At 55.2% G+C, this 980,442-nt stretch overlaps 369 protein-coding genes, 5 non-coding genes and 2 pseudogenes across 376 annotated transcripts; 193 read left to right on the top strand and 183 right to left on the bottom strand.

Annotated features, from left to right (window-relative positions):
* Positions 1–24: 24 nt before the first annotated feature.
* BKA78DRAFT_348142 (uncharacterized protein) lies at positions 25–1,188 on the bottom strand (the record flags this gene model as incomplete). Its single annotated transcript, XM_066890585.1, has 2 exons — positions 25–898; positions 945–1,188. Coding segments are annotated over 2 exons (1,118 nt in total), but the record flags the coding sequence as incomplete, so codon positions are not given.
* Positions 1,189–1,704: 516 nt separating this feature from the next.
* On the bottom strand, positions 1,705–5,081 carry BKA78DRAFT_348143 (E1-E2 ATPase-domain-containing protein; the record flags this gene model as incomplete). The annotated part of the gene is made up of 2 exons (XM_066890586.1): positions 1,705–4,616; positions 4,673–5,081. 2 exons carry the CDS (start codon positions 5,079–5,081, stop codon positions 1,705–1,707), a joined length of 3,321 nt encoding a protein of 1,106 aa, XP_066748633.1.
* Positions 5,082–6,831: 1,750 nt separating this feature from the next.
* On the bottom strand, positions 6,832–8,103 carry BKA78DRAFT_348144 (putative Sin3 binding protein-domain-containing protein; the record flags this gene model as incomplete). The annotated part of the gene is made up of 1 exon (XM_066890587.1): positions 6,832–8,103. The coding sequence occupies one exon, from the start codon at positions 8,101–8,103 to the stop codon at positions 6,832–6,834; it is 1,272 nt and encodes a 423-aa protein (XP_066748634.1).
* A 475-nt stretch (positions 8,104–8,578) lies between these two features.
* On the bottom strand, positions 8,579–11,427 carry BKA78DRAFT_300853 (DNA topoisomerase). Its single transcript, XM_066887307.1, has 4 exons — positions 11,110–11,427; positions 9,327–11,066; positions 9,111–9,236; positions 8,579–9,006 (listed from the first exon to the last, which is right to left on the bottom strand). The coding sequence occupies exons 1-4, from the start codon at positions 11,401–11,403 to the stop codon at positions 8,959–8,961; spliced, it is 2,208 nt and encodes a 735-aa protein (XP_066748635.1). The 5' UTR covers positions 11,404–11,427; the 3' UTR covers positions 8,579–8,958.
* Positions 11,411–13,029, top strand: BKA78DRAFT_300857 (uncharacterized protein). Its single transcript, XM_066887308.1, has 4 exons — positions 11,411–11,811; positions 11,859–11,999; positions 12,044–12,194; positions 12,244–13,029. The coding sequence occupies exons 1-4, from the start codon at positions 11,431–11,433 to the stop codon at positions 12,642–12,644; spliced, it is 1,074 nt and encodes a 357-aa protein (XP_066748636.1). The 5' UTR covers positions 11,411–11,430; the 3' UTR covers positions 12,645–13,029.
* Positions 13,030–15,950: 2,921 nt separating this feature from the next.
* On the bottom strand, positions 15,951–17,308 carry BKA78DRAFT_300860 (uncharacterized protein). Its single transcript, XM_066887309.1, has 4 exons — positions 17,252–17,308; positions 17,089–17,205; positions 16,537–17,043; positions 15,951–16,488 (listed from the first exon to the last, which is right to left on the bottom strand). Exons 1-4 carry the CDS (start codon positions 17,279–17,281, stop codon positions 16,324–16,326), a joined length of 819 nt encoding a protein of 272 aa, XP_066748637.1. The 5' UTR covers positions 17,282–17,308; the 3' UTR covers positions 15,951–16,323.
* Positions 17,309–19,290: 1,982 nt separating this feature from the next.
* BKA78DRAFT_83 (uncharacterized protein) lies at positions 19,291–20,108 on the top strand. The gene has a single exon (XM_066893820.1). It carries the CDS (start codon positions 19,397–19,399, stop codon positions 20,063–20,065), a length of 669 nt encoding a protein of 222 aa, XP_066748638.1. The 5' UTR covers positions 19,291–19,396; the 3' UTR covers positions 20,066–20,108.
* Positions 20,109–20,654: 546 nt separating this feature from the next.
* On the bottom strand, positions 20,655–20,752 carry BKA78DRAFT_t37. The gene has a single exon. It is a non-coding gene; the product is annotated as a tRNA-Glu (tRNA).
* Positions 20,753–20,754: 2 nt separating this feature from the next.
* BKA78DRAFT_300863 (amino acid permease/ SLC12A domain-containing protein) lies at positions 20,755–23,469 on the bottom strand. The gene is made up of 5 exons (XM_066887310.1): positions 22,789–23,469; positions 22,484–22,686; positions 21,429–22,399; positions 21,248–21,359; positions 20,755–21,191 (listed from the first exon to the last, which is right to left on the bottom strand). The coding sequence occupies exons 1-5, from the start codon at positions 23,005–23,007 to the stop codon at positions 21,014–21,016; spliced, it is 1,683 nt and encodes a 560-aa protein (XP_066748639.1). The 5' UTR covers positions 23,008–23,469; the 3' UTR covers positions 20,755–21,013.
* Positions 23,470–23,588: 119 nt separating this feature from the next.
* BKA78DRAFT_120 (NMT1/THI5 like-domain-containing protein) lies at positions 23,589–25,080 on the bottom strand. The gene is made up of 3 exons (XM_066882412.1): positions 24,847–25,080; positions 24,699–24,801; positions 23,589–24,653 (listed from the first exon to the last, which is right to left on the bottom strand). Exons 1-3 carry the CDS (start codon positions 24,879–24,881, stop codon positions 23,748–23,750), a joined length of 1,044 nt encoding a protein of 347 aa, XP_066748640.1. The 5' UTR covers positions 24,882–25,080; the 3' UTR covers positions 23,589–23,747.
* A 149-nt stretch (positions 25,081–25,229) lies between these two features.
* On the bottom strand, positions 25,230–26,096 carry BKA78DRAFT_107 (uncharacterized protein). The gene has a single exon (XM_066882186.1). It carries the CDS (start codon positions 25,957–25,959, stop codon positions 25,498–25,500), a length of 462 nt encoding a protein of 153 aa, XP_066748641.1. The 5' UTR covers positions 25,960–26,096; the 3' UTR covers positions 25,230–25,497.
* BKA78DRAFT_139 (concanavalin A-like lectin/glucanase domain-containing protein) lies at positions 26,097–27,689 on the bottom strand. Its single transcript, XM_066882724.1, has 3 exons — positions 27,333–27,689; positions 27,007–27,284; positions 26,097–26,956 (listed from the first exon to the last, which is right to left on the bottom strand). The coding sequence occupies exons 1-3, from the start codon at positions 27,433–27,435 to the stop codon at positions 26,306–26,308; spliced, it is 1,032 nt and encodes a 343-aa protein (XP_066748642.1). The 5' UTR covers positions 27,436–27,689; the 3' UTR covers positions 26,097–26,305.
* Positions 27,690–28,089: 400 nt separating this feature from the next.
* On the top strand, positions 28,090–28,479 carry BKA78DRAFT_290728 (uncharacterized protein; the record flags this gene model as incomplete). Its single annotated transcript, XM_066885788.1, has 1 exon — positions 28,090–28,479. One exon carries the CDS (start codon positions 28,090–28,092, stop codon positions 28,477–28,479), a length of 390 nt encoding a protein of 129 aa, XP_066748643.1.
* A 992-nt stretch (positions 28,480–29,471) lies between these two features.
* Positions 29,472–30,412, top strand: BKA78DRAFT_151 (uncharacterized protein). The gene has a single exon (XM_066882938.1). The coding sequence runs from the start codon at positions 29,651–29,653 to the stop codon at positions 30,215–30,217; it is 567 nt and encodes a 188-aa protein (XP_066748644.1). The 5' UTR covers positions 29,472–29,650; the 3' UTR covers positions 30,218–30,412.
* A 1,077-nt stretch (positions 30,413–31,489) lies between these two features.
* Positions 31,490–33,038, bottom strand: BKA78DRAFT_245189 (uncharacterized protein; the record flags this gene model as incomplete). The annotated part of the gene is made up of 2 exons (XM_066884101.1): positions 31,490–31,945; positions 32,001–33,038. The coding sequence occupies 2 exons, from the start codon at positions 33,036–33,038 to the stop codon at positions 31,490–31,492; spliced, it is 1,494 nt and encodes a 497-aa protein (XP_066748645.1).
* A 2,226-nt stretch (positions 33,039–35,264) lies between these two features.
* Positions 35,265–36,839, top strand: BKA78DRAFT_358004 (protease; the record flags this gene model as incomplete). Its single annotated transcript, XM_066892338.1, has 3 exons — positions 35,265–35,522; positions 35,571–36,302; positions 36,390–36,839. 3 exons carry the CDS (start codon positions 35,265–35,267, stop codon positions 36,585–36,587), a joined length of 1,188 nt encoding a protein of 395 aa, XP_066748646.1. The 3' UTR covers positions 36,588–36,839.
* A 56-nt stretch (positions 36,840–36,895) lies between these two features.
* On the bottom strand, positions 36,896–41,377 carry BKA78DRAFT_300874 (uncharacterized protein). The gene is made up of 5 exons (XM_066887311.1): positions 41,172–41,377; positions 40,723–41,119; positions 40,410–40,655; positions 40,160–40,358; positions 36,896–39,900 (listed from the first exon to the last, which is right to left on the bottom strand). Exons 1-5 carry the CDS (start codon positions 41,300–41,302, stop codon positions 37,313–37,315), a joined length of 3,561 nt encoding a protein of 1,186 aa, XP_066748647.1. The 5' UTR covers positions 41,303–41,377; the 3' UTR covers positions 36,896–37,312.
* A 1,926-nt stretch (positions 41,378–43,303) lies between these two features.
* Positions 43,304–43,870, top strand: BKA78DRAFT_290732 (uncharacterized protein; the record flags this gene model as incomplete). The annotated part of the gene is made up of 1 exon (XM_066885789.1): positions 43,304–43,870. The coding sequence occupies one exon, from the start codon at positions 43,304–43,306 to the stop codon at positions 43,868–43,870; it is 567 nt and encodes a 188-aa protein (XP_066748648.1).
* A 253-nt stretch (positions 43,871–44,123) lies between these two features.
* On the bottom strand, positions 44,124–44,865 carry BKA78DRAFT_358011 (uncharacterized protein; the record flags this gene model as incomplete). The annotated part of the gene is made up of 1 exon (XM_066892339.1): positions 44,124–44,865. A coding segment is annotated over one exon (489 nt), but the record flags the coding sequence as incomplete, so codon positions are not given.
* Positions 44,866–45,355: 490 nt separating this feature from the next.
* BKA78DRAFT_348157 (uncharacterized protein) lies at positions 45,356–45,889 on the top strand (the record flags this gene model as incomplete). The annotated part of the gene is made up of 1 exon (XM_066890588.1): positions 45,356–45,889. The coding sequence occupies one exon, from the start codon at positions 45,356–45,358 to the stop codon at positions 45,887–45,889; it is 534 nt and encodes a 177-aa protein (XP_066748650.1).
* Positions 45,513–46,374, top strand: BKA78DRAFT_300879 (uncharacterized protein). Its single transcript, XM_066887312.1, has one exon. It carries the CDS (start codon positions 45,984–45,986, stop codon positions 46,230–46,232), a length of 249 nt encoding a protein of 82 aa, XP_066748651.1. The 5' UTR covers positions 45,513–45,983; the 3' UTR covers positions 46,233–46,374.
* A 74-nt stretch (positions 46,375–46,448) lies between these two features.
* Positions 46,449–47,122, top strand: BKA78DRAFT_375568 (uncharacterized protein; the record flags this gene model as incomplete). Its single annotated transcript, XM_066892805.1, has 2 exons — positions 46,449–46,556; positions 46,619–47,122. The coding sequence occupies 2 exons, from the start codon at positions 46,449–46,451 to the stop codon at positions 46,958–46,960; spliced, it is 450 nt and encodes a 149-aa protein (XP_066748652.1). The 3' UTR covers positions 46,961–47,122.
* Positions 47,123–48,077, bottom strand: BKA78DRAFT_300881 (uncharacterized protein). Its single transcript, XM_066887313.1, has 2 exons — positions 47,781–48,077; positions 47,123–47,690 (listed from the first exon to the last, which is right to left on the bottom strand). The coding sequence occupies exons 1-2, from the start codon at positions 47,995–47,997 to the stop codon at positions 47,536–47,538; spliced, it is 372 nt and encodes a 123-aa protein (XP_066748653.1). The 5' UTR covers positions 47,998–48,077; the 3' UTR covers positions 47,123–47,535.
* Positions 48,078–48,329: 252 nt separating this feature from the next.
* On the top strand, positions 48,330–49,115 carry BKA78DRAFT_234738 (uncharacterized protein; the record flags this gene model as incomplete). The annotated part of the gene is made up of 2 exons (XM_066883831.1): positions 48,330–48,440; positions 48,492–49,115. Coding segments are annotated over 2 exons (735 nt in total), but the record flags the coding sequence as incomplete, so codon positions are not given.
* An 816-nt stretch (positions 49,116–49,931) lies between these two features.
* Positions 49,932–52,862, top strand: BKA78DRAFT_300884 (uncharacterized protein). The gene has a single exon (XM_066887314.1). The coding sequence runs from the start codon at positions 50,299–50,301 to the stop codon at positions 52,417–52,419; it is 2,121 nt and encodes a 706-aa protein (XP_066748655.1). The 5' UTR covers positions 49,932–50,298; the 3' UTR covers positions 52,420–52,862.
* Positions 52,863–53,540: 678 nt separating this feature from the next.
* BKA78DRAFT_334345 (amino acid permease/ SLC12A domain-containing protein) lies at positions 53,541–55,839 on the bottom strand (the record flags this gene model as incomplete). The annotated part of the gene is made up of 7 exons (XM_066890191.1): positions 53,541–54,337; positions 54,444–54,702; positions 54,769–54,856; positions 54,996–55,176; positions 55,243–55,287; positions 55,398–55,549; positions 55,614–55,839. The coding sequence occupies 7 exons, from the start codon at positions 55,837–55,839 to the stop codon at positions 53,624–53,626; spliced, it is 1,665 nt and encodes a 554-aa protein (XP_066748656.1). The 3' UTR covers positions 53,541–53,623.
* A 934-nt stretch (positions 55,840–56,773) lies between these two features.
* BKA78DRAFT_245533 (uncharacterized protein) lies at positions 56,774–57,280 on the bottom strand (the record flags this gene model as incomplete). The annotated part of the gene is made up of 1 exon (XM_066884130.1): positions 56,774–57,280. One exon carries the CDS (start codon positions 57,278–57,280, stop codon positions 56,774–56,776), a length of 507 nt encoding a protein of 168 aa, XP_066748657.1.
* Positions 57,281–57,864: 584 nt separating this feature from the next.
* BKA78DRAFT_259 (uncharacterized protein) lies at positions 57,865–59,254 on the top strand. Its single transcript, XM_066885329.1, has one exon. It carries the CDS (start codon positions 58,117–58,119, stop codon positions 59,167–59,169), a length of 1,053 nt encoding a protein of 350 aa, XP_066748658.1. The 5' UTR covers positions 57,865–58,116; the 3' UTR covers positions 59,170–59,254.
* Positions 59,255–59,717: 463 nt separating this feature from the next.
* Positions 59,718–60,473, bottom strand: BKA78DRAFT_290742 (uncharacterized protein; the record flags this gene model as incomplete). The annotated part of the gene is made up of 3 exons (XM_066885790.1): positions 59,718–60,088; positions 60,154–60,318; positions 60,380–60,473. The coding sequence occupies 3 exons, from the start codon at positions 60,471–60,473 to the stop codon at positions 59,718–59,720; spliced, it is 630 nt and encodes a 209-aa protein (XP_066748659.1).
* A 232-nt stretch (positions 60,474–60,705) lies between these two features.
* On the top strand, positions 60,706–63,234 carry BKA78DRAFT_300897 (uncharacterized protein). The gene has a single exon (XM_066887315.1). The coding sequence runs from the start codon at positions 61,129–61,131 to the stop codon at positions 62,764–62,766; it is 1,638 nt and encodes a 545-aa protein (XP_066748660.1). The 5' UTR covers positions 60,706–61,128; the 3' UTR covers positions 62,767–63,234.
* A 2,885-nt stretch (positions 63,235–66,119) lies between these two features.
* BKA78DRAFT_358039 (SNF2 family DNA-dependent ATPase domain-containing protein) lies at positions 66,120–72,424 on the bottom strand. The gene is made up of 4 exons (XM_066892340.1): positions 72,174–72,424; positions 72,065–72,082; positions 66,583–72,012; positions 66,120–66,517 (listed from the first exon to the last, which is right to left on the bottom strand). The coding sequence occupies exons 1-4, from the start codon at positions 72,182–72,184 to the stop codon at positions 66,184–66,186; spliced, it is 5,793 nt and encodes a 1,930-aa protein (XP_066748661.1). The 5' UTR covers positions 72,185–72,424; the 3' UTR covers positions 66,120–66,183.
* A 618-nt stretch (positions 72,425–73,042) lies between these two features.
* BKA78DRAFT_328975 (AMP dependent synthetase and ligase) lies at positions 73,043–78,235 on the bottom strand (the record flags this gene model as incomplete). The annotated part of the gene is made up of 9 exons (XM_066889631.1): positions 73,043–73,359; positions 73,605–74,234; positions 74,285–74,731; positions 74,844–75,039; positions 75,913–75,916; positions 77,401–77,526; positions 77,589–77,847; positions 77,915–77,968; positions 78,079–78,235. The coding sequence occupies 9 exons, from the start codon at positions 78,233–78,235 to the stop codon at positions 73,043–73,045; spliced, it is 2,190 nt and encodes a 729-aa protein (XP_066748662.1).
* A 1,422-nt stretch (positions 78,236–79,657) lies between these two features.
* BKA78DRAFT_400 (uncharacterized protein) lies at positions 79,658–80,396 on the top strand. The gene has a single exon (XM_066893120.1). It carries the CDS (start codon positions 79,710–79,712, stop codon positions 80,325–80,327), a length of 618 nt encoding a protein of 205 aa, XP_066748663.1. The 5' UTR covers positions 79,658–79,709; the 3' UTR covers positions 80,328–80,396.
* Positions 80,087–84,426, top strand: BKA78DRAFT_300917 (fungal-specific transcription factor domain-containing protein). Its single transcript, XM_066887316.1, has 6 exons — positions 80,087–80,742; positions 80,795–81,590; positions 81,645–81,714; positions 81,762–82,309; positions 82,355–82,736; positions 82,781–84,426. Exons 1-6 carry the CDS (start codon positions 80,469–80,471, stop codon positions 83,951–83,953), a joined length of 3,243 nt encoding a protein of 1,080 aa, XP_066748664.1. The 5' UTR covers positions 80,087–80,468; the 3' UTR covers positions 83,954–84,426.
* A 1,981-nt stretch (positions 84,427–86,407) lies between these two features.
* Positions 86,408–88,330, bottom strand: BKA78DRAFT_339423 (uncharacterized protein). The gene is made up of 6 exons (XM_066890281.1): positions 88,136–88,330; positions 88,011–88,029; positions 87,776–87,937; positions 87,590–87,670; positions 87,456–87,543; positions 86,408–87,405 (listed from the first exon to the last, which is right to left on the bottom strand). Exons 1-6 carry the CDS (start codon positions 88,157–88,159, stop codon positions 86,820–86,822), a joined length of 960 nt encoding a protein of 319 aa, XP_066748665.1. The 5' UTR covers positions 88,160–88,330; the 3' UTR covers positions 86,408–86,819.
* A 187-nt stretch (positions 88,331–88,517) lies between these two features.
* On the bottom strand, positions 88,518–90,231 carry BKA78DRAFT_300931 (uncharacterized protein). Its single transcript, XM_066887317.1, has 3 exons — positions 89,892–90,231; positions 89,285–89,845; positions 88,518–89,208 (listed from the first exon to the last, which is right to left on the bottom strand). The coding sequence occupies exons 1-3, from the start codon at positions 90,163–90,165 to the stop codon at positions 88,856–88,858; spliced, it is 1,188 nt and encodes a 395-aa protein (XP_066748666.1). The 5' UTR covers positions 90,166–90,231; the 3' UTR covers positions 88,518–88,855.
* BKA78DRAFT_452 (uncharacterized protein) lies at positions 90,175–90,940 on the bottom strand. The gene has a single exon (XM_066893213.1). The coding sequence runs from the start codon at positions 90,805–90,807 to the stop codon at positions 90,220–90,222; it is 588 nt and encodes a 195-aa protein (XP_066748667.1). The 5' UTR covers positions 90,808–90,940; the 3' UTR covers positions 90,175–90,219.
* Positions 90,941–92,629: 1,689 nt separating this feature from the next.
* On the top strand, positions 92,630–94,658 carry BKA78DRAFT_245311 (uncharacterized protein; the record flags this gene model as incomplete). Its single annotated transcript, XM_066884117.1, has 6 exons — positions 92,630–93,686; positions 93,732–93,958; positions 94,003–94,189; positions 94,236–94,290; positions 94,338–94,380; positions 94,425–94,658. Coding segments are annotated over 6 exons (1,803 nt in total), but the record flags the coding sequence as incomplete, so codon positions are not given.
* Positions 94,659–98,020: 3,362 nt separating this feature from the next.
* On the bottom strand, positions 98,021–100,643 carry BKA78DRAFT_300943 (uncharacterized protein). The gene has a single exon (XM_066887318.1). It carries the CDS (start codon positions 100,332–100,334, stop codon positions 98,028–98,030), a length of 2,307 nt encoding a protein of 768 aa, XP_066748669.1. The 5' UTR covers positions 100,335–100,643; the 3' UTR covers positions 98,021–98,027.
* A 218-nt stretch (positions 100,644–100,861) lies between these two features.
* Positions 100,862–101,584, top strand: BKA78DRAFT_348175 (uncharacterized protein; the record flags this gene model as incomplete). The annotated part of the gene is made up of 1 exon (XM_066890589.1): positions 100,862–101,584. The coding sequence occupies one exon, from the start codon at positions 100,862–100,864 to the stop codon at positions 101,582–101,584; it is 723 nt and encodes a 240-aa protein (XP_066748670.1).
* A 128-nt stretch (positions 101,585–101,712) lies between these two features.
* On the bottom strand, positions 101,713–102,810 carry BKA78DRAFT_243772 (Metallo-dependent phosphatase-like protein; the record flags this gene model as incomplete). Its single annotated transcript, XM_066883975.1, has 2 exons — positions 101,713–102,563; positions 102,624–102,810. The coding sequence occupies 2 exons, from the start codon at positions 102,808–102,810 to the stop codon at positions 101,713–101,715; spliced, it is 1,038 nt and encodes a 345-aa protein (XP_066748671.1).
* A 102-nt stretch (positions 102,811–102,912) lies between these two features.
* On the top strand, positions 102,913–105,277 carry BKA78DRAFT_358084 (mandelate racemase/muconate lactonizing enzyme family protein). The gene is made up of 4 exons (XM_066892341.1): positions 102,913–103,458; positions 103,569–104,093; positions 104,378–104,470; positions 104,717–105,277. The coding sequence occupies exons 1-4, from the start codon at positions 103,245–103,247 to the stop codon at positions 105,052–105,054; spliced, it is 1,170 nt and encodes a 389-aa protein (XP_066748672.1). The 5' UTR covers positions 102,913–103,244; the 3' UTR covers positions 105,055–105,277.
* On the top strand, positions 105,278–106,184 carry BKA78DRAFT_601 (uncharacterized protein). The gene has a single exon (XM_066893441.1). It carries the CDS (start codon positions 105,408–105,410, stop codon positions 105,969–105,971), a length of 564 nt encoding a protein of 187 aa, XP_066748673.1. The 5' UTR covers positions 105,278–105,407; the 3' UTR covers positions 105,972–106,184.
* Positions 106,185–107,111: 927 nt separating this feature from the next.
* Positions 107,112–107,999, top strand: BKA78DRAFT_290757 (uncharacterized protein; the record flags this gene model as incomplete). The annotated part of the gene is made up of 2 exons (XM_066885791.1): positions 107,112–107,455; positions 107,525–107,999. 2 exons carry the CDS (start codon positions 107,112–107,114, stop codon positions 107,997–107,999), a joined length of 819 nt encoding a protein of 272 aa, XP_066748674.1.
* A 699-nt stretch (positions 108,000–108,698) lies between these two features.
* BKA78DRAFT_290758 (uncharacterized protein) lies at positions 108,699–109,513 on the top strand (the record flags this gene model as incomplete). Its single annotated transcript, XM_066885792.1, has 3 exons — positions 108,699–108,704; positions 108,764–109,113; positions 109,180–109,513. The coding sequence occupies 3 exons, from the start codon at positions 108,699–108,701 to the stop codon at positions 109,511–109,513; spliced, it is 690 nt and encodes a 229-aa protein (XP_066748675.1).
* A 538-nt stretch (positions 109,514–110,051) lies between these two features.
* On the bottom strand, positions 110,052–110,978 carry BKA78DRAFT_358086 (uncharacterized protein; the record flags this gene model as incomplete). The annotated part of the gene is made up of 1 exon (XM_066892342.1): positions 110,052–110,978. Exon 1 carries the CDS (start codon positions 110,577–110,579, stop codon positions 110,052–110,054), a length of 528 nt encoding a protein of 175 aa, XP_066748676.1. The 5' UTR covers positions 110,580–110,978.
* Positions 110,660–111,285, bottom strand: BKA78DRAFT_618 (uncharacterized protein). Its single transcript, XM_066893482.1, has 2 exons — positions 111,256–111,285; positions 110,660–111,018 (listed from the first exon to the last, which is right to left on the bottom strand). The coding sequence occupies exon 2, from the start codon at positions 110,950–110,952 to the stop codon at positions 110,740–110,742; it is 213 nt and encodes a 70-aa protein (XP_066748677.1). The 5' UTR covers positions 110,953–111,018; positions 111,256–111,285; the 3' UTR covers positions 110,660–110,739.
* Positions 111,286–111,494: 209 nt separating this feature from the next.
* Positions 111,495–114,872, bottom strand: BKA78DRAFT_339431 (uncharacterized protein). Its single transcript, XM_066890282.1, has 2 exons — positions 113,362–114,872; positions 111,495–113,314 (listed from the first exon to the last, which is right to left on the bottom strand). The coding sequence occupies exons 1-2, from the start codon at positions 114,774–114,776 to the stop codon at positions 111,514–111,516; spliced, it is 3,216 nt and encodes a 1,071-aa protein (XP_066748678.1). The 5' UTR covers positions 114,777–114,872; the 3' UTR covers positions 111,495–111,513.
* Positions 114,873–116,007: 1,135 nt separating this feature from the next.
* Positions 116,008–116,633, bottom strand: BKA78DRAFT_348182 (fungal ATP synthase protein 8-domain-containing protein; the record flags this gene model as incomplete). Its single annotated transcript, XM_066890590.1, has 2 exons — positions 116,008–116,172; positions 116,469–116,633. 2 exons carry the CDS (start codon positions 116,631–116,633, stop codon positions 116,008–116,010), a joined length of 330 nt encoding a protein of 109 aa, XP_066748679.1.
* Positions 116,634–117,064: 431 nt separating this feature from the next.
* BKA78DRAFT_275466 (fungal-specific transcription factor domain-containing protein) lies at positions 117,065–121,013 on the bottom strand. The gene is made up of 6 exons (XM_066885558.1): positions 120,420–121,013; positions 120,242–120,369; positions 119,746–120,179; positions 118,465–119,701; positions 117,939–118,410; positions 117,065–117,893 (listed from the first exon to the last, which is right to left on the bottom strand). Exons 1-6 carry the CDS (start codon positions 120,618–120,620, stop codon positions 117,426–117,428), a joined length of 2,940 nt encoding a protein of 979 aa, XP_066748680.1. The 5' UTR covers positions 120,621–121,013; the 3' UTR covers positions 117,065–117,425.
* A 314-nt stretch (positions 121,014–121,327) lies between these two features.
* Positions 121,328–123,242, top strand: BKA78DRAFT_647 (alpha/beta hydrolase-like protein). The gene is made up of 4 exons (XM_066893520.1): positions 121,328–121,486; positions 121,563–121,752; positions 121,980–122,347; positions 122,409–123,242. Coding segments are annotated over exons 1-4 (1,083 nt in total). The 5' UTR covers positions 121,328–121,484; the 3' UTR covers positions 122,932–123,242.
* A 4,487-nt stretch (positions 123,243–127,729) lies between these two features.
* On the top strand, positions 127,730–128,323 carry BKA78DRAFT_300970 (uncharacterized protein). Its single transcript, XM_066887319.1, has one exon. The coding sequence runs from the start codon at positions 127,815–127,817 to the stop codon at positions 128,016–128,018; it is 204 nt and encodes a 67-aa protein (XP_066748682.1). The 5' UTR covers positions 127,730–127,814; the 3' UTR covers positions 128,019–128,323.
* Positions 128,324–128,748: 425 nt separating this feature from the next.
* Positions 128,749–129,710, top strand: BKA78DRAFT_339436 (uncharacterized protein; the record flags this gene model as incomplete). The annotated part of the gene is made up of 2 exons (XM_066890283.1): positions 128,749–129,604; positions 129,657–129,710. The coding sequence occupies exons 1-2, from the start codon at positions 128,879–128,881 to the stop codon at positions 129,708–129,710; spliced, it is 780 nt and encodes a 259-aa protein (XP_066748683.1). The 5' UTR covers positions 128,749–128,878.
* Positions 129,711–130,137: 427 nt separating this feature from the next.
* Positions 130,138–132,445, bottom strand: BKA78DRAFT_300971 (uncharacterized protein). Its single transcript, XM_066887320.1, has 2 exons — positions 132,226–132,445; positions 130,138–132,124 (listed from the first exon to the last, which is right to left on the bottom strand). Exons 1-2 carry the CDS (start codon positions 132,257–132,259, stop codon positions 130,464–130,466), a joined length of 1,695 nt encoding a protein of 564 aa, XP_066748684.1. The 5' UTR covers positions 132,260–132,445; the 3' UTR covers positions 130,138–130,463.
* A 384-nt stretch (positions 132,446–132,829) lies between these two features.
* On the bottom strand, positions 132,830–133,879 carry BKA78DRAFT_348187 (survival protein sure-like phosphatase/nucleotidase; the record flags this gene model as incomplete). The annotated part of the gene is made up of 2 exons (XM_066890591.1): positions 132,830–133,524; positions 133,576–133,879. The coding sequence occupies 2 exons, from the start codon at positions 133,877–133,879 to the stop codon at positions 132,830–132,832; spliced, it is 999 nt and encodes a 332-aa protein (XP_066748685.1).
* Positions 133,880–135,641: 1,762 nt separating this feature from the next.
* Positions 135,642–136,766, bottom strand: BKA78DRAFT_290768 (uncharacterized protein; the record flags this gene model as incomplete). Its single annotated transcript, XM_066885793.1, has 1 exon — positions 135,642–136,766. The coding sequence occupies one exon, from the start codon at positions 136,764–136,766 to the stop codon at positions 135,642–135,644; it is 1,125 nt and encodes a 374-aa protein (XP_066748686.1).
* A 1,044-nt stretch (positions 136,767–137,810) lies between these two features.
* On the bottom strand, positions 137,811–139,412 carry BKA78DRAFT_245429 (MFS transporter; the record flags this gene model as incomplete). The annotated part of the gene is made up of 3 exons (XM_066884125.1): positions 137,811–138,388; positions 138,437–139,250; positions 139,302–139,412. 3 exons carry the CDS (start codon positions 139,410–139,412, stop codon positions 137,811–137,813), a joined length of 1,503 nt encoding a protein of 500 aa, XP_066748687.1.
* A 728-nt stretch (positions 139,413–140,140) lies between these two features.
* BKA78DRAFT_290770 (beta-ketoacyl synthase domain-containing protein) lies at positions 140,141–148,378 on the bottom strand (the record flags this gene model as incomplete). The annotated part of the gene is made up of 8 exons (XM_066885794.1): positions 140,141–140,947; positions 141,000–143,446; positions 143,764–146,960; positions 147,010–147,196; positions 147,247–147,595; positions 147,648–147,802; positions 147,857–148,113; positions 148,164–148,378. 8 exons carry the CDS (start codon positions 148,376–148,378, stop codon positions 140,141–140,143), a joined length of 7,614 nt encoding a protein of 2,537 aa, XP_066748688.1.
* A 1,711-nt stretch (positions 148,379–150,089) lies between these two features.
* BKA78DRAFT_358160 (FAD binding domain-containing protein) lies at positions 150,090–151,722 on the top strand (the record flags this gene model as incomplete). The annotated part of the gene is made up of 4 exons (XM_066892343.1): positions 150,090–150,248; positions 150,305–150,964; positions 151,013–151,410; positions 151,461–151,722. The coding sequence occupies 4 exons, from the start codon at positions 150,090–150,092 to the stop codon at positions 151,720–151,722; spliced, it is 1,479 nt and encodes a 492-aa protein (XP_066748689.1).
* Positions 151,723–152,968: 1,246 nt separating this feature from the next.
* BKA78DRAFT_348190 (cytochrome P450 71A23) lies at positions 152,969–156,744 on the top strand (the record flags this gene model as incomplete). The annotated part of the gene is made up of 5 exons (XM_066890592.1): positions 152,969–153,043; positions 153,104–153,614; positions 153,664–154,423; positions 154,479–154,611; positions 155,206–156,744. The coding sequence occupies 5 exons, from the start codon at positions 152,969–152,971 to the stop codon at positions 156,742–156,744; spliced, it is 3,018 nt and encodes a 1,005-aa protein (XP_066748690.1).
* Positions 156,745–157,905: 1,161 nt separating this feature from the next.
* BKA78DRAFT_334358 (putative Ku family DNA helicase) lies at positions 157,906–160,782 on the bottom strand. Its single transcript, XM_066890192.1, has 5 exons — positions 160,420–160,782; positions 160,313–160,367; positions 158,866–160,264; positions 158,135–158,819; positions 157,906–158,074 (listed from the first exon to the last, which is right to left on the bottom strand). The coding sequence occupies exons 1-5, from the start codon at positions 160,546–160,548 to the stop codon at positions 158,057–158,059; spliced, it is 2,286 nt and encodes a 761-aa protein (XP_066748691.1). The 5' UTR covers positions 160,549–160,782; the 3' UTR covers positions 157,906–158,056.
* Positions 160,783–161,038: 256 nt separating this feature from the next.
* BKA78DRAFT_300978 (uncharacterized protein) lies at positions 161,039–161,956 on the top strand. Its single transcript, XM_066887321.1, has 2 exons — positions 161,039–161,302; positions 161,476–161,956. Exons 1-2 carry the CDS (start codon positions 161,253–161,255, stop codon positions 161,945–161,947), a joined length of 522 nt encoding a protein of 173 aa, XP_066748692.1. The 5' UTR covers positions 161,039–161,252; the 3' UTR covers positions 161,948–161,956.
* On the bottom strand, positions 161,936–164,912 carry BKA78DRAFT_300980 (uncharacterized protein). Its single transcript, XM_066887322.1, has 2 exons — positions 164,187–164,912; positions 161,936–164,131 (listed from the first exon to the last, which is right to left on the bottom strand). Exons 1-2 carry the CDS (start codon positions 164,552–164,554, stop codon positions 162,109–162,111), a joined length of 2,391 nt encoding a protein of 796 aa, XP_066748693.1. The 5' UTR covers positions 164,555–164,912; the 3' UTR covers positions 161,936–162,108.
* Positions 164,913–166,118: 1,206 nt separating this feature from the next.
* Positions 166,119–167,049, top strand: BKA78DRAFT_358172 (uncharacterized protein; the record flags this gene model as incomplete). Its single annotated transcript, XM_066892344.1, has 1 exon — positions 166,119–167,049. One exon carries the CDS (start codon positions 166,119–166,121, stop codon positions 166,752–166,754), a length of 636 nt encoding a protein of 211 aa, XP_066748694.1. The 3' UTR covers positions 166,755–167,049.
* A 42-nt stretch (positions 167,050–167,091) lies between these two features.
* Positions 167,092–168,984, top strand: BKA78DRAFT_755 (uncharacterized protein). The gene is made up of 2 exons (XM_066893692.1): positions 167,092–168,617; positions 168,728–168,984. Exon 1 carries the CDS (start codon positions 167,309–167,311, stop codon positions 168,614–168,616), a length of 1,308 nt encoding a protein of 435 aa, XP_066748695.1. The 5' UTR covers positions 167,092–167,308; the 3' UTR covers position 168,617; positions 168,728–168,984.
* A 2,602-nt stretch (positions 168,985–171,586) lies between these two features.
* On the top strand, positions 171,587–174,052 carry BKA78DRAFT_244940 (peptidase family M41-domain-containing protein; the record flags this gene model as incomplete). The annotated part of the gene is made up of 2 exons (XM_066884080.1): positions 171,587–173,207; positions 173,259–174,052. 2 exons carry the CDS (start codon positions 171,587–171,589, stop codon positions 174,050–174,052), a joined length of 2,415 nt encoding a protein of 804 aa, XP_066748696.1.
* Positions 174,053–181,500: 7,448 nt separating this feature from the next.
* Positions 181,501–183,909, top strand: BKA78DRAFT_328992 (catalase-like domain-containing protein; the record flags this gene model as incomplete). Its single annotated transcript, XM_066889632.1, has 5 exons — positions 181,501–181,821; positions 181,868–182,096; positions 182,145–182,560; positions 182,613–182,776; positions 182,871–183,909. The coding sequence occupies 5 exons, from the start codon at positions 181,501–181,503 to the stop codon at positions 183,907–183,909; spliced, it is 2,169 nt and encodes a 722-aa protein (XP_066748697.1).
* Positions 183,910–188,071: 4,162 nt separating this feature from the next.
* Positions 188,072–188,186, bottom strand: BKA78DRAFT_t36. Its single transcript has one exon. It is a non-coding gene; the product is annotated as a tRNA-Gly (tRNA).
* Positions 188,187–188,703: 517 nt separating this feature from the next.
* Positions 188,704–190,185, top strand: BKA78DRAFT_290781 (uncharacterized protein; the record flags this gene model as incomplete). The annotated part of the gene is made up of 1 exon (XM_066885795.1): positions 188,704–190,185. The coding sequence occupies one exon, from the start codon at positions 188,704–188,706 to the stop codon at positions 190,183–190,185; it is 1,482 nt and encodes a 493-aa protein (XP_066748698.1).
* Positions 190,186–192,651: 2,466 nt separating this feature from the next.
* Positions 192,652–193,405, top strand: BKA78DRAFT_801 (uncharacterized protein). The gene has a single exon (XM_066893769.1). It carries the CDS (start codon positions 192,710–192,712, stop codon positions 193,214–193,216), a length of 507 nt encoding a protein of 168 aa, XP_066748699.1. The 5' UTR covers positions 192,652–192,709; the 3' UTR covers positions 193,217–193,405.
* A 450-nt stretch (positions 193,406–193,855) lies between these two features.
* On the top strand, positions 193,856–195,004 carry BKA78DRAFT_301000 (uncharacterized protein). The gene has a single exon (XM_066887323.1). It carries the CDS (start codon positions 194,024–194,026, stop codon positions 194,681–194,683), a length of 660 nt encoding a protein of 219 aa, XP_066748700.1. The 5' UTR covers positions 193,856–194,023; the 3' UTR covers positions 194,684–195,004.
* Positions 195,005–195,687: 683 nt separating this feature from the next.
* Positions 195,688–197,504, top strand: BKA78DRAFT_260036 (pyridoxal phosphate-dependent transferase). Its single transcript, XM_066885412.1, has 2 exons — positions 195,688–196,159; positions 196,209–197,504. Exons 1-2 carry the CDS (start codon positions 195,954–195,956, stop codon positions 197,302–197,304), a joined length of 1,302 nt encoding a protein of 433 aa, XP_066748701.1. The 5' UTR covers positions 195,688–195,953; the 3' UTR covers positions 197,305–197,504.
* A 345-nt stretch (positions 197,505–197,849) lies between these two features.
* On the top strand, positions 197,850–199,115 carry BKA78DRAFT_348200 (uncharacterized protein; the record flags this gene model as incomplete). The annotated part of the gene is made up of 3 exons (XM_066890594.1): positions 197,850–198,266; positions 198,317–198,505; positions 198,555–199,115. The coding sequence occupies 3 exons, from the start codon at positions 197,850–197,852 to the stop codon at positions 199,113–199,115; spliced, it is 1,167 nt and encodes a 388-aa protein (XP_066748702.1).
* A 1,520-nt stretch (positions 199,116–200,635) lies between these two features.
* Positions 200,636–201,441, bottom strand: BKA78DRAFT_301005 (uncharacterized protein). The gene is made up of 2 exons (XM_066887324.1): positions 201,085–201,441; positions 200,636–201,002 (listed from the first exon to the last, which is right to left on the bottom strand). The coding sequence occupies exons 1-2, from the start codon at positions 201,127–201,129 to the stop codon at positions 200,703–200,705; spliced, it is 345 nt and encodes a 114-aa protein (XP_066748703.1). The 5' UTR covers positions 201,130–201,441; the 3' UTR covers positions 200,636–200,702.
* Positions 201,442–202,165: 724 nt separating this feature from the next.
* BKA78DRAFT_290786 (uncharacterized protein) lies at positions 202,166–203,012 on the bottom strand (the record flags this gene model as incomplete). Its single annotated transcript, XM_066885796.1, has 2 exons — positions 202,166–202,908; positions 202,934–203,012. 2 exons carry the CDS (start codon positions 203,010–203,012, stop codon positions 202,166–202,168), a joined length of 822 nt encoding a protein of 273 aa, XP_066748704.1.
* Positions 203,013–203,969: 957 nt separating this feature from the next.
* BKA78DRAFT_829 (uncharacterized protein) lies at positions 203,970–204,726 on the bottom strand. Its single transcript, XM_066893814.1, has one exon. The coding sequence runs from the start codon at positions 204,544–204,546 to the stop codon at positions 204,127–204,129; it is 420 nt and encodes a 139-aa protein (XP_066748705.1). The 5' UTR covers positions 204,547–204,726; the 3' UTR covers positions 203,970–204,126.
* BKA78DRAFT_821 (uncharacterized protein) lies at positions 204,689–206,894 on the top strand. The gene is made up of 2 exons (XM_066893800.1): positions 204,689–204,699; positions 204,756–206,894. Exon 2 carries the CDS (start codon positions 204,887–204,889, stop codon positions 206,759–206,761), a length of 1,875 nt encoding a protein of 624 aa, XP_066748706.1. The 5' UTR covers positions 204,689–204,699; positions 204,756–204,886; the 3' UTR covers positions 206,762–206,894.
* Positions 206,895–207,906: 1,012 nt separating this feature from the next.
* Positions 207,907–208,726, bottom strand: BKA78DRAFT_301009 (uncharacterized protein). The gene has a single exon (XM_066887325.1). The coding sequence runs from the start codon at positions 208,545–208,547 to the stop codon at positions 207,954–207,956; it is 594 nt and encodes a 197-aa protein (XP_066748707.1). The 5' UTR covers positions 208,548–208,726; the 3' UTR covers positions 207,907–207,953.
* Positions 208,727–208,737: 11 nt separating this feature from the next.
* Positions 208,738–210,537, top strand: BKA78DRAFT_260039 (MFS general substrate transporter). Its single transcript, XM_066885413.1, has 2 exons — positions 208,738–209,132; positions 209,289–210,537. Exons 1-2 carry the CDS (start codon positions 208,856–208,858, stop codon positions 210,332–210,334), a joined length of 1,323 nt encoding a protein of 440 aa, XP_066748708.1. The 5' UTR covers positions 208,738–208,855; the 3' UTR covers positions 210,335–210,537.
* Positions 210,538–213,304: 2,767 nt separating this feature from the next.
* On the bottom strand, positions 213,305–215,782 carry BKA78DRAFT_301013 (uncharacterized protein). The gene is made up of 4 exons (XM_066887326.1): positions 215,388–215,782; positions 215,156–215,328; positions 213,805–215,106; positions 213,305–213,756 (listed from the first exon to the last, which is right to left on the bottom strand). The coding sequence occupies exons 1-4, from the start codon at positions 215,729–215,731 to the stop codon at positions 213,689–213,691; spliced, it is 1,887 nt and encodes a 628-aa protein (XP_066748709.1). The 5' UTR covers positions 215,732–215,782; the 3' UTR covers positions 213,305–213,688.
* A 360-nt stretch (positions 215,783–216,142) lies between these two features.
* On the bottom strand, positions 216,143–216,973 carry BKA78DRAFT_290790 (kinase-like domain-containing protein; the record flags this gene model as incomplete). The annotated part of the gene is made up of 1 exon (XM_066885797.1): positions 216,143–216,973. The coding sequence occupies one exon, from the start codon at positions 216,971–216,973 to the stop codon at positions 216,143–216,145; it is 831 nt and encodes a 276-aa protein (XP_066748710.1).
* Positions 216,974–217,592: 619 nt separating this feature from the next.
* BKA78DRAFT_275494 (pisatin demethylase) lies at positions 217,593–219,471 on the bottom strand (the record flags this gene model as incomplete). The annotated part of the gene is made up of 3 exons (XM_066885559.1): positions 217,593–217,889; positions 217,936–219,102; positions 219,166–219,471. The coding sequence occupies 3 exons, from the start codon at positions 219,469–219,471 to the stop codon at positions 217,779–217,781; spliced, it is 1,584 nt and encodes a 527-aa protein (XP_066748711.1). The 3' UTR covers positions 217,593–217,778.
* Positions 219,472–222,760: 3,289 nt separating this feature from the next.
* Positions 222,761–222,843, top strand: BKA78DRAFT_t1 (annotated as a pseudogene). Its single transcript has one exon. The product of its transcript is annotated as a tRNA-OTHER (tRNA).
* Positions 222,844–228,902: 6,059 nt separating this feature from the next.
* On the bottom strand, positions 228,903–229,190 carry BKA78DRAFT_348206 (uncharacterized protein; the record flags this gene model as incomplete). Its single annotated transcript, XM_066890595.1, has 2 exons — positions 228,903–229,046; positions 229,101–229,190. 2 exons carry the CDS (start codon positions 229,188–229,190, stop codon positions 228,903–228,905), a joined length of 234 nt encoding a protein of 77 aa, XP_066748712.1.
* Positions 229,191–229,248: 58 nt separating this feature from the next.
* On the bottom strand, positions 229,249–230,376 carry BKA78DRAFT_1144 (uncharacterized protein). Its single transcript, XM_066882323.1, has one exon. The coding sequence runs from the start codon at positions 230,022–230,024 to the stop codon at positions 229,398–229,400; it is 627 nt and encodes a 208-aa protein (XP_066748713.1). The 5' UTR covers positions 230,025–230,376; the 3' UTR covers positions 229,249–229,397.
* Positions 230,377–233,070: 2,694 nt separating this feature from the next.
* BKA78DRAFT_244541 (uncharacterized protein) lies at positions 233,071–234,120 on the top strand (the record flags this gene model as incomplete). Its single annotated transcript, XM_066884041.1, has 1 exon — positions 233,071–234,120. The coding sequence occupies one exon, from the start codon at positions 233,071–233,073 to the stop codon at positions 234,118–234,120; it is 1,050 nt and encodes a 349-aa protein (XP_066748714.1).
* A 1,480-nt stretch (positions 234,121–235,600) lies between these two features.
* BKA78DRAFT_244816 (vacuolar import and degradation protein-domain-containing protein) lies at positions 235,601–237,595 on the top strand (the record flags this gene model as incomplete). Its single annotated transcript, XM_066884067.1, has 3 exons — positions 235,601–236,176; positions 236,267–236,399; positions 236,487–237,595. The coding sequence occupies 3 exons, from the start codon at positions 235,601–235,603 to the stop codon at positions 237,593–237,595; spliced, it is 1,818 nt and encodes a 605-aa protein (XP_066748715.1).
* Positions 237,596–239,821: 2,226 nt separating this feature from the next.
* BKA78DRAFT_t35 lies at positions 239,822–239,923 on the bottom strand. Its single transcript has one exon. It is a non-coding gene; the product is annotated as a tRNA-Lys (tRNA).
* A 182-nt stretch (positions 239,924–240,105) lies between these two features.
* On the bottom strand, positions 240,106–240,596 carry BKA78DRAFT_244911 (RNA polymerase-like protein II mediator complex subunit 10; the record flags this gene model as incomplete). Its single annotated transcript, XM_066884076.1, has 2 exons — positions 240,106–240,397; positions 240,451–240,596. 2 exons carry the CDS (start codon positions 240,594–240,596, stop codon positions 240,106–240,108), a joined length of 438 nt encoding a protein of 145 aa, XP_066748716.1.
* A 469-nt stretch (positions 240,597–241,065) lies between these two features.
* On the top strand, positions 241,066–244,158 carry BKA78DRAFT_230144 (PXA domain-containing protein; the record flags this gene model as incomplete). The annotated part of the gene is made up of 4 exons (XM_066883759.1): positions 241,066–241,486; positions 241,541–242,402; positions 243,654–243,857; positions 243,981–244,158. Coding segments are annotated over 4 exons (1,665 nt in total), but the record flags the coding sequence as incomplete, so codon positions are not given.
* Positions 244,159–249,207: 5,049 nt separating this feature from the next.
* On the bottom strand, positions 249,208–251,063 carry BKA78DRAFT_998 (uncharacterized protein). The gene is made up of 3 exons (XM_066894108.1): positions 250,806–251,063; positions 250,674–250,756; positions 249,208–250,583 (listed from the first exon to the last, which is right to left on the bottom strand). The coding sequence occupies exons 1-3, from the start codon at positions 250,823–250,825 to the stop codon at positions 249,601–249,603; spliced, it is 1,086 nt and encodes a 361-aa protein (XP_066748718.1). The 5' UTR covers positions 250,826–251,063; the 3' UTR covers positions 249,208–249,600.
* Positions 251,064–252,523: 1,460 nt separating this feature from the next.
* Positions 252,524–254,504, bottom strand: BKA78DRAFT_1327 (GTP binding protein). The gene is made up of 9 exons (XM_066882627.1): positions 254,059–254,504; positions 253,928–254,002; positions 253,838–253,874; positions 253,719–253,789; positions 253,646–253,668; positions 253,282–253,596; positions 252,869–253,225; positions 252,692–252,812; positions 252,524–252,635 (listed from the first exon to the last, which is right to left on the bottom strand). The coding sequence occupies exons 1-9, from the start codon at positions 254,099–254,101 to the stop codon at positions 252,616–252,618; spliced, it is 1,062 nt and encodes a 353-aa protein (XP_066748719.1). The 5' UTR covers positions 254,102–254,504; the 3' UTR covers positions 252,524–252,615.
* Positions 254,505–254,894: 390 nt separating this feature from the next.
* BKA78DRAFT_245358 (cysteine dioxygenase) lies at positions 254,895–255,665 on the top strand (the record flags this gene model as incomplete). Its single annotated transcript, XM_066884120.1, has 4 exons — positions 254,895–255,106; positions 255,169–255,213; positions 255,272–255,495; positions 255,550–255,665. The coding sequence occupies 4 exons, from the start codon at positions 254,895–254,897 to the stop codon at positions 255,663–255,665; spliced, it is 597 nt and encodes a 198-aa protein (XP_066748720.1).
* Positions 255,666–258,525: 2,860 nt separating this feature from the next.
* BKA78DRAFT_244398 (uncharacterized protein) lies at positions 258,526–260,437 on the top strand (the record flags this gene model as incomplete). The annotated part of the gene is made up of 2 exons (XM_066884024.1): positions 258,526–260,306; positions 260,383–260,437. 2 exons carry the CDS (start codon positions 258,526–258,528, stop codon positions 260,435–260,437), a joined length of 1,836 nt encoding a protein of 611 aa, XP_066748721.1.
* Positions 260,438–261,386: 949 nt separating this feature from the next.
* On the bottom strand, positions 261,387–263,849 carry BKA78DRAFT_290801 (uncharacterized protein; the record flags this gene model as incomplete). The annotated part of the gene is made up of 2 exons (XM_066885798.1): positions 261,387–262,970; positions 263,040–263,849. The coding sequence occupies 2 exons, from the start codon at positions 263,847–263,849 to the stop codon at positions 261,387–261,389; spliced, it is 2,394 nt and encodes a 797-aa protein (XP_066748722.1).
* Positions 263,850–265,741: 1,892 nt separating this feature from the next.
* BKA78DRAFT_2249 (uncharacterized protein) lies at positions 265,742–269,006 on the bottom strand. Its single transcript, XM_066883677.1, has one exon. It carries the CDS (start codon positions 268,846–268,848, stop codon positions 265,849–265,851), a length of 3,000 nt encoding a protein of 999 aa, XP_066748723.1. The 5' UTR covers positions 268,849–269,006; the 3' UTR covers positions 265,742–265,848.
* Positions 269,007–269,667: 661 nt separating this feature from the next.
* On the top strand, positions 269,668–270,695 carry BKA78DRAFT_245154 (3-oxo-5-alpha-steroid 4-dehydrogenase; the record flags this gene model as incomplete). The annotated part of the gene is made up of 2 exons (XM_066884100.1): positions 269,668–269,763; positions 269,814–270,695. 2 exons carry the CDS (start codon positions 269,668–269,670, stop codon positions 270,693–270,695), a joined length of 978 nt encoding a protein of 325 aa, XP_066748724.1.
* Positions 270,669–271,561, top strand: BKA78DRAFT_2302 (uncharacterized protein). The gene has a single exon (XM_066883761.1). It carries the CDS (start codon positions 270,902–270,904, stop codon positions 271,358–271,360), a length of 459 nt encoding a protein of 152 aa, XP_066748725.1. The 5' UTR covers positions 270,669–270,901; the 3' UTR covers positions 271,361–271,561.
* Positions 271,369–274,058, top strand: BKA78DRAFT_329004 (nucleotide-diphospho-sugar transferase; the record flags this gene model as incomplete). The annotated part of the gene is made up of 8 exons (XM_066889633.1): positions 271,369–271,401; positions 271,457–271,484; positions 271,559–271,665; positions 271,715–272,305; positions 272,415–272,617; positions 272,663–273,359; positions 273,653–273,856; positions 273,981–274,058. The coding sequence occupies 8 exons, from the start codon at positions 271,369–271,371 to the stop codon at positions 274,056–274,058; spliced, it is 1,941 nt and encodes a 646-aa protein (XP_066748726.1).
* Positions 274,059–274,633: 575 nt separating this feature from the next.
* BKA78DRAFT_375622 (Alpha/Beta hydrolase protein) lies at positions 274,634–277,265 on the top strand. Its single transcript, XM_066892807.1, has 3 exons — positions 274,634–275,187; positions 275,267–275,727; positions 275,781–277,265. The coding sequence occupies exons 1-3, from the start codon at positions 275,043–275,045 to the stop codon at positions 277,068–277,070; spliced, it is 1,896 nt and encodes a 631-aa protein (XP_066748727.1). The 5' UTR covers positions 274,634–275,042; the 3' UTR covers positions 277,071–277,265.
* Positions 277,266–279,218: 1,953 nt separating this feature from the next.
* On the bottom strand, positions 279,219–279,998 carry BKA78DRAFT_2425 (uncharacterized protein). The gene is made up of 2 exons (XM_066883933.1): positions 279,461–279,998; positions 279,219–279,345 (listed from the first exon to the last, which is right to left on the bottom strand). The coding sequence occupies exons 1-2, from the start codon at positions 279,850–279,852 to the stop codon at positions 279,318–279,320; spliced, it is 420 nt and encodes a 139-aa protein (XP_066748728.1). The 5' UTR covers positions 279,853–279,998; the 3' UTR covers positions 279,219–279,317.
* Positions 279,999–280,769, bottom strand: BKA78DRAFT_2424 (uncharacterized protein). The gene has a single exon (XM_066883930.1). It carries the CDS (start codon positions 280,706–280,708, stop codon positions 280,124–280,126), a length of 585 nt encoding a protein of 194 aa, XP_066748729.1. The 5' UTR covers positions 280,709–280,769; the 3' UTR covers positions 279,999–280,123.
* A 922-nt stretch (positions 280,770–281,691) lies between these two features.
* On the top strand, positions 281,692–283,740 carry BKA78DRAFT_301102 (mitochondrial ADP/ATP carrier BAC82547-penicillium chrysogenum). The gene is made up of 6 exons (XM_066887327.1): positions 281,692–281,884; positions 281,946–281,963; positions 282,147–282,168; positions 282,284–282,360; positions 282,440–283,063; positions 283,115–283,740. The coding sequence occupies exons 1-6, from the start codon at positions 281,849–281,851 to the stop codon at positions 283,286–283,288; spliced, it is 951 nt and encodes a 316-aa protein (XP_066748730.1). The 5' UTR covers positions 281,692–281,848; the 3' UTR covers positions 283,289–283,740.
* Positions 283,741–283,759: 19 nt separating this feature from the next.
* BKA78DRAFT_301106 (uncharacterized protein) lies at positions 283,760–284,655 on the bottom strand. The gene has a single exon (XM_066887328.1). It carries the CDS (start codon positions 284,468–284,470, stop codon positions 284,249–284,251), a length of 222 nt encoding a protein of 73 aa, XP_066748731.1. The 5' UTR covers positions 284,471–284,655; the 3' UTR covers positions 283,760–284,248.
* A 2,666-nt stretch (positions 284,656–287,321) lies between these two features.
* BKA78DRAFT_2508 (uncharacterized protein) lies at positions 287,322–287,885 on the bottom strand. The gene has a single exon (XM_066884604.1). It carries the CDS (start codon positions 287,712–287,714, stop codon positions 287,406–287,408), a length of 309 nt encoding a protein of 102 aa, XP_066748732.1. The 5' UTR covers positions 287,715–287,885; the 3' UTR covers positions 287,322–287,405.
* Positions 287,886–292,332: 4,447 nt separating this feature from the next.
* BKA78DRAFT_2525 (uncharacterized protein) lies at positions 292,333–294,203 on the top strand. Its single transcript, XM_066884743.1, has 2 exons — positions 292,333–292,549; positions 292,659–294,203. The coding sequence occupies exons 1-2, from the start codon at positions 292,436–292,438 to the stop codon at positions 294,180–294,182; spliced, it is 1,638 nt and encodes a 545-aa protein (XP_066748733.1). The 5' UTR covers positions 292,333–292,435; the 3' UTR covers positions 294,183–294,203.
* A 687-nt stretch (positions 294,204–294,890) lies between these two features.
* BKA78DRAFT_2539 (40S ribosomal protein eS12) lies at positions 294,891–295,842 on the top strand. Its single transcript, XM_066884854.1, has 3 exons — positions 294,891–295,092; positions 295,215–295,527; positions 295,591–295,842. Exons 1-3 carry the CDS (start codon positions 295,090–295,092, stop codon positions 295,713–295,715), a joined length of 441 nt encoding a protein of 146 aa, XP_066748734.1. The 5' UTR covers positions 294,891–295,089; the 3' UTR covers positions 295,716–295,842.
* A 1-nt stretch (position 295,843) lies between these two features.
* On the top strand, positions 295,844–296,897 carry BKA78DRAFT_358275 (uncharacterized protein; the record flags this gene model as incomplete). Its single annotated transcript, XM_066892345.1, has 1 exon — positions 295,844–296,897. A coding segment is annotated over one exon (792 nt), but the record flags the coding sequence as incomplete, so codon positions are not given.
* A 774-nt stretch (positions 296,898–297,671) lies between these two features.
* Positions 297,672–298,934, bottom strand: BKA78DRAFT_2564 (uncharacterized protein). The gene is made up of 2 exons (XM_066885083.1): positions 298,699–298,934; positions 297,672–298,537 (listed from the first exon to the last, which is right to left on the bottom strand). Exons 1-2 carry the CDS (start codon positions 298,768–298,770, stop codon positions 297,719–297,721), a joined length of 891 nt encoding a protein of 296 aa, XP_066748736.1. The 5' UTR covers positions 298,771–298,934; the 3' UTR covers positions 297,672–297,718.
* Positions 298,935–299,925: 991 nt separating this feature from the next.
* On the bottom strand, positions 299,926–301,913 carry BKA78DRAFT_245085 (uncharacterized protein; the record flags this gene model as incomplete). Its single annotated transcript, XM_066884093.1, has 3 exons — positions 299,926–301,283; positions 301,333–301,636; positions 301,683–301,913. The coding sequence occupies 3 exons, from the start codon at positions 301,911–301,913 to the stop codon at positions 299,926–299,928; spliced, it is 1,893 nt and encodes a 630-aa protein (XP_066748737.1).
* A 982-nt stretch (positions 301,914–302,895) lies between these two features.
* Positions 302,896–303,710, top strand: BKA78DRAFT_301121 (uncharacterized protein). Its single transcript, XM_066887329.1, has one exon. The coding sequence runs from the start codon at positions 302,913–302,915 to the stop codon at positions 303,150–303,152; it is 240 nt and encodes a 79-aa protein (XP_066748738.1). The 5' UTR covers positions 302,896–302,912; the 3' UTR covers positions 303,153–303,710.
* A 3,239-nt stretch (positions 303,711–306,949) lies between these two features.
* On the top strand, positions 306,950–307,974 carry BKA78DRAFT_301124 (uncharacterized protein). The gene has a single exon (XM_066887330.1). The coding sequence runs from the start codon at positions 307,370–307,372 to the stop codon at positions 307,625–307,627; it is 258 nt and encodes an 85-aa protein (XP_066748739.1). The 5' UTR covers positions 306,950–307,369; the 3' UTR covers positions 307,628–307,974.
* A 3,329-nt stretch (positions 307,975–311,303) lies between these two features.
* On the top strand, positions 311,304–311,877 carry BKA78DRAFT_2672 (uncharacterized protein). The gene has a single exon (XM_066885478.1). The coding sequence runs from the start codon at positions 311,483–311,485 to the stop codon at positions 311,825–311,827; it is 345 nt and encodes a 114-aa protein (XP_066748740.1). The 5' UTR covers positions 311,304–311,482; the 3' UTR covers positions 311,828–311,877.
* Positions 311,878–313,450: 1,573 nt separating this feature from the next.
* BKA78DRAFT_245366 (uncharacterized protein) lies at positions 313,451–315,466 on the bottom strand (the record flags this gene model as incomplete). The annotated part of the gene is made up of 3 exons (XM_066884121.1): positions 313,451–314,593; positions 314,630–314,886; positions 314,935–315,466. The coding sequence occupies 3 exons, from the start codon at positions 315,464–315,466 to the stop codon at positions 313,451–313,453; spliced, it is 1,932 nt and encodes a 643-aa protein (XP_066748741.1).
* Positions 315,467–315,918: 452 nt separating this feature from the next.
* On the bottom strand, positions 315,919–316,982 carry BKA78DRAFT_339477 (uncharacterized protein; the record flags this gene model as incomplete). Its single annotated transcript, XM_066890284.1, has 2 exons — positions 315,919–316,736; positions 316,786–316,982. The coding sequence occupies 2 exons, from the start codon at positions 316,980–316,982 to the stop codon at positions 316,397–316,399; spliced, it is 537 nt and encodes a 178-aa protein (XP_066748742.1). The 3' UTR covers positions 315,919–316,396.
* A 1,792-nt stretch (positions 316,983–318,774) lies between these two features.
* Positions 318,775–322,275, top strand: BKA78DRAFT_245197 (uncharacterized protein; the record flags this gene model as incomplete). The annotated part of the gene is made up of 4 exons (XM_066884103.1): positions 318,775–319,222; positions 319,273–320,810; positions 320,863–321,101; positions 321,156–322,275. 4 exons carry the CDS (start codon positions 318,775–318,777, stop codon positions 322,273–322,275), a joined length of 3,345 nt encoding a protein of 1,114 aa, XP_066748743.1.
* A 1,631-nt stretch (positions 322,276–323,906) lies between these two features.
* BKA78DRAFT_348228 (uncharacterized protein) lies at positions 323,907–325,504 on the bottom strand (the record flags this gene model as incomplete). Its single annotated transcript, XM_066890596.1, has 3 exons — positions 323,907–324,222; positions 324,286–325,358; positions 325,421–325,504. 3 exons carry the CDS (start codon positions 325,502–325,504, stop codon positions 323,907–323,909), a joined length of 1,473 nt encoding a protein of 490 aa, XP_066748744.1.
* Positions 325,505–326,862: 1,358 nt separating this feature from the next.
* Positions 326,863–327,666, bottom strand: BKA78DRAFT_2742 (uncharacterized protein). Its single transcript, XM_066885550.1, has one exon. It carries the CDS (start codon positions 327,533–327,535, stop codon positions 327,017–327,019), a length of 519 nt encoding a protein of 172 aa, XP_066748745.1. The 5' UTR covers positions 327,536–327,666; the 3' UTR covers positions 326,863–327,016.
* A 651-nt stretch (positions 327,667–328,317) lies between these two features.
* BKA78DRAFT_290817 (uncharacterized protein) lies at positions 328,318–329,369 on the bottom strand (the record flags this gene model as incomplete). The annotated part of the gene is made up of 2 exons (XM_066885799.1): positions 328,318–328,901; positions 328,943–329,369. The coding sequence occupies 2 exons, from the start codon at positions 329,367–329,369 to the stop codon at positions 328,318–328,320; spliced, it is 1,011 nt and encodes a 336-aa protein (XP_066748746.1).
* A 1,901-nt stretch (positions 329,370–331,270) lies between these two features.
* On the top strand, positions 331,271–332,042 carry BKA78DRAFT_348230 (uncharacterized protein; the record flags this gene model as incomplete). The annotated part of the gene is made up of 2 exons (XM_066890597.1): positions 331,271–331,336; positions 331,560–332,042. The coding sequence occupies 2 exons, from the start codon at positions 331,271–331,273 to the stop codon at positions 332,040–332,042; spliced, it is 549 nt and encodes a 182-aa protein (XP_066748747.1).
* Positions 332,043–332,272: 230 nt separating this feature from the next.
* BKA78DRAFT_301151 (uncharacterized protein) lies at positions 332,273–333,219 on the bottom strand. The gene is made up of 4 exons (XM_066887331.1): positions 332,847–333,219; positions 332,776–332,793; positions 332,484–332,710; positions 332,273–332,433 (listed from the first exon to the last, which is right to left on the bottom strand). Exons 1-3 carry the CDS (start codon positions 333,060–333,062, stop codon positions 332,570–332,572), a joined length of 375 nt encoding a protein of 124 aa, XP_066748748.1. The 5' UTR covers positions 333,063–333,219; the 3' UTR covers positions 332,273–332,433; positions 332,484–332,569.
* Positions 332,703–334,394, bottom strand: BKA78DRAFT_3028 (uncharacterized protein). Its single transcript, XM_066887482.1, has 2 exons — positions 333,349–334,394; positions 332,703–333,301 (listed from the first exon to the last, which is right to left on the bottom strand). The coding sequence occupies exons 1-2, from the start codon at positions 334,284–334,286 to the stop codon at positions 333,190–333,192; spliced, it is 1,050 nt and encodes a 349-aa protein (XP_066748749.1). The 5' UTR covers positions 334,287–334,394; the 3' UTR covers positions 332,703–333,189.
* A 3,047-nt stretch (positions 334,395–337,441) lies between these two features.
* Positions 337,442–338,537, top strand: BKA78DRAFT_348232 (uncharacterized protein; the record flags this gene model as incomplete). The annotated part of the gene is made up of 2 exons (XM_066890598.1): positions 337,442–338,449; positions 338,511–338,537. 2 exons carry the CDS (start codon positions 337,442–337,444, stop codon positions 338,535–338,537), a joined length of 1,035 nt encoding a protein of 344 aa, XP_066748750.1.
* Positions 338,538–338,910: 373 nt separating this feature from the next.
* BKA78DRAFT_290821 (uncharacterized protein) lies at positions 338,911–339,462 on the bottom strand (the record flags this gene model as incomplete). The annotated part of the gene is made up of 1 exon (XM_066885800.1): positions 338,911–339,462. One exon carries the CDS (start codon positions 339,460–339,462, stop codon positions 338,911–338,913), a length of 552 nt encoding a protein of 183 aa, XP_066748751.1.
* Positions 339,463–339,688: 226 nt separating this feature from the next.
* Positions 339,689–340,798, top strand: BKA78DRAFT_3174 (uncharacterized protein). Its single transcript, XM_066888706.1, has one exon. It carries the CDS (start codon positions 339,915–339,917, stop codon positions 340,536–340,538), a length of 624 nt encoding a protein of 207 aa, XP_066748752.1. The 5' UTR covers positions 339,689–339,914; the 3' UTR covers positions 340,539–340,798.
* A 2,806-nt stretch (positions 340,799–343,604) lies between these two features.
* On the bottom strand, positions 343,605–344,636 carry BKA78DRAFT_290822 (uncharacterized protein; the record flags this gene model as incomplete). Its single annotated transcript, XM_066885801.1, has 1 exon — positions 343,605–344,636. The coding sequence occupies one exon, from the start codon at positions 344,634–344,636 to the stop codon at positions 343,605–343,607; it is 1,032 nt and encodes a 343-aa protein (XP_066748753.1).
* A 729-nt stretch (positions 344,637–345,365) lies between these two features.
* BKA78DRAFT_3188 (uncharacterized protein) lies at positions 345,366–346,215 on the bottom strand. The gene has a single exon (XM_066888810.1). The coding sequence runs from the start codon at positions 346,000–346,002 to the stop codon at positions 345,397–345,399; it is 606 nt and encodes a 201-aa protein (XP_066748754.1). The 5' UTR covers positions 346,003–346,215; the 3' UTR covers positions 345,366–345,396.
* Positions 346,216–347,056, top strand: BKA78DRAFT_3189 (uncharacterized protein). Its single transcript, XM_066888816.1, has one exon. It carries the CDS (start codon positions 346,429–346,431, stop codon positions 346,939–346,941), a length of 513 nt encoding a protein of 170 aa, XP_066748755.1. The 5' UTR covers positions 346,216–346,428; the 3' UTR covers positions 346,942–347,056.
* A 114-nt stretch (positions 347,057–347,170) lies between these two features.
* On the top strand, positions 347,171–348,598 carry BKA78DRAFT_290824 (uncharacterized protein; the record flags this gene model as incomplete). Its single annotated transcript, XM_066885802.1, has 1 exon — positions 347,171–348,598. One exon carries the CDS (start codon positions 347,171–347,173, stop codon positions 348,596–348,598), a length of 1,428 nt encoding a protein of 475 aa, XP_066748756.1.
* Positions 348,599–349,206: 608 nt separating this feature from the next.
* BKA78DRAFT_339488 (uncharacterized protein) lies at positions 349,207–353,503 on the top strand. The gene is made up of 11 exons (XM_066890285.1): positions 349,207–349,841; positions 349,895–350,108; positions 350,150–350,266; positions 350,323–350,403; positions 350,450–350,545; positions 350,592–350,765; positions 350,817–350,841; positions 350,898–351,527; positions 351,588–351,809; positions 351,876–351,947; positions 352,006–353,503. The coding sequence occupies exons 1-11, from the start codon at positions 349,437–349,439 to the stop codon at positions 353,348–353,350; spliced, it is 3,381 nt and encodes a 1,126-aa protein (XP_066748757.1). The 5' UTR covers positions 349,207–349,436; the 3' UTR covers positions 353,351–353,503.
* Positions 353,504–354,711, bottom strand: BKA78DRAFT_301184 (WSC domain-containing protein). Its single transcript, XM_066887332.1, has one exon. It carries the CDS (start codon positions 354,565–354,567, stop codon positions 353,518–353,520), a length of 1,050 nt encoding a protein of 349 aa, XP_066748758.1. The 5' UTR covers positions 354,568–354,711; the 3' UTR covers positions 353,504–353,517.
* Positions 354,712–358,600: 3,889 nt separating this feature from the next.
* On the top strand, positions 358,601–361,022 carry BKA78DRAFT_301187 (uncharacterized protein). The gene is made up of 3 exons (XM_066887333.1): positions 358,601–359,178; positions 359,270–360,163; positions 360,226–361,022. Exons 1-3 carry the CDS (start codon positions 358,763–358,765, stop codon positions 360,989–360,991), a joined length of 2,076 nt encoding a protein of 691 aa, XP_066748759.1. The 5' UTR covers positions 358,601–358,762; the 3' UTR covers positions 360,992–361,022.
* A 961-nt stretch (positions 361,023–361,983) lies between these two features.
* Positions 361,984–362,847, bottom strand: BKA78DRAFT_290828 (uncharacterized protein; the record flags this gene model as incomplete). The annotated part of the gene is made up of 1 exon (XM_066885803.1): positions 361,984–362,847. The coding sequence occupies one exon, from the start codon at positions 362,845–362,847 to the stop codon at positions 361,984–361,986; it is 864 nt and encodes a 287-aa protein (XP_066748760.1).
* Positions 362,848–363,555: 708 nt separating this feature from the next.
* On the bottom strand, positions 363,556–364,189 carry BKA78DRAFT_348239 (uncharacterized protein; the record flags this gene model as incomplete). Its single annotated transcript, XM_066890599.1, has 2 exons — positions 363,556–363,854; positions 363,967–364,189. 2 exons carry the CDS (start codon positions 364,187–364,189, stop codon positions 363,556–363,558), a joined length of 522 nt encoding a protein of 173 aa, XP_066748761.1.
* Positions 364,190–365,714: 1,525 nt separating this feature from the next.
* BKA78DRAFT_348240 (uncharacterized protein) lies at positions 365,715–368,649 on the bottom strand (the record flags this gene model as incomplete). Its single annotated transcript, XM_066890600.1, has 2 exons — positions 365,715–367,466; positions 367,699–368,649. 2 exons carry the CDS (start codon positions 368,647–368,649, stop codon positions 365,715–365,717), a joined length of 2,703 nt encoding a protein of 900 aa, XP_066748762.1.
* A 1,332-nt stretch (positions 368,650–369,981) lies between these two features.
* BKA78DRAFT_301193 (putative transcriptional regulator Cwf13/SkiP) lies at positions 369,982–372,003 on the top strand. Its single transcript, XM_066887334.1, has 2 exons — positions 369,982–371,567; positions 371,624–372,003. Exons 1-2 carry the CDS (start codon positions 370,005–370,007, stop codon positions 371,786–371,788), a joined length of 1,728 nt encoding a protein of 575 aa, XP_066748763.1. The 5' UTR covers positions 369,982–370,004; the 3' UTR covers positions 371,789–372,003.
* A 16-nt stretch (positions 372,004–372,019) lies between these two features.
* On the top strand, positions 372,020–372,908 carry BKA78DRAFT_3347 (uncharacterized protein). Its single transcript, XM_066890203.1, has 2 exons — positions 372,020–372,535; positions 372,613–372,908. Exons 1-2 carry the CDS (start codon positions 372,141–372,143, stop codon positions 372,722–372,724), a joined length of 507 nt encoding a protein of 168 aa, XP_066748764.1. The 5' UTR covers positions 372,020–372,140; the 3' UTR covers positions 372,725–372,908.
* Position 372,909: 1 nt separating this feature from the next.
* BKA78DRAFT_3355 (uncharacterized protein) lies at positions 372,910–374,825 on the top strand. Its single transcript, XM_066890221.1, has 4 exons — positions 372,910–373,187; positions 373,270–373,538; positions 373,593–374,615; positions 374,702–374,825. Exons 1-4 carry the CDS (start codon positions 373,033–373,035, stop codon positions 374,716–374,718), a joined length of 1,464 nt encoding a protein of 487 aa, XP_066748765.1. The 5' UTR covers positions 372,910–373,032; the 3' UTR covers positions 374,719–374,825.
* Positions 374,626–375,529, top strand: BKA78DRAFT_3351 (uncharacterized protein). The gene has a single exon (XM_066890210.1). It carries the CDS (start codon positions 374,786–374,788, stop codon positions 375,323–375,325), a length of 540 nt encoding a protein of 179 aa, XP_066748766.1. The 5' UTR covers positions 374,626–374,785; the 3' UTR covers positions 375,326–375,529.
* A 253-nt stretch (positions 375,530–375,782) lies between these two features.
* BKA78DRAFT_290833 (uncharacterized protein) lies at positions 375,783–376,559 on the bottom strand (the record flags this gene model as incomplete). Its single annotated transcript, XM_066885804.1, has 1 exon — positions 375,783–376,559. The coding sequence occupies one exon, from the start codon at positions 376,557–376,559 to the stop codon at positions 375,783–375,785; it is 777 nt and encodes a 258-aa protein (XP_066748767.1).
* A 178-nt stretch (positions 376,560–376,737) lies between these two features.
* BKA78DRAFT_301198 (uncharacterized protein) lies at positions 376,738–377,416 on the bottom strand. The gene has a single exon (XM_066887335.1). The coding sequence runs from the start codon at positions 377,349–377,351 to the stop codon at positions 376,857–376,859; it is 495 nt and encodes a 164-aa protein (XP_066748768.1). The 5' UTR covers positions 377,352–377,416; the 3' UTR covers positions 376,738–376,856.
* Positions 377,417–377,972: 556 nt separating this feature from the next.
* Positions 377,973–379,018, top strand: BKA78DRAFT_301199 (ankyrin repeat-containing domain protein). Its single transcript, XM_066887336.1, has one exon. The coding sequence runs from the start codon at positions 378,121–378,123 to the stop codon at positions 378,754–378,756; it is 636 nt and encodes a 211-aa protein (XP_066748769.1). The 5' UTR covers positions 377,973–378,120; the 3' UTR covers positions 378,757–379,018.
* Positions 379,019–379,176: 158 nt separating this feature from the next.
* BKA78DRAFT_348245 (hTAFII28-like protein conserved region-domain-containing protein) lies at positions 379,177–380,720 on the top strand (the record flags this gene model as incomplete). Its single annotated transcript, XM_066890601.1, has 3 exons — positions 379,177–379,592; positions 379,644–379,731; positions 379,782–380,720. The coding sequence occupies 3 exons, from the start codon at positions 379,177–379,179 to the stop codon at positions 380,718–380,720; spliced, it is 1,443 nt and encodes a 480-aa protein (XP_066748770.1).
* Positions 380,721–381,374: 654 nt separating this feature from the next.
* On the bottom strand, positions 381,375–382,783 carry BKA78DRAFT_244629 (60S ribosomal protein uL4; the record flags this gene model as incomplete). The annotated part of the gene is made up of 4 exons (XM_066884046.1): positions 381,375–382,137; positions 382,199–382,349; positions 382,516–382,610; positions 382,674–382,783. The coding sequence occupies 4 exons, from the start codon at positions 382,781–382,783 to the stop codon at positions 381,375–381,377; spliced, it is 1,119 nt and encodes a 372-aa protein (XP_066748771.1).
* A 1,414-nt stretch (positions 382,784–384,197) lies between these two features.
* BKA78DRAFT_301209 (uncharacterized protein) lies at positions 384,198–384,930 on the bottom strand. The gene has a single exon (XM_066887337.1). The coding sequence runs from the start codon at positions 384,368–384,370 to the stop codon at positions 384,203–384,205; it is 168 nt and encodes a 55-aa protein (XP_066748772.1). The 5' UTR covers positions 384,371–384,930; the 3' UTR covers positions 384,198–384,202.
* Positions 384,931–385,579: 649 nt separating this feature from the next.
* BKA78DRAFT_3394 (dual specificity phosphatase) lies at positions 385,580–388,736 on the top strand. Its single transcript, XM_066890280.1, has 4 exons — positions 385,580–385,701; positions 385,942–386,666; positions 386,736–388,341; positions 388,436–388,736. Exons 2-4 carry the CDS (start codon positions 386,061–386,063, stop codon positions 388,546–388,548), a joined length of 2,325 nt encoding a protein of 774 aa, XP_066748773.1. The 5' UTR covers positions 385,580–385,701; positions 385,942–386,060; the 3' UTR covers positions 388,549–388,736.
* A 1,740-nt stretch (positions 388,737–390,476) lies between these two features.
* BKA78DRAFT_301212 (uncharacterized protein) lies at positions 390,477–390,994 on the top strand. The gene has a single exon (XM_066887338.1). It carries the CDS (start codon positions 390,534–390,536, stop codon positions 390,942–390,944), a length of 411 nt encoding a protein of 136 aa, XP_066748774.1. The 5' UTR covers positions 390,477–390,533; the 3' UTR covers positions 390,945–390,994.
* Positions 390,995–392,777: 1,783 nt separating this feature from the next.
* BKA78DRAFT_290839 (uncharacterized protein) lies at positions 392,778–393,230 on the top strand (the record flags this gene model as incomplete). The annotated part of the gene is made up of 2 exons (XM_066885805.1): positions 392,778–392,900; positions 392,925–393,230. The coding sequence occupies 2 exons, from the start codon at positions 392,778–392,780 to the stop codon at positions 393,228–393,230; spliced, it is 429 nt and encodes a 142-aa protein (XP_066748775.1).
* Positions 393,231–394,473: 1,243 nt separating this feature from the next.
* On the top strand, positions 394,474–396,166 carry BKA78DRAFT_358329 (uncharacterized protein; the record flags this gene model as incomplete). The annotated part of the gene is made up of 2 exons (XM_066892346.1): positions 394,474–394,582; positions 394,616–396,166. The coding sequence occupies 2 exons, from the start codon at positions 394,474–394,476 to the stop codon at positions 395,731–395,733; spliced, it is 1,227 nt and encodes a 408-aa protein (XP_066748776.1). The 3' UTR covers positions 395,734–396,166.
* Positions 396,167–396,211: 45 nt separating this feature from the next.
* Positions 396,212–397,377, bottom strand: BKA78DRAFT_290841 (uncharacterized protein; the record flags this gene model as incomplete). Its single annotated transcript, XM_066885806.1, has 2 exons — positions 396,212–397,216; positions 397,315–397,377. 2 exons carry the CDS (start codon positions 397,375–397,377, stop codon positions 396,212–396,214), a joined length of 1,068 nt encoding a protein of 355 aa, XP_066748777.1.
* Positions 397,378–398,020: 643 nt separating this feature from the next.
* Positions 398,021–399,025, bottom strand: BKA78DRAFT_3445 (uncharacterized protein). Its single transcript, XM_066890455.1, has one exon. The coding sequence runs from the start codon at positions 398,792–398,794 to the stop codon at positions 398,222–398,224; it is 573 nt and encodes a 190-aa protein (XP_066748778.1). The 5' UTR covers positions 398,795–399,025; the 3' UTR covers positions 398,021–398,221.
* A 159-nt stretch (positions 399,026–399,184) lies between these two features.
* BKA78DRAFT_290842 (uncharacterized protein) lies at positions 399,185–399,521 on the bottom strand (the record flags this gene model as incomplete). The annotated part of the gene is made up of 2 exons (XM_066885807.1): positions 399,185–399,274; positions 399,300–399,521. 2 exons carry the CDS (start codon positions 399,519–399,521, stop codon positions 399,185–399,187), a joined length of 312 nt encoding a protein of 103 aa, XP_066748779.1.
* Positions 399,522–400,501: 980 nt separating this feature from the next.
* BKA78DRAFT_348251 (uncharacterized protein) lies at positions 400,502–402,167 on the top strand (the record flags this gene model as incomplete). The annotated part of the gene is made up of 5 exons (XM_066890602.1): positions 400,502–400,639; positions 400,690–400,824; positions 400,875–401,497; positions 401,565–401,750; positions 401,828–402,167. 5 exons carry the CDS (start codon positions 400,502–400,504, stop codon positions 402,165–402,167), a joined length of 1,422 nt encoding a protein of 473 aa, XP_066748780.1.
* Positions 402,168–403,235: 1,068 nt separating this feature from the next.
* Positions 403,236–403,688, top strand: BKA78DRAFT_348252 (uncharacterized protein; the record flags this gene model as incomplete). The annotated part of the gene is made up of 2 exons (XM_066890603.1): positions 403,236–403,331; positions 403,386–403,688. The coding sequence occupies 2 exons, from the start codon at positions 403,236–403,238 to the stop codon at positions 403,686–403,688; spliced, it is 399 nt and encodes a 132-aa protein (XP_066748781.1).
* A 705-nt stretch (positions 403,689–404,393) lies between these two features.
* On the top strand, positions 404,394–404,950 carry BKA78DRAFT_3465 (uncharacterized protein). Its single transcript, XM_066890527.1, has one exon. It carries the CDS (start codon positions 404,453–404,455, stop codon positions 404,810–404,812), a length of 360 nt encoding a protein of 119 aa, XP_066748782.1. The 5' UTR covers positions 404,394–404,452; the 3' UTR covers positions 404,813–404,950.
* Positions 404,935–406,922, top strand: BKA78DRAFT_358361 (uncharacterized protein). Its single transcript, XM_066892347.1, has 2 exons — positions 404,935–405,420; positions 405,482–406,922. The coding sequence occupies exons 1-2, from the start codon at positions 405,328–405,330 to the stop codon at positions 406,772–406,774; spliced, it is 1,386 nt and encodes a 461-aa protein (XP_066748783.1). The 5' UTR covers positions 404,935–405,327; the 3' UTR covers positions 406,775–406,922.
* Positions 406,923–407,232: 310 nt separating this feature from the next.
* Positions 407,233–408,847, top strand: BKA78DRAFT_3482 (uncharacterized protein). The gene has a single exon (XM_066890593.1). The coding sequence runs from the start codon at positions 407,335–407,337 to the stop codon at positions 408,784–408,786; it is 1,452 nt and encodes a 483-aa protein (XP_066748784.1). The 5' UTR covers positions 407,233–407,334; the 3' UTR covers positions 408,787–408,847.
* A 302-nt stretch (positions 408,848–409,149) lies between these two features.
* BKA78DRAFT_290847 (uncharacterized protein) lies at positions 409,150–410,276 on the bottom strand (the record flags this gene model as incomplete). Its single annotated transcript, XM_066885808.1, has 3 exons — positions 409,150–409,166; positions 409,330–409,805; positions 409,867–410,276. 3 exons carry the CDS (start codon positions 410,274–410,276, stop codon positions 409,150–409,152), a joined length of 903 nt encoding a protein of 300 aa, XP_066748785.1.
* A 933-nt stretch (positions 410,277–411,209) lies between these two features.
* Positions 411,210–411,941, top strand: BKA78DRAFT_348255 (kinase-like domain-containing protein; the record flags this gene model as incomplete). The annotated part of the gene is made up of 1 exon (XM_066890604.1): positions 411,210–411,941. One exon carries the CDS (start codon positions 411,210–411,212, stop codon positions 411,939–411,941), a length of 732 nt encoding a protein of 243 aa, XP_066748786.1.
* A 1,111-nt stretch (positions 411,942–413,052) lies between these two features.
* Positions 413,053–414,645, top strand: BKA78DRAFT_3495 (ABC transporter). Its single transcript, XM_066890818.1, has 2 exons — positions 413,053–413,452; positions 413,502–414,645. Exons 1-2 carry the CDS (start codon positions 413,180–413,182, stop codon positions 414,312–414,314), a joined length of 1,086 nt encoding a protein of 361 aa, XP_066748787.1. The 5' UTR covers positions 413,053–413,179; the 3' UTR covers positions 414,315–414,645.
* A 307-nt stretch (positions 414,646–414,952) lies between these two features.
* Positions 414,953–416,103, top strand: BKA78DRAFT_348258 (uncharacterized protein; the record flags this gene model as incomplete). The annotated part of the gene is made up of 2 exons (XM_066890605.1): positions 414,953–416,038; positions 416,089–416,103. The coding sequence occupies 2 exons, from the start codon at positions 414,953–414,955 to the stop codon at positions 416,101–416,103; spliced, it is 1,101 nt and encodes a 366-aa protein (XP_066748788.1).
* Positions 416,104–417,331: 1,228 nt separating this feature from the next.
* BKA78DRAFT_348259 (uncharacterized protein) lies at positions 417,332–418,759 on the top strand (the record flags this gene model as incomplete). Its single annotated transcript, XM_066890606.1, has 1 exon — positions 417,332–418,759. One exon carries the CDS (start codon positions 417,332–417,334, stop codon positions 418,757–418,759), a length of 1,428 nt encoding a protein of 475 aa, XP_066748789.1.
* Positions 418,760–419,037: 278 nt separating this feature from the next.
* BKA78DRAFT_290852 (uncharacterized protein) lies at positions 419,038–420,513 on the bottom strand (the record flags this gene model as incomplete). Its single annotated transcript, XM_066885809.1, has 1 exon — positions 419,038–420,513. The coding sequence occupies one exon, from the start codon at positions 420,511–420,513 to the stop codon at positions 419,038–419,040; it is 1,476 nt and encodes a 491-aa protein (XP_066748790.1).
* Positions 420,514–420,966: 453 nt separating this feature from the next.
* BKA78DRAFT_339514 (uncharacterized protein) lies at positions 420,967–423,414 on the bottom strand. Its single transcript, XM_066890286.1, has one exon. The coding sequence runs from the start codon at positions 423,067–423,069 to the stop codon at positions 421,342–421,344; it is 1,728 nt and encodes a 575-aa protein (XP_066748791.1). The 5' UTR covers positions 423,070–423,414; the 3' UTR covers positions 420,967–421,341.
* Positions 423,415–424,145: 731 nt separating this feature from the next.
* On the bottom strand, positions 424,146–426,141 carry BKA78DRAFT_3509 (uncharacterized protein). The gene is made up of 2 exons (XM_066891064.1): positions 425,911–426,141; positions 424,146–425,863 (listed from the first exon to the last, which is right to left on the bottom strand). Exon 2 carries the CDS (start codon positions 425,829–425,831, stop codon positions 424,242–424,244), a length of 1,590 nt encoding a protein of 529 aa, XP_066748792.1. The 5' UTR covers positions 425,832–425,863; positions 425,911–426,141; the 3' UTR covers positions 424,146–424,241.
* A 458-nt stretch (positions 426,142–426,599) lies between these two features.
* BKA78DRAFT_244336 (DnaJ domain-containing protein) lies at positions 426,600–426,904 on the bottom strand (the record flags this gene model as incomplete). The annotated part of the gene is made up of 2 exons (XM_066884021.1): positions 426,600–426,741; positions 426,825–426,904. The coding sequence occupies 2 exons, from the start codon at positions 426,902–426,904 to the stop codon at positions 426,600–426,602; spliced, it is 222 nt and encodes a 73-aa protein (XP_066748793.1).
* A 380-nt stretch (positions 426,905–427,284) lies between these two features.
* BKA78DRAFT_301239 (ribosomal protein L24e-domain-containing protein) lies at positions 427,285–428,521 on the top strand. The gene is made up of 5 exons (XM_066887339.1): positions 427,285–427,458; positions 427,508–427,541; positions 427,593–427,614; positions 427,667–427,757; positions 427,821–428,521. Exons 1-5 carry the CDS (start codon positions 427,419–427,421, stop codon positions 428,240–428,242), a joined length of 609 nt encoding a protein of 202 aa, XP_066748794.1. The 5' UTR covers positions 427,285–427,418; the 3' UTR covers positions 428,243–428,521.
* Positions 428,522–431,404, bottom strand: BKA78DRAFT_301242 (phosphoprotein phosphatase A). Its single transcript, XM_066887340.1, has 9 exons — positions 431,054–431,404; positions 430,886–430,991; positions 430,671–430,822; positions 430,126–430,620; positions 429,962–430,076; positions 429,764–429,908; positions 429,609–429,709; positions 429,223–429,560; positions 428,522–429,175 (listed from the first exon to the last, which is right to left on the bottom strand). The coding sequence occupies exons 1-9, from the start codon at positions 431,114–431,116 to the stop codon at positions 428,837–428,839; spliced, it is 1,854 nt and encodes a 617-aa protein (XP_066748795.1). The 5' UTR covers positions 431,117–431,404; the 3' UTR covers positions 428,522–428,836.
* A 45-nt stretch (positions 431,405–431,449) lies between these two features.
* Positions 431,450–434,004, top strand: BKA78DRAFT_301243 (beta subunit of phenylalanyl-tRNA synthetase). Its single transcript, XM_066887341.1, has 6 exons — positions 431,450–431,753; positions 431,881–431,921; positions 431,977–431,996; positions 432,047–432,253; positions 432,304–433,615; positions 433,715–434,004. The coding sequence occupies exons 1-6, from the start codon at positions 431,701–431,703 to the stop codon at positions 433,894–433,896; spliced, it is 1,815 nt and encodes a 604-aa protein (XP_066748796.1). The 5' UTR covers positions 431,450–431,700; the 3' UTR covers positions 433,897–434,004.
* Positions 434,005–434,670: 666 nt separating this feature from the next.
* Positions 434,671–438,164, bottom strand: BKA78DRAFT_301245 (uncharacterized protein). The gene has a single exon (XM_066887342.1). The coding sequence runs from the start codon at positions 437,815–437,817 to the stop codon at positions 435,112–435,114; it is 2,706 nt and encodes a 901-aa protein (XP_066748797.1). The 5' UTR covers positions 437,818–438,164; the 3' UTR covers positions 434,671–435,111.
* On the bottom strand, positions 438,164–439,540 carry BKA78DRAFT_301247 (MAGE family-domain-containing protein). The gene is made up of 3 exons (XM_066887343.1): positions 439,473–439,540; positions 439,085–439,421; positions 438,164–439,037 (listed from the first exon to the last, which is right to left on the bottom strand). The coding sequence occupies exons 1-3, from the start codon at positions 439,506–439,508 to the stop codon at positions 438,451–438,453; spliced, it is 960 nt and encodes a 319-aa protein (XP_066748798.1). The 5' UTR covers positions 439,509–439,540; the 3' UTR covers positions 438,164–438,450.
* Positions 439,541–439,655: 115 nt separating this feature from the next.
* On the top strand, positions 439,656–441,449 carry BKA78DRAFT_301249 (chalcone-flavanone isomerase-domain-containing protein). The gene has a single exon (XM_066887344.1). The coding sequence runs from the start codon at positions 439,735–439,737 to the stop codon at positions 441,007–441,009; it is 1,275 nt and encodes a 424-aa protein (XP_066748799.1). The 5' UTR covers positions 439,656–439,734; the 3' UTR covers positions 441,010–441,449.
* Positions 441,450–444,228: 2,779 nt separating this feature from the next.
* BKA78DRAFT_3656 (uncharacterized protein) lies at positions 444,229–445,015 on the bottom strand. Its single transcript, XM_066892551.1, has 2 exons — positions 444,679–445,015; positions 444,229–444,623 (listed from the first exon to the last, which is right to left on the bottom strand). Exons 1-2 carry the CDS (start codon positions 444,865–444,867, stop codon positions 444,282–444,284), a joined length of 531 nt encoding a protein of 176 aa, XP_066748800.1. The 5' UTR covers positions 444,868–445,015; the 3' UTR covers positions 444,229–444,281.
* Positions 445,016–448,807: 3,792 nt separating this feature from the next.
* Positions 448,808–449,866, bottom strand: BKA78DRAFT_290863 (40S ribosomal protein uS3; the record flags this gene model as incomplete). The annotated part of the gene is made up of 4 exons (XM_066885810.1): positions 448,808–449,140; positions 449,191–449,609; positions 449,764–449,789; positions 449,841–449,866. 4 exons carry the CDS (start codon positions 449,864–449,866, stop codon positions 448,808–448,810), a joined length of 804 nt encoding a protein of 267 aa, XP_066748801.1.
* A 633-nt stretch (positions 449,867–450,499) lies between these two features.
* On the top strand, positions 450,500–452,889 carry BKA78DRAFT_290864 (protein phosphatase; the record flags this gene model as incomplete). The annotated part of the gene is made up of 3 exons (XM_066885811.1): positions 450,500–450,526; positions 450,581–451,081; positions 451,129–452,889. 3 exons carry the CDS (start codon positions 450,500–450,502, stop codon positions 452,887–452,889), a joined length of 2,289 nt encoding a protein of 762 aa, XP_066748802.1.
* Positions 452,890–453,175: 286 nt separating this feature from the next.
* On the top strand, positions 453,176–455,292 carry BKA78DRAFT_3732 (glycoside hydrolase superfamily). The gene is made up of 2 exons (XM_066892758.1): positions 453,176–454,706; positions 454,764–455,292. The coding sequence occupies exons 1-2, from the start codon at positions 453,462–453,464 to the stop codon at positions 455,190–455,192; spliced, it is 1,674 nt and encodes a 557-aa protein (XP_066748803.1). The 5' UTR covers positions 453,176–453,461; the 3' UTR covers positions 455,193–455,292.
* Positions 455,293–459,379: 4,087 nt separating this feature from the next.
* On the bottom strand, positions 459,380–459,814 carry BKA78DRAFT_348274 (uncharacterized protein; the record flags this gene model as incomplete). The annotated part of the gene is made up of 1 exon (XM_066890607.1): positions 459,380–459,814. The coding sequence occupies one exon, from the start codon at positions 459,812–459,814 to the stop codon at positions 459,380–459,382; it is 435 nt and encodes a 144-aa protein (XP_066748804.1).
* Positions 459,815–461,641: 1,827 nt separating this feature from the next.
* On the top strand, positions 461,642–462,925 carry BKA78DRAFT_232561 (WD40-repeat-containing domain protein; the record flags this gene model as incomplete). Its single annotated transcript, XM_066883800.1, has 1 exon — positions 461,642–462,925. A coding segment is annotated over one exon (1,284 nt), but the record flags the coding sequence as incomplete, so codon positions are not given.
* Positions 462,926–464,444: 1,519 nt separating this feature from the next.
* Positions 464,445–465,400, bottom strand: BKA78DRAFT_290868 (uncharacterized protein; the record flags this gene model as incomplete). Its single annotated transcript, XM_066885812.1, has 2 exons — positions 464,445–464,637; positions 464,760–465,400. The coding sequence occupies 2 exons, from the start codon at positions 465,398–465,400 to the stop codon at positions 464,445–464,447; spliced, it is 834 nt and encodes a 277-aa protein (XP_066748806.1).
* Positions 465,401–466,096: 696 nt separating this feature from the next.
* Positions 466,097–467,787, top strand: BKA78DRAFT_348277 (C-x8-C-x5-C-x3-H type zinc finger protein; the record flags this gene model as incomplete). The annotated part of the gene is made up of 5 exons (XM_066890608.1): positions 466,097–466,189; positions 466,268–466,757; positions 466,815–466,902; positions 466,951–467,668; positions 467,731–467,787. 5 exons carry the CDS (start codon positions 466,097–466,099, stop codon positions 467,785–467,787), a joined length of 1,446 nt encoding a protein of 481 aa, XP_066748807.1.
* A 1,516-nt stretch (positions 467,788–469,303) lies between these two features.
* Positions 469,304–471,483, top strand: BKA78DRAFT_358367 (cytochrome P450). Its single transcript, XM_066892348.1, has 3 exons — positions 469,304–469,533; positions 469,621–470,855; positions 471,164–471,483. Exons 1-3 carry the CDS (start codon positions 469,339–469,341, stop codon positions 471,369–471,371), a joined length of 1,638 nt encoding a protein of 545 aa, XP_066748808.1. The 5' UTR covers positions 469,304–469,338; the 3' UTR covers positions 471,372–471,483.
* A 1,655-nt stretch (positions 471,484–473,138) lies between these two features.
* On the top strand, positions 473,139–473,688 carry BKA78DRAFT_348279 (uncharacterized protein; the record flags this gene model as incomplete). The annotated part of the gene is made up of 2 exons (XM_066890609.1): positions 473,139–473,279; positions 473,461–473,688. The coding sequence occupies 2 exons, from the start codon at positions 473,139–473,141 to the stop codon at positions 473,686–473,688; spliced, it is 369 nt and encodes a 122-aa protein (XP_066748809.1).
* Positions 473,689–474,190: 502 nt separating this feature from the next.
* On the bottom strand, positions 474,191–475,043 carry BKA78DRAFT_329026 (40S ribosomal protein eS7; the record flags this gene model as incomplete). Its single annotated transcript, XM_066889634.1, has 4 exons — positions 474,191–474,557; positions 474,610–474,692; positions 474,833–474,947; positions 475,003–475,043. The coding sequence occupies 4 exons, from the start codon at positions 475,041–475,043 to the stop codon at positions 474,191–474,193; spliced, it is 606 nt and encodes a 201-aa protein (XP_066748810.1).
* Positions 475,044–475,953: 910 nt separating this feature from the next.
* Positions 475,954–476,511, bottom strand: BKA78DRAFT_3891 (uncharacterized protein). Its single transcript, XM_066893104.1, has one exon. The coding sequence runs from the start codon at positions 476,389–476,391 to the stop codon at positions 475,990–475,992; it is 402 nt and encodes a 133-aa protein (XP_066748811.1). The 5' UTR covers positions 476,392–476,511; the 3' UTR covers positions 475,954–475,989.
* A 120-nt stretch (positions 476,512–476,631) lies between these two features.
* On the bottom strand, positions 476,632–478,538 carry BKA78DRAFT_245001 (uncharacterized protein; the record flags this gene model as incomplete). The annotated part of the gene is made up of 3 exons (XM_066884086.1): positions 476,632–477,000; positions 477,050–477,742; positions 477,792–478,538. The coding sequence occupies 3 exons, from the start codon at positions 478,536–478,538 to the stop codon at positions 476,632–476,634; spliced, it is 1,809 nt and encodes a 602-aa protein (XP_066748812.1).
* A 1,741-nt stretch (positions 478,539–480,279) lies between these two features.
* On the top strand, positions 480,280–483,591 carry BKA78DRAFT_329028 (uncharacterized protein; the record flags this gene model as incomplete). Its single annotated transcript, XM_066889635.1, has 4 exons — positions 480,280–480,598; positions 480,654–481,205; positions 481,253–481,350; positions 481,396–483,591. 4 exons carry the CDS (start codon positions 480,280–480,282, stop codon positions 483,589–483,591), a joined length of 3,165 nt encoding a protein of 1,054 aa, XP_066748813.1.
* An 861-nt stretch (positions 483,592–484,452) lies between these two features.
* BKA78DRAFT_245315 (methyltransferase domain-containing protein) lies at positions 484,453–485,250 on the top strand (the record flags this gene model as incomplete). Its single annotated transcript, XM_066884119.1, has 1 exon — positions 484,453–485,250. One exon carries the CDS (start codon positions 484,453–484,455, stop codon positions 485,248–485,250), a length of 798 nt encoding a protein of 265 aa, XP_066748814.1.
* A 12-nt stretch (positions 485,251–485,262) lies between these two features.
* BKA78DRAFT_244755 (putative methyltransferase-domain-containing protein) lies at positions 485,263–486,470 on the bottom strand (the record flags this gene model as incomplete). Its single annotated transcript, XM_066884062.1, has 4 exons — positions 485,263–485,754; positions 485,878–485,924; positions 485,993–486,062; positions 486,204–486,470. The coding sequence occupies 4 exons, from the start codon at positions 486,468–486,470 to the stop codon at positions 485,263–485,265; spliced, it is 876 nt and encodes a 291-aa protein (XP_066748815.1).
* Positions 486,471–486,549: 79 nt separating this feature from the next.
* Positions 486,550–487,536, bottom strand: BKA78DRAFT_301289 (uncharacterized protein). Its single transcript, XM_066887345.1, has 3 exons — positions 487,316–487,536; positions 487,114–487,258; positions 486,550–487,046 (listed from the first exon to the last, which is right to left on the bottom strand). Exons 1-3 carry the CDS (start codon positions 487,447–487,449, stop codon positions 486,750–486,752), a joined length of 576 nt encoding a protein of 191 aa, XP_066748816.1. The 5' UTR covers positions 487,450–487,536; the 3' UTR covers positions 486,550–486,749.
* Positions 487,537–488,782, bottom strand: BKA78DRAFT_301292 (S-adenosyl-L-methionine-dependent methyltransferase). The gene is made up of 2 exons (XM_066887346.1): positions 488,544–488,782; positions 487,537–488,489 (listed from the first exon to the last, which is right to left on the bottom strand). The coding sequence occupies exons 1-2, from the start codon at positions 488,772–488,774 to the stop codon at positions 487,638–487,640; spliced, it is 1,083 nt and encodes a 360-aa protein (XP_066748817.1). The 5' UTR covers positions 488,775–488,782; the 3' UTR covers positions 487,537–487,637.
* Positions 488,783–488,929: 147 nt separating this feature from the next.
* On the top strand, positions 488,930–491,179 carry BKA78DRAFT_260154 (dynactin subunit 4; the record flags this gene model as incomplete). The annotated part of the gene is made up of 4 exons (XM_066885415.1): positions 488,930–489,206; positions 489,259–489,292; positions 489,344–490,745; positions 490,827–491,179. The coding sequence occupies 4 exons, from the start codon at positions 488,930–488,932 to the stop codon at positions 490,956–490,958; spliced, it is 1,845 nt and encodes a 614-aa protein (XP_066748818.1). The 3' UTR covers positions 490,959–491,179.
* A 2,584-nt stretch (positions 491,180–493,763) lies between these two features.
* On the bottom strand, positions 493,764–495,539 carry BKA78DRAFT_334399 (26S protease regulatory subunit 4; the record flags this gene model as incomplete). The annotated part of the gene is made up of 5 exons (XM_066890194.1): positions 495,370–495,539; positions 495,248–495,313; positions 494,371–495,183; positions 494,062–494,317; positions 493,764–494,014 (listed from the first exon to the last, which is right to left on the bottom strand). The coding sequence occupies exons 1-5, from the start codon at positions 495,370–495,372 to the stop codon at positions 493,764–493,766; spliced, it is 1,389 nt and encodes a 462-aa protein (XP_066748819.1). The 5' UTR covers positions 495,373–495,539.
* Positions 495,540–495,946: 407 nt separating this feature from the next.
* On the top strand, positions 495,947–497,205 carry BKA78DRAFT_4007 (ubiquitin-conjugating enzyme/RWD-like protein). The gene is made up of 3 exons (XM_066893124.1): positions 495,947–496,401; positions 496,477–496,781; positions 496,830–497,205. Exons 1-3 carry the CDS (start codon positions 496,144–496,146, stop codon positions 497,002–497,004), a joined length of 738 nt encoding a protein of 245 aa, XP_066748820.1. The 5' UTR covers positions 495,947–496,143; the 3' UTR covers positions 497,005–497,205.
* A 3,445-nt stretch (positions 497,206–500,650) lies between these two features.
* Positions 500,651–501,652, top strand: BKA78DRAFT_301299 (uncharacterized protein). The gene has a single exon (XM_066887347.1). It carries the CDS (start codon positions 500,662–500,664, stop codon positions 501,334–501,336), a length of 675 nt encoding a protein of 224 aa, XP_066748821.1. The 5' UTR covers positions 500,651–500,661; the 3' UTR covers positions 501,337–501,652.
* Positions 501,653–507,563: 5,911 nt separating this feature from the next.
* BKA78DRAFT_243931 (S-adenosyl-L-methionine-dependent methyltransferase) lies at positions 507,564–509,273 on the top strand (the record flags this gene model as incomplete). Its single annotated transcript, XM_066883985.1, has 3 exons — positions 507,564–508,367; positions 508,482–508,927; positions 509,153–509,273. The coding sequence occupies 3 exons, from the start codon at positions 507,564–507,566 to the stop codon at positions 509,271–509,273; spliced, it is 1,371 nt and encodes a 456-aa protein (XP_066748822.1).
* Positions 509,274–510,154: 881 nt separating this feature from the next.
* BKA78DRAFT_301303 (uncharacterized protein) lies at positions 510,155–510,798 on the top strand. Its single transcript, XM_066887348.1, has one exon. The coding sequence runs from the start codon at positions 510,299–510,301 to the stop codon at positions 510,617–510,619; it is 321 nt and encodes a 106-aa protein (XP_066748823.1). The 5' UTR covers positions 510,155–510,298; the 3' UTR covers positions 510,620–510,798.
* Positions 510,799–510,815: 17 nt separating this feature from the next.
* On the bottom strand, positions 510,816–512,645 carry BKA78DRAFT_4053 (uncharacterized protein). The gene is made up of 4 exons (XM_066893138.1): positions 512,194–512,645; positions 512,020–512,130; positions 511,795–511,964; positions 510,816–511,694 (listed from the first exon to the last, which is right to left on the bottom strand). Exons 1-4 carry the CDS (start codon positions 512,338–512,340, stop codon positions 511,013–511,015), a joined length of 1,110 nt encoding a protein of 369 aa, XP_066748824.1. The 5' UTR covers positions 512,341–512,645; the 3' UTR covers positions 510,816–511,012.
* A 298-nt stretch (positions 512,646–512,943) lies between these two features.
* On the bottom strand, positions 512,944–513,552 carry BKA78DRAFT_243657 (tetratricopeptide repeat domain-containing protein; the record flags this gene model as incomplete). The annotated part of the gene is made up of 1 exon (XM_066883968.1): positions 512,944–513,552. The coding sequence occupies one exon, from the start codon at positions 513,550–513,552 to the stop codon at positions 512,944–512,946; it is 609 nt and encodes a 202-aa protein (XP_066748825.1).
* A 527-nt stretch (positions 513,553–514,079) lies between these two features.
* Positions 514,080–515,492, top strand: BKA78DRAFT_245110 (meiotically up-regulated gene 113-domain-containing protein; the record flags this gene model as incomplete). Its single annotated transcript, XM_066884096.1, has 2 exons — positions 514,080–514,697; positions 514,797–515,492. The coding sequence occupies 2 exons, from the start codon at positions 514,080–514,082 to the stop codon at positions 515,490–515,492; spliced, it is 1,314 nt and encodes a 437-aa protein (XP_066748826.1).
* A 648-nt stretch (positions 515,493–516,140) lies between these two features.
* BKA78DRAFT_4048 (uncharacterized protein) lies at positions 516,141–517,888 on the top strand. Its single transcript, XM_066893136.1, has 2 exons — positions 516,141–516,352; positions 516,402–517,888. The coding sequence occupies exons 1-2, from the start codon at positions 516,310–516,312 to the stop codon at positions 517,739–517,741; spliced, it is 1,383 nt and encodes a 460-aa protein (XP_066748827.1). The 5' UTR covers positions 516,141–516,309; the 3' UTR covers positions 517,742–517,888.
* A 454-nt stretch (positions 517,889–518,342) lies between these two features.
* Positions 518,343–520,021, top strand: BKA78DRAFT_244528 (cytochrome P450; the record flags this gene model as incomplete). The annotated part of the gene is made up of 4 exons (XM_066884039.1): positions 518,343–518,549; positions 518,618–518,621; positions 518,723–519,141; positions 519,203–520,021. The coding sequence occupies 4 exons, from the start codon at positions 518,343–518,345 to the stop codon at positions 520,019–520,021; spliced, it is 1,449 nt and encodes a 482-aa protein (XP_066748828.1).
* A 664-nt stretch (positions 520,022–520,685) lies between these two features.
* BKA78DRAFT_339547 (ferric reductase NAD binding domain-containing protein) lies at positions 520,686–522,941 on the top strand. The gene is made up of 2 exons (XM_066890288.1): positions 520,686–521,631; positions 521,689–522,941. The coding sequence occupies exons 1-2, from the start codon at positions 520,900–520,902 to the stop codon at positions 522,832–522,834; spliced, it is 1,878 nt and encodes a 625-aa protein (XP_066748829.1). The 5' UTR covers positions 520,686–520,899; the 3' UTR covers positions 522,835–522,941.
* A 246-nt stretch (positions 522,942–523,187) lies between these two features.
* BKA78DRAFT_t2 lies at positions 523,188–523,282 on the top strand (annotated as a pseudogene). Its single transcript has one exon. The product of its transcript is annotated as a tRNA-OTHER (tRNA).
* A 251-nt stretch (positions 523,283–523,533) lies between these two features.
* BKA78DRAFT_375699 (uncharacterized protein) lies at positions 523,534–524,086 on the bottom strand (the record flags this gene model as incomplete). Its single annotated transcript, XM_066892808.1, has 3 exons — positions 523,534–523,700; positions 523,762–523,774; positions 523,833–524,086. 3 exons carry the CDS (start codon positions 524,084–524,086, stop codon positions 523,671–523,673), a joined length of 297 nt encoding a protein of 98 aa, XP_066748830.1. The 3' UTR covers positions 523,534–523,670.
* Positions 524,087–524,935: 849 nt separating this feature from the next.
* On the bottom strand, positions 524,936–525,409 carry BKA78DRAFT_358388 (uncharacterized protein; the record flags this gene model as incomplete). The annotated part of the gene is made up of 1 exon (XM_066892349.1): positions 524,936–525,409. One exon carries the CDS (start codon positions 525,407–525,409, stop codon positions 524,936–524,938), a length of 474 nt encoding a protein of 157 aa, XP_066748831.1.
* Positions 525,410–526,131: 722 nt separating this feature from the next.
* Positions 526,132–526,654, top strand: BKA78DRAFT_301311 (uncharacterized protein). Its single transcript, XM_066887349.1, has 2 exons — positions 526,132–526,331; positions 526,406–526,654. Exons 1-2 carry the CDS (start codon positions 526,208–526,210, stop codon positions 526,549–526,551), a joined length of 270 nt encoding a protein of 89 aa, XP_066748832.1. The 5' UTR covers positions 526,132–526,207; the 3' UTR covers positions 526,552–526,654.
* A 2,476-nt stretch (positions 526,655–529,130) lies between these two features.
* Positions 529,131–529,508, top strand: BKA78DRAFT_348302 (uncharacterized protein; the record flags this gene model as incomplete). The annotated part of the gene is made up of 1 exon (XM_066890610.1): positions 529,131–529,508. The coding sequence occupies one exon, from the start codon at positions 529,131–529,133 to the stop codon at positions 529,506–529,508; it is 378 nt and encodes a 125-aa protein (XP_066748833.1).
* Positions 529,509–530,392: 884 nt separating this feature from the next.
* BKA78DRAFT_348303 (uncharacterized protein) lies at positions 530,393–531,110 on the top strand (the record flags this gene model as incomplete). The annotated part of the gene is made up of 2 exons (XM_066890611.1): positions 530,393–530,961; positions 531,017–531,110. The coding sequence occupies 2 exons, from the start codon at positions 530,393–530,395 to the stop codon at positions 531,108–531,110; spliced, it is 663 nt and encodes a 220-aa protein (XP_066748834.1).
* A 477-nt stretch (positions 531,111–531,587) lies between these two features.
* BKA78DRAFT_329037 (rab-GTPase-TBC domain-containing protein) lies at positions 531,588–534,221 on the top strand (the record flags this gene model as incomplete). Its single annotated transcript, XM_066889636.1, has 6 exons — positions 531,588–531,610; positions 531,667–531,784; positions 531,892–532,050; positions 532,137–532,639; positions 532,685–532,827; positions 532,873–534,221. 6 exons carry the CDS (start codon positions 531,588–531,590, stop codon positions 534,219–534,221), a joined length of 2,295 nt encoding a protein of 764 aa, XP_066748835.1.
* A 1,127-nt stretch (positions 534,222–535,348) lies between these two features.
* On the bottom strand, positions 535,349–535,815 carry BKA78DRAFT_301318 (uncharacterized protein). The gene has a single exon (XM_066887350.1). The coding sequence runs from the start codon at positions 535,788–535,790 to the stop codon at positions 535,497–535,499; it is 294 nt and encodes a 97-aa protein (XP_066748836.1). The 5' UTR covers positions 535,791–535,815; the 3' UTR covers positions 535,349–535,496.
* A 2,563-nt stretch (positions 535,816–538,378) lies between these two features.
* BKA78DRAFT_329038 (KRI1-like family C-terminal-domain-containing protein) lies at positions 538,379–540,341 on the bottom strand (the record flags this gene model as incomplete). Its single annotated transcript, XM_066889637.1, has 2 exons — positions 538,379–540,126; positions 540,176–540,341. The coding sequence occupies 2 exons, from the start codon at positions 540,339–540,341 to the stop codon at positions 538,379–538,381; spliced, it is 1,914 nt and encodes a 637-aa protein (XP_066748837.1).
* Positions 540,342–540,748: 407 nt separating this feature from the next.
* On the top strand, positions 540,749–545,196 carry BKA78DRAFT_334404 (uncharacterized protein; the record flags this gene model as incomplete). The annotated part of the gene is made up of 4 exons (XM_066890195.1): positions 540,749–540,910; positions 540,966–542,799; positions 542,821–544,635; positions 544,735–545,196. The coding sequence occupies exons 1-4, from the start codon at positions 540,843–540,845 to the stop codon at positions 545,194–545,196; spliced, it is 4,179 nt and encodes a 1,392-aa protein (XP_066748838.1). The 5' UTR covers positions 540,749–540,842.
* A 522-nt stretch (positions 545,197–545,718) lies between these two features.
* BKA78DRAFT_4162 (uncharacterized protein) lies at positions 545,719–547,289 on the bottom strand. Its single transcript, XM_066893154.1, has 2 exons — positions 547,199–547,289; positions 545,719–547,147 (listed from the first exon to the last, which is right to left on the bottom strand). Exon 2 carries the CDS (start codon positions 547,136–547,138, stop codon positions 545,849–545,851), a length of 1,290 nt encoding a protein of 429 aa, XP_066748839.1. The 5' UTR covers positions 547,139–547,147; positions 547,199–547,289; the 3' UTR covers positions 545,719–545,848.
* A 1,063-nt stretch (positions 547,290–548,352) lies between these two features.
* BKA78DRAFT_226510 (mitochondrial 37S ribosomal protein uS10m) lies at positions 548,353–548,775 on the bottom strand (the record flags this gene model as incomplete). Its single annotated transcript, XM_066883687.1, has 1 exon — positions 548,353–548,775. A coding segment is annotated over one exon (423 nt), but the record flags the coding sequence as incomplete, so codon positions are not given.
* A 670-nt stretch (positions 548,776–549,445) lies between these two features.
* BKA78DRAFT_245302 (nucleoside phosphorylase domain-containing protein) lies at positions 549,446–550,775 on the top strand (the record flags this gene model as incomplete). The annotated part of the gene is made up of 6 exons (XM_066884116.1): positions 549,446–549,653; positions 549,781–549,942; positions 550,021–550,085; positions 550,138–550,340; positions 550,404–550,683; positions 550,734–550,775. 6 exons carry the CDS (start codon positions 549,446–549,448, stop codon positions 550,773–550,775), a joined length of 960 nt encoding a protein of 319 aa, XP_066748841.1.
* BKA78DRAFT_4359 (Fcf2 pre-rRNA processing-domain-containing protein) lies at positions 550,717–552,205 on the bottom strand. Its single transcript, XM_066893182.1, has 2 exons — positions 551,648–552,205; positions 550,717–551,445 (listed from the first exon to the last, which is right to left on the bottom strand). Exons 1-2 carry the CDS (start codon positions 551,990–551,992, stop codon positions 551,071–551,073), a joined length of 720 nt encoding a protein of 239 aa, XP_066748842.1. The 5' UTR covers positions 551,993–552,205; the 3' UTR covers positions 550,717–551,070.
* An 882-nt stretch (positions 552,206–553,087) lies between these two features.
* Positions 553,088–554,704, top strand: BKA78DRAFT_4298 (histone-fold-containing protein). The gene is made up of 5 exons (XM_066893169.1): positions 553,088–553,449; positions 553,550–553,563; positions 553,616–553,672; positions 553,723–554,358; positions 554,410–554,704. The coding sequence occupies exons 1-5, from the start codon at positions 553,329–553,331 to the stop codon at positions 554,539–554,541; spliced, it is 960 nt and encodes a 319-aa protein (XP_066748843.1). The 5' UTR covers positions 553,088–553,328; the 3' UTR covers positions 554,542–554,704.
* A 1,366-nt stretch (positions 554,705–556,070) lies between these two features.
* On the top strand, positions 556,071–557,383 carry BKA78DRAFT_290902 (malate dehydrogenase; the record flags this gene model as incomplete). Its single annotated transcript, XM_066885813.1, has 7 exons — positions 556,071–556,083; positions 556,141–556,172; positions 556,227–556,337; positions 556,393–556,480; positions 556,537–556,914; positions 556,962–557,191; positions 557,243–557,383. 7 exons carry the CDS (start codon positions 556,071–556,073, stop codon positions 557,381–557,383), a joined length of 993 nt encoding a protein of 330 aa, XP_066748844.1.
* A 1,159-nt stretch (positions 557,384–558,542) lies between these two features.
* Positions 558,543–559,318, bottom strand: BKA78DRAFT_4413 (uncharacterized protein). Its single transcript, XM_066893192.1, has one exon. The coding sequence runs from the start codon at positions 559,092–559,094 to the stop codon at positions 558,636–558,638; it is 459 nt and encodes a 152-aa protein (XP_066748845.1). The 5' UTR covers positions 559,095–559,318; the 3' UTR covers positions 558,543–558,635.
* BKA78DRAFT_231789 (transport protein particle component) lies at positions 559,197–559,918 on the bottom strand (the record flags this gene model as incomplete). The annotated part of the gene is made up of 3 exons (XM_066883785.1): positions 559,197–559,324; positions 559,414–559,613; positions 559,857–559,918. Coding segments are annotated over 3 exons (390 nt in total), but the record flags the coding sequence as incomplete, so codon positions are not given.
* Positions 559,919–560,729: 811 nt separating this feature from the next.
* BKA78DRAFT_301358 (uncharacterized protein) lies at positions 560,730–563,049 on the bottom strand. The gene is made up of 2 exons (XM_066887351.1): positions 561,284–563,049; positions 560,730–561,232 (listed from the first exon to the last, which is right to left on the bottom strand). The coding sequence occupies exons 1-2, from the start codon at positions 562,853–562,855 to the stop codon at positions 561,020–561,022; spliced, it is 1,785 nt and encodes a 594-aa protein (XP_066748847.1). The 5' UTR covers positions 562,856–563,049; the 3' UTR covers positions 560,730–561,019.
* Positions 563,050–563,589: 540 nt separating this feature from the next.
* On the bottom strand, positions 563,590–565,209 carry BKA78DRAFT_245201 (putative cytochrome P450 pisatin demethylase; the record flags this gene model as incomplete). Its single annotated transcript, XM_066884105.1, has 2 exons — positions 563,590–564,840; positions 564,892–565,209. 2 exons carry the CDS (start codon positions 565,207–565,209, stop codon positions 563,590–563,592), a joined length of 1,569 nt encoding a protein of 522 aa, XP_066748848.1.
* Positions 565,210–565,616: 407 nt separating this feature from the next.
* On the bottom strand, positions 565,617–566,543 carry BKA78DRAFT_348315 (uncharacterized protein; the record flags this gene model as incomplete). The annotated part of the gene is made up of 2 exons (XM_066890612.1): positions 565,617–566,353; positions 566,405–566,543. The coding sequence occupies 2 exons, from the start codon at positions 566,541–566,543 to the stop codon at positions 565,617–565,619; spliced, it is 876 nt and encodes a 291-aa protein (XP_066748849.1).
* Positions 566,544–566,712: 169 nt separating this feature from the next.
* BKA78DRAFT_301362 (uncharacterized protein) lies at positions 566,713–567,919 on the bottom strand. The gene is made up of 3 exons (XM_066887352.1): positions 567,390–567,919; positions 567,224–567,319; positions 566,713–567,168 (listed from the first exon to the last, which is right to left on the bottom strand). The coding sequence occupies exons 1-3, from the start codon at positions 567,518–567,520 to the stop codon at positions 567,045–567,047; spliced, it is 351 nt and encodes a 116-aa protein (XP_066748850.1). The 5' UTR covers positions 567,521–567,919; the 3' UTR covers positions 566,713–567,044.
* A 710-nt stretch (positions 567,920–568,629) lies between these two features.
* On the bottom strand, positions 568,630–569,929 carry BKA78DRAFT_243971 (uncharacterized protein; the record flags this gene model as incomplete). Its single annotated transcript, XM_066883990.1, has 2 exons — positions 568,630–569,237; positions 569,296–569,929. 2 exons carry the CDS (start codon positions 569,927–569,929, stop codon positions 568,630–568,632), a joined length of 1,242 nt encoding a protein of 413 aa, XP_066748851.1.
* A 246-nt stretch (positions 569,930–570,175) lies between these two features.
* BKA78DRAFT_301367 (uncharacterized protein) lies at positions 570,176–570,915 on the top strand. The gene has a single exon (XM_066887353.1). The coding sequence runs from the start codon at positions 570,421–570,423 to the stop codon at positions 570,625–570,627; it is 207 nt and encodes a 68-aa protein (XP_066748852.1). The 5' UTR covers positions 570,176–570,420; the 3' UTR covers positions 570,628–570,915.
* Positions 570,916–571,386: 471 nt separating this feature from the next.
* BKA78DRAFT_275654 (P-loop containing nucleoside triphosphate hydrolase protein) lies at positions 571,387–575,507 on the top strand (the record flags this gene model as incomplete). The annotated part of the gene is made up of 3 exons (XM_066885560.1): positions 571,387–573,659; positions 573,707–574,891; positions 574,947–575,507. The coding sequence occupies 3 exons, from the start codon at positions 571,387–571,389 to the stop codon at positions 575,302–575,304; spliced, it is 3,816 nt and encodes a 1,271-aa protein (XP_066748853.1). The 3' UTR covers positions 575,305–575,507.
* A 1,903-nt stretch (positions 575,508–577,410) lies between these two features.
* Positions 577,411–581,278, bottom strand: BKA78DRAFT_4473 (uncharacterized protein). The gene has a single exon (XM_066893202.1). It carries the CDS (start codon positions 580,907–580,909, stop codon positions 577,418–577,420), a length of 3,492 nt encoding a protein of 1,163 aa, XP_066748854.1. The 5' UTR covers positions 580,910–581,278; the 3' UTR covers positions 577,411–577,417.
* A 1,459-nt stretch (positions 581,279–582,737) lies between these two features.
* Positions 582,738–584,544, top strand: BKA78DRAFT_244402 (anion exchange family protein; the record flags this gene model as incomplete). Its single annotated transcript, XM_066884026.1, has 4 exons — positions 582,738–582,855; positions 582,905–582,992; positions 583,041–583,534; positions 583,580–584,544. The coding sequence occupies 4 exons, from the start codon at positions 582,738–582,740 to the stop codon at positions 584,542–584,544; spliced, it is 1,665 nt and encodes a 554-aa protein (XP_066748855.1).
* Positions 584,545–585,045: 501 nt separating this feature from the next.
* Positions 585,046–586,664, bottom strand: BKA78DRAFT_4505 (Alpha/Beta hydrolase protein). The gene is made up of 4 exons (XM_066893210.1): positions 586,439–586,664; positions 586,258–586,384; positions 586,057–586,202; positions 585,046–585,996 (listed from the first exon to the last, which is right to left on the bottom strand). Exons 1-4 carry the CDS (start codon positions 586,518–586,520, stop codon positions 585,236–585,238), a joined length of 1,116 nt encoding a protein of 371 aa, XP_066748856.1. The 5' UTR covers positions 586,521–586,664; the 3' UTR covers positions 585,046–585,235.
* Positions 586,665–587,393: 729 nt separating this feature from the next.
* On the bottom strand, positions 587,394–588,747 carry BKA78DRAFT_301378 (uncharacterized protein). The gene is made up of 4 exons (XM_066887354.1): positions 588,363–588,747; positions 588,253–588,300; positions 588,107–588,229; positions 587,394–588,058 (listed from the first exon to the last, which is right to left on the bottom strand). Exons 1-4 carry the CDS (start codon positions 588,735–588,737, stop codon positions 587,837–587,839), a joined length of 768 nt encoding a protein of 255 aa, XP_066748857.1. The 5' UTR covers positions 588,738–588,747; the 3' UTR covers positions 587,394–587,836.
* Positions 588,748–590,383: 1,636 nt separating this feature from the next.
* Positions 590,384–592,899, top strand: BKA78DRAFT_4531 (uncharacterized protein). The gene is made up of 2 exons (XM_066893214.1): positions 590,384–590,611; positions 590,678–592,899. The coding sequence occupies exon 2, from the start codon at positions 590,692–590,694 to the stop codon at positions 592,786–592,788; it is 2,097 nt and encodes a 698-aa protein (XP_066748858.1). The 5' UTR covers positions 590,384–590,611; positions 590,678–590,691; the 3' UTR covers positions 592,789–592,899.
* Positions 592,900–593,501: 602 nt separating this feature from the next.
* On the bottom strand, positions 593,502–595,088 carry BKA78DRAFT_243732 (ATP-dependent RNA helicase DBP8; the record flags this gene model as incomplete). The annotated part of the gene is made up of 2 exons (XM_066883971.1): positions 593,502–594,558; positions 594,607–595,088. 2 exons carry the CDS (start codon positions 595,086–595,088, stop codon positions 593,502–593,504), a joined length of 1,539 nt encoding a protein of 512 aa, XP_066748859.1.
* Positions 595,089–596,776: 1,688 nt separating this feature from the next.
* On the top strand, positions 596,777–598,443 carry BKA78DRAFT_329050 (kinase-like domain-containing protein; the record flags this gene model as incomplete). Its single annotated transcript, XM_066889638.1, has 3 exons — positions 596,777–597,463; positions 597,510–598,255; positions 598,314–598,443. The coding sequence occupies 3 exons, from the start codon at positions 596,777–596,779 to the stop codon at positions 598,441–598,443; spliced, it is 1,563 nt and encodes a 520-aa protein (XP_066748860.1).
* A 1,414-nt stretch (positions 598,444–599,857) lies between these two features.
* On the top strand, positions 599,858–601,097 carry BKA78DRAFT_375723 (uncharacterized protein; the record flags this gene model as incomplete). The annotated part of the gene is made up of 2 exons (XM_066892810.1): positions 599,858–600,050; positions 600,104–601,097. 2 exons carry the CDS (start codon positions 599,858–599,860, stop codon positions 600,853–600,855), a joined length of 945 nt encoding a protein of 314 aa, XP_066748861.1. The 3' UTR covers positions 600,856–601,097.
* A 5,859-nt stretch (positions 601,098–606,956) lies between these two features.
* BKA78DRAFT_290918 (fungal-specific transcription factor domain-containing protein) lies at positions 606,957–609,590 on the top strand (the record flags this gene model as incomplete). Its single annotated transcript, XM_066885814.1, has 3 exons — positions 606,957–607,430; positions 607,509–608,018; positions 608,073–609,590. The coding sequence occupies 3 exons, from the start codon at positions 606,957–606,959 to the stop codon at positions 609,588–609,590; spliced, it is 2,502 nt and encodes an 833-aa protein (XP_066748862.1).
* An 896-nt stretch (positions 609,591–610,486) lies between these two features.
* Positions 610,487–611,202, top strand: BKA78DRAFT_4614 (uncharacterized protein). Its single transcript, XM_066893224.1, has one exon. The coding sequence runs from the start codon at positions 610,692–610,694 to the stop codon at positions 611,169–611,171; it is 480 nt and encodes a 159-aa protein (XP_066748863.1). The 5' UTR covers positions 610,487–610,691; the 3' UTR covers positions 611,172–611,202.
* A 482-nt stretch (positions 611,203–611,684) lies between these two features.
* On the bottom strand, positions 611,685–614,483 carry BKA78DRAFT_290919 (DNA II binding protein 1; the record flags this gene model as incomplete). The annotated part of the gene is made up of 6 exons (XM_066885815.1): positions 611,685–611,780; positions 611,833–612,984; positions 613,032–613,496; positions 613,543–614,242; positions 614,295–614,418; positions 614,474–614,483. The coding sequence occupies 6 exons, from the start codon at positions 614,481–614,483 to the stop codon at positions 611,685–611,687; spliced, it is 2,547 nt and encodes an 848-aa protein (XP_066748864.1).
* A 717-nt stretch (positions 614,484–615,200) lies between these two features.
* Positions 615,201–617,082, top strand: BKA78DRAFT_290920 (MBOAT, membrane-bound O-acyltransferase family-domain-containing protein; the record flags this gene model as incomplete). Its single annotated transcript, XM_066885816.1, has 3 exons — positions 615,201–615,343; positions 615,406–615,858; positions 615,906–617,082. 3 exons carry the CDS (start codon positions 615,201–615,203, stop codon positions 617,080–617,082), a joined length of 1,773 nt encoding a protein of 590 aa, XP_066748865.1.
* A 2,276-nt stretch (positions 617,083–619,358) lies between these two features.
* BKA78DRAFT_244013 (major facilitator superfamily domain-containing protein) lies at positions 619,359–621,197 on the bottom strand (the record flags this gene model as incomplete). The annotated part of the gene is made up of 2 exons (XM_066883995.1): positions 619,359–620,755; positions 620,813–621,197. The coding sequence occupies 2 exons, from the start codon at positions 621,195–621,197 to the stop codon at positions 619,359–619,361; spliced, it is 1,782 nt and encodes a 593-aa protein (XP_066748866.1).
* A 767-nt stretch (positions 621,198–621,964) lies between these two features.
* Positions 621,965–624,001, top strand: BKA78DRAFT_4645 (uncharacterized protein). Its single transcript, XM_066893230.1, has 2 exons — positions 621,965–622,655; positions 622,770–624,001. Exons 1-2 carry the CDS (start codon positions 622,091–622,093, stop codon positions 623,900–623,902), a joined length of 1,698 nt encoding a protein of 565 aa, XP_066748867.1. The 5' UTR covers positions 621,965–622,090; the 3' UTR covers positions 623,903–624,001.
* Positions 624,002–624,872: 871 nt separating this feature from the next.
* Positions 624,873–626,853, bottom strand: BKA78DRAFT_244720 (fungal-specific transcription factor domain-containing protein; the record flags this gene model as incomplete). Its single annotated transcript, XM_066884056.1, has 2 exons — positions 624,873–626,218; positions 626,265–626,853. 2 exons carry the CDS (start codon positions 626,851–626,853, stop codon positions 624,873–624,875), a joined length of 1,935 nt encoding a protein of 644 aa, XP_066748868.1.
* Positions 626,854–628,402: 1,549 nt separating this feature from the next.
* Positions 628,403–630,167, top strand: BKA78DRAFT_245267 (alpha-methylacyl-CoA racemase; the record flags this gene model as incomplete). The annotated part of the gene is made up of 3 exons (XM_066884110.1): positions 628,403–628,742; positions 628,789–629,087; positions 629,139–630,167. The coding sequence occupies 3 exons, from the start codon at positions 628,403–628,405 to the stop codon at positions 630,165–630,167; spliced, it is 1,668 nt and encodes a 555-aa protein (XP_066748869.1).
* A 420-nt stretch (positions 630,168–630,587) lies between these two features.
* BKA78DRAFT_290925 (Sec39 domain-containing protein) lies at positions 630,588–633,526 on the top strand (the record flags this gene model as incomplete). The annotated part of the gene is made up of 2 exons (XM_066885817.1): positions 630,588–633,411; positions 633,474–633,526. 2 exons carry the CDS (start codon positions 630,588–630,590, stop codon positions 633,524–633,526), a joined length of 2,877 nt encoding a protein of 958 aa, XP_066748870.1.
* A 396-nt stretch (positions 633,527–633,922) lies between these two features.
* BKA78DRAFT_4672 (uncharacterized protein) lies at positions 633,923–635,713 on the top strand. The gene is made up of 2 exons (XM_066893236.1): positions 633,923–634,204; positions 634,258–635,713. Exon 2 carries the CDS (start codon positions 634,371–634,373, stop codon positions 635,526–635,528), a length of 1,158 nt encoding a protein of 385 aa, XP_066748871.1. The 5' UTR covers positions 633,923–634,204; positions 634,258–634,370; the 3' UTR covers positions 635,529–635,713.
* Positions 635,714–636,818: 1,105 nt separating this feature from the next.
* Positions 636,819–637,310, top strand: BKA78DRAFT_348335 (uncharacterized protein; the record flags this gene model as incomplete). Its single annotated transcript, XM_066890613.1, has 1 exon — positions 636,819–637,310. One exon carries the CDS (start codon positions 636,819–636,821, stop codon positions 637,308–637,310), a length of 492 nt encoding a protein of 163 aa, XP_066748872.1.
* A 1,040-nt stretch (positions 637,311–638,350) lies between these two features.
* Positions 638,351–639,334, top strand: BKA78DRAFT_4683 (uncharacterized protein). Its single transcript, XM_066893240.1, has 2 exons — positions 638,351–638,385; positions 638,439–639,334. The coding sequence occupies exon 2, from the start codon at positions 638,597–638,599 to the stop codon at positions 639,257–639,259; it is 663 nt and encodes a 220-aa protein (XP_066748873.1). The 5' UTR covers positions 638,351–638,385; positions 638,439–638,596; the 3' UTR covers positions 639,260–639,334.
* Positions 639,335–640,438: 1,104 nt separating this feature from the next.
* On the top strand, positions 640,439–641,056 carry BKA78DRAFT_358452 (uncharacterized protein; the record flags this gene model as incomplete). The annotated part of the gene is made up of 1 exon (XM_066892350.1): positions 640,439–641,056. The coding sequence occupies one exon, from the start codon at positions 640,439–640,441 to the stop codon at positions 641,054–641,056; it is 618 nt and encodes a 205-aa protein (XP_066748874.1).
* Positions 641,057–641,798: 742 nt separating this feature from the next.
* BKA78DRAFT_375732 (uncharacterized protein) lies at positions 641,799–642,954 on the top strand. The gene is made up of 3 exons (XM_066892811.1): positions 641,799–642,187; positions 642,575–642,798; positions 642,871–642,954. Exons 1-3 carry the CDS (start codon positions 642,004–642,006, stop codon positions 642,898–642,900), a joined length of 438 nt encoding a protein of 145 aa, XP_066748875.1. The 5' UTR covers positions 641,799–642,003; the 3' UTR covers positions 642,901–642,954.
* Positions 642,955–643,246: 292 nt separating this feature from the next.
* BKA78DRAFT_290931 (uncharacterized protein) lies at positions 643,247–644,437 on the top strand (the record flags this gene model as incomplete). Its single annotated transcript, XM_066885818.1, has 1 exon — positions 643,247–644,437. The coding sequence occupies one exon, from the start codon at positions 643,247–643,249 to the stop codon at positions 644,435–644,437; it is 1,191 nt and encodes a 396-aa protein (XP_066748876.1).
* Positions 644,438–646,115: 1,678 nt separating this feature from the next.
* Positions 646,116–647,670, bottom strand: BKA78DRAFT_290932 (uncharacterized protein; the record flags this gene model as incomplete). Its single annotated transcript, XM_066885819.1, has 3 exons — positions 646,116–647,011; positions 647,245–647,279; positions 647,324–647,670. The coding sequence occupies 3 exons, from the start codon at positions 647,668–647,670 to the stop codon at positions 646,116–646,118; spliced, it is 1,278 nt and encodes a 425-aa protein (XP_066748877.1).
* A 541-nt stretch (positions 647,671–648,211) lies between these two features.
* Positions 648,212–649,591, bottom strand: BKA78DRAFT_339584 (uncharacterized protein; the record flags this gene model as incomplete). The annotated part of the gene is made up of 4 exons (XM_066890289.1): positions 648,212–648,534; positions 648,585–648,626; positions 648,688–649,332; positions 649,384–649,591. 4 exons carry the CDS (start codon positions 649,589–649,591, stop codon positions 648,212–648,214), a joined length of 1,218 nt encoding a protein of 405 aa, XP_066748878.1.
* Positions 649,592–653,772: 4,181 nt separating this feature from the next.
* Positions 653,773–656,725, top strand: BKA78DRAFT_290934 (beta-glucosidase; the record flags this gene model as incomplete). Its single annotated transcript, XM_066885820.1, has 5 exons — positions 653,773–653,829; positions 653,992–654,167; positions 654,219–654,316; positions 654,366–654,759; positions 654,808–656,725. 5 exons carry the CDS (start codon positions 653,773–653,775, stop codon positions 656,723–656,725), a joined length of 2,643 nt encoding a protein of 880 aa, XP_066748879.1.
* Positions 656,726–659,453: 2,728 nt separating this feature from the next.
* On the top strand, positions 659,454–662,033 carry BKA78DRAFT_348343 (fork head domain-containing protein; the record flags this gene model as incomplete). Its single annotated transcript, XM_066890614.1, has 3 exons — positions 659,454–659,576; positions 659,636–661,905; positions 661,964–662,033. The coding sequence occupies 3 exons, from the start codon at positions 659,454–659,456 to the stop codon at positions 662,031–662,033; spliced, it is 2,463 nt and encodes an 820-aa protein (XP_066748880.1).
* Positions 662,034–663,268: 1,235 nt separating this feature from the next.
* Positions 663,269–667,041, top strand: BKA78DRAFT_290936 (uncharacterized protein; the record flags this gene model as incomplete). The annotated part of the gene is made up of 2 exons (XM_066885821.1): positions 663,269–663,489; positions 663,639–667,041. The coding sequence occupies 2 exons, from the start codon at positions 663,269–663,271 to the stop codon at positions 667,039–667,041; spliced, it is 3,624 nt and encodes a 1,207-aa protein (XP_066748881.1).
* Positions 667,042–668,538: 1,497 nt separating this feature from the next.
* On the bottom strand, positions 668,539–670,013 carry BKA78DRAFT_301424 (glutathione S-transferase). The gene is made up of 3 exons (XM_066887355.1): positions 669,457–670,013; positions 669,113–669,392; positions 668,539–669,054 (listed from the first exon to the last, which is right to left on the bottom strand). Exons 1-3 carry the CDS (start codon positions 669,540–669,542, stop codon positions 668,659–668,661), a joined length of 762 nt encoding a protein of 253 aa, XP_066748882.1. The 5' UTR covers positions 669,543–670,013; the 3' UTR covers positions 668,539–668,658.
* A 65-nt stretch (positions 670,014–670,078) lies between these two features.
* Positions 670,079–671,094, top strand: BKA78DRAFT_4775 (uncharacterized protein). The gene has a single exon (XM_066893252.1). The coding sequence runs from the start codon at positions 670,218–670,220 to the stop codon at positions 671,046–671,048; it is 831 nt and encodes a 276-aa protein (XP_066748883.1). The 5' UTR covers positions 670,079–670,217; the 3' UTR covers positions 671,049–671,094.
* A 3,092-nt stretch (positions 671,095–674,186) lies between these two features.
* BKA78DRAFT_4786 (major facilitator superfamily domain-containing protein) lies at positions 674,187–676,951 on the top strand. Its single transcript, XM_066893257.1, has 6 exons — positions 674,187–674,666; positions 674,716–674,949; positions 675,006–675,816; positions 675,868–676,013; positions 676,081–676,246; positions 676,364–676,951. The coding sequence occupies exons 1-6, from the start codon at positions 674,445–674,447 to the stop codon at positions 676,594–676,596; spliced, it is 1,812 nt and encodes a 603-aa protein (XP_066748884.1). The 5' UTR covers positions 674,187–674,444; the 3' UTR covers positions 676,597–676,951.
* Positions 676,952–677,048: 97 nt separating this feature from the next.
* On the bottom strand, positions 677,049–677,822 carry BKA78DRAFT_290940 (uncharacterized protein; the record flags this gene model as incomplete). Its single annotated transcript, XM_066885822.1, has 1 exon — positions 677,049–677,822. One exon carries the CDS (start codon positions 677,820–677,822, stop codon positions 677,049–677,051), a length of 774 nt encoding a protein of 257 aa, XP_066748885.1.
* A 1,955-nt stretch (positions 677,823–679,777) lies between these two features.
* On the top strand, positions 679,778–681,863 carry BKA78DRAFT_245070 (PX-associated-domain-containing protein; the record flags this gene model as incomplete). The annotated part of the gene is made up of 4 exons (XM_066884089.1): positions 679,778–680,358; positions 680,415–680,660; positions 680,711–680,871; positions 680,923–681,863. 4 exons carry the CDS (start codon positions 679,778–679,780, stop codon positions 681,861–681,863), a joined length of 1,929 nt encoding a protein of 642 aa, XP_066748886.1.
* Positions 681,864–681,901: 38 nt separating this feature from the next.
* BKA78DRAFT_358465 (uncharacterized protein) lies at positions 681,902–683,878 on the bottom strand. Its single transcript, XM_066892351.1, has 4 exons — positions 683,449–683,878; positions 682,990–683,394; positions 682,649–682,938; positions 681,902–682,586 (listed from the first exon to the last, which is right to left on the bottom strand). Exons 1-4 carry the CDS (start codon positions 683,797–683,799, stop codon positions 681,941–681,943), a joined length of 1,692 nt encoding a protein of 563 aa, XP_066748887.1. The 5' UTR covers positions 683,800–683,878; the 3' UTR covers positions 681,902–681,940.
* Positions 683,879–684,604: 726 nt separating this feature from the next.
* Positions 684,605–685,408, bottom strand: BKA78DRAFT_244256 (uncharacterized protein; the record flags this gene model as incomplete). Its single annotated transcript, XM_066884015.1, has 1 exon — positions 684,605–685,408. The coding sequence occupies one exon, from the start codon at positions 685,406–685,408 to the stop codon at positions 684,605–684,607; it is 804 nt and encodes a 267-aa protein (XP_066748888.1).
* Positions 685,409–685,779: 371 nt separating this feature from the next.
* BKA78DRAFT_301434 (uncharacterized protein) lies at positions 685,780–686,551 on the top strand. The gene has a single exon (XM_066887356.1). It carries the CDS (start codon positions 685,815–685,817, stop codon positions 686,196–686,198), a length of 384 nt encoding a protein of 127 aa, XP_066748889.1. The 5' UTR covers positions 685,780–685,814; the 3' UTR covers positions 686,199–686,551.
* Positions 686,312–688,148, top strand: BKA78DRAFT_348352 (putative MFS allantoate transporter; the record flags this gene model as incomplete). The annotated part of the gene is made up of 2 exons (XM_066890615.1): positions 686,312–686,830; positions 687,039–688,148. 2 exons carry the CDS (start codon positions 686,312–686,314, stop codon positions 688,146–688,148), a joined length of 1,629 nt encoding a protein of 542 aa, XP_066748890.1.
* Positions 688,149–688,266: 118 nt separating this feature from the next.
* BKA78DRAFT_301437 (uncharacterized protein) lies at positions 688,267–690,454 on the bottom strand. The gene is made up of 2 exons (XM_066887357.1): positions 690,193–690,454; positions 688,267–690,129 (listed from the first exon to the last, which is right to left on the bottom strand). The coding sequence occupies exon 2, from the start codon at positions 690,061–690,063 to the stop codon at positions 688,396–688,398; it is 1,668 nt and encodes a 555-aa protein (XP_066748891.1). The 5' UTR covers positions 690,064–690,129; positions 690,193–690,454; the 3' UTR covers positions 688,267–688,395.
* A 336-nt stretch (positions 690,455–690,790) lies between these two features.
* On the top strand, positions 690,791–691,324 carry BKA78DRAFT_348354 (tRNA-splicing endonuclease subunit Sen15; the record flags this gene model as incomplete). The annotated part of the gene is made up of 1 exon (XM_066890616.1): positions 690,791–691,324. One exon carries the CDS (start codon positions 690,791–690,793, stop codon positions 691,322–691,324), a length of 534 nt encoding a protein of 177 aa, XP_066748892.1.
* Positions 691,325–693,456: 2,132 nt separating this feature from the next.
* On the bottom strand, positions 693,457–695,582 carry BKA78DRAFT_329065 (uncharacterized protein; the record flags this gene model as incomplete). The annotated part of the gene is made up of 4 exons (XM_066889639.1): positions 693,457–694,392; positions 694,777–694,838; positions 694,917–695,337; positions 695,388–695,582. 4 exons carry the CDS (start codon positions 695,580–695,582, stop codon positions 693,457–693,459), a joined length of 1,614 nt encoding a protein of 537 aa, XP_066748893.1.
* Positions 695,583–695,653: 71 nt separating this feature from the next.
* On the bottom strand, positions 695,654–696,182 carry BKA78DRAFT_4896 (uncharacterized protein). The gene has a single exon (XM_066893264.1). It carries the CDS (start codon positions 696,092–696,094, stop codon positions 695,699–695,701), a length of 396 nt encoding a protein of 131 aa, XP_066748894.1. The 5' UTR covers positions 696,095–696,182; the 3' UTR covers positions 695,654–695,698.
* BKA78DRAFT_4895 (uncharacterized protein) lies at positions 696,183–697,002 on the bottom strand. Its single transcript, XM_066893263.1, has one exon. The coding sequence runs from the start codon at positions 696,892–696,894 to the stop codon at positions 696,271–696,273; it is 624 nt and encodes a 207-aa protein (XP_066748895.1). The 5' UTR covers positions 696,895–697,002; the 3' UTR covers positions 696,183–696,270.
* Positions 697,003–697,006: 4 nt separating this feature from the next.
* BKA78DRAFT_290948 (uncharacterized protein) lies at positions 697,007–698,468 on the top strand (the record flags this gene model as incomplete). The annotated part of the gene is made up of 6 exons (XM_066885823.1): positions 697,007–697,441; positions 697,495–697,561; positions 697,612–697,698; positions 697,749–697,952; positions 698,012–698,322; positions 698,421–698,468. 6 exons carry the CDS (start codon positions 697,007–697,009, stop codon positions 698,466–698,468), a joined length of 1,152 nt encoding a protein of 383 aa, XP_066748896.1.
* A 1,183-nt stretch (positions 698,469–699,651) lies between these two features.
* BKA78DRAFT_348357 (uncharacterized protein) lies at positions 699,652–702,247 on the bottom strand (the record flags this gene model as incomplete). Its single annotated transcript, XM_066890617.1, has 2 exons — positions 699,652–699,795; positions 699,914–702,247. The coding sequence occupies 2 exons, from the start codon at positions 702,245–702,247 to the stop codon at positions 699,652–699,654; spliced, it is 2,478 nt and encodes an 825-aa protein (XP_066748897.1).
* Positions 702,248–703,488: 1,241 nt separating this feature from the next.
* On the top strand, positions 703,489–705,803 carry BKA78DRAFT_348358 (uncharacterized protein; the record flags this gene model as incomplete). The annotated part of the gene is made up of 3 exons (XM_066890618.1): positions 703,489–703,937; positions 703,992–704,464; positions 704,512–705,803. The coding sequence occupies 3 exons, from the start codon at positions 703,489–703,491 to the stop codon at positions 705,801–705,803; spliced, it is 2,214 nt and encodes a 737-aa protein (XP_066748898.1).
* A 598-nt stretch (positions 705,804–706,401) lies between these two features.
* On the bottom strand, positions 706,402–707,647 carry BKA78DRAFT_260259 (dihydrodipicolinate synthase). The gene is made up of 2 exons (XM_066885416.1): positions 707,069–707,647; positions 706,402–706,994 (listed from the first exon to the last, which is right to left on the bottom strand). The coding sequence occupies exons 1-2, from the start codon at positions 707,543–707,545 to the stop codon at positions 706,467–706,469; spliced, it is 1,005 nt and encodes a 334-aa protein (XP_066748899.1). The 5' UTR covers positions 707,546–707,647; the 3' UTR covers positions 706,402–706,466.
* Positions 707,648–707,908: 261 nt separating this feature from the next.
* On the bottom strand, positions 707,909–709,040 carry BKA78DRAFT_334433 (D-isomer specific 2-hydroxyacid dehydrogenase; the record flags this gene model as incomplete). Its single annotated transcript, XM_066890196.1, has 2 exons — positions 707,909–708,827; positions 708,895–709,040. 2 exons carry the CDS (start codon positions 709,038–709,040, stop codon positions 707,909–707,911), a joined length of 1,065 nt encoding a protein of 354 aa, XP_066748900.1.
* A 288-nt stretch (positions 709,041–709,328) lies between these two features.
* Positions 709,329–710,616, bottom strand: BKA78DRAFT_301455 (uncharacterized protein). The gene is made up of 3 exons (XM_066887358.1): positions 710,450–710,616; positions 709,925–710,392; positions 709,329–709,835 (listed from the first exon to the last, which is right to left on the bottom strand). The coding sequence occupies exons 2-3, from the start codon at positions 710,000–710,002 to the stop codon at positions 709,539–709,541; spliced, it is 375 nt and encodes a 124-aa protein (XP_066748901.1). The 5' UTR covers positions 710,003–710,392; positions 710,450–710,616; the 3' UTR covers positions 709,329–709,538.
* Positions 710,617–710,704: 88 nt separating this feature from the next.
* On the bottom strand, positions 710,705–711,376 carry BKA78DRAFT_358493 (uncharacterized protein; the record flags this gene model as incomplete). The annotated part of the gene is made up of 1 exon (XM_066892352.1): positions 710,705–711,376. The coding sequence occupies one exon, from the start codon at positions 711,374–711,376 to the stop codon at positions 710,705–710,707; it is 672 nt and encodes a 223-aa protein (XP_066748902.1).
* Positions 711,377–713,999: 2,623 nt separating this feature from the next.
* BKA78DRAFT_375753 (serine hydrolase FSH) lies at positions 714,000–715,317 on the bottom strand (the record flags this gene model as incomplete). The annotated part of the gene is made up of 5 exons (XM_066892812.1): positions 714,000–714,514; positions 714,574–714,688; positions 714,745–715,150; positions 715,203–715,221; positions 715,273–715,317. The coding sequence occupies 5 exons, from the start codon at positions 715,315–715,317 to the stop codon at positions 714,296–714,298; spliced, it is 804 nt and encodes a 267-aa protein (XP_066748903.1). The 3' UTR covers positions 714,000–714,295.
* A 705-nt stretch (positions 715,318–716,022) lies between these two features.
* Positions 716,023–723,491, top strand: BKA78DRAFT_358507 (polyketide synthase). The gene is made up of 6 exons (XM_066892353.1): positions 716,023–717,133; positions 717,184–717,370; positions 717,425–720,319; positions 720,434–722,101; positions 722,148–722,465; positions 722,512–723,491. The coding sequence occupies exons 1-6, from the start codon at positions 716,448–716,450 to the stop codon at positions 723,343–723,345; spliced, it is 6,588 nt and encodes a 2,195-aa protein (XP_066748904.1). The 5' UTR covers positions 716,023–716,447; the 3' UTR covers positions 723,346–723,491.
* A 3,895-nt stretch (positions 723,492–727,386) lies between these two features.
* BKA78DRAFT_244092 (WD40-repeat-containing domain protein) lies at positions 727,387–730,438 on the bottom strand (the record flags this gene model as incomplete). The annotated part of the gene is made up of 2 exons (XM_066884002.1): positions 727,387–729,758; positions 729,883–730,438. 2 exons carry the CDS (start codon positions 730,436–730,438, stop codon positions 727,387–727,389), a joined length of 2,928 nt encoding a protein of 975 aa, XP_066748905.1.
* A 390-nt stretch (positions 730,439–730,828) lies between these two features.
* Positions 730,829–731,752, top strand: BKA78DRAFT_348365 (uncharacterized protein; the record flags this gene model as incomplete). Its single annotated transcript, XM_066890619.1, has 2 exons — positions 730,829–731,177; positions 731,226–731,752. 2 exons carry the CDS (start codon positions 730,829–730,831, stop codon positions 731,750–731,752), a joined length of 876 nt encoding a protein of 291 aa, XP_066748906.1.
* Positions 731,753–732,310: 558 nt separating this feature from the next.
* Positions 732,311–733,821, bottom strand: BKA78DRAFT_348366 (uncharacterized protein; the record flags this gene model as incomplete). Its single annotated transcript, XM_066890620.1, has 5 exons — positions 732,311–732,520; positions 732,583–732,944; positions 733,000–733,064; positions 733,118–733,485; positions 733,537–733,821. 5 exons carry the CDS (start codon positions 733,819–733,821, stop codon positions 732,311–732,313), a joined length of 1,290 nt encoding a protein of 429 aa, XP_066748907.1.
* A 2,342-nt stretch (positions 733,822–736,163) lies between these two features.
* On the bottom strand, positions 736,164–737,079 carry BKA78DRAFT_329073 (phosphotransferase KptA/Tpt1; the record flags this gene model as incomplete). Its single annotated transcript, XM_066889640.1, has 2 exons — positions 736,164–736,814; positions 736,912–737,079. 2 exons carry the CDS (start codon positions 737,077–737,079, stop codon positions 736,164–736,166), a joined length of 819 nt encoding a protein of 272 aa, XP_066748908.1.
* Positions 737,080–737,778: 699 nt separating this feature from the next.
* On the bottom strand, positions 737,779–740,122 carry BKA78DRAFT_339607 (cytochrome P450; the record flags this gene model as incomplete). The annotated part of the gene is made up of 11 exons (XM_066890290.1): positions 737,779–737,872; positions 737,928–738,166; positions 738,215–738,595; positions 738,656–738,734; positions 738,786–738,929; positions 738,979–739,112; positions 739,159–739,205; positions 739,230–739,412; positions 739,463–739,524; positions 739,576–739,695; positions 739,799–740,122. The coding sequence occupies 11 exons, from the start codon at positions 740,120–740,122 to the stop codon at positions 737,858–737,860; spliced, it is 1,728 nt and encodes a 575-aa protein (XP_066748909.1). The 3' UTR covers positions 737,779–737,857.
* A 1,208-nt stretch (positions 740,123–741,330) lies between these two features.
* Positions 741,331–742,065, top strand: BKA78DRAFT_244347 (uncharacterized protein; the record flags this gene model as incomplete). Its single annotated transcript, XM_066884022.1, has 1 exon — positions 741,331–742,065. The coding sequence occupies one exon, from the start codon at positions 741,331–741,333 to the stop codon at positions 742,063–742,065; it is 735 nt and encodes a 244-aa protein (XP_066748910.1).
* Positions 742,066–744,430: 2,365 nt separating this feature from the next.
* Positions 744,431–748,562, top strand: BKA78DRAFT_301474 (fungal-specific transcription factor domain-containing protein). The gene has a single exon (XM_066887359.1). It carries the CDS (start codon positions 744,810–744,812, stop codon positions 748,155–748,157), a length of 3,348 nt encoding a protein of 1,115 aa, XP_066748911.1. The 5' UTR covers positions 744,431–744,809; the 3' UTR covers positions 748,158–748,562.
* Positions 748,563–749,299: 737 nt separating this feature from the next.
* On the top strand, positions 749,300–750,512 carry BKA78DRAFT_301476 (uncharacterized protein). Its single transcript, XM_066887360.1, has one exon. The coding sequence runs from the start codon at positions 749,715–749,717 to the stop codon at positions 750,204–750,206; it is 492 nt and encodes a 163-aa protein (XP_066748912.1). The 5' UTR covers positions 749,300–749,714; the 3' UTR covers positions 750,207–750,512.
* Positions 750,513–751,257: 745 nt separating this feature from the next.
* Positions 751,258–751,758, bottom strand: BKA78DRAFT_301477 (uncharacterized protein). Its single transcript, XM_066887361.1, has one exon. It carries the CDS (start codon positions 751,564–751,566, stop codon positions 751,408–751,410), a length of 159 nt encoding a protein of 52 aa, XP_066748913.1. The 5' UTR covers positions 751,567–751,758; the 3' UTR covers positions 751,258–751,407.
* A 6,309-nt stretch (positions 751,759–758,067) lies between these two features.
* Positions 758,068–759,606, top strand: BKA78DRAFT_244094 (uncharacterized protein; the record flags this gene model as incomplete). The annotated part of the gene is made up of 4 exons (XM_066884003.1): positions 758,068–758,401; positions 758,448–758,688; positions 758,890–759,133; positions 759,181–759,606. Coding segments are annotated over 4 exons (1,245 nt in total), but the record flags the coding sequence as incomplete, so codon positions are not given.
* A 324-nt stretch (positions 759,607–759,930) lies between these two features.
* On the top strand, positions 759,931–761,490 carry BKA78DRAFT_301488 (calponin homology domain-containing protein). The gene is made up of 6 exons (XM_066887362.1): positions 759,931–760,080; positions 760,167–760,238; positions 760,345–760,379; positions 760,437–760,514; positions 760,572–761,044; positions 761,095–761,490. The coding sequence occupies exons 1-6, from the start codon at positions 760,067–760,069 to the stop codon at positions 761,152–761,154; spliced, it is 732 nt and encodes a 243-aa protein (XP_066748915.1). The 5' UTR covers positions 759,931–760,066; the 3' UTR covers positions 761,155–761,490.
* Positions 761,491–763,351, top strand: BKA78DRAFT_301492 (uncharacterized protein). The gene has a single exon (XM_066887363.1). It carries the CDS (start codon positions 761,712–761,714, stop codon positions 762,891–762,893), a length of 1,182 nt encoding a protein of 393 aa, XP_066748916.1. The 5' UTR covers positions 761,491–761,711; the 3' UTR covers positions 762,894–763,351.
* Positions 763,352–764,278: 927 nt separating this feature from the next.
* BKA78DRAFT_244130 (uncharacterized protein) lies at positions 764,279–766,978 on the bottom strand (the record flags this gene model as incomplete). The annotated part of the gene is made up of 5 exons (XM_066884004.1): positions 764,279–764,935; positions 764,988–766,115; positions 766,165–766,579; positions 766,635–766,735; positions 766,799–766,978. The coding sequence occupies 5 exons, from the start codon at positions 766,976–766,978 to the stop codon at positions 764,279–764,281; spliced, it is 2,481 nt and encodes an 826-aa protein (XP_066748917.1).
* Positions 766,979–768,129: 1,151 nt separating this feature from the next.
* BKA78DRAFT_5133 (uncharacterized protein) lies at positions 768,130–769,051 on the top strand. Its single transcript, XM_066893301.1, has one exon. The coding sequence runs from the start codon at positions 768,479–768,481 to the stop codon at positions 769,013–769,015; it is 537 nt and encodes a 178-aa protein (XP_066748918.1). The 5' UTR covers positions 768,130–768,478; the 3' UTR covers positions 769,016–769,051.
* Positions 769,052–771,435: 2,384 nt separating this feature from the next.
* On the bottom strand, positions 771,436–771,954 carry BKA78DRAFT_290967 (uncharacterized protein; the record flags this gene model as incomplete). The annotated part of the gene is made up of 1 exon (XM_066885824.1): positions 771,436–771,954. The coding sequence occupies one exon, from the start codon at positions 771,952–771,954 to the stop codon at positions 771,436–771,438; it is 519 nt and encodes a 172-aa protein (XP_066748919.1).
* A 1,318-nt stretch (positions 771,955–773,272) lies between these two features.
* Positions 773,273–775,747, bottom strand: BKA78DRAFT_5163 (Pal1 cell morphology protein-domain-containing protein). Its single transcript, XM_066893306.1, has 5 exons — positions 775,399–775,747; positions 775,009–775,316; positions 774,760–774,808; positions 774,308–774,706; positions 773,273–774,247 (listed from the first exon to the last, which is right to left on the bottom strand). Exons 1-5 carry the CDS (start codon positions 775,415–775,417, stop codon positions 773,379–773,381), a joined length of 1,644 nt encoding a protein of 547 aa, XP_066748920.1. The 5' UTR covers positions 775,418–775,747; the 3' UTR covers positions 773,273–773,378.
* Positions 775,748–776,278: 531 nt separating this feature from the next.
* Positions 776,279–776,788, top strand: BKA78DRAFT_348375 (mediator complex, subunit Med31; the record flags this gene model as incomplete). Its single annotated transcript, XM_066890621.1, has 3 exons — positions 776,279–776,347; positions 776,401–776,534; positions 776,665–776,788. 3 exons carry the CDS (start codon positions 776,279–776,281, stop codon positions 776,786–776,788), a joined length of 327 nt encoding a protein of 108 aa, XP_066748921.1.
* A 2,905-nt stretch (positions 776,789–779,693) lies between these two features.
* BKA78DRAFT_290970 (uncharacterized protein) lies at positions 779,694–780,758 on the bottom strand (the record flags this gene model as incomplete). The annotated part of the gene is made up of 1 exon (XM_066885825.1): positions 779,694–780,758. One exon carries the CDS (start codon positions 780,756–780,758, stop codon positions 779,694–779,696), a length of 1,065 nt encoding a protein of 354 aa, XP_066748922.1.
* A 967-nt stretch (positions 780,759–781,725) lies between these two features.
* BKA78DRAFT_348377 (uncharacterized protein) lies at positions 781,726–782,418 on the bottom strand (the record flags this gene model as incomplete). Its single annotated transcript, XM_066890622.1, has 4 exons — positions 781,726–781,758; positions 781,811–781,899; positions 782,079–782,306; positions 782,409–782,418. The coding sequence occupies 4 exons, from the start codon at positions 782,416–782,418 to the stop codon at positions 781,726–781,728; spliced, it is 360 nt and encodes a 119-aa protein (XP_066748923.1).
* A 449-nt stretch (positions 782,419–782,867) lies between these two features.
* BKA78DRAFT_290972 (ankyrin repeat protein-like protein) lies at positions 782,868–783,502 on the top strand (the record flags this gene model as incomplete). The annotated part of the gene is made up of 2 exons (XM_066885826.1): positions 782,868–783,069; positions 783,159–783,502. 2 exons carry the CDS (start codon positions 782,868–782,870, stop codon positions 783,500–783,502), a joined length of 546 nt encoding a protein of 181 aa, XP_066748924.1.
* Positions 783,503–784,006: 504 nt separating this feature from the next.
* On the bottom strand, positions 784,007–784,428 carry BKA78DRAFT_348379 (splicing factor 3B subunit 10-domain-containing protein; the record flags this gene model as incomplete). Its single annotated transcript, XM_066890623.1, has 2 exons — positions 784,007–784,258; positions 784,360–784,428. The coding sequence occupies 2 exons, from the start codon at positions 784,426–784,428 to the stop codon at positions 784,007–784,009; spliced, it is 321 nt and encodes a 106-aa protein (XP_066748925.1).
* A 240-nt stretch (positions 784,429–784,668) lies between these two features.
* Positions 784,669–785,307, top strand: BKA78DRAFT_348380 (uncharacterized protein; the record flags this gene model as incomplete). The annotated part of the gene is made up of 1 exon (XM_066890624.1): positions 784,669–785,307. One exon carries the CDS (start codon positions 784,669–784,671, stop codon positions 785,305–785,307), a length of 639 nt encoding a protein of 212 aa, XP_066748926.1.
* Positions 785,308–785,420: 113 nt separating this feature from the next.
* Positions 785,421–787,492, top strand: BKA78DRAFT_5239 (uncharacterized protein). Its single transcript, XM_066893315.1, has 3 exons — positions 785,421–785,839; positions 786,147–786,807; positions 786,855–787,492. The coding sequence occupies exons 1-3, from the start codon at positions 785,534–785,536 to the stop codon at positions 787,313–787,315; spliced, it is 1,428 nt and encodes a 475-aa protein (XP_066748927.1). The 5' UTR covers positions 785,421–785,533; the 3' UTR covers positions 787,316–787,492.
* On the bottom strand, positions 787,479–788,096 carry BKA78DRAFT_290974 (uncharacterized protein; the record flags this gene model as incomplete). The annotated part of the gene is made up of 3 exons (XM_066885827.1): positions 787,479–787,658; positions 787,784–787,923; positions 788,069–788,096. 3 exons carry the CDS (start codon positions 788,094–788,096, stop codon positions 787,479–787,481), a joined length of 348 nt encoding a protein of 115 aa, XP_066748928.1.
* Positions 788,097–788,913: 817 nt separating this feature from the next.
* BKA78DRAFT_290975 (catechol 1,2-dioxygenase 1) lies at positions 788,914–789,921 on the top strand (the record flags this gene model as incomplete). The annotated part of the gene is made up of 2 exons (XM_066885828.1): positions 788,914–789,126; positions 789,178–789,921. 2 exons carry the CDS (start codon positions 788,914–788,916, stop codon positions 789,919–789,921), a joined length of 957 nt encoding a protein of 318 aa, XP_066748929.1.
* An 821-nt stretch (positions 789,922–790,742) lies between these two features.
* On the top strand, positions 790,743–792,978 carry BKA78DRAFT_244251 (thiamine diphosphate-binding protein; the record flags this gene model as incomplete). The annotated part of the gene is made up of 8 exons (XM_066884013.1): positions 790,743–790,780; positions 790,853–790,950; positions 790,999–791,094; positions 791,143–791,288; positions 791,346–791,426; positions 791,474–792,258; positions 792,304–792,584; positions 792,710–792,978. The coding sequence occupies 8 exons, from the start codon at positions 790,743–790,745 to the stop codon at positions 792,976–792,978; spliced, it is 1,794 nt and encodes a 597-aa protein (XP_066748930.1).
* A 1,198-nt stretch (positions 792,979–794,176) lies between these two features.
* BKA78DRAFT_301525 (glycoside hydrolase) lies at positions 794,177–796,099 on the top strand. The gene is made up of 4 exons (XM_066887364.1): positions 794,177–794,550; positions 794,597–794,813; positions 794,860–795,284; positions 795,331–796,099. Exons 1-4 carry the CDS (start codon positions 794,330–794,332, stop codon positions 796,070–796,072), a joined length of 1,605 nt encoding a protein of 534 aa, XP_066748931.1. The 5' UTR covers positions 794,177–794,329; the 3' UTR covers positions 796,073–796,099.
* Positions 796,100–798,379: 2,280 nt separating this feature from the next.
* BKA78DRAFT_290978 (uncharacterized protein) lies at positions 798,380–801,050 on the top strand (the record flags this gene model as incomplete). The annotated part of the gene is made up of 3 exons (XM_066885829.1): positions 798,380–798,754; positions 798,799–799,239; positions 799,284–801,050. The coding sequence occupies 3 exons, from the start codon at positions 798,380–798,382 to the stop codon at positions 801,048–801,050; spliced, it is 2,583 nt and encodes an 860-aa protein (XP_066748932.1).
* Positions 801,051–801,609: 559 nt separating this feature from the next.
* BKA78DRAFT_348387 (uncharacterized protein) lies at positions 801,610–802,238 on the top strand (the record flags this gene model as incomplete). The annotated part of the gene is made up of 2 exons (XM_066890625.1): positions 801,610–801,889; positions 801,940–802,238. The coding sequence occupies 2 exons, from the start codon at positions 801,610–801,612 to the stop codon at positions 802,236–802,238; spliced, it is 579 nt and encodes a 192-aa protein (XP_066748933.1).
* A 527-nt stretch (positions 802,239–802,765) lies between these two features.
* Positions 802,766–803,837, top strand: BKA78DRAFT_348388 (uncharacterized protein; the record flags this gene model as incomplete). Its single annotated transcript, XM_066890626.1, has 2 exons — positions 802,766–802,815; positions 802,862–803,837. The coding sequence occupies 2 exons, from the start codon at positions 802,766–802,768 to the stop codon at positions 803,835–803,837; spliced, it is 1,026 nt and encodes a 341-aa protein (XP_066748934.1).
* A 66-nt stretch (positions 803,838–803,903) lies between these two features.
* On the bottom strand, positions 803,904–804,725 carry BKA78DRAFT_301529 (putative glutaredoxin Grx1). The gene is made up of 3 exons (XM_066887365.1): positions 804,488–804,725; positions 804,343–804,441; positions 803,904–804,289 (listed from the first exon to the last, which is right to left on the bottom strand). Exons 1-3 carry the CDS (start codon positions 804,537–804,539, stop codon positions 804,132–804,134), a joined length of 309 nt encoding a protein of 102 aa, XP_066748935.1. The 5' UTR covers positions 804,540–804,725; the 3' UTR covers positions 803,904–804,131.
* A 328-nt stretch (positions 804,726–805,053) lies between these two features.
* On the top strand, positions 805,054–807,216 carry BKA78DRAFT_228994 (LMBR1-like membrane protein-domain-containing protein; the record flags this gene model as incomplete). The annotated part of the gene is made up of 3 exons (XM_066883740.1): positions 805,054–805,349; positions 805,395–806,878; positions 806,969–807,216. Coding segments are annotated over 3 exons (2,028 nt in total), but the record flags the coding sequence as incomplete, so codon positions are not given.
* A 1,300-nt stretch (positions 807,217–808,516) lies between these two features.
* BKA78DRAFT_375780 (uncharacterized protein) lies at positions 808,517–810,276 on the top strand (the record flags this gene model as incomplete). The annotated part of the gene is made up of 2 exons (XM_066892813.1): positions 808,517–809,399; positions 809,456–810,276. 2 exons carry the CDS (start codon positions 808,517–808,519, stop codon positions 809,887–809,889), a joined length of 1,317 nt encoding a protein of 438 aa, XP_066748937.1. The 3' UTR covers positions 809,890–810,276.
* Positions 809,702–812,155, bottom strand: BKA78DRAFT_339630 (uncharacterized protein). Its single transcript, XM_066890291.1, has 3 exons — positions 811,637–812,155; positions 811,269–811,396; positions 809,702–811,217 (listed from the first exon to the last, which is right to left on the bottom strand). The coding sequence occupies exons 1-3, from the start codon at positions 811,686–811,688 to the stop codon at positions 810,171–810,173; spliced, it is 1,227 nt and encodes a 408-aa protein (XP_066748938.1). The 5' UTR covers positions 811,689–812,155; the 3' UTR covers positions 809,702–810,170.
* Positions 812,156–812,298: 143 nt separating this feature from the next.
* Positions 812,299–813,098, top strand: BKA78DRAFT_358550 (uncharacterized protein; the record flags this gene model as incomplete). The annotated part of the gene is made up of 1 exon (XM_066892354.1): positions 812,299–813,098. A coding segment is annotated over one exon (654 nt), but the record flags the coding sequence as incomplete, so codon positions are not given.
* Positions 813,099–813,372: 274 nt separating this feature from the next.
* Positions 813,373–814,846, bottom strand: BKA78DRAFT_301534 (ras family-domain-containing protein). Its single transcript, XM_066887366.1, has 3 exons — positions 814,535–814,846; positions 814,398–814,461; positions 813,373–814,351 (listed from the first exon to the last, which is right to left on the bottom strand). Exons 1-3 carry the CDS (start codon positions 814,616–814,618, stop codon positions 813,705–813,707), a joined length of 795 nt encoding a protein of 264 aa, XP_066748940.1. The 5' UTR covers positions 814,619–814,846; the 3' UTR covers positions 813,373–813,704.
* A 1,465-nt stretch (positions 814,847–816,311) lies between these two features.
* On the top strand, positions 816,312–817,718 carry BKA78DRAFT_348395 (uncharacterized protein; the record flags this gene model as incomplete). Its single annotated transcript, XM_066890627.1, has 3 exons — positions 816,312–816,326; positions 816,384–816,895; positions 816,992–817,718. The coding sequence occupies 3 exons, from the start codon at positions 816,312–816,314 to the stop codon at positions 817,716–817,718; spliced, it is 1,254 nt and encodes a 417-aa protein (XP_066748941.1).
* Positions 817,719–819,516: 1,798 nt separating this feature from the next.
* Positions 819,517–819,959, bottom strand: BKA78DRAFT_301541 (uncharacterized protein). Its single transcript, XM_066887367.1, has one exon. It carries the CDS (start codon positions 819,788–819,790, stop codon positions 819,572–819,574), a length of 219 nt encoding a protein of 72 aa, XP_066748942.1. The 5' UTR covers positions 819,791–819,959; the 3' UTR covers positions 819,517–819,571.
* Positions 819,960–825,813: 5,854 nt separating this feature from the next.
* Positions 825,814–826,839, bottom strand: BKA78DRAFT_243630 (inositol phospholipid synthesis and fat-storage-inducing TM-domain-containing protein; the record flags this gene model as incomplete). The annotated part of the gene is made up of 1 exon (XM_066883964.1): positions 825,814–826,839. One exon carries the CDS (start codon positions 826,837–826,839, stop codon positions 825,814–825,816), a length of 1,026 nt encoding a protein of 341 aa, XP_066748943.1.
* Positions 826,840–831,891: 5,052 nt separating this feature from the next.
* Positions 831,892–833,369, top strand: BKA78DRAFT_245540 (actin-related protein 2/3 complex subunit 5; the record flags this gene model as incomplete). The annotated part of the gene is made up of 4 exons (XM_066884132.1): positions 831,892–832,116; positions 832,398–832,525; positions 832,635–832,782; positions 833,307–833,369. 4 exons carry the CDS (start codon positions 831,892–831,894, stop codon positions 833,367–833,369), a joined length of 564 nt encoding a protein of 187 aa, XP_066748944.1.
* Positions 833,370–837,197: 3,828 nt separating this feature from the next.
* On the top strand, positions 837,198–838,879 carry BKA78DRAFT_260326 (uncharacterized protein). The gene is made up of 3 exons (XM_066885418.1): positions 837,198–837,608; positions 837,720–838,140; positions 838,196–838,879. The coding sequence occupies exons 1-3, from the start codon at positions 837,437–837,439 to the stop codon at positions 838,497–838,499; spliced, it is 897 nt and encodes a 298-aa protein (XP_066748945.1). The 5' UTR covers positions 837,198–837,436; the 3' UTR covers positions 838,500–838,879.
* A 1,018-nt stretch (positions 838,880–839,897) lies between these two features.
* Positions 839,898–840,436, top strand: BKA78DRAFT_339637 (uncharacterized protein; the record flags this gene model as incomplete). The annotated part of the gene is made up of 2 exons (XM_066890292.1): positions 839,898–839,974; positions 840,007–840,436. The coding sequence occupies 2 exons, from the start codon at positions 839,898–839,900 to the stop codon at positions 840,434–840,436; spliced, it is 507 nt and encodes a 168-aa protein (XP_066748946.1).
* A 1,185-nt stretch (positions 840,437–841,621) lies between these two features.
* On the bottom strand, positions 841,622–842,734 carry BKA78DRAFT_339638 (uncharacterized protein). The gene has a single exon (XM_066890293.1). The coding sequence runs from the start codon at positions 842,635–842,637 to the stop codon at positions 841,948–841,950; it is 690 nt and encodes a 229-aa protein (XP_066748947.1). The 5' UTR covers positions 842,638–842,734; the 3' UTR covers positions 841,622–841,947.
* A 914-nt stretch (positions 842,735–843,648) lies between these two features.
* Positions 843,649–843,730, top strand: BKA78DRAFT_t3. Its single transcript has one exon. It is a non-coding gene; the product is annotated as a tRNA-Cys (tRNA).
* Positions 843,731–845,420: 1,690 nt separating this feature from the next.
* BKA78DRAFT_358564 (uncharacterized protein) lies at positions 845,421–846,779 on the bottom strand (the record flags this gene model as incomplete). Its single annotated transcript, XM_066892355.1, has 1 exon — positions 845,421–846,779. One exon carries the CDS (start codon positions 846,777–846,779, stop codon positions 845,526–845,528), a length of 1,254 nt encoding a protein of 417 aa, XP_066748948.1. The 3' UTR covers positions 845,421–845,525.
* Positions 846,780–848,223: 1,444 nt separating this feature from the next.
* BKA78DRAFT_348400 (translation elongation factor EF-1 alpha) lies at positions 848,224–850,141 on the bottom strand (the record flags this gene model as incomplete). Its single annotated transcript, XM_066890628.1, has 7 exons — positions 848,224–848,264; positions 848,319–848,343; positions 848,436–848,450; positions 848,509–849,669; positions 849,871–849,926; positions 849,983–850,056; positions 850,137–850,141. 7 exons carry the CDS (start codon positions 850,139–850,141, stop codon positions 848,224–848,226), a joined length of 1,377 nt encoding a protein of 458 aa, XP_066748949.1.
* An 804-nt stretch (positions 850,142–850,945) lies between these two features.
* Positions 850,946–854,592, bottom strand: BKA78DRAFT_301572 (mitochondrial inner-membrane-bound regulator-domain-containing protein). Its single transcript, XM_066887368.1, has 3 exons — positions 853,466–854,592; positions 853,122–853,420; positions 850,946–853,074 (listed from the first exon to the last, which is right to left on the bottom strand). Exons 1-3 carry the CDS (start codon positions 854,439–854,441, stop codon positions 851,413–851,415), a joined length of 2,937 nt encoding a protein of 978 aa, XP_066748950.1. The 5' UTR covers positions 854,442–854,592; the 3' UTR covers positions 850,946–851,412.
* Positions 854,593–854,611: 19 nt separating this feature from the next.
* BKA78DRAFT_301578 (N-terminal C2 in EEIG1 and EHBP1 proteins-domain-containing protein) lies at positions 854,612–856,167 on the bottom strand. The gene is made up of 5 exons (XM_066887369.1): positions 855,905–856,167; positions 855,830–855,853; positions 855,350–855,777; positions 855,221–855,303; positions 854,612–855,171 (listed from the first exon to the last, which is right to left on the bottom strand). The coding sequence occupies exons 1-5, from the start codon at positions 855,977–855,979 to the stop codon at positions 854,684–854,686; spliced, it is 1,098 nt and encodes a 365-aa protein (XP_066748951.1). The 5' UTR covers positions 855,980–856,167; the 3' UTR covers positions 854,612–854,683.
* Positions 856,168–856,317: 150 nt separating this feature from the next.
* BKA78DRAFT_290997 (adenosine-deaminase domain-containing protein) lies at positions 856,318–857,803 on the top strand (the record flags this gene model as incomplete). Its single annotated transcript, XM_066885830.1, has 3 exons — positions 856,318–856,444; positions 856,560–857,012; positions 857,067–857,803. The coding sequence occupies 3 exons, from the start codon at positions 856,318–856,320 to the stop codon at positions 857,801–857,803; spliced, it is 1,317 nt and encodes a 438-aa protein (XP_066748952.1).
* A 532-nt stretch (positions 857,804–858,335) lies between these two features.
* BKA78DRAFT_243945 (uncharacterized protein) lies at positions 858,336–859,208 on the top strand (the record flags this gene model as incomplete). The annotated part of the gene is made up of 3 exons (XM_066883988.1): positions 858,336–858,676; positions 858,731–858,866; positions 858,933–859,208. 3 exons carry the CDS (start codon positions 858,336–858,338, stop codon positions 859,206–859,208), a joined length of 753 nt encoding a protein of 250 aa, XP_066748953.1.
* A 91-nt stretch (positions 859,209–859,299) lies between these two features.
* On the bottom strand, positions 859,300–860,159 carry BKA78DRAFT_5747 (uncharacterized protein). The gene has a single exon (XM_066893402.1). It carries the CDS (start codon positions 859,928–859,930, stop codon positions 859,391–859,393), a length of 540 nt encoding a protein of 179 aa, XP_066748954.1. The 5' UTR covers positions 859,931–860,159; the 3' UTR covers positions 859,300–859,390.
* A 1,400-nt stretch (positions 860,160–861,559) lies between these two features.
* BKA78DRAFT_5856 (uncharacterized protein) lies at positions 861,560–862,286 on the top strand. The gene has a single exon (XM_066893420.1). The coding sequence runs from the start codon at positions 861,777–861,779 to the stop codon at positions 862,251–862,253; it is 477 nt and encodes a 158-aa protein (XP_066748955.1). The 5' UTR covers positions 861,560–861,776; the 3' UTR covers positions 862,254–862,286.
* A 424-nt stretch (positions 862,287–862,710) lies between these two features.
* On the bottom strand, positions 862,711–863,644 carry BKA78DRAFT_5854 (uncharacterized protein). The gene has a single exon (XM_066893419.1). The coding sequence runs from the start codon at positions 863,399–863,401 to the stop codon at positions 862,820–862,822; it is 582 nt and encodes a 193-aa protein (XP_066748956.1). The 5' UTR covers positions 863,402–863,644; the 3' UTR covers positions 862,711–862,819.
* Positions 863,645–864,144: 500 nt separating this feature from the next.
* Positions 864,145–865,901, top strand: BKA78DRAFT_244434 (ferric reductase like transmembrane component-domain-containing protein; the record flags this gene model as incomplete). Its single annotated transcript, XM_066884030.1, has 2 exons — positions 864,145–864,733; positions 864,781–865,901. The coding sequence occupies 2 exons, from the start codon at positions 864,145–864,147 to the stop codon at positions 865,899–865,901; spliced, it is 1,710 nt and encodes a 569-aa protein (XP_066748957.1).
* A 1,871-nt stretch (positions 865,902–867,772) lies between these two features.
* BKA78DRAFT_5881 (uncharacterized protein) lies at positions 867,773–869,632 on the bottom strand. The gene has a single exon (XM_066893424.1). It carries the CDS (start codon positions 869,418–869,420, stop codon positions 867,882–867,884), a length of 1,539 nt encoding a protein of 512 aa, XP_066748958.1. The 5' UTR covers positions 869,421–869,632; the 3' UTR covers positions 867,773–867,881.
* Positions 869,633–873,509: 3,877 nt separating this feature from the next.
* BKA78DRAFT_301595 (uncharacterized protein) lies at positions 873,510–875,364 on the top strand. Its single transcript, XM_066887370.1, has one exon. It carries the CDS (start codon positions 873,594–873,596, stop codon positions 875,076–875,078), a length of 1,485 nt encoding a protein of 494 aa, XP_066748959.1. The 5' UTR covers positions 873,510–873,593; the 3' UTR covers positions 875,079–875,364.
* A 65-nt stretch (positions 875,365–875,429) lies between these two features.
* Positions 875,430–876,711, bottom strand: BKA78DRAFT_301596 (uncharacterized protein). The gene has a single exon (XM_066887371.1). It carries the CDS (start codon positions 876,496–876,498, stop codon positions 875,896–875,898), a length of 603 nt encoding a protein of 200 aa, XP_066748960.1. The 5' UTR covers positions 876,499–876,711; the 3' UTR covers positions 875,430–875,895.
* A 2,398-nt stretch (positions 876,712–879,109) lies between these two features.
* Positions 879,110–880,278, bottom strand: BKA78DRAFT_244961 (uncharacterized protein; the record flags this gene model as incomplete). The annotated part of the gene is made up of 2 exons (XM_066884082.1): positions 879,110–879,804; positions 879,885–880,278. The coding sequence occupies 2 exons, from the start codon at positions 880,276–880,278 to the stop codon at positions 879,110–879,112; spliced, it is 1,089 nt and encodes a 362-aa protein (XP_066748961.1).
* Positions 880,279–880,814: 536 nt separating this feature from the next.
* Positions 880,815–882,739, bottom strand: BKA78DRAFT_301601 (alcohol dehydrogenase). Its single transcript, XM_066887372.1, has 3 exons — positions 882,046–882,739; positions 881,412–881,973; positions 880,815–881,364 (listed from the first exon to the last, which is right to left on the bottom strand). Exons 1-3 carry the CDS (start codon positions 882,330–882,332, stop codon positions 881,140–881,142), a joined length of 1,074 nt encoding a protein of 357 aa, XP_066748962.1. The 5' UTR covers positions 882,333–882,739; the 3' UTR covers positions 880,815–881,139.
* Positions 882,740–882,794: 55 nt separating this feature from the next.
* BKA78DRAFT_301603 (uncharacterized protein) lies at positions 882,795–883,689 on the top strand. Its single transcript, XM_066887373.1, has one exon. It carries the CDS (start codon positions 882,862–882,864, stop codon positions 883,330–883,332), a length of 471 nt encoding a protein of 156 aa, XP_066748963.1. The 5' UTR covers positions 882,795–882,861; the 3' UTR covers positions 883,333–883,689.
* BKA78DRAFT_5932 (uncharacterized protein) lies at positions 883,624–884,643 on the bottom strand. Its single transcript, XM_066893431.1, has one exon. It carries the CDS (start codon positions 884,419–884,421, stop codon positions 883,726–883,728), a length of 696 nt encoding a protein of 231 aa, XP_066748964.1. The 5' UTR covers positions 884,422–884,643; the 3' UTR covers positions 883,624–883,725.
* Positions 884,486–884,886, bottom strand: BKA78DRAFT_291005 (yippee zinc-binding protein-like protein Moh1; the record flags this gene model as incomplete). Its single annotated transcript, XM_066885831.1, has 2 exons — positions 884,486–884,719; positions 884,788–884,886. 2 exons carry the CDS (start codon positions 884,884–884,886, stop codon positions 884,486–884,488), a joined length of 333 nt encoding a protein of 110 aa, XP_066748965.1.
* A 1,980-nt stretch (positions 884,887–886,866) lies between these two features.
* On the top strand, positions 886,867–889,157 carry BKA78DRAFT_244732 (uncharacterized protein; the record flags this gene model as incomplete). Its single annotated transcript, XM_066884059.1, has 4 exons — positions 886,867–887,422; positions 887,596–888,356; positions 888,406–888,800; positions 888,890–889,157. The coding sequence occupies 4 exons, from the start codon at positions 886,867–886,869 to the stop codon at positions 889,155–889,157; spliced, it is 1,980 nt and encodes a 659-aa protein (XP_066748966.1).
* A 1,080-nt stretch (positions 889,158–890,237) lies between these two features.
* BKA78DRAFT_245021 (UAA transporter) lies at positions 890,238–891,600 on the top strand (the record flags this gene model as incomplete). Its single annotated transcript, XM_066884087.1, has 3 exons — positions 890,238–890,428; positions 890,489–891,279; positions 891,347–891,600. 3 exons carry the CDS (start codon positions 890,238–890,240, stop codon positions 891,598–891,600), a joined length of 1,236 nt encoding a protein of 411 aa, XP_066748967.1.
* Positions 891,601–897,200: 5,600 nt separating this feature from the next.
* Positions 897,201–898,083, bottom strand: BKA78DRAFT_6067 (uncharacterized protein). Its single transcript, XM_066893452.1, has one exon. The coding sequence runs from the start codon at positions 897,749–897,751 to the stop codon at positions 897,284–897,286; it is 468 nt and encodes a 155-aa protein (XP_066748968.1). The 5' UTR covers positions 897,752–898,083; the 3' UTR covers positions 897,201–897,283.
* A 322-nt stretch (positions 898,084–898,405) lies between these two features.
* BKA78DRAFT_348412 (uncharacterized protein) lies at positions 898,406–901,375 on the top strand (the record flags this gene model as incomplete). Its single annotated transcript, XM_066890629.1, has 4 exons — positions 898,406–898,428; positions 898,487–898,860; positions 898,909–900,101; positions 901,343–901,375. 4 exons carry the CDS (start codon positions 898,406–898,408, stop codon positions 901,373–901,375), a joined length of 1,623 nt encoding a protein of 540 aa, XP_066748969.1.
* On the top strand, positions 901,201–902,197 carry BKA78DRAFT_6049 (uncharacterized protein). The gene has a single exon (XM_066893449.1). It carries the CDS (start codon positions 901,486–901,488, stop codon positions 902,110–902,112), a length of 627 nt encoding a protein of 208 aa, XP_066748970.1. The 5' UTR covers positions 901,201–901,485; the 3' UTR covers positions 902,113–902,197.
* Positions 902,198–902,835: 638 nt separating this feature from the next.
* On the bottom strand, positions 902,836–903,866 carry BKA78DRAFT_348413 (uncharacterized protein; the record flags this gene model as incomplete). The annotated part of the gene is made up of 2 exons (XM_066890630.1): positions 902,836–903,554; positions 903,611–903,866. 2 exons carry the CDS (start codon positions 903,864–903,866, stop codon positions 902,836–902,838), a joined length of 975 nt encoding a protein of 324 aa, XP_066748971.1.
* Positions 903,867–904,390: 524 nt separating this feature from the next.
* BKA78DRAFT_348414 (putative eukaryotic translation initiation factor 3 subunit CLU1/TIF31) lies at positions 904,391–908,482 on the bottom strand (the record flags this gene model as incomplete). The annotated part of the gene is made up of 5 exons (XM_066890631.1): positions 904,391–905,347; positions 905,398–908,091; positions 908,143–908,198; positions 908,250–908,354; positions 908,452–908,482. The coding sequence occupies 5 exons, from the start codon at positions 908,480–908,482 to the stop codon at positions 904,391–904,393; spliced, it is 3,843 nt and encodes a 1,280-aa protein (XP_066748972.1).
* A 505-nt stretch (positions 908,483–908,987) lies between these two features.
* On the top strand, positions 908,988–911,510 carry BKA78DRAFT_301629 (uncharacterized protein). The gene is made up of 2 exons (XM_066887374.1): positions 908,988–909,662; positions 909,859–911,510. The coding sequence occupies exons 1-2, from the start codon at positions 909,337–909,339 to the stop codon at positions 911,261–911,263; spliced, it is 1,731 nt and encodes a 576-aa protein (XP_066748973.1). The 5' UTR covers positions 908,988–909,336; the 3' UTR covers positions 911,264–911,510.
* A 37-nt stretch (positions 911,511–911,547) lies between these two features.
* On the top strand, positions 911,548–915,140 carry BKA78DRAFT_6108 (uncharacterized protein). The gene is made up of 3 exons (XM_066893459.1): positions 911,548–911,633; positions 911,695–914,258; positions 914,505–915,140. The coding sequence occupies exons 2-3, from the start codon at positions 911,709–911,711 to the stop codon at positions 914,781–914,783; spliced, it is 2,829 nt and encodes a 942-aa protein (XP_066748974.1). The 5' UTR covers positions 911,548–911,633; positions 911,695–911,708; the 3' UTR covers positions 914,784–915,140.
* A 588-nt stretch (positions 915,141–915,728) lies between these two features.
* On the top strand, positions 915,729–917,546 carry BKA78DRAFT_291013 (uncharacterized protein; the record flags this gene model as incomplete). The annotated part of the gene is made up of 1 exon (XM_066885832.1): positions 915,729–917,546. One exon carries the CDS (start codon positions 915,729–915,731, stop codon positions 917,544–917,546), a length of 1,818 nt encoding a protein of 605 aa, XP_066748975.1.
* A 176-nt stretch (positions 917,547–917,722) lies between these two features.
* On the top strand, positions 917,723–918,611 carry BKA78DRAFT_6124 (uncharacterized protein). The gene has a single exon (XM_066893464.1). It carries the CDS (start codon positions 917,898–917,900, stop codon positions 918,363–918,365), a length of 468 nt encoding a protein of 155 aa, XP_066748976.1. The 5' UTR covers positions 917,723–917,897; the 3' UTR covers positions 918,366–918,611.
* A 245-nt stretch (positions 918,612–918,856) lies between these two features.
* On the top strand, positions 918,857–922,545 carry BKA78DRAFT_243932 (uncharacterized protein; the record flags this gene model as incomplete). Its single annotated transcript, XM_066883986.1, has 4 exons — positions 918,857–919,074; positions 919,169–921,498; positions 921,544–922,191; positions 922,244–922,545. The coding sequence occupies 4 exons, from the start codon at positions 918,857–918,859 to the stop codon at positions 922,543–922,545; spliced, it is 3,498 nt and encodes a 1,165-aa protein (XP_066748977.1).
* Positions 922,546–926,344: 3,799 nt separating this feature from the next.
* On the bottom strand, positions 926,345–927,286 carry BKA78DRAFT_358599 (uncharacterized protein; the record flags this gene model as incomplete). Its single annotated transcript, XM_066892356.1, has 1 exon — positions 926,345–927,286. One exon carries the CDS (start codon positions 927,284–927,286, stop codon positions 926,345–926,347), a length of 942 nt encoding a protein of 313 aa, XP_066748978.1.
* An 895-nt stretch (positions 927,287–928,181) lies between these two features.
* Positions 928,182–929,812, bottom strand: BKA78DRAFT_6157 (uncharacterized protein). The gene has a single exon (XM_066893474.1). The coding sequence runs from the start codon at positions 929,719–929,721 to the stop codon at positions 928,360–928,362; it is 1,362 nt and encodes a 453-aa protein (XP_066748979.1). The 5' UTR covers positions 929,722–929,812; the 3' UTR covers positions 928,182–928,359.
* Positions 929,813–930,007: 195 nt separating this feature from the next.
* Positions 930,008–931,305, bottom strand: BKA78DRAFT_301640 (uncharacterized protein). Its single transcript, XM_066887375.1, has 2 exons — positions 931,018–931,305; positions 930,008–930,963 (listed from the first exon to the last, which is right to left on the bottom strand). Exons 1-2 carry the CDS (start codon positions 931,186–931,188, stop codon positions 930,181–930,183), a joined length of 954 nt encoding a protein of 317 aa, XP_066748980.1. The 5' UTR covers positions 931,189–931,305; the 3' UTR covers positions 930,008–930,180.
* A 164-nt stretch (positions 931,306–931,469) lies between these two features.
* On the top strand, positions 931,470–933,296 carry BKA78DRAFT_348420 (PIG-X; the record flags this gene model as incomplete). The annotated part of the gene is made up of 5 exons (XM_066890632.1): positions 931,470–931,622; positions 931,678–931,817; positions 931,866–931,929; positions 931,982–932,375; positions 932,428–933,296. The coding sequence occupies 5 exons, from the start codon at positions 931,470–931,472 to the stop codon at positions 933,294–933,296; spliced, it is 1,620 nt and encodes a 539-aa protein (XP_066748981.1).
* Positions 933,297–933,924: 628 nt separating this feature from the next.
* Positions 933,925–935,748, bottom strand: BKA78DRAFT_348421 (uncharacterized protein; the record flags this gene model as incomplete). Its single annotated transcript, XM_066890633.1, has 3 exons — positions 933,925–934,048; positions 934,102–934,827; positions 934,889–935,748. The coding sequence occupies 3 exons, from the start codon at positions 935,746–935,748 to the stop codon at positions 933,925–933,927; spliced, it is 1,710 nt and encodes a 569-aa protein (XP_066748982.1).
* A 400-nt stretch (positions 935,749–936,148) lies between these two features.
* BKA78DRAFT_329104 (uncharacterized protein) lies at positions 936,149–937,662 on the top strand (the record flags this gene model as incomplete). The annotated part of the gene is made up of 2 exons (XM_066889641.1): positions 936,149–936,329; positions 936,596–937,662. 2 exons carry the CDS (start codon positions 936,149–936,151, stop codon positions 937,660–937,662), a joined length of 1,248 nt encoding a protein of 415 aa, XP_066748983.1.
* Positions 937,663–937,979: 317 nt separating this feature from the next.
* On the bottom strand, positions 937,980–938,954 carry BKA78DRAFT_243741 (phytanoyl-CoA dioxygenase; the record flags this gene model as incomplete). Its single annotated transcript, XM_066883972.1, has 1 exon — positions 937,980–938,954. The coding sequence occupies one exon, from the start codon at positions 938,952–938,954 to the stop codon at positions 937,980–937,982; it is 975 nt and encodes a 324-aa protein (XP_066748984.1).
* A 182-nt stretch (positions 938,955–939,136) lies between these two features.
* BKA78DRAFT_6190 (uncharacterized protein) lies at positions 939,137–940,626 on the bottom strand. The gene is made up of 4 exons (XM_066893484.1): positions 940,451–940,626; positions 940,285–940,393; positions 939,840–940,221; positions 939,137–939,783 (listed from the first exon to the last, which is right to left on the bottom strand). The coding sequence occupies exons 1-4, from the start codon at positions 940,506–940,508 to the stop codon at positions 939,319–939,321; spliced, it is 1,014 nt and encodes a 337-aa protein (XP_066748985.1). The 5' UTR covers positions 940,509–940,626; the 3' UTR covers positions 939,137–939,318.
* A 1,403-nt stretch (positions 940,627–942,029) lies between these two features.
* On the bottom strand, positions 942,030–943,387 carry BKA78DRAFT_358604 (uncharacterized protein). The gene has a single exon (XM_066892357.1). The coding sequence runs from the start codon at positions 943,055–943,057 to the stop codon at positions 942,227–942,229; it is 831 nt and encodes a 276-aa protein (XP_066748986.1). The 5' UTR covers positions 943,058–943,387; the 3' UTR covers positions 942,030–942,226.
* Positions 943,388–943,973: 586 nt separating this feature from the next.
* Positions 943,974–946,006, bottom strand: BKA78DRAFT_348425 (PINIT domain-containing protein; the record flags this gene model as incomplete). Its single annotated transcript, XM_066890634.1, has 7 exons — positions 943,974–944,610; positions 944,660–944,885; positions 944,938–945,043; positions 945,125–945,447; positions 945,505–945,576; positions 945,626–945,847; positions 945,916–946,006. The coding sequence occupies 7 exons, from the start codon at positions 946,004–946,006 to the stop codon at positions 943,974–943,976; spliced, it is 1,677 nt and encodes a 558-aa protein (XP_066748987.1).
* Positions 946,007–946,625: 619 nt separating this feature from the next.
* On the top strand, positions 946,626–947,623 carry BKA78DRAFT_6311 (uncharacterized protein). The gene is made up of 3 exons (XM_066893497.1): positions 946,626–946,866; positions 946,924–946,965; positions 947,162–947,623. The coding sequence occupies exons 1-3, from the start codon at positions 946,698–946,700 to the stop codon at positions 947,326–947,328; spliced, it is 378 nt and encodes a 125-aa protein (XP_066748988.1). The 5' UTR covers positions 946,626–946,697; the 3' UTR covers positions 947,329–947,623.
* An 82-nt stretch (positions 947,624–947,705) lies between these two features.
* Positions 947,706–948,734, bottom strand: BKA78DRAFT_348427 (uncharacterized protein; the record flags this gene model as incomplete). Its single annotated transcript, XM_066890635.1, has 1 exon — positions 947,706–948,734. One exon carries the CDS (start codon positions 948,732–948,734, stop codon positions 947,706–947,708), a length of 1,029 nt encoding a protein of 342 aa, XP_066748989.1.
* Positions 948,735–950,934: 2,200 nt separating this feature from the next.
* Positions 950,935–953,268, bottom strand: BKA78DRAFT_348428 (wd-repeat protein; the record flags this gene model as incomplete). Its single annotated transcript, XM_066890636.1, has 8 exons — positions 950,935–950,962; positions 951,021–951,096; positions 951,145–951,277; positions 951,328–951,798; positions 951,846–952,405; positions 952,583–952,899; positions 952,948–953,029; positions 953,145–953,268. 8 exons carry the CDS (start codon positions 953,266–953,268, stop codon positions 950,935–950,937), a joined length of 1,791 nt encoding a protein of 596 aa, XP_066748990.1.
* Positions 953,269–954,499: 1,231 nt separating this feature from the next.
* On the top strand, positions 954,500–956,802 carry BKA78DRAFT_348429 (putative trehalose synthase (Ccg-9); the record flags this gene model as incomplete). Its single annotated transcript, XM_066890637.1, has 2 exons — positions 954,500–954,691; positions 954,739–956,802. 2 exons carry the CDS (start codon positions 954,500–954,502, stop codon positions 956,800–956,802), a joined length of 2,256 nt encoding a protein of 751 aa, XP_066748991.1.
* A 788-nt stretch (positions 956,803–957,590) lies between these two features.
* On the bottom strand, positions 957,591–957,676 carry BKA78DRAFT_t34. The gene has a single exon. It is a non-coding gene; the product is annotated as a tRNA-Gly (tRNA).
* A 295-nt stretch (positions 957,677–957,971) lies between these two features.
* Positions 957,972–959,106, top strand: BKA78DRAFT_243773 (uncharacterized protein; the record flags this gene model as incomplete). Its single annotated transcript, XM_066883976.1, has 4 exons — positions 957,972–958,012; positions 958,071–958,364; positions 958,414–958,490; positions 958,541–959,106. The coding sequence occupies 4 exons, from the start codon at positions 957,972–957,974 to the stop codon at positions 959,104–959,106; spliced, it is 978 nt and encodes a 325-aa protein (XP_066748992.1).
* Positions 959,107–959,199: 93 nt separating this feature from the next.
* Positions 959,200–960,118, bottom strand: BKA78DRAFT_6355 (uncharacterized protein). The gene is made up of 2 exons (XM_066893505.1): positions 959,605–960,118; positions 959,200–959,507 (listed from the first exon to the last, which is right to left on the bottom strand). The coding sequence occupies exons 1-2, from the start codon at positions 959,900–959,902 to the stop codon at positions 959,293–959,295; spliced, it is 513 nt and encodes a 170-aa protein (XP_066748993.1). The 5' UTR covers positions 959,903–960,118; the 3' UTR covers positions 959,200–959,292.
* Positions 960,119–960,518: 400 nt separating this feature from the next.
* On the top strand, positions 960,519–962,159 carry BKA78DRAFT_348432 (RAI1 like PD-XK nuclease-domain-containing protein; the record flags this gene model as incomplete). The annotated part of the gene is made up of 6 exons (XM_066890638.1): positions 960,519–960,896; positions 960,950–961,009; positions 961,082–961,089; positions 961,160–961,239; positions 961,346–961,519; positions 961,573–962,159. The coding sequence occupies 6 exons, from the start codon at positions 960,519–960,521 to the stop codon at positions 962,157–962,159; spliced, it is 1,287 nt and encodes a 428-aa protein (XP_066748994.1).
* Positions 962,160–963,163: 1,004 nt separating this feature from the next.
* On the top strand, positions 963,164–965,900 carry BKA78DRAFT_339673 (uncharacterized protein). Its single transcript, XM_066890294.1, has 4 exons — positions 963,164–963,602; positions 963,662–965,025; positions 965,089–965,312; positions 965,364–965,900. Exons 1-4 carry the CDS (start codon positions 963,175–963,177, stop codon positions 965,622–965,624), a joined length of 2,277 nt encoding a protein of 758 aa, XP_066748995.1. The 5' UTR covers positions 963,164–963,174; the 3' UTR covers positions 965,625–965,900.
* Positions 965,901–966,035: 135 nt separating this feature from the next.
* On the top strand, positions 966,036–968,718 carry BKA78DRAFT_291033 (uncharacterized protein; the record flags this gene model as incomplete). The annotated part of the gene is given in 5 exon segments (XM_066885833.1): positions 966,036–966,463; positions 966,522–967,981; positions 968,037–968,263; positions 968,316–968,599; positions 968,619–968,718. The coding sequence occupies 5 exon segments, from the start codon at positions 966,036–966,038 to the stop codon at positions 968,716–968,718; spliced, it is 2,499 nt and encodes an 832-aa protein (XP_066748996.1).
* BKA78DRAFT_6383 (uncharacterized protein) lies at positions 968,608–969,287 on the top strand. Its single transcript, XM_066893509.1, has one exon. It carries the CDS (start codon positions 968,879–968,881, stop codon positions 969,239–969,241), a length of 363 nt encoding a protein of 120 aa, XP_066748997.1. The 5' UTR covers positions 968,608–968,878; the 3' UTR covers positions 969,242–969,287.
* A 4,678-nt stretch (positions 969,288–973,965) lies between these two features.
* BKA78DRAFT_6386 (uncharacterized protein) lies at positions 973,966–974,863 on the bottom strand. The gene is made up of 2 exons (XM_066893510.1): positions 974,713–974,863; positions 973,966–974,651 (listed from the first exon to the last, which is right to left on the bottom strand). The coding sequence occupies exons 1-2, from the start codon at positions 974,736–974,738 to the stop codon at positions 974,042–974,044; spliced, it is 636 nt and encodes a 211-aa protein (XP_066748998.1). The 5' UTR covers positions 974,739–974,863; the 3' UTR covers positions 973,966–974,041.
* A 611-nt stretch (positions 974,864–975,474) lies between these two features.
* Positions 975,475–977,897, top strand: BKA78DRAFT_301678 (STE like transcription factor-domain-containing protein). Its single transcript, XM_066887376.1, has 4 exons — positions 975,475–975,961; positions 976,018–976,117; positions 976,178–977,812; positions 977,875–977,897. Exons 1-3 carry the CDS (start codon positions 975,823–975,825, stop codon positions 977,670–977,672), a joined length of 1,734 nt encoding a protein of 577 aa, XP_066748999.1. The 5' UTR covers positions 975,475–975,822; the 3' UTR covers positions 977,673–977,812; positions 977,875–977,897.
* Positions 977,808–978,690, top strand: BKA78DRAFT_6419 (uncharacterized protein). The gene has a single exon (XM_066893512.1). The coding sequence runs from the start codon at positions 977,943–977,945 to the stop codon at positions 978,501–978,503; it is 561 nt and encodes a 186-aa protein (XP_066749000.1). The 5' UTR covers positions 977,808–977,942; the 3' UTR covers positions 978,504–978,690.
* Positions 978,691–980,442: the final 1,752 nt, after the last annotated feature.

Raw genomic sequence — 980,442 nt, forward strand, 5'->3', positions numbered from 1 at the left:
GAGGGGCCTTCGTAGTCGAGGGACTTGATTTGCCTGTCCGTCTCCATGCTGCCGTACAGAGAAACGGTGCTGTTGGAAAAGGTAACTGGAAGCGCCATGATGCTGGGCTGCAAAAGACAGACCCGCGTGTGCTGCTGGGGCGTGCCAGTCTCATTGCTCTTGAAGTACGAAGTGACGTTGAGACCGCCATTGTACCCCGTGTATAGAGACATAATGTCGTCGTCACCCCAAATCTCGACGTCGGTTGAGAAGAGCGTGTAGCTCCCGCCGGCCTTCAAATTCCCGCCCAGTGCCTCTTCCACTTCCGACGTGCAATTTGCGTGAAATCCAAAACTGTTCAAGGTAGCGTTGCACAAGTCGCCGCAGTAGCTGTGCTCCAGAATCATAGTTCTGCGACTGCTGTACTTGCGCATGATGGCGGAGAACCCGCGCGTCAAAGCCGAGGTTTGCGACATTGCTGCGCGAGAATAAGTCGTTTGGCCTGTGTATCCTTCCGGGAGTCTCTGGGCCAGTTTGAGGTGCATGGTGCCGTTTGTAGGGAATATAACGTTGTTGTCGATGCCAGCAGCGGCTTGATTGACTGGAGATCGTGCGCTCGAGCATATCCAGGCGATGAAAGCGAGGCCGTTGAGCAGGCCGAATCCGCGAAAGACGCCCTCGAAAGCTCCAAAGATGGACTGTCCGGCGTTCCAGTGGTAGTGCAGTCCGGCAATGGTCGATCCTTTGAGAAGCTTGCGCCAGTAGGACAAGGTCAGGCCTTGGGCGAATGCAAAAGAGAGGAGCATGTTCATCACGATTGCGAGGATGGACAAGTAGGTGTTTGGCGAGTGTCCCCAGCCCCAGGTTCCCGATATCTCTCCGTCGCTGCTCAGCAAGACAGCAACCACTCCGGCGGCAGCTGCAACTGTTAGCCTCGACAACATTTTCCGGGCGAGCCGACCTACCACCAAGATACGCTATTATGGCGGCGAAGCCCACAAAGGGAAACCTTGCCCAGAACCCCGGAATCCAGTATGGACTCGTCTTGAAACCATTCGCTTCGTCAACCGAGCGCGTCGTGTGCTCCGGCATTTGATCTTTCTTCATCCCGGGCGATAGCAAGTCCTCCTGCGAGACATTCGTCAGAGCTGGCGAGTACGGCGGCAATTCCAAAGCTTCCGGGGGCTCGTCTTCCCGTCTCTGCGTCATGGCGATTGGTGGAATCGGACAAGTCGAGTTCAAAGCCAAGAGATGTTGCACTTTTGAACGTCTCTACAACTCCGCATTTCAGGAGCTTTTGCTGGTCAGTGCACACGAGAAAATCAACTCGATCGTCGGTGGCCATCTCATCTGGGCGGTAGAAAAAGTGCTTGATTGGGATCAGCTCGTATAGCACGGACCAACGAGCAAGATCTCCATGAGCAAACTCGTGTTTGCCAGCTATAGATGGATCGTGCTATAGCAGCCTTACCGCGACTTTCGGGCGGCCCGACAGATCGACGTGTTTGGTGTTGTGAAATAGGTTGCTTGGCCTGCCAAATCACGTCCTCGTCCTCCGCCGGCCGGAGCCGCCGCAGCGTACAGAACCAGATCTGGAAAAAGAGAAGCGAGCGTCTTCCATCGACCGACCGACCGACTTACTGGGAACAAAATGAACGTGTCTTCCATCGCGACAGACCGACTTCTTCAAACAAGGAAAAAGAGCGACTTCTATTCAACACACCGTCACGTCCACCTCTTCGTAAACTTCATGTGCACCGCAATCGCAATGACCGGCAACACGCTCACGACCTCGCCCAAGCCCGCAAACTGCGGCGGAATACGCACGCCGTTCGGAAAAGCGCCCGCAGCCAGTAGAATGGCAAAGACATTGTAGACGAAGCTCCAGACAAAGTTGGCGCAAATGCGGCGGAAGGCGCTCTGCGAGATGCGCAAGAGGACGAGCAATCCGGAGAGCGAGTCAGCCGTCAGGACAGCGTCGGCGGCCGCCGCTGCGACGTCTGTGCCGCCGCTCATGTGCACGCCGATGGTGGCTTGAGCGAGGGCGACGCTGTCGTTTGTGCCGTCGCCAACAAATAGGACGGTCGCGGTTAGGTCGGCGAGGAGGTGTTGGATGTAGGATTGCTTGTCGGCTGGAGAGGCGCGGGAGCGGACGTTGGTGGGCGGAATACTGAGAGCGGATGCGACGGAACGGACGGCGAGGTCATCATCACCGCTGACGATGGACACATCGATGGCCGAGTCTTGCAGGTTGGTGATGATGTCTTTTGCTTCCGGGCGGAGCGTGTCTGCGAGGCCGAATGCTGCGTGCAGAACATTGTTGACAGTGAAGCAAAAGACGGTCAGGCCTTGCGACAGGAGAGACTTGACTTCTGGCACTGCTTCCACGTTGAGCCAACGACAGTTGCCTGCGCGCAAGACCTTGCCGTCGATGAATGCTTCAACTCCTTTCCCAGATACAGATTGCACATCATCGACAGTTGTTGCCACAATTCCCTTTTCCTCGAAGTGAGTTGCAATGGCCATCGAAACAGGATGTTTGCTGCCACGGACAAGCCCAAAGAGCATGCTGACTGAAGGGTCCTCGAGAATGACCTCCCGCGCAACGCTGAGCTTGCCTTGCGTCAAAGTGCCCGTCTTGTCAAAAACCACATGCGAGGCCTTTCGGGCGACTTCGAGCGTTTCTGCGCTTTTCGCCACCACGCCATTTTCCGCAGCGATGCCACTGGCCATGACGATAACCATTGGCACGGCCAGACCAATGGCACACGGGCAGGATACAATCAGTGTGGCAATGGCGTAGGTGATTGCCTGCACCGCAGCATCAGACGCGCCCATTCCATCACGCCCGATTCCTACGCCAATCCACACGACAAACACGAGAGCGGTAATGGCAACAATTACCGGGACGAACCAGCTTGCCACCTTGTCCGCCAGGTCCTGAATCTTTGGCTTTGACATTTTCGCCTCGTCGACCATTGCCGCAATCTTTGCAACGGTGTTCGATCCCGGCAAGCGCGTGACTCTTGCGAGCAAGACGCCAGATCCGTTGATTGAGCCTGCAATGAGGGAGTCGCCCGAGGTTTTCGTCACCGGATTTGCTTCTCCAGTGATCATGGACTCGTCGACTTCTGAGTTACCGGAGACGACGGTGCCGTCGGTCGGAACGCGAGTCTCGGGGAGCACTTTGAAAACATCGCCAAGCTGGAGCAGGCGCGTGTCGATTTCCTCGTCCGCGGGAGAGAGCAGGGCGGTGGATGCCTGCAAGGAACGAACAGAGACACTCTCCACAGCCTTTTGCCGTGCAAGCGCGCTGAGAAAGCGGCCTACCATGATGAGGGTGACGAGAAGGGTCCCGGTCTCAAAGAATTCACCTGTAGAGAGAGGCTTTCCAGCGACAAGGTAAGCAAAGGCGACGACAGAAAATACGTAGGCCGCTGTCGTGCTGAGAACAATGAGGAGGTCCATCTCAATGACGCGGGAGAAGACAAGACTGCGGACAGCGCTCGAGTAGAAACGGCCAGCAACGGCGACTTGGATGATGGAAGCAAGAGCCAAAGAAGCACTGCCGTACGCAACTTCAAGTTCTGGGAGTGGAGCCCAGGCCATGACCAGGACTGGGATGGTGAGTAGCGCGGAGAGCGCAGTTTTGAGGCCTGTGGTCCAGACATGCTTGCGACCAGAGGAGATTGAGGGAGGAGGGCGGAGCGGCGCCAATTGAAGAGGAGCACCGAACGAATTGACCAGTTTGCGCGCGCCCAGAATCTTTGGATCATACTGCAGCGCGACTGTTTCCCCGTCCACGACTGACACGCTGACAACTCCCGGGGGCATGTCTGTCTCCGCAAAGGCTTTGGCGTTGCCCGGGGCAAGAACTTCTATCGTCTCAAGATCTTCGCCGTCGTTGGCGACCTTGTCGAAATTGAAGCCAGTCTCTTTCTCCAGACGAGCCTGAGCTTGTTCGGCCGACAAGACACTCAAGTCCAAGTCAAACTCGGCTCTTGAGAGGAGCAAGCTGGTCTGAGGGCGAGTGACTCCGGGAAAGGCGCTGAGAGATCGCATGAGCTTCGTCTCGCAGCCCGTACAGGTCATACCGTGGACAGTGAAGACGACGTGCTCATTCTGGTCATTCGTGAGTCTGCGCTCGAGGTCAATGTCGTGTTTGACCGATGAGTGAGCACCATGCTTCGTAGCGTAGCAATCGTCTCCTGAGGAAGCGGACTCTTCTCCTTTGGAATTCGAATTCCCACCACAGCAGCCCTTCTGGCAACCCGGCCTCTTCTTGATGATCGGGGGCTTGGAGCAACACGCAGCTCGACACGACGCCTTCGCACCACTGCCACCGGTCTTGCAGCCAGAACCGATGGCCTCAACTCCAGTTGCATGGCCATAAGACTCAGGTGACGCAGCGCGAGGAGAACGGCGCCTCCGCCTCAGCGTTGCGCTCTTGGTGCAACAAGACTCGAGATTCCGCGCCAGCAGAGCGCGGCAGATGCAGCCCAGGGCCTCGAGAGATTCGCTGTACTTTGAGCGCGTCTTGCGCTTGTGAAAGTCGCAGGCCGAAGAAACGGTTCTGCCGGAGAGGGAGCAATCATCTTCGTCGCATTTACGGAGCGCGAGTTCGTCGAGGCAGCGTTCTAGCAGTCAAAGATGAGCAATCAGATGGCGACAGGGCAGGATGGGAGGTACGCACCGTCGCAGCACTTGGTCTTTTTCGCTTTGCCTTTGCCCTTGTCGCTGGAACTGCACGCAGCACGCTCGCACGTCTTCTCTGGTGAAATGGAGCTGTTTTCCTTGCTCCGAGGCGCAACTGGCGATTTGTTGCTTCCAGAATTGCACGCACTGGCGCAGCCTCCGGTTGCGGAATGTTCGAGTTGGCGAGGGGCATCAGGACCCGAGCAGCAGTCGTCGCCTGCATTCACGGCAGAGGAAGACAGCTTCTTTCCAGCACAGCAGGCATCAGCACAGCCTGTAGTCGCAGGTGGCTCAACTTCGCGAGGTGGGCCAGTACGCGGGATACACGCGTTGCCTTTATCGCGTATGGAGGACGTGGGCTGCTCCGTGGTGCAGCAGGCATCACCTTTCTCCTTATCGAAGGCCATCGGCTTCTCTGCAGCGCAGCAGGGCTTTCGACAGGTTTCTTTCCCGCTGTCAGCGTCGAGACATCCAGGCGAGGTTTGGCAACAGCCGCGCGGAACAAAGTCGTCGTCGGAACCGTTCCGCGATGGATCTTTGACCTTTGTGTTTCTGCAACAATCGCGCTGCCCATCTCTCTCGTCCTCATCTCCAGCTCTTTCTCCTACGACCCACTCCTCTTCTCTTCCTCCAGCCATTTTCATCCCAACGAGGCCGTCGCAGTCCTGCGCGACGGTAGTGCCAGAGCTCGAGTTGGAGCCACAACCATCAGTCCCAGCTCTTCCATCTCCATGCCCATCGCCAGGCTGTGCTGAAGGGGAACAGCAACCGGACATGATGGTGGTGTTTTCGCGCGGCTTCCAACCGTCTTTTCTGTTTGCTCGAATCGAGAAGAAGCAAGGAAAGCAAAGCAAAGCAACCACCGCAGAGCTCGTGGGTTCCGTCAATAAGCGGGCGGTCACGATCAGTCGAGAAAGAAAGATGCGCACCAAACGAAAACTTGTCCTTGCCGAGCAGAGGGAAGACTGAAGAAAAAGAAGAGAGAAGATGGCGGTCTGGATCTGCAGAGATTTTAGGTAGTTGGTAGTTGGTAGTTGACTCGACGTGACACAGCTAGCCCGGCTGGGGGACTGCGGCTGATAGCTCGGCTATTTACTGTGAACAGCATGCATTATGCGGCCGAAAAGAGGCAAGCGTAGCACGCGTAGGGGTTTATCGTTTGGCGTCTTAGCTACATGTAGGTAGTACTTGTGCGAGTACATAGGCAGAGAAGTGCGAGTCGTGGCATCTACGTACACACGGGCAGTTCAAGATTCAAAGATTTTCCTGAATAGTGTGTTGAAAAGCGCTTTTGCTCTTGCTGCCTCATTGGCAGCGACGCCTGCTTGATCATTTCGTAGGTATGCAGTAGTCGCGAGTACACTAGACTCTGCGCGCTTCCTTCATGGCTCGATTCCAATCCACCTATACTGCTTTCCACCTGAATCTGATGGAACTATCGCTTCTCCCAATTAAACAACAACAGGCCCAACAAGGCCAATACTGCTTCCAGCTCAATTCAGTACCGGCAGTTTCAATGTATGCCGCCAAATTACCTGCTCGCAACCGCCAACCGCCAACCACCAAACAAACACTATTCATCATCCACCTCATCCTCGTCGCCATCATCTCATCCCATCATCATCATTCAAAAAATAGAAAAACCAAAGACATACTCGACGTGAGTTGAGTTGAGTAGTTAGCGCTGCCCAAAAAATGTCGCAGAGAGAAATCTATGTCGGATCGGGGCGGTCGTCAATGTGCCCGAGGGAAAAAGGTCAAAATGGCCAAAAGTATGGATGAGAAGGGCGTTAAAAAGGCGCGGTGGTGATGCGCCAAGGTGCGAGCGTGGGCCAAATGTTGTTCTTGTTGTTCAGCGCAACAACTAGCGCTGTTCGCGGTATCAAAATGTGTAAGAGTCGTGGGAGTAGAGATTTTAGGTCGAAGTACGTCGTACACTCGCGCAAGGGAGGGAAGAGTCGCGAGTTGAGTCGGATGCGTGAAGAGGGTTGAAATGTTGCGCGTAATCGTGTCGTGAGATGAGTTTTGGAGTATGTTTTTGCGCAACAGGTGTGACGGAGATGCTGATGGTATGACGCGCTGTCGTGGTGGGACAAGGCGTCGGGTGTCCGTCCGATTTGAAATTCGTAAATCGAAGAAGCCGCATGCCAGGGACGCCTACATGGAGCCCATTCTCAGCAGTGCTTCGGCTGCCTCCCTCTCCTGCAGGCTCTCTGGGAGACCCGCCATGCCGGTCCATCCCTTGTGTGCGGTTGGGCGCTCTTGATAGCTCATCGACACCCCGCCTCGCGACGCTGGACGTGCCTGCGCATGGCCAAAACTCCTCGATACCGGGCTGGGCTTTGCTCTCGCCGTCGTGGCTTTTGACAACTGGTTGTAATCGCGCACAACGCCGCCGTTGCCGAGACCACCTCCATATCCGCGATAGCTGCCCTGCCGCAGCATCTCGGCGCCCATGCCGGCCCAATCTTCCTCGTCTGTGGCGTCATCCTCATCGTCCAATTCCAGGTCGTCGTCCATGGCTTCGGGAGCAGGCGGTGAGTCATATCCATCGTCTTCTCCGTCCAGCGACATCTTATCGGCCTCGTGCTCGGCCATGTGCATGTCGACGTCATAATCAGAGGGATCCCGGCCGCTGAGGGCGGAGCTTGCGGCCCAGCTCCCAGAATACAAATCCTCTCGGCGCTGAGAGGGGAAGCGCCGGGCCGCTCGATCGGCGACGCGTGGGATTTGGAGACCACCAGCTCCAGCGCTGGACATGGCGTAGCTCTCCGGGACGCTCGCGGGCGGCGAAAAGGCAGCCAGGGCGTGATGTGCAGCAGAGCCAGCGACCGGGATGCCGTTCGGCGCCGACGCCGCTCCCGCACCCGCAACGCGGTCCGTCCTCGGTTGACCCACGATATAAGCATCCCAGCGGCCCCATCCCACCTTCTCAAAAGCCGTCTCCCCGTCCGGAATCGAGGCGGCGGCGGTGCGGCTCTCGAGCGCAGCAACGACCAGGCGGCGCGCCTTGGCCTGCGGAATGCGCGAGAATCCCGGAACCGTCTGCGCCAAATTCATGAGAATGTGCTTGATGGCGACGGGGCCGTTGTTGAGGACAATGTCGGCGAGGTGGTGCCTGGCGAGCATGGCCGGAGTGATGGTGGCCTCGGCTTCGAGGCCCGACAGCGCGGCGCTGGAGAGAGGGGCGGGATGCTGGCCCGCGTCGAGCAGCTCGACGTCGGAATCGACGTGGACATTGTGGAGGTTGTGAGTAAGGGAGGCGTGTGGCTTGCGCTGCGGACCAAAGGTCGGGGAGATGGAGTTGGGCGGGGTGGGCAGCATGGCGGAGCGGTGGTTTCCAGCAGACGTGTCGTGGGTCTTTGGAATTTCCACGGAAGCGGAGAGGTTGGAGAGGAGGGAGACGGGCTTGGAAGGGGCGGTGGCCATGTTGGAAGTTGGGCGAGTGGTGGTTTCTATATTCAAAGTGCGAGTACGAGTCAGCGAGTGCGATAGGAGATGCGAGAGTTGTGGAGCGTCCTAGGGGCAACCAACAGGACAGGCAAGCTTCTAGAGGGGACAGGTGGAGTTCTGGAGGGTACGCGACGGGGCGGGAGGGCGTCTGGACTGCTGGTACTGGGTCGAGGAACGGCGGCCGGAAGCGGAAGCGCGTAGTCGGCGTGTGCTGATATAAGAGCGGGCTGCTGACAACCTGGTGGGCTAGACAGCGGCGCGGGCGGACTGGGCGAGACGAGGCTGGACGGCTGGGTGGAACAGTGTTTGTTGTTGACTTGGTTTGGTGTTGTTGCAGAAGCGGAGGTGGTAGAGTGGTGGTAGGTATAAGGGTAGGGTAGGGTAGTAGGCGTAGGGTACGGTCGCGCATCAGGCTAATGGTTGACAAAGGAGCAACCACTGCGGCGGCTTTGGACCCTCATTGGTCGATAAACATACGGAGCATATACATTGGGATATGGGCTGCCTTCCAACATTTGCGACACGCCAGACCATGACTCTTGCTTCCTCTATACAAACCGGTCAGATTGTTATTATTGTTGTGGTTGGGCTCCGGCTCCAGCATCGTCACGCGCAGGGCGCAAGAGGGGAGGTTCCCTGTTGGTCGCAGCACTCGCAGTCGTCCACTCGTCCTCGACCTCGTACAACTACAGCACATCGCCGACGACGGACGGCAACCAACGGCATTCCTTCTCCACAACTTCTACCAACACTACTCGTGCCCTCGAGGCCCTCCGCCCCCGCCGTCTCGGCATCCCACCTCTGCCCGCACCTCTCTCCACGTGCATGTCCTCAAGTCCGCCGCTGGACGGGCTCGTTGAGGACATACTTGCGCATCGCCTGCAGCATCCCCAGTGTTAGCCCCTCATGCTCGTGCCCGAATGCTTCCGTCTGCCACTCTGCGCTACACGTGCCCGTCTGCGCGCTTCCCGAGCGACACTTACATTCTTGAGCAGCCCGAGATTGGCCGTCGTGCGTGCAAAGACGTTGCGATATTGGTGGATGCTCGCCTGCACCACGTCGTTTTTCGTCATCGTCCCGGCGCATATCGCGCGCATTTGCTCCTCCATCTGCTCCCCTGGTCGTCAGTGATCCACGCACAACACGCCCGTGGGGCCACCCGAAATTCCAAAATTCAAAAAAATAAAAAAATCACGCACCTGCTTCCGCAAAAATGGCTTGCTGAGGCTCGTCTCAAACCCAAACTCGTCGTATCCCATGACCAGAGCAACTCCCAGCGTCGACGGAATCAGCTCTTCGTTGCCGCCTCCACCGCCTCCTCGTGAGCTGGCAGCAGCGCCCCCTCTGCCACGCCCTCTTCCTCTACCACCCCTGCCGCCTCGTCCCCCTGGCTCCTCACCGCTACCCCGTCCGCCTCCACCTCCTCGACTCCGAGTCATGACGTAGGAGCGAGCTTTGATCTTTGCGATGTGCTCCGCCATGGTCGCGTCAGTGCCGATTCCGTTGGCATCCATCAATGCAATGAGCTCTGGCTCCGTGAGATACCCAGGAGGCGACGTTTGGCCTTCTCCCATCAGCGCCTCGGCTGGCTCGAATTGCTCTCCCACGTCAAAATGCGGTAGCTGTTGGCTGCTCTCCCACTTGTCGTACGGATACACGTCGAGATAGTTGCGCTCCAACACCCGCAGCCCGTGCGCGTTGAACGTCTCGCTGCCGTAGAGAATGTCAATGTCCGTCGCCTCGCCCTTGGCGTCGAGCGAGCAGCATGCGAGGAACCGTCTCACAACAAACTCGTAGACTCGTCTCTCATTGTCGTTTTGGAGCGCCTGTCTCGTCGTGTAGTTGACGGGATGGATTGGCGGATGGGCATGGTCGTTGTTTCTGCCGCTTCGTGGCTGGCTGAAACCTCCATTCATGAGGTGCTGCGCAAAGGCACCCCAGGCTTGATCCGGCTGCTGTTTCTCAATGATTCTTCGGAGGTCGATGTCCTTGTCAAATTGATCCGTCTCGGTACGCGGGTAGCTAATCCATCCCCTTTGGTAAAGAGCCTCGGCGGCCGTCATGACGGCCTGACTGTCCATGCGAAGGAAACGGCTACCCATCTTTTGCAGCTCGACGGTCGTGAGGGGCAAGGGCTTCCACTTGCTGGTCGGCTTCTTTTGCATCTTGGTCACCTTGGCGTACCTCGCGGCCAGGCACCGCTCGTAAATGATTGTGACGGCCATGCGGTCAAACAGGTGGACCCGTTTCCAGTTGAAGTTGACCTTGACGCCGTCTTTGACGTGGGCCACCTTGATGTTCCAGAATGTCTCGGGCACAAAGTTCCTGACGCGGAAATATCTCTCGACGACGAATCCCAGCGTGGGAAACTGGCATGAGCCGTAGCTGATGATTTCTTTGTCGCCGTGGACGCGCTCAATGACAGGTCGCAGCTGCAGCGTCTGCAAGCGTGTAAAGGCGGCGCCGATGCGAAGGTCCAGCTCAATGCGCGCCTCGACGGCTTGCGCCTGTCTCTCGTCAAGGTCGACAGGACGGCGCGCGGCCATGAGAACATGCGCCCTTTCAATATTGCTGAACCTTGCCCTCTTGACTTCAATCCTGGGGTTGCTCTTGAATGCTTCGACACGAATCTCGGTGCCAATGTGTTCTCCCTCGCGATCGCAGTCAGTCCAAATGTACAGGGCCCTGGCGCCTCTCGCTTGAAGCTCGATGTTTTTGGCAATGTGCTTCTTGTCTGGATAGACTTGCTGGGTCACGGAGGTGTCGAAGAGGGTCGCAGGATCGCAGCTAGTCCAGTACTTTGTATTTGGCTGGTCGAAGTCCAAGTGCTTCAAGTGTCCGACGACCGAGGTCATGACGACGTTGCAGTGGCCCCATCTGGGACCGAAATCGTAGGTGAATTCATAGTTGTAGGTGTATTGGCAGTTTGGCGCTCTGTTCTGGGCAAGTCAGTGGCAGTCATTCAACCTTGGGCAAACGTACGGAGCGCATTTGACCGCCAGAGAGGTGCTCGGCGACGGCCTTTGCTATGGACGGCTTCTCCGCCACGCAGAGGATTCGCGGCATTTTGGGGGGTGATCCATGGGCGGTGGCGAGTCGTTTTTGCAGAGCAGACGCGGAGCGCAGAAGAGGGAGACGCGTCGAAAGCATCGACGGCGGATGCTGCGTTTGTCGAATCGCCGCCAGTCCTGTCGCGTCGCCGATCTGGACCGCGGCCCGGCGCCCTGGGACCCTGGCGTCGATCATCCTTCTTTGCGCCGCTGTGACGTGATCCATCTCCAAACTCCATCAACACCATCCACCATGCCTCTCGTCGCCGCCAACATGGCGCTGCCCGCCCTCACCTCTCTCAATGACTGCGCCGACTTTTCCAAGACCGTCGCGCCCTTCTGGCCGCAATTGGCGGCCCTTCCGCAGCAGATTGTCGACAACATCACAGACCTCGACGCGCTCAAGGCCATCTACCTGTCCACCAACCCTCTGGTGACGGGCTTCGCTCTCTCCCTCGCCCTCGCTCCAATCTTTCTCACCCTCTCCGAGATCAACCGCAACTACTCCCAGGTCGACCGCATGTGGAGCTTGCTTCCTACAATTCACGTTGCCAACTTTACAATCTGGGCGCATCTTTCTAGCTCCCCGACGCAGCTGATTGACAATGTCTTTGCATTCAGCTGTCTCTGGAGTGTACGTCACGACAGTCTCCTGCTCGGTCTCTCCGCTCACGGCTGCAGATTCGTTTGACCTTCAATTACTGGCGCAGAGGCGGGTACAGCATTGGCTCCGAGGACTACCGCTGGGAAGTAATCAAAAGCCATGTACACCCCGTCATCTTCTTCCTCTTCAACGTCACATTCATCTCGACTATTCAGAGTGTAAGCATGTCTTTGTCCCCACGTATTCCTAGCTGACTTCCCAGATCCTGCTCTTCCTCATTGCAACACCTGCCTACGTCCTTCTTCTCAGCTCCCACGTCACTGGCCAAGGCATGACCATGCCCGACCTGATCTTTTCGCGCGTCCTCATTGCTCTAGTTGTCGTCGAATGGTTCGCAGACCAGCAGCAGTGGAGTAAGTCTTCCGCCACACGATCTCGTCCAGACTGACATCAACTCCGCAGACTACCAAAACGCCAAACACACGTACCTCCGAACCGGCACCATGCCTCCCAACAGCCCGTACACTCGCGCAGACTTCGACCGCGGCTTCAACACGCACGGCCTCTGGTCCATCAGCCGGCACCCCAACTTCCTCGCCGAGCAGGCCATCTGGGTCATTCTGTACCAATGGGGTTGTTTTCACACACAGACGATATACAATTGGTCGGGCCTCGGCGCTCTATCGTACTTGATGCTGTTCCAGGGCAGCACGTGGCTGACGGAGTTGCTGACGGCGGGCAAGTACGATGAGTACGCCGTATACCAGGAGCAGGTCGGCCGCTTTTTCCCAAGCGTGACGGTGCTGTGGAAGGGTGGGTACACGCCGCCGACGAAGGAGGCGAAGACCAAGAAGGAGAATTAGACGGGCATGGGGATGGCGGTGCAAGAGTTGGGATACGCATAGAGGGTTTGTTTACCGGGGCAGACATCCGGCCGAACGCGTCCAGTATTTCCTCTTCGATCCTGGCTCCCCCCTCTCATCCTTTTTGGGGCATTCTCCCTTCCTCCCGCCCCTCATCAATCCTCCAATACCACATTTCTGCGGCCTCTTCGGTCATCACGTCGCGCTCTTTTGCATCAGCATTAGAAGACACGGTAGACGGCGCTTGTGTGCATAGCGTAGCGACTTGTGCCCCTCACACGCATTCAACATTCAACATTAACCACATGGCTTTTGGCTAGAGTTGACCTAGACAAAGAAGCAGATGAAAGCTCTTGTACAGAACAATACATATATCGATACCTCAAACTCCGATGCGCTCCCACTTCACCTGTCCAGCCACTGTTTTGTGTTCGTTCTCCTCTCGGATTTGCGCGTCATCCTCGAAGGCAAGCAGGGCTTCTTTTGACGCTCCCCGTCGCTGTCACCGTTACCGCTGCACGATTCTAGCTGACGCCATGACATGATGCCGCAGTGCAGCATTTTGCACCGCTGAATCTCAAAGGTAGGTAAGTGTCGCGCGTGTAAAATGCCGAGACAAAAACGGTTTGGCTGCCCGGAGGCGGAGCCAAAGGAAACCAGTATTGGAAACGGGTGGCAATACTGCCCTGCCAAGTCAGCGCGTCCGCCGACCTTTTTGCACGAGCGCAGAGCAAGCGCTTGTTGACTGCGACCAGGGCAAAGATTGAGGTCTTTTTATACTATCAACCGGCCTCCTGCAACGCAACAGCCGCGGCCAGCTGCGCTGCTGCCTGCTCTGCCTGTCGCACATGACTACTTCCTTGGTGGCTAAGCTGCTGAGCAGGGCAGCGCAGTTTGCCGCCCATCAGGCAACATGTCACGCGTCGTATGGCGCTTTGACCGCCGGGCTGGAGTATTTAGGGGAGAGGGGAGGGGGCAGTTCGCTCATCGACAGTTCGCGCTCACTCCTCAACTGACCGGGTGATGGTGTGTGCTGTGGAAGGGCCCACTGGGCTTCCTTGCGCAATTTTTCCAGGAATTTACTGCTGGTTTTGTCGTTCTGTTGCCCACGAGGTTGATCGACCCGACCGACCGGCCTGTCAGTCTGCCTGGCTGGTCGTCCTCCGCCCGGAGCAACGGTTTCATCAGTGAGTTGAGACATTTAATGCCGCTGCGATCGAGTGATGGAGATTCCTTTGCTGGGTCAACGATGTGAAGAGGACATCGATGGCATTTCCTTTCTAGAGCCAGGATCCAGAAGATCGAAGGCGGCGCGCCAGCGACACCACAAAGCCGACGAAAGAAGTGCCCCTTTCCACTTTCCATTTCAGCTCGCAAATAAGGTTTCCGTCGACAATTAGAGTGAGGAACTCAGCTCTGTTGGCGATTGGGAGTTTGAGAGAGAGTGTTTGTGAGAGCGGCGGACTTTATACTTTGTATTGGTCGGTAGGTGCGAGGTGTGCGCGGGACTGCTATAGCAGGCCATGAGACAGCGGCCGACGCGGGCGAGGCGATTGTTACCGAGGGAGAGTCTTAGAGAGTGTGCCTGGTGGCATCCAAAGGCTTTTGACAGATCGATCCTGTCGGGCTGTTGTTCAATGTTGTGGAGTAATGGAGCGCTACGCAGTCTTTTGGCACTGTTTGAGAGGAGGGTGGGTGGTGCAGGCGAGCGGACGGTGGGGCGAGCACAACGAGAGAAAAAAGTGCAAGCGGTAGTAGATGCTATGTGCAAAGCCAGGAAGAGTGTAGATGTTTCTCTGTCTGCTTTTGCAGTCAAAGCGCGTTGATGGCAGTAGAACTTGGAGCGGGCATAGGAAGAAGCAGGGGGCTTTTATACGCGAGTATTGGACTCAGTGGCCTGGTTGGTGAATCACGAGCTGACTACGAAAAAGCAGTCACAGGACCTTCACTCTCATGGCTGCTGTGCCGCAAAAGTCCTTGGGTCCTGACAGCGATTGGTGTTCTGCATTGTTCCGTGGTGCTGTGCCGCACTTGGATCGCGTCCCGTTTGCTTTGCTGAGATGGTTTTGGAAGGCTGGGAGGGGGCGGTGAGATTGACGAGCGAGGAGCGGAACAAAGTCAATTTTGGCTCCGTGTCTAGAAGGCAGAAAGTGAACCATGCATGATCGAAGGTTTCGAAATCTTGAACCTCTGTCGGCGATGGCGACTGAGAAAGAGACTGGGGCAGGGGTGCTTTTATACCTGACTAGTAGACGATACTGATGCCTACAGGTAACAGGTCACGAGAACGCGAGCGAGCGTCCTGCGTGTCGTGTTGGCGTTTGGGCTGATCGAGCCAGGCAAGTCGTCGACAGGCGGTCGGTGGGCAAGTGCTCCATCGACACGCATTGTTGCTGGATGATGAAGCGCAGCTTTGACTCTTCGATGGAGTCACAAAATGCAATCGCATGCCACTTTGACTTCCAAAGATGGGAACACTCTCGCAGGTTGACTGTTGATCCAACAGGAGCAAAAAAGAAGTGAAGTCCTGAGTAGGGAATTCCCAAGGCCAGGCAAGTACTCAAAATCTTGGGGGTCCATCTTGAAATCAAACACCAGAGGTTGACGCCCTAAGGAAAAGAGGGAGTGGCTGGCGAATAGCGAGACTTTTATACCCACCGCTTGGTGGAACGTCAGCTGAGAAGTCATGCGAAGAAAGAGCGTCAGGGGTTTGGCGGCAAGAACTTCTCGCTCGAGATCTTTGATCCAAAGTCTTCGACGGACATGTCGGCCGTTCAGCGTTGTCACTGAACAAAGATTTGTTTCTCCGTTGGTCGATAATGCTGCGCGTTCTTGTGGTAGTCTGATTCTTGCAATGACAGAACTCTAGCAAGTGTAGATGGTAAAAAGAGCAAGATCCAAGCAACGGAGGCGCCAAAAAGTGTAGGACTCATAGGTGCGGCGACGCCAGAGAGTTATCTCTTGCAACATCTTCAGGCAAATTGAATCTGCAGACGAACAGTGCCTTGGAGGGAAGGAAAAGGGGATGTGCGAAGCAGCGCATTTATACCCATCCTTTGGGCGCCGGTCGAAAGAAGTGTCACGCGTCCGCTTACAGAGTAGCTTCTCGCGCTACTAGGGGAGCCTGATCGTCTCTTCATTGTTACAATGTAGTGCTGCTTGCGAATTTAAGATGCTTAGGTGCGGCACGGCTGCGAAGTCAGGAGCTTGACGACCGACTAAGAGGTGGTAAAGCCCGAGTCAATCCTCCGGACAGAAAAACAAGACAGAGGTCAAAGACACATGCGACGCACCGGGCGGTCAAGCCAACAAATGCAAGTAGTTGTGCATCACGCGTTTCCCACGGCGGATGCCGCTGAAGAGAGTCGCTCAAACCAATGCCGTGAATTTCTGGCGATGTAATGCCAGTCGAAAATCCCAACCCCAGATCTGAATAGTGAAAATACCCCAAGCAATCGCATCTCTCCTTTCTCTGACCGATTTACCGAACTGTCCAAAATGTGCCAATCTCAACCTTGCCGCAGACCAAAAAGTCGCTCAAAAAATAGTCTCCAAGTATTCACGCGATCCCAACTGCAAGAGCTTCCACCAGTGTGGATTCAATGCAACTCTTCAAATCCATCGTCGCGTCTCCCTCTGCTTCTTGAAATCTCACTTCCCGCTCGCATGGGAAACCAGATCACGCAGGGTTGAAAAGTCTGCCCCAGCCAGACTTCTCGGCAACTGGGGTGACGACTGGGGCAGTGACTGGGGCAGCGACCAAAACACCGGCTTTCTCAGCAAGCTGCACGACGAACTCCAAGCAGAATAGGCCGATGAGGTCGATACCAGCTCTCAGAAGAACCTGTGAATGTTAAAAAAAGCAAATTGGAGGGTTCAGAGAACGACATACATTGATGAACCAAGTGAACCAAGTTTGCGTAAGGAGGCTCTTGGCGGATTCCAATTGCTCCTTCAACTTAGCGATCTCATTTTCTTTGCAGGCGATGGTGCTATCGAACATGGCGGTGCTGGTGCCGTGAGATCTCCTGAGACTATCGATGTATTCCCAATGCTTGTTCGCGAGCTCACGCTCTTTCTTCTCATGCTCGCAGACTGTCTTGTCAAAGACTCGTTCTTTCTCGGCCAAAATTGACTTGAGGCCTTTGATCTCGGTGTTCTTTTGCTTGAGCAGTGCGTCCGGCTCAGCGATCTTGATTTCCGACTGCGCGACGCGTCGGTTGAGCTCAGAAATGCCGGGGGCTTGATCTTCGAGACTAGTGGATGCGGCGTTCTTCTGACGAACGGCTTTCTGGAGTCGGCTGATTTCTTTTTCATGGTCGACGCGGCTCTTGGCAAGAACGTCCTCAAATGCTTTGATCATAGCATCCCTCGACGCGATTTCCACGGAATCGAAGATCTGTCATCTTTAGAACAGCGCAAATCAAGTGTACATCGTACCTACCGGGTATCTGAAAAGGACAGCGAAGGCGTAGATCATCGTTCCAAGAAACACGACGAAACGGACGGCGAGGAGAGTGAGGCCATCAAACGGGAGGCGGAGGTCGCAGATGAACGCGCACTGAAAAACAGTTAGAGAATGAAGCAAAGCTGCGAAGAGGACTTACCGCGAGAGAGGCAAGGAAGAAGAAGACCATGCGGTGCAAATCGAACGACGTGATGACTCTGGAGATGGGATTGACGTAGATTGATAGTGTCGTAGTCCAAGATAAGTAGCTCACGCTGCGCGCGGCGAGCGACATGATGACTTCAGAGACGGGAGATATTCAGAACTGCAATCTCGTAGTTGAAGATGGGAGGAGGTGGTGGTTTGGTCAGGTGGAAAGGAAACGGAGGAAGACGAAGGTGGAAAGGTGGTAGGTGGACGACGAGCGAAATTAGTCGCGGTTCACTTTCAATTCACAGCATATCCACTTGCGCGGTCCCCTTCGCGCGCCGCTGACAAAGAATCTGGAGGGGAAATTCTGTGAGCCATTTCGACTGCATGATCTGGCAGTCACTCCGCCATAGTATCACGCATTTGTTTCTTTCTTTAGTTTGTACATCTGACCAAGCCACTGTGGAAATGCTCGACGACTGGCCCACTCACCAAGACTTCTTGCTTCAGTTTAGTAAGTGAGAATGCGGGAGGAGGCCATGTGTGCATAGATTTTTTTCATCATCTAATGCTGATGTCCCGTGCGATGTGACGATGATTGTTGCCATCAATCCTATCTTGTGCTTCTGGAAGAAAGAGAGCCCAACAAAAGTGGGCTACTCATCTGCTCCAAAATAAAGGATTGTTGCTTCGGCGTCGCCATGATCTGGTCCGGGAGGAATGGCAGCCACTGGGCTTTTATACCCGAATCCAGCCACTATTCGGTAAGGAGGTCACGCGTCAGGCTCTTCCTAGTCACGCGTCGGGCTTTTGTGTCGCTGGTTCTGGACTTACTGGTATAAAAGCGCCAGTGACTGACGGCTACTTCTCCTGTACTCCAACAAGCCACCAGGATTCCTTGACAAGGCGTCCAATTTGTTCAAGGTTGCAAACTGTGTGGTCTCTTTTGTGCACCAGACTTACTTGTGTCTGTTTTCGAAAGCTGGAATTCAAAAACTGGTCAGGACTCCTGTGTTTTGCGTCAAAGCAGGAAGTCACCAGTCTTCAACGAAGCATGATGCTGTTGATTGTCAATCCTCCCCAAAGAGCAGGGATTGAAAGCGACTGACCGAGAATCTCGAAGCCGGGCGGGCAAAAGAGAGTAAAGAAACGGCCCGGCGACACTTGCTTGCAAGTCTCTTGCGGGCCCCACCAGCAAAGAAACGGCCATTTTTCCAATGAGGAAACAGACTGGAGGCAGGAAACAGTGACGTTTTATACCTGCCCGTCAGCTTTCCACGTGCTAAAGATTGACCGTCGGGGCAAGGATATGTCGTAGAAGCAGGCTGTCAGTCACGCTGAAGAAGAGCGCCACGTGCGAGGGCACATTCCCAGAAGTACGCTTGGACTCCGGTATAAGAGCGCAGTCTCCTCCGCCTTTTCCTTAGCTGCAAAGGGATTGAGATGCTTCGCAGATGCGAAAGACTCCACGCGCCAGATGCTGTTACTGTTTGGTTGGTCCTCTGGGAGTTATCGAACATACTTTGTTGCGTGGGCTTTGGTTGGAATATTCCTTCCGCAGGAGCTTGGGGTGATTTTCCATTGAGCGCTGTCCTCAAATAATGAAGCATCATCGCTATGAGTCCTTGATGATGTACAACGAAGTCCCGGGTCGTTTTGTGAGCGAAGAGGGAGTTGCAGCGACAGAGGAACGAAAGTGCGTTCTGCAAAACAGCGCAGAACAAAGTCTTGTATTTTTTCTTTTCTGGCAGTTGGGCGTCTCACAAAGGAGTGTGTCTCGAAGAGATTGCAAGACTCCATCGGCGCGGACTGTTCTGATGGAAAAAGGAGAGGTGAGCATGGAAGCGGAGGCCTTTTATACCCAGCGGTATGCCTTCAAGCGGCTGCAGATCACGAGCAGCAGCCTGGTTCCAGTCACACGAGCCCAAGACTCTGCGGTGTGAGTGGTCTTGCTCGCATGTATAAAAGCCTGGCGACTTTCTGACTTCCTGTCTCGCTACCTTGCTGTGAAATGCAATTTTCTCTTGTCTTAAGGACCACAATTCAACAAAGAAAAGTACTGTTTGCCTTTGTGGGTCTCCCAGACAAGTGTTGAGCGCGTTGATCTTTCAGGAGGTCTTCGAGAACTGGTCTCCCTCATTGTTGTCGGCATGTCATGATGACGAAGCGCTGTCGCGTTGTATTCGTGGTGACGCTGAGCTCCATGTTGCCGTCACATCTCCTCTTGCCTGCTTTCGCGTCGCTCCTGCGAGAAGAAGGAGGGGAAATCCACAATGCCGGGCCAGCCACGGGGCAAGACAGAGTGAACAGGGTGTGCATTTTGCTAAGGACGCCAGCAAGTGCGCGTGTAGGACTTCAGGCTCCCATCGACGGCGGTCGGTCCATGGAGAAAGGAGAGTCTATGGTAGAAGTGGTGGGAGTTTTATACCCGCCAGCCTGGCATCCGCTAGCAGTCAGCATTCAACGAATCAACACACCTGATGACTTACTTCCAGACGCCTTCCACGTGTCCCAACCTCCTCTCGTTGCGTCCATCACAGCTATAAAATCCTCCTGTCCTTGCTCTTACAACCCCGTACTGTCCACCACTGCTAGCTCCAAGGCATGCAGAGAAGACCCGTCCGAAACACGCAGACGTGACCCACCTACAGCCAGTTATCATCACTTGTTTCTCTGCTGGACGCGGCTGCAATGCACGCACTCCGCCCAGCGACACCCAAAGTCCAAGTCAAATTCAAAGACCTCCTTGACGCGCCGACGCGCACAGCCGCCGCGACACAGCAGCGCGCCGCAGCACCATCTGCCAACGCAGCTCATCACATAGCTGATGCCTCTCGTGGAGTCCAATAGTCGATACCGGTCGAAGAATGAGTCCAAGCCGTTGGCGCAAAGGCCTCGATGCTTTGATATGCGAGATAGCTGCGCAAAGGAAGAGTCTGCCCAGCCCAGGTAGTGTGTTGCGTACTGCTGGAGTTGCGCATAGAAGCTGTCGCCACCACCGCCGCTGTTGCCCATGATGGTGTCTTGCAAAGATGATCGCGTGCTAGATTTTCGATGCATCCATCCTCCTCCTCTTCTTCTTCCTCGTCTTCCTCCTCTTTATCCAAACCACCGCTCACCAGCGCATCCCAAAGCAGCAACACAGCGGCCCTCTTCTCTTTGCTCCATCGCCAGGCGACAGGCTAGCAGCCAGCACTCCCCTCCAGCGTTCTCTGCTCAGTTCTCACAGCGAGCAAAAAGAACAGAAAACGGCCGTCCCACGGTCCGTCCATCCACATGCGTCCGAGCGCCTCGGCGTCCGTCAGTGCTCACCAAAAAGTCGGGCCTCCTCCCAGCCCCACCACACACACATCCCCTCCCCCCACCCACCCACCAAAAAACTGTGCGCAAAACAAGAGCGCAAAAGCAAAAGATTCCGTCGCCGGGAATTGAACCCGGGCCTTGCCGGCGCCTTGAAGCGAGTGGGACTCTCTTTGAGAGCGGCAAATCCTAGCCACTAGACCACAACGGATGCGATTATGTAAGGGGAATTGAGAAGAAGAGTTTTAACGAGAAGGTAGAAGGAGTGTAGAGAGAGTGGACCATTATGATGGTCTCTGATGGGGCATAGGAGCAGCATCAGGGACAGGAGAAGCGCGCTTGAGAGAGACAAGGACTTGATGTGCAGCGGGCGCAAGAGACTAAGCAAGAGGGGGCGAGATGATTGTCGCGCTTGACGTGATCTATCACCCGCACGAAACGACCAAAAATTATTGCAGACTACATGTATTCATCAGTCCCACAGCACATTGACCCACTTCTTCCACCCTTCTCTCTCCGGCTCCGGGGCTTCGGGCGAGCGCTCCATGGCGTCGAGCGCCTCGCGGAGCGGGATGTCGGCGAGGGTGACCATTCTGGTCTTCTTGAAGAACTTCCAGGCGAGGAAGGCGACGAGGACGAGGGGGATGTCGCTAGGTGGAGGTTAGTTGTTGGGTTAGGGTGGAAGGAAGGGGTGGCTGGGGCGCACAGATAGGAGGAGACGAAGCTGCTGCTCGACCAGTTGCCAGTCGTGAAGACGGCGAAGCCGGCGGTGAAGAGGATGACGACGCAGAAGAAGAGGGCGACGGGGGTGGAGTAGACTGAAAGGACAGATTAGCGGATTGCGGCGTGAATTTGTTTACGCAAGTGAAAACGGAGGAAAGGCGTACCCGTCCAGCCGTTGTGCCACGGCAGCCGCTCCAGCGGCAGGTCTTGCTTCTTCATGGCCATCATCAGACGCTGATGGTTGAGCAGAATGGTGATCCAGCTGATGAGCACGCCAGCCGCCACCAGGTCGACGAACCAGTAGAAGACGGTCAGCGCGCCGCTGGACAGGCTCATGAAGGCAAGGAACATAAAGGCCGTCTGAATCAGTACGCAGACGTACGGGATACCCCAAGACGTGGTGCGCAGCAGGACGCGAGGCGCCTGGCCCTTGAGCGCAAGACTGTAGAGCACACGCGTGCCGGCGAGCAGCGCCTGGTTGGACGAGGACCAAGCCGAAGTGATGAGGATGGCGTTGACGACCGAGGGAATGGCCTTGATACCGGCGGCGCTCGCGGCAATGACAAACGGACTTTGCGCTGCGGTTCCGGACTCGTCGTTGAGGCGCGGGTCGTCGCTGGCGACCAGCATGCCGACAATGAGCACGGCCAGGATGTAAAAGAGCGAGACGCGCGCAAAGACGCGTTTGCAGGCGTTGGGGATGGCACGGCGGGGATTCCGCGTCTCGGCCGCGGCCATGGCGACGCTCTCGACACCGGCAAAGGAGAAGACGGCGTTGGTCATGACGGCCCAGTATCCGAGAAACTGGCCCCAACGGCCGGCAGCAATGTACTCGACAAAGGGGCCGGGCGTCTTCCAGTAGCGGAAGCCGATGCGCGGGTGGCCCGGGATGCCGCCCAGGTTGATGACGAGACCCAGGATGATGAGAAAGATGATGAGCAGGATCTTGAGAATGGCAAAGAAGAATTCGACTTCGCCGTAGATGCGGATGAGCGAGATGCCAACGACAAACGTAACCACAATGGTCAGGACGATCCAGACGGAGGCATTGATGTCGGTCCAGTATTCGAACAGGACGCAAATGGCGGATATTTCCGAAGGGACAGAGAGCCAGTTGCCGTAGACAATGTTGTATCTGCTCCAGTCAGTTCTCACCCAGAGCGACTCGTCAAATCCATGGCACAAGTGCTCTCTCTTCGACTTGCCGAATCAAACTCACCCAATGGCAAAGCCTAGCGCCGGATCAACCAGGAATTCGGCATGCCGGACAAAGGAGCCAGTGACGGGAAGCAGCGCCGTGACTTCTCCCAGCGCAAACTGAACCGCGCAAACAATCAAGCCAATGGTCGCATAACCAAGCAGAGCGCCGAGCGGACCACCCGTTTGGATCGAGCTTCCAAGACCCAGGAAGAGGCCGGTGCCCTGGAGAAGAATTAGATTGAACAGGCAAGATGGGCCAGCGAGTTGGTAGAGTGAGGGAGAATGGTGGAAGGTGGATGAAAGATGCCGCAAACCAAGACTTACAATGGCACCAGCCAGCGCAATCAAGCTGACATGGCGTTGGTGCAGACCTCTCGAAAGATCTCGCTCCTCATACAAGGTGACAAAGTCGCCCTGGTGATCATCGTCCACGACGCCATGGCCGCCCGCGCGACGAGGTTGCTCGAGATCCGGCGAGTCGTCCCGCGACACTTCGAGCCCGTACCCGTGCTTGGTGCCGGCGCCATTGCTGGGCGACGCCATCACACGCAGCTTGGGAGGGGGGTGGGTAAATGGGCGGCGTGGGAGGAGAGATGGTGGAACCTAGGCCGCGGAGAGGTCACGATGATGGTGATGCGCGCGGCGAGATGGTGATGCAGTCTGGTTCATCGATCCATGGGAGGTTGGTATTTTGACGGATGGTAGTACTGCAAGAGTACGTATGCACAAGAAAAAAATCGCGTGCTCGTCGGCGGAGTGAGCCAATCGAGGCGTGGGTTGGCTGAAAGTAGACAGGCGAGGCGCGATAACAGGACGAGTCAGGACATTGATGTCCGTCGTGCGGCCTTGTAGCTATCGGCGCGATTGGGTCGCAAGAGGTTGGGAGCATGCCATTGCGTTGATTTGACCAAGTCTTTTGAATCTGTTGAAATGTTGTTGATACTTGGACACCGGCGACGATGGATGACTTTGACAGCGGCTGTTGGGTGATGGCGCAAGACGAGTCCAAAATGTTGTCGCGCGAGTCGAGCGGGCGGACAGGGCGCGAGCGATAAGCGGTTCGGCCTCCAACGGCGCCAAAACAGGCGGGTCTACCCGACGCTCCGCTCCACTGCATCACGCAAGGCTGAAAAGCCGAGGAACGAGGAATTTCTTTCATTCAATCATTTCTCTACCCTCAAGCTGAAGCAGAGCGCTACAACAAAAACACACAAACGAACGTGGTCATGAGGCATCCAACAACCTCGGCAGCTCTGCCAGCAGCATCCATCAACGACTCCTCCTCAACCCTGAACCGCCGTGCCTTTGACAGCCTCGCCCAGCCTGTGGAAACCGCCCTTGGCCGCCACGTCCTTTTGCAGCTGCGCCATCTTCCGCTGGTCGCCCATGGGGTCCGACGACTCGCCGCTGAGCTGCCAGTCGAGGTAGTTGTTGGTGTAGTTGGGCGCAAAGTCGGGGCTCAGCACGCCCAGCCGCTTGCCGTAGCGCGTCACCTTCTCCCAGTCGCGCTTGACGTTCTTGAGGTCCTTGGAGAAATAGGCGAAGCTGCGCTCGAAGATCTTGTGGTTGAGCGGCGACTTCATGGCGGGCTTGAAGTCGGCGTACTCGGCCCACGCCTTGTCGGGCTCGGCGAGGACGTAGTCGGTCGCGCGCTTACAGGCCCGCATGAAGGCGCGCACCTTGTCCGGGTTCGCCTCGACAAAGGCGTCGTTGCCAATGTACAGGATGGAGCAGAAGCAGCAGCAGCCCAGCTCGGCGAGCTCGTCGATGCGGAGCATTTGCACGTCGTCGGCGGGGCGGCCCTGCGTGGCGAGCCAGTCGGCCAGCTCGACCATTTGGACGTTTTCAAGCCCGATGCCCGCGTCAATGGTGCCGTCGATGATGGCCTTGGTCACATTCATCCCGCACCGCACGGCCGTGTAGTCCGACGGCGACATGCCATAGTGCGCCGTCAGCTCATCGATCTGGATCTTGCCAAACTCGCCCACGTAGCCGATGCGCTTGCCCTTGAGTGTGCGAAAGTCGGTCGTGATGCCGCTGGACTTGAGGTAGACGACGCCGGTGAAGGGCTCGTCGAGGAGCGAGCCGAGCGACTGGACGGGGAAGCCGCGTGCTTTGGCGGCCAGGGTGTGGATCATGGCTTTGAAGCCCAAGTCGACTTTGCCGGTGCCAATGATTTCGGTCACATCCTGAAAGGTCAGCTCGCATCTTCCACTGCGGTTTGATGAACTAACGCTGGGGTCGTTGGGCTCGAGAAGAGCCACCTTGAGGCCTTCATCCTTGAAGTAGCCCTTGGCCTGCGCCAGGTACAAAGGGGCATGGTAGGGGGTCGCGTGCCTAGAAACTGTCAGCCAATTCCACCTGATCGGCCAACCAACCTACCAGTTGGTGAGGAAGGTGATCTTGTCAGTCGACATGATTGCGGACGATCAAGATGGAAAATCTGCCTTGGTCAATACATCGACTCGGCGAGGTAAAGGGGTCAAAGAAGCATGTCCTTTCGCTGGCATTATCCAGGCTCAAGTTCGACCGGTATTTTCTCAGAACAACTTGCCTGCTGCAGCTGGAGCTTCAATGCCTCGTTGACGTGAAGACACCAGGCTGCGGCAAGCAAGTCGAACACCCGGCATGCATTCTTTTGCAAAGTTACCTTGACCGACGAATAATGTCATTGCGAGAGGCGCCATTGCTCCTTGCTGTACATCGTACCGGCAAGTAGATTTGGAGCTCGTAAAGATTCAGAGTGGACGAAATTGATGGAGCAGGAGATGGAGAAGAGAAATCAATCGGACAGCACGACTGTAAATATAGGCCAGGGCGAGAGGGGTAATAGCGGGGTAGCTCCCAACAGATCCAACTTAGCAACGCCGGTGACGAACTTTAAACCCGCGTCGATGTTTCCTCGGTGCCATTCTGTGGTGTTGATTGGCGACGATAGTCTCCTTCCAAGACACGATACCCAAACAAGTCCATCGAACAAGGAACGCTGATCGAATGCCGCGCTGCGCGAATTTCCTGCGAATGCCTCAGGCATTATTTGCGCATCCATCTGCATGTGCGGCTGGCGGGATGGTGAGGTCGATTTAAGCTCGCCGCCAAGGTGTTTTGGCCCCAGGAACGCGCTGCGCTGATAGGCCGCAGGGCTTTGACGTACACCATCTGTTTTGTTGGCCCCGGAGTGGTTGTGAGATGCAACATCAAGCAGAATGGTGTTGACTCCGAGCATCGGCAGGTCGAGTCAAGCTTCTGGAGTAAAGTGGAACACGCTGGACAAATGAGCAGTATGACGAAAGAAATTGCGGAGCACGCAAGACCAAAAGCGACCAGCAGTACATGCAGACGGATGAGAACCACGAGACAGAAAGACGGTGAGGAGTTGTTGGATGCATTTTGCACAGGTGCATTATTAGATTGGGGTTGCAGTGACGTCAAGCAACCGTTCAAGCAGGGCGAGAGGATATCAAAAAAACAAAAAATGCTATGAAAACAGGTCATCAAGAAGCTCTTCCAACTCGTGTCAACTCTAAACGCCGTGAGTATGTGCAGGAGTCGGAATTTGAGGTACGTGAAAAAACAAAGCAGTAGTCCGTCGTCTTCGTCTGACAGCAGTCACGCGCCCAAGTCGTGCTGCCCGAGGAGTGAGTGTGGTTCGAGGACCAAAATGTACAAGAAGTGGGGGTTGGTGGTGACGAATCAAACTTGATCTCCCCAAGTTGATTGACTTTTTGTATTAAGGACGGGCCTTGCGACAACGCTGGCAAGGGTCGCGATGTTGGTGTTCCCTCAGCGGACCTCGTCAGTCGTCGGTCGCTTAATGACGGGATGGTGCCAGGTGGGTCGCTTAGAGCAGGGCAAAGCCAAGGGCGAAGCCGATAAGGCTGATGGAGCCAGTCAGGATCCAAGCACGGTCCATGGACGCAGACGCCGCCGAGTCGCCGCCGGCGCTGCTCTGGGCAAAGCTGCCGCTGCTGCTGCTGCTCGAGCCGGTGTTGGCGGTGCCGGCGGCGCTGGCAGAGGCAGACGCAAGGTAGGCCGTCGAGTTGTCGGCGACAGTCGTGTTGAGGACCTTGATGCTTTCCATGGAGCCCGTCGTGTCGGTCCAGTTGTAGTTCATGCCGGGGTTGTAGTTGATGACCTTGACGTTCTTGACGTACATGATGAAAGGCGCACTGTCAAAGTCGGTGTAGCCACCGGCCCACTGGACGGTCCAGTAGTTTTGCTTCTTGGTGCCGGCGGACCAGACACCCAGAGAAACTCGCGATGGAGTTTGGGGGAAGTTCTTACCACCCAGAGCATCCGAGTAGTTGAGAGTGCGCACGTCCTCGCCGTCGATCGACCAAGTGATGGCCTCCGGAGTCCAGTTGATACCGTACTTGTGGAAAGTGTCGCAAGGGGTGTCGACATCGACGTAGGTGGCACGGTCGTAGCTGGTGGTGTTGCCCTTGCCAAAGTAGTTGGTCTCGACAGAAGTGTTGTTGCCACCCAACCATTCCTAAGACAAGAATGTCAGACATTGTTGGCCATGAGGCGAGGTAGACTTACCCAGTCAATCTCGTCCAGATCATCCGACTCCAAGACGATGGAACTGACGATGCCGGTTCCGTTGGCGGCACGCATTTCGACTTCGACGTAGCCAAAGAAGAAGTAAAAGTCGGTCATGAGAGTGGGCGCTTGGTTCTCATTCTCAATGACAAAGGCGGCACCATTCTCATCGTAGCTCAGCGTCGTGCCAATTGCACCACTCCAACTGCTGTTGTCTCCAGTGGTGAAGTCGATGTAGTAGGTCGAGTTGGACAGGCCAGAATCCACAGGGCACGTGGCTGGGTAAAGTCAGCACAAGTCTGATGGGCGCACAGTTGGCAACGTACTGTTCTCAGTCGGGTTGCAGTCAGTGGTCAGCTGGGCCGAAGCGAATGGAACCAGAGCAGTAAGGAGGGCCGTAGCGGCGCCGGCAATGTGTTGTTGACGCATATTGACAAAGAGTGAGGAGTCTTGGGCTCAGGGTCTCGGGAAATGATGACTTGACGAAAGGGAGGCGGCCGTAAAATGAAAGTTCCAGGCAGTTAAGGAGCGAGCTGGAACGCTGACGACAACGACTGGCAAAGGTTGCACAAAAGGAAGAGTGCGCAACACTTGAAATGAGGCGGAGCGAGGAAGAGTTGGCAGAGGGCGTCTCTCACGCAGAGCTCGCTCCTCGTTGGCGCGGGCGGGGGATGTTCAAGTATTGTCTCAGGTCAGAGCAAATTGGCCAGCAACCCATTTGCAAGGCAAGAATCGACCGGCCCTTTTCCACACGTGTAGATCTATCAGCCACATGAAGAGGGCAGTTCGTCGCGCTTCTGTCGACGACGCTGGGCACCACGGTTGGCCGGCAGCACGGGGCGGTGTCTACGTGGGACCGTGATAACGGAGCAAATGTCGGGAGACGTCCGATCAACATTCTTTGTTCGTTTTCCAGTGGGGCTTACGCGGCCTGTGCATGTATTCGAAGCCAGCCAGCGACTCTTGCCATCGTCAAGTCGTCCAGTGGCAAGCGGTGCTGAGGGCCGTCGTGGGCTGCTCCGTCGTCTCTTTCCCACAACCTGACCATCACGCGCTCCTCGCCTTTTTCAACACACAGACTCCATGTCTCCGCATCGTCAAGTCGTCTGCGCCGCCCCTCGCGCTTCCCTGCTCGCCACAGACGCACGACCAGGAACCACATGCAGGGAAGACATGTGTGAAGAGCAGCCAAGGCCGATAAGGCGGTTGCAATGCCGGGAGGCGCACCGCGCAAGGCGCGCCAAGCAATGTTCCTGCGGCTCTCCGGGGAAAACAAAAGCTCGTGACGTCGCTGCGGTGGGAGGCACAACGTGGGAGCTGTTGTTTGTCGATGACAAGAGGCATGGCGGTCAAGGGATGATGGAGGTCTCCAGATCCGCTGGCTCCAAGCGAAGTGCCTGTGCAAGGCCGCGGGACTCGGGGACGTTGTTCCCGGAGCCTGGTCCGATGTTTAGCCCCGACAAGACAAGGTAAAATCCGAAGCAAACACTTTCACAGCGGCGTGCCGTTTTCCAGCAGCGGTTGACGACCTGCTCGATTCATCGATATCACGACGACGTCGGGCCAAGAGCGTTGTCTGGCGAAAAAAGGGTGAGGCTGCGGGCCGAAAACGGCAAGCTAAGCGAACAGACCCTTGGGCTTGGGTTCCCCCTGAGAATCCCGCACCTCATCTTCTCCACGTCCTGTCCGCCCTCCACCGCACGCCTAAAGGCCGTCTCCAGCTTCCACCTGACGCCTGACCGACGCTCTCCGACGAGCTAAAGTCAACGTCACAACGACACCACTACCTGACTGCTCTTTTCCTCTTCTCGTTCGCAATTACCGGACCACCGGACCTCCATCTCGTCCAGTTGCCCACAGCCCCGCTGCCCAAGTGTTGCGGTCCTGTGCGGCGGTATATTGACGGTCAATCCTCATCTGGTCTTTGCATCGACTGCCGAGCACTGCTGCATCCCGACTGCCTTTGCCATGAAAATCAGGGGCAGCACCCAAACAGGTACCGACACTCATCGATTGCTGGTTCCAGCAGCCGTGGTGTTGTTTTCCAGCGCCTGCATTCAAAGCCCATGTCAACGTCAAGGCGCATCCATGGCCGACCATCATGTTACGTCAGAAGTCCCCGTCCATGTCCACGCTCTCTTAGCCGGACCCTCGCCAGTAGACGCCCGCCGCGGACGGAACGCACAGGCAAAGACAGGTAGGTGGGAACAACAGATACGAGCCGAGTGCCAGCGCCGCTTGGCCACTGGGAAATACGACAACGTCCTCGACGGCCCCCTTGGCATGGGGCCGATTGTTCCCTTATCTGCTCGCTGGAGAGGACTTTAGAAAATTTCAATCTCTCGGCGTCACAAGCAGAATGGCTGGGGGCTCAAAAGATGAAATGGGCAAACCGGCGCCTTTTCTGACAAGAGTCCTGTTCGCGCGCGCACCGAGCATTAGCCGTTGATTCAACGGTGCCAGTGCCCGGGGCCCTCGAGGTGGCGCGTTAATCAACACAGGGCTTAGACCTCCCGTGTGCAAACACGAGGGCCCCAGCCGGTGCTCAGCCGCGGGTCAGCGACTGCCGACCAGCGTATCAAAAGCCAGGTTTCCGGAAGTATAGTCCGTAGGTTGTGATTGCTGGACGGCAGGCTATTGACGGATGCTATTAAAAGCCGGAAAAGATGGCGGAGCCGTGCCAGGAAGACGAACGAGCTGCTGGGGTATTTCGTCCATCCGCCCTCACACTTTGCGCAATATCTCGTTTGTGGTGGAGAATGATGCGGTCAGTGGCGACGCGGACAACACATCTTGTGTGTTTGAAAGTCCTCTTTGCCTTCCCTCTCATTTTTTTGTCATCATTCCGCCGTTTGCTTCCCGTGGACAATTCCACCATTCCAAGAGAAACCCACCCGCGTTGGTCCAGAGAGCACTCCGAGTTCCAAGAAGAGAAGAGGCTGGTCAATTTCACATTCCAACAGCATCCCTCCCCTTCCCTCCCACTTTCCTTTGCTCAAATTCAAGCCACCTGTCGCAGCCAGAAACACGACGAAACCTCCACGCAAACACGCGCCTTTCCCCCTCCCTCTCTCCCCTCCTTGCTTGCTTGACCTGCCGCCCGCCCGCCCTCTGCGCAAAACACGACACGGTCCTGATCCAGAGTCGCAACAACGCCGACCGGCCGCCCCTCTTCCCGCAAGTCAAGCAGGGTAGGAACGTCGGCAGGTAGTCGAGCCAACGGCGAGCCCATCCTCTCCTGGCAGAACCCTGATCCCAAACAGGGTTGACCGGGCGGGACGGAGCGGGCCGCCCGCCGTCTGGGGCAGGGAGTAGCTAAGCAAAAGAAGCGAAACGCAGCAGACGGGTCGACCGCGCTGCGCTGCGCTGTGCTGTGCGGCTGGCTGGCTGGCTGCAGACGAGATCACCCGGAGATAAGGGGACAGCAAGCAGCGCATGCATGTAGACATGCAAGCACGTTGAGCTGGGCATAGACTCAGGCCATTGGGACTGAGGACAAGACAAGGAAGGCAAACAGAGACCCGAGGACGGACGGACGACGCCTCCCAACCGTCGACCAACAAGACGGCACAGCGCGGGGCCGGCCGCAAGGGTAGGTTCCTAAGTACCAGGTGTGGTAGGTACATAGGTATTGTGCCGCGCGGCCGGTGCCACGGTGAGGAGGGGGAGGCGCTGGTACACTGACGGGCGAGATACCAGGTCTCCCAGACACAGATATTTGTGCGTGCTATTAGGTATGGTAGGTTTGTATTGTGCTTTCGAGCTGTGCTGCTTGTGCCTGTGGCACCAGGTAGGTAGGTAGGTACTGCACGGGAAGACAAAGACGGCGTGAGACAGGGCGCACGGGATGGAATGGGTGGAATGGATGGAGCTCGTCGTCGTCGTCATGCATGCCAGCCACGGCCAGCGCAAGATTTCATCCTGGAGCATCCTGTACATGGTGGCATCCCTGATTCAATGCGCCCGAATGATCCCACTGTTCAGTGTCCTCGTTTGCGCGGGAAAGCAGTGTCGCAGATGCAAAGGTAGGCTTTCTTTGTAATCCTCTCCATCCGCGGACAGCCACTTCACGCCCTTCCCACTCAAAGACCTTCTGTCTCTCTTCTCCTCTCTGCTCTGCCTATGTTGTAGGCAAGAAAACCAAAAAGACTCGGCATATGCCGCGCTTCTAAAACACCTGATGTGTCCTGCCGCCGTGTACGATGCATACCCCAACGCCAACCAACCACGCCGCAAGGCGCAACGCAAAACACCCAAGAGAAACTTGAACCCCACAAACACCGCCAATGCCGCGTAATTGAAACACAGGGCGCACCCGCTCGGCGCCAAATGGGAAAGATGAGAAACGCGCGCGCTCCATGGGCGCAGCGACTGACTGGCACGGCTGACCTCAGCTTATAGCTGAGAAGAGCGCGCAGCTAGCTAGCTAGCTTCGACGACGAGTAAGATGATGTGGCGAAATCGCTGCCACCAAAGTTCACGACTACCGCGTCTCGGTGCCGGCAGCGCCGACGCCTGGTACGACGCCAGCAGCAGTGCTGGAGCCTCTGCCCTGCTCGTCGACGGCGCGGCCCTTCTCGCCGACCCACGCAAGGCCCGCGCAGCCGTCGCCGTCGCGCTCGACCTGGCGGATGAAGGCGTTGACGCGCTGGACGACCCAGCCGCTGACCGAGTCCTTGCCCATGTTGGCCGGGTCGCGCTCGGAGCCGGGCCCGCCCAGGCGGATGACGGCGCCCGTCTGGCAGCGGCCCGGCGAGAAGAGGTACTGGATGCACTCGGGGCGGGATGCGCAGGCCTCGCGGCAGCCCTGCACGTCGTACCTGCGCGGCGTCTCTTCGAAGTCGGTTGACAGGTTGTCCCAGTCGAGCTTCTCGGCGTTGATTTGCGGCGCCACCACGTTGGCGAAGACGTCGCGGTGGCGGAGAATTGGTGGGTTGTCCTGTATCGGTTGTTAGTGGGGGAGGACATGTGGTGGTTGGAAAGTTGATACGTACCCCCTGGCGCAGCCAGCTCTGCTCAAAGTCCCACATGGCCTTGGTCCAGTCGGCGGGCATGTGGTGGTAGGAGACGACGCCGTAGCACCAGTGGCTGGAGGTGTAGTCGAGCGAGTAGGGCGTCTCGCCCTGGAGGACGGGGAAGGCGGGCGTCAGCTCAACGCCAATCATGTCCATGAGGGAGGCGACGACCAAGTCGCCGGCGAGGTCTCCCGAGGTGAGCTTGTCCCAGAGGCCGCGATTCTCGTCGCGCTTGGCCATGGCGGCCTCCATGGCGGCCCTGTTGATGAGGACGCCCGAGCCCGAGTGGCCAAAGAGGCGGTCCATCATCCAGTTCTGGCCGCCGACGTAAAAAGGCTTGTCCGGGTCGAAGACGCGCACCCAGCGGACGAGGTTGCTCCACACGACGTACGAGTCGGCCTCCATAAAGTAGAACCATTTTTGCGTGGGCGCTTGGCGCAGCGCCTTTTCCATCATGGGGATGAACTTCCACTTGTCGAGGTTCCACGCGCTGTAGCTGGCGCTGTCGCCCAGCTCGGCAAAGTCGCGGCCATTGCGGCGCAGCTCGTGCAGCTGCTGGTAAAAGGCAAAGTTGACGTTGGAGCGCTTGATTTCGTCGGAGTACTCATCCAGGGCGTCTTGGATCTGGTAGCCGTCAATCTCCTCGGCCAGATCCGAGAAGATGGCAAAGTGGGGAATGCAGCGGAGCGTCGTCTCGAGGTGGATTGGGACCTTCTGGCGGGCCTCTGTGGCGCCTGTCTTGAGCACGACGAAGATGTCGTCGGCGCCCTCGAGGCCCTTGCAGGGCAAATCGCCGTCAGGAGGCGGCCGTGGGACCTGAGAACCCGAGGGGACGTCGATGTGAGGGGGATGGGCAAAGTCTTGGTCCAGTCGCACAGTTTCGGGTACGAATTGCTCCGAGCTGAAGGCATTTCGCCGTGCCAGTCCGAGATGCTGCCAGGTGACGAAGAGAACCAGGATGGTGGCGGCGGTGACGAGGTAGACGGATATCCGAGGGCGCGAGGCGGAGCGTACCATTTTCTATAGGAAAGAACGGAAAAAAATGACGACGGGGGTATAAATAAAAAAGGAAATAGGAATACAGTTCAAGGAAAGGTTAGCACCGGATGAGAAGTCGCTCGAGCCGGCGGCAGGGTGGAGCGACAGAGTGTCTAGCAGACAGCCGCCGGAAGCAGGAGCGCAGACAGTGGGATGGTGGTTGACGGCCGTTCGAGGAGAGCGGAGGCGTCAGGTCGAAGATGGGGAGCAGCGGCCATGTTATTATGAGGCGGAGGAGGAGCCGATCAGCAGGTGAGAATAGGACGAAACGAGCGTTTTGGGAGCATCATCATTCGCGGACTGCGGCGGAAGCTCGCGCTGGTAGAGTGGCACTGGCTAGTTAGCTCGTGAAAAAGGGAAGAGTGTGGGTGCCGTGTGCGCAGCGCTTTTCTTGCTCGAGCAGGGGTTGTGGAATGCTGTCCACGTCCACGACGCCCGTCTCGGCAGCGGGCCCGCGACACTGGCACATCATCAATTCCCTTGCAAAGCATCAACGACCTGCTGTTCTTCTTCTTCTCATTTCGTGGCTTCTGCGACTCGGATGGCGTCAAACGGTGTCGCAGGAACGCAAACGGCGGCACCAGCCCAGAGCCAATGGGGCAAGACGTGGTATTCTGCATCATCATCTGCGGGCGGGCAGGGCAGTCTGCACGTCCCTTGCGGCGGCGAATTGCCATGACAGTTGCACCGCCGTGACGTCAGTCGGCAAGACGCGAGCAAAGGCGATCAAACAACACGGTCGTCGTCGTGTCGTCGTTGTTCATGTCGAAAGGGGGAGACTTGCGAGACCCTTTTTTGCTGCAATTTGGCCGCTATGCCCGCTTGGGCAATCCAGGGACACTTTGACACCTCGCCGTTCCACTTGCAAGCCTCTCCACCGGAATTCGGGGTAAGGCGCCCCCCTTCAGCCCACCGGGTAGGTGTCGCGCGACCTTTGGTGTTGTCGTTGTTGGCTGCGAGGGACGCAATGTGCTTGCACATGAAACGGACGGGAACTGAGAGAAGCGGGGTAAAACATTCTGATGTGATCGTCTCTTGCGCGTTCAATTTGGTCGGTGACATGACCCGGCGCGCGGTTGACGTGCGGTGGCTTTGGCTTGTAAAGGGGACTGATCGCTGGCTCCAATAAAATCCAACAAGTCGAAAGATAGACATGGAGGACGGGAGGCAGGAGACGCCGATGACATGGAAGTGTTTGTTTTCTCGGCCGCTTCCGACGCTTCATGCGACATCCATGCGACATGCGACACCCGCGCCTAGTTTCTCCGTCCCGCAACCTTATCCGCAACATCATGCAAAACCCCACGATGCTCCCGACTTGACCAGTGCTTTTCTTTCACTGCCAAATAGCGCTGGCCCGCTGGCTTTCTTCCAACCGCCCTTCCGTGGTCTTGGAGGCTGGGATTGCCGTCTACGGTGCTACAGCGGCTGGGCCCGATCGATCCGCTCTCTGTGCACTTCCTTGCGCCAAACAGTCCTGCCAGCCTGTGTTGTAACCCCAAGGAAGATTCTTGGGAATTCTCAGGCTGTCATGGCTGGAGAATATGCCAGCCTCTCCCGGTAGAGATGCCATCAAAGAGCTTGGGATCCACGTGTCGGTTGAGACAGCTGCCTGCGGGATGAAGGCAGACTTTTCGCGTACTCAGTTGCTTTTCCCAATGCAGAGGAAATAAGCATCGCCAAAAATCCTCCGCCCTCTTTGAGCGAATACCCGTCGCACTGCACGACATTTGCGCACTGCGGCGTGGCCAAAGGTCGTTAGCCTGGACAAAAACAGGCCGACGCCAAAACCTTTCCGCTGCGAGGCTTCTTGCCGCCGTTTCTTTTGAGGACGTTTTCCAGTCGGAAAATGGCCGACAGCGCAGATTTCTTTATCCTCGTTGCCACCGTCACTTTCTTTTAATTGACGCAATAACTCCATCGGCCGGTGGCGTCCACTCACCACCACCGCGACTATGTGGAGCATTCGACGGCCTGTTATCTCGCCCAGAAAACGACATGATATGGCGCTCATTGCCTGCTAGGAGAGCCACTGTTCGACAACGACGCTGCCGTCTGCTCACGCGTGGAGATGTTTCTGAACCCCAGCAAGATGGGACCGTCTGCCAAAATGCGCGACTCTGGTGGCGATATAAAAGCAGATTTTCGTGCGTCTGACTCGGACAGATGCGAAGCTCCGAGTCCTTATTTGAATCCATCTCAGCGATGCGTTGGATTTTCTTTGCTTCCCTTCTTTCCGTGGTAGCCCCTGCTCCGCTGCTTTCGCCCGCCCCCAATGCTACGGTGCTTCCGGACAGATACATTGTCAGGCTGATTCAGAACACCACGGAGCCAGTGTTGCGGATAGCTTCGGGCACCACAGATGGCCAAGACATCCACCACGTCTACGACGTAGGGTCGTTCCAGGGCTTTGCGGCGACACTCTCGCAGTCGGCCCTCTCGGATCTTCAAGACAACGACGCAGTATCTCGCCCCGAAACCCTGTCGTCTCACCGCTGAACCGAAATCCAGATCTCATCCATCGAGCCCGACACCATTGTCTCCACGGCTCTCTTCGCCGTGCAAAACCCCTCGGCCTGGAACCTCGCGCGCATCTCGCACCACAACCGGAGCAGCAACGGCGGCGCGCAAAAGTACATCTACGACAGCAGCGGCGGCGCCTGCACCTGCGCCTACATCATCGACACGGGCATCTACACGGCGCACAGCGAGTTCGGCGGGCGGGCATACGCCATCGCCAACTTCTCGCCCGAGAACAACACCAACGACAACAACGGCCACGGGACGCACGTGGCAGGCACGGTGGGAGCCGCCACCTACGGCGTAGCCAAGAACGTGACGCTGCTGGGCGTCAAGGTGCTCGGCGCTTCAGGGACGGGCGCAGCGTCGGACGTCGTGGCCGGCATCGCGTTTGCGGCCAACGACTTCGCAGCCTTCAACCGCAGCAGCCAGTGCGGCAAGGGCGGCGTTGCGAACCTCAGCATCAGCGGGCCGCTGACGCCGGCGCTCAACGACGCGGTGCGCGCGGCGGTCGAAAAGGGCCTCTTCATGGCCGTCGCCGCGGGGAACAACGGGCAGAATGCGTCGAACTACAGCGCCGGCAGCGTGGCGCAGGCGTGCACAGTCGGCGCGACCGACGTCGACGACTCGCGGGCCGCGTTCAGCAACTGGGGGGCAAGCGTGGATGTTTGGGCGCCGGGCGTGAGCATTCTGTCGACGTGGAATACGGGGCCGACGGCGACGGTGAGTGACGATTTTGAAAGCTTTCTGCCATGTTTGGCTGCAGCCATGCTTGGGCTTTTTCGACGCTTTCGCTGACGTTCACTGCAGAACACTCTCGACGGCACGTCCATGGCCGCGCCGCATGTCGCAGGCCTCGCGGCCTATTTGACGGCGCTGGAGGGCGAGAGGTCGCCGGCCGATCTCTGCAATCGCATCCAGCAGATTGCGACCAAGGGGCTGGTCACGAACATTGACAATACGGGGAGCGCCAATTATCTGGCGTACAACGACAACGAAGTGTGTTGAGAAGAAGGTAACGATGTTGACCTTGTCACGGAAAAGGAGAGACTGGGCTGATAATGATGTAGAGGCTGGAAAATGTTGCTTCTCGGCCAGAACTGCCGTTCCTGGAGGTCTGTATTCGGTGAAAAGTTGATACTTTGATAGGATCGAGATTCGTCGTGTATCTTACTTTGCTGGATGAAAATTCGAACCTCTTCACACACGCTACGCTGCTAGCACCCTTCCCACCTCAATCCAGCCCTCCGCGGTTTGCTAATCACACAGGCACAGGCGACAAGAAATTCAACCCACCTAAAGCAGGTCATGTAGGTTGTTATTCTGCTATGGAGGACGCGTGCCAAAAGACGCGCCTAACTACTACCCATGACGTCACAGGTGACTGCGCCGGAGCACCCCAGACCTCCACCTTCATCACCACCCTCGAGTGAAAGCCGGCCACATTGCGCACGGAATGCCCGGTCCATCTTCGATATCGTGAGCTGCGTTCAGAGGGTGTTCAGAGATGGATGTCGGAGACGCCCTGTCCAGTCTGAAAATCCAACTTCGCACGTCTGGAAAGGCCGTCTGTGCTACAAATCTGCGGCTTCAAAGATTGACAACGATTCAACAGGCGAAAAAGTTTCCATTTGTATGACAAGTCCATTCCGACCAAAATTCTCGAAAAATCGGGGCTAGCATTCTGTTAATCCTGCAACATCTTGTCCGGGCGCCCACCAAACGCCAAGCAATTACGATGCCAGTGAGGAAGCAGCAGTGTAAAACGATTGCACAGACTCCTGCCCGGTCGAACTGCCACATCCTACAGAGCTTTTTGCGCTGTCCCGAAAAGCCAGTGGAACAGAAGTGAAAGCTCCGTACATACTGTCCGCCCACTCATTTACAAACCAATTGCGTTCCTCAAGAAGTACTGCGAGCAGATGATTCCGTCTTTCCGTACATCCGTCATCGACCGCGACGTTTGTGCTGTTGAAAGCTGTGGAAGGCGTCGACTGTCCAGACCGCCACCTCTTACGAAGCGGTAGCGACAAATCCTCATCGTCTTCTCCTTCCGGCGTCATCTCCCGCTTGCGAATTTGCGAGGACGGGTCAAGTTGGACCGCCTTCTCTCCAATCAGTTTCCATGCCTTGCTCTCACTCCCAAAAACTCTTTCGATCACTTCAAGAGCCGAAAACCGTTTCCCATCTTGAAGAATTCTCTTCATTCCTCTTGTCGGTTGCTGCTGGTAGCAGTAAAGAGCCCAGATGGGCTGTGCGCCTTCCCAGTCTCTTGAGAGCATAGGATGCATCTCGATCGTTGCACGTGGGTCCGCTCCGTGCTCAATGAGTTGCACCACAAAGTCGTGCAGTATGTTGAGTATAGTTTTGGTGCAACGCGGAGGTTCCAGCTGACGCTGAGTCTGCTTCGACTGTAACGGTCGCATGTGGACCAGATAGAAGAACATCAAAAGAACCAGACAGTTCTCCCAGGCAGAATGGCCCCGATGTTTTTGGTTCCAATCCTTGCGCAAGTTGGCTTTGCTCCACACTTCTTCGATGTCGGCATAACCCGTCCGAACGACCACAAGAAGCTCAAAGACAATCTCGATCAATGAGTGCCACCGATAATTGTATCCGGACAAGTCCATGTTGTAATTCTCGAAAATGTCGCACGATTCAAGACAGAGTATGGCGAAATCCCTGAAGAGCTGTCCTCTTGGAATTTGATGGTAGGCCTGAGCATAGGTCGCACAGGAAATACCGAATGCCCATGCAGTAAGACGTCGCTTTCCAGCAACCCATATCAGTTGGCTCGCAAAGCTTCCTCTCATACTGCCCCCGATAAATCTTGCCCCCGCGCGAAGTGTTTCAAAAACCCAGTCTTGACGCTTCGAAAGATCATGAGATCTAGATGCAAGGTAGCGCGGGTTTTGCAGTTGCAGAAGAATACTTTCTACTGCATATCTATTGGCCAGTCGCTTGATCTTGTCGAGGTCAACCGCGTTTCTCTGCGAGAACCGAATGCTCGAAAAATAGTCGACTATGCTATGGTGAGCAACATCAACTTGTTCGCCATTGATGTCGATGAAATGTCCGCAGCATTTTCTTAGACGTGCCACCGTTTTGATTTTCCAATTCTGCACTGTTGCCTTGGAAAACTCATGCGATGTACCGTCGTTGTTGTTATAACATCCATCGATCCGAAGAATCAACCAGGCGTACAAACCGAAAGCCATGTAGTCGAGCTTGTTCCGGCATGGAAGGTCTGTCTGGAGCATGTAGATGTATAAGAGGCCTTCCTCTCGACACTCTTCTTTTATTCCGCTCCACATTTGATCGAAAAGATTCTCCATTTTGCCGTCCGTTTCTTCGACGCTTTCCACGAGCTCCATCAATTTGATTTTGTCGAAAATTTGGTCTCGAATACGACGGACGATGAGCTGCACCCACAAAAAGACGCCGGAAGATCTTTCGGCAATTAATTCACGGAGCACTTCTCGTGGCGACAAGTCTCTTCCAAAGCTCCGGCGGCACAATTTGAAGTCTTCCTCGGTAGCTAAGGTGGACTCCCAACGGCGCTCGTTGATCGTGTCAAAGCCGTGGTCGATGTACGCAATGATGTCTTGTTCAGTCAGATCTTGGAGTCGAAGAGTCTGTGCGAAGTCAAATCTGTCGCGAAACTCCTCATATGGTCGGCTTGAGACGCAGAGTTTCAGTCTTGAGGTCTTTTGTGCAAAACTGCAGATGAAGTCTGCAATTTCCAACTGGTCGTTTTGCTGGGAATTCCCGGTTTCCGTTGACTGATTCGCGTTTTCGGCTGTCACGTACTCGTCCAGGCCATCAATGCAGAGGAAAATCCGAACCTTGCTGGGAATCTCATTCATGCATTCGGTGAAAGCACGTCGAAGCTTTCCTGCAGTCCAGGTTCCGGGTACTCTTTCCCAGCGTTGCAAGATTGCGAAGACTTCCGGCACTTGTTGAAGGAGTTGGTAGAGAAGAGACCTCAGTAGGCCCTCGAGAGACTTTTGCAGATTCTGACCTCGTTTGTAGAAGAAGAACGAAGCCGTAGCGTATGCCTCTCCGTTTGACCAAATGTCAAGGTACGTGCGAAGGGCCGGATGTTCAAACAGGAACTTCATCAATGTCGACTTCCCTGACCCTGCTTTCCCCGAAATCCAAAACAGCGTTGCATCGCTGCGAAGGAAGTCTACCAATTCGCAGCGCTGCCCTTGATCAGGGTCCATGAGCCATTGGAAGGTTCCAGATTGAGCTTCGGGCATGTTACAGCCGCGTTCGAAAAGCTCTGGAGCGTCAAGAGTTGACAGTAATTCATCTCGAACTGTGAAACATCCAAGTCAGATTTTGATACTAATTTGATGCTTGCTTCCAACGGTCAAGCGAGGGTGCGAATCAAGTGAGAAGGAAGAAAACAAATTCCACATTTAGCTACTTCGACTCAATCTAAATCAAAGGAATGGGAGCCCAGAGAAATGATCTTCAGTCAAGACGATTGGCTCCCCTGCTCGAGAGTGAGGTCGTCTCGTACTGACGGACAAATGAAGGACTATCAGAGGGAGGGCCTTCAAGCAACAACCTACGTCTTTGGAATTCAGCCGCTTCGTCAGTGCTCCGTCGCTTTCTTGACTTGACCACCTGACTGACAAGTTTTTTGATGCACCTTGCCACAGCTCTGTAGTTGGGGTCTTCTGCGTTGTTGAATTTGCACATGCCGACGTGATTTGCTTTGATTGCTACGCACTCGGCGTCATTCATCCTCGACGACATTTCGGAGACGATCTTTTTGATGTGTCAGCTCATTGCTCTTGACGTTCATCAGGGGAGACTGACCTGTCCGACGTCGATACCTCCAACAGTGGTAGACCACGTCTCATAGCAGCAGTACTTTTCGATAGGCTTCGATCTCGTGGCGACAGTGTCGAAGTTCTCAGAGAGATCTTTCAGTTGTACTGCGTCCGGCGACAAGACGTCTAGCAAGTTGTTGTTTGGACTTCTTTGCGCAATTTCCAAGGTACGCTCGAGGTACTTTGCCCATGCCGTGAGGTCGCTACCATGGTGCGGCGTTCCTATGAAGACCTGCGGTATCGAATGATTGAACCAATTAGAAACTAAACTTCCTAGAAAGTCACAGCCTGATACTCACGAAGCCAACTGTTTGATCGAAAATGTTCCGCTCCGGCTTTTCGGGATTTCGCTGATGCGCTTGGCAGATCGTGCTTTTGATGACGAGCCCACCCAAGCTGTGGCCGACGAATACAATTGGTCGTTCACAGTTCTCGCCTCCCAGGTGCTCGCGATGCTCTACCAGCTCCTGCATGAGTGATCTGGCATATCCGTAGACTCTGCCGTTGCTGGAACCGCCCCTCCATCTCACAAGGTTGGCATCATAACCGAAGCTGAGGACTCGGATTCTGGAGTTTTGATTTGCCAGAGTCTGCGGTAGCAAGTCTCGTGGCCAGCAGCAATTTTTAACTGGCCGGGAATCGCTTTCTGTCCAGGTTTTAATGCGATGACCTCCGAGACCGTGGACGAAACAAATACTGCGGAAAAACGTTAGTCTTCAGCTTCCGCGATCTGAGGGGTTTTATTTACTCTACAACAGCGTCAAGGCCATCATCATGCAGAATTGTGATGCCTTCATTCTCATCGTCGATAATCTGTTGTTCAAGGTCTGGCTCTGGGTTTCCTTTTTGTTGTCCGCGTCCCCATGGCAATGACCACATTTTAGAGATACTTTCGAGGAGACGGCTTAAGATGGAACCAAGAAAGAGAGATGCGTTGATAAATCTGAATGTGCTGCACCATTGTCGCTTTAAGCTGAGTTTGAGAAGCGCTGGACTGCCACTTCCTGGTAGACGACGCGCTGCGCCTTCTGGCATGCGCCAGCTCATGCAGATTTGATTCAAAACTCGATTGGACAATCTGACTGCTAGGCAGATTCCTTCAAATTCAGCCGGAATACCTTCGACCAGGATACTGCTGCGCTGGAATTGGGCGTCTCGAATCTGATTCAACAGTCAAGATGCACTGGTTGAAGACGGCCGGGGCGATTTCGCAGACCGCGCGTTTGGCAGTGCATCAAGCCACATAATGCATTGCCGCCTGTATGCGGCTACCCTGTCACTAAGACTGCCCAGTAACTTGTCCTACAATCACTTCTGGAGACAGAATGACGGAATCAAAGTGAGAGAGGGAAGCCAATAACCAGTGAGTCGATTGGAGCATGATCAATGTTGAGACTTGAGCTCATCCGGCCGAGAGGCTGTGAACTTGCAGGTAAGACAGACCAGCGAATTCTATTGCCAACTCTTCCTTGTCAAGCAAGTCATTCCGGTCTCGTGGCCAACCCGGGGCTCTACTGCCACACCGGCCATGCAGCTTTGACGTCAAATTGACAAGTTGCCGAAGCCAGCAACACCGTCAGATGAAAAGCAGCGAACACGTATTTTGCGGCGTAGTGAAATGCGTTCTCATTTGGATGGTAGCCGGGATCTGGCGCTCGCATGGCAGACATGGGTTGAGTAGTAAAGCTTCAGGAATCACGAGATTCAGCGAACAGCACCGGGACGCAACCGTGAGTGGCGTCCTGATGGGAAAATGATTGGAAGAGTAATGCGTACCTTGAATACACCGACGCCACACCGTTGACACTTTGTCGCTTAGCTGCAGGACAGCCTTATTCGTTACGCTCAATGGTGCAGATAAGCGCCTGCAGCCTGCTTTTCTTCTGGGATCTGTGCCGCAATCTATTCCATGTTTCCTGCGAAAGGTAGGCTGCAAATCCCAAACAGACACAATTCCAGCCCCCCAGCGCCTGGAGTGTCCAGTATCATTCGTGTCGCAATTTTCCTGTGAAAGAGGAAGAGTTTGAGGCTGATTTCGACTGGTGCTTTTGCAGGGGTCTTTCCGCTAGGAGTATCATGGTCTTTGAGTCTCTTCTTGGGGAGTGAGGATGCCGCCAGGAGCAGCAGACAGAGTCGGGGAGTCTCTTATGCCTCATTATGATGTGCAATTGGTTCAGTAAGGGCTATCGACAGCCTTGTGGAGCCATGAATTTTAGGCATCCAATCGGTTCTCTGCACAAAGAAGCAGTCAGTTAGAGAACACTTCAAGAAAAAGGGTAAGTCAAGCATTCGGAATTCTCCTTGAGCATTAACATACTAAAGGACAAAGCGGGCAGAAAGGGGATCTTAGTCAATGTGACTTCAGCACAACTGATCACAGTCGATTTGAGGTGATAGAGGCCCAGAGTCTCAGTGTTGAACAAGATGGTGCACTCCGACTAACATTGTCATAAATTTGCTTGGTGAACAGATAGAGGTAGAGCTCTCGTTCGCCGACTAAGCATCGCCGAGAGATTTGGGGCTGTTGTGATGGTGTTGACATCGCCCGTGCAACTGTGATCACTTTCACCTCGAAAACAACCTTGACCGTTTGTGTGCGACATTTGGTTTCCTTTCATCGAAGATCAGCCGAAAGCAAAAGGAGAGACGTTTGGCAAGTCCAGGAAAGCAAACGAGAGGCATGGACGCGCAACTACAAAGGCGGTCGTCGCGCCGCAGCCTGGGGCCGCCAACCACCGCCACTTCGCCAGATCTCGCAAACAGTCCACCTCTTGTCCAATACCACAGCGCGCCCGCGTATCAGGCAAGTTCTGTCGCAAGTCCCCACCAAACGTGAGAAACAAAAACACTCACCTGCTGACATTGTTTCCGCCGCAGACCATGGACAATCCCGATCAGCCTCCGAACCGCACCATCCGCGCCTCTCTCCACGCGCTCAAAAGCCGCTTCAAGACAACACACGGCATGGTCAGCGAGACGCGGGCAAAGTTCGCCAAAATCGAGCGCGGTCTCTCCCAGCTGCAGGGACTGCGGCGCAAGCGCGAAGTGGCCGTCAACCTAGAGCGGTCGCACATGGAGCAGACGACAGCCGAGCTCAAGGCGCTTTCCATCTACGCGCAAGAAGCGGCCGACGGCATTTCGAAGAAGGAGGAGGACAAGCGGCGGAGAGAGCCGCGGACGCCGCCCGGCAAAATGACGCCGACGTACGGTTGGGTGGAGCCGGGCCAACGCGTGGGCAGGGCCATGGCGCAGCAACAGCCTCCGAAAGCAAAGGGCCGCGACCGCAAGCCAGATTCGAAGAGAGATTCCGGCGTTGAGATTTTCTACGATGCCAGGCAGGAGCGCGTCGCTTCGCCCGTCAAGCGGAAGAAACGCGGAAGTGCTGGCTCGGATGACAACGGTTTTGTTTCGGCTCGCCAGTCTTTGGAGGATCCGTTTATCGAGTAGCACTTGCGTCGCGGTGGACAAGAGGCGGTGGGAGAGTGTTTTCAGCAAAGTCGCGTCAGGCTGGAGGAGTCGGCTTGGACAACGGAACACTGCTCCGCATTGAGAGGCGTCCCGACGACCGGCGGTTTTAGAGCTGGGAGGAATTTTATCTTTTTGGCGTCATTGGAGTGCGTCAGTATCGTGGGAAATGTGTGCTGTTCAGTCTCAGCCAAGTCTATTCCAACCTTTCACATTGTTCTCACTTCACAATCCTTTGTAAAGACAAGGGACTTACCTTTAGTGTGAAGACCTCCGAGTAAAACACCATCACTCCAGCAGTGGCAGATCGATGCAGTACATTCCGAACCAAATCAAATCAACCCAAGCGCGCTCGATACAAGCCAACGGAATACACGCACTTCTTCCAAACGATTGAATCACTCATCATCTGCCGCCTTGTATACTCATCCTTTATCCAATCATACCTTCTCTTGCAATATATACCAATCTTCAACGCAAGTATCCCGTCAGTCAGGCGGCTCTGAAAGCCTCAACTCACATACCAGCAGACCATGAACCACACAACGAGCCCCGTCAACGTGCCAAGCGCCGCCACCTCCGTCCCCGACATCACCACGGCCTACGAAGACATTGCAGGCCTCGAAGAACGCATGGCCGAGATGCAAGGCGCGTTGCGCGCCAAGATTTGCGCCCTGAAGGCCCAGCTGGCCCGGCTCGAAAGGGACCATGACAACCTGGACGCCATGGGACGACAAGCTGTGGCGCTGCTCCAAGACGAAGCGTTGATCAAGAAGATGATGGCCTCGAAGGGCAAGAAGATGAGCCAACTGGCCGAATTCATTCAAAAGTCGGAGGCCATGCTCCAGAAGTTGTCCATGGAAGCTGGCGGCGACGACATGGCGAAGCAGAAGCGGGAGGAGGAGCAGGAGGAGCGGGAGTGGAGCGACGGCGGATCGTTTGTTGCGCAGACAGAACTCTCCGATCCATTCATCTGATAGGGAAAGGCATTGTAGGTTTGACGGGGAACCAGGCAAGGCGAACAGGCACGGGGAGTCTCGGCGATGCAGAACCGTGGTAGCGACGAGCATAAAGGGCTCATCAGTGAGTCAGGGATGCGCGAATACAAGTTCTGACTACAACTCAACCATGGCATTGAACACTGTTCCCGTTGAATTGAACATTGTTCCCGTTGAATTGCTGTTCAGAATTAGCGCCTACCGTGTTTTGGAAAAGAAGAGAACATACCTGAAGATTGGACTTTGGACTGGCGTATCGGTACAAATAGGGAGGCGGCGACCGCTATGTTCACGCGACAGCGCTTCCCTCTACACGTCACTCAGGACATTGCCATCAGCCTCTCTTACTGTTCTTTTGAAAAGCGGCTACCTCTTTCAGAATCTCTTTCATCGCACCCCACACCATATCTTTTCATCGAGCAAATTCTCCTCCAAACAAGTCTCCAGTTTACTTCCGGTCCCCCACACCATGGAAACACCGACCTCCACGACCCCTCCCACCCCTCGCTTGCGGGAGAAGAAGCGAAGCAAGCTGCCGCCCGTCAGCGTGTTCAACAGGCTCTTCTTCCAGGTAGCCGGGCTAGCAAACCGCATCGCCGCGCAGCGCAGCAGCATGCGTACCAAGACGGAGGCGCTGGAGGCGCAAATCCGCGACCTGCAGGCGCAGCTCGAACGGCTGCGCAAGGCCGACGACGGCCTCGACAACCTGGCGCGCACCACGGCCGGCGTTCTGCAGGTCGATCATCGCCTCCAGACAGCGACTGCGGATAAGGGCGCCGGCGTCCTGGCCGAGTTTCTCTTCGTCGCTGAGAAGGCGATGGAGCGCGTTGTAAGCGGGGTGGATGATGTGGGCAACGGCGGCGCGTTTGTCCTGAAAAGGGGGGAGGAAGACGCTGGCTCCGTCTCTGACCTCATTGATCTGGAGTCCCGGAAGGACGAGGATGAAGAGAGCGACGATGGGTCCATCATCGTCCCGGTCGAGCCCGAGGACCCTTTTGTCTGAGGCAGCGCGACGTCAATGTTGCGGGAAAAAGTGATTTTCAAGCCCGCCAGCGAAAAGCGACAGCCAGAAGACCGCTTCGGATGAGACCGCCTTTATGAGCTCCGGCACACTAAGCCCCGATTCAAACTCCAAGCCGGCCACCTTTGTCGAACCTACCTTACCCGCCAGACCCATCATCAAGCCTGTCAATTTTGGCGCCAGCGGCGGCAAGTCCATCACGCCGACGAGCTATTCAAGAACAGCACCGCCCCATCCAAGAACCCGCGCATGTCCCATAGTTGACGGAAGCGTAGAATGGATCCAACCTGCGAGCATTTCGGGTACGATGATTACAAGTACTTGACTGAGTGGAAAAGAAGCAGACCAAGAAAGCGAGCGCAAACGACAGCAAGAATCAGCGACAAGGAGAGTAAAACCGCCCTTGATGCTGGAGAGTTCCGGAAGATGACGAGTCCCACGGATGCGCTCTCTCCACGACCAGATCAGCAGGCTTCAGGCGGAGCTCGAAAGCTTGCAAAAGGTTGAAGCCTGCCTTCGAGATGTCACGGCCAAAGCCAACATGCCGCTTCGCAAAGACTGCGTGGAGAGGATACTTGCCAAGGAGAGCGGCAAACTCTCTCAGCTGTTGGAGCTCATGCACCTCGCTGAGAGGACGGCTGAAAGCCTGGTCCAGGGACTGCAAGTTGTGGCTGTCGAGGACGCTCTTGAGGACTTGGATATGGCCTCCAGGCGGACTGTGTCAAGAAACTGACAACGGAGAAGAGAGGCAAGCTCGCGACGCTCTCCGCGTTCATGCATCGCGCGGAAACGACGGTTGCGCGCCTGGCGAAGGGCTTGGAGGAGATTGTGGTTGAGGAGACCACCACCACCACCGGACAGGCCACCACGGACACCAACCTCATCGACTGCGACACCGCCGCTGATGCCGTCGCTTACCAGGCCACTGTCAAGCACGCCGGTGCTGGTCACGAGCCTGCTGAAGGCTCCACTTTCAACATCGCCGGCAATAGCGATGCCACGAGCGGCACAACTGACGCGGAGCCGCTGATAACCTTCGACGATGACGACTGAAATGAAGGAATGAAAATCAAGCAAAGAATCGAGCCAACAGCGGTGTTTTTCAAAAAATAAAAGTATGCAGTTAGTAATAGGATGTAGAAATTGCCCAAGCAAGGGCAAAATGGACAGTTGATGTGGATGGAAGTCTTCAGACCGCGGGAAGCTAGTTCGGCTCGATCATAGCAGGACATGAGGGTTAGAGTAATTGAGAGGCTTTGGAACGAGAAGAGTGTGGCTTGCTTGTTTGGACGGAGAAGGGATGAAATGGAGATGGACGTCGAACGCAGGCCGGGACGGCTGAGGCAAAATAAGAGGGAATGGTGACTTGACTTGCCAACGGGCAATGCATGTGACAAGACCAGCAACGAGAAAAGACAACAGACTAGTGCAAAAGAAAACCATGAATCAACCATTCAAACCAACCGTACCAAACTCCGGTTTCGATTCGAGTAAAGAAGCCGAAGTTCTGCTAGCAAGCGCCATGCCATGTCCAATTTCGAAAATGCCGTGCAGCAGGGTATCCATATGAAGCAATTCATTCGTAGCAGGACGGCAATGTTCCGTCGCATGACCCGCCGGCTCCTCGCTCACTTCCTGCCCTCAACCATGACGATGTGGTAGCCCTCGCTCGTCTTGACCTCGGCGTACTTTGGATTGCCGGTCGAGCTGGGCTCGAGATCGTAGGCGACCTTTTCGAAGTCGGGAAGCAAGCTGCCGCGCGTTTTCCAGCCGAGCGAGCCACCTGCGAAAAGGCACGTTGGTCAGAGAGAAAGAAGGCTTGGTGGGGATGGATCGAGAGGAAGATGGGTATGGAAGAAATGTGGGTATGTACCTTGCCTCGCCTTATCCTCCGACATCTCCCTCGCCACCTCGTCGAACTTGGCGCCGTTGCGCAGCTTCTCCAGCGCCTCCTCCTTCTTGCTGTGCTTCTCGCACAGAATGTGCCGCACGTTGATACTGGTTGCGGGTTTGAGCTTGCCGCTGCCTTTGTCGCCGCCTCCGCCGCTCTTGTCGCCGCCTTTGCCGGCCTGTTTGCCTTTGGGCGCCATGGTGTCGCGGTGCTTTGAAGTGGGAGAGGGTGGCGGGAATTGCTAGAGGCGAGAATTGTTGTTGGTTGACGAACCTAGCTGCCCGGCGGGGTTGACGTCGTCGGGTGTGCCGGCAGGGTGGTCATAGCTTCGAGCTCAACACCATTTCCCGGCGGCTTCACCACGCGAAGCTTTTCATCGTTGCTTGATTGTGCTTCTTTCTTTGCGATATGCATCCACGTTTGGCTTGGCCTCCCTCACCCTGCTCTGACATTCCTTCAGTCAGATAGCCAGCCACCCGACTACAAACAACTCTGACTCTCTCAATCCCAAGTCTCATCAACATGGCCGACAACTTCAGCCGCGAGCGCCTGGAAGCGGCGCGCATCCCAGACCTGCCGGACGCCATGTACTACATTGCCGACTTCATCAGCGCGTACGAAGAAGAGCAGATCCTCGCAAAAGTAACCAACGCGCAATCCACGCGACCAACACAGCTAACAAGCAACCAACAGCTCCCACCCAAGCGGTGGACGACGCTCTCGCACCGCCGCCTCCAGGCACACCCGTCGACGCTGACGGCCTCTAACACGCTGCTGGCCGCGCCGCTCCCAACCTACCTGACCAGCAGCCCGGCGCCGCTGGCCGCGCGCTTCGAGCAGCTCGGCATCTTTGCGCTCACGCCGCACCAGGCGCCGAACCACTGCCTGGTCAACGAGTACCGCTGCGGCGAGGGCATCATGGCGCACGAAGACGGCGCAGCGTACGCGCCCGTTGTCGCGACCGTCAGCTTGGGCGGCACGGTGGTGTTGGAGGTGACGCCGAAGCGGCGGGAGGACGGCGAAGGGGACGGCGAAAAGCAGGTGCTCGATGGGCCGGCGCAGCAACAGCAGACGCGGCGGATCGTGTGCGCGCCGCGCTCGCTGCTAGTGACGGTACGCTCGGCATACACGACCACCTTGCACGGGATACCAGACGTGGAGGTGGACGAGGATCTGGGGCCGGCGACGGTCGCGAATTGGGAGCTGCTAGGGGAAGAAGCGCGGACGAAATATGAGGAGGCTGGTGGGCGCAACGAGCGAGGCACGCGGGTTAGTTTGACGTTTCGGGACGTGCTCAAAGTGGCTAAGGCGGGCGGACTGGGCAAGATTTTGGGCGGAGGAGGCAAGAGGTTGGTGTAGGTGAGGTGGGTTGGTGTTGAGGCAGTGCTCTCGCTGCGGACCACTGAGAGGAGAGTTTGCAGTGTTTGATTGCCCTGGCATGCCATGGTATTTTCCATTTCGTTTTGCCTTTCCAGGCTGCCTGGTTGGTAGCATGGCAGGCGTCGGCATAAAAACACAGTCGGCGTGATTCGTCGACAAGTCTTTGTTCAGGGTCTTGTCTACAAGAATAGCGACATTTGGGACGAGGTTCCCAGCGCAGCTGACGGGTAGGCTACGCTGAAACAGATAACCGTATGCGTGAACAAGATGCAGGGCAGCAGATAGAGTTTTTGATTGCGGTCATGACTAAGGCATGGGGTGGTTGGCAGGCCAGCAGCGTGCAAGTGATGCAAATGTGAGTACAAGGACAAGGACGAGTCTTTTGATAAGGCTTGCGCAACGTGAGGAATGCACCAACGGATATTGCCGATTTTTAAGAAGTTGGGACTTGGGAAATGCAGAGAAAAGGGACCCTGCATGGCGGCTCGAAGAGCCAACCAACGAAACCCAAAGCGGCACGGATAGAGGCGCCATGGCGGGTGGGCGGCGCGAGCCTTTGAGCGTTCGTTAGGAACAAAGTGGTGTGGTCGCAGGAGCAGCGTGACGCCAACTCATGATCCGGGGACGTTGGATTTGGGGGCACGTGGCCGTGAGAGAGCCGGGCTCGTTGATATGCGATAGCCATGCGGATTGCGGATAGCGATAAGGGCTTGGACGAAGAGGTCGAAATGGTCATGAGAATAAAATATTATTCCTCTCTCTCTCTCACTCTCATTCCTGACGTGCCCGCTGTCTCACACAAACTACTAACGCAGAGGGCAGCTGCACTTGTGCCTTAGGCTGACGACTGAACAAACCCACCCACTGCCTTACCTACTACACCTCTCCCCGCTCCGCCCTCCACGTCCTTCACACTTCATCCCCGACTTCTCCTCTCCAAGCCTCTTTGCCGCTGATTCATGCCTCTGCGGCTCCATCTTCATCCTCCGCCACACTCCTTTACCTCTCTTGTCCCACCAGGCTGCCCTCTTCTCCCGAACGTCTCTCGCTTCACTACCCGCCTGCCGCTTGCAGCTCCTCAAACCACACCACCCGTCATACGCACGTCAGCTAGCCGCCAATGGACCCGCCCACGTCCATCGACGCCGTCGTCCAAACCGCTGGCGAAATCGCTCCACAGCCCCCCGCAAACTCCTCGACCGATGCCATTCCCATCGACCGCCCCAAGCTAAAGAGCCGTCACAGGATCCTACAAGGCTTGCAGCGCATGGGCTCGTCGCCCTCTCTCGCGAGAATGGGAAGAACACCTTCGTCTGGATATCGCGGCGGAAAAGCATCCATGTCCTGCGTCTCGTTATCCTCCGCCGGCTCCTATGGCCACTCGTATGGCAGCTCGTGGTCCTCTGAGCTGTCCAACGGCTACTCGACTGCACCCACCTCTGCCTCGAGCACCCCCGGTCCCGATGCCCAGGCCTTTGACAAGGTCCGCATACGATTCGTCGATGCTCCAAACAGTCCTTCATCAGTACCTCTGCCCTCTGAATTTCGGCCGACCTCGCGGGCGGGCGCCTTGCCGGGCGTCGACGAGGATTATTTTTCCAGGCCAGCCAAGCAGACCAAAGCCCCCTCTCGGCGCCCCAACTTCAACTTTTGGGCCGACATGCCCCAGGAGCTGCGCATTGAGATTCTCAGCTACCTCAAGCCAAAGGAAATCGTCCGCGTCTCGTCCGTCTCCAAGAAATGGCTCGAAATGTGCTTTGACGGCCAGCTATGGGCCCTGCTGGACACTTCTGAATTTTATCGAGACATTCCCGCCGACGCGCTCGTAAACATCATTACCACTGCCGGGCCGTTTGTCCGCGACCTCAACCTCCGCGGCTGCGTACAATTACGAGACCGATGGACGCAAAAGGGCTTGTCGGAAGCATGCCGCAACCTGGAGAATTTCTCGCTCGAGGGCTGTCGCATTGATCGCAGTTCTATCCATTGCTTTTTGCTGCAAAACAACCGTCTTGTGCATATCAATCTTTCCGGCCTGGCTGGCGCCACCAATGCGGCCATGAAGATTGTCGCCTCGCACTGTCCAAAACTCGAGCACCTCAATGTGTCTTGGTGTAACAATATTGATACGCGGGGACTGAGAAAGGTCGTCGAGGGGTGTCCGAATCTAAAGGATCTTCGCGCCGGCGAGGTGCGCGGCTGGGATGATGTCGAGTTTATGAATGAGCTGTTTACGAGAAATACGCTAGAGCGGCTGATTCTCATGAATTGCGACAGCATCAACGACGACTCGCTGAGCGTTCTCGTCGAAGGCATAGACAGCGAGGTGGACGTCTTGACCGGCCGCGCCATGGTGCCTCCCCGCAAACTCAAACATCTCGACCTCACGCGGTGCCGTGGCCTGACGGACGCTGGAATCAAGAAGCTGGCCTACAACGTTCCATACCTCGAAGGTCTCCAACTATCCAAATGCGCCGTACTCACCGACACACCGCTGCAAGCGCTGCTCCCGACCCTCCCCAACCTCACTCATCTCGACCTAGAAGAGCTCGACGAGCTCAGCAACGTTACCCTCCAAACCCTCTCCACCTCCCCTTGCAAGACGCACCTCTCGCACCTCAGCATATCATACTGCGAGCGCCTCGGCGACGCCGGCATGCTCCCCGTCCTCAAGTCGTGCACCAAGCTTGAGACCCTCGACATGGACAACACGCGCATCTCGGACCTGGTGCTGGCCGAAGCGGCCTCGATGATGCGCGCGCGCAACCGCGTCGCGCGGCCGCTGAGCGGCTCGGAGCGTCCCACCGTCGGCCTGCGCATCGTGGCGTATGACTGCGCCAACGTGACGTGGACGGGCGTGCGCGAGGTGCTCTCGCGCAACGCGGAAATCACGACGCCCTCCTCATCCTCCTCCTCATCACCATGTCCCGCCTTTCCCCGCGAAATCATCCAGCTCAAGTGTTTCTACAACTGGCAGCCCACCGTCGAGGAACACACGAAGCGCGTGCTGCGCGGCGAGTTTGCATCGGCGGCGCGGCTCGAGCGCAAGTGGGCCGACTGGATGATGATGAACGAGGAGGCGGGCGTGGGCGGCGCGGGGAACCGCCGCCGGAGACGCCGCGCAAGAGAGGCCCAGGCCCTCCATGCGGACGAGGAGGAGGGCGGCGGCTTGCTGGTCGGCATGGGACAGGGCCGTAGGCGGAGGGCCAGGAGCGGTCCCGGTGGCTGCGTCGTTATGTGATGGAGACAGCGGACGTGGTGGGGGTGGGTTATGGTTTCTTGTGAATAGATGGATGGATGCGGGTGTTTGGATTGGGTTTGGGTTCTGGCTGGTTGCACTGCTTTCTTTTACATTGGATGTGTAGCACCGCACTGGGCTGGATTGGATTGGATTGGTGGATTCAACAAGACGCGCCGAGCGGCTGGCTGGCTGACCGACTGACTACTGAGCGAACTACTTGATGGGCATTTCACTTGCGATTTGGGGCGAACTAAACTCACTGACGTCACGCCGGATACATACATGTATGTACGGATGGGGCTTTGAAACTTTTAAGCATTGGAACGGAAATGGCAATGGGTATGGGGATGGGGATGATGCTGGAGGGTAGGGGGGCAGGACAGGATAGGGCAACGCAATGCGGAATTGACATTTTTCCTTGAGTTTTTTTTTTTTTTTTCGGGTTTATGTGATTGTGGAGGTGATTGGGGGGTGGGGTGGGGCGTGGGCTAGTACTAGAGCACTCTGCAACGGCAGTGAGATGAAGCAATAGCAATGTCTCTTGGCTTGCGTCATCTCGTCTCGTGTCGTCCCATCGCGTAGGTATGCTTGTTGGCCGCGAATAGGACAAGGTGGAGCGGTAGACATGTGGGCTTTGTACAGTGTTCCTAGTAGTCAGTAGTAAGTAGTAGGTACTTGGGTCGCTTTATCGAGCGAGCGCTGATGAGTTGGCGGTATATATGTATATATGTATGTAGTGTGGTGTGGTGTGGCGTGGTGGTGGAGTTGCTTGGGGCTTAGAGGAGGGATAGGGAGGGGAGGGGAGGGGTTAGGTAGGTAGGTAGGTAGGTAGGGGTAGGGAGAGAGGTTCAAGGCAGGTAGATAAATTGACATTTCTGCCTGCACTGACTGACTGTTCCCCGGACTCTGCCGGTTAACTGAAGAGACGTCAATGTCCGGACGTGGGGACAAAGGCTCGCTCGCGCCCAACCAATCGCCAAGCAAACGACCGCTACATATATGTAGCCGGCGTCGACTGACTGACTGACTGCCTTGGACGCTAGGTACAGTACATGGCTACCTAGCGCGCGACAGACAACATTTCACACGCACGGCCAAGGCTGGCTCCAAGATCTAAACAGCAAGCATATATTTTTTGATAGATGGCTTCGTAACACACATTGTAGAACCTAAAGAACAAGACAGAGAGACCCCACCCACACGGCTACAACTCGCCGCCGAAGAACTTGACGACGCCCTTGGCCGCCTTGACGGCGGGATTCTTCTTCTCGCCCAACCCGCGCTCATCGGCTTCGCCATCCTCGGCCGCCGCATCGACATAAAACCTGCGGTCCTTGTCCAGGTCCACCGTCTTGAGGTCGACGAGCAGCGGGCCGCGATAGTAGAAGATCTTGGCGCCCAGGTACAGGACAATAACGAGGACGATGCTGACGTAGTTTGCGAAAAAGGTCTTGACGCTGGGGGACTCGCCGAGCGGCCAGACGGACAGGTAGAACTCGACGCAGATGAGGACGACGCACCAGATGAAGCCCCACCACGCGGCGTAGGGGAACACCCAGCTGCGCCAGGGGAGCATGTCGGGCGTGCGGCCCTGCAGCGCCCACGCGCGCCGCATCCGGATGTGCGACAGGCAGATGGTGCCCCACCCGAAGAGCGTGAAGAGCGAGGTTAGGTTGCTGAACCACGTGAAGACGTTGGCGCCGTTTTCCGACACGTTGAGGTAGGCGAGGGCGCCGCCGAGGAGGAGGGTGATGGTGAGCCCGGCCCATGGACGCCCGGTTTTGTCGGCGCGCGTGAAGATTTTGGGCGCCATGTTGAGCTGGGCGAGGCCGACCGTTGTGCGCGAGCCGCCGTAGCCGGAGATGGAGCCTGTCGAGACGACCGAGATGAAGATGACGGCGTTCATGATGTGCGCGAGCTGTGGGAGGGGACGTCAGTCAGGGGTCACTAACGGAACCAGGGGGTGGGTGGGGTCGTCATGCTCTCCCTCCCCCCTGAACACAACAAACAAAAACATGTCTTACCGGCTCCAGCCCCGCATCCCTATACGCAATGACAAACGGACTGGCATTGGTGCCGCTGCCGCCAAACAGATCCGGGTTATAGGGAGAAACGGTAATCGTAATCATGAGCGAGCCCAAGAGGTAAAACAGGGCCAGGCGCACCCAAATCGAGCTGACGGCGCGCGGCACCGCGCGGCGCGGGTTGCGCATCTCCGAGGCCACGAGGCCGCTGTTTTCGCCGCCCGACATGGCGAAGATGCACGTGGGCATGACCGAGAGCCTAGACAGTGGGGTGGGCGAGTTAGTTCGAGGGACAGACAGGGGTAAGAGAGGGAAGACTACTAACCAGCCTTTGAAGCCGTTGGTGAAGGGTTCCGCGTTCCAGTAGCGGAAGCCGACTGCGTCGTGGTTGGGAGCGCCGCCGGCCGAGATGACTGCGCAGAGGACGCGGGTTAGCTGGCCGAGATTGTCTTTATTGGCGAGTATGCGTCCAAAGGAGAGAGCAGGCGAGCGCTCATGTGTGCCCCAGACCGTCATGGCCTCTCTTTCTTTCCTTGAGCAGGCGGTACGTACCAATCATGGAGATGATGACGACAAAAATCCAGCCAAACTTGATCGAACTGGCGACGACCTCGACCTCGCCAAAGACGGTGACGGCGCCGACGTTGATGGCCACAATGACAGCCCAGAAGATGGTGATCCACGCCGCCGTCGGCACCTTGGTCGTCCAGAAGCTCAGGACCGTGTGCGCAGCCTGGCAAGAAAAGCCCGTCAGTCCAATGGCGAAAAAAAAAACACCCCCTGAGTATCATTCACATACCGCGAGTTCGTTGGCAATCGTGATGACGTAGGAGAACCAATAGCTCTGCGCAGATTGTTAGATCCGTAGCTGACGGGCTGGATGGCTGACGACGGCCCGGGCAGGCTGACGGGATGGCGTCAGGAGCTCGAGACGACGACGACAACTGAACGTACCCAACCAAGCGCAAACGCGGCGGCCGGGCAGATGAACTTGGACGTCCACTGCACGTAGGCCGAGGGCAGCGGATACATGATGGCCATTTCACCAATGGAATGCGAGACGGACCAAATCATGGAGCCGGCCAGGATGTAGCCGATGAATATGCCTGGTCATTGCACAACAATATGAGCTCACTTGTATGCATTCAAAATATTTTGGTCAGGACTTGCCGGCAGGACCGCCGTTGCTCAGACTGGTGCCGCTGCCCAGCCAGAGACCCATGCCAATCGACGAGCCCAGCGCGATCATGGTCAAGTGCCGCGTGCTGAGCAGGCGCTGCAGCTCCGATTCGGCGCCATGGTCGTGGTCGGCCGACGACACTTCGCCCTCGGCAATGGACCCGCGCTTCTCTTCAGGATAGTATTTTTCGGGGGGAGAGACACTCGTGGCTGCCATGGTGATGGCGTGTGAGTGGGAGGGGGAGGAGAGGAGGAGGAGGGTGGTTGTGGGCAAAATGTAGGGGTCCAGTCGAAGCTTTTATCTATGCTTGCTTCACTGATATCGCAACAGGTCGGAAGAGGGCGCCGCAACGCCGCACTTGAGCGGATTGATCCTGTTTGGGCGGGAGCAGAGAGCCAAGCAAAGAAAATACCTGAGCGTGACAGAAGGAAGCGAAGAGGCTGACGACGGGCGATATGAGATGGAGGGCGGGGGGGGGGGGGGCGAATAATGGCAATCCAGTGACTGATGAAGCTGATGTTTTGATGGCAGCGTAGTGGTCCTACTCGCGGCTGAGACCCCAATGGGGACGGGGTAACGCGGAGTGGCACTCGTTTCTGCGCGTACGCAACCAGATAAGAGAAGATGAGGGGACGACTGATAAACCAAACGAGAGGCGACACGATGAAACGAGACACAGCAATTGACCGGCCGACGTTGGGCGCGAGAGGGGTGCTAGATGACATGACCAGACCATGCAAATAAACGGCACCTTCCAATTCGACTTAGCTGCCAACTCTGTTGACGCGCATTTCTCTGCGCAGACGGCTCAATGGGGTGGTTGTAGTGCGGTGCGGCTCACGTGTGGGGTAGCGGAAATGTACCTAGGCAAAAGACGTAAACCGTTGATAGGGCATGTCCGGCCGCTTCAATTGTCCGACATCCCATCTGGACAGAGTCGCCGCAGACCGTCTTCCAGAACAACGGACTGGCTGCGTGTCATGGCATACATGTATACGGCGAGGCTTCGATCCTTTGAATCGCAGGGGCACAAGCTGTCTTATCTCGCTGCGGAAGACTGCTATCAGGAACCCAAGTCAGATCTGCGGCGCGGACGGGGCGCATACCTATACGGTCATTGGCGATATCTACACCCCTCCATCTTCGTTCGTTACTGGTCCTTGAGATACTTTTGGACCGTCTCGACAATGATCTGGTGGTCCTGGTGCTGCGCCAATCCGCTCACCACAATCACTCCCACAATGCCCTCGACGCCCTTGACCCGCACGGGGAATCCGCCGCCGTGAATTGCGTACTGGCCGGCCCCTTCTCCCAGCATGTATTTGGCGGCAAACTTGGCCTCGTCGCCGCCCAGTTTGTTGTGCATGTACCAGCTGCTGAAGCCCCAGCGCAGCACCGTCGCGCGCTTGCGAGCCACCCACGTGTCGTTGTCCGCCTGCGTGCCGGACCGGGTGACGCTGTGGAAGAGGAGCTGGTTGGCGTTGGCCAGCGAGATGTTGATGACTGCCGGCTCGGGGAAGTCGAGCAGCCGCGTGCGTAGCGCGTTGCCCAGCTCCCAGGCCGTGTTTGCGGTAAAGGTTGGGAAGAGGAGCGATTGCTCAATTGATGCAATCTCCTTGAGGTCGCGCGGAGGGTCGGCAAGGGGTTGGACGGACATGGTGACGAGAGAATATCGAGTTGGAGAGGTGAGGAATGTGTGCTTTGGATGGAGCTTGTTGTTTGTTATGACAGCTCCCCGCCGTCCGATGTCGCTCCGTGGCCTCTTGGTGCCTTTCGCTTCGGCCTTCCCCAGTCCACACACTTCACCTCTTTCTCGCATCTGGAGCAGAACAGCGGGGCCCCATCTCTGTGCGTCACCTCAAAGCTGTCACTGGCGCGCGGGGCACCGAACGGCCGACCGACGACGGGAGAGGAGTTTCTCTGATGGAGCAGACGACATGGCATCAAATCCGTCCTTCGAGATGCACGACATGGCCGAGATGGCTTCATCAAGCCATTTACCGCGTCTGACAGCGGACAAATTGCTCGATGAAGGGGGAGTGGTAACACAATGATTTCTTTTTACATTGCCAATTCAGCCATCAGCCACACTTGATAGCAACGTCTACTTCTACTGTCAATTGTGCGACTCCATGTCTCGCTCTTTGGCTGGCTGTGCCGCATCTTCTCGTCTTGTTCATCAGTCCCCACATGGCCTCCTCAGCTGGGGAACGAGTGGATCCAAAAATGTCGCCCCTGGACTCGGCAGCAGTCTTTTCTTCTCGTTCGACGACAGCTTCTGCGAACCAGTGTCACCACATCCAAAACTCGGCCGAGCAATCCTTCAGCTGCTGAAAACATCTTTCGCTGGACCAAACTCGAACCAAGGCATTCCGAACAAGAAAGGTGTGTTTTGCGGTGTATCACGTCCTCCCAGCTCGCTGTTCCAAAACTAATAGCACGCAGACCACCACCAGCAAGACACGTCTGAATCAACTGCCGCTATAGCCAAAGATGGCCTCAAATCCTGTCCGCGGAGTCCACCTTGTAGGCAGCGTGTGCCTCCCATCAGCCGAAGAAGTTTTCCGCCAGGTGACGACGCATTTGCCGAACTGCCTGCGTCGAATCCCAGATGGCGAGACTCAGCACCGGCAAGCCTTCACCTTTTTCCAGCAGGGTGCTTTCAGCGCCGCGCCCGAGGTGCTCAAAAAGTACGACGCATCATTCAACGTGGCCCCCAGCGAGCCCGTCAGCGCGGAGCAGCTGGCCGCTGTCGTCGAAAAGCTGCGCGGCGAGGACGTCATGCAAACCAGCTACGACGTGCACGCCAAAGACTCGTATGCTACGTTTTGCAAGTTGCGTGACGAGGGTGTCATCCCGCCAGGCGTCCGATTCCAAGTCTCGCTGCCATGCCCGGTCGACGTGGTGGTGCTGGTCGCCGAGTCGTACCAGGCGGCGGTGGAGCCGCTGTATGAAGCAGCGCTGCTGCGCGCGCTCAAGGCGATTGAGGCCAGCATCCCCGCCCATGACCTGGCCATCCAGTGGGACGTGGCCTCGCCGTTTGCCATGATGGAGGGCGTCGTATGGCCGCACTTTACACCCTACGTCGCCAACGCCAACCAGCACATCAAGGACATGGCCGTCCGGCTCGGCAACGCCGTCAGCCCCGGCGTCGAGCTCGGCTTCCACTTCTGCTACGGCGATATTGGCCACCGGCACTTCGTCGAGCCCAAAGATCTGGGGCGAATCGTCGACGTCGCGGCCGACATCTTCGCGCGCATCGACCGCCCCATCAACTGGATCCATGTGTCGGCCCCCAAGGACAGAACCGACGAGGCCTACTTTGCGCCGCTGCAGCGTCTGCCTCTGCGCGCTACCGAGCTCTACCTGGGCGTTGTCCAGCCGCGCGACGAAGAGGGCACGCGGCGCCGCATCGCCGCGGCGGCAAAGGTGCTTCAGAATCGCGGTTTTGGCGTCGCTACCGAGTGCGGCATGGGCCGCACGCCGCCCGAGGACTTTGTGCCGACTATGGAGGTGGCGGCGGCTGTGGCGGCGCCGATTTCTTAGGAACAGGTCCTTGGACTAGATGTATGAGTGTTCTTTACCCTGCGAGTGCGCGCCGAAATTACTGGATACGTGGTGGATTTTTCGTCGTTTTTTTGCGAGCATTCATACGGAGACTTGCCCCTGGTGCCCGTATTGATTCCATTTTAGGAGAGGATGGCGTTTTTGGCTCCTCAATCGAGTTCCCATGGCCGATGTTTCCTTACGCAATGCTCCCTCGCGCGTCTAGTAGGACTCACATGACGCTCCCAGCGATCAACCACACGGCACAAATGTCGACACGGGCGTAATGTACACTCGGGAAACGGGAAACTTGGGACTATCGTAACATTGGGGCTGTATCTCTTTTCTGCAATCATTCAACTCTGGTATGCACCACTACTAGCACCACTCCAAACCCTGAGCAGGCCTCGACAAAATCATACAACTTACCATGTGCACGTCTGCCACGCGCCACGCCCAATTCCTCTCCCAAACCAACCCAACCCAACACAGCAGCCGCGCCCACAACCCGTATCCACATCAGCCAGCTCCCGCCCCCCGCCCGCTACCTACGACCTGTACCTCACGACATCGACCCTGCCCATAGTCGCCCAGGCGCCAACCAGCGCCGCGACAACGCTGCAGCCGGCGCGTCCCAGATTCAGCGTGGCCCACCAATCGACGAGGGCGTGGACGGTGTCGGCGCGCTTGGCATCGAGCGGGGCGTCGAGTTCTGCTGCGGCGGCGGCATCCTCCTCGCGGCCCACGTCGACGGTGCTCGCGGTGATGGAGGCACTGGCACTAGGACTGGCGTGGTCGGCCTCGGCCAGCAGACGCACCTCGGCGTGCCGCAGGGCGATGAAGGTGAAGGGGAGTTGGGCGGGGAGAAGCAGGACGGCGGCGGCGGTGTACAGGCGGAAGGGGAGCGTGTCGGTTGGTTCTGTTTGGCTAATGTAAGATGCAAATGACAGTGGAGGGAGCGTGAGGAGAGAGAGGATACAGTACCTCGAGACGCCAGCCAGGCAAAGAGGGCGGTCGAGGCGGCAATCAGCGGCGTGCCGACTTGGTGGGCGATGCGGTAGGCGGAGCGCCATTGGCGGGCGAGGAGGGCCGGGCTGGGGGCGCAGAGGAGCGCTGGAGTGACCAGGTAGGAGGTTGATGCCGTGTGGCCTGGCAGAGAGAGAGCTGTTAGAAAAGACTTGATCGCGTGAGGTGGAGAGAGGTAACCTACCGGCGAGGAATGCGGTGACGGTGACGCCGACTGCTTGGGCAAGCCGCACAGTGGTCGGGACGGGTTCGAGTAGAGCAACTGGCGGCGCCGGCATGATGGACGTGTGTGGTGGAGTTTGTACTGTACAGTGGAGGCTCAGGCTGGGGGACGGGTTAAAGAGGAGCCAAGGGAGGTGGTGTCATGGCCAAGTTCCCCGCATCCAGCCGGAAATGCAGGTCCAACTCCAGGGCGTTGAGCTCCATCCCTGCGCGCTTTCCGCTGCCAACCAAGTCATGGTTTAACTATCTCATGTGGTCTTTGTATCGTGACACGCTCGGGGTTGCTTGTGGCCTGTGGTAATCCTGCCGACGACGAACCCTGGCTCCCGTGCGGGTAGGGCTGTACACGTGACCCGTGGCTTGTTTACTTCTTGCGTCACGGACCCGTCTCGTCCCTCTCCGGCCAACTCCACTCCTCCTCCTTCGCCAACGCCATCCCCGCCCACCGCGCAATCCCATCATCAGCTTCAGCTCCGGCGTCCGGTCTTTTCCCCTTCCTTCACTTCTCTGTATCTGGACTTTCATTGATTGCTTCCCTTTGGCGCCTCTCCACCATGGTTGCGACGCGTCGACAGTCCTCGAGGCTGGCCAACACCCCCCGGGTATGTTTGCAATCGCTGGCGCCACACCCGTCGACTGACGATATTGTAGCGCGGAAAAACCTCCACACCCGCCGACACCGCCTCTCCGGCCCCGGCCACTACTCCCAAGATGCCTGCCCTCGACGAAAGCCCGGATCCAGCGCCCGTCAGGCCCGTTTCTACCCCCAAATCCTCTCATGTCCCTCCCACTGAAGCTCGCACTCCGGCCAACAAGAGCCCCATTGCACCCAGCCGCCACGAGATGCACCCACAATTCCACCACCACACCACGGCCAAGCCATTGGATGAAGCCCGCTGGCTCGGCTTCATGAACATGGGCCCGCAGACGGAGCCGCCGCCAAAGGGACTGAGCAAGATTCCCATCACCCAAGCAACCCCTACCAAGTCCAAGGAACTGGCCAACAGGACCTTTTCACCTCCCGACTTCAAATTCACCTTTCGCCACCAAGAACTCGAGCTCAGCCCGCAGGCCAAGAGGATGATGGAGGAGACTCGAAAGGACGCCGCGAGGATTCGCGCTCAGATGGCGGCCAACCCGGAGCAGTACGGCTTGCAGACCACCGAGGACCTTCAGCGCAAGATTGCCAAGCCCAAGCCCAAGTCCACTCGATTCAGCGAGGCTCACTCCAAGGCCTTTGCAAAGATGGACTCGATTGCGAACCATCCTTCCGCATTCCGCGCTGACCCCAACCGCTTCAAGCCAAACGCTGCGGGCTCGCTGAAGCGCTCTCCGTCCAAGGCTGAGCTTGACAAGGCTGAGAAGGATGCTCCCAAGATGTCGCGCTCGAGGAGCAATGCGTCCCTTCACAATTCGGACGGAAAGGAATCTGCAGGTCCAGCCAAGCGCGTCAAGAGGAGCAAGGATGATGACGCCTCGACCGCTCGACCTGCTTCCAAGGATGGCAGCGAGAGTGCCGTTGCCCCTCGTACTGGCATTCCACGCCTGAACCACCTCTCCACGCCGACCAAGGCCTCTTTGGCTCGCTCCCAGAGCGTCAAGACGCTGAAGACTACCCTCATCCCAGACGTCTCCAAATCCCCATCCGTCCAGCACCCCACGACTCCATCCAAGGCCAAGTCGGCCGTCCTCGAGGGCATCCGCAAGGTCGGTCAGACTGTCTCGCGTCTACCCACCGTCAAGTCGATCCTCCGCACCCCCGCTCGCCAGTATTCGGACGACCCGGCCAAGATTGCTGCAGGCACGCACCGTCCCCAGCCATCTGTCGACAAGAAGCTTCCTGCTGTCCCGGCCACGGAGCCCGTCCAGAAGCGCGTCAACTTTAGCGACAGCACGCTTGCCAGGACCGAGGAGTCCAAGGTAGCTACTCCTACGGCGGTCAACTCGGGCCAAGTCACCTATCCCGACCTCTCTCACACATCGCCTCTCCGCAGGGCCACTGGTGACTTTACCTTTCGCGCCGAAAAGACGCTCAAATTTGGACCGTCGAAGCCCACGATTCGCCACGTACGTCCCAGCGACGCTAGTGCTGCTGCTGCTGGCGACTCGTCCACCACGTCGACCGACGATCAGGCCGCGAAGAAGCGCAAGGTCGTTGGCGCTGGCAAGTTGGCCGAGAGCGACAAGGAGAATGAAGAAGATGAGGCGCGTCCCGCAAAGAGGACCAAGCCAAACACTCCAGCTGCCAAAAGCACAAACAACAAGACCCCCAACCGCAGCAGCATTGCGCGCGCAGGCCTCAGCCGGACCAGGCTCAATCTCCTGGCCACACCCAAGCGCCGTGGTTGAGCGCAGCCGCGGACGGGAGGGCTGCCGAATCAAGTGCAAGCGGTGGCACGCCACAAGCAGGTTTTGGTCGGGCTCGGCTTGGACACCCCGGACGGCGAGCTGACTGACGTTTTGATGTTTGACAGTGCTGACCCTCTGCTGGGCACGGGGCCAGTCGTCATCCATGATTTCTCACGTCGCAACGACGCGAATGACTTTTTTCCTTTTGCATCCTGTGTCATGATTACGGCGTCTGCCTGGTTTCTACACAATGATTGGGGGAGCGGCAATGGTGCATGGCGAATGGGAAGCTACCTAATGGGTTGGATTTCTGGCGGCGGGGCGTTGCTGGCTAGTGGAATGATGATGCCTGATCAGGCTGGGTTGTGTTTTCTTCTGATGCGGCATGGCTGGACAGATTGTGCAAAGGCTCAAGAGGGTAGAAATGAAAAATGCGTATAATGCGAGGAATTTGCGTGCATGTCTGTTGACACTTGACAGTCCCTAGGCGGTGGGCGGGCACGGCCCGAAAAATAATGTAGGTAGGTGGCGTCTCGCCGCCTCGCAGCCTTGCTTGATTCTCACCTTACCACCAACCAACGACGACCCGAAGCCCTACATCGATCCATTCATCCCATCCGCCAGCAGCTTCTTTGTCCCGTCTCTCTCAACCCTCCCTCGACCCATCACACGGCCTCCCGCCCCGCTAGCAACCGTGGCGTCGTCAGTCTTGTCCTTTTTAGCTCACGCTATCAACCCATCGGAGCCGCATCCCGGCCTCGCGACTACCGGTACACCTCTTGAGGGTCGCCCACCGCTTGCGCTGCTGAGGTCCAAGGTCGACGACCTCCTCACGCGCTTCAACATCACCGCTCCACCCCAGCTCTCGTACATACTCCCGCCGACGGGACCGACGGGCTTGCCCACGACGTCGACGCCTCTGGACGAATTCGTCACTGCCGTCGCCGCAAGATATTCGCACGACCCCGCCACTTTTGTGGCCGTCTTCCTCGCCACCCTCTTTGCCGGCGCCCTCATCGGCGCATTCAGCTTCCGCAGAATGTCGTCGTGGAGCAACCGCTTCGGCGCGTGGAGCGGGCGCTTCAGCCCGTTTGGCCGCGGCGACAGCGCCAACAAGGAGGTCTCGGACGCCGACTTTAGCTACATCACCAACGAGGACTTGGTCGCCAGCCAGAAGAACCTGGGCGCGGCGCCCAACAGCAACTCGTCGTCGACCGACGACCTGGAGGGCACTGCAGCAACCCGCACTCGCAGCCGCACAAACAACCATGCACACGCCGGCCCTGCTGGCCGCGACAACGCCAACGGCGACACGGACGTCATTGTCTTCAAGCACAAGCGCGTCAGCTACCCGATCCACTTCCCGCGCGGCGCCATTGACGCCGACTCGCTGAGCATCTTCGGCATGCGCGAGGCGGCGGCGCGCAAGATGAGCATCGACGACGCCCGGCGCATCAAGCTGTTCTACAAGGGCCGCCAGCTCGAGGACGACCGCCCGGCCGCCGCATACGGGCTGCGATCAGACCTGGAGAGCGAAATCATGTGTGTGGTCGGCGAAAAGGCATCGTCGTCTTCTGGCCGCAGGACGGAGAATGCGCGCTCGTCAAACAGCTACAGCGATGATGAGGCCTCGTCGGACGACGAAGACTCGTATCGCTCATCGACGCCCGGCGGCGGCGATGGCGCCGCCCCGTCGAGCAGCAAGAGCAAGAAGAAGCGCAACCGCCGCGGCGGCCGCAAGACTAACAAGCAGGGCGCGCGCGCAACGTCCGACGCGCCTCCCACGTCCGCACCGCAGCAGCCGTCGAGCTACGTGCGCGGCGCCGCCGGCTCAGAGTACCTCGGCGTGCCCCCATCCACCGCGCTCCCCCCACGGCCCACATCCTCGTCCTCCTTGAACCGGCCCTCCGCCTCGCCGCACCGGCCCACCGGAAACACGGCCATGGACAAGCTGGAAACGCTCTCGTCCAAGTACCGCACCGAGCTGGAGCCGCTGTGCAACGCCTTCATCGCCGCGCCGCCGGCCGACCGCGCAAAGCGCGATTTCGAGTACAAGAAGCTCACCGAGACGGTCCTGGCGCAGGTCCTGCTGAAGCTGGATGCGGTGGATACGAGTGGTGATGAGGAGGCGAGGGCGCGCAGGAAGGAGTTGGTGAGGGAGTGTAATGCCATGTTGACGAGGTTGGATGGGGTGGGCAAGGCTTGAGTTGTGAAGTGGAAGGGGAGTGGAGGGGGAGGGGAGTGTTCTTGAGGTTTTGATGTTTGGGGAGGAGAGGAGGGAGCGGCATGATAAGCGATGCGTTATGGCCGGTTACATGGTTGAGTTGAGTCGAGCATGGATGGCATTACAGAGCACGGTGGCAAGGCATGTCTGTAGGAGTAAGTAAGTGAGCGAGTGAGCAAAGGAAAGGCGAATAGGGAAGGAAAAGAAAAGGCAAACAGACAAGGCGAAGGCGAAGGAAAAGAAACTACCTCAATCAAGCCTTTAGAGCTAGCCAGCCAGCAGTCCAGTGCAGTCGAATCAAGTTAAGAAGACGAGTCGAATCAAGTCAAGAAGACGACGAGTTGAGTTGAGTCGAGTCAAGAAGACGAGTTGAGTCGAGGCAGATCAATAGACACGATACCTACCTCTCTACATCCCTACCCACCTATGTATGCATATGCATCCACTCTATTTCATCTTGAGCAACTCAGGTGCTTGCTATGCTTGGTTGCTCACTTACTTCCTCCACTCTTGCATCATCGTCCTCGTCCTCGTCCTAGGCCATGATGGGAGGGAAAGAAGGGGAAGAATGGGGCAAGGTAGGTAGGGGAGGGGTGGGTGGAAGAGGATGTAGGGAGAAGGGTATGTTGAGGTTGAAGGATAGAGGGGGCTAAGGGGACGGGAAAGGGGAAGGGAGATAGATCTGTAGATTGGAATTTAGGAGGGCTTAGCTGTGCCTGACCTTGCCATCTCATCTGATCTATAGCATGGCAGTCACATCTTCACTCAATCACTCATCCCACCCACAGCTAATAACCAAAAGTCTCTGTCCTTCCTTCATGGGTATGTAGGTACTTGATGCTTTTTCTCTCTTTACTTCACTGCTCACTGCTCACCACTCCCTCACTTCCTCCCTAATCATACAGTACAATGCCGTCTCTGTCTTTTAATCTCGTCTCGTCTCTTCTCATCTCTTTGCTCTTACTTGCTTACTTGCTTGCTTGCTACCGGTTCTGCTTCTTCTGCGTCCTTTTGTTCGAGTCTCCCACTCGTCATGGTTGCGGCTGTTGTTCGTCTCAGATGTGAGGCTGACTGATGCCACTGAATCCACTGCACTTTCTGCTCAACCAGGCGCCAACAAGCCAGCCAACGATCAGGACAAATAAGTCTTCATCTCCCCCTTCCATCCCACCTCTCTCTACACTACCCCCACACTACCCCTTCATCGTCGCCAAAAAGCTATCCAAATCAAACTCCTCCTGATACTGGCGCTCATCCCACAGCTCGCCCAGCTCATCCAGGAAGCCCTTCTTGCCCTTCTCGCGCACCTCGCCAGTGGCATCAACCGCATCTTCTTCACTAATGTCATTGCCTGCGGCACCGCCGCCAGTCTTATTAGCGGAGGGCGGCGGGGGCAGCTGCGGGTTGTCGGCGCCGTCGGACGAGAGCGAGAATAGGTCTAGGATTTGGTCGGTTTCCATGGTGCCGAGGCCCGCGTTTTGCTGGTTCACGACCGTGCTGGCCACGTCGATTTTGAAGCGTTGGAGGCTGTGGGGGGTGGAGGGTTAGTTTGGTTGTTGCAAGGAAGGGGGGAGGGGAAAGGGCAAGCTTACTTCAAAATTTTCTCCTCCAGCGTTCCGCGCGTAACGATGCGATAAACATTAACGACCTTCTTCTGGCCAATGCGATGGGCGCGATCCATGGCCTGCATATCCTTCTGGGGGTTCCAGTCGTGCTCGACGAAAATGACCGTGTCGGCGCCCGTCAGATTGAGCCCCAAGCCGCCCACGCTCGTCGTCAGCAGCAGCACGTCGTAGCTGGGGTCGCTGTTGAACTTGTTGACGATTTCCTGCCGCCGGCTGGCCTCGACGCTGCCGTCCAGCCGCATGAATTGGACCGACGGCAGCATCTTGCGCAGCACCGTCTCTTGCACCATGTCGAGCATTTCCTTCATCTGGCAAAAGACGAGGGCGCGGTGCGGGCTGACGGCCTCCGAGGCGGCGGGCACGTCGCCGCCGCCCGCCGCGTCCGACGGCTGCGTGCCGATGCCGCAGTCGAGCAGCAGGTCGCGCAGGGCCGTGAGCTTGGGCGCGTGCGTCGCGTCGCGCAGCGACGAGTTGGTCTTTGCCAGGTGGGCCTGGATGTCGTGATACTGCTTGTGCTCGGGCTTCATGACGAGGGCCGGGCTGTTGCACAGCTTGCGCATGTACTGCAGGGCCTGGAAAATGTGCTGCTTGCTCTCCTTGTCGTCGGCCGACGCCTTTTCGGCCAGCGTCTTGGCCTCCTTGCGCGTAAAGTCGTCAAACAGCTTGCGCTGCAGCTCCGACAGGTCGCAGTAGTAGTTTTGCAGAATCTTGGGCGGCAGGTCGTCGAGCACCTCTTCCTTGAGCCGGCGCAGCAAGAACGGCAGGACTTGCTTGTGCAGCGCTTCAATCGCGAGCGCGCCCGCCTCTTGCTCTTTCGACGACGACTTTGAAAATCGCGACGCTGCAATCGGCTTGGCGAATCGGTCTTGAAACACCTTTTCTGACCCCAGGAAGCCGGGCATGAGAAAGTCAAACAGCGACCACAGCTCCAAGACGTTGTTCTGGATAGGGGTGCCGGTGAGGATGAGGCGGTGGTTGGAGTGAAGACGCTTGACGGCCATTGTTGTCTTGGTCTTGCTGTTCTTGATGAGATGGCCTTCGTCAAGCACGCAATAGTTCCAATTGTAACCGAGCAGGACCTCAATGTCGTTGCGGCAAATGTCGTACGAGGTAATGACCACGTCGGCGGCGGCCAGCTGTCCACGCACGCGCGCACGCTCGGCCGGCGGACCAACATAGGCGATGGGGTTGAGGAAGGGGGCGTAGGAGCGGATTTCTTGCTGCCAGTGGCCAGATAGCGTGGGCGGGCAAACAATGAGAGAAGGAAGGCGGCGCACATCGGGAGAAGCCGTCTTTTCGTATTCTTGGGCGCGGTTGTGGTGATCACTCGCGACGATGCAAATGGTCTGCAGCGTCTTGCCCAGACCCATGTCGTCGCAGAGAATGCCGTGGAGGTGGTAGCGGTTGAGAAAGGCGAGCCAGTTGACACCTTCTTGCTGGTACGAACGAAGCTCGGCCTTGATGGCAACGGGGATTTCAAAAGGCTCGACCTTTTTGGCGTCGAGCATTTGCGCAATGAACTGGCGCTCACGATCTCTGCCGCGGAGAAGCTCTTCCGAGAGGCCAGGTGGATCTGGTATGCCTGCTTCGAGGGGAACCAGCTTGACCAAGGTAGCAAATGTAGTGGTGGCGATGAGACGGACGTCATTATCCGAGTCGCTCATGCGACCCAGGACGGGGACGATGAGGAAGATGACATAGGGTAGAATGCCATCCTCCATGACGTGTATTAGGTGGTAGATGCACTCAATGGCACCTTGGCGGCAGTGAACGTCGACGGGGTTGCTAATGGCCGGCATGACCTTTTCGACCAGCATCGTGATGCCTTGGACCGTCATGACGCTGCAAATGGTGGCAAAACATTTTGCTGCCGCGTAGCGCAGGACGGAAAGTCTTGATGACAATGCTCTGGCAATGCTGGGCAGCAATTGGAGAACAAACGTGTGGAGGCTGGGATGGAATTTCCCTACTAGGGCTCGCAGCGTCGAGAGGCCATCGACGACCTCTTGACCAAACGTGTTGTCTGGGTCCTTGATGCCAGCCGGAAGCTCATCGCCGGCAAAGGCCTGCTGAATCGGCTCCTCGATCAGAGTGCGAAGGATGGGTATCTTTTCAAAGAGCTCGCTGCCAAAGTTGAGCACCATTTGCTCCAGCGCCTCTTTTGCGCCACGCCTAGTGATGCGCGCAGCCTTGGCTTCTCTCTCAAACTTTGCGACGTCGGGGTGGTCCCGAACATCCTCCTCCTTCTTGAGCGACAGAATGCCGACCTCGACATTGGCGTTGGGGTGGAACTCTGGCGTTTCCGCAGTCTCCATGCAGCAAAACTTGACCAAGTTGCCGACGACCTTTTCGACAACCACACGCTTGCCTTGGGTCGCAACGTGCTCGACTAGAATTGCAACAGCGGCCGCAGAACGTCGTTGGAGATCCAAATTCTCCTCGTTCTTGACCGAGTCCATGAGCCCCTTGATGGTCAACGCCGGTTTCTTGGGGATTTCGCGGAACGCGACGACCGCCCCTGCAGCGGCCGCCTTGATGCGAACGTCCCTCTCTTGCTTGACAGTCTTTGCTTCGTCAATGGCGGCTTGCACGTCCGTTTGCGCGGCAAGAAGTGGTTGGAGCGCTGCGACACGGCTGGCCGGAGTGAGTGCCTTTCTAAGCTTCTCAAACTCGGGACCGACAATCTTTTCGCCATCCGCAATGCCAAAAGCAAATTGGCTTGCATCCGGCTCGCCTTGAACGACCACGGCCAGGTTTGGCAGTTTTGATGGAGAAATGTGACCCAAGTCGCGGAACGAGTTGAGCATGGACTGGCATTGAGCGCGCACAATTGTCAGATAGCTGGTCAGATCGCCATAGCAGGTGGGCCTGTCGTCTTCGACCATGGTGCGCAAGACCTTGACAAAGTCCTTGGCCAAGTCGTCGCGTTCGCCCTTGGAGGCTCTGGCAAACTCTTCCGCAATCATGCACGTCGTGAGCTGCGTGGAAGAGTAAGGAGACTGTAATTGGGGCATCAGGCGGGGCGCAAACACGCCTTGACGAGAGTCTTTTGGCCATGATGCCATGGCTCTGCCCAGGGCCTGGGCGGCGAGAATCTTGGAGCGGATGATGGTCTCGACCCCAACAAGGTCGACATCGCCCTCCATCATGGGAGCGTCAATATTATGGGTCGAGGGGGGTGGGGGCTCCTTTTCTTTTTGCTTTTCCACCTTTCGGCGCTTCTTGGTCGCTGGCTCGGCGGGTGCAGCCGCTGGAGACACTCGCTTCGTGGCGTGTGCCGTCGGCGCATACGACTGTCCCGAAGGCCTGATGAAAAGAGTAGTATCCATGGGAATGGGGTGGCGAGAAACACCGACAGGATGCACAGTCAGTGCGACGAGCGGGTCCATGTGTGGCTGGAACTCGGCGGCAAAGACTTCGGGACCTTGAGCGCAGAGAGCCTCCAACAAACGATCCCAAACCTGCAAAGACAGCTTCAAAACTCCCTCGTTGCGTTCTACGAGTAGATTTTGATAGACCAGTCGGAGAGCCTTGCCATTGACCCATCCCTTGGTGCCATCGCCCTCGATGTCGAGAAAAGTGAGCAGCGCGCGGAGAACTGCGGACCGCACACTGGTAATGGTGTGGCGGAGAAAGGGAAAGAGGCGAGGGACGAGCTGCGTAAACGACTGCTCCGGGTCTTTGGCAGCATTCAGCTTCATGGCGTCCAGGACTTCGTTGAAGCTGCATAGCTTGGCCAGCAGATCCATTACTGAACCGGTACTTGCGCTGAGGTCGTCGCTGAGGTTAGACAGGCAATCCCACACGATTCCAATGAGGTTGTTCAAGGCGGCGGGTCTGAGGTTTACAAACTCCTTTGCCACGGGGATCAAGGTGGCGGCGCTGACTGCGCGCACGTCGTCGTCAAAGTCGCCGAGGCCACGCATGACGGCATTGAGGACTCCGTCCATCAGGGAAGAGTCTTTGAGCAGCAGGTCGTTCCGCACGGCGACGAGATACCTCATTCCAATCATGCCGCCGTGGCATGCCTGCCAGACGCGCTTCTCGTTGAACTCATCTTGCATCACCAAGCGGTAGAGCACCGTGTAGACGGCCCGAACAAGTTCTGGTGAAAGGAATTGTAGTACTGCACCGAGGGTCTGACCAGCAGTCTCTCGGATGGGTGCAACGACATTATCTGATATGTAGTCGCCGAACCGGTCTAGCATAAAGACGCAGCATATGCGACATGACATGTCATTCAGCCACCTTTGATTCTGCAGGTCGTTGAGCGCTCTGCTCTTGCCGCGTCGACGGCCAGCACCCGCACCGTGCACGCGGACGACTTCTCGCAGCCCCATGGCAGCGCCGTGCCTGATTTCCCAGTTGGGATCGAAGAGATCCACAGTCAGGATTTCGCATAGCCGTTCATACGGCCATTCTACCCCCTCCTCTTCGGTCTCGGACTGGATGACGGGCTTGTCGGGCATGTTCGATCCCTTAAACTCGGACACGACCTTGCTGTCGTCATCGCCGCCTTGACGCTCCAACGAAAAGTAGTCGGGCACGTTGCTGTCGCCATCCTCGCTCTTAACTTCGGTTTTGACAGCAACCGGTTCGGCCGGCGTCTCGTTGTGGTCGTGGCTGGGCCTGCGATTGGCAATGTCAATAATGCGGACCTTGCTGGCCTGTCCCTTGAGATGCTGCTTGTTTTTGCGCTTCAGGGCATTGAGCTGGCGTTTGCTGAGAGTCTGGCCGTTTTCGTCCACGGGGGTTTGGGGAACGTGCTCATTGGGAGACGTCGCCGACTGCGGGGGAGACGACACGCTGTTGTTGCGCGGAACCTTGGTGTCGAGTTTCTGCGCGCCTGGCGTCGGCGGGGGCATACTTGCTCTGGAGGCAGCGGGTGCAATGTCTTCGTGGGTAACCAGGTCCTCTTCGAAATAGTCGCCTCCAATTCCCAGACGCGCCTTGAGACTCCTCTTTTGGTAAGCCAGACGTTCGGCGGGGTCCATGGCGGCGAGCTTGAAATCGTACTCCTTGCCGGCACTACCCAGCAGGTGCTTGCCATTTTTCAGAATCATGGCAATGTCGAGCGTGTCGAGGCAAAGCTGGTCCTCGGACAGGGGAGGCAAGTCGATGGGTTCCTCTTTTTTGACTGCGCCATTTGAATGGCCGTTGGATTCCGACTTAATGAGCTGCTCCTCTTCTTCGTTTGGGTCAAATTTGGGAGCATTTTCGACGATGCCGCCAATGGCCTTGGCAGCGGCGGTTCGCGTGTCCCATGACTTGGAGCGCAGGTAGGGGATGACGCGGGTGAGAAGGTTGAAGAGTTCTTCGGGGTGGGATTTTTGAATGTCTGCAAGTTGCTGGGCAGCGGTGTTGCGGATGAGCTGGGTGCTCCCGGTCTCGAGGAGACTGAAGAATTAATTGGTGTTGTGGTGTGGTGTTGAGGGAGTGAAAGACTTACGTGACTAAGCGGTCCAAGCTGGAAAAATACAAGAGTCAGCTTTGCGATCGACGGATGGGGGCCCTGCCAGCGATCAAGGGGCGGGTGTGATTGGCTGGCAGCAACTTACCGCGACGCCATGTCAAAAAAAAGTCGTGACCACGGCGATCAATTTCAGGATGCGACGAGCGGACGCGTAGGGTTGGCAGCGGGGGTTGCTATCATCACAGGCGCATGCTCACAACAGTCGCAGTCGCAGTCGCAGTCGCGCATCAATCAGGTCGAGGCCGGGCGCAGGCGTGTCGGGGCGGGTTGTTGACTTTTTTGATGTCGTTAGGTTGGCGGGCAAACGGACGGGGGCGGCGGATTGGTGATGGGGGCGTTGGTCACATTGGCGCTTGACGTGCGCGCGGTGCAGTCTTATACGTCTCGATTCACGCCCGCAGGTGGCAGCCGTTCCGGGCGGAGGCTAGCCACACCGCCTGCCTCAACAGGACTAGCCGCCGCGCAAAACATGACGGGGCCTTTTTGCCCTGAACTTGAAGTCTTCAATCATCTCTACAGCCTCACCTTCTCTGCCTCGACAGTCGTCCTCCTTTTGTTCTCTCCTCTGTTCAACCAATTATCCAAAATCCTTTGCGCTCCCTCTCTACGCTACCAACTACCTACTCCGACCGTAACCATACCTAACCTACCCCCGACCACATATCCTTCCTGCGCACCGCGTCGCGTCTCAGATGGCCGTACTCGAGTTCCAAAATCAAGTCCTTCCATCTTTTCTACATACACATCAAAAACACATTGCGCCCACATCCAGCGCCATCCGCCATCTTCTACCCATCCATCGCCCAGCCCGCCGCGCTCCCCCGCGCACATGACAGCTGGCCTCTCCTCCAGCCTGCTCAGCCTCCTCCCTGTCCTCTCGCTGATCACCAGGTCCCCGGTCCGCCTTGCCCATCTGCATCTCGCATCATCATCGTCGTCGCGTCGTCCGTCACTTCATTTGACCGTCGTCCTGTCTGCGCCTTTGGCCCACTCCCGCAAGACATTCTTCTTGACCTTGCCCGTCGACGTCTTGGGCAGCTCCTTGACCACCTCGACCTCGCGCGGCACCATGAACTTGCTAATCGCGCTCTGGTTCTTGGCCCACTCGATGACTTGGTCCCCGCCCAACGCCCTGCCGCCCTTGACCGTGATGAACGCCTTTGGCCTCTCGCCCCAGTGCGAGTCGGCCAACGCCACCACGCCCGCCTCCAGCACCTCGGGGTGTGTCACGAGCATGCTCTCCAAGGCAACAGACGAAATGTTTTCGCCGCCTGGCCAACCGTTAGCCACCGCACTCTCGTCGACCAAAAACGTGTCGCGTTTGTCGTGGCCGCTCCGCGACCGAGGTGGGAAATTTTCAAAAAATAAAAACGGCAGCCGTCCGCATGCCCCACATTGGAAAGATGATCATCCTCGGACCCCAGCAGGTCCGGAATCACCCGCGTCGGACAGGTCAGTGGCCGTCCGCCGACCTCGAATGACGTCCACCAGTCAAAGAGAATTCAACTCTACTTACCGCTTATGATGATGTCCTTTGCCCGATCAAGGATTTGTATTGCGCCATCCGGGTTCCACACGGCCAGGTCGCCAGAATGCAGCACCCCGCCCGCATACAGCTTTCGCGTGGCTTCTGGATCCTTGTAGTAGCCCTTGGCGCATATGTTTCCCGCAAACACAATCTCGCCAATTTCGATGCCGTCCTTTGCGACGTCGACCAGCACTCCCTCTGGCTGGTCCGTCTTGATGACTCGCACCGGCAGACTCGTCACGAAGCCGTGTCCCTGCCGCGCCATCTTTGCGTACTTTTCCTTGGCCGGCAGTTGTTCCCACTCGGGCATGTGGTATCCAACCGTCACTGGACCATACGTCTCGGTCATGCCATATACGTGGACGGGATGCAGGTTCAGTGCCGTCATGGTCTCGAACAAATGTGCGGTAGGTGGACTCGCGGCAACCGTGACGCGGACGGGATGCTCCAAGCGCTGCGCTCCCTCGGCGGCGCATAGCAGTGTGTTGACGGTAGGTGCGGCGTTGAAATGAGTAATCTTTTCCTCCTTCAACAGCTTCCAAATCTCGGGATAGTCAATCTTGCGCAAGCAGTAATGCGTGCCGCGGACCGACGTTACCGCCCAGGGAAAGGTCCAACCTAAGTAAGTCCTCAGTATCCTCGCTCACGTTTGCCAGGAGATGACGCACCTGTCGCGTGGAACATGGGCAGCGTCCACAAATAACGACATCGATCCTGGTGGCAGTTCAAACCGCTCTCAATGACATTGGCCAACACGGCCAAATACACGCCTCGACTCGTGTACTCGACGCCCTTGGGCCTCGCCGTTGTCCCGCTCGTGTACGCCAACGCAATCACATCGTTCTCGGAGCGCGCTTGCGTCTGCAGTCCGCTCCATCCCCTCCCGCCGGTTTCGCGGTCGTGCAATAGACCCTCGAGCACCGCGTCGTCGTATGGCCCGCTGAGCTCGCCTTCGGTGGCATCGGTGTCGGTATCGACTAGGATTGTGACGGCGGGGCGATCGGCGCGGAACGTGTCGAGCAGAGGCACGAATTCGGCGTCGGCGATGATGAGGTCCACGTCGGCATGCGCGAAGATGTATGCAATGTCCGACGGCTTGAGGCGGTAGTTTACGGCTGCATGGCAGGCAAAGTCGTCAGCATTGAGCTCACTCTGAATCTCCCGCTCGCCGCTCAGACTGGCGTCCTCTTTTCCTGTGCCGACTTGCTCCAATTGTCCTGTACGTACCCACGTTGATGCCTCCGGCGGCTCCTATTCCAAACGTCGCCTCCAGAAACGCGGGCGTATTGGGCGCCAGTATCCCTACGCGCTTGTACTGGTGTTTGATCAAAAAGTAGGCGAGGCCGCGCGCGCGGTCCGCCACTTCGGCATACGAGCGCCACAGCAGGCGGCCGTTGGCCGTCGTGTGGTGCACGGCGAGGGCCTGGCGGAACCAAAGTCAGCAAGTCAACCCAACATGCACGAGAGAGTGTCCGCGCAGCTTCCGTGTGTGAACGCTCCCACAAATCCCCCATCCCAGACCACTGGCCCACCCGTCCGCCAACGCGAAGAGAAAGACGCGGAACGAATGGACGACGTACCCCTGGCTCAATGGCCGCAGCCCGCGGCAACCACGCCGTCGGACTGAGAGCGTGGTAGTTGAATCTGTGCCGAAACTCGCGCGGCCCCGCCTCATCGCCACCACTGCCTCCACTGCCAGCAGCTTTGTTCTTGCCTGCAGCGTACCGGCGCACGCGCTCAATCTGAATGATGGCGTCGCTCGCCACGTCGTAGTAGTCGTCGTCATTGATGAATTCGGACTGGTTGTTTGTGGAGGAGGTGCTGGGAGAGGTGCTGGTGCTGCCGGGCGTGGTGGCGTGCAGGAATTGCGCGGCGAGGGTGCGCAGCCGCGATGTTGCGGTTGCGAGGAGTGTGTGGTGGTCTTCGTCGTGGGGTGAGGGCGAGGAGGAGGAGCTGTGCGAAGCGGCTGGTGTTGGCGGTGGTGGTGGAGCACCAGCGGGTTTGGCGACTTTGACGTCCCCGCTGCCGCTGCCAGAGTCTGCTGGTGCCATCTTGGTTGCCGACGGGAGCGGCTGTTGCTGTCTGAGGCGATGGGTATGTGTACACGTGCGGTCGTTGCAGCTAGGAGCGTCGTGTAGGCAATCCAAAAGACGAGACAGTCGCGACGCAACAAACCAGTAACTAGATGTAGACAGTTGGAGAAATAAAAGGCCAAAAAGTCAGGTAGGTTGAAGGACAAGGACGGGCGAGCGGCGCTCCAGAAAGCGGTGGCCGGTACAGTTCGGATAATGTGAACCAAGCTGTTGGTAGCTGTAGCTGTAGCTGTAGCGTAATTCGCAGCAGCTGTGTGGCTACTACATGTACTGTTGCTGCAATCGATGGGGGTAATGACGCCTGCAGGTCCCGCCGAGCTGTGGATTCGCTGTGGGTGTTGCGCCAGTCCTCGGTTGAAGCGGAGTCCAGCAAGGTCAAGATCCTGTCGACGCAACAAGGCAAGACCCTCAAACCCTAGGTCAACCCGAACTCCTCAAGCTCTTCTCCTGTTCTGTTCTCCTGTTCTCTCCTAGGCAGGTACAGTAAGTAGGTCGGCGTGGGCGTGGGCGTTGGCAGCAAGCAAAGACAGCAAGCAAAGGCGGGGAAAACAAAGTGTGGAGCAAGCCGTGGAGTGTGCATGTGGAGCCGCCAAGGCACATGTAGTTAGCTCACCATGGCGGTGGTGGGACGACAACGCCAGCAAAAAAGAAACTTTGGCCTCCCAAGCGAGCGAGCGAGTCGTGCAACCAGCGGAACGGATGGGATGGGATTTTTTGCTAGTAGGTGGGATTTTGGGCGTGGGTTGACTGATTTTGCGGTGGTTGTTGTGAGAGCAGAGGGGAGTGGGCAGTGTATCGTCTGTTGTCTGTCTGTCTGTCTTCTGGGAACGTGCGAACTGCGAACCGACATCCGCCGTCTACATGCACTGTGTAAGGTAGGTCTGACATTGACACTGAGCACCTCAAGATCTCCTCTGCTGCATCCGATGCGATGGAAATGGGCATTTGAAGCGTGCAATCGGGTCAATGGCATCCAATGTTGGAAATCACAGACGCCAGGAGTGGTAGCTGAATGTAAGGTAGCTTGCTCCCTCCAACCATGGAACCGTTCGCTGGCCTGACGTGACGAACGAAGCTCGAAAGGCGGCGTGGAGCTAGAGTGTGGGGAAGCGAGTGCCCGGTTGTCGATCTCGCCCGAGTCAGAGGCGCACTTGGAATTGGCTGCCAACGTCAAGGTGTTGTGTTTCATCACTTGCAAGTCCTGTGGTGCCTTGGCTGTGTTGTTAATCTGTGGTCAATGTCTCTCAGAATCCAACAACGTCCTCGCCCCAGTCTTCAAAATTCAAAAACGTCGTGGTGCCCGGGTCTTGTTAGATGGAAATTCCTCCCAGCACACAAGACCCGGGCGCTTGCGCTCATGCTTTCAGGAGTTTCCATTTGCAACCTCTACTACAGCCCGTAGAAGCAAAAAAAGGGTATGAGAAGCCATCTGGATTTGTATGTCCGTACGAGCGCCTCCCAGTTGATCGTAGGAATTTTTTGTCATCGAACCGCCGGCAAATTCAGAATGTCTGGAAAGAAAGCGGGGGAGGGGGAAACCCTTTTCTCATGACCGTCTCTCCCCGTTTTCCATCTTCCATCATGCAACACGCGCCGCGCCGACCAACCGTGCCCCACTACCCATGCAGGAGTTGATACCAGTGCCACCGTTGTTGGCCCAACCATTCGTCATCGCAGCTTAGTAGCCGAACTCGGCGAGCTGAGCCTTGACCTTGTCGTCGACCTTTGCGGTCTTCGTCGCCTCCGACAGCTGCTTCCTGAGAGCCTTCTTGCGCTCGTAGTAGGCGGCGCTCTTGACCTTCCTCCTCTCCTCGAGCCTGTAGAGTCACGATCCGTCAGTACAAATCCACTCCATTGTTTCCTCGTCGAGTGTACGAACCTGGCAACGACATCCTGGTACTTCCAGCCAAACTCGTGGCCCAGGCGGCCGACGGTGCAGTACTTGCGGCCGGGCTTGAGGCGGAGGACGCGGAGGGCCTGGGGAACGACCATGCGCTTGACGTGGTCGTAGGGAGGGGGAACACCGTCAAAGGTCTTGAGGCGCTCCATGGCAGCGGCGCCGCGGGCGGTCTTGTGAGGGATCATGCCCCGGACGGTGCGCCAGAACATCTTGGAGGGAGCGCGGAAGTGGAAGGGGCCTGGCAGTTTTTTCCATCAGTATTCGCATTCGAGGCGTCCGGACGTTCGAAAGGTGCTGGTACTAACCACCGCGGGTGGGGTTGTAGCGGGTCTGCTTGCGCAGGAAGGCCGAGTACTTCACTGTTGTTGTTGATTCGCGTCAGCTCCGAGTCCTCATAATTCGCCCATTGTTCAGTCCGTCTCCGACTCTCGGTATCGTCGCGCTTTTCGATTCGGTTCGGGGCACGTACACTTCGCGCGGAAGAACTCTCCGGAGATGTTCAGAGCCTCGCAGCGGACGACAACGACCTTCTGGCCGTTGAGCAGCTGCTTGGCCACGATGGAGGCCAGGCGGCCAAGGAGGTGACCCTTGCCGTCGATGACGATGACTGGCTCGAAGGTCGACATCCTGCTCAGTTTGCTGTCGGGTGGTGGTGGGTTAGTTGGATGTCGTTGTCGTTGCGTCTCGCCGCAGTGGGATATTTTCGACCAGAGGCCTTGCGAGTGGGAAGCCGCGGAGCCGGTTGGGAAAACGTTGTTCCGCCCGGCACGTGTCACTGAGCCCGCCCGCCGACCATCAATCAACAACCATCGCACCTCGCCTACATCAGAGTCATCGCTATTGACTGTTTGAAATTTTCCTGTCTTCCATGTCTTCTTACATTCATCAATTTGCAGCAGTCTGCCCCTGTCTCGATGGCTGACGGTGGACAGAGCTTGCTGCAGATGCCCTTTTTGCAGTCGGCTTCGAACTGCGCCCACTCCACCACTTCAAAAATGGCTCTTCAATTTCTCTGCGGCTCAACTGTTCAATGGCATTTCAGTCTCGGTTGATTTTTCTACCATGTCCTATTCCTGGCTCTGCACTCAACGACCCCTTTTCACGGCTTGAATGGAGCCTTAGCTTTGCCCTGCCACAACGCAGCAGGTCAATCACCAAAAATTGACGCATTCCCCTGGACGTTTCCGATCAACGTCGGAAAAGCAGTGCTCTCGACCAGGCTGTGAGATGAGATGAAGGTCGACGTGGTGGTTCTTGAGCAGTCTTGCTGCCACATTCGTCACATCACCGTCACTACTGCAGTGCCCCTGACTCAAAGACGGCGTACGCGTAAAATGTCTGGATCCAGTGTCCGTCCACATTCCACACGCTCCAAATTCCTCGGGGTGTTCCGATGCACAGTTGAGGTGCACGAGTCTCATCAGTACCTAGGTGTTTGACGTGGTCGGCGGATCGACAAGACGAGTCAATGTTTCTCAACAACCTCTTTGTATTAGACAAGTCTTCGGCGACCTGGACTGCGACTCTAGCTGCTTGTGACCTCATGTCAGCGGGACCATGGACGGCGTCTCAGGCTGACGTGAAGCTTGGTCGACCATCAGGGTGCAGCGGAGACGACTCCTGAAACCGGACGTGTTGACAGCGGACGGGAAGAGCCATAGGGGAGCGAATTCTCAGTGCAGTCGCCGTTGATGTCCAAGTTGGAGCGTATGACCCACCTTGGGGGCGTGTCTGGATCTGGGATTTATGATTTTGGCTAGCGATGGGATCGGCGGCCTAGTCAGGACGATCCGTGGCTAGCAAAGACGACGTCGAGATGGACCAAGGGCAACCAATCACGGCGACGACGCAGCGAGGAGCTAAGCAGTGCGTGGAAGAGGCATTTTCTGCTCTTTGGGACGGCGACGCGTGCGCTCGCACCAATTGCCGTTTCCATTTGCACAAGCGAGCGAGCGGGCGGGCTGACGTCTCCTGTCAAGCTCCACTGTTCCGAGGCGGAGCGTCAATGACTGTCCACTTGCAGTTTACAAGCACGCGCAGCAGGAGTAGTCGTGCATTATTCCCGGCGACGTTGCACGGCCGGGGCCACAGGCATGCTGGATGCGAAATTCCTTCTCGAAAACACGAGACGGGACCAGACAAGCGCCAGCAGGACCACTGACCAAACTGGGCCTAATATTGGGGACTAGTCGAGTCGAGTCGGGAGGAGTACGCACCTACAAGCGCTGGACGAAACGGCCGCGTCCGGGCCGCCCAAACCATCTCTCGAATCTTCATGGCCGTCATTGTCGACCCCAGAACCCGAGTCTGCGGTGCGGGGACGGGCAGCGCGAACAGTTTGTGGGCGTAGGCGAAGGCCAAGCTTTTTCCCTCTGCGTAGTGCCTGACTCGACGGCGAATCCCATGGGCGCAAGTAAGCGGATCTGCCACCGACCGTCAACCACCGCTCTCGGCTCGACACAGCCCTACCCACCAGGCGGGGCCCTTCTGACAAGAAGAACCTCTTCTCTCCTCCTCGCTCGCTACAGTCACACACTCGCGCCCTCTTCCGCTCCCTCCGCCAAACATTGCGACTCGTGTACATCAAAAACTACACCTCATCTCAACCTTTCGGCGATAGCCTTAAGCCCGTCCTCTCTTGCATCACCGCCACCTGCGCCTGTCCTGGCCGCCCCGTCTCCACACGACTCCGCTGACATGCTGCCTCGCCTGCAATAAATCGCTCTCCTCATCCTCGACTGCCTCTTTCAGACTTTCCCACACCCACACCGCTCCGCCCAATTCGGTATTCTTCCTTCTGGCCCATACGTCAGCTCTGACTCCTGTCACCACCACCACCGCAAATCCTTGTCCGCCTCAATGGACACCGACACAATGCCCAACGACGACAATACCGCAGCCCATGACCCGGCTGCTCCGTTGACCACTTCGGCCAACCCAGACAGTGAAACGGAATTCCACGATTCGGCGCCGCACTCGCCAACCGAAACCGGCCCTGAAAATACCGCACCGCGACCCGCTGTTCCCATGCAAAAGAGGCGGAGGGTAACGAGGGCTTGTGACGAGTGCAGAAGAAAAAAGATCAAGTGCGACGGAAAGCAGCCGTGCACCCATTGCACAGTCTACAGCTACGGTTGGTCTCGCGTGCTCGTTCGCCATGACGCGCCTTGTGCTGACAAAGTCAGAATGTACGTACGACCAACCTTCGAACCGCAGACGCAACGCCGCGCCTCAGTACGTCGAGGCCCTGGAGAATCGCCTCAAGCGCGCAGAAGCGCTGCTCGCCGCCATTTTGCCCAATGTCAATCTCGATGACCCGGCCATTGTCGCCGGATTGCAAGAAGGCATACTGCCTCAAACGCAGCAGGGCACACCTTATACTCCTTCCGAGAATGCCGCCAGCATGGACGCCGCGCAAACGACTCCCAAGGCCAACAACCTGAACCCTCAGGCCCAGCAAAGAGAAGAAGGGCAGCTGGAATCCATGGTGCGGGCTACCGGGCAGCTGGACCTGGACGAGCATGGCTACTGGGACTACCACGGCCATTCCTCCGGTCTGAGTTTTGTGAGAAAAATGAGGGAAAAGTTTGATTTCATGGGCTCTGGCGAGAGCGAGTCTTCTCCGTTTCCTGCTACCCGGCCCATCTCGTACGTTTTCGAGTCTCCCAAGAGCGCGCAAGACTCTCCGTCCCAGTTCGAGACCACCTCCTTGCCAGGGGGCGCGGAGCTGCCACCAAAAGACAAGGCGATCAAGCTCTGCGACGCTGCCATTAATGACGCCAGCTCACTGCTGCGGATTGTTCATCTTCCCACCTTTTGGAGAAATCTAGACCAAATGTACGACAAGTCGCCGGACGATTATGGCTCCCAAGAGCACAGTTTCCTACCGCTATTGTACACTGTACTGGCCCTCGGCTCTCTATTTTGCAGGCCCACGGATGAGATTGATCAGGTTGGTTACGAAAATGCGATAAACGATGGGTGAGTTTAAATTTTTTTTTTTTTCCCAAAGAGGCTTGCGCTAACGAGTCATAGTGTGCAGTATTTCAAAGCCGCTCGAGGCATCCTGGACATTGCCATGTGCCGCGACCTCAATGGGCTCCAGGTAGGTCGGCCGAGTTTCGGTTTCCTTATTTTCTGACCACATTCTAGGCCGTCATCTTCATGATTCTGTTCCTCCAATCGTCGGCCAAACTGTCGACATGCTATGCGTACATAGGCGTAGCACTTCGTTCTGCCCTGCGCATGGGTCTGCATCGTTCCATGAATGACCGATTCAATCCAATCGAGACGGAGATGCGCAAGCGGAGCTTTTGGGTGATTCGCAAAATGGACGTCTACGTCGGAGCGCTCCTCGGACTGCCCCATACTTTAAACTTTGAGGAAGTGGATCAAGATCTCCCCGAAGAGCTAGACGACGAGTACATTACCGAAACGGAGTACTTGCGCCCACCACCTAATACGGTGTCGCTGATTACGGCTTGTAATGCGCACTGTACCCTGATTGATATTCTGTCCAAGGTCGTGCGCGTCGTGTACCCGATCAAGACAAAGACACAAGACAAGCACGGCGTTCAAATTACCTCTTACACCGTGTCGTATGCCGACATTCGAGAGATTGAAAAAGATCTCCAAAGCTGGATGGAGAACCTGCCATCTGGATTGAAGCCTGGTGGAGAAGCGACTCATATGATTACTCGGTAGGCAAGTTGTCCATTTATCAGGTCCCGACTGACCCCTTTTAGCGTCCGTCAGCTTCTCCGCATGGCATATGCCCACACGCAAATGATGCTCTACAGACCCTTTCTCCACTACGTTTCCAAGTCGCCAAACTGCAGCTCACTCGATAAACGGGCCTATGCCTGTGCTTCGGCTTGCATCAGTGTTTCGAGAAACATTATCCACATTACCATGGAGATGAAGAAGCGCGACATGCTCAACGGGGCCTACTGGTTCACAATGTACACGACCTTTTTCGCCATCATGACGCTCATCTACTTTGCCTTGGAGAATCCCGAGTCACCCACCAGCCGCGAAGTCCTCAAAGAAGCTTACGAGGGAAAGGAGGTCTTGGAAAGCCTTGCCAAGCGCAGCATGGCCGCTGATCGTTGTACAAGAACGCTCAAGGTTTGTAGACGCCGCGCGTATGCCCAACTCGCTAACAAAGACAGGCCGTTTTCAACCAACTTCCCGAGCGAGTCGCCAGAAGCCATGAAAACGTCTTGGCAGTTGCGTCGCGCAAGCGGAGAGCACAATCGCCGCAGCGCGATCCAGTGGTAAAGTCCGAATACCATCTCGCCGAGCCCGAGCTGCAGAATGGTCCCCGGCGGGCACAAACCTTTCCAAGGAATGCCTCTCCTGCCAATGACGAGTCGAAGCAAGCTCACCGCGCGTCCTTTCCTCCTCACTTTGACATGCAGAACGCGCAATCCTCGCCTGCACAAGCTCACTTTAGCGTCGTCCCTGAGATTGGTCCGTTTGGCTACCAGCAAAACGTGCCTGCAACCACATCCTCGAATGGATACTACAGCGGACTGCAGACCAACCTCACTCCAAGCCCAGTCTTTAGCCAGGCACCACAGCCGCAGCAACAGTACAGCACCTTTAGCCCCGTCCAAAACAACTTCATCGACCGCATCAACGGCCTCAACCCGCCGATTCCCGATCTTTCCGCCATGATGTTCCCGTCCAACGACCCGCTGGCGTACCCCAACCAGCCCATGACGACGTACGAAAACAATGGATTCAGCAACATCATCAACCGCAACGACGCCTCGAGCAACAACGGCTCCAGCGCCTCGCACTCCTTCCTGGACAACTTTGCGCCTGGATCGCAGCAGCAGCAGCAGCAGCGCGGCAGCGGCCACGGCACGCCCGTGTCGTCGACGTCGACCAGCCAAGGAGCAAACAGCGCAAACAAGTTCAACGCGCTCCCGCAGCAGCCCACGCCCCACCACGACCCCTCGCACGGCGCCACGGTCGACCTCGAAATGTTCAACGCCACGCCGTTCATGTTTGCGCAGCCGCCGCCGCAGATGCAAACAAACGGCGCCGCATCGGCTGACATGTTTGGCGGTATCTTGCCGTCATCATCGTCGTCGTCGTCGGGCGCGCCTAATTCGACCGCCGCTGCCATGCGCCAACAGCAGCAAGCCCACCAGCAAGCCCAGCAACAACAGGCGCAACAGCAACAGCACCTCATGGGCGGCGCCTCGGCCGGCCTGGACGACCTCTTCAGCAGCGACGAGTGGGCCGGCATGTTTGCCGACCAGGGGAGCAGCGGCGTCGGCGTACTCGGGCAGGGCATGGGTATGGGCATGGGGTTGGGGCTGGGGTTCAGATGAGCGCGGAGCCTCCAGTCGAGTGTGCTGACTACCATCGGTCGGTCGGTACTCGCGAGGCCTGGCGAGTGGGCTCGTCATCGTAGTCGTGGTTGGAGTGGATAGAGCCTCAGCATGCAAGGGAGTGAGTGTTGCTGACTGACTGGCTGACTGACTAGGTGGACTGGGCTTCTTCGGACCGCGCGGTGCGTTGCGTTGCGTTGTGATACCCCCGCACTTCTTTTCTTCTATTCTTTCTTCTCCCCTTTCTCTTCCTTCCCTTCCCCCTTTAGCAGTACAAGCTTCACTTCACGTCTTCTCTTCTCTTTCCTCCCCTATTTTCTCTCGCAAACGTCTTTCTCATCGCGTGCTGCGGCCGGCGTACGGTTAGCAACTCACGGTTCCACGGACACTGGCTTCGGATCGGATCGGGTTGGGCTAGGCTGAAATGGAGTAAAGGCGTTTTGTTTTTGTTTTTGTTTTTTTTTTTTTTTTTTTCGTGCGCTGCGGTAGGTGGAGCAAAGGCGTTTTTTTGGTGGTTGTGCTGTCCCCCGTGTTTTTTTCGACTTTGTGCGTATACGGACGGGTTTACCTTTCTTGCTTTACTCTCCAGCCGGAGTGACGAGGTGGTGGACGCATCATGGATGGATAGAGCGAGGGGGCGAGAGGGCGAGGACGAAAACCTGGAAGGGGGTTGGTTTCACAGGGGGTTCGCAGGGGCGGTAGAGAGGTAGGTAGTCGTGGGGTGGTTTCGTTGTAGAAGAGAGATCAGACGTCCATGTCTTGTACAACAAATGCAATACGTACGTACGCTTCAAGATCAATCCTGCTTCCATCACCACCTTTTCCTTCCCGCGTCATCATACAAGAAAAACAAAAAGAGCAACAGCAGAAAAAACAACAACGACCCATCCATCCATCCAGTACGACAAACGGTCAATAAACACAAAAGTCAAACCCAACAAGACCGCCAGCCAGCCAGCCCTCAAATCATATTATCACAAACCATGGTCTCTAATCACCTAACTACAAGTAGGATAAGGAGGAGCCTAAGAATCTAAGTCCTACCGTTCTAGTAGTATAAGGAAGTACATAGTTAATAAAGAACTAATCTACGGCTTTTTTTTCGCTGCTGCTATGTCTTAAGTCTTTACAAAAAAAAAAAAAAAATACGTAAATATACATGTATATGTATTGTATAAGGGAGCACCTCCAATCTACTATTTTATTCTGAGTTTTAAATTTACTGACCTCCCTGCCCTTCCCTTTTCCCTGTTCTACCCTTCTTTATTTTAAAGGAGTTTATAGGTGCAAGGTGCGTGCTTATATATCCTTAGTCTTTTCTGCCTCTACTTTTTCTTGTTTGTAATTCACTTTACCCATTATATCTTTAAGGCTTTTGTTTTTTTTGGGGTAACAGGCTAGTTGTAGACTGTAGTTGATAGATGGGACTAAAAGCCCTATCATACAATTTACCACTACTACTACTCAATAGAGAAAAAAGATTATCTGTACTCTCCCCGACGCGTACTTAAGCCCCTCCCCTCCTCTCCCTTTTCTTTTCTTTTCCTCCACCGCGCAAATGTGTAGATGATACCAAAACAAAGAAAGGAAAAGCAGAAGAGAACGCAACAGACATCTTCCAAGAGTGCTGCGTGCCGCCACACGCATGTGTGGGTTGGGGGGGGGGGGGTCATTTTCTTGTTTCTGCACGGTGGTCGCTACTGCTGCCGCTGCTGCTGCTGTGGATGTATGACATGGAGGCAGTGGAGGTGTTGTAAGGGCCGGGCTGGCTGGCGCCTCACACGCCGGCCAGCTTACAGGAGTTAGAGTTGGAGCTAGTGTGATGGTTGTCGCTAGGTTTGCATGAGAGGGAGGGTGGCAGGCAGAATGAGTAAAAGAGGGAGAGAGGCTGGCAGGGAGACGAGTAGACGACCGGAGCGGCAGGCGGCCGCTTGCTTTGATCACATCCCATCCCAACCCAGTCCCGTCCGTCCGACGGCCACATAACATATGAGGAGGCGGGAGCAGAGAGACAGGAGCTGGGCAAGTGCGTGCGTGCGTACGGTCGGTCGAGCGAGCGAGCGAGTACAGTTACAGTGAGTAAGTAGTACATCGATGCAGCAAGCACGCAGTAGTCTGCCTCACTTGGGCGATGACGGAAGACAAGATTCAGCGACGGCGGACAAGGTTGCGGAGATTGAAGAATGCTTGCCTACGTACCAACGTACCTACGTACCTACGCACAGAACCTTGGCTACGCAGCAGGTAGCCCGCAACAGCCAGCCAGCCAGTGAGCGCTGCCGGGCCACACTGTCAAAACAGGAACGACGCATTCGATTCGCTTGCGCGGCGGGGGTTGGAAATGACAAAGCAGTTAATGGTACGGGTGGAAAAGCACAGATGGAAGCAAACGCTCGACACCGTGAAGCCGACGACGACAAGCAGGCGGTGGAGTGGATGGGTGATTAAGGGGGTAGGGCAGGGTCGGGAGGGAAAAGGCGCAGAAATGATGCAGAAAGACCACCCACAATCTCTTCTTGCTCAGTTTGCTCGATTCGGATGGGAAGCAGGTGTCAATCAATCAAAGGGAAGGGGGGAAAAGCATTTTGTTTCAACATCTCGTTCATTCTCACTGTGGATGGGGAGGCGCAGAAGGAAAAGAAGAAGAAAAAAAGGAGACTGCTCCCAGTTCAGCTTGCTGTCTGCTGTTCCACTTTCAATCACACATTGGTTCCCTAGTTATCGTTTTTTTGGTTTCGCCCCTTGCTGTCCGTCCGTCCAGTCCAGTCCGTCCGCCTTCCTGGCCAACTTTTTGGATGCTTGCCGCTCCTTCAAGTCGAGTGGTGTTGGACGTGCGATGGGGTGGGTGGGTCATGGCTGGCTGCGTTTATGCGCCCAGGCTGGGGAAAGCGCTGGCGTCGTTGATGTTGACGTTGCCAGCAGCAGCGCCGCGAGGACCGCCACGGGGGCCGCCACGACCTCCACGGCCGCGACCCTCGCCACGGAAGTTGCCCTCGCCGCGGGGACCACCACGGCCGCCACGGCCGCCGCCACGGCCACCGCGGAAGCCGCCAGAGCGCTCCTCACCGCGGCCGTAAATGTCGCCGAGGTCGATCTGGTTCTTGTCCTTTGTCCTGCGCTCGCGCGTCTTGTCCTTGGACTCGCCGGCAAAGTAGTCCTCGACCTTGCGCTCGACGGGCTTGCCCTCGGGGAACTTCTTGCCCGCGCCCTCGTTGGGCTTGCGGATCGCGACGCCGGCGTTCAGCTGGGCCTTCTTCTCGACGAGGTCGGCAAGGTATTCGTCGTAGCTCTTGACCTTGTCCTCAAGCTTGGCCTCGGCGGCGCCGTTGGCCTCGGCGTCGACGTCGGCAGCCTCCTCCTCCTTGGCAATGTTCTCGCCGGCAACCTCGTCGGCAAGCTCCTTGGTGCCGTCGTCGCCGCCCCAGCCCTTCTCGGCCTGCTTGGGGTGGTCACTGGGGATTGTTAGCGACGTTGTGGAGGTGAGAGAGAGTGCGGCTCTTACGCGATGCCAGACTTGGAGTGGCGGTCGTCACGGGGAGCGCGGGGTCCACGGCCACCGCGACCACCACGGCCACGGCCGCCCTCGTGGCCTGCTACAGTCAGTAATGCGTCAAGTAGTTGTCGAGAAAGACGTACGGGGGTGACGGTCCTGGCGGACGCCATCGTCGGCGGGCTTGCTGCGGTTGCTGTCCCTACCAGCATTGCGGTCGCGGAAAGCTGTTCAACATTAGCGGAATGCATCTCGCCGACCCGGACGCGAACGATTGATGTTGTTGAGAGGTGGACCCAACACTCGCAGCGTCGCCAGAGTTGTTCACGTACCGCCCTCGTTGCCGCCAACCTCCTTGCGGGCGTTGCCAGCACCGGTGCGGGGCTCCTTGGTGGGCTCGGGGCCAGAGCGCTTGCCGGAGCGAGGGAGCGTCTTCTCGATGGCCTTGGTGGGAGGCTCAGGTTCCCTGTCGGAATCCTGCTCCGGGTCGTTGCCTGTGAGTGAGCGTAAGATGGCGTGTCCGCAGCGTTGAGCGAAAAGCTTTCGCAGGGAGCGAGGTGGAGGTACCCAGGAGCTCGTAGACGTTCTGCAGGCCATTGCGCGTCAGCAGGTGCACATTGAGACGAGACGAGAGGAAATGGACGCCAAGCCGTCGGGCGGCTTTGTGCTGGAGTCTGCGGTGATGGACTGACCTTGCTAGCGATCGAGCCGGACATTTTGATGGATGAAAGCGCCTTTCGCGCTTGTCCTTCTAGGTGCGCACTCGCTCTCGACCGGGGGGTGAACAAACGAGAGTAGATCCTGGATTAAGAGGACCTGAGCTCTCGATGCGAATGGCGCGCTGGGGTGCGGGTAGAGGTGTGTTGCGCGGTCGTCAAGGGAGGACGGTGAGAGGTTGTCGTCGAGGCGGGCGTTGTGACGAAATATCTCATTGTGGTTATGCCAAGCCTGGCCATGTAAGCGAGCGCGGAGCGGAACAAGACAACTTCAACCCAACATCGTCGTCCACTCACAGCCCAAGCACACCACGCGTGGACGTCGTATTACTCGCTGCACAAATTTATTTTATTCTTCACTTCACATTGCAGTTGCATTTTTGATTTTGTCGCCTCCCCCGCCAGGCGCCCGTGGGCCCCAGCAACTTTGGCGAATAATGATTTTTTTTTGTCTCATTGGACAAAGCTACCAAAAACGGCACAAGGCCGGGCGTCGCAGTCTCACTATTGTAGACTGCTGCGACATGTATGCCGCAAACCAGTGCAAAAGAGGTTGTACTACTGGTTTAGCTTGTCCTTTCCGCCTTTCCCTTTTTCCTGCTTTTCTTCCAGTCCTTTCTGCTTTTGCCCTTTCCTGCCCGTCAACGCCCGCTGAAAAGATGTGAAAAAAATGCCCGGCCGCCGCTTGAGCCGTCCTCAACCCGTCTGATAGGAGAATTGGGTGGGAAAGTGCATGCTGGCCGAAAGACCAAACGGATCGGCGTCCAGCATTGGGTCGTACGGGTCGAAGCCTTGGTTCATGTTGCCAGACATGGCGTAGCCGCTGTGCGCGTCTGCGGGTTGCAAAGCGGCGGGTGACGTGTATTGGTCCTGGCCCGGCGTGTACTGCTGTGGCACAATCTGGCCGGAGCCTTGGGCCTGGAGTTGCGGCGTCGATTGCGAGCGCATGTGCTGCGGTGGGAACGGCTGTGGATATGCTGATGTGCCGGCCGAATGCTCGCTCGGGTCTCGGTCGTCGATCATGTCGGGTTGCGCGTCGTATTCCTGCTCTGTACTCACGGAGTCACTCTAGGATGAACAGAGTCCTATGCCTAAGCATACGGGGGAGAAAAGGGGTCAACTTGCCGAGCTGATCCATGTGGCTTTGGAATGGCGATGGGTAGTAGGCCGACGGGCCGTTGTTGCTACCCGCCATGGCGTTGGCTCCTGCCGGTGCGTTGACTGGAGAAGCGTTGGACATGCCGTTGGAGGCATTGAACTGCGTGTTGATCGAGGGCCGTGGCGGCGGGAGGGGGTTGTACTGCTGGCGGGGCGGCTGCGGTCTAAGCTGCTGTTGTTGTTGTGGTTGTTGTTGCTGTTGCTGCGCTTGGGGTTGAGACACGGGGCCCACGTTGGGCGACACCGAGGGCATAAAGTTGGGCGACTTTGTTGCCGTGGTGGACGGAGAGGACATGTGGGAAGCAGGAGTAGGCTGGGACTGCGGGGAATGGTTTTGGACAGCGGCATCAACGTCGACTTTTTGGGGCATGGCTGCAAATGAGCGCCGCGCCTGATGGTGCCTATTCATTATGGCCCTTTGCATTGGCGGCGGCTGCTGCACTGCAGATCCTGCTGGAGGAGGCATGCGGGTAGGTCCCAAGTGCGGGCTGCCCGTCTTTGCGCGGAGCTCAGCCTGGACATCAATGCCTGGGGAGGGTCAGATATATTGCTAGAGGTTGCTGGGGGAGCCTACCTTTCTCCAGCAGGATGCGCTCGAGCAGAGAGTTTTTATATCTCAACATAAGACATTCATCAGCGGCGCTACGATGGTTCTGCTGCAGGGTCTGCAGGGTCTCCTCGTGATGCTTGATGGTACTCTCCAACTGCTTGATGTACTCGGTGCGACGCTCGCGGAAGGCGGCCTGGGCCTGCCGGTTCCGCTGCTTGCGCTCTTCCGAGGTGGCATAGATCTTTCGACGCTTAGTGGTTAGCGGGGGTTGTGGGCACGGCATAGGGGGGCGAAGCATGTTTGCAAGAATGATAGTGTATGTGTGTCTAGCACTGTGGTAGTGGAGAGGAGCTCACAGGCTTGCGGCCGCCCTTCCGTTTTTGCTGCTGCTGGGGCGGGTGATCCTGAGCGGTATAAGATTCCGGGTCAGGCTCGGGAGAGGTCGCGATTGAGCTAGTTGATCCATCCTTGGAGGGCTCGTCGGGCTTGCCAGTATCTTTGGCGTGTGGATGGTGGGCTTGGAGGTCGTTATCGCCCATGGCGGGGGTACCTCTCGGGGCCCTGCTAACCTAACGTCTGACGCGAGGGACGTGTTTCGGGCGATCCGGGGCGCGGGCGGGTAGTCGCAGCGCGCGCGATAGGGACGCTGATAGTGTTGATAATGGGAATAATAGGATGGTGGACAAAGTTGGCGTGAGGTAAGACGTTGGGTAATGGAAACGGGGCCTCTGAGAAGCAGTCGGAGACGGGGGGGATTTGAATTTCGAGCTGCGGCCAGGGCGCCGTGCCGGGCCGCGATCGGAGCTCCCAAAGTTGGTGCAGCTGGGAGAATTTTTTTTCTTCTCGTCCAGGTTCTGTTTTGGCGATGCCGAGGGGGCCGTACCGTTGACGAACAAGTTGTCACGATGGTTGCTGGGTGCTGGCGAGGGCGCAGAGGCATGCTGTTCTGCTCTATACTAGCCCCCTCTCCTCTTCAACCACTCCACCACCACTTCCACATTCTCCTCCTCGTGCTGCCTCTCCCCGTTTCCCTCTACCAGCCTAAAACACCCCGGCTTGCACCAGCCGCTAGCTGCGGAGACGCTGCACCGCCATACCAGATAAACTTTTGCTACCGCCGCCAGGGATTCCATCGACCCTGCTTATACTGACAACAGCTCTTCTTCAGCAGCTCTTCAATTCTTCTCACTGCTATGACGGGGCGAATTAACGTGGCTGCTTCCCCGCATGTTGGGCCGGTCGTGGTAAGGCGCGTCTGGCCGGAAGCCGTTTCTCCTCGGAGCCGCTCCTCGCGAATGTCCCGTCAGCCCTGCGCTTCTTAGTCATCATCCACCGCCACCACTCCCTCTCAGCCAACCACCAACTCATCAACTCGTCTTTAGCTCTCCGACTGCGCTCTCTTGCTTCAATCGAACCAACTCCTCCGTCTTCCTTGTCCATGGCTTTCTCCGTCTGTGACGCCGTGACGCCTCACGCCAGCCGACAACGCCGCCTCCGCCTCCGCCTTGCCAGCCACGACACGTCGTGCCAGTCCGGGTCGCATGTCCGGTCACCTGTTCTCGCTCCCGCCTCCCTTCCATCGTGACTTTGGTTCCGAACCATTTTCCCAACCACTCGTCCCTCCGATTTTCCCGGTCTCGTCAATAAAATGGACCGTGACCTCGAATGACCTGATCACGCTGCCATCTTCACCTCGAGAACCATCCTGCGCGCCCCGTCAACTTCCGGTAGACCCAATGCGCCAAGTACCACTCTCGGTTCCATCACCTCAAAGCCGTGTTGCTCGGCCAGCCTTCCCGAGCGGGTTGCCTCATTAAACAGCTGCCCCCTCAAAGTGGCAAGATCGCATACAGCCACCTCGTCAGTCGCAGAATCCCAATTTTGGCCGCCTGAAATAATCACGATACCGCTTTGATGACTGTGGTAGGTGCCAGTTTGTTTCTGGATCTTTTGTCTCCATTTGAAAATTTCGAGTCAATTTCCTTGCAAGTCAAAAGTGCAGCATGCCAAAGATTGATGATGGGCAAATCGCATCCAGAATTGAAGAAACGAAAAGAGATGGAGCAATGCGCAAACAGAATGGACATCAGTACAGACAGCAATAAACTACGACCAGTTGACGGCTCCATGGCACGATTTTCAGTGATTGTGATGGCTAGCAACAGTGCAACTACGCAGCCGGAACCAGCTCCTGGATTTACCAATTTTGAACGTCTCGAGGTTTGTGTTGTGGAAGGCACACTCGTCCACTCTGTATTTCCCTCGCAACCATCGGAAGGCTCAACCAGCAGGAACGACGCGCCAGACCATGTTGACGGCTAGATGCACCCCAGATCGATCTCCACATCACCTATTCGACCTGCAGCTGTTGGTTCAACTTGCGCGCCACGACTATGATGCATAGCTTTTGAGCACGTGCCATGCATCCAGTACACTTTCTCATCCAATGCCGAAGACCTCTGAACACCACGTTCCACTGCGACTGAATCCTCTCATTCCTCCGATAAACTACGAGGCTCCTGTTCCACCGCCGCATACTCCTAAGGCTCATGGTATGTTTGATCCGGCGCCGGGACGAAACGAGTTGACAAGAGGAAGAATACGAACAGACACCACCCGATAAACGCCCTCTTCCATCGAGACCCTCGCTTGAAAACTTGCCCCGATCCGCGGTTAATGCAGGTACCAAAGGCACGTCCGCCAAGGAACCGTCGAAGCAGCCAAGCCACTTGAGACCGATGAATCAAGCTCCTCCTTGGTCCATGTCGGGAGTAACGCCATGGTCGACGGGAGCGCGTCCGCTGTCTGATATCCGCGAAATCACGGAGCCGAGTTTGGCAGAGTTGACCCACTCCAAACCTCTGCCTGATACCCCAAAGTCCGTCACCACCGAGCTGCGCCGCAAGTGCTCGTTGTCGCGCAAAGGCTCCCTCTTGTCCAGAAAAGGCTCTCTTACTAGGAAAACATCGCTCAAATCCGCACCTTCCCCAGCCGACAGCTACCACGAACGGCGAGGTCGCCATTCAACCCCTGTCAGGACTCCGGTTAGCGATCATTCCAGCATATACAGCATTCCCATTGGAAGCGTGCCTCCCAGGTCATCGTCGCGTAATCGCGGGAGACGTGCAGTATCCTTACCCCGCGTGTCGTCACTGGGACCCCCGCCTGCTCCACCGCGCGGCTTGGGCTTCACCATCCCTAATCGAGGGCAGTCACGGTCGCCGGTTCGCGAGTACGCCTCGCGCTACGATCCTGTATCTTCGGATGTGGTGCAGACGGTTCCCCCAAGAACCTTTGGTAGAGTGTCATCGGGTGAAGTTCTCGAGTTTCCAACACACCGGCATCCTCGAGTGGCAGTTGAGCTTCAAATCGGCGCCCCCTTGTTCGTCGGCGGAGGGAGTCTTGAAGGCAACGTCAAGATTACCGTCGAAGATGTTGATAGGACGCGGCACAAAAGGGCTCTCTACATTTCCCGCATATCCATTGACCTCCTCGGGGCCGAAGAAATGTGCATTGGCAAAAGAGACATCTTTCTCAACCTCGCAACCGAGCTCATTGATCCCGACAACCCGCCGCCTCTGAACATGGTCGAATCCCAAAAGCCATGTTCACCAACGGACCCATTTTGGCTCATGAAGCCGTCCGTCACTACAATGCCATTCAGCCTGAGCATGCCGCTAGATGTTGGGCCGCCGCCTTTTCAGTCAAAACTCGCCCAGATCAGATACGTGCTGTGTGCAACGCTTCTCATACGAGACAAGGGGACCCAGTACCTTGTTCGATCATCGCAAGACGTATCGGTCTTGTCCGTCTATGATCGTAGGTGCTCTCGCCTGGAAAAAGACCAAACTAACATTGTGGCAGCGGAAAAGGCGTTAATGTCGTTGCCCAGCCCCCTGACTGCGTCGGACGAGTACACCAAACCACGAGGCTCGGCCCTCGAGATTGTCCGAGTCACGGCTGGACTTCATCGCCAGGTCTGGGTCAGCGGAACCACCATCTTTGTCGACGTGCACATTGTCAACAATACTCGGAAGAGAATCAAGAAGCTCGAGTTGAATTTGGAACGAGACATTCTCTGCTACAACCACGTAGGTTTACAGTCCTTTTGGGGGAAACATGCTTACCGGCTCAGACGGCAGCATCAACCAGAGAAAAGTCGGCAAGCCAGGCTCGCATCTTTGACAATAACGAGCGGACCATGCTCAACAAGACGACCATCAAGCCTGGAACTCATGGCTGGTCTGGCGTGGCACCTCACTCCACAGACATGCGGACATGCGGCTTGGAGCTTCCTCGCGGACATGCAACCGTCAAGTGTGGTAAGTAGGATGATGCCAACGCTGAAGGAATACTCACATGTGACAGGAAAATTCTTCGAAGTGCGATACTTTCTCAACATTGCTGTGAGCGGCACGCATTCGTAGGACGCCTTGACTGGTATGGTGGCAGAGTGCTGACGCGTGTCAGCAAACTTGTCACTGTACAGCTTCCAATCGTCTTGATCCACATGGTAGGTAGACTCTGGCTGCCAAAAAGTCACAACTGACATGTCAGAACTCGCTCGACGTCGTCCCAAACTCGGTAGCCCAAGTGGCCGCTGCGATCGAAGAGAAGCGCATCGGGGATCGAGGTCGTCGTCCTTCGAGCAGAGAACCATCGCGTCGCCCATCCATATCCGTCCCTGGCCGTGCTTTTGCTGCTCCGCGCATGCAGAGCTTGGACCGGATGCGCAGAGAAGTCGACGACTTGCAAGAAATCGAGCAAATTCTCCAACACTCGCCCCGCAAATACAAGATTGGGGTGCAGACACATCCAGACGGTGGCAAAGAGCGTGTCATTCGACGAGTGCAGTCCGCCGCTGGGGGCATCTCGCAGCAGCCCAGCACTCGTGTCAATGGCCACAAACCCAAGCCAGACAACAACAGTCTCAACAGCTCGCTGGGCTTGGGATATGGATACGGCCATGGCTACAGCGTCTACTCCAATCCGACGGCGTACGCCAACGAGTACACGGCACTGATTCACGGCGGTACCGCGGCCATGGTCAGCAGTGAAAACGACCTTCCTTCTCAACGCTACAACCAACCACACTTCCCGCCTGCCTCTTCCACCGCAACCCTCCCCAACCCACAGACGAATCCCGCGGCCTTTGTCACGCCGCCAAATCCCGCCAACCCGCGCGCCGGCACACGCAACCCGCGCATCGTGCTGGAGCAGTCGGAGAGCCTGGAGAGCATGCGCCAACGCCTCCGCCACGTCAAGTCGAACGAGACGACGCGCAGCCAGCAGAGCCAGGGCGGCGCAGGCGATCCATCAAACCCGCATCCGCGCATCGGACTGGGCTTGCAGCGGTCGTTGAGCCACGGCGGCCACTCGCGCTCTGGCTCCTCGGGCTCCTATGCAGGCGGCGGCGGCGGCAGCGAGTGCGGCAACGAAGCTGCCAAGGGGCAGCATCACAGCAGCAGCTCCGAGCAGGAATCGACGCATCGTCCAACGGTACCGCCCCTCGGCCTCGCCGTCAACGCGCAGGGCGGCATCTCGCACTTTCCGCTGGCCGGCTTCCGCAGCGCAGAGCTGAGCCATGGGCGTGCGTCTAGCGGGTCTGGGAGCGCTGGAAATGGACACCATCATCATCATCGCGGCCATGCGCGCAGCCGCTCGCGCAACGGTAGCGCCGGCAGCAACGGCAACTCGGCTGCTGGGTTGAATGCGAGCGCAAGCCGCGAGACGCTGTGTGGTGCCTCGGGTGGTTTGGGCCTGCGCGATGCCACGAATGCCAATGTCGCTTCTTCTCACGCCCCGCCGCTTCTCGCTCCTCCGAGGGCTCATCACGGTCATGGCCACGGCCACGGTCACAGCCGTGGCTTGTCATCTTCGTCGTCGACGGGCCAGGCACAGGGCCAGGGACTGGATGGCAGCGCTGGTGATCATCTCCCGCTGCCTCCTCCTCCTCCGCCGCCGCCCTCTTCGGCTCCTTACCAAGCATCGACAAGCGAAAGCAGCAGCGGTGGCGGTGCTGGTGCTGCTGCGCCCTCAGCGTCTGGCTTCCTCCACGGCCACCACGGCCACAGCCTCCAGACGCCCTCATTCTTCAAATCGCGTCCGCCGTTTAAGGCTGGTGGCGAGCGCGGCGAACGCCCGCTGTGGCGGTTTCCCACGCCCTCATTGTCTTCTTCGCACCATCACCATAACCACCACCAACAATACAACCACAACCCTAACCCCCCGCCCTCCTCCAACCCTCCTACTCACCACCAACCCTCGCACACGCACAGCCACACGCACAGCGCCACACCAACGGGCAAGTCCGTCTCGGGAAGTGGCTGGCGCGCTCTCCCCGAACGCGGCATCGATTGGCTGCTGGGCGATCGCGAGGAGAGGGAGAGAGAGCGCGAGAAGGAGAGGCGCCGCAAGGAGGATAGGGAGAGGTTGAGGGCGTTGGGGAGTGGTGGGGGACAAGGGGGACAGGGCGGAGGGGGAGGAGGAGGGGGGAGGCTTGGTGGGTGGATTTGAGGGTGGAGTTTGGACAGTGGTTGGGCTTGGAAGCCTCGCAGTTGGCGTGCAGGCGGGCGATTGGATTCTTTGAGTTCGGGGTCACTTTGGAAGGGGCTTTTGAATTGTTGGTAGGGGGGAAGGGGTTTCTCTAAGGGGCTTTTGTTTTTTTTTTTCACGACGACACGACACACGACACGACGCACGAAGAACGGAACGATGTTGATGATGAGGGGGAGGAGGAAGTAGGAGGAAGTAGGAGGTGGAGGGTAGATATATTTAGCGAGCTATGACGATCGACTGACGGCCTCACGAGGGAGAAACCAGAGTGAAGTGTATGTACATAGTACAGTGACAGAGTCGCCGCATCATCATCATCGTCATTTCATCCTCCACGACCGCTGCTGTCTCCCTCTCTCTCCCTTCCCTTCCTCTCCATCCTTCGTAGAGAACACGTGAACAGTCAACAGACAGCCCAGCGCCCATAAAGACACAATACATAGAGACTCTAGACTCGGAAATCCCACACACCCCTCCTCCCTCTTCCTTCCGTCCTCCTTCTCATCCACTCATCCACACACATATCTATCTCCCCTTTCCTTCTCCCCTTGATCCTCTCCCTCGTTCCTCATCTCCAACACAACACATACATCAACACGAACGACCATGTATCCCGTCTGCTTGCTTGCTCACTCACTCTTTCGGCACAAATGGACTCAACACCTACCTACGTAGGGCAGGCAGGCATGCAGGCAGGCAGGGTGGGTTCAAACGTAGGTGTCTGTCTACAACACACGCACGCACGCTCTACGACGCTCGCTGCATTTGCGTCCTTGTTTCTTCGTCTCGTCTCGTCTCGTCTCGTCTCGTCTCGTCTCGTCTCGTCTCGTCTCGTCTCGTCTCGGCTCGTCTCGGCTCGTCTCGTCCATTCACCCGTGCGTGCGTGCCAATCTTCCATTGCATTGCATTGCGTGGCCTACCTAGGTACGGTACGGTACGAGGTTCCGTCTGCTCGACGGGTTGTTGCGTCACCGGACACTGACTGCACGTCCTGATTTACTACTGCCCGCTCGCGGTTGCTACTCGCTGCTTTTCGAGGGAAGGGATATACTAACTATGTAGAAGAATGGGGAGGGAGAGGAAAGAGGCGGTCCACTTTTTCTTTTTCTTTTTTTTCTTTTCTCTCTCTGTCTTGTTGCAGCGTGTCCAAGGCGGCTTCCGCACGTCCGGGGCGGCGTCCTTTCTCTGTCTCTTGACTCTTTCTTACCCCATCTTCTGATAGGAGGGAGGGGATAGGCAGACAGACTATTGAGGCCTGCCTATGTAGACAAACAAACGGGATTGCGGCCTGATTAGAGGGACGGGAGCAATCAATGGTAAAGAAGTACACGGTTGCACGGTCAGATAGACGGATAATGTATGCGTGCATGCATGCCATTGATTCATTCCTCTAGATGCGCCGACTGTAAGTCTGTAACCACCTTGCCGCTCCCTTACTACTGCTTACACAGCTATCCTATCCTACTTCCCTTTCCCTTCTCAAATCATAATCTCATGATGCATTTTCATTTTCCCATTTCCATCGTCAAGTCATGTGTGTGTGTGATGAAGTAAGCTTCCTTCCAACTCTCCCCTTGCCCCCCCCCCACCCCCTTCCTCCCTCCTCTAAATAACCGTCGTCCGTTTAACCAGCGGCGGCCTTGAAAGCTTGACATGCGGGAACGGATACGAATCCCTCTCCCTCTCCCTATCTCTGTATCCCGCCGCCCCAGCCCCACCCATCATCCTGTCTCTCGCACTCGTCTCTCGCGCGCTGCTGCCATACACATCGCGACTCACGCTCGGATGCGTAATCGGGGACGGCTGGGGAATCTTGTTGCGCGCCTGTTGTTGCTGTTGCTGTTTGGTAGAAGAGGAACTGAAGCCGCTGCGCAGCCGCGGGCCCCAGATGACGTCTTCGTACGTGTAGCCGCCGGCGGTGCCGTCGGGGCGGGCAGCACCAGCACCAGCACCGCCAGCACCGCCAGAAGAGGCGTCAGGAGCGGCGGCGGCAGGGCGGCCTGCGTGCTTGGGTATTGACGGGGGAGGAGGCGAGGTTTCCCAGAGTGAGCCGCGGCGGTGATGTTGCTGCGGGCGTTGGGGCTCGGCGGATTCGTTGGTGTGGTGGTGGTGAGAAGAGTGCGAGTGGTACAGCGGCGGCGGCTGATGAGAGACGGTGACCGGTGAGGCGGCGCGCCTGGCTGTCGATGATGATGCCGCTGCTGCTGTTGGCTCCGGGTACTCCCGCTCCGGCGAGTGCGTCATGGGCATCGGCCCGGACGACATGTGCCTGGACGAGACGGTGGGGCGGCCGCGACGCTGCTGCTCTCGATTCTCCTCATACGTGCTGCGGTGGTTGCCACCGTGGGTGGCCGCACGGCGGGTAGCGCGCGTGCTCGCCGCTGTGGGTCCCCCGCGATCTTCCTCCCTCGACGACCGCTGCATCCGTTCCTGGCTGCTGCTGTTTCGACGTCGGGGGCCGTGGGCGGCTTCTTCGCCCGGCTCGACCACCACCGTGTGGTACCCTATGCTGTCGCCGAGGGGCACGCCGCCATCTTCCGAGTAGTGGTACTTGTGATGGCGGTGCTCGCTGCGTTCTGGAGGCGTAGGAGTCGACGGCGCGCTGGGCGACGAGTAGCCCGAGTCCATGTTGTGCGCGTCGCGGGGTTTGGACGAGTTGGCGGCCGGTCTTTCGTAGGCATAGTCTGTCGACTTTGTTGGAAGCGTCTCTGAGCGGCGGACTGGCCGCGGTGCGTCTCTGCGGTCATACGAGTCCATTGTCGCCGACCGCTCGAGGTTGATTTTGGGAGAATACTTGGACGGCATCGTGTCTGCCTTTTCAAGAGGCGGCCGGCGGCGATGGGGGTCCTCCGGACTCGAGCGTCTCTCGTAGATTTCTGGCATCTTTTCACGGCGGCCAGAGCCGTGACGCATGCTGGCCAAGATCCTGGGATCCTTTTGCGACTTTTCAGACGAGCGGCGCGAGACGCTGGGGCGGACCTTTTCGTAGCTCCTCTTGGACGGGCGGGCGTCGTCCGACGACGAGGTGCCACCGCGCGGCGTGGTGCGCGAGCTGCGAATGTACTCCATGGCCTCTTCGACCTTGGGCGTCACGTACGGGTCGTCTCTGCGCATCTTTGAGGAGCGGCGTCCGCTGTCTCGGTGGCGCTCATCTCGGTGGCGTTCCGCCTCAGCCGCACGACGCTGCGCCTCTGCCTCTCTCTTGTACTCGTCGTCCTCGCGGCGTCGTTCCTCCTCTTCGTAGCTGCGCCACCTCCTGCGGTCGTCGAAGCGATCAGAGTCGTCTGCCTCCTCATTGACGCGAGAGAACTTGTCCTCGGTCCCCCTCTTCTTCTCCTGCGAACGCGCCTTGGAATCCCGGGTCCTGTCGTACTTGGTGGAGCTGGAGCCAAAGCTAAAGACGCGGATCCGCTCGCGTTCGCGGCGGCGTTCGGGCGACGGGCCGCGCGTGTAGCTAAACGAGACCTTTGTGGTGCGTCTCCGCGACCTGGCGTCGTCGTAGATGCGCTCGTCCGAGTCGTAGGCTGCTCGCGTCTTGGGCTCGGGCTTGGTGGACTTTGTTTCTCGAGCAGAGTAGGCACCGCGCGGGGTGCGGACGTCGTAAGCGGCAGCGCGTGGCGAGTCTTTTGGCGGTTCAGAAGAGCGCATGCCGCGCTCCAGGGCCTCTCTTCGCAGCTCGGCGAGACGGACTTGGGCATTGTAGCGTTCGCGTCTGTCGTCGTCGGCGAGAATCTCGTAGGCCTGCTGTATGCGGTGGAATTCGTCGGCCTTGATCGCCTTCTCGGCATCGGGAAACTTGTCGGGATGGCTCTTGAGGGCGAGCTTGCGGTAGGCGGTTTTGATTGCGGCCCCGGTGGCGTTCTTGTCGACTCCGAGGGCGGCATAGGGATCCGGCGGTAATGGGGATCCCATGGCGGTGATGTGGTTAGAATTGGAAGGCGAGGGAAGTGTGCATGTGCAATGCAGCGGTGGGCGAGTGGCTGGGGGTGGTGCGAAAGGAAAAAGGTTGGTGAGGTGGTGAGGTTGGACTAGCGTGAGAGTATGTAAGAGACGGGAGTGGACCAAGCGAAAAAGGTTGAGGTCTCCTCGGATTGCTTGGGGACCCCGGCTCAGGGCTGACGATGGTGGAGAGATGGACCGCGTGCCCTGTCGTGGGTCCACAAGAGGGCAGCGAGTGGGAGGCACAGGAGAGAGGCGGAGCTGAGGAATGGACTTGCTCTCACCTCCACTTGTCATGGCATGGCTGGTGTGACGGTGACGACCCGAATATCCCTCAACCATCCTGATTCGACATGGGCGCGTTCCGTTCCGCTCAGCCCGCCTGCCAACCCTTATCCATGCATACACCCAGACTCTTTGTATAACACTACAATATTGATCACTTGATGCTCAGTTGGAATCTAGACAATGTAAACACCTTCCTCGACATACAAATAAATATGGCCCCCGCCGTCGCTGTTTCGCTGCCTCAAGACGGCCCTCAGGGCACCTACCAGTGCCATGTCGACTGCGCATCCGCCCTCTTCTCCATCACCTGGTCCGGTACAACCACCTGCCCCGACATCTCAGCCTTTCCCGAGAGCCGCGACATCAAATATCAAGTCTCGCCCATCCACCAGACTCCCGAAATGGCGCTCCTTTGGCAAGACTCGACACCCGTCACCTACGGTGCTTTTGCTCACATCAGGCGTTGCAACAACCAACAATTTCCCATGCTCAAGCTGGCCCACCACGCCAACGACGTCGCCCTCGCCGTCATCCAACACGAGTACCGCGTGCTCTGCGACATGCAACAGGTAGATCCCGCCCTGCCAATTCCCCACACGTCGCCATGGCCCATTTGCGATCGTGGAGTCGTTGTCGGCTACCGCATGCAAGAGTTGCATAGGCTGCCCTTCCAGTTGACCAGGTTTCCGCGCCTGCTCGCCCAGGTCGAGCGCGCTGTTGAGCGCCTGCACGACGCCGGCTTTGCCCACGGCGACCTGTCTCCCAGCAACGTCATGCAAGACGGCCACGGTCGCGTCGTATTGATTGACTTTGGCCACGGCGGCCGCCTGGGCGAGGCAGTGCCTCCGTGCATCCCCTATTGGGTCTACCCGAGCGACAACATCACAAACAACCCCGATGTAGCGCGATTGAAGCGGATTCGCCATGGTTGGTGAGATGGATTCTTTTGCAGGGCGTGGGCGACGTGTGCTGTATTGATTGCCCCAGCGCTTCATTTATCCATCCCCTCCGTGACGATGCTTACTGCTCCTGGCCAGCCCTGCGCGCTGCATTGTAAGGGCCGTCATACCGCATCATTGGCCCCGGGCAGATCAATGTCGACGACAATCGGCTTGTTGAAGCGCTTCGGTCCGCGTCCGTAGCTCTGTGCCATGATGGCAGCGTTGATGACGCAGGTTTCTCTCCTGCCCAGTCGCGACATGACAGCATGGTTGCTTTGCTCAGCCGTCGCATTCCCATTTTGATCAAGTGCATGCTGCGGCGCCGTGAGACGCTTTTGCGAAAAGACGTTTGCATGATCGCCGGCTGCTGATGGCGACGACACGCTGCTCGACACGACAGTCGGTGCAAAGTCGTAGTCGATTGGGTTGCCGCCCCTCGTAGTCAAGTCGACCAACGACTGTTTGCCGTTTCCCGCCCCCGGGTCCGTCCAGACAAGGGTGCGCTGCTCCAATGGATACTCGTCAAGCTTCCAGTGCACCCGCTCGGCGCCTCTGCCCTCGTGCCTGTGCCCGCAAACGTGCATGCAAGGACGGATGCGCCAGAGAGCCTCCCGGAGGGCCTTGCAGCCATCGGCGTGACCTGTCGCGTTGGTATCGCAGTGATGGTGCGGAGGAGCGTGCGTCACCAGCACGTCCGTATCGAGTGGTATGTCGTCCCAGAGAGTGGCGGCCGCCTCGCGCGCGTACTGAAAGGCCCATGTCGCGCCGCAGTAGGGCGAGTAGGGGCTGGCAAAGACGGAGAATTTGGCGCCGGAGCGTAGACGAATGGTTCGCGATTCGTGGGCCAGGTAGGTGATGGATGGGGCGGATCGAAGCAGGGCGACGCACGCGCGAGAGTCCTGGAGCTGCTGGTTGTGGAAGTGTGCGCCGTGCGAGGCGTAAAAGGCCTCGTCCAGTGTGACGTCGTGATTGCCTGCAGCCGCATGAGGCATCCCAGTTAGCACGCTTGCAGGTACATGGCTTGATGACGGACCCGCGACCACAATCTTGACCTCAAACGGTGCCTTTTCGAGCCAATTGACCGTCTTGACCAGCTCCGAGTGACTGCCCGTGTTGGTGAGGTCGCCGGCGTGGATCAGGACATCGCCGGCGGGCAGCTTGGGCGTCTGGTTGTGTGTGTCTGATATCAGAACAAAACGCGTTCGCCGTGGACGAGACATGGTTGAGAAAAGGTTTGGTTAGGCCATGGAGTGGTCATGGTCATGGAGAGAGCAAACGCCCACTGCTGGCCAGAGCAGCCCCGCCATCCACTGCTTGTTTCCCCGCGCCGGACTAACAACGTCAAGCCATCAGCACCTCGTCAAAACTTCACTTTGTAGCTACATTGACTCGTCTCGGAAAAGCAATAGACGACGCTGCAATTGTCACCGGAAATCCAACTCGCGGCCCACCTGTCGACCCACTGACCACAATGGAATCCAGTTTGCGGGGCTCCACGCACAACGCCCACAAACTGCGGGGAATCCGCAAAAAAGGACGGATATCTCGTCAGCAGTGACAGACGGAAAACAGACCCATCTCCGACGTCGGCCGCCAGTGACAGTACTTGGACGCCCACCACTGCCCTTTTTTCTGATACACATCCACCTCCATCATGGCACCCATCAAGACGATTGAGCACTTTCGCGTGGCCCCGCGCTGGCTGTTTGTCAAGGTCACCGACGACGCGGGCAACCATGGGTGGGGCGAGGCGACGCTCGAGGGCCACGTCGAGGCCGTCGAGGGCACGCTCAACGAGTTTGCAAAGCGCCTGATTGGCTTCGACGCAGACGACATTGAGCACGCATGGCAGTACATATGGCGGCTGGGTACGTTGATCCCCTCTGAATTAGTCCAATGTGGTAGCACACTTGGACGCCGCCGCCAATCCTCCCGCCCCAGCCATGCATACAAAACTCATCAGCTGACAGCCGCCCAGGCTTCTACCGCGGCGGGCCCGTCTTCATGTCGGCGCTGGCCGGCATCGACATTGCGCTCTGGGACCTCAAGGGCCGGCGCACGAGACTGCCCATCCACCAGCTGCTGGGGGGCATGGTGCGCAACAAGGTGGCCGTGTACGCATGGATTGGCGGGAACCGGCCCAACGACGTCGAGAGCGCGGCGCTGGCCCGCAAGGCCCAAGGTTTCAAGGCCGTCAAGATGAACGCCACCGAGGACATGGGCTGGCTGGACTCGCCGGCGGCCCTAGACGCGGCCGTCGAGCGCCTGCGCGTCGTCCGCAGCGTGGGAATGGACGCCGCCATGGACTTCCACGGCCGCCTGCACAAGCCCATGGCCAAGCAGCTGGCCAGCCGGCTCGAGCCCCTCGGGCCCCTCTTCATCGAGGAGCCACTGCTCTCCGAGCATCCCGAGGGCATCAAGCAGATTGCGGAGCTCACCACGTGCCCCGTTGCGCTTGGTGAGCGCCTGTATAGTCGCTGGGATGTCAAGCGTTATCTGCAAGGTATGTGTGCGTGCGACTGGTTCGGCGGGAGGGAAGGGAAGCCTGTGCCGTCCCGTCTCCCGGCCGTCCATCCGCTCTCCCCCAACTGGGTTTGCTGCCGTCCGTCCCCGGCTTCGTTTCCGCGTGGGCGAGAAGCAGGGACTGCAGACCGCAGGTTGTGGGCTCAACGTCTCAGGCCGGGGCGTGGCAGTAACCCCACAACCAATCAATCCACCAGCAAAAAGAAAAAGGGAAAGAAAAGTTTAAGTGTTCAGACTAACTGACGGCGTGCAATCATTTGACAGACGCGTCAGTCGACATCCTGCAGCCCGACGTCGCGCACTGCGGCGGGATATCAGAAATCCGCAAAATCGCCGCCATGGCCGAGGCGTATGATGGTGAGTACCTAGTACCAAGTAGCCAACAGTCACTACCCCCTGATCTTTGCCGCTATCCCCTGGTCTCTCTCCTGCTTTATATCCCCTGGTCTCTGGTCTTGCCCTCCATCATCTTCCTCGTTGTCCTCCCCCTTTCCCTCCCTTGTCGTTCTTGGCTTTTGTTTTTTTCCCCTACCCCTTCCCCTTTCTCCCCTTCCTCCCAAACCCTCCCGTCCCCACCACGCACTAACCCCCCACGCCCCCTAGTCGGCATCGCCCCGCACTGCCCCCTCGGTCCCATCGCGCTCGCCGCATGCCTGCAAATCGGGCTCTGTACGCCAAACCACGTAATCCAAGAAATGTCACAGGGCATCCACTACAACACGGAGAGCGGCGACGGCAGCATCGATATCCACACCTACGTTGAGGATGCGAGCGTTTTTGCGGTCAGGGATGGTTTCGTGGACGGTTTGAGGGGGAGCGGCTTGGGCATTGAGGTTGATGAGGAAAGGGTGAGGGAGGAGGATAGGAAGGCCAAGGAGGGGGGTGTCACGTGGGGGAGTGGCGAGTTTTGGGGGGAGGATGGGGGACTGAGGGAGTGGTAGGGGCGTGATGAGGGAATGGATGGGCGGGTGTTGGATGAGCGCTCGCACTTGTAGATGTGACGCGCGTGGTATCGTGCAATACAACAAACACATTGATTCTACGTCGTTGCTCACAGAAATCAGGGCATACTACCTATACGCCGGCATATCTTCCCACAAACTTGGCATCAGAGTTGCGAGTTGTCTAGTCGATACGTGACTGCGCTTTAGGCAAGCAGAATCGAACAACCGCCGAGCTAGCTTTGTTCGTTCGATGTTCGCAAGCAGCCAGCTTCTTTGGACAAACAAAAGTATGGAAGCGAGTGCCCCGAAGAGTAAAGCCGTAGGTAGGGAAACGACGCTTGGGCTTTGCAATGGGCGGGGCATATAAGTACCGCGGACTTGGACTCCTGTCTGTACATCATTGGCATCTTGCTCCACGCACACATCGACTCCTCACACTTCAAAGTTTTTTGAGGCGCTCGCACAAGCTTCCAGCCACCTGTTTGTCGCCCGCTTTGATCTTCGCCAAACAATCCGATGTCATCTCGCGGCACCCGCAGCTCTCTCTACGATCTCCAGCTCGTCGCAGCAAGCGTGTGCGTCTGCTGGCTCGTCAATTCGATCAACGGAGCTCAGAGTCGCATCCAAGCCCAATCCGTCTCAATACCAGACCATTGTCGCCGAGAAGACACATCTCGAGGGCCTGGTCGCGCAGCTCGAGGCCACGAGCGTGCAGAGCGTCGACATCTTGCGTGACCAAGACAACGCGGCGAAGATGCTGCTGGAGGGCGAGTTGGTGGCGTTTACGAAAGACGGGTTGGAGCTTGTTGCGGAGGTCGACCAGCAGCTGGCAAAGACGCGTCGGTAGATGTGGAGGATGGTGGAGCTTTGCGTGTGGATGGGGGTGGATGGCCGGTATGTATGTGCGTGCTTGATGTCTTTGTCTGCAGGAAAGGCGCAGGAGGACTGACTTGACTTCAGTTGCGTGCGTCAAGGAGCAGCTTTTGCGGACTGAACTAGACTTGACGGTGGCGGAAATAGTGGCAGCTGAAAGACTTTTGATCGTCGTTTTGCCTGAGCTTCTCAGTCATATTGGTTTTTTCTTATGTATACTTTTCAGTTGTTTAGAGGCAGTGGAAGGGCCACTCTGCTGGTGATACAAGCAAGTGCTTGCCTTGTTTCGTCGTTACCGCGCGCTGCCATAGAAGTGAAAGGGAATATGAAGGCGTTGTGAAAGCGCTGTGAATCCGGTTGTATAAAAGTTTTTGGGCCTGGGAGTTGAATCTCCACCGAACACGAACATCCATCACTCCCGACCACCCAAAATCTCCATCAAACCTCCACCATTCAAGAACCCTTCTCACAAAAAACCGTAAGTTCATCTTGCTATTCATGGCTTTCCTGGTGGGCATGGCTCAATTTCTGACTCTTTTGGCCGCGTTCAGATCACATCCACAACCACCATGTCCACCAACACCACCCGTCCAACCGAGGCGCAGCTCGCCGCCGCATACGCCGAGGTGGTTGATGCCGAGGAGCACCTGTCGGACACGCAGAAGCGTATCAAGGCCCGTCTGAACGAGCTGAAGGCGGAAATGGCGTTTCTGGAGCGCGCCAAGGTCGAAGTCGACCAGAAGGCCCAGCTGTCCGTCAGCCTCCTGCGCAATGAGGACAAACTTGTGGCCATGATGGCCGAGAAGGCTGGCCCGGAGAAGGAGGGCACGGCATTCCAGGCTTTTCGGGAAGAAGTCGACGACCTTGTCGACAACGTTACGGAAGCGCTGGATAAGCGCGAGGTGTGAGGTATGTGCATTTCTCTGGAGAATACGTGCATCGGTGCATCGGGACTTACAAGATTCTAGAAGCTTTCCATAGCGCAGGACGTCGGCTGGATTGAGTGGAGTCGTGGTCGGCAATGAGAGGAGGCATGAGACACCCAGGAACGGCAGAAATATTATAGACAATTAAATTTCCATGGGGCATGCACAAATCGTCTTTTTGTATAAATATATCGTTGAAGCTGCCACTGACGTGACAAGACTTTCTCCATCATTCTGATCCCCTTCGCTACCAACATGTCCGCTCCCGCCAACACCGCTCGTGTTTCCATGACCGACGCCGAGATCGCATCGGCCTGTTCTGAGGTTGCTACCCTGGAGGAGAAGCTGGTCGAGGCCCATGGCAATATCAAGCGCCGCCTCAACGAGCTTGAGGCCGAGCTCTCCTTTCTGCTCCGTCGCGCCGCTGAGGTGGAGAAGCAGACGGTCAAGTCGGTGGAGCTGCTGCGCAGCGAGGAAGCCCTCATCAACATGATGACGAAGAAGGAGGATGAGGAGGAGGAAAGCAAGTTTGACGCGTTCAAGGAATCGGCCGAGGAGTTGATGGAGAATGTGGATGAAGCTCCTCAGAGCCACGGCAGGTAGGATGGCGTTATCCATCAAAAAGCCCAACACTGACACGGTGTCCCAGACCAACATGAACATTGCAGGCGCGCACACGGGCATTGCCGAAACCTAGACGTGCTCCGCCGAGCTATAGACGGCCTTTCTGAAGCCTTCATCGTTCAATTGTCTGGAACCCTTCCACATGACTGTTTCGACAACGTCAGCACGTATATAAACCTCCTCCAAGGTCACCCATTTACCACACACATCTCCTTCCTCAGGGTGTTCGCTTCGCCAAATGGATATGGCCGTCCAGATGCGCCCGATCCATCAAGAATGCAGCTTCTCCAGACCTTTCTAACGGCGTTTTCGGTTGCCCGACGTGCCACAGTTATCAAGCCCCCACCTATGAAGGGTTTCCACGCAGACTTTGGAGTTGATTCTCAGACTGTATTCATTGCTAGTGAGCTCGTCGAAAAGTTCCACTGCTGCGGTGGATCGGAAGACACAATCGATAAGGAAAACACAGGCAGAGGGCGACGATGGCAAGGCTACCAACAAGTTCAAAATTTTGGTTGAAGTGGAAGGCGCCGGCGCTTGTGATGCTAAGGGTGTGGATGATGTTTACTTTGAGAACACATCCAAGGAGTAATGTGGCCGGGCGGAGGTTAGACAGTTTGGGTTCAACTTTGATACACAGGCAGGGAGAAATGAAAGAGCGATGCTGAGTTCTGAAGTCTGTGCAGTTTTCTTGTGCCTGTGATGTAGCGCAGACTTGAGATATGGGAGTGCGTGGACCGGGCTTTGCTTTTGTGGAAATGTGATGGGGTTCAAGTTGGCCGACTACGAATTCTTTCAGGGGTAGGCGGAAGCTCGCCGGCCACTTCAAAATTGCAGCCCGTAAGCTTTGTGCATCAATGCCAAATTGGGCCACATCTGCACTCAATGCATCTATTCGTATTGTCCAAACTCCTCTGCTTCTTGGCTTGAATCACCTAGTTTTGTGGTGTATTTGCTTTGGTCGGTCGTCCGCAAGCCCACCTTTGCGGCCTTTTGAGCTTACATGTGTCATGACTTGCGCATATTAAACGCGAATGTCAAAATGGCTGAAAGAGGGGGAAGTGTTTCAACGCTCGCAATAGGGCGATGGCTTCCTGGCTGAAGAAGTCTCTCCACCGTACAGGGGCTGTTCACAGTCCTTTTTTGATTGACGTCAATCTTCGACGGAAGAATGGTCACACACAGCGAAGAAAACGAACGACGGAATTGGAACCGAACATGGCTGTATGTAGAACCTTGTAGACGCGGCCAGCTTTGTCGAACCTTCGCCGTAACCTCAATAGTCACCACCTCCGTGTCTCGAAATACAAGTATGTCATGAGGATACCCCTCCGAGGCTGATTACCGATACTCAGGAAAAGACGTCCGCAGCACAGAACAAGATCATGAGCATCACCACAGAGGACCTCGCAGCCGCCTACACCGAAGTCATTCTGCTTGACAACGCCCTCTTGGAAACACTGAATGATATCAACCGCAGATGGAAGGGGACACAGCATCCGTATTACCCTTATTACAGCTGCGTGGTTCGGCGTGCCAGGCAGCAGTCTTGCGAGTTGCTGTGCGACGAGACAAAGATTGTGAGGTTGTTGGGCGAGTCGGATGACGATGCAGAGCCATCGGTGTTCGACAGGTACCTTGGGTCGATGCAGAGTCTCATAAAACACGTGTGAGCGCAGATTTCGCCGTCGTAGGCTAGGTTTGCGCTGCGGGCGCAGCAGGCCATCGGCGCGCTGCTTGTTGCGTCCCTGGAGTTCGATGTTGCCGGGTGTGGCGAAGGCACCTTGGAGGACGAGGCATGGAAGCTCCTGGCGAGCCACAGGGCAATCAATGCCACAAGGAAGAACCACGATGAGCCGCTGGAAGACGTGCAAAGGAAGTCAGAAAAGCTGGGCAAGCTGGGCGAAGAAGATGAGACGGAGCGCTCCAGGACCGAAGCTGAATGGACCCAGGAAGAGGAGGCAGAGCGCACAGTGACCCAAACCGCCAAATGGGAGGACAGCTTCTTCAACAGTTTCAAACGTCGTGAGTAGATCCGTTACTTCCTAAAAGAGATGCGCTGTCTTACTGGTCAAAAAAGTCTGGAGAGGTTGCGCATTGGCTGCTACACAAGGTTGGAAGCGGTAAGAGCCGGGAGCAATTAGTCGCTTTGCCGTGTTCGCGCTGGAAATCAACTCCATGGATTGGGCGCGGCCGAAGGATGAGAAGGCGCTGCTCAAGACGGGCCGACGACGCACTGCCAAAGAGCTGTCGCAACCTTCAGTATGTCTGTATGTTGTTTTGTCGCGTGGTCAATACCACATTCGATGGAAGCGTGGTGCGGGTCCATTCGGGTCCGCGTCGCTCCAGTAATCTGCATACAAACTGACCTTTATAATTCTCGAATTCCGCAGCACTTTCACGGCAGCTGAGTAGTAAATCCCAACTGGTCTAGAGGTTGGTTGATTTGACTACCTTCGGGTTAAGGTTCGGACATATGTTCGAATCCCACAGCTGTCACTTTTTGCTCTTTTGCTGTTTCGCACCTTTTTGCCGAGGAGGTGGTCATATTAGCACCTGAGGATCTTGCAATTACTCGGAAAGCACCGCAAGTCTCAATCCGGCAAGCGCACCGAAGTGAAAATCTGCCTCAAGTGTTTGTTGCTCGGCGCAACCTCCTGACATCCTCCACCCAACAGGAACCTCCACCTCACACCACCCTCTTTTCACACCACGATCCACATCAAATCCATTCGTCTTGGAACCATCCACCAACGTCCAACCTTCATATTCGACCTGCTCCAAGGGATCCTCCAAAGCGACCCTTCTGCGGGCACTGCCTACTGTTGTCTTGCCCATCTTGCCCTCCGTCGAAAAAATCTTGCAAGGTAAGTCTTTTTGGATGCAAAACCACAGACAAGCAGCATGCTGACGTTTTGGAACAGTTGAAGACACAGACACCCACCCCACAACGGTCGCCGCCATCCTCGCGATCCCATCGGTGCACTGCCACATCGCAGACACAGAAGCATAACTCCAGCTGCGCGTTGGCTTTGTAGATGAACAGAGGGCATGGCATTCCTTGTCAAAAAGAAGCAATATCTCGAGCACCTCCGTCATTTCTTTGTTGAGACCTATGCTGGATGACCACCATGCCGATCAGAACGCTTGACGAATGGGTAAGCGATGGGGATTCGGGGGTACTGAGTCTGAGGGGGAGGTTTTCTCGTTGGCGGCCATCGCAAAGACATTTTGGCGATATGACGGCGGCGGCGGGCGGTCATGGACACCCGCGGCGTGAAGGCGCGCTGGTCGTCGCACATGTCTTTAGGTGAGGCCGGCTCCTCCGCTCCTGAAAAATGCTGCCAAGGCGCAGGCAGGCAGCAGTGAGACTCGAGGCATCGTGAAGACGAGGAAGAAGAAGAACGACGGCTAGTAGGAGGGCACCGGAATTGTTGGATGGGATATACCTGCTCCAACCGCAGTGCATCATGATGAGCCCATGTTGGGAGTATGTACGTAGCTTGGGTGTTTTCTTTTGGCAAAAAGATACATGTACCTAGGTAGGTAGTCGATTCAGTCAATGATTCATTCCATCCCATTTGAGTTCCAGATATTCCAAATCCGATATTACCGCTACCGCTACCGCTACGCTGCGCTACCTACGGCTACTACTGAAAAAAGCAAAATGCCTACATGCCAGGACAAGCAAAACTTGCAAAAACTTTCGAAAAGACAGACTCAATAAACAAGAACTAAGAGTAAAAGGAGAAACGTACATGTACAGCATACATACATACACAAGGCGTCAGGGGGGTTTCCCGCGTCAGTTTGTTTGGTCGTTCGTTTTCATTGGTTAGTCCATCCCATCATCCCATCCCATCATCCCATCCCATCGTTAGTTGTTAGTCGTGCGTCGAAAAATGGTGGAGGGGGGGTGCGACTCGTGCTTCCTTTTCCTCCTCTTCTTCCCCTTTCCCCCCAAAATCCAATCTCCCTCCGTCCCTTCTTCCCCTTCGGCCCTCACCACAAACATCCCCCTGACCCCCCTAACTCAAACAACCCACCGCTTACTCCCCTCGACGAGCCCATCCGCGAGCTTACTCACCACGGCCCAGGTGGGCGCCATGGCGCGCACCTCGTCGAGGGCGGGAATGGTGCCGGGGACGTTGGCGTCGCTCCAGATGCAGACGGCGCGGCCGTCGAGACCCTTGCTTACTGTTGTGCGCTTCAGGAGGAGCTCGCCTGTGTGCGATGAGGATGACTCCGAAGAGGAAGAGGAGGAAGAGGAGGTGTCCTGCGGCCACCGATGCCTTCCACTCCTCCCGCGCCCCGGACAGCGGCGGCCCTTGCACTTCTCGCCGTCTTCCTGCCCCTCACCCTCACCATCGCCATCATCGTCTTCGCCCTTCCCGTCCCACCTGACGCGCACCTCCCACTCGCGGTCCCACTCGCGGCTCCACAGGCGCGCCTCGCGCGTGCCGCCGGCGCCCGGATCGACGTGGTCGAAGCGGCCGCTGGTGCTGGCGCCGGCCACCTCGAGCGCGGCGACGGGCCCGCTGTCGAAGAAGAGGCGGCAGCTGCGCGTGTTGCGGCCGGCGACGCGGAGGATGGCCGACGGGTCGGTGGAGGAGGGGCGCGAGGCGTTGATGTGCACCCAGGTGCTGAGGAACTTGAGGTCGTTGGAGGGAGAGGTAGAGATGTCGGTCTTGTTGGTGTCGCGCGGCACCACGGCCGGCATCAGGCCTGACCACGCGCACTTGACCAGGCCGGCGCGGTTCGCGGCGTCTGGCGGCCCGCACTGCACCGCTTGGCCCGCCGTGCTGGGCAGCTGCTGGACGACCTGCTGGACGAAGCCGTCGACGCCGGTGAGGGACACTTCGTTGCGGCCGGAGTCGAGATCGACGCGCTGGATAAAGTAGACCTTGAGGCGGTTGTTGGGGCTGAAGGGAAAGGCGAGGAGATTGTACAGCAGCGTGGCGACGAAGACGGCGAAGAGAAAGGCAGGGACGTGCGCGGTGAAGCGGTGCATAAAGGGGATCACGGGCAGCAAAAGGAAGGTGGAGAAGACGGCAATCATGAGGTACACGAGCAGGGCGGATGACCCGTCGGCCAGCGTCTGGTGCAAGGCCGATGTTTGGAGGAGGCCGAGTTGGCCAACGAGGATGATGTTGATGGGTCCGAGGATGAGCAGCTGGAGCAGCCACGTCCAGCGCGGCAGGTACCCGCTCCACGACTGCTCGCGCAGGAATGCGGGTGCTGGGATGCCTGCATTAGAGTGGCCGCCGTTGCCCATGCGGCTTGTAGGGATGGACAAGGCTGAGCGGGCGTCAATCGAGGCACGGCGCGAGCCATGACGACTCCCGTAGCCGCGCGAAAAGGTGGTCTGCCGGTCACCGCGCAGCAGAGAGGTGGCTTCAGTAGCCTCGTCGTCCCCACTGTTCCGCCGGTCCTCGCGGGCCTTGTGTTGAGGAGGGTGGTCCGTCACTGCCGTGGCAGCGGTCAGGGGTCTGCTAGACGACGGCGTGTGCGCCCGGCGATGATCTCCACCTTGGCCGGCGCTCTCATATCCATAGTCGGAAATCATTTGGACATGAGTCTTCTTCTTCGGAAGGATGAAAAGTTCAACGTAGGATATGAGGAGAGCAATGGAGATGGCGAAGCTGTAGATGAGGATGAAATAGACTCCGGCAATATCGTACTTGTTGGTGGCGACCGTTGCGGCCACGAGGAGAATGTAGAACAGAATGTACATCCAGAGAATGCCATAGGCGCGGGTGAGAGCACTGGGACGCATGGCCGCGCCTCCACGGAGGAAGAACCAGGCGACGCAAAACCATGCGGTCAACATCATGCTGGCCTAGTTAGCAAACAGTCCGGTACAAAGACAATTTATACGTACCTCCAAACAGCATACTGACTAGAGTATACCACGGCAGGGTTTATCTTGGTCACCAAATAGGCCAAGCCAACAACAGCAGCAGTTGCAACAACAAAAGCAACCGGGAAGCGAAAGAATCCTCGCCATCCATACAAGGGATACGCCTCGTCGTCGTCCGACGAGTGAAGGTACTTTTTCCTCGCAAAGAGATACCACTTGTCACTCCTGACCAAAGCAGCAGTGACACCAATCATGACAATGGGGCCGACAACCAGCAGCGCCACGGACAGCGCAAAAAGGGTATGCAGCTGGAACACGGCAAAAGCGCTGCCAAAGAGGTCAAACCAGACGCCGCTGCTGCCGTCGCCAGTGCCGTCCGGGCCGCCCTCAAACTCGTCGCCTGTGTACGAAGTCAGGCCCTTCATCGTCTCCAGGGCTCCGGAAAGCATGTGCCACACCGAGTCGAGGGACGTGTCTCGGGCGCCATCCTCGACCGTGTGGTACTTTGCTCGCGGCTCCATAAACGCAACGTCGAGACCACGCAGGCCCATGTCTTCAGTAAAGATGGAATAGTCCGTGCCGCTCCTGATGACGCCCCGTTTGAAGCCGTCGGCGCTGACGACGGAGCCAAACGGGTGTTTGCCCTTTTGGTAGAAGCGCGTGACTTCGGTGTCGGTGCTGCGGAAGAGGGTCGCCCTGCCGCCCGCACCGGCACCTTCGAGGTTGAGAAAGGTGTGCGGAAAGTAGGAGAGGGGGTGCTCAGTAAAGGCCTTTGCGCCATTGAGCCAGTCCTCCTCGCCGTTGTTGAGGAGGGCAACTATGCCCCGTTTTGGCTGATTTCCGGGCGTGGTAAAGTAGGAAATCAGCTGCAGAATGGAAATGACGCCGACACCGTCGTCCGTGGCACCAAAGCCGGTCGAGACGCTGTCGTAGTGGGCATTCACCAAGACGCCGCCGGTGCTCGAATCCTCGACGTTGCCGGGAATGTCTTCTGAGCCGCGGATGTAGACCATGAGGTTGGTTCCCTCGAAATAAATACTGGTACTGCGGCTGGAAAACGTGACATTGGAGACTAGGTCATTATACAACACGACGGGCGCCTCGTCTGCAGCGGAGGCGTTGTTGTCGTCGTCCTGAGTGGAAAAGGAAACATTGTTGCGTTTGAGGATTTGGTCGATGCGAGTCAGCAGCCAATTGCGCACCTGGTCGTTGCGGCGCGAGTTGTACGGATGGAAGCCATTGGACAGGTACTGCAAGTCGCGCCAGGACTCGGTCAAGTTGATGCCGGCGACGGGAGCCTCTTGCGACGGGGCAGACGGCACAACGTGATGGACGTAGAGCAGGCCGGCGACGATGGCAATGTAGATGACCGAGGACCAGAAGATCACAGGGAGCGGAGTGAAGGCCAAGGGATTTCCGAGGCGGAGACGCGCCATGGAGAGCTGCAAGACCCCGAGCTCGTTGCAGGACGAGGGGAGACGACGCGAGACTTTTCTGGAAGCAAAGGCGAGGGATGCAATGCAGGAGAAGAGCGGCGTGGTTGACGTCTGTTGGTTTGGCAGATGTCAAATGGAGCGCGGGCCTCTCGCGGGGCTCCCTGGGACGGGAACCTAACCTGACCTTCCTGACCTCTACCACCCACCCACGCCAAGCAGAACCCATCGAACTCGTTTATCCCCGACTCTGTACCCACTCGTCCACCATAGCCTCACTTAATCTTCGTATATCACCAAAGCCATGCTGCATCCGTCACCGCTGCTTCGCAGCAACGAATCGCAAGACGTCATTGCTCAGTCCACACCACAACACGTCAACAAGAACCCGGACGGCGATCCGCTCGTTACCGTCTCTTCTGTCCATGCATGCAAGCACTTTGAAGAGCCAAAATCGATTGATAGGTAGCTGTGGCGGCAAAAAGTCACGCTGACTGTGTAGCTTAGGTTCTTATCGTTCAGTTATCTTGCACATGTGTAGGTCGGAACTTTTCATTCCTCGTTTCTTGCCAATCCAATGAAGAGATGCCACCAGCGTCTACATGGCTCAGAACACGGTCTCCACGCGCGTCTGGAATTTTCTAGTCCGATTTTTGTCGTCTTCTCTGTCTGTGAGATGTAACGCGCGAGAGGGAGCGCTTCTAAGGTCTTGTTGCCTCCCTCTGGCAGAAATCTGAAGCAAGTTTGAAAACTAGATTAGAGAGTACCTTTCGCACATGCATAGGTCAAGGACTCGGTCCCGTTGTTCGAAAGACAGGGCAATAGTCCATTCGTCCCGCGTTAGCAACATGAAAGAAAAACCTGCGGCAGACAGGCAGGCAGCCCTCTTCCCGCAGCGACTTTGCTTGTGATGGAGATTGATTGGACTTGGGAATTGGTAGGTTGACACAGACAGACAGGATGGACGACAGACGCCCCTCGAAGCAGAGAGCCAGACACAGACCTCTTGAAAGATAGCAATTGCAATGGCTGATGCAATTATCTACACGCCAGGCGCGCCACCGATATGCCTCGAGCAAGTTGGGCCCAAACGTCCCCTCCCCTCGCCTCCAATCTAGCCACGCCATGATCTTTCAGTCCCCCCGTCTCCTCTCAATCCCCCTCAATCCGCCTGAATCCTTTCAATTCGCGAATCATACTCGGTGCTCGATTCGATTCGATTCAATTCGGGCATTTAGAGCTTGCTGATGAAGAGGCGGGCGCACATGCGGCGCACGTTCTGGGGCAGCAGGTACTTGGAGAAGACGTAGATGAGCGAGGGCAGGATGATGAAGCCGAACGTCGCCTCGTTGACCCAGTAGAAGGGGACGAGCTGCGGCATGCCCATGTAGAGGACCGTCTGTTTGAACCGCGAGAAAAACGTTGCGTTAGTGAGTGATTCGATGGGTGGTTTGGGGTATTTGGGGTTGGGTAGAGGGCGACGCGTCAAGGACAGCGGAAGATTGTAGGAAGTAGGTAGTAGGCGGTGGGAGAGGGAGAGGGAGAGAGGTAGAGCCCGCCCGTCTGCCAGCCAGCAAGCCAGCCAGCCAGCAATCAATTCCGCAACCGGAGCACCTCTTTCTCCCATCTTCCCTCTTCCTTCAACCACCCTCTCCCTCCCTGCATCCCCACCCTCAAAACAAAAAATCCTCATACCTGAGCCTTCTCAGCGACGCTGCGCTCAACGACGGGCTGCTGCTGCATGTTGGGGGTGAAGGGCGCAACGCGAAGGCCGGTGCGGGCAGACGCCGGGGCAGCAGCGGCGAAAGCCTGGCGCTGGACGGCGCGGGTGAGGGGGCGGAAGAAGCGCGAGGCAGACATTGTGTCGGTAGGTATGAAGCTCTGCTAATAAGCTACGTGTCAGCGACGGTTGCGTCCAGCGGAGGTTCGTAGACAAATGTAGGTGGTGGTGGTGGTGATGGAGCGAGCTTCGGCTTTGAGATGGGCGGGGGTTGTAGCGGCAGGTCAAGGGAGCGCGGATTGAGATGTGGTGTTTGGGCCGGCCGATGCAAACGGAGACGAGGAGAGGACGTACGATTGAGCAGAATTGGCGTGAGGCGGCGGGTTTGCGTTGATGGGTAGGTCTCGGTCCCGAGGGCGTTGGAGTTCGATGTCGAAGTGCTGCTTCGGAGCCAGGAATTCGGTCACGTGGGGCGCTAGTCCGAAAGGGTAACAACCCTCTTCTCTACGAACGAACCAATGGTCAATCACAGCGCGAAGCTTTCATTGCATGTTTACTTTTAGTTGATGATCTGAGTTGAATGTTGTCAGATTTCTATAGTACAATACATGGTATTACCTAGACTGGCCGAGCGAAGAGACGAGAGCAGCTGTTTTTGCTATACTACTGTACATTGTAAATACCGAGCAAGGAAATGGTCATGATTCAGAAGCAGAGCATGCATCCATCGCAAAAGCAACATGTTATCCGTGGACGGCAGTTGTGTAGGTAGTCAAGTGCCAGGGACGCCAGCAAAATACCGCAACCGCAAGCGAAAAAAAAAGCAACGCCCTCCGCATCTACCATGATACCCCTCCGCTATAGGCATAGCAGACCATAACTCTATTTTTTTGTGCGCGACCTACCCCTCACAGAAAAGGATCTTTTCGGTGCTAGCCTTCGCTATGCCCTCTCCCGTGATGTTGATGGAGATGGTGACCGTTGTGGTTTGGCTGCGGACTTCGCCCATGTCCATGTGCGGGGGCATCCGGCATCAGGCCTTCGTTCAACACGCCGTTCATTCCAATGCCAGCCATGGCCGCGTCTTCGAAGCCACCAGTGTAGCCCGTCACGTCGGCCCAATCCCACTCTAGCGTCATGGGCATCTGCCAGAGATCTTGAGGGACGAATGGCTGCTGGAAGGAGCCCATATCGAGACCCGGAGCACCCAAGCCCATGGCGCTTTGAAGTGGACTTGGACCGGGGCCAAGCACGGGTTGGCTTGGAGGAAAGGGAGAATTACTCGAGTGGGGAGGAGCGGTAGAGCCGGGATGGTGGGGATATTGCGGGTTGGAAAAGTCGGGGAGCCATGAGCCTTGCTGGAGGGAGCTGTGGGTCATGGAGGGAGAGAAGCCAAAGTTCTAAGGCGGATCAGTAGAATTCCAGAGACGACGGGGTAAACTTACCGTATCCGAAAAGTTGGGGGTCAGGGAGTGCTGGTACGCTCTGTTTTGCTCGGCTGAGGAGTTGGGGGATATTTGCATCCGATCAGCGCCATCCGCCGTATCAGGTCGTGGATTTTGTTTGCGTTGCCCATTTGGAGTCTGTTGCTGTTGCTGGCGTTCTGGGTGAGGGCTGTTGCTTCGGCGCTCTCCGTTGGTGGCGCCGTTTTCCTCTTCTTGCAGTCTCTTTTTTCTTCGCGACGTCGACTCCTTGTCTGCTTTTTCCAGGACAACCCGGGCTATCCGCTCGAATTCAGAGCAGATGCTCAACATTCTATGTGTGCTGCCGTTGCCTTCGTCCGTTACGAGAGCAGAGAGAAATCCGACGACGAGGTTCATGAGCTTGAGGTCGGATCGCGCGCGAGTATCTTGAGGATTTTGGAGGATATTGGCGAATAGCGTGACCAAGGAAGATACCGGGTAGTAGATTATCAACCTATTGGGCTGTCAACAATGATCAGAAACCTGCTTCGTTCCAAGACTTTCTTACCATACACAAGCAAAGTCACCCTGAGGGATGTATTTGACCAGATTGATGGAAGCTCTTGCAGCCTGGACACACAGAGCTGCAGATGAAAAAACTCTCGGATTGAGTGGCCTTGCGTTCAACCCTTGGATGGCGAAATTGGATAATCGGCTGGTCCAGTAGCCGTGATGGACCGACATGCGATGGATGGTTGTGAGGCAGTTGTAGTACGCAAAATGTAGCACAACAATATGGATGATCAGGGGCGTGTGGACAGCTTTGATCTCGTGTTCAGGTCTAAAGTCGATGGGTATTCCGTCTTTCCATTCCTCAAGCTCCCTGTCCAGCTCGCCAATTGTGTTGAGTAGCTCTCCGTCGGACTGTTTTGAAGCCTTTACCGAGTAGAGCTGTTTGTACACTTTGCTCTCAATGACGGCAAAAGTGCACATTAAGCGGAAGAGGTTGACCTTGCCCACACCATCAGCAAGAGGAATGTTGCCCACATTGTCGGGAGGATCGTCGCTTGGTAGTTCCACGTTCATGTCGTCATCATCCTGTATCGGCGGGCGTCCAGAACGAAGGCAAATGTCTCTGTCGAGCATGTAGGCGATCCAGAAGACGCGCTTCCGCTGCTCAATCTCTGACGGGTTCAGGTTGAAATTTGAGCCCCTTTTGTGAAGACCGATGCTGTGCGCCAACCTGAGGGCAGCTGCGACGAGGAAAAAGGACGGTTGAGGATTTGGAGTGCCCTGCAGGAACAAAGCCATGCCCAGGAGTGCTTGGACACTCAGGAGGTCCGTATTTCGAATCGTCAATTCCGTCTGCACCGCCAGCGCATTCTTCAGGTAGCCCCAAGCCTTGTTGTCCTCCTCTTGCGGAACAAGATTACTCATTACACGGAGTCTATGGGCAATGGCAAGAGCAACATTCAGACTTGCCCACCACCCAGATCCCTCATAAGGATCGCTCGAGTAGTGCTTGTCGACCAGGTGCATAAAGGTTGGCTCGTGGAACAGGGGGAACATGCAGTTGAAATTGGCAAAAAAGTCCTTGAGAAGGGAGAAGGCTTCGTCTTTTGGAGGAAGGGCTTTGAACACCCGGCGGGTAAAAATGTCCCTGAAGATCTCGGGCCTCCAATGCATCCACTTGTTGTCATCCATGGTCGCGTTTGATATCATGTCTTGGAAAGATGTGTCTCCGGTTTTTTCGTTGACCCATTGAATTCCTTTGGGAGAGAAGATGGAAAATCCAGAAGACGACCCTAGACTGTCAGCAAAATCCATGCGCCTGTTGAGCGCAACGTACCAATATATCTCGTCTCGCCGCAATTGTTGGTGACGAGCGAACACATCATGTCTGATAATGACTCGACCTCTTCCTCGGGTTTTTGGCCTTGGGCTTGTGCTTGCGATCGCGGTCGTGTCTGCTGTTCCTGGGTCTTTTCCGGCCTGGATGGCGGTACTGGTGATGTCACGACGCTCTTGGGGCTCGGTAGGTCGGGACCCTGTTGCGGGGTGCCTCTTTGCGAAGGAGTGCCGTCGCGCGCTTGAGATCCACCATCGTACGAGGTTCGAGATGAGCCGGCACCATTTCTGCTTTCCGCCCTCTTGTCTGCCAGTCTCTTTTCCAGAGTGCCCAGATCGGTACGCCCGTCGTCGTCTTCGGATAGTAGGCCCGACAGTCTGAGAAGACTTTCCATGCGACCCAAGCGATTCTCAAGACCTTCAATGTATTTTGCGCTGCAGCACCGTCAGCCAACGCGCATCGACAGGGCGTTTACAAGCACGAATCGCGAGCCTACCCCTTGGGAGGATTGCGCTTCTTTTCCACCTGAGTAAAGATGCACTCGGTCTTGTAATTTTGACAATGCGAGCAGGCGGGCATCTTGCCGTCGCACTTGATCTTCTTCTTCCTGCACATGTCGCAAGCCTGCGGCAACGCGATTAGTCGAGAGGCCCCAAAGATTGCGCGCAGCTTACCCTCGCTATGCGCCGGCGCTTCTGCTCGCCTTGACCCTCTCCGTCGTCGCCTTGGGCCATTCCCATGGCATCGTCAAACAGAGGACCTGCGAGGTGGGGCTGTACGGGCGAGCCATCTTGGTTGTAGTTTCCAAAGATCTGCGGTGGCTGATTCACAAGCGGCGGAGGCTGCGGAAGATAACCGTGGGGCGAGTTGTCCATGGCGGTTTGCGATGACGGTGAGAGCGACGGAGAATTGAATGTTGCCTTGGTCGAATGAAGCGGAGAGTCCGAGTGTCTCGAGTAGTCCGTAAGACAACAGATTAGGAAAAGGTCGGGATGCTGGCGCGTGACAGCGTGGGTTGAACGCGGGGGTGGAGGTGGCAGTCGGACCCTCGCGAGTCGCGCGAGTGACGTATTCCTGGGACGGGTGAGACGGGAGGCTCAATGGTGTGCGACGAGCGGTGGGAGGTGTGGCGGCAGGGGGACGGTCCGGGGGGCATTGCACGGGGGACGAAGGGATAGAGAGAGAGTCGAGAGGAGGAGAGAAGGAAATGGGGGAGTCAGTGGCGGAGCAGCAGCAGCTGAAGGAGCGAGCAGCAGCACAGAAATGTGTGGCTTCCGGCAGCTAAGGCGAGGGTAGCAGGACACAGGAGCAGGCACCGCCGCACGACTGGACGAGACGGGACCAAGGACCAAGGACGGACGGGATGCGCGATTGGTCAGCAGCAGACGGCCATAACCTGGTCAGAAATCGTACTGGATACGTAAAATCGACTCGAAAAAAGGTGAAAAGAAGAGTTTCTGAATTCTTCAATCCTCATCATCTTCCCGCTTGCTCCCGCAATGACACAGATCGTACAGAGGCACCGTTGGCGGTGTCGAAAGAAAGACAGTCCCAAGTCCAAGTCCACGGAACGACCAAGCCCCGACGTCCGGCTGCTGCCTCAGGACAACGACAGCTCACTCCAGTCCTAATCGCCGACCTTTCGTCCGTCTCCCCCATCTCCCTGCCGTTCTCCTGCACGTCACCAGCGCTACCCGTTGGTTCTGGAGTTTGGACTACCAGTTGACACGAACACCATCATGTATGCTTTCTCCCCATTCTGCCGCCAGGGTCAAGCTGCCCGCGGCACTGGTCGGCAAAAGGCTAACTGCGCATAGGTCAACCGGAACCCAGCCCTCTCCTCCGCGCCCCCTCGCCGCATCTGAAATACAAAACCACCCAGAATACAACCACATCACTTGGAACCTCAAGCCCACGCAAAAGGGCAAGGTGGCTGTGGCTGCCACTCGTGGCGGCACCTTTAACATTGCATACGAGCTGCACGGCCATGGCCCAAGACACATTGTTGTAAGTCTTGCTATACTGCGCCTCATGATCGACCTTCAGCTTCACTCTCATCATTGCTCATCGTGCATCGTCTGCGACTCGCTCCCTTCTCTGCGAATCAACAACAGTCGCACCGTGCGCCCAGACAAGCTTTTGCCCACAACCCTATTTTCCCCGCGACTGATGACACACGTCACCGCCCTCGAATCCTAGTCGGTTTGCAATGCTGACAGTCAACACCATGGCAGTGGATCATGGGCTTGGGCGGCCTCAAGTCGGCATGGCAGCGCCAGACCAAGGACTTTGCCCACACCCAGGCAGACAAGTTTTCGTCCCTCATCATCGACAACCGCGGCATTGGCGAGTCGGATCGTCCCGTCATGAGGTACTCGACGTCTGAAATGGCCAAAGATGTGCTCGAGGTCGTCGACTACCTCAAGTGGACTGGCAAGCGGGAGCTGCACGTCGTGGGCGTCAGCATGGGCGGCATGATAGCCCAAGAGCTCGCCTACATGGTCCCCGACCGCGTCTGTTCCCTGTCGCTCGTCTCGACCGCCTCGCAAATCTTCCGCACAAAGGGCATCCTCGAGAACTTTATGAACAGGTTCAACATGCTGTGAGTGGCTCCCCCGCTGCAGCTCGTCCGCCCGCAGTCGGAGAATATTAACCCTCCTCAGCATGCCCCGCTCGCTTGATGGTCAAATCGCCTACGTGAAGCGCAACCTGTACACCGATGCCTGGCTTGCCGCCCCCGACTCGACCGAACCCGTTGTCCAATCTTTCCCGACCAACGGTGACCGCTTCGCCGCGGGCGAAATCAAGAAGCGCACCGATCCACCCCCCTTCAACGTCGTCGGCTTCACGGCGCAAATGGTCGCCTGCGGCTGGCACCACAAGAGTGCGGCGCAGCTGTGGGAGCTGGCCGAGCGCGTCGGCCACGACCGCATCTTGGTGCTGCACGGCACCGAGGACCGCATGATTCCATTTGAGCATTTCGGCGTGCTCGTGGACGGGCTGGAGGGCGTGCCCGAGGACAAGAGCAAGAGCGACGACAAGGAGGCGCACAGGAAGAAGAGGGTTGAGGCGCGCGTGCTAGAGGGCCAGGGCCACGTCTTGCCGATTGAGATGCGCAAAGAGTTCAACGCGTGGATAGAAGCCAACATTGAAAAAGGCATCGAGCTGAACCGCGCCGCGGAGTAGACAAGGTAGGTCAGCAAACAGGTAAGAATTTGTCACGAGTTTTAGAGGGCACTGCTGTTGGACGACACGAAAGAGTAATGACTGCAAAGACGCACACGATTATTGTACAAGGCTTTGTTTCTCCAGCGGGCGCAATGAATGGGTTTCAAGACAAGAGAATTTCGGAGTTCATTGGCACCTACAATTCCGCACGGCGTACGGTTTACATGGACATACAGAGACGATGGCAGAATACATCAAAAATCCCTTTGCAAAGCAGCAGCAGCAACATCAGCATCATGACCACCGCGCGCTCATGATTGTCACCACCTAATCCTGAGAACCGTCCAAACTAGACAAAGTACGCTCTCTCTAAACATGCCCCACCAATCAGCGCTGTCCCGCAAAGCCTACCCGAACAAGCTCAAGTACCGCTATCGCAATCGCTATCGCACTCGAAAGGCCATTGGTATAATCCAGAAGCTAACTACCGCAAAACACTAAAACTCCATGTAACCCTAAACTGGTAACTCGAGGCTGTTTAGCGCGGGAGCCAATCTAGTTCTGGTTGCAGGTAGGTTGTGTTCCCCGCCTTCGGTAGTTTGTTGTTGTGAGTGGTGGTGGTGGGACGGCACCTCCCGCGATGGCGGGCGCAAGTGTTGACGAGTGGTTTCTATTGGGGGGAGAGGGGGGAGGGGGGGAGCGTCGGGTTACCTGCCTGCTTGCCTCACCAACTTGTCCGTTTGCCTGCTTGGCCTTGCGAGGTAAGCAAAACGGCACCTACTACAACAGCCCACACGTGTACACACATACTGTACGCACGCAACCAACTGTACCTATCGCAGAAATCTGCTTTACTCCCCGATCCCTCTACCAACCTGGGTTTCACATACAAGGAAGCGGGGCGGGCTCGAGTGCGGTGGTGCATACTAAACAAGCCCTGCTGGACCGAGGTGCGGACGGGAATTCGGCGTCGGCGGTCGGGGTCGGGGTCGGGAATTCGGCTGGACGGACGGAGGACGGAGGACGGACGGAGTGTGTAGGTAGGCCGACGCATGGTGGTGATGGTGGGGTGAGATGCATACATAGACAGGCAGGAGGGGGCGGCATTGAGACTTTCAATTGGCATGAGACTTGGGGGCATAACAGTGGCCAGGCTGATTGACGGAGCAAGGAGAGCAGTCAGCTAAGTCAAAGTTCGATAGCTCGAGGTGTTTGGTGTGCTAACAGGAGAAAGCCTCTACAGTAGAGACAACCAGGGAGAGAGAAACAGAACAGATGGTGTGGTGAGATTGAAATTAGATTTGCAAAGGCCATTTTTTTCTCTCTCTGGCTAATCCACAATAGCAGCAACGGCCGCGGCAACACCGTTTCTTGATTCTTTTGGTTCGTCTGTCACGGTCGTCTTGTCTCGACAACCGGATGAGCAGACCAGCCAGAGCGACGGGAGTCGAACGGGCATGCGGACGAAGCCGCACGGAAACAAAAATCAAGTCGAGCGAGACAAGACAGTGCAGCCCCTGGATATTTCTACCTGTGTGACACACCCCCCATCTCTTCCATCCTATAACCCACCGATCTCTGCCTCGCCCAACTCCTACCCACTACAGGCGATGATGGTATACCTTTGTCTCCTTTCACCAATCGACGCAGCTATCAAACTGAGCAATGCTTCATCCTTCTGCCCATCAATCTGTATGAACAAACAGGTCGGTCTTACTATATCTATTGGGCAGACGTGCAGAAATGCCGTCATCACCTGAATACTAACGAGCTGCGGGACGGGCCGACACTAATCTGCTCTACAGTATGCATAAGACCGGTGTGTGGGTAGGTTCGCACTTTACTTGCGCCGCGCCTTGCTGCGCCGCGCCTTGCCTCGTGCGAGAGGCGCGTTGATGCCGAGACCGAGTTTGATAAACAGGCAGATGGGCAGGCAGACGTCATGGTGAGCTGCTCGGTCAATCTGCCGTGGCTTGACTTCAAGCTTGCATATGGATGCTCGATTCAGAATAGGGATTGATTACATGTAGACAGCAGCCCTCTACATCATTTCCATCGCCTACACACCTCACGCCACACTGACTGACAGCCCAGGCACGCAGCTGACGCGTCTTCCTACCTCATTCTTTCCATGCCTTTCTCTTGCCCATCTCTCATCATTGTCCCAAACCCCAGCTCCGGCCAGACATGCATCATCCGGCTATGACCGGTTGCCGCCGGAAGACGCAGGCCGGCACGACGCGTGTGGCCCGCTAGGCTAAGGTAGATCGACGCGGCGGGAGCGGGACGCGGCTTCTCCATTGTTTGCGCGGAGGCGGTGTCGAGAAGGGGATGTGGCGGTGATGCTGACTGCGTGGATGAGAGAGGTGATGGGTAGGGGTGAGGGTAGGTGGAGGGGTAGGGGAGCGGTGGTTGTGGAGCTCTGCGATAGGCGGCTCTACGTTTGCCTCAGAAAGACAGTTTGTCAAGGTAGCTGGCCGAGTGTTGGCGGTATGTGTCGTGATGTCGTTGTGGGTTTGGGGTTTGTGGTAGTAGCTGGTTCTTCGCAGGCTTCGGAGACAGACACTTCGACGTAAGAGGATGGTCGGCTGTGTGGTGCGTTCAGTCTTCTTTGCATTTGGCACTTCAGCTTTTGGTCTTTCTGGATTGAAGATTGGTTTTGTTGTGGCAGAGTGGTACGACTGGCGAGGCTGCGTCCTGTCTGTTGTTCGCGCGCCTTCCATTTCAGCTTTTACTTGCCACCAATTCACGCGGTCAACTTTGCAGCCGCTGCGATTGGAAGAGGAGATTAAAGCGCCAGTACCAAAAAAGATGGCCAAGTCCTGAAGTTTGTCTGAGGTCTCGAGTTTCGCGTGGCAGGAGCAGGTGCCTTCCTTCCCTTCTCGGGCAGTTGCGCCTTCCAGACGTCTTCTGTCCGCAGAACAAACACAACCCAGACTCAACCTTCTGGAGATGACTCGCTCACTCGCCCTCGTCTCTTTCACCGCACTGCATTCTACAAGCTTGAATCAACTCGACCGACATCTTCGAATCGTCTGCGCTCACTCGCACTCTGAGCGCATCCCGTCGTCAAGGCTGCCGGCGCGCGCGTCACTCATTTCGACCGAACACCAACTTTTGCGACGCGCTCTCATGGTTTGACTTTGAAAGAACGTACGCCAAACTATGATGCGCGTCTGCGCCCTGGCGACCCTCCGAAAAGCGGGACCTAATGGACGAAACTTGGTCTTCTCTGATTTCGAACTCTTGTTCCTTCCGGACTCGGATCACTTCTCACTTCCTGTGGACGTCGCGGGAGCGTATGTGGCCTTCCTTCTCTACGAATTTTGAAGGAAATGTTGTACTAATTTGCGACTGTGTGTGTAGCCCCAGAGATATCGCGCGTCGCCGCAGAACTGTTGAGGCAGTCATCGACTCGACTTTTCGCCCAGTGCCGATGTCGACGCTGGCGCTGTTCGGAATCTCACGTCGGTAAGAGAAACGCCTACACAATAGCGAGTGTTCCCAAGCGCGTGGCGCGCTGGCTTTCATGTCGACATTGGCTAGACGAATAGTGAAGTGTCCACGCCAGGGTTGGACAGAGGTGCATGAATGCTCCCTGTGCCCATCCAACTCTACGCTCAAACGACTAAGTCCCCCAGTGGCAAGATGCATGAATGCTCCCTGTATGCGCACATTTCGACATGGCCGTTTGAAAAGTCACCGACGCTCAAAGACGACAAGGAATGATGACAATCAAAGTTCTGACCACTTCGAGCCCTGGTCCAACAACGAGCAGTATCTAAGTGACGAGTCTCTCGACGATGACGACGATCAGGAAACCGAGGCGGACTTCACCTTGGATGAAGACCTCGACGAGAATGAGGAGGACTCGTCGCCATCAACTCCTTCAGTCCTTCGGTCGTTTCGCTACATCGACATTGGCGGCGAAGCGCTCCAGTCACTCAATTCGATCTTCCGTCACAAGTCTCGCCAGGAATTCCGAGCTATCATGATCGAGTGTTTGTCCAATTGCTGCGACAAGGCCCCGGAGTACTATGGTAAAGAGCCGAAAGCGATTGTCATGGGCATCCATGCGTACTTGGCTTTTCTCAGAAGACAAGACCTAGTGGAAGACTGCGTGGACTCGATTATTCGTGCCGTACCAAGGTCAACGCAAGCCCTTCTAGGAACGCAGTGGCACGCAGAACAACTCAAGGGCCTGGAAGGAATCCACCAGAGTGACGGCGCTGGGATCTACCTCGATTACGTCCATACAGATGGCTCGCTTTACCCCGAACATTGCGCATATGCTGGAAGTACGAACAAGTTCAGCAGGCGACTCGGACAATACGAGAAAAGTGCGCGCACTGGTGTACCTGCGGAGAGGGGTTATCACAACCAGGTCCTCGCCTCACCAGGAGCAAAAGGCCACCTCCGGGCTCTTGCGCGCTGGAGTCTCGACTACCGGCCATGTCGACTTGACAGGGATGCTTGAATGCTCCTTGTACCTATCCTTCCACACGATTAGATCCCCGAGTTTCTAGGTCACAAGACGCTTGAATGCTCCCTGTGTGTCTGCATCTTGACTTGGTCGCTTCACAACAACAAACCACTTGCTCGCTCTCTCATCGCAGCTGGCAGAAAAGAATGCGATTCACATATGTTGGATCGAAGGCTCGCGAAGATAAAGGCGGAGAAGGAGGTCGAGCACTGCGGTGATTGCAATGAGCAGCTAAGCGATGCCGACAGGAGATTGGCCAAAGGGCACAACGCAGCTGGACGCATTATTTGTCCTTCCTGCGCTGACGCTAAGAGACTAAGAGAAGGTAATTGTCTCCCAGCAGGTACCCGGTGTTTCGACAACAACGAGCACATCCTTACCGATCAAGAGCGGCTCTACACAAACCGTGTCAAGGAAGATGGAAAAGTTGTTGGTTACCGCTGTAAAAAATGCAACACCAAGTCTCGACACAAAAAGGCCGAGCCGAAGATTGAAGACGGAACAACATGCCTTGCTTGCAACAAGCGCCTCAACAAGTCCGACCGCACTCATCCGCGCCCCGCCAAAGACGACGCGGGTAAGACCATTGGCTACCGCTGCACTCCATGTGCCAAAGATCTAAACGCCCTGCCTGAAGGAACGACTTGTGCTCTCTGTCCGGGCCAGGCTGCGCTCAACAAGGTCGCAAGACGTCGGCGTTGCCCCCTCAAGGACGCACAAGGCAACGTCATCGGCCACCTTTGCAAGAAACACGAGGCCAAGCAGAAAATGCTGCCCGAAGGAACGACGTGTGGGAAGTGCGGTGAGGCTTTGGGTGAATCGGCGAGGAAGGGTCGCTGGAGGAACCCAGCAGATAAGTCAACGTGGCTCTGTTACCAATGCCACATGGACAAGAAGGGAAAGAAGCAGAAGGAACAGAATGAGGACGACCTATTCCTTCTGAACTCGGACCACTCCCTGATAGGAGCGTACGTGCTTAACTACTCCAAAAGATAGGGAAAACTTGCACTAACACGTCTTTCTCCACGCAGTCCCTTGAACATCGCGCGCCGCCGCATAAAAGTTGGGGCAGATCATAAACGCGGTGTCAACTCCATTGGTCGACAGGGGCGCATGAAGGGTCCTTGTGCCCATCCTATTCTACGCTCAAACGACTAAGTCTCCCGGTGGCAAGGCGCTTGAATGCTCCCTGAATGCATGCTGGTGCCGGCGTTTACGTCGACTACGCCGAAACAGAGCTCACTGTATCCGGACTATTGCGTCTATATGGACAGTGCAGTGCAAACAAGTTCAGCAGACGTCATCGGAGCCAGTCTACGACAACCAAGTTCTCGCCTCGCCAGGAGCAAAGGGCCACCTTCGCACTCTTGCGCGCTGGACTCTTGACGAGATCCCCAACCGTGTGGTGTTGGTCATCGCAGAGGGCCTCTTTATGATGGTCCTTCAGAGCATCACCGATCCTGGAACTCGCCGTGCGACACCATGTACAGCATGTTCTTTGAATGTCTCCCCTCGCGCCTCGGCATGCCCAAAGTCCATGGCCTCAACCACGCCTGGTGTCTGAACCAAGGCTTCGGGAACAATGAAGCATTCCGGAAGAGTCCCTGCGACAACTGTCGCCAGCCCGTTGGACGCCACGTTTGCTGGTCACCACTGGACCCTATCAAGGCATGGTGCACGAGGTGCAAAGGCCACTGGGACCGCCACCGTGAGCCACGCTCAGCAGAGAGAGTCGCCCGGTCAGTCGCGTTGGACACGCTCGAAGAATTCAGCTACTGCCCCCAAGGATGCGGCCGCCAGATGATGCGCGCCAAGGACGGGGTCCCAATTCCCCAAGATCTGCTCGACCAAGGAGTACGCACAGTCGCTTGGTATCCGCCCCTGCAGTCACTCGTCTGTAAGCCATGCTTCAACAAGCTCTACAAGCTTGACAAGAATGAAGCGGACCGGTCCAAAACCAAGCATTGCGCGTGCGGAAATGAGATTTCGAAGGCATCAATGTTCAGTGGCTTGATCACCTGCGGGCAATGCGTCTTTAAACGCCGACTTGAAAAGCTGGAGAGCGAGACTGACGATGAAACCTGCGCCCTTTGCCCTCTCAAACTTTCCCGTTCTGAGCGTGTGTACGCTCGCGGCCGCACCCCCGAGGGTGGCAAAATCTGTGGTCAGTGTGCAGCCAACAAGCGACTCAAAGAGGCCGAGGGCAAGGTCGTCGAGTGTATCCAGTGTGGCAAGCCGCTAACTCGCTCCCTCATCGCAGCTGGGAGAAAAGTTTGCGATGTCCATATACTTGACAAACGACTGGCGAAAATGAAAGCGGAGAAGGAGTTTGAGCTGTGTGGTGACTGCGACGAACACTCGAGCGATGCTGCAGTGGGTCGCAAAAGGATTGGCGACTCCGGGACGGAATGCCCGAATGCTCCCTGCAGTCGTACTTTTAGGCTTAGTCATTTAGAGATTTGACCTCATCTTATCCCCCAATTCCCAAAAGCTGAAGCTGTGTGTACAGGGAGTGATCAAACGCCCTCCTCCCCAAAGACTTGGACATTTGAGCTCGAAAGTGGATAGCGACGAGGAGAAATCAAGCACCCCGCACCGCCTTGGAGTTGTCTATTTCTTTTCGCGACCCTTATTGTGATGCTGATCAGAGGGTGGCCAAAGGTCACAACAAGGCCGATGAGATCTGAACGAAGGCGGAGAAGGAGGGTGAGCTGTGTGGCGACTGCAGTGAGCAGCTAAGTGCCTTGATATGTAGACTCGTTGCTTTATTCCAGCTATCCAGGGAGCATTCGTCATCGCCGGAGCGTCAATAAATGACTACCGAGTCTCTTGAAGCGAAAACAGGGAGTGATGGTCCGCAAGAAGCATGACTGTCTGAAGAAGCTTAGCTGACTTGCCTTTAGATCGCTGAAGTTGTCAACTTTTTCGACTTCGATTGAACTTGCCGGGTGCCATGAGAAGTCTGACATGAACCTTCATTCAAGAAAGGAGTAAAGCAAACAACCGCCGAACGGACTATCTTCTGATGCAAGAGAATCTTCTACAAGCCTCTGCGGGCACCATTTGACTACGGCCTACTATTCCGCTTCTCCGTCCACTCATCAACCAACCCCCTGTAATCAGCCACACCGTACGGCACGATGATATCCCGCCACCAGCTACCTTTACGCCTGGTTTCCAGGCCCAAATCGCGCAACAGCATGTCGACGTATGGGATGGCGTCAAACACGAAATCCGGCACCCACGCGCCGTACCCGCATGGATACCTCCAGCGGCCGAACTGCGAGTGCAGCAGCGCGCTCCACGTGGCGGCTGCGGCGTCGTGCGGGTTGCGCGTGAGCGCTCCGTCGAAGTAGGCGCTGATCCAGAGCGCCTGCGTCTGCGCCATCAGCGCGGTCGACGTCGTCATGGTCATGCCCGCGAATGCGAGGGTGCGTTTGGAGCAGGTTTGCGAGGGCGGCGCGATGAGCCGGTAGAGGCGGTATGGGTGGCTGGTGTCGTTGCGCTCGGGGCCCTGTGGGACGCTTGGTTGGTTTGCCAGACTGGGGAACTGGGAAAGGATTGTGGCATTGGCTTTGGCGACGTCCGGCGAGGCGAGCTTGGTCGAGTGAGGCAGGCCTAGGGACGCAGCCGTGGCGCTGCCCTCTGGCAGGAATGAGATGGGCGGGCTCTTCTTCCAACCGGTCGCGCAGAGAAGCGCGTCGGCAGGAAGTGTTTGCCCGTCGGAGAGGTGGACGGTCTTGTGTGAGAGGTGTGTGATGGAGGCAATGTGCACGCGGATCTGCCTGCTGCGGACGTGCGCGAAGAAGTCGGTCGGGTAGTTGAGGATGCTGAGGCTGCTGGCCGACCAGAACGCGCTGTGCCAGGGCTTCAGCTTGGCCGTCTCGGCGTGCGCGTCGTACGCATTGAGCTGCTTGACGTCGTTTGCGAGAATCGTCCAGAAGCCTGATACGATTTTTCGTCCTAGCCATGTACGATGTAAGAGGCGTCTGATGAAGCCGTACCCGTCTTCGTCGCCCCAGATACAAGGAGAGAACCATGTCAAGAGGCGCGTGACGAGGAGGCTCTCGAGCCATCTCTTGAGCGGCGTCACGTATGGGGGAGCCATCCAAATGGGGCCGCGGCCATTCTCGCGGATGATGAGGTCGACGAAGATGCCAGCTTCTGCGAAAGCGTAGGCCGCGTCCCATGCACTCTTTGCGCCACCCACGACAACGACGCTGCGGGATGTGAGTAGCGTGTCGTCTCGTTGGCGGAAATCTTTGGCGTGAAAGATGGGCGCCGCAAAAGACTCATGCCCTTCAAACTGCGGCATCGACGCCTCGGAAGTGACTCCAGTTGCCAGTATCAATCTCTTGGTGCGAATGTTCCATTTGCCGTAATCAGAGACGGCACTCAAAATCCAAGCACCAGACTCATCCTGCTCTGCGGTTTCGACTTTAGTTTCCAGACGGATCCGTCCATGGATGAAGCGCTCGGCATAGTCGAACAGGTAGCGTTGGAGCACGAAGCCTGGCATGTGTTCCCCCTTTTTGATGCCATACACGCGCTCTTCCATGGGGAAGTCGCTGAACTCGTACGTGCCGAGCATGTTGTTGCTTTTCAGACCGGGATAAAGACGTTCTTTGCACCATACGCCGCCGATGGACGAGGCCGAATCGATCACAACCACATTTTCAGATGGGTGGAGCTGGATGTACGTCTTTGCGGCTGCGAGACCGTGCCAACCTGAAAGTGTCAGTGAGAAGTGTGGCAAGCTGTACAAGAGATCCTCGGATGTTGGGAGTGGAAAGTTCATTGCACTCTGCAAAGAAAGATTGGATTCTTACCGGCTCCAATGACGACCAAGTCAAGCTCCTCCATATTCGCTCGCAGTCTCGAAGTCCGTCCTTACGCAAATGAAGGCGGGGGCGAAAAGACGATAACGTAGCACGCGGTCAAAACACTGTCGCGTCGCACAACTTATAGTCAAGGTAACAGACCCGCTGGCTCAAAGCCCACCGGACATTTTCCCCGAAAGAAACCACTTCCTCCGATAATGGAGACGCGATTGATCGACTAGTGTGGGGGCCAAAGAGCCTGGGGAAAGATGGGCCTGTGCGCGACACTCGAGAAGGGCCCGGAAACTTTTCGCCATGGGCTTTCGATTGATTCTTGTGCTTGGTGACGGCACAGGGAGAGGAAGCTGTGCGAGCGGCGTGGGCGGAGCGGCTGGGTCTTTGTTTGCTGATAGAAACAGTTTGATCAGGAGAAAAAAGGGTCAAAACGCCAAAACCCGTTGGGATCAGCAATAAGTCCCCCCAAAGTCGAATTTCACGCCTACTTCCATTCCCAAAATCTCAAAGCACAGCCAACCGACGTCCAAAACTCCTTCCATTCACTTTGATACGGGTAACAGGACAAAGTCCCCTCCAGTGCCTTGAGAACCTCTGGCTATTCTTTCAACTTCGCAACGCCCTTACTTTTCGCGTCCATGGGTGAGATGCTCACGTAGCAGGTGTCGAACGTCTGTCTCCTGACGACGACGCATTCGGCCGGTAATTTCTTGCTCCTGCAAATCGGAATGTCTTTTTGGGGCAAAATTCCTGAGAGCATTGGCGCAGTGAGGACATATTTGAAGTTGAGATGGCTGCAATGCCTCTTGTCGATGCGCGGAAAGTTGACATTGAGAAGAACATTTGGGGGCAAATAAGGTTTGCCGTTTGCGAGGATACGATTCGTCAAGTTCAGGGCCATTGAGGCGTAGATTTCTTGAGAGGGGTCAGACTCGCGGTTCCATGCTCGTCTCTTATGGTTCCAGCCGGCAAACGCGATGCTGGGGATCCCGAGCTTCTTCGCAGCGTAGACGGCAGCCCCGGTGGTTCCCGAGTGGCGATGCTCAAAGGCTCTGTTCGCGCCAACGGCGGGACCGACGAGCACCATGTCGATACCCCCAACGGAGCCGTTCCCCTGGAACCTGGGCCAGATTTCTTCTACGCCGTACTTGACGCCAGTCGCTGGCTCAGCGTTGACCCAGTTAAGACGAGGATCTGTCGCGTTGAATCCGGTTTTCTTCCCCTTCTCCCCAGGACAGCTTTTATACTGGCACTCCGTGGATTCCAATTTGCGCGGAGGACGCGCACGATCCTCTGCGATTGTCAGTATATCAGCTATTACATAGGAATCCTAGATGACCATACTAGTGCTGGGATTGTGGAAAGGCGGCGAAGATATAATGACGTCGTGCCCATAATCTGCCAGCCATTCGTAGAAGACCCTGATTCGTTTCTCGGCCCAGCCTTCCTCGTTTGTCAACAGCAGATTGGCCTTTCCAGGCTGCAGTGTGCTGTTTGTGATGCCATGATTCAGGCCGTGGTTTATGGGATCGAAACACGCAAGATGGGTACATGGATGGTTGGAGGCATCGGGTTCTGTAGGGATTGCTGCGGCCGCGAGATTCGCCGCAAGGAGTCCGAGAATGGCGAGGAAATAGATGAAATTCATCTTGCCGGTATTGGGTGTTGCAGACCGAGACCTTGGGCTCGCAGGGCTAATTATATATGCGGAGGGAAATGATGAGTTGGAGAGCCGGTTCGCGATGAGAAGTCCATGTTGGGGATATCAGGCCTTTAGACGATGAACCATGGCACACTGGGCAACGAAAGGAATTATAACCAGACAGGGCGTCGTCGTAAGTCATACTACGCAAGCCCTTGATAACTCCTTGTAACCATCCTTTTTGGCGAGTAGATCTTCTCCATCTTCTGCGTGCTAGGAGCTCGAATTCTCCCCAGCTTCCTGAAGCCTCCCATAGCGACACGGAAGTTCCAGTTTGATAATTTCTTTCGTCGCCCGCTGTGATGGTGTGGTATTGCTTTCCGGTCCAGCTCTTCTTTCCTCCGTTGTGTTGGGCGTATTCGCTACCAAAGATGAGCATACAAGGGAAGGCCGTATCAAGGGAGGCCGTTGTATGTTGGAGGAAAGCACCGCCACACTTTGAGGAGCACTGTTGACCAAGATTGAGAACTCCCCGTCAAATGAGCTGGTTGGCTGAGGCAGACCAACGAGACTGGGGCGCCAAAATTGCCATTGTTGGGACGGAGACCGCGGTCATCAGGAGCAGCGACCCGGCAGGGATCGAAAGAGTGAGAACTCTAATGAGCGGAGGATCGTTTGCCGAAGCGTGTGAACGTGAACAATAGAGCCTACGCGTCGCGCGTGTTTGTTGTTTGATGTCGTCTGGAGACGAGCAAGAGGAGGCGTGGTGTTGGTGGGGCGTGAAAAGTCCTTGCCGCATCCACGCGTTCAGCGCGCCTCGGCTTTCGCGTGGCAGGAAACAGCAAACACCACACACATACCACAAGAACGCGCTCGAATCGATAGCAGCCTCTCGTACTTCCTCAGTCATGGCTAGAAAGCCAAAAAAAAACACCATTCGCTTCTCTTTCAACTCATTGTTGTTGCAAATCATCGCACACCACTTCTCCCCTCCTGCTCTGGTTGGCTTCCGGCGCCCGTGATATCCCATCTTGCAGTTGAAGCAAAAGAACTTTGCCTTATGGCTCAGTTTCTCTATAGAACTTTTTCTGTCGATTCGTCCGACTCATATCCGCATTTGCCGCGTCCTTCTTACACTTTCGGCAGCGGTACCCGATACCGCACATCTCAAAGTTGAGGCACTCGCCTGCTCCCCAGGACTCTGCCAAAGGACATGGTCACGCTCTAGCTTTACCTACGTAGGACAGTCGAATGCCACTATCCGCACGTCTTACGTGATGGATACTTTCTGGGAGGTCCTCTTGTGTGTGCCACGACTTTGGCATCATGTCTCGCTACATGTACGAGTAGTGGACTTGGGGATTTACGCAATTTCATGGGGGTGAGTGGTGCATCTTCCAACGGCGGCACAGCAGTACATTGGGATAATTACTTGACGACGAGGCTTTTTTTTTTTTTTTTTTTTTCGACGTCGACCGATTGAAAGCGGTATTGGCCACGCCTCTCGTACCGCCAAAATGAATGCCTATGTCCTCTGGCCGCGGGGCGCTTGAATGCTCCCCATATACACGCACGCACTTGACTTGGTTGATTGCAATGCTCCTTTCTTCAGCCATTGGGCCAGTGCTAGCTAACTGAAGAACCTAATCGACCTCTCGATTTCCAGTCGACCTGTCGATGAGGGTCCATTCACGCCCCAAATTTCCGCCCGGGACCTCCTGAGCATGGCCTCCTTTTGATATCCTTCTTGCCCAGCCTTTTCTCAGCGTCAAAGACCAATTCCACGCTCTCCTCTGGCGTCATGACTCGGTCGTGCTTTCGGACGTCCAGCTGCTTCCGGCCCCAGGACGCGCTCTATCAAACCGAGTAGCGGATCAGCCAGGTCCAGGGTCTGCTTGACAGCGGAATTGAAAGCTTCCTTGACGTCTTTCTTGACTTCGCTGACGTCGGTGCCCTGAACGCTGGACACTGCAAGCAAAACACACCGCAGCATAGGCATGAGAAGCAATTGGCCGGAGATGCTGTCAACCTTCTTCGTGTACTGCTCAAACTTGCGGACCGCCTGTCTGAGACTGTGTTTGACAAAGTTGGTCCTCAGCGCCTCGTAGTCGGGGTCGCGCAGGTCGGGGCTCGCCTTGATCGCCTCCAACACGAGCTGATGCCACTCGATTATGCACATGGGCAAGAACCGGACCTGCATGATGGACGCGATGAATGGGATCGTGAGTATCGCGAGCAGCGCATCTGCGTCGTAGAAATCGAAGGTGCTGCCGACCAGTATCTTGCGGAAGGCTTTCCTCATGGAATGATTGCCGATGAGGGAAGCTGCGAATTCCACGAGCACTGCGTCGAAATCATGAGCCTGGGCCACAATCTCCTCGACGAAGTGCGGGAGGATGCATGACAAGTCGCCGTCGGCTGGGTGAGGTGGGTTGTTGTAGTTCCCGTACGCCATGAAGGCAACCTCGTCAAGGGCCGTCTTCACTGCTCCGTCAAGGTCCTCGCCGGCTTTCTTGCGCAAATCCAGCACGCGGGTGGCCTCTTCAACGACGTGAATGAGCATGTGGCTCGGGAACTCCAGCTTTCGGTCGACGAGCTGCCGTTTGATCAGCGACAGGTCGTCCGGGGTGAGTATGCTAGCGTCAGGGAAGCGCGCCGCCCAGTCGAGACTGAATTGGGCAGAGTCGGAGGCCGTCCAGCCCTGTTTCTTCACGTTGGCGAACTTGTAGAAGACTTTATGGTCTGGCACATGAATGTCGAGGGCCTGTTCAAAGGATCTGATGCCAATGTCGAGGTACTTGTCGTTGAAACTGTCGACGAATTCTTCCGCGGCTGAGAGCAACTGGTTGGCCAGGACATGCTCTTTCGAGAAGGGCACCATTGCGTTTGACATGGTCGAGTCGGTATTTGGCGGCGTGATCTGCGAAGTTGGATTAATTTCTGCTAACGAGTGACTCTTATTGACTCGAATCCTCACCTCGACGAAACTGGAAGGCATCGTTTGTTGAGAGTGGATCTGCTGATGAAGTGTCGCCCGAAGCGATGACAGGCTGAATCGCCTCCCAGAGGTATGCGACAGGAGCTCAGGGTGAATGGAGACTGGACGTGTAGAAATGAAGGTCGAGAGGAAGAGGGTTGGAGAAGGAGGTGGATGATGTCGGGGCTTGGTGCGTTGAATATCGCGGAAGAGTTCTGCGTTTCGAGGACCGCGGAAAGCCTGGGCGACTGAGGACTGCCGAGCTATCGACAGCCTCAAGGTAGGATGAGCCCGTGAAGACTTTGAGCTGCTCGAAAATGGCCAAACAAGCAAGACTCAAGATGAAGAGGATTGGCGAGGCGGACAGGTGGTGTTGGAGGTGGGTGCGTTGAGGATTGTGGAAAAGTCTTGTTCGGGCTGCACTCAGAGGAAAGGTGACCGGATGCTGTGGGATTGCTGAGGTAGACCAGCAGTAGCTTGCGACTGATTTGCGGAGGGTGAAGGCTAACCTGAACAGTGATAATATTCACTTTCGCAATGTGGACCTCAACCTCCCTTCTGCTGAACATAGTCATGCACGCCATTACCATTGATGTGGGGTGCCACCTTGACGACAGCCACATCGTGACCCTTAAGGCCATTTCTGGCTAGGTAGGTGGCAGCATCCTCTAGGACGACGTAGACGTTCAACCTACCACAGTGAAATTCTCTCCTGGGGCCATCATGAGCTCACTCAGTAAGAGTCAAGGGAGTCTTGCTATTCTCCAGCTCCCAAATTTGAGCAGTTTCTAGCCCATCAAAACAGAGACGCCCATCCATGAGGAGTGACGATTACATGTAGTCATGACGACTCCCTGAACGCGCCAAGTGTTAAAATAGAAAATACTCCTACTCGCTGCGCATTCACCAACCCTTTGCGCTTGTATGATGTAGCACGAAAACCCTCGACAAAGGTGTAGACTACTTTTTCGCCACGTATTGACTCCTTGCGCGCAGAGAAGCGCCCCATTTCCAGAGCATAAACGCGCCAGGATAACCAACCACCACCCCGACGCCTGAAAGTATCGTGTTTCCCCAACCGAACCCCAAATTCCTGTACATACTCGGCGCAAAAAGAGGGATTGCGAAGCCGCAAAGACCCCGGAGCACTGTCGCTGCAGCCAACGCACTGGCAGCGTAAACAGTGTACGCGTCAATCAGATACTGCTGCACACACATGAAGGTGACGAACGTGCTTGCGCTAAAAATGGCGGCTCCGATATTTGGTACAATCCAATGCACATTTTTCTCTGCGCTCCAGCCGTAGATCAGAAGGCCGACGGGAAGCATGGTTGCGGCGAGGAAGAGCAAAGGCAGACGAAACTCCGGACGAGACTGGTTGTTTGGTGAACGAGCGATGAGGCGCTTGAAGATGCGGTCGCCCAGCCGAGGAGATACTTGCGACATGATGATGACACCGATTCCGCTCGACATGTAATTCAGGGAGGCGATGGAGGGAGACTCCCCATACACGCCCTCCCAGACCATCGGAAACGTTGCTGGAAGACGTCAGCGTTGATATTCCCCCTTAAAAGGTTCAAGCTTACCAGAGACCAAAAAGGCCAGCCCGTAAACGTACCCGATGTACAGACTCATAACCTGGACAATCGGCTGCGTACCGAGCAGCAAGAATGGCCGCTGCATGTTGACATTAAGCAGACGCTTCCAATCCTTGCTCCCATCAAACTCGGTCCTCAGCTCTCCATTTCCCGTCTCTTTGATCAAGTGGTCTCGTTTTCTCTGCAGAAGTACCGGCGGATACGTCTCGCGTAGACACAACAGCCCGCATACTTGCACCAAGACGTCCAATATCGAGATGATCCAAAAGCACCATTTCCACGACACGTACTCGACAAGGAAGCCGCCTGCTACGGGTCCAACGATTGGTCCGAGAAGCGGTGCGATGCTGTAGACGGCAAGAGCCTTGCCACGCTCAAGTGGCGTGAACATGTCGCTCAGAATACCGCCGCCTATGGATTGTGCGGCACAACCTCCCATGCCGGCCAAAAAGCGAAACGCCAGCATCTGACCGCTGTTTTGCGCAAAGCCGCATGCAGTGTTGAAAACGAAGAAGAATGCATTGCTGCACTGCAGAACCGCCAAACGGCCATACAGCTCGCTCAACGGACTCGTCAACAGCGGGCCAACGGAAAAGGCCAGCATGTAGATGGAAAGAATCATGACGCCGACCGTATTCGAAGTGTGCAAATCTGCGGCAATAGATTCTAGAGCCGGCGCCGCGATGGCAGAAGACAGGGGACCGACAAAATTGAAAAGCGATAGCAAAACGCAGGCGATCCATTTACGGTTTTTGCTCCAGTTTTTGGGATTTGAGGGGTCCGTGGCGCTAGCCCAGGTTACCTGCTGCCGAATGAGTCTATAGTAAAGTGTACAGGAGAGGCATTTCCGCACCAGATTTGGGTCCGTCTCTTCTTTTGGTGGATTCAACTCCTTTTGCTCCTGTTCTGTCCCTGGTTGTATGCGGTCCTCTGAATTCTTATCTATTGATGCGCGCTCCGTCATTTCGATTTCGTCGCTCGAGGACGGCGCAGCTGAGATTGCCGCCTTTTCGACATCTTCGGGCGATGAAGGGCGCGTCATTTCCCCTGATTTGGCAGACCGTTCTGCGGACCGGGTCGAGCGTCGCTGGACAGCCTGTTGTCGAAATCTTGAGAATCGGACGGATCAAGCTGGATTAGGAAAAGACGCCGCAACGCCAGTGGACTAGATGTAAATTTCGAAATTTTGTGGGTCTGAGAAGCAGAGGAAAGACACGAGGAGGTGTCGAGGGACTCCACTGCTCTAATATACGCACCATTCGGTCCGGCCCGTCCGCCAGGACGCCCAAAGGAGAGCACTTGGACCGTTCGTGAGAAGCCATTGGGTCAAATCTTGCTAAAATGGCCAATAGAAGCTGTTGTGGACTTCTGGCCGCGCACTGCCGCGGAACGATTTTCGACGCCGCGGTGATCTGGGATTGTCTGGCCGATCCGCAATTGATACTCAGTAGTACGAGTTTTTGATTACCGTTTCTGGACGAATAGAGACCAAGGAGTTGTCAAAAGCTGACTGCAAGTCCTTTTGGAAATTTGAAGCGTAATAATGGCTCGAAGCGTAAGAAGCAACTTTATATCGAAACTCTGCGCTATGCTCTACAAATGACAAAACAAGAAAGACCAAAAACAATTCTGACGCCGAATATGCCCTTTCAACGCCGCTTCAAGATGCAAAACAATTTACAGAATCAAGGCTCATTTCACCTCCTCCAACAGCTTGCTCTTACCGGCCAAATCAGCGGCAAGCTGCATCAGTGGAATGTTGGCCATGATCTCGAACACACTGACCTCAACCTGCATCTCCTTTGAGATCCAGTTGCGCACCTCAACGGCCACAAGACTGTCAACACCGTACGCGCTCATGGGCTTGTTGGCGTCAATGTCGCTCGCCGGAACCATCATGAGCTTGGCAAGGCGCTCGACCATGGCCGCGGTAATCACATCCACCGCCGCAGTCATGTCTGAGCACCGCGACAGCTCATCGCGGAGAGAAATGGTCGAGCCAGAACCAGCGCCAGATCCTTGGGCGCGGTTCAGCAGCGCCGCGAACCTGCCATCCTGAATCCAGTACCAAGACTCGGAGTACTCGTTGAATGGCAGACCGCACATGACCTGGGCAGGGTGCGCTTCGGAGCCCTCCATGGCCGTCGCCATCAGACCGTGGAGATCCGAGTTGTGCATGACCTTCAGACCCATGCTCTTGACGTGGTCGACGTACTCGTCGTGCTCGGCGACGAAACCGACGCTGAGCAGGTAGCCGATGTCGATGGTCATGGCGCGGAGACCCTGCGAGCGGCGGTAGCTGGCGAAGTAATCCTGGAAGATGTTTCCGGCTCCGTAGTTGCCCTGGCCGCGGTGGCCCATCGTTCCGGCAAGCGAGCTGAGCATGACGAAGAAGTCGAGGTCCTTGGGGAGCATGTCGTGGAGGTTCCAGGTTCCGTGGACCTTGGGACCGACAGTGATGCGGAGATCGTCGGCGGTCATCTTGTCAAACAAAGTATCCTGCCATCTTGTCAGTGCCTAGCGCTTCGAATGCTCCTTGTCTGTGACTTACCTTGAGAACCATGGCACCAGTTACGCAGCCCTTGACAGGGGGCAGATGCTTGATCTGGTCCAAAACTGCCTGGAGCGACTGCCTGTTTCCAACGTCGCAGTTGAAAGCAAGGGCATTCGTCTTGTAAGTCTTGCGCAAGTTTTCGATGAAGGCAATGTTGTCTTCACCGCTAGCGGCAGACCTCGACAGGAAGACGAGGTTTCCGGCGCCCTTCTCGGCAAGCCAACGGCCAATCTCACGGCAGATACCACCAAGACCACCGGCCAGGATGTACGTGGCGTCAGAGGAGACGCCGACCTTGGGAGTGCGAGGAACGGCGGGAACAACGTCGTTGTCGTCGACGCGGACAACCACCTTGCCCATGTGCTTTCCGGTCTGCATGTAGCGGAAAGCCTTCTCAACTTCAGCAAACGTGAAGAGCTGAACGGGAGAGACAGGTCTCAGAGCACCGTTCTGAATTAGCTTGGCAACGTCATTCCACAAAGCGACAGCCCTGGGAGTAGGGTTGTTCTCGAAATCGAGAAGATTGACACCAATGTAGCTCTTGTTGTCAAGGAACGGCTTCATGTCGAGACCGGTGTTGGCGAACAGATCCGCCTTGCCGATCTCCAGGAAGCGACCAAATTTGGCCAAGCAGTGCCACGACATGCGGAGAGCCTCTCCAGCCAGAGAGTTGAGGACGACGTCGACTCCCTGGTTGTTCGTGGCTCTCATGACACCCTTGGCGAAGCTGGTGTCGCGGCTGCTGAAGATGTGATCCTCGGGAATGCCGTACTGCTTCATGATGAGCTCCTTCTTTTCGGCAGGGCCGACAGTTGCGAAAATTTCCGCACCAATGTGCTGTGCGAGGATGATTGCAGCCTGTCCAACACCACCGGCAGCAGCGTGGATCAAAACCTTCTCGCCCTTGACAAGCCCACCGGCGGTGACAAGAGCATAGTAGGCGGTCAAGAAGATCAGAGGCATCGAGGCAGCGTCCTCGAAGCTCATACCCTCAGGCATGCGGATTGCACCTTGGCTGGGGAAGCGGACAAAGGTGGCGAAGGTGTCGCAAGAAGCCGTCATGACGCGGTCGCCAGGCTTGAGGTTGGTCACAGCGGAGCCGACACGGGTCACGATACCACTGACATCGACACCGAGCTTGTTCTCGTTGAGGTTGCCCAAAGCAACCAGGACGTCCTTGAAGTTGAGACCGACAGCCTTGACCTCGATCTCGATCCAGTCCTGGGGCATGGGCTTGTGATAGGTCTCGTCCTCCTCCCAGCGGAAGGTGTCGAGCAGACCAGGGGTCTTGATGGTCAGTTTGAGAGGCCTACCGCAGCCAATGAACGAGACAAGCTCTGGCTCGCCCTTCGACTCGTACTTGCGGAGCGAAGCATCGACCTTGGGAGTCTTTTCGACGCGAGGCACAAAGATTGAAGTGCCGCGTGCGGCGTATTCGCCGTCCGGGCTCTCGCCACGGCTGTGGTCCAGAGCGAGTGCAAGAATTGCAGCAGCAGATGCCTCTGGGTTGATTGCGTCGGGCGTGTCGATGTCGAGGTTTGCAAGGATAACAGCGTTCTCGTTACGGATAGCGCGAGAAAGACCAACCATGAGGGCCTTGTGAGGCTGAGGAGTCTCCATGGCGGCACCGCCGGTAATCCAGCAGGTGCCAGCGGAGTTGAGAATGACTTGGCGGAACCTCTCCCAGCCCTCGTTGGTAATGTTGGCCAAAAGGGGCTGCTCCCACTCGGCAAGAGAAATGCAGTACTTGCCCTCAACATCGGCCTCAGCAAACGCACCCCACTGGAGGACAGTCGAAGCAAGTCCGCGAGACTGCAATGTCTTCTGGATTGTCTCAGCAAGAGCGTTGGACGCGGCCGTTCCGGTGCTGATTATGGCAAATTCGGACGCGGGCTTCGACTGGGAGACCACCGGCTTGGTCGAGACAAGGAGCGAGACAGGCTCCTTGGACGTTTCGCAATCTCCCCTTACGTTGACATCGACACCACTGAAGTTTGCCTTCTTGAGGGCGACGTCCCATTCCTCTGAATCGAGCAATGGACCGCCCTTTCGAGGGGGGTTGTCGTCTTCTCCGAGCCACCATCCAGGAAGAGGACCCATGACGAAGCCACAGAAGATGCGCTTGATGGTGACTTCGGAGAGGACGAGCTTACCGCCAGGCTTGAGAAGGCTCCGGCAGTGGGCCAATGTCTCTTGGATTGACTTGGTCGCGTGGAGGACGTTGGCGCAAACAATCAGGTCGAAACTCTCAGGCTGGAATCCTTGCTCCAGAGGATCGTTCTCGATGTTGCAGGTGCCGAATTCCATGATGGATGCGTCTTTCGAGAAACGTTCCGAGGCCTTGGCCAAGAAACCGGGGGAGATGTCAGTGAAGAAGTAGCGGGTGGCTTTGGAAGAACCATCCTCATTCCTCAACCGTTCGAGCACATGGTACGTGGTACCACCTGTATAAATTGTCAGCATTGGTTCCAGTTGCATAGTGGGTTGCAAAAGAAATCGACAAGTCTGGGGCAGGCGGGGTGTTCGAATGCTCCCTGTAGTTCCGTTCTCCAACTTGGTCGTTCGGCGGGTTGAACTCATGTGCCCAAATTTGGAAGTCAAGACAGATGTGCACAGAGAGTGATCATACACCCTGCTCCCCAAAGACTTGGACATTTGAGCTCTTGAAAGGATGGTTGCAGGGAGCATTCGAGTGTGCCACCCTGGAGTTGCCATTTCTTTTGTGACCCACTGTGGTTGCATCGTAGAATGGGTAACATACCTGTGCCAGCACCAATTTCCATGATGCTGAGGCCGGGGTGCTTGTCGGCAAGCAACCCAACATACTCAGCAACGTTGGAGTTGAAACTGGTTCCAAAAGCGCCGCGGTAGAAAGTGTACAGCAAATCTCCCTCCAACATGAGTTGCAGGGGCTCTACGTCGCGGCTGAAGATCCTGGGGAAGCCTTGGCCTATTCTATCGACCATTTGAAGAGTGATATCACCACTGTCGGAAGTGACAATACGCTTCCTGGCGGCATCCAGCTCAGCCTCGACCTGCTCGGGGTCGTTGGAGAGAGGCGGAAAGTCCTTGATGCGGTCGTGCATCCACTCGACGAAGAGCTTCCAGAAGCCATCTTGGGGGACATACTTCTTGCCCTTGCCCTCGAACCACTCAAGACACTGGTAAATGTAAACCAGGCAGACGTACTCGAGCTTGTCGAGGACGGAGTCATCGTCTTGGTTCGGAATCGTCCTCTTGTAGACGAGCTCCTTGATTTGAGCCGAGGACAGGAGATCCACGTCTGGATGCCAGACTTGGTCGAAGCACTGAGCTCTGGTCTCCTTTGCCGACTGGTTCTCGCTTGCACCGACGGAAGCAAGTCCAAGACCCTCCATGATGATCTGTGGAGCGGCAAGATCTTCGGTCGAAATCGCAATGGAAGACATCCAGGTGGTGTAGCTCGTCTTTTGAGCACTGGAGAAGCCGTGGAGCTTGGTGCCAGGAGTTGTCGGGATCTCGGCAGAGACAAAGATGCGGTCAAAGGAGAAGGGGACGACTGCCTCGTTCAGGGACTGCTCAGCGCCGCTGATCGACGGGAAGAGCAAGTGGAGAACAGAGTCCAAAGTGGCCGGGTGGATGACGCAGGGGTACTCGAAGCCTTCAGGCATGACTGACTTGGTGTCCGGAACAGTGATGACACCGTAGCTGGCGCTGTCACCTGCCCAAAGCTCCGACATGTTGCGGAAAGTCTTTCCGTAGTGCATGCCAATGGTCTCGACGGTGTCGTAGAGGAAGCTCCTGGCAGGAGTGGGGCATTTTTCCCTGGCCTCCAAGAAGGACTCCTTGTACCGCTCGTTCTCAAGTGTCATCTCACGCTGCATAGCAGGAGACATCGAAGACTTGTAGGTGACCGAAATGAGACCTCTGGCGTGGACCGTCCACTGGTTGCTGTCCTTGGACCAAGATGAGACAGTGAACTCGTTCAGAGTGGCCGAAGGCGCAGCCTTGGTGCCGGTTCTCCGCGGGTGGAAGTTGACCATGACCTCAACTCCCTTCTCGTCGTCAGGAACACGCAGCGCGTTGGTGATGGCAACGTCGCGCAATTCGTACCCGTGGATCTCTTCGTTGGGGTCTGCGATTTGACGAGCGCCTTCAATAGCCATGACGACCATACCTGCGCCAGGGTAGAGAATGTCGCCTTGGACCTTGTGTTCACGGATCCAGGGGTTCTCACCGCACCTCAGGAAATTTCTCCAAGTTGGCTCGGTGCAGCCTGGGACGGGGTATCCAATCAAGTCCATGCGGGGCTTTTCGCGCAGACGGTATCCGCGGCTGATGTGCGATTCTTCCCAGAAAGTCAAAGAATGATTCCATGCGTAAGGAGGAAGATCAACGAGCATGGAGACGTCGGAGGGCGTTTCGTTGATGGCGCTCAAGTCAACAGCACATCCCTTCGTCCAGAGCTCACCCATGGCTTGAAGCGCGGTCTGGACTCCGTCATACTTTCTCCTCAACATCGTGGTGTACGACAAGTCGCTAAAACGATCCTCTGTCCTGAAAATATCCAGGAGGTAAGACCTCAGGGCGGAGTGCGGACCGACTTCGACGAAGGCGCTCGCGAAAGCCGTACGGTCATGCGACTTCTTCGTCTCCTTTGAGTAGTGGAGCAAAGAACGGACGGCTGTGGTGAAGTTGACAGGAGAAACCAGGTTGTCGACCCAGTACGAAGCGCTGAGCTCCTCGGGTGCGATGAGCTCTCCGGTAACCGACGAAAACATGGCAATGGTGTCCTTGCAGCAGGGAGTCCCAAGGTTTTGAAGGGCATAGAGGTAAGCATCTTTGAAGACCGCCATGTGAGGCGAGTGATAGGCGACCTCGACCTGCAGCTTGGTACAGTTGATGTTTTCAGCCTTCAGGGACTCGTAAAGCTCATCCACTGCAGGCTCATCACCGGAAATGGTGCAAGCCTTGGGACTGTTGTGGCAAGCAACAACAGCCTTGCCGCGAGTAAGCTGTTCAAGACGAGCCTTCATGGAGTCTCCGCCAGCGCTGACAGCCATCATGGCACCCTTGAGGTATTTCTGGCCAACAGAGCCAGCGAATTGACCCCTGAGCCAAGCAATCTTGACAGCGGCCTCCTTTGAAATTGCACCAGCGCAGTAGGCAGCGGCGATCTCTCCACTCGAGTGGCCAACGACTGCGACTGGACGGATGTTCCAGCTCCTCAGCAGATCGACAAGAGCAACCTGGAGGGCGGTGCAAGCGGGCTGGCTGAACTCGGCGAGGTGGAGCCGGCTAACGCTCTCGGGACGGTTGAGCTCCTCGATCAAGTTCCATGGACATCCCAAAGCGTAGAGAATGCTCTGAGACGACAACAGGCTGTCAGAAAACGCTTTGAAAACGGTGAGACCCTTGCCCATGGTAAACCACTGGGCACCCTGGCCAGTAAAAGCGAACGCCATTCTGGGGCTATTCGAGTCGGATGAACGGGTGGCAGCTGGAATGCTCTCGAGATTGCTGATCAAGGAACCGACATCCGTTGCCACAGCAAAAGACTTGTACGGAAGGGAGGTTCGCTTCTTAGCCAGAGTGTAGGCCAGGTTGTCTAGGAACCTGGCATCGTGACCAAGCTGCTTAATTTCGAGGTATTCACTGAGACGCTTCACCATTCTCTTGACGCCGTCTTGGTCATTGGAGGACAAGGGAAAGAGCTTCGGCATCTTCTGCTGAACATGGCCATTCATGCTATTACCATTGACCTGGGGTGCGGCCTTGACAGCAGAGGCATGGCGGCCCGAAAGACCATTTCTGGCCAGATAAGAGGCAGCATCTTCAAGCACAACGTGCGTGTTGGCGCCACCAAAGCCAAAAGAGTTAATGCTAGCTCTCCTTGGACCATCATGGGGCCATTCGGTGAGAGTCAGGGGGATCTTGACGTTCTCAGGAAGTTCGATCTGGGAGTTCAATTTCTCAAACCTGGTGACAAAATTAGTTGGATTCCCCACTATTTGACGCGAGTACATACCAGAGATTCTGAGGAATCAGTCCTCGCTCAACAACCAGAGCGGCTTTGATCACTCCCGCAACACCTGCTGCACCCTCAAGGTGACCGATGTTGGTCTTGACTGAACCAACATACAGGTCATTCTTCCGGTTTTTACCAATAGTGCTGAGGATAGCCTTGGCTTCCAGAGGGTCACCGGCTTGCGTACCTGCAGGGCGTCAATTCTTGAAGTCCGTCTTGAGTCATTGGGTGACCTACCAGTGCCGTGGGCTTCGACGTAACCCGTCTCCGTGGGATCAACACCGGCTTGTTGGTATGCAGTTCGGATGAGTTCTCGTTGCGCCTCGCTATTTGGCAGGGAAATTCCGGGTGTGCGTCCGTCTTCGTTTGCTGCCGAAGCAAGAACCACCGCACGAATTGTGTCACCATCCCTCAGGGCGGCGTCAAGAGGCTTCAAGATGGTGATGCCGAAGCCCTCGCCTCTAGAGAAGCCATTGGCCTTGTGGTCCCACATCTGAGACTTTCCGTCAGGGGAAAGAATCTTTGCGGCACCCAAAAGGATACTCATGTCCGGGCCAAACATGAGGTTTGCACCTCCGACCACGCTCTACAGGATCATTAGCACTTGGTTCAGCTGCACGAATGCTCCCTGTACGTACCATCTCCGCCTCCCCAGTCCGGATGCTCTGACAAGCAAGATGGAATGCCATCAAACTCGAGCTGCAAGCAGTGTCGATCGTCATAGAAGGACCACGCAGATTGTAGAACCAAGCCAATCTGTTCGATGCCAGCGAGGAGGACATGCCCGTAGCATCTTGATGAAGTTAGCTGATCACTTCCTGTCGTCCATAACAGTCATAGAACTCACGATAAATTGAGGGACCATCGTTATCCCGAGAGTGAAGGCCACTGAAGTCAGAGGTGAAGGTTCCGATGTAAGTGGACGTGCGTGTTCCAGCGACGTCCTGCAAGCTCATGCCAGCATTCTCGAAACCCTCGTAGGTAGCTTCAAGCAGCATGCGATGTGTGGGATCCATGGCCTTGGCCTCCTTGGGCGTAATGGAAAAGAAGGGTGCATCAAAAGCCTTGAAGTCTTGGTTCAAAAAGTGTGCATGCCTGGAAGTTCTATGTCAACAAGGATTGTCACACCAAATAGTGCCTCAAGATGGACTCACCGAGGCTGGATGCTTCCCAGTCTGTCGGGGCTAGGGTGGTAGAAGCCATCAACATTGTAGCGGTCCTTGGGAATCTCAGTTCTGGCTGAGCGACCGTTCAGCAACATCTGCCAGAAACGTTCCGGGTCAGAGCCTTCCCCTGGCGCTCTGAGCGCGATGCCGACGATGGCGATCGGCTGGGAAGTGGAAGTTTGGGAGGAGATAGGGGCATGCATGGTGAATGGGTCTGGTAGGGGGTATCAGAGGTAAGTTGATTCCTGAAAAGAAGCAGTAGGATGCGTACATGGGACTTTAATACTCCCTGTGGTTGATAATTGAAGAGCTGCATGTGGAAAGCCCAGGCAAAGCCGCAGGAGGAGCTATGACAAGCCACAAACGTTGCCGCTCATTGCTCGAAGCGAAGTCCGTCCCTGGCCTGACGGTTGGAATCGTGACGCTGTCCAATTGCACAAGAACGAGACCCACGCGTGTTTGAGCATTGGGATGGTACGAATCAGCCAGCGGAGTAGCTCGCGAGTCGCAGCGTAGCAGAAGTGTCCGTTAGGCAGAATGGCGGCATGGTGCACCCTCCGACGCAAAGGGACTGATCAACTGCCGCTCGCAAAGGCAACCTGGGGAGGAATAGTGGGCTGTTCCATTCAGGCCAGCGGATGTAGAGAGGTCAGAGCGTAGTGTGTGCCTGAACTGCTGAAATGGGAAAGTAACTGGTGTGGGCCCATACGAATGCTCCCCGGAGACACTGATAGATTGACCTGTAGCAGCCTCGAAGCGGACCAGAGCTATGCGTGTGGACATTGACTCGGAGTACTCCATCGACACTCTGCTATCGCCGACCATCATTTGCTGGTGAGTTTCGGACGAAAGACAGCCCGATATCCGTGTCTGACGGTACCATGGGAGACTTTCCAGGTAATCTTCATAGATATTGAAGCCCCTAGGGTCTGCAAAAATGTGCTGAATTGTTGTCCAAAAACAACCATGCAGGTGAAGTGAAAGCCGCTTCGGACGTCTCCCGTAGTAGGCTGACATCACTTGCCGACTTTCACTGTTGGGTAGCTCCGGAAAACACTGGCAAAGAATGCACGTCGCACTCTAGCCATCATGATTCGTAGAAATTCAATCTTGGCACTCTGATTTTCCACGAAAAAGGACTGCCTTATTGAATCAGTTACGGGAGGAATGATCAACCATGGTCCTGACGGTGTGATCTCCGTCATCCTTGAAGCGCAAGATCGAATATCGCGTGGGACGTGTTCCACTGTGGAGAGACCCTGACTATCATCTTTGTTAATGTCTGCAATACCAATATTGTCTTTGATGTCTTCTATCTGAAGTTGGTCGTACGCTTAAACTTCAGCCCTGTGATATCATCAGACTTTTTGAAGCATATGCTTATGGATAAGATTACCTGCAGTAGACAATTTTAGTTTCCAGGTCGTTGGAATCGTACCCAAAGCTAACGCGGTGGCTTTTCGGAAGTTGTTGTAGTGTCGTCTTCCGTCTCGAGCAACCCGGATGAAGCACCAACCGGGAAGGCCCGACTAAGCTTCGCTTACCACCCACGTCACGGCCTCCGCGTCTTCGGTGTGTTTCGAAGCGACCAATGAGATTGCTGCGTTGGAGCACATTGTCTCTTGTCGACAAAAGGGGCAATCGTGTCCTCGGCGTTGCGATATTCAGGAACACCAACGAGGGGGAAATGCCAAGTCAAGGCACACGAGGCCTGGACTCTTGTTGAACACCACGAGGCTTGGTGCACGATGTGCCGGGTGGATATAGCTCCTTGTGTGATTGACAGGCGGGGAGCTCACCTTCGGATGGTCCGACGATGGAGAAGTCCAGGTAAAGGAATCGGCATTGCTCGACCTCACGGGACAGAGTCCACCTTGGAAATTCTCGTCGCAAGAAATTGATACGAACAGAGCCATGGGCAGTGTTACACCCCAATTGTCGGAGCTGGAGGCGCAGAAAGAAGAGCTCCAGTCCAAGCTGGGCCCGAAGCTCTCTCCAAAGGCAGCAATTGCTTTCCCGTCGTCAGACGAGTATGAGAGCTCGAATTTGCGCTTCACGGAGTATGAACGACCGGTGAGCATGAAGAGCTTGAAAGAGACTCGCCTGAGCCTTGGACTGACTCTGAACAGACGTACTTCGCTGCGGTCAAGCCGACGTGCGAGCAAGATATCGTCGAGACTGTTCGATTCGCAAGATCGAGGAGTATCGGCTTCTCTGTTCGCTCGGGACATCACTGCGTGACGACGACCATGAGGAGGCTCCAAAACGGCATTCTCATCGACATGCGATCAATCAATCACATGACTTTCGACGCAGACAAGCAACAAGCGACAGTGGGAGGAGGCGTGATCACAGACGACTTTGCGAAATTCCTTCAAGGAGTCGGCATGGAAGTGACGGTTGGCTCTTGCCCAACGACTGGTGTTATTGGAGTAGCGTTTGGTGCCGGTCTTGGGCGACTACAAGGCAAGTACGGCTACCTCAATGACAACATGGTGTCGTGCAGGTTGGTCCTTGCAGACGGCTCAGTCGTCGTCGCTTCGAAGGAGTCACATCCCGATCTCTTCTGGGCCATTCGTGGCGCTGGTCACAATTTTGCGATTGCGCTGGAAGCCACATTCAAGGTGTACCCACAGGAAAGTGGTGGGCTGCATCATTCGTGGGACCTGGAGTACAAGTTGGACCAATGCGAGGCGGTATTTGAGACGCTGAACCAAGTCCACGAAATCATGCCGCCGGAACTGTCCATTTTTGTGCTTTGGAGGAGAGAAAGTGCTGGCGGACACAAGGTAGGGTGCTTCCAGATTTGTTATCGCAGTTGAGCTCACAGGATGCAGCACTTGATCCTCATCAACCTCGTTTGGTCCGCCCAACCTGACGCCGCCGCTCCATGGGTCCAGAGATTTGAAGCCTTGAATCCGGTACTGAACAGTGGAAAGGTCAGTTGCACTTGGGCCGACCTTCCGTGGGAAACATACGGAGGCCAAAACAAAGCACTGTCTCGGCCCGAGGTGTGGAAGTTTGCTCCAAACAAGATGATGGGAGCAGTGAGTGTGAAGAGTTTCGACTTGAAAACAACGCGGGCTTTCTTTGAGAGTGTCAAGGAGATGAATGAGAAGTGGGCGGGCAAAGGATGGTTTGGCGCCATGTTTGAGTGTCTGGCACAACATCGGACAAGGGAGTTTCCAGACGACTCCAGCGCCTTCCCTTGGCGTTGGGGCTCAAATCATTTCCTGTAAGCTTTCATGCACGCGATCAAGCGACAGTGAAGAGCTGACGAAACAGGATGATGACGGCGACTCCAGTCGACATGCAAGATCGCGAAGCCTTCGAGACCCACCTCGACAAATGGAAGAAGACATTTATCGAAGTTTCCGGGTACGGCCGGCTGCAGCAGTATGTCAACTACGGCAACACCACGTCGACGATGCGAGATCCGCCCGAAGCACTATACGGATATGAGCCATGGAGGTTGGAGAAGCTCCAAGCCTTGAAGAGGCTCTACGATCCGGACAACGTCTTTTGCTGGTACCAGCCGCTCATGTGAGGGTGAATAGTAGGCGGACGCAAAGGGAATGTCAGCTCCAAAGCAGGGTGGGGATGCTCGAATGCTCCTTGTCGTCATGAAAGTTCGAGCTCAAATGTCCAAGTCTTTGGGTGCGCAGGCACTTGAGCACTCCCTAGGCCTACAAATCTGAACTTGGTGAAGAATAATTCTCATGCGCCGAGCCACACGACATCGGCGAAAAATCTGGACTTGGCGCTTCATGTTGTTGCATGGTCCACTGTGATAAGAAGCAATAAAGCTCTTAGCAGTTGAATGGATGGAATTGAGAACGGGGAGTTGTCGTGCACGCGGTAGACAGGCTCGGCGCTTTGCCAATGTAGAATTTGATTACATACACCCAACGAGCAAGCTGTCGCCCATTCTCTCGAGTCTCGACAAAGCAGCTGCCACGCGAGCTTCCATCCAAACCGTCCACGAGCGCGACTGATTGGCTATGACGCGCGAAATTCGTCTCGCGCTCGCGCCCAGGATCCCTGAACCCCGCGAAAAGGGCCGTAGACCCTGTGTCATTCAATCGGCAGCATCCGAGAATAAGCTTCGGAGGACGACCACCGCGCGACCCTGGCAGCTTCCAAAAGGGGACACAGGCGGTTGCTTGACCGGGCCGGCGTGCGCTGGCGCCAGGCCGCCTGAGGCAAGAGGCTGAACCTCAGACCAGGCGTGTGGGTCTCAGATCGACTCAGCACCACGTTGTTGCTCCTGCCGCGGGGTGCTAGCCGAGGAACCGTTTGGTTGGTTGGTTGATGCGGCTATTGCGAGTCCGTATGCTGCGCGCAAGACTTACTCGCATGTCCCTCGTCGTCAGGCCACTTGCTGCGACCAGGTCTGAATGGAGCGAGTCGTATCTTGCTCTCAATCGCCAGCCAGCCGGTCAATGAGAACCTGGATATTGGAAAACGTGGACGAGATCGCATTCCCATAGGTCGACGGACTAGTCAGGCACAAGGAGCTATGGCGATGGACTATCAGGGTCGTGCGGACTCGCCGTGGGACAGCTCCCCTCCCTTTACGGCCGTCAGGGCGCCTAGGTCCGAGGATGCCGTGCGTGGTGTAGTGAGATTGTCCTAGAGACGAAGAGGTGGGCTCGGGGGTTTGCATGAGGCCGAATTGACTTTTGGGTCAGGAGGAGGCCTCTCATAAAGCGGGAGAAGCTGCTTACCTACTGCAATTTTGCCCGGCCGTTGCCTCCATCTGTTGCTGGGAAGATATACCGTAGCCAGGCAAGATGGCTGATGTTGACTTCAAAACCATCCTGTCCAATTGGACAATCGGAAAGGCAGTACTGGCAACATTTGCCCTGGTGAGAGGACTAAATCTGGCCGAATTTGATGTGCTTGGAAGCTGACAACTCCTCGTGCAGCTCGCCCTCTATGTTGTCGGATCCGTCATCTACAACATCTACCTCCACCCTCTTCGAAAATACCCAGGCCCCAAGCTGTGGGCGATATCAAGAATACCATGGAATTGGGTAAACCTGCACGGGCGACTGGCGTGGCGATTGCGGGAGCTGCATCAGCAATATGGGCCGGTCGTACGTATCGCGCCGGACGAGCTGAGCTACACGACGAGCACCGCTTGGAAAAAGATTTATGGGCAGCGGACGCCTGAGTTCAGCAAAGCTCTTGACGGCCGCGGCTTGGCGCCCCCTTCAATCAATGGAATAAAGGGCATTGTGACAGAAGATCAAAACCGCCATTCAAGACTGCGGCGTGCCATTGCGCCGGCGTTTTCAGAGCGTGCGTTGAGGGACCAGGAGGGCTATCTGCAGTCGCACTCGACGAATCTGGTCCAACAGCTCAAGAAGAGGTGCTACGAGGGCCCTCAAGATGTGGTCAAGTGGTTCAGCCTGACGACTTTTGACGTAATTTCCGGTAAGATCCTCTGGGAACTGTCGATTCGAGCAACACTAACGAAGTTCAGATCTCGCATTCGGCCAGCCTGCTGGCTGTCTCGACAACGCCAACCAGCCCTGGCTTCAGGTAATTGGAACACGAGCTAAGTCGATTGTGTGGTTCCAATTTGCCATATACTATGGCTTCTTCGACTTCATGAACTGGCTGGCCCCCAAGTACACTGTACAGGCCCGGCAAAAGCACATCGAGCTCACATCGGCCAAGGTAAATCAACGGCTTGCCAAGAAGAACCCGGGCAAGGACTTCATGTCCTACATTGTTGAGAACAAGACGGAGCAGCTGTCGAACCTGGAGCTAGTCATCATGGCGAGTAGCTTCATTGTGGCGGGCAGCGGTACGGGCGCCAGTGGTCTCTCCGCTACGGCCAACTTCCTTCTTCGCAACCCAGAAAAGATGCAGAAGCTGGTCGAAGAGGTACGAGGTGCTTTCGCTTCTGACGAAGAAATCACCATGCAGTCGACGAGCACCCTCAAATACCTGACGGCTTGTATCGACGAGAGCATGCGTCTCTACCCTCCTGCACCTTCAACTTTGCCCCGATTTGTGCCTCAGGGAGGCGACGAGATCGACGGTAAGTGGGTCCCGGCGGGCACTGCCGTCGGCGTCCACCAGTTCAGTGTGGGACACATGCCGTGGAACTTTAACAGGGCGTCCGAGTTCATTCCAGAGCGATGGCTGGAGCTGCCGCCTGGATCCGAGTTTGCGAACGATGATCGGGCGGCGACGCAGCCGTTCTCTTACGGCCCGAGAAATTGTATCGGAAAGAGGTGAGTTCGATTCCACATCTTTTGCGCACAATGTGCCCATCGCTAATTCATGCAGTTTGGCGTATGCTGAGATGCGCATGATTCTGGCAAAGCTGATTCTCAACTTTGACATGGAACTCGCGTATCCAAACGAGCCATGGTGGGAGAAACAAGGGACCTATATCGTGTGGGAAAAGTTGCCACTGATGGTAAATTTCCGTCCGCGACAGTGATGCCAATAGGGCAAGATATTCCTCAGCTGTGAAAGCGAGGCTTAGTAGCAAAGTCGTGCAACATAGCTACTTATTCCCCGTGTATTTTCGGGTTGAAGTGTTTGAATGCTCCCTGGAAATGTCATGAGGACTTCGTCACATTCTAAATTGACATGCGCAAGGTGCTTGAATGCTCCCTGTACGGACGCTCTACGATATAGACGTTTCAGCCTCTCGTGCATGCTCCGACATTTGGTACCAAGCCTCGGAGTACAAGTTGCTCTTTACTTGAATTTTCTTCCGCAATTCGAGTCCGGAACAGTAGATGGCTAGAGAAGTACGCCTGAGTGCGGAGGACGACAAAGAACGAACGACAAGGCCTCATAAACTTGGCCCAAATCCTCGTATGGACCAAGTCTTGAGTCAGCTCGGGCCGAAAGATAGGCCAATGTCAAACCAGGAAAAGGGCACGCTGCCAAAGAGGCGCTCGAGACAGTGCGCCGTCGTTCGCGTATAATAAAGTATGGCGCCAGGGGCCAGCAGAACCACCCCCAAATTCGCAAAATACCACTAACGATGCTCTCGAGCAAGGTCCAGACTCTAGTGCCACTGGCACTTCTGGCACTGCTGGTCGTCAACCTCATCGACCGGATAGTGCGCAGACTTCGCATCCACCGCAAAGCCAAAGCGCTCGGCTGCGGCCCCGTACCCGTCGAACCCACCAAATGGCCACTGGGAATCGACATGGTGCTCGCAGGGCTGCGCGCCGACCGCGAGCAGCGGACGCCGGATTTCGTCGTCGCCCGCTTCAACGCCATGGGTCCGCGCTACACGTGGCGCATCCGCATCTTGGGCACCGAGAACCTCATCACGGCGGAGCCAAAGAACGTGCAGGCGGTGCTGGCGACGCAGTTCAACGACTTCATCATGGGCGCGGCGCGGCGGACGAATTTGAAGCGTGTCCTCGGCCGCAGTATCTTTGCTGTCGATGGCCAGGCGTGGCATGCGGCGCGCGAGGTCGTGAGGCCCATCTTCTCGCGAGAAAACGTGTCTGATCTGGCGTTGCTGGAGCAGCACTTTCGCCTCATGTTGCAATGCATGCCCGTTGGTGGCGATGGTTGGACGGGCCCTGTCAATCTCGCCGCTCTGTTCCCCAGCTTGACCATCGACTCGTCGACCGAACTGTTCCTGGGAAAGAGCACGCACTCGCTGCTCAGCAAACTCCGCGGACGCGAAGAGGACAACAACTTCCACGCGGCGTTTGAGCGCGTGCAGCAGCTTCTGGGAATTCGCATGCGTCTGAGGAGCTTTTACTGGCTGTATGGAAACAAAGAGCTCGAGCGTTGCCTCAAAACTTTGCACAAGTTTGTCGACAAGGCCATGGCTGAGGCCGCAGCAGAGCGTGAAAAAGGACACAACAAAAAGTACGACTTTCTCAACACCTTGGTCTCGCGCTGTTCAGACCGCGCCGAGGTCCGCGAGCATGTCCTGGGATTGCTCGCCGCCGGCCGCGACACGACCGCGTCGCTCATGAGCTGGTCGTTTTACTGCCTAATCCGGAATCCGCGCGTATTCGAGAAGCTCCGCAGCGTTGTGATTGAAACCTTTGGGCCGTATCGGGAAGAACAGAACGAGATTACGTTCGAAAAGCTGAAAGGTTGCTCGTATCTCCAACACGTCATGAACGAGACGTTGCGACTGCATTCGATCGTCCCATTCAACAGCCGTTGTGCTGTCCGCGATACGAATCTTCCAACAGGTGGCGGTCCTGATGGCACAGATCCTGTCTTCGTACCGGCCGGAACTGAAGTAAACTTTTCGACGCACGTGTTGCACCGGCGACATGACCTGTGGGGCGAGGATGCTAACGAGTTTGTGCCTGAGCGGTGGGAGAAGAGGAGGCCCGGCTGGAATTACGCTCCGTTCAACGGCGGCCCGAGGATTTGCATTGGACAACAATTCGCTCTCACCGAAGCGGGCTACGTGATTGTGAGGATGCTGCAAAAGTTCGAGGCGATCGAGGGAATAGACGTTGATCCGAGTCGAGACTACCACAACTTTACAATTGTGTGTGCTCCTGGCCCGAGAAAAGAGGGAGTGAAGGCGCGGTTGAAGGTAGCAGGAGCTTGATGGCTTCGAAGAATATCAGCTGAATTCCCATGTTTGAATTGGTTATTTTTTCGAGAACTTCAAGTGTTCTCCATGTCCATCCTCAGAGCTCCGAAATACGCGCGTCCCATAATACCTCCACGTTCCTCTGACATTGCACGCAAATCAACATTGTCAAGCGTCCGGAAACTTGACCCATCCCGGTTGCTGATCAAGTTGAGTGCGTGCGTGTGTACGGGGAGCATTCAAGCGCCCCGCGGCCAGAGGACACAGGCATTCATTTTGAAGATACGAAAAGCGTGGCCAATAGAGCTTTCAATCGGTCGACGTCGAGAAAAACCTCGTCCTCAAGTAATTATCCCAATGTACTGCTGTGCCGCCATTGGAAGATGCACCACTCACCTCCATGAAATTGCGTAAATCCCCAAATCCACTACTCCCGCTCCTTCCCGCCCCTTGACCCTACCTACCCCTCTCGCCTACGCCCCGAGTTGCCATTGCCATTGCCATTGCCAAGCAACCCACCCTCACAAGCGCTGCATCTGCCCTGTCGACTGTCGAGCCTGTGGCCTGTGCTCCCCTCTCCGCGTGCAGCGTTGCACAACGTCACTTTAATATGTCCCTTACCTCCGCAGACACAGCAGCAGCAGCAGTAGCACAGCGACGTCCACCGCAGCTCCAAAAGGGCCGACGAGGCAGGCCAACCTACGCAACTCTAGCCGGGCGGGTGGGCCCTGTGCCGCCAAAACCCAACCAAGCAAGCACCAAGCCAGCAGCAGCAGCAGCAGCAGCGCACCGACCAAATGCGTAACTACGGCGTATGTATCCAACAGCCAACAGCCAACAGGCAGGCGCCGACAACGGGCGACAGGCAGCGGTGGCACAAGGGGCTGCACAAACGGCAGGGAAGAGATTGAGGAAATTTTTATTGCAGCGCAGGAATCAGGAAGGGTTGGGTACATAGGTTGGTGTGACGGGGACCCAACACGACGGGTATTACCTCGTGGACGGAGTTATTGCCAATCAAAGAGGCGGTAACCAGGCTGCGGGAGGCGTTGCAGGCAGGCGGGAGATTGCTTGCAAGCGCAGTTGCGGTCGCCGTGTGCACGCTGTGGAAGGAGAGGTGGTTGAAGTGTGCGATGTGTGGTGGATGGGGATAGGACGGGGCGGGTGCACATGGTGGGATACATAGGTGGCAGGCTGGCAGCATCGGTGGAAGGCAAAAGACAGAACGCAAGAAGGGTATTGCTTTGATTTTTGGGCCATGCAAGGGCCGGCGGGTGAGCTGGCCGCCCTGTGCAGTGCAACGCATGGCAATTCCATGGCAGCTCGATCATCTCGACGACATGAACTGTGCGTGGACGGTCAGTGAAATCATTTCACGCAGAGCAGATGGGAAGGCAAAACTTACCGCCTTTGCCTCGTCCTCGGTGACATCGCTCACTTCGCTCACGCGCTTGTCGATCAAGCCTAACCGATTCGCCTTGGCCAGATACCACATCTCTCTTCGGTTCATTCCGAGTTCTTCATTCGTGATGCGCTCCTTCAACCCCCTCAAAAAGTCGTTGAAGATGCGCGGCTCTTCCAGCTCCACCATCTCCTCCTTGAATACCCGTATCGCCTCCACTGCCCTTCCGTAGCCGCTGCATCCCATCGAGTCTTTGATGTAAGCGTGAATGACTTGAGCTAGTTGGTCTGTTATGCCCTTGATGGCGGCAGGGTCGTCCACCGCCATCAAGGCCTGCTTGAATTCCGGAATGGCGTTTTCGGGGGTAATTTTGACGCGCTTGAGTCGAGTGCCGCCGAGCAAGGCTTCGACGTTGAGTCCAGAGAGGGGCTTTTCGAATTCGCGCGTGCGCTTACGGCCCTTTTGCTTGGGTGGCACACGCTTGACGTCTGCTGCCTTGATGAGCGTGTCGAGCTTGGCTGCCGCTGGCTTGAGGACGTGTTCGGGAGGCTGCATGTAGCGGGTGAGAATTTCTGGGGGAGGAGGTAGTTCGTCCATTGGACGGACGGCACGCCAGCGGATCGCTTGTTGTATACGGTGGAGGACGGGAGAGTAAATGTCTTCGAACTGAGCATATTCGGCGGGGTTTCTGGCAGAGTTAGAAAGTCTTGGTGATGACTGGGAAGAATAAATACCCTTCTTCGTCTCTTCCAGCTTGTGACAGATCCATGCTATCCACATAGTCGCTCATAGCCTCCATGAGGTCTTCATTGGGGAGGTTGCGATGCTTTTCAATCGTCTTTCCCGATATCGTGACAACGCGGTCTAAAGGCGGGAAGCGGTAACCACGCATGTCCTCTGCAAATGGGAGCTCGCAATCAATAAGACACTCGTAATCCGCGTGAATCTCAGGCGCCAGCAGAAGTATGACGGGCGGTTTCATGTCCTTGGGTACAAACCGCGCAATAGCAAACGTGTCGAGTTCGTACAAGGCGTGAACGAAGGACGAAAGCGCCATGCTGGCCTTGTCGTTTGCCTTTTGAGCAACGATGATGTTGGTACGGGACATTTGCATGTAGCGATCAAACTTATCCGCCGGAACGAAGCCGATGAGGTCGAGGCAGGCCTCTGTCACGAGTTCTACAATGTCCATTTCGGACTCGCTGATTGGAACGGCTGTCCTTCCGTAGTTGTAGCCTTTCGAGAGGTCTTGTTGATCCACATCACGCTTTCCACCTGGCGCGCCTTCTTCATCGACATGATAGGTCGTGGCTGATTTGACTGCAGCGAGGCTGTCTGGATCTGTCTGCTGTGGCCAGCTACGACTTTCGACAGGAGCGGCGGAGGAAGGCTGGGCGCGAGAAGCCCCGGCATGAGAAGATTCCGCATGAGAAGTTCCAGCTCGTGAAGACTCGGCATTAAACGGCCCGGCCTGAAAAGACTGGGCTTGAGAAGACTGAGCCTGGGAAGACTCGCCCGGAGCAAGGTCTGACCTATGAACATACGAACTCGCAGTCGGCGGCCTCGCCACCATAATCCTAGGATATCGCTCGACGGGAATCTCCATGGCATTCTCGCCAGTTCCCAACGCCAATGGACCTCTGTACGAAGGAACAGGTTTGACAGGCTTGACGCGTGGGATATCCAGCTCATCAATCGCCTGCGCCATGGTGCCAAACATGCCGCCGCAGTCCTCGGCAAACTGGCGGAGAATCTCTTCATTCGTGGCCTTGTCGGGGTCTTTGTCTTCTTCCTTGACGCCGTAATCTGGATCGTCAAAATCGACGCCAAGCACGACGAGGTCGACGTTGTCGTCCTTGAGCTTTTGCGTAATGTGACCCAGGTCGTCCGGATCCAGGCTCCCGCGGCCGTTGGTGATGAGTACAATGCGGCGGATGTACTTGAGCTGGCGGCAGTGCTTGGATATCATCTCCATGGCGACAACGAGCGCAGAAATGGCATCGCCCTTGTTGGTGTTGCTGGGCCGAATCTTGTCGCGCAGCTCGCGCACCTCGGGCATGAGGATCTGGCCGAGCGGCTGCAGGGTGGAGATGTGCTCGTAGCCCTCTTCATTGTCCAGAAGGTGCACGGTTTCTAGATCTCGTCAACTTCGTGGTCCGCACTAGTCCAAGGGCAACCGACCGTCAGTCCTGAGGCCAACGACGCCAATATGCAGCGTCTTGCGCGCCGTCGAAACCTGGATTTCTCTCATCAGAAAGCATTCCACGTGATGATATCTTTGCACTCACCGTCGTCGTAATCTTATCCCAGACATATCGCATACACCAGTCCAGATCCGACTCTTCTCTTCCCCCACGCGCCTCGCCCATGGACTTGGCGACATCGACAATGTAAACGATAGCTTCCTTGTCCGCCATCTTGACGCACTAGCGCTGGAGAAACTGAAGAAACAAATCAGGGCGAGAGCAAGGCCGGCGCGTCGCGCATTTTTGTTGGTTTGTGTCCAGTTCAAAGAGGACCTTGTTGCCTGCGCTTGTCAAGGCAGCAACGCGTTTGTGGTTGACAGGAACGCCGCCAGTCGGTCGACGTGCTGCGTCGAGCAGATGCGTCAGCGCAGAGTCAGGGAGGCGCGCTATCACGTGAATCATGACTCGCTCGGATAGCTCTCATCCAGCTTCCGAGTGCCCAAGCTTCATGTCCCGGGTTCTTTCTCCAGACTGGGGACGAAAGATGGGAAGCAGTTCAACTCGAATCACCACAAGACTGATGTCACGAAATGAGCATCAGCAACGCCAAAGCTTACCCGCGCTTCGAGCCCTCCGCCACTGAGCAGTCCCGGACGGGAAGAGGCGCGGGACAAGGTGCATCACCACTCAGCGCCCACGCATTAGAGCATTTATCCCTGCATCCCGCGCCACTAGTAGAGCATGTACATTGACGACATCATCACCTCGCCTTGTCCCACCTGCCTCACTTCTATTTCTTCACATCACCTCTGCAGTCTCAATTGCCGCATCTGAGCCTCATCTCACCCGCAGATCACCGAGACACGACACCCACAACAGCCTATTTTTGAGAAAGACGTGAGAGCGACGGACAAGCTGCTGCGCCAACTTTCGTCATGTCGTCGTTTGCGAGCCTCCGCGACCCCGCGCCTTACCACCTTCTCGCGTCAGTCCATCATCCATCTCCCTCTATTCCATCTCTGCCTTGACACCACACCACACCACCACCATCACGACTCTCTGCATCTGTGCCTCTTCACTGCCACCACCACCACCATCGTCATCCCGATCACCACCACACCTTCCCGTCCCCACGTCCAACACTAACCCACACCACAGCTACGGCACCCTCCTGGGCAGCACAATCTTCCAAAGCTTCATCGGCGGCGTCGTGGCCTTCCGCGTCCTCCCCCGGCCGCAATTCGCCTCCCTGCAAACGAAAATCTTCCCCGTCTACTTCAGTCTGCAAACGGTCCTGCCCATTGCGCTCTACCTCACCGCACCCCCCTCCTCCCCCCTCACCTCGTCCCCCGTCGGCGGCTCCACAGCGACAGCGCTCATTGCAGCCATGGGCGTGGCCGGGCTGGCGAACTTGGTCGTCGTGGGCCCGGCCACGACGAGCGTCATGAAGGAGCGCAAACACCAGGAGACGCGCGATGGCAAGAAGAGCTACGATGCGGGGCCGCATAGCGCCGAGATGCAGGCGTTGAACCGCAAGTTTGCCGTCATGCATGGGGTTAGTTCGGCGATGAACTTGGTCGTGTTGGGGGCTGCTGTTGCGTATGCGTTTTTGATCGGGGCGAGATTTTGATGTCGTGGCTTAGGGGGGGATGGGGATGGGGATGGGGAGAGATGAGGGAGTGTGGAGGTGGGAAATTGGGTTTTGGGTATTGAGGTATCTAAGTTTTGACGATCTATGGATGTGTCTGTTCAGTTGTGCGTGTGCTATGCCATGGCTTTCTCCCCAGGTATTTACAACACCTGCCCCACCTCAGCCGCATTTTTCGCCCAACGCTCTCCCACGTCCTCGTTGACCCAACGCTCCACCGTCGCCGCCACCTCGCCGACCAACATGGCGTACGTATCTCCGACAAAGAAGAGGCCACAGTGAGCGCCAACCTCGTCAACGTCGCGCATGAAGACGCGGATCCAAGTAGGATCGGACGCGTGGTTGGAGGGGAGCATGCAGAACTTGCGGTCTTTGGCTGGTTTGGGGGGTTTGAGGTTTGCTGAGGAGGTGGATGGTTGAGGGGAGGAGAGGTGGTGGGTGGAGGATGGTGTGCGTGAGTGGTGCGTGTGTTGCGAGGAGGGGACAGGGGAGGGTGAGCGAGAGGGAGACGCCGAGGGATGATGAGCAGATGGAGGGGGCGAATGGGCGGGGAGATGCTGTTGCTCGACAGACGGGATGACATCGTCCTTCTCCTGAGCTTCATGCTTTTCGTCCTCGTCCTGGCGTTCGTCCGCTTCTTGCCCAGGCTCCTGCTGCTGTGACTCTTCATGTTCATCTTCAGGGGGCAACCCCAGCATGCGTCGTTGGACGCGCAGCCGCTCCGCCTCGGCAGCCTTCATGCGCTGACCTTCTGCCTCCACGCGTTGCCGCTCTTGCTCTAATCGCAGTTCCTCGCCCGTCTTTTGCGTTTCTTCGGGCTTTTTCTCTCCACTGCCAACTTCCTCTGCCCCTACGGTCACATCCGATGTGCTCTTGGTCTGCTTGAGTTTAAGCTTTTCCTCCTTTGCTCGTTCTTTAGCACGTCTTTCCTCTTCTTTTCTCGCCTCCTTTTCCGCTTTCAGTGCCTGCTTCTCTTGCTCCTTGACTGCATTGTTGTGCTGCTTTACAGCCTGCTTGTACGCCTTGACAGCGTCATGGTGTGCCTTTTCAGCCGCTTTGCGCGCTTTTGCGTCAGTCTCTGCTGACAAGTCTGGCGTCACAGGCCGATCCGGCAGCGGAGGTACGTCTGGAAACTTGATTTCCGGGGCGACTGAGGGCGAAGAGGGCGTTGCAGGTGTAATCTCTGTTTGCGGAGGGATGCTGTCTGCTTCTGATAGGGGTCGCGGCGACATTTGCTGCATGTCACCAGAGCAGCGCGGAGACGCCGACTCGGAACGAGAATGATATGGTGTCAGATATTCCACGGTATCCCTTGCCATATCCTCCTGTCCTGGAGGAGAGTTCAGTGATGGATCCAGACTGCTACGCAAGGACCCAGAGTCCTGGTAACTCGAAGTCAAGCTGAGCTGTGACATGCCAGCACTGACGTCAGTCATCTGATCCATGCTCCTATTTGGTGAGGCATCGCCAGATTTGACTGGCTTTGGGCGTCCCGTGCTGGCGGTGTAAAAGTTGATGAACCTAACACGCGGGACAGGCAGTGATGGGCGGCCTTGAATTGCTGCCTGTCTTTTGGTCCCGTCCTCTTCTTCAAGCGCTCTTATCCGCTTGTACCTTCTCTTCAGTTCGTTGTAGTCAGCCATGGCACCCCCAAATTCGAGATGGGACTTGACAAGCTGCTTCGACGCCGTGACCAGGCTGTCAGAGTGTTTGTTGACAAAGTGCCAAGCGTTACTCCACCCCTTGCGGACGGGAAGGATGACATCGTTCTGGAAAGAGGGGTTATAGTTTGGGTCAGACGGGTTGGTGGAGAACAGGGTGTTGATCCGAGGAGGCGGTGACGCGACACCGCTGCCATCACCCGTTTGGAAGGACTGAAGCGTAGTAGTACTGGTTGCTTGCGAGGATTGGCTCGCCACGCTAGACTCGGGTTGACGTTCAGGTGACTTTTCGGGGGCGGGCCGAAAGATACTGGATAGACCGCTCTTGATAACCCCGGGGTGCATTCCGAGGAACGGGGTATCGAAGCTAATGGTCCCGAGGATACGATGCCGCAACGGCTGGGGACTCGCGCCAGGAAGAAGCACGACATCAGCAGTCAAGAGACCTCCCATCGAGTGCCCCAGTAGAATCACGTCGGTGTCGGGGCCAAGATGAGGTTGAAGCCTGTAGTGTCAACGGCCAGCCCACGTGGCTACCAATCAGAGGGGCCAAAAATTACCATTTTGAGAATTCCTCGGTAGCGTATTCGAGCCGGCGTCTCGAACGGTATCTAGGGTATATCTTGGTGTGAACGGCGTGCGTTTCGCTCAAGGTCAGGGTGACGACATTATGCAAGTGGGCAGGGAAACTTTGGAAGCTCGTTTCGTCGCCCATGAAGCCATGGACGAAAACCAGTAGGAGGGTGCGGCGCGGGTCATGGTGGGCGGGTGAGTCTTCGGGAAGTAGAGACTGGGTCGAAGACGAGCGCGGGTCGTGAAAACCACCAGAGGCGCCACGGCCGTACGACGCGTCTGGTTCAGAGGGCGTCAAGTGTACTGTATCGGAGCGGGAGCGGGAGTGGCGGGGCGGAAGAGGCGGTGGACTCATGGCGGCTCGTACAGTACGTACAGGACAAAGTGAGAATGACGGCGCGGCTACAGGCGCAGGATGGACAAGATAGCCTTCACGAGCATCAGATCATCGGGTTTCTCGTATTCGATCTGGGGGCTTTGCTGGAGGCTGAGTTATGCAGACAGAGACGTGGAGGGGAAGCGGCGGCGGGCCTTGAGAGGTCCCCTCCACCACAGGTTCTCATGTGAAAATCATGGTGCCAACGAGGCGGTGATCAGCGATGGGATGTTGCAAGCTGTCAATCGTGTACGGGGCGGCGGTGTTGCGGGGTAACCGATGACGACACACGCAGCGCAGCGGGACTGTTGTTGAACACGTGAGGGGAGAGATGCAGGTCGAGGAGGCGGAGGAGAGGAGAGGGCAGCGAGAAATGATGAGAGGGCATCGAGACGTCGAAAGAGGAACAATAGTTAGTCCGACGCTCTAACCGAAACCGGAAGAGCCACAGAAATGAATCGGCTAATCTTGTTTGTGGCTTCTGGCGCGCATGATTGGCCACAGACGGACGGTAATCGTTTTGGGCAGGTGTCGGCCGGCTGTTTGCTGGTCGGCCCGACGCTTCTGGACGGACGCGTGGGAGCCAGGGAGAAACACGCCAACGGTGTGGGATATTTTTAGCCTCTTCATTCCGTAGCCTGCGTCGCCATTGTGCCCATAGTCCTTCTGGCGAGCCCTGCAACATTTCAATGACGATGGCACAAGCCTCTGTTGTCGTCAGTCGAGTACAAGTCATCTCGTTGCTCTGTCCTACGACGACTCCAAGTACGACGACTTGGTATCACGGCCATCAGGCACGCCAAGCTAGCCAGCTTGTTGATGATTCTGGGCCCTCCCGCCGCAAGCGAACCGGCTCGTACCTGTGCAGGTATCGCTTACAGCTGGCGTTACGAGCCTATACAGCAGCGCTACATTGGTAACCTGCAGCAACATGCAAAGTTGAATGAATTGGTCTCGACGCCATGCGGCCAGGACCCAAGGGACTCGATCACGGCGCCCGACAAGGCTGGAATGATGGAGTAAAGTCCCTGGTGCTGACCTGACGTGACGGACCGTGTTAAGACGATAGATGTTGACATCGGGACGCTTACCGTGTCAATACTAGGAGCGTGACGCTTGCAGACGACAATTGACGGACGTTGACTGTTTTCGAATTGAAACCGAGAACGAATTGGATGATTTGGAAGGCCTGGCGAATCGGTCGATGGTGGGCTCTGTAACAGATGGTTGTCGACGGGCAACCTGCAGCACGTCGACCGGGAGGGCAGCAGCCAGAGTAGTTCGTGGCACACGACCCAGAAGGACGAAAGAAACGGGCAAGAAACCTGGACCTGGAGATGGATGCAGAGACAAGACAACCCACGTGTCGGGCCTGGCAACGAACGACACGACTAGTAGAGCAGCAGCAGAGTGTGCAAAGCATAATTCTATCTTTGGGCTGCGTCGTTGGCATATCAGTAGTGCGAGGCGGGTGCAGAGGACGGAGCAAGAGAATTGGCAAGCGTGGGGTCGCGTGGGCGCATGGTGACAGGAGGGGACAACAATGTATTCAGGTACTCTCCAAAAAGTGAAAGCTGTTGTTTGGCCTCAATTGCTTCTCAAGGAAATAGTCAATAATATTCCACCTGTTTGCAACCACAACCTCCTACATCTCGTGCCCGCCAAGCCAAGGGCGCTGAAAATAGTACCTGACCGGGCTGGCCAGCACAAGCACAAGCACGTTGGTGCGGTTAATATCCTGTGCAGGGATGCCGCTCTGCTTGGACCAGGGCCACACATCGGCAAGCCGCCTGCAGCCAGCGAGCGCGACAAGCCAGACCACAGCAAAGCCAGCCAGCAGCCAGCAGCACGCCAGCCAGCCAGCCTGACCGGCCTGGTCGACCAACTCCACGCCTCTTTCTACATCCCCCTCCCCGTCGCTTCGACTGTCGCTCGTTTTCTCTCTCCTCTCCTCTCCGCTCGCTCGTTTTCCTCTCCCTCCCCATCGCGAGGGTCCTCGACCTCGACCCAGCCCGGCGCCCGCTCGCTCTCCCTACTCCATCTCCTCCTCCTCCTCCTCTCCCTCCGCCAGCCCCCGACCGAGCTTCGTCTGAGACACCGCCCGCCAATCGCTCGCTCAGGTCAAACACGGCACCCGTCGAGCCACCTCAGTCCACTTTTATCCGTCGCACAGCGTTGAGTCGCGTCCAGCAATCAAACTGCCCCGGCGCCTGAGCGACTGAGCGACCCGTCCACCCTTTGGCAACGCCGTTCCAAGCCCGTACCCTCGCCGCACACCATCTCCTCGCCTCCCTCTGGTACATATGAGCAGGCAGATGCAGCAGCGTTGAGGTAGTCTAAAAGGCGCGTCCTGCCGATCCTCCGCCGCCGCCCACGTTGCGGCCATCCTCAGGGTCCATCCAATACTGGTAGCTGACCGACCCTCAGGACCAGAGTGCTGCCAGTCACTTCACGACCGGCGTCCATTCGTTTCCCCAATTTTCAGCGCCTGCACTCCGCGTACATAGGATCCTCCTCCTCCTCCGCCCACCATTTCCTTCTCCTGGCCTTCCGCGAAGACGTCCGCTCCTTCAAGTCCACCCATTAATACGCTCACTATACCGCGCTGGCCACGAGTTCCGCCACGGCCGCCTGGATAGCGATCCGTGGTCCATCTGCGACAAATTTCTGCGTCTTTTGCGACCCGAACAAGACTCGACCTCGTTTTGAGACCAACGCGCCCCAACGCCAACCATGGAGAGCCCCGCGAAACGGAGGCGGGTGTGGCGAAATCAGGGCCGCCTGCGTGCGGATGACGTCGACAGAGGCTTTGGAAAGCTGCAAGTCGCCAAGGAGACTGTCCTGCACAGCACTCCTGTGCCCACGGCAGGCCCCACGGTCTATGAGCCATTGCTGCTTCGAGAGAAGCGCGGCGACCCCAGGAGGCTTGGGCTGCGGCACAAGTTGGTTCACCGGCAAGAGATGGACGCTGAAGAGGCAAAGGGAGTCTCTGTAGTTACTGTCGTTCGCCAAATTGATCAGGCTGGCAACACTGTTGGCATCAGGACCATGAGCTCCATGGCTGCTCCTAAGAGCTCTGATGAAATACTACCTCCCTCGACTCCAACCCCGACGACCTCTTCTTCAACTTCATGCACGTCGACATCGTTGACGACTGTGGCCGAGACCGTTCCCGCGACGCCGTCTTCAACTTCTTCGTCGACGTCGTCCTCGCTACCGCCAACCACTTCCTCTTCGCCGCCGTATACGTACTCTTCCAAACCTACGACACCGTCCACTACGTCGTCGTCGACAATTGCCGGGGTACCCACGGTGCCGACGTTTCCCACTTCTCCTGGCGTTCCAACCGTTCCGTCTTACCCGTTCAACACGCCCTCGATTCCTGGAACTTCGAGTCTGAGTGTTTCGGTTTCAGCACAGGGAAGTGTTAGTCTTGGGACACAGTCTTCAAGTCTAGGCCCTCAACCGACGCCGACCTCATTGTCTTCAATCACCACCTCGCGCCCCGCCGTGTCTTTCTCCACGCCGCAAACTCGAAGCTTTCCTCCGACATCTAGCAGTACCTTGATTCCGGGAACCTACTCCTCGAGAACCAGAACGCCTCAATATTCCTCCCAGCCATTCAGCAGATCCTCTTCATCTGCATCGCCCCCAGCCGCAACATCAACTCCTGGTCCCTCCACTCCCAATGCCAGCTCACGAACGACGCCGTCTACCCGCAGTTCTATGCCCTCGAACACGATTCCGACTACCCCGAATGCCATCTCGACTCCTTCAGGCGCTTTTCCGACTACTCCAAACGTCATATCCACGCCTGTTAGCGCTTCTTCGTCCTTGACAGCCGTGCCTTTCATCTCAAACTCCTACTCGAGCTCTTCAAGTCTCGAAACAGCTTCTCCGAGTGCCATTTCAACGTCCACGCTTGAAATGCTGACTTCATCAACGGCAATTTCGACGACATCTCCATTTGCGGCATCTACTACCAGTGGATCAGTCTCGAGTTGTATGTTTGGGACTATTGTTTCAAAAATGTATTTTTGAGGTGACTAACTTTTCCAATAGTTCCGGTGTCATCCAGCGCGCCAGGATTCACCAGCTCAGGCACGTCAGCTCAATCCGTCATGGCTGATTCGATCACGAGTTCCTCCATAGTTGAAACGACTACGAGCCCGACTTCCGAATCATCCCTTACGTCAACCAGTTCCAACTCACTTTCGTCTACTACATCTTCCATCTCTTCCTCAGAAACTTTGACCTCTTCGGAAACCTCGACATCCTCTTCCACCTCCACCACGGAATCTTCATCTTCGACACTTTCCTCAACTACAGAATCGTCATTCTCATCTACAATTACCTCGGAGCCTACTTCCACCGGTGGAACCTTTGTCGCCGGTGGCGGCGGAGCAACGACCGCTGGAGGAAACTCAACCAGCGGTGCAGACAACGATGGAAACAACGACTCAGGCGCGACCACGCCGCAAATCATTGGCGGCGTCATTGGCGGCCTTTGTGGACTCGCTGTCCTCCTGATTATTGCATTGATCGTTCTCCGGTGGTACAAGCAAAGACAAAAGAGGACGCAGCAACTGGGCGCTGCACGCGATAATCCGGAGAATCCATTCGCTGATCCTACGGCTCCAACGGACGGTGGCAGCGGTGGTCAAGGCATGGCACAACGGAGTGGCCCCTTCGCTGTGGGCGGACTTCTTAGCAGGTTGTCTGGAAACCGTCAGATTGAGCCTCCGCCTCCTCCGGGAGAACGCGGGTTCCAGCGCATATCTGGACGCAAACTCCCCTCTGCTTTCAGCCCAGGAATGACCTCGGACGACCCATTTGGCGACGACAATGCCAGTGTCACCTCCTTCCCTGGAGCCGCGCGCGAAACTGAAAATCTTCACGGCGGATATGGAACGCCTCCAATGTCTCCCTCAGCCGCCGCAGTCCTAGCCGGTGCGGGAGCAGGTCCATCGACGCCGGGATTTCCTCCTGACAGGCCAGCCACTCCTGGAACGCCTGTGGAGACGCTGAGACCCAGTCCTGCACGGACTCCAGTTGTGCATCAAAGCCCCAGACACCCTTCAATGTTCACAGGCCCCGGCGAGGTTTTTGAACCACCAATTCGACCAGGGAGCCGCGGTACATTGGGGCGCAGTCTCGGGTCGCACGATGGATCACGAGGATCGAAATTTACGGAAGATGTGTGACGACCAACTGCAACATACGGCCTTTTTTTATCTCACGCGGTGGATTGCCTCGTCTATTTTGCAGGCTGTGTAGCCCGTGGTCAGTGCAAAGGGGCTTGCCTTTTTGGATAAGACTTGATACCCTTCTCCTTGGTCCACTGCTCGAGTACCAACCACCAAATCACCTTTCCAAATTCTCTTCACTACCAACAATCAGCGCGGCCTAATGTTGATATCGATCCTCCCGTTCCTGGTCGAATAATAATTTCTTGCCACGCGTCCTCCAGGTTACAAGTTTCACTTGGGCTAGGAGCTTACGCCACTGTCAATATTCCAGCGCAGGTACGCGCTTTGTCTCATTCCCCCTTAATCTTCTGTGTACATGATTTTTCAACTTCCCTTTTCGCAGCGTTGCGGGTATGCAAGCAAGCCTTTGGCAGCGCACAACATTAGAAACGTCTGTCGTGGCTTCTTGCAGTCTGTAAATACACTTCCCTGCTGCGACCTACATTTTCACCCCTCTGCCGATTCAGGCCTGGCGAGGAGTCTGTCCATATTGAACAACCTCTTTCTCATTTGTCGATTTGTTATTCTGCCGGGTTGGGAATCGTCAAGCTTTAGGATCATTACAGTGGGAAAAAAAGTCCTTTTGCAATGACGACAGGAAAATCTGGCCGAGGACGACCAACAGAGGTTCTTCGTAAGCCTTGCAATCTCCTCCATTGGTACATTTCAAGATTTTCCAGCCAGCTCTCTGGTCTTTCATCTTCCTTCTCAATCGCAAGCTTTTCAAGCTGCTGTAATAGGCTCAGGTCCCTTTGCTTACTTTTCTACCCCGTTCTGCTCGCTCGGTTTGATATCCCCCACTGGCAAAGCACGGATTTTAGTCGTGTCATTTGTGCTGTTTGTAGATAGTGAATGGAAACGGAAGGTGGCGCCGTGTTCTGACGCACATGGACTTTTGTTTTTGACCATGGTGCTTATGGTGGATGCCATCAGCTTGACGCTTACCATGCGTGAGGAGTGACATCATTTGTTTGGAGGTTAAGCTGGTCTACGAATTCGATAGCTGCTGCCTTGGTGGCGTCGCCGTGACCTGTGCATCGCGGAGTAGAGGCTCAATTTGGACTGTGCGTCTAGGCTTGGAGAATCTGGACTTCTTGACTCCAGCACAGACTGGTCTGCAATTTAGTCAGCGGACGTACGCATCGGAGTTAGCGATCGGGGGATCCCACTTACCGCCTTCGGCGTGGAACAACCTCCCCTTCCGACATGGCCCCAGAAAGTCATCGCGTCACTGAGAAGGCGACGGCCAACACGCGCATCCTACCATCTCGCCTCAGTCCTTCATTGTCGACCCTCTTTGGATGGTGAATCGCCCAGGCCATCCTTGAACCTCCCCAATCTCTCCGTCCGACTTGCGCCGCCAATTCCCTGGAACATGACGACTTTGGCACTGCGGTCAGGCCATCTTGCGCGGTTATCGAGAAGCAACGTCAACCTAGCATCGCGCATCTCGCTACGAACCCTTATTCCAAGCTCTCCTGTACCGCGGGTAGCCTACGCCCACCAGCGGACGCAAAGATACGCTACACAAAAGCCGAAACCCCCGAACGACCCCAAGGACTCTCGGAATAGTGGCGACAATGCAAGACAGCAGGATGGCAAGGTAGCCGGCAATGGCCAGGGTGGTGGAAAGCCGCCCAATTTCAACCAGAATCCGACGCCGGGTGAGACACCTGGTGAAGAGAACAGGAGCGACTTTGTCAAGCTCACGCCGTCCGACGTGGAGCGGCTCCAAACACTCACAGAGATTGCTCCGAGGTTTATGAGGAAGGATCTCGAGAATCTCTTAGAACAGGGTAAAAAGCATGGCATACACAAGGATGTCGCCAAAGTTGTACTGGCTTCGAAGAGACCGTCGCTCAGCGAGATTACAAAGTTCATATCCGCTTATACATCAACGGAACACCAAAGGCAGTTGGCACAAGATAAACTGAAGAAGGAGGAGGAGCAAAGAGCGCAGCAAGGTGGCGAGAAGGATGGACAAGCCGACCAGCGCCAACCGCAGGAAAGCTCCCCCAACTCGAATCAACCGAAGGAGGACCAATCAGAACAGAGCCAGGCAAAAAAGGACGGACAACAACCAAACCAGGAAGAACCGCAACAGAAGACGGGCGATGAGCCTGGACCTGATGGCAAGCAGCGCGGCCAGGGCGGGAAGAAAAACCAAAAAGACTTTCAAGGAGCGGCAAGTCTGGATGTCGGAACGACAATAACGTCGTTGTTCCTGACCTATCTGTTTTTCCGGCTACTCTCCCCAGGTGAGCCCTCGCAGGAAATTTCATTCCAAGAATTCTCCAGTGCGTTTTTGGAAAAGGGCCTCGTGGAGAAGATTGTCGTCATGGGTCACTCCAAGGCAAAGGTATATCTCAAGAGGGATGCCGTCCAATCTATGTATCCCGAGTCCCCCGCCGTAAACCCCAACTTCCACTACTACTTCACCATCGGCTCTGTCGACGTCTTTGAGCGAAAGCTCGAGGACGTCCAAGATCGTCTGGGCATACCTACCGCGGAGCGCATCCCGGTTTCCTACAATGATGAGGTTCCCTGGTTTGCCACCGTCATGACCTTTGGACCCACCATGCTCTTCGTTGGTGCGCTGCTATATCTGGGTAGGAGAGCAGGAGGCGGCGGTGGTGGATCCGGTGGAGTCTTTGGCATGGGCCGGAGTCGCGCCAAGAGATTCAACCACGAGACGGACATCAAAGTCAAGTTTGCCGATGTGGCGGGCATGGACGAGGCAAAGCAAGAAATCATGGAGTTCGTTAGCTTCCTCAAGAACCCCGGTGTGTACCAACGGTTAGGTGCCAAGATTCCTCGTGGTGCCATTCTGTCTGGTCCACCTGGTACCGGTAAGACTTTGCTCGCCAAGGCTACGGCAGGAGAGTCGGCTGTTCCCTTCTTCAGCGTCAGCGGCTCCGAATTCATCGAGATGTTTGTGGGTGTGGGTCCTTCGCGTGTTCGTGACTTGTTCGCGACGGCAAGAAAGAACACGCCCTGCATCATCTTCATCGACGAAATCGACGCCATTGGAAAGTCGCGTGCGAAGCAGAGCATTGGTGGCGGCGACAGTGAGCGCGAGAGCACTCTGAACCAGATCCTTACCGAGATGGACGGCTTCAACACCTCGGAGCAAGTCGTCGTTCTTGCGGGCACCAACCGACCGGACGTGCTGGACAAGGCGCTTATGCGGCCGGGAAGATTCGACAGACATATTGCCATTGACGCACCAACCATGGAGGGACGGAAGCAGATCTTTGCTGTGCACTTGAAGAGAATCGCGACGAGGGAAGACATTGAATTCTTGACTGGTCGTCTGGCTGCCCTCACCCCTGGATTCGCCGGTGCCGATATTGCCAACTGTGTCAACGAAGCTGCTCTCATCGGTAAGTCAAAATGATTCTTTTCGAAGATAGCAGATTGCTAACTAGCCGCAGCCGCCCGTTACTCCGCAGACTCGGTAGAGATGAAGCACTTCGAGCAAGCTATTGACCGTGTCATCGGTGGTCTCGAGAAGAAGTCCATGGTCCTCTCCCCCAACGACAAGAAGACCGTCGCCTACCACGAAGCCGGCCACGCCATTTGCGGCTGGTACTTCAAGCACGCCGACCCTCTCCTCAAGGTCAGCATCATCCCGCGTGGCAGCGGCGCTCTCGGATACGCACAGTACCTCCCCTCGAGCGACACGTACCTGATGACGGAGAACCAACTCATCGACCGCATGGCCATGGCACTGGGCGGCCGCGTCTCGGAAGAACTCCACTTCGAAACGGTGACATCGGGCGCCTCAGACGACTTCCGCAAGGTGACGGCCATGGCCTCGGCCATGGTGACCAAATGGGGCATGTCGTCCAAGATCGGCTACCTGCACTTCGAAGACGACCCGCAGTCGCAGCTGCACAAGCCCTTCTCCGAGGAGACGGCCAAGAACATCGACCTCGAGGTGCGCCGCATCGTCGACGACGCCTACAAGCAGTGCCGCGACCTGCTCGAGGCGCGCAAGAAGGAGATTGGCTTGGTTGCTGAGGAGTTGCTCCGCAAGGAGATGCTGACCCGTGATGACCTTGAGCGCCTCCTGGGCAAGCGCCCCTTTGAGGATCCTAAGGACTTTACCAAGTACTTTGGTGCCGAGCATAGCTTGCCCGGCGAGGATGGCAATCCCCCCACGAGCTTGGGCAAGGAGGATGGTGGCGCCCCGCCTGTCCCGCCTACCCAGCCTCCGGCGATATAGATGCGCGCGTGGTGTGGATGGTTTCGAAGACACGAGTGGACCGGCTGTGGCTGCAAAAAGCAAACGAGAGCGGAATGGAGCGAAGCGAAGCGAAGCATGTAGGTAGACTTCTTCTATTGTTGTCGTTGAGCATTTGGGATGGATTGATGGGCCGAAAAAAAGAAGTTTTACTGCGCCGTGCAGAGTGCTGCGCAGAGCTGCGGCGAGCCAGCCAATCAACCTGGCAGCGCGTCGTGACGGAATGAGTGAGCCAGCGTCTGGCATTCCTGCCAAATGGAAGGCCGCCCGCGCAGGAAGGACGGGTAAAGAGGCACAGATGCGCAACAGTCGTGGTATGATGGTTGTGCTGTGCCCCACCACCATACAGGATATCGCTCTCTCCTTCTCTTCAACACATACACACACAACACACACATTTTCCTTTTCCTTGTTAGGCGTAGAAAGTTAGGGCTGGCTGGCTGGCTGGCGCGCGTTGTTCTTCTCCGCTGCTGCTACTGCTGCTGCTGCTGCTGCTGTCTGTTATATATCAATCTCATCTCCCCACCCTTTTGTACCATAATCCGTCCCTCTCTCTGCCGCTTTTGCTGTCGATGCGTGGTTTTGTTGCATGTAATTATTGTCTATTGTCATTTTTTGTCAGCTCTCTAGAAATGCAGGAGTGATCTCGTTGCTGTTAACAGGCTGCTGTCTGTCGCTGTCTCTGGGAGACGCTGGTTCGTCCAGGGTCTAGTCTACACCCCTCTTCTGTGCATACATGCTCTCCTGCCCAAAACGGCAAAGGCGACTCAACGACCTTCAAACGTCTGTCGAAGAGCGGTTGGGCTTACGGTCGACACTTCAAAAGCTGTTCTGCTCGGGATTGAATGTGTTAAGCGATTCTTCCTCCGCAGCCCATATCCTGCCCGAATAGGCTCGAGCTAAGTCAGGGACTGTCAAACGTCTGCCGAAGTGCGATTGGGCTTACGGTCGGCACATTAAAGACTTCACTGCTTCGGGGTGGAGCTGTTCAGTGAGCTTTGACGGTTCAAGATTCTTGTGCGTTCTCCCTCCGCAGTCTGTCCAATACCTAGTTAGGTTAGAGGCGAATAGAGGACCTCGAAACGTCTGTGGGATGTCTGGATAGATTGGCGGTCCGGACTTCAAATTCTTCGTGGCTGAGACTCGCAAACAGACTTGCTTTGAGCAGCAAAGGCACATGCGTCCGCATTGGGTAGTTCTGAAGTAAAGTGCTATGTTCAAACGTCTATACGATGTGCGGTTGAGCTTACCGTCGACACTTCCGACATCTCTAACTAGGACTTGCGGGCTAAAGTCGACTGGACGCACTTTGAGCAGCGGACGGGGGCCCGTCCGTATCGAGCAACTCTGAAGAAGTTCGAGCGTCTACACAATGTGCGGTTGGGCTTGCGGTCGACGCTTGCAACACCTCATGAGTAAAGCGGATGGACCTTGGACCAGCATATTAGAGGCCCTCCGAATCGGGTAATTCTGAAGATCTTCGACCGTCTAGGCAATGTGCGGTTGGGTTTACGATCCGGACTCCGAACAGCAAAGGAGGATCAGTCTGGATGGGGTTAGTGCGGTCGAATTTATGGACCAGACTTCGACCAGAGCAACGACGTTTGGATGTGTTGGATGTGCTGGCGATTGAGCTGAGCTCAGATGTCCCACTGCTAATTCAAGCGCAATCGACCAGTCGATTAAAATCGAGCTGTCGATGAGGCTCTATATCCTACGCTGTTTGCGGGCCCTTGTCCGCTGGAGCTGCCAAGTGGCTTACGGTCAACACTTCAAAATGACCGATATGGCAGCGGAGTATTGGAAGTAACGTCAATTGATCCAGTACCGTGCAGGCTGGCTCCCCGGGCAGTTGTGAGAGTCTCGTGAGTGCTTCTACAGAGAATCATGATCTCGTCCAATTAAGCTGATCAGTCGCTCCACGCTGGGTGACGCATTGGTATTTGGGGTAATGGTGAGTTCTGTCGCTGGTTGTGTGTGACATGTCAACTACGCTTGGTGTCCATTTCAGCCGCAAGCGCCAAACGACCGAGGGGCATGAACATAGGGAGCATTCGAGCACCTCGGCCTGGTGTTGATTTTTATCGAAGGGGTCGAGTTGCCAAACGACCAAGTCCGAAGAGCATGACTACAGGGAGTATTCAAGCACTGCGCATGGCATTGAAAGTGTTCGTTCCCTGGAAGTAAGTACGTTTTTCGACAGAGAATTGCTGCTAAGATCCACTGCTGTCGTACTTGACCTACTGCTTCGAAGAACCGCTTTCACAGATGCATTCGATCAGGCATTGCGCCACACCAAGCATCGGCAGTTCACATCGCTCTCGCTCCGCCATCATCAAGCGCTCAAAATGCCGTCTTCACAACCGGGCATCAGCACCTGCTTGCTTACCACGCGCTTGGTCACCGCCAACATCCTAAAGTGGCGCCACCAATCTTCAAGTACCTGCGACAGTCAACGGCACCATAAGTAATCAGGCGACGAAATGGCCCGACTAACACACCTAACCGACGCGTCGATCCAACGCCCCAAAAAGCTTGGCTTGGAAGTTGGAAATATAGTCGCGATTAAGGTTTTGAGGCGGCCGGCAGCCTCAAACCCTCAAACACGTGTGCCCGCTTTTCGTTCCCTTGCTCTTGAGACGCGCGGATTCATTGTACCGTGTTGGCGATCGCGATGGTGCGTGGTAAGATGAGCGTTGTTGGATTGGGTTGGAGGTTGAGGGGTAGTCCAAGTACCTACAGTAGTAGCATGTGATGACTGAAGCTTGGAGGATGGGGGAGAGTGATGGCGAGCGATGTGCGGCTTTGTCATGCGGCTTTGCGCTTTGGTCTCCAGCTCTCGTGTAGCAAGATGAGACCGTTGACCAATGACTTGCGCTGCAAATAAACACGGTGCGAGTCGGGCCAATTGAAGCGACCATTTTGCTTACAGCATGCTGGAGTGACGAGTAAGTAGGTGCTAGATCGCGCAGTGGAAGATCCCTACCGTGCGTGGCTGGTTAGCTGTGGGGTGAATAGCGCACGGCTCTACTACTTTGTACGGAGTGTGAAGACGCAGTCTGTTGTTCGTTATAGGAGACGACCAGCAGACGCAGCCAAGCCAACCTGCAGGGTCCCCGTCCACGCTCGCGGTAAATGAAGATGCCCGTTTGCGCATCTGCCTCCGTTGTCACACGGAGGCGAGGGTTGTGAAATTGCTTTGCTTGCTTACCGCCAATTGACAAGTCATCGCAGCGTCGTGGGGTCGGGAATCCGCCCGGCTGCTGGCTGGCGGTTGGGTGCGTCCGTCTGCCCGCGGACGGCCAAAACTTTTTGTTGGCGAATTGCTTCTCCTCGTCAAGCCAAAACAACAACCTTTTTGCTTGTCCGCTTGCAAATCACCGAAAGCCGCGTCGCCCAGCCACAATGGCTCTCCGCGTCGCCGAACGCGCGCCCATCCGTCGACGGCTTCGGTTCAGGCGCCCCCGACAAAACGTCTGAGAGTTCTGAAAGCAGCCAGTCCAAGAGTCGCGACGAGCGACGCGCGCCCGCCGGGTCAGATGGCCTGCTTCGGCTACTTGGCGCCGGAGCGGACAGGGTTGCGGCGGCCTGCGTCGAGCCAAGATCATGTCCGTCCTGGGGTGCCGCTGTCCGCTGCGCTGCGCTGCGTTGCGCGGCCGCGGATGGCGACCAAAAAATTCTTGGATTTGGCCAAGTGCATACGGACGCCTGTGGCGCTGTGTCTGACGTTGAACGTCGTCCTTCTTCGGAACTCCGGGTACCTGGCCTGATCTCTGCTTGGTACAGTTGCTCCTTGGTTGTCCCTGACTCTTTGGTCCGGCGACCACACGACTCTCGTCACCGGAGAAGCGCGTTGCCCTGCACCGCCCCGCCATATTTGAGTTCGGGCTCGTGTGCGCGAGTTGCCTGCGTGGCCGTGAAGTGCATGGAGAGCCAAAAAGATTTTGCTGGGCGCCATCAGCTGTAGCAGAGAAGCAGGCAGGTTGTTGCAATATTGCCTGACATGTGCCCAAGGCTAGAGGTCCAGAAACGCAAGCTTTGGTCATCTCTCCCGCCGTGGTGTGCGAATGTTGTGCTTAAGGCGGCCGGCTGGGACAAGGACATGGCGTGTCGAAGAGTCAATCCGCATCCCCGTATTTCCCGTTTGGGCTAGACGCGCTGTAGCTCCTCTAAGCTTATACAAAGCTGAGCAGTCTCTGCGAGAGCTTGTGTCGACCGACTGGCGAGCAGCAACAGCGGAGGTGCAGCGGCTTCGGGAGCAGTGAGCCCGGCTAAATCCCATAGCGGTCCCGTTCCCCGGTTTGTTGTCCATATAAGTTCTCTGATTGGTTGCGCAACTTAAGCTCTTGATGAAGTACCAGCGCTGACAACGAGAAAGGTTCGTGATGCGGAGAGGGGCCGCGGTTCTGGAGCGCAAACTTCGTCCCTGTGAAGCCTCAGTGTCAGCTGTTCTGTCTTTTCCATTGGTAAGAGAATGATTCACCAGGCTTTGCGGCGTCAGATTGACTTCTCCAGCACGCGTCTGCGGAAAGGCGCAGTGCAACTCGGATTCGCATTGGCCTTGGAAGTCCAGCCAAGGGAGGCGGAACAAGCACGTCGCTGGCTGCAAGAGGGCGGAGAAGCTCCTCTTGCTCTTGCTTCGCTAGGAGAGATGTGCGACAAGCAGGTGAGGACTGAGGATAAGCATATTGCTTGGCCTTTGTGCGCCCGGGTTCAGACGTCATCCCGCCCTCAAGGTTTGAAACAACTTTCCGCTTGCTTCATTGCCAATTCGTTCGACTCCTTGGCCCCGAACTTCATCTCTGTCCTGCCTCCAGTATCCGAGATGTTTGGCAAAGCCGTGATGACTGGACTGTTGGTTTTCGTTTTCTCGACTGCCGCGCGTTGCTCGGGTGGTTCGGCTGGAGGACTTGGACTTCTCTCGGCATAGCGTTGCGGTGGGCTACAGTGGAGCGCCTCGGACTCAGGGGTGACCGGCCAAGAAAGAGATGGAAAGACGCAGGAGGGCAGCGAAGCAACTGTGCGGGACTCGAGTGAGTAAAAGACACCTCTCAATTGACGGCTTGTGGAGCGGTGTAAAGCTCTCAAAGTGATCAGCCTGGAAACCTTGGGTTCTCTTCGATTCGGATGACATTGCCCGTCAGATAACGACATCATTTCTCATGCAGTCTAGAGCGGCATGTTTTCTTCTTGGACCACAAAACGGCCAGGTCCCGAAAGAGTGGTGGGTAGCCACGTATCGTACGCATCACGAATATCCGAGCCCCGGGGCCATTGCGCCATGGCGCCAGTAAGACGGTATGAGCTTGAAAATTTGGACTCAAAGAAGGGTCTTCCATCAGTGGCAACGCCGGATCCAGGATATTGGGACGGCACGATGGAAGGCAACCATTGGGTTCGGCTGTGGCGTGCATCCGCATGCACCCTCTGGAAGAATGGAAGATGTCAATGGCTTAGCTGAGAGACGAATTCTAGAAGCACGAAAACAGCAGGCTGATCGATCAATAGATCTGACGAACGTGGTCTGAAGAGTGGGTGTCCACGAAAACACGTCCGGGAATGCGAGCAAAAAGAGGAGCTTGGTCCGATGCCGCTCAAAGACTTTGTCCTTGCCAGCATTGATAGGTAGATGCACCCTGATGGCGGCCAGGACTAGCCAAGGCTTAGCTCGCCAGTAAATGCTCTCGGCGTGAAACGTGCGGTATCAGATTGTGGACTCTGTGACTGGGCTGGTTGTGGCATTGTGGCAGAGCCGCAAGGCACACAACCCAAGACTGATTTTCAACGGCTCGAGACAGAAAATGGTCGTCACCACGTAGATATCCTTCCGCAAAAGGAAGCGCGCAACAGTCGGCAGCGCAAAAACGTTTCAGAGACGAGTGGCGTCCATTGTATGCGATGCAGCAGTCGTTTCGATGGCGAAGGCAGCAAATTGCGATCGATGAAAAATAATGGTTGTTCTGGACCTTTGGAGTATCATAAGCAGCAAGCGAAGGTGTTGTAAGGAATGGATGGGTTGTACAAGAAAACAGACCAACCAAATCCCGTGACTGGTAACCGAGCGGGACTTTTGCCAGCGATTAGCCGCTACTACTAACTGGACGTCGGACCTCGACTCCACATCTCCCTCTCGCCCACAAAACCGTGCCCGAACAGCACAGACATCCATCAACGTCATCCCGATGGATACTCGACGCCCTCCCGGCCTTGACCCCCTTCTCCAGCCCGCCCATCGAGCGTTTCCCTGCCATCAACTGCACCACATGTCGAGTTGTCGTCGCCGCTCCGGCTTCTTGCTGGCCCCGTCGCGGTATTGCCTGCCTTGAAGCCTCGGGGGCCGTCTCCACAACTCCAGTCACTTCTAGCTTATTATTCAGCCCAAGTTCTGGCTCGCCCGACTTGCTAAGCACCCAAAATTGCATCTCACACCAACGTTGTCCGTCAGTTGTTGATCACCTGCACGCGGCGTGGCCCAAGTCGCCGCTTGCCCTTTGTGGACAGCTCCCGAAAGCTCGCTACTTGGCTCTACGTTTCCCTGTCTGCGCCACATCTTGGCGGTCTGCACGCCGAATCTCTAGGAATTGCCCTCCACGGAACTCTACATGTCGGTATGCGTAAACCAGGTCGCTAGCACACCACACGGTCCTGGTCCGTCTTCACGCACCATGGCTTTGATTCTGCAACCCGGCTGGCTCGCTTCATCATGCGTGCTTTGTTTGTCCGTGGCTGCTCCTTCCAATATCTATCCATTCTTTCGTCGTGATCAACCTGGTTGTAGTTGATGCTGCATGCAGCTGCCACTCACTGCCTTTTCTGCCGGCAGACGGTAGGCCTTTCCCGAAACCTTTGTTGTTGAACAGGTGGCTGTTCCTTGTCCCCCGGCGCCGGACGACTCTGGCAAGTCAGCGTCTTTGGATTTGCAAAATGTTTGCCGTCAGCTGCGGCGAAATGCCGTCGCTGGGCATCGGGGAAATACCCTGCCCTGCAGGCTGCATGGGTCCGTTTCTCAAGGGCGAGGATCAGCCCAGGGTTCCACGGCCTCCGTCCGTTGGGGCTTGACTCTCCGTCCCTTCTGCCTCTGTGTGCCTTCCCAATTACCATATGGCGCGTGCTGAGAATCGCATGGTTGCATGTCTGCGTGGCCACCCCATGTCAGAGTGGCACTTGCGATTCACTGTTGCACAACCCCGCCGATCCACTTTCCATCACCTCAGCTATAGGCTCAAGAGCTGGTCCGCCCGTTATGGCCTGAGACTCGCTGCGCTCCCGAAGCCAAGAATACTGGGTTGCCTGCTCAATCACGTCGACGGACATTGTAAGCCGCTGGTCCAGGCTCGTGCCTGTTTTCCCCCACGCGAGTATAAAGCCCCTTGGTCGCCCTGTGTTTTCTTTTCCTAGTTCAGCGGTGTTGACGTTCCAACCTCCAAATCATGCTTCTCACAACCTTTGGACTTGCTGCCGCCTTTGTGGGCTCGGCCTCGGCAGCCTGCCCTTTCATGGGCGAAGAGCTCGAAGCTCGCGATGTCAATGTTCCCGAGGGTCACCCTGATCTTGCCCGTCGCGACTACGACCCCCCTGCAGGGACTGACGATTTTCTGGCCCAGTACGAGGTCAACAACACTGGAGAATGGTTGACGACTGATGTCGGTGGTCCAATTTCTGATCAAAACTCTCTGAGTGTTGGCGACCGGGGCCCTACTCTTCTCGAGGACTTTATTTTCCGTCAAAAGATTCAGCACTTTGACCACGAGGTATGACAGATCCAAGTTTTGCTAGTTCTTAGCTAACGACTTGAAGCGTGTTCCTGAGCGTGCTGTCCACGCTCGTGGATTTGGAGCTCACGGTGTCTTCAAGTCCTACGGCAATTGGAATAACCTTACTGGTGCCTCTTTCCTTGCCGAGGAGGGCAAGGAGACGCCCGTCTTTGTCCGTTTCTCAACTGTTGCAGGCAGCAGAGGTTCGGCTGACACAGCCCGCGATGTCCACGGATTTGCCGTGAGACTGTACACAGACGAGGGCAACTTTGGTAAGCTCCAAATTTATCATTGGGCAGCCAGTATCTGACTGTTTTCAGATATTGTTGGAAACAACATTCCAGTATTCTTCATCCAGGATGCCATCCTTTTCCCCGATCTCATCCACGCTGTCAAGCCTCAGCCCCACAATGAGATTCCGCAGGCTGCCACTGCTCACGACACTGCCTGGGACTTTTTCAGTCAGCAGCCGAGCAGTCTGCACACGCTTTTCTGGGCCATGGCCCAACATGGCATTGTCCGATCCCTCCGCCACACTGATGGTTTTGGCATCCACACCTTCCGTATGGTCAAGGATGACGGCAGCTCTAAGCTTGTCAAGTTCCACTGGAAGTCCCTCCAGGGCAAGGCTGGTCTTACCTGGGAGGAGGCTCAGGCCGTGGCCGGAAAAAATGCCGACTACCACCGCCAGGACTTGTACGAGGCTATTGAGGCTGGACGTTACCCCGAGTGGGAGGTAAGCTTTCCCAGAAGTCCATGTGTTAGGTGGCTTGCTGACTGTTTTCTAGTTCGGTGTCCAAATAATGGAAGAAGGTGATGAACTCAAGTATGGGTTCGATTTATTGGACCCAACCAAGATTGTGCCAGAGGAATACGTCCCTGTCACTCCTCTAGGCAAGATGACGCTTAATAAAAACCCGTTAAACTACTTCGCAGAGACCGAGCAAAGCATGTCAGTTCTTTTCGTCCAAAAAAAATTGAAGAAAGAAACTTTTTCAATTTTTCCCCCTTTTTTTTTTTTTTTTTTTTTGCTAACTGAAGCACAGGTTCCAACCAGGCCACATGGTTCGCGGGTTTGACTTCACCGATGACCCACTGCTCCAGGGCCGTATCTACTCTTACCTCGACACCCAGCTCAATCGCCACGGAGGTCCCAACTTTGAGCAGCTTCCAATCAACCAGGCGCGCCGCAAGTTCCACAACAACAACCGCGACGGTGCTGCGCAAATGTTTATTCCTGTCAACACTGCCGCATACAGCCCCAACACTGTTGGTGGTGGCTGGCCGAAGCAGGCGAACAAGACTCAGGGCCGTGGCTTTTTCACGTCCAACCGGAGGTACTCTGGCACGCTCACGCGATCCGTTTCTGACACCTTTGCCGACGTCTGGAGCCAGCCTCGTCTCTTCTGGAACTCGCTCAACAAGGTTGAGAAGCAGTTCCTGATCAACGCTATTCGCTTTGAGACCAGCAAACTCACCTCGGACGTCGTCAAGTCGAATGTTCTTATCCAGCTCAACAGGGTCTCGCACGACATTGCTCAGCGTGTGGCCAAGGCCATTGGGATGACTGCCCCTGACCCGGACCCGACCTACTACCACGACAACACCACTCAGTCCGTCCGCCCCTTCAGCGACAAGCTTCCCAAGCTCGACGGTCTCAAGGTCGGCATCCTGTCGTCCGTCAGTGCCGCCAACGCGTCGTCCATCAGCTCGGTCAAGTCTGCACTCAGCGCCAAGGAGGTTGACGTCAAGGTCGTGGCTGAGAGCCTTGCCGACGGCATTGACCAGACTTACGCGGCCTCTGATGCCACCGACTTTGATGCAGTCATCGTCGCTTCTGGCGCTCAAGACCTCTTCTCGAGCAACTCTAGCAGCACTCTGTACCCTGCTGGTCGCCCAGGTCAGATTCTTCTTGAAGCTTACCGCTATGGCAAGACTGTTGGCTCCTTTGGCGCCGCTGGTTCGGCCCTCTCCGCTGTCGGCATCCCAAGCGGTGACGGCGTCTACCGCGATGCGACTGCAGACAACATCATCTCCGGCCTGGAGACCTTCAAGTGGCTGTCCCGCTTCCCTACCGACGACTAGATCAGTTAGTCTGTTGTAGTGTATTTTTTCCATCTCTACCACAATGCCCACCCATTGTCTAGACCGGTCTTTTCTTTGTCACTAGGAGTGGCTTAAAGGACACGGGACAAGGTCACAGGGTTCTTCTTGTACATAGTTTCTCGACGAGCATCTCCGCTGGCCACAAGCGCAAGACTGCTGAAGAGGATTTTCCTTGACGACTGATACCAGATCGCTCAGGCGAACGGCTTAATGAATAATCCACAACGAATCAAAAGATACAAGTGCCTTGTGCCTATTCTTCCGTCTCCCACCGCAGCGTCGTGCTACTGAAACTAGGTTCACAGTGCAGGCCCTCCTTCCTAATCCGGTAAGCATAGTCGCCAATAAGAACGACCTCCTCTGCGACCGCAACTGCAACCGCACCGCAGCTTCCTTGTCCCTGTCACCGCCCCACAGTCATCCAGCCAGCCGGTCGGGCTGACCACTGCAGCGCTGGGCTCACGCTCGTCGTTGGTGCAACTTTGCAAGTGCTTAGCAGAGACTGACACTTGCGCGCGCACATATGGAGGATACACCCTTGCCGCCGCGACGACTGATCGGCATAAACAACTGCGCTCATCCATGGCGGGCCACCCAACAGGTCGGCCAGCTGCTGCAACCACAAATTTCTCTATCCAATGTCGAACAGACCTGCTCACGCCCCAAGAATAGCCGCGCTTGCCCAACCGTTGTATGCCCTCCTACACACCTGTCGCAAACATTTCTGCTCCTGCGCACGCGTCGGCTTTTGATGATGGATCAGAAGTGAGGCTCAGCATTCACCGACCGTCCCACTCGACCGCCTCCACGCATCGACGCCTTTTTGGAGAGCCAGTGAAGAAGCTCCCGCGCCAACTAGTCCCACGGTACGTCAGTCATAGCAGTCAGCAGCTGGGGCACAGAAAGACTGCGCCCTCGCCCTACCACTTTATCCACCGCGGTTCCTTGGGTAGTTCACTTCCATACTTTTAGTCAACACTACCGCTGGATCTCCGCTATTGAGACTACGTATCTGTTTGGGAAGTGAATGACCGAGTTTTGTTGTGTCTATCCGGCTTGCGCCAATTTTGGCGCTTACGGTTGACGCTCTGACTTTGTTGCACTGTACATGAGACATTCCAACAACCTCACAAGATCACCACCTTATCGCAATGACCTCGAGGACAAGCTGAACTCAACCTTTCATCTCTTCGCGGCCTTGCACCTCTCTCCTCCTCCCATTACCTTCATCCTGCCCAGCAAAAATAAACACAACCGCAGCCCATCTCAAAGCAGAGAAGCGCAGCGACGTGACACGCCCTTGTCTTACCATTTCAGTCGCGCAAGTCCTTTTGTCTCGCCCTATCCTGCGCTTGCTTCCCTGCCTGTCTCATCCTTACGCCACAGTGCGGGAGGGCGACGGGGGTGCAAGGGAACAGGGATTGGTGGTCGGCGGGTGCGGCGGGGAAGGCGCGGGGATGCGGGGAGTTCGGATTGTCGGGTTGGGTGGTGTTGCACAGGCAAGAAAGCGTCAGCAGGAACATGGGCAAGGAATGCGAGTGGGCGTGGTTGGATTTCTAATTGAAGAGATTGTGAGGTGTGAGGTGTTGTTGTTGCGGTGGCGGGCACATTAACGGAGCGCGGTATTGCGGAGACTAGAGATGACGCCGTTAGTACTACCTGTGGCACCGGGGAGCTGGGGATGCGGTGCTCTGTTCCTGGAACAGCAAGTGACTAGTCCCGGTTGTATTGTACCTGGAATGGTCGAGGGGAGCGACTACTTGGAGACTGCAGTTCGCTGAGAGGCAAATCTTTTGTATAGTCGGTTTCCTCTTCGCTATATCTTCTAAACCTTAGTTGGCTGGCAAATAGAACCCAATGTCCGCGCATGTCAAACTTTGCCTTTCGGCGGGGAACCTCTCACATTGCGCCTTCATCATCCACTTTCATCATCCAACATTTCCAAATTTATCTCTGTCGTGCTGCGTGGATTCCTGCTTTGATGGCCTGCAGACATTGAGGTGAGGTAAGCGCAACCCGCACCACATCACCTGCCAGGGGCAGCGGGGCAGGTGGCTGCTCGTCACTCGTCACACCGTACCACGAGCGATCCGCCGTGACACCGAGCCGTTTTCAGGCTTGTGGCTGGTGTTTTGTGGTCGTACGAGGCTAGTTCAAGGCACGGTACGACTGTAACTCTTCACTGTTTCTGCATTGAGTGCTTTGTACAGATTGGGCGCAGACGCGGGAGGGAATGCAGTCGTGGCGTCAGCATGTTTGCGCGCATTGCGCATTTTGTACCTGCGCCTGCGCGGTTTGCGAGCCGCGTCGGAGCGAGGCGAGCAGGTGGTTGAGGATCGCACGAATTGGCGGCGTGAGCGTGCATTTGCGGTGTTTCCTGCAATGCGTGCGGATGTCGGTGTCGCGTAGCGTTGTGGACGAAGGATGCTGCGTTTCATGCGCGTCTTTGGATCTGCGCGATGGTGATGGAGGCAGGTTTGATTGCATGTGGACCTGGAGAAACTCATGCTGCGGTGTAGGCATGATTTGCGTCAGTTCAAGGGATAGGAAGAGAGGTGAGGGAAGGATTTTGGGACGTTGTTGCACTCAGTCATCCGTGGAGTCTATCTGTCTAAGTCTAGTATGGTGGATGTCAGGAGTTGTTAAGCTCTCTAGTTATGGAATGATCCATGGAAAATAGTGGAATCGCTCATTATTCTAAGACCAATACGGTGAGTTCCAGGAGTTATCGAGCTCGTCAATCCTGACTTGAGCAGATTCACGACACTTGCCACACCTTTGACATTCTCAGACGGTTTTCACGCTCTTCATTCCTCAATGGTATTAAACACCATCTTCTTGCGTTATGGTTTCCGCGGCTGGTCTGGGTATCGAATCGACTGCGACACTTGCGAAAGAAAAACAAACCAAACAGTCATAGGAAAGCTCAAGAGGCCCCGAAAGTAGCAACGGAAGAGGAACTCTCAACACAGCCCACAGTAAGAGAGCTTTCCATGGTCTTGCCCACGCCATGGACTTGGAAATCTGCCCCTGGGCAAGAGAAGGTTGAGAAATGGAGGGGAAGTCCACCAATTTATACCAGTTCAAGTCTGAGCAATGACCGCGGTCACATGAGGACGACATCATCGACTGCGAGCAGGGGCCACATGGCGCCGCACGCCGTTATCATGTGTCGGCGGGCTATGATGTCGCCGTCACAAGCAAGAGAGAAGCATGTGGAAGTCTCGGGGGGTATCTGCAGATATAAAAGGTGTCCGCCAACCCAAGGAGCCTTTGTCAAGTCCAGAACCTTCTGTCAAGTCAGGGAGCATTCATGGATGCAAACCACTTGTGACAGATTTCCAGAACAAAATGACTTTTGTGTCCTCTGTTGGACCTGCTCTACTCGCACTGCATTCTACAACGCTGTCGGAACTGCGAACTAAGAGCCTTGCTCCTCTCGTGGCAGTTCCCACCAGCGTTGAGAAACAATGACAAACGCTATAAACATTATGAGAGCCTTTCATACCTGGATGCGGATACAGTTACGGGTGGCAGATTTCAGGCGGGGGCGCGTAGGGACAAAGTCTCAGCGTCGCTGGCAGGAGTATTCGCCTCCCTTTGCAGACCAAAAAGAGGTGTATGGATGGGAATTTTGCGCTTGGTCGTCGTCTGTTTAAATGCCCCGCTACGTGGTCGCAGTCCACTGTTGTGTGTTGTGTTCCAGTCGCCCTGTCAAATGCGCCCCCTGAAACAACTCACCCCCTGACCCCCTAGAACTTTGCCAAGTGATGCATTCCGCGTTTTACCAAGGGAACTACGACAGAAAATTCTCTTTTGCATTGGTCAAATGTCGACAGCGCTTGCCCCACCGAAAAATGCCGAAAAGTCGCTTTGCGACGGCGCGAGCAACCCACTGCGACAACAATCATCACTTCACAACAACCTTCGGTCGCAATGACTTACAACGTTTTTCTGGTGTTCTCCGTCATCTTCAGAGTCTGTAGAAGGCTTGGCATAGATGTCCAAGCTTAATATCGGCCACAACCCCCAAAATTGCACCGTGGAGCCCAAAAACTTGACCCTCGGCCCCAAAACACCAACCACACTCCCTGAGGACTGTAGATCATCAAAACAAATGGCCAGAAAGGCCAAAAGAAACTGCGTCGGCCGGGAATCGAACCCGGGGCTGATCGAGACTGGGATTTTGAGCTTCTTGGTATTGAAACTGCGGATCCTGATGGCAACGATCAATTTTACCACTAAACCACCAACGCTGTTCTAGTGACTTGATATGTTAAGGCTCAGACCTAAACATAATATATATTTAATATTGTACTAGTTCAAGCAAAATGTTCAAAAAATTGTGGAAAGCTTCAGCTTCCGCGGATTTTGAAGTTCCTAGTCTCAAAATTCAAACGAAAGACTAGTTTTAGCATCTCGCTTAGGCAAATTTGCTGTGCGAAAAGCGGGGTTGGTGGCTTTCAATTGCCTGAATATCCTCGGACTCCGAACTATTTCAGGACATCAAAAAATTGAAAAAATTCCGATATCAAGAGACCTCTCTCTAGCACTGGCTCAGAACCAATTCTTCTTCAACCGGCACATCAATTATAGGTCAATTGCAACGTCCGACTCATCATTACCAGAATGCTCACGATTGGTCCAAATGGCGGGGTGCGGCACAGCAGCGCTGCAATAGATAGACGCTGATGAAGGCGCGACGTTTGGACCGCATGCAACCCACGCTCTCCTGCAGACAAAAAACCAATCAATTCACAGGCTCATTGAATTATGGAGAGCTCATCAACAGCAGCATCATGGCTCTCATATGCCGTCACAGCAGTCGGGCTGGGTTCGCTCATCTCGCAAGCAAGCGTCATCAACGACAAGATGGATCCATTCCACGAAACACGCACCGTCCAGCATCTGGGCATCTGGTTCACGCGCCAGCCGCAGTTCCCATTCTGGAAAGTTGCAAAGCCGCCGCCGACCGGACCCGAGATCAACGCAAAGCTCAGTGATGGATTCTGTGGTCTTAATAATGTATATCTATCGAGGGTGCCTGTGGCACAGCCAGCCGGCGATGCTGGATGGGCTACGTTTCTTGCTGTCATTCATCAAGAGCCATTGGGTGTCAATTCGCCTTCCAACAGTAATGCTGAGCTTGAAAAGGGTTTGCTACCAAGAGACATTGAACGCGAGTTGACGTCTCGCGGCTGGGAGTCTCTCCCGACTGCGCCGCTTGTCCGCCACAGAAAGTCGGCATGCACTACAATCAGCCGGACGACTCTCCTGACGCTCCTCTCCCTGACCAATGCTCGTCCAGTCTTTCGCCATAGCGATGCAGCAGGCCATCGCGCTGCGTATGCATCCTACACTGGACAGTGGTACATTGATTGGCCACTTGGGTCGCCGGCAACGGTCCACTTTGCTGCCCACGACTCCCATTCTGCCGCGACAGATGTCTATCCACCTTCGTTCGAACGTAGGGTGGACAAGTGCGTCCAGATGATGGCTGGAGTAATCGCGACATCCGACTTCAAAGTCGCGTTCCCGGGGCGCAAACCACCGGGTCGATACGTCCTCAAACACATCCCAAAGGGGTTCCCAGGAGCACATGGGAGCCGACACCTCTACAACATGATGGGCGGAAAAGTCTACGAGATCGACTTTCTGCTTGCGCAGAGGCTTGGAGACCACGACGCGGAGCCACTGGGAGCAATCAAGCTCAACCTTCCCAGCACCTTGGACGGAGTGGCCGTCGAAATGTTTGTCCCCGCTCATGAGAAAGCAATCTTGACCCAAGCAATGGATTGCCTGCCATGGTCACCGCTTTCCTGGAGTATTCATCGGGGCCTTCGGGACATCCTCATGGCATTTAGCAGAATTCGCATGGACGGATTGCGCCAGCAGTTGGCATCCACGCTTCGCCACGCAGTGTTGGATGACCCTTTCGCGCTTGATGCAATGGGATGGGAGCCAACGTTTGTTCGGCAACACATGGGGGAGATGGCTGCTGGAGCGGTCGTCGCAGGTAGCGGAAACTCGGGTGATCTGGTCCGGGTCGTCACTGATGTTGCTCTGTCGCTGTGTGCCAGCAGCAGTCCCAACGACTTTGACGAAACGACTTTCTGGAGGTCATCCGCCGAGGAATCCCAAGGCCTTGACCAGCAAGCCATCATTGCGCTCACCAAATGCTTCACGGTGGAGTGGAGCATTGACTTTGACTACCAGATGTACCACGACCTCCCCCTTAAACTGTACTTTGCCTAGCCATCTCAAGTTTCGGAGCAGGAGGAGGCTTTGTTCATCGCATGTTCGCTCAATGTCGATTTGGACTAGTTCGTTCAATGGTGAAAGCGACCCGTTCGCGTTTCGGAAGTCGTATTCTCGCACTCCAAGCCTAGAATGTTCTCATCAGCACAGCCGTGACGGACACCGTTTGTTTCAAAGAATCCAAGAGGGCTTCCCGTGCGAACCGCAGAGACAAGTTTGACCATCAACCGCCATCAGTGGTGCGGTTCTCTCCCGATTTACCACCCGCAATAAGCGAAACAAAACGGAACGTTTGCATTGCTTCAAAACAGCAAAATCCAGAGCGAGCGGTGCGGGTGAACGGCTGCTGAATGTGCCTTGGTACCTCGTTGCGAAACGACCAACGAAGAGCCAGTTTCTTGGGATCAGCGATTCAACTGCTCATGCGCGGCTCGCCTCGCTCGCACCCCCGGCAGGCCGACAAGCCGTTGATGGCGCGCTCTTTTCAAGAATCTCGGCATCATGGGCTAGAAAACGTCCGTAGACCCTCGCTTTCTCGCACAGGGCTTCCATGATTCCCGAGGAACTCTTCCATCGCGGGTGGGAGGGATTGCTAGGCGGAAACAGGGCGACGGCGCGTCATAGTGGCAGGGCACAGATGAGGCTATCGTGGGTGTCCAGAACATTGGAGCCTGATGACCAAGTCGACCGGTGCGATAGAGAAGTCCGCGGTTTGGTTGGCATGACGGTTCGTTGTAGCTCGCGGCTCCGAAGTTCCTTAGGTCCGTCCTGAGGGTGTGATAGAATCGAATAGAGCCGGATGAGAGAGCATGCGTCCGTACGCGGGCGAGGAGGCCTAGGAGGCGAACAGGCGGTGGTGTGGAGAGCAGACAGAATCGCAAGCTGTCATAGGCATTTCCAAAGAACGACAAACACGAGTCAGGATACAAACTGGTCGAAGCGGGCATGACTCACAGCGTCGCCCATGAACTCGACTTGACACCCCGGTTGTCGTGCCTGAACAACACACCCTCTCATCTCATCATCACGCAAATTTCTGCTCTCATGAGTCTTTGGGAGCTCCAGAGCGCCTGTAAACCGTTCAAGTGACACTTATGCGCAGTCACGGAGCTCTGGGTCACTTCAGAACCAATGATATCGCCAAAGTCGTTCGCCGCATGTTCCGCGTCGTCTGGACTAACCTCTCTCCACCCCAAATATGAGCCTGCTTGCATATCCTGAACCGACGGCAGCTCCCTAGGTGTTGCATTCAACAGCCGGCTGACAAACAAAGGGGTTTCCGTTCCGCAATGTCGAAACAGCCCGGCAGTCGCCAGCGACCAACCACCTAATCAGTCCGAAAGACTCTCGGGATCGAAAGATCGCGGAGCGGGGCGTTGTACTCCTGTACTGGCTTGACCTTACAGTTGCTGCTGACTTTGAGGCACTCTCTACTGGTCAGCATTATGCGAGCTCCGTCTCCTCCGCGGCTCTGCATGTCCACGCTCCCTCGACTTTGCGCCTGCCTTGCGAACGAAGTGCCTAGCGCTCCCGACTCCAGCTTTTGGACCCCAGATCGGACGGACTAGGATTATGGTCCATTTTCTTGTCATCCAAGGTCTGTCGAAGCGCCCAATCGGGAAACTCCTGAACCAGGGGATATCAAATCTTGCCCTACGGGGCTGAGTTAATCCTTCGAAGACCATGAGGAGCTTTGACGAGCACAATTCGTCTTTTTGGCCGTGGATAACCACAGCCAAGCAGCCTCCTCCCTGACTTGTCCAATGGGCGATGATGTCCAGAAATTTGTCGGCCGCAACCTGGCAAGGCATTCAGTCGAATTGCAACATGAAATTCGGCAAATCAGCAAGTCGACGCATCAACTCGAAGCAAGAACTTCAAGAAAAGAAGAAACCGTCTCTGCTCAAACACCTGTCACAATGGCTCAGAAGCGAGATGAAGTTGACACCGGCGAGAAAAAGAATGCATATGCAAAGATCAAAATCCATGTGAAGGCACTTGAGATGCATCAGGTAGGAAGACACGACGTCTTTCCATTGGTCCAAGTTTTCCAGGAATTGTTCTGCAATGTTTATGCACCCGCTGCTCTGTCATGGCATTGTGTGTGGCTTTGGGGAGAATGAGGCGCTATCTGGTTTCGAAAAGAGAAAGGTCATGGCACGTGCCAAATCCGATGTGTACGCCTAGCGTATTCCAAATGCGCACAAGACTTACACGCGCGTACGAGTTCCTTGGCTCATGCGAGAGCCTCAGCAGCACTGGCGATTTGTCATATGGTGTGCTCGGCAAACGGAGTGGAAGATTGGGAGACGAGAGAAGTCTTTCAGTATGAACAGCAACATCGTGAGCTTTGAATGAGCTTCACCAGTCAATGGAAAACAGTAACGGCAAGCCGAACATTTCACTTACCGCTAAGGCATAAGTGGCAAAGTTGATTTGTCAATTCAGACATTACAGGTGACGGAGCCCTTTCTTTATGCGTTGGGGCGTTATTGGTTTCACCTTTGAGAATTTACGCTAGATGTCCATCTCCCGCCCTTTCACTGCACCCGTCCAGGAAATCCAGGAAAACGACTGCTCCATTTGGCCCTGGAAATTCGTCCGAATGAGTCGGCGGTCTCGAGGCCCCTCGTTGACTTTGAACATTGAAGACTTCGAAGGAACAGCTTCTTGTCGGCGAGTCTTTCCAGCATCGCCTGATGAAACCCCAGTCATGATGGCCGCAACTGACCGACCTTTCCAAGCAAAGTTGGCTCCATGTTTACTTTGTCTGGCAGTTCACGCCGACCATCCGGTCAAGCCGGGAATGCAAATGTTCCTTGGAATTTTCCATGGCCAACTTCATGAGACACTAGCCGCCCTGCACGCCCGGGGGTTTCAATGTCAGTTGTCACAGGATTTACAGCCGGACCGTCAGTTCTCCGCCCGCCTCGATCACGGCTGCATAGTGCAATACCCCCTGTGGAGCTCAGAATTATGGAATCTGGAAGCAAAAGAGAAATCCGCATGGGGAGCCTGGTCCCTCTAGACCGGCAAGTGGCCTCGCTGCCTAGGTGCAGCCCTTTTACAAAGTAAGGCGATGCCCACCGTCCGGTCGAGGTTCTCTTGCTTTCCGAAGGATCCAAGATCACCGCTGCCTGCCGAATTTTACCGCGGCATCCAAGCCAGCCGTTTGTTTGGCTGTTTTCCCGGAGCCTAGCCCCCCTTTCTGGATGACGTCAAGGGGATCAATTGTTTGGATTCTCCGCTCTCGTCCGCAAGTGATCCGCCGGCATGTCGGCCTCGAAAAGATGGGGAGGCGGTCCTATAAGTATGGCTTCAATTCGCCGTTGAAAGTTTCGTTTCTCATCAGCTCCACAGGCAAACTCAAGTCCGCACATCCTCTGCACCTTTCAGATCGAAGGCCTCCAGAACCTGATCCCCCTCCACCCTCTCCCCGCGTTCAACGGCTCCACTTGCAAACTCTCCACCTCGAACAATTACGCCTGGAACGGCAGCTCCTCCAAGAACTTTTTCTCCGCGAACTCTACCTCCAGCAGCTGTATCTGCAGCAGCTCTACCTTCGGCAGCAGCTCCAGCTCCAACAAGAGCTGTGCCGCGAACACATCTACCTCAAGCAAGGAAAATCGGCCTCGTCACCGGATCCAATCAAACTTGCGCGGCTCCTCAACAACCATGGGTCGAGTGTTTCGAATCTTGACCATCTCGGCGGCTCTGGCTGCGGCCAGCCCCTTGCCGGCCTTGCCAGGAAGTCCCTCCTCCCCGCAGGCCAAGGGCGAGGCAAGCCCTCCCTCCGTTGTTGACAAGGCCAAGGGCTTCATGGACGACTTGATGGATGGCATCAAGGTCAGCCATGGCAAGGGCGTCGCTGTCGCTGACGGCGAAAACCCGATTGCGGTTGATGTTCCAAAGGGCGTTCCCGTTGGCGTGGATGTCGGCAAGGGAGTTGGTGTTTCTGTCGGTGGCGTTGGGGTTGATGTCTCCAAGGGTGGAGTGGATGTGGACGTCCCCGGCAAAAAGGGCCACGGAGTTGGCGTTGATGTTGGCAAGGGCGGTGTGGGAGTCGACGTGGGCAACAAGAAAGTCGTCCAGGAAGATCAACCTTCAAACACGAACCGAATCCAGGCCAGAGACGACGACCATCACGACGATGACTGGCGGGGCGGCCGTGGCTGGCGGGGAAATCGCAACGGCGGATTCCGCGCTGACCGTGCCCGAGGTGGTCGAGGCTGGGGAGACCGAGGCGGATGGGGAAACCGTGGTGGCCGCTGGGGCGATGATGGATTCCGCCGCAACCGTGGCGGACGAGGACGCGGCTGGAACCGAATTGCTTCTGTCGACGAAGCCGACTTTACTTCTCCTCTCAACTCGACTGGAAACTCGCTCAACCAACCTTCTACGAGCAGGGGCTCCTCTGGCTTTACTGGCAACCGCAACCCATCGCTCCCGTCGAGCTCATTTGGTCCCGTGGGCGAGTCTGAGGACTCGAACTTGAACCATTCCGACTCGAACAATGCCAGCCCAATCACTTTTGCTCCGGACACGAACAACACGCCCAACCCAACCGGCGAGTCCACCACTCCAGTCATTGCTCCCACGCCTTTCAACCAGTCCAGCTCCAGCGACCAGTCAGGCTCAAACGACCAGCCCGCCTCAAACGATCAGCCCAGCTCCAATGACCAGTCCAACGAATCAAACGGCAGCCTGATCATCGACAATGGCGAAGACAGCGACCACCAGGACTCCAACACCAACGACAACGACAACAAAGTCAAGCGCGACGTGATCCGCTGCAACGGCGACGACGACGACAACCGCCTGTCATGCTTCTGCGACGACAACGGCAGCAGCAACCGCCGCTGGCGCACCAGCCGCAACGGCAACCGCGTCATCCTGGACCGCAACGACCTGAACCGCCGCGATGTGGAGAGCTCCGAGGCCAAGAGCACCGAAGAAGTGAACGCGCTGAGCCGCCGCCACTGGGGCCACCACGGCGGCGACAACTGGGGCATTGCCAACGTGGGTGTAGACGTCGACATTGACCACGACGACTGGGACGACGACTGGAGGCCACGCAGGCGCGGCGGCAATGGCGGCGTCGGCGTCGGTGTGAGCCCCGGCGGTGGTGTTGCGGTTGGTGTCGGAGGTGGCGATGACTGGTGAGCAAGAAGTCGATGCATCCACACTTGATTCCGCACATCTTGGTTCCCCTTTCCTTCTAATGTCCTCTTCTTCTCTCTTCGGTCTCATCTGCGTGTTCGAGGACGGCTAAATCTGGTTCCATTCTCTGAGCATATATTCTTTTGCCCATACTAATACTTGAGAGTCGTTTTGGTTGTTGCGCACTTTTGGATACCGCTCTTAGCATTGTTTGGTTTTCAGCTTGATTGACAGTCTTGGTTCTTGGATTTGCTCTCACAGGCTTGTATCATCCTTCTTGTAACATAAGACATACCGACACCGAGACTGAATATAATAACAGAAGCTTTCAAATGATTTGTTCGTCATGGTGATTGTGAACATGCAAAGGAGCTCGACTACATCTGTATTGGGAAAGGTCATGGAAAGGAATATCAAACCTACTCGAGAAAGTTGCTTGGATTCGGAACTGATGGACAGCATGCCGCTTGATCATCGGGAACATCGACATTTACCGAATAAGTCGACAGACAGCTGCGGTGACACTACTTACCTCATGCTCTGTCCATACAATTCATCGAATCCCAAGACAACACCTTAATATCTCCAACTTTACTTCTCAAACGATGGATTCTAAATCCCAAGCCGCAGCAGCGCTGGAAGCGGCGCAAGCTCGCTTCATGGCGCGCAACCCCAACTCGAAGCGAATCCACGACGATGCAGTACAAAGCCTCCCCGGCGGCAACACGCGCTCGGTACTGCATACGGCGCCTTTCCCGGTCGTCATGAAGAGTGGAAAAGGATGTCACGTGGTGGATGAGGACGGTCACGAGTAAGCGCACTTCCCCTCCATTCAACACCAACTCACGTCCTTGAGTTAGATATGTCGACCTGGTGGGCGAGTTCACAGCCGGTCTATACGGGCACTCGCAGCCCGTCATCACCTCGACGCTTCAAAAGACGATTGCGGACGTCGGGCTCAGCCTGGGCGCGTGCACAAAGCAGGAGGTCGAGTACGCGAAGCTGCTGTGTCAGCGCTTCGGCCTCCAGCGCGTGCGATTCTGCAATTCGGGGACCGAGGCGAATCTGCATGCGCTGGCGGCGGCGCGCGCCTTCACGGGCAGGCGCAAGGTGGTGGTTTTTGAGGGCGGCTATCATGGAGCTGTGCTATCCTTTGGCCACGGTGTTGCGGCCAACAATGTGGACAAGGCCGATTGGGTCGTTGCGCGATACAACGACATCGAGTCGGCGCGGAAAGCTGTTGAGGAGACGCCCGACGTCGCGGCCGTGCTGCTCGAGGGCATGCAAGGAGCTGGGGGGTGCATTCCGGCGAGCCGCGACTTTCTGCTGGCTGTTCAAAGAGCGGCGGCCAAAGTTGGAGCGCTCTTCATCATTGACGAGGTCATGACGTCGCGTCTTTCGCCTGGTGGGCTGCAGAGCATGATGGGTCTATCTCCAGATCTGACGACGCTGGGCAAGTACCTGGGGGGATGTCTGGCTTTTGGCGCGTTTGGCGGCAGACAGGATGTCATGAGCGTCTACGATCCGCGAGAAGCTGGCGCGTTGGCGCATTCGGGGACGTTTAATAACAACACGTTGGCCATGCATGCTGGGTTTGCGGGGCTCTCGCGCGTTTATACGCCCGAGGCGAGCACGGCGTTGACACAAATTGGTGTCGAATTGCTCGCGCGACTGCGCTCTGTGACGCAGGGCACCAAGGCGACGTTTACGGGGGTGGGCTCGGTCATGTCGCTACATGTCACTGATTCTGGCATCCGCGACTTGACCCGCGCCGATGTGGAGGAACGAGAGGACATCAAAGATTTGTTCTGGTTTGAGATGCTAGAAAGCGGTTTCTGGATTACCCGGAGAGGCATGCTGGCCTTGATACTGGACACGCCGCAGGAAGAGCTGGATAGATTTGTTGACACGGTCTCGGCGTTTGTGGAGCGGTATCGCGAGCTGCTGACAGTGTGATAAAGTGTCGAGGAAAGGGAGCCCCTTGGATCCGGTGTTTGGCAGCGGAATGGAGGATGGATGACGGACGGCTCGTGTGGTGGCGCAATTTCGTGAAACATAAACAAACAGATTACCGGATATGGAAGTTGACGTGCGGAGAGCAGAGGAGATGTCGAAGATTCTGGAGAATCGTGGGATGGCAGAGATCAAGAAGACTGTCGAGTGTTTTGTTGTCGCGACAGATTGAGCGCGACAGTGGGTCTTGCACGTTCTCCGTCGCGTACATGGGTAGCGCGACCTTGTGCTTCGCTCGTGCCGGCAGCGTGGCGCCCGGGCCAAGCTACATGTAGGAGCTGGACCGCAACCTCCACTCGCGACTCCACGCCGCAACAATATCAACATCGCGTCGACGCCCTCTGCCCGCCGACCTCTTTATTTTTGCATATTCCTCATCGCCAGCCACTGTCGGCATCCGATCTCCTCCACTAGCATTCTACCAACCGTCCGGTCAGCCAATTGGTCTGCATCTCGTCGCCCACTTCGCCCAAACGCGTCCCTGCATCATGTCGACTCCCACCACAAATAGAAGGGTCCTATTAGACTCCGGCAAGCCTGAAAGGCACGCCACCACGCCCTCTAAGACGCCCGGCCGCCGCGTGCTCGGGGAGCTTGCTACCAACGCGAAAGTCTCGCCCCAGAAACCCGCCATCACGTCCATCAAGCCCCAGGCGCCGCCTAGCCCCAGTCCGCGAAAGCAGAGCCGCGCCCTTCCCTTACCCAAGAATGAAAACGCGTCCAGCGAAGCTTTGCGTCAGGAGCGCATGACGGCGAGAAAGAGGTCCATCCACGAGGTCGAAGACGCTGTTGTGCGCGAAGACGCGCCTGGGTTCCCCGCGAAGCGTGTCGCAGGACGCGCCGACTTGTCCAAGTCGTCGAGACCTCCGATACATGTGCGACCTGACACTACTGCTACCGCTCCCGTATGCGCCGCTTTCTACTTGGTATGGCGTTATGCTAACGGCGTTTGCAGACAATGCCCACCATCAACCTCCACCGCGCATCTTCAGTGGAGGGGTCGCCCGAGCCCGCACCTCAAAACACCCAAGAGACCACGGGCACCATTGCATCTTTTTCGTCATTGATTGACTATACCGCTGCTGCTTCTCCCAAATTCCACACATCGTCGCCACCAGAACCCGCAGGGACGCGGGTCAAAACAGTACGCGCCTCCACACCACGATGCGATTCAACATGCTAATATCCAACAGCAAGCCGAGACGCTTCGCCTTCGGTTACAAGCCGCGCTCTACAAGGTCAAGACGGACCAAATCTTCATTCCCCTCGACGACCTCGACATCCCTCCAAAATACCAGCGCAAACCTGCAGAGACAAACGCCGTCGCGTCGCCATCAGGCCAGCAAACCCCGCCGCACTCGCAAGCCGAGTACACCACCGCAACAACAACAACAACAGAGAACCTCGACGCCAGCTCTGCCGCTCTCAAACTCCTCCCCGCCCCGCTGCTCCGCCCTACAGCCTACTCTACCCGCTTCATCGAGTCGCCCACACTCCCCTCTTCTCCTCCCGCCACCGGCCCCAACCATGATGACACAACGCCTCGCGCCCTGTCGGCGCAGCGCGACACAGATCCCACCACGCCGACCGCAGCGCGCCGTGCTTCTGTGCCGGCGCAGTTGAGCAGTCCGCCCGGAAGCGGCAGCACAGATGGTGACGAGGTGAGACGGGCGGCGACTGAGGGCGAGCTGACGAGCAGCGTGCGCAAGGGGCGCGCGGCGAGCGGCTTGCTCGAGTTGATGCGTTCGGCGTGAGCCAACCAACTACTCTGCCTTGATCAGAGCTTTCAGTGTCGGAAGGCGTTTTTGGCGCGTCGTGTTCATGACGGACGGTTTGCGGATTGATGTGTTGGGGGGTTTCGGTCGAGCATTCATCGGACGGACGGACGGACGGACGGGATACAAAAAGAGCGGCGTTAGGTGGGTGCACGGGGTGGAGGCATGGTTATTGGTCTCATGTCTTGTGCATGTGTTTGGCAATCTTTCATCTTCGGTATCTCCATTTCCTTTATTTACATCTCGCCGTCTTTCTCTTCTTGTGGGTTGATTCACATGTGCTGTCAGTTGGTGGGAGGTCGAGATTGATGGATCGTGCAACTCCTCACCATCTTCTCGTACCAGCTTTGCTTCGCTCACTTTACACATGGCCGCAATCTGAGCCTCGTCCTTCGCAAAGCGTGCGTGGACTTGATTATCTAGAAAAAGCTGAGGAGTCGCGCGGCCTGCCACTTTGACCTCCCAACTGCTTCGACTTAAAGGTAGGCAGGCGCTCAAGTCTCACAGTGTCCATCTTCTGATTGTCGGCATCTCCATCTCCATCTGTCACTTCATCTCGTCTTCTGTCCCCTGCGTTGTGTGGTTCGATACACTTTGCAATTGGAGTTGGTGCAGGTCAGTTGTGACTCCTTTCCACCTTGTAGTGTCTTGCAAGACATCTACGCGTTTGAATTCGCGCTTCTCGATCGAAGCGTTGGTGCAGACTACTATGGGTGGTAAGGAGTGCATGATGGGGTTGCCCTCCAATCAATTCATCCTTCGAAAGTACAAAATGCCCAAGTCTTGCAGTTGAATGGGCAAGATGGTTGGACACCTATGGGCATACCTGTTCAACAGCATTCTCAAATGGAAATAATCTCATCTCCTGTATCTTCTCTCTTCCCGCAGAACATGACTGCCATAATCTCACGCCTTTCCTCTTCTTTCTCCATACACGCACGTATCGCCCTGCTATACGCCTCGCCACTTATCCCTTCTTCTCTCAACCCAGCCTGCCAGCCAGCCAATGCTGAATCACACTCCCTACAGTACCCATCTGCCATCAATCATCTGACCTGCCCACTTAACCCCCCCTCCACCACTGCCGGCAAACACAGCCTCCTCCTCCTCCCCTCGTCGGCACGTGGCAAGTGAGTACCTGGCGAGTGGCGACGAACAAGTGCCTAGGCACTCGAGTGGCGACCACGCGGTACATGCTGAAGAGCTACCTACTGTACTGTACCAGGGCAACACCCGTCATCTGATGTTGAGCATGTCGAGCCGACATCGGTTTAGTTCATCTCGTTAGGAGGGAGCTAGGGCAAGCCTGCGCCTCCACATGTCTCTCCCTCTTCAAACGTTCGCCATTCTTCGTTTTGCCGAGTCACTATTCAAAGAGAAGGGAAGGGAAGGAACATTTCAGGACCTCGACGCGCGTTCCGTTCGGTCGTCGGCTGCCCGTGTCGCATCCATCCACCTGCAACTACCCTACGCGAGCGGCGAGAGACGGGACGCTGTCCACTGTCGTCGGCTCAAGTGAATTCCATTGCGAGAACGGACACGAGCGTCATGTCAGTGTCGTGTCATTCATGGCCTGCAGGGTCTGGGAGAGGTGAAACGAAACAAGGAAGAGATATTGTTGGAAGGCGCGTAGGCAGGCGGCACGGGACGACGGACGGGGGGACGGGTGGATTCGTGTTTGCGGAGATGGAGGGTAATAAGTACTGTAGAGTAGGGGGTTTCGTGCTGGCTGGCTGGCTGACTGGCTGCACTGCCTTCTTGCGGTGGACCTTGCGGCGGACCTACGCTTCTTCCAGCCATCTCATATTCAGACTTCCCTTCAGTGCGGAACGTTTGAGCAGGGTAGGGTGGGCTGAGTAAGTTGGTGTACGTATCAATCACCACCTGCGCAAAAGGAGGAATTCTACACTTGAAAGAAAGCAAGCAACTGACTGCATCCACCACAAAGAGAACAGTCGAGTCGCGACAGCAGGGAAGATTCGAAGTAGGTCATGCGCAACGCTGCCGTACTCGTACGTGTCTACACCGCGGACGCTAGCATCGTACCTGCATTTCGCATCCAAACCCCTGTCAGCCAGCACCGACGGAGAGGTCGCGGCGCCCACGTGCACCAGCTGACCACGAGCGGGCGGTGATGATGGGGCGGGACGGAGAGCCCCGTGACAAGCTTGACCAAGGTACGACAAGGGGAGGAGAGCCAAGGTTGTTGCGCTTCTCCCTTGCCGTGCGCAAAGGGTTGGGGAGGCTGGATGTGAGACGAGGTACTTAGGTAGACGAGATGAAACGAAACACAACAGTGTTGGACAGTGCTGCGTGAGGCGTGAGGCAGAGGAGAGCGGAGGTGGAAAGATAGTTGGGCGGGGCGGTATCGGAGAATGGGCATTTGGCGGGAAGAATGGAAGAATGGTGGCGATAGACAGGGAGGAAGAGAGGACGGATGTGATTGGTTGAGTAGTAGGAAGAGGATGGTCAGGTACAAAAGGGTAGGTGACAAGGATGTAGAGTCAAGAGATGGGACGGTAACTCCAGTCGCCTGTTCTGGTGGAATGTTGCAAGGTTTGAAGATGCCGTGATGCCTGGGAAGTTTTCGAAGTGAGAAGTGATGGACGGCGTTTTGGAACCAGACTGCCAGAGACTGGTGGTTCTCTCATCCTACATTGAAAGCAGTCATAAAGCAGTCAGCGGCCTCTCTCACCTATGTAGAAACCACCGCCTCACTTCCCTGCTGTTCCCTTACACGAGGATGAAATCCCTAGCTGAAGACTCCAATGTGAGGAGCATGACAGCTGCCTTTAGCCCCGTTGCAAAGTCATACCCTTTTATTCACTCAAGGTGATCCACCAGATGGGGCTATTGCGGCTGTTTTCCAGAACGAAGTCAAGTATTAAGACGCAGAGTTTGAAAGAATGATTCGCAGTCCTGGTCCTACCTTTTAGGGCTGTCGACCAACCACGGTAAGCAGATGACAATGCAAATTCATCTGCAGTGACAAACCGCCGCGACGAAGATCGCACTGGACGAGGCACCCGCTAACCTTCGGGCGTATCGCCTTGCCCAGACTCACCCTCCAGCCTTCCAGAGGTTCGAGAAAGCGAGAAGCGCACACAACTTACGCGGGACGGGCGGGTGTTCCTAGATGCCAAGAGCAGTCGAGCAGGGTAAGTCGACCAGCAGTTGACCGGGATCCAGGACGGCGGGAGGTCGTCGGCGGACGGGACAGGCGCGTGCTCAATTTGCGGCGGCTTCCATACTCTCGAGTAACCAGTCGCTGGTCTTCCAGGCTGCCGGGGCCGTCTGGGATTGGACAGCGATGTGAAAGTGCAGACTGGGACAGCGGGAGTGGGAAGATTGCCGTGAGGATGGATTGAGGTCGAGGATGAGGAAGGTCGTGTGGTTGGTTGATGCGCATGAGCTTGTGGTTTGGTTGGCGAGCTTGTGGACGCGAGGATGCCTATTCTAGCGCAGATGGGGTTGTGGAATCCCAGTGCTGGGTGTAGGGGAAGAGAGATGGTTTTTCTCTTTTCCTCGCGTCGAGTAGATCGCGTCGAGGCAAACTGATTGTTTAGTTTGTCGTTGTCATGTTGAGTTCGCTTGCTCGCAGGAGTTGACGCCGACTGTCTTTCTGCGAACCTTCGATGCCGCTTCTGCGTGAGTCGAGCAGAGAATCCTGACTTGCCGGCAGAGTTCTGCACCGTCGAACTGGAAGATTGCGATGTTTCGTCGTGGGCGGAAGGTTGAGAATTTACTGGCTGAAGATGGACGGCAGAGAGGACTGAGGTCGTCGTGCATGTGAGCACCTTGATGGAGGCGGGCGGGCAGGCAGACGAGCAACAGCAGCTCGCAGCCTCCCGCTGTCGTCTTCGCGTCGTGAATCATCGTCATCATCTCTTTTCCCCGTTCCCCGTTTTCCTCGACTCCAAATCTCCCAAGCTCATCCTTGTCCCCCACACTCGCTCGCCGTCTCCCCGCCCTGTCACAGTCGTCCGCCCCCGCCCGCTGTTCGGTCCGCCCGCCCAGGTTATTCCCACGCGTGCCACTCCACTCGCTGTTTGCCCACAGACCCCGCGTTTTCATAGCCCAGTTTGATCCGTAAGCCGGGGCGTTGTCGCCGTTGTCTCTCCGCGAGTTCCGAGAGATCCCCAGGGAGTGAAGTGGGCAGTGGGGAGTTCGCTGGCCTCGTTGGCCAAGACGCACACCACCAACCCTTGACCCGACGCGCCGGCGCCCGTGACTAAAACCTTCACCTCATCTTGCCGCCGCGCGAAGTGCTGGGCGCGTGCACACCTCTGCGCTTACATAAATGACGGTCGTCAGGGATGGAGGGTTTTGGATCGAGAAAAAATGCGGCTGGCTGGCTGGCTGGCTGGCGGTTGTGCTACTATTTCGAGCGCAACGGCAGGACAGACAGCAGGGCACGCGAGATGGAGGGGACACAAGATTTGCAGCGTCTGGGCGGGCGCAACTTCAAACGTCTACGCCCGCGCCTATGTGGTAACTTTTACGTGATGGGCGACGGCGGTTGTGGCTGCAGCGCACGACTTGTTGTCCGCCGTCGGCCAGCTGTGCAAGTGTTGCTCCGGAGATGGAAATTCATATCCAACTCACCTCTCACCAAAGCACAGTGGCAAAGGGAAACAGTCAAAACAGAAAAATGGTGCAGGGATACGACGAGGTGAGGGTTTTGGGTTTGCAAGTCACCAGGTTTGGGAATGGCGAGGCCGCCAGCCAAGAGGACGTGTACCTGTCGACGCGAGGTGGTGAAGAGACAGTGGTTGGTCAGGTGCGTCGCCTTTGTTGATGTCGTCGTCGTGGTCGCGACCGTCCTTGGGGTTTCATCTTGACGACAGGGTCGCCGTTTGGTCGAGACAGACGAATGCTCTTCTCTGGTGCCTGACTGCATATGGGAGGCTTGCGTTGAGCAACAACCGACTTGACTCGAAAAGGCTGCGGTTTCAGGAGTACGCGAGAGAAGATGATTTATCGGACCACATCATCTCTGGGGCTTTGCTTTTGCGCATTGCTTTTGGGTGTGGTCGGCAGTTGTGGTGCTGATTGTGTGGTGGAGATACCCCGTGCGGAGCGGGCCGTGAGGTGTGGAGAGGATGTGAGGAGGTGGTATTGGTGCTAGCCAAGTTCCCCCACGCGTGCCCAACGATCCAGGAACCGTCGCCACGTCTGGCAGTTTGCAGGGGATCCGCGGCAGCACAAGATGAGCGAACCGCGCAGCCGTGGGGGATGCTGCTCCATGACGATAAGCAGCCGAATCAAGTGGCCCTCGGGCACCACATGGACACAGGCAATCCCACGCCTGATATCCCCGACCCACGTCCTTATCTTCACAAACACCTGTCCCTGCAACACTCTCTCCCAATACCCTGTCTAAGACTTTGTTTGTGTCCCTCCCTTCCATTTCCCATATTTTCTCGCCTCTGCCGCCACCAACCCGCCCGGGATATTCATCCAAGCAACGACATTCTTTTACGCCGCAGTGTTGGGCTTTTGTGAGTCGCGTGTGAATTCTCGTGTACAACAGATATCTGCCATCTTATCTAGCTTTCACTAGGTATGTACATGATACCACGCTTACGGAAGTCGATTTGGCTAACTTGAATGGCCCAGAAAACTTTCCACAATTACACGCACTCCATGAGCAGCGTCAACACTTCTCGTTCTGCTCGATAGCAACTCTCAAATGTCCTTGATTCCTTCCGAGGAACACTCCGAAAGGATCCGCATCGACCGTTTCGCCCATGTTCCCTAACAACCTCACTCAACGGTTGGTTCACCTCCAGTGCAACCCTCCGCACAAGCCCGAAGCAGAGTTGCCTCGAGGCGAATGCCGTCATGTCGAGCGGAGCGGCGGCTACGACACTGCATGGAGCCGCGGCCAGCGCTGCATCTGCCAGGGCTTCTCGCTGGACAAGCAACAAGTCGTGGGGACTAGCTGCGAGTGCGGGCACCCGGCATGGACCCACGTTCAGCAGCCCATGGGTGTTGTGACGTACGAAGAACACGAGGCCCTGGCCGACGAGGTGCGCCGGTTCAAGGATGATTTCTACAACAATTATCAGAATCTGCAAAATGAACTGGCGCGAACTCAGCAGGAACTGGTGGAACAGCGAGCAGTCAACAACGACCGAGAGCGGGTGTTCAAGTTGCTAGAAGCACGGATGTACCAAAACATGAAAGACTTGAAGATTATTCTGGACGACAAGATGGACGGCATAATAGATCAACAGCATGCCTTTCAGCGGAAACTGATTGACGTCGAGGATGCCACCATGGAGCACGACGTCAGGCTGGAAAAGTTGTTCCGCACAGTAGATCGTACCTCGCGAGAGATCACTCCCACTGCGGCGAATGGATCAGACGACCAACCCATGGACACTGTGGACGAGTACCCGGAGAAGCCTGACCATTCATGGTCCATCAAGGTGATCATGGTGCCACGCAAGAGTCAGTTGTACGCCTACGATGTCGACAGCACGGCGTACAAGAGATTACAGTCTCGAAATCTTGTCAAGGAGTTGACCTTTACTGGACGCGACAGCATATCTTTCCACACCGTCATTGAGAAGCACTTTGGCGAAGTTCTCCGCCGGCGGCCTTGGGTGCCGCTGATAGGATACCGCATGCCACACGATCTTTTTGGACGCATTGCCCTCAAGCAACTCCCGCTTGACCACACCTACGGACAGCTCTGGGACTACTTTTTCCTGGACCATCACTGCATTGTGCACGACAAGATGCAAGGCGACATTCTGCACATTGCTCTCCGCGATACCGAGCTCAGCTGGTCCGAGATCAAGTCCCTCCCCTGCGTCTATGGCTTCCATGAGTCGTCATGGGCCTACGACACGGAGCTCGACGGGCCCCTCAAATTCCTTCAACCGCCAACTCCCGTGCGCGCTCCGTCATCTGCAAGCGCCAAATCCGAAGTCAGCGACTTTGTGTACGACTACTCTCCCAGCCCTCCGCCCTACACCTCTCAACGCAACACCATGGATCCGGACGCCATCACACCGGTGCCACTCGAAAATGGATTCCAAAGTCCCCTTGACGTTCTGGCCCAAGCATCGGCGTCGCTCTCGCCATCAACAACGGGGTCAGGGACGGGATCCTTTCCGCTCTCGCTCGGCCTAACCAAGCAACAGTCGCACACGCAGTCGCTGCGCAGCCTGGCGGCCTCCTCTGACTCGACCGACGACGTCGACAGTGAGCACTCGCACCGCAACAAGATCCGCAAGCTGCGGCCCAAGCTGTCGGAGCCGTTCATGAGCAGCCACCACCACGCCTCAGACGTGCAGGACGGCGGTGCCCAGAATCACTCGCACCCCAATCTTCACATGGGCAACGGTCATGCTCAAGGGCAAATGCAGAGTCATCACAGCAAGGGTCGCTCCAATGGCACACACAGCAGTAGCAGCAGTGGCAGCGCCAGCGCCAGCAGCAGTTCGGCGAATAGCAACGGGTCGAGCTCGACAGCGCCGCCACAGGCCCCGACGCAGGTCTACTACTCCGGCCGCAGCAAGCGCAAGATGCCGGTGCGCGAGAAGCAGAAGGAGCCGCTGCAGTTCAAGCTGCCGAGCTTGCTGCATCATCGGAATAGGGAAGAGACGGCATGATGGGCGATCAGATGAAAAGAAGACTTTTGGTGTTGAGGAGACAGTGGTGTTGCAGGCTTGGCCATCGCTTTCTTGGTGTTTTTGTCCCGGTGTCTTTTGCGTATTCTCTCCACTTTCCATTCCATTTCCACATTTCTCAAACCTCATATCAGTGTGTTGTGTTGCTTGCGTGCGGTGCATAGGCGTCATTGCGTTGGTCCTTTCCTCCCTCCTACCTTTCGGCGCCTCCAAATGTCTAGTCCTGTTCTATATCCAAATAGCTTAGTTTAGCCATTCCCCATCGCACTCCATTCCCCCATGTCGTATTCCACAGAGATCTTTGAAAGTTTACGGTTCCGGTTGAATGTCTGCTTGTGTCCCATCCCATTCCACATCGTTGGTCGACAGTATTGCCGTACGTAGATAGATTGGTGTCTACTGGACGTAGTGTCTAAGAATCTCGCAAGACTAGTAGGACAAGAATCAAGAAAAGACCTATATTCCTTCGCAAAACCCACCTTTCCACTTCATCCTCATGCGCGTGCATCATACCACCTCGTCCAATCTCAAGAACAGCTCGGCCAAGAAGTCATCGCATGTGGCAACCCGCAGCGCCGCCCGCCGCCTTACGAGCCGCCAAGCTGTCGCACCAAAGCATCAACGGATAGGTACGTACTCTTATACATGTTTTCATGTACTGCAGTACATGTGCAAAGTACGTACTGATAAGGCTGACTCGATGCGATTGCGTACCAGTGGGTCCGCGCCTTGGCGGGGTATGGGCTGGGGCATGGACCTCGATATGGAGATGGGCAGTGTCTGGCGAAGTGGGAAAGAAGGCCCGGTTATGTGAGCTTAAATCTGGTGATGCGTGCGATGGTGGATAGTGAGGCGGTTATCTGATTGATTGATTAGGTGATTGGGGAGTGGGTCATGGCGATGGGATTTTGGAAGACGCGTAGCTAACAGAGGGGTCCAATTGATGGATTGTCTGAAAGAAACAATCGATAACAGCGATGGAAATTGTCGACTTTGTCTGTTGCCAGAAGAGATGCGTTGAAAGAGCAAAGAAGCAAGCAAGCAAGCAGCAAGCGAGGAGGCCACTCCGCGGCGCCGCTTCCCCAGCCGTCGTCGCCCCCGCGTTCGTTTGGCCCACCACACGCTCACAACAACACCCCACCATCGCCTTTGGAGCATCAGGGCACAGCTTCCATCACCAACAACGAGCTTCCACTGCGAAACGATCGTTCTCTGATTGAGGACACTCGCCAGATTTATTTCCGACTGGCGTTGCAGCCGCGCAAAGGCAACACAACGCACCAAAATCCGCGGATATGCATCTCGAGATTGTGCCTATCGGCGGCGCCCACGACCGGCTCGGTCGCGCAAGGGAGCGCGCCGATAAGCCTGATTGAAGTGCGCGCGGGCGGGCGTAACCTAGGATTTCGAGTCCCTCTGATATGATAGGGCTGAAAAGGCAATTACAGACTACCAAAATTTTTCGCCTTTCCTTTTGCTTCGAATGGATGTAGGTATATTGGCGGCGAGGCGCGCCGCCTGGCAGTCTGTCTCTTCCGTGGAATTCTCGTGGCTGCTGTCGATTTTTTGTGTCAAGCTCCCAGCGGTTGAATTGGTGCGCTGAAGAAAGAGCTGGAGTGGGCGCCATTGGTTGGATATCTCTCCGCTGGCTGGCTGCATTGCTCGTGGTGTGTGGTATCGACAAGCTACCTCCTACCCGACGTGAAGCTGCAGACAGGCGACGGCGATAAGTAGCCAACTGAGGTCGTATCACATACGTGCATCCCATCTTCTCTCTTTTTCCACTTGCCAGTCAATCAACCTTTGAGGCTCCTCTTTTCCTCATCCTCTCTCCTCTCTCTCCAATCCGTCCACCCCTCGCCTCACCCCACCATGGCAGTCGAAGAAGACGTCGCAACCAAACACTCGGGCGACCTCAAAGTCACCACCTCGTCGCCCTCGTCCCTCAAAGATGACGCCCCGGGGACAATCGAAGCCGGCACCGCCAGCGGCGCGACCGTCTCCCCCGAGCACTTTGCGCACGAAGCGGCGCTCGTCCTCAAGTTCGACCTGCGCATCCTGCCCGTGCTGGCCTTCATGTACCTCTGCAACTCGCTCGACAAGGGCAACCTTGGCAACGCAAAGACGGACCACATGGAAGACGACCTCAACTTCAAGGATAACCAGTACAACATTATTCTGAGCGTCTTTTTTGTGCCCTACGTCATCTTTGCTGCCCCCATTGCCTTTTTGGGAAAGAAGTATGGCCCCAGTGTTGTGCTGCCGATTCTCATGGCCAGCTTTGGCTCGTTTACGCTGTTGAGCGCCGCGGTGCATAATTTTGGTGGCATGATGGCTGTACGCTGGTTTTTGGGTAAGTCGATATGGGGTGGGGAAGAGATGCCAATTCTGAGACTGGGGCTCAAGTTGGGGCAAAGAGCATTCAAATCTCTTGGAGCTGAATCGGAATTGACATTTCTTCAACTGCCCCTGAAGTCATTCTGGGACAAATTTTGCTGACAAAAACCAGGCATGTCCGAATCCGCCTTCTTCCCACTCGTCATCTACTACCTTACGACATTCTACCGCCGCGGCGAACTAGCGCGTCGCCTCTCCCTCTTCTATGCCGCCTCCAACATCGCCAACGCCTTCTCCGGCCTCCTCGCCTTCGGCGTCTTCCAAATCGACTCGTCCCTCCCTGGCTGGCGCTACCTCTTCTTGATCGAAGGCGCCGCCACGCTCCTCTTCTCCGTCTTCGCCTTCTTCTACCTGCCGCGCTCCGCCGCCGAAGCCAAGTTCCTGAGCGACGACGAGCGCCGCATCGCGTTTGCACGTATCCAGCAGGACAGCTCGTCGGTCGTCAACGAAGAGTTCAACCTGCGCGACGCGCTCAAGATCTTCTCCTACGTCAGCACATACGCCTTCCTGGCCATCGAAGTGTGCCTCGGCGTGCCGCTGCAATCCGTCAACCAGTTCCTGCCGCAGATCGTGTCGCGCCTGGGCTACTCAACCGTAAAGACCAACCTGTACACGGTGGCGCCCAACATTGTCGGCGCCGTGGTGCTGCTCATCCTGGCCTTCGCGAGCGACTACAGCCGCATCCGCTTCCCGTTCATCGCGCTGGGCTTCTTGCTCACGTTCCTGGGCTTCATTGTCTACGCAACCATCGACAACGTGCAGGCCGACATCCGCGTCGCCTACTTTGCCTGCTTCATGATGACGTGGGGCACCGCTGCACCCTCCGTCCTCCTCTCCACCTGGTACAACAACAACGTCGCCCACGAGGGCCGCCGCGTCACGCTGACCGCCGTCGGCGTGCCGCTTGCTAACCTCATGGGCGTTGTCTCGTCCAACATTTTCCGCAATCAGGACGCCCCCAAGTATATGCCGGCGCTCGTCACGACGGCTGCGTTTGGCGCTGCGGGCGTCGTGGCGACGCTGTTGCTGGGCGCGTATATGATGGTGGATAATGCGAGGAGGGACCGCAGGCAGGGGTTGAAGAGGAAGGCGAGGGAGGTTAGTACGGAGATTTTGAGGGAGGGCCCCGCGAGTGAGCATTTTAGGTGGTTTTTGTAGGGTGTGAGACAGGTGAGGAAGGGGAAAGGGGGGAAATCTGAAAATAGAGAGGGAGCGTTTTCTTTGAGATACCAAAATGTTGATGTTGTTTTTCTCTGTTGTTTGATAGAGCTTTCCATCAAAAAGTCTTGCTGTTGCTTTTCTTTCTTATTTCATGGCGTCCTCTAACTCGCGCCTCTTCTGTCTGTGGCTCTGCCTCGATCCCTCCCTCTCTACACCCAAAGTCGAGGATGTGGTTGAGAAAGGACAAACAACACAGACACGCCAGTGAATTCGTGATATCCGTTGTGGCCACAGTGCACCAGACGTGGGCGAATTTGGCCCTTGGAGCGCCCACCATAAGACCTAATGCAGACCGGAAAAGCCGCCATCCGCCGTCGCTTTTATACTCCTCCTGAACGCTCTGGCCACCCGCCTCCTGACGTCAAACGTCATGCTCCAAGTTCAAGCACCATTGAGTCACTTGCTACGTTCTGCTTTGCATGTGTCAGTTGAACCGGTGGCTTGTGAAAACGATGCTGCCTGAGGTCGAGGTTTTGCCACAGGATCTGCCTATATAAAGCCACCGCTCGACGGGCCATGGCTCCTTTCTTTCGACAGCAGGCCTGCGCGACAGGGCAAGATCGCTACGACGGAATGTGCTCTCATACTTGTCCCTCTGCTGTTCTTCTCCACGGCGTGGTTCACTTGGTCTTGGTTGCTCTGCCTCTCTCCAACTTACCATATGCTTCACTTTCCTGTTTGCTGCCAAGGGAGTACTCGTTGGCCTTTGCAATTTTTCCAGTGGTTGTCGCACTTGGATGATGTTGGGATACGGCGTTGCGGGATGATGCTGTAGAGTCGACTGCATTTGGAAATTGATTGAAGCGAAGTGACCGCGTCCATTCAGCTACCCCTGAGTCTCCTTGGTGACACAATTCGGGTCTGAGGGGCCACGCCTCCACACGTTGAGCAGTCACATGTGGTTCAACTCGCGAAGGTATCTCGCACGTGCAGCAAGGACGCGAGTATAAAAGACCATGACTTTCGACCGTCAGTCGCTCTTACTGACACCAGGACACTGCACCCGTTCGAAGCGCCAAAGCTCAGTTGGCAAGCTTGCACTCGCTTTTGTTCTGAGTGATGGCGTGTTTGACTGGCTGTCATGACATTGCAATTCTGGTCCACTGCTTTGGGGTCCTTGCGTTTGCGCAAGTCTTCATGTCTTCCCTATCCTCACTCTCTAAAACCCCAAGCCTGTTGGTGTTGGCCATCATTTATAGACGTTGCTCTAACACATCATCGCAGAACAATGGTCCGCAGCTTGCCGCTACGACAGACGCTTGAATGGATTGGAAAATCTGACTATGGACCTCAGAGGAAAGGAACCAGTCAAAATATCCGGGAGCCAGTGTGTCTCCAGGTCCCCTTGTCCAAGGCCGCCGTGTTGCAATAGTTGAACTGGGTGTGAAAGTGCTGCACCTTTATACCCCTGAAAGTGCCTGCTCGCACGTGGCCAGTCCGGTGGCAGATGACGTCGCGCTCAGCTGCCTGATTCTCTTGCCACTAAGACAGGGGACAGAGTGTGGGTATAAAAGCTCGTGGACGGCAGCGAGCTGGTATGGATCCGACAGCATCGCGTCTTCCTCATTCTTGGACTCGACGACGTGTACACTCTGTTTCGCAACTTGGTAATGACACCGGCGCTCACTACTCTTGGTCCTGTCACCACACACAGAACCAGTTCACTGGCCGTGTCCGGTTAAGAGTGCTTGTTCCGAATTTCCTCCAAGACTGAGCAACCAATCCTTACTGAATCCTCATGTATTGCATCATCAGCCAGTGATACTGAAGGCTTTCCTCAACCGTAAACGTCGTGCGGTGTTCTTTCCAGATAGCGCTCATCGCAAAGCAAGACTCGGACTCCCGAGGAAGCCAGTGGCTGGATATGTGAGGCGCGAAAACAGTTTCCGACGCTCGCGGTGGATCTCCACGAAGCCAAGTGCATTATGTCTTCATAGCTGAGCTATAACCGAAGAGAAGGGGGCCTTGGAGGATCTATTTCGAGCTTGGGCGGAGGGCTCAGTTTTATACCTGTGGCAGTTGAGCACTGACCGCACACGTGGGCGTTTTTGGACTAAGGACTGCTTGAAGAAGTCATGAGACACGAGCACAAGATCTGTGGATCAGAACGAGATTGAATTTAGGCTCCTGATTCGAACACAAGTATCACAGCTTCTCGATCCAAACTTTTGATTCTGCCGGAACCGTGGAAAGTGCTCTGGGAGGAGCTCATGGTCTTGGGTTGCTTACTATTGTCAATTTTTCATGCTGCTGGGGCGCTTCATTGTGAGACTAGGTTGCGCAGGTTTTGTTTCTACCCACTGATTCACAGAACACTACTGAGACCAAGCGCACGGAGACACAACCAAAGAAACAGTAAACTTTGAACGGCAGTTAAGCAGGGCCTCCAACCCACGAGCAGTGCCTGGGTTTCCTTTTCTTGAAGGCCTTCAAATGGCACTTTGCTGGACAGAGTTGTGAAGGCCCTTAGAAGCTGGTGTTTTTATAGCTTTGCCGCGATACTCTAGCGTGCGCTGTCATGTGAGCTGGCTGATCACGAACACTGTGACTTGGTTCCTGATCACGAGGAATCAAAACTCCAAATGCTCCTTATTTACTCGCTCATTCTTCTCGCGAGTAGCGCAGCTGCTTAGTTCAAGTCAGGACTCTGTCGGACATGCCTCAGTCGTTTTCGTGGGTAAAACATCGTCTCTTCTCGATCAACGGCATCATTTGATAATGTTGTTTATGCGCATCATTTCTTAGCAGCGCTGCGCAAATGACTCTGCGATGCTTATCGAATCGCGCATCCGAGAAGAATGCGTGAACAAATAACCCAGAGAGAAATATTCGGCCGGCACTCAAGCCAACAAGCAGTAACTGGATGACTGAGTCGAAATCTTCATTTCAGACAGAAGGCATCTTGCTTGGAGAGGAGTAGAGGCCAGAAAACACTGCTTCTTTTATAGCACTGTGGGGACCTTCGCATCACATGGGCTTGGATCGTTCGCAATCATGTGGAGTGTCGGGTCACGAGGTTGTATGAGGTCTTTGGCGGAGTTTTAGGAAACTACAGGGGCGTATTCAGGGGTCGCGATTGCTCAGGGGCTACACTATTAGAAGTTCGACTGATGAAAAGGCGCCAAATTGATGCAGGACTCGTTCGCCGATCACCTTTTCTGTTCAAATTGTTGCGAGTCAAGTTTGGATCTTGGTGGATCGTTCTTCGGTTCTCGAATTCTCTTCAAGAGGCGGCAAATCCGCCAGCTCAGGTCTTGCCTGGATTTTCGCCATTTGTCGGTCCGTAGCCATTCAAGAGGCTCGAGACAGCGGCCGCAATTCAATGTCGCTTCTTCCATCCGGATCCGTCGAAGTATATGCTGCGGAAAGTCAGTGTCGTCCACGCATATGACGTATCTCATTCTTACCAGCTCCGCCCTTTCCGGAATTAAGCAGCGACATATTTCTCTGCCCCGCCACTGCCTCCATCTCGCTCACTGAACTTGCGCCTCTTAGTCCCTCATCAACGCTAGCTCCACATGCAAGTACCGCAAGCGAGCTCGACTTCCAAAGCGGAGTCTGCAGCTGGCGACTCTTCAAAATGGTAAGCGCGAGAAACGCGCATGCTCCGATGCATTCCAGGATCGGAAGTGCAATCCACGGCCAGTGGACCTTGTAGACTGTGACCTGTATTTTCCCGTACACGACAGTGCCGTTGTCCGCGTTGGAGCGTATGCTGTTCGACATGCTAGAAGCCAGTTGCGTAAACGTTTCGTTGAGGTCTGTCGAGTCGTATAACGGCTTCATTGCGTTTGGTCCGAATTGGTACGAGTCGCCTGAAAGGCTGGAGATGTAGTATCCGTTGACGACGGAGGGAATGGCCACATCATTCAAGCTGATGGTCTCTTCCATTGTTTCGGAAATTAATGAGCCAATTCCATTGATGGCCTCCTGAGACATGCGGTAGGACCCAACGAGCTCGAGATCCGTCCGGGGGAAATAGATCGATTGCATGAGCGAAGTCGGATGGTAACTGGGTGAAATGGACTGGTTGACCGCTTGCCAGGAATCTGCTGTCTGATCATGGGAAACCTCGCGGACCGATTCTTGAAGTGTGCCGTTCACCGCGTGAGATGAGTACTCGTTGACGCAGTAGTAAAGAGCGCATTCGGTTGCGTCTACAGAGACGTTGGGGAAGTTTTCCGTGACATTCATGCCATTTGGGACTCTGATGAAGGACATGGAGTAAAGCATGGTGTCTAGGTCTTGGAATGACACACTCTGGCTCCGATTTGTAGTTCCAAGGCTCACCATCGCGACCTGTTCCGCAGGTATTACCGATGGCAGCGATGGATAACCGTCCATGAACAATCCGTTTGGCAACTGAATCCAGGTGACTTTTCGCGGCGCTACGAGGCGAGATACTGATGCTCCCCAATTAGTCCAATCGTAAAGTGGAGTGTAGCTCAAAGCTTTATCGTTTTGCAATGAATTGAAACCTGGCGGGGGGTCGGTCACATTCAACGATGATGTGACGTCGTTGCATTTGCTACAGACTCCCAATGATTGGAATGGCCCCCATTCGCATTGGCTAGATGGGCACTGAAACTCGGCATGGTCGGATATCGTGGATGTTGCACCAGAGAGACCTGCCAGGATTGAGGACTGCATGGAAAAGTCTGGCGTTGATGTGAGGTTATAGACAGGAGTATCGCCGTCAAAAGTTTGCGCTGCGTAAAAGTCAGCCCTGACGACTGAATGGCGGCACTTCCATCTTACTAAAATTCCAGTTGACTATGTCCAATCCAAGAGAGTACCGCTTTGCCTGGGAAACTGAGGCAGGATTTGCGGCGGAACGCACATTGCGTGATGAGATGTCAATAATGGATTGAGCAAAAGGATCAATAGCCAATGACAAGATCATGACTACTGCGCCCAGACCGGCCAAAGATCTTGACCAGAAATTAGCAGAATGTCAATCAATCAACCCAATACAGAAGTAACGACTCACCTGAGCTTTGTACTCCATAGTAAAAACACACTTCCCGTGACTCCTCGGCTCGCGTCGTCCAAATTTTGAAATTCAATCATCTTCATTTCTTTCTGGGCCAGAGAAATGTACTTCCATTGGCCCAGCGCTGAGGAAACCGCAAACAACAGTAGGACTCGCGAAGCTGTCGAAAATATCGAAATAAGAGTATTAAGCGTGACGTGGTCTCGGTCGAACAAGGACTCTCCATCAAAAATGAACAACAAAATGACGTTTGCAGCCCATGAGACTAGAGAGAGAGTTGCTGAAATGACCTCCGGCATCCATGTGTCAGTCAGCAGCGACATGAAGTTCTTGACGGCCATGGTGAGTGTAATTTCGGTCAGAAATCACCGCGACTTCGGACGTTGTGAAGGTTGATCCGGGTACCATAGAAGTATACAAGGGCTTTGAGATGGTCTTGACGTAGGCTGACATGCAAGGCTGATCGCATGCCATGTTTTTCGTGCTTTTTGGCAAAAGCTATTTTGGGTAGAATCCTGTGGGGGCTGAAAGAGCGGCCAGCCGTTCAGACCCCAGATTTTTGATTCCCAGTTGTAGATCAGTCAACGAAAACGAGCGGCCGCGAAAATGCAAGACATGAAGGCGGCGTCGGGAGAGGTGCAATCCGAGGCCATGACGAGCTTCGGTTCGGTGGTATATAAACAGGTGCTCGAGCGTCTGTCTCCCGTGAGGCCGCGGTCATCGCCCCCGGCAATCTGCAACACAACGTCCCCTCACGACTCTTCCAATCCACTAACATGCGCACGCAGAGCCATCTCAACATCGCCGGCGCTCTCAAAATTTTCGTTCCAACAACCCAGGATGACATCAGCGCAGGCAACACCATCCAGTCCGGGGAATTCTTCGCGCGCGTATGCTTCTTTAGCCTGATCATCACTCATCTCTCCAAAAGGTTTCTTCCAGGCCATGATCTCGTAGATACCGCAACCGAGAGCAAACAGCTCCTTTTTGATTTGTGGTATATCATCCCATTTCCTTCCGCGCTGCGGTATTGCATACCAATATTCCTCGCATGTAAACGGCTCCTTGTTGTCGAGTGCTGCGCCATCAAAGTCTGCAATCTTCACGGACAGGTCCTCTGTCAGCATAACGTTTCGACAGCTGAAGTCGCTTTGAAAAACGCCCATGGCGTGGATTTTGGCCAAGGTGGATGCAAGATCAATGGCCCATCCGAGTCTCTGTTCAACGGGGTAATCTTCCAGTCGGTTTTTGCGGATAAAGGATCGAAGATCGCCGTTCTTTGCCCACTCAAATCGCAGACCAAAATGGCCGGGCTCCAATTCGACAGCTCCGTAGTACTTCAGGACTTTCAGATCAGGATCCATGCTCAGTCGCTCGTAGACTTCTCGTTCTCGCTTGTTTCTTTGCTGAACATCCTCATCATTTTCGTACCCTTCTCGCTCTATCCGTCGCACACCCTGAAAATAGGTGATGTATCCTTTGATGACGGTATTCTCGTCATACACGGTGACGAAACCTGAGCCACCAGCGCCGAGAATTCTGGACTCGAAGGGCTCCATAATCGTGTGCGAAGATGGAAACATGGAGCGGCGCTGATTCCTAGCCTCCAGCTGGCTGGGGAGAGATCGAGTGAGGAAGGCGAAAACCAAGCAGTTGGCGCGACTTCAAGTCTAGACTGTTCCAGACGGCAAACGGTGACCGTACGAGCTTCGAAGCAGATGCTGACTGTCGGATGAGAATGTTGTGTTGGAAAAGCGAAAAAAACAATCGAGGGATGGCGAGTTTGAAAAAGGAAGGCGCATGTCCCTTCCGGTGTTTGGGGGCAGGGGACAGTTTAGCGCCCAGCGACTGCCAGATCATGCTGTGCGACATGCAGGAAATCAGTGATCGAAGGCTATGGATAATCACTTTCAGATTTGTGAAAAACAGTGGTAACGGTTGAAAGGTCGAATTCGTTCCGCGGGTTTGCAGAAGGAGCACTTGATATTCTCAATCTGGCCAAAGCGAAAGACAAGGCATCCACGAAACAGTAGAGAGGCTAGCCACGAGTTGTTACACCAGTCTTGAAGTCAAGCGAGGGCAGTATTTCCAACCAATTAAGTGTAGCCGTAGCCGAGCGCTTAGATGCCTGTGAGAGAGCGAGTTTCATGAGTACTGTCACCGAGCCTCGTCGCTTCCTTCCGTGGCCTCCTTCCGTTTCGACGTTTTTGAGAATGATTCTTTGCTGTAAAACTAGTGGACTACCTTATGCACTGAACGTCTTCCAAGCAGCCTCTACCGTGCACAAAATCTCGACAAGCCCCGAACCAAGAGATGATCCGAATCATAGAAGGTAGCTCCCAACGCCTCGCCTCATGCCATTCTGGCCATCGTCGACCCGCAGTCTATTCAAACAGTAGCATGAAGCTTGCGCGGCTTGAACTTGGCATTAAACTCCACCTGACGGACAAACCAATGATTCTCACACTTCCACGGCTTTGATGGATCCTCGAGCTCAACCTAGTACCAAGTCAGCGTTATCCATCAAGAGACAGCAAATACTTACCTCAAACCGCCTCAGAAAACTCGGAATGAGCTTGTACATCTCCAACAAGCTGATGTTCTTACCCAAACAAGTTCGCGAGCCACCGCCGAATTGGAACATGGACGCCTTCATATCGCGCAACCGATCCGAACTCGCTTCAAGCCATCTCTCAGGTCTGTACGAGTCTACATCATCGCCAAAGATTTCAGGGCGCCGGTGGATGACCCAGCCGTTGCAGCCGACAATGGTGCCACCGGGGATGAACTCTCCACAAACAGTGATGCCCTGTGGTGGAACGACACGCTCGAGAATGAGACCGGCGGCGGGGTGCAGGCGGAAACTTTCTTGGATGACAGCATCGAGGTAGGGCAGCTTCTGCGCTTCGGTCCATGTCACGGTGCCGTTTTCGCGGTCGACAATGGTACCATTTCGGACAGCTTCGTCCAACTCTTCCATGAGTTTCTGATAGACCCGCGGGTTCTTCAGGAGGTAGTAGAAGACAGCGCTCAGGCTGATGCCGGTCGTTTCGGAGCCGGCAAAGATCATGCTGATGGAAGCGGCAAGAGCTTTTTCGTCGGTCATGAATTCCGGGTGCTCGTAAATGGAGGCAGTGAACTTGCGGTGGAGATCGACACCCTTACCCTTGTCCGCAGACTCGGGGAGGCCGTTCTGTTTAATCTTCTCGACTTCCGAGGCGCGCTCGGCTTGCCGCTCGAGGGCGAATTTGGTAATAGGAAAGACCTTGCCCATGATGCCCCAGCGCTGCAGCAGCATTTTGATGGGATTCTTGTTGATGAGGAGGTCGAGCCAGGGTTGTTGCCCCACCACGGCGCAATAACTCAAGAAGTTCCCAAGAACAGTGACGATGTTGTCAATGTCCTCATCCCTCTCCAGGTAACCGAGCCTCTTGCTCCAGGTCAGCTCTCCAACAACATCAAACGCGAAGAATTGAAGCCAGCGGTTGAAGTTACACGGCTTGCCGGTCGAAGCGTAAAATTTGTCCGTTTGCTCGAGATAATAGTCGACAGTCGAATCAACCAGGGGCTCGTAAGATTTGAGCGACGACATGGCGAAGTAGCCGTTGATGCAGCGGCGGTACTTGGCGTGCCAGTCTTCATCGGTCGTTGAAAAGAGCGACCAGAGGCGGCGGCCTTTGGCTGTTGCTTGTTGGATGGGGTAGAAGTCAGACTGCCAGGAACAGCATGATCAGTGACATTCTTTCAACTACCTCTGATTCTGATCGAGTCTTACCTTAATCATTCCCTTGTTCAACCCGTAAATCACTTTGATAGCCTTTGGATCCGCAAACGACAGAACACCAGGGCCAAGTCTGACAATGTCGCCGTATTTGCGATGCAGCTCAATGTGAGTCGTGTGTGTTTGGCGGTCCCAGACATCGAAAAAACGCCACCAGTCCGTATACGCCGCCAGAAATGGACCCGGGTATTTGTGCAATCCATTGTAAAACTTATTGTAGACCAACTTGGCGATCAAGGAGCCCAAGAGGACCCACGGCCAGTAACGGGTTAGGAAGGAAAGAGCTTCGTTGAGGAGCATGGTGAAGTGTGTTGAACAACAACCGAAACGCTGTCAGTGAAGAGAGACAGGATGGGTAAACCAAGGACTATATCAATGGTCCTTCGGACGTCACAAACGACCGGCCGAAGCGTTGCTTATCCCATACTTTCGGTTCCAACCTCCCTTGTAGCATTGGCTATGCCATGCATATGGCAGTTACCGGTAAGGAGATCAGATTGCCAGGGAGAAACGCGATGACGCTGCCACAAGCATACGATCAAGTGCCGACCTAAACGGCAATTGGGTGCAAAGGCTGATATGCGAGGCCTGTCCGCCCCTGCCACCATCAATCCGAGCTTGTTCGGCAGTTGAGCCTCGGTGTCGCGAGTTGTCCGCAGCGCAAGAGGTAGGACAGGGTTGTCGCGCCGGCGGCAAGCGGCTGTTTGCGTTGCGACAGGATCTGAAGGCAATCTAAGATTGACGCGGTCTTGTCGGCACCTTGTGCTTGTCGTTGGTCGAATCATCAGTGACGAGAATCGGGTCTGTCACTGCGACAGCCGCTCCCAATCGTCGGATTTGGCAATCGACTGAACGGTGATGATGGTGATCTGCGTTGCAGTATCGTTGTTTGTGGGGGCGCCACAGCGCATCGCGACGACCGACCCCACAACACCCCAAAGCAGCAAGTGCGGGGGATACCGCAGCCACTCAGACCGCCCTGCCGCCACACCCTTTTCCTTTTCCGCTCTCGCGTCTGCACACCCTCCTCCCTCTCATTCTCAGTTCTTGTTGTTGCAAATTCATCGCGTCTCCGTTGGAACATTTGTCTTTCATGGCAACAACACTGACATCTCCACAGGAGTACTTTGAGGATCCACAGGGCATCCATTTTTAGACTTAGCTAACTCCGATGCCAACTGCCGAGTGCTGAGGTGCGCTTTGCAGATGACCCTCAAGCCTTCGGTAGTTGAGGGTCGGCTTCAGTTTGGTCGGATCGCTCGGCTGTGGCTGTGGAGCTAGGTACCTAGGCACCTGCACACCGACAGCTACTGATCAAAGAGACCACTGATCGGTCATGATAGCAAGCGCAATGTTGTCTGTTGCTGGAGCACGACGGATGATATGTTTAAACTCCCTGCCGATCAGTTGCAGAGGCAAGAGAAGTTGTTTGTCCTCATGTTCAGCACATATCCATCAACATCCACCTGTATCGAACTAATTCGTGCTGCATCCAGGCCTTATCACACCAACTACTTACAAACCTCTTGCTCCTAGTGTCAACACCTCAATTCCTGCTCCATTGTTTTGGAACTTTTCCCGAGTCGATAGAAGAACGGCGATCATACTTTGACTGCGATGGGAATCGATTTCGAGGGTACTAAGATGTCATTCGAACTCGGAGAATCTTTGGAATTTCTCGCGGCTTTCTCAAAACAGTTGTCTTCGACATCACATTATCAAAAAGACAGCACCATGGGTACTTGAAAGACAGCATGAAAGGTCTCGATGCCCGGACGACTCCCATCACTCCCTATATGAAGGCCTTGTGAGTTCCTCAAATGCTCCACCTGAAGTTGTACGGTCAAGGTCGTCAATGACTGACTGCGATTACCGAGCCACCAAGTGTCCCAGGCCTGTTTGCGACAAGCGAAACTCCATTTGAATTGTCCACAACTGCCTTGGGTTCGCGGACAAGTAGGTGAACCAGCTCCAAAAAGTCTGACGATGTCCCTGATGGTCAAACGTCCTCTTTAATATGACCTCATATTATTCCAATGGCTGCATCATCCGATCAAGACCAGCAATGTTGTAACATCAACGCCTCTCCATCTTCCATCCATCGCCTTCGCCGTCGTAGCTCCATCAAAATTACTCGAGGCTTCCTCAGTCACTTCTCCCGATTCTACAAGGTCTGATGCTGGAAATCGCTTTCAATCGACCATGACGAAATAGACACAAGACCAAGACGCCCATTTCTTTGGAAGGCGCCACTCGCTGGCGTGTTACGTCGCATAGCCAGCTGCAACACATGGCCGCCGCCGTCCTCAAACCATCGCCTGACCACACAGCTATCACTGTATAAGAACGCAACGCCCACTGAACCGCCGTCGACCCAACAAGTCGGCCGCCGCAGCTCGCAGCTTCGAAGTCCTGGCTCGTTAAGGCTGACCTTCCCGTACGAACAGCTACTCTTCGCCTTTGATCAGGCTCAATCAGCCATCTATCTACTTTCGCCTGCTTCATCCACGGTCTTCCGACTAGAGACACCCTGAAATCGCCGACACTCCGCATCGTCGTTCAAGCGATTTGACGCTGAGCTTCATTGCTCCCAGCAGTGGTTTGCAATCACTGGGTGTTGATTGTGACAGGTCGACTGACAATCGCCTGTCCCCCTACCTTTACTTGTTATGAAAGGGCATTCTACCCGCGAACGCAAAAACATCATTGGAACTTAGATCGGAGGCCCTCGACACACGGAGGGTTCATTCTATGCCAAAGGCCAGTTGAATTAGAAGTGCTCAGTCAGCAAGAAAGCAGGTAGGTGTTGCTAAACATGGCTGTCAAAAGTACGACTTCAGAGGCGGCGCAACCCACCTTTTATGTCCCAAAAGAGCAACCGCATACCCAACTATGCAATCACCGACGATCGCGCCATCGATGAAGCAATTGTGATGCTGTGTGTTTGCTCCAAGCAGGGAGTTGTTTCTAGTGGGTATCGATGGTGGACAAGTCAACTGACAGACTCTCTTCAATGCCTATCATGAAGGAGAATTCCTCCGCGAACACAAAAGCAACAATAAAACTCAGGTCTGAGGTCCTAGACACAAAGCGCTCCATCTCCGCCCATGGTTTGAACCAGGGGAAACTGGCGAACGAAGAAATAGGTGAAGATGACTGCTTCTTTGTGGTCGACTTGAACGAGCACGGCTGTCGGTCAGCTGCTTTGGCTGATATCGGGCTATCGCATTGCATCTGATCTTCTGCCGAGAAACCTTCCAGCTCTACATTTGGCTCTCAAACTTCCGCCCAGATTTTCAAACGATGGACAGCAATCGGCGCGCAAGAGCGAGTTTTCGCTTAGAGGTAGTTCCATTCCGAGCCGCAAATGGACACCGTTACCGATAGCCAACGGCGCAAGAGAAATTCTTTCTCAATCACTGGAGATTGTTTGGGCGGATTCGTGTGGTGCAATTTATTCTATCTCGTCTTTCAATCGGTTGGTCGCTCTTTCATTGTCTGTCGACATGGTGAACATCAGCATCATCATGTCAGGATATAAGCGCACAAGACCGCTACCATACCAACATACAAAACGAGTCACGAAACGGGTTGCGTGGTGTAATGGTAACATGTGTCGGGGTAAAACACTCCCTTCCGCGGCAAGTACCAGGTTCGAGTCCTGGCCGACCTAGCCTCCTTTTGCTCTTTTGTTTCCTGCTTTCCTATTTTTTGCTCCTCTGTGTTGCAAATATTTGGTACTCGCTCCGCGGCCCGCGGGCGGAGAAAGGATGGCAAGATTGAGTGAGGTGTTGAATGGTAGCGGGGGCGCGTGCGTGGTTTAGGGCGCCGGCATTACCGACGGGAGGGTAGGTTGCGCTCTGCTGTTGCACGCCATTGAGCTTTTCCAATGGAAATAGGAAAGAACATACGATGAAACAGAACAGCGAGCATGTATGACGGTGGTGCAAAGGCAGCAATTGCGATCGAGTGATTTACCCCTGAGCCGAGCGGTCTCCAGTTCAATCTGACTCAGAAACCCGCGCAGAAGGCAACAGTGCTCCTTCTCTCCTCCCCTTTATCTGGTTTGTCATTTGCGCTGATCTGCCTTGACAAGTGCAATGGAGGCAGAGAAGAGGTGGTTTTATACCCTTCGACCCTGCTTTAGGGGTTGCGCGACAAACTTACAAATCTCTTGCACCTTCCTCTTGTTGCTCTGATTGCACGTCATGTACTGCAGGCGCCTACGCTCTATGCAAAGCAGGAAGGTATAGAACTCCCACGCAATACTCTCTGGGTCTGATCGACTGCGGTCTTTTGCAAAACGACAATCCTGCATGGACAAGCCACCAACTGTTTGTCTGCGGTTTGGCAGCATCATCTCCTTAAATTGCCCCACTTTCCGTTTTCCTGGCATTCCTTCCAGTCGACACGTCATCTGCCGTGTTGTTGATCAGTACTATCCCGTCAAAATGAACGTCGTCTTTGAGTTTCATCTGAGAACCACCAACATTACAACCTGATCGCTGGATCAGTATCCGCATCGTCCTTCCGAAATTCTAAAGCCACAGGCACAAGGAGAAACCCACGCCGCAGAGCAGGACCGAAAAACGCCAGTAGAGGTAGAGCTCAAAAGTCCGCAGTTAGGGGCTTTTTGGGAGAGCCCACAGGACGAGCATGTTTGTGGTCATGGATGAAGAGAAGGAGCAAGGGAACAGTGAGGCCTTTATACAAGCGGAACTCGGTCTTCACGTGAGAGAGGGCAGCGCCCTACCCCTGAACTCGTGATCGGCCATGATGGAGTTCGCCGGTATAAAAGGAGGCTCGCCGCTACTGCTTTGCTGAAGGACTCAAGTCTCTGCGTGCACGCCAAATTTCAAGAAGGATCGCACAGTTTCACTGTCGGTGTTGCCATGACATAAGCTCAAAGCACATCAGACTTTTCTGGTTTGGGCCTCCGCACAGGAATCATGGACAATCTGTGTTCCCTCCATCAACTTTTTCACATCATCCTTTTTCATTCTCTTCATTTAAAAACTCCAAGGAGGTGCCTCATCATTCATGTTCAATGATGAGAAATTGCCATGGAAAATGCTGATACCCCCGGCTAGGGAGAAATCCGTCTGGACCACAAGGAAAAGCAGGAAGAACCCAAACCACCCCAAAAAAGTGCAATGAAAATGTGTTCTCCTCAAACATAGTACGGTTCATGGATGCGATGCAACTCAGGGATGAGGTTCCAACACAGTTGATATCCTTCAGCAGTTCCAAAGGGACCAAAGGGTATTTCTACAACTCCTCGTGCGACCGAGCGCATGCACCGACTGATCTGCTGGCCATGATCTCGTGCTCATCCCAGAGGAAGGAACAGCCGGCTACCACGTGGAACAAGTCATTGGCAGAGATGTGGGTAGCTGAAGATGATAATCCGGTCTTTCCCCTTTCCGCCAGCGGTCAGAAGCTCCTTTTTTTGACCGATACCGGCAAAGGCTTGGGTATAAAATCGCACTCATTATCAGGTCCGAGACTCATTCTGCAAGGTCCAGAGTTGGCTGAAAAATGGTTAGCGAGCTTGAACCGACTGCTCTGTGGTCTCTCTGCCTGGACCCCTGAACGCCAAACGTCAACTTTCCTTTGCTTCACTCGAGCGACTATCTCAATCTAAATCTACTTCAAACAATGCTTTAAATATTGATTGAGTCGTTCATCATCACTTGATGATGTCGACGAGGTACATCAAGCAATCCTGAAGAATCCAGAATCTCAGTTTCAGTTTGCAAGGGACAAAACAAGTGGTGCGAGAACCAAAGAACCCAAAGAGTGGTCTGTGACGATGGTATTTGTTACTGGAGTATCGTTGATGAGCTGCTCAATGTACGAGACAGGCCTTCGGAAGACTCGATGAGTGGAGCAGGGAGGAGCACCAGCGACATCTTTTATACCAAACTCGAGCGCTCTGACCTCGTGATCCCACATCTAGGTTCCTCATGCTAACCAGTCCCCTCTCAGGTGACTTCCTTGCGAGATTCAAGTATAAAAGCACGCGCTTCCAAGGCCTTGGAGCTTCAAGCTGCGCAAGCTACCTTCAACTCTGCGAAGGGACCCTGTAGCGCACGCACCATGATACGTGCCGACTCTTTGCTTGCAGCTTCGCAAGTAACACCTTACTTTCTTGTTTGTTTGCTCTGGCAGCTCCGGTAGTTCAAGTCCCAAAGAAGATTGAGGATTCCACAGCATCATTGCTTCTTGCTGACTTTCTCCATCACTTTTAGTTGCAGTCATTGCTCATCACATCCTGCAGTTTGACGTAAACTCTTCACTCCAAGTTTTTTCTCAATACCACGACCATTTCGTCAATTCGGGCGACGGAAAACAAGTGTGAAATGCCGCTGAACGCGTGCCAACACAGTCTAGTATGTCCAGAAAGTTGAGCCCTGGGATGGAGAAGCCCACATCCACAGCTTTTTGGTCGCAGACTGACCACCGAAGAGTTGCTTTTATACCCACAAGAGCTCCCCTAGGCTGTTGCCGGAACATAGTCATGCGTATGAGGACAGAGTCACAGGGACAAAATGACATGTGTTGCGTGTCGACTGGCTGACCAACTAGGCACATGCCCCTGATTTGCCTTACCCCTGAACTGACACATGACGTCCACACTTGCTGGCGACGATCCAACGACTATAAAAACAACCAACTCTCTAATGTTTGATCATTCAAGCTGCGGCATGCCTTTCTCCCCCTAAGAGAAAGCAGCATTAGCGGCCAATGACTTTGGGGCGCCGTCGAGCTCATACTCACTCTTCTGCTTTCGGTCGGGTGTTCATGTCCAGGACCTCGAGTACGTTTTGTTTCTCTTTGCTCTGTCCTTGGACGCAGTCATGGAAGTGCAGAGGAAGGAGTTGAGATACCATATCACCACTATGCTAAAAGTCATTTCTCCTACAATGAGGATCTCCATCATTACAGCCAACTGTTGAAAGCTTGCCCCTGAGACACCGCCAGAAGCCGCAAATGAAAATGGGAGACGCAAACCCAAAAGCAAAGGAACAGTGTCAAACGTCTTCTTCGCCAAAGCGGCGACACAACTGTTCCAGATGATTGCAAGTTGGTGCAGTCGCCGACTCGGCACACAGCTTGAAGTAGTGGCAACAGGTTGCTGTAAAAGTCGAAGGAACAAGACGGGTCACGGTCGACGTCTCTTTTATACTCCAAACCATCCCTCTGCTGGCAGAAGCACGCGACTCCGTAAGTCCAGCGTGACCAGCGCGCACCACGTGTACCCCCTTGGCCCAGTCAGAGATTCTTCTCGTGCACAGTCAAGCTATGGGGAGCAAGTATTAAAAAACACGCCAACCCCTCGACTTCTCTGACCAGAGGGCGACTGTTCGGGTACATCACACCATGTGCCAAAGATCTACTTGGTCTCGAACAATATGCAGTCGTAATCACTGCTTTGGAGTCCCCTAAGTGACCGACGCACTTTTTGGGTGCCAGCGGCCGGCGTGTTCCTAGCAATGCATTTCTTTCTGCCACGGTTCCACCGCTATTCGATCCTTTCTACCAACCATGCCATTCCCTGCTGCTGTTCATCAACATCATCCAACCTCGAAGAGAGCCTTTGATGTCCAACGACGCAACCCCTGACGCCCCTGATTCTCGCGCCAAGAGAAACCAGGAGTGCGGAAGCAGTGAACGAAGAACAGGCAGACAGAAAACCAAGACAATAACTTCCGTTCCTGTGCCTTGCTTTTGCCAGGGGCAGATTCACTCGCCAGCCACTGCCCACAGTCCAAACGCTCCCTCGACAAACCTAAACCATCCAAGCGTTTTGATAGGGCGACTGAAATCGAAAAAGCAACGAGATAGAAACCCCACGAACGCAATCGACAAGAAGCAAGCAAGCCAAACCCAAACACACAAAGCAAATCTCTCATATCGGCCACGCCCACACAATCACTTACCCACCTACCCACCGACATGCCTACTCATGTCAAAGCAAATCGATAAACTCTATTCAACGCGCTCAATCAATTATACAGTGAGACAAAAACTAGACAGACTAGTGTCGATGCCCAAACTAGCAGCTAGCAGCTAACAGTGGCAATTTCCGAGCACGACGCAGCGGAGCAGAGTCGTCTGATTTGAGACTTGGCCGCCGCAGCCGACGAAATAACTCTCCGTCAGTCGAAGCCATCGAGTGAGTGGCTTCGCAGGGAGCATGTGTCGTCAGTGGTCAAGCCAAACCGACGGACCAGAGTATGTATGCTGGACGACGAGCGGGAGGGTAAGCTTCAACGGCCCAGCCAGCCAGCCAGCCAAACAGCCAGGAACGAGCCTGAGCGAAAGCGAGGGAGGGCTGTTGGCGGGCAGCTTTTCAACCCTGTCCCCAGCGTCCATCAGCCGGAGCCGTTGCGTATTCATGCCGCGATCATGATGATGCCTTGTCGATCGACGGCGGGCGATGGCGACGACGACGACGCCCGCACGCCCACGAAGAAGAGGAGGAGGACCCTCGGCCGGCAAGTGCCATGCCGGGACCAGGATAGAAAGGTGAAGAGAAGAAGAGAGGGAGAGAAGGGGCTCAATGGGAAGCGGGAGGGCGGGCCAGGCACGCTGAGTGGCGGACCGGACAGGACAGGGCAGGGTAGAACGGGGGTGATTTGAACAAGACGACGGGCAACGGAAGCGAGACATTTGATGATCAGAGTCGAGGAGAGAGAGGGGCAGGAGGAAGAAGGCACAACAGGGGAAACCTCACGGACAGTTTTGCGAAAGCTGATGAGAAGACTTCTGGTTGGGTGCGAGCCAGATGAGGCGCGGGCTGGGCGGGGCAGGGGGGAGAGCAGAAAAAGGAAAAAGGTAGGCCAATCGACTAGTGGGACAGAAATGGAAATGGGCGTAGCGGGGATAGAGAGGTGAAGATGATGGGAGAGCTCGTGCCGATGGGCCCGCAGGCAGGCAGTCGAAGTGATGCTGAAGGAGTTGGAGGTGGAGAGGAGAGGCTCGGGTGGAGTCAGATAGTCGGATCCGGATGGCTGACTGTGTGCGACACGTACCGGGTAACCACTCCCAGCGCCTCGTGGCTTGGTGGCGCACAGAGAGCAATGTGAGCAATACGTCTTCCATCGCGTGAAGGGCGTGCGCTTCGACGTCTGTTTGAGACTCTTTGCAGCCAGCGACGTGACTGAGGCGAGGTGGGAAATGTGAGCGTTTGATCTCTGCGGATTCGGCACTGCGCCTGCTCCTTTCCGGAATGCCGATGCAGCCGCACGATTGTGGTCACTTGTTGAAACGGCTACGGCATTAAGAAACCTGGCCGGCCCGGGACGTGACGGGGCGCGCGGCATTGCCGGTACGTGGGTACTCTGCTCGTGGACTCAGCTTCAGGGTTTCGAGGTCTAGATGTCTACACGCCATTTCCGGACGTGAGGCTGTTGCGTAGGCAGGGGATAATGCTTGCAGGTCAGCATGCGAGAAACAGGGGTAGCTCGGAGCTGTGCAGGAGAAGATTGGAAAAGCTTGCTCGTATGCTCAACCTTGATTCTATGTCTAGATGTGGATGAATCGAGTGGTGTGTGGACGAGTCTTGGCCAGCGTAGCTCGATGTTGGGCTACGACGGCAGACATGTCCAATTGAAGCTCCTCGTACGTCCAGGTCAGGGTGTGGTGATAAAGCTGGATTGGGCGCAAGTACCGGTACAATCTCCTCTTCGTCGCCCTGTCTCGCTTGGCAAGTCGTCCAGTTTCACCTAGGCTTGCTCTGCGGGTGCCCCTGCGTCGATGACTGCCTGACGAAGATCTGGATTTTGGATCTCTCTCGCTTTTCCGTTGAGCGCATGAAGAGGTGCAGACGTAACGCTGTGATTGGCTGCGGGGAAGAGCGGGGGTGCAACCTAGAATTCCAATGGCGGCCAACTGCTCGAGCTGTCTCATCGAACAGTGCATACGCTAGCCTCTGCGAACACCCAGTTGCCGGCCATGAGGATGCTGGGAACGAGCGTGCCGCCGCCGCAGCCGCGATGTGAGATGCAAGACATTCGATTAGTTACATGTCATCTGCCTTGAGGCTGTGAGCTGCGCGCGTAGATGCGCGATCGGCGCTTGGTTGTGAGAAGGGCTGAAGGGCTGCAGCGAGCCGCTTTAGATTTGGGTATTGACAGGCGCCGGCTGCAGTGGCGTGTTGAGGCGAGCTGATCCGGACGCATCTTTGTCCCTACAAGGCATGACCGAGAGCTTAAAGTGCCTTATGCTTTGAAAGGCTCCGTCTGTCGCGTTACGGCTTTCTGCACACTGCGTCTAGTGATTGCGGCGATACCTGCAGCTGCTACTGCAGCCATGGCACCAGCAGAAGTCGTGCAAGATTCTGTAGGAGACGGATCATGGACCCTTCTTGTCTGTGCATATGCACACGGACGGCAAGACGTTGGACCGATCGAAAATGGTACAGCTGCTTTCTCTTTTGGAAAAGATTGCAACCACATTGACGAATGGTTGAGTAGAGACTGGGATCGGTTTTCGGGCCATGTTTGAGAGCGGAAAATGGCATGCGCGGGGAGGCGTCCGTGTGGTCCGCGGCTCGCGAAGCGCGTACCTTGGTAGCAGAATGGCAAGGCGGGTGTGGCGTCAATCTTTAGATGACCAGTCAATAAGCTGTGATTGTTCAATGCAAAGCGAAGGTACAGATCCCAATGCTTGATGAGATTTTGGTCGCAGACGGTCTCCCCGTCAGCCTTGACCAGTGCAGCAGGATTGTGCAGGAGTGCGATGGCTCCAAATAGAATAATGTAAATTTGGTTTTGACAGGTGCTGACAGGAGCCAGTGGTGTAAGCAAACCAAACATGAGATTGAAAGGAGACCAATGAGCAGCCATCAATGCAAGCTGGTACAAATCATCGGCGGGAATGATGCTCAAAGATGGGATAGGACAGTGAAGTGGAAACCAGATCAAATAACATTCAGTTGAATGTGATATGGAAAGTGTAGGCTAGACGAATACGCGTCGCCCCTTCACAGTGCATGCCGCAGGAGGCAGTCAGCACCAAGGTCAAAGGGCATCGAGATTCCACGGCTTTAGACAACAGACGCGAGAAAATGGCTATCAAGCTTGAAACGCTTCTGCCTGGTAAAAGGTACCAGCAACAGCTTGTAGCAATAGATGGTACGATAGTGGTCGACAGAAAGAGGGGAAAAACGTGAAAGTAGACGTCAAGGCTGCAGGAAACGCACCTTTTCGCGTCCTGAGGAGCGCGGACTTGTCACTAGCGACCAAAGCAACGCAATCAAATCCTCAAGCTTCCCCAAGACGTTAAGCCATAGATAAAAATGGAATATTTCCAAACAGGCTGATTATTGCCTTTGGCAATAGTGTCATTCGAAGCCTAGCAAGCACCTACCAAGACGCCACACTGCGCATCGTCTAGCTTCGGCTGGGGGCTTCCGACGGGACGACCAACGGGCGCGGAAGAGGCTACAGCCTCGTGGTGTGGCGATGAAGGTGGACTAGCGTCGGTTGAATAGGTAGACAGCTGGCCTCGAGAGGCAACCCCAAACCCGTTTTGCCGTCGGCGGGTGAGATGGAACGTCATGGTGTCCTCATGAACGGAATTGCCGACGACAAGCAAGGTTGTTGTCAAGTGGATGAAGAAGAGACGGTGGAAGTGGAAATGTCGTCGGCGGTGGTTGGGCGACGGGCCGACGTTGAACCTGGCGACAGGCCAACGACAGGTCGAGAGCAGGCGCGAGAAGCCGGCCTCAAACAGGCACAACCGACATCTTCACTCTTTCTTGACGTCTGACAGCCGCTGGCCCACACTCTGCGAGTTTTGAATCTTGCAGAATAACCGCAGCGGATATTTCACAGCATACCCCGCCGACGTAGCACTGCTACTGACCAGGCTGAAACGGCAGCGTGACATTGGAGCAGCGCAGCGCAGTGCAGCAGGTGTTTGCCCCCACGGACGGCCTTCAGATGAGTCACGCACGCAGCAGATGCAAAAGAGATGGAGTCGAGTTGACGGTTGGCATCGGGCTTGGGACCAAGTCGACAGTCTTCTCTGGGAGAGTCCTGGTCGGCGCGCATGAGGCGGGATCCTTGCTGAGCTGAGAGGAGCGGCCCAGACGGGCAAGACGCGATGCAAGGACGGCGGCGGCGGCACCGGAGAGGCCGATGAGAACGGGCGACAACGTCAACGGCCAGCAAAACTCTCTTTCATCGTCGGTTTTCCTCTCCATCTCAGCTGGCTGCCCCATGACGAAGGGGCCGGGCTCGCAGCGAGGCGCAGCCGGGCGGTTTGCAACTCTGCGCACTCTGCATGTACATATGCAGAGTCTGACATGTAGGCTGCTGATCGCTGCGCCGTTTTGCAGCTCTTGAAACGGCACCGTCTCGAAACAGGGCGATAGGTCTGGTCGAATATGGGGTCGTCTTCTCTCCACTCGAGCCCGGCGAAACACTAGCAACAGCAAACGAGGTGCAAAGAAGACGACGGGCGGGCCGAAGCATCCCGGTCCATAATACAACAGGTATCCTGAACATGGAGACGCCGAGATCTACCACTGTACGGCCACGCCACTGCGACGCTGCCCGTCGCCTGCACAGCCTCAGCTCCCCCGGCTCGTCATGCCATCATCGTCACCACTGCTCTCGCTCCGTCGTCTGTTGCTGTTTGAACTCGCTTCATTGCTGCCCAAGCTGGAGACTGGCCATCGTCATAGCCTCGACACAGGCGCCGCCTTGGTCATGAGGTGCCCCAACAGCCGCCGTGCCTCTTGTATCTCCATCCCAGCATCACATGGCACGGCAGCGACGGCGACCCTCCACGGCCAGGTTCGCAGCCCGCCCGGTGCTGCTCAACATCCTAGTCTACCCGTCCTGATTCGCTGCGCCTAGTTTTTAGTTTCAGTCAACAACGACCTGTCATCCAGCTCCTGCTCACAACCACCACGCCGCCGCGTCTACTCTTCCGGTAAGCTCCAACGGAAAACCACCGACCCTGCGGACCTGGCTGCGCTCCCCATTTAGCAGTGCTCCGACGACATGGAAGACTTCTGGAAGCCATGCCTATCCAAGCTGCAGAAAGCTATGGCTACACAACCTCCGAGGCCTGGTTGCAAAAGTCGTGCTCCACACGCCTATGATTGTCCCCTGTATTTGCACTTTGACGAGGTTTGCAAACATCTAGAGACCTGTCAGTCCGCTAGCGACCAAGCCTTGCCCGGTCCTGGATCCTCGGGCCAGGGACTGTGGTCCCCCCTGCTCGTCTTTCGCCTTTTGCTAGTCTGTGAGCCACCGCCTGCCGTTTCAGGGTCGGCGATGCCACAGCAACTTGGATGCCAGTTGCGCCTCTCCCGAGAGCGTCAGTGGAGCCGCTCCAGCTCGCTGCATCCTCATTACCAAGCCTAACCATGCCCCGGTAGTGCTCCCAGTGCCCCAATTGCCCCTCCGTCACCCCTATACCCTAACTTTGCAAAAGTCAGCGCCACAGGCAGCAGCAGCTCGTAATCTCTGGCCGCGAACCATGGCTGTGCCTTTGCGGGACAGGATACGCGTATGCAGCGTCGGGCGTGGTGCGTCCAAAAAGTCTGATGCCATGCAAGCCTTGCCGAAATGGCTCAGCATGCGCGCACCCAGCCGCAGTGCAGCCAGAAAGGGCCGTGACCTCAGATCCACCCACACTTAAAGGAAAAGCCTACCCCACCATCAACACCCTCCCTCACCCTTCATCTCTCGACCCTCCCTACCCCTTCCCATTCGTCAGTCTCTCTGAGACCTCTGAACCACAGGCTTGATAATTATTTTCCTTTGTGGAGTTTTTCCAGAGAGACCTTGATTTTCTTCTTCTTTAACTTCCCGCTTGTCTCTTTCTTCAAATCTTCAACGTCGTCCCATACATAATCGTCGCAGCATCGTCGTCGCAATGCCGATATCATTACTTCCCGCCTCGGCCGCCGCCTTTGCGCCTCGCTCAGCGCCCACCATTGTCCTCAACTCCAAAGTCGAGCCTTGGTTGACTCAGACGCTGAAGCGGATAAACCGCATAAAGCGCCCTCTCAACAGCGTTCCACAACATTACCGCTGTCTGATGGAGACGCTGTCCGGCTCAGGCGCCATTTGGTCCCTCTGTTCGCTCATGCTACCCAAGGCACCCGATTCGGAACTGCGAAAGGACCCCGATCCGTTGGTCGAGGCCATGGCCAACTATCAATTGGTCCACATTGAAGCCTACGTCGTACACGTCGACATGGTTTCACAGCATGAGGTTGCATTCAAACTTACACAAGACACCATCGACGCGCTGGTAGAGTACCACAAGGACATATACTCGGTCGACGTTGCGGCAAACACCTGGACCTGGGCCGAGAAGGAAGTCCAGCTCAAGAAGTTGCAAGAAGAATTCGTCCAAGCCGTCAACCGCTACGTCTACCGGACTAGTGTACGCGCTTTGGAAGGCCTTGAAGAGGACGGTGCTGGAGAGCTTTTGGACGGCAAGTCGGAAGAGGTCAAGCAAGCAATCGTAGGCCAGTTTCTCCCGCTTTTGCCCCCTCCGCCGAGGATCGTCGACGTTGTCCGACCCGCTCCCATCCTTCCCAGCTCGCACAGAGCCGACGCGTGGTGGCCGTCCAGTCAACATGGAGCATCGTTGCAACCACCCCCGGTCGAGCCATGGAGAGTGTTACCTTCGACGCCGAGCCCAACGACCACAGCGAGCAGTGAGGGCCAAGCATCCTTTTGGACGACCATGGCGGGGGACTTTGAGCTGCCTTCGCCGGCTCCAACATTCAGCCAGCCAATGTGCACCTCGACGCAGTACTTTAGCCCGCCGACTGCTCCTGCATCGATCCCTGCGATACCAACGCTCCCGAGCATGTTGCTCAACCAGTGCGGACCGACCCCTGCGCACACCGGGATGGGAAGCTTTGGATGGGGCTACAACGACTTTGCACCTCAGTATGCTGCCGCTATGTAGCATTATCCTCCAGCAACGTCCTGCTCTGACATCGACAGCTCACGCAGCTGGTGATTTGGCCAATCACAGTTCTTCCTTGTGGCTTCACACCTCACTCCACGTCCAACCAGGCGGACCGGATACCATTGCAACAGACGACGATCGATATGCGACAACTGTATGACTTGATGTCTCACGTTACAACCCTGCGAGAGGCATGGGACGGCGTTTCGAAACGACTGCGGGACCCTTTTTTTCCTTGGTAACCTTCTCTTTTGATATCCCACGTTTTGTCTTGTCCTTTTAGCGAGCGTTCTTTCCGGGTTGGTCATTCGAATCTCTCTTTTTGACACCAGCAGAGCCTGGTTTTTTCTCTTTCTTGTCTTTTGCATCTCTGGGAGGTTCGCATGTCCAAGCATTTTAAAGATGGTTAGGCCTCGCGGCCGCTTTGGGCGGGTACACTTGGATGTTTGCCCATTGTACTTTCCTTTTCTCAAACGTCGTCACGGAGGCCGTGTCGAAGCGGGCTAGTCCCATTCCTTCGACGTAGCGGCCTTTTGGTCTGCCAATGACTGGATCAGTGGGAGACGGCGACTTGAAGCAGTATACGCATCTGGCATGTTTATAATGTTTCTCTCGCACGTGGCAGCAGGTTTCGAGGAGGACTGGTATGGACTCGACGGGCACGGATGTTGAGCTGCTAGAGGCAGACGACTGGGAAACGGCGTCGCTCCGCTTGCGGACAGACGTGTCGTGGTGCCCTTGGGTCGCCTCTCCTGCTTCGGGCCTCGCTGGACGTGCAAACATAGGGTCATCTCCTATGCCTCGGCTGGATCTGAGGGAGCTCTTTGCTAGACGAAGAGAAAAGGATGCTGGAGGGTCTACACTACAGTATAAAATGTAATAAAACAAATGAAGATTTGACGTGGTACACGCCGCCGTCTGTGGTGAAGCTTAAATTTAGCGCAAGGTACTGCCAACGGACGGTGGACTGGAGTGGACGCATTGGGCGAAGGTCGGCCTGGTGGTGACCTAACGGCACTGGTGGCCGCACGGGGAGATAACGTCAGTCAACTACCACTCATCCATTCGCCCGGTTCAATCGTCGAAGAAGTGAAGAGAGGCTCCATGTCTCCCATAGACCCCGCATCGCCGTGAGACGTCAGACATCGCCAAAACTCTGCTGCGAAACCACCACCGCTGGCCGTTTCAGCCGCAGCCGCACCCGCGTCCATCCATCGCCATCGCCATCGCCATCGCCATCGCATCACCAGTCACCGACCGTCGCTCAAAGCGCCTCCCTCCTTTGTCGTCAGCAGTCGCAGTCGTCGCTGCACTTCTTTGTTGCCCCAGTCACCGTCACGCAATGCGCCCTGTCCCCTCCTCGCGATGCCTCTGACCCTGACCACGGCCTCCGACCACTTCGATCCTGTACAGCACGCCTCACCTTCGTTTTCCGCTTCCATTGCCAGCGCCAGCCCTGCACCAGCACCGCCGTGAGATGCCGCCGCCAACCTCGCGCGCCAGTCCGCAGCCGACGGTACGTCTGCCTCCCACCGCGCCGCCAGCACCACCGCCTAACACGGCTCCGCTACAGGACGACGACTCCACCGCCCGCCCCAACACCCCACCTTCGTACCTTTCAGCCTTGCGCCAGCTCGAGTCCCCCGTGTCGCCCCAGGTCATCAACCTGGCCGCGACGCTGACAACTCAGGCCGAAAACGAGGCCGATGCAGACAACGTCAGCTTCCTGCGACGGCCCATGGACCCGCAGGACGAGTGGCGCCAGCAAAACGCAGCCGCGGAGGACGAGCTCTTTGAGGAAGTGCGCGCGGCCCGCGATCGTCTGAGAGCGCGGACGGTCGAGCTGCACCAACACGAGCAGGACACGCGCGATCGCCAGATGCGCCTGTCGCGTGTCATGGAACGCCTCGAACGACTGAACCGCCTTCACTTTTCCATGCCCTATAGCGATCGTGTGCCCCATCAGAACAATCTCTACGACTGGAGCCCTCCCACCGAGGCAGACACTCAGGATGAATTGCGGGACATGATATCAAACGAGGGGGCTCGGAACGTGCGTGAGCTCAGAAGACACTGGGAACGGCAGCAGAGGAATGAGCAGTCGAGGACATCGGAATCAAGATGGAGCTCCTCCGCGGCCCAGCCCTCGGAATCGTCCCTGAGGTCCACGCAATCGAGAAGACCACCGCGATTCTCTGCGAGATCGAGAGATAATATGCAGCGCTACATTACAGACCGCGACACTGCCCTTCGACCTACCCAATCTGGTGACCTGGGTCGTATACAAACAAGCCGCTACGGCTGGCACTCGTCGATAGAGCCGCGCCCTGCCGACCCGTCTGCGCGGGCATGGACACCACCAGGGCCGTCCGCTGGAAGGGACAGAACTTGGGAGCGCGAATATCGGCGAGCCTTTCTCGAGAATCCTAGCAGCAATCCTCCGCCCTCGTCTCCATGGCTGGAGCAAACCATACGATACCTCTCCAAAATCCGAACTTCTGACAGCTATGAGGATAGTCTATTCCACGCAGTAGATGCGGGGTTTGTCACCAAGGAATTTTTCGGAGAGAACCACGAAGACTTTATACTCGATGTAGGTTCAGTACCTCGGCCTGCGGAAACATCATGGCTCGCTCCTGGAGCGGTATTTTCAGGGTCGCAGCATGCCACGACCGTCGCCGGGAGCTCTGCATCGTCATCTCAGACTCCGAGTACCACCGCAACGACCTTGTATCGTCTTCATAATAATGACCCGTCCATGAGAAGTATAATGCACAGCATCGATGCCCTGTCCGGTCAGCGGACCGACGATGCCAGGCCTCCGCACACTCAACACCAGCAAGACCGATGGCCGGTCAAGGTGACGATTCACGCCGTCGACTGGGCCAAAATGACGCTTTCCGCCACCATGGAAGCCTACAACGTGCCTTCACATCCGCCACAGTACCCCAGCAGCAGTCTCGACGCGTCGGCTCTACCGCGCCCCGGAACGCGCACTTCGAGCATCACGACATACCTGGAAGGCGAGATTCTCGATTTCCAGACCCATACGTTGTTGACGGAGAGTTTCAAGAGCAGCCCGGCAACAGACGCAACGTACTGGCGCAAACTGCCCCCGTTCGCCCACTTGCGTGATAACGACCTGATCCACAGCCTCGTCAGTCACGAATACGTATCCAAGCTCGCAAACGAGTGGATCCTGATGCGCTGGAAGGAGCGCTGCTTCGTCAAGTCGACGGGCGCTGCGCGGCAACAACAGCAGCCGTCGTCGTCCGCGACTCGCCCCTCGGTCGACGACGAAATGGTTGAGGACGGTTGCGGCCTCACCATCTCGGGCTTCTACTATGTTTGTCTAAGGCGTAGTGACGGTGCTGTTGAGGGCCTGTATTACGACCCCCAGAGCAGCCCCTATCAGCATCTCAAGCTGTCGCCGGTTGGTGGCGGCAACTTTCCTGTTTGGGGCTTCAGGTGAAGCGGCTTGTGAGATCTTTTTTCTGATGGAATGGGCGACGTGAGGGTGAATGCACTGGCTTGGCAGCGTGGAGCGCGATAGTCAGACGCTGGTCTGCGTCTTTCCAAGCGTCGACTCGGCATCGACATTGACATCGGCTATGTGGACTGGCATCGAGCACAGCACCCCTTCTCCCTCCTCCGTCCTTCCGCAAACCTCACTCGTCCTGCCATCCTCCAGTCTACTCGCTCCTCTTTCCCGGAGACTGCATCTTCATCGGCCACCTGTCTGTCTGCCGCATCGCATCGAGATACCCCGACTGCCCGCCACGGCCCAGCAGAATTGCCTTCCTCCGCATCTGTACCTCCTGTCCTTGCCCGCCCACTTACGGTTTTCGACCATCACATTTGTGTTCCTGCATCTCGCCACTCACCTACTGACACTTCGCTATACCTGTTTGGACACCACAGTGCTCGGCGATGTGGACGCTGGGTGGTAGATTGGCGGACGGCAAGGCGTGGAAATGTGTGTGCGGGCTGGTCAGAAGCAATCAGGAACTCAAGCGCCTGGTCAAGCGGTGATGAGAAAGACAGGCAGGCGGGTAAGCTGGCAAACGGATCGGCTGGTGGGCTAGCGGGAGGAGCAGGCAGGGGCCCCAACCCGCCTGTCATTGTGGCCTTTGTCCTTTTTCCCCCACCGGCTGGCTAGCCAGTCGTTCAGTTGTTTGGAAATCGCCACCAACGTGCGTGGGACTAAGAGAGAAGAAGAATAGAGCGCGCAGGACAGCATCGTGTTGACAGGCTAGCTGGGCTGGGCTGGGCTGGCTGGTTACCTAGGGACGGCCCATACGCTTCCTAGCTTGTACCTCTCGTACTGTACATACACCTACCTATACAATACCCCCTCAGTACCTACGTACGTACGTACTTGTACCTGTGCCCTGTACGCACCTCAGTACCTATTGCAGTGCTGCAGTAAGCAAGCAAGAAAGTATTCTATTATGCGCATCCTAAGACGAAGGACGTGGACTGTCGTTTCAAAGGGTTCAAGAAGCCGTTTGGTGACTAGGCGGAGGCTGTGTTGAGTGGATGTGACGTGATGCGTGCTCATCGTGGTGGGTGTGCGGTATGGTGGCTGGAAGAGAGAGGGAGGGAAAGGGGGATAGCTGAGGTAGGTAGGGAGATGTGTGGGCATGTTGTCGTAACCCGTCAATATCTACATGTATCCAACATCCATCCTTCCTCATCCATCCACCGGTATATCTACCTACCTACCTACCTATCTCCCTTGCGATTCAACGACCCGTCTATCCATCTAGTGTACCTTTGTTAACCCTTTGAACGGTGGACCCATGCATGCTATCCAACTCGACATCCGTCTACCGTCCAAAGCGTTGTTACGCGACTGTTGTGGCGTGAAGTTGTCAATCGAGCGACGTAACGCGGGACGAGACGGCCAGGCGGGACTGGTGGGAATTGAGTCGAGTGGAGTGCAGAGGGGTTGGGTTTTGGCAGCTGCTCTCTTCTTGTCTGCGCGTCTTCTGGTTGTAGAGAGTGTGATGATGATGGATGTGGAAGATTAGCTTCAACGGGCGGCTGAAAAATTCTCTGTGATTGTTTTCACTTGGGAGTCTAGATGGGATTGGAGTTTATCGTGGTACCCCAGCGCCTCCAGTTGTTTCCAAGATGGATTGGACGACGGCGCGGGTGGCGGCACTCTCTGTCGGCTCCCGTCGTGGTCATCTTCTGGTTCAAATTCGAATAAACAGCTTCCTTTTTTTGGGCCTTCGTTCTCTTCTTCTTGGTTCGCATGGAGGAGCAGAGAGTAGCGACTGCTCTCGTGGGAAATGGGGATGTCGCCGACTCTTCTTATACTGGTCTTTGAGTTTGCATTTCTCTCAGAGCCGGAAGCAAATCAAATCACCCGTGGCCCAGAAAAAACTTGACTTGCGGAGATGGCTTGCTGCCTCGCATCCCTGGTCGCCCTACTGTCGCTTTTTGAGCATCCATTTCAAGCGTTCTTCAACCACCTGGACTTGTTCCTCAAAATGCATCTAGACGCAAAGCACGATTCTTTCCGGCGAGATTCGGTAGTCTCGGGACACTGGGTGCCCTCCATGACGGAAGATCCTCGGCCAACGTCCGTGCGCGGCAAAAAAAGTCGCTTTTTCTCCACCACGCTTGCACGCCCAACAAACACTCCCACAGAACAGCGCAACAAAAGGGCAAAAAGAAATCGTGGGAATTGAGCCCAACGCGGGGCTTGAACCCGCAGCCTTAAGATTGCCTGGTATTGGTGCTGTTGCACAATACTAAGAGTCTTACGCTCTACCGATTGAGCTAGCCGGGCAGCTGGTGGAAGTTGGATGCTTCCGAGCTGTTGTTGAGATTCCGATGGGAGTTTTGGGTTATAAATAGGACTTGTTCAGTCCATCTGGTCCCCTTTCATAACGGGACAAAAATTCAAGATCCAGGGCCAGTTGTGTTGTTGTCGAGAGCGGGAGTTTAGCGCCGCCCGGTGCGGCCGACGACTCAAAGCGCTTCCGCGTTTCCACCGGTGTTTTGGACGACTCTGCGTGCGTCGGCTTCGAGCTCCGGGAACGCAGTGATGATCTTCTTGGCCAGAATGTCGCGGAACTGGGCGTAGGCCTCGCTCTTGCCCTTGAGATTCTGGTTCTTCTTTTGGACGACCTCCGCGAATTCGCGCGTGTAAATGTCTGGGTTGCGCCCACTCTCGACGTACGCGACGATTTCGGGCGGGACCATGAGCGAGACGTTGGAGGCCTGTCGCGAGAGTTGGAGGAGGTTGGCGAGGAGCTCGGTGCTGCGCGCATGTCAGCGTCGGGGTGATGAAGTGTATGGTCTGGTGAGATTTACATCTCCCGCTTCATCGCATCTTCGGTGTTTGTGCCTTGGAAATCGTGGACTTGGACGACGAGCTGGTAGAGGTTCTGGATGATGCGCTTCATTTGCACTGCCAATTTGTTAGTCGCGTCGCTTCCAATCTGACGAGCGCTCACCATCAATCGGTTCTAGGGTCGACACAGGATCGGGAGCCATCTTGATGAGACTTGACGGGTCGTAGGTCGTCCAACACTGCGAGCTGGTTCGACGTGTCGTGGTTAATTGAAGCTCTGGAGCTCCTCACCGCCTTGGAGCTTCGGCCAGTCAACATCGGGCCGATCCATCCCGGAAGCGTGGCCGACACGACGCGGTCGAGACGGAATGCCTCCTCAAAGCACATGATAATGACGACGTTCGACAACTTGCCAGCCTCGACCTCCAACGACTATCTCTTCACACGCCCTGGATCCCGTAGGAGCACCTCCGCTGTCCGAAACACCGTCAAGTGCGCGCCGTCCAGCAGCAATGCGCCCAAGCCCAGATTGACCTGATGCCATGCAACCGCTTCCGCAAAGGACGTCGAGCTCCCCTCAAGGCTCCGTTCCCAGCGCCCCGAAGCTCGCTACAGGCGTAGACGCGGGCATTACAACCTCCAGCGCGCGTCCCGTCACCACCTCCCGATCCGAGGCCAGAACAAATGGAGATGTCGCTTCGAACAAGGCGGCGGCGGCGTTTATTCGTCGCACCCTGTGCGCACACCATGTTTCGTCCAACATCCTTGCTGGTGGAGAAAAGGGCAAGACGTCCCAGAAGCCGCTGGATGAGCTATTGCCGCCGTTGACGAGCTCAAACGAGGTCGACTTGCAGCTGTACGCCATCATCTCCGTCATCATCAAGGAGTTTGTCAACGCATGGTACGCCAAGATCACACCAGACCATGTATTTGTGGACGAAGTGATTCAAATCATTGCCCACTGCACGCGAGCGCTCGAGCAGAGGCTGAGGCAGGTGGATCTGGAAGCATTGATCCTGGACGAGGCGCCCCGGCTGGTTGAGGATCACATTGAAGGTGGGTGCCAACCACGACGACAACGAAGCGACTGCTAATCACACCTTCCAACAGCATACCGGACGTCGCGCCGAATATCTGAAAGCAACCCTCTGGCCTCGGATTACCGAAACATATACCACACCCTCAAACCGCACCCTGCTCTGGCACCAGTGCCATCCGAGGTAGATCCAGCCGCAATCTTGGAGCAGCAAGAAAATGAGGCAGCTTGGCGGCAGCTGCTGGTACAAGGAGTGTTGGCGGTGCTCTTGCCCACCGAGGACTTGGAAAATGGATGCCTCCGCGCATTGGTGGCCGAGATATTCTCGGAAATGATAATTGGCAACGGCGTAGGCAACAAGGTTTGCGAGCCGTGGCTCTTGTGGGAAGCTACCGAAAAGATTGCTCATGTCATTCATCCACGCGTGGCCGAAGCAGAAGCAAAGGCGCTTTCCAGCGGCTCAGCAAAGACGACGAGTCGCCTGGAGCAATTTGGCCTGCTCACCTCACCATCCGGAGACGCCGTCGAGCCACGCAAGCAAAAGAAACCCTGGAGCGGACAAGCCTGGTCCATTGGCGATCTCAACGCCCTGTTTTGGAGTATATGCCAGTACACGTTTTTGGCTTTTACGGCTTTGCGCGCCATCATCACGGCTCTTACACGATCGCCCTCGCTCCCTGCGAGATCTGTGGGTGGTGTGCACATGTCATCCCCCATGGACGCCAGCCGCCAGTCGCTGTGGAGCAATAATGCCGCGCCGTCTGCGACATTGGATGAGCCGTGGCCGGTACTCAGCATGAGCGCGTGGACGTGCGCCGCTCAGCTGCTCGAATTCAAGGCCCGGATGCCATGGCTCGCAGGCCTTGTATCGCTACTTCATTGGGGTGCAGTCAGCGGTCCGGGACAGGTGGGTGGCACAAACGGACCATTGGACAAGTAAGTCGGACTGTTTCTTTTCTGTCGTACTCCCCATCGCATTCGTTCGACTCTTTCAGCCCATGTCGCCGTTCCCTGTCTAGCTCCGCATGCTCTGAAGGTCACTTGACTTGGCTGGCAATCCATGTCGGCCTATCGAAGGCTGCAATCCCGGCCCGCGGTTTCATACCCTTATCGTCATGCATGTGGCCCCTGCCGCCCACAGGCGAATCGACGCGTCGAGGGCAAAGCAATGCAGACGACGCAAAATGCTCTACTGGCCCAAGAACGAACCTCTCTCCGTCCTCTCTAGCTTCCGATGCGCTAGGCCCGCAGCTCGCATGCTACAGCTCAACAAGACGAGCCCCGCCATCAATCCTGGAATTGGACTTTTCTCGCCAGGCAAGACGTGCCGTATGCGCCCGGCTGATCTGCCTTCCGCCCACTGGCATGCTCGGGACTGGCCGCTCTTTGCAAGGGGCTGCGGCCAGGAAGCCTTGTTTAACGCGAAGCCGCCTGGCATTGGACGCCGCCTACGCTTGGGACCGCAACCGCAATTAAGATGCGCACCAATATGAGTCCCCTCATGCGACCACGAGAGTGACATCAGACCATCTCCTCACAATGGACAAGAGCTTTGTTGGGCATCGCAGCGGGGAGTCGGCGGCCACTGTCCGATGCCTGTCTCACGTCAACATGGACTTGCCAATTGCGCTTCATGCCGTCTCGATCTCACCACCGGCAGCAGCTTCTCATACTGCCTTTGCAAACATCGTACGGACTCGTATGCGTCCGGCCGGGAAAATGATGGTTCAATTTGGCGCCGGACCTTTTGCCTTGGCGGACATTGCTCCTCGGACTGGCGATCCTTTCAACTCGCTTACCCTCTGGTTTCGCCGCGTCGCCCTTCCACGAGATCATTGATTCCAGACACAATTCTATCGAGGTCAAGACGTCACCGACTGCCAAAGAGTCAGGCATGTCCCGCCGCAGCACCAAAGAGGGCTAGTCCGGCGAGCGGCCAATACCGCTATTCCGGCTCTCGTTTCCCAGGCCTCGCATATTGATCCCAATCTGCCGTTGACCCCATTTTTACCAAATTTTCCCAGAATTCCGTCTTCGCTTCTGCAAATCTCTCTGTCAGCCATGCAGCATTGGTGCCTTTTTTATTTTTCATTTCCCTCTCGCATCCGCGGGAGTCGCGTCAACATTACTGCCCCCCCATGATGAGATTGGTAAAGTTTACTAACGCCATATGACCTTTGTGCACAGACTGCTATCCCACCACATTCGCGCGCACCTGCTCAACCCAGCGCTGCTCCCGCCCCTGCTGCGCACGTTGCGCGAAGCCCTCTTCCCCAACAACGCCCCGGCCCCGCCGCGCGTGGCGCCTTCGCCCGAAGAGGAGCTCGCCATCAAATGCAGGGCCGCGCAGGCCGTGCTGGCGGCGACGCCGGCGGCGGTGAGGCCTCGCTTGTTTGGCAGGGCCGGGGCAACGACGATTCCGTCGTCGACGACCTCCTCTGCCAGTACTCATGCTGCGGCGGCACCATCCTCGTCGTCGGCGTCGTCTATAGGCGACGAACGTGGAAGCGGGAGGGATGAGCCGCAGTCGGACGACGATGTCCAGAGGAGGCAGGTGGAGCGCCTGCTGGATGTGCTGGGCGACCCGTACCTGAACAAGCACCTCGTCTTTGGGCTGATTGAGCTGGTCGTCGTGCGCCTGCTGCCCGAGCTCGGCGAGAAGGGCGTCGACGCGTTGATGGAGGAGCGTTTGGGGTACAATCTGTAGGTGGGGTACCAAGGCGCCCGTAGTTGCTGAGGCGTAGGTGTTCATCGTTGCTCCTGACCATCCTTCGCGGCGTATGCTCTTGCTTGGGTAGCTGATCAGTTGGCTTCTTCTTGTTCCCCTTCTTCGTGTTTTCTCTTCGTTGAATGCCCGTGGGTGGCTTGGGGCACAGCATGGCATGGCGTGGGAGTCATGGCATAGAATCACATGGCATGGCGTTGCGCGGCGTAGTGGTTGTGGCGTGGCGTGGAGCGGCGTGGTAAGGTCAGTGAAGCGTCAGTAGCATTGCGATTTGCGATGCGGTACATAGATTGGCAGGGGAGACAGAATGGGATGGACTATGGTCAGGTCTGGACAGAAAAATTAAGTTTGCTGGCCTCTTATCCGAACCGTTCTACCCAGGGTAGACGTGATCTAGATTGTTACGTTAGGTCGAGTTGCTCATGCGTTGTTTGCTCGAGTCTAGCACGTCGCCTCCTTTTCTTGCAAATACTGCCATCCTCCTCTCTCTGCGGCTGGAGTACAGCAGTCGTAGTCCTCCAGGGCTCATAAACTCCCCACACCGTTCCATGATCAACAATCGATCTACAAGCAGACCTACACATAGACAGACTTCCGAAACCCCCCTTCCCAAAGCATGGGAAGGTGCAAGCGGGACAGTCCAATCATAGAAAGATGTGCGTCTGCTATATAGATTCCGCGGAGGCACGAGGGGCCCCTCATTGCGGAGAAGGCACATATTCACATATTGCAGTATAGGCACGTTGCCCATAGCTATTTCGAATGCAGCAGGTTGGGAAGGGTTGCTTGCCGAAGAAATAGTGGAGGACACGGCTTCCCATGGTTTGCCTGTATCCGACTTGAAGTGAAAACTCTTTTGGGGAATTTGCGGAACCTATTTGGGCTTTTTCTCTGCTTTTGTCTGTCGTGGTCGGCAATGGACTGACTGGAAGATTGGACCGCACTGACTGACTTGACTGACTGACACAAAGCAGACCTACCTACCTACCTACCTACCTACCTACACACCTCCAACACAGAAAGCAAGCAAGCAACAATAGACCACACAGCACAAAACTCGATCGCAGCGGCACATGTAGACAGCTTGCCCGCCCCGCCAGCGCACAACAAAACCCTCGATCTCAACCTCCGCATACATGCATACATTCACGACCATCTCATCATACAGTGCAGGTACATAGAAAGAGGGAGGTGCTATGCATGTGTTGGCAACGCCATACAACACCAGCCGTTCCATTCGGCCCACCGTTCCGCTGCACGCAGCAGCGCAGTACAGCGTGGTGGTGGTGGTGGTGGTGGTGGTCCCGACAGCCCGGTCCGGTAGAGTCTGCATATTACACATACATGTGTGCGTAGGTGGCTATGTACGTACGTATGTAGGTAGGTAGATAGCTGGATAGATGAGTGCTGGTCGTAAGTCTAGACGAGTCGAGAGGACGTCACGAGCGTTTGGTGTGGAGAAGTAAATGTGAACTGTATATGTATGGTGGAGTGGAGAGGAATGAGTGGACCGGGGGGTTGGGCAGCGGGCAGCGGGCAGTGGGCTGGACCAGGCCGCGCTGTGTTTGTATGCAGGCAGGTTGGCAGCGTCTGCGGCGCTTCAGACCTCCATACACACAGTCATTTACAGTAAGCAAGAACTGGGACGAGCCACGCAGGCAGCGGCAGACAGCAGCTGGAAAAGGGGGCGATTCCAAGAAATGGCGATGGGGAGGAAAGGGGGGAGTTTGTAAGACGGATAAACGGACGGACTTGCGGCGGCCAGGCAGATAGTTGGTGAGCTGAGCCACCAGATGCCTTGACGGATTTATGAGAGACTAAGGGCGGGCAACGAAAACAGACCAACCCTTTTGTCGTCGCTGCTGGATCCATTTTCCCAGGTGGATGACGGATGTGGGGTTGGTAGGGGAGGGTGGAGAGGACGAGGGGAGGGAGGGGGCTAGTGTTTACCTCATCAACGAGGGGGCCATTGCATGGCATGTCCATCCGGATGGAGACTGCGAGGGGCGCTGAGCTGAATGATGAGTCTCAAGAAGGTTGAGGCAGGAGTGGCGAGTACAAACTCGAATAGCGGCCAACAACGGCCAACAACACTGCCATGAATCCGCAGACGAATGTGGAGGAGGTGCAGAGATGAGGATTCCACACGACTACTGATTGACGACTACTGACGAGAAGAGACGAAAGAAAGTGGGACGCGCCCAGCCGCAGCCCAGCAAAACCCACTTGTCTGCGTGCATGCCGGTTGGTTGGTTCGTTGGCTTGGGCTGGCTGGGCTGCGGCATGGTGTCAATCATCTCGGATTTTTGACAAATTATTGCGAGTGCTGCTGCTGACGGACGAAATAATTCTGCTTGGCCACCACCACGAGTCCGCAGACGTCCGTTCCTGCGCCGTACCTACGTACCCAGACCGTTTTCCGTTTGAGGTAGGTAGTCAAAATGGTGATGACGCAGCGACGGGCGTCAGCACCAACAAAAAGGCCATCATCATCAACAGAATGAACGGACAAGAGGCACTCAGCAAGACCAACGACAAGAAGACCAAGAAATTGGTTCGACGGGCGACGGAGTAGACGGCGGCTGTTGTATCCGCAAGGTCCATACATAGCGGTAGCCGGCCGGCCGGTAGGCAGGCGGCGGGTATTGACCTGGGCTTGTGCTGGCTCTGGCTGCCGCTGGGGCACCTGAACGGACGGGAGCGGGAGCGGGAGCGGGTAACAACGGACTCGGTACTGCGCAACAGCACTGACTCTCTTCCCTGATGTTTTTTTGCCCTTGTTGGAAGAAGAAGGAGAGGAGCAGCAACGCCAACGGCAACGCGTGAAGATGGAGCCCTAACATTAGCAAGCGCAAAATTTTCTTGGGCCATGTCCGATGACGATCGTCGACCGCCCGCACCAACGCTTGAGAGGGGAGTTGCCGCCCCAGTCGGCCGGTTCGCTCGCCGCGTGCCTGCCTCCTCGCTCGGCGCCGCAGTCGTCGTGTCGTGGGTTTTGTGCCGTTGTCATTCGCCTGTTTGCTTGCCCGGGGGCTGCATCGATTGGATGGATCCTTCTCCTTTTCTGTAGGTGGCCAGCCTTCCAGCCGCCGTGTCTGCCGGATGAATGCGCTCCTTCAGCGCAGAGAAAGAGTCGGTGAGCAAGCAGCAAGCAGCGAGCAGCAAGCAGCCGGACGGACAAACGAGTGGTAAGCTCAGCTCATCTCGCTCGGCAAAGCATTGTCGAATAAAGGCAGGGGAGTGGGCGCTATTGCTTGCTGCATCGAGAGAGAGGGAGAGAGAGACGAGGCATGATAGACAGAGAGACTTGCGAGAAACGGGAGGCCAGCGCCACGGCGGCAAAGAGAAAGAGGCAAAAAGATGCAGGGTCGTCTTTGATGGGAAGCAAGATTGGGTTGCAGCAGCGACGGATAATCGCATGATGAGAGGATCGAGCAAGGCCACAACAATCAACACAGATGCTATACAGACGGCATGCTAAGCAACATGGATCGCGACTTTGAATGCAGGAGCGAGATTTGACACAGATGACGAAAAGAAGAAAAGAAAGAAGCAGCAGCAGCGGCAGCTGTCAAGAGTCAATAATGGTCCTGCAATACCTTTGCAGTAGATGTATTGGGAGGAGGAGGAGAAGATCCGCGGCGCTGGGGAAAATGTGATTCCAGCCTCGAAGGGCACTGCAATCATGTATCGCGCGTGCTCTGTACATATGAGCGGCAAGCAAGGGAAGCTGATGCCCAGAAATGACGACGATTGACTGGTACGCGGCAGCAGGGCAGATGGCGCCGGCGGATGCGGCTCCGTACAGAGCCGGCGCATTTGCATATTGCGTCTCTCCCCATCCATCGCTCCATCCATGGACGATGAACAGCCAACAAGCAAGGAGGAGCAAAGGGAGGAGACGCAGCAGGCGGGAGATGTGCTTCTTGTCCGCCCCGGTCGAACGCCATGTGTACAGGACATGGTGGTCGCTGGTGCGGTACGTGTGACCAAGACAGCACCAAACGCAGGCTGGTGGGCTGGCTGGAAGGACCACGGCCATCATCAATCACTGCAGACTCTGCGTTTGGGGAACGACATCCGTCCAGCCGCCCAGCACCGCCGCCGTCGCACAGCGCTGTGCTACGTGCTACCCCACGTGAGCCTGCACTGCGGTGGCCCCCAGTCGTCCGTCCGTCGCGGAGAGTACCTAGTGGTACGGCCAGTGGCGTGGGTGTCTAGTCCTCCTTTGAGGGCTTTTTATTCCTGTGCTAGGTAGCCGTATGCAGCTGCCCCCTCACCACCCCCCGGCCGGGGGGTGCCCACGCCTGGACTGGTCCGCTAGCCTGCCTTCGCTTCCGCCCAGGCGGCAGATAGATGCCTTTGGGAGACCGTCTCTGCGGCCGCCCGAGACAGGCCTATGCAGCTCCCGTAAGGCGCGACCACAAGTAGCCTGCAGCAAGGCAAGGGAGGGCAGAGCAGCGCTGCTGTGCGGTGGCCTTCGTTGTAGAGGTTTTCTCGTCGACGGGTACGCGAGTGTCCCCTTTCCCTTAGACTGACAAAGACGATATGCATGAGCGACACTGTAATAGCAAAAAGTCATTGGAACAAAGCAAGGGCTAATAACAAAAAATGGCATTGACATTGACCCCGAGCCTGGCTGGCTGGACGTTTCCGCATCCACCAAGCAAACACGCAACGTACCCAGAAGGATGGACGAGACGAATGACGAAGAAAAGCAATAAAATCGGCGTGGAACCAAAGCCGAAACATGATGCAAATTCGCCAGGTGCTGTCAGTGTCCCCAAAACAGTCCCGCGTGAGCGGATTCGACGTCTTTTTTTGCAAGCGGATAGTTTCAGTGTGGTGGTGGTGATGCTGATGCCTGCCGGTAGTCCAACCGCGAACCTCTCTTTCCCTCATCTCGCCATTTTTGGTGTTTCCGTTCGTTCAAAATTGAAGGGAGAGAGGAGCACAGAGAAAAAAAGCGAAACAGGAAACAGCAGGGCGGGCCGAATTGAAGGAGGGACGAAAGAAAAGAAAAGGAATGCTACTGGATGAAAAAGATGAGACAAAGAAAAAGAAGCAACAGAGGTATCACAATTACATGGTACCCTGCAAAGCACAGCAGCGGCTGCAGGGCCCTTCAAACCGAGATGCCATCCCAACCCAACGCAACAGCGACAACAACGAACCCGAAAAACTAATGTGGTGAAGCAAAGAATGTGCAAAGAAAGATACCGCGACTCTTCAGGAATGACTGCCAACCTGTTGCCCGTATGCCCGTGGACCGTAACCAGCCGGATCAAACGACGCCGCCAAGCACAGTAGGAGTAGACGAAGGATTCGTTCGGGACCATGATGATGGGAGGAAAAGAATACAATGGAGAGGAAATGGGGGATCCCCCGACGACGAGGGCGTGCAAACTCTCAAGTCTTCCTGACGAGCTCCTGTTCCGGGATACGGTGCAGCCCGCCGGGCAGGTTCTCGCCAATGCTGCCACTGCGCTGCAGCCTCAGCTTTTCCATCAACTTGCCAATTGTGACGTACTCCTGCGGCTCGACGAAGCCGCTCGGCTGATGCTGAAAGAAGCTCATGACAAGTTCCAAAGCCTTCCTTGCGTCTTCTTGCGACGGTGACGAGGGGGCCGTGCCGTTGGTACTGCTGGGACTGACCGGTGAAATTTGCTGTGTCGTCGTTACAGGGGTCAGTGCCGGAAGCGGCGGCGGCTGCATCGACGTCGTCTGCTGTTGTAACAGCGCGTTGCTTGGCTGATGTTGCTGCCGCATCATCTCTTCAACTCCTCCCAGCGATGGGTCCGATATGGGCGAGTCCAGTGTCGTCGACGTGACGTAACGGGGGGTTTCGGCTTCAGACGAGGACGGAGGTGACCCATACGGATCTATCCCAAGCGCCGGGAAGCTTTGGCTCCTTTGCGTCACATTGCGCGACTGCTGCGACGGCATGAAGGGGCTAGGCCCACATACGGAATCCGGCGTGAAGAAGGGCGAAGTCGGGCTCGTGGGACCCGCCGAGAAGGTCGATCCGGCCGCATCTGTAAAGACGCTCGACAAGGAAGTGTTGCTCTGCGAATGGGGAAATTGGCGGTTCGACTGATCTCGGTAGCTATCCGGGCTTTCGGTCTTGACGAGGTTTTCTTCGCTCTTCAAGGAGCCCGATGTCATGGGCGAGGGCGACGACACTCCTCTCGGGGAACAGGGCGACATTTCGTTGGGAGTATGTGCGCTTGACGGTGGATTTGATGGTTCCGAGTCTTCTGCGATGGACCGCTTCCTCGACTTGGCGCCCATCAAGCTATTCTTTTGCTTAAACTTCTCCAGCCAAGTGTTACTGTTGGCTTTGATATGGCTCTCGGAACTACCGACCGAAGCGGCGAAGAATTGGGCCTTTTCTTTAATCATGTCATCTGTCAGAGGAAGCCCCTGCCGCTGGTGGTTCTTTGCCCAGTTTGCCAAAGCTCTCTCGACGTCGGGGAACTTGCTCTTTGATCTCTTGATAGGAGAGCGACTTCCGTCATCCTGGTACAAGTACTTTTCCTTTTGCCTCAGGACCTTGGATACGGTGCTAGAACAGTCAGCTTTTTGAAGTCGTCTGCAAGTCCGAGAATAAATACCTGCGCTCGACGCCAAACATGGCTACACAAGTTAGCAACGACCATGACGCCAGGATTAATGAACACACCTCCAATCTCCGTCTGCTTCACAGTGGGATGCTCCTCGTGGTAGAGACACATGCGCCGACGGTCATTATCCGTAAGTGTCTTTCTTGGTGTTGATGATGTCCGGGTCGAAGTAGCCGAAACTGGGGTTGGGGTCGCTTGTACTGGTGCAGGAGCAGGAGCAGAGTACATTTGCTGAGGCCCGTAGCTAGTCTGGCTCGTCAACATGCTCGGCCATTGGGGCATTATGAGCGGTTGGAGATGTTGATGCGTCGGCCTGGGCGGTTGCATTGCCTGGTGCTGCGAGAACATGGGCTCCATTGGCGACGGATTAAAGGCAAAGCCAGTGTATTCCTGGACTGGAGATTGATGACTATAGGCGTCGGTCGTCCAAGGTCCTGCGGGGTCATATTGGAAGGTGGACTCGTCCGGGTGGTGTTGCTCGTGCTTGATGCCTATGTGGCTCATGGCGATCAGAAAGCGAATGCTGCGTGTTGGCGAACCGTGCGGTTGGAATTTTGGGACAATGTCAGACTTCTTGTATGCTGCGAGTGCATCCGAGAGAGTGGTGTTCCTGAGTTCAGAAAGGGAAGGGTGCATGCATGCACGGGGAGCTCATGAAGCGAAACACGGTAGTGGTACCACGGCGCAAGCGAAAGGGCAAAGACCAGAGACAAGAATGAGACAAGACGGGGGGGGCCTCGCTGACACAAACGGGGGAGCAAAGATCGGAGGAGGGTGGGCGATGGGTTCGAGATCAAAGACGTGTGGAGAGAGTAGAAGTTGTAGGGGCAGCCCAGGACAGAGAGCGGTAGGGTTGGTACGGTGCGGGTGCGGTGCGGTGCGATGCGGGTGCAGAAGCGGGAGCAGATAGGCAGCTGGTGCCCCCCTGTATGTCTGTTTCGTGGACATGGCCGTCTAGATGTTTTGAACTGGGAAAGGCGGGCTGTCGCTCTCTGGGGCGGCCAGTGGGAAGGCGAGGCGGAGACGTTGGACGCTGAGAGGGCAGTCAAGTCGGGTAGCGGTACAGTCCAGACGCAGGCCCTGCTGGGATTGTTGGAGAGCTTCACGAATCGAAGATCGTGGTGTGGTGGTGTCCTGCTGCTGGGATCAGCTATCGGCCGTGCGCGCCGGACGGGCGACGGAATCACTGCCCTGGTCCCTCTGCGCCCCCTTGTTTCTCATGCCCACTGCCACCACAACCACCACCTGCGCCCACTCTCACAAGGGTACAGTCCTCCTGCTTGATGCTGCTGCTGCTGTTCCCTGAGTTGCCCAGAGCCCGCGAATCACTCGTCGACAAAAACAAAAGGCCGCAAAATGGTCCAGGAACGCCCGTTCGTATCATGTCTTGCCTGGTCGTCATCAACGCCATGCAAACAAAAATGTTCCTACAAACCTGTGAGCTCCATCCATCCGTGTTGTTACTGTGCCTAGACGCCTCCCAACCCTGTCCTGGACTGCAATCCCTCCGCGGCATCCTCTCCTCGCGACCCCCCTCCGGTCGCTCGGGCGCCGAGCTGCTGTCGATCAGTCCAATAAGCCCGGCGAAAGAGGAAGATGCATATCCACACGACTCCATCCACTTTCCAAACTCCGTGCTGCGCTTTTCCTTCCTGGCCAAGGCCGCGCTCACAGCCAGCCTGGTGGTTCCGGATGCGGTTGTCCCACCCCACCAATCATCACTGCTTTTTGATATGCTCCGAAAATTGCTCCACGCCACACCCGGGGCGCGGCCTCCCCCAAATGGTCTGCGGCCCGCTGATCACCGTTTGACGATAGTTACTGCGTGTGACGTAAGCATATTGCTTTGGTCGCCAACTTGTTCCGCCAACACTTACCAACATCCTCATCTGCCAGCTCGTGCGACAGTCCGACGCGCTGCGGCTGGTGCTTGACAGACTTGCCGTAGACAATGGCATGTTTGAATTGTTCCGTAATCGTCTTGTGGATTTGGTTACACTGTGCAGGGTCCGGTTAGCACGGCTCGCGGCGCGAGAGACGATCAAACAGCTTACAAAGTCCTCGATGGTGCACGCGTTGGATCTGAGCACGACGGGAGCCGAGTAGTCGGGCATGCGGCCCTTGGGCTTGGTGTAGACTCGTCGGAGATTGAGCTTCTCCCACATTTGCTCGAGAAGCTCGTCGACGTTCCAGCCGTGTTCCGAACTGATGGGACAGGCGCTGGGAATGCGGTACAGCAGGTCCAGCTCCTCAATGGTGATGGCGTCAATCTTGTTCAACGCGTAAATGGCCGGAATGTACGCCCTGCTCTTGGCCTCCAGAACGTCGATAAGATCGTCAATGGTCGCGTCGCAGCGAATGGCAATATCCGCCGACGCAATCTTGTATTCTTTCATAACGGCTTTGATTTCCTGTTTCGGCAGTGCTCAGCGGCATGTCGAGGTTTGTTGCCATGTGGCCAACTTACGTCTTGGTCAATGTTGGTCAGCGGTACGGTGTTGGTGATGTTGATGCCACCCTGGTCCTTCTTCTTGAAGACAATGTTGGGAGGCTCCTTGTTGATGCGGATACCGAAACCCTCGAGTTCCGACTCGATGATGCGCTTGTCGGTAAGGGGCTTGTTGACATCGAGGACAATGCAGATGAGATGGCAGGTTTTTGCAACGGCAATGACCTGTCTACCTCTACCCTTGCCGTCCTTGGCTCCTTGAATGATACCGGGCAAGTCGAGGATTTGGAGTTTAGCGCCATTGTAAATGATTTGACCGGGCACCGTGGTAAGCTGGATCGTGCGTCAGTTGTCGGTTCGTTCACGAGAGCAATTTACCAACTGTTGTAAACTCGTATGCAGCAGCTGCGGATATCGTTAGCCAACTTTCAAAAATGGGAGACTCAATAGCAGACCTTCTGAATGTTGGCCCGTTAACCTGCTCATCAACGTTGATTTTCCCACCGAGGGAAAACCAATAAAGCCCCTGCCACGAGCGTTAGCGATTGCTCAAGCCCAGCCTGTGCCAACCTACACGCTAGCCACACCGGTTCTCGCGACATCGAATCCGACTACCAGCGGTGTGAGTAAAAGGTCCAACGTTATCCGTGGGTGCAGTCCTTACTACCACCGCCACCTCCTCCGCCAGAGGGGGTCAGCAGTTCCTTCTTGAGCTTCGAGAGCTTCGCCTTGAGTTGTCCTACACACCCGTCAGACCTGCATATCAATCGCTTTGCGCCGGTTCCGCTGTCGTACCCAAGTGAAACGATGTCGCCTTGTTTTTCTGCGTCCGGGCCATCTGATTGGAAGGTTAGCGCGACGCTCGCGGTGGGTTGACGTGGACGCACTTCGGCCTCAATCTCCTTGATCTGTTCATGAGGATGTTAGCGGGCGCATTGAAGGAGTGGTGAGGGTGAAGCTTGCCTTGTCCACGGTGGTCGCCATGGCTGCTGGATCTCCGGGAGGGGTCTATCGCGAGTCTATGGTATGGTGTTGAGGGGCTCGGAAAGTTGTGTCGGCGGAGGAATATTGTTCTGTGCAGGATGACGTGGGTGCTTTCAGAAGATTTGGCGGGGAGTTGTGGTCGCAGGTCGGCGATCTTGGCGGCGGACTCGGTTCGCAATTCGATTGGCAGGGCTGACCAAGGGAACGTCACTGCCGTAGGGTCACCCGGAGACGCAGGACGACGCCAGGCCATCTTTTCTCCTGTACCTCGTTGTCCTACTGCTATCGCTAGTCGCATTGCTCCAACCACATCAACAGCTGTAAGTCGGTGCCGGCTCGAAGCACGCAATTGTCTGCAGCGTTTGCTCATCACCTCACGCTCCTCGGCATAGATACAGGACGCGTGCGCGTTTGCGCAGGCAGACTAGCAGGTTCCTGAGACACGCACGTCTTTGCTTTTGAGCCTATCCTCTCAAAACAAGTCCCCGACGGTAGCCGGTGGCATACATATCCTTCCCGACCACCTTAAAACGCCTGCGCGCCCTGCCTCCTTTAGCAATCGACATTTCTTCTTTCTATCCGCCATGACTGCTCTAGACGAAAGCATTGTTTCCTCCCCTGCCGCGGGCCAGTCCAAGTCGCAAGACATGGACGCTTTCCATGCCCTCGTCCAGGACCTCAGCGCCGTCCTTGGGCCGTCCTCGGGCATCGACTCGCACGACGTCGACCCAAAAGAGCTTGAGAATATCATGAAAAAATATGTATCCAACCCCCTTGAATGGCAACAATATGCCCATGGCGACGGCAGTCGAAACTACACGCGCAACTTGGTAGACAAAGGCAATGGCAAATCCAACCTGTATGAAGTCGCCTCCGCGTGAATCAGTGTCGCCAAAACCATTCAGACTAATGACCCTGCAGGCTGATCTTGGTCTGGACTCCCGGCAAAGGTTCACCAATCCACGAGTCAGTACATGATCTGGCCTGCTCTTTTGATGCCCCCAATTGTTAACGTGACCTTCAGTCATGCCAATGCGCATTGCGTCATGAAAGTCTTGAAAGGAAGTCTGAAGGAGACTCTCTACTCTTGGCCGGATCGCGACCTATCCGACCAGGGTCAGCCAGCGCCGCCCCAGATCAAGAAGGAGACGGTCTACCACGAAAACGGCGTGACTTACATGTCTGACCAGCTGGGCCTGCACCGCATCTCCAACCCTGACCCGGAAAACTACGCTGTATCCCTCCACCGTAAGTCATGATGGCTCGATTACCTCGGTTTCGGATGCTAAGTGACGTCGTCAGTCTACACTCCTCCAAACGCGGAGCATTTTGGATGCCAGATCTTTGACGAGAGGACGGGAAAGGCCAGCCACGTCTCCCAGAGCAACTTCTTTTCCGTCGTTGGTCACAAACTCTAAACTGCATCTCCCTCTCTCTATTCCTGGGAATGGGGGCTAGGGCGTTTGGATTGGGCTGGCGTTCGGGTTTGAGAATTTGGGTACGAGACGAGGCGACGACGATGGCATTGTCCGGTAATTTCCTTTGCATGTCCACTGTTTGGTATTCTTGTCGCTTCAACTGCAAGACTAGAGACTTGCACATCACTAGCAGGACAATAAGCTTTTCAACACCGCCTGTCCTGTCCAATCACATTGCTTCTCCTCTTGGTCAAACCGCACTTGACACCCCGATCGTTGGTTATTTCCTTGTCCTTTTCGCGCGTTAGCATGGCGGATCGTTGATCATCTCGGGCCGCTCCAGCAACTTTCATGGCCACGAGAATGAATCAGTCTAGTTATGCAAACAGCAGTCTGCGAACCGCTCCCAGTCACAGGTCCGCTCCGGCACGGCTCACGAGCCTGGGTCCATCTCTACCTCGGAGCATGCTTGCCCGACAACATCGTGGCCACTGTAGCATGCACTGTTTCCATTGCCACGCGGATGGTGGTGAGTACCTTGCATGGACCGCTCTCGCCTGGTATCTGGTTGGTCGTCTCATGATCGCTCAGCCGTATACCAAGACCAACTCCTCTTTTCCTCGCGGAAGATGACAACCGCGCGTTTATAAATGCCCAGAAACAATGCCTAGCCCTTTGCCGCGGTGAAGCTGGAGTAGAGGGAGTGGAATTCTCCATGGACCATATTCGACCTCGGGTGTGGATTGCTGTTCTATTTTTTCACAGCTTCCCATTCTCATGCTTGCGATACCTCCTCATGCCCGCAGGTACTTCCATCTTCAACCTTGCCTCCAAATCTCCACTTACTGCATATACCATGCTACCAGTCACATTGTCCAGTCCGTTTCCCCGCGTTCCACATTTCGATGCCCTTTGTTTTGTTTCAAAATGCCGCTTGAAACTATTTTATCAGGTCGAGCTTGGCTGCGGTAGCGTCGACGTTGTTTCTGCGCACTTGATGGCGATGCTGAGTAAACAGGCAGGGCCAGGATACGATGTCGACGTGGACGCTGAGTAAAGTTCTGGCTGTCAGCCTGAGGACGGGTTGGATTGTTTCAACGTTTCGGGGGACTGGAGCAGGCGTGGGAGGCTTTGGATGTGGTCAAGCAGTACGACGATAGCTCCAGCCATTTATTGCGCCTGGACAACTCGGGTGATGAGCTGATGACACTGCAAGTAACCCTTGGCGGCATCCGTTGAGGCTATGTCTTAGCTCCCATACGGAGCCGGAGCTCCACATGGACCCGACCAGTAGTTTATATACGAGGCTGAAGTTCCTGCACCTGTAAGAATTTGGAAAACGACGAGATGAAAAGTCGACGACACGGTGGTGGGTTTGCCATGGACGCCAGCAAACCAAGGGCAAGGCGCCAAGGCAATGCCTCCGCGGCTGAAGCACCGACCGGATCACGCTGTTCGCAACTCAACCACTGACGCAACCTTGACCACGGCAAGACATGACGAGGCTCGCAGCAGCACGCCGGCCATCATCAACTCCACGCTCTCCCAAATGCAACTGGCGCTGTCGCTGCCCGTAGCGCACCTCCAGTCGTCGGCCCCGTCGCCCGTTCTGCTCCCCACTGCCTTCTTCGCCGTCTCCATCCTCTCGGCCCTGTGCAGTTCGCCTGACCACTCGCTCCTGGCCACGGCGGTTTCCTGGGCCCTGCTATGGATATACAGTAGTCTTCAGATTGGCCTGTGGCACGGGAGGGACAATGTCCTGAGGAGGAGATTCAGCTGGACGGCGGGCGCGTTGCTCGCCCTGGCCCAGGTGTGCGAGCAAGCCGCCAATGACGACGAGGGTTTTTGGTGGACAAAGGTACGGGCGAGCTGCACTTGGAGGATAACATGTTGACACTCGGCATCAGTCTTTGCTACCTGCCACGCTGTACATAATCCGCGCTTCGGACGTCATCGCCTGCACGTTTCCCTTTGCAAACCTCGACGACCCCTCGAATCCTCAGGGCTCGCGTGCTCTATTGCCTCATGGCTTCGTGGCCCTCCTCACAGTCTCGGCCGCCGTTGCGCTGAGTGCGGTCCCAGTCCTACCACAAGTCACGGCCCTCGGCCTCTGCAGCGTCGTGCTCACGAGCTTCGCCCTAATTTTGCTCGAGCATTCAATGACCACCATCCGGGATCCAAAACAGAGCTTGAGCAATGGAGTGTCGCCAGTGCTGCCGGTGCGGCCACGTTCTGGAAGCATTGTGCGGTCCGACGCGTGGCTAGTCACAATGCGCGAAGCTGCGTCGGTGATTTCGATATCGTGCTTTGTGCTTTCCTTTTGCTTTGAAAAAAGCTACAGGATGCACACGGTAGCGCACGAGGGCGAGGCCGAGACGGTGCTGCAAATGTGGGAGAGCGCGGCGCGGGCCTTTGCATTTCAGCAGGCCGTCAGGATGGCCTTGACGGGCGCCGTTGCCAACCTGCTCCTCTTTCTAATGGTGAGTCTCCCACCCTATTTATCTCGTGCACAGTTGGCCTGGGTATCCCGCTCTTATCTGTCAAGTCGCGCTTTCGCCCTTGCCGAAGCACCCCTGATGCGTCCCCGTTTGTGTTTCTTCATTCCCCAGTTGGCATAGTTACCGCTCCAGCGACGCACTACGTTCCCGTGGCCCTCTTGCTCCACCATCCTCCCTGTACTGATGCCAACACTTGACAGATCCGTCAGGCAGGTGCCTTTGACTCGGTCTGCTCGTCCCTCGCAGGTCTCTTGTTTGCCCACGCCTATGCCTATCCCTCGCTGCAAGCTTTCTGGTTTGCCCTGCTCTACGGGGCGGGAGCACTGTCGCTAAACTACCACGCGCCTGGTCGAGACAGCAAGATGCTGGCCCGGCACTTTCTCACAATCGTCGCAGCCATTTCCTTTGGTTTCATCCTCTTTAGCTACCTCCGACAGCTCACGACCTTTTCGCAACCTCCACCTCCCGAAGCTCTTGGCTCCATTCACCTAGGCGAAGCTCCCGACACCTCCAAACCGCTCGCCTTATCTACAAAAGATCGCCATCCCGTTGAACAGCTGATTGCCGAGGCGGAGAAGAATTGGGAGAGCAAGTTGTCCAGGCAATCGCAAACGCTCGAAGACGCCGTCGCCCGCTATCGCCAACGATTCGGTACGCATCCACCTCCGCAATTTGACCGGTGGTTTGAATTTGCAAAGAGAAAGGGTGTCCAGCTCATTGACGATGGGTACGACGAAATCTACCGCGCTCTGACGCCGTTTTGGGCGCTCAAGCCGGCAACAATACGGGCGCGAGTGAGGGAGGCACTTGGGCATGGGGACAATTCCCTGATTGGACTCTTGGTTCGCGATGGACAAGCGACGCACATTGAGGGTGGGCAAGAGTGGCAGCAAGAGGCGACGTTGGGCATGATCAAAAGCTTCATCGCACACCTACCCGACATGGACATTGCCTTTAACATCCACGACGAGCCGCGCGTGGTTGTACCGCACGACCAGCTTTCTCGATTGATAGCTCGTGCCAAAAGCCAAAACATGCCCGCCGCATTGGCTACGACACAGCCCAAGAACCAGTTTTCGAAGCGGCCAAAGGACATGAACAACGGAAAACGCATCGAGGAAGTCCCCTTTACGCGCTTCAACCAGTTTGCTCACCAGGGCACCTGGACCCATTCCCGCCTTTCTTGCTCTCCCGACAGTCCGGCTCGTAGTATTGACGAAAACCCCGCCGACAACCAGACGGCCTACGCAGTCAGCGAGCTCGGCTTCATCTACAACACGACGGCCTTTTCCGACATTTGCAACTCGCCCTCTCTCTCCTCGCACTACGGCTTCTTTGACCGGCCCAACGCCTTCAACCTCGTCCAGGAGCTCTTTCCCATCTTCTCGCAGAGTAAAATCAGTTCCTACCAAGACATTCTGTACCCGTCGCCGTGGTACTGGTACGGCAAGGTGCCGTACGAAGAATTCCGCGACCCCGCGTGGGAAGACAAGGCCGACGCGCTCTACTGGCGAGGCAGCACGACGGGCGGCTTCAGTCGCAACAGCGGCTGGCGGCGGCAGCACCGCCAACACGTGGTAGCGCGGCTCAACGAACCGGGCAAAGCGCTCATCATGGCCAAGCAGACGGAACAAGTGCCCAGCGACGCGGACGACACCAACTCGCCACCGACGGAACGCACGAGCTGGACGCCCAAGCCCGCGTCGCGCAAAGACTACGTTGAGCTCTTCGACGTGCGCTTCTCGCACATTGGGCAGTGCGACCCGGGCGACTGCGACGCGCAGCGCGAGTTCTTCAAGCTGGCCGACGCGGCCGACCAGCAGGACGCGTGGGGCTGGAAGCACCTGCTCGACATGGACGGCAACGCCTTCAGCGGGCGCTTCTACGCCTTCCTGCAGTCCAAGTCGCTGGTTTACAAGATGGCCCTCTTCCGCGAGTGGCACATGGACTGGCTGCAGCCGTGGCTGCACTACGTCCCGCTGAGCCTGCGCGGCGACGAGTGGCTCGAGGTCGTCCGCTTCTTCCAGGGCGAGGATGAGGGGAAAAGGCTGGCGCGGTTTGTTGCTGGTGCTGGCCGCGAGTGGGCGGGCAAGACGCTGCGGAATGTCGATTTTGAGGTTTGGTTTTTTAGGCTGCTGCTTGAGTGAGTTTTTTCCCCACCCCCTTTTCTTTCCATCTGAGTCGCGATGGAGAATGGCACTGACACGGCTGGGACGCAGGTACGGTCGTCTCATCGACGATAATAGAGAGTCGATTGGCTACGCGGCGACGTAGCCGCTGCGTCGTGCGGTACCCACACGCGCCCCCTTTTCCCTTCATCTCATGTCTTTTCTTCGTTCTGGCGTCTGAGCGTCGTATCTTCGTCGTTGCTGTAGGATAACAAAGTGATTGAATCGACTCGCCCGGTTGGAATACCTAACCGAGATGGATGGCTGGCTGGCTGGCCCCAGGGAAGGGAGGGAGCCCAGGCTACGCCACCTCGTGTAATTATGAAGGCAGGAGGGAATTCGCAGAAATAAGGGACACACAGCTCGGGAGCGGAGTAGAAAAGGGTCGATGAGGCATGTACAGTTTAGATGGGCCTAGGTGGGATGGAGGGATGGGGATTCACCGTCGTCGTAGTATGGTACCTCGTTGGCAGAGTTACCTAGTTGGTAGTTGGGACATTTGGAATGATGCAGCAGTCGATTATCGTACCACCTTTTTTTTTTTTTTTTTTTTCTTCTTCTCTCTGCTTCTAACCGTTGACTTATTCACTTTCCTCGAGTCTGTGGCTATCTTTCGTGCACAACGCGAGAGCACAAGCAAATCTTGCTTGCCCTTGTTGGATCTATAGATGAGAGATGAGATGATGATGATGATGGGATATATTTTCTAGACCTTCCTTACGTTGCTGGCGGCGGGAGCAAACACACACACACACACCGGGTCGACGTTTCGGTCTGTTTCAGCAAGGCTCATCTGTCCCTCATATTTTCAGTTTCGCTCACAGGTTTTTGTTATCGACTCCTCGATACGCACGCGGTGCCTTTGCCTTCCATGGTTTTCCCGCCGTAGGTATACACTCAACGCTGCTGCTACTACTATCACAGCTACACACGTACATGACTACACAGCACACACGTACATGACTACACAGCACACACGTACATGACTACGTACGTAAGACTGGCTGGCTTGACTACTTGGATTACAGTCTGTCACACATAGTCGCAATGGAACCTCACAACTCGGGTGCATCGACGTCGTCATCATCATCATCATCATCATCGTCAAACCCTGTCCCCTGCTCCCCTCCATCGCCTGCCGGCCCCTCTGCTTCTTCTCCCTCTCCCTCACCACCGTCCCCAGCATCCTGCACGCCAAACTCGACATTCCCCGCCTGCACGCTCATCACCACGTCCACATCCGCTTCTTGCCCGTCCTCCTCGTCCGACTGGCCCCCCTTGACGCCGCACACGCGCTCGCCCACCCACCCCAGCCGCTCCCGCAGCGTGACAACCACGCCCTCGCCGCCCACGGCGGCCCGCCCGATGCGCGCAGCCGCGCACACGCTGCCCCGCCACGCGGGCGGGTAGGTGGCGCGGAGGGAGCCGGTGCGGCTGGTGTGCGAGGCGCGGATGTGGAGGGGGGGTGGAGGGGGAGGGGACGAGGAGGATGAAGATGAAGATTGGGAAGGGGGGGCAGAAAGAAGCAGCACGGGCGAGAGGACGGTCAGCTCGGTCGCGCCGGCGGCGTTGGAGGAGCGCAGGGCGTGGCTGTAGTCCTCCTCCTCGTCTTGCCCTTGCCCACCCTTTGCGTCGATGGGCGTTTGTGTGTCGGCGTAGACGGGCAGGATGGCCGCGCGCAGCGCGCCGACGTCGCTTTGGAGCGTCGTTTGCGCGCCGAGGAGGTAGCGGCCGCCCAGGTCGCCCGAGGCGGTGCGCGCGGTTGTCATGTAGGTGCGAGGGGGGATGGCGTCGGTGGTGGAGGGCAAGTGGATGTTGAGCGCGCCGGCGTGCGTCGAGGCGTCGAGGATGGCTGGGGGGATGGGAGAATTGGAAGAGAAGGACGAGGAGAGAGATCCAAGAGCTGATGAGGATGCTGCATGCAAAGGAGACGAAGTGTACGGCACCACCTCGACCCCGATGGCGCCGGACGCGGTTTTCAGACGCAGCAGGTCGACCAGGGGATACACGCCGTCGATGGCGCCGCTCGCCAGCTCAATCGTCGTGTTGCGTGCCGGCGGGACGGCGGACGCGTCTTCGGCAGAGACAGAGCCCGCGGCCAGGCTCACAGACGTGGTATTGGTGACAACCAAGTGGTCAGGAGCAAGGCCGGCATGGAAGGCGAGGGAGAGGTGCGACGAGCGGACGGACAGGGTCGACAGGGTCGTCGACGGCTTGACGGCGACGTCGAGGCGGATGAAGGTGCAGAGTGCTTCCTCGTCGTCTCCTTCGTCATCGCCATCCGAGTCCGGCGGTGAGCCAGACGACACAAACTGCAGCTGAAGCCCCGTCTCGGTCGTCTTGGTCGCGATGCGGTGGTCCAGCGTCTGCGCCCAGCTGGTCCACACGGTCGTGTTGACGAGGACTTGGGGGGTTTGGTCATGGCTGCCGGGGAGAAGATGGATGTGGCCGGCAATGTGGTGGTAGCGGTGGGGGTGCTTCCCCTGGTGGAGTTTGAGTGCCTCGCGGACTTCGAAGGACCCGGGCGCTTCGAATTCGGCGAGGGAGCTCTGCACGAATTTGGGTTCGCAGTGGAAGTGGTCGGGGTAGTCTGAGAGGAGGGCTGATTGCTGTTGACTGCCAACGGCGTGGGGATGCGTCTGTATATGAATGATCAGTCAGTCAGTTCCTGATGCCCCCTAGAAACCCCCTCCAGAAGCCGGACATACCTCCAGCGCTCCTCCACCCCCAGTCTGCGCATTCCCCCTCCCGGCTCCCCTCCACCGCCCCCCCTTGACCGCAACAATCACAACCCAAACCAGCACCACATGGCCCAAGATGACCAGCAACGCCCGCAACACCCTACACGGACTGATTCTCGACCCTCTAACCTCGGTCGGACTGCGCGCCCAGCCGACATTCTCGGGGTCCTTTGGGTTCTCGGACGTCTCGATCAGCGGCTCCGCCGCAAAGTACGTGGTCGACATGTCTGCGCCTGCGCCGGGAGTAGTGGGAGGGATTGGTTGCTGAGCGAAAGCGGCCAAGTGTCGGGCGGAAGCTGTGGTGGACGAGGGCGATGATGTTTGTGGAGTGTTTTTGACCTCTTCTTTGCCCTCCTTTTTGTCCTGCCCTACTCCTAGCTCATCCGTTGCGTCGTCGACGTCTCCAATCCCAATCCCAAGTTCCTCTTGCTGCTTCTGCTGCTGCTGCTGCTGCTGCTGCTCCAAAGCCGACTTATCCCGCGCCGCAAAAATCAATGGTTTGGGCAGAGGCGAAAGAACGGGCACGTCGCACTCCCAAAAGCTCGAGCTGGCGTCGTCACACCCAAAGTAGCTCGCCCTGTCGTTTCGCATGGCGGCCGTGGCAGAGGAGACAGTGGAGCCAGACCCGGGGCCTCGGGATCCAGTAGCGCTGCGAGGAGTGGAGGAAGCATTCCAGGCGGTCGAGGGACTAGCGTTTTTGGGCCCAGCGTCATTAGGACGACCACCACCGCTGTGACCACGCCCGACGGGGAACGATGACGTTGTTGTTTCCTGCATGCTCGGCTATGCTCTGCTTCTCGAGGAGTGCTTTCTTTCGGTTCGGCTCTTTGCGGCTGAGCGAGGCTGATTGATCGCTGTGTTGGAAGTTGGTGCTCTCTCTGCTCCTGTTCTGCTCCCTCCTGTCGTCCTATTCAGGCAAGGTGTCAAGGTCGATAGGCCAGTCCTTCGTGGGCACCGCTCAGTCAGGTCGACAGGTCAGTATTGCGTCGGTCGACAAGCTGAGCCTGCCTCTGTCCAAAATGTCCAAACGTCCAAAGCTCAAGCTCGCTCTGTGCGAGGAGCTGGCTGTACAAACAGACCAAACCCCGTGGGAAAGAGCCCGAGAGAAAGAGATGTTGAAGCAGGCTCAAAGCTTCCAGTCGCTCACCCCACCGCTCACGCTGCAATCCAGCTGCCTTTTCAGCCCGTCGCACAACAGGCAGAGAAAACAAGGCTGGCCGTCCCAACGCGATAGGCTGGACAGATACGTACAGTACCTAGGCAGCAGCTTCTGTCGAGTAAGGTAAGCTGCGGAACCAACGATGGTTTGTTTTTCTTTTCGGCTTACACGTCACATCAGTCCTCCTCCTCCTCCAGAGTAGCAGCTTGGTGTGTTCGTTTGTCGAGCGTGAATGATGATGGACGAACCAACAAGGAACTGATGGACGACGCCCGGGCGAGGAACGTCTGGAATTACCAAGCCAACCTATGTACTTACCAACCACCTCAGCCGTAGGTAACATCGCGACAACATTACTTCGGCGAGCCCGGCAGCTTGGATGAGAAAGAAAGTGCGGTGGTGGGCTGATCCGAAGCGTCTCCAACCACTCACAACGCACCCAGCGCATCCGCGACGCGGACGACCCCGCCTCCGCGTATGTATCCCCGCTTTACTCTACTCGACTCGACTCGAGCGGGTGAGCTATATTTGGTCGGTACATGCCTACACAGATCGTCGCGTCAATCACGTCATTCTGCCTAGGTTGATTTGATGTGGTGGTGCTTGGCGACATGTCGAGCCGGTGGGATGCGATGCACACAAGACGGACGACTACTGAAGCGATGGAAAGGAGGGGGGAGGGGTTGGTGGCACAGAGAGGAGGAGGAGGAGGACGAGGACGAGGACGATGAGAAGCAGGTTTCGCGGACGTCTGGACGTCTGAGTGGTGCCTGTGGCGTGCCCAAGCTCAAGCAGCCAGCCCTCATCGCTTTCGATCTCTGCTTTCCAAGGTTGAGTGCTTCCTCGGTTTAATACATCCAGATGTGTGGTGATCAGGGCCATCGCGTACGTCATCAGCTGACTGATGTTCATCTTGGGTGATTGACGTAGGATAGGTAAGTGTTGATATAAAGGGTATATAGGGTGAAGTAAGCAGCAGTAGTAACGGCATACAATGCCCTCACTCAGCAACAAGCTCGCTCAGCAGCAGCAGCAGCGCGCCAAGTAGACAGACAGGACAGTCAGTCGCAGAAGAGGTACTTACACACGCCCGAATAGGTAGGCGCCCGCCTGCAAAAAAGCAACGTGCCACGACAGCACACAGACAGACCCTTCAGTTCCCTTCTCGCACCCAAACGCCAGTTTCCCCGTTCCCGTTCCCATACCATTTCCCCGGCCCATTCATTCGCTATAGTACTCCTTTGCCGAAAAGACCTCATCAGCGCCGGACCGTTTGAACGACCAGAGCAAAAACAACGCGCAAGCAAGTAATGGAGAGCAAAGCAAGCAAATGGACGAGAAGCCAGATGCCAGAATCGACCAACAGTTTTGACAAAAATGTTTTCATTTCGCACACAGGACATGGGGATTGGAAGTTAAACAATTGGAATTTGTGGTGAAAATGTAGAAAGGGAAAAGAAAAAAAAAAAAAGGAGCCAACCCGCGTCCCGCTCATCCCGCTCATCAGCAACATGACATGTACAGTGGTGACAAAAGGAAAATAGAAGAGAAAATGGCTCTCTTTGGGCCCGCCAAGCATTTATCTTGCGTGGTAAATGCTCTTTCTTGGGTAGCCTTCTACGCCGCCGCGCCCACCGACGCCGAGCGGCTGTGGCTGCGGCGCTCAAAGTCCGGACCAGGCTTGATACCAAACAGCGCCTCGCTCCAGCTCTTGGGCGTCGGAGGCGGCGTCTCCGTCGTTGTCGTGACCTTGGCCTTTGCGGTGCGCATGTCGAGCGGCGTGAGGTGCGTGTATTTCGGCAGCTTCGTAGCTTCGATAAAGTCGTCGTATCGGATCCAGTAGAGCGGGTCCATGGCCAAGAATTTGACCTTGTCTTCCTGCTTCATGGCGTGCTGCTTTTCTGGATCGTAACCAGGCCAGTCTTGCCGGTCGAAGAGGGGATCTTCTGAAAGCTGCGAAATGTCATATGTCTCGAGGTAGGCATGACGCTGGCTCGTCGTCACGTCCTTGCGCTCCCACGCCGGAAAGTCTGTTGACAGGTCAAGTTCGGGCAGGCCGAGAATGCCAACGGCTTGGAAGCTGAGCATCCAAAGTTGATCCCGTTGGCTCTCTGGACACATGGGCTCAATTTCGGACCGCTTCGCCACATGGACGGGTAGAAAGTTGTACTCTATACCGCCTTCCTTGGTGACCAAGTTGAAGCGCAAAGGCCGATCTGCCCCCTTTTCACAAGCCCTTCGCAACGATCGCGGGAGTTTGGCCATCCTTTCAAGCCGTTCGCGTTCCCGTTTTTCAGCCTCAAGACGCGCTCTTTCTGCCGCCTCCTCGGCTTCCTTGCGTGCCTTTTCGGCAGCAATCCGTTCGGCCTCGATTCGTCGCTCTTCCCTGACGTGCTCCGGGGTCTCTTCCTTGACAGGCTCCGGTTCAGGTTCGGGCTCGATTCTCATCGGCTCAGGACTGGGCTCAGGTTTCGTTTCAATAGGGGACGATGGCGGAGGGGAGCTGCGAATCGTCTTGGAGTGGTGTGCCGTCTTTCTCCGGACGCTTCGACTTGGACCACGGACTTCATCCTCGTCTTCGTCTGAGGCGTCTGGAGAGGTACTTTCGCGAGTCGACTGTCGGTTCAACTCTCTCCGGGAAATCAAACGCTTCTTTGGTTTGCTGTGGCTTTCCGAGTCGTCCTTTGTCCTCTTCTCCAGATTCCTAGGCCGGGGCTCCTTCTCGCGCGTTCGTCTGTGAGCGTCTTGGTCCAAATGCTTGCTCCTTCGCGGACTCTTTTGGTCGGTCCGACGCATCTCCGGGCTCCTGAGTCGCTTCGACGACCTGGTGAGCATGACTTCGTCGTACTTTGCCTTGAGGACACGGTGAACTTCCTTCCAGTTTGGACCCTCGTAGTCTTGGGCGTATTCCCAATAAGTGTTGCCGTCTCTGTTTCTCCGCGTCGGATCAAAATCGTCCTGCGCGAGCAAAAGTTTGATGACATTCAAATGGCCTTTGCGAATGGCAACAAGCATTGGTGTCTCATTGTGTTTGGCAGGATCCCTGTGGTCGGCCGAAAGTCCGGTAGCGAGAAGAAAGCTCAAAATTTCGTCGTGTCCTCCTCGTGCAGCAGCAACACCACACGCAACATTGGGCATGACTCCGGAAGCCAGGAGTTCGTCCACGGCGCGCTTGTCCCCCTGCTCAGACTTGATCCGCAGGACTTCGGCGTTGTATTCGTTGGGGAGCAGGGTTGGCACGATCGATTCTTCAACACTCCTTGGAGTCTTGCCTTCGCTTTCGTCTTCTGACTTTTCCTTCTTTTCCTTTCTCCACTCTGCCGCCGCCTTTTCCAACTCGATACGAATCTCTTCGGCTTCGTCGATGGTTGGGTCCAAGAGCTGGAGAGCTGTTTTGAAATGCTTGTTTTCGTACAACGGATCCACCTGGGCTTTCCACAAGAGCAGCTTCACGACTTCGAGGTGGCCATTCTGTGTCGCGTCGATAAGAGGAGTGTCGTTATCGAGCCAGTCGTGGCCATCCGTTGCACAGCCATTGTCAAGTAAGAATTCCACAATGTCTTCGTGCCCATTCAGTGCGGCCTTTTGAAGTGGCGTCACTCCAGCATAGTCTGGAGAATCCAATTCATCAGGTGCGGCAGCAAAAGCCTTGCGCACAGCCTCGAAGTCGCCCTTTTCGCAAGAACGCAGCAACCGAGTGGCGCCAAAGGCATCCTTTCGTTTGGCAGGAGCAATGGCTCGGACAGGGGACGTCATTGATCGTTGTGCCAACCTTTTCGGCCTGTTTAGTGAAGGTATGTTGTGCGGATGAGGAGAAGAGTTGTTGGATTCGTCGCTGTCATCGGAAGCCCATTCCTTTTCTTGCCGAGTATTTTCGCGCCTCCTTCGACCGGAGCTGCTGTGGACAGTGGACTGAGTAGATGCCGATCGCTTGTGAATTTTTACGCCGGCAGCAAGAGGAGAAGCTGGTGTCCGCGAGCTTTTGCCGGGGCCCTCGGTCTTGTGTCTTTGACGCGGCGGCTCGAGGTCGCTTTCCTTTTCTCGCAGCTTGCGCTTCCGCGAGTCGGCAATGGAAGAGCTTCGCGCGCGATTGTCGCGTGATCGGGGAGAGTGGGAGCGCGTCCGGGCAGAGGATGAGGCGGAGCTGTGGGTGCATTTTCCAGAGGGATGATCGTGTTCACAAGAAGAAGAAGATGCCTTGCGGCCTGAGGGTGGCGGCCTCTTTTCAATCAAGTCTTGGACTCGTTCCGGGCCGTTGCGATTTGCACCCTGGAGACCGTTGGACGCAGGTTGGACCGGTGGCGGACCAGGCGTGTCGATGGGCTTTGGGTCGTCCTTGGGCTGCTTGGATTGAGAATTGGAGTCGACTTTGCTCATCTTCTTGGGCCTCGTCGTCTCGTCTTTTTCTGGACCTGAGAGGATGACCGTCTCCGCCTCGGATTCGTTCGCCTCTGTTCCATGGTCACCATTCTTGAGGGGTCTGTCGGTCAGCGGGGGCGAAGAGAGGGCGGGCGGTGATGTGCTGCGATGAAGGGAAGGCTGCACCGACTGCGGCTCTCCGTTGCCAGATGGATTGGGCGGCGGCAAGTGGTCGGCAACAGCAGCGCTACTGCTCATCACGGTCTTGGTAGAGTGCCAGAGGGTGCCTGCCTCATGCTGGGAGGGAATCGAGGAACTGCTGGAGAGATGGGGCGCCAGTTGCTCAGCAGACCGGTGCGCGTCGAGGGCGTGGTGTACGGGGACGGGAGCGAAGACGGCGAGTCGAGCCACAGCGGGACGAGGGGGGACGGCAAACGGAGAGTCGACGGGAATGAAGAGCGAGTAGTGGAGGAGTGGCGAGTGTGGATGTGGTGAGGCGAAGATTGATGGGTGGGTGTGGTGGTAGTGGTGGTGTTGTGGGAGAGGAGAGGAAGAAGATGGAGTGTGAGAGAGATGGAGATGGACGGGAGAGCTGGCTGGCTGGCTGGCGGGCAGTGGGCGTCGGCGTCGAGTGTTTGGCGACGTGGGAAGGAGCGACCGAGAGGCGGAGTCTGCAGCAAGACTGTGACTGGCTCGCTGCACTCATTGGCTTGCCGGCCTGAGGACGGGCGCGGGCCAACCCTTGTGGGGGGGCGTCTGAGCACAGCACAGAATAGAATGAGAACAACTAGATACATATACATGTATTCAAGAAGATGAAGATGTTGATACTGCAAAGACTTTGGTTGGCGTGTCAAATGCCATCCATCATCTCTCGCCCCTCTGCTGCCCCTGACTGACCTGTCAACCAGCAACAAGTCCTCTCACACCACACCCAAGGCCTCCCCGGCCCGCAGACCGAAGAACACCCTTTCTACTTCTCTTCGGGATTCTTCTCTGCGCGACATCATCGCTTTTGTCGTTATCTTGCGCCATTTGGCTCGCCTTGATGCTCTTTGAAACGCTGCTGCCCACGACATGACGCTCGCCACTCGGGCCCCGATTTTGGCCCGCCTCGTCGACTTGTCACCACCGCTGCTCCTCCGATCCTTATTTCTCACCGCAGCTTCAATCGTAATTCACTTCTTCCGCTCCTCTTGTCACTGTAAACCACTGACTGCCAGGTCGTCGCCGTCTACGCCATCCCGGCCTTTCGAACTCGGTTCCTGGCATATGGCTCCCGCGCCACGACGCCCACGGGCCCGACCCGTCGTCATCCAGATGCCTCGCCAGCCCAGTCCCGGCCTGCCCTTTTGCTTGCGCCTGTGCTCGACCGTCTAGCCACCTATCGCGTCCCCCACCGCTGGTTCAACCACTTTTACCTCCTGTCCGTCCTGTGCTCCCTCTTCTGGGCCTACCAGTACTTTTTCCACGGGCCCCTCCTGCGCCTGCTCGTCAACAAAGCCGCCCAAGCCGACCCACGCCCCGCAAATGTGCCATTGGCCAGAGTCCACTTGGCCTGGCTTCTTATGCTGGCACAAGGCCTGCGCCGCCTTTACGAGTCCACCTTTGTCTCGAGGCCCTCGTCGTCCACAATGTGGGTGACGCATTGGCTCTTGGGCCTCTTCTTTTATGCCAATATGTCCGTGGCCGTTTGGATCGAAGCCTCACAAACGTTGCAGGCAACCGCTCCCTCGGCTGCCAGCTTGGACGTGTTTCTCGACCCCCAGGCCCTCGTTGGAACTGCGCTATTTCACTGGGCTTCGTTGGAGCAACACAAGGCCCACGCCCACTTGGCGAGTCTGAAAAAGTACACGCTGCCCACCGAAGGCGCCTTTCGATACATCGTGTGTCCGCACTACACGTTTGAGTGCTTAATATACCTCGGGCTGTCCATTGCTGCTGCGCCAGAGGGACAATGGCTGAACAAGACGATATTGTGCGCCATGATTTTCGTCGCTGCCAACCTGGGCGTCACAGCGGTAGGGACTCGAGAATGGTACGAGGCCAAGTTTGGCAAGGACGCAGTAGGTAATCGGGCGCGAATGATGCCCTTGATTTGGTAAATGAGAGCGCAATTGCAAGCTCGAGCAGACATGCCGTGAAACAAACTTTCAGGGTCCAGGGCAAGGTTTGGGATTGTTTTCTGGTTGAGGAGCTGCACGCTGAAATTAATTAAGCGCCCAGCGGCGGGCAAGCGGGGTCGGATGACCGTTGGGAGTGGCGTGAGGGCAGGGGTGAAGAGTGGGAGCAGTTTGTCATTGGAGTGAAGATGGCAGAGAAAGGAAGCAAAAGAAGAAGAACGTTGAGCAACAAGCAGAAGAAAGAAGAAGAAGAGGTGCTGAAATTTATGTTGTTGCTAAGGCCGAGGAGGAATGGTGGTTGCATCATTCATGGTGGTGGTCATGGGCCCAAGCTCCCTCGACTCGACCTCCAACAAGTCCAGTTGAATGCTGACCTGACGGCGCAGCACCGTCGCTTCTGCTTTGCCGCATCGCCCACCATTGACTCGTCCCGTTGTCGCTCACTTGCCTGTTCCAAGGCAGCCCGTCCCTCCCGGCGTAAGAGTAAAGGTAACCATGCTGCCGCAGTGACGCCTCGTGATCATCTCCCCAGATTCTCCGCTCCCTCCCACGTCCTTGTACTATCATCCATCAAGGGACGATCATCAGCAGCGGGGAACAACTCTTCTTCCTCACAACAACATCCTCTGGCTCAGCCCATTGAGTGACTGCGACCATGGCTACCGCTCAAGAAGATGCCTATGTGACGGCAAGTCAATTGTCCTCCGCACCGCTGTTGTTTCTCCACGCTAACCGCCAACAAGCTCGTCATGAGCGATTCATACCTCCCAGGTACCACCACCTTGCCCACATACGCCTCCAACGTCCTCCTTGCCACTGGACGTTCAACAACTAACCCGCCTCAGGCGCTGCTGTATTGGCGCATTCTCTTCGCGATGCCGGCACGAAAAAGAAACTCGCTGCCCTCGTCACCCTCGACACTCTCGCGGCTGACACGATTGCCGAGCTCAAGGTGTGAGACCCTGCGCCACCTTGTCCAACACTTTTGCTGACGCCACCAGGATCTCTTCGACTACCTGATACCTGTCGAGCGCATTCGCACTCCGAATCCGGCGAACCTGTACCTCATGAACCGTGGCGATCTTGCTTACACCTTTACCAAAATCGCCCTGTGGAGGCAGCTACAATTTCGCAAAATTGTCTACCTTGACGCAGACGTGGTGGCACTCCGAGCTCCGGACGAATTGTTCGACATTGAAGCCTCCTTTGCTGCCGCTCCAGACGTAGGTTGGCCAGATGCTTTCAACACTGGTGTCATGTCCATCAGTCCCAACATGGGAGACTATTGGGCCTTGAAGACTTTGGCCTCGAGCGGGGACAGCTTCGACGGCGCCGATCAGGGTCTGCTAAACCAGTACTACGAACACAGGGACTGGCACAGACTGAGCTTCACGTACAACTGCACGCCGAATGCACAGTACCAGTGGGAACCGGCATACCGCCACTACAAGAGTAATATCAAGATGGTGCATTTTATTGGAGACAAGAAGCCGTGGATGAGAGATACCCGCCAGAGTGGAGGAGGCCCGGGAGTTTACAATGAGTTGTTGGCACGATGGTGGGCTGTCTACGACAAGCACCTCAAAGCACAGGTATGCAAAGCCTGCAAGTCCTGAATGATTTTCTGACATCTTTCAGACTCCGCAGTTTGACCCCTCCCAAGCTCTCCAAGCTCCAAACATGATTCAGCGCAATGTGCAGGCTGAAGCTGTGAGGACTGGGGACTCGGGCGCGACAGGTCCGGAACACCCTCAACCAGTGCCTGAGACGGGAGAGACGCGTCCGACGACGGAAATTCCTTTTACTGATGCTGGGGATCTCGCAGAAACCGTCACTTACTCACAGCCCGCGCCCGCTCCGCCGCCGCCGTTTTCTGCACCTCACGTTGAATGGGATGCAACAAGGTAGGTCGAGACAGATGAGAGAGACGACAACGCTAATTACAATAGATCCGCACCTCCAGCTGTTTCCAAGCCAGAAGCTGCCAACCTACCTTCTGAAACGTACACCTTCAGTGAGAACAGGGAGCTGTTTCAACCGCCGCCATCTTACCCCGAGCCTCCCAGGGATATGTACTATGAGCTCCCTCCAAAGCCAAAGGCGCAGGACATGCCCAAGCCAATTTTCCCCTGGGAACAGGAGCGTGAGAGGCCCAGAGCAAGCCGTGTGTTTGTGGAAGACGCTCCACCTCAGGCACCACCAGCTGCTCAGCCAGAAGAGCCCGAGATTTCTAGGACTCTATCTGACGTGCAGAGCCCCGAGACCCATTCGTCTTCTTCCTCTGGATCGCCGCCCCTGGTAGAGGATCCTTGGCAGACTTTCGGTCAAAATTCGAACGCTTGGGACGCTGTGCCGGGCATCGAAAAGTACGTCCGGAATGTCATGGGCACACAGGGAAAGCGCGTCAAACCCTCGAACATTTCGCTCGCCGGGCTTGGCCAGCCTCCGGATCTCATGTCGCCCACGGGAAATGGACGCACCGGTCGTCGCGAGAGTCTCATACTGACCGACTTCCCGAGCGCTGTCGAAAGACCAAGTCTGCCCGTGACTCCGGCCGCAGTTCGACGTCCCACGTTTTGGGGAGGCGAGAGGGATGAAGCAGGCGACTTGCCGCCTGCCGAAGGTGTGCCAAATCAAGCAGAATGGGTATGTCCCCGATGCGGGTTTTCCTCTGATCGCTCCGAGTCTTTCCATGGTTCGCCGCGTCGCAAAATTGCGCCTTCGTCAGCTGCTCGTTCGACTGGTTCGACTGCGTCGTTTGTTACTGTACTATCGCCTTTGCCATTACATCTTGCGCCTGTACCGTTGCTCCAAAAAGAAGAAGACGAAGACGAGCCGCGTCGGACTGAAGAGAAATTGTTTGAAGATGCGTAATGCTTGGGCGTGGCTGAAGAGCGTCCAACACTGAGGAGAGGCTGACCAAGATGTTCCGCGCAAAGGATCCCCAGGAAAGACTCGAACAACTCCGAAGGCTGTCGCTCCTCGAGCTTGAACATCTCAAGCAGAGCGCCTCGTCGCCAGACTCTACGCCTTTGCGCCAACTCCCCGAGCACTCGGTGTCGAGTACGCAGCAGCAGGCGAGCCCGCCCGCTGGTTTGCCAACAAAAGCCCTGCAGGAGACGGCGATTGAGAACAAGAGCAAGGTAGGAGAGTCTGAAAGCGCCGCGCCTGTACGCTCTGCACCGCGGCCTCCGGCGGTCACGTTGGGATCAGAGACCGAGATGAGCACAGAGAAGAAACCAGTGCTGCAGGTACCCAACTTCCAAGATACTGCGGGAGGCAGCAAAGTCGAGTCGCTTGCCGGAGAGCAGACAAAAGAGGAAGATGACGAAGAAACTGTTTTAAGTCCATCGCAGCAGTCGTGAGAAGGGGGTCGGCTCGGCACGTGGAAGGAGTGGGATCTTTTCTTTTGCGCTTATTGGCGCGCCCTGGTAATGTCTCTTGTCTGTTGTACCGACGCGGTTGTTGATGTTACAGCTGTCCATGATTTTTTCCAAGCATGTTGTAGATATATCCCTCTGCTCCTCGTCCAGACTGCATGGCCTGCGTTGTTGTATGACTTTTACGGCATGTTTCGATTTCCCTTTTGGGCTCTGTGCAGTGTACGTATACTAACGACGGCGTCTTGTGCTGTCTTTTTTGTGGTTTGTCCAGTCCAGCGTTCTTGTCTCGATGCAACGGTCTACAACTACTCTACACATTATGCAAAGACTGCCACCACACGACCTCAAGAGGGCTATGGCTGCTCATGGCGCACGATGCGGCTGAAGGGTGCAACCGTGATGCGTGGCCCTGCAGCGGGTGCCAGCGCTGGATCGGCACGAGAAAAAGCAGGTTAAGATGCCCCCAATGCGGACGGTGTCTTGTCAGGAGGACCAAGCAGAGCCAGTCATGTGCGGGCACCGCAGCGGCGATCTGGCGTTCTGCTGTGCTGCTGTATCAGAAGCTCACAAAGAGAAGCGGTGGGTGCGGGGAGAGGTATGGATGGTGCCGACTGGCTGCAGTGCTCCTCTGACCTCACAGCCTCCGTCCGGGCATCCCCCATTACTCTCTCCCCTTTCTCAGGCCCGTGCGCCCAGCTGCTCTTTTCTCAATCGTGACGGAATGGCGAGCTCCTGCATGTCGTCGTCGGTTGATCAAATTCCTCTCTTTCGACACGCGGCGGCTGCGCTTACTTAACTGCTTGCCCCGGACTTCCAAGACCCGGAGCGAATCCAGCACTCCGGATGCTTGCTATCAACCCCGACTTTTGGGACTGCCACTGATTGATCCAATTCAATTCCTCTTCCTCGCACCTTCTGCACTCGTCAGCCGACACCGTCCGACGCCATGGATTCTCGTCTGGAGCACGTCTTCAACGCCCTCGTCTTTGGCTACGGCGTGCTGGCGGCCCTGTACTGGCTCTGGTTTGCCTTGGTGGACGGTTCCCTGTTGCGTCGGCGGACCAAGGAAGCGGAGAAGGAACTAGCCGCCGGTTCGTTTGCCGACCCCTCAACCCCAGAAAAAAAAAAAAAGACCTCCCCTGCCAAACAACTGCTGACAACCACATTTAGCAAGGCGACGCTTCTGGGACCTCTCGGCCAGCCCTCTGCCCAATTTCGAACACGCCTTCTTCACTACCGACGCCGGCGTCAAACTCCACTACGTCGTCTCGTCATGGAATCCCGGCAACAACCCTAACCTCGTCATCCTGGTGCACGGCTTCCCCGACAGCTGGGTGCTATGGCGCGAGTTCTTGACGCGCCAGAAGCTCGACAATGAGACGGTCTACGTGGCGCTTGACCTGCCGGGCTTTGGCGGCAGCGACAGCCTGCCCGTGTACGATGCCGATAATGTGCTCGAGACGGTGACGGCGTTTGTGCTCGGCATGCGCGAGCGCTGCATTCAGGAGGAGGACGATGACCGCGGTCAGGTCGTCATTGTCTCGCACGATTGGGGCGCGGCTGTAGCCTCGAGGCTTGCCTCTGAGGCCCCTCAGCTCGCAGACCATTGGATCCTGACGAGCGCGCCAATTGTAAGCTCCGGCCACGGCAGAGACGACGTCAATGGTGTGCTAACATGATCCAGACGCCCCTCGCCATGAACAACATGTCGACCCGCCTTGCTTCTGCCCAGCGCATGATCCACACGTGGATGCAGGAGCCGTTGCGCCTGACGCTCCTGCGCAATGCCTTTCGAACCGTCGAGCCAATCCTCTCGCAGCTGCGCAAGTCGAGCTACATCTTTGCTTTCCGCCTTCCTGTCCCCCTCATCCGCATCGTCTCTCGTCTCACGGGGACCACATATCTCGGCGTCGTTCACACCGTCGCGGCGCAAGGCCTTGCTCAAAGCGCGCCGTCCCAGAAATCCACATACACGGCCGAAGCCCTCGCCAGCTCTCTCGGTCCTGGCCCCGAGCAATGCGTAGCTCCTCCAACGGCGTCATCGTCCTCCTCCTCGGACACCAAAACCACATCCGTAGACACGTCCGCATCATCACTTGCCTACGCCCCCTCGGTCGCCGCCCGCGCGCGCTCCCCGACCCTCGCCTGGCTCAACCAAACCGCATACTACCGCGACGGCGTGGGCGTCCACCGCTGGACCAAGAGCTTGCAGACCATCCTGTCCCTCTCGGCGCTGGACCCCACGTCCTCGGTCTCGCCGCAGACGTCGCACTCGCCGTCATCCTCGTTCCTGCCGCGCGCCGTCTCTCCCGTCGACGTGACAAACGGCGGAGGAGGCGCGAGTGTCTCGTCTGCGGGCTCGACGCCGCGACGTCGACGCTCCAGCGCCGGCGGCGCCCTCGGCGCGCTCAGCAGCAGCAAGAATGGCGGCAGCCACAACAATGGCGGACACGGCCACAACGGCCACAGTCATGCCGCGCTCGAGGCGGCACGCCGCCGCAGCAGCCTCAGCGTGGGCGCGTCCCTCTTCGACTCGGCAGGCGACGGCCCGCGGGGCCTGCTGCGCGCGCCAACGACGGTGGTTGTTGGGGCTGGCGACGTGGCGTTCGACTGGCGGCTCGCGCTCGAAGGCATCGCCGAGTACGTCGGCCGCAAGGGCGGCGCGGTCGTCGTGATTGAACGGGCGGGCCACTGGCTCGTCCGCGAGGACGTCGGCGTCAAGGTGTTGGCACGCGTCGTTGCGGGCGTGGTGGGCGCGGACGAGGAGATTGGCGGCGATGGGGAAGGTGAGGGCGTTGTGGAAAAGGGGGCGGCGCTGGAGCAGAGGAAAGACAGCGTCAATGGCGAGGATGCTACTGCCGCCGTCATGCCGGCAGCTGGAAAGGGCGCTGTTGCGGAAAAGGGGCCAGACGAAGGCGGCATGAAGGGCCTCCTGGCCGGGCTGCCGGGCGTCAAGGTCGTGGTGGAGCGGTAGGCATGTACCCAGTGGCGAGCTGTGAGTTTCGAGTGTCGAGTGTCGATGTTGCCCATGATGTACGCACGTGGAGAAGGCTTACGTTCTTCTCTCTGTCGTTGTTTGTTGTCGTTGTCTGTTGTTGCTCATGTTTTATGACCACCCATCATTGTCCGTCCTAAGGTATTCCATTCGTTTTTTTTTTTTTTTTTTTTTGTCGTTGCTACACCAAGGTACAGAAAGTTACAACATGAAGCGAGCGAACGAGCGAGCGCGCAGGCGTAAGTGAGTGCGTATACCTAGGTATGTAGGCGAGCGAGCAGGGACGCAATGGAAGCTGAGGAGAGCACCCTTTAGGCTCTGCAAAGAGCGGTTGCTGTAGTTGTCTGTTGTCTCTTGGAAATTGATACAACTTTGTACGAGAGCAGAAAACTGCTTACCTATCCCGCACGCACTTGCGTGTGGATTCATTCGACCGTCGACAACACACGTAGGATAAAAACCCGGCCTAGCCGCAAACAAACAACCCCATCAATACACCTAGCCGAGCTCAACGTTATCCGTCAGATTTGACATGCCATGCCCATGCCCATGCCCCTTTTGGCCCCCTTCTCCTCCTCTTCTGCGACACGTGGAGATGGAGTGTGGAGTGTGGACTATCTGTGGACCAGAACTGCCGCTATGCTCGAATCTCGCAGCGTCGGCTGCGTACGTACCGGTAAAAGGGGATTTTGGTGTTTCGTCCACGTGTTGGGGATGAGGAGGAAGGACTACATGGTATGGTATGGTATGGTATGATGCACCATCCATCTGTCCCTAGCGGCGTGGTGTGGTGTGGCGCTAGATCAAGAAGACGGCAATTTGTCTGTCTGGTAGAGGGCGGGCGTTGGTGGGTATGTGTGTGTGTGGCACTCTGCAGCGATGTGGCGATGCAGCGATGCAGCGATGTAGTGATGTACAGGATCCTTGTTGTTGCAGGCGTAGGCATGAGATGAGCAACTCATACAATGCCACAGTGGTACCAGCGTGTGTAGTGAATGGACATGGGAAGGGGAGGAAGAAGATAGATACATGCCTGCATGCCTATGTAGGAGACGTAAATCGGTCGGGGGATTAGTGGGGGCAAGCAGACGTGATGAAGGAGGAAGGGGTGGGTCTTTATGGTGGATGAGGTTTGTTGTTGTTCCCCCTTCGTATCGATCCTTTTTTTTTTTTTTTTTTCCTTCCTTCTGTCTGGTCTGAAGACATACAAGAAAGGGGAAAAAGGGGGAGAGGGGTCCAAGGGTTGAAGAATCCGCGGTGCTCTTTTGGGGTCGTGTCGCTTTGGCACGTTGTCGTCGTCTTGTCGCTCTTCTTGCGAGTTCGGCACGCACCCACAGATAATATAGTATAGTATAGCGGGAAGGCGACGATGAAGTGGTGGTGTAAGTGACCTCTTTGCGCATGGTGACCAGTTGAAGACTGTGGCTTCAATGTTAGCTTGGGGGTGCCGAGGACGACATGCAAAGGTGGCGCAGTGGTGGTGGGCGTGGCGAGAAAATCCGTTGTTGAGTTTGGATGGGGAAGTTGCCTTTGGTACGTACCGCAGGGGAGACATGGCGGTCGTCTCTAAGCAACGACAAGCTTTCGAATATAAGATGCTAGCCTTTTTGCTTTTTAAGCACGCTTGCAGGACAAATTAGTTCTTGAGGATGCAGTCAGGGGTTTGGTGGGGAGTGGATTTTGATTGTTGCTGATCTAGCCAACGAAGATGTGGATATCGTCAGCCTTACTTGACATCTCGTCGAGATGATGAGAGCTCTTGCACACTGAAGTCAACATGGGCAGTGAGTGTTTGTCTAAAAGCTTTGCCATTGCCAAGGTCGTGAGATTTACCTTTTTGATCGTTCAGGTTGATTTGTCAGTGAGACTTCCAAAGACCAAAATGATTGACCAATAGACCGAAAAGAAAAGATCACAATCAGCACAAGAGACAAATTCGAACGCGTGGTGGCAAGCCTTGTATTTTCTCATCATTATCAACCGCTGATCCAACACCTCCATGATGAAGGTAGTCATCTCAGCCTGCCGTCGTTCTTGCTTGTCCCTTTCGTGTTGTATCCGATTTTCATGTTCGCAATCCCTCCCATTGTCCTTATGGTGTATAGGCTTGTTTTAGATTCTTGGTATCATTGAGCCTGGGCTACCTTGAGCTCCGACACCAAGCCAAGACCACCACGCCTGGTGCGTGATGGAGGAAGGGTGGTGGTTCGATCGACCAAGTCAGCTTTACTGACTGCGATGTCCACCCATCGCCCTAGACACAACCGTCTCTGTCAGCACTCACTTCCTCCAACCCCTCTGTCCTCTCCACGATCCCACCACCACCACCACCACCACCACCACGAAACAAGAAGCAATGCCACACTTACCAAAAGCCATGGATGAAAATCGCCACAAGAAGCACATCATGCGCCACCTTGGCCAGAACCCAAAAACATTCGTCTCCCCTCTTCATCAACGAGTCGACCCGATTCAATATGATCGACAACACGGCGCCGACCATGTAAAACAGGGGAGCCCTGGACGGATAGTCGGTGGAGTAGGCCGAGACGCAGAGCATGACGGCGGTGAGGATGAAGCTGAAGAAGGACAAGAGAAGGCGAAAGCCGTCTTCTTCCGAGAGCTCGTCGTTGTTGTTATTGGGCGGCATGCTGGATGGCGAGGAACGTGTCTGGACGGCCTGGGCGTGAGGTTGGCGGGGTGGAGCGTTGGTGAGAAGGAGCGGCGTGGAGGGAGCTGTGGAGGTGGTCATGTTGCGCATTATAATGCCGTGGACATGTAATGTTGTGCTGAAGGAGACAAGCAAACTGAGTAAAGGCGACCGGATGCTTTATACTCGTCTGGTGTGCAAAGGTGGCGCAGTGACGATGTTGTTGAGGATATGGTTGTTGGGGTTTGGACGAAGAAGCGCTTGGTACTCGACAGCCTCGACAAAAGTCGGTACCAAAAGAGTACTTCTAATTCCCAAACTGTATTGTTTTGACCGGAGGGCGGGGTCTTTGGTGTTGCTCCGAACTGGGCAAGGTTCCGGCTCACGCACCAAGGCTCGACCACATGGTGTAGTCTTGACTGTTGCTGCGATACTTTTGTATAGCGGCCTGGTAGCGGCACTCAAAAATTACAGCATGCTGCGGCTGGCATCGTCTACTGCATGCGTTGAAAAGAAAGAGTCTTGCTGTTGTGGGCGACTTTGGCTTGGTGATGGCAAAAGGGGAAACACAACACGACTTGGAGTAGTCGTCTCGACTGATGCGTTGAGTAGTGCCGTCAAGATTGTCTTTGACGTTAGCTACGAATAGAATGGGTTTTGGTGTTGGGGCAGCTCTTTCTTGCTGATGAAGAACTAATACTAGACGTAGGTACGAATTGCTTCGTCTTGGCCCTTGATGTTGCCGCAGCATTGAAAGAGAATAAGCAGGAACAAGACAACAATTGCTTACCGTACCCATCGACTGTCGTTGAGTTGCCGCTTCCGTGCGTGTAGAAAGGGTATCTACACATTTCCGTGGCATGCCGATGACAGCCACATCTTGTCCCGCAGAAATCTTACATTCGTTGATGCCATTTGATATATTGGACATGTTCGACACATGGCCAGTAGAACCAAGGTCGTCCATGTTCGTCACTCGGCTTCAGGACGGACAGTCGCCGGGCGGTTTGCCTGACACACAGACAGGGACCAACTGGGATTTTTTCCGCGCGCAGACCTTGGACTGGCTGGTCCCCTTTACCACGCACGCGCAGCAGCTGACGAAGTGAAACGAACAGGTGCCATGATGAAACTTTTTGAGCTTAAAGGCAGCCACACAGGGACTTTTTGCGTCAAGTTGAGCAGTGATGTCATGCTGGGCGAGGACACCTGTTGTTCTTCGGAAAACCACGTCAATTTTTTCAACAACATTCTGCCAGCATCATCACCTTGGCGGCTCGACGTCTCATTTAGCTTTTGAGCATCGTAGATCATCAGTCCACCGTCCGTAGGGCAGAGTCTTGGAGCGGAAGGCGGACACGTGACTAAAATGGGACCTCTCCTGACTTGCGAGCTGAGAAGGGGTGCAGAATCTGGAGCCGCGAATGACGTTTCTGGGGAATCAGCAGCAAGACGGAAAAGAGTCTGGACTGATCCTGTTTGAGGACAGCGTCGACTAGAGCGGTTAAGCGCGCGTGCCTGGGTTGGTTGCGACGAGCTTGCAGTCGACCTGGCGACGGACCACGAGCTGGAGAATGAGATTGGTCTCGTAGTTTGAGAGAATCAACACTGGCGACAGCTCCTTTCGAGTTGTAGCAAAGCTCGAGGATAAGTGGGATGGCGGACGGGCGGCGTGGAGGATTGCCGCTGCCGCTGGTGGCAGCCGGAGCTAGACCATTCTGGGCAATCTATTTGGGGCCTGGGGCCACATCGGGAGTAGTAGCCAAACGACGATGCAGTAGCAGGAGCCGGGCGAGAGGATGACGGGCGGGAGGATTGCAATGGCGGCGGGAGAGGTGAGGCTTGAATGAGGCGTTAGAAAATGGGTATCTTCGTGAGAGCATAAGAAACAGAGATGTTGATGGTGTCGGCGTCTGCTGCTGCGTGGCCATGTTTTCGCCCAACCGAGTTGCTCCGAGGATCTTGGCACGCTAGCGCTCGGGCCAGGAAAAAACTGCGCCGTGCAGCCCTTTTCCTACTCCTACATAAGCGTCCCAACCTTTTCGCCCACAACACCATCAACTCTCCACTCATCCCCTTCCGTTTGATTCATCCATCAACCGGCAAAATGGCAAAGGACGGTGAGGTCGTTCAGAGCAAGAAGGTGAGCTCTCCCCGCCGTCAATCCCCCGCTCACTCATGGTCAAAGCTAACGATAACGACAGTCCGTCATGGGCATGCCCGTAAGCTCCTCTCCTCCCTGACATCGTCCCGCATCTCGAATCAGCTCGCAACACCTTCACCGCGCCGCCGCCGTCTATCGCGATGCTTTGGATCGCTCTGCGCGGTGTTGTGGATGTGGCCAGCTGTTCGGGATTGGGGCGTTCTCGGTTATCGTCGCAGTGTGCTAACAACAAGGCTTTCAGGGCTTCGTTGTTGACTTCTTGAGTACGTTGCCCCAAAGTTGCTTCTCCGTCATCCTTCAATGAGCCTCAATGGCCTGTTGATGTTTCTTTGATGGACCTCACTTTTGCGCCGATGGATTGATGCTGACTGTCAATAGTGGGTGGTGTCTCCGCCGCCGTCTCGAAGACTGCTGCCGCTCCCATTGAGCGTATCAAGCTTCTGGTCCAGAACCAGGTAAGCCATCCCGAAATCGCTCGGGCGATTCTTGCGGCCACGTCCGCTTCACCGTGCACCCAGCCTGACCGCCTCCCAGGATGAGATGATCCGCGCCGGTCGTCTCGACCGCAAGTACAACGGCATCGTCGACTGCTTCAAGCGTACCGCCGCCGATGAGGGTATCGTCTCCCTGTGGCGTGGCAACACTGCCAACGTCATCCGTTACTTCCCCACCCAGGCCCTCAACTTTGCCTTCCGCGACACCTACAAGTCCATGTTCGCCTACAAGAAGGAGCGTGACGGCTACGCCAAGTGGATGATGGGCAACCTTGCCTCCGGTGGTGCCGCTGGTGCCACTTCGCTCCTCTTCGTCTACTCTCTCGACTACGCCCGTACCCGTCTCGCCAACGACGCCAAGTCCGCCAAGGGTGGTGGAGAGCGCCAGTTCAACGGTCTCGTCGACGTCTACCGCAAGACTCTTGCCTCTGACGGTCTCGCTGGTCTCTACCGTGGTTTCGGTCCCTCCGTTCTTGGTATCGTAGTCTACCGTGGTCTGTACTTCGGCATGTACGACTCGATCAAGCCCGTTGTCCTCGTTGGTCCTCTTGAGGGCAACTTCCTCGCCTCCTTCCTGCTCGGCTGGTCCGTCACCACCGGTGCCGGTATCGCCTCGTACCCTCTCGACACCATCCGTCGTCGCATGATGATGACTTCTGGTGAGGTAAGTACAATCGATTCTTTCTGCGACGATTGATAGTAACCAGCAAAACAGGCCGTCAAGTACAAGTCCTCCATGGACGCTGCCAGGCAGATCGTCGCCAAGGAGGGTGTCAAGTCGCTCTTCAAGGGTGCCGGTGCCAACATTCTCCGTGGTGTCGCCGGTGCTGGTGTCCTGTCCATCTACGACCAGGTCCAGCTCCTCCTCTTCGGCAAGGCCTTCAAATAAGCGATCTAAAAAGACGCTCCAAACAAATGGCAATGGTTGAGGATAGACGTGGGGGATGAGAAGTAGTAGTTGAGAGTGGATAGAGCAGCACGTTCAGGTTCGCTTGTTCGTGGTAACGAAAGCACAAAGCTGGGGACGGCTTCTGATATCCCTGCTTTCAAGCATCTTGTACTTTATCGGGCAAATTTTTCGTCTTTGTACCTCGCTCGTCCCTCTTCGCGATTTGTTACGACTGGTCTGGGTGCTTCTGCTGATAGAATGTCTGAAGCAGAGGCACTTGGTGGTGCTCGGCAAAAGGCAGTATAGAATGATATGAGGTTTGATGACATGTCTGCTGTCAAGCTAATGCATGTGGTGTTTCCGTGGTGCCGCACGAGAGCCTCGTTCCTGGGCTTGACACCAAGACTGCGGAGTCCCCAAGCTGTTCCCCAGATGAGCTCCTGTCACGTGACGGCGACGTCATCGCCTAAACAGGCATCAAGCTTCGCTAGCTGCAAGGAACGCCTCCTCTCTTTGTACGTTTCAACTACTGACAAAATCACTCATCCTTCTCCTCACCTTCAACCTGAGCCTCGACAACTTCTATCATCAACATGCCGCCAATTCCCATCTACTCCAACGCTCCAATAACGGCGGCTGCAAAGCCAGACGGCATCACTCCACAAACCGCCACCGATGAGCAGCTTCAACCTCCTACGCGGACGACAGCTGCGCCTACAACGTCCTCCACCTCCTCGTCGCCACCCGCTCCTCAACCCGGCGCCCGTCCAATACCGCCCACCCAAGCAGCGCAGCCAGCTCCTTCAGCTGCTGCGTCCGGCGGTCCGCCTCCTCCACAGCCGGGCCAGGCACCAAGCGTAGCGACAGCGACAGCAACGGCTCCTCCCACGGCGGCAGCATCATCGATACCCGGTACCAGCAACGTCACTGCTCCTCCTCCACAATTCAACATCCCTCCGCCTACCATGAATGCCGCCGCCACGCACAGCACGCACCCATCCACGACGTCGACATCTTCGTACTCTCCTCCCAACGCAAACGCCGGCCCCACAACGCTGAGTTTTGGCGCTCCACCACCACCGCCTTCGTCGTCATCGCAATTTGCCCCAGTGACAGCCTCACCTCCGGCCGCGCCCGGCCTCTCCAATATCCCACAACCCACACTCCCAAACGCAAGCACATCCAACACAAACCTCGCGCACCCACCTGGCTACGTGCAAAATCCGTACGCGGCAGACGGCACGGCGGCGCAGCGGGAGCGGCTGGTGGCTGCGGCCGAGGAGAGAAGATTGGATGGGGATGGTGGCGAGGGGACGGGCGTGGGTGCCATGGCGGGGAGCGTGTGGGGGAGCGTTGTTGCGGCCGCGAGCAAGGTGGGGGAGGGACTGAAGAGGGGTGAGGAGGAGGCTTGGCGGTTGGCGGGGGGAAGGGACGGTGAGGGAGAGAGGCGGAGGGGAGTTCTCCAGATCCTGGACGGATGGGATGGAATGAGATAAGGTGGAGGCGTTGAGTACGATGCTGGGGTTTGGGTTTGCAAATGGTTGAGTGTAAGGGTGGAATGGGTTCAGAGCGCTCAAGAGCGCCGTCCTGGACATGGGGGCAAAGTTGAAAAGGAGTTCAAGATGGATAGGTAGTACCCTTCAATCAATCGACATTGGAATCAATCCAGACTTTAAAAAGGACAAATCACTCTCCATTGCGTTCATGCTTCTTGCTGATCTTAGACGCAAGTGATGGTCCAAGCTACCTACTCAAGCATGGCCATTTTGAGAAATCCAACACGCACGCATAAACCCAGACACCGAACCCCTCGTCAATCGCTACCACATCACCTCTTGTCCCCTCAACACATACGCAACATACCAGTCACTTCAGGGCGGGCCACTTCGCGCTAAGCCCTCAGCTCCTCACAGCTTTCGAGCTCAGAACCGTCCCAGACAGAAAAGACGTTGAATGCCCACTCACTGTTGTGTCTTCCCCGCGCCTCATCAGATTCAGAAGTTTATGCGTCTGTCTCATTCGCACGTGGGTCAGGAAATGGTAGAATTGCCATGTGATTGTGATGGAGGAAGCTGACAACCGGCGGTGATGAAGTCCGGCGTCGTGGTGGATTCTTGACGCCTCTGGGGCTGTGTTTGAATAGGTGGGGGTGGGCAGGGGAGGGAGGAGAGAGACGAGAGAGGAGAGAAGTGTATGGGTCCGTTGAAGTGGCGCTGCTGCGAGGAACCTGCCAGACAGTGAGCTCAATGTGTGCCGTCTCTGTACCTCTCTCTTTCACTCGTGGCTTCCCAGGTTGCTTGAATGCTGGGTTTGACGAACAAGATCGAGCGGAGTTTTATACCTGTTCCTCCATGGCGCGTGGAGACAAAATGTGTGATCCATGGAAGCGCTTGTTCTCTGGGTCATGAGGTCTGCCGAACCTCTACCTTGGAGGTATAAAAGAGTGCCTCTTTGGCCTGCAGGTTCTCGACTTCAGTCAAGCGGGAGGATGATGTCATCACAAAGATGCAACGATTCTGACAATGAACTGCTTACCCTCCGTAGACACCATCGACTGTGTCCTTGTCTGTTCCGCTCGCACCTCGCTTTTTGCCTTTTGGTCCATCTTTGAGCTGCGCAAGATTTGTCTCTTGCTGCTTCATCGTGTTCCGATGGGCAACGATATGGCGGTGTGTTGATGATCACGACTTTTCTTTGGAAGGGGGTCAGCACGGCAGAGAGTTGATGAAGGTTCCAGCGCCGAGCCAGGAGTTGGATGCAGAGACGAAGGAAGAAGGCACCAAGAACAAGAGAACAAGTCCCTGGGAGTCATCGTAATGAGTAAGGCCCAGAAAGTGTGGTGCACTGCCTCCGGCTCTTCAAAACGGGCCCGAAGCCGACAGGAAGATGCTGGCCTTGGATCAACGCATCCATGGAGGGAGAGACAGAAAGGTTTTATACGCAATGGCCAGGAGATCGTACAAGCAGTCCGCGCATACCAGTAGATCTGGTCTCCTGACCTAGCTCTTCCCGTAACTGACTTTGGCTCTTGAGGAGCCATTGTGACCTGTTCCGCTGATGCTACATCCGGGACTGAGCGGCTGAGGCAAGTATAAAATGCTGCTCGTTCCCCTTCTTCTCCAGGCAGAGCGCGACGTCCTGTGTCACGATGGTCGACAAAATCGAATTGTTCTACACTTGGGAAAAACGCTCACGACAACATTTGACTCCTTGCGTTCCGTGGGGTTCTTCCATCGCGACTCAGGGGCAAGCTCTCTCCAAGCCATGCCCAGTATCACTTGTTCCGCCACCATGAGAAATCACCAGCCATCACCCTTCCCAGATCACAGAGCCTACGTTCAAAGTTGATACTAGTGCGTCTAGTTCGGCAGCGCACGGCGCTGCGCGGCGTCCAATTCACAGCACCTGCGTTCAATGTTGCAGGCCAGGCACCTGATTTGGCCGCGCGCGGCTCCCAGATCACAGCACCTGTGTTTGATGTTGTAGTATCAGCGCCTGATTGGGCGTGGATGGATTCCAGATTGCGGTATTAGAGTGATGTGCAGTGTCGGCATCTTTCAGCGTCGCTGAGAATCGACAAGAAGCGGGGATGAAAAGCGGCGCTTCTCTAGCGCGTTGGCCAAAATAGGTGTCTGCGATGGAAAAGAACGAAAGGCGCGCTGGACGCAAACATATGTGTAGAAACAAACAGAACTCCTCCAGTGGTTGTTGTGTACCACTTGGGAAAGCACAAGTCAGTCTCCTTTGAATTGTCGACTTCTCAAATGAGGAGAGCACGGCAATTTCCTGGTTGATCGACAGATGAAGACAGTAGAGCTTTTATACGCCGCCGTTAGGTGTCAGGGGCTCGTGCGAGGAAAGAGCGGCCATGCACGCCTTCCCAATGCGGATTCGATGGCTACAAATCAGTCTTGTGACGTGGTTTGTTTGGCTCTAACGTCGCCGTTGAGCGGATGACGGCGGACCTCAGTCAGTTGCGCAGGTATAAAAACCTCCCTCCTGCTTGAGTTCTAGCTGCAGTTTGCAGCTTGCACTTCGAAAATACTAATGCAATGTTGCGATAAAACTTCTGTGTCTCCTTGTGGAGAATCTACTTTCTTTCTTCTTCCCGTTGCAACTACAAGCTTTTCCTCTCGCAACCCCTGGATCGCTCATCAACACTTCCACATCTCGTCAAAGATCTGCAATGTACGCGGGCCATGCTACATGTACAGCACGAACCCATTACGTCGCAGGACTGAAATTCTGATGCTTGAACTACTGAAGCCCATTTCATGCGCCGTAGATGGAACAAAAGACAGAGATGGCGAGAAGTAGAAGATTTCCGTCGAGACAAGCACACAAGTGGGATCTCTAGGCGCATTATTTTCTCGACAGTGTAGATGTGCTGTTGCTGCAAAAGGAAAGCAAGTGCTTTTATACTCATCGAGTCGGCGTCTATGCTTCAGGGGCTGCGCTGATTGGCAAACACTGCGGACACGCGACTTACACGTCATTGGTACCGCTGCCTAAGCTGGTTGGCGCCCACGTGGTTTCTCCTGAATTATCAAGTGGAGTAGACCGACAGGTATAAATGCCTCTCACCTTCTCTCCTACTCCTCTTCACAACAGCCTCGAGCCAGTCGACTTGGTTCGCTATCCAGTTCCAGCTAACATCACTGTTCTTTCTTTTGGGAACACTCTGATATGCATAGACTACACTGCGAGTTGTGCTGCGCCAACGCCCATCGCACCGCGTGCTTGTCTTCGTGTCGAGTCTGACATCCCAACATTCATCCGGAATGCTGCCCCTCTCCTTCGTCTTTCGATAAAGAAGATCATCAATCAACCTCGTTGCTGCAATGCTTCCTAGTACTCCACCAAGCCCGCTGCGAAAGTGGATAGCTGCTTCAGGAAAAGCAAGCCGGCGTGGCACCAAAGCCGAGACCCCCCAACAGTGTGTAGATCTGGGATTTCGAAAGGGCACAAAGTGCGCTGCTTGGTAGTCATATCGCACCTCAAGCACAAGGCGCCACTGAAGGAGAAAAAGAGAAGCTGAGGACGAGAACGAGGAGGTTTTATACTCCACTCGCACTGTCTCTGGTCATGCGGCAGCTCATGCGCGGCAGACATGCCAGGCGCGCAGTCGAGCTCGTGACAAGCTTTAGCGGCAAAGATTGGTATAAAAACTCCTCTCCTGCTGCTGTTTCTGTTGTGTCAAGCAGCTCGGTCGGGCATCGACAATGAGCGCTTCGTATGCGCAACGAATTACTGTGTCGTTGTCTTGGAATGAATCCTTCAAACGAATCTGACTTGTCTCTTTGTGTGGTTCCTCGTGACTCCTGTTCGGTCCTCTTACGCCCCAGCTCCTGCGTCTCTCTTCTCACCATATCCAGGGCGCCTCGTCCATCACTTTCCCACCACGCCGCTGATCATCGTTTCCAGTCGACGGCGAATCATATCATCAGATTCAATCATCTTGGACCGACAGATGCGACACCAGCAGCAGAGATGGTCGTGGATAAGAGGGGTAAAGAAAGGAGGACGGGCCACGCGGACGAAGTGTAACAGGGTTTGCACTTTGTCCGGCGGCTACAAGTGGTCCGCTTGTGTTTTCCAAGACAGGAGACAACAGTCCCTTCCATTGGACTTGGTATCTCAAGAGCTCGAAAAGCGGGACTAGCTGCAGAAGATCCACAGTGCGAACTTTGGACTCTTTTATACTCACTCCTCTCCTCCACTCCGCCCTCGACGCTTTAGTCGTGCGCGTGACAAGCGACAAGCGGCCTCAAGGGGTCAGCTTGAGCTAGCACCTAAACAGTCATCAATAACCACAGCGGCGCGGCACTTATCAGTCCTCGTGACGTCGCTGCCTAAAGCGCGCATGTGAGCGTGTACAGGCCGGAGGGTAGGGGTATATAAATCCTCGATGTTTCCTCGACTTGACTTTGGTTTTCTGTGTCCGGTGCAGCACTTGTCGCCTGCCCATGACAAAACTGCGAACAAACGACTGCCGGCAACCCCGAACTCGATGACGAAACCACTTCTTTGGCTTTCTCGTGGACACAGAAGACGCGTACTCTTTTCGGCCGAGGCGGTCCTCAGTCCTGCCATTCCGCGCCTTTCTCAGGCGCAGGCGTTGAAGAGAAAGACGGCCATCATCTTTGATCGATGCAGCACTTCGTCAACATTACGGCGGAAGGGAGACTGGCGTCAACACACTCCGCTTGCTTCCGTCCATCTACTGCGCCGAGTAAGTCGAGAGATGCCGGGAGCTCCAGCCGCAAGTGAGCCTGGCGAAGGGGGCGCACAAAGGACGCAAGAGTGAGGATTCAGCCATGTTGGGTTGTCAAAGAGTAGCTCAGCAAACTGCTCGCAGTCAGCCAGTGGCGTTTGTACTTGTTGAAGCATGAAAAGAGAGAGAAGAAGCAAGGGGGTGGAGTGCTTTTATACCCAAACGATCTGCGCTTTCGGCGCCAGGGGGCGCGTGACAACGCTGTTCGCGCATGTGTCTACCCCGCCTTGCCCCTGACGTGAATGACTCGCCTGCTTGTTGACTTGCCTCTGCTCGTGATCTGCCCGCTTGGCCTCCAAGGGGCTTGTTCCAGTCTAGTGCCTACGTCTGCGGGTATAAAATCTTACTCACCTACCTGGCTTTACTGCTGCATCCAGCCAAGGCAGCGTGTATGACCGTATATGGGCCAGAAAAAGAAGCCTTTGGTTCGTCAACCCGACTGTCCGACACACTCCAATATACAAAGACTTTTCTCTCTGTTTTTCCTTCTCGCCAGGTTCAAGGATGCTGTACACTGATGAGAATCAACTGTCTCATCCGGGGCAATGTGCATCTTCGGAGCTCTTCGACGAGCGAAGAGGCTGTAGTAGTGCTGCAGCAAGACTCATTGATGGGCAGCGATTTGATGCGGTGATGATGGGGGCAAAGCGGCAGCTCTTTGGAGGGGAAGGGGAAGCTTTACACGTTGCAGGCGTTGGCATTCCAGGTAAGTACGTGGTGGTCGTAGTAGTCCACCCAAACTCCCAGGCCAAAGAGTGTCTGGTTCCGGATGTGAATGGTTCCATTCTCAAGCTTGCTGCTTCTTGGAGAGAAACAGATGCCCTCCGCAATTTTATAGCCCGCTTGTCGTTTCCAGGGGGCCATCTCAGGAATGCAAGCTACGTCGCGTGACGTCTTGGGTCTTTGTTTTCCCACGCGTCCACGGCCATGCGACGTGACGTCAACTGACGAATCTTGCCCGCATTCCAGCAAATCGATCATCTCTCGGCCAACCTGCACGTCGCGGTTGGTGCGGACGACGATGTCGGAATGGTCCAGGTGTTGATTGTTTGCACCCCGACTGCATGCGTATACGAAAGCAGATGATTTTGATGCCAATTTTGGCACCATTTGGTGTCGAATAAATTGGCCGATTCATGAATAGTGGAGGAGAGGGATTCCAAAAAGGCGAAACGGTCCAACGGGCTTGGCTCCAGGAGTCAGTGGTGTCGCCAACACGTGCATGGCGGCGACAGCTGAGCTGAAGAGACCGTTGGGACCTGTTTCTGTGGCTGGCCTTGAATCCCTGGGTTGGGTGCATGTGAAGGACTTGTCTGAGCAGTCTGGCCCGCCGCCATGATTTGGCGAGCATGCGCGAGGCTAACCGTCGGCGCTAGCCCGAAATGGAAGGGGGTGCATGGGGCGAACAGTAGCGGACGGCGACCTACCTGAATGATTGCTTGACAGGCAGCCTTTGTGACAGGTGGGCTACGTCTTGAGTGCAGAAGGGCAGCATTGTGACAGACGGCTGGATGCACCAGCGGGATTGTAGCGTGCGTGCGTGCTATTCTTGGGGCGAGCGGGTCGAAAGTCGACAGAACCTGGAAAGACTGCTCCCGTGGACTCGACTCAAGTGTCGGTGCCTGAGACCAAGGCGAGGAGAGCTTCTCAGCCTCCAAAAAAGCAAACGTTGGATCGGCATTGGTTGGAAAAAAAGATGGCAGAAAACGCATAACAAAAAAAGACTCGGCATCCACAAGGCCATCGGGCCGGGCAGTTGAAGGTAATGCATGATGAAAGCATATGCGTTAACCAGTCCGGAAGCGGGATCGAGGGCCTGTCCCTGTCCAACGTCGGCACCCAAGGCAGGCCAACCAGGGCAGCTTGTCGCAACCAAGGAGCAATCTGACGACTCAACAGTCAAAATACAAGGCCAAGGCGGGGTCGTGATGCAGAAAAGCAGGCGCATGAGAAATCCGGGCTCGACGACCAGCGTTCCCCGCACCGATGGTGGTGTATTGTATAGCACGACTCGGATTCAGGCGTCTATGACCGAATGGGGAGGGACCAAGGTGTAGTGGCTGAGATAAGAGTTGTCGGTGTTTTTGAGCACAAGACTCGCAACGATCCGGAGCGAGTGACGTGGTTCTTCGAATTGACGGTGAGGACTGAGGATCCAAGTCGATTTTCGCTGGCGGCGAGATCCATCACACGACGGTAACTTGGCCGAATTTTCCTCCTCATCAATTAGCGGGCACGAGGAAAAATAAAAGTTTTATAGCGGCATAAGATTGCGGCCTGCTTGTGCGTGCTGCGGCTGGCCCCCCTGCGACCAATCACATCCCCGAGCGCCCCAGCTTGCGGCGCCGCCCACTGCTCGCCCTCGACCGACATCAACGCCCCGTTTCCCCCCAAACACAACCAATCCACCTCGACGACATCCACACCTCGCCCCATTCAATCGCCAGCTTCACTCTTCCTCCCTCCTCACGGCTCCACCGTCTTGCGCGCGGCCGTCCTGCTCTCACCGTCAGCACCCGCCTGGTCTGCGCGCTTGACCTCATCCCGTGCAATTTACCTTCGTCTCCCCCCCGACCGCCTGTCCATGCGTGGGTTATCGAGCGCCACAAATCCTCTCTCCCTCTAGCCTCGACCTGCACTCTGTGTACGCAGATGCTACTCCAGTAGCCGCCTCTGTTGCTCGCGCCTGCTGCCGTGGAACCTCAACTGCGTGCGCCGAACCGACGAGGTCGCTCATCACCATATCCCTGTCGGCCCCCCTCCCGCCGTCCTCTGCTGGCCTCTGGCCTGGATACCTACGAGCCCGCCAACTTCCGACCATAACTCTCCACCGGTCACCCTGACAAGTGTGCTGCTCCTGCAGCAGTGTCCAAATGCGCTCCATGGCCATGGTCTCTCCCTCCCCGGCCGTAACCACAATCACCCCGCCGAGCAGCTCTCATGGTGACCGCAGCTCGTGGGACCTTGCGGTTCCTCTTGATAATGAGGTGCGTCGGGAATACACTTGCCCCGTCTCCTCCCACGCTTGCTCTCCTCGGCTTGCTTGCGACATTCGCGTCAAGATCAAACTCGACTAACGTCATAGCCGACTTCTAGAACCCACTCTACGACAAGACCTACATGTCGCACGATGTGTCGGCCAGACTCGCCGGCAAACGCCAGCTCCTCTCCAACCAGCCAAACGGCTATCCTCGATACACCCAGTTGCGTCGCAACGAACCGGTAGAGCCATATCGCTCAAACCCCATGCCGAATCGCGTCGAGGCCCTGGGAAAGAATCCCGCCCCCAACGGAACCACGGGAAGCGAGTCCGACAGCTTGTTGGAGCTGTATGACGGCGAGACCCGGACCCGGACCATGGGCTCCGACGGCGAAGAGCTGGACCCTGTTGAGCAAGACCAATCGCACTGGATACACCGCGATAAGCTGGCGGAAATTGAAAGAACTGAGCTGGAGAATGCTGGATTTATTCCCCCGCAATCCAAAACGACGAGTCGGTCGAGCAGTAGATCTAGGCCTCCGCGTCGGAAGAAGGAGCCAAGCCCCTATGACGATGGCAAGGTAGCGGAAAAGAGTCCCATTTCGCCTCCACCTGGACGCAGCGAGTTTCAGGAGAATCCTACCAGCGATAGATCTTCGCCTGTGGACGGCGCTGATCGCGACAATGGCTCGCGTATCCCGCGTCCAGCCACGTCCAAGATTCCAATTCCAAGGTCCACGCCAGCGACGAGTCCATCAGGCGGCGAGCCTCGCAGTCGCAGTGGTAGCGCCAACCTGTTGTCCGGGCCTCCTGCAGAAGCACTTGCGGTACGCAAGACTCGGAAAAGAGGTGGTAGCGTGGGAAGTCAGGTCCTGCTGGATGACGTTTCGGATCCTGGCAAGTCAACAGGCAGCGACGAGGAGAAAAAGAAGAGCAAAAACTCGCCCACAAAGGCCAAAACTCCCAGGAACAAGACGCCCACTTCAACCAAGAGAGCGGCCAGCAAACCGCGCACCGCTTCGAATCAAAAGCAAAGAGCCAACTCTGGCTCCAGGCCTAGAACGGCTTCTCGTCCAACAACCGCCCGCCCCGAAGGCGAAGCGCCGTGGATTGCCACCATGTACAAGCCCGATCCACGGCTGCCTCAGGACCAGCAGATGTTGCCCACTCACGCTAAGCGCATAGCTCAAGAGCAGTGGGAGAAGGATGGCAAGGTCGGAAACATGTATGACAAGGAATTCCGGCCGCTCAACGACTTTGACTTTGGGCAGAGGCCGCCACAGTCTCCCTCGAGTCCAATCAGCATGCCACAAGAAAAGGAGGCTTTCGAACAGGTTCAGCCCCAAGAGGAGGAATACAGGATGGAGACGCCCAAGTCGGAGAAGCGACAAGACGAAATCAATTGGCCGCTCTCCCCCGAGCCCATCGAAAAGCCCGAAAGGTCGCCCCGCCCAAGTCCAAATGGCGAACACGGAGGCTTCAAGCTCACGCCCAGCGTCTCTCCTCCGCCACCTCAAAACGAATCTCCAGTCGCGGCCAATGGACCGCGCCCCGCATCGCCAATCCGCGTGCCCGAGCCTCCAGAGGAAAAGCCAGGCAAGAAGCCCAAGAAGAGCCTCTGCTGCTGCTCCATCATGTGAGGACAACAATCAAGTCTTTTGCTCGTCAGCTTTTTTTTTTTCCTAGTATCTGGATTTTTTCACATACCCTTTCCCGAGCTCTCTCCAAGCTTTGTACAGCGACGCTTTACGTTTCCTTTGTGTGTGTTGTTGCAGGCCCGGGCGTTCTTTTTTTGGTGCGAAAATGGCTACATACCACCAAGGCGACTTTCCTTTTTTATTTGATTTGTGTGTTGCATGATACCGCGTAGGGTGGTGTCCTCTCCTTTTTTTTCTTCGTTTTCGTTTCTGCTTTTCCCATGTCTGCCAGCATTGCGCTTTGAGCGAGTCTGCAAGTCGATTTTTCCAGCGCGCCATGCTCCCTCGAGCTTCAGCTGCCTGCTGGAGAGGACGGAGTGCGCAAAAGTCGAAATGCTGCAAAAGATTTTTTTTTGATACAAACGTTTTTTTAATTGGCTGTTGTGCACACTGCCTGCGCGCCTTGCTTTTTCTTTGTCTTGTTTCGCTTCGTTAGCAGTTCGTCTTGGAAAATGGCAAGGCGAGAGATGGGGCTCGTAAGGGTCGATTCAATTGTAGATTCAGCTGGCTGTAAATGAGACTGGCATTCCACTATGGACTCGGAGAAGACTTGATGTTGTGATAACGTTGAACATGTGGATCAAAGCTGGCCGTAGCGTGGCTGTTGAACGCCTACATTGGCCTATTTTAGTTCTGGTGGTCTCAGTCTGAGACAGAGAAGGAGCGTTGATGATGTAGGTAGTGAGATGCCGATAGCGCGCCAAGCCTCGCTTACGCCCACTGTTCCTTGCTTACCTAATTCGAACCACCGCCCACCGGAAAGTTTGCACCTCATTGCGACAATACCTTAATCTACCACATAACGCCCGCCTTTTAGGAAGTTCGACATCACCACAAATCCCCAATCACAATGGTACGTGCATGAGCAACTGGGCAAGCCAATGCTCGCCGCAAGCTTCACAGCGCTCTCTCGAGGCAGCATTGGCAGCGCCCTCCTCCCCTCCTTCACAACCACCTCACTAACACGCCTCACAGTCGGACGGAGAAGAGCAACCCCAAGTCGAGCAGCAGGAGGTCGAGGTGTCCGCGGACGCCAGCTCCGGCCAGATGAGCGTCCTTGACGCGCTCAAGGGTGTCCTCAAGATCGCCCTCATCCACGATGGTCTTGCGCGCGGTCTGCGCGAGGCCAGCAAGGCCCTGGACCGCCGCCAGGCCCACATGTGCGTGCTCAACGAGAGCTGCGAGGAGGAGGCCTACAAGAAGCTCGTCGTCGCCCTCTGCTCCGAGCACAAGATCCCCCTCATCAAGGTCCCCGATGGAAAGCAGCTCGGCGAGTGGGCTGGTCTTTGTGAGTTTGCCCCGAGATGAGGTGGTGAGAGAGGCGGTTTGCTGATACACGGGATACGTACAGGCCAGATTGACCGCGAGGGCAACGCGCGCAAGGTCGTCAACTGCTCGTGCGTCGTCGTCAAGGACTGGGGTGAGGAGTCGCAGGAGCGCTCCGTCCTCCTCAACTACTTCCAGACCGAGCAGTAAACGTCTCTCCGACGTCGAATACATCACCCACCGACTGCGACACTCGACTCGGCCAATTTTTTTTCTCTCTTCAAGATTTGATGCGACAACCACGACCGCTTGCGCTTGATTGATGACATGATCCCCGCTCTACACACTGCATTGACGGCCCGAAGACTCGACTACTCTGCTCTGGGGACAAGAGGACGACTGCTGGATATGTCTGGGACGGGGTGCCGGCTACAAGCGACATGGGCGAGTGTCTGGGATGGTGCGGTGCGGTCAGGATACATGGGAAGGGTTGCCTATACCACACATGTCTGGGGCGTCATTTAGTTGGCGCTCCGGCAAAAAATCCAAACAGGTCAACAAACAACGAGACTGGCATGTGGATGCGACTGACTGTGACTGTGATGTATGCCGGGTGCTGCTCGCGTGCGGCTTGCATGCTCGTTGATCCATCCGTCTTGCCAACAGCGCCCTGTCTTGACGCGGTTGTTGGAGGCCTTCTGGCAGTTATGTTGATGGCACATCGGAGTCCCCGCCTTGCGAACCTGCTTCAATGCTTCACTCACTCAGTCTCCTCGAATTGCTCCTCGACGGCACCATCCTCCACCTTCAAATCCTCCCTCTCCATCCAGCTCTGCTCCATCCCCTTTCTAACCTCCCATGCTCCAAAACATTTCCATGTTCAGCAGCATGTCCAACGTCAATCCACTCAACCAAAAAGCTCCTCTCACAGTCAGTCCCCTGTCCATGCACCACCACTCTCTTATGATGCCAGGACCTCTGCCTTCTCGCCTTTTCTTCTTCTCCAATACTCTGGCCCCCCTCCCTCTCCCTCTCCATCTCTCTCCATCCACTACCACCACCACCTCCTCCTCCTTCTGCTCTTACGCACCCGCATTCTTACATCCCACCGACCCTCCTCTCTTCGGTGACGCGTACATCGGCAAGAAGGGGCGCTGCTGGCATACACCACCATCACCACCACCACCACCACCACCCCATGCTTACCTACACGTTGAACAAAGTCCTCTAGAGCTAGCTCCTTACGACGACGCACAAGGCGCATCGCATCGCATCGCACAGCCAAGAGCCGAGATGGATGATGATGCCACCACCACCACCAAAACAAGAAGCGGAAGAGAACAAATGGGCAACGGGGCAAGGGCAGTAGAACAGATATGGACAGACATTTGAGACTTCTCATATTGAGACTTGCAGAAATGGTAAATGTACACGTCCATTTCTACACATGTGTATCCTTGCTACTATATCTTGAGAGGTTGAAGAAAGCCTACAAGAATCCACCCCCCCCGAAACCCCGTTACGCCTTACACCATATCATAACATGCATGCCTGTCTACTCGTCTGTCTCATCGCATCTCACGTCTTGTCCCCGTCTTATACACACACACACACACACCTCGCTGCTCCCCCCTTCGATCCTCCTCTTGCGAGTTGAGTTGCGGAACCAGCCGTCTTGCTTGTCTTTTTTTTTTCACTTCTCTCTTGCTTTTCTCGGTTCCATGGTATCCACGTCCTTTAATCAAACTGTCCGTGCAACAACTCTTTGTTGCGGTTGTGGGCTAGGCCATCACACTCCCATCCCCATTCGCCACGCCATTCATCTTTGCTCCCTCCCCATGGCCGTTCATCTTCTCTTCCTCGCTCTTCACCGCGTTCGCCGCAGCTGGCGTCTTGCTGGTGCCATTGCTCATGCCCATGCTCTCCCTCCACCCCTCGCCCAACCCCCCCAATCCCATGCCCGGCCCCACGCCGCTGCCAATCAGGACCTTGGACGTGCGCTCACCACCCACAGCACCGCCGCTCATGCCCATGAGTTCGCGTATCTCCTGCTCCAGCCGCCTGTCGGCGTCGTCCGGATCGTGCTCGTCGTCTGCAGCTTCGCCGTTCAGCGAGGATGAGCGGAGGCGATGGCCGTGACTGCCGCCGTTGCTACCGCGGGATTGATGACGCCCAATCCACCGCCGCTCCTGCGTCCCAAGTACGCCGGCTAGTCACGCGGGCGGCGCGGCCGACGACGACGCGGTCGTGCCATGATGGCCATGTCCCGTCACGGCCGCGCCGACCCACGAGCCCTTCCGCGCCGCCACCTTGCGCGGTGGACTCGTCGTCTCAGTACCGGCAGCGGTGCCATTCGCCTCGGCGCCACCCTCTCCATTCACCGCATTCGCAGTCGCCGCAGCCGGCGGTGGCGAGCCCGGTCCAGGGCCCAACCACGCTCTGCCCGGCCGCGCGAGGCCCTTCTCCACGTCGGCAAGGACGCTGCGCTGGAGTTGGGCGGCTTGGTCGGCCGTCGCCGCGGCCGAGGACGAGGCGTTGTTCTTGTTGGGAGAGGAGGACCAGACGAAATTTCCGGCGCCGCCGCGGCCGGTGCGCGCGATGGGGATTTCGGGGGGCGGAACGGTGGATGTTGTAGTGGTGGTGGTGGGCGGGTTGGACGGAGGCGTGGACGCAGCAGCGTTGGCATTGGCATTGCCGTTGGCAGAGGTTGGATTTTGAGGAGAGGCAGCGCCGCCGCGCGTCGCCGTGTTGTACCAATGGCTCTGGGTATCCAAATTGGACAGGTCGCGAGGCGGGGGCTCGGCCGTGGCCGTCGCCGCCTCTCTCACCTTGCCCGACGCCGCGCTTGACGCAGGCGGCTGCTCGGTCGCGGTGCTGGTAAAGGTGCCCGTCTGGGCCAGCTCGGCGGGCGAGAAGGTGTTGCCTGCGCCGCCGCGGCCAGAGTGGGCGTACGGGGCAGGAGGCGAGGTGGTGGTGCGGATGGGGACGATGGAGCCGGTGCGCGAGGCTCTGCGGTGCTGCGATTCAATGTCCTACATGTGTGCCGTGGCATGTCAGCGTCCGTCTGCGGGTGCTTGACTGGACTTGTTGGGGTGCTTGCGTCTCTTGGGAGACTCGGCAAAGGTGATGGGCGCAAGGTTGTTCTCCCTCTCCTTCTGCGCGACCACGACGGGACTGAGACGACGGGACTCACATCTGCTACTCGCTTGCTCTGCTCCGCCTCCATGGCTTCAATATTCCCTGCGCCGCCGCGTCCCCACGCCATGATGTGTGCGATAGCTGTCGGGCGAGCTGGAAAAGGGTCGTTGTACACGGTACGTATTCGTCGACGTTGGCAACGCAGAAAAAAAGATCTGGGATGAGCGGTGTTACGAGTGACGTATGTCGGTCGGCTCTGGACACGTCAGGTTGGCTGGCGCGCTCGCTGGTCGGATGCCTGTCCTTGTGAGCGCGGGAGGGAAGAATGGGAATCGCTTGTTGAGCCGGCGGGTTGGTGGCTTGGTTTTTTGGCTGGTGTAGTCAAGATTGTCGGCGGCGGGATGTTCTTGGTTCTTGTCCCGGTGTCGGTCTGGGAGGACGTTGCTCGGCGGTGGGATGACGACGATCAGCGGTCGGGGTTGCGGTGGCTCGTGTGTCAGACCATGGTGCCGTCGACGCTCAAGTTGTTGCAGAGACGGTTGTCAGACACACTTTGGCTGCGTAAATGCGTCGTGTTGGAGGTATTTTTCAAACGCAAAATCGACAAGGTGGAAAGAATACTCAAATGTCGCAACGACATTTTTGACTGACGAGATGACCAGGAGCACTCACTGCGCACTCAGCTCGTGGCCAGCGTGTGCCATGACATTTCCGCACGAGGCCTTGGTAAAACGGCCGGCGCACTGCACCGCGTCTGAGATGAAGTGCAGACGGTAGCGGTGGTGGGTCTGGGCAGTTGCTCCGCCCTCTGGACTCTGGGCGCGCCCACGCCTCCAAGCAAACCGTCCCAGATTGGCAGGTCGCCGTCCGGCGGAGTCTTGGCGTTTTGGTCACAATCAATGCGCTGCGAGACTGTTCAAGCGTCGGGCTAATATTTCATGTACCTGCTCATTTTGATATATCCGCGAAGAAGCGAAAAAAAGAAGCCAAGCTCCCTCGACGAGCTCACTCGTCCGTAAGAGGGGTTACGCTAATTCCCTTTCCATCCTTTGGTCGTGGCGCCTGAGTGTACTCCTTCGAAAAAACGTACAAATGAAAAAGCAGTCGCGAAAGCAAGCAACTGCGCCTGTCAAGAACGATGGTCTCTGGCCGTGGCTCAGAGCGTGCACTGCACACCTAGTCTGCTTGCTGTGACGAAAGAAAGTAGCTCCGCAAGCCAGTGATCCGCCCATGTCCAATGATAATACAATGTTCGGTGAAAAGCAACGAAAAGGAAAAAGACTTAGTCTTCTTGCACCGCTCGCAAGACGGGATAGAGACTGCGCTCGTCCTCTGACATGGCACTGCTCGTCGCCTTGTCTTCTGTCGGTTGCTCTTCTTTCAGCTCGCTTGGTGGAAGAGATGCTTCACCCTCACCGTCCTCGTACTCGCCGCCCTCGAGCTTGGCCTTGATGAAGGCGCGTAGCTCCTCAATCATGCGAATGTTCTGCACCCAGTTCTCGTCACCATCAGCAGTGTCGGAAGAGTGGTGCTCCGAATCCTCCGACTGCTCGCCTGGTGAACGAAGCGACGGGTCAACCGGAGTAGGCGACTGAATAGTAAGCTTGGTAACATCCTTGCGAAGGGAGTCACGGTCAGCGGAGTTGCGCCGGGAGGCGTTGGGTGTCGAGTCATTGTCCGAAATGTCCATGGCCTCCGAGTCGCGCGCGGGACGAGCCTTTTGCAACTGGTTACCCGACCACCTCCGGCGGCTGTCCGAGTCGAAAGGTGCGAGGTTGGGGGCGTTGCTGGTGGCGGGGTAGCTACCAGCAATATCGGACATGGCGCTAACTGAAGGGAGTGTGGGGTACATGGAGATGTTGTTGTTGCGGATAGCGGGCGACACGGTGTGGCCGGAGTGAACCGAACTTGGCGACTGTCCTGATGTGTACGACACGACGGAGGAAGCTGGTGTCAGCGCGGGCGTCTCGGTTTGCGATGTCGACAGCGGTGCAAGAGTGGTAGCGTGCGCCGACTGCGGCTGAACTCCATGTGTACCAGGAGGCGAGTTGGAAGACCGGTAGTTGAAGCCAGAGTGGATGTAGTGAGCACCGGGCTGGCCAACACCAGCGGCCGCGGCCTGCTTCGGGTTCTCGTAAACCGTGTTCTGCAGCTGCTCAAGAACCTGGTCGATTTCGACGAGGTCGCTCTTGGTGCGCAAATTGGGAATAGGCAACGAGTAGTGGTGGGATGGCGCCGGGCCGTGTCCAGTGGGCGACACCATGGCTGGCTGGGATTGAAAGTCGGAGCCACCATATCCTGCCATGCTCGTGAGGAGAGGAATCTGGCCTTGAATGCCCATGAGTCGGTGACCGACGTCATAGTAGGTGGTGGGATCGATTTCGCGACGCTTGACGCTGCCAAAGAACTCGTTCAGCGCGTTCAGCGCGTCGACGGCCCGCTTCCGGACCTCGTAGTCGTTGGTCATCTGCTGCTGGGGGTTGACGGCGTAATAGACGGGACCGTAAGCAGAATTGGCCGGTGCCCCGCTGTAAAAGCCGCCGCCAGCTCCGGCGTTGGGGTGGCCGTACGAAGTGCCTCCCATGCCATCCTGGTAAAAACCACTTGCTGCTCCAGCGAGAGCCTGCAAGTCAGCAACATCTGCGGACATGTTAACGCGATGAAATGGCAAGGGTGGGAAGGGACGTACTCTTGCCAACGCCAGCAGCGAAACCGCCTCCAGGACCGCCATGAGGGTGGCCGCGGCTAGGCTCGGGAGAGCGCAGGAGAACTGAGTCGTCGGCGTGCGTCTTGACGTGCTTCTTCAAATCCTGGGGACGCTTGAATGCCTTGTTGCAGGTGGGGCACTTGTGAGGCTTCAAAGGCACGTGAACGCGGACATGGGAGGTAATGTGGTCCCTCTTCATGGTCTGCGTACGGCAGCTACCCCATTGGCAGACGAGGTTGAGGTTGTTGGTGCTCTTGCGGCCTACATGACGGTCGCAAACGTGGTTCTTCGAGGATTAGCTGGTGCAGTTGAATCAAGTCGCGAATACATACGTAGAGGTTCTCAGCAGACGACTGGCGCTCGCCGCAGTTTGCCCACTGGCAGACGAGAGAATCCGAGTCGCCCGGAGTCGGCGGCTGCGCAGGTTGGGCGGCAGCCTGGGCGGCGACCTGGTGAGATTGCTGAGCCTGTTGAGCTTGCTGCTGGACATGTTGTTGAGTTGCGGTTTGCTGTGCGGGTTGCGCAGTCTGCGCGGCCGCTGGATTCTCAGCGACAGCCGACATGGACATGGTAGCCAAGATTTCTATCGCAGGCGAGGTCTTGGCGGCGAGGTGATCGGTGGAACGGTGGAGGACAAGAAGAGAACAAGCAAAGGGTATTGTTGAGCGACGCTTGAGGGCAGCGACGAGGGAGCAATATGAGAAAAGGCAGGCGTGAAGCGTGCGAGCTGGCTGTGTGAGGGCTGCGAGCGACGGAGGAGGGGAGCGCGGGCGTTTTGAGGATTTCTGGGCAGAGTCTTGTGCTTCAGGCGGGGAGGACTTGGTCCGCTGCGTCTCGGCAAAGGTCTGGGACAGCACGAGGGAGTTATAGAGGGCACCCGTCAGCCGGCTAATTAGTCTTAGTCCATACACAGCCCCCCTTCTCACCAGCCCATGCAGCTTGGCGCTTGGCTCCCCGATCGCTCACCACCACCACATCACCGTCGACTCTTGTCCCGAAACGCCCAGCCTGCTCCCCATCTTGGCAGCCCCAAGCGGAGACGGCGCAATTACTTGGCCGCTGAGCCCTCGAAGCGGAGACAGTCCAGCGCACTTGGCCGCGCATGCGCATCCATCGTCGACAAGAGAGCGTCTCTTAACCTCCATCCATCGCCACCATCGCTGTAACCTGCCGGGTCTGCCCTGCCATCAATCTGTCTGCTACCTGACTACTACCGCACCGCTACCGCCGCATGCACCTTTGTCCTTTCCATTGCCCCGGAATGCGGAACCCGCCCTCTCCAAACGTCCTTCTCTCCCTCCAGTCCCGGTGCAGGGGATGTCCTGCGTTTGTTTTTTCTCTTCCGGCACGCGCAAAATGCCCTGCGACTTAGTTTTGCGGACAAAGCTTGTGCCCGTCTGACCGTCTGGTTCCGTCCCGGCACCACCACCTCCGGACAAGCTCGCCGTCCCCTTCCCTGCCCAAACCCGCCCTCGCCGAAGCTTGACTTTGCTCTTCATCGTTTCCCCAGCCTTTCTCACTGACGCGGCCTTTTGAGACCGTGGAAACACTTGCTCTGACAAATGCGACAAATGCGCCTCACCTTGCATTGCTCGTTACTGCCCGCTGTGCCCGCGCAATCTCGTCTCTGCCAGTCTAGCCCTCTGTCCATTATTATTCTCTTCCTGACGATGCCAAGTCCTTCTTCAGGGTCATGTCGATCAGTCGCACCTGTCTTGCCAAGCCCGTCCATGTCCAGACAAACAACGACTGAAAACTCCCATTATCAAGACCCCTTGCTTCAGCCTCAACGGCGTGAATAAATCGTCAGTCGCAGAAAACAACATTCCTTACCTACCTTACTCCCTACTGCCCTGCCGAAAACTGCCGGACCACCCATCCCAAGCCTCGTCCATGGGGCCAGCCCCTTGCGCTAGTCTGAGGAATTCCTCGCTCACCTCCTCTTTCTTCACGCTAGAGACCCTCATCTTGTTTTGTCCACTTGCGATCCACTTCCTCGTTCGATCATCCAGTGCGACATGGCGCTACGGCGGCTGTCCCCGCGCGCGGCACGGCCCTGGGTCTGAAGAAAGGGGAGACGTTTTCAAGCCTTTGCCATTGCTCTCCCCTGCCACTGCGCGTCTGCGCTTAGCACGTCTGTCTCCTATTCCCAGTCAGAGACAAGACATTATTCGTCACTGGAACAATGGTCTGAACGTGTCTCGCTCTTGGCTTCTTCACGCTCCGCCGTGGCTAAGACGGAACTCTTCACGGGCGACAGCGGTGGCAACGACAACGATCCGTAGACTTGCTGGCAAGTCACGCGATTCTCCTTGCTGCCTCCAAAAGCGAATGGCATTTGCGGTCCCTTTGTCAGAGCCGGCGGCCTGGGTCTTTGGTCTTTGTCCACCACGGCCACGGTGTTATGCAGATGGCGCAAGGGAGGTCAGGGGCTCTTCACCACCCTGGTCACTGAATCTTTGCACTACCACACCTACCAACTGCCGGATTCAGAAGGTATGGGCTTCTTGACAGGGACGGCGAAGACGGTGACACGCCGGTGATGCCACTTTTGCTTGACAGGAAGTGAATCAACTCATCCACCACAGCTCGAGCATCACTGTCAAGACACGCAGCGATTATAGACGCGCTTCTGAGCAGCCGCGCGCGGCCACCAAGTCTGAAGACTCGTCACTCAGACACTGCGTCTTTACTGTTTGAAGTGTGCAGAATCAGAATGCCCTCGGATCCAATCCAATCCCATCCCAGCCGCCCAGCCGCCCGCCCCGAAAGCAACAGCAACCAAGCACCGCACCATGACCAGATCCCCATCGAACCAATCGGTCCACGCATCACACATCACTGACTGATAACTGACCAACGCAGACAGACAGCGTCGCGCTACCGCTGGCGTCGAGTCAAACACTCCATGACGCAGTGGCGACCATACCTAGAGCTCCGTCGACGGACAGCCAGCGGCTGGATGGGTACTGACACTGACAGATGGACAGCCCGCCCGCACCCAGCGCACTGAGATTGGACAGCCAAACGCAGCCCAACCCACCACTCGACAACCCTTCATCTGCTTCTCCAGCCCCTCTCCATTTCCTGTAGTGACGAGTGACGCTGCTGAATGCCCACTCAGACACCTGCACCCACACGCATCTGTTTCAGGTCGCAGCCAGCCTGCGCCGAGTGGCCCGTCAGTCGCGCAAGCGCCCAAAAACAAACCTATCCAACTCATCACCACTGCTCAACATTACTCAGACACGTACAACAGTCTTGCAGCTCCGCGGACGGAGGGGGTTGGGTGCCGGGCTTAACAGGCATGACTGAGAAAGCGCCCGCCCACCCATCCGCCGCCCTCACACCAACTTGCTTTGCGACATCCAAACCAGCTCAATCAGTCCAGTCTGAGCCAACCGCGATGCTTGCACTGCTTACGCACACAGGCAGGCGGGGCAGTCGGCGGTGACGCCCGCGGAAAGGCTGGCTGGCTTGCACACGTCTGTCTTCGCCGCCATCCAGTCCATCCGGGGGGGGCTCTCTCTCTCGGCACTCTCGTCAACGGAGACGGCGGTCGTCAGTCGCCAAGCGTCTGCAAGCAGCGTAGGTTGCTCGCTCTCCATCCAGCGCCAATGCAGCGGAGCCGGAGCGGATAATGGGGGATGCCAATGTGCCAAATGCAGCCAGACGGGCGAAGCCTCATTGTACGCGTTGGCCTTTTCTCGGCGCCCAGCAACCCGCTACTTCCTGCGACTACTCTGATCCGTCTAGTAGGTGGATTTGGATTTGGCGACCCACCCACCACCTACCTAGTTACTTATCCGCCGCCGTTGCGTTGTTTTGCTTTCTCACCTCCGCGGTTTGCTACGTACGCATTTTTTGTTAGCAAAATCATGGACGCTAGGGACGACACTGTCGCGCACCATCCAACCAACCGACCTGACCTCAATCTAGGTAATCGTTTTCCTTTATTTTGGGGGAGTGTTTTTTTAGTTGACCGACGGCGTCATCGTGCATAACTGGAGCAAAACTCCTAGATTAGGGGATGGATCTAGGGCGGCGGGGGGAGTGTGGCGAGGCGGGTAAGCTTACTACTACCACGGCAGGTTTTGTAGGCCAGCAGCCAGGTAGGTACAGTAGTAGGAGGCACGCTCGTACTCCTTCGTATAAGGTGGTTTCCATGTTGCGCGTGATGGACTTGTGTGCCTACTTACTCAGCACAAGCAATTGCTTCTTACTTGTCAGTCGCTTGGCTGTTTACAGGACTTTTTAACAATCGCACTGTTGTTGATTTGGTCTCTTTCGACATCCCAACCTGCGTATCCCCCGAATCATCTAGAGGTTCTCACTAAACAGTCGCAGTAGCCATCCTACCGTATGTACCAACCGCACCGCGCCAGCAGGTGAGGCTGTGCTTAGCACTCTTCTCTCGCTCATGCAGGGCCCCATCATCTCTCTTCCGACTGAACCCAAGCCTTTCCAGAGTTTCCGCGCTGCGCCTTGGCGGTGCCGATGCGCTGCGTTGCTGCCATGCGACGCGTGCGCGTGCGCTGCGCGTGGCTAATTCTCCGTCTGCCTGCCTACCGTCCGTCTTTCTCCCTCTCTCTGCCTTGTTGCTTGAGATGACGGCATTCTTGGTAGCTTCCGTCGGTCGTCTGTCTGCCAAGCGGGATATTTGCACTCGCCTCACCCTACCTACCTGCTTCACCGCCACGCCGCGCCGCGCCGCCCGCTGCCCTACGCATGTGGGAGTATGTACGCATGCACGCATGCATGCCAACCTGATCGTTGATTGCGAGGCCAAGAGTCATTGCTTGTCTGTCATGTCTACTTGCTACCTAACCCTACAGCAAGCAAAGCATCTTTCTGTGCGATTTGTGGCATCAAGTCAGGCAGTCCCGCCGCAACACACCGCACCGCGCCGCGCCGTACCGGACCGGGCGAGCGAGCTCGCGTGCGCATATGCGCCCTGCCTATCTGCCGGCCAAGTGAGAGCGGGATATAGAAGCATGTCTTGACTCTTGGTGCGTGCAAATCGTATGCTAGCTGGCTGGTCAGTCCCATCTTGGTGCTGTGCTGCGGAAAGGTGGGGAGTAGGTATGTCGTTGCTGACGCAGCGGATGGTTTCTAGACGCAGACTCCAGCTGCGTCGCGTCTTGTCGATGCACTCGGCGCAGGAGTACTGGTCGAGATGACATTGTTGTTGTGCGAGATGGGCGGTATCCGTCAAAGTGTTGTCGACCATCGTACACGCGCAAATACACAGACACCTGCGATCCAACTCCAAACACTTTTTGGCTATTACTCGCCTTTCCCTCTCTCGTCTTGCGTCATCTCAGATCAGCCCGGTTGAAGGAAGGAGCGAGCTAGCACCGCCACACGCCGTTGCCGATTGCGATGCTGCACTGGCTGCTAGCTGCAGTTATAAGACCAGTGCGGTTGAAGTAAATCGAATGGAAAGGCTCCGAGTGGTTGAAGCAGGTGGATTTTGCGTGCGTGTTTAGTCTGGAGGCACTCTGCTTGTGCTCTTGCCTATCACTGTTTTCTCCGCATCTCTTCCTGCACGCGGCGGCAACGATGGCTTCGTTACTTGGCCGCGCCACACTGGCTTGCCATTTTTTCTGACGTTGCCGCTGGTTCTGCACTGCGCCACGGCCGTCTCTCTAAAACGAGTCTATGTCGCTCCAGGGTGCGCTTTCTTACTACGTCTCCTAAGGGCCCTGGCACTCTGAATTGACGTTGCCCACCACTCCGTCTATCCATTACCCACCCACACCATCTCGCCACATGCCACGCCCTCCGTTTTTCCACAAGGGACGTGCAACCAGGAGAGGAAGGTCGGTCGACCCCAAGACTAGCATGCCAATTCAGGGGAAGCCGTCTCTCGGCTGTGCTACCACCGCCGCCGCCGCCGAGCCGCAACACCAAAAGCCAAGGACACCCGTCGGAATGCTTGAGTGGAGAGGGAGAAAGGCCGAGAAGGCTTGAATGCACACACTTCGCCACAAAGACTGCCAAGCATACTTGGGAAGAAATGTCAACAAGTGATTTGGCGGCTTGTGGGACCGGACCGGACCTGCTGGTGAGGGGGGTGAGGATGCTGCTTTCCTCCTTTCTCCTTGTCTTTTGTCCCTCGAGCCGAGCGCTCTACTTATTTACTACTCTCTTGACGCCTTGTTGCGATTCCCAAACGTGGAGGTTCGTGACCTCGCACTGCTTATGGGTTGTTTTGTCGCCGATACTGACGTCTTGCCTTTGGGGTTCTTTCTTCTTGGCTCCAGCCTTTTTTTAGAGTCTCCTTCAAAGATTTGAACACTGGGAGGCCAACAGTCTTGAGCTTCATTGCTCAGTCATGTCGCGTATCTCCATTGGATGAGGTCGCTGCGACTTTTAATCAACGCGCGGCGGACGTATCCTAGAAAGGAGACAGAAAGGGTTTGAGCTTGACACGGAGCAGAGCGAGCGCAACAACACAGTACGGGCAAGGGGTCGACAGGTATCCCCAAGTCAGGTCGATTTTTGTGCTTTGCTGCAACCGAGTCCAGCACCGAGTGAGGTACAGAGAGAGCATCGGAGCTGAGAGAATCGCTTTGCTTTTATACTCGCAGACGAAGTCAGTGGGACCATGAGTGGCTGATACCAGAACACGTGGTTTCTGCGGATGACATGGCAGGGCACCGTAGGCCCAAGGTCGGTTCGCGTGCTGCTTTCCCCTGACTCAGGGGAAGATCGCGAGGTATAAAAGCCCGCACGCCTCACCCGTTTGATCAACTTCGGTTCTACAAGCAGATTTTGCGAAACCCAAATCCAACACGTGGATGTCAACCACGAACGACTGGTTTCCTGCATCAACAAGCCGCCGACTTCGTCAATTTCCATTTTTCTTTCCCCTTATCCGTGTTCTGATCCCAACAAACATGCCAGCGGTATCAGACAATGGTGTGGAGCATCACTTGCAAAGTGTGGATTGTGAGGCTTGACGGCAAGTCTATGCTCACTGAGGTGGCAGAAAGTCGCAAAAGGTGAGCGAAGTATTGGAAAGGCCCAACGGACAGACAGTACCTAGCGTTTCTCAACCACGTTTCGACGACTGGAAAGAATCCCAGTGTCTGTCTGACTGTTGCTCGAAGGAAAGACTTGCGAGGCGATGCAGCTTTAATACTCCGTTTCAAGGCGCATGTGCAAGCGAGCGCAATTGACTAAATTAAAAAACACGTGAGCTGATCAGAGCCAGTGGTACCACTTGTGGGCGTGTTTGCAGTCATCCGCGTGATACCCCCGAGTCAGGGGCAAGTGGGTATATAAAGTCGCAGTGACTTCACTTCTTTCGCTCCCAACCCACAGACGGAGCACGACACACCTCAGATCCTACGGATGAAGAGACTGGGTTTCTGGGCATCAATGCTTGGGAGTCACTCGCTTCTCTGCCTTCCGTTCATCGTCAACGACTCGCCGAAGCTGACAAATTTCAAACTTGCAAGAAAGTGGGCGCCTTTCCTCCTCACTGAACCTTGATGAAGATCTAGTGCCGGACATATTGTCGCCTTTCACCATCATTGCATCGAGCGAAAAGGGCAGGAACTCAATCAAGAAAGCAACCCCCGACTCTGTGTCCGGAAATCACAGACAATCCGGCCGGGAGCGGAGGCACAGAATATGTATGAATATTTGACCTGCTGCTGGGTAAGCAGTACTTCGTCACAATTGCGACGTACGTTTGCCTGCATGGCGACAGGCGTGTGGCTTTTCTGTCGGCAGAAAGTCTACAGCAGGGCGCGCTTTTATACCATTCAATCTACTCAAGAAGCACGTGGTACCTCTCTGGCATCAAGGGATAGGGGCGTGTGCACGATGACTCCCGGGGCTTCGCGTCTTCTCTCTGACTTAATCGCAGCAGGAGGGTATAAAATCTTTATCCTCTTGTTCCTCTCGACACTCTTTCTTTGGAAGCAGACATTGCTGAGGACATGACTTGATGTCATCAGGTACGGAGTCACAGTACTGCGGCCGCTGTTGAAATGACAAATCTGATGGAAAACTTTTCTTTTTGTTTCTGTCTGAGAAGTCTTGATTGAGGAGACTGGAGAAATTAAGATTTCACCGCGGCGATGCAAATCTCCATTATCTGGAATGGATGGTGACTGGCATTGCAGAATGCTGATTCTGCATCCACGGCTGCAGAAGACCAAAGAAGAGAAGTAGCGGGTGGTTACCAGGGAACCAGCCAAGCGCAGTAGGCACGACCCGATAGACAGCCAGTCTGCGAGCCGTGATGAGTTGTTTTCTCGCGTCTGTCTTTTCCTAGTGTCAGGAAAAGTTTGCGCGGCGTGGCGTGCTTTTATACTCGCAGACAGCGCCCCCTAAGCAGACGATTGCCCGCTCGAACAGGCAATAAGCCACGTGCAAAAGTCAGGCTCAGGGGTACCACGAGTGAAGTCAGCCAATCAGTTGTACCTTTCTCCTGACTTGGCCGGCGGCGGAAAGGTATAAAATCCGCTCACCTCGCGCCCGAAGGCTCTGCTTGTCAAGCAGAGTTGTCAATCTTGCATGGAGTGCGCAACGGTTTTTCTACTCGCGCTGAGATGCCGCTGTCGACACAATTCACTTTGAGGGTGCGTCCCGTGCATCGACTCAAGTCACTTGTTCTTTTGTTTCGCTTTGCTCCTGTCTGCCGTCTTGCAGAGAATGCTGTCCGGCGGCAAAGGGTTGACGTCGAGTAGCGATGAAAAGCTTCATTACCTGTTGCTGAAGGAGGCGATGTGGTGTGCACTGTGACCTCCAAGATTGGCATTTGGCAAAAGGGAGGACATGAGAAACAACTCCGGTAAGACCAAACAGACAAGTAATTCGATCATCGACATCAAAGAGCCCAGTGACTTTAATGTTGGCTTTTGAGAAGGTCTTCGCGGTCGTCAGTGAGATCAAGGGGCAGTCGCCTTGACCCGAGAAAGATTCTGCGCAGGGAGTCGCGTTTTATACCCATCACTCATAGCTCTTGCCCGAAAGATCAAGATAGAGCCCTAGCACATGCCAAAGATGCATCAGCCGACCTCTGGCATTCCGCGTGAGTCAGCATCTGGGCAAGCAGTCAGTATAAAACCCCCTCTGCTCACCTCACAAGCTTCTGTTCGACAAAGCAGAGTGTCCCGCCAGCCTTGAGAGCTGTTCGGGGGACAGGACACTGTTGCCCTTCATTTAATCGCGCGTTCATCGGCTGTCACTTTGAACGAGTCGAATCCATCGTTCTACTTCCTTTGTGGGGCTGTCGCTCTCCCCGTCGCTCCTTCTCTTGTCTTGTCCCAATCGTAGCACTGGCAGACCTACGCTTCCTCAGCACGCCTCATTAGCGCAGACCTTCAACGTCGAACCTCAACGAAGCGTCATCAAGCAACGGCGCCGCTTTTCTGCATCGCCGTACAGCGCAAACTCCAATGCTGCAGCACGTAAACCAGGAGAACACAAAAGGCAAACAGAGTAGACAGCGGCAAAGCAAAGACGCAAACAGCAGAGAAGTCTCATTGCTCTGTCGCCTTCAGAGGCAGGACAGTCAGGTCTTGGACTTCAGTCTTCAACAATTCCAAGACTATCGGACAGTTGCGCTGTATCGCTGAGGACTCCTGATGCGACTGATTTTATACCATTGACCGAGGGTCCATGCGCTGGACTGCTGATTGAGGCTAGGTAAGAGACAGGTGTAGGGGTCATGTGCGCGTGCGCATGATGCCCCCTGAGGAGCGGGCGTTAGACCTGGGTATAAAAAGCCCCTGACACCCATCCTTCTTCCTGCCATTGCAGCAGCGGTCTGTGTGCTCAGTCAGGAAGAGTGGGAAGACAGCTCCCACTTGTTCTTGAGGACATTACCTGGCCTGGATGCCACTTTGTGGCTGATGGACATGATCGAGTTTGACACTTCTTTCTCTTCGTTTTGGTGTTTCCGCCTGTCTTGCTGTGGACAGAGTCTGCGATTGAAATCAGAGCTCCCAGCGGAACTTCAAAATGTATAGCTTCATGACCTGATCGCGGTGACCCCCCTCGGTACACAGGAGCGACGCACTGCATGACTTAAAGGAGTCAGACGGGCTGCAAACCCCCGAGAAGGCTGAATCCAAACCAAAACCACACAACAAGAAAGAGTGGAGTGTGCTGAATGAGGGTCAGAACTACCAGAGACACAGTAGTCTTTCCAAGTCCCAACGTCAAGTTCGCGAGGCTTCTGGGACTGATGCTCGACTGCTGTACTGCTGCTCTGCTGCCCCAGACCACCAGCGAGCCTTCTTTTATACCTTTCACCAATGGCCTGTGCACAGGCTGCTACCTGACCGCTCCAACCCACTTTATCGAAAACAGCTCACATGCGATAGCTGCCAGGGGACACGTGACAGAAACGCCGCCTGACATCCCTCCGCTACCGCACTTACCCCTGAACCACGCACACAACCAAGTCCGATTCAGGAGTGCCGTGACGCAAACAGCGAGCGCAGCAGTGGAGTGAGTATATAAACCCCTCCACCCTCGCGCAAGACTCTCCCTGCTCCACGACAGCGAGCGTCGCGCGTTGTGTTGCAACATCAACTGCGCTGATAACCCACTACCTATTCCGGCGATGAAAGCCAGGCACTCTCGCGCTGCTTCTGGCTCGCCTCTTGTTCCCTCGCGACTCCACTACTGCCGGCCGCGCGTGCGAGCAGACTAACAGACGACAGGTCTAGCTCTTGCTCGTTGCAGTGTCGATGCAGTGCATCACCAACGACCAACATGGTCCTCCACCATCATCTCCCAATGAGCCTGCGCGCCTAAACTTAGACGGTGCGTCGCTACGTAGCACTCTTGTCAGCCAGCCGCCAGCCACACCAGAGATCGAAACCTAGTCAGGTAAGAGGTAGAGATTTCCAAGTCTTCTGGTAGAGTCACGGGGACTAGGAGTAGCTGTCTGTGTGTGTGCTACGGCTTTTTGCTGTTAGGCCGCGAAGGTGCATGTGTCCCCTGAATCAACCGACAGACCTTGCAAGCCCGATTCTGGTTTAGCGGTGATGGTGAGGAGGGTATAAAAACCCCTACTCCCCTGCCTGGTTCTTGTTCATGACATGCAGCGACCATCCAGCAGTGCTTGTTCCTCTTGTCAAAAGAAAGAAGCACTGCATGATCTACTGTCTGGTGGGAGGTAAACAAGAAAGTTGACTGCCTTGTCTTGTCACTCATCGGGGAGCTTCCTACTCTTTCTTGTTTGTTTGTTCGTTTGTTTTGCAGTCTCAGCCTCAACACTCTCACTCTGAGAAAAGGCGTCCGGACAAGCAACAACGCCAACCACCACCACCCCTTCACGATGTCCATCACCACTCAATCACGTCCAGCGTCCACAAGACACAGCAAGCACACGCTACCACCTCCTCCCTCGCTATTTTAATCCGCTCCATCAAACTCAGACCTATCCTATCCACACTATACAAACACGACCTTCTCCCGTTTCTCACCAGTTTACACTTTACCACCCAGAGGCCCTTTCTGCTTTACTGCTGTGCTGTGCTGTGCTTTGCTTTACAACTTACAAAAACACTCCTGACGCCATCTGTCCGCCCGTCCATCCGTCCGTCCGTCTCTTGCATCGCATCGCATGGCTGCGCCCGTTACTTGCCGTCTGCTGGTCTGCTGTACAAAAATACCACCTCAACTTCATCTTCATCTACATCTACAACTGCAACTGCAACGCCAGCCACGCAATCGACATCCATCCATCCATCATCGGACCATCGATTCGCCCGCCCAAAAAGAATGAGAGAAAAAGACGCCATGAAAGTGCTTGCATGAACCACGGTCCGTCCGTCGGGTTGCTTGCTTGCTTACTTGCTTGCTGACTCACTTGCTTGCTTGCTCGCCTGCCTGCCTGCTTGCCTTATACTCGAAGAACGACAGAACGAAAGAAACACGGGAATCACTACTGATGGAAAAGGATGACAAAGAGAAAAAAGGCAAACCGCAGCGCCGACAGCGCCAGAAAGGGAAAGATGAGAAGGCCGAAGCTGACTGCACCGACACCGACACCGACATCACGACCAGTGCTCTGCTCCTCCGACTCCGACTCCGACTCCGACTCCGACTGACCCAGCAAAAGCCAACTCTACCGACTCGCCCTACTCTTCGCACTGCCCGCATCACTGCCAGCGCCAATCTCATCGGCGACATTCTTCAGCACCGCCCTGCCCTCCTCGCTGCGTCCCATAGCCTGGACCAGCACCGTATTCTCCTTCTGCAGCTCGCGCACCTGGTCGCGCAGCAGCTTGACCTCCATCTCGGCCACGTCGGCGCGGGCCTTGGCCTCGTCGCGCTCGCGCTTGAAGCGGTCGGCGTCGCGCTTGCCCTCGTCCTTGCGGCGGCGGTCCAGCATCTTTTTTTGCTCCTTTTCGCGCTTAGCGGCCAGCTTGGCCACCTCCTTTTCGTACTTTTCCTGCGCCTTCTTTTTCTCGCGCTCCTCGCGCGCCGTGTTGGCTTCGCTGCGCGAGGCCTCCTTTTCGCGCGCGCGCTGGAGCTTGGCTTCGAGGGCTGCGCGCTTCGAGTCGAGCTTGGCGAGCTCCTTGTCGTAGGGGGTTTTTTGTGAGGAGGGGGTGGCGGATTTGCTACTGCTGGCGCCCAGCGATGAGGAGCTGTTGTTGGCGGTGCCTGGGTCGAGACGCTCCAAGGGTGCCTTCTTAGAGCCGTGTTCGGTGGCCGTGGTCCATTGCTGCGCTGAAGTGAAGCTGTGCAGGCTCGACGTTTCGCTCTCTGTTGACTCGGTCGATGCGGGCGACACGGGCTGTGGCGAGGGCTGGAGGTACGACGCCACGGATTGCGGCGCGTAGCTTTGGATGCCATTCCCAAGGGCTGTTGTGAGGCCGGATACAAGACCAGAGTTGCGGCTCCCTGTGCTGCTTTCGGCGGATGTTGTGCGTGTGTGAGGGATGCTCTGTGGCCGATCGGCTATGCTGGTTCCTACGCCAGCGCCGTGTGCATTGCCCGCTGCCGCATCGTAGATTTCCTCCTTCTCATTTCCTGTGCCAGAAGTGAGTGCGGCAACCTCATCGGGATCAATTCCTTCTTCAGGGTCTGGGACGTGATCCCTGGCGCATGCCCAGTCCAGAAACTTTTTCGTGTCCGCAACGATGCTGCCTGGAGTACCGCGGTCCACCATGAAGCGGGGAATTCCACCACCAGGGTCGCTCCGAGTGATCATGATCCACTCGACGGGGTTTGTCTCGGGATCGTCTTCGCTTGCGCTGTCTTTTCTCTCTGTGGACTGGCTGTTCTTGTTCTTGGATGGCACCAGGGGTATTTCTCGAATCATCTCTATCGACTCGTATTGTCCCATCACGAGGCCCTGAGAGTCCCGCGGAGGAGCTTCAGGATGCTCGGTGGGTATTGAGACGACCATGTAATGCCGTGGCACTTGGTTCAAAGCTTCGTCTAGCGGTGTCATGTGCGGCTTGGACTTTTCTGTCAGGGCATTGTCCGAGGTGAGAAGGAGGGTGATGAACTCGCGGGGAGAGGTGGGTCCGGGGAATTGGGCTGATAACTGGAGAACTGCGGAGCTGTTAGCGGATGCTATCTATATTCTCCCAGGCAACATACCTTCCATCTCTCCAACCCCCTCAACTGTGCGCTGCTCCAAACGTCTATCTCCACCAATGCCTCTCACACAGCCACTCCCAGGGCCTCCTTCCACGGCCAAGCTCTCGGCGAATTCACGCTGTATTGCCTTCTTCCACTTGGTGAAGCCCAACCCCTCGTGGATACTTTTTCGAGCAAACCAAGACCCATGTCTGTCCGCGCCCGCCATTTTGTACACCGTGATTCCCAGAGGATTGTCGCCGACCTTGAGAGGCTTTCCCCATGACTTCTTAAGCTCCTCATGCGCGGGGTCTACCGGCGGAGGTCGCGCCTCGGAGACTGTCATTTCGGCAGCGCAAGTTGCGCCATTGGCGTCATTGCGGCTGCGCTTTGAGGACGCAAAGTCGGTGCCGCCAGGAGGATGAGGTACGGAATTGACTGCGACTTCGCTTTGGGCAAAGACGTCGGACATCCAGGTGCCCAAGTCCTCCAGGGGCACTTCGGAGAAGGGCTTGGGTCGTAGCCACTTGAGGGCGTCGTGGAGGGTCGACATGATTCTGGAGTGGATGCGGAGAGAATGGGCGTGTACAATGAGAGTAGGTCTTGGGAATGATGGTATGAAGCTTCAACAGCTAGGCCAGAGGTATCGGTTGCGGAAACGTGAGACTCCGTCCGTAAGCTCCGATCTGGCGAGCAGGGTCGGGGTCGGAAGAGGAAACAGCGGCGCGGGAGGCGGTTTAGTTGTGGGAAGCGGCGGGCATGACAATGGAGCAATGCCGCGAGCGAGGCAAACAACAATGAAGCTCGTGAGAAGTACACAAGGAGTAGTATACAGGTGGAGGTTGAAGGCGACGACGGTTGTTCTTGGAGCACGAAGCATGGGAGTCCCTGGTGTAGATACAGGTGTGCAGGGCTACGTCACTGCCTTGCGCCCGGACCCCTGCAGTTTGGTGGCCATGATGAAAGACGTCGCACTGGCAGCCTGTTTCAATTAATCCGCTTACCACTTATCAAGAACATCACTGCAGTTTTTGCAAAGTCGTCGCCATTGCTTTCTGGTTTGGCGCGAGCCACAGGCCGAGTCTACCAGCTCTTCCGTCGGCATTCGGCCGAGCAGAGCCACAGTAAGAGCCACGACCCAGCTTCTCTTTTTTCGCTGTCCTTCGGTTCTTTTGTCAGCCGACAGCCTTCACCCCGACACGATGCACCAAATGGCCCGCATCATCACCTCGGCTTGCCGTGTGGTCGTCCGGCTCTCGGATTGTACGAATACGGATTCAACAAGGCGAAAAGGTGCATATGTTGCTGCCTGGAACATCAAGGCCTTCTGTTTGTACCCCACGACGAAACGAAAAATCACAGACGACGAGGCGATGATCAAGGCGCAAAATGCACATTGCTTCTGTCTTGGACTAATTTACAGATCGACCCGACACGAGCGGAGCTGCTGGAACAGTGCCATGTGTCCCGTTCTTTGTCCGTTTCATAGCCTCGACATGCGCTGGCTAGCCCCCGGGTTCCCAGACGGGCCGTTGTCGTGATCCACAGGGTCTCTATGGTTGCCCTTTTCAGCCTTCAGTGAGACCGGGTCCCCCAGCATCGTCTTGTTTGTCTTGCTTGGCGTTGCTTGGTTTGGCGTCCAGGTGCTTCGAGCCCCACGATAGTGGCTGGTGTTTGATGTTTCTGCCTTGAGCGACACGGGATCTCCAAGTTGGGTAGGATTGCTGCGTTGAGCATTGTTGTTTGAAGGAGGACTCATGGTGGTGATTGACGTGGAAGAGACTTGATGAGTTGTAGAAGTCGTGAAGTAGATTGTATCGTTTCTGTAAGAAGATTCACTGGTCCTGAAGCTATTAAAAGGAAAAGACTCACACTAATCTGCCATCATGACGTTGTCGAGATTGAGGCGCCGCCGATGCACACAAGGAGACGAGTGCCTCATGGCAGACTGCTAGTTCATCCTGAGGAGAGATGCTCGACACTTGACGTACTTGGTGCCAAACTTGCTGCTGAAGATGCCGCTTTGGTATTAGCGGCGAACGGCATGGCTGTTGCTTGACGTTCGCCATGCTTCTGGATCTCTCTTCGCCCAAGATTCCGATTTCTAGAATCGAAATTCTAGCTTCCAGTCCTGACGAGAATCCTCATCACGTGCTTGGCCATTGTTTGCGATCATCGCAGGGATGAATCGGTTGAGGAATAAGCTAGCCTAAAAAGCAGTAAATTACGCTTTGTTTACTTTACTGAATAGAGACTCTGGAAGAACATCGGAGTATCTTGAAATAGCTGGAAAAATCCCATCTGATTGGCTTTCAGACAATAAAACAGAGTGCTGTGAAATGTTTCCCAAGATACACCAATCATAGTGCCTTCGAGGTTGGGTGCGCTTTCAGTGCCTGGCTGCGCGTGTGTTTCCCGTTCCCTCCCTCTGCGCGTCGACGCGTCTTCGCTTCTCCACCTCCACTTCATCTCTCAGCCTGCCACCAGCCATTGTTTCTCCCAACGGCCCTGCAGGGTCTTTGTGACCACTCATTGCTGACAGGCAAGCCCATTGTCTCTCGGCTCTCGCTTCCTCCACTACATTCCACATCCGATCACCTCTGGTGCTCGCTCACCTCTGGTGCTTTTGCATCATCCCGCCGCGGCGCCCGACGGCTCCTCGTCCACCAGCAACAATTCCCGTCAACATGTCTACGTCCGACACTGAATACCTTCATGTTCGAAATGAAGCATGGCGCAATGCGCCAGTCATGAAGCCAGATAGGCTCCTGGTGGCTGTGCTGCATCAGAATATTGACACACGCAAAGAATTGGAGACGAATGACTTTCTTTGGGTCTATGCCAAACCGGTAATGATTATCGAACCTTGATGAGCTGCGTACGACTCACATCTTGTGCTAGAGCAAAACAGTCACCCAAGTGCAACATGCTTACGGGGGCAAACGAGGTCACGAGGCATGGCCTATCTTCAAGGTGGATGGACGTCACGCGCTTCCCAACCAGAAGCTTTCCGAGCTCAATGTCTTGTAAGTTTGTGGTCACAGATGAAAAAAGCTCCAGCTCTGACAGAACAGTGGTGATAACCTGGTTCTCTTCATGTTGGCCGACTCTGACTCCCATGACGATGAAGAGACCCCAGCTGCCATTCCAGCTTCTACCGCGGGACCAGCGGCTGTTAGTAGCAGCACCGCGACCCAGCCTGTCGCCGCTCCTATTAACCAAAATGGCAATGCACCTTCAGCTTCACCAGGAATTCCAGCAGGAATGCAACCCAGGCATGTCTTGAGTGTGGGCCCTCCATCAACCCACTCTCGCCAATCATCATTTGGGACTCCAGCACCCTCTTTGCCTAGCCAAAACGGCTTCCACCCTGGCGCCGGTGCCCTCGGTCGACACCAACATCTGGCGATGGAATCTCCACTCTCTATCATGTCGCGAACGCCTACTCCTATCCACACATCTCCTGCGAGGGCCGCAACAACTTCAGCCGCTGCCACACAGCCCCAATACCATGTCGGTTCACCGATGCAGCCTTTCACACAGTACTCTTCACAGCAGTCACCATTCAGGCATCTTCCGGCTCCACAGCCAGCTAATGGATACCCTGGCACTCCGGCCAATGCCCATGACTTTGCCTCACACATATATGGACAAGCCCCAGCTAGCCCTGTAGTCAGGCTTAACGAAGGCAGCCATCCAGGCGATCCTCCTACGAAGCATCAGCAGCAATTCCCCACAATGTACAATCACGACAATCAGTGGGACAGTTCCAGCATGATGCCAGACTCTGCCCATCCGGACCCTGCTTCACATACCGAGGCGGACAAGCCGGAGCCCCAAAACCAGTCTCTCCAGACGTTGATGTCAGAAAATGACCTAGAATTCCTGGAGGCTGGCGTCAAGCAAGCCCTGAAGCTGCTTGGTAAGATTGAGCAGCCCCTGGCGGCACGTCAGGGACAAGATCCGGATGCAAAGGAATGGCTCAAATCCATCAACGACCTGAAAAGTCAAAACCTGAAGAACCAGACCATCCTCGGCGTGGTCGGAAACACTGGAGCTGGCAAGAGTAGCGTCATCAACGCTATGCTTGACGAAGAACGCCTTGTTCCGACCAATTGCATGCGTGCTTGTACAGCGGTGGTGACGGAAATGAGCTGGAACGACAGCGATGAGTATCGATCTCGATACAGGGCTGAAATCGAATTCATCAAGTACGAAGATTGGCTCAGGGAACTGCAAGTCCTCTACAGCGACATGCTCGACGGGAACGGAAACATGACAAGGGACAGTTCCCATGCTGACACTGATGGTAAGTTTCCAACTACGCAAAGATAGCATCACCATTCTGACAGAGGCTAGCTGGCATTGCATGGGCTAAAATCAAGGCCGTCTATCCACAAAAGACCAAGGACATGATTGCCCTAACAACTCCGGAGAGACTTGCTCTTGAGGTACAGGGCTTGCTAGGAACGACGAAGCGAATCAACGAGTCAAATTCTGGCGACTTCTACAAGCGCCTGCAATACTTTGTGGACTCCCAGGAAAAGGTCAAGGACAGCAAGGAGAAGAAGCGAATGGAGTACTGGCCGCTCATCAAAGTCGTCAAGATTTACACCAAGGCAGAAGCTCTGTCGACTGGCGCCGTTGTCGTTGATCTTCCCGGTGTCCAGGATTCCAACGCTGCCCGTGCAGCTGTCGCCGAGGGCTACATGAAGCAGTGCAGTGGCCTTTGGATCGTGGCGCCAATTACGCGAGCCGTGGACGACAAGGCTGCCAAGAAGCTGCTCGGAGACACATTCAAGAGACAGCTCAAGCTCGACGGAACATACGACAATGTTACCTTCATCTGTTCAAAGACGGACGACATTTCGCTCCAAGAGGCTGTGAGCGGCCTGCATCTTGACGAGACTGCGTCAAGCATGTGGGCGGACCTCGACGACGTTCGCAACGAGATCCAGTCAAGGAAGGACAAGCTCGAGCAGCTCAAGGAGCTAAAGGTGGCTTACCTGGACTCTGTCGAAGACTGCGATGAGCAGCTTGATCTGTGGGAAAATTTGCTCGAGGAATGCACAGATGGCAAGATTGTCTACGCTCCGACTGAAAATGCCGGCAAGAAAAGGAAACGTTCTTCATCGGCGAAGAAGTCCAAGAAGAAGCGCCGGACCGACGACTCGGATGACGAGTTCATTGATGACGATGACGAGTCCGCTGCTGACTCTGACGCTACGCAGAGTGAGTCTGAGGACGAAGTCGTAGAGCGTCGCGAGCCTCTCACGAAGCAGCAAATCGAGGACAAGATTCAGGAGTTGAAAAACATGAAGAAGGAAGCCAAGTCTGAGCGTGGCGTCATTGACGATCAGATGAAGGGCATTCGCAAGGAGATCAAGGAGTTGAAAGAGAAGGAAGCTTCGATCGACGATAAGATCAGCAGACTCTGCATCAACGGACGGAACGAGTACAGCCGAGGGGCCATCAAGCAAGACTTTGCAGCTGGCATCCGTGAGCTGGACCAGGAGACGGCCGAGGAAGAAAATGCGGAAGAATTTGACCCCGAGGTCGACCTGCGTGACTATGAGGAAGTCGCGCGGTCCCTTCCCGTCTTTTGCGTATCCAGTAGGGCCTACCAGAAGCTATGTGGCCGACTCAAGCGAGACAGCAATGTTCCTTGTTTCAAGGACGTTTCCCAGACTGAAATCCCCAAGCTGCAGGCACACTGCAAGCAGCTGACTGAAGCCGGTCGCATCGCTTGTGCTCGTCGTTTCCTCAACACCTTGAGCCAGTTTCTGACGTCGATGAGTCTTTGGGCGACGAATGATGGTCCAAATGCCCACATTTCGGCCGACCAGAGACGTCAAGAACAAACGTTTCTCACACAAAAGCTCGAGGAACTCAAGAAGGTAGGCCTGTCTTGTGTCTATAGCGATGGCTGTGATACTGACATACCGACAGAGTATTCAAAAGGTTGTGCGCACGACCCTCGAGGAAATGGCTGCAACCGTGGCCGAACACGTGTACGGACAGTATCCGAAGCTGATCCAAAAGGCTTGTGAGGCAGCAGTCCCCACTGCGTCAGGATGGGGTGTTCATCGCAATATGGGCGGCCTCCACTACTCTACGTACAAAGCCACCGTCAGGAGAGATGGTGTTTACAACGGGGCGTCTGGTGCGCGAGACTTTAATGCCGAATTGTAAGTTTTTCTATTTGTCTTTCGCATTCCAGAATTTACCTCTGATAGACCCAGGACTGCACCCATTCTCAAGGAGATTGCTACTGGCTGGGAGCGAGCGTTCCAGCGACGTCTACCAACCAACATCCGCAACTTCAAGTCAAATGTGTCGAAAGAGGTGGAAGCGTTCCACAATTTGGTTTGCCAGCGCGCGCGCCGAGTCGGCGTCAGCATGGCGCGTCTGAACCAGCTGAACAACCAACTGCGTAATCACACAGAGTTCCTCAATACACTCGTCGCTGGCATCATTGATCTCGTTAGTACTCGCCAGAAAGAAGTCAACCGAGAGTTCGTGCCTGTCATCGCCTCGGCCATGCAACATGCCTACCAGGTTGCGACCGATGAGAGTGGAAAGGGTTCTTACATACGCATGAAGGCATACGTCAACAACCATGTTGCGCAGAATCAGGACCGGATGTTTCGAGACGCGTGCCAGGCCGTCAAGAATCGCCTAGACCAAATGTGCCACGAGGTCCAGGAACAGCTTGCCGACCGCGCCGCCCACGTCTTCACCAGCGCTCAGCGCGATTACAACTCGGCCGTGGGCAACCTCGGCGCCGCCGAAGTGGAGCTGACTCCGGCCGAGAAGGAGCTGCGGAATGAGATAAACGGTATCGTCAAGACGGCCGAAGAGGTCTTTGAGCGTGTTCTGGAAGGCGAGGAAGACCCTGACGATGTGGCTGCGCGCGCCGAGGAGGAAGCTGCCGCCGCTGCAGATGAGAACAATGAGGGTGCCGACGCCGGCCAGTCAACTCTCAAAGGCGAAGACGCCACCGCCCAAGACGGTGATAACGAAGGCCCTGAGCCACCAACAACCCTCAAAGAAAAGCTGGCCGCGCCCAACGAGCCAGCGGCTGAGCAGCCAGAACTGCAGCCTGAGCCTCTCAGCGAGTCCATCCTCAAGGGTGAACCGAACCATGTCTCCACGCCAAACCAAGGCAGCACGCTTGCCCAGCAACTGCTCGCTGCGCAGTACCAAGACCAGGAGAATGCAGTCGACCCCATGAGCAAGTCGACCTCTCGGATGTCCAGTGCGGAAGCTGTCAGGCCTGAAGGCGGCCCCGTGCTGGGTGTTCTGGGCAACCACGCCATGAATAGGAACCTTGGCGATGCGGGCCCGGGTCATTTCAACTGAGAGTGTTGCGCGCTCCTGTATGATTTACCCTCTTTCCTGTAAGATTTCTTTTGCGATCAGAGCGAAGCGGCATGCCAACTTGCGCATCCGACGACGAAGTGACCTTGGTCTGGTGGACGATGTCGATTTCCTCTTCTCTCACGGCCTCTTTTTGTGGCGTCGTCGGTGAAGCGAGTGTTTTCCCTGCTTGCTTTGGCCTTGCGGTCCTTTTCAATCGGTGGACCACACACTTCTCCAGCGAAGAGAGATGGAGAGACGAAAGTCTCGGCGACTTTCCATCATACTGCACAAAACGGACGACGACGAATAGACATCGATACTGACGAGATCTGAGCCAACACCAGCGTCATGGCCCGGCTCGGGCATGAAAGGCGACTAAAAGCGTGGTGGGGCCTGGCGTTTCATGGTTTACGACTGACGGGCGGGACCTTTCTGCTTCCCTTTCCTTCTCCCCTTGGGCTTCCTTTCCTTTCTGCCTTTTGCGATTGATTTACGATTCAACGGCGTCTATGGCGGGCGCCTGGGATTCGGGTATGGATATGGATATGCTATGCGTCAACGGGACGAACGTACGTACCTAAGGGATGAAGGACGGCGACGATGGATGCGAGGATGCAGCTTAAAAGAAAAGGGGTTTGCGCGTGTATGTTACTGAGGAAGGCATCACTCCACCGGGAAGGGGATATCGTGGTTCGTGCTTAGGTACCTATTGAATGGACAGACAGGTGATCATATGGACTGCAAGAAACATGGCGGTGGACGTGAGGTTGGAATGCGCTACGATGTTATGTTGACTGGGTGCAGGATCCCGTCGTCCCCAATTATTATTGGGTTGACCAGAGGCTAGGTATGCGTGGCGATGAAGCTGATTCTGATTGACTATGGCCCACGCACGCACGCTTTTACTACATACCTACGTCGAGAGAGAGGCCTTCGTGTCACTCCCTCACCCCAACTTATCCACTCAACCTCTCCTCTCCTCCACGCCCTCCCTCCCTCCGCTACCTAGCACTCTCGGACCGGCACCCTGTCAAACAGGAAGTACCCGGCAGCAATCGCGCAGGGGTCTACGAAAAATCGAATATCATCGGACTGCGAGCATATTCAAGACGCTTGCGTCCTCTTCCATCTGCCTTTCACAATTAGCCAGCCAGCCAGCTCCTACTACCTCACGAGCCATGATTGACATCCTTTGAGCTTGGGCGGGCTTTTGAGTTCGCTTTTTCATGCTTGGATTTGTTTGACGCCGAGATAGGTTGCTGTACATGAAGTGCATGTTGACCCGAAGTGACGCTGATGTCCTGTCCTGTGTCCTTGAATCCGTGCGTGCCCGTTCCTGTCCTGTCCTATCCTGCATATATCCCAAAGAGAACACGATAACGCCGCGAGCTAAGTAGGAGATTGAAATGAAAAATGCCTTGCTTCCCTTCAGCTGTTCTGACCGAGGTTAGCTCTTCCTGAACCAACTGCCCGTCTCTTCCTCATGGATGGACAAATCGATCGGGGGGCGCGCCCGAAAACATTCCAGTCGAAGCGCAGAACCACGCATGTAAAAGATCTCGGGGCGCAACGACAAGCGCAACTTCTCACCCCTCTGATCGACATCCCCCACACTCCCGGCGCAGCGCAGCCTACACATGCTCAATCGGGCCCTCAGGCAACAGCTCGTCGACACCGGATCGCCGCCTCTGGCGGTCCTTGCCCTTGCCCTCGCGGCGGCTCGCGCGCCAGTCCAGCAGCGCCTGCAGCGGCGGCCGCACAATGTCGTTGAAGAGGAACGTGCCGTAGACGAGCAGCGCGAAGCCGACGACCTGCAGCCATTTGAAGGTTTCCCAGCCCAGCCCCAGCGAGACGATCCAGATGAAGAGGGTTCGGCAGGTGTCGATTGTGGCGCGCGAGGTGGCGCTGACGGTGCGCGTGACGGAGAGGCCGAAGAAGTTGAAGCCGCTGCGTGCGGGGGTTAGTGGGTGATGTTTGTGGGGTCTAGGGGGAAGGTGAAGGAGATCTTACCCGATGCTGATCATGATGAGGAGACTGCTAATTGCAATGGCTGGGAAATGCGTTATCTCGCGCAGACCCTCCTTTGCATCAAAGTAGCCATAGCGGCCTGCGTCTGTTACGCCCACGGAGAAGTGAAGTACCACCATGACAAGAACAGTAACCAGGAAGCCAAAGATGCCTTCCCAGCCGACAACCTTGAGCGGCTCCAGCTCGTAGTTCTCCATGATGCTCTCCTCGAGCACAAACTGCGTCGCCGTGAAGATTTGCGCGCCGGCAATGAGCAGCACGCCAATGATGGTGCGCACGGCGAGCGGTGCCGCGATGGGCTGCTGCTCTTCCATGACGTGTTGGAGGCTGCGCACCAAGATGGATCCAGACAACGCGTACTTGTCGCCCATGGGCGTCTGCGGTTGCACATGTCCAGCGGCGCCAGCATCAATGCTCGACCCATGCGAAGCCTTCTCGTCCTTTGCAATGGCACCGGCAAGTCCAACAATCATCACGCCAAGGACCACAATGACCAATGCCAGCCACTTGTACAGCGCGAGGTGGCGCTTGAGGAAGAGGACGGAGAACAGCCCGACGAACAGCACCAGCGCGCCGCGCGTCATCTGGTAGATGGACGCCGCCACAAACAGCAGTCCCACGTTCATCAAAGTCGTTCCCGCAATGTCGCACACCGCCGGCAGCGCCAGGTACAGCACCTTCCAGCCGGTCAGCGGCACGCGGTTGTGTCCGTCGCTGGCGTGCGACGCCACGGGCTTCAGCGGGTTGGCGACTTCGCCGTCCTCCAATTCCGTGCTGCCGCTATCAGGCGTCTCCTCGGCGTCTTCTGTCTCTGCGGTTCCGGGCCCTTCATTGTCGTTGTTGTCGTTGTCGACCGACGACCGCGGTACTGGCTCGTAGCCGCCGGACTCGGCGCCGCTGCCGCGGCCTTTGGCAAAGTAGCTCTGGTAGAGCGCGAAGCCGCCGACGACTAGCCAGCAGCCCATTTCGCCGATGAACATTTGGAGGGTTTGGATTACCGGCTGCTCGAAGTATTCGGGGTGCTTGGAGTCGCAGTTGCGCACGCATTGTTGGTCCTGTTGGTCCCCACATCAGCGATAGTCCCGCAGCGATTGAATATGGATAATGAAAGGCGCACTTGGTATTTTGTCAAAAGCGTATTGCAGACGCCGGTCAGCAGCATCATGCTGACCAGGAACGGGACGACGGCTTTGGAAGCCATGATTGCGGTCGATGAGGTCGGCTTCGCGTCCGGGCAGCCGCTCTGGTGATGGAAGCTGTTGAGAGGTCGGGGAGAATCTGGAGATTCCCTGCGCGCGAGGCGGTGGAGATCTGGAGAGATGGATTCAGATGAGAGCTATGGGGAGCTCCTCCAAGGGGTAAGATGCACCGCAGGAGCGCGTGAGTAGTGGTTGGAGCTCGTCGTCGTCGAGTGGTCGGCGTTGGACATGAGGCTGGTCCGGTTGCAGGGATGCTCAACTGGCGCATGACGTCGTATCCTTATCGCATAGCCGACCGGCCAATCAGAACTGACGCGTGGGGAAGAGTAAACGACACCCTTTTGATAGGCCTGTGATGGCCTTACCTTCTCAACACCATGGCACATGGTCACAAGACTCGTGATCAAGTGACTGAGCATCAACAGCATCCTCTGTCGTCCAACTTCTCGCTGCCTTGTAGACACTTTCCCGTCTCGACGCTTTTCAGCCGGAGTGATGTCTTGCAGTGGCCATCCCGCGACGCGACGCGACGCGCCTTGACCTTCAACTCTTCCCAGGAACAATACGACCATTTTGTACATGAGATCGCTCCACACGTCACTCCGGACCTTCGGCCCTCCGCTTCCTCGCTGCGCTTTGTCGGAACTCCAGAAGTAGCCGCATAACCTCCAGAGCGTTCAAGCGGCATAGAACTCCGGATCCTGTGGCTCTTATCCCGTTTGATTCCCGCGGTCGGCATAGTTGGACGCGTCAGGTTGGCTTTGAAACCGACTTTGTTCCAGTATTGCCTGCTCGAGTTGAACGCAGGTGCAAAGCTCGCGTATTTTCTTGCATCCTCCTCTATGGGGATCCCCAAATTTTCCTCGTCTTCTCTTCATTCCGAGCGCGGAACTTTGAAGTCTGAAGATCTGTTCTCCATGGCCAAATCACTCTGGTGATAAGGGAAAGCATCAAAGAGGTCGGACCCATCGGAAGAAATGGCCAGGGTGGATTCAGGAAGAATCAAGTGAATGAATCTACAGTGCGTTGAGGCTGTATGATGACAACAGAGACGGAAACATCGATGACTCACATCACATTCGGGACCTACTTGATCGGACACTGTTCCGAATGTCTGCTGATTCCGACCACTCCGTCCAACGCCACTGGGGGAAGTTCGGGCAAGGCTGGCGATCTGGGGTAGAGCAGGGCGTTTTTCACAATCCATCTCTCCACGTGCAGTTAGACTGCATAAGAAATCGCCGAAGGCAGCAACATCGATGCCTCAAAGCTGATGCAACATGCGCCTAATTGCAGCAGAAGGGCGGGACGGGCCGCGCCGCTGTTGGGCACGCCCTGGAAGCCTACACTCACGCCTCGCTTTTCCGCCTTGTTGGAGCAGCACATGGTCAGCCTTGACCGTTGCCTGGAGGCGATCTCGACGCTGAAGTGAAGGTAGATCAGCCTTCGCTTCCGGATTTTCTGGTTAAGTGTCAGAGCGACGTTCAGCCTTGACTGATGCCTTCAGGGAGTCATCATGGCTTCGAGCCGAGATCATAATGATGGAAGAGTAAGCTTTGATTGGTCTCGAAGAGCGGAACAACTGCCTCCAGTTCAGATGCAGCCAGCGGATACTCGACTTGTGCAAGAAGACAACATGGATCGAAATGGAAATAGCGAGACTCTCGTGCGCAGAAATGACATTGATTTCCAACGAGCGACAGCGCGGGATCGACCGAGCGGGTATCACTTTGATTCTTCAGCTTTGGATTCGTCTTGCGCAACGTTTTCGTTTGGTTTTGACACTGTCGTGCTTTCTGTCGCCGCATCTCGCGCTCTCTCCCTCTCCTTTTTTCTCTCGTCAAAATACTTGTTTGCTCTCTTTGCTCTCTCTGCTCTCTCGCTGTCTCGCTTCTGCTTGCTGTCGGCCTCCTTCGCTGCCAGTTCCTGAAGGTTTTGTTTGCCTGCCGCGAATGTAAGCTTGAGTATTCGAGGGGTGGACTGAATTTGGTCTGTTCACTCATATCAGGCTTCGGTGGTCTTGTGATCACCATGGGTTTTCAAGCTGAACCGGACAGATGAAAATATTGGAAGTATAGTATCTTGGACAAATTTGCGGGGCGTTTGGAAGTCCTGGAATCGAGCATGGTAAGTCTTCCGCGTTCATATTGACAGCACTCCTCCGGCACTCCTCCGCTTAGACACGTCAGAGCAGCATCATCAAATTTGGCATCAGCGAAAGTGTACGTTTGCAAAGATGTTACCAAATGGCTTTCGCCGAAATCTGCAAATCGCTGGATTTGAGCTATACTGCGTTTAAGATAACAATTGCAGCCATGTCGACCCAGAAAATGCTGCCCATGACGCAGACTGAGCCCAATGGCTTATTTCCATCAAATTGCATTGAGAGTCGAAGTCGTAGGTGGCCGCGTTTACTGCACTACCGTGGGCGGGGAAATGCAGTCGTACCTTTCGCACGGTACATGGGCACAGGCGACCCGGTCGACCTCGTTGATTGGCCCTGAGAGAAGCTGGATGAGGCTTACTTGGTCGGGCGTCGACGCGGAAACGTGTAACTCCCCGATTGAATTTCACAACCACGCTCTCTCGCGCCTCACTGAATGCAAAACCTGGGGAATCACTTTTGGGGTCTGGAGACCATACGAATGCGCCACCTTGCGATACGTCGCTTCCACTATCAAAACAACGAATTGTGGAGACATCAGTTCCAGATATGCTGGATTTATCGAATAATCCACCGAAATAAGAAACCGAGTGCCCCGCTGAATGCAAGCCCATGCAACCTCACGTATCTGAAAAGGACAACACTCCAGACTCAGGACGAAACAGTCTGCGGTCCATTGTTCTGCACAAACACAACTGTAACCGCAGTGAACGCAGCTATCACTGCAAAAATCTCACTCCTTTTTGCGTTTGTGAGGAAACTGAGGCAAATGGAAGTAATGATGTTGAAAAGGGCCATTAGCCCGAACCTGGCTCCCATAGGCTCAACATAGTAAAGAATAATGACGGAAACCACAGGTAAAATTGACGCAAAGGCAGTGGTTATCACAAATGTCAACCGGTCTATGGCCCGTTCGTCCCACGATTGGAGTTCACCAATCTGGATGTGATTCAAGATCTTGTGCAAACCAAAGTCGAAGAACTTCCTCTTTACCAGCTTCGAGAAGCGGTCCTTTTGGTGGCTCGGATATGGCGTAATAATATCTGGTGCGTGGCCTGTAGGATTCTCAGCTGTTCCCCAGATCCCTGCGTCGGGTCCTGTAAAGGGTCTATCATGTCCCATGTCGAGCGGATCCGCTATGAACTTTTGAATGTATTCCAAGTCCATCTTCTTGGGTGGTTCCATCGCAAGGATCCTGGACTGCTGGATGATCGCGGCATCTGAACAAGCGCGCGCTGTAAGTCGGTCCAATGACGGGGATTGAGGCTTATATTACTGTACTTCTCCAGCTTATCTCGAGCCTCAAGAACCATTCTCAGCTGCTCGTCTTCCTCATCGTCGTCACTTTCAGCTGATTCCTGAGCTGACCCGACGGTGGACCCCTCAGCAGACTGCCCGACAAAGCCTTCCGCAGACTGCCTTGCAGGCTGCACACCAGGTTGTCTCGCAGACCTTTCGGCCAATCGCTTAGCAGCAGACCAATTTCTTGCGAAAATGTCCTCGGTCGAGTATTTCGCTGCGTCGCGTTGAAAGATTGTGAGTTGTTTTTCAAGCTCGGCCAACTCAGCTTGCAGATACAAGATATTGAGTTTGTTCAGGAACGCGAATCGCCTAAAAATGGCTGTTTCGGGCTTCAATCCCATGCGTTGAGCGAGTTTGGGATAGCCGGGCGGAAGTGGGCTTGCTGTGGAGGCTTCGCTCATGATTCGTCGGCTGTTTTTGAGGCTTTCGGGTTAGGCAAAACGCATGCCGCAGAGGTAAAGCTTCCAAAAGTATGCACAAGATGGAGATTTGGGCTCGTTATTCACAGTCCTCAAGTAGTCCTCATTCTCTATTGCAAGGCAGATTTCCTGCCCTCTCATTTAACGAAATGCGAGCTTCAACACAGCAGTGGGCCATGGAGATCAGGCTGAGGCTCAATCTTCTGCCCACAGCCTGAGGCAATGTCTCCCTGCATGGCGGCTTCCATCAGCACTCTGCATCATGCAAGTATATCTGACCCGGCCCGGAAGGAGAATGTCGGTTGACGCGGACTTGCCAGTTCTGGACAGTCTTTCAAGTCTTTCGGGGTAGAACAGGAGAGCCTATGGATTGCAAGACCCTCTATTCCGAAGAGAAGCATTCACGGATCTTTTCAAATTTCGCAAAACTGAAGACGCACTTTCGTGGCTTCGTAGAACACCGATGACGGAGCATACGTCATTTGGAATCGCAAGCATTGGGGCAGTGAGGGGAATTGCCATCCACTCTTGTCAACTGCCGTCATGCGATCGTTATCCGGGAGAATCCAAGCCTATAGGCTGTGTGTTGCGATGAAGTTGGCATGGTGGCACGGTTAGACCACCTTCTCGCGTCCGATTGCTAATATGCAGATCAGTACGGTAGAGCGGACACTGTCTTTGTCCATAACCAAGTGTCAGTACTGAAGCTTTCGATCAAATAGAGTGATTTACTGACACAGCTAACTCCACTTTTGCCGAAAGTGGAGGTCGAATGAGTTTTCATACCACGGTATTCCCAATCCCGTCCATAACCTCCGAATTTGCTGCGGAAGATAGGGGCCCCAACGCAGCGGGGACGCTAGCGATCGGATGTGAAATGGTGGATTCCGAACCCATGAAACCACATGCGTATACGGCCCGCTGGAGCCCTGACACTTCGATTCGGGAAAGAGACGTCAGCAGGATTCCAAGATTCCTATGGCGGGGTTCCAGATGTTCAAGCGAAGATGACATCGGGATGCTATCCCGGTGTAGAATGCTCTCGATCGTAGCAGTTGACCAATTGCGCAAAGGCACTGCCCATTTTCGTATGACAGGAACTCGAGTACCGAAAGTCCACAAATCATGAAGGAGTCCGAGAACAGCGCGGCGTGACGCTGCAGGTGTCCTGCAAATGCAAGCTGACATGTCAATCTTCATGGCAAAGCTCGGCGTGACAGGATGTCCCACTCGTCCCAAATTACCCCTCTGGCTTCAAAGATCAGATTGGTAATGACGAGTAAGACCAAATAAGCCCGTATCAACAGAACACATTATTCCTGACATTTATTGTTCTTGAGGTGTTAGATTTCTCTGTTCGCTGTTTCTTGGCTGTTTCTCATCGCCGGTTTGCCGGAGATGCTGTAGGCTGTGCGACAAGGACCCTTTCTATTGGACCAACCAGTGATGCGCCCTCCATGATGTGGCACATTGGCGAGCTGCAGTGTTTGCTCGCGTCTGACTGCATTTCATGTTCCATTTGTGGTGGCTTCCGCTCACAAGAGAAAGTCTCATTGGAAGATTTCCAGCCCATGATCAGGGGATGCGGATGACTCCGGTCAGGCTGCGCCTTAGGTGGGGGCAAATACTGATTGAGTAAGGCTGAGGGTGTTCGAGGCTGACGTCGGTCAGCAGACCAATAACGAACCTGCGCCATGATCTTCGCCAATCAGCATGAGCTGCATATTATCAGGCTCCACGCAACACTTCCAATCGTGGGTTCCTGGTTACATCACTGCGCAAGCAAATTAGCGCCTTGAGATCTACGCAGGGCTCCATTCGGTGTAAGACGATTTACTCAAGAGTGGTCCTTGGCCCCCAAATCAGAGCCAGCCACTGAAAACATGCCTCCCGTTCCTGTTTGGCACAAAAACTACTACAACCTCTACGTGCGGCCTCCCTTTGACGCTGTTTGTGGCCCCCACACGACGGCAAAAGAGATTTTCTATGCTCGTTCTTTCCCATCACCAAAAAATCAGAATCTACAAACTCCTGGTTCACAGTGATGTGTTTGGGATTATTCAGAGCCCGTCATACCAAAATCCAGTCTCGAGACGAATATTCGAAGGTGGCGAGATTCCAAGCACAACTCCTGTCTCTCAAAATGTACTGACAAGCAATGTGATATACCAGTTCAAGTCAGGGGAACAAACCATTCCAATATGGATCTCCGTCATCGGAGACAACGCAAGACGTGTTCCAACGGCCTTCATGCTTTGGAGTCCTCCACTGAATTGGGACACAAATCTAATCTCTATGCCCGTCGTCGTAGAGATTCTCGGTCTGGAAATCCAGCAATTCGAAAAATATGGAGCACACATCGAGTTCTACGGCCACAAAATCGAGACGAAAGGATATGTCGATCTGGATTGGAGTCTCAAGAGGTCAAGACCAAGCTTTCGGACACGCTTCTTGGTCGTCAAACAGGAAGACCCTCAGTTCGATGTAGTGCTGGGCAGAAAAATGGCAATGGAATACGGGATCATCGTTCCCCAAAGATCAACTTCGTTGGACATGCGATCCCCACGCTTGATAACAGGCTACAAAAAGGGATTCAAAGTGCAGAAAACGGCACACGTCTCATCGGACGAAGGTGAGATCAATGGTCGACGGTGAAGTCAATGAATTTCAGATCTGAAATTCCACCAGAGGTCTGCTCGTGCGTACTGCACCAGCTCTACACACGACTATCAGGCGGGTGATTCTCCTCCTCTTTTCACTTTCAAGATTCATCATCCAGTCACTACCAAGAAAAATTGTTGGGTGGAAGCTTTGCACTCTTGTCAACATACTACTTCCTGCGTCAAGTTTTTCCTGCGTCAAATTTATCCTGCGTCAAATTTATCCTGCGTCAAATTTATCCTGCGTCAGGCCAAGACGCATCTCCTTCCTGCATGGTTGTCGTCAAAGTATCTTTCGGATTCAACGACCATGGATGTACTCATAAACGGATAGATTAGCGAACCATCACTTCGTCTGCTAGGCTCGAAGCCCAGACACTTTATCAGTCAGTCCCTCAGAGGCAGAGAGTGAGTGGTATTGCTCATCCAGTGATAGTTGGACTTAGCAATCATTCATCTATTACTGATTCTGCCTAGCACAAATATGTGTTGCAAGGCGCGAGGCTTGGTTCGTGTACCAAATCAGGTCGCTTTTCCGGAGTGACTCTTCATTTGAGCCACGCATGGCACGCGCCACGTCCAGGCAGCTGGGTCAGCAGGCAGCCTCGAAAAGTCAAACAAATGACGGTGTATAAAAGAAGAGTTGCACTCATGTCCGATAAAGTGAGTCAGTTCGAAAAGGTTGTTGAAAACTAGCACGTATGAAAAACACTAATGCAAACTGTCAGGACAGCAACAAGAAGACAGTGCGAAGAGGTCTAATTGTCGCATCCGCGTAGCTAACCAAGTGATCTACCAGACACGTCACGCCTGCCGTTGTCGGCTCATCATACATACCGCCTTCGGCTGCCATACTTCTCACGCAAACGAGAAAACCATGGACAAAACCTAAGCACAACTCCATCGATGAAACCCCAGCCAGTAGCGAGGCCCAGGAATTAGCGCAGCTGTCACCATAGTGAATAAACTGGACAAGAAAGGGAGGGAAGGACGCAAGACAAAAAGACAAAAGCATGTGGAAGTAATGACAAGATGGGAAAGGACATAAACGTAATGAACGACAACGCCCGAACTCCTGCTTCAAATCCCGTCATATCCGCTCTTGCACGATTCTGAGTCGGATACTCGTCTCGGTCCTCGATTCAGAGACGGATGAAACAGAAATTTGACGGTAAATGAGACGATGAAGACCGAGTGCAGACAAATGAGCTGATAGCGATCAGGAGGAATGGTTGGTGCGAAAGAAGTTTTGCTCTACTTCTTCTTAGTGCTTTTGGACGCAGTCGACGCACTACTACTACCGTTTGGAGTGGACATTGCACCACGAGGGGCCTTTTTCGCTGCTCGACGTTCGTGATACGACTTGGACTTCTTGTTCATATATTCGTCCTCGGTCTGGGCGCACTTGGCCCTCGCTTGATTCGCTCTGTCCAGTGCTGCTTGGCCTGCGACTTAAATCAGCGCTAAATCTCGACGTCTTCCGCTCGGTCAACTTACTGGAATCTGGGTTCGGCATTTTGTTGATGGGAAATACTGGTGGCAGTCTCAAGTTGAGACTCTGCCAAGTTTGCAGAGAGAAGATCAAATCGACCTGAGAATTCTCCACGACAAAGTGCTCGGTGATGTAGTAGCCTTTTTTGAAGAAGAGGACCTGCATGTTGTACGGTTTGTCCTTGCAGTACCAGCGGATTCTGACTTTCCCCAACGGGCAAACAGGAGATCCATTCGCACCGCAGAATTTCTCCGAAGCTTTGTTTCGCTTTCCTTTTCGCCATGGAAAGACTTTGTCCAAAAACCTGTCCAAAGGTCGCGGACGGGGAGCACAATCCGGTTCAAATTTGAGGCCCACCAATCTCGCAAAGTCGGCACTGATAAGGTCTATGTGCTCGCTTCCCGAATCGAAAAGTCCCATTGTGACCTTAAACTTCTGGGTGCGTTCATTCACCACGCGAATTTCCCTTTCAAAGGGTTCCATCTCAAGCTCTGGTCGGTACGTGGAGAATGGGAAGTTGATTTGGCCGAGCTCCCGTGTGCAGGATGGTCCTCCTCCTGAAGTAGATTCATCATTGTAGTAATATCCGGTGCATTGGCTGAGGCAATTCTGGGGTGTTTGGGATGGAGGCGAGCGTGAGGGTGTAGAGGGCTGATGCGCGAGGCTGTGGTGGTCGCTGCCGTCGTTGTGTTGAGGCGGGAAGACCAGGCTCTCTGGCTCCACGGCTTGAGGTCTACTGTCCATCATGAGAGGGCGCCAGGAAACGACAGGAGACTTTCTGATGTATCCACAGGAGTGTTAGCCAGATGGAACAGGTGCCATGCGTACGTGCCCTGCGGAGGGGCAGATGGCCACCGGAGCGTCACAGGCGACCATCATCAGCAGCCGGTGGCAGTGACGTACTTTTTGATCTAGGAACAAGTGGGTGGTGCCTTCTCAGTCTTGAAATGATTTCCTGAGTGCGATGTTGCGAGCGGAAAGATTTATGAGCGCTTGCGTCAGTGGGCAGCGACGCCGGGCTACGGTGAGGACGGTTGGCTCGCTGCTCCGACGGCCCCTCCAACCCAGGGAGCGTTTGGCGGAAGTAGAGGATCGAAAAAGGGCAAATCGAGCGTGGGCGGAGGGGGCAAAGAGAGAAGAAGACGATGTGAAAGGGCTAGTCAGTATAGGTTGAGTGCGAAGGGATGAGAAAAGTGCAAAGTCAGCGAGCTCCAGGTCAAATCCACACGACAGCGCGGGAATTGAGATAAGCGTCCCCAGTCAAGGCTGTGCGGAGGACTCCTGCGCCTGGTGCTAGGAACCAATGTGATTCGAGGCCGAGCAGCCACGCAGGTCATGACCACCCGCACTCTTTCCTCTGCCAGCGCTGACAGGCCATTGAGGAAAGCTTGAGTATCGTTTTCTGCTCAAAATCTAGACCTTTCGCACCATGGCCGACAACGCAGCCGGTCATTCTGTGTTCTTGAATTGAGGCTCCCCACCGCAAGGACTCCCAGTGCGGCCGATTTAATGTTCGGCAGAGACTATACGTAATCACTGTTAGGCAATGACATCACATCTCGCGCGTCATTCTCTTTCATGCCTCCTCTTCCTCGTTTCAAGCACCGTCCAAAGTCATTCGCAACGCATAAGTGGCCCAAAGCTAGCCAGCGATTGCGGGCGAAGTGAAAGTGTAATTGAACACAGGAGGCCTTCCCTCGAGGAGTTCAAGTGTACCAGACCTACGTAGATAGACGCATTGATTCTGTTCCTGAGTCTTGATCAAGAAGTCGTGGTCTTGGCAGAAGGGCGCGTACAGCGTGGGTGGCGACAAGGCTTGGGGGACCCGTCGCCGACGGCGAGCACGACACGGCCAGCGCCGACAAGACCTGGATATGGAGCGATAGCGAAGCAACAATTGGATGTGGTGAACGAGGAGGCGGCCACTGAGAGCGTGCATCGTGGCAGACGTGAAAGAGGGGGACTGCGGTCAGCCCATTTGTTGATTGATGTAGACGCCCGGAGCCGCATGCATGCACGGCCACAATCCGACAGTCAGACCTGCAGGTCATGTGGCTGGAATCGAATACTGTGATGTGAAGAGGCGAAGTGATCCGACTTTTGGTGAGGACGATGTTGTATAGTGAATCAAACACTTCCAAAGTCGCTCCATTGAATCTTCCAGATATTGAACCAAAGAGCCGTTGTCGGTCGCTTCAAAAAGGCCAGAACATGCGTCAGATGCGTACGGATTGGCTCTACTGGCACCTATTACTCATTCTGTCGCCTGATTCAATGGTAGTATATCACCAATTTCGGAGTGGAATTGGCAGAAGTTTTGCTGTCGTTGAACGAGTGATCTGCAGCCCGTAGTCGGCGTTTTGGAAACCAACAACATTCAAGATCATGTCGAACTGCCAAGAGTACCTCTTTCCTGCCCAATTAAAGCGCTCGCTCTTTCTTTCTTTCTTTCTTTTCTTTTTTTTTTTTTTTTTTTTTGGACGCGCTGGTCGAGACGCGCTCTGAAGAACCAACATTAGTCCGAACAAGAGGAACATTTAACCCGATGTCCATTGAATGGTAGAATCCCTGGTCAGGGATTTCTGGATCCAAAGACCAGGCCGATGACTCGCCAGTCGCATGGGAGACTGATGAATGTCAGCGATTCATAGAAATTCTGTGGAGGGTCAGACTTCACGCGGTTACAGACTGCTTGGAAGGTACATAGACAAGTTGTTCGCAGCCAACCACTGCCCACATTGCCGCCGGCGGAGAAGCCTAGACGGTGAGCGAATGGCGCAGCAGCATCGTCATGTCGGGCAAGCACTCAACACACAAGTGTTGAAAAGGTCCCTTTTCATAGATCTGCAGGATGATGCGTTGTCAGGTGGCGCGCGTGAGCGTCGGGTCAGGCGTCGAGGTGAGGAGCGAACGTTGTGCTCGAGGTTCTGGCGCGAAAAGAAACGGCGGGAAGGAAAGAGAAGACGCGGATAATTTCGGTACCGAGAGGCTGGGCCCGGACCGAGCCGCCCCGCGGTTCCACAGTAGTTAAGGAAAGAAATTCAACCTCAGCGCAGCTTAAAATCGTCGCACCTTCAGATGAAAGCGCTTGAATGCTCCCTGTGACTACGTGGTAAGAGAAAAATTCTCTCTTTAGTAAAGGCATTAAATGCTTGAGAACTCTATATCTCTACATATTTCTACTTGGCGACAGAGATTTTCGGATTAGCAATTTCTTTCGTCACCCACTGTGGTTCGACGGGAGGGCGACCGAGGACGCTCCGCATAGGGTTGGCTCCGAACTGCGCTTGTGCGTACACCGGTGTAACCCTTTCTATGTCCTCTTCAACCTCTCTTGCTGTTAGCTTTCAGTGCGCACCAGTTTTCTGTTCATGGAGAAGAAGATTCAATCTAAACCCAAGACATCATAGGTCATCGGTTCTGCGAGTAGGTCCACTGTCGCGATGAGTAAACAAATGGTCAAGCATTTCTGCGGTGGTAAGTAGCCGGTCTCAAGAGCAAGGGGAACCGCTGCAAGACGGCAGCTTAAGTCGTCTCAATTAGCGGAGAATCTAGACGCGCAGTTAGTAGACATCAACAGAGGTTCCCAAAAAGGTCTCCTGGAGATTTCTTTCTTTGAACGCCGCTCTCTTAAATTTGCGCTTCTTCACCACCAGCCCTTTGTCCTTTTCTCTTTACCACTGGAACAATGCACTTGTTTGATCAACAATCCAAACAAAGATACTCCGATTGCCTTGAAGTATATGAAGACGAGGAACTCCTACCTTCATGAAAGCACACCATAATTTCCGAGCCTGGTGCTGGACTGGACTGCTTGCATCTCTGCATTTCATAATTTTTCTCTTTCCTTCCTTTCCTTCAAACTAACGACACAGCTAGGCAGGTTCTAGCAAGCCAACACAATGAACCGTGCTGATCTAGGTGGACAAAAGAAAGTCTCGACGCCCTGGCCGATTCCCCAGCTCGTTGACGATGCTGTTCGGCAGGACCTGTCTCTTCAACGCCTCGTCAAGGTCAGCTCTCATCTTACTCCAAATCTTTCCGGACCGATCAACGACATATTCGCCTACAAGAATTTCGTGAACCACGTAAATGACGACACAGGAATCCACAAGCCGAGGATTTCCGAAAAGGGTTACCGTAATCTCGCGCTCGCACTTCGTCTCGCCACCAGACTGATTGAAGCAGAGGACTTCCTCGATTGGTGGGTCCATGCAGCTTTTGGCACGCCGACTGAGTTCATGGAAGATCATCCCCTTCTGGAAAAGACAACAGAGTACACTGATGAGCATAGGCAAAGTACCAGGGAGGCGATTGATAGCTTGTCAACCCTCGTCGTATGGAAGTTTGATACTTTTACACGCGATTTCTCCTATATGCGAACATGTTTGCCAAAAAGCACACGGGCACGGGCCGCTCCTCTGCACCCTCTTTTCGCAAAGACTGGACACAAGCGAGCTCCTCAAGTTTTGATCCACGAGGGTTTCAAAGAATTCGCTGAGAATCTTTATGATGAGGCTTCCTTGGAGGATCAACTGCAGTTCTCATTTCTCTTTGCGGCCTCCATCGTGCACGAGCTGACGCACTGTTTCGGGGGTATGCGACGAGGACATACCAACGAGGAGTTCCTTCACGAAAATGAACCTAGCCACGAACATGGCTTCAGCTGGGAACAGGCAGTGTTTGGAGGCCTAATAATGTCATCTAACAGGAAGTTGGATCCGACCGGTCCTCTTGTCTGGCACACTTGGGCGGACCATGAAAATAGGGGAGTATCCAACGGTTATCGCAGGATGCTCGTGCCGATTAACTGGATCGCAGGATGGTTTCGAACAGAATTTTGGAATGGAGAGGGCCTCAACGAGTATCCCGAGAAAACCCTTCAGTTTTGGGAGAGATCGGACAAGAGGGTACGTTTGTTGAGAGAGTCTGACCGTTTGAAGACGAAGAGACCCTTTACGGCGTTTCAAGAGTCTGATGGAGAGGACGAAGAACTAATAGTTCATCGGCGGAGTAAGCGGCAGTGTCGCGGATTCTTCTGAGGGGCTCCCTGGCGGAGCAGCAGACACAGCGTGTCGTTTGAGCTCAATTTTTGGCGCGGTAAGTCATTCGTGCGCAACAACGGCCGGCCCGTTGAAAGATTCCTGTCACCGCCATTTCAGAAAGTGCCCTCCAGTGTCATGGGTAGTTGCTTCATGAGGTAAGTCTCCGGTCTCATGGTCTGCAATGCAAGTCTTTCATAATATTTATCCAACGTTACCTATTTTCCATAAAGTCATTTGTTCAAGTCATTCTTCGTCCGCGTGCAACGAGATCTGAATTGTTTCGTCTCCATCGACGTTTGGGCATCAAAAGTACCAGTTGTGAATTCTCAAATGCTCTGCTGCCACACAAGGATGTCTGACTGAATGAGTCTCCGGTATCCACATGATATTTCAGGCCCGAAGTCGCCGGACTTGCCGCCAGCAGAGGTCACTTCAAGGTCTTTGACACTTCGTGCAGCGCGATTGATTTCCATCGTGGGAGGTTGTCCGAAGAGCGAGCCGGCGTCACCGAAGCAATTCGAAAGACCAATGAGCCTCTCAAGCTCGTCGACCACCGTGGACCGCGACCCGGGGAAGTCGGTCTGCGCAATTTTTGTAAAGTCTCGGGTCCTTCTCAGCGAGGATATCTTTTTCCACACCGACTTCAACCACCAACGGGTCTCCTCGAAGCCGATTGCAGGATTGACAGGGCGCTCGCCATCCCGTTGAACTTGGGCGCGGAGCGCATATGCCGATACGTTCCCAATGCAGTGCGAAATTTTCAGTTCCAGAGGAAGATTGTCGCAACTTATCCTTCCAATCAATGACATGGCTGCATCGCAACTGTTTCCCGCAGTCAGCACGCAGCCCGAGATGCATGGCCAGCCAAGGGCCCCCATGCAGACACTGCGAGCTCCCCAAGACAGCAAGTAACGCCTCGCATCGACAGACACCTCGCCAGTCCAAACAAAGAACGCTGATTCCCAATCTGACTCCTGACTTTTCTGTCAATGCCTCCTTGATCAGAAATGCCCGGCGAGACCCGTGATCTGAGCAGAAATAACTTCGACTACGCTGACGTAACACCACCAAACGTGAGCTTTCGTCAGCAACAATGATAGCAAGAGGATCAAGCCCTGCAGACAGGTGTCGAAGGATTGATCTGCTGCCCTCACTTGCCCTGTCCTGCCACGCTCGCTACACCGAACTGTACCGAGCACCGAGTGGCCAAACCAACACCACGAATGAAATGGCTGAATGTATGCCAAGATGGTCTCTTTGTGCCCCTGACTGAGTGACTTCAGCAATAAAGGCGAAACAAAGGAATCCTTTCAATCCTTTCGCTTCTTTCATGCCCGATTTAGCAGCGCCACGCGCTCAAAGGGGTTGTGCGTGGCTACACGTGGATTTTTCCAGAAATATGCGGAGCGGACAGAGCCTGGTGCGAAACGTTGTAGCACTCACACTCCAGTGTAGTCTTGAAGACTTTATGGTTGCATTCTGTCTTTCTGGATTCCTTTGGGAGCATGAACCTCCACGTCGTCAGGGCTCACAGATGCTTGAATCCTCTTTGTGCTTCCCATCGCTGTTGTCGCTGTCATGTGTGCTGCATCCATTTGCGGGGAGGGTTGAGATCAACAGTAGTTCCCAATGCCGTTGTCCTTTGCCGGCGCCTTTCGACTGTTGCATTACACATAGCACTGCATCACTTCCTAGGATGCATAGCACACGGAAGAAGACAACGAGTACCTCCGCCCGTGGTCACTGCCCAAAATTAGACAGCAAGATCATAAGAGGAGACCGAAAAAACCAGGAGGCCATCGCACATGCCTGTTTCATGTGCAGCACGGAGAAGGCCCGACAGAGAAGCATTGAGGTCTTGGGTGACGGCGATTCCGTTGCCCTCGTCTTAGCGGTGAGAGTGACTGGACGGAGATCAGGTCCGAAGCGCATTCGACAGGTCTCAAGAAGATGAGCAAACGGAGCGGCGGCTGGAGGGTTCGGTGGGCTCTTTCCTCGTGGGCGATTCCCTCGTGGGCGCTCCGCTCGTGCGAAGGTGTTTGTGGCTGCCGTTTGTGGGGCCTCCAGAAATGATCTCAAAATGAATCTCGCAGCCCTTCCACCAGTCTACTCCTTCGAGTTGTGGTGCGACTTACGACTGGCGAGTTTCGACTGCATCGATGGAACTGTCCCTTTGGGCCATTGGTCACTTGGGGCATGTAAAGTTCCTCTTAGGGCAAGCAGTGCGAGCAAAGCAGGAGAGCGCCAGTCCTCCTACCAAAAACTGCCGCCATTGCGAGAGGACTCCACATGCTTGACCGTTGTCTCGGGGTGGCAGTGATGGAAGAAGTTGATCGCGCAGCACGGGGCGGTCCGTGATGGAGGAGACTCAAGGGGTCGACCACCGCCCCCCGCGCTACGGATATACGGAAGAAGTCGCAAACGTGGCAATGGGATTGTGCGAAAACTGCATCCAGTGAAACGAAGATTGCGATCAAGGACCCTGCTTTGTAATGGACCAGTGCCAATTTTTCGGTCCCTGTGGCGACTTTTGCCCCTTATTCCCGGTCTCAGACTGGGGATGCGGGAGCTGGTTGGAGGGAAACCAGTCTGTGTGTATTCCGAGAGTTCTCCTTCTTGGATCCATCGTCAAGATCACTTCTTGATCACTGTTCGGTCTTGGTCTTTGTTGCCCCCCTCTCATCCTGGACTGCATCTCCCCGCATACTGATGCGTTTCGTCCACTCCCACGCGATCGATTGCGTGGCGCCGGCTGAAAATTTTCGATCAAGTCCAAGTGTCGGTCTCCGGGTATTGATGCAGATTGTTGTAGCACACAAGAATTGAACTGGGGGCCAAAGAAGACAATTTTAGACGCTCCAGTGGAGTGCTGAATGGGCATCGTTCCAACTTCCTCGGGACACATGAAGTGCTCAACCACATTCGTGGAAATTGCAGTTGTGTGCGCCACAGCTGTCTTTGCGAATCCTGTCCCCCAAATGCCTCATCTGCCGTATGCTCGATGACCAAATTTGAGACTGACCTCCTCTTGTTTAATCATCATCCCTGTGACCAGAGCCCAACCTCCACATGCCCTTTGCATAACGTTCTTCACCGCGCAGGTCCCTAGGTACGTCAGAAACTATTTTTAGGATCCGCACCACGCGCGCACATCCTTCACAAGCGACGACCTGCAGACAGCAACCGGAGAACGGGACTACGACCGGGTCGGGGAAGAAACGGGTCATGATTGACCCGTCAACGACCACGGCCATGTCATTCAAACCCACGCAGGGCCCCGCTCCGCTTCCCGCTCGGCAGCATGCAGGCATGCTTTGTCGTGGCTCACGACATCATCATCAGTATCGTCATCGGCCGGAGCCGCAGGAGCGGCGGCGGCGGCCACGCGATCTGCTTACTTGGACGCAAAAGTGGCGGCCGGGTTGCACAAGGAGAAAAGAAACACAGCGAGAAAGGAGATGACAGAGAAAGGGGGACGCGACGATCCGAATCCGAACGCGAGAAGGGGTGGAGAGCCACAGTGATTAGTGAATGAGGGAGTGAGCGTCAGTGGTGAGGTGAAGCAAGACCTTCTAGCGTCCAAAGTAAGCAATCAAGATTCCCGTAGAACGTGTCGCGGCCGGCAGCGGCGGTGTGCGCAGCAAAGACAGTGCCGAAGCCGAACTTTGCAGCCGGTTTACCGTCTTGTCCGCTTGCTTTGTGCGCCCTCGAAGCATCCCTGCACCTGGTCGAGAAGGAATCGAAGACGGGACCATCGTGAGAGTTTTTCGCAGAGCCCTGGATAAGGTATGTTCAGTGCTCTGGGGATTTGGGGGCCAGGGCAAGCAGGTGCCACAGCCGGAGCCGGGAGTGGCGGCCGAGCCGCAACCTGGTCATGTCTCCAAAGGCTGGTCAAGCCCGGTGCTGGGTCCGTGTAGTGGTGGTGTTGTGGTCGTGTCTACGGGCGTATACCGTCTTACTGAATTACATGCGTCTAGAAGCTGGACAAGCGATGCAACGCGGGAGCGCGCAGCTGTGGCGGCGACGTGCTCGTGGCTGATGGCAAATATGCAGAAATCGAAAAAATGAGGTGGCAACGTGCCCAAGCCGTGCCGTGAAGATGTAAGAAGCGATGAGATGCAGCTGTGTATGGTAGCATCAAGGGTCGTACAAGGGGCACCCTGCTGGACAGCCGACAGTCGTGGGGTTCATGCGAGTAAGTCAAAGGCGCAAGAACGTCATATTTTTCTTTTTGCCAACAAGCCAGTCACCCCTGACAGCATTTTAGCTTCAAGCTAAATGTGGCCGTGGGATGGTTGCAGCGTTGACGAGCGTTCGAGCAGTCGAGGCTTCTCCGGCCGTCAATTTTGCAATCAGTCTCCGCGGACAGGTGGCTATGGCCTAGATTCTGCGGGATGAGCGAAACAAGAGGCCTAGAGCACACGTCTGCTTTTTCCGTCAGCCTTGGTGTTGAGTTGCGGTTTTGTTTTGGTGCAGGGATGCCTCTCGCTTGGAGGTGTGGAGGGGCTGCTCGACGAGCGCGAAACCGGGAACGGCATTGAGCGCTGCCGGTGAGGTGTGTGGCGTAGGATGCCTCGTACCATCTCGTGGCAAAGACAGGCGGAACAACAACGAAGCAGGGCATCATGCGAGGGCGCGCGTGGTGCAGTTTTTGGTGGCGGCAGCAACGTGTGCGTCTTCTTTTAGATTCGAGTCTCGTCTAATAGACCCGAGCGTAGGGCTGGAGCCGGGTTTTTGATAACAGGGTACGCACTGGTTACGCCGCATGACGGAAGTGGTTGGTGGTTGTACGACACACCTGGAATCTGTTGTTGGAAAATTTTGCCATTGAGAAACGGTTGCATGTGAAGTGATTCTAAAAACGAGAGTGAGGGTATACGGCGCCGAAATGCTATGCCAAAACTCAAAAAAAGAGTCTTCAATGAACCCAGAAGCGAATGCTTATGCCCGATGCATTTCAAACAGCAGAATGCTTTTGTATGCAGTATCCCCAGAACGCCGTGCTGTAAATAGAAGCCTATCACTGGCTTGGTCGCCTCATTCTCGCCTCAATCCATTGTCTTTCCAACTCGGCGGCGCGTCGCGCGGCAGCCCTCCTCGCTTTGCTTTGTGCTTCCCATTGGCTTTGTGCGTAATCTGGTAGCTCGTCGCCTCTTTCCGCGTGCAGTCGCTCTTCTGCTTCGACCGCTGCCAGAGCCTCTGCCAGTGCTTGCGTAGATGATTGACCCCTGCGAGGAGGATCCACTTGCTCATATGTTGGCAAGGCAGGTGATGAAGAAATGCGGGGTCCATGAGGTTCGCTGTAGACCGAGTTTGTAGTAACGTGTGGGCCGCGCAGTGGTGAAAATGGTTCAAAGCCGCAAGTTGCTTCGGCAAATTGATGAAGCTCGTTGATGTTTTCGAAGGTTTCGCTTTGACTCCGGGCTCTGTTTTGACTGTCTCGACCCGTGTTTGCTCTTGGAGGAGAGTCTGCCCATGGCGCGCCGGCATAGGTGTGGGCAGGACTCTTTGCAGAATCCGCCTGACTTGGTCGTCGATTGTCGTCCAAAGGGGGTGAAATAGGAGAGTCTTGGGCGGGAGTGCTGGAGGAGGCGTCGTTGCCAGACCTACTAGGCACTCTCAATGGCGAAGGTCGCCAGTCCCGATTGTTTGACATTGGAATGATGTTTAGAGGTGGTCGTGTGTAAGCGGTCTGTGTTGGAGGGGCCGAGCGAGGAATAGCTGGAAGGGGTTTATCAAGCGAGATGGAGCGCTGTGAGACACTGCGAGGAGCCTGTGGGAAGCCGGGTCTCCTTCGTCTCTCTCCGTGGGGGACGTTTAAAGTAAGAGAATGGTCTGCTCGGGCACCCGAGGGATAGGCGATCGATGCAGCGGGTGGAGTCTGAGCTCGCGCGGAGGAAGTGTTGAGTCGAGGATAGTCCATCCGGGCAGAAGAGCCGATGCGGGCAAGGAGCACGGGAGAGTGGAGCATCAGCTGGGCAGAATAGCTGATATAGTCGGGAGAGGGCAAGACCGAATAGGGTGCGGGCGTGGCAGCGGAGCAAGGTTGCATGTCGAAAGAACAAATGATGCTGGACGCCGATCAGGCAGCTGTGAAAGTACGCACGGTATCCCGTGACAACCGATTTATTTCAAAGAGGGTGGAGCAAGCACAAAAGTACGCCGGAGGTGCGGCTAATGACAGAAGTCCAGACAGGGGCGGACAGGCGAGTGGTACAGAGTGCGGAGAGGACCCAGATCCAAGGTAGGAGGAAGGGTGGCTAGTCCATATGTATTGCAAGCCCATTTAACTAGAAGCGGAAGGATTTGGGACATGATGAGGATGTGGCTGAAAAGTAGGGCTGAGGTTGGCCTAGGTACGCAAAGGGAAACACAACCAAGACGAATTGGGCACTATTTTTGCTTGTTGGATGCGTTGGCTGGCAACAGGAGCAGGGTGAAAGGATGCACCCAACGTGAGGCTATACCGCTGTTTGCGGGCCAGAATGACAGCTCGGCGGCGGAGGAGGCGGAGGAGGCGGCGGGCGGCGGGCGGCGGAGGCGGGCGCACATGGGATGAGATGGCATGGCGACGAGCATGCGGGTACCAGGGCAAGCCGATGCTGGAGTGGTATTTCTCCATTGTCAGCCTTGGTGTAGGAGTAAAGGACAAACGGTGGTCGGAGTGTGGTGCATTTGCGTCTGCGAGGCCCGGCCGATCTGACGACACTGTCTGTCAGCGGCATTACCCGATGCGGCTAGGCGATCCTCTTCCTAAAAATACAACCCCTGTCGACGCTCCACCGCCGTCGTCCACCGCCTCATCCACGCCCTCAACTCACAGTTCTCACCTCCAAAACCACAACCTCGCCTCGCTCCTTTTCCTGCCCGTGCTCTGCGCCGGTGCTTTTGCTTTTCCGCATGCATATAACTGCTCCGCGTCCGCCGCTTTTTGGGCAGTCACGCACGTGCCGCCGAAGAAGCCGCCACCGCGCCGACCTAGAGCGTTTCCATCGCAAAACACCACACCTCCGGCATCTACAGTGCTTGTACGCGTCACGGGTCCCTCTCTTACGATGTGGATGCCTCGGTCTATTTAAGATGGGCGTGAGATTCACCGGACCTCGCCCACCGCTGGTCTCGCCAAGCCAACTTGTCCCCCACGCTGCCATCTCTGATCCCTTCCATTTGTCGACGATTTGACAATGGGATCGGCTACGGAAGGGATTCGGATGTCCAACCGATGCCTGTTGGATATTGGACTCTTTGTGGACCTGTCCAATGGTGTCTCGCTTATACAAGTGCGACTCCTTGGATGCAGAGCTGAAATCTATTCGACGGCTGAGCCGTATATGCCATGGCATTCGTACAAATGACGGGACTATTGGCTGATACCATTTGCGATGCCGAAGACCTTTGAACCGTCTCTGAAATTTCATTTTTAGTGCTCTTCCGCGCCGTGGCTTCAGACTTGTCACAACACAGACATCCTCCCCGAACGCTGCAACTTGTCATCAATGCATCGGAAAGGCAGGCAGAGCTTGTGGTAAGCTGACAACTCTCTTCGCGGCATGTTCAGGTAAGTTTCCAAAGTTGGTTCCATGTCAGGGTCTATCTCACGTGACCCCTCGGCTCCAACCTAAATTTTCTTTCAACGTCATCTCCTCAAACCCCCCGTGTACTCCACCAATCAACGAGCGTTTTGATTCCAAGACTACCAACGTTTTCAATTTTGGCTGTCCAGCCTGCTGTCATCCACATCTCGAATTTGCCCAGTTGAAGAGCTGGGACTTTTAGCGCCGGGACAACATACTATTTGGACCAAGCCGCAATAGCTTGGTACGCCACGACGATACCAGAACAGCATGGCGCTTCCACCGTTGGATTCGATACCAAGGCATCACCCTGATTGTTGCCTCAGCCTCTCCACCACGTTTTTGTCCACATTGCTGAACCTCATCTCCGCTGATGACTGCCTCGCGCTGTCCATCGGCAGCGGCTCTGGGCTTTTCGAAGCCCAGCTCCAAGCACGTGCTCCCAAAAAATGCGTTGAAGGAGTGGAAGTCGAATCATCTATCAACAAGTACTTGCCCGAGGAGTCCACATGGAACGTGGGTGGCACGTGGGATCTGTGTCCACGAGCGCAAGCAGCGCACGCCTGGATTTTTGTTTACCCGCGCGAGCCAGGACTCATCAAGAGATATATGGACATGTACGCAGATGGAGGCGTCAAGATTGTGGTTTGGCTAGGCCCACGACTCTATTGGGAAGACTACGAGGGCTGCTTCAACCATGACGGCTTTGAGCCAGCCGACGTTATCGAAGACTCCGGTTTGGTGCCTTACGAAATGATGGCAGTTGCAAGGCGGAAGACTTGAAGAACGGCTGCTGTTCCATTCTCGTGGCCAGGAGCCGTTGTCACTGCGACATCAACACCACGAGGATGTGCCGACAAAGGAGCTCCACGTCGCGAGGCGCAGTTCTGTCACAGGGCAAGATTTCCAGAACAAGACTTGCGCGACAATAAAATCGCTGTGCTCCTCTGCTTCTTTTGCGACATACTTTGGTCAATCAAGCGATTACTGCGTATTCCAAAGTTTCTTCGCGATGAACTTTCTCAAGAAGCGCCCGCCAGAGCCAACTCGTGATCACACGCTCCAACCCCGGCCTCTACCGGCGCTCAGCAACAACGAAGCTCTCGCGCTGTGGGTACAAGCCTCGCACTTTTTCCACCGTCTGCACTGGACGTCAGCCGCGCTGCTGGTCACGCAAATCCTGCGCCGCACATCGACGTCAAACATGCCGCGCATCGCGCGCGCGAAGCTATGGTCCAACTTGGGGATCGTGCACTTCCACCTGGGCGAGTACTACGCGGCGCTCAAGGCAATCGAAGAGGCTCTTGACGAGATCAGCGCGTTGATGGGGTTGACAGTAGAGGCTGCCGATGATGAGGGCGCGCGCGATGACGCGGCAGTACGAAGACGACCCGGTAAGGCACGAACAGCGACGACAACCCTGACTGACTTCATCCGCGCTGGTGCTGCTCGCGTTACGCCACCTATTCGGAAGAGAAGGTCAAAGACAAGTTCAACACCTGACGCGAGGGTGCCCAGTCCGACTCGGCTTCGTGGTGAACAAGAGGTGGCCTCCCCGCAGCGCGTTGGCAAGGCTGCAACTGTTACCAACACAATCACAACGATGGGTCGTTTCATTCGCGCTGGCGCAGCATGGTCTGCATCCCCCTCAGCCAACGTGGATCGGAAACTAAAGAGTCCGGAAAAGGGAATGAGCAAAGCGACGAGGAGCTCTCGTGCAACTCAGGCTGCGACCTCTCAGGACTCCGATGTCGAAAGCGTTAAGAGCCTTGAGGCAAGCTGCCCAGCAGTGCCTCAGAACGATACAACCAGGGTCACAAGGACTGCGAAGGGCAAGAGATGGAGCCGCGGAACGCGAAGCAAACATCTAGAAACACTCCAAGAGCTTCCTCCGCCCCTAGAGTGTCCCCCTCGTCCACCCAGTCCCCTACAAGAGCCCTCGCACTTACCCTTCCCGCCAGAAACCCCACTGCTCTTTTTCCTCGCCGGCCTCGCCGCGTACCACTTTCCGACGACGCCTGAGTCGCCCATCAACTACTTCCGCGTCGCTCACGCGTACTTCAAACGCTGTCTGTGGTCTCTGACACTCCTTTCCCACAATGCGACCTCGCGCCCTGCGAACGGTGTGGTCCAGAATGCCACCTTCGCCGCCGTCGATGACGATACCTACGATGAGGACTTCGCAGATGAGTACGGCATCGATGGAGAGGAAGGCCTGGAAAATGAGCAGGCAGATGGACGAGCCCAGAGCTTCGACTTTTCGCCATACGGCTTTGCGTTCGTGCTTTCGCGGCGCAGCGTCATCACCAACACGCTGACGTGCGACTACGAAGCCGAGTGCGTCGAGGGCCGTGGCACGTTGGTCGTCGGGCGCTGTCGAGGGGTTGAAGGGCTGGGAGCGGGGATGGAGGGTGTGTGGTTTGAGGCGCCGCTTGGATGAGGTGCATGTCGCTGCGAAGCAAGTCAGTGATCTGGATAATTCCTAGAAGTTGTCGCTCTTTTCTTTCCTTCACTTTTCGTTCTCACATTTTTCGCAGTTGTTTCTCAGGTTCCCTAGACAGCATGTTCTCAACTTTGGAGTCGAATTTGCACGAAGCCTTTACTTGTAGCCTGAACCGCTGTCGTTTGAGTCGCCTGCGAGATCAATGGATGCAAGTCCTCTTCATCCGTCATGTCAACATTGGGGCCGGGTACTCGAATGCCCTCTGTATTCATGTTCTCGGGCTTAGTCGTTTGGCGAGTCGATTCCACAAGCCCAAACTTTATCTCAGAGGGCAGTCGACAGAATCCTGTTGCCTTCGCTTCGCTCCAGGACGTTACATCAGTGCGTCTAGCACCTTCCTCCCATTCGTCGGATGTGATGCGGTGCTTGAATCAAAAAGCTGAAGAGACAAGAAGATCAGCGTGCAAGTACTTTGTTGCGAACGTCAGCATCGCTTCAGGCTGCACCATTGCGTGATGTCGTGCACGTCGCTTACAACAAGGCTGTCGAGGACAATGCTTCGCCAAAGATTGCCTGACGCACCACGACATTCTGTGCGATTTCATGGTTACTCCACGCCTGCACTGAACCTTATGTGTGCTACACAGCTTGGTCAGATCCAGCCTCAGGCGGAAACAAAGCCAGTCTTAAAAGCTTGCAGCCTTGTCCCCACTCTCGCAGCTTCACAGCCTCTCCAGTCACGCAGCTTTTCAGCCTTGCGGTCCTGCGCAATAGAAATTCAAGATCCAGTACAAATTCTGGCTCATGTCCCTTCAGAACTTGTCCAAATTGAAGAATGACAAAGCCAAAGAGGGTCTATGGTGTTAAGCCAGTTACTCAGCACAACTCAGGAGGACTTACTCAAGAACCTGGTCAATGGAATCCCCGCCCAGCAAAATGTCTTTGGGACGAGGCCATTTTCAAACTCCGCGAAGAAGATCAGCAGATGTTCAATTGCGGCAATGACTCGCAGATCGAAATTCTGAGAAAAATCTTGGCTCATGTCGACAGCTGCCGCGACCAATGCCTACACAAACGGTGGAAGATCAAAGGCTCTGGCGGACGAGAGATTTTCATCAGGGACGTTTGCGCAAAGCTGGCATCTCATCTCCAGTCTTATCTACACGTCATCGACATCGCAGTGCAATACGATCCTGTCCACGCAGCACTTCCTTGGGCTGGCATCCGGTTCTTGTTTCAAGTGAGTTTGAATCTAAGTATAAGTTTTTTGGAAACAGCTGATTTCTTAAATAGATTGCTCTCAACAGCACTGATACGTTTGAGGCTATGATAGAAGGCTTAGAAAAGGCTTCAGATGTAATCACTCGCTGTACAATCATGGAGATGCTCTATCTTCCCGCCACATCGGAAGCCCAGGAGTCGTTTCGCAGCCAACTTCGAAAGCTTTACGGAGCGGTAATCAACTACCTTTGTAAAGCGAGGCAATACTTTGCTACTGGCTCTTTTGGTGAGTTGATTGAAGTGTGCTTGCACGTCATTGCTGATTAGTAACAGAACGATTTCTCTCTGATACGACGTGCAGGGAGGAGTTCAAGAATGCTCGGGTAGCCATTGATGAAGAAGACCTGAAATTGAAATACCACAGAGAATTGATTGATGCTGAAAGTAAGTTTCTCCCCGCTCTCTCCGCGGGGTCAAGGACGACTAGCTAAGTTCTTCAGGGATGAAGACGAATGTGGTGTTTTCTGAATCTACAAATAGCACAGTCTCGTCATTAGCTGTAAAGCTTGCTGATCTTCAATGTATGGTTCCCACTCAGTTAGCCGAGCTCTTCTGAACTTCAAATAGCAGTTCAAGTGTCCCTTAAACAAAAGCTGGAGGATCTGGAATCTCCTTTCACGAGGATTGATAGACAGGTTGACAGACTCCACACTGCCCTTGAAGGTTTGTTTATATTGCATGATATTTCATCTACCACTAATACCTTCAGCGTCGGAGAGGTCTCTCCTTTTGAAGTGGTTGTCCGAAATTCACGTTGTTCGGCACCATGAATCTGTGCTTTCGGGGGTATTGCCACAATCTGGGGAGTGGCTTCTCAACAATTACGAGTTCAAAACTTGGAAGGAGTCAAGCTCATCAAGCTTCTTCTGGTTACATGGCTGGCGTAAGCTTCACCACAATATTCGCAAAACACACTATTAATTCGAATACACAGAGGGTTGTGGGAAGAGCCACTTGATGTGAGATCCACATACCTACCCATTTTGAGGTTGTTCGATTGACTCTTTTGCTGTAGAGCGATTGCTGTTGAAAATTTGAAGCGACAAGGAATCCCACTCGCTCGTCCTCCGCCATTGGCCTACTTTTATTGCTCTCGAGATACTGCAGAGCCCCAGCGATCCAATTGTGAAGAAATCCTTCGCGCAATCTTAAAGCAGCTATCTGTTTCTCGAGACGATGGCGAAATAAAAGATGTCATCGCAAAAAGATACAAAAGCAAGCTCAAAGACTCAAGAGATGCCGGGGTTGAACTGTCTCCTCTTACCGCCAGCGAATGTGTGGCAGTCATCATCGAGCTGACCGCCACCTCTCCGACAACTATCGTCATTGATGCTCTGGACGAGTGCGACCTTCAACAGCGGGATTCATTGATGCTGGCTTTAGAGGACATCGTGTCGAAGTCCCAAGGAGTCGTCAAGATCCTGTTGGGTAGCCGGAAGGACGATGATATAACACTTAGGTTGAGACAGGAGCCAGGAATCAACGTCACTTCGAAGCAGAACGGAGAGGACCTTGGCAGATTCATCCGAGTCAAAGTCGAGGAGTTTATCGAGAATTGGGGTCGAAAGACTGAGAGGAACCCGCATGAGATGAAGGCGCTGGAGGATGATATTGTCACTGCCCTAGATAATGGAGCGCATGGCATGTAAGTGGTGGTGTCATATGCACGAGTGAAAGTTTTCGAAGTTGCTGAAACTGGGCTTAGGTTCTTATGGGTCACTCTGCAGCTCGAAGCTATCCAAAACACCGATCGAATCAAACTTGATCAGGATGTTCGATCTGCACTGAGTCACCTGCCTCAATCTTTGACCGCATCATATGATGCAATTCATTCTCGGATCATTGCATTGGAAGAAACATCCAGAAAAGTTGCCGTAGCAGCCTTCCAATGGCTTCTCTGCACACAAAGGACTCTGACTAGCCGAGAGTTTGTCGCAGCTGTGTCGAGAAGTGTATGAGGGACTGTTCGAATTTCACCGTCCGACATTTGCAGCTGCTGCTGTAATCTTGTTGTCTTGGATACGGAATCGGACACATTTCGCTTCGCACATCTATCAGTGAGAGAGTAAGTCTCCTCGCAATCATTTGTGTCCGTCGCAATGACTCACGTGACTGTCCGCCAGATATCTTGAATCATGTCCAGAGTATGGCGCAGATCGAGTGCACTCAGTTGTGACTACAAGATGCCTCGGCGTCTATTTGTGGGGAAATTGCTCTACAGATCCCTTGATCGACTACGCAACCAATTACTGGACGGCCCACTATGAGTTTGCTCGTTCAAGCAGCCAGGAAAGCGAATTGGAGCCCTTGTTGCTCCAATTCTTTACCGAAGAGGAGCATTTCGAGGACTGGCAAGACCTTTTGAGGACCAACCTTCAAGAGCCAATGACGTGCTGGAGTCTGGACTTTTACCAGAGGCTCAACTCAGTTTTGAGCTCACCTCCATCACCTTTGTTTGCCGCCTGTTCCTTCGGGTTTCTCGAGGTGCTCAAGCACTTGGTGTTCCATGGTCTGCAGCCAAGTTGGGAGTCTGTCAATGTACACGGAGCCTGCGGACTCTACCTCGCCGCACGCGCCGGCCATATCGATGTGGTCCAATATTTGCTCAATCACAACTGCAACATCGATGCTCAAGGTGGTAGATATGGCACAGCTCTCAATGCTGCTGCATATTCTGGACACACTGAAATCGTCAGACTTTTGATGGGTCAAGGTGCAACGACGGCTTGCAGAGACGGCCAATACGATGATCCGATGCAGGCTGCCTTGGCTGGCGGCCACAAAAGCGTAGCGCAGATACTCATCGAATGCGGCTTCACCTTCTCGTCGCAATTGAACTTTGATGATGCTCTGCAGCTCGCAAGTTTCAATGGTCACATTGATATTGTAGAGCAACTTCTGGACGGCAAAGCAGGCGACTATTCGCCAGCAGAAAGGCACGTCCCGTTACAGGTTGCGCTACATGGCCGGAAGGAAAAACTGTCAGAAAGACTGCTGCAAGCATGTCAAGATATCAACAAAGAGCATGGATATTTTGGCAACGCCCTACAAGCCGCCATTGCCGGAGGAAAGTTGTGCCTCGTGCAGCTCGTCCTTGAGAAAGGTGGAAACCCGAATCTAAGGGGTCGCTTTGGGTACCCCCTTCGTGCTGCTGCAATCAGGGGTCAGGATGAGATTGTCAAACTTCTCCTTGACCATGGCGCTTCCCTGGACGCTGGAGACGAGAAGTTGGGGGACGCGCTCCAAGCCGCAGCATCTAAGGGCCATGTGTCCACTATGTCGATTCTCATAGACCACGGTGCCAACATTGAAGACTCGGGCGGTCCTTTCGACAATCCTTTGGAAGCTGCTTTACGTGGGGGACACACGCAAGCTGCGATGCTCCTGCGGGAAAATATGAAACCACCACAAGTCGGGCGCATTTTTCTCGATGCCTCTTACGGAATGAACTCGGGATACTGGAAATAGGAGTCTACTTTTCCCAACTTACGCAAGGGCCGAAAATGAATTTGGGTCAAATCATGAGACGGGCGATCGACATCAGACCTTTGGCCTCGAGGATATATTCTTTGAAAAAGTTGATTACAGATCTTAGCTTGAAGTTTTCACATGACTGCGACGAATATGTCGACCTCTTATGCCATCTTTGTAGCATTCATCGTCGTCGTACCATTATTGATGTAAACAAGCACCCTATTCGCTCCACCACAAGCCTCTGTCGAATTACCCGAGCAAGGGTAATTGCATCCCGCAGCGAGCGGATCACTGCTCTTCCCATCGCTGCTTGTCGCAATGAGACTGCTCGACGGCATTCCACTAGCGCCAAAACACTCGTGGTAGTACTCCGCTCCGCAGACTGAGTACCCACTTGCAGCACAGGCATCCAAACATTTGGCCACGCTTGCACTGGAAGCATCGATGCCGATCGGGTTTGGCAGCGTCCTAGCGCCATTGACTCCATCGACGTAACAAGCGGCAAGGTTCCATGTGCCGTAGCTTTGTCTTGCGAAGAATGATGGCTGCCAGAGCGTGTCTTTGGTCACCGAGAGCCTGTAGCCACTTCCACACTTTTGAGAGTTGTCTCCAGAGCAGGACATGGAGCAGTCGGACGACGATGTGTTCGTTGTGGGTTGGTAATTGCCGCACCAGCATTCTGCCGAGTACTGAGTCCCGGCGTACTGGTATCCCGCAGCGCGACACGCAGATGCGCAGAGAGCGGGGGTGTTTGAACTGTTGGCGTACGCTTGGCTCGGTAGGGGATGAGGGTTCCCGTTATCGATGAAGCAGCCCTGCGAAACGACACCCGAGGGGAGGGCAGCCGGAGTGGAGGATACAGTGGGCGCACTGGTCGAGGAAATGATGGCTGATGAAGCTGACGGCAATGAACTCGAGTTTGCCGCAGGGGTCACCACCAGAGTAGCAGATGAGGAAGCCGATGACGAGGAGACGCTCGAGCTACCAGTGAGAAGTCTTGCGCCCCAAATTCCAGAGTTGGCTACTGCCGCACCCACACTGCCCTTCATGTAGCAGGGACCGCCGTTGAAGGAGACGTCCACGCAGCCGCTGGTCGAAGCGCATTGGTTGATACATAGGCCAAAGTCGTAGGGGTACGTCGGAGCTCCCAAGTCACCACCAGCATGGTCAATTCCGCATTCAATGATGAAGGTCTTGTTGTCCGCAGCCATGTAAGTTGAGCCATCGCCGGATGGGCATGAGATGAGCGAAGACGATGGCGTAGCAGACGCGGTAGACAGGGCCGACGTTGCAGACTGGCCGGCGGAAGTGGAAATGGAGGACGCAGTGCTGGTGACTGAAGAAACATATGTGCCGTTCCGGGCAATGAGACGAGCCCCGAGGACATTGTTGTTGGTCGAAGCGGCACCGGCCGAATTTTTCAGATAACAAGCACCATAGACGTAAGACACATCCACACATCCGGAGGCAGCGTCACAAGCGGCGATGCAGCCCTCAAATGAGGCCGTGCTAGTTGAGCCCATGTCTCCGGCGAAGTGATCTGTGTAACACTCAATGATGTACCCACTCCCCGCGGTGGTGTTGTAGACCCTGCCATCGGCCGAGGGACAAGAGAGACCTATCGCGAGGGAAGTGGCGGCACTCCCACTGGACGAAGTAGCGGTTGCTGAGCAGTTGGTGGATGATGGCGAAGGCGCTGATGGAAGAGCGTAGAGGTTGAGATATCCATTGCCGCCGCAGTATTCGGTGTTGTTCCCGGCGCATTGCATGTTGCAATTTCCGGACGTAGAAACACTACTCGAACAGCCCACAGTATTTGCGCAGTAGCACTAGGAAGTATTAGTATCCAGTCTCAAGCTTACAGGAATTGACTTACCTCTTGGCTATATTCGACTCCAAAATATTTGTAGCCAGCGCAGAAAGAAGCGCAATTCTCCACTGTCATGCTGGACACGGAAGTGCCTTTTGCCGAGAGGCCTCTGTTCGCTGGAATATCAGAGTAGCATCCGATAAGGCTGAAGTCACCTGCAGTCTTGGGAGAAGCCGGGGTAATGGCCTGAACCATGGGGCCATTGGAGAACAGAGACATCCGGTTTGCGCTGCCACAAATTTGCTGAGCGTTACCTGGACAAGCAATCATGCAACCGCGGTCGGTGGTGTTGAAGGCACTATATCCAATCGTGTTTCCACACCAACAGTCTACTCCGTTCTCAAGTCCTGCGATTTTGTATCCCTGGGAAGAGCAAGCGGCGGTACAGGTCTCGATGGAGTTGTTGTTCACAGATGAAACTCTGACTGACAGCGTCGACGGAATCTGATCCGTCCAGCATCCTTGATAAGTCATGCCATTGTAGCTGCCAGCATTGGGAAGTAAAACAGTCGAATTCTGCGTCGGATCAGGGTTCGGATCATCGCCAGCCTGTCGTCTTGGGTAACCAAAATCATAAGCCTTTGAACCAGTGCCGTTGAAGTTGTCGAGAAACAGGCGAGCCTGTCCAGCGGGGGAAGCAAACATGCATCCGGAATCGTGGCCACAGTTGATGTAGTCAATGGTATTAAGCTTCTGGGGCTGCGGGAAACGCGCGATGAAGTTGAAGAATCGTTCATCTCTTTGTGCTCCGGTCGTTCCTGGGGCGCAATTGCTGGCATCGTCGCCAAAATCTTGAATGCCGCGTGCATAGGCGAGGTTCTTTTTGCGGTAGTTTGCCAACACTCCCGCGCGATCGATTCCGCTGCTGGTGTTGACAAGCGCGACGTTGTAAAGCGTGGGATAGGCGTTGAAACCATCCCGCCAGTCATCGTAAACGGTACAGGAAGAAAAATCCAGCGGGCGATCGGTGCTCATCCAACCCCACGAATTCGGGTTTCCAATCCAGTAAACTACGGGGGTTGTGGTCGACACAGTACTAACTTCAGCATGTCGCTGATTCATTTGGGCTCCCAGGGAGTGACCGGCCACGATAATCTGGCAATGATTAATGACGACTCCTGGAGACTACGGGAAAACAAACCTGTGCCATGTTTGGGAACAGAGTCTTGTTGTCGTAGTACTGGATGATCTGGTCGATTACCGCGTAGGAGGAGACGGTTGGGACTGAGGTGGGGTATTGGTTGTAGATTCCGCTGGCCCACTGCGAGCCTTTCCACACCAGAGCAAGACTCGTGGAGCTGCCGCTCCATGGGTAATACCCAGTGCTTTTGTCGTCGCCATTTGCAAAGTATGGGGCGATAATGCTAACTGTATCTTGACTGATTCCCGGCACCGTTAGTGAGTTCAGGGCGACAAGCCTGCAAGATGTTAGCCCACTGCCACGAAAGCTCTTTATGATGCTCACATTTGCGAAATGTATGTTTGCGGGTCCCTGTTCAAACCGTGAATTACAATCACCGCACGTCTCAACTTCTTTGGATCGGGTCTTCCATTGTTGGCAGCGTTGAGGGAAGCGTAATTGATCAGAGTCGTGTTCTTATTGTTGGGTGACTTGATGTTGAAAAAGGTGACTTCGGTTCCTGGCACACCTGGTAGAGTGCTTGAAAAATTTGAGCCAACATATTGCTGAGCGTTGCTGAAAGAAACAAGACTGGAAAGAGCTTGTGCGCTCAGAAGCGCGCTAAACCAAGAGCAATGCATGTTGGAAAGAACGTGTCGAGCGAGTGACTGGAACTACAGCTAGGAGAGAAGTCCCGGAGCATTCTTTAAAGATCACTATTTCGACAATCTCAACGCGTCATTCTTCACTTACGGGTACCAATGTGGCAAAGGGTAACCGCGGTAGTCTTTCCGGTAGTTGGCTCACAAAGCCACAAACACCCATCGCTTTGGGACACTTTGCAGGTTCAAAGACATCTCGCAGGCCTAGAGGAGCCGAAGGTGGTTGATTTGGGCGCCAAGCGGATTCCACTTCTGGCAAAGTAGGTCAAGTATAGCTCCCTGGCTTCATAAATGGGCGAAAAATGCGCGGCAATTGAGCGGGAGGCGAGCTGAAGGTACCATACGTGGAAATTAAAATCACTGAAAGCTTATCGTTGGAGACTGCCTTGACAAGTATGGTGTTGTGGTAGGCTAGCGACACGCCAAACCCCTCCATGTCATTTCATGCTGGTCCACCAGGTCCAGTTGTCGGACACTCCGATAGATTCTTGACTAGCGCGTAGCCACTTCTCGCCAATGCTGGCATTGGTCGTTCTGCAAAGCCAGGAATCTTGTAGACCATGTCCAACTCGACACGCAACGTGGAAGCCCTTGACAGCACGGTCCATTTATCTTGAACCCTTTTCGACAATCCGGTAGTTCTGCTGCTCCTACGTTCTGGTATATTCCGAGTCCGCAGGCCTTCGGCGCCGGCATTTTGCATTCGTCGTGTCGCTGAAAACAATCATGCGGATGGGAGAGATCGAAAGCGGGTTCGGTTCTTTGACAAGTCGATTTGGCGGCGATTGAAATCGGATATTCACGACGGGTTGGTCTCGAGACTGCTCTCGGGAAGCAATGAAAAGCGGTGCCTCCATGGCGGTGTCGACGCAAACATAGTGGTGGAACAGGTCAGCTCTCGCAATCGCCTTCTAGGGTTGGAGCTGTCCGAGTGCAAATTGGTCAGCTCAACGGCTGCCTTCATTCGAGGCCACTTGGGATCGGAGGCAAGTCCTGACCCATCTTTCTCGTTGTAGGCCACGGTGGTCGAAGAGCAGACAGTGAGTTTCGATGCTGCGCGTCTGCGACGCGTTCAACGCGCCTCGGGCGGCACCACGGGGCAACTGGCCCTGATCACCGCATCATTCTACTTCTTGTTCCAGAGTCCCCCTTGTCTCAGTGACGATTCGCGGTCGTGCTGGGCGAGTGGTGATGGCTGAGGGAGTGGAGTTGTGGTACCAGGTTACGGCGCGGGAGCGGCTGGCGCTCGCTGGGCCGCCTGATCCCTGGTCGAGACCCCCTGCCCAAATCGGAAGACGCTACCTGACTCGCGTTCGTCGCCTCATCCACGAACCAAACCTCGACGACGTCTCTCTGCAACGCAACTCGAATCTCTTACATTCATGGCATCTACGACATGCTTCTCTTATTCTTTGGCTGTAGGGTAATGCTGGAAAGCCGACGAAGAATAGGTACTTTGACGACATGAGGCAATCATTCATCACCAGTCCACAAGTATGCGAGTTGCTGACCACCGCGCTGATCGCTCAGCAGAAGTAACGCTGCATACTGTACGACCTGGATGGAGGCTGGCCGGAGGCTCAGATGGGGGCGCAAAGCATAGCCTCGCTCTCTGCATATCTCTATCAACGTTCCTCCCTCCATAGCCTTGCCATCGCACCTGCTTTCTGACGCTCCAAAATCTCGTCAATTTCTCTGCCCCGCTCCATGCCCAATTACCCAACGGCGACAAGAGGTCCGATTCATCATCAAAGATGGCAGAGCTCCTCGGCATAATCACAGGCTGCATCACGTTGGTCGACGCGACAACCAAAACCTGCATGGTGGCTCGAATGTACATACACTCCAACCGAGCCGTGGCCGAAGAACTCACTGGCTTGCTTGGAAAATTTGCATCCTACAAAGGCCTGGTTGAGATTATCCGACAGCAAGTGGAACTCGACAAAGATGACACTGATCGACTCTCTGCGATTGCCTGGGTCAGCCAGCCATTGGAGTGGAGCCGACGTGCGATTGAGGGTTTGGATGTCAGACTCGCCAGTCTACCGAAGAACGAAAAATTGGGGAGAATCTTCTTCGGAAAGGTAATTGACAAACAAACTGGAGCTCATTTGAAGGCTTTTGATGAGACTCTTCCGTTGCTTCAACTTGCTCTTCAATACGACCAAAGGTCTGTTCTCAACATTTCTCACTCAACACCAAATTGCTTCATCCATGCTCTCCAAAACGACTACTTTGGCTTACCAACTTTCTCGTACTAGAGTTATTGGCGCCAATACTCTCGAGCATGCTAAACGGATCCGCAGAGATCTTTCTGACATAAAAGACTTGGCACTTGAACAACGAGATAAACAAGATGCAGACGAAAAAGCAAGGGCGACGGAACAATTGAAAGATTGGTTGACTACAATCGATCCGACTTTGACTCACCACTCGTCTTACCACGAGAATGCACGCGGATCAGGCAGATGGTTCCTGGACTCCGCCTTTCGGGCCTGGATTGAAGAAGAGCCTTCTTCAAGAAAGAATATTCTATGGCTTTGTGGTAGGTCCGGCATGGGAAAGACGACCCTTCTGTCATTGGCGATCAAATATCTCAAAAACGGAATCGGACTGCAGCATGGAGACACTGTTGCTTACTTCTACTGCTCTTCCTCTGCAAAAGACTCCCAAAGCGCAGAAGCGATGTTGAGGTCTTATATTCGTCAGCTTTGCGATCAAATCCTAGGGGCCGAGGAAATCGTCAGGCCGCTTTATCAGGATTTCATCTCTACGCCTGTTCACGAGAGAAAGCAGCCATCTCTCTCAACTTTACAGGACACATTCAAAAGGATATGCGCACTTGCTGGCAAAGTTGTGCTGTTCTTGGATGCTATCAACGAAGGCGACAGCAAACCCCTAATGGACGTCATCTCGTGGTGCATATCTCAGGTCCCAAATTGCCAAATGATGGTCTCGAGCACAGAGGCCTTGGACCCCTCTAGGGCATTGAAAGATCCTACAGTTGTGTTAGTGCAGATGGATCAAGCGAGTGTTGATGAAGACATTTCGCGCTACGCATCAGACAAGCTTGCCCGCGAAGATGTTTTCCGCCACGTTTCCGAGGTTCTGAGGGAGAGCATTCAAAGAAAACTTGAACTGGAGGCCAAAGGATCGTCAGTCTCTCGCGCCCTGTAGTCGATCTGCCTCAGAATCAGGCCAGCTAATGTGTTTTTAGATTTCGCTGGGCTCAATGTCAAATCCAGTCATTAAACACTGCAAAGTCGATGCGAGAAGTGAAAAACGCTTTAGCGTCCATGTCGCCAACACTCGAAGATCATTACCTTCGAACCCTTAAAAGTGTCCCCAAAGAATATGCATCGTACGTCCGCGCTGCTCTTTTTTGGCTTCGGTTCTCTTGGAGACCAATGAAGATAGAAGAACTGGATGAAGCCATGACACTGGATACATCATCGACGGAGAATGATGAGCGACTATTCCCTGGGGTAGCCGAAAGCGTTGTGAGAGCCTGCGGCAGTCTCATCAGCTACAATGCCCAGTCCCGAAGCGTTCAATTGGCCCATGACTCGGTCAAGACGTTCCTCCTTTCGAAGCAGCCAGCGGGCAGTGGAGTTGACGAATACTTTCAAGATCAAGACATGGACATCAGCTTTTTGAGCTGTGTCGCGCTTGACTACATCAGTTTGCCTTGTTTCAGTTTGGATGAATCCCTTTCACCTACGGAAGCTTCAGAAAAATGGCAAGACAAGCCACTTTTTGCGTACGTGAGTGTGGGATTGGAAGTACTCCTTCGTTGGAATGAGAGTGAGTACGAAGAGAGAATTTTCACTGGTTTCAGTTCACCTCAGTTCAAGAGGAATTCCCACGCTTGTGCTCAAGCTCGGGTCTATGAACGTTTGCCAGATATTACAGCAGAATTCAGTCGCCACAAATTCTTGGATGGTGAGTCCTCTCTGCAACAGAATGATTTGCGTTGCCGCTAATCTTCGCAGCCCTTATCCATATTTTTGTACGTAGAGAGTATACTTATATTAAGAGAACAATGGTACGCGACTTCGTTTTTAACTCCGAGGTTCAGCGAGCTTTGGATCTAAGAAAAGCCGATTGATTCAAAGAGTAGTGTAGAAGAGAACATGGGCATCTTTGACACTTATCACTCTTCCACTAAAATGGAATCCAAGAGGTGGAAACCTTTTACGGACACAAGGTATATTGAGAGAACACTTCATCCATATGGAACTATCGGACTTGAAACACACCATTACTAGTAGTCACAACATGCTTGTCAACTCCAATTATAGGTTTGAGAAAAGGGAAGCAATAAAATCAAAATCCACCTTCATATCCGGCCAGTTTTCAAAATCCACGCTCAGGCTTCAAGATCCACCTCTCAGCCAAAATTACTAAGGAGAAGCGGTGCCACAGGGAGTCTCTGTGTGCCTGTTACTTCTTATGCTACTTCTATAGGACCTAAATATACCAAGGAAAGCACATTAGCTAAATGGGACTAGATCTAAGTGTTCACACGTCAGGGAAAGTGGTTCCTGAGGGACGGGAGCATCCTGAAAAATTGCAAAATCCAAAGGTGGATTTGGATTTTGTCCCTTAGTTGTGTCTTCAAGGCGTTATCAGCACTCATCATTCTAACAAAATATAGATTTGGAATGTCATCAAAATTCATCGAAAGTTTGTGATCTATTTGATTCTGAAGCTTATCTTCCGGATGAAAGCCGCTCGCCGCTTCACTTACCTGACTGCAACACTTTGAAGTCGGAAAGTAAATGAAGTCCCAGTTCCCTCACCTGCCGGCCAAAGCAAGAAATCCAAAAACTCCATACTCCCAGCCCAATGCCTTAGTCTGTCCAGTCCGCTGATGAATATGCCACTCCACCACTGAAACCCCCTGAAACCCCCTATCATCCACACTTTCCCAAGCACTCACTCAAGCCCACCCCACCCCACACCCCCCATCCCCTCAATACTCAACCTCCTCCCCCTCACATCCACCATCACCCTCCTCATCCTCATCGAGCACAACCGGGGTCCTCTTCTTCTCCCTAACCACCGCCGCCTCAAAGAGTCCCTTCTCCGCAACGCGGAAAAACATGGCGTGGATCCACTCGGCATCCTTGGCCCTCTTCTCCTCCATCTTCGCCACCTCGGCGTCCGCCGCCTTGCGCTCGCGGCACAGCGCCTCGTACCGCGTCATGACGTCCCAGCGCCTGCGCTCCAGGTCCAGCGCCGCCAGCTCCGAGGGCGTGCGCTTGTGTGTGTGGTGAGCAGGCCTAGCGGCGGGGCTGTTGTCGGCGTTGCCGGTGCTAGTGCCGCCACCGTAGGGAGAGTTGGGAGTAGGGGAAGGGCTGGAGTGGGCGGCGGTGGCGGACGCGGCACGCGCTTTCTCGAAGATGGTCGACATGCGCTGGCGCAACTTGGCGACGTCGTCGAAGGCGCGCGTCATATTCTTGCGGCTGGCGGCGAGGCGGCGCGCCGAGGCGAGGATGTCGGCGTTTTCCTGCTCGATGCGCAGGAGGATGCTGTCGTACTCGGCGAGGATGGCGTTGGCTTCGGCCGCGAGGTCAGGCTTGGCCTTTTTGATCTTGCCCGTGCCGGAATGCGTCTTGGGTGGCGTGATGGCGGCGGGCTGAGGCATGGTGATGCTGTCGGCGCTGCCATTGTTGGTGTTGATGGTGACTGGAGCAGGATTGCCGGTCGTGGACGGATCACAGATCGCAGGGGGATTGAAGATCGCGGTCCAAGCAGTGAATCCACGTTCAGAAGCGCAAGCGTTGGAAGATGGGGCGTCCATTGCGATCTGGGGTGGACTGGATTGCTCAGACATTGTTTGCCTGATAGGAGTGTAATTGAGCTTAGATCGTGTCAGACTGATTGCGTGAGAGAGAAAAAAGGAGGTTGAGAGAGGATGAGGAGGTGGATTGAAGCCGAAGTTTACAGCTGTATAAATAGTGACAGGTGAGTGATTGGGAGTCACTGGGCTACGGGGATGCACGTGAAGCGCGTCCGACGCAGCCTCTTGGTTGGCTCAGGGGTATCGCGTCGACACGTGCGCCTTTAGGCAATGGAACCTGCATGTGGAAGCCGCGATGGTGTGCGACATGGCCCAACTGTTGACATGTGCCCTTCAATATGCGATAATGATGTTAGGTTTCAGGGGCCGTGGCGTGGAATACAATTTCACGGGTTCATGTATTGACTGAGATTTTTGCGCGGTCAGGGGGTGCCCGACAACCGGAAAGGGGGTCGAAAGGATATGGAGCAGGTCTCTTCATTGAATTCAGGGGCAAAAGATTTCGTTCGGCAGGAAACTGCTCACTGGACACCGTCAACTAGACGTCGTGTCAAACACCATTGCAGTCGGACAATGAAGGAGCAGCAGTCTTTCATCATGACATACATGGACCAGCTACAGCACACCGCAAAACTCACCATCGACTCAAAAAGAACCCGCAAACAAAGCCCAAATGGATATCTCAACACGCAAACAAACCCACGCGCATTCTACCCCAATCAAACTCCCACTCTCATCCATCTACTTCCTCCCAAACCAGCCCTTCCCCTTGCCCTTCCCCATATCCTTGACTCCAGCCGCAGGAAACTCCGCCGCAGGAACCTCCGCTGCACCAGCCGCCTCCCCCTGACCCGGGACGTACTCAGCATCCTCGTCCTTGCCGCCGCGCTCGGCGCGATTGAGGCCCTCTTTAGAAACGATGTCGCCGACGGGGCGGGCGAGGCCTTCCTGGCCGAGCTGGTTGGCGGCCACGGCGTGCACGTCGTCTTGCAGGGCGTCGACGTCGTCGTTGCCGCTGACTTTGGTTTTGGAGAGTTGGTCTGGTGGGGTGTTAGAGGTGTGGCGGCTAGCGAAGGGGGGCGATAAGGGGCTTGGGGAGATGGAGAAGATGGAGATGGGAGTTGGGGTGGGGATGAAGGGATTGGAACGGACCTTTGGTCGCATAGCTCGCCTTGTTATCCTTGGTAAACAGCTTGAGGTACCAATCCTCCAGCCACGGGACCCACCGCTCGTACTGCTCGTTGTACTTGCGCTTGGTCCACTCCATGACGCCGACGACGAGCTGCTTGAACTGCTGGATGGCCGTCTGGTATTTCGGCTGCTGCTCGTTGGGCTCCGAAGAGTCTGGCACGCGGGGCGGCAGCGTCAGCGACATTTTCTCAAGATCGGTGATGGCGTGTCGCGGTTTGTTGATGGAAGATGGGGAGGTTTTGTTGCTGCTGCTGGCGCTGGCGCTGGCGCTGGGGGAGGAGAGGGGAGGACTGGAGACGAGGAGAAAGGCAGGGAAGGGGTGAAGATAGGACATTTGATTCACGGCTGGCTGGCTATGTAGATGGCTGTTGCCAGCTAGCTACCAGCGGTGGAGAAACGGCGGGCGCCGACTGACTGACTGACTGGCAGACTCACCGTGTGCTTGCGCGCAACGACAAGATTGGACCAACGCGAGTGAAGGAATATAAACACGCGAGTGTGCCTGGCAGGATACGCGTGATGCTCTGTCTGAGTGCGGGTGGACGTTGCGAGGTGGAGCGTGGGTAGCGTTGATAAACGACGACGGCAAGGTCGGGGTGGCCTGCTAACAAAATAGTCGTGATCCATCCAGGGTCTAGTCACATCATAAGCGCACGCGGTGTGCGCGACGTCGAAATCCTGGCTGGGAAGACGCTTGATGAGGCAGATGATGCGCTGCATGGGTTGACGTCATGTGGCCGTTTGTCTCAAATGGGAACCCTTGCAACGCTCGACTTGGATTCGATGACAACCCTCGACGTCAGCCCTTTGCGATAAGAAACAGTGCTCGTGGAACGACGATTGAGGAAAAAAATTCTGACAAGTCATCTAGCAAGAAAAGCAAACAAAAGACCAACGTCATGGACGAAACCTTGACATTGCCTTGGTTAACTCCGAAACGCAAAGACTAGACCAACAGTAAAACAACACAACACGTACATCTCATCCCGACATCTCGCGTGCTTCGTGAGAACAGTCCCAAGAGCGCTGTGTGAATGCAACAAGCCCTTTCCAAAACAAAAGCAGTGTTCCGACCCGGCAAATGGTGACATGGCTAGCCGTCGTTGACGTCGTCAAAAACGTAACCAACCGCAGAGCAAGACTGTCCGACTGCGCCAAGATCCCAAAGAAACGACCTTACAGGCCCCCGACTCTTCTCTTCTCCCAAATTCTCTGCTCATCTTCTATTCCAACAAAAAGAGACATTGCCGATGGGCTACTTTTATATTTACAACCAAAGAGACGCAAGGAAAATAGAGAACGTGATAGTTTAGAAATGACTGCGCTTCAGGTGTGGTGGACAGGATAAAGAAAATGCCGTGTGGCAGACGCGGGATGCCCCGGGAGATTTCGAAGAGTCGGTTGTGGTTGAGTGGTACGCATGGAGCGGGATGAGTATCGAGAAGCATTCGTAGTGTGTTGTTCGTATCGAATCGAAAAAACGCCAGAACACGGGAGCGCCGTACGTAGGAGGCGTAAAGGCCAGGCCAAGGAGCGCCGTGTAATGCTCGGAGAACGCCAAAAGACAAACGGGAATGTTGTAGAACATGCGCACAATAGTGGTAGGAGTATGAAAGGCGGGTGGTATCAGGTGGGTATCGGAGATGCAAAGAAAATTAGGTGCCTGGCCGCACGACCGAATCGAGGAAAGTTGTCCTCACAGGACATTTTTACGTGTCCTGACGGAGGCGTCGAGACAGACTCAAGGAACGGCCCCCAAAAGGCAAGTTGGAAACCGTAGGAGTTCGGGGCGTTGCGTTCGAGTACAGACCAAGTCTTTGCCTGCGCTCGTCACTGCCGTACCCATCCGTGTAGCGAGGGGTTTCATTTGAAGGCGGCGTGTACTTGCGTTCGCCGCGATCGCGAAGCAGACTAGATGGCTGTTGAATGCTAGGTTGCTCAGTAGCGACTGTCCCCGCCCTTCTAAGAGAGGTGTTTGAGTGCAGCTGTGCGACCGAGGAAGCGCCGTCTGGCAGAGGGACATTCGAAGTGTATTCTCGGGAAAGTCGGTTGCGTTCCTTCGTGTTCCGTTGAAGAAAGTCTGTCGAGGCGCGCGAGGGGACGCGGAGGTTGGCCTCGTCTTCCTGATTTGGCGCGTCGTCATTAGTCACGGTAGCCCGTCGAGGACGAAGAAGGCTGGAGCTAGAGCGCGGTTGGTATTTGCCAGATTGTTGGGTTGGCGTCGTGCGGTCCCGGTCCGAAGCGTCGCGCGGGCTGTTGCCAGCGCTACCCGTCTGATTGCCAAGCAGCGTGCTGGCGCGACGCGCTTCAATACGGTTCAGCGCACGGCTGGGACTGTTTCTCGCAATGGCCTCTCCTTCAGGTTCTGCGCTGCTGGCCCTTGAAATAGGCTGATGATAGTCCTTCTCGTCGCGGTCTCCGTTCATGGCCAGGCTCCGTCTTCGCGAGGACACAACCATTGCGGGGGATTTCAAAGGCGGACTCTTCACAGTCTGCGAATTGTCACAAATGGCAATGCAGAGATCGGTCAAATTCCGACACATGTTGTCCGCCTTTCTTCGGAGCTGGCGATCGGATGACTGAACACCACTGGCCACGGAGACAGCAGAACTTTGACCTGCATTTCCAGTCATGGCCGCAAGCTCCAGTGCCTCAGTCGCGGTGTTTTCCAGTACCCTGTAAAGCGCAGGGCCAATCTGCTCACGGCATTTTGCCAGTGCAGAATGCAACAGTGGATGGCTGGCCGCGGCTGCTCCGGCTACTGCGCCAGACACCGTCGTTTCTGGCGGCGACGCACCGACGGTCGACCTTTTGGCTTGCTTAGGAGACAAAATAACAGAGGTAGCTTGCGTAGTTGCTGTCCGGGGCCGGCTGACGGATTCAACTCCGTTCATCATAGCAGCACCGGAACTTGGAGGAATTCTTCCAGTAAGCTCCATCTTTTTGATCCGAGACTTGAGGTCGTCCAATTCATCCCAAATTGTAGAGACGGCCGTGGTCGAATCGAGCGAGTCGGAGCCTTCGTTTTGTGTCTGTTTTTCGGGCCGTTCTTGTCTGGACGTGATTTCGGGGGAGCTTTCCAAAGAGGCTGACGGTTGGTTTTGGCGCTGGGTATAGCCAATGCTTGAATAACGATACTTGTTGTCCCTTGCAGACGATCCCGACCTTATGCCGTCCCCAATTGATGATCTTCTGCCCTGAAAGGCCTCGTCGTCCCTTGATCGTCCCGATAGTCCGACAGACCGAACTCTTGAATTGTCGGCCGGAAAAGATGCTGTGACCCCCGAGGGAGGCTCTCGGGCGGAGAGCGGCGCCCTGTAGGAGGGCGAGGGCAGTTGAGACACGCGCCTGTGATGCTGCATTCGCGTTTCCAATGCTGGAGGATTGCCGTCGCCTCCAGATGCGGATCGGTCCAACGAGTTTATGGGCAATGACTGGCGAGTCAAACGGGCGATTCTCGACTGGTGTGGCCGTTAGCAGGAGTAAACAATGAAACACTCGGGGGATTCGACAAGAGATATGGCTCCCTTGATCAGGACCGTTCAAGCACAGACGAATCAAGGTATGCGACCAAGGAAAAGACGAGCTAAAGGGGCTGTGTATCAATGCAGACCATGCCGGGCTTGACTCTGACCAGGGTGACAGTAGTCGGGGCTTGCCGGGGATTAAAGTGGAAACTGCGCATTGACTTACCTTTCTGCGCTCAAGCTTCACCGTATCGTCGTCTCCGTCCTGTTGTGGGCTGTCCTGGGCAATGTGCAAAAACAAGTCTTCAGAGCTTGATGCCTTTTCAGCTCCCGAGCCAGCTGTGTGTTGCTCGGGCTGCCCATTGTGGGAGCATGCAAAGTCGTAGTCGGACTGATTGTCCGACTCCATGAGCCCCGGAACGCTTCTCGTTCGCTTTATACGGGGCAGCGGACTCGTGGCGCGAGAGGCTGGCAGGCTCTTGACCCTGCTGCTCAGAGGTTTGAGGTTGTGGTTGGGTTGCGCAAGTGCGGATTGGCTGATCTTGCGCGCGAGTTTGTAATTTTGGTAGGATGCGGTGTAGGTGGGCGTGTCGGGGGAGAGGGCAGAGGAGACAGAGGGCACGCGTGGTGACAGGTGAGAAACTCGCAAGACGTTATTTGATTTTCTTCGTGTTAAGAGAGCGACGGGCGGTCCATTCGAGGTCGCTATGCCATTTGCGCTGAGCGAGGTGGGCGGGCGCCTTGAGACGGGGGACAGGAGCGAGTGCCTTGTGGCTGGAGAGGTCGCGTCAGCAGGCGAATTTCGCGGCGAGGAAGAGGGCGGCAAGCTCAGACGGGACGGGCGCGTCGACGAGGGAGTCGAGGACTGAGTAAGAGGTGAGGTGTTGCGGAGAGTGCTCGGTGTTGGTTGGCGTTGTTCCTGAGAGTAGCGGTGCCGAGACGCACTGTTCCCCTGGTTGAGGAGGCGCCGGGGCAGGTCTTGGAGCGAGGAAGCAAAGCCGGTGGGCGGAGTGCGCGGGTCAACGCGAGGAAGTGGAGAAGACAGATTCGATCGTGGAGACGCTGGAGAAGAAGGGCTTGGAGAAGATCTGGTCGAAGTAGCACGGAGAAGACGGCGCAGGGAGCTGCTGCGTGCGGGCGGCTGCCGTCGTTCTTCTTTGGCGTGAGCGTCGTCCATTATCCTTGTCCGGTGCTCGCGCGGTGCGTTGGCGAGGGGTGTGGACGCCGGGTCCAGGTGGGTTGGTCTGGTCGGTCAAGAGTCCAGTCCAAGCCAAAAGCGACGCGACTGGAGAATGGAATGCGAACGAACGAGAAAACAGCAAACACTGAGGTTGTCCTCAAGCCATGAGCGGCCGTCTGCTCTCGCAGCGGGCGTCAGGAACGGGTCGCAGCGGCCAGGCTAAAGCGATGCCGTGCAGCAGAGGCCGTCACAGCTGACGAGCAAGGATCGAGTAGGTAGCGAGCACGATGACGATGTTGGCACACACAGGGCAGAAGAAGGGAAGGAAAATAAAAAAGAGTTGTAGTGTAGTGTAGGTACGCAGGACGAGGGGAGAGGTGAGTGACAGCCGTTGATATCTTGTCCATCCCAAGCACAACCGTGGCTTCCTTCGACTCTAGTAGCGCGGCCCTCTGCTGTCTGGCCAGCGAATGGGCCCGTCGCGATGCTACTCCTCCATGAAGCACTGTTTTAGTGTTGCCCGCTCCAACCAAAGGATTCACCTGGCGCGACATTTGTATCGTCAGGTACCCGTCTTCAGCTGCACGATCAGCAACTTGCCAATCTCTGGCCTTTGGTGCCACGCGCAATCATCACTTGCATACCTACGGAGAGTGGCATCCGGATATCTGGAGACGACGCAGGTCGAGACGCTTGTCTGTCTGACTTGGCAGCTCTCATGTCTTGCCTCGATTTTCCTAGTGCCCTTCTCTCTGCCTGAGCCGCATCAGGCAGGCTGATGTCACCTTGACCCTCGTACCGTTGTATGCATCTGCCGAAGCTGTGATGCATGTCAAACTACTCCTAGTGCTCCAACAAAAGTACTCCAAATCCCCTTCGTTCCGCAAATGCCTTCCTGACTCTAAAGTCCTGCAAGATGGACACTTCAACACAGCTTTGGCTCCACTCTGATTGCGATTCATTGATGTCCACCTTTGGTTTGTAGATCCATGACCTGTAATGTGAAGCTGTATAGAATAGACCTTCCTAGCTTTGGCATTCCTCCAAACGCTCATCATCAGCTGGTCTTATCTCCTTGACACCACAAAGCTTCTGAGCATCAGCTTCTGAGCATCAATATTTGATGCATAGCCGACTTCAAAATGTTCTAGAAGGACCAGAGATTCTTCCGCCACTAGCTGTTGACCCCAGTTTTGATGCCTTGGTGCCTGCATGTGCTGGGTATACCTACCCGGCGATTAGCCCATCTCTTGGCATTTGCGCACGGACGCAGCTTTTTGCCCGTCGCCTCCAACATCCAACACGTCGGTCCGCGTCTCCCATCTCCATCCTACACCCTCCATCTCAACACCATGTCCACCGGCCTTTCACTCTCGCGCGCCCTCCCGAAACCCAAGTACACTGGACATGATGAAGAGCTCCCAGCTCATGCCCAGCCCCGCGGCCCGCACGTCGTCGGCGCAGCCGAGCTCGACAACTCTCAGGTAGTCCTGAGAAAGACTGGTCCTCCACCGTACGGCCAACGCACTGGCTGGCGTCCGCGCTCACAGGAAGACTATGGCGACGGAGGCGCTTTCCCAGAGATCCCTGTCGCTCAATACCCGCTGGATATGGGCCGCAAAACCAACGGCAGCTCCAACGCCCTTGCCATCCAGGTCGACGCCGAGGGCAAGGTCAAATACGATGCACTCGCAAGGAGGGGACACAGCGAGAATAGGATCGTGCACGCCTCTTTCAAGGATCTCATTCCTCTCCGCCAGAGGGCCGACATGGGCGAGATTTCGTTGGACCGGCCGTCTGAAGACCAAGTGGCCGATACCAAGAAGAAGACGGAGGAAGCTCTCGCGAAGCTGGTTTCTGGTGCTGTGGCGGCGCAAAAGCCAAAGACTGTTGCCGGAACCACACGCAAGGCTCCTACGTATGTGCGCTACACGCCTGCGAATCAGATGGGGGACAACACGCAAAAGCAAGACCGGATCATCAAGATTGTGGAAAGACAACAGGATCCAATGGAGCCACCCAAGTTCAAGCACAAGAAAATTCCGCGAGGACCGCCAAGCCCTCCACCGCCTGTCATGCATTCGCCGCCCCGGAAGTTGACCGCAGAGGATCAGGAGGCCTGGAAAATCCCTCCGCCAGTCTCAAACTGGAAGAATCCCAAGGGTTACACCGTTCCTCTGGACAAGCGTCTTGCAGCAGATGGCCGTGGCCTGCAAGATGTCACCATCAACGACAAGTTTGCACAATTTGCCGAGGCCTTGTTTACTGCGGACCGTCATGCCAGAGAGGAGGTCAAGCAGCGTGCGATGATGCAACAAAAATTGGCCGAAAAAGAAAAGCTGCAAAAGGAAGAGCATTTGAGACAACTAGCGATGAAGGCGCGCGAACAAGCCAGTGGTGGGCGCAGGGGTTCGGGAGCTCGCGCTTCCTCCAGGTCACGCAGCAGATCACCTTCAGAGTACTCATCACGTTCGGAGGACGATGATGACGAAGACGCAGTCAGGGAGCGTGAAGCCATGCGCCGAGAGAGGAGAAGGGATGCGGAACGGCAGTTGCGCCAGTCGCGCATGGGCACCGAGCGCCGCATTCAAATGATGGCGCGCGAGCAAAATCGCGACATTTCAGAAAAGATTGCACTTGGCATAGCAAAGCCAACACAATCCTCGGAGACCATGTACGATTCACGTCTTTTCAACCAGACCAGCGGCTTCGATACTGGATTCAACGAGGACCAGGCTTACGACAAGCCGCTCTTTGCTGCACAAGATGCCATCAACAGCATCTATCGACCAAAGGTGAACCAAGACGATGATGAAGATGACGGAGGCGAGACGTACGACCGCATTACCAAGACGAATCGCTACGAGGTGTTGGGCAAAGCAAAGGAGGGCTTTAAGGGCGCGGACACAGCTGATGTGAGTTCCGTTAGACCCCACTTGAACTTTTCGACGCGCAAACTGACATTTCCCAGGAACGTGAGGGTCCCGTTCAATTCGAAAAGGACACCGACGACCCTTTCAACATCAATCAGATGATTTCAGAGGCCACAAACGGCGCGGCTGGTTCGAGTAAGCGGCACGGAGCCGAAGAGCCTGATGAACGGTCTTCGAAACGTGCAAGAGTGGACGATGATTGAGACCGTCATCTGGGGGAAGAGGGTAAATACGCATTTTGAGTTGCATTCAGGATACCAAAAGCTCCATTCGGCAGGGCCTCGGGCTGGCTAGTCACTCAATTGGCGTTTGGTTTGTATAAAGCAATTTTAGAGCGGTGGATCCAAGTCTAATGGAAGTCCGAGTACTGTAGTGCAAGTCGTCGTTTGATCTTGAAATGCAGCTTATCGCCATGGCTGTCAACTGCCTTTCAGCTTGGCGTGCCGTCGGTCTCCTGGGTTCCTACTTTGTCCGGTCAAACAAGACTCCCAAGAAATGTAGCGTACCACATTTCAGACGGATGCACGCGTGATCGGGTCGCGCCTTCCCAGACACATGTACTTGCCGGCTGAACTTTCGCCCGCCGACCTCTTCCTCACTCAGCCCCCTCCAACGCTTCCTCATTGCAACCCGGAAATCCAGCAACGACATTCTCCAACTCCACGGCCGGATCGCGGGGCGCAGCAGAAAGGCTTTCAGCAAAGAGTGCCGAACGACTCGTGCGAGGAGCAGTCGCAGATTCTCGGATGTGCAAAACTATCAAGCATTCCGCCCCCGACCACAATATCAAGCTGCCAAGAAGCGAAATTTCAGCAAATTTCAGCAATGAGAGCCGAGCGACTTGTGCGAGGGGCAGTCACAGACTCCCGGATGAGCAAAACCATTCTGCCCTCGACCACAACATCAAGTCGCCAAGAGGCGATGGGGCTCGTTCAGCAGGACGTCCAACGGTGAGTCGCGTATCAAAACGTGCTAGACGAATGCACGGCGCCGTCGGCTTGAGGTCTACTCTAACTCCCATCTGTAGTAGGCGGCACGTACCGAATGCGATATCACGCTCGTGCCAATCATGTCGGCCTACTCTGAGCTGTGCCCCGTTTCATAGCCACGCGCTCTCCTGGGTTACCAGCCACGTCTAGCCAAAAAGTTTCCCAGGAGCGGACGCTTCTACTCCTAGTGTTCCTGTCGATGAACGCCCCGACTTGGCATGGCGCGCAGCTGAACGCGAGCCACCAACCTCTGCGGACCCTGAAACTCGACTAGCCTCTCTGATTGGCCCAATCCGTCCGCCTTGTGCACAATCTGACTTTGCAGCTTCATAGCACTTGGATATCACGATGGTGAGCGGCTGCTGTCGGCGGTGGTGGCTGTATGCTTCAACGAGAGATCCTCCGTTTCAAGCACTCGATGGCGGAAGCGGAACTTTTCCGTGTCCAAAGGCACTCCTATGGACGACCAGCTTAAATACACAAGTCTTCCGGCTTGTATCAAAGGCATCGCAGCACACGAGTTGGAGAATCTCCTGGTCATCGCAATGAATCCACTCAAATCCGCCTCCATGGCCACGACGGGCCAACATACTCGCCGCCGCGAAAAGCACAAGTATGACTCTCTTTGACATTTGTCGCCCATCAGAATACTTTCCACTGCGCGCTCCCAGTACATGACGCTGACAAAACATTAGGCTTTTCGCAAAATACGTTCTCTTTGGCGGCGGTCTGATTGTCGTCAAAATTCTAGTCCTCTGTTTCTGGGGTCTCGGCAAAGCAAATCATTTTGCTTGGCCCGACTGGTTTGGTGTGTGGCTTGAAGACCATCCCAAAAGGTCGACCCAGATCTGGTCATTATGCGGAAGTGTACTTGCAGTCTTTACATTTTTTCTGCTCGACAAGTTGCTGCATTTGATGGTACGCCAAAAGATCCAGTCGAGTACGAGCCTGGCCTCAGTCGAAGGTGAGTGAAAATTGATCATTAAGCCTTGAAAAACATCTAATTGACACCTTCCAGGATGGAGTAAATTGTCCTACCACAAAATATTCAAGGACATTAAGAGACCATACCTCTCCATATTTTCCCTGGCGCTTGGGGGCGCATCGATCGCCTTACAGTCCGGGTTCACGACACTGATCACTCCGATCCCCTTCCAGTACAACCAAACATTCACTGGACAAGAGATTGATATCACGTCCGACGCGTTTCTTAAATGGTATGAAACTAATAATGAGACGCTCACGGACTGCAATTGGTATTATTACGCGAACACAAATGCCAGCATTGATGCCGTGGCCTACTTTACCACTTGTCCCTCGGCACAGGATCAAGTCGCATTCACCACCTCCGGAATGATAAATGCCGTGGGTTCAGGGACCTGGAAATTCAACACTTTTACCAGAGTCGCAGACTCGATATTCAATGGCTCGACAGGAGGCGTTTTACCCATGGGTGTCGTAGGGATACGGGCCTTCATGGACGACTTGGATTTGCCGCAAGTCCCTTGGGCGAAATCCTTCAACTACTCGATCTATCAGCAAGGCATGTCAGTCGATGTGTCATGCTCAAATACTTCTTCGACTGGTTCCCCGATCTCGCGCGACATCTTCCAGTACATCAATGTCACAAACACATACGTCACAAACACAAACGAAAACTATCTCATGGCTCAGTACTCATTCCAATACGACAGCAGCATCTGTGGATCCGAAGGAGACTCTTCCTATTTGTACGACACGATTCTCACACCAGAAAACGCGGCTGTAGGCGTCTACATGTGCCCGCCGCCAAACGACACCGTCAGTGATTGGACCTTGTATTTGCGCCCATACGACTACTATGAGGACAGGTTCAATGCTTCGAGTCTGGAGTGCAAATTGACCCCGGTAGTGACCACCAATCTTGTCACCTACAGGTCGGACGGATTCATGATTGAGCAAAGTCGCCACAATACTACCACCGTTAATTCGACCTATATTCCTCAGGATATGCCCACCGCAATCCTGGACGCCTTGCTTTCTTACTACTCGTCTAAAGTACGTATGCTTCAGCCCTTCATTCTCTGTAAACTGTCGGCTTTAGTAGAACTGTCTCTGTCCCCAGCAAACACTGACCAGTTCTCGTAGGGCAACTTTCTCCTTGACTCAGTGGTATCGGCCAATGCGACAATCGCCAGTCTGTATAGATTTAGTTCCAATGATCAGCCTAGTATGCTCGAGATTTTGGAAAACTTCATCGTCGGCATGTTTGAATACCAGGCTACCACCTCGCGTCTCGTGTACCGGGCCCTTCAAGCCAAACAAAGCGAAGATCGCGGCGACAAGACAGGCAGAATCAGCGACGGCATGCGCAAACCTCTAACGGGCAACTTCACCTACACGCGCATGGGCTACACTGGATCGCCCGCCTCCATTTACGGCCTGGCCCCGACGCTCAGCTTCATCATCCTCGCGGCCTTCTACTACTGCGTCGAAGGCTGGAACGCCGAGCACCATCACGTCTCCGATTGGGATCCACTGAACCCCGTGTGCCTGGTCGCGGCTGGCGCGGCGGGAGGCGCGGCCGGCACGCTGACCCATCTCCACGGCAGGGGCGACGCCGACGCCAAGGATGAAGGTCTCAAGAGATACAAGGTCAGGTTCGTGGGCGAGCATGGTCTTGCGAACGACGCCGCCCATGGCGAAGTCATCGTTGAGCAGGCGATTCCTGAGAAGGAGGCTTTCCTGCACCCCGGTCACCCTGGGGTGTAGGAGGATGAAGTGGCTGTTTGGAGGGGTTGAGTGGCTCGAGCATTACGGTGCAAGGGGATCGGTCAGGGGTGGTGGTGGCTGGTGTTTGTTGGGCGTTTGGTTTACTGCTTTGGTCCAATTTGAGAGCACGGCATAGCTTGGCATGGGAAGGAGTTGCATTTGATTTGTGTCTAGCGGCGGCGGCGACAGCATCTGGTCTTTCCACTATTTCATATCCCCATTGTACTTGTAGATGGCGTTGATGTTTGTACAGGACTCGAATACCCGGAAATTGATTCTTGCATTCTCGAATGACCGGTCTTGGAAAACTTGACATCCATATTGTCCACGCAAAAAGTGCGTTGAAGTCCACAGTCGAGTTTTGACGAGCAAGCTGACGCGAGCAGGAATTTTGACTGGATGAATTACAACTGCATCCCTTCTCAAGTCTCTCCACGTTCATTCGGTGCTCAATCTGTCATCGCTTGAAGCATCTCACATTGGTGTGGTTCTTGAGGCGCTGGCAACCCTTCTTGTTGCAAAGATTTCCCGGCTCGTCGCCTACGCATTTGCCATCAAGGGCTGGGTTGGTTGATGCAATCCTTCCGCCTGCGAAAAGGCGAAGGCGGATCATCAACTTCTCCAGTGAAGGCTCTTTTTCTTCCAAGTCCATGCTTACACACCAATACCCGAGCCATTCCACGCCTCTCGTTCCGTCCTTGAACATGCTCGCAATCATGCTGTCAGGAAAACCATGCGATTTCTTCGCGTGTGCCTCAGGATTCATCAGCCATGCCGCGTCACTGAGGGCCCGAAGGTTGCGAGAGAATGTCTCGATGTAGTCGTCTGCGTCCGAGGTGAATTTGGAGTCGACGAGGCGGCTGAGGGCCTTTGAATGCTCATTGAATGCCCATTTACGGCACTTGACGACGACGCGATCGAAGATGGCCTTGGCGGAAATGTTTCTGTAGACCGACTCGTCCGCTGGCAGCTTGAGTGAATGATCAAGGCTCTGGATGATGATGTTCCTCGCGATAAGGTCGCTCCTGAGCCACTTTCCAAGCTCTTTCTCGTACTTGGCCTGAGCCGCAGCAGAAACGGTGCCAGTGGGTGCCAATGGCTCTTCTTTAGGCGGAATTCCTTTGATGTCGTGGAAAACGTGACCGACGACGTTTTTCTGAGCCAGCGCGCTGATGAGACTTGTTTTCCAGTCGAAGAAGGACCCTCCGATCTTCAATTTGACTCCTCCGCCCATGGTGAGTTGGTGATTCGGCCGTAGGATGTCGTAGTACGAAAAGATTTGGCTGGGAGGGCTTCGCGAGATCAATTGAAGCAGTCGAAATAACTTGAACACATGCAACGTTGTGTTTGGCAACGAGTGGAGTACGAACTGATGAGCCACTCTGCAGAAGGAAAAGATTGTTGTTGTTGCAGTCGGCGCGCTTATTACCTCACCGAGAGTCAGAGCGCCAATCCCCTGCAAATGCAGATTTGCCTTGCGAACAAGGCCAACACAAAACCAGAATGAGACTTTCGATTTTACAATGACCCGCTACCGCTTGAAGCATTCCTCATTGGTGTGATTCTTGAAGCGGCGACAACCTTTCCTGTTGCACAGATCCGTTGGCTCGTTTCCTCTGCACCTGAAAGCATGGCGGCTTTTACGCCGATCCGCGACCACGCGAAGGGACCTCGTCATATTTGTCAATGAAGCAAATCCTCCTCCGTCGTTCATGGCTTCGAATGCCCTCCAATCTTGAAGCCAGTCGACGCCTTGCGTCCCATTCATGAACATGACCGCGGCCTGCCCGTCACGCATGGTGTAGAGATCGGGTTTGTCCTTGCCTTCGCGCATCAGCCATGCTGCTTCGTTCAAAGACCCGAGATGCTCATAGAAGGTCCAAATATAAGTCTCCACATTGGAGACAAATTTGGTGTTGATGAGACGGTCCAGCGCCTTCGTATACTCGTATGGAGCAAACTTGCTGAAGTTTTGGACGACGCGGTCGTGTATGGCCTTGGCTGTTGTAGTCTTGTCGGCCAACATTTCCTTTGGTGGTTTGAGGGAATCATCCACCCTTTTGAGGATGATTTCGATGCAGATAAGTTCACCCCTCGTCCACTGGTCTAGCTCCTCTTCGTAATTTTGCAGAGCAGCGGCGCATTCGTTGTCAGCGGGTGCTGCTGGGCGCGTTTTGGGCCCGATTCCTTTGATGTCGTGGAAAACGTGATTGAGCAGGAACATGTCCAGTTTCTGGCTTTGAATTGCCAGCTTGCCTTCGAGGAGCGTGTTCCAGCGCCAGAAGTTGGCTCCCCTCTTCAGCACATATCCACCCATGGTCGATCTGTCTTCCAGGGACAACTTCGTGGTATAACGATTTGATTCGAAGAGCTTTCCAGGGATCAATTGAAGCAGAGAAACACAATAGAGCTTGTAGCTTGTTGTGTTTGGCAACGAATGATTTTTGTTGACTTCTTTGAAGAATGCTACGGTGGGCGCGCTAGCTCGAATGAGGCAGGTTTGCTGAGTTGACAAACGGACGCCTGTGTCAGTCCCTTGCTAATGATTTTTGCCTGGTGAACAAGGCCAACACAAAAAGAGTGGCGGCAAGGTCCAGATCTGTGTGCCGGAGATCCGCATCCGCATCCCCGCATCATCGCGGCAGATGTCATCATTGCCGACTCACCTTGGTAATCATTGGCCAGACTTTTGACCTACACACTCTTTTACTTAAGCCACGGTTTCTGCCTTTCGTACAGCAGTTTGGCTCTTTGGCTGTTTGCACCATCAGATCTGCCTGCAAAACCAAATCATCATGGGAATGCCCGTCGACGACGCACCGCCGGCCGCCAGCAACGGTGACAGCAACACCACCGCACAGCAAGACGCACAAGAGCCCGCAACAGCATCAGCAACAGACAGCAACAATGCCACGAGCTCCAGCAATCCGCCGCGCTCACCCTCCGACCTCCCACCCGCCGCGCTCGACCTCGCCGCCAAACTCTTCGACCTGGCGCGCGCCGGCGACGCAACAACGCTGCAAGCCTACCTACGGGCAGGCATCCCGCCCAACCTGACCAACCACGCGGGCGACACACTCCTCATGCTCGCCGCATACCACGGGCGGACGGACACGGTGCGATTGCTGCTGGAGCGGGGCGCGGACGCCAACACGATGAACGGGCGAGGGCAGAGCCCGCTGGCGGGCGCGGTGTTCAAGGAACATGACGACGTAGTGAGAGTGTTGGTTGAGGAGGGCAAGGCGGATGCGGAGGTGGGGATTCCGTGTGCGAAGGACACGGCCGTCATGTTTAGGAAGCAGGAGCTTTTTGAAATCTTGGGCGTGGAGGAGGGCAGAGAGGTGCCTGGCATGGTCAGGCAGATGGTGCCTGGTGGTGGTGGGAGTAGTAGTGGGGAGGGCGGAGAAGGTGGCGGGGAGTGTCCAGTATGAGAGACATGCTTGGAATGGTCCTAAAAAGGGACTTGATTGTTCTGGAGCTGTGAAGTCGTGGGGTTGGGTCGGCATTTTATTTTCTTTGCAGACTCCATTCTCGAATATAATTCGTACACAATTTATTGATTTCAGATCAAGACCTCCAAAACCCTCTTCCAATCTTGACAGCTCACACTTAAATTTAGTAGTCCATATCTAATCCATGCACCAAAAGTACTCACCCATATTTTTACACTTGCTCAGCGTTGCTCGATTTTATTTGAATGGTGAAAGCAGCCCAACTGGCGGAACCGTGCACGGACCTAGAGCGCGTCCAACATCAGTCTGCGCGTCGGCCGCACCCATCTGCCTCAACTCCATCCACGCCTTCTTGAGACAATCTTCCGACCACCCCGTCCGTCTCATACCACCCCGACAATGGCGTCGCCTCCTTCAAATTACAACCTGTCCAAAAAGCGGCCGTCGTTGAGCGGCTCGCTGCCCGCCAATCCCAGCAAACGTCGCAAGCCTTCAACGGGCCCATCCGGTCTTCGCCAGACATCTTTTCCACCCGAGTCATTAGAGCAGCGCGGCGAATTCTCGCGCTCCCCTAGTGTCGACAGCAGCTTCACGACACACACGAATACTACGCGGCGGAAGGGAAAGAAGGGCAAGGCGGACGATGACGTGAGGAGCACAACGGGCACCAGCGTGCGCGGCGGCAAGGCGGCGGCAAGTGAAGCGGCCGACAAGGATGCGGAAGAGGAAGATGAAGATGACGGTGGTGAGGCGCTGGATGCGGTCATGGAGGGACAGGGCGAGGCGGATGAGAAGCAGGAGGCGGAGCATCTGAGGTAGGTATCAGCATTGCCAGCGGACGCTGTGGTGGCTAACGCAGGCCCCAGGATGCTCATTGATCATCTCGACCCTGATCAGTCTGATCGATACGCCAAGTACCGCGCTGTCAAGCTTAAGAAGGAAATAGTTAGGAGGGTACAGTTATTCCCCTTCCGTCTGAAGAGCGTCAACTGACAAGGCAACAGATTACCAACCAGACATTATCACAGTCTGTGCCACAGTCCGTGGTCACCACCATCAACTCATACACCAAAGTCTTCATCGGCTCCCTAATCGAGCGCGCTCGCACCGTCCAGGAAGAATGGCAAGCCGCCGCCGAATACGCACCCATCAACGACCCGCGCTATGCCGTCATTAAACAGGCACAACAGCCTCCTCCACCACCACAACAACCGCCCGCTCCACCAACTCCCCAAGTCCAGGCGCCTCCTCCTACCCCTTCCGTCCCGACGACCCCACAGACACCAGGCGCATACCGCAATCCATACGGCTACGCGCACCTCCATCAACCAAACTACAACCCGGGTCCAACGCCCCACCAGTACTCCAACGTCCGCTTGCCTGGCCAGCCCAACAGCGCTTCAACCACGCCCCCGACGCCGGGCCCCGTTTCCTCCTTCATACCGCAGCCGAGCAGCCCTGCTCCACCTGCGAGCGGAGCTGCGAGTCCTGCTCTGCCAAAAGGCGTCCCCACACCCGCAGCGTCCCAGTCAAACACGCAGAACCAATCCGCCTCGCAAGACGCCACCGCCAACGCCAATGGCACGCAGCCGTCTGCATCGAGCGCAATTAGCATCACGACGAGCATGGCCACAGACTCCAGCCAGAGCCAGGACGCCGCGAAGCCCTCCACCGACGACTCGTCCTCCAAAGACAAAGACAAAGACATGGACGACGAGAAGAAGAGTCCGATAGAAGCCTTCCCCAAGATCCCCTCCGACACGCCGCTGCGCGAGCGCCTCAATGAGTGGGATCGCGGCCCGCTGACCCCGGATCATCTAAGAGAGGCGCTGAGGAGGTATAAGCGCGATCGAGAGGGCGGCGCGATGGGCTTTTTGGGCTTGAGCTTGGAGGGCAGGGAGAGGACGGCGGGGAGGATGGCCGGACGCCGGCTGTTTAGGTAGAGCGGGAGCTGGTTGAGACGTGAAAGGGGTTGGTGGTGACTGCAGTTCACCCCCCTGCTTCCCACGGCAGGAAAAGAGGTTACGCGGAGTTGTTGCCCTCGCCAGAGCTGGAGACGCGGCGCGGCGACCCGGTCAAGCCTTACCGCCCATACCGGCCAATGGAGCGCGTGCCGGGAGGGATTAATGGGGGGTGGTAGTCGATGAGGGTCTTTGGAGTTGGGCCGAAGAATCGGACTGGGGTTTGGGAAGGCAGGTGGTTTCGTTCATGAGATACAACTCGGAGATGGGGCATGGCCGGATATCATGGACAGGTCTAGGACTGGCACATCATGGATAGGCGTTGGAGGGAGTTGGGCGCACAAATCAAATTCTTAGAGCACAAGGCGTATCACCAAATTCTTGCTTCAAGACTGGCGATTTGGCAGCAAGGCAGAGCATTGTTGAAGAGCACAAGTCATGGCATGGGATATCAAATTTTTGGTTGCATGCAGCCGGTAGTCATTGCTACGTCCCAGCTACCCTATGCAAGAGCTAACCCCTTCCCTTCACCCGATGAGAGTTCATTTGAAAAAAAGTGAGAAACCAGAGCTCCCCGAACCGCAGCACAGAAATGACGCCGCCCCACGCAGACACAAAATGTAGGGAGTGCTACATTTAGTTGTCGGCAAGGGTCTGCTTGAAGGCAGCAGCGGGGGCGGGAGCCTTGGGCTGCTCGACCTTCTGCTGGCCGAGCTTGTCGGCGGCGAACTGCTTGGCGTAGGGGTTGAGGCGGAGCAGGACCTGCTTGTTGCGCAGGGGGTTCTTCTTCTGGACGACGGCGCGCTTGGTGATGGCGGCGCCCTTGACGGGGCGCAGCACGCTCTGGATCTCGGACGAGTTGATGAGCTTGGAGATGTCGGCCTGCTTGACGACGGGCGCGGGCAGCAGGAAGTCCTTCTTGAGCGCCGACGGCTCGGTCGTGGTGCCGTAGATCTTGTCGAGCGCCTGGAAGGCCGAGGAGGTCCAGACGATGAAGCGGCCGAGGTGGCCACCCGGGGCGAGCTGGAGCAGGTTGAGCGCGTAGACAGACGACGACTCGACGCCGGGGATGTTGCGGAACGCCTTGACGAGGTCCTTGCCGTCCGTCTCGGGGTCGTAGACGACGAGGGGACCGCGGCGCTGGCGGTGGCGGCGGCCGCGGAGCTTGCCCTTGCCGGCGCGCACCTTCTTGGAGTTCTTGACCTTCTCGACGTCGGCACCGGCGCCGACGGCCTTCAGCAGCGCGACGGCGGTGGAGGTCTTGGTGACGGCAGCGTTGGCAAAGGCAGACGACGAGACGACGAGGGGGACCTCGGGGACGGTCGAGACCGAGTGGCCGCGGGCGAGCAGGAGAGCGGCGCTGGAAGAGGCAGCCAGGGCAGACGCGGTAGCGAAACGCCTGTGTTTTTCGCGAATTAGCAACTCATTCCTTTTTGCCTTGGTGTTGAGCCGCTACTCACTTCTGGCCGAGGTTGATCTTCTGGTGCCACTTCCTCCAGACCTTGGTGGGAGCGAACATGCGACCGGAACGGCACTGGTTACCAAAGGCAGCCTGACCAGCACGGTGGGTACCACCACCAGAGACACGGGGGATACGAGCAACGGCACGACCTGCAATTCAAGTTCCATCAGCCACTCTTCCTTGTTGGTGTTGAGGAATTCTCCATCCATCCACCCGCCAGCTTTTTTGCCCCATGCGCACAGTCCAATTGAAGGTTTTTGGCGGGTTTCGACGAGCTGCTGGCGGATGGCGATGATGGCGGTTTGTTGAACGTACCGGTACCCCAGGACTCGGCGGAGGTCTGGTGGCCAGCCTTCTCGCTCACGGCATACGGCTGCCTCTTGTTCTTGGCAATGCCGGTGTGGACGGTCCTGTGTTCTCCCCATCAGCGCCTGTTGTTGAAGTATCGTCGTCGCAAGGTGGGAATTTCGTACTGGACAATGTCCGGGCGGATGGGAGCCTTGAACACCTCCGGGAGGGGGTGAGTCTGCTCGCTGGGCTTGCCATCGGCAGCGATGATGGTGACAACCGGCCTGCTCGTCATTTTGTCTGCTGTGCTGGGTTTCTCGGGTTAGTACCGTCGTAGAAGTGGCAGACTGAGGTTGGCAAGTCAAGGCCGTCGTTAGGTTCGAAATTCGCGTTGTGCTCGCTTGGCCGTCCAATCGCGGAGCTACTTCGGCAGATCACTCGCGCTAGTGTCTCTTGCCATTAGGTTCTGCGGACCAAGTCGACCACCTACTCCCATCATCACGCAAACGCCAGGCTTGTCATTTCCATGTCTACGTAGTGCCCATTGAGTTTTTAGGGCATTGGATCACTCAAAACGGGGCTTGTTGGGATCCGCCGCAAAAGAGGCTGAGAGACCCAAATTTCAATCCAACGCCAAGCCAATGCACCGACGTCTGCCTGCTCGAATTCATGACCTGAACGAGGAACAAAACATCAAGGAGGTGGCTTCGCACATCTGTGATGCCGACGCCTGTGCTATCTCAATGAGTTGAACTTGGGTGCCTACTTGATGATGAGTGACCCGAGTACCCGGGTGCGCGATAAGGACTTCAAATCTCCAGATTTTGGTCGCGACATGAATCAGCAGCGCAACCTTTGGGAGAAGTGAACTCACGAAAACCTGGTACCTTTTGCACACGCGACGCGGCAGATTCGTCATTTTTCATAAACTCAGCGGGGCGGGAAGGGAGTGTGTGGATCTCAGAACGCGTCCAACGAGCACCGCGTCGCCATGACTCCGACCGGCTGATGGTTTGTGTCGGCTGGTCGAGCCCATAGATTGCACACGTGCATGGAAAGAGCAAGAGGTACGATGCTTGGACGTAGACTTGATGTGCAAGCTCAAAACGCTTGACTGCATGCAGCAAGATAGCCCCAGATGGTTAAGAATCGCAGACGCTGCCGCTCTACATTCTTCTCTACCCTGAACAGTGATACGGACGTAGAGCACGCGACAATTCAGACTCATGGAAGAAGCACGCACGGGAGCTTACCCGCATGCCAACTCGGGCCAAAGTATGGGCTAATGGAAGGGGGCAACTCTGCGCCGGGTCAAGCGATTAGCTCGTGATGGTCCCCTTCAGAACAAGTCATCCGTCTGCCATTCCAGCACTCCAAAAACTCCAAGCTCAACAGCAGAAACTGACAGCTGTAGAAAGTGAAATTGTTCCGCCTGATGGAGATGAAGGACGAGCTAGCAGCGGTTCCTGCCAGGAAAAAGAGCCTGGCCGCTCGCGCGCTGCCGTTCTCCCCGCAAGCACTATTCCGTAGTGGCGTCGATCTCCCGCTTCGGGGGGAGGGAAGACTGCTGCCATGTGTCCAAGAAGTCGGTGACTACTGACTAGAATTTCGCTAGTGCGAGGCGGGCTGCGTTTTGAGAGCACTTTTGAGAAACATTTTCACAATTCATAATTGGAAGCGCAGCCTGAAAGAAGGCTGAGCGTTGGGCTGGTGGTTAGGGAGGCCAAGGTTGTTGGTTGACATTTGGACGGTTGCCCGTCAAGTTGTCCAACCATTGCTGCCTTGATTTTGTACAATTCGAAGGCGTCTGCGTCTGTGTGAATGCTCCCTTTTGGCAGACCAAATAACTTGGAGGCATCCTCATCGTGGGTAGTGTATGCATGCATAGATAACAAATCTCGCTAGTGAGCCTCGTTCCAGGGATTTTCGGCAAAGGGACAGCGGGAAACTTTCTTGTCAAGGAACATGTCGGCCAGGCTGATGTGCAGTCGATTGGGAATCTACAGCCTCTTTAAGCAGCGCGGATCAACAGTCGAAGGGGCGTCGGCTTCCTTGGGCGGCGGATGAAGCAAAGGCTAGGAGACTAGGCGGTGGAAGGATCGATGTGGTACAGTCGTTGCAGAGAGGATAGATCCGAAAATAATTCAACAAAGTCGCAAATTATTTATAGCACACATGCCATGAGTTTTGGCCGGTACGGCAGTGGTCGGGTTGCAGCCTGAGGCGACATTTTCAAAGGCATGACACAGTCAGGAACAAAGAAGATGGGCTCTGAGATGAAGTCATGACCGGCAGCTGGACGCTTGTCATTATTTGCACTGAAACATGGCACGCATGGCCGACGGCGCAAAAGAGGCACGCAACCTCCGGGTGCAAATTGTGGGCGAGTGGTAGCTAGTGGACGAGAGGTGAGGCAAAGCCAAAGAGAGGGCGAAGTGCCTTGTGTGTTTCATGTGGCGATCCTGCGCGCCTTGAGCGAAATGGTGACTACGAAGGTAGGTACGGAGTACTGCGACGGACAACACCAGAGGAAAATACTGTCATGATAGAGTAGTCCATCCCATCCCGTAGCCGCCGAGTAATTCGTTGTCCTGTTGCTGTCCTGCGAGCCTGCAAAACCCCACCAAGGCGCCAAAAAGGCACAGGGGCATGGCGAATCGTTGGCTGACCTTCTAAAATTGGCACACGCGCGCCCACGCCCTTGGGCCTAGCACCTAGCCATCCACATCCAACCCTCAGTCTGCTCTCTCTCCATCTATCCAACTCCGCCTCCTCCCACCGCGACCACGCCTTCGCTGCCACATCCACCGTCCACCACCACTTCCACTCCCACCACCTCCCTCCTACCATTTCCTCCGTCCCTCCTGGATGCCGAACACCGACGCGCAATCCGTTGGCACGCTGTGCAGGCTGTTACGCCTTTGATCTTCTCTCTCCCGGTCTCCTTTTCCATTCACAAACCTCGACTCGACTCCCGGCCACGACCCGCCGGACGAGCCCGCTCACACGTACGTCTCTGCGAGACCGTCGCCTCTGATCGCCACTGCTCCTGCGCTGTGCTGCCCTCTTCTCTCCACTTCGCAAACATCAGCTGTGCCGCCGGCCCTTTGTCCTTTGACAAGACTCGACTGCACCCCACTGGCGCCGCTGCATCGCCATCCATTCCTTTGCGCGCTTAATTGAGATCCGGCATCTCGTTTCAAGCCTTCTCCGGTATGTCTGTTATTCCGCCTCAACCTCTGTACCCTTGCAGCGACCTTCGTTTCACCTTTGCTGCTGTGAGCCCGACAGCACGTCGCCTGGTCTACGGGCCTTGCCGCCGACACAACATGTGTCCATCCGCCCTCTTCTACCTGCTTGCTCTCCATTCATTTTGTCCTGCCCTCATGTCTCCAGACACAACCGTGTTGACCGCGGCTTCAACTTCTCTACTAACCAACTTTTAATTCAAAGATCCTCTGTTCCATAAATAACGTCTAATTTCGATTCCACCCCGGCTCTTTGCAACTTGAGTTGCGCACCTCATTCCCACACATTACGAGCAAAGGTTGCGACGACCTTATTTCCCGAGAATGCCAGTCCAGACAACAGCGCGGCCTCACGACGCTGCTGCGGCCATGCCGTCTTTCATGTCAGTGTATGGGCAAGACGCAAACAATAGCAACAAGGCCGTCGCAGTAGATGCTGCAACTCGGACCGCCGCCGCTGCACCAGGACAATTGCTTAAGCGGCCAGCCACGAGCAGCGCCGTTCTGTGTAGCTCAAACGCGGCAAGCTTTACGGCTTTCCATCAACACAGGGGCAGTACTTCCACATCCGCTTCTGGATCTACAGACTCGTCGCCGACTACAACCATTTCCACCATGGATGGCTCTTCTCTGACCGAACCCTCCCCCGGACCATCTCCAGCATCGCCAGCGGCCAAAGGCTCACCTTCGTCGTTTTCCCCGGATTTGCGGTCACGCAACGCCGTTGACAAAAGCAAGCCTGGATCCGCCGACGGTCATTTCTTCGAACTGCAGCGCCCCACCACGCCGGCCAAGAAACCTCGAAACCTGAAGAACCTCGCCGTCAACACGTCTGGATCGCTGGGCTTGGGCCGTCCTGCCACTGCGTCGAATCTGCCATCTGTGCAAAATGCGCCGCCATCTTCTTCGGCACCGTCATCGCCTTCCTTCGTAAAGCCACCTACTCCTCCCAGGCGCAGGCCAAGTACCCTAGCTCTAACGCTGCAGACTGGCGGCAAGAACAATGCCCTGCCAACTCTCGAAATTCCGCCGACTCCCTCCGTCAAGAGACCCAACACGCTGCGACATTTCCAATCCTCGCCCTCGCTTCCGCTCTGCTCCCCTTGTGTGGCTCCCGCTGGTGGAATGCAATTGCCACCCCCAAGTCGATCGAAGCCCCCACCGCACGGTTTTGCCGAAGTTCCCATGGAGGCCGAGGAGGAGGAACAGGAGCCCAACTTCGACGTGCCTCAATCGCGAGAGGAAAAGCCGGCCGCGTATCCCAACGGCCCCATTTGCATCTACGAGTCCGGTGTCTATCTCTACTTTGAGCCAACTGCCGAGCAAGCGTCCAATTATGACGTGGTCCTCAACGTCGCAAGCGAAGTCGTCAATCCTTTCGACAAAAATGCCGATGAAACGACAGGGGACGCCAATCTCGTTTCAAAGGAGAGTTCGCCGCCACCTCGTGAGTCCAAGCTTTCGCAAACCGCCGACCGTGCTTTTGCCGAACCGGACTCGGCAACACAGGCTGTCGATGCGCAGCCAAGTTCTCCGACAACGCCGAAAGCGACACCGGTCTCCGGGAACAAAGACGAGCCTCACCGGAAACCCGAGTATATTCACATTCCTTGGGAGCACAATACCGACATTGTCCCTGACCTCCACAGACTGGTCAGGTTGATAGATGATCGGGTGCAAAAGGGCAAGCGCGTGTTGGTCCACTGCCAGTGCGGTGTGAGCCGCTCTGCCAGCCTGATTGTCGCCTATGGATTGTACAAGAATCCGGGCATCAGCGTTCAAGAGGCGTACGATGCAGTCAAGAAACGCAGCAAGTGGATTGGTCCAAACATGAACCTCATCATGCAATTGCAAGAGTTTAGAAATGGTCTGCTGCGGTCCAGTGGTCACGGCCAAGCATTCAAGCACGGCATTGCCAGAAGAGTGTCGCCAAACCCGGCAGCGTCAAGAGGCAAGGACCCATTCGGCGATGAAGGATCAGGGTCGCGCACGCCTGCCACTGCTCCTCTGCCCGAAGAATATGACTCTCCAGCGAACCCTCAAAGAGCCAGCACTGGCAACATGGTCATGATTCCGCCAGGACCTACGTCTGCGCCCTCCAGCGGATGGAGCCCTGGCTTCCGCCGCACTTGGGATGCTTCGCAGGCGCCGCTCGGCTCACCCATCGAGCAGCCCTTTGTGGACCCAATGGGCCACGTCATTCCTGTCGTCACCATTCAAAAAGAATCTCCTGAAACGATACGGGAAGACAAGTCAAGAGACGGCTCCAAGGGCAGGTCGAACAGTGAAACTACTGTTCGCCAGGTTTCGCAAAGACCCAGTTTGCAACTTTCCAAGGACCAAGACGACCAGGCTAATGTGACGGAATTAGCATCGGACAACCAGGGCGAGCAGGCTAGGTCGAGCTCGATTTCAGCCCCGTCCCTAAACCGGCCAACCACGTCAACGTCGAGTTTGCACGAGCGTCGCCAAAACAAGCCCAAGCCGCTCAACGAGCCATTTTCGCCGCGCGCAACCACGTTCAATCTTGCTCCAACCTCGGAATCAGATCATGGGATGGTCTCACCACGAAACGGGAATTTTGCACTCCATGATCGCGCCAAAGGTGAGAGGCCAAACGACTCGGTCATCTCCATGTCGGAAGGTTGCACAGGTGGAAACAAGAGAATTTCAACCGCTGAACCGCTTGCGTCCCCCAGATCCGAAGAATTTCACATGGCTCCGATTATTCCCAGTCAGGAATCTGACGATGATTTTGGCTTGCTTTCGCCGACGAGATTCGAATTCCCCCAAAACCCGTTCGAAGGCATAGCCGCCTTTGCTCCGAGCATGGGAAACTCGGGGGATACGGGGCTTCGTGTGCATCCCATCCTGCCTGCAACCGAGCTGCAGCCGACTGCGTCTTCGCAGTTTTCAAAGTTTGGATTCCTCGGCGCCGACTCAGCTTCGCGGCCTGCCACACCCTACCAGCTGGCTAAGAGCAAGTACCCTCCTTCGGAAGAGCCTAGCCCAATGGCTCTATCAGTCATCCAGAAGGATGCACCTTCTACGACCGCACGATCAGCTGGCCAGGATCATCTGCTTGCAGAACGTCCCAAACTGAGGGCGAAATTTTCAAACCCAGATTTGCAAACTCAGTTCCAGCTGCGCGCCCTACAGGGACAGTTGGAAAACCAGCTGCCAGATCATGGCCAGGATGCGCACGCCGAATCAGATGCACTGGCGTCCCCTCGAGCTCACGAGTTTACTCAAAACCCCTTCCACATCGACCTCGAGGCGAGCCTCATGTCCCCGCCTGGCGCTCGCGGTCCCAACAACACGGCGCTGCGAAAGCCGGTCAAGGTCCAGTCCGACTCTGCTCTCAAGCTCCAGCCTCTCAGGATGGATCCCAGGAGCCCTGCACATGCTGGCGTCAGCCCCATCACTCGAAACATATGGGACGTGCTCTAGTCGAGGTGCATCCCAGCATACCTATGATGCGAGTGCGGATTACCTGCATTGACCCTTGAGCACGTGGTCATCTGGTCATTTCCCATGGCAACAGACTTCGATACATGCAAGCTTGGCTAGATTCTCGAGTGTCGCAGGGGCCAGGAGAAGATGGCTAGCTAGTATCTGAATGCCACGCTTCTCGAATTGACCGTCCGGTCGAGCTGAGGTTGGCTTGGCTCATGTGTCAGGATGACCAACCACGTGATGCGAAATGGTCTTAGGGCTGCCAAGCACTCCTAGCCACACTCCGCATGCTGAATCGACAACGACCAGACTGGATTTGCCAGTCTCCAAGGAGCCATCATATTGCTCCAAGAATTCTCTAGAGTTTTTTTTTGCTTTCCAAAGCCTTGCATATTACCTCTTACCCACCCACCTTCGCTTACACCTCCTTCCTCTCTCGCCTGCACGCAGGCACCTCATTTCCTACTAGTCTCTCAGGTCCGCACGTCTTTGCGTTCCAGAGCGCGGCGTTGGAGTTTCTCAAAGCTGTTTTTTTCTCACCAGGCCCTTTGACGCCTCTACTTTCAATCAGCACGCAGGTTGCTGCATTTTCCTTTTTCCCTTTGAACCAACCTCTCACCGCAGCTACCAAACCAGCGTAGCTTCTACATTCGCTCTCCGCCCATTGCCCCCCCTAGCCCCCCATAGCCAACTTTCTTCTCTTTTCAAAGGGCCCCACTTTTTCCTCTTTTTTCCGACTGCTTTGGCGCTTGCTTGCTCTGAGTCACATCCAGTTTTTCTTGCTGCTGCTGCTGCTGCTTGCGACATGAACATACATTCAGGAGTCATATGGAGAGATCTGCGTTCGTTGCTCTATGGGCTGGGCTGGGCCAGCTAGGACGCTTGCTTGCCTGCCCTTGCTTGCCCTTCCCACGCGAGGCATCACTGAAAGCAAAAAGCCATTTACAGGCGTGATGTTTTCATTTGTATTTTTTACTTGCTTTGTTTCATACTTGCTGTCTGTTTTGAAATCTTCTTTGACAAAGCCAAAGGAGTGAGTGGTGCAAGGAGTAGTAGTCTTTTTTTTTTTTTTTTTTTCTCTTCGTCGTTGCTGGATAAGGAAAGGACAGGAAAATCACCCTCCTCGAAAGATACCATGGATTTTGAAATGGGATGGATGGATGGATTGAATTGGCTGGTTGGTTGAGATGGGCGGCGACACAAGTACCACAACTCTAGCTCGTGGTGGTGGTGGTGGTGGAATGGCACCTCTTTTCCTTGCAAATGTTGCTTGTTGAATAAGGCAGAGGCGGATCGAACCGAATCCATGTCTGCCTTGATTCTCTCTCTGCCTGCGTGTGTATGTGTGTGTTGGTGACTCTGTTGGCAACGATTCATGTTGCCTGTTTTCCAACCAGACGGACTGGTGGGGAGAGCGAGGGAGGGTCCCTGGTCCCTGGTCCGGCTCTACCCGCCCACCCCCCTGCGGCGCGCTTGCCGCATTGGGAAGGAACAGATGGCTTGCCCGAACGTGCCGCCGTTTCTGCTGCCAGCTTGCCTGCCTGCCTGCCTGCCGCCGCCTCTGGCTTGAGTCTGAGTTTGTTTCTGGAAAATGGATTCATGTTGGTTTGGTCGGGCGAGGACATGAGGTGTGGCGGGTGTGTGGGATGTGTATTTAAGTGGCGGCGTCCCCCTGGGCTGTGGCTGGTTGCGTCTGTGGAGGTGGAACTCGCGGTGGGTCGTGGGTGGTGGCGTATATGTTGTATAGACTAGAGGCGTGATTGCTTCCAGTGCTGGATGGCGCTTTCAATCGCACAAAGGACGTCTCGCTCATGAACAAAACCAACGCGATGGTCTACAAAGCTCACAAGGACTCGGGATCCTTTGCCAGACAAGCTCCCGACGCTGAGCAAATCTGTCGATTGTGAAGAAGTGGAACGTGCGCTCAGTTTCGACGCCGAATCCATCCATACAGCTTCGCGAAATCAGGAAAGCCATGGAAGAAGTACTCGACGGGTATGAATTCAAAGTACAGACGATGATTCAAACCCCAATCAGCGAAGAGATGGTAGACAGCTTTGTCGACGCGGCAGGGAACACTTGCAATGCTCTTCCGCTCAGCGGAGGGCATTCGGCAGGCGTTCCAGACGTCCGTCATCTTCGCCCTCGACAACATTTCACAGAATCACAAATGGCCGAGCGTGACTTCCCTACCGGCTGCACCAACACGACAAAACATCCGCGCCCGCCAAATTAACACCACGACTTTGCGTCTCTTACGACGAGAAACTTTCTTCCTGGTCCCACGTTCAGCTCAACGCACGACTTGTTCTTGCTGAACTCTTTTCCGCTCTCAGAACCACCTGCACTTCGCTCGACCAGCGCTCGCACACTCCACTTCAAGCGACTGCTTTCATCTCACGACTTTACAGCAAGCCGTCCACAGATTCTGCGTGCTTCTACCCAACCCCACATCGCCGTTATACAGATGGCGCCCACTCTGCACGATCACACAGCTCTGCGCTTGTCCCGGGGTCTTCTTCCCTTTCCAAACACCTTTTCCAACCAGCAGCATTCATCACCCTGCCAAGAATTCCGATCAACCACGAAGGTAAGCCCCGCAAATACATTGCACCCTTTCATGGCAATGGCACTGGCTGACCAAATCGTGCACTCATAGGAAAATTTCCAAGAACAAAATGGACGTCGCGCTAGACAAGATCCTGAGCCCTAGCAAACGACTCAGCCTGCTGGAGGGGGCGTATGAGCGCTCCCAAGACAACTAACTCCTCGAAGAGATCGAACAAGTCAAAATGCAAGCTTTGGAAATTTTTGGCTTGCCACCCAGTTTTCCTGCCCTTTGCAAGTTTGCCAACCGCAACGTCCAAAAATGGACCCATGAACCTTGTCAGTGTTGTGTATACTAATTGTAGCCAGTGTGCAGGCTAGAAGCGGCTCAGCATTCGTCTCATATGAGCCGCCGCGACTTCATGTCATTCGTGGCGGTATTCCGCCGTCTCTGCGCCGACCTGATTGGGAGATTTTCTTTTCTTAGACCCACTTGGCCTACATAAATGGTTGCGGGTTCACCCGTGGAAGCTACATCTCAAAGTACACTCACAGCACGACCTCGCAGAGGCTCAAAGTGCGTGCTAGTGAAATTGAAAACAATCTCACCTGTTCGCGCTCCTGATCAGTGAAGGAAGCACCTACCCAAAGAACCGGCCGAGTCTGTGGCCGAAAGCCACAAGAGCAAAGAGCTTGATTTCTGGAAGACCGAGCCAGCAAAACAGCTCCCAAGTCCACTCGCACTGAGCAAGATCGACCGTCATTCCTCGTTTTTGTCACCATCAGGTATAGCAGGATGAGAATGAAGACATCCGCACTCCTTAAGCAGCCTTGCGAAGTGCTTCAGATCTTCGCCGACGCAACCGACGACGATGTCGCCGCTCTTCACGTCGTTGATGGGATGTATAGCACAGTCAAAAGCCACGAAAGACTGTACTAGGTATATAAGAAGAGTGTCCCGCTCGGAAAGTCCGCGCACTTCAAGGACATGGCGATGTCTGCGCTTCAAGGTATCCAGACGCCAAACGTCGACTCCGGATGAGCTTCGATTCGCCCAACGCGCCCCCCGCTGAGCCCTCGACGCCGTTCCAGATATCACCTGCAGAGAGCGGCAGTACGATTACTGGCCAGGGCTCTACTGCAAAGAGGCATCATCACCAGGTGTCGGACACTGCGGCTACATAGAACAACAATCGCAAGAAGCTGCCTCCAGCTTGGACGACTGTGAAGGATGCTTTGGCTCATCGCTTCTCGCCTGCCTCCGGTGATCGGGAGGGTGGCACTTCCACCTCTGCCAGGTCGGATGACCCTAACTTCGTGTCAGAGAAGCTTTCAGCAGGGGCCGACGACATTCACCACCGGGACAACTTTGTGGCTGATGAGGATGCGGACCAGATCAACGCCATGATTGATGAGATGGAGCGGCGGGAAGCCCGGGCTGCTGCCAACCGTGGCGAGGAATCTTCTCGTCAAGCTGCTGCCCGTCCTTGACAGGCACCACATCCATCTGGTCTTTGTCGTGCGGCTGTCGGTTCCAGTCGTCGTCGTCGTCCTGTGGTCTTGTCGGACAGTGATGAGCCAAGGAAGCCGCTCGGAGTGGAAAAGACAGACGACACGCGCAACAAGAAGCAACTTGTGTAGAGGAAGAAGGCAAGAGGGCCGAGGTCTACACTCGCCTATCGTCGTCGATCGAGATATTCCTCTCATCAAGACCAATCTCTCATCGCCTCCATCATCGCAAAGCTCATCATGGTGTCAAGCGCGTACCTAGTCCTCTGGACCAAAGCACCTTTGGATCGGCTCTGTCATAGCTGTTCGGAGAGATTCTCGCTGGTAGCGACTTTGTGCTCGCGACAGCTGACAGCACAGACCCCGAGATTTGTCTAGACGTGAACGGAAACATCGACCGCGGTAGCTTTCTGGACAAGGGAAGAGGAAGGCCGAGAAAAAAGGTGAAGCGGCTTTCGAATACTATTTTTGCGCGTGAAAGCTACCTACAGCATACTCCACTCGAAAAGGGGCCATTCCGAATTTCGGACATTTGTATCGTATTAACAGCACCAAGAAGGACTTCGAGCTGCTGGAGAATCGATAAATCCAGTCAGCAGTTGTCAGGCAAAGTCATTGCCTCTGCAGTCGTTGAAATATACCATCCGCCAGCAGCCCGCCCCAGAAACTACGACGGCTCATTGATGGTGCGCAGAGTCGGGAAGCGTAAGCCGGACGGGGTTCGACCAGGGAGCGATGGTAACCAGTAATTCTGCCAGTCGATGAGAAATCCGACGCAAGCCTTCTAATGGAAACTTGTCCAGATTTACTTACCGCCTGGTTCAGGGAAGCTCGATCGCTCGCCCGCAAGCCAGCGCCGTGGATCTACGCTGGACGGAAGCTGGGCAGGGTTTGGCCGAGGAATTGAACCAGGAGGCCAATGAGGAGGCTGTAGATCTACTCAGAAGAGCCGCTTGTCAGACATTGTCCGCGAAGGGCTGGAGGATCCGGCGGATCTCCACAGTTTAAACAGGAACCACCAACCACCAACGACCTCATCACAGCTTTCAAGTGGCGAGCAGACAAAATAAATCTTGGCCGTCTTACTCTTCTCTTACTTCGTAGTTTCCTCCAAGCCTACCCAACATTAGTACTCACCAGTCCCTCGACGGCCAAACGGTCAGCCCTAGAAAGTTTCTGCTAACACCTAAGCCACAGGCCACCAATTCCGGACCTGCCAATTACCATGAATGACCAGATCAAGATCATATGGACTGGGGCTAAAGCTGACGAAGGACGCGAAGCTCGAAGGTCAGGGACTGCATTTAGCATGAGACTCCCCCTGAGCTTCGACTGTGAGTCAGTGCGCCTGTATCAAGTGTAAAAAGTGATCAAAGACGCGCTCTGCGAATTTGATTCTCCCGAGCGTGTGGCACAACAGCAGCTCGTCAACGAGGCCATGATCAATCAAGCTGCCGTTATGGCCTGGCGCAAGCGGATCCTCGGCGTTCGCATCGACTTTGCCTACTTTGCCTTTATCGCTTACGAAAAGGCCGTCAACGACGCGCTTTGGATCCTCTGGCTGATGCGTCCATTGCGACCCATTCCCGAATTGATTCGAGGGATCGTCAAGACAATGGCCTTGCCTGGAGAAGCTTTGGATTCAAGTGTTGTATCAAACTGCCTCCAGCCAATCAGGTATCGCTTGCAGGAGATTGTCGACAAATCGGACAACTTTGAGAGGGAAATATCGCGCAAGATAAGGGTCATGTTTCCCGCCGACGACATTGGCCGGCTTCTGTCGGCTGTGAGGGCAACAATCGAGTGCATTTTGCCCCAAAGACTGGCCAGGGACAAGTGTCTTGCGGACATGCTCCAAGACCTCTTGAAAGTCATGGACAAGATGGAGATTCCACAAGACTCCCTTGACATCGCATTCCCCTGCGTCCTCTATGCGAAGCTGGCCACAGAGAAAGCCGTTCGCAAACTGAAAGCCTGCGCCTGTGTGCTCGTAGAGATTCGAAGCAAGCTCGCACCCGACGCCGCAATCTGCGAAGTGTGCCAGATTTTCGACAACGTGGCGGACAACGATACGGCTCGGAAGATCGTCGACGGGATTCACAACAAAGGCATCGAGCATACGAAGGTGAAGGTGGCGTTCGCCCAGAAGAAGCTCACGCATTTCGTGGGTCGCCTTGACCACATCAATCAACACAACGCTTTCCCAAGCCACGATGCTAGGTCGACTGTCAGAGCCGCTATAAACTCGATCATCGATGTCAAAGATGAGGTGAAGAAGATGGATGAAAAGCAAAAGGGGGAGGTTGGAAACGTTCTGCTGGGCGTGCTGTCGGACACTGTCCGTGGGAGGCTTCAGGACGTGGCGGGCCTCAGCACCGTCAAAACTGCACTTGAAGACGCGTCTACCAGCTCGGCCAACCAGATTCACACAATCGCCGGCGATGTCCTCCAGATTCTTGGTGAGCTGTTGGACATGGAAGGATGAAGGGAATGACAGCGTGCGAGTTGGAATCAAGCCTGGGGCGATGATTAGACTAAGTTTCGAGCAGACTTGAAGGTGAAGCCAGACTTTACACAGGCTACAGGGGATTGAAAGAGCGATTGCGGGATCGATCTGTAGAGAATTTAGAATAGAAAGTGAATAGGCGTTTGCCGCGTTCTTTCCAGAATCTATGACCGCCTCCATTCTGTAAGTGAGTGGAGATATCAGTAGGACAGCATGATCATGAGCGGATTAGACCTTGTCGTGTCGTGACCGCAATCTACCTCGAGACCAGAGGCTTCCACTCCATTCCAGGTGTTGGCGATACTCAAACCTCCGTGACGGCTTCCGCAGCCGATTGGGGCCCCTGAGCTTGGTCAGCACTTTGCGTAGGATTATCTCGCGTCAGCACAAGCAAAGGTGGAAAATGGAGAAGAGAGGAATTGAGAAGAGATGGGATTCCCAAGTGCGCCATTCATGCCTAGCCACAGCCGCAGCCGGCGGTATCCAAATGTCGAAACTGATGCACCGCAACGCCCACAATATCCTTAACTGACTCCCCATCCAAGCCCAGCAAACCATGCGCAGTGCGGTCCCCAAAAGCCGCGACCGCACCCAACGCCCTTGAATGATCAAACAAAAACGCGCGCTCCAGCATCTCCACCCCCTTATCCACGAACCCCCGTTCAATGCGCTTCCGCGCCTCGGCCACCGCCTCGTCGACGGCCACGAAGCTGACGAGGTAGTCCTGCCCCGTGACTTCTTCGAGGCACCGCAGCACCTCGGCGGGCGACGTCACGCAGCCCGCGACGTGGAGGATGCGGTTGCGCGGGAGGCGCGCCCAGTGCTGCACCACGGCGGCGGCGACGCGATGGACCCACGCTGCGCTGCTGGCGCCGAACGAGCTGTCGCCGTTGCCAACCACTTCGGCGCTGGCCCACTTCATGTCGACCCCGAATTGGCCGTTCAGCAGGGCTGTGTCGAGCGTTGTCCCGCTGGCTATGCCCACCCATTCTAGCTTTCTGCTCGAACTCGTCTGCTCTTGCTCTTGCTCTTCCACTGCTCCCCCGCCCCCTGCCTCGGCCTCCATCCCACGGTTTGGTTTTGACACGGCGCACAGGTGTCGTAGGACGCGCGCCTGTGCCTGCACTGCCGTCACGCCCTTCCATGCCTGTCCATCTGCGCCATTGGCATCCGCAGCATCTTCGCACTCAGCGCGCAGCGGCAAGAGCAGTAAACGCGGCACGCCTGCGGAAACGCATGCGTCGATGAGCGCAATCTGCTGGGCGGCAGCGTCGTCCTGAGCGCTGGGATGCGCGGTGCCAATGGTGCTGATGACGAGCCCTGGGGCGTGGGCGGCAAGGGTGCTGGCGAAGTGGGATGGAGGCGAGGACGAGGCGTTTACGCAGGCGACGGAGCGCGCGGGGTCGAGGTTGATGAGGAGTTGGCAGAGCTGGGCAGCGAGGGGGTTTCTTGTTGCTTGAGACTGTGGATTGGATATTAGCAGTGTTCAAGAATATATGGTCGTGGTCGTTGGTGTTGAAGAAGAGTGCGGGGGATTGACAGCGGGGTGGAGCAACGTACGGCGAAGACGACGACGTCGCAGGGCTCGGGCTGCCGATGATGGGCGCCGTCAGTTGGAACCATGAGGCCAGGCCGAGTGGATTCAGGCGGTTCTGGTCGCGCTCGCGCTGGATGTCGAGAAAGGTGTGCATGCAGTTGGAATCCATGGCGAAGGAAAGATGGTAATTGGTTGGTTTATATGCGTGGCGTGCAGCGACTCGAGGCCGATTCAGGAGTAGAATTCAGAGAAGTAGTATTTGAATTGTAGATTTGACCTCTTGGTGAAAGAAGAAGGCCATAACTGCTGAGGACCATGGTGGTCTTATATCTGCCATGATGAAGGGGCAAAGCTGGCACTCGCACACGGTTACCGTCCCGTCCCGGCATTGACAGCGAAGGGGCCACAGGGCCAGAAAGTCAAAACCAAGCACAGCGCGTACACATTGTAAAAATTTGGAGCTGGATTGGGAGTGACGGGACCAGGGTTGCGCAAAGGGAGAATGGTCGCGAGACCGGAGTGAGCAAATCGGGTGATGTCAGCCGACGCCGTCCCGGCTGGTTTTCGTGCGAGGATCTCGTTGCCGTTTGTGGTGCGTGTCGTGCGCTGAAACAAGGGCAACGTCTACCCAGCGTCCCGTTGCCATGCGCGGCGGTCCTTGCGTTGCTGTGAGCATCCAGTCGCGTGTTTGTCCGCTCCCTCATCATCATCATCTCTATTCTTGCTGCTAATTTTTACCATCGTCGAAACAGCCTGCCTTGGGCTGTGCGTACCATCAGGCCCTCTTCCTTGTCCTTGTCCCTGCTCCCACCCTTGCCAGGAGGAGGCTGGAAGCCCATCATCATCATCGGGCATTATTCGAAATCTCCCGCCAGCCAACCCAACATGGCGTCCGTCTCCGACTCGTCCTCCATCGGTTCCGCCGTTTGCCTATCGACATGTCCATATCCAGTGTCGGCTCGGCCCGTGTAGTCCCAAAGCCGGGTGATTAGAAGGCGCTAGCTGGCTAGTAGCTCTAGCGTACCATCCGCAAACAGCTGAACTACCTTTACGATCCAATCCGCGCAAGCAACATGGCCGGCGAGGGATTTCTTCCATCCTCCTTTTGAGACCTGTCAATCCGTCTGCCAGCAAAGAATTGGTACCGCGGTCGATCTCATGTGTATCGGCGGAAACCGGCTCCTCAGCAAGATTCGTCCAGACAATCTTGGAGCCTGGGTGGCACCGCGTGCCGCGTTGTTTGTTTAATGGCGTGGTGCCGCAGCTCTGGACTGGCGGTGGAAAGAAGCCTTCAATGGGAAGACGTTTGGAGTTGATGAGATTTTGATGTCTCATGAGAGAAGTGTCGTACAAACGGTGCCCAACGGGTCTCAACACAGACACAACTTCATCCATGTGCAGCTTGCCATCACCACTCGCAGGAGCGTCCCGTCTCTCACACCACTCCAAACATTCGGATATGTTGTGGCTCAACACCAGGGCGTCAGAGCACCTTCCCCGCATTCCCAGCTCCGTGGTAAGGCGGGGAGGCCATGATGCTTCTCATCGTCTTTGGCCCGGCTTCTCGACGCAAGAGACTGAGACACACAGAACCACCGTCCCAACGGGCAAAGTCGGAGTCTATCCACTAGTCTTCTGTCCCAAGAGAGGTTTGGATGCTCGTCCACGTTGTCATCATTCACTCGTTGTGTCGTGGCCCTTTGCGCTAGACTTTGGAACTAGCTTGGTCGTGGCATGGCATACGACTGCTGGCCCTTGGAAGTACGTAAGTGATTCAATCAAGGGACAGGTAAGTCGTTGAGCGCTCCCTTTTCTCTTCGTGAAATCGTAAGACTCTTCATCCTTCTTCTCTGCAGACTCTTTCCTTCTCAGCACTCTTCTCAAGCTCTCCTTTCACATCCCCTTCAAGCACTCGATCTCGAATTCTTTCAGTTCATCCAAAGTTGCGCATCTCATGCCTCCTGAACTAACCCCGTTCTTTGTCTGTGTGCATGCACTTGTGACATACCTTGCTCTCTGCGATCCCATAGCCTTCCAAAAACCCTGGCTTGAGCCTCTCGCTGAGACGGTCGCTCGTCCAGCCCTCAACCTCGATGTCGCTGGATTGAGGTGGCCCGTTCCTCATTTTGTCTCGCTTTTCGAAAACATCGTCAGGACAAGCGCGTCCATAGACAACGTGTTTGCTTGAGACAAGACTTGACAATGTCAAGGCACGGTCGGCGGAACGCATGTGGGTTTTAGCCGATGTCAAACAGTTGCACAAACATTTCAAAAGTTTGCTGTGGCGGTTTGGCGGCGGTGCCAAGACGGGAAGCTTTCCTTTTCTTTCCTCTTTGGTTGCTCTCACGTCGCCTCCAATGTCGACACTTCTTTCATTAAGTCGTCAATCACTACACTCCGCTCTGGTTCGATAAGACAAGTCCACATGACCGCTGGTCGCCGGAGTTGCATCAATTTTCCATCATTCACGACCGGTCGGACCCCACGAGGCCTCTCTACACCCATCTTGGCAACGAGAAGGGCACATAAGCATTGGCGCCAAGGACCAAATCGACCAACGTTAATGTATGCTTAAACGCTAGTCGTATTCCAGGCTCGGCAATCCCCCAGGTCCAACATGTCGCCATTGGAGCCAAGCACCGCCAAGGACACCAATCAGCATCCGCCTGCCTATTCTGCTTGCTTTCTACCACCTTTTCTCGTGGTCTGCCAATAGGCACGCAGTCATCAGCTTCACTAGCATATCGGACCGTTCCCCTTCGACCACACAACAAACGATTACGAGCGGCTGCACATCAATTCGAATCACTTATCAGCGTCTGTGGTTGCATTATGGCTCTTTCGCTGCAGCCGTCCGAGGAACCATGCGAGGACACGGAAGGAGGAAAACTTCTGGAAGCGGAAGGCCGCGAGCCACAGCCGGAGGAGAGCGCCTTGATGGGGCAAGCTGGGGGAGCACCGGCGGCGATCAGATGCGACATGAGCGGCGTTGTGTCCCCTTTTCTTTTCCTCTTCCTTCTTGGGTTGTCTCGGGTATTTGAGACATCTAGAACAATTGCAGAGTGGCACATGCTGAATTCCAACAACATTCCCCACGTGATGGTATAAAAAGTGCAATACCCTCTCCTTTGGACTTGACTTTTTCAGTTGTCAATCAACCAACTTTGATCATTCGCTCTGCGTCTGTTCATTCTCAGCCTGTACTTCGCCATGAAGATGATCAAAAGCGCTTTCTTGGCCACGCTCTTAGGTGTGGCCCTGAGCAAAGAGATGGCCCAGGACAAGGTCAAGGCCGCGGCACTCTACAAGACAGGAATCATACACAGCCGAATCATGACCAACAAGCACGTAAGGGGTCTATCAATTGCTTCGACGAAACACAAAGCTGACAGGAAAAGGCCACTTTTGACCGCCAACGTGCTGCCGGAGCGTACGCTTCAGCACAGTACCCCGAGCTGGGTTACACGGAATGTGTAGACGGACTCGCCGTGGCCATCTCTGGCGACGCCAACAACACGTTCCGCTGCAACAACGTAAGCAGAGCGCCGCTCCAAAGTGCGCCTACTAAAAAAGATTTCCCCAGGTCGACCTCTACCACTTCCTCAGCCACGAAGCACTGGGCAGCAACGGGGGCGAAGGCTCATCCTCCTGGGGCTGGACGTCCCCCAGCGGACGCGAATTCCTCGCCATCGGGCAATCCGACGGGGCGGCCTTTGCCGAAATCACGTCCGAAGGCAAGCTCTCGTACCTGGGCCGGCTGCCGCAGTACTCGGTCCCCAGCATCTGGCGCGAGATCCGCGGCTACAAGAACTACATGGTGATTGGCAGCGAGGCCGAGGGCCACAACATCCAGATCTTCGACATGGCCAAGCTGCTCGACGTCGACCCCGCCAGCCCCGTCACGTTCAGCAATGACGCCGATTTGACGGGCCTGTTTAAGGGCTTGCCCATTGGGAGGACGCATAATGTCGTGGTGAATGAGGAGACGGACTGGGTGTACGCTGTTGGCGCTGCCCCGCGCAACTCGTCGTGTGCGGCCGGCCTCATCTTTATTGACCTGAGCGACCCCGCCAACCCGACCAGTCCGGGCTGCGATCCGCAGGATGGCTATGTCCATGATGCGCAGTGTCTGGTGTACAACGGGCCGGATGCGGCGTATGTGGGCCACGAGATTTGCTATGGCTATAACGAGGACACGCTGACCATGTATGTGGGGAGCTTGAAGCATGTCTGCTGTGCGGAGGGAGATTTTGCTGACGAATTGACTGGACAGTTATGACGTGACGAACAAACCCAACTCGACCGTCGTCTCACGCACCTCGTACCAGGGCGCGGCGTACACGCATCAGGGCTGGGTACTGGACACCAAGTGGCAGCAGTTCTTGCTGCTGGATGATGAGTACGACGAGTATGACAGGGTGGATCCCGCGGCGGATGGCTATCATGTTACGTATATCTGGTAAGCCATACCATGCCCCCATCCCCGTATCCCCTACCCCTGATCCCCCTCCCCTCGCACTCACACACCTCCCACAGGGACATCTCCTCCCTCGCGTCACCCAAGCAAACCGGGCTCTTCAAATCCTCGCACCACAGCGTCGACCACAACCAATACGTGTGGGGCAACCGGACGTACCAATCGAACTACGGCAGCGGGCTAGCAGTGCTCGATATCAGCAGCATCCCTTCCGATCCGACCGGCGCTGGCGTCGAGGAGGTGGCCTGGTTTGACGTGTACCCGGAAGACGATGCCACGCCTGAGGGCGGCGTGATTGATTTTGTTGGTAGTTGGAGTAGTTATGCGGGGTTCAGCAGTGGTTTTGTGTTTGTGAATACGATTGAGAGGGGCGGCTTTGTTGTTAAGTTGAAGGAGTAGGGGAGGAAGTGCTGGATTGATTGAGAGTGGGCTTTGTCGTTAAGGTTGGGGTGAATGTGCGGGAGGGTCAGGAGAAGGAGGGAAGAAGATTGGTTCGTTTCCCCTGTGTTTGTTGGTGTTGAGGAGGTGGTGCTGATTAAGTCCTGACTGGCAGGGAGAGTTGATGGAAGTGCCATTCGCGACGCGCTGCGGTCCAGAAAAAAAGCGATACGAAGTTCTTCAACTGCCTTTTCTTGCTGATCATGCCGCTGTCGTCTCGTGCCTTGCCATGTCCACTTTCGCCTTCGCCTGTCGCCGTCTTCGATTCGCACTTCGGAAGTCGGCAGTCACACTGCTAGGCTTCTGACCAAACTGACGATTTTTTTCATGCATGCAGTTGAGTTGTGTTCCCGGCATCCTGCAGTTCCCTGAATTCGACCCATCTTGTGCTGATAATTTCCATATTCTCTTGGGCCAATTCTCGCTGCTCAACAAGTTCGTCTTGCCTCCACAATTTCTGGTTTTCGAGTTTCGCCGCGGAAAGTTGTTGGCGCGACTAACTTTGCGTCAGATGCCTGAACGCGACAGCAATGGGCTGTTCCGATTCGCCATATACTGCACTGGATGAGAAAGAACGTGGGGCTGCAGTCCACTCTCTTGGCGGTCATCCTCAGCCTCAATGCCACATCCACCAACGTGAGTCTTGCCCAAAGCTCTGCTGACTGGTATGCAGGCTGCTCTTATAAGGCTGAGATTGGGGCCAAAACCCACGCGGACGGACTACTCAGGCTGTTCGTCTATCATCCAGTGGCATTGCCATCCTGCAGTCTGATATATTGATTCAAGATGACTGTTTTCCAAGCGTTACTTCAGCATGCAGCTTACCGCTTGATGCTGCGCCGGTGGCAGTTCACCATTCGTATGCTTGAGGCGCTTCTGCTCCTGTGGCTGTGTCGCATAGCTGCATTTGGCCTCTCCAAGCGACTGTCCAGATCAACTCCAGTCAAAGGCACCACAGGCATCAAATTCATAAAGATTCAAGCAAATCCACAACAAGCTGGCAGCATCTTTCTTCCAGATATCCCAACAATGCATCCTGAAAGAGTCGTCGTATTTGCCCCCTACTACTTTTATCCTAACAATGGAACGTCTTGTCAACCTGACCCAGATGTTGCCGGGACTGGGGTAGACCATCCATTGCGGCAGACTCGTAGAAATTGCACCAGCTGACGTTTGCAGGTCGTCATATCATTTGTGATAGCCGCTATCGCCACCACGCTTCTATCAGTCTGGACCGTTCTCCTGGATGCATTAGTCGACCAAAATGACTCTGTTCGACCCAAGATTCTCCAGAAATACATTCAAATAATCCCTGGCCGCTTGAAGACCTTCAAATGGAACAGATTTTGGAAAAAATTGTCCGAAAGACTCCTAGTCGCCCTTGCAGACCAGCAATTACTTTTGGACATTGCGTTGCTTTGCACTGGCTACATCCGATCTATCGACCCCAAAATGGTCAACACGGAAATACCCTTCCTCTAAAGACTCCGGGAGCCGCATTTCCATTTAATCATTTACCTTAGTTGCCTCTCTTTCAGCGCATCTTTGACCTCGATCTACCCGTTACGACTTTACCATTTTGAGCATACATCGGCTTTCATACTGCGCGTGTGTTTCATCACACTTGCAGGATGTCTCGTCGCCACAAGCATTACCTTCGCTCTGCCTTTTCAACTTCAAGATTCAGGCCTTCTCGGCAGTTATGACCTGTTTCCGTATCCGGACAGATGCTTTTGGCATTACAACACATTTGAAAGGCTCAAGGAGTGCGACGACCACACACGCTCCTCGCCAATAGATGTGACTTACTTTTTCATTATTGCCATCAACAACTACGCGCTGTTCTACCCGATGTGTCACTGTATTTTTTGGGCCATGAGTATACAAAGAGGAAAGTCTCTACCATCCCAATTTCAGCAGCGTTGGTTCACTATACTCTACAAAGCGCTGCCTAACCTCTTTTTCGTACAATTGAGTAGCGTGATCATCTCATTTCTTTATACAATGGCGCAAAAGTTCGCAGAACCACCTGAGGACCACATGTGCGGTCTCAGCAACGCAGACGCAAATTCCTGGAAGTTCGGCCAAGTCCTGCCTCTGATCCTGCTTGGACACTTGATCTTCGCTGTCATAGGAGGGTATTGTGGTAAGTCCTCCCTCTTCCTTCGACGCTGACGCCTCGATCCGAAACTGACGTCTTGCTCTCCCAGAGCTTTGTGACGAAGCTAGACAGGAGTCTCCGTCTGATGACACACCAATTGACGATGAGCTTCCTGGTGCTTCGTCTAGTTCCATATCTTGGGATACTCGTCCCAGTTCAAGTGGCTTCAGGTTTCGGCTTTGGCCCAGGCGCGCGTAGTCAATGGCCGTCAATACGTGCCCTGAATCCACTGGAACTGTTCAAGCCTAGCCACGCCCTTCCCATCCTGATGGGGTCGCATCAATTACTTTCGCCTGGATGTCAAATGCCACCAAATTACTGCAACATTTTGCGACAGCGCCGCAAGTGCCGCGCCTACGAGTCTCTTCCGACACAACCACTTCGCCTCCTATTTGCTGTGTCTTCATACACATACAACACTTTCAGGGCTCGTTTCACCGACTGAAAAGCACACGCATCCTCTCGAAGCCTCGAGCCAAGCGCAAGGTCGCGCCAGGTAAAGTGCAGCAACGAATGTCGAGCCCACTCGAGACAGGGCGGGAAACTCGCACTTTCCAACTTCCTGGAAGCCTTACATCCAAGTTCATTCACTAGCAGGAAGCAAGTAGAGAATTCTGGATCAAGATATTTGGCAAAGCTGTATGTGCTATAAGGCTGAGGAGATCCATAGAGTGTGACACCAGACCGCAAAACACATCATCACTCAACACCAGAATTGCTCTACATGTGTTCGGCGAAATGCTCGGACGGAAGCACACCTTGGTCTCCGTGATAACCTGATTGGCTTACGATACGACATCCGATGTTTATCCTAATTGCAAAACCATGGATTACTTCTTGAGACACCGTCAAACCCACACTCCGCTTCGCCGGGAATAGAATCTCACGACTTACGACATCACAAACGTCTGTGAATATCATGGCAGATTTTCATCTTCCTTAAAAGTGTCGAGCAGCACTATGGCAATCGAAGACTTCGTGGCTTTTGAAATCGGCACTTTTTACTCTAAGGATGGAAAATGCAAGGCAGATGCAGATGTTGCTGGCATAGGGGTAAGCAGCGGAACTGAACCAATACATACGACTTATTTCATCATCCTAACAGTCTGCCTAGGTGGTTGTGTCCTTCACCGCAGCTGCTGTCCTCACGACTTCATTGTCAATTTGCGCCGCTCTTCTGGACGGACTGGTCGACATGGATAGTGCGATACCTCCCAAAGCGCTCCACGCAATCTCTCGGCGAAGTTTGGGCAGACTCATTACCATTGAAAGAGCAAAATTTGGGAGGCAGCTACTCGACCGGCTCATGCTTGCCCTGGCAGACCAACAACTACTCACTGGGATCGCACTCCTGATCAGCGGCTACATTCGCGCGAGAAATCCAAGGTTGTTGAACACCGAGGAAAATTCTTACATATTTCTCCTCTGGGAGCCGCATTTTCATCTAATCATTTACCTGAGCTGCCTTGCGAGCAGCTCCCATCTGGCCTCGGTTCTAACCTTGAAGAGTTATTTCGCCTCGCACTCTGCCGTGGCTCAGCTGCGTCTGGTATTAATCTTCATATTCGCCATCCTTCTCGTCGCCTCAATCTGTTTTGCATTTCCTTTTTCGCTTGTGTACATTTCTCGGACGCTATACTCGACGTCGCCTATTTACCTGTGGGTAGATATCAAGTACGAGCTTTGCAAGATATTCCCGGAGACGTGCCCTTCGAAGGCGAAAACGGCGTGGATACTCATATCCTTCTATTTGGTCAGCGGTCTGGTCATTCTGTACCCGTTCTGGATATCGATTTGCCAAATTTCTCCCAAAATCCGAGAGTCGACGACTGAGTCCATGTCACGGTTATGGAAGTCCAAGAATAAGTTGTTTCCGATGTACTGGATACGCTGCGTCTCGAAGTCCCTTCGAAATCGCCCCGGCTCAAGTGCGACCGCTCGATGCCTCCGCGCCATTCCCAGCAGAATAAAGTCGGCACTGATTCTGCTGGCTTTCGGAACGACCGCGATGGCGTTCTACATGCAACTGCTCTTTGCAAGCATCTCCCTGACGTATACGATGGCGCAGAAATTTGCGCTCGCACCAGACAAGTTGCTCAACTACCTTGACGAGGAGGTCGATTGGAGCACAACCAAAGTATGCAGTCTGAACGTCGACGAGGCCAACACCTGGAATTTTGGCCAAATGCTGCCACTGATCTTGTTGTTTCAATTCATCCTCGCTGGCATGGGTGCTTTCTATGGTAGGTTCCAGTCTCAACCAAACCCCCTTCGCTCCCTGAGCTCTGCGTGGAATCAAGGACTCACTTCTACCAGAGCTTCGCGACGAGAGTCAGCACGAGTTGCCGCATGCAAGGGTCCCGACAGAGCTCTTCCCCTTGGCTTCGTGCGAACGGACGTCTTCTGAAACAACGCGACTCGAATCGGACGGCTTGCATCAAGAAATGGTCCCACTGCAAACAACTTCATCTTTTTCGAGCCGCAGCAGCCTCGGCGCCGATTTGGCATCGCAGTCTTCTTTGGCGAGCGGCTCTGACGCGAAAGATGTCGACTCGTCACGACGGAGAGCTGGACGTAGATCTACCTTCTGAGGCTGTTGCATCAAATTGAACTGTTGAGTGCATGTCGGACATGCGTCATCAGCCCTGGAACCGTGGGTGCAAGACTCAGGGGTCTGACTCGACAAATGTTGGGGTTTACCCTGTCACGTCCTCCTATAAAGAGAACTCCACCCATCGTTGAAAGAGTGCCAGCCATAATCATTCACCGCCTCAAAAAGCAGCCTGATAAGCAAGCAATAAAGAACGAGCGACCAGGAGCGCACGAAAGCAGCGGCCACAGCGATCAAGAAAATCTCCATTTCAAAAAGCAAAAGATTGGGGAGCATTCCAGCCCTCAATTACTCAAGACCAGAGTTTTACAGGTCCTCTACGTCGAGTCATAGGGAGCAGTCGTACACCTCGGAAAATGGGAGCCAACAACGAAGCGACTCTCTCGGGGATTCCACTCGAACTGGTCGGAGCTATCGCAGACCACCTGCCTAGTAAAGATGTGCGCAACCTGCGCCTCGCAAGTCAACGTCTAAACGATGGAACTTTGGCCACCTTTGCCGACCGATACTTCAGGCGACTAAAGGTCAATCTGCATCTCAAGGACATCCAGAAGGTAATTGAGATCTCTAAAGATAAGTACTTTGGTCCTAAAGTTCAACAACTCGACATCATTCCTCGGCTCTTCAACTCGGGGAGGGAATTGCGTTTATTTGAGGAAGAAAAAAGGTCATACCTAGAATATTTAGCCCGCCAAGGCTGCAATCACCAGTTAGAGTGGGCAGGTATCGAATCTGCCGACATGTTCGAGGTGCTCATCAATGATCGAATTGAATGGTACAAGGAGATGAACGACCAAGAGCACGCCAAATCGCTGCTGGTATGCGCCATGGCTGGTCTGGAGAATCTCTCCGCCATCCACTATCACCAGGATGCGCAAGAATTTCGTTGGCAAGTAATACGAAAACTATGGGAAAAAGCACGAGAGCCTGAGCTCTTTCGGGCCAATGACTGGATCCCAGTCATGGAAGACATCTACAAGAAGAGGAATAATCTTCCCTTTGCTAGCGCGGAATACTCCCGCTGGTCATACTGGCCGATCAAAGCCTGGCCAAGCGACGCAACCCTCGTCTTGAACTCAATCATCGACAGTGGGATTGCCTGTTCAAGCATTGGGTTTTTCTGTGGCCTATCGGTTGAACAAGCGCGCGGTTTCCCAGAAGACGCCGTTCTCGAGGAAAGCCTCCTGAACCTGGAGAACCTGGATCTCACGCTCTTCGGGTCGGGGATACGGGACGCTAAGCCCGCTGATATGTCTCGGTTTGCCGCAGCGGTCCCTGAGACTCTCAAAGAACTCCGCTTTTTTCAGGGGAAGGACGTCAAGGGCAGAAATCTCGAGCCTGGAGAATCACCCCTGCACTTTCCTTTGGTCGACTATCCCTGGGTCAACTCCTGCTACGAAAAGGCCTTGGACACTCTCAGATGCCGGAGGTTGAGAAAACTCGACGTGTGCATCCCAGGCAGTGCTCTGCCAGCTCTGATTGATTTCATACGCCGCAACAAAGCGACTCTGAGATCCATCTCTGTCAGCTCGTTGAACGGGGACTGGAGCGTGCCCGATAGCAGCTCAGGCCAGGTAAAATTGTCTCGTCATTTAAAGACATGCTTGGAGGTGGAACACCTCGAGGACTTGGCCTTGGCATTGCTGTCTGGGAGAAGGCATCCGGGACGTGTTTCTGGGAAGTACCTGTGCGAGAAGAATAGACCGCATGGGGTCAAGATGGACCTTTCTCCTGTTGCCCCGGAGAGAGAGGCGCTAGAGCTACTTCTCAGGAAGTGGCAGGCCCTGGAGTGTCTCAACGCCTTTTGATTGGTTCCTGAGCAGAGGTCCTTGAATGCTCCCTGTAGCGCTACTCATGCGCACTTGAATGCCAAAGTCCGTGGGCGGCAAGGCGCTTGAACGGTCCTTGCACGTACACTTCTTGAACCGATTATAGACCTGCGTCCCTCTCGTGTTTCTCCCACTCCTCAACCGTTTCCAACAGTCTTGGTCTCCACGGGGTTTCCGGCGCCGAGGATTGCAGATTGAGTTCACTGATCAGATTCAATCCACTGTTGCGAGTGGGAAAACTGGGGAACCCAAACACAAAAGAGTCTCTTGTTGGATACGTCTCCGAATTGGTGTCGAGAGCCAGCCTCTGAAAATCTAGCCCTTTTAAGAAGAGCCTGAGAATTACAGACCACTTCGTCCTGCGCGCAAGGTCCCAGTCGAGCCCTGCTTCACAGTATAGCTCAACGTATGTCAAGGTCGAGAGATTGTCGCGGACAAGCTGGACCAGATCGGGGAACACGCAAGGCGGGAACTCGGCCTCCAGGTGCCGCAGGGACCGAAATTGACACGCAGCGAACGTACTTTGGAAGATGGCGTTGCTTTGGCTAGGGTGTTCCAAGAGAGGCTCTCCATTGACATATTGATGGTGTTCGCGGATAATCAGGAGTTCCAATGTTTTGGGAACTGCTGCAAGAAACCATGGCACGTAATCAATGTCGGAAAACTCTTCCACAACAAGACCAAACTCCAACTCTTTCAAGTTTTTTAGGAAATTGCGAACATCAAGTGCTTCTGGTCCGTCTTTACTCGGCGAAGATTCTTCAATAATGAAGTCATCATCCAACACAAGAGTTGACGGGGCGGCTCCACTAGCGATCATAGCCGTCATAAAGATTTCGAAGTCCGGGGTGTGGAAGTGCGGTTCAAATGTATCGAGAAATTCACAGTCGACGTCGTCTGCGAACTCATCATCAAGCTTCGCCACTTTGGACTTTTTCCACAGCTTGGAGATGTACAGGGAGGTATCAAAGGACACGGCTTTGAGGTTCGCCAGTCGACTTACGGCGCGCGCAAGTAGTGAACTAGCGAGACCGCCGCGGCTTCTGAGACTTTCGTCACTCTTGATCAAATCTACGATGCGCGCGCGGAGTCGCTTGAAACTCTTGTTTGCGTAACACCCATTGCCAATCGTCGCCGCCGTCAAGATAGGGAGTGATACGATCCTCCTTCCAGTAGTCAATCTCTTCATCGATAGAATCCAAATGAGAATCATCCAACGTCTGTGGAATGACCGACAAGGTTTTGACATATTTCCCCATAGCCTCGGCGACCTGAACGAAGCATTGAAGGTCCGCGAGGTGCAAGGCGACGGTTCGGCGACTGAAAAAGCGCTTGCCAAAGACATCGAAGCTGAGGTGATTGAACTCGCGGTTGGCGCGGCGGAAGGCAAGCAAATCCTCGTCCGGTAGGAATCCCACAGTCGCCAATTTCAACTCCGCCGGAAGCTTGTGGAAATAAGCCATATCCATTGGTTGATCGGTGTATAGAAGATCTGGGACCAGAGAGCACGAGCCAGGGTGGTGATGAAAAAGAAGACGCGGTGTGGAAGCCGTCTCGGGTTCGCGTAAACGTTTTCTCGGAACGCGTCCGAAGCCCGGCAAAAGTCGTGGCACACACGACGACGACTACCTCCTATGACTCTACGTAGTGGAATTGTCGAAGTCTGATTTCAAAATGACAGAGAGCTTGAACCCTTCCTAGAGGTATGCTATTTGAGATAGAAATTCTCAATGCTTATATGGTTGCTCGCATTTGGTTACTTGCTTGCTCATATAGGCCATGACTTTTTAGAGAAGTCCATCTGCCGCCCTATTGGGACTAGCGTGCCACGTGCGCAGCGGGGGCTCGCGCGACGTCGCGACTCGCGTCTGCCTGCCCGGACTCTCCTTTCCTCCTCAATTTGACCAGCCCTTTGCGCGAACGCCGTGCAACCATTCGACTCATGACGCTGACTGAGCATGGCGGCGCAGTAAGAAGCGAAGCCAACCAGCCAGGGACTCGTCGTAATTCATCGAAGTATGGAAGCATCTTGATTGCTCCTTGTGGCCATCCTTTAAGCAAGTAGACTCTACTTCTTGGGCCGCAGGAGCTCGAATACTCCTCAGCCCCCCAGAAGTTCTGCTTCAGCCATGTAGAAGCATTGGCTGGTTGGCTCTATGCCTCTATCTCCCATTGGGGTGGCATTGCATTGCATCTGCATTCCGCCTGTTTGGGTTAGTGGAACGTCGTCTTGTACCTCGATTTAAGCGCCTGTAGCGCTTTGGAAACGTAAGCGCCGCAACTCGCTCATTTCCCTCTTACTCTACCTCAGAACCAGAAGCGAGCTTTGTCTATCCGCATCAATGGAGACGACCACTGAAAATCGAGAAAACACCCCACGGCTAAGCGAAGATCGAGCAACAATGCAAATGCGATGGCCGACAAAGAAAATTCTCTCATTCGGTGGATCAGGCCTCATCCACCAAGTCAGCGAAGAACGTGTGATCAAAGTTCCGAAGCTCCAGGAAAACAATTCAGAGATACAAAAGTTCCACAATGACAGCATCCGCCACCAATTCCGGAACGAAGCGCCCGTACTCGAACGAATAGGGTCCCATCCGCACATTATTCAGTTCTTTGGAATTTTAAAGACAGGTGATGAGGTGGACGAAATCGAACTCGCCTTCGCAAACCAAGGAGACCTCCAGGACTGGTTTTTAAAAAAAGAGCCGCCTGCTCTTGAGCTCAAGAAACAGTGGATACGATCCCTTGCCGATGCATACAATCACTTGCACTCCCGCCGAGTATTTTACGGCGACTACAACATCTGCAATATCCTGGTGCACAATGAGACAATCAAGATGTGCGATTTTGGTCAATCAGATCTTTTGCCACTGGATACCGACATGTCGAGTTGGAAAAGCGAAAGCGGCGAAACAGTCCAAGAAGAAATGCTGAACCTTGGCTACATTTTCTACTCAATCGCAATCTGGAAGGAGACCAGGTACGACTGGTATGAAACCAAGACTTTTCCAAAGGTGGAGGACCTACCCAGCTTGGATGGCATCCCTTTTGCGACAGTCATACGCAAGTGCTGGACAGGAGCGTATCGTTCCATGCAGGAGTTGAAGGATGAGGTCTTCGCGACTGCGTAGGACTAAGGAGGATGCCCTACTGCAGACATGTTTGGCGTCTATATCCACCGTGGGCCGCGGCAGGGAAGATCGGCCTAGGAGCCACGGCATCCCTAACCAAACGGACTCCTTTTCATTCACCAATCAATCTTGAACGCAGATACATTTTCTTGACTTCAGGTTCCTGGAGTATGAGTGGTCCCCGTCTTTGCAAAGTTTTCTTAAGCATCAGCAAGCTTCAGAACTGATTACTTCTTCCGCCATCCAACGTGCTGTCGATGTGGTTCGCCCAATGACGATCACTTCCATGGTTCCTGTTCCAGTAAGATCAGCATCGCGTCAGAAGTCGCCTTCAATACTGACACCAGAGCAAGTCCGCCATATCAATGGACCGTCGCAAGTATCACGCCGGTCTATATGTCATTGCTTGCAACCACGGAGTTAGCACTCCGGAAACGTTCCGCGCTTAGGTGACTGATGAAAAAGCGGAGCGATTTGGACATGATAATCTCCCCTTTCCCCAATTCCCCGGAGAATTCCCTTCCGCATCCAAACCCGGCGGTAATCATGGCGGCGAGGTGACCTGGGAGCGCGGCTGCGAGTCAGGTCGAGATTCAGGTACCACGGCGAAATTCGAAGCACTCAATCCGCCGGGGCACAACTTTCTTCCTTCGTCTGCATTGCTGGAACGACGAACGTGTTTCAAGTGTCGCAAGCTGCCAGTGATGAGTGTTGGCTCAAAAATTTTGCTCCTGCCAACTCTCGACGATGCGCACTCAGCCCACTCATATCGGGCTGTGCCATGGGGTTAGGTGCTCGTAAAGCACGAGCCCAGGCCCCCACCTCCTTCAATCGCTACCCCAGGAGTAGGACAGCAGCAGTCCATCTGCCTGAGAGGAGACGCCTTTGGGAGTCGAAAAACGGAGACGGTCCTCGACCAAAAGAAATCGGGCGCGGGTTGTTAGGCCGGTCAGGCGGCGGCGCAGGCTCATCTCGACTACTTCAACGGCCCGCGCCATCGGCTTCATCGACGTCGACACCGCCCGGGACAGGTCACCATCATGTCAGCCAGCTGCGCTGTCTCCTGCCACACCACTCGACTTCGGCGTTTTTCCGCGTGCAATGGTCTCCTCCAGGGCAAATGCAAAAGGCTTACCAATCTCTAACGAGCGACTCAGGCAGAGGCATCCAGCAAGATATAAATCTCGCAGAAATTGATTTCGCAGTGATGGCAGTCACTTCTCCCAAACGTCGACGAAATGGTGTCCTCCAAGCTCCTTTGTGTCCTGGCGAGCGCCGCGGCCACTTCTGCCTTTGATCCGCAGCTCGGCTTCAACAGCTATGTTGAGGTTGAGAACCGCACGATCGATGAAATTTACCAGGCTGCCTTGAAGGAGGGCGGAACTGTCACCATGTGGCACGGTGGAGACGAGAAGGATCAGCAGAACTCGCTGAAAGAGGCCTTTGAGAAGAAATTCCCTGGCATGACGCTGAACATCACCGTCGACCTTTCCAAGTACCACGACATCAACGTACGAATATCTACGACTTCCTCTCAAGTCCTTGCTAACAGCGCGATAGATTGACCGCCAAATCGCAACTGGCGATGTGTACGTCGACAGCGTTGCGCTTCAAACGCTGCACGACTACCCGCGCTGGAAGTCTCAGGGCGCTCTGCTGCCGTACAAGCCGCTGGGCTGGGAGTCCATCTACAAGGACTTCCGCGACGCTAACGGCTACTACAACGGCTTCTACGTCTTCAACTGGGCCAACGTGTGGAACACCAACTACGTCACGGATGGACCCAAGGAGTTCGACGACTACCTGCGTCCCGAGTTCAAGAACAAGCTGGTTCTGACGTACCCCAACGACGACGATGCGGTGCTCTTCGCCTTCGACCTCATCATGAAGCAGCAGGGCTACGAGTGGTTTGAGAAGCTGCTCGCCCAGAAGCCTCGCTGGGTCCGCGGTACTGGCACGCCCTCGACCCTCGTCGCCAGCTCCAACGGCTCCTACGTTGCATCCTTCACCACTTCCATTGGCCTGACGCCCTCGTCTCCTTTCAACCTCTCGTTCCCGTCCACCTCTGGCAACTTCGTCTCGTGGCCCCAGACCGGTGCCATTCTCAAGGATGCTCCCCATCCCGAGGGCGCTAAGCTGCTGCACTCTTTCGTCCTGACCGAGGAGTACCAAACCGCGACTGGTGGCTGGCCCGTCCGCAGCGACATCGACCCTCCCTCGGGCTACCCGAGCATCTGGGAGATGCCCGGCACCGATGTGACCAAGTTTTCCCAATTCATGGCCGACCGCGCCGCTGTCGAGAGGCTGCGTTTCTTCTTTGAGGACAGGATTGGCTCGGCCCAGGGACTGAGCCCGCTGGAGGACAACATTTGAGGGGTCTCGGCGAAATGTTTGCATAGCTATTAGCTGCGGGAGTTTCTAGAGTTGATTATTTGTCGTTTTTTCTTGAAGGCCTCTTCGCATTTGCATTTTATATGGAGTCGACGATGTTGAATTAAGAGGATAGAGGCGGGGAATGTGGACTTTGTGACGCAAAGATTTGAATTCGGTTCTACTCGTTGTATCCTTGAGATGCGAGAATGGTGCAGAGAATCTTGAAGAAGGACATAGCAAATGTGCACGCAGCAAAGACTCATCCCCGAAGGTCTGCTTGCCTTTCTGGTGCTTTCCCAAAGTAGTTAGCGCCTTACGCAAAACCTCGCCAACGACTTGCTCAGGGGACAAGAAAAACATCCTCAACCCAACCTGCACCAACACAGGTTGTCCGTTCATGCGAATTACATCAGTCCCCCAACTCAATCCACCTTCCTCAATTTGTGTCGCTGGAGAAGCCGACACACAAAGTGGTTGCGTTGTGAGGCGCCTATCGCGCGTCGCGCACGCGTCCTGGCCATCGAAAACCCCGGACTCCGCAGGAGCATTCGACACGCCCCTCCGTCCTCTTCCCGCACGCCGCGTCTTCACCACGTCTAAGCCCTTTATCTGACGACTGGAAGCCCCTCCACATAAACATGGATGGCCAACGCATTCTTCCGGTCTTTACCGAGTTACTCGCACCAGCGGAAGCGCAAGCTCAATACGGCGCATGTGTGCACCACAATGATGATGCACAAACGCACAACGACGGCATTCCAGGCCTTCTCAGGATGCCTGCGGAGCTAATTGAGCTGATAACGGAATTCCTGCCAGTTGAAGAATTTCGTCAGTTTCGACTCGTGAATCGACATCTCAATGACGTGAGCTTTGACGTTTTCGGGACCCGATTCTTCAGCTGGTACGGGATAAGGCTTGTTTTCGATGAACTCGAACGCTTGAATCAGATTGTGGAGCATCCCATCTTGGGCAAGAAAATTACGGACCTCATGATTCGCTCGGAGTACAAACTTCCTGTGGACGTGTTCAACAGCCCAGCAGCAGAGTGGTTCGATACCCTCCCAAGGAAGGGGAAGCAGTTGCGCCTCGCGACGGAAAGTTGGTGTCGCTTTCAAGAACGCTTCATCAATCGACGCGAGCATCACAAGCATATGAGAAGCTCTGGGCTTGCTTCTTTACACTTGGCGCGTGCGTTGGAAAAGCTAGAAAGTCTTGAAGTCCTTGGCACCGTCCACGAATCCTGGTATCAAGAGGATGAATTGAAGCAGATGTGGAAAGATTCACGGGCTCCTGAACTTGAAAGCAGGTATGACTTTGCTCCGGAAAGTTGGGAAGAGTGGAACGACCGCCCGCTCGTCCCAAGCTGCGATCTCGACATCATCGTGTCTGCGGTAAATGCCAGTGGAATCAAGATCCCAAACTTGACTTTTTACGATGGAACCTTCCTCGTAAAAAGAAAGACTCCCAGATCGGACGGACCAGAGGCCTTGCTTCTTCAGAACTGTCTCAGAAGTTTAAAGCGTCTTGATCTATCTCCAACCTTTACGTCCAGATCGGATGTTGATTACATACCCTGGGTCCTCTCAACAGCTCCCGAAACCCTTGAGACCCTGAATGTCATGGTAGACGACATGCGTTCCGAGGAGAGATCTGTGCCCTTTTACAAAGAAATCTTCAAGATCCGCCGGTTCAAGGACTTGACGGAGATCATTTTCCAGTTCCCCGTAGACACCCTCTCGTATCTTGTTCAATTTGTTCGTGAACACAAAACCAGTCTGAAAAGCTGTAAACTGATGTGTCTGGATCGACATTGGTGTTGGGATTCCCGCGGTACTAAATGGTCTCAACTCGCTAAAGCCTGTTTGGAGGTCCAGAATCTGGATCAGCTTTTCTTGCTCACGAGATCGTCACTGTATGTCTCAGAAGAGCATCCCGAAAGATTCAGTGGTATAGGTGCCATCATGGAGCTTTCGAAAACGGTCCCGGGAAGGACTAGAGTGGAAGAAGAACTTGCAAGATGGGAGGCATTGGAAAGAGCTGCAGGGCTTTGATTTGATTCCGGGTGCAAGACGCGTTTGGAATGGTGTCCGTCATTTCTACCCCCTGGGCGTCTTGAAAGCGAATATTCAAACGGCTATGATCTTGGGGGCCTCCTTTGAGGTTCAAGATCACAGATCTGGGATTGAACACGTGCGAATCGAGGTGCAACTCAGGTGGTGACCCGACAGGCGTTTATTCGGACACTCTAGAAAAGCTCGGGAAAGCCCGGCAGAGTGAGAGGTAAACGAGAGAGCTACTGGATCGCGACTGCACATTCCATGGACTCCCAATATGAATAGACAGTTCAAACCCCGAAGGTCGCTTTTCCCTGTCCACCTCTGCCAACAAACTTAAAGAGCGTTGTAGCAAATGCCGAAGCTATGACACCAGCATGCAAATGCTCTTTTTGACTACAAATTGAGGGGGGGAAGACGGTAAGACCGCCAACAACTGAATGCTTTCCATACCAATCGGTGGAGACTCGAGTATTTTCTGGCCCGATAAGTCCGAGCGCTTCGAATGCTCCTCGAGCATGCCATGAATCTGGCAACCAAACTTTCCTCGAACTCGAAGGCTCGAGCCATTGTCAGCAATCGAACCTTTCAGCTGTCGGATTGTCGAATGAACATGAGAAATCCAAGACAAGGCGTCATGGTTGAAGATAGGGGGCTCACGGATTTGGCCCCCATGGAAGACTCATCGAGAATGGAAGTCCGAGCGCCTCTGCCAGCATGACAGCAAGCACTAGCAGCGCTTCTGAGATGGACTGGCCAGAATCCATCCTCGGCAGTGCGGCTCGAAGTGGGCAGGGCAGCCGCGCAGATCCTGCCAGGCAGACGTCCGCCTTCCGGATGCGCTTCTCTGGTTTGCTTTTAAAAACACCACAATCCTGTCCTAGTATTCCCTTACTTTTCTCTTGATCATTTCTTGGACATTGGCCTCTCGCGCGACTCACGACTTTGACATTTCACGGGAGAATGGACTCCAAAAATGAACTCCCGGCACACCAGTCGCACAATCTACTCGACATCCCAGTAGAGCTCACTGAGGCAATTGCGAACCACCTTTCGCTGGACGACTTTTCCAACTTCCGACTCACAAGCCGAAAACTGCGGGAGAAAAGCTTTGATCTATTCATCAAACGTTATTTCACGCGTCGAGTTGTCAAACTTCAACCACACAACCTTCGTCGGTTGATCGAAATCGCCGCGCATCCGCCCTTTAAAGGGCAAATCCGATGCCTAGAAATCTCACCTGAACCCTGGTCCTTCCAAGATGAATCTCACCTGGAGAGCGTCAAAGAGAAGTGGAACGACTACTACTCAAAACGACGCGACGACTTCGACAAGGAAAAATACGAGCATATGCAAAAGGCACTTGAAATTTTACTGTCGAAATTTTCAGAGGAGTCCAAGCGGAATAATTCTTTCGAAACCTCGAGGCTTGTTGCCGCACTACTGACCCGGGCATTCATGGGCCTAGGTAGCCTTGAAAGCCTCCGATACGGCCTGATTGAAACGACATCTCCAAATTGGGATTACGAAACACAGGAATACTGGCACGCGGCGGGGTTGTTTGAAGCCATGGGCTGCAACTTATCGAGCTATGACTGGAAAAGAAAGAGATCGTCTTGGGAGTTCAACGGCCACAGGCGCATCGACGACGTTTTTTCTGCCATCAGCGCTAGCGGTATTACTATGTCACGTTTGATGATTGAGAGCGGCTCATTCATGGCCTTGCGAGACCCCCGGCCGCAGCTGGATGGATACGAAGCACTGGCGCTCCAGAGCTGCCTGAGAGACCTCAAATCCCTGCACATCTCCCTCAACATCGGCGGTCCTTCTGGAGGCTTCAAGCAAGCTATCGAAGATGTGACGCGGTTCTTCAAGGCGCTCCCGGATACTCTTGAACAACTGGAGCTCAGGACGCACATCCTGGAAGACATGATGATCAGCACGACTAGATGTCTCAAAAGGGCCGTCCGAATATGGTGCCAGATCCTGGAACAGCTCAAGTTCCCGCGCTTGCACACTCTGGACGTTGAGATTGCCATGGACATGGCGGCATCGTTACTGAACTTCATCGAGAATCATCGCGACAGCCTCAGAACAGTCCGTGTGAGCCACGCGAGGATCGCCGGCTGGGTCGACGACCGCGGCGATAGGCTGAAGTGGTCTGCCTTTCTGGAACTCTTTCTGTCACTCCCGAATCTTGAGGAGTTGTATTTGGCAACCAATTCCGCGATATACTGCGATATCTTTGATTTCGACAACGACACTTGCCAGGAGAAACTTGGCACAGATGGAGCAAGATCCAGGATCAAGCAGCAACTGAGGAGTTGGCGAGAAGTGGAGAGGTACAAGGGTCTTACGCAATTGGTGACGAGACAGGAGGAGGATGCTTAGCGGAAGTTGAACTAGGGGGTTGTGGCATTCGATCAGTCAACTTCTGTCCAGAGCATTCGCAGCGGACTAAGGGAACCTGATAATTCCGCAACAGGTCTCTATCGGGAAAGAAAACTATCGGGAAATAAAACAGTCCGATTCATACTCGCGTCTGCCGGGACTCCATATACATACACTCGGCTCAGAAGCGCGCTCTCCGTTGAGTGTGCGTCCGTAGTCATTCGAAAAAGTTTTTCAGTCTACTGCGCTATTGGCATACATGTACTCAATTGAGGACTCTAGAGGAAATCATCCAGTCCTAGTTCTCGCTCATGGTCCTCCAACTTGGCAAACTCGGCCTCCAACCGTGCTCTCTCTGGATCGTTTGGAGATGATCCTAGATACGTCGCAGTAACGAATGATTCCAGGTTGCACCGCCTAGTGAAGGATCCCGAGTCTATGTCCATCTTCATGAAGGCTACTGAAAAGCGCAATTTGAGAAACTTGAGCTGAGGCGCTCCCAAGCATGCTTTAAAGACCTCAGACCACTTGAGGCGGAGTAGTGTGGGGTCAATGAATGGGTCGTCACCTGGATCTCCGAATTGCAAATCGATATGCCTCAAAGTGGCGTGATTTAGGCGAAGAAATTGAGGTAAAAACTTTGCAGAACTAGGATTGGAGGTGATTTCCAGCTTTCTCAAACCTCGCCACCTGCTTTCTTTGAAGACTTTGTCAAAAAATGGAAGAAAATCATCTTCTTCAGAGTCTGGGGGCCTGATGTACGGCTCGTCTCCGAGACGGACCTCAATTTTCAATTCTTCAAGCGGGGCAGGAGTGGCCACAAGAATCCGAAACATATGATCGGTGTCCGGCTTGTCTTCGTTGTGGAAAGATATCTCAAACGTCCTAAGATCCTTGAAGTGGTCATGGAAAGAAAGGGCCTTCGGAATGTTCATGCCAGGATGTCTTCGGACAGAGACCGTACCGTAGTCGAAAGCAAGTTTCTGGATATTACTCCCACTGCCAATTATGGCGCTCAAGACTGTATTCAAGTCGTGATGGAAGAGATGCTCCCCGTAGCCCCAGTCAATTTTCATTTCATCCAGATATTTCGACATCTCATCGTTGTATGCTTTGAGCTCGGGGGACGCGGTTTCCCACCAGATTTCTTCAAGTGGGTTTGGAAATTCCCAGTCATACGTGGAATGGATGACAGCTTGAAGGTTTTTGAGGAGTCCCATAGCGTGCGTCAAGAATGAACAGGCCAGTTTTAAGTTCCTGAACTCCTTTTGCAGATTTGATACACTCGCGACGCGCTGGAGAAATTGATTGCTGGCCTTTTCCGCTTGAGTGAGTTGCTCCTCGTCCGCGCCCTTTCGTTCAAGATATCTTATCCATTTTGCTGCAGCGTGGTCGCCAATGTAATAGTGGTACTCCATCCATATACGGAGCTCTTGGACTTTTGCGCCGAGAACAGGGTGTCCAGCAATATGGATCAAGCGTTGAAGATCTTTGAGATTGAGTCTGATGAGTCTGCTCCGGAAGAATCGGGTTCCAAAGGCGTCGATGCTCATGTAGTTCAGGGTTTTGTTCGTGAGACGAAGCTTGCAAAAGTCTTCACGTTCTAGGTACTCGGTGATGTGTGCGATCAGTTCCGGGGGCATTCGGAGAAGACCTGAGACGCGGCTCTGGTCCTCACGGCGTGCGAGGAGGTTGGGTTGGTCTTCCATGTTTTCTGGGGTGGCCAGGTTTCTTGAGGATGATGAACATGCCATCTAGCAATATGCGGAAGGATGACCAGAGAAGCTCTTTCGTTTGGCAAAGACTTGGTGTCGGAGGACTAGATGGAAAACCGTTGTGTTGTCTGCATCCGCCAACTTCCGAAGCCTGACCGTAGTTTCGTGTGCCGAAGTGCCTCTGTGCGAGGTTGTTGATGGACGCGGATGAAAAAGAGGGAGGGTGTGGAGTCAATCGCCGCAATGAGGCAGGGAATTCGCGCTCTTGACCAGATGATGGCAACGCGATGTGCCCCTTCGCGTTTCTGCAAAGAAGGAGAGTAGAGGCGGAAACGTGAAGAGACTTTGCAGTTGCTGTAAGGTGTAGGGTCGACGCTCTCAACAAGGTTCACAAGAAAACGTCTATTGACGCGTAACGCGTTGCGTCGCGCGTCGGCATCTAGTGGACGGTAAACTTACATCTCATCCGGCTAAAGTTAAAAATTCATAGCGGCAAGACTTCTGGAACAGCAAACCCCTTTTGCGATAGCTGCCAGACAAGCTCGACGACCTGCGCCATTGGCATGGATCAAGACTGCATCCTGTGTCCGAAAGCGGATTGCCCGTGCTGGGGTACTTCTCCATTACGTCGAACACAGTTCGATGAGTGTTAGTACCTATCTCGTTCGAGTCTCGTTGGACTGTTCACCGATCGTTGCAGCCATGCCCTCAAGGGGAATGTTTGAAATCATAGAAGCCCGTCCCAATGCAGGAGCAATAAAAGCGCGTAGTGTCTGTCGAGTGCGATGGTGCCAGCGTTGATTTCCTCTTATGGCCCGCCCGTTGGCTTAAAAACCCTTGCACTCCCCATGTCCTGCTTCCTTGACCTTATTCATCTTGACCCTCTTGTTCTGCTTGCGCTTCTTTCTCTCGCTCCTCTCGCACGATTTGCTCCATACAGTCCTCCATCCATTTCCACTCCCCAATCCAGAATTCCAACTGTTCCTTGACTCTCCTTGCTGATGCCTCGATCCTCCATTCCGGGACCGATTTTGGAAATGTATCCTTGTACTTAATGATCCAGAGCTCTCCGTCGTCGACTTCGGATCCATCATAAGAAACAATGTCATCTTCCTCCCGAGGACGGTAATAGGTGTTGCTCTCCGCAAAAATAACCACATTTACCAATTTTTCGACTTGCAAGCATGCTTCTAGAACTGTAGACCACTTTGCCTCCCAGTCATTGAACGCATCTTTGACATGAAAGTCATGCGAGATAAACAGGGATATGAGGCTTTTTCGATGATTGGCGATGATCCGAGGCAGGGCACTCAGTGCGCCGACGATGCCTTTGATCTCTAAGTATCCCAGGTTGGGAAAATTTATTTTGGGAAGTAGTTCTCTGATAAGACTTTTGGTACGCTCAGAGTCAAAGTCTCCATCCCATGTGAAGTCGATTGTCAGTTCCTGAAGATCCAGTGGCGCTGCGGTGATAAAGATATGTGCTTCTTCAACCATCGCTTCTTGCGCTGCTGAAAAGGAGAGATAAAGGGACTTCAACCCCCTGAAGGATTGCGCAAGGCCTAGAGTCTTCAGCTCAGACAGACTCGATAAGCCAGCTAGAGTTAATGATCCAGCCCGGAATCTAAGCTTTGGAAATGTGCGGGTGGCCGAACACTTTTGAAGCGCAGACAGAACGATATCCGTGTTGTATCGGCCTCGCTCGAGCCAAAATTCGTTGTTCATGTACCACGGATTGCCTGGCCTCTTATTGTCATGGACTTCAACACCCATCCAAAGCCTTTCGAGGTCCTTCTCATCATGTCTAAGATCTGGGTACTCCCCATAATTTCCGTAATTGACGGACTGAAGGCTGGGAAGTTGTTTGAGTGCTTGGGATAAAAGCTCAGCAGGGAGATCAGACGCATGCAATTCATCATCACTCTTGACGGATCTCTCAAGTCGTTCACGGAGTTCTCTTGCGCACTTTTCGACATGTTTCAGCTCCTCTGGCTCAATCGTGTGGCCAGCCTTCTCGACTTTTTCTTTCGCCCCCTTCACGACCACGTCAAGCCAAATTAGGTCGTCCTCCGTGTGACGTTCGGGAGAAACCATCAACTCCAAAACCTGCTGTCCGAGTATAGGATGTGTAGATATCTCCAGAAGATTGCGCAGGCTTCGTTCTTGTAGTTTTACCATTCTGCGCGTGAAGTAATTGCGGCGGAAAGTGTCGGATGTCATGGCATGCATTTGTCGACAGGTGAGCCGGAAATTGAAGAAATTTTCGAAGTGGCCATTGTCCTGCGGGAGATGATCACCATACGCCGCGAGATTCTCATGGGTGTTGTATTGGGCGAAGTCAACAAAATTTTTGTCATGCTGCAGACAGACAGCAATCCTCTCGACCAGCTCCATTGGGAGCTTGAGAAGGCCAGAAGACCTAGTGTGAGTGAGGCTGTCATTGCGAGGCACAGTCTTCGAACTAGTCCTTTGCGTAATATCTTTTGAGGACTGGCGGGCCTTCAGGTCGCGGATACGACTGCTCCTGCGGAGCGGGGTTTCTATCTTGGTGTCTCTCGGCCTCTTAAGAGGGGAGAGGTCTGGTGCAAATTCCATGGTCGGCCGCAACGATCTGGGGTTTCGTTGGCGTTATGTCATCGAGTTGCGCCCCAGTTCGTGTGACAGGCTTGGCGAGGGAAGAAGTTTTGGGCCGAATGTTGTCGAAGTAGCAAGGCTTTGCAAAATTGTGATGATTCTGGAATTTTTGCGAAAGGTCCGGTGGAGTTAGAACGGCCAGAGCAACCAGAGGATAGGTTGGTGATGGCGCGGTGACGGAGCTGGCGAGGAAAGCTGTGGCGAGGAATCCTGGCAGGAGTGATGTCCACCTCGGCAACTGATGTGACGGGAGTCGGAGGACAGTCAGCACATGGAAAGTGCAGGAAAACAGCCGCCAGAGATGAGAAATTGGAGGCGTGGAAGAAACGACGTCGCGCGCGACAGTACCTCGTGGTGTTGGGGCGATGGGTGCGCTACCCAGACCAATCGGAAGCTGGCCCGGACGGCCGTTGCGCTTGCCCGATTGGGAGCATGATGGTAAAAGGATCTGGCACATGCAACGTCCTGACCTGACGCTGCCCATCTATTCCTCGAGAAAGCCTGCAACGCCTTCTACGACTGTCAAGCAAAGAAGTTGATGCCGCCGAGTCTCACCGTTATGGGGCCTCGCTTTCAGATCAAATCTGAGTCCCCGCAGCCGGACCCTTCTTCGTGCCTAGACTTTCACAATTACTACATGCGTTGGCAGCTGCATATCGGAGTTTTCAAACCGAGTCTTTCACAGAAACACTTGAGCATACGGGAAGGGGAGCGTTCAGTCGCATAAAGGCGAAGTCTGAGGATACAAGTGCAGGGAGCATTCGAGCACACCGCCCCAGAAGACCCATTGCGAGCATAACTTTTGAGTTGAATTGACCATACCTACCATCAAAATTCGGCCCTTTCAAGCCTTTTGCACTGACCTGATCTCCTGGGTCCACCAGTCTTTGAAAGCAAAATCTTATCCAGCTCGCCGGTCGAACCCGATGTCCCTCACATAATTCCGTGTGCCAACTCCGCCTTCTTCCATTCCTGGAGGTGCTGCGTCAACCTCATCTTTAGGTATTCCGCTCGTGACGCAGCTGGTGGTTCGTCTTCGGAGCGGCGTAGTTCTTCGTTGCAGCCGTATTGAAGATAACCATGTTGGTAAACCCCTTCCTCCCCCAGGAGATGTGTGAGGATAAACCACAACTCTAAAGACGCGCAGTCCGTGACTTCGATGCCTGAAGAATGTTCTGCGGGGTAAATGTCGCTCTGGGTGTGAATCTGCAAAGTTTCAAGGAAGTCGCACTCCAGACAAGCCTCAAGGATTGTGGACCATCTCGCATCTTTGAATACGAAGTCGCAAGCACCCCAAAGACTCCTGAACATCGCGGCTCTGGATGGCCCTGTTTGAGGACACAATGATCGATAACCACTCTTCTCAGGCATTGCCGATGATTCCGGATGAGCCGAGCCATCCCTTCGATTTCTTGAAAAGTGCTCTTGATCTTCAAAGTCTCCAATTGAGGGAACCAAATCTTTGAGAATAGATCGTTGCAAACAGGAGTGGCAATCTCTGCTTTGTAGTCAAACGAGATGTCATTCATCTCATAAGGCGAAATATTGAGGTTGATCTCCAGTTCTCTGAGACCATCAGGAATTGCAGATAAGAAGCGCAAGGCGTCATCGACTCCTGGCTCTTCGGCTTCTTGTTCGTTTTCGTAAAGACTTGGATCGGGAAGAGTGGTCCTGAACGAGAATACCAGGGACTTTAACTTCTGGAGACAACTGCGAAGTAGCGACACTTCTGCTTGATGTCGCCTCACAGATTGTCCAAGCAGGAAGGACCCGCTTTCAAGCTTGAGGGTTGAAATGGTCGCCCCACCAGCAATGATGGCCGCAAGGAGGGTATTCAGGCCACCATCACGATATAACTCCCAATCCTCGTACATTTTGCAGGCGGCGAAGTCTTCCAGTGATGTCCCATCGATTTCGTAGACCCTGGCAGCCTCCCAAAGTTTGGCAGTCTTCCAGTTGAGTCGCTTCAGTTTGGCGTTAGTGGCGTAGTCGAAATCGCCATAACCTGAATATTCAATGCTTCGAAGGCCATGGAACTTGGCCAGCGCGCGGCCCAATAGGACTGGAGCAAGCCCTGAAGTTTGCATACCCTGATCGTTTTGGGCGAGCGTTCTGACTGTCTCTCTGAGTTTACTGAAAGAGTCTTTCATGCAGATCCACTGCTCAGCGCTGAAGTTGGCTTCTTTCGCCTTCCTCATGTAGCTGCTCTCAACCCATCCAAACTCTTTCATCTCATTGTCATCATGAGGTTCTGGCAGGATTCTCAGAGTCCGCATTTGTGCACCCAGTCTTGGGTGCTCGGCTATTTCGACCAAGTCCCGGAGGCTCTCGAATTGGAGCTTTACCACCCTGGATGTGAAGTAGGTCTTCCGGAACAACTCGAATGTGGCGTCGTTAATCCAGGCATGGGCAAGTCGGAAGTTGAGGAAATCATCGTGGACAAGCAAGTCTTTGTATTCGCCTGGGCTTTTCGAGTCGCCAGTCTGGTAAGGTGGCCAGGGAAGGTACCGGGCAATTTCGTTGATCAGTTCGACTGGGAGCTTGAGTAAGCCAGCATCTTCTTGCGCCCGCGCCCTGTTATGCTTGCTGATGTTCGAGTTCCCGTCGGTCTCACTTCTGGCTATGTTGGGAGAGGATGATGATGATGACGACGAGGAGTCCTCGTCGTCACCACTCGAACCTGAATCATCCCGGCAAGGTGCCATGGCATCCTCAAAGCTCATTCTTCATACTACCTGAGGTCGTGGCTATAGATCTTGAATCCAGGTCAGCAAGAGCAACAAAGACGATTGGCAAGCGTACCTGGCGCGGGCTTGACGGCAGAGATTCTCAAGTGAACGCGCCGATGGTTGAAAGTAAGAGTAGAAGAGATGGTTCGTGGGAGTTGCGGGTGAGGTTGTGGAGTAAGGTAGGTTGTCGGTGGTAAAGGTGTGGTCGCGGAGTGGTGATTGGGTGACGAAAGTAACCACCAACTCCAAGGTTTCTAAGCGGCCAAGGCAGACTTTGTGATGCTGGGCAGCATTCGAACTCCTAGGACTCGGGAGATAAAGAGAATCTACTCCTTATGAGGGTGGTGACAAGAAGCAATCAAGTGCGCGCGTGAATCTTCGTCGTCCACTGTGGTGTGGGTTTAAGATGGATAAACGAGTAGTCGAAGGAAAGAGCGAGGAGAGAGGAGAGAAGGAGCGACTGATCGGAAGCTCCGTCCTCCTCTCGCAAGCCACCCACAGATGGATACATGTGTGAAAGATCTCTTAAACGAAAGCATCCAGCGGAACAAAAGCACCCTCGAGCTCAAGAGTTGCACGAAGAAAATGCATTCCAATCAACCACTCTAGCATAAGAGAAGTCAAACAATGCATACCAGGTTCGAGCGGTGATACCCCAAACGCCATCCATGCAAGAGGTAGTAGTTTCCGAACGCCGCGCTGCATCCCAACCGCTCCCACCACCGCAGATAATACAGCCAACCAAGTTCCCACCCCGAAAGATTATGAAGCGCCCTTCTCCAGGAACTCCTTGGCCTCGTTGACCTTGGACGCGAGGTACGGGCTTCCGCCGCGGTCGGGGTGGTTCAGCAGCATGAGCTGCCTGTGCTTTTTGCGGATGAGGTCTCTGCTCAAGCCTCTCTCCCTACAATGTGGCATGTGCGTCAGCATGATATCTCCGAGTGTGTATGTATGGTCTTTTGGTCGTTTGACCCAGTGTCGACTTACGGGAGCTCGAGAATAAGTGATGCTTCGCGACGGTTCATCTTGGGCTCGAAGCCGCCCTTGTAAAAGGACTTGCCCAGCATGCCTGCTGAGCCTCCGCGCGACCTTTGGAGTGCGACGTAACCGGCTCTGCCCTGTCGATGGTGTCAGTGTTGTCCTGCAATTGCTGTGGTCTTCGCGCATCGAAGAAGTTGGAATGACGTACGAAGAAGGCGGCGGCAGCGACGCCGAGACCCATTACTATCGTGCCAACCATGGTGAGAGGATAGAGGAGGATAGGAAATTGAGGGAGAAGCAACTTCCGCAAAGCGCAAGACCTGTAGGATGTAGGAACTGAACTGGTGATGCAGGATGTCGGCGGAGAGGCGAATTCGCCGGCTTCGAAAATGGCGCACGAAGCACTAGGCGGTCCGTGCTCAGAAAAGTAGGCTTGCCTGCAGGTTCAACACCAAAAGATGCATCCCCAACGGCCGCCACACTGCCAACCTTCTTCTTGCCCCGCCCACGCCGCTTTCTCCGGGCTCATATCGCGGCCTACTTTCCTACTGCCGGCGGAGGCTCCTCGTTTTCTACTACACCGAGACTTGCGCTTCAAAGATGCGCGTCGAGACCTGCCACTTTTGCAGCAGGCCAGTGTGTGAGTTCCGCTGGTAGCCGGGGATACTTCTTTCGTACTGACTTTGCAGACCCTTCCAAGGGTATCACTTTCTGCCGCAACGAGTAAGCTTTCTCAAAATTTCAGCAAGGAATCCACACGCTAATATTTCCTAGTGCTAAGCAATTCCGCTTCTGCGTACGTACACGAAACCCTCTGAGCCCACAACAGACACTCATACCCCACACAGCGATCAAAATGCCACAAGAACTTCAAGATGAAGCGTAACCCGAGAAAGCTGGGCTGGACCAAGGCCTACCGCAAGGCACACGGCAAAGAGAGTACGGAGAACCCACAAGCCCAGCAACAGCGCAGCACAACGCCTACTAACACACACGCAACAGTGGTGGTCGACTCGACGCTCGCCTTCGCCGCCCGGCGCAACGTACCGGTGCGCTACAACCGCGACCTGGTGGCCAAGACGCTGCAAGCGATGCAGCGGGTGGAGGAGATACGGACGAAGCGCGAGCGGGCCTTCTACAAGGAGCGCATGCGCGGCAACAAGGCGCGCGAGCTCGAGCGCGACCGCAAGCTCGTCGCCGAGAACCAGCACCTGCTGCCGCCCGAGGAGCGCGACGAGGTGCCCGAGCACGTCCGCGCCAAGCTCGAGCAGATGGATGTCGAACGCGAGCAGGATGTCGACGAGGTCGACATGGACGAGCAGGAGGAGGAACTGCCCAAGATGAAGGTCAAGGTGCCCAAGGCCAAGAGAAAGCAGAGGTTGGTCGTGGGCAAGGGTGTCGAGGATATGGATGTGGATGGTTGAAGAGATGGAGTGGAGGGTGGTCGTGCTGGATTTGGAACGGTGCGGGCCGTTGGAAAATGAATTGCGGTGGACGACGCTTCAATGAGCCACTGGAAACAGAGCTTGAGCTCGTATCGCCAGCGCAGCATTCTCAGGCGTGGGCGAAGGAATCAAGGCGTTCAAGGCGCGGAGAAAGATTGCGGCTCAAAAACTCAGATTCAGGGGACAGGGTCACTTTAAGATTGAGATATCAGGCGTGGGCGGCACAAAATCAAGTCTTTCACCACAGTAGCCACACCTGTCATGATTGAAGTGGATATTGAATGCTCAAAATGCACAATGATTCCCTTTGCCTAAGGTTTGGGGGGGCGACTGTCGCACTGCACACGAGGAGAGTCCGCGCAAACACGACTACGCTCAAAAAGTTCGCTCCTCCAAACGCAGTTTCCCATCTAATCGTTTTCGCCAGCCGACCTCTTAGAAAGGTACCCAGCCATTAATTTGACCCCCCAACCGCACAAGGCCCTGCGGCAGGGGATGCATACATGTAGCCCTCATCATCCGTGGTATCAGTCCCTCCCAAACGAAGTATGAACCACCAATGCATCTAGGTCTTTACGGCTCCGTGTGCATGGCGTCCGTGAAGCTGTTGGCAGCAGTCGTGGCAAAGTACCTGACATCGACATCATCATCCTGCTGCAGCTTTTCTAGGTCGGGGAGGATGTTGTTTTGGATAAGGTTAAGACCACGCTGGCAGCCGGTAGGGTTCTGGTTGCCCTTCTCGAGCTCGACAATGGTGCCTTGCTCGGGCAGGCGCTTCAGCACGCCGATCAAGACCTCGTAAGACTTGGCGACGTTAAAGCGGATGTTGGGGATACGGTCGTCAACAAGCTTCTCCATCATGGGCAGAATAGAGGCCTCGATGACGTTGAGGGATAATGCGGGTGCGAGGGTCTGGTAAATCAGCATATTGTTCATTGATTGAAGAGAACAGAACTCACCGAAATGGCAAAGCAAGTGGTCATGCGGTAGAGGTAGTTAGGATGAGCTCCCATAGCCATGACCTTGGGAACAATCTTGTCATTGGCCCAATCGACGCCAAAAACCTCGGTGAGCTTCTTCAGATTTTGAGTCGAAGCCTCACGAATCGAGAAGACGGTGTCGCCGAGCCAGCTCATGCAGAGATTGCTCAACTTCTCGTCAAAGAAGGTCCGGCCGAGCTGGCTGCCAAGAAGAGGGACGTATTCGATGATAGCGAGACGGACGCGCCACTGCTTGTCCTCAGCAAGCTGAACGATTGCTGGAAGCAGAGATTGCGAAAGGAGCTCGATTCCGATCACTGGATTGGAATTAGAATAAAACGTTCCAAGAGGACTCCAAAACCTACCGTCGTTGACCTGCTCGAGCTTGGAGATGATGTTGAGGCGGACATCGGGGAACTCGTCCTTCAGCATTTGCAGGAACATGGGGAGAAGGTGGGTGATAGTCCTGCAATGGCTCAGCATTCGGCAATCTCCATGGAGTCAACAAAGGTGCACTTACTCGTCCTTGCCCAGGATTGGCGCCAGACCACTAATCTGACTGCCAAGAGCGGCGCGGACGTGTTGAGACTGGTCAGACACAAGCTCCTCAATGTTCGGCATCACCTCCTGGATCAAGGTATCCTTTGGAAGGAGCTTGCAGAACCCTGAGCAGCATTAGCATGGCTGATGACATCATATGTAGTTTTCATAGCCCTACCAGGAATCTGCCCCGCAATGGCGCTGCGCACCTCAGCTTCGGTGTCCTTGATGAGCTTGATGAAAGCAGGAACGAGGTCCCTCGTGATGAGCTCGTCCTCGACGGCCTTTGCAATCTAAAGTCCCTATTAACGACTTCTCTCGAGGCTAATTGTAGATTTTTACCTTTTCGAAGCGGTCGGCGACCATGTACCTAACTCGCCAGCTCTTGTCTTCAAACAAATGCCTCAGTGCCGTGAGCAAAACTCCGTGGCTTGTCTGCTCCTCCTTGGGAACAACCTCCGCAATCGCAATCAAGACGTCCACGGTCAGAAGCCTCACGCTGTCCTGGTCGTCGGTCGTCAGGCGCTGGAAGAGAGGAATCATGTCCTCAATAACAGTCTGAGGAGGCATGCCAGACTTTACGAACTTCGCCAGGTTGTTCGCAGCCTGTCTTCGGACCATGGGGGTATCATCGTGGACAAGCTTGCTGAAATGCTGCCTGAGGGATTCCTGGGCCTGGGCCGAAACTCTGGGGTATGGCTCGACGTAGAGTCCAGTTGCGGAAATCTTGGATGTAAACCAATCTGCGGTCGAAAGACGAATCGTGAGAGGGACAAAGTACTCCTCGACTTGCTGCGGGCTGAGCTCTTGGCAGACCTTGTTCAAGGATTCTACCGCCTGGGTTGGTCAGCGCAAAGAACGCACCACAATTGTCGCTGATGGCCTACCTTCTCGCGAACCAAGGGCTCTTCAATGCCAGCCAAGTTCTCCAAAGGGGAGATCAGCACGTGGCCGTACTCCGGACCTCCCACATATTCTACAAAGTTTCCAAGCTCCTCGCTCAGGGCGGTCAAGACCTCGTCTTCATCTTCAACAGACTCTGGTGGGGTATTAGCGCTCGACGCTCATCATCACCTTGCAAAACAGGACGGGCGCGACCAACCATCGAGGAAGGGTATGAGCTCGTCCCTCGTCCGCTCGGCTCCCAGGGCCAGGGCAATGGTTGACAAGCGGCGAATGGCGTTTAGGCGGAGGAGGACATCGTCGTGCTAGAAAAGCATCAGCCGAGTGTGGACGTTACAACGCATGGTGCAGGCGCCTGCGCCCGTACCTTCAGCTCGTCAATGAGCACGGCGATGGGGTATAGCTCGTCGTGCGAGTTCGGAGCATCCATGGTGTATCAGCGCGAGTGGTATGCTCGAAGAAAGGAACGTGTCTCAGGGCGAGTTGATACGCGTGAACGGGGTGACGTCTGCAGAGGTGCGGTGCGTAGGGCGGAAACAGGGTAGGTAGGTCGTGGGGCGTTGCTGAGGATGGCGACAGGATCCGAAGGTCGATGCGATGCGACCCAGCGTCGATACCGAGCCTGATCAAGGTTGAGTAGGTTGTTGAGGCCGGCGGGGGGTGGGGGGAAGAAGGGTGATTATGTTTGCGGCCGGGTGTCTCTGGTCGTCGGTCGAGTGTTGGTCGTTGGACAGACAAGGCGATTCCTGAACGCACAAGCGCACGGACTCTGGCTGGCGGGGCGGAAGCTGTCGCGCATGTAAAATCGCCAGACTGATGACTCCAACCACCACACCGCGCTGAGCTCGCGCCGACGTACAACAAGACTCCGCTGCTCAATCACGACACGCTCCCGTCCTCCACTAAACCTTCAGGACGCTGCTCCCGCGCCATTGTCCTCCGCTTCCGCGTCGTGCCCGCATCTCCCACCGCTTCCACCATCTCTGCGCCGCCGACACATAAACTTAGGACACTATGCCTACCATTTCTGTGGACAAGGCTGAGCTCTTCAGAGCGCTCGGCAAGGAGTCAGTCTCACTCGCCCCTCGAATGTTGGATCAGACGGAACAAGCACTGCAGGGAAAGAGCATGGAAATAAATTGAATTTGGGGAAAACACGGCGCAAAAGCTTCGGCCATTGCTGATACAGGGCAGGTACACTACCGAGGAGTTTGACGAGCTGTGCTTCGAGTTTGGTAAGCAGACTCTCCTACATCACCTTTGCGGCATCGACGCTAACAGTCCCGGCAGGCATCGAGCTCGACGAAGACGTAAGATGTTCCAGACCGCCGGGCATTGAGCCTTTGCTGAGACCCTCCAGACGACCAATTCGAAGCGTCCCATCGTAGACGGCGTCGAAGAGCCTCCGCAGCTCAAGATTGAGATACCCGCCAACCGCTATGACATGCTTTGCTTCGAGGGCATTGCCCTTAACCTCAACATCTTTCTCGGGAGAGCATCCATCCCCAACTACAGACTGGTGGCACCCGCCGGCGGAGAGCTCCAGGTGATGAATGTCGACAAGGAGGTGGGTAGATACACACGAGCTCGGTCAAGCGTCTTGCTGACAGATGACAGACTGCACGGATAAGACCGCTCGTCTCTTGCGCCATCCTGCGCAATGTCAAATTTACAAAGGACCGCTACGAATCCTTCATTGCTCTTCAGGACAAGCTCCACCAGAACCTTGCCAGGCAACGGACGCTAGTATCCATTGGTACCCACGACTTGGATACTATCAAGGGCCCCTTTAGCTACGAGGCGCACGCGCCGGAGGACATCAAGTTCATTCCCCTTAACCAGGAGAAGGAGATGACTGCGGCAGAGATGATGACCTTTTACGAAAAAGACAAGCACCTGGGCCGCTACCTCCACATCATTCGCGACTCGCCCGTATACCCCGTCATCTACGACGCGAACCGCACCGTTCTCTCGCTCCCTCCCATCATCAACGGCGACCACTCCAAGATTAACCTTGAGACCAAGAATGTCCTGATCGAAATCACCGCTCTCGACAAGACCAAGGTCGAGATTGTCAACCACATCATTTGCGCCATGTTCAGCATGTACTGCGAGGAGCCCTTCACCGTGGAGCCCGTCAAGGTCGTCTCGGAGCACAACAAGGAGACGCGCCAATCGCCAGACCTGACGCCCCGTCAGATGCAAGCCGAGATTGCATACCTCAACGAGGTCTGTGGTCTCCAACTTTCGCCTGAAGAGCAGTGCAAGCTTCTCCAGCGCATGTCCCTGCAAGCCACACCCTCCAAGTCGTCGCCTAAGCACCTCGACGTGTCGGTTCCCATCACTCGCGCCGACGTCCTGCACCAATGCGACATTATGGAGGATCTTGCCATCGGCTACGGTTTCAACAAGCTGCCCCGCGAGTACCCCAACCGCAGCGCCGCTGTCGGTGCTCCCCTGAAAATCAACAAGCTGGCCGACATTGTTCGCCTGGAAGCTGCCATGGCCGGCTGGAGCGAAGTGATGCCGCTCATCCTCTGCAGCCACGACGAGAACTTCGCCTGGCTCAACCGCAAAGACGACGGCACTACCGCCGTGCGTCTGCAAAACCCCAAGACGCTCGAGTACCAAATCGTGCGCACGTCCCTGCTACCCGGCCTGCTCAAAACGATTCGTGAGAACAAGCACCACAGCGTCCCCATTAAGATTTTCGAGGTCAGTGACGTCGCCTTCAAGGACCTGTCGCAGGAGCGCAAGAGCAGGAACGAACGCCACTTTGCCGCCGCCTGGTACGGCAAGACGAGCGGCTTCGAGGTCGTCCACGGCTTGCTCGACCGCATCATGCAGATGCTTAGGAGCGCGTTCATCACGCGCGAGGAGGCGCTCAAGAATGAGAAGTTGGGCGGCTACTGGATCGAGGAGGTTGACGGTACGTTTCTTCACTCCCCCTTGCCACAAAACAAATTCTCAGAAAACGAAACAAACAACCCCATCAAACCAAACAATTCACTAACACTCCATCCCGCAGACCCCACCTTCTTCGCCGGCCACGCCGCCGCCATCAAGCTGCGCATCGCCGACGAGGCAACGGGCGCCATGCAGACGCACTCCATCGGCGTCTTCGGCATCCTGCACCCCACCGTTCTCAAGAACTACGAGCTGCCGTTCCCCACCACGGCGCTGGAGCTGAACCTCGAGGTCTTCTTGTGAGCGTAAGCGCGAGGGCGATCTTGGCATTCGCATTTTGTCATGATAGACGATGGGTAGATCAACGTCGACCAACTAAAAAAAGAATCAATGAAGCATTTACAAAGCAACATTTGGATGGTATGATGTAACTCATTTTGTGACGAAACTCATCTCCCAACTGTGACCCAAATGCCTATATCCAGCATCGTGATTCGAGTCAAGGTCTTGGGTGGGTTTGACTCGACATGCTTGTGGGAGTATCAGTCATTCAGTCAGCCATGTCCTCACATGCGAAGGAAGCAGAGGTTCTGAGCTCGTTATTCCCTCGAGCAATTTCTTTCGTCGTCCCCATTACCAACTCCTGAACCCCTCCTGCTACCTAAGAACTTGGATAGCTGTTGAGTATTCAACATTTTGGTCACTGATGCCTTGTAGGTTGAAGCATTTCTTTTGAAGGATGGGCAGAAAGAGCATCCAAGCGCTTTCTTACGTCTGCGTCTGCCACACTGGAAGTACACTGAACCAAGGCTGGAGACGCTTGATGAAGCGAGCCTTGGGAATACTTTGAACAACAAGAGAAAACTTTCAACAGAGGTGCCCTCGTGCTTCTCCCTTCCAGCTTGAATTATGCTGCATCATATTGATGCTGCCCAATGCCCATCTCCACTGCAGGCTTTCTTGCACTTGAGATACGAACGACTCCTCACTCCATCCTTCGTTTCCTCATCACATGATGACATGAAGGGTCCCTATGTATTCATCTGCACTTTTTCAAGCGCCTTTTCAAGACAGCAAGCGGATCGTCATTGCCAGAGATGCGTTCAGCCGTGCCATTTTTGCCGTGCCATAATTATGCTACCAAACCCATCCCACGCAGTCCAGTTCCAATCCTTATCCACACTGATGCCAAATGCATATTGATTGCCACCGCAGCCGTAAAGCGCAAAAGAGAAGAAAGCCCGCGACAGATGCTCAACGCGCCGAGTCGTAGTAGTAGTGGAAGTAGTAGCCAGTACCTAGAGAGCGCCAACCTTGCCTTGCCTTGTCCTGCCGTAGTCCAATGCCGTCCATCCAGCATCCCAAACCCGATTTTTGTTTGAAGGAAAATCCCAGATGCGGCGCCTAGGGAATCCTCACAAGGTATGTACCAAGTCAACGCCCAAGAAAAAGCAAAACGATCAAAAAGGGGGTGAGCAAAGGGAAGAGCAACAACTGCAACAGCAAGCGCGCCGGTCGCTAACCCAACACCTCGACCCAGCCCTCGTCCTCCCGCGGTGAGTCCTTGTCCTTCTTCTCCGCGCCCTGTTCGATTCCGTCACCGTTGACCAGCCCCTGAGAAGCTGCTGCGCGCTTGCCGTCCTTGCGCCATCCGACGACGGCGCGTTCGCGGATCTCGCGCTCCTCTGCCCCCAGCTCGCCCGTCTGCTGCCGGCACAGCGCGAGCTCGAATTGCACGTCGTAGTGCGCGATCTTGGCCCACTGCGTGTGGCGCGTGCAGCGCTTGCGGGGGCAGAGCTCGGGAGGGGTGAGGAGGGAGCGGAGGAGGGCGGCGCGGCTGCGTGCGGAGGAGGGTTTGGCGGGTGCTTGCGCGACGCTGGGGAGAGGGTCGGTGGGCGAGGGGTACGGTTGGTCGTCGGTTTTGGTGCCGTTTGGCTGGCTGGTGCTCGTTGGGTGTTTGATGAGGTCGACGTCGCCGTCTGAGTCGAGGACCGTGTCGGCGTCGTCTTCTTTCTTGACACCACCAGAACCACTTTCGCCAACGCCTGGAGCGGCGGTTCCATTGACTTGCGCTGGAGCGTCGTTGGCGTCCGTCATTTCGACGTCGACGTCGTTGCTTGTTGGCTCTGCGTTCAGCGAGCCCTGCGCGAAACATGCTTTCCCTTTGGCGCTGTCTCGCCATAGCGCAAACTCGGCCTCGCTCCAGGCTAGTCGAGGGTCGTACGCGCAAATGTCTTTGACCTTGACGCCTTCACTTTCGGCGAAACGGGCTGCTTGTTCCTTGGTCATGGCCACGAAACGCTCCCGTTCTTTCAGCAGCTCGAACCGCTTTTTGAGGTCGGCCACTTCGGTCTTGATGGCGGCCACGCGAGCCGCGTCTGGTGGTGAGAGCGCAGCGTCATCTTTGAGATCTCGCTCAAAGGTTGGCGAAGACGGTGAGGCGGTTGCTGGAGGGCTCAAAAGGCTGTTTCCAAGCGATTTGAAATGTTCCACATCTTTTGCAGCTGATGCCATGGCCTTCAGATCGCTGATGGACATGACGCCACCCCGTGGACCAGCACGCCCATCGTCTTCAGACTGCTCCATCTCGTTGCTAAAGTTGTCCGTCATGTTTGCTTTGCGGCGATCCCGCCTTCGCTTATTCTCCGACTGTCCAATGCTGTCACCACCGGGCAAGTGCCCGAAAGTCTCTTGCATGAACAGTATGCCACACTCGTCGGAGCAATACTTGCTACGTTCGTCCCTCCGCGCTGGTGCCCGGCATCCTTGTCTGCGGCACATGCGTTTCCACGTCGTGCGGCCCTCGCCAGCCGCTGTGCAGCTGGGACAAAAGTATTGCTCAATCAAGTCTCCGTCCGCTTCCTTGACGTCGACGCACTTGCCATGGTACCACTCGTCGCAACTACCATCGCATGCAATCATCCAGGTATGGTTGTCTCCCTTGCGGCAGATGCAGTATATGCCGTCATCGCTCCCAGACTCGTCCTCCTCGGCGTCGTCGACATGTGTTCCGGGCGAAGAAGGTACCGGGGCGGGAGAGCTTCCTGTGATGGGTGTGCCGTCAGACGACTTCTTTCCTTTACTCCTAGGGGCAGGTTTCGTAGAGGGTGTACGAGACGGTTGTCCCTCACCAGAGTCCTCGGCTTTGCGCTTCTTTCCATGCGGCGGCTTCTTTGCACCGCCCTTCTTGACCTTACTGTCTACAGGTTTACGTTTTCGCGGGGCCGAGGGAGAGCTCGTGTCGGACATGACTGGGGCGCTGGGCGCCGGTGCGGCAGCGGCAGAGTTGAGTTCGCGACTGGCGTTGCGCAGGCCGTGTTCGTTCTTTGCCTGAGCGAGAGCCTTGAGAGTCTCAGTGTCAGTGTCCAAAGTTGGAGTCTCGACCTTGTCGGTTTTGGCCATGGCTTGTGCTTGATCAGGTGTGGGCTCCCGAGATGGCGCCGTTGGCTCGAGCTTGACTTGCGGAGTCGTGTGGGTGAGAGGTGATGCGCCGGTGTTGTCTGTGGAGGGAGGCGGCGGCGAAGGTGCACGAATTTGAGTTGTCACTGGTTCGTTGCGCACGTAGTCAGGCTCGCGATTCTGCGCGATGGAATTTGGCGATTGAGGCACCTCGGCCGGTTGGGATCCAATGGCCGGCTGCGCAATCACCTGCGACGCGTCTTGTCCGTACGCATAGGTATGTTCATGTTGTGGCTGCGATTGCGATTGCGAGTGCGAGTGCGCCTGATCACTGAGTCGCCTTTCCAAATCTCCGAAATTTTGTATAGGAGGGAGAACTGGTGGATTTGATGACATTGACATGTATGACAGCCTCCTCTGCTCCTCGGGCGAGCGTGCCCTGTGGTGGTACTGTTCCAAGGTCGGCGAGCGAACTGGCATCTGCGGCGCTTCAATGGAGTAGGGCTCGACTGGGGCCGCCGCGGAGCCATAGCTACTCGATCGGCGCGCCTGAGGGTACGGCGGTAGTTGGCCATATTGGTCATTCCTCATTGTGGATGGCGAGGCTCGTTCGTTGTAGTAACCATCTCTAGGAGGCGAACCACGCAGCACAAATCCACCCCAATTGTTGACTTGGTCATCGCGAAAGATCTCGCGCTGCGGCTCGGGCGGCGCATATGTTGGTTGCTCCTGGGTAGGGGGAATTTGCGGCGGTGTAGTGTTGGTTCTTTTGGGGCTGTTGGGCTCAGAGGCCGGATTCAATAACGCGGAGAGTTTGAAGCTCATGATGACGGTTGCGATGGCTCGGTACGGGAGATTGTGGTACAATTGTGGGGCTTGATGGGTTACTTGTAGTGTGTAAAGACCATGATGAAGAGGTCAAGCCGCGACAAGTTTTGGAGAGGGTCGCGTTGATGAATGGGAAGAGTTGAGTTGGGATGGGTGAGGGTTGCGGAACGCGCACCCGCGGCGGAGATCAGAGTCCGGGGCGACGATCCCCGCCTGGAGAGTCAGCCAGTCAAGGTCCATCTTGGCAACCATTCCCCAAGCGTCATAGCCAGGGACAATTTTGGGATCCATGGCCAACGCGTGATGCACAAAGTACTCAGCTTGCATCTGTAGTCCAAATGTCGCCATCAGTTCCCCCGGCACCATGTCTACGCCGCCTCCAGCTGAAATGATACTCCACTTTAATTGTCTTTTGCATAGAGTGGACCTCGATGCTGTTGGATGCCTCGCTCCCTCGAACCACTTTGGAATGGTCGTCTCACTCCTTTTCTCCTCTGACAAAAGGCAAAAAGAACTCGAAAATGTGCATCCATAGAGCCTGGGTATAGTAAACCTGCCAAGCCTTCCGTCACAACGCCATACGCCTGCCCAGCAATAATCTTGTTCCTTTACAATCATTTGGCGCGAGCATTAATCGTCCTCGGGCTCGCCATCCTGCTCTTGCCTTCTGGGGCGTCCCCTCCCCCTGCCTATTCCATTTTGCGTTGCCTCCTCCTGTGGCTGCGGTTGGCTTCTGACGCGGGACTGAGCCAGCCGAAGACTGCGCTCCAACTTGCGCTCCAAGTCGTCTGGAGCATCCTCTCCGTAGACAGTACGAACCAGACCACTGACTCCCTGTTCACCAACCTCTACTTTTCCGCGAGGACCGACAGTGTACTCGACCATCTCATCGCCGCCGGGGGTCATTTCAGTAGTTTTCGTGATGTAAAGGTGCTTTTGCATTGCCTTCACGACGTCGTCGCTCTTCCCAACCGGTGTTGACTTCTCGGCGTTCATGCGCTGCAGATAGCGTTGGAGTTTCGACTCTGGGATGGAGCCGCCGTTGAGGACAATGCAGGCGATGATGAAGCTGTAGAGACCAGTGTACGAGGCTTCGTGTTCAAACGTCGGGGCCTTTGAGGGACCAATTATCTCGTGCTTGCGATACTTCTGAGATAAGGTACTCGTCAGGACCCAGGCAGTGATTTGATTGTTCGTCTTGTCCGACTTCGCAGCGGCTACGCGAATCAGCATCATCCTTTGGCAGAAGACCAACGAGCCCTACCTCGCCTGTCACGCATGGTGATCTTCTCCTTGGACGGCAGTGGTGTCAACTCCACGGCGAACTTGGACCGGAGCATTTGCTGAGCTTCATTGAAGACGTTCTTGAACTGTCGTCCTTGCGAGCCAAGCACTTTGGCACTAATGTCCGTCCTTCGAGTGGGTATCCGCGAGTGCTCGTTGGAGAAAGCCAGCCGGACCAGCTTGAATGCCATTTGGTTTAGCTGGCTGGTTTCGCCTTGAGTTGGGTCCGCGTCCGCGTCTCCGTCGTCTTCGACATCTGAGCTGGGCGAGACGCGCCTGCGTTGGGTTCTTGGAGTCTCTGTTTCTGAGTCGTCTGCCTGTGGGTGAGGTTAGCAAGGCCATTGAGACTTGGATCATAGAGAATTTACCGTGACATCACGAGCTCGTCTTCTCACGAGAGGCATGGTTGGGGTGTCAAACGTCAATGAAGTGGTTTGCAACTGAAAGACCGCACGACGCGCGACGCGCCGCCCAACCAATCGCGCCTAGGGCATTGCGGGGGGTCAGGCACTCGGCCACGTCTTTCGCCCGTCTCCGCGGATCTGCAACCCGACAGCTTCTAGCTCTGAGAAAGTGACGTTTTCTCTCCTCACAATTTACAGTCTCAGTCCAATCCCGTCCTCCTCCAAAATGACATCCAATCCGACCGCGCGCGTGCTCTCACGCCTCCGACCCGTCCGATGCCTCCCTCAAATCAGACCCTCGCCGGCCGTCCGCTCAGCAGCTCGCCAACCAGTCCGCCATGCATCCCGATACAGCGAGCGGACGCCGTCGCAAGAGCTCAAGAAGGCGCAAGCCGACGCCGGCTTCAACAATCCATATGACGACATTCTCAAGCACCGTTCGGAAATCCAGCGCCGTCAGGACTGGGCGCGGCGGCGGAAATTCCTTGTGCTGGGCGCTGTGCTGAGCATGGCGGCACCCGTCCTCATCATCAACCTATTCGACATTGAGGAGCTGGCCAAATCAAAAACAGAAAAATTGGACGCCCCGAGCGATGTGACAAAAGAATTTCAGGGGAAGAAGGTCGTGGTTGCGCCAGGCGGCGAGAAGTTGCAGGCGGTGCAAGAGGGCGGCGGACCTGTACTCGAGCTCGTCGAGACGGGCACGAGCAGTGTGCCCGTCTTCCCCAAGACAATTAAGCTGCCAAGCGGCGATGGAGACGCAGGGACGGTGACGGCAAATGCGCAGACCGAATACACGCTGCTTGGGCTGGGCATTCGGACAGTCTCGTTTCTGTCCATCCAGGTGTACGTCGTTGGCCTCTACGTAGAGACGGCTGCTCTGGGACGGCTGCAGGCTGCCCTTGTCCACCGCATCAACGAGACGGCATCCGCTCTGATCCCCGGCGAGAAGGACGAGCTGCGCCGCAAGCTGGTGGACGCGGGACAATCGAATTTGATCTGGGAATCGCTGCTCCGGGATCCATCGTTAAAGTCCAACATGGCCATTCGCATTGTGCCAACCCGGGACACAAACTTTGCTCATTTGCGCGACGGCCTGTTCCGCGGCATCACAAAGCGCATGCAAGAGGCCGACCTCGAAGCTCGCAAGACCCAGGCGCCATCCGAGTTTAGCGACGAGGCATTTGGCAACGCCACCAAGGAGTTCAAAGCCCTGTTCGACGCGCGCGGCAAGGCCGGCAAAGGCTCCATCCTCCTCCTGCGACGTGACTCGCAGGGCGCAGTGGACATGTTCTTCCAGGACATGCGCAAGAAGGACGGCGAGATGGGACCGCTGGAGAATCTTGGCCGGGTGCAAGACGAGCGCATCAGCCGCTTGCTCTGGCTGCTCTATCTCGGCGGCAAAAACGTGAGCAGCGAGGGAGCCAGGAAGAGCGTTGTCGATGGGTGCTTGGAGCTGGTTGAACGGCCGATTGGAACGGTTGATACGCGGGTTGCTTGAGACGTCATCTTGAGGGATTTGTAAAATCATTGGGAAATGGGACTGGAGGCGTCCGTCGTTTTGTTTGGTTTACGAGGCAGTCTGTGCTGGCTCTTGTATATATCGCTGGTATGCTCACCGCTCTGCCCGCTCATTAGAAGTGAAGGCTGATTTGCTCCGGGGTTCTTTTGGTTGCGTGTATTGGTGGTGTCGAGAATGCTTTTCGTACATGCATGTTTCTCACGAAGTAGACGGCGGGTACCTCACAAGCATACAAACGTGGATACTGCACTTGCATTGTCCAATTCCACGACCCCGTAATCAAAGTTGAAGAAAATAAACGCCCAAGCCCCTATTCCCATGTCCAAGTTCCAACCACCTCAGGGCACTCTCTGCGTCCATTTCCGTCTATCAACACTAGAAGCAAGTATTCAGTAAGTACCTGTACTGACGAATGAAACATGACACTCAGACCCGACTCCAAAAGTGAAAAGCCATATGAAAACATTAAAGGTCAGGGACATGAGCAGTGATCGCCTTTTCCTGGCGGAGCAGAAGGGAAGTATAGAATTCACAAAATTCAGCAGATCGTGAGCACTTAAGAGCACACTCAAAGGGTAATCATTTATGAGCTGCTGTTGGAGTTCAGCCGTGAGGCGAGAAGGTGAGTAAGAAGCGCAGGAGATGAGGTGTTTTGCATTTCTCTTGTAGGCTGGTGTAGCACACTGAACAAAGGTAACGTCGAACCTTTTCGTCTTCTTCTTCTCTTCCCCTTCTTATTATTCTCTCCAACCGCCCATGCCCTATGTACTTCCCATCCATCTCCCACGTGTCCTCGCCCTCCTGACTCCTCTCCTCTCTTCCTCCACTCTCCCTTCGCAAAAAAGTCCACCCTTACCCCTGCACCCCCTTACATCGCCCACGCGTCCGCAGCCGCCCCCTAAACCTAAAGCTAAACCTAAACCCAAGCCTGCAAGCCCTCCCAATCTGCCCGTCCCACGTTGCACCATCCCACAATTTCGAGCCCCCCTCGTGCACCCCTTCCGAACCATCAAACGTCTCAAGTCGGTCGGTCTGTCGGATGTGCGTCGTACATGTGTGGCTGCAACGTGACGGCTGTGTTGTACAAGGAGGTGGTGGCGTGGTAGTAGGGCGTGGCAGGGCGTGCCATGCTTCTGCACGAGGGAGCGCGGGCGCGGGCGAGGTAAGGGAGGGGGAAAAGCGTGGTGGTGAAATGATGGGGACAATGGGATGAGGGAAGGGCAGGTTGGTTTCTATTTCTATTGGAGGATGGAGGGGAGAGGAAAGTGAGGGAGAGATTGGTTGGATTGGTGCAGAGTGCAGCGTAGGTCGTTTGCTTGACTACTGTCTCTTTCTTCACGACCTACAGGCTTGACGCCAGGACGCACATGGCGATTCCGGTGTGGCAGAGGGATGTCGAGAAGATGGTGCCTGTAGGCTGTCTCAACCCCATGAGAGGGAGAATTGAATCACTAGGTACTCCGCACCAGAGCCCAAAACCCTGTGCACCTGCCTCTCTCATGACTTGAGACTTCAAACCCTTGACCACATCTCTCATCATCATCAGCACACCTAGGGGAGCAAGACGGCCAAACAACAGCCCAACATCCACACCCACCCTCTCTCTTCCTCTCTCCAAGCACTCACCCCCTCCCACACTCCCACCACCGCCAAGGCCCCCCAAAAACCGCCGTCGCACTCGCGTCGATCCCTGCCTGATGCCAGAGTCCTCAGCCCTCCTCTCCCCCCCTTGTACGCGTTGACGCCGTTCCTGTCGATCACGTCCGCTACGTCCCCACTCCGGGACCCCAGGAAATTGAGATGGACGCTGCGATTGACATGCCGTCAGCCCAGCAAGGCAAACGCACGACCAGGTCCTGGGCAACCCACGAGGCGAAGTACGGCTGGGAGTTTGCTTTTCCGTTTTGGGTCATGTCCGATGGGGTTGGGTAGGTGAGCCGACCGAGTTGGCTGGCTGGATACTTGCTCGTCATCAGCTGTTGGAGGAATTGGGGCGAGAGTACGATCGGCTTCAGACTTTTGCGAGCGTTTGGAGGTGGATTGCGTGCGCTGTTGCCAGCAGGCGGTGGAGTCGGAGACGCGCGTTTGCTGCTTCGTGAGATCATCATGTTCAAGGCAGGAATCGCAGGCGGTAGCAGCAGCAGCAGTGGTAAAATTCTATATTCACAAGAAGACATCGACTTCGGGGGGTATCGAGCATGCATGTGTCCATCTCATCGCTCTATAAGTCGCCATGCAAAAAAAAGGGGGTGGTTCGGAAGAAGACATTAGACAAAAAACAGAAACAACTGTACAACAGTAAAAGCGTAGAAAAAGTTTGGTTAGAAGAAAGAGAAAACGCAAAATGTCGGAGGCAAAAAACCTGGATCCAGACAATGTTGATGTATGAAGGTTTTCTGTTCGCGCCTCACACGCCTTTGTCGAATATCACACGCACTCGCCTCCTGAATCCCAAATCCCTTCCCGATTCTCCTGATTCCCCTCCTTGACTCTTTACTCCGCTCCTCTTTCCGTCTCGTGAGGTATGGGGTATTTCGCAGTTGGTGTAAAAAGAAGCCATGACAGATAGCAAATCACCCCAAGAGGCAAAACGCTACTGCTTGATTAAGAGAGAGATGACTCTAGATTTACAAGAAGAAGGCAGCGAGAGCGCCCATACCGGCAACAGCACCGGCAGCGTTGACAGCGTTAGCAGCGCCGGTGTAGTTGGGGGTAGGAGTGGCAGGAGTAGGAGTGCCAGCGCCAGGGGTGCCGTAGGGGGTGCCGACGGGGGTGCTGTGCCAAAAGTTAGCAAATCTGATCTTTGCGGGGAGCAGTCAAAAACTCACCCAGGAGTGCCGTAGGGGTTGCCGGCGGAGGGGGTGCCGACGGGAACACCTGGAGTAACGTAAACGGTCTTGGTCGAGTAGACAGGCGCGCACGACGACGAACCTCCACCGACACCAGGGGTTCCGAGGGCGGGGACGCCGGAAGAGGGAGCCGGGGCGGAGGGAGTGGGGGCAGAGCCGCCCTGGACACCAGTCTGGGTGGCCTCGACGGGGCAGTAGGTGGTGGAGATGGCGACGGTCTGGGTCACGACACCGCCGGAGGAAGAGCCGGTGGTGATGGTGGACAGAACAGTCGAGTAGATGGTCGAGTGGGTGTAAGAGACACCAGGGGTCTGGACGGGGGCGCTGCCAGAGGGGCTGCCGGCAACGGGGGTGCCGACAGCGGGAGGAGCAGAGCCACCAGCAACCGACGAGGAAGTAGCCTCAGCAGGGGAGCTGGCCGAGGGGGTGACCTCGGGGGTGGGAGTGGCCGAGTGGGAGCGGGCCGGGCAGTTGGTGACCTCGGGACCGCACGAGGTGATGGTGACCTCGTCGGTCTGGTAGACGGTCTTGTCCGGGTTGGGGGCCGCAATGGCGACGGCGGCGAGAGCAGCAACAGCGAAGGCCTTCATTTTGATGGATTGGAAGTTCCGGTGGTTGGAAGTTGATTGGTTGGCGCTGAAAAGCTTTTAGAGAGCGTGATTTCTCGAAAGAATGGACGACCGAAGTCAATAGTTGGTGATGTCGTTGGACTGGTAGCTTTGGAGCGTGAAGAAGAAGGAGAGACTGGGCATGGTTAGCTGGGCGAGGATTGTATATGTGGGCGCGGGAGATGAGGGACTTGCGGTTCCCCTGGCGCGATGCTGGGTTTGGCAGCTGGTCCGGGACAATGCTCGTGTTGCGGTGGACCGTGAGCGTGGGCGAGTACCTGCATGCGGCGGTGCGCCTGGTGAGGCCCTCGCAGCCCTGTCGCTGTACATGGCGGCTGTGGGTTGGCTGCGAGGCGAGATGACGGGCACGGGAGCAGCATGGCGGCGGCTGAGGCAGACGTTGTGGTTTGTGACGGGCTTTTTGGTGGTGGTGGTGTGGTGGTGCAGGTTGGCGCTGGCCAAAGCAATTGGCCGTTGAGGCAGCCGCCGGGTTCCTGCAGGCGTCTTGGCCTGGTCAGGGGGGCGGCGTCGGGATGTCCTAGCATTCGTCGTTGCTTGTTCCAACTTCTCTTCTTCCACATACACGGCGTTTCATGGTGCCACGGCCACGGAGATCGTCATATTAACTGAATCATCCGTGAGCCTACCACCCTCTCGCCGATGCCGCAAGCTGCAGTGCTAGCAGTCCAACGTCACTCTCTGCGCGCTGTTTCTATTCTTTCAGAGCCTCAATTTCCTATCCGTCCACTCTTCAGCCACGGCGGAGAGTTATCGATATCTTCACCGCTACAACTTTGCCTGGGGACGACGGCTGCGGCGCAGGTCCCGCCAAGCCAAGCCTCGTGGCGGTTCCTCTTCTGTCGCCTTCACTCACTTCTCCTGACGGACATCCCGAACCTCCTCCCATCAAAAGACTCCAAAATTCGAAATCCAGTTTTGCTCTGCTCTGATTTGATGTTTTCAAACCTCTCATCACTTCCATTATTCTCTCTCTCCCGTCGCCACTTTGCAATATTTCTGGCAGCACCCATCACAAATGTCCGGCTTGATCTCTGCGTCTCATTTCAGCCCGCCCTGATGATCCAGACCCATCATCCAGCAAGCACCGCCCCACGGCCCCAGATGGCGCCAACCTTATGCCGCTCCCTCAGGCCCGGTTTCCTGCCCTCTTTCATGCCCGTCCGACCTCTCTCGTCGCCTTCCAAAGCAGCCATGCTTGTTGACGTCTTTCTGCTGCAGCCTTCAACCACTCAAACCCTCCCCCTCCACCACGCCCCAGCCAGTCCTTTTTTACGTTGAAAATAGCCGCATCATCGAGCTCTTACTTGCCCCGCTTGCCGCCCTTCCCAATAGAAGCTTATCTCCAAGCATCCTCCATGCCGAGAGGCGAAATGAAAGCTTGACCGCCGGCAATTCTGGGGGAATGGGGGGCTCACGGGGGAGAAGGATGCCCGTGTTGACGTCCAGTGCGTCCGTCCGTCCAACGTCTTCCGGCTTGGCAGACGACAGACAAGACATTCGGCTGGCTTCCGCTCAAAAATAGCCTCCCTGCTTGAACCCGCACTGACGCCTTCATCTGGCTCGTTAACACTTGACGGGACATCCGTAATCCGCGGCATATCTCCGCTCGTTGTTGATGGCGGTGTTTCCGCCGGTGAGCCACAATTGTGCGGCGGCGGAGATGCGAGACGTGAGCAACGAGGCGTCAAAGCTACAGACTGACGCAGAACCAGCCAATCTGATCCTGAACGCCCTTCATGTTGCTCAATCCTATGATCAGAGGCGCCACAGCGGCCTCCTAGCCATGGCTGACTACCGCTGTTCAGAGCCCCTTTGATTCGGCATTTGCGAAGAATCGCCGTCGTCAATCTCCACTGTGCGTCCCTTTCCCCTGCAGGGACAACACGACATGCCTCGTACAGATACGAATTCGTCTCCATCCACCTCGTGTCTTGCCCTTTGCGGGCGCGCTTGTATTCTTTCCAATGATCGATGTTGATCTCCGCCCGTCGGCCGAGCAAGGTTGACCGGCTGCCGACGCTGCCGCGGTGTTTGGTATAGGAGACAAGCTCCTCGATAAACCTCCACAAGTCAAGGTGGAAATGCTGCCACGAACAACGGGTCAGGTGCATTTCGAAGGAAGCCACCCGTTTGTCACAGCTGGCCGGCTGGTTGGCTCGCTCGACGGCACTTCCACACATTATAGATGCCAGAGCAAATACCGAAGCCAGAGAAGACGCCAGCGGGCGCCACCCCCATCATCAGCCCTACTCCCATCCACCACCATTCAGTCCACACTTCAATCCTTACCCGTGTGCTCGCTGATGGGCCATGCCCATGACCGCTGTGGTCTTTCCATTTGCAATCTTTCGTTACTTTTTTGGGGCCCTATGGGAATCATTCACGGCCCACGGGTCAATCATCAGCCGCCATGAATTCTTCCCTCAATTTTGTCTCCCTTTTTTGCTGTTGTCTGAAGTCTCCCTGTCTTCTCTTTTGCCAGAAGACCTGCCTCTCTTTCCGGCAGCTTGTCTGGGTATCAATGACAGCGAGCCGAATCCACGCGCAAATCCGCCTCTGCTTTTTCCAAACTCCCTTTTCCTCCGTCCGCCGCTTCTCTGCTGTCCACCACATCAATCTGTCCATCGCACCGCTACCATGTCATTCTGCAATGGTTCCACACCTGCTGGCACAACTTCCAATGGAACCACTGCGTGCATGCAGTTACAAGAGACACGCCCGCACACGCAGAGGGTTTGACGAACTGGCAACAGCTTAATCCGCATACCATGTTCCTATGCCAACACGCAACTCTGATGCCAGAAATATGGCAATTGATGCACCTCAATGTTCTCAGGCTGTTCACACCGTCATGGCATTGCCGACCAATCGACCGGTCGATGGACTCCGAGGCTGAAGTGGGCGATCAACAGCTGCCGATAGGGGATAGTGGTAGACACTTTGATGCAGTCAAGTGCGCGACGTTAGCCGTGCCTCCGTACGCCCATCCGCATCGGTGAGAGAAGAAGGTGTCGAAGGCGGTCGGCTTGAGGCCTGGGACTGAAGTGAACGAGGGAGCGCAGAGACGAATGACGGGCCATAAGAGACAGAGCTTGTGTCGTCGTTGGTCTGTTGACGACCTCGATTCCTTGCGTTCCAGACAGCCTACCCGTTTTTGCGAGCATTTGGCCGCCGCTTGCTTTCGCCGTCGAGGATTGGTAAGAATAGGCACTTTACAGCGCCTTGCTTGGTCAGATTCTCCTTGCCAGTCGCCCCCGTCCTTTTGTTGGGTTTGTTGTATTGCCATGCCACACAGACCTCGCCTATCTGTGCTACGTAAATGGCTGGGGAGAGGAGAGCAAACTCAGGGACATGAACGGCGGAGACGCCCTGTTCTCGCCATCTTTCTATCTCGCGGCACAGGATAACCGACACAATTGTGGTGTTGATGACTGACTCATAGCATGTAGTGGGCGAAGCGGGATGGCCGTATATCCCGTCATTGTACCTAGCTCCCTCTTTCGCGTTCGTCTGCTGTGCTTTGTCTCGCCTCACTTCCTTTTTGCAAAGCCCTCACGCCACTCCATCAACAGCGGCTGTGCCCCAGCTCCGAGGTGTTGCAGTCAGACCTCCCTCGGCTTGTTTGCCCTACTCAACTGGACGATTCGTCGTTTCGTCTTGGCTTGTTTCATCCCTACTCTGCCTTGTGCGGGTAGACGTGCAAAGCGCAGGTAGAGGCATTGAAGACAAGGATGTGATGGGCGGTCTGGTGTAGTCCGAGGTAGTATGGACGGGACGAGGGCGTGTGGTCTGGTTCCTGCCGCTCGTTTGTTTGTTTCGTGGTCAGCTGAGTCTTCCAACTAGTGGGAATTGAAGAGGGAGGGTGGCGCCGCGTTCTGGGGCGCAGAGGGGAGCTTCTGGCCTTGTTGAGGCAGTCTACGCCATGAAACGTAGGCTGAGCGTGGCGGTAGGTGTTCTGTGAAAACAAGTAGCATGCTTCAAAGTCAAACGCCCCCAAAATGTGTAGCAGACATCTGTCCCGCAAACGGCGGAGGGCGGCCTCGTTTAGACGAGTGTCAGGTCCAGTTGTCACCGTGCATGGTTGAAGCATGATTGTTTGTTGAATTCTTCATTCACCGTGGCCCGTGAGTCTTGAAATTGAGAACCATCCATTTTTCGGCCTCACAGATATCACTCTTTAGACTCCGTGACCAAGACGTCGTGAATTTTGAAACGCAGAGAAAGGAACCCGACCATCCCCACATTTAGCTGTTCATCCATCCCATACTATGCGACCACCCGGCCCCGATGCTCCACCGCTTACTGCTGCTCAGCGTAAGCCTCGGCGGGAGCCTGCTCGGCCTGCGCCTCAGCCTCCTCAGCCAGCCTCTGCTGCTCAGCGGCCTGCTGGGCGGCAGCAGCCTTGGCGCCGTAGTCCTGGGACATGGGCTGGACGATGGGCTGCTCCTCCTTGGGCTCGATGATGGTGACGGAGTCGGGGAGCGACTTCTGGGGGCCGGCCTTGCCCTCGGGGTCGGAGCCGCGCATGATCTTGACCTTGATACCGAGGACACCCTGGCGGAGCAGAACGTGGCGAGTGGCGGTGTCGATGAAGTCCTGGGCGGGCTGACCGGAGTGGATCATGAAGCCGTCCTAAATCACGTTAGAATGTGCCCGAATGCGACGGATGCGCTCCCACGTACAGTGAACTTCATGGACTTGGCACGGGCGGCCCTGAGCTTTCCGGAGACGACGACCTCGCAACCCTTGGCACCCGACTCCATGATGAAGCGGAGGACACCGTAGCATGCCCTCCTGACGGCAAGACCGTTGAGGAGCTTGTAGCGGAGGGACTCGCACTGAGCGACGGCGGACAGACCACGGTTCGAGACCTTGGCGGCGTAGAGGGAGACCGAGTTCTCGGGGAACTTGAAGCGCTTCTGGATGAGCGAGGTGAGCTCGCGGATGCGGCGGCCCTGCTCTCCGAGAACCTCCTGGGTGTGGGTGGCGCGGATGATGATGTCGGTGACGGTGGGCGTGACGCGGACCTCGACACCGGAGTATCCCTCCTCAGCGAGCTCGCGCTGGAAGAACTCGTTCAGCTCGGCGTAGAAGACACCATCTGAAGGCAGTACGTCAGTTGCTGCTCAACTCGCGCTCTCGTGCTTCCTCCGCTGATCCATCTCAGGCCCAATCTTGCGGCTTCTTGGCCCAATGCCCAATTCTCGTCCCATACACCAAAATTTCAGCGCGACTGTGGAAAGGTGGGACCGTACCGGCGACGAACTTTCTCCTCTTGGAGCTGCAGGGTGGTGTTAGCGAATGCGCGACGGGAATTGCGAGCGAGACGTACATAGCGGCGTGAGCGGCGGCGGCCATGTTGACTGTAATTGACTGAGGATGATTCTACGCGGCGGGTAGAATCGAGGGGTCGCGGGAAGTCGGGTTGTCGTCGTCCTGAGTTGAGGTTGAGGTCGGCGGCAGCAATCAAGCGGAAAATCGATGCGTGGGCTCGCCTGTCTGTGGGCGCACGGACCTTGGCGAGCCAACCACCACCAACACAGTCCTTACATGTAATGTAGTAAATCGCAGCGCAACAACGACGGCTTCTGTCTGTACCTTTTGGAAATCTGCTTAATTATGTGTAGTATGAAGATTCTGGGTGAGTCATCTAAAATCCAAGTGCTCACTTTAATCTGCATTCGTGGCCTTGTGCTTTTTGTGCAGGAACATTTACTTCTTATCAGATCCGAGATCTAATCGATAGCAGATGGTTCGGCGACTCCCTCGTGTCCGAGGCTGCCCTGGGCTGGTGCCCGTGGTCGAGGTCGGCGCTCAAGTCCAGCGATGTCATTTAGCCCAAGCCGACATCCCACCTGGACTCTCGTATGCGCTTCCCAACCCTCTGTCGCGACAGCTGACCCCAACCCCCCGACTCCCTGAGCCCTGTCGACGCCGTCTTCTTCTTGCTCTTTTCTGTCGCGGGGCTGCGGCTGCTTTTTGCGCTCCACCATGGACAACAGAATCAAGGTTTCAAAGGTCGGCAACTTACAGCTCATCTGCCCCAGGCACGCTTCGCTCACCGCGACTTAGGTCGACAATGTCACCCTCTGGCGGACCGGACGGAAAGTTGACGGCACGCTGCATCTGCAACTGCACCACCTAATCTTCAAATACTATGATCCCGCCCAACCGCAGCCGCAGACAGCGGTCCAGGACAAACCTTCGGCATCTCAGCTCAAGTCCATGTGGGTAGCCTACCCTATGATATCACGATGCACCTACAGGCCATCCTTTTCGGTCCAGCACTCGCAGCCTGTCATGCGAGTCCAAGGTCGCGACTTTACCTTTTTCGCGCTGCACTTTGCCAAAGAATCCGAAGCTCGCGAGGCCTACGACACCATCAGGTGCCTGACTTGTAGGGTTGGGAGCATAGAGAGGCTGTATGCGTTCAGCTACAAACCGGTTGGTCCCGAAAAGGCCATATCAGGCTGGACCTTGTACGACCCGAGGCGAGAGTTTAAGCGCATGGGAATCAGTGCCAAGGATACAGACAAAGGTTGGAGGATATCGGCAATCAACCATGACTATCAGGTGAATACACCAGTCGCCATGTCATGCGGCCAGACTGACCATTTTAGTATTCCCCAACTTATCCTTCGCTCCTCGCCGTACCCTCGGTCATTTCCGACATGACGCTCAAATATGCCAGAGACTTTCGTTCTAGGGCGAGAATACCAGCCCTTGTTTATCTCCACCCCATCAACAATTGCTCCATAACGAGGAGCTCTCAACCACTTCCAGGCCTCCAGAGAAAGCGAAATCCGCAAGACGAGAAGCTCATTGCCGCCATCTTCGCCACGTCCAGACCAAATGGCGAGGTATTCATGCCCGACTCTCTCCGCCCTTCGCCTTCTCCGTCGCCGAATCCCGTAGACAGCCCAAGCCAGAGCACTGAGCAGCTACCCTCCATCAGCGGCGAGAGCTCTTTCGTCGTGGCTGAAGAAGATCATGCTTTGTCTGCGGCCACTAGCCCCCGAGGGCGCATGTATGGCGCGCAGCAAAAGAATCTCATCGTTGACGCTCGACCAAGGTTGAATGCGACTGTCAACTCGGCGATTGGAAAAGGCTCCGAGGACATGGCCCACTACGGCGCTGCAAGCAAGGCATACCTCGGAATTGCCAATATCCACGTGATGCGCTACTCGTTGAATAAGGTCGTCGATGCATTGAAGCACACTGACATGACAGACTTGCCTCCAAGTCGAGATCAGCTTGCCAAAAGTGGATGGCTAGAACATATATCCCTAATCCTCGACGGAGCGCGCATCATTGTGCGAGCTATTGCGATTGAACACTCGCACGTCTTGATTCACTGCTCAGATGGATGGGACCGGACTAGCCAGCTGAGTGCTCTTGCTCAGATATGCCTGGACCCATACTACCGAACTTTGGAGGGATTCATCGTTCTTGTGGAAAAAGACTGGCTTTCGTTTGGCCACCAATTCCGACAACGATCCGGCCTCCTCAACAGTGACAAGTGGTTTGAGATTGAAAATGAACGCATAGGTGGAGGAGAAGTCGCCAACAACGGTGCTGCGGGTAGCGGAAATGCGTTCGAGAACGCCCTGCTCAGTGCAAAGGGCTTCTTTGGAAACAAAAAGAATGACAGCAGGGAGTCTCTTGTGGATAACGAAACAGAAATGAGGTCTGGTTACGAATCCCCACGCTCCAATGGCACACCGCACACGCCCGAAAAGGGAAGTGCTACGAAACTTGACGAAGTCAGCCCCGTCTTTCATCAATTCCTGGACTCGGTCTACCAGCTTCTCTGCCAACATCCTACTCGATTCGAGTTCAACGAGCGTTTCCTTCGGCGTCTGCTCTATCATCTCTACTCTTGCCAGTACGGCACGTTTCTGTTTGACAACGAAAAGGAGCGCGCCGAGTACAAGGCCTCCGAACGCACCCAAAGCGTGTGGGACTTCTTCTTGGCTCGGAAAGAGATGTTTCTCAACGACCATTACGATCCTACGGTGGATGACCGAATTCGCGGCAAGGAGCGCATCTTTGTACCTGACATGTCCAAAGTGCGGTGGTGGGCGGAGCTCTTTGGTCGCAAAGACGAGGAGCTTAATGGCCAGGCCGTGTTCCCCCACACACAAAGGCAACGACCTCATCCAGAAGCGGCCGAGGCAGCTGGACCTGTTCTTTACAAGGTCGAGAGCGCCAATCCGGCGACAGGGGAGACAAAAGAACGGGAAGTTCACACCAATGAGAGCAGCTTCACGGGCGAGCCTGGGTTGGTGGCTGGCTTTGCAGCCCTCGCAACTGGTCGGAGAAGCCCCAGTCCAAATCCAAGCAAGTCGAGGCCGCAACCAATGGAGGTCGAGCTGCAATGAGGGCAGCAGCCTGGTTCAGAAACCACGTATACCACGATGAGTTGATGACTGCTTTTTTCGAGCGCGGAGTTTGGTTTGGCGGAGCATAGCTGGCGTCACGGATTTGTCTGGATTTATGCTGTCATTGCTGTCAATGCTTCAGAAGGATGGGATAAAACGAATGCATTTTAGTTTCTTGGGTTTGATTATTTTTCGAATTCACATGGTTGCTCGCCAGCACCTTCCCGCCGCCAGCCAATCAGCCAGCTTGCCCTGGAGCACAAACCCTGAACCCTGCATCGTGGTTATCACGGTGCAGCGGTACGTCATGGCAAACATCCAGTCCTGCGACCTCAGCCAGCGTCCACTCGTCTCTTTTGGGTCTGTACAGCCCCACGCCTTGCCGTCCGAACAATCAAGGCCGCCGTGACTGGATTCGTGTACCTGCATGCAGAATCAAGTCCAGCTCAGATATCCTCAGGTTCCCACGACGTCATTCGCCTGCCTTATTTAATCTACGGCGCGTCCTCGTTTGTCTTCCTGCATTCGACCTCTTCCTCTCTCGCAGCCCCGTCCAGTTCTCCGCATCCAAAATGGAGAAGTATCTCAACCGCGCCAAGTCAAAGCTCGAATCCAAACTCCAAGACCTCAACCTCTCGCACAACGACAGCCCATTGTCGCCAACCACCACCTCCAATGGCCCTCCTCCCATTCCTCCCAAGCCTCTAACTTCTTCACCCGACCGCGAAAGCAATCTGCACCCCGCATCCGCCGTCGACATCCTCCGCTACCGCTATCAACATGGCACGAACCTGGGCACCATCTTTTGCCTCGAGCGCTGGCTGTACCCACACCTCTTCACGGGGCTCCCCGAAAAGCAGACGTCCGAGCTCGCCTGCGCGCAGCACCTCGTCAAGCTGTTCGGCATTGACGGCGCACGCAAAAAGCTCGAGGAGCACTGGGCCAACGCGCTGACCGACTCTGACCTGGACTGGCTGGTCAATGAAGCCAAAATCAATGCCATTCGCCTGCCCATCGGCCACTGGACGCTGGGCCCCGACTTTTGCGCCCACACGCCCTTCGCCAGCGTCGGCGCTGTGTACGTCAACGCGTGGAGCGCGGTCAAGGACATTGTCGCGCGTGCAAAGAGCAGAGGCGTCGGCGTGCTGATTGACCTGCACGGCATCCCCGGCGGCGCCAACGGCAGCGAGCACAGCGGCACCAACTGCGGCAAGGCGGAGCACTGGGGGCGCGGGTGCGGGCACCTGCGGCAGAAGAGCCGGCAGTGTCTCGAGCACATAGCGCGCGAGATTGCCGACGACGCGGGCGGCTTTGGCGACGGCGTGTTGGGGCTCCAGGTGTGCAACGAGGCCGAGTGGGAGGCGCGCGGGCTGTGGGAGTGGTACGATGGCGTGGTCGACGCTGTCCAAGCAATCGATCCCACCCTGCCCGTCTACATTTCCGACGCGTGGAATCTGGAAAAGGGCGTCAACTACGCGCAGCGCGTCAACACGGTCAACCTGCGCTCGAGACCGGCGCCTGTCGTTGTCGATACGCATCACTACTGGTGCTTCGGCGACCAGAACAAGCACAAGGCGCCCGAGCAGATTGCCGGCGAGGCGCGGCACAAGCTGGACGGCGTGCCGGCGCGCGGAGGGGACGTGTTGAAGAAGGGGGCCGTGGCCGTCGTCGTCGGCGAGTGGAGCTGCGTGCTGGGCGAGGACAGCTGGAAGCGCAGCGGCAGGCCGCGAGATGAGCTGGTCAAGGAGTTTGGCACGGCGCAGTGCCAGGCGCATCAGGAGAAGGCCATGGGCGCCTTTTTCTGGACGTACAAGATGGTGTGTTCCTCCCTTTCCAAAATCCAAAGGTATCGTTTTGCTGACAATCGCGACTAGCAATGGGCCCCCGGCGGCGAATGGGGTCTGCAATCCGTCGTCCCGCGCGGCGCGCACCCTCCTCCCTCGTACCTCTCCCTCTCTCACTCAACCGTCCAGTCACGCCTGCAAAACGCCCTCGCCCGCCGCGACGACCTACGGCACGGAGCCGTCTCGTCGCACTCAAACTACTGGGACAACACTTCGCCCGGCACGCCGTTTGAGCACTGGCGCTACGAAAAGGGGTGGGAGACGGGCTTCGACGACGCGGCGGCGTTTTGGGGACACAGGAGCGATGACGGCGCGGAGAAGATTGGAAGCGTGGAGGTGTGGGTCAGGAAGAGGGTTGTCGAGAGCGGCATGGGCGGCGCGTACGTGTGGGAGTTTGAACAGGGGCTGCGAAAGGGCATTGCTGACTTCTGGGGGGCGGTGGATGGGGGATGTGCGTGATTGAGGTTGCTAGAGAGGGGTGGGTGAGCCAGGGGTAAGAAGATGAGAAACTGTTGTCCAGTTTTTGCTCATCACCATCCCAGAAAGAACCCGGACTAGGGGGACACTGCTCTGGCGTTTTCAGCACTTGTGGGATCCAACCAACTCTATTCTATTCCATTTCATCGCATACATACTCATCACTTTCCATCAATCGCCCATGGCCATCAATCCACTTCACCACTTGACCGCCTCATCGTCTGGTGTCTCACCACCTCCCCACTTGTCTCAGATCCATCTCGCAATCGAACTCGTCCGCCAGACATTGTCTTGTCTTAACTTGCTCCGTCGCGCTCTTTTCCGCTCCGCGTGTTTGACCAAACACATGCGTCTGAGACCTGCATGTACAGCTGGATGGAGCACCCGCACGCAAACGAAGCGAACGTGGTGTGGCGCCCACGAGGTCTTGCTCAAACGCGTGGGGTTGTGAGGTTGACTCTCAGTCTCTCAGAGGTTTCTTCTTCTTGCACCACCACTGTTGTGTCTGGGTGGGCCCGTCTGTTGTCAGGGGAGACTTTTATTTTCCATCTACTTAAGTTGTGAACTGCTTGGACTGGATGGGACATCTAGATGTGTAGATAGAGGCAGGTAAGGTAGACTTTAAACCATCATCTTTCTTCCAGTGACGACACAGTCCACCCACGCTAATCTGATCTCCATATCTCCAAACAACCTCCCCCTTCCCCTTCTGCCCCCTCCCTTTTCCCCCCTGACCCCCTCACCGACCGCCAGCACCACTATCACTTCTAGATCGCACACCCCTCCCTCCCTCTCAAGCCGACCCCGAGACCTAAACACCGGAGCCGCGCGCCCCACCTACCTCGCCAAGAAGCCTACCGCCGTCGTCGCGTGAGTAAGCTGACGCACCACCCGTTGGGTTGTTCGCTCCCCGCCGCCGGCGCCGCGGTGGCGTCATCGGTCAGCCAGAGGGCACCACCACGCGTCGGGTGCTCTCGAGTCGAAGGTAATCACTTGCCCAGCGGGTGCCTGCACTGACTGATTGCCCGCGCATGTGTGCTGTTGTGGGGCATACGAGTTGAGAAGCGATGGAGCGAGGGAGGGAGGGAATGGTTGTTTGTTTGGTGGCATGTGGGGTCGCCCAGAGAGACAGAGAGATGGATAGACGGATGGATAGATGGATAGATGGATAGATGGGAAAATGGAAATTCCTTCTTCTGTGCATGTATATGGGTAGGGTACAAGTGTTTTCTTGAGGTGTTTGCTGCTGCGTGCTGTAAAGAATGGTTGCACTGGACTAGGCGGTATGTACATCTGGTTTTCCGATTGACATGTTCATGGAGCAGTACCGGAGTACCAGAGCACCAGAGTGCCAGAGAACCAGACTCCCACCACCCAAAGCGCGTCGTCGTCGTCGTCGTCTTCTTCTCTGCTCCACTTCCATACGCACCACACCCTCCACACTTAACCCACCACACCCCCGGGCCTCTCTCAGACACACCTTCACCTTCATACGTACCTACCTACAGTACATGCAGCAAACAGAAACAGACCCAACCCACCAAAGAAAAAAACGCAGCCAGCGACAGCCGACACCCCAAATACACCTAGCGACTAGCAAACCCACAGATACACGAATATCTCCTCGCAACAGGGTCACCGCAGAAGCAGCGACATGGGTATCCCATGCACAGCAGGGCAGCGGCGGCGGTGGCGGACGGACGGGTAGACCCGTCAGTCTCAGTCTCTTGAGATGACCTACGGGCGTTTCGTGCGCTTCGCTCATCCATTCTCTTTCTATAGAACTCTTCTTCTTCATGTCTCATAGCGTGCGGATGGAAGACGCCAGAACAGGGTGCTTGGCTGTCGTCACATCAGTCCTGCGCGGTGGAAGGCCACGAGGCAAGCGAGGTGCTGAGGTGACGTGAGGTGAGCATTATACTTTGGCAGCCTCCAGCCACCTACACACAACGTAGATGGCCAATGTGGAAGCCACCTAACGAGTGCCAAGCAGCGAGCGAACGATGAGTGTGTCTAAATCTCCACAACTGACGAGTGACGACGGAGAAAAGACCCTTCTTTCTCACAGAGGTAGCTCTTACATATGGGTGGCGCCCACGTGTGTAGCCGCGCGCTCCTCTGTCGTCATCCCGTCTGCTTAGGTTGTCTGTCCCTCTGTTGCGCAACGGGCATTATTCGTCGAGGGGAGGGTGAAATGATGCGCCATCCCTCCACGCCAGAGTCAACCTGAACCCGCAGAAAAGTTGGACCTGCTGAGCCATATGACAGACCAGACAGCTGAAACCCCATGTCTCTGTTTCACGCCGTCCTCACCACGAGCGAGCGAGTCCTCCTCTTAAGCAGGAATAGGATAGCCAAAAAAGAAGACGGCATGAAACAACAGCCATTCCAACATTCGACCCAACGCTGTCGTGCGACGCGCAGCGCCAACAGCCAGCAACAGCCAGCGAGCGGGTTGGCGCCCGCCGACCGACCGCTATATATAGCCCGCGCGGCGGCGGCGGCGGCGGCGGCGGTGGTTGGAGAGATTGCAAAACGATGGAGAAAATGGTGGAGGGGCAGGCAAGCAGGCTGGGGTGTGTGTGTGTGCTGTGCTCGCGGGCCGGCTGGCCGGCCGGGGAGAAGAGACAAGACGGACGCGGAGAGCCGGGATGAGCCGACTGGCCGACGGGAGTGTTAGGGCGATGGCTGGGCGTGCGGGCGAGGCGCAGCAGCAGCAGCAGCAGCAGCAGCAGCAGAATTTTTGGAAGTGTGCATACACACACATGTACGTATGCGTCATATGCCTTTTTTTTTTTTTTTTTTTTTTTTTTTTGGCTGTTTAGAGTTTTGCGATTTGTGCTTGGCGGGCAAGAGAGAAGACGTTGGAGATGCATGGCTACGCGTGGTGTTTTGGTGCGCTGCGCTGCGATGCTGGATCAGGAGTCTTGATTACCTAGGCGCAGACGACGACGCGGCTAGTCGCAGACATTATTTCAGATTGCAAGGCGCGGGTTGGGGGGGAGCACGACGACAGTTTGTATATACAGTAGCGAAAAGTGTGAGTGGGCAGAGCAGAGCAAAAGTCTTGTCTTCCAGCAACAACAAGCAGCGGTGAGGAGTAACAAGCAAGAGAGCAGCAGCAGTGACTTGGAGGAAGCGCGGCAAGCCAGGCGCATGCGTCGCCTTTCCGCAGCAGCATAGGTAGCGCAACCCGGACGCGTTGACGGACGCGGTGACGCAGTGACGCAGCAGCACCAGTGCCGTGAGCAAGGTATCTAGGAGTAGTTTGTTGAGATGGCAGGGAGGAGGATGGCTAGAAAATCGAGGCAGGCCGGTTGATTGGTTGGCCCATTTAGGTTTCGACGGACAGGCTTGCGTTGGCTCTGAGTTGGGCAAAGTGTGACTCGACTTTGGTTGACAGACAGCCGGAGCGCGGCTAGGGGTAGTGAGTGAGGCGGCGCGGAACGATGCTGCTGGGGGGAGAGCGCGCAGTTAGATCTGATGGTTCGCGATTTGAAAAGTTGAAGTTGTTTGTGGCTGGGAATGTTGTGATTATTCTTCTTTCTATTTTTCTCTCTGTGGCAGGTTTGGAGGACGCTGCTCTCTGCGTTGAAACAGTAGCCTGGTACAAGGTGGTTACGGAATAGCGCCAAGGGGGCCGGCGGACGGGAGAGCGGGACGAAAAGATGAGATGCGCCAGCGCCCGCGCAAGCTGCTCGCCGTCAAAACACTATTGATTTCCTGCTTGTTGGTCCTGGGCTGCAAAAAGAGCAAGGGCTGGCGAGGACCTGAAGTAGTCCGTCTCCGTTTGCAGAGCACATGGAAGGTCTGGTCGCTTCTTTTGTTCGAATCGGCGGGAGCGGCTGCTGTTGTTATGTATGGCTTGCGGCGCTAGCGGACGACTCCGTTCCTAGAAACAATGGGTGGTTACCACGGGCAAGAGGACAAAGCCTCGTCATCATCATTGGCGTTTTTCTATCGATTCCGAGCTGTTGGTGTATTGACGTCCAGACGCCCACAAGACTGAAAGACTGGGGACGGACTTCTTAAAGTGACGGTGAGACTGTCGAGGCAAAGATGAAAAACCATGGTTCTCTCATATGTCAAGGGACTATCGAATGTCACGGGCCGCAGCGTCTTGATGGCATATGCCGAGGGGGAATCGAGGGATGCGGCAGATGTAGAATCTAGTGCGACAGGCCGAGGCCGCTCAAAAAAGCGATGCGCGTCGTGGCACCGAGGTAAACAAAGCCAAGGTTACCCCAATCGATGGCATTCCAGAGGTGCGGCGACCAGTAGACAGTTGGGCCCAGGGCCTTGACCGAGTACAGGTGACCCAGGTCGGCGACGAGCAAGACTAGCAAAAAGGGCTTCCAGACGCGCAGGTCGGTGGTGGAGCGCAGGACGAGGGCTTCGGACAGGGCGAAGGCGAGGTACATGTTGGCGAGCTGGGACAAGACGATGCGGGTTCCCACGGGGACCAGGCCCGCTGGAGGAGCTGAGGGCAAATGGGTCAGGTCGAGGTATGTGGCCGGGTAGAAATGCGCGTAAATGGCCCCGACGAGGGTGCTCAATGGTTCGACGTAGAGGAAAAAGAGGCGATAGAGGGCGGGGATAGCCATGGCGATGATGCAATTGACGAGTGAGTGGTTGGGCAGCTGGGATGTTGAAATTTTTTTTGAGCTGAGGGTTCGGACAGAATGGCGGCGAAGGGGGGGAGAGGTGAGAGAAAGGGCAGGGCTGGCACTGGCTCAGGGCATTGAGTGACAGTTGAGGTGAGCAAGCCGTGGTAGTCCTAATGAAGCCGTCAGCCGAACGCGCAGGCAGGTTCAAAGTCTGAAAGCGGCATCGTCAGATGATTGTCTTGTTGTTTGATTTCTTGGTTACAGTAGTTGCAGTGCTGCGGTGCATTGAGAGTGAAGTGTGCCGCGCCGCCGCCGCCGCCGCCGCCGCCCGCGCCCCCAGGCCCCAGCTAGCAGTTGTTCAGGCTCAGGCTCAGGCTCAGGTTCGCACTAAAGTAGAAGATGGACCCAGCCAGCCCACCACTACCAGCGACCTGTCATCCAATCCCAAGCCATCGTCGTCTGCCATCATCATCATCTCATCTCTCTTTCGTCCTCTCTCCCTCTCTCACTCTCTCACTTTACTCTTCTCTCGCCCGACCGACGCTCTCTCGACTCGACTCTCTTATTCTTCCTCCCTCCCTTGCCCGCCCGGCGCCCTTTTTAAAATTCCTTCTCGCCGCTCGCTCTCACCACCGACTCACCTCACCTCTCGCTCTTCGTCCCGCTTCGGTCCTGGTCCTGGTCCCACTCTGCTGTCCGTCACCCACGACGTCTTCGTCCTCGACACGACCCGCCCGACCCTCTCCGTCTCCAGAGCCCAGGACGCCTCTTCTGCATTGCTAGCCTTGCGCCCGCATTCCGTCATCGACTCCACTCCTTCGACCTGACCCCTTCTCAATTATTACCTTCTTGCGCGTGCGCTAGCCCCGACGACGTCCGTATATACATACATCGTCCGTCTGTGCTACTCCACCTGCCGACCCTACCATGGTCCAGCGCCGCCGCTCAACCCTGTCCTTCCGCCCCAAAACATCTCACCTTGCCCCGCCCTCCAACACCGACTCGTCCTCGTCTGCTGCTGCCACCACGTCGTCGCCACGCCCCCCAAAGCGCACTCAGAGTCAGGTCTTTGACCAGCCTGACCATCATCACCATCATGCCCCCCACGCCAAGCACAAGGCCTCTCTCAGCATGAACACCACCTCGTCGTCGTCCCACAGCCGCCGAACCTCAACCATCCAGGGCCTCGAGATTGCTCTGGAGCAGGTCAAGCAGATGGTCAAGAACGCTTCGCACCGCACCCGCGACGGTGCAATCACCATGGCAGGCTCATCCTCTGGTCCGTCCCGGCGTCAGGAGGTACCCGTCCCCACGCCTGCCTATGCTCCTTCCTCCCTCGATGGCGACACTGCCGACGACGACGACACCCACTCGTCCTCTTTACCTCACCTCTCCAATGGCCTCGCCAACTCGTCGTCCGCCTCTCACTCGTCAATGAACATGCCAAAGCGTTGGGCAAGTGCACGCAGGAGCCTCAAGAAGTTCCGACGCCCTGCCGTCTCAGGCCCTGCCAACGACCGCTGGAATCCAGTCCCTCCGCCCTCCCTCGTTGGGCCCCCATACATCAATTTCGCCGCTGGCAATGCCGCACGCGAGGCTGCCAACCAGTACAACCAGCTCAACGCCCACAACATGAGCCTCTTCACCAGGAACAGCTACTCCAAGCTGTCATCGCCGGGCGCTCAGCCCTCCGAGACTGATAGTGTCATAGGGGATGACCAGTGTCAGCTCGTTGCGCCGCTGCCACCCAAGATGGGTAGGTCGTTACTGTCCAGCGCCTCCAGCCGCTTCATTGACACAAGCACAGACTTTGTCGCCATATTCCCCCGCGAGATCGCGGAACAGGTCTTTTCGTTCCTCGACGCCGCATCCCTTGCCACTTGCGAACGGGTCTGTACCTCATGGTCCGTTCACGCGTCATCCAGGCACGTCTGGCGCACGGTCTTTACGCGCCGGTACGGGCAGAAGATCCACGTGGACCCACCTCCGCTTCAAATGGGCGGTGTTGGCGCCGGTAACATTAGGCCGAATCAGGACTGGAAGAACATGTATCGCATTCGGAAGGTCATCGAGAGACGCTGGACGAGCTCGCACCCGGCAGCCATCTACTTCAACGGCCACACAGATAGCGTCTACTGTTGCCAGTTTGATGAGGACAAGATCATCACCGGGTCGCGCGACCGCACCATTCGTGTGTGGGACCTGAAGACGTACAAGTGCCTCAAGGTCATTGGCGGTCCTGACTCGAGACCCCAGCCCAACACCCCTCAACCACTGGAGGTGAAGCGTGCTTACACTCAATTCAATCACGCTTCGGTGAATGGCACGCCCGAGGGCCATGCGATCTTCCACCAGCCCAAGTTCTACCACGAGGCCAGTATCCTGTGCCTCCAGTTCGACGACGAGATTGTCGTCACTGGCTCGTCAGATAGCAGCTGCATTGTCTGGGACATCAAAACCTGGGAGCCCAAGTGGCAGTTGAGGGCGCACGACGCCGGAGTTCTCGACGTCTGCTTCGATTCGCGTTACATTGTCTCCTGCAGCAAGGACAACCACATTTGCATTTGGGACCGTAACACCGGCGAACTGCTTAAGAAGCTCCAGGGCCACCGTGGCCCGGTCAATGCTGTCCAGATGAGGGGAGATCTCCTGGTGTCCGCGAGTGGTGACGGCGCGGCAATGCTCTGGAATCTCAAGACGAAGGTTCTTGTCAAGGAGCTGAGGAGCGGAGACCGCGGTTTGGCAGCCGTTGAATTCAGTGATGATGCCAAGTTCGTCCTCGCCGGCGGTAACGACCAGACTGTCTACAAGTTCGATGTTGCGACGGGCGACGTTGTCAAGAAATACACCGGCCACACTGGCCTGGTGCGCTCTCTTTTCCTCGACACGCCCAACTCGCGTGTACTCTCCGGCAGCTACGACCAATCCATCCGCGTATACGACTACAACAGTGGCGATGAAGTCTCCGTCTACGACAACTGGACAACCAGCTGGATTCTCTCGGCCAAGAGCGACTACCGCCGCATTGTGGCAACGAGCCAGGACGGTCGAGCACTGCTCCTCGATTTCGGCTACGGCATTCAAGACGTGGAGCTCCTCGCGGGAACCAGCCGATAGCAGCACACGACATGTGGGATTCATCAACGGGCGTTTGATCTTTTTATGCACACGGCGTTGACAGCAGCACCAAGACCATACCGACAACTGCATGGCGCAACCACAGTGTTTTGAGAGCATGGAGTTTTCTGATGGGGCCTTTGTTTTACACCCACGTTCGTGTTTCTGTTTCTGTTTCACTCTGCATTCGACCATTGTCGGACTTACCCTTGCTTCTTTCCTGCGGTCATCATCTTTTTTTCATCTTCACAAAGACCATGTAATGTCCCCTGCTTACTTGCTTCTTCGATCCCATCTTCATCAAGGGGATTCTGTTTGTTTCTTTCTTTTGCATGGGTACCGGCGAGCTGAAAGGGAGAAAACATACCTTCGCTACTTGTTGTCATTGCTCATTTGTCCTTTTTTTTTTTTTTTTCAATTCCATAGACAGCAGAGACTCTTATTTTCATCAAGTCGAGACTCTTGCCTTACCCTGCTCTGTCTGCCTTTTACCCGATCTTCTGAAACGAGGAGAGGGACGGAGCTTGCTCTGGTCAGCGGGCTGCGTGGGTGTGATACGAGAGTAGCAAGCCGGTCTCTGATCAATCAATCACTAAGACTTTTCTTACTCTCATGTCGCGACTGACGATGACTCCATGTGCGTGGACGTGTGTACACATGCGTCGTGTCTTGAGTTTCTGCAATGCCCTCACTTCTCCTTCTCCCTCTCTCGCCCCTCACCACCCTCTCTCATACTTCAACCATGCATGCCATGCTTCCCCTTTGCACTTCCTTTCACCGTGCTGCCTCCTCACCCTTCCTTCGTTACGCCCCGGGGCTCCTCACCCTTGACCGTTCTTTCTCTCCCTCTCCCTCCCGATTGTTCTTTGCTCAAATGCGCAACTTTGCCTGCCTTGCCCTGCCTTGCCCTGCCCTGTCCCGTCCTGCCCTGCCCTGTCTAGCCCTGTTTCTCTTCTTGGACTGTCATTTGGATTGATGGCGCTTGACGATAACAACCAACAAGAACTGATGCGTCGTCGTTTTTGATGCAGATGCAGATATGTTTGGGCGTCGTGCAAAGTTTCGACAGGAGGGGAAAAATAGGCGCAACAGAGGAGGAGGGGAGGCAATCACACTGATCCAAGGGGATGAATGGAATGGCTGGGCTGCCTGTTGTGGGAGATTCTTGATTTGGTTTCCTTTTTTTTTTTTTTTTTTTCTTTCTTTCTTTCTTGGCTGTTGCTATTGATGTGTTTTTTTGCTGTGGTGCTCCTTTTTCTGCTGTCTGCTTTTTGTGGTGTTTGAGAACCGGACGAGGCTGTGGTGGAGACCAACCCACCCACCCGTCTCTTTTCGTCCATCCCCTCATCCTGTTCTGTTGTTCGTTCAGTCTGTCGCTACTTTACCTACTACCTTACCTACCTAACCTACCTACCAATCTTCCCATCACCATCACCGCCTGCCTTCGGCCTACCTACCTCACACCCTCACAAACAACTTCCACTCCAAACCCACCACCCAGCGCACGCGTCTACGCCGCCGCTTCACGGTCCAGCTCGGGGTAACGCCTGTACAAGCCATCCGAGTAGGGCAGGCGGCGGTCGCTCTTAACGTACGCGCTGACGGCGCCCTCGTCGTTCTTGATACCCGGGTAGAAAGTGTCGAAGATATGGGGGTAGTCTGACTTGCGGGCGGCGAGCTCGTTGGGGAAGGCGTAGAGGAGGCTGGTGGGTCGTCAGTCAGGCAGTTGTGGGGTGGTTCTGTGGGGAGAAATAGGAGGAGAGAGAGAGATGGTGGTGGTTGTGTACCTAGGGGTACGAGAATTTGGGGGTTCGAGCACACATACCCATCAAGCACCTGCCACCACACCAAATCGGCATACGACAAGCCATGGCCGACCAAATACCGTCCCCCGCCGCGCCGGCCCTCCACATCCTCCTTATTCCACTCGAGCGCGGCCTCGAGGTGTGCGAGGAACTTGGGCAAGCGCGAGCCGCGGAAGTCGGCCGCGCGCCGCGCCGCCTCGGCCTTTTGCTCCTCGTAGTACATCATGACGGCAATGGGGTGGTGCGTGTCGTGCGTCTCGTTGGACAGGTCCAGCGCCGTGAGCAGCAGCTGGCGGGCGAGCAGGTTGGCTGCGCTGAGGGGAGGCCCCGGCGCGAGGCCGACGGCGTGCGCGACGTACTCGACGATGGAGGGGGTCTGCGAGATGACCAGAGGGTCGTTTTGGGGAAAAGAGACGCGGAGGGCCGGCAGCGCGAAGATGGGGGGATGGGACTGGGTGGGCGTGGTCGAGAGGGCCCAGTAGACGTCGTTTTTGGTGCTGTTGGACACGTCGGTGTAGGGAACGGAGCTGGCTTCGAAGATGAGCCGAATGTACTCGCCGCGGCCGGGGATGGTCGGGTGGTAGAGCAGCTCGTAAGTCGTGTCTTGAGTGTTTTCGGCGGTGCGAGCGCGCTTGGATGGGGGAGATGCGGCGGCGGACATGGTGGTGTAGGATTGGCTTGAGGAGCTGGTCAATACGATGAGGCTGGCTGATTGGAGAGAATTGGGAGCTCTGGAGAGAGATTTATAGTTGTGATATTTGAGCAGTGGATGCGGGGGACGAAGACGCGGTGACGTCAGAGGGGACCACGATGTTTGTAAGCTCCGTAAGCAAGCGCGGAATTGGAGTCGTGGTTTGCAACTGTAGGGCATCCAGGGAGACAATGCTGTGGTTCCTGGGGATGTTGGTGGAGGACGACGGCGGTTGTGAAGGAGACCAATGGTAGCAGTCGGGGAATGGTGGAGGTGCAGCGGGCGGCGCCAGTGGACAACTGAAAGTCGACGTGGGATCGCTGTATGAACAGCAATAGAAGCGCGCGCGACTTGCCATGACTCGGACGCGTCTCTCTCTCGCTTTCTCACGATAAGATTGGCGCCAAACCCACGCACCCACCAGTCAATCACGTCGCAGTCTGACTGTCTCTCATCGTCTGCTCCGCTGCTGTTTTTGCAAACTCACCGGCCAGCACTTTATTTTACGTTTGCACCTGGTTGGCTCTCACCTGCATTTCACTCGCAACCTCGATTGCCTACCCACCTACATCCGTTTGCTGACGGACACCTCTCTCTCCCGTCACTCCATCCATCGCTCCACTTACACAGGCCTGGCTCGCCGTCACTCATTCCCCAGCCGCCATCATGAACGGCTACGAAGACAGTCTTATGGGCGCTTTGGAAGAGAAGCTCGATGGCTTCCGTAAGAGCGACCAGGAACGAGAAGCTCTGCTGTTAGTACGTTTACCCATCCCGCACTCTGCATTTTGACCACACCACCATGCAGCCGCAGGCAGGCGCTAACTTTTGCCGCAGGACATGGTACGCGAGTACAGCCAGCTTAAGATGATGTACAACGAAAAGTGCAGCGATTTCGAAAACGAAGTCCAAGCCCGGCGATATTGGCAAACCCAAGTCCGCAACCTCGATAGAACGCTGGCCGTCACGCGCCAGGAAGCCGATAACAACCCCTTCGTCCTAGTCCTAATTGACGGCGACGGCGCCATCTTCCAAGACGCCTTCCTCAAGGCTGGTGCTGCCGGCGGCTCCGATGCTGCTTATAAGTTGCTGTCGGAAATTAGAAATCACGTACTCGACGTTTACGAGGGAGCTGCTGGCCACTGGTCCATCATGGTGCAGATATATGCCAATTTCGAGGGTCTTAGCAGGAAGCTTACGTCGGTGGGAGTCTTGAAAAATCCAAGCGAATTCTACGCCTTCACGCGTGCCTTTACCCTCAACCAGCCGCTGTTCAACATGATTGACGTTGGAAGCGGCAAGGAGAGGGCCGACCACAAGATTAAGGGTATGCCGTCACGCACGCCGCCAGATGTGGCAGGGTACTTTGTCTAACAGGGTCCAGAAATGATGCGTCTTTTTATCACCAACGTGCAGTGCAAGCACGTACTCTTTGGCGGGTGCCATGACAATGGCTACATTCCTAACCTGGAGTGAGTGGATTGAGCCGGACGTCTCGAGCCCAGCTAACGTACCTGCAGGCCTTACAAGCACGATGCCAAGATGTCCAAGCAGCTTGCGCTTTTGGAGACTACTCCGGCCCAGCCTGGATTCCATGCTCTTGACCTCAAGATTGTCAAGTTTGACTCTGTCTTCCGGGATGAGGAGCTTCCCGAGCGCATCGAAAGGGTTGTGACTCAACCCCCTCCGCCGCCGCCGCAGACGCTCCCGATTAGGCAAAACTCTTCGCCAGTGTCGACAACGGCATCGCCTCTGCAGACCATTACGCCATTGTCCAGCACTCGAAGCGAAACCCCTAGCACCAACGCCAACGCTTCCTGGGCCACGCTGAGCAAGGCTGGCGTCCAGGGCAGGACCATTTCAATCGCCCCGACCAAGCCGCCTCAGCGCAAGTTTGTGTATCTCAATGCGTACGATCAGCGTCTCGACGAAAAGCTGCCCAAGCCCGATCGTATGACGGTTGAACGATTCCACGCCAGGATTGCCAAGCAAAAGATTTGCAACGAGTACCATCTAAAGGGCACTTGCTCTAACGGAGTGGCGTGCCCATATGCCCACGGGGAGCCGCTCAGTGCGACCGACAAGAACATGCTGCGGCACAAGGCGCGCTCTCTGCAGTGCGTCATGTCGTCGGACTGCCGCAACCCGGACTGCTTCATGGGACACCACTGCCCGTTTGACGACGGGTGTCCCAGGGGCGACAATTGCTACTTTTCGCACACGCACGACATGGATAGGGTATGTAGGACGAGGGCGGTGGTGGATGTTTTTTGAACGAGCTGGCTGACACGAACCAACAGGAACCGCGGATGAAGCAATACGAAGACGGCGAGGTGGAGATCATTGGTCGACACTAGAAAGTCATACGCGAGACGAAGTGGTTGATTATCAGTATCAGTATCCAAATCGCTATCAGGGTCTCTTCGGAATAGGGGGACGGAGTTGGCTGGAGAGGTATGAGTCAAACGGGATAATGAGGGAATGGATAGGCGCAGGGCAAGTCTATAAGATGAATGGATATGGAGCCAGCCACGGCACGCATAGTGGCGGATAACGAAAAGCATATCGTCTTCCGGTGACGGTGAAGGTGGACGGGGTTAAGGGCGTGCGGTGGTCTCCGGACCGCAGAATGGTCGATCAAGGGGTGAGGCAAGTGTTTTGTGCACGTGGAGTCGGTGTGGCCGTGGGTGTGTCAAGGGTTGAGGAGAATTTTATGTTTGGCACCAGTGCCACACAGGGTCAAAGAGGGACAAGATGCACAGGACCCGGGGGGATGGTTCGGGGTGGGCCGTCCGTGTGCGACCAAAAGTGGCCCCCTAGTCCGTAAGGTTGTTTTGTTGGAGGACGCGTCGGGCCCGGAAGCAGTGTGTTCCGTTTGTCGTCGACAACGGACCAACAACGGACAAGTGATTGGTGGGTCTGTTTTTTCTCTTGATGGTCTCAGAATGGTTGTTTCGTGGTTTCATGGCGTGCCGGCGTTCGGCTGTTGGCTGCATGGGGAATGGTATCATGGCAAGGCTTGCGGCTGAGGCACCGCGTCCAAGCCAACGTCCTAGCCTCCATGTATATCGCACAAGGCAAGACGCGTCGTTTCTTCTGCATTGTTCGAGAAGCTTTTCCACCTACTCCAACTGAATGACTGTCGACCGACTACGCGCTGGACAACTGGACAACGACATCCAACGCGGAGTATATACTGTATACTGTACTGTACTGCACTGCAGACGTCAACCACCTCGCCGCAGCATCCCAAATCCATGCCTCCGAGGGTCCCTTGACACGCCGACGGACGTTGCCGCCCACGGCTCGGGGTGCCGCACGTCGGAGTCGACGATCCGACTGGCTGATCTGCCTTTTGCTGCGTGAATGAGTGCCCATGCCAAAACGATCAAAACTCCGTGCGGCCATCGCTCGGTAGCTGCAGCAGTCTGGTTGGTACATTATTCTCCAAGTACCAAGTCCAAGCCACGCCTCACGCTTTTTCTCGACCTCCAGACACCTTTTCGCCATGTCTTCCCCTTCCGGCCTCCCGTCCTCGCTCTCCATGCGCCATGCCCATGCTACCGGTTAAGACCCGCCTGCTTTCAATCCTTCTTACTTATCACTGTTGCCCTCGCCGTCAATCTTCTGCAAAACGCGCCTAGTCCACCGCGCCCACCACGTCTAGTCGCCGTCGATCCTCTTCCCTCGGCGGGCCATCACCTTCTCTTTCTCTCGACTGCTCCGATCAGGTCAATGTCCGCTTTCCCCATGGCACCTTAGCCCTCGTCCTAGTCCGCCTTTGTTGAAACCAACCCTGCCCTGCTGTCCACTCGAGCCCCTCTTCGTGAAAAAATTACCCTCCTCAACTTTTTTATTTTCTTATTTCTACTCTTCCCCATTGCGCACCCCGCCGCCAGCACGGCGACATGCTGTGGATCCTCCTCGTGGCGGCGGTCTTGGCTGCCGTCTATGCCCAGCATCGCAAACTCACGGCCACCAAACGCCTGCTCGATGACCTGCCCTGGGTCGGCGTCAAACAAGGGCAATGGTTCGCCAGGGGTCGCGCGCACCTTAGAGAGGCCACTAGGAGCTGGGAACTGTTGATGGAGGGCTACGAAAAGGTACGTTTCCTCTTTTGATGCTCCCCCGGGTGCAAAGATCAACCTTGGCAGCATCCATCATCCAGCACGTGCTGATAAGCTGCGCAGTGGAGCAAAAAGGACAAGACCTTTGTCATTCCTCACTTGTCCTTTCGACCCGAGGCCATTCTCGCCCAATCCCACATCCCCTGGCTGATGAAGCAGGGCGAGGAGATTTTGAGCACAAAACCCGCCCAAGTCTCCCTGACCGAGCTCGAATGGCTCGCTCCGCCCGAAATCCACGAAAATGCCCTTCATGAGGAGGTTATTCGAAAGGACCTGACCCGCCATCTGGGCATGCTGACCGAAGACATCAACAAAGCCGTCATCGAAAGCATTGACTTGATATGGGGCCTCGACACCGAGTGGAAGCACGTCAACGCCGTCGAAACCATTTACGAAATCATCATACGCATATCAAACGCCATTTTCCTTGGGGACGCCGTCTACCAACAAGACTTTTACCGCGACCGCGTACGAGGCTTTGCCAACGCCTTCATCTTTTCCGTTACCAGCATCAAGTCTCTTTTGCCCGACATTTTGCGCCCCATTATTGCGCCAGTCTTGGCCTTTCCGGCCAAGTATTGCATGAACAAATGCCACCAGTTTCTTGGCCCGGTGATTGAAGCCCGCCTCGAGGGCTTGCGGCGCAAGCAACTGGATCCCACCAACAAGGATCCCGAACCAGAGGACTTTATCCAATGGATGACGCGCAGCGCCTTTTCACAACCGGGCGGGCGCGAAGCCGACTCCAAACTCATCTGCACGCGCATCATTCTCATGGAAACGACCGCCATCCACACGTCGACGTCGACCGTCGCCAACACGCTCATCGACCTCGTCTCGGCGCCCGCCGAGCACCAGTACCTCGAGGGCATCCGCGCGCAATCGCTCCAAATCTTCCGCCAAGACGGCGGCCGCTGGACGCAAGCCGGCATCCGCCGCCTCAATCGTGCCGACTCCGCGATTCGCGAGAGCCTGCGCTACTCGGGCTTCGCGGCGCGTGGCGCCAAGCGCCAGGTCACGGCGCCAGGGGGCGTCACGCTGCCGGACGGCACCCACCTGCCGCAGCACGCCTGGTTGTCGATTCCGGTGGCCGCGATACATTTTGACGAGCGCTTCTATCCGGATCCGCACCGATACGACGCTTTTCGGTTTAGTGATGCGAGAGAGGAGATGGTGGAGGCGTTGCGGCGGCGGCCTGGTGGGCAGGCGGAGCTGTACGAGATTCTCCAGGAGAGGAGGCTGAGCGTGAGCACGACGAGTGACGCGTTTGTGCCGTTTGGCCATGGCAGACATAGCTGGTAAGTGACGTGCCCCTTATTATCTTCACAGGGGTCGCAAAAGAAATGGCAGCTTCAAGCCGGTGCGAGGCGCTCGAATGCTCCATGTAGCTGTGTTCTCGGACTTGGCCGTTTGGCGAGGAAGTCGAGATACATGTTTACAGGGAGTGACCAAACAGCTTGCTACCTAAAGACTTGAATACTTGAGCTCGAAAAAAATATGGCTACAAAGAGCAAACATTCAAGCACCCCGCACACCCTTGGAATTGCCATTTCCTTTGCCCCCTATGCCCCTGTCCCAGAACAACTTGCTGATCATGATCCTGCAGTCCTGGCCGCTTCTTCGCCGCCCAAATGCTCAAGCTCCTCATCGCCTACATCACAATACACTACGACATCGAGCGGCTGCCCGAACGACCCAAAAGCGCGGCTCTCAGCGACTTTTCGGCGCCCCCGCAGAGCTGCAAGTTCAAGATCCGTCGCAGGACGCAGGCGGAAATCGATGCGGACTCCCCGCGAGAGAAGACGCCGAATTGATCTTTCGTCTTGAAAAAAAAAAAGTCACCAGCCGTTGCATAGAGGGAGTGGCTTCGCGCAGGCTTGTGTCCCTCTGCTGTCTATCCATTTATCCATCCGTTGCGCAGGCGTCTTCGGTCGGCACGCATGCACGCACGCACGCTTCCCCATCATCTTCGGCTTTGGAGCGCGCTCACGAGTGGCTGGACATGCACCACGGCCTTCATCCGCGACGCGATTGAATTCAGTACACGTTCGCCATGACGACGCCACGCCACGCACGCCGTTTGAGCTCCGCCCGCCCGCCCGCCTGCTTGGGTGCTCGGTGCTCTTCTCCTTCTCTTCTCTTCTTCGAGTACATGGTCTTTTGGCTTAATCCTGGCTTCACTGCCCGACTGTAGTATTCGTCTCTTCTGTACATGCCTCCTGTCTGTCCGCCTGCCTGACTGCCTGCCTGTCTGCACTTGGACGACGTTGTACAACCGTACTGTTCACTTACTTGTCTTGTTCTTTCATTCTTAATTTTGCTGACTGAGGGATACCCCAATTTTTCTTCTCTTGTCCTGTTCGTTCAACTTTTTTCCGTTTAGAATACTGTAGCCTTTTTCTCCTCCCCCCATTTCATCCGCCGCATCAATCATCGCTCGCTCGTCTTGACGACGACGATGACAACAACAACAACCGAGCGAGAGCGAAACAGACTCGTCTGTCTGCTCCTCTCCGCGTCCTCATCTCAACCATCTCTCTTCGCGTGTGGATTATCCAATCAACTAACCGCCGTCCATCGCTGTCTCTGCCGCTATGTACCTGCTGTTCGTCGCGTTTTCTCTTCTCTGTGCCATCTATGTATCTGTTACAGTAGCTCTGTACGTATGTATGCATCTTGAATGGTTGTTGTCGATGTATATGTGGATAGGTACATTAGATTGGATCACTCACGGCAAGTCTAGTCTGCTTCTCGTTGGTCGCTCATGTCGAAATTTGGTGCGCTCGTTGGCTGCTGACTGACCAACTGACTGCACGGATTGTATGTGCTGGAATTGGGAAAAGGGTGGTTCAAGATGGGGTTGTACATATACCAATGCTGACGGATGCCACTCACTCCTCCTCGTCTCCTTCCGCCTACATACGTTCCAAGATATCCGTGTGACAGCAATTGAAACCAGCCAGTCGACTGCCACTACTCTTCCACCTCTTTCTTGCGCCGGGCCCTACACGTGTCTTCACCGTCTCTCCCCAACCGGGACCGTCAGAAAGCCAGCCGTGCCGAAGCCCGATTTTGCAAGTCTTCCACGTTTGCTCGAATGTGTATGTACAGCACAGCAAGTTTGATGCACACACAGAGCAGATGGCCAATCCCAAAGCTTTTGCTCCGGCAAGTCGAAATTCTGGTCGTGGGACAGACATACGTGGAATGCCCCAGACATGCGCACCTTACATCTTAGCGCAAAGAGGGCGGCGGAGCGGAGCGGAGCGCAGTGTAGGTAGCGGCGGAAGGAAGCGGGACCCTCGGCCGCAATAATGTGGAAGAGCTTCCCCCCGCTAGCTGGTGACCGCAAACCGGAGGAGCTTCAATTGCACTTCAGGTTCTCTGCAGCACCCGACCACGCACTCTCGCAACCACTGTCCGGTCCGCATTGTCAGAACTCCAATTGCGCCGCTTTTTCAGACCAAACTTTCTCGACTCGCAACCCAACAAGTGCGCTCAACGTCCGCCGCCGCTCGCTGCCCGCCTCTTGTCCGACGCACCACACAGTATATACACATTACCTAGCAGAACACCTCAACATGTCGCGCTTCTTCTGGACGCTCGGCTCCCTCAGCGGCGCGACGAGCGTCATGCTGGGCGCCTTTGGCGCGCATGGCCTCAAGAACCGCATCTCGGACCCGGCCAAGCTGCAGAGCTGGAGCACGGCCGCGCATTACCAGGTATGTCTGCATATGAAGAACTACCCCGCTATTCGTCTTAGGAGGAAAGGGAAAAAAAAAAAAGAATCGAGGAGGGAGAGAGGGTTGAGGAAAGCGAAAGATTGAACGAGTGTTTTTTGAGAAAGAAAGCAAGTTTTGCTCGCGCTGACGCTCATTCGCACGCACCCCAGCTCGTCCACAGCACGGCGCTGCTCCTCGCGACGTACGCGGCGCCGACGAACAAGATCGCAATGGGCCTGTTTGGCGCCGGCATGGCCATGTTCAGCGGCAGTGTATCTACCTGCTGGTGCTGTGGCCGGAGAAGTTCCGCAAGTTGGGCTCCGTCACCCCGATTGGCGGCGTGTGTTTGATTGCCGGGTGGGTTGCGTTGGCCGCGGGACGGAGGGGCGTTCCGCTTGGTGCGAGATAGTTGTGTTGGGTAGGGAGAGGGGAGGGGAGGGGAGGGTGTGAAGAGTGGGCATTGAGCGAGGGAGAGCGCATCAGAGGGTATGGTGTTGCGAGGCGAGGCAAATCTCTACTTTGGCGTTGGAAGGGCCTCTCTACTTCTGTCGACTCCAGCGTGCTTTGTTTGTCGGATTAGCATTGTGGCATGACCTGGATTATGATGTCGACTTTGAACCAGTCTGGACAATTGCGTCCGCATTTCACAGCGAGCATGGCAATCACACAGCATGCGAGTCAAGATGATTGTTTGGCAGACGCTGGCATAAACTTGTCTTTTGGTATTCTAGCACGCCCGTTCGCCAGGTATGCCGGGGGTGACTCCAGTAACTATCCGAACCAGAACCCAAATCCCGATGATAAAAGGCCCATTTTTTGACATGCACGGTCATCGGTTGTGCATGAAACCCTCCATCAACTCCAGCGTCGTGAAGATCCACCAGTGCGTCCCACCATCACGCTCGAAGCGCTTAGTAGTCGGCAGACGAGGACTGGGGGAACTCAAAGTTGACGCCCTTGCCGGTGAGGCGCTTGTAGACCTCGGCGTAGGTGTCGAGGCGGTAGTCGACGCCGCCGCGCTCCTTCTCGTCGAGGATGATCTTGAGGATCTTGCTGCTGTCCTCGCGGGTGCGGACGCGCTTGCCGACAATCTCGACGGGGTAGACGAGGTCGTGCAGGATGGCGTCGTGGACGGCGGTCAGGGTGCGCGAGCGGGGGCGCTTCTGCGTCTGGTTGCTGCGCGAGCGGTTGCTGCGCTTGGGGCGGGGCAGGATGCGGCGCGAGGCGATGATCAGGACGTGGCGGTCCGAGAACTTCTTCTCGAGCTCACGGGTGATGCTGTGGTTCCATTAGCACGATGCGAAAATTGGGAGAGAAGACCAAGACTTACCGCTGCTGGACCTTGTGCCAGCCAGAGAGAAGGGGAACGGGGACGAAGATGACAATCGCCTTCCTGCCGTGGCCAACCTCAATCTATAAGAATCCTGGTGTCAGCAAGCTGCCGCCCAGTGCCCAAACGCCTCTTCGATCTTGTTCATTTCGGCCACAAGCAGTGTTCCCAAACGAATGTGTCGGTGGCTCTCGTGCGAGGACTCGGTGGTGGTTCATCTTACCTCGCGAGCGGAGACGAACTGGAGGGGCCTCAGGGCGGCGCGGAGGTCGGGGATGTTGGCCTCGAGGTCGGCGATGGCACCAGCAACGCTGGTCTCGATCTCAGAGGGGTTCTGGCTGCAGGGCTGTCAGCGAAATTCCAATTTAGCGGCCTGGCAGAGCGAAAGCGTACCGGGAAGGCGAGTTCGCCGCAATCTTAGCGAGGGAGGCCATTTTGATGGGTCTGGCTGGCTGGAGGGACGTTGGTGGATGAAGTCGCGTCTGGTCGAGGAAAGTTGAGAGTGCGTGTGGTAGTTTTCGTTGTGTGGGCGGGCGGATGCGCTAAGCCTGTTGTGGGCTAGTGACTTGGATCCGAGCTGCTAATCGCCAACCCTGTCCTGCGAGCTTGCCCATCAACACAATGTACGGACTACACTCCTTCACCGCTGTCTTCTGAAGTGTGATAATAGATAATTTACAGTTCCGTTCGAATCATTGGACATCATTGCACTGTAAGGCTTTCGTACCAGCATGCTAGTAACGGGAAGCCCTCTTTCGAAAACAGGAAGCACAATTACGGGCAAGTATTTTTTCGAAGGAGCCGTTCTCTCCCAATAAAGCCATGGACACTTTTAACCTCTCCTGCTCTGTGCACAATGACACGTTGTTCTTTGGGTGGGAAATCTTCAACTCATTTATGTTTGTTCAAGGCTTGGTAGCAAAAGTTGTGGCACACATACGAGCTCAACCAAGTGAAAGCAACAAAGTAGAGGCGGGCGAAGAGCAGTAGAAAGTTTCCATGGGTAAAGGTACACATATCGGGAGCATTCAAGCGCCTTACGTACCTGATATAGGAATTCACCTAGATCTTCACATCGATTTACAGGGAGCAGTTGTAGCTCCGTGTGCCACGATTTTTGCTCCCAGGCCTCGGTCTGCGCCAAATATCTGTATATCTGTTCCAAAGTGCCTCGACTATCCCATGTTCCCTCATCCCATGCAAACAGCATATTTTTGAATACCAAGTCGGCGATGAGTATCAGAAAGTGGTCAACCTCACACAAGACAATCAAAAGGCTCTCATGATAAGGATATATTTCTTGATTTAGCCCACGGCGAGTGAATATTTTGATCCCAAGTGGGGAATATTCCTCCACTACCGTTACCGCTACTAGCCTGCCTACCTACTTGCCAACCCGTTGAAAGGGGAAGAGGAGCGTACGCCTGTATCAGAAAAGAAAATGAAAAGTGCAGAAGCTGAGGAGGGGTATTTGTGCCGACAATAAAGGCAGTAAACTGGAAAAGGGGTAGAAGCGGAAAAAGAAGAAAGGGGATAAACACATGTTGGAGAAAGGAAAAGAAAAGAAACACCGCCGTCACTCCGGCATTGGAGCATCCTGCGCTTGGCAAGTCCGAAAAGAAAAGGACCACGGAGACTCCCTGATAACCCGGTCGACTCCGTGATTCTACAAAAGGAGGCCAGGAAAGAAGTAGAGGGGCAAAATGTTCCAGAAACCCTAGCCACCAAGCATCGGAGAAGCGCAAAAGTCAGACTCCCGTCTTTCGAATGTTCGTTGCCCATAATGCGTCACACGGTGCGGACCCGTGTCGAGTTTTGTCCGCCTCCATCAATGAGGCCACCAAGAAACGCCGTTTTGCCATGTCGTGGGCGATTTTGCCAGATTTCGAAAAAACAATGCTGTGTGAGCATGGAGTTGTCGTATGTATGCGCCCATCAAAATTTCACTGCGCCAATGTTGTTTGCGTCAAGGAGAACCGAGCGGCCAAGGAGAGAAGGAGACGATCAAGAGTCGGAACGTGTTTAGCCCATGAATTCGCTGCCTTCACCAAAGCCTTCGTTCAAGTCTTCGTCCATCTCTTCGCCGAGAGCTGTGGCGCCCATCATAGCTGGAAGCTGCTGGTTGACGTTGATGGCATCCGCATCATCGCGGTCGTCGTACATGGTTCCGTCGGTCTCATAAGGCTGGTTGGTTTCTTCTTGGTTCAAGTGGTCCCGGAGACGCGTCACTCCATTGCCGGAAAAGACGCAGAATACGTCGCGCTGGTGTTCGTTGAACTCTGGAGGTGCTTCTCGGCAGAACACGAGCAAATCTTCACGCAGGAAGGCCTGAACTCCGGTCAAACTGAGATGTGTGAGGCGGGGGCAGTTGTTGAGCAGAGCATGAATCCCCTGCAATGGAGTCAATAACAAATCACAACCAAAATCCAGCTCAACTCACATTAAGAGTCAGCAAAGTGCAGTAGCTGAGGTGCACTCGCTCAAGACAACTGGGCAATGCCAGTCCCACTTGACCAGTGTGCTTTTGCCTTGCCAGCGCCGCAATGCTTCTGTCCGTAATGTTGCCGCACTTGACCAGTCCGATGCGCTTCAGCTTGCTCAACGTGGCGAGCTGCTCAACCGACTTGTCTGTCAAGTTTTGGCAGCAGGCAAGGTCAATGTATCGTATTCTCGTGCAGACCTTGACCAGCTGCAACACTCCAGCATCCGTGATCCTGGAGCAGTGGCCAAGGTGGATGTAGTGCAAGTTCTTGCCAAGCTTGGTGATGGCGGCCACAGCGCGGTCTGTGATCTGGCGGCACTTTGCAAGAACTAGGTTGCGGAGGCGTGGTGCTGCAGCAATGATCTTTTGAACACCAGTGTCCGTCAGCTCGCCGCAATCGGTGAGATCCAAGATTCTCAGGCCGTCATAGGTCGCGTCCGAGGGAAGACTCAGGAAGGCGTGGTCCGTGATGCGCATGCAGTGTGCGAGGCGTAGCTCTCGCAAGTATCGGCCTTCCTTCATGAGCGCGGTGACCGACGCATCTTCTAGAATCCTACAGTTGTGGAGATCAATCTCGAGAATGTAGCGGCAGTTGTTAGCAAACGCCATGATGGATTTGTCGGTGAGCTGGTAGCAGTTGTTGAACTTGAGCTTTGGGACTGTTAGCTTCGTCCTGTTCACGCGGACCAGAGAGACTTACCCTCTTCAAGTTTCTACAGTGTCCCGCGACAGCCTCCAGGGACTCGTCGGTGATTTTCCTGCAGTCTGTAATGTTCAGACCCTGAAGCTTCATGCAGTTTTTGGCCAGCGCGTCAATGGTGCGGTCAGTCAGGTTCTCTATTCCAGTAACGTCCAAGGCCAGAAGGCTTCGGTTGCCCTCGAGCATGGCCGTGAGACTCTGGTCGCTCAGTTTGTTGCAGTTGGTCAGCGTCAAGCGCTCAATCCTCTTGCACCTCTGAAAGGGCAGCAGAGTGCCATCGCTGACTTCGGCGCCCAGAGTAGAGAGGTTGAGCCGCTTGACCAAAGGTTCGTAATCAAAGTAGCTGTCGACCTTCATTACGGCTTGCGCCACGCACTGCAAGTTTGGCCACTTGCTGGTCTGCGGGCGGTGCCACAGCAATCCTACGCTGTTTCGGGCCCAGTCTTTGGCCACTAACATGCAGTTCTTGAGGTCGTTGGGGGATGAGAGTTTTGAGAAAATGGCAATCATGAGCTCGGCCGGCAGGCGACTGATGGGCGAAATGCGGCATCGTTCTTCGAAATCGCGGGCGTAGGCAGCGTCGAGGTCCTCTGAAGTTGACGAGTTGACAGAGGATTGCGAGTCATTGGGCTGCAGCATGAACGAGTCTCCGTCATCGTCGACGCCCCGCTCCGGTGACGTCGAAGCCGAGGATTCGGAACTGTAGCGGCCACCGGGCACACGCTCTTGTCTACGCGAGCGCGACATGGTGGATCTCGTGCGGGTTTGGAGGAAGGAGGAGACGAGGTGAGCGGGCGGCCAAGGGAGGAGGAGGAGGTGGTGATTTATCGGCCAGACGCGGGTGGACGTGATTGCTTTCAAGGCGCTCAGCCGCGTTCGTGTTTTCTTGGGGCGTCAGGACGCCGGCGAAACGAGTCGATTCGGCAGCGCAAGCGATCGAAGGCTGTGGAGGTTGAGTCGCGGGATCGGAGCGACCAGAACAGCGAGGAGTTGTGAGATGTCGAGAGGGAGGCGGTCGAGTCGAGGCGGGTTTGGATAGGGTAGCGAAGCAGAGGTAGGTAAATAGGCGGCAAGCAAGGTAGGTTGGCGAGAGGGGCGGTTGCTGGGGCGGTGGTGACGATGTTTGCGGGTAAGGTAGGAGTCAAAGTGGTTGGGTAGGGACGACCGCCCTGAGGCCCAGGGTTGCTGGCACTGGCACTGGCGAGCACACGACCTGACCTTGCGGGTGCTAGCGCGTCCGGGCGATTCAACCGCGAGCTCTCCTTATCCTCAAATAAGATGTCGACGAAGGACGGATGACAATGTTTGGCACCTCTGCGCGTTTGGCTTCTTCGGATATAGAGGGGGTCCAAGTTTTGGATGACTGCAGCAGCGAGGGGCACACGCGGCTGGGAGAGTTGAAGCTAAGTAGTCGTCTCAAACAACATGCACTGCTAACTCAACTGCACGCACGACATGGGCAAAAACGTCGACTCCCCTTTCTTGCATCATAACTACTGAGAGGCGTACCGTCGACGCTAAGGCGCGCTGACACTGCCGCTTCCAACTCCTTCGCCGTCACGCTGGCCTCTTTTTCCCCTCTGCCTTGGCCTCGTACGAACTACCCATCCATCGCCCGAATGCCTGTCGAGTTGCATGAGCAATATAACCACTGCCTTGCGCTTTCGACATTCTGTGACTGGCCAGAGAAGCCACGCCCTTCAGCCTTGTCGTCCAAACGCGCAACCATCTGCGCCTCTGCATGTACATGTTTCTTTCTCGAAGCCATCGTCGGCGCGCGCTTCGGCGTCTGAATGAGTCCGCGCGCTACGTCAGTGCCTCTCTGTCTGCCGTGACGCACGTCTCAGCGCTCCTGTGTCAATGCCGCCGCCACCCTTGAATCCCACCATGTCTTTGCCCATCCAGGGAGACTGCGACACTTCTCCCCAGGTCCGTATGCGCCAAGCAGAGACGCCCGCCTCCCATGACCGCCAGCCCGGCTGACCAGCTCGCGGCAAACAAGGGTCGGGCCAGAGCCGCCCTCATCTCTTGGTTCTCGTCGTGGAATAACAGGATGCTTGATGTGCATCCATCCTGGGTAAATGGGACCAGGGGAACGCGTCTTTGCGGGGGACGCCGAGCTCCGCAGCCAGCCAGTAGTGCTGCAAAGCCTAGCGTTTTCCATGTAGTATTTGAAGCTTCCTTGCGCACCGCAACTGTTGAATAGAATTGAAAAGATGTCCCCTTATGAATTCTGGTCGTCGGGCATTTCATGGCGAGGAGGTGCACTGGCTTGGGCCCCTTCCCGTACTGGCGTGGGGCGGTAGGCGGGCATGCGGCGGGAGACGATCTAAGCACAGCATGGGACCTTAGCTACCTATCCACCACACTCCTAGGTCTACTCCAAGTCCACTCACTTCGCTCTCCAACCTCGTCGCATTCGCCAGCCGCAAGCTGATGCCGGCTCCGTGATCCTGCAACATCGAGTCTTGCTCCCGGGCAAGTCGTCATGTCGCATTACCCTCCCTCCGCCGTCAGTCGCCCTGCTGGCGCCTTCGCTCAACCACGAGTCCCGGGCACCTTCCAGCCAGGCACCAAAGTACAAGTGGGAAATCACAGAGTTGTCATCGAGGCCTTTTTCGCCGAAGGCGGCTTTGCCCATGTCTATCGCGTGCGCTACGAGGGGGCGGGGGGAAAGCAAGAGACGGCGGTGCTCAAGAGAGTGGCTGTCCCGGACAAGGAGGCGCTCGCAAACATGAGGACCGAGGTCGAGACGATGAAGAAGCTCAAGGGGCACCGCAAGATTGTCACATACATAGACTCGCATGGTCAGTTATGTCCGGCTGCGGCTGCTCACAACAAAGCGTACTCATGTCCTCCTAGCTTCTCAATTGAAAGACTCTGGCTACGAAGTCTTTCTGTTAATGGAATACTGCCAGGGTGGAGGCTTAATCGACTTCATGAACACTCGACTACAACACCGCCTCACCGAGCCCGAAATTCTCAAGATCTTTGGCGACGTCGCCGAAGGTGTCGCCTGCATGCACTATCTCAAGCCGCCGCTTCTCCATCGCGATCTCAAGGTCGAAAACGTTCTTATTGCATTCTCCGGCTCCTCCAAGATATACAAGCTCTGCGACTTTGGTTCCGCCGCGCCACCCAGGCCTGCTGCCTCCAATGCAGCCGAGGGACGTCTGATTGAAGATGATATACAAAGGCACACAACCATGCAGTATCGCAGCCCGGAGATGATTGATGTCTATCGGAGGCAACCAATTGACGAGAAGAGCGATATATGGGCTTTGGGTGTTCTTTTGTACAAGCTGTGCTATTACACAACTCCATTTGAAGAGCAAGGACAAATGGCCATACTCAACGCTACCTACAAATTCCCACATTACCCCTCATTTTCGGACAGACTCAAGGCCTTAATAGGTAAGACTTGGATCCGATAACAGACTGCGCTGGCTGACCGCGGCCAGGAACGATGCTGAGAGAAAATCCCGCAAAACGACCCAACATTTACCAAGTCCTCCGCGAGGTTTGCTCGATGCGCAATACGGAATGCCCAATCAAAGACGTAAGGCTGAAATCATGCATCTTGAACACCTCTAACAAGCTGCAGATTTATTCGAACAGGACTGCATCTGAAGCCCGCAACAACCAACAATTGCCTTCTCCCGACGCGCCATCCGCATCGCCGCCAATGATCGGTCTTTCGAAGGAGGCACCAGTACAACAAGTGCAGACGCTGCCGGAAATCACGCCCATGAGGCGCGGAAGACCTACTGCGCCTGCACCAAAGCATACTCCTGGCACAAGTCCTTCTCCTATGAAAGGAGGACCTGGACCTGGCGGCGATCCATTTGCGGCTCTTGACTCTGCAAATCCCTCAGTGCGAGGTGCGGCCGCCGACGAACTGGCTTCAAGATTTCCGTCACTGGACGAGTTTTCGATTCTGCATGATCGCGGCGGCAAGTTCAGCTTCTCACAGCAGTCGCCTGCGGATACGCAAAACAAGCGCGCCACCGAGGCCCTCGCGGACGAAGTGTTTTCTGTTCGATCACCGCCGAGTGTGGAGCCAACTGCCAGTTCGAAAGCTTCAGCAGCGGCCTCGGCTGCCGCATCTGCAGCAGCATCCAAGAATGAGACGATGCGTATGGCACAGAAGCCAGCACCAACGGAAGAACCAAGACGCCCCCAATCGCAAATTTACCAGCCACAGCCACAGCGCGGTCAAATGGTGTCTACCGGCACCATGACTTCTCCGCCTGCTTCGCCATCTCCGCCGGATCCACCAAAGTACCCCGAAGTCAGCTCTCGTCCTATTTACAGGTTCCCACCACCAGGAACTCAGTCACCTTTCCAGAGAGACTTTGGACCCCAAAAGCCGGCGGAGGAGCCTCGTCATGTGACATCATCATCATCTCTGAAGCCTGAGCGTCCGACATATCTCGAGGCACACCGTTCGAAATCTCAAAATCACACACTGCCTCTGCCGCAGTCGCCCGCCTCTTCTAGACCGTCATTGGAAGGATCGAGGCCGTCAGCCCTGGATATCAATATGAATGATCCCATCAGCAGATCCAAGTCTGCAAACTCCCGAGCTAGACCCACTAGCTTGCACGTAGAATCCAGCATCGAATTCCTCCGTGACCGCGAGGCATCTCGCAATAGGGTCGGCAATCTAATTGACACTGATGACCTGAGTCGTGTCAAGTCAGCTCCTTCGGCGGATGACTACGAGCAGGAGAACAACATTGCCTCGAATGTAGACTTTTTGCGCGCAATGGAAGACGACGGCGACCACTCCAAGAGGAAGGACAAATCTCATCGACGATCCACCAGCAATGCAAGCAAGCATTCCAAACGGTCCAGCTTCCCTTCGTTGTCAAACACCAAATCGATTCTGGCGGGTAAATTTGGTGACGCCTTCCGTCGCTTCGAAGGCGGCAATGACAGCAGGCCTTCTAGTCAAGAATACGAGCCACCCAGCCCTCAATATGATCGCACCACTGGCAGGATGGACACGTCACTCACCACCATCGCAGGCTCAGTGGCCACGGGCGAACGCTCTGACGACGAGACAGCCATTGACGAGACCCAAGATTTGCCTCCAGAGGTGCGCCGGGAGCTTGAGCGGCGCCGCCTCAGTGCCGAGGAAAAGCGTGTTGCTGAAGCAGCCGCCGAGTATCGCAAGCGGTTAGCAGAGGGAGGCGACATGGGACGTGGACGCAGTTCCAGCAGCGCCGGAGGACCATCCAAGGCCTCGACTATCCAGGACCGCGTCAAGAACCTGTTGCAAGACAGCCAATCGACGAGTCCGCAGCGCACGGCCTCTGGGTACGGCCGCTTCACTGAAAAAGAGGGTGAAGGGCGCGAAAAGCCGAGCGTGGGCAAGAAGCCCGTCGCGCTGCCGCAGGGCGCTCCCGTGCAAGAGTTGACATACGGAAGGGTTAGGAACCCTCAACAACCGGGAGACCGTCCTCCCACTTCTGGCAGTACCACTGCCAGCCCTGGTGTTGGCAGACAGCCTACCGGTCAGCGTCCTACGGCTCCGCCAAAGCCCAAGGCCCTCCGAACTGGTGGACAGGGTGACGATGGAGGCCTGCCGCCGCTGGCCTCCAAGCCGTCAGCGCTGGCAGGCAGGCCGATCCAAGAGGGTGCTCCGACGGGCGGCTACAGTGATGGTGGTGAGCTCGGAAACGTCGCCCTGAACGCGGATGCAGACGAATGGGAGGCGCGCTTCACCAAGCGGTTTCCGTCATTGAGTGGGCTCGAGATGGTCGAGACCGAGGTGCCGAGTGGGCGATCTCGATAGCCAGGGGACGTCTTGAGCGCGGAAGAAGTAGAAAGCAGGCAGAATTGCATATGATGCGCACGCGCAAGCATTGGGCGGTTTTCCTTCTTCCTCGACACTCGAAGGTATTTGGTATCATATTTCCCTTTCTTGGCCGCGCAACGCGCCTGGTGTAGCAGAGGCGGCTCTTGTTCCGCACGAAGCAGAGATTTGTAGACGCAGACGCAGCAAAGCAGTCTTGTGACGGCGAGTATCTAGAGTGAGGTCTATAATGTAAATCCAATCCGCAATGTCGACACACTGCGGCGTTGGCTGCAGGAGAAGCACCCATATATCATCGCCCATCTCCAAACATTCCTCCAAGTGACATCACTCCCACTCCTACTGTAAACAACCGAAACTCTAAATGGCATGTTCCTAAGCCCCCATCAGCCCTAGCAATGACAATCAGTTCAGAGGTACATATTTCCGACCGACTAACCAAACCGGACCATTCCTTCGGGCCCCGACGCGGTTGATCCCGTCCCGTCGGTCCATCCATCCGCCGGGGACGACGCGAACTAACTGGCGTCAGGTCGGGTCTGCCCCGCGGCGGGGGAGATCCAAGCGCGAAAAATATTCCCGCCGTCTGTCGCTGCACCAAATACCTTCACCAACGGCGCGTTTTCTTGCCAACAGCCATCATCACCATCTGTGTACATACCTGGCGGCCAGAGGCGACACTCGATTGCATCGCACGAGTACCGCTTTTCGACGGAAGAGCCACAGCATTGGCCGCCGGAACGAGCGTCAATTGACTGCTCTCTCTCACTCCTCCGTCGACCTACCTTGACCTCCACAACGCCTCTCGCACCACCAACGGCCCCCAAATCTCGTTACAAAATGACATCCTCGACTGCTCCCGCCCACCTCGACCCCTCGGCGCTCGGCACGCGCGCCTACTGGGACAGCGCGTACGAGCGCGAAATCGCCAACCACACGGACAGCGGGGCGGCCGACGAAGGCACGGTGTGGTTCGCCGACGCGGGCGCCGAGGAGCGCGTGTGCGGGTTTTTGGAAGACTGGGCGGACGAGGGGAGGCTGGTCAAGGAGAAGGATGATGGTGATATGGATGAAGAGGGAGAGGGACAGCAGGCAACGTCGTTTCTGGATCTGGGGACGGGCAACGGGCATTTGCTGTTTGCGCTGCGCGATGATGGGTGGGAGGGGCGCATGGTGGGCGTGGATTACAGCGCGCGGAGTGTCGAGTTGGCGCGGCAGATCCAGGAGGCGAGGAAGAAGGAGAAGAACAAGGACGACGAGGAGCAAGAGCTGGACGACATCATGTTTGAAGAACTCGACATTCTCGACTCGGCGCCGGGTGTTTGGTTGCGCGACGGCTTCGACGTCGTCCTCGACAAGGGCACCTTCGACGCCATCAGCCTGAGCGGCGAGACGGACGCGCAGGGGCGGCGCGTGTGCGAGGGCTACCGCGAGCGCGTCGAGCCGCTGGTCAAGCGCGGCGGCGTGCTGCTGATCACGAGCTGCAATTGGACGGCCGACGAGCTCAAGGGGTGGTTCGAGGTTGAAGGCGGAGAGCTGGTGTATGAGGATGCCATCAGGTATCCGAGCTTTACGTTTGGTGGCAAGACGGGGCAGCAGGTGTGCTCGTTGGCGTTTAGGAGGAAGGCTGCCGCTTGATGAACAGCCAACTCATGCGCTGCCGCTGTTGATAGACGTCTTCCGCTTCAACCGCGCCAACACCAGCCACTTCTTCCTCTCGCCATGGTCCTCCGCTCCGCCGTCCCTCTCGCTCCTCCACTCCCTCCGCTTGCCCTCCGCATCCATCTCAAACATCTCCTCCACCTCCAGCCCCTCGTCCCCGACAACATCGAAAAACGCCGCCATCCGCGCGCGGCCCGTGTGGAAGCCGGCAATCACAAGGACGCGTGCGTCTTCGTCCGGCGAAAGGAAGTGCCGCATGGAGCGCGCCAGGTTTGCGTGTTCGTGCGGCATCCAGAGACAGTCGGCGGCCAGGATGCGGGAGAACTTGCCGGCGTTGGCGGCGGGGAACGGCGATGTCACGTCGCCCCATGTGTGGCCTTCAACGCGAACTTTGGGACGGAGCTGCGAAGGGACATTTCTCTCGACGTTGGAGCGCAGGTTCTGCAGGATCTCGGGGGCTGGGTAGTCGGATATGACCACCTGCGGGGGATGCTCTTAGCACTTGGATCATGGGCTTATTGAGACGTACATAAATGGAGTAGAAGGGCGAACGAAAATAGAGAAGGCACAAGTGACAAAAGGAAGAAAGAAATCCAAACCTACCTCTTCAGCACCGGCCAAAACGCTCATGATGCCAGCCAGTCCAACGCCTACATTCAAACAAAAACCCCACATCAGAACTTCAAGTCTCTCGCAACCGTTTCTTGTCCTCACGCACCTGCCCCCAATTCCAGCACCGCATGGCCCTTGACGCGCCACTTGTGTTCCTCCTCGCGTCCTAACCACCACTCGCGGTCGCCCGCCAGCGCAAACGGCACCCAAGACCCGGCATCTTTCGCCGACCTCTCTGCATCTTCTCCCTCCCCGTCTCCATTCATCCCCTCATCATTATTGCCTCCCTCATCCTCCCCTCCTCTCCTCCCCGCAACCAGCTCCGCCATCAGCACGCCCGCATTCCACAGGTAGTGCGCAAATTTGCGGCGCTCGTCCTCGCCCGCGGGGTCGGCGAGGCGCAGCTCGACGGCTGGGTAGGCGGGGTACGTCGACGGCAGGTACGTGATCAGGGCGTCGCGGTCGCCGTGTTGGTTTGCCAGGTCGTCGCTGAAGATGGTCCCCAGCGCCGTCGAGAAGTGGTCTTCGGGGTCTAGGTGGTCGGCGGGGGTGGGGTAGGAGAGGCGCAGGAGGTGCTGCAGCATATTTGTGGGAGTTGGGGTTTGGTAGGTGGGGAGTATGGAGTGCGCTTGGTGGGGAGGTGTGAAAGATGTGAGAGAGGGAAAAAGAGAGCAGGGTTGATGCTGGTGGGGGTGCGTGGTGGGGTTCTGGAACTTTTTGGATGACGGTGTCGATCAATAATAGAGCTGCTGCTCCTGCTACCAACCCAACCTCAAAGGTCACACCTTCCATGCTTCTCCCATACGTATCCACACGACACCTCCCTATATCCGCCAAATCCTCTCCCCACAAAAAAACCGTTCTCACAACCTCGCCCAAATCGCAACGGCCACGACGCCCGTAAAGCCCAGCGTACCCAGCCACGCCCGCCACGACCTATCCAGGATAACCACGATATTCTGCGTGCTCCCAATCGCCTCGTTATATCCCTCAACAAACGGCACCTTTGCCTTGTTGCGCCAGTAGCCGTCGACGTAGACGCGCGTGTCGTAGAGGAGGACGACGTTTGCTGCGTTGAGGGCGAGGTCGGGCCAGGGCGAGCGGGGCGGTGCGAGGCGCGTTGCTGTGAGGTAGAGGGATGCGGCGAGGGATACGACGGTCTAGTAGGCGGGTGTTAGTCGAGGTTGTTTTGTTGTTTGGTGAAGGGAGGATGAGAGAGGGCCGTACGGCGATGAGCGCGCTGCCTTGCGTTGTTCGCGTCTTGCGCAGTTCCGTCGCTACGGTGTCTGAGTACTCTGCCGCCTTTTCCGTCTTCTCTTCGTATTTTTGCAGGTTCGTTATCGATTTGGCGCAAAAGTAGAGTCCATAGGCGCTGGGAGGTGTCAGTGCTCTGTTAGGTCTGCAACATGTTGAACACAGGGAGCTCTACCTGTTGAGCGCTTTGAGCAGGTGAAAGCTCGAAAGTAGTGTGTCAATGGTGGCCATTCTGATTTTGAGGTTGAGGAAACTAGGTAGGAAGGCCTGCTGGTTACTTGAGTTGTGTCTTGAGGAGCAGCGGCGCATCCAGACGACTGGACCTCAAGGATCCCAGTGACGTCAATCCGAATGCCCTCGCTAATGCTGGCTGACCTTGGCCTAGCCGCAACTGCCATTGGGGCCAAGATTAGAATACCAACACTTCGATTGGATAGTAATAGAACTCATCAAGAGACTGATTTGCGGGTTGGATCTGCATGATGTGCATGCAAGCTTCAATTCTTATCCCCCTTTCCACCCTGTTCGCTCTCTAATATATCTTTGATGCTGACCATGCCGCTCCCCCGAGGCAAGGGAGAAGGCTGGTGTGGTGAATCTTTCCATCCAATCATATAAATAAGCCGGAATGTTGCTGGGAGAGTGCCATCAGCATCCTCGTTACCATGCAGCGCCCTGTAAATGCCCTCTGCGGCAAGCAAAACGTCCCTCTGAATGGGGCCCGCTTCTCGACCAAGCACGCCATTCGATTCTCCCATGGCTTGCAGATCCATCATGAGGGAGAAGATGTTGGGGTAATCTACGACAATGTCGTCCACGTCGACGGTGAGCAGCTTGAAGCCAGCACCTTGCAGCAGACCTCCCACATCTCGCACATCGGCAAGAGGGGAAGTGCGCGTACTGACGCCACCGCGACGGTCGAGCTCAGCGAGCTGCAGACTTGTCCGCAGCTCGTACAGGCTATCGCCTCCAAGCATAACTCCCATAAATGGCGCATCCGGCTTCAGGATGTTGTTCACCTGCTTCAGCACCGAAGGCAGGTCATTTATCCAATGTAGAGACAGGCTGCTCAGGACAGCATCGAACGAGTTTGGCTCGAATGGGAGGTTTTCTTCGTCGTCGAGGACTTTGCGGGTGATTTTGAGCTCCGCGTTGAACGGCAGATCGGCGTCACGGTATAGCATGGTAGGAGACGAGTCGGCGGCAACGAGCTCGCCAATCTTGGTCGCGAGAGGCTCATGAACTGGCTTCATAGATTCCTTGTCGGGATCTGGGAGGGTCAAGATGCGGCCAATGTTGCAAGCGTTGGCACCCAGGTCGAGAACGCGGTCGAAGTGGCGGTTGATGTCCTAGAAATAAGCCATGAGCTTTTTGATGTTTCCAATTATCATTGGAAGGTTTACCAACAGCCGCTCACATAGCCTGAAAGCAGATTCATCCTTGAGATAGTCAACCTGTCGACTCTTGTCCACATCTGAAGCTGCGCGTTCCTTGTGAAGCCATTTCGCCCGGCGATTAAAGACCTCAATCGTTGGAGCACCGGGGGTTTGGACGGCGTAATGTCTCGTTTGAAGAGTTCGTATCTTCCAAAAGTATTGACGCGGTCTCAATGCTCGTAATGTTGGCGGATTCATCTTGAAAGAGTGTAGATGTGGAGGATTGGAGCTGCCCAACCGAGCGTCTCCAGATGACGCACTGTCGATGTGGTCCAAGCTCCCAAACAACGCAGGCCCCAAGAATCGCGTACATCGCGTCTCCCAAAGTCGAGCACCCCCACCGCGCAAACGCCATGGCTCAGACCTTTCCCTACGTGTTTTTCTCGTGTCCATGCGTGGACACAACTTGCCCCAGCTCAAGAGTCCTGAAGGAGTCTAAGCGACTCTCACAGCACTCGCAACCCGAAGAAGAAGAGGGCCGAACTTTTGACCCGCGCTCCTCCCGGGCAAATTATGCCTTGTATCCGCTGGAAAATCTACTCTACTGCGAGGATTGTCATCAGATCCGCTGTCCACGATGTGTGAGCGAAGAAGTCATCACGTGGTTCTGTCCAAGCTGCTTGTTCGAAGGTTCCAGACCCCAGTATCAAATTTACGGTTGCTTGAAAACTAACCCAAGTAGTACCCAGCTCCAACATCAAAAGCGATGGCAACAGGTATTATTTGTATACAGTCAAATCAAGAATAACACTAATTGTTTCAACTAGATGTATGCGGAGCTGTTTCAATTGCCCGGTGTGCACATCTCCAATGTACACAGCCTCGCTTGACCCAGAAAATGAACGTGCCCGAGTTGGAGGAGATGGAGAATCCTCCTCACAAGGCCCCTTTTACTTGCAGTGTCCCTACTGTCAATGGAGCACTCTTGAGACAGGAGTTGAGTTCGACAAGCCATCAAACGTTTCCGGCCAAATAGCAAAAATCCAAAATGGTGGCAAGATCATTCCTTCGCTCAGAGAACGCGAAAAGGCCAGAGACAGGCGCCGCGAAGCCGACGAAACTGGACAAAAGTTCGATCCCGAAGACGAGCTCCAGGGACTGGATGCTTCGCACATGGATCACGAGATGCAGTTCTCTAATCTGACTTCCTTCTACAAGAACCAGCTCCAGTCAGACGCAAGTGGACCCTATGGCGCAGACTACGGCTTTGGTTACGGTAATCCCAATAATCTCTCGCGCATCATGAGCTTGTACAGCAGTAGCAATCTGAAAAAGGCCAAAAAGGACAAGCCTACTGCTATGCGGGAAGCCGTGGGACTGGATGAAGGTATTGTCGAGTACGACCCAGCCAGCGAAGAAGCCATCATCAGCCGGATCAAAGAAGGCGGCTGGGACGGCACGACAACCTCCGAATCGCGCGCAACACAACTGTCTGACGATGTGCGCTTCACGGCTGATCTGCGCCCTATACCTACTCTCCTGCGTACGAAGCGTGCCAAACGTTGCCGTACATGCCGCCACATCCTCGCGCGACCCGAGACCAAAATCTCCAGCTCACGATACAAAATTAAACTCCTCGCCTTGAACAACATACCGCACATTTCCCTCCGCGCACTGCCGAACCCGCAACAATTCAACACCAGCACCTCCTCTTCCATGACCCTCCCGCCTGCTCAGCCAACACCTCCTGGCGCACCAGTCAACTACGACGCCCTTCAGCCCTTCCTCCCTCACCCGTTCCTCCTCACGATCCGCAACCCTCTCTTCGACTCCATCCACGTCACCCTGGCCACTCCGGCCGTCACACCGGGCCGCATCGCCTCCAAGATCACCATTCTTTGTCCCGAGTTCGACGTTGGCGCGAACACCGACGTCTGGGATGAGGCGCTCAACGCGAGCAATCCTACGTCTGGAGCTGGCAGCGGCTCTGCCAGTGCGCCGGGAACCCTGCGCGGCCGTCCCGGCGTTTCCATGGATCCGTATGGTGGCGGGTCGCACGCGCTCGAGGCGGGCAAGATCTGGGACCGCGGCCGTAACTGGACGACCGTCGTGGTCGAAATCGTGCCGGACCGCGCCGAAGCCTCCGAGCTCGAGGGCGGCCTTGATGAGGATGAAGACGTGCTTGAGGTGCCGCTGTTTGTCCGGATTGAGTATGAGACAGAGGTTGCGGTGGAAGAAGCAAGAGAAGCAAGAGAGAGGGAACGTGAGAGGGAGAAGGCGAGAGCCAAGCTGGGAGGTGCAAAGGATGAGGGTGATGATAAGGAGGGCGGTGATGGTGGACGTGGCACGCCTGCGCTGCCGCCGGGCAAAGTCAGGAGGGAGGAGGCGTTTTGGTGTGTGCTTGGCGCGGGCAGGATAGGTGCGCTGCCGAAGTTGGGTTGAGGAGACAGAGAAAGAGATGTCTTGAACTGGCGCTGGAGAGGGCCATAGGTACGGAGTAAAAAGAACGTCGGCGTTAAGCGAGTTCAGATACCCTCTTAGCGAGCGCAAGTCGAGGCCAAAGACATTTCAAAAGTCCTGTCTACATGTAATCTGCGTAGCATTTGCAACGCGAGCACTGTGTCCAGCACAAAGCGGAAAGCAACCACTATGTTCTTTGTGCTGGACGAAACCTGTGGCCACTTCCATGTCCTAGCAGACACTTGTTGAAAGGAGCTACGAGGAAGCTCTTACCTGGAACCTCGTCCATGCCCAGCAAGCGTGGTTTACTGCCCAAGTAGGCCTTGAGAGTCCTTGACCGTATGGGAATCGGTTTGGCGGGCAAGCGAAAGTCTTCTGGCCACAAAAGCTGTAGTGTTGGTCTCGAAGTTTTGTTGTCTAAATCCAAGTCAAGCTTTTCAAAGACTTGATCGTACGCTGGAAACACTTGCAGTTGTGCTTGGACATATCTTTTAGATTGATGTCGCAAAAGCCCATCTGGTGAGTGCTTGGATCAAGCGGCAATCAGTTGAGAGGAGGCTGAGGGAGCAAGCTAAACAAAACCTCGAGGCAGCGGCAACGCAAAGCTGAGCTCTTAGGCTAGATGAAGAGCGACGTACATACACTCGAAAGGCCCATTGACTCCGATGAACAGTAGAGCAAAAGAAAACAACGAGGAAAAGGGCAAAAAGTCGGGGCCCCTGCAGTGACCCTTATAAAACCCTTGCCATCAAGAACCCTAGCTGAGAAGGATTTTCCCCGACAGGAATCACCCTGCCGTGGATCGAACCCCTAACCAGTCGACTATTGTGCTATGTGCGCGGCCCGGGTGGGCAGAGGCCCATTCAAGGGTCTTATTACTAGGGGAGCAGTCCGCCACACCCTTACGCCACACGGTAGTCTCGGTTCAGGGAACGATGGGATATGAAGCTGGCGGATTTGATTATTAGGTGTCTTTAATGGTGTCATGTGCTGGAGGAACACCCTGCTGGTGGGCTGTGGTGCCTGCGGTCGTCGTCTTCGCCATCGTCATCGCTGGTGTTGGTGTTGACCACGCTGCCACCAACCCTCGCTGCCGCCGTCACTTCACCCAAACATCGTCGAGTTTAGAAAATCCGCTTGCTGACCATGCCTTGCCTCTGCTGCAAATGATCATACTACCATGGAATCTCTCAGTTTGTTGTCACTACTCGTGGTGACTGCGTTGTCGTCGTCGTCGCCGCCGCCGCCGCCGCGCCGCCGTCACTTGACCCAAACACTCTCAAAATTTGCCAGCAAGCTCGCACACCATACCCTCATCCATGCTGTTCAGTATGCTCACCCTGATGGGCAAGCTCGCCAAGGACTTGCTTGCGCCTGTCCACGCCAGCCGCTCACTGGCCGGGAAATCAAAAAGCCGCTTGGTAAAGTTCACGCTTCGGCTCAGGGACAAAGTGAAAACCAGTGTGAAATGAGTTGAAACGTGGGTATATCAATGGGCATTTGTCCTCTTGGACCTTTCCATAAACCAGAATCCTGTCCTCCTCACGCTCCGTCCTTCAACCTTAGCTTCATCCACCTCGGTGTTGACCTCGCCCCAACAACCATCTCTCCACTCAGCAGCCACCCCCACACCTTTAAGTACGATCCTCTCTTACTTAAATACCTGGAGACCTCACGCTGACACGCATTCTCAGGACCTCCTCGAAACCTCTCACCAATACCACCACCACCACCACCACCACCATGTCCGCCGCTCTCCTCGCCACCATCTTCGCAGCGGCTCCGACGGCCAACCCAGCTACAACCAGGGCCACCAAGCAGCCCAACGAGAACGAAGCCCGGCACAAGCGGGAGAGCCTCTCGAATGAGGCATGGGTGCGCGTCGACCCTGCCGACATCGTCCGTCATGTCAAGGGGAATCGGTGAGTCTCGCTCTACCAAGCTTCCCGACAGCATTGCGATACTCCTAGCTCTCGGCTCTGCAATGGCTCTCTGTATGTAAGTACTGACATTTCTGACAGAGGCACATCTCCCTCAAGACCACCACCAGCTGCTGTTGCCAAAAGGTGAGTATCCACACTTCTCTTAATTGCTCCAGATTTCTCTGACACCATCTCAGCAGGGCCAACACAACCAGAAGTAGAAGCAGCAGCAGCAGCAGCAGCAGCAGCACCACCACCACCACTACCACCACGAGGACCAGCAGAGCCCACCAGCGCCCGACCCCAAGCAGCCGACCCAACGCCCGCCGCGCCGGCATCCGCAAGCTGAGCAAGCGATCACTAGGCACGACCTTCAGCGTGCCCTTCGCGCTCCCGGCGAACGGCAAGACGGACAAAGAGGCGCTGAGAGAGGGGCGCCGCTCGCAGACGACGACGGCCGCCTGCAAGTTCCCTAGAGCGGCCGAGAACGCGAGTGCGAGAGTGAGCAGGGAGAAGGAGAGGGGGGAGAAGTGGTGGGAGGAGGCCGAAGCGAGGAGGGAGTCGGAGGCGTTTTGGGCGGGCTTTTTTGAGTAGTTGGACGCGAACGTTGGGGGAACTTGGGCATCGCTATTCGCAAAATGTCGGCCTCGGGATACTACATGGGCTTTTTGTTAGCGCCAGGATTAAGTTTGGAGTAGGAATTATTAGGACATCGGAGCTGCTACTCCACAATATCACTCCTCTCATACTAATACATGGACCTGAGCGAGTTTCCCGAATGTTGTTTGGCCATTAGCATTCATTCAGCGCTAACCTCATCTATCCCTATGCCATGCCACAAATCGCCACCAAATTTCCAGGTCCCTTAGAGGTAAAGACCCTCCGGTTCGCCTTCGCTCTTGGTCTTGAGCACGCGCTCTCTTGCGGTCCGGAAGTCGGCCATTTGCACACGCATACGACGCTCGCGTAGGGCCATGAGACCAGCTTCCGAGCAGATGGCCTTGATGTCGGCACCGGACAGGTCGTCCTTCTGGTTGATGAACTCGTCGAGGTCGACATCTTCTGCGAGCGACATCTTGGAGGTGTGCAGGGTGAAAATCTTCTTCTTGGTGTTTTCTGGTCCAAGTCAGTCATCGTCACGGTGGCATGTTCAGGAGACTTACGGTCGGGGTTCTCAAACAGAATCTTTCTGTCGATACGACCAGGACGAATGAGAGCAGGGTCAAGAGTATCAATCTTGTTGGTGGCCATGATGACCTTGACGTCTCCACGGTCGTCGAAGCCATCGAGTTGATTGAGAAGCTCGAGCATGGTACGTTGGATTTCACGCTCACCGCCAGAGGTTGATTCGTAACGCTTGGTTCCGATGGCGTCGATCTCATCGATAAAGACAATCGAGGGCGAGTGCTCCGCAGCGACCTGTACAGACTGTCAATGACAACATCACAACGTGTGCAACGCAAAGGACTTACTTGGAACAGCTGGCGCACCAGCCTGGGACCATCACCAAGGTACTTCTGGATAAGCTCCGAACCAACGATACGCAAGAAAGTAGCGCTCGTTTGGTTGGCCACGGCCTTGGCGAGCAGCGTCTTACCAGTTCCCGGTCCACCGTAAAGAATGACACCCTTTGGCGGTTTGATGCCCATCTCCTCGTACAACTCAGGGTGCAACAGCGGAAGCTCGACGGCTTCCCTGACCTCTTGAATTTGAGTCTCCAAACCTCCAATGTCTGCGTACGACTCTGTGGGGGCCTTGTCCAGCTTCATGACAGAGACTAGCGGGTCCGCGTCGTCCGTCAAGACACCAACGACGGAGACAGACTTGTGATGCAGCAGAATCGATGCGCCGGGTTCGAGAAGATCTTTGTCGACGAAGCTCATGATCGAGACGTAGTATTCAGGGCCGGTCGCAGAGGAGACAATTGCGTGGTCGTCGTCAATCAGCTCCTCCAAGTTACCAACGCCCATAGGGCTTCCTCTCATGTCATCTACCCGGCTCCTCTCATCTGCATTCCTGTCCAATGCATCGGCATCGCCACCGGCGGAAGCAGGCGTGGCCTGGTTTGCCGTCTTGGCCTTGCGAATCTGCTCCTGGTTCTCCACGTATTCCTCCTCCATCAACAGATGATCGTGGATCCGCTGCATGCGGAGGTAGCGAAGCTTGCATCGTGCCGTGGGGTAGACCGTCGGAAGCTTCGCGGCAGCGTTGGGACCGGCGTTCTTTTTCTTCTTGCGTCCGAGGCGGGTGGTAGGTTGCGGCGGCGGCTCGTACTTGGGCTTGTCCTTCTGCAGAGACGGAGGTCAACTTGCTGCTTGGTCGTCCCGTTGTAAACGTGGCAAGACGTACCTTGGAGTCCTTCTTATCCTTGTCTCCTCCGGGCGGACCACCGCCCATCTGAGACTGATTCGCGCCCTAGAAAGTTGTCAGCATCGCGTACCTGAGCTCGGCAGCGATAGCTGTGATCTTACCATGATGGCGACTTGGCGAGCGTGCTGTTCAAAGGACGATCAAGGACTGGAAAGAGACACGGCAAAAGGTTGCAAATGCAGGAGCGAGAATGCGTGGATGGGACAGGTTAAGCGGTGGTGATGGAGGAGATGGTGTTGGTAATGGCGCGCGCAGCTGTATCCAAGAGCTGCCCGTCGGGGAAGGCGCGGCATCATCCTCCGACGGTCACGTGCTTTAACGGCACCTCGCCCGATATCTTTCGTCATTTCACCTCATTGGCCGCCCAACCGCTGTACTCGACCTTCGGCTGCCAAAGGCTGCAATCCACGTCAAACTCCTCCTCAATCCCCAACTCACTCACCAACATCATTCTCGACCTCTCTGAGTGGTCTGTTGTAATCTGTTGCTTCTGTACCCCGTTTCGCTTTTTCCGACTTCCTCACCTTGTCCTCGAGCTCGTGCGGCTTCACTTTCCAAGGCGCGTCACGACCTTGGCGCGCTCTGATCCGTACCTCGACTCTCTCTTCTCACACTTCACACTTTGAGCCTTGTCGCTCTCTGGGTACGAAGAAGTCACCCGTGAACAGGGATCGCCATCCGTTTCGACCCGATCCTACTACTGGATTCTGCTTCACCTTTCCGGGCACTGCGTTGGGCAAGCTCTCACTACAACCACGACCTGATCTCGGACAACACAGGCCCACGCACCTTCCAGTGCACCGAGGAAAGTCTCTTGTCTTGCGGCCTCTTATCACCGGTCAACTCTTGACCAACCTCACTCAACGATTGGCACCATGGCTGGCAACCGCACTCGCCGCATTGCCAAAGAGATTGCCGACATCAAGTCAGATGTACACTCAGGAATCAGGGTGGACCCCCACCGCGAGGAAGACCTCACGCATCTGCGCGGCTTTTTCAAGGGACCGCCAGACACGCCGTACGAGGGAGGAGAGTACTCTGTCGACATTAAGATACCAGTCGACTATCCCTTCAGGCCACCGCTCATGAAGTTTGAAACAAGAATCTGGCATCCCAACGTCAGCTCACAGACAGTAAGTCTTTGCCGCTTTGGAGCTATAAGCTCTGGCCTTAACCCGCCTTTGAGTGTAGTGCTGACACCACCTTAGGGCGCCATCTGCCTCGACACCCTCTCGCAAGCGTGGTCACCAGTCCTGACAATCAAGTCGGCCCTCATCTCCCTCCAGTCTCTCCTCTCTACCCCCGAACCAAAAGATCCACAAGACGCCGAAGTTGCCGGCCAGCTGTTGAAGCATCCTGCCGAGTTTGAACACAAGGCACGCGAGTGGGCTGTCAAGTATGCTGGAGCTCCTAGAAAAGATCTCGGACAAGGTAGCGGCGGCGTGACGGAGGAAACCCTGCGTAAGAAGAAGGAGGAGAGGAAGGCGGAGCAAGAGAAGCAGAAGCTGGCTGCGTAAGTGTACCTGCCACAGAGGCATGAACACCTGCTGACAACACTCAGATACCACGGCTACAACAAGGACCTCATCGACCGCTTCGTAGCCATGGGCTTCGATGTCGAAAGTGTCGTCTCTGCATTCGAGTATGTCGGCATCGATAAGATGGATGGCCAAGACTACGAGCTCGAAGAGGCGTACATGGGCGACATCACCGCGAGGCTTTTCAACGAAGCCTGATTTTCGACTTGATTTATTGCGACTTATTTCGGCATACGGGTGGTATTGATTTTGCCCCCGTGCATAAAGAGGTTCATACGGCGACGGAATGGTTATCGGTGTCTATGGTGACATTTGGTCAAATAGGTCGGTCTGGCGCACGGTCAAAGCATCCATCACTTGCAGATTTCCGAGAAATCCTTTTCTCTTACCTAGGATTAGTTTAACTCACTGGCTATACTTGCTCAACCAACATATTTACTGTTCAGCAGCTTCTGAGTTGAATCAAACTTGGGTCCCCTTTGGCGGTCGAGTGTTGGTGTCAGCTTCAGGTTGCTTTCGCGTTGCGGCCTGAACCGTGATTCGTTGCAAGTGTTGCCAATTCTGTCAGGCTTATTGAGCAAATCGTTCTGCGACTAGCTGATGGCAGGCCCGACTCATCCTCCCCTAGATGCAAGCTCTAATCTTGTTCCTCAAGACATTGGTTCATTGATGCTAAACGGGTTCTCGATTTCGAGATGCGCATGTGTCCAAGAAATTCTGGTAAGAAATGACAGATGACTATTGACTTCTGTCAGAATTCGCATACTAGTAGTATCCATTGAGTGCGGGACACAAGCTCTGTGTCGGTGTCGAGCTTTTGAGAACAAAGCCCGACGTATTCAGCCGGATCCGGTAAGTCAGACCTCGAACAAAGACAACGTGGGTAGTAAGAATTCTGACATTGACATGTCATGCTTTGTTCTGCTCCTCGACACAATCACTTGCGAGGAGCTCTTCTCTGTCCGAGAGGTCGAGGACGAAGTCCTGCGCAAAAATAGCAAAAAAGGATGCTCCTAGCTGCATCAGCCATCTCAACGCCCAATCTCCCAATCCGCCGACTTCTAAAACTATGCCAGTCGTAATCATGGTCAGCTCGCATCATGATCAAGGAGGAGCGCGAATCCGGCCTCTATGTCGCCATGGAAATGTGGATGATAAAGCGCATGGCCCGAAGCGGCACGCCTCTTGACATTGCATGCTCGTCCTCGTCTTCTTTGACAGCATGAAAGGATGGACAATCCTTTGCTGCTCCAGTGCTCGTCCATTGAAGAGAAGGACGAGTCGACAACGCGCGCATCCCAAAGTTCCCTCTTCTTCACACTCACCGACGGCTGACTTCCAACCCGGACTTGCTTTCGGTCTTCGACGCGGTCTACATCAAATACTTCCAGGATCGGGCCCAAGGTTCACGCACGCGCCATCCAACACATACGGATAGAGGCATCATCTGCTTCAAATATGGCATCAGACGGAGGGTCAGGGGGTGACGCGCCCGCCGACCAGGAACAAGATCCGCCCCGTTGGCACGAAATCAAAAATCAGATCACAGCGCCTTCCGAAGCAGTGCTACGACCAAACTTAGATCCGCTGGATGACACTGATGTACAAATCATTCCAAGACAGCAAGCCCCTGATGATGAGCCAGCCCACCTAAGACTAGAAAGGGACATTCCGCGACCTCTCGACGACGATGCTCCAACGCAATACGTGGATCCTCCGGCGCAGGGGACCGATCAAGCCGATGTGACCGGCTTCGTACCCGAGCAAGCCTTTGTCAGTCTGAACAATTTGCCGCGCCTTCTTGGACTAATGAACATACCACGGGAACACCCTGAATGGGTCAAGTTAAAACAGTTGCGCGAAGCCAGAGCAAATGACAAGAATCCAAAACAGTATTTGAAAGATGAGCGGGGACAGGTGATAAACATCACGAAGAAGAGAGCGGGGAAAAGAGACGAAAAGGTGCCCGCCGAAGTTCACCAAATACTACCACGGAGGATCTCATCGGCAGTGGAAGGGTGGAGAATGGCCATGTGGCTGCTCTACGACCGCTATATTACAATGGACGACATACAAATCCGCATAAGAGAGCCCAGGCCAAACTTGACTACTCTGAATATGAGAGTGGCAAGATGGCGAAAGTCGGAAGATGGGGGCCAATTCACCTTAGAGTCCAGACAAAAGAAGTCGGATCCCAAAGGTGCCCAAGAGGTGGATGTGGAGATTGCAAAACAGCACTTTCCAGACCCTCCCGAAGACTTGGACAAGGACAACGCTGTTAATTACTTGAACAGTATGGCCAGAGAAGGCACGTTCAATGGCATATTTTGGAACTCCCCCTGGAAAATTTTCAGATACATAAATGACAAAGGCCAAGAGAAGGTTCTGGTCCAACAAAAAGATCCAAGGTACAAAAATTTGTACTTCGAGGCCGATCAGTTTGATGGTACGGACGCAAGGTGGGACCGTCCATTGCATGCTCTGTGGGAATCTTACTTTCCACCCTCGAAGGCGAACAACGACGAGGCCGAAGATATCGAACCTGACCACCTGGAGAGTGATTTCAATTCAATCCTCGGCATTGTTCGGCGACTTGACGCTGAATGCCGCTCCATCGATGTAGACGTGCTGGATCGAGAAGAAATCAGAGACACCGGAAGACTGGACTTCTCCGCTAGGTTTGCGATTCAAAACGCCGGCCGATTGCTCTCAAAGGTTACAAATCATCTCAACGACCACGCTGTGAAATTAGGATTCCAAAAGAAGTGGAACGTGGATGATCTTTTCAAGACCCCCCTCCGCGGGAAAATCAGGGATATCAACACGAGCCCAAGGAGAGCGGCAGAACGAGTGAGACGAACCATTGAGAGCTTACATGATGAACTTTTCCAGAAACTGGAATCATGGAACTCTGCGGCTTTGGGGACATCAAAATTGAAGCCTTTAACGAAACAGAATGGACAGAGTGGAACCAACCCCTTGAGATATGAAAAGCTTGACAAGACGGCCGTCCTGAAAAAGCTAGTGATATACTTCGGGAACCAATACAAAGCGGTCCATGAGCTCAGCGAAGACTTTCAAGGGGAAACAGACGTCGAAGGAAAGAAAACTAAAGGCGAAATTTTCACCGCTGCCGCAGAGCAGCTTATCAAGCGCATGATTTCGTCGTACCGAATGCAGGCTGAATTTCTGGAATTGCCCAGCGTTTACTACCTCAAACCGTTTGAAGACCAAACTGCCAAACAGCAACAAGTACAACACCTCTTATATCATATGTGTAGGATAATGAGGCGAGAGATTAAAAAGTATCCTAAAGATCCAATATTCGAAAATTTTGGGAAAGGAAACCTAAGAAGGGGGGCAGCCTCCGAACCCAAAGGCCTCCACAACCAACTACGGGAAGAATCACTGGAAGACTACCGAGGTAAGAAACGGAAGATGGAAGAAGAGAGAGGAGGACCGCAAAGGAAGAAGCAAAAGGTGACACCTCTGTCGCCCGTCGTCGGGACCTCCCCTACCAGTCCATACAACAAGATCCACGCGAGAGACCGGCTCAACGCCGACCGCCTCATCGCAGATCTCGACCAGGTTCTTCTCGCTCACGACAAACGCATCATCTCGGCCACGCACACCACGTTCGCCGATCGTCTTAGCTACGCTATCAACCATCTTGGCTTTGAAGATGTCATGGGCCACTACCGAATCAGCGCGCCTGTGCTGCAAATCATTGAGGGTAAAGCAAGATCTGCCGTCCATAGAAATGCCCGCGAACCTATTGCGAGGGCGGTCGACGACGCCTTATTGGCTGCGAGATATATTGGCGCATCGCTACAACCCAGCGACTCGAACAACAATATGAAATCGTTCTACACGAACGTTGCGAACGCATTGAGAGAGGCCATGCCCATGTGGGTCGCGCATGTGCGGTTCAATCTCCAGAACGATAGGGATTACGACACGGCGCATCCCCGAGAAGTGCAAGACGAACAAAGATATGGCACTCCCAGTCCTCCGCGGAGCGAAGCCAGTCCTCCGCCGATCCCACGTGTCTCCTCATTGCAGCAAGTCATCGGTAAATCCCCTACAAGTCCATACTCCGGACTCCCTGCGGACGACCAGCTCAATCTCACCCGCCTCAACCAAGAGCTCGACCTTGTCCTCCAGAAACATGGAAAGACTATGGCCTTCGAGTCCGATGACAGCTTCATCACACGCATCCAACAGGTGGTCAGCAGTGGCTACGAAGACGTCATGGGTCACTACCGCATCGCTGCGCCCATCATCAGGTTGCTCCGCGACAGCGGCACCCAGGACAGTGACAAGCAAACGCTTGCTACTGCAGTTGACGATACTTTGCTCGCCGCAGGGTACACTTCTGCGCTTCTGCGGGTTGGCGGCCCTGCTGTCGGTCAATACTTTTCCGACGTGGCAGACAGGCTGGAAACGGTGCTAGAAATGTGGGTCGCGCAGGTGCGCTTCGAGATACAGAACGACGAGAACTACGCTTTGGCACATCCCAATCAAGGTTAAGCTGGTGCTGCGGGCGAGTAGACGACACAACATCAGGGCCTGTTTAAGCGACGGGCGAAGAAGACGGCCAGAGTGAGATGCACGCGAGAAATGCACTGAAATTTGCTTGCGGGAGGCAACAGCACGGAGCGCAGATGGAAGCAGCTGGAGAGTTTCAGGGGGAGACTGTTTTCTGGGTGTGTTTGATTTGAAAGGCATTCTTTGTGGAGTCAGTGCTTTCGTTTGTGTTGATTTGGACGGCGCCTGTCAGGGCGGCTTGTCATGGGAGTTGTTTCGAGTGGTAGTCAATCAATCGCAATTTTCGGTGCTATGGTCGAACCAGCTGTGCAAAACTCATCGCAAAGTTGTGGACTATGAGTTCTCAAAAACCAGGTGACCTGAAATCTGATTTGGCAGTAGATGAACAATCGATCAAACCCTCTGACGTGCTTCGATTTCACGCCCCACTCAACTGTAGAGGTTTCAGAATGGGAAAAAAAAAGACTAACTTTACTTGCCTTCTCCGCAGCGGCAGCAGCATACCAGACTTCCGCAATACAGATCTCTACTTCCTAAACATCACACCAGATGCATCAGTCCACATGACAAGGCAACCCTCCAAGACAAGTGCACTGCCTCCCCTTGATAAGCACCCCCTGAAACACCAACACCAACATCAAACCCCGCCACTCATACCCCCCACCCCTCCATCCATCTCCTCTCTCACCAACTCTCCGCAAATCTCCAGCTCACGCGCGTCTCGCAAAATGCGCTCCAACCACCCAAGTCCCCCACATCGCCCTCCATCCATCCACCTCTCCCCACAAAACTCATCCATCCAAAATCACAGCATTTAGTGCGACGAGCCAACGGCTGATCCCTTGCACTGCCTTCCATCCTCATCTCTGGCCCCTCTCTATGCTCTCCGGCGGGTTTGTGGGTTGAAGGCGTTGGTTGTGAATCAGACTTTCAGAACTGCCGTACCCACGCTCTGCAAGTTGGTCGCCTGTTGCGCACGAGCTAGCGCTAGGTGGTAAGCCTCAGCGCCATACACCGTGATTGCTTGCTCGCTCGTCTATCGTCGCTCATCCTATACCACCTTGATGTGAGTGGGGAGAAGCGACGTCGCCGGCGAGTGGAGTTTTGGATCATCACGGCGTACACACGGCTGCTGGCCGGGCGTCTTTGCCTGCGGTTTTCCTCCATTTCGCTTCCTCCCTTCCCTCGTTTTCAGTCTGTGCCTTTCAGATCTGCTAAGCTCAACTCTGCGTGCAAAGGTGCAACAAGAGACACACTACTGAGTTCTACGGCATGCCGTTTCGCCATTCATCTCCCACTTCACACCACAAAGTCGATCGGATCTCAAAATAAAAGTTAAGATAAACTACACCAACCAATTCCGTCACCAAGTAAGTCTACATATCTACAAGAAGCCATAGCCACTGCCACCGCTCCAAACGCTTCCATCTTGCACCGGGTAACAAGTCGGTCACATAAGTTCTATCTACACACGCCATGCGCTCGCTGCGCTTAATTCTGTCGTATCGAGTACAAGGGGGGTCGGGTCGGGTCGGGTCGGGCCCGGGTGGAGTAAAAAAAAAAAAAAAAAGTTGAAAAAACAAATCTATAAGAGGGGTGATGCACAGGCTTAGAAGCGAAGAAGAGCTGACGACAACGTCGTGAGGAGAAGAGCAGAGACGAAGAAAGAATAAGTGGGGGTCGTTGAGAAGGAAGAAAAAAAGGAAGAAAAAATTGACACCAAGCCTTCCACAGAAGAGGAGGAGGGGAGAACGCCCGAGTTGAGTTCGGAAGTCCTGCACACCAGACGCACTAGAGGCTAGCCAGCCAGCCAGCCAGGTTTGGGTCGTTGTCGTTGTTGCATGTGTGTGGGAGAGAGGGAAGAACCAAAGGAGAGAGGGAGAGAGGGAGAGAAGGGGAGGAGCGAGGCAGCACAGCGGAAGCGATGACATCCAGTTTTGCGACTGCCCGTTCCTTTCCTCCTCACCCAGCACCTCGCTCTCTCTCTCTCTCCCTCTCCCTCTGCACCCACGCATGCTCCTTTGCGCCGAGCACTCCATCCCAAGCAAAGCGCTCCATCCATCCGACCTCGCCTCCCATCGTTTTGTCATCGGTTCCCGCGACCGTGGTCCTTTGTCTTCCGCCATTCATCCCTCCCAACCATCCAATTGTTCGCTCGCTCGCTACTTCCTGCCTGCTTCTCATCCGCTTTGTCACCATTCGAGAGAAAAGGGATCCAAGACAGCGGCACAAGGACGCAAATAAGAAAGACGGGGACGATAAGACAACAGACAATAAAAAAGTGTGTTGGGCGCCCCATACGCCACAGTCGTAGAAGCGTAGGTAGCGTCTCCAAGCATGGAGAGAATAATCAAAAGCCAAAAATTTTCGTGTTTCGTGTGCTGTGAATAGAGGCAGCGAAGAAGAAAAAGGTGGTAAGGGGTCTTTGAGAAGAAGAAGGGACATAATCTGAGGTGAGGTGATACAAAGTTGTAATTTGTGAGGGTAGGAGTAGTGGCTACTGCCCTTTAAGTGATGATTTGATTTGTTGTGTGGTAGTGGTGTTTGTATGGTCTGTCGAGGAGGGTGATTTGAAGAAGGTAAGGTAGATTGACAGGAAGAAAAAAAGGAGACAGGAAATAAAAGGGTAACGGGTTTTGAACATCCAAAGAGCCAGAAGCAGCCGCGCGCTCAAGAACAGTAGCCAAACAAGAAGCGCGTCCTCCCAAGCGAAAAAGCAAAAAGTCCTCCGTTGCGTTTCGTCGTGATAGGTAGATGGTGCTTGCGCTTAGCAGTAGCCGCGATGTCGAGTTGTAGCTCGTCCGATGCGAGCACGCTACTCCTCGATCCTCTCCATCAACGAACAGCGGACGCCCTTTTTCGTGCCCCTCCCCTTGCTCTTTGGAACCCGAACAGAATGAAGCTCGACAATCTGGCATCCGACTGCGTGTTTTGCAGTCTTGGTATCTTTAACAACTCCCCCCATCGTCGCTCCGTCCATCTTGTCAACCAGGCGCCAATACTCGTCGGGCGCGTCTTCTCCGTCTTCCAGCGGGTCATAGTCCTCGGCATTCGTTTCTTTTCCTGCGTCGTCTTCCTGAAACAGCCAGTGGGTCGAGTCGATCGTGCCGGCTTCTTCAACACACATACGACGCCTCGAGTCCGCCCACAATCCCAAGCGTCTCATCAACCACCTTTTCGAGCTCCGTCACGCGCTCGCGCAGCACGTGGTTCTCGCGCCACAGGTCAACGTGCTGCTGGCCCGAGGCGGCATCGTTGACCCTAATCTTGCCGCCGCTGAGCACAATTGGGTTGTTGGCGCGAAGCGCTGGGGGCGAGGCCTGTTTGGACTGGCGCTTCTGCACCAGGTTCTTGTCAAAAGTGCTCTTGCGCTTCATGTGGCCCGGGCGAGGGGCAGGGGGCGCAGACGTCGGGCCGGTGGTTGACGTCGGCGTGGGACACAGGTCGATTTCATCCGCGTCGGAGACCATGGAGGCCGGACGGCTGAAAGCGCCATCGTCGACGGCAATGGTTTCGCTCTCAGACTCGAAACCGGAGTCGCGGTCCGAGATGACGGATTCGTTCCCTGTCAGATTGCTGGCCGCGCTCTGACGCTTCTCGCACTTGCAGTTGGGGTTGCGGGCAGCGCGCGCATCGTCCTGCCGCTGCATCTGGCGCTCGGCCTCGAGCTGCTCGCGCAAGCTGTGGATTTCCTTGTCGCGCTTCTCCAGGTCGAACTTGTAAGTGTCGACCTGGATCTGCAGGTGCTTGGCCCGAGCTTCCGCCTCCTTCTTTTCCTCCATCATGGCGTCCTCCTCCAGACGAGTGTCTTGCATTGCAAAGTATAGTGCCTTGTAGGACGCCTGGAACTGCTCCAGGAGCGCCTTGCTCGAGGTGTGGAGGATTTTGTAGGAGGCCGGATCCTGCGGGTCCAGCTGGCCATTGGGAAACAGAGCTTCCTCAATGTTCATGACGGATAGGAGGTCTTGGGGTTGATTTGGGTCCACCTTTTGCGCCGGACCGCGGGAGAAGAAGGACGAAAAGAAGTTTTGCTTGCTCGCAGTAGAGTGGGTGGAAGCAATTGACGCGGTGCTCTGGCGATTGGAGGCCATGCTCGCACGGGACTTGGCCGGGGCACGAGTGTAGGAGCTGCCGTTGTCCATGATGGTGTCGAGGTCTTCTAATTCGAGGTCCGAGTCGCTTCCAATGTCTGATTCAGAGTCTTCCTCGGAGGAGGAGGTGAAGCCGATTTGAAAGGACACTGAAGGGCCGTTGAACCAGTCGGCAAAGAGGGAGGAGCTCTTTGCTGTGCGGCCCTGGAGCGAGGCAGCAGTGACGTCTCTGCTTTGTTCGATTGGGACCCGGCGCGATGGAATGAATGAAGCCAAAGACTTGGGAGGCGAGGAGGAGAGGTTGGCGGCGCAGGCGGTTGCGCGATGGACTAGCGGTCTGCACGAGTCGAGGAGAGAGGTTGAGGATTGCTTGGTGGTAGAAAGGGGGAAGTCGTGGTCGAGGTGGGAGGGATCAGATGGCAAAGTAGTGGGCGTCAACAGGGCAACAGGACGTGGCAGCTGCACAGCATGGTCCAAATTTTCGTTGTGTTGTCTTGTTGACGACGGGCTCCGGAGGGGAGAGGTAGCGGTAGGGGAGTTGGGGCGGTCTCGATTGGTGGTAGTGTGTCGCAGACCACCAGATGCTCCTTGCGAAGATGCGGTGGGTATGGCCGGGGGGCGAGTGGAGGGGATAGTCATGGGTACCGCGGATTGAGCGGCCATGAGCTCGACTTGGGATTTGTTATTTCGGAGGGAGCAATTGGGTTTGGCGGCAGTCGGCGTTTCTGGTAGGTTTAAGGTGGTAGAGCTTCAGCCCTGCGCGAATGGGTGGTGAGGAGATGCAACTCAAAACGGTCAATTGATGAAGAGCAGTTCGGCACAGCCGGCAAAGGCGGAGACTGCAAGAGTGGAGAGGGCGACAGCAGGGAACAACAGTGCAAGAGTGTGGCCTGTCCATGATGATAATTTGTATACAGAAAAGAGGTGGCAGACAAGTCGTTGTCCTACTGAAGATGGTGGCATGTGGCTGGGCTGCCACACAAACAGCGAGGCGTCCAGGATCCCCAGGAAAAGCGTCCGGAGGCTGAAACACTCACGTCATGGTGCACTTCAGGGTCTTACTGCAGGTGGGAGCACTAGAGTAGTACCTCTCGTACTCGAGATGGTCTTGTTGTTGTTGTTGTTGATGTCGAGGCCAGGCGCTGGTGTTTTCTGGTGCCTGGCCTATCCCGAGCTGTCCTGACACGCGACAGGCCCTGCGCTGGTGCCCTGTCACTCGTGGCCGCCCCTGGAGTCGATCTAGCCCAACGACCCGGCAAGGACTTTTGATCGACATTCCATCTCAATTCTCAATTGATGAAGAATTGAACATGTTCGACTCGGATTCATATAATCCTCACTTTCTGCGTCGAACATACTGCATTCCACTGACGTCGACATCCCTGAGCATTGTGCGCACCGCCCGACAGTAAAGCCGTTCCCAAGTTTGGCTATCCAGGGATTGACGACGGCCATGCGACTGCAATCCCTGGTTATACCCTGACGGCACCTCTCACCATCTTCGCTTGCTGCCGCCCATCCGCCGCTATTGTCTTTTTGATATTCTCCGAAGTCTGTTCCTGCAGATGCAATTTGCTTTTGCTGCATAAGCCAACGGCCGCTTTGTCACTCACTTGCTGACCATCACTCAGACGCGAAATGGGGATTGGCCCTTTGCGAATCAACCGCTCTGTTGCTTTTTCTGTGCGAAATGAGCTTGCCAGTCAACCGGTACGCTACCACTGAGTCTGTACCGTCTCCTTTTCGCTCCATCCTTTTCTTCTGTTTTCGGACATCTATCTTGGTCGAGCATTGAGGTCATCATGATACCACTGAATGCACTCCACGTTCGCTCTCCACTGCTTACCAGCCACGCCTCTACATCCATGCAGTCCTCAAACACTCACCCGTTAGCGCGGCTGACGGATCCTGCCCCGCCCACTTCCACGTTATCTCGACATCGCCGATCGTCCCTTCCTCGCCATCACTTCCTTCGCATCGCCCTCTCGACCACATCACTTGGATCGCATCTCCCTGGACCACACCGTGCCTCTACCAAACTTGCTGAGCCGATGAAAAAAGACCACATTTGTCATCCTCCAACAGCTTCCCCGCGCCGCCACCATGGACTCCAAACACATGTATGATCGTCGCGCCTCAAACTACGACGACTCGCATCACCCCTCGTTTGCCCAAAACTTTGTCCAGCACGTGCCGCTGCAACCAGGCGACAAAGTCCTCGACCTGGCTTGCGGGACCGGCCTCATCACATTCCTGGCCGCCGACAAGGTTGGCCCCACGGGCGCAGTAGTCGGAGTCGACATCAGCAGTGGCATGCTCGACGTCGCACAAAAGAAGCTCTCCTCTCGCGACGGCGGCGCAAATATAACTTTCCACGAGCATGACATTACGCGCCTCGACGAGATATCCTCCCTGGTCGAGCAAAAGGGCACCTTTTCCGCCATCACAATCGCATCCGCCCTTGTACTTCTTCACGACCCTGCCGAAGCTATTGCCTCATGGCTACCGTACATGAAACCTGGCGGATACCTCGTTACTGATGTTCCACATCCGCAAAACTGGCTGCACATGTCGCTGATCGAGCTGGTGGCTCGCCACATGAAACTGCATTTCCCATACCACCGCATCTGGGCCTCGGAGGAAAACTCGCTGCGCTCGCTCCTGTCCACCGCCGGTCTCGAAGTCACCTCGTACAGCTTTGTCGAGTGTGTCGGCTACCATGAGAAGGCATACAGTCTTGACGATGCCGACGAGTGGTTCAACAAGGCCGTATCGAGCATCCCCGAAGTCAGTAGGCTGTTTGAGGACGAAGCGCTACACGAGGAGGCGCAACGCCTCTACCGCGGCGAATGGGCCAAAGTAGCGGCCAAAGACCCGCTGGGCCACGGCCGTGCTATCGACGTGGACGGCGTGTACGTTGCCGTGGCGCGCGCTCCGACGCAAACCACGTTGCCAACGCGGCCGGCGCCATCGATCAAGGACAAGGCCAAAGCCGCCCTACCAACACCGGCGCCAGCAGTCGACAGAGAAGTGGAGGAGGAGGAGGACATTGAAGAAGACGACGCACCCCTAACCCCAACCCCGACCCCCTCGTCCCCCCTCACCCTCCCCGGCTCCTGCCACTGCGGCGCGCTCAAATTCCAAATCAACGTGACGGCTGCCCCGGCCATCCCAACATCCGCCTCTCCCCCCGTCGTGCCCCTCACAGCCCTCACCTGCCACTGCCGCACCTGCCGCCGCATCAGCGCCAGTACCTCGCAGACGTACGTCCCCATCCACATGTCGTCCTTCCACTGGCTGTCCTCTCTCAACAAATCCTACCCCGCGACGCCGCACAACGGGCCTCCGGCTCTCCGGCCAAGGACTTTTGACGAGCACGCCGAGCGCGCCTTTTGCGCCGTCTGCGGCGCCGGCGTCTACCTGTGGTGGTTCGAGGACGACGAGGCGGACGAGCCGGGCGAGGCGCCGGGCGGCCAGAAGGCGTACGATGCCGCTGCTGCTGGCAACGACCACCGCAACGGCAAAACCAGCGCAAAAGGCAAGGGCAAAGAGACGGACGCGACGGCCCAAGACGGCCCCGACGCCGCCGCTGGAGACCGCGGCCACCGGCTGTGGGTTGCGGCGGGCGCGATTGCGGACACGGCGGAGCCGGACGCGGCGACTGAGGTGGCTGGCGGTGGAGGAGGGGGTGAGGCGGCAAAGGTGAGAGTTAGGATTGCGGTGTGCCATCATATCTGGCTCGCCGAGAAGGCGGCGTGGGATGTGTTGCCCCCTGATGGCGCGGCGAGATGGAGGGGCGAGGTCGGGAGTGAGGTGTGGGAGGAGTAGTAGTAGTAGTAGTAGGGGCAAAGGAGGGTGGGTGGTGTATGGATGTGTGGATGGAGAAAGAGCGTGGAGTTGGGTTGCATCATTGCTAGTACCTGCACCAGGAATTACCTACATGTAGTCGGGGCCTTGTCAGGCCATGTGGTCTATGAATACACAAAAGGAAGCGAGGCCAGTGAGAGACGAGAGGAGTGGTGGCATTTGTCAAAGAAAAATTTGCGCATTGTTGGACAGGAGGACGAGGCATTCAAGCTGACGGGGAGAGTCATCATTTGCGTCTTGCCTGTAAACGACCTGAGGCACGAGTAGGACGAGAGAGCATGAGTCGGTGGACATGGAGCACCCATTACACGGTACAGTACAGGCCAGCCAAGGCTACAGGCAGGCAGGCAGGCGGCACACAAGAACGCCCTCCGCTACCTTGTACATACCACAGAGTACAGAGTACAGACAGACGGACGGACGGACGGCATGCAGATTGTTGTTGTTGTCGAGATGCGAAATCAATATATACCATTCCACTCCCCCGACGCCGCCCCCCTTTCTTCTTGTCTTTTCTACCTACATGTACTCGGCAGTAGGTAGGCGGCGCGAAGCAAGGCATTTTGCACAAGTGGACAGACAGACATGTGGAACGATAGGGGGTGGGCCACTTAGTCCTTTTCTTCCCCCCCCCACCCCCCTTTTGTGCCTTGTGCTTCTTTCTCGTTCGTACACTTTTGTCAGGGGGGCAGGAGGAGCAGGGGAGCAGGCTTGGGCTTGGTAGGTGAGGGGAGGCGGGAAAGAGGGGGAAGTGGTCGGGGGGGGAGGGGGGGGGGGGGGGGGGGGGGGGGGGATGAGTGATGAGCGATGAGTGATGGAGAAAAGGACAGAGAGCAGCAATCCGAGGTACATGTGGAATTGAAGATGAAGGCAAATTAGGGGGGTCCAGATTATCACACGAGGCGGAGAAGCAAACAAGCAGCAGGCAGGCTGGAAGCGCGAGGCGAGTAATAATACATGTAGATAGACATCTTCGGCTTCCTCACATGCGGTCATGGTATGCTGGCTCTAACTGGCTGGCTCTGACTGGCTGGCTAGCTTTGTATCCCTCATTTCATTATTACAATCATCGTACATTCTTAAGAGGTCTTCTTCATCTTTACTTTACTTTGACTCCGACATGGTCAAATACAAATCAACCCCTGTTGTTTGTTTTCTTCATGCAAGACTTCGAGCGTTGCTGCTGCTGTTGGTACGCGCACACCTGGGTATCTCCGCCTCTCCCGTCTGTCTGCCTGTACATCTCGTCTCCAACGCGTCGTCGTCGCCCACCTCCCGTCATCATATGTGCTTTTGTGCTGCTGTGAGGTTACGCTCCCCCTTCTTCTCCGCCGGACCGTCTGACTGTGCTGCTGCCTGTCAATGCTTTTGCTTCGCATGCTGATGGTGGTACAGTGATGACAGGAAGGGGGGTTACAGAGCTCTCGAGAAGGAAAAAGAAAATGTGAAAGGGAAAAGAAATCAAAAAACGCCGGTAAACATGCCCGCCATCCAAACGCGTTGGAAAGGTAGACAAAGCATAGCCGCCCTTCGTGACGCAGTGATGCAAGGAGATGATGTCGTCCCGTCTTTCGTGATATGAGACATTACCGCTCCTTTCTTCCTGCGTGGTCTACACTTGCTCCTTCATTACGACTGCGGCATTCGCTCGCTGCCTTTATGGTCATTCAACGCCGCCGCCATGCCAGCTCGACGAGACCTTAGTCGCGGAACTCGTACGGCCGCTGCGGCCGCGTGTACTCCTCATACTCAGTCGCCGGACTCAGCGCGCTGGGAGCAATGTGGAAAGGCTCGGGAGCAGGACTCGGGCTGTTGCCATGACGCAAGTAGTCGTCGCCAGTGGTGGGACGATAGGCCGGGTGGTTGGGGCCAAACGAGTCGGCGGCGGCGTGGTCGTCGCCCGCGCCCCAGCTGACCTGGCGACCCGGGTGCTGCGGATGCGGGCCCGGCGAGGGCGTGTTGGCGAGGCGGTCCATGTCGACCAGCGACGAGTAGCCGGCCTGCAGCGTCGACGTGCGGCCGGGGATGGGCCCGCCCATGAGACCCGTGTGCTGCGAATCGGCGCCTGGCGGAGGAGGAGAGGCTGTGCCTCCCATGTGGGCTTGCGGAATGGGCGGGACTGGCGGGGCGCCCTCAAAGTCGTTGGGGTCGTGGTGGTCGTAGTGGGACGAGGCCGTCTCAATGTCGTTTGTTTCGGCGCTCCACACGTTTTCCGTGTCGAACTTGGACGTGGGCTCGTAGGCGGTGTTGCCGCCAAAGTAGGTCGAGTTGTCCGGGGAGGGGATGTGGTCAGGTGATTCCGAAGTGCCTGGCAGCACGCCGGTGCGGCGGTAGACGGAAATGTAGTAAAAGGAAATCACCGTGGTGAGGAGGAAGAGGAGGCTGTGTTTCTGTTAGTGGCTTGATCCGGTGTTTGTTTGTGGAGAGGGGCGTGCCCCCTGGAGCACGGTTGGGGTATGGGGGAACCGGCGAGTAAACGTACCAAATAATGACTCCAAATCCGACGGTTGCTTTGCTGACTTTGCACCTTGCTTCGCTGCCCCATTTGAATGTTGAGCAATTGGCAGACGAGGCGTTCTGTTCGTCGGCGCCCTTTTTCATGCCTTCGCTATTCCATGTTGCTATGCAGATGAAGGCGGCAAACCAGAAAACCTGCCCTCCGTCAGCTTCCAAAGCCTCAATTGTAAAGATCTTTCAGGGGCCGTACCGTATAAAGGCCGTCGAGCAGCGCAAAGGCGTAGGCGCTAGCAAAGCGCACCGTTCTACTCCACATGGGAACACCGACGAGATATATGAAGGCGGGCATTGTGAGGAAGCACTGGCAAGCGTTAGAATAGGCTCTCGAGGTTATTGGGGTTCTCAGGCAAGATTGGAGGCTCACCAATGCAAAGTAGTAAGCTGTGCGGCCATCGGTATCCGAACCCGTCAAGACGGCAATGGTAAGACATCCGGCGACAAAGATCAGGATGCCCTGTATCGCGTGTGCCGCGGTCTTGATCTTTTGTATTTTGCTTTGTTCTAAGCGCATCTTGGAAGCGCTGGATTGGTTGAGGGGAGGCGACAAGCGGCGTGGGGGTGGTGTTGTGTCTCCCTGAGATGTAGGACGACGTCACAAGAATGACTCGGTGGGAGGTGGTGTGTGGAATGGAGAGAGAGGGAGCTGTCGAGGATGAAGATTTAGAGGTTGAGAGTGGTGGAGTGGCGCGCGTGGGAAGAAGAGTGTGGGCTTCTAAGCCTCGATGGTGGCCGCAGCAGTGCCTGTAGCGAAGCAGCGGTGTCAAACCTGAAGCCAGGCGCACGCACAATTACGCGGACGGGGCGATGATGGGCTCCTGGAGTCGGGTGCCTGGTAACTTAGGATGCCTATTTTAGTCGCGTACGTGTGGCGCAGGCCGTCTCCGTTGCATGGGACGGCCCGAAGAGCGTTCGGCTTGCCCGTTGACTTGCTTAAGGTGCATCCCGAACAAACAATGAGCCAATGGCACACGCATTTACTGCCTCGGTCGACTTTGAATTGAATCTACCCGACGATCCTCGACAGACGTCATTTCATCAACCGTCCCCGGTTGTACAGCCGTGCCGTCTCCAGCGCTTGTTCAAACATCCGACTCCCCACAAGTCCAACCACTCTCTAGTCGCTCTTGCCCCGGGCCAACAGGCCGTCAACCTCTTTTTCGAGGTTGAGCAGATCCGTCTCTTGCGGCTCAAACTCCAGCGCGTTTCTGACCCATTCCTTGGCCTCCTTCGCCCGCCCCATTTCCACCAAACACCTGCCCCTCCTCCACCATGCCTTTGCATTGCCAACCTTCTTAAGCTCGACGCTTGTCTCGGCGTCTACGGCTCCCTCGGCCCAGTTCTGCATCGCCATGTGTGCTTGCGCCCGATTCGAGTAGAGTCCCGTCAGTTCCTCTCTGACCAAGCCACTCGGCTCCCACGCCGGCCGCTGCAGCGCCATGTCGATTGCCAGGCTGTACATGCGAATCGCATCGCCATGCTGACCCTTCTTGTACGACGTGTTGCCAGACTCGCGGAGCTTGGTGATTTGCGCGCTGCGCTTGGGGTGGACCGGCACTGGAGGTGGTGGCGTTTGTCCGGGCGTGTCGAGCGAGATGATGTTGCGGTGCAGCGCGTTGACTTGGTCAATCTCCTTCTGGAGTGGTATCGAGGGCGACGTTGCCGATATGGCCTTTGTCTGAGGGTCCATGTGGAGAGGCAGCTGGACAAACGTATCCTCTTCCATGACGGCGATTTGCGGTTTGGCGGATCGGGAAGAAATTCGAGCGTGGCAAGGCGCGGAGGCGAGGATTGTGACTTGGAAAGACTTGTCGCAGAGCGAATAGACGAGGGGAACGTGCGCAGAGTTGTGACGTTGAAAGTGGTGGAGTGGTTGCTGAAAGAGGACAGAGAGCCATCTCTTGGATAGCGCAGAGCCACGTCCCTCAGCCACAGTGGCGCGGCACGTCAACCGAGTCCGTCAATCCAACCTCCTCGAATCCGCCTCGAGTCTCCACCCAGCCGTCCGTATAGGAAGGCCATGCAGAGGCCCTGCCCTGCCACACACCGCTGGCTGCCTGTGACGCCATGACAACTCCCGAGCCATGTGCTCTCTCCTGCCTAGGAGTTCGGCGCTCCCGGGAGACTCGACAAGACTGCAAACTTCATCAACATCTCCACCTCTGCCGCTGACTAGTTAGCTTGCGTACCTAGCCCCCAGATTTTCGCTCCAGTCCACTCTTTACTCGCTCAGCCCCTACCTCTCCCTCGGACATGCCGCACTTTTCCCACGCTCCCGAAGCGCGTCTTGGGCGCAACGACTCGAAGAACCCTGCCACTACCTGCAAGGGCGTGACGTCTGCTGGCAAGCCATGCCGCCGCGATATATCCGCCAACAAGCCCTCCAAAAATGGTGTCTTGGCCGTTAGCCAGATTGACGACGTCGAGGCTGCCGCTGCCTTTTACTGCTGGCAGCACAAGGACCAAGCCGAGCGGTTAGTCCAGCAAAACTCGAGTGCGCCGAACAAGCCGGCAAGAGCAGACACCCACATTGTGCCCTTGAAACAGAGGAGCAGCATAGACACATTGGTCGGCAGGCTGGGCATTTTGGATGTCGAGGACGGCAACAACAAGCCCAGCAAGAAGCCAAACAAGACTGGGCAAAATGGCAACGGCAAGATTCAGCGGCCGCCGACTTGGAATAACGTCCAGGGACCGCTCCTCTCTGTGCCTTCGGGGCTGGCGTCTAATGGGGAGTACCGGCTTCCTGTGAAAAAGGAAGAGCCAGGCTTCTGGGCCTCACTCTGCTGCATGTGTCTGGGCGGCGACGACAACGACTACGAGATTGTGCGCCGCAAGAAACAGCAGGGAAACCAGCCAGGAATGAGCCAGGTCCCTCAGACATCGCGGCCACCCCAATCGTCGAGACCACCACGACCATCCCCCCATCCCTCCAACAACTCCTCGCCGACAATCGATCCCAGTAACAAGACCTCATGGCTCTTGTCCTTTATTCCGTCATCAGTCTCTCCCGAAAAAGCCTCGCAACTCATGGCCGAAGCATCTAAGCCGATATCCAAGCACGATGAGCCCGGTTTCATCTACATCTTCTGGCTGACTGAGACGACGGACGACGCCAAGCCTTCTGACAGAGATGCTTCTGATCTTCTCTCGGCACCCTCACGCCCAGGAGCAGACCGTCGTACCAGCGATCTGCTGCGTTCATACAGCATCAAGGCCGACGGAACTGTTCCTCGAGGGGGCAAGTCCCGCAAAAAAGAAGACAAGCACATTCTCCTCAAGATTGGCCGCGCAAACAATGTCTACCGGCGGATGAATGAATGGCAGCGCCAATGCGGCAAGGTGCCTTCCCTCGTCCGCTACTACCCGTATGTGCACTCGGCGCAGTCATCCCCATCCGCTTCGCCTGGACCGTCAACACTGGTAGGGCCCAAGGGCGACGGAACAGATGCCAAGGGGGTGCGCAAATGCCCACACGTGCACAGGGTCGAGCGACTGATTCACATTGAATTGGAGAATCAGCGCGTCATACGCGATTGCAACGAGTGCGGCAAGCAACACAAGGAGTGGTTTGAAGTCGAGGCAAGCAGGGACGGTGTCAAGGCTGTCGACGAGGTTGTCAGGAGGTGGGTGAGGTATGCAGAGGAGCTTGCTGCCTCGACCTGATATTTCCTGATTTTCTTCTTGTCTTCCTTACGTTTGGCATTTCCACATTGGATGGCGTTGATTTCGGCATCTTACTGGCGTCATTCAGTACGTCCATTTCCATTTACTGTCTCATATTAGCAGTTGCATCATCTCATGGTGTTCAAATACCTGTTCTTTCGGCACATTTATCTTGACCTTGGCTACAGACACGCCACAGATTTTGTACTCTAGCTTCTCATTGACTGGCTATCTCCCCAACAATCACATACATGAGCACATTCAACAACATATGGAAATACATCTTCCGGTCATCGATACTCGGCCGTCGCAGTCGGATCCGACATCGTAACCCCGAGCAGCGTAATCGGCATCAAAAATGCATCCGACAAGAGCCGCAGCCCGAATCCGATGTTTCTGCCGGCAGCAGTCTCACCGCCTTGATCTGGCAAGGCGGAAAAGGCCATAACCGCTCCGACGTCGTTAATTGCGCTGTTTGATCTCGACGTGCTTCTGGAAATGATGCCGCCCATTCAGAAACATCGGTCTCAGAATAACTCCCGAATGGGCACCCTCCGACCCTGAGACTAGCCAAACCAAGGCGATGGCAGCCCCTGTCCGCCGCTCCCGCCCCGCCGCCTGAACTGCCGTTGGCCTTTGCTCGTTTGGCGACTGCGGGGTGCCCCGCGTGGCCAACGTAATGTCTGTTGCTCCGATTGACATTGCCGGTGATCGAGGATGTTGACTTGCGACAGCCTTGGCTGCTATATAGCATGCCTCTTGCCTATCTTTTGCTAACCAACAGCATTTTCCCATTGCTACAGCTCGCATAGACAACATGGGCAGCGTCAAAGATCTCCGCATCGCCGTCATCGGCTCAGGTACGTATCAACTGTTTCAAAATGCCGACATCGCTAACAAGGTAAATAGGTATGGGCGGTTTGGCAAGCGCCCTTGCCCTGGGAAAGTATGGCTTCACAAACGTCCATGTTTACGAAATTGCGCCCGGCCTTGGATTCGTTGGAGCGGGTATCCAATTGGCAACAAACCTGGTTCGGGTACTGGACAATCTAGGGGTATGGCAAGAAATTGAAGCCGAATCAGTGGATCTGAAGGGCACGAGCATCCGGGCAGGTTCAACAGACCAAGAACTGGCATACGTGGACTTGAACTACATTCGCGAGACCTACGACTACCCGCACATGGTTGGACACCGAGCTTCTCTGGCCGGAGGACTGTACAATGGCGCAAAGGCTCAGTCTGGTGTTCACTTCCATCTTGGATCCATTGTGCAAGAGGTCAAGTCGTTTGGTCCCAATGCCAAATTTGTGGTACAGCCAACCGAAGGTGGAGACCCATACGAAGTTGACGCAGATATCATTCTCGCTTGCGACGGTGTCAAGAGCAACATCCGCGCCCAGATGCTCAAGGAAACCGGCGTCACGTCATCCGTCGTCGACACTGGCCAGGCCGCCTACCGCATCCTGTTGACCCGCGACGAAATGAAGAACGACCCGGACCTCCTCAAGCTCATCGACTCGGAATGCGTGACGCGCTGGATCGGCGAAAAGCGTCACATTATCGCCTACCCCATCTCCAACAAGACCATCTACAACATTTCCACCATTCAGCCCGACACCAACTTTGCCGAAGCTCCCTCGATAACCTACACCACTAAAGGCTCCAAGACGGAGATGCTGAAGGTCTTTGGCGACTTTTGCCCCATGATCCACCGCATGCTGGATCTCGTTCCCGAGGGCGAGGTTGTCGAGTGGAAGCTCCGCGTGCATGCTCCTCTTCCCTCCTGGGTGCACGGCACCACCGCCCTCGTTGGCGACGCCTGCCACCCCACGCTTCCCCACTTGGCACAGGGTGCGGCGCAAGCAATTGAAGACGCTGCCGTTCTCGGCGTTGTGCTATCCAAGATGCCCGACTCCAGCCCTGAAACCATCAACAAGACCCTGCGCGTCTACGAGCAACTGCGTCGAGAGCGCACCGAGACACTGGTCGAGCTGGCCGCAGCCTCTGGCCGCGCGCTGCACCTGGGCGAGGGCAAGGACAAAGAAGAGCGCGACAAGGCATTCGCAGCGCTCAAGCCGGGCTCCAAGGCGGGCGGCAAGGTGCCGGACAAGTGGGCCGATGCCGAAGTGCAAAAGATGATTTACGGCCACGATTGCATGAAGAACGCGGACCAGGAGTTCGAGAGGCTGTTCAATGAGATAGACGCGCCCAAGGCCAATGGCACCAACGGCCACAGTGCTTCGTTGTAAGAAGGGTTTGCTGCGTAGTGTTTGCTTCTCAGCTGGAGCTTGCTGGGCGTTTTGGCAAGCGATTGTTCTGATTCGTCTTTTAGATTGCTGTCTCTGTTAGATGTGAAGACTAGGTGCTACCAATGAACACATCCAATTCGGCTCGCCATCAAGTGATTACAATTGATGTGCAAATCCCCAAAGCTCCATCCCGGCTATTACATCTCGGCCGGCAGTTGTTTCTCCAGGTATGACCCCCTGCTCCCGTTCCGCTTTACGCAGCTGCTTACCCATTTCGGGCTCCGCAAAGTAGCGAGCGGATACAATGGAAGCAGCATTGCGGAAAAGTGCCCAACAGAAACACCAGTTCGCTTGCGAAACACAGCGAGCTTGCATCAGCACTGTAAATCCAGTCCAGCGAGCAGCTTTCCTGCACGAGTAGGGCACACCCACGACCAGGGACCGCGGCCTTGCGGGGTACACATCAACTCCCGAACTTTCCGCTCCGTCCCTTACCTCACGGTCTACCAACATAGGCATCGGTTGCTCAGAGTACTTAACCACGAATGCTCGACGCCATCGTGCTCAGACACGACTGCTTCAGCAGCAGCCATTGTGCATCATGCTGACCCTCATCGTCCTCGTCTCCGTCGCCCTCTACCTCTTGTACCAAGCGGTTCTCCATCCGCTGGCGAAGTATCCCGGCCCACGTCTTGCGGCCGTGACCAACTTTTGGAAGGCGTATCACGTTGCAGTGGGCGACTACGAGCATGCCATTCTTGCATTGCACCAAAAATACGGGAGCTTCGTGCGCATTGGGCCCAACCACGTTGATATCAGCTCTGCCGACGCGGTTAAGGATGTGTTTTTGACGGGAGGCAAGTCGTGGGTTAAGAGGTAAGTACTCATGACGTTCGGCCAAGAAGTTCTTCTTTAAGACGCAGAGTACAAGACTTGCAATTGCTAACATGGTCTTCAGCCCCTTCTACAACTGCTTCACAGCCATCCGTCCCAACATCTTCGGCACGACGGACGAAGTGATCCACTCGGCGCGCAAGCGCGCCCTGACGCCAGGCTTCTCGATGCAATCGGTGGCGCAGATGCAACCGCACATCGACGCGTGCCTGACCAAGCTGATAGCGCGGCTGGACCGCGCGGCAGACGCGCGCGAGACGGTCAATCTGAAAGACTGGGTTGCGTTCTTTGTCATTGATGTCCTGGGTGAGCTGGCGTTTGCGCGGTCTTTTCGCATGCTGGAGCAGGGCGATGCTGGTGCGCTGCCGCCGCTGAAAGAGCACCTCATGCTTGCGATGCTGAGCGGCCAATTGCCTTGGCTGGTTCCCTATGTCAATAAGTATTTAGGGTACCTCCCGATTCCGTACTTGCAGCATGTGATCCGAGGCAGGGGGAAGCTCCGGCAGGTATGCGCACAACGCCCCCTGACACTCCACCCTCTGAATCCACACTGACTGGCATCTGCAGATGGCAATCGACTGCGTCAACGCGCGCCTCGGCAACCCCGACCCGACGCGCCGCGACCTGCTCGCCAAGCTGATCGAAGAATACCAGCGCGGCGTCAAGAGCGGCGGCAGCGAGGACGGCGTGCTCGACATTGCCGATGTGCAGACTGAGGCCTTTGGCTTCATCATCGCCGGCTCCCACACTACCGCCACGACGATTACGTTCCTGTTCTGGCATCTGCTGCACAATCCCGCCGTTTTTGAGAAGCTCGAGCAAGAGGTTCTGTCCCAGGTGCCCGCGTCGCCGGCCGAGGCCACGCTTCCTGACGACCAGGGTGCCGATGCTGCTGCGGCGGCGTGCGCGCCGTACAGCGCAACGACGCACCTTCGGTACCTATCCGCCACGGTGACGGAAACGCACCGCATCTCGCCCGTCTTCACGATGCCTTTGATGCGCGTCGTGCCGGCAGGGGGCGCTCGCATCGGGCCCTCCCACTTCCCCAGCGGTGTCGACGTGTCCATCTGCAACTTCGCGCTCCATCACGACCCGCACGTTTTTGGCGACGACCTTGAATCCTTTGTCCCTGAACGCTGGATGGGTGATGATGCGGGCGCGAAGCAGAAGCTGCTCATGCCGTTTGGGGCCGGCCATCGCGCGTGCATTGGACGCAATTTGGCAACCATGGAGATCCACAAGGTCGTTGTGAGCTTGGTGAGGAGGTATAGGATGGAGCTTGTGGCGGAGGAGGGAGGGGTGAGCGAGGGGGGAATGCCGCAGACGCACAGTTTTGCCATTGCGGATTTGGTGGGGCCGTTGAGGGTCAGGTTGACGAGGAGGTAAGAATGGGGCAATGTTGGAAATATGGCTGGAAGGTCTTCTTGGGGGTGGAAGGCGCATGACGAGTAGGAGGCTGGATGCGTGGCCTGGCGATGACTGTTCTACTCACCCGGGTTTGTGGTAAAGATGTGAGCTATCTCCACCTGCGGAATCGCATCTCTCCAGCTGATAGGAAGCTGATGACGCCTCTTCCAGCCGTAATTCAGCAATCCTGAGTCAACACTATCGACGATCTAGTTGCAACTTGGCGGTTAGACAAGTCGAAGAAGACAGCTGGGAGAGAAAGATTTTTGGATTGATGCTGCCTCCTCTGATGCTGACATGGCAGCAGTAGCATTGGCCTACGTCTATTAGGATTTGTATCTCTATCACATCTCTTCGCGCTCAACAACGCCGCCAGCAATTGGGAGACAAGATACGTCGAGTCTGAGCTATGCGTCCCTTTGACCCCGCCTTTGGGTGCGGCTCACCAGAGCTTGTTCGAATCGTACTAGATGCGTTCGCCAATCGACTCCAGTCGAGGTGCATGTTCTGTTGAGCAAGTTTGCGTTAGTTTTCCGGTGCCGTACGCTACTTGCCAGATCCGGAATTTCCCCCTTTGGCGTCCCCGTGCCGCCCATCAAAACCATCACCACCACCCACCACTGGCAGCCACGCGTTGGATTGAGAGAGTTTTCGACCATGGAAAATTTCACTATTTGGTCCCTCTTTCCCACACATGAGCGGATCATGTTCCGTTTGCGCTGACATGGACGGCTTCTGCTGGCATGACCAGGTATGCAGGCCCCAGGGACCGACTACATATACGGGGCGAGCATTTCCTCTGGATCTAAGCATTCAGATTGTGCCAACGCTTGCGTCCCGAACACCTTCGACTCAAGATGTATGATGGCGAGCCCTGCGACCCCGCCGTGGTGGGTCTCCCTCTTAGCGACGTTCGCTGCATCAAGGCAATGGACTGCTGCACAGCCTTTGCAGCAGCAGGAAATGCCTCTCAAGCAGAAACACCCTGGGCAGGTCAATTCGAATACGGTCACTGGACCCTGTGGTACTGGATTGCATCCATCGGGGTGCTGACGGTATGGCACGTTTTCAACACCATCATGGACAAGCGCGCCTCCTCTCGCCGCCAGTCCTCTTCTCTCCAGTCTCGAGTCGGAGCTGTCAAAAGAATCCAGGCCCTTGGAAGGTTCGTCTTCTACAGGTCAAGGGGGGAGAAGTATTCGTGCATCGCCCTGCCACGGACGGGTCTCTTGGTCTTCCTCGTCGCCACCATGGTTTTCCTGGCAGGAATCGTCTTTGCCGAGCGGCCGTACTACCGCCCGCATTTTGGCTACGGGTCGCCGCCGATTGCCATTCGCTGCGGTCTCATCGCCTTTGCCTGCACGCCCATTCTGATTGCGCTTGCCGGAAAGGCGAACATCGTTACTTTCCTGACCGGAATCAGCCACGAGAGGCTCAACGTGGTCCACCAGTGGCTCGGATGGATTGTCTTTGTTATTAGCTTGATACACACGATCCCATTCTTCCTTGCAAGCGTCCGTGATCGTGGAGATGGCGGTTTCCAGCGTGTGAAGAGCGAGTTTTACTACAATTCTCCAGGGGTGTCCGAGGTGAGTGAAGTTGAGAAATTTGTTGCATCTCCGGACTAGTCATTGATGTCAGTATAGTACTCTGGAACGCCACCGCTGGCCATGCTCTTTGGCCTCTGCGTCTTCTCGATCCGGCAGGTTCGCCAGCGCTTCTACGAGTCGTTCTACGTCGGCCACATTCTTCTCTCCATCACCTACCTTGGCCTGCTTTTTTGGCATTCGGGCAACGAACGCGACTCTTGGGCCTATCTCTGGGCGACGCTGGCCGTATGGCTGGCATCCTGGCTGGTACGGCTCTTTTGGTGCATGCGATCCACCAACGTGCGCTCCCCCTGGTTCGTCGGCGCTCAAGCTACAGTCAAACTGCTTCCAGCAAACTTGGTGCGCATCGAGGTCGAGCGGCCCCTTTACTTTGACCTTACCCCTGCACAGCACTGCTTTTTGCGCTTCAGCCATATCGCCGTGTACGACAATCATCCGTTCACCATTGCGTCGGCTCCCACGCACGGCACGGCAGAAAAGACCACCGAAAAACCGCTTGTCTTCCTCATCAAGGTCCGTGACGGCTTCACCCGCCGCCTGGCCGCCGAGTGCGAAATGTCTGAAGAGCATGCTCTGCAAACCTCCGTCTCCCTGGACGGACCCTACGGCGGCTTCCCGTATCCCCGGCTGGAAAACAGGTACGATGCGCTCCTGCTCGTCGCCGGCGGCAGCGGCATCTCGGCGTGCCTGCCGTGGCTCTCACACATGGCGGCCATGACGCGCCAGGTGCGCCTGGAGCGCGTCACGCTTGTGTGGGTGTTCCGCGAACCGCAGAGCTTCGACTGGGTAGCCCAGGAGCTTCAGCAAGCCGTGCAGTGCGCCGGCTCCGTCCAAGTCCACGTCCGCCTCCACGTCACCGGCGCCTGCGACTTCTTCTGCAGCAACGCCGCGCACGCCGAGAAGAGCGTCCATATCGACGCCATCCGCGACCCGCGGTATGAGCGCATGAAGGCCGTCGGCGAGGTGCTCGCGGGTCGTCCTGATCCGAGGGACGACGTCAAGATGGCCGCCGCTGCAAATGATGCTGCTGGCGAGGCCCCAGGCAAGCGCCTCTTTGTGCTGACGTGCGGGCCGAGGGGCTTGAACGACGCGGTAGCGAATGCCTGCGCTGACGAGCAAAAGTCGGTCTGGCGGGGCCAGGTGGGCGAGGTCAAGCTGCATGTCGAGACGTTTAGTTGGTAGGAGGTGGTGGTGATGGTGGTGGGGAAGTGACTTTCAGAACACGGGGAACATGGCTTTGATCGGGAGAACGATGCCACGATTTTCTGCCTTTTTTTTTTTTTTTTTTTCCAAAGCATCGGGAGGGAATAGCGGCGCGGCGCATGTTTATTGTGTATAGTCCCAAAGCCAGGGCTCTACGCTTCTTGACAAATCCCGCAACTGAGACGAAATAACGTAGTGCATTTTGGGCAACAACGCCGCCCCTGAATCTTATCGTGTCATACATACACGTATACCATGACCCATTGTCCGCGTCTCACTACATAACCACATGCAACCGCTACCCTACTATACGGCAATCCCGTGCGTACAAAGGGTTGGTGGTGTAGTGGTAACATGTGCCGCGGCTACAGTCTTTCCCGCGGGCACGTCCCAGGTTCGGGTTCGAGTTCGAGTCCTGGCCGACCTGAAAGCCGTCAAACTGTTTGAATGCGCCCTTTTTCTTTTGCTCTGGTGGCCTTGTGAAGCGTGGTGGCGAAGTACCAGAGTTGAATGGAGACTTGGGTGACCGTGCGCGGTGGTTGGGGGTTTGGGCGAGGGGGTGGATGGTAGATGGGGTGGGTTGGGTTGATGAAGATGATAAGGGGCAGAGGAAAGAGATTGGAGCAAGAAAAGCAGCTCGACATGCAGTTTGAAGGCAAAGGGGGCACGAAAAGGGCTGGCGAAATTCAGGGTATCAATTTTCTCTCTTGCGCAGGAGCCGGCTAAGAAAGATCCGCCACAACTCTTCGATCCCGGTCCGCAAACTCCACTTTGCCCTAACACTTTGTCCACCGCGTAGAAGTTCAAGTTGTCCATCAGACAGGCTGCCGAGGCAACGGCAGCATCTACCACACGCGGAAAGTCAGCACAACAAGCTCTTGGCCACAGAAGAAAGCTGGCACTCACCTTGTCAAAATTGCTGTTCAACGCAATCTCAGCAGCCCTGGCGACCAGCGGCCCTGAAGACGTCGATACACTCGGCACCAGTGTAAGGGTTGTCGGCCTGGCCGTCGGGGCAGGAGCAGACGGAGCTGAGGCTGGAGCCGTCGGCGGAGCAGATGACGGCGCAGCGGCCCTTGGGGTACTCGCACGAGATGGCGCCGCCGATGCAGCCGCGCAGCCCGTTCTGGCGCGTGCGGAGGAAGCCCTTGTTCTCAGAGGGCGCGGCGAGGCCCGTCGAGGCGAGGCCGAGGAAGACGGCGACCGTCGCGAAGAGCTGGATCAAGTGCATGGTGATAGTGGAGGTGGATGGAAGTGGGAGGTCGGTTGGTTGGTTGGTGGATTGAGTTCTGAGAGCTGGATGGATGGTGATGATGAGGAGTGGAGTAGGTTGTGTTGGTCCGCCCTGGTGTATTTATATTAGTCTATGAAAGATGCTCCTCATGCTTGTAGCCGGTGGTCTGGAGATTGATCAAGTCATGAAGGCCTAGTGTGGTCATTCGAACATGTTTGACTCGACCGACACAAGACCTCGACGCCTCTCGATCTCTGAGTACGGGGGCGGAGTATTCCTTCCTCGCCTGAAGGATCTTCCCAAACAACAAGTCAGTCATCAGGTGCCTTGATATTGTCGTGGGTATTCCCGGGCTGCGTCTCACAGCGTGATGTTGCTCGTCGACGCTGCACCTCCGAGCGTTAACGCCGAGTCTGCCTGACCAGGTTTACTACTTTCCTATAACGGTAGACAGCTAGGCAGTGTTAGATGTGTAATACGAGTGCCGTTGACTCGAAGCTGGCGAGTGGATGGAGCACTGGTAAACGCCTTGCGCCAAGTTACGGCTAATTTTTGACCCCTTCAGTGGATCATTGCCCCCTTACACATGTTGTCGGGCAAAATTACCACAACTTCGCCCAGATCATGGAATTGGCGGGTATAGCCGCGCTATGCCAGTAATATGCGCAGATTCCCTGCGCCTCGCCACCCTCAAAGTGCTTGTCACTGCAAGAAATGGAAGTCAGGGGTAAATGGTCCGTGCTGAAGTGAGTAGGTCCGAGGCCCCTTAGGCGCCTTCTGCTGTATTCGTTTTGGTCTTACTTTGCACTTCTGCTTTATTATTTCTCTCACTACCTCTTGCTCAGCCTAACTGTCTGCGGAAAGAGATAGAAAGAGATCAAAGAGGCGTGGGTACGTAGTTGTGGGGAAAGAGGGCCTGAGGAGCTGAGCCCTTTGATGCCAAGGCGCGGAGAGTCGGTCGGCTGTGTAGAGTCGATCTCGGGTAGGAGTCGGGCTCTTGGACAGTCGGCATGACTTCATGTCTTCCCTATGTGAAAGTGGGATGGAGGCCCCCAGACACCAAGTGAGAGGCCGAGTCTGGACCATTGCAAGACTGACAGTACCTCTTGGAATCACTGACTCCGCCTTCTCTTTTGGCTTGGCTGGTCGCTTGTTAACGGTCACGGCCACACAGCCCAACGTTTGAAGTTCTAGGCGGGCGCTGTTATCGGCCCGCTCTTCAACGTCGGGCGTCTGTCGTCGAGACGGCGTTCGAGTTGTCGAATTACCGGATTCGGCAGGTCGTGAACACGGCGCCCTGTCGGCCTTCGTTTCGGCCATGGCGGCCGCCACCGCGCCTTGTACCGGCCACCGACGACAGGAACCAATCTTTACGACTCGTACAAGGCTGTTCAGCACGTGGTGAGAAACTGAATCAAGGGGTTTGCCTTTCGATTCTGTTTCAAGCTTATCCTGACCTCAGGTTTACGGCTCAGGTGTGCTCTCAGATGTGCTTGCAGCCAAGTCGAAAATACACCGAAAGAGATTTAGAGCCGACGAGGAGTAGCAAAAGTAGATTACTGATCTTTCTGCTTGTTGGTTAGACCGCTGTAGCAATTTCACAGGGGCACCCACTTAGCAATAATTCGTCCGACTAGTTGATCTCGTTAAGCTTAACCCCAGAGATCTGGCAAAGCCAATCTTGTTTGCTAAGCGAGCGTCTCCAGCCAATCCGTGAGGGCAGATCTGCAGTCATCAAACGTATAACTTGCTCGCTCGGACAACTCCACACGATTCGAGCAAGGCTGACACGCACCCATTGACAAACGCCTTTGAGGATAGCGCGCCGAAATACTGCCTATTCACTCCGTTTGCTCATTCGACTTGGCAACTCCAGTGACTCGAGGCGTCGTACTGTATACGATGGTCATGTACCCCATTTCCACCGCCTCGACGGCCTGTGCTTGAGAAGAGAGACAAATCAGTATCCATCTTCAAGACAATGATGGTGTATAAGAAGTACACTCCAGACCGCACAAGTTGAGTCGACAGCACCATCATCTGCCACCTTCTACCGCGCAAACAATCAACTCAACCAATCTCCACGACACCTCTTTACCTCACCAACTCACCTTCAAAATGCTCACCCAAAAGATCGTCTCCATCGTCGCCATGGCCGTCGGCCTGCTCATCGCCCCCGTCCTGGCCCAGAACGGCGAGCGCACCTGCATCGGCGGTGCCATCTCCTGCGAGTACCCCAAGGGTATGCAACTGACCTCTTTGGCATTCGCCACGTCTCCCACCGCTAGGATAAAGTATACTGACCGCCTGATCCAGGACGCTGCGCGAAGCTCTGCCAGGGTGTCATTGGCCCCTACGGAACTGCCTGCGACTGCCCGGATGGCCAGGAGGACAACCCCTACACCGGTGCCAGCTGCATCACCATCACCCAGGCTCTTGGTCGCCAATCTTGCTCGTCCTAGGGAGGGATCGGATGTCTATCGGGCGCGGAGAGTGTTGGATTGGAACTTTTTCGTATCTGTCATGTCGTTTTCAGCAGCGTTCGGAAGGGTATCTGGGTAGCTCGGATTTCAGTACGAGCAACAACAAGAATAATATTCAGATTCTTACGAGCAAGCAACACCGAGCATGCTTTCTGTGACACCCGTCCCTTGTGGTTGTGTGGTCATTAGTCCAGTAGCGGTGTGGCAGCCTGCAGGTAGATGGACTGATGTGTCGTCGCCTTCGGGTCGCTGCAGGCTGCGTGTCTGAAGAAACGGGCCCGATAAAGGGTGAATTGACCAGCCTCTTCCTCGTTCCTCTCCATTGACTTCCTCCTTGTCTCGTCTCTCGTTTCTTCGTTGATCTTTGCCAACCAATTGGTGGTGATGAAGCCCCCTGCTGGTGAGTGTCGACGTTCCTGGTTCTTTTCCGTCTCTCCATTGCCGCATGATGGTCGAATTCCCAAATTTGAAACGAGCCGCTAGTCCAGCCGGTGGCGAAGACGAAACTTAATATCTTTCTGAGAGCTGACGATATACCTTCTTCGTTGTCACTGTGGTGACGAATTTTTTGCTGGTGAGTTCTTCCTTGCACCTTCCTTTAATCAGCCTCACCGCCCTATGATGAGAGAGATTGTACATCGATGGTAGCGATTTGAGTAGCCAATCGCTGGTGGTACCCATGAAATCACATTCCAATTCTGAGAAGTGGGATGGCAAGCCTGTACAAAAGCTGTGGCGTTTTTCGCGGCAATGCTGACATTTCCAAGATGTTTGACAGGGCGATGGATGCTTCGGTGCCTCATTTGCGCTGGGAGATGTCCCTTTTCGAAATTTGACTGCAGGCCAGTGAGTGACTCTGCCCCTGTGGTTGCAGTTTCTCCTCATGATGAAAAGATATTCGCTTTGAGCAGTCAGCCTCGATGTTGACTGCTGTGATAGATTTTGACTGACCACAAAAATTCTTTGCCTCCCAAATTTTGTTACCTCTGGCTTCGGCGGGTTGCTGACCTTTCCATGTCTTAGGCTTCTGACAGGGTAATGAGAGCCTTTGTGCCTGGGCAGTGCCTTTTTGGTACGGAAGCCTGCTCAAAACAAGGTTCCAGACTGGTGAGTTTTGACTCTGTACTTGAATTTTCAGCTTCTCCTTATGATGACCAAATCCACGTGAAAGCTATTTCCTTGAGAGCCGACCTCGAAGGTTGCTCCATTGAAGAGATTTCCCGTCCAACTGACCACGAGAGCTCCTCTGCTTTTCAAGATTGTCGTTGCTCCCTTCGTATATGGCATGCTGACTTCCCGATGTTTGCAGACTTTGGACAGTGGGGTGGGGCGAGTACCCCTTGGCTTGGAGTTCGATGGCTACAGCAGCTGCTGGGTTTTCCAGTGGGCAGTCGGTGGTGCGTGGGCGCTGGATGATGAGGTATGATACTCCAGTGTCGTCACTGCAACGAGCGTCTAGGCTGAGAGGCTGGGCTTCGTCGTCGTCGAGCCAGACGTCTTAGTCTTGGTTCGGAGTGCCTGCGCCTGCGCCTGCGACGACCGACCCGTCCGGGTGGGTGTCCTGGGCTCCTTCCTCCCCGGCAGCCGCGCTGGGCGGACCCCACATCTATTTAAACCCTCCCACCTCGCGCCCACTCCGTTCCTTTTCCTCTTCTTTTTTCTTTAGCCCTCTTTGCCATTTGGCTTAGATGTACGTCCCTCCCACTCCCACTCACTCCCCTTGACTCGGCTCGCTGACAACCCTCACAGCAAGTGTAGTATCTGTTCTGATTAGTCTAATCGCTGATCCGGGTCTACGGACCCATCTACGATTGACGTCTTTTTGGCCATTGGCGGAGGGCCTCTGGGCTTGCCCATGCTCTTCGCCACAGTGTCGCCCTTCTAGCACTACTGAGGGCTGATGCGACCTTTACCTTTTCATCGAGCGGTTCGCCTTGAGCGGGCTTTTGAGGATGAGGTTTTCCGTCCGTCTTGCTTGCGTGCTGCTGGTGAAGCCCGGGATCTGTGACATCATGCAGGCCAGCGAGCTACAGTGCTTGCAGTGACGTTTGCTGAAGGCGAGCCGTTTGCCATACAAATAAAGAGCTTTGAACGCAGATAGAAGAGGCCCCTCATCTCTGCATCGCCAAAACCCACGATGCATTGAGTGCACCGCCTGTCAAGCTACTGCAGGTGCTGGGTCTGTAGAGCACCGCATACTCCAGCGTCCGCCTCTGATGGTGTTATTCGGCCATGATAATCGCCACTCCAATCAAGCCCGACGCTGCCTGATTCCATTGGCGTACCTACCTGCCCGTCAGGCAAGATTGCGCGCTGCTAGCGTGGACCCTGATTTGGCATGCGTGCGAGGTATCTCAGGCTTCGCTCAGTCGCGTCGCTTCTCTCCTTATTACCCACCTCTCTTCCCCTCGCAAACGACTGCAACTCGAGCTCTTCAGCCAATCTTCTTTCCTTCGACAAATTTCAGCTTCCAACACCTCCCACGCTCACCAACCCAAGACAATCAAGTGAGGTCTCAAATGCTTCCTCATTTGACGACTGGCTGACATTCCTCAAGAATGGGCCTCTGGGGCGAAGGAGTCTGGCAGTCTGAGACGCAATTCGACTTAGTGTCGGACCTCGGCCACGACATGGGTGTTAAAAGTCTCTTGTTTCCGAAACACCCTGAGCGAGTCCGCGCGAAGCTCAACGACGGCCGCCTCGAAGATATGTTCCAGATTCTGAAAAGATTCAAGAGCAACGGCGAAATCTGCCTTCTCGCTGCCGCTGCGATGGAGGTTGGAGCCGACCTCTCAGATGACTTCCGCACATACCTCAAGGGAGAACTCGAAGCGGGCCGCGGACAAATGTTTGAGCAGGCCCAGAACGAGATCCTTGAGGCTCTGGTTGAATACCAGAACGGTGTTCCTCACCATTTCACCGGAAATGACGTCTGATTCTGGTACCGATGCCACAGCAAAATCCAGCGGACAGAATCCTTCTATCCCAAAAGCTTGCACCTCACAGTGCGGACAGCTTGCGATGAAAAGGACGCAAACAGAGCTCAATCAGATGCAAGCCTCCACCTTTCACTAGTCACCACGCAACTCCCAGCTAATCTTTGTGCAGATATTATTTTCCAAGGTCTCCCCATTACACAACAATCTCAGCTTGAGTGACTTGCTGGCTTTATGAGGACTTGAACAAGGGCATGAGTGTTTTCCAGGGAATATGGACTGCGGGATGGATTCCATGATGCGCGGGTTTTGATTTCTATTGCTTTCGGGGCGGGTTGATGTTATGTGCCATATTGCTTTGCCAGGTGGACATCTTAAGGCAACTTGCAAAGATCAATGGAAAGATTGAAGCCAAATCCAAGAGGGCTCTGCCTTGTCAGAGTTCAATCGTGTCCGGGCACTCGTCGTGCTCAAGCCGTGATGGACGCGCCAGAGGCCATGCTGTCATGGGTCGTCGAGCGCACTCCTCGGGACCTAGCTCTTTCCTGGTGAGTCGAGAGACGCGATGCCTACTCGCTACACCAATTACTGCCTGCTGGGAAATTGCCCAAACTGCTAGCGTGGACCCTGACCTGCGTGAGTGGCTGCCCGCAGCTGCTTAGAGGGGTCGAAGCCACCTTCCTCGACACTTCGCATCGTTTCTCTTCCCTTCCACCTCTTCGACCTTTCCTCTCTCCATCGACGCTGCATCTTGACTCAACCCGTCTTCGTTCTCACTGAAGCTGCCCCAATCCCTTTTCAAGAGACCGTCTCCAATACCAATCGAGCAAGTGAGTGCAAAAGGCTCGTGCAGTTTCCTGAGCAGCGGCTGACTCTTTTTCAGAATGGGATTCTGGGGTGACGGTGTCTTCCAGTCCTACCGCGACATCGACTTCCTGTGCGCGTTCGAAGCGCACTTTCAAGCCAACCTCTACGTCCCCGACCAGAAAGAATGGCGTGACAATGGAGATCCCGTCCAGACCCGCGAGAACTCCCGCCGAAAGCTCAATGCCAACAGGGCACTGCACAACAAGTTCAAGCAGCTGCGTGACGATGAGAAAGCTGGCAAAAGTGCCGGTCCCGACTTCGACTTGCCCATCGGTGGCGGCTTTCACGTGGCCATCGTCATCCTTGGAGCGGCCGCCATGGGTGTTGGCGCCAACATCCGCAACGATGACCGTGAGTACATGAAGGAGGTCCTCAAGACCCGTTGCTTCGGTATGTACGACAAGGAGAAGAAGGATCTTCTCAAGGCCCTCGACGAACACGAGAATGGCAAGCCTCTCAAGGTCATGGCTCCAGGCTTGTTCGAGACGATGAACTCTGGCATTCGGAGTCCTCTTTGCATCCCAGGCATGATGAATGTCCCGGATCCTGGAATGTTCTCTGGCCACGAGACGGTCCCCTTGGCTTTGTGAAGGTAAGTTAGAAATTCAAAAGCTTCAGACTTGCCCGCTTACTTTTTCTAGAAGACAACCTCATCCGCAGAATGAAGGCCTCTGGTCACCACAAGACATTGACCGCAACGAATTGCTGGCAGACGACGGTGACGGGAGTGGATGATCGCAGAGATACTAAAGAGTTTGGCGTGGAGGTCTCGGAAATCGGTGAATGAGCTCTTCTGGCTTCTGGGCTTCGGATTCGATTGCTTCTAGGTGGGGGGATTCATGTTCCGGCGGCGATGAGATATCTCTGTCTGCACTTGCTACATACCACGAAATACTGATGTTGATGGGAATCTTCTTATTCCGGGGATGCGACTGTGATTGTGGTTGATACAAGTTTCGTGGGCAGTCAACTCGCCGCCAACCTATGCCAAAGTCCCAAGGCGAAATGAACTTACCAGGCGCCACTTGTTTATGACAACCTTTGGGATAAAATAAGCTTGCTTGCTTTGGGGAGGAATGGCGACACTCATGAGGTGAAGTCGGCGTGGAGGCCCGTGCTATCGCTAGCGGCTCTGCCCTTGCTTAACTTAACCTCAAACCAAACGTCATGCGGTCGAGCTCCCGGGACCGACCAATCCTCGTCAACGCGACAATGAGGTCCGCCGGAGATGCCAGGTCAGTCCAAAACTTTGAGCTTGTTTGTGCGTTATCAGATCACTGACCTTATCTAGAGTCTCTTGGGACCTGCTCGAGAAGGCTTCAAGCCTGGACGAGCTCCGCAACCGCTTGATTGCGCTCGAGGGCGATGATGCAACCCTCGTCAACTCACAGCGGTCGGGCTGCTGGAAGGTACGACGACACGACGACTCGCGAACCCAAGACACGAGCGAGAAATCAGCCGCTAGTCTCAGCCGGGACTGTGCCAGGAGACAAAGTTGCTAAGCTTTTGATCGCAGGCATTTCTGCTCTTCGAAAACCTGAACCGAGCCGAATGGCCGACAATACTTTCCGACTCCCGCACGATATACAACTCTCTGCGCTCCCACTTCCTTCGCGCCATCGAGAATCCTGACGAGGTCGAGTCTGCGCTTGACCCTCTCTCCGAACACGAAGAGGTACGTTGTGCTCCAACTGCGCCGCAACGCGCCTGCACGCAGTCCAACATCACAATCAGAATCTGACTTCTGACTAAGCCTTAAAGTCCCCTTGGGTTGCCTTGCGCAAGGACGAGGCTCTCCGCGCCGAGATATTCCAAGATGTCGAGCGATGCATGCCGGACAATACGTATTTCCGCCAGCCGGACACGCAGAAGATGATGTTGGATATACTCTTCATATTCTGCAAATTGAACCCTGAGGTCGGATACAGGCAAGGAATGCACGAGGTCCTGGCGCCTATACTCTGGGTTGTGGAAAGAGAGGCCATTGATCCCCGTCAAAAGGGAGCAGTGTGGAAAGGCCAGGGCAAGGACCTGATGCTCGACCTGTACAACATGCGGTACATTGAGCACGACACGTTTACGCTCTTTGGTCTGGTCATGCAAAACGCAAAAGTGTTTTATGAGCCGTCCAAGACTGACCAGTCGAGCGACTCGCCAATGCTTCAAAAGTGCCGACGCATTTTCGAGAAGAAGCTGCCCAAGGCCGATCCCGAGCTGGCAGCACATTTAGAGCAGCTTCAAATTGCTCCTCAGATGTTTCTCATGTAAGTATGCCATTGTATTGGCTAGAGCTTGCCTAACTTGTGCAGGCGCTGGATGCGACTTTTGTTCGGCCGCGAGTTTCCCTTCGATGACGTTCTGTTCATGTGGGACCTCATTTTTGCCATTGATCCAACTTTGGAGATAATGGACCATGTCTGCATAGCGATGTTGCTGCGCATCCGCTGGACGTGTAAGTAAGCCTCAGCTCTTTTGGGATCGGCACTAACGGTACTAGTGCTCGAGTCGGACGACAACATGGTCATTGCAACGCTTCTGAGATACCCGGCACCTGACCCAGAGCACACACCTCGAACTTTTGTCCAAGACGCGATGGTGCTGAAGCAGAAGCTGAATGTCCAAACTGCTAGCGGCCTCATCTTCAAGTACAGTGGCCGCTTACCAACGCCTCCCGATCGCCCGGATACGCCGCAGTACGATCGTCTTTCGACCCCTGACAGAGCGAAGTCACCACTTCGTCAAATGTTCCGACCAATGTCGCCATCCGGCGGCATTGAAGCCATTCTTCAGGGAGCTGCCAGAGATTTGCACAGAACTGGGGAGAGATGGGGCTTCAACAAGGCCGTGCGGGATGCCGTTGGAGACTTTCGCAAGAATTTGCAGGAATTTCAACCTGGACGTAATTCACCAAACTTCAAAAGCATGATCCGAGGAGATTACAATGCGCCAGCCGACTCTGATGTTCTTCTCCAGAAAGTCACGGCCCTGGAGCAACGGAACAAGCAGCTGGCGAAGATGCTCGAGGCCGCGGTGGCGAACCTCTGGACTTGCCAAAAGGAGGCCATGGATGGAAAGGGGTCTGAGAAGCAGGCAGTTGATGCTCTTGGCATGGCGATTGCAAGAGTTCAGGTCATGCAGGTGTACCTGGAAGACTCGAGCATACCCTTGCCCGTGGACGAGCCAACAGCCGAAGAAAAGTTGACGTCGACTCAGACTCCCGTCGCACCCACCGCACCGGCAGAGGAGGGCAGCAAACCACCAGATCCGCCAGCAGACTCGTCGAAACTCGGACTGATCAGCCGGGCCGCTCTGTTGTCTGGGGAAAAGGCCACAGCATCGTCGCCAACTACGCGTAGCGCGACTCCAACTCTGGCCATGCGTTCCTCTGCTGCGAGTGCCAGCGCCGAGAACCTGTCTTCTTCAGCCCCTACTCAGTCGTCTTCTCCGATCAAACAACCCGCAGCACCTCGTCCACGCCCCTCCATAGCATCTTCATCCTTCTCTTGGATGCTCGGTGGGGAACCTGAACAGAGCACCCCGGCTTCCAGTTTCGCTGCAGCTTCCTCTTGCTCGTCTTTTCAGCCTGTTGAAAAGCGAGAGCGTAGGCGCCAAAAGCCACCGTCCAAGCCCTCTTCCATTTCGTCCAAGAAAGAGGTTGGAATCAAGGGAAGCGGCAACGAAGACCGCAATTCGTTCTTGTTTGGCGATGACGACGAGGAGTTCATGGGTCCGTTGGGAGACCCGGGCAACGGCAAGGGAAAGGCCAAGTCGAGAAGTAAGAATGATGTTTACAACCTGGACGACGTTCCGGGTAGCGTGGGAAGCGGCATTGGGAACGTGGAGTGAATTTTTCGGTGGACCGGGTAGCATTTTCATGACCTGCTGCATTTCCTTTTGGTGCCATTGGCATTGATACGGCGCTAATGACCTGACGCATTGGCATGACAGCGTTGGCTTTGACTTGTTTTTTTTTTTTTTTTTTCCTACGTCATTTGTTTTAGTATCCTTCTTCTGCATCCATATTCCTGCAGTGTATTTACCTCACGGTTGTATATACAACTCTCTTTCATACCCACACGGTCATCTTGTCTTTAGTCGTCTTCCGAAGCGTCCACGAGGCGCGCTGTCTTTCGCTCTCGTTTTCTTCTTGGTCATTGAGCTTTTACCACCAACCCCTCCTTCCCCCTTTCCACCACGCCTTCGTCTCCCCTTTCATCCCGACAGCCTTGACAACGCCATCATCCTGCGGAGAGCCACCCCTCACAATCTCCCACCCGCCATCCCCTCGCTCCTCCGCATCAGCAACAGTCTCCGACCCCACACTCGTCCTCGCGGCCAGCGTATCCTGTCCGCCACTTGCAGGCCTCTGTTGTTGCCCATGTGCGAGCCCTCGCGCACCTTGCACACTACCTCCTCGACCTGGCGCTGCTGCCGCGGCCCGCCTCCCCTCTTCTGCCTCCTTTTCGCGCAGCTTCTCTTGCGACCGCCGCCGCAGACGCGGCTCGCTGCGTATCCAAAACCAGATAAAGACGACGATGCCGACCAGGATTACGAAGAGCCCGATCGAGGCGCCGACGGCCGCGGGGACCAGGTCGTGCCGCAGCGTCGCGGAGCTGGGCGTGTTGAGCAGGATGGTTGGCATTGGATGGTTGGTCGTGGGTTGGTTAGTATTGGGGACGAGAAGGATCGAGGAATGTCTGTCTGCTCTCGAGGAAGGGACTGGGAGCCGGCCGGGGTTTTCAGGAATGCGATGTGTGCGAGGTGCGTCGCAGACAAGCAGAACCAAAGCGGACTCGTCTATCCGTCTGCTCTTCCCGTTTCCTTGTTCTCAAGCTGCTCTTGTCGTCCTGAAGCTCCTCCTCGCGCGGCGCGGACAAAGAAAAAGACCACGCTACCTCCCTGCTCACAGCGGCCCCGGTATAGCACGACACACAATGCTCTCGATTTGCGCGCGCTAGCGAGGGAAAGGTCGCGGTGACCTGAGTAGGTGGAAGAACGTTGGACGAATAGAATGTTCAGGTGGATGGCGTGGAGAGTGTGGAACACGATTCGACGACGCGCGACGAGAGAGGATCCTTTGTCCCCAGAGTTCTTTTGTTCGTTTGCTCGAGCGGCCCGAGGTCAATTCTGGATAATGCGGCGCGTGTGGAAACAACAGGAAGACTGCATTGGTGGGTTGGCCTCGCTCTTGTGCTTTTCCTTTCTTTTTATTGCTCTTTTACAAACGCGGTTTTCCAAGATGGGAGGGAAATTTGACTGGATTGAGTAATAATGGAGTAGGTACGGACGGTAAGTAGGTAAAGTAGGCAAGGAGGCGCGCGAAGAATAAGTTAATAGGTAAGTCAGCAGGGCAGCCAACACAGCGAAAGGCAGAAAACAAAAGGACGAGAGAAATAGCTGTGTAAGTGCAGTCATTCATGATTTCAAGATGCGAGCCAACGATCTAGTTGGCAGCAGGTCCAACACGCCCACCTGCCTACATCACCTACCTTTCCCTGCGGTTCCTGCTTCTGCTGACTGACTTGCGCCTGCCTGTCTGCCCCAGCCCAGGCGCTCGCTAGGCAAGTCGAGATTCGCATCGTCACCAGGAAATGCCATCATCGCGCGCAGGCACGCGCTGCTCCAAAATCCAGTCACTCACTCGGTCCAGCCCCGTCTGGTCGTGCGGCTGTGTAAATGATCGCCTCAGGTCCGTCGCGCGCGTGGCACGTGGATAGGTTCGTTCGCTTCCTAGGTTGCTCTGGGTGGTTGGTTGGTTGGATGGTTGGTCGGCTCCTACGTGGGCTTGGTCGAAGGAGCCGGCTGCCGGATGGATGGTGGCTCCGTCGCAAGCGAGTTGGTGAGAAAGTGAGCAGCAGCCGCTTTGTTGGCACCACTGCTAAGAAGCTAGCTAGCTAGGCTTGACAGCATGTCGGAAGCGGCGGGTTTGGAGACCGCTTTTGGTGATGCGTTTGTGGTGTGGGGGATCTGTTGTACGGTTTGGTGGGGTGAGTGAGGGTGGGTTGGTTGTGCTTTCATTGTCGTCGCTCTTTGTTTGCTGCATTTTGCATTCTTCCTCCAGTCTCCACTGCACCCCGCCATCTCAACCATCATCATTGCAGCCCTCATCTTCGAAGCGCTTGCTCTGCAGAATCGCCCTGTCGGATGCAAAGTGCAGCTGCTGCAGTGTCGTCATACCTTGCTCTGCAGGCTGGCCACGAGGATGACCGCGCAGCACCACGACCACAACCTACCCCTCCCTGCCCGCAGCTTACCTTAGGTAGGTACTGACGCGGGTGCACATGACGACCTGCGTTGATGACGGATCACCTGCATAAGGCCAAGGACTTTGTGGCCTTGTGACGCCTTGCTTAGCGTATATAAGTTTGCGTGTTGAGTGTTCGCTTTTTGAACTTTTGTTCTTGGCCAAGACAGGACTGCGAAGGAGAAATCGTAGGACGAGTGCGGTAGTACTGGGAATTCATCGAAAGGAATCCCGACTGGCTTTGGTGTTTGGCCGCGGCTGAGCAAATTTGCTGCAAATAGAGAAACCACTGTTCGGGTCCTCGTCACCAGTGAATCATAAATACCACCGCCAACATTCACTTCTGAAGAACAGGCATCCCAGTGCATGATAATAACTCCCAAGTACCTAATCATGGTGACCCAAGAACATTGGCTACCCAGCTCAATCGACACTCGCAGAAAGGAGACGGGCAGAGAGGACCAAGCAAGTAGGGCGAGGCTGCGAAGGTAGACTGCGGCAGTGCGAGAATAACAACCGGCGCAGTTGAACATGCCAATGTGGGAGAGGCTGTTGGAGCATTCCTCTGGGCGTGTCCCAGGTTTATATATGCAGCCTTTGGATCACCCCTAGAACCACGTGCACATGCCTACGAATGCTCTCTAACGCCACTTTGAGCAGTCATCCGAAGTATAAAACGTCTGTTTTCCACCTTTCGCTCCTCGTTCCAGTTGCCAGACAGCTCGTTTCTTAAAAGCTGCCGGAAGCATGATTCCTCGCAAAGAAGCACACTGGCTTGTTGCTCGAGTCTGCATGAATCACTATAACTTGAACTTGTGAGGGATTCTGAGGTTTGGACTTTGAAGGGGAAGGGGTTGGGGTAGATTCCTGATGTTCTCAGTGGATGTGAGTATCATTTGTTAGTGGTAAAGCGCTTCATCGTCCTACAACAATGCGAGACGGAATGCTGTATTAGTGTTTACTGTTTAGAAGAGAAAAGTGGAAGCTTTGTCGCTTGACCGGGCAAGCCAAGGACAACAGTGTTTGTAGGTAATAGTGCGATGGACACGAAAGTACCCAGAACACCAGAAAGCTGCCAGTAAAACACTTGCCTTCGCGATTGATTTGGAGTAGCTCGTCCGCGAGGGAGAGGAGGTTTTATACCTAGAGCTCTAGGTAGCAGAGCAGTCGTGGAATGTGTCATGTGGCTCTCGCAAGCACATGTACCTATTGAGCGACGCAGAGTACCAGGGGGCTTTGGACCTGTCATGTGTCAGAGCTGGGACTGGATAGGTATAAAAACGTGTCCGTTGGTTATCTCCTGAACCTCAACACAGCAGTAAGGTTATCTGAGGTCTGAAAAGGGCTTAGATTCCTGGAGGTTGTCGCACTGTTTTCCTCTTTCCCGGATCTTGCTAAGTGCTTCTCCACTGCTCCTTCTTTGGTTCTTCGTTCAACAGTCTACCGTTACGGCCTGGAAAAGATTGTAAGAGTAACAATACTGCTGCCATCATGACGAGTGATGAGTGTCGTCTTGATTGGATGATGGATAGAGGCTCTGTTAAAGGGCGAAGTTGAGGTAGCATTGGCAAGCCATGGGAAAGAGCAAGCGGAAGGATCAAGGGCTCGAGGCGAACTGGCAAGAAAAAACCTTTCTCTTTTTGAGCAAGCCCGATAGGGCCGATGAAAACAATTTTGTATTGCGCCAGTGCTATGCCACGCCCAATGTCCCCAGGATTATACACCAAAAACTCTATGTCAATCAGCACTTTTGATCCCCTCAGTCCACATCCATGGACTCCGCCTTCCTCTTCTTCGACCGCTTCTTCTTCTTCCTGCCACCCTCCCTGATATCAACGCCCTCCTCCTTTGCCGGTGGCGCATCCTGCGGCTTGATACCCTTCTCGTTGTACTTCTTCTCCACGTAATCGGCAAAGCCGTATTTGGGGCCGTCCTCGTCTCCAAAGACTTCCTTGCGCCATTCGCGCAACCGCGCCTTCTTGCCAAGCTTCTTCTTGTCCTTCTTTTTCTTCTCTGGTTCGCGCCAAGCAGCGAGCTTCTTGAGACCGGCAAATTGGTTAAGCTGCGTGTCATCGGCGAGCAAGATGTCGCGCGCCGTGAGACCGAAGCTCGTGGGTGACGTCTCGCGGTAGCGGAAGGCGTTGGGGTTCTTGGATGCCTGGCGGGAGGCCAGTTCGACTTCGAGGTTTTGGTCGACCAGGTTTTCAATGATGCGGCGCTCGCGACGAGACTCGCGCTTGGCGTCAATGTTTTCTTGCTTTTTGCTCTTCTTCTTCTTTTTGCTGGTCGTGTCTTCGTCGACGTCCATGGCATCGGCATCGGCGTCGTCGTTGGGGATGGCAACGCCGCCATCTTCCTCATCTTCCAAGTCGGACAAGGAGATTTTTGGCTTCTCATCATCCTCAAAGTCCGAGACAATATCCTTAATGTCGATATCATCGTCCCACTTGGGCTTCTTTGGCTTCTTGCTCTTCTTGTCCCCGCCCTCATCGTCTGAAGATGCTCCCTCGTCGTTTTCTTCGTAGTAGTCCTCGCCAAACTTCTGGCGCATGACCTTCTCCCACTTGTCGTCCTCCCAGTCAGCGTCGAGCACGTCGGTCCACTCGTTGACGTCAAAGTCCTTGCCAGAGAGACCGGCGGCCTCCTTGATCTTCTTGACCTTCTCCTCCATTTCCTCAATCTTGAGCTTCCGCAACCGTGCCTTTTCTTCGTCACGTTCACGCTTCTCTGCCTCCTTCTTCTCACGCTCCTTTTCTCTTTGCTTCTTGCGGCCGCTCTTGTCCTCTCTGCGGACAGTTTGGTTTGCTACAGCATCACGGGCGTACGTCTTCAGTTTCTCGTTCGCCGTCTCAGGGTCCTCGAAGCGCATGTTGTAAGCAAACTCGAATTGTTCGCGACGCTCCTCGTCTTCGTCGTCGGATTCAAGGGGCTGGAAGTTGGGGTTGTCCGAGGTCCACGCGCGCGCAGCAAGGAAATTGGACAAAAAGTTCTCGGGGTCTTTGTCGGCATGTTCAACGTCCAGCACGATTTTGGGCTTCGGCTCAGAATCCACTGGCTGCGGTTTCGACTTTGCGATCATAAAGTCGTCGTCGGAATCGGCGTCGCTTTCGTCCTCGGCCTTGGCATCGTGCATCTGCTTGACCAAGCTAGTCTTGAGCTCCTCTTGCTCCTGAGCATAGGTCTTCGGTGCTTCCTCCTCATCCTCGGCGCCGACCTTGCCTTCCAACAGATTCTTGCGGTGGTAGTCGTGCAACGTGAGTGGCTTGTCCTTCTTTTCGGTAGTGGGGAGCGTGTCCGCATTCCACTCGGAGTAGAATTTGACCTTGTCATCGTAGACGCGAGGGTCTTTGCTGCGGATGGCGTTGAGTGCGTTGGAAATCTCCTTGTCGAGATCCACAGTAGCTAGGATGCCGTCGTCGTCCTCTTCCTCGGAGTCGGAAGATTCGTCGTCGGAGCCGCCTGAACCGTCGGTCTTGCTGATCTTGGCCTTGCCGTACTTGTCCTCCACTAGAAGCGGTCAGTCATGTATGAATGAAATGGACTGCGCACAACTCACGTCTCTGCATCTCATCGCGCCTCTTGTTGTGCTCAAACCTCCGTGCATAGTCGGCGTTGATCTTGAGATCGACCTCAGACTCGTCGGAGGAGGAAGCCGAGTCATCCAGCAGCTTGGCGCGCTTGGCCGGACGGCCATCCTGTATGGGGGCGTGAGACTTCGCCATGGTGGGCAACAGAATGAAGTGTTGAAGCAGCGGAAGACGCGCAAAAAAGTTCCAGACGGCCGTGCGCGGAGGTTGCCGAAGTGTATCCGGGGGGAGCGGAGAAGCGGAGCGGAAATGATATGATTGGTGCCTTGGGCCGACTGCACGTTTTCAGGCATTCTTTGCTGCTCGCTAGCTTCAAGGCGGAAAAACACCAGCTATTGTTTACCTTTCTCATTCCACTCCTACAGACCCAAGTCGTGTCTTACTGTTATTCCCGTTCCTTCCTCTGATCGACAAACCCGCATCGGTCAGACATAGCCGCCGAGTCAGGGTCTTGGCTGCAAGCATCGCGCACTGACCTGGGTCCCGGGAGTGACGTGCATCCCGCAACGCACAAGACACCAGAACGCGCTCGCGACCAACCCCCTCCCCTCTCACAACCACCTCTCCATTATGCCGGCCTAAGGCATCGCCTCCAGCCTATCTTTTCTCCCTCTGTCCTTCATTTCCGGCACCACCATGGCCGACGAAAAGCCCCTCAAAGATCCGCCTACATTGACGCCCGTGAGCAAGCCATTGAGCCTCATGTACCGTCCCCCATTGCCAGCCACATCGACTTCGACCCTAACAGCTGTTGTACAGTCCTGTCATCTTGAAAGAGGCTGCACTCGACAGTGTTACGTTTCGCGCCACCGTCCTCCACTTCGGCGAACAGATCGACCTCATCGAGCGTTGGCTTGACAACTATGTCAAAGCTGCATCCAAGTTGACTTCAGAAGTCTCCAGCCTCGAATCGGCATTCAACGGCTTCATCACCCAATCCGTGCCCCCGCAAGCGCTTTCCGAAGCCGCCCTCGACCATGATTACACGATTCTCGCCATCCGGAGGTATAATGAAGGCGCGCGGGAGTTTTGGATGAACACAATCAGGGGCTTGAAGAGGATAGATGGAACAGTAGTAGAGCCTATTCGAGCCTTTTTACAGACGGATATTAGGGGCCTCCGCGATGCGAGAAGAAATTTGGAAACTTCCCAAAAGACCTTTGACCAGCTCATCGCCCGGTATGCTGGCAGAAAGAAGAGCGAGGAGCCCTCAAGCTTGCGGGAGGATGCTTTTCAGCTTCACGAGTCGCGGAAAAACTACCTCAAGGCCTGCATGGACTTTTGCGTCATGGCGCCGCAAATCCGGTCTGCGCTGGACAAGCTGCTGGTTCGGGTGACTACGGAGCGCTGGAAAGACATGAAGATGTCGAGAGACGCGACCGACAAGCTCTTTTCGCAGCACAACAGCGAGATGGAGCGCATAAGGGGCTGGACCCGGGAGATGGAGCATGGAGATCGTGTCTTCAAGCGGGAGCTTCATGTTGCGAGGAAGCAGTTGGAGGCAAGCGCCGAGGCCAGCGCAAGGCCTTCGCGAGAGCTGGACGACTATTCCATTTCGACCGTCCCCTATATTGGATCGCACTCCACTGCAGCGCCGCTGTCTCCCGCGAAGCCCATTCCGGAAAAATCAGAAAAGCATGGTTGGCTCTTTGAAAGGACAATCACTGGGAAGCCGGCCAGGACTGTCTGGGTCAGGCGATGGTTCTTCATTAAGCATGGCATCTTTGGCTGGCTGGTTCATGGCGCGCGCTCTGGTGCTGTTGAAGAATCTGAAAAGGTGGGCGTTTTGCTGTGCGGTGTTCGGCCCGCCTTCCAAGAAGAGCGCCGCTTCTGTTTTGAAGTCAAAACCAAGGACCGAACGAACATTCTGCAAGCAGAGACTCAAGCGGAATTGACAGACTGGATTGCCACGTTTGAGGTCGCAAAAAGAAAAGCGCTCGAGGATCCCGCTAGTACCGAGGCCACTGCTACGACATCCACCGACGCCGCCTTTGCCATTAGTCCCCCCGTACATCCTGAATTCGCAGCAAAGTCCGCTTACGGTCATCTTTCTCACGACAGCGATGAAATTGGCGCCTTGAGGCAGATTGATAGCTTGCCTTTGCCAGGTGACCGAGAAAACATTGCTTCGCGTAGTAGCTTCGATGTCACCATCGGTCGTCGCAATGTCTCGGGCGAGTTGGAAAGGGAAAGAGAGAGTGGTCGCGACCACGCTGCGAGGATCATTCAAAAGCTTGACCTTCACAGGAAGGCTGCGGCGACCCCCCAACTTTCTGCAACACCGTCTTCCCCAAATCCATCAACGGGCATCGCCAGCTTGATCTCAGCAAGCCATAACATGGCTGTTGCGCCTTCGAATTCTCAAATGCTGACCATGGATACCCGAGCTGCTACTTGGCCCGCCACTTCCCTCGCTCCGACGACTCTTGCCAACCCACCGGCACCTACCAACCTCAGTAAAGCTGCTGTCATTTTGAGCAGCGATAGAGGCATTGGGTTCGGTCGTCCAGATGGCGGACTACCATCGGGAATTCTTGCCAACACCTGGGGTTCTACGAATTGGGGATACATGAATAGGTTCGAAAGGGGAGAGGTCAGCATTCTTTCGCAACAGCGCGCCATATCTCAGCCCTCGAGCCCTATCCTTAAGGCTCTGTCAAACGAAGGGACTGCGCCTGCCGATCCCGAAAAACAAGGCCTGGCGGCTCCCCCTGAGGTCTCTCCCACACCTGCTGCCGCCCGGCATCGTAAGACGATGAGCCTCAGTGGCTCCCAGGATTTGGCAAAGGCAGAGACTCCAAGACCGACGTCTTCTGGTGGCGAAGAGTATCCACCTTGGTACCCAATGCAGCTTCGCGCCCAGGACGCCCAATTCCGTCTGCTCTTCCCGAACGTGCCTCGCGAGGACAAGGTGCTCATGGTCTTCCGCGCCACATGGAATCCGAATGAGCAACAAGAATTCCCTGGTCGTGTCTATGTTACCGCCACGGACATTTATTTCTACAGCAACTATCTCGGCCTAGTCCTGATTACTGGAGTAAACCTCGATACCATTGACGAAGTCACTGCGGCGCCTGGACGCGACTGCGACTTTTTGTTTGTGCACTTCAAGGAGGGATCTCGTAAAGATGAATACACCAGGGTCACCGTCAAGGTCTTCCTTGAGCCCTTGAAGCTGTTGCAAAGACGTCTCAACTTTCTGGTCCAAAACTGCGCCTCTGATGCGCCTTTGACATTCGAAGAGCTGGTGAAGAAGCTGGTCAAGATGGAGAACAGTGATTCTGATAGCCCTGAGATGGACAGCTGGGACAACATGTCCAACATTGACACACCCCTCGAAGCTCCCATGCGGCGCGAGCCGAACGACCTGAGGTCAGGCCTTCGCATTGACGGCACACTATTCGCGAGCGAAACAACATTGGCCCGTAAGCCGACACGGTTTAAGCTACCTGCTCGGCCAGTCATCTATCGTCCTCAGGCAATGGTCCAGCTGGCTGTTGAGCGAGAGTTTGAAATCAGTGCCAAAGCGCTCTTCCATCTCATGTTTGGAGACAAGAGTGCTGTGTTCCAAACCCTTTTCCGTGCGCGCTGGCCCAACACTATCATCCAAGGACCCTGGGTCCAACAAAATGGAGGCGGTCGCCACAAACGGGAGTTTGAATATCGTCTCGATGCAAATTCGGCGCCGATTGCAAAGGACTGCCAAGTCATTGAAGTTCTCAATGACCATCTCTGCTATGTCATTGCAGACAAGAAGACCCCCTGGTATCTCCCGCACTCTCGCGACTTCATACTGGTCACCAGGATAGTCATCACTCACGTCGCCAAGAGCCGGTGTCTAATGGGGATCTACGGCAAGGTGGATTGGTTGAAGCAAGTCAAATTCATCCAAAACATTCTCGAGCGGCAGGCAGTGGAAGATCTCGACCTAGAGGCACAAGACCTGACGGACGTTATTGCTGGCCAAGTCGAGCGACTGGGCAGCAAGTCACGCACTCGGAAAGCCGTCCAGATCTTTGGATATATTGGCCAACAGGCACAAAACTCGCAGGTGGTGCCCCAAAATTTGCCTCCACCATCAACGGCACACCCTCGTGTCTTCAAGCTCGTCCGGCGCACACTGGGAAGCATGCTGGCAGACGTTGCGCGCGCCATGGCTGCCAACTACATTTCCACCCTCATAGCATGGATTACGGCTCTCATGACAGCCGTGGCAAAGGCCTTTACCGCGCACACGCTCCTCGTCGGCCTCTTGATCGCAAGCGGCACCGTCAACGTCATCTGGTCCTACCGGGACACCTGGACATGGTGGCAAAACCGCAACGCGGCCTCATTCATGAAGCGGCTGGGCGTCGGTCCCGACACGGTCATGAGCAAAGCCGTCTACCTACGCGACGTCGAAGACCTCTGGGTCAACAGCACCGACGCCGTCTTCCCCGACTGGAGCGCCTCGGCCGCCACTCAAGACAGCACCCAAATCCCCCTCTACGACGACAATGACAACTCCACCAACTACTCCGAGCCGCAGGGCTGCCACGCCACCTTTGTCACCCTCCTCCACAACCCCGACTTCCCCTCGTCTTCTTCCTTCGCCTTCCCCTCTGCCATCGCGGACCCCGTCTTCGCGCCGGGCTCCGGCGGACCGGGCATCGCGCCCTCGGCGCGCAGCACGGCGCTGCGCCTGCGCCGCTCACGGCAGAACCTCGCCGCGTACCGCCACGACCTGCTCGTCGCCATGCGCCTCGTCAACCGCGTCGAGCGCGAGGTGCTGCAGGCCGAGTGGGAGAACTGGCTGCTGGACGAAAACGTCCGCTGCAGGCGTGTCGGCGAGATGATACGCCGCCGCATGGAGGGATTGGCGGGCGAGGGTGTGGATAATGAGACGCAGGCGGGTGAGGGCGTTCGCGCTGTTAAACAGTGGTGGGATGAGTATTGTGGCGATTGCAGTCAGCGGTTGCAAAGGTTGGAGGCGAAGGGTGTCAAGTTTTGATCGGTGGCATGTTGGAGGTTTTTGATCTTTGCTCCGGGAAGCTCTGCGTTGGGCGTTGGGTCTAACTGTTTGATGGATTGGGTTGGTTGGTAGGGAGGCGGCGTGTTGGCATGGACCGGTGCCTATCGGTATGGATGAACCAACCGGGCGGTATCTCTATTATTCTTAGTCTTCCCTGTATGGCCACAGTGGCTGTAGGCTTGGTGTTGTAATTCATAGCAGGGGGATGTGACCGAACTACGCAAGCGCAAGTGTATGACGCTGCTCATGATCACTCCCTGAATGACTGTCCCTTGAATGAACTCCTCACATCTCATGTCCAACCCCAGGGTTATAAGGAGGTATCGTATGTATGATGCAATTGACATAGTGAAAAATGAACTTCTCCCCATCCAAAAACGACCAAGTCCCTAACCGACCTCCTGATGACTCCCTGTGGTCCAACGTTTTCGACATAGAGAAAATCCTAAGACCAACTCCAGAGGTATAGGGAGGTATCGTGTGTGTGCTGCAGTGGACATAGTGAAAAAAATTGACCAGATCCCTCGAAAATGCCCAAGTCCCCAACCGGCCTCCTGATGGCTCCCTGTAGCCCAACTTTTCGACATAGAGAAAATCCAATCCCGTCACCGTACCCTCCCTACCCGCCATTCTAACCCCTACCCCTCCACTCCTTCCGCCAAACCACGTCCTCAGGCCCCACGTCAGCACAAATCAAATACGTAAGGCCCCTGACCGTCTGCTCGTCCACCACCAAGTTCTTCTTGTTCAGCCCCATATGCATGATGACTCCCTGTGTCTGCGTCTTCAGGAGACGCAAGTCGTGCTCCAGCTGCGCGACGATTGGGCCGGCAATGAAGTTGTGAAGAGCGTCTACCAGGTCGCCGTGGACTTTGTGCCAGGGGAGGTACTGCTCCGAGTCGGTGATAATTGCGCGAACGAGGAGGCCGAAGCCACGGGGTTGCGCTGTCGGCAGGGGGCGCGGGCGCGCGCGGCCGCCAGGGGCAGCGGCAGCAGGAACAGGGGCCGGGCCGCGCTGATTGTCGTACGCTTCGATTAAGTCGAGTTGACGACGCAGCCACTCGCTGTGTAGGCTCAGCAAGATGAAGCGTTCAACGCTGCCGTACGTGAGGGTCATTGCGGTGCCGGGAGGGTCGCCGCGGGGGTTATCCGCGGTCCGGCGGACGAGCTTGATTTTGAACAGGCGAATGATGCAGTCTTTGACCTTCTGTTGAAGCTCCTTTCCCTTGTCGCGGATGGTGTCGAGAAGGGCAGGAGGCACGGTACGCTCGGCGTGGGCCCAGCCGGTGTGGTTGGGGTACATGCCGACGAGGTGGATAAGAGCTTCTTTGTATATTGCTTCATACTCCATGTCGACCGCGAGATTGAGCCATCTCGGAGGGTCCATGGCGACGCTCTTGAAGAGCTCCACGTGGAAGCTTGAGAAGTGGGTGATGAGGTGTGGGCGGAGCTTCTCGAGTATGCCGTATCTCTTCGCGATGTGTACCAGGATCTCGGCTTGGTACTGAGCCCGGAGAACGTCAGTTGTAGAGAGAAGAAGAGGCTGTTGATAGAGAATCGCGAAGAAGCTTCTGTAGGCGACCGAGATATCTGTGGATACTGCTGGCCGTTCCCGTCGGCGCATCGTAAGACGCGGTATCGGGTCATTGGTGCGAGGAGTGCCCAAAGTCAGGTGAAATGCAAAGCCCTCGGGGCCACCTTGACGATTTCCTTCAGAAAATAGCAAGGTCATTTGATGGGAGTCGGCCTCGAGCTCGGACCGGTGCAGACGGAGAGTCCAGAGGCATTCCTCATCTTGCAGTTGGATAATCACATCGCCGTCATCAAAGTAAGGCCAATTGGCTTTGTTGAGAAGGGATCGTGGTGTTTGTGTGTCGTAAGAGAGCCGCGGACGCTTAACCAGCGCGCATGATGATTCCATATGAGTCGTCTGGAGGTGTTAGCAAAAGCTTGACAGGTGGGAAAGGGGGCTGTAGCATACCTTGAAGGGTTGGGAACTTGAGAGGAGAGCGAGAGTAAGGTTTCAGGGTGGAGGCTGAAAAAAATGGAGAGCGAGTGAGGTTGAGGATATGGGAAGCGAGCAGTGAGGTTGGTGACGAGGGAAGAGGTGAGGTGGAATTATAAAGACCTTCATCGCGCGGCCTCGATTAGTCGTCGAACAGGCACCGACTTGAACTCGGAAAGGCAACGACTCCAACCGGAAGGAGACGACATGTGATAGGGGTAGATTGGGGCGAGAGCACCTGCGATCTGGCCCTTTTGATTGACTTATATGTTGAACTAGCAGCGAGTAGTCCTTGAGAAGGTTCCGACTTCAACTCGCGCAGGCAACGACTCTAAGGAGAAAGGGACGACCTGTGATAGGGGTATTCGGAGCAAGAGAACCTGCAATATAGCCCTTGACGTTGTCAGATAACGGACTGGCGTCGATTGGTCGTTGAACTGGCACACTGATGAAGGATAGGGGTGAGTGATGGAGGACCATATCAATAGCCCGTGGAGACGGGACGCTTGATGACTCCCTGGTCACCCATAACGGGCTAGAATTGCAATAACCCAATGTGACAAGATAAAGCAATCGGTCCCCTGATTGTGTTGTTATTGCATCTTTGACGCCGCCCGAAGGGGTCAAAGGGACAAACAAACATGAAAGTGTAGGGAGTGATCGTTGGCGATACGCATAAGAGCTCGACTCATTGGAAAACGCGAATATGCCGGCATTCTCTGAATCTAGATCTCTGTTCAACGTGTTCACACTGAAAAAGACAACGAGAAAGCCCAACTTGGATTTGACATACCAGGGTAGCCTCGGACGGTGTCAGGAATGTTGCTGGTTTTCGCACAGGAGTTGATATACATGCACTGGCCTCTTGGCCAAGTAAACGTCGACGCCATGGACTGCCAATAACGGCCAGAAAGATAGAAGGGGAAATCCCAAATGACACAGGCTCCAATTCCGGACGCCTACATCGTTTCGTCGCTAGTCTTAGACATGGGCGCATTACCATGGGCCTGGCTCTTGAACGGCTCGGTATGCATCATCTCAAGGACCTCCTCCAGGGTCTCTGGCGCATCCTTCCTCCTTCCAAAGCCCTTCATGCTCTCCTCAACCAAGCTCTTCTCCTGGACAACCGCCTCGTCCATCGCAGTCGCGACATCCAGCTTCTCAAACTCAAAGATATTCGCCTTCATACCGACGCCGTAATACTGGTGCTTCTGCAGGTACGACAGCCAGATCTGGACGACCTCGGGGTCGCCGTCCTGGATCTGGATCAGCCGGCGCAGCGTGATGCGCTCAAAGTTCTCCTGCGACTTTTTGAAGATGAAGTTGGACCGCGGCACTGTCCAGCGCTCGATGAGCTTGGGCAGCGGCACGGGGCCCTTGGCCGGCAGCCCCAGGTAGTAGGCCGCGCGCAGCGCAAAGTCGCTGAAAAATTCCATGTTGCGGACAGAGTAGGTGCGGAGCTGGAGGTCGCAGACGGGGATGCCGTATTCGGCGCGGTGGCGCAGCGGCGTCTTGAAGATGGCTTCGACGTTGCGCGGCGAGCGGAGCTGGGCGAGCTCTTTCTTTTCTTCTTCGGTCGCGTCGATGCTGCGGTCTTGTCAACGGTGGTGTTGGAGGCGCGACGGTGCGGTAGAGCTTACGGGTCTAGTCTCGGTGGGTCCTTGATGCCAGCCTGCCTGTGAGATTGTTAGCTGCGCAGCTATACCGGCGAATTGGTGTCGCGTACTTTACCGCATCCTCCCACTTGACTCCCGATATCCTCAGCGACTCCATTATGGTGTTGTACTGACGCCCGCGTGGCGCTACCGTTGGAGGGGAAATCTACGCAATACAAGTCAGCCATGATAATTGAGCTCCCAGCGCGAGCACACATGCCTTGACCCTCTTCAGGGCGCCAAATGGCGACCTGAGATATGACGGAGCAGCCATGGCGGTTGAATTGTCGAGCACCTGGGTAGCATGCTCGCAGTTCTCGAGAGCGGACGGCGTGCGGATCAATTTCCACTCACCGCCCGCGCACGGACCGCACTCCAGCGGCCTCTTCCGACAGCTCGACGACCTCCTCCTCCGCCGCAAGATCACATAGTGGCGTCTTGGCTAGAGTGGTCTACATAATTCGGCTTGCTCCCACAGTCGAGACTCTTTGCACTCTTGGATTCCATTCAAATTAACGCGGTTCTATCCAAAACTCCACTGACAGAGCAGACATCTCACAGCACGACCATGGCTGCAGCTCCAGCTCCCTCTGGCATCTACCAGCGCGCCTCCGAGACGGCCGAATACTTGCGTTCCCAAGTGCCCGCAGAGCTGCGCAACCCCCAAGTCGCCATCGTGTGCGGTTCCGGCCTGGGTGGACTAGCAGACACGATCCACGCCGAGCCCGTCTTCTCCACGCCTTACTCCGCCGTCCCCAACTTCCCGCAAAGCACTGGTGCGTAGCACGCCGGCCCCTTCAAGCAAGTGCCCAGTTTTTTTTTGCGGAGGCCGCGAGCATACCCACCTGCAAGCAAAAGACAGACAGATAAACTAATTGATTCGGTTTGCTTGAACCGTCACAGTCGTCGGACATGCAGGCAAGCTCGTCTTTGGGCTGATTGGCCCCGCCAAGCTGCCAGTGATGCTGCTCGTAGGCCGCGCCCACTTTTACGAGGGCCATGAGATGGAGCTCGTCACCTTTGCGACGCGCGTATGCAAGCTCTTGGACATCGAGACTATGATTGGTGCGTGGAAAATATCCCTGTGAATTTGTAGCCCCTGCTTGCTTGAGAGTCTCGCCCTGATCGTCTCTCTGCCCATAGTCACAAACGCCGCTGGCGGCCTGAATCCCGACTACGAAGTCGGCGATATTGTTTTGTTGAACGACGTAAGCTTGACGTGGAGGCGTGTGTTTGAATGCTGCTGAGACTGAAATCTAGCACCTCAACATGCCGGGGTTGATGGGCTTCAATCCTCTTCGTGGCCCCAATCCGGACGACTTTGGCGTACGCTTCCCACCCCTTTCGGATGCCTATGACCTGGAGCTCCGCCAGCGAGTCCACAAGGCTTGGGGGAAGCTGGGGCTTGGCCAGGGGAAGAGGAGACTGCATGAAGGTGTCTACGCCTTCGTTTCCGGCCCGACGTAAGACAAGACCTATCAACATCCATCTAAAATGCCGCACGAGCAAGACTAATGCAAGCTTAGTTACGAAACTCGTGCTGAGTGCCGCATGCTGCGGACTTTGGGAGCAGACGTGGTTGGCATGTCGACTGTGCCCGAGATAGTTGTCGCAAGGCACAGTGGCATCAGGGTACTCGCATTCAGTCTCGTCACCAACAAGGCTGTGTTGGATGCTAGCACGCGTGGAGACGACGCGGCCATCCAAGGGATGAGCAAGCAAGAGCTTGATGCTTACTTGAGCAAAGGCAAGGCGAATCACGAGGAGGTGCTTGAAGCTGGAAGAGAGGCGGCCAAAGATATGCAGGTACGTCGACCCGAAGGAGTTGATTGAATTCTAGCTGACTTGATGCCCAGGCTTTGGTCAAGCAGGTCCTATCTGACCTTGGCGCTGCGTAGAGCAACGGATTCGTATGACGCTGCTGTGGCGTTGGGATTGGAGCTTTGGATGGCGCCTCATTGGAGCAAAGAGCTCATGCTGATGAGCAACGGGCGGGGACCTCAACGCAGGGTATTCCCCATGTATCTAGCGTCATGAGGTTGGCGAGGTTGCCGAGCTTTGCGGGCTGGCTACTGGCTGAGAGCTTTCCCAAGGGAGCCAGTGAGATGTGAAGGCTCATACCCAATGTTGGTATGGCAACACATGTTGGATGGCTGAAACATTTCGACACGAAGAGACCAATCATTCGTCACATCATCCCTTGCCAATGCCACCCGGCTTCCTCTTGGCCTTCATAGCCTTGTAATGGGCCTTCTTGCCGCTGGTCTTTTGCGTCTGGATCTCGCCATACTTGCGCTTGAACCTGCCGCTGTCCTTCTCCTGGGCAAGGACTTCCTCGACAAAGGTTCGCTTGCGGTCCTTCTTCTGGATGCGGGCGCTGTAGTACTCGGTGGGTCCTTCAACAATGGTACCGACCTGGGAGTATTCGGGCACGTCCTTGCTGTCTTCCTTTTTGTAGTGTCTGTGCGGGTCAAGGACATTGCGCATCTTCAGCAGCTGGAGATCTCTCTTCAGCTCTGGAGTCAGATCAGTCTTGGGCAAGTTGAACCATTTGTCGCCGGCAGTGGCCTTTCTTTCCTGTGAACTTGTCAGAAGTCATTCCAACAGGTTGATTGTAAAATGTGTGATGGATGGGGTGCCTCAGAGTAACTATGAACAAATGCTCTCAGTGGTGCAGGAAGGGCCCAAGACGGACCCTTTGGTCTGCTCAAGGAAGAAAATTTGGGAATGTTTTCCTCATAGGCAATGCAAGTAAAAGAGTTGAACGTACCTCAATCTGCTTCTTCCGGACAGCCACCGGGTCCTCGACCTTTCTGATCTGCTGATTGGCCAAGTCACGTTGCTGCGAGTCTAGCAATTTTGCCGAGTTGACACGGGCAACTTCGCCATTCGTCTGGATGTAAGGCGTGGCAATTTCTCCAGCGTCGAGCTTGGGCAGCTTGAAGTTGGATGCAGAAAATGACTGCACCTGGTGAGCAGACGCGGCCTTGTCGCGTAGACTGACTTCAGCCTGCTTCAAGAGTGCCTGGATTTGGTCCTCGGATAGATCCTCGTCATCAGAGGGTAAGACATGGTCCAGCTCTCGCGTTGGCTCTGGATGTGTTGTCACTTCCATGGTGGTGGATGGTGGGAGAAAAAGTTGAGGAAGCGCGACGCGAAAGGACGAGCCAAGGCAAAAATCCACCGGAAAATCTCGATTCCGGCTGGTGCGTGCGCTGGGCGGTCTAAAGCGGCAGTACGAGTCATGTGCACAGCTCTAGAGCTCCCCACCTGTCAACAGCTCGGAGCAGTGTCTCCATCCGCTCCAAAGGAGCACGGTGTGGAGAAGTGCAGCATGCTAATTGTGACAGCGGTACAAGAATAGCATGCTCCTTCGACTGGCAAGAGCTTACCGTTGACGTTCCGAGCGCGTGCCAACGACCCGAAAGCTGCATCTGCACCAGCACCACATTGCTGCATGCTGGTCCTTGGTGCCTGACCATGATCGCCAGCTCGAACGTCTCCCAACTCCACAGCTGGAGAAACCCCTCAGTAATCGACGGCTAGTAAGATGATCCTCGATTCGCGAAGAGAAGCTGTCCAGTCGAGGGCTTCGCATCACGCAACGGCATGGGGACGGATTGGAAGTTGGCCAGCGCATCGCATCCATCAGTCGAGCATGCATCGGGAGTGGACCAGCTGCGCCATAGGCCCGTCGTTGTCACAGTCAGCATAGCACTTCGGGCAGCTGAGCCAGTCTCGCCTCTGTCGCCGGGGTGGCAGAGGTAGCATGCACCCGCCATGTCCGAGACGGGGACGGACGGCTGTGATTGAGAGGGAAGGCGGGCATGATGGGCAGCCGAGGGAGAGGGGCGCTGCTCTGTGAGTTGGCTCTGTGGGAATAATGCGGCGCAGGGTGTTGGTAGAATATATAGATGTTGTTGTAGAATCGTCTCCCGTCTTCGACAGACCCTATCCGTACTCATCATCCCAGGACCAGACCAGGTCGGCGCTGCTTCAGTCGCGCCCGCCGATTCGCTGCGCAAGCCGCCGCTCCACAGGGACCGGACCAAACATAACACTGCTGCGCTGCTAGCAACTAACGGACGGTATATTCGCCCTCAATTATCGCGGCAACACAGGACCAGACGCCAGGTCGGACGCGCGGGCGACGTTGAAATTCGCATCCATCACTGTGTTCTGCCGTGTCCGGCTCTGCCTTCCCCACTTCATTCTTCCTACATAGTCAGCCTTCCAGTTCACCGCATCTCTGACGCTACGAGCCTGCAACACCCGCTTCCATCGCATCCACAGTTCTCCATCACCGCGCGACTCCTCCCACCCCGCCGGCGAATCAATTTCTTGCCTCCCGCGCCCGCCTGCACTCTCGTGCGCTTCGGTCCAGCACAGCAGCCCGCCCAGCGAATGGTAGCCGTCTTGCCGCCAGTGCGCGCGCAATCGGCCTAGCCATCATGGACCCATCAAATCTCCAAGGACATGGTCAGCAAAAGATGCGACAGCAGGCTCCGCCCCGCCGCTACGACGGCCAGAACGGAAACCCTCTCTACGACCCTGCCAATGGCGGCCACTATGGTACGTCGTCGCTGTGAGCCTTGCATATGTCAAGCTTTCCCAGCCAAGCCCATACCGCGAAGCAGCGAAGCGCTCTCACTGACACGCACATTCTTTGCAGGAGCGAGCGCAAGTGTACGTCATAACATCGCCGGCCCGTCCGCAACACTGCTGATTCCATGCCTAGATTGCCGCGCAAGGCCACGCGCCGAACCCAGAGGTTTTTACAGGTCAATGGGCAAACGTATGCTTCCTTGTCTCGTCCGCGACGCGGTCGTGTTGACGCGCCTCTAGGTCAACCAGGGCCTCACTGGCCAGTATCGCGACATCCTCAACACCTACTGGCAGCAGCAAGTCACCAAGCTCGAGACGGACGACCATGACTACAAGCTCCACCAGCTGCCGCTGGCGCGGATAAAGAAGGTTATGAAGGCGGACCCTGAAGTCAAAATGATTTCGGCCGAGGCTCCCATCCTCTTCGCAAAGGGATGCGACATGTTCATCACGGAGCTGACGATGCGCGCCTGGATACACGCCGAGGAAAACAAGAGGCGCACGCTGCAGCGCTCCGACATCGCAAATGCATTGGCCAAGTCCGACATGTTCGACTTCTTGATTGACATTGTGCCTCGCGAGGAGGCCACATCGCACAAGCGGTCCGGCGGCCAGAGCAGTTCGTCGGCACAGGCTCAGGCCAATACGCAGGCTCAGCCAGGCGCGGTCCAGCAGACGGGCATGCACCCGCCGCCTCACCCAATGGCTCCGCCAGACTATGGCATGGCGCCGCACATTGAGCAGGACTACCGCACCCAGCAGCAAGGCATGTTTGCGCCGCCGGTTCAGAGCGACCCATCTGCAGCGTACGGACAGGCACCGCAGCAAATGTTTGACCCGTCCATGTACGGCGGCTATCAGATGCCTCCCCAACAGGTAAATCGGCAATCATGACGCGTCTTCCAATCTTCTAACTGCTGCGCTCAGCAGATGTACGTCGGAGGGCAACGTGCTCCAGACCCGACTGGGGCAGGTGATCCAAGCCATAGCTATGGAGCCCACGACCCAGGTGAAGGCGACGCTGATGCCGAAGGAGACAGGGAAGACTACGTGGGGTAGCGTTCCATTGATTTCTGTTCGGGGTCAGCCTCATCTGGACTGGCCGAGTGGTGGCTTGGTTTTTACATGACATTGATTTTTCCTTCTCTTCTTCAGAACAATTATTTCGCCGGGGAGCGCTTGAGTGCCACGGAGCCATACGGCGCGGAAAGACAAGTTGGCCACATGTTTGTCTTTTTTTTTCATTTCCAGTTCGTTACATTTCGGCATTCTGATTGCATCATAGGGCTGGGGTTTGGGAGACGCTAGTCCTGGGCTACGGCTGGAGGACGCATAGGGCCGGAGGTAGATATCTCACTTGGTTTGGCAGGCAGGGCTGGCTGGGGATGGAAAATGGCGGTACCCCGGCTCTCTGGAGGGGCTTGGGCAGGGCTTCGTCGAAAGGACAGCAAGGCGTTTCCCACTCGCAGGGTGGTCAAGACTTATTTTCCGCTTTTTTATCGCTTTGGCCAGGTCGCGTTTGTCGTGATAGATGGCTGACGGGATGGACCGGTCGTTCGGCTGGTGCTCTGGTCCCGAATCGTCCCGAGGAAGCAACAGTGATTGTTCGAAAGGGTCTGCTTGGCCGAGGCCTCGAAGACATTCCGGTGCGTTGATTAGGGCGGCAAAGTGACGTTTGCCGTGGCATTTGCACGAGCATGAGCATCGAGTGAAGGCGTCAGGAGGTCGGGCAATGGCATGGCGTAAATACCACGAAGAGTTCTGCCGACACTGCTCAGGGGACAAGCAACCATTACTCTTGTTGAGACGTCAGGCGTAGCGGGGGAGGATTGGGTTTGACGTCAAACAACAGGCACATGTTGATGATGTATCTTTGGGAAGCTAACTAAGCCTTGAGGCCCAAGGGTTAACCAAAGGGCGTTACGGGAAACGTGTGCCATGTACCCTGAAGTCTCGAAACGTATTGATGTCGCTCTCAATTCCATCAACGTTGGTTCGCTGCCTATCGTAGAGTCGCAGCGGGGCACATGGGTGGTACATGTATCCTGTCAGCGACTTGGCGTCTCGGCACAAAGATACCATCGTCGGGGTACACTTTTAGCCCTGGGCAGAGCAGAGACCCTGTTGGCGCTTACGGGTGCCACGACGGGAGGTTCAGGTTTGGCTTGGGTTGACCGATCAGATGCGGTCCCGGGATTTGTCCAAGCTGCAATAGTATAAGAGCATCAAGTGCGGCTCTACAGCGACATTTCTTCGCATCATCAATCAACCACCTCGCGTCAACATTCTACCAATTGCAGGTACGTGAGAGCTCTTGTGTGGTGGCCAACTGCTGCCCCGCCCACACACCTCCCACCGAGTTCCCCGCGTGTGTCGTTGATTGCCTTAAGAGGCCACGCCCGGCCCGCGTCTAAGCTTCACCCCTCCACCTCTGCTCTCTCAACCATTACACATTCAACTCTTCTTACCTCTCGACTTCTCACGCACGCGCGCGCCTCCCGATCACTCCTCGTCTCTAACTTCGCGTCAACAGACTTCCAATTTACCCCTCACCTAGTCCAACCCCTCGTGCAAACAATCCCGTCAAAATGGTCAAAGCAGGTGGGGCTCCCCGTCACAGGATTTCACTCGGCGAACAGGCCAGCTGAACCCTCGCAGTCGTTGCTGGCGCCTCTGGTGGCATCGGACAGGTAAGATCACGCCTCTCCGCCTCGTCGCTACATCGCTGACCGAACACCCCCTAGCCGCTGTCCCTCCTCCTCAAGGTCTCCCCGCTTATTGACGAGCTGGCCCTGTACGATGTCGTCAACACCCCCGGCGTCGCGACCGACCTCTCCCACATTTCGTCCACGGCCGTACGTCTACCCGCTCCTTCCGAAACGCGGACTTTGGCTGATATCCTACCCTCAGAAAATCTCTGGCTACCTGCCCAAGGATGACGGCCTCAAGAAGGCCTTCACGGGCGCCGACATCGTCGTGATTCCCGCCGGCATTCCTCGTGAGCGACACTTGCACAATTGACATGCACCTTGGTGGTTATCTGACTGGCTATAGGCAAGCCTGGCATGACCCGCGACGACCTCTTCAAGATCAACGCCGGCATCGTGCGTGACCTGGTCAAGGGCATTGCCGAATTCGCACCCAACGCCTATATCCTGGTCATCTCCAACCCGGTCAACTCGACCGTCCCCATTGCCGCTGAGGTCATGAAGGCCGCGGGCAAGTTCAACCCCAAGAAGTTGTTTGGTGTGACCACCCTCGACGTCGTCCGCGCCGAGACCTTTGTTGGCGAGATTGTCGGCGAGAAGCATCCCCAGAACCTGAACATTCCCGTCATTGGTGGTCACTCGGGCGAGACCATTGTTCCCCTCTTCAGCCAGGCCAAGCCTGCTGCCAACATCCCCGCTGACAAGCTCGATGCTCTTGTCAACCGTATGTGTTTCTGCCGCTCACCCAAAGTGCGCTGCTAATTTCGACAGGCGTCCAATTCGGTGGTGACGAGGTCGTCAAGGCCAAGGACGGTGCCGGTTCCGCTACACTTTCGATGGCTTACGCTGGTTTCCGTTTCGCCGAGAAGGTCCTCAAGGCCGTCAAGGGCGAGAGCGGCATCATCGAGCCTACCTACGTCTACCTTCCCGGCGTTGAGGGTGGTGACGCCATTGCCAAGGAGACTGGTGTCGACTACTTCTCCGTCCCTGTCGAGCTCGGCGTAAGTGTAGTCAAAAATTTTGGGGAATTTTCTTACTGATCCCTTCTCCAGCCCGACGGCGCCAAGAAGGCGTACAACGTTGTCAGCAGCGCGAACGACTACGAGAAGAAGCTGCTCGAGGCCTGCTACAAGGGTCTCAAGACCAACATCGACAAGGGCGTCGAGTTCGTCAAGAACCCTCCCACGAAGTAAGCATCAATCGCCTACCTCTTTCCAATATGCGCCTTTCGCGCAGCGCCAAAGCTGGTCCATCCCTTCGCTGCCGTTTAGTTGACAGGCTAATGGTGGGAACTGATTCTTTGGCAGTTAGATTGTGAGACCTCACAATCGTTGATTCGCGCGGCACGAGACGATCGATGACTCTTTTTTTAGACGAGACGAATTTTCCTTTTCGACTTGATTTCGGGTGACGGGCGAGAGAAGCGATGACAAGCGAGCTGTTGAGCGAGCGAGCGAGCGGGCTACCCGCCCGCTGGAATGAATATAAGTGCATGATGGCATGACGACCTGGCGAGTGGAGGGATGTGACGGAGGACAGGAATGACGGACGAGATGATTGCCATCTCGCCTTTTCTTCCGTAGAACGACCTCAAATCCGAATCCTGAGAAATGATTCAAAGCTGGCTGCACGGCCTCGAATGATGTGACGTGACGCGTTTGTTTGCTGTGGTCCAGTAGATGTCGAGCTCAACGCGAGCTTGGTGCAGCCATATCGAACGTCGAATGGCGAAGCGGGTCAATTGGGTGAAAAACGGAAGTTCGATTTACCCACGCGACACACACGCGCGCCCCCCCAAAGTACTTAAATACCCCCCGAAGAAATGTGGGCAAGCCGGAGCAAAGGGTCCAAGGGATGTGGAAATCATTGTCCATTGATCGAGCCGTAGCTAGCTGCCAAAGTGGGTCCGTCGTTCCGACTTCTCCCTCGTTTGGGGCCCGATCCGTCCCGTCCCCGCGCGTGCGTCTGGCTGCTCCAGTTGTTTCCGTTGGTGTGGTTGGTTTAGCGAGCAGAGGAAAGACGAGCAGATGATGATGATGGTGTCATGGTGGTGCGATTTTGTGAGGGTTGGGCGCTTGCAATGTCTGCGTGCGAGGATGGTGGGGGGTTGGTTGGGCTTGGGGACTTGGTTGCGTGCGATGACCAGATTTGTTTGGGAGCGCGCGTAGGTGGGAGGATGGATGGACGGATGGATGGATTGGTGCGTGATTTTGATTGGGTTCCTGAAGATGGAGTAGTGCGTGTGCGTCTTTTGGTCATGGTCTTTTGTGAGTGCTGCTGTTAAGAATGGATCTGTTTTGATTTATTCCATCATTGTCTTCGTCCTTCCACTACCTGAGGCTAACCCCCAAGCAACGAAGGCCGCTCTTTTTTGCCTTTCAACTGGCATGGGCTAGACGAACCGCATCTTTCACTTCCTTTTCACTGCCTCGTCCCTCTCTTTCTTCATCTTCTGCCGTGCGTGGGTATAACTGGAATAGAACCGAACAATGAAAAAGGGATACACGGCAACGACATTCCCCAACCTTTTTCACACCGCAACTGCTCCTGCTCGTACTCCTCAACCCCCATCCCATGACCTCTGTGTGTTGACTTGAGGCGTTTTTCTTTCTTCCCAGGAGGAAGCGGGCAGGTGCATTGCCTTTCCTTTTGCTGCCGAGAGGCCCAGCCCGCCGTCTTTGCCCGTGCCTCTCCGTTGCAGGATTCGGTCGGCTTGTCTCTCAGGGCGGTGGTGATGCTGTCATACCATCTGCCTGATGGAGGCTCCTCGATTACTTGTGGCGTAGCGAAGTCAGAGACCAAAAACTCTTCCCTACACCAAGCCCCTGACTCCCAAGCCACGCCTGCTGTGCTGTCCGCTTGCGATACACAGGTCGGCGGCTTCTGTCTCATTTCCGTGCTCATGCTGCGGTTGGCGAACTCGTTCGCAAGCGGGTATCACAACAGCAACGACACAAGGAGGCTTTCCGGCAAGCGCTTATCCTTCTATGATTTGGCGCCCTGCGTGCGAATTTGAAAAGTGGCGCCCGGCAGTCCTGTCGTCTCGGCCGAGACTGTTGCGATTATTCCCATGCTGGCGAGGGCGCCGCGGATGAGGCCGGCGGGGAAGTAGAGAAACTGCATCAGCACAAAGGCTATTGTTAGTCATTCTTTCAATCTAACTTGCAGCTTCTCCCTCTCTATGAAAGGGCACGTGGGAATGAGCATACCGGCTGTGCTTTACTCAGACTCTGCTCGCCCTCTCCCTTCTCCAGGCTCATTTTTGATAGAGGTTTGAAGGAGTTGTCGGTCAGCACGTAGATGCCGCGGTGGTTGGTTTTGAGGTTGTCGATTTGCTTGCGGAAAATCATGGTCCACAGGTCTTTGCAGAGGAATTTGATCACGTCGAGCGTGTCGGTTAGGCGGGGTTTGTCGCGCGAGAATCTGGGGAAATAGATGTCAGTACGCAGATTACTGGTGGTTCGGAAAATGCTTGTGTTGGTGGTAGGGCATCTTGTGGGTCGAGAGAGAGCATGGGGAGCATCCTCAAGGGACAATGCCTCGGAGTTGAGCCTTGTAAGCTCTCCGCGTCTCTGAGGCTTGCGATTATCCCGCGCCCCTGTCCCACTGGCTCCAATGCCACTCCCAGGAATTGCGGAGCAAAAAGAGAAGAATTCTCTCACTCACCGTTCACAAATGCCCAATCCCACCCGATAACCCAGCATATCCAACCTGTACAGCGCCGCCTCCCTCAACTCCTCCTCATCCGCCGACGCAACCGTCGCCGGGCCGCCCACACTGACCTTTCCACCCGCGTCGCCATTCGACGACACCAATCCAGGGCTGGCCATGCCCCCCTTGCCATTGCTTGTCGACCGTATTTGCGAGGGCACTGCCGCAAGGTATTCTTCTTCGCGGGCCGCGAGCTCCTCCGCCATGCGAAAGGCCATGGGGACGAGCTCGATGAGGAGGAAGTCCATACATGAGGCGTTGAAATAGGCAGACGCAGAAGGATCAATGACGGCGGGGGGCGTCGAATTGGCGGCGGAGGTCGCGATTGCGGTCGTGGCTGAGCCGTCGTAGGACATTTTGAAGACGGGGGATACGCGGGCGATTCGGTGGACGAGCTGGAAGGCGTTCCTCTGATTAAGGGATTTTGTACACGGATTGGGTTATAGAAGGGCGCGAGGTTTGCGTAGAAAAGGACACCGGGGGAATGGTGGGGGGAAGCAACGTCGCCGTCGGGGGTTTGCTGGTGTCCGTAAGCGCGCAGCGTCGAGCCGTTTCTCCGGTTGCGCAAGGTGAGATTCGCTGGCTGGCTCAAGTGGATGCGGTCGGAGGATGGATGAGTACGAGGTGCCCCGGCAAGTCGTGGTTGCGCAGACGCGGAGGTGCGGTTGGGGATGTCCGTTGCCTGGTTCCTGTGCTGTGCGTAAAGCGTGACGTTGCGTCCGTCGGTGAGAGGCTGGATCTGCGGCCACAACTTCCGCGCTGGTTGGATCTGCACTACTCCTCGACTGCCGATTCAAACGGGCATGATTTTTCGCGACAAGTGCTGTATCTGATGTTTTGTTGTAGATGTAGCGCTAGTAACGGTCTTCTTAGTCGGGGACCCTTGTAACTGGTTTCAAGCTTCATGTCATCAGGCATGTTTGCAACCGCGGAAGGCGGAACCTTCATGGTCCCCAATGACTTCGCCAAAAGGGGCCATCATTCATCTCTCTCGTCATTCCTTCTTCGCTTCCTTGACGTCTTCTGGAATAGCCTAGTTCATGTCTTCTGTTCTTTTTGTAATAACACATGAGATTAAGATGCGCTCCAAAACATCCAATGCCACACCTTTACCCATCTCAAGGCGGCGGGTAAGCAGATGCATTGACACAGACTGGATCCCAGAGATGTCCTTGTCCAAACCAACCAATGCCATTACCGGGTGGGCCGTCGCCTTTATCCCTACGGAAAAGGTCTTCTCTCGAGGCCTTCTCGCCGTCTTTCCTTCCACGACGGCGGCGACCATCACCCATCATGAAGTTGACAGGCCACATTGGAATGTAGCAGACTTCCTGCGTTGTGCATTTAGCATATCAGCCATAGATCAGGACCAGTCAACGTACATTCTGGGCGCATGGCCCCTCGCAACTTGTCCACTGCTCTACCCAGCCCAGCCACGCCATCAACTCCTCTACAGCCCTCTTCCAGGTTGTCTTCTTGTTGAAGACGGAGGGGTCTAGTTGTGGGTAAGTGTCCAGATCCTCGGGGGCTTTGTTGAAGTGTAAGAGCCATTCGAGGTCAACGCTGAGGCCGACCTGGAACGCAGTCTTGCACAGCCCGTCCAGAATCTCTTCAACAGTGCCGGATAAGAGCTGCTCGCCCTCATGCAACTGGTATGCTTCTACACTGTACTGAGTACGACATCGCTGAAGGGCTATCTGCGCTTGCTCGGACTCGAAGGAAAAGGTTTGCTCCAAAGTATCGTCGCTGTAAGGCCGCTCAGGGGGATACTCATAAAAGGGCATCATGAACCAATGGGTGATGGCCCTGACCGAGGCGAGCCAGTCTCGGACTGTGATCCAGCTCCTTTCAGGCTCGCTGTTCAAGAGCTTCAAAAGGTCTGCCAGATTGAAGCCGTAAAAGGTGACCACTTCTTGCGCAGTGAGGTGCCAGTCGATCCCGCTGCAGACTGCAGTCCCGTTACCAAGCACTGCCTTGAGTTTCCGCTCTACTGAAATTTCCATGGCGGCTGCGTCCTGCTTGCTCATGTTGCTGATGCGGTGTGCCCTTCGTCGCCTCATTAGCTGTTCCAACGCGGAGTTCCTCTCTTTCGGATCTTGCGGTGCTTTCCATAGACCATCTGTCGAAAGGTTCAGCGATTTTAGCTCCGTTTGCACAAGGGCTGAACTTTGAGTCTCCAATTCCGGATCGTAGAAGGTGAAGAAACCACAGGTGTCGGCTCGAATGCGAGCTTCTCCCCGGCCAGGACCACCATTTGTATGGCCGTAGTGTCTGGCACCAGCGTTGAACCACATCCACATGGAAGCGTAGCGAAACGGCTCGCTCAGGTCTGCCAAATGGGGTCCATGGGCTCCCTCATGCTCGCCATCATCCTGCGCAGCCAGCGGACCTCTGCGTTCGAGAAGAGCTATCTGGTCAGCTCTGTTTGACATTTCGAAAGCTTGGTGGTTAGATTCTGGCGGTCCAGGCCAGAGCTTCTCATGCTTCATATCAATCCGCGGCGCCGACACATTGAGATTGGAAACGAGCTTCAACGACGGCGAATTGAAATCGCACCAAATCAACTCGAAGCCCGAATTCATCCTCACAACGCCTTCATAGCCCCATCCCTTGCCACCTAGCCCATGCTCTTGGATCCACTTGCAAAGACCCCGTGCCCTGAAGTAGTCATCATCGAGCTGTTTGCCACGACGACCGGAATCAGGAGGCCTTTTCCCATCAGGGGGACCTCGATGGTGATCTCCATCGTCAGGTGGCGGCCGCCCCCATTTGGGCGGCCAAGGTCGCTCCCGCAGCTTCTCGCTGTCGCCGACCAAAAACACCATCTGCGACTCTGCACCAATGCCGACCGAGTCGGCGCTCACGCCGTCAAAGTACAGCGCGCGTACCTCGCGCGTCGTGCGGTAAGTCAGCATGCGCGAGTCCTTCAGGTTGCCCATGATGGCGTACGCCATTTCAACGTCGAAGGCCAGCCATTCGGGAGATGGGGGTGGGTCGGTGTCGTGGCGGCCATGGTAAAGTAACGTGTGCGCAGGGATGCGGCAGGCGGTAATGGCATGGCCTTGAGAGAAGAAGGTGTTGGCCCAGTTGGAAAGAAGGCCGGAGAGCGAGGAGAAGATGTAGGGGGCTGGTGAGGAGAAGTTGAGGAATGATGTTGAGAATGTTGGATGGTGTTGATGGCTGCTGCTGTCGGCTGCTCCGGCGGAAGCGAGTCCGCTTAGCAGGACTAGACTGCTGGCGATATGCGGCTTCATTTTGATGGTATGAGGTTATAGAAATTGAAATTTGTGGTTTACGACATAGTGCACATTGAAAAGATCATGGTACGCTGGAAAAGAGATGTTTTTCTTGAACTGCGATTTTGGTGTTGATGTCCTTATCGGTGACGCGTCCCGCGCCCTATTGGCTTGACCGCCATTGGTCTTGTGCTACTTTATCCCCGCGCTTTAGCACCTGTAGCACTTTGGTTATTAATCTTATAGTTCATGTCCCTTCGCATTACTCAAATGTCAATCAAAAGCTGGATCGTTTCCCAATACGAATACGGTGGAGTTGTGCTTTTGAGAGTCTAACTGACTTGTTCGGCACCTACTCTCTGTACGCAGAATGAATGCACCACAAGAATACTCTTCCCACATATCATCGAGTCCTAGGCAATGTGCATATACAAAGCCTGTATCCACATGAATCAAGCAACTCTCTTCTTCAACCCAACCACAAAACCCTCCTGCTGCGTAAACCACTGATTATTCACCCTCCACTCCCTGTCCGGCCGGTCAAACCGCACCTCAAACTCCCTCAACAACTGCGGCACTACCTTGCTCATCTCAATGATGCTAATATTCTTGCCCAGACAGGTGCGGCTGCCCGCGCCAAAGCCGAACCATGCCTGCTCCATTTCCCTAAGCGCCTCAAGACTGCTCTCGAGCCAGCGCTCTGGGATGAAGGCGTGTGGTTCTGGGAAGATGCGCGAGTCGTAACCCGTTACCCACGGATTGACCCCGACAATCGTGCCCCCGGGGATGTGGCGCCCGCAGATGGTGGCGCCGCCGGCAGGCACTTCGCGCTCGAGGATGAGGCCGACGCTGGGGTGCATGCGCATGCCTTCTTTGATCACGGCGTCCAGGTACGGGAGATGTGTCGTTGCTTCGCGGTAGGTGATGGGGTTGCTGAGGACTCCCGCGGCGTCGGCGGCGTCGATTTGCGCAATGAGTTTGGCGAGTTTGGGAGGTGTTCGCAGCAGGTAGTATAGAATGGCGCGGAGAGCGATGGCAGTCGTGTCGGAGCCTGCGAGGACGTTGGTAGAGAGGTGCACGATGATGTCGCGCGTATTGATCTTTTCGGGGGACCCGAGTTCGAGAGCGGTCCAGCGTGACAGCATGTCAGTGCGGGCATTGAGCAGCTTTTGCTTCTCCTTGGTCGAGTGGCCGCCTTTGCTGTCGCTGATCAGGCTGTTCACAGAATCGACGGCTCGGAGCGTGAAGTTCGTGATCTCGTTCCAAGTTTCCATCGAGGGGAGGAGGATGCGGAGAAGCGGGTTTCCGAGAAGGACGTGGTGCCATTCTGGGAGCTGGCCAACTTGCGCTGAGTACGCCAGAAGACCGCAAATAGTCTCCATCATGCCATCCACGTCCTGCCCCTTTTCGAGGAAGCCAAGCCGTGTGCCAAAGCTGAACTCGCCCACGACGTCGAACGCGTACAGCTGCAACCAAACGCCCAAATCAACAGCTTCGTCGCGCTCAGAAAACTCTCCAAGTTTCTCCATGAAGATGCGGATGCAGGTGTCCACGGAGTCTTCCTTATCCAGCAAAGCTGTCATGCTGTACGAATTGGCAACGGCACGCTTCATGTGGCGATGGTAGGCCTCATCCCGCGTCGCAAAGAGGTTTACTTGAGGCTGGCGTTTGTAAATGATGCTCTGGATGGGATAGAAGGCAGTCTGTCCATGGTATCAGCTTCAGCGCCAAAGGAACTAGCAAGCAAAACCGACCTTTGTAAATCCCTTGTTAAGTCCATAGATATTCCGTATCTCCTTTGCGTCGCCCACGGATACCTTGTTCGGGTTTATCCTGACGAGCGGTCCATACTTGTGATGCAAGTCAATGGACAGCAAGTGTGCTTGTCCACGTCTGACCTTCAAAAAGAACCAAAATCCCGTCCATGCTGCCAAAGGAGGCCCGGGAATCGAGGCAAGCCCTGGTTTGAACTTGTTGTAGAGGAGACGCAGGACGATGGCTACTAAAAGGATTGGCAAAGTATTAGCTTTGAGAAATTGGAGAGCTGTCTGTGTTTCGATTCCTGCTGCCATTTTGTTGGTGCACCGATTGAGGCCATAAAGGATCCAGCCTGGTACAAGAGATCCCGACACAATGATTTGGTTTGAACTCTGAAGCTCCAGAAGGGATTTCTTCTGGTACCAGATATCTCTGGCCCCCAAACTTATCAATAGGCTGTGCACGATTTGATTGACTGCTGCGAAGATCTTCGAGGCCCCGCATGTGGTGCTGGCAGCTGGGCCCCACGAGTAACGGTGATACTTCCAAGACCTGAACTGGTGCGATGACTGTGCATCTTGTGGTCTCAATTCCGAAAAAGATCAGAGCATTGCATATAGTCTTGAGACGCGGTAAACGTGGTCCAATTTGATAATGCAATTGGTGTGGGAGAAGGGAAATATGCCGCGACCTTCGATCTCCAGTCGCGGCCACACCCCACCTACGAGTTGAAAATGCGACTGTACAGCTTCTCATGCCTGCCCACCCACAGATCCACAGCGGGCGCATTCTGCCCCGCCTCCTCGACGGGCGTGTCCCAATACTCTTCCACGCAGCTCCATAGGCGCTCCCGCAGCTCCCCACTCGCCAGCACTGCCTGCGCCTGATACGGACCCAACACGCTCGCCCGAACGCCGGCACTTGTCACCGTCCGCGCGTGCGAGAAGAGAAAGACGTATACGGCGTCTTGCAGCGGAAGCCCGAGCACGCGCGTGAGGAGGCCCCACAGCGGCGCGAGGTGCGCGTTTGGTGCGAGGAAGGCGTTGGATTTGGAGGCGCGCAGGAGAACCTGGAAGTCTTTGAGAGCAGAGAGGGCCTCAGCGGTGTCGGCAGCTGGATTGCCGTGTTGAGACTTGAAGCTGCGATCCCAAACCGCGAGGAGCGCGCGACCTTGGGCAATGCTAGCGCGGCGTGCGACGGTGCAGGGCGTGCTTGCATCAAAGTCATTATCGAGGTCGGCAATGAGCGACGGATCGCGGTAGGCAGCGATTACGTATGGTATCGCGGTGCTGGCGAGCGTGCATATCGAAAGCCGGAGGAAGTGGTGGAAGGACGGTACTTGGGACTGGGAAGGTAGAGAGGGCCGATGGTGCGCGAGGAAAGACTCTAAGCCACTGCTGAATGCAAATGAGCCCAAAGGAAGCGCAGAGTCCGCGAGGAGCAGGAGAGTGTGCAATGCTTGGGGAGGTCAGCCAATGGCTCCCAGGCTGTTGCTGGCGAGAGCGATACCATCATCGCTGGAAGGGCCCAAGGGCCGGGATGCAGGAGTTTGGGTTCCTTTCAACTGGTTTTTGGCATCTCGAAGGCGCCTCTCCAGGTCAGCTATCTCGTCTTCCAGAGATTGCCGGTGGTCGTTGTTGGTCGTCATAGAATGTAGTGAGGTGAGCAGTGATCAGTCTGGACAGCCATCGAGCTGGCGCGCGCGAGTCGACGCGAAGTTGCGATTAATTCGTTGCCGCTGGCAACATCCATCTCCGAGATGCCGAATCGAGTCGCCTGGGCCACCGCGCGAAATTGAAGAGCAGAAGGCACATGTGTTGTTATTTGAAAGTTTCATTGACCGAACCGATGTGCTTCAATGCACCCTTTGGCAGAGTATCCGCATGTCCCTTAGCCCCATGACGCCGATTGATGACAGGAAATCGTAGTGATTGGAAAAGAAGCCCATCCCAGAATGTCCTTTCCGGGTATCTCACGCCGCGCCATTACCAGATCCAGACCCAACCCAACCGAGAAAGAATATTGTGAACATGCAGTCATGCAGACGGAAGCTCAGCCTCACATCATCTGCGTCGATGCGGCGTTCTAGGATCGCCTATGGTGTCCATTTGTCCCACAGCTGTGATAGAGACGGGACAGTGTCAACCGTTTAGGCGCTCGGTGTGTCGTTTGGAGTATTCTCCTGCTTTTGTGGGATGTCGGCGAACATGTTGCCTCCGTTGGCTTGCATGTTCCTAGCGCTCATCTTGCCGAACAGAGTCTTGGGCTTGGCCCTGCAATCCGGGTGGTCAGAATGCAGTGGGTTCAATAGGTTCTGCGGGAGCTTACTTTTGGGCGCCGTGCTTGTTCTTGAAAGCGGCAAGCTTCTGAGTGGCAGGTGATTGGATGCCATCAGAGGGCGAGACGTACTTGGACTCCTCTAGTCTGAGAGGACGGTCAAACCTTGAACAGGCGATGTGGGTGAGTCTAGAATAAGGAAATGTAGGAAACTTACTGTCCGCTCTTCATGCGCGACTCGAGCAGCTGACGGTGGTACTCCATGGACTTGGGCTTGCCTTCTTCAGCAGGGTTCATCGTGGAGAGTTGCGCGTTGGTGTCGCGGTCGGCGAGGACGTTGGAGGACATGGTGAGGCAGATAGGTGTGTTGCTTGGTAGCTGATTCTCTGGGAGACAAGAGGATGCTTTGATGGTGGATGCGAGTGCTTTTGAATGAGCTGTATCGAGAGGAGTCGCGGCTTTGAAAAAGTTGAAAGATTCTGAGGGCAGTCAGGCAAACAAAAGGTGGCCGATAGTTGCTACGGCAACAACCACCGCACCGTTTGTCCTTCGTCATCGCCCGGAGAACGCGCCTTTGCAGTCAGCTTCCGCCCAACCGCCCGAAATTATTCTGACTCTCAAGCCTTGCAGTCCCCTTCAGGCAGTCCCGTTGTCCACCTGCACAATTTGTGGCTGGATTCAACACCTGCAGCATCATCACTGTTCCAATTCGCTGTTTTCTCCGAAGGGTTTCCTCGCGAGTCATTCCTACTTTTGGGCCACAGGGCTGGTCTCCCCAGGAAACGTGGTCCGCACGCAGCTGTCCACCCGGTGGCAACGACAAGGTCTGGAAATGGCCTGACGTCGAAAGAATGGAGAACCAAGTGTACAGACCAACGCAGCATGCAGGGCAACCAGGAAACGCATCCGGAAGTTGCCATCAGCTGCTACGCAGGAGCTGGATTGTTTACTTTATTCCTACTCTGGGACTTGCAGATCACGGAACAATGGTTTCTTCTGTCTGACATCACTCGGGCTTCGTGTTCCAATTGGTATCATGCTTTTGTTAGTGTTTTCATTGAGCTGCTGAGTAGCTACCTACTGCCGATTGCGTCCTAGAACGATGCCTCCAGGGCTGGGAGCGGCGCTGGAGGCTGGGCTCTACGCCCTGGAATCCTCAGTTGGATGTGTTATAGTGTCGAGACGTCGATCATCTCACATACTCCTTGGTCTGCTCAGAACTAGCTCTGAAAATGCCATCGAGTCTCAACCTGGCATGAACGCCGTCGGGGTGCTTGCAGACGAATGCTTGATGACAACGTATCCTATTGATGGGGACACTGGCGAAGCCTGCCGCAAACCCTTTCGAATCTCGTCTTCGCATCAGGTACGGACAGATAGCGGCCTTTTTGGTTTGGAGACCAGCGTCCAGAGACGGCAGCGTCAATTTGGAGTCACGCAAAGGCCCCGTGTCCACTTCAATCACTGTCGTCGTCGCTGCCGTATGCAACCAACGGGCCCTTCGGCTTGGCCTCATCCTTCTTGTTGGCAGCGAAAGTGACGCCGGATCCTTTGAGAGCAGCCAAGGTGCTTGCGTCAAATATGCCCCCCGAGCCATTCTCCTTTGCCGGTTCCAGCAGAAGTCGTTGGTCGTATTCCTCTTCTTGCTCAGCCGCGGCTTCAAGTAATTTCTGCTCCTGTGGCACCTCAAGCATGCCTCCGTTCCGCGCAGCTTCTATTTGCGCGGACTTCTCCTTTGCGTACCAAACATCATCTGGCGCCTCGTATCCTTGAAGACCAAAGCTACCCTCAATCTTTCTCCGCTTCTTGGCTTCGGGATCGCGACCTTCGATTTCTGCAACGTAGTCTGCCGGCAAAGCTCGGCGGATTGCCTCTGCAGCTTGCTCCTCGATACGACGGGCCTCGCGCTTCTGGGCTTGTGGATTTGGGTCTACGGTTGCCCACCGGACGTTTAAGATCTCGTTGTGATCCAGCGACTGATGCGCCATGGCTTCTTTTGCGAATTGCGAGTTTGCTTCGTTGCTGTAAGTCACGAAAGCGACACCGCGATTGTTCAAAACACGAACTATTGACTTGTCAGTTCTCCGTAGACCTAAGTAGAGTGTGGCCGTTTCTGCACTTACTGCGATCAATCTGACCCCATTCCTGAAAGTGTCTTGCCACAATTTCTTCAATGTCGTCTGTGACGTGTATGCGGCCCACGTATAGAGTCCTGTTCTGCCTCATGAAACTTCCGACACCACCCATGTCATCGCGATAGTCGGAGAACTTGTCTCGGCCAAAACAGTCGACGTTGGGATTGTAAATGTCGTGAATCGTCGGGAGGCGATGGAGATATTCGCAGTCGGAGCCTTTCGGGCACAGTCCTCGAGCGAAGAAGAGGCAGAAGTAGCTACCAGGAACACTATCTGCCCGAGTGTAGCCGCTGTCGCGCGCAATGTTGCAGCGGGAGGCCGCGGCGGTTTTCGAGAGGTACTTGTCTTCCCGGTCACCACCACTCCATTTATTGTACCAAATGTTGAAAATTGTGCCAGTCTGCGGTGGAGGCTCCGACTTGAACGTGCTGGGATCGACCTGTGGGCGAGCAGGGCGACGCTTCCTGCGAATGATCTTCTTCACTTTCTTTCCTTCGGCATTCGTCGTGATGATGGCGGTGCTCTTGTCGGCATCATTTGGAGGAGCTTCAGCGAGGGTGGCGACAGCATCATTCTGCTGCGCCTGATCCTGAGGAGGTGTAGCGGTGTCGACTTCGGCCATTGTGGAATATGCGCGGTGAGATGAGCGGGTGTGAGTTGAAGATCCGACGAGATGCCCAGTTCGACGAGACCTAAACGCGACGGGAGGCGGCGAGTCAAGACTTTGGCACGTTTGGAGTGTTTGCTCTGTTTGCACTCGGGCCGGCGTTTTGGCTCCCGCTTCCGATGATGACGTGCACCCTTCGGCTCAGCTAGACCGCGGCGATCTCTCCCTCGATTCCCCAACTTTTAGATGAACACCCCTCGGAGCTCTTCTTCAACTCTGTTGAACTTCACACCGAGCATTGTTAAAATTACGAAGATTGATCCTGCTGCAGAATCGGGCAACTGTCCAACAAAAAAGCATGACGCAAATAGCTGTGCCTTTCGGCCATCAGAGCCAACGGCGCGTACCAAGGCCGAGGTCGCGTTCTCCATGAAGGGCAAAACATCGTTGCTAGCGCAGGAACCAGTCGCTGCATGAACACTGATAAATAGGGTCACTTCCACACCATGTTATCATTATTTGGACCTTTGGATCTAAGTCTTTCAGCTCCTTCAGCCTGCGCTGAAATGAGCTATTGCTGCAACAGCGCATTAGCAACATCAACCTACTGCTACTGTTCGGAACCTTCCATTTCTCAGCGTGTCTTCAAGTATCGCAGCTGCTTGGCGATGATGTCGCGTCAGGGATCTGGCTCGCCGACGACATGGTTGTGAGCCTCATGCTTGGACTAGCTCCCTGCCGATTGAGAGCCAAGAGCAATAAAGCTCTGGCAAAGCTTCCCTCATGTGGCTTTAGCTCCAATCTATCCAGCTGAGTACGGTAATCGGAAGTAATGCTAACGTCGTGCTCCCCTATTCCGACTCGGTTGTTTCACAAGTATGCTCCCCTCGTGTTGGTCTGGTCAGTTGCGTGGAAGTGGGAGGAGTTTTCAATTTCATCTTCTTTTCACTCCACGCATACAGACTCCGCCAGTTGGTTGAATATTATCATATTTTCTCAGACCAAATTCGGTGCAGCGTTGCTCGAATTGGGATCACCTCTTAATTGATCACTGTCCGTAATCGCGCGCATCGCATAGGTCTCCGCTCTGCGTTCGCGCAAGAGTCCTGGTCGCTGGGAGTTCGGACATCATGGCCCAGCGCAGAGACCGCCGGAGGTCGTTCGAATTTGAAAAGTCCCTGTACAGCACACAGTCGACACAGATTCCTTCAACGACCGAGCCAGACGCCGACCCCTCCAGCAAAAATGGCCCCACCGACAAGCGCGCCTCATCGATGTACTACTCGCCAAGAAGTACTAGGTCCTTTTCCAGCAAGTCATCCTATCCTTCGGATCTCGAGAAAGACAAAATACCACCAGTGCCGCCAGTGCCCCCAACGGGAGGAGCAGGCGGTCAAGGAGGAGGAACTGGAGGACCGCCTGGAGGGGGTACCGGAATGCCACCCGGCGGTCAGTTCGGGGATCCCATCGCGATGCTCCCGCCAAACGAGCAAGAAGTATTGAGAAGACAACTGGAAACGCCGTCGACCGTTGTGACCTACCTCACTTGTTTCCGGTATGCGGAAAGGCGAGAGTGGATTATACTGAGCGTTGCCTGCGTTATGGCCATGACTGCAGGAGCTACCTTACCACTCATGACGATCATTTTTGGGCATTTATCGGGCGTGTTCCGCGGCCTATTCGCTGGCCAAATAAATCAAGAAGAATTTCACAAGGAATTACGGAAGTACGTCTTGTACTTTGTCTACCTCGGTCTGGGCAGCTTCGCGTCGACCTACACCGCAACCGTCGGGTGCATCTATGTTGGAGAAAGAATCACGTTGAGAATACGGGAAAACTACCTTGCTGCTATCTTGCGACAAAACGTTGGATATTTTGACAAGATTGGCGCCGGAGAGGTCACGACGCGAATAACCTTCGACTCCAATCTGGTGCAGGATGGAATTTCGGAGAAGATTACACTTGTAATCACATCCCTCTCTACATTCATGGCCGCGTTCGTCATTGGCTTCATCAGGTTTTGGAAGTTGACGCTTATCCTCTGCGCAACTCTCTTTTCCATCTGCATATCAATGGGAATAGGAACGAGATACATTACGCAGTACACCAAGAACGCCATCTTCGTATACGCTCAATCCGGAACAGTTGCCGAGGAGGTCATTGGGTCCATACGGAACGCTGTGGCCTTTGGTACTCGCGAAAAGCTTGCCGACCAATTCTGTTTCCATCTGGATACGGCCGAGTACTGGGGGACGAAGACGAAGACCCTGCTGGCCATGCTAGTCGGCATTATGATGGGAATAGTCTTTTGCAGCTATTCCCTCGCCTTTTGGCAAGGTTCACGATATCTGGTTGATGATGACATGACCATTGTCCAAATCATTACAGTACTGATGGCTGTTATGATCGGATCATTTTCGTTGGGTAACGTCAACACCTGGATTCAGTCCTTTACCAATGCGACTGCAGCGGCGGCCAAAATTTACAGCACCATTGATCGTCCTTCACCGATGGATCCCGCCTCTAGAGAGGGGCGAACATTGCCACACGTCATGGGCAGGATAGACCTGAAAGACGTCAAGATGATTTACCCATCTCGCCCAGCAGTTGTGGTCATGAATGGGGTTAACTTGTCCATCGAAGCCGGAAAAAGCACAGCGTTAGTTGGAGCTTCAGGATCTGGAAAAACTACGATTGTCGGACTAGTGGAACGCTTCTACGATCCTGTCAGGGGCAACGTGTATCTTGATGGCAACGACGTCTCCGAACTCAACCTGCACTGGCTCCGCCAAAACATTTCTTTGGTGCAGCAGGAGCCGGTCCTTTTCTCTGGCACTATTTTCGAGAACATACGACATGGCCTTATTGGCACACCTGCTGAGACTATGAAGGAAGAAAAGGTACAGGATATGGTATACGACGCTGCTAGAATCTCCAATGCCTACGATTTCGTCGCGGCTCTTCCCGATGGCTTCGATACCAACGTGGGTCAAGGTGGCTTCTTACTCTCTGGCGGTCAAAAGCAACGAGTTGCCATTGCGCGAGCCATAGTCAAGGATCCGAAGATCCTCCTTCTAGACGAGGCCACGTCTGCGCTGGATACCAAGAGCGAAGCAGTTGTTCAAGATGCTCTTGACAGAGTTTCCAAGGGGCGAACTACCATCATCATTGCGCACAGGCTTTCAACGATCAAGTCGGCAGACAAGATTGTTGTCATGTCCAACGGTTGTGTTGTGGAGGAGGGTACGCACAATCAGTTGATTGAAAAGGGCCAAGCCTACTTTCAACTCGTGCAAGCCCAGACTGTCGGTGCTACTGGGGCAAACATTCCTGATGACGACTTCGACGAGGATGAAGAACTCGCGAAGCGCGTCTCGTCATTCCCGAAAGCCAACTCAATGGCGCCAGATGACAATGGGAACCTTGGACTCTTTCCCATGCGGCCTCTCAAGACGCACGAATCAATTTCTAGCATGCGGCTAGCGGAGAAGAAGGACGACGAAAGGGAAGACTATCCTCTAGGACAGCTCATCACCATGACTGCCAAGTACAACAAGGAAGAGTGGCATATCATGCTCCTTGGAATAGTTTGGTCTGTCATCGCTGGCAGTGGCAATCCTGTCTCGGCCGTCTTCTACGCCAAAGCCGTGACCGCATTGGCAAAACCGCCATGGCAGTTTGGACAGCTCCGTGACCAAATCAATTTCTGGTGCATCATGTACGTCATGTTGGCCGCAACTCAATTGTAAGTTTCCTGAGACTATTCCCCGCTATCTAACTAACATTTTCCAGCTTTGCTTTGGCCGGCCAAGGCTTGTGTTTCGCCATTTGCTCGGAGAAGCTCATCCACCGCGTCCGCGAACGAGCATTCCGCCAGATGTTGCGCCAGGATATTGAGTTCTTTGACGACGATGAGAACAACTCTGGTGCCCTCACAACCTTCCTCTCAGTAGAGACATCCAATCTCGCAGGGCTCAGTGGGCCAACACTTGGAACCATCATGACCGTCTTGACCACTCTGATCGGATGTCTCTCTCTCGGACTCGCCATTGGTTGGAAGCTAGGCCTTGTTTGCCTCTCATGCATTCCCATCTTGCTAGGATGCGGTTTCTTGCGGTTTTGGGTGCTTTCACGTTTCGAGGCCCGTTCAAAGAAGGCATACAAGAACTCTGCGGCCTACGCATGCGAGGCTACCAATGCCATCAAAACCGTCGCATCCCTCACTCGCGAGCAGGACGTCTGGTTGAATTACCACGAGCAACTCGAAAAGCAATCGTGGGAGAACTCCAAATCAATTCTGAAATCCAGCTTGCTCTTTGCCGCCTCGCAGTCTGGCATGTTTCTCTGCACTGCAGTCGGCTTCTACTACGGCGGTACACTTATTGGGAAGCAAGAGTACACCTTGTTCCAATTCTTCCTGTGTTTCGCCTCCATTACCTTTGGATCCCAGTCGGCCGGCACAATCTTTTCCTTCGCCCCCGACATGGGTAAGGCAAAGCAATCCGCCATCCAGCTCAAGAAGCTCTTCGACCGCAAACCGGTCGTCGACGCATGGGCCACTGACGGGGAGAGGCTCAAAGGTCTTGAAGGCGACATTGAATTCCGCGACGTACATTTCCGCTACCCCAAACGACCAGACCAGCCTGTCTTGCGCGGTCTCAACCTCAAGGTCAAGCCAGGGCAGTACATTGCACTCGTCGGCGCCAGCGGTTGCGGCAAGAGCACCACCATTGGACTCCTCGAGCGCTTCTACGATCCCCTGGCCGGCGGCGTCTTTGTCGACGGCAAGAACATTACGCGCTACAACATCAACGACTATCGGCGCCAACTAGCCCTCGTCTCGCAAGAGCCCACGCTCTACCGCGGCACCATCCGCGACAACCTCATGCTCGGCATGGATAACGAAGAGGTCTCCGACAAGCAGGTCGAAGCCGCGTGCCGGCAGGCCAACATCTGGGACTTCATCTCATCACTGCCGTAGGCCACTTCCCTTCCCCTTTCTTCCTCCTATCTCATAACTAACACATACTAGTTACGGCTTCCACACCTTCCTCGGCACCCGAGGCTCGCTCCTCTCCGGCGGCCAGCGCCAACGCATCTGCATCGCACGCGCGCTCCTTCGCAACCCGCGCATCCTGCTGCTCGACGAAGCGACCTCGGCCCTGGACTCGGAGTCCGAGAAGGTCGTCCAGGCGGCCCTGGACCGCGCCGCGCAGGGCCGTACTACCATCGCCGTCGCCCACCGCTTGAGCACGATTCAGAAAGCCGATCGTATCTACGTGTTTGAGGGCGGTAGAGTGGTTGAGGAGGGCACGCATACTGAGCTGACCAAGAAACGCGGACGCTATTTCGAGTTGGCGAATATGCAGAATTTGGAGAAGCATGGGTAGAGTTGAGGAAGGGGAAACGGGCGTTTTGCTTGGTCGCTCGCATGGCGAGGTGTATGTCGATGTCTTTCTCGGTGTAATGTAGGTAATTTGTTATCATTGCACATTGATTGAATTGAACGACGAGAGATTGAGCCAGCATTGCCAGAGGCTGCGTTCTCGGTCTGCGCACTGCCCCAATCAACTGGTGCCGTTTTAATGTACTAGCTTCTTGTTGTATCTGTCCATCTACACTGCAAGTGACGATTGAGCCGGACAATCCTTCCTCTTGGGTTGTGTTTTTCTATACTTTTCCAGTTCCAGCTCTACACATGACCCGTCTGCCCAACCATCTCTTCATTGCGTCGCTGATCAGGCGCATGTGCGTTGACGAGCCACATGATGCGGGCGGCTACTCTGCTGCCTATATTTCTGAATATAAAACCCCCTTCCTCCCCTGAGTTGTTCCCTCCGAAACATCGAGTGAGTGCCTTGCTGCTGAAACACTAGTGAAGAGTGGAGTAAACACACTCTTCTTTCTTCTCCTTGCTTGGTCAACTGCGAAAGCGTCCATGCTTCTCCTCTAAACACTGACACAGTTCTGCCCTGCATTGTTGTTGGATGACGAAGCGCTTTCCCACTCCTAAATATTGCTATGGGTATCTACTGAACCCACCCCCTTCCACCCTCCCCTAAACTAAATCCACATGTTTTTCTCAGTCCACCCCTTGAAACTACCCGAATTCTTGACCCCTCCACCCCCTCTCCCCGATTGCTCGCTGATGTTCCCCCGACTTCGCCCCTCAACGGAGACTCTCTCCGTCATCCAATCAAGACGACACTCAACCCTCCTGATAATGGCAATTGTTATGCTCTTCCAACCCTGTCCCGGTTGGAACAGTTTGTATCGATGGAAGAACCGCAGGAGGAGCAGTGTGTACATTGTGAGTGAGGATGCGCAAAAGAAAAGAACAGTGACGAGACCTCTCTCTATCTTTTGCCCAAACCCGAAGACAACCTGGCTGCTGTGTTGAGGTTGCAAAGAGGCCGAATGGACACCCTTTTATACCTCTCCAACTCCAGCTCAGACACATGACCGGTCAAAAGCTCCTCTCGTTGCGTCGCGTAACAAGGGGAGCCACATGACCCCGACAGCTACTCTGCTGCCTAGATTCCTGGGTACAAAACCCCATCTCCCCCACTGATTTACTCCTGCTCCTCCAAGTGAGTACCTCGCTGCGGTGACACCAATGCATGCATTGCGGGCGGCAAGACCACCCCTATATTTATTGCAACCAACCCTGAAGATCCACTTACTTTGGCTTTCTCGGTCGAGCGCGAAAGCTTGCGATTTTCTATTTTCCGCCTTCCAACAACTAATTCAGAGTTCTGTCCAGCACTGTTATGCAAAGATGAGGCACATCGATATCACCTGAATCTGCCCAGATCCATTAAACGTATCGAGCAATCTCCCACTTCTTCCCCTGCCCCTTCAAAGTCCAAATTCCAGATCCCCTCAAAACAAGTTTGTGGCTGTCGATGGTGACTCTAGCAAGAAGCCAGTGTAGTGGGACTCCAGTGTGATGCCACATTAGGAGAAACAAGCTGTCTAGCGATTGAAGAGGAAAGAAGGGTGAGGGGCAGACAATTTATACTTCAAAAGAGTGGTCGAAGTGGCGCTAGTGAGTTTTCGTCGGCACGTGGTCCGATGGATGATCCCAAGGCTGCGCATCCACGAACACTTCAGTGGCCTTTCCCACCTCGGCATGTCCAGCTACGCAAAATTCCGCTAGCAGGTGGATTTTCTCCCTTGGTTGTAGAAGTAAGGTGGATTGCGCATACAAAGCACACACACGCGGGAGGGCTACGCCTTTACTTCCGACCCAATTTACCTTTGCCAATTTTTGCACAATGCGTCAACACTTGCGAGGCGTGGAAAACAATCGATTTTTCTATACTTTTGCTTTTGACATTCGAAGCCTGCTAACTCCAACATTGGAAAACAGAAGAAACATTCTATCAAACCCTCTTCCCCATTACCCAACTGATACAACTGCCTTAGCATTCAGTATCACTTTCTATGAGTCCAACAGACACAACAAACAACGAACCTTCCCCATGTGAATCCTCATCCATATCATTTCTTATCCTTCAGCCTCGCGCTTCGTCGCGTCCCCGCTGGCGCCGGGGGAGTAGGCTTAGTAACCTTCGCCTTCTTCTCGGCGGCGGGCTTCGGCGTCTTCGCCTTCGCCGCCGGCTTCTGCTTCGTCGCTTTAGGAACTACGACCTTGGCCTTGCCCTGGGCCTTAGCCTTAGGCGCGGGGTTAGTCGTCGCCTTTGCCTTGCTCTGCGGAGGTGTGGGGTTGGTCTTTCCCTTGGTCGCCTGCTTCGTAGCTTTGGGCGTTGAGGGTGCTGGAATCTTCTTTGGCCGGCCCCGCTGCGGCGTCGAAGGCTTAGGACAGGAGGCGACGGCATGAGTCGCCGACACTTTGCGCTTCTTTGCTGGACTTGCCATTGCCGGAGGAGCAGAGGCAGAGGCAGAAGGCGTAGATGCGTTGAACTGTTGTGCAGCTGCTACTTCGTCGTTGTAGTAGTCGATCATCTGCGCTGCCTTGCGCTTGCCGCCGGCACTAGGTCCGTCGAGGGAATACGCGTCGTCGTCTCCAGAGCTATCTCCCGACTCGGACGTCGTCTTGTTTTCAGGGTCATTCGGGTCAGGGCACAAGATTGCAGACCTCTTACCGCCGAACCTTTTCAGCTCATAGGCGGTGACCTCATCCCTCACTGCCGGCTCGTCGTCCTCGAGGAATTCCGGGATGCGTTTGTAGCCGCTTGGTTTGCCGGCGGCTTCCCATGTGAGCAGGCGCGGGTTGATGCGGCGTCGTTGACCCTTGTCTGCTACGTCTTCTACCATGTACTCTTCGTCGAGGTACTTGGGGATAGGTCCCACCATCTTGAATGGTTTGCCGTCGTCCTTCCATTGTCTCCATCGCGAGTTGATTACGCGGTCTGGGCCGTAGCGTCTGAGTTCCCATACTTTGCCTTCTTCCTCTTCCTCCTCTTCGGATGAGGAGGGTGGCTCGTCCTTGCCATCTGATGATGAGTCGTCTCCGTCTTGTGGTGGTACGTCTTTGTCATCGGACGATGAGTCTTTCTTGTCTTCGTCTTCTGAAGACAAGACCTCCTCGTCGTCCGATGACAACTCGATGTCTTCCGATTCGGACGATTCGGCTGCGTCCCACCCTTCCCAGGATTTTCTAAGGAAACGCGGCAGCTCGAGCTGGTCTCTTGACGCCTCATTCTCGTCAAAATCGTCGTCCTTTTCATGTTCGGAGTCCAACGAGACGGTGGAGTTGGCATCCTCTAGCGCCTCCAAGTTTTCCTCATCAAGGAATTTGGGGATGTATCTGAAGCCGCGCGGTTTGCCATCAGCCTCCCATTGGAGCCAGCGCGGGTTGAGTTGGCTCGGTCTGGGGTCGCCTTTCTTCTTAAATGTCATCACTTTTTCTTCGTCGAGGTATTTGGGCATGTACGCTGGAACTGATTCACCTGCAGCTTCGCGCTTTGCCCAAGCGGGGTTGAGAGGGCGGTTGTGGCCATCAAGGTTGAGCTCCCATATCTTTCTCTTCGTCCACTGGTACTTCTCCGTGGCCCAGTATTTGGGGACGTACTTGTAGCCAGGTGGTCTGCCAGCGGCGATCCATTGGACCCAGCGCGGGTTAAGCCGGAAGCGCTGTTTGGTCTTCTCGTCCCTCTCCCATTTTGGCCCTTCGCCGCTAGGCAAGGGCTCCCATACTTCCTTTTTCTGCTTTTCCTCCTTTTCCTTGTTCTTGTTCTTTTTGAGGATTGGGAAAGATCTATGCAGAGTATCGACTTGGTCGTCGTCCTCATCACTGTCCGTGAGATCAATAATAACAGTCTCTTTGTAAGCCTTGGCTTTGCTGTTGCGCGTCTTCCTTGTCGAAGCCGGCGTAGGTGGAAGCATGTTGAGGTCGTCTTCCTCATCACCGTCCGTGAGATCAATAATAATTGTCTCTTTGGCAGGCTTGGACTTCTTGCTCTTAGCTTGACCCTTGGCATTGCTCTGACGCGTCTTTTTCTTCGAAGCCGGCGTAGGTGGAAGCATGTTGAGGTCGCTGTCCGCATCGTCGTCCGAGATGACGACATAGGGCGCGTCGTCGGCCTTGGACTTCTTGCTCTTTCCCTTGCCCTTGGCTTTGCTCTTGGGGCTGGGCAGAACCTCGATATCATCCTCATCCTCATCATCGTCCGAGATGACGATGTAGGGCGCGTCGTCAGCCTTGGACTTCTTGCTCTTGCCTTTGCCCTTGGCTTTTCTCTTGCGCGTCTTCTTCGTCGGGGTCGGCGCAGGTGGGAGCATGTTGAGGTCGTTGTCCGAACCGTCGTCCGGACGCTCTTCTGATTCCTCCTTCTTGAGTATCTTATCCCAAGCCTGTCTTGCTTCACGCTTGCGCGCGCGCTTGCGAAGGCGTTCGGCCCTAATGTGTTCGCGCGCATATTTAAGTGCGCTCGGGTCATCCGAAGTGGCGAGTTCGCGCCAAAAAAGGTGGTCGAGCGACCCTCCAAATGTCTGCTCTTCTGGCGTCTTGCTGGCTTGCCCAGTCTTGCGTTTCTTGCGTGGCGGCTGGGATTCATAGGATTCATAGACCTTGATCTTTCGCGCATTTCTACGCGGGATGCCGGCTGAGATCCTAATAATGTCGTCATCGTCATTCTGAATCTCTTCTGGAATGGGCGAGAGGTCGCCTTTGCGCTTGCGTCCAGGAGATTTCTTTGTCATTGGAGAAGCTTTTGAGGATTCTGACTTTGGGGTTTGAGGGTCCCTTTGCCCTGAAGAAGTCCCCAGCCAGGACGGAGGCGGTGACTGGCCGACAGGAACAGAAGAGAACGTGAACGGGAAAGGGTCGACGTTGCGGCGCCGTCTCCGGGGGGCGTCGTCTACGGAGTCAAAAACGTGGACCCGTGATTCTGAGCCATAGCCAACCTGCAACGAGGTTGGAGGAGATGGTTCTGTTCTCTGAGGGGCGTCGTCTACGGAGTCAAAAACGTGGACTCGTGATCCTGAGCCATAGCGAATCGGCAACGAGGTTTGAGGAGACGGTTCTGCCATTGCGTTGAATATCTTGTCAAACTGGCGACGGTAGAACTCTGTCTGAGTTGCTGGAAGGGCTGGGACGTCAAACTGCACGCGTCTGGCCGAAGCAGGTCGTTCGTAGGATGCGGGCTCAGCAGATGGAGGATCAGCATTCCGCCGAGCATTTCTTCTCAGAGTCTCTCTGATTGATGCCGTCATTTCTGCCGTTGGTCTTTCCCCAAACAGGCGCTGCCTTTCCATGGCGAGGCGCCCTCTTTCTGTAAGACCAGGGACTGGAGTTGAAGAGAGTTGTGCTCTGTCGTTTGATGATGGGACGACTCTCGGAGGGAGCCTCGAGTTCCATCTCCCGGAATCAGGATGGACCCGATAATTGCGCGATGCTCGGGATGGCTGCAGTCTTTGTGGCCAGGGTGTGGGGGAAACTTCGTCGTCGAGGAATTCCAAATGCTCGAGTTGCCTGTTGGAACCGCGGCCTCTGCCGCGGCCTCCACCTGGACCTGTTCGTCTGTCCATTGCTCAAAGATTATGATCAATAGGTTTTCTGACAATGTGGAAACAGAGTGAAACGAGAAAGAGAGATTGAGAGACTGGTGGGATATAAATGCATTCTCATGCGGTCTACATCATCTCCCGACAAGAAATGCACATGGTGAAAGAAAGGCTTTGTTGGAGTCGCGATGCCCAAGGCGCAATTGGCTGCATTTGTCTTCGATAAAGGAAGTTGGCGAATTTCAGACTACAAACGGAAGAGAGCTTGATCGTATTATTCGAGTGGTCGATCTGATCCTCGAAACGTCTATTGATTCCCTCCATCTTAGGCGTGGCACCACTTGCGATGTGGACGCATCCGGTCATTGCCAAGTGGCTAGAGAGCTCTTCTTTGTCTGCCAGCTGGAGAAGCATCGTGAGAGACTCATGTTGAGATCACATACCAGCTCCCTTTCAGCTTCCAGATTCGGAAACGGTTTCTTGCAACGATCTCGAGCAATGAATGGATGCTGATGGGCCTGGAACTACCTGTGAAAGACGGTGAGATGTGGACGACTGGTGTGTGGAGTGTCGGGCAGTCTTGCTGGAAACAACACCTCAAAATGATCAGTGCAGAGCTTCGAATGCTTGCTTAGGGCAGCAATCCGAAGGATGTGTGACTCAAGAGGAAGAGACCCAAGCTTGAAAAGGAGATGAATATGGAGCAAATACGAGTGGCGAGATGCGGACGACGTCTGAAGATGTGCACGGCGACTTGGACCTGCTATGGTAGCAATTGTCTCTGGCAGTCCATAATTGAAGCAGTAACTTGTCTATCAGTTTGCCATTGAAGTGCTATGATCCCAGTCGTGGAGAGTGTGGAGTAAAAGTCCGTTGTCGGCAGTGGCGATGGAGGCGGTGCTGATGACGGAGGACAGCAAAGTAAATCGAGCTTGGCGTGGCTGTGCATGACGATAACTGCGACTCTAGTCGTCGAAATCGAGGGATTTTAATTGCCGGTGAAAGCAGCCAAGTTGATGGAAATAGTCACAGCAGTAAAGGCCGGATGCTCAGTGGATGACACGTCCGACTTGTCGACGCCATGACGCAGTCTGAGCCCTGCAAACCGCGTAGGCGAGACAGCCTGACTCGCGATGGCTGCTCTCTCCCACTTCTCCGCATCTCCCTGCTCTGAACCATCCGCACACTTAAAGTCTCACCGCCCATCCGCCCAACGCTCTTTCGGTTATCAAAGAGCCTATCCCATGCTCTATACCGCCCTTGTCGCCATGGTCGACAGACCCCTCTAACACTTTCGCTCTTTTGACTACAGTCCTCTAGCTCCACAGCTATCGTCTACGGCTTACTCCATCATGGAGTCCTCCGAGTCCTTCACTCTCCCCGGCCAACGCCATCCCTCGCACTCTGCTCGCGAACCCAAGACCCGCAAGCCGTGGCAGAAGAGAATGTCGCTGCTATCGTGGAAGCCCCAGCCAACCACCCGCGAGGAGCGCCTCCACCGCGAACAAACCCGCGCCTCGACCCGGACCACCTCCACCAAGCACGTCAAGTTTCTGGGAATACGATGGTTCGAGGGCATGATCAATGACTTGCGGAGGAGAGCCCCGTTTTTTGTCTCGGATTGGACCGACGCGTGGGACTATAGAGTCGTGCCAGCAACTATTTACATGTATTTTGCGAAGTACGTATCGCCGCGAGATATACAACATCTCGCCTTACTGGGTCTACCGAGAACATGTGCCCTGTGAAATGACTGCATCTCGACAGCTCGAGCCCGAGCTTGATCAAGTTCGCCTCGATGTGTTCCTAACGGCTTTGCAGCATTCTCCCAGCCTTGGCCTTTTCGCTCGACATGTTTACCAAGACAGACTCGAGCTTTGGCGTCAACGAGGTCTTGCTCGCCTCTGTTCTTGGCTCCGTCGTCTTTTCCATCTTCGCCGCGCAGCCGCTCGTCATTGTCGGCGTGACTGGTGGGTAAATTTGCAATGGGAGTGAATATTCTTTGCTAATCATCGACAGGACCCATTACCGTGTTCAACTATACCGTGTACGACATCATGGTACCTCGCGGTACAAACTACTTTTCCTTCATGTGCTGGATTGGACTGTGAGTTTGAGGGCACGTCTTCTTTGCAACAAATCTAACGTGTCATAGCTGGTCAATGGTCATGCACTGGATTTTGGCCTTTAGCAACTCTTGCAATTGGCTTAAATACGTCACCAGGTTTTCCTGTGATATCTTTGGATTCTACGTTGCTTTCATCTACCTCCAGAAAGGCATCCAGGTCCTGACTCGTCAATGGGAAGGCGGTGATGCCTCGGCGTACCTCTCCATCAGCATCTCGCTGCTTGTCCTGATGACCGCGTACCTTGGCGGCGTCCTCGGCAACAGCAACCTCTTCCATCGCAATGTGAGGAAGTTCATCGAGGACTATGCCACGCCCTTGACTGTCATCTTTTTCACGGGATTCGTCCACATTGGAAAGATGAAGGGCATCGACCTACTCAAATTGCCGACAAGCAAGGCCTTCTTCCCGACTACTGACCGTGGCTGGTTCATCCACTTTTGGGACATTGATGTCGGAGACATCTTCATTGCAATTCCTTTTGCTGTTCTCTTGACGATCTTGTTTTGGTTCGACCACAATGGTATGCGCCCCCGTCACTGACGTGGAAGTCAACTAATCATTTCAGTGTCATCACTCATTGCACAGGGAACCGAGTTCCCCCTCCGCAAGCCCGCTGGATTTCACTGGGACCTCTTCTTGCTTGGAGTGACGACGGGAGTGGCTGGCCTGCTTGGGATTCCGTTCCCCAATGGCCTTATCCCGCAAGCCCCCTTCCACACCAATGCCCTCTGCGTGACGCGCACTGTTGCCGATGACGATGACGAGACAAACAAGGGCCACACGCGCCGCGTCGTCGATCATGTTGTCGAGCAGCGCGTGTCCAACCTCGCCCAAGGACTCTTGACTCTGGGCACAATGACCGGACCCCTGCTCATCGTCCTCCACCTAATCCCCCAAGCCGTCCTCGCCGGCCTCTTCTTCGTCATGGGCGTCCAAGCGCTCGAGGGCAACGGCATCACACTCAAAATCCTCTTCCTGATCCGCGACAAGGCGCTCACACTGGCATCCGATCCTCTCTCGCGTATCCAGCGCCGTCGCGCCACCTGGACATTCGTTATACTCGCACTTGTCGGCTTCGGCGCCACCTTCGCCATCACGCAGACCATCGCGGCCATCGGCTTCCCCGTCTTCATCCTGCTGCTCATCCCTATCCGCTCACACTTCCTGCCGCGCTACTTTACGCCCCAGGAGCTGGGCATCCTCGACGCGCCCACCGCCAGCCCTTTCACCATGGAGTCGTGTGGCGGCATCTTGGTCGAGGATGAGTCTTCCGGCGCGGATGACGCAAATGGAGGTGCTGCTGCTCACCCTGCCGAGGTTTCGGGCGATAGCACGAGCCCCCGCCGTAAGAGTGAGGAGGATCTGAGTGATGAGGCGGAGCGCGGTGAAGCGCAGGGTGCCTTCGCGAAGGGGTCGCCGAGCCAGCATCAGCGCAGAGCGAGTATGAGGCGGGAGAGGGAACGGGAAGATGCGATTGAGCTTCGCAGTGTTGGGAGCAGGGGTAGTCGGGGTCATGATCATGATCGCTAGACGGACGGAGGACCATTCAGACACTGGCTGAGTGCCAAGTCACAGAAACAGGTGAGTAAAGATGGGGGATATGTAGCGCTTCAGCTAGACTGAGCGCGAATCGGCAAAGCAAGAGAGAAGCCTGGATATTGGGGATGGGATGAGAGAAACGGAATGAGCTTGTACGAGATGTTTCTTACTGTCGCTCTCTAAAGTCAAAATCTGTCTTTTCCTTCTTTCACTTTGCCGGTTCGTTTGTTGCGTCGTCAGACATAATGCTTCCGACGCTTCTTTACCCCTCGCGTTGATTTGAGGTCCGTCAGCCACTGCACACCAACAGGTTCGCGCCAGATGCACAAGCGGATCTGATTAAATCGACGCTGTCGATTCTCCACTGATTTTTGATGTCGGCCGAATGTCGAAAACTTCCCATCTCAGATCGTGTTCTGACCGATATTCGAATCCCCCTCGTACGTTCTCACTGACTTATCTCATCATCTACCGCACATGACTTGACAACACTTGCACGCGGAAGTACGAGTCCATCTGATTTCTCCATTGCGTCAACAAATGCACCGCTCCGTCTTATGAGTGTCTAGGAACGCCAATCCGCCGCGAGGAACCACGGCCAGCAGGGCGGAGGCGCATATTTACAACCACCTCTCCAACCACCACCCACACCCTCCACCATCATCAGTCAGAACAAAGCCCCCTAAGTCTGGACCTCCATCTTGAACCAGTCGCGAATGGCCGTGTACGTCTTGATATCCTCCTTGTCGTAGCCGCCCTGCAGATCCGTGGCGCAGGCGACGTGGCCCTCGCCCTGGACAATCTCGACGCGGATCTCGCCCTCGCCGGCCCACTCCTTCTCGATCTTCTTGTAGCACAGCACCTCGTGGTCGAGCATGACCTCGTTGCCGCCAATCACGTGGTACACGTCGCGGCACACGTTGGCCAGGTTCTTCCACCACCCTTCCGGCGTGCACGCCGGCTCGTTGTACGGGTCGTGCGGCTTGCCCCCCAGGTACGCGTTGACCCAGCGCAGCCCGGCGCGCCCGTCGATGACGTCGAGCGTTTTGTTGCGCTGGAACGACTCGGCGCCCAGGTCGAAGCTCGTCATTGGGCAGATGAGGAGGGCGCCCTTGAGCCGCTCGTCCTTGTCCAGCTCGACGGTTGGCACGCTGTGGTCTGGGTGCGGGTGCATCAGGTGGCTCAGCAGCGACATGACCAGGTTGCCGCCCGCAGAGTCGCCGCCTAGGAAGATGCGGTTGCCAGAAATGCCTAGGTTTTTGCGCGCGTAGTTGAGAAGGGCGGCGCTTTGCGCTACTTGGCGCGGGTACTGCCCGTACGGTGTGGTGTCGTAGTGCAGGACGAGGATGGAGAGCGCGTCGGCGTTCTTCTCGTTGACGTCGTCGATCAGGTAGTGCAGGAACTTGAAGTGCAGGTTCGAAATGGGGAATGCGTAGCCGCCTCCTGAAGGTCGTTGTTAGCATGGATACGAGTCTCCCGAGGTTACTGTGGAAAGGGACCAACCGTGAAGGTAGAGCATGACATTGCGCGCGGTTTTGGAGCCCATCCAGTAGGCTCGCGTCCCGTCTTCGAGAATCTCGAACCGCGGCTTAACTTTGAAGTTGCGGCAGTAGTCCTCGTAGCTTTCATCAGTGCCAGGGACGAGACCTCTGCAAACAACTGTTAAATATGGAACACATATAAAAGAGGGAAAAGGATACATACTGTTCAAGCCTAGAATCGGCATGAGCCGTAAACGCACGCAGAGCCGTGTACATCAAATGGCGAACGAGGCCGGGCGCTTTTCTCGTAGTAAAGGGGGCAGTCAACAAGGCCAACGACGTTTTGATCACTGCTCGAGCCAGTCAGTTCGGAGTTCCCGAAAAGTGCCACGGTTCAAACTTACCAACGATGCAGAGAATGAAACTCAACCTGATGTAGTCGGAGAGGTGCAGTCTCAAATCAGCCGAAGGAGGTCTAGGCGCCATGATGATTGGTGGTGTGCTGAGGATTGGCCTAAATCGGATATAGGGCAAGACAAAAGGAAACAGAACAGGATACTTATGGGGGGATCTTTGGTGCGCTTTGAAAAAAATGTCACGCTAACTTGACAGCGTGAAGGGCGACAGAAAAAAAGATTCAAAAATTAAGAATAATGTCGACGGTGACGACGAGGCAAAAAAAGACTGGGAATAATGGAAACGGAGGAGATCAGAGCCAGCTGACACTAGCTCGCTTTTCTTTCTTTCTTTTAATTTGTTTCGACGCGCTCCGAATCACTTGACCACGGTGGCCGGCAAAGTCGCTGGATGATAAGAGTCGTCGGATTTTTTGGGCGGTGGACCACGCGCTTTTTTGGGCGGACGCTGCACAACGTGACGCGAGCGAATCGGGAAGGGGCGAGAAGCAAGAACGACGCAGCAGTAGGAGAGCGAAGGCGGCAACGAACGGTCGAGAGATGTCGATGATGGCGATGAAGAAAAGGCGGTCCTAGGCCGAGAGATGTTCACAGGTTTATATCGACGGATAGGATGTGTGGTTACCATGACAGCTGCCGCCTGCCTTGGGGGAGAGGGATTATGTTAGGTTGATTGAATGAGTGAAGTGAGAGAGAGCGGTAGGTCAATGGTCAGGCTCAAGGTGCGGCAGGAACCGAGCGTCTCAAAAAGCACCAAGCTAGCTGCACTGGCTAGATGCGGGCCGTTTGCCTGAGCCTAAACCTTAATCACCGCGCGAATGTCATCATGGCGTCTCTTCTACGCCCGTAACCGCGTCGTACTCGCTCTCACTCGCTCTGTCACGACCTGTCAGTTTATATGCCATACATCACCTTTGGTTTGGTTCAACATTCAGAGGCGCAACTCGTCCCTGGCTGTTGGGCTCAACTTCTCTTCTTTAGCGCCCTCCACCATCCACCTAGACTACACCATCGTTTCGGTAGACCTGCCATTTCTTCTTCTCCAGCCCAAGTTGACAAGGGCAACATCCGAACCCACCTACATAAGTCCGGCAGTTCTCCAACTACCGTCCGTCACACCTCCATCGCGATCCAGGCTTGAGGGTACAAGTACCTACAACTCGGTAGCTACTTAGCTGTCCCATGCAATGCAGCTGTACAATACGGCCATAATTGTCGAGAGCAGCGAGGACCCTGACGACCCTGCAAGATGCTCCCGCCATGCGCGCGCATGGGTCGGCTGGTACCTTTTCACATGCGCGACGGTCGACGAACAACGTGTCAATCATGTCACGATTCAGTGGCACATGGCCGTCGACTCGCTCTCCTGATTCGAGTCTGCATCGTTCACCATGCTAGCAGACGGGCGCTGCAAATCGATAGAGCGGCAGTTGGTGAACAGCCGGACCGCAGCCATCGCGTGGGAATAGAGCTCTTTGGGCTCTGGCTGTTGTTGCCCCCGGCGTTGCGCCTCCCGCTAGACCTGTCCGATCCTGAATCCTGCAGGTGCGGGGAGCTGTGCATGTCATGGCGACAAGATTCAAAAGGGGAGACCTGCGATACTGGAGTCTTGCAGGTACATATGGCAGGGAGTTCCAAAATGTTGCCGAGAAAAACTGCTAACGCCAGGGACCAGATGTCTGTCAGAAGAGGGCGCACATGAACGAAAATAGGGGAGCTTGACAGCGCCAGGATGGTGACGTCATGGTCTCTCCAAAAGCTACATCCTTGCGGCTCTGTCTGACTGAGAAAAAAGACGGCACATGAATGCCATCGCTTGTTGAGGACGGATTGGCTGTTCGCCACGGGACCTTTGAGAATCGAGGTCAGTCACCGCCATTTGGTTGTGGGTTATCAATCACCTGACAAGAACAGATAAAACAAAACCCGGAGACCGTCGACCTGCTGTCATCCATCGTCGACTCGTTCCCTCGCCCTCTCGTTCCTCTGCCTCGGAATCAACCAAAACTGGAAGTTGAAGCTTATTGCAATGGGCGAGAATCATGCAGAGCTCCGAAAGACTTGGAAACAGCCAGAGCAGTCCAGCGGTCTCTGCGCCTTTACCATAAGTCGCCGACCCACGCTCTTTTCCGCAAGACATGTCGACCGAAAACATTTCTGAAAGCGTCGATGTAGTGTCAAGCCCCTTGCCTAATATTGCAGGAGAGATGTTCTGTTGGTTTCTTTTCCTCCGCTTATTGACATGCTCAAGTCCAGCGGGCATCCCTACCTGATTCGAGGTCAACATTGGGAAAATAGACCGAAAGTTGATTGTCCGGTGGCCGTCGCCCAGCTCTCCAAATCGAGATGTCACTACTACGCTCGAGGCTGAGACGCCGTCGCCGAGGTCTTCAAGGCGCGTCCGGCAGCGGACCCCGCCACGCAATGAGACCTCGCCAATAGTTCGAAGTCAATTATTGACGACTCTTGACACGACTTTCGGCAAAACGTGTGCGGATTGACTTGACGGCCTCGCCGGGATAAAAAACGACGAGGCCGCCATCCGCGAAATGAGGCAGCAAAATGACGGCAATCAGGTCATATGTTGTTTTCCGGATCAACGCGCCGGCCCCGCCGCGACGACTCTCTGTTCGATTCGACTCGATGGCATTCGAGACCTAGGACTCAGGGGGACACGGGGTGGTTCGATGGTGATCCAATGCGACGCAAATCCAATGGCCTGTGGAGTTTGAGGAACAGAAAAAGCACGGAGAGCGGAGCCTCGAGTCAGCGGCGATATAACGCGAGTGGAGAGGCTACGTCGAGCGCGCGGCGCAGAGAAATGAGGGCCCGCTGGAAAGAAGCATTGCATTGCGATGCTTTGCGCGTTGTGATTTCGCCTAGGGGATTGCGGTCTGGTCAATCAGCCCTATGGGGATGATGTGCAACTAGCCGGGCACGACCCGCGGGCGATCAGCAATTACCCGCTCGGGGCGACGGCGACGCTGTCGCGCCAAGGGACCGACGACGACCTTTTCTTGGTGTTGAATTCCTCGACTGGACTGGGCGCCTCGTCGGCAGCGGGCAGGACGACTCTATCCTCGACAACCACCGGCGACGTGAGACGTCGCTTGCTCGTCATGTTGCGCGACGCAGCAGACGCGCCACCCATGGGGCCGCTCCTTTAATGAAATCCAATTGAACTCGCAAATGCAAAGACGGACGCACGGCTCTCACGATGCGCTGCCCACGCCGCAACATGAGCCCCTCCAAATGCTCAAATATATCTTTGGCGCCTGTGCCCAACGGCGATTCCGCCGTACGGCTTCTTTGTCTTTGTTTAAACTTTTCTTCCTCTCGTGTCTGGTTGATTCCTGTCGATTCTGAAAACTCTTTCGCTGCTCGTTCGCTACTCGTTCGCTACTCGTCCGCTGCTCGTTCGCTGCTCGTTCGCTGCTCGTTCGATAGTCTTTCGCTACTCGTCCGCAAGTCTTTCGCTGCTCGTTCGCTGTTTGCTATCTTTCTTGCGCACTCTCCATCATGGCTTCGAGCATCTACACCTTTCCCCCTGTCGAGTCTGCTGCCATGGGCCAGTATGGGCACATGCCATCTTTGCTGGACGAAAGGCATGCTGGTCTGGAGACACCAGATGTGTCTTTTGCATCTTCCCCTTACTATCACTTGCCTCCTTACCGATTCTCCAGCGCCATGATGGATTCACAGAACGATAATGTTCGTGATTCTTTTCCAGGCGCCGCGCACAATAGTTACGCGCACACTCCGCATAACTTTTGTGCCGCTGAGTCGTTGTCTCGGCGGAGCACAATGGAATCCATGGCTTCGAGCTGCGCAGCCTCGACCTACTCTTCCTCTTCCTCGACCGTTGCCTTCAGACGCTCAGCACAGTTCAGCTTCACTGACAGCGAGCGGAACTCGACGACAGCGCCCAAGCCTTCAGCAATCGCCTCGCCATTGCCGGACGTCTCGAGTCGGGTCGCAAAGCAGCGAGCAATTGGCCACCGTCGGTCCTACGCCCAGTCTTCGATCACTGACCAACAAAAGTCTCTCGGCCACCGCCGGTCCTGCGCTTTGCAAATCCGACCACAAGCTCTTGACCAGCAGAAGGCCCGCGGACACCGTCGTTCACAGGCTACCTTTCTGAGCGGTTTTCATCTGGAAGCGGTAAGCAATTGGCTTTTCCTGAGGGGTTTCGATCATTTTGTTGTGCTGAGCTGACTTGAAACTTAGCTTAAGCTGCAGTGATGTCGGACAAGGAGTCTTCATCCTACGGTCCAATTCGGACTCAGTCCAATTGGGGTGGTGGCGATGACGGTGGTGAAGACCGCAGAGTCGACTCACGGATGACACGCGAGCAGCTGACCGCTGCCATGGCAAGTCTTGGACAGACGCCCAAGGTCTTCAAGGCGCGCAAGCGGATTGACCCCGCTTCGTATTTTGACGACGATGTCGAAGAGGAGGTGCAGACCTACGAGGACTCCCGGGTCGCCGGCGCTGGACATGGCCAAAACCAACACCACCGCGCGCACCAGGTGTACGAGCACTCCCCGGACGTTCCTGTGGGACATGGTCAAAAGCAGGCTTCAGACTGCAACAAGCCTCTGCCGTCCCTCCCACCTCCCTCCACAGCGGAACTGAATGAGCTTCGCAGCAACGTCGCTGAGCAGAGGGCCAAGTTTGAGGCGATTAGGAGTGTGAGCGACAGCCATCCGCTTGTATACTCCCACCCCAACAACCACATTGACGTCAAAGCCGACCCGCCTTCTCCTGAAGTTCCAACCAGAAGTGCAAGTGACGCCACCCCTCTTGCTCGCACCCACCGCAAAGAGGATATCGACTTGAGCGCCGTACCCCGTCCGCTCACGATTGTTAAGAAGAGGCCGTCTGCAGCTTTGAGCAACGCCACCGCCTCATCTTCTGAGCAACGCTGGGAGACGCCGCCCTCTACACCTCTTCCAAAGGCACTCGTCGGCCGCAGGGTCAGTCAACGCAGCCAGCTCTCTCAGCCAACTCCGAGCAGCCCTCTTGCGCACAGCGTCACGCCCGGCGACTACCACTCGCCTCCTACCATCCCTCAGCGTACCACCTCGCAGCGCACTCCCAACAGCAGCACCCGCCGTGCCAGTGGCCACCGCTACGGCCGCGCTCCTCCTGGTCCACCTCCCGCTTTCGCCACGCCCGCTGTGCCGCCTCTCCATCACCACCAGCGCACTGAGTGGGCCTTGATCGAAGAGACTGCTGAAGCCGGCGACCACGACGAGTACGACAACAGCAGCGACGCCGAATTCGAGTACCTCGCCACTGGCAACGAGTACGCTTCCTCTCCCGCTCCGGCCAGCCCTCGTCAAGACAGCGTCCTTTCCTCGCCCGTCCGCCCTCGTCAGGACAGTGTGCTTTCGTCGCCAGCTCGCGCCTGTCAAGACAGCATCCTTTCTTCGCCAACCCGCCTTCGTCAAGACAGCGTTCTTTCCTCGCCGACTCGCTCGCGTCAAGTCAGCGCTCGTGCCTCAACGACCTTCGCCCCCGGCCGCCCCCGCCAAGACAGCGTCCGTACCTCATCAACCTTGACCCTCAACCGCATGATCATGCAAACAAACAAGGCCTTGATCGAGAACGACATGGACAAGGCGGCCAGAGACTCGGTGGCCGCGCAGCAGATCAAGAACCTGGAGGAGCAGGTGGCCATGATGGCGCAGGAGTTGAAGGAGATGCGGGAGGAGAGGGAGAGGGAGAGGGAGAAGGAGAAGGCTGCCGAGCTCAAGGTCCCCAAGCAGACCTCCGCCGAGCTCGCCTCCATGGAGGAGCTCAAGTCCCCCTCGCCCGTCCTCGCCAGCCCCACCGCCTGCGCCAGCGGCAGCGGCAGCGGCAGCGGCAGGTCGCTCTCCCTGCGCAGCCGCTTTGGCTCGCTCCGCCGCGCGCCCTCCGCCGCCTCCCCCTCGCCGGCCAACACCCCCTCCGCCGCGTCGCCCGTCGCCGCCCCCGCCACCCTCTCGCCCTCCCCCAGCACGCCCAGCGGCCGCCGCAGCCGCCTCAAGGGCGCCCTCAAGGGCATGGCGGCTGAGCTGGCCAACAGCGACATGTCCGTCTCCCCCGGCCGCGTCGTCTTCTCGCAGCCTGCTACGCTGCCGGCGGCCGTCAGGCCCAAGAACGAGGAGATGGAGGAGGAGGAGAGGAAGGAGAAGGAGAGGCGCAGGGAGAGGGTGGAGAAGCTTTTGGGGGTTGTGGGATTGCGTAGGAAGGGGAAGAAGGAGGAGGAGAAGGTGGAGGGTGAGGAGATGGAGATGGTGCAGGAGGAGATGGAGGAGGAGGGAGATTGGGAGGACGTGGAGGAGGAGGAGTGATCGTGGGTGTGGTGTGTAGGATTTACTTGGTGTTGTAGAGGATACGGACGTTGACGCGAGCGGGGAGTGATCGTGCGCGTACGCGCTGGGCTGCGGATGCTACCGGCTACGGACCATCTGCTTGCTTGCCTGGCTTTTTTTCGGCGCTCTTTTTCTGTATAGTAGATACCCTTGATAGTTTCTCTCCTCTCTGCGCGTCGCTGGATCCGCTGGATCCGAGTAATGAGTTCATTGCACGCTTCATGGTTTACTTTGCTTTGCGGTTGTGTGGCTACAGGGAGCAATCAAGCGTCTCGCAGTCGGAGGACTTGGGCGTTTGAACTCGCCGTAGCGTGGCTACAGGGAGCATTCGAGTGTCTGGCGGTTGAAAGACTTGGGCGTTTGAATTCATTGCAGCGTAGTTACAAGGAGCGTTCGTGTGGATTGCGGTTGGATGACTTGGATGTTTGGACTCGCCGAAGAGTGGCCACCGGGAGCGTTCATGCGTCTTGCGGTTGAATGACTTGGGGCATTTGAATTCTTTGAAGAGTGGCTATAGGGAGCATTCGAGTGTCTCACAGTTGGACGACATGGGCGTTTGAACTCGTGGATGAGTACCTACAAGGAGCTTTCAAGCAACTGTGGACGGGGATTGATATGGCTTGATATCTACTTCCAGAGCTCAATATCTAGAATTCCCACTCCTTCTCCACACCTAGCAGCCCACCAGCCACTTATTTCGCCTTCTTCGCCATGCCCTTCTTCCTCTTGCCGCGAACATCCCTATCCTCGCCAATCTCCACCGCCGCCTCGCGCTTCTTCTCGCTGACAATCTTCAAGCTGTCGCGAATGACGCGCGTCTCGATGTTGACGCCCTCCTCCTCGTACTCGACCATCTTGGTGCCCACACGCTCCTCAATGGCCAGGATGAGCTCGGGGTCGCGCTGCCCGACCAGCGTGACGCTCTCGCCGGAGCGGCCCGCGCGCGCCGTGCGGCCGACGCGGTGGATGTAGTCGTCCGGGTCGCGGGGCACGTCGAAGTTGACGACCATTTCGACGTCGGGGATGTCGAGACCGCGCGCCGCGACGTCGGTGGCGACGAGGATGCGCGCGGCTTTGGCGCGGAAGCGGGCCAGGTTGGAGATGCGTTGGGACTGCGGCAGGCCCGAGTGCAGGCTGGTGACGCGGTGGTCGAGGAGGCGCAGCATGTGCTCGAGGAATTGGGCTGTCTGCGTGCGGTTGACGAAGATGATGACGCTCTTGGCCGCGTTGGCGGGCGTCAGGAGGAGCGTGTGGAGGTACGTTTCCTTTTGCGTCACGGGCAGCGCGAGGTACTTTTGCGCCAGTGTGGTTGGCACGGCAAGGTCCTCGGTGTCGACTTCGCAGACAAACACCTCGGGCTTGCCCTTCGCCCGCGGCAGTTCCTTGAGCGCGCGCACTTCGGGCGTCACTGTGGCCGTGAAGAGGCACGTTTGGCGTTGAGCCGAGGGCGGGAGGACGGACATGCAGGTTTCGATGTCTGGCAGCATGCTGCCGCGGCCGGCGGAGAGCAGGCGGTCGGCTTCGTCGAGGACGATGAAGCGCACGCGCCGGAGCCCGCCGATGGTGTCTTCGCCGGATTGGTTGATGTGGTCGGCGAGACGACCTGGAGTCGCGATGACGACGTGCGGTCTTGATGCTAGTGCTGTTGCTTGAGCGCGCATGTCTGCGCCTCCGGTGACCAGGATGGTTTTGAGGGATTGGGGTCCTCCGATGGCGTTGAATTGCTCGTATATTTGAAGAGCGAGTTCTCTGTCAAGTCATTAGCTGTTACTCTGCAAGACATTTCAACCAACGTACCTCGTCGGCGTCAAGACCACAGCAAAGATGCCAACCGGGTCCTCGCTCCATTTTTGCAGAATGGGCACGGCAAATGCAACCGTTTTACCAGAGCCCGTCCTACTGCCACCAATGCAATCTCGGCCTTTGAGAATTTCTGGGATACAGCCCTTTTGAATGCCCGTGGGCTTTTTGATTGCCATTGCAGACAGAGAGGCTACAAGCCATGGCGAAACATTGAGGGACGCAAAAGAAACATTTTCCTTGTAGTTTTGGGACTGTAGAATGGAAGCTGGGGTATCATTTTGCTGCAATCCATCCTTTTTTGCCTTGACACGTGAGAGAGTAGATGTTGACGAGACGGGGACGGGCCTGGATTGGGGCTCTTGGTCGGAATCCGAGTCTATGGGAGGCGATAGCTTTCTTCTCTTGCGGGCGCCATGATGTTGCAGCTCGAAATGAGAGGAATCTGAATCAGAGGCTGAATCATGGGACGAGGCCATTTTTGGATTATGATTTTGGGTTCCGCAGCGCAGTCAACAGTCTTGAGCGTCTGAAAATCTGGGCGGTGTCGGCGGTTCTATTCTCCGAGGGGCACTTGCTTAGCCAAGACAACACCGTCGGGTAGGTTCATGTTGTCACTCGTCAGTGCATCGGGGAAGCGGGCAGGCGGGCAGGCGCAGGCGATTCGGGTCAAAGAGCATCGAAACCAATGTAGACAGCGTCTGTCACAAGGCCCCCTGTTCTGCAGTATGGAATCATTCGACGGAGGGATGCGTGTCTCTGTGACGTAGGCTGGGAGCTCGAAGCGCCGACGACTGAATCAACAATGATGGATCAAACAGGGCACGGACAGACAGATTGGCAGACGGTCCCGGTCCCCTGCTGATCGTGGATCACGACCATGTCATTGTTGACATGTTTGCCACAGAGGCACAGTTGGGGTGTAGAGAAAGATCGAGCGGGACCAGGACTAGGACCAGGCGAGGACTCTAGAGACGACGGTGGCAGGGCGGTTGAGGTTGGCAGGACACGTGTGAGAACGAGGCACAGTCTTTGTCGTTGGTTGCGTAGCTTGCGTGTGTGTTGTAATAGTGTCCATCTGCAAGTGGGCTGAGTCTGAGCGGTTGGTTACGTTGGTCATGCTCAGGCCCAACGGGGTCTTGTAGTCAGGTCAGCAGCGTATGTAGCGTAGCGGCTCGGTCGCATGCTTTGAATTCAAGCGGATAGAGCCGTCTGTCCCTTTTTTTGTCCGTCCCTTCTTTTGTCCCTTTGATCCAACCTCGTAGGGCTGCACTCCACTGCACGAGATCCGCCCGGTCTAGTCGAGCACGCGCCACGGCTCCCGCACGTCAAGACAGGCACTGCGCTGCTTTGCACCACCACCCCATCCCATCCATCTCTCTTCCATCACCCACCACCTCTCTCCCTCCCTCCTCCAGCCCACCTCTTTTACCCATCCGACCTCTCCATCGCCTCGTCCAGCGTCTTTGCCTTCTTCTGCTTTTCGCCCTCCACGCTCGCTCTCTCGTTCGAGCACGCAAACAAGAACAAGACAATCGGCAACCACTGCCTTCGCCGTCTCCACCTCAACCCACGCACAGACGGCCTCGATAACCCGCAAAGCTCCACCAGTCTCCCCTCCTACTTCGGGCTCGCCGACTCTTCTTCTCTTCGATTCCCGTCCCGCTCCAGTCGTCCTCGACATCCTTTCGCTCATCCTTCGTCGAGTCCGCTTTGCAAAGCGGATACCCCTCTTTACCACTCCACGCGCGTCTCGACACGTACCACAGCGCCTCTCCGCTACCACCCTCCGACAAATCAGGCTTCCTGCAGCCAAGCGACACCTTGTCCCGTCCTTTGGATCCTCAATACCCACTTGCAGAAGATTAGCCCTGTTGTGTCGCGCTCTTGCAGCGGCAACAAGCATCACGGCTGCGTGCAGCTACGCCATATCAGCTTCTTGTCCGTGTGACTGGGCTTGACCTTGAACCAGCCTGGCTCCCTCTCTTCCTCGACAAATTCCTCGCACACTTTTCAACCGCTTGTTGTGAATTTCTTGATCTTTCCCGCTGGACCGACATCGTCCTACATGCAAGCGCCAGGTTACGATCCACCAAGACCAGCAAACGCCTCGACCGGGCCGCGTCCTTCCACCCCGCCGCAAGGACAATCGCAACCGCAATCCGACATGTCGACACCTGCTCCGCTCCTTCGCCCGCCGATCCCAGGTGCACGAAGCCACTCGTCGCCGCGCGCTCCTCGCCTTGGATTGTCTATTCCCCCTTCGCCCAATGCCAGACCAGTCGTCAATGGTGCTACCGCCGACGTACCAAGCATGCCTTCTCTACAGCCTCAGCAACAGCCTCTCCACGCTCGACCAACTCCTCCGCCGATGCTCCGTTTGGCCACACCCAGTGGCAGCCAAGCAACGCCACAAGAGAATGTTCCCAGACGAGGGGTCGGTGGCCTGAAACTCGACGTCGGGGGTGGTTTCTCTGCCGCGAGCAGCGCTTCTGATCGCAGTCGAAGCAACAGCGGAGAGACGGGATTCACCCCAGGACGTCCACCATTACACTTGAACACCAGCTCTCATGATCCGCTATCCGCCCTCTCTTCCAACTCTCCGACGCTCAACTCCAACTCGTCGACCGAAATGCAGCGAACACCCAGCGGCATGTCGGAACTCGTGGTTGACTTGGAAAAGCTAAAGATGGACAAGGGCGGACAGCTTGAGCCGGGGGATCTGGACGACGCGGGATGGAGGGCGGCGAGCAAGGAAGGACTGATTGAAGAGCTGGGCTCGTTGGGCGAAGGTGCTGGTGGTGCGGTGACGAGGTGCAAGCTCAAAGGCGGAAGGACAGTATTTGCACTCAAAGTACGGCTCTCTGCCCCATTGCTTGAAATATTTCTGACCGTTCTAGATTATCACATCAAACCCGGATCCCTCAATAAAGCGGCAAATCGTCCGCGAACTTTCCTTCAACGCCTCTCTTCAACATCCTTCAATTTGCCGTTATTATGGCGCCTTCCAACCACCATCAAACACCTCCGTCATCAACATTGCCATGGAATTTTGCGAGGGCGGCTCGCTCGATAGCGTTTACCGCGAAGTGCTGGGTCGTGGAGGCCGCATCGGCGAAAAAGTCCTTGGAGTCGTCGCACGAGGAGTGCTCGAAGGTCTGACCTACCTCCACAGCCAACGCATCATCCACCGCGACATCAAGCCAAGCAACATCCTTCTTTCCCGTGCACCCAGCAACCCCGACGGCTCTCGACAAAGCGGCAAGGGCTCGCGCCTCAACGCCTGGGAGGGCATTGTCAAGCTGTGCGACTTTGGCGTCAGCGGCGAGTTTGGAACAAAGGGCATGGCCGAAACCTTCATCGGCACGTCGTACTACATGGCCCCGGAGCGCATCCAAGGACTCAGCTACACCATCACATCGGACGTGTGGTCGTTGGGCGTGACGTTGTTGGAAGTGGCGCAGGCCCGCTTCCCGTTCCCGGCGGATGCAGAGGATGGGGGCGAGGGCGGCGGCGCAATCAAGCCTCAACACGGTCTGATCGACTTGCTGACGTACATCGTCATGCAGCCGATCCCCAAGCTCAAGGACGAGCCCAAAAACAACATTTTCTGGGGGGAGAAGTTCAAGTACTTTATCGAGTGCTGGTGAGTCTTTTGATCTTTACCGAATGCAGAACAAGCAACTAACATTTATCTTTCACAGCTTGGAGAAGGACGCCCAGAAACGCGCGACGCCGTGGCGCATGATGGAGCACCCGTGGATGGTGGAGATGAAGTCCAAAAAGGTCAACATGGAGCTGTTCCTCTCGCAGGTGTGGGAGTGGAAAGATTAAAGAAGAGATCATGATGGGGCTGGAACCTAAAACCGTTGTCGCTTTTCTTACATCTCTTCTTTTCTTCTCTTATATCTTACATTTTTTTGCACAATTGCACAAAAAATATGTGGCCCCATTTTACTACTGTGTCGCGACGCACCTATTGGGAGTATTGTTTCGTGGCTGGGGTCGGAGCGTGGACTGTGGTTTTCTTTGGATAATATTTCCACCCGTTGCGCGTCTGATGGTTATGGGTGCTTGTGGTGCTGCTGCTGCCGTCTGATGCGTCGTGGAGGCCATTGATATTCATCGTCTCTCCCAACACAGCAAAATGCTCATCCACCTCTAGCCATTTTCGTCGGGTGCTGCCTGTGATTTGACCTCCTCTACAGCTGCGAGCGTCTCGAGGAGATCATGGCCAAAACTGGACGAAGAGACGGACACGCTTGCGTATGCCTTGTGGTGTAGGGAAAACTGCTGTGGTCTATCTGCATAGGTTCCTGCTGGTCCACCTGTCACTCCGCGGCCACAGTCGGATTTCCCTCAAAGCATTCTCACTTACCTAGGCTGATTCTGTCGAGCAGTTATAAGCCGGCAGAGCGACATGTCGCAACGGTTTCATCAGGGTCATCCGGCCGTGACCACGAAACCAAAGACTTCCTACGTAGGTACTCGTCTTGAGCCTGCGTCTACCCCCACATTCAAGGCAATCCAGTGCGCACATGGAAGGCTTTGCCAGTCAGCATACGCGGACCACAGCCCAAGATTTCTGGAATCATGGAGAGTTGATTTGAGCGACGCCTGCTCAGCTGGCTGAGCTTGTCCAAGGTATGCGGCTTCTGCTCTTTGTTGACTACAGAAAGAAAGACTTCCTGGCTATCTAGCTTGACGTGAGCCTGCGTCTGCTCCCAGAATAAAGACATTGATCTTGGGCGATGCCTGCTCTGCTGAGCATGCGCGAGACACGCAAGAGCTCTTCCCTTTTGCGTAGTGAGGGACAAGATGGACGGTACTCGGGGGGCTGTATGATGCATGCCTACCTCAGGTACCTGGAGCGGAAGACAATTCTCGTTGGGTTTCTGGTGAGGCCCCATTCTTGTCATCCGCTCCTTTGCCAAACCGTCTCGCCGGAGTGGAAGGCACCTAGGCTGGCTCATGGCCTGACTGGCAGTGAGCGCTTCCACTCGTCTGCTGCACCTGCCTTCAACCCTCAGGCACTTGCCTCACGTCCGCTTCCCGCTTGCACCTTCTCCACCACACTCCTCTTCACCTCACCCTCTTGACCTCGTCTTCTCCACCTCAACTCTTCACCTCAACTCTTCATCCCTCCACATAGCACGCCCAGCGTGCTCCACCTTGAGCGCTCAACCTCACACTCTCTACCTCATTGCCCACCTCAAACTCTCCATACTTGATCGTCACCGTCAACACCATGCCGCATGAGCAAGACGCGCGCAAGCGAAAGCGCTCGGTCTCTGACCATGACGCGATGCCGCCACCACCGCTCAAGACTTCTACCACAGACAGGCGCATCTTCCTTGCAGGCAGATCGGAGTACTTTGCCGTGCTGATTGTCGATCCAAACGAGACCGACGCGCAATGGTTCGCTCGAGAGGCGAGCAAAGGTAGGCTAAATTCTCACCTGTGCCTCTGGCGTGCTTAACTAACGGCTTTTCAGAGCACGCTGAGAGACTCGACGAGTTCAGAGCAGTCGTCTACTTCCTTCACCACAAGATCGAAGAGAAGAAGTTGTGGGCATTGCTTGGAAACCCTGGATCGTCTTTGCGTTATACTCTCTTTTCTAAAATGGCCCAGGCCAACTGGGATGAGATGTACAAGATAAAAAACCAGGTCGAGAGGTTCGTCCGTCAAGCCGTCCTGAAAGCCGTCGAAGACAACAAGAAAAAGAACAAGATGAACTCGGGATTTGTCCTCCACACCATGTCCCCCGAGGAGCGCATGCACCATGTCTGGAATCCTATTTTCCGCGCCGACCCAATCAAGTTCACCCGCGCCATGTTCAGGCCCATCGACCACATCATCGACTTTGTGGTCATCTTCGACACGCCTGAGAGTGCCAGCGGAGAGATGAAGGCCCTCATGACGAGGTGGAAGACGTTCATTCTCCAGAACTGGCTTGCGGCTGCGGATGCCTACTACAGGTGCTGGCACCTCCACACGGAAAACCCTGATACTGCAGACATTTTCGCCAACAACTACGGCTCTTATGGCAAACTTTGGGAGAAGGCGACGGAAACAATGGACGTACCTGGATGGGAGGAGATTCCCATTCGACTCAGTCTTGGAAACGAGATGAGTAAGAGGCTGAAGGCTGAGCACGACAAGGGGGACAGCTATGTCAAATTCGGTTGGGGCAGTGGCAACGACGAGGACCCGGTGAAGACGGAAGAAGGGGAGTGGCAGGCTTGAAAGGAGGAGCAGGACTGATCCAACAGATACGACTTCGAGCCCACCATCTCCATGGATCTGGCAGTGGTCATTGCAGATGAGGGAGCTGGGTCACACAGCAAGGACTGAAGAGCATTGCATCACACAGCAAGGATTGAAGAGCGTTGCATAATACGACCAACAACGCCAATAGCTATGACGGCTTGAGATTATGGAGGAGGGATGGAAATTATGCGGGTTTGCTTTACACAGCTAGTATCGGGAACAGTTATCACGTTCTATGAAGGATATCAAGAGCAGTAATGGAAGTACGATACAAATACAACACATTCAAAGCAACGAGACCTGGCCAAGTATGTCCTTCCTGCACAATTCCATCGTGTGCCCCTGATGCCACCTCTGTGATCATGTCTTGTCCACCTCATTCACGCTCCCTGCTGCACGATCCTCCGCTTCTTCCCATAACTTATGCCTTGTGTCTACACTCTTCACACGTGCGAGCTAGCAAGCCACCACACCACTCCGTCTGTCTCAAAGATCGTCCTTAGAGTAGAGGAACTGCGAGCAGAGGGGACGAGCAGAGACCCATCCACGCACCCGTTCGAGGCGCCTGTCGTCCCCCACACGACAGAACGTGTCCGGTACGTGTCAATCACCACGGTGTCTCCGCAAGGCATGTCCACCCACTGCCTCGCAACCTCACAGCCTCCCAAAATGCCTGCCACAGTACGGCACATGGGGAGTAGGACCGTTCCGTGGCTAGCACGTCGCCCGAGTCTGTCGTCCATGCCGGAGGAAATGAGGGCAGGCAGAAGAGGGAAGACATTGTGAGGTCCAGCTTCTTGCCATATACCCCGCGAATCGTTACGTTACCTGATAAATCGTCTGCTTGAGCGTAAAGCAAAAAGTAAAATTCCTGGAGGCTGAGCGTTCCTGGCGCTGAAGCGCAACGGTTCCCGCCATTTGACTTGGTCGTCTTTGCTGTGTTACCCGTGCCGTGTGCGAGATGGAGCGTACTCATGACGAGCGAGCGCATGAGAGACGAGCTCGAGCTGTCCGGCGGCTTGTCACAGACACAGACACCTTGCCGCCAGGCAGACGGCCAGCCAGCGGACGTGCCAGCTGAGCATCCCACCTAGCCTTTCCCTCGCATACATCCCGTCCCATAGCACGCAACAAAGCGTAGCGCAATGCCGTGGCCGAGCTCTTTGCCTTATGACCCTCATGACCAGAAAGAAATAGTGGAGGAAAGCAGAGGAGAGCACCGAAATGTCTATCTGGAGCGCGCGCAATGCCCAAGAGTCGGATGCGGGCCAAGTATCTATCTGGGCGTAAAGTAGGCAGGCAGATAGGCAGGCACACGGGTGGGCTTCGCGGACCTCTCTGGCGCTCTTTTTACTTTGCTGCTGCTGCCGAGGGACTGCCGAGGGACTCCGTCGTGGCCAGACAGAGAGATGTGTAAATGGCTCTTGGTGTTTGGTGTGCTTTCGCTGAGAGTATTCGTGACGGATGAGCTTGAGCTTGAACTGTCTGGCGGCTTGATGCTGACACTGACACTGACTGACGGCTGGCGGGAGCCTGGCTGAGTGTGTAGGATTCAGTGAACAATGCAGACACCAGACAGAGACTTGCGAAGAGGGAGCGCGCCCCGTGGTGCCTTGCTGCTTGCGGCTCTCTGCGTTATCCACCCAGCGCTCAACGTTTTGATGCTTCGGTGAATTAGCTCTTGAGGCGTTTGGAGGCTGTTTCTGCCGCATCCATGTATGCAGAGCGGGCGTCCGCTGTTCCAGACTGGCGTGTGGCAGGGCCTTGCTTGACATGTCAACGAGGGCGGCGCCGATGGGCGGCTCAGCATATGGGACCCAGCGAACAATGCCGGCACAACGATTGGCGGAGAGGGCAGCACGCGCCATCGTTTCGCTCGCGGATTCTCAGTGTCGTTCGTCCGGGGCTCGCCGCTTGCTACCCTCAACGTCTTCCATTGTGCTCAAGGCCTGTGGGCGGTGGCCGTCTTTGCAGCGTGTACGAGGGTATCCGCTCCGTTCCTTGGAGGAGGGCCTGGATTGAGACGTCCACAAGAGCATCGCATCTTTTGACAAGTGCTTTTGCTGAGGGCACTCACAGACGAGGTCGAACTGCCTGTTGGCTTGAAACTGACGTTGAACATTGACACCTTGCTGGCAGGCGGCTGAGCATGCGGTATCTGTTCAGTGAACGATGCCGGCACAGCCTCGTCACGGTCTTGCTCCCGGCTCTCGGTGATGTCCGTCCAGGGCGCGTCGTCTTGCGGCCTCAGTGATTCGGCGCTCAAGGGCTGTCTACGGTAGCGGCTTTTGTAGCGTGTGTGCTGGCATCCGCTCCGTTGATTGGAAAATCTGGCTTTCAATGTCAGCAGACGCTACTCACTACGGGGGAGCATCCAATGGGCATAGCATACAGACAGTATCGTAGACTCCAGCGTGGTAGAAGGGCTTCGATTGCCCGGCGGCTTCAGGCTGGCACTGATGGCTGGCAAACGGCTGAGGGTAAGGGAGTCAGTGAACAATGCATACACAGCATCGTGAAAGGGAACTCACAGCGGTCTTTCATGCGGCGTTTTGTGCTCTCTGCCCAACGCTCGACGTCTTGCGGCGTCAGTGATTCGGCGCTCAAGGCTCTTGGAGGCTGCTTTTGCCGCGTGTACGAGGACATCCGCTGCTACAGACTCGCGTTTGGCTGAAAGCCGTCACTTGGAGCAAATACTGGCTTGTCATGTCAACAAAGACATTGCTTTGGAGATACCTGGCTACTTACTGAGTTTGGTGGACACATTGATATTGGGGGCATTCAGGAGCACGCGCTGGCAATGGCATACAGGCGAATCTGACAGGCAAAGGCAGTGGCAGGGCAAAGGGTAGAGGGAATGGTAGGGCAAAATCAAGGCAAAGGCAGAGGGCAAAGGCAAGGCAGGGAAAAGGCAAATTCAAAGGCAAAGGCAAGTCAAATCACGGTCAAGTCAAGTCATTTCGGTCTCGTTTGGTCACGTATTTTCATGTAGCGATCTTCCGTCGCCACTCAAGTATCCGCCACACAGACAGGTTTGAGTGGGAGTGCGCCAGGACTTCCGGTGCGAGTTGCTCGCGTCCCTTGATCTTACCAGCGTACCGCAAGGCGATGACGACTGGGATTTTTCAGCTCGGACCGAACGCAGGACACCGGAGCAGCGAGTGCTTTTCACCGGGGAGACGAAGACGAAGTCCAAGTCTCCCGCGGCTGAGGTGGCCCGTCGCCGGTGCTGGCCGCCCACCGTGAGTATCGAACACATCCAGATCCTCTCGGGTACCGGTCGTAGAGGTAACTCACCACGGCCCGGTTGCAGAGGGGCCATTCACGGGACCTCGGTCGCGGAGTGTGACCCCTCTCAAAACCGGAACGACTCCCAGTGGGCATTTTCGGGGTGGAACTTGCGGGCGGATCCTCAGTGCTTCCGTGTCGAGTCGTAGGTGGGATTTTGGCTTGGAGGAAAAAGAAGAGGAAAAGGGACGGAGGAGGTGGGAGAGGGGAGGGTTTAAATAGGTGTGGGAGGTGCGCGGATCACCGCTCCAGATCACCGGGCACCGCGCAGCCGGATGGGGAGGTGGGCAGGCGAGGAAGGCGCTGGTGATCTGGCGGGCGGTTATGGAGGGCAGTGGCTGCCAAAAAGGGAAAGGTGACTGCCAGCCGCCACAGATCACTGCTCCAGATCACTGCGCCGGCCGGATTGGAAGGTGGGCAGTCGAGGCAGGACCTGCCCGGTGATCTGGCGCGCGCGTCCTCTGCCTGCGCTGGTTTGCGCATGGCCAGCCGTAGTAATTGGCGGAAGGTCAGATCTGATAGAGACTGCGCAGTGCTATCGTCAATGTCAGGGCACCGCTTGGCGTGGTGTTGACCCGTGATATTGAACTGCTGCTACTCGTGGACGTCGTCAACACCTCACCAGCATTACTTGGAGGCGCGACAGTGCACCAAGCTCACCCGCTCAACGAACGCTCATCCATCTTTCAACTTGGGCTCAAATGCCGCCGGCGTCGTGTGGAGCCGTGGCGGTCATTTTGCCAGGCGGACATCGCCGGGGGAGGCATTCTTCCTGCCACTGGACAAGACTCGAATACGCCTTGCTCAGGAGGCGCTGACGGTCACAGGTCTTCCAAGTGGGTGCCCCTCATCATACCTTGCTTTCGTCCATCTGGAATATCCAAAGCTGAGCCGTCGCTCCGCTTCCATTTTGGACTGCCAACGGAGGAGGTGCAGAGCCGTCATTGTTCAACCCCGACAGCGTTGTTCAAGGGTAGCCAGTATGAACGGACAAGCCAGTCAGTAGCTCGGCTTGAACAATGAACATCGCCCGTCATGGTTGGCAAGTCTAAACTCCCTCTTTTGCTGTTCTAATGTTGATACTGATTCGAGCTCACTAGGCGCTCTCCTCGTGGTCGACGTACGACCCTCGCCCGCAGCTCTTTCTTTCTCATAATCCTCGGCCAACACTTGGAAAAGATCTCAAAATCTGCGATTGTCGCTCCTCTGCTCAAAGGCGTGATGAAGAGGTGTTGTTGCATCAAAGTTTGTCTTGGTCATAACTCGCACTGGCGTTAGATCCAGCATCTTCCTGGTCAAATCCTGGCTTTCCTGGGGCCCAAAAGAGGCATCCTTAAGCGGAATGATGCTGCCAATAGGAGGGCGAGGTGTTTGCTGCAGCTCATGGATTTGACGGCCGGGGAATCTTTCTGCAGCGGTAGGCAGAATGGGACGCGCTGGACATGCGCCTCGGCAAAATGAATGCGATTACATTACCATCGTTGACACAAGCTCTGCAGTATCGTTAGCGCCAATCTGCTGCAATCTGCGATCAATCCAAGCTGGCATCTGCCAGACTGCGGACGACTTCATCGCCTGACATTCCTGGATCAGACTATGGTTACGCGGTTGCCTCCGGTTATTCCCAACTCATCTGCGATGTTGGACCCATGGTGACGTATGTCAAGGAAACATTTTGAAAATAAATTGAAGGACAAAAAACGGGCGCAAATCGTGGGTACAACACGTACACCTTTACAACAGCGCCAAGGACGGCCAAGGATATGGTGGTCAAGAGGCCCGGATTACCAACCACGGCGGAAAGCTAAAATCAAGTGACGAATCGACACGATGAAAACACGAGCGCAAAAGTTAGGGAGTCAATAACTGGTGTCGCCTTGAAAGATCAAAGAAGCCTTGGCCCTTCAACACCAAGGGAGTCAGCCACGTTTGGATGAGGCGGTGCGTGGCCAGACCGGATATCGCAGGAAACGCTGACGGAATGCTGTGGGCTCGCCTGAGGCCTCTGGACGGTAGCTCGACGCCATTGGTTGAGCAGAGAGACGATCGGCATGGGTTCTATCGCGGGCAAGACTCTGAGCTGGCGCATCGCATGAAGCGGAGAGAAGAATGTTTCGACCAGGCGGAAATGTCCGTGACAGGCAGCCAGTGTTGCGAAGCAAACGCCCTCGCGGTCTGACTCTTTCTGCACGCTGCGGCGGCGGCCAAGGTTTCCCTGAAGCGGACGGGGATCGGGCGCCATCCTTGTCCCAGACTTAAGCTTGACCACTCCAAGCTCTCCGTCGTTAGCTTCGTACCCGCGCTCTGATGGTTCGTCAACGACGGGGAAAATTCCCGACAAAGGCCTTGGAGGAGCTGGAGCTGAGCTGCGTGGGCGCAGCGACGCAGGAAGTGCGGTAGACTCATGTGACGCAACTGGAACCTGGGGTCGACGAAGATGGCCCCTCGACAGCCGTCTTTGTTCTTGTCGTGCTGCGGCTTTAGCTGCAGGCGAAGCATCTGTGGTGTAGTTCGGGCTGCTGAGTCATATTACGGCGGAGGCCAACGGGCCCGAAGTCGCGGGCGCCGTCGAGGTCATACATTAAGCGGACTCGCGCGCTCCTGTACCCTGGTCGTCATCTCAAAGAAAACAGACTGTTGATCTCGACGGCATGCGCGCTCGCTTTCCCAACTTCTCTCCTCTCCCCAACCGCGGCCTTGTTGGAGTATTCGATTGAAGCTCTTCACTTTCCCCCGGACTCGCGGAGAGTAGTTTCCGACGTTCCCGTATCCAGCCCTACGACTTTACCATGCCGACACCCCCTAGCTTGCTGTCCTGTCACAACTGCCGCGCGCGCAAGGTGCGCTGCGATAAAGAACGCCCCTGTGGAAATTGCCAGCGCTCCAAGTCCGAATGTGTTTTTCCGTTGCAACGTGCTGCGCGCCGAAAGCAAGGCCGGCGGCATGAGGAGCTTTTGCGACGGCTGGATCACCTGGAGAGCCTAGTTGACGGTCTTGGGGGCGAGGTTGCCATAACCGCTCGCAAAGGCACCAAGGAGGAGCCCCACGAGGATGAAGACGCTCAAGGAGAAGAGGAAGAAGAAGAGTCTGAAGCTACCACGGAAAAGGGAGAATGGATGCCAGGCGTCGTCAAGCCGTTACTCCTGGCCCCAAGAGGTGGTGATCACCACGGCGGACCGCGAGAAGATGGAACTTATCCTGTCATGAAGGGAGACGGTGGCCGGTATCTGGGAGAAGACTTTTGGACAAGTTTAAGCGGAGAGGTGAGCCAGATCAAATCCAGCGTCTCGAGCCGAGTCGCTTGCTCGCGTGCCGAACCGAGAATCCTGATGAGCCCATAGGTCGAAGGTTTGAGGGAGTTGCTCAACGAGCCAACTTCAGAGGACGAGGAAGATGCGTCAACTCACTTCAGCTCTCCGCCAGTTCATGGTGACAACTACGAAAAGCGCCTGATGAACAGCCTTTTTCTTTTCAGCGGTGACATGGAAACGACCGACCTGAGATGGCTTCATCCTCCGGGACCTCATATCGAAGCTCTTGCAAATATCTATTGGGATCGCGTCGATGTGATTTTCAAAGTTCTCCACCGTCCGACCATAAGCCCTCTCCTCAAGTCTGCAGCTGCCGACACCATGGCAATTCCCAAGGGCGGAGGCGAGGAAGCAATCATGTTTGCCATTTACTTTGCCGCCGTCACAACGCTCTCTTCCACCGAATGCTTGGAGGTTTTGGGTAGGGACAAGCCTACAGTTGTTGGTCAGACGAGACACTGCCTGGAGATAGCATTGTCAAATGCGGATTTCTTGAACTCTACAGACATCCAAGTCCTCCAGGCCTTTGTGCTCTACTTGGTAAGCGGCGCTACAGCAAGCTGATGATGACACCCTGCAATCTAACAAGCCCAGGTTTGCTTGAGAAGCCACAACAAGACGCGATCGGCCTGGACATTGGTGGCATTGGCCGTGCGCGTGGCACAAGATCTCAACCTGCACCGCGACGGAGCACTCACCGGATTCTCGCCATACGACACCGAGGTCAGGCGACGATTATGGTGGCAAATCGTTGTGCTGGACATTCGAGCCTGCGAAGATCGTGGATCATTTCCTTTGATAGCTCTGGAGCAGTGCAGCACAAAGGTACCCCTCAACATCAACGACGAGGACATTGAGCCAAATACGCGATTTCCGCCACAAGAACGCGAAGGCTACACCGAAATGACCTTTTCCAAGTTGTGTCAGGAGGCATCGGCCGTGGCACCCAAGTTCTTCAGCCCCATACCCGCAAATATCGACGACGAGCACAAACGCGAGCACTGGCAGCATCAAATACAAGAGGAGGTGGAGCGCTTCAAGGAAAGGATGCAGAAAATGTTTCTCGCTCACTGCAAGCCCGAGGTTCCGATTCAGTACGTGGTCATCAAAGTCGTGCAAATCATCTTGACGGAGTTTTGGCTTCTTGTCCATTACCCTATCCAAACAAGACGATTTGCCTTCAAAAGCAAGGCGACAAAGCTGGAGATTCTCGAGGCCGCCGTCACTCATCTCGAGATTGATTATGAGGTGGTTATGCATCCACTGTCCATCAAGTTCAGCTGGTACTTTGACACCTACGTCGAGTGGCACCCCATCGCAGTTGCTCTCGCCGAGCTTTGCGTGCAAACCCGCGGTCCCCATGTCGAGAGGGCCTGGAAAGTCGTGGACACCGTCTACGAGCGTGCACGGTCTCTGGTCACCGACGTCTCGCTCTGGCGACCAGTCAAGAAGCTCTACCAAAAGGCACGGCTTGCGCGCGAGCAGGCACTCCAGGCGGACGCCGAGAAGAAACTGCAAAACCACGGATCTCCGACTCAAAAGAGCATGACCAACAGCCCCTCGGCCCCAATGCCAAAACCGCGGCCTTCGGTCACCTCCAACAGCCCGACGGCCGCGACAATGGCCCCGATACCGCCGCATCCCCAAAATTTCGTCCCGATGCCAATGTCCCAAGCATCAACCAGCAACGGCTTCACGCCCGACTCGTACTTCTCTACCGCTTCGACACCCGCCTCCATCAGCTCGATGACGCCTCAGATCCAAACCCATCCCTCTCTCTCTTCTCGCCAACAAGCGCAAGCGCAAGCTCAAGCTCAACAAGCGGCAGCTGCAGCAGCAGCAGCGCAGCAGCACCGATCCAGCCTCGATATGATGGCCGCGCAAGCGACAAGCAACATGTCAAATATGAACATTGACAGCTACGTCGACCCCGTCAACTGGGACGACTGGGACACGTTTGTACAGAGCACCTGGATCGCGGATCCTGCCCATGCAAGGCAGAACAATGCCACGGCCGACTGGCTCATGTCAATGGCTATGGACACTTCTGGCAGCGCAGGTGGCTTTGCGCAACAACCTGGGGGAGGCACACATCAAGGTTTTGGCGGGTAGTGCCCTCGTCTTGCGACTTGCCCCACAAAATGTTCAAGGTACAGTAATGCTTCATTGATCTTTCCTTCATCCCCTTTTTACGCAACGTATCCCACGACATTCCCAACACCTTTCTCGCTACAATCATCCTTCATTGCCGCCTACTAGCTCTGTTTGCATCACGACTGTACGAATACCTACACCTAGATGAAGACGGAGCAGGGGCCGCAGAATGTACATTTCCATTACAAAAAAGCGGATCAGGTCAAGCCTTGGGGTTCATCCCTCTTTGTCCAAATCTTTCTCCGACTCAACTCGATGCTCGTTTGAAGCCTTGGTTTTGGCAGGCAGGCGTAGTAGTGTGTGCCCCTGTTTTTTTGGGCTGATGATTTTTCGGTATATACGACCACTCTGCTCAATCAATGTATTCGTGAATACGACGATAATTACTCTGTGCGCCACACTCTGTTGGTCTTTTGCTCGCCTTCTTTTCCCATCTACCTCCACGTGCCGTTCGCGCAACGCCGTCATTAACAAGAAAAGAGACGTTGTGCGTGCATTTTCGTCCGAACCCTTCAAGACGCCGTACGCTCTCCGGCTCCCACATGAAGACACCGGATGGCTGCCCAGACCTGATGATCTTCTCTCCGCTATCCAGCTCTTGCCCTTCTCGGTCCTCTCGCCTCTACCCACCCTCTCCTAATTCCGCCGTTCCTAACCCATCTTACCAATCCTCGCGCCCTCCGCAGCATACCCGACCCCGACGAGTCACCGCGCACCGCGCCCAGACCGGCAAGCCGCCCAACTACCGTACAGCCGCCGCCTAACCGCCCTACAACTTATCGATCTACAAACCATCATCGCGTCATGCCTAGCGGCAACCAGGCCATCCCTGCGACCCGATGTTCTCCTGTCACCCCCCGCCGTAAGGGCTCGATCCGGTAACATACGAGCGCAGCAGCCCGGGCTGGCAGCCAATGCCAAACGGTTCAGAGGCGAGGCGGGAGCCAGGCGCGTGTGCAGCGGGAACTCGCCTGCCTGGCTCGTGGCTAGTGGCCGGCTGGCTTCTCCCCTGACTCGACGCTCTAAAGCGAAACAAGAGTTTTGGTGCGAAAAGCGCGGATGACTACATTGTGTGCGTTGGAGGCCGAGGCCGAGGCCGAGGGCGCGGGCGCCCGTGACGCTACTGTACCTAATCGACTAAGGCGGGTGGGCCGTGGACGAGACGGAGAGGCACGGGAGGCGGGCAGACGGAGTAGCGGGTGGCCAAGCAATGTAAGGACGGGATGGGAGCGGGCGGGCGCGGAGGCGGCGAGGCCGAGAGCATTTTGCTTGTCCATGGAAGGTTCTTTGTTGGATGAGTCTATGACGATGCATGTTTTGGTCATGACGATGTGTATTTTGTCTTGGTCAGGTAGACATGATCCAGAGAGTTCCTGTCTTGCATGCCTGCTGGGCTCTGAGTCTGGGCAGATGGGTTTACATAGGTTCACTGACTCTATTTGCTATCGCGACGCCTACTTGGTGTGGTTAGTGCGGAGCCGCCGTAGGTTGTTTCCTTTCTTGAAGAGGGCAGTGATGTGCAGTAAGGCGACTACGTAGTAGTCTCTTCATTCCGTCCTTGATTGCAAACAGGCACGTGGTTCCTTCGAGAGGCTGCGGCTTCATGACAAGACGCAAAATCTGTCATCCCATGCCTTCCAATGTATGCATCCCGTGCGAAGGCCCGTTGTGAAAACTTTCACCTCCGCCTCCGCCTCCGCCATCACTCGACATCGCTTAGGCAGATAGTAATCAGAGGAGGAATGAAATTGGTTCATTAACATCGGTTCGAAGGTAAGTAGGTTGGGTAGTTGGGTGGGTTATGGTGTTGGCATCTTTTCAAGACGATTTTGTGCCACTCACGCCGTTCTATCCATGCTCTGCTGGCATGCTTTCTTGTGGCAGCTGTCAGCGTCGTCCGCCTCTTCATCCTTCATCATCCATCCTAAACTTGGTAATACTTCATCCCACCACCGTGAGTGACACTGCTTACCATCATGCTCTTTTCATACAGCCCACAAAAAAGTTGCAGCCTAGCTCGGCTTCCCAGCAACAGAAAGACACGCGGCTCTTCTACGACGGCTCAGACCAATCAACCTGCTCCTGCACAGCATTGCCATCTTTCGAGTATCCAATGCGCAGACGAAGACGAATCTTGGCTGGAAGAGGCTGGAAAGAAGACGTTAGCAAAAACTCAATATACTTCAGTGAATCAACTTACCCCACTAACAGCGCCAATTCTCATCTGCTGCGTGGCCTCCATTCCGCCGTCCAAGTCGCTGTTGCTGATTGCCTGCAGCGCGAGTTTCTGGCTCTTGGGCACTGCTGCCTGGAGCGTAACGTTGCTTAGGCGGCCAAAGTTGCTTGCATTGCGGAAGCGCGCCAAAATCTGCGCGCTGTTGCCACTGCGCTGCACTTGAAACGTGATGTGCAGATCGTTTTTGTTGTAGGCCTCGTGTGCTGGGGCGCTGCCTGGTGGCGGCGTGGCGGCAGCTGGAGGAGGCGAAGCGAGGCCACCAAACAGGTCGGCGGATGGGGGAGGTCGAGCAGCGGCTGCTGGTTGTGGTTGGGGAGTGTTGGTGCCGCTGTTGTTGCTAAAGAGATCCATGATTGAGTTGACGTTCGATTGGCCGGCCGGAGGAGATGTGGTCTGTGGTGGTGGTGATGACATGCCGCCGCCACCAAGAATGTCGGCGAGCAGGTCAGCGTTGTTTTGGGAGCCGTTGGTGTTGCTTGGAGCAGCGGGTCCTGGAACATCGGAGCCTCCCATGAGATCCAGAAGCATATCTTGCTCTGTGACTTGGCTGGGCTTCTTCTTGCTAACAAGCTTGGATGACCTCTTTTTGGATGTGGATTCGCCCAGCACCCTCTGAGCTTCTCGGATTTCAGGGGGCGGCATTCGCTCGAGAACACCCTTTCTTATCGAATCGTACGAAAAGAGGTTGCCGTACTCGACAGCACGCTGTTGAATCTCCACGTCCAAGTGAGTCTGGTGGGTCATCATGAGCCGCCTCAACCTTTCCACTTGCGTAGAGTCGGAAAGACGAGTAGTCAGCTTCATTGCGGCGGTAATGATGTACTCGGTCACGACCTGGCCGGCGTAGTTGCTGTTGAGAATCGTGCCGAAAAGGTCCACAATGTCGTTTTCCTTGACTTCCTTGACAAGCTCTTCCTCTTCGTACTGGCCACCACGCAGCAGCGTATCGGCATACTCTCCAATTGCCCAAGATCCCGCAAGAGTAAGGCCTTCCTGGGTAATATCTTCCTTGAGGGCGGCGTAGAGTTTTTGGACAGTGTAGGTCTGCAGGTCGGGGGTGTTTGCAACGAGACGCACGAAAGATGACAGAATCTGTTCCTTTACATAGTTGCCAGCCTAGAAGGTGTTAGTTGGACAATGGAGATGGCAGAAGCGAGACCTACCAGCTTCAGGACTCGAAGCATTGTATCTATGTGCCATCGCTTGTTTGGGGCGAATCTATCGGCGGCAATACCAATTTGCGTCGTCATAATTGGCTTGAATTCATTGTCGGCAACTTCGAGGAAGGAGAGTAGCTCTCGGATGAGCACACGGACGTTGCTCTCGTTGATCAGCGTAAAACTGAGGTCCAAAGCTCTCCGCCTAATGCTAATATCCGGGTCCCGCAAACAGTCGAGAATCGTGTTGCGATGTCTTTGGACGGCGTTCGGCTCCACGGCTACCACCTTGATCAGGGTGTTGAGAGCGACATATCTGATGTTGTTATCCCTGTTGGCCAAAAATTTGCCGAGAATGTTGACTCCGAGCACGCGCAAACCAGAGTCTGCTTCGATATCCAGGATTGTAAGTACCGCCTCGTACAAGATGGAGTTGCCGACATTTTTGGTTGAGTCTGTGTTCGTCGCGACCTAGCACGCATCAGCAAACGAACCCCGATCTGAGACGAAAACCCACCTGTGCCAAAATATCATTGATTTGCTCGCTCGTCTGAGCGTCGCCGCGACCAAAAACGCGGAGGAGCCGGAGAATCTTGACTTGGAGGAAAGGATCCGTGATGCCATTTACATCATGCTCTGGCGCATAGCCTGAGCTCGAAAGGCTCTTGAGCATCTTGACCAGCTGAGGCGTCAGCGGCTTGAACATTTCAATGACGCCAAGCTCATCGTCTTCCTCTTCGTCTGCTTCGCACAAACTCGTCACCAGTGTAAGGCCGCAAATCAAGACGCCGTGGTTGCGGTCGGCAAGGAGAAGTTTTGCCTTTTCGAAAAAGTGCTCCTGCAAGTCGGGGACCTTTTTGCATATCCTCATGGCGCAAATGGCGGCTTTCCGACGAATGTATGGATTTGCGCTGGACAGGATTTGTTCGACTTCGGGAAAGAGGTCTCGAGACATTTCAATCGACGCAATGTTGCCGAGCGTACACAGGGCGAGGCCCACGATGAATTGGTTCTGGTGGTTCAAGTCGTTTTTGAGCGAGTTGGTGACCAATGTCAAAACCTCCTGGTTCTCGTCCAGCAGCAACATGGTACCCAAATAACCCAGGCGCTTGTCGGCGAAACGCGGCGACGCCAGGAGCTTCAGACATTCTATCTGACCAAAATGTGTGCGCTCGCCGAGGGTGAAGAGGTATAGCAGTTTGGCAACGTTGTTTCTCCTTTGAGCCAAATCAGCACCTAGCTTGCCCCGACACTGGCCGTATGCTTTACCGAACGTTGGAATCGTGGCTTTCTTCGCGGAAAGAGGCACGAATGGCAGCACTCTCCTTTTGGACAACGGCCCTCTCGTCGGCAATGGTTTTGGCAGCCCGCACGTTGCGGATGAATTGCTTAACTGGATGGACACGGTGGTCAGCGGCGTCATGGCCAAGACAAGAGGCTCAACTTACGAGAGCTCATTGTGAAGGTGTCACGGACCCCAGGCGGGGCTCAGGGAGGGAATAGAGAGCAAAGACGGACAGGCCGAAAGTAGAAGCAGAGCGCGGCGTGGAAGCGAGGAGGGCGTCAGTCAATGCATGCAGCGGAGGGACATGGTCGTGGTGGATGCAGGCCGCCAGCTCCGTGTCTCCTCGAGCGGCCAGCGGGAGATGTAGCGGCCTTGGCGCTCTAGTCCGGGAGCAGTCTAGCTCCATCAGTTGGATGCGATAAGATAACTTTAACCTGGCGGTGGTGGCTGGCAGAATTGACCATGGCAAAAGTTGAGGCGAGACAATTGTCAGCAGACGATTCCGAATTTTCGTGTCGGCGATAGAAGGGGCGGCGACAATTAGTCGAGCCAGGGACTGATGGTGACATGTCATACTAATATTGACAGCTCGACGGGACCCCGAGAGCCGCCATCACCACCAGGGCGGTCAAGACGGGCAGATTCGGCCCCCAGCCAGTTCCGCCTCCGCGCGCGGCAGGGCGGCGGCCCCTAACGCTTTGATGACGATGGCCCAGAGTCCCTCCTTGTATACCGACTCTGAGTGATCCGTGGCCCTCCGTCTACAACCCTCTAATAATACGCCCTCCTTTCCCGTTGAGCTCCGTGTCAGCTCGCATGGAGGTTCAAATATTCACCCTCTCCCTCGATTTCTCCCACAACCCGCTTAGGACCTGGCACAAAGCACCGTGATGTCCTATACAACATCATCCCAACCGCGGCTCAACGGCCACGCCTCCAACCTCGAGGTCGTAGAGCCGCGCGCTCGAAAACCTGGAAACCCGCAGGTGCTGCGCGCCGCGAATGAAGAGTTGAGCATATCAGAACCTCCAAGGTATTTCGTGAAGCTCGTCTGTTTCGTCCTAGTTGCAGCCTAGAGCTGACTGTCAACCATAGTGGCCGCTCCACGCCTGTCCCAGAAGATGCGCCTCCGTCGGTACAAGCTACCTATTCTGCTCGCAAAAGCGTCCGCGCCGAGCAGAAGCGTCGTTTGTTTCCCACAATTGAATACACCTCGCGCGTTTCGCATTTCGACCCGCAGAGCGATTACCATGACTTTCGCGGTTTCTTTGTACTATTCTGGATCGGTTTGGGCATCATGGTCATAACAAACATGCTGCGCATGTTGAAGGAGACGGGATATCCATGGACGATCCGGCAATGGGATCTGTTCACTGCCAACATTTGGGAAATGGGCTTGAGCGATTTGGCCATGGTGGCGTCCACAGCCGTGAGCCTTCCGCTGCACAAGCTCTACGCGAACAGTCAGGGCGACCTCCGCTGGAGCAAGAAGGGAATGCTTGTCCAAAGTGTATACCAATCTGTCTGGTTGCTCTTTTGGACCATCTGGTATGGTACTTTTGCCACGTTGAGAAGCTTTTGGCTGACTGGCTCAGGCCATTTGCGCGCGGTTGGACTTGGACCGCCCAGGTCTTTTTTACGCTGCATTTTTTGGTCCTCCTCATGAAGATGCATTCATACGCCTTCTACAATGGTCATTTGAGCGAGACCCGCCGCCGTCTTACCGAATTGGACAACCCAGAAAACGCGTCTCTACACGCTGCCATCAAGTACCCTAGTCCAGACAAACATTTGTCAGATTTGACTCCCCCGGAAGAGAAGGAGAGGATTCTGTCCAAGACCTCCGAAGATCTGAACCAGCTCCGCGAAGATCTCGCTCACGAACTCGTCTCTCCTCTCGGCAACGTCAGCTACCCGAAAAACCTTACCTGGTGGAACTACCTTGACTACCTCCTTTGCCCGACCCTCTGCTACGAACTCGAGTACCCGCGGACACCGCGCATCCGCAAGCACGAAGTCTTTTACAAGATCCTCGCCGTGTTTGGAAACATCTTCCTGCTCACCTTCATCACCGAGCAATACGTCATGCCGGTCCTCGACATTGCCGACGAGCAACTGCAGACTTCGCAAGACTTCGCCGAAGGCGCCCTCATCCTCGCCGAGACCATCTCGCGTCTCCTTTTCCCTTTCATGATCATCTTCCTCCTCGTTTTCCTCGTCATCTTCGAATACGTCCTAGGTGCATTTGCCGAGTTGACCCGCTTTGCCGACCGGCAATTCTACCACGACTGGTGGAACTCGAGAGACTTTTCAGCCTTTAGTCGCAACTGGAATGTACCCGTCCACCACTTCCTTAGACGACACGTCTATATGGCGACCAGCAAGACGTATTCCAAGCCCCTGGCCGTGGCCGTGACGTTCTTCGTTAGTGCCCTGGCACACGAACTTGTCATGGGCTGCATTACCAAGAAGCTGCGTGGCTACGGTGCCTTTTGCATGATGCTACAGATTCCGATTGTGGCAGTGCAACAGTTGCCCTGGATGCGCCGTCGCAAGTTGTTGAACAACATCTTTTTCTGGTGCTCCATGATCTTAGGGCTGAGCTTGGTACGTACCACCATCCCCACCCCGCGTCTCGTGGCACATTTGCATTCCTTTTCCTTGAATCTTTCCACCCCTGCCTCAACCAAAATTATCTACTATGGTGTTCCCGTCCCTCCTGCGGCTTCCTGCTCGAAGTCCGGGGCAACAGTCTCCTTGGCGTTGCCATAACTTTTGGTCATTCCATGTGCCACGAACCCATATCTACTCAGCCGCCATACATCCTCACAATATTCTCTGACTCACGCTGACTTTTGTCTCTCCAGATGTGTGCTCTCTACGTCCTCCTCTAGAGCCCTCTCCTCTTTTGTCCATCATCTTCCTCTCAGCCTTTCGAGCTTGCTCATACCGAGTCAGACACCAATTCTGCCTCACCCACCTGCCTACCTTACATACCCATCCCATAGCTGAATAGATCCGTACACTTCTCGTATACTCCGGGATTCCTCAGCCCCACATACTCTGCGTCAGACCCTTTGCTTGTTTTTGTCTCTCCACTCGCCCGCAACAAGTCTTGCACTGAAAGCTGGCGTACACACTTTGTCGAGTCCTGTCTTTGCTTGCATGCATGCATTTGCGGTCGTTGCGTTGCGTCGTGTCGTTTTCAATCCTTCTGCGTTATGCATTGCGCTGCTGGTTCGTCGGTTTTTGAAGCTTTCGTCGTAAACGCATTAGGTCCAGGCGCTGGACGCAAGGCGCTGGCGCGGTTCTGGCGGCGCGTCTCTGAGCATACATACCCACGTACACACATCACTAGATACCCCTTCCCTCCCTCCCCTTTGTCGCTCACGGCCGTTTGATTCGTAGCATAGGTAGACTTCAGTCGTTTTTGCATCCTGCATCAAACACACATACGTAGTCGCTCTGTAATGTATGATGTACTCTACTGTCGTCACCGTCACCGTCGCCTTCTTCTTCGTGGTTTTCTATGCCCTCGTCCGCGCAGCAAAGCAGCTTTCAAAAGCCTTCCATGAGTGACAGTGCAAAACGCTGAGGCCGCATGGGTGACGCCCTGGCGGACAACCCAGAGGGCCGCGAGCGGGACCGCTCGACCGCCTAGCAGCCGTTGCTATCAAGCCGACGGACAAGACAGCTCGAGCTCGCCCCATCTCGCAATCGGCACAGGCAAGAGAAAAGGTCAGGAAGTTAAAAGCCCATAAGTCCTGTTCGCTCCAGCACCAGAGAAGCGCAGTCAGTCTCCACACGCCCATGCTGACAGTTCATGAGACGTGTATCTAGCAAAAAGCGGAGCAAACCACTGCCAGGGCTCTTCTATCGCCGCCTAGCAACGATGGGCGCGACATGCAACGACAGGTGCCGGTAACCTACTGCATCCCGTGCTGTGGCAGGCATTTTGGGAGATGATGACGGGATGCAGAGGCTGGATATACAGGGACACTGACGCAATGGATAAGCTTTTGGCCTCTAGAGCGCAGCCGAGCGCAGCCCAAGAGCTCAGGATGTAGTAGTGAGTGGGCAGGCACACATGGGGTGTTAGTGAGGTGGGCGCAGCAGATAGGCAAAAGGGTAGGTAGGTATGCCTACAGCGGAGTACTCAGCGCGCGGACGGCGCGACACGACCACCACCACTTCTGCAACCCAAAGCCAGCAGCGCCTCGATCAGTACATATTTGGCGACTGCCAATTATCCTCCAACAAGCTGGTTAGCGCAACGGAGCAGGACTTAGTCTCAACGTCGTTGCCACCAACACCTTAGGAAGTAAAACCCGCAGGTGTGTGAGCTATAGGGTGTATCGTCTAAGCCACGGTTCGATTCCAGGCCGCCTCAAGGGACTATGATTTCTATCAGAACTCCTGGTGGCCGGGTTGTTCCAAGGTATGTATATGGCGTTTCTTTTGCGATTTTGGGAGGCTGCTGCCACATTACCGGTCCGCTGTCTACCTACTGATGGTGATTGTTTTGTCTTGCTAGGCCTAACTGACCTTTTGCCTATCTGTCTTCCATTTCACTTACACCCCAAGTGTGCCGGCCCACTCGCTACATCCTGAGCTCTTGGGCTGCGCTTGATGCCTCCATATATCCAGCCGCCACATCCCATAATTATCTGCCAAAGTGCCTGCCACGGCCTGGTGTGTACTTCGTCATCTGTTCTCGCAATACCTGCCTCCCTCTAATCCTTAGACAATCTCCGAGACTCGCACAAAGAAGGTTGAAATAAACGCGTGGGGGCAGAATGGGAGGACTGTACTGAACAACACATGCGGCACCATGTGGATGATTGAGACGAAACGGGACAGGACATCTTAAGACGAGAGTATCTATTATATGCACCCATGACCATGTCGTCCGTACCCAAACATCATCTAAACGAAAATTATTCATACACAGGCGCGCAATCCGCCGCCTCAAGTGCCCATTCAAATGGCGTCCGATTTCCGAAATCAGGGGAGCCAGCAGAGCCACTGATGAGACCATAAAGGCCTCTCTACAACCCATACGCAAACGTGACCCTCTCGTCGCCCACCCGCGGCGCCACGCGCCACTCCCTCACCCAACCAGCCACCCTATTCGCACCTGGCACCGGCGCCGCCTCAACAGCATCCAGCGCCGCATCGACGCGGCGGGCCGCCACACTCCCCCTCAGTCGTAGCGGCCCCCTTCCGGCAGCTCTCTCCGCCTCAATTTCATCTTCACTCCAGGCGGCCGCAACTCTCGCTCTCGTTTCATTCTCCCGCTTCAGCAGGGCCCTGAACGCTGCGAAGCCGGCAAAGGCGACGGCGACTAGGGCGGCCGACCAGGCGAACGCGGCGCGGTACCCTGTTGCGCGGTTGAGGGGCGTGGGCGCGAAGAGCGCGGATGCGATGACGCCGGCGACGTTGCCCCAGCCGTTGATGCCGAGGGCGAGGGCGCGCTTGCCGGGCGAGGGGAAGTTGTTGGTGACCCAGGTGACGGTGAGGGGGGAGGCAATGAAGGTTCCGGCGAGGAGCACGTTGAGGGCGAGGTAGCGCAGGAGGGCGTGGGGGTCGTCCGGGGGCGGATCGTCGGAGTCTGTTGTTGTCGCGTCGGGAGTTGGAGCGGAGGGAAGGAGGATCGTGCCGGCAAATCCAGCGAGTACGATGGTCAAAGAGATGAGGATGGGTTTGGTGCGGTCACGGTGGCGGTCGCTCCAGGCGGTGAAGGCGAAAAGCGTTATGGCGCCGCAGATGTAGGGAGGCGCTGTGAGGAGGTTTGCGAGGGCGGGCGTCGTGGAGAGTGGGGAGAGGATGATAGGGAGAAAGATTGGGAAAGCAGTCGCAGGTACCGCTGACAAGATGTTGCACGCGAGCAGGTAGTAAATCTTCCAATCGAGGACAGTCGAGAGCACGTCGTGTGCAGTGAGCCCTTGGTCCGAGACTTGATTCGCGGGTGCTGGGGCGTCGAAGACCGGGCCGGTCCGTTGAGACAGGAGACCCTGGGCTTCTTGAGCCTCAGCAGAGGACTCGAGATCTTCAGCATCTGCTGGTGGTGGCGACCCCTTTCCCCGGGCTTGCAGCACCTCTCCGTCTCTGTCCTGGCGGATACGTTCCTCGGCCCAGTCCCTCTCTTCTGGACTCAAGAACCAAGCATTTTTTGGCCGGTTGGGCAGCCAAAAAAAGCTTATGATGGCTGTGATGACGGTCGCGCAGCCTTCTAAGATAAAGAGGACTTGCCACGAATGCCATGAGGACGAAGAGGCAGCCTCAACATCATCGCCAGGGAAGGCCTTGAAGACAGCCCATGAGATCAAGCCACCCAAAGCTCCGGCCACGGCAGCCTGTCCGTAGAAGACGGCTATGCGCTTTCCAAACTCGAAGCGGGTATAAAATAGGGAGAGGTAGGTGACGGTGGTCGGATAGAAACCAGCTGAGCTTCACAGTCAAAAGCCAATTCCTCAAGACGCGAAGCAAAGAGGGCGCCTACCCTCAAGCGTTGCTATCGCAATGCGCAAAATGTATAGCTGCCAGGCCGAGCGCACCCAGACATGTAGGGCAGTGCAGATCCCCCACAAGCACATGCACCCGGGAACCCATCTCTTCATGCCATATTTCCTTCCAAGGCCGGCGCCGATTGGTTGTAGGGAGACGAAGAAGAAGTAGAAGAGGCCAACGGCGACGTTCAAGTCCTCCTTTGCAATGCCAATATCCTCGGTAAAATGGGCCGTCTCAGCATTGCCGATGTTGGATTTGTCGAGGGCGTTGAAGAGGAACAGAAGGGCGCACCAGGGCAGGACGAAGAAGTCGATCTTGCGGACGGTGCGGCTGTTCAGGGCGTGCTGGTCGGGGTCGGTTCGCAGGTCGGAGGGCATGGTCACCGCAGGGACGAAGCTGGCATGACTGTCGGAGTCGGATGAGTCGGGAGAGAGAGAGCGGAGTTCATGTTCTTCGTCTGGCATGGCCTGGGGCCTAGTGTGGTGGGCTAGGGCGGTGAGAGGAGCACATCATTCCGGAGGTGGTGTGGATCTGGGGAACGCGGCCGAGGCCGAAGCCGCAGACAAGGAGCCAGGATTAGGGTCAACTAAATCATTGGCGGATAATAGAGAGACAATAGGGCCTCCACGTGAGAGCGCGACAAAGAGGCGCCCGTCGATTGTTAGCCTGGTGCCATGTTTTGTTTGGGGTGAGCAGAGTGGGCGAGTCGTCAGTGGAGCTCAACGGCTGATGTGCACTTTGGCCCCACTCCAGCGGCTAACGGTTCGATGCACGTCGTCAACGGCCAGACAGAGTGACGAATTGGGCCTTGACAAGATGCACTCTCGCCTTCAAGCCGGAGTCTGCGCCGCCAGCAGCCTGCGCCCGTCGACGCCGCACGAGCAGATAAATACCCCCATCTCTCTCGCTGCATCCCTGCACAACGCCTGCCAGACCACCAACAAACTGGTACATCACCAATTCTCACACCTCTCTTTCCACCGTCCTCCGCCAAGCTGCTCCGCTGGCAGTCTGTGACCGTCTCCGCCGCCCGCTGGGCTTCACCGTCCAGTCAACCATACCCGAAACTCAATCCCAGCCACCACACGGACGGTAAACAACCCACCCACGCCGCCTACATGCAACTCCGCCCTCCACGTCAACAATCCTGACCTCCTTCGCCCCCACCTTGCCCGATCCGGATCCGGCGCGACCAGACTAGAGGTATTCAATCCTTCAGTCTGGCTTGCTGCCCCCGTCTCTTTTCGACAATTCTCTATTACTCACCACCATGGACGGCAACCCGCCGCCGCCGCCCCCACCTCCTCACGGCAGCAACCCCAAATCCAACGGCCCTTCCTCTGGTCTGCCGCCCGGCAACTATGACATCTTCATCGTCCCTCCCCACAGTGCCGGCTCTGGCTTCGTCTACCTGCCGTCTCTTGCCTGCGAGCGCAACTCCTTCATTGCCGGCGTCCTCAGCACCCTTGGCGCCGTAATTATCTGGAACATTGTCGAGCCCAGCGTCAAGGCCTGGTTCAACTCGGTCATGTCTGGCGGCGGCGCAAGCCTGTTGGTCATTATCGCATTGGTAGGTGGAGGCTGCTGGATAATGGGCAAGACTTCGGCAGAAGGAGACGCAGGAAAGCCAGGCGCAGGCGGTGCGGGAGCAAACGGCTCTGCCGGATCTTGGGGAAAGTCGCGCGCAAACGGGTTCCCTGGCGGCTTTGGATCCTCGCCGGGAGGGTCCAGCACAGGGTCCACGCCAAGATCGTCATGGGGAAGCGCCGGCGCCGGCCAACAACAGCGCAAAGCGTCTGCCAGCTGGGAACAAGCAAAAGAAGAGACGCGCGAAAGTGAGGAAGCCCGCAAGAAGAAGGCTGAAAAGGCTGCCCAAGAAGAAGCAGCCGCAGCCGCAGCCGCAGCCGCCAAAAAGAGAGAAGAAGATGCTAAAAAGAAGGAACAAGCAGACCGCGCCGCAGCCGAGGCCGAAAAGCAGAAATGGGAGCAAATGCGCAAACGGGAGCGCGAGGCTCGCGAACGAGAGGCCAGAGAACGGCTGGCCAAGGAACGGCTGGAAAGGGACAAGATGGAAAAGCAAAAGCGGGACAAGGAGGACCGCGACAACCTCGAACGTGAGATGCGCGCGCGTGTTGAATCTGAATTTAAAGCAAAAGCAGAGGCAGAGGCAGCCGCAGCCAAAGCCGCCGCCGACGCCGCCGCCGCAGAGGCAAAGGCAAAGGCAGAGGCCGACGCGGCTGCCGCAAAGTCCAAAGCAGAAGCAGACGCAAAAGCGGCAAAGGAAAAGGCTGATAAACAGAGGACAGACCGCATCAAGGCAGCAAAGGAACGGGCGGACCGCGAGCGCAAGGAACGCGAGGCAAAAAAGGGACAACAAGAAGGTATGGGTAACAAAGCAGGCTCGACCATGAACAGCGCTCCCGCCAGTCCAACCACGCCCAAACGACCGTATCAACGCGCCTTTGCGAAGACCGAGACCGACTTTTCGGGCTTCCGCCCCTACGACGACCCGCCCACGCGCGGCCGCCCTACCGCACGCACCGCGACTTCGACATACTCGGAATCCGTCACCTCGTCCTCATACGCGCCGTCCGCAACCACCGCACGCACCTCGCCGCCGCGCTCCTCATACGGCAGACCGTACTCGACGACCGACTCGACCAAGATCATCATCAAGGGCGTCTACATGTTCACGAACCTGTTCCCCAAACCCAGCGCGCAGCTGCTCGCCAACACAAACAACGTCTCCGACGGCCTCATCCTCAAAATGACGACCGAAGGCCTCTTCATTGACGACGACAAGCGCAACATCGCCGAGCGCGACTGGGACGTCAAGGCGTGGACGCTCAAGCTCGTCGAGACGGCCGAGCTGCGCGACATGGGCCTGTACATGCTGCGCGCGAGCATCCGCGATGGCGAGGGCCGCCGCTACGTCTTCGTCATGAGCATGGAGGAGAGCTGGAAGGTCAATCTGGGCCTTGCCAAGTTGAAGAAGGGCAGTCAGGTGCGCGCGTTGGCCCAAACGCTGTGGGGTCAGGCCGACGCTATGAAGGTCTTGACGCTCTGCAGTGAGCAGAAGTAGGTCCAGCGAGCGCGCTGATGGATGGATGGCGCAGTCGGAGTTTCTGTTGATTGGGTGGTTGGTTGCTTTGTCGATTGACTGCAAAGTTGACGGAGAGGCGGAGGCGAGGGGAGGAGGTTCCCCTTTTTGAACGAATTCAAGCGAACGCAGCGAGCGAAGCACGGAGTCTGGCGTCGTCGAAGGACAGGGAGCGTGGAATGCACACATGTCTTGTCCTTCCCTTTTTCATTTCCTTGCCCTTCCTTCCACATTCCACGCACGCACACACAACACACACAAACACTATATACCCTTGGAGAACAGAAAAGCAGAAAGAAGGAGCAAGCAAGCGAGCAGCCCGTCATTCTGTCAGTCTGCTGGGTACAGGTACTCAGTCGGGCACAACGATTCGGGCTGGCTTGTTGCTGGTCAAGGGAGAAATTGGAGAGCTAGAGAAGATGAAGGGGTTCAGAGACAGAGACGGAGCAGCAGCATCAGCGACGGCGTTTTACCCTCCGGATCGAACTGATATCCAAAGTCGATTCGGAAGTCTGGGGGTTAATCCATTCCACCACCCACGGCTATCATGCGGTTGTAACGTATGTGACTTGGTTGATGTGACGGCGTGGTGGACGGCATCAGCATATCTATTTGTTCGCCTTACTACCACCACAGGACAAAAAAGCTCCCAGTCGTTGATTTGTACAACATCACCACCCACCCATCCACCCTTCCCTCCTCACCACTCTACTCGTCATACACGCCAAAAAGCGGCACCGCGCTCTCACTAACAAAATTAACCATATCCTCTGCGCCTGCCCCTGCTGCTCCCACCCCCCCTATTCCTCCCCCTGGCGTCCCCGTCCCCGTCCCCCTACTCCCCCACCATTCCCATTCCACGCCCACAGCGCATCAAAGTCGAAGTGCTCGTCGCCCTGGCTACCCGAGTCTTCAGGGGAGAGGAGCGAGGCGCCGCCGCCGAGCCCTAGGCCTACGGTGTCGAAGGCCGAGAGGTCGAGGAGGTCGGGGGAAGGGCGGAGGCGAGGGGGAGGGCTGATGGTGTGGCTGTGGCTGTGGAGGTGGGATTGGAGGTGGCGTTGGGTTCGCCGGAGGCGGTCGTAGTGGTTGTGGGGGCGTGGGTATGGGAGAATGTCGAGGGCAGGGGTTGAGTGGAGTCGGGTGGTGCTGGAGCGGTTGTCGTGTCTGTTGATGATGCTGTTGCGGCGGTCGCAGTTGTGGGGTTGGGGTTCGGCGTTTGCTTGTCCGTCGACGACGTAGTTGTAGCGGCGTGATACGGCGGCTCCGCAATCACTCCTCCCACAGCCGGCGTGCCTGCTTGCAAAGACGTCGACGCGGTGCTAAACGACCTGCCCTGGCCAAACGACGTCGACGGGGCAGTCGTCGCACCCGCAAGCTGCTGCGCACGCCTGTCGCGCTGCCTCACAATGACGTCGCGAAACGTCTTGATGATCTCCAGGTGGCGTGCCGTCTGCGCGTCAGCCTCGGCACAGTAGGACAGGATGTTGATGGTGTTGGCGACGCACTGGTCGGTAGCGCCGTTGGTGTAGAGGAAGGCGAACTCATTTGCGAGCAGGATGAGAGCGGCTGGGAGCAGGAAGTAGACGACTGCCGGATTACGCCGTGGCAGATAGCCCGCTTCGAACGCGTTTTGCACCAGGATGATGGTGTGCGTCGAGGCGATGACGCAGGCCTCGCTGAACTTCTCCATGCGCGTGTAGCGCTGGCGCGAGGGGAGGGGTTGTACTGCCATGGTGCCGTTGTTGCGCTGGACCTCTGAGTTCATGATGTAGAGGAAAAAGGGGCGCGTCAGGACGATGATGGAGTGGCAGTAAAACAAGTTGACGTGTAAAATGGCGATTCCTTGTGTTGGCGTCGCGGTGGCAGCTTGTCTCCAGTGCAGGTGGTTTGGGAGGGCTCGCGGCCATTGCTTGCATACGTCGGCGATTTCCTGCGCGAGCCGCGTGCTGATTCTGCGTTTTTGATACACTTCTTTCAGGATGCGGCCGATGACTGAGCAGCTCCGAACGGCTGCCTCGAGGGCGGTGCCGTTTGTTTTTCCTTGGCTGATGGATGTGCCGAGGGCAGAGTCGAAGCCAAAGGCGTCCGGGTCGTCTGGCTGCGAGGGCTTGAGCGTGTCGCCGCTGCAGTCGTCTTCGGAGATGGCGGTTGGTCTGCCCAGGCCGAGAGAGAGGAAGCGGTCCATGACAAAGAGTGATCGCCACAGGTTTCGTCGCGCGGTCTGCTCCTCCGAGTTGAAAATGACCATAGTCTCTTCGCGGTGGAGGCCCAGTGCATAGGCTGATCTTACAGCCATGCCTTGTTTTCGTCAGTAGCGGGACACGGATTCAGGGGCATCACTTACCCAGCAGGGCAAATGCAGTGTTCCGCTTGGACTTGACCAGCATGTAAAACGACATTAGAGCCAGGGCCTGGACGGACCAAAAGTCTGCGTCCTCAAAGCCATAGAGTGGGTCGTTCAAGCCTTTGGCATTCAGGTAAAAGACCTCGCCCAAATCAGCGTGCTCTTTGTGCAGTTTTTCGATAATGGCAAACTCTGTCGTCCCTCTCCGGGGTGTGGCCAGCATCAGACCAATGGCAAACACCATGTTCAAAAGACACAGCCATGACGGCTCTGTGGTCAGTGGATCTGAGTAGCAGCGTTCAAGGGATGACGTAAAGGTCTGTTGGTCAAAAATCTGCAAAACTCCATGTGTGTTGATGAAAAAGGAGTCGACTAGGATGTAGGCAGTCCTCTTGTCTGGGAGCAAATGCGTATGCCTGGAGTTCGGTGGCAGTGAGAAGGGCGTCTCAGTGATTTTATGTCGACGGGGGTCAACCGTAAAGGCCGACGGTCCGACGACGTTTTCTACCATCATTCGAAGTAGTTGGAGGAAAGATAGTGTCGCAGAGTCGCCAATGTATAGAAGCCGTCCTGTTGGATCCTGCAGCATTCTTGCTTGAGAATAAATCACGGCTTCTTCTTCATGGCTGTCCGTACTTGAAGCGCCCCGCATCCTAGGGAAATCGTCTATCCTTGCAGAGAAACTGTGCAGTGACTTCGCAGCGGCCTCTGATGCTACTGCATCAGGCTCGAGACGAGGGTCCAAGGAGCTCACAGTAGGATAGGGCGTCTGTATCTGGTTGGCTTGGGCTATTGAATCCCTTCGAATTTGGTCTGGTGACGGCTCAGATAACACCGTCCCAAGATTGGGCGAGGTTTGGACATCTTGCACAGCCCCAAGACTTCCAGATCCGTTGGTACGTCTTGATTTTGCTGGGCCTGGTTCTGTTTGCACTCGCTTGGCTGCTGGGACACCGGTTGGAGAGTCTTCGTCTCGATCGCTGTACGTGCAAGTGAATTTACGCTGGAGAAGACGAATGAGCAAAAAGCGTCCTCCAATGTGGCTCAGTCATACTCTTTCGCACGTATTACAGGGCAATAATCCGTTACACTGTAGGTAACGTTAGTTACGAGTACCTCTGGCAGTAAATTTCGGACCTATGACGAAGGGAAGAGAACAGCTGTTGGTCCATGGTATCCTTGCGGGGTTCTACAGGCACATCACAAGGAGCTGCAGGACGGAGGTTGTAGTCGTTCTGGGAACTGGCCAAGACATGGAGTTCCAGGACAGCGAACGAGCACCAGCAGGGTCTTGATCATGCAAATGTATCTCCCATTGTAGAAATTCTTTACAAAAAAGGAAAAGAGGCACGGGAAAAAGACTGGAAATGGAATGACAATGGCTGATAAGCGAATGGTCGACTTCCCTTTTGCTTCCGTCTCTTGCAGACCTCGCAGGCCTGCGCCGTTCGTTGGCGCTGCTCTGGGGGTACCTTTGGCCTGGTCATAGCGAGGTACGGGGAGAGACAGGCTGACGGTTGATCGCCTTCCGATCAAGCAGCGGCGGGTGACTGCAAAGTGAGGAGACGGCGGTTGTCTCGGGCCGGGGCTGGAGGACGCGGCAAGGAAGACGATAAGCTGAGAAGCCCAGTCAATTTGTGTCGAATGCAGTTGGCACCGCGTCTGCGGGTCCACGTCGACACGCTACGCCCAAAAACGCGCTGTCGCAAAACGAATGGAGGTTGTTGTCAGTGCAAGTTGTCGTGCAGCAGTGGATATCGCCTTGGCTCGTCCCGTCCGCCCGTCGTTCGGCGCGTCGGCTCCCGCACTCGCACGGGCCACAATCGCAGAGCTCCTCCACCAGCACGAAGAGCCCTCATCCGCCAACCCTGCCACGCGCTTTCGACAAGCACCGGCAATAACCATGGCTATCCTACGTTGTCGTGCTGCTGACCGGCTCGCATCCGAACTACCGAATCCCGTCCTAGTCTATAGCCACTCTCCCACCCGGCCGTCCTCTGCATCTCGACATCCTTTCCTCTGTACCTGACCGCAAGCGTCATCGAGACAACATGGTCCAAAACATGGAGACAGGCTTAGGTCCTAACGGCACCATCGCCACCTCACAAAAGAACGGAACTTCCCATGGAGAATACTCGATGCAGGCCGAAACTCGCCAGACGCTCCAAGATCTACTGCGTCGCGCCGACAGCCAGATTCCGGAAGAAGCCAAAGCGATAGTCGCAAACGCCAACTTTGTGACTGCCAACACTGGGAGTCCCTACTTTCCTTGCCCTTTCAAAGAGACGGAAGCAACATCTGCATTGAAGGCGGTAGAGGGCGCATTGGCTGCGGCCATTGCAAATCTCACACTGGGGCAGGCTGAAAGAAAAGTCACTGTCGATTTGGACAGGGCATCGGCATTTTTGTGCTCGGCATATCTTTCATCTGTAGGCGGTATGGGCAAGGCTCATCCGAAAGTAAGATCGTTGCTCAAAGGTGCGAAAATTTCCGAGTTGGGACTTTCAACAACTGACGTTTGTAGATACTGACCTTCTGGCTGCGCAATCCAATCTGTATCGTCGCTTGTCCGCTAATCTGTACGAGACCAAGACTCCCGGAGAGTACTTTCACATACATGGATCTCTCGAAGCGACAACGACTTTGAACATGATTGGCCTGGAGGGGCAAAGACCCGACATGACTGATTACCACGAGTGCCTCAAGCTCATTGGAAGCCATGTAAAGCAGTTCACAACCGAGGAATTGGAGACGATGAACGCCGCCAAGAAGCAGGCTGGCGTGACGGCTTTGAAGTGGTCTCAATTCCAGGAAACCAACCATGTACATTTCGCACAATCACGACTATGGACTTTATGACTGACAGGCACGTAGGGCAAAACGTTGCTGCAAGAACCACCGTGGCGCGTTGAGCAGACTGAGTCGACCACCCCTCCCGCACCATTCCCAGCACAATCGACTCCTGCTCCCAGGCCACAAATACTGGCGGGCATCAAGGTCCTCGAACTGTGCCGAATCATCGCCGGGCCAGCCATGGGAAGAGGCCTGGCCGAGTACGGGGCAGACGTTATCAAGGTGACCTCGCCAAACCTCAGCGACGTGCCCTTTTTTCAGGTCGATGGTAACTTGGGCAAGCACACGGCCGATCTAAATCTCAAGGACCCTAAAGATCGCAAGGCTTTTGAAGAGCTCCTGCAGTCTGCAGATGTGGTTCTGGACGGTTACCGACCTGGCTCCTTGGAACGCCTGGGATACGGACCCAAGCAGCTTGTCGAAATAGGCCAACGCCGTGGTCGTGGTTTTGTGTATGTTGCAGAGGACTGCTTTGGCCACATTGGCGAGTGGGCACACCGGCCTGGTTGGCAACAGATTGCGGACTGTGTTAGCGGCGTCGCATGGGCTCAAGGTCAGTTTATGGGACTCAATGAACCCGTGGTCCCTCCTTTCCCCATGAGTGACTACGGCACCGGTTGCATGGGCACGATTGCCGCATTGGTTGGCCTTTTCAAACGTGCCAAGTTTGGCGGTTCCTACCACGGCACAACATCTTTGGTCCAGTACGACATCTTCCTCCTGCAACAAGGTCTCTACGCCGATTCGCTGCTGGAGGAGCTCCGCCGCGTCCACGATCCCGAGTTCTTTGGACTGCGCCACTACGACTCGGTAGACGAGGTCGGCAAGCGGGCGCTGAAGACGATGCGCTTGACGCACCCTGAGCTTTTTGCTGAACAACACTTGTATGAGAGCTTCAGCAGGGGGTTCAACGCACCAGTCAAATTTGTTAGACCTGTTGTAGACGTGGAAGGCACATGGAATGGGTTCTTGCGAAGTTCAAGACCGAACGGATTCGATGCCCCCACCTGGGATGGCTGGGAAGTTGACGAGGACATGTTGAAGTTGTAGTACAGTAGAACTTGGTTCACGGAGATAGTTCCGCAATCGTATTAAATTGATAATGTCTAAGACAACATGAAATTCCCGAGCTCTCGTACAGTTTTACGAGTAGTGACTAGCTTCTTCCGTTAAGGAGATCAAAAAGATGCACACCGTGGTTGCTGGAGACGTTGTAGGCCGAGCGGAAACCTCCGAGCGGACCACCGCCTTCCTGTGGTTGAGCCGCATCCGTGCGAGGGATCTCGCCTTGGCAACCGGCCAGCTCCAAGACAACGTGGTCGTCGACCAAAGGTTCGACATCTTCACCCTAATGCTTTTCCCTCCTTCTTCTCACACTCCATCTCTCATCCATATGCGCAGTTATTAGACTGGATTTCGTTCCTCGAATGCGAATCGCTCATCCATCCTCTCTCTAGGCGCATACACACCATGGCCAGTTTGACAGAGCTATCCGCAGCTCATTGCGTACTCTTAGCGACCCATCTCGCTGCCGAATCAAACATAGACGCCCTCAGAACCCTATCTCTCGACCGCAGCGATGCCTTCAGCCCCGAACTCCTCCTTCGAATCCTCCTTACCTTTTTACCCGAAACCGCAGAACCATCTACCTACACTGGATACGTTCTCGAAGTCGCTACTCGGTTATACCTCGAACAACGCGGCAGGATTGCGATAGATAGTGCGCCAGTGGACAAGCTTTCCAACGCGCAAGCTACCAAGCGCATGCGCAAGCTCGAACTGCTGCCACTAGCACGCGAGTCGTGCAGCGATGACCAAGAACTCGACCCGTTGACTCTCTTCGTAATTCACCGCGCATACCGAATAGACGCTCAAGTCGGCCTGTTGGACTTGCTGCCAGCGCTTGTCGAGCCCTTCCTGGACCGGTCTGAATACCTCCGCAGGTGGTTCATATCTACAGTCCTGCCGTTGCTTCGGCTCGACTATGAGTACTATCCCCACAGTGGAGCTACTGCGTCGCTCGAAGATTTCAGCAAGCTCCAAGGATCACAAGGAGTCAACGTGCTTTTGACGAAAGCCCAAGCTACCTACGAGGCGAATCCTACTGACGTAGGAAACGTGTCGCGCGACTTGAAGAGCGTAGTAGGACCCTGGATGTTCGGATCAAACCAGAGAAAACGAAGAAAGCTTGATGGCGCAAGACGCAAGTCTATAAAGGGAGCCCTGGGCTCAGATTCAAGCACACACGGTACAGACCGAGCGCAAAAGGACTTAAATGACTGGGAACACGTCTTCTACTGGCTGGTGCATGCGGCTCCGCAGCATTTTGACGTCGTCAGCAGCACAATTGACCAGTGGTGCGGGCCTAAGGAGATTGACACTGGCGGTTATGACGCTCCGGATGATGAGTATCTCGACGACAGCTTACAAGAACGCTTGAGGGTGAGGTACGCGCAAGCTGCTTTCGCATCCGTGTATTCTGCAGAGAGCGAAAGCAGAGAAACCGTAGAAGATGCGCATGGCGTTCTCGTGCGACTGGCAGAGCTTCTCAAATTCGAGCCACCGCCCGACTTGGCTACAAGCGTCGAGATGCTACCAAGAATCGACAGCCACGCTAGCGTCCTTCATGAATCTTCTCCTTCGATAATCCAACCCGACACACTGATGAATGACGACCACCCTTTGACCAATCCCAAAGTCGAGACGTTCTCGCTGCTCCAGATCTTTGTTTACTCAGCGTATTTGCTGGCCGATGTGGGTATACCAATGCCTTTGAGCAAGGTAGCCAAGTTCCGGTTCCATGCGGATGAGGATGACCAACTTACTTTGCTTGCAAAAATCCTGCGAGGCCTTGTTAAGGGGCCCAACAATGACGAAGAGCGTTGGCGGTCTGTCCGCAACAAGCTGATTTGGCTCTGGAATTGGGGCATGGACGCAGCCGAGAAGTACGCCATGCACGGACCCGGTGTGCTTGGAAAGATTGGCCGATACACCTTTGAAAAGGAGATTCTGAGCGCGCTGCTATCTGCCGAGCAATTTTCTCTTATCATCGAGGTTTACCTGGCGGAGCGTCTGCGAGACCATTTGCAGGATGGAGACATTGAAGAGTGCGTTTTGGGAAAGGCCATGCAGCACTACGACAATGCCAGCAACGGAAACGTCACCCGGGGTGGGATGAAAAAGGCTCTGGACATCCTGACCGCATTCAAGCCCTTCTTCCCCGACTCTCCCGCTTTTATGGCTGCAGAATCTCTGCTCGCGGCCACGCACGATCTGTCCTTCTATGCGCTGACCCTGCAACATGGCGTTCCTTTCAAACCAGTCAACATCAGGATTAGCGAAGATCCGGTATCATTGATTGCCAAAGTACTTGACCAAAACCCGAGGAGCTATGCGCAACTGGACAATCTCATCAACATCGGTCAAAACCTTGTTTCTGCAAGGACTCTGGAGCGTCATGGACCCCTTTTGGACGAGTCCGTCACGGAAATGAATGAACAAAAGCTGCTTGCCTCTCGGCGTGTCATCGGCATGGCCGTTGAAGCTGCACTTGCCGAGGACGATTTCGAAACGGCCTACTCTTTTGTCGTCAACCGCCTAAACCCATCCGTCGATCAAGTGTCTCGTCAAGGCACTGGGAGTCGACCTACCAGCAGGCGGGCGGCAACATCGCCAGTCTATCGGAGAAAGCCCGAAGACGACATTGCCTGGCGGGTTGCTTTCCACGCTGGGCGACACCGCAGCCCAAATAGCTCACTCTCCTCGTCTCACGTCAGTGTAGCCGGATCACCAGCCCTCCGCCGCCTTGAGCAGCGCATGGAGCTGCTCAGCCAAGCGCTTTTGCTTGCTCCCCAACCATCCCTCCCCGAGGTTCTAACCGCCTGGCGTCGCTGCGAAGAAGAAATGACGGCGCTCTTGGCCCGAGAAACCGCGGAGGAGGAAGCCTTTAACGACCATGCGGACAATCGCGCTCCGGGAGCTTTCCCTAGCCAAGCGGCCGTGATCCAACCGCGTAGGGAGGTCGGCAGGGGCGTGTCAGAGGAGTCGCCCATGGGCTTGTTCGACGTTGCCAGAGGCGCGGCGTCTGCGTTTTCACGGACGGCATTCCCGCTGCGTGGACCCGGTGCAAATGCGGAGGGGAGCTCGAGGAACAGCCACGACCTGACAAGGACTTTGTCCGGCGCAGGCAGCGAGTCAGGCAGTATCGGTGGTGATGATGCGAGGGTCAGGAAGAGGGACATGGTTGCGAATGCCGTGACGGGCGGGTTGGCGAGTGGGCTGGGATGGGTGCTCGGTAAGTCTCTCAACATCATAGCATGTCTATCAAGGGGATTCCGGTGTACTGACTGCGTTCAGGTGCGACTCCTGTTCAGGAAAATCAGCGTGACCAGCGGCGGTCGGAGGGATAGGTAAACGGTGATGATGAGGTCACGAGATATGACAGACAAGGTAGATGGCTCGAGGAAAGAAACAGACAGACCTAGGCAGACAGCAAACACGGCCCTTGCAAGTCAAGTAGCATTTCTCCTTTTCGACACGTTTTTCTCTTGGGGTCATGTTATTTTTGCGGTTGTGTGGTGCCTGAGGCCCACATTGTTTCTGCACCCACCTCTTTCCTCCACGCGCTGGCGTCTCTTTTCCTCTCCACCCCAACCAACCACCACCGACTCTGCATCACGGGTTGACCGTCAATCCTTAAGTCCGCTCATTGCTGAAGCTGATGCGGTCGTTGGTCCATCCGAATCTCTTCTTTCCTTCAGGCTTCGCTCTGAAGCTCAGTCACCGTCTCGTCAACATCCGAACCCTTCCTCGCTCCCGTCTCTTCGGCGTCGGCCACGCCTCTTCAGCTCTCTTCTTCACGCTCTGACCTTGAGCCGGGACATCGGATTGTCGTCATCGCGACCGTCTTGTCACTGTCACCGTCTCGTCCTGTCCCGTCATCATCGCCGTAGCGTCGCCGTCGCTCTCATCCTCTTCCCTTCTCCCAACCACTTTGGTCATCGCTCAACTGCTCGACACATCTCGTGTCCTCTGAAACGGGTTCACGTCGCGCGCGCCGCGCCTTGCCTAGTCACCTGGCAAGCAGGGTAAGATGCTTCTGTGTTCTGTGTCGATGGCTTCGCTGACTTTGGGTCGTCAGCTCATCTGGAATTTTCTCCGAACTTCTGCTTCCAACACCATTCCAACGTTGAACGTCGTGTACTGCGCAAAACATACTCAAATCAAGCCCCAATCATCTCCTTCGTCCGAAAAATGGGACCTCAGGCACCTGAATTCGTTCAGGTCACCGATGATCTCCGCATGGCTTCGCCTTGGTTTGGCCTGCTCTTGATCACCATCACGATCTTGGGTGAAAATCGCGCTTCCATCAAGCTCGGCTTGACTCTCGTTGCCCAGGTTATGGCCATGTTCTTTCTAGACCACCACGCCGGCACATCTGGCCGTGGAGACGGCTTCCTGGCAATCCTCCCCAAGATCAATCCATTCGACGCGTCATTGATCTGGGTGTCCACGGTCTTCCTACCCTTTCTCTACTGGCCCTACATCTCGACTTTCTTTTCAGACATGTGTACTAGAGTTCACACTACCCTTCAACGAACCAGCTTCCACGCCTCACTCCTCACGAAGGCTTACCTTGCGTTTGGCATCATCAAGATCCATCTCCTCCCGGCTGTTCGTCTTGGACTCTCCTTGACCGTTGGCCTTGGTCTCATCATCTCTTCAGCTCGGGCGGATGCAATGTGGGCGGAGAAGAATTGGGAGGGGGATTTGATGTGGCTGGAGCACCCGCTCTTTCTCTGGAGCGGGGCCGTGTTACTGTTCGTGCTGTACCTGGTGGAGCACCCAGAGTCATTCTCGGCGGCTAAGCTCAAGAGCATGATGACCAGTCTTGCTCCTTCCCCTGGCAATCTACTTGTCATCAAGAGCTTTTGCATCAGCCTGCTTCCATACCTTTCTTGGAGCCTCGCCAAGTATTTGGGCCTGAAATCTTACAGTCCGATCATTTTTGCAAGGTCTGAGGTGGTTTGTCTCTTGATGCACCTCTACCTGGCATCGGCTCTTTTCGAGAAGTCGGGGATTGCGGCATTTGCTCTCATCCTTTTCAGTTCCATGGACAGCATTGTCTTCCTTTGCGAGTACGAGGTCTTCCTTCACAGCAACATGTACCCTCAGCCTGAGGATCAGCCTGACGGCCACCCGATTTGGCTTTTTATTAATGTGCTGTTTCTCGCATTCTCTCTGGCTTTCTGGATACTGCCGCAGGTTTCGGGCGAATTTCAGGACATCTGGGCTGAAGCGAAGGAAACGTCGAGGATGCTGGTGGATTGGTCCAAGGCGCGCTTGGCGATGTTGAGCGAGCCAGTGCAGCTGGAAGATTGTCAGGCTCGGGCTCAAGTCGCGGAAGACTGAGTCTGTCCGTACACTTCGGTCGAACGTTTGCGGGAAACGGCCTGGCTTGGAAGGTTTTCATGCGAAGTCAGGCACCACAGGGCAGAAAGGGTGGATTGGGGTATAGTTATTGACTTCGGCCTCAAAACGCCGACCATAAACATACCGGATTCAATTACTTGCAGGCCTTGCGATCCTAGAATCAGAAGGCGAGCGGTGGGAATTCTTGAGTTGGCACTCGCCCTTTCCTACGGGCCCTGTGGTCGCTTATCTCTTTCCTCTTCAACCCCCGTCTCGAAGCTGGTCTCAAGCCTCTCTTTACCCGCGTGTTTTTGTATTTTCCCAAGTCGACGACGCTCACAACTTGTCTGTCTTCCACGCGGCATCTCACTCAGTTATCTGGCAGGCAGAGTAAGGTGCGCTGTGCGTTTTTTGTTGATGGCGTTGCTGACTTGTTGGGGATTTGGGTACCATGGGACTTAGATCCGGGCTCTTTCCTGCTTGCCTCCAGGATTATATAAGGGCCTGGTCCTTCTTTTTTCGTTGTCGGCCGAAACATTGAGCAATCTTCCATCTGCCACTGGAATCATCGCTTCCCTTTCTGTTGGCTGAACCATCAGAGCCTCTACATTGTCAACCAAGGCCTCTTCGTAGCCACCGCATCTCTTTCTGCCTCGCGACGGCTTCCATCCATTTAGGCACTGTGAGCCAGGTATGCTTGGACGCTTGCAATCAATTCATGTACTGACTTCTCGTTCTCAGTGCATCGGGATTCTTCGTCAAACTTCTGATTCCATTGCAAAACGTCCTTCGCTGCGCATTGCACGCTGAATACACACCTTTCGCATCCCTTTCGTCTCCAAAATGGGATCTCCGGCAGCCGAATTCCAACAGATGACTAATAACCTCCAAATGGCCTTCGCGAACCTGGGCAAGGCGATGTCGCTTCTGGCAATTTACCCGACATCTTTGGTCGGTCTGCTATTGATTGCTATCACATTCTGGAGCCAAGGGCGCCCTTACACATGGAATCTTGGCCTTACCTTTATAATCCAGCATGCAATCATTGATTGCTTCGACCTCCAGACCAAGGTACCCGATACCAGAAAGGGATTCCCGACAGTCATCCCCAGGATCAGCCTGTGTGATGCAATCTTGGTCTGGTCGCTCTCAATTCTGGCTGTAGGTATCTGTACCTACGTCTCGACTTGTTGCTCGAACATCTGGGCCAGACTTTGCGACGACTTTAGACCACCGGGTCCCTTCTCATGGTTCTTTGCGCTGGTATTACTTGGATTTGCCAACTCCATCATGACAAAGCCTCTTCCAGCCGAATTCCAAGACCTCCAAAAATCTCCGGAGAACCAGCTCAACCTCTTGGCTAGGACATCAATTATCTCCATGTATTTTCTGGCTTGGGTCAATCTGGCGTGTATGCTCGAGGTAATATCCACCAAGTTGGCCCTTGCTGTCCAGGACGATGATTTCATTCCCAGGGAATTTATTATCGACACTCTCGAGATCCTCGCACCCCTTTCTCTGGTCCTCGCACACGTTATTAAGTTACAATCCTACAGACCGAGATGTTTCTACATACTCGAGTGGATCTATACATCGATACAATTCGGCTTGCTCCGAGAGGTCCCTGATGAGAAATTGGCCGTCTCCAGCTTTTTGGAGGCCATAATTTGCCTTTGGGACATCCGCGGAGCGCCGACTCTCAGACAAGTGATCTTGATTTTTGGGAATCTCCTGACTGTTGCGTTTTCTCTGGCCGATTACCTGTACGACCTTTTGTATTAGGCCCTTTACAATTTACGGCCTTGACGCCTTTTCGGCCAAATTTCGAGATGTCTGAGAGACGCTGATGGCCATGTTGAGGGTGGATTTTGCCATGTTGGCTGGGATATAGGGAAACAGTGATCCTTGTGCTGCGCATGGATTTTCATACAACAGGGTTGAAAATTCAGAGCAAGTGTTGTCGGTTGCGGGCTGGTTCGGGAATCAAATGATGGAGGCCATCTGTGACCACACTGTGGAAACGGATAACCAGCGGCGTGGTTCGTGGGTTCGGTGTTGTAGCCACTGGTGCATGTTTGGTAAAAGGCGTCGAATTTTCTACAGGTCTTGCGTTTTCTCAAAATCAGAAGATGAATGGCGGGAGCGCGTCGGCCGTCGAGTCGGATCTTCTGTCGCGCGTTCATTTTTTGGCACTCACCTTTTTCTTCCACGCCCCGTAGTCACCTCTTTCTTTTCCTCTCCACCTATCAATCACCACCTCGACGCCAGCCTGAAGCTTCTCTTTGCCGCGCCTTTGGTTTCGGCCGATTCGACGACGACGCTCGCATCCTCTTCCAGGCGTGCCGCTGCATCATCATCGTCGTCTTCGGCTCGGACAGCTGACAACAAGTCCTTTGGCATACCCTTCTACGAATCCCTCAAGGTCGCCGGTATCTCCTGCACAAGGCCGCGTTTGCCGGTTCCCGGCCGCCACATTATCGCGCGCCTGGCCGAATCTCCTTTCCCTTCTTGAGGGCACTGCCTGGAGCATCGCCACGACTTCATCACCATCGCCGTCATCGCTCACTTCGCCCTCCCTGTTTTTCGCCGTGACAGACCTTCAGCAAGCCGACATAGCTCGCATCTTTAGCGACACGACGGCGTCATACACAGCGCCTCTTCCGGTCATCTGGTAGGATTACATTGCTTCTGGGCTCTATTGAGAGTCACGTCGCTGACATTGCGGACAGACACTCAAGATACTGGGATCTCCTTTGCTTGTCCTACCGCAAATCCGAGAATTTGTCTCCGGAGTGCGCCACTTGCCTCTTTTTGTCGAGCAAGGAATCCGATCCAGCAGGCCTTTCATGATCAAAAAGTAAGAAACGTATGCTTGAATTCCGATCACGGTTACTAAATTTTGGCGCTCAGTTCTTCAGGACTTGAATCCGCTTTGTCATCCTGCGAGAAGGACTCTCTGTCGCTGTTTCGAAAAGAAACCGTCTCGATTCCAACAGAACACCCCGGACGAAGAAGCATTGCCTACACCACTTTTTGTCCTTCTCCACAGTCTGCTTCGAACCATCAACATGCGTCAAGCGATCTTGCCTGCGTTTCTGATTGTCCTGTCCGTCCTCAGGGTGGAACTCATGGGGCACGAAGATGATTCGATGTCTGAACTCGTCTCCCGAACAACACCATCTATTGAAGATGCTCAAGCATTCAACCTGATTTGTTCGCGCGCGACCTGGGCCATCTGGACGCTTTGGCAAATCTACGACCTTCTTGGCTTCATAAACGGCATCAATTGGCTCAGTTATGTTCCCAACCTGGACTCCAGAGGAACCCGCGTTGTGGATCTGGTCCACATCACGATGCAAACCATTCAATGGATAAGATTCCTGTACGTCGCCGTCACGTGCGACGTCTTCTATCTCACCAGAGTTGCGGCTATGACCTTCCCTCTTGGATTACTATCGGTGGTGATCGACGACCTCTGTAAAGGTCGTCGCACTTCTTGGCTAAAAATTTGGTTTCGCTTCGATCGCACACTCCTTGGACTGACACAAGTTTTTATCGCCTGGTTGCCGGTCATCATTCTGAATGGAATGATGCTTCAAAATGGGCTTGATGCTTACTTGGGAGAGACTTGGGCGGCCGAGCGGAGGGATCAGGCCATGTTTCTGAAAGAGTATCGTTGGCAGCGGTATTTGGAGCGCGAGGCGGAAATGGCAGCAAGATATCGTGGCTGATTCCTGGAGTCATACGGCTAGGATGTGGCGATGATGCTAGGAGGTGTTTTTCAAGACTCTGGGTCTTGTACGGATATGGAGGGGTTTTATCCCATAGTCGAATCTTGATTGTTGAACTCTCTACGTGGTCATGCCTGTTCAGTTGCAAAAGGGTGGAATCCGAAAAGGGGTCGCGTAGAAGGCTCCCTTTTTGTTGTTTTGGCGCCCACCTTGTTTTTCCACGCGCCGTTCCGCTCTCTCCTCCTCTCCATCAACTAATCGATCACCACGCCAATGCTACCACGGGCTTGAAAGCTCTTTGCTCAGGCATCTTCGGACTTGATCGAATCCACGCTCTCTTTTTCCCTTAACGCTCTGCTCCATCGACACGTCAACGGCTCCACCGTCTCCGCCACCGAAACTTTTCCCATCATCCCCTCCACCGTCCGGACAATCAAAAATTTCGCGTCCCTAGCGACGCGTCTACGCTACGCCACATCGCGCCTTGCCCGCTTGTCTTGCTGTGTAAATATTTCTCTTCGCTCTCCTGCTGATCACCACTAACTTTTGGAACTCAGACGCTTTGGCACTCAAACCCAGACCATTGTGCGCTTCATCGCTTGCACATCGACGCGTCTCGCGACTGTCTCCGTAGAATTCCCTCGGTCTTTTCTGTTAAGCGCGTCGGCCTGCCTGCAACCAAGATGTAAGGAATTTCTATCCGAGTGTTTGGTGTGCAACCATTGACTTTGAAACTGTAGACGTTCAAGATTGACCTCTATCTCATCGCCTTGACACTCGCCCCTAGGCCTACCGGCACTCGAGATTAGTTGCCTTGTTTCATCACACGCGGTGGCCGAAAGCGCACACCATTTGCAAAGCAAACGTAATGAAGATGCCCCATCAGCTTTGAAGACGGTTGTTGACTTTGAAACTCCAGATTTCCAGGCTCTTGGTCCTCTTGAACGCATCCCTCTATCTTCTCTTTCGCCAATAACCTGAGACTTGATATATCCACTCCACTCCTGTTCGTCGAGCCGTGACGGTCTGCGCGCCTTTCGGCAACCCGAGTAAGACACACTCTCGCTTCAAACCATCACATCTCTGCGACCTCGGAGCAAGCAAGTTTTGCATCCAACATCTTGGAATCCAAGCACTTGCGTGTATAAGTGTCTCATCGCCTCCAAACGAACCACCACCATGAATCGCCTCATGTACCTCGCTCTCTTGATTCTTGCCTCCGCTGTAAGAGTTGAAATCGTGGGTCTTGAGATCGAGTCACTGTTCGAGCTCTACTCGAAGATCATTGCAGCCTCCATCGGACAAGCGCACTTCCTCAACAAGATTTGCCTGTGGGGTTCTTTCGCCTTGGAAGGAGGCCTCACGATCAACAACATCATCCACGACATCGGTTTTCAAGTAACTTATACACGTTCGATTCTCATCACGATGGTCCAAGCACTTCAATCGATCAGAATCCTGTACGTGGCCACAGCATTGGACGTCTTCTATCTCACGTGGATCACGACTTTGGCGCTTCTTCTTGGTACAACTGCGGTGGTTTCCCTGTCACTCTGTTATTCTGATTCTCCACCGAGAGTTTGGTTCCGCGAAGACCGTTCGCTGGCTGGACTGGTCGAAGTACTCAGGACATTCCCGCTCATGCCCATGCTCTTGCAGGGCCTGCTCTTGCAGAACTTCTTGGACTATCGCTTGGGCCGCAACATGTTGAAGGGTCAGATGAGACGCGCGAATACTGTCAAAGAGTATCGCTGGCAGGAACTTTTGATGCGCGAGGCGGCAATTACTCGTGGTTGAGTGCTGATGACAAGGCTGGCATGTGGCGACGAGCAGACGAGATGTCGATGAATCTACTGGTCGTGGTGCGAATGCGGGCTCTCTTTCTTCTGTAGGTAGTAGTGCAAAGGATGATTCGACTTTCAAACTGTCGGCGTGGACTTTCATTCAATCAGAATCTTGTGCGCGGCAACGACGTACGTTTTCTATCTCGATTGGATCGCAAGCACGGCCCTTCCTCTTGGAGCGCTTGCATTGATCATACTGGGATTCTGCAATTCTGAGTCTACGCTGAAGATTTGGCTTCGCAAAGACCGCTCGCTCGAGGGATTGGTCGACATGCTCGCTGCATTCCCCGTCTGGCACACGCCACTTCATGGTGTTTTATTGCAGACTTTCTTGGACCATCGCTTGGTTCAGAGCATGCTCGATGCATAGGTGAGACGCATGTTTGTACAAAAGTCTCGCTGGCAGGTGTTGCTGGCGGGCGAGGCGGCAGTGGCGAGTGGCCGAGTGTCTACCGGAGCGGTGGTAAGGGCGGGTATGAGGACTTGTGGAACGCGTTGGTACCGGGATGGGTCTCCTACGCATTGGATAGACAATATCAAAGATGATTTGGACAAAATGGCTGTGAAGTTGCAGAACCTTGGAGTGCGTTCGGATGAGGGACATCCGACACCCGGCCGCCATCGGATCTTGGAGCGGAGCTTTATCCCTGCCGCAGATCGGAAGCCAAACCCAACGTCGTTGCTTGCTCAGCATCTGCATTGCTTCAACACATCTCTTGCTTGTGCATCAATTGGGCGGGTTTTTGTCTTCTTGCATTTCGACTGCTTGTCTGGCGCTTATTTTGTTCATTTTGCCACCTTTTGCGCCTACAAGAGAAGAAATCTCGCCGCAACGTCACGACAACAGCCTCTGCTCCATCAGACATTTGTACCACCATATCACTTCCATCCGCTACCACAATGGCTTCCTCCAGCTACGCCTCCGAATACCCTCCCGGTGTTCAGTTTGATCCCGAGTTCAAGAAGTTCTTTGAGGACTTCTACGCCGTCTCGGACACGCCCGACATCCACGACGAGTATGTCAAGAACTTTACCGATGGCGCGACGCTCGTCATGGCCAGCAAAAAGGCCGTTGGAAAGGAGGGTGAGTACCAAAAGACTTTCATTTGACAGCCGTCGTCACCATGCTCCGTTGTTCGTCGATGGCCAGTTCGCCGTGCCAATTGAATCTTTGCACAGTTTGCAAGGGCCGTTCATGCGTTGTCCAAACCTTTGCATCCAGTCTTTGCATGGTCATTTGTTCTTCTGTTGCCCTCTGGCATTTTCAGCTGGCTTCATGATCTTTCTCAGTCCATTCATTTCTTTTCTCCTTGTTCAGCTTGCCAAACTGCCTGTTGGCAAGCACGTTCTTCGCTTTCCTTCAGTCAAAGGCCGGCTGTTTGGTCCAAGAACACGAATCAATCTTTCATCTGCTGCGGCAATTCGGTTTTGGTATAAGTATGAAACTCGTTCTAACGCGGTATATTCGCAGAGATTTTGCAGATGCGCAAGGGCCTTTGGGAGAGAGTTTCTGTCCGGAAGCACTACCCCTTGAAGATCTTCCCGGCCGGCAACAACTCCGATGAGGTGATGTTGTACGGAACTGTCGACTATGGGCTTAAGGCTGGCGGCGAGGCCGGTTTGGACTGGGCGGCGAGGGCTCATCTGGTCAAGGAGGACGGACGCGTCAAGATGGACTACTATCAAGTGTATCTGGTAAGCTTTCTGTTATCTCCACAGGCAGTGTTAAAAAGTGCGCAAGGACTCAAGGCTAATCAGATGATGCAGGACACTGGCGCTCAGCAGCAGAAGAAGTAGAGGATGCGCAACAAAACGCAAGATAGCATATGCCAAGTGTTAATTTTGCCTGTTACCAGCCAGTCACCTTTGCAGCATTTGGACCCGGCGGCTTGTGGAAGGAAGACACGATGCAAACAGCCCGTGCACTCGATTCACTTTCACTTGTATCTAGGTAGATACCCGGACGACGCGCCTTCCCTCCGAACTCGCGTCGTCGCGTCTGCCCACAACGCGCTCAAACCCTTTCCCGACCTCCGCCGCTCCACCAAACTTTTTCATCACCACATCGCGTCCCCCGATACCACCATTTCGACAGTCCGCGATACGCCCACAACCTCACGATCCCTCTGCTCGCCTTATCACAATGGCGGGTGCTCATCAAGACGCCGCCGCCGCGATGCGCATCCTCGGTTCGTTCTTCGCCGTCGCCATCTCTATTACCGCCGCCTACCGCCAGGTCTGGCCACCCTCTCCCGCCCCTCCTGCTGGCCCGAAGACGGTCGTCCACGAGGATCTCCCATTCAATTACTTCCAGCCCGGAGGCCTCTCCCGACTCGGAATGTGCACCTATGGCGATTTTCTGCACCAGGCTGCGTACCCGGTCCCCGTCCAGCCGCAATCGACCTACGCCGATCTCCTCCTCTCCCTCTTCATCAACGGCACTCGCTGCTCCCCCAGTGAGGCGCCCATCCCCTACGACTCTGCCAGATTTTTCAGAGTCATGGCAGAGTCGGGTTTTGACCACGTCTTCTCCAACTCGATCCGCATCTTCTTGGACCTCTTCACAACGGCTTTCCCTCTGGTTGACAGTTCCTTGTCTCCCTACATGGTGCTTCTTTGGGTCTTCCTGGCCTTCAACTTCGCTCATATGGCCTTCGTCATGGTCCACGAGTTCCTGATGTCCTGGACCTGCTATTTCCTCTATCTCGTTTTCCAATGGGCGAAATCGACCCTTATCTGCGCGATAAGCTCTTGGGCCAAACCATACATGTTGGGGTTCCTGCGCGGCACATCTTTGCAGGACCATTTCGAAGGCGTCATTATGATTCTCTGCCCTTTCCTAGGCTCGATTATTCTCGAGTGTTTGCACCATCAATTCCCGATTTTCTCGTTGGACTGCGTCGGAACATTCTCCACCCTGTCGTACTTGCTTGGCGTAGTGGCGACCCAATTCGACAATGCCCATATGCAGACATACATTTCTCCAATGCAGACATACGTTCTTGAGTTGCCGGTGGCGCCCCGGACCGCGCTCGACACGTCGCTTCGGCTCAAGTTGCTCTCCTTCCTGGTCATACCTGCATACGGTCTTGCATTTCCTGGTCACAGCACCATCGACATTTGCCTCCTGATCGACGCCATTGGCTGCCGTGAATCTTACACGATTGTTTCCCGGCTCTTTCCGAAGCAAATTATCTTCCACGCGACTATCCAGACTCTCAAAGAGCCTAACTTCCATGCTTGCGTCAAGTGGGGTGTCGCGTTGTTCGGCATATGGATCTCCCGCAGATTTGGCGTAGTCGGTACTCTTTTGGGCCGCGCCCGCTGGTGTTGATCCTCCAACCCATATCTTCTACGCTCTCAGCTCGTCAAAGAGTGCGCCTCTTGGCCCGCTCTGGGCACTGTTGCATAGCCGCTGCGTAACGCGCGGTATTACACCAGTGCCAGGTGGACTACACCATTTTCCGCACTTTTCGACGTGTCCTGTGAGGTAAGACTTCTTCTGCCTTACCCAATGGGGAGACTTTTGCTGACCTTCCAATAGCTACCTGGTATTGTTCTTCGACGGCTCTCTCTACTGGACTTTGCCCCCCTCAACCCACATCTTCTCCGCTCTCAGCTCGTTAAAGAGTGCGCTTCTTGGGCCGCTCTGGGCACTGTTGCATAGCCGCTGCGTAACGCGCGGTATTACACCAGTGCCGGGTGGACTACACCATTCTCCGCACTTTTCGACGTGTCCTGTGAGGTAAGACTTCTGCCGTACCCAAAGAAGAGACTTTCGCTGACTTTGCATTAGCTTCCTGTTTTGTTTATCGACGGCTCTCTCTACTGGACTTTGGCTTTCACTCGCCCACCTTTCTCTCCTTAACCTGGCTTGCTCCGGCAGCCTACGACTGACGTGATGCCGGCGCAGTTCGTATCCTACATGGAAGGTCCAACGCGGCGTCTTCTTGCTACCGGGCTACAGGCACCTGCTGTGGAGCAAGTTGAGCTATCCCTTCTGGACAACACTCGCGGGGGAGCGTTTGTGCTGCCAGACACCTGGTCTTCAACCTCATTGACCTACGCTAGGAGATGCCGGCCTAGTCGTACCGAACGCCCTTTCAGCCAATCTTGCAAAGGGCCGACGGGTGGTGAAAAACACGGCGCTCTCAGCTCTATTGCCACGAGCAGAGAGGCACATGGCAGTCGCCTTCCGCTGCTTTCCTTGGTCGAACCGATTATTTTACACCCCTGTCCCCATCCTATCCAGTCTTTTCAATCTGTTTTCGAACGCCAACGTCCGACCTTCTTTCCCCGACTGCTTTCGCTCTTGCTTCACTTGTTTGTTTACGCAGGTCTTCGACGCCAGATGAGTAAACCGTTGCCCTAGGCATGGTTATCACATCAAGGCGTGGGCCTTGCAGCAAACGGGTGAAGCTTGCGTGCAAGCAGTCGGCTGAGGTAGTGCGGTACCGTGGTCTAGGAAACAACTGGTAGGATGCTTGGCCAGACAAGGGAACGTGAGTAGTTGGTGGAACCGACGGCGAGTGGTGGGGGACATGGTCCGGATGTGTCCGGTTCGCGATCATGGAGGCTCAACGCGGCGTATCCTTCGGGCCATCCTTCGGGCCGGGGACGAGGGCGGTGGTTTGGGTGATTTATCGAGGAGGATTGGGGCGGACCTTCGACGTTCTGGGGACGAGCGCGGCGCGTTTGGGTGTTCTATCGGGATGGATTTGGGATGGGACGGCGTTTTACGGTGCCTTCGGGCGGGGACGTTCAGGGCGGTGGTGTCTTGTCAGTTGATCGGGAAGAACTTTTCAGGGTTGGTATGGAGGCACTCGTGTTGTCTCGGTGGATGTTTTGTTCGGTTCGGCTGGGTTTTGTCTTTTTCCTTTCTTCTTTTTTTCTTTCATGGCTCGGTGCGACGACGACTGGAGTTTTCGGAGTTTTTGACAATTCAGACTGCTTTTCTTTTCCTGAGCTGAGTCTCCTGCATCTACCTTGCTTTCAATGCACCGCTTCAGAAATCAGCCAGCACCACCGTTCCTTGTCCAATTTCTGTTCCTGAGTTTGTCCAAGACGCTGTCCAAAACCTTGCAAGCAACTTCTCCCAAAATATCCAACGTCGACATTAACTTCCACAGTTGCTTCAAGTTCCTACACCTCATTGGACCGCTCAATACGCAGCAAGATGCACCAGAGGCGACAAGTACAGAGTGAAAGTTGATAAACTCCTGAATCAGGTCAGTACCACACTCCGACCAAAAAGCGCTCAAACGTACCTTGGCAGGCCTGTCTCCAATCTGACCTCCTCTCCCACGAATCTCTACAATGCGAGTATTGGGCGGTGCCACTGCGGACCCCTCGAACGATAGAGCTCGAAATACACCATGCGGACTATCGCGACCCAAGTGTCGAGCAGCGAAGAATCCCCATCCTGCCAGCAGAACAGGTTCTTGATATGACGTAGAGCACGGCCCTCCAAGGGCATGTGCGATTCGCCCTTGATCAGGATCAGCCTGTCCACTGGAGTGTGAGGCGACGACGTTTCGATGACGAGATTGTTCCACGTGCAGAGGGAAAGGGTACCGCGCCTCGCTTCCAAGAGAGCTACTCGCCACGGGTTTCGCGATTCTCGCCCGAGATTTGCGACTATTCCGTTGCGCCGGGAGGCTTCCACTGGGTTGATGGCGGCTCTGTAACGCTGGGCCGGTGTCAGAGAAGGATTGCGTGGCGGGAGTGGCTCGGGGGTCTGTCTCTACTTCATCTTTGAGGTCCAAAAGTCTGAGCTGGCCTGGCTGGTCTTGGACAAGGAGGTTCGGGGGCGACAGCGACATTGCAACTTCTCGCGAAGTGGCTGGCTCGGTGGGCATTGCTTCTTGAGTAAGGTTCGCCGCTTCAAGGTTTTCGGGCACTTCTTGGGCTTGCAGGTGGAGTCAAGGTCTATCTATAAGATCAAACATTTCTAGGCATGGGCACAAAATGTGGGCACAGTAACTAGCTCGCCAAAGAGAAAAGATCGAAAAAAAAAGAAAGAAAGAAAAAAGATCGGACCTGACGCGGATCGAACTCATGGTTATGGCGTGCTCCAGAAGGCAGATCAGGTATCGCGGAATACCTCTCCACCTCCCCGACCAGCACGCCACCAAGACGTACCCATGCGACACACGCCAGCGTCCGTTGAAGGTGGACTGGAATTTGGGAAATATAAACATGGACAGAAGATGGCTGCAACCTGGTGGGAGGTCTGTCGTCCTCAAACGCAAGATCAACGACCTCAACGACTGCCAGCTCTTGCTCGTCTTGCTCTCTGGTGGCTGCGTCATCGCGATCCATCTGCCGTTCAGGGGTAGGTTCGCCAGGCACATCAACATCAGCAACACCAATCACCTCGCGGCATTGGCACTGAATGTCCTGGTTTTGATTTTGCTGGCTTTGATCCGCCCACCAGTCGAGACACTCAGCGTGTGAATTTGCTTTGCAAGCTGCGTGCAGCACAACTTCGTCATTCAGGTCGAACTCGGCTTGGCAGAGCCAGCAGGTGAAGAAGGATGAGGTGAGCGTGTAAGTGATGGCTGGCATGGCGGAACGTGATGATTAGATGGTTGACAAAAGAGAAGAGGTGCTGGGGCAGAGAAGGGCTGCGGTGCTCAATAATCAATTTCAGGAAAAGTTGTGAAGTGAATCAGAGGTGAAAGGAACAAGATCGAGATACTGAATATATGAAAGACACAGACACTGGGGCTCATCCTTAGGACTTCCTCATTTACACAAGGTCTGTCCATATTAACGCCGTTGGTATAAATTGCCGTACCTGATTTAAACAATAGCCTGTCTGCTCAACACTTGAGGCGAAGTGCTCAAAATAGTAAATGTGTGATAAAAGACTGCACTGGCTAGATTGATTCCACCTGTGTCGCATTTGATAGTTTCCATAGCTAGCCACCCATTTGTCCCCCTAGTAAGTCTGATTGAGAAGCAAAAGCCTGCGCTATGATTTTAGGAGTTTGTGATGAGATGAATGCTCACGCTTTGGAGCTGCGTTGAGTGAGATTGAAAAAAGGGGTGAAAGTGTAAAAGTAGAAGTATCAGACAAGGGAGACCAGTGTCCTCTCGGTCGTCTTCATTCTTCGACTTTGATTCGTTTTGCGACGGCGAGTGGGAGGTTCAGTGACGGATTGCTGTTCCTGCGGCGCCTCTTCTCCGCCGTGCAGCGAGGCGTGACTCGGGCAACGATCACTGCCTCGATAGATGGCATCAGAGTTCCGTGAGAGTCGAAATACTTGGTGACCACTTCTTCGATGCTATCGTAAACAACACCTGACTTTATGGATTTTGTGGTCAAGATGTTGGTCCGATGAGCTTCTTTGTCTTTGATCAGGTAGGGTCCGACGAAGTGATTCCAAGTCTGCATGGCGGCAACGCAGAAAGTCTGCAACATCACGGCTGTACTTGGGTAAGCAACATGGACGACTTCCAGCTAGAGAGATACTGACCGCCCATTCCTTTTTCATTGCGGAAGTTGCGCTCAATGGCAACTGTGGGGTGCACTTGTCGTTTTTTAGTGGACGCATAGTCATGACTTCTTTCTTTACTTACCAGCCCAATAGATGGATGCAGCAATTCCAATGTCGAAAAGATCTACCCAAATGTCCATTTGCTGGCTTGGACTAAGTTCGCAATAGAAGGGTCGTACTTCAGGCGTCTCTTCGGTAGGCAGCTTGGGAAACATGATGTTACCAACAATGTCGATGCGACTTTGAATTATTTTGAGCTCGTTGTGGAGCCAGAGTGCCTCACGTGGGCTTCGGAGACGATGGTCTGGGCCGACAGCCCCGCCGCTCTTCTTCAAGTCCTCAAGAGATTCCCTCAAAGTTGCCATGGACTTGTCCTTGTACTTATCGAATTCAATTTGTAGATTTGCCTGGCGACGTGCGCCAAAGGCACTTCCGTTGGGGCCATTGCTGATGACGATACTTTTACTCTTGAGATTGTTCAAAAAGACAACGCCATTGTGCCAGGTAACTTGAGCAAGTACGACCTTGGACAAAAAGGTCCATCCTTCAATCGGAGTGTCCTCGGACGGTAAGCCCCAAATCTCGCTCTGTAGCCGCTTGCATATCGCTTCGCAATGGACGGAGTGCCGGATGAATTCTTCCGTGAGCTGAGCAAGACCACCGGGCTTTGACGTAGCCATGACCGAACTGGGTGGAAGCGAGTTGAATCTGAAAAAGTGTATGTATGCTACGGGAATCAGCGCTCGACCATGTCTTGATGCTCAACGATTTGACTGACCTGCAGTTTCCCTCGCCACTTGATCAACATTCAGCCCATTGGAACTCTCATACTTCGAGATCATCCAGCCTGCTTCAGTCGCAGGTACGAATTCCATTTCAGGCCCATAGATCTCAGATTCCGACGGAAGGTAATGTGGAAGAGGCGGAAATGGATAGATGTCGGAGACTTTCAAAATCTGTCCGTCTGGTGCTGTACAGCCGAGCATGTTGAGCCCTGAGCCTGCGATTGGCGTCAAGACGAGGTGAGGATCGCGAGGATGTGGTTGTGCGAATCTGGGCCTTAGTGGGACCTGGAACGATGGGACTAGAGGTCCAGGAAGCGTCGAGCAAAGAATGAAGGGATCATGGGGATTTGATGCAGGTGAAGTGAGAGACGCAGCGCATCGGCGGCAGTGGTAATGAGGCCGCGAGGTTCGAAAGGATGTCTGGCGATGGAGTTGAGAGGGTGAAGAGAGGGAAAACGAAAAGATCGATGTGGGGCAGCAGGCTGACGTCGCGAATGCGCTGCTGCAGCAGGTGCAAAGAGACTGCGAGAGAAGGTGCCAGACTGATTGGGGTAGGTGCCTTCCTGCCCGGTTGCCAGCTTTGAGAAGCCTCCGTGCTGAGGGGCCAGGGAAATTCAAGAGTACTACTGTACCTAAGAGACTCACCAGAACACCAAAAGATGCTGCTATGCGACGAATCCAAGTCGCCTGATGCGAAGGTGAGCCTCCGACTTGTGCTTCTCTCAGCCTCGAAGCACATTGCTACCGCTCTGATGCATCCGAGTCTTCCTCTCATAATCGCCAACTCAATCAACCATCATCTTCTGAAGCGCAACATCATGAGACCCAGTATTGCGTCTAAAGACCAGAAATACTCAACCTATTCCCCACAATACTTCGACTATGGCGACGTGAAGCAGTCCCCTCGCGCTTCATTGGCAGAAAACACCAGGCCGGGTCAAGATAGTGTTTTCCCCTGCGGTTGACCCCATACACGGCAAAATCCAATGGAAGCCTCCAGGGTCCAGCAATCTTCAAGACAAGCTCGTGCTCTTCCGAACGTTTCTCTTTTGAGCGGCGATGATACAAGCCAGCAATCTCTCTCCGTAATACCAAGCGCTGAGTCGCCCAAAGGTTCCCCGACAAGAGGTCCAGAGCCCAGAGTTCAGGATCTTCTGAAGCCCGGGAGAAGAGCATGAGCACGCCCAACAAGATGGGAAGTGACATTGAACGGCGATTTCTCCAAGTGTATGTAATCAATGTGGCCGTACAAATGCTCAGTTTGCAACGAAAGCTGATGTGCTGCTCATCTGACTGGTGGTGTCCTTGGGGCAAAATGGCCACCGACCATGCCCCACCGCGGACATCTCAATGCAAAATCGCAAATACTTATGGCCGGATGCTGACATTTATTTTGCGACGTCCAACGTTGGCTCGCGTGGACGCTGATTCGTCGCGGTGAAACTGCGGCGTGATGCTGATTGGTCATTGAAGCTGGACGATGAACAAAAGAGGGAATTTTTGGGGTGCCCCGTTGGCTCCTTGCCGAATTTCAGGCAGTTTGATTTGGTCTGTGCGTTCCGAGTAGAGGATCAGAACCATTGTGGAACGAGTTTCTCGGCTTGCTTTGCGAGATGCGAGACTTGAAGCTCGTCTCTCTAAAGAAAGGGCAGGTGGGGACAGTGCGAAGTGGCTTTACTTGACCTGGTGGTATGGTATGCAAACAGAGGCATGATATCATGCTATGTACCGAGATGAATCAAGCTTGTACGTACCTATTCTGGAGCTACGTCTCGGGAGGTTCGAAGAGAATGGGATCTTGGCTTGACTCGCGCCAAAATACATGATTCTCTACCCCAGAGACTTGGATATATGACTTGAGAGCATCTCCAAGCAGAATAATATAGATAAAGACAGCAGGGTCGTCAAGGGTCATCGGGGCCAAAGCATGTGCTTAGGACCAAGTGGTACAAACGCGCCATGCGGATAACCGTTAGCAAACGGACACACCTGGGTCTGCATATCCACCGCCATCGTGCCCGAGTGCGCGATCGAGGCAGCGATGAAGGCCGGGTTTGTGGTGGTACGTACGAGCCATGTCAGGCCGAAAGCTAATCCTAATATGCTAGAAAGTCACTCCTTCTGCGGGTACGTCCAGGCACGGCCTAGAGGCGAATCAAGGTAATGGACGACAAGAAGCAGTCCTGCAAGGAGCCTACAACTATGCTCCTGTAATACCTGCCGGCGGGGACTGCATGCCATCTTTGGAGGGGGAGTGTCTCTCGAGTCGTGCCGCCGGCCTGAAATGTGTCTACTGGTGTGGCTCTCCATGATTCCATCGGCCTTGTTTGAGGACAGATAAAACAGAATGGGTGGTGTTGGGAGAGTACGTATCCCCGCATTCCGTTGGTGCATTAGCAAAGCGGAATCCCGCTCGTCGAAAACTCCTGTTTCTGCCGGGTGGCAGAGAGTCCGTTGTCCGCTGCTCGGCGGAACCGCAACGAGGGCATGTTTACCGCGAATCGAGGCAGCTGGGAGACGCAAGGCTTGGGAGAGCTTGGCCTTCGTACTCTGTTTGCACTCCGCAGTCTTTGACCTTGGCGGCGTGACTTTGCATCTAAGAGTGGAAGGTGAAAGCAGGAGACGTCAGCCAAGCAAAGCAGCTTGACAAGCAGCGGATGTCGTGCTGGACTACCAGGAGCGTGCCGCCCTCGCATTGCGCCGCATCTGACTTTGCGATTAGGTAGCTGCCGCTGGCCGCTGCAGAAAAGGTTATCCTGCATTTTGGACGTCGGCCCGACGCGAAGCTTGGTTTCCACACGGCGCTTCGGATATCTCAACTCGGCGGACCTCACCGCTTCCACGGCCGGGCCTCACATTCGCGGCGGTGTCGTTGTGGAGTTCTCCGGACGGATTGAAGTCGAGTGGATGGAATATGGAAGGAGGGGTCGACGGAGATGACGCCACAACAATACGGGACATGGGCATGCAGCAGACCGAGCAGAGGATCGTTGACAAGGCTTATACCAGGCTGTGGCGTCTGGCGGCGCGCGCGGCGTGGCCGTCACCCCGCTTTGGCGCCAGTGTAGCGTGAGGGCCGCTGCTACCGGACCGCCATGGGCAAGAGAGCCGCAACCGAAGACCGGCGTTGTGGCGGACAAGGGCTGACCTGCGGGAGCGGGCCCTGGAGCGAAGAGGCCGAGTGGTCATTGTGCACTCTGCAGATGCACTGCGACGGTTGCAATGAGAAACAGAGAGGAGTCGAGAGGTCCGGCGAAGGGTTGCACATGTCGAGGGAAAATGTCGGTAGAGGGAGAGTAACAAGCGAGAAGGATGCATGCGGGATGCCTCGTGCCCTCCACATCTCCAGATTCCACACCACAACTCCCCACTGTCCCACCATCCCCACATTCTCCCACATTCTTCCCTCGCCGACGTTTACCCATCAATCGGGCATTTTGTGGAGTTGTTCACGGCGAACTGACTTCTTCGAGACGTCTCTCTGCACATCGCCATCATGGGCGCGCTGACAGCTCCTCATAGCTAAGCCTGGGCAGCCCAAGGCCCAAGCCTCCCGGCCATGCTGTCACCGGAAGACATGCGGTCTTGGATCACCGACCCAGCAACAAGAGGTCTTTCTCAGTCGAGTCGGAACATTCATGAATCAGGAAGAATTAGGCCTGGAGGGCTTGGTCCGACTACGGCTCTGAGTAGCACGCCGAACGGAGATGACCATCAATCCGGGGCAAACACATCGGCTCGGACCTTCGAGAAGCACCAACACGGTGACTTGGGACTGACTGGATCGACCTGACTGCATACCAACTACGCCCTATACCTACGTGTACATCACCCGTAGATGTGCCGTAGGTACAAACGAATCACCTTTGGCAGCCACTCAGCGACGACAAGGGGTAGAGCAAATTTCAAAATCACGCGGGTCACTTGCGGCGATCTGGACATGAAGGAACAATTCCCAAGTCGCCTCGCCAACAGTGGGCCTTGAACATGGCGTGTACGGGGCCCCGTGGTTGGAGGATCAGCAGGAACATTTGCCTAATGCACGCATGGTTCCCCGCGCCGTGCTACCCTGGAATTGAGGTCATGGTGCGCGACTGGCTAGAGCAGAAAGACGCCTTTGTCCGAATTTTTTTTGGTCTGTCCCTTTTCTCGTCCTAGCTTGCACTTCAAAAGGCGCCGCTGCCGCTGCTGGCGGACTGACCCTCTGTCCGGCTTTAGCTTCTGGATCTTTGACCTTGCCTCTACCAATTCATCCCATTGAGGGTTGCGACTTCCTCCGCGTGGTCGCTCAGGAGCTTGGACCCTGCCACGCAGTTTATTGTCTCTGCGTGAAGCTCCAACAGCCAGTCAACAAACAGTGTTTCTGAAAGCTGTTGCCCAGCATGCACATTGCTTCTTCTATTGCTACATTGGCAGCAGCCAGATTGGTTGCGTCCCAGGTGCGTTAATTTCTACTCAATTCATGCACTGTGGTCATTGGGGACCAATTCCACCACACTTTCCACATTCTCGGTCAATGCCTTTCGCGCTCACTCCCTGCTGCCCTGGCCATGACCGCGGTTGGAAAAATATCACTTGCGCAAAGTCTCTGACCATAGCAGGCTCTCAACGACTCGAGCTCCAGCGACGCTCTCTGGGGAGCAACCTCCCCTCCCTACTACCCCTCGCCATGGGTTGACGAGACCACCGAGGGCTGGGAGACCGCAATCAGAAAGGCAAAGGAATTCGTGGGCCAATTGACTCTCTTGGAAAAGGTCAACCTCACAACCGGTGTCGGGTATGTACCGCTAGATCGTTGGTCTGGCCAGAACTTGCTGACTCTTCATAGCTGGGAAGGCGGCCCATGTGTTGGCAACGTTGGCGAAATCCCCCGACTCGCATTCCCCGCATTGTGCCTGCAGGATTCTCCCACTGGAATTCGATTCGGTAAGCCTCAAGCCACAAACAACTATTTCAAAAGCTGACACGACCGCAGCGGACTACAACTCAGCCTTTACTTCGGGAGGAACCGCCGCCGCATCATGGGACCGCAAGGTCTGGTACCAGCGTGGATACGGAATGGGAGAGGAGGCCAAGGGCAAGGGAATTGACGTTCTTCTTGGCCCTGTCGTTGGTCCTCTCGGTCGCTCGCCGGCTGGAGGCCGCAACTGGGAAGGCTTCTCTCCTGACCCATACCTCTCTGGTATTGCTGTTGCAGAGAGCGTCAAGGGTATCCAAGACGCGGGAGTCATTGCTTGCACGAAGCATTACATCCTGAACGAGCAAGAGCATTTCCGCCAGGGCCCCGAGTCGGTTGGATTTGGTTTCAACATTACCGACTCGATCAGCTCCAACGTTGACGACCGTACGCTCCACGAGCTCTACCTCTGGTAAGAAAGTCATGAACATGCTGGTCGAACCTATCTGACACAATTCAGGCCCTTTGCTGATGCCGTTCGTGCTGGAACCGGCTCCATCATGTGCTCCTACAACAGGATCAACAACACCTACGGCTGCGAAAACTCTCAACTTCTCAACGGTATACTCAAGGGCGAGCTTGGCTTCCAGGGTTTCGTTGTCAGCGATTGGGGTGCGCAGCACTCTGGTGTCTTCAGCGCCTTTGCTGGCCTGGACATGACCATGCCTGGCGACACGACATTCAGCACCGGCAACGCTTTCTGGGGACCTAACCTGACTCTGGCCCTCACCAACGGCACCATTCCCGAGTGGCGTATTGATGACATGGCTACTCGTATCATGGCTGCGTACTACCTTGTCGGAAGGGACAAGAACTACGTTGAGACCAACTTCAACTCCTGGACCACTGACACTTACGGCTACGCCAACGCCATTGGAGACAAGAACTACGGCCTTGTCAACAAGCACGTCGATGTCCGCGGCGAACACGGCAAGCAGATTCGTGATGCTGGCGCCAGGTCGAATGTCCTCCTGAAGAACAATGGCGTCCTTCCCCTGACCGGCAAGGAGAAGTGGACCGCCGTCTTTGGCAGTGATGCCGGAGACCCAATGTACGGTCCCAACGGCTGCTCTGACCGTGGCTGCACCAACGGCACTCTTGCTGTTGGCTGGGGTTCCGGAACCTCCAACTTCCCCTACCTTGTCTCTCCTTTGACCGCCATCCAAAACGAGGTGCTCTCGAACGGCGGTATCATCCAGTACGTCACTGATGACTACGCATACGACCAGATTGCTGCGCTCGCCAGCCAAGCTAGCCACTCCCTGGTCTTTGTCAACAGCGACAGCGGAGAGGGCTACATCAGCTTCGACGGCAACATTGGTGACCGTAACAACCTGACGGTGTGGCACGACGGCGAGACGCTCATTCAGAACGTGACGGCTGTGTGCAACAACGTCATTGTCGTCATCCACTCTGTTGGCCCCGTCGAACTCGATGCTTTCGTCGACAACGAGAACGTCACTGCCATCATCTGGGCCGGTCTTCCTGGCCAAGAGTCTGGCAACTCTCTTGCTGACGTGCTCTACGGCCGCGTCACCCCCGGCGGCAAGCTTCCCTTCACTTTCGGCAAGAGTCGCGAGGACTACGGCACCGACCTCCTGTATGTTCCCAACAATGGAGAGGAGTCGCCACAAGACGACTTCAACGAAGGCCCCTTCATCGACTACCGAAGCTTCGACAAGAATGGCATCGAGCCCATCTACGAATTCGGTTTCGGTCTCTCCTACACCAACTTCTCCTACTCGAACCTCAAGATCACCAAGCACCCCAACGTCCCGGCTTACACGCCCAACAACGCCACTAACGGGTTTGCTCCGTCGCTCAACTCGACTCCCTTCTCTGAGGACCTTGCCGACTACCAGTTCCCCGACGACATTGAGCGCGTCCCTCTCTTCATCTATCCCTACCTGAACTCAACCTCCGCCAACGTCTCCTACGGCGACTCGCAAGCCTCCGAGGCATACGCCGCAGCCGACAAGTCGACCTACATCCCCGAGGGCTCGCAAGACGGCACCGCCGAGTGGAAGAGCCGGCACCCGGCCGGCGGCGCGCCCGGCGGCAACCCGCGCCTCTACGACGTGCTCTTCACGGTGACGGCGACGGTCACCAACACGGGCGGCGTCGTCGGCGACGAGGTGGCACAGCTCTACGTCGCGCTCGGCGGCCCCGACGACCCGCTCTACCAGCTCCGCGGCTTCGACCGCCTCTACGACATCCAGCCCGGCCAGTCCGTCACCTTTGGCGCCGATCTCACCCGCCGCGACCTCAGCAGCTGGAACACGAATGCTGGCGACTGGGAGATTACCGAGTATGAGAAGAAGGTCTATGTGGGCAAGAGCTCGCGCAAGTTCGAGTTGGACGGGACGTTGGACCTCTAAGTGGTTGGTTGTAGGTACATAGGCGGTGGGGGAAGATGAGGAGTGGTGGCCGTCGTGATTGCAGCGTTGCTTGCTTGCTTGCTTGTTTGCTACGAGTACGATTCCCAGATATCCAGCCGACCGGCCTCCACCGTCGCCGCCAGTGGTCGCTGTGCGGTGCGTGTGTGGTCGCCTCGATCGCTTCAAATGATTCAATCGATTTTTATCGCAACGAGATGTGGGAGTGACTGCTCCCGGCCATCTGACGCCAACATGGTCGCTTTCGAGCCAGAGTCTCGACATTCGTGCTTTGCGTGCTGTGGTTGCTTGCCCTGATGTTGTCTGGTCAGCCACCCTCGCGCCATTTGGCCATGCGGATATGACGACGTTCCTCAACAAGACGTGCATTCGATGCTGCTTGATGAGGCGGGGTCCAGGCCATTTTGCGGGATTGGGTGGTGGGACAGACCTTTGAAGCTGGATATGAGAGATGGCGTTTAGGAGCTGTTTGTAAGAGACAGTGGTGATAAAACGCATGAGAATGATTTTCTCGAGGTTGGCGCAAAGGGAAAAAGTCCTCCATGTCAAGCTTGCAGCATAGATGTTTGATGAAATAAGTGTTCCTTTCTCCCGCAATTAGGGGGCGTATGGTGCAGTCAAGTACGCCGTGGCGAGAAGACTGAATCTGCAGTCATTCAAACTACTGGAACATCAGCGTTAGCCAGCAGTGGAGCAGCCGTGTCTTGGTGTTGGGATTTCTTTTGAGTTATGCTGCGGGCCCGATGTTACTGGAGTGACGAGGCGATTCGGGAAAATTGAAGTGAATCGAAGAGAAATTCGAGCTGGAATGATGCTGGAGGAAGGCAATGTTGCACCTCAAGGAAGTTTCTAAATATCAATAGAGACAGTTGAGATGGATAATTTGAGGGCTGGAGCAATCAAGGGGTAGATCTGGCTCAGCCATGAATGGCGGATTGAGGAAACGATGGATTCGATTTCGAGTCTCATGATGCGTCTGAACAGAATAATCCACTTGGTAGAGTTGGATAAGTATGACCTTCAGCAACTAGCGCGTCGAAGAGCCGAGTCTCAATACGAGCAAATCACCTCGAGATATGTAGCCGCCAATGGCGTGGGGCGCGGTTGACGGTAGCCATGGATACAAAATGAAAAATCTCCTTGGGCGGTTCAACGGGCCCCTGGACTAGAAACTTCAGCGGAAGAGCAATGACGACGACACGACGGCCACGCTGGTTGGTTTGTTTACGTGGCTAGTCATGGTGGTCGAGGACGCGGGTGGATCATCCAGGTACCATTGGGCACCATCTGAGGTGTCCAGCCACAGCCGCTCTGGCAAGCGCGTCAAGGCGCGGTCCCACGTCACGTACCATTATTGTCGAGGGCAGTAACATTGTGTGTAGGGGAAATAGAAGCGGCACGGCTGAAGGATGGGGGCAAAACGCCGCGGCAGTGCTGCAAGCGTTTGATTGAGATGGAGACGGAAGAAGAACAAAGAACGACAAACCACGTGAAAAGTGTAGATGAAAGGATGCAAAGCTGGCTCTGTAAGAGGAAGAAAAGCTGCTTTGAAGATTTCAATAGTGTCAATGTCACGGCTTGCCGTAGACAGACGGGTGGTGTCGGAAGGAAGCAGGATCAGTCTAGCACGATGGACGGGGGTGTTGTAAGTGGTTGCCGCTTGCATTGGTGGGATGCTGCAAAACTTTGGCAATGACTTGCGGACCCTTGTCTGCAGCGCGGCGCTTTCAAATCCCTCGGAGCGGCTATGCCAGTCCAAGGGCGGGCGCCACTGTAGACGTGCAGACGGCTGTCAAGGCGAGTTTGAAAAGAGAAAAAAGGGCAACCTTGCGTGTTGATGTGTATACAAGTTGCAAAGAATGAAGTTGGAGGTCGGGAGAGACGCGCCCAGAGCTGAGCAAGGAGAAGGGGGCACGACGCGTGCTGCTGCAAGGCTCACGCGTCGTTGACCCAACAAGCGGAATTTGACAAACATCACACACACCCAACACCGGACAGGCTATAACTTCGCAGTTGGGCTCATTATTCAAAAGGTTGTTTGCTACCTAGTCTAGGCAGGGCAAGCGTGGGTGGAAGCGGCGCCTTAGGCAGAAGGAGAAAGTGGTGCCGTCACGCAGCGCGCACCAGCACAGCACGCGCACCAGCAGCTTGATCAAAATTATAAGATATATCAAACGGCCAACGTTGACATTCCTCACCTCCTGTCTTGACCGTCCGTCACGTCTCCTGTCCTCGCCACCCGCCCTGTGCTGCCCTGCCTGCCCTGCCCTGCCTTGTACAGGTAGTCCTTTGTCCGGCCAAGACCCGGGGAAAAGGTCAGCACGCCAAAACCCAAATAACGCGACTGCGCTGCCGGCCCGAGCCTCACTGCGTAAACGACTGCACTCCGGCCGCAACACCACCTACCTCCTCACCAACCACCTCCATTCATCCCCCCGTCCAGGGCGCCTACCGCTTCTTCCTTTCGCCCTCTCCGTCCCTACCAACTCTACGCCCACTCAGCCTCACCCTCCCCAGCCCGACGCCGTCGGTAAGTCGACTGTCCTCCCCGATGCGCAGCGGGGCTGTCGTCTACGCGGGCAGGCAGCCTGCGTGCGCCTCCGCTTGCATCTATCTCGAGTCCTTTATTCCATCGGCCCTTTCACACCGCCTCGCGACCTCAAAATCTGCGACACTAACCATGCGCTCTACAGACTTCCATTTCGAAACCATGCCCCCGAGAGGTGGCCGCGGTGGCGGTCGCGGTGCAAAGCGCGAAGCCGCCGCTGTCGTCGCCCAGGAGCAATCGGATACGCCCAACCCTGCCGACACTCCCACAAGGAAAAAGAGAAGAGTATGCTCCAGTGCCCCTTGCAAACTTCATGTGAATCATGTCCGTTGACGACGTTGCAGCTGAACAATAACGACGCCGCTGACACCGCTGCACCGCCCCGTCCCTCGTCCGCACAAAGCGACAGAACAATCGGTAGCGACTACGAGGCCGACATTGAAAAATCCACTCCCGAAGAGCTGCTCACACAGGTCGTCCCTCTGCTCAAGGTCGCTCACTACACCACAAATGCACAAGTTGACTTGTCCAACGAATTGCAAAAGCGGGATCCCGTCATCGCTCAGCGTGGGAGCACACAGGCTTACGCTAAGATTGAGGGTCACTCTTGGGTATATTTTGCAAAGTCTACATCCATCGCCATAGGAAGAGGTGAACAGGGGACCCGAAACCAAGCAGACGGCGGTACTCCCACCAACAGCCAGGGCAACTTCGATATGCAATCGCAGCAGCCTTCGTCGGACACGCAGGTGAACATTGACCTCGGCCCAGACAAGCAGGTCTCTAGGCTGCACGCGTGGATTGAGTACGAATCAAACGACGGCCATTGGTTCATCATCGTCACCGGCCGCAACGGGCTCAAGCTGGACGACCGTACTTTGTCTCGTGGGGAGAGAATCAGGCTCCACTCTGGCGCCATCATCAACATTTGCGGCACGGACATGATCTTCGTGTGTCCAGGCGAAGACTTGCGGATCCACCCCATGATTTGGACAAGAAGCAAGCAAGGAGAAGCTGGCGATGGCGAAGGTGGTCACGACGAGTCCTATTTCCAGGCTCAAAACCACCAGGGCCGACCTGCGAACAACCGTGGTCTTGCTCCTGGGAGCCAGCTCAACCAATCCGGTCCTACGCAGCAGTACTCAAACTCCAACCACGACCAGTATCGCCAGCAACCTGCACCTTCTTCCGGCCCACTGGCGCCAAACACGCCAATTCCTTCGCGCATCAAGCAGTCCCCCAAAATCAAGACGTCTCCTTCCGCCGCCGGTGCTTACTCGCGCGGTGTCATGTTGGAAAGCACCGAGCATATTGACTATAGTGCTGACAGTGCCAAAGACCTCAAGCCTCCCCTCAGCTATGCCCAGCTGATTGGCCAGGCCATCATGTCCTCTCCGGAAGAGCAACTTACCCTTGCAAACATTTATGAATACATCAAGAAGCACTACGCGTTTTACCGTTACAACGGTGGCGGCTGGCAAAACTCGATCCGGCATAACCTTTCTCTGAGCAAGCATTTTGAGAAGGTAGCGCGTCGCACAGATGAGCCTGGCAAGGGTATGAAGTGGCGGCTGGTTCCAGAAGAGCGCGAGAATTTTTTGAAAAAGGGAATTCACGCAAAGAAGCACCGCATGGGCTCGTCAGGCCCCAACTCGCCGGCCATTGCGCAGGCCAGTGAGCGGCTGCATGGAGCTCTTGGTGCCGAGGTCCAGACGCCCTCACAGCCATCGAAATTCCAAGTCAAAGAGTCTCCGCGGTCCGTCACCCCGCCATTGGCCAACTATCCAACGGCCAATGAGTCCTACACACCTGACCGTGGTCCCCAGCCGCCCAAGCCCAAGGCTCTCTTCAAGGACGACCAAATCTTCACACCCATCAATGACCGCAAGCACGACATTACTGCCTTTCCTCCCGCGTCGACCGTGAGCTTTGGAGCGCCAACCAATCAGGAGAGTAATGTCAGAGCGACAGCCATTCCGTCTGATAGCAAGGACAGCGAGCCCGGACCGACCCCCCGTGTCGGCCGTTCCACGCTGGAGATCACCTACTCGCCGCCTGCAACAAATGGGTACAAGTCGGCAGGCTTGAGCGACCTTCCGGACTCTACGTTCAACGGCCTGGTTACGCCTCTGGTTGCGAGGAACCGCCCGCACCTCGCCCCTCCTAGCACCGCAAAGATGCCCAGCCAGTATTGTTACCTCAGCTCCCCTGCACCATTTTGGAAGTTTGCCGACTTGGGATCCACTCCCGCGCGCAACTTTGTCGACTCTAGTCCTACCAAAGACCCCAAGCCGTTTCGCTTTGGAAAAAGTGAAGAGGAAGAAGAAGAGGAAGAAGAGGATGAGGAGGAGGAAGAAAAGCAGGATGAGGGGGAGGAATCCGGTCCCATGCAGCCAAGCTCCCCTCCCGTCCTGGGGGTTGACGTTGGTCGCAGCCGTGAAGGCTCAAGGGAAGGATCTGGTTCAGGTGAGGGCGAGTCTCAGAACATGTCGCCTGCGACACCGACGCGCCCAAGCAGTCGGCGGTTCAACACGGCGGAAGAAGCTGCCGTGAAGAAGCAACTGCCCGCGCAGTTTGAAGGCGAGGATAAGGAAGAAGGAATCGACCTCATGAAGTAGGTTGCGAACGGTCAATTTGCTGTGGAATGTATTTGACTGACTTTTTGCGTCTAGGGGATTTCAGGGAATCGGCAGCTTCCACCGCGGACTGACCCAGAGTGCCGGATTCATTCGACGTTCGTAAACGACATGCAGTGCCTGTCAAGACTGGAATAAGCACAATCAGCGCGCTCGCAATATTGTCCGCGATGTATGCTTCGAAAAAGCGGGGGCTAATAACTACGACGACGGTGTTTGGATATGGACGAGGATTGGCATGAAACGATTTGTACAGCGACGCAGAGTGTTGGGCTGGAAATGGCTGCGGAGGGGGCCTTCGTTATGGGTCGGCGCGGGGTTTCCGTTAAATGTGTTTTTCTTTTTTGCGCTTTGCATTGAGTTGCTTTGAAGCTCTATCAGACACGAGGGCTGGCGGCAACGGCGCAAACACGGTGGAGGAAATGAGGCGACATGTGGATGAAACTGGACATGTGTCCGAAGCAGTTGACACGGGCGGAAAGGTGTAGACTAGCAACAGGGCAGTTTCAGAAGGTTGAGAGGCATGATGGTGTTGAGTTCTTGCGGCATGTAGCTAAGCTGCCGGCGGGCCATGCGGGCGTGCGGACCGGCGACGGGATCCATGCAAGCGGCCATCGCAAATCGCAATTCCCAGCAAATAAATCAGCAGAACACCTGCGAACCCCCAACCCATCACGCATCCCGCGTCGCGTGCTGCTCAACGTCTCGGCGCTGCTTGTGCTTTGCTTTTGTGTGTTTACCTCTCCAGTCGTCAGCTTCGGAGTCTGCGGGTGAATGACGTGAAGATGGTTGAGCCTTCCGCCTGACGCCTATTCGTTGCTCACCTCGCCGTCAGCCCGCCGCCGCACGCAGCTCCAGACTCCGCTATCCAACACCTCTCAGACTGACTGGGCCGCCTCCGACCACGTTGCGGCCGCCGCAAGCATCCACCAACGTCTCGTCCCAAAACATACGCGCCCGTGCGAATTGATTTACTCCCAGGAGAAGGAGCGCGCTCGAGTTGCGCTCGTGCCAGGCGCAATTCTCCCCTGATACTGGCCCAGCGCACCGCACCACACCCAACCGACGGCTGCCTGGGTACCGACCTACCTAACTACACAACCCTACCCTACCGTCATCCTCCTCCTCCCCTCCGCTCGCTCTCCCGCCGTCTCCGCCCCATCTCTCCCAGGTCACCGCAGCTGGCCAGTCCCGGGGCCTGACAAGACACCAAGACGTCCGCGACTCGGCGAGCCGCGCGTTTGCTCAACACCATCGCCGTCATCCCTCCCGACCCCAACGCCGCCGCCCCGACGATACCCCACCTCACGTCCCTCGCAAGGTGTCAGCCTTGTTGCCACCATGAATCACATCCGCCAGTCGTGCCGGCCGAAGCACCAGGTCCTCATCCTCAAGTGCTATCCGCAACTGCAAAAGGGTTACCGGGAGGCGGAGGTCAAGCCGAATAGCTCGGAGTTGAGCTATCTGCTATACTATGCCTCGACGCGGCGCACAAAATTGGTCAAGGTTGGCGAGTTCTTGGACAAGAGGACTGCGGGCGACGTCTGGCGAAGGAGAATAGGGTACGTGAAATTTCATCACAACTTTTTTGGTCTGGCAGACTTGCGCGCATCGATGCAAGGGACCTGTGCTAGTGGGGGAGTTAGGGAGAGACAAAAAGCAGCGAATCGTGGGATCCCAAGTGTGCATCTACTAATGTTGTGCTTTGCAGAAACGTCCTGGTTACCCTCCAAATCCTCAAGGCCCTCATTGAAAAATGTCCCCGCGACATTCCTCTCTACGCCCTTAGCCTCTTTAGCATCCTCCGCACCGTTCTCAACTCCAATGACATCACACTGGTAGAGGCATCCGTCCCAACATTCGAGACTCTTTGCGCGCATCTGGATGCAGCGGCGCTCGCTGCCGACAATGAACTCGCTTCCCTGTATGAAGAAATTGTACAGCTATATGCATTTTTCGCCAACAAGGAGAAGGAGAAGGAGGCAGGCCAGCTTTGGACCATGGAGATACGGTTCAGGAAAGCAGGGCTGTCAGCAATCAAGGCTGCTGCTGGCAGTGAATGCCTGAGCGCGGACGCTGGGAAACAGCTTGGCGTCATCGTGCCGGTGATTCTCGTCAACCTCTATTCGACCGAGGGGATAGCTTTGACGCAGTTGGAATTGAGGGAAAAAGAGAGGGAAGACATGGACAAGGAGGCTGCGTTTAACAGGCGGAAAAGCACGTCCACCATGCGCACCGTCGAGGAAGGAGACCCCGGAGCCGTAGCCAGGACGACCGAAGACTCGGACAAGTTGGCCGAAGAGGAGGCCGGAATCCTTGCACTACAAGCACTGCGGAATATTTTCGAGGCAGTGAGCAGAGACCAACTGCGCCAGGCCACTGCCGCTGTGCTCAAATTCATCTCAACCCGGGTCAAATGGAATGAACACTTTCCAAACGGCGACGCTGACGGTTCATGGGCAACGACACTGTTCGCCATGATGTCTGGATGGGCACCGGTACAGGACCGGTTTGTCATTCTTGTTACAGCATCGCATACGCTCGTCCACACCAAGATTCTCGAAGAAAATTTGGATCAAGAGTACGTTTTGGCCACCATCATCACTTGGCTGCTTGGCGACGCGCGCATCAACTTCATCGGTCTTTCCGTCATGGATGTCCTGATTGGCCTGGTCAACCACATTCTCAAGCTCTTGCATGTCAAGAGCCCGAGTTTGATAAATGGAGATGCAGGCGCAAAGGCTAGCAAAGAAACTCTGGAAGCCTCATCCAACTCGGCCACACAAACTCCTTCAGCAAGCGCTGCGGATGTTGTCGACCGGACGGCAGCACCCTCCGAGGCGAGAGTGAGGCTGCTCAAGCAGCTGAAAAACTGTATTGCGAATCTCGCAAAGCATATTTACTACAACGACCAGATTCCGGACATGCTTCAGGCGATTTTGATTCGTTTGAAGCCCTCGACAGGCCCCAGCCAATCGATCGCTGCCACCACAGCTGCGGCGATCGAAGAGTCCACTGCGGTCGTGGATCTGGCGGCCACCACGGGCTCGCTTGAAAGGGCACCGGCTGGTTCCTTTTTCAGCTTCGAGACGGCGCGAGTCGTTGCGCTTGAGGCGATAAAGGATATCCTCCATGTCGCTAACTCTCCTGGTACGGACGCCGACGGCAACAAAAGCTCCATCGGCCGCAGCAGAGTCAGCGTCGATGTATGGGAGGGCACCCAATGGCTGCTTCGAGACCCAATTGCAAAAGTACGTCGATGCTACGTCGATGCCTTGCTCACATGGCTGGAGCTGGAGGTTCGCAAGTCGGACTTGCGCGTCGTGGACCCGAAAACGGAGCGGAAAGACACAGGGAAGAGGGAAGGCGATAACCTCGCCCGCAGGGCTGTGTCGAACGCGAGTCAGACCAGAGGTCGAGACAAGAGTCCAAGAAGACTGAGGACGAGCTTTATGCCGCTGCTGCACCTCGCAGTCTACGACAATGCGCTGCAGTTTGCTCCATCTTTGGACAACGGTGCAGATGCAGAGTTTCTTCTGCTCCACCTCCTGCTGTCTCGTTTGGTACTGAAGCTGGGTGTCAATGCTCTTCTGACCGGTCTTCCCATGATGATGAGGTTGCAAGAAGACATTTCCAATTCTGAAGAGTCGTTGGCGAAGATACGACTGGGCAGTTTGGTACACGGCTACCTCTGGTCACTCGCCCATGCTTTCGATTTTGAGACCAGTGCTACTGGCCTGCAAATCACAGCGGAGATCAACCGACGCAAAGAGCGTGGCTTGTGGCTCGAAGGCATTGCCATTCCTCCGGTTGAGCTTCAGGACATCGACAACAAGGCCACGACAGCACCAGGATCCGACTCGCAGGAAGCCATCGAGCTGACAGTCTTTGAAAACCGCCAGGAGCTCATCGACAGGATATCGGATGGCTACTCTGACGCCATGTACTCGCCGCCCAGCAGTCCACCAGCCAGCCCTGGTCGATCCAGCATTCCAAACCTAAATGTCAACGTGCCGTCATTCACTGGCTTGGGAATCGACAGCAATCTTCAAAGCTCGCCGCCACGTGCTGAAGTCAAGGAGGCTCTGACCCCTGCCAAGTCGAACATGCTGCCCGTCAAGATTCGAGACCAGATGCTTGAGTCCTGGAACAAGGAGGCCGTGCTTGCAATCATGGCAGCACATTATGACGCTAGCTCTGCATCAGGTTCCCTATCCCACCGCACCAAGCGCGCGCACTCCGCCGTTGGCGCTGCTGCAGGCGGTGCCTCAACACCAAACGGTTTCCTTGGCGTCGGCGGTGGCTATGGAAGCCCTACCGGCCTTCCACACCTTAGCCCCAGCCCGAGCATTGCCGGGAACCATCGCGCCGCTCTTGGAGCTCTCAACGACTACCAACAGCGCAACGCAAGTGGTTCTCCGACGACTAGCAGCGCACGCTCAGCCGTGCGTCTTGACGACTTGAAGAAGGTTCTCACAAACCAGGGAGACGGGCCTCTACCCCTTACACGTCACGGTCGCGACTCGGGCACCGCCGAGGCGGGCGAGGAAGCCGTCGATGATGACGACGAGTCCTTCGTCTCCGCCGACTTTTCCGCCAGCGAGTACTCGTACGCAGCGCCCGGATCGAGCTACAGCCACGCCAACGCCGACGACCCCAACGCCCGACCTCCGCTCAGCACGGTCCCATCATCCACTCTCGACGCCAACACTCCCACCGAGGACCCCTCCACCAACGGCCACACCGACCACGTTCCCCCCGTGCCCCCGCTCCCTGCCGGCGTCGAGCCCGCCGCTCTCTCCAAAAACCCGTCGCCGCCTGGCACCACCACCGCCAACGGCGGCAACGCAAACACCAACGGCACCCTCCGTGCCCGCTCGATCAAGTCGCGCGGCGCCCAGTCTGCACGCAGCGGTCGTGGCCGTAGCCGCAGTCGTAGTGCTGCCGCATCGGCTGCTGGTGGCGGCCAACGTCGCACGAGTGGAGCAAGCGGTATTCTCGGAGGAGGCGCCGGCGGCAAAGTCGACCTGGGCGGATTGTTGGCTGGGATTGACGTTGACGGCGACAGTGGGGATGACACGGTCGGGTTGAAGAGGGGGAGAGCGCCGTACTGAGACGGGCGTGCATATTCTCTCAGGGAGATAGTAGAGGTTGATGAGGGGAACTGTGAAGAGGAGAGAGACGTCGGGGCTTGCCTTCTTGTTCCTTATTTTGATCTGCCGTTTAACTACCTAGGGGATGTGGTATGGGAGGGAAGAGGTGTTATTGTCTCCTTTTTTTTTGACACACTGCGTGATTGAGGGATTGATTGGTTGATGGTGCCGCGGGCTCTGCTCTCTGCATCGTTGCTGTTGCTGCTGCTGCTTGTACTACATACTGGACTATAGACTCTGGGCTATAGGTACCGGGCAGCATCCGTGGTGCGAGGCGAGAAGGCAAGAAGGCAAGAGGGATGGAGTGGGGAGGGAGGAAAGGGAAATGAAAGGAAAGGGGCAAATCATCGATGGGCGATTCTTCACCTCACCTCCTCTCTGCTGTTCTATTCCGCTGCCAGCTCTGTCTCTCTCTCTCCCGTTGCATCTTCACATCGCCGTCGCTGTTTGATATTCTGTTGGCTGTTCAACTCGTCCTTTAGGGGCCGCTGTCGCCTCCCCCACATGGTTGAGTTTCCACCTCACCAACCATGTCCCTCCCCTTCCTGCCTCCACCGCATCTCACCCATCCTCTTCACCCTCCAGCCCTCTATCCCCTCCACTTACTTCCTCATCCACTCATCTCTCTCGCACTCGCATCGCTTGTAAATAGGGCCAGCCACGCCGACGCTCTCGCATAGAAAAGCACGGATGGACCGTCCGGATGGATGGACGGCGTATATAGGACGACGCGCTGGGGCAGACAGCAAAACCGGGGGGGAAAAAGTATTGATGTAGAATGAATAGTGGAATGGTCTGGTGGTGGACCTCGTCTACACTGTTGTTGACTTGCTCTCTTGCTGAGGAAGTGTGTGGGAACTTTTTGAGGGAGTTGGTAACAGTGTGCTGCTCAGCAGCAGTGTACGTGATCAACGCAGCTGGCTGGTTGCCTTCTTTCGTTGCGTAGTCTGGTTGTGCTCTACCCGACGCAATCAAATCGTGACCTTTGCAATGAAAGGCAAGTCATCAATCTGGACGTGTCGTTGCGTTGTTGTTGCCTTCGCTCTGCCTTCATTACGCTAATTACTACTGCTTTTGGTGATGAGGTATTGTTTTGTATCACGGATTTAGAGAGTATACCCAGTTCTAGGTACTAGAGTCCACTTGGTGATGGACTTGTTATCGTTTTTCATTAGGGGTTGATACCTTTTTGGAAGGGGGTTGGTAGCTAGATAATCTCCGTCATGTGGGGGAGCACCTTTTTAAAAAGGATCATGTCCATTGAACTTCAAAGCAACGCAACCAAGGCAATTCAACAACACAATCAGGCCCTTTGTTGTGCAACTGAATCGTCATACGGAGATGCCTAGGGTAACGCAACGCAATCGCGGGGATAGTTGCGTTGCGTTGCTGACCAAACTGATGCTCAGGGGCAGAAAAGTACGAGTACAATCATATTCACGATGTGCAAACCAGTACTTCCAAGCAGGCTGAAGAGCGTTCAATTTGATTTCAATTTTGATCTCATTCAAGTTTTCATATTTTGCTTCATTTTGTCGTCAAAAACCAGCGTCCCCCCGTGGCCCAGTCGAAAACTTACTAGTCCTTCTTCGCATCGTCCTTCATGCCCGCCTGCACCCACTTCTTGCTCTTCTCGGCATACTCCTCCACCTTTGCCGGGTCCTTGAGCAACTCCTTCATCTTGTCCGGGTCGGGGACGTTCCTGCCCTTCTCGACGCCCGGCCGCGCCGCCATGCGGTCCTCCCACTGCTTCAGCGTCGGGAACTCGTTCATGTCGACGCCGCACCACAGCGACGCCGAGAGCCAGCCGAAGTGCGCAATGTCGGCGATGGTGCACTTGTCGCCGACCAGGTAGGCGTTGCCCGTCTCCTTGAGGTGCGTGTCCAGCACGCGGTACAGACGGCGCGTCTCGTTTTGGTACCGGTTGATGCCGTATTCGATCTTCTCGGGGGCGTAGCGGAAGAAGTGATTGGCCTACGGAGTCACCGTTAGCATTTCCCCGAATCCAAGCAATCTCCTGGCTTTTTCTTACCTGGCCCTGCATCGGTCCCACGCCCGCGTTCTGGAAGAAGAGCCAGTTGTTCATCTCGTAGTACTCGCGAGTGCCAATGGGGTACGAGATCTTGTTGTCCTTGTCGTACGTGTTGACCAGGTACTGCATGATTGAGCCAGATTCAAAGAGGCGGATCTTCTGGCCGTCGCTGAAGGTGTCGGTCAGGGCCGGGATGCGGCCATTGGGGTTGATGGCGAGGAACCACGGCTCCTTTTGCTCGTTTTTGGAGAAGTCGAGCTTTTTGACTTCGTAGGGAAGGCTTTTTGTTGTGATTGTTAGCTTGGTTTGTTTTGTGGAAAATGCGGGGAATGATGCTCGTTTACCCCAGCTCCTCCAAGGCAATGGAGATCTTGGTGCCATTGGGCGTCTGGGCGGTGTAGAGGGTGATGCTTGGTTTCTGCTCGGCCATGGTGTTGTTCAGTGAAGTTCGATTGACTGTGACTTTTGAGTTGAAGACAGCCGCCGGTCTATATAGATGACGGCGGAGACTATGCGATGCGCCAATGGTGGGGCAGGCGCGAGCGGCACAACCGACTGTAGCGGGGTGCTTAGAAATATACACTGGCGTGTCATCGTCACGTCAGTGTCACCGTTGCCTACGAATTGGTTGATTGTGAGTCATTGAGTGAGATGTAAGGGGCCAGTTTCAATTTCACTGTAGAGGTGTCCAGAAGGTAGACACCCGCATTCTGCTTGGAACTTGGGCACATTGTCGTTACTTCCGCGGGAAGGAAGCTGTAGAAAGCTGTGGTTGAGCTCACAGAGAGGGTGCTTCAAAAGATGAGACAGCTGTAGTACAACCCGCATGATACGAAAAGCAGTCGTCGTTGGCGTGACAGGGGCTTTTCTCGTCCGTTGAAAGATGTCCGATTGCTGACAAGCTGTCAGGGCTCTTGGAGCAGCTCGCCCGCAACTGCTCGGTGAGCGCGGCAGAACATCGGCAAAGTCGGCATCGCGCTAATGACTAAGCACGCAACTGTCCGGGCCGACGACCGAAGCCTGCCGCCAGAAGTTGTGCAAGTCAGGGCTCTCTGCAACAGCTTCAGCCTCCCGAACTGCTCTTCCACGACCCACTCCAGCAATCATGGCGTGGCGCAATCAAGGCATCACCGGCTCCAACAATATTCCCTTGGGAACTCGCCGTCGCTTTGGTGGCGACAGTGAGGACACGGGCTATGATCCGTCTGCTCCCGCCACAGGTCTTTCCGACCTCAAACGCGGCCGCAGCCCGACGCGTGGTATGTTCCTCTCCGCACCTTCGTCCTGTGTATCGCTGACCGCAGATGTTCTTGCAGACTCGATCCTCAGTGATGGAACCAAACGTCGCAAGAAGCGCAACCGTTGGGGAGACGCGTCGGACAACAAGGCTGCTGGCCTCATGGGACTGACCACGGCCATCACGGCGCACATGACTGCGGAACAGCTCGAGGCATACACGTTGCACCTGCGTATCGAGGAGATTTCCCAGAAGCTGAGGATCAACGACGTTGTCCCGGCCGACGGTGACAGGTATGTCTATTTCTGCAATGTTCCTGGGGTTGAGCTCACACAAGGCAGATCTCCTTCGCCCCCTCCCCAATATGACAACTTTGGTCGTCGTGTCAACACTCGCGAGTACCGCTACCGCAAGAAGCTCGAGGATGAGCGCCATAAGCTTGTTGAGAAGGCGATGAAAATCATCCCGAACTACCACCCGCCCTCTGACTACAGACGCCCCACCAAGACCCAGGAGAAGGTCTATGTTCCAGTCAATGACTATCCGGAGATTAACTTCAGTATGATTGCTAACCCTCGATCTCTAACCTTTCATCTTTGCACTATTGTGTCGCACACAGTGTCTGCGGCATTCCACATGATGCGCAGCGTTGCTATCGTCACTAACCCACTCACTAATCACACACCTACCTTTATATGAGAACCACAAGCTAACAATAGGGTTTCTTCCTTACTAACAGTTGGACTCCTCATCGGACCTCGTGGTAACACTTTGAAGAAGATGGAAACCGAATCACTCGCCAAGATTGCCATTCGCGGCAAAGGATCCGTCAAAGAGGGTAAAGGTCGCTCGGACGCTGCGCACACCAGCAACCAGGAGGAGGACTTGCACTGTCTCATCATGGCCGACACTGAGGAGAAGGTCAACAAGGCCAAGAAGCTCATCAACAACATCATCGAGACGGTAAGGCTGCCCATATGTGTTCTCTTTATTTGACGCTAACAGGCTATAGGCTGCTTCCATCCCCGAAGGTCAGAACGAGCTCAAGCGCAACCAACTTCGCGAACTTGCTGCGCTCAACGGTACGCTGCGCGACGACGAAAACCAAGCTTGTCAAAACTGTGGCCAAATCGGTCACCGCAAGTACGACTGCCCAGAGCAGCGCAACTTCACCGCCAACATCATCTGTCGCGTCTGTGGCAATGCCGGCCACATGGCTCGCGACTGTCCCGACCGCCAACGCGGCGCCAACTGGCGCAACAATGACCGTGGTGGAAGAATTGGGGCTGGCGATCACGTCGACCGCGAGTACGAATCCCTCATGGCTGAACTCGGTGGTGGTGCCCCTGCGGCCATTGGTGGATCTGGTCCTCAGCACCGCATTGAGGCAGGCCCTGGTGGCTACGACGACCAGGGTGATCGGGACATGAAGCCTTGGCAGCGTGGTCCTACGGGTGCAGCTGCTCCATGGCGTCAGCCCAGAGAGGACCGGGACGGCGGCTCGTCGGCTCCTCCTTGGGCCAGCGGTGGTGGCCGCGGCGGAAACGACAGCTACGGATATGGCGCGCAGTCTGGTGGTTACGGAGCTCCTGCTGCACCTGGTGCTGCTCCCTGGCAACAGTCTGCTGCTCCTCCGCCTCCTCCTGGTGGTGGCTACGGTTATGGCTATGGCTATGGCGCTGACCCCAACGCCGCCTACGGACAACCGGCCATGGGCGCGCCTCCAGGTCTTGCTCCGCCGCCTGGAATGCCCGCCATGTTCTCTGGCTACCCTGTTCCTCCCGGAACTGCTGGCAGCCCTCCACCGCCGCCCCCGGGTGACGCTCCTCCTCCGCCGCCTCCGAGTGACCAACCTCCTCCACCTCCTCCCCCGGGCGCGTAAGCAATTTGTCAATTGATGAGCAGTGATTGGTTCGACTTTCAGAAAACGACTCTGGGGATTCGGCGCGGTATTCGGAAGCTGGGGTTACTAACTTCGCTCTTGAGGTTTGTTCCGAGTTCCGAAAATGGATACCTTACAATGCATTGACCTTTAGCGATTGGGAACAGCAAAGTAAGCTTGCTGGGCGGCCACAAAACGTTGCGGTGGTAACTTGAGCCTCCTCTGCATTTTGATTGTTCCAAGCAACCGAGCGGCTAAGTGGCTTTGCGCCGTTTTCAGAGGTAGGTAGCCATTCAAATTCGACGTGTACTCTATCTTCCCACGTAATTCCTAATCTCTGTTTGTTTTCTATGGATATCATGTGTCTTTTACAATTCTGTCGTCATCGTCATGAAATCGCTCAACTCGTCAACCAGAATGAGTGGACGACATCATCTGCTCAAGTAATGGCCATCGAGCTCCGCTGGATTTTGACATCATACTCATATGCTGAGGACCCTTTTCCGGACACCCAAGGAATGATGCGATTCGCAATCAGGAGAGAGGACCCACTATCCATATCTCAGATCTAGCAACCTCGGAGCTTTTCCAGCCGTTGTTCCAGCTGCGGAAAATTTCCAATCGCGCTCCGTTGTGTGGGGCGCGTTGCTCCAAGGACCGTCCTTGACTTTCTGCGGGTAGAGACGCTAGGTGCTTGCCGTCCCCTAGGGTTTTCCGGTTTTGCCCTACCAAGTACCCCACGGGGACAGAATGGCGGCGCGCTACAAATGCAACATGGCTGAAATCGAACCCATCAGGAAACACGTGGTACGAACAAACGGCGAGATATCCATATTAATAACCTGCTACGGCTATGGCGTCTGGTACCTGACCAACGCCGCCGCAGGTCATCCGCATCTCAACAGGTACCGTGGTGGCACCTCGCCTCACCTTCGGGCCATGTCTTGTCATCTCTAAGCCACAGAGACCGTCCACGAGATCAAAACAACATGGACGTAGTCTTGAAGATGTCCAAGCAATACGCAGCTGCTTGGCCCATGGCCCTAAGGACCCACAATTCTGGCCCGTCCCACATCAGTTGCTTTGTTTGACTTGGCTCATGTCTTTCGAGTCTTGTCTCTGAGCTAGCCAAGAGGTGGGCAATTCTGTCGGTGCCATGTGCGAATTTGCCCGCTCCCATTGCCGACTTTGAAGTCTTCAAGAGCTCGGAACAAGAATTTTGACCAAGGTCAATGTGAAATGCACGAGTCTCCTGAGCTTCGAAACGTCTTATCCTCCAGAGACATTCTCGAAATTTATTCCCGCGGCACCGCGAAAGTTGCCAAAGGCAAAATGATCCGTATTGTTTGTCCGCCTTGCCAAAATTGGAAGGGGCCAAGACGTCCCGTGTGAGGTGTGCGGATCTGATTTGGGGAAAGTTGATCGGCAAACCGACCCCGCTCCGCAACACTCAGCGCGTAGGACAAACACCGCTCTACAGCTGTCTGGTACTGCTCAGGACGGGCTGATATTGTTTGTGCAGGAGGCGTTTTGAGCGGTCAATTGGCATTGAATGACTGGAAACCAACAAGACTTTCTCGCATTCGGCTTTCAAAGAAATTTGGACCCCTCTCACGTCAACATACATATAGGCTCGCGTGGTCAACCTTCTCGAAGGACCAATCAGTGAGATCGATTCTGGCGATATCTCTTCCATGCAACTGACGGCGACGAAGCCGATTTCGCGTTCTCCATTTCCACACAACTCAGTGGACCTTGGCTCAGCAGACGAGGAGGCCCATGGTTGTCGAGTATGGACTCGACGCGACGGGCCATGTGAGTGTGCGGGGTGTTGGTTCAGCCACCCCACGGGGTATGCCTGTCGGGCCGTCGCCTGGCTCTAGTTCCGTTTCAACGGGCTGAAGAGGTTCCTGATTGGCCAGAATGGTACGTATTGGAGTGTTGCGACAGAGTTCCGCAGCCCTTGTCCTCTGCGCTACCGAGGCTCCTGTCTAGTGTGCTATCGTCTTCATGAGAATGTAGCTGTGGGCGCAAAATGGGGGAGGCTCTTATTAAAGTCATTGTGGTGCATATGCGCTCCACATTGCATCTGACATTCCGTCTCCTGGAGTTTCGTTTTCTTACTTGCGTCTCCCGCCTTTGGTGGTTGCATTCTGTGTCTTGTTCGATACCCAAAACAACTCACTTGACCACTCCGACGAAAGCCCCTCATCATGGCGACGCAAGAGCGCCAGCCGAATGGCCACGGCATTGAAGAGTCTCACTCGTCAGAGGATCTCGAGAAGCAAAGAACGAATCAAATTGAGCAGACGCAATCGAACCCTTCAGTTGAACCCATCAGAACGATTTCTAGAGTTCCGGGCAACCCAAACTACTACGAGAAAAATGGATTGCGGACATACGGTGATGGCATGGACCATGACCACGAGCCGCCGGTAGGAGAATCGCCTTGAATTGCCTCGCTGTGTTGCTGATCTCGTGTAGATGTCGGTAAAACGCTTCATGGCAATCATAGCCATGTGTTTCCTCTGGGTGGCCTCGCAAATTCCGGTCTATCTCTTCGGCGGCTGTATCACCCTCATCTACTCTGATATCGGGGGCAGCGACACGTACATCTGGTCGGTCATTGGAAACCTGCTGGCGATTGCCGCTGTCACGCCCTTTGTTGGTGCCTTCTCCGATTTGTTCGGACGCCGCTGGGTTGGCGCTGCTGGAATGGTTGGAATAACCCCGCCTTGGAGTTACAGACGGCCCATGCTGACGCTTTCTTGCAGACATTCATTACCATCGGCATGATCATTTGCTCTGCGGCCGGCAACATGGATGTCTTTATTGCTGGCATGGTGCTGGCCGGTGTTGGAGGCGGCATTTGCGAATTGACTGCACTCGCCGGCACTGGCGAGCTTGCACCAACTTCCAAGCGCGGTCTCTACGTCGGCGGTGTCATCCTCAGCATTCTGCCCTTCTGTCCGGCTGTACTGTGGGCACAGCTCATCTCCAAGACCTCATGGCGCTACAACGGACTCTTTGCAGCTCTCTGGTCCTTTATCGGCTTGGCCCTCCTGCTCGTCTTCTACCACCCACCTCCTCGTGTCAACTCTCAGGGGTTGAGCCGCAAAGAGATCACCCGGCGCATTGATTATGTTGGAGGCTTTCTCGCCACCACTGGAATTGTTCTCTTCCTCATGGGTTTGGTGTGGGGAGGTTACCAGTACCCCTGGAAGAGCAGTCATGTCATTGCTACGCTCGTGATTGGAATCTTGTGTCTCATTGGCTTTGTCGTTTGGGAATGGAAATTCGCGACATGGCCACTGTTTCCTGCACGCATCAAGCGCGACATACGAAACTTGTCGCTCATCCTGCTCATCACTTTCACTTCCGGCGCCAATTTCTTCAGTGTCCTGGTCTGGTGGCCAGTGCAGTCCGAGTCCATGTACGACAAGGACCCAATCCAGGTCGGCATTCGGAGTTTGCCAATTGGATTTGGTATCATCGGTGGCTCCGTGGTGGTTGCCTTTTTGGTTACTCTCTTGAACGGCAAGATCAGGACTCTGATGGTCGTCTCTTGCGCCATGATGACAGCCGGTATGTTCTCTTTGCATCCTCATTTCATCAGACACTCACGCATCTCACCAGGGACCGGCGGCATGGTCGTCGCCGACCTCAACAATCTCAACACCGTCTACGCCGTCCTGAGCATCGCAGCCCTGGGCGTTGGCGGCGTGATTATCCCGTGTCAAATCATCATCACCATCATCTGTCCAGATGACCTGATAGCCACCGTAAGTCGACCACCTACGTCACAGTTCAAAAAGCTTCCGATTCGTCAAAGCTGATAGTCATTTGCAGGCCACGGCTATGGCCCTCTCTGTCCGCATGATCGGCGGCTGCATTGGCTTCGCCATTTATTATAACATTTTCAAAACGCATTACACGGACAATGCGTACACGACCATTGCGCCGGCCGCCATCACATACGGATACGTCTTTGACACAGCCACCATCTACCGCATTGGTAAGCCTCACATCCGCATCCGCATCCGCATCCCCTCTCTTCCTACCCAGTCTCCTCCCGCCCCACCTACCTACCCGCTTGATGCCGCCCAGCACCACTGACCTTCTCTCCCCTCAGCTCTCGACATCTCGGCCAACCTCAACAAGAACCTCACCACCTACCCCACCTTGCGCAACAACCCGGTCGGTGTCGACCGCATTATCCAAGCCGGCCGCGAGTGCTTCGCCAAGTCCTTCCCGCACATGTACTACGCGGGCGTCGGCTTCGGCGCCGTCAGCACCCTTGCGGCTGTCTTCTTGGGCGACATCACGCAGTATCTTGATGACCACATTGCTGTGTACATGGGTTGAGTAAGTGGTTGGAGAAGTATGAGTATGTGGTGGAGGCGATTTGTGTAGATGGATGGAAAACTGGCGTGCTGCGAAGATGGAAAAGGGGGGTGCGCGAAGCGCAAGCGATAAATTGTGTGGGACCGCTGCTTCGCGCTGATGCTGGACGTCGCTCTCTATGAATCATTATGTCATAAGTAGTTAGGCTTCAATGTAGTGATAGATACCGGGTTCGATGTTGACTGTTTGAGCTTGTTCGTGATCGCGTACGCCTTCTCCGGCCGAGGCGCAAATTGGATCGGCTGCTCAATTAACGTATTCACTGGGGGAAGCAACAGTCAACATGTGTTAGTGGACGAAGTAGATAAAGAAGCATATGCTGCAAAGCTTTTGAAGAAGTGCAGATTGTATTTCTTCTATCATGAACTTGCTACGAGCCTTGCCCAGGATGGCAACGACAAAAACGGCGCGGCCTACAACTCCTCATCATCCTCAAAGAGGTCACTCTCAGACTTCAAAAAGCGCTCAGTTTCCCTGGTCTCAGTGATCTGGGAAGGTGCCTTCCACGGCTCCGGCGCCAACTTGGGCGCCAGAGCCGGCGGAGCATTCTTCCGAGTGCGATTCCTGTCCTCCTTGACAGTCGACAAAGCCTCCTGGAAACGCTGCGCCAGGGCCTTGTCTTCAGCAAGGAATACCTGAAAGTTGTCCCAGACGTCGCCAGGGCAAGAGCCCAAAAACATCCGCAGCGCCATATTGGACAGCAGGCTGCTCGTGAAGCCCTGGTCGTCCGCGTGGTTGACGCAGATCTCGCGGATGACCGCAACGCTTGGCGTCGCGCGGTACACGCTATTGATCAGCACCTTGCGCAGCCTCTTGTGGAAAGGGTGGATGTCGAGCACCTGCAGCGCCTTGTACGTCTGCAGACTGCGTGTGAGCGTGTTGTTTTCGCGGCACTCAAAGTCGACCGCCGCGCCCGTCCTCCAGCTCTGTTGCATCTGGCCGAGCACAAAGCCCATGGCGTTCGGGTCGAGGGCGACGATGCCATAGTCAAACTCCGCAGCGTTGCGCTGTGATGGGAGCTTCTGGAGCAGGTGTCTGATGCCGGGAGAGAACTGGATCAGCATCTTCTTGGGGATTGCGTGGATTGCGTGCGCCTTGCCGGAGGGTGTCGTCCAGTTGAGCGACATGTACTTACGGTCCTTGCGAAGACCAGCTTCGGCGGTGGGGATCTGCTTAGAGGTAGACATGGTGCTCTTGACTTTGGGTGTGTTGGGGGAAAGGGTAGATACTTACTATGCAAAGAACGTCTTCCTGTGGGTTGATTTGCTGGTTTGATAGTGAAGAATATACGTAGTCTCCTTGCAAGATTATATATTGAACTAGTGCAAAACTTGTTTTTGAACAATCTCACATTGTTCATAGAGGTTCAACAAGCCTATTGTGGGTTGGGAAAATTCAATTGTGGCTTCCAAAAGTGACAAAGAACCGTTGGGACTTTTGCAACGAGCTCGCCACCCGTCAACCGCATCGTCGGCCGGGCTGCTCTAGGCTCTGCATCTGAATGATGCGGATCGACGAAGTCAAAGATACGACAAATTCAGAAAGCGAAATTGCTAGAGCTGACGAGAGAGGAGGCCGGTTTGACCAAGGTATGGTAAAAGACGGTCGCAAAGGACCGAACTCCCAACAAAGACAATTTGTCTTCCCATGATCACTTTGTCAAAACAATAAAGGCGGCCCTTGTCTATCGTCGGGGAAGAAAGCTAGTTCAACCACCAGAAGCTCAGGATCAATACCTCATACCTCTCTGCACCATTTTAGAAATGGCGCGCAAGTCAGGGGGAAAAATCGGACGTTCGGATTGCGGCAAGGCCATGGGTGTCATCAAGGGAAAAGTTCCGAGGAGGACAATGACGTAGAGTGGGAAACGACTGACTGTTTCAGTGAGAGTCCCGCTCTTCGTCGGCGACGTCATAATTTGTGTCCAAGTCAACCCGTGCCTAACACCATTGCTAGCGAAGCGAGAATCGATTAATTCTTGACTGAGTGAGTAGACGCGTAAGGCGCGTATATCAATGCGAGCAAGACAAAGGGATTTCTGCCCGAATAGCCCAGAATCAAAGAGAGACATCAGCCAATCCTTGTCAGTCGTCAGAGCGCAAGACAGTGGAATTTTCCGATCGCCTTCCAAGCAACGGCTCATGTGTTGAAGAAAGCGTGGTTGAAATAGGCAGCCTGGAATTGTTCTCTCGCTTTTATCTCCAGTGCGTTTTATGAGAAAGTCAGATTGGACCACCAACGTACATCTGCGATTCCATTTGGAGGGATGATGATATCAGCAGGGAGGCTTTCGAAACCAGGCGAAGAAAGGAGGAGGCAGCAAACAGCCCAGAAATCCAAGAAATATCCCTCATTTGTCTGCATTGCTGAAACAAAGATTACAAGCCCAAAATACCAAGATGGTCTCAGCGCACGAGTAGGTCAGAATCTGGACGAGGAACTGCGTCACAAAATTGGCCACAAATGGTGGGGCTACGAGCGTGTTGGGCACGAGCAATGGAGCGTTGACGTCGGACGAAATGCAGTCCCAAGTCAACTTGTAGCGGCCATATCCATTCTCTAAGAGAAAGCAAACGGCAAGACTTTCGGCAAAAGGTACGAAGTTGGACGACTGATGCGACGCAGGTTACGAATCAAGGCACCTTTGCAAGGCGCTGGTCGATCATGGAACGAGAGATGGCTTAGAAGGCCGTTCGAAGTCTTCTGGATCAGCCTGCCGCTGTCAACTTGTGAAGCGTCCGCTGTGATAGCATTAGCCTCGGCATGCAGGTTGACGCCGCGAAAGCTGATGGGTCACCTGGAAGGCAGCGGCTTCTGTTCGCAGTGCGCAACGTGCCTTGCCCTTGGTATCGCGCATGTTTACCAAGATAGGCAACAGCATGAACGGCGATGTTGAATTGTAGAACAGCATGTGGCAGAGTTGGTGTTGCCTGAATGGTCGAGGTCGTGGAAAGAAAGTATAGTCCCAGTCCGCTTTCGGACTAGCGGCTCGGCGGGTGGTTTGACGGGGTCTCGGGCCATGACGTCGCCCCTCGGGATCAGCCCGGTGTTTCAGTCGCAGGCAACGTCCAGCTATATCATATCTTTACATCCCAGCGGTGGACGACAATATGCTCGAAAACCACCTTCAAACGTCATCATCATGTCCTCTCCACAGCTGTCTCCTGCTCAGGCCCACGCTTTGTTCGATATCTTGACCCACCAGGAGACTTATTCCGAGATCGAACTCTTCAAAGACCCCCAAGCCATCCACAAATATGGCTACCCATTTCCCAAAGAACAGGGCCAGCCATGTGTTGCGCCGATAATGCACACTCTATTTTCCAAGTTCATGCTTTCCTTTCCGGGTCTGTGCGACGTCCCCGTCGAGTTCTGGAGCGACAGGATCCTCTCCATTATGGAGAAGCTGGCGGCAGGTGACCTTTCGGAGAGCTACGACAAAGGCGCCATCGGACTGCGAAAAACCATGTCCACGGCATCCTCTGCGATCCTTGAGTACCCCGCGAAGGGAATACTCGGTGGCTACCCGAAAAAGGAGGTGAACACCAACCGCGTGTACGACATGTCCCAAGCCGCGGATATCATGCAAGGCTGGGAAGATTTCTCTCAGGAGCTCATCTACGGAGACATGATGGACACCCTCTTCGACAAAGTTGCTGAGACGGATGATTTGACTCAACATCCAGTCTTGATCCAGGTTGCGCATGAATACATCTTGGTCAAGTAAGTCACATGGTCACAATGCCTACAAAGAAATAATCTGCTGACAATGTTCGAAGCCTTGCTTCTTTGGTCCACCATATTTTGATTGTCAACCCTGAGGGCCAAACACTAATGCGGATGCTTGACAACATCCACCGGCTGATTCCCTACGCCATCATGCGGCAAACGCTGAAAATAGGCAATGTCGCAACGATGATCAACGGAATGCTGAAGATCATTCTCGCCAAAGTCAGTATTGGCTCAATCACCAACTGGGCCGGACTCAGCAAAGGCGCAGACGAGGGTATGAATTTGATGCAACAGTAAGTCTGCTTGGTTTCTTTGAGAAACATGGAATTAATTCTGCTCATAGAATCATATCGACAGTGTTGTCGTGGGATTCTTCCGAGCTGGATAAACGCGCCACCAAGATTGAAAAGGCAAAGGACAGCCCGAGCAAAGAACACCTGAAAGTACTCAAGGCGCACATTGAGCTGGACAGATCAGAGCATGACCGAAGAAGGAACATCAGCAGTAAGTGTAATCATGATGTCATTTTCATGCTCTCGTTAACAAAACCATCAGAGAAAACTTCCAAGTCCCTAGTCACCGTCATCTTCCAAGAAAACGGGCTATCGACAGACATGAGTGATGCACAACACGAAATGTGCCAAACATACCTCGCATCCAAGCTGGCAATCCGTGACCGCGTGCAGATCGCACAGACGCTCTGTCGCTCCAACCCGGATTATCTCACGCAGGCAGTCAGGGATTTGGTACCTGCATACGAGCCTATCATCCGCTCCTTGCACAATGCCGTCGACCTCAGCGGCTCGATGCTAGACCTACAAAATTTCCTCGACGACCTGATCAAACTGGCCAAGCTGCCCGTCAAAAAGGAGAAGCGCGACAAGGCCGAGCCACCGACCGTCGAGGACTTTGTTGGCCTGATGCGCAAGCATCAATACTCGCTGCACAAATTTCTGCATCAGGTTGCACACAACGGCGTTGATATCCGCGAGCGCTACCGCATGTATGCGCACGAGATCCGCGACCTCTTCCAGCAACCCGAAGGTGCCCACGAAGGAGCTGGTGCTATGACGCCAACTCTGGAGAAGATATTGGCAAGTCTCTCCGAAGGCGACCGTCAAACTGTTCTCCGCGCCGTCGATTCCCACTCGAGCTATCTGTCAGGACTTCAAGCCGCGTCGACGGAACGCATGAAGTCGATCCTGAGCCGTGGTCACAGGACCGACCACGGCCCCGGCCAGTACCTTGCCAAATGGCAACATCTGATGGATTCGGCCGTCATTCAGCCAGCGACACCGAACGGCCCCCTGCGCTCGGGCAAGAGCAAGGACGTCAAAGAGGCGTCGCAGATGGACGTCGACGGTGTGTACAGGGGCTCTGTCATTGTTGGGAAGGAGGCCGAGGGCAGGCAGAAGCTTCCCGATCCGCCCAATGTCGACGTTGTGTACGGCCTCATGGGCAGTCAGTACAGGGAGGCGCTGGCTGCTGGGAAATAGATTGGCCAGAGAAATTAGAACTGTGAGAATTACGAGAAACAGAATTCACAGCGCCAGACAACTATTATGGAATCCCATCACTTAAAGCCAGCTTGCTCGTACAACTGCGCAATCTCCTTTTCAAACTCTTTGAACGTGTTCCTGCGGTCCACCGAGCCCTTGCCCGACCGCACGAAAGGGCGGTCCTTTGGCGCAACCATCGCAAGCTGCCACCTCAACTGCGTCGTCTCGAGCACATTTCGATTGTGCTCCTCAATCGCAGGCCAAATATTGCTCAGAAGTTTCTGAGCCTGTTCCTCAGTCTGCGGCTCATCGACTGGCTCAATTAGCAAAAACGGCACCGGGCGCTGCTGGCCACCGACCAACGCATGCTTGACGCCTGGCACACTTCTCAGCTGTTCTTCCAGCGTCGCAGCATACATCTTGACTTCTCCCGACAGCACGACCAAATCATCCGTGCGGCCCTCGTACTTCCACAGATGCGACTTGGCGGGGTCAGGGTGGCGCGAGTAGAGGTCTTTGGTGCGGAATTCGTCCTTGGCCGAGGGGACGGCGTCGAAGAAGACGGTGTAGGCTTCTGAGAGGGGCGTACGTTTGATGATGAGCTCGTGGTACGGCCCGACGTGGTGCTCGAACTCGACGCTCATGACGCGGTGGAATGAGTAGTATTGCCAGTCACGCTGATCGACGGGCGCATGTGTGATCCAGACGCTACCTTCGGTACTGTGTAGGTGGGGTGGCTGTCAGCGTGGGTCTTTCATGACACGGATGAGGGCTCCCTGTACCTTCCCATAGCCGGGAACGCGTTGCCAAAGGACGCGAGCGTGTCTCCAGCGGCTTTTGATAGAGGTGCTCCGCCAAACATTGCGTACTTTATTTTGGAAAGAAGGTCGCGGCCGACCGGGTCTCTGAGCATGTCCTCGATCAGGAACGGAGGATGGACGCCGCCATCGAGCTTGCCGTACTTGTAGACTTCGATGGCTGCTTCTCGCGACACAGGACCCTTAGATGGGCCGTACACAAAGATTTGTCCAAAGTGCAGCGTTGATGAGAGGGCGAGGTTCATGCCGGCAGACTATACAGCGCCGTTAGGAAGGCTTTCGAGTTTCGCAGCGCATCAACTCACGTGGAAGACGGGGATACTGCAATAGATGCGCGATCCGGGTTCCATATCAACGACTATCCTGGGCTTGTCATTTTTGAACTCATTGGTCTTGTCGATTCTGGCTTGCATTCCCTGCGTTGTGGTGTACACTTTTGGGAGACCAGTGGAGCCTGACGTGTGGAAAATGAAGATTTCGTCATTTTTGGCTTCCTCGAAAGACTTGGTGTAAGGATAACGGGGCGCCGAGTCAGGTTCAGCCAGCAACTCCTCCCAGCTGGGTGCTTTGATGATCTTTGAGCCCGGGATTTGGTTTGCAACGGCAGGAATAAAGGGATAGTCCGCGCCGCAGATGAAGGTGGTGCACCTGGCTACATTCGCAATGTGGACCTGTGCTTCGACTGACGCCAGCAGGGAGGGCATCACAACCTAGACACAGCAGTCAGTTTGAATCATAATACAAAAGATGGGGAGCAGTCGTACTCGTCTTCCAACCTTTGAGGCAGCAACAACCAAAATCGGATACCTGAGGTCTCGTGGTCCAGTGTAGGCAAAGGTGTCGAAAGGGTCTCCGGGCTTTCTGTCGACTTTGCCAAGTGTCGAGTCAAGCCAGTGGGCGGCTCTGTTGATGGCTGCCGCAAACTGGAAGAATGAAATGTCACGGTAGCCTTGGGAGAGGTCATCGTCATTGATTGGGATTGATGCGTACACCCTATCAGGTTCGTGCTCCGCGTAGGAATCGATGAGGCTTGTCATCAGCCTCTGTCCGTAAGGAGCAGAACGGACGTCGTTGAACTTTTCTTCGACCGGAGAGTCAATCTTGGTATAAGCCATGGTTCAAGACAATGAAGGTAAGCGAGGCCTGGAGTTGAAGAATCAACAGTTCTGATCACTCCTTGCACCAATGGATTGATTAGTGAACTTTTGCTGAAAGGTGCAATATATATCACTAGTAGTAATCAGCATCTAGGGTCCAAGAATACATGGCGGGGCGGAGTGGAGCGGAAGTGGTGGTTTGTGAAAAGACACAAAGGCTAATATTGAAATCCGCCAACTAGAACAGCCACCAACGTCTTCAAATCTGGGCCAGACTGTGCTCGAACCGGGAGTAGCCGCCTCAGACCGCGCAAATCAGTCGTTTGAAGATCGTATGTCGTTGCCTATAGTGGTGGGGGATCCGAGGACTCAGGGACCAAGCCTGACACACCGTGATTGAGGCGCGGTGTTAAGCGAGAACAGTTCCTTGTCGAGACCTTGCGAGCCCAGTGAGAGGCTTGAATGGCTGAAGATATTGGCCTTGTTCGCGAGGATAAATTTGAGTTTAACCTTCTCGGCATCGTTCGGATGGTTGGCCTGGCTCGCAATTCTTTGCAGACTGGACTGGAGTCAGGACGCAAGAGGCTTGATTAGAATAGGCGCACGTTCCCCGCACACTAAAAGGCAACGATAGGAACGTACGGATTCCACCTACGCCGTTGTTTGGTGTTGAGCAGTAAATACGGGTGCCTCCATCCGCTTGATATCTCTTCCGACAATTTCCTGGATTTTCCTGAAGATGAAAATATCCAAGGCATTCGAACATTCGACCCGAGCTCCGGCAGTAGACGACAACATCCATTGAGCGCTGGGGGAAGCGAGATCAAAGCCTTGCGCGGCTTCGAATGCCTAGCAGATCGAGTTCGCTCGTGCACAGAATGAAGGTGTCCTTCAAGCTTCCGATCCGATGCCTGTGGTTCACTTCTTGATAATCTTCGCTGGCCAACATGTCTCCAAAATGCTCAATGCTGGGATAGTGTGCAAGAGCAATCTCATCCCAGACTTTGCCAGTAGACCCGGTGCCACTACCCAGTCCTTTGCCGTCGTCGATGACACTTCCGACAATCTTCGCATCACCGCCGCGGCGTGATCCAATGGATTTTGCAAACTCGGCGCCGTATTTGAGGTACTCCTCTTTCATACCGGGCTTGAATGCCAGCAGATTCAACATGGATACTGCATTTTGACCTTCGCGCTGGCTGAAACCTTCGATCCATCCTCGCAGCTCATCCGTGAGCTCGAGACCTTGGGTGGAACCGGCTATGCGCGGCTGGTCCAACGCGCCCGTCAACGGCGGTACGTCCTCGGTTTTGGGAAACAACAACTTTTCGTTGCGTTCTTTGAATCCTGATACGATTCGTGACGGTACGCCGACCTTGACCGACCACTCGTTGCCAATGTGCTCTTGAAGCTCAGGCGACAGTCCATCCTCGGAAGGCAAGATGAATAACAGATCCCATGGAATATTTCGACTCAGCAATGGATCCACCGAAAGCGATTCAGGGACAATGACCCAGCGGATGACGCGGGAAACGACAAGGGGCTGTGGCTCCGATTTTAAGAGCAGATAGAGAAAATCGGAGATGGTGGTTCGAAGGGAAACAAGGTAGAGAGTGCAGACTGGCATGATTGTGCTTTGAAAAAATGCAGAGGAAGAGTTGGATGAGAAGAAATGATGGAGATGTCTCGTCAAGATCGAGCTCTATGAAGTGGGGTTTGCCTCGGTAGGACCAGGGTCTTCACTAAACACTCCACATCAATCGCATCAACATCATCTTTGACCGGGACATCTCCGATCAATCAGCTCTTTCGTGTCTGATGAAAAACTTCACGATGGGATTCCTGCCAAACGACAACTGCCAAGTTTCATCCATCATGTTGCAAACTCTGGAGGCATCGCACAGGTTGAACAACCTTTCGCTATCGATGATAACTCCGAGCACCGCACCACCAGGACTTACAGTGTCGGCCGAGAGATTGCGCAGACTCCTGAATCATAGCTGGAAAAGCGCCCTCTTGAAATATCCTACGAAATGAAGCTGCACGCGCGAGGCAGGTGGAAAAGGCCATTCGCGAGCTACGTCACCGCCATCGCAGCTTCCTTCCCCGCAGTCTTCCTTCCCCGCACTCGGCTCCCACGCTCAGTGGGGACTGCTTTTCCGTGCCCCATATTTTTTCTCACATTGGTTGACGTTGTTGCATCAGACCATACATGTCACTACCCCGGAAGCGCGTCTCCATGCCGCTCTGGGAGCGGCTGGCATGAGAAAAAGGAAAAGATTGAAGGCCTGTACGACGCTGATAATGCAGAAAATGACACTCACAGCTGCACATGCGTTGACCGGAGTTTCTTTGCCGGCGCGCACTCCTTGCAGTGGACCTGTGGACCCTTCTCGTCTATCTCCTCTGCATCTTGACCCTGATGTCTGTGCCGACTTAGCCTAAAGATCAGATATTAGATGGTAAACATTTCTTTTCCAAGAGCAACAGGATCAGTCCATCTTTCTTCAATTTTATTGCCGTTGGCAAAATGCGCTTCATTCCCAAGCACCGGTCAGCTAGCGCAGCAACACCAAATGATCTAGAAGAGACGGCTCCATCAAGACAAAATGACGTAAAAGCAACCGCCGAACACATCGAAGACGCTCCATCAACATACGACAATGGGAAAATGCCGGCTGCCAGAGACGGCGACGCCGCCATGGCCGTCCTCCGGGACGCAGAAGCCCTACACGAGCCGATAGACCCGGCAGAAGAGAAGAGACTGGTGCGAAAGATCGACTTTCGAATCTTGCCATACATTGCCGTCTGCTACGCCTTCTTCTACATCGACAAGACGACGCTTTCGTACGCCGCCATCTTCGGCATCAAAGAGGACTTGGACCTGGTTGGGACGCGGTACAATTGGCTTAGCAGCATCTTCTACTTTGGATTTCTGGCGTGGGCGTTCCCAACGAACTTCTTGCTGCAACGCCTACCGGTGGGCAAGTACCTGGGCTTCAACATCTTTCTTTGGGGTGTCCTGCTCATGGCGCAGGCGGCGTCCAAGGTAAGTTGTTTTGAGCATCTGAGGCGTGGTTAAAATGCCGTGGCGCGAACAATTTCTCAAACGTCTCCATCTTCTTTCTTTTGGGGTGCCTGGCTGCTGCTTAATCCCATGGTCACAAGGAGCCTGAACAGTTGTCATCCGCATCCCTACCCCCTTATTGCTCTTTTCGACCCCTATATTGAATGGCCCACATCTAACAGCTCCGCAGAACTTCGCCACGCTCGCCGTCCTCCGCGCCCTCTCCGGCGCCGCCGAAGCCTGCTCCGACCCGGCCTTCATGCTCATCACCACAATGTGGTACACACGTCGCGAACAGCCCGTGCGGATGGGTCTCTGGTACAGCGCCAACGGCGTCGGGATCGCGCTGGGCGGGCTACTGGGCTACGGCATCGGGCACATCCGGGGCGCACTCGCATCATGGAAATACGAGTTCCTCATCATCGGCGCGCTGTGCTCCGCCTGGGGCATCCTCATGTTCCTGCTGATCCCCGACTCGCCCATGAGCGCGCCGTGGCTGGACGGCCGCACGCGGCACGTCGCGATTAGCAGATTGGCCGGCAACCAGACGGGGATCGAGAATAAGCATTTCAAGACGTACCAGATGGTGGAGGCGCTCAAGGATCCAAAGACGCCGCTCTTCTTCATCATTGGCGTCGTCTGCAACACGCCCAACGGGGGCATCTCCAACTTCGGCACGCTCATCATCCAGGGCTTTGGCTACAGCACGCTCGTCACGACGCTGCTCCAAGTGCCGTACGGCGCGCTCATCGCGCTCTCCATCCTCGTCTGCGTATATCTGAACGACTACTACGCGACGAGATTGAGGCGGAACACGCGCTGCGTCTTCATCCTGCTGTTCCTGCTGCCCAACATCGCCGGCTGTCTGGGGCTGCGCTACGTGCCCACGCACCAGCACGTCGCGCGGCTGTGGTGCTACTACCTCACCGGGCCCTACAACGCGGCGTTTGTCCTGATCCTCTCGCTGAGCATGGGAAACACGGCGGGGCACACCAAGAAGATTGTCACCAACGCCTTTCTGTTCTTGGGGTACTGCACGGGCAACATTGCGGGCCCCTTCTTCTTCAAGACGGACCAGGCGCCGACGTACGAGCTGGGCGTGTGGAGCATGCTGTTTTGCCACTTGGTCGAGGTGGTGCTGGTGTGTATTCTGTGGGCCATGTTGGCGAGGGAGAACAGGAGGAGGGATAGGAGAAAGGCGGCGCAGGACGGGGCCGGTGCTGCAGCGAGGGATGCTGAGGCCACGGCTTTTGAAGACTTGACCGACTGGGAGAATGAGAATTTTAGATATGTTTACTAGTTAGCGCAGGAGGAGTCTAAGGTGTAGGGGGGCATGTTGAGCTGAAGGAACTGAATGAAGCAGCATCTGAGCGTTTGAGATATCCACGAGGAGCGCATGACGTTCAGATAGAGCAACATTGAAGGAGGATACGAATGGATTCTATGTGCTAAACTCTATTTCTCATCGTGAATCGTGAGGACAGACCCACACCGTAACCATGACAGGAAGGGTATCAATGCCGCGAACCAACCACGATTTGCCAGTCCTACTTCTCCACCGTCACCGCCGTCTCGGCATGATTATTGTCCTCTTCAGACTTTTGTTGCTCTTCTTGTGCTGGAATTTTGTTCTTCTGGCCCTTTTCCAAATCCGCATATTCTTTCTTGCCTTGCCATGACTCCATTGGCACACCCTCGGTCTTTTTGATGCGCTTGCCCTCGACAAACATCATGTAGCCACCCATTCCCGCCACACCGCAGGCCAGCGCCACAAAAAGCCCCGTCGACCACGGAGGCCGGTCGTATCTGTTCATGGCCCACATGAAGCCTGCGAGACAGCACTGGAAAAAGGTATTCCACACGTTGCACCAAATGACAAAGTCCATTTTCCAGAGCCTGGTCGGCGGCGCGCGGACACCCGTCGGAGGAGCATCAGGTGCTTTGGCGGCAGGAAAAGGCACGACGGCGGCATTCTCCAGTTCGCCTTCGGCTTGCGCCCCCAGCTCATTCGGTCCAGATCTCGGCGGCAGCGAGTTGGAACCGGGGAGCCTGAACCAGCCCCTGTGGATGCCGGCGAGGCGGCGGAGGCCATAGTTTTTGCGCTCTGCTTTGCTTTGTCCGCGCTTCTGGCCCCATCCGAAGCGCCACACACACCACCAGGCAAGATCGCGAAAGCGCCAAGGGGCGAGGCCGAAGCCTGTAACGCAGAAGAGGCCGTTGAGGATTTGAGAGTCGATTTCGATCCATATGCGGCGTGGGCTTTGAAGGTCGTTGCAGGTTGGGTGGCACATGGCTGGTGCGGCGTTGCAAAGGAGCAGGAAAAGCATGCCTCCCCACGCGACAATGTTGAGGCCGTATATGGTAATAAGGAATCCGAGTGGCGTGCAGAACCAGCGCCAAAAGGCTTTGAGAGCCATACAGGTGGAAGTTGTCCAGGGAAGCTTCGGTGGCGATATGTAGCCGTTGTCGTAACTGACTTGAGTGTCTCCAGTCCGCGCCGTTTTGGCTTCACCGGTCTTGTTAGAACCAGCCAAGGATTCCGAGTTGGTTCGGATAGGGTGGACGCCATCATCTGCGCTTGCGCCGTCTTGATAACTTGGACCGCGAGATGCGATGGGCTCTAGAGTCCCTGTGCCGTCCACATCTGGAGGCAATTGCGCCAATCTTGGAGTAGAGTCCGCCGGCTCGTCTGCGTTGCTGCTCTTGTTTCCCCGGCTCATGCTCCACATGCTCAGTCCAGTGACGGATCTGCTCAGCCTTCTCCTAGGGCTTGCTGGCTCATCTTGATCTTCGGCCTCCTCGTTATTTGCCGTCAGATGTGCGAGACTGCCTCTCCGTATTTCACCGGGGGTGTGCACTCTGGCAGCGGCGCTTCCGGTTGCCGCCATAAAACCGGGTGGGAGGTCTACCTCCAGAACTCTGAGGGAAGCGGAGCGTAGTCGACCAGCGGCATTTGAAGCAACCGAGGCAGTTCTCGAGCGCGACGGTCGTTTCCTTGGCTCTGCGCGTTCTTCTGGGGAGCTATTAACCGGCGGAGAAGCTCCAGATGTGGGAGAAGTTGGAGAGCCCGGTGAATCTGAAGACTCTTGAGAATTTGAAGACTCTTGGGAATCTGAAGACTCGTTATTGCCAGGCGATGCCGACGAAACAGAAAAAGCCGATGGAACAGGCGGTAACGTGGAAGCGGCTGAGACACTGCGTGCGTCGGCTGCCATGATGGCTAGGATATCCAGGTAGTTGAATGCTGTGGCTAAACAAACGGACAACGGTCAACGTGCTGTCTGCTGCGTGTAAGCGCCGCCGTTTTTCCAACGTCCCTTTGACAATCTCCGAGGACAGCTCACAGTGCTCAGTAATTCAGGAAGGAGCGAATAGTAGGCGGTGCCTGCCTATAATTTGTTCGATTGGCAGGCGTTTGCTGGTGCCTGGATATTGCGCCCGGTGCTCGCAGCAATGGCGACTGGAGCTTTTGCGACGGGAGGAAAGCGGTTGCGAGAGGAGAGAGTTGGGCGAACGAGAACATGTTAAAGGAGACGCCATATTGATTTTAACCGGGCGGCCAGGCAGACAGACGGCAGAGACAGAGAGCCTTTGACAATCGTCGCAGTGGGAGGGTGTTTAAACTTCGTATTCGCATTAGGTTCCGGAGGAAAGGCGGACTCCGGGAGAGATGCAGAGATCTGCCCAGGGCCTGCACGAATCAACTGCTGCCCTCGCCCCGCAAACGCGATTAACTTCGTACTCGGTCGGTTTTCTCAGCAGTCCAGTCACTCTCTACACACTTTCATCAGCAAAAGCCATCACGGCCAAGCCTCGACAGTCCACAAAATCCGCCGCAGCGAAGCCTTCTCTGAGAACAAGGCGCCTGCCTAGAACTCGGCCTCTTCAGCAATGGCCTTAACAACATCACCTCAGACGTCGCTGCTCGACCGAAAAATCACAATGGCCCTAGAAGCCTCCTCTACGTCGCCGCATTCGCCCCACCATCTCTCGCTCGCTCACCAAACTCTACATAACCTTGAACACCAGCACCACTGGAGCTCCTTGACCCTGCACACGCATTCGCCCTCGTCACCCCACGTCCCCCTCTCGCGACCTCTGCTCTCCGGCCTACCGCCCAAACGGCTCTACACACATCCAGACGAGCAAATCGCACTGCTGAAGGAAGCCGCGCGCCGAAAGGCTGCTGGAAAGCCAAGCGAAGGTGACCCGCCGCCGCAACGTGAATGGGTAGTGCCGACGCATCTGCGCGAAAAATGGACGGTGCGGGAGCTGGTCGAGGTGTTTGGGGACATGTCCGTAGTGCCGCCAGAGCCAGCAGCAAGCGGAGAGAACAAGGACGGGATCGTGGAAAGCGAGCAACAGCAGGACAAGTGGCGGACAACCAAGCGCGCACTCCTAGGCATCGTCGAGGACGATAGCACCGTCGTCTATTACCTGGTGCACGATGGGGTTGTGAAGCCTAGGCAGAATTAAGGTCGACTACTGTGGCACATTCATTCGATCGCAAGTACCGATACGGACACGGTACTCTGGCATTACATTATCACACTATCAGGACGTACGTAGGTACAGCGCCCTGCCTGGACCCGTGCCGTGCATAGTCGTACCACGTCGCCCCAAATGACCGATGCATCCGTCTTGGGAGCCGTTCAACCGTTCCTCAGAAGGGCAGGCATATATGTACAACAATGGATATGCTGGCTGCGGAAGCGAGGAAGGATGAGAACATATGCTTGGAACGGACAGGGGCGCAGAATATGCCTCGACGGTTTGATCGCCTCACATGTCTTGTGTGTCTGGATGGGTGCGCGGCTGGCTGAAGGTGAACGCTGCAATGGGTAGGCGGACGGATTGGACTGCTGGCGAAGAGACGAGACGAGACGACGCGACGCAACACGGCACTCACATACCTGGGCACTTTGTGTCTCTTACGGATATGCGCGTCGATGGCGTCATGCCACAAACGGCGGCACAGGCGTCGGCGTCTGTCTCCTGTCGCCTCTCGTCGGTTGGTCGTTCGTCGTCGTCGACCTCCCTCGAGTAAGAAGTGCGCGAGCAAACGACAGATCCAGCAACCCGCCCAAAATCCATACTGCCTTGTCCATATGACATGACCAGTCCTACCACCTTCTTTTCAAAAGACCCATCCAGCCGCTGCTCTCGGGCGAGCGCACCATTGGCAATCCGTGTTTTGTCACGCCCACCACCTCACCACGCACTCGGCTCGGTCGGCCTCGCCGATCGAAGAAAGGAAGCATTCATCTCAGGCGAGGAATTGGAGTGAAAACCGGGCCTGCGGGCGGGCTAAGCGCACGCGTGCGAGTTAAGATTTGGCGAGTTAGCTCGGCGAGGGGGTGGGTGTGTGGGAGAGGGATTGAGCGACCGTCGTACAGACCACCGTCCACCAAACCAATTACCAACCACGACTGCGCACAGGCAGGAGGGACGAACGGACGGAGGGACGAGGTGCTCGCTGGCTACATACCCAAACGAGCCAGCCGTGTGATGCGGCAGTAAGAGCCCACTCTCTGCAAACGGCATCGCATCCAACCAAGGGGATGCGAAACTACATGCCCGGGGTACGGAGGCTACTTGCGCTTTGCGTACCGCGTTGTACTCTCATGTACCTCGCCAACGAAGAACGCGGCTGGGGGTCGAGCGCAGGTCAACTGGACTCGACGACTCGGGAGCATACAGATTGGCGAGACGAGGGTGGTAAATATTTGCGCGACGGCGGGAAGAGAGCGCGCTGCGCTCGTTCGTTTCGTTTCGTCTCCAGCCCATTGGATGACGGATGGAGTGGACAGAGGAGATACAGACACGCGACCTTGGTTTCTCTGGAAGAACACGGCGCAGGCAGCTGTCCGAAGCATAAACGAGCGCATCCCAGGTACCTACCCACTTGCACACAGGACAGAGAGAAAAAAAGAGCTTCTTGCATAGAGTTTCGATACTTGTACCAGATATGCTGTTGCTGCTGCCGTTGCCACGAACCACTGAGGAGACCGCGCTCTACAAACACAATACTGCCGCACTCCAAGGAAATAGCGATCAAACCAAAACCACCAAGCCTGATAGGGCGCCGCGCTCTAAAGGGCATATGCGCTCGCCCCTCTCCTTCGTTCCTCCTGTCTAGCAACACATGCTCACTGCTCCTGCTGTATACCTCCTAAACATTGGATACCTTATGCACGGGAAACGTTGGTACAATGTGAAAAGACAAAAAGAGAAGAGGACAAGAGAGACGTCTGGACAACCAGCGCGGCGTGGCGCGTTCGCCAAACAACAACGGATGTGGGGAATGTTGAAAAAGATGTCATGATGATGCCTGCCAATGGAACCAGAGCCTGCCTGCTACAATGAACACAAGCGCCGCGCCACAACACGCACTCACTGCACACACTTATCGTACGTATACGTCGTCCGCGAGGAATCAAGACAAACCGCCGAGAGATGTTGTTGGCCAGCCAGCCGGCCGGCTTGCTCGCCGCTGCTGCGCTTGTTTGCTGCATAAAGATGCCCTGTTAAGGCACACATGCACCGCGCAAGCAAGCAAGCAAGCAGCGAGCGCGCAGGACCTGCAGGCCAGCACAGACAGGGGTAAGCTACAGACAACTCCGCGCCGGTGCGCCGTCCAGCTTGAAGTATCCCGGCTGCAGCGTCTGAAAGACTCCCTTCGGATCGTAGTAGGCCGCAATAGCCATGAGCTTGAGCTGATTCTCGGGACCATAGCTGGCAATGACGTCCTGGTACTGCGAGGCGTAGTTCTGATAGACGTAGCGGTGATCGAGGCCCATGGCCGCGGCGCGGGCGGTGACGCGGTCGACAATGTTGCTGCTGGCGCGCATGACGGCGTAGTCGTCGGCTTCGTGGTCCCACATGTTGTTGAGGTTCATGAGCAGGAGCGGCCCGTCCGCTTCGGAGAGCCCCAGTGCGTTGCCCCCGCGCTTGCTCATGTGTGAGAGCTGCGGCGATGTGATGACTTGCAATGTGCATGCTGGCACGATGCCGCTGACATTGACGATGGCGTCGATTTCGTCCATGTAGATGTCGAGGATGGCTTCCAGCAGGTCGTGGTCTAGCTTGTAGGCCGCTGCCCAGTATGTCTCGCGCAGTCCGCTGGGATTGGATTCGTTAAACTCGACGGTTAGGTTTGACAGTGACCGCACCATGGTTGTGTTCGTCAAGGGGTGCGGTATCGAGGTAAAGTTGGCGAAGACCGGCGGCGAGTCGATGGGATCTGCATACTGCATGTCAAGTTTGGCAAAATAGTCCCCTCCGGCCCAGGCAAAGGAGAGGATGAGCCCTGCTTTGGGATCTTGCTCGCCATAGGCGCCGAATTGCGAAAAGGCCTCTATGATTTCGGATCGCTGGCTGATGTTGTGAAGCTGGCCACCTCCCCACATCAGCCCCTGAGGGAACGTGGAAAGATCGAAACGGGTGACAACACCAAAGTTGTTTCCGCCACCTCGTAGGGCCCAGTAAAGATCGGGGTACGACGTCTCGTTGACTTCGAGCACGACGCCGGATCCGGTGACGAGCTTGTCAGTTGGTTAGCCACAAGATCTTTCAAGCTGTCAATCTGTCAAGTGGAAGGCGGCAGAAGGACCTGGAGCAGCTGACGTCCACAGCGCCACCGTCACGACTCTGGACCTGTCAATGAGGAGGAGATTGTCGGAGCTGCTTGCGTCTGGATGCAGTCGGAGGCGCAACAAACTTATGCCGGGACGGTGGCAAGGTGGACATCAGCGGCGACGAGCAGGCTGGAGGCTCCAGTAAGCCGGGCTGCTTTTGGGTGACAGGAGGCTGCAGATGCCAAGAGCGTGGAGAAGGGACCCCTGGACCAACAGAGATGCAGAGAGATGAAAGCAGATGCAAAAAGGAGAATTCGAGGAAGAAAAAGAAATAGGACCCAAAACACGCACCTCGTAATTGACAACATTGTCACAGGCCCAGCCGTATAGTCCCGAGAAGAAAGAGATGCCACCTGCAAGACATGTCAGCTCGCCGAGGGCTTGGGAGGTGCATTGTTGGGGAAAAAGCAATATCGGACATGTTTACCAACCTCCAAGAGTCAAGCCACCGACGCCTATCGCCGACACACGACCCCCGATGACGGCAAGGCCATGAGGCTCGAGAGCATTGTAGACGTCGACCCACTTGAGGCCAGCACCGACGGAGACAATGGACTTGTCGTCGGATAGCTTGACTTGGTTTAGCGCTCTGAGGTCAAGGGTGATACCGCCCTGGATATTGGAAGAGCCGGCAAACGCCGAATGGCCGCCGCTCTTGACTGCAAATGGGCAGTGGAAGAGACGGGAGAAGAGGACTGCGTGCGAGACGTCGCGGGTGTTTTGAGGCCTGAAGATGCAGTCGGGATGGACGTCGGCTTGCTGGACAGACCAGTAGCCTGACTGACAAGACGAGTAGTTTGCTGAGCCGGGCTCGGCTACGCTGTCGCCATAAATGAAGGAGAGGACGGAGCACTGTGCGAGCATCAGAAACGTGTAGCAGAGGGAGCAGAAGATTGACATACTGCAGCGGCGCAAAAGTTGAAGTCGCCGAGAGCAGCATCAGCAGCAGCAGCAGTGTCGAGTCGAAGAGCGTGGGTTGGTATGCGATCAAGCTGTAGGCCCTGGTCTTGCAGGGCGGCGCGCACGTCAAAGGCAGCGGGCTCAAAGGACGGGGCCGAATGGGTCAGGCCACACTGCAGCAGCGAAGCCAATGCCATGGTCAAAAGCAACCTGGTGCGCATGATCGAAGCCGGTTGGGGTTATATGCAGGGAGAGGAGGTCGAACCGGGGGGTGGGAATGAATCTACAGAGGCTCTCCACCTTGGGATCAAGTTCATGCTGGGCTGGACGCAGAGGGGAACATATCTGGACTGGGGGCCGAGGGATCATCGCGTACAGGTACGTGGAAGGGAGCAACAGACAAGGGGAAAGCGGCGCAGGAGCGAGCGCAGGCGCGGATGGACTGGGGAGTGGAGGACGTGTGTGGCGCAAGGGTGCGAGTCGCAAGATTGGAGGAGCAAGAGCCAGCGAAGCAGCGCGGAACCGGAAGATGGCGAAGAGGAGGGGCAGGTGTGAGATGGGTGGTCATGATGGTGGTAGAAAGGGGGGTATTTTTGAGCACATGTGTTGTTGGTGTTGAGGAGGAGAAAAGACGTCTGGTACCTGACGAGGACATGGTCAATGTCATTTCGACGCGAGACTCAGCAGTATCCCACTCCTCTGGGTACATCTGATGTATTTTCCATCTTCTCCTCAGCGCCGCCACGGCCCCGTCTCGCCCGCCTGCTCCGAACCTTCTCGGTCTCGGTCCCGCCTGTCCGTCCCACAATGGAACCCACCGTCACCATATTCAACACCACCACCATTGCTCGCTCTCTCTCGGCGCCTCGACCTCACCGGAATTTCTCATCCACTCTCACTCGGTCGGCATCCGTGGTCTTCACTCCATCTCCATTGTCGCTCAAAACAATCCACGTCCAGCAACGCGCCTGAGTCACTCACGCCTCGATTCTCGCGCCTCGACTTATATCCCCCGCCGCCGTCCATTCCACACGCGCGACCAGAGACACCCAAGCAAGCTGCGTACATGTCTTCCTTCATCGCTGCCCTCCCTTGCACAAATAGCACCACTATTTGCCATGTCGCTCGCTCGCGCTGCACGCCATTAAGCCCGGTCCGCTCGGATGGGTTGGCGTGGTTGCACCCGAGATGGCCCTTTGCCCTGTCTGCTACCTTGCGCATCTTGCACCACCACACTTGCCAGACGGACCGCGCCACGCTGCGAGGGAGATGGCAATCCTTGCGTCCCCGTGTCACCAATGACCGGATGTCCTGGTGCTCTGCGAGACCTTGACTTCTGCAAACCGAAGCGTTCGACCACGGCGTCTGGCCCATGTATTCCCAAACCTCCCTTGGGTGCCGCCGCCCATATAGCGATACCAAGTCCCGGTTTCTGCAATGGCATTGGCGAATTTGAAAAAGTTCCACCTCTAACCCCAACACTTCACAGCGACTCATGATCGACATCATTCCGCCGCCCTGAAGCTGGCCTCAACTCCCCGTCGCCCTTTGCTAAAAAGCCTCTTCGTCATTGTCGCGCTTCCTTTTACGTCTCGTCTAAGCGTCATCAATTTCATTCATCATGTCGACCGCGGCCACCCAAAACTACATCACCGAGGACCAGCTGAGAAACGTCGGAATTGCTTTTCTCGTCCCGACCACTGTCGTCGTCATCGCTCGATTCGCTTTACGCGTATGGAAGAAGGCGCCGCTGCAAATTGAAGATGTTCTGGTATTCCTTTCGTTCATTTTTTTCCTCGCCTTGACGATATGCTACATCGTCGTGACGCCCTACATGTTTCGAGTGTACGCCGTTGCCGCCGATCCGTCGAAAATGTATCCGGGTGTCGAGGAAGAATCCAAAATCGTCATCAAAATCTTCTTTTGCACGTCAATGCTCCTCTGGTGCACCCTCTGGTCCGTCAAGTTTTCGCTCCTCTGCCTCTACCGGCGATTGATGAGGCAAATACGCGTCTACCTCATCCTGTGGTGGTGCCTCTTCATCTTCTGCATCGTGGTGAGTCCTCTGAAGAACAAATTTCCTTCTTGCCTGACACTGACACTCAATAGACATTTATTGGTGCCATCATCACGAATTTCACCTCGTGCAGCAGCATGCATGCATGGTTTACACCAGGTGGGTACTCACATCTTAACAAAATGTCCTCCACCTTACTGACTTCCCAGGCCTCTGCGCAAGCAATCGTGATATCAAGGCCCAGATTGCCAGCCTCTACTATGCCGCCGGTGTTGATATCCTCTCCGACTTGATGAGTATGTGCAACTGCATCCCGTCGAGCCGTGCGTGCTGACCTAGACCCTAGTCATGGCGCTTCCCACTCGCCTCATTTGGCACCTCCAGATGCCGCGCAGCGAGAAATTCGGCATCGGTGCCCTGTTCTGCACTGGCTTCGTCTGTGTCGCCGTCACCATCCTGCGCGTCGTCCAAGTTGGTGTCAAGTCCGGCAGCGACAGCACGCCGAGCAGCTCCTGGCTCGCGCTGTGGGCAATCATCGAAGCCGCAATCGGTAAGTCCCGAGCAAACGACCACCATACAAACAATCCGCATGCTGATCAAACATCACAGCCGTCTTCATCGGCTGCTGCCCAGCATTCGCCGCCTTCTGGCGCACCAAGCGGCAAGCCACGCGCGGCTACTCGAAGCCCAAGGAGAACCACAGCGCCAACTCGGAGGAGCAGCAGAACGCAAAGGAGCAGCAAGTCGGCGTCGACCCGATCGGCCTGCAGACCATGGCTAGCAGCCCCATCCCGCCCAAGCGTACCAAAGGCCGCGTCAGCATGTACTGGGAGGAGACGCACAGCTCGCAAGAGGAGCTGGCCAAGATGGAGTCGTCCGGCGAGTCCCCCGGCGGCATCTATGTCACCAGGAGCATAAGGGTGAGTGGGCACCACCGACCTCCCCCTCCCCCTCCTCCGCCGCGTTCCTTCTACCACGAGTGCTGCTGCCACGAGTGCTGCTGCCACGAGTGCCGCAGTCACCTCCACTGTTACAAGTCCCCGGAATCACCGTGCTGATATCATGACCCCAGCAGGACTCCGTTGACGGATCCCATCACGTCTAGAAAGCACTTCAAACGCACGCTCTCTCAAAAGGGCTTTGCTTTCTTTCGCTCAACTCAGTTTTGAGCCTTTGTTTTTTGTGATCAAAATCAACACATCAGCGTCGGCACGCCATGCGCGCATTGCTTCGGCGCAAGGTTATCAGGAGTTCATCAGAGAGAGGACTGGAGTCATTCAAACGGACACTATACCCTTTCTTATTTGTTTAGTTCAAGGACGCGGCGGGTGGCATGGCATGGGATTCAAAGACAAGAAGGCACGGGGTGGGTGGACAGGCCTACAGGATCAGCTACCCGGCTATCCTGAGCGCCGGGCATGCTTTGCTTTGCTTTTGCTTTACTTTTCCTTCAACTCCTGCTCCAATCATTTCCCTTTCTTTTCTTGGTTCTTTTCAACGGCCGTCGCCTCGCAGGCTCTTCGCGACGTCATGTCTTTTTCTCTTCTGTTTTATTTCCTGTTCCATCTAATTCCCCATCTTCCTCGAGGAGAACCCATGTGGCTGGCTGCATACATAGCGCGGGCTTATTACATACGCCATGACTTGGGCCCATAGACGGCTGTTGGATAGGTCGTTAGAAATGAGCAAAATACCAAGCGAGAGAGCGCGCGCTCTTGCCAAAGGATATTCATCATATACTGAGTGTCACTTGATACGTGCGTCTGTGCCCCCAGGAGCCCCATGAGGTGCTAAGAGGATAGATACCACAAGCACCTTGGCTTCGCTGTCGACGGGGCTGTTTTGTGTCCACGCTCATGCACTCGGTGCCAAACTTCCAGTTGTTGGTTATCATGATTTAATGGATTCTGTCCGCCATCGATTACGACTTTTTGCAATCTCCATGACTTGCTGCCCGCTCACCCATCAAGCAAAATCTTCAACGAAAGAAGAAAAAGAAAAGTGAGGTATCAATACAATCGCCCAAACCCAGGTCGCGCCTTGTCCATCCATGAATTAGCACCCTTTCGCAGCACGCAGCCACGCAGCCCGCATCACCGAGCAGCAGCAGCAGCAGTTGCAGCAGAGAACCCATAAACGCCCATGCGCCACCCATCCATCCATAGCCTCCCCCTCATACCCGAGACAAGACAATCTGCCACCATCGCATGCCATGCGCAACAAAAGACGAATTGAGAAAGACACGCTCGTCAACGACGCCCGCCGGTTTCTACCGGATTGCCCTTTTCGTCGATTTTGAGCATCGAGCGGCAGTCCGGGCAGTACCACTTTTCGCGGCGTTTGGGGATTTCGGCCAGCCCGACGCACGGGAGGTGGAACCATTCTTTTTCGCACTGTGGAGAGGGGGTTCTGTCAGCGATTTGTTCAAGGCGGGGTGTGACGAGGGTTGTGTGCGTGAGAAGAGGCAGAGAGAGGAGGAAGGCGTATAAATAGAAAGATCAAGGTACTCACGTTCTCCTCATTTTCGCACGCAATCATCATGCCGTAGCTGACGTCGCCGCAGATGCAGTAGCGCTCCTCATTCGGATCGATATCCTCGGCCCAGTCGTCGCCATGCTGATTCGCGCCTTGCGCGCCATCATTCTTCTCCTCGGCCTTCTTGCTGCCCTTTTTCTTGGGCGCCGCCGTGCGTTTGCCGACGGCGACCTTGTTCTTTCCACCTTCGGCGTTGATGAGACCCGGTGCTGGTCTCTTGCTGCGGCGTCCAGACGAACGCGTCCCTTGAGGCGCTGAAGTGGCGACGGGCGCGGTGGCTTGGTGCTCTGCTGGCGCTGGGAGACTGACGTTGCTGGCGCGGCGCGTGTCGCGAAGTTCTCGCAACTCGCGCTTAACGGGGGCTTCTTCGGAGGCTGCTTTGGCTGAGGTGCCAGTTCGTGTGCGCGGGAGCGTCTGGGTCGTGTGCGTGGGCACTGCAGGACTCATGGCTCGGTGGAGTTCAGTCGGAGGTGGAGCAGCACTTTCCCCTGGTTGTGGAGCAACAGCTTGCGGAGCGGTCGACGCACGCCTAGAGCGAGATGCCGCTGCAGTGGCATTTGGTGGTGGATTTGGTGGCTGAGATGACGGCGGATTTTGATCTATTGGTGACGGGAGTGCGGGAGTGCGAGACCGCGCAGAAGCGACACTCGGCGCTCTCGAGGTAGGACCTGGCTGAGCTAGAGGTACTTGCGAAGTTGAGACCTTTGGAGCCTCGGGAGACATTTCGGGCTGAGCCGCGACCGGCGAAGTAGCAGCCGTGTTCTCGTTGCTCTTTGGCGGTGCCGGAGGCGCCAGCTTGAGCTTCTTTGGGCCTGTTGGACGAGGTGCACTCTCGGGAGGCGGTGCGGCATCCTCCTTACCATTGACCTTGCTGGCGTCGGGAGTTGAGTCCCTCTTCCTTTTCCGCGGAGGACGCGCCTTGTCCTTGGACACTGCGATGGGGGTCGGCGCAGGCCCATCAAATAGATTCTTGATGACGGCGCCGGCATCTGCCACGCGACGACTTGCGTCTTCGATTTCCATGGCATCGCGTGCTGCCTGCTCTCTGAGTGTGGCCTCCCTCTTGAGCTTCTTCATTTCGTTTAGCTTCATACCACGGTTGATCAAATTGCTATCTTCCTTGCCGAGCGGCTTGAAGCTAGTCTCTCCGGGGTCGAGAACTTCCTTGTTTGGGTCCATGGGTAACTCATCTATAAATGGTTCTCCCGTCCTCTCCGAATGCTCCTTGGCCTTTTTGTAATTCTCCCATCCACGACCCTTGCTGGAGAGCTCCCGTCGAATCATCGTATCGCTCGGCTGCCAAATGGCATTCTTCTTCATCGTCTTGCGAAGGACGGCCATTTCGTAATCGGTGAGTTTGTGCCAAGGGGCATGTCTGGTACCGGGTCTCGCATCGGGCGGCGGCGGGGTCAACTGAGCGAGTGCGTTGCTTGTAGAGATACCTGCGATTTGGCTGTGAACATTCGTTCCCATACCCGGAGGGCGTGGGGCGCGTGGAGGAGGCTTGGGGCCTTTGAACTTCGGACCTTTGATTTTGGGCTGTTTGATTCCCGCCTTGTCGGTAATGATTTCACCCGAGGCTGCGTCGATTTGGTTGAGACGAGCTTCCGAAGGGGAGACGGACCGCTCCTCGTCCGAGTCGGAGGCGTTGCTTGGCGGCGGAGAGCCTGCTTCACCTTGGTCGAAAATCTGGCCTGGCATCACTCCCAATGCAGCCTGCTGGGCGCGCTTGCGCTTCCTTTCCCGATGCTTCTGAACACGCGCCGTGGACGTGGGCCGAGCCCTGGGAGCGTCCATATGCAACATTATACGGGGCGTCCTATCGCTTTCTTGCTTGCGCGTTCGTGCCATTTGCGGCGACGGGGCGGGTGCTGGTGTTGGATCGCGCGACGGGGGTTCCGGCAGAGCCTGGAGCTTCTTCTTGATTGTGACGAGTCTGGTGGCATGACGTTCAGTATTCTCGTAGAGACGGGCTGCCTCGGCGAAGGACGACTCTCTCGCGCGTTCGGCCTCATTGAGGGCTTCTGAAATCTGTCGTCGCAACGTCGTCGGGTCTGGTCGCTCGGCGGTGGGCAACGTCGGCAGCTTGCCATAGAGCTTGGTGAGTTCGTGGACTCTAGCGGCGGATTCTTGGTAGAGCTTGTCGAGCTTCTCGATCAGGGTCATGGAGCGAATGAGATCGGACGGGTAGAATTCGGTGTAGTCGAGGAAATCGGTAACAGTGGCTTGCGCATCAGGATGCGACTGGGCTTGCTGTTGGGAGCTGGTAGCCATGTCGGCTGGCGCGTCTGCCATGTCAGTGTCGGCCATGTTCACATAGTGCAGCGCGGGTGCTGAGGGCTGAAAAGACGGCGATTGAAGCTTTAGCAAGCTTCGCGATGGCGGCCAGGGTGTCGAGTCGCAATGCGGCGATGTGGTGATGGACAATAGCGGAGGTTGGCGGCCGGGGGTTGTCAAGGTCGCGTTGGCGCGCCGTGTTGCGCTAGGCTGGGACGGGTGAAGTTCGGCTAGCGGCTCCACTTAGCGTTGGGCACTTGACTTCGCGATTCGCGTTTTCACCGTCACCTTTCAACCGCGTCACTGCCAGTGAGAGCCATCCGATCTTTTTGTGGCGGCGAGGCGAGAAGGCGGTCTGAGTAGCGGCCAGCAATTGACTCAACACCATCATCCAGGTATCTCCCTCCTTCATGATATCCCATACATATGTAACTATCACATGTTCCACCACCATTATCATCATTATCTCTTCTTGTTGGATAATCACATTTCAAGTCCAAGTTACTGTTTGTTTTGCCTCTGTAATTCACATGCACCCCTGGAGAATTATCGATCACCACGCGCGGCCTACCGACGACATCATCAGCGACATCATCACGATCTGATAAAGGCTCAATCTGGTAGTAGCACGATCTGACAATCCCACAGTCTGGAAACAGCACGATCTGGCAAAAGTACAACCTGGCAATAGCAAAATCTGGAAAAAGCACAATCTGGCAAAAGCACGATCTGGTAATAAGCATTATCTGGCAACGGCACTGTCTAGCAATAGCACGATCTGACGACCTCACGATCTGGCTACGACATAGAGGTACTACCGTGAGGGCGACTACCGCGCAGGCTGACAACCGCGGACTGACTACCACATTGGTTAACTACCACACTCTTTGACTACCACCTTCTTTGACCACAACACGATCTGGGCATACGGGGTCAACACGTATACCTGACCCATCACCATCCTGCACCCATCAACCTTCATCACCATCAATCCATCCTGAGGCAAGTCCAATTCACCATTTCTGTCTGCCATCGCGCGTCAGTTCTCAGTCCGCTCTTCCCTTTCTGGGCTCGTCCTTGCCCAATCCCCTCCTCAATCACTTCGCCGGTTATCTCTCAATAGGCCCACGTGCCGGTGGTTCCCTTTTGGGCGTCTATTGTCAGGCAGAAGCAACAGTCACGCGCGGGTGCATTGGCTGGCCTAAGGGGTATCGGAGCCTACGCGCAGCAGTATAAAACTCCAACGCGTATCCTCCCATCCTCCATTCAAGACCATGCCCATGTCCGCTCGAGAAGCTTTGCTCGAGAGTCTGTTCGACCTGCTCGAAGTTGAAGCTCAAGCTCTCCCTGACAGACCGTCTAATCCAACACCACCCACGGGCGCTGTCGAGGAACCTGTTGAAGAAGCTCTTGCGCACTTGAACATCTCACAACCAGAGACCCATATTGACTCTACCACTCCTGCGGTAGTTGAAGACCCCGTTACCTACCACGAATCCCTGTCAGACGATTCGGAGTCTGAGACCGACATTCGCCCTGTCGAGCACACCCAGGGTCAGCGTTTCGACCTGAGCTGTGGCGACTACGGCCCCGACGGAGAGTCCTACATCTACATTTCGCTGGCAAGCAAGTTTCCCTACAAGTTCCTCAGCAAGGACTTTTCCGACAAGGTCGCAAAGAAGTTCTTCGATCGCAACCAGTTCTGGAACCGCAGCTGGGACTTGTACGTGCTTTTTGATACTAGTACATTCGAGGTATCCGGCTGACTGTCGCACAGGTTCTACATTTATCCCGATCCTGAAATCGGAGGCAATCCGCTTTTGCTCATCACACTCTCCCAGTTTCAGGACTTTCTTGACGAGATCAACTCCGAAGTTCGCTATCTCGATTTCCAACTGACCGACGATTATCGCGACTGCGGCTTCATCGTCGATATCCCTCACCCGGGCCTTGCACCTCGTTATCTCGGAGTCTCTGCATCTCGCGACGAGTACAGCGAGATGGAGCGCACGGTCCCCCCTGTGTCCTACTATGGGGTTGATAGCCCAAGGAGGGCCCTGCCTGGCATGCCGACGCTTGAAGCGTTCAAGTCCAAGATCGATGAATCCATCAATCTCAACAAGGCGAAGAGCAAGGCCAGCAAGGCCAAGCGCAAGGAGACCCGTATTCTTGCGCAGCAGAACTGGGGACGCTCGTTCAAGAGGACCCAGCGTTACTTGGGTGTGCGTCCCGGCCCTGGCGAGAATCCAGGTAAGTTCAAAGTCCCTCTGTGCTCCAACAAACCTAACTTCATCTAGTCCCTTTCAACCGTAGTGCTTTCTCCGCGAACTCGGCAAACGGTTCCAAGATTCCTACGCTGAACATCAACGAAGCTTCGCCGTACTCTTTCGAAAAGAACGTGGTCTTCATTAGCGTTGACGTCGAGGCCTACGAGATGGACAACAGCAAGATTACCGAGGTCGGAGTGGCGACTCTTGATGTTCAAGACATCATCAACATCCCTCCTGGCGAGAACGCTGTCAATTGGTACGACAAGATCCGGGCTCGCCACTTCCGCATTGACGAGTACGCGCATCTCGTCAACTACAAACACGTTGACGGTTGTCCTGACGGCTTCTTGTTCGGCGAGAGCGAGTTCGTTCGACTCGCCGAGGCGCCTAGGATGGTAGCAGCCTGCTTTCGTCCGCCCTTCTCGGCCACTCTCACAGCCGACCAGGCCCAAGCGCAATGGTCTACTCATGGACAAGTCTCTGAGCTTGGAGCCGAGGAGCCACGCAACATAATCTTCGTTGGCCATGATCCTGATGGGGACGTCAGATTCCTGCAGAAGTTGGGCTACAATCCGTTGAACTTGGGCAACCTGATCGACAAGGTCGATACCAAACAACTGCACCAGCACTGGAAGCGCGACTCTCAGGGAACCTCTCTCGCCAGAATCCTGTGTGACTGCGACATTGTTGGCTGGCGTCTTCACAACGGTGGAAACGATGCCATGTACACTTTGCAGGCTATGCTCACAATCTGCGTTCGGGAAGCCGCTTCTCGTGGAACCAGGAAGCTTTCTGAGGAGAGGAAGGAGACGCAGAAGAAACGCATGGATGAAGCATTGGCCGAGACGGTTGCCCGCATTCAGGACGAAGAAGAAGGTTGGAGCTCTGATGGGGAGGACGATTGCTCTGTCCCTCCGGGAACGTTTGCCGCCCTGGCTCAAGAGGAGGCCGCTGCCAACGGCGACCGTGCAGCTTCCAACTCTGGACGCTCCACTCCGAGCCCTCAGTGCAAACTCTTTGTGGGCAACCTTTCGTTGCGGGCAACCTATGCCGACGTTCTTGACTTCTTCAGTCAGTACGCCAACGTCAAGGACGTCGTCATGCTCAAAACCAAGGCCGGCGCGCAGAGAGCATCTGCCATCGTTACGTTTGCATCCTCTGGCGACGCTCAGTACGCCCTGGGCGCTGCAAACAAGGCAGTCTTGCACGACAACATCATCCTTGTTGATGTCTATACCCCGAAGCCGAAGCCGAATCGCGGCTCCAGTGCGCGTTCCAAGTCGGGCCAGGGTACTTCGGTTCCTGGCAACTGGTGGTGATCCAACCAAAACCTGGATCCTTACTCTCAGGATGTACAATACAATACGGCACAGGCGCATGGACATTCCATAACGGCACACGTCCATATTGCGCCCTGAAGAGGATCTGCTCGTCTTTCGACATTCGAGCTTGACCCCATGCCTTTTCACTTTCACTTTCCTCTCCCTTTTCTTTTCAACTTGATTGAACAAAACAGGCGTCAAGGGCCTCGATAAGACTTGCATTCGGAAGGAGTGAACAAAGCGACTGGGATTGCATCGGAAGGGATATCATGGCTTTTCGACTGACGGTCTCCCAGAGCCACTGAGTTAAAAAGCTACCGGATTTGATGTGCGGACAGGGTGAGTCGGCTCATGAAACAGACCTTCTCTTCTTCTAACGGGACAGAGAGCTTTGTAGATGCCGTGAAGACACATCTTGCATCAAAAGGGAGACAATTGCTTTGAGGGAGTCATGGGGTGATAGGGCAGATAGAAAATCGATCGAATCTTCCTGGCTTGCTGACTCTAGGTTTGGTGACATGTGACCCCCGGAAATGCTAACAATTCGCGAGAGAGTTTCAACGTGGGAATTGAGGGCAAAGTAAGTCTAGAACTTCCTCGATCTTCGAAGTGCTCAATGCTAATGCTCTAGAATACGATCTTCTCGGGCACACTGCGTCTTCAGGAAACCTCATTCCACAGCAGTTTGTCTTCCCAGTCTTCCAGAACCTTCATCGTATCAATCGTCCACGCTTGCAGCTTCGCATCTGCCTGCAAGTAGGGCAGACGTGGCGCAAACGTTAGTCTCTCGTCCAGCCCAATCTTCCTGCCCACAAACCACCATGCGCCAAACTTTGTCGCCGCCAGCGTTTTCTTGCATGCCCACTCTGCATTCGCGACCACCTGCTGCAACTGCTTGGCCTCGTCGGTCCGTCCTTTCTTCCAAAGATCGTAAATCGTAGCCGTGGACTTGGGGAAGACATTTGCAAGCCCTGTAACGCAACCGCAGCCGCCGGCTTCGAGTGTCGGAACCAGGTAGTCGGACGAGCCGCCAAAGACGCGGAATTGGTCTGTTGAGAACTTGCTGGCCAGCCGGACCACTTTGCCCACGTTTCCGCATGTGAGCTTGACACCGACGATGTTGGAATGCTCCGCCAGTGCCGCCAGCTGGTCAGAATTCAGGTCGATGCCGCCTGTTACTCCGGGGAACTACAAGACCACGCCTCGCATGTCAGAAAACTAGCATTATCAACTGCCTGGAGCCGGGTCTTCCAAAAACTCACATTATAAATGACGACAGGTACAGGACTCGCACTCGCAACATCGCGATAGTAGCTCAACAGCGCCTCCTCCGTAATGCTCTTTGCCCAATAACTTGGCGGTAGCAACAGTGCAAAACTTGCGCCCGCCTCCGCCGCCTCGACCGCGCACTCGATAGTCTCCTTGGTGCTAGGAGCCGAGATACCTGCCACGAGCGGGTAGTCTGGCACGCCCAAGTCCGACACGGCGCGCCGGGCTGTGGCGACAATGGCAACGCGCTCGCTTCGCGTCAGAAGAGCCAGCTCGCCATTGGTCCCCAGGTACACGAGTCCATGCTGTCCTGCCTGCACGAGGTGCTGCGCATATGTGTACGTCGCATCGAGGTCGACTTCTTGTGTGGGTGTGGGCTTGTACAGCGTCACTACCGGGCAGTACACGCCCTCAGGCAGAGGCTGCGCTTTGGGCGGGATGCTGGAGCTGAAGAAGTTTGTCTTCGTCATGGCGGATTGGGTTTGCGTAAGACCAAGGGTAGAAGGATCGAAGCGAACTTGGCGGCATTCTTGTGGTTTTGAGGTACGTTGAGCACCTGCCTCTCGCGCAATGTTTAGCCGAAGACCCCTGAAGAAAGTGTGGATGATCATCTTCGTAGGGCGACCCCACGCCTCGATGCAGCAAGTCTGCCGAGCGGCGTGGGGAAGCTTGTACAATGGTCCTGCACGCCACTGCGATTTCGGTGGGTGTTTGTCACATGTGAGTTGCGGTTGCGGAGATGTTTACATTTGCGGGTAGACACTGACTTTCCTTGGACTGCAGAGTAAGTCTTTCTGTCTATGGAAGTCTATGATCACGCACTCTCGGTGCGCTCAAGACGTCACGCCCTCCAAAAAAGCCTTCTTGTTTACCGGCGTCAGCGGCATTCCCGCAAACGCGCCATCAGGTCCCACAACCGCAACGATGTTCTTCATGGCGTTCAGCTCAAAATTAATGCGCGTATCCAACGCACCACCACCAATGTGCGTTGTCAGCGTCACGTTGTCCATAGCCGCAAGCTCCTTCGATACTTGTGGCTCATGATAGTGGACATCCAGTCCAGCAGCAGAGAGATGACCCGACTTCAACGCCGCAACCAGCGCCTCCTCTTCCACGATTTTGCCCCTGGCCGTGTTGACCAGCCGGGCGCCTGGCTTCATCTGCTGCAAGGCGTTCGCATCGATCAGATCTTGCGTGTACTTGTTGAGCGGCGTGTGTAGTGAGACGCAGTCAGCAACGCCTAGGAGACTCTCGAGCGTCTTGTGGTACTTGACGCCCAGCTGCTCCTCCTCGGCCTCATCCGCGCGCAAAATGTCGAAATAGTGCACCTCCATGCCCAAACCCAGCCGCGCCTTGACTGCCAGCTTCTTGCTAATGCTGCCCAGTCCCACAATTCCCAGAATGTGGCCGCGCGGGTTATGCGATAGCGTCGCCAATACGGAATGTGTCTCTTCAAAAATCACCGGGTCCGCGGTCCTCGCTGCCAGCTGCGCGCGCGCAAAGTTGCGGAAGACGGACAGGATCATGAAGAGCGCCGTATCCGAGACGGCCTCGTCTGACGCGCCGGCTCCGTTGGCATACCAGATTCCGCGGCGGCCCAGGGCGTCGACGTCGGCCCAGTTGAAGCCTGCGCCTGCTGAGGCGAAGATGCGGACGGAAGGTGGCAGCAATGGAATCAGCTCGTCATCCCATTGTCCCATTTCGCCGCCGCTGTGGAAGTCGGGGCGGAAGATGGCGCTGAAGTCGCCGTATCTACGGGCGCGTTAGCAGATTTGTTTGATTGACGGGTGGTGCTTGAGGAGATGGGGCGGGCACGCGCTTCTTATCCCGCAAAGCTTGCATGAACGACGCTCTGTCCAAATCCTCATTTTTGACCACCTCAAATCGGCTCTTCAGCTCCTTCTCAAAGTACTCATGGTTGTACTTGATGTCGCTACCAAGGTGGAGCACAATTGGCTTTGGCATTTTGCTCAACTCGCCTGCTGGTTCGACTTCAACGGGCACTGATGCTCCTTGCGCGCGCGTACCGGACAACAGGCTCCGGGCCACCATCGATTATGAAGCCAACGGAAACCCGTCGGGAGCAGCTGCAGCTTTTCCGTCACCCCATTGCTGATCGCTGGGGTAAAGTGGAGCCAGCAGAGACGCGGGGAAGCGCCCCGCCTCTCTTCGGTGTATCTTCAGGTCTTGACCGAGCGCGACAAGGTGTGCATCGCACGACATGAAGTTGTAATATTTTTGATATGCAGATCATCAAGGCCAAGAAAACGCCGTTTGAAGAAGCTTTTGGCGCTCCTGCCAAGTTGGGTTAGTCGTCCGCGTCGCGGCATCGTGGGTCGTGTTGTCTTGGAGCTCGGGTGGCTTCTGCTTACCCGAACTCAAGCTTTTGTTGCGCCAGTCGCCCTGCCCCTGGTTTTCGAAGACAAAGGTCTCTGGATGTCTTGTACGGTATACGTCTTGGTCTTAACGTGCCAGCTGTCGAATGGGGAAGTCAAAGAGCGATGCTTGGCGCGGCTTTATTAGACCCTCCCGGTCAATCTGCCGAATACGAACCAGGAGCGAGAACGAAGACGTGGACTGTTCGCGCGGCTGGCTGGTTGACGGCGACTTGAAACATGGCTGCCCGGTCGCTGGAGTCTCTCGTCGACTATGAGGCTGCCTTGGAGTGGTGTGCTGGTGGTATGTGCGGAGCGTGTTTATTTGAACGACATGGCTTGGCGAGTGACGAGAAAAATGGACAGGATTTGTACCCTGGACTCGGTGAGTGAAAGTTGAATACTCCATTTGAGAAACGTTTCGAGAATGTGTTACTCGGCCGAAGTATGTAAGGTGCTCACGCGTCATTGAAGGTAGGCATGGCTGTTTTGCCTGGAACCGACAAACAGCGCTATTTTCATGCGGCGACGAGCATATTCTTGCAGAACCATCACGACCCGTCGACTCGTCGTCCTCAATGACCAGAATGGTCTCGACCGTGGGGTAAGTGGAGGAAGACGTCGATTTGGACCGTCTTCCAACACCAGGTGAGCATCCTGCTAATTCAGTTGTCTCCCAACGGCATGTTAGAACAGCGCAGATGGATATCAAAATGGCAGCGCAGTGGGTGACTAAACAAAGTGCTCACCCAAAAATCTGTCGCCCTGTCAGCACACGTAAAGACGTGGAGTGTTCAAGCGTTGGTTGCCTCTGACATGATGGTTTTTTTCTCTTGACAAATGGTCACAAGAAGCATTCAAACGCTCGCGTCTGGGTATGCGACAACGTGGAGCTGAACCAAGGTTGAGATGTTTTTTCCGTCACCTGCTGTGGCAATAAGAGTATGACCTCAACATCATTTCTTTGGTAGGAGATACTAATCGACAGCAACATTACAGTCCAATCGGCTTTGCCCCTGGTAAAGCAGGAGCCACGAGACAGACACTCCAATCGTTATTTACAGAAGAAGGGAACATGATTTTAGGCACGGATCTTCGACGCAAGTAGGCCGGTGATTTTCATGATCGCTTTCAACAGCCACACGGTCGGCGCTATCCAGTATTTGGGAAGGGGATGTCAAAGAAGGGAGGTTGAAGCCTGCAGATCGGTCAGAATTGTAAACATCAAGGGTAGGACCAACTCCTTACCAACCATCAGTTGCTGCCTCCGCCAATCACTGGGCGCTCGATTCCCTCCAGAGCACGCTTTTCGATCGTGTCCAAGGCGCGCTTCTCGGGTCTGTTCTTTGGATCCACCTTGACACCGTCGCCGTTGACATTGACACCTGCCCCTTTGCCGCTGTCTTTCTGTGGATCAACGTTGACATCGACGCCGCTCTGGGGCCTGAGGTCGACATTTCCCTCCTGGTCGACGTTCAGGCCGATTCCAGGGAACTGAGGGTCTCGCTTCTCGGGGCGGTTCTTTGGATCGACTTTGACTCCGTCGCCGTTGACATTGACTCCAGCGCCCTTTCCACTGTCCTTCTGAGGGTCCACGTTGACATCGACTCCACTTTGAGGCCTCAGGTCGACGTTACCCTCCTGATCCACATTGAGACCGATGCCAGGGAATTGAGGATCGCGCCTCTGTGGACGGTTCTTGGGGTCCACCTTGACGCCGTCGCCGTTGACATTGACACCGGCGCCTTTGCCACTTTCCTTCTGTGGGTCCACATTGACGTCGACGCCACTCTGCGGCTTCAGGTCCACATTACCTTCCTGATCAACGTTGAGACCAACGCCGGGGAACTGGCGAGCTTCATGTTGGATGGGTGTAGCGGCCACCACACCGATGAGGAGGGTGACCAAGGAAAGATTCTTGACCATGTTGAAAGAATATTGACGAAGATTAAAAAAGGTGTTGACTATTTGTCGCGGAGGAATCGTTGCCCAAAAATACAATGGAAGAAATGACACCGCAGATTCGGCGAAGGTAAGGCGTGGTTAGGTCCCCAAACAATCTTATACACGCATTCCTCTTGCTCAAAGTAGGGCCACCAAAGAGGGGTTCAACACTTCTTCACCCTCATCCTTGGAAACCACGTTCTTCAACACGCAGATCTCTACCAATCCAAGGGTCCTTTTCGAGAGCGGCTTCCAAAACAATCAAAACAAGAACCAACAGACCAATCAACACCACCCACGATGAGGTAACCACCACATCTACCTCCGCAGAAAGGCCATCAAAACCAGGCAGTCCCAAGCCCACGAACGCGTGGCTCTGTGTTTCTGCGGGAGGATCTTGCCGCACAGGCGACCAGAGTTTCCTCGTTGGGAAGCCTCTCGACCATCACATATGAACACCAATTGTTGTTGCCTGGAGCGCAAAGATTCTGCTCCCTTGATTGGTCAGAGAGAATCTGGTGTTTGCGCAATGGTCGTGGGAAATACATTGTCGGTTACTGGTTGCGTTCTAGCACGGCGGAAAGCTCTACTGTTGCGGGCCGCCCTCTAAGATTGCGGGGAGATTTCGCGCCACTGCTCGTTTCATTTGCCCTAGATGGTAATTCTCAGCATTCTTGAAACGGAAAAGGGAATGGAAGGTCCAACCGCCGAGCAGTTGCTATTGTTCGATTACTTATTGTTGGTACTTTAGCAGTTGTTCGTCTCATAGATGGACCGTAGATGGACAGCGCACTTGGATTCAAAACAGAGGTAAGCAGACACGCATTGTGTGATGAATTCGATGTGGACAGATTTCTGTTCGGATTCAGGCGTGCTTCTCTAGCATCCCTTCACAGACGCTTATAGATGAACCAGAGACTACCGCCTTTCTGTCGGCATTTGGAACGCCACAAAATCCCCTAGCTAACGGCATCTGAGTGCAAATCTATCGGAATGTCTTTCAGCTGTCGCATCTACCTCGATAGGTAACGCTGCCGCGACGCATAGCGGGATGACGTCAGCAGTTGTGAGGTGTAGTTGCCGCGGAGTGTTTTGTCGTTCAGGGTCAGATACTACTGTGATACAGACCTGCTTCTCGTCCAACAGACGAATGCTTTGCTTGTAGTTGCTTGGTGCTTGCATGCTAACCTGCTTGGTATGCAGATTTTCAGTGCCCTATCTCTCATACATGCAGAGCTTCGACTGTTTCCTCATTGGAAGAAATGTTGTTGGGACAAATACCTCGCCGGATCAATCTTGAAGACCCCTAATTGGGTTTCCCCAAGGAGACATTCGTTAAATTCGCCACCTAAAGCGTCACTGAACTCACTGGTCAAGGACGAGGAATGATTGTTCCACGAGCGCCTCCAGGCGATGCTCTTTTGACAAAGCGCTGAATAGACGCTACTGCCTCAGGAAACATGTCAATATGTTAGGGGGTCGGGCTTGGCGCTGTTTTGGGCAACCCTCCAGTCAGGAAAACCGCACGCCATGCTTTCCATACCGCATCAAAAGTTAAGTCGATTGGAGAAAGAAAGATGCTTTACCAAATCAGTTGGACGACAAGACTTTTGCAAATGAGACACCACAACAGCCCAGAAACTTCAGACGCTTGAAGTGTTACAAACTATGGCGCAGCCAGCTCGTCACTGAGAGGAGGAGCGTCAAATTTCCTGTCTTCACAAGCAAAAACAGTCGGCAAGGTGTTGGCTGGGCATTAGTCCGCTCCTGAATCAAAGAGTCCCTGGGCTGTGCCACTAGTTGATGGTGCCACGTCCACGGCATCACGATGGCCAAGGCGTCTTGGCTTTCACCAAATGCTGTACTATACAGTACTGGACAAGAAATCCACAACGGATGAGCCACGAGGCCAAGCAACGGAGAGCGTCCGCGGAAGAGGCCCTTTCCTTTCCGAAGTCCGAGGAGGCCAAGCATGCATTCTCTACCAATCTTCCGGTCGCCCGCACTCATGTCCAGGAAATGTGAATGCAGGGGCCTCTGCGTGTTTGGGCTGCAGTCTGTCGACCTGCAGTACGGGATGAAAGCCACGCTTCAAGGCGAGAACTCATCGCATGCCAGCAGCAGACGCCAGGTACAGGCCAACCTTCCCGATTCCGAGTGCGAAACAACCTTGCCCATGCTGAGATGCCCTAGGAGCTTTCCGCTTGCTCGTGAAACCTTCGGCCCCGACGAACGCCTCGGGCAGAATCGTCCTCTATACATTATTTGCGGGAATGCTAGCCAATAAGAGCAACGCGTACTATATGTTCTTCCAACTCCGAAAAGAATCCTGGATTACGCCTCACACTCCTAGCAGATAAACACGACGAAAATGCAAATTGCATTTCCTGTGGGTCCTGTGGGATTTTCACAGCATGCTCGCGTTGGCATTTGGCATGCGGAATGCCGCAGTCCTGCAAAAAGTGGAAACCCTTAGCTAAATGCTCCTTCCCCCACAGTACAAACGCACTGCCATAGCGGCATATTCCTTTACAAGGATATCGAACGGCATGTATAGCTTCGGTCAGCGGAAACTCAACGCGCCGCTACGCCTCGATCAAAAGTGCGCAAACAAGCTTTCCCATATACGCACTTGACTGGCGCACAAACTTTGAGGCTTTGAAGCTTAATATGAGTATACTGATGTTTGGTGAGCAAGGACCCAAACACCCAATCACAATCCCGACCCAGCGAGCAAAATTAGGTAATTGACAAGACACAATGGGCGAGAACACGCCGCATCGACGCAAGGTGCGAGAGAGTGGGAACCTTTGAGGACAATCTTCGATTACTGGCCATTTTGGGAAAATGCTGTAGCTCTCTTCAACGCCCGTCTAGAAACTCGAGCAATCAACTGCTCCCTTACAGTCGAGCAGTGGGAGGCACATCTTCGAAACCTTCAACGAGAGTCGTCGTCTTGCTCACCATGCGCTGCACGGCGTCTCCAAGTTCCCTCAGAGTACGCGCATCTCTGGGTACCGTGTGACCTTTGCCATGATCGAAGAGCTCTGCAGTGTCTTCATCACAGACATTGAACAAGGCCATGGCCCCATGAATGTATGGATCATCGCAGCCAACAATCTTCGAGAAGTTCGTTAGTAAGATGAGCCAGTGAATGCAAAAGGTTGAAGACCACATACGTGAAGAGTCGGCACATCCAGAACATCATCGCATTCATCAGCGAGAACGCAACGGACATCTTGTTGGTCGATCGCGACAGGCGGCCACCCCGCGAAGAAGATGGCGCTCTTGAGCCTGGGATTGGGAAATAATGAGCCTCTCATCTGAAGTCGGTGTACGAGTTGCCATACTTGCGAGGTCTCCCGTACCGCTCCCACAATCTCTTCTCCTCCAGAATCATGGTCGCAGCTACAGTTGCGCCTTCAGAGTAGCCCAAGATCCCCTCTATCTCAGGGTCTTCATCAATGATCTTGAACAATCCATCCATGGTCCGACGGAGACTTTTGAAGGCGGTTGGAGCGACATCACCGCCAGTGAGCCGTCGCATCGTGTCCTCAGAGTTGAGGCCCTCGGGAAAATTGCGAATGATCTCCAAGATGTCTTCAAAGGCTTCGACGCCATCGTACTCGATGAATCGGTAGAGGGGTCCAGGACCGAAGTAATCCTCATAGCCAGGCGGAGGGACAGCGGAGTAACTGCCCTGCGTCCAATGATAGGAAAGGGTCCCATCGTTGCTGCACTGCGTTGCGAAAGGCCCTGGATCATTTGTTAGATGGTTCAGGTCGATCCCATTGCTGCCATAACCCACCAAGTTGGACTTGAAAGTTCTGAAACCAGTTAGCTCAGCTTCACACCTGAGATCATACCTCAAAACTCACCTTGGCGCTTCCGTAAGCTCCAGGAAGACACAGATATTTGACCATGGTGAAGAATGGAATGAGAGAGTGACAGAACGGAAGGACTGACTGGGAAAAGGAAAGGCACCTGACTGTCCAAGTAGGTCGTTGCGGCCGACTTTGAAGAAATGAGAGAGTAAAGAATGTGATGACGACAACCTTAGCAGCTGGACAAGCCGCAGAAGAAGCAGGTGCCACTAAGACGATATATTCAAGGGCACCGCTCTCCGCCTGCCGAGGCGCATGGCAGGCGCATCGACTCTGGCGGAGCAGATCAGTGCTCAGCCCAGGCACATCCCACAGTGTCCTGAAACAGGTCGGAGTAGACAGCGACGACGCTGAGAGACGCCATAGGACGGCACGACATTGACCATTGGAAGGCCCTGTCCCAGGTGATATATTGGTCGTTTCGAACAAATGGAGATGAACATCAGAGCCTAGGAGACGTCACCAACACCCCCAAGCCCGTCATGACTGATGAATTGCGCAGGTTTCGATGGCTGATACCTTCCAGTACGCATGAAGCACGATGTGACGGGCTTGACGACTGTCGTCGATCAGAAATCAGAGAATCAACGACAGGAGTCTGGCGAGTGTCAAGACAAGTGGAGCCCCAGCTAGGAAGGATGATCGCTTTCGCTCGGCAACGGCTGCGGGGATGGTGCACGGGCCAGAGCTTATTCCCACCATCGGTCGCGCGGGCCATCGCTCCCTCTTCACTCTCCCTGTCCCCTTTGATATCCCTGCATGGTCACGATATGACGCTGTCAATATACCTTCGACACCGTGAAAACTTCTCGGCATTCCCACGTCAGTCTCCGGGAGGCCTTCACTATCGCGATCCCCTACCTCTACATGTGAGACGTGACGCAGCCTTGTGCGGTCATTGAGGTTGCCAACAGGCCATACTGTTGGACCGAATTCGAAGCTGGAGCGCTAGCTGAGCTTTTGCCGTTTCACAGTGATTATGAACTTCACCTGTGGGCGTGGTGGAGTTGCAACATGGAATCCTTCCCATCTTGCAGAGTAAAAAGAAGGGCGGCACCTGCATTTTTTTCGCAAGGTGGTGTTTGCAAAGCTGGTCTTTAAGTTCGACATACATCTGCTTCTTCGCGCAACCGGTATAGTTGAGCCGCATCTCAACATATTCGTTCGCTATGGATTCGTTTTACCCCGACGACTGGCAGCCAGCCGTCATGCCCATTGCGATAGTGGGCATGTCGTGTCGGATGCCAGGTGAAGTTTCTACCCTCGAAGATTTTTGGAGATTGATGTCACGAGCTCGAAGTGGGTGGAGTGAGATCCCACGGTCACGATTCCACAAGGAAGGTTACTGGCATCCGAATCCGGAAAAAGCAGGATGCTTGAACAACACTGGCGGTTATTTCTTGAATCAAGATTTGTCTGTCTTTGACGCGCCGTTCTTCAACATCACGCAACAAGAAGCTGCCTCCATGGATCCTCAGCAGCGAATTTTGATGGAATGCACATACGAGGCACTCGAGAATTCTGGCGTACCGAAGGAAAGCATCATTGGCAAAAAGATTGGAGTCTTCATGGGTGGAAATGAGTCGGACTACCAATTCAATCATCTGCGAGACGTCCACACCATCCCCATGTTTTCGAATACTGGAAACCACGACGCCGTCCATTCGAATCGCGTGTCGTATTACTTCGATCTACGCGGCCCAAGTTTTACAGTTGACACCGCATGTTCATCCAGCGTTTACGCCCTCCATTCGGCTGTTCAGAGTATCCGAGCTGGCGAATCAGAATCAGCAATTGTTGGTGCGGTCCACGTGAACCTGGTCCCGGACCTTACAGTCTCTATGTCCATGTCCAAGTAAGTCCAAAAAACCCAATGCGCATCACTGTGGTACTGATTCTTTTAAGGCTCTTTTCTGAACAGGGAAAGACCTACGCTTTCGACCACCGTGGAGTTTCTGGATTCTCAAGAGGCGAAGGTTGTGGTGTCCTGTTCCTTAAGCCCCTCGACCAGGCTTTGAAAGACAACGACAAAATTCGCTCCATTATCATGAACACCGGGGTCAATCAGGATGGAAAGACAGTCGGGATGTCGGTAAGTCTGCCTTTTCCAGTGTAGGCCAGTACCTTCTTGTACTGACTATTTAAGATGCCCAATGGCGATGCACAGGTGGACTTGATGCGCGAGGTCTACACCCAAGCGAACTTGCACCCAGACATGTGCGGGTTCGTCGAGGCACACGGAACCGGAACTAAAGTTGGTGATCCGGTAGAGGCTGAAGCTATCCACAAATTCTTCGCCAGCAAGGCCCGGACCCCGAGGCAACCACTCTACATGGGATCTGTCAAGAGCAACATCGGCCACTTAGAGAACGCCAGTGGTGTTGCATCAGTCATCAAAGCAGCTCTGATGCTTGAAAAGGGTTTCATTCTGCCGAACATCAACTTTGAAAAACCCAACGAGAAAATCAAACTTTCCGAGTGGAACATGAAAATTCCAACCGCGCAACGACCTTGGCCTTCTGGAAAGTTCCTCATCAGCGTTAACAATTTTGGCTTCGGCGGCGCCAACGCGCACGCTGTTTTGGCACGTCCTCCTCTTCCTCCACCGTCATCCCTCATGAAAGAAACTTCAACAGGGCCCAAGCTTTTTGTCCTGTCTGGCAACGATGAGGCGGCCGCAAACAAGGCTATGAACCAGCTTTCGATATTCCTCGAGCAGCACCCTGAAGTCTTCCAAAAGTCACAGCCTCGGAATCTGGCGTACACTTTGGGCCAAAGGCGATCACATTTGTTGTGGAGAGTTGCGATGGTCGCCTCGGTCGGCAACGATCTGACCCTTGCATTGAACAACTCAGACACGAAGCCAGCGCGCTCAGCTACCAACCCCAAAGTGGCCTTTGTGTACACAGGCCAGGGTGCACAGTGGGCTACCATGGGTCGCGACCTCCTGGAGAATCAAACCGTGTTCGCGAAGACCATGAGAGCATGTGACGAGACACTGGAGAAGCTTGGAGCCGACTTCTCCTTGGTCGAAGAACTGGAGAAGGAAGCCGATGACTCTCAAGTCAACAAGGCCCATATCAGTCAGCCGATTTGCACTGCGGTTCAGATCGCGTTGACTGCCCTATTCCAATCATGGGGGGTTCAGCCTGTCGCTGTCACAGGACACTCGAGTGGTGAAATCGGAGCTGCTTACGCTGCCGGTCTGCTGTCACTGGAAGACGGCATGGCTGTAGCTTACCAACGTGGTCAAGCAGTAATCACTCTCAAGGAGCGACACCCAGAACTCAAAGGTGCCATGTTGGCCATCGGAGCTGGCCCAGACGATGTCAGGCCCATGCTGAAGACTCTCAAGGACGGCCAAGCCATTGTGGCCTGTGAGAACTCGCCGTCATCGATCACGGCTTCTGGAGATGTATCAGCTATCGACGAACTTGCTGCCGCTGTCGAGCAGAAGCAACAATTCAACCGCAAGCTCCGTGTCGATGTCGCATATCACTCTCACCACATGAAACACGTGGCCGAAGATTACCGCTCCAATATCCGAGCAGTCAAACCTCAGTCGGCTCAAACAGCGGATTTCTTCTCGGCCCTTCACGAGAGCAAAATCGACGGCGCCAAAGTTGACTCTTCTTACTGGGTTGACAACTTGACCTGTCCAGTCAGGTTTTCTGGAGCCTTGCAGAAACTCTGTGCTGAGGCAGCCCCTGATGTTCTTGTTGAGATTGGCCCTCACTCTGCTCTTGAGGGGCCCATCAAGCAAGTATTGAAGGGTCTTGGAAAGCAGGGCAGCAAAATGTCTTACATCAGTACCTTGCTGCGCAACAAGAATAGCACGGTTACGTGTCTTGAGTCTGCTGGCAAGCTGTTCATGAAGGGTGTTCCTTTGAATTTCAAGAATGTCAATCAAAGCCCTGACGATCCAAAGACTCCAGCATTGATCACCGAGCTCAGCCCATACCCTTGGAATCGAACTTTGAGCTATTGGCATGAATCCCGCCAAAGTAAGCAACACCGTCTACCACGATTTGCGAGGCATGATCTACTTGGTCTTTTGGAACCCACTTCAAACGACATCGAGCCAGTATGGCGCAACGTCCTCCGTCTTGATGACTTGCCCTGGCTTCGAGATCACAAAATGCAATCTCTGACGACATTTCCGGGCGCGGGATTCCTTGGCATTGCTGCGGAAGCCGCCGCACAAAGAGCAATCATGAGAGAGATTCCATTCGACCGGTTCGTGATGCGCGAGATCCATGTAACGAGGCCGCTTCTCCTCAACGACGGTGAGGAGTACGAGATTTGCACCCAGTTGAGGCCGTATGCTGAAGGTCTACGTTCGTACTCGGACTCCTGGGATGAATTCCGCATCAGCTCGTGGGTTCCTGACAAGGGTTGGACTGAGCACTCTCGAGGACTGGTGGGCGTTCGCAAAGGGGACGGAACCAACCCAGTCCACAAGGGCACAGGCGAAGCCTTGAAGAAGCGTATGCAAGAGGCGAGAGACAAATGCAACCAAGAGATCCATATGCCAACCTTTTACGAGCAACTCAAGCCGTTTGGTGCTATTTACGGACCGACTTTCCGCAATATTGTCAACTGTCGGGCGTGCGATGAACATTCAGTCGCCGAGGTCGAGGTGCCCGACACTGCCGCCGTCATGCCCTTCAACTATGAGACTCCCACGATTGTCCACACCTCCTTCTTGGATCTGATTCTGCAACTCGCCTACCCGATTCTTGGGGCCGGCCGTAGCAAGCTTCCGTCCTTGTACATGCCGATCTCCATGACCGAGTTCACTTTGTCTCGAAACTTCCCCAACAAGCCGGGACAAAAGCTCCACGTCACAGCGTCCGGACGCCCGGACTACGTGTCTCCCAAGCCAACCGATTTTTCCATGGATGGCATCTTCTCCCCTGAGGATGAAGAGGCATCCATCACGTTCACTGGTCTTCGGCTCACACCTGTGCGGGAGAACGCGGAACAGGAAAATACCGGACCCCGTGAGCTTTGCTACAAGACGGAGTGGGAGGCTCTCGATGTTGTGGAAAATGGGCCCGAGGCGAAGGATGGCAAAGAAACCGAAGCCACAAACGGCGTCAACGGTCTTCCAAATGGAGTCAACGGAAACGATGGCCTCAAGGTCAACACGAAGGGACACAGCCGAAAGCACAGTGCCCACAGTCGAAACCACAGCTCAAGTGGTGCTCCGATCTACACGCCACCTGACGAGGTCAAGCGCATGTCCGGTCTACGAGTCGAAATTATCACTGAGAAATCGGGAGATGATCTTCTTGTTACCTCTCTGAAGGATGCTATTGCCATCCGCACGGATATTGAACCGACCGTTTCCCGCTTGGTTGATTCGGATCCTTCCGACAAGATTTGTGTCGTCATGTCGGAGATTCAAGACGCTCTTTTGGCCAATGCAACGCCGCAGATTTTCAGTGCTGTCCAAAAGGTTTTGACCAAGGCGGAAGGTGTGCTCTGGGTTACCAAGGGCGCGTACAAGACTCCAACAAATCCCAATACCAACATGGCTGCCGGCTTGACCCGAACGATCCGCTCTGAAGCTGCTGCTAAGGCCGCGACTCTTGACTTGGATCCCGTTTCCAAGTTGGAAACGTACCAGCGCGTGGAGTTGATCGTGGACGTGTTCCGAAAGGTCTTTGCGCAAGAGGAGCTTGACGCCGACATGGAATTCACTGAGGAGAAGGGCTGTCTCGTCGTACCTCGTGTGGTTCCCGATGAGGAAATGAACCTGTTCGTCCACCGTGAAACACAAGACTCGGAGCCATATCTCCAGCCATTCAACCAACCTGGACGACGCCTCCGCCTCGCCATCGCATCTCCTGGTGCGCTGGACACGCTTTACTTCGAGGACGAAGAAGCTTGGTCTCCAAACCCCTTGGGCGACTCCGAAATCGAGATTCAAGTCGCCGCGACTGGCATGAACTTCAAGGATGTTGTCATCGCCATGGGACAGCTTCCGAATCCCTATCTCGGTGTTGAATGTAGTGGTACCGTGACTCGTGTTGGACACAAAGTAGAGAACCTCTTCGTTGGCGATCGTGTCTGCGCCATGTCCCAAGGAGCCTACAGCACGTTCACGCGATGTCCATCGTCCAGCGCCGCTCGGATCCCTGCAGACATGTCGTTCGAGGTTGCCGCCTCCATTCCGGTCGTGTACAACACTGCCTACTATGGTCTTGTGGACCTTGGACGCTTGACTCGAGGGGAACGGGTCCTCATTCACGCCGCTGCTGGCGGTGTTGGCCAGGCTGCCATTCAGCTTGCTTACATGATTGGTGCTGAGGTTTTTGCGACTGTCGGCAGCAACGAGAAGAAGAAGTTGATCATGGAGAAGTACGGCGTACCTGAGGATCACATTTTCTACAGTCGCGATACCTCCTTTGGCAAGGCTCTTCGCGAAGCTACCAACGGCGAGGGCGTTGATGTTGTGATGAACTCTCTCGCCGGCGACATCCTTCGCGAAACTTGGGATTGTCTTGCCAAGTTTGGTCGTTTCATCGAAATCGGAAAGCGAGACATCACTTCCAATACTCGCCTCGAGATGGCCAAGTTCAACAACAATGCCACTTTCAGCTCCATCGATTTGACTGTCGTAGCTGAAGAGAGACCGAAGCTGATGGGACGCATCTTCAGCTCGGTCATGAAGCTCATTGAGTTTGGCAACGTCAAACCGATATCTCCAATCAACGTCATGGGCATCTCTCAAGTTGAGAACGCCTTCCGAGCACTACAGGGCGGCAAGACCACCGGCAAGCTCGTGATCACCACAAGCCCGGGAGAGAAAGTGAAGGTAAGCAATCCAAGTTTCAATTCTGGACTTGACTGATCTTCGGTAGGCTACGCACGTGAGGCAAAACAAGTTGTTCAAGGGTGACGCTACCTACGTTATCATTGGAGGCACTGGTGGCTTGGGCCGCAGCATGTCCCGCTGGATGGTTTCGAAAGGAGCTCGGAACATTGTTCTGATGTCCCGCAGTGGCAAAGCAACCGGGAAGATTGCGGAGCTCATCGAAGATCTCAGGCCTGTTGGTGGAAACATCGTTGTCAAAGCCTGCGATATCGCGGACCAGGAGTCTGTCAATGCGCTGGTGGAGGACTGCGCCAAAACACTTCCCCCGATCCGAGGCGTCATTCACGCTGCCATGGTTCTTCGCGTAAGTCGATTCTGTGCTTTTGCAGATGTGTGCTGATTCCTCCCAGGACATGCTGTTTGAGAAGATGTGCTTCGACGACTACCAAACAGTCATTCAATCGAAGGTAGCAGGTGCCTGGAACACGCACAATGCCTTGAAGGATACAAAGTTGGACTTCTTCATCGCTTTGTCTTCCGCAGCCGGCATTATTGGTAACCGTGGTCAAGCTGCGTATGCTGCTGCAAACACTTTCCTCGACGCTTTCGTCAAATATCGATTGAGCCAAGGACTTCCTGGTGTTTCAATTGATTTGACAGCCATTGAGGGTGTTGGATACCTTGCCGAAAATGCGGACCGCCAGGATGAGATCATTCAAAATCTGGGAGGAGAGACTTCGAATGAAGCTGAGGTCCTCGCATTGGTTTCTGCAGCTGTCACAGGCCTCACGGCGAAGACTTGCGGCGGTCACTGTCTCACTGGACTCAAGTTCCGGGACAACCAATTACCCTACTACGCCAACGAGGGTAGGTTTGCGCACTTGAAAGAGCAAGCAATCGCTCTCTCTGCGGAGGCTGGTGCGGCTGCCGGTCAATCCATCTCTATCGCTCAGAGGATCAAGCAAGCCAAGTCAGCGGATGATGCTACGGACGCGCTCAGCCACGCACTGCTCGAGAAGCTTTCGACGATCCTGATGATTCCCTTGGACGACATGGATGCCGCCCGCGGCGTCACAACGTATGGTCTGGATTCTTTGAACGCCATCGAGTTGCGCAATTGGATTACGCGCGAACTGCAGGCCAACTTGCAAGTGCTCGAGCTGTTGACGAGCGGATCATTGAAGAACCTTGCGCACACTGTCTTGAAAAAGACCAAGATGGAGCATCCTCACCAGATCAACTGAGGTATGGTGGTAGAACAGGCTGTGCTGGTCATGGTTGTCGAGCGCACATTTTTTCCAGATAGCTGTCTTTTGGATTTGGCGTTACCGTTTGTTCTGTCACTTTACGCCATATAGAAGTTCAAATATTATACTGTTGTCTTGATCAAGGTCAAATTTCCCGTGAGGGCTCTCTAAGGAGGTCGTATGATAGGTGAGGCAAGAAGTTCAACCTAGGTCCAGCTTCCCGTCATCGCACTTTCAGACGCAAGCGCTTGAATGCTCCCTGTGACTGCCCACTAACGGAAGAATTTTCTTTATGTCATAAAGCGCTTGAGAACTCCATGTGTCTAGGTGTTTTAACTTGGCGGCAGAGATCCCCAGACTAGCAGTTTCTTTCGTCACCTACTGTGGTTGTATTTGTGCGCGACTGACTGGCGCTAGGCCGTCATACAAAAGTCTTTTGTTTCTTCACTTTCAAGAGCGCTTCTCTATTCGCATCCTCTCAATTTTACTTCGTGCAACAAAAATCTAACTTCCTCTCCGCCGGAGAAATGCAAGTCATCGCGGCACGCTACCGGCACTTTGCTGCGCCGACCGAAAAAGCCAAAATTCCACGCGGCAATTGGGGCTCCACGTGCTACTGTAAGCTTCAGCCGCGAAAGCACAATTTGGTCATCCATCGATGAGGCTCCCACGACTTTGACGACTCGAGCAATGACCCCTCGTCAGGACAGCCCATGACCTCCAGTGAGCCGCCCAGCTGTCGACAGAAGCTCATTAGACTACTTCAGCACTTAGCGGCTACAAAGAAACCCGTTACGGTGATCCTGTGCTGCGGAGAAACATGATTGGATCCGCTACATGGAAGTACCCTGTCTGAAAAGGGCATGGGCATCAGAAGTTCTGATGCCCTCGTTCAGGGAATCATGTGCGTCATTGGGTTTTGTGTTTAAAGACCGCCCAGCTCGCTCCTGGGCAATTCAAGCTTTTGAGCTCGCTCTGAGCTTTTGTCAGCACTCCTATTGGCGGTGGTCGATGCGCAACAAGAGCTACCAAGCTTGACAGAACGCTGTTTGTTGAAATGTGTGGCGCGTTGAGTGCCGACGCGTCTGTTCTAAGCTTTGGGTGGCTGTCTATGCAGTCCTAACGCACGTATGGCTTTTACCAAGCTTCCGTTACCTTTCGCCCGAATGCTTCTCAATTTGGCATTTTGCGCCGTGGTCTAGACTTGTTTTGACCTTCGCAACAGCCAAGATACTGTAGCAGAGAAACAGCTGAAAATATCGCTCCCCTTCTCTCATTGTCGCCCAAACAGACGGGTCTGAAACTGTCAAGATGTAGCGGGACCGCCACTACAAGCGCCCACGTCTCGAATCCGCGGATCCTTTTCTGGCTCCCGCTCCCGCCCTACAATGTACGGAGAATCCCTATATTGAGCTCTATTAATGGGTATTTCTCGGCAACTTGGCCTACTAGAGATCTCATGGCGTCAGAGTGCTGTCTATTACGCGATGGTGACCAAGCAAGCGCCACACCGGCGACTCGTCGCTGCAGACTGCCGTCGTGCGGCCCCAGTGAGGTGTCACTCAAGCCACGCGGGACGATCCTTTCGGCTCGATCGCACTGTTTCCCGCCGACCAGCGCGTTTCCTTGCAGCATCTTGATTCGGATTGCACACGCACTTCACTGAAAACGCCACCTCGAATTCTTTGAGTGCTTCGATAGTGCTTGAGATCACGAGACAGCTTCTTTTTGTCGATCTTGACCGATGGTGCATCGTCGAACGAGTCGTACATATCACAAGCCGTCTCATTGCAATTTCAATCTCCATGTGTAGCGTTTTTTTCCGGATTTGGTAAGATGCGATGATGTCGTAGTGGTCTATCTCCTTGTCTCTTCGACACACGGTAATTCAGCCGTTTCTGCTGCATTCGACATGACGTGATGCCGCTTTGCTCAGTCGCATCATTTACACTCACTTGCGTTTGATCGTTGACTGACAAAAAATGTTGGAAAGCTGCGTTGCTATCGACTACCTTGGGCATTGGTTGCTTGGGAAAATCGACTAGAGCAGCGTCTTTTCTCGCATCTTGACGACCCACAAACTCTCCCGTAGATGCTAGGATTCAACAGAAAATGGTCTCTAAGATAAGCGATTGGTGTGCAACTGAGCTCCAAAGCTGCCAAGTGGTTATATTTCAATCCCAATTTCTGAAAGACGATTTAGGTTCTCTCGATTTCTGGAGATGAGCAAGGCTTGAATGGTTCTACGCCTGTAGGGTACTCACGCGATTAGTCAGTGCTTTGTTGTGGTAGTCTCCTTTGACACGCTTGCGGGCGCTCAACACCAAGTATCGATCACTTTTCCACTCAGACTCCAGGTCTAATACAAGAATGCAAACTTTTGGCATGTGAACTGGCCATCACACGTCGATTGGGATCACTCCCCGCAGTCCAGAAAAGACCTTTGAAACCTTTTGATTCATGAGCAATCACCAAACACTCCTGGTCCACGATAATTGCTTGGGTCCTTAGCAACTCCTACCACCCACTTTCCTTGGTCGGAGCTCGGGGCCGACCAGAACTGAGAATAAGTCGACGAGCATTGGCCAACTGCTCAACGGTCGATTTTCAGGAACAGGGACAAGGCAAAGTACTTTTCGTTACATCCTAACGGCCATAGCAACAACTTGTCGTTTTCGGAACTTCGCTCGTATCCGGATTCTCTGAATCCGAAGTAGAGGCTCACCTCGGCCAACTCTTGCACTGTCTACACTAACACAGCGAGACCACTGTGATGTAGTCGATTCATGATACAAGACTCGGGGATTGTATTCTCGTTGTGTCGGTGGCTCTGTCTAGTATATGTCCAAGCATCTTACCCTCTGACGGCGAATTGGTTGTCACATCCAAGACATGTTCGCAACTCGCAGGAATGGCCGAAAAAGTTGCCATTCCGGAGCAAGAATTCCCCTCTGAGCGAGCCCAACTACGTTCAAAGTTCCGCATTCAGTTCAAAGTTCCGCATTCAGCGTCTGATTTGCTCAACAAAGCTGACGACTTCTGAAATGGGAATAACAATCCGACTCACGATGATGTAAGACTTTCCCCTTTTGCCCGCAAACACAATGCAGAGTGAACGACTTTTTTTTAAAGGCCGCTCGTGCCCGTTAACTACCCACCCATTAGATCAGATGCCGTTGATGACTGCGCGTAGAAGAATACGTGGGATGATGGAATACGTCATGTCTCCTGCGTGGAAAACTCTTCACCGCTCCAAAGTCACTAAGGCGCCAATGATACAGAGTTTGCCAGTCAGGCAAAGAAGTTAGTAGTCAGATAAACCACAAGGATACCGACAGGCGTGAAAGGCATTCCGAATTGAAGTCTCCTTGCTCTTGATCATTTTTTCGGTTGACCCATCATACCTTGAAGCGCGTGGATCCCGCCTGAGATTTCGACTCCTTTCGTACGCCACAAAGTCTGACATGACATGCCTTTGCGTTTGACTGTGGCTACTTCGGGCCACAGTTGGTGATAAAAGAAATTGCTAATTCAAGAATCTCTGTTACCAAGTTAGAGCACGTAGAGATATGGAACATTCAAGCGCTTACGTCTAAGTGTGCGACGACTTGAAGCTGAGTTCAAGTTGAATTTCTTTCATCACCCCCACCGTGGGGCCATGCTACGACTTCCGCGTAGAGCGCTTGCGAAATGACTGCGTGACTTTCAAGGCTTTGATTCAGAGTATGGCTGAACAGTTCATGTAAGTCCCCGTCGCTAGCAAGCGCGACAAATTGAAGATGGCCGTAACGTAGATAGGGACGCACCGGGTTTCCGAAGACTCTCCAAAGTTAGTCGCCAATGAGTTTTTGCGTCATAGAGCAAAGAATGAGAACAAATTTGTCGATTCTGAAAGATATCGACACGCCCCTTCCGGGCCCTTCCGGGGTCGAACATAACCGCCCTCCGCAACAGCCCACGAAAGAAGACAAACATGGGAATAACACTGCCGACACTGACCCGACTCCTGTTAAAACACCATCTCAACTCCATGTCTGCTTACCGCAAAACTCCACACACGCACCCGCAATCCGGCACCGGACAATTCTTATGCTTCGAAAACCAGTCTCTGGCATGATGGCCATGGAAACCATGCGTACAGGTCATGCAGAATACCATCTGTCGCGACTCTCTGTCCTCCCTCGCCAGCGTCTCCGCGCCCCCAATCGTGCCTGGATCGGCGCTCCCCAGCGCCATCATGCAAATGCCACAGCGCGGCATGCGGCGTCCGCAGCGGGGACAACAGAGGCCTGCGCTCTGGGCAGGGTTGCTCCGAGAGGAGGCAAGTTGGTGCTTAGCGGCGGAAGCGAGCTTGGTGGAACTGGTGTTGGGAGTGAGAAGGCCCCGTTGATATGCCTGCGGTTGGGGTTTCGCGGGGGCGGTGCTGCCGTCGAGTGGGACGAGAGAATCGCCACGGCGAGCTAGGGACAACTGACAATGGTTGCAGCGGATGGCGATTTGACGAGGAAATGGGCGGTTCAGGCAGATGGCCTCACGAGTGGTCGCAGTTCGGTTGTGTGCTACAATGAAGCGCGTGCGCTCGATGAAGCATCGCCAGGCCTGCATCTGCATGAAGTAGAGGTCCCTCCAATAGTCCCAGCGTGGGTCAGAGATGTAGAGTGGGTTCGTGCGTGCCATAGCTAAAACGGCCGTCTGCAGGTCGCCGAAGCGAGCAATGTATTCGCTGAACAGGTCCATGGCACGTTCGGCCAAGCCGGTCAGCACAATGCCCTCGATATCGCCCGTCTCGCGAACACTGGCATAAGTCGTTTTGACAAAATGCGAGAGCCTTTCGTCATCGAGGTATTTCAAGGCAACACCCGTGCGGTCGATGAGGGCTAGCTCTTCCATTTTCACCACAGTCTCCCAGTCGCCAGTGATGAAATATTGCAGCAACGCTTTGAGGTAAGGATCTTCCGTCTCTTCAACCATCCACTGGCAGAGTTCTCTTTGCTCGCTATTGACTGTGTCGCAGGCGATGACGGCACCGAGACCGATGTTCTGCAGCACCCTTTGCTTCACGAGCTGCTTGAGGAAGTCGAGAGCAATGTCCTTATGGCCTTTGAAGACGGCTAAGACAATCGCCTTGTAGTGATGGCCTTGCTCGATGAGCGTTTTGCAACTTTCCCGGATTCGTTGGGCAGAAAAGGTCCAACCGCAAGTCGCGAGACACAGCTGACGGTGCTCCGGTCGTTGTGTCTTGACGCCTTGGAATGGAGGGTATTCTTTGTCCTTGACAATCTCGCAAACCACCTTGCGGAAGTCTTGAGGAGAGACCGAGGGCCGACCAATGAGTCGATAGCCATTTTGCTTTCCACCCAGTGTGTTCTCCCAAATGTAGGCCACACCAAGGTAGCTAAGGTCGACGGCCTCCGCGACCATGCCATCATCTTTTGCTAGATCCTCCAACCGCTGGACTTGGTCCCAAAGCCTCACTAACCAAGGATCATTGGCGACGATTTGTTTGTTCTTCTTACAGTCCAGAGAGTATCCCTCTTTGGCGCGACGCTTGGCAGTTGATAAGACCTTTAAGCCGTCCTCGATGTCTATCTTGACGTTTGGGTATCCCAAGGCTAGGAGCTCCTCGTGCCGCGTCCGGCTTGTCACGGCGAAATTTGCGATATTGGCCTTGTGACCAAAATTCTCCATGCTCAATTTCTCCATGCGAGCCGAAAGCGCGTTAGACTTGGCCGAACCGATGGCTCGTTCTTGCAGCTGTGAAAGATCCTCCGCGACATTACATTCCGCTGGCGAAGGATTTGCAACGGCTGTCAAGTCCCTGTATAGCTCGTTCATGGCGGTCAAGTGTACCCGAGGCGCTTGTGTCGGGATTTTCATGGCTTTTATTTCGCTGTTGGGATGCAGTACAATTGTACTGTGATCCCCGATAGGAGAAGCGCAATTCATAAAATCGAACGCCATGGCCCGAGACGTTTCGTCATGCCCAAAGTGCGGGTCGTACCATGGATACCGTAAGTTGTGGGAGAACTTCGTGTAGTGCTGATATCGCAGGCCAGCTGATGACGAACCATGCTCTTTGACTTCATACTGAGCGACTTCGGTAACTTTGAGCTCTCCTGTACTCGATAGAGCACCGAAGCACCCGCGTTGACTTCCGGAGAATCGAAGACCCCAAACCGCGGACCCATGACTGTTGTCTACAGCAGGGCGTAACTCAAGAACGGCACCGACGGCAGCTTCGCCAGAGGGGGTTGTTGGTCCTGGTCGAGATGCGAATCTGCGATCCCATACGCAAACCGTAGGATCACCAGTTGGACCAGCTGAAAGGATGTAGTTCTCATCCAGGGGGTCGATTGCTAGGTTGTGGACTTGACGAGTTCCATACTGCGCAGAGCTAACGGGAGAAGAGTCTGATTCGAAGTGTCAGTAGCGTTGGCTACCACAAGTCAAGTGACTTGAAGAGATAGGAATGCGGATGGTGCGTACAGCACTAAGCGAGTAGCAATGGTCAAACGAAAAACAGCAGATACGGACCTCTCAAGTCATAAAGTCTGATGCATTGCCTAGATACACCAGCGACAAGCGTTTGTGGGTGCGTCGGGAAAAATTTGATACTGGTGATGGCCTCGGAACTCGCAAGTTTCTTGTATGGATCTTGATTTCCTGATGTCCCTGGCGCATTGAGGTCATAGATATTCATACAAAAGTCATTTCGGACGCGATCAAGTCCTGTTGCTAGCAGATTGCTGGAGCTGAAAGCGATGGAATTGCACTTCCGTTGATGCTTAATCGGAAAGGAGCAAACAAGAAAGTTGTAATTTGAGTCAGGACGGCCTGCGTCAATGTCGATAACACTGGCTTCTCCCGATGCAGAGCCAATGGCGACCCGGCGGGAATCCGTCTTTGACCAGTCGAAGGCCGTGAAGTTTGGGAGTTTGTCGCGTTGCGCCACTTGGGTCCAATTCACATGGCCGTCAGGGTCAATTGAGTCGAGATGGCATAGGCGAAGACGGTTGCCAGCCACATCCACGATTACGAACTGAGGAGAATCTTGGGTCGCATGTGGCGACCATCGGATAGCTGCTTCCATTTCGTGGTTCGAGTTCGAGTCCTGATTACGGATGTGGTCGTCGTGATCATGATATTTGGGAGGTAAGTAGATTTGGGAGGAGGGAGCCCAGCTGCAGCCATTCTAGAGCATGATGCGGAGCACAAGCAGCTGACTTGAGCCGCAAAATTTTGTTCAATTGAAATTCCGAAACGAGTGCAAGAAGTGTTCTGAAGATCAGTGTTGAGACATGGGGATGTTCAGACTTGGTCGCGTGTGCTCGTCGCGACTAGCGCACCAGGTATTTACCCGAATATGAGCCGGCCCTGGAAAAGTTGACGCACGTGCCACAAGAATGTGATGGCCGACCGGGACTTCCTACGTTCAAGAAATTCCACCTCTTCAACTGCCTCCACTCGCAGAGAGACCAGCATGCCAGGCATCAAGCGCTCGCACCCGGAATCCGACGAGACCAACAACATGACTGGAAACCAAAAACGCAAGGGCGACGGCCCAATGCCGTACCACAAGAAGCAAAAAACCGGAGGCCCTGGAAAACAGCACCCAAAGTACCAACCCAAGAAGTTTTCGCTCAACCCGTTGAAGGACAAGATCCGGGATTTGCGCCGGCAACTTTCGCGAAATGGGGAGGACATGCCGGCGAACGTTCGCGTGGAGAAAGAACGCGAGTTGGCGTCGAAGGAGCACGAGTTGTGGGTTGCGCAAGGCGAAAGGCTGAAGCAGGACATGATTCCCAAATACCACAAGGCGCGCTTCTTTGGTATGTGCCAATGCTGGACCATATGGGGGTAGCGCTAACTGTCAACAGAGCGCCAGAAAGCAACGCGCTTCCTCAAGAAAGCTGTCCGCAACCTGAACGAGAACTCCGATCCCGCCGCGCAAAAGGAACTCGAGGACCAGAAGCACACCACCGAAATCGACCTCAACTACACATTATATTATCCTCTCATCCGCCCATACGTTTCTCTCTACGCTTCCGGCGCAAAGTCGAAGAGCGCCGACGAGGATAAGAACAGCGCTGTGAAAACGAGCGACACCGTACGAGTGGGCGGAGACGAGAAAATGTGGAAAGAGGTCGAGACGCGGACAGCTCAAGGCACTGCCGCGCTAGAGGCGTTGCGCAATGGACTGGAGTGGAGAGAAGGCAAGGACGGCGAAAAGAGCGCGCCCCCGTCTGCAGCTGGCGCGTCTGTTGTGCCTTCCGGTAAAAGCAAGGCTTCGACGAAGAAGAAGCAATCAGAGGCTCCAAAGGAAAAGAAGGACAAGAAGAGTTCGAGAGACGAGGAACCCGTCGAGGAAGAAGACGAAGACAGCGATGGTGGTTTCTTCGAGTAAGCGAGCGCATGACAGCGGATGTGGAAAATATCATCAATGCATGGCATCGGCGTTTTGGGGTATGAATGGTTATTCCCACACTGTTCTTCCATCGGATAAGTTTCCTAATCTCCTCCTATGTACATCATACTATGAATATGCTCATGAGAGCCTGGCAGGTATTTGCCGTCCAAAGAAATTGCGTCGCAAGTGGTGGTATCAAACAGTAAACATTATCATCTTCTTCTCCAGCCTGGCCATAGAAGTCCAGAGACGTGAGCCAGGCCTCTCGTCGCCGTTTCTACTCGTCCCTCTCCAGCTGCGAGGAACGAACTTTCCGTATTCCAACTCCAGTCGATTAGCCTGGAAAACCAGACCGAGTCCCCCGCCTCCTCTCCTCCCATTCCGCTTTCTCTTGCTGTTACGTATGAGCTCCGAAGAGATCTCGGCACTGCAGGGCTTGACCGCGCCCTGGGTGGTCTTGACAGTCTGAAGACGCTGGAAGCTCTTGCTAGGCCTGCGCGCTCGTCCAGTGGTGGTCGCGGTCCATGCAAGAGCGCATCGTACCATGTGCACCAATCATCTAGTCATGACAGCCGCTCCCACGACGCGAACGTCTTCACCGACCTCGACGTGACAAAGGACTTGATGGACTGCCTTGTCGGCGAACTCCTTGCTGATGATCTCTTGATCGAATGTCTGGACGGCGACGTCCTCGTTGACGATTTGCGTATGTCGTCGACAGATTTTGCTGACTTGATGGCCCTTGACTGTCGCGCCTCGGAAGCTCTGCGGATATTGTCGAAGGTCATTGAAATGTCTGTGTTGACTTTGATTGCCGAGTCTGGCACCTCGCTGTCCTGGCTGACAGTCGTATATCTGCGGTCTTCCTTGGATACGTGCATCGCCTGCGCCTCAACCAGCGTCTGGCTGTCGTTGTCTTGTGGGCCCGCGAGCCCTGTCTCGACATCCTCGAGGCTCTTGGAAATGGAAATGGAGTCAAGATCTCCGCGCGGCCTGCGCGAGGGGGGCGATCGCACCCATCGAGACATCTTGGTGGAGTTTGTGTTGGCATTGCTGCCTGTTCTGGGCGTGATGAGGTGGAGGGCGCCGAGAATGCGGACGAGAAGAGGTTGCAGGAATGGTAGACAGGCGCTGACGACGGCGATGTTGACTTCGATGAGTGACCAAGTAGCAGCAGGTATGTACTTCCCTGCGCAGAGCCATATTAGCAAAGTCACTGCGCATTAGCTGTGCCATTGACTTACATGTCAGGTCCACCATGCTGAATTCGACCAGGTAGACTAAGCGCACAAGGGATGCCACGACGACGCTATAGATAAAAATTAGTATGAAATGCCTGTACAATGGGGGAATAGAACCTACACTGAGCCAGTGAGAAATAAACCGCCAACGCTGATTTTCTGTTTTCTCTGAAGGCCCAGCCCGCTGATGCCCCAAATTGGTATAGCCAAAACGAGTATGTCGATGAGCGAGTTGGCAGCCGCACAAGCAATGAATTCCGCATGGAAACTTCCGCAAGACAATATGTTCGTCCACCAGCGCGATACAGGCTGGCATTTTGTGCACATCAAGGTGAAGAAGATAAACCACCAGAGGAGAACACACACAAAGACCACCTTGATGGCAATCTGGTGCTTACGCACAGCGAAGATGCGTCGATAGAAAAGGAGAATGGATATCTTAATGAGCGTAAGTGACCACAGGTAAGCAACCTGGGCGGTGAAGTTGATCTGCAGACGGATTAGATGATAAAGTTCCAGTATACGAAGAGCACCACTTACTCGTAATAGATCAACAAAGTTTGTATGGCTGGCAACATAGGCGAGATGTCTTCCGAATCCTCGGGCTGAGCCTACAATGGCACAAACGTTTATGACAATTCCAAGGAGGTAGCCGAACATGAGCGTTGTATCCGACCAGTCCCAGGATGAGCCCACGATTCTTCTGGAGACAATTCTGGAACCGAATGCAAAGGTCGACAACCCCATCATGACTCCAACACAGACGATGACACCGGGACCTCTGTTTTGGTCGTACCATGCCTCACTGCCGGCGGTTGGAGCCATGGTTGCCGCTTTGGAGAGAGGGCCAGTAGATTCGGAAATGGTTTTCTTGAAACTGAAGGCGTTGAGTATCAGTCAAAAATCCGGAAGGTGAGAGGTCGGCTAAACATGGCCAGGTCAACCCAAAGGTTGCCAAAGGAATTTTCGTGGCGACAGAGGGACACTGGAAGCACGGCATACGGGGGCTTCAAGAATCAAATCTCAATTCCCGACGCTTGGGGGGACTCCGCGCTAGCCTCCCATTCTGCGGTTTGCTCGTGGCTTGTGGAGACAGCCCTGGGCGCATGGAGGTCGTGCATGGATTCCAACTTTGTCGACGGCAACCTTTTGGTGGAGATTCGGCACGGAACCTAGGACAAACTTGGGCATGTGTTTGATCCCGGCTCCCGGGTCGATCAACTGCGTAGGCGAAGCTAGAGTTCCCCTTGGCTGAGCTGGGATCGCGCATGCGACAAAAATCTACCCCTCATGATCTTGCGTGTTGCTGCGTTGTCAAGGTCAATGTTGATGTTTTGTTGCTCGTGAATGTTTGCCTCCGCTTCTGAAGAAGATTCTTGGGTGCATGATGTTCTTTGGTCATGGGGTTTATGCCCAAGCTGCTGCAATTGACCCTCGACAAATCGCGGGCCGCTAGCGTGTAGTACGGGGATTGCTTGCAATCGCATTCCATGAGAGACAAAGCTGTTCTTTCCCAGGTTGTTTACAAAAACGTTCGCTTCCTCTTACCTTCGGATTTCTATTAGCGCACAGCCGTCGAGATCAGCAACATCGAGTTGCCAGCCGTCGAGCAAAATCCTGACCAAGATGCGATAAAGAGTGGTTCGTGGTTGGGCGAAGGATCATGGTTTTATGACAGGGCTGCTTAGCGCGTGGAATTTTTGCGCTTCCAACAAACCCGACCCGTTCCTGTGGCGCATTCGGCTGGTCGAGAGGCAAAGAACGCGAACCGTGAAAGGAGCCCCGTCGACTTACCGTGCCACTGCAATGATTCGCGTTGACGCATTCGGTGACAGATGATCATGCAGAGGGTCGTTGCTCCGTATCCAACGGCTTTTCCGCGATACCGGTAAGGCTAATTTTTGACTGCGGATGGCACCGCTTTTGCATGGTGGAGGTCTGCCGTTGTTGGTGGTAGCTAACTTTGGAACCTATGACGAGGGTGTCCAGCCACTCAGTGCTCTCTCCTTTTGACGATCTATTCACTCGCCAACCGTGCCGTTTCCCCGCAAAGACAAATAGATGGCCAGATGCTTTCCAAGAGCTCTCATAGGCGCGGGGTCATGGATGTGGTTTGTAGCCATATGAAACTACGAAACACTGACCTGAATCTTTTTGGGTCTCAGTCGGACCCTCATGTCGAGTATAAGAAGCTTACCAAGGCGCTCTAGTACCTATTACTACCATCAGCGGCGATCGTGTTTTGATGGATCCAGAAGACCTCGTGTGTGTCTATGACATTCTTCTGATCCTCCACATGCTGATGCGCCAGTCCGCGGCATATGCTATCCGCGGTTGGCAGAATGCACCCCGCAACAGAATCTTTCGAATTGATCTTGAAAAGTAATACGGAAACAGCTCGTGCGCATTCGACATCCAATGAAATCCTGAGTAGTCCGAGAGCCTTCTCGGATCAGAAGCTCAATTTTCCGAAGACGCTGTTGACGAGCATTGGCAGGTTTCGGCAGATCAATCTGTCGGAAAGATCGATGTCAATGACCTGCAATCGGAGCCTACCGCCCCGGCCCGCCCAGTAGCACCGGCTGTTGTTTTATACTAGCATGGGGTAGCTCCGATTCGTCATTTCAAGGCCCGTAAGGTGTCCAAAGAGCGGTGGAGAAATTGCGAATTGACGTGCTACATCTCGTCGCATATGACGTGCATGCAGTAGTTTGGACATGGGGTTTGTAGCACTAGAGCTCCGCAACTTGGCGCAAGGCGATGCCCTCAGAGCTTTCTTACTCTTCCGTCGAATTTTTGGAACTTGTCATGGTCATCAGCTGAGATAGGATTTGTTAAGCAGCTTAGTATTATGATCGACCTATGGATATGGAAGGCTGTTTGTGCATGTTCTGGCGGGTCAGTCGAAGCGATGTTCTCGTCAAATCATGCCATTTTGATAGCGGCAAAATGTTGAGCATCATGTTTCGCATGCAGGGTCTCCATCTAACATGCTCAGCTGCTTGTCTTGACTGTTTCACTCAAACTCAGGCGAATCCGGTCGCTGGAGCGCGATCTCTTTCCAAGGACTCGCGAAAAGATGAAAGCTCGGGTTGGTTCTAAGATGCCGCATGCAGAAACATCTTATTGATGATGAGTCCGTTCGAAAAGGTCGATTCTGGTGAGGATCAATCCATCAGCTTTCCGTCCTGGACAAGCACTGTCCTTTTCTTGCGATCTTCAACTCGCTGGAAGAACTCGATCGGGACAAGTCCATCCTCACCCTGGCCTTCGGACAGAATGACATTGTTGGTCGAACGATGAAAGGGTATTCCAGCATTGAGCGCCCGGCGGAAGTCGATGTAGATGAGAATAGTCGACGAGTTGCGCATGCCGGAAATGACGGGTGGGTTTTTCTTATCGGCTTGCGCGTCCTTCGAGCTGTCTTCCTGTTGAGGGGATTCTGTCGACGAGCCAGCTTCCAAGGTGGTAAATCCTGCAGGTAGGCCGGCCGCGAAATGGATGTGGTTTCTCTTCATCTTCTTGAGGCCTCCACTTGAAACGATTGATGACCATGCAGCCGCAGTTGTGCCATGTACGACCATTGAAGGCCACTCGGACTCTTTCTCCAACGTGAAAGGCTCCAAAAGACCATTGTTGTCAACCTCGACGCTGTGGCCTTGATTGGCGCGGATCAGGAAGTTGGACGGATCATTCGAATCCGAAGGCACATCTGGAGATGTTGGCATCAAGTTGAAGCGCTGCTTCTCGTTTGAAGATACGATAGAGCGGATCTCATCGAAGCTGACCTTCATCGAGCGCAGCGTGCGGGTCTCCAACTGGAATGGATTCAGTCAATGTGTCAAGAAGCAAATTCGTGTTGAAATTCTCCAGAAAGAGCAACGCAGAAGAGAACAATAAGGGCTTGTCACCTACCAGATCCTTCACAGAAACGTAGCCACCGGGCCCCAAAGTCAGACCTTCCTCTGCTGCTGCATGCCGCAAGATTCTGCTCATTTTCTTTGAGACTTGCACGTCACGCGGCAAAGGACCTCTGTTGCCACCTCTTCCCCTTCCACGTCCGCCACTACCACGACTCGCCATCTCGGCTTTGGTGTTCTGGGTATGGAATGCAGCCTGTGGGGCAATTCTTTTCAAGGCTGGTAGACCAGATGGAACGTGGTAGAAGTTTCGAGATCTCACAAGACCCGTGAAGCGGTTCGAAGCGAAAAAGATTCTGATAAAATGCAGTTTGGCGATTCGAAGAAAGGAAGCTGTAAAGACGAATGTTGAAGTCACGTGCCGATGGGCGTAGGCGGCAGTCGGTGACTCACTCAGCTCGAGAAAGGAAGTATGACAGATTCGATCGACTATATGAAGAGGCTGCCGAGAGGATTGGAGTTGTGATGCGAATGACCCGTAGATGGACTGAGGCTTGTTGTTTGGTGTTGGTCGTAGGACAAATTTTGGACGAGGAAACCGCTGAGCGCTCGGGCCATCTTCAACGACCTCCGCCCGGGGCTGCATTGCTGCCCCCGACCTTTTCACATTACACAACAAACTTCAATCATTAACAGCATCTCTGATCTCGACAGTATCAGTTCAACTTGGAGTCACATTGTCATCATTGTTTTCCACGTGCAGCCCGCTCCGACCATGGACAACTTGGTGGCTCTTCCGAGTCTTGCAAAATCGGCAAATGTCTAGTGACCATCGAAAAATACGGAATCTCTTCAACTTTCACAGAAATGTCTTTAAAGTCTCAACAGCGGCAAACTGAAATGTCACCGCTCATATTTAACTGGCTCCTATTGACATAAATGCCATCGATGAGACTATCACTTTTACAACCTGTAATGCAAACAGCGGCGACACGCCACACCTAGTCCATTCTCCCCTGTGTATATTCAGTATCCCGGACTACCAATAGGATCTGGGAGCCTTTGACTTACCCTACATGGATGCTCTTCCTGCTGCCGTTTCCAAGCCTTCTCGACTGCCTTTACTTTCTCGTCCGACCTCGGCTCTAAAACGATAGGCATGCCCTCGCCGGGATTTCCAGGAGGATCCCCAGACCATTCCTGCGGATTTAGAGGGTGCTTTGCGGCGGAAGATGGCTTGACGTCGAATGCCCAAAGAATACGCATCATTGCGATTCCCAGAGAGCGCTCGGCGACAGTGGTGCCAGGACCTGGAGGAAATCAGCAAGAGGAAGATATTGCAAGCGCGAACGACATACAAATGCGGCGACCCGCTCCAAATGCGAAGTGGTCACGCTGAGTGGCGTCGGCAAGATTGGCACTCTGCTGGACCTGGCCCTTGTGAGTCTTCATTGTTTTCTCCACGCGGTCCCCTCCACCTACAGTGGTGTTATCGCTCTCGTATCTCTCTGGCCAAAATCGCTCTGGATCTTTGTGTCTTTTCGGATCTCGACCAATCGCCCAAGCATTCAGCTGGATGCGCATCCCCTTGGGTATCACGTATCCTTTGAACGGGATATCTCTGGTTGTGATGTGTGGATGCCCAAGGGTTACGGGTGGGTGCCACCGCCAGACTTCTTTCATCAAGCAGCGGATGTAGGGAATCTCCTCGAAATCGGACCACTCAGGGAGTCGATTCCCTACTACGGCGTCTTTCGAGCATTAATACATGCGAACCTAAAGTGAATTTTCATACGCACCAATCTCGTCCTGAGCCTTTCTCTGAACCTCGGGGTACAGTAGCATCGCTTCGAGGAAACTCCAGGTCGACATTTGGCTCTAGATTTATTCAGCAAACTAATGAGGAAGCGCAGAAAAGGGCGAGCTCACAGTGTCAGCGGCGCCAATAATAAGGTTGAGCGAAAGATACGCAGCTTCGTCTTCAGTCTCGAAGCCCAGTCCTTTCTCCTCTGTAAGTGCTCGGGCAAGCATCGAATCTGGAACGTGTCCCTCTTGTATCAACTTCTTCACTCGCTTCCCATTGCGTCAGACTACATGCTCTCTGGGAGGCTGCAGGACTCACCTTCATCCTCTCCTGGCTAAACGCGACGTCGCGCCGGAACCGCTCTCTGGCCGCACGCTCCCAGGGCTTCAGAAATTGTGGGAGATAATCCAGCAAGGGGAAAACATCGACGAGATGAGCTCCAGGCAGCGTAGCTTCACAAATCAGTATGTTACCATCAGACTCTTTTCCTGGGCTTACCCAAGATTTGAGCCAATCCCGTCTCTGCATTTACATCAGCTCGAAAACTCTGGGCCAAAAGACCGTATTACTTGCCATGGATGTAATGCACTATATTGCTCGCTCCATGAGGCACTTCTAGGCCGAAAGTCTGCTGCGCAAAGGCGCTGTACGTGTACCTCCCAATCGAATCCATAAGTTTCTTCGATTCTTTGGCAACACCAGGGTCTTGCGCAACCTCGTGGAGAAAGGCGAGCGACTCTCGTTCAATGATTCTGCGCCATTTAGCTCGGATGATCCGCGTCTCTCGTACCAGCCAACTCACGGAACGCCTGCATCTGCCCGAGGAACACTCGTCAGGGTACTGTTGATGACCTTGCGCTGGTTCTGTGGCAAGCATCAGCGACGACCATTCCTCGTCACTCAATGACTTTCTACCTTCCACCGCTTGTCGCTAGCCGAAAGCAATAAGACGTTCCACTTGCCCGTCATCAACTCATTCGACACGATCCACCGCGGCCGCTCGCTGGTAAACGCCGACGACTTGTCGAAAATGGCCTGCTCTCGCGTCAACCACATGCACACATACGCGACTTTGGTCTTGCTCGCGAGCCAATCCAATGCCTCGTTGTAGGCGGGCACAGGCACATAAAACACATACCTTAACAGCCTCATCCTTCCCCACATGCACGACCTCCACACCCGCAATCCGCACCCTCACGAGCCCCTCATCGCCGCCATACTCCCTGATCCAGTGCTCCACCAGCAGGTGTAAGCGATGCGCCTTGGCTGCGCTGATGAATTGCGGCAGGTGTCCGATGAGCGGCCATGCGCCGGGCGGGCTGGGTGGTAGCAGAACCTTGGTTTTGCGGGATCTGATGGCGAGTGCAAGGAGGATTGATGAGAGGATGAGAGTGAGGATGAGGGTAGGGAGGCCTGGGGATGACGAGGTAAAGAGAGAGACGTGAGTGGTGATTGACGCCATGGCGAATACTGGTGGGCAAAGATGAAGGCAGGAGGAAATAGGTCGCAAAATCCTACATATCCCCCTTTACTGCTATATACGAGCGAGCGAGACAGCAAAGACGTATAAGGGCCACGCGACCAGGAACGAACGACGGTTTCATAATTCGTTCGGGGACACAGCGAACACGAGCTCCGTTGCTCCCTTCCTCCGCCGCTGCGAAGAGAAAGAAAATGCACCGATTGCCTAACGGCTGGCCCCGGTTGTTGCGCACATTGGTGGAGTACGAGAGGAGAGCTGTGGGTGCTCCACCCGTCTCGGAATCTACTAGGTACTACTGCTGCGTTGGCGACTGGCGTTAGGTGATGGGCACCGCCTGTTTTTGCTGCACTGCGGCTGGTTGTTGCTGGTCGATTTGCTGCCTGCTGTTGCAAAATTTTTGGTATTCAATATACACACAACGCAATAGAAATAACGAGAAGGCCGAGGATGCAAAGCCTCGTTGTAAACGTCGACAGAGAACAATCAGAATGCAAGTATCTAGCACTCTACACGCACACCAAAAAGATCGTTCAACACCGAGACAACAAGCATATCCACCCTAACCTTCCCCACAGACCTCCTTGCTCTTCTTCCTCTTAGCGCGTGGGGCCCCGCATCCGCAACTCAGTTCAACCCGGAAACTGGAATTCCCCAGATACGCCTACTGCTGTTAGGCATACTCGGATTGCAGCCACGGAGTCGTCCAAGGCGCTCGGCAAAGCCAGGGCCCATGGCCGTCGTCTGGCACCGTTCGTGGTCGGCATATCCGAGTCTGGGCTGAAAGGGGAGACCTACGGCAACGTGCGGATTGGGATGGGCGGGGATCGTGGTGGCGGAGGTGGTGGTTGTCGACGGGATGCAGCGGGGGATCAACCTGCGCCGCCACTTTAACGGCCTGACCCCACCCCCACCCCCACCGCAGCGGCGGAGGCGCGCAGATTTGGTTCCGAGCTCTTATGTTTTGCACGCGCTGTCCACATCCCGACAGTTTTGACGCGTGTGAGGGGCTAAAGAAAAAAGAGCGGTGGAGCAACTGCGCATGCGGAACAACCGACTGTTGTATAGGGCTTTGCAAACTCAAACCGCGAATTGACCTACCTGACCACTACGACTTACCTGTTAATTCGGGGTGGAGCACCCATTCACCTACTTTTCGGCGGACAGGCCTGCCGCTCTCTCTTTATTCTATGTCGCCCCACTCGCCTTCTCCCACTCACCTGTCTTCATCCTCGTCTCAGCTCCGAGGGGAGAACGCTAGACTTGATGCCGGTCATGAGCCTTGCGCTACAACTGCGCCAACATTACCTTTGCAAGATGCCCATGAGGACTCTCTGGTCAACTCCACTCGCCCCATTCGAACAGAGCGGGCGCGCCACGGACGGGTGCGAGGGACTGGGTTGAATAGCTCTCCCTCGCACACGCCAGCTGGCTCGCCAGCGCCATCCACAGTTGAGCGCCAAGGGCCCCCGTTCTCTGATCAGGCGAAGGGAACAAGCAAGACTCCTCCAACAAGCCGAAAAACAGGTCTTTCGTGTTCTCTCTGCGGGGCAACATTCAGTCGACAGGAGCACTTGACGCGGCACGTGCGCAGTCATGCGGACGAGCGGCCGTTTGCGTGTGCAGTGTGCGGAAGGCGGTTTACCAGGAGGGATACGTTAAAGAGACATGAGGCCAGGCATGAAGCACGGCAGAGGGGGGACGGGTGGTGCCTGGCAAGGAGAAAGACAGGAGCATGCTGTTGCAAGCAGAAGAGATGGACGTGGATAGGCATGGACAGGGCCCAAGTGCGGAGAGCATTGAAAGAGCAAGTACAGAAAGGGAGGTCAGCGCCTTGGGAGAGGGAAGCTGGTTGCACACACCGAACAACTCTCGAGGGGTACCAGGTCTACCCAACTCCCGTCTTTCGCCTCTTAGCGATATGACGGAGAGAATCATCGAGAGCGCCGAGGGTGCGTTTGGCCTGCTGCAAGGTTGCAACCAGTTTGACCAGTCTATTCTGTCCTTTTGGGAGAGCCAGTGGGGCTTGGACGAGGAAACGTTCTATACCCTGAGCGCGCAGAAGGCAAGTGGCGCACCAGTATCGGGAGCAGCGCTTCGAAACCAAGAGTTTGGCGGAGATGAATTCGCCAACGCGCAAGAGAATGTGCTAGGAAAAGAAGGCGAGGTTGTGGGTGCTCAGAGGGCCGACTCTCCATTGCCCGCACTTCCTGGAAGCGCGAACATCATCATGACGCGGTCCATCAACGGTGACCTGTCGAAAGGGGGCATGCTCCAGCCAGCCCTATGGACGCAGTCGCGACCGGGAACTCCAAGCAACGCACCGCGCGAGGCTACTGCTTGGGACTCTTCTCGACGCGGCGAGCACACGTACCAGGCAACCGATTCTGCCTCTGGCACGGCACTCCCGACTCGCATGCCACGCGTCAATCTCGAGGCGGTTGAGGACCACTATCACGTTCCGCCAGTCTCTAAAGAGGTGATGCACGAAATTGCGGCGTGGATCGAGCAGCAGAATGCCGTCTCTCCGTCGGACCAGTGCGTCGAGGCTGACGCAGGTCTGTTCAACCGGTTTGTCCAGCTGTATTTCGAATACTTCCATCCCGTGGTGCCGATTCTGCACAAACCCAGCTTCAATCGCACGCGAATGCCATGGATGTTGGTTTTTGCGGTGGCGGCGGTAGGTGGGGAGTACGCAGGCATAGAAATGTGCAAAGCGTACGTCAGTAAGCTCCAGGAGTGCCTCAGGAGTGCCACTTGCGCTTTTGTGAGTCTGCTGTCCCTCTTCGAAACGTTGGCTGATACTTTCAGGTTGAGCGGCACACAGTGCAGACGCTGCAAGTCTGGTTTGCTCAAGTTGTGTTGCTAAGCCAAGTTACCATGATATATTCGGGGAGCAAACCGCTCATCTTGACGCAGCAAATGCACAAAAACCTCTTGCTGACTTTAGCAAGAGGTCTGGGTGCTGAGCTGAAGCATGAAACTTCCTCGTATTCAAGAACGAGCTCTTCGGGAACGACCGAACCTATCGACGTGGGAAAGTGGTGCCGCCGCGAGCAATCCAAAAGAGTAATCTGGGCCGCATGGGTAAGGTTTTCGGATTGACGCACATCTGCTGAGCTAATGATACGCGTTCCAGATGCTCGATGTGGAAAATGCGCTCCACCTCGGCTTGCCAACAATCATGCCACTGTGTGATCACTTGGACTTGGAGCTGCCCTGTCCGGGAGACGTGTGGAACACACGGCTGGATAAACTCAAAGAGCAGACTGGGACTGGGCTTGGCCGAAGACTCACGTTGCGGGATGCTTTGCAGGTCACGCACGACTCAAGCCGAATCTCAGATCTGGATGACTTTCAGAGGCGCATCGTTTTGTTGGCCGTATACCAGGAATCGAGGGACCTGGTCCAAGCAGCGGCATCACTGCAGAGGTACGAGGCCTATCTTTCCAAGCCAAACAAGGTCGGGACCAGCAGTTTCGGGGATGTTGATGCCGTGTATGATGGATGGAGGAGTCGGACGGTGGAAGCTTTGGCTGTCGAGTCGGCAGAGACGAGTAAAGTTGTCGGGCCGACGCGGCTATCGCAGCAGTACTACCATGTCGTGTGCATCCAGCTCTTCGTGCCGCTATCACGGCTTTGCGCGTGCAGCGGATGGATGGCGACGGAGAAGATGACAGATGTGGCGCGGCGCGAGGTATCAGCGTGGCTGGCAAAAGACTTGGAGAATTCGCGGCGGGCCGTGATGCATGCAGCGATTTTGTTCAATATGATGCGCGACAAGGTCAATCACGCCCACGGCGAAGCTCACCACTTGCTGCTGGCTGCGCTGACGCTGTGGACGTATGCAACATTTGGATCTGGGGGCCGCGACGGCGGAAATGGCGTGGTGCGTCTAGACCAGGCCAGCGGCGCAGAGACAAAAATGTGGTTGCAGGATTCGCGTGTGGTCGCGACGGTTGGAGGCGTGGGCAGCATCGAGGGCCGCGAAGGTGGACGGCGGGTGCTGGCCGAGACGCGTCGCATAATGGCCTCGGCCAGAGCGTGGCCTGTTCGAGGACGGATGATGGAAGTGCTGGATGAGGTGTTGCAGAGCGGAAGGGCATCGTCAGTAGTGTGGTGAGATGGTCGCGGTAGCACCGTGTGGAATGTCAAAAGCTTGTCGTGGGAGCCCTGCAGATCCGGGGTGTAGTTGTGGCTCCCCAGTCATGGCGCCCCCATAGTCTCTCATCCAGAATTGTCGCCTTTTCATTTGCTTGGTCCAATGTTGCTTCTTAGTCACCGGTTAGCAAGCTGCCAATGTCCGTGGGGCATTTCCCTACTTCCGCCTCCCACTCTGCCCAGACTCCAAAGGAAACCGACTCTTACGTCTCGACATTGCCCTGACCGCTGCTCTGGTCCAGCGAAACCGATTCTACCGCGCTTGTATCTTTGCAATCATCTTCAAAGTCAATTCCGACTCGCCCCTCATCCTGCCGCCCTCTCACGATCCCAACCGCATCGCGCGCACCCCAGCAAGACCATGAGCTGAGGTCCCTGCGCTCAACTTTACCGTGCACAAGGACTTCTCCGACCTCGCCGTCCATTCTACAAAAGCCTGCAAACCTTTGCCAGGCCCTGTTAGAGGGCGCCTGCTGTCGCGTACAATGCGGGCCTTTTAAAGTCCTTCATGGCGTCGAGCATGAACGACATGGGTTCATATGCGCAGTCCGACGCAAGCCAGACCGATCAGCACGACGACCCGCTGCATATTGCTGATTACGCGTTGCAAGACGACCGCACTCCCAATTCCGCCTCTTCCATCATGTCCGCATTTCCGAAATGGGACGCCATATCCAATGGCCGCCGCGCCGACTTCAACACCATCAACACGAGCATGGACACACCCGACGACGCGAACCAACTGCTTTCCTCCGTCTCCGACAGATCTCCCGCCCTTTTTCCCGCACCTCCCGATGCCAACTCCACCGCCGCGACCGGAGCGACGCCAGGATTAAGCACCGGAGGCGCGAGCGGTGTCCCCGCAAATGGCGGCCTGACAAGCACGGGGAGCGTGGATGGCGTTGATACGGACACAAGTCCCCAGAGCGGTTTTGGGTTGGGCGATCCTTTTGGAGATGGTGGCTCGCAGATCAACACTGGGGACGCGGGCAAGACGGGCGCGAAGAACAACGACCGGGAAGCCGATCCAGCTCCGCCGTGGAGTGAGATGAAGACCAAGGCCGGCAAGGAGCGGAAACGATTACCTCTCGCCTGCATCGCCTGTCGCCGCAAGAAGATTCGATGCTCCGGGGAAAAGCCAGCGTGCAAGCACTGCTTGCGTTCGAGGATACCGTGCGTGTACAAAGTGACGACGAGGAAAGCGGCGCCCCGGACGGATTACATGGCCATGTTGGACAAACGGTTGAAGCGGATGGAGGATCGCATAATCAAGCTGGTTCCTAAAGAGAGCATGGGGACTGTTGCAGCAGTAGGAAGGGCGGTTGTAAAGCCACCTCTTCCGGGGGCGCCCCCAAAAAGCTCCAATGCCAAAAAGCGGCCGGCTGATGAAGCTTTTGGACAAGAGCTGGAGGACTGGTCAAAGAAGGGACCCAATGTTGGAGACAAGCCTCCTGGCCTTCCGCCAAAGGTGGAATCGGAAGAAGGCAGTCTGCTCACCGAGGGCGCGGATGCTTTGCCATCAAAAGAGATCCAGGAACACCTTGCAGAGGTCTACTTTGACTACGTCTATGCGCAGAGCTACCCCTTGCTCCACAAGCCGAGCTTCATGCGAAGGTTGGCTGCAGGCCAGATACCACCCGTCCTGATCCTCTCGGTGTGTGCAATATCGGCGCGCTTCTCAACCCATCCACAAATACGGTCGGAGCCCGCGTTCTTGAGAGGAGAAACTTGGGCAGCTAGAGCCCGCGACATTGCACTAAAACGATATGATACCCCAAACATTACCATTCTAATCGCATACCTTTTGTTGGGCTTGCACGAATTCGGGACATGCCAGGGCGGACGAAGTTGGATGTTTGGCGGCATGGCGCAGCGAATGGCGTACGCTCTGCAACTCCACAAGGATTTGGACCATGATCCGCTGGGCAAAGAGAAGGGCGGCCGCTCGGAGCTCAGTTTTACGGACCGAGAAATTAGGAGAAGGACCATGTGGTCATGCTTCATCATGGACCGCTTCAACTCGTCCGGGACGGACCGCCCGCTCTTTGTAAGCGGGCAGTTCATCCACGTCCAATTACCTATTCGGGAACACTACTTTCAGATGGAAATTCCAGGGCCAACGGAAGACTTGGAGGGCAACGTGCGTAGTCCCGTGCCCCCTGATGCCGGACAGATTGCAGACGCGAAAGAGAACATGGGCGTTGTCGCGTACTTGGTACGAGCAGTGGCCATATGGGGACGGCTGATTATGTTTAATAATCTAGGAGGGAAAGAGCAGGAAAAAGTGCCCATTTGGTCGCCTCACTCGACATTTCAAGAGCTGAAAAAACAAGCTCGACAATTCAAAGAATCGCTACCCGAAAGGCTTCTCTGGACCCAGGAGAATTTGGAAAATCACGAAGTCGAGAAGACGGCAAACCAATTCATCTTTCTCCACATCGTATACCACCAGGTCGTCCTCTTTCTCAACCGCTTCTCTCTGCCATCTCACGCTGGCAGCCGGCCTCCAAGGGACATGCCCCATCAATTCCTCACTGAAGCTGCGCACGCCGCCCTAGACTCTGCGAACCAAATCTCCTTGTTGATCAATGAGGCTCTGAATCACCACGTAGCGGTGCCCTTTGCAGGCTATTGTGCTTTCTTATCAAGTACGGTCCACATCCGCGGAGTCTTTTCGAAAAATCCCAAACTGGAAAACATGTCCAAACGCTATCTGGCCTACAACGTCAAGTACCTGAGCAAAATGAAGCGGTATTGGGGCATGTTTCACTTTGTCGCCGAGAATCTCAAGGAATTGTACCGACAGCACGCGGATGCTGCTTTGCGCGGCCCGGCTGCTATCAACGGCACCCAGACCAACATTTTCCAGTACGGAGACTGGTTTGATAGATACCCCCATGGTGTGTCGCGTACAGACTACGAAGACCCAGCTGCCGATGTCCAAAAGGAAGCTGGGACTGATGCCGTCCTTGGTCAGAAAGCAGACCTTCAAAGCGTCGAGGAATTCTTCGCCAGTCTTTCTCCAACCAAAAAAGCAACCGAACCAGTAAAGAAAGCCAGACGTGGCAAGAACGAAAAGGAAGACCGCTCAAAATCCATTTCTGGTGCAGGCCGCTCACCAAATCAATCCGCAAAACAAAAACAACAAAACACCCCAACCTCAGCCCCCAACCAGCAGCAATCCGCATCCGGAAATGTCGATTCCGCACTCTCCCTCTCCTCACAATCCCAAAATCAGCCCTTTAATGCCTCCCCCAATTCCGCCACCTCCCCTGGATCCGCCTTTCCCGGTGGCCCCATGGTGGGGCCCTCCTTCAATTCTCAACCCATGTCCGCACTCGACCGGCAAATGGTACTTCAGTCATATGCCACCTTCATGGACCGCAACGAGCCCTTTGCTCTTGATCCCTCCGCTCTGTCCGGGACGCCAGGCTTCGCTGATCCCGCCAACCCTTCGGCCCACGCATCTGACAACCTCTTCCCCTGGGGCTCAGGCAACCTGGGCGCTGGTTTCGGTGCCGCTGCTGGCGGCGGCATGGGCCATGGGGTCGGTGGCGCCATCAACGACCCCTCGCTCGCCTGGTTTATGCCGTTCAATATGGAACCGCCGCTGCCGACGGGCGGGTCGGCGGGCAGTGGGAGCGGCGGCCTAGGCGACGACAGCAGTGGCTTCTTTGCCGGTTTTGGCGGGCTGGGCGTTGGATTCGGCGGGTTCGGCTACGATGGGGGAGGAGGCAGCGGCGGCGTCGGAGGTCCCTCTGACTTGGGGTTCGAGTTGGGCAGCGGTGGGAATGAGGGCTCAAGCGGCAATCAGGGACCCGCGACGTCGAGAGGTGGAGAAGGCTTTGTGCAGTGAGCACTGCGCTTGCATCGACTGTATCGTTGGTCAGTTGGACAACTTCAGTCATCTCGTTACACATATTCCCGCAACATAGACGGATGGGAGGAATCTTTGTTTGATTCACAGGCGTACTCAGCGTTTTCCTCGTCTGTCGCTGTCGGCTTTTTTCAGCGAATCGCTTTTGGATCTTTCAGACGCTCATCTTTTGGATAGCTAACTACATACCTCAACCGCGCTTTACATACGATGACATGCGGATGGCAAATGAAAATAGGAAAATGAGCGTATCTAGCAAAGGATGAATAAACGCCTGTTGATGCGAAGCAACATTGTAGCAAGCCCTTTTCCTTTTGTTCCGCGGTTGCCTTGTTGGTGCACAACTCTCTGTGGAGGTACAGCATTTGATGCTGGGAGTATCTTGACTTGGCGTCATGAGGTGGAATAGCATAGTCCCGCTAAGGAAACGCTGACATCGTTGGTAGTCGTCTCGGAAGATCATGAGCGCCGCTTGTTAGGCCTCCTCGCGCAACAGGAAGGCGCGTCTGGGTGCCTTCCCGCCGCTGCAACACCCGCCTACTTCACGGAGAATCCCACACGCAGAACTTCATCTCTCACCTCTCACCTACCACCATCTCCTCTCTCTCTCCTCAACACGTACGCATGGCGACTCCCCACGCCTACAACCTGCCTTGAGCTCGACGCTCACATCTCCGCTCCCAAGCTCCTTCCGTTTGCCGTCGAAACCACACCACGCCATTGCCATCGCCTTCACCTGCGCTGCGACGGATCTCCAGCAAGAATTGCAAAAGGCCGCTGGGCTGCTTGCATCTGAAGCCTCCCCGTGCTTACGGGAATCAGGCAAGTCTTGATCATTCCAGCTCGCAGGCTACGCAGATGCCTAGACAGTGCTTCTCTTGCTGACTTCGGGGGAAGGCGTGCGAGCATCTTTTGTGGTTGGACAGGACGGCGTTGCGACTGCTGCCGTTATGGTCTGAGCTGGGCGTCTTCTTCGAGCCTCACCCTATCTTCCGGGCCTCGCTGAGCTCTTGGTCTCTTGTTGAGCATGGCGGGCGCTTCCCAACAGCTGGCACGACGCCGGGCAGCGAGAGATGCTCTCTCTACTCAAGCAAGCCCTGACGGCCTAGCTAGTCAGGTATGTTGCGGCTCGTAGCCAGAAGAGATTTTTCGTACTGACAGAATGCATCGACAGGGCGCGGAACCAGATGAGGTTACTGAAGGACAGCTTGAGGACTCGCAGGTATCGACCTCACTCTCAGACGTCGTAGTTAGCACGTCGACGGCAAACTCACCGAAGAAGTCTCTCGAAGTCGCGACTTCAGGGAGAGACGAATCCGGGCGTTCCACACCTGAAGCGACCCAGGAAGACTTTGTGGACAAATCCGATTTGAGTGTGCTTGCGGACGTGCTTGATGGTGCCAGCAACTATGACGAAGGAAGCATGTCACCTGAAAGAGTGAGAGCCCTCGACAAACTGGTAAGTCAAATTGGCCTCGAAGGCGGCGGGTCAGCTCGGCTTACAGATTTGCGTGGCGACGGAGACTCCCTGACTTGATGCGTCTCTTGGACTTCTACAACTCGCAAGAAGAAGATCGATCTCCCGCGCCGAATGCCCAGAAACGAAAGCTTGGACAGTTAGGAGAAGATAGACTCGATCAAATTTTAAACCAGGCAAAAATGAGGCGACTTGAAGTCAAAGCCCAGGCGCTGGAGGACGAAAACAAGCAGCTCAAGGAGACGATGGAAAAGAAGGACAAAGCTTCCAGTGACCAGCTCCGGAAAGTCAGGGAAAGCAACGAGAACTTCTGTGACGAGGCCAGCATGGTGGACGAGGCTCTCCGACCAAAGCTCACGTTGAGCATTACGCTTGGTCCGCAGCGAATGAAATTCGAACTTCCGCCTACGGCGCTCCGCAAACCCTATATCACCTACACGAGAACGGCGAGAATGGACAAAGTGTACAACGTGCGCCGAACGCCTGATTCAGCAGTTGCTAAACAGTTACAAGCAATCAGGAGTGAGCGATCACGGGAGCGAAACACATGAGACGACTTGGGCACACAATCCCCCTTTTCACCCACGAGTCCCATGAAGATGTTGAGCTGGACTGCTCAGTCCAAAGTCAAAACTGAAGGGTGGAGTATGTTTGCTCCTCGTAGCTACATCCTGCATTGTTCTTTCTGTGCACCTTGCTTGGAGAAATACAGCTAGCTTGCCTGTTTTTCGGATTTCGACTGGTTAGTTGATAGCCTATACTTCCTTGCTACCAGTTTCGGGAAAGACCTAAAGTTGCTCGGACGCTTCCAATACTCGTTGCATGTCCAGGGATCTCAAATTGGAGTCTAAAATTCTCAATATTATCATCAGTTTTCTTCTATTCTCTGTGACTCAAACCGACGAGACCTGCGCCAACTGACCAAAGGCAAAGAAGAGCAAAACACCAGCACCAAAACTGCTCCTCACTGCTCTGGTTTCTTCCACCGCTATTTCTACCACTGCTGGTGCATCAAATACGGCTTTGCACCCTTGGAGTAGTAATCTGCACTGTCACTGCAGAAAGTAAGGGTGGAGGTATAGACATCTTGGTACGTCTATCTTGCATCTCAACAAAGGGCTTGCTGTCATTCTCATTGTCTGTCTCGCTCTTATCCTCGGAGATGGTCGGCTTTGGCGAGAAGTTTGCCCGAGGTCTGGATGTACCCCGCGAGTTGTCGGTGTTGGCAGAAGAAGTGTGGGCCTGGAGTTTGCTTCCTTCTCCTTACTTTGTGCCGCCATCCGCTTTCCTACGTGCAGAGTATCTGTAATTTTCGTTGTCACTGTACAAGAAACTTTCTCGTGCATGTCGCTTTCTGTCGGTAGTCGGCAGTCAATAGCCAGCACACGGCAGTCGAGTTACACAACCTACTTCTCCATCGCATTCAACCTCCTTGCATGTCACTCCCCGCAATCTACGCGCCAAAGGCCAACCTACTTCCTACTACACTTACCTACAGCACAAAACCTGGCCAATCCAATGTACCAAAGAGTACTTGACCCTGTACATGCGCAAGCAGCGCATCGCACAAGCGCCGCGCCGTCCAATACACCACAAGATCCTGTACCTACCCAAGAACATCCGCATCTGGCCACCATCCATCCACCACCTACTTTTCTCTTGGCTTGCCAACCTTCTACCTTACTTAGGCACCTTGAACTGGGTGCATCCACCGCGGCCCTCGCGCTACGCAATTGCCGCTGGTACATCGCATCATCCAATACTCGTCCCAGCCACCTGGGATGCCGGCGAGCGCCCAACATGGTATGCCGCCTTCAACCACCCACAGCCCAACCAATCAAGACCAGCTCGTAGGTAAGGCAGGACTACGATTCGCACATGCGTCGCGGCAGACGTGCAAAGGATGTACATGCATGTACGTCACTCGCAGTATGTCGATGGAGTGGACATCCAACTTCTCGGCGCGGCAGCCAACTTACCTGTCCGCGCCCCGCCCACACCATCAGGCGCACGCAGCACTCCGACCCAACGCGAATGAGAGCGTCAGAGGTGAGGGATCGTCAGGCCGCCGTAGGTCTACCTGCCTGCTTTTTTGGTATCGAGCAGTGGGTCGCGGAGGTCAGCTCGACGAGGATAACCTCAGCGCGCGGGACCCCACCCCGCCCCGCCACTCCTACCCACAAATTGCTCTCCGCGCTCCGCTCCGGTGGATGGCCTTGCGCTGCGCTGTGGTGTGCTGCTGAGAGCGGACAGCTTTGAGCAGGGCGGCGGGGTTGTGTCGGTCGGTTGGTCGGGGTGAGTGTATGGAGAGCTGAGCTGGGCTAAGGAGCTCAGCTGCGATGCATTGCGCCGCGAAGATGGAGTCGCTATGTGATGGAAAGGGCGAGAAGGGGTAACCCCTGAGTGCACACCACCTTCATCGCAACAGTTTGATGCGTTCCAACGTCCAGCGATAGCGCTTCAAATCACCACATTGCGTCGTTCATGTCGATGGAAAATGATAAATGTATCCGCCTGCCAGCGAACAGTCTTCAGACTCATAGAGCCAAAAAAAAAAAGACACACTCCCTCCCAGACCGGCAGTTCAGTCGGACTGACTTCACGACGCCCCCACCTCCCAGTCAGTTTTTTGCCAGTATTAGTTCGGACTGTCGTTTCGTACAGACGCTCTGGTTGTTGACGAGGAATGAAATGCGCAAGAGGAGGACAGAACGTAGAAGATGATATACCAACCAATCAGGCGCTCGGACCATCCGATTTCGGGTCTTTCACATGGAAATACAGGTCAGGAGGAAGGGGGAGGGGGTCATGAGAAGAGGGGACCATCCGATTCCGGTTCCTTCACATGGAGGTACAGGTCAGGAGGAAGGGGGAGAGTGTCGTGTGGAGAGGTGTGGTCAAGCAGGTGCAGTGGGTGATGAGAAATGGTCGATTCCGAGAATCTTTGTTGCTCAATGAAGAATATGTAGAGAAGAAAAGTGTTTAGGCTCCTGACGCTTCGAACATGGAGAATCTCCTCTCCAAACGGATTGGTACAAGGAGCATTCGAGCACTTGCATTCAAGTGCGCGACGACTTGGAGCTAAGCCCGGTGGACAGGCTCGATGTTAAGGGGGCAACCGAAAGATCTCGAGACTGCAATTGTGGAGAGAGGGAAGGGTGGTGTCGAGAGTGGTGCTAGGAAATGTGAGGTCGACAAGACATGGCCAAACTCACTGGACTTGGAAGCTCTGAGCGAAACTTTCACCTACCTGTGACGCACAGACAAACCCCAATCTGAACCCCTTCTTCCCCTTCCAGCCTTCTTTCTCTTTTCTTCCCTCAGCCTCCCTGATCACACTAAGAAGATCCGGTCCAGAGCCTTCTCGAACACTCTCAGCAAGCGAGCATCCACAAACAACTCCTTGCTCTTCGCTATTTCAGACACTCACCAACGAAACGAGACAACCCCAGCATCCCCAGCCCCCTTCGAAGCGCGAGGGCGCGGCATTAAACAGATCGACTCCTGGCGCCCAGAGTCCTCAGCCCCAGCCCCAGCCCATCAGACCCCTAGCGCCTGATGAAGCGGATCAGATACGATACGGGAATCATGCGTTTCCTTCCTCTGACAACGTGATGCATCGTCCTGTTGAATCATGGATAGCCGCCGGGAAGGGCACGTAGGGCTGAGGACGAGGACGAGGCTGAGGCTGAAGAGACGAGACGGGATCAGGCTCGGCTCGACTCGGCCGGCCGATTCACATTGGCGCTGATTGAATTTTGTTGAGCTGAGTTGGGGAATTGGTGCGCTGGCTAGTTGGATCGCGGGATCGTTGGAAGGTCTTGTCGCGCGGTAAGTTGGTCGTCGAGCTTGCTCATCGATGCGCTGGCAGGCGGGCCCGCGCCGCGCCGAGACGGGGCTGCTGGCTGCGAAGCGGAGCGGAGGGTGCTCGGCGGTGAAAGAGAAACTGATGTGGATTTATGAAGACAATGTTGTGAAGTCGCAAGAGAAGTGACTGTGGTGGTTGATGGGGGTTGAAGTTGGAGAGATGCAGGTGGGATAGGTGGTAGTTTTTGGACTTGCGAGAGTACACTCCAAAATCTGTGTTGGACAAAACACGAACAGGGCCGCCGCTAGCATTGAAAGAGACTAAAGACCAGTCACAAATGGTGACGGCCGCCATCACCAACGGTCAGCGGGCTGACTGTCAAGAAAGTAAGAAAATGGATTCGGTGAGGGTGACGATCCATGCCATGTCAACCTTCACTGTATTCCATTCCCTCCGTCTTCTTGTCTCGTTGCAGGGTCCTGTCAGTAGCGGTGACGCTGGAGATGCTCATTCTCACGTCACTTTTGACGTTACTGTCCGGAGGTGCGTGGATTCTGCAGCAGTAGGGGTCTGCAGAAAGCCAGGGCGACGTCACTGACGTCACTGGCACCCCTGATGTGCAGTCGATGCGACGCGTACAGTGCCCAGATATTGCGCACACGGACTCCCATCCCACGTCTTCGAGAGATGGTATTGGGGGTCATGAATGAGTTGGGCCGCTTTGCGCAAGTTGTGCGGTCATCAAGTGCACCAGAAAAGAAACCAAGCGGCATAATGTTGGATGACTGAGGAGTCCTGCGGGAGTAGGACGTTGTTGTGTGCTGACAATAGGGAGAAGATGAGTGGCTAACAGTTGCGATGCTTATCACAGCCGTTGACTTGCGCTATTGGGAGGCGGCGTCATTCAGCCCTGTTGTCTCGACGATTGTCGCCTCTGCGGCAGACGTGGTAGATTGCGTCAGAGTCAGCAATTGCATCTGAAGAAGCAAACAATCAAACCCGCAACGCAGAGTGCGCGGAGAATTTGCGCAGGGAGGCGATCGGAGGCGTCGACGGGATGGAATAAAGGGTCATCTCAGCTCAGCTCAGCAGGTGCAGCTCCACCACAACTGGCTGCCTCCCTTTTCCGGGAATGAGATGGAGAGTCCGCGGTGGACGGGGTGCGTGGCTGGTTGGCAGAGCCAGCGCTTTTGTTTTTGCTCTTCCTGAATCCCATTCTGTCTTCCACGTCCGTCGGAAGAGGACGAGGAAAGGGAGGAAGTGGCGCCGCATGACTATGCCATCGTGGTGTGGAAGCAAAAAAGGAAGAAGGAAGTGGCACCCTTGTCACACCTGTTCCTCCCTCGGACTGATGCCGAGTGGTTTTCTCGCAACGACCCCTACGCTGCTCGTGGCAGTTCGCCCCAGTGACGGTTGCACGGAATCACGGCACAAGGCAGGTTCCTGCGCCGGAGGATCTCAAGCGCGGAGCGGTGGCTGTTTGGGGACTGGACTGGCGACGGAAGGAGCTAGTGAGGCGAGTTGTGGCGGCGGCACATTGGACGAGTGGGGGAACTGGTGGTGGATGGTCGAAATAGGCAACGGTCGGAAGGATTGTGCCCTCTCCCTTGTTTTTTGGCGAGCATTGACATCATCAACGTGTAGAAGCAGCAGGTCTGAAGTTGCGGCTACGATTCGTCCCACGTCAGGTTGCGCGCGGGGTCGAGGTTATTGACAGAGTTCCAGGTGTTTGCCATTCGCTAGCGTGTCGTCACGAATCGCTTGTGACAACTACTCTTCATGCGATCCGAGGAGAATCACCGATGTGATGCATTGGTGTTTGATCTGATAAATTCTCAATCAGTCGAGTTCTGGATCCTTGGCGGTTGCCCCGTTTCTAATGCTCTGCCTTCAGCAATGCCACACAGATGACAAACAGGAGGTGCTAGAACATCAGTCTCCAAATGCGAGGGCGACAGGTATACTTTGGCAATGGGACGCTGCGGAACTCACGCTAGTAATGCGATTGTTGCGAACGTGCCATCTGCCAGCTGGACTCGACAACTGCCGACGATTGCGGTGAGAACAAGACTGCCATGGCTGCGAATCATTTCTTGGAAGTTCCGCCCTGGCGCGGCGAATCACTGGCGTCCCCTTTCCAAGGAACCAGGCTCCGACTGAAGTTTAACTTTGTGACTCTGGTGCTGACCAATACCATCATTCAGATATAGCTTGTGTGCTACCCTGCCTTTCCAGAACGAACGCCACATGGTCTGAGACGCGCTCTGCTTCCGCTCTCGATGCTGCGCGCCTGCTTCATCACAAAGCTGCTTGCTAATGGACGCCAGAACAAGCAAACATACGGAATACGGGATACGGCCTGCTGGACTGATGAAACGAGCTGTGTTGATATCGATCGAGGTCTAACGCTACCCCTCTCATCATGTCTTGGTGGATGGTACGACTAGCTTGGCAAAAAAGATCGCCCAGAGACTGTGTGCTTACCAGGCGCTTAGAAATTCCGGGGCGGGGCGCAACACGACGGGAGACGGAAGCAGAGCCACCGGATGCAGAGCCACACGTCGATGTCGAGCTTCTCTGTGGTGCCGCAACTGCAGAAAAGCATTTCGGGATCGACGGAATCTGGGCGCGTTGAGCTCCGCTCCGGTAGCATGCGGTGCCCCGCGGTAAGGTACTATGCAGGACGAGTGGTTAGGGCTTACTGATGTGTGCAATGACGGGGATTTTTGCGTTGCAGATTGCTCGATGTCCAACGAAAGAAGGCGAATTGCATTTGGGCACGCGTTTGTCGAGGTAATAGAGCCGAAGACCATCAGCCATTGATAAGAAGCTTCAATGAGTTTGGGCGGTTGCTGCCGGGGCCAAGGTGACGTGCAGGCATTGCATTGGGTACCCTTTGAAGCCAAGACTGGCGGCTTAACGGCCAAACAGGGCGGCGGTACGGATGTTGTAAACGACCTTTGTTTCCCCGGGAGGCTTTGTTCGAGTTCAGGCTTGGACATGGCCGCAAAGGGTCGCAGCACAGCCGGAGGTCAGCTTGGCGCCACAGATCCAAGCCGTGGGGGCAGAGGAAGTGGGACAGACACGCCACACGTGACGGTAGCGGACTCGAGCGCGTCGGTTGCCCCGGCCTCGAGCACGCGAAAATTAAAGTTTGAATCTGGGGATTCGGGGAGCTCGAGCTTCCCCGAACCACGAACAGCAGAGTCATTGCCAACAGGCGCTGATTCAGTGGCCACTGGTCAAGTATTATTCAGCGCGGATCAGGGCGCGCACCTGCAGTCGACGGGGCTCGGCCGAGACAGGGCAGCTATACAGAGGCAGGTAGGTGTTCGCCTGAGGTGGAGGTGCGGCTTCGATGTGGGTTGGACTTTTGCAGCGTCAGGCTGGACGGATAGCAACAGCGATGTCCCTCTGTCTAAGCCCCATTGCGTGTCTTGGGCTGGGTGAGGAGTTTCGGACTTCTTGGCGCTGCGACTGTACGTCATGGCCTCAGCTTACTGCCATGTTGGGGGGACGCTTGGCAGACGCCAGCGGGACGAATACATGAGGTGATGCCCTGGGCTGGAGGAGATTGCGGTCCGAGCAATTGATTTGAGATTGGGAGCGTCCATGATCCATGAAGAAAGAATACGAAGGACTTGGGAGTTGGACTGTGAGCTTCAATAGTAGGAGTGCTGCGGAAATTCCTATCGTCCTATCAGCACTCGCATGATGACGGGCGGGCGGAGCGGGAACCCAAGACATGGGATAGCTGTGAGGTGGTCGAGGTGGCTAGCTCAATGGTCGTCGAGGTCGAGTCAAGAGGCCAAGCCGGCGGACGCTTGGCCGAATCCGTGCATGCGGTCAAACAAACACAGCCTTGACGCCGTCGCGCAGATGGGCATTCCACAGACGTACGGATCCAGTAGACGTCGAGTAGTTACTCATACAGGATCGTCTCCATGACCAAAACGGCATGTCGTGATAGTGGCCGCGCACGTCGCACTCAACGATCCCTTGCTGGGCTGCAGTCCGCTCTGCACACCACGACGGCGCCAACGCCCACACCTCAATCCTTGGAGACCCGACTGTAGCAGCGTAGTGTAAGCTGATGGTGCAGCTCCGACGCCGAGCTACTCGGGACGCGTGGCAGATTCATCTGGCATTGCAAACAAGCGTTTGACTTCTCAGACGTGCCCCGTCATCGGGTCCCCGCAGCCCTTGGGACCACAGGGAAAGTCGTTTTTGGTCGGCGGAAGCTTCCCTGTCATGGAGCTAAGCTCGCCAGTTGACGCACCGCCTCTTCTGCCATCATGCCCTTCCTAGACCTGGTTTTGTTCTCGGAGGAATAAGTACGGCTGGCCGCCCCGCCAAACCGCTACTCGCGCCCCTTTGCACCCTGTAATCGACTAGTCAAGGGGACTAACAAACCTTCCAATTCCCTTTTCGCGCCGGTACTTAATCAATTGCCGCCCCATCCACACCGCTTGGCCGTCCTCCACTCTGTAGTTTGCGCTCTTCCAGCGTCTTTGCAATGTGGTCCCACGTTGCTGCTATCGCCCTGCTCGGGCTCGGTATGGCTTTGTTCTTTGTCCTGGAAATGCTCAAACTGACATGAAGCAGGCTCGACAGCATATGCTCAGGTCTCGAACAATTGTATCGGGGACACCTGCTTTGGTCTCAACATTCCCGAGGCCACTGTAAACTCGGGAAATGGAGACATTTTCTTGTCCATTAGTGGTCCCACAACCTACTCATACATCGCCGTGGGCCAAGGAAGTTCCATGAGTGGCTCCCGCATGTTTATCATGTACACATCCGCGGATGGAAAGAACGTGACTGTTTCTCCCCGATTGTCGTCTGGTCATTCGGAACCGAAATTTGACAGTAGCACGCAAATCACCATGCTCGAAAACACTGGTGTCAGCGGCAACACCATGACTGCCTTTTTCAAAGGTGCGTAGGTCCTTTATCCTTGGATCGTAGGCTGACGGACTGGAAGTTTCGAATGCGGGAACATGGAATGGTGGCCAAGGTAGCATGGACTTCAAGTCAGACTCGGCGCAGTGGATCCATGCGGCGCTTTCGGGGAGCGCACTCAATTCCGATGACACGAGTGCGGACATCTCCAAGCATGGCGATAACTACGGCAGCTTCACCTGGGATTTTGCACAGGCGAAGGGAGGCAGCACCGCAAACCCCTTTACTGCGGCCGGTGCTACCACCACCTCACCGGCGGGATCGTCTTCGTCGGCATGTCCTGATAACTCCAATGGAAGTGGTTCTGGCAATGGCAATGGAAATTCTGGGTCTGGTTCGGGTGGTCCTGGTTCCGGTAATCCCCCTCCTGGGTTCCCTACTAGTTTTCCCTCGGGCTCACCATTTTCAGGCGGAGGCTTCGGCGGATTCGGCGGCTTCAACCGGGCAGAGTGCAACGGCAACAGTTCACCGAACCAGCTTGCTGCTGAGATGCAGGCCGAGTATCGTCGCATGAACAGGTTGTTGACCGCTCACGGTGTCTTGGCCTCGTTGGCTTGGGTTATTTTCTTCCCCGCAGGTGCTATCAGCATCCGGCTGTTTAGTTTCCCTGGGCTGGTATGGTTCCACGCGGCGATCCAAATGTTCTCGTACGCGCTTTACATTGCCGGTTTCGGAATTGGCGTCTACTTTGCGAAGAAGGAGAACTACGTGAGTATCAATCGTGTCGTGCGGAACACGGAGCTGACAATTCGCAGTTGAAGGAAACCCACCCCATCATTGGCATTGTGATCTTTGTTTTCCTCTTCTTCCAACCAATCTTTGGATGGCTGCACCACGTTCTTTTCAAGAAGTACGGTGGTCGCACTTTCTGGTCGCACCTTCACTTGTGGCTTGGTCGTGCCCTCATCACCCTGGGAATCATCAACGGCGGACTTGGATTGAAATTGACCGGCAACGTCCACAACTGGAAGCACATCGTCTACGCCATTGTTGCGGCAGTGGTCTGGATGGTGTACATGGTTGCGGCCGTGTACGGAGAGATCAAGCGGATGAGGAAGCCGACAAGGGGTATGCCCCCAACCTACGCGGAGGAGGATCCCCACCACAAGCACAATGGCAATGGACACCGCAACGGCAATGGCGACTACTACGGCGCCTACAATCCCAAGCCGGCGGAGTAAAGTAGTTGAGAAATGGCGGCTGTATGAAGATTGGAGTTGATAGATACCCTTACATGGAAAATCGCTCAGGCGGGGTGTGTTAAATAGGTTGGTTATGGACAGGTCTTGGGAAAAATGTTTCACCTCTAGCTGCGCGTAGTTAGCGTCTCAGTAATGGTACTCTTGGTTCAACGTACATTGGTATAAAGTCTAGACGTGAAGTTCGGTGGAGTGACATGGAGAAGCCGGGCAGCACCGAAAGCCGCGCTTCAGCCGTCGTCGGGCGGCCTGGCCCGTGCTCCTCAGTCCAGTCGCGACGCTGAATTGATCGCAAACAATTAACAACAAAACATCCCCTCTCGCCCCCGTCCACCCCACCATCCACTGCATCCAGCACCGTCTACTCTTTAGCCTCTATCGGCACTCAACCCGCGCCCTCCATATCGTTGGTTACACATCGGATATCCACACAGACGACATCATGGGAGAATCAAGGTAGACTCGGACAGGCTGCTCTTCGTCGCACTAGCACTGTTCCTTCGCCGCTCTCTGTCGGACCCTCGGGCTAACCCTCTCGGTAGACAAGAGTTGCTGGCTTGGGTGAACAACCTCCTCCAGCTCAACCTTACGAAGGTTGAGCAGTGTGGTAGCGGGTACGTCTCTCCCCTCCCAACCCTTTCCCAAGCCCCTGCTCCGTGCCCCGCGTTGCACGTCACACAAGAGTTCGCCATGTTTGCACATGCTAACCAAGTTTTCCAGTGCTCCCTACTGCCAGATCTTCGACAGCATCTTCCGTGGGTGCCCCTTTACCGCGATTCGTATCCCGAGTACTGGCTGACCGCCCGTGACAGTCGATGTTCCCATGTCCCGCGTCAAGTTCAACGTCAACACCGAATACCAATATCTTCAGAACTTCAAGGTTCTTCAGAGTACGAGCCTCCTTTGCCGCTATGTTCTGGCCTGATACTGATGGCGGGCGCCTCCAGACACGTTCCAGAAGCATGGCGTCGACAGGCCGATACACGTCGAGCAGCTAGTCAAGTGCAAGATGCAGGACAATCTCGACTTCCTCCAATTCAGCAAGAGGTACTGGGACCAGAACTTCCCTGGTGGTGACTACGACCCCGTCTCTCGTCGCAAGGCCTCCGGAGCTCCGGCCGGCGGTGCTGCTGCTGGTCCTCGCACGACTTCCTCTTCTGCGCGCAGACCGGCAGCCGCAAGCAACACGGGCGCGGCTAGGGCCCGCACACCGCAGTCGAGCGCTCAGACCGCCGCCCTCACCCAGGAAAACAATGCGCTCAAGGAGACGGTAGCTGGACTGGAGCGCGAGCGCGACTTCTACTTCAGCAAGCTCAGAGACATTGAGCTACTGATCCAGAACGCCATGGAGGCCGACCCCGAAATCGAGAAGGAGGATAGCATCCTCAAGCAGATCCAAGCGATTCTCTACTCGACAGAGGTATGCGACCCAACGCCAATCACTGAATCAACCTACTAACGCCAATCTAGGAGGGCTTCGAGATCCCAGCCGAGGCCGAGGGCGAGGAGGTTGAAGAAGAGACCTTTTAAACTGCCACTCAGCAGCACAAGAGGTACGCGGGTGGAGCTTTGGGATGCATTGCATGTGGTTAGTCGGCCGTTTAACAATACCCTGCGGACTGCCGGCGGAGGGGCAAAGACGAGATAGACGAGCGTTTCTTCGAGTGGGCGATTGAGAGCTTGGGCATTCATGTAGTCATTTTTGCTAGGGGCAAAAAAGTATCGAGGGTTAATATTCCACGCGACCAAGTACCTACATGCGAGCAACCCGAAGGCGTGCAGACGCGATGGCGCCGTGTCTGGCCCCTTCCGATAGATCGGCGCATGACGCACGTGGGCACGGTGAGGTTCCAAACCAGCTCCACTAAACAACAACACACGACACCACCACCTTTGCTGGTTCTGATTCCCTGATTTTTGCCCCTGACTTTTCCTCCATGCTGCTGTGAAACTTCTGACCACATCCCTCTGTCTCTTCCAGGCCATCCCGCCCTTCTCCAACCATCTTCCCGGTCGTCCTCTCCACATCCCCTCCCACTCTCGACGACCTCACAAAACCACCGCCACTTGCTCTGCATTTGACGACCATGCCGCTCGACATTAGCATCCCGACGACTACCGTGTCGAGCACCTCCAAGCCCTTTACCATATACAACATCAGCATCCGACAACCCCTGCGCACCCTGACCATCTCCAAACGCTACACCGACTTTGTCAAACTCCACGATATCCTCACATCGCAAACTGGCGCCCCGCCGCCCGCTCCTTTGCCATCAAAAGGATGGTTCTCCCGCACCGTCAACAACCCGCAGCTCACGGAGCAACGACGCGTAGCGCTTGAAGCGTATCTCCGAGCGATTGAAAACGATCCGGACCCGCGGTGGCGGCACAGCAGCGCATGGCGGACCTTCTTGGACCTGGGACCAAGCGGACAGCGCAAGGGGGAGGGAGCAGGAGCAGGGAGCGGCGCGAGCGGCGTCAGCGTGCGCGACGCTGCGACATGGTTGAGCGTTTTCCAGGAGCTCAAGGGCCAGCTTCACGCAGCGCGAGTGGCGTTGACGCGGCGGGAGCAGGCGCAGAGCGCGCAGGCTCAGCACGAGGCCGGGGCGGCGGCGAAGAAGGGCTTGGTGCTGGCGGGGACGCTCATTGCGGCGTTGGATGAGGGTTTGAGGGTTCTTGGTGGAGGCGAGAGCAATGGCAATGGCAAGAGGAAGGGAGGACACCAGCGCGGAGGCAGCGATGAATTGTTTCCATATGGCGACAAGCTGGGAGAAGGCGAGTTGCGCCGTCGCCGCGACCTGATTGCGTCGGCGCGCAAGGAGAAGGAGGGCCTCGAGAGCGTCTTGTCCGCCATGGTCGTCAAGTCCATATCAACCGCCAACGCGCCCTCGTCATCGACATCGTCAACCGCCGGCGCCGCCGCCAATCCCGCAGACAAGGCACACCTCTTCCACAACGGCAACGGGTCCTCCTCGACCATTGCAACGACAACATCGCGCCGCACGCTGGGTGCACCTGCACAGGAAACGTCACGCACGCGCGAGCTCGACAACGCGGGGGTGCTTCAGCTGCAGAAGCAAGTCATGCAAGAGCAAGACGAAGACGTGCTCGACTTGACAAAGGCGCTGCGGCGCATGCGCGAGATGGGAGTTCAGATCAACGACGAGCTGCAGCTGCAGAACGAGATGCTCCGCATGCTGGACGACGATGTGGAGAGGGTGGGCGGCAAGATTGATATCGCCAGGAACCGCATCAAGAAGATTTCGTAAGGGGGTGGAGAGGATGAGCCTGATGTATGTTAACGCCGTTGTATGGGGCGGAGCGCGTTGGTTGGTTGGTCTCTTGGGGCTTCAATGCTCATACTGATTGGAGACTACCGCCTGTTTGAATAGCGATACCAAATTCTCCTTTCTCTTTTTCCCGTTTCCCTGTCCCCTCCTTTCCCCTTTCTCTCGCCCGTCTCTCTCCTGTCCTTCCTTTCGCTCGACACGGTCGACTGCGGACTCGACTAATGCGTTTATTCGGCGGAGGTTTTGAATAACCTACGCTGCGAAGACATGTACATACATGGAACGGCGGTCACCAGTAGGGTAGGGTAGATAAAAGCATGGATGCTCTTTTTCTCATGTCTCTGCATTCTACCTTATTTCGCATCTCCTCTCCTGACGGCCCATCATCATCTACAGGCCTCCAGCCCCATCCATCCATAGGAAGTGTATTTCCGGCGACTCCCAGGGCATACCAAATGTTCGACTTTGCTGCTGCGCCTCATCGAAGATTGACCGAAAGCAGAGGAACCGAAAGCAGAGGAAAGACGAAGCGAGACGAGATGATGGAATAGCGGCGTCTAGTGAGAAAGTGAGAAAGTGCCAGAAATCGGAAGACGTGAACGAGACGGACGGCAAAAGTGTCGCTCGCTCTCTCTCCTATCTCTGTAGATTGTAGTCACAGCAAGAAAGTCTGCAAATGGGGAAGGCTATACCGGAAAACGCGATTGTTCCTGTGTGCCTCACCGGTCACGGACATCGTATCACGTCCTTCTAGCGAGGAAAATGAATGCTCACGTCCATCGTCATTCCCTCGCTCGCTCGCTCGCAATTTGGGAGGTCTCGATGCTCTAATTTAACTTTGCTCTTCAAGTTTTCGCTCTTGTTTGGGCACGCTCCGACCTCCGTAGACATAATCCTGAGTTTGGAATCTTTCAATGACCGCGGGCAGGTTCAACGAAAAAGACGAGGATCAAGACAATGGGCCAGACTCAAATCCATCACATGGACGACACGAACGGCGGCATTATGACACGCAACGAAAGACGCTGGTCATTTTGTAGTTTAGATAAATCATTGAGTCGGCCTTTATGAGCACGGCATCGGCGGCGCAATACAACAGCAGCAGACAACTGCTCTAGCTCACAGACCAAACGAGAGGAGGGTGCCAAATGGAGAAGGACGGAAGACCAGGCCTGAAAAAAGAACGACTCGTCTGTCCCATTCTAGCCACCAATGGCTGGTTTCTAGCTACCGAAAACGGTGCATCGCACCGAGGAGGTGCCTGTACACATCTCCTACCAAGTCCTGATCTTCCAGGCCGTCATATCAAGGTTGTAGCCAAGTTCCCTTCAACCTCATCCATTCCATCCCAATCGCTAGTCAGCTCAAAGCTCGCCATCACCCACGCCCTCCCCCTCCTTACTCTCGCTCCCTTCACTTTCCTCCCATCCCACATACCCTGCCTCGACCATGTGCCCACCACACGCCCTCTCGAGGGCCAAAAACGCAAAATGGCCTCCCACCACCGGTCTCGCAAAGAAGTTCGGACCAGGGAAGCCACCATCGCCCTCGGTGTTGTAAAGATCGGTAAAGGGGCGATCGGTGACTGTCTCGTTGATCCAACGCGCCACACTGTCGAGCATGTCTGCGCGCACGTGCTTGGACGTGACGGCGGCAGCTTCGAACTCCCAGTCCGACTTGGTGTACAGGTGGCGGCTGTCGAGGGGGAGCCCGTATTTTTGGAGCACCGCGGCGTACCAGTTGGATTGCAGCTCGTAGATGTGGTGGGGAATGAAGTCGGAGGTGGGAGGGGTGCGGGGGGAGGTTGAGAGGGGGGCTTGGCCATGAGGATGGTGAGGCTGTGGAGAGGTAGAAGAAGAGGAGTTGAAGGTGATGCTGGGGTGGAAGCAGAGCAACGCGTCGGCGTAGAGCGAGTACAGCGTTGTCCAGCTGCCGTACCAGTCGTAGGCGAGTTTGGCGTGCGAGCCGTCGCGCGAGATGCCGTATTCTTGCCATTTCTTGATGTACACGTCGGAGATGTTCTGTTGTTGTTAGTACCTTTGTGCCTTATTTCGACGGGAGCAGACGGCTTACCTGGTAATACTTGACATCGGCCTGCTCGTTGATCGTAGCTGACAGCTCGCTCATGGCCTTGATGCCAACAATGCCCTTGAGAGCGAGGTTCGTCTGGAGGGCAAGCCAGCCCGCAAAGTCATCAGTTGACAGTTGGTTGTGCGGCCGCAGACTGAATTCAACGAGATAGCCAGTCCACTGCTTCCACAAGCGGTAGGTCTTGCTGAGCCACTTGTATGCCTTTTTGGCACCCTTTGCGCCGCCTCCCCAGCTTGCGTCAATGCCGTCAATTCCATCGACGTAGCCGTCTTGATGGGAGATTGGACTCATGGTCTGCTCGTCAAAGTCAAAGTCGACGCCAGTGGTGGACCAGCGCGACTGTGTGGTTCCATCCGCAGCATAGAGCATTGAGTTGACCAGCGAAGTTCCCATAATGAGCATGTCTCCGCACTCCTCGACCGGCATGTACTCGTCTCTGCCATCAGGATGGCCCGTCATGTTGGGGAAGCTGGAGCCAAGGTCGTGCATCGAGTAATCATTGGGGTATTGTCCACTGTTCATGTGCTCAAGCAGCGGCTCAAGCAGCCAAGCGCCCCAGCGAGGATTCGTGTAGAGGAAGAATGGCCACGCCGGGAAAATGACGTCGACGGTCTGCGAGTTGCCATTGGACGAAATTTCCTTGAGGAAGAGCAGCGGTGCCTCTGGTGTTCCGGAGAAGCTGGTCGCACCCATGACCTGACGCGCGCTGAGGGCAACAATGTCGACATAGTTTTGCGTTCCAGATTGGTACGCATCAATAGCCAGCTGTTCCGAGTAGTTGGCGGCCAAAGCAACGGCATTGTTAAAGTCAAAGTAGTGGTAGGTGAGCAGCTCCTCTTCCGTCCAAAACCACGATTTCCACAGCGGCCGCATCATCGTCAGGCCCCGTGCGGAGGCAAACTGAACGACTGGGTCCTGGAGGTGTGCGAGTGTAAAAACAACGCTGTCAGAAGTGTGGTTCTCGGAAAGCCGGAAAGACTTGGAAAAGGCAAACACGGGCTCCTCGTCCATGATGCTACGGAAGCTGCGATCAACCTCATTCTGGAGAGTTCCCGTCGCCGAAAAGCGCTGGCGGAGAATGGCAGAGGTTCCACTTTCATGGCGAACGTCCTGCTCCAAGTCAGTCTTGGTGTTTCCTCCGCCAAGTACCTCTACGTACCGCCGGACCAGTAAAGTGCAGAGTACCCCATTCGGCCTGCGCATTGCCTCCTCCCCGGTTCTCTGTGAACAGCAATTCCTCTTCGCGTCTAACCCTCCAAGTCTTCAGACCATGCTTCTTGTCAAACATGTTGTGGCTAAGGTCCCAAACAATCCGCGAGCCGCGGTGTCCGCTGACCCATTGGCCATTGACGTCGATATATACATCAATGTCGAAGCCTCCAGTTACATGTACGCTAACGTACGACGCGGGGATGGCCTGACGACGCGTCGAGGTGGGCGTGATGGGCGAGAGAAAGGACAGTACGAGCTCGACCGGGCTGGCATCATTACGAGGCGAGGGAATGTCGTAGGTCAAGTTTGTCGTCGAAGCGTCATATTTAGCTCCCTTGTAGACTGCGCGAGAAACGTTGTATCTGCAGGTCCCGCGCGTCAATTGATGGAGTACGAGCAGGGGACGGAGCTTCTTACCCCTCTCCGCGACCAGATGGGTCCAAGGAATCGTGGGGACGGCCGAGCAGTGGGTACACGGTGTGGGTTTCTGGGACCGATGCGAGAACGGAGAAGCCAATCTGTTGGAATCAGCTCAGCGTCTGCAGGCGTCAAAAGCGGAAGCCGCGCCGCGAGGGACCTACCGAGTCTCCGGTCCAGAACATGGGCCATTTTGACCAGGGCTCTTCACGAGCATTGTTCAACCAAGTGCTGAAGTAGGGCGTGCGGACGGTGAGCGGCAGCACTGGGGGAGAGAGGTTCGACGAATCTACAATGCCTGCGAAGAGTGCAGCAGCTGCAAGCGCAACTCCGGATGGCCGCATATCTGCAGGGTAGCACGGGCACTACTGTACAAGCGACAAGAGATGGATTGGAGCTGCCAAACAAGTCTAAGACAGGACGAAAGTGACGACAAGCTGAAGAAAAAAGGGAGAAGAGACGAAAAGGAAGCCAGAGTTTCCCAAGGCGTTTCGTCGGGGCTGGCAGAGGGCGGGAGGTTGCTGGACCTGACCTCTGACCTTACAGCACAGGTGTTTGCAGGGGTCCAGCTTTGGGGTCAGGCGCTCCCCAAGCTCCAGCCCATGACGTTGCAACCCGACACCGACCCACCAATCCTGCGGGAGCAGCCACCCCCACAATCGTAGAAAATAAGTAATCCATCACATCACCTCAACTCGACCTGCTGCGCTTGTGCCGACCCACGACTCGTCTGATGGAGTTCTTGAAGAACCCGCCGCCCGTCGCCTTTCTCTGGCTGCCAGTGCTAGGAACGACCGTCTCCAGCTCCCTCGACTCCTGCCTCGATCCATCCCTCTTGACCGGGCTGGGGGTGTGCCTGGACGACTCAACAGTCTCCATCACCCTATCCGCGGTCTTGTCTTCGGTGCTACCCACGGTGCTGCTTGCATCGCAGTACTCTGACAGCGTCGGGGCAGGTGATGCGTTGCGACTCGTCTTGATAGGGCTGCGCGCAGCCTGTACCTGAATTGGATCAAAGCGGGTTTTGGGTGGGAAGCTAAGACGCTTCAGGCGAATTGGCGAGGCGTCAAGTGCGTCTTCGTAAAAGCTCTCATCCTCGTAGTCTTCTCGCGCCTCGTCCTGCTCCTCGTTCAGGCGTTCGTCGTTGGCCGGAGGCCCGTCCACCACCCTAATGCTGCAGCGAGACTCGGGGCGATCAACAGGCAGTGCAGGGAGCGGTTTGTCCGTATTAGGAGAAGGAACTTCAGTCGGAACTTCAGACGACGGGAGTAACTTGATATCCAGTTCTTCGAAGCCATGGCCAGTCGCAGTGACAGGCTCGTCCTCGCATTCTTCGACCTCCAAGCTGGAGTCTGGCAACACTCCCAGGGCCTTGAGCTGACCTGCTGATCATTAGTACTTGGCACCCAGATGCAGTGAAGACGACTTGCCCCATGTGCGGTAGTAGTACTTGAACACGGCAAAAGGCTCCGTCACCCTGTCGCGCAAGGCGTACTCATAGAAGCGCTTGGGGTCCTCTCGCTGCAGCATGCCAGCATTGAAAAGCCTGTCAGCAGTCAGTAAGCAGATCATGCAATGTTCCTTGCCGCCAAAATGGCCTCGAACAGACAGAGTGCTTACTCGACATTACCAGCGCCCTCACGACCAACCTCGGTGGCGTCCAGCCTCATTACTTCCTTGAACACCCTCCTCCTGGCCGTGGCCCTCAGCACCCGGACCTCGAGGAACCGCGAGTGGTGGTCCGTCTCCTTGTCAACACCATTCTCTTCATCGCGCAAGTTGCCAAAAGCAAAGGCTCGCCTCTCCAGCCCGCTGGGCCAGTCCTTATTCTCAAAAACTCCAAAATGGGTCTTGCCCCTCCAGTCGTCTTCGTCTCCTACGCCCCACGTGACGACCAATCGTCCTTCCATGTACAGCTTGAAGACATAGTATTCAATGTTTTCGGGGATGGGCGGCTTGACGTGGTACGCGATCCAGAAGGTGAGCTTGGGCATGGCGGGCACATAGACGGCGGCGGTGTTCTGACGCTCGAGTTGAACGGACGAGCCCGCAGGTGGTGGATACTCAAACAGAGGTGTCGTTTCGGCGGCGCTCGTTCTCAAGGAGATGGTGACATTTTTGAATGTTGGCATTTTGCCTGCGGTGCGGTGCGCGAGTTGGTTCGGGTGCAGACGCGACGTTGTGGGAGAGAGGTGTTGTTGTTGTGTGGGCGTCTGACAATTGCTCAGACGGCAGCAGAGCGAGCGACTTCCTCGCGATGGAAGGCGCGCGCCCAAAAGAGCCACACCAGAAGGCAGGCGTCAAAAACACCAAAGAGAAGGGCAAAAGGACTTCGGAAGCGGCTCGAACTCGGTATCTTGAGAAGTCGCTTGCTTTCCTAGTGTCCCCCGCAGAGCATTCGAATGAACACTTGAAGGTGGCCTCTTTTCCCACTCGGCCTTGCCAACGGCCATGCTATAATCGGAGGTTGGAATTAGTCTCGCGATTTGGGATTATGTTGTACTCAAGCTTCCTATGCCAAATTGGCAAGCAACTGTCGAGCTGGTGCAGCAGTGTTGCCTGTCCGAGCCTCGAGGGCTTCTTCTCGTCATAGGAACCATCCACGAGTGCGCGCAAGCTTCATCCGCCAGAAGATAGCGACCACCCAGCAGCAGCGTCAAAAGATGCTCGCAATCAACAGACAACTCCCCCGCCTCTACCATTGGAGCCGGACACTGCTTTCAACCACACCACTCACTGCTCACTTCCAACCTCACTTTCACCAAAGCTACCCTCAACCAAGACTTAATGCGGTAGTCCACGCTCCGTCCTTCCAATCGTCTCTTTCCGTCAAGATAGCGCGTGTCCAGTCTGTCAACCATTAACACTCAAACCTCCCCAAAGCAGCCTTGCGGAACAATGGATTACGCAGCTTCCCCACTCACTTCCGAAAACCAGGTGCGCAGATTACTTCTGGCACAAAAACACAAGATGACGCTAGAAAAACACTGGAGTCTGCTGCCTCGACGCGTGCTGGCGTACAACACGACCAGCGCGTAAGTTCATGTGTCCATTGACGTGCAGGAAAACCACAAACACCTAAGGTCATGGCGTGAGCGGACTCACGAGCCATTTATCACATCCGCTCGTCAATTCTGCGGCCCACTGGCTGCAGGTCTTGGACTTGGATCATTGGACTGGGAGAACACGATGCGCACAGTCTTCACGCTGTTTCTTCCTTCTCACTCGCCATCCAGCACATCGAAGCCAACACGGCATCACATCTGGACGACTTCGGCTCTCCCACACCAGTCTCCCCAGAAAAGGTCGACCAACACTTCGACTCACTCATCCATCAGCGTGCCTAGCATCGCTCAATCAGCTGCTGAAGTAAAGGAACATGATCTCCCTCATGCCTCAACCGAGCCCCCGACCAGTGATTCCTTAAAGTACGAAGTAACTTCGCAGCACTTTCTTTCCACCACCGCCAGCTTCTCATCTGTGCTCTTATCGAACAGAATACTCGCGCTGCGCAGCCCACACCCTCTTCGCGCTCAGTCTCCTGGCCAATGCGCGAAGGCTCAAGAGCATCAAGAGCATCCGCGATTACCAGTGCAGTGACCAGTTCACTCAGTCTGGCGCGCGAGTGGACCAAAGCAGTGAGGAAAGTCGGTCAGGTCACTCACTGGACAGCTACATCGTCGAGCAGCAAACTCCACCAAGTCGGCAGCAGCCAAAAAGAATGGGCTTCGTCCCATTTCATCGCAGCAGCTCAATACAGCATGCTCAGACTGGGCTCGGGGGGCAACGCAGCAGAAGCAAGCCAGACTTATAGATCAGGCCAAGAGGGGGCATGGAGGGGGCAGGGGGAAAAAACCAAAGTCCAACCTCACCCCTTCCTCCCCCTCCCCACCCCCACCCACATCCTGCTCTCAAACCCTCCCCCAAAAACCCCTGTTGTTGCGCATCCAATCCCACGCCCAAACGAAGACACACTCGCTCCCTCTTTTCTGTGCTCGCTGATTCGCTGCTTCGCTCGTTTGCGAACCGAAAAACATGAAACAGGACGGCAGGGCAGGCCACCCACCCACGCGCCCTGTGTCGTGTCGTGTCGTTGGCTGAGACGAAACAACGCGACGCGACGATGAGATGAGATGAGACGGAGTAGTGCGATGATGTGGTTGTGCGATGCGTTGCGATGCGATGGGCAAGGGAGAGGAGAGCAGAGGATGATGATGTGTTGCGTTGTCTGGTTTGAGCAAGAAGCGGAAGGTTAGGTAGGTTACTGTAGATGTCGACACACAAGCAAACAATCGAGGTGATCGAGAATGGTGCGGGTCTGGTGCAGCATGAACGGCGGAGGAATAAGAAAAGAAGACTTGGAGAGAAAACACATCAAACTCGAAGTCGGCCACGCGACAACCATGGACTGACTGCCGGTGCTGCTGCTGAGCTCAACACCACCACCACCACAAGAGCACGTCAATCACATTCGAAACGTTATGACTTCGCGTTTCATCGTTGTTCTCACATTACAGAGCACCCATCTTACTATCCCCAGACAAAAAAAAAACGACTAGCCTCCCACCCATCCTCCATCTCCCCAACGCTCAACTCAACAGCCCCGCCGTCAGACCCCAACCAACCCATCACCCGTCATTCAGACCTGCCCCCGTCATCCATGATGTCTCCATCCAGTCCCACCAGTCTGTCTGTCTGTCTGTCAGTCAGTCAGTCAGTCCCCTCGCAAGATTTTTTTAAGCCGCCGCCGCCGCCGCCGCCGCCGGCAAACGCACGCCCTCCACAACTCTGTTCAAGTAATTCAATCGACCGAGGCGGCAAGCCATGCCGCAATGCCGCAGTGCCGCGGAAAGCGGCGAGGCGGGGCGGAGACGGGGACGGCGGGGCGGCACGCGCACGCGGTGGTTTGACAGACAGCCGCATCAAAGTGCGTATTTCGTGCCGCTGCCTGCTTGTCAGTCTCTTGCTTGCTTGACGCGCGGGACGGGACGGTCGGTCGGTCGGTCGGTTGGTGGGTCGGTCGCCCGGCCACACGGACGGGGCAAAGGGCTGGGTGGATGGCTGCTGGCTGGGCAGTTGAGTAGTGACGAGAGCGGAGGGTGGCAGGGTGACGGATGGGCGGGTAGGTAGTGGCAGGGCATGGCAGGGCAGGCAAGGGGATGGAGTGGGCAGGTAGTAGGCGGGTGGATGGATGGGACTGGTGATGCGGGTCAACCAGTGGGAGGGAGGCTTGTAGGGAAAGCAAGTTGCTGCGAGGATGAGAAGTGTTGTAGACAAGACTCGAAGTGAGAGATGGACGTAGGACCGTTGTCTGAGACATTACGCGAGGAAGATACGGAGAACACTTGCTCGCAACAGAACCTTTCATGTCGAGGCATATTTCGTTTTCAAAATCAATTCAATCCGCAAAGTCAGGCATTGGTTTGCTCGCCCGTTTGCCCTGCCTGCCTGCCAGTCTTCCTGCACGCCTGCCAGTCTGCCCAACAGAATTGTATGATGCGCACAAAATGAGACGTGCCCTGTCTGCATGTAGAGCGCCGATTGAGCACTTTTGGCAGCCGCCTCGTAGTGAAGCCAATGTCAAAGGAGAATAAGGAAAAAAAAAAAAAAAAAGTAACAGCACTGCAGAGAGCAAAACCCCCTGTTCATGTTTCCCTCTGACGAAATGGGGAGGAATGGAGAAGAAGCAAAAGCACAAGGGAGAAAAAAGCCAAGCAAGGTGTGTGGCGCCGTAGATGAAAAAGACGCCGGACTAGGTGCTGGGAGGAGAACAAGTCATTGAGTACGAACGACGAAAAAGTAGAAAGGAACGAATTGGGAGCGAGACGCCAAGAAAGGGGGGCAGCTCGACAGACGTCCAAAGACCCAGTGAGCCGCCCGTGTGTCGTGCAGGGTGTTGCCACATTCTCCCAAGTGCTTGCTCGCGCGCCGTTGGACAGCAAATCCAGGCCACCGACAACACAGCCACGGCAAACCGCGCATGTATTATTGGCAGCGGCACGGCTTTGGAATGTCTGATGCACAACACCTTGCACGCATGGAGTGACCAAGCCCATCGGCCAAGCCTTGCACTCACCCGCTCATCGGTCCCAGGGCGTCCCGTCCGTCCATTCCATCCATTCCATCATCGCTTGCCAGGGAAAAAGTGAAAGAGCCAGCCGGTCGAATAACGAGGTAAAAGGAAACCATTTGGCCAGACCACGTGCGCATGCATGGCGACTCCGACGTCAACGATGACGAAAGAGAGGCTCAGAAAGAAGCGTGGCCGGAGCTAAATTTGTCTGGACGACCGACCCTGCGGTCAAAGCCGTGGCCAAGTCAGAGGGCCACATGGAGTCTGGGCGGAGACGCGGGAATGGGTTTTCCTGCGGCGAAACCGGTAGATGTAGCAGGTCTCGAGGGTTGGGGAATAGGCGCAGAAATGCTTTTGCCGTGTCCGCCCCCGCCCCCGCCCGCAGGTTGAGGGAAGAGGACGTGACGTCGAAAGACTCGTAGTCTTGGAGATCAGTTGGAAGTTAGTCGAAAATTCCATTCTTGTTCTTGATGCACGACCAGCAACTTCGAAAATAGACTGCTTTTGGGATGTGTCGCGTGGGAGAAATTTTGGAGAGAGCCTCTAATTGACAGGAGGTGCTCGCAATAGCAGTGTGCAGTGGAATAGTGTCGCGTTCTGAAAGAAATTTGCTGCAGCATACATGTCGAATCGCAAGCTCGAGTGCTGGTCAAACCACAATGCTTATCTGCTTACGAAGGTCTGCGGTCTGCCGGCCTAGGTCGCCTAGGTCCGCCCTTGAGCGACTTCATGCGGGTCAGGAAGCCGCCACCAGTCTTTTGCTCTCCGTCGGGGCTGTTGCTACCGTTAGTGGCTGGCAGGTCGTAGGCGCGCTGTCCAGGCGAGCTAGGGGCGCGAGCGCGGCCAGTTGGCTTGGGTTGCTCGGCAATCTTGATCGTGTTGCCCTTCTTCTCGTATGCGTCGTCATAGTCGTCAAAAAAGGGGTTCCGCTCGTTCCTGCTACCATTGGCACTGTGGGTTCGTCCGTCGGGGGTCACCTGGCCGTTGCCGACAGGCGGTGGTGGCGGAGGCCGGCGGAACTCCTCGCCGTTGGGGGAGGGCATGTTGCGTGCGGCCATGTAGTCACGGCGGGGCTGCGAGATGCCCCGGATGCGTTGCGCCAACGACTTTGAGCGCTTCAAGCCACCGTTTGCCATCATCTGCTCATTCTCAGACTGCCGTCTTTCGAGGTCCTTCTTGCTAGCCGGGGCGCCTTCCAAGAAAGTGCTGGTGCCAAGACCGTTGGACTCGTCGCCATGGATGAACTCAATGTTGGCCTTGGGGTTGTACCAACCACCGGCGCCGGGGGCTGGCTTGGCCGGGTTGGCAGCAGCCTCTGGTTCCGTCGCCGTCGCCGCCGTCCTAGCAGCGGAAAAGTCGGAAAATCCCTCAGCACCGCGGCCATGGAATTGGTCAAGGTTCATCTTGCTGTTGACTGGGCCAGCACCACCCATGACGTTGTTGGCAGAGCCTTCGGGGAAGGCCTGCATCGGGGCATTGCGATCCCTTCCGCGATTGCGATGGGGGTTGCAGGCGTCAAACGGCCCGTCGTGGTGGAACACTAGAGTTGTGGCCGGTCAAAGGCTAGCACCAATTACGTGAGGGAGGATGCGACACTTACTGCTTGGGCCGTAAATGCCTGAAACATCAAGCTTATCGATAATGTCGAGACCTTTGGGCTTCCTGACTCTGGGGTCTTTGCTGCGCTCTTTGCGGTCGCTGCGCTCGGTGCGCTCACCATCGCGTTCGCGTCTCTCCCGAGCCCTCCTCTCCCTCCTCCGTCGCTCGTCGTCAACATCGCGCCTTTCCATGACAGACGACTCGGAGTTGCGACGAGGACGTCTGGGCGGGGCGCTGCGCTCGGGGCTTGCAAAAATGTCGAGCTCCTCGCGGGGAGGAGGGGGGCGGCGGCCGCCAGGAGGGGGTCTAGAGGAACTGGGCTTGCGTCCGTCCTTGTCGGCGGGGCCGCGCGGGGCACGACTGGAGGGGGTGGTGCCAGACCGGTGGATGCTGGGACGACCTATCAGGCGTTAATGAAAATGTATTGGATGGTCAGGCGACGTCCTAACTTACCGGCAGCGGCAGCAGCCTTTTCGGCATCCTCCTTGAGCTTCAACTCATTCTATGGTCGGGTAATTAGCAAACGGAGCGACTGGCGCTGTGGAGCGATGCATGGCGGTACCATGATGTGAGCCAAGAGTGTTTGCTCGCCAGCGCTCGGTGCGAAGATGCGAGGTGTTCTCAGCGGAGCGAGCTCGCGCGAGGGTTACACGGCGCGAGGTGGGAGGATTTATGGGAAAGGGGAGAGAGAGGTGGACGTACGAAGAGTTGTTCGGCGCGCTCAAGGTAGGCGGCTTGCTTTTCCTCCTGAGCGGTGGGCATTCTGATGAAGGCGGACGAGCGCTGAGGTTCGAGCGGAGGGGAGAAATGAGAGTGGGCGTAGGAGGACTTGGGCCGTTGGAGGACGTGGTCCTGCTCGGCCAGAGACAGAAAGGGGTTGCGCGACTGAGGGCGCGGAGCGGTTGTGCGAGGCGTGGACAGAGCTGGCGATGGCTGGGGCGAAGCGTGGTTGCGAAAAGGGTTGTTGGAGGAGAGGTTGAGAGTCAAGGCGGGAGAGGGCGTCCGGTGTTCTAGTAGAGTGGCAATCGTAATCAGGACAAGGATGTTGCGCAAGGGGACGGGATGAAACACATGGTGTGGGCGGCAGCTCACCTCCTGGGACAACAGACATGATTGCCGCCCGACGTGCGCCGTGCGATTGGATTGGGATCGGCTAGGCCACGACGACGGCGACGAGGTGGAAGAGGAGAGGAGGTATGATATTTGTTGCTAGAACGACGCGCGTGCAAGAATGCTAAGGTGCAGCGGCCGAGTCGTGGCGCGGGAGGTAAAGGTAGGTCTGATATGGTGTGGATGGAGTGGAGTAGAGGTGAGGGAGACGAGAGGACCGGGAGAAGAAACGACTGAAGAAGGGTTTCCAAACGAGGGACGACGACGAAGAAGCAGCAGCTACGCTATGTATGCAAAAGGCGCCAGGAACCGGCGGGGCTTTGGTTTTTACCTCTTTCTGGGGGTACCGAACCGACAATTCGCAGCGACGAGACCAGCCAGCGCCAAGAAGACTGGCTTTCTGCCACATACAATTACCTACTGCTTTGGGGAGCCAACCGTATTTGGTGGAATTGGAGGACCACTAAACAGCCAATGACGCTCCGAGCATACACGGTAAACTATGTCGATATATTACCCTCTCGCTGCTCTGCTCTCAGCTCTATATAATCCTCAGCAATTGCCATGTCAGGGTCCCGAGCCGTATTCTTGTCATTGGCACGCCGTCTGAGCATGTGCGCCGCTGCGGGGAAGTCGACATGAACCCTCAGGAACAGGGAGTGATGAGATGTGGCCGAGGGCAGCCAACCGTTAGCGATCGCTCTGTCATCTGTCACTCGCCCCTTCCCTTCCGATTTTCCACCACCACCACCACCAAGTCGTCCAGGTCGTCCTCATCCCTGTCGTCACCCAGCAACCACTTCTTCCACACCAAAACACTCTGTAGCCCGCCGCCATCTAGCCACAGTCCAGACCGCCGCACATGGCTGACTCTGCCCCTGCAGCGGAGCCGCTCTACGGTGGCTTCACGCGTTTCGAGCTCGAGCTGGAGGTGCGCTGACCACGTCCCAACGACAACAACACATCCATCTAAAGTGCCCGCAGTTTGTCCAATCCCTCGCCAATCCTTGGTATCTAAACCATCTTGCCGTGCAAAAATACCTCGACAATCCTGATTTCCTCGCCTACCTCGACTACCTTGGCTACTTCCGCCAGCCCCAGTACGCCAGGTTTCTCACGTACGTCAGTCGTCAGTCCCTACAACCCACCCTGCCGGCACACCCGACGCCCGGATGCGTCAAAGCTCCGCGACATCTACTTCTTCGTTGCTGACAATTCCATGATCCTTCTTTGCTGACGGCATCCAAGTCACCCAGGCCCAACTCTACGCGCCCTCGAGCTCCTCCAGCAAGACCAGTTCCGCAAGGAAATCATCTCGCCCGAGCTCGTCGGCAGGCTGATCGAGGAGGGCGTCAAGGCAAGCACAAAGTAGAGACCAAGCTTTGCTGCCCCGAGCGTCCGAGGCGGTCCCTGAATTCGCCCGTGTCTGCTTCAGGGCCGCGGTCCGATGAGCACGGAGGTCACACACGCTCCAATAAACCGCCGCCCCCTCCCTTTCCCCCCTTCCCCCTTCCCGACTTGTGGATGATGGGCGATGATAATTTAACAAGACACGGGCCAAGCCCGAGTACTCTGAATCACAACCACCATCTCCAGACGACGGCTCTCACGGCATCATGTTTCCCGCCGTCATCAATTACGGCTCAACCGCGAACCGAATCACATGGTCACGCGCCGACCAGAGTCAAATGCCAATGATGCTGCCGCCGTCTGTCCCAGCGCAAACACAAAAGTCAGACAGCATGAGAATCAAACAAAAAATTCGTCACGTCACCAGGCTCAACAACCTTCTCAGCTCAGCTCAGGCCCTTTGAAGAAAACCTTGCTAAAATAAGCAGCCTCAATCGAGTCTATTCTTTCCAAACTTGGGACATTGTCGCAGTAGCAGCAGTGCTGAACTCCATACTCATCACCATTTTTGGCAGACAACACGTCGATGATGCTCGTCCATCATCTCATCATCGCCCGGACGGAGGTGCCACCGCCAAACCGTCCTGTCGGGCTACCTGCCGGCTGGCCGAACTACCGGCCGGTGACGTGACGCTGTATTGTTAGTGATCCGGAAGGATGAAAACGCTTCGTGATGCCTGCGTTTGCCCTGCAGGAGGACCAAACGACGCGAGCGAGTGGGTGAGGCACAGCCAGCCCTACCGGCGCCATGCCGCCATCCCATCGCGTATTTCTTGCATGCTTCCTACATACATATTGATGATGCGCGCAAAAAGCAACCACGATTTATTGTTCCTCCGTCTTGCCCTGCGTACGCCATGTCGTCAGTCATCAGTCAGCGAGACGGATAGCCGCCTGCGCGGTACCGAGAGGCTCATCAGGCAGCTCGCTCGCGTCGTCCGCCGCTCGTCATCGCTTATGCTCATCACGAGTGTCAATCTTCATCTACTGTACCTTTCTGGTCATCTGTCGGTCCTCCGCCGTCGCCTATGGATGATCGTTGGAAGCTGAAACGCCTCTATTGCTGATCTGCATGTGGTTGCGCAAGTTGTTGCGCCCGGTTGTTGAAGCCGTTTTTCTGATGGCGCGTTGGTGGTGATCGTCTTGTGGTGTCGTGCAGATGCTCTTGTGAGGAAGGCGGTGTGTAAGTACATGTACAGGGACACAATCACTTCGAAGCAATAATGTAGACATCGAGGTGTCCTTGTCTAGAGGTAGTCAATGTCCAAAGGTCGACAAGCGGGCAAGAACCCACGCCTATCTCTTTCTCCATGCCAATCGACAACTCAACCACCCCAATCGACCAACTGCCTAGCCGCCCGCTTGATTGCTTGACTGCTTGCCCTCCTTCAAGTTGCAGGACTCGTATATTTACCTGTCTACCTACCTCTCGCCCAGCAGCGAATGTTGAATGCCTCCATCTCACGATACATCATTCATCCGCCATAGTGCGGGGGCACTCGCCGGGTATATGTACCTCTCCAACTCCTCCTACCTACTTCACCTCCAAACAGCGCGTGCGCATGTATTTGTCCTCTTCTTCTTCCCCCCTTCCATTACCCCCTCCATCGCCATCTCTCCCCCTCATCTCTGGCCAGCCACCATTTCCGCAACGCATCCATCCACCGTGCCCCTCCCCTCGCTCACCCACTGCTGCTATCAGCTCGTTAGCCACATCCAATGTCTCATCTGAATCGCCGCGAGCGCCATATTTGGATTTACGGTGCTTGTGCCGCCCGTCTCGCATATGCATCCTAGATACTGTACATGGCTAGATCGATCTAATCGCAGCGCCACTGCCACTGCCACCAATCATTGACAAGACAAGACAAGACACTCGCGACAGCAAAAGAGACTTGTTGTGGTGACTCTCCTACCTACCCACGACATCTCCCTCCCTCCCTTTCTTCCCTCTCCGCACGTGTGCCGCCAGTCGGCGAGTCTGCCACTATCCTCGTAAATATATGTATGCACGCACTCTACATCCCGGCCGCAGCAGCCACCACGCGCATATACGCACGCACGTGCGCTCGTGCGCTCGTATAGTGCCCGGCCACCGGGTACGGGTAGATATAGAATGATGTGCGGGCAGGTGGGCAGGCCAATCGAATACGAGCGGGGTGGCACGTTGCGGTTGCGGTTGCACGCGTCGGGTCGTTTATATATAGAGGGCATGTTTGTAGCTGGCTGGGGGGGCGAGGGAGGGAGGGAGCGAAGGAGTAGGGACAGACAAGGGGGTGCAGGATCGTGGTGCGGGAGTGAGCGAGCGAGCTCTCGTTGTCGCTCGCCGGATTTAAGAATGTGAGTCTGTATGTCTGGTGATGTATCCGTTGGGTGGTTTTGATCGAGCGGGCTGCAGTGGGATTATTGTATGGATAGATCGCGTTCCTGTCGTCTAAGGTAGGGGGGGAGTTGAGTGCTGGATGGCGTCTGTTCTCATCGGGTTTGTCTGGACCGACACCTGTGAAGGAAAGTGGAGAGCGATGTTGCGTACGGTCAATTGGACGCAGCAGGCTTTGTTTCTTAGGTTGAGTGCTATCATCAGCGCCCATGGAAGGGAGGTACCTACTCTTCGACTTTCGTTTGGTTCAAACAAAACGCCGCAGGTGGTCTGTCTTTCCATTTCGGCGGAGCTGCTTGAGCAACATGTTTGTGACACGGGTCTTCGCTTCAGAGAATGAGTTGGCTTGTTGAGATTGAGATGCCCAATGGGCGCAGCGCCGCATGGGGTTCTTAGTCCTGCTATTCACACACACACACTCTCTCTCTCTCTCTCAAAGCAATCCGTTGGTGGAGATGGCTCATGTTGCCTCCGTCCATGTCGATGCTCAGCTCTTGCCCTGTGATCCGACGGCCAAGTCCTCTGCTCGTCTCTGACTACTCCGCGCCCTCCTCTCGCCTTTGCCGCTGAGCTTGAGCGTCTGCTGTTCAGGCCGCTGCGTCTTTTCTTCAATCAGGGACCCAAGCCCGCCTCTACCAGCGCCCTCTCTCTCCTCCTCGCACAACATTTTCCCCTTCACGTCAACTTGCGGTCTCTCTCTTTTGGCTCCTCGTTTGCCTTTGCTCTGTGCCTTCCGCCTCTTGCCACTCGGACTCCTCTTCTGGCCCAAATTCCACCACAAGCTTGCCAGCCAGCCCCCCTCGACAACCTTTCCAATCGCCCCAAGCGCCTCGCTCAATCCCATCACGGCCGTGGCGCCGAGCCCGTTTTCCATTTCCTCAAGTCCGCGGGTGAGGGCAAAGGATGGCGAGTCGTCGAGCACGAGCACTGTCCACGCGACTAGGAACGCGCTTGCGGAGAAGGCGGACGCAATGGCGGTGGGTGAGAGTGACATGTCGGGGATCCATCGTGTTGAGGCGTCTGTCGTGTACAGCGGTGGCGGAGAAGGCGGGCAGGGGAACGACACATGTTTTCGACTGGTGATTTGGCGCGTTGGAGTGGCCAAACTGGGCCACAGTGAGGGGTTGTTGTCTACCGGTGGCGATGAGGATGATGGCGACGGAAAACCTTGGGCGTACGAGGCTGGGACTGAGCGTGGAGGCGTCCTGATTTTGTTGTCGGCTCGGAATTTTGCGCCAGTGACACCGACACTGCCGGCGAGCAAATTTGATGGCCGCTGCGGTGAGCGTGGCGACAGCGGAGAGAGTGGCAGCGGTGGGGGGAGAGGGTATGAGCGAGGGCGCGGGCTCGGCTGGCGAGGCGGTGGTTTTCGAGTCGGCGTTTCTGGCGGAGTGTCTTCCATCCTGGAATGGCGTTGTGCTTGTGGCCGTGGAGATAGAGGGATGGGAGGAGGTAGAGGATGTGAGCGTGGTCGCGGTGACCGTGACCGTGGCGGCCGTCCAGAGGTGCTATTCCTGGACGGCATTGATGGGGTGAAGCTGGTTGGCGTCATGGTGATGAGAGGCGGTGATAAAGGCGGGGAAGTTCGTGGATAAGATGTTGGGCGCAGGTGTAGTTCTCGTTTTGTTGTGCTCGACGGCGGTTGCAAGTGAAGTTTTGGACGAGGCCGGGTCTCTGATGCGGTCGAAGGCGAAGGTGCTGGCATTGGCGGTTGTGCCATGATCGAGAGAATTGTCTGACAAAGTCCCAAAAGCACTTGCAACCTGATTGAATCAGCGGAAAAATAGTGCGGCTTGTTGAGTGTCTTCAATCTGGGCAAAGGTCGAAGGTCGGACGGTTTGTGGTGTTGAGGCCCTGCTGCTCTTCCCCGCTGATTGCCTGATTTTCCTTGTCCCTTGGTTGCACAGTTTTGACATCACCATGCCAGTGAATCAATGACCACTTTCTCTCTTCCCTTCTCTGCAAATTTTGCTATCTCTTGTTGTTCTTGGTCTCTTCTTCCCCTCCAGCTTGGTGTTGGCTACGAGCGGCACGACTAGTCGGCGCGGGGATCTCAGGGAGTTTCAGGAAAGCAGCCACAACCTCAATGCTGTGGATTGACCTCGAAGATTAGCAATAGTACTGCCGGTGATATGCAATAGATGTTTCGGGTGTTTAAGGAGGATGCAGGTAGGCTTGTGGTCGTGCTCTGCGCTAGGACCAAGGGGGCCGTAATAACGACCAAATAATCGTCGACACAAATAGGAGATCGTGCCCAGAAAGGCACATGTTTCAAACAGCCAGAGGCTGTTGTAGTAGGAAATTTCATTTCGAGGAAGTCGAGACTTTCAATGACTTGCCTGATTGGACCAGTCCCACTTGCGCCGCTATGCAAAGAAACCGTTCTTTGGGGCCGTGAATAACCTCAACGCCTGTATGCGGGTATACCCAACTGCTATGATGTCGCAAAAAAGACCGTCCCCTGCCGCGCCAATGCAATGTCTAGAAGCAAATCCATGCTCGGTCGCCTTTACAGCAGCTTATTCGCGCCACTGCTTCGAACAACTGACGCACTGTAGTATGTGTTAGTCGAGACGAATGTAATGATGGAGAGACGGCACAAACCTTGTAGAAGCTCGTCATAGGTTCATCGGCACTACGAATCTGGATTTGGTAGTAGAAAGCCCTGTTATGGCTGCAGTGCGGGCATTGGACTGGAGGAACAAGTCAGCCAGCGGCACTTGAAAGTTCGGAGCACATCTTCATGTCCAAGATCTGCCATTTGCAGCAGCATGGGCACTGGCACTGTTGATCCTCCAGCTGCTCTGGAGTGCCCAAGTGACCCAAAAGCTGCGCATCCATTTGCAAGCCTTCCACCTCGGAGTATACGTACCATCGGTTTGGTCGACATTCTTCCATGCGTCTTTGCCTCCAAGCACATCTTCAACCTCCTTGCGCTTCATCTGCTTCCGCTCAAAATAGCGCTTGTCGAGAACGAATTGGTACGGGCAGGTGCGACACTCGAAGCGATTTTTTCCGCGGTAGACGGCATCCGCACTATTGTCTGGAATGTTGTCTGGTACTTTGGAGACGGTGAGCGAGTTGGAGCATGCCGGGCAGACTAGTCACTCAAAGTCAGTTTTCTAGCCCGTGATAGATGGATGTGAAGGTGCCTGGAGACGCTGGAGGGCGCGGAGGTCAAGCTGATTGGTGTAAAACTTACAGAGCAACATGTTGGCGCAGACTGCCCAGATCCCAGAAGGTTGTGAGGCTCAAATGCAGGGTAGTGAGGTGGTGGTGACGAAAGTCCAAAAATGTTCGACTGTCGATCCGGGGAGCACAGCGCCAAGGCCTGCAGGCACGGTTGACGGTGTCGATTGGCCTGATTGAGCCGGCCCACGTTTCTGAGCCTCAGGAACACTTTGGTCTTGATACACTCACTGCTCCTGGCTGTGCTGGATACGTGAAATTGCGCCCGCTCTCCTCTTTGCCAGCCTCTCAACCTCTCCATTTCCAGTCCAGTCCATCCTTCGCCTCGCCGCCGCAGCCTAACCTGTGCAGCCCGATCTTCTCTCCGCCAGCATCTGCTCTGCCCCTCCTGAACCCCGCGAACTTCCGACTTTCGCTCGACGCGATACCTTAACTTTTACATCACTGCACCCCTTGCAGCCTGAGGAACATCATGACCGATGACGGTGCCTCTCCGCGGGAGCTACTCATGGAGGCTTGCCGCCGCAACAACACATCCCTGCTTGAAGAAGTGCTGGCCGACCTCGCTGCAGCAGGCGGCGAAAAGGCAACAGAACATGTCGCAAAGGTCCTGAACGAGGCACGAGATGGTATCGGGAATGGATTGCTGCACATGGCGGCAAGCAACGGAAGCTGTACGCTGACCCCATCGCCAGCTGCTGCCTACCTCAGCTTGGCGTGGTCAACTTGGACTGTCCAGACTTGCTGACGCTCCGGGTTGCAGACGAAGTGCTCGATGTCCTCCTCGATCAAGAAGGCCTTGAAATCGACGAATTCGACCGTCTCGAAAAAGACACCCCTCTCCACAAAGCCGTCCGTTACGTGAACTCGCTCAGCCCCAACGAGTGGGAAGCAGGCCACCCAATTGTCGACATTCTAGTGGATGCTGGTTGTGATCCCAGAATACGGAACAAGGCCAAGCTGCGTCCCTTTGACCTGGTCGACCCGCGCAATACAGAGCTGAGGAAGATGCTGCAGCAGGCCGAGTTCACCATGATGGCCGGCGCGGACATTGTACAGGAGGACGAGGAGGATGGCGCGGCTGGCAGCGGAAGTGAGAGCGACTAGGTCGTCATCACCGGAGTTTTTGGATTGGTTCAGGGTGGTTCTGTTACTTGCAACCTAGACGCGAACATGGTGTGGCGTAGATCATAAGGCCTTCAGTGAATGTCACCATTAGCATAGACAAGCGTTGGCTTGAATGTCTGATTGCTGATATCCATTTCATTTCAGGCTGTGATATCCTTGCGCCAAAGTAACGAAACCAGACGCCGTACTTCCCTCCCATCCGCTTCAAGTAATCATCCAAGATGCGCCAGCAGGCGGTGCCGCTTCCGTTCAAGCGTCCAGCCACGACACGCTCCACGACGGTTGGATTTCGGTCCAGTCTTGCGGTCTTGCAACCAGATACACGAAGCTCCAATGTCCCAGCCAGTATATTGGGCCGTCGTAAGCGTCGTCGCGGGCGTGAAGGACTAAGGCGCTGTGGCAGTGCGCTAGAGTAGGCATGGGGCAGCTTTCCTCCAAACGCCCAGCAGGTATAATGTTTGTCGACCGTGGCCTCAATCGGATTCAATCTTGGACTGGCGGTGCTTTGCCCGCCGGTTGTATCATTTTGTGGATCATCTGGAGGCGGACCTTTTCGCGGGACTCGCCCATGCCGAGCGCGGTGTAGGAGAGCAGCGCAGGGTGGCCAGCCATGGAAGAGTAGTAGTCACGCATGCCATTGACCTTGAATTCGTGTGCGGTGGTATCGGCGTGGCCAGTTCCCACGTAGCGGTTCTGGAGGGCCTCGAGCTGCTGCTGGGTGCGCAATTTGTCGGCCTATCGCCTAGTAAGTTTCCAGAACAAGGCGAGATGGGGCAACATTGTTACCATTTTAAAGTGATCGAGCCGGCGATTTGAAAGGTGTGTTTTTCAAGGACTTTCCGGAAGTTGGGCGTGAGAGGTGTATTGTCGACGCTGGGGACGCGCAGGTGGGCGGCGCTTGACATGGATGGTCTGTGCGCTGATGGGACTGATCCTCTTAGGTTCTGGTGGTTCTTCTCACACTTCATCTTCCGATACTCATCTGCCTCCAAGTTCTCTGCACTGTTGGTGTATTCCAAGGCTTCCGGAAATCTAAGCTTGTCCTAAAGCTCGTATCAAGTTGCTTTGCGCTTACTGAACGACTAAACATCGACACTTTCCGGTATCACTGCGTCGGAACCTCTGTCATCCAATTGCTAGCCAACATGCCCGCTGAGCCCATCACGCCTGGCTCGCCGGTGCGATCCGCCCACGAGGACGAGCCGATGGACGATGCTCCCTCGGACATGGCTGGAAGTACCAAACCTGCAGAGATTCCCTACTCGCGCATCTTTGAGGATGGCATAATGGACGTCATTCTGAACCCACCACCAGCCGATGGCGAGCAGGCCAAGGAGCCACTACCGCATTATATGCTTGGACGAAACGTGGATATCCCTCCCAATGAGCTGCCTCTGCCACTGAACGACCCACGCAGGAAATATCAGAGCCACCTGCCGGGCGTCAAATTGACGCATCCTATGGGAGCTTATGAGGGTGGCCCAGCGGATTTATCCGAAGACGAAAAGGCATTTGCCGCCGAGTTTATCAAGAAATATGGCATCAAAACGAAGGAGGATCTCGAACGAGCCAAGCAAATCGAAATCGACGCGGCCATGGAGGAAATGCGCCGCGTTGCCCAAGCACGCAAGGAGGCCATTGAGGAGAATCAAAAAATCGAACGCGAGCTCAAAGCTCTCAACGATCAGCGTGAAGTGGAGTTGAGGGCAGAAAAGAATATTATCGAAAAGGCGAAGGAGCGCAAGGCCAAAAAGACCAAGCTGAAAGGAACCTCGGAGGTTTAGAGCTTGGGTACTTCTGGCTCTCTTTTGCATTCACCATTCTGGATCTCCGCTTCGAGGCCCAAATGACTTCAAGTCACAGGCCATACCGGATGACAAGATCTTTCCGTCCACATTGGCGTTCGCACCTTGGTCACCATCGTTGTCCGGATTCTGACTAAGCCGCCAGTCAACCAATGATATTGCCGGAGCGCCGCCGGGTTGCTTTTACCTCGACCACGACTCATGAATGCAGAACCTACGCCATCAACACCTCGACGACAAACGATACAATCACTCGCAGATCTCGTCTTCATTTTGTGTCCCTGGCTCTCCCATTGCTACAGAAATGCCCAGCAAAGAACAACAGCATCACGCACCCATTCAGCCTCTACTAGCATCTCAACTCTTTTCCGCTGTCAGGCATAAAACTACGCGGACAGCGCAGACTGGAACATTATGCGCAGCAATCGATGAAGCACTGAGGGGAGGCATAGGCATTGGGAAGGCCGGCTTAGTCTGTGTGACTGGGGACAAGAGCAGTGGACGCACAGCGGTAAGTTTGCGGTTGGATTCATTTCGCATTCTGTGTAGCAGCCCTATGGATTTCTGTTGGGTCGTCTCTTTGGTCGTCGTTGGTTGTCTTCATCTTTCAGAGATTTGCGGCTTTTGAGAGAGGAAGGATGTGTTTTACAAGAAAGAGCACAGCAGCGAAGCTGATGTCTCTGGTTTTCCCCACGTCTTGCACCAGTCTCAATCTCCTTCACACGATCCTACATTATGCCCCTCTTTCCATGCATCTTATTTTTACCAATCTCTTCCCTTCCATTTCCTCGAGGGCTTTCTTCTGACATCTGCTCCAGCTCGCCTTTGCCCTACTATCCTCGCATCTTCTCTCCTCGCCCACAGCACACGCCACACTAATAGACACGGCGGGCACCTTTGACGTTGGTCGGCTGTATGCCACAATTTTGTCGCATCTACGCCGTCAACGTGCAAAAGCGATGCTTTTACATCAGCAGTCATTGGTGTCTGATACGGCAGTGCCACAGCAGCCAGTTCCCTTTGAAGTCGCAGCGCAGGAGGGCGAAGAGGAAGCAGCAGTAAAGGTCCTGGATCGCGTCAGATATACGCGTGTCTTTGACTTTGTGGGCCTGGTTGATGCTCTGACGGAGGTGAGGGAGGGCCTGGAAGCGCGGATGCGGAGTGAAGACGGGGGAGAAGCATCGAGGGAGCAGATCAAGAAGGTACCGGTGCGAGCTAAAGAGTTCGAACACAAAAGAGGCCTCAAAAGGACAAGGAGCGAGATCACCCACGTCGACGACACAGACGAGGAAGTGGATGGGGAAGAGGACGAGGATGTCATGTCAGTTGACGCTGTGAGAGAACAGACTCAGTCTGGGGCAGAGGCGTCGACGGAAGAAGCTCAAGAGACGACCAGCGAGATCCAAGGAGACGGCATGATTGTTGTGGACTGCATCTCCCAGCTCGTTGGCCCAATGATGAAGACCAATATCGTTCAGAGTGAGTTTCAATGGACATTTGATACCTCGCGACTAACACTCGTCCAGCGTCTGCACTTTTGTCGTCATTCCTGCGATCGCTCAAACAAATCACGGTCTCTCATTCCCTCCGCAGTATTCTCATCAATGGCATCGTCACTTGGAACGCACCCCGGCAGATGGCGTCCCCTGCCGCTCAATGCACTCAGCCTCAAAGCCGGGCCCCGACATATGCGTCTTCCATATTCTCTTCGTCCTCGCATCTTGTCCCCGCACTTTCGCCAATTCTGGCTGGATTCGTCGACTTGCACCTGCTGCTCACCAAGCAGCCGTGGTCACACGGTGATGCCGTTGCTCTAAACGCCGCTGCTGGGGCGACACATGCTGGAAAGAAAGCAAACCAAGTCGGTGTCCTTGAGGTTCTCAGCGATATGTATGGTGACAGGGTCGGGAGGTGGGGGCCATTTGCTCTAGACGCAGAAGGTTTGATTATGGACGTGGATGGATATGGGAGAAAAGTGGAGAAATGACGCTTGAGAGTGGTCGCGTGTTGCAAACATCGACTGTTGTCCGCACGACCGGTCCATTTGCAAGCCCGTTGTGTTTGTGGGCTTTACCATACAAGCGAAGAACCATCTATCCGTCGGTCCGCGCCTTGAATGCATTGTCCCAAAGTGTTCCATCTCGATTGGCTTAGAATACAGTCGGCGGCTTGGGCTTGAAGATCCAAAACTGCTTGAGGCCCTTCTCTTCCATTGGTGCGTCGATCATTCCCAGAGTGCGGACTTCTTGAGGCTTGGGAGCACTTTCAGGACGAGGAGTGGTTGCCTCCTTCTGGCGCATGACGGCTTGGAGCTTGGCTTTGGCAATGTACTATTCGTAGTCACGCCACATTAGCATCTCGGGGTCTGTCTTGAAAGTGAGACGGCCCAGAATGAAATGATGAAGACAGATCATGATGCAACAGTGTCCAAGAAACCAATGCCCGGACTGCATACCTCCTTCTTGTGGTGAAGGCACTCGTAGTAGTCTTCAAGCGGAAGCTGGCATTTGGCCTTGCCTTCGGGGTTCTCGGGCGAGGCGCTGAGCACGTAGCAGGCGAGGACTTCTTGCCAGAATGGAAAGCAGCGGGACGGGCCTGGAAGCTCGCGAGATGAAAGTCAGTGTGGTGTTCAATGCGTGTCAAGACGGTGATGGGTCGGGATCGGGCCGCCGAGGGATTGACGGCTAACTCTGGGGAAAGCCGCGCACTGGGCACGGCAGCGGGACAGAGGATGACATACCGCCGTTCAAACCGTAGCCAGAAGCCATGATGCAGGGTCGAGAGTTGTAAAGAAGCGTACCGGGAGCTTGATGCGCAGGAGCTCGACGGGAGCTGTTGCGGCACGGATAACGCTGAGGTCAGGCCTTGGCGCGGGTGATGACATAAGCCTCGCGACCATTCGTTCGCGCTTGGAGCTCGCGTCCCCACACTCGACGGAACTCTTCCGTTTGACTTTGACCACTTGATGGAATAAAACCATGTGCATTTGTCAACAACGCTTCCCCTGTGATCGCCTGTGGATTTGTCGGACACGGATCGATGCAGCATTCACTCTGACCCCTGAGCAAGACCGCTTCCGAATCCCGATGCGTTGGTTTTGCTCTTTTCCAAGACGGAGAGTTCCCGAATCCTACGCCGCCATGCTGATATCAAGACCATGATGTCCTCGTTTCGCTCTCGCATTCGTGTCCAGCGGCCAAGATTACTCTTCTCACATGCTACATAGCAAAGACGTGCTCTTGCCGCTCTCTCCCCGTTTAAGCTTGAACTCACTGTTTACTGATTCGGTAGCCTAAGTGCACTACCCGAATGCCATCGGTTACCCGACGCCACGACAGCCCCGCGGTTCTACGCCCCGCGTGGCCCTGTGGATCTACCGCTGGCTGTCTGTGGGGACTACACTCAAAAAACAGCGGATCCTAGAGGATTCTCCTGCATATATCTCGTGAGATTCCTTTGACAGGTATTTGTCTAGAAATCTACAAATTCCCCTCAGACGCCAACATCAATTCCTTTCCTCAATCTTGCCCCGCTTACCCTCAGCACTTCCGTACTTTTCCGCTCGATACCCTCTTCTGATTTCAAATGGCGACCAACGGAGCTTCTGTCAACGGCAATGCCGCAAAGCCTTCGGGCAAGAAGTTTGATCCTACTTTCACTCAAAGGGTCATTGACGCGACTGGGCCCAAGGCGACGCCGCGGATTAGACAGGTCATGGGAAGCGCCATCCAACATATCCATGACTGGGCGCGAGAGAATGAGATTACTGTGGACGAATGGATGGCAGGTGTTGACATGGTAAGACATAATCTGACACATCCTCCACGCCATTGGCTAACAGCTTGACAGATCAACAAGGCTGGTCAGATGTCAGACGAAAAGCGCAATGAGGGACAGCTCTTGTGCGATGTTCTTGGACTCGAGTCGCTGGTCGATGAAATCACCTACAAGCTTGCTACGGACGCAAAGGATCAGCCAACCGCGACTGCCATTCTTGGACCCTTTTACCGACACGATGCCCCCAAGCGCGCCATGGGTGACACGATTGTCTTTGGGATTGAGAATGGTGACGACGCATTGATGTTTGGACAAGTGACGGACTTCAAGACTGGAAAGCCTGTGGAAGGCGCTGTGTTGGACGTTTGGCACACTGCCCCCAACGGCCTCTACGAGCAGCAAGATCCTGACCAGCCGGACTTCAACCTGCGTGGGCGATTCACCACGGGGCCGGATGGAAAGTACAACTTTTACTGCCTGCGCCCTACCAGCTATCCTATTCCCTACGATGGTCCGGCTGGCAAGCTTCTGCAGCTGCTGGACAGACATCCTTTCAGGCCGGCGCACATCCACTTCATTGTAGGCTCTTCACCATTTTTGTGCTTTTGCGGTACTGACATTGTCAAGGTCTCCGCTCCCGGCTACAAGCCAATCGTCACCCAAATCTTCGACCGCCGGGACAAGTACATTACCAACGACTCTGTTTTTGCTGTCAAGGACGACCTCGTCGTAGACTTTGTTCCGAGAAAGGGCGACCCCAAGGCTCAGTTCGAATTGGCGTATGACTTTAAGCTCGCAAGCTACGACGACGCGTAAAGTCCCCAAGTCCGAGCGTGTTCGGACATTGTTCTGATTCTCGTCCAGTGTTGACGCAAAATTGTAACCGCGTTTTTCTCAGAGGCGTTGGTGGGGGGTTGTTGGTCGGATGTCTGCGGACGGTCCTTTTAGCCATTGTTCGATTTCCATGTATAACGGTCTGTGTGCGGCAGGTAGTTGAATTAATGACACCCCGAGGCTGCACGTCAGCTCGATTTCAATGTTCCGAAGCTCACGTCCAAAAACCTTGTGAGGAGTTGCAGAGAGCAAATGCCGTGGATCCGGGACGCTGGCCGGAAAAGCGATAACACCCCGCCCCCGCCTATCGCCTTGCATGACGCAACAACGCCGTGGATAACCGAAAGGAGCCAAGTCCATGTAGCTACCGGTATCATCTGGCGAGCATCCGATCCCCCACCGTCGCTTCTTTGCCCATTGCTGAGATTATATCGCCCGCTTCTGCCGGCTGCAGTCCGCCATCTCCTCGCGCGGGGCACGCAGAAGGAGATAGCCCTGAGGAATGGGCAAAATAGGATAGGGCGTACGGTTCGGCCTTTACTTGACCCTGCGCCCTTTGACATTTTTGGGTCCGTGATTACCACGGGACGCGCGCTGGAAGTATATAAGACGAATCACAGCTCTTCTCGACCTCACTAAGCGTTCAATTCGCGTCTCCCTATCGTTCGCGCTAAAATAGTCCGTCCCTGCCCCCACGACCGCTCCCAAACCTTGTCTCCATCCGGCGCGTCTTGTCAACGACCTCAATCCTTACCTTCAATTGCCATCTGGTCTCCTCTACCGCCGATTGTTGAGCTATCACCATGTCCACAATTCCTCTGGGTCGTTATCTGTGGGAGAGGTAGGCTGACGCGCGTGCGGGCATCTTGCTGCCTGCCGACTTGCGGCTGGGACATGGGTTGACAAGATTCAGAATCCACCAAGTCGGCGTCAACACCATCATTGGTGTGCCCGGCGACTTTAACCTAGACTTTCTCGATTACATATATGATGTGGAAGGACTCCGGTTTGGTGAGTTCAGATCAGATTTGAGCTGGGATAGCCAACTGACTCTTTCAGTTGGCAGCGCCAATGAGCTCAATGGAGCGTACGCGGCGGATGGATACTCGCGCGTCAAGAGCGTCCCCGGCGTCATGGTCACGACTCACGGAGTTGGTAAGACATTGCCCCTGCCAATGCCAATTCCATTCTAATTCGTGCTAGGCGAACTCAGCGCCCTCAATGGAATTGCGGGAGCTCACTCGGAGCAAGTAAAGGTCATCCATGTTGTTGGACAGACAAACCGGGCCATGCAAGATAACCACATGCTCATTCATCACTCGATCGACAGTGAGCAGCCTGACCATTCGGTAAACGTCCTCGACAATTTGTCAAGATGGAGACTTACCGGACTTTTTCGTTTTTAGGTGTATAGCAAGATGTCCAAGCTTGCCCGCGTTGATGAGGCTCAACTATGGGATGTCAAGGAAGCTCCCGCACAGATTGACGTATGTTGACAAATGCTCTTGGTGTGCAGGACTAATCACATGTGCAGCGCGTCATCCGGACCTGCTTCCTCAAATCTCGACCCGTCTACATTTTCCTTCCGCTTGATCTCTCCGCCGAGCATGTCCCCGCAGATCTGCTCAAGAAGCCGCTTGACATTTCTCCTCCAGTAGACGCCAAAGCCCAGGATGAAGCCGTTTCTGCCGTAATTGAGGCCCTCTCTGCGGCCAAGAACCCCGCCATCTTTGTCGACATTTTGACGCAACGCCACAACGCAGTCCAGGAAACTCGTGCTTTTGTGAATAAATTGAAGGTGCCAATTTACGCATCAAACATGGCCAAGGGCGTCATCGATGACACCGATCCAAACTTTGTCGGTATCCTGAACGGAAAGTGGGCTTTTCCGGGCGTATTCGAAGCAATCTCCAAGGCCGACTTTGTTCTCGTGCTCGGAGATCTTCCAGGAGACACCAACTCGGGCTTCTTCTCCCGCGGATTTGACGAGAGCAGGACAGCCAGGATCAATGTCTTTGATGTCAATGTCAAGGGCAAAAAGTACGACGGCACCTTCATCAAGCCTCTCCTCGCAAAATTGGCCGAATCCGTTCCCGCAGGATGGAAATCACAGGCGGTGATGCCGAAGCTGCCAACCCTCGAAGAGACACCTGATCATCCTGCACACCAAGTCAAGAAATTCCCCGAGAATCAAATCACCCAACAATGGATGTGGGACAAGATTATGGGCTTTGTGCGGTCAGGGGATGTCGTGCTAGGAGAGACTGGAACCTCATTGTTTGGCATTGCAGATTCAAAATGCCCAGTTCCCAATGTTCGGTATGTTTTTCAACCAATTCCTAATGGCGGATGCTGACCATTCAGATTCCAAACCCAGACGTATTATGGTTCCATCGGATGGGCGACGCCAGCCACCCTTGGCGCAGAACTTGCCCAACAAGAAATGGCCACAGAGAAGAAGGCGCAAGGCGAGATGGACCCGAAAGCGGCGCGCGGAAGAACCATCCTCCTCACAGGAGATGGCAGTATGAACCTCACAATGCAAGAGGTTGGGACGATGATCAAGAATGGAACGCGCCCAATTATTTTTGTCTTGAACAATTCTGGATACACGATCGAGCGCGTCATCCACGGGGCACATCAAAGTAAGTCGTCTTCGTATAGGAATAAGGTTGATCGACCTGCAAGCTTTTCTCTGGCAAGCAACAGCGACAAGCGCGGGAGCAAAGTATGCTTATTGTCGGTGGATCATGACTGACACGCGTGGCAGCCTACAACGACATCAACCCAGCATCGTACCAGTACATGCTCCCATTGTTCCAGCATCCGTCGCCGTCGACTTGCTACCGACGTGTTGCATCAAAGCAGGAGCTCATGAATGCTCTTGCTGACCCCGAACTCGCGGATCCCAAGCATCTTCAGCTTGTTGAAATTGTCCTCGACAAGTTGGACTGCCCGTGGAGATTGCTCGAAATCATCAAGGCGCGACCAGGCAAGACGGAGGAGCTCAAGGCAGAGGGATTTCTCGACAAGAACTGAATAGAGGCGCAGCTGCATTGACATCATGGAGTGATTCATGATTTTTGGGCGAGGTCGGCGAGTGGCGGGAAGTAGAGTTTCCAACAAGGTTTAAGCGTATTTGAGCATTGGCATGCTTGACCAAACATCATCAGTCGCGACATCATCGCGAAAATTGGATAATTGGCATGAATTTTCAAAAGACGTCGCGAACCAATTATCGGGAATGACCAGTGTGAGGCTGTTCCGTTGCCGAGAATAGAACCAAGGTCCAAGCTGCGGAGTGCAACCAACGGATGCGCTTGGGCAGAAGCGGTTGGGGCAAGGCACAAGTCGGTCGACCTTGGGCGGCAGCGTACCGCTCCCCGGCACAAAGTCAATCCTACATGCCATGAGTACGTTTTTACAGCACAGACTCGGCCTGTTGGTGAGAGAACGGGTTCCTGAGATCCATGTTCGGTGGGCCAAGTGTGGGAGCAGCCTCGACTACCACCTGCCTAATTGGGATGGAAGCTTGGATGTCTTGCACAACCTGCCTTTCCGACTTGCTTTTGTGCGCTGCGTGCTTCTTCTCTTTGCCTCTGCAACTCCCTCTCACCGCCCCTGTGAGTCGGACATGCACGTTGCTTGGCCAGATGCCGACGAATGGTGCAACCCCCGACCGCGTCTTTTGCTGTTCTGTTACTGCTGCGCACCCGCCTCGCAGGTCTCGCATCCTGGCGTCGCGAACCATCTGCCACGAAGCGTAAACCCACTCCAGGTAGCCTGCGAACGCCTCTCCCGTCGAGCTCCCCGTGGGGAAGCTGTCAGCAAGCCACCATCAGCCCCATGATGCCTCTTGTCTCTTGATCAAAACTGCCCACATGGCTCTGCGTCGAGGCCAATGATGCAATGTTGAGCAGGGAATGATTTCCCCCGCCGCCGCCGTCCGCATGCGCAAAAGCATCCAACGTACCACACCCGGCAATGCTATGCGTGGATCGACACACAGCAGCCGCAGCAGTTCGACATGATGTAACTTGCAGAGGAGCAACGACAAAACAGCAGCATCAAGCATGGCATGGTGTGCCAGCGAGTCACTGGCGCAGGTCAGGCTCCCCCAACAGCAGGGTCACTCGCATATTAGTACATGGATGGGCTCGCTGCGGCCCGCCTCTTGTCCAGCGGCCTGCCCAGCCCATATTATTTACCCGTCCGCTGCTTGTGCTGCTTGCCGTTGGAAATAATTTGGCACTCGCCTGCCAGCTTGTTCGGTCCTCGCTCTTTTCCAGAGCAGCTCTAGCAGCAGACGCCGCTTCATAGAAGCGAGAGACGGAGCAACAACTGACATCTCCGCCCCTTTGCTCGCGCTGTCTTGCAAACGCCTTTGACCATGCATTCTTTTGCCAAGCTGTCGCTGGTGTTTGCGCCGCTGTTTGTCGGCTCTCTTTCATATCCCCAACTTGTCCCGCGGCAGAGCGACCAAAGCGCTACCAACAAGGACCGCGCCGACGCCGTCAAGGAAGCTTTCCAGTTCGCTTGGGACGGATACTACACTTACGCTTTCCCGAACGACGAGCTACACCCCATCTCAAATGGATTTGGAAACTCGAGGTTGGTATGAATTTTGAGGGTCCAAAACAGCGCTAATTAGCTCTAGAAACAATTGGGGTGCAAGCGCCGTGGATGCGCTGAGCACGGCGCTGATCATGGGCAAGACGGACGTCGTCAAGCAGATTTTGGACTTCATCCCGACGATCGACTACACGCAGACTGCCACCGAAGTCAGTTTGTTCGAGACGACCATTCGCTATCTGGGAGGCATGATTTCGTCGTATGAGCTGTTGAAGGGACCGCTCAAAAACTTGTCCAACGATGTACGAGATCGCTTCAACGTCATTTAATCGTGCTAATCCCCGCCAGACGAACGGAATTCAAGCGCTGATTGACCAATCAGTCAACCTCGCCAACGCGTTGAAGTTCGCTTTTGATACTCCGACGGGAATACCCGCGAACAACATCTACTTTACCAACCGTTCCGACGACGGGTCGCCAACGAATGGCATTGCGACAATTGGCACCCTCGTCCTTGAGTGGACGCGTCTCGCTGACTTGACCGGAATCACAGAGTACGGCACGCTCAGTCAAAGGGGCGAATCGTACCTGCTTGACCCGAAGCCGGCGTACAACGAGCCATTCCCTGGGCTGATTGGAACTTATGTGGGGATTGAGAATGCTAGCTTTGTCGATGCCAGCGGCGGCTGGATTGGAGGCGACGACTCGTTTTACGAGTACCTGATCAAGATGTGGGTCTACGACCCGAACCGCTTCCAGCTGTACAAGGATCGGTAAGTCTGTCCCTCTCCGGCTATCGTTGGATGCTAATGAGATCAGTTGGGTCGCGGCCGTCGATTCATCCATCAAGTACCTTGCCTCAAACCCAAGCAGCCGTCCAGACCTGACCTACCTCGCGGCGTACGACAACACAACAATCCTCAAGGTATCGGAGCATCTGGCGTGCTTCAACGGAGGAAACTTCATCCTCGGAGGCAACGTGCTCGGACGCGACGAATACGTCGACTTTGGGCTCAAGCTGGTCGACGGCTGCCGCAACACGTATGCCAGCACGCGCACCGGCATCGGCCCCGAAATCTTCTCGTGGAACACGACGACGCTGCCTGCAAACCAATCCGCCTTTTACAGCCAAAACGGCTTCTGGCTGCAAAACCCCACCTATGACTTGCGCCCCGAGGTCATGGAGTCGTACTACTACGCCTACCGCCAGACAAAGGATCCCAAGTATCAGGAGTGGGCGTGGGAGGCGTTCCGCGCCGTCAACGCGTCGGCGCGCCGCGGTAGCGGCTTCACCTCGATCAAGAACGTGAATGTGGCGGGCGGCGGCGCTGCTGGCGACAACCAGGAGAGCTTCTTCTTTGCTGAGCTCATGAAGTATGCGTACCTCATATTTGCCGAGGACGCCGAGTACCAGGTCTTTGGCGGCGCGGGTGGCGCGAACGAGTGGGTCTTCAACACTGAGGCGCACCCCGTCCGGATTGCAAGCGCGGGCTCGTCGAGGCGGAATGCGCATAGGAGCGTGGACGGTGATGGCGGTTTGCAGCCCGAGTTGCTGGTCTAGAGCGTAGACTAGACAGATTGTACAGCCGTACCAATGCTTTGAGATTGAAATGTTTTTCTTGGGCAGACTGAGTGAGTGCCGCGTGCTGTGCGTCGTGCTGCTTTTCTGGTCATGCTTGCTTTTGCACATGTCGCCGTTTGATTATCGGTAGCGGGTGACTGCAGTAGCTGACCTTGTTCCTTGCTCGTTCACCAGCCAAGGTGATGGTCGGGCAGGCGGGCGTCTGCAGTGACCCGCTCTCCTTCCCTGTCACAGGAACCGGCCAATGGTGTGGCACTCGAAGCTGCGGAGGAGATTTGCATGTGCCCACTCAGCTCAGGGGCAGTAGCACAGGTGGCCGCGAGGGTGATGTCGACTCCAAGGTGCAATAGGGGTGCTCGAATGCTCCTTGTAGATATCGTTCTACAAATTGTAATGTCCAAGTCTTTTAGCTGAAAGTCTTTAAACGCTCCTAGTGTGCCGGCCCCGCAGTTCGCTCACGTTTTAACAGAGCGGCCGTGGAGGGGATACAGGATGACTATCTGCTGGAGAGGTGTGAGTGAGTCCGTCGTTGATGGGAAAACATTCGAATTTCTGGAGGGAAAGACATGAGTGTTCGGACGCGCTAACTGAAAGTGTTTGCTGCGAGAAACAGTTGGGTCGTCGTGCATGAATTTTTGCAAAGATGAAGCGTCTCATGGCGGGATTATGGTGGTGATCAATCGATATTGCTGATGTGTCGAAAGCTTTCGACGGTATTGGAAGAGTAATGCTCTTTGAACGAGCTCGAAGCAACCTGCTGCGTCTTGAGCGTGACCCAGCTGTTCTCTATCTTGCGATCATGGCCAGCCATGACGTAGCTCGAGTCTACCGCCAGCAGGGAGTCCACACATCGCATCCGCATCATCATCAGAGATGACAGCAACCAGCCCCCCTTCCACATGCACACCCCAAGGATACAAGGCTGAGACGATACACTGCACCCAGGCAGGAGATCACCCGCCGCGCATCTCCTATCCGGACCAATTCAGCCAATCCAGGCCAAGTCAGGAAAGTAGGTCGCGGACCGCCTCCCGCTTTCCGTGGGCCCGATCGTGCTGCATCCCTCCAGATCTCCATCTCCACATTTGGCGGCCGCCCCTGGCTACACCATTTGCGGTAAGATGAGCATATCTTTCGAAATGGCGCCACACAAGATCGTCAGATCGACTTGACAAAAAGTAGTGCTCTAGCCTGAAAGGGCAGAGCTGAGGATGTGGTCGAAAAAAGGGGAGGGGGTCATAGGACGTTGATGGTGCGGCGGGCTGAACGAGGAAGAGCAACTGTCGCGATGGTGGTGATGGTCATTGCTGTAAATGTAGAGAATGATGTCGCACTTGGCGGCCACGTTTGCCGAGCGGTGTTGAAACACTCGTGGGTCGCTGGAGCTACACGGCCACGTGGGTGTGGTATGATGTCCAAAGAAACAGAGAGCGGGAAGATGGAAACGCAATGGCTGGCTGGGCGCGTTTGCGATGGATTTCAGCTGTATCGTGGTCGGCTTGGTAGAGCTGTGAAATGGTTGGAGTTCAATTCTCCAGCGTTCACCATTCTCTTTTGGGAGTGCAAAATGGTAGTGAAAGGTTTGTAGTTGCTAAATGCGTTCGAATGTCGTCAGTGCCATGACCAAGTGCAGTGCGATTAAGCATTTTTGATTGCCAAAGGCGACCAGTAGCCTGAAATCGAGTCGTTGACGGCGGGGCCGAGGCGACAGCAACGAGTTTGAGTTCCTCAGGTATCAGGGGAAGCTTCTGATTCAGCGCTGCTTGGCGCAGTACTGTCGCCGATGATGCTGCAACCATGGAGTTCTGTCGACCTTTGCGATGATAAGTTGGACGCACAAGTGAACTCGAGCTCTATTCGACCTGGTCAAACAGCAAGAGCACAGCGCTCTTGTGTTGCCCGGGTTTTCGTCTGTTCAAACTCTCATAGAGTGCAAAGTGCTCCTAAACAGGCATAACGGCAACGGACCGGCATCTGCTTGCTCGACACGAGCCCAAGCGAAACAGCAACCACCAATGACCAGGTAGCATTTCTGGTGGCTTGAAGAGCTGCGCGGACGGAGGCTCGAAGCTGTGACGTTCGCACAGGACTCGATTCAGGTATAACCTTCGCTGTCCGCCATCTCCGCCACGTTCCGCCTAAACGGTATAGGAGTTGGCTTGAATAAGAAATGGACGACCGCACCACCACCCGTGCGGACTAGCGATTTGCGACGATCCGCCCGCCTGCTGCGAATTCGACTCACTCCTGGCGTTCTTGTGCTCCATCTCTCCTCCCAATGGAAACATGAACGAGTCCCTATTGTCGCCGGAGGATCCTGGCTCTCCGGTCAAGCACAACCACCCGCCTTTTCGCGCCAAGCTTCGAGCAGTCCTATCTTTGATCGGCCATGCGTTCAATCCAGCAGTCACGATTTTTTTGGTCGCAAGTCTTCTCAGCCGTTCGTTGCGAGAAGGAGTCTCGGAGATTACGGCCGAAATCTTTTGTTTTGTCCTGTTGTTCATTGCGAACGAATTGTTTGGGTCGAAGCAGGAGTCGATTGTGAAGAGGGAAGGAAAAGAGACGCGTGATGACAATGAGTCATACGAGACGGCACTCATATCCCTTGGAATCTTTACCACTGCCGTGTGTCGGTACTTGGTTGATGTTGGTTGGATCACTGTATGTATAGTCCCGAGATATGAGAAAAGATGCTGATGATACAGCCTGCGTTGACCCCGTTCTTGCTGGCCGTCCGAGTGTCGCCAAGAACTCTCCCCTCGAGCAAGAACGAGGCGCATTCAAATAGCAACAGAATGTTCCGCTTCACGTGGCTGCCCACAGCCGTGGCAGTGGTATCGGTCTGGATTCTTCACCCCGAGCTTACCATGAGTGTGACTGTGGTCTCATTTGTGGCCTTTTTGGCTCAACTCTCGGTCTTTGTATCTCTTGTTCAACTCTCCGAGGATGGCGTGGATGCTTCGAATCCGCCCCGCGTCTCCAAAGTTATTCGCAACGTTTCGGCGCAGACTTGTGGTTTGCTTCTGTTTACATTAATCTTCATGGCCTCTTTTGGGCTGTATCAATCTTCGGAAAAGCCAGACTTTTTGGAAACGGCACAGCTTGGACTGTTTAAACTGGCACAAGTGATTAGTGCCTGTCACTTGGTAAGTTTGATACTCGACATGATGGGATTGTACTCACGAATCAGGCACTCTCTCACACACCATGGGAAGTCGTCACGACCGGGTACACCTTTGCGTATGCATCTTCCAATCTCTCCGACTTTGCTCCCTTTGAATCGATTCTTCGAACGACCGTTTCTCTTACCGCTCTGACTGAGACTGCCTCCTTGGTCCCCAAAACCCTCCAGCGACGCGTGACTGTTCTTCTCTTTGCGTTGGTTCCACTGTACGGGATTTTCGCCAGAGGCCGCGAGGAACTCACTAGCTCCATCGGTGGTGGGAGCCGAGCTCATCACCCAATCACGGTCCTGGCGCACACGGCCTTGGGCGAGTTTGAGACGATGCTTTCGCGGCAATCTAGAACAGCTGAAGAAGCCGTGACCGAGTACAAGCGCCGGTACAATAGAAAACCACCGCCAGGGTTCGAGGATTGGTTCGAATACGCCAAATTCAAAAAGTCCTACATCATTGACGATTTTGACGACCTGACCAAAAGCTTCGAGCCATATTGGGAAATCAAGCCGGCCGTCATGCGCTGGAATCTTTTGAAGTCGAGCGACGCGCCGTGGACAGGCTATGCCCAGTCGCAATTTGGAAACATCTCGACGGGCTCTCAGGACTGGGTGACCCACGGCATGGCGCTTTTGTTCCAGCACATCGCCGCTGAATTGCCAGAATTTGGTGTCATCATCAATAGACTCGATGAACCGCGTATGTTATTGCCCAAGAAGAAGTCCGGTTTCAAATCCGTTCTCGATCTGGACAAGATCAACAAAGTGGTGAGCCGAATCGACTGGTTCAATGGCACTGAGGGCAACGAAATGTTTGATTTTGTCACCAAGTATTGCCATGGTCATCCGTCATGGAAGAGCCCGCGCAGGCGAGTCAAAGATTTTGGCATCCCATTCGTCCAAGATTTGGCCTGGACAAAAGACATGTGCGCGCATCCAGAGTACAAAGATATGCACGGCTTCCTGAACGGACCGAACAGCGTACTCATCTCTGAAGATGCGTTTCCCATCATGTCGCAGTCGAAAACCTCCGTCTTTGACGATCTCCTTGTGCCGCCTGTGTCGTACCGAATTTATGCGAGCAATGGCAAGTACAAGGGAGAATTGGATCCAGCATGGAATGAGAAATCGCCGACCATTTACTGGGCGGGATCCACGACTGGGAGCCACGCGCGCAACCGGACAGACTGGATGAACTCGCACCGCCAGCGCTTCATCACAAAGACAAGACAGCTGCAGAAGAAGCCGCAGACCTTTTTGACGGAAAAGAGACCGGGAGTCTGGCAAAAGTACACCAGCGTCGACATTTTGGCCAGGCTCTATGACACTCGGTTTACCGCAATCATCCAGTGCGAACTAGAAGCTTGCGAAGCCGAAAGATCATTTTTCGATTTCAGTGAAGGAATGGCCGAGCACGAGGAAAGCTACCGACACCGTTTTGTGTTTGACCTCGATGGAAACACGCATTCGGGGCGATTCTACACGCTGCTCGAGTCGCGCAGTGCGGTGTTGAAACAGACGATTTTCCAAGAGTGGCATGACGAGCGATTATATCCATGGGTCCATTACATCCCTATTAGCTTGGGAATGGAAGAGTTGCCGGAGGTGATGCGATTCCTCGCGCTTACGGAAGAGGGCGACCAAATAGCGCAAAGAATTGCCTTGAATTCGGCCGAGTGGAGAAGAATGGCGCTGAGGGCGGATGATGAGCTGGTTTACATGTACCGACTGATGCTTGAGTACATTCGGGTGTTGAGAGATGACCGAGATGAGGTATCATGAGGCGTGGGATTTTCTTTTCCAGGCTCTTCCACAGGAAGTTGTGACCAGCTGATAGATTCAGCGTTCAGTTCTCGAGTCGGTTGATGGCGACGGCATAGATTGTCAATTCAATCTGACAAACGAAGAAAGATGCATTTCATGAATTCGGTGGAAAAGATGAAGACGTCGTCACTGTTCGGTTGACATGCTTGTGTGGGGCGGTTGATGCTCGGCTTTGCTTGACATGCGGAGATCGTTCTGTCCCCCGGCCTCTCCCCATCATCTTCCCACTGTCTGTGAAATGCCGTCAGAGCTCAAACCGACAATGCTCATGATGCGTGTCCTGGGATGGCCTGCTGCGGGGAGCCAGGCACCATCCCTTTCGCGTGTGGGGAGAGAAAGCCATGGAAGCTCCCAGCTCCAGCTGCCTCCACACCTCATAGCGACGTCACTGCCAATCGACAGCTCCTACAAGTTCCATTTCCCAACCAACTAAATCAAGCAGGTTCACCAGCTCTCAAACATCAATCTCACTCGATACCCCTACTCGCCTTCGCGCAACACAATTGAAATTGTCACCATGTCATCGGAATCCCTCGCAGCCCTGCGCAAACATGCAGGCGACGAACTTGCGGAACTCGCTGAGCAACACATGAAGCACGACCTCAACGAGAACGACCGGGAAGTTCTCAAAGGTGCAGCCAGGAAATTTGGTTTCCACACTACATTGGGTTCTCTCATCGGACTGGGCGTTGGCCTCTTCCTAGCCATCCGGGTTCGGAATGCAAGAACAGCAACGCTGAACGCTCTCCGTACGGTAGAGAAGCCAACACATGTCCAGTTTGCTGACGGACGTCTTGGTAAGTGTTCAATGATGAATGCGGTGGGACCGTTGTTGACATCCTCTCAGAACCGCTCCCCGACATCAACTCGATGCTCAAACCTTCGGCATTAGGCGACACCGCAACCATTCTACTATTTTCGGCCGGCGGTCTCTTCTTGGGAGGTGAGCTCGGAATGCTCACTGGCACTGCTTCCGCAAGACGAACAATTTCGCAAGACCCCGAGTCGATGAAGCGCATCACGTCTGCCTTCCGAAGATTCAGAGCCGATGCGTTGAGAAAGGAAGCCAAATGGCTGGACAGTGAGGACTCGGCCAGCACTGATATACTGAGCAAGGCCAAAGACTTGGTGAATTTCAAGGACTGATGGCTTTCAGCCTGGTAGGTCGTGGCGGGTTTCCATTATTTTGATTTGGGCCAAGGTTTGCTGGTGTTCGGGAAGTCTTTTCTTCTTTTGCCTCCTCATGCTCAAAGTTTCCTTTTGTCTCCATAATCGAATCAAGGGACTTCTTCATCAGCGATACGAATCTGCATCTCTGAATAAACGAACATGAATGCCACACCGGGCGATTGGATCGGGAATTTATCGGGTATTCAGCGGGGATTTGGACTACCGGCGTATGACCGATTATCAACCGTCGGCCTGTCGCACGTCACAGCGCTATCTGGGATGTCGGCAAGACGACCTCTTCACCAACCATGGCATGCTATCTGGCAGGGAATCGTGAAACGTTACCTCTGGTCCACGCGGACGCGAATCAAAACCGACAATGTTGTAGATCGGCAGAATGTTGAGCTCCACTCTTGGAATGGAGGAGGCGGCCTTGAGCCCGCTCTATATACACCAACCAGGCCACCTCTAGTAGCAGTCTCTTCTCATCAACTTTTGCCGTCATGACTACCTTGACAGAGACAGCTACCAGTACTGGCCAGTCAGATGTGGCGTGAGTATTTCAACTCTCATCATTACTTCAATGCTGACAGTGTCAGGACTGTCAAGGCCACTTTTGGCGACTGGCGCGACGACCTGGATCGCAATGGCTACGCCATCATCAAAGGCGCCATCCCACTGGACCGCGCAGTAGACTATCAAAAGCAAGCATTTGACTGGCTGTCAAGCTTCAGTTCGGACTTTTCATTTGAAGACCGGAGCACTTGGACAGCCGCAAACCTGCCGGTTCAGAACAAGATCAACACCTTTACTGCCTACAGCGTGTGCCACGAAAAGTTCATGTGGGATGCACGTCTCGAGCCTGCGGTCGTTGACGCCTTTGCCACGCTCTGGGGCACATCGGACTTGATTGTGTCTTTTGATGCGCCCAACATTACGCTGCCAAACCGTCCTGATAAACCCAAGGTCGGCGCATGGCCACACGTCGACCAGTCGCCTTTTCGCCGCGGCCGAGTGTGCGTCCAAGGAGTCATCAACCTTTCACACTCGGGCCCAGAAGACGGCGGACTCATGGTGTATCCGGGAAGCCACAACCTGACGGAAGAATTCTTCGACACGCAGACGTCAAAGTCGGACTGGACGCGGAACGACATTTACCTCTTCAGTAAAGACGAGTTGGCCTGGTTCGAGTCGAAAGGCGCCAAACCGCACAAAATCTGCGCCGAGCCAGGCGACCTTTTGGTCTGGGACAGCCGTACTGTGCATTACGGCGCTGAGCCTGGCCCTGAATCCAACACCATCCGCACCGTCATCTACGCCAGCTATGCGCCGGCGGCGTGGGCGAGTGAGGAGACGTTGCGCGAAAAGGCAAAGATTTGGCGTCATTGGGGTGGCACGACGCACTGGCCTCACGACAATGTCGTGTTTAGGGACACAAGGGCCCGTCTTGCGGATGGCTCGTTGGACCCGCGGAATAGGAGTCAGCCGAGGGTCATGCCGGATATAAGTGACCGGCTGTTGAAGTTGGCGGGGGCTCGGAGGTATGATGGGACTGAGGTAGAGCCCGCAGAGTAGCTGGTTGGAGCTTTTCGGTTTAGCTGTCTTCCGGAATCCGAATCGATGTGACGTGCGCAATATATTCGCATTGCAATCTGTGCTCAAGATGGTCTCGAATGTGCTTATACATGTTCACCAGTCTAGAACCTTGGAGTTGCCATGGTCGTGGCCTCGCCGTACACCAGATCATGAAGCCAATTCCTACGGCCATTTCACAATCGAGCAACACTTTATTCATGGTATCTGATAATCCATCGCTCTACCAACTCTACCAATTCATACAGCTCCAACATTATACACGGGACGGACCATTTAGAGGGCCTTGGCCGCCTTGAGCAGCTCGGGGAGCTGCGACTTCTTGGCCTGCAGGTCACTGTTGCCACCAATGTGCTTCTTGTCGATGAAGATGTTGGGGACGGAGCGCTGGCCGGTCATTTCCTCGAGAGCATCCTGGATGGCAGCGCCGTCGTCTGTATAATTGATTAGATTTGACAGCGGCCAATTTGTAATGGTGAGTACGTACCGACTTGGTCCAGCTCAATGGCGTAGAACTTTGCGCCCAGCTCAGAGAGGGTGCTCTTGGTTGCGCGGCAGTAGGGGCAGTACGACTTGCTGAAGACGGCTGTGGAGTGTTAGCAGCGTTTCAAGACGTCGGACAATCAACTCACCAACAGCGTTCTCGTCGATGATGGTCTGGGCCTTGGTCTTTGCGGCGCTCATGGTGGCAGGACTGGTAGCGCGAGTGAAGAAGCTTCGTAGAAACTGAATGGTGGGCAATGTAGGTGGCTCTTCGCAAACTGAGACGAAGAGCTCTTTGGCAGCGGCGGGGTTTTATATATGACGATGAGGTGTCCGGGCGGAAGAGGGGTCAAGGCGGGCGTTCTGGGGGTCGGTTGGTAGGGCTGGTCGCAGTTGATTATGCAAGCCTCGGTGGTCGAACAGATGGACCTTTGATGACGCAACCCCACGTCCGATCTTGGCATAGCGTCCGCTCACCTCAAGCCCTGGTCCAACCGTTGCTGTTTGCGACGCACATCTGAACAACTTTCGCCTCTGCCCGGAACTCCTGGAACGAAGAAGAAGACTGCCACTCATCTCGACGCCGCCTTGCTACACGAAGCGATGCCTGCGCAACCGTTGCGCTAGATCCGTCCTCGATTTCCTTCGCCTCCCTTCCACGTCATCTGCTACCACAATGGCGAGCTCGATTCCAATCACTATAACCTCTCAGAGGAGCTCCTCGGCCGGCAGTAATGCCTTCTTTGGAGTTTCGCTGTCCATCATCTGTCTACTCGTCCTACTGCTCCTCCGCTACTACCTCCCGCTCCGCAAGACTCCCGCATACCTGCTCGTCCCTGTTTTCCTGGCCCTGGCGCTGCCCGCAAGCATTATTCTGCTGGTTCCGATAGACTTGGGAAGCGTGAGGGGAGTGAATGGAGAGGATGAGGGTGGAAGAGGCGTCTGGCTGCCTGAGAGGGCTCTGTTGGTTTGCTGGAGAATTGGATACTGGCTGACATTTGCCTTGACATGGTATGTTGAAAGAGAGGCTTGGGTATGCTGAGGCTAATTTATCAGGGCAATTCTTCCTCTTCTCGGCGACTATAGCGATGCCGGATACCTCTCCCCCAGGTCCCGCTTCATCTACTCGCTCCGTTCAAATGGCCAGTACTGGGCCATTATCCTCGGGTCCAGCATTTTGATTGCCATTTATTTCTTCTCCTCCCGAGGATTCCACTTTACAACGTTCAAGAGTTTGGTCATGGCTTTGGCGTATGCATGGGGTCTCATCCTGGCCATTTATCTCATGGGCCACGGTCTCGTCTCCTTCCCGAGACGCTTGTGGAGGACCGCCAGCATAGCCGAGAGACTGAAGAGAATCCAAGCTCATGCGCCCAAGGTTCATGAGAAGCTGGAAGACGCCACTGAGAAACTGGCAGATTACGAGCAGCAAGTCATGCAGCTGAGGAACAAGAGAAACTCGATTCCAAAAGAGTTTCAAGAATGGATAGAGGAGCTGGTGGACAGCGCGTCGCTGCTCGAGGCTCAGCCCTCGCTCCGTACAGGCACCCGCACCAATATCCCAGCAGTCATTACCGAAAAGTTTCTGGCAGACTTGACTCGACGCCTCAAGCGCGCTCGTCATGCCAAGCTCCGTTTTGAAGATGAGTGGGCTCGACTCGTGTCTGAGGCCGTCTTTACGCAAGCCATTCTGGATGCATCGACAAACAAGAAGCTCGAAACAACTGCCGGTACAGCCTTTCATCGTGCCAACTTTTGGAGCCGCCTCGGCCGTCGCGTCCTCACTCCACGCCTGAGATATCATTTGCACGCCCACATCATCCCCGCCTTTTACTACACTTCAGCCGCCTTTTTCGCCCTCGCCTCGGCCGCCGTGGTCTGGTCTGAAGTAACAAAGTCACTGTCAACCAAGGTCAACATCATCAGCCGGACCATTGTCCACCATCCGTCCTCGACCAATGGCAAGATTGGCTTTGCTGGACAGTGCATCGCCGCTGCTTGGCTGTGCTACATGGTCCTCTCGGCTCTCTACTCCATCACAGAGGTCAAAATTTGGGGCAACCGCGCTTTGGTCCGCCGCCAAACATATGCCGAGAGTGCGTGCTGGTACGCATGTCAAGTGGCCAAGCTCACCGTACCCCTGGCATACAACTTTGTCACCTTTTTCGACCAGGATATCGCCAAGGGGACTGTCTTTTACACGTTCCTCGGCTCTCTCATCAACTTGACCCCGCTCGGTGCCGGCTTTTCTCGCTTCTTCCCCATGCTCATCTTGATTCCCGTCGCCGCAGCGCTGTTTGGCCTCTACAGCAAAGCCAAACGCATCATTGGTCTCGGGGAGTACATGGAGATTGGCGACGATGAAGATGATGACGCCGACAATGCCTTTTCCGGCTGGCGTGAAGGCCGCTCCCTCATCGACCGCGAGCTTCATGGCAACGGGCTGCTGCCAGCTTCCACGCTGGGCGTGGGACTGCGCTCACCCCGCAACGGCTCCCTGAACTCGTCGCCTTCTGAGACGCCATCTCGCGCCCTGTCTCGTTCACCTGTGAACCACACCGCAGGCGCATCGACGACCCCATCCTCAGCTTCGCCAGTGCCGTGGCAGTCTCGCTCGTCGTTGACTCCAGCGGCCGCGGCGCGCCCCTCGGCACCGACGACTCGACCAGCAGAGCGCCGCGCCGCGCCACCGCCGTCTCGCTACAATGATGACGAGGAGGAAGAGTCAAACTGGTTCGGCGACTTTACGCACCGCGTCAAAAACACCATCGACTCGGCCGACATTAGCGTGCCCAAGTGGATGAAGATTGATGGAGATGATGATGGCGAGAACCCTCTGACGCGGCTTTTTGGCGGAAATAGGAGCGCCGGTGGTGGTGGTGGAGCTTCGGGAGCGCGAGGCGGTGTTAGACTGCTGTAAGAGTATTTGCTTGGTTGGATTGCGTGCATGGCGTGTGGATTTGATTGTGGGTTGGAATCATTGCGGGCATTGTAGGTTAATTATCGCGATGGGACAATTGGGTAGCCATAGGCGTTTTGTGGATGGGTAGGATATCTGCTAGTATTGATTGATGCTTATTTACGTCTCAGGTGCGGCAAGGTCGTGCATGTGGGGAGCGTTCAAGATCCGTGGAGGCCGTTGCCGAAGCAGTTGTGAATGAGGGCGTCAACAATTGCAAAGAAAAGGGGGTTCACCGGGAGCAATCAGGAGCGTGCAACAGGAAAGTTCACTCATGGAAAGAACCGTATCGTCTCCACACCAACACAACGGGTCTCGAAAGAAATGGCAACTCTAAGGCGGTGTGGGGTGCTTTGATGCTCCCCGTAGCTGTCGTCTCACGGGCTCAATCTTCCAAGTCTTTGGGGGCAAGGTGTTTGATCACTCCATGTAAACACATGTCGACTTCAAAATTTCGGCACAAGAAGTAAACTTGCCAAATGACCAAGTCCGAGAACACAACTACAAGGAGCATTCAAGCAGCCCGCACCATCTTTGAGTCGCCAACTCTATTGAGGCCCACTTTCAACTGCCGGACAAGGTAGATGCACATGAACCATGGTTCAGTGTGCAAAATTTACTAGCGGGGTAAATGACACAAAATCGAACAGTGTCTATCTTCTGGGGAAATCTCTGTGCGTATGAATGACCCATGACCATCTACTTTTCTAATTAAGATTTTGTCAAAGTCCGGTGCGGAATTTTAACCATGTCCAGCACGCGCCGCGGCTGATCACTCCCTAGACGTCAATATCACTGCTCAAGATCATGACTAAGTCCCACGCGCACTGCAGCTGATCACTCCCTGTGACTCTGGGAAAGTACTTGGGAATTGCCACTCTCATTAGCTTGAGAGACCTGAATGCTGCTTGATCTGGCTTTCACACACTTGTTGGGATTTCTGTCATTGAACTGCCACGATAATTCTTTTTGGTCGGTTTGTGGCCTTCGCTACCGAACATGCGGTGGTCGGAACTGAAATAGAGGCGCGAAACTAGAGTCATATCATCTGATGACTGAATCAGGAAAGAGCTCTAAGCAATCACCCAGGAAACAGCCCTTGGCCTTCAACACAAATAGCTTCCTCTCCAGCTCCCAACGCTGAAACCAAGCCATCGTATGCTGATTCTCGGCCACGACACAAAAACTCCTCGATCTGTCTCTCGCACCTCCACGAACAATGACGTCCAGCTCTACCTCCCGCGTCTCCAGCGACGAAGAAATTGACGCCAAAATTGTCGAAGAACCCTTTCGCGTTGGATGGCCTGGCCTGGCTGTGCTACCGAGTGGAATCCGCGGACGATGCACTTACGTACAAATGTGCGACCTCCTGGGTGGTCCGGAAGGCGTTCGCGCTTTTCGGGACTTTGAAGAATCCCAAACCAGATTTGTCACATGGTACATGTGCGAGACACGCTCCTCACATCTACCGAACAGGTTGGTAAAGCTCAGCATCAAGAGCATCCACTGTGACAGAAACCAATGGCGCCCGATAGCCGTGCGTCTGGTTCAGAAATTGCAAGAGCTACAGGTGGACGACGAACCCATCGGAGTCGAGATTCGTGAATACGCCTATCCACGCCTAATGCCCATCGAGGCCGACGAGGATGTGCTTTCAGTGTGGGAAAGCGCAATCGCACCAAAGGCGATGAGCATAATGGACGAAGAGTCCATGGTCTGGCGAGGTCTCTCTTTGGTCCGCCACGGGAGTTTTGATTCACCGGAATATCCCATGACAATCCTCATCGACGCTGCACATGCAGAGCACGAGCACTGGAAATCAGTCACCACCAAGATTGAAACCGCCATGCAAGAACTTCAATCTCCAGTCAGCAAAGTCGCAGTGTGGCAGGCACATGATCCCAGTCATCCCGAAATGGGCCTGAACCCCAGAATGTGGAAAGAACCCACCATGGAAGTTGGGGATGGTTGTGCGGCAGAAGGAGTTATGGACTCGACTGAGACGCTTGGAGGATTCATGACGCTCAGGTCGAGGACAGGCAAAGATACGCGGCTGATGTTGACGAGCTTTGATGCCGTCAACAGCCCGAAGTTGTCGAAAGGTGAGTAATTTCTGCTCTCTCGACATTTGAAATGCGCATAATTGACGCCAGAGTAGCTCTCGAATCTGACAGCGAATCGGCAAAGTCCCTCTCGTTATCGGATGTTCCCTCTGCATATCCCGTAAAAGTACCATCGAACCTCGAGTTCGCCACACAGATACGCACACTCGACGAGGAAATCACTGAATCTGAAAGACTCCGGGACACCACGCGCAGAGATCGGTCCGCTTGCCAAGAAGTAATTACAGCACGCCAGAAGGAGAAGGAAGAAATCCTCGCTGTCCAGGATCAGGACCGACCTGCTGGCAATCTGCGAGCAACTTCGGGGTTCCAGCTGTGTCATGGAGATGGCAAGACATGTTCCTTGAACTGGGCCTTACTCAACATCGACCCTTCGCGGCCTTATGAGGATGACTTTCTTCTACCTAGCGACTATGATCACTCCCTGCGACTTTGCAAAAAGGACTTGGCGGATCTTAATCCCATGTGAACGATGTGCTTGAATGCTCCCGAGACGTATCGTTTTTGAGATGTAAGTTTTCCGTGTCTGCTGGATCGCTGCCTTTTTCGCTGTCTTGGTCGCTCTTTCTCGCTCTTGGTTGCTCTATAGCCATCCTCGGTAAACAACGTAATTCTTCAAGTGCCCCCCTTGTCGTTCGTTGCCGGATCTCTTTCGGGGTGTTCCATAAACAAGCCTGTTAATCCTTCAATTTCGAAAAGGTCTTGGATTTCAGGTGGTGGATCATCGAGTTCCATCAAATCCTCCAAGTCTTAGCCGAGAACTTTCAACGAGAACCCACACTCCACGGTGCATCCAGCCGGCAAATCCTTGAGCCGATCTTGGATAATGTGCCAATTGACATCTCCGACGCGCAAGGCAACTTGAGAATTTGCGTCATTTCCATCCGGCAAAAAGAAGACGATTTCGGACACGTAGGCGTTGGTTCCCAGGAGGTAGAACACCTCGCGGATATGTTCTCGAAAAACTTTTTGCGTCGCGAGCCTCGGATCGACGTCTGAGTAGTAAGCCTCTTTTTGCGCTTTGTCGGTCCCGCTTCTGAGGAATCCAATCTCGACCACCAAGGGCTTGTAGACCATCCATGGCGGAATGCAATGGGTGCCAACGGGGACGGATCCGTCGAGTTGGGAAGTGCGGAAGAAGTACTCGCCGAAAGGCGTGTCCTCTGTGGCTGCGGTGAAGAAGCGGAGGAGCTGCAACGCCCTGTTGAAAGGCTCCAGCTGAGACTCTCTGGCAAACTGTGCTTGGTCACCAACGAGGATGAGCTGAGGCAGTTGGACGGCCGACGACAAGTCGATTTTGGGCAAGCAAAAGGTACGGCGCGTCCGGGAGTGGAACATGCGCTTGGCCTTGAGCTGAGCAGCAGGGTCGATCGAGGCCATTCCCGCCGACAAGACAAATGCTTTAGTGATGGAGTTGGCCATGCCTGCTACTAGGCAAGCCATCTTCTCGAGCTGCTCTCGGAGCCTGTCTTCGAAAACAGGGTATAGATTGACACTGACGCTATACCGGGTGCGGCGCCGAGTGATCAGGTTGAGGTGCCTGCCACCGCTGCACTGAAGCTCAATGAAAGTGTCGAGGACGGCTTCCCACGGGATATCCCTGGCCCAGCCTTTGGTGGATTCCAGCCAGTAGCAAAGGAAGGCGTGGGAACAGAGATATCTGCGCAGCTCACACACATCTTCAAAGCCGCAGTACCCAGCAAGGAGACCCTCATCAAGGCCGACGTCCAGGTAACTCCTAGGATCCGACGGGTGTCCGGGTTGTGTCGGGGGATCCATTGTCGCGTGCTCCGCCATCTACGGTGCAATCAGCAAAGGTCTTGGGACTAGAGCGAATGTGGGACTTACCTTGGAAAGTAGGGCTGAAAAGCCCTGACGAAGCGGTTGACGGGCAAGAACAGGGGGCGTGGGAGAACAGGCGGTGATGAGCGTAGAAGAGGTTGGAGCGAAGATTTTGAAGGGTCGAAGATCGAGGGCTGAAGAGCAGAAGTTGCGAGAGGTGAGATGAGAATCACATGCGGCGATGAGGCACAAAAGGAAAGGTTGAAGGGATGAGGTTGAAGAAGGATCGAGAGTGGGTGTGCGCCAAAACGCCGTGCGGCACCCGAGAGTGTTAAAAAATCATCAAGTAGGATTTTTTGCGGATATACAGAGAGCGTTCAAGCACCCCTGATCGACCCAAGTGTTCAAATGCCTAAGGGGAGTTGTGTGCGTACAGTGAGAATTCAAGCGCCTCATATCTAGTCTATAAGTTGCTGGATTGGACATTTTGATGCAGTAGAAGATAGGGACTTTATAGCGGTAATGGGTTGGCTTGGTCGTGCGTTTGATTGCTTGCTCATTTGTCGTTTTACCGTTCGCAAAGGCATCCAGAGTCCCATCTACCAGGTGAACTCACCTCTCCAAGGCAAACTTAAGGTAGGGCAGAGGCGCTCGAATGCTCCCTGTAGCTTCGGTCCACAAGCTCAAATGTCTATGTCCTCTGACCGCAAGTACTTGAATGCTCCCTGTACGTATCCAATATCACTTAGTGGTTCTGATGCTCCTCTTGTGCGCCAGGCAAGCGTTGTCACTGTTTCCTTGGTCAGCATCATCATGTCTTTTTGCTGCTCCAAGGCACATGAATGCTCCCTGTACGTAATCAACTGGTGATTTTTAATGCCACCCATACGTCCCACGCTGTTGTCAATCAGCATCATGTCTATTCAATGACCCAACACTTACCAAAATCCACAAGATCCCGTGAAGCCATCACATCACTTACAGAAGCATCGCAGCCCGGCAGACTGTTGCTCAAGCCTGACGCTCCAGACCGGCCATGTGGCCCGGGTGAACGCCGTGCATCCTTCATTCACCCACCTTCAAAAGTCCACCACTGCCTCGCGCTGTGGGTTACCTCTGGCCTCTTACCAACACAACCTCCAAAAACATCCATCCTACCAACACATTCCCATCGAACCTCGAACAAAAACAACCTCAAGCGACCCTCAAGAACTTCGAGGTACGTCCGCCTCCCCTACCTCCAACCACTCACCAGACGCACCACTCACTCACACCTCCTCCACAGGCCCCACCCCAACCAACAGCCATGGCGCCCAGGACGCGCCACACGACCAACCTGCCGCCGCTCCCCGTCACGCTCGTCTGGCTCTCGCACTACAAAGGGCGGCAAGCGCTGCTCCACCTCTCCCTCAGCGCCCACGGCGCTTCCACCACCTCCCTCACCTCCGACTCGACCCTCTCCTTCCGGGACGACCCACGGCTCATGACGCGGGGCGCGTTCCGCAACGCGGTGCGGCGGCAGCTGGACCTGGCGGCGCTGCCAGGTGGAGCGCAGATCTGGCAGGCGTTTTTCATCCTGCCGGCCGAGCCCGAGAGGGCGGATGGCGTGCCGGATGCCGTCAACTTGGAGACGGAGCGCTGGGATGATGTGCAGGGACGCTTGAGACGGTTGCCGGTCGGCAGGGGCGTTGAGGTGTGGTTTACGCTCAGGGAGCTGGAGGAGGGCGAGGAGCTGTTTGAGGAGGAGTGAGGAGAGTCTGCTGGTGGTGGTGGGTGTGGTGGAGGACGGAAAGATCTGGATGGTGCGAGGAGAGGTGGCATGTCGACCTCACCTCGGGTATATGTCTCTTGCGGCTCTGCATAGCGGCCAAACGGGTTCCTGATTCTGGATATCTTGGCCAACAGATTGAGCGCCCGGGGTTCCTATGGGCTTTGAATGGTTGGCGCGGACCGGGCGTTCCTTGGAGTAAGGAGTTTTGGTTCAGAGCGGTCTTTCTTGTTTCTGTTTTCCCCATTTTGGTTGGTTTCTGGGCATTCAACTCGAGAGGTCTAGACGTGGTGAGCATACTACGTTGCTACAGCTTTCAGAAAACCGCCTGATACGGGTGGGCGAATGAGTGCGCAAGATTCGGGGCGCACAGGGAGTGCTCGAGCGATCGGAGTCTAAAGACATGGACATTTGGACTCCCGAGAGAATCAAGTAAATATTCCCCGAATTGGCATTCCCTTTGCGAGCGATATTACCTGTACTCAATGTTCAATCGTGAGATACTTGCTGCCCAAGTACAATCATGAAAGGGGAATCCATTGATACAGCGACACTACCTATTCCACAAATCTCCGTCATCCGTCAGCGCGTGCCCATAGTCTTTCATTGTACTGCGTCCGGAGCGTGGTACTCGCCGGCCGCTGGACCTACCATACCTACCCTGCAGCCCAATCATCACAGACAAAAAAGACCACCCATTGCTCTTGGTCTCATAAACGATTATTACGCCCCGACTAGCACGCACAACCGTCCTTTGGCTGCGCGTCCCGCGTATTCGCTAGGTTCACCCTCGCGCTGTCTTCCTGTCGTCCACCCAGATTCGTCTGTCCGCCGACGCCGCGGGGGCCCTTGAAGCTGCTCTCGGGGATGGCGTTGGCGATGGCGGTAAAGACCTCAGTCACGTTTTGGCCCGTCTTGGCCGACGTCTCAAAGAAGAGCAGGCCCTCCTCGTCCGCGTACGCCTTGGCCGTCTTGGTGGCAACTTTGCGAGCACCAGAGTCCTCCTCTTCTGCTGCCGGAGCCGGAGCAGCCGGCTCTGGCGTCGATTCGCCCTCTTCGGCCTCGCCTGAGGGCGTCTCCTCCGACTCTTGCGGTGCGGCGGGCGTTTCCTCCTCCTCTACGCCGTCTTCAACGAGATCGGCCTTGTTGCCAACAAGAGCAATGACGATGCCCGGGCTAGCCTGACGCTGCAGCTCGGCGACCCAATGCTGGGCCTTTGTGAGGGACGAGGCCTTGGTGATGTCGTAGACGACGAGAGCAGCTTGTGCGTTGCGGTAGTACATGGGGGCGAGGCTGGCGAAGCGCTCCTGGCCGGCCGTGTCCCAGATTTCAAACTTGATGGTCCGGGTGGGGAGGTTGCATTTTTGGGTCAAGAACGCAGCTGTCTCGTGTTAGAAGGATTGATGACAGGAATCAAGGTTACACACCTCCTATCGTGGGTTCCTTGTTCTCTTGAAAGTCGTTGTTCACAAAGCGCATAACCAGGGATGACTGGTGGCCCCCCGTTAGCATATCATGTCCTCATTCCGAGCGGTAGTCTGGTGGGGCGGTCGGAGTGGCGTACTTTTCCAACGGCAGCTTCGCCGAGCAGCACGAGCTTGACGCTGCTGCTGGGCTTGGGGGCGGTTGCGGCACCAGAATCGGACATGATTGATATTTGGGCGTGGGCGGAAAGGTGGGCGCAGTGGGCGGGATGGTTGCGGCCTTGACGCGCGCTCAGCACAGGCGGTAAGTGGGAACAGCGGCGATTGGCGGTTGGCGGTCAGGACGGCGGTCGGACAGTCGGAAAGGATAGTTGGATAAGTTCACGTAATGCGTGTCGCACCACTTGATGCGGACGTGGCGAGGAATGAGAGTTGGGAAGAAGGATTGATGCTGGATAGTTGGTCGGGATGAGCTTGGCGATTGATGGCCGTCGCTCGAGCAGTGTTGGGTCACGTGCAGAGCGGCAGAAATGGAAAGTCTTGGCACAGGCAAGCCACACACAGCCTCCCCAGCCACACAGAGGCGGTGAGGCGTTTGGTGAGGTTGACGTGGACAGATGGCATTCAATTCATTCAGCAATCTGAGGTGCAGTTCTGCAAGCAGCCCAGCACAGCAAGAATGTTGTTGCGATTTCATCGACAGATCAGCAGATTAAGGTTTGCAAGCACGCGCGGCTCGAGCCTAATGTTTGGGTTCCGCAGTGCGTGTTTGGGGGAAAATATTTTTTGTCGAGGCAGAGATCGCGATTTTTGTGTCGCGGATTGCTTTTGTTTTGATGGCACAACAGGCACAAGGTCTGGGTTCCCTGGCTCAATGCAGCCGCGCCTTGCGCAAGTATTTTGCGAGGGCGACACTGGAAGCAAGCAAAGCAGGCTGATGGGTAGAGAATTATCGTGGTATGCTCCTAGCGCTTATGCAGCATCGGTACCTGCGCTCTTGACTTTTAGCTGTTCCATAGTGCCAGGCCGACCGACGGACAGGATAGGGCACTACGTCAAGGTCCCCACAACAAGGTAGTAGTGCGTGCGGGGAGGCCTGGAGCGCGGACAGGTGCCAACCCAAGACCGGCCACGGGCTGACGGCGACGGCGGACACTGTCCACCGGTTCTTGCACAAAAAAAGTCGAGCATGAGCTCTGTTAATATGTAAAAGCTGCGATGCATCCAGATAGGCAGGCGTCGTTGGTGATCCACGCGCGTGCCGCTAGACAGCTGCGCCGCCGGCCGACAGCCAGCCAGGAACGCGAGGCACGGCAACAAAGAACAAAAAAAAAAAGTTGACGCTGGAGATAGTGACGAGAATAAATCATCAACTTTCCAAAAATGTACCAACTTCTCATTGTCAGTGCAACGTGCGGCATTCCTTTGGCTTTGACTGCGGCGAGGCCTCTGCGCCATCGCGAATAGCATTGCGCTATGCCATCAGCCATGTCCATGGCTTGGCTGGTCACGCCGCTCCCCGTCAGTCCACCTGATTCATCACTGCACTTCCCGGGCGCGCCTGGCCGTACACCCTCTCCCGCATCCAGCCCTCGACAGAACAGAGACACACCAGACATCCCCCGATCCTGTCCTGATCGTGCTGCTACTCCTCGCTTTTTGTTTGTCCATCGCCTCTCCGCTTCCGCCCATCTTCTCCCCTGTCCGCTTCCGACCGCCGCAGCCTGTGCGCATTCCCGAATCACCTGCGCGGCACGGCCAGTGTGCGGGGACGCTTCATTGTATCATCTCCATAATTTTTGGCCCGCCCTCAGTCCGACGCCTCGCTCCCTATCTCCTGGATCCAGAGCCACCACTACAACAACTATCCGCCATCCATCCCTCGTCTCTCCGCCATCCTCTCCAAACCTCCCCAACATGACAGCCACCAGGGTATTGTCCCTCCTGCCTCCGTTCCCTTTCTCCGTGCTGACCCTGAAACCCTCCCAGGAAATCTCGCGCTCGGCCAACTCGCATCGATCTTCGATGGGCACCGTAGCCTCCAGTTTACCTTCCCGTCACTCGCACGCCAGAACCTCCAGCTCCTTATCTTCCTCCCTCAACCCCGCCCATCGCGTCTCGCGTCGGAAAAGCGTCTCTACCGCTGCCGCCTCCAACGTCGCCGCCATGGCTGCCGTCGTCGAATCGTCTTCGGCCCCTCGCAGAACAAACAAGAGCACCCTGACTCCTCGCGGCCCGCCGGGCTTCAATCACTCGCCCAGCAGCGTTCCTAATGGTGCTTCGGGCTTCATGGGTCCCGCCAGCTACGCCAAGGGCAGTGCCGTCGCCGACGGGCCCCCACTCATCTCACTCGACGACAAGAACAACAACAAATCCCGGACAAGACGCGCCAGTGAGGGGTCGCGCGCCAAGGAGGGAGGCAAGCGAGCAAGTGGTAGCGAACTTCGCTGTGAAAAATGTGGAAAAGGGTACAAGCACAGCAGCTGTCTCACCAAGCATCTGTCAGTATACCTACACCCTCGTCCGCATACCTTTACAGCCGGAGTTTGAATGCCCTTTGGACGCCCCCCATTTGACCACTTGTTGACCTATCACAGATGGGAGCACACGCCCGAATGGGCCATTACCTCGAAGCTGCTCATCTCCAAACATCAGCAGGTGCAGTTGCTCGAGGCCGCCTCGGTGCTGGTCAACATGAACCAGGAAGCGCAGACCGAGTCGGCCAAGGCCAGCGAGAGCGACCAGTCGTCAGCCTCTCCCGATGGCTCGTCATCCGACTATCGTGATGGCATGAGCTCGGCGGAGACGACTCCTCCGCCCCAGGGCGATGACCTGGTCGGCTCGTTTGGGCGGTCCTACCCCAACAAGCGATTTAGCAGCAACAGCAGCGCCTATTCGCAATCCTACCAATCCAACACGTCCGTCTTTTCCGAAAGCGCCCCCAACGCTTACTACCATGACCGCCCCACTACGTCGGGCACGTCAATGACGGCGTACGACGATGAAGATCAGGCCGACTTGGCTGCCGCGGTCGGTCTGCTGAGTTGCAGCTTCGGCACGCCGCAGAGCAAACCCGTCGTGCTTCCGCCAGACGTCCCGCCCGTGCCGCCCCTACCCGCTCGTTTTGCCAGCAACAGCTTTGGTTCCACCACCATTGCGACGCCGCCTGGCGAGCACCAGTACGCCACCTCGATGCGCTCGTATTACGCTGCCCGTCACCAGGAAGAGGACGTCGACATGGAAGACGACGACGAAGACGACCACCGGCGGCGCGGTCGCAGCGACGAGGACGACGAGGGCATGTTTGGTCGGATGGAAGAGTAACGCGTCTCGCCCGTCCTGTCGTTGGTTTGTTAGTTTGTTTTATAAACAAAATTTGGATCCTAGCTCCGCACCAGATGACCCTCACCTCTCCGGCACCGAAGAGAAGGCTCTTCGTGCGCTCGCTTTCTCGAGCTGCCCGCTCGGACGTGCGAGAGTCACATCGTGGCCTTCGAGGTTAAAGTGGGGAGGCGGGCTCCAAGTCGCGTCGAGCAAGGATCCTGTCACATTCAGCCTGTTCACTGTTGTATTTTCGGTTGGCGGCATTTTCAGGTGTCGGTCATTGTCACAGCAGCTCCAGTCGCTACCGGAACCTTTTTGTTCTTCCCATCGTCTTTTGGTCTGTCGATGATTTGTTGCCATATTCTTTTTACTTTGGGCATTGCACCACCACCACCACCACCACCACCACCAACATCCAGTCGGTCATTCCAACTCTTTTTGGTTCATTCCAATTCTTGTTGGTCATGCGTTGTTTTCATTGTGGAGGCATAAGACAAAAGCGGTTGTCGGTTGTCTGGTTGGGAAGGGAAGTGAATGGGCGAAGGAAGAGGTTGGTCGGGTTGGCCCGGCCATTGAGTCCAGTCGAGGGAAGACGGGTGGATGGCCACGGAGTAAAGGCGAGAGTCGAGAGAATCGAAAGCGGCGGCGAGTCGAGTTGGTTGTACATGGAGCAGCGGAATGAATGAATCAAGTGGACGAGAGCATGCGAGTCGTGCAACGAACAGCCCAGGTGACTGACAAGCAAACACGACGGTGGCCGGCGTTCGACGTTCAGGTTGAGGAAGAGCGAAAGAGGTCGATGATATAAACCAGAACCAGGCACGACATGAGATTGACGTCGAGCCTCCGCCGCCACCTGCATATCAATCCAGAGCGTCAATCATTGATGCTCCCTAACCCCCCACACCCACACTGACGCCCGCGTACCCGCCGCCCGCCGCCGCCGCCGCCCATCTCTCCACACCCCTTCCATGTGCCCTTGTTTGCCCTTGACTCTGCGCTGTTCCCCCTATCGGACTGTATTCCGCCTCCACGCCTGGTCGGCCTGGATTCAGGACATCACACCACCCACAACGCCTATCTAACCTACTAATTAAGCTTCTGGCGAGGAGTACCGAGGTGTAGTACGGAAGCAGGACACGAAGGTGTCTGCTTTGCTCCTGTCCATTTTTTCTTACTCCTACCTCTGGGTATGGGTGCCAGCGAGCGAGAGATCGTCGTCGCTTCGTTTGGAGACGTGGAGACGGTCAGCCTTCGATCCTCGATCCTGATGGCCCTGATCTACCTACCTGCTTGCCTGCCTCAGCCTGCTAGAGGCATGGAAGCGAGCACGCAAGGCAGGCTGGCAGCCTGATTGACAGACGGTCGTTCGTTTGGCTTGCTGGGCGTCTGGCTTCACGGCAGTTGGCGCTCTTGCCAAATGGAGTGAAAATGCAGAATGACGGGGACCATTCAAGCTCATAGTAATCTGATGTGGACAGGATTCAGATATTCGGCCTTGGGTTCACGTTGGTTGATTTCAGGGATTGGCCAGGCGCTTGCGCTGAAGATACGACTTGAGAAGAAGAAGATTGTCCGCCGGTGCTCCTCTCCTCTGCCTTCCTTCGACGTGGCCGAGGCGTCTCTCTGCATCATCGCATGGCGGTCAGTCAAAGGCGAGGAGTCGTCGGCCAGCCGATGGACTCTGGCCTGATGTCATCTCATGCCATCACATCACCACCCACCTCACTACAAAACCACTGACTGCCTTTCCAATTCTTTTATTTTTGGGTCATGCGCTTCTTCTCTCCCCCTTGGCACTCACGATGCTTTAATCCTTCTCCTTTCCGCAATGTTCCGCGAACTCCCTCTTTCTACAATCCGGTCGTTCGAAAGCGGCTAAAAGCACCCCCAAGCTCCCCTTCGCTCGCCCTTCCTCTCTTACATTCCACTCCCACCCACGCATCTGCCAATCCCCCTCCCATCCCAACCCACTTCCTCCCATCATCTTCGCCCAGCAGCCACAAGCACAGCGCGGTGCCCAAAACCAAGGCAGCAAGCTTGCGGTGCCATGGAAATTTCAGTGGACCCATCAATTCAATGACGCACGGCGCGCGCGCACCATGGCGTCGTCGTCATGTCCGCAATCGCCGACGATAGGCGCCCGCAAAATGACGTAGCCCGATACCGGTGGAACCTACCGCCCATCCCGATTTGCGCTGGCCGTCCCGATGGCCGGACCAGGGGGTCCGGTGGGGCCGCGAGAGGGGGTGGGGCGGGGGTGGGCGCCTGGAGGCTGGGGGTGCTGGTTTCGGGCCGGTTGCACAGCGACGGTGCGCGATGATGGTTGTGCATGGCGGAGGCCTGCGATGGATGTGAGAGTTGAGAGATGAGGAGGAAGAGTTGTTGCGGGTGGTTTTGATATATGATTGAGTGTCGACCTGAAAACCGCGAAGATGAGTTTTTCCTCTTCATTCCCAAAATGAGGCGTTTCCTTCATTTGCGTTGGTCAAATTTTTATCCCCGCAATGTTTGCTTATGTCCTATCTACAGTACAGTCGCCGGGCATGGCTTTCGATAATGTGTGCAAGTAGCCGCCAGGAACCCCAGGTTTTATTTGCTTCACGCCCACCATCTCCACGCAGGCGTCGAAAGAGCATGGATTTCCGGACACATCTTTCAGTTTTTGTGCATTTCATTTTACTAGAGATACTTGTGCCACCGTATCTCTACGGTGCTTCCTCGCTCCCTCACTTGCCTCTCCTAGCCAGTGCAACATGCCTGAGCTTCGCATAATCCATCTCATTGCACAACAAAGACGGCGCCGTCTCCTGTGCTTTCCATATTTTCCTCCTGCTTCTATCTGGCCACGTCGCTGCATAACAACAGATCGGTACCTAGATTTGCTGCGCCGCGTTCGTAACACCCCGCAAATACCTACCCCTGGTCGGCCTCTCCACACTCGCTACGTCCATACCCCGCTCTCCAGGCCGCCCAGCCTTGCGATCCATCTCCCACGACGACGACGACGTCCGCGGCCCGCGCACCAAGCAAGCATTCACCACACATCTCCCACCGCAGCATCTCGTTGTCCCACCAGTCATTTCGGTTCGCCTGCCATGCGCGACCCAACCTACCCCTGCCAAGTCAGCGGAAGCGCTAGCGGTCAAGAGCAAGGGTGCGGCGATGAACGCGGGGGCGCGAGACGTGGATGTGGGTTGGGGTTTGTGGGGCTTCCGCGGACGCTCTGCTTTACTGGCTGGCGACATGGCAGGGCGGCCGCACGCATGCGCCCTCGCTCGCCCATCGGAAGCATGAATCCATCAACGGGCGTGGACAGCTCGACTGGCGGAATTCTGAAATCACGACGGGGCGCAGCAAGGCCGCAGGTTTCGACTCCAGACGGCGAAAGGAGTCCGTCTGTCCAGCTGTGTCTGTTCGCCTCCTTCGGCCGACCTCTGTCCGTGTTTCCTCTTCCTCTCTCGTTTCCTGTGACAGGACGCGGGTACGGAAACATGACGGTCCCGCTCTCCGAGCTGAAGAAACGCTGGAGTTGGTGAGGTGGTGCCTGGCCAGCGAACACGCCTTGTTTCTTCGCGCGAAGGTACTTACAAACCACGTCTCCTTCCAGGCTGCGACGCCATCCATGGTCTTGATCGAAAGCGACCCCTTCCTGGTCTTCAGCCACCACATCCAAAGTGCACCGCCACCTGCTCCGCTCCAGGGATCCCGCCCACCAAGCGACGGAGGGCTTGGTAGCCTGTGAAAGTCATGGCGCATATGACTGCTCATCGTGTGTTCTCTTTGGAGATGTCGACATGCATCTGAATGCTCCCAATTTCGTCAGTAGGGATTTGGGTATTTCCAAGATCTAGATGCGGAGGCTGTGTGCTTCTTTTGACGACCATGTTGAACACCTTTGGCACATGCCACGACTTTTTTTTCTCCGGCCTCAACGCAAGAACCCAACCCCCCAGCATGAGCTGTAAGTATTGTACCCGTGGCTCCCGCCGCCAGCCAGCCGCCAGCCGCCGGTGCCTAGCGCTCAGGTACCGGCTAGCTCGCGCCTCGATGCCTCACGCTACTTCGCATCTCAGGCACCAATCACAGCGCCAGCCCAGCATGTCGTGCTGCCGGCCTAATCAGGTAGTCGGGATTCACATTCGTGGATTCTCATCCTCTCCGCCCGCTCCCAACACTTTTTTGCTGCTGACAGGTTGGCTTGGCCCCGGCTTGGTCATACCCAATTGAACGGCATTGACACGGTGCCTGCCCAATTCGGCGCAAGAAGCGGGCAGCGCACGTCGCAAAGCAAGCGCGTGCACCCACCCAGCGAGCGAGCGCTGCGCGAGTGGTCGCCGATTGATTAAGGTACCGGCCTACCGGCCTACCTTCTTCCCTCTCTGTTTCGGTACCTGAGCAGTCAGCAGCTAGTGAGGTACAGTAAGGCGATAGTATTCTCGTAGTAGTGTGCTGTCCAGCACCCCCGACGCCGTCGCCATCGGGTCGTCGTGGCAGGGACAGAATGGCATGGCATCGCATGCCATGGCGTGGCGGGGCCTCCACGTCGCGCCGCCAGCGCCCTGGGCGGGCTAGCTGGGTAGCTAGCTGGATGGTTAGTCGGTACCTGAAAGAGAGCTGTCGTCCGCCGTCCCCCGTCTGCCGTGCACAGCCATTGGTGGTGTTTTATCGGACCTCGATAGCTGGACCGCGCAAAGTGATTGTTCAATCGGCTCGCTGCGGAGATCCGACGCGTCGTCGCTGCATTTGCCCCGTGGAAGACAGTCCATTGAAGTCTGCTTCGGGATTTGGCAGAAACAGGCCAGAGCCTAGTTGTGTTTCCTTTTTGCCGTTTTGGGCTTGGTGCGGTTGCGATGCTGGCGAAAGGTGAGAATTGCTCCTACTTACTATCGGAATTCCACTTTTCCTTGCTGTCCTGTATCTACACGTGCAGAGAAAAGCAAAGTAAGAGCCGAGATGATGGATGCCGCAATCGATTGCCCATTTGAGAACCGAGAACAAGAATTGCTCGTTCAGTGTCAGGAGCAAGAGAGCGTACAGTCTTGCGGTCTGGCAGCCTCGAGTCTTTCGCTGGGCTGAAGAGAAGCCGATGGGCCAGTAAGATGCAGTCTGTCGGTTCATAATGACCTTCAGTCTTTACGATTGAATGGGCGTTTTCATTGTCGCGTAAAAGGGAGAATGGTGAAGTGTTCCTTGTCGAAAAATGATCCGCTGGTTCTTTGCAGTGACACGAAAAAGAGGTGGAGGGAAGAAGTTAAGAAGATGGTTGGAAGTAATGAGATGACCTTGTTGCCTTGCAATCATTCAGTCCGCCCCAAAAGAAATGCACCAACGGTAATGGTATCGCCATCATCGAATCGTATTTTCTCTTGATTTGCATTCGCAACAGTAAGTGGCTTATTTCTAAACACTTGACACGACCGAATCACATGGCGCCACCAAACGGTCAAATAGAAGACGCGTGGCCGCCTTACCTTCACATCTCAAAGACGGTTGGACTTTTTGGAATCTGTCCCTCGAGTTGACTGCACAAGTAGTTGTCATGTCAGTTGTCAGTTGCTTTGGCAAGTAAAATACTCACAACTCCTTCATGGAGCACATGAGGAGCCATTGTTCCACTCACATCTGGACCTTTGGGCTAAGATCCTTCGTCTACTTCTTGTTGTGCGTGCAGGTGGTAGTCATTCCCACTTTGCAAGATGTTGAAGCGACTTGTGCACTGGAGGGTCATTCTCTTCACAGTAACTTCACATCGTGCGCTTCAGGAGCACTCAGACCCCATTGCTTCTTTAGTTCATTCAAATCACCCTCAAACATCGGAGCAGGATTCCGTACGCTCAGGGAGCATTCGTAACCTATTTCATCCTGACTTCCACAATCACCTTCAAATACAGACACACTCGTTTGTATCAAGCGCGCCAGAGGCATTTTGAACGTCGGTCCACTGGCATATTACTGAATAAGGAAAGCAGAGGTCAAAAAAGACGTAAAGATTCGCCAACTTCAACCATACGCGCCAGTGACGAAGAAGGTGGTGTTGGTTATAGGGTAGGTCGTCTGGAGAAAGTCATTGATATAGAAGCATCGGTCAGTCACAGCGTTGAGAGACGCCTAAAAGAAGCCGTGGGGGTTCCAACTCTTGCTGCCTTGATTCACGTTGAGTCTATAGGTTGACTTTCCAACTCGCCGAGTATCATTCCCGAATGATGTCTCTATTGGTCTTGGAAAGTGGTTCCATCTTCGGCGGCACCGAACGAAGGCCAAAATTTTGATTCGTTCGAATTCGGGACGATGGATGCAAAAACTCCGAATTCGTCTACCAAGAGACCAAGTGTGTCGACGAGGAGCTGCCCAGACACGCCACAGTGAGGAACGAACAGAATGTTGACTCCAAACCTAGTTACATGGGTCTATTGGCACAAAGCTGGTGTCCCAAATTGCCGAATTAAGTTGTGTGTGTATCCAGGGAGCATTCAAGCAGCCCGGCATCGCTTTATAATGGACACTTGATTTGCGACCCACAGCGACGCCAATTCTGTGTCATACTTCCCACACAAACTGCACATGGAGAAGTCGAGAGCGCAAAGGGAAGCCGTCTTTTAGAAATACAACAGCGCTCGCATCACCCAAATCGACGGACCACATCTGTGGATTGCGATGCTCTGCTCCTATATCAAATCCGCACGCCTTGCACTTGGGAATTAAATTGGAGCCGCCGCTGAGCGTCCAGGCAGTCGGCAATCGGCACCCCTCAAACCTTCCAGCCACTCCCTTAAACAGTAGGTGCCTCCACCATACGCTTTGCAGTCCAGGCCGGAGGTAGCTCCTCACCCACTACCGTCCGCCCCGCGAACGCCTCCTCCGCCGGCTCTACGTACCGCCGACATCTCGCCAACCAGTCACCACCAGCCGGCCAGTAGCCGCCAATCCTTTTCCGTTTTTGGAACACGATCCAACGGCAACATAAAGCGGCAGCGCAGCGCGAGAGTGTGAGACAAGAAGAGAGTTGGGACCCCCAGCCTCGCCAAATCCTAGCCCTGCCCGACCCAATTCAGCCCAGCGCCTCCATGGCTATACTCGTACTTTGCTTTCTGGAAGGGACTGGGGAGCAGCGCGCTTGGTTTGGTCCGCTCTGAACAGGTGGACCGAGCGCGCGGTTACTTGTCCGACAAGGTTTGCCCCAAAGGTTCCGACGGAGCGGGTTTGTATGGGGAAAGCGTATATGCATTGGAGAAGGCGAGGAGAGAAAAGCGGAGACTGTGCCTGTACCTGCGTATGGCGTCGGACTGAATAGCTGGTGCTGAGTCGGTTGAAAGGCACATGTGAAGGGATATTTTGCCCGTAGACACGCGTAAGTAATAGCTCAAAAGCAGCCGTATGCGGACGGACTGTGGACCTGTCACTCTTTGTCGAAGAAAACAACTCCATTGCGCACGCGGACGATACACAAACAAACCACGGTCCAGACAAAGACGGCAAGACGCTCCAAACACTTGTTTCGACAGTGGCTGGCTGACTTTGACGCAGACAGAGCGCGTAATTCATCGCGCTCGCTCCGCAGAGAGGCCCGGCTGCGATAAACTTTACTGCTCGTGTGGCCTGGAATGGGCGTTGTTGGGAGCCAAGTTCGGCGGGCTCGCACGCAGGGCAAAAAAGAGGAACGGAATGGTCAGGCTGGAGCAGGCTGGAGGGGGCCCCTGGTTCATCAGGGAGGGGGTTTGGCTAGCAGGGATGAACCTTTCTCCTGGTTATCGCGTTCAGAAAAAAGGTCGTGGAACGTGAGCTTGTGTGGAGTTGTTGGAGACTGATCACCAGAGGATTTGCAAAGTCTTTCTGCAAAGTGTTTCAAGGAAGCGTGAGTGCCCGTCCATGACTTGGGTCCTTGCTCGAGTCGGTCCGTCCCGAGCAGCTGGGGAGCTGGGATGCGTGGAGGATTGGCATGCTGCTTCTCCACGGCCGCGACTGGGATCTTTGCACATGCGACGAGTTGGGGACAAACGCTCAACTTTGATTCCTCTGGCTCCCATACGCTGATTCGTCCAATGCTCTTTCTATTCGTATACACATGTCGTCATGCCAAACAATCCCAACCTTTTCACAGCCCCGGCATGCCAATTATTGCCCTCAGCACAGGTACGCCTCGTGGAAGAAAGTAGACGGCCCAGATGGTGATCCACGCAACCAAAAGCCCGGTAAACTTTTCGAACCAAGTGTGGAAAAACGCCGCCGTCATGAGCAGCATCCACCAGCTCAGACCCATGACAGCCAGCGCCGCCTTGACTCCGACACCCATATCTCTTTCGCCAACCGGGTATGCGTTTTCCGCCCTGGCCTCGGCCGCCGCAGTCCTCACCTTGCCGTCGTCCATGACTATTCTCCTGCCGTCGCGAAGGCCCTCGGCGCGCGTGACCGGGGGAAGAATCTCAAACCACAGGAGCATGCTTCCCAAGATGAGCAGGAAAACATGTCCGCTAATGTCGTGCCCGCCTTTCCACGCACCACCAGCAATCTTGCACGTGGCAGCCGTGAGGTATTCGCGAGTGTCTGACATGGCATCTCTCGACTCAGGGTCCCTCACGAGCTCGCATTGTCCACCAGTGAATCGGAAGAGCGTGTCAATCAGCGGCGGCCCGAAGCACCACTGAGTGACGAGTATCCACGCCAATGTCACCAGGGCCCAGCGCAGCAATCCACGAAAACGGCGAACAGTCAGAGTGGGCCGCATTGGAGGCCCAAGAGAGGGGTGCGTGAAGAAGAAGAGGAGAACAGCGCCGGTGGTCCATGCCCAGCCCTTCTTGACGAAATAGACGTTGAAGACGTTTTTCTTTGTGGCAAAGTACGACGGCGCGACGTCGACAGGATGAGATTGAGTGGTAGCGGAGTAGGGCGTGTTTCGTGTAGTCGGCGAGATGATGGAGAAGATTGAGCCGAGTACAAGCGTCGCAGGGTAGATTGAGAGAAGGAGTAGCTCGAGACGCGTCGGGAGGAAGGGTGACCGCGAAGCGGGTGAGATGCGGAGAGGACTACGGTCGTGTTTCGAATCGTCCATGGTGTCAGGTTGACCGTTTGAAGAGGTTTCGTCTGGGGGGCCTTCGCGAGAAGGACGACGCCTGGTGGACATGATGTTGGGAGATTGAAGATGTTGTTTGTGAGTCGGTGATGCAAACAAGAAGTTTCCAGTTCGCGATGACGTCGCCCGAACGTCATCACGTGATTACACACGTGACTACATAGGACCATTCATCCATCAGATAAAACTACTCCGTAGCACGTATCACAAGTGTTGGGCCGGCCAGCTTCATATCTGATGCGTCTCCCCAGGCCGCGCCTGTGTTTCGAGTTGAGGCTGTGCATTCATGCTTCCAACCCTCAACTTCAAACCTTTTCACACAGTCAAAGCGGCTGCTCGCCTCGTTCCGCCAGCCGAACCGCTCCAGTGCCCAACCACACACCACAAACTTGTCGGGGCATGTTTTCGGCTGTCGATAAGAGCACTTCTGGCCTGTTCGCGCACGACTCAGGAGGCTCGCGGGCAAAAGACCTCAAAGGGCTGAACACGGGCACTAAATCTCCTGAAAATCAAAGCCTTGGCCATGAACGCGGGCCCACTCGGTGTCGTACGTCATGTCATTGGATGGATGGCGGCGGGAGCTTGCGGCTTCAATGTTCGTAAAAGCTTCTGGAAGCAGCCTGGTTGCGTTCTTGAAGCTCGCTTTGAACGGGCCGAATCTCGTGTCCGCTGGCGGTTGATGTGGCGATCGACGCGAGAGCCAGTCTGCGCATCTTAAGCACGCTCGGGCATGAAGCAATTGGCTCGTTTGGGGATAGCGACAGGTTCTTCAAATGAGATGAGCTGCTCAGTGCGTGAACATGGACTGCACCGGCCGTATGGAAGGGCTCAGGCCAGCTTCTGGAAAATTGATGGAACTGGAAACATGCACGGTGTTGAGGGTTGCAGTAGTCCTGACTCTTTGATGCGCCCAAAGTATGCTGACTGTGCAGTGTCAGTCGACGACAAGGTTGCGGCAGCAAACCCTATCTTTGCCGCATGAGTCGATACGACGCAGTGATGTCAAACATGTACATGAAGGATTCGAGAAATTGGCAAACCGGATTCGCAGAGTGGCATTGCGTTGGAGCAAGGGAAAACATCTGCGCAAACGAGGTCGTACATTTATGGCCGCTGTATATCCGAGTTCAGGGGGGCGGTCAATGGTTTGGGAAATCTCTACGTCAAGACTCTCTTGTTGGTCAACCGACTGCGTTTGGCGGTGGAGGTTTGTGTATCCAGGCCGGCCGTTTACAACCAAGGTCATGAGGAGTTCCGGAAGGAGTCGAGGCCAGCTGCGAGGTGTTCCGCGATTGGAAACGGGCTTTTAGATTGACGAACAGCGACTACTGTACGAATTCCCGGTTCAAACTCCATCTTTTTCTGGAGCCCGGCCAGGCCCTGTGCAACGGCTGTCCCGCGAAGACGGCATCTGGATCCGTGTTCCCCGACTCGGCCAGGTAGCACAACAGCTTGGTTCCCTGCCGGCCTGGGACTCGTTCGGTCTGGCAATGCGAGATGCAATCAGCGGGCATGGGCGTTTGGAAGAGAAAGATTTCCACGGTAGAGAAAACAGCCTTGCATTGCAGATTGCTCCACCGGGCCACCCGTAATTTGTGATGATCGTGGGGACCTGCTGGGGGATCAAACGGGCTGATGTCGACAAACGGCGATTCTGTGGGATCGGCGCGACAGTCAGGGGAGACCCAGGGAGGCAGGTGAAGAAGGCAAGCTGGGACTCGAGTGAAACGTCAAGACCTCAGCGCAGTCGTTTCCCCAGCTGCGACGCAAGGTCGAAGAGGTGGTGGTCAGTAGAGGCTGAAAAAGGGCCTGGGCTGGCTGTAACGTTGGCGGTGCATATGCACGACGCCTCCTTTTCACTCCACTCCCACGTGTGGTTCCGGGATGACGTCTCCTGCAAAGCTGATCGCTTCTCGCCATCCCTGTGTTCGCTTCCGCGCGCTTGGAAGGACGATGCGGAGCTAACGAAGCCTCAGAACCGTTCGCAGGCGCTTCCGCCCATCCCCGCAGCGCAGCAGGGCTGAAAGGGAAAGTCGATGGAAAAAAGAAAAAATCATGTTGTCGAAAAAGCGACGTGCAAGGAACCCGGTCCCAAAACAAGCTCTCCTGGCCGCCCAACGCTGCCCGCGCCGCTCGCTGCCCGCCGCCCGCCCGCCGCGGAGTCTGATCCGTCCTTGTTCAAAACTTTTTTGCTTCAAAAACATAATGCCCAACACAGAACTGAGCCTGAATCTGCGTCTCGAATGGTGGAGCGCCAATTGCTGCGTCATGTTTCAGTTGTGTGCCGTGGGTCTCTTCAACCGCTCTGATTGCCGTCTGTTCACCACGTCCGAAAATGAGACCGATTCCTGGGGTAGACGACTCGCAAATGGCGCAGTAGTCAATGCGTGGTGGTTTGCATGTCTTTTTTGCTGCCACCTTGCAGAGAGCCTTGTCGGAAGGATAGGCACAGGATGGCCCGCGGAAGGCTTGCATGCGCATCCGCAGTGGGTGCGATCAAAAGAGAGAGCGAGATCTCGAAAAATATGTGACACGGACAAGGAAAAACCGGGTTGGGGTTGCTTTTTGGCGCCCTTTGAAAAGGGCATAGCCATCGACGCGCGTTGGTTTGCACGGCAGACAGGGCACCAACGACATGGACGTGACTCGCGACTACGGAACCTCGTCGAGCTGCCAGCAACCTTAATGCGGCCTCGGCTCGGACTCCTGATCCGCGCCTTTAGCCGTCTCTACTCTACAAAAGTTGTACCTGAGAGGCAGGCTGGTGGTGCTGGTGGTGGCTGGCGCAGTACGTCAGGTACAAACAATATCTCAAGACAGATTGAGAATCATGTTCGTACCCAAGTCTGTCTGATTGCGGGCCAAGCTGGGTGCCAAACACGATGCGACATGGGAGTGACTATTGATGCTGAGAGCGTTGGCTGGAGGCTTTCATGCCAGGTACGATACGGCAAGCCAGGGGGATCCCTCCGGCTGGGACTTTTGGAACATCTGTGCCGTCGATCCCCTTGCCAGAAATTATGGCTTCTGCGCAGCAGGGTCTCCTTTGAAACAGCCCGAAGAGCCGTCGGCCGGCACGTCATGTCATGTCGCTGCGAAATGCGTCCAAATTTCATTTGTCTCTCGCTTCCCGCCAAGCTAGGTCGCAGTTCTTTTGGCCCAGGAAAGGGGGCTTCTTCTATATCTACCCGCGCTGCCCTTTCTCCACCCAAGCCTTGAGTTCAATCCAACTCAAACCGCCTACCTCGACACCTCTCTCCTCGTCGCCCGGCCAAGTGCCCCCTTTGCTGCCTTTCCACCTTGGCGCCTCTCCTCCTACCACCGTCTCGAGTCCGCAATAGACTTTGCTTTGCGCCGCGGCACCACCACCCCGTCGTTTTGATAGTCCCGCACCAAGCCGCTGTCCACTCGCACCACCCTACCCCCGGCTATATCTGCCCCTTCCTGCTCCGTAAGTCTCAGCCCCGGCTGACAGCCCTCCTTGGATCCATCTGGGCGCTGACTTTAAAAAAGGCTCCCGCGCTCTCTCCACCATGATTACTCGGGAAACCTCCGCCATTGCGACCAACATGGGCCGTGGAGCCTACGACACGACTGGCGCCCCCAAGCCTCCTCCGCCAAAGAAGCGGAGATGAACGAGTCCAACCATCACTCCGGCAATTGCTCTCCAGCGGCTCCTCACACTCCGCGGGCGTGGGTGATTTTTTCGTCGTCGCCGCTGCGAGCTGCCTGTTGCTGCCCGGAAGTCCGAGGGATGGCTGCTTGTGAATCGTAAGACTTGCCTCGCCTGTCAAGCGACGACACCTTGCATGCTGACGACTATCCCTGCGCAGGCGAGCCGCCTCCCTCGCTCCCGTCAACCTTTTTTCCTCTGCCAAAGCGGCACCACGACGCCGCCGCGCTTCCTACGATCTTTGTAATACCATCACTTGCGAATACCTTCCGACATGTTTAATACCCCCATCGAGCGATTATTACGCTGGCGCTTGCTGCATCGGCCTCGACACGAGACGTCCGGCCCTGTATTACTATTTTGGAGACGGCCCTCCTTGCTTTTCTCTCATGACAAAAGTGTTTCATCTGGCGTTATATTAGATCATTGGGGATTTGCTCACGCAAAGGGATATCAAAATTCGAAGTTGGATCTGTTGTTCCAGTCTGCACGCATTTTGCTACTTCGAGCCCAACTTTGGACCCAAACACGGCATAGACCTGAACCACCGGGGGACTGGCGCACGGCGCAAGAATGATGGATGGAATGGCGCTGGAGATGGGCCAGGGCATTTGGACCAGGCGTGGCTTTCTTGATTTGCTATCTACTTGGAAAGAAAGTGTATTACTAGAGTTGTCCGTCTGCTTTTGGCGCATCGAGGGAGGCGGTGAGATAGAAACATGCTGTAATCATGATTTGCATTCTCGGCAGCAAACAAGGGCCTGAAGGAGCGACTCCCTTTTCCGTACCTCTCGCAGTGTACCTATTGGCGATTGGACTGGACCCCGGACCGCGGGCCCTGTATGCTGAGGTGGTCTCACACAAGGCAGGGCTGCGTCGGATGGCTGCTCCCGCTGGTCGTTGTCGGCGCTCCGCTCCCGCGACTGCAGGTGCATCCAAGACAGGACAAGCGACGGTGCTGAGGACAAAAGAGGAGCAGCAGCAGCAGCAAAGCAAACCCGTTCCCTGGTCAGGTCAGCAAAAGAAAACAAGGCGGCACATAACTTGCGCATCCGTCTGATCTGGGGAGTGCCGCATCGCGCTGAGCCCTTCCTTGCTTGTGCGACACGTCGGAGTGCTGTCTCGACCTGCTTCAAGTGAGTGAATGGTGCCCTGTTGAGTCGTTGGCTTGGCGCTCCCGCTGGCTGCCGGTAGCGCCCGGCCCCGCTAGCTCGACGCCCGCCGTCACCGCCCGCGCTGACCTCACCACCCCAGCTCCCAGCTGCCAGCTCCCCTACCAACGCCATCCCGTCTTCAAACGGCCACCAAGTCGCCCACCATCCCTCTCGTACGCCGCCCGCCACCGCTCAATCCCACCCGTTCTGTCTCGCCTCGCCTGCCACGAAGAAAAAAGCCGCCCGTATCAATCGTCTCTCCACCACCGACCCACCATGTCGCAGCTCAACTGGCGGACCATCAACATCGATGCCTTGGACCCGGACTCGCCGGCCAACTTCGACATGGCCACCATGGCCCCGACCGTCGTCCCCATTTCCACCCCCGACGTCCAGACTCTGGCCGGCCAGGTTCGCCAGCTGCTCAGGGGCGGCGACAGCGAGGGCGCACTGAGGGGAGCGCTGGAGAATGCGCCCTACGGGGCTGATCAGCAAGGGAAGGTGAGTGGAGGTCGGCTACATTTGGGCTATTGAATATTCAATGCAACTATTCGAGATATGGAGAGGGGTCGAAAAATGACACGCCCGCCCTGTCTGGGGAAAGAGGAGGAATGCTATGGCGCGTTGGACGCGATGAAAAAAGGGCGCAAAGATGCCAGTGTCCATCGCGGCAAACATCCGACCACACTGTCTCCGCCATCTTTGCCGTCTTTGGTGGTTGCTGCTGCCTGGCTGGAAACACCCGTGATTAGGGGCGGTGCTAACATTGCACTTGCGCACAGGACATTCACACCGCTACCGTCATTGAAGTCCTCCAATCAATCCGTCAGTCCGAAATGTCACCAATCTTGAGCAGAATATACCAGTCCGACGGTGGTTCGGAGGTGTTGGACACCTTGATGAAGTACCTGTACGTCCGCTGCGTTTCAGCTCCGTATATTCACGACACGCGTCAAATTATACCTTGTCCTGCATACCTCGATTGCCACATCGAGCAATCTTTTACTAACCTCCCCTAGTTACAAGGGCATGGCTTCAGGGACCCCCTCGGGTTCCAAGCAAAACCTCACCCCTCAACCCACTGGCTTTTCGCAAGTGTCCGGGCGTAACTTTGGAGGCGGCGATGGCGGTCAGTCGATGAGCGTCCTCCTCAGCTGGCACGAAAAGGTATGTACCTCGATTCTCAATTTCCTATTCCAGCACCCTATTCCCAATTCATCACCAAGGCACCCCGCCTGCAACGCCATCGTGCCCATTCCGGCATGGTTTTGCTAGCCTCTTAGCCGAGCCGCTACACAGGCTCGCCCAATTGAGAACATGCCCTTCGCAATTGGCAAGTCGGCGGTATCTTGTGCAGCTGGCGGAGTTTGGTGCTGGCTGGCGCCGTGTGCAAGGTAAATGAGTGGGGTTTCTCTCTGCTTGGGTCGTGGCTTTCTTCATGCCACTTTCAACCGGCCTGCTCCCTGTGCTCTCTTGACCCGACAGATTGGTGATACAGCGACGGCCGAACGGGTGGGCGGGCCCTCCTCCGCCCTGGCCACAGCGTTCCAGCGTCCGTCAAGGTGGATGAACTGTTCCACCCACTGACTCAGGCGCCTTTTCGTCTCACCTCCATTGCAACCTCTTTGTTTCGCCGCTTTTCACTCTTATCCAAAACATGCAACAACAAACTAATGCATTTCCACAACTAGACTGTTGAGATTGCGGGTCTTGGAAGCATCGCCCGTGTCATGGCAGACAGGCGCACCGTGTAAACAACGATCCTGCCGTCTTTGCAAGGCACAAGAGCAGCTTCGTGTCTGTCGGCCAACTGTGTCGCGTAATCTCGTCTCTTCGCCACAAAAGATGTGGAGGAGCGCAGAGCATGTCGGCTTGGCGAAACGGGCGCCAAACTCCCAAAATCAGAGATCAATGTCGAAACAGACAGGAGATGGTCTGAGAAGGAGAGGATGACTATTGACCAGATATGCATTAGGTCGCAGCACAGATACACATCCACGCATGTAGGTGCGGATCGGAAACGAATCAAACAACTGACATTATGATGTGCTGGATTTCTTGTGCTTGACCTTCTATCAACGACTATGCTTCATCGCAGTGGTCAATGTTTGACGTTCGGGCGAGAAACCTTTCGATTGGGTCACAACAAGCGCACGCGCTGTTACCAGTAGCCTTCCTCCTGGTGTCCGGTTTCGCTGTGTTCCCCTCCGATGGTGTCTGACATAGATCGGGCTGCATCTGCAACACCGACAGAACAACGGCTGTCAAATTCTGATCCACTAAACAACTAATGCTGGTGCAACAGTGGGCGATGAAAGAAATTGCGTATCCGAAGATCTCTGTCGCCAAGTCAGCACACGCTGAGATGTGGAGTCTTCAAGCGTTTGATGCCTCCAACAAAGAGAATTTTTCTCTTGATAGGTAGGCACAAGGAGCATTCAAGCGCTTGCGTCTGAGTGCGTGAAGACATGAAATTTCTTTCATCGCCTACTTGGTGCAAGGGAACCGCTGACAGAATTTGCTAGAATGTCGCACTGACGCTCCTGATTCTTGCTCCATCTCGGGCTACATCTCCACATCTAGCGCGAAGCGCTATTGACGGAAATCCTCTTCAATTACCTGCCGCCAGCCACAACTTTGGCCCAAACGCACGCTCTATCTCACTCGCGGGGCCCGAGCTCCATTTCATCTCGTCTCATGTATCGTCAAAAAGCAAAAACGGCCCTCCACAAACCAGCCAGCCAGGCGGGCGGGCGAGGACGGATGTGCATGCGCAAAACTGTCTGGCATAGAGCACGAACCGAACCGATCGCTCCGCCGGCATCAATCAATCGCCCATATGGAGGCCTCCGCACGCATCAATTTGGATCATTGGCCCCAATCTAATGGCCAATAGCGAGCTCACGAATAGCCGCAGCCGCCGCCCCGTGAAGAAAAAGCAACGGCCGGGCAAAAGAAATCATGAGAGATCTATCACATTTTGCATCATCGACATGTCCTCTTTGCTTTCTCTGCCTCCTGCAGCCACCACGGCCGCCGCTACCACCACTGTCGCCATCGGGGCCGCCGAACGGGGCCACCGCCCACAACGGCACTTCATCACCACAGATCGATCCTTTGCCGGCGCAGCAGTGCATGAGGCGCCCACGCTTTGTTCGCTACACCACAACGCGCCGCCCCGCGCCGCTTCGCATGCACGGCACACCACGCGATGGCATGGCGACGACGCCATCCCGTCTGCCCCGTCCCGCTACCGTGTATGGAGGCTGTAGATCGGCTTGTCCGGCCTTTCCCGTTCCTGATTCTCCGCCTCCAGTCGGTCCAGCCAGACTAGTCTGTTGCCGTCCCTGGTAGCCGGTCGTCGCCCCGAGAACACGTCGCTTGCTTGGTCCGCGCGATGATTTTTCCGCTACATGCAATGCAGACGCAGACCCTCGTCGACCAGGGAGGCACGCAGTCAGCATCCGAACCATTGTTCCTTCGGTTTCTTTCCCCAGCCACTCGCGCGGAGCGGTTTCCCATCTTACTGGACCACAGACGAACAAGGAAACAAGCGTGCGCTGGCGACGGATGGGGAGACGGCAGAACGCTCACCGCGAGACGAAACAGGATCAAAGAGACGGTTTGACGCGAGGCCTGGCGCGGTTTTTCTTGGCGGTCGCGTCTGCGGCCCACGGGTGGTCGCGAAAGAAATGACAGCTCCAAGGTATTGTGAGGTGCTCAAATGCTCCCTGTAGCTGTGTTCTCGCACTAGTCGTCTGGCGGCAAAGTCGAGATACATGTGTACAGGGAGTGATCAGACACGCTGTTACTCAAAGACTTGAACATTTTCGTTTGTAGAAAGATGGCTACAAGGAGCATTCGAGCATCCCGCACCGCCTTGGAGTCGCCATTTCTTTTGCGAGCCCCCTGTGGGCCGGCCGCGTCGTCGGATATGTTCGCCACGCCACAGTGCGTTTGTACGCCTCGTTTTGCCCTGCGAGGCTGGCCGATGGGATGCCTACCTGGCCGCCTGGATCGCGAGCGACTCAAAAGCAAAGATGCTCAGGGGGGCTGCGCTGGGCTGGACCGGCGCTGGCTGGAGGAGTAATTGGCGGTGCGTGGCGCTGCGGATGGGCTTCCACGCGAGCAAACAACCACGCAAAAGCAAGATGCGAGTGTGAGGTGCATGGTGTGCGTGGCGTCTGGTTTTGTGGCTAGGCGAGGGAGCAGGCCGGACTGGGCTGGCTGTGGTTCTCGGGAAAAGCAATGTCTGTGCGATGAGGATGCGCAAAGTGGAAGGGCAGTGAAGTGGTGGGACAGGGAGGGTTGAGTAGGGATTCGTTGGAAGTGTTGGAGTCACAGTGGATCGCAAAAGAAATGGCGACTCCAAGGCAGTGCGGTTTGCTTGAATGCTTCTTGTAGCTGTGTTCTTGGACTTCGTTGTTCAGTAAGGAAGTTGAGATGCATGTGTACCCCTAGGGAGTGATCAACACCTAGCTACCTAAAGACTTGGACGTTTGAGCCTATAAAAAGATGGCTTCAGGGAGCCTTCGACCTACCAAACAATAAAGATTGGGAACAACACTACAAGGAGCATCCGAGCATCCAAACCCGAAGTTTCCATTTCATTTGCGGTCCTCTGTGGTGCGAGATAGTCCATCGACTGCAGTCTTGGAGAACACGACCATGCCTTGATGGATTTAAAGAGTGATCCATTAGACAGACTTGCGACTTGAAGAAGTGTCAAAACCGTGCATCAGAAAAGATGAAGCCTTTAAAGCATCGCTTCATTGCTCGATCGTGGATCCATTTGAGCAAATCATGTTGTTCAAAATCCCTGCACTTTGTAGGCGTTTTGGCATCTTGAGTCAAGGACGTCCACGCATCTGGCGACCTGATTCTGGACGCTAACCCGAAGCGGACAAGTCTTCCCGTTGGTCAAACTTTGTCTACACGTACGCAGCCTCTGAGACGAATATCATCGGACTCCGAACATAAAAAAGAGCGAGACGCGAAACTGCAGATTTTAAGATTTGCAACAGCGGGGAGAACAGCGATGACCAGCGACAAAAGTGGCGGATGCTGGGAAAACCAGTCGCAGTCGATGAGAAAGCCCGCGGCAGTCATCGGCTGCAAGAAGTGAGGTTGAACCCAAGATAAAGAGGGGCGCGGCTAAGCTAACTTGGCGGACGGTAGTGGCACTGCTTGTCATCTGCAAGATTGCTTCAGGATGCCTGCACTCGAGAGCTGAGTGGTCAGAAAGACTGGACGATGCCTTGGTGGTTGGATGGCACGTCAGCAGCGAAAGAGATGCGGTAGGGCTCGCGTAGATCACAAGGAACAGATCGGATTTGGTTAGCCACCATGGCTGGCGCAAAACTAGAGTCTCTGGTCTTGTTTTGTTTGCTGCAACGCACGCATTTCGCGCCGCGTATGTGCAGTGGAGCATTGGCAAATTTTGCAAAGATTTGCATCTGGCTTTTCTCATTGTCCTTGGTGTTGATGGCGGGCGCAGGTTGTGTGCAGCGGCGATCATCAATGACGGAGCAAGGCTGCCCGGATCCGCGCCCTTGACGTCATTGGCCTTCCCAGGAGCCGCTGCCGTATCTAGTCCACCAACTGTGGGCTACTACAACGTCAGAGACCCTGACGACTAAGGTTCTTAACTCCAGTCATCATCTCACATTCATCGCCTCTCCGCCATATCCGCCATCTCCATCTCTCATCCGGTGCACCCGCCACATTCCATATCCTGCCGATTCTTTGTTTGGGCTGCTCCCTTTTACTTGCATCTCTACCTCCTGCTTCCCCAAGACACAACAAATCAACATCAGACGCCATGGCACCGGTAATATGGGGTCTTGATCTCAAGGAGATGCAATGGTCCAAGTTCAAGAGCGGATACATGTGGAACACGGACTACCACCTGCGTCGCACAAAGTTCATCGTCTATCAGCTTGCAATGATTCTCTGCGTCGTGTCTGAGTCGCTAGGAACAGCAGTGCTATCAGGCAAGTCTCACGCCTCTCCATTCCTCGTCTTCTTCAAAAATCTCCCCCTCTACTACATACCACTCCCACCCCGCACTGCAACAGCAACATCGACTAACAGCCCGTCAACAGACTACCTCAACGAGCAAAAGTTCATTGAGGGCAAGCAACCCGGTACGCACGTGCACAACAACGACTACATTGGTGCTGCTAGCTACAACATCTTTGTCGGCATCTGGGTTGCCTTCATCTTCGGCTCCGCCTTCTTTTTCGACCTGTTTTGGCCAGAGCGCCGCGAGATTAAGGGTGTCCGCAAGGCATGGAGAATCACGTCGGTCATGTCGTGCGCCTTTACGCTGTCCAGCGCCATCGTCTTCACCGTCATCACCGCCACGCGTAGAGTGCATGTCGAGGGCGTTTCTTACGCCCGCGCCGAGGTACTGGCCTCGCAGTGGCCAAAGAGGAAGTCGAATCCTTTCGAGTACCGCAAGAACCCGCGCGCCGTCGCTTCCATTGTATTCCTGTGGATAGGAACCATCTTCACGTGGATCAGGTATGTCCCCTTGGCCCTGAAGTGGCTCGACCTTTGAAACTGATTCAGTTCGCAGCACCATTATCCTTTACCTGTCGCTTTCGCACGATGAAAAGGTCGGCCCCAAGTCTGGCCACGCCCGCGACGCCGAGAAGGCGTCCGTCGCTTCCGAAAGCGTGACTACGGAGCCGAACGCCCCATCTGCTGAGCCCACAGTGCCTCCCGCTGCCGCTGCGCGCGGTCCCTCGCCCGCCACGGATGTCGACGGCACGACGATGGCATCGGACCGTGGTGTTAGGAGCATGGATGTGGACAAGGAGCATGAGTCGGGCGTCAGGAACGGGTCGCCTCTGCAGTCGCATCCCCCAGCTGCGCAGTAGAGATGGGAAAGATTGAACGAACAAAACACCTGTGAGGAAGTCTCGAGACTCCTCTTTTACGTTTAATGGGTGGCAGAGTTTTGGAGCACGCGGAGAGGAAGGACGGCGGTTCAGACACGTCACTTTTGCATACGAGAGGCGTCGGTTAGACAACAGCATTCATGATACCCTAATGAAGAATACCCCCTATTGTCACTGAAGAGGAAGAGATTGAGTGGACCAAGTTTTCTTTTCTTTTGCATAAATAGCGAGGTGCGATGCTTCCGTCGGTTGGTAGAACATGTGTTTATGGATCATGGGTTATGAATTGCGTCTTTTTTGGTTCAGTGTTTGGGTTTAGTATGACTTTGTGATGTATAGATTTTGGGCGAATGAGGAGCTCTCAAATTGCTAAAGTTCGATCAAGTCAGAGGAGCAGACTACATGAAGCATTCGAACGCCCTGCCCAAGAGTTGGCATTTCTTTTGCGGCCAACTGCGAGGGGGATCGAAAGTTCCCAGGCCGTGATCCCTGTTACCTCATCCTTGTTGGCGGTTGCGGATCCGACGAACGCATGGCGACGCTGGGCGCTTCCCCGTGGCCACAGTCAGTAGGCAGCCGTGTGTGCCAATTCCATGGGCCGCTGAAATTTTCTTTTCCATCCTGTAAGTTCGTGTGTTTGCACACAGGGAGCATTCATGTCTACACCACAATTTGACTGATGGATATTCAGGGAGTGATCGAGCGTATCCGCATCCGTCTCTCGTCGACCCTTACGGCGACCGCGAAGCCCACGGGTCAGGCCTGCGACGACACTTGAGTGGTGGTGGTTGTTGTTGTCACTTCTCATCTTCTAGCCCTTGACCCGAGCTTAAAGAACCAAGTCTACGCGCATGCTTACAAGGAGTACTCGTGGTCACACTAAGGATTTCCTGACGGTCATTCAGGGAGTGATCGAGCGTATCCGCATCCGTCTCTCGTCGACCCTAGCTGGCGAAGCACGAAGTCCACCATGCGACGAAGCTTGGGAGGTGGCTATAGTTGACCCCACTGATCTGAGTTGAGCTATTAAACCCACCATTTCCGCGCGCATGCTTACAAGGAGTGCTCGTGTCTACGCTACTGGCAGATATATAGACGCTTAGGGAGTGATTAGGCGCATCCTCGTCCGTCTGCCAACGACCTGCGACCCCTAACCAGGCGGCGACGCTTGGCCAGTAGCCCAGACTGTCACTCCGTCTTGTTGAACCTGTCTTCTCCGTCCCCATCCCTATCTCCATCCCCTACCTGATCCCCATCCCCGTCCCCATCCCTATCACCATCCCCATCCCTGTCCTTGTTCCCATCCTTAAGGCACTTACAACAGCTAAGAGTGCAGAAACACAAGGAAGAGGAAGAGGGACTACCAGAAGGGCTACAATGCAAAGCGCCGCTCCGACCCTGCTCAAAAGGAGAAAGACCGTCTATATACCGCTGCCTGGTGCGAGGCGAACCCGGTGAGAGCCCAAGAGTACAACTTGGAGTTCAGCCAGAGGCCCGAAAGAAAGAGGTACCAACAGCAATGGTGGATTGACAATGAGCACAAAAAGGCCCCCCGAGTTCACGCAAACCACTATGACCAATGTTCCCACGACGTCAACGAGCTCGGATGGTTTGGCACGTGCTCACACTCAGCCCTCACAGAGAGTCTGAACACAGCAAGGAGTGCAGAAGACTCTAGGAAGAGGCAGAGGGCCAACCAGAAGGCTTACCGCGAGAGGAATAGCGAGGCAATTCATGCGTACAACAAGGAATTCAGCAGCAGGCCTGAAAGAAAGGAATACCAACAACAATGGTGGCTGGACAACCCAGACAAGAAAGAGCAATACAGACCGCGAAAGAGGGCCCGCGAGAACGAGAAGTGGCGCCGTGAGGCTGAGCAACGCCGGAATGCCTTTGCGGCTGCGTATGATGAGTAAGAATGTGAGGGGATGAGGAGTCGGAGTTCAATTTGCTGGACAAGGATATCTCCCCATGTGTTCTCTCGCATCTCCATCCCCCAGCTCACCCACATCTCCAACCCCCTAATCATCTCCTCCTCCCCCCCCCCCCCTCCTCATTTCCCCTGAGATCTCTTACATCTCCAATCCCTAAGCTCTCTCGCATCTCCATCTCCACAACCATCTCTCCATTCCCCCTGGCTTGTATCTCTGTGGGACTCAGATGTGAGCAAGTGCCGCACCATCCGAGCTCATTGATGTTGTATGGGCATTGCGCAAATTGGCTGGCGTGTACTCGGGGAGCGTTGGCCTGGTAGGCGTCGAACCAAGCCGTGTAGATCGCTTCCGCGATCATGCAGATTGCGCGGCGCTCTGTCATGACATTTTCCGGGCAAGGGACGAGTCCGGGGACGTCAAAGACGTGGAAAAAATGGCCCCTGCGGCGGGCATCATCTTGATGCAACAGATTATGGAAGTAACCTGGCTCTCTTTGTTTGATGGCTGGGTTCTTATGGGCGCTAATCCGAGTCTAAAGGCCACCGAAGGGGCTGGTAGCCGAACCGCCATACATGTGATAATGACGTCCCTTATCCAGAGGCACCAGGAGGCACATTTAAGTCCCAAAGTTGGTTGATGGGTTGGAGCTGATGCGGAGGATTTCATCGATTGAGGGAGGCTCCGTCTTGCCGAGCATTTGGCAGACTTTTTTAGGGGTGTACTGGACGAAGACGTCTGCCCATTCTTCCGCGGTCTTTTTGGCCAGGATCTCGAGGAACCAGACCGCCGTGGTCTCCAGTAGGAATTGTGCGACGATGGCAGCTACTCTCGAGCGGAAAACTTGGTGGTCTTGGGCGGCCAGAGGCGGTGGATAGAAGGAGGGGCGACCTTTGGTTGCTCGTGCTCGTGCTTTTTAATGCGCTGCTTCTCAGGGCAGGCAAAAACGACATCTGATCCTCGGGGCCACAGTGGGTGGCGAAAGAAATTGCTAGTCCGGGAAACTCTGTCGCAAAGTTCAAAAACGTAGAGATGTGGAGTTCTCAGGCACTTGATGCTTTCAACATAGAGAGAATTTTTCTCTTAATGGGTAGTCACAGGGAGCATTCAAGTGCTTGCGTCTGAAGGTGGTGCGACGACTTGAAGCTGGGCCTGGGTTGAATTTCTTTCCTCACCTACTGTGGGGCAGGGGACGAGGCCAGGGAGGTCAAAAACGTGGAAGAAATGTTCTCTGCGGCGGACATGTTCTTGGTGCAGCAGAATATGGAAGTAGGTCAGCTCTCGCGGCTTGGTAGCTGGGTTTTAATGATATCCGAATTGAAGAGAAGTCCAACTCCTTTGCGGGCCAACGCATACAGTCCCGATGGCATGCCGCCGAACGCCCTTCGTGACATAAAGACAGCGCCGGTGACCTGCCAAAGGTAGAAAGCGCTTAGCGTCCACGAGCGTAGTCGTGTACATCTTCTTTCCAGTTTCCTCCGAGCCGGGAACTTCAGTCATGCGGAGCGCGGTAAGAGAGTCTTGCAAAATTGGACCGGCCTGCTCTGACAAGACATATATAGGCTCCAAAGTTGTTTGACGATAACGGAGCTGAAGCGGAGTATTTCGTCGACCAAGGGAGGCTCTGTATTGCTGAGCATTTCGCGGACTTTTTTGGACGTGTATTGGGAAGACGTCTGCTCATTCGGCAGGGGTTCTCCCTTGGGCCTGGCTCCGAGCTTTGCAGCCAAGGTCATCGCTGCTGCTCTCTCAGTCTTGGTGTTATTGACAACAGACTGAGCCTTCTCCGGTGTGAGCTGGTCGTATTCGATATTAATCGATGGGTTTTCAGCCACGTTCGCCTGGCCGAATCTTTCCGCGTACAGGAGCCGAAGAGCCCGACGAAGGATCACATCGTCCTGCGGATCCTCGACGACAAAGTCCCTCTCGCGGCCAAGTTGAACCAATTGGGCCCATTCAAGCTCCGCAGCAGCCAACGCTTGACCATCGTCGGCAATATAAGAAGGGCTGACATCCCTGGTGTCGTCAATATAGTCGGCGTCGTCCTCCTCGCCATTAGCGACGCTCTCGTCATCTGACCATTGCTGGTCAGCGTTTGCCTCAGTCAACTTCCTTGTTGTAGGCCATTGTATTGAACCATTCCGGCTTTCGCTGCACCCAAATTGTCTTGCGTTTGGCATCCTCATCCTCAGCGGAAGAGGGGGCGAGGGAGACAAGTAACTCCTGTACGGCAGGGTGATTGGGGAGGTACTGAATACAATGTACTCGGGCGGGATCCTGCTGGGAGGACACTCCTTTACCCCTGATGTTAAAGTGCACTAGGTCCTCGCCAATCAAATTCCTGCTTCTCCAGCTGTTCGATTGCTGATCTTTTGGCTTACTCCATGTATAGATATAGAGGCGTTCGCAATTTCAGCTCTCCAAGTGACCAAACTTGTCCTAAATACGTTAGAAAGTGGCGCTTGCAGTGTGGATTTCGCACATGTATTGAGCACTTACCTTTGCCTGCATCACCATTGGGTAAGCCCGATTAGGCAATCCTTTGCAACTTCAAACGTCTGCAAAGTCCAAGTTGAACAACTTTGGGGTGGTCAGTCGAGCCATACAGGCTCAAGTTGAACAACTTTGGGTTGGTCCAGCGCGGAATGAGAGTAAGCTCAAGTTGAACAACTTCGGATTGGTCCACTTAGCCTTGAGTAGGTCCAAGTTGCTCAACTTGAAGGGAGTCCACTGAGCCATGACTGGTTCCAAGTTGAACAACTTTGGGGAGGTCCCTCGGGCCTTAAGCATGGTCGAGTTGAACATCTCCAGGGTGGTCCACTGAATCTTGAGCAGGCCACCGCCAAAGATGAACAACTTTGGGGACGCCCATCGAGCCTTAAGCAGGCCCAAGTTGAACAACTTCAGGACGGTCCATTGAGTCTTAAGCGGATTCAAGTTGAATAATGTCGGATTGGTCCACTTAATCTTGAGCAGGCCCAAGTTGGACAACTTCGGGGAGGCCCATCGAGCTATAGGTTCGACCAAAAAAGTTGCGCCATATCGATGAAATAACCGCCGACCTACGGAATAGGTGTTGGAAAATTGTGGAGGACCGCGATAGAGTTGCTGCAAGAGAGCGGAGCACAGGTTGAGTTGTGCCGTATATAAAGTTGTGCGATCGGTATCGTAATATACAGCGATAAGACGACGTAAACGGGTTGGTGGTGTAGTGGTAACATGTGCCGCGGCTACAGTCGCTCCCGCGGTAAGTCCTAGGTTCAATTCCTGGCCGACCTGCTCTCCAGAAACTTTTTTGATCCCCTCTTTTTGCTTGCTACCAGTGTGGTGTGTTGAATGTTGGTAGCGAAGCACGTCCCTAGTAGCCGTGCACGTTTGCCGTTGTCAGGGGCAGCGAAAGTCGCGGCGCCATATAGAAGAGAGCGACGGTGGAGGCGTAGAAAATTTCTATGTCGAAATGACGAAGACAGGGAGCATTCAAGCATCTCACGCACGAGGGACTGAAAAGTGTTCAAGTCTCGTGTGTAGAGTTACAGGGAGCATTCAAGCGCCTTGACTGCAAACACATAGTGGGTAGCTGGTGTTGTAGGTCTCGAATTTTGCCACCAACTCCAAGTCCAAGGCAGCACCAATGTGGTCGTCTGAAGAGTCCGAGCCTGGTGTGAATGGCCAAATCTGGAAGCTTTTCGATAACTTCGAACGTCGGAAAAAAAGAAAACCGGAAACGCTTCCAGGGAGGCGTCAAGAGTAAATTGCAAGTTGTGATCTTCTGGCTCTAGACTGCCGCGATTGGGGCATTCGAAGGAGGTAGAGAAGCAAGTCTGTTGGTGTTCGAGTACATTTGCGGTTCGTCTCAGGATTTGGCAATGAAGTTCTCGGTGTGACAGAACAGAGCGAGGGTCGAGGTCCATGTTGCAAAACAAGAATAATGAGAGCATCCTCACCCCCAGGCCAAAGATGAACCAATCTAATGGGCACCCGCTCCAATTAGCTGAAACGGGAGGATTAAATGGGAAGTGTGCTGACCGGAAGCGATTCCGCATGGGTTCGCTGATGTTAATATTCATATCTATTCGTGGACATAATGGAGGAAGTTGTTTTGGTCGAAGCTTGGAATCGTACAAGGCCGGGCTTGCCTTGTCTTTCGACCGGAGAAGGAAAATTCGAGAGCGTCAAGACCTCAATGAAGAGTCCATTTGGTGAGTAACTAGTATGAAAAGGATGACCTTCCCATTTGAGCGCTGAGAGATGCCAAATAACTGGTTACGTGGCCGTCTGCAGAATCCGAGTCTGCTATGGGTGGCCCAATCGGGAAGCTTTTTGATATCTTCAAAAGTCGGAAGAAAACGAGAATCGTTTCCTTGACGTCGCTAGTAGCTTTTTCCCACCCGGACCACCCGGCAGGTGGAATTGTGATCAAGAAGCGGCGTGGTACTGCAGTGAATGTGGCCGGGCCCGTCTTGCGTCGCTACAGGTGTAGTTCGCCCCACTCAAATACCCCTGAAAAGGTCAAACAACCTCCCCTGCACTGTCTGGCAGCCGCCTGGGACATCCGATGAAAGCGACAAGCACGAGCGGCGCCATCCTGAATCCAGCTCCAGCGTTTTCCTACGTTTGAAGGTAGAAGAACTTTCCCGATTTGGCCAGTCGTGGTCAGTCGTGAAACTGCAAATCTTGAAAATTGATCGTTTCCCATAACGGGAGGTTGAATGCTCCCTAAGCGGGCCGTCCTCTGCGCGTCCACCGTCACCATGAGAAATGCGACGAATAAGTTGCTGTAGTCTTGGAACTGAATTGTTTCCTACGTTTGAAGTTAGAATGAGGAGACGTTCCCGATTAGGCTCTTGGTGGAGCTGAACAGCCATCGCTCCCTCCGCCGTCAGCAGTCGACCTCTTTTGGTTCTTGGAAACGGTTCTGAAATTTTTGCGACGTTTGAAGTTATCGTGAGGACCTTCTCGATTTGGCCAATCCTGAGGCTTCAGGTACAATTGTACGCTGCCTCTAAGTGGTGGGTGAGTTCTCCTTGTCCCTCCTCTTTCGAAAAACCATGTCTCATCGCGTGCTCACAAGGAGTTATCGTAGGCCTGATATCGGACTTGCCGCCTGGCATATCAGCCTCTCTCGCGGGCGTTCGTGTTCCGTGCCTCGCGGGCCTCTTCCGTTATGGGCAGACCCAGTCTCGGGAGGAGGGCGTACGCGCCTCGTGAAGGTCTTGATGGTGTCGCCCGGTGCCCATCCCGCTGGCATTTCTCCGGGTCGGCCTGGCCGCTTTCTCCGAATGGTGTAGCCCATTTTCCTCAATGTCGTACGGATGTTCGCCTCTTCTTGCTCTTGTTGGTACGCGGCCATTTTTGCGGGGTCGGCCTTTCTCTCAGCCCGTTGCTGGGCGTCTCTCTCGCGGGCGTCAAGGTTGCGTGCCTGGCGGGCATCTTCGGAAATGGGCTCCTTTCCAGCGCGGTGTCGCTTCATCTTTTCTCGGTTCTTGGCTTGGAGCTCTTCGTGCGCCTCGGGATCTTGTCGAGCCTCTTCGCGCTTTGCCTCGTCGTACAACCTTTGGCGTTCGTTGCGCTCGACTCGAATTTCCTCTTGGTCCCTGACCTCTAGTAGCGGGCCATACTCGATGAATCCGCCGCCCTCTGAAGGAACCAGGGATTGGCCGGCGACTGGGAGTGCTGGTGGTGAGGATTTGTACTCCTCCATGGCGGCAACACGTTTCTTCCTCAGCGTCTCTTCATCGTCGGTCCTGTCCACCTGTCGATTTCCGTTGCCGCCGGCGAATCTGGTGTCCTTCAATGGCGAGTGAGAGCAGCAGCCACGGTAGCTGGCGGCTTCCAAGTTGTGCCAACTCCAGGGATACAGACCGCGAAGCTCTTTTAGGTCCTGCTTCCCCTTCTTGACCACTTCGCTCTGCCATGCTCCGAGAATAGCAGAGAAGAAGAATTCCGCAATAAAACATACGCGGAATCGGTACTCGAGGCAAGTGCCTAGCATGGGCCCGTTTGTTTGAGGATACTGGAAAAAGGTGATCCAGTGGCGGCCGCGGCCTTTACCGTCATGGAGTAGGTAGTGGAAGTAACCGCCTTCTGATGGACCGATGGATTGGCCAGCGACTGGGAGAGCAGGTGGCGATGACGCAAACACCCTCATTGCATCTAGTCGTCTCTCTTTCAACAGCTCGCCACGAAGTTCTCCGTTCGCATGGCATTCTGAGTGGCGCGGGTCTCGGAGCGGCGAGTGAGAACAAAATCTGAGATAAGAAATGTTTGCCGATGAGCCTCCCCACGGATGCAGATCTCGTAGCTCGACGAGCTGCTCCTTCTTGTTCATCGTCTCGCGTCGTTGCTCGGAGGTTTTGCTCACTCTTGCAGGAAGAGGGTAGCCTCCGTCGTGGGTCTGACACCCGGAATGTTAAAGTCTGATGACGCGCTGACAGGGAGTGATCATAATCATACCGAAACGTCTTCGTTGGAGACGGGACGACAAGGAACATTCGAAAGCAGAATGGGCAGTGTTCGTGAGTGTCCCGAGCCCGGGAGCTCTCATGACTTAAGGCGCGTCGGTTCGCATCGGCGTGGGGCGCGACGGCCCAAAGGTCTGGCGCGTCAAGGTGCGCGCTGAACGGGGCCGCCTTTGATTGCGACACTGGCGCGGTGTCGGATGAAAGGCTCAAGTGCTCTCGGCAATTGAACACAGAGCGGCGAGGCTGTATGGGAGGTTGTGAGCGAGAGCTGCTTAGCCAGACTCAGACGGGACGGTGATGGCGGTCGGGTGCCCTTGGACGCGAGGTTGAAGGCGGCTGCGAAGGAAGATGGTGGTTGTGTCTACAGGCAGTGAAGCCAGTGGTTGTCGAGTGGAGGTTGAGCTGATTGAGCGAGTGGACGCACTTGAGCTGGGCGAGCTTTGTATCTACAAGCCGCTCACCTGCGCTCGTCGATTGAGCGGAGCAGAGGCATTCATGAGCGCACCGCGGCAGTTTTGAAGACGATTGGGCATGACGATGAGGTTTGCGTCTTCAGACGCTGGGCTCGATGGTTTGTCGAGCGGAGGTGGAGTTGATCGGGCAGACCGAAATGCTTGAGCAGGCCGACGTTCGTGTTGACGGTGTGCCCAGCGCTTGAGGCAGGCCAGCGAGCTGGCAAAGGTGAAGGTTTGAGGCAATTGGGGAGACGCAGCGTAGAGGGAGCGAGTTTTGAGTCTGTGGACGGTCGAATTACTGGTTTGCAGTCAGTGAAGCAGAATGATAACGGACCTCAGTCTGGCAAGTGAAAGTGGTCCATGGCCCATGATTCGACCAGGAGCCAGCCTACTACTTCTAGGTTTCGTCTTCTGCTATCCTTGAGCACCATGGCGCACTTTTCTTAGAGTACCTCTTTAGAAGCAAAACAAGAAATCCTGCTAATGGATACACCGTCGCACTATATCATATCTGTATGAGGCCACTACTGGTGCTAAGGGCCATGATATTATCGATAGTACAAGGAATGGGATGCTATGATGACGCGCACGCACACTTGAACTCGAAAAAGAAGGGCAGAAGATATGAAAAGCAGCGAGCCACGAGTGGCCAAACGCAGGGACAGTCACATGCGCAGGTGGAACTTGAGCTTGTATGGGGAATCATCACTTCTATTTTTTGAAGGTAGAAGCATTCCTGTCAACCTTCGAATCCTTCATTCATACCATGACCGGTCGTGAGCAAAATAGCAAATGAGAAACCATTCCACCACCAGAAACCAGATCAGTCGTCAAGGTCAGTCGGGGGTGAAACCGCTTATTTCTTGGCGGCCTTCTGGGCGGCCTTCGTAACCTTCCCTTTTTCTGTTGTCAGCACATGCTTTGATAGATGTTGATAAGAGGAAAACTTACCGGCCTTGTCGGACTTCTCGACGGACTGTGACAAGTGTTAGTCAAACGGTTCTCAACATCTGGGAGGGGGGACCATGGGGGAGAGTGAAGGAAATCTTTGGAGGTTGGATGGCGTACCTTGATGACACCGACCTGTTGAAAATTTGTTAGCATAGTTCAGTAGAAATGAGGAATAAAGGGGAAACTTTACAGCAACAGTCTGTCTCATGTCACGCACGGCGAAGCGACCGAGAGGGGGGTAGGCGGTGAAAGCCTCAACGCACATGGGCTTGGAGGGAATCATCTTGACGATGGCGGCGTCACCAGACTTGATGAACTTGGGGGAGTTCTCGATGGACTTGCCGGTACGGCGGTCAATCTTCTCGAGGAGCTCAGAGAACTTGCAGGCAATGTGGGCGGTGTGGCAGTCGAGGACGGGCGCGTAACCGGCACCAACCTGACCGGGGTGGTTGAGGACGATGACCTGGGCGTTGAAGGAGTCGCAGCCCTTGGGGGGGTCGTTCTTGGAGTCACCAGCGACGTTGCCACGGCGGATTTCCTTGACGGAAACGTTCTTGACGTTGAAGCCAACGTTGTCACCGGGGACACCCTCGGACAGCTGCTCGTGGTGCATCTCGACGGACTTGACTTCAGTGGTGACACCAGCGGGGGCGAAGGTGACGACCATGCCGGCCTTGATGGTACCGGTCTCGACACGGCCGACGGGCACCGTGCCAATACCGCCAATTTTGTAGACGTCCTGGAGGGGAAGACGGAGGGGCTTGTCCGAGGGACGGACGGGGGGGTCAATGTTGTCAATGGCCTCGAGGAGGGTCTTGCCGGTGGACTTGGTCTTGGTCTCCTTCTCCCAACCCTTGTACCAGGGGCAGTTGGTGGAGGCCTCAATCATGTTGTCGCCGTTGAAGCCGGAGATGGGGACGAAGGGAACGGTCTTGGGGTTGTAGCCGACCTTCTTGATGAAGTTGGAGGTCTCCTTGATGATTTCCTGGTAACGCTCCTCGGACCACTTGGTGGTGTCCATCTTGTTGATGGCGACGATGAGCTGCTTGACACCGAGGGTGTAGGCAAGCAGGGCGTGCTCACGGGTCTGGCCATCCTTGGAGATACCAGCCTCGAACTCACCAGTACCGGCGGCAATGATGAGAATGGCGCAGTCGGCCTGGGAGGTACCAGTGATCATGTTCTTGATGAAGTCACGGTGACCGGGGGCGTCAATGACGGTGACATAGTACTTCGGGGTCTCGAACTTCCAGAGAGCAATGTCGATGGTGATACCACGCTCACGCTCAGCCTTCAGCTTGTCGAGGACCCAGGCGTACTTGAAGGAACCCTTGCCGAGCTCGGCGGCTTCCTGGGAGGGCGTTAGCAAAATGTTGTGCGACGCAAATGAAGTGACGCGCAGGGCTGCTTTGGGCCATGTTGGCGAAGGCGCCAAAGCAGCTTAGCGTAGCGCCCGACCCCACCACCCAAAAAATGCCCCTCAGGCGAGGCGGCACCAGGTGGCGCGACGAGCGATCCGCCCTGCGCTCAAAGAAAATGTGAGGCGACTGACCTTCTCGAACTTCTCGATGGTACGCTTGTCAATACCACCGCACTTGTAGATCAAGTCTGTAGATTGTGTGTGAGCAGGTGGGGTGGCCGATCGCGGGTGAGGAAACACTTACGACCGGTGGTGGTCGACTTGCCGGAGTCGACGTGGCCGATGACGACGACGTTGATGTGGGTCTTCTCCTTGGGACTGCAGGCATCGTTAGTTGAGCTCTGGCGTGGTGTTGAGGCTCCGTTGAGGCGCCTCAAGGCGGGCAAGCAGAAACTTACGCCATGGTGATTGTTGTGAGGTTGGAAGTTGGAGTTGAAGTAGATTGAAGATCCTAGAGGGCTGTTAGAGGTTGTGGAGGACGATGGAGATGAAGTGAGGGAGCGTACGCAGATGAAAGCTCGTTTCGGTATGCGGGACAAAAAAGAGGAAAAGAGTTGGTGGTGGAGGAGAGGGCGATGGTTTTTATGTCCTGGGGCGGGCGCAGTGGTGGGCGCTAATCCACTTAGGTCAGCAGCAGAATTTTTGGCGGGGCAGGTGCGAGCAAGCGACAGGAAGGAGCCACCCGCCGCAGAGCCAGCGCAGCGGGGCAGCGCCCAACGCGCACGCTCAACTGATGACTCTTGCTCTGCGGCACTTCAGGCTGTCATGCGATTGGGTCCTTGTGGATATCTCTCGCCCCTAGCCGCCCAAACCTTCACCGCACCCTCAAAGCTGCAGATCTACTCGCCACTGAACCGCCTACATGCAGCCAAGCCAGCAAAAGCTGCTGCGAGCGTCGGGAACAAGTCCATCCTACAAGCGTGTGCTTCGCTGCGCTTATGCTTTGAAGAGCCTTCAATAGACACGAATTGCGCCGGACTCTCCCAATCTGAGAGCCAGCGATTGGAACGCTTGTTGGGGCAAACCACCATGACGCCACCAATCCACAATACAGAGCATTAGATTACCATCGACTTGATTCAATCACCAAAATTTTTTCTTCGTTGCCGAGGTGATTGTCCGCTCCGTGTTTGAGCTCGATAAAATCATGTTCCCGCTCATATTCTCTGTTATTGACGGATATGCCGCTCGAGCTCGAGCGCGAGCAGCTCTTTGTTTCACTTTTCTCCAATCATGACGTAGCGCCCCAACACGGCTTTTTGTACCGTGGTGTCGACTTGTAGACACCGACAGTAAGCATCAAATGATCCTTCGATTGTGACTCCCAACAACACCTCCACATCGTCAAACGACATCCAAAAATGCACAGTTGCGGCTCAGCAAGATCGTCTTTTTTGATTGAGAGGAATTGAAAGCCCTAATCCAGCCAATGCTCCAGCGTACAATATGGGAATCTCGCCCAATCAAAAACCACCTTTTGCCTTCGCCTTGACCCTCTATGCCTACATGTACAGAACCAGTTCAGATGCCATGCAAAACGATTTTTTTCGAGCAAATCCGCAAACGACCATTGGACCGCGTCCAGGTCTGGATCTTCGGCCCCACCATCAATTACGCCTCCGCCGTGCTCGTGACAGGGTCGACACCTTCAGCCCTTCAAGCCGCCGCTGATCTTCACGGCCCTTTTTGGTCTCCGTCTTCTTTGCTCGTGCTTGCCGAGTCCGACAGGGCTGACTGCGAGGCGTCTTCACCCTCCGTCTTTGCACCATCTGTGCTTTGAGGATCCGAGGAAGAATTCTCTGACTCTTGCGCCTGGACGCGGCTCGACTCACCGTCCTGCCATGGTGTGGCTTCCCAGTGTGCGGCATCAGCCTCGAAGGTGGAATTTTCAGGCTCATGCTCTCCCTTGGTCGACTCAGGAGACGCATTCTGGACAGTCGACTCCTTGTTCTGCTCCTCGCCGGATCCCTTCCAAATGCTCAAGTACGCATAGGGACCCTTTCCTTCCGACAAGTCAGGATACTTCTTGTGCGCCGTCTTGCGGCTCATGTGGGCGGGCGGAGTGTCCAAGCGGAGGTTGATAGCATTGTCAAGCCATTCTGCCACGCGCATCCCATTCTCCACAAACGTGCCGAGGACGCTTTCCAGCTGCTCTGGCGTGTCTGGCGACTTGCGGACGCGGAGGCGTACCTCGTTGCGACGACCACCCAGACGACCTGCTTCTACCGACGACATGGAGCCGCGGAAGCGTCCCTTATCAAAGTCGAGCCGCAGCGATTGGCGATGCTCAGTGCCGACGTGCGAAAAGGTAATGAGACGCTCCTCTCCTAGATTTGTGTACACCGTGGGAAGGTCGGGGTACCTCTCAATGTTGTGAATGGACCACGCGGGAATGCTTAGGGTGATAGTTGGCGGAACGCGAATGTTTCCCTTCATCTCAATGCTCTCTTGAGTGCGCTTGACAAAAGCGCGGATTTGCCGGCTCTTCATGCCGGCCATTGACCACAGCATCTCGCGTCTGTTAAAGGCTACATCAGTGACCTTGTCCGGCATCAAGACGTATGCGTTTCGGTCCGCCAGTGTCAACCCTGAGCCAGAGTATCGCACTGCTCCGTTCTCATCAATCGCCAGGCGAAGGGAAAATTTGGGAATGTCTTCCGACGCCGCTGCGGCATCCTTAAAATGCCATGGAAAAGGCACAAATCGAAACATGAGGACGTCAGGAGTCCGACCATAGCTTCCAGGTGTGAGCTGCGCGCCGAGTGATGCAATGCCTCCAATAAAAGGGTTTGCGCCTGGTATCGAGCTGAGAAAGACTGGAGACTTTGATTCAACAGCGGTTTCCGCCGACATTGATGACACGCCCGGCTCCGAATCGAAAGAGTGCAAAACGTTTCCGTAGGCTGCTGAAATTTGCGTCGTAATCTTTGGGTTCCAGACACTCGCCTCGTCCTGGAGCTCTTCAGCGTTCGTATTTGCAACATCTGTTTCATTCTCAACGCTTGGAGATTGCAAGAATGATGCCACCTGGCTTGCGACACTGCTCGACGCTCCTTCTCCCGCCGCTGAAAAGCGCGCGTCGTGTTTTGCGGGGGCTGTGTTCTTCTCATCGTCCTTTGGTACGGCTAACCTCTTAACAGGGTAGCCCCAACGCCCCAAGTTGGTCTGTCGAATTCGATACGGAAGAGCAGTTTCAGACAGATTCTTGTACAGGAATCCTTTATCAGTTGCTGCTGTAAAAGTTTTGGTCTCTGTTCTTGTCCGTAGGAAGAGCATGTTAATCAGGAACCGCCTCGCTGTGGCGACATTCTTCTCTTTCGTCGCGCGAATGATAAGCTGGAGACGCATTAGTCGAGTCAAAACATCACGGTCAACGTTCTTACAGAGTCGTCCAAAACTTCAATATTGGCATTGGACAAGGTGCCAATCGTTTCAATATCGCGCTGATTCATGATATTCAAAATGCTTTGGTGGCCTTGCCTCTCGAGCATGGGCTTGAACGGGTCCAACGAAAACTTGGACGATCCCACGTTGCCCAGCTCGATTTGTAAATCGTTTATAGCCTTCGTAGCATCGGTGCGGTTCGCAGTAAAGCGGATGATATTTTCGGGCTTGTAGACTTCAATCTTGACATTCCGCTGGATCCCGATGCGGTCCAATGCCGACTCTCGTACCGGTATACCTGCAGTCATCAGCGCATAGTTCAACGTCATGGCGAGATGCATACCAAATCCCCTTGTAACAAGCTCAAGATGCCATAGCTTTACTCCGACTTCAATTTCCCCTACAGCATCCATCTCTTCCACGGTGGTGACGTGCCAGATACGTTTGATAATGTAATCAATCAATTCTGCCTTTTTCAATCTTTCGGGTTCCAGGTACAATGCGCCCCGGGGAAGCCTCGTTTCAATATCGGTGATGCCTTCTTGCCAGATACTCTTTGGAAGTTCACGACTAGACGCCTCGTCATTGTTCTCCTTTGCGTTGATGCGGTCGTCTATCCGCTTCAAAGCCTCCAGCTTCCGCTCGTCCTCCGCAATCTTGACAAACCGTCGCAGCTGCGGCAGCAAGAATCCATGCAAAGACTTTCGGAGCTTTTCCAGGTGCTCAGCTGAGAATATGCGCCGCACCTTGCCACTCTTCGGTTTGAGCTGATTGATGGCAACATTCACCTCCTCCTGGCCAGCCACGGAAGTTTCGCTTGCGATTGAAGCTTCAATTTCCTCCCGCGCTTGTTCCCTTTCTTTTGCGTCTGCAGCCCCTGCTTCATCATATGACATCTCGCCCTTGTGGCCAAAATCAATGTCCACGTCGCGAAGAACGAGCACTTCCGCCTTTTGCCCCAGGGTCATTCGATCCAGTGGTGTGTAATCCTCCAACAGTACGTGTTTATTTCTTGTGCGGCGAGTCTTTCGTATAGTCTTCATCCTGGTTCTTGGGCCGTCTGGGTTGGAGACTCTCCGAACCTGGAATTTGGGGGCCTCGCGTTCATTGTCTGGAAACACGTCGGATTTTCGTAAGTCGGGCTGTGAGAAAGAGGTATCATCGAAGGACGTTTGCGAGCGCAGGTTTGCAAAGGTAGAGAATCTCGAGTGCGGAGCGGCGAGAAGAGATCGGGGCGGAACTCCGTTTGTGCGATACGATTGCCTGATTCGACAGCGCAAACATATCGAGGGGTTTCCCAGTGATTTTCTGAGAAGCATGTGGAAGAGTCAGTTGTGGAAAGGCTGTTGGATTGGATTGTTGCCGTCGCGGAGAGCCATCAATGCTTCGCGACTTTTGTGAGACCGCCTTCGAGACCGCCTTCATTTGCCGGCTCCTTCAGGGATGGAAGCCCAATGACGTACCAGCACCAATATCACATTTCAGGTCATTCAAACATTCAAAACGTGACATTCACCAGCCAGAAAGACCAAATCATCGAATAATCAAACGCCTGAATATGCTACCGGGTAGGAATCGCCCAACTCCTCAAGTCGTCCCTGACATCCAACTCATCAACCTCGCGGGTGGGTCTACTTTTTGCGGCATGCGAGTCTGCCTTCATTTGATGCGCTTGCTGCTCCAGACTTGCTCTTCCCCTCACGGCTGCAGTACTTCGACCCAGACTCAGCCCACGTTCATGTCCTAGCCCGGCGCGCACCTTTTTCGGAGCATCTGACGACTTGTTGCTGCCCTGACTTGGATTGCTCCTATGCCAGCTGCGGCTGTCCCCGAGGGACCCCGTGTCTCCACCTTCAGCAGTGAGGTGATCTCGAGATGATGAGAGGGATTCCCTTTCGCCCCATCCGTCACCACCGCTAAAAATGTCTTCTATGCACTCGTCTGCGCGAAGCTCGCCGGGTTGTGCTGCCCAAAATGCAATCTCCGTCCTGCGGTACATGTCTTGCATTTCGCCATTCTCCAGTGCGTTCTTGCTTAGCGTGGGAATGTCTGCGACAGTCAGAATCGTCTCCAAAGTGCTTTGAATTCTGCCACTTACGTCCAATGTCGTCCGTGTCTCCAGGCTCCCCTGCAATTATGCCCGCTATGCCCCCGAATACTTGAGCAACTCGTAATGGCGGACTGTCCATGTCAGCTTTGAGCTTTGCGTGACCGACACTGCACTTACGCAATGTAATCTCTTTCGCCCTCTATTTGCCGCATGTAAATCCCGACCTTGAGCGTGCTGTTGATCTTGGATTCTTGCATGAGATATCTCCGCACCACTCCTTCCGATTCGTCGGCTTCATGCTCGCTGGCCTCGATATACTCGGCCAAGTTGAGTTGAACCTTGCCCAGGGTGATTCTATCGTGCTTTCCGCCAGAACCATATTCTTGAAGAACATCAAAATGTATCCAAGAGTCTTCTAGGAGCTTGGTCTTGTTTTGGATGGTCAAGCGAATCGGGATGTGCTTTTCGTAATCGTAAAACACCTTGTGGTCTTTGATGGCGCGGCGTTCGGTGCGGCCGCGATGCTCAGCGGCAGTGGAACCGGGTATGTACCACTTTACAAAGGATGTGCCCGAGACGAGAGGAACATTGTTGAGATCGATAATCTACGGCGGACCATGAGCAAGGGGGTCTCCCCGCTTTAAAGGGGAAGCATACCCTCAGCTGGAGATCAAACTTGGGCTTCACAGACGGTCAGCGGCGGGTCAGGCAGACGACAAGATGGCAACTTACTCTGCGGTGTTTTGGGACTGCAAGAGCCGTCAGCGATTCGTTCGCCCAAGCAACCGTCTTGCGCCGCGGCGGCATCGGAAAGGTGGATTGATCTCACCAAAGGCCTGCATGGTGGGCGGTGGTTGCTGGGCGCAGCGGCTTTATCACGGCTCGTACAGGCAGAGTTGCTTCCTGATTCCGCCACGGTGACTTCCTTCTTTCGGACGGGGCACGCGGAATGGCTGGGCACTGGGCTGGGCCTGGGGTCTGTGGATAGGGTCGATGGAATGGGGGAGTTGAGCCGTAGAAGCGCCTTGGGCCGAATGACGCGCACCCCGGCTTGCCGTGAGCCGCTGGAATCTCCGACCAACCCGAAACCGTCCTCCAAATATTACCATCCACCTTCGGTTCCCTACCACAACCACGAAGCTCGCATGCCCGCTGACCCTGATGCCGTTGCCCGCTGCGTGCAGGACGCCTTCGACGCCCTGCCAGCCAAGTCCAAGCCACGTCCAGGCAAGTGGGTGCCGCTGGCTGGCGTCGTAGTGCAGCTGCCGAAAAGTAGGTATTGTACAGTGCCTCCAAAACTCCACATCTCCGCCGGCTGACGAATCTGCTAGACCCATCTTGACCTGCGTTGCTCTGGGGTAAACCTTGCCTGCCCTCAGATCCACAGTTCTCCGCTTACCGCTTCCGGCTTTTTCCAGGACGGGCATGAAATGCCTCCCCACGTCAAAAGTCCCTCTGGCCAACGGTGTCGTCTTGCACGACTGGCATGCCGAGGTGTTGGCCCTGCGCGCATTCAACCGTTACCTCATCGACGAGTGTGCCAGTCTCGTATCGGCCGACTGCGCCTCCTCGGATTTGATCCGACTGCGTGACGAGGCTGACATGACCGAACATCATCCCCAGCCCTTTGCCCTCCAAGACGGTATAGAGATTTACCTCTACTGCTCGGAAGCACCATGCGGCGATGCAAGCATGGAATTAACCATGCAAGCCCAAGCTGATGCCACGCCGTGGGATCTGCCTCCTAAAACCACCGCAACGCCAGACGACGACTCCAAACAAGAGCCTCTTCGTGGCAGAGGTTACTTTTCAGAGCTGGGTATAGTCCGCCGAAAACCTGGTGCGTGCTGAATCACATTCACAGCATCCAAAAGCACTTGACTGAGAAGATCAGGCCGACCAGATGCACCGCCCACTTTGAGCAAGTCGTGTACTGACAAGATTGCCCTAAAGCAATGCACTTCTCTGCTCAATGCCGTCACTGCCTTGCTCGTATCCCCTAGCAATGCCTACCTTCAGGCTGTAATTCTTCCAGACTCTCAGCACGTCCCAGAAGCGTCTGAGCGCGCTTTCAGCCCAAGAGGCCGAATGTCGACCCTTTCGCCAGAATTGACTCAAAACTGGGTCCAAGGTGGCTATGACTTCCGCCCGTTTGAGGTGTATACGACATTGCAGGAGTTTGCTTGGTCCAGGCGCAGTGGCCAGAGTGAGGACCAAAAGCTCGTCCCTTGCAATATCAGTGCTCTGTATACCACTCACCACAAAGAGACCCTCATCAACGGAGTCCTCCAAGGACGAAGACAGGGTGATCCCAGGGGCGCCAGTGTCATCTCCAGGAGCGGATTATGGAAGAGGGTTGCGGCAATTGTTGAGCAGATTCCATACTCTCGGACGCAGTCGCAGCTGGCCAAAGTGCTATCTTCAAGCCCAGACTATGGAATTCTGAAAACGAGCACGCTGCTGCAGTTGAGACAGCAGGTAAAAGATGACAGCAAAAGATGTGCGTTGAAGGGGTGGATACCAAATCATGAGGACGACAGCTTCGACCTCTCGAGCTTGGAAAAGGACAGACAAAAGCCAAAGGAAAAAGTAAATTCCAAAAGTCCTGATTCACAATCAAACGATCGGTAGGCAACGCAATCAATCTTGAAAAGAGATTCTTTCAGGGGAAATGGTTTTGGTCTTACCAGTCCTGCTTTGTATATACCCAACGCAATATTTTTGGCCAATATCGGATGTTTACATGCAGTCCGAATACAGATCATGCATCTCTGGTGCGAAGCTTGATATGTAGCCTTGATATCTATTTCAACTCTCCAAATTGGCCAATTTTCATTTCAAGATCTCGATCCAGAGAGCATTGAACAAGAACCGAAGGCTATTCGGAGTTTAGAAATACTCGAACGAGACGAACGCCAGTCCCCTGGCTCTGCAAGCCATCACAGAACCAACGAGTACTCCGTCGACGCCATGGCGCAGTGACGTCACACTCAAGACCCTGGACGTCCCCCGCTGTCGGCAGGGACTACTCAACGCGGGGGATCCCGACTACCGTGCTACCTGAACAACGACTTCACGTCGCCCCCCAGCAGAGGTATCTCCGGCAACAAAATACCCTACCATCGACCCCAAGAAATCCTCCAATGCGGCACAAATTACTTCGATGCCCAAGCACTCAGGCCATGGAAGCAGCAGCACCAGCAGCAGCAACGCCGCCGGCAATAATGAGTTGACCGCCGCTGCTGCTGCCCCGCGCTCCAGCAACCCCGTCGTTGCCAATTTCGTCTCCCACCACCTGACCATCGGCTGCGGCGTCGCCATCTTCCACGTCGCGTCCGAGAAGGTCGTACTGTGCTTCCACAGCCGCGACCGCTATTGGTTCCTGCCCAAAGGACGGAAGGATGCCGGGGAGTCAATCGAGAGGGCGGCGGAGCGCGAGGGCTTCGAGGAGTCGGGCTACAGGAATCGATTGCTCCCGTTGCCAATTCCGCACCGCCAACCGGCGTCTGCGCACGCAAAAGCTGTGGCCGCGCAAAGCGCCAGTAGCGCTGAGACGAGTACGGCAGCGACTGTCCCTCCTCCTCTCCCCTTCTCCACCGAGCCCGTCTGGACGCAGTTGATACCGCAGTCCGTCCACACGCAATACATCCTCTTCTGGTACGTCGCCGAGACGGTGCCGCCAGACGTCGAAGCCGTGCTGCATCCCAACACGTCCCCCGCCAGCACCAATGCCAATGCCACTCCCGGCCAGCAGCATCAGCTTCCAGCTTCTTCGACCATCGAGCCATACGCGCCCCCGCCGCCCTACCCGCCCGGCTTGTCCCTGAGCGAGCGCGTCAAGATGGAGCCGCCGGGCTACGTGCCTCGGCGGCACGAGGGGACGGGCGTCGATGCCGAGGAGGCGCTGTATGAGAGCTACCTCGTGCCGGTTGAGGAGGCGGTCAGGCGGCTGAAGGGGACGGTGATGGCGGATGTGATTAGGAAGGGGTGGGCGGGGATCAAGGAGAGGAGAGAGTGGGAGGAGAAGCTGAGATGATCAGCGGAAGAGATGTGTGGTCAGTCAAAATGGCAACAGGTTTCCAGGTCTTTCGACAGCGTAGGTTCTGGGACAGAGGGGATAGAGTGCTGGAGCTTGGCGTCGCAGGTCGGGATTGGATTGATGTTGCTTTTCATCAGACGAGAAAGTAGAATACCTCACGGCAGATGATTCCAAAAGCATCATCGTCGCTGTTCCGGGCCATTGTCGCTCGAACTCTCAACAAAGTGGCGCTGGGCCGCGACGAGTGCCGTTGCGGGGTCTCCAAACCCCCAAGTCAATCCTCCAGGACAGACAAGACAGCCAGCCAGGCTCTCAAGTGTTGCGATCCTCCTTGGAAAAAGATGCAAAATCGTCCGGCCCTTCGAGTTCCGCCATGTGATGTGTGTTTTTGCGTCATGGTGGTGCTTTTGAACGAGTCGGTCAGGAGAGGCGTCGGGTGGAGAGGACGAGGTGCACGGGGACGGGATGGAACCTTGGTCAAGGCTACCTACAGCGATGGAAGCCAGCATCGGCGGAGAGAATGGTGTTTTGGCGTGGCGGATGAATTGGTGGCGACACGGAGGCAAAGTTGAAAAAGGTAATGTGCTATTGTTTACCAAGGAAAGAGCCGCGAATAACAGAAGAGAAAAAGTCTTTGGCCAGAGATGTGTAACGAGAGGGGTTGGAATTCTCATCCTCTCAACATAGGGAGAAAAAAAAGAAAACAATGAACGGCCCATGCAATTGAAGATTCCAAGCAGACAGGAGCTCTCCAAGCGACCTACCTACCTACCGGGCGGCCGTCCAATGGCACAGCACAAGAAAAGTCACGCGCACTTGCTACATATGCGGACAGCGAAGACCTCACCGCCTCTTCTGTACTGTACACCCTTTACATTCTACCCACGCACCCAATGACGCCAAAAGTCTCGGACCGCACAACATCAACTCAATCAAGCAGATGGCTAGCGAGTCTATTGCACATCCACCACCTACCGCTAGAAGCAGTTGCCCGACAGAGTTGCCTGTGTGCATGGCGAGCAGCCAATGACCGGCAGATACTTTAGAAGTAGGATAGATGGGGATCAGATTGCATTGCAGGTACCTACCTGCCTCGCAGATCAGATGCAGGACAGCCGGACGCAGACGCGATGCAGACGCAGCCACGACGCAGAAGCATCCTCCATTTGACAGTCGATCAATCGACGATGTGACAGATCACTGTTGGTAGACTGACCGGTGGCGAGGATTGACGTCGACGAGGGAGAGAATGGGAGGGAGAAAGAGCGGAGGAGGGAAGGATGCGGCTGTGTTTCTGTTCTAGGGATCGAGGCGGATTCAGGAGTGTGGCGGGGAAGATCGAGGGATTGAGCACCTGGGTGGCGATGGAAAGGAAAAGAGAGAAAGATGGGCATGGTTGTTGTCTGAATCTAGATCGAGATCGATCGAATCCAGCAGGTAGGGGTGGATGCTTGAGGGCGTTGTGGATGTGGTCGTGATGGTGGTGGTGATGGTGTTGGCAAAAGAAGCACAACTTGAACATGGTGGCGTGCCGGCCGGCCGGGGGCAAGGAAAAAAGAGAATACCGCACCGCCCCATGCTGCTTACAGAAGCCTTACCAACCCACCACAAAGCCTGGGGGGTTTCTGCACCTACGTGCGTTGGTTGCTTCTGACGTATAACGGCGCTGAGGAAGTCTCGGCCGCCCTTTCCAGATTGAACGGGGCCCACCACCCAAATTTCGTCCCGTCGAGCTTACCGGGGATAATCGAGACACTGTGACGCGAGATTGATGTCGGGGAACCAGAAACAAATGGCACAGAGGCGACACAAACTGTCCGTCTTGGGAGCAAGCTGCAGCCCATAGGCTAGAGTCTAGACAGGTTGCAGACCACAAACATGTGAGCGGTGCACATGTGGGGAAATTTGGCGCAACAAGCAACGAGCAACGAACCAGGAAACGAGAGAAAAAAATGACACCCGCAGCTGGTGCTGCCGGGGTGTGGGGCACCACCGTGCGAGTCTCTCTGAATCTAGTCCTCCGGGGAGGCAGAGCTGTGGCTTGTCGCACAAACGCAACTTTGATGCCGTTTAGATGAGGCGGCAGGCACGCTGCAGGCCGTGGCGGTGCGGTGCTGCTGCTTTTTGGCATGCGTGCAGACGAGCAAATTTTAAAACAGATGAGGGGTATGCACTTTATATGAATGATTCGCGCACGCAGGAATGACAATCAAAAGAGATGGATGAGATGCATTTTGCAACCATGTAGGCGTGCGTCCGAGTAGATTGAGTTGTGATCACTGATCAAGGGATTCAACGACTGGATAGAGGTGGTGTTCACTCACCGTTTTTGTGGCTGTTGATGGGGAGGTGTCGTACACGGCGCCGCCCGACTGCGAGGCGTCTCCAGACCGTAGAAGCCAGTGGAAAACGAGCCCATCTTAGTTGGGTATAGCAGAAAGCCGGCGGCGCTGAGCCACAACCAACACCGGCAGTCTGCCCGATGCCCACGACACGGCGGCGAGGCAGATATAACGACGAGCAGCAAACGAGCCAAGAGGTGGTTTCAAAAGACGGGGGGCATGGATGATGACGCTCAGGGACCCAAGGGCTTGGCCGCTTGGCTGGGAGCACAGCCGGCGCCTTGCCCAAAGGGTAGACAACGCCAGGAGGGAGCACAGGATCCCCAGTCTCCACGACGCAGGTCCGCAGGCCCGGCTCGCTGCTGCAGGTGCTTGCGGCGGCGAGCTTATCTCGAGTCAATCTTGGTTTTTTGGCTCCATGCCATGCGACCACCACGACGCTTGCATAGATTGCTGCCGTTGGCTCGACGTTGGCCCAACGGCTTCAGCGGGTCCATTGCTTCAAGATGGTGTTTGCAGCTATTGTTTTGCCGAGCTATGGTTGCCGTGGTGTTGCATGATGGTGGCCGCACCAAATCCGGGATGGGCGTTGCTCCAAACTGCCACTAGCCAGCCACTCGAGATGGCTTCCGCAAGCGCTTGGGCGAGCCGGATCCCAAATTGCCCGCTTACGCCTACTTTTGGAGATGGGGTGGTCTAAAAATGAATGGGTAGTGGCGGGGAATGCGTGATAGATTGCAGCCCAGCAGTGAGCACCAGCCATGCTTTCAGACAATGAGGTAGGAATCGAGGCGGGGAATTGTCAACCTGATCCGTCGGGACCATGTTCTGCGACGCTTCCAGAGTTCTGTCTCGGAGAATGGTGTTGTGCAGCTCGAGGTTGTTGCGTGTGGCCGGCTGGATGAATGGGCTAGGCCCCTTGAAGCAGTAGCTGACATCAGATAAGATGGATCAAACTGAGGAAGCGAGACCACAAGACGTTGGTGATTGATGCGGCGAGAGTCTGCAGACATGGAGGGTTTCAAGGGCGCGCCGGGGAATGTCGCCATTGGCGGACAGAATAGAGGAAGGATAAGGAACGAGAAGTAGACGGGAATTCCCGTAGACGACGGACGGCTGCAGCATGACGGCAGTCTGCAATCAAGCAGGTGGTGTGTAGTGTACTGTCGAGTTCCGCCCTGGAGCCCGAGGCGACGGGAGGCTAGAGACTGGCGTGCGTCATGCGCAAGTTTTGCAGGTCGTGGTGTTTCCCAAGGTCGAGGGCCGTCACATGGGGACGTTGAAACAGAGCAAGAGGACAGGCGAGGGATGAAAGGTGCGCATGACGATGGAGGGGAGTGGCGTTGATGCAAAAAAGTCTTCAGTCGGGCGGTGGCTGCGGGCTAAGGCGAATGGGGAGTCGAGTGTTGTTTTGACACGGCTAGTGGTGGAAAAACCGACGTCAGTTGGAAAGACATGAAACAAGAGACGATGGTGTTTTGTTTTGGTGAGTGGTGGTCCGGTATACGAACCCCTGGAGATCGACAGTTGATAGGAAGGCCTGAGATGAGGATTTTGTGAGAGAAAATTAGGAGATGGGGAAGAGTGGAGTAGCACAGAGCAAAGAAAGAAACAGCAGACGACTGGCGGGCGGCCCAATGGGGCGCTGAGACGGCGGCTTTGGCGTTGCAAGAGAGGCGGCAAGGACAGGGACAGGGACTCGTCAGCTTGGCGCCCGGGAAAACAGTACAATCGGGGAGCTTGAATTAACAACGGGCGAGAGAGCACCACGCACCACGCATCATGCTGCGCAGTGCAGCGCAATGTAGCGCAGCTGGGCGGGATAGGGGCCGCCCGGCCGCAGAGCATGGCTGGTTATCTCGTCCTGCAGAGTGAGTTGGTTCCTACAGAGGATTCGGGAGGATGCAAGCATCGCGGGATATGTATGCTGACGGCGGCAAACACAACGAAAAGACCCCCCAGAGCGTACCCGACGCGTCACAGCTGCGGCGACATGGTGGCCACGGCCTGGAGGTGCACTGGCCGGCGTTGTTTGGCCTTGCATAGGTGCCCCGTCGCCCGGGCTCGCTTCCACACCCCGACCAATCACGCCCACCATCTGCCTCTAAATAAGACCTTCATGGCCTGCGCTCACTTGGCTCGTCCTGGATGATCCCGCCAGCCCTTTCTCATCTTCGTCCACAGTCGCCGCGAGCGTGCGCTCAAGAGACGGTACCCACCTTCGTTTCCTCCCGACCCTACCCTTCTTCCTTCGCGCCTCACTCAGCGCGACCTCCCGTTTACCCTAACCTTCGACCCGGCCATACCATTGCTGGCCCTTTTCCTGCTGCCATTCTCTTCAGCTCGACTCTCTTCCACTTCTCTCTGGCATCCATCTCCAACCTGGCTCGCCAATCTTCTTGAATCTTCCCACTCCCCTGCTCGCAAGCGAGCTAGGCCCTCATTCGCTCAAGTCTACTGCTGGTCATAGACTTTCAAAATCAACAAACATGGTCTCTCAATCCCTCATGCTACTGGGCCTCGCCGCTCTGGCCTCTGCCGAAGAGCAGCACCAGCTCCTCCGCCGGTGGGGCAACATGACCCCAGAGCAAATGGCCGCTCTCGAAAAGGCCTTGAAGGACGACTTCAGGGTCATGTCCTATCTTGGATACACCTGGGTTGCCTGCGCCGTCGCCTTGACCATCTGGCTTGTCTGCATCACCTTTACTCGCTACGTCCGTGGAATCGCCTGTCTGAACAATCCCCACCAACGTTACTTTTACGCCCCCAACGAGTACTATGGAAAGTTCAAGAGATATCTGTTTGACTCGCCTCTCTTCCGGACCCGTCACCACCGCGAGTACAAGCTCTCCTCGGCCGTCAACATTGGCTCTCTGCCGAACCGCCTGCAGACCATTTACATTTCCGCCTACGTGGGCATGAACATTGCCTTTTGCGTCATCTTCATCGACTGGAGCAGCTCCATGGCCGTTGCCAAGATGCTCCGCAACCGCTCCGGAAACCTTGCCGTCATGAACATGCTCGCTCTCTTCCTGTTGGCTGGCCGTAACAACATCCTGCTCAAACTGACTGGCATTCCCTACGACACGTACAACCTGCTCCACCGCTGGATTGGACGCGTCGTCATCATCGAGGCCCTCACCCACACCCTGGCATACCTGGTCCCCTCGGTCAAGTCATGTGAGTATTTCCGTTTCCATCAAGAGAGACTCATCTAATGGTTGCAGCCGGTTGGTCGCACTTTGGCGAGTCTCTTTCCACTAGCCAATTCATGCTGTGGGGTACCATTGCCACCCTTGCCTTCCTCGTCATCTTCCTGCAAGCTGCTGGACCCCTCCGCCATGCGTTTTACGAGTTCTTCTTGCACTTCCACATCTTCCTCGCCGCTCTGGCCGTCGCTGGTGTCTACATCCACCTCAAGGTCGGTGAGCTTCCCAACCAATTGGCCCTCCTCCAAGGTACCATTGCCATCTGGGTCATTGACCGCGCCGTTCGTCTCTGGTGGATTGTGCTCCGCAACTTTGGCAACGGCGGTACCCAGGCCGAGGTCGAAGTCCTTCCCGGTGAGTGTCTCCGCATCAACCTCAAGGTCGCCCGTCCCTGGAAGTTCCGCACCGGTCAGCACATCTACCTCTACATGCCCAAGCTCGGATGGTGGACGTCGCACCCGTTTTCCCTCTCCTGGAGCGAGAACGACAGCTCCTTTGCCGAGGAGAAGTCGACCGTCGACATCGAGTCCATCGACCGCCGCCAAAAGACCGTCTCCCTCCTTGTCCGCCGTCGCACCGGTTTCACAAACACCCTTTGGCAAAAGGCAGAGGCCAGCCCTAGCGGCAAGTTTGTCACGTCTGCCATTGCCGAAGGCCCTTACGGCTTCCAGGACCTCGACTCGTACGGAACCGTCATGCTCTTCGCCGCAGGCATCGGTATCACGCACCAAGTCCCTCACGTGCGACACCTGGTCGACGCCTATTCGAAGAAGACCGCAGCGGTGCGTCGTCTGACCCTGGTCTGGATCATCCAGTCGCCAGAGCACCTCGAATGGATTCGGCCATGGATGACGGAGATTCTGAGCATGCCGCAGCGTCGCGAGGTGCTCAAGATCCTGCTCTTCGTCACGCGGCCGCGCAGCACAAAGGAGATCCACTCGCCGTCGAGCAGCGTGCAAATGTTCCCCGGCAAGCCCAACGTGCAGGCGCTGGTGGACCAGGAGATGCTCGAAGGCGTGGGCGCGGCGGCCGTGTCCGTCTGCGGCACGGGCAGCCTGGCCGACGACGTCAGGTTCGCCGTGCGCACGCGGCAGACGAGGTGGAATGTGGATTTCTTCGAGGAGGCCTTCTCGTGGTAACGGACCAAACAAACGCGCGCGCGGTGCGGTGGTGCACACCCGCCGGTGGCTGCCGTGTGCTACGCGTGCTGTGGAGCAATGCGGTGCGTTGGTTGCGCTTCACTACGCGCCCAGAGGCTTGTCCGTTGTTGCGCGGCCCCTTGCATGAGCTGACGCTGCAACCTGACGCCTCCTGTCCTCTCAAAACAATGCGCCCGCGACCACTTGCATCCATTCCTTGCTCCGTCTGCGACAACGCGAGTCAGCACACCACATCGAGACTACCGCCCCCACGCCGCCTCACTTTTTCCTCGCTCACGACGACGCGCTTTCTTCTCCTTTTTTCGAGTCCGACCTGCATGGAATCATCGCGGGCAGAGACGCAACAAGCATTCAGCAGACGCACGCGTCGTCGCAAGCCGCGTCGTTTCCGAACCAACCAGCCCCCCCATTCGCGCAGCCAGTATCCGGTCCTTTCTTTTTTTTTCTTTGTACAATATTCCAACCGACAGACATACATTCCTTTCATTCAGCTGTTGCCGCTAGCACAATCGACAATCAACAAGCCCCTCACTCACAGCTCCAAGGCAATCAACCCGGCAAGCAGGCAAATAAGCAAGCAGCAGAAAGGCAAAGCGTGCGCTGTGTTTCGGACTCTCGCATTCAGCTTTTCCCAGATTCAAACGAACGATTTTGCTTTTTTTTCTCTCCTTCTTTTTGGGGCTTTCTCGCTTTCAACCTTTCCTGTCTCCTTGCTCGAGCGTATGTGCGTCTTGTTTGTTGGCTACCTATCCAGTGACGTGATGACCAGTCAATCGGTTGCCCCTTTTTTTTTCTTGCTGGCGTGCATGGGTTGGGTGCGGTTCTTTGTAGGTAGGGGAGAAAGACGGCGGCGTTGGCATGGTGGGGAGGTGGGGTGTGGTGTGCATGGCAGGAATAGTAGAGCCCGAGTAGAGCAGAGTACGGCATGGCATGCGGTAGAGAGGTGGTGGGTGGGTGTCGTAGAAGAAAGATGAGAGAGAGAGATGGGGGACGATCCATAGTCGACCATCTGAATATATTCACGGCCCTTTTTTGCATCATGTCTGTTGATTGCCGTGCCCTACTGCTGCTGCCGCTCTTGATGAGATGGATTCGTTTCTGCCATGGACTGACCCACGGACAGACACAGCTCGGCAGTGGACTTTACTTCCATGCTTCATGTCCATCCTGTACGTCATGTAGGTGGTTCCAGTCACCGTCGGGTGGAAGCGATCATGCAATATTTGACCCCCCCCCCCCCCCGGACCAAGTCTTTTCCTCGATTCTCTCCTCAGCACCCGTCCGTCGTCCATCTCGCCATACCTAGTAACAACATGTAGCTAGCTAGGCCCCAAAGCAAAAGAGAGAGAAATAAGACATCCCTTTACACTCCGCTTTCAAAATCAAACATTCCCCATCCTCCCCTGCCAGATGGCAAAAAGCGCCATTGCCACCGCAACGCCACAGCATGTCGCTAGAAAAGTTCGAGACCGAGAATTATGCACCTTGACCATGTATATAGTTAGCCATCCACCCAGCCCAGCCCAGCTCAGTCCTTATGTAGTAGCCCCTTCCATCCCATGTAAGTAGCCAGCCATCCGAATGAAAAGTTGGCTCGATGCCGTCCGTCCGCCCAGTGCAGTCCAGCCCGTGGTAGATTTCGCCCCGTTTCCCCCCAGATCCGTCCGTCCGTCCGTCTGTTCTTTTGTGGGTATATTATATCCTTCCATGCTGTCCCTGTCCCGTCGTCCCGTGCCATCATCCGCCTTTCATCAGTCCCGGTAATAGATAGCAATAGCGATGCCGCTTCATTCGCTCGCTCGCTCGCTCGCTCAAACGCCACAGCAACCGATCCGATTTGCAGAAAAACATTTTTTTTCCGTAATGAGACAGCTGAGATGAGCGAAAATGCGAAAGGAAACGAAAAGGAAAAGATGGAAAGAGATGCAGAGCAAAGATGAACGCGCGCGTCGAAAAGCGCTACACGCCGTTGACGCTACTCCACTGCACAATGACGCCATTGGCGGCGTCGACGTCGACGTCGACGTCCTCGTCCTCCGTGTCGACCACCACGCCCTCGGCGTCGCGCTCTGCGTCCGCTTCGCCAGGGTCGCCGTGGCTGTGGCCGCCGCCGCCGTTGGGCGTCTCGCCCGACGACTGCGTCATGGGCTCGAAGACGACGCGCAGCCGCCCCGGCACCTTGCCGCTCCAGACAAAGTCGGCCGCTTCGGTGCGCACCTTGAGGTCGCCGGCGACGGGCAGGTTGACGTCAATGTCGCGCCAGATGGGCAGGGAGGACGTGGGTTGGCCGGAGGAGAAGCTGTTGTTGATGGTAGGGTGTTGCTGTTGCTGTTGCGGGTGCGCGTGTTGGTGCTGTGTGTGATCGTGTGAGGGCGGCGGCTGGTGCTGTTGCTGCGGCGTGGGTATCGACGATGCGCTGAAGCCAAGATAGTTGCCGGCATTGTTGGTGTTGTTTCCTGTTGGTCCTCCCATCGGTTGGGTTTGCTGGTAGCCTCCCATGTTCGCCGGTACGTTCAACATGGCGCCTGGTCCACCCCCTGCTGCTACTCCCTCTTGATGACTCCAGCCCCCTGTCGCCGCCGCAGCCGCCGTCCCTGTCCCCGTGGTGCCACTGCTGCCGTAAAACGGACTGTGGCTCATGGAAGCCGTTGCGCGGCCTGTGCCTCTTTGCTGTTGCTGCGGCGGCTGCTGCGCTGGTTCCCGTCTTGGACGCTTCGGTTGACGTAACTTTTGCTCTTCCTCTTCCACTTCATCCTTGACTGCGGCCTCGCCGACCTGTTGATGCTGCGGGTGGTGATACTGGGCCTGGCTTTGTTGCTGAACGTGGTGGTTTTGCTGCTGTGGGTCGACATGGCCTCCATTTACGGCGTCGTCCTGCGGTTCTTGTCCCTCGTGACGCGCCTTGACGGCAGCTTCGCGCTCGGTTTTCTTTCGTCGGTGCTCCCGTCGCCAGGCAGCTTGCTGCTCACGGGCTCTGCGTGCGCGCTCTGCATCGCTGATGTTGAGGCGCGGACGACCGCGTTTGCGCTTGGGCGGGTCGGCAGTGCCTGAGGAAGTTTGCTGCTGCTGAACGGGTTGCGCCTGAGCTTGGGTCCGGGATTGAGATTGGGCCTGAGACTGGGCCTGGGGGGTTGTTGTATTCCGTGAGGCCGCGGACGGGGGCATTCCGGAGCGCTGACGTTGGTGTTGTTGCGGTTGCGGCTGCTGGTAGAGTTGGGGTTGCGGGGCGGCTTGGTGAGGAGGAAGCGCGTAAGGAGTCTGAGGTTGGTGCAAGTGGCCTGGACGTTGGTGATGGTGCTGCATGGATTCCAGTTGTTTGAGTTGTGGCGGTTGGTGGGCAAAAGACTGGTGGTGGAAGTAGGATGGCTGAGAATGAGAGAGCGACGCGGAAGCCGATGCGGCGGCAGTGTCTTGCGGGATGGGGCGGGCAAAGTTGGCTGATGGAGCAATAGGCGTGGGTTGCGAGGATGAAGATGGTCCGATGGTCAGTCGTGCCATCTGGGAAGGCAGCCAGACGGTGGGCGCGGCGTGGGTTATCAAGCTGGAGGTAGGCGTAAGGTAGGTAGTAGCTGGACGCGCACGCACGCGTGCTAATTTACGTCTGACGGGGCTTCAAACAGCAGGCAAGCAAGCAGAGCATGCTTGGGGCCGAGACTGGATCACTGGTCCTGGTAGGCGAAGAGAGTGAGAGAGAAAAAAGAAAAAGGGAAAAAAAGAAAAAGAAAATGGCCATCCGCTCTCCGCGTCGACCGAGGCGGGCTTGGTACCAAAAGTCGTGGCACACAGCCACTCGACTGCTCCTCGTAAATGTATTAATAGGAGAGCTGAAGACGGCGTTTCTGGAGACTGTGTGAGACTTGTATACTTCCTATTCCTGTTGGTAGTAGAAGTTCAAAAATCTCCTGTCCATGCCCCTGTGACGATGCGAGTGCTTGATGGACATGCCGCGACTTTTGGTCCCATGGAAGCGTCGGACTGGGGTGCCGCCATGCACGGCTCAATTTGCGACACCCCCGCCTCCCCCTAGCCGCTCTCAGCCAATGCCATTTACTTTTTCCCAATTTTATTTCTTTGTCGCCCTCGCTTTAATCTTGACATCACTTGCTTTTCTACCAGACCCTTTCTTTTCCAATCGCTGTGCTTGCTTTGCTCTGCCAATCGAGCCATTAGTCGTGTAGCAGCTCATCCATGGGACCGAAGCGTCGCCAGGGTCCTTGTCCACGGCCCGTCGGCGCAAGAAGTTCCGATTGACCTCACTTCACTCCTACATCTTTCCTGTATCCTCGTCCAAGGCCTCTGGAGCGCATTCAGTCGAAACTCCTCCTTTCGATATATCTCTAAGCGACCCGCTGCGAGTACGGTGGCTGTTTTGGCCGTGAAGCTGAAAGACGACAAAACACCAAACCTCGCAGTCACTATGGACTGGAGAATGCAGTCTTTTGGGGAATATATTCGACGTTCAAGTCGAAAAGACAGTTGCCTTTACACTTGAGTCACTAGTATTCAGGTGCAGTACATGATGACGTGCGTGCTTTGTTGATGAAAACCTCGTTGCATTGTCATGCTTTAAAGACAGGTTGGTTTCAATGTCTAGCAGATGTGCAGTACTAAAGCACATTCACAGGTATTTCGCTTTTTACTGTCAATATGATTGTGAAAAAGAGAAGCCTAGCGGCGTTGTGAAATATCCATCGGTAGAATCCGCATGTAGCTTATCTGCAACAATGAAGGCGTTCTTACTCCCGACAATCGAGCCTTTACGACGCCCGCCTACTAACCACACAACGACCACTCGAAACTGCTTTTGATCAGGGCTCTCGCGCTGCACCCTCTTTGGTGCCGTTTGTGGTCCGAAAACGGCCGTGGAGCATTTGCCCGAAGAAAGAATCGCAAGCTTTGGTCTTTGTTCAATCACTTTGGCCCTGCCACAACGACCTGCGGCTCGGCTTCCACCGCGCCATTCAGCAAATTCTCTTCTTCTGCACCGCGGACGCGACAGCCTCCGAGACACTCTTTGCTCGACTTGTGCGATCAAACGACACCGCAAAGAGGCTTGCTCGAGTCGGCGCGCTCTTTTCCCACACCCACCGACGCCTCGCCAACACCATCTTCTCGCAGATTGGACGACTCGCGACAAACGTCATGGGCCTTTCGTACCTCGCCTACAACCTCGCGTCGAGGTACGACGACATCATGGGCACCAAGTCGTGTCGGCAACCCGAGTTCATGCAGCAGACCCATAAGTCCATTACGGATCCGCTATTTTTTCGAAAGAGCGAGTACTGGAACCCACCTGGATTGGAATACGTCGTCACTGTCTTGACATGGTACTCGAAAAAAGCCGTCTACCACCTCTGCAGTCCTATGAAGTTGGCGAAGTTCATGGTCTGGGGCCCAATCGTGGCACCCTTCCAGTGGCTCATGTTGCTCTTCAGTCTTTACTGCCTCAGCCAGAACCCCAAGATTCAAGCCATCAAACGGCGCACCTGGATACACGCGACTCTCCTCTGGATGGGCTCAGCTCTTGCTTTGACCTTCTTCGAATGCACTCGGCCCGGACAACATATTGTAGACGCGGTATATGCGGCGCTTGCGCCGTTGACGGACCGCCTACCGACGCTGCGGTTTTCGTGCTTCTTGGTAGAATGCGGTATTCTTCTGGCCGGACTGGCCGGATTCCTAATCTTTTGGGGCACCATGATAGTACTGGCTTACGATTATTCGCTGATTTGGTTTCGCTCTTGCAAATCGTTCTATAACGACCTGGAAAAGATACAATTGGAGGATGATGTTGCCGCACAGCAGCCAGTGGTGCAGCAGCCTCCAGCACAAGAGCCGCCGGCACAGCAACAGCCAGCGCAACAACAAGAGGCGCAGCAGACCACCAGACAAGCACACGGAAAAGCGCCAGCCCAGGAACAGGCGCAACAGCAGCCAGCACATGAGCCAGAAGCGCAGCGAAGTGTTGAGGACGCACAAGCACAGGCTTCAGCGCAGACACAGCCGCAATACTGTGCAAGATGCGCTGCGCTTCTGTCAGACACAGCAACCCAGGACCGCCTGGTGCGAGAACGATCCCAGTCTTCGAGCGCGGATGAAGAACCCGAGTTTCCGCCCGGATACTCGCCATCGCCCGCATACTTGAAGGCAATGGCTTGTTTTGAGTCGGTCCAGAGGCGTTTCGATACGATGCGAAAGATTTTGGACGAGAGGGATATTAATGCCAGGATCGCAGGCGCGTCCAGGCGCGTCTTGGGACCGAATGACCACCTTTCCGGTGAATCATCTGCCGGCGAGGGCTCAAGTTCAGCAATGGAATCTGAGCTAGCAAAGTCGGACAACGAGGTTCAGAGCGAGACTGGAGGCGATCAAGAAAGGAGCCATAATTCACCCACTGTCCAACGGTCGTTTACCAACGCAAGCCAGAGCCCCACGGTTCCGGCCGAGGGAGACAGTCTTGCTGATTTGCTGAAAGATGACGAGCTGGACGACGACTCTGAGAGCCATGTTGGAGGAGACCGCGAGAGGAGTCACAACTCATCCGCAGTCCAACGGTCGTTGACCGATGCAATGGAAAGCCCTACGAGTCCCGTGGAGGGAGAAAGTCTGGCTGACCTACTGGATGGCGAGGAGTTGGACGGCAGCGATATTGAAGAGGAAGATGAGGACGAAGGCGGCGTCGATGGCGCTGTTGATGTTGACGAGCAGAACTCACCACGGATCACGCATTCCACCGTCGCATCGCCCCTCGGCGCTGGAAGCAGTCCAAGATCACAGCAGCCGGAAGTCAGTCAAGGTAGCGACGGCGCATCCTACGACAGAGAAGAACAAAGCTCGCCCCAGGCAGCCGAATCGCTCCAGGATTGCGCTGTTGATAATTCAGAGGAAAATCTTCTAGGACCGCAGCAGCTCAGTGTTGAAGAATCTAGCGGCAATGTCTCCAAAAGCCATGGACAACCGGAATCTCCCCCGAAGAATCAGAGCATCCAGTCTCCCCGTTCCGGACCCAGTGAAGATTCAGGACTGCCCCACACGCCGAGTCAACAGATTGGGTTAGTTGATGAGGAGGAAGAAAACACCGGCTACGGCGACAGTAGTGGCTATAACGTCAGCGAAGGTGGCGAAGACGCCGACGGCGACTCCAGCGGTGGCAGTGAAGAAAGCTCGGAGGATAGCAGATTCTTTCTCACACGTAATGCGCATCTGGCGTATCAAAAAGCGGCGTCCTTCTTCCGTCGGCGTCCACAGCAATCAGACGCGGAGCAGGACAACCAGGCTGCCCGATTGGAACCGGCTCTCACTGCAGAAGAGTTGGCAGAAAAAGAGCTCTTCGACCTCGAAGACTCGCAATACATGGTCGACAATTCAGACTATGAGGCGCTTGCAATCACAGTGCCGGCCTTTATGGAGCCGGTGTTTTGGAAGCCGGAGAACAAGCAGCAAGATGAAGGGCAGCCAGAAGAAAGAGAGCCAGACATAGCAGAGCGACCGGATCCTGGCGAGGGGCCTTCAAGACTCGCTGAGGCCCAATCTGATGGTATGGGTGGCGACGAGGGCACCCCACCGCAACAACTTGACGGCTCTGTCGAGACACAGAAAGCAAAAGGCGGCAACGAGGAGCTCAAAATCCTCCAAAGCGACCAATTCGTCGACAAAGACGAAGAAGCCGAAATGTCCAAAGACGCCGAAAATTTCGCTCGCCAACCCAAGGAGCCCAATGGCAAGGAGCGCGCTAAGGATCCGCAGTCACCGCCGCTCGATCTCAAGGTGCTTGCAGGAGCGCAGTCTTTCATTGAGCCTGATGAGGTAGCTAAAACATCTCGAGCACTAGACGCCTTCATCAGTCAGAGCAAGGCCGAGAAGCAGACACAAGCCGCCGTAAGCGCTGGGCTCAAGGCCGCCGTTGAAGATCAATTCGACGTTGATGACGAGCTTCTGGCAAAAACCGCTCAAGACAAGGAGTCTTTCGCTCGCAAAGGCAAGGAGCGGGCCAACGACGAGAAGAAGGCACAGGCAGACCTTAATTCTGGGCTCAAGGCCGCTGCAGGAGACCAATTCGGCGTCGACAGCGACGAGGAGAGGGAACACATCGATTCAATCAACGAGGACATCGCCGAGCAGCAACAAACAGAAGCAGACGGCGCCGCAACGCTGAAAGCCGCCCACGACGACCAGTTCGGCATGGACAGGGACGAGGAGAGGGAGCACATCGACTCGTCCTTGGCCTTTGCCGAGGAAAGCAAAAAGTCTCCCGAGCGCAAACCACGCAGACACCGCCGGTCTTTCCTCGTTTGGGACGACGACGCCGGAAAAGAGGTGGAGCAGTTTTACGACGAGGAAGAGGACGAAGCCACGCAGACTGCAGACGCTCTTCGTGGTGCTTCCGAGGCGCAGTATTTTGGTGACGAGTATGAGGAGGAGGCGGAAGAGCACGCGGAGGAGTGCGCCGAGGAGGGGTGCGCAGAAGAGGACCAAGTCACCAGCAGCGACACCTCCCCAACTTCCCCGCATCGGGAAGGCCACAAATCAAGCAACACTTCTGACCAAAACGATGGGCAAAGACCTGGTTCCGCGACACCTGAGGGAAAGGTGCGCCGAGGCGATGTAATAGAGCCCGAGTCTGAGAAAGAAGATGGCGGCGTTTCGATTCGCGTCGACGGCCTTGAAGCCTCAAGCAAGCAGGGCACGAACACGCAGGACGACACCGCCGAACACGACGATGGTACCTCATCTCCTCTTGACGACAGCCAAGTAAGTCCACGCGAGCAGGACAGGCATGATGGAGGCAACACCTCCGAGGACGACGCCAGTGCTCCCTCCACTTACGCCGACGTTCTCAAAGCCTCGAGCAAGCCAGATGGACAAGCCCAGGACGAGACCGCCAAAGACGTCGTCTCGCCAACCCACAGCGACGGCAGCCTCGAGCTCCTCCACCGGCCGAATGCAGACGAAGAGAGCGTTGCCAACACAGCCGACAACGCCAGCACCATCATCTCCCCTACCAGTGATAACGATGGTCTTGTATACGTCCCCACTGGCCCCTCGGGAGTAGTCGTGCACCGCAAGGCGCGGACCGAGTCAGACTTCAGCGTTGGCGAAGAGAAGAGGGCCTGGGAGCGCGCATTCGGCGATGAGGAGTTGGATAGGTTCAGGTAGGGGCGGGCGTTGCGGGGCGAGAGTTGAAGAGATTGGAAGCTTCGGCTTGGATGGGGTCGGGTTGGATTCGATAGCACAGGGCGTTGCGGGTTTCATCTGGAGCAGAAGGGCAGACGGGAGTTTGGATCGGATGGGGTAGGTAGTTGAATAGGGAGATGCTAATTCAAAAGCTTCGATCATCATTTTGCAAGGCTCTCGTGGGCAGAGGCAGGCGTCTTTTCGCGCGGCGAGGGTGCGATGCGTCAAGGCTGATAGCCACTTAGAAGAAACAATCACCTCTGCTGACACTCAAAGTCACTACTTCCATCACGTTCACGTTCACGGACAAGGCGATTTTCCAAAAACTCAAGACTCCATAATTATATCAACCGTGAACCGCTGCACAGTCTCCAGTCGCCAAGGAACCAGAGCCGGCCATGCAAAAGAGGATTCAACCCAGAATCGACAAAGGAAAAGAAAATTGAAGGAAACCGAGACGCGCCTGTCTGCCTGCTTGTCGCTCCTTCCGATTGTAGTGTAAGTTTTTTGAAGCAGCTGAGGCGGGAGACGGCATTTTTCAAGTGTCGAATGTGCAAGACCGTGGGAAAGAAAAAGGGAAGAAACAAAGGGAAACAAAAGGAGAATGATCAAACTGTGCGCCGACGCCTGTCATTCTGAGGTGCTGCGTGCTTGCTTGTGTGCATGAGTGCGTATGTCTTGCTTGCTCGCTCGTTTGGTCGCTGCAATCAATCAAGGCAGGAAGGATCCAACCCCCAAGCCGTGGAGACCAAGCCTCTCAAAAATCAATGCCTCAACGAGGCAGCAAACCGGACACCAATCACTCGGCGTCAGCCATCTCGACGTCGTTGCCCTGCTCTTGCATCTCGAACTCAGCGGCCTTCCTCTCGGCCTCGTCGCGCTTCATCGTTTCGACCGCCTTCTTGATCTTGAACCACAAACAGGGAACGGCGCCGATTCCGGCATCGACATCGGGAAGGACGTTGGCGACGCTATCACCAAAGCCGCCCTGTTCCACCCAGGTGGACATCTTCTCGCACTCCGGACCGAGGACGTTTCGGCGGCCGACCTTGCGGCCCCAGGTCCCGCCTGATTCGGTGACGCCAATGCCCAGCAGACTGCTCATCACGCTGTTGTGAGCCGCATCGTGGACATAGAGCAGGGTACCGTTTCCGACGTCGATAGGTTCTCCAACGGCCAGTGCCTTGTCCCGCCTCTGGCGATGTTTATTTTTCTTGTGATTGACGGGCACTGGGTGCTCCTGGCAGCGTGCAATTGCCTTTGCCGCGGTGGTGAAGGGACGCAGGGTCCAAGACGTAGCGGTGGCTTCAAGGACAAGGTGCACGGAGTTGGTAGTAGCGGCGATGGGGGCAGGCGCGGCGGTCGCAATGCTGTGTTGAGGGACCGGGGGCGATGAGGGCATGAAGGGTGTGTCTGAGTTGATGACAGAAGATGAACTGAGGTCACTTCTCGGTTTCTGGTAGTGGAACTCAAGGAGCGCCAGTGCACCTTCATTGATGTCTGACAACGGCGACGTCGATGAGCTTGCCTTGTGGGCGTCCGTCTCGTCTTCCGAGATTGTCAGGTCAACAACCTCCAGGCGTGTCCGTTTGGCCTCGCGGCCCTCGTCGTTTGATGGGCTGGAACGCTTCTTTCCAGTGGTGGTGCCTGGTTCAACTTCTGCTGAAGAAGTATCGAGGCCGATGGCCAGACGACCGGTGCGCGTGTCGGGGCGAAACAGAAACGTGCATGGCGACGACGAGCGCTCCATGGACATTCGCAGCTTGAGTCTCTTTGGGCCAGAGCCCGCCGAGCTCGACGAACGGTTGCGAGCATTGGCTGTCTGCGATAGAGAAATGCTCCTAGACCGGCGAGCTTTCATCGCCTCCTTGTTGTAGTCAGGGCTGCTCCCAATGTAAAGGAGCGGTCCATGGGTTGAATTCTTTCTCTCACGTGTCGGTTCGTTGAGGCCAATGCCGACGCCGCTGTCGCGCCTCGAACTTTCAGCGTTGCTCGTGTCGTCAAGCGACATGTAGCTGATCACCGACTCTCCACCAGGGCTCGAGGGCTTAAGGATGGGCGAGTAGCCCTTTGTGGGCCGAGAAGGGCACGCCACAATTAAAGGGCCACTGCCCTTTTTGACCTTGCTTCTAGTTACCGGGCCATTGGTCTCGGGCTCGCTGATGTCTTGCTTGGACTTGTTGAAGGTGACTTGGTCTGGAACGGCGGAGTTCAGGTCGATGATGTCGCCTTCAAAAAAGTTTTTGGTCATGCCGTTGGGGTATTTTTTCGCGACGGCTTTGTAAACTTTAACCGGGGCAGTGCCGCGGCAAGCAAAGACCAGTTGGTCGCAGAGCAGGTCGTAATTGCTGGCGCTAGAGGCAGGCATTTTGTCGTGGGGGTAGGGTGAGGCTGAAGACCGGAGTTGAGGGTTAGAGCTAGAGTTGAAGGGGGACGAAGAGGTGTGAACGAACCTTGTGAAGATGATGGTTTCAATGGGATGATGGGGGAAGACGAGCTCAAGACTCCGAGGTCGGGCTGAGGGTTGAACGTCAGCAGAGTTGAAGTTGAAGGGGGGACGAAGAGGCGTGAACGAACCTTCTGAAGATGTGGTGGATGAGATGGGGGGACAGGCCGGCTGGGGGGAGACGGGCTGAAGACAGAGGGGTCTGTTTGTTTGGAGGCCAGAGGCAACAGTCGCAGCGGTGGTGAGCTGGAGAGGTGTGAATGAGGTCGATGAGGTCGATGGGGGGAGGTGGGCTCAAGGCAGGCTTAAGAAGCGGCGCTGAAGTGAAGTGATACGAAAGTCTTGCGGAGAAGCAGAAGGCTGATCGAATAGCGAGAGATGCGTGGACGAAAGTGGAGAGCAATGGGAATCGTTCAGGCTTTATTGCTCGGGGGCTGCGACCAGATCAACTCTGCTGGCGCGATCACACACAGTGGCAGGCCCTGCTGTTGTTGGGGAGCTGGTCGAAATTGAAATTTCGCTCTGATAGGTCCTGCTGGTGTTGACGCGCTGGTCAGAATTGAAATGTTGCTCTGAAGATTGGTACGATCATCCCCAAAAAAACGATGCCTGATCCAGAGTTGAACATCAACCAAGAGTCATCCTCCACGCGTGCCCCGGGGACTTTGAGGACGTCACAACCAGCCGAAACTGCGAGCTGACTGCTGCACCCTTCTCACAATCTGGCACCCGGGTCTGCTGTATCCAGGTGTTGACGCGAATAGCGGACCCACGACATCACAACTCAACAAATGCAAAGGGTAGCGGAATCAATTGCGGTCGGACGTAGCTGGCAGCAAATCATCAAGCAGGTCGTTTCTGGCATCCAAGGCAGTTTGGACCAGCAATTGTAAAGGCGGTTTGCATTTTCGTCACAGGCTCAACACTCGCACAAATTGGGCCCTGTCCATCACCACGTCAGTGTATTCTCTACACGGCAAGGAACTTGTTTAATAAGAAATTTCTTCCTTCCATTGAACTTTCATTCGTTTATATACAGGTCATGACCAGTTTGCCAGCTCACGAAGCCGACGGAGAGTGAATGCCCCTGTAGATGGATTCGAACGAAGAGGAAGGGGCAAGGATGCGGGCGATAAGAAAGAGGGCAAGGAGCTATCGAGAGTAAGAGACTATCATGGGAAGGTTACTGGGTTTTTGAGGGTGTTTGTGTTCCTGGTGGGCGGGGAGGTCTTCCGTGACAACCATTGACTGGATGTCGAGAAATGACAGCGAGCCTGAATGCTGACGTTGACCGCTTGCGCATTGCTGCGAGCGGTAGACGTGCGGATATCAAAGCGTTAATCATGAAGTCGTAACCGCTCAACAGCAGGATGAGTAGGAGCAGAGAGCAGAACCGGCAGAGCACTAAAGAAACTGCTTTTTGGTAATCGGTGGAGAGAGCGGAGCAAAGGACCGGTGTCTGCCAAAGACGGGAAAATACCGGGTCGGCTCAAGCGGCGGACCAGGGCCGCACGAAAGCACTTTGACGGCGCGAAGCGGCGGGGCGCGTGCGACCATTGTCCAAAATTTACTCGGACGGGGCCGTGCTACGACGCATCTTCTCCGCCTCGAGGTTCTCGTAGAGCAGGTACAAAGCTTTTTCGTTGGCCGAAGGGCTGCCCATGATGGTGAACATGCGCTCTCCAGTTTCGTCATGGGGCGCCTTGGCAATTGAAATGCGTGCGCCGGAGCTCTTGCGAATCTCGCTAATCTTGCTGCCGCCGCGTCCAATGATGCATCCAACCATGTCCGAGGGGATGCTGATGTTCTGGGTCTGAATTTCCTCACCGTCCTCGGTGGTGGTGGGCATTGGCGGGCGGGAAGCAGCGTCGGATCCAGAGCGACGACTGCCGTAGGATGGAGCAGCGTCGCTGAAGTCAGCTCCATGGCCTGTGCGGTTGTAGGAACGACCGCCGGAGAAGCTACCAGAGCCGCCGTTGCTCAACGGGCCGGCGCCAGCTTGGACTCTGACTGCAGGATTGTAGAGAACGGTGCCGTAGCCGCGCTCGTGGTCGTCAATCAGACACTTGCCGATTTCCCACGTCGCCTTTTCGATGCCTTCGGGTGTACCTTGGATTTCGACGATGCGCTCGGTGGATTGGGGCAACATTTCCTTTTGCGCGACCATGCGCACGCCAGACACGTCTTGAATCTGCTTAATCTTCAAACCCTGGCGGCCGATGATGGTGCCCATCTGGTTGTGGGAGATGAGAAGGCGAACGGCTGTGGTTGCACGCGTCAGCTCAAAATCCAGCAGGATGCGCCGCGGTAAGAGGGCACAAGACAAGGGAACCTAGACTTACGATGAGTGCCGCTCGTGTTGATGACCCCGCCCATGCCCACAGCAGGGGCGCCCTCAAGAAGACCCTTGGCAACGAGGTGGTAGGCCTTTGCGATGCCGCTGAGCGGGCCCGTCACGGTGAGGACGCGATCATGGACGCCCGGGACGACCTTGCTGACGCCGGCGCGGACACCAGTCTCGTCGCGGAGGCTGGCGACATTCTGACCGGCCTTGCCAATGATGACACCGGCTTCTTTGGAGGAGACAATGGCGCGCAAGGTCAATTGCGCCTGGGCGTATTCTTCTTCGGTCCTGGCAGCAGGCTCGCCGTCAGGGTTAGTGGCAAGCCTGTGAAAGGCGTCCGAGACGTCGTTGACATCGGGGGAGGTGGCAGTCGCGATTTCTTCGGAAGACATGATGTCGTTGGTGGGTGGCTGGTGGGGCGGGTACAAAGAGTTGTGAGAGAGACCAATGGCGAATTTGAGAGGGAGTAGCTCGAGCCGCGACCGATCAAGGCAGCGAAATTGGAGCGATTGGGGGTGAGGATTGAGGAATTGAGGCGGGCTGCATGAGACTTGTCAGCGTCTTGAGAGACAGAAGGCGTGAGTTGAGAGCAGGGCGGGCAGGACAAACCGTGTGGTGGGAGGAAGTGGCGGCGGCGGGCGCGGCAGGCAGGTGCAGCGGCGCACAGGCGATTTTGTGGAGGGGAGAGAAAAAGAGGTGGAGCGGTCGGTGAGGAGGGAGAGGACGGAAGGGAGAAGATGAGGTGGGCGAGGGTGAGGTGGAGAGGAAGAGAGAGAAGAGAGATGGGTTGGGTGATGGAAAGGCCGGCGGATTGCAGAGGTGGAGGAGGAGTTGCGAGCGACGCGCGGGCGGGCTCTGGAGAAGACACTGACCTCGTCAAGCGAGCGAGCGACGTGCTGAGGTGCTGGACGCACTGCACCGCACCGCCCCGGCTTTGGCACCAAACCATGCCAACCCGTCCACCACTGCAGTCACGCCCATCCCTACATACAACACAAACCAGGTCGCCGCTGCTTGACTTCGTCCTCTCCATCGACTGCCGCTCGCTAGGAAGGAAGTCCTGGTCAACGCCCTCCAATCGCAGTCCTCACGACGATCCATCGCGCTGGCGCTCCCGCTCTATGCGGCCCAAGATGTCATGGCATCAGATGCTTTACCACTTTCGAATTTAACCATTTCTCGCCATGCTCCCGTCACAGCATCCAAAACGCAAGCTACCTCGCCATGTCCGCCGTCATTTCCTAGCACTCCAATCACTTTTGGCCCTCAAACACGACCTTTTGCGCCTTCATCTTGTCAAACACCTCATATCCCTCCACCGCGCTCGAAAGTGGCATGATGGCGTCGGCCATGAAACCAAGCAGGTGCTGCTTTGCCTTGAGTGCCTCGAGCGCCTGGGGGAAGATTGACCGCACTGGACATCTCCCCATCTGTATGCGCAGATTCTTGCCATATGCCTGATTGCCAGTCCACGGAATCTAAAACCGATTAGCACCACATCAAGTCATTCCTCATTCATGCTCACCTCGCCATTGTGCACTCCCACACTGCTGATGAACCCCCACGGCCTCAGGATATCAAACGCCAGCTTGAGGGCAGGACTCAAGCCGACCACTTCAATCACAACATCGGCGCCCCTCCCATCCGTGGCCTCCTTGATCCTCCTGTCCAATCCCTCTCTGTCCGCCTGGAAGTTGAGAGGCTCCGCGCCCAGGTCCTTGGCCAATTCCAGCCGGCTCTCGATGCTGTCGACGGCAAAGAGATGTTTCGGCTTGTACTCCTCCGCATTGATCAGCGCGCACAGTCCCACCGGGCCGCACCCAACGACAACGACGGTTGCCTCCGCAATGTCCTCCTTTGACATTCCCGCAAACGCGTTTGACGCGGCAAAGTAGCCGGTGGGGAAGATGTCGGCCATGAGGACAAGCGCCTTCTTGTCGATTCCCTCGGGCGCCTTCATCACGGTCGAATCCGCCAGTGGGATGCGTACGAATTCCGCCTGGGCTCCATCGAGCGCCGCGGTGCCGAAGAGCAGGCATTTCTCGCAGCGCGACGAGAAACCCTTGCGGCAGTAGAAGCACTGTCCACTGTCGGCCGTCAGCGCCAGCCCTATCCAACTCTAAACCCAGTCCTACCAACCCTGCGGTTCTGTCACTTACCAGCTCACAGTGAACGGGCTAACTATATTGTCTCCTTCCTTGACCGTCGTCACTTTGCTGCCCACCTGCACCACCTCTCCGGTAAATTCATGTCCCATTACGAAGTCCGTGGGCGACGGCTGGTGGCCGCGGAAGACATGCAATTCGCTCCCACACAAGGCCGAGTACTCGACTTTGACCACAATGTCGGTCGCTTCTTGTATCTTGGGCACGGGGCGCTGCTCGACGGCGACTTTGCCAGGGCCTTTGAACACGACCGCGCGCATGGTGGGGGGAATTGGCGCCATGTCTTGGGCAGCTGTGCGTCCTCGGAATCTGGGCGATGGTGCCGGAGAGATGTTTGCTAGAATTGGACTTCAGACGACGACGCGCCAGAGAAACTTGGTAGATCAATAGGTAGGTCAGGACGTAAAGAAGTGGGCAGACAGGTAAGCAGCACTTCGAACGATTGCCGAACCGAAGCGAAAGTCGGGAGGAGCAAGAATCCTGCTCGTCGCGCTGAATGGCTAGATGGCTTACTGCAGGCGCGCGGTGGTGGTAAGAAAGTAGTGAGGGGAAGAGAAAAACGTGCGGCGGCGACGTCACAGGATGGGCGAACGGAAATGTCCATCTTTCTTTTTTACCTAGGTACAACGAATGATCAACCGCGGGGTTGATGTGTTGAGAAAAATAAAGTGGATTGGAAAGTAACCCCTGGCAACTTTCTTTGCTCAATTTTTTTTTTTTTTTTTTTTAGATGACCTCGAGTGATCACATTGAATATGCTCATATATGGATTTTGGGCGCATGCAAGCACAGTATAGCGTAGGCAGGTAGATGGAGATGGATGCGGTAGTGAGTATGTCGTTCAGCCGCCACATGCACATCCATCCGCCTGCACCGTGCGGAGGCAGATCATCCATCAGTAGTCTGCCTGTCAGCCATCAGCTCAACCCCCAAGCTCCCAAGCCTGCGCTCAGCTACTCCAACAGGGAGGTCCCTTTCCTGCCTGCAGACATCAAACCCTGCACGCTCCCCACTTTGGCCATTCACCTGCGCCGTAGGTCGGGCGTTCCCTGTCTGCCCATCCATCCCCACTCCTCGACTTTAACTGCCAGAATATATGCATGTAGCCGAGGTTCCTTGTCGACGGGTTTGGTGGGCTTGTCTGGTGGTGCTGGTGGAGTGCTTGGATACGTTAGACTTGGGAGGAAAGATGATTTTGCGAGTGTTGTTTGCGTCTGTCTGTCGCTGCGTGGCTTGGACGGCATTTATTGTCTTGTTTTTCGCCCATTGACGTCGTGTTGAAACGCCCATGGGACTTGAAAAAGATGGAGCGCCGATGAGTGCATGGACAACCGGCAGCATGGGATGACGGAGCAGTTGTTGAGGAGCCGGTAAAGCTCGTGGACAGATGATGTAAAGATCAAAGATCTCGTGGAAAGAAAACGGGCGCAAAGTGACATGCAAGTCAATTGGGGCTGGCGGATGCCGCGGTGGTGGTGACAACATAGACTATGTTCGCCGGGACTGGCTTTCCGTCTGGTCTTTCTAGTGGCACAGTCAAGAACCATCGTCTCTTCAAGCAGACCCTGTCGAGCGCAACAATGTGGGTTGAGCATGTGATGGTGACGGATGAGCTGTGTGTTCTTTTTTCTTTTTTGTCTCTTGGCTTTGCAATTTCGACTGATAGACTAGTGACTAGTGTTTGATTGGTTGACATGGCTTCATCACAAGCCAAAGTAGTAGATGTGCAGATGGTGCTAGTACTACTCTTCTCCCAGTTTTGATACGCCCCAAGACGCGCGAAAATGTGCAGTCTTGCCTTTGCAAGCGGGGTTGAGGGCAGGATAGGGCAGGAGAAGTAGCCATGCGTGTCTCTGCTTGCGTGAAAGAATCAACTCTCAGGGCTGATGCGAGGCCGGTCCGACGCCTCAAGCGCCTGCTGCTCTGTTTACATGCCCGGATCCATAGTGATGGAGTCTTCGAAAAGGTGCCGGTGGACAGAAAGTGCCAGAGGAGTGGAATGAACGATGAGAAAACCGAGACCGGAGACCTGACGCCTCTTGAACACCACCCGCCAGAACCTTCGAGATAAGAAATGGATGGAGTATAATATACCCAAGGTAGACGTGCGAGGGGGAATTGAGGAAACTTGTGAAGCAAATGAACTCCAAACCCAAATGCAGCCCATGATACTCCAAGATGCAAGGCCAAGCGCAGGAATGGGAAAAAGGAGATCAACTCAGTCTGGCCGACGGCATCTGGATGGTGGTGATCGAGGCTTGCGGCACTGCATCGCAAAGCATGCAACGCCCCACCGATCTCCCTCTCTCCGCCCCGGAGTGCCCCACTTGCGTCGCCCAGAGACTGTGTCCCGGAGATCTCTCTCCACATGGTGTTTGTTGATTCTGCGGCGCTGGATCTGGGTACGGGAGGTGGGGAGATGCAGTCTGCGAGCTCAGGTCACAGTGCAGAGCAGCTCAGCCTCGAGGATGAATTTGCCCTCCTTGTACTTTTCCGATGCTTCGTACGCTTTGTCGTACTTCCAACCGACTGTCTCTTTGCATTGGCGGCATTGAATATCACGTACAATGTGTCGACCTGTCGTCATGTTGCGCTCGCCGGGCTCGCCTTGTGTGATGTTGACGACGCTGTCGAAGAGGTAGGCTTTGCCATGCTGGCCGCGGAAGTTCTAAGCCGCAAGGTTGGGGTTAGCAATGGCAGAGGACTGAGTGCAGTAAGCTATCGATGGCTCCTTACCCTGCTGATAATGTCGTCGTGATTCGACAGGTGGGTCTTGCAGTTCTTGCAGCCGTAGATACGGTGCGAATTCAGGTAGACGTTGTAAGTAAGACCCATTTCGGGGCGAGGCTTGGGGGCCGCCTCTCGATAGTTGGGGGAGTTGGATGGAGAGGTGGCTTGGAGGTTGTCGACGTAGGGTGTGGACAAGCTCGGCTTCTGGTGGTATCAAGGCGGGCTTTAAACACGCAAACGTGCTGCTAGGCGCAGGTACGACGGGTTTACTGGTTGGGGCTAGACAGCGAGCTGGTGCGCTCCGGCAGCTCGCACGGCGGCGACCACTGATAACGACCTGACGATGCTGGAGAAGCGCGTGATGCGGAGGTGAGGAGGAAGGACTCGAGCTCCGATATGCGTTGGCGGGCCTGTTCTTCGACCCAAGGCCGTGCAGAATATGGCGCGGCAACGTTTCCGACGGCCGATCAGCCTTGAAGCTTGCCGGGGTCTGAAGCGGTGACGTAGAGAGGGGCCAGGAGAGGTCGGACCGTTATTGAGAGCGAAGGGCGGAGACGCAAGAGAGATTTGGATCGCAGAACGGCTGCAAGAGGAGAAGAGGTGAAGGAGCAAGAGCGAGTTAGCGTGACAGAGTAAGATAAGAGCAAGGGCATGTAGAGCAGCTTGAGGTCATGACCAGGTGGGGATGGGAGCTCTCGAACCGGGAGCTATGTTCCCCGAGCTCCAAAAGTCGTGGCACTCTCGACTCGTCGACTGCGCCAGTTCTGTGGGCTTGGGTTGCTCGCTGCGTCCAAAATTTCGAGTGATGAATGGTCACCTTGTTGTGGATTCATCTCTAAGAGCTCTTCATTCGCAAGCTCATTATGAGGGCAAAGACTCGTATTATATTCCTCACAAATGCCACGATTTTTGTCCAAAGACCAAGCCATGCACCGTCACGCGGGGCTTACAACCAGCGAGCGGAAAGCGGGCGGAACAGCCGCATCGCGAACAATCCGACAGATCTGAGCTCAACTCTCTCGGTTGGCGTGCGTGCCTGGCTGGGCGCAGCTTCCTACTGGCTTGAGTAGACGACAGGCCATGATTAGGGCAAGGCCAGACGTCTTTTTTGCTTCGTAGAGCTATCGATAGCTGGAAGCTTGCGTTATCGTCGGCATTTGAACATGGTCTCCTCGTGCAACGATTTGTAAATATGCACGACGCGCCATGGCTGCAGGTTTGACTGGAAAAGGAGCCATGTGAGTGGTGGGCGGCATGTGCTGATGCAGGGTTGGCTGGTTGACAGCGTCAGACGTGGCTATTGCTGTCAATTTGGTGTTTATTGATCCTGTTACTTTTGAGAATAAAGACTTGGTTGGCCACGATGTCGCGAAGAAGCTGGACGTGGTGTACCAACCATCGACTTTGCCTGGATGGCGTTGTCACCAATGCAGTTCAGGGTGGAGAAGGGACATGCCGAGCTGCCTTTCCCCTCTTTGACACTTTCCCCATCGATTGTTCCGCGACGGCTGGATGAGGAGTCTGTAGCAGCCAACACATCTGGATGCCAGTAAGAGGCACGCGACATCCTTACTCAGAGGCTGCGTTGATCTGTCATGTCTTACAACCGACTCTATTGCTTGAATTCGACATAGAGAGGGTGTCAAGACATGTTGGGCTATGGCTCTTCAAAAATGGACTTGGAGCTGGTATAAATGTTTCATGGCACGAGTGGACGCCTGAGCGGCTGCTAGGCTCTGGGCGTGATCTGATCGCAAAAACAAAAACAGCATAACGGCGTCACGACCATGAGCGCTATCGATAACGACCGAGACTGGAGAGCAGAGGCAGGCAACTGTTGCTGCGAGGCTGACTGTCTGCGGCGCGTACACCTCGCCAAACAGAGGCACTCCAGCCATCGTGTCCATCGAAGGTGCTAGAAGCAAACCTGAGCAGAACTACCTTTCTTTCGTAGGTATCCCGACTCTCAAAAAAACAACCGGTACAAGTGCGCACCTAGTTTCGAGACGCTACCACCAACCCGTCGTCTGAATAAGCGTCCCGTCCTGTAACGCCCTGCCAGATTCCGTACACGCCGTCGCTCCCATGGTCCTGCCAACCATCTTCAAAAATTCCTCGCGGAAGAAGAGCGACGACGACGGTCCAACTCCACCGCGCCCGCCTCAGCACGAACATTTGCGCTCCTCCGCCCCGGCCTCTCCCGAAAAGCCCTCGACCGCCACAAGGCAGTCCGCCCGCTCTTCGACTGCCAAGGAACGTCATCGTCGGCCTGGCTCTGGTACCTCTCCCACCAAGCGCTCTACTTTCTCGTCGCGCTCTTCGGCCTCCCAAGACCGCGACACCCACCCACTCAATCTCCCACCCGAAGAGCGCCGCAAGCTCTCTGCCAGGATGGCGGAAAGCGTCCCCAACACTCCCATGGACGTCGACCGTGAGGCTACTGCCTCGCCCGCTCCCGCGAGTCCATCGCCCAAGGCCAATGGAGCCCCGGAGACGAATGGCGATAAGCCTGCTCCCACTCCGCCCCCGCACAAGACGCCTGCTCCCCCTACACCTCAAGATGCCGAATCGTTCAAGGCTGCTGGAAACAAATTTTTCAAGGCCAAGGACTACGCAAATGCCATCAAGGAATACTCGAAAGGTGCGTATCAAATCGACTCGGCCCTAATTTCTTCACCATTTTTCTGGCCCTCCATTATTTTTCCAGCTCATAGACAGCTTCAATTTCGCATTTCCCTTTTGATTTACTGCTGGAGCCAATCCTTGCGAAACCTATTTTGCAATGTGAAGCATGCCGCTGACTCACCGCCGCAGCAATCGAGGCCGACCCCAAGTCTGCAACCTACAGGTCCAACCGCGCCGCTGCTCTGATATCTTCCAACCGTTTCGAAGAGGCTTTGGAGGACTGCAAGGCTGCGGATGAGCTGGATCCCAACAACCCCAAAATCTTGCATCGTCTTGCGCGCGTGTACACCAGTCTCGGACGTCCCCAGGAGGCTCTGGATGTGTATGAGCGGGCTGGAGCAAGTGCCACGGACAAGGCGGCGGCACAATCTATGCTCCACCACATTGCATCTGCGGAAGACCTGCTGCGGACCGGCTCTTCTGGATCGATGGTCTTGCACGCCCTCGACCAGGCTGCGAAAGGTTTGGGTCAGGGTGTAGCACTCCCGAGGAAGTGGAGGCTGATGCGGGGCGAGGCCTATTTGAAGATGGGCAACGCCAATGCCCTCGGCGAGGCCTTGAGCCAGGCCATGACCCTGCTTCGGAGAGACAACAAGGATCCGGATGCGCTCGTGCTGCGAGGCCGGGCGCTTTACGCTCAGGGCGAAAACGAAAAGGCCATTCAACACTTCCGGCAAGCTCTGGCTGGCGATCCTGACTTGAAGGATGCTGTCAAGTGGCTGCGGATAGTGCAAAAACTGGACCGCATGAAAGAAGAGGGCAACAAGGCTTTCAAGGCCGGAAAGTATCAGGAGGCCGTCGACACTTACTCAAAAGCACTCGAAGTGGACCCCGCGAACAAGGGAACCAACTCGAAGATCCTCCAGAACCGAGCTAGGTGCTATCTCAAGGTAAGCACGGCCAAAACAGCACATTGGCACATGCTCACAAAATGGACAGCTCAAGAAGTATGAACAAGCGGCGGACGACGCCTCGCGGGCTTTTGAACTTGATCCCTCTTACGTCAAGGCTCGACTGACCAAGGCAAAGGCGCTTGGGGAGATGGGCAACTGGGAAGACGCTCTGCGCGAGTACAATGCCATCAAGGAAGCCAACCCCTCCGAGCCCGGGATCCAAAAGGAGATTCGCAACGCCGAGCTGGAGATGAAGAAGGCCAAGCGCAAAGACTACTACAAGATCCTCGGAGTCGAAAAGGACGCCGATGACAACCAAATTAAGAAGGCCTATCGGAAGCTGGCCATTATCCATCACCCCGACAAGAATCCTGATGACCCCGAGGCAGCCGAACGCTTCAAGGACGTTGGCGAAGCTTACGAGACCTTGAGCGACTCTCAGTAAGTCTTCTTGCTCTCAATCTCACATGAGCAGTCATGACTGCTGTGTTACAAGACGCCGTGCAGCTAACGCAAATCACTTCACGTAGAAAACGAGCAAGTTACGACAGTGGCGAGGACCTCATGGACCCAGCAGACATGTTCGGTGGCGGCGGTTTCGGTGGTGGATTTAGCGGAGGCATGGGAAGCGGCATCCCGGCTGACGTGCTGTTCAACATGATGGGCGGTGGTATGGGCGGTGGTGGTATGGGAGGTGCTCCCGGCGGTTTCTCCTTCAACACTGGCGGCGGCGGTTTTGGGGGTGCTCGTGCCGGAGGAAGAGGAGGATCGGCCTACTCGGGTGGATTCCCATTCTAATTCGACGAGCCTGTACGATCATGAGGAGGTGTCAAGGAGTTGGATACCGAAAAGCGGACCCGCACGGTCACGGCGTGGAACTCGGCGGCGGAGAGGGATTGAAAGCAGGGGACGACGGAGCATGCAAAAGAACAAAAGGCTTCGAACGTAAGTGTGGAGGAACAAAGCCCCTTCCATTGGTTCGTCCACCTTAAGAGCATCAGGAAAGGCACGGGTCTCGGGATTGTTGTTTGTGTGGCATTTTGCACGGCATAGCATCACGGTAAAGCACCGGCCCTGGTACAGAAACTTGCCCCCTTTAGTAGATGATATCTGCTTCCTGTTTTCTCGCTCTTTTGCTTTCCTGTACAGGTGTTGTCACTAGAGGAGGTTGTTGGGCTTCTCTTTTGTGGAATGTTGCATTATTAGTTGTGGTTGTCCGGTGGTGGTCAAGTTGACATCTCTCGGAACTTTGTTGATCATGGGACGGCGTTTTCTCCTTGTCAATTGTCTTGGAAGGGCTTTGCTTTTCTCCTTTGGTTTGATCAGGGGCTTCTGAGGACTCCCTGTAGCTGCCGGGCACGCGATCCAACACATTGAGCGAGATTGACATGGCTCTCTATGAGGACCAACATGGTTGACTTTGCGGAGCATGAGAATCCATGGTACTCTAATGCGAACCCTCAAGGGTCTTGGGCATCTTGGTCATTGGTGACGAGACAGGCACGTCCAATTAGACAGTCCGATTGGTATGGGTTATTGAGAAAGTTACTGGAATAATTTTTTCAGGCGGCGTGTTTTGTAACAATGGTCAGCTGCTGTTTCGGTCTAGCGTCATAGCGGGGCATCGAGTCGGTTCCTCGCTGAGGCTCCACTTCAGCCTCGGCGAGCGGCGGATCGGCGGGAAGCTTGGCCTTACAGGGACCTAGATGCCACATTTCAGACTGCTTCCGGTTCAACCATATAACTTTCTTTGTATCGCATCCATCTTGCTCTTACCATGTCTGTTTGTCAATAAGATTCCTTCTTTGCTTCTCTTCCTGCTCACCTTCGTCCTTCTTTTCATCCCTCCCAACTACAGCTCAGATCAAGTGTCCTATCATGGGGCGCTCCAACACGGATGCGCAGAACGGCGACCTCAAGCAGCGCACCAACAGCGTCGAATCGAAAGCCGAAATTCTTTTGAATGGTGACGCTAAATCTGCGCTTGCAAATCCCCGGCCACAGCCTGCGCAAAAAGAAGCTGGTCTCGTCCAGCTGGTAATCTGCGTCGCGGGCATCTATGCTTCCTTGTACCTCTCTCTCCCTTCCTTCCCCTGGCGTCGCAACGAATATAGCTGACCGACCAAAAGTCTTACTTGGGCTCTTCTCCAAGAGCGTATTACCACCACGCGCTATGGACCGCAATCAGAAACTTGGACCTTTTCGCTCGTCCTCAATACAATTCAGTCGTCATTCGCCTTCCTGACCGGCTACGTATACCTCCTGTCCTCGAAACCGCGCAACCGACCGACGCCGGCCATCTTCCCCTCGTCGCGCATATTCGGTCCCCTGGCGCTCGTCGCGCTGACCAGCAGTCTCGCCTCGCCTTTCGGCTACGCCAGCCTCAAGTACATCGACTACGTGACGTTCATCCTGGCCAAGAGCTGCAAGCTGCTCCCCGTCATGTTCCTGCACTTGACCGTCTTCCGCAAGCGCTACCCGCTCTACAAGTACGCCGTGGTGGCTCTGGTGACGCTGGGCGTGGCTGTCTTTACCCTCCACCACCCGAGCACTGCAAAGAAGGCCAGTAAGCGCAGCGTCGAGGGCGGCAGCACAGCGTGGGGTCTGCTTTTGCTTGGTATCAACCTACTCTTTGATGGCTTGACAAACTCGACCCAGGATCATATCTTCACGGCGTTCAAGCCGTTTTCGGGCCCGCAGATGATGTGTGCGCAGAACTTCATGAGTACGGCCTTGACGGGTGTCTGGCTCCTGATTTCGCCTTACGTGGCTGGAAAGCCCGTTGGCGCGTTTGTTGGCATGAAGGCAGGCGACGCGGGCGAACTGGCGCAAGCCCTTGACTTTGTGCAGAGGCATCCGCAGGTTGGATGGGACGTGCTGGCCTTTGCCGCGTGCGGAGCTGTAGGACAAGTCTTCATCTGTAAGTTCCCTGGAAACCCACAAGCCCCTACATTTCAAGAAACCAGACTAATGTCCCTGCCTCACAGTCTACACGCTGGCGCACTTCTCATCGCTCCTCCTCGTCACCGTCACCGTCACGCGCAAGATGCTCACCATGGTCCTCTCGGTCGTCTGGTTCGGCCACACGATCCACGGCATGCAGTGGCTGGGCGTCGGACTGGTCTTTGGCGGTATTGGCGCCGAGGGCCTCATCACGCGCCGTGAAAAGAAGGCAAAGGAAAAGGCAAAACAGCAAGCTGCACTCCACGAGGTGGCCGAGGGCGTCAAGAAGCAGTCGTGAGAGATCACGATCTAGCGGTGACGCGAGGCTGAAGAGCGTTGTTCATTTCTTGGAACCGGGATTGGGCTTGTAGAGGAAATGATATGGGATCAAGAGGTTGCATTAGATAGGCGTTGGGTGGCTTGGTTTCATCTGCTTTTTGAGCAGGGGTTGGCAAAAGGAGAGCGAGGGTGCGTATACCACAGGTGTCGTGTGTATAGGGTCGAGTCGCCTGTAAGTCCGTTGGTAGGAAGAACGGCATGAATTGGGATACCTTCTCCAACCTCAGAAAGCCGCCTTTCAGCCGTGCCAATTCTCGCGTCTCTCACATTTCCACCACAGACTCTGATGAATGTGTGGCTCGACCTTGACCCCTTCCTTGTCCATAACCTCCTGCTCCTTCTCACTACCCTCGCCCTCCATGATAACTTGCCCTCCTTGCTTCGCATCTCCGATTCGGTTCGTCTTCTATCTAGATGCCTCTGCACCTATATAGCCTGTCAACGCTAGTAAGAGGAAACGGAGAAGTGGACGGGAAGGAAAGCCTAGTGATCAGTAGTAAAGACTGGACGCCAAGCGGCAAAAGCAGAACCCGGTGATGGGGTTCCTCTCTTTCTGTATATATCCATGTGCACCCCCCAAAACAACTGCCGCGCGAATGAGTACATGAGTAGCATTCATTCTAGATATCCCAAGTTGCCTCGCCGTACTCCAGCGACGTGCAAAAGACGTACTAATCCATGGGGGGGGGGGGGGGGGGGGGGGGGTAGTGAAGCAGGCATTCCGCATGGAGAACTACACAGGTATCGGCATACCCGGCAAACCAATCCGATGGGCACCTACATACACCACAGACGCGACAAACCACCATTACTCACTCCGCCGTCGTCGCTGGCCCGTCCATCTATGACATGACATGACCTACCTCCTCCTCCGTGACGGCAAGGCGTGGATCAAACAACATCGGCACATCACCCATCATTTCAAATTTAGCCAAAAAAAAAAAAAAAAAAAAAAACAAGAATTCCAGAAATACTCTGAACGGACGACGACGAGTGACGACGGAAGAGGAAAAGAAGGACCCCACTGCGGAGCTAGCTGCACAAAGATAGGAACTTGCACTTGGGTAGTTTCACAGTGTGGATCCATCTCTGTTCTTCCTTGCTATCATCAGGGGGGTGGGGGGTCGTAACGTAGTTACGTAGACGCGTTTGTGGCCAGGCAGGGGTAAGGTGGTAGTAGGTGGGGTTTTCTTGATCCTTCCGTAGGTCAGTGAGTCCTCGTGCTTCATCAGCCTTCCTCGTTCCCTCAGTCCACCTGCTCTTCTTCACTGCTCCTCGTGCGCTGCCCCTGTTTGATTGACGCGGCGCGGGAGGCGCTGGGGCCAGAGCGGCCGTGCGCTTTCGCACGCACACACACAAGCCATGTCTCTTCGCTGACTAGCCGGTACTGAGGATGGTAGGTGTTGTCTGCCCTACGGCATGGGAACCCGTCTGATACTCACCTGTCCATCCACCGGTTACTCTACCTCATGTACTGGGGCTGGCTACTAGCCAAGCACACGGTACGTGCACAGCCTCTTCCCACAGACTATGGAAGGGGAGAGGAGTGCCGTAGTTGGTAGGGCGAGTTTTCGGTTTCCGCGCAGCGCAGCCTCATCCGCAACCCTCGATCCTCGATCGCCAGTTCCCGCTCCCCTGCTACTGAGCGAGTCCAGACAGTCGAGTCTGGGTCTGGTCTTTTCACGTCGACCGTGCATGCTTGCAGTGTTTCGGACGGAACGGGACGAGATGGGGGGGAGGCGGAGCGCACGGTCAAGGATGGTGAATAACAGGTGGATGTAAAAGGGAAAAGAACTGGTGCGATTGCTTCAAAATGCGAGCGAGTCCGGCGAAAACGGCATGGCTTCGCTGAACTCGCTCTCCGAGCTGCGCCACGGATTGGTAAGGCAGGAAGATGGAGAAGGAGTGGTTTTGGTCGCCGAACTGCCTACGCTTGCCGTGCTGCGGTCACTGGCCTGATGCACCGTTCCAACGCTGTTGGGAATGGGTGACAGGCGGGTAGCAGTGCTGCCGGCGTTGAGGCGACGGCGCGGCATCACCTACCTACATGGTGGGCGGCTAAGCCTTCTGCACTCGGTCGATTTTTTGTGGGCTGGCCCTGTGCTCGTGCCGTGCCGCCATCTGCCGTCGGTATGGTACGTAGGAGTCGGGATCGAGTTGAGTCGAGGCCACTGAGTGAGTGCGTTTTGCTGGCCTGGGCTGTGCTGGCCTGGGGCAGACGACGGCGCAGCAATCACCTACCGTAGAGGTATCAGTATCAGACGTGGTCGCGTGGCCGCATGGCCCGGATGAGGTGAACAAGTGTTGGAGGGCAAGTGTGTCTTCTTGGTCATGGTCGTTGTCGAGATTGGCTGGGATGTGCGTTGGGGGATTTGAGGGATTGGCCAGTGGCCAGGTGGTGTCCAGTGCGCGAGACGTCATGGTTTGAGATGTGGAGGGGAGGATGAAAAGTGAAGCGGTCTTTGCGGTGGAAGCAACAAAAGAGATGGACCATGATCGTAGATGAGCAGCACGTTCTGTAAGGGGTGTGGGGTTGATTGACGTCTTTGAGAAAAAAGTGACGGGCTGTTGGACCCTGAGCAAACCTGATTTCTGATGGCAGTACCACGGACGACGGTGATGGGAGGGTCCAGCTGGTGGTTGAGGTCGACCGCCGTTGTTTCCTCTCTTGCCGGCAGTTTGTGTCTGGTGCAGCAGCAGCGTTGGAGGCGCGTCTCATCTGCAGTCCCGAGACCCCTCTTTTCTGCCCCCTCCCCGCCCAGTTCATAGCGCTACTCCGAGTGCGCGAGCACGAATCCGAGCCATACCATCATCTCCTACGGTCCAATGCAGAGGAATGTTTCTGGTTGACTGGTTGTATCAGGCGGAATGCTGCAGCGCGAGTGCGCCCACCGCTCAAGTCAACATAGACCAACGAGGCTTTGGTGCCGCACAATTGTGAGCAAGTAGGTGTGCACGTTCTGCGCGCAGGCGGGTAAGCACTCTGGTATCTCGAACCGGGCAGTGTGCCACAAAAAATGATGCGAACCACCATTCGTAGGGCTACATGTTGCTGCTGTGGGCGAAGAATGCGTGCTGGCTGCGACGAAGTGGCGTCAATGCCTCTTGGAATTTTGCATGCATGACCACCAGACCGGAGGTTTGCATCGGTGAAAGTGAACAGGATACAAGGCTGGTCTCGTCGCGAATAGAGGGTGTGAGAGGAGAGGTTTGTGAGGTGTGCCGGGGTCATGTCGGCAATGGTAGCTGGCATTGGTGCTGATACAGGAACGTTGGAAGAGACGCATGCGTGCAGGACGCTACGGCAAGTGGACGCGGAGATGGACAATGAATTCTGTCTGAAATTGACAGAGTGGTTGGAGTAGTTGCTGAAGAGATAGTGGGAGCTGCGGGCGCAATTGGTTAATGAGGAGAATTACGTATGATGGCGGTTGCCATTGGTCCCATGGTGTTTTGAAAGACGGTCGTGGAGTGCATGTTATAAGGTTGCAACCGAGATGCATCCTGCAGGCTACCTGTTGTACCCAGTCACTTTGGAGACTGTCCAGGCTTCAGCCTGCTCTGTTGAGCTCATGTGAGATTGTGGACAGATGAGGGATCAAGACATATGCCGGTTGATCGAAGTTCAGTCATTGTCGGCCCACCGCAGGCTGCGAGCAGAGTGGTACAGAATGACGGCGACAAGGGCATATTCCATGGTACTCGGCTTGAAGCCACAGTGGATTGTTGCCGTTGACGGCCAGAGCACCAACGCGGGGCGGCCGTTAGCGTGTTGGTGCCGTCCGGGGTGCTTGCGCGGCAACTAGGGAGCCGGTCAAAGCACTGGGCTGTAACAAGGTCGGCAACGGGATAGGGTTGTGGCGCTGGACGTTACACACTCTATATCTTCTACGATTGAACCTTGGATTGAACCAAGGACGGAAGGCCCAGGTCCTTGCCCGTTTGGACGAATCAAAGCTTGCCGGTACTTTGCAACACCTGCAGACTGGTCGACCGTAGCGAGAGCATGCCGCATCAGGTGAGGTCGTGCCTGTCCTTGTCACTTCCTGTTCTTGTACCCCTTGGTCATCTGGGTCATGGACGCGCCGTCAAGCACTCGTCTCAATCGGGACCATCGAGTCGTATCTGCGAACATGGACGTGTTCAACATGCCATGTGTGTCTCTCGTTTCGATAGTTGATTCGTCTAACGATCCAGACCAGGTGGAGTCGGCAAAGCCACATCTGTTGCCTGTCTTGGCATCATCCTGGAGGCTGACCTAGTCTTCGAGAAGGCAAACGAGTTTTTATGCATGCAGGGTTGCCTCATGCTCACCCTTTTTTTGTCTTGAAGTTTTTTGGCCATTGTCTTGAGGTTCATCAACTGTCGGGCCAAGACGTGGAATGCTTAGCTTGTGGAGAGGGCAACTGGCGCATTGCGCCTCGCAGCGCAGGTACATGGTCAAAAGGCCACGCGAGAACCAATTCTACCTGCAAGAGTCAGCAGAGGGGTCGCTCCATGTGCGTCTAGGCCTGGCGCCGTCTTTGAAGGTGTGCACAACCGCGTGGTGAATATTCAGGGTCTGCGGAGCTTTTCATGCTTATTCTGCCACATTCCTCTGCGCAGCGGTCCAGCCTTTCAATTGCCTTGAGAATTTCAAGTCAAAGACTGGTCGGAGATGCCGTTGCGGATACTATGCACAGTTTCTCTTACTTCAGGCGGCCAGGCAGAGACGTGAGAACATCGACAGCCTTTTCCAGAAAACAGGCACATGGGCGGTGGAAAATGCTGGGACCGTGTTCTGACAGCGCTGGCCAAGGAATGGATGAATGCGTTGAAAATCCTGCTCGGCCACACCCAACATGCACCATTTGTGTCGGAGCAATGGTGATTTGCTGAAGCGGCGGCGGCGGTCAAGAAGGTGCAGCGGCCTTTGTCGAGGCAAGACCTGACGGCAAAGTCGAAAAGGGGTGGGACTCGTGTCGGCAATCCATGTTCGTTTTGGCGTTTGTTTCTGGCAAAGCGTGCAGTAGTGTCTGGGTCAGCGGAGAAGGCTCAGCTGCCATGAGGCAATGAGGAATCTCCCCCTGAGGCGGGCTCCGGGTCTACTGGCGATGACGTGTGGATTCCTGGTGGGAATTCTCCGTGAACCGAATCGAGCATGCTGCATGTTGGGGTGATCACGGCGTAGGGCGGTCCTCGGACGACGGCCCATGACCAAGGCCAACCACGTTCGAAGAATGATGGCTTGCGCGGACAAGGGCGATCACGACGTACCCGGCGAATGGCAGCGTGGGCGCCGTCCAGGTGGCCAGCGGCGGGTAACACGTTGGCTGCGAGCCAATTCGCAACGGGCAAAACCGATTATGCGAGCCTAGGGCGTCAGATCTGGAGGCTCTTTTGGAGGGTGGTGGTGCAGCTCCTGAGCCGGTGGTATGCGCCATTGCGCAGCTGTGCTGCACGCAGCCGTCGATTGACCTGGGAGGAGCCGTCTTGACAGCGGCAAAGCTGAGCGGATGACCTGAGGGCGGTGGGTACGGTGGAAAAAAAGGCTGGCTGGTGTGGTGTCTGGTGTGGTAGAGAACGGGCACTGCTAGGGCCCCACGTCGATCAAACGTGCTGGGTGCTGAGCGAGGGAGCAGGGGCAACGAGCCAAGACGCGGTTACACAGTCGATACCGCAATACCGTACGCGTGACGGGTGAGCGTGGCGGCGCCCAGAGTGGGTGGATGCAACCTCGAGACGTGGTGTTGAGAGGGGGAAGGTGGAATGAAGTGAGGTGTGAGAGGGGCGGGTGAGGGGAGAGAGAAGTTTGGTAGCAAGAAAGTCGAGAGTTGATGACTGCTATGGAAAAAGAGAATACAATGGCGTGGGATGTTGATAGCGACGATGATGAATTCGTGGTGTTGATGATGGACAGGGGACAGGGCGGCCGCTCTCTCGCTTCCCGGCCTCAGTTTCAACTCGCACCGACTCCCCACCCAGCACCCACCGCCCACCATCTCCAAATGACCATGGCTTCCAAAGACGAAGTCGACCCTGAAACCGCGTCCGTTTCGGCTCGTTTCGTCGCAGGCCTCGAGTCCACCGCTCTCGAATGTGTATAGCAGCCGGAGCACTCTTCGGCTCATGCTACAGCCGCCTCTGCATCCGCTCCTTCAGCTCCCGCTGTTGCAAAACCTGAGATAGCCAAGGCGCCTGGCCTACGGACCACTCCCGGAGGCCATGGCCGTGAGAGAGTGGCCCGCCGACTCGCCGGCCTGCTAACTGTACCAAGTGCGGCCTTGCTGTCATCTTTCGACCGCAATCACCATCTTTGCACAACCCCAAGTCTTATAGCCCTGTCTGCCCGCCAGCTTTCCTTGCCCTACTTTTGGCCCTGTCGCTCTTTTGGCTTGCCGCCTTCCCCCTACTCTCATTCGACGCCGCTCGTTATTGTGTAATAATCTCTCGCCGCTGGCAGCGAGTTGTGGTGCTGGTCTCCGTCACTCTTTTTTTTCCCTCGTCCACCACCACCCACACTTCCCGTACGGCCTCCAACGTTCTACCGCAGCTACACGACCCTCCCTCGTCTCCCTCGTTGCCATACCATCTACCCGCCTGTCTTAGCTGCATCCGTACGTCTCCCTCCTCCACGAGCTTCGCCCTTGCCTCGGCGAGCCCGCAGCTACCTTTCAGGCGGCTTGCTTCCATGCATGTCATGCATTACTCGATTCGTCGTCCTAACTGGCCATTCAACTAGTCCTCGGCGTCCGTCGACCTTCGTTCCCTCTTCGGCCCTAAAAATGGAATTCAATGCATCTTCCCAGTACGTCTTCCATCACGCGTAGCCGACCATCGACTCTACCGCTGATTTTTTATAAAAGATATGTTCCGGCACATGGCAGCCCCTATGTATTTGTCCAAGACCCTTCGCGGAACGCGAATCAGATCATGTACCCATACGGTACCGGTTCTGTGCAACAAACCACCGCACAGCCACACCTCTCCGAGCCCGTCTCGCGACCTTACCAGCCCTCGAGCACGTGGTCCGTATCACAGCCCGATATCATGGCCGTCACCGCCGCATCCAACAGATCCAGCGTAAGCGGAACAAGCTGGACCTCTGGACATTCGCTCGATGTCCCCGCAACCGCTTCCCAACGTCCGGCCAGCATGAATGGTCCAGCTTATCCCAGCTACAGCTGGTCGAATGTGTCGACATCTGGAGATTACTACTCACGACCTGTCATGGACACGGGTAAGTCTCCAGTAGATGCGCCTGTTTTTCTCCTGACGTCCTTTTCAGACTCATGGGGCCAAAAAGCTTGCAACATGGACATTCCTAATATGGATCAAGACATGCCTGATCTCAATCCTGGATACGCGGGTGGTGACGAAAACAACCCCATCATCGACCTCAGGCAATGCGCCGATGGAAACTCGAGCAACTACTTGCAGAACCCTAGACAGCGCCTGTCCAGCGCGTCCGTCTCGACCGCGAGCACCGGCCTCATACCCGACATGTCCACTTACGAAGACTACTCCGAACCAGACAGTGTCTCCTATGCGCCTTCTGACATGGAAGGCTGGGGCAACTATGATCCATCATCGAATCTGCTCTCCCCCTTGACGTCGCCGCAGAGAAACGACCCCGTACGAACTGTGAGTCGTGGAAAGACATCCCCAGGGCCCCAGCCCTCTCAAGGGGGCATCCGATCCTCGCCATACAGCATGGAAAGCAACCGCCAGAACCGATGGTCTATTGCTGGGCCAACCTCTACACCGTCAGGAGCACCAGCTGCGCGCAAGGTTCAAGACAGATATTCAGTCATGTACAGCCAGCGTCTGAATCCTCACAAGAGCTACCATTCCATGCCCGCGTGGCCGCAGCACGTCATGAACATGCAGCAGCCAGGCATGCTCTCATCCCAGCAGCCGCTTCCATCGAACCACGCTCCTTACTACTCCTCACCGGGACAGAGGCTTCAGCTCGACGCCCCGCGCCCATTGCCGTCTCAGAGCTTCTACGGCTTGCTCCAGAGTAATGATCACCACAGTGGTTGTTCGGCCCATTTTGCCGACTTTTCCGATCCGCCAAACCTCTACCAGTCCCTTCAGCAGGAACCGTGCGACCCGCCCGAGTCGGACATGCACCCGTCAGATCCGGACATGGTACCAAAAGAGCAAGAACTCCGCTTCGAGGGCGACCTGTATACCCCACGATGGGTGCGGGGGCACGGCAACAAGCGCGAGGGATGGTGCGGCTTGTGCAAGCCGGGACGTTGGCTCGTTCTCAAGAACAGTGCTTATTGGTACGACAAGTCTTTCACGCACGGAGTGAGCGCCAACACGGGTGCTGCGTTCCAAGGGCCCAAGGAAACACGCCGCGCAGAGGGCAATTTGGATGTCTGGGAGGGCCTGTGCGGTACCTGTGGCGAGTGGGTAGCGCTGGTCAGCAGCAAGAAAAAGGGCACGACTTGGTTCAGGCACGCCTATAAGGTACGTATCTCCCCATCCTCCTTCCCCTGTTTACCCCTACCATTTCTACCCATTGTCCCAACGCTCGGGCCTTGGGTTCCCGGCTAGGCCTTGAAACACATTCGCCCTACCGTCTCAAAATTAGTCATTGTTCACGTTTCACCCTATCCTCCCGGGAGTCCCACCTCCGCGTTGCCCGGCCCGGGCAGCCCTTGGCACTGTCTTGATTCGACAAAGGCCAACCACAAAACAAGCCGGCTATATTTACTGACAAATTATCGTCTGGTAGTGTCACTCGCATCCAAAAGCAAAGGACGGGCCAAAACGCCGGCGGGAAACCTTAGCGCAATTGTCCAACCAAAACGTTGGTGCAGCTCCAGCTGCACAACAACCACCACCACCATCGACAGGGTCCACTTCCTCCCGCCCCGGTAGCAGCCGTGGGATTGCCGATTCCCAGCATCCCTCGCTGAATACTTCGTTTGCCGGCCACCATGCCCACCACCCTCAATTTGATTCGGCTATCGACATGTCGGACCCGCGTACTAGCAACCACAACAGCCCCTCGCCACCGCATCACCCACACCACCAGCAAAATCACCAGGCATACGCCGACTTGGTCGGAATGCAGGGTGGTAGTGCTGGCGGTGCGAGCGGTAGCCACGGCAGCCGCCAGCTGAACCAAGGCGGCTATCCAAGCAGCTGGGCCGGCATGATTTAGAGTGCCTGTAGATGTACCTCTGTGTGTTCCCATTGTGTGGAATTATAACGGCTGACAGGTCAAGAGGCGGCGAATTTGTTTTTTTGCGCGGCGGCTGATATCTGGTCCTGCATTTGTTGTTTGTCTCCGCGTCATGTTGCTGCGATCCGCGGTACTGCTTCTGGTGTGGCATGTGTTGTTGGCTTTGCTGGTTCCTCGATTCGCTTACTGCGGCCACTTGAGTTCGACATTTGCACATGCATTTCAAACGTACGGCAGGAGAAGGATGGACGGATGGACGGACGAATCTTCTTGTTGGTGGGCGGCATTTCCTACTCTCGTTGGCTGGCATTGTTTTCTCATCTTCCTTCATTTCCCGAGGCGAGTCCATTCTCCCTTTTGCGTCTCTTCACGCATTTCCCCTCTGACGCCTCCTCCTCCCAACCCACATACCCAACGACCCCGCCTCCCTCCTCCTCCTCGATGATACCCCCTTACCCACCTAGATCGGGTTGGCTGGCTTGTTGGTTGGTTGCCTGTCGTATTTGATACCACAGCGTAGGTCGGTGGGCTCTTTGTCTTTCTTGCGTTTTAGATAGGCAGCATCTCCTGGCGGTCTTTTCTCGTCTTTGAGCGAACAGTGCATGAAAATTTGTCCTTTTTCAGTCTCGACACGTTTGCTCATGTGCTTCTTCTTTCAGGGCGATGTCTTGCATTGCCATTTGTCTCAGTCATGAAATTGCTCTTCTGCATTTCTTCACCTTGAGAGTTTGCTTATCATCTCCCCATTTTCATTGTTGCTTCATTTCATCTCAGTCCACTTTGCTTCATTTTTCCTCCATCTCACCCAAGTCACTCGCTACCCCAACAGTCATTACCGGTGTGTTTGCTTCCACATGCATGTTCCGTCACCATTGCTCTCTTCGATCCTTTTTAATGTCTTCGACTAATGACTGTAACGGCCGAAACCCCCAAGAAGGAGGAGGAGAGGAAGCATCAAGGAGTCTTTGTACCGTGCCGTGCCGGTCCCTCCCACGCTTTCAGCAAGACGCGGAGATGGACCAGACAAGAAGAATGGGGCGTGTTGAAAAAAGACTACGACAGACTGAATCCAAGAAAGACAACAAGACGACGGATGGGGCATGGCGAGGGACGTCGTACGGCGCGGCACGGTGCGGACGGCGGAGGAGGAGGAGGAGTCTGTCGCTACTGTATTACCCGTGGCAGGAGGGGGGGAACCAAACCAAAAGAGACAAAAAAGAAAAAGAAAACGTGGCATTATATCATGCCAGAAGGGGATGGATGGCACTCCATCATCAATCTGTACGATAGGTCGGCGCTCTGAATGTCTTGCATATCATCATCAAAAGTTGTTGTATTATTCTTCCCACTCTTTCTTTCTCATCTCCTTGACCAGTAGTGCGGAGTAGCAGTCGGTAGTTGAGAGTCGGTCATGCCAATCGAATTGTTTTGATACTGTATACGTGAATGCCCTGGGCGAGATGCTGTCGCTGCCTGCCTCGCTGTTGGTCTTCCTGCTAGCTTGCAGCCCTCGGATGTATCCTCCTGTTTACGTGGCTCAGAAATCGGACGCCGCTGCTGCTGTTGGGAAGGATTTGCCGCTTTCCAACAGCTCAGCGCTCACTTTGGAACAATTGGTGTTTTGTCGAGTTTGATTTTCAAGTACAATAATGTGGCGGAGACAATTGCCTCCCGAGATCGATTGACCTGAACAAGTCTTTGGAACGCAGCAATGATACCAGAGTCGAATCCAGCCCGTTCACAACCAAACAAACCGACAGACCCGACCAGCTGCGCATACAAGTGTCAACGCCTTGCCAGCACACTCCGTCCGCCCAGCAACCGCATCTGAACGCCGAGCGAGAAAGATAGATGCATCTCGCAAACCACCACACTGCATCAAATCACAATGATCCATCATTCCGGCGATACGTACGCGTCGACTCGTCAGTCATTTTTCCGCATCTTTCGTGAATCCAAGTAGAATCGAGCCAGCCAGTCATTCAGCGTCGTCGTTCCAGCCATTCCAACCCCTCACACATCTTCGACCCAGGCATACAGCGCCGCCGTCACGATCGTCGCCGCAGCCCAGATGCCGGCAAAGCCAACCGCACCCACGGCGTCGCCGCCCTCGAGCGCAAAAACCGAGTGCCCCACCGCGTGTCCCATGCCCACGGCCACGACTGTCGTCGTCCGCCTCAGCAGCACGCGCGTGCCCTTCTCGTACCACCAGAAATTGTACAGCACGTGTTCCCAAAGGCTTGCCGTCTCCGGGTTGAAGGCTTTACGCTTCGCGTCACCAGTGTTCTCCAGCGCGCCCAGCGAGGGCGTGAGCAGGAATTCGCGTGCCGCGTAGCCGATGGGCAGCAGGGCGATGACGAGGTTGACCAGGTTCAGGGAGTGTGCCCTTTCGAGCGATGGAATGCCATCGAAGTGCGTGAGCATGAACGAAGTCAGGAAGCCGGTAGAGAGCGACGTGTAGAGGGCGACGCCGAAGACGGCCGCTGCCAGTGCCGAGGTTGCTGCGCGCGTCTGGAAGTCGTCGATGATGCTCTTGTTGGGAACGGCGGCGCGAGGCGCGCGCGAGTTGTGGGTGGGCGCGCGCGGGCGCAGGAGTCGCGTTGGGAGGGCCACAGAGATTGCGTCGACAGCGAGGCAGAGGAGTGCACTGCCGGGGGCGACCTCGTAGAACGTGGCGAGGAGGAAGAACCACGGCGTGTGAGTGAGGACGCTGAGCGACAGGATGTCGATGTCTAGATACAACACGGTTAGCAAGGATGTTGGATGGGTGAAGTCCTTTTGTTCTCACCGTCAAAGTTGCCAAACCAGCAGACCGCCAGCTCAAAGAATTTCCAACTAAGTGAGGCCAAGACGTGAAAGTCGTCTGTTCCCGCACGCGTCACAGCGCGCAATTGGGGATCCAGAAACTCCGATCCTACAGAGAGCAGCGCGACCGAAGTGCTTGAGCTCAGCAAGATTAGAAGTGGGAACCGGAGCCATGAAGGTAATTTAGACGGGGCGACGGGAGGCTCAGAGGCCATTGCGACAGCGTTGGGACTAGCCATCTCGGTTGTGAGTGCCGTGAGAGATGGATACGCAATGGAGAGCGAGGGTGTGTTGAGAGAGAGGGCGCGTCAAGCTTGGTGTTTTGGTTCTGGTCCGTGCGCGAGCCAATGACGCAACGCTTGGCAATATAAAAAGGATATCCCAGCCCTTCAAGCTCACTACAAGTCCTTTGTTCCCATTGGCTAGTTTTTTCTTGAACAACATGGCAAGTCCTTTGCTCTACGCTTTAACTGTACATACGCCTGCACCACCCTAAAAAGAAATCAAGTACAGTACCAGAGCGGCGATTTTTAGTTGATACAGTTCATCATGCCTTTTTTACCCCTAACGTCCATTCCAATGCGTGGTCGCAGCAAACATTAGCCCGTCGCGACATACAAAGATCGATGCTAGACAAAGAGACCGTCGCCGCTCAATATCTACGCGAAGAGAGGAGAAATGTTACGAACGGGATAACAAGGGAGATCATACAAAAGTTTTTGACTCTTCTAGCCAAATGCCATGCTTTTTTCCGCTAGAACGCTTAGTTGCCGCCGGCACGACCGGGCCTCCTGGGCTTCTGCTGCTTCTTCTTGCTGCTCTTTGTTTGCGTGTCACCTTCAATGTACTTGACGAGCTCCTCGATGCTCTTCTTGTGAAGCTCAGCATCGGGGGCACCCGCGTTGGGTGCTGTGCGACCCGTCGCCTCCGAAACTGTCTGACCAACGCGAGGTTGGGGGCGCAGGTTCTGGCGGGGGGTCAGGGGGATGCGGCGAAGACGACCAGCCTGGACATCCCTAATCTGCTTGGCGTGCATAACAGCGCTCTGCGTGAGCTGCTCGAGCCACGACTCGGCCTCCTTGGTGTTACGGTCCTCGGGACCCATAAGTTGGTTGAAGAGGGTGTACGACTCGCGCATCCGGTTGACGGCAGCGTGCATGTCCTTGTCAAGAGCAAGCGCCTGGGAAAGCTGGAAGAGAAGGGTGGCAGTGTTGGAAGACTGCTTGCCGGAAACCTCCTCGCTGACAGCCAAACAGGTCTCGAACCACTGGCGAGATTCGTGGTACTGCTTCAGGGTCTGCAGCATGACAGCTGCGTTGTTGATGGTGGTGATGGAGTCAGGGTGGTTGTTGCCGTAAATGACCTTCCACAATTCGAGAGCATGGCGAACGTATCCAAGGGCCACCTTGGTGTTGCCATTGGCGTGCTCAAACAGACTCAGGTTGAGGTAAGAGAGGACGGTCTCAGACGAATCAACACCAAGAGTGCGCTCGGCCACAATGACGGCCTTGTGAGCCAAATCCACAGCAGCAACCTTCTCATCGAGGCTGTAAAGCAGCGTACTAAGCTGGTGGTAGACACGGGCGACTTCGGGGTGGAGGACACCGTAGATCTGCTCATGCAAAGACAAGGACTCGAGCAAGAGCTCCTGGCCAAGTTGCTTCTGGTCCTGCGCGATCGAGATGCGTCCAGCCTCAAGGGCCTCATCGGCAAGAATGCTCTGAATTTGAGATCAGCGAATGTTCTGTTTTTTCATCAGCGGCAACTTACCTTGGGCGATGCTTCCTTGACGATGGGAACGACGTTCTGGACATCATCCGGACGGAAGGTGACAACTTGAGCAGGGGTTGCAGGGGTGGCTGTGGGGGAGGGGGACTTTTCGCCGCCCTTCTTCTTCTTGCCCTTCGAGTGGCCGTTAGTGGCAGGCTTGGCCTCGGGAATGGCGATTTTGGGTGCACTGGCAGCCTGCTCCTTGGTGAAAGCGTAGTCCTTGGCCTCGAGTTGAATACCAAGCTTGAGGGACACTTCACGCAGAATCTGGAAGTGCTTGCCAGCTTCAATCCAGTTGTTGCCAACCTCGAAGCGGAACCTGGTAAAGACCTCGTCGACAACTGCCTGCTTGAGCGACTCCGGGGTGACTTGCTCGAAGCTGAAGTCGGCATCGGCGTACAGAGCCCTCAATTCAGAGTCAATCTCAACGGTGGGGTTGGCGTTGACCTCGCCGCCCAACAGGCAGTTCAGGAGGTGTGCGACAGCAGCACCGATGAAAGGCGAAGGCAGGTAGCGGATCTTCTGGTTTGCAACGTGCTTGAAGCCACGAGCAATCATCTCCTGGATTGCCAGGCGCCTAAGAGCCTCAAGTCTAGGCTCATCCTTGTTGTCCGACAGTGAGGCAACCTTGCCAAGGTACCTGATGTTGATACCGCGCTTGTGGAGCAGGCTGGTCAACGACTGGCCGTCCATGGGGAAGCCAACATCGCCCTCCTGCAGATCGTGGACCAGACGAGGAATGACCTCGTCAGTCAAATGCTGGCATGCAGCACGGACATCCGATTCGTCGCGGGCGTACTCCTCCTTCTCCTCGTCCGTCTGGGGAACTTGGCCGGTGAAAACGTCAGGGTTGAGAGCGAATTGGAAGCCAGAGATGTCGACACGATCCTTTTCGGGCTCCTGCTTCTCTTCTTCGGCAGCCTTTTCGCCGTCTTCCTTGGGCTTCTCCTCGGTCTTCTCCTCGGACTTCGCGGCCTCCTTAGCCTTGGCCTTCTTCTCAAGCTCCACTCTAATGTACTCCCGGAGCTTGACACGTCCATAAGACTCGACGAGTTCAGGACGAAGGACGGCCATGCGGTGAGGGTAGTTCTTCTCCTTCTCCTTTTCGCCCTCCGTGGGTTCCTGCCAGTACTGCTCGAGCCAAGCAATGTCAAGAGGGGATATCCTGTAAAGGTCCAGAGCGTACTTCCTGCCATCGGTACCCAGGAGTCCCTTGGTCTCCACGCTACCTTCAAGCTCGTGGCGCTTGTTTTCCTTGTCCCAAACAGCGTGCTTCTTCACACGCAGGGCCTTGGACATCTCCGCGAAGAGAGGGACAAAGCTCTCGTTTTCAGCAACAACATCTTTGCCCTCAACTCCACCGTAGTCGATCTGGTGCTCACCAGGCTCCCTCTGCTTGAAGATACCCGGAACGATGCTCTGACCGACAATGCGCTTGCCGAGGTAGTCAATCACAACCGTGCCAGGCGTGAACAGACCGTTGATGTCAAGCTGATTCACAGCCTTGACACCCTGGACGTCCTTGCCAGTAGCAACGCGGGCTGCCTCGTCACCTCCGTCCGTAGCAAAGGTTCCGACACCATCCGCGCCAAAGGAGAAGAAGATGTTGTTCCAGACAAAGATTTGTGCGTCCTTGCTCTCCGTTGGGTTCAAAGGCGCCACCTCGCCGCGCGCAACCAAGACAGCTCCACGGACAGCGGCCTCGTTGTAGTCGGCAAACAACTTGGAGGTGAGACGCTCGCGGAACACGCGGTCCTGGACCGTTTCCCGGGGCAGCTCCCTGGTCGATTGGAATTCCTCGTTCCAATCACGGAGGCTGTCGGTGTTTTCCAGTCCGGACACAAGGTAGTTCTCCTGCGTACGCGCAATGTCTGCCTGGTGAGTGTTGGCAGCGCTAGAGGGCGGCGGGACAAGCCACGGGCTCGCGGGAATGGCGTTGGAAAGCTGGAACATGGCCAGAGGGTCCTTGGCATTGTTGTACTCCAAAAGAGCCTGGAAGGACTCCTTGAAGGAGGGAGAGAGCTTCGAGAGGAGGGTGAGCAAAGAGTGGGCGGCAATGTCCTTGGGAGCGGTCCTGGGGAAGGGATCGAACTTGTTGTTCGTCGACTTGTTCACGTAGAAGCCAGAGACGTGCGAGGTGACCTGGTACTGCTCTCCCTCGTTGGTCGTGACCTGCAGATACAGCAGGTGGCCCTTTTGGCGGAGGTGGTAAGGGGGCGGGTTCCAGGGAGAGAGGGAGATGGCCTTGACCGTCTTGGGAGCAGCGTCTTGAGCCTGGGGCAGCAGAGTTTGGATCGAAGCTGAGGCCTCAAACTTGTAGTCGTCCAAGGGCGTGCTTTCAGTTTTCGCCTCAGCCTTCGCAGGCGCACTCTGGCCATTGGAAGGATACTTTTGTGCCACATCGTGCAGTAGAGACACGCCAGCTGTCACGCCGTAGGCGGTGTCGGTCCTGTTCCCTGCGGCGCCAATGAGCTCCCGCACCCGCACAAAGTGCATCCTGGCCTCCTTCTCCGTGTATGGGTCCTCGACAAGGGCAAGCTCGGACTCGTGGCCAATTCCGGGGACCTCGGCCAGCTCGACGAAGTCGTTGATACGCTCGCCATTGAATTGGAGGTGGAAGCACGAGTACTGGAACGTTTGCGGGGTGTCGATGATGGATTGACGCAGCTCCTGAATTTGCTCTTGTGACGAGGCCTTTTACGGTCAGCTTTGCTTGTGCCACACCGCGTTTGCGCCAGAACTTACATAGACCTGGGTCTTGAACGGCTCGTGAGGAAGTTTCACATTGAGCGTGAAGACGGCTAATTCCAATGATCAGAAAGAGCTATCATGAAGCATTGATGTAAACATACTCTCGACTGGCTGCTCGGTGCCGTCGGCTTGCGCCTGCTCTCCATTTTGTTCCGCGACAGCATCTCCGTTTACCGGCTTTTCCGCAACGGTCGGCTCGGGGTGGGCTAAGTCGAGAAGTGATGTTAGCCTGCAGTCATTGAGCCAGGAATTGCGTGGGTGTCGAATTGAGCACGCGACGAGCGATGATGACGGGGAAAATACCTGGGGTCGTGGCGTCATTGGTTTGGGCCATGGTTGAGAGGAGGAAGAGACCAATGCAGGCAAAACCGAAAGATTAAGGAGAGACAATGGGCCTGTCAAAGATTCACAGGAGCATCTAGCATGTACAGGCGGGATTGGGGCGAGAAGGGGAGCTGGGGGGAGGTCGAGTTCAAGGAAAAGTTCAAAAGCGTCTCTGCAGCCGAATAATATTCGCCCCGACCCTTGTCGCGACGCCCGCACGCCCGCCGCCCGGGCTCAACCCGAGAGTCATCATCGACTCGATTTAAGCATCGACCGCTCTATTCCTTATGCGCGCCACATCCAAAACACTCTGACGAGGCCAGAGATGCTTGGTCGACACGCGACACTATGCGCAGCTTCACGGTTCGCCAGAGGGCGGCGTCTAGAATTGAAAATACCACCATGGCAGCATCCCCGCGGCTCCGGGTGCCGTGGAAAGCATTCCCCGGATGGCTGCTCCGGTTTTGCGCGAGCTCTTGGTAGCTGTTTATACCGGCAGATACATGTACAAGTACAATTGAACTGCAACAACAGATGCACTCTGCAATGATGCGTTCTCTGCCCTCAACGTGTCTTGTCTCGCGTTGGTCCATTCACCAATGGCCAAGCTTCGCAGCCACAACCCGACTGACGCTTTGCTTCACGTCAAAACGTCAACCTTGCTGCTCTCCACACCATCAATTTCTTCTTCTTAACCATCACCCCCTTCCCTTCAGTCCTTGCCTTCGTCGTCTCTCCCTGCCCCCGGATTTTCCTTCCTTGCTCCTACCACACTCTCGCTCGCTCGCTCTCTTTTGCTCCATCATCGTCGGTTTCTTCTCGGATTTTATTTGATTTCCTTTCCGTGTTTCAAACAAGCCACCCATGCTCAACGCCGCGCTGCGCTCTCTGTCATCAGCAAGCCCCCGTGGCCTTCGTTTCGCTGATGCATCCGTGACCCGGAGCCATGTCCACCATCTTCGCACGCCGTTGACCCGTGCCGCTCCGCTGCTCTCGTCCTGCGGCAAGCGCTACATTCAGGGGGGCTCTCCTGCGCCCCAGCCAGGTCAGCCAGATCCAACAGAGGCCAATCTAGATGAGGACGGCAAATCAAGCAAGAATGGAAACGAGTCAGGCAACGACTGGAAAGGTACAGCTTTCAAGATGTTTGAATCTGCTGCGACGACCTTTGCCTCTGTTGCCATTTTGGGGTACGTGAATTGCATGCTCCCTCGTTCCTTCTCTCTATGTTGGACACCCAACATATTGTTGGAATTTTTCTGGTCGCAACGTCTTTTCTTTTGTTTTTTTTTTCACTTTTTTTTTCATCATCTTGTTCTACTCTCCTTAGGCCACTCACACCAGGTCCTGGCTATGCATTTCTCATTTGCTTATCTGGCTCTGCAGGCTCGTTGGGTACAGCTACACGAGGTACTACAAACGCTCAGTCCTTGAAAAGATGGAAAATGCCTTCAATCCAGGAGATCCCGTCTTAGATCTAGCAAGAGGAAAGCCACCACGCCCAGAAGAAGCTGAGAACGGCCACTGGATTGTCCGCGAAGAGCAAGAGAAGTTTGATGCTATCATGCGCGGCGAGGATGTTGGGCGTTACCACCTCCTGATTGGCGAGAAGGGCACCGGCAAAACCTCGATGCTCATCGAAGCCATGTCTAAGATCAATGGTGAAGGTGTTGCCATGATGGAAGCTCATGCTGACCCCGAAATCTTCCGCATCCGTCTGGGAAAGGCATTGGATTTTGAATACCACGAAGACAACATTGGATCGCTGTTCTCCATCCGTGGCCCTCGCGATGCCTCTGCACTACTCGACATCGAACGGGCTTTCAACAAACTCGAAAAGGTTGCTCTTCGGCGCAGGGAAAAGGTTGGTCGACCCCTGCTCCTTGTCATCAACAGCGTCCATCTGCTCCGCGACGACGAAGATGGCAAGGATCTGCTCGAACTTTTGCAACAACGAGCAGAGCAGTGGGCTGCCGCCAACCTCGCCACCGTCATTCTCAACAGCGATGACTACTGGGTATATGAGCGGTTGAAGCGCTATGCCACTCGAATGGAGGTAACGCCTGTGCGGGACTTGAACAAGTTCCAGGCAATGAAAGCGCTCGCGCACTATCGCTGGCGATACCACGGCGAAAGTCCCCCAGAGTCTTTGCTCGATGAGATCTACTCAAAGATTGGCGGACGGCTATCGTTCTTGAGCAGGGTTGCCAAGGCCAGGGACATGATGGGAATCTGCGATCAGATTTGCGAGGCCGAAAAGACGTGGTTCCTTAACCAATGCGGCATTCTTGGCGAGCCCATGGACGACGACGTCATGGATCAGCAAAAGTACGCTTCCGCTGCCATGGTTCTGGCCAAGGCGCTCTGCGAAATGGAGAAGGACATGGAAAAGACCTATGACCATGACAATGGTCACATCCTTCCCGAGGTTCCTCTTCACAAGGCACGCGAGATCATGACTCGCGCCGACTTCATCCAAGACTACGACCATATCAACATCTTCACCATTGACTCCAAGGCTATGGTGCGAGCCGATTCCGTCCCGATGATGAATGCCTTCCGCGAGGTGTGTAGACAGGAAGGCTTCGACAAGTTCCTGGAAGAGACCTTGGATCGGATTGCTGCTATTGAGAGCTTGGGCAGGACAAGAGAGCTTACTATCAAGGATCTGTGGGATGGTGGCAAGTACAAATTCACAACGCGCTCTGCAAAGGGCTATGTGGACAAGGAGACAACCTTTGAGACGGTACCAGTCAAGGAAGATACTGAGGAGGAGGAGGAGGAGAAGTAGTAGGCAAAGCGTGGAGTCGGAGGTTTCTTGAATTTGGCATTACAGGCGTTATTCTTCTTCAATCGTCGGGAGATGAGGCCACCCCGGCGAGCCTGGAGCTGAGGCAAAAGTTTTAGTAGCATTTCAAGCTTGAAGAATTCACTTTTCGAACAGAGCAAAACTCTAGCGACTCTGTCATAATTGTGGCGGTGGCTGCTTTTAGTTGTGGCGCAGGCGCCGGGATCAGCCGAGGGCCGTCAAGGTGTGGCTGAGGACGTAAACATTGTAGCCGCTCACACTGCGCATCTCAACACTCAACCCCATCTTCTTCTTCACTCCACCTTCTCACGATCTTCCCTCCCCTCCAATTATCCAATTTTTTGGTGACATGGTGAGCTCTATTCCACAAATACCACCGCGCAGTTTTTTGGGCATGCGACTCACAACTTCAGATATTCGCTCAAACATGAATACCAAGCGGGCCGGTCGCAAGACGCTCTCGTCGACTCACCACGACAGACCATGGACGGCATCCCGATGCATGCGCATGTTGAGGCCCATCTCGAACGAAATCGCTTGCTTGAAGACCGCCAAGTACGGCACTGCGAAAGGCCCCGCCGCGCAACCTAAAAACCCCCGCAAGCGACGTGCCGACGACAGCGATGAAAAGGCGGCGAAGCCCACCAGGAATAAGCCTGCCGATCCAGACTGGGCTCCCGAATTTGAAGACAAGAGACCGGTCAAGCGTCAGTACACTGGGCGGCCTCCTGGACGACCGAATAAAGGCAAATCCTTGAAGCCTGGCGAGTTGTCAGCCACTCCGTTGATCGCGAGGCATTCCAGTATCATGGGAAAAGTGCCCTATGAGTCGCCGCAGACAAACCAGGACAACCCTTTGAGCCGCGGATTGAACATTGCGCCATCTCTCAAGTTCCTTCGTCACCTCGATGCCAACGCTACGAACGGTGCCCCGACGGATATGCTGAAGCACGTAAACCGCCTGTTTGACAGCTTCAAGCAATTGCTGGTGGACACCGCCAGTCCATTTGCTGAAAATCAGGCTGAGGGTGGAGAAGGCTGTGTCTGGACCGAAGACCTGGACAATCCCAAAGGATCGCGTTCGCTATTGGCCATGTGCTTGCGCAAGGTCCCCGTTTACATGGACGGCAGGCAGGCATGGGAAGATGAGAACAGTGTGAAATGCGACGCCAGCCAGCAGGTTTATGAGGAATTGGAAGAGTTGGGAACAAATGGTGGCTGGAAGAAACTCCGTCATGTTGTCCGCGCACACGCAACGAGCTTGCTGGTTCAAGCCATTGAGGCAGACCTTCTTGTTGAGACCCAGATTCATTGTCTCATCCGCCTTTGTGATGCGAATGAAGCCAAAGACAGCTCACGGGAGTTGCTGTCAGCATTTGCGCACTCACGCGGTCCCCTGCCGCCGCCGTTTGGCTCCTCAGCCCAGCTCTTTCAATACGAATCGGCAACCTATCCTGGAATATCGGCTCTTTTTTCATGGGCTGAGAAGGAGCACGACTGGCCATTCTTCTACCGCGAAATCGGAAACATGATTCGCGCAAAGCTCCTGCCCTTTGAATGGCTGGCAACCAAAACCTGCAAGCCAGTCTGGACCAGGATTATCCGCGCCGCCTCGGATACGACCAATCGATCACAGTTCGAGGCCAAGGAGCTCCTAAGAATCGTCCTATTGGCCAGCTGTGGTATCGATCCAGCAGATGGCGAAGGCCCGTCATTGATTCACGCAAAGAACTCTTACAACGTAGTACACTTTATGAAGAAGGCATTCAATACGACAATCAGCAGCCTTTGCACCATTTTGTCATCCATTGTTCTCGTATCAAACCGGGAGTATGGCTCGGAACCCGAGGATGCTTCTGCTGTCCACTGCACACTCGAGGGAATAGCGGCTGAATTGGTCAGCAACGTCTTTTCGGACGACTTTCTCGGAACCCTGTCCAGAGGCATCGGCGCAGCTGACAGGATTGCGACAATACTCACAACCGTTTTGGTCATTAGTGTTTGTGGGAAAGAGCTTGAGTCGCCTCTTGTTCAGCTTCATCACTCTACAATTATTGCCGCCCTTCACACCATCAACAAATCTGCGCCGAGTGCTTTGGAAAGTCTTCCCGAGCTTGTTTGCTCGATTGTGAAGTCTTGCGGCAAAATCAATAGAGAAGACGGCTTCCTGCAGCTGAAAGAGATTGTAGTCTTCCTGCTCGGCACGGGCGGACGCAAGACCTCGTGGTTCATGGAGCGGCTTGCCTTGGACTCGGCAGACGAGTTTGCCCACACATTCGAATCTGGCAAGCAAGATCGCAGATACTCAAGAGATCGCGAGGCATATTTTGCGTTTCTGAGAGAAGTTGAGACAGTTGTGGACAGCCGCCAGCACGGAATGTCTTTGGTACCAACGCCCCATAGAAGAGCGCTTCGCGATACTTCTTCGGAGTCATTGCTCCAATCTGAAGATCGCTCTGGCTACAGGTGGGAGTCTGGTCTTTCGGAGTGGGTCGCTTTCACCCCAAAAGGCCGTCGTCCGCAACCAGGCCAGGCGACTTGCGTTCCACCAATCCAGCGTGCGGTGACGCGCCTTGCTTGGGACCAAATCAAATCGAATCCAACTTTGGATGGTCCCTTGTCGCATCAGTCTGCAGAGGCAGAAGCTGACGCAGACGAAGGAAACCTTGACGTCGGCCTCTCTAGCCCAATCTGTACGCAACAAGAGCCTTTGAAGTTGCAGGACGAGACCTCCAACTCCATGGCACCTCCATCGATGCCAGCGTTTGGAAAATCATCCGCTGGTCCGAGGCCTAACCACGTGAGCCCCATCGTCCTCATTCCCTCGCGAAGACCTGAAAGCGCCAGTCAGCAGCGACCGCCACCAAAATTCAAGCTCACTTCTTCGGGAATGCGACTGCGCAAGCGTCAAAGCCCTGGGGAACGAACTCACAGCTATGCCCACACGCTCCGGCGGTCAACTAGAGCCTCTAAAAAGGTGAACAGGTCCTCATTTCTGGGTACATTCGATGGTACAGTTGAGCTCGAGGATTCATCGAGCAACGACAGCCAAATCTGGAGCAGCGACGTCGAAGTCAGCAGAAGGGTCTCGAGTTCGTCTTCGAGTTCGTCTTCGAGTTCACAATCATCATCACTCCAGTCTTCTGAAGACAGCCGTCTCGTCGACGAGGACGGGGATGTATCAATGACCGAGAGCGATTCTGACGGCGACATTAGCGAAAAGCCTTTGGACGACACGGACGAACTCTCTTTTCTGCATGCGAAACCTGCCCGACGTCATCACTCTCCTATGGTCGTCATTCCCGCACCTCGATTCCGTCATTCCAAGCGATCGCGTCGCGCCTCTTCATCTTTTTCTTCGCGCCAGGAGACTGCCCCTGCAGCGCAACACAACACAAAAGCAACCGCAAAGTCGACACGTTCTACACGCCGCAGCAAGAACAGAGCTCGAGACTCCGAGGACCACGACTTGGGTAGCGAAGACGAGTTGAGCTTTTTGTGATTTGAACATGCGTATTGGGGGATTGGACGAAAAGTTGCATCTGTCGTTTGAGCAGACACGGAGTTGGCGCATCACATTGTTTTGACACTATTGTTTTGATACCCTGGGCATTGCACCCACATTTGAGATTGATTCGGAACGGAGTTAGGGACGGATACTTTCATTTCATTGGTTCGTTGTTTCTTCTTTTGGGTACATACTACTGGAGGGGTAGCCATGAAGATCAGTTTGAGTGGGTTGGTGTGCGTTGCGGGTTGACATTGAAGATCAACCCTGGGAATCTTGCACGCACCAGCCAGGAGAGAAGGATAGAAGAAGATACCGGGGAAAACAGAAAGAGAAAAAAGAGAATATATTTATGAAAAAAGGGTGCCGACAGCAAAATGTGATTTGAAGAGTGAAGTAGATGGACATGCCACACCGCCAGATGCAAGTCAAAGTGATATCTGGACTCCTGCAGTATGAGTTTGATTTACCTAGAATCTCTCGGTGAAAAGCGCCAAGCTGAGCAGGAGAGGTAGAGATGGCTTAAGAGCTGGTTGCAAAAATGGTAGAAAAATAGACGGCCGGCGTCAAAACAAGCTTACTAGTGACTAGCTATAATTATCGCCGGACCAAATAGGGGCAGGGGAGCGCTAGAGATTAGCAGCGCCATGGACGACCACATCCGCAACCACGTTCCAAAGGTCGCAGGGCTGTGGAGGAGGATGAAGCAGTCGAGATGTTGTGCAGGGGAACGGTGGTTCGGCAAGGGGGCCCCGCTTCAGCCCGCCTCAAACACGTCCCAGGTGGCGTGTGCCGCCGCATCCAACATCGCCATCCTTCCCACCGCTGTCAGTGCGTGAGCGCGATCTCATCCAACGTCCATCCTGCCGCTTTCAGCATCGCCAGTCCGGCCTTTCGCACTTACGAGCCATCCACTCGCTCCGGGAACAATTGCAAAGAATGTCATTTGACCTGTTGGCCGAATTTGCGAAGCCTTCTTCAACAGCCGCTTCGCAGCGGCCGTCCAAACCGGCTCCGGCTCCGGCTGGATCGGGTCCCGCCTACCAGCCAGGCAGAAACCAGTTTTCCTTCTTTGACGACCCGAACGAGCTCAACGCGCCGGCAAATTCGACATCGACTCCAGGATCATCCAGCAACTTTGGCGCCTTTGGAAGCTTGGCCTCACTCGCTCCGGCAGGACAAGCAACATCTGGTCCCGTGCCAGCAGCGGCGGCAACATCGTCCGCACAGCCACCACTACCACCAGCTCAGAGCAGCAACAACAACGATGAAGATGATGACTGGGGCGACTTTGCCAATGCCCCATCAGCTCAACCACCAGCAACCTTGTCCTTTGCGAATACGACCCAGACTCAGGCCGTAAAACCGGATCCATGGGACAGCCTTCGCACTGCAACTACCAGCACCAATTCTACATCGACGATACCATTCTCTAGTCCTGCACCACCAGTCCAATTGAACAGCAATCCACCTCCAGAGGATGACGACCCATTTGGACTGGGCTTGTTGCCAAATCAGAGCACCCAATCGAAGAAACCAAACGTGCCGAGCATACCCATTTCTCGGGTCCCTGAGAAGAGACCAACTCCTCCACGTGACCCCAATGTGTTGTTCGATGCCGAGAATCTCTCAGAGGAAGACGATTTTGGAGACTTTGAGGGGACGGCGGCTGAGGAAAAGCCGGCACCTTCCCAGCCTGTGGAGCCCGCAAAACCAGCACAGCCAGCCCCGACAACGACGGCTCTCAACATCGACAGCTTGATCAATGACCTCGAGTTGTCTGGTGGTCTGAGCTCAAAAGCACCTACATCAAAGCGGCAAGATTGGAAATCAAGCACCACGGCGAAGCTAGCCGCCAGGGCACAATCACGCCCGGACTCGACGCCAATCAGCTCCACAGGGACGAGCCCAGGACCTCCAGCAGCGCGGAAGCTTCAACCGGCCGCTCAACCCATACCTCTACACGATGAAGACGAATGGGCCGACTTTACTGAGACTGCTCCTACGACGACAGCGTCCTCGCAACCTAACCTACCTGCGGGCATTAGCATTCCCTCCACACCCAACAGTCCCCCGGACCCGCTGCCAAATGCGCTTCCGCCTACCAACATTCCACCGCCGTTCCTTTTGCTAAATCTATTTCCACCCATCTTTGCCTCTGCCCAAACGCGTCTTTTCAAACCGCTCGGAGCGCAACCACCGGCCGTGCGTTCCCAGATTTTGACGCACGAGCGTACGTTGAGGTTCCTGCGTTCATACCTCTCGATTGGCGTCGTGGCAGCGCGCATCATCGCCGGGCGCAAGCTGCGGTGGAAGCGCGACGCGTACCTGGCACAGGGGATGAGCATCGGGCCGGCGGGGCGTGCAGGGGGCGGAGGCATGAAGGTGGTCAAGCTGGACCGCAGCGAGGAACGACGCGAGGACTCGCAGGTTGAAGAGGTGGTACGGGCATGGCGGGAGCAAGTCGGACGGTTGCGGTCACTGGTGGTACAAGTCAATTCAAATGCCGGGGGGCGGCTAGGTGCTGTGCCCGAGGTTGCGGAGACGATGGCGGTGCGGACGGCCAAGGAGGCCGAGGGAGGAGTGCCGGCGGTCAGGGCATGCGCATTGTGTGGCCTGAAGCGCAACGAACGTGTCGTCAAGGTGGATATTGAGGTTGAAGATAGCTTTGGGGAGTGGTGGGTGGAGGGGGTGAGCATGCACCGGGCGTGTAGGAATTTCTGGGAGGGGAACAAGGAGGGGTTGAAGGGGGTATAGGTATTGAGGTTAAGCGTCGGCAAAAGCAAAGAACGGGCTTTGGTTGACGCCATTGCCGTCAGTTGGGTCGGGGACCAATTGGCGAATCATGGACGAGGCGAAGGAAGGTCGAGTCGTGGTGGTGAAAGAGGCGGCTGTTGTTTGTTGGTGTTGAAGCCGGGGATTGCCTGAAGGAGCGGCCGGCTTGCCCAAGACGGGCGATGAATCGGATAAGCGGGAGGGCGTGGCGCGTGGCCGGGTAGCGAGCGGTACTGTGGTGAAGTCATGGTTTAGGTTGTGTAGTCGTGGTTGACATTCGACATGTGATGGCTTGGAGGCGCCAGTCAGGCGGCGCGCCCCCAGCCGCTTGTGATGATGTTGCGACTGGAGTCTCCCGTCGAGGAGGACAAAGGCCGCCGGATCACAGAAGTAGTCGACGAGAAGACGGGAATACCCAAGTCGTTCATGTGGATACTGGACTGCCACGACTTGTGCACTAACCAAGCCGCGCAGTACAGGATGTACAGTGCCCAGGGACTGCCCATGCTGCCCACGGCCCATGGCCAGCTGCACCATCACGCGCTTCGGACTGACAGACATTACAATGTGAGGTACTCACATCTCACCGTCATCCTCGTTCTTCCTCCTCACTATTGCCTTCCTCTTTCCGCGCACACATACCTCACAGCCCTAACTGGCCCCATTCTCCCTGTCCGCGTCCATCATCACGAGTCTTTGTCTGCGTGCGCGCTGCGCTGCGGCTGTGCGACACCCGTCTCCCCGCTGCCTGAGCTCCATCAACCTTTACGTATCTTCGCACCGCCTCGGACACTATTGTAATCCATTCATTGGCAGCATTCAATCGCAATTGAAATCTTTTCCTCGTCGTCTCTCAGCGCCTGGCCTTTGCTCGGCGCGCGTAAAATCTTCCATTGCCGACCCATCACCACCAACCGCATCCTACTGCGTTAAACCCGGCGTCGCTGGCCAACGTCAGCCCTGTTCTGGTAATGAGCACGCCAAATGACAATGGTGAGTAGACTCGCGTTTTACCCATTGCTGTTTCGGGGGACAGTCAGCGTGCCGTGGCGTCCCAACCACCCAAGCACCTAAGCCCGTCAGTTGCGCCCAGAAGCAGCCTGCCGTTGAGCCCTACTACCGACCATAGCTACGTGACCGTCATCCTTAGCGACCATGGTGCTGCTGCCTCGTGTGCCTGTATATACCACCGACTCCAGCACCTCCGTCATCCATCTCCGTTTCGCCGCCGACCCCGACCCACCACCACCGAACGAAACCACCGCAGCTCAGACCAAGACACAGCTCTTCTGATGTGTATATTTCTAGGCTCGCAACCCAAGCAATCCACCACCACAACCACCACCTCGTCTGCCGCCCCCGATCCTGATCCCTCCCCGCTGCCAAAGACCAAGAGCACCACCAGCCTGGTCGACCAACGCCCCTCCACCGAGCCCTCCTCGGCCACGGGCCCTCGTTCGCGCATGTCGTTTGATGCCGCCTCTGCGCGCGAATTTGATACCCTGACGAGGTCAGACGGCCGAATTTGCCCTGCCCCAATTTTTTTCCACTTCCCTTTTTTTTCCCTTTTTGTAAGCCGCGGAGCGTTGACACCCTTGTTTTAGATCACCCATCATTCCAGAGCACGAACATGGCTTAGGAGCCTCAGGCCTACGCCGCATACGGCAACAGCCTACCACCAGACCTTCCAGTGCCGCCAACTCGCGCTCCGCCTCCATCGCCGTATCCCTTCCCCCCACGCGCCATCCCACCGGTACGCTACCCCCCGCCGCCAGCTCCTCGCCGCTCCAGCTCTCCGAAGACTTGTCCCGCTTCCCTTGCGAGTCACTACACTCGTTTTCTTTTGCCCACCAGGCCGACGACTTTATCCACAATCGCCAGAATGTTCTCAAGAGGAGCATAGATTTCATGCGGGATAGGTTAGGCTGGGCCGCCACAAATCACGGCATCGCAAATGCGCAGGCACGCCTCAGCGGGGATCAGGAAGTCCAGGGCATGATGGACCTGTTGTCCCGCGCAAACCTGATAGGGGACGAGGCCCTGCATGCCCGCGGCCTGGGCGGTGGAGGGCCCATGACGGGCCCTGCTGACTCGACGGGAGACAACATTTTCGAAAAGAGCTTCATGCCCCGCTCAGAGAGCCCCGAACCCATGGATCAATCGACACCCGTCCAGCGCCCCCAAGATTCGCTCTCCCTCGAGACCAAGCCGAAGCCTCCCAGGAGCGACCCTGACCACGAGATTCCAAGATTAGAGTTGCGCGATTCTTCTCCTCCAGCACCGTCTAGACTTGCATTAAAGAGGACATATACAGACACGGCGCCCCTGAGCATCCAGAGCAGGTTACAAGATGCCCTCGCCCAACCCTACATTGCGGCGGAACCTTCACATGTCGGCACTGGCAGCACCGCCAGCAGCTCGCACATTTCACCCCTTACTACGCCGACCCCCTCACAAACACTCCCCCCTGTGCCTGGGGCTCACACGGCCGCCTCTGCACCACACGGACACGGCAGCCGATGGGCACCCGCAGCCCAGGCCATCTTTACCACCGAAGCGCAGGCACCATGGACGATTACCGCCGCGAACGACCTGGCTTGTCTGGTTTTTGGCGTCACTCGATCCGAAGTACGGAAGATGGGCATTTTGGAGGTGGTGCAAAAAGAGCGGCGGAGATGGTTGGAAGAAAAGCTGCAGGATCCCGAAGTTGGGTCGAGAAGGAAACAAGACGCCCAAGAAAACAAGAGCACCCAAGCCGGCGCCGGCTCATTGCACATGGGCAACGGTGTGACGGCCAAGCTGCTAAGCAAACCGCCTTCGCGGGTGGCTGGCAACCGACGATCCAAGACTGATGACGGCAGCGGCTCCTCGTATGCCGCGAGAAAGAACGTAAAGGGCGGTTTAAACCACCAAGCCAACAAGTCGAGGGGAGTCTTGCTTTGCGGCGACGTTGTGCCGATCCAAAAGCGCAATGGTGCGACTGGGGCGGCGAGCCTGTGGGTCAAGGAGAAACGGGGCGGCCTCATCTGGGTGTTGGAAGAGATAGCTGAGGACTCGGTGTACGTCACTGTGGACGAGGTTGGGTGCGTGGTCAAGGGGCAGGGGGCGATCGAGGCCATCTGGGGAACCGAAAGAGTCCGCCGGGGTATGGACCTTGCCAGGCTGATCCCTGACATACCACGCATCCCCGGCACCAACACCGGCGCCTTGGACTTTGATGCAATTGCCCAGCTCAAGACGTTTACCGCACGAACGCAAAACAACATCAATATACCGATCACGGTTCATCAGCTCTCGGGGGAGGCGACGTTCCACGTTTCAAGCTTCCCGCATATAGCAGGCATCGTGGTTCTCTCGGCAGACAACCTGCAGGTCACTAGTGCCAATACCGTCTTTTCCTCAGCATTGTTTGGACAGGCGAAGCCGGAAGGTCTTCATGTCACTCAGCTGCTCCCCAGCTTTGACAAGATTCTCAATGTCATGACCGACGAAGACCAGATCAATCTGGTCGATGGCATAGTCATTCCGGAGCACAGCTTCCGCCGAGCTCGCGCGTTGTTGGCAATGCGGGAAGGTAGGGAGGACGCCGCCGCCGTCTTTTTGAAGCCCAGCGGCCTTCCAGCGAAGCATCGGGATGGCGCAGAGATCATGGTAGACGTGCAAATGCGAGTGGTTCGGAGCGATCGGTCGCCCAAGTTCAACGATGACATCATTGTTGAGGACGAGGAGCGTGAGGAAAACGGCGAGAGAAAGTTTTCGGAAGTCGTGTACGCGCTTTGGATAACGTACTCGAGGCAACTGCACGCAGTGACTCACGGCGTCGGCCCCGTCACGCCCCTGGTCTCGCGGCCAGGCACTCCACCACATCAACCATCCCCAGGGCAATCCGCAACACAGCTGCATCCCGAAGAAGCAGACTCCTCGACTCCTCGGCGTATCTCCCCGCCAGGCACTTCACTCCTCACGCAACAAATCCAAGAACAATCCGCAATGAAGTCCGACGTGGCCAAATCAACACCCTCACCTGCTCCATCCACTCCAACCCCAACCTCCGAACCCAAAGAACCCAACCTCCCCACCAAAAAGAAGACCATTGACGATTTTGTTGTACTTGAAGACATGGGCCAAGGTGCCTACGGTCAGGTCAAGCTCTGCCGATACAAGAGGAACAGCGCCAAAAAGATGGTCATAAAGTACGTGACCAAGCGACGGATTCTGGTCGACACATGGACGCGAGATCGACGGCTGGGCACGGTGCCTCTCGAAATCCACGTACTGGACTATCTGCGTCGGGACGGCTTCAAGCACCCTAACATTGTCGAGATGGCCGATTTCTTCGAAGATGACGTCAACTACTACATTGAGATGGTACCGCATGGGCTGCCGGGAATGGACCTGTTCGACTACATTGAGCTGCGCGTCAACATGGACGAGAACGAGTGCCGCAAGATCTTTGTCCAGGTGGCCGAGGCCTTGCATCACTTGCACACCAAAGCCAAGGTCGTCCACCGCGACATCAAGGACGAGAATGTCATTTTGGATGGCGAGGGCAACATCAAACTGATTGACTTTGGGAGCGCGGCGTACATCAAGAACGGACCCTTTGATGTCTTTGTGGGCACAATTGGTAAGCTCTTCCAGCCCCTACCCATGAAAATGCAAACACTGACTTTACACAGACTACGCCGCGCCCGAAGTCCTCGCCGGCAAATCGTACCGCGGCAAAGAGCAAGACGTGTGGGCGCTTGGCATCCTGCTGTACACCATTGTGTACAAGGAGAACCCGTTCTACAGCATCGACGAGATCATGGACCACGACCTGCGCGTGCCGTACATCATGAGCGAGGAGAGCATCGACCTCATCCGGCTCATGCTCAACCGCGACGTCGATCAGCGCATCACCATTGGCCAGGTGCTCGAGCACCCGTGGTGCAAGGGCGAGATTGGCGCTCCCGGCACCACCGGTGTCGTCGACCCGTGACATGACGTAGCGTGGTGATGCACATCTGGTGGTGGTGCGGACGTGCGGTCGGTCAGAGTGTGGGGTGTGGGGTCATTGGGGGGCAACGGACGGAGCGCAGCCGAGCGGAGCCGAGTGATACCAGCGCGGACGGGGTTGCATCTAACTCGATGTAGTGAGTGCGGTGGGGCGGCGGAGTCTGGCAGGCTGCCGGCCGGGGTGGAGCGATGGGGCGAAAGATGTTGATGTTTCCAGCCTCCAGCAGCCAACCAGCCGACTGGCTAGCCACGGACAGAGTGGTGGTCGGCGGACCAGTGGTGTGGCGATGTTGATCTTTTCCTTTGATTCCCTTTTTTCTGAACTTCTTTTCTATTTTTTTCAGAGCGCCTGCTTGCGCTGGCTGTAGCACACTCGACCTCTGTGCTTGCTACCTACCTCTTTCTTCCACACAAAGTCTTTTGGATTGTTGTGCCACTGAGAGATCTTTTTTGAAACTCCAAACAAACGCTTGTCCTGTTTGCAAATCTTGCTTGAGAAGGCGCGCCTGCGGGCTACTGCCCTTCCACTTTTTTTCTCGCGCCCATCAACCACATATTTCTTGCTTTTGTTTTTGGCCTTCGTTGATATCAAAGTATTTGTTTACCCAACCACCTGTCAAACCAAACTCGATTTAGCAAACCAGCCAATCAGTCAGCCCCAGCTAGAAAACCCGCTTAAGAGCGGTGGCAGCGAATCGATAGAAAAATCCTCCTGCCTGCGTGCGGCTCTCTCGTCTTTCGTTTCTTCGTTCTTCGTTCTTCGTTCTTCGTTCTTCGTTCGTTCATTCGGTCTCCTCTTCTTCTCTCAAGAATGACTTCATCTGTGTCGATCTTCGATCACCTACTGTTTCGACAGCGGTGATCATTTCCTTTGTCAACTCTTTTGTCAGATCAGTCTGCTGTGTCTCTCTGCTTATCCGCAACTTGCGAACTGTGCCTTCCTTTTCCTTTTGTTTCCTTTGTTCCCAAGAAAAGAAGTCTGCCATCTCCCTTGTGTTAGGGGGGTGGAAGAGACCCGATAGAATGGCACACCAGGGTTGTAGTTGGTCGATCGGTCAGCGAGTGAGTCCGTTGTATCCTCCACTGATTCTTTTTTTCCTTTCTCTCAATATCAAAGGCTTGCTTGCTTGCTTGTCTGCTGCTTCTTGCGTCTCTCTCGGTTTGCCATGTCTGTGTGGAGCGCCATCATCTTACTCTACTACTCGGGTTGTGCTTTCCTTTGTTGAAGGTCTTTGTGTTTCGGTTGTAGAAGATATTGGAGTGCGACATGTCTCGGGTGCTATCGTAGAAATTGGGATGTATTTGGTATGGAACCTGCTTGCTTCATGTAGCTGGTAGCTCGCAGTCGGAGATAATTAGGGGGGTTGAAAAGATGAAAAATGAGATCTCATTTAGACAAGTTTATGCGTCTTGGTGAACACGGATGTGTAAAACAGATTGCCAACACCTAGCAACCCACACACTCCTTCTCTACTCCACAAATGTCTATCGCCGTCACTCACCCTCCTCAGATGCTCGCATGGTTCGGCTACTAGCCGGCCGCACAAACCACCCCGCGTCCCCTGACCCCCTTGCCCCCTGTCTCCACTCTACTACTCCACCGAACGAACAAAAAAAAATCCAAAACGTACAACAGCCGGGATTCGCTGCTGGTCACCCACGCAACTACTAATCGGCCGCAACGTGGCTTGTCTATGGAAGAGCGGACGGGGTTCCGAATTCTCCACGTGCTATGGTCGTACGTGACAGACGAGACCAGGAAATCGGTTTATAATGTGAGGTTAGGGGGGAAGGGGGAGACAGGGGGCAGAAGGGGTCGTTGGGAAGGCGTTATGGTGGGAATAGGGGTGTGATGGGATGTTGCGTCTGAGCGAGGAGCGAAGTTGGTGGGCATCGTCATCGTGGCGTGGCGTGGGAGCGAAGGAAGTCGAGCAACGAAGACGAGCCAGCAATTCGACGGCACCAGCCACACACCCGCAGTATCGGCTTGCAAGAGCTGGAGAGGCCCAAAAGTCGGCTTGATTTTGTCGTCTTGCGCAGGGCGTCGCCGTTGCTGTCCCCGAAACCTGAGGAGCCTTGCAGCCGTCGTTCGAGCGAAGAGCAGCGATTTTATACTCGCTCGCCTCCTTCCACGAGCGCCTGGGCGTCACTGAGTCACCAGAGCTTTGTCACGGGGCGCGGATCAGGCAACAGGCTTTCGTGAGCCACGAGGGCAGACCACTGACCATATGGTTGAGGCTGAGCGCAGGTGTCATGCGGAGGTTGCGAGCCCGACGTTCAGCTTGAGAGGCATAAAAGACGCACGACGGAGCCTGCAAGGATTTCAATCTGCAGAGGCGTGGATCTCCCAATCCAAAGCGAAAACGCCTTCACTGTGGTGGTGCTCTGGGGACTATCAGAAGAGAAGTTACTGTTTCTCGTTGCTGTGGCGAGGCTTGAGTTTGCTCACTTATAGGCGGTGCTTTTGCGGTGAAATACAGCACTATTTAATGACAGTGACTGAGGACTTGAGGCGAAGGTGAAGGGTCTAATTGAGTTGGGGTGTAGAGACTTCAAGCAAATGCCAGTGAGCGAACAAGGATAGAGGGTGGAACCGAGAGTCAACCATGTCTCTCTATCATGCACCACGGGTGTCGCTGCATAGTCTGATTGAGAAAGTAAGCGCAGGCTCAACAAAGATGTTGTTCTTCTGAATTTGGTTGCAGCACAGAGAAGCAGAAGGGGGAAAAGAAAGCCGGTTACAGAGTTGCAGCACGACTACCGGCTCAAGAAAGACAAGACAAGATGTTTCCATGCAGTCAACTTGAGTGTCGTGATACAGAACGGAAAATGAACAAGTCTTGCCGCTTGCTTTGCGGCGTGGATGGGGCTCGATGCGTTATACAAGTCAAATCGGAAAAGGAATAGGTTGACAATGTGGCGTAACTTTCTTGAGGAGTCGCGAGATCTTTATTCAAAGCGCAAGTGTTGAAAATGAAAAGGAGGAAAACAGACGACCTCTTAGGAAAAATGGTCTAAATTGGACAACACTTTGGCTTTTTGGTAGGAAACCTTGTGATGTTCCTATAAGTATCTAGAGATAAGCCCTAAAGATGATTACAAGGATCATCAAAGGCACAAGGGAAACAATATAGATCTTGCAACACCTCCTCGTGCTAGTAAATGTAGGTCTTGGATAGCTCCTAAGCTTCTAAGCTTGGTAGTAAGTCTAAGTGATGCAAAAGATATTCATGGATAGCAGTTGAGTTCTAGGAACCTTCAGGAGTGTTGGTCAGGAGCCAATGTGTGCCTTCTGTCCTTTACAACCACGACCGCAAGGAGTCCTTGTCTTCTAGATGAGGCCTCTTGTTGATGAGATCAGCCAAATAGATAGAGGATAGGTTTAGCAGCATCTTGGGAATTTGAAGGAGAATGTCCTCCCAAAATGTCTTTCTATCAGGAATTTGGAAATCCCTATATTCATCACCCCCCCTGAAATAATAACCGTAGAGCTCTTGGATATTTTAGTCCCAGAAGGTCCAGCTATATTCCTTAAATAGGGATATAATAATGAAGTTTAGAGTCAAGTCTCTGAGGGTAGATGAGGCGTTCTTCAGAAACATAAGCAAAGTAGTTGCTGAAGTGGTTAGATGTGAGAGTTCTAACCTTGTAAGGTTGGGGGAGAATGAGAAACCTTGGTAAGCCTGCAGCGCATTGGAAAGACAGACATCCTCTGGACTTCTGTCGAACACCTTGGATCCTTTGGCTTGGAAGTTGAGGGTCAAAGATTCCAGAGGATTTTCTCAACTGGAGTAGAACTTTGAGGGACTGTCCTGCACGTTTTCGTCCTTGAACTCTGATTCCCGCGGCCAAGTGGTGTCTATCAGAGTCAGACTCCTGGCTATCCGGAATGGAAGCCATTTGTTGGAACTTCTGGGCTCTGAGCTGAAATTATTCAACTTGGAGTCACCGGAACTGCAGTCACTGGACGCGGAGTTGCTAGCCTGACATAGCCGCGAAAGCGCAGTCCAACTGTTTTTGCGGCCTCCCTGCCACTCGATTGTCTCCAGGGTTCGGCAACGGTCAGAGCCGTACGGCGGCTTGCTCAGGGCCAGGAGGGTGAAAGTCAACATGTCGTCAGATGCTTCACTCTCAAGGTCGATGTTGGAATAATCGTGGGTAACACCATAAGGGTTGGACCAAGAGACAGACCGAATATTCGGGAGTTTCTTAATGCTGTCGAGAAAGAAGATCCAGTTGCCATCCATGTTCTTGCGAATTTGTTCCAGATGTTCTGGGTTGAGATCTTCACTATACTCCTCTTCAAGTTCAGTTATGAAAGTAGGTCCCTGTATGTCCTCTATGATCTTCACACCTGGCAGGAAGGATATCATCACCAGGTGCTTGACATGGCGTGCAAATCTGCTGTCCGCGATGTCGTAGAATTCTGTGGCGCCCCAGCCTCCGATGAGATCCATGTGAACTTCCTTGAATAGATAGCGGCAGGCTGCTTTCTCGAAGGCTCGTGAGGCCAAGCGGGCAGACATGAGCGTACTTTTCCGCCTTTGCCCCAGATCGCAGAAACTTAGGATCTGGTCAATGATCTCATTGGGGAAGTGTGGGATAGGCCGAATCTTTGACGGCAGTTCCGAAGGCGCTTTTGGTGGATCCCCAGATGAGTCTGGCGAATTGTGCGATACTTTTTTCAGCGCGTGATTTGATGAGTCTTTGGCCATCTTCTCCATGGTGCTTTGCGGTTGGGTATTAATGAGATTGAATTGCTTCGAACCAGGTCTGACGAAGACAGGGAGTCGGTTTTCTGTTGAAATGGAAGAGACGCCTCGGCGTGTTGATGCTTCAAACCAAATTGAGTTGGTCAACAAGCACATGCGTTGAGTGACCACTCTTAGCCCAATCGGGCTAGCATGGTCTGATCTTGGGATTTGAACTTGGGATGCCTTTGACTCGAGTAAACCTGTACTCGCAGTTTTCCTGAGTCAGAACGCATGCCTAGTACCGCTTGATTGATGCGATTGATGTTTATATAGCGAGTGAAGAAACTACCTAATACTGTCGAGTGCGCAGCGCACGTGTTGATTGGAGAGCAGGACAACATTCCTAAAATACGCTTCAAATTATACACCTCAATGATTCTTCTTGAAGAAGCAGAGCCGGAGCATCATGGGAGTTGGACGGTCATCGAAGCTTGGTGTCGCCCAAGCCAGATTCGAGATTGCCCAGCTTTGGAAGGACAGCCAGCAGATCCATTGGTCCAAGGTCAGAAGAAAGACTTGGTGGGCGCTCCAATTGCAAAAGGCGGGAAAATTTATTGAATTCAGGGTGCCACGCCGTGAACGATGTGCGGAATCTTTTCTGAGCTTTCGACGCATGCAACAATTTGGACTTGAAGCATAGATAAGGATTTTTGAATAACGATTACAACAAGGTTGCAGCCAAAGCATGAGGGATGAAAATGTCGCGGATGGTCAAAAAAGAGTTGAAACTTTGTGCGAATGATTGAAAAGACCCGAAAGAGAGGACAGGATCATCCAGATAACCATGACGGGGCTTTGGCAGGAAATCTGACGAGGTCCCCACAAGCATCCACAGCTGTTCCCTGGAGGTAATTACGTTTGTCGTCAAAAGTAGTTTTTTGGCCCCGGCTCGTATACCTTTGCCTGGTAGGAATGATCTTCTGAGCCTCCAGGCTCGGCATTGTGTCTGAGCGACGCAAAAGGAATTCGTGAAGAACTGTTTGATCCCGAAGACCTCTGCGGCAGTCGGATAGAAGCCAGCGTGGCCCTTCTACCCACTTTAGCTACCCAGTAAGAGTCTTGTGGAGATGCGATTGTCCAGTTGTCGCCCGGAAATGCGGCTTTGTATCAAGAAGATCGGCAAGGCAGACAGAGGAGAGGTTTGGCAGGAGTGTGGGGATTTCCGAAAGAATGGTTTCCCAACAATGCCTTTCGCTGGTTGGGAAATCGTCGGGTTCGAAGGATCTCGCATCTTTGTACTTGTAGTAGAAATTATGAATGTCATTGTACCAGGTGATCCAGCTGCATTCATCAAACGGAGAGATGATGACTACTAAGTTGAGTGTCAAGTCTTGCAGGGTGGACGACGTGTTTTCTAGAACTCTGAGTAGAGTATCGGCCGTCGTAGTAAGGCGTGAAAGCTCCAGTCTAGTTAATCGGGGAGAGTATGAGAATCCTTCGTAAGCCTGTAAAGCGTCGGAGTGAAAAAAGTCCTTTGGTTTGCCTTGAAGTGTTTCGCAGTCCACAGGAATAAAATCAAGAGTTAAGGACTCTAACAGGTTCCCGCCTCCTTCACAAATGGCTGAAAGACTGCCTTCATCCTCTTCGTCCTGGAATTCCAGGTCTCGTGGCCATATCGTGTTCACTAGTTTGAGGTGTTTTATCATTCCAAATGCAGGCCATTCCTCAGGCTCGGGCTCTTCAGGGTTGCTTTCTTCAGAGTCGCTGTCCGCAGTATTACAGAGCTCCCCTAGCCAGAAGTAGGGAGCGAGCCAACTGGTTTTACGACTCCACTGCCACTCGAATCTTTCCAGTGTTCTGATATCCTCAGATCCGTGTAGCGGCTCGCTCAGGGCAATGAGTGCCAATGCCAGGGCACCGTCATCACAATCATGTCTGTAGCGACCGCATCGATAGACGGAATTGACGTTTGGAAGTTTTTTGACACTGTGTAGCAACATTTCCCAGAACAACGAGAAATCATCGCGGTCTTTTAACGAGGCAAGATGCCTCCAAGGATTCCATCGGCGATTCCAACCTAGGTCATCCTGAACATTGCGTATCCATCTCCATTGCCTAGTATAGATGACAATGGTTTTGACATGATGGGCAAGCTTCTCGCTCCGTGCGATGTTGTGAAGTGCCAACACTCCATATGTTGCGAAAGGATCCACGTAGACCTTCTCAAATAGGTAACGGCCAGCTAGCTCGCGGAAGGCATGTGATACCAAACGCGCGGATTTGAGAGTTGTTCTTTGCGGTCCCGATGGGTCACAAAAACTCAGAATGTTGTCAATGATTTCGTTAGGAAGGTATGGAATCGACGGTGGTCTTGACGGCGTGTTCGACGGGGCTATTGATCGATCCGCCGTTGGAGCTGTTGTCGATTCCTCTGGAGGTTTCTTCGATTTTGGTGATACCTCCATGAGAACGCGCGTGTTGTCGAAACCCGTGGAGCGGACGATCTGCTGAGCTTGGATTCGTTTTCGAGAAGGGCAAAGGGCTCGAGAAGGGTCGACCTGGCATAACAAAGGAGGAAGATCGGAAGTTCGGAAGACGCGTTGACGCGTCGCGCTTCGAACCGTCCATGACTCAGGGAAAATGTAGCGAGGAGTCTACCCGAATCAGCCACGGATGCTCTAAGTGCTGCAGCAGACTGGAGATGAGTTCTGAAATGGAAAACATCTGCAGCACACAGCAATAGCAGCACATATACGGAAAAAATCCAGGTACGCACCGGTGGTCGGAATTCCAAGTCTTCATGATTTTATTTTTTTGTGGTCAACCGGGCCAGCGCTCAGGCTTTGTAAAAAGACTGTAACAGCAGAATCACAAATGGGCAATATTCCTGGATTGAGGAATCGATTCATTTCATGAATACCACATTACCTCCGCCTCGTAGAACCAAAGCCCGTGCTTGAATACCTTTCAGCACTTGGCGACGGCGACGAGGACGAAGGCGGCGATCTGTATGTCCCAGATGGCCCTACACCTGCATCATTCCACCTCGACCCCCCATAGGCGCGGTTGTTCTGGTTTCCTCGGCTGCCAGCGTAGTACCCTGCAGCCGCACCGCCCAATGCGCCAGACCAAAAGCCAGGCCGCCAGCCTTCGCCATTTGTGCCGTATTTTCTGTTGTAACGGGGCGAGTAGGGTGGCGGAGGGTCATCGTAAGGTGGAGGACCACCTCCCCAACCTCCACCGCCACCTCCTCCACCTCCATCGAAACGCGGTCCGGTCCATGTCCGTGGTTCTCTTGGGTTGCCACGGCCCACGATGCAAGCCCTGAATATCATGTAGAACACGACACCCAGGAAGAGGAGCCAAAATAAGCCGGCGACCACGGTGCTTGTCGTGTCTTGACCGAGCGGATTGTCATCTTCGAAGCCGCCCCACCATGGGCCCTTTCTCTTGCCATACTTTTCCAGGCCCGCATCTGTCAAAGCGAGTCGATATTCCACACCACAGCTTCCTTTCAAAATGTACGGGTCGTTGGGGCTATCGTAGCCTTCGCAGGTGACATCGGTAGAGCCGAGCTTGAATTCCGGTGGGAGGTCGGCCCTGCAGGTCCATTGAATGTCTTCGTCATCGTAGCCGGCGCCGGAATTCTTGCAGCGCATGACGTCTACCTCGTAGAGGCCTTTTCCGTCGCCACCGACACATTTGAGCTTTGTTTGGCGGGTTAGCTTCAGTGATACTGGCGATTGGAGGAGAGAACAAACCTGTGGTACAGGCGGTCCGCGCCGACTGGTTGTCTTGAGGCCATTTCGTAAAGTCAAGGATTCGATTTTCGAGAGGAGGACTTTGCGATCCTGTTGTCGGGCAGCTTCAGCGGTGTTGCTGGACACCAGTAATGCCAGTACTGCCGGATAGAGTAGATTGCCGAAATGCATGTTGGATTATCTCGTCCTCTTGCGGTGAGGAGAGAGGATGGTGTGGCGCTACATGGAGGAAGGGTGGCGGCAGAGGACAAGTAGCTTATAGAAATAGCCTTGTTGGGAGCTTTGATGCGGGAGGCGAACACCGGGTAGGGACGAACGCAGCCATCGTCATGCTTCGGCCAGGGTCCATTCGAGTCTATGGCGCTAGTCTCTATTTGGCAGAGTACCCGCGTGACGGACCACCTTTGTTGTGACCACCATTCACGACGAGTCTACCTCATCCAACAATCAACATGAAAGAAAGAGTAACCTTTCTCCTACATGTAGGCGAAGAAGGCTTTGATCCCGCCAAGCTCAACGTGGGAAAAGACGGCTTGACCGTTCCACCAATCAAAGCCGCAAAAGAGCATCGCATCACTTTTGGTCTCTCCGAGTTGACCCAAGAGGTATCATTCCCATCTCCAAAAGCAGACTTGGAAGCAAATACTGATTTATGCACAGATATGGTCTGTTTTGAAGCAATGTCATGAGCTTCACATTCGTTGGGCAACTTCCGAAGCCTACACCTCCACGCCGCCTTTTGTTTCTCGCACCTCACCGGGTCTCCATGTCTACTTTACCCCTCGGAGAGAGCATAAGGTGTAGGTACAATACGATATATTGATATTATCCTTACTAAATCTGTCTAGCGACGGACTGTGTCCGCTACTCCAAAAGACCTTTGGAGATGACCTGAAATGCAAATCCCCTTCGGTATGTTTGATACCTAGCCGTTTATCCATCAGATTTCTCATGTCCAACTCAGGAGACTTTCATCACTCCACCGATCCTTGCAGAGCGCTTTTCCATGTCTGCATCATCTCAATACCACAGTCTTCTTCCTTCGCTTGAGAATCTCGTGACCTACATTCAGCAAAAAATGTGCACGTCGTCATCAGACTCGAGCTGTGAAACCAAGGCTGCATCCCTTTTGTCAGCAGACTATGTTGACATGGACTTTGACACAATCTCGCACGCCCTCGTCATCAACGCCTTTTGGTCCAAAGGTCCGGAAGTGGGAGGCTACTGGAATGAAGAAATCAAGAAAGGGCAAGCTGGATCGCTCGAAGTGGGCATCCTCAACAACGAGGTGCCAGTCGAGAGCGAAGAGCTTTCTCTTTCTGGTTTCTTGACAGTTGTCGGAGAAGATTCAAAACCGAGTAAGGCCCTTTCCTCCGTCTTCAGATCAGGACAATACTAAGTCTACGACAGAGGCAACTCTCTTCTCCTTCCCCAGCCGACACCACCCCCTCCCCTCGATCCACCATCCAGTCCACCCCAGCTACGACGTCTCCTTTTCGCAGCCCACAGGCCTCCATCCGACGCTGCACCTGTCCTTCCCGCGGGCCTCAACGCAGCTGACCGCGCCGCTGGAGACATGCGCGCTGCACACCTACCTAACGCTACCGTCCGGCTTCTTCCTCGACAAGTACCAATTCTCTGACCAGCTGTTCCTCAAATCGCACAGCCTAGCCGGAATGCACGCGCTCGCGGGAGCCACCGACCTCGAAGCGCCCGACTGGGTCGTGCCGGCCTGGGGCAGCATCGCGCTGTTCGAGCTGCGCGATCCTGCCTCGGCCATCAAAAACTCAGGGGATGGTAATGATGTTTTTGACGTCACGATCCCGCTGCATCTCCGCTACCAGCCGCCCAACAGCAACGCGTCCGGCCTCGCGGATGCGCACCTCCCCTGGCCCGTCGTCTTCTGGGCCTGCCCCGCGGACGAGGGCACCAAGTTCCCAACGAACCCCTTTGATAGAACGAACCTGGGCTACGAAGGTCTGTTTGGGCCGCGCGTCATGTTCTACCATGTTCCTCCGGCCGCGTCTACTTCTGGAATCGCAGCGGCGCCGAAGAGCCAACAGCTCGTCGAGACGGTCAAGGTTCCCGTGCTGGACTTGGACAAGGCGGCGCATGTTGAGTGGGGCACGGTTTTGGCGGCCCTCGTGGCTTCCGCGTGGCTGTTGTGGAAGTTGTTTGGTGTGGTGAAGACGAGTGGATTTGGGCGTGTGCCTGCTGATGCTCCTGCTGCTACGACGGGAGAGGAGGCGGCTTCAACGGGAGAGAAGAAGGAGCAGTAATGGCGATATAGATTGATCTTTCGGAGACCATGTAGGCCCTGCCGACCGCCAAGTCGATAGCCCCCTTATTGAGATCATATGGTAGCAAAATATCAATCGTCAACGTAAAAGTGTCTACAGTGATTGTGTCACGCAATTCAGACTCGACGCTTGATGTGCCATACCGTCCTTCCTCAAACGAGAGATCATCTCGAACTTTGGACACAAAGTTGTTGAATGCGATATCAACGGTCTATATTAAGCCTTTCTCAGGCAACGCTTCAGCTGTGCACCAACTTCTGCCAGGACAAGACGCGGCTCTTGACAGACCAAAGATTTAGCTAGGTGCTTGCCTTGACCGAGACAGTCACGTCCGCCAGTTCCAAGCACCACCCGCAAAAGGCGAGAATAAAATCAAAAACAAACCAGTCCCATCCGCCCTTCCCTTGTGCCCATAAGTTTCCATTCCACGAGATACCGGTCATCCCAGACCAATCATGATGGGTATTTAGTTCTGTTCATCATATCATGTGGCCTTTTGCATCGGCAGGCCAATTCTAAAAGAAAAAAAGAGAACGCCGTGCCCTTCTATCCCGCCGCCCAAATGAGTCGATATGGAATTGAATTGGTGCTTTTTGGAAAAGAGCGCTCAGCGCATTTCGCAAGCAGGGAAGCAGCGCGGTCCAGCATATCCATGGACCGAAATGTGTTCGATGTCGATGTTGCCGTGTTTGACAGGGCTCCATAGCTTTAGCAAGACAAACTTGCCGGAACTGTTGACGAAATTAGCGAACGTGGCTCGTCAGGACAAGGTGGGGCCACTTACACAGGTGGATCAAATCTGATGGTGATCTTGCTTGTGGGTCCCTGCATGAAGAACCTTGCATGTGGCGCTAGAACATCGCCAACGCCCTCTTCAGCCTCTACTTTGCTGGGCGAGCTTCGTCTTTGCGTCCTCAAAGAACGAGATGTCGTCGTCCGACTCCGGTGATCCCAGAGAATGTTCATTTGCCGCGCATCTTCCTCATACTCATCTTCTTCACTGCTTGCACGCCAACGGTTATCTCTACGCAAGCGATCCGCCATGATGGATGCGCTGGGTGCCTCCTCATCAGAATCGCTGCTCGAGTCTTGATCTGCCTCCTGAGTGACATGGAGCCCTTGGAGCTGGTCCGGAGGGTTTGGCGCGGCAGGCGATACGATGGCATTGGACTCGTTGATTTCGCAATTATCGCTCCAGTTCTCCCGGTTACGAACGCTTTCGATGCGGCGTCTGATGCGCAAAAGGCGCGCAAATCTGGCTTCATGACTTCCCCGCACTTGTTCAAGGTGGTCGTAGAAATTTTGACGACGGTTGAGAGTTCCCGCGAGGACTTCAGGATCGTGGAGGCTCTCATAGAGGGAAATGCGCTCGGGACGGCGAGAGGAAGATGAGGAAGTACTGGATGACCTAGATGAAGGCGAGGGGCTGTCATAGTCGATCTGGTATGATGCAGTGCCTTTCATAAGAGTTTGTGAATCCATGGCGACAAAAACCATGCCTTCCTGCACCCTAATATCCGCGGAGTGGTCAGCAAATGCAACACCAGACGAAAACCAAAAATTAAACATACGGGGATGTGAAGCCATAATCGGGGGCCTTGATAACAAGCTTGTCCAAGGAGAAGTTTGTCTCTCCTTGGTGCCTCAGCAACAGGTTGCAGTTTGACCTCTTTGTGCAGTAAACGCTAGCATCGTTCTTGAGCACATTTTCAACCTTGTGCAAGTCCCCGGTGCTGTCATTGAATTCCCCACCATCACAGCTCACAATCTCCATCCTCAGTCTGCCCGGCACAACCTGTCCAAAGTGACCGTATCTGATGCTTGGGAGCGAACTCGAATCATCACGATCAAGTTTTCTTCTTTTGAATCTTCGCTGCCCGGTGCCGTCATCCGCATCTTCAAGTTCCACGCGAAACATTTGAGATGAGGAGTTGCCGATGAGTTGGGAGAGACCCTGGCTTATTTCTGTGAGACGCTCGCCAGCTTGCTCAAGATCAGCAAGTCCCGAGTTCCGTGTGGTTTGTTCCCGCTGCTGGCGTACTCGACGTAGGGCGCTGAATCGCTGACTCGGCTCGGCATGGGGTCGGTTGCGGATAGCTGAAATGCGGAGGGGATCTTGCGGAGGGGCAACGAGCTGGCTTCTATTGCCATCGTCCATATGGCTTAATGGTCGACTCGAGCCACGAGTCGCGCGACGATTTCGGCGAGGCATGGAAGGAGTGGAAGCGGCTGGTCTTTGGTGACTCCGGGAAGCAGAGGTTATGTCATCCAAGTCTTGAGCCAACTGCCGCTCGCTTTCTTGCTGGAGGTCACGCTGGGCAGCGTCGTGATCACGCTGGTGAGCCTGGAGTAGGCGATGATAAGTAGAGAGGTGCCCTTGTCCATCCGGCGATGAGGAGGCAGGAGGAAAGTCGAAGTTGCCCGAGGACATGTTGGACAAAGAGACGCGGGGAGGCGTCATAGAGCCACTTGGCGGGCGTGAGCGACCGGACGAGATGAGCGTGCGCCAAACCGAGCAGCAGAGGGCGAGGCTGGGACCCCGGGTGGTGGGATGGTAGGATGGAAGACGGGGAGCGAAGGGATTTTGACGTTGCGGTGACGGTCCCTTAGGTGGACAGTCGCGGTCAAGTGAGGGCGGAAGATGGTGGGTGGAGCTATGAGGTATGTAGGTTGGACCCTCTGCGCAGCAGATTCGGCTCTCGGTCCGCGGACGCCGCCTGCCGCTCACTTCATCATCAACCATTCACCTTCTGCCTCTACATCTATTTCTTTGGTGATACTCTTTACTTCCTCTTCTCCTTCTCCACGACCTCCTCCCTCACTCTCGCCTCATGGATCCCGCTCAGCAGGAAGCTGCGCCTGCCACTGCGCCTGTGACGGCGCCTGTTCCAAACGGAGAGCACGCCAACCAGCCACTTGCTGAGCCACCCGCTGGCGAGCTCACAGTCACTATGGAGCTCCCGATCGCTCCTTCAGTTGACCCGGCTGCCCAAGCCCAGGGCATCAGTGCAGGTATGAATCAGTTTGTTTTACCGCTCTTTTATTTGACCGTTTCGAAACATCTACTCTTTCATTCGTACTTTTCCTTGCACGCGGAAAAAGATCAACCATATTGAGAGTCATACGGAGAACCTCTTCAAAAGTTTGGCATTGCTTCAACATAGTCAGATTTGGTCTATTCGCATATTGCAGGCGTGAAGAGAATCAATTTCTTGCAAATACGGCCATCTCAAACACAACCACCAAGTAAACAAGGACGTGGACTAACAAACCTCTAGACGAGATTGCTCTCTATGACCGACAAATTCGCCTCTGGGGTGTTCAAGCCCAAGAGAGGCTCCGTTCAGCAAATGTACTCTTGATTTCCATGAAGGCACTTGCAAACGAGGTTGCCAAGAACCTCGTCCTGGCTGGTATCAAGTCCCTGACAGTCGTTGATCACGAAGTCGTAACCGAGGACGACCTTGGTGCGCAATTCTTCATCTCGGAAGAGGACATTGGCAAGAATCGCGCCGAAGCTGCTGTTCCCGAGATGCAAAAGCTCAACCCTCGTGTCAACATTCACGTCGACAAGTCCGACATTGCCATGAAGGGCCCAGAATTCTACCAAGCATATGACATGGTCATCGCCACAGACCTCGACTTCATGACGCTGTCAACTATCAATGCATCAACTCGGCTGTCGCAAAAGCCGTTCTACGCGGCTGGTACCCACGGTTTCTATGGATACATCTTCGCCGATCTCATACAACATGACTACATCATCGAGCGAGAGAAGTCCAACGTTGCAACCACCATCAAGGCGGAGTCTGCGACGCGGTCAGTCCTGGCCTTCTCCGACAAGGGAGTCGAGAACGGCCGGCACAAGGAGCTTGTAGAGAAGCGCGAAATCTACTCGCCGTTGCTGCTCGCCAATTCATCGCCGCTGCCACCAGAATATATCAACAGGAGGCGTCTCATGAAGCAAGTCACGCCGCTCCTGACGTGCATGCGAGCACTGTGGGAGTTCCAGAAGACGTCGGCCATGAACCCAGACGGCAACGGACACGGACGCAATCCCTCACACGCGAGCGCCGACCTGCAACTTTTCACGACACTGGCGACTGAGAAGCACAAGGAGCTCCAGCTTCCTATCGAGACGCTGACGTCCGAGTTCTTGCGCAAGTTCCTCCAGAACTTGGGCAGTGAGCTTGCTCCCGTCACGGCCTTCCTCGGCGGCCAGCTCGCCCAGGATGTCATCAACGTCATTGGCAAGCGAGAACAGCCCATTCAGAACCTCGTCTTGTTTGACGGTGATGAGAACAGGGCTCCGATCTACGCCATGCATCCTATTTTCACTTCTTGATGAGACACAGCACTTGCATCTGCGGCGAAATTTGCGTGGCGTTTGATGGTTCGGCCGGGCGTGATGGTATGAAATATTGACACTGGCTGAAATCGAGGGGTTCTACTTGACGAAAGAGATTGGATCGGCCCCTGAGAAATGGATAGCTCATTGAAGGATTGAAAAGGATCAATCGGGGTAGGTAGAACTCCATGAGCACTCCATGAGCATTTACCGGCTGAGGAACTGCCGCAAAAAGCCAGTCATGTTCAAAAATATACCCATTCAGACTGATACTCAGAAAAACTGATGATACACATTCGTTTCCCCATTTCACATCACTCGTCCTTGGAGTAAAATCCTACATCACCCGCTTCTGTACCCATTCGTACCAGCTTCTCCCTCATGGCTTCTGCCCTCGCCCTCACATCGGGCTCCAATCCGCCAAAATCGCAGCGGTCGACCCACGCGCCTACGCCGTGCTGCAGCACGTTCCTCGCCCGCTGCTGCGTCCGTCCGACAACACCAACACTCCCATGCAGCGTCGCGCGCTCGACACCATTGCTATACACGCCCCGATGCAGTATGTTGTTGTCGTAAAACACGACATCCCCGGGACCCAGGTGCACAAACTGCATGCCTGGCAGCTCGGCAGCATACGGATCCGCAGCGCGCTCCTCCTCCGTCCGCGGCCGGCGATGGCTCCCCGGCACCACGACGAGGCTCTCATCCTCATACAATGCCAGATTCCACTGCGCGTGCGCCGGCGTCCCGCGCTTCTCCCCTCGTTCGTCCAACCCCAGTGCTTTTGCCTCGCCCGCCGCGTCTAGCATTGCCGGCACGTCGTCGCGGTGCCAGCGCAGCTCGAAGTCGTGCGCCATCACGCCGACGAGCAGGTTCCACAACTCCATGACGAGGTCGTCGTCGGTGATGGCGGTAGCTTCGTCGTCTCCGCTCAGCAGCGCGCGCGCGACGCCCATTACGCCGGAGTCGAAGTAGGCGGCGGCGTAGGCGTCATGGCCCGGGAGATCGGGATGCAGCAGGTGCTGGACGCCCCAGATGCCGTCGGCGGGGGGATTCGACGGCCACGGTGGGAATTGCTTGGGGACGGTGCGGATGTGCGGCCAGCCGCCGGAGCGCGCCTGCTCGATGGTGGAGGCGGTTGCGGAGCGCAGAGAGGCGAGCTTGGAGGGGGAGAGGAGAGAGCGGATTATCACGAAGCCGTCGGTGGAGAGGGCGGCGCGGAGAGAAGAGGGCGAGGGGAGCGTGGCAGAGGGTTCTGCTGCCGTTGCGGTAGTTGTTTCGGTCGACATGGTGGAGGCGTGTTCAGTCTGGAAGGAGGGCTCTCCGGAGGACAGATGTAGTCCCAGTTGTCGTATGAACGGGAAGGTGTATAGGAGATGGCATGCTGCGGACGTTGGAGAAGCTGAGCCTCTGGTGGAGTGGTGTCGTGTTGAATATCTGAGGTGGGCCGTGGTCAACGGGATGCGGGGTGGAGATCGGCAAGGCGTGCCTCGTTGCCGTCCAAGTGGCTGATATTACGTCAATGCCTCAGGCCCATTTGAATACCATCATTACCATTCGTCCATCACCAGCACAAGTCTTGAAAATACCGGTCCTTTTTGGACATCATTTAACTTTCCCTATTTTCCCTTGCTTGAAATATCGTACATCTCCTCAACCCTTCTCTTTCTTGGGTTTCCTCCTCTGACCTTTTTCCAGAGAATCTAATGTCTCTAAGCTTCTCCTGACGCCCCAGCCATATATTCTGCTCGACCCCACCAGACTGATCAGCTGGAATAAGTCCCTTTTCAGCTCCAGCATGAAGAGTCTCCACCGAGGCCGGCCGCGAAAGAACCACGCAACCCCCAGCACCAGAAGGAATCCACTGGCAATCTTCAAGGCCATTATGGCCGACATGACGGAGAATTGGAACAGGATTTTCGGAAACGCGAGGAGGAAGAGGATCGAGGGAACAATGGTGGCGAAGACAGCGGCACGGTAGCGGAACGTGTCCGAAGGTGAGACGGTGAGCGGCGGCATTGAAACAATCAGTTCGTTTTCGGCGTAAACGGGCTGGTCCTGCATGGTCACAGCGATCAATGGTCGAACGCCGTGAGGTGGTAACCGCAAGCCTTGATTCTGCCAGGTGTCAGCACTCCCTCTGCTTCTCTCAATGCTCCCAGGTCGAGACGTACGTAATACCACCGCTCCGAATTCACCCAGGTTTCCGAATCTGGCCAGACGGACATGGTACCACTTTGGGACCAGGTCACGCGTAATGTCAAGACAGCCATTCTTCGCCGGAACATCCACGATAGAAGGGTCGAGTCGGCAATGTCTATCCATGGTGGTATCCACCACTCGTCTCCACCGGTAGGCGTGTATAGGAAGAAGGGATCTGAGACGCGCTCCTCGGGGTTGATGTTGGTAATTGCTATTCGCTGGAGGTCGTTGACGACGAGGTACTGTCGGGTGTCGTCGAGAGAAAAGGACAGGGCAAATCGGCGCATGGCGGTGTTGCGCGCAAAGAGGACGGGTTGGTAGTCGGTAGCTTTGTCAGGGTAGAAACGGTCGACTCTTTTTGCGGTAAAGCAGTTTAGTTGGTGTTTTGGGTTTCAAAGGTAGGGCGACAAAACATACTCATATATTCGCGTGACTCTTTCGCCTTCGTTTACCATTCGAGACGGGTAGTTGATGCCATTATCATGCCGCGAAGACGATGGGACCATAACGCAGAGCACGATGCAAGCTGGACGGTTCCGAGTCAATGATCTTGCTGGACAACAAGATAGGAAGAAGAGCTTACCAAACCATACGGACAGACAACCGATGGCCAGCCGGACGATGGTTCGAAGGCGCAACATAGCTGGCAAGCGGCGGCCGCCAACTCGCGAAAAGGCAAGAGGTCACGGCATCTGAAGAGTGGCTTTGAACGACTTGCAAACGAACCGGGCAGCGGACGTGGGCCAGGTGAGTTTCCCAGGTTTCTCGGCGCGGCCGTCTTGGACATGGATGGCTGCTTCTATCAGGCAGGAAAATTTCAGGCGCACGCCAGTTAACTGGGACTTCGCGGCACAGAGTATGCAGGCTGTTGGCTGGCACTACTGGCAGAGACGAAGAAAAAGAAACCATGGCCAAAACAACAACCACATGTCCCACGCTCTTGTCTCTTGTTTGCTTCCTGGGAGCGTCGATATTTGCTCACCTCGTGTCTCCTCGGTCACAGCTCTCCCAACTTCAACTTCAACCCCGCCTCCTCTGAACGTACACGTTAGCCACGACAGCAGCATGGGCAATCAATTGCCAATGGCTCGCGCGAGAGCCGCATGCCCTGCACGTCGTAAGTCATCTGTAAATAGGCGCCGTTGAGCCACAGGGAGCGTGGGACCCGGCAGGTTTGTGCAGCTAGCTGGGTGCGTGAATCAGGCGGCGTGAGAGTTTGATTATTGAGGGCCGCCGCCGTCTTGCTCGCTCCAAATTTCCCCGCCTCCGCTCCACCGACCCCATTCCACGTCTTCTCGTGGGATTTGCACTGCTCTTGTCCATCCCGGTCCCTCTCAGCTCGTCCGCATTCGACATCTCCTGGTCCAATCCAATCACCCCCTCTCGTTCCGGAAGAATCTGAACCCTTGTCTCTGCTCTATTCCCGTCGCCGGCAGTGGCTGGACACAGCGGATGAAAATGAGGCGCCGCTTGTTCTGTTTTTCCGCTGCCGCCTGTCGTCCTCTTTGTTCCTGATGGTGCAGCATGGGTGGGGGTGCAGAAGGTTATGGAGCTTATACCGCGAGCTTAGATTTGGTTGCGACACCAACCACCAGTTATCATTGACAACGCTCATCGTCACCATCTCCACGAATCGATAGCATGTCTACCGACACTATCAATCCTGTGTACGAGAAGCTGAAGAATACGTACTCGTCGACATCGCACTACCCACGATCTGCGAGCACCCTCCCTGTCCCGCAAACCCCCATCCCGATTTCATCCCATCCAATCCCACACCATCCCATCCCGACTCAGGAAGATAAAGCCGATCATTCGACCTTCCGGCGCGCCCGCTCCTCTAGCAAATAGGACCAGAGGCCAATTTCTCCCTCGATAACTAGCAGCCGAAATTGCGCCTAACGGCCATCTGCATTTACCGGTTGGGTCCGTGTCGGCGTGCTCGGGTAGGGCTAGCCCTACCTATATGGTGTTCTAATGCACCACCATAGTAGTGCATCGGCTTTGGCGCATGATTTCGACATGCGAGGGCATTTCTATCAGTGGGTAGGTCGCGATGCGCTTTACAAACTATGACGCATCGTACTGCTCTGCAGCTCTGGAGACCTGGTGTCACGCAAAGAAAAGAAGGAAAAATATCGTTACGCATCCGGACTTGTCTGCCACGCCTCTTGATTTCGTTACTACCTCCTTCCAACAAAGTTGGAAAATGTCTACCATCTAAGCCAGACGCAAACAGAGTCCCTTGGATTCAACAGTTTCAAAATCTCAGTCTCTCACCGAAAAAAGAGTAGCCATCACTGATGTACCACAGCCAATGTGTCCACCATCTTCCCCTTGACACTCCTCGCAAACTACTTCAGATGATCGTACTCGATCCGCGCAAAGCTGAGCTGGTCAACCTCAGCCGGTAGATACTACAGACGCACAGGACATCAGCCACCACCCACAGCTCAGATGTCCCAACACCACCCAAGCCAATCCCAGCAGAAAAAAGTCGACTCACCGATCCCGCCATCGCCAAACCCAGGCTCAGCGCAAACAAGCCCACGGCGAACCGATCCTTCGACGGCTCGGGGCCGTAGTGATCCACGGCGCAAGCGAGCGACGCGACGAAAGCGACGCTCCAAGTCACAACGGGAGGCCACCCGAAGGCCAGCGTTGGGAACCAGCCCAGCACGTCGCTTTCCAGAATCTTGCCTAGCCAAATGTCGATGACGAGGGTTGGCCAGAGGCGCGGTAAGTCGGAGAGGCTGGGCAGGTCGCGGAGCGGATTGGATAGGTGTGCTCGTAGTTCGGTGAGGCTCGCGCTCAACCTGAAGTGCGCGCGCAAGGCTGCTATGTCTGCGCGTAGCATGGCGCGGAGGGCTTGCTCGTCTCGTTGCCGGATTGCGCGGTATATGAAGAAGTATTTCTGGGGACGGCAATTGGGGTTATAGTTGTTGTAATTGCCGTCATCTTCGTCATCTTTGTCGTCAGAGGCTGGCGGAGTGTCTACTGCGTCTTCGTCGTCAGAAATTGGGGAAGTGTCTACTCCGTCGTCTTCGTCGTCAGACGCTGGGGGAGTGTATATTCCGTCGAAGTCTGAAGTGTCGGAATAGTCTTCGTAGGCGTTCATTTTGACAGGTGAACTTTGAGATGAGGTGGTGGATTGGATAAACAAGAGCGCATTCGCAAGGGAACGGGTCATTTGAACTATTTGAACTCTGGTACCGCAAAGTGTGGATCGTTGAGGATGGATCTACCAAGGAGACATGGAGAGGGCCATCAGAACCACAATATCGAAATATTGAGGATTTAAGTCGCTCAGAAACAATTGTACGGCCGTGCAAAGTACAGTCCGTCATAAAAGGTCGATGAGAAAGAGAGCCATGTAGAGCAGAGAGGATACAAGTGACGCGCTGCGAAAACACACAGAATGGCCTGTCTATTCATCATGATGAAGCGATGATGCGCAAATAACATGCCCCCATGCCCCGCCAGTAAGAAGACAAGGCAGACGTCTGCTAAAGTAAGACAACCAAGCAAACACGGAGAAAAAGTGCCGGAGCAAAGAACACTCCATCTTCTTTCAGAGGAGACTGAGTATTTCGCTCCCCCTTTTGCGTGCTCTTCAAACCGGCAAAATCACCAGCCAGAAAAAGTGCAAAAGGCAGCAATTACAGCCAACCCAAAAGCTCTGTGAGCTCCTTGCTATTTCGGAAGACTTGAGCAAGCAAAAAGAAAAGAAAAGAAACAATTGGCAAATGGAATCTCGCTTTTACTCTGCCCACCAGAAAGCAAACAAACGCCGTAGAGGTATTGATCTTCACGATTCCACCGGTAGCCGTTTCCCGCCGCCCCTGCACCTTGCCTATCTATCAGCATGGACTAATTGACCATTCCTCGAGACCAACCCGATTCGCCTGTCCACCCGAATAGGAAAAAATGAAGAGAAGAAGTGTCGCACCGCGCTCCACTTTCGTGACATAGCAAGCACGGGCAAGGTCAAGTTTGCCTCTGATCATCGAGGCATATTTTCGAAGACGCCTGCAAGGTAAGCCACTCGCTGAAGCATACTGACTGTAATTCGTGCATCAACTGCCGCCAGATTCCCGCTCCCATGGTCACCTTTGGTAGTCACGATGACCGTTCAGCCAAGAGTTGCTGCCGTAGCCGCTGCTCTCTGGGTACGGCCCGTTCAAAGAGTGCCTGGCTCTAGGCATGCCAACCTGGTCGCCTACATTGTAACCATGGTGACGGTTAGCGGCATGCCCAGGGTGACTATGGGAGGAAGAGACGGAGTTGGGGGATTGCGATGGGTGGTAGTGCCCGTTCGGGACAACGGGTTGCTGCCTGTACCTGTCAGACATGCTACTTGGCGTGCTGTATGTTGGCTGATATCGCTTCGCCGGGCGGCGCGGTTCTTCATCGCTGTCGCTCAAGGTCAAATCTACGACTTCTTGATGCTTTCGTTTGCCGTTGCTGCCCGTCGGTGCAACCACTGAGGCTGACGACGGCTCACGTGAAGAAACTGGTGGCGTGTTAACGCTACGCAGCGGAGTGTTGCTCGTTTCTTTCTTCACGCCCATCTGCCGAGGTGAGATCTCGACAAGGTCGTCATCATCGTCGTTGACGGGCGCTTTGACGCCGTTTGCTTTGGACTCATTCTTGTCGCCGGTACCAGGAGTCCACGTTCCGTCGGGATATATTCTGGCATGATCCAGCTCCTCCGGTGTCTTGTCCAAGATGTCTTGCATGTATCTATGACCAGTCAGTGTGTTGGATCGACGTTGAATGGTGGGATCTTTACTTGTCCACAACGAGCGCCTCAAATGACAGAGTCTTGCTGCAGCAAGGACACGTCCAGGTCGGAGCTTGCTCTTGGAGCTGCAGGAAATAGGTTGCATCGAAACATTCACTGTGCGAGCAGACAGTTGAGCGGCAGGGGAGCTGGATGCGCACACCTGCGACGGGATCTCTCAACGAGACCACCTGCGAATTGACAACTATGTCGTCGTCCTTTGCTTTGGCAAGCACTTTGAAGCAAGAGTCAGTTGTGCAGGGGCTGAAGCGTTGGATAGCACTCACTCTCAGAAACCACTCGCTCCTTGCTGAGCACGCTGCCTCTACTGATTCTATCTGTGAGGTTTGCAACGGAGTGCTTGCGAACGAGGTTTGCCACGATGATGAATTTCTGCGAAATGGTTAGCATCTGAGAAACTTTCGGGTGCCCCAGTAAGAGCGGAAAGAGACCACGCTGGGGGAAAACTTTTACCCGTGCCTTTTGCGTCAACGCGTAGGTGATTTGTATGTGATTTGTGTAGTTGGGGATCGCCCGAACAAAATCTGTAATGTCAGCCGGTCGCGTTGATCCCGGCTTGTTTTTGAGGCCCTTGAAGTTCGCCTTGACTTCTTGTCCGTTCACCTTGACCTCGATATTAACGGGGAAACTGATGTCGGACGACGTGAAGGGAGCCAGGACCGGTTCAGTAGCTGAGAAGAGCATTATTCGCAGGTCCTTCTCCGTCTTCAAACGTGCAGCGATGTCGGCAGCGAGTTGAAACTGGCTCTGAGTGCTTCCACGGTTGGAGGGATAGACTGCAATTGGTTAGTATCGTTTTGAGCAGGCTCGATCATTGAAACGGCAAGGCTTACTTTGGACGTCCATAGCAGGGGCTATGGTATCCAAGACATCGTAGAATGGACTCTTTTTGAAGGAGACGCGGGCTGCTTCATGTCAGCTATCTTTGTCCGCACACAACCACAGTGTACTCACATGGAAATGTTGGCTGGCGGGGCCTCGAATTGAGGTTTGTGGTAGATGGTGTATGATGTTGCTGGGAGAGGCCGCGGGTGGGAGACTCGGGATAGACGGGGGCGGATATGCGGCCAGGCGTAGAGGCTGTAGGCGAAGGTAGAGGTTGACCTGGGTTGCGGGCACGGTCAAGGACGCGCCTCGCGCCAGCCATGTCGTTTTGGCGCAGCAAGTCTGAGAAATCTGACGGCGGGGCGCAGGTGTCAGTATGAGCTGGGCAGGGACTGACGGTTCCAAGGTTCAATACTCACGCTTGTAAATGTTGGACTGCAGCTGGGACTTGACTCCGCTGACTTTGAGTTTTTCGGCTCGACAAATTTCCTTCAGGTCAGTGTTGATCATGGAGCCCAGGAGCGCCTGGAGTTGGGACAGGGTCGGCGGGTTTGCGGACGAGGCCATATCTGTCGCGGTTGCGCTCGCGACAGGCGGAGCAGCAGGATGGGGCGTGGGGTTTAGGAAGAAGCGAGCGGCGTCGAGCGACGAGGGTGAGGGAGGAAAGGAGGCGGGTGGAGTTGAGACATGGAAGGAGCGCGGCGGAGGGAGAGAAGGGGAAGGTTGTTGTCGGGCGGGAAGAGTTGAGTGGTGAGCGAGGAAGGCGTTGGTGGTGAAGTCGGGGTTACCGGTTCTGTACGGGCACATGTCGCTTTGAAGTCCAAGGTGCGCGCGACCGTGGCGAGCAAACTTGGCACAACGAAGATGGTGATGGAAAGAGAAGATGTTTTAGTCTATCGTGAGCTATACTAAGATGACCACCACTCCGGAAGCCCTCCCACCGCCTGTAGTTATCGTGGGCGGCAAAGGAAGTAGTTCGCACTGGCGCGCAAAGCCCAGACCAGGCGTACGAGCCTCCGTCGCTCCTCCGCCGAGCGAACGGCACCGACGTCAAGGCGAGCTGGGCGGTGAGCCATCCGTCGGCAGAATAATCAGTGGCCGCGACCCTTGTTCACAAAATCTCTTGGTCAACACTTCACAATCGCCTCCTCTCACTTACAACCCTCCTCCCAAATCTACATCCTCCAACCCATCCCTCATCATGGCCAAGGGTGCCCGCTCCAGTGTCAGAAAGACCAACAACCAAAAGCTCAAGAAAAACGTCTTCGGCCCCGTCGAGGATGCGCGCACCAAACGCCTTTCCGAGAAGCTCCTCGAGCTCGCTCAACAGCCCCGCCCCGCAAAGGACGACATGGAGATAGAAAAAGACCGTGAGCCGCGCGCTGTCCAGTCTTGCCACCGAGATTCGCATACTAACCCTTTCTCAGAGCCCGCCGACGACGCACAGCCCCAGGAAACCGAAGCAGCAGGTTTGTCCATCCGCGCCTCTTGGCCCGTCCCACACACCCTGGAGGAGGACAATCACAACGAGCCCACTGCCCAAGAACACTCTTTCTACCAACTTTTGGGTCTCTCCAACATTGTCGGTTTTGGCTCCAAGGCTGGCGAAGTCACTCTGGAATTCCTCGGCAATGACCAGATTGGCTGACTTTGCTTTATTTTCAGAGATGGACGTCGACGACGAATCGAAGCCCTCTGCCTCTTCTGGCTTGAAGAAGAAGACTGGCCGTGTTCAGAAGAAACGCCGCGGCAAGGCTACGAGTACCATCGCTTTCAAAAACTTCAAAACGGGCGCAAAGAAATCGGGCTCTTCGCACAAGGGCAGGCGCTGAGATATGAATTCGGTCAAATGATACCCCTTATAAAGACGTCGCAAGGTGGCAATCTTTCGGGATACGGAGTTTGGGACGGCATCAGTTGGAGTACCACTGGCTAAGCAAAACTTTCCTTTTGACACGTAAACATCTCCTTTGGGTTTTTCGGAAGAGCATCTCATTCTACGGCCTGGATCTTGGGACAATGACACCAAAATCCTACGCATGTTCAAAAACATTATTCTGCCACGTCCAAGTGTTCAATCTCAGAATTTCGAATCCAATATCACTGTTGACATGTCTGACAATCTTTTTCACATATGTTAATTTCAGCGCTGATTGTGAAATCATCGACCCATCCTGTCTCGCCCCAACTTGAGATCTATTTGAATGCTTTACACCCTCGCTATTCCAAATCTGCCAAGCGCAACAAAAACACCAAATCCAGTAAAGACCCACGCCACAGCGCTCTCCTCATACGCTGCCTTCGCCATGTACCACTTTCCAAGCACGAGCTGACCATCACCTTTTGCAGCCTCTCTTCCCGCATCCACAGCCGACTGACCTACGACCAACGCCGCAACTCCTACCACTTGCGCAACCGCCAAGCTCACCGCCGCCAAAATCGCCAGTGCCGTCGCCACGTTCCCAACGAGCGCCCACAGACACGCCCTGCAAGCCCGCCTTGCTGCCTCCCCGTCATCGTCATCGGTCCCTGATCCTAGAGCCTGCGGCGACGCAACTCGCTCGTCGACCGGACTGGAAGCGTGCATGCGATGCAGCTTCTCCGACGCGGTCGGCGGCCGCAACGCCGCGTAAACGAAGCCAGGTGGCGGCGTCTGCGCACGGGGAGATGCGGTCCTGATCACAGCAGCGCCAGCAAGCAAATCCGCGTCAGGGTGGTGTTCGCGAGGCGCGTAGGCGGCGGGGAACAGCACAACGGCGTAGAGCACAGCGAGAGCAAGAGCGAGGGCGAGCAGCACGGCCGCGGTGACGTAGAGAGAGGCGGAGAGTACCACTTGCTGACAGTGGGCGTGGGCGGTCCAGGGGTGTGCGGGTTGCGCGGCGTAGTGCTCTCTACATGCGGAGGCGCCCTTGGAGCCTAGATAGTGCGTGAAGCGCGTACATGTCGACGAGAACGGGGGCGGTGGTAGTGTGTCGTTTCCGGTCGAGTTGGACGGCGGTGGAGGTCGCGTGCAGTTGTAAAAGGGCGATGCTGACAGCAATATCCCAGCTGGTGCTCCTGTTGGGTCGAAGAGGTCTGCTTGCGCGAATTCGGGCGTATAGAGAATCGTTATGGCGAGACAAAAAGAGATGAGGTAGAGGAGTGGAGGGAGAACCACGATGGTTACAGAGAGGACTCGTAGGAGTAACGGACGTGGCGATGGAAGGGGATGTTCGTAGGCCTGGCGGCAGCGAGGCATGGTCGCACAGAGGTAGGTAGGTCGGCTGCTGATGGGAAAACGAATGACTTTGTTGTAGCAGGAAGATGCTCCCCTCTCTTTTCAAATCGCCGACAGCGGCATGGAGTAAACGGCCACACGACGGACGACGAAAGACTCAAGGCCATGACGACCAAGAGCGTACAAGGAAGCGCGAGGGCCCAACCCATCAAGTAGCCATTCAACCTCACATCAGGCACACCACCTTCTCCTCCTCCTGCTGCTGCTCCTCCACAGCGAACGGACCAACGGAACCACGCGCAACCAGCGCACACGCACACCCAGACAGTTCAAGCATCCGCAAGGAGTCTCGATCAATTTTCTTGAAAAAGGGCGGAAAGCTAGGTTCGGCATACCGCAGAATGCTGATTGGCCGACATTTCAGAAAAAGCTTCGGAGACTTCAAGGTTAGCTGTTGTTTGTTCTGGGGAAACATCCGAACGCCGCCGCATCCAGATTCGCCTCAACGGTGCATGCCCTTGACAGCGGGCTCCCGGCAGCCTGGATGCGGGCGCTGGCGGCAGAGGCGGTAGGGTCTTTTTGGCTCTTTGGCATGCTTCTTTTGGGATGCGGCGGTTGTGCGAGAGAGGTCATCGAGATCAATTTCTGGGCGTCGAAGTGCGTCGACGTCTTTGATCATTCCCCTTTTTATTGTGCTCCACCAAACACTCCGTCGACGAAGACTGAATGGCAGAGGTTGATTAGGTTGACTTTGCCAGCAGCGGCCGAGGTGTCGAGTTTGAATGCGGTTTGGTCACAAATGGGGTTTTGCGACGCAGGCTGCGGATGGGATATGCTGGTCGCGTCTAGCCGCCCAGGGAAGGGCATGTCAAGCCACATTGGCTAGATTCAAACGGAACGACGCTGGAGTCTTCAGCTCCTTTGCTGTATGCATTTGCGCCCCATGTTCGTAGGGACGCAAATCATTGCCGTCGCTGTATCTTTACTAGCGAAGTGAATTGGTGGCTAGGACGCGTCTTGGATAAACCACGACAGGCAGGGATCAAGAACGCCACGACGAGCGTTGACAGCGGCTCGGCTTTCCCAACCGAGAGGACGCCCTACGACGCGACCTCTCTCGGAAGCTCTGGAAACAGTGCCTGAAAACTTCACACGAGGTTGGCAGGTATGTTGGCAGGGAAGGAGAAGAATCTTGCAGAAGGATCTTGCCCACAGCCTCGATTCGATCTCTCTTCTGACTCATGTTTACGCTCTGCGCGCAGCATCTCGCAAACTTTCCAAAATGTTTTGAGTCAAATGCTTGTATTGTTGCACTTTTCGACCAAGGAGTGTTTAGGGCCGAGTGCGGTTGCCGTCGTCCGCTGCCCAGGCTGGATGTTTTGGTTGTTAGTGTTTGCGTTGAAAAACTCCAACAATTTTTCTGGATCGTGTATCATCTACGCACAGACAAGAAAGAGCGGTGGTACAGTGGTGGTAATATTGCTGCTACTCACTGGCGCAGACGCCCAACTCAAGAACTAATAAGCAAAGGACGAAGAACGAGAAGAGAAGATGAAGCCACGCCACGGGAAAACAAAAACATGCGGTTCCATCTCCCAGAATCACACCTGCCCAGCCGTGTCCAATAACCACTACTGCGAGCGGTCGTCAGGCGAGTAAACAGGTCGTGAAGATCTGGTAATACCAACACCGCAAAGCAGCAAGCTTCCCATGGATGTTCCCTCGCAAGACTGCTATGAAGGAGTTGGTGACAGTGCCGTTATCGCCGACGCGGATACAACAAAAAAAAATGAAACGAAAATGGGGGTTCTCCTTGCTCCTACACCATCAGGCCTTCCTGCTTTTCGATTTCCATCCCACGCTGCCACCAATTCGACAGCATGATCTGGAAAGCTTCGACGCTATACGATCCGAATTGTCCAAAGACATACGCGCCAACTTTGACAGAGACTGAAAATGCTTCGCATCTCGGCGCACCTCGTCTTTCATAAGCACGGTTGCGCTGATGCAGACGCATATTCCAACGCCCGCCACAGCCTTGCCTCTGGAAGCACTGGCTGAAATTTTGACATTGACTAATTCATAGAAAGCGAAGAGCGTGATCTTCGTATTCTTGCTGGTGTTTTTATCGTCCAAGAATGGATTCTGCGAACCGAAAACATGAAAGACGCACAAAGCATATCTGGTTTGTTTTTGGAGCAGGGTTTCATTGATCTTAGCCTTACTGCGGTCCACGGTATTGGTCGTACCTAGAAATTGTCAGCAATGATTCGGTGATTTGTGTTGGCAAAGATCATAAGAGCGTACCTCCAGATTCTGGCACGCATGTCACCACTGCCCGTGGCGAAGAGGTTGCCCATGGGACTGGGAGCGACGGAGATGACTAGTTGATGTCAGCGACTGTCAGTCAAATGGATAGGTTGAAACCAACCTGAGTTCTTGTGGCCCTGGAGCATGAGCTGGGCGACACCAGTCGAAGGATCCCAGAATTGAACACCACGATCTTTGGATCCAGAAAGGACCCAGGATCCATCAGGGGTCAGAGCTACACTAAGAACAAAGTCCTAACGGCGTCGTCAGCGCTTAAAACGGAGTCTTGTTCCAAATGTCTTACCTTGTGACCCTCAAAGGTCTTGATGCACTTTCCTCCCTTGGGAATTTGGGTGGGAATCATCCGGGGCGGGGTGGAAAGTTCCCACATCTTAATCGTCTTATCCAGACTACCACTGACGAGGTCCTTGCCGTTGGGCGCGAAAGCGACCGAGTACACGCTATCCTTGTGACCGACATCTCCCTCAAGGCGCTCACAGAGGTAGCCGGTGGTGACATCCCACACACGAACGCTCTTATCCAGAGAGCCCGCAGCGACGAAACGGTTGTCAGGTGACATTGCAACCGTGGTGACACCGTCTTCGATGGAGAGCACAAAGATTTGCTTCTTGGCATTGAGATCCCACAGCCGCACTGTGCGGTCTCCACTGCCCGACGCGATAACGTAGCCGTTCCTGGCAAAGTCGAGCGAGTAGATGTCTTGGTCGTGGCCGGAGAAAGTGGCAGTGATTGTGCAAGTTGCAATGTCCCAAACCTACACTCATCAGAAATCATAGGGGAACGTGCGGAAGAGAGACCTACCCTGATCACCTTGTCTTCAGCACCCGTGGCCAAGTACTTGCCATCGGGGCTGAAGCAGACGCTGCGAATGTACAAGTCACCCTCGTCATTGAGGGAAGCGTCCTGCAACACACAGCGTTTCTCGCCAGTTTGCACATCAAAGATCTGAGCTGATCGGTTGCAGCCGGTAGCAACGAAGCGGCCATCAGCGCTGAAACGAACGCAGCATACGACGCTATCGTGAGGAAGCGTGTGCACAAGGTCCACGTCCAAGACACGACGAGTACGAGGATTGAAGATCGCGAACCAATCCGGACCTTCCCTTTTGTAATTAGGCGACACCTGGTCAGGGTCAAGTTCGGCCAAAGTGTTCCCAACGTTGGGAGGCGCTGGCGTGACCAAGGGGTTGTGGGGCTCCGCGTGGAGCTGGCCTGGAGGTGGTGTCGGCCGAGCAACTTGAGGAGAACCGGGGTATGGAGCGGCTTGATTCTGCTGCGGAGTTGGAGGTCCAGGAGGACCTCTGCCAGGCCTAGGCTTTCCGGGTCCGGGCGAAGCTGTAGGCTGCGGGGCCTGCGGGTATCCTATATCATTAGTTAGCAAGTTGAAGTTTCTAAAAGGATCGTGTTCATCGAAGCACCCGATTGCAAAGGCTCGGTAGAGACGAGCCTGGACTTTCGGGGGTTCCTTCGATAACAATAGATGATCCAAGGCCATTCTAGTCTAGAGACGCGAATCAGGGTATAAGATGAAATCCGTACCATTAGGAGCAGGTTGGTAACCGCCACCAAAGGGGTGCTGTGGTGGACCAGGCGCGGCAGGGTTCAGGCCAGGCGGACCTTGAGGCGCATGAGGAGGAGGAATTTGAGCCTGAGCAGATTCTGGAGGCGGAGGCGCCAGGCCAGGTCCACCTCCAGATTGTGACATGATGCCTCCAAAGAGGGTACCTTGACCGTGTCCAATTGAGGGCGGTGGCTGCGAGGGATTAACATGCTGTGAGTTGTTCACATGAGATGAATGGGAGGGTCCTCCAGCGGCGTCAAGTTGTCTGTTCAGACGTTGGATTTCTTCTTCGTACCTAGAAACATGTTAGCGGACACCATTATCAGGCGAGATATCAACGCACTTGGTCTTCATGGCCATTTGTGCCTGTTCGAGTTGATAGATCTTCTGGCGCACGAGGTCCATCTCCTGGAGCTGTTGAGCGACTGCGGTAAGGTCAGCGTCGAGTGCTTCACTTGGCGAGCCTTGTCGACCGTGTCTCCAAACAGCTCGCGCAAATGGACAGGATCCGAGCCATTGCGCTTGGGCATGACAACTTACGTTGACGCTCCATCTCGCCAGCTCGACCAGCCTCATTTTCAAACTCTCCACGGATCTGCTCGAGCAGCTCGTTCAGGCGCTGATTTGGTGCGCTGGGCACCATGCCGCGGTGAGCGTTGTACATGGTGGGCGGGGTGACCAGCGCGCGATGTACGTCCAGAGTCGAGATGCGCAAGGCTCAGAAGGCGAAGAAGAATTCCGGGGGAGATTGAGACGCGGATCAACGAAAGCTAGGGACGCGAACGCGGTGCTCGCGAGGCGATTGGCGCGCGGCGGTGCAAGGTGCTGAGGCTCAAAAATCAGCACAGCAGTGCGCGAGAGGTCTCGATGAAGGCGCCGACAGCTCGCTTGGAAGGCCCGGAGAGATGTTGAGGGCGGGGGGCGATGGACCGTCGATGGCGAGGAGATGGGCAGCGGAAGACGGATGGTGTGGAGTTGGCACTTAAGTTGCAACCTCCCGCAAGCCGACGAGGCTAACGGGAGCACGGCCCACCTGAGCCAGAGCATGCAGAGCGGGAGCGCTAAGCCGTAAACAGTCTAGCCCTTCGCTAACCAGTATGGGCTAGAGCAGGGCCAAGTCGGGCTAGGGCGACTGGACTGGACGTCAATCCGGCTTCCTCACATCCAGAACAGCCTGTTACCTGGCGCCATCTCCTCGACACTCCCTCCTGTCGAAAGGGCTTTTGAAACGGCGGGGAGCGCCGTCTGCCTCAGGTCCCGGGAATCAATTATCCAGGATACCGCCAGCGAACCATCAGACCACCATCATGACGAACCCGATTATCGGGCAACACGGGAATAAAGAACCCATCTCCTCCATCATCCAGCCCTCATCTTGAAGTATGCGATCGCTACATTCAACGGCATCTCCACTGGGGAGATTGTGCAACATGTGTCGCGTCTGTGTGCCACTGCTGCTCTTCCACCTAACTATCGACATGCGTACAACACGATGTGAAAACCATCGCGAGCATTCAATCCATTGGAACCCCGCTCAAGCCATTCGACTCAGGAAGGTAATTCGGTGTCATGCTGACTTGTCCACCGCATTCAGCGACCCAAGCCTAACGTTGGTCCCCTACATGCATGTCCAAAATTGTCGTCAACGATGATTCCACGCCATCCATCTTTCTGCCGACAAGCCACTCTTACATGATGCCCCCCATTATCATGTGCTGTCCGTCTTTGACGCAACCACGTGGTGACACCGATCACCAGTCAGCTCCGTGTCCTCGGGACCTTTGCACCCCTTCACAAGCAAATTTCCTTCACTCTTTATATAATCCCCCCAAACCACCACCTTCGCTTTGCTTCCTCCATCCCCCTTCACCCGACAGACAAGCCACCAAATTTTCATGATCTCGTCATTGTCGGATTCCAATACTAGCCCTACCCACCACTCAAGGCGGGCTACTTGGTCCAGCACCGAGGATCCCCCCCACACCAGCACAAAGACACGCCATGACTTTGAAGCTCATGGCCCGACGAAGCACCTCGAGAGACTCGGCAAGGCCCGACTGAAGAGCGACCTTGGAGCTGTTCCCACTGTACGTTGCCAACCGAAACTCATGCAAACTGCTGCTAATCAACCAAGACACTCTATATTGGACTTGCTGCCAAGCAAGATGAGCGGGGCCTCCTCGAAGTGGGCTTTGCCTCCCATGATGGCACCTACAGCCTTGACTTTGCTGTCCATGTACTTGGCGGCGAATATCCCAACAACCACAATGGCCACAGCAGCAAGGCCCTGAATGGCTTTGCGAATGGATTCTCCAGCAGCTCGAGCTCCGGAGATTCACGGCCTTCTACTCCCGCAATTCCGTTGCATGAACACGATCGAGACAAGGGACTTGCCGACTTCATCATTTCTAGGATTTCCGAATACCAGCAGGAGCATTCGTACAAATTTGCGGGTGCTGGCATCACCAAAGCTTTGGTGAATCTGAGTCCCCAGCTTCCTTCCCGCCTCTGGTGGGAACTGGATATTGTGCCCTTGGTCTTTGAGCATGGTTTGGAAGATCTGGGTGGCTCCCCCAAAGCTGTGTTCACCCCGGATGAGGAAGCTGATTCAATGGCTCGCAAGGCCCTAATGTTCTTTGGCCCCAACTCACAGCCCAGGGTCCAGATCGGTTTCAAGAATGTCGTTGAAGTCGACTGCCGAGGCCATGCCCTGGTCACACGACTTGACCAGTACCCCGAGACTGTTGGTCCGCGCACATGGGAAGCCATGATGAAGTATGTCAAGTCGATCAAGGCACACAACACCAAAATTGCATTCTTCAACAGCACCCCTCAAGGCGGCGGTGTTGCACTCATGCGCAATGCGCTCATCAGATTCTTCCGCTTGCTGGGCGTTGATGCTAAATGGTATGTTCCCAAGCCGAAGCCAGAGGTGTTCCGCCTTACCAAGACAAACCACAACATCTTGCAGGGTGTCGCGAGCCCTGATGCGCGCCTCCCACCCGAGAAACAAGCGGTGTTGGATGAATGGGTCAATGGTAATGCGCAACGATTCTGGACTCCGGTTGGAGGGCCACTAGCACCGCGCTCCAAGGGTGGTGCAGACGTCATCATCGTAGACGATCCGCAGATGCCTGCCCTCGTCAAGATTTCCAAGGCTATGGACCCCGAGCGTCCAGTGATCTTTCGCAGTCACATTCAAGTCCGCTCAGACCTCGCCGACGACCCCAGCACTCCAACGGCCGAGGTCTGGAACTGGGTCTGGAACAACGTCAAGCAAGCAGACCTCTTCATCAGTCACCCAGTCAAGGAGTTCGTGCCCTCCAACGTCGACTTTCCAAAAGTCGGCTACTTACCCGCGACAACCGACTGGCTCGATGGCCTGAACAAGGAGATGAACCAGTTTGTCACCGAGTACTACTTTCATGAGCTGAGCTCGGAGTGCTTTAAGCAGCAAATGAACCAGCTCGACTTTCCCAATCGCGACTACATTGCCCAAATTGCGCGCTTCGACCCATCAAAGGGCATCCCCGATGTTCTAGCCAGCTACGCAGAGCTGCGCCGGACGCACATGAAGGGCTGGCCCAAAGACAAGACGCCACAGCTTGTGCTGGCCGGCCATGGCGCAGTCGACGACCCAGACGGCTCGATGATTCTCGACGAGACGCTGTCCCTGCTGAATGAAAAGTACAGCGACATTCAGCGTGACGTGGTCGTCATGCGCCTGGGGCCAACGGACCAGCTGCTCAACGCCGTCATGTCCAATGCCAAAGTTGCGCTACAGCTTTCGACACGCGAAGGCTTTGAAGTCAAGGTTTCGGAAGCCGTGCACAAAGGCATTCCAATCATCGCAACCAAGGCAGGTGGTGTTCCACTGCAGGTCGAGGACAAGAAATCTGGCTTTCTCGTCGATCCCAGCGACTATCACGCTGTCGCAAGGCATCTGGCCGACTTGTTCAATGACTCGGAGCTGTACGAGCGAATGTCGGTGTATGCTGCCACGCACGTCTCAGATGAGGTCAGCACCGTGGGCAATGCGCTGAGCTGGCTGTACATGGCGGACAGTCTGGCCAAGGGCAAGAAGTTGCGGCCGAATTCCAAGTGGATCAACGACATGGCGCGAGAAGAGGCTGGTCTGCCGTATGTTGACGGCGAGACCAAGTTGCCGAGGAAGAAGGAGTTGAACTTGCAGGGCTGATTGATTGGGAAACACTACGGTTCGGTTTCAGTGAAGTCAACAGATTGGATTGAGAGTATGACTTGGATCTACTGTCGTTTGAACATGCTCGGGGTTTCCACGGTCATTCATCAACCAAATTGGAGTCGTAGCACACATGACAACTGCTCCCTATATCCATTCTCTAGGTCTTAACAAAACCTCTTTAGCTTAATATTTATGAGTTGAATTCCACCTGTGGCTGCGCTTCGACTCAGTCAAAATGCATCTGAATGCTCTCTGTGGCCCCTGTCGAGGCATTGTGGTGCGCGGTGGAGGGGCCCTGAATGCTCATTATTCACGCTGTTTTCACACTGTATTGAATTCCACCTTCCCTTACATACAACCGCTCTCTTGTATGGTCATGGATGGCTACCAAACCTCATTTCCGCATCCCCGACGCTGTAAGCTCTTGTCTTGATTCTGCCATAGTTGAGTTGATCCCTTCGTACCAACAATCCTCTCGGGCCTATTGCGCCCTTCGCCAGTCAAAACAGTCTTGCTAGCGTCTTCCCATCTGATCACCACTTATGTATCTGACCGGGCTGATGGTTAGTGGCTCGCTCCGCGCCGCCCGCATATGTTCCCCGCCTTTCCCGTGCCGCTGCTCTCTCACCTCCCACCCCCCAAAACGGCAGTCCCCACATCACATCAGCCAAAACGACAGCGCAAGGGAAAGGGAACAATGGTCAACACAGGCTCTTCCACGAGATGCTGCTCCTGCATAATGAGCCAGGCTGCAAATGCAAAAAAGGGCAAAACAAGATGCTTGCGAGTGCCGAGACTCGAACTCGGATCTCAACCTCTTCCAATGGAGAATGGGAAGGTTGAATGATAACCCCTACACTACACTCGCTGGGTAATCAAGTTGTGAAATGCATGCAAGGAATATGTATTGCATGCACAGGTAGCTCTCTCTTGTGTTGCTGCAATGCTGGCAAACTGTTTCGAAATCGGAATTGGAAAGAAGCTGGGGGCATTGTTAGTGAAGTGAAAGACAGAAAAAGGAGGGGCTGACCCTGACGTGGACCTGGGGAGCTGCGCCGCTGTTGGGCGAGACCTGCGTCACGGACTCGAAAACCAGCTCCGATGCGCGCGCGCCAACAGCTCCCCATCAACGCCAACCTCTCAGACCTCCACACCACGCCACCATGTCGAAGATCGAGAAGACAATACAGCGCCAACAAGAAAAGTAGACTTCCTGTTGATTGCACCATTCGTCCAAGCTTTGGAAGCTCACGCGCTGCTAGGATCGCCGAAGGCCAGTTCTACGAGGCCCACCAGCAGCTGCGCGTCATCGCCGCGCGCTACGTCAAGCAATCGAACTGGAATGCCGCCATCGATATCCTCTCGCAGGGCGCACAGGCGCTGCTGCAGGCCGGTCAGGGCGGTAGCGGCGGCGACTTATGCAACTTCTTGATCGAGGTATACCACAAGGCAGAGACGAAGCCGGATGCGGGGAGCAAGGCGCGGGTCTTGAGCTTGCTGCGGGCGTTCCCGCCAGACGAGCCGACCAAGAAGAGGTTCATTGGCGAGCTGATAGCGTGAGTGCGAGCCTGGAGACTCTGCGCGGGCTTTGGCTGACGGTTGTAGGTGGTCGGCGAGGATGGGTGAATACCCTGCAGGTGACCCAGAGCTTCACCACGTAGCTGGCATGGTGCTTGCTGAAGGTACGTTGAGATGCGTTCTCTCAATATCTGTGCTGACTTTGGAAAAATAGACGGCGAGGCATATGAGGCAGAGAAGCACTTTGTCCAAGGCACGCGAGACTCCGCCGAACAGCTTGTCAAGCTCGAGTATGAATGGTACACCGAAGACCAAGCCCACACCGCACCCCTCTACGCCGCTCGCGCCGTTCTCCCGTACCTCGTCGCTGGCAACGTGCGCGCCGCCAACCAGTCCTTCCTCCAGTTCACCACGCGTCTCTCCCAAGCCAACAGCTCGCTCGCCGTACAAGAGGTCAGCACCGCGAGTGTTGACCTGCGTCTATACCCTTCGCTTCCGCTCCTCAACTTCCTCGGTCTGCTGCTCCTGTCCGTGACTCGCGGCGGCTCGGATCTGTTCCGGCTGTTGAAGTCGCACTACAAGTCGAATCTCGACGAGATTCCGGCATGGAAGGACGCGCTGGACCAGATTGGCGAGATGTACTTTGACATTCGCATCCCGAGCCAATCCAACCCGCTCATGGACATGATGAGCAACATGTTTGGCGGTGGAGGCCCAGCAAAGAAGCCGCAGTCAAGGCGCGTAGAACCAACGCCGCCACCAGCACCCGGTTTGGACTGAGAGACGAGTGTGAAGAATCTCGTAGTTCAAGGAAGTGGATGTAAATCCAGACCGAAATCGCTTGCCAATGTAGCGTAGGCTACGGGTATCTCCATAAAAATGCCATGACCAAACGCCCTCTCCAATCCCGATGTTCCCCACATGTGCGCCGTGCTAGCCTCGCCGTTAATGTTTGCTGCCTGAAAATCATTCCGCCATCAATGTCCTGGGATCTTCGCCCTCGAACATCCACTTGTCTTCCTCGAGCGAATCGACTTTGGCCTGCAGGCTGGCCCGCAGCGTTGCCTTGAGTTCTGCGCAAAGCGAGCAATTCTCTCGCTCCTCGTCGCCTTTCTTGCCCGTGCCCTCAGGATGTGTACCTTGCTGGTGGCGGCGATAGGTTTCGACAAGATGTGTATTGACTTCTACGACGCGCCCGTCAGCATGTCACCTTGTGCGTACGCGCGCTACAACGGGCGCTCTGCTATCGCCATGCAAAACTCACACCTCCCCACTCACCTTGTTCCTCAGTCTCCTCGTCCGGCGGCAGCGGGCCCAGAACCGGCATGTCCAGCTTGTAATTCCCGTCCTCGTCGCGCGCCACCATGTCTCGATCTCTCTCAAGCCCGTGGCCTTGCTCACCTTCGCCCTCTTCGTCGTCAATGTCGGCTAGGTGTAGGGTGGTTGCGGAGGTGGCACTCGTGGTGCTGGGCGCGGTCGGCCGGCGCGAGAGCGTGCTGTTGAAGAGGTTCCGTCGCATGCCGGAGGCCGTCGTTGTGCGGTGCGTTGGATGGACGTGTGTCGCGCGACTACTCATGGTGTCTGATAATAATGGTAGCGGTAGGGACGTGGTGTAGCTTTGGGAAAGACGCTGGTTGTTGCGGAGAGTTCGAGGTGGTCTTGAGAGGTAAACAAGATGCGCAAGTTGCGGCGAAAAGGTGGCCGCCGAACATTGCCAGATTCCGAGAACAGTCGACACGACTTTCAAAAATAATTAGGTCATATATAAGCCGAAGCCTTTTATGTGGGAAAGCATTGCTAGAAGCATGAATCGTCTTGGAAAGATTTGATCCGCACCGAGGCGCTTTATGCGTGCGGTGGACTATCAGCGTGTTGTTTACCAGCTGATGCTAGCTCCTTCGCAGGTAAATAGTCTACAGATGTTGGGACGCCTTTGAACTCCCACCATTTGAAGACAGCTCTTACTACATGAGAAATTGCCTTTTCTATTCCTCATCGAACTGATCGAACTGTTCACTCTATCCGGAGAACTAAAAGGCCGTATGTCGATTGTGGTGCAGGGACCGGGGCGCGACATCATGGGCTCGGCATGCGTGAAGTCGTGTACCGCGCAGATCAAGGGTCTCATCTAGATCCAAAGCACCTCCAACTACATCTTCACAAGCCCCATCCTGTGGATACTGATCAACACCATGGCTGGCGAGGGAGCGGACAAGTTGATGGCGTCTCCAGGGGCAAGCGATTGCCACTATCTGGCCTTCCAGAACGAGAAAACCACTGGCTCTGAGAAAACAGACTTGACTGCGCCTCGCGAAATCGCGTTCTACTCCTTCGACGATGAACACAAATACCGACCTGATGACTCTTCGCTTTCCTACTACTGGCCGATGAAAGTCGACGAGCATGCACGCAGAGTTGGTCTGCAGACCGGTTTGGACACCTTCAAGCAAGTCGACGAGTCGATTGATCGCCATCTGGACGCGCTGCTCCAAGCCCTCCAAGAAAAAGAAGCTCAGACAGGACGAATCACCGATGCCGAGGTCATCACTTGGAGAGGTCAACTGACCAAAGTCCGCACTCCAATTCTGCTTCTTTTTCGAGACATTGCATTAACAGCATCTAGATTCTCACGGCGATCTACAGCAAACGCGATTCATTCGAGATGAATGTGACAAAGTTTCAGGTACGTCATTCTCTACTACAAAGACCAAAGGTTTTGTGTCTATCTCATTGACTTTCATTAACGCGAGCAAAGGGACAAATGTGGGTTGGCTCAATGGCTTCAGAAACTTTCATATGCAGCACATTGTTCGCTGGCTGACCATGAAAGCAGCTTCCTCGAGGAACACCATCAGGCTAGGTTGGAGCGTAATTCTCAGCCGTTTTCCAATCAGTCGGCCATGGCTTATCTCGGTATGTTTGCCCCTCTAAGCAGAAGCATGCGTCCGCGACAACGCTCAGAGACGACCCAGAACGAAGCTTAATTGCATTTGCCAGTAATACCTAACGCACACAATAGGATACAAGTTTGAAACGCTGTCAACTATTCCGGACGTCTGGGACAATGTTCGCCGGGAGGAGATTGAGAATCGCCACGCGCAACAGGTCTCAAATCATTCGCAATACTGCTCCATCGTGTCAACCACCTTGGATGACAAACACAAGCTTGTCTATGGAGGAGAAGTCGACTGCAGTTCGTGTTCCCATAGTCGCAAGCACATAGACTCAGCTGACGAGATTGCGCAGTCTGGGACAGTCATGACATGCTTCACAGCGATCCTAGAGAGTACCATGGCGAATACGGCAACAACCCCAACTACACCTATCACAATTGGGTCGAGCTCAAGACTCTGGCCAAGTCCCTAGTCGACAAGAGAAACCATGCCTACGAGATGCGACTCTTCAAGTTCTGGGCGCAGTCATACCTCATTAACTGCCCACGCATCATCCTCGGCCTTCGCACTGACTACAGGGGTATCTTGGATATCCCCAGGGTTGAGACGCTGAAAACGCACGCCATTCCCCACGGCAAGTTCTGGTCCAAGAGTCATGCCTTGGGGTTCCTTTCGGCTTTCATCCAACTCCTCAAGGACCACGTCACCGAGGGTGACTACTGGCGTGTGAGGCACGTTGCAGACCAGGATGTGCTTCAGTTGTTCCTTATGAAGCGCGGAACCTACGGATCCATCATCAGCGAGAAGTTTCTTCAGTGGCGCCAGAACTTTGACGAGGATGGCATCCTGAAGTCTTCGGGAGCCAAGACTGGTGAAGAGCAGGCTTCTGAAGCTATGGAGGACGTCCAGCCTTCAGTCCTCGACAAATCTCAAGACTAAACCCGGCTGATGGCCTTTTTCATATGCGTTCGCTCTCGACAGGTCTTCGGAGGGTTTTCGTAATCACTTCAAGTCTGGTTGTTCAGACTATACTCGCTCATACTTCGCAGCCTTCGGCATCGGAACGGCGTTGGAACATTTCGACATCCACACTGGCGTTGGAAATGGCATCGAGCATGGTCGGCGTTGGTATGGTTATGGTAGGCGCAAAAGGGTCGAGTGCTCGACTTTCACAAAGGGAACTGCTTGAAGGAAGGAGAATCGGTCTCCCCGTATGGCACGAATGCTCCCCGGACGAATGCTGTCGTCCGACACTCGGTAGGTTCGTCAATCATATCAAGCAGAGATCCCTGCACCAGACCTACTTTTTATTGCCTGCGCTTCGAAACAGGTGCACTTAAGATGTTGATGATCTCAGGGTACCATTGCCTCTTTTGTTTTCTTCAAACCCTCCATGAGCCTGTCGAGGTCAAGGAGGGCCGTTTCAAGCAGCGAGCACAAGGCTGCTTCCCCTACAACCAGAACGCCATGCGAAGGCTGACGAGTCTGGACTGCCACTGCCAAGCGACTCTGCCAGCGCATCATGACCCCGATTACGGACGGCGGTGGGGGCGGTAAACGCCCGCTGCATTTCATGAGCAGACTTCTTGTTCGCAGCAATCGCTTATCTATTATGCATGCAGGCATAGTGCATTGTACCACTTCGGAACAAGTTCTCCTGTACAGAATTGGTCAGAAAAGGCGATTCCGATATACCCGAATGGCCCCCATTGCAGACTGAAAGATCGAAGCCAATAAAGGTGAACTGAATCGACACAGGCTTACGTTTTTGCTGCCGACAGACAACCATTGGCCCAGACGAGTGCCAAGTTGTTGTGGTAAGCATCTTGCACAGAATTGTCGGTACTGCAGACGCAGCGTGGGGCTCTGCTGCATATGCAGCCGTGGCATTTACTCGGATACAAAATGCCAGCCTCATGGCTCTGAGGCCCAGCCGAGTAACGACCCCATCGCCATGGCTGACCCCATCACCATCATCTCCATCGTGGGAGGCGCTGCGTCGGCTGGCTGGGAACTTTCCCAATTCTTGTATCAAATGGTCGACACAGTGAAGAATGGGAGAGAAGAAGTACGAAGACTTGCACACGGACTTGTGAATATGTCCAATGTCTTGGAACACCTAAAAAAAGAGCTTGACGAGGCTGAAGGCTTGTACAAGCCCCTCTTCATCAAATCCATCCAGAGCATCCTTGAAGACTACAGCGCTCTGAGAAAGACTATCGAGAGCCACATCAAGAAGAAAGGCAGAATGCAGAGAGTCAGATGGATTTGGAGAAGCATGAAGGTCGAAAAGCCGCTGAAAGAACTCGAGGCCCTGAAATCAGCTCTGGATTTAAACCTGCAAGTGATGAAGCTTGCCATTGACCACAAGAACCACCGCATGTAAGCAAACGACAACTCCTCATCATGAACGGTATTGACCGGTGAATATGGGAAATTAGGCTGCGTTCCATGCAGGAACAGACCAACAAGATTCCTGCTAAGTCGAATCGGTTCCGAAGGATTGCTGAGACAATCATCATGAAGAACAGAGAGAATATTCTTGAGCTACAGGAGATCAAGGCAAAAGAGGAGAAGGAGGAATTTGGAAACCAATCTGGTCAGCTGCAGACTTGGAGAGTCTCGAACCAAATAGTTGCAGACAAAACCGCAACGTGGCTACAAAAGATGATATTCGCTCCTGAACAGGATTTTGATTCGCCAAACGAGAGGAGCTCGAGACCTCCGGATTTAGAGGAAGCGACTGGAGTCGGAAATAGCTCTCATCACCACGCCTGGAACAATCTCCCGCAATATCCACCCCTTTCAACCTGGACAAATCAGACAGAAGATATTCCAAGACCACCACCAACACCGCCGAGCCGTTGGGTACTGCCGAACCGCTTCTGGAAGCCAGACCCTGCCGTTACTATGGACAGACTCCTCGAAGCGTGGTCAACAATGACACAGGAGGAAATACAGGAGAGTAGAATGCAGAACGAACCTCCCTTCTCGCCCCAAGTGGAACTGGACCAGGACCCTGATGATTCATCAGACGACGAAGACGGTGATTCGGAGGCAGACAGCCTTAGAGCGAAAGTTTCTGGAGGAGCCAAGGTCAATTCGTTTGCCCATGTTCCCTTGATGGACCACCACGCCTATGTCGAAAGTGTTTCTACCTTGGACGGTTATCCAACTTTTCAGGGTGCTAAGCCCTTTGGCCAGATTCCAAGTCCGGAGCCTCCGCCACCTCCACCTCCTCTGAGACGTCCCGATGGCTTTGAATACACAGAAAGAGATCGATATCCATGGCAAAATCCATGGCAAAATCCAGGCCAAAATCCAGGCCAAAATACATGGCAAAATCCATTTCAGCCGTCGCAAAATTGGTGGACAGCTCCACAGAATGTGCCTCACGGAGAATCAGACTTGTTGCCAACGAAAACCTACAAAGACGACTATGGGAACTCACTCCGGCTCAGTGGAAATTCAGATGGGCAAAAGGCACTGTATATTGATCGGTCGAAACCCTACCCCAGAGCTCGGAGTTCTCCAGTTCCAACAAACAGTGTTCTTTTGCATGGCCTGGCGAGTCCGGGAAATGCTCAGTCGTCAAAGCTGACGGCAATGCTGAAAAGAAAAGGCATTTCGATATTCAATTTGGACTCCAAGCCACCAGGCATTAGTACGTTGGACAGGTCGACAGAACTGGAGCGTGCAAGCGTCATGAACGGTTCCATAATGTGGGAGCCTGGCCAATATCCAAGCGAATTTCTGGTCTCTTGTTCCAATATTGGGATAGAAGTCATGTACATTCGAGGATCAGGTAAGCTGAGTAAAGGTCCATGTTTTAATCTGTTGAGGTGCTGATGACTCCTTGGTCTCAAAGACTTGGGACAGACTTGGTTCTGCGGCAAGAAGCCGTTTCACGTCAACTTCTTTAACCCGGACTACGTACCACAAACCTCATGGTCACCAGGGAGCACCTTTTCCCCAGATCAATACCTAGCTATCGGCAGAGAATGGGTCGAAATGGAAACGCTCGAGAACCAGGGCATCGCGTTCAGGAAGGACCATCCAGCCTTTTACTTCTTGGAGCCAGACCTGAGTCCTGTAAGGTTAGAACAACGAAAATAAGGCATTGTTGGCTGACTTTACTCTCAGGAAGAGATTGTTGAAGCTGTGACACAGTCGTTCACACTCCGCGAGGCTTCGCTCCGTCGACAAACACGCCTTCATATCTGCGGGATGCGCAAGGCGCCACGTCCTTTGACAACCCGGGGCATGAATCACTTCTTCCCGCAGAGTCGGCCCTCAACAGCGTCTACTCTCTCGGGGGCGACACTCGTCAATGAGTCCGAACGGACAAAGAGACCTGGGTCTTACCCAAGCTCCAGAGAAGTGCAACCAGACCCTGCCCTGTAGTGTATTCAATGGGGACTTGGCTGGAGTTGGGGGCTGAGAAAGGCATAGCCGTGCACAATTGTAGGCCCAGATTTTGAAAGGATGCAGCAAATCCAGGGAGTCCCCAAGCCTCAATTTGGTCACGTCGACGCCAGCTGTTGAGAGAGTTCTCAGAATTACTCAAAAGCAATCTCTAGAAGAGATCGTCCGACGTGCATAAACCGACCCAGGGAGGCAAAACGAAGATCGCGCTTCCTGTGCTGCGTTCTTTGACTACTCCAGCCGAAATTAATAAGCCGCTCCCACTTGTCATACAACATAACAATTGGATGGCGCCTTCGCGCAGATGCAGTGTGACGCCCACTTTCTGTGCGGTGATATAAAAGCCAGCCTTCTCTCCTCCAATGTCAGCCTGGCTGATCCAAACTCATCATGGCGGACCCTTTGTCAATCATCACCTTCGTTGGCGGTTCTGCCACCGCCGGATTTGAGCTGTCGAAAACTTTGTATGAATTGGTCGACACCGTTAAAAATGGGAAGGATGAAATGGAGAGAATTGCAAATCGAATCGAAGACACTGCGCAAACTCTGGAGACCCTAGAAGACGTCCTCGGTCGGGCAGAAGGTTTGTATAAACCACAAATGGTCAGGTCCACTAGGTCTATTGTCCAAAGGTTTGAGTGCCTGATGGATCAAATAAGAGGTCACATCCAAACGGAAGGGAGAATGCAAAGAGTGAAATGGGTTTGGAAGAAATTAAAGGTGGAACCACTGGTGACTGAATTGGGAGGATACACGTCACTTCTCACAATGAAAATTGTCATTTTCAGAGAAGTTATTGAAGTCGACAAGTACAAACCGTAAGTCCTTCATATCTTCAAGCAGCCTCGAGACTGAGTCAGATTTTCGGCAAATTAGGTTGCCATCCGCCTCGCAGACAGAGAAGATTGAGCGAGCAGCCAAAGCCAATCGATTCCGCATGATCGTCGAGGCTGTCATGCAGAGGAACAGGCTGCAAATCATAAAACTACAAGAGCTGAGATCCAAAGAGACTCTGAAATCCATGCGTGGGGTTCGGAGATCACGAAGTATCGATAATATCGAGCCAAAACCAAGGGAAAGGGACTACGTGGAGCATGTAGATCAGACAGGTCAGCTGCAAACTTGGAGAGTCTCAGACAAAATTGTGGCGGATAGGACTGCTGCATGGCTACAGCAGATGCTTTTCGCTCCGGCGCAAAACGACTCGCCCAAGGAAGAAGAGAGAGCCCCAGCCGGGAATGGGCCGACAGTAGAGGAGGTTAGGGACAGTAAAGGGTCTGACCAGGAACCGAAAAATACCTCCAACCATCTTTCAAAACCCCGTCGTCAGACTGAAGAGGTCGATTCCCTGACGAAAGATGTTGGATCCCTTTATCCAGCATCTGTGGATAACTCCACACAGGCCGTTGAAAAAATGCCACTGCCTGACCACGAGTGGAAACCAGACCCTGTTCTTGCCACGGATAGACTTCTCCGAGCCTGGTCGACCTTGACGGAAGAGCAAATAGAAGAGAGCCATGTTCAAGAAACAAGCACACCCCCAACCGAAAGGAGTCCAAGCCCAGTTCGAGATATCGAGGGTTTACACGTGTCCGAACAAGAACTAAGACATCTTCAAAGAGAGGGAAAGAGACGCCCTTACCCAACTGCAGATTTATACGAATGGCTTTGGGACGAAGACGACGGACCATATACAAGCAGAAGTATTTCCCCTGAGAGGCAACGCCGGAGGACCCCTTCCAGAATCCGAGGAAGGTACAGAAGCCCTTCTCCACCTAGGAGAATATACAGAAGCCCTTCCCCACCGAGAAGACGCCGTTCTCTGGAGGAGGTCACAGTAGTCCGGCATCCTCCGAACATATTAAGAGATGCCACCCAGGATCAAAGTCCACACTTTCCAAATCGAATATCCGCACCCGACAACGGAGACACATACAAGGACTCTTCGGGGAATGTACTCGAAATCAGACATCATGCAGATGGTCGTTGGAATGGCGCATTCATCATCGAGGGAGTCGGTGGATCTCGCGACAAACCTGGCCAGAATGCAGCGCAAAAGCCAAATGTCAATTCTGACAAGGTCCTCTTGCACAACGTGAAGAAACCTTCAGACCCTTGGTTGTCCAAATTCGAATCAAACCTTAGCGAGAATGGTGTCACTGCATTTTACGAACAGCCTCCTGCGAACGTTCCAACATGGCCTGTGGGTCGCAAAGAGGTGGAGCGCCAGCATGTTATGTATGGGTCTATTCTCTGGGAGCCTCCTACATCTCAAAGCGATTTTTTTCTTTCCTTCGAAGACTTTGACCTGAGCGTGATCTATGTCAGAGGATCAGGTATGACTGATTTTGCCTTTGCGATCACGGAGAAGCTGACTATTGCTACTTCAAGACAAGGGACAGACTTGGTTCTGCGGTCCCAAGCCGTTCCACGTCAACTTCTGCAGCCCCGAGTATGTGCCACAAACTGGCCCATGGGACTCTCACAGCCAAGTGCCGAAGGACGCGTATCTTGCCATTGGGAAAGAGTGGGTTGAGATCCAAGCTCTTCGCAACAAAGGCATTCCATTCAGAGACGACCACCCTGCTTTTTACTTCTTAGCACCAGGACTTCTACCTGTAAGCTCAAGACAATGAACATGGCAGTCATGAACGCTGATCTCGAGAAAAGAAGGACCTCATAGACGTCGTCATTAGCTCACTGGCCATCCGTGAAGAATCCCTTCGCCGAAAGACACGCTTGCGTGTCGGTCTTGAACGCTCGCCTCCAACCCCCTTGACTGGCGGGCGCCAGGATCACTTCATGTTTCCGGACCAAAATTTGAACTCTACCCACAGTCCCATCAACAGTTCCATCAACAGCTCCGCTGTCCATCCTACTAACACTTCCACCAACACCTCCAACACGTCCGTCGACCCTTCAACCAACAGATCCCCCAAACGCTTCTGGAGCAGGTGAGATACCCCATTCCAGCTCCCTCAAGAATTTTACGCCACAGGTCGCATATGCTGACTTGGAACTCATTTCAACAGTCTCAGTCGACGAGATACAAAGGCAAGGCTCCGGGCCTTAGGAACATCACATAGACGAAAGGAATCTGCACAAACCGAAAAGCTTTGAAAGATAGAGAGACGTGGAAACGTGGGTGCCGTACCCATAGGGAAGCGATCGCGAATCTCGAGCCTTCTTCTACGTGACCCCCAAACCAGGACAAAATCAATACCAACGACACCATGCCACGCTTATGCGACAGTTGCTATCATCTCGGACCACCACCATTCCCCCAACTTCCCCAATCCCCCAAAAGCCTTCTCCAGCGCACCGCAGACCACGCAATCGCAGCCACGCAGCCCAACCAATCAAATGCCCCAACGGGCGTCAAAAGAAGCTCAAAGACCCCCCGCCAGCCGACCCGTCCCGTGCCGTCCAGCACCAGGAACCCCAGGACAAAACTCTTCAACGAACGCTCGCTTCAGGCGAACTGCAACAGGAACCGATGCCGGTGCAGCGACCAATGGCCGCTGGCTGGGGAAGCGGATGCGCAGACACGCTGGACTGAATTTGCTTCTTCTTCGAATCCACGCGGACGCCTCTGATGCCCAGAGGCACCGCAGCATGCAGAGCTGAACAAGGCGATGGCGCAGCAGCAGGCAAGAGCGCCACGCCCCGCCACGAGGAACGCAGCAGCGGCGAGCGAGCGGCAGTCGCTGGTTGTGCTGCCCAACCTCGCCACGCGCTGCTCGAGCTCTGTTCCCTGCCAACCATCATCGAACGCCATCCATGCGGCAGCCGTTTGTCAGTAGTAGTACCTTCCCAGCGCAAGCAAGCTCTCCGTCGCGTTGCGCTGTGCTGTACGTCAGTTGCGGCGGTCGGGGGACATCCCAGCGCGGGTGCGGCAGGGGAAGGCGAGCAAGGAAGTAAGGGGCAGATGCCGCTGCCACGGGTCATGGATCACGATTTCCTTGTCCCCTCTCTCGATTTGCGTCGCGATTGCGAGGGGGCAGGCACTGCTTGAGTAGTTGAGCGAGGCGAGCGGACGGACGGGAGCGAGGGCATCATCGCTTGGCTGGCTAGTTTGGTTGGCTCGCTGGCTGCTCTCGGTTGGTCGGCGAGCACAGCCGGCGGGCGGACGGTCCGGCTGGGTGGTGGTGGTGGTGGAGGGAGTGGAAGGATGGAGAGATCGATGGGCGGAGGGTTGGTTGGGATGCGAGGGCGATGCGAGGATTTCGACGAGGGTCATCACTGATGGTGGTTGAATGCTAAGAATACTCCAGCGCGTGCATGCTGCTTGGGCTCGCTCGCATACAGCTCTGAATTAACTTCTGGCTGAGATCTGGAGATTGTGGAGGCGCAGACAGACGTCCACGTTGTTTGTCTGTTGAAAATAGAAGAAATCTTTTGGGTGTCTGCGCATTGCACCCAGGCAAAGCAGGCTGTCAAGGAATGTCTTGGATTGCGTTATCGATGCTGGGTTTAATTTACAAGAGCATCTGCTTGCTCTTTTGGCATTCAGGCATGAAGGATTTTGTAAAGTGGTCGAGGAGATGTGAAGTTGGAGACGGCTCATTTCAGACGTGGTTGACGAAGTAAGAAAGTGGAATAAATGGAGAAAACAACCAACGCAACGAGCCGCCGAAAGCAAGAGAGAAATCGTCTTCTACGGAAGAGATGGAAAGCTCTCAAACTACAGTCGCCAAAATTCAACCTCAGAAGTCGCACTGCGATGCTCCCTCGCCCTCCAGTTTCTTGCTCCACCCCTTCTCCCTTCCCCTTCTCCTTTTCCATAACGACACCAGGCAAGCAGGCAGTCCATCTCCGTATCCTTTCTCATCCGCATAATGAGGCAAACCGCCACCACAGCTCCCTCAGCCACCATTGACATTCTTCCAGGAAAGTCACTCTCGAGCGGTGTGATGGCAGTCACCAAACGTGCAGAGGGCAAAGCTCATCATTCATGCGCAGCGATTCAGCACACGAAAGCGGTGAACAGGTACAAATTATGCAAAGGACGCCGAACTGTTCTGGCCCTTTCCCCTGTGCGCATGTACAATACACAGACATATTACTTGTGCGGACTGGACTGTACCTGCTTTCATGCATCCATGCGTGCACCAGGCGGCATCCACGGCATCCACCTCCACACACATTTTCTCCTCTCCAGAAAGGATGGGGACAGACAGGCAGACCGCCACAACACGTGTCTCGGTACCACATCCAGGACGACAACGTGCAATAGATGAAGGCGCGCGGGCGGCCCCACAGCCGCGAGCACGTTACTGCAACTGCATGCATTGGTTACGTGCTCAGGGCCTCAAGCGAGTGTGCCCCCCGTCGGCCGCCCCGTCTGGCCTCTGGCCGTTTGGTCCGTGAAGAGAGAGCAGGTCCACGGCGATGCATGCGCATCTCGCAGGTCCTCGCAGTCATCTCGGGCAGAAGGGGAGGGTGTAGGGAGGAGGGACGGACACGAGCAAGCGGATGAAGGGCCCACGGGTAGACGGGACGGGAGGACGCGACGACGCGTGGGAGCATGGAGCCGCTGGCAGGGCAGGAGCCGAAGAACAGATGCCGTGCACAGTAGACACACTGGTCAATGAGCCAGCAAGAACGGCAGGTCCGAGAGTTGACGAGATGAGATGGGATGAGAGATGAACGGGAAAGGGACGGGTATGGGATGGGATGGGCTGGGCTGGGCTTGGCCTGGTTATGGGTGAGCTGATACGGGACTGACCGCTGGACCCAAGTGTGGAGAGGGTGTGGAGTACGGATATGTGGAGGTGCGACTACTAGCGAGAGCTGGCCAGGGGACCAGCGGACAGAATAGGTGCCGAGTGGGATAGGAAAATGGTGGTGGAGACGGTAGTGAGAAGAGTGTAGATGAGGTAGGGGATGGAGTAGTGTGATCGGGTCTAGTCCAGTCTTTTTGTTGTTCATCTTGTCCATGTTTGTCCAGATGAGCCGTCTTTGGAGGTTGTGGAGTGCAGAAAAGACCAATTAGGATGATAGAGACGAACGGCAGTGTTTTCGGATGTCGTGCCGAACGACTTCCTCCACGCAACCACCATAGATGGTCCTCTAGTCATGGCGGAAGTTCAAGGCGGAGCTAGCACCGGACAAATTGACGAGGAGCGGATATGGCTTACGCACCTCCGCTGAGAAGGACCTCTTCAATTACCGGGCGTGTGGTTGGGCGCGGAAATGATGCGTGGACAGTGAGTGGATAGGTGATGATGGACAAAATGAATTGGCGAAAATTTTTCCCGTCTTCCCCCTTTGCGCAGAGCGGTAGCGAGCGATTCGCGGTATTGGTATTGGTTTGACCTACACGTATGACTTTCGGCGGGGGGCTGTTGTTTTGCATGAAGATTGACGATGGCGAAGTGGATAGAAGATAGGCCCTGTTCTAAAAGTAGGCAGAGGTGTCGTTAGTGGTGGCAGCGGGGGCAGGTCAATCGTTCGGCGTATTCGCGGTCGCCGGAACAAGGGCAATGATGGGCAATCTGGCGCAACTTGCGGTTGCCTTTTTCGAAATCTTTGCAGCTACGCGCGTATAACGTTTTACGCGCATGAAGAGCGGCGACTGCAGACGCCGGCGTACCTACATGGTGGTGTTAGGCGCCCACGGCATTCGTTCAGCGGCGGTGCTCGTGCACCCACCATCCTGCTGGGCGATCTTTTCCGCTGCTCGACTTTTGTGGTCTTTTTTTCGCATCGGCTGCTGTGACTGAAGATCTTGAGCTGACGACTGAAGTCGAATCTTGGACAAGGGTTGAGAAGACGATAGAGTAGCTTCACCAAAAAGTTGGTGTGAAGGGTCCAAAGTCAGGAGCATCTCCACACCCACATGCTGTCCCTGACTAACGGCAACGCTCCTGAACCCCACCCCTCTCGACGTTGTCTGTTTTTCAGTAGTGCACTGTCAAGAATCAGGGCGCCCCGTACGCCATTGGTACGGATTTTCCGAGACATAGAGCAAGACACGAGCTCGCTACAACGTCGCTTCTCCAAGTCCCCAGTTAGCATCACCAACGCTTCCCAAAGCGGCGCTCGGAACGCCCCGATCGAAGGGGAGATCTGCGTTAACGCATTGCAAAGCAGCACCAAAGCGACAAGAGGGCCGAACGACGCAACGTGTGCGCTGCCCACTCGACTGCTGCGGCAAGCCCTAAGAGGGAATGTTCGAGTGTCGAGCGGGATCTTTTCGAGAAAAAAGAAGCGGGACGGGTCCAGGGGGTAGTCATGCAACGCGGCAAGGGGGTTGTATGCACGCAACGCATGACATGATCGTTCCTAGACGGACCGGATGTGATGGATGGGGATGCTAAGAATAACCGTTGATGGTGGGAACGGGTCGCTGCATATTTGGCACAAGGAAAACGGATTCCCTGGATTTTGCAGTGGTGGTGTTGGTTTGGTGGGGATTTCGCACGAACGGAAGGAGTGGATGGTGTTGGAGAATCGGTGAAGACCTGAAGAAGCAAGGGATCGGGGTCGGAGATATGGCATGGCAGGTGTCCGCGTTGTGGACTTGTGAATTGCGAAATGTTGGTGATATGGTTACCCAAAGCGAACTAGCGCATGTGGGATGGGAAGTGCGGGAGAGCTGCGGGCAACGCGTGCGGATAGGGTTCGTCGTGTCCCGCAACGCAGCGTCGCATTGTTGCACTAATGCAAGGAACAAGTCCAACTGGAATTGGGACACGGTGGCTGTGAGCCTCGGCCAAAAGTCGCATGCGCGCGCTTCTCCATCACAGTTGGGTGGAGTTGGTTGAGAGACGTTGGTCAGAGGGGGAAGTCGGCAAACAGAGTGACAGGGGAGTCGCGGGTCGCTTATGGCCACTGGTGCTCAGTGACATCCGCGCGGCAGCGGGCCAGCGGCATAACAACAGATGTCCGCGAAAGGCCAAAGCGTGCTGGTCTTTGCAGTTTGCAGACACTGCACGAGCTCGGGAACAGTAAAGACTGCTCGATCCACGTCTGCTCACGAGATCCGTCACAGCGCACGGTTCCTCCTGGATCAGGGTCCCGATGATGGATGAATAGACTTTGCGGTCAAAGACGTCGGCAACGAGTCAGCAGCATGTCGTCTTTGGGTCAAAAGAGGGGCGTCCGATGGCCGATGATGTGCAAAAGAAGGAGGAAATTCCCGATGGCCTGGGCACAAGTCGTCAGCGAGGACAGGCTTCTTCTTCATGGGACAACAGGGGCACGACGAATGGCGGTCACCGGGGACCTTGCATCTGGATAGTGTTGAAGAGAGCACAACACACAGTCTCTCCAAGAATTTTGGAGGCCGAGTAGTCGGTTGTGGTGGTACCGAATGGCCGATTTGAACGTGGCCGAGCCGATGGAGAGGAGAGGGACAAGGATGCGAGTTGGCGTGGCATGATTGGACAGGGTCAGAAGTCTAGGTCACCCAGCAGTGGAGCCCTCATTTCAAGGAAGCACCCACGGTCGACGGCGGTCGAGCAAGGACAAACCCTCCCGGGGAGACGCAACAGCAAGTCGAAAGCTGAAGAAGCGCAGTCATGACGATGGCAGCAAATCAAAGTGAAACGGCAGCTTGGACGTGATGCGAGGATGAGGCTGGTCGGCCAGCGATCCGATGGGTGATGATCTTGCTCATCAAGCTGGGGTCCCATAGACGGACGCTTTGCTGAATTCGTTTGTAGCGGCTGCTCTAGAACCTCGACGCCTCGGCTGTCTACACACAATGAGGTTGATGATCGGCACCTCACGACATAACCATGGAGCCACGGAAAAGACAACCTTGACGTCGTCATGATGAAGTTGTACTTTTTTCTCGCCGTCGGCTTCTGTGATTGGTCGACAAAGGGCTGAAACACCAACTCTTTTTTGTCCAGCTTCCTTGCAGTTCTTGCAGACTGCAGACGGGAGCAAGCTGGGAACTGGACTGGGAACTGAACTGAACTGGAGTGGGAGCTGGGAGTGCTCCTAGTGCGCGCGCTGGCTGGTCGGCCCGGGACAGACGACAGTAGACAGACACGGCTGACGGAGGCTTCGGTTCAGCGGACTAGACAGCGGAACAGACACTTCGACAGCAACCTACCTGTTCCTCTGTCGACCAATGTGCATCAGGCGGGATCGGCCTCATGGGTTCATCTTGCGGATATTCACCGTCTTTTGCGAGATGAGGTTTCCCCCGCCCAAGTCAGCGCGTGGCTCGTGGCTCGTCAATGGTCCGCCACGGTTGAACTCTAGACTCTGGTGGCTGGTGAGGGTTGTAGTCGGTGGTGATTGCGGGCAGCTCCCGCGGCCAAGGAGAAGCACTGTTTCAGACCGGCAGATCAAACGGCCGCAGCAGAGCTTTTTTGCTGTTCCTGCAGATGCAACTGCACTGCACGCGCTGCTCGATTCGTGCTGTACGTACCAGCCACACCTTTTGGAAGACGAGAGAAAGCAAGCAAGGAGGAGAGGGTCGCAGTAGTGTGGAAAAAGAGGCGCCGTCTCGGAGGAGAGTGGTACTTGTGCTGGACTGTGCTGACGACAGCCCCCTGGGCGCGACCACGACCACGACCACGACCACGTCCGTATGCAGCGCAGAGCTGAAGGTCGTAGATGTGGATCAGGAAATGGCCTCAGGCAGCAGATGGATAAGGAGACGGAATACAGCGGGTCAAAGGTGTGCAAAAGTTGACGCCCAACTTATGCATGCACTCCAGCCACGGCGCATTCCAGGCATTCCTTCTCTCGTCACGGCCGGGATAGTCGGCGGGTGCTCGGGATGAGTACTCTCGACATGGGCACTGGCACTGGGTCTGGCAGTGGGCAGACAAGTGGGTGGCCATGGGCGCGGGCACCTCAGTGGTGGCAGAGTATTGGCGCTGCCGACCTAAGGCCCGCCAAATATAGATCGAACGCTGCGACAGCTAATCTCCTGAAACACCGCGCGGGAATCCTCTGACACTCCTAAAGCCCTCGTCGCCCCCCTCCCAACTCGTTTCGTGTGCGCGCGCCATCCCGTCCCTCCTGCTCTGCCTTGTCCTTTACATCCGCGAAGCCTGCGACACTGCGCAAGTGACGAGTCCGCTCTCAACTCTACTTCGAGGCCGGCCCTCGATTCACTACATCTCAAACAGCTTCCCTCGACTCTACCACTGTTGCTGTCCTCCGCCAATTTCGCTTCTCCCACCTTTTCCTCCTCCTCGACTGAGAGGCCATGTACTCCACCGGCCCCGCCCCTCAGATGCCGCCGCCGCAGCAGCGACAGGTTGCTCCAGAGACTTTTTTGCTCGACCACGATGCACAGCAAAGCCTGCCTCCGGATGCCATCATCGCCCTGCAGCAGGTCGACAACCGTGAGTCCGCCCCCGACGCCCGCCCCCCCCACCACTAAAACTGATCCGCCGCGCAGTCAAGTACTTTCTCATCTCGGCCCCGGTAGACTGGTCGCCAGACCAGTACATTCGCCGCTTCCTCCTGCCCACGGGCGAATACGTCTCGTGCGTTCTCTGGTACGTTTTTACCCCAGAATCCCTTCATGAATCAAGGGTCTCGGTCTGACAGGACGCTAGGAACAACCTCTTCCACATTTCGGGAACAGACATTGTACGATGCCTTTCCTTTCGCTTCCAGGCATTCGGCCGGCCCGTCAAGAATTCCAAAAAGTTCGAGGAGGGCATTTTCTCCGACTTGCGTAATCTCAAGTCTGGCACGGACGCGTCGCTCGAGGAGCCCAAGAGCGCCTTTCTGGATTTCCTGTACAAGAACAACTGCATTCGCACCCAGAAGAAGCAAAAGGTCTTTTACTGGTACAGCGTGCCGCACGACCGGCTTTTCCTGGATGCTCTGGAGCGGGATCTCAAGAGGGAAAAGATGGGTCAGGAGCCCACCACGGTAGCCGTCGCCGAGCCTGCGCTGTCCTTCGAATTCGACTCGTCGCAGTCGCTCTTCGAGCAGCTCACAAAGGCCCAACAGACCAACTCCTCGTCATTCAACACGACTGTTACCACCTACTCGCAATCGACCTCGCCCGCAATTGATGCCATGCCTCCCCCTTCCGTTGTTCCGCAGTCCATGCCCCCGGCTGTCTCAGAACCCGCCATGCAGCCGATGGATGGTTTCCCTCCCGGCATGACCATGGCTCCTCCTATGAATGGAATCATTGCCAAGAGCCGGGAACGCGAATATACCCCCGTCCCCTACGATCGCAATGGCATCCCCCTCAACCAGCTGCACAACAGGCATAGTTCCATGCCCGCATACATGGAGTATTCCCCGGCGCCTTCGTTTGTATCTTCGCACTACGAGGATTACAGCACGCGCGGCATGTCCTTTGAGCCCATCACGCCTCCTCAGCATTCGATTGGCCTTGGACCTGAGCCGGCTTACATTGCAAACGAGGACACTGGCCTGTACAGCGCGATCCCCGAAGTGGGTCTCCCGGCAAACTTCAACCCCCTCATGCAGTTGCCGCCCTCCAATCTCGCCGCGCCCCAGTATTCCAACGGGCGACCATTTGCGCCAGGCAACGTCTACTCGGTTATTGAAGGGTCGCCAACGTATAAGCAGAGGAGGAGGCGATCTTCCATGTCGATTGGTGGTGGTGTCCCCGTATCGGCAGCCTCGGCGGCTAATCCCCACGCCGCCCACAGGCCAAGCGACCTCCGTCGCTCAGTCTCCAGCTCCGTGGTGCCGGTCGCAGAGGCAAATGAAGAGCCCGGCCACCATTCTCCGCAGAGCCTCCAAAATGGGTACAATGCGATTCCTCAGAAATCCGAGGTTCCGGAATTGTCGCGCCATGGCACGCCGTTGGGGACGGTTGAAGGCAGCCCTGTCCAACAGCCAATGCCGATCATGCCGCCCCAAGACGAGCTCAACACCTTTACCAACGGTGGCTTCGCAGAGGCCAATGCACACGATGCGGTGGTTCGCCAGGCTCCCGGCGTCTTTCGCAGGGCGCGCAGCGCCACCATGATGGAGTTGGGGCCATATCCCCAAAAGTCTCATTCTTGCCCCATTCCCACTTGTGGAAGGCTTTTCAAGAGGCTAGAACATCTCAAGAGGTAAGCGCCTAACCGATCTGCAGTCTCAGGTTGCAGCGTGTGATTAACGTCGGCGCTTAGGCACGTGCGTACGCACACGCAAGAGCGGCCATATGTCTGCCCTTTGTGCAACAAGGCGTTCTCGCGCTCCGACAACCTGGCTCAGTAAGTTTGATATTTATTTGGGTTGCATCCAGTGTTCCACGGCTAACATGGTCCTTTTCTAGACATCGTCGCACCCACGAGCCTCGCCAGGACGGCGACCCAATCCCGTACAACAGCGAGGAAGACGAGAATGACGCTGAAGGTCTTGGCTCTCTGGAAGAGGAAAGCCCCGAGGCCTCAAACGACTACATGCCGTCAAGCCTCTCCATTTCTCAGTCGTTGTCCGACCTCCAACAAGGCTCCAACGACGCGATTGGCGCCGCCCTGCCAAATGCAACATCCATGGGCCACTCGCAAACGTTGCTCGCCGCCAGCAACTTCTAACAAGTTTCGCTCGCGCGTGCCCGAGCGACGGCAATGCATGTGGCTGGTCCCGGCGTCATATTTCCACCTCTCACCATTCAGCGTACCCTTTAACTTTTCAGCATCTAGACTTTGCTTACATTTCCTTTGTTTCGTCATGTTTCGGTTAGCATCGAAAGAGCTGCACACGGCTTGGGCCTCTGCGGACCAAATCTGGCGAGGCGTCTTGAATGCAAGACGCGCCTGCAAGCCCGCTCACGACGCGATGACACAAGTACCCCTCCTCTACTTTTCCTTTCTCGTCTGTCTCGGGCAGACTGTCTTGCCGGCGGGAACACGATGTGCGCTTTCGGCCCTTTCCCGTCGAGCCTCTCCCTCTTCTTGTTAATTGACTCTTCGTGTCGGTGTTTTCTCCTTTGCCCGGGGGCAAGCGATACAAAACTGGCGTCATGTTTCGGTGCCTTGGGTTGTTTTGGGCGGACGGAATTTGTATCGCGGGTTCGTGGCTTCTCTGAACGAGCATCTAGAGCGCGCAATCGTCCTTCTCTCATTCTCTCGCTCTTCAGTCGACATTCACACTTTTTGCTTCTTTGTTGCTTCTTCTTTCGGCTTGCGAGCGCTGTGGAATTGGAGAAGAAGGATGTTACTGGGGAGGGACAGGACTGCAGATCTTTCTCTCATTTCGCTTTTTCTTTGTCACCACCTTCATGTTCTCCAATTTTCAATCTTCTGGCGCAGCGAATGGCCCCCAGCAAGTTGCGATCAGGTGGGAACCCTGCGGCGACGCGGCAGCAGCAGCAGCAGTTGCAGCAGCGACGGGCTCTTGGGTTCGATGTATAATAGGCCCTTCTCAAAATGCAAATGAATGGAATGTAAACAAGTGGTAAACCCACCAAAAGCTCCTTGCTCTCTCGACCTGCATCGGAGGTTGTCTGTAGACTCTCGACAAAATATCAATTCTTCTTCGCCGCCGCCGCTGCCGCCGCCGCTGCTTGAACAGCACGCACACGCCGATGACCAGTCGTCCATCGGTCTCAGGGACACCTGCATGCACTCAATTCACACTCGGGCTGCCTGCCCACGTTCCCCTGTCTCCTATCCTCTCTGACCTGTCTACTGGCCGACTACTGCAAGTCGGCAGTAGCTTGCACCGTTCCTTGCACACGGGCCAAGCTGGCGCGAGCGAGGCACGCTGGCTTGGCCTACCCTAACCAACGTAGCTATATGTCTAGATGCCTAAGGTGCCTAAGTCAGGAGGCGGCGGTCGGCTGCCGTACGCGTCCTCTCCTGGTCAACTCGGTCGACCCTGCATGCCTTGGCAAGGGTTGACATGGACGGTGTGCTGTAGTTGGTCTCTAGCTAACCATCTCATCACTTGTAGCCATGCGCCCTGCCTTGTGCTAGCGCGGTACTCCCGCTTTGGAGTGAGATGGAGAGGCGCCTGCGATTGTTCTGGGATCGCGAGGGGGAAGTGCAGGCGCCTTGCTGGGGTGGGTGGGGTTGGATAAGTGGTTTGTTTGTTGGTGCTGTTGTTGGCAATTTGGACGGCAAGGCAAGGCAAGATGGATGGGTAGTTGGAAATTGCCAACGCTACGGAAAGGGAGCGAGGCAAGGCGGGAGAGAGTGTAGGACATGAAGAGTTTGGTTGCCCCTGATGAGTTGAGTTCTGCAGTCGGCCTCGGCAGGGGGTGGGTTTGCTCTTCTTCCCCTCTCTCATGCTTCAACACACACACACACCCATCTCACACTTTTTCTTCTCTCCCATTATCTCCGCTACATACGCTCAATATCACCATCCATCCCGCCATTCTTTCCATCTCCTTTCTCGTCCCCGCCTACAAACCTCAAGCACCAAGCCAGCCGGAGCCAGCCCATCCCAGCCGGACCCGGCCGCTCGCCAACTGACACGCCGGCCGCTGCCCGCGGCTCCCCTCCCTTCTTCCGCGCTTCCTGCTTCCTGCTTCCCCTCCTCGTAAGGCGAGGCGAGGCGAGGCGGGCGGGTTGGCGAGCATGCGCTGCCGAGCGAGCGAGGGAGCGAGCCAGCGGCTGTGGGGAGGAAGGGAGAGCAAGGCAGGGTAGGGCAGGGGGTGGTTGCTATTGTGATGCAGGCACGCACGACGATGCTGTAGGATTGAGTGCCTGGATGGTGCTATGGGTTGCTGTCTTTGCAGAGCTTTGTCGTTTTTCTTGTTGTCTACATGGGTAGTGCTCCTTCTGTCTCTGTCTCTCGCAAGCAACTTGCCTCCCCATAAAAATCAGGTGCATGCATGAATTCCCTGACAACGACGGCTAGCAGCTGACAGCCAGACCACGCCATATGGAAGGAA

The sequence above is a fragment of the Phyllosticta capitalensis genome, assembly GCF_038381095.1.
Source record: "Phyllosticta capitalensis strain CBS 128856 chromosome Unknown BKA78scaffold_1, whole genome shotgun sequence".
NCBI lineage: Eukaryota > Fungi > Ascomycota > Dothideomycetes > Botryosphaeriales > Phyllostictaceae > Phyllosticta > Phyllosticta capitalensis.

Excerpts from the sequence above, each read along its gene's own strand:
- BKA78DRAFT_300853 (XM_066887307.1), bottom strand. The coding sequence starts at position 11,403 with ATGGATCACGTCACAGCGGCGCAAAGAAGGATGATCGACGCCAGGGTC. Across the intron at positions 11,067-11,109 it reads CTGGCGGTCAAATGCGCTCC|AACAGAGCGCCAAACTGCCA; the intron begins GTACGTTTGCCC and ends TGACTTGCCCAG. Across the intron at positions 9,007-9,110 it reads ATCTCGGGCTGCTCAAGAAT|GCGATGCGCAAGTATGTCCT; the intron begins GTAAGTGTCGCT and ends GGGATGCTGCAG.
- BKA78DRAFT_300857 (XM_066887308.1), top strand. The coding sequence starts at position 11,431 with ATGCCTCTCGTCGCCGCCAACATGGCGCTGCCCGCCCTCACCTCTCTC. Across the intron at positions 11,812-11,858 it reads CATTCAGCTGTCTCTGGAGT|ATTCGTTTGACCTTCAATTA; the intron begins GTACGTCACGAC and ends TCACGGCTGCAG. Across the intron at positions 12,195-12,243 it reads CGCAGACCAGCAGCAGTGGA|ACTACCAAAACGCCAAACAC; the intron begins GTAAGTCTTCCG and ends TCAACTCCGCAG.
- BKA78DRAFT_300860 (XM_066887309.1), bottom strand. The coding sequence starts at position 17,281 with ATGGTCTTCTTCTTCCTTGCCTCTCTCGCG. Across the intron at positions 17,206-17,251 it reads TCTTCCTTGCCTCTCTCGCG|TGCGCGTTCATCTGCGACCT; the intron begins GTAAGTCCTCTT and ends ACTGTTTTTCAG. Across the intron at positions 16,489-16,536 it reads GGTTCACTTGGTTCATCAAT|GTTCTTCTGAGAGCTGGTAT; the intron begins GTATGTCGTTCT and ends TAACATTCACAG.
- BKA78DRAFT_83 (XM_066893820.1), top strand. The coding sequence starts at position 19,397 with ATGATGACGAAGCGCTGTCGCGTTGTATTCGTGGTGACGCTGAGCTCC.
- BKA78DRAFT_300863 (XM_066887310.1), bottom strand. The coding sequence starts at position 23,007 with ATGGCGTCGCCCAGCAATGGCGCCGGCACCAAGCACGGGTACGGGCTC. Across the intron at positions 21,360-21,428 it reads GTGGCACAACGGCTGGACGG|TCTACTCCACCCCCGTCGCC; the intron begins GTACGCCTTTCC and ends CTGTCCTTTCAG. Across the intron at positions 21,192-21,247 it reads AGCTTCGTCTCCTCCTATCT|CGACATCCCCCTCGTCCTCG; the intron begins GTGCGCCCCAGC and ends ACCTCCACCTAG.
- BKA78DRAFT_120 (XM_066882412.1), bottom strand. The coding sequence starts at position 24,881 with ATGTCGACTGACAAGATCACCTTCCTCACCAACTG. Across the intron at positions 24,802-24,846 it reads ATCACCTTCCTCACCAACTG|GCACGCGACCCCCTACCATG; the intron begins GTAGGTTGGTTG and ends GACAGTTTCTAG. Across the intron at positions 24,654-24,698 it reads TCGAGCCCAACGACCCCAGC|GATGTGACCGAAATCATTGG; the intron begins GTTAGTTCATCA and ends CTGACCTTTCAG.
- BKA78DRAFT_107 (XM_066882186.1), bottom strand. The coding sequence starts at position 25,959 with ATGACCTGTTTTCATAGCATTTTTTGTTTTTTTGATATCCTCTCGCCC.
- BKA78DRAFT_139 (XM_066882724.1), bottom strand. The coding sequence starts at position 27,435 with ATGCGTCAACAACACATTGCCGGCGCCGCTACGGCCCTCCTTACTGCT. Across the intron at positions 27,285-27,332 it reads CTGCAACCCGACTGAGAACA|CCACGTGCCCTGTGGATTCT; the intron begins GTACGTTGCCAA and ends GACTTTACCCAG. Across the intron at positions 26,957-27,006 it reads ATCTGGACGAGATTGACTGG|GAATGGTTGGGTGGCAACAA; the intron begins GTAAGTCTACCT and ends TTCTTGTCTTAG.
- BKA78DRAFT_151 (XM_066882938.1), top strand. The coding sequence starts at position 29,651 with ATGCTATTAAAAGCCGGAAAAGATGGCGGAGCCGTGCCAGGAAGACGA.
- BKA78DRAFT_300874 (XM_066887311.1), bottom strand. The coding sequence starts at position 41,302 with ATGTGGTCATTGCCATGGGGACGCGGACAACAAAAAGGAAACCCAGAG. Across the intron at positions 40,656-40,722 it reads TCGATCAAACAGTTGGCTTC|GTCTTCATAGGAACGCCGCA; the intron begins GTGAGTATCAGG and ends TCGATACCGCAG. Across the intron at positions 39,901-40,159 it reads AGCGGCTGAATTCCAAAGAC|TTCGAGATGAATTACTGTCA; the intron begins GTAGGTTGTTGC and ends GATGTTTCACAG.
- BKA78DRAFT_300879 (XM_066887312.1), top strand. The coding sequence starts at position 45,984 with ATGAGCTCCGGCACACTAAGCCCCGATTCAAACTCCAAGCCGGCCACC.
- BKA78DRAFT_300881 (XM_066887313.1), bottom strand. The coding sequence starts at position 47,997 with ATGGCGCCCAAAGGCAAACAGGCCGGCAAAGGCGGCGACAAGAGCGGC. Across the intron at positions 47,691-47,780 it reads GGAGGATAAGGCGAGGCAAG|GTGGCTCGCTCGGCTGGAAA; the intron begins GTACATACCCAC and ends GCCTTTTCGCAG.
- BKA78DRAFT_300884 (XM_066887314.1), top strand. The coding sequence starts at position 50,299 with ATGGACCCGCCCACGTCCATCGACGCCGTCGTCCAAACCGCTGGCGAA.
- BKA78DRAFT_259 (XM_066885329.1), top strand. The coding sequence starts at position 58,117 with ATGGCCTCAAATCCTGTCCGCGGAGTCCACCTTGTAGGCAGCGTGTGC.
- BKA78DRAFT_300897 (XM_066887315.1), top strand. The coding sequence starts at position 61,129 with ATGCCTGCCCTCGACGAAAGCCCGGATCCAGCGCCCGTCAGGCCCGTT.
- BKA78DRAFT_358039 (XM_066892340.1), bottom strand. Across the intron at positions 66,518-66,582 it reads CTGGAGGAGAAAATTTTGAA|CCTCCAACGCTTCAAAATCG; the intron begins GTAAGCTTGCCC and ends CACCCCCCACAG.
- BKA78DRAFT_400 (XM_066893120.1), top strand. The coding sequence starts at position 79,710 with ATGCGAAATTCCTTCTCGAAAACACGAGACGGGACCAGACAAGCGCCA.
- BKA78DRAFT_300917 (XM_066887316.1), top strand. The coding sequence starts at position 80,469 with ATGGACACCGACACAATGCCCAACGACGACAATACCGCAGCCCATGAC. Across the intron at positions 81,591-81,644 it reads GAAAATGCGATAAACGATGG|TGTGCAGTATTTCAAAGCCG; the intron begins GTGAGTTTAAAT and ends AACGAGTCATAG. Across the intron at positions 82,737-82,780 it reads GTTGTACAAGAACGCTCAAG|GCCGTTTTCAACCAACTTCC; the intron begins GTTTGTAGACGC and ends TAACAAAGACAG.
- BKA78DRAFT_339423 (XM_066890281.1), bottom strand. The coding sequence starts at position 88,159 with ATGTCCGGCTCGATCGCTAGCAAG. Across the intron at positions 87,671-87,775 it reads GGTTGGCGGCAACGAGGGCG|CTTTCCGCGACCGCAATGCT; the intron begins GTACGTGAACAA and ends AATGTTGAACAG. Across the intron at positions 87,544-87,589 it reads CCGCCAGGACCGTCACCCCC|GCCACGAGGGCGGCCGTGGC; the intron begins GTACGTCTTTCT and ends TGACTGTAGCAG.
- BKA78DRAFT_300931 (XM_066887317.1), bottom strand. The coding sequence starts at position 90,165 with ATGCTTCGCCCCCCTATGCCGTGCCCACAACCCCCGCTAACCACTAAG. Across the intron at positions 89,846-89,891 it reads GCGCATCCTGCTGGAGAAAG|GCATTGATGTCCAGGCTGAG; the intron begins GTAGGCTCCCCC and ends GACCCTCCCCAG. Across the intron at positions 89,209-89,284 it reads AAGCCACATGGATCAGCTCG|AGCAGGAATACGACGCGCAA; the intron begins GCAAGTTGACCC and ends CCGTGAGTACAG.
- BKA78DRAFT_452 (XM_066893213.1), bottom strand. The coding sequence starts at position 90,807 with ATGCCTCTGCGCCCTCGCCAGCACCCAGCAACCATCGTGACAACTTGT.
- BKA78DRAFT_300943 (XM_066887318.1), bottom strand. The coding sequence starts at position 100,334 with ATGGGATCCCCATTACCGCCGGATCCCTATGCCGCCCTCGGAGTCGAC.
- BKA78DRAFT_358084 (XM_066892341.1), top strand. The coding sequence starts at position 103,245 with ATGGCACCCATCAAGACGATTGAGCACTTTCGCGTGGCCCCGCGCTGG. Across the intron at positions 104,094-104,377 it reads TGTCAAGCGTTATCTGCAAG|ACGCGTCAGTCGACATCCTG; the intron begins GTATGTGTGCGT and ends ATCATTTGACAG. Across the intron at positions 104,471-104,716 it reads CATGGCCGAGGCGTATGATG|TCGGCATCGCCCCGCACTGC; the intron begins GTGAGTACCTAG and ends CACGCCCCCTAG.
- BKA78DRAFT_601 (XM_066893441.1), top strand. The coding sequence starts at position 105,408 with ATGGGCGGGGCATATAAGTACCGCGGACTTGGACTCCTGTCTGTACAT.
- BKA78DRAFT_618 (XM_066893482.1), bottom strand. The coding sequence starts at position 110,952 with ATGATGCACTGCGGTTGGAGCAGGTATATCCCATCCAACAATTCCGGT.
- BKA78DRAFT_339431 (XM_066890282.1), bottom strand. The coding sequence starts at position 114,776 with ATGGCGCGTCTCCGCCTCGGAAATCCCTTGGCCTTCACTCCGCTCCCT. Across the intron at positions 113,315-113,361 it reads AGTCAGTATGCTGTTTGGAG|CATGATGTTGACCGCATGGT; the intron begins GTACGTATAAAT and ends TAACTAGGCCAG.
- BKA78DRAFT_275466 (XM_066885558.1), bottom strand. The coding sequence starts at position 120,620 with ATGGACAACTCGCCCCACGGTTATCTTCCGCAGCCTCCGCCGCTTGTG. Across the intron at positions 120,180-120,241 it reads AAGCGCAATCCTCCCAAGGG|CGCAAAATACATTGAAGGTC; the intron begins GTAGGCTCGCGA and ends ACGGTGCTGCAG. Across the intron at positions 117,894-117,938 it reads CCCCCAACTTTTCGGATACG|AACTTTGGCTTCTCTCCCTC; the intron begins GTAAGTTTACCC and ends GATCCGCCTTAG.
- BKA78DRAFT_647 (XM_066893520.1), top strand. Across the intron at positions 121,753-121,979 it reads ATGGCCCAAGACACATTGTT|TGGATCATGGGCTTGGGCGG; the intron begins GTAAGTCTTGCT and ends ACACCATGGCAG. Across the intron at positions 122,348-122,408 it reads ATGAACAGGTTCAACATGCT|CATGCCCCGCTCGCTTGATG; the intron begins GTGAGTGGCTCC and ends AACCCTCCTCAG.
- BKA78DRAFT_300970 (XM_066887319.1), top strand. The coding sequence starts at position 127,815 with ATGGAAAAGTTGTTGGTTACCGCTGTAAAAAATGCAACACCAAGTCTC.
- BKA78DRAFT_300971 (XM_066887320.1), bottom strand. The coding sequence starts at position 132,259 with ATGGAGGAGCTTGACTTGGTCGTCATTGGAGCCG. Across the intron at positions 132,125-132,225 it reads CTTGGTCGTCATTGGAGCCG|GTTGGCACGGTCTCGCAGCC; the intron begins GTAAGAATCCAA and ends TGACACTTTCAG.
- BKA78DRAFT_334358 (XM_066890192.1), bottom strand. The coding sequence starts at position 160,548 with ATGGCGGACAAGGAAGCTATCGTTTACATTGTCGATGTCGCCAAGTCC. Across the intron at positions 160,265-160,312 it reads CGTTGGCCTCAGGACTGACG|AAACCGTGCACCTTCTGGAC; the intron begins GTCGGTTGCCCT and ends GACGAGATCTAG. Across the intron at positions 158,820-158,865 it reads GCTGGAAGAGACGAAGAAGG|AAACCCCGCCGAATATGCTC; the intron begins GTATTTATTCTT and ends TAACTCTGCCAG.
- BKA78DRAFT_300978 (XM_066887321.1), top strand. The coding sequence starts at position 161,253 with ATGTCGTCGTTTGCGAGCCTCCGCGACCCCGCGCCTTACCACCTTCTC. Across the intron at positions 161,303-161,475 it reads GCGCCTTACCACCTTCTCGC|CTACGGCACCCTCCTGGGCA; the intron begins GTCAGTCCATCA and ends CCCACACCACAG.
- BKA78DRAFT_300980 (XM_066887322.1), bottom strand. The coding sequence starts at position 164,554 with ATGAGTCCACCGCCTCTTCCGCCCCGCCACTCCCGCTCCCGCTCCGAT. Across the intron at positions 164,132-164,186 it reads ACCGAGGAATTCTCAAAATG|GCTTCAACCTCATCTTGGCC; the intron begins GTAATTTTTGGC and ends TTGACACTACAG.
- BKA78DRAFT_755 (XM_066893692.1), top strand. The coding sequence starts at position 167,309 with ATGGAGAGCCCCGCGAAACGGAGGCGGGTGTGGCGAAATCAGGGCCGC.
- BKA78DRAFT_801 (XM_066893769.1), top strand. The coding sequence starts at position 192,710 with ATGTCCATCTCCCGCCCTTTCACTGCACCCGTCCAGGAAATCCAGGAA.
- BKA78DRAFT_301000 (XM_066887323.1), top strand. The coding sequence starts at position 194,024 with ATGGCATCAAGGTCAGCCATGGCAAGGGCGTCGCTGTCGCTGACGGCG.
- BKA78DRAFT_260036 (XM_066885412.1), top strand. The coding sequence starts at position 195,954 with ATGGATTCTAAATCCCAAGCCGCAGCAGCGCTGGAAGCGGCGCAAGCT. Across the intron at positions 196,160-196,208 it reads GTGGATGAGGACGGTCACGA|ATATGTCGACCTGGTGGGCG; the intron begins GTAAGCGCACTT and ends TCCTTGAGTTAG.
- BKA78DRAFT_301005 (XM_066887324.1), bottom strand. The coding sequence starts at position 201,129 with ATGACCTACTTCGAATCTTCCCTGCTGTCGCGACTCGACTGTTCT. Across the intron at positions 201,003-201,084 it reads TGTCGCGACTCGACTGTTCT|ACCAACTTACTCAGCCCACC; the intron begins CTTTGTGGTGGA and ends ATTGATACGTAC.
- BKA78DRAFT_829 (XM_066893814.1), bottom strand. The coding sequence starts at position 204,546 with ATGGAAGGGAGGGACACAAACAAAGTCTTAGACAGGGTATTGGGAGAG.
- BKA78DRAFT_821 (XM_066893800.1), top strand. The coding sequence starts at position 204,887 with ATGTTCCCTAACAACCTCACTCAACGGTTGGTTCACCTCCAGTGCAAC.
- BKA78DRAFT_301009 (XM_066887325.1), bottom strand. The coding sequence starts at position 208,547 with ATGGGATGCACGTATGTGATACGACCTCAGTTGGCTACTTATCGCCGT.
- BKA78DRAFT_260039 (XM_066885413.1), top strand. The coding sequence starts at position 208,856 with ATGTACCTCTGCAACTCGCTCGACAAGGGCAACCTTGGCAACGCAAAG. Across the intron at positions 209,133-209,288 it reads GGCTGTACGCTGGTTTTTGG|GCATGTCCGAATCCGCCTTC; the intron begins GTAAGTCGATAT and ends GACAAAAACCAG.
- BKA78DRAFT_301013 (XM_066887326.1), bottom strand. The coding sequence starts at position 215,731 with ATGGCCGTCAAGAACTTCATGTCGCTGCTGACTGACACATGGATGCCG. Across the intron at positions 215,329-215,387 it reads CTATGGAGTACAAAGCTCAG|ATCTTTGGCCGGTCTGGGCG; the intron begins GTGAGTCGTTAC and ends TTTCTGGTCAAG. Across the intron at positions 213,757-213,804 it reads TTCCGGAAAGGGCGGAGCTG|CATATACTTCGACGGATCCG; the intron begins GTAAGAATGAGA and ends GACTTTCCGCAG.
- BKA78DRAFT_1144 (XM_066882323.1), bottom strand. The coding sequence starts at position 230,024 with ATGGCTGCTCATTGGTCTCCTTTCAATCTCATGTTTGGTTTGCTTACA.
- BKA78DRAFT_998 (XM_066894108.1), bottom strand. The coding sequence starts at position 250,825 with ATGTTTGGCGTCGAGCGCAG. Across the intron at positions 250,757-250,805 it reads ATGTTTGGCGTCGAGCGCAG|CACCGTATCCAAGGTCCTGA; the intron begins GTATTTATTCTC and ends TGACTGTTCTAG. Across the intron at positions 250,584-250,673 it reads TCCTATCAAGAGATCAAAGA|AAAAGGCCCAATTCTTCGCC; the intron begins GCAAGTTCCCCG and ends ACATGATTAAAG.
- BKA78DRAFT_1327 (XM_066882627.1), bottom strand. The coding sequence starts at position 254,101 with ATGGCCCGGACGCAGAAAAACAAGGCGACATCGTTTCACTTGG. Across the intron at positions 253,875-253,927 it reads CGGAGGAGGTGGCGGTGGTA|TCGGATTCGATGTCGCGAGA; the intron begins GTAAGGACTGCA and ends CACCGCTGGTAG. Across the intron at positions 252,636-252,691 it reads GCTGGCAGATGAGGATGTTG|TAACTATCGTCAAACGGTGA; the intron begins GTAAGTGTTGGC and ends CGTCACACGCAG.
- BKA78DRAFT_2249 (XM_066883677.1), bottom strand. The coding sequence starts at position 268,848 with ATGAGCAGTAGCGCTGCTGTTGCCGACCACTTGCCGCCGCCCAATCCA.
- BKA78DRAFT_2302 (XM_066883761.1), top strand. The coding sequence starts at position 270,902 with ATGGCAGAGAAAGGAAGCAAAAGAAGAAGAACGTTGAGCAACAAGCAG.
- BKA78DRAFT_375622 (XM_066892807.1), top strand. The coding sequence starts at position 275,043 with ATGGATTCTCGTCTGGAGCACGTCTTCAACGCCCTCGTCTTTGGCTAC. Across the intron at positions 275,188-275,266 it reads GGAGAAGGAACTAGCCGCCG|CAAGGCGACGCTTCTGGGAC; the intron begins GTTCGTTTGCCG and ends AACCACATTTAG. Across the intron at positions 275,728-275,780 it reads TCCTGACGAGCGCGCCAATT|ACGCCCCTCGCCATGAACAA; the intron begins GTAAGCTCCGGC and ends AACATGATCCAG.
- BKA78DRAFT_2425 (XM_066883933.1), bottom strand. The coding sequence starts at position 279,852 with ATGCGCAACATGACCACCTCCACAGCTCCCTCCACGCCGCTCCTTCTC. Across the intron at positions 279,346-279,460 it reads ATTTTCATCCATGGCTTTTG|GGCGATGGGTGGACATCGCA; the intron begins GTAAGTGTGGCA and ends GGTTGTGTCTAG.
- BKA78DRAFT_2424 (XM_066883930.1), bottom strand. The coding sequence starts at position 280,708 with ATGGACGACCTTGGTTCTACTGGCCATGTGTCGAACATGTCCAATATA.
- BKA78DRAFT_301102 (XM_066887327.1), top strand. The coding sequence starts at position 281,849 with ATGGCAAAGGACGGTGAGGTCGTTCAGAGCAAGAAG. Across the intron at positions 282,361-282,439 it reads AGCTTCTGGTCCAGAACCAG|GATGAGATGATCCGCGCCGG; the intron begins GTAAGCCATCCC and ends ACCGCCTCCCAG. Across the intron at positions 283,064-283,114 it reads TGATGATGACTTCTGGTGAG|GCCGTCAAGTACAAGTCCTC; the intron begins GTAAGTACAATC and ends CCAGCAAAACAG.
- BKA78DRAFT_301106 (XM_066887328.1), bottom strand. The coding sequence starts at position 284,470 with ATGTGCTTGCGTTTGGGAGTGTGGGTTGTGGGATATTGGAGAGGCCGG.
- BKA78DRAFT_2508 (XM_066884604.1), bottom strand. The coding sequence starts at position 287,714 with ATGAGTATAAAAGCACTTGCTTTCCTTTTGCAGCAACAGCACATCTAC.
- BKA78DRAFT_2525 (XM_066884743.1), top strand. The coding sequence starts at position 292,436 with ATGCGCTCCATGGCCATGGTCTCTCCCTCCCCGGCCGTAACCACAATC. Across the intron at positions 292,550-292,658 it reads CGGTTCCTCTTGATAATGAG|AACCCACTCTACGACAAGAC; the intron begins GTGCGTCGGGAA and ends GCCGACTTCTAG.
- BKA78DRAFT_2539 (XM_066884854.1), top strand. Across the intron at positions 295,528-295,590 it reads CGGCGAGTGGGCTGGTCTTT|GCCAGATTGACCGCGAGGGC; the intron begins GTGAGTTTGCCC and ends GGATACGTACAG.
- BKA78DRAFT_2564 (XM_066885083.1), bottom strand. The coding sequence starts at position 298,770 with ATGGCGTGGGGACGCGGCGGCGCAGGGAATATTGAAGCCATGGAGGCG. Across the intron at positions 298,538-298,698 it reads AGAGCAAGCGAGTAGCAGAT|GACATTGAATCGCAGCACCG; the intron begins GTGAGTCCCGTC and ends GCACACATGTAG.
- BKA78DRAFT_301121 (XM_066887329.1), top strand. The coding sequence starts at position 302,913 with ATGCGACAAATGCGCCTCACCTTGCATTGCTCGTTACTGCCCGCTGTG.
- BKA78DRAFT_301124 (XM_066887330.1), top strand. The coding sequence starts at position 307,370 with ATGTCAACAAGTGATTTGGCGGCTTGTGGGACCGGACCGGACCTGCTG.
- BKA78DRAFT_2672 (XM_066885478.1), top strand. The coding sequence starts at position 311,483 with ATGAGGGTCAGAACTACCAGAGACACAGTAGTCTTTCCAAGTCCCAAC.
- BKA78DRAFT_2742 (XM_066885550.1), bottom strand. The coding sequence starts at position 327,535 with ATGGTGATCACAAGACCACCGAAGCCTGATATGAGTGAACAGACCAAA.
- BKA78DRAFT_301151 (XM_066887331.1), bottom strand. The coding sequence starts at position 333,062 with ATGCTTTTGTCTTTTTGTCTTGCGTCCTTCCCTCCCTTTCTTGTCCAG.
- BKA78DRAFT_3028 (XM_066887482.1), bottom strand. The coding sequence starts at position 334,286 with ATGATGGACAGTAGACCTCAAGCCGTGGAGCCAGAGAGCCTGGTCTTC. Across the intron at positions 333,302-333,348 it reads TGCAATGTCCACTCCAAACG|AGCAAAACTTCTTTCGCACC; the intron begins GTAGTAGTAGTG and ends AAGAAGAAGTAG.
- BKA78DRAFT_3174 (XM_066888706.1), top strand. The coding sequence starts at position 339,915 with ATGCCCGATTTAGCAGCGCCACGCGCTCAAAGGGGTTGTGCGTGGCTA.
- BKA78DRAFT_3188 (XM_066888810.1), bottom strand. The coding sequence starts at position 346,002 with ATGAAATTTCAGAGACGGTTCAAAGGTCTTCGGCATCGCAAATGGTAT.
- BKA78DRAFT_3189 (XM_066888816.1), top strand. The coding sequence starts at position 346,429 with ATGGCGCTTCCACCGTTGGATTCGATACCAAGGCATCACCCTGATTGT.
- BKA78DRAFT_339488 (XM_066890285.1), top strand. The coding sequence starts at position 349,437 with ATGACAAAGCCAAAGAGGGTCTATGGTGTTAAGCCAGTTACTCAGCAC. Across the intron at positions 350,109-350,149 it reads CTTTGCTACTGGCTCTTTTG|TAACAGAACGATTTCTCTCT; the intron begins GTGAGTTGATTG and ends ATTGCTGATTAG. Across the intron at positions 350,842-350,897 it reads TGTGGGAAGAGCCACTTGAT|AGCGATTGCTGTTGAAAATT; the intron begins GTGAGATCCACA and ends CTTTTGCTGTAG.
- BKA78DRAFT_301184 (XM_066887332.1), bottom strand. The coding sequence starts at position 354,567 with ATGGCTGCGGACAACAAGACCTTCATCATTGAATGCGGAATTGACCAT.
- BKA78DRAFT_301187 (XM_066887333.1), top strand. The coding sequence starts at position 358,763 with ATGGCAGAGCTCCTCGGCATAATCACAGGCTGCATCACGTTGGTCGAC. Across the intron at positions 359,179-359,269 it reads GCTCTTCAATACGACCAAAG|AGTTATTGGCGCCAATACTC; the intron begins GTCTGTTCTCAA and ends TTCTCGTACTAG. Across the intron at positions 360,164-360,225 it reads GAACTGGAGGCCAAAGGATC|ATTTCGCTGGGCTCAATGTC; the intron begins GTCAGTCTCTCG and ends ATGTGTTTTTAG.
- BKA78DRAFT_301193 (XM_066887334.1), top strand. The coding sequence starts at position 370,005 with ATGTCCACCGGCCTTTCACTCTCGCGCGCCCTCCCGAAACCCAAGTAC. Across the intron at positions 371,568-371,623 it reads AGGGCGCGGACACAGCTGAT|GAACGTGAGGGTCCCGTTCA; the intron begins GTGAGTTCCGTT and ends GACATTTCCCAG.
- BKA78DRAFT_3347 (XM_066890203.1), top strand. The coding sequence starts at position 372,141 with ATGTACTTGCCGGCTGAACTTTCGCCCGCCGACCTCTTCCTCACTCAG. Across the intron at positions 372,536-372,612 it reads GTTCAGCAGGACGTCCAACG|TAGGCGGCACGTACCGAATG; the intron begins GTGAGTCGCGTA and ends TCCCATCTGTAG.
- BKA78DRAFT_3355 (XM_066890221.1), top strand. The coding sequence starts at position 373,033 with ATGGACGACCAGCTTAAATACACAAGTCTTCCGGCTTGTATCAAAGGC. Across the intron at positions 373,188-373,269 it reads CGCCGCCGCGAAAAGCACAA|GCTTTTCGCAAAATACGTTC; the intron begins GTATGACTCTCT and ends ACAAAACATTAG. Across the intron at positions 373,539-373,592 it reads GAGCCTGGCCTCAGTCGAAG|GATGGAGTAAATTGTCCTAC; the intron begins GTGAGTGAAAAT and ends GACACCTTCCAG.
- BKA78DRAFT_3351 (XM_066890210.1), top strand. The coding sequence starts at position 374,786 with ATGCTCGAGATTTTGGAAAACTTCATCGTCGGCATGTTTGAATACCAG.
- BKA78DRAFT_301198 (XM_066887335.1), bottom strand. The coding sequence starts at position 377,351 with ATGTTGGCCGACAAGACTACAACAGCCAAGGCCATACACGACCGCGTC.
- BKA78DRAFT_301199 (XM_066887336.1), top strand. The coding sequence starts at position 378,121 with ATGGGAATGCCCGTCGACGACGCACCGCCGGCCGCCAGCAACGGTGAC.
- BKA78DRAFT_301209 (XM_066887337.1), bottom strand. The coding sequence starts at position 384,370 with ATGCATACACTACCCACGATGAGGATGCCTCCAAGTTATTTGGTCTGC.
- BKA78DRAFT_3394 (XM_066890280.1), top strand. The coding sequence starts at position 386,061 with ATGCCAGTCCAGACAACAGCGCGGCCTCACGACGCTGCTGCGGCCATG. Across the intron at positions 386,667-386,735 it reads CACCGTCATCGCCTTCCTTC|AACAATGCCCTGCCAACTCT; the intron begins GTAAAGCCACCT and ends ACTGGCGGCAAG. Across the intron at positions 388,342-388,435 it reads ACTCCATGATCGCGCCAAAG|ATCCGAAGAATTTCACATGG; the intron begins GTGAGAGGCCAA and ends TGCGTCCCCCAG.
- BKA78DRAFT_301212 (XM_066887338.1), top strand. The coding sequence starts at position 390,534 with ATGTGTGTGTTGGTGACTCTGTTGGCAACGATTCATGTTGCCTGTTTT.
- BKA78DRAFT_3445 (XM_066890455.1), bottom strand. The coding sequence starts at position 398,794 with ATGCGGGGAAGGTGCTCTGACGCCCTGGTGTTGAGCCACAACATATCC.
- BKA78DRAFT_3465 (XM_066890527.1), top strand. The coding sequence starts at position 404,453 with ATGACACACCAATTGACGATGAGCTTCCTGGTGCTTCGTCTAGTTCCA.
- BKA78DRAFT_358361 (XM_066892347.1), top strand. The coding sequence starts at position 405,328 with ATGGCAATCGAAGACTTCGTGGCTTTTGAAATCGGCACTTTTTACTCT. Across the intron at positions 405,421-405,481 it reads CAGATGTTGCTGGCATAGGG|GTGGTTGTGTCCTTCACCGC; the intron begins GTAAGCAGCGGA and ends CAGTCTGCCTAG.
- BKA78DRAFT_3482 (XM_066890593.1), top strand. The coding sequence starts at position 407,335 with ATGGGAGCCAACAACGAAGCGACTCTCTCGGGGATTCCACTCGAACTG.
- BKA78DRAFT_3495 (XM_066890818.1), top strand. The coding sequence starts at position 413,180 with ATGGTGTCCTCCAAGCTCCTTTGTGTCCTGGCGAGCGCCGCGGCCACT. Across the intron at positions 413,453-413,501 it reads CCAAGTACCACGACATCAAC|ATTGACCGCCAAATCGCAAC; the intron begins GTACGAATATCT and ends ACAGCGCGATAG.
- BKA78DRAFT_339514 (XM_066890286.1), bottom strand. The coding sequence starts at position 423,069 with ATGGAATTTGCACCAGACCTCTCCCCTCTTAAGAGGCCGAGAGACACC.
- BKA78DRAFT_3509 (XM_066891064.1), bottom strand. The coding sequence starts at position 425,831 with ATGAGCTTTGAGGATGCCATGGCACCTTGCCGGGATGATTCAGGTTCG.
- BKA78DRAFT_301239 (XM_066887339.1), top strand. The coding sequence starts at position 427,419 with ATGCGCGTCGAGACCTGCCACTTTTGCAGCAGGCCAGTGT. Across the intron at positions 427,459-427,507 it reads CTTTTGCAGCAGGCCAGTGT|ACCCTTCCAAGGGTATCACT; the intron begins GTGAGTTCCGCT and ends CTGACTTTGCAG. Across the intron at positions 427,758-427,820 it reads CAAGGCACACGGCAAAGAGA|TGGTGGTCGACTCGACGCTC; the intron begins GTACGGAGAACC and ends CACACGCAACAG.
- BKA78DRAFT_301242 (XM_066887340.1), bottom strand. The coding sequence starts at position 431,116 with ATGGATGCTCCGAACTCGCACGACGAGCTATACCCCATCGCCGTGCTC. Across the intron at positions 430,823-430,885 it reads GCTCATACCCTTCCTCGATG|AGTCTGTTGAAGATGAAGAC; the intron begins GTTGGTCGCGCC and ends ATACCCCACCAG. Across the intron at positions 430,621-430,670 it reads AGCCCTTGGTTCGCGAGAAG|GCGGTAGAATCCTTGAACAA; the intron begins GTAGGCCATCAG and ends TGACCAACCCAG.
- BKA78DRAFT_301243 (XM_066887341.1), top strand. The coding sequence starts at position 431,701 with ATGCCTACCATTTCTGTGGACAAGGCTGAGCTCTTCAGAGCGCTCGGC. Across the intron at positions 431,922-431,976 it reads CGAGCTGTGCTTCGAGTTTG|GCATCGAGCTCGACGAAGAC; the intron begins GTAAGCAGACTC and ends CAGTCCCGGCAG. Across the intron at positions 431,997-432,046 it reads GCATCGAGCTCGACGAAGAC|ACGACCAATTCGAAGCGTCC; the intron begins GTAAGATGTTCC and ends GAGACCCTCCAG.
- BKA78DRAFT_301245 (XM_066887342.1), bottom strand. The coding sequence starts at position 437,817 with ATGAGCTTCAAACTCTCCGCGTTATTGAATCCGGCCTCTGAGCCCAAC.
- BKA78DRAFT_301247 (XM_066887343.1), bottom strand. The coding sequence starts at position 439,508 with ATGCCTCTCGTGAGAAGACGAGCTCGTGATGTCACG. Across the intron at positions 439,422-439,472 it reads GACGAGCTCGTGATGTCACG|GCAGACGACTCAGAAACAGA; the intron begins GTAAATTCTCTA and ends CCTCACCCACAG. Across the intron at positions 439,038-439,084 it reads CACCATGCGTGACAGGCGAG|CCGCTGCGAAGTCGGACAAG; the intron begins GTAGGGCTCGTT and ends TGATTCGCGTAG.
- BKA78DRAFT_301249 (XM_066887344.1), top strand. The coding sequence starts at position 439,735 with ATGACATCCAATCCGACCGCGCGCGTGCTCTCACGCCTCCGACCCGTC.
- BKA78DRAFT_3656 (XM_066892551.1), bottom strand. The coding sequence starts at position 444,867 with ATGCTGCTCCCGTGCCCGTCATCTCGCCTCGCAGCCAACCCACAGCCG. Across the intron at positions 444,624-444,678 it reads TCGCGCCAGGGGAACCGCAA|TCTCTCCTTCTTCTTCACGC; the intron begins GTCCCTCATCTC and ends AACCATGCCCAG.
- BKA78DRAFT_3732 (XM_066892758.1), top strand. The coding sequence starts at position 453,462 with ATGGAGAAGTATCTCAACCGCGCCAAGTCAAAGCTCGAATCCAAACTC. Across the intron at positions 454,707-454,763 it reads TTTTCTGGACGTACAAGATG|CAATGGGCCCCCGGCGGCGA; the intron begins GTGTGTTCCTCC and ends AATCGCGACTAG.
- BKA78DRAFT_358367 (XM_066892348.1), top strand. The coding sequence starts at position 469,339 with ATGCTGTGGATCCTCCTCGTGGCGGCGGTCTTGGCTGCCGTCTATGCC. Across the intron at positions 469,534-469,620 it reads TGATGGAGGGCTACGAAAAG|TGGAGCAAAAAGGACAAGAC; the intron begins GTACGTTTCCTC and ends TAAGCTGCGCAG. Across the intron at positions 470,856-471,163 it reads GGCCATGGCAGACATAGCTG|TCCTGGCCGCTTCTTCGCCG; the intron begins GTAAGTGACGTG and ends ATGATCCTGCAG.
- BKA78DRAFT_3891 (XM_066893104.1), bottom strand. The coding sequence starts at position 476,391 with ATGGGCAACGAACATTCGAAAGACGGGAGTCTGACTTTTGCGCTTCTC.
- BKA78DRAFT_301289 (XM_066887345.1), bottom strand. The coding sequence starts at position 487,449 with ATGCGCCGCTGCTCCTCAAGACACAACTCAAGTAACCAGCAGGCCTTC. Across the intron at positions 487,259-487,315 it reads CTGCTCAAAGCGCTCAACAG|CGCCTATGGACTCTACTTTT; the intron begins GTAGAGCTCCCT and ends GACACCTCCCAG. Across the intron at positions 487,047-487,113 it reads AAGGCAGCGCGCTCATCGCC|ACCGTCGTATCCCTCGCCGC; the intron begins GTACGGCCCTCT and ends CCCGCCTACTAG.
- BKA78DRAFT_301292 (XM_066887346.1), bottom strand. The coding sequence starts at position 488,774 with ATGAATCCGCCAACATTACGAGCATTGAGACCGCGTCAATACTTTTGG. Across the intron at positions 488,490-488,543 it reads GGCTATGTGAGCGGCTGTTG|GACATCAACCGCCACTTCGA; the intron begins GTAAACCTTCCA and ends GCTTATTTCTAG.
- BKA78DRAFT_4007 (XM_066893124.1), top strand. The coding sequence starts at position 496,144 with ATGGCTGGCAACCGCACTCGCCGCATTGCCAAAGAGATTGCCGACATC. Across the intron at positions 496,402-496,476 it reads CCAACGTCAGCTCACAGACA|GGCGCCATCTGCCTCGACAC; the intron begins GTAAGTCTTTGC and ends ACACCACCTTAG. Across the intron at positions 496,782-496,829 it reads GAGAAGCAGAAGCTGGCTGC|ATACCACGGCTACAACAAGG; the intron begins GTAAGTGTACCT and ends GACAACACTCAG.
- BKA78DRAFT_301299 (XM_066887347.1), top strand. The coding sequence starts at position 500,662 with ATGAAATCGTTCTACACGAACGTTGCGAACGCATTGAGAGAGGCCATG.
- BKA78DRAFT_301303 (XM_066887348.1), top strand. The coding sequence starts at position 510,299 with ATGCGGTCATGGTATGCTGGCTCTAACTGGCTGGCTCTGACTGGCTGG.
- BKA78DRAFT_4053 (XM_066893138.1), bottom strand. The coding sequence starts at position 512,340 with ATGCGCTTAGAACAAAGCAAAATACAAAAGATCAAGACCGCGGCACAC. Across the intron at positions 512,131-512,193 it reads CAGCTTACTACTTTGCATTG|TGCTTCCTCACAATGCCCGC; the intron begins GTGAGCCTCCAA and ends AACGCTTGCCAG. Across the intron at positions 511,965-512,019 it reads TGCTCGACGGCCTTTATACG|GTTTTCTGGTTTGCCGCCTT; the intron begins GTACGGCCCCTG and ends GACGGAGGGCAG.
- BKA78DRAFT_4048 (XM_066893136.1), top strand. The coding sequence starts at position 516,310 with ATGGGCAGCGTCAAAGATCTCCGCATCGCCGTCATCGGCTCAG. Across the intron at positions 516,353-516,401 it reads CATCGCCGTCATCGGCTCAG|GTATGGGCGGTTTGGCAAGC; the intron begins GTACGTATCAAC and ends CAAGGTAAATAG.
- BKA78DRAFT_339547 (XM_066890288.1), top strand. The coding sequence starts at position 520,900 with ATGTATGATGGCGAGCCCTGCGACCCCGCCGTGGTGGGTCTCCCTCTT. Across the intron at positions 521,632-521,688 it reads ATTCTCCAGGGGTGTCCGAG|TACTCTGGAACGCCACCGCT; the intron begins GTGAGTGAAGTT and ends ATGTCAGTATAG.
- BKA78DRAFT_301311 (XM_066887349.1), top strand. The coding sequence starts at position 526,208 with ATGCTCACCCAAAAGATCGTCTCCATCGTCGCCATGGCCGTCGGCCTG. Across the intron at positions 526,332-526,405 it reads CTCCTGCGAGTACCCCAAGG|GACGCTGCGCGAAGCTCTGC; the intron begins GTATGCAACTGA and ends CGCCTGATCCAG.
- BKA78DRAFT_301318 (XM_066887350.1), bottom strand. The coding sequence starts at position 535,790 with ATGACTGCACTTACACAGCTATTTCTCTCGTCCTTTTGTTTTCTGCCT.
- BKA78DRAFT_4162 (XM_066893154.1), bottom strand. The coding sequence starts at position 547,138 with ATGGAATCATCATGCGCGCTGGTTAAGCGTCCGCGGCTCTCTTACGAC.
- BKA78DRAFT_4359 (XM_066893182.1), bottom strand. The coding sequence starts at position 551,992 with ATGGAAGTGACAACACATCCAGAGCCAACGCGAGAGCTGGACCATGTC. Across the intron at positions 551,446-551,647 it reads TCCGGAAGAAGCAGATTGAG|GCCACTGCCGGCGACAAATG; the intron begins GTACGTTCAACT and ends CAGGAAAGAAAG.
- BKA78DRAFT_4298 (XM_066893169.1), top strand. The coding sequence starts at position 553,329 with ATGGACCCATCAAATCTCCAAGGACATGGTCAGCAAAAGATGCGACAG. Across the intron at positions 553,673-553,722 it reads TTACAGGTCAATGGGCAAAC|GTCAACCAGGGCCTCACTGG; the intron begins GTATGCTTCCTT and ends ACGCGCCTCTAG. Across the intron at positions 554,359-554,409 it reads ATCAGATGCCTCCCCAACAG|CAGATGTACGTCGGAGGGCA; the intron begins GTAAATCGGCAA and ends TGCTGCGCTCAG.
- BKA78DRAFT_4413 (XM_066893192.1), bottom strand. The coding sequence starts at position 559,094 with ATGAGCACGGAAATGAGACAGAAGCCGCCGACCTGTGTATCGCAAGCG.
- BKA78DRAFT_301358 (XM_066887351.1), bottom strand. The coding sequence starts at position 562,855 with ATGGCGTACGCCATCATGGGCAACCTGAAGGACTCGCGCATGCTGACT. Across the intron at positions 561,233-561,283 it reads AGGGGCCATGCGCCCAGAAT|GAAGTCTGCTACATTCCAAT; the intron begins GTACGTTGACTG and ends TGCACAACGCAG.
- BKA78DRAFT_301362 (XM_066887352.1), bottom strand. The coding sequence starts at position 567,520 with ATGTCCTCCAACGTCCTCGCCGACCGCGACACCAACGCGCAACTCTCC. Across the intron at positions 567,320-567,389 it reads TCGCGCATGAAGAGCGGACA|ACTAGAGGAGTCCAAGTACG; the intron begins GTAAGTTTCCTA and ends CCGTCCTCTCAG. Across the intron at positions 567,169-567,223 it reads AACAAGCACGGCGCCCAAAA|GGCCAAGCCCAAGACTCTGT; the intron begins GTAAGCTCCCGC and ends CCCGGATTGCAG.
- BKA78DRAFT_301367 (XM_066887353.1), top strand. The coding sequence starts at position 570,421 with ATGTTATCATTATTTGGACCTTTGGATCTAAGTCTTTCAGCTCCTTCA.
- BKA78DRAFT_4473 (XM_066893202.1), bottom strand. The coding sequence starts at position 580,909 with ATGGACAGACGAACAGGTCCAGGTGGAGGCCGCGGCAGAGGCCGCGGT.
- BKA78DRAFT_4505 (XM_066893210.1), bottom strand. The coding sequence starts at position 586,520 with ATGGCGCCTAGACCTCCTTCGGCTGATTTGAGACTGCACCTCTCCGAC. Across the intron at positions 586,385-586,438 it reads TTTCATTCTCTGCATCGTTG|TGATCAAAACGTCGTTGGCC; the intron begins GTAAGTTTGAAC and ends TGGCTCGAGCAG. Across the intron at positions 585,997-586,056 it reads TGTCATGCTCTACCTTCACG|GAGGCGGCTACGCATTCCCC; the intron begins GTTGGTCCCTTT and ends AACGACCTTCAG.
- BKA78DRAFT_301378 (XM_066887354.1), bottom strand. The coding sequence starts at position 588,737 with ATGTTGACCTCGAATCAGGTAGGGATGCCCGCTGGACTTGAGCATGTC. Across the intron at positions 588,301-588,362 it reads CTCCGGGTTTTGTTTTATCT|GTCCCGTGGCGAACAGCCAA; the intron begins GTTCTTGTCAGG and ends CGATTCTCAAAG. Across the intron at positions 588,059-588,106 it reads TCTGGTCCCTGGCGTTAGCA|ACTCCAGTATCGCAGGTCTC; the intron begins GTTTTTCTCGGC and ends TGTACCTGCAAG.
- BKA78DRAFT_4531 (XM_066893214.1), top strand. The coding sequence starts at position 590,692 with ATGTCGGACAAGGAGTCTTCATCCTACGGTCCAATTCGGACTCAGTCC.
- BKA78DRAFT_4614 (XM_066893224.1), top strand. The coding sequence starts at position 610,692 with ATGACTACATTGTGTGCGTTGGAGGCCGAGGCCGAGGCCGAGGGCGCG.
- BKA78DRAFT_4645 (XM_066893230.1), top strand. The coding sequence starts at position 622,091 with ATGGACGGCAACCCGCCGCCGCCGCCCCCACCTCCTCACGGCAGCAAC. Across the intron at positions 622,656-622,769 it reads AAAAGAAGAGACGCGCGAAA|ACCGCGCCGCAGCCGAGGCC; the intron begins GTGAGGAAGCCC and ends AGGAACAAGCAG.
- BKA78DRAFT_4672 (XM_066893236.1), top strand. The coding sequence starts at position 634,371 with ATGGGACCTCAGGCACCTGAATTCGTTCAGGTCACCGATGATCTCCGC.
- BKA78DRAFT_4683 (XM_066893240.1), top strand. The coding sequence starts at position 638,597 with ATGCGTCAAGCGATCTTGCCTGCGTTTCTGATTGTCCTGTCCGTCCTC.
- BKA78DRAFT_375732 (XM_066892811.1), top strand. The coding sequence starts at position 642,004 with ATGGCTTCCTCCAGCTACGCCTCCGAATACCCTCCCGGTGTTCAGTTT. Across the intron at positions 642,188-642,574 it reads AAAGGCCGTTGGAAAGGAGG|AGATTTTGCAGATGCGCAAG; the intron begins GTGAGTACCAAA and ends GTATATTCGCAG. Across the intron at positions 642,799-642,870 it reads ACTACTATCAAGTGTATCTG|GACACTGGCGCTCAGCAGCA; the intron begins GTAAGCTTTCTG and ends CAGATGATGCAG.
- BKA78DRAFT_301424 (XM_066887355.1), bottom strand. The coding sequence starts at position 669,542 with ATGGCCGAGCAGAAACCAAGCATCACCCTCTACACCGCCCAGACGCCC. Across the intron at positions 669,393-669,456 it reads ATTGCCTTGGAGGAGCTGGG|CCTTCCCTACGAAGTCAAAA; the intron begins GTAAACGAGCAT and ends CACAACAAAAAG. Across the intron at positions 669,055-669,112 it reads TGGGACCGATGCAGGGCCAG|GCCAATCACTTCTTCCGCTA; the intron begins GTAAGAAAAAGC and ends GTGACTCCGTAG.
- BKA78DRAFT_4775 (XM_066893252.1), top strand. The coding sequence starts at position 670,218 with ATGGCGTGGCGCAATCAAGGCATCACCGGCTCCAACAATATTCCCTTG.
- BKA78DRAFT_4786 (XM_066893257.1), top strand. The coding sequence starts at position 674,445 with ATGGCGACGCAAGAGCGCCAGCCGAATGGCCACGGCATTGAAGAGTCT. Across the intron at positions 675,817-675,867 it reads TTGCGCCATGATGACAGCCG|GGACCGGCGGCATGGTCGTC; the intron begins GTATGTTCTCTT and ends GCATCTCACCAG. Across the intron at positions 676,014-676,080 it reads CAGATGACCTGATAGCCACC|GCCACGGCTATGGCCCTCTC; the intron begins GTAAGTCGACCA and ends AGTCATTTGCAG.
- BKA78DRAFT_358465 (XM_066892351.1), bottom strand. The coding sequence starts at position 683,799 with ATGGCTTATACCAAGATTGACTCTCCGGTCGAAGAAAAGTTCAACGAC. Across the intron at positions 683,395-683,448 it reads CCTCAAAGGTTGGAAGACGA|GTTGTGATGCCCTCCCTGCT; the intron begins GTACGACTGCTC and ends TGCTGTGTCTAG. Across the intron at positions 682,939-682,989 it reads GCAGTATCCCCGTCTTCCAC|TCTGCCGGCATGAACCTCGC; the intron begins GTGAGTTGATGC and ends GGCGCTGTATAG.
- BKA78DRAFT_301434 (XM_066887356.1), top strand. The coding sequence starts at position 685,815 with ATGAAGCTGCACGCGCGAGGCAGGTGGAAAAGGCCATTCGCGAGCTAC.
- BKA78DRAFT_301437 (XM_066887357.1), bottom strand. The coding sequence starts at position 690,063 with ATGGCAGCCGACGCACGCAGTGTCTCAGCCGCTTCCACGTTACCGCCT.
- BKA78DRAFT_4896 (XM_066893264.1), bottom strand. The coding sequence starts at position 696,094 with ATGTACCCAGAGGAGTGGGATACTGCTGAGTCTCGCGTCGAAATGACA.
- BKA78DRAFT_4895 (XM_066893263.1), bottom strand. The coding sequence starts at position 696,894 with ATGATGTCGATCATGAGTCGCTGTGAAGTGTTGGGGTTAGAGGTGGAA.
- BKA78DRAFT_260259 (XM_066885416.1), bottom strand. The coding sequence starts at position 707,545 with ATGACGAAGACAAACTTCTTCAGCTCCAGCATCCCGCCCAAAGCGCAG. Across the intron at positions 706,995-707,068 it reads TACCTGTCGTCATTTATAAT|TTCCCCGGAGTAACAGGCGG; the intron begins GTGAGTTTTTGG and ends GTGGTCTTGTAG.
- BKA78DRAFT_301455 (XM_066887358.1), bottom strand. The coding sequence starts at position 710,002 with ATGGTTCTGCAAGAATATGCTCGTCGCCGCATGAAAATAGCGCTGTTT. Across the intron at positions 709,836-709,924 it reads GGCAAAACAGCCATGCCTAC|CGAGTCCAGGGTACAAATCC; the intron begins CTTCAATGACGC and ends ACTTTCACTCAC.
- BKA78DRAFT_358507 (XM_066892353.1), top strand. The coding sequence starts at position 716,448 with ATGGATTCGTTTTACCCCGACGACTGGCAGCCAGCCGTCATGCCCATT. Across the intron at positions 717,371-717,424 it reads GAAAGACAGTCGGGATGTCG|ATGCCCAATGGCGATGCACA; the intron begins GTAAGTCTGCCT and ends TGACTATTTAAG. Across the intron at positions 720,320-720,433 it reads CGGAGTGGGAGGCTCTCGAT|GGACACAGCCGAAAGCACAG; the intron begins GTTGTGGAAAAT and ends GTCAACACGAAG.
- BKA78DRAFT_301474 (XM_066887359.1), top strand. The coding sequence starts at position 744,810 with ATGGCGTCGAGCATGAACGACATGGGTTCATATGCGCAGTCCGACGCA.
- BKA78DRAFT_301476 (XM_066887360.1), top strand. The coding sequence starts at position 749,715 with ATGCGTCTCTTGGACTTCTACAACTCGCAAGAAGAAGATCGATCTCCC.
- BKA78DRAFT_301477 (XM_066887361.1), bottom strand. The coding sequence starts at position 751,566 with ATGTACATCCTTTGCACGTCTGCCGCGACGCATGTGCGAATCGTAGTC.
- BKA78DRAFT_301488 (XM_066887362.1), top strand. Across the intron at positions 760,380-760,436 it reads GATCTTCGACAGCATCTTCC|TCGATGTTCCCATGTCCCGC; the intron begins GTGGGTGCCCCT and ends CGCCCGTGACAG. Across the intron at positions 760,515-760,571 it reads GAACTTCAAGGTTCTTCAGA|ACACGTTCCAGAAGCATGGC; the intron begins GTACGAGCCTCC and ends GGGCGCCTCCAG.
- BKA78DRAFT_301492 (XM_066887363.1), top strand. The coding sequence starts at position 761,712 with ATGCCGCTCGACATTAGCATCCCGACGACTACCGTGTCGAGCACCTCC.
- BKA78DRAFT_5133 (XM_066893301.1), top strand. The coding sequence starts at position 768,479 with ATGGGTCTTGCCCCTCCAGTCGTCTTCGTCTCCTACGCCCCACGTGAC.
- BKA78DRAFT_5163 (XM_066893306.1), bottom strand. Across the intron at positions 774,809-775,008 it reads AGCGCGCCGAACAACTCTTC|AATGAGTTGAAGCTCAAGGA; the intron begins GTACGTCCACCT and ends ACCCGACCATAG. Across the intron at positions 774,248-774,307 it reads AGGCATTTACGGCCCAAGCA|TGTTCCACCACGACGGGCCG; the intron begins GTAAGTGTCGCA and ends CCACAACTCTAG.
- BKA78DRAFT_5239 (XM_066893315.1), top strand. The coding sequence starts at position 785,534 with ATGCAGAACCTACGCCATCAACACCTCGACGACAAACGATACAATCAC. Across the intron at positions 785,840-786,146 it reads AGAGCAGTGGACGCACAGCG|CTCGCCTTTGCCCTACTATC; the intron begins GTAAGTTTGCGG and ends CATCTGCTCCAG. Across the intron at positions 786,808-786,854 it reads GAAGACCAATATCGTTCAGA|CGTCTGCACTTTTGTCGTCA; the intron begins GTGAGTTTCAAT and ends ACACTCGTCCAG.
- BKA78DRAFT_301525 (XM_066887364.1), top strand. The coding sequence starts at position 794,330 with ATGCATTCTTTTGCCAAGCTGTCGCTGGTGTTTGCGCCGCTGTTTGTC. Across the intron at positions 794,551-794,596 it reads AATGGATTTGGAAACTCGAG|AAACAATTGGGGTGCAAGCG; the intron begins GTTGGTATGAAT and ends AATTAGCTCTAG. Across the intron at positions 794,814-794,859 it reads TCAAAAACTTGTCCAACGAT|ACGAACGGAATTCAAGCGCT; the intron begins GTACGAGATCGC and ends AATCCCCGCCAG.
- BKA78DRAFT_301529 (XM_066887365.1), bottom strand. The coding sequence starts at position 804,539 with ATGAGCGCCGCAAAGACCAAGGCCCAGACCATCATCGACGAGAACGCT. Across the intron at positions 804,442-804,487 it reads CATCGACGAGAACGCTGTTG|CCGTCTTCAGCAAGTCGTAC; the intron begins GTGAGTTGATTG and ends AACACTCCACAG. Across the intron at positions 804,290-804,342 it reads CATTGAGCTGGACCAAGTCG|ACGACGGCGCTGCCATCCAG; the intron begins GTACGTACTCAC and ends TCAATTATACAG.
- BKA78DRAFT_339630 (XM_066890291.1), bottom strand. The coding sequence starts at position 811,688 with ATGTCCAATCCAGCAACTTATAGACTAGATATGAGGCGCTTGAATTCT. Across the intron at positions 811,397-811,636 it reads GAGGCGCTTGAATTCTCACT|CCCTCGATCTTCGACCCTTC; the intron begins GTACGCACACAA and ends TCTGCTCTTCAG. Across the intron at positions 811,218-811,268 it reads TTTCAGCCCTACTTTCCAAG|ATGGCGGAGCACGCGACAAT; the intron begins GTAAGTCCCACA and ends ATTGCACCGTAG.
- BKA78DRAFT_301534 (XM_066887366.1), bottom strand. The coding sequence starts at position 814,618 with ATGTCCGATTCTGGTGCCGCAACCGCCCCCAAGCCCAGCAGCAGCGTC. Across the intron at positions 814,462-814,534 it reads GCGAAGCTGCCGTTGGAAAA|TCATCCCTGGTTATGCGCTT; the intron begins GTACGCCACTCC and ends GGGGGCCACCAG. Across the intron at positions 814,352-814,397 it reads CAAGGAACCCACGATAGGAG|CTGCGTTCTTGACCCAAAAA; the intron begins GTGTGTAACCTT and ends AACACGAGACAG.
- BKA78DRAFT_301541 (XM_066887367.1), bottom strand. The coding sequence starts at position 819,790 with ATGGGTCCACTGAAATTTCCATGGCACCGCAAGCTTGCTGCCTTGGTT.
- BKA78DRAFT_260326 (XM_066885418.1), top strand. The coding sequence starts at position 837,437 with ATGGCACCGGTAATATGGGGTCTTGATCTCAAGGAGATGCAATGGTCC. Across the intron at positions 837,609-837,719 it reads AGGAACAGCAGTGCTATCAG|ACTACCTCAACGAGCAAAAG; the intron begins GCAAGTCTCACG and ends GCCCGTCAACAG. Across the intron at positions 838,141-838,195 it reads ACCATCTTCACGTGGATCAG|CACCATTATCCTTTACCTGT; the intron begins GTATGTCCCCTT and ends TTCAGTTCGCAG.
- BKA78DRAFT_339638 (XM_066890293.1), bottom strand. The coding sequence starts at position 842,637 with ATGAGGATGCCAAACGCAAGACAATTTGGGTGCAGCGAAAGCCGGAAT.
- BKA78DRAFT_301572 (XM_066887368.1), bottom strand. The coding sequence starts at position 854,441 with ATGCTTCTCAGAAAATCACTGGGAAACCCCTCGATATGTTTGCGCTGT. Across the intron at positions 853,421-853,465 it reads GCTTGTTACAAGGGGATTTG|GTATACCGGTACGAGAGTCG; the intron begins GTATGCATCTCG and ends TGATGACTGCAG. Across the intron at positions 853,075-853,121 it reads TTGAAGTTTTGGACGACTCT|CTTATCATTCGCGCGACGAA; the intron begins GTAAGAACGTTG and ends ATGCGTCTCCAG.
- BKA78DRAFT_301578 (XM_066887369.1), bottom strand. The coding sequence starts at position 855,979 with ATGCCGCCGCGGCGCAAGACGGTTGCTTGGGCGAACGAATCGCTGACG. Across the intron at positions 855,778-855,829 it reads AGTTTGATCTCCAGCTGAGG|ATTATCGATCTCAACAATGT; the intron begins GTATGCTTCCCC and ends GGTCCGCCGTAG. Across the intron at positions 855,172-855,220 it reads AGACACGGACGACATTGGAC|ACATTCCCACGCTAAGCAAG; the intron begins GTAAGTGGCAGA and ends TGACTGTCGCAG.
- BKA78DRAFT_5747 (XM_066893402.1), bottom strand. The coding sequence starts at position 859,930 with ATGGGCCGTTCATTGTTTTCTTTTTTTTCTCCCTATGTTGAGAGGATG.
- BKA78DRAFT_5856 (XM_066893420.1), top strand. The coding sequence starts at position 861,777 with ATGATGACGCTCAGGGACCCAAGGGCTTGGCCGCTTGGCTGGGAGCAC.
- BKA78DRAFT_5854 (XM_066893419.1), bottom strand. The coding sequence starts at position 863,401 with ATGCTCTGCGGCCGGGCGGCCCCTATCCCGCCCAGCTGCGCTACATTG.
- BKA78DRAFT_5881 (XM_066893424.1), bottom strand. The coding sequence starts at position 869,420 with ATGGCACGACTGACCATCGGACCATCTTCATCCTCGCAACCCACGCCT.
- BKA78DRAFT_301595 (XM_066887370.1), top strand. The coding sequence starts at position 873,594 with ATGTCCAAAGACGCCGAAAATTTCGCTCGCCAACCCAAGGAGCCCAAT.
- BKA78DRAFT_301596 (XM_066887371.1), bottom strand. The coding sequence starts at position 876,498 with ATGCCCTCATCGCCCCCGGTCCCTCAACACAGCATTGCGACCGCCGCG.
- BKA78DRAFT_301601 (XM_066887372.1), bottom strand. The coding sequence starts at position 882,332 with ATGGCGCCAATTCCCCCCACCATGCGCGCGGTCGTGTTCAAAGGCCCT. Across the intron at positions 881,974-882,045 it reads AGCCCGTTCACTGTGAGCTG|TGGACAGTGCTTCTACTGCC; the intron begins GTAAGTGACAGA and ends GACGGCCGACAG. Across the intron at positions 881,365-881,411 it reads TGGGAGTGCACAATGGCGAG|ATTCCGTGGACTGGCAATCA; the intron begins GTGAGCATGAAT and ends AATCGGTTTTAG.
- BKA78DRAFT_301603 (XM_066887373.1), top strand. The coding sequence starts at position 882,862 with ATGGAGATGGATGCGGTAGTGAGTATGTCGTTCAGCCGCCACATGCAC.
- BKA78DRAFT_5932 (XM_066893431.1), bottom strand. The coding sequence starts at position 884,421 with ATGTGGAGAGAGATCTCCGGGACACAGTCTCTGGGCGACGCAAGTGGG.
- BKA78DRAFT_6067 (XM_066893452.1), bottom strand. The coding sequence starts at position 897,751 with ATGAGCCGAAGAGTGCTCCGGCTGCTATACACATTCGAGAGCGGTGGA.
- BKA78DRAFT_6049 (XM_066893449.1), top strand. The coding sequence starts at position 901,486 with ATGTCTTGCATTGCCATTTGTCTCAGTCATGAAATTGCTCTTCTGCAT.
- BKA78DRAFT_301629 (XM_066887374.1), top strand. The coding sequence starts at position 909,337 with ATGCTCAACGCCGCGCTGCGCTCTCTGTCATCAGCAAGCCCCCGTGGC. Across the intron at positions 909,663-909,858 it reads GCCTCTGTTGCCATTTTGGG|GCTCGTTGGGTACAGCTACA; the intron begins GTACGTGAATTG and ends CTGGCTCTGCAG.
- BKA78DRAFT_6108 (XM_066893459.1), top strand. The coding sequence starts at position 911,709 with ATGAATACCAAGCGGGCCGGTCGCAAGACGCTCTCGTCGACTCACCAC. Across the intron at positions 914,259-914,504 it reads CAACTAGAGCCTCTAAAAAG|CCTTTGGACGACACGGACGA; the intron begins GTGAACAGGTCC and ends ATTAGCGAAAAG.
- BKA78DRAFT_6124 (XM_066893464.1), top strand. The coding sequence starts at position 917,898 with ATGATGTTGCGACTGGAGTCTCCCGTCGAGGAGGACAAAGGCCGCCGG.
- BKA78DRAFT_6157 (XM_066893474.1), bottom strand. The coding sequence starts at position 929,721 with ATGGAGGTATCACCAAAATCGAAGAAACCTCCAGAGGAATCGACAACA.
- BKA78DRAFT_301640 (XM_066887375.1), bottom strand. The coding sequence starts at position 931,188 with ATGCATTTCGGCAATCTACTCTATCCGGCAGTACTGGCATTACTGGTG. Across the intron at positions 930,964-931,017 it reads GCGGACCGCCTGTACCACAG|CTCAAATGTGTCGGTGGCGA; the intron begins GTTTGTTCTCTC and ends CGCCAAACAAAG.
- BKA78DRAFT_6190 (XM_066893484.1), bottom strand. The coding sequence starts at position 940,508 with ATGTTGCGCCTTCGAACCATCGTCCGGCTGGCCATCGGTTGTCTGTCC. Across the intron at positions 940,394-940,450 it reads TTGTCTGTCCGTATGGTTTG|CTTGCATCGTGCTCTGCGTT; the intron begins GTAAGCTCTTCT and ends GGAACCGTCCAG. Across the intron at positions 939,784-939,839 it reads ATTCGGAGCGGTGGTATTAC|AATCAAGGCTTGCGGTTACC; the intron begins GTACGTCTCGAC and ends GACACCTGGCAG.
- BKA78DRAFT_358604 (XM_066892357.1), bottom strand. The coding sequence starts at position 943,057 with ATGACCCGTTCCCTTGCGAATGCGCTCTTGTTTATCCAATCCACCACC.
- BKA78DRAFT_6311 (XM_066893497.1), top strand. The coding sequence starts at position 946,698 with ATGGCCAAGGGTGCCCGCTCCAGTGTCAGAAAGACCAACAACCAAAAG. Across the intron at positions 946,867-946,923 it reads CATGGAGATAGAAAAAGACC|AGCCCGCCGACGACGCACAG; the intron begins GTGAGCCGCGCG and ends ACCCTTTCTCAG. Across the intron at positions 946,966-947,161 it reads CCAGGAAACCGAAGCAGCAG|AGATGGACGTCGACGACGAA; the intron begins GTTTGTCCATCC and ends CTTTATTTTCAG.
- BKA78DRAFT_6355 (XM_066893505.1), bottom strand. The coding sequence starts at position 959,902 with ATGAGTAGTCGCGCGACACACGTCCATCCAACGCACCGCACAACGACG. Across the intron at positions 959,508-959,604 it reads CGAGGAGACTGAGGAACAAG|TCAATACACATCTTGTCGAA; the intron begins GTGAGTGGGGAG and ends GCGTCGTAGAAG.
- BKA78DRAFT_339673 (XM_066890294.1), top strand. The coding sequence starts at position 963,175 with ATGGCTGACCCCATCACCATCATCTCCATCGTGGGAGGCGCTGCGTCG. Across the intron at positions 965,026-965,088 it reads CATGTACATTCGAGGATCAG|ACTTGGGACAGACTTGGTTC; the intron begins GTAAGCTGAGTA and ends TTGGTCTCAAAG. Across the intron at positions 965,313-965,363 it reads TGGAGCCAGACCTGAGTCCT|GAAGAGATTGTTGAAGCTGT; the intron begins GTAAGGTTAGAA and ends CTTTACTCTCAG.
- BKA78DRAFT_6383 (XM_066893509.1), top strand. The coding sequence starts at position 968,879 with ATGCCACGCTTATGCGACAGTTGCTATCATCTCGGACCACCACCATTC.
- BKA78DRAFT_6386 (XM_066893510.1), bottom strand. The coding sequence starts at position 974,738 with ATGCACATTGGTCGACAGAGGAACAG. Across the intron at positions 974,652-974,712 it reads ATTGGTCGACAGAGGAACAG|CCGTGTCTGTCTACTGTCGT; the intron begins GTAGGTTGCTGT and ends AGCCTCCGTCAG.
- BKA78DRAFT_301678 (XM_066887376.1), top strand. The coding sequence starts at position 975,823 with ATGTACTCCACCGGCCCCGCCCCTCAGATGCCGCCGCCGCAGCAGCGA. Across the intron at positions 975,962-976,017 it reads CCTGCAGCAGGTCGACAACC|TCAAGTACTTTCTCATCTCG; the intron begins GTGAGTCCGCCC and ends TCCGCCGCGCAG. Across the intron at positions 976,118-976,177 it reads TACGTCTCGTGCGTTCTCTG|GAACAACCTCTTCCACATTT; the intron begins GTACGTTTTTAC and ends ACAGGACGCTAG.
- BKA78DRAFT_6419 (XM_066893512.1), top strand. The coding sequence starts at position 977,943 with ATGACGCTGAAGGTCTTGGCTCTCTGGAAGAGGAAAGCCCCGAGGCCT.